Genomic DNA, 1,089,623 nt, shown 5'->3' with positions numbered 1-1,089,623 from the left:
TGAAAAGTGTTCGACGGCCCCCTTTAAGCGAATTGTTCGATATAGAGAGGTTTGCGTTTGGACAATATCTTGTAATCTAGAGGAAACAATTCAAAGATTGCTGGCCAGAAGCCTTCGCATATGCCTTGGTGCTCCGCGTGCAACCAATTTTTCATGCACTAAGGTTTACGGAAACTTGTCACTTTTTTTCTTTTGGTTACACAACACGCTAATCATTCATTAGGCCAAAACCTTCAGGGTGGAACCGCTGCACGCATAGATGAAGAAATACGGCGGTGAAAAAACTTACCGTGTTTACGAATGCTGGCCTACTCGCGCAACTCATCGCCTATGGCGACTAGCAATTCCAGAAACAGTCGCTTCAACTCCTGGAGTAGGTCGCAAATGTGGCATGCCCGTAGTTGCAATACAGCAATTAATTTTATCACATCTTTACACTTAGTACGTAGATCGCATTCACGTGTATACCGATGGATCATGCTGGAAACAATGCTCTACTTCTGCGTTTTATATACTTGCATACCAAGAGAAAATAGCTTATAACTTTGCCAATTTACAACGTCCACAATGGCAGAACTTTACGCAATACTTTCTGTTTTACGTTACATATGTCAGCAGTCAGAACCACATTGTTGGGTAATTCTGAGTGACTCACAAGTTTCATTGCTGTGCCTATATGAAATCAGCTTAAGAAAAGCAAACAGCACATTGACATAATAAATACAGAAGACATACGCCATAGCAAAAGATCTACGACACGACATAACTTTCCAGTGGATTCCAAGTTAATGTGAAATCATAGGAAATGTAACAGCTGATCCCATTGCACGTGCAGCACCACCAAGAGAATGAAATCTCACTACTTCCTCTAGCGGCGAGTGATGCGCGATGTCTGTTGAACAAACTATGCGGTAGATTGTCCAAGAAAACTTGGTTTGTATATGATGCGCAGAACTCTCAATTATATAATATAGATCCAGGAATGGAATTCAATGTGCCGTTTAAAATTAGTCGGTGTGTTGAAACAACAGTTCATAGGCTTCGACTAGGCATTGCCTATACTAAAAGCTTCCTGTATAGATAAGAAAAACTAACAGTGCTACATGCTTATGTGAAGAGGTTGAAGAAGGCATAGAACACCTTCTTATACACTGTGAAAATCATGATGCCCCTGCAAGAACCTCTAGATAATACTGCTGGGCTTAAATAGACGGCCACTATCCTGAGGAAAAACTTTAGGTGCATGGGCAACAGAAAAACTTCAAACCATCGCTGAGGGCGCCTTAGTACAATCTTTGGAGGAATAATAAATATAAAAAAAATACTAAGTCATAAAATAGCTATTGCTTGCGTTGTTATCATTAACAGGCACCCTTAATTACATGTTCATTGTGTCTTCGTGTTCATGTAGCATTTGTATTTGTTGCTCTTAGAGTGCGGCATTCAAGTGCCCAACACCTTCTGTGTGAACATGTTGGTTTTGCGAACATTTATGCTATGTGAATTCATGTGTGGCGTGTGAAAATTTTGGTTTTGTGAGTATTTATGGTATGTGAACTCTTTTGTTGCGCGAATATATATTTATATTGCAGTACTGAGCCTTAGTACGTTAATCTTCGTTCATGTGTTTATTAGTCCAGTTAGGTGATTGTTGATAACTTTTCCGCGATAACTATCATGTAAGAGATGAGGAGTAGCCGGCCCCACAGATAGGTACCAACCTCTCCTGCAATGCATTTAATAATAAAAAATAGAGCGACGCGCTAAAATGTTTGTAGTTTCGTCTTAAGTGCGGACATAGGTGAATCTCAACAGTGCATGTTGTCGGGCGATTCTGTCGTATATCGTTAAGCAAAAGGCTGCGTAATACAAACATGGACGAGGAGAGCAAAAGAACGGGCGTAGGCTTGCGACAGGGTTTTATTCAGAAGAAAGCACATATTTTTAACTTCATATGTCTGCGAAATCATCGCCTAGTGCGTGGTAAAAACCTGCTTTCATGGTCAGACAGGCTGATCAAGGTATCACTCCAGCAAGACCGAGAGGCGGCGACGAGGCAAGGCCTCGAAGTCCCCTTATGGGAGACCTGAGCCCGGGTCGTCAAATTTGCCGGATTTAAAATAAAGTTGTTTCCATCCATCCACTCACACCATCATCACCCTTGTTCCCTATGAAAAACTGTTCAGCAAGCTTGCGTGCCATCTGGTCACGAATACATCTCAAAATTTTTGTTATTGCCAGTAGAGGCCGGCACGGATTATCACGTGTAGCCAAAGGGCAATCGCTGCAGTACAAGCGGAAATTAGACACTTTTCCTCTCTTTACCGAAAGCTGGTGCTCCCTTAGTCGTTCCTTTATACATCGGCCCGATTGACCGATGTACACCGTCTTTCATTCGGATGCCCAGCACGCGACTAACTGAGAGGCTTGATGCTTAGTGCAGTCTCGCACTTTCCTTTCTCCGGAGTCGATCCGGAGCACAGTGAGGCCAACTCGCTGGGGGCGTAAAATACCACCGACTCACCGTAGCGCTTGGCTACATTCTTCTGGTTGTGAGTCAACCTATGAATATAGGGGACCATGACGTTCCTGGGATGCTCTAGCCTTCAACATGACTCTTGGTATGTTGGTATACCATGCTCATGTTCACACACCCATCTTCAATAGTTCCATAAAATCTAGTACGCTTCCCAGCCCTCACAAGTTAGCACAGTAGCCAGGTAGGATAGTAGCACCCGTGCATAAATCGGGGGCTATAGAGGTTGTGGGCTCACAGTACGTCTCCGCGCACGGCGTCGCCAAGTGGCCCCCGAGAAGTGAAGCCTCACGACGCGGCACGACGGCGCACGGCGATAGACCCACCGCAGGTTCGAGCACCGAGCCGAAAGACCTGGACGGCTCTGGCCGTACGCATGGGCGCTCTCCCAGGAACACACGGCGTCCAGGACAGTTAAGGCGTTTATTGATCCCCAATGGCCAACATGTGCCAGACTGCACCCAAACACACGGAGTACACTCGGCGCCCGCGGTTCCCGATGGCGAGGAAGGCGGGGTACACGCCGCGTCGAACAATGGTTTACGCGCGCGGGCCGAAATGCGTTCGCAAACGCTACCTAGCGCTTCCCGTCACCGACAATGGTCTGCGACGGTTCGGACACGCAAAATGTGACGCACTGAGCACCTGCGACTACCGCAAGGGCGGAACGCAAAGCCACTCAGCAAGCCACACTTACGCAAGCTGACAAAGCACGCGAACGTCCCCAGGCCGGGGCGTTGGGGGACGCAAATAGCTGGTCGCTCACGTACCTTGCAGCTTGCCTCTCGTGACCGGCGCTCGCCCCTGTCGCAGCCCGACTCCCCCGCGCACGGCGATCGTCCCCAGTCGGGGCTTCTTCCCTACGTCACGCCCCACGACCCAATCGCAGGGCCGCGTAGCATGACGTCACGGGACGCGGCCGCGGCGCCCGGGGAAAACGGCGCGCGGTCGAGGGGTAGGCATTTGGGAGAGGTTTTCCTCGCAATGGCGAATAAGTCCGGAGCCTTAGGCACAGCAGCGACTGCGCCCCGGTAGACCGAAGGACTCCCACAAGGTGCAGTTAGTAACTACTGGTCTATATCTTCTGCGCTCCGTTTCAGGAGTTTGAATCTGTATTGCATTACCTGCTTTCTGATAGTGTTAATAACCTTTTAATAGGTGATCAGCGTGGCTTTGTATTAGGGCGCTTTATAACAACGAACTTGTCTACATTTTTAGCCCACGCTTCCAGTTTGGCACCTAGTAGGAGTCAACCAGACGATGTTTACTTCGATCTAAATAAAGCATTTGCTGTAGTTTGCCATAAGCTCCTCATTACAAAGCTCACGAAAATGAACATACCTGCTCCCAGCACTACCCTGGTATCTAATTACCTAATCAATATAGATCTTGCTTCTTTGGTAATAATGGGGACATCTCTGTTAGCTACGAGGTAAGGTGACTAAATTATTCCGTTCTGCAAACTCTACTAATAGCTCTCTCCTAATATTCCTAGAACTTATGCCATATTACCCCACTGACTTGTCTCCAACCTGCTTCTTGCCTACCCTGGCATTTTAGTCGCCCATCAGTATAATGTACTTTGTTTTCACTTTACCCATCGCCGATTCCACGTCTTCATAGAAGCTTTCGACTTGCTGGTCATCATGACTGGATGTAGGCGTGTAGACCTGCACGACCTTCTGTAAGGTGACTTAAGGTGAGGTAAAGTGAATGAAGATGAAATAAAGTGGATTAAGGTGGCGCAATGTGGATTAGGATGGATTAAGGCTTGTACAAATTAGAGCAAGGTGGATTAAGGCAGATTACAGTGGCTTAAGGTGGATTAAGCTTTGTACAAAGTAGAACAAGGTGGATTAAGGTAGAGTTGGGAAGGCCACGTGACAATTTATGACGTCACGTGTGATTAACGTAACCAATTAATTGGATAAGATATTATGCTTTCGCATTTGAATTATGTAAGGATACTTAAGTGGCTGTCATTTTTTGTCGTGGCTCTTATTCTCTGCCAACGTAATCGCGCTCACCTTTTGTTTCTTTTCAAACTCCTTCATCGTATCCTCACCTGCCCCAAACTCCTCAGTTGTATCATATCGTATTTCACGCAAGATCACCAGATCCATGTTCCTGCCTGTCGTCACCAACACTCAGCTGTTCACAGAATACTGAATATTTATAACGCTTATTTTCATGATCTCGTTATTTTTCATAACTCGCTATCATTGTTATTTTCTGAGTTTTGCGTTGTTGTGTCACCGTTTCTGACATTGTTCAACTGCCCGCCTCCTTTTTCATTTATATTCACCTTACGTCTTGTTGTATGTACACTCTTCTTTGGAAAATTATGTTCTTTATTTATTGATTTTTCACTTTTATTTCCTTGCAGTTCTTTTTGTTTTGTTCTTTTTCTGATATATGCGTGCGTCAGAACTCAGACCTTATGCTCGTTCCTCGGCACGGTAAATAAATAAATGATTATTATTACTATTGCTTGGTCTGAAAATAATTAATAGAAATGATGAAGAACAGGAAGGATCAATGAAAGAACAAGATGGCGTATCACAAAGGCACTGACAATGACAAAGGCAATGACCAGGAATACATAAAGTATGACCGTAGGGACGAGAACGAAAACATATCGCCACAGATCACACTAATTAATCATTAAATAATGAGTAATTCATGCAACATATCACCTAGAGGCTTCCTAAGAGCATATTACATTGGAAGTGCACGGAGCAGGTAATTCGAACATAGAAAGAAACAATACAAAACAACGTCATATTAACTGTACATTGAGACTAAGCACAGAAGCGTTGCAAAGCGTGGAAAATGTAAATTAACCAGGTGCTGATCAACGGTAGCTTAACACGTTAAAGTTTGGAAGCGCTTGTTCTGACAAAAATAAAGAAAAAACAACGCATTCTGGTGTGTACAATTCGTGAAATAAAACAACCTCAGTAGACAGCTTTCATATCAGCAAGGAAAATATAAAAAGGAAAAAAAGAAACTGAAGAATCCTTCCTACTCTTAGAAAAGAAAAAGAATTAGTCTGATACCTATCGACGATGACTGTCAACGTAAGCGAACGAGCAGACGAATGAACGAGCGAGCGACCGAGCCCGCCCCTTCCCGCCACTTGGTTACGCGAGAGGTACCGCGTGATGTCCCTCCCCTCCATTCTCTCACCCCGCTTCCCAACTCGGTTGCCCGATAGCACGCGCCCTTTCTCTCGGCGCCTTTCGTCGCCTTCCCTCGCCCAAGTCCGACCACCGAGCTCTCGCGCTCCTTGGTTGCGGGATGGCGAGGAAAAGGGCGCGTGTGCTCAGAATAGCAGTGAGGAGGAGGAGAGGTTGTCGCTCGCTCGTTCGTCGCATGTCTTCCTGGCCGCCCGGCGGTGGTCGCTCGCTCGCTCGATCCTCTGTTCGTTCCTGCTATTCGCTTACATTGACGATCATCGTTGATGGTTTATGCATATCCCTTTTTTTTTATAACTCGGACAATGCTCTCCGGTGAATAAATCGAGTTAATATCTAATGCATCAACTTTCGAAGTACGCGCGCTGCAGTAGAAGCCATGCCGAATTACAGCGCGCTCTGTTTTCCAACAAGGCAAGCGCGCGCTGCTCTCTCTCTCATCCGCGTGGCCAGCACCTCTTACACTGTTCCCCGCGAGATGGCAGAACCGGGCCTGACCATCTAATTCATATTCTTACGACGTCAACTTTTACATTTGTTCATTCAGCGGATTCGCATAGTACTGGCGCTTCCCGCGAGTACCTGTTCCCTCAGTAAACTGAAGAATGGCCTTGCCGATGATGATAGGCACTTCACAAGTTAAATCTTTGCAAACGTGCAAAAATATGCTCAGACACATCAAGGCTTCTTACGTTACCACAAAAATATTCTTCGTAACGTGCCATTGGTTTCGGTCTGGAAAAAGGTCGTTTCCTGTACGAAACCGGAGCCGCAACCGAAGCCGGAGCGAATCGAGCGCGGCCTGGCGGGCGCCGGCAGAAGCGGCCGGGCACCGGCGAGTGAACCAGCGCGGCTGCGGTGTGCGCGAGTGCGAGCGATCGAGCGGCTACCGAGACGAAGCTGTGCGCCGAAACAGCCGCCGCCGCCGCGGGAGCCGCAAGAGAGGCGACGGCGAGGAGAGGGGCTGGGCTGGGCTGGGCGCCGTCGCTTGCCGCTGCAGAAGGACGACAGGCAGCGAATTCGTCGCGGGCCGCTTTGATCACGGAGAGCGCGCGCGCGCTCGCAGCACGCGCCTCGGGCTTCGCCGATTCCCAAGCGGGCACGCCGTTCTCGCCTCGCCTGCGTTCCTCTCGCCCCGCGTCGTGACCCTTCTCAAGAACCATGGCGGGGGGGCCTTCCTCTAGAAGCCGCGGCGGCGAGCAGCCGACGCACTGGTTCAACGTGACTTGGGCCGATCTCGTGGAACGGCTGGCCCTCTTCTTCTACACGGACGAGTCGTTCGAGACGCTGGACTACCTGAACGTTATGCTGCTCGGATGGGCGCTGTTCGGCCTCTTCGTCTACGTGGTGGGCACGCTGCTGGCGAACCGATTCGGCCGCCAGCGGCCGGGCATTGCCTCTTCGGCGAAAAGAGCCGACGGCACGGAGCCCGTCGACGAGGCCGTCTCAGCTGGGAGAGCCGAGGAACAGCAGTCTCACGTCGCCTCGGTGGCCCGGTGGGCGAAAGCGGGTGCTAAGGAGTCCGATGGTGCACCCTTCGCGGTGTCGGCTTCGGGGTCCGACCCCGACGCTGTGCTTTGGACCAACCGGGTCCTGTCGTGGGTGCTAGCGCGCAAGGACCATGCGTTCCTGTCCAAGCCGTGGATTCAGGCGCTCAACGAGAAGCTGGCCAAGACACCGCCTAAGGTAAGTGGGCGCCGCCACTGCATAGCGCTTCCTGGCTAGACAACGTGGCCTGCTGTTGTAGCATCCGTGTCGGCGGCGCGATGTGCTCGAAATTTACTTGACGTATTTCACGGATGTCGTGCGGAAGTAAACGTGCGCATTTTATTGGGACAACTTCTATTGTAGTGCGATGCTGATCTTTCCCATGTATACTCTTGCGGGCGGCGCTTTTGTGACGCGAGTGTCGACTATGTTTACATGACAAGCGATTCAGTATTCGCAGAAAACTTCTTATACCGTGACAGCAACGGGTATGAGGAAAAAGTATGTCTTCTATGAGGGACGAGAGCAGCCGAATGACAAAGATATATCGACGTCACTACAACAATGACGAAACAGCACCTGCTCTCACACGCCTGGGTTATTAAGAGTACATATCTAAACCCGACACTGGCACTTCCATATAGATTCATAGACATTTGAAGTATGTTGCATTATTTTATCGCGGATTCGTGGGTATCGTACAGTCTGATGTAGAACATGTCTTCTACAACGTATGATCATCAATAATTGTCTTAATTGATGATGACAGCTGGTGAATTTTCCACAATTGCTCAGGAAAACCGCAGGTTGTATCAAGTAATAGCTCAGAAGTTGGATAAACAGGGATAAAGTGCCTCAGAATGGCTGGCTAGCCTTTGTTGGGCACGTTATGCCTGTTTATCTAACTTCTATACCACAGTGGGCTACTTCATCTGTCGGGCGCCTTAATCAAGTAATAGTTTGTGGCGTATACGCTGTCAGAAAAAAGAAAAGTGCCCCTGGAATCTTACAATGCAGCACGCAAACTATTTTGAAACGTAGTACGTCACAGCGGCTTCGCCCTTTTGTGGAAGTAAAAAAAAAATAGAAATCAAAATAGGTAGCTGCGGCGCGGATGAAAACAGCTGTCCAAGCGGGCGCGCATGTGAGCGGCGTCGTCTGCTTGCGCGCGCGCTCCCCGCGTGATTGGTCCTCGCCGCTGCAGTTGGCACGCGTGGCCTGCGCAGCCTATTGATCGCCGCCAGTTTTCCTTCTTTTCTTTCCTGCCTAGTGTCTTGGAGCCTGCTTTCATGCGCACACTGCTGGTCTCCGTTCGCGTTATTTTCGTTTTTTCTAAGATCGCTGTACGGACGCGCCTCGAATATGGAATCCGTCGAAAAGGATGCTTCGCAAGAGCGTGCGCCGCATGCAGCGATTTTAGCAAAATGGCTAAAGTTTCTTGACTCTCAGTGGCCGTTTTCTTGCGTGCATGGCTCGAACAAAACCGAAGCCACGAGCCCTTCAGCACTGGCGTCCTTGAAGTATTTCTCTAAGCTGTAGTGGCGTGCATGGAACATGCATTTCTTCGCATAGACAGCAATTGAGTGAAATGTAGCGCGCTTATTAGCGAAAAGAGAGAAGTAGACATCCGCCGGTGGCGTAAATACAACCGTCGTAATCAAGCAGCGTATTAGCTTTTGACTGAGTGCTGACTAAGTGCTGAGCTCTTGACTGAGTGTTGGTGATGGAGATTCCAGAATCGTATCCGGGTCGGTTTCTCTGTTTGTCAACCTACTTTAGCAGCGCGATTTAGCCTTCCCGCGCTTATCAGTGAAGTCGTGGTGTGACCTTTCATAGAACTAGTGATAGCCCGCGATTGTAGGCGAGCTGGCAGGCCTCCGTATTGAGCTGCCTATCTGAAAAGAGGGCGTTTGTTTTTCCGCACTACATTAGGCTAGAAACTGCCCTCGTGCGGTCGAGCGGCAGGGCGGCCACACTGACTTGATAGAATCCACGACCACAGATTATGAAAGATTCTCTGTTCACAATGACCCCCAAGTGATAGTTGCAACTACGTAGTTGTCTAGAACTGGACGATGTCTGGACGAATATACGAATTTTTAACGTAGGATAAGCTAAGATCGATATCTACAGAAAACACTGATAACTACCGTTGATCTGCGTTGTCAAAATAATTTACATAACGAGAAGCTCTTCAGCTGAGCCAGTTATTTTGGTGAACGTCAAAAGCATAATCGAGCTTTCAGAATATCATAATTTAGTTCCCATGAGACACCGAGACAGGTAGAAGTGTTGCCTTAAGTTGTTGGATTTTGCTGTAAAAATGACAACGGAATTTTGAAATTTTACGAAGCAGCTGTTTGAAGGAGTAGGCCATAGAGGATGTTTCACAGGACTTAAGTTCACGTCGAAATCATCCATCCTTTTTCATCGACCTAGTTAGTAGTACACTAATTGTACGAACAAAATTTGTAACACTAGGGACGCCTTCGCAGACTGCGTGACAGTGCCCACAGAATCAGTTCTGTATCGGATGTGTATGTGTGTTATTATTATTATTCTCTCTCTCACCTATTGCATCCATTGGCCTCTTCCCAGGGTACAGGGTAACCAACCGGATATAATCTCTTGTTAACCTCCCTGTTTTTCCCTTGCCTCTCGGTCTCTCTCTCTATATTAATGTTTGTGAACAACGAAGGGGCCTATGTGAGTTGAATCAGCTGTTTGTGGCTACCAGTTCGGTTGTCTATTCCAAATATGTGTTCCTTTCTTTTATTACGTACAAATATAATAGCAAACAAGCACGCGGTGTATAAATAGGGTAAATCTCGTGAGCAACATGTATACGCTGCTATTGGTCCATCTTGTGCGCTCTTTCACGGCACGACACACTCTGACCTCTCAGTGCAGTCGTCCTTCATAAACGGCTTCGCTGTCATACATTTTTGCTACAGATGTTGTGATTTACGCAAAGTGGGCCGCATCCAAGATTGCAGGATGTCAAGGGCGAGCAATTTGATACGTTCAAACTGCTGCATACCTCTCCGCCTGTTATGAAAAAAATATTTAGGTTTTTCTTTACTATTTTTATTATTTTCTTTTTCTTTCTTCCCCTTCGCGTCGTCGACTTACTTCCTCCCACGCGAACCGCTCGCAGACTCGTCGTAGGTGTCAGACACGCGCGCCACCATTGGGAGAGAGAGAAAAGAAGAAGCAAAGAACCGCAGTCGAAGCAAGAAAAGAAAACCGAGAGCGCCCTTCAAGGACGTGTGGGAAACCTCCGGGGTCAACTGTTCTGCGCGCTCACGGTGCCCCAAATGTGGCAGGTACGAAGGAAAGCAAGCAAGAAACAGAAGAAATGAAGACAATGATAAAGTGGCCAGCGCACATCTCCGACGTATTCCAGCTGTTGTATACTATATGCGCTCACGACGTAAGAATAGTGTCGGAACGAAGCAAAAGAGAGGGAGAGAATGAAATAGGCAAAGAGAGCAGAGCATCGGACTTTTTTTTTTCCTCTTTATATGAGAGGGAAGAAAGAATAACTGACGAGGAAAGCGGCGAGGTATATGTCTTGCTTCGCCGGTCGCCTTGTTGACGTGCCTGGTTACGTGTCTTCTTTTTTCCGCCAGCCTTGAAAGAACGACGCGTCATCCGGCGGCGGTTTCAGCGCGCGTAGCCCCCGAGGCCGTCCTTCGACGCTGGGCGCGAGGACGTCGGCGAATTGCGGGCGAAAATTTGCATCGATACGAGAGTGTCTTTGTACGGAAAGCCTACATCAGTGGCTGCACGAAAAATGCGTGAAAGAGGGTCAGTTGCAAGTGAGTGTCTGTTATGGGTACAATTCTACGTGGCGTGCTTCGACTAGGTCACGAGAGGCGACCACGACATCTCCAGTAATAATCCAGTTTGCATTCATGCAAGTCGTTGGAGAGGCAATGGAGAAACAGCTCAAGGTTGACGGCATATTTCTCTGCGATTTCATTTAGCTACGAGAATACTCGAAATGGTAGCTGCGTACGTAGTGGCAGAAACGTCACTCACCAATAAACAACGAGATAAATCAATAGATGATATACTTGAAGAGGGCCAGCGCGCGGTATGTCGGGGGACAAGTTTGTTCAAGATTCTGTCTCAAGCTCTTGAGTGGTTTCGATCGCCTTAGTCAACTGCAGCTCAGCCTAAACAAGCCCCTTACAGGAATTGTGCAAAGTCCTTCTTGAAGTCACTTTTCAAACCTGCAGATACCTTGTCGCATGAGTGATAGCTTATTTATTTATTTATTTATTTATTTATTTATTTATTTATTTATTTATTTATTTATTGTACCTTCAAGGCCCCAAGGCGTCACAGAAGGGAGTGAAACTAAATACAGAAAATGCAGATTAACAAAAGTATTCTTCAATAGTAGTTCTAAAAGAAGATGTCTCGGGTATGTTAGCCATTGATGCCGGCAGTTGATTCCATTCATTGGTAGTTTTAGGAATAAATGAATAAAGAAAGAGGCTCGTGCGACAATATCTCCCGGTTTATGCGGTCTTCGCGGGATATTAGCGTGTGTTACGCAATAACCCTGTCGGTGTGTCATGACACCAGATATGTAATTGGACTATGTGTTTGCATGCGTGAAGCCTGAGACAAGCTATGTACGAAAAACCGGGTACCGTGCGCATGCGAATTTGGCACAGAGTGGGGCTGTTTGTGTCTTGTTCGATGAAACCTTGTTACGTAGTTGAGGAATAGAGGTAGAGAAATTTTCCCCCTCTCTTTCTATCATATTTCATTCCCTTTACCCCCTTACCCCAGCACAGAGTAGCCAGCCAGTCCACACTGGCTAACCTCCCTGTCTTTCTCTCTCTTGAGGAAAGTGCCCATACAATTGCGAATGCGTATCTGTACGGTGGTGCTCGAGCAAGGCTCAGAGCAAGTGTTGTGCTTGCGCAGAATTTTTACCACCGATACAAATTGAAAAATAGCGCTGTCCATTTTCCTGCATGCTGCTTTCAGCGTTTAATCTTTTTCGTTCTTCTTTTTTTACGAAAAAGTATAGACAACCGCACCCGAAGAATTACCTGTGCGTTGTTGTAACCGATACAGCACTTCTCGTCGCTTAATGAGCTTTCGCGAGAAGGTCATTAAATTGTCGTTTCTGTGGTCCCAGACTGCGTGTACGTTAATAATTATGTCGTGTGGATCGGGCGTGCCGTTCTTTCAGTACTTCCCTGTTGTGCCCGATCATTTGGTGGTCACACCACCTCCACATCCGCCAACTCTCGTGCTTTTGGCGGCAGACGACGCGACGAAGCTACCTGCACTCATTGGGCATCGGCTTTCGCGAAATGTTGCGCTCTCTACGCGCTTCCGCGTAACAGTATAACTAAGGCAATAAAAAAAATCAATTATAAAGTTATGTAGTAAATCTCTAAATTCGAGAACTATAGATCCTCCAGCTGCTCCTTCGGCTAACAGTATTCACTGAAGCATTCTTCTACGTCCGATCAGAGATGCCACAGCCAAGCGGAACTCGCTTTCTTTCTTTCTTTCTTTCTTTCTTTCTTTCTTTCTTTCTTTCTTTCTTTCTTTCTTTCTTTCTTTCTTTCTTTCTTTCTTTCTTTCTTTCTTTCTTTCTTTCTTTCTCCACTGCCAAGCAATCAGCAAACTATCTTCTTTCCTGATTTGCTGTTTACAAAGAGGGCTATTTATTTGCTCTGTGATCGCAACCTGTTCTCCTACCACGAATAACTGTCCTGATCCTAAAGAATGCCTTCCCGCGCGCGCACCTCGTTTTCGTTTTGTAATCTGCAATAGATTGATGCTTTCAGTTTTCATTTTCCCGCTTACTGACGTCGGCACTGACGTCAGCACGCGCGCATGCACGCATTATCCATGACTATGTGCCCTCTCTGGAAATTCAAAAGTGTGTTAAAGTGAGCTCTTGGTGACGCTATTGGCAATAACTTCACGACTATAATGTGAGGACAACGATCGCGAAACGCGGTTCTTTCTGAGACGTGCTAGGTGTCAACCATCTCTGTGCGCTTCGCTGCTTCGAAAACGCCTAAGGTGTTTGTTCTGACGGGATTTACTGGCCAATGAGAGACCCGGTGCTTGGACTGATTGCTTGCGACAAAGAGAGCTAGACGATTTATTCGTGAAAGGATGACACAGAGAGAGACAGAGAGAGAGAGAGAGAGAGAGAGAGAGGGAGAGAGAGAGAGTCGATTGCTTGAGAAGGAAATAAATAAATAAAGAAAGAAAGGAAGGAAGGAAGGGGCTACTGGACTCGAAGGGGATACCGCGTTTGTGAAGCCCGTCCTGCCTTTTAGTTTTATTTCACCATCACCACTCATGTGAGCCACCGTCAAGTATACATATACAAAAACCTAACAGCCAGAAGACGATTTGAGCCGCGGTTGATCTCTTTTCCACTTTGGGCCTTCTCGTGGCCTTGCAAACGTGTTATCCCGGTGTTTAGTTCGTTACTTGCAGACGTTCTGCTTTGTCGCATTCGGACGTTTTGGCAGGAAGCAGGGAAGCAGCGGCGCGGGGTTCGTGCAACTCGCTTCGGCGATCTTGTCACAGCAAAGGCGGCGTTCGCGGCAGACCTATTTCCCTGACAAGTATTGTGTTCTTCTTTAATCATTTTTTCGCTTTGTTTGGTTTCGCGGGCGTTGTTTACTCGGTGACTGAAATGTCTTTTGTCACGTTTTATTTTGCACACCAGTGAGCTGAGTTGTTTTCGGATGCTGTGAAGTCTGCGATAAAAAAGAAAGTGCGAATTGTAGCTGAAGCCTTTCACCATTTGTTTAATGTCATAGAAACAAGGGGGGGTCTGCTCAAAAGAAAGAAAGAAGGAAAGAAAGGAAAGAAGGAAGGAAGGAAGGAATGAATGACGGAGAGGGACAGAGCGACAGAGAGAGAGAGAAAAGGGAGGCTCAAATGTGCGGGAAGGCTCGTATTTATTATTTTTAAACACTAGTAAGCACTGATTTATCACGTTGGCTGTGTCGTAGAGCACTATGTCGCCGTTTGATTCGCAGTCGCGGTTGCTGGGTTTGGATGTGGAGTAAATGACCCTTAAGTTCCGAAATTAGTCTGGAGCGTCCGGCTACAACGTCTCTCATAGCACTTGCAATCAATCAATCAATCAATCAATCAATCAATCAATCAATCAATCAATCAATCAATCAATCAATCAATCAATCAATCAATCAATCAATCAATCAATCAATCAATCAATCAATCAATCAAACCCATTCATTATTACAAATTCATCGTTAGTCTTAGGTATATAACTAGGATTTCTTTATATCATGTTCATTTCACTAAAGAAAATCCGGTGCCATCGGTCAGGAAAAACCAAACAAACAACGTTTTCTTTTGTTGGGCTATGGGGAAGAAAACTTCTTGCGGGCCTTCGACGAATGTGTGAGGACATGCCAGCATGCTCAGCTTAAACCTTACTCCGAGCCAGCTCGCTACGACTACAGGCACGACTGATTTCGAGCTTTCCGTCCGAGCCTTGTGTTGAACGTTCTTAAAGCTCTCGAGGCGGGCACACTCGCCTCAGGCACAGCGACGTTCAGCTCTTCTGCACACGCTGTTCCTATGGGCTGCAATACTGCGCTGCACATGCATCTAAACGTACGAAGTTGTGGCGTAATTTCATCTCCAGCCGTACTCGTATTGAATATTCATACAACGGACGCCGTGGTGGGAACGCCTTTCCCCACGCGCGCGGTCGTTTTTCATTCGCGTGGTCTATCGTTCCTCGGCCCGAGCCGGCTCTGTTGTACGCGTTACCGAAAAAAGAAGAAGAACGCTATGCGGCCCCACGTTATCGCATTTTCGGGTGACCTTGGCTATCCCGCTACGTCTCTCTTAAGGGGAAATCTCACGGCGACATCGATGGCGAGAATTCATAGTTCTCTGTGGCGTGCTGTTTGAGCCACCTAAGGAAAGCTAGTGTGCCTGGCTCTATAATTTCGTCAGGTACGTAGGAGCGGTTCTTTAGAAAAATAAATATTTTATTTAGCAGATTTTATACACGTCGAATAATTTTAGGCTTCCAGCGAGAAGTGCGCGCTATCGCAACAACAACATATTTACTTGCAAATATCTTACTTTGTTACGAATGTAGGATCATGACTAAATTTTGATCACCTCCAGGAATAAAATTTGTCGGGTTCATATAGGCACCACTGAATTTTTCCCATTCGAGATGCGTTCGCATGTGTGTACTGCAGGGATGGTGCGGCTTCTACAATCCTGCCTTTAGTATGAACAGCTGTCGGACGATTAAAGATGGTATTCGTGATTCGTTTGCTGCGAGGAGAATGTCTGTTTTCTAGTGTTCTTTTTCTTGGTTTATTTCTTGTGCGAGTTAAACCAATATCATCTGCAAGATTCTAGTGAGTGAAAACTTTATTTGAAGTTTCCGGCGATTTTAGCGGGGCGCGGCCATAAGCACCCCAGCCTAGGTGACAAGTGTCCTTGGACACGGGCGGCTTCAGCACTTTAGTGCCCCTAGAGAAAGCGGCGACAGAATTTGAACAACGAAATTCCGCGAATATTCGCCAATAACTGGTGCTCCGCACGACGCACGCGCCCAGCTCGTCGTCTGCAAATCGCTGCCGCGCGCGGTCTCCGGCCCGCGTTATGGCGGCGGTCTCCCTCAGGGATAAATATTAAGAAGCTTGGTCACTTGCCAAGGCCGCCACTGCGATGCTTTGAGCTTTTTTCTTTTGCCGGCCCGCCTCTCGATGCCCTGCCAGGCTCGTCTCGTCTTTCTCCGCACTCTCTCTCTCTCTCTGAGCAGACGCTCTTCGAAAGCGCTCCGCTGCCAGAGGTCTTTTATCACGCAAGTTGAGAAACACCGTTTCCAAAATCGGCCATCTTCCATATAGCCAACTTCCGGCCGTCAGTAGACGCATGCAACTCACTTCGAGAAAAAATAAATAAATAAAAAATTTAAAAAATAAACAGGAACTTGTCGTACAGGCCATGAATTTTTGAATGCCCGCGTTATCATAGAGGGCAGCGTGCCTCCGCAATGGCTGGATCATTCTGGGAATCGTGTGAGTTGGGTCGTGTATATATCCCATTGATGAGAACGAACACGCAGATTTACATTTAAAAAAAATTCTACTTTCCACGACAAGTGTAGTACGTATCCCACGTGAAGAAATGTGTCGCGAGGAAAGTGAATTTCGCGCTCATATTTTTAATTGTTGTTATTATTAGTGTTACGCTAATGAGCAAAGAAATAAAACATTTTTTTCGTAAGCGCCCGCATTCACAACAGATGCCGAAAGTGACAAATATGCAGCTAGCTGATGCAGATTCGTTGTTAAGGGGCACACGGAAGAGAGAAAAAAAGAGGTTAGAAAGATCAGCTAACTTCAACGATTCCTCCGACTCGGAACTTCCAACAGCAGCAGGCTCACACAGGAGGCACTGCCATCCTGCTCGTTTGCTGTTTAAATAATAGCGTTATCTTCTCGAAAACAAGTTGTCTGCGATGTGTACAGCGAGTCTTGGTCCGCTACAGTGTCGCCTTCCTGCAGTCTGCGGGGCCAACGGAGCCCCGCATGGAATGCCCAGCGCGAACGTTGCGAGGTAGCTTAGTGGCTCTTAATGGCAGAACAGTATACAGGGTGTCTGTTCTTGTTTTTTTTTTAGCTGCACCAACTTTTTGAAGATTGCCTGTGGCAGGAGGAGGAGGTCAAATAGAGGAAAAGACAGGGAGGTTAGCCAGTTCTCAGACCGGCTTGCTACCCTGTGCTGAGGAAAGGGGGTAAGGCGAATAAAAGATAATAATAAAATAGATATTAAAGAGATATTAAAAGAAAAGAGATATTATAAAAAAAGCGAGGAGCAGCAATAAAAGAGAAAAAAAAGAGAGGAGAATACGGCACTGCTCAACGTCTGTCTCTAAAATAAGCCCTCCGCAACAAGCGCAACAGCGCTTTCAAAGCCTTCTGTGCCGAGGAAGGTCTCGGCCAGTGTCCCAGGATCTTTTCCTCCGACAAAGGACATCTGTCAAGACTATCTGGCACTCTTGGCAGATAGCAAAATGCTAACCTTTGGTCTAAATTACTCGATGAAGCGGCCGTTACCTCTACGAAAAATCAAAATACACTATTACGCTAATTAACTTTTTAATGAACTGCGGCACATATTTGAATCTACGAATGATAACCGGTGAGTTGGCAAGGCATTTATTCACTTGGAGCGAATTCTCAGGACTTCACTTTCGAGATATTACTTTCATTGAGAAACCGCTGTTTTTGCGTAGATGTACAAAATTAACTGGAACGCCAATGCATTTCGTAGGTTACATTGAAGATTAATACCTTGAATCTGGTGCAGTCCGGATAATTCGTTACAAGGGGATGCGCCTTGCGAACTCGCCGGTTATAATTCGTAGATTCAAACATTTGCAGTATAGTAATGAATTAAAAAGTTAATTAGCGTGATTACGCTAATCATTCAATTAAGCATTTAGATTTCTCATAGAAGTAATGGCCGGCTCACAAAGTAATTTATATCAAAATTGTGCTATATACCTCAGGCAATTTTTAGAAATTTGGTGCAGGTATAAAGGAAAAAAAGAGAACACACTGTATAGTCAGCCATTCCGGTTGCTTCACCCTGAAAAAGCGTGCTGAAGTAGCGCTACTATGCGTCGATGTGCTCGGCAGCACATTTTCTCGCGCTGTGTTTGCGCATCGACCTGCCAATAAGATCGGGCCTTTATTCCGCGGCTCAACAAAGGCGTGCACTGTTGCGCTGGCCGTGGTGTCAGCTATTCGACGACCGAATTTACGACGCTTTCACCTAACAAAAGTTCATGACTGCTCTGCGTCTGGTGCACCGGTCGATCGTCTTTCGCGAACAATGCTAAAGTTGCGATTGCACATCAGACGCTGGCCGGGCAACGTACAGCTGGAACTTGCGGAGGCCTCCGCGAATTAGTCTACCGGTTAGCTGACGGCGGCTGTGTAGCTTCTCGGACGTTGCACGGTTTTGCGCGAGACGGAGCGCGGACGAGAATCCTGCTCCTCCCACCTGCAGGCCCACCAAGTGTCGGGACCATATGGGTGCTGCTAATAGTACCCGAGTCCTGGACCTCCGTTTTCTCCCTCCGTCTTCCGCCTCCTTTCTTTCTTTTTTTTCCCTCTCGCGCGCGCTAAGAGTGGTGTAGGCCTTTTGTGGCGGCACTGTATGCGTTAGCGCACTCTCGCCGGTAACCTCGTTCCAAGCGTTGCCGCGTGTTCGCGAAGGACGAGGCGCCGTTTAGCGGCGGCGAGTTTGCGTGAGCGGGCTTACGCACGATGCCTTGCGAAGACTAAAAGCCTTCCTGCTCGCCCATGCTTAAACAGTAGCGTGCTTGCCATTTTCTCATGTTTTCTTGGCCGACTATTCGGTGTACGCGCTGACGAAGGGTTCGGAAAATACAGTGCTTTGTTACCCGGCGACAAAGCTGCGCGGTTGCTTCATTCTCATTTCTGGCGTCACCAGAGCCGCATCTCCAAGTTTTAGTTAAGGAACTCATCAGAAGGAGAGCTTCCGAGTTCGATCTGAGACACACACACAAAAAAAGTAAATGGGGGTGATGGTGCGTTGTAGCTGCAGGCGGGTTTAGCCTGGCGATATAATAACAGAATGCATGACGGGTACGCCTGCGAGAGGAATACGCGGTTTGATGTTTTACTTTGCTGCAAGGGTATACAGCAGAGAACGTTCCAACATGCATTCTTAGTGGCACGCGATACGACGACAGCTGCACAGACACAAATCGAGCACGCACTCCCAACCCATTGTGATGTCGTACACCGCGTCTGCGAATTTGCGCGTTTAATTTCCCAGACACCTCGTCTTGCACATGTTGCGAAATGTACTTTCTCTTGCGTAAGAAGTGCCGGCGTAAAATTAGCTACGAGCAGTGGTGCGTATAATGCGAATACATGCGCCATGAAGCTACATTATATTTTCGTCTACTTTTTTTTTGTGTGCACTGCATTTCTCGGTGCACTCTTGTTGCCTCCGGCAGCGTGAGTTTAAGCCAGAAGCGTCTGAGCAGCTCGAAATTTACCTGTCCTCGTTCACTGACGACAAGGGATCCGAGGCGGCTGACGTGTTAATGCCTCGGCTACGCTGGTGATCACGTTAATCACCCGCATCTCGATTTTATTTTTCGTCTTGCCTGGAGGAAAGAAATGTAACCAGTCACTCTTTCGTCCACGAAAGATTGGGAGCGTAGTATAAATGACCTCACACGGGGATAGCGAAAGAATTTAAGTTGTTCAACTTGTCACCGGCATGGAAAAAATAAGCTTGTCGCGTAGGAAAGAAATATAAAGTTTAGTATTGTTGGTTAAGTGATTAATAATCAGTGGTACGATACGCTGGCTAATCAGTGCGCCTGTAAGTCACAAACTATGCTAAACGCAATATTTCACGAATGTAGGTTTTGTATTCAATAAGCTTCTGACGTTTAAGAGAGTCAGCAATGTAATAACAAATTAACTACTAATGAACGAGGCCATAGGCTAATGCAACCACGGGGCTCAAAGCTTGGTTGCTTAAATGCGTAACAAAAGTTTATTGAATGTGGTTGTTGAGCTGGTAAAGACCGCGTGAATGAGATTTCAGTCTTATTTCGACATGGCATCGTCTGGCGCGGACATATCCATTTTATCTCGCACAATAACCGTGTTATTATTATGGCTTAAAAGCGTCTCAATTAGCTTCTTCAATTATTAACCACGTATAGCACGTTCCAGCATTTATTTCAGCGAGATAACTGCACAGCGTAACAATGGTGCACCAGCGCCTGGCGAGGCCACGCCGTGAGCACGTCAGAAACTACTAATCGGCAGAACGCCGCTACACTGTTCGATATTAACGAGCACAAAGGGACAGTGCGTAACGTGCTTGCTGTAGTCTCTTCTAACATTGGCGATTGTTATAGATTTAATCCAAAGAAGGAATTCCTGTTGTTTTCAGAACGACGTGCTCCCATCGTCAATAAACTTTGTGTATAAATGAAGTACATGATTACTTTCTGTGCCGTTCGATCCACGCAATATTCAGTGGCCTCGGTGTATTCGAAAGGGCGCACTTCTATTTTCGAGTGCTTTTTGGTGCTTTTCAATGAGTGGTCTTTTTCGGCAGTGTCAAAATAGTTGATTTTATTTCATTGTAGGAGCTGTTCAGCAAACGAAGCCATATTCCCAGTGAAAAAGCCGCTTCCACGCTTGAACGCATCAAATGATGATCTTTTGCGAGGCATCGCACCTCCGGCGCGGTTCGGACCACATGGGTTCGGCGGTCACTGAAAATTCTGCTCAAACGATTGAACACCTGACATGGTAGACTTTGAACGTTTTGCGGCAGTGATGCATGCTTGTGCAGTTCTTCAATAATAATAATAAAAAAGTATGGGACAAAATGTGGCGGGACTTGTCGGAGGAACATTGGGCAAATATAGCACGGGTCTTGGTTACGTGGTCCTTTAATTTAGTACAGAAGCATTTGTAAGCGGTCATCTTTCGTAGGTGACTACGAGTGCGTTGTGATTCTTGTATATATACATGTATACCCTGCACGTTCAGAGTCAGGGGAAATGGCTGAACTACTTAAATATGGTAAGTAACGCATACGACTGCGTTGCACTCATTCAACAACAAACCGACAAATTATACCACCTAACTGAAAAACGGGTTATATCGGGAGTGCATTGACGCAGTCGGATTTGATGACAGTCACATGCAAGGCAAAATAATCAAGCGCTCTTCGATACAGTAAAGAGCCCGCCGTGATTGATCGGCAGCTGTGTCATTCTGTTGCTATACAACGATCCGACTACTTTCCTCAGCGCAAGTTACCTGCATCCAGGTGATCTAATTTGGGGTGGAGTAGAAGGCGGTAGTCGTCATAACAAGGACGCGGATGCAGAGATGGGGGGGGGGGGGGGGCGAGTATTCTGTGAGAGTCCACCTAGTGGACTGTCCATTCCGCCCGCTGCTGATTGGATATAGGGCCGCTCGTCTCCACCTCTTTCGTACAGCTGCATTCAATCAGCAGCGGCCAAAATGGACCGTCCAGGTGGACTCTCGCAGTAACCCCCCCCTCAGATGCTCGGTAGATTCCTAACACTCGCAACTGTTGCACAAAGGCGGGTCAATTATCCCAATGAAGAACGAATAGCTCTTTGTGAACGCCACACCCATGAATAAGCTACAGAATTATGTTACGTCGCCGCGGGAGAGGTGTAGTAGATGTAATTCCGCGACGGCCGCATTTGGATGGGGGCGAAATGCGAAAACACCCGTGTACTTAGATTTAGGTGCACGTTAAAGAACCCCAGGTGGTCAAAAGTACCGGAGTCCTTCACTACGGCGTGCCTCAATATCAGAAAGTGGTTTTGGCACGTAAAACCCCATAATTAATTAGATGTAATTTGATGGAACGGTTACTAATTCTAGGTGAGCTTTTGGACCGCACATTGGACCTTTATCAGACCGATAGACACCCAGAAGAGCGCTTAACAATGACAAAAAAGAAAGGAAAAAGATGAAGGTCTTATACTGACTTTGCACGTCAGTATAGGATGTCGAGACGCACTTGCCCGAAAGACTGAACCCTCCACTTAGTTTCTCGACTGTTACTTATGCGCCTTTAACCACAAAATCAACTCACTGTGGTTCTCGCGGTATACATTCTGTCAACGGTTACCGAACGCAACAAGCAATGTTGTCGTCCTCGTTCTTTGTGGAATGTCAGGCGGGCGTAACAGTCGTATCTTCGGATAATGATTTAGAAAGTACTCATTTTACCGTGTGCCATAAGCCAGCTCGGTGTGCCACTGCACCGGCGCGTCTTTTCACTCAGTCTTGCGGTGTCGACACGGAGTCTGCAAACTGTTGCGTCATCTGTTTCGCGCGGATGAACAAGTAGGCACCGATCATTGTTGGCTCTTCTTTGTTTATCGACAGCGGGGGGCGCGCACGTCCGGCAGCTCTCTGAAATTGTTGCTGAACACAGCCGGTTATTGATGCGGGCTTTCGCAACCGATGTGGTCAAAGACCTCTCTCGGCTTTCTCAAAACACCGTCATATCTCAACGTATACTTATGTCGAGCATTTTGTGCCTCAGCCGCGGCTGCATTCTGCTCGCCGAAAGACTGCAGTATAGCACTATGCTCAGACAATGTATTGCAGTAGTGAGCGCGCTGCTCTGATTGGTTTTTGCTAGCCTCGAGATTGTAAGTTCTCTACGCGGTTGTTGCGAGGCTGAGATAGCCTGAAGGCTCCTGCTGCGTCTGCAACCGGCGACGTCGTCTAGATTGGAAGTCACGAAAGTCGAGCCACCGCTTCCTCTACAAAGAATCTCTCTCGCTTCCTCGTAACCCCCATCACTTCCTTCCTGGAACGCGCACCCGCCCTCTCAGTCCGCTTATTTCGATCTTACCATAGGGACTTCAGCATCGGCAGCAGCAGCAGCAGAAGGGCCGCGGGTATACGGCGGACGTGCAGCGTAATCGCGACCTAATTACACGGCGGCGACGGAAGAGGGCCCGCTTTTCCTGCGATGAGAATCGGCCGGCTCTACGTGGTGCCTGGCGCACTCCGTGCGTGCGCAAGCACCCAACGCAATATGTGAAAGTGGTCGGTTGAGCGGCGAACCAGTTGTGATTGCCGAGTCGCGGCTCTGGGATAGGCGGCGACCTGCGCTACCGTGGGAGCAGCGGCCGAGAGCGCACGAATGTCACCGAGCGGAGTCATGCGGATGCCAAATGGCGTTCTTCTCGACACGATATACGCAGCGCTGAGCTGATGTAGTCTCGGTCAGCGGTATCTATAGACGGCTGCTGCCACGCAGCGCGTTGCGAGCAGCGTAAGATGTAAATGCGTGTTGTAGATCTTTCGGCTGTAGTATAGTGGTGTTCGTTTTGCCAGTGTTCTAACTCTTTAGGTTCGTTCATTGTCCATTTGGGATGCAAGAACATCAACTTCATAGTTAAGAGCTCGATAAAATTGTGTTGATGTGAGTGACGAATATTGGAGGTATATGAACGAGGGTGCTAATTATTAACGTTTTCCTGGATACGTTTTTATGCAAACCGTCAAGGGTTGCATATAACGACGAATACTATACTTTATATTAGCAAGGTACGCTTAATCTTGTATACACTAGGACCGTCCCGGATAGTCTAGCGCGAAAAATAAGGCGTCATTTTCTTTGTATTCTCGAGTACGCTCTCTCTGCTCAATCGCGTGTATCACTTTATAAGCACTTCCCGTTGCAGACGGTCGGCGATTCTGTAGCGCCGAGGAGAAGTTGCGGCAACGGCTCACCATTCTTGCCGTAGCGAGGAAGATTCTCAAGGACGGTCGAACGGGAATCGTGATCCTTGCCACGTTCGAAATGCATTCTCTGTCAACGGACGCGATGGCGAACTCGCATTCTCGGTTGGCGTCGGCGATAGTGGGCAAGGCGCCAGCCAGACCGTCCTAGAAGATAAGATTGACCGGGACTGCATGGCAATACTCGCATTCCGCTCCTCTTACGAGGTTCTTTTCGTGTCTTCTCACTGCATTAACAGTTCCTTCTATTCTTCGTCCGGGTTGCGCTGCCCACCTCTAGGAATATCTTCTCACTGCATCTGGTTTATTGCTACAGCGACAACCCTGCAGTGCTGTTTTGGCAGTTCCACCCTTGCGACAATGCTTTGCGCAAGTTGTAACGAGGAATACCTATCATCTCCGGCTGTCGGTCTCAACATCACATCTAGTGCCTTAAATATGTTCCACTGATAGAGTGTAGACGGGTTCTTTTCTTCTAGGAGTCTGCCTGATCAAATGGTGGCTTTTGGGAATGAAGGGATGATAGGGGGGGGGGGGGAGGGAGGTGCGGCAGGAGGAATTGGTTTGATCCTTACCTAGACATGATGTCCAAGTAATGCCTCTAAATGGCGCAAACCCGGATTGCGCGCATTGCCTAGTCGACGCCATGCATTTGCGCCCGGAACCGTGACGTCACGTTTCCGGACACAAAGGCTTTGCATTGAAATGGCAGCGACGGCCGTCAAGGAGCGATGCTTATGACACGCCAGCAGGCTATAGCTGAGGGATCAGGTAGAGAAGTTGGCAACCCTTGCTTTCTGCTACTCCATTTCACTTTTATATGGATAAGGTGCTATGATTGATAAATACTATTATGAAAGCCGGGTACGAACGGCCTGTGGGATGTTGTGACTTCCACATGCTAGCCTATAGCTTTACCAAAAGTTGGACGAGTTGGTATGCGTTCATGGTTGAGAAAATTACAAGCAGCGCGAGAAAAAAGCGTGGACGGATGGGCAGATCCGCGATGTAAATGTGTTTCGTTGTCGCAGAGGTCTATAGACTCCGCCGTATTTATCAAACACCACTTTATCAAAGCGGTGTACACCGGGCACCCCGGTGATGCGAGACAAGAATACCTGAGTGAAGACGAAGAGCAGCGAGGTAGTAGTGAGGTGAATCCACTTCAAAGTGTGGGACGAAATCTGTATTTTCATGATGCTGAAACGGAAAAAATCATTCAAGTTTACCGCCCACTTTTAAAGTAAGGATCATTTTTTTAATGCTTGTTTGCTGTTCACTGGGTCATCACGGGAACGTTAGGGCGTTGACGCGACGAGTAGTTTTATAACGTGTTGTTGAGGTCAATTCTTGGAAGTACTCAGCATTTTTCCTGGTATCTGTGATTGGAAGGGCTACCCTGAGGGAAGGATGAAATTCGCGGTGTGTAAATAGATGAAGTAGCGTGGCGTATTGCGTTCCGACGTGTCAGTGACTTTTCCAACCCCTGTTGACCTAGAAGCGCGATAAAGCGGACGGACGTGGATTGAATTGCGAACGTGGGAATGGGCAACAGTGGAGTCAGCATCTCGTGTGTTATCCGTTCGGGCTCTTCTGTCGCCCTGAAACTCCTCACCGATGAACTCAGTTTTTATCTCTGTTATGACGTTTCCGTCAAAGCATTCTTGTTATTTTTGTTCTTTATTTACGTGGTGGCAGAATATCGCGGTAGAGCTTATTTGTTGAACTTACGGCTTCAGGCGATGTCTACGATAACACCGGCCCAGATTTCATCGATCCTTCACGAAAGGCCGTGTAGTCTGCTCTGCGACACGTGAAAATGCCCACATCGTGGTTCGCTCAGCTTCGAAATTGCAGCTGTTGTCTTCGTTGCATGCATATAGACTTAACTGCTTTTTTTCCCTTAGTGATTTGAAAGGATGCACTGACGTCGTGAACAACGCTTCTGATTCACGCTCACTATGCGGTAAATCAAACCGCAGTAAGACGTTTGTAAAAGTGACAAAGATGGAACACCGAACGCCTGATATTGCCTGAGAACACAAGCGGCGAGTTGCCCATAGTACACCGCACTCCCTATCTGCCCTTTTATTAAATGCCATATAGCCTAACTTTGTATTTCTCAATAGTTTGTCTTGAACGGGCTTTGGTTCTGCGATCTGATTTCTTCACGATTGATTTTCTCGCCGTTGTTTCTCACGTTCCGCTTTGGCTGTCGGTATAGAGAGGGAATAACTTTCCACAACATTCACGAGGGGAACTTTACCGCAACTAGTCCTCCTATGACGGTCATGTCGCCCCTTTTTCTTGCTTGTGCCATTCTCCATTGTCAGCCAACGAGGTCCCCGAAAGAGCTGGAAGGCGTTGTGCCCCTCTCGATGGCAGTTGTCAGCTTGCTCCCTCCCTGTTTCCTTTGTGTGCTTGTATGTTTCAATAATAATAATAATAATAATAATAATAATAATAATAATAATAATAATAATAATAATAATAATAATAATAATAATAATAATAATAATAATAATAATGAGGTCTCTTCCGGGAAGTAAGCATAATCTGTCATATTGAAACACGGGGATAATAGCACAATGATGCTACAAATCTTTTGTACCACGTTCAAGCGAATCTCGATCGCACGTTTTAACAGAGCACGCTCCGATGACGGTGTACTTCATGTTCATGTGGTTACGCGATACGAATAATGCATTATCTACGAGGGACAATAGGCGACACCAAGTCTATTGTTGCACATCCGTATACTTGTTTTTCGGCTATGTGCAGTGCTTACTGCGAACGTTATTTGTAATATTTGAAAAACGGACCGAGTGGTTGTAGTTGCTCTTGCTGGAACCTTCGAAGGTTCTCGTCTCCCCAGGCGCAGTGCCGCGCCTGTGGAAGCCGCCCGTCGCGAACGCACGCACACCTCCGATGACATCACCGCAGCTGGTGCACCAGTTTTGGCGGCGTCCCTGCTGCCGGAGGGGCTTCTCTCAGTCTGCCGCCGGAGCCCCCGCTATATTTAGCCAGGCAGGCGCTCTCCACATGGCGCGGAGCGAGCCCCGCGCGCCCCTTATAACCGTGGCTGCCGCCGCTGTTGCTGCAGCGTCGACGTCTTCGCCTTGGCTCTGGTCCTGGAACGTTTCGCGCTCGTGGGCTTGAGCGGAGAAGGAGCGGAAGAGCCTGGTGGGCGTGCCACGTGTGGCGTCCCTTCAGCGCGACGCGGCTGACAGCGCCGGCGCTGCTAACGCGTCCTTAGCGTGCTGCCAGTGGATGCACGCTGGCTGCGGACCAGGCAAGACTGGTCAGTAACCAGCCTTGACTGGTCACGGTCGGTCGTGCACTAAAGGCAAATTCGCTATAGAAGCCGCGGTTGTCTCCCTGCGAAACTCACTCTACGTGACCTGACGCCACTGCGTGCTGGGTCCGCCGACTCTGCGTATACGAAATAAAAAAAAATAAAGCACATCTCTGTTCTCAAAATTCTGCGGTGCACCACGGACGTTGTAGGGCAAAATATAGCCGCTTGCTCTGTCAGCCATGCTACCTTGGTTCTGACGTTTTCTCTTTTTCGCCATTGGCAGCAGCGCTGAACGTGTTCCTCGGATTTGTGGCACCTGTTGCTACGCCTCCTTCTGGCTCCTCTTGCACAGTTAAAAAAAAAAAAAGAGTTTGGAAAACGTAGAAAGTATTACACTTCATTCGCGGGCATTCTTTTTACATCTCTCTTGTGAAGATGTTGCGAAGCTTATGTGTTTTGCTCAGCTTTCGGCCGATTTTCTACTCTTAGATTTGAAAGCGAAGCTTGCCCACTTTCCCGGATTTGGCATGGCTGCCTGAATGATAGGTGCTGTTGGGCCGGTCGCTATATCGGTCGACACATTTGTGGGGGTATATGTAAAAATGTTATACGTGCACCCAATGCAAGTTCCAGCTAACTGGCCTTGTATATACTGACCAAGTACGCGGATCTCCGTTCAGTGTAACAATAACAACTAAAATCTCCCATGGAACCTGAACAAATACTGTCGGCTCACTAGCATATCCAAAGCCCACCGATCTGATAATGGAATGGCGAATTATATTTAACAGATTCTTTGATTTACTGTATTTCATTTGTTTGGTCACTCAGTATGTGGCACTGGGTGTGTGTGTCCTTTCTTGGCCAATCATTCAGGATGTCAGTGTCTCACTGGCACACAAGAGGCACAGGAGATCTAAATGTTGCTTGATATGTGTCGTACATTTCTGTGCAAAGACCTGTCATCTCTATTCTTCTCTCGACAAGCACCATACACCACGATTCGTCCTTGTGACATCACTGCGACTACGTCTGACACTTTGCAATCCACCTGCTATGGCGTTTGAGTTTATGCACAGCTTGCGAACGATGTAGTGCATAAACATAAAGATAGCTTGACGATAAACTTGTGACCTTTGTGGTGAACACACACACACACACACACACACACACACACACACACACACACACACACACACACACACACACACACACACACACACACACACACACACACACGCACACGCACACGCACACGCACACGCACACGCACACGCACACACGCACACGCGCGCGCGCGCGCGCTGTCAACAAATTCTTTCAGCTACAGAATAGGTCAGGTGGCAACAGAAGTTACAATGTCTATAGCGTTTTTTAAAATTCCACGTTAATTTTAGTGGTACAGCTCCGCACTATGTCACAGAATGATGCATAAAGCCAAGACTCTCTCTGAAGCGCTGCGAACTGTACACGTGAAAAACCTTTAGTAGAAACCTCTCTGCAACAAAGTGTAGTCGTATTATTGAATTGTAGCGCATACTTCCTCAACGAGCGATGTCCCTGTTTTGAATGGTGGTGCGAAAGCGTAGTTCATCAAGGCAATACAGGGACGCCGCGCTTTTCCCAAGTGGGACAAGTTTGCTGCAACTTCCGTAAACTCGTTAAAAGCGGAAGCTGCTGCAATCGGCTGTGCCCGGTTTTCTCCAACGCGGGAAGTCGTTTGCGAAGCGCACAGTAAGCTAGGAAAGATGATACGTTTCGCCTTGCTGATGCACGGAGGTTTCACACTGCTAAACTTTTGTTGAACCTTCGCGCATCCTTTAATCAAGAGGGTGCTGCGTCACTTTCCTCTGAAGCGGGAAACGCACTTAATTTGCATGGCGCTCTGTTTTTCCGCGTCTTGTTTCTTGTTCAGTTTAATTACAGTCCCTCCAGTGGAGCGCATAGCGCCCTACTTCAAGGGCACACATTGCTCGTTTCTTCCACTCTTCTTCCTTTTCGAGTTCAGTTTTGAATTTTTCACCTTCTAGACATAAAGACATGTGCGCGCAAGTAAAGCAGTTAGCATGCACTTCATACCGAAAAGAGCCGTCTTTGGTCTAAAGGCAGCGAACAGTAAGACAACACGTGTCTACAACACTCGCCTTCGAGCACTGCCGTCGCGTGTAGCGCCTCGCCTCTAGCTGAGCGCTGGTTAGGAACTTCTGTCGAGATACGAACATTTGAACGAGTGTGTCAACACGTGAGAGAAGATTCGACAAAACTATAGCTTTGTCTCTGCGCTTGATTTATTCGGAACGCTCCGTTACTGGTGCTTTCGAGATTGTATGTGCGTCGGCTCACCAAGGAAACTGCTAGCGACGCTGTCTGGGACAACGTTCGCCTAGAACGCAGCGGAAGACGGGAAGTCGCTGGCGTCGCGGCGACATTTGAATCTCTACACGTGCACCTCGACTTAGCATCCGAATCTCATTCTAAATCGGTACGCGGAGCTGAGGAAACACCGCTGTCGGAGGTCCGCACACAAAAGACGGCGCGCATTCGGTGCCGCAGCGGCGTGAGACAAAGCAAGAGGTTCGGCGGCGAGCTACCGGATTGGCGGCGCGGTGCGTGTCGCGAGATGGCGGGCGTCGATTGGCGCGCGTAAACTGCGATTGCGTGCGGCGGGAAGCAGGAAAGCGGGGCTGCGACGAGGAAGTGGCTGCTGGTTTGGCGAGTCTGAGCGCTCGCGACGCAGAGATGGAGCAGAACGGATTTTAACTGACGGCTCTTGGAACGAGTCTGCAGGCGGCCTTGCTGGTTTAGGCATGTACAGCAGGGCCATGAAGTGGAACAGGGTACAGGAGTGCGTGACAGGACAAGTTTTCTTTTGCAGCGACGCCTGTTATAACGACAACAACGCGACGACAATAGCAACAGTGACAACGACAAGATTGTTCGTTCCGGGTTTGTAAATATTATTTGCACACTATGCTGTCTCGAAACACGGTTATGAAGCTACTGGGCATAATTGTGCCCTTGCTATCGTCACCGCTAATTTGCAATCCAGAAAAACTACACTAGACGAAACGCATTGTCTTTGCACGATGCAAGTCGAACATGTATTCGTATGCCTCATTACATCTCTAAATGCTTCGCTTGGGATGATGACTTTTTTCTTTCCTATCTTGTAATTCCAGCTGTGCACGCTACGGCATCTCAAAACCATATAGGCCCGGCCTTTCGCTGTAAACAGTGTCTTGCAAAAGAGATCAAGTTAATAATTTTCCCTGCTTTCCCGCTCTATTACTGCCTGTATTAATTTGGTTCCGATAATTGCATTTTTAGCCTGTTTACACAGGCTCTATAGCGCTGTTATGCACACATAGCTACTTGAGTAACCGTTCTCTCCGGCCAATAACAATGGATCAAAATCGTATTTGCCTACACATGCAAATACAGAACACTGAAAAGAATAAACAACCCACTGCAAGGCGAACAAATACAACGACGACAAAGAAAAACAACAAAAGATCACGAGTAACTAACGAAGGGGCTAGTCAGCTCTCTCACGCAAGCCGTGACGACGAACGCGCCAGGCTTCCCAGCGAGTGTCTTCTGGCGTCCCGGCTTAGTGCACGCGAGACAATGCACGCCTCTCGGCTTAACCGGTCGCAACTCCCCCCCTTCCCTCATCCACCTGGCTGTGCGTGACGTTCATCGGCACTGACAGGGCCGTTGTCTGACGGGAGCACTTCGTGGCTTTAGGATAAATAGGCGCGGGCAGCGAGCGAGCTCTGGCGGAGCACTCGACCGCAGCCGCTGCGCCGCGCTAATGACTGCAACGAGGCGCGGGGCGCGCAACTCGACCCGAGCGTCTCGCTTAGCGCGGGAGACAAAGGGGACGAGTTCGCGTCGAAAAGCGAGCGACGTGCGGTGGCGTTGAGTGTTCGCCCCACGCTGGGCGAGGCGACGCGCCGGTGACATAAGGATGACGGGACGTCTTCGGCAGTGAACGGCGCGCGTTCGCTTCGCCGGCGTGATCTGTTTTGTGGACACGTCGTGGGGAACGTCTTTACTGTTAGCACCTCGAGGGCGTAATTGAACCCGCCCGCGAGACCAGCCCTTTTCTTGTTAACAAACGAACGAGCGCTCAGTTTCACTCGGAGCGCAAAACAGTGGCAGCAGTAGCTTTAAGAACTTCGAGTATCTAGCACTTATGAATATGTTCATTTCTTGGCTTCATTTCACGCTTCAATAGTTGTTTCTTTAGGATAGATTACTCATAAGGACAGCACTGCGTAGCGAAGAATTCTTAAGCATGCACTCTAGAAACTCTGCTAACGTTTTTGCGCGTAAACTGTACACAAAGGTACACACCCTCGAACATTGGACGAACGGGTTACTTCAGGCGCTAGCGACACTGCCGACGACTTCGAGCACAGTCAATAGATTCAATGACTTAAAAAAGATGTTTAGAAGAGACAGCGAATAATGAGGCTGGTTAGAGAAATGCTGCAATATACGGCGCCTTTCGAGATCCATATTTTGTAACGATTTCCTTCCTTCGATTTCTCCGGCGATGACGGTGGTCCAGGTGCGTACAAGCCATAGAGAGCGAGAAAAGGATGGTAAAACTAAATCTCTACGGGAACATACGGCTTGGCACTCACACAAGGCAGAGGTTTAGGAGGACCACAGGCGGGAAACGTTAAAACGGTCTGCAGTGTTTTATCCCATTGCAGGTACGTGCCTCTCATCTCATCCGCGCTCCAGCGTGACCGAGCGGCTTAAAGGGAAGCTGAAACACTTTTCGAAAAAAAATGAGTTCTCTGCGGCATTCTACAGTTTTGAGTCCCCTGAACACTAATATCTCGTTCAAAAAGGGCGGAAACGAGCGCAAGCGGCTGTTTTTTCATGAAAACGCGCACCAGCGCTACAGTGTATCGCGCGAACGCCGCTGTTGCCCGTGATTGGTCGGAGCCGCTGTGACGTCAATGGCGGCAGTCGCCGGTCGGCGCCGCCGTTTCAGAGCGTAGCAGGCTGTTCTGTTCTGGCTTCATAGCTGAGTTGTAAGCATTATGGAACGTTCTCGCTGTCTCGGACAGCTTGCATTTTCGCCGTACATGTTTGACCGACAGCCGATACGGAAAACGATGGCGGCAACGGCGGCAACGACGATGCTGAGTGTGCCAAAAGCGAGAGCGATGTGTGCACCTTCTCGCGCGTTGGAAATCTTAGCTTTTACGTATGCTTTTTTTTCATGTAGCTGCACGTTCCAATGACGGGAGGAAAAATGCGCTAAAGTGTCAATGGGAGCTTGCTGCTGGAAGAATGCCGAAGCACTAACTACTCATTAGATTGTAAACACGGGTACAATTCCGCAATGTCAAGCACCTTGCCGCTGCTTGTCTAAAGTCCCGTGGTTTTCTGAGCGTTGATACACGATCGCGAACATAAGTGCCGCGTTTCAAAGCGCGCACATACAGTGCTGCGAGGTACAGTCATGGAAGTTGCTTATCATCACATCCAGATCGAGATGGCCAGCGGGATTATATGTGCAATATTCAGAATATGTTTCGACGACTTTGCGATCGTGGCTCGATCAAGAATCGGTATGCGCGCTCCATGCTAGTGTTGACATAAAGATATTAGGCAGTTTTAGCACCGCCGTGTGGTAAACATGATAACTGCAACCGCACGTCGAATGTCACTAGGCAAGCCTATACTCCATTTCATACCTCAGGTGCAACGCTGTGGAAGCTACGCACGAAGTCCGGTTACCAAAATTTATTACTGCGCGCGTTTCCGTCTATGGTTCGTAGCGTGCCAGCGGCATTTGCTCGCGCGAGCATGCACGCGAAGCTGTCGCGACGGGCTGCAACTAAGAATGCCGAAAAGAAAATTGATTTAAAAGAACGTGTTAGCAGCCGTATATATGCACGGATTGTTTCTATGGGTAAATTCTTTTTTTTAATTCATAACTGAGCTTATAAATGAAAAGTTTTCTCAAAAATCGGGTCAAGAAACACCGAACTTTTTCTAAGTACGAACGCAGCCACTGCAAGAAGTACCTCAAGCCTCCACAGCGTTGCACCTCATGAAATGGAGTATAGCAACGCTAGCAACAACGCGTTTCCGCATTTGTCGTAAGGCTATCCGGCTATCGCGCAAATGGTCCCAGCACAGCACAGTTGATTTCGTCGGCACGAACTTATCTCTCCTCACCGCACTGCGCTGGAAGCTTCTTGTCCTTCGAGAATTTGTGAAGCACCACATCGTCTCGCCCGCGTGTGTTCGCGCAGCCGAATGCTGCACAGAACGAGGGCATGTTGGGCGCCCTTGGCTGTAGGCACTCACGCAGCACAGAAGGAAAGAGCAGTTTACGAAAATCGCAATACAAACGGGAGCGGCGGCGGCAAATCTCTCGTAGCGTCGTTCAGTAAAGCGCAGGACGGAAAGAGGCATGCCAGCGCATGCCAGCACGCCGGTCCGGCAGCTCGGTCCCCGCCAGTGACGTCACTCTCGCCGGTTCTCTCCTCTGGCAACCACCTCACCCGGCGCTCGGGGAAGCGATGGGGGCGTGTCCGCGGGGGTGATTTAGAAAGCGATTTCCGCCCCTTATATTAACAAAACGAAGAAAAAAAATTCGGAACCGTAAATTATTAGGTCTGTTCTTCCCAATCCCTGCAATTCATGGAAATTGAAAACCGTTTCAGCTTCCCTTTAAGTGACTACTCGAGTTGGAGTCTCCTTAACTTCCCTCAGGCCTCGCGTATGTGCTCTTGACCATGCGCGTCGATCGCTAGCACTTGCTACTCACATGGCTCATTGACAGACTTCTCCTGCACTTAAGCGGATGCACAATGGGCGCATTTGCCCAGTTTAGCACTTGACCCAACAACTTTCTCCCATGTGCGAGGCCGCAATACCTAGTTTGGGGTGATGGCTTAAAGGGAAGCTGAAAGGTTTTCCAGAAAAAATGAGTGAACATCTGTACATAATGGTTTTCAACCCTCCGAATTCGAATATCGTATCCAAATTGAGCGAAAGAAAGCGCAAATATATTTTATTTTGACGAAAAGTGCAGCAGCGGACACGCCCAGCTCGTGCGTCTCGTTTCCGCCTGTGACGTCAACTCTGCGTCGTGACGTCAACTCTGCCGCTGCCGACCGCTGCCGCTACACATGAAGCGCGGTGCCAGGTAGTTTGGTGCTGTTTTCTGAGACGGTAATGGAAAATTTAGAGAGACTGCGTCTTTCTGAGGAGTTCGGCGTTACTCCCTACATGTACGAGCCGATTGCGAAGAGCCGGCCTCTCGAAGAAGCAAACGATGCTGGTGCGAGCAGTGCTTTAGACGCGAACGAAAGCAAAGCCTTGTGATCTCCTCGTGTTGGAAATGCTCTTTAGTGAGTGTGTTTTTTCCAAAGCGATCTAGTGATCTCGGCGATCTTTCGGTGATCTAGTGAGCTAGTTTCCGGTCAAACAACTGTAGTGTTGTGTTCCTGCATGCCTCCTCGTGGAACGTATAAGCGGGGATGCGATCGTCGGCATTTGTGCGCTGTCCAAAGCTGTCGGCAATCTACAAAGACGGTTTAAACGCGCGAAAAGCTTCCCGGTTCATGCGCTACGTGTAGCGACCTTCATCTGTTGACTACCACTCACGTTGACTACCACTCACGTTGATTACCACTCACGTTGACTACCACGCACGTTGACTACCACTCTACATACACGCAGACGCACCAACAAAGGAATGCAGGGTCGATCGAAGCAGATACACGATGGCACGCACGCAGAAACAAGCGCGGTCAGGCACGGTCGCGGACGCTGCGAAGGAACGAAGCAGAGTTGACGTCACAACACCGCGGTTTCCGGTCTCCGCTCCGCTCGCTCACTCAAAGGGGGGCGGAGCTACAGCGCAATTTCAACCGACGATTACGTCGCTCCTAATTGAAAAAAAAAACCCAAATTTTACCGACATGGTTTATAAGGTTCCCGCATCCGTATATGAGCGTCTTATTGAATTCGACAGACTCTTCAGCTTCCCTTTAAGGCTAACAAATTCCGGTACTTTGTTGTGCAAGATAGCTGTACAACACGAACACCGCTCGCAGCTCGTGTCACGGTCAACGTGATCACGCATGTAAAAAGGCTCGCTGGAAGGCGCACGTGTGCCAGCCGGATGCCCCGTGGGTTCAGCGAGCTCGACCTGCGTGCACCTTGGCGCTCGTAACTCCGCGTGCGGGACCTATTCCTGGCGACTCCTTTCCGAGGGCGAATTCACCCTTCCCCGCGCTTTCACCGCGAACCGTGGCTTCGCCGTGACCGACCCGCGGCTCATTGACGCTCTTTCGCTTACATATGTACTTGCGCCTCGACCTGGCGCACGCCTTGCATAATAGACTGCATTAGCACTAGCATATGCGTTAAGCTCCTACCGTTACTTTCTTCTCTTCTTTACTGTAGCCCCCTGTTCACCTCGCCATGACTGACATGCTTTAAGCACGCACACATTTGCGCGCTTTGTTACAGATGCATGGGTTGCTGTGGAGAGATTGAGGCAGAGGGCCGCTCGGCTACTCCATCTTTTTCTGTCTTATACAACAATCATGTGCGCGTTAGGTCACGATGCAGCGCTCGCGTTCTGTATCGTTCGCTGTAACGGGCTCTTCAGCGCTAAATTGGACGTAGGATCGTTTCCCACCGGTGGCAAGTTGTTTTTTCATCCAACGTCATTTCCATTAATTTATAGTTTCTTTAATTCAATTAGTAAGAACAAGTGATTTCCCTTGCGTTGTCCTTGGTGTCTTTATTTGGTGGCTTCTAACGACATGGTGTGTGTGTGTATGTATGTATATATATATATATATATATAATGTTGCCTTTTTCAAAACGGTTCATAGTAACACAAAGACATAAATGATGTGAGCTATGAAAAATATGAGTAAAGGAAGCAGGAGTGCGTATTTTATCGCCGACACGTTTGCAACTATCAAGCCCACGAGGGATTTGGCTAGGGCCCGACACGTGTAGCAATTGCAGCTTACAAGTTTGTCACGTGCACCGTGTAAGAAGGCACGCTTTTGAACCGAGCCGCTGCGAAACGCAGAAGACAAGCACGCGGCGCGTAAATGTTTAATCAGTGCATGTCATCATTTTCCTTGTTGTGGTTTCGGCTATTAAAATAAAACAACGCGATATGGGCAACTCAGTTATTTCTTTATATTGAAATGAAAAGAAAAGAAATAGATGTAGTCACCCAGTTGAATGTTCATTCTGGGCTTGCGCCTTCAGGGCGAAATTTAAATGTTGCCGATTTTCAGCTTTTTTCTGTACTGCTCCATTGTTTAGATGTGAGCAAGTGTCGAGGTGAGCGAGTAAAAAATACAGGCGAGCCACGGTATTGCATCATTACACGCATCGTCATAAACTGGCCCGGGCGCAGACTATACGCGACTGCCGAGGTTCGGTTGTTCGAGAGATGACTGCTACCCGAGATCTGTCAAAAACAGATTAAGGGGAGGATCAATGGTCCTGAAACCTTTATGGAGGTGAATAGGCTTAGAAAATTTCACGCCGAATGGTCGAAACATGATGAAAAAGATTATGAGGACATGAGGCACCGCGCGTGAGTCCCAGAGGCGGGCTACTCAGGCTGAAACGGACGGCTGGCTTCCGCGTGATCTCACTGTTGGGGCACGAATCTAGCGCGGTAAAAAGTTGGAAAGTACTATTCACACGCAATGCTATCCGGCTGGCGCTCTGAGCTAAAAGGAGGTCCTCGCGTGGAACAAAACAAAATTTGTGGCTGTCAAGCAGAAAGATCGAGACACGTGGCCTCTGACCTTGACTGCTGTGTGCAAAATGTCTGTGCAAACACAAATGCGGAAGCACGCGTGGCTGATTCATTCTACTCGCCTGTGCGTCGTCTACGAGAACATGCACAGGGTGTGCTTGTAGACAGAGTGTTTGCGGGAACGACGCTGGAAAAAGAAAAAGAAAATGATGGCGAAGAAACCTGGAAGGCAGCAGATGTCTCTCTCTCTCTTTGGTTTAACGTTATCGCTCGAGCGAATGACGCATCATCCACGGATTTATTTGTCGAAGTAAAGGCGGCGTCACAGGGATCAGAAAAGCTGTCACCGGCTGGCGTAAGCGCCCTCGCTGTTATGTCGAAGCGGAAGAACCTGTGATTCTGGGGATTCCAATGCGAACGCTTTGATCGCAGAAATAGCTGCGAAGCCGTAAAGTATCATTCCCTACGAAGGTCATCGCGTCATAGTGAAGAACTGGGATACATTTTGAAACGATTGCTTTTCTTCGATTCTGAACTCTTATCCCCCCCTCCCCTCCCCCTCCCCCATTCATTGCGCGCTGTCACGGCAATGACGACCGCTTGGGAACATATAAGTAAAAAAAAAGGGGGGGGGGGAGGGATGCATCGGAAAAATCGAGATAATGTCGCAATATCTGCTCCCAAACTTACAGAAGACAGGGAGAGAGAAAAGAACAAAACGAAGAGAATGCTTATGAGCCTAATAACTGACAGTTGAGCTGCAGCCACGCACACGTGCGAGCGTATAATATAGCTGTGGTGTCGTGCATCGCTGCTCAGTACGAGACGATAGCGCCGGCCCTACGCTGCGCACCAATCATCCGTCAAAAAGTGCTTGCGCAGACACGTGCCGCGGCGCAACGCTGCCCACGCCTCGGTCGTCGCGCGTGCGCCGCGAAGGAAGGGCATGCAGATCCGGCGAAACGGGAAATGAGGTTGCTTATCGGCTGCGGTTCTTCTCCCCCGGATATGCGGTGCCTGGCCCTTGCTTGTAATACGTTACGTGAAGGGCGAGGCGGGAGGATGGCGCCGTACATGTCGACAACGCGCGAAGGTTGGGATGCCTCGGAGGGTGAGGGCAAGAATTTTCGCGTCTATGCGCACGTTGAACACGGTGATTGATAATGTGCAGGCAACCGTTATACACGGTCAGAATACCAGGAGATGTGCCTCCGTCTGTTCGGTCTTCGGTGAAAGGCGAGCGTTGAAGATTGAAGGCCGTCTTCAGGAACCTTGTGCACCGTTAGGAGGCTATAGTCGGAAGCACCGGAAAGATGCAGTTGTTTAAAGTGCTCTTTCAGGTTAATATGATGCGTTCAAAGGGAGGGGTTCAACGTTTGCAGTGAGTTGACTAGACTTACCCTATCGGAGCAGAAATAAACGACTAGATGACGTGCTGGCAGCTTAAAGGAGGTATGAGAACGCTTGGGCATGACCTTCTTCCACGAATAGCGATGCATATTTTCTAGAAATATGTCTGATAGCAAGGAAGAAAGGCGGGCTGCGGCTAGAACTATCGTATTTGAGAGCTGAACACAGTGAACGCTGAGGCAGGTCAGAGAAATTAGACGGGAATCTGGCCGTAATGCATAACCCAGCGCACGTAATGAACAGGATCGTTTTTTTTCCCCCGACTTACTTGTGACATTTCTATAGTAGTTTTTCTTGGAACAATAAGTTCTGTGGTCGGTTCTTTATAATACCCTGGCTTCTTAGCAAATCTTTTGTCTTGTGCATTCACCAAGAATACATCTGATGTTCACTCTACTTCTCAGCACGTGCGTACACACGCCGACGCGCACATGCACCACGTCCGTGAAGCTTCGTGATTTTAAAACCAGGCAATCAATACTTCTGCACATGCGCAAAGAGAAACCTGACTTTTCAGGCATCGTTATAACCGCGGAGTAACAAAAGCCCGCCCTTAAATCCAGCCCCACATGTTATTCGCTTGCAATTGCTATTTGTCAAGCGCTTTGGGAACCAAATAATGGCTTTTGTCAACTGTGAATGGCGATTGAAGCCTGCTCACAGCTCATCACTGCGGACAAAACGGGCGTGGCCTTCGTTCGGCATCGAAGCTCTAAAGTCGCATGCGTGCACACCGTGGCTTGAACTGCCGATGCGGAACGGGACACGATCATCGTGAGAGCGCGCTGTCCCGCCCTCCTGAAGTGGATCGACCAGGGCTTCAACTTCCTGCGCCCGGTGCACGTCATCAAACCGACGATAGCGCAAAGGTCGTCGCGGCTGGCACGGAGTAGAGCGAGGCCTCCCCTCGCTTTGTGAGGGCGCGCCTCCGCATATTTATGTCCTATAGTATGGCAACACTGGGGAAATTTTGAAGCTGGGCAGGTTGCCTTATAGACGTACAGATATCAAGATTTAGGCACATATTATAAGCACAATATGCCTCCTTTTCTTTCTTTTCATGCACCGTATGAACGAAAAGGGGGAGAAGGTGCCATTTATATATCGAGCATGTCTACTATGAGATAAACGTGTTCTTTCGTCGAAAAAAAAAAAAAACATCACAGCGCTTCGAATCACAAAGAAAAGAAAACAAAAGAAAGAAAAGTAGATAAAGCGGCATATTCTACGCAACAAGTGGCTGACACAACGAATAAGTGTAGAAGAGCTCTAATACAGTGGTACTGAGTCAAAGGACATGGAGACACATACAGGAGAGCATTATTTTTTTAATTCTAAATGGCAGATAATAGAAGCGCGAAAAAAAAAGAGAAAAACATGCGCACTAAAGCTTCCGCTATACGAGGTGTTACAGAAGAATGCAGAGAGAAGCAGCAATAAATAAGGCGTGAGATGAGGTCATTGGGCGACAAGGAATGGATGAGGTTCTCGATAAGGCAAGGAGTGATCTAAAGAAAATGGTGCAAATTACTTCTTTTTGGTGGAGGGCGTGGTATAACTGGTGATGCCGATGATCACAGCATGTATTGCTCACTTGGAAAGGTCTTGCTCTAGTTTTTTGTCTCTGTGCCTGCACGTCGCGTGCATGATAATGTGTTTCATTCGTTACGTGTAACATTTTTTGTTGCTTCTGTTCGTAAACGGGCCGGATGTGTCGTGAACGCTGCCCTAACTCACCATTACGATGTTTAAAGTAGTGAGTGGAAAACGCGATAGGCACTGTCTTCAGTCTTGCTGCTACGATGGACCCTTTTAAGCACCGTACACAAAATACGCCTCTCCCCCCCGCACCCCCCACCCCACCGCCATCTGCATTCCGTTCGTTCCCACGCTCGCGCCCTCACTTGTTTCTGCCGACATCTGACCATCTCTGATGCAAAAGAAAGCGCACAAAGAAACAAGGTGGCATGTATTTGCGGTAACGTTGAGCAGCGAAAAAAATCCTGTGTTCCGAAACAGACGAGAATGATAAAGAGGTGTACGAAAAAAAAAGTACCTCTGGCTTGAGGGGCGCGCTTCAGTGTCAGTGTTTTACGAAATTAGTGCAATTTCGTTTGGGCTGTAAGTCAGTTGGAAGTTCTTCATTAGATAGAAGTTGACAATGTAGTGCAGGGCTTTTCCGCATGCATATGCGTCATCCAAGTAAGCCTTCATAATTAAACTTATCTGAGCCAGTGGATGAGAAATTCCATCTGTGGCCTATTGTGAACGTTGCCGAGATAAATTTTGGGACGCGTGACTTCAGCGCTGAAGTAACCGAAAGGGCTTTGCAGGCCTTCCAATTTCCATAAAAAAATGTAATAGAAATTACTGCTAAGTGGACAAACTCAAAAATTAGTTTTTATTTTTTTCGCCTTACTAACAGGCTTTTTAATATTCAAGCAATTTCTTTTTTTTCACCTTACGTGACACAATGTAGTGTTGACCGGGCATTTTTTCGTGACAAACAATCGCCTCGCGACCTGCTCTATGGCAAGGACGTCATTGTATACACGTACCACGTTGTGCCGTAGACTTTATGGCCGAGATGCCAGCGTTGGCACAAATATCGTAAAAGCATTGGAAAGATCGCGTAAAGATAAGTGGCCACGATAACACCAGCGATAGAGGGGCGGGCCTGCACCCACCTACACAATAGGCCGTTAAATACATAGGGTCCCGCGCGTGCAGCTGAGGAGTCCCCGTGCGGCCTGCGCGCTTCTGCGAGCCTGTTGCGGGCCCGGGTTGCTTTGAAACCGCCGTCTTCGGGCGATACCTGCACACACCGCGTCAACTGCCCGTAGAGGAAAAGGAGGCGAGATTGCCGGGGACAAGAGGACGGCGCGCGAGCGTGGGCTTTCGCGTCGTGAGTCGTAAAGCGTTTGTTTGTTTGACGCCTGTTGCGCGTGCCCGTTTCCTGCGGCTGCGCAACGACCGCAGTCAGTGCGGCGCCGCCGCCGTGCGTACAGGTGTGCGTGCAGGGCGTCGAGCCACGTATAGGGCGAATGAGCCGCGGGCGCACAGGGGGGTCGTTTAAAGGCTGGGCGACGCGTGGCGTCATAAAGAACACGCTAACTGTGTGCGAGCCGCCCATTTGACGCTGCCGTCGGTATCAGCCTTAACGCGAACGGCTCATCTTTCTGCACATTCTGGTACTCCGGCAGGTGAAAATGGCATTTCCTTTCGATTCCGCTCCCAATACATATTGCATATAAGGGCTGGCCGTTCTGGGCTCTAAAGGTGGGTCTTGGAACATGACTCAACTGGGAAAAGCGCTATGTATACTGGTATATTGCACAGAGATTTAGATGCAGTAGACGTATTATAAACAGTCTACGGGCAGATTTACGTACAAGGCACTGTTGGAGTAGGAGCAGGATTAAGGGGGCTGCGATCGTTACTGCGACGTATTGCTACTCGCTTGCTCCCGTAATGTCAGGAACGTCTCGAGAGCTAGCACTACGCTGAATCCATCTGGCAGGGCAGGAGAGAGAGAGAGAGAGAGAGAGAGAGAGAGAGAGAGAGAGAGAGAGAGAGAGAGTGTGTGTGTGTTATAGGCGTCGTATAGGAGCTTGCAAAAGGCTTCCTTCACTAAAGGCGGACCTGGTCATGACTGACCGCGCCGGGGACTCGAACCTGTAGTTGAGCGTCAGTGCGTTCTTACAATTTCGTGGATTTGGTTCCAGATGGACTGACCGCACGCCACGTCAATAAGTATAGAAAACCGGGTCGTACTTGTTAAAGACCTAATAATATATTGGCCACGTTATTTACTTATTTCTTACTAACAGCAGCTAGTAAATGTATACTTAATAAAAATTACTAAGTAGAAAACGCACTATAATTGAGCATTAGTGAGGCACTCCATTTGTGAACCGCAATAAGCAGTAATCATTATTGGGGGGGGGGGGGGGCGAAGTTAAAGCAGCACGGACGCATATTTTCAATGTCGCAAGCGTTTCTCGCACGTAAAATGATGACAGAAAGCAATTGCGGAGTTCAGGCAATGCTTGTAAGACATTTTAATAAAGTACTAAAGCAGGATTCTAAATGACGGACCTGACATCATTGACATTATCTTCACGTCATGACAGAGAGCAAAATTTGCTGACTTTGTGGAACAAAAATATATAATAATAAGAATGCTGCGCGCATTTCTTCCGGTCGCGCTCGCGTTTGGCAGCCGCAGTGATAACGGGAAGGCAGAAAACCAATATGTAGTGACGTCATGACGCGCCACCTCCTGGGTACCGAGTACTAGAAATGAGTATTATAATAAATTATCTCGGGCAGTCTGATGCTCGGCAGTATATTTTCTAAGGCTTACAGTGTTTTAAGCTTCATGTAACGCAAAATAGAAAGTATTCGAACATGTCATTTCAGCAACGTTTTAAGTTAACTTGGTAATCCGCACTCGAAGAAGGCCTAGCTGGCGTTAGCAACGCTCCCTTCCCCACCACGTAGAGGTCACTGTTATATTCGCAACTCATACCGATTCAGAATCATATCATGTTTTTGGCATGTGATACCCGAGAAACTAACGCATACCCTCGCTTTACGAATGAAGAGAAGAAGAATAAAGAAATAAAGACAAGTACGTTCTGGCTTTGTTTCCTGGTCGCGAAATCATATTCGTGACGCCATGACATGCTCAGCAAGAATTATAAGCGAGTAATGGACACACTGCAGGGAAGAAAAGAAGCGGTAATAAAAGGTGAATAGGGAGATTAACGGACGAGTCTAACGGCATTGACATAAGTGTCTTTGGGGAGACTAGTCAAACCACTTAGCCCGTCTCTCTCTCTCTCTCTCTCTCTCTCTGTCGAAAACCTGTACAATCAAGACAGTTAATTTGCGAAAGCTACAGTCTTAGCATGGGCATGTGTGCCATGATCGAGCACCAGGGTTTCCAAACTCTCTGGCCTTGGGGAACTCGACCTGGCTTCCCAGAGTGCCACTGACCGCCCCTTAGACCCCCTTCTCTACTGTGCGCTAAGTAATGTTACTTTAATAAAGTACTCATTATCATGATCATCATCATCATCAGTCTATTTTATATCCACTGCAGGACGAATGCCTCTCCCTGTGATTTCCAATTATCTTTGTCCTGCGCCAGCCGATTCCAACTTGCAACTGCAAGTTTCTTAATGTCATCAGCCCACTTAGTTTTCTGCCGTCCTCTACTGCGCTTCCCTTCTCTTGGCACCCATTCTGTAACTCGAATGGTCCACCGGTTAACTGCCCGACGCATTACATGGCCTGCCCAGCTCCATTTTAAGGTCAATTAGAATAATGGCTATCCCCGTTTGCTCTCTGATCTACACCGCTCCCTTCCCGCCTCTTAACGTCGCGCCTAACGGTTTTTATTTCATCGCTCGTTGCGATATATTCTTTACTTGTTCTCTAGCTTATTTGTTAACCTCCAAGTTTCTGCTTGGAAAGTATATTGGTCTAAATGAGATATAATGAGCTAAAGTAATTTAACTGTGAGCTATATAATGAGCTAAAAATTTAACTGTCTTCTCACAGCTCCTTTCTGAGAGAGTATCAGCAAAAAGAACTCGGAATTATTTTGCTGAGGCAGCCAGACTGCATATTGCTCGGGGCACATCCGAAAATTTGCGTCCCATCGATAGCTCTTATTTACTGTGCGTGCCTTCCCGAACGCTGTTTAACGAGAAGAGAGAGAAGGGCGAGGAGGTGTAAGTACTTCCCGCGGTTACTGCACGTGTGTGCACGCGAGGAGGCGTGAGTTTTCGCAAGCTAGCACATTTGCATACACCAAGCGGCAGTGCCTTCCACACGGAATGCAGCAATCAGCCTTCACCCCGGCTATATGGCGTATAGAGGAACTGAACCACACCGCAGGTCAGCGACCTGCTTAGCTTTGTCCAGGATTCGCAGTTGTTAGGCGCGCTGCATAATGTGCGGCGGATGCGTCGAAGAAGTGCCACAGGGAGGCACGAAGTCGGGCTTATAGATTGGCGTCCCAGAATTTCGGAAGTGTCAGTTTTACCGAAAACAAAGCCTTCGCGAGCGATTAAGTGACGATAGCTGAGAACAGGTTCGGTGCAACCACAATGAAAATATGCAACCGGCTCCCGATAATTATGAAATCGTATTGTCCTTTGGCAAGTGACGAGCAGTAGTCAATCAGAGAATATAAGAAATGCCATTATATTCCAGCTTAACATAAAGACCGACAGAGTTAGGCTACTTCTGTGGGTTTTCTTACAGCATAGTTTTCTACGTCATAACGCCGTTTTGTTTATTGCCTGTGTGCGTTGCCTTCTTACTCACAGGAGTGGTAGTGCCAAACTGAGCATTGACTTCGAGATTGCCGTCGAAACGCATGATTTCTGTGCTGCGCCAACATGCGGAGTGGATGTTGTATTTCCACTCGTTTTCCCGGGCGATCTTCCTGCATAAGAATATCACAGTGACCAATTCATTGCGCGGTGGAAAACAAACTTCGACGGGTATTTAGAAACACAATGTAACTCTCGCTAAACTTGATCGTTACGTTTAGTGTCCTTTCAACAAAGAATGTGAGTATAGCGTGTGCTTGTTACCGTTGAACTGTACAGTGCCGAGGCATGGTACTTGTAGTGTTAATATTATCTGCGCATCATCTGGCACGAATGTTCTTGCAACGTAATCTTATTATCGCCGCTTTTTTTCACACGCTGTCAAGGTAATTCGCACAAGCATTTCTAAAATATATACGCATATATGGAACAAAAAGATGTCCATTTTTTGGCTGTATATCTTGAGAATCGACTCCTGAGTACTGATTCCTTCGGCTTTGGACACGCTCCCTTCCCTCCCTTAATGACTAAATAGCCCTTTCTTCGGCAGCAGCCTAGCTATAAACAACGTAGAAGCCACCAAGAAATATTTGCATGGAAAGCTCCTGCGTAAAGTAAAATCGACAGCAAAGAAGTGCGCCAAAACCGTATGCAGCTGCTCTCGCCGACGTCCAAAGGAAGCCTTCACGAAGCCGCCTCGCAAGCGACGTTGTTTAGTCCTAACCGTTGCTGCCCCAATTAGTCCGGCCCAAGGCGCCATCAGGCTTCAAGCGGGCCATGCAGAAGGCCTCATGCGCTTGTCTTTCCCGCTTTGTAGACCGTTTATTTTGCCCTGTCTGTCTGTTTTTTACTTCTTTTTTCTTAAACAAGAGGGGGCTTCCTGCTGCAGCCGTACGCTTAGGCGGCGCCGAACTATTTCTGAACCGACGCATTGAAAACCTTTCCCTTGTGCACGCATGCGCAGCGCACCGAGACCAAAGCGTTATGGCGCGCAGCGTTATCCTCCAGCCGGCTTGTATTCGGAAACAAGCCTTCCAGCTGCCTCTTTACTGGAAACTCATGTGTGCACAGAGACAGAAGGAATGGGTGAAAATAAATGTAGCCGGGGGGGATTAACCAAAATAGAATCCGGGCGGGCACGCCTGAGACGTGGTCCGCAGGAGATAGCAGACCATGTGTGCATGCTTACTCGGACTCACTAAATACGTGCAACGTTGCAGAAGCCGCGCGTACCCCGCGTTAGCAGGTTATAGGCGCCGAATTGGCACTGCGGTGAGCGGACGGTTTTTGATTACCCAGCAGAACCATGGAGCCCGCCAGTTCTTACGCGTAACCACTTTGTGGAAACAGTTCTGCAGCCCTTATAGGAATGCATTTACCAGTGCGCAGCGCATGCACATTTATATAGTGACCACAGCCTTTCTATAGACATATTGTCTATGTAAACTCGTGGGTTTGTACATTCATCAACCGATGTCTATGCATTCGTAGATTGCGCATAAAAAGAAAACGATTAGATATGTCGGTGAGGTAGTCTTTATGATTATGATCTCAATTTATCTGAATTGTTGACACTTAACAGCTGACGTGACTGGCCGCGGCGTCTGTGGGATGACTAATCGCCAGAGATATTTAATGTCTACAAAGTTCAGCGCACAAAACACAACTCATATTGCCTCCGTGATATACGATGAAATATCCCTCCAAGTTAGCCCTTGCGTGAATAACATTGTGAATTAGCCTCCTTATTAGCTGGTGCGAGCTATCTGACTGCCCAAATGCTGCTCAGTTTTAGTGACGTCGAATGCGGTGGAAAGAGGCAAGCGGCAACGGGCTTACGCTTGTGCAACGCTTGGTCTCCGAAGTCGGCGGCACGAGAGCTTGGCGTCGCTCCTCTGGGGCCCATATTCGATTCTTGTTTCAGTAACTGCGGGTGCTTATCTCTTTTAAAGTCTCTCTCTATATAGCCGTCTGTATACATTCAAGCCACAAAACATTCCAGGTCGAAGCGCGCATTGCCGGACTGGGCATAACACCGTCAGACGGCGTTATTTTAGCTGGCACCTGACTATTTTTAATGCGCTAACATTCAGAGTGTCAAAGTAGAAAAAAAGATTGCACGCGCGCGCGCACGTGTGTGTGAACGAGAAAAGAAGGGAAAGCGAAGACGAGGAACTCGATTTTGTTTATCACGACCACATAAAAGCCAACAGACAGTGAAGTCAAGGAAAGCATCGTGGAAATTAGCTGTAGTGGAACTTGACAAGTCGGAAATAATAAAGAAAAGGAAAAAAATGAATATATATATATATATATATATATATATATATATATATATATATATATATATATATATATATATATATATATTCATTTTTTTCATTCACCCTTTTTTCATTCTCTCCCAGGGTTCTACTAGGACACATAAATGCCCAAGAAAGTGGATGGGGAAACAGCGCCGCGGTAGCTCAGTTGGTAGAGCATCGCACGCGAAATGCGAAGGTTGTGGGTTCGGTTCCCACCTGCGGCAAGTTGTTTCTTAATCCACTTTAATTTCCATGAATTTATCGTTTCTTTATTTCATTTATTAAGCACAAGTAACTTCCCCTATGTGCCCGCTGAGCGCGTTCTCGTCAGTCCTTCGTCGTGCGCCGCGGGACAGCTCCGCCGGCGCCCAGCGTGTCCCGCCCGGCGCACTGCACGCGGGAACAGGAAAGATTGCGGCGCACGCCGGCCATGATGGCCACGTGTTTGCGACTTAACGCGCAACCCGGAGGAGGAAGACAACGCGAGAGAGAAAAGGGCACGCGGAAAAGGAAAAGAACGACAGCGGCCGCGGCTGTCGTTCTATGCCGAGTCTTATATCGCTTGTGCGCAAGCTCCGCCTGCGGCTGCGCGCCATGCGGCCATACAGGACTGGTAAGCCATTGTACGGTAGTGGTACGCTTTGTTGGGCTAGTTAGTTCATTCACTCAACATTCATTTTTCCTTTCCTTTATTATTTTCTGCATTTCAAGTTCAACCACAGCTAATTTTCCCGATGCTTTCCTTTCAGCGTGAAACACACGAAAACGCGGACGATGACAAAACGATTCGCTGCTTTATTTCGGAATCAAGGAGGCGAATTTTAAAGGGACATTTAAGGGCAAAACAGATTTCACATGCATTAGGTAAATTACCTTTTCTACAATACCCCAAAAGTCACTCGTACCTTGAGGCAAGCCACAAAAGGACGAATGATTGTTGGTGAAGCGCCGCGCTCGCTTGCCGTGACGTCGTGTATTTTAATTGTTTATTGATATGAATTCATTACATTACGTTCTAAACGAGCCAAAGATTAATCATACTATTGTCAAATTACAAAAAAAAGTTTTTTTTTTTTTTTGCGAGGGATAAGTTATCAGTCTGTAGAACTTAGTGTTTTTTTTTTTTTGTTCAGCGTCCCTGTAAGAAGGGCTGGAGGGTATCACGTGCGAAGGCAATGAAAGCGAGATGGATGGATGGATGGATGGATGCATGGATGGATGGAAAAACTTTATTAAGGTCCATCAGAACATGCACTAGCACGTAGCAGGCCGCTCGCACGCAACATACAAGAGAAGAACGCAGAAAGCCTATTCGCGAGCAAGGTGCGCACAGTCAGAAGGCGCCTCTCAAGTCGCGTTATCGTTTTTCGCTGAAGAATTAACCGCTCGCTTCGGAAGAAAGCGTTACCGATGCCACGTTGATGCACACTTCGTCCTTCCTTCCTTTGCTTCCCTCAGCTCACGGGTGATTACGTCACGGCTTCTTCCAAGAATTTTGCTGTTTGAGAAAATTGGCCCGCATGCGCAGTGCTTGCAGTTAGGTGGCATATGCGAACTCGTTCCATTTTCTTGCGACAAACTGCGTTGTCTATGCTTTCGCCTTTTTTTTTTGCGCTGGAAGCCAAGATGTACAACTGCCAAGACCCCTGCTCAACTACGTTGTCTTTACGTGTCCTGTAGTCGTCTCTCGAAAGACGGGGTATCTGATGAATTAATCCGTTAACGCCTACTAAGGCTTCTTCAACGGCAAGACAGGCAAATTATTTACCCTCCTGACTAAATTATAAATTCGGCTTAGTTGTTGATGGGGGGGGGGGGGCGGCACAATAGAGAACATACTCTTTGTAGGCCTTTTTTGCATCGCAATGACCGTGGCTGTACGCGTTGTTTTGCGTATCATCGTGTCGAATATTTTGCCAAGAGAATTGAGGAATTTCTTTTAAAGTAGGATCAAGGAATACTGTGCTGCATTGTACTGTACTGTAATGTACTGTACGTAATATTTGCCGATGAGCTTAAGTATGACGAGGGACAAATGAAATACTAATATTTCTAAGCTTTTCAGAAAGCGAGAACTTCATAGCTTCCACATTCGATGGCTCAGTGGAGAAACCGTTATTTTACGTAACGACGCGTCCAAAAGTATTGAATGCAGAGCTGTAGTTTCGGCCTATAACTTGCGCAGGTTGCTGACAGGTGGTGTGCAATACTATATAGGTAGACTTCACTGCACTGTTTTTGGACGTGCTTATATGTATTTTTATGTAGTTTCCTTTATGACGGTGCACATATCAGCAACCTTCGGTTTGCAGATGACATTGTTCTATTCAGCATCACTGCAGACGAATTACAACAAATGATTGAGGACTTTAACAGAGGGGGTTGAAGTGTGGGGTTGAATATTAATATGCAGAAGACAAAGATAATGATCTATAGCCAGGCAAAGGAACAACAGTTCAGGATCGCCAGTCAGCCTCTATAGTCTGTGAAGGAGTAAGTTTACTTTGGTCAATTACTCACCGGGGACCCTGATTATGAGACGGAAATTCACAGAAGAATAAAAATAGGCTGGAGCGCATACGGTAGACATTGTCAGCTCCTGACTGGAGGCTTACCATTATCATTGAAAAGGAAGGTGTACAATCAGTGCATTTTACCGGTGCCGAAATATGGGGCGGAAACATGGAGACTGAAAAAAAAGCTTGAGAATAAGTTAAGGACCGCGCAGAGAGCGATGGAAGGAAGATTTCTAGGCATAACGTTAAGAGACAAAAAGCGAGCGGTTTGGATCAGAGAGCAAACGGGTACAGCCGATATTCTAATTGACATAAAGATAAAAACAGAGGAGCTGGGCAGGTCATGTAAGGGGCAGGTTAGATAACCAGTGGACCGTTAGGGTTACAGAATGGGTGCTAAGAGAAGGGAAGCGCAGTCGAGAACGGCAGAAAACTAGGTGGGGCGATGAAATTAGGAAATTTGCGGGCGCTAGGTGGAATCAGTTGGCGCAGGACAGGAGTAATTGGAAATGGCAGGGAGAGGCCTTCCTCCTGCAGTGGACATAAAAGATGATGATGATGATGATGATGATGATGATGATTATGATCTTTAGCCAGTCTCCAGCGTTTATAGTTGTCGCAGAGATGAGAAGCTTTTAGAGACTATCGCAAGTATCGGATGGTCTCCACGGACATCAAGCTAATCGTCTCGTTGAGCATTAGCGAGCAGAACCATCTGCAGCAACTGCTCGAGCTGTGAACAAAATCCTTAGGTGGGCGTCATGTAACACAGAAAAAAGATTAAAAACACACTGCACTAGGGATACCAAAGAGCGCATGCTCCCACGTATTCATAAAAAGCAAAAAGAAAAAAAGAATGATAAGTTCGGCTGGTTCAACCTGCGTTCAGCAGAAATAACGGATTGGCTGGTTTTTTAGACGTCTGCGTGCGCTGTGGTATGGATCTGCCGCTTGTATGGTGCATTTGTATATTGCATTTTTATTTGTCTATAGCGCATTTGTTCATGAACTAATGGAAGCAAGAAATATGGTGCTGAAAATAATTATCATGATGACCGAACAAAGGGAAACTGGAAATGCAACAGAAGAAGGTGGTAAAGATAAAGAGAGAGCATTTATTAAAGGGAAGTCAGACAAGTCAGCCCTGAAGGCGCTCTAGCAAGAAGATTATGTAAGAACCCTTTCCTGCTTACCTCTGCTTCTACATGTCTAATAATTGTTCATTTGTGTTACAAGGCGAGGACGCCATTTCTGAGAGTTCGCCTATGTCTGTGTCCACCCAACAAGAGGCGTCGCCGAGATTTTCTTCTCTGTAGGCGGGGAGGGGAATGTTTGATGCCGGCAGGCAGGGAAAAATAAACGAGACAAAAACAGAGAAGCGACTAGGCACGCTGTGTTTTTCTTTCCAATACGTTATGTTTACTGCTGCTCTTTTAGATCGCCAACAACTCTGAATAACAACATTAGCGCGTAAAAGGGAATTGTGGTGCAGCGTGGCAACGTAAGTCATGCATATAATGGCCAGTTAGGTTTACGAAATATAGATATACCCATGACACGGGCCTGCTGAGTCATGTTGCTGCAGCGGCACTCCATGTGGGATGGGGTGAGGACACGGACGAACTCTTTCCAGGGTTACGGGGATCTGGAACACGTCAGGTCCAGATATATAGCACAACGCGTAGATTTGTGCGTCGTCATACAATTCCGTTTCGCTGCCTGCCAGGAGCCTAAAGCGCGTACATTCAATGCGAATGCCTTTCTGCTTGGGGTCAGTCGTTTGGAGTATCGAAATCCCTAATCGGATTCAGCTGTGTCATAGTATCGCGATTTCACTCGACGGAAGCGTTGACTTTTTATATTCAGTTGTGGTTCGCGATCGCCTGAACATCGTTAATTAGATGCAGATAAAATTGGCAAGGCACCCCGCGTAGCCTGTGTTCGAGCGGCAGTTTGTTTGCTTGCATTTCGCTACACGTAGTTTTTTCCTTTTCTTCTGCTGCATGCAAATTAAAGCAGTTGTAATTTCGCGAATGGCGACTGTATTGCAGGGAGCCTGCTTTTTCGTTGTGTTCACGTATGTTATTTGTCAATACTATGTTAAAAGTCGCAGTTTTGCCCGAAAAGCGAAGCATCGGTTGCTATAGCAAATTAGTAGACAGCTATACGAAGCAAGCATGGTAGCTTTATCGGCCGTATGAGCTTGTAAACATTAGCTTACTAACTAAATTAACGAGCATGTTTTCACTATCCGCACAAGCAAACATGAAGACATCTAACTCGATGACCACGGAAACTCGCTTTCATGACGCTGGAGTGAGGCGCAGGAGCGAGCGAATTGATCTTCGTGTTGCCTCTCGACTCCGCGCGAACTAAACGGCGAGAACACAGCGCACGCGAAGCTATCGGCCATCGGTGCGCTTACTCGGACGCTCTGCTTTCGAGACGGGGTCCGTGCGGCCGCGCCATGTACGCAGCAGCCGGCGGACTAGAACGCCCGCTCCCCTACGTCTCCTCTCCACAGTGTCCTGCGCGCAACGGAATATGGCGCGCTTTCCTGCCTTGCGCGCACGAGATTGAGCCGCCATCGTCGGCTCATGCTCGCACGCTTTCACTCGTGCATGCGATATACGACGAACGGGGACGATGTCATCGCCCTTGCACTTTGCATGGAGTATCGCGGCGACGATGATGGCGACCACGACGGCAGAAATGCGCTTGGAGTGCCCATGTAATTGCTGTCGCAATAAGAAGAGTCTTGTGTAGTGTATCATTCGTATCTTCGGTACAGAGAGTTCTCGCGGTAGCTGCCAGCCAGCTTTTTCTCATTTCTCTCCGTGAGCGAATACGGCCCTATGCTTGTTCGCTTCTTCACTGTCGTTTGAAGTCTACAAGGTCGCATATTTCTTCTTTTTTTATATACTTGCGTGACTTCGCTTACGTTTTGGCCGATTTCATTTTTCGTCCACTACACACAGTCTCTTTCTTCGCCTTGCGTTCATTCACAGTTTTTTCTTTCTTTCTTTGGTTTTGTCGCGAACCCCATTTCTTCCCGCTTTGGTGCGATTTAGTACGCCCTGAGCCTCCATGGCGCGCCGTGTGGTACACGTCTCGTATACCGAGAGTGCAACGAGACTCCCATTTCGCCGCTGAACCACCGGTGCGCTTGATGGCCAGGCGCCCCTGCGGCTCGCGCTCGGGACCCGGGGTCGCGGTAAAGGGATAGTTTTGCAGCACTCCCCTGCCACCTTCTCTCACCGTGGCCTACCAGAGACGCGATCTCCAATAAACTCAGCTCGCCACGCGTCGATGACCCTTTTCTCTCTCTCCGACTTTCTCCACTTGGTCTGGCAGCAGCGTATATAGCCGTACATAAACAATAGCCTCTCAAGCCGTGTTCCTTTCCTCTTTAGTTCATGTTTCGTACAAGAAAAGCGTGCTTGACCTTTGTGGTGTGTGCTATAGCTTGGTGCTATTGTGCAAAATCTGAGCTTCCTGCTTTCTCATCGTTTATTTTTCTTTTAGCCTTCGTTATAACTTTCTTATCTGTATTCTTTGCCCCTAGCGTAAAGAACGACAATTAGAATACTTGTTTTCTTTTCAGTACTCATGACCTCCCTTGATACTAACTTCGAGTCACCTTCCCCCGCCACCAAATGCATACCGCTCGTCTTTCATTTTCGTGCTCTTTCTTTCGCATCGTAACTTTGTTTTTATTTCTAGCCTTTTATTTTTTTCTCTCGTTCTGTGCTCTTTCCTGTGTAACGCGCGCAGTGGCGTCCGGTTCCCTAGCTCGCGCCGTTTGCAAACTAGTCTCCTGTGCATAGCGCGCTCGAAACGGGAGCTGTCCACCCAAAGTGCAAAGCCTTGCTTGCCTGTCTTTTCGTTTCTTTCACTCGTACTCACTCTTGCTTCTTTTTTTAGATTCCTTCGCGTTTTGCCTTCCCCTTTTAGCATTCGGTGCGTGCGCTTGGCTGCATGCATAAGAACCGATGCAAAGTTCTCGCGTGTCGCGCGGCCAAGAAGAATGTTTCCTGTTGCGAGAGGACGAATTCTCTCTCACCTCTTCGTTCAGCAGAAGCGCCTTTCTCTTTCAGCTCTTCCCTTCCCGCATCGCGTCCTGCCTTGGAATTCCGTGCGCGTACATTGTCCATGGCCAGCGAACCCCAAATGGTTCCGGTTGGGTTTTCACTACGCGAAATATGATATCACGGAGACGACGCAAAAGCGAAATGAGAGCCTCGTGTTTCCCGGCCATTCTTAATATCTTCCCCATAGACTTTGCCTCGTATACACCACACATGTGTGCAAACATTTGTGCGACATGCTCATTGGCCGTTTTGCTGTTAGAGAAAATTTAAGGACAATGTCGCGTTTCTTTCTTTCTTTCATCTTCTTTGTCTTTTTCTTTCTTTATTGGCGATAACGAGCTTTCGTGGCTTTTGTGGTGTTACTGACGTTTGTGGACGCCTCCTCGCATTCGCCTTTGAATCAGCTTGGATCACACTGTGCGCTGAAATCAGTTGACTTCCCGTTCGCTTCCTTCCGGACAGCGCCGCTATCTATGGAGTGGCTCGAGTACAGCCCTTCTTTTCAGTGACGAAAAAAGCCGCGCGCTACAAGCGCAGTATGAGCCACACCTAAAGGGAACGTAGAATTACCGTCCTATAGGGACGTTAACCTCGACCATGTTATTGAACAATATGTGACCGGCAATTAGGATGTCATGTACAACACATAAACATCCAGATTAAATTCAAATTTCTTGAATCTATCGGGATTTCTCAAAAGTAAGAGAAAAAAAAAGTTCAGATTACGCGTTTCGCATTCCAGTATACTGAGTTGTAATGTTAGCATATCATTAAAGCTCTCTGGGATGTGATGAATGCTCGAGTACTAATTGTGAGCACCCCGTAAGCTTTGTCGGCGCTCTTCGTGAGCAGTTTCGAGACGCGTCTGCGGGCGCCCACTTTTGCCACCTCCGCTCACAGGGGGGCTTAGGCGCCGCACAGCAGAGCTTGGAAAAGTGAAAAGTCACAGCTCTCGACTGTTGGGGCTTTTGGGAGGCGATACTTTCTGCAGTGCACCCGCACGCAGTCTGCAGACGGCACGTCTCGCGATGCGCACTAGCTGGGGCACCTGCAGTTCAGAAGAATACTGTTATACCGTATAGGGAATGCTATATCGCTATATGACCGTATAGACCTGGTATTATTATTATTATTATTATTATTATTATTATTATTATTATTATTATTATTATTTCATTAGCGCGCCCGCCTTTGGGGTGGATTATTAGCCAAGAATCGGGCGGCACGAGGAATGTAAACTTAAAGTAGCCTTAAATTAAACTTGTGAAATTTGTGACGAAAGTGAGAAAAAGAAATTGAGAAGCAGTCAGATTGTAAGGAGCATAGGGAGAGAAAGACAGAAGGGAAAGTATGTTGATAAAACAACACATCCTGACCGTTCTCTTATGACGTTCGGTTCAAGTCGACATCGATCGTCGTCGACGCGGTGACATAGCCGGCCACGTCCGCGTTTTAGATTGTATCTTGCTCCCTGGGCGACTCCCACTTGACAGCTCGCAACCGAGCGAGAGCGCGAACTGCTCAACCCGCGTCGTCGCGCACCCGTGGCATGGCGGCCGGGCACTGCGCGCGCATGGGCGGCGACGCTCGTTGGTCGGAGCGGGCCGTCGGCTGTGCGCCGCGGCCCGATCTCGGCCCGCGCCGTCGGGTTTGCTTTCGCCCTGTCCTCTTGTGAAGCCAATTCTCAAGGGGTATGACAGCCTTCTTTGGATCTATGCAGTGGCTTTCCTTCGAGTGCAAGCAGTTTCGGTGAATTGCCGGTAGAATTCAGCATAGCATGATTAAGGGCACGTAATATGTATACATCACGCTGCATTGGCGCCGATGGCATTATTGGTGGCATTATTGTTTTCTTGTAATTGAATCGATTGTCTTTTTATCTTGTCACATGAGTGGCACTGTATAAAACCGAGTTTATGCATACTTTGCGCTTCACTCTGTCTATTGCGCGCATTTTGTTTGTTGGTTTACCTCTGCTATTTTATTCACCATTCGCGCGTCTGCAACCGTGTCACTCTGTTATCTCGTATCCGCGTAAAGGTGTCGTGAAGTTATCCTATGCGATGAATGTACGGGTCTTTAGGCACTCTCGAGATGTTTGCGACATATTTCCGCCTAAACAGACCTCAGAATAAGGAAAATTTTTCCACTGAATGTTGGAAATAAACTTTGACTTCCTTTGGATTCCAAACGGCTGTCATTGGATCGCGGGTTTCTGTAATGGTAATTCACTATCCGAGAATTCCGTGGTCTCAAAGCACTTGTATATGCATTCGTGAAAGCATACCACGACAAAATTTGTTTTATGTTTTTTTTTGTTGTTCTAGAAATTAGGAGGAAAAATAATAGTGGTTCTTTCTGAGCTAGTTATAGCGTGCTGATTTATTCGTAGTAATTGCGGAACGTTGTACGGGTCCTGGTAGAGGGGACCAGAATAACATACCCAGACTGCAGAGAAAACAAGTACGTCTGGTCTTTCAATCTTTATATTTCCAGTGCCTAGGACATATATATATATATATATATATATATATATATATATATATATATATATATATATATATATATATATACTTTACTCTAAAGAGTATATATATATATATATACTCTTTAGTTTGAGGTAATTCTTAATGAAGTACATGTCCATCTCTATTTTTTGTAGATTGCATTTTATATTCTTAGTGCCGGCCAATACGTTTTCCTGTCTTGTTGCGCGAGCCGGTATCCATCGCTCGATAATGACGCGCGAGTTATCTTACGCTAATAAATTTTCTCGTCGTCTGAGGCAGGGATCTAACTATGCATGTGCATACAGGACACTAACGTTTGTTTACCAATTTCGTAATACCTGTTGTAATTTAATCGTTCACGCATAATGCGCCACGTGCCATTGTCCATTTATTTATTTATCTTCATCACTCCTTATCACTTGCAGGAGACATGTTCCTCCCCCCCCCCCCCTTCTTATGCTTCACCAGTTGATTTCACTAGTGCGTGAAAACATATCCTGTTTATACTGTACATGCAACGGCTATAAAGGCTACAGCAGCGGCAATAATGAAAGGCCATTCTTCGGCGAGAAGCGGTTCGTTAGCGGCCATTACGTCGAGTAGCCGTCCTCGCCTCCGCAAAGCAGGGATTTCCCTAAAGTATGCTGTCGTGGCGGCCGCTGGCGACTTTAGCGGCCGCCTCGACAGTATTCGCGAGATCCTCTTTCGCACGTACGGGCAACGAGCTTAAGGCCTCACGAAGCGTCGCGTTTCGCGGTGGGTCCTGGCGTCCTAATCCGGCCGCGACATTCGGCTCACATCGCTCGCTGAGCTGCATTCGTGCCGAGCTAAGCGGGCGTCTGATCCTGGCTTACACGCCGACGCTCGGAAGGTGCGGATACTGGAGCGCCCGTATACCTTGTGCACCGGAGTCCGAGTGCGTGTGCCGCCGGTGAAGGACTTGTATATGAGCTACAGCGGGCAGACGGGCTTCCGATGCGGTGGCGCGTATTTATAGACGCCGTAAACAAGACTCTCCGTCGTTGCGATAATCAGCGCTTCGCTCGCTGCATTTGCCGCTTGAGCGCGCTCAGCTCCTGGTGACTGCTGACTAAGCCCAACTTGTAGGAGCGGCGCTGTTCTGAAGACGCACGGCTTTCTCCTCGCTATATGGGACGCGATTTCTGCAAGGGTGAGCTGCAACGCTCTACATGGTGGTCCTAGAGATGTGTTTTATTCCACTATCACGAAATCTTTTGACAATGCCTTCACAGAAACTGTTCTCCTTTTACATTTGTATTGTACCGCCGGTACAACGCATTCATATGGTTCAGACATATATTCACATTGTGCTAGCGTAGATGTTTAGCTCAGTGCCTAAGACAGTCGGCTTCTGAGTAGGGGTCGTAGGTCCGAAACTCACCACCGTCAACGTTTTTTCTTTCCAATTTATTTTGTTTTACATTAATTTCTTTATAGCGATTCGTCTTACGTGACGGACGGACGGACGGACGGGTTTCGTTATTGCGTATAGGCATAAAAATGCTTACGCATTTATTATGGCCCACGCACGCGCTGCATTCATGCTAACGAATACACGCGGGCCTGACGCTTTCTTATCGAAAAGAAATGTGGAGGTTGCTTGCCTATGGCGCTTATAGGCAGCTTTTGTAATAGTGTGCTGCTTTAAAACCAACGAACTATGCTAAGACAGTAAGCTGCAGTAGAGCTTAAACAGAAATAGTCCGACGTATTTCTTTTTTTCACTTCTTTCACCTCCTGCTCATTCTTTCATTTTACTGTATATTTCGGCTTTCGTTCCAGGGGGCTTCAGCGTGCAAAATTCAATCACCTCACGCTTCTTCTGCGCAGAGGATTATCGTATATTATTTGACGAGGATGTGCTCGTCTGATTGGCTGACGCCAACTCCGTAGCTTTGAGCGCTTCGCGTGAGTGTAGCTAGAGAGAGAGAGGAAAGAGCCTGTGCATAGACATTTGATTGCTTATAGTTGGTTCGTTTACATCATTTCGAGGCAAACGGATCGGGTCCTATAGGGCTAGCTAAAACAGCCCGACCGACCGCTTTATGTGAACATTAAGTTCCTGGCAAGCCGACGTGGCGGTATACCGTCGAGGGAGAGTAGATGCTGTGGACAGAGCGGCCAGCTTCTGCAGTAGCATACCGTAGACGGCTGGTGCGACTCGACCGCGTGTACATGCACCTCATACCATGTAGGTCAAGCTGAGTCAGCCTGCCCTTTGGGGAGTTCCTGTAAGTCCAGCCTGACCTGACTCTAGCTCAGAACGAGCCGCTATAGCGCTTACATATGAGCCCGAATGCTTGATTCCACCCGCTACTGTCCGGTTCGTCTAAACGTTTCGACTGCTGCATAAACGCGCTGCATTTTCTGCGCACACTTTAGACAGCATGAAACGTAAAATATTGATATCGTATCTGAACAGGGTTTTATAAGAAAACCTCGCTAACTCTGCAAGTTTCGCTGCCGCTTTAGAGACATTTGGGTTTCTTGCCTAAATATTTCTTTAATGTTGTATGACGACCGTGGCGTTAGCAGCGCACGCATGTTAGCACTGCCGTCTTACTGAACCAGTATAGTTTTGGAAAGCATACTTAGCGCCAGCGGACAACGACAGAAGGGAGACGACACCACAATGCGCCCTTTGCAAGTATTGGGTGTGTGTAACACGAACACAATGAGGTAGTCAACTTTTAAGCATGAAACGCTTTTAGCTTCCGTTGTCGGCGACCTTCAAGTGACCTTGAGCCAGAAGCTAGAGCCATTATTCAGGCACTCAAAGGATAACATCTGAGTAACTTGCGAGAACAAAACGAGGTCGTCCGGGCAACCAGTCACATCGCATTGTGCATGGTGTCGTCTCCCGCCTGTCCTTGTCAGCTGGCGCTAATTATGCTTTCCAAGTCAACTTACCAACACGCCCAGCAAATGACAATGCAGTATAGTGTATTGCGTCCATAAACAAACGTTGCCGTCGCGGACGTGAACCGACCACCCCTGCCCGGTGATGGGTAACGAGTCCCATGATCGAATGCCAGCCGGCCTGCATCCCGGTGGCTGTGATGGTGCTCACTTGAAGAACGCTTGATAAACACCCCGGGCGATGATACGGCGACAAGGGAAGCCTTGCAGGAAAGCCAACGATTTCCTTCTTTTCTTTACTTCTTGCCACGAAAGTTTGTTGTCGGGCGCCGCTGTCTCGTCACCTTGGCCCCCTGTCCCCAATCCGCAGCCTGCTGCAGAGACTGGTGGAGAACGTGTCTTATCGGGCGTTTCCGTCGAGCGGCGAAGGCGCAGGTGCATGCCGCAGGACTCACGCCAGCACACGCGCGCCTATACGCGAACGCGTGTGTATGCGCACGTGCGCATGCTCGTGTCTCGCGTCTTACTGAGTTGCGCGTGCTATCAGAACTTCGATACCGAGACACAGTGGCTGCACGGCCTCGGGAACGCCCCTTCCTCTCGCGTATCGGCCGCAATTCCCAGATCGATGTCTACGCACTGCCTGGCACTTTTTTTTTTCGCTCGTGTTCAAGCTTTGCTCGCCTTTGGCCTTTTAGAGGCGCTGGATTGCCTTCCTCATATCCCGAGAAGCAAACACGCCACTTTGTGTCCGGTGACACTACAGCGGCACAGACCAATATCCCACGGATAAATTTTGTATATTTCTGGTATATTGTGCTTATGGCGATAATGCTGTCTACTGACGCATATACGTGCAGGGCTGCATGCAGACGGAGTCCGATCACCTGCTGCATGCCTGCGACGTGTGCCCATATGGTTGCAAGGATTGGGAGTGTCTAACACGAACATAATGAGCTGGTCAATTTTTAAGCATGAAATGCTTTTAGCTTCCCTTGTTGGCGACCTTCAAGTGACCTTGAGCCAAAAGCCAGAGCCGTTATCCGGGCACTCAAACGATAACACCCAGGCAACTCGCGAGAACAAAACCAGTTATAACTTAAGAAAACGCGGTCTCTAGCCTCCAACCCTTTGTGAAGTTTCAGAAGGGTTTGGGTACGAGCTGGCGCCTCTTTCAGGCGCCACGCATTTTCTTCTTCCAGCTGGTTTAGGAGCTGGAAAAGCGGCCTCAGAGCCTGGCGTCACACATAGGGCCGCTCTCTCGCCTACGACGCCGGTGAGTGTCGTGGCGCGCAGGTGGCCTACGCTACTGGGGCGTCACACGAAAGCTAAGCGGGCCGAGGCCGTCGCCCGAGTTTTTTTTTTTGACGAGTGTTGCTTCTTTAGTGAAGAGTACGAGGTCGAAAGGATGAGGAATGAAACAGGGGGGTTCATTTACATTAAGAAGGCAAACCTATCTACATAGAACAAGGGGTACTCGTATTGGCCGGAGCATGGAGCGCAGTACATCGTTCTCGGAGCATGAGGTACAGGACAGACGGCTACATCTTTTTGGCGAGCACACATTTCAGCGCGCGTCAAGGCACCAGAGCACACTCTAGCACAATTCTTCACGGAACGCCATCAGAGAAATATCCCCGGGCACACAGGGCTCACTGGCCCAGAGACAAAAGGGGGTGCTTGAAGACAGGGGTTTCGCCCTTGAATCCGTTTGCGTGTCTTGGCTCCTGGCATGTTCCAGCAATCAGCTGGTTGTCTTTCGATCGACTTTGGCGGTTAGCAGCGGCCGCAACGAAACGGCCTATAACGTCCGAGGTGACGTATTGTGAGCCTCACGAAGTGATTCGTTGCAAAAGGGCAGGAGAGGCTCAAAGATCGCTTCCCCCACTGGCCGATTGTAACACCGGGCAGTGCGCTCTGTCTCCCTGGCGTCTTTCCCCTGCCTGTCGTGCCGCCTTCAGCTGGTTTTCTTATAGCTGGGCAGCGTCCATGTGGACAAGTGCACAGTATGGTGTGGTATGGTGTAGTGAGGTGTGCCGTTGCGAATATGCACTATACCCATTTTATGATTGTACCTATAGTATCATCTCCAACCAATGTTTCTTGCCCGTTGCAATTTGATGCGCACATCTACTTTCGATTGCGGGAGAGCCAGCAATTTATTTTTCTAACGCTTTCGTGTTTGTGCAACAGACGCCGAGTCCTTGCAACCACGCGGGTACACGTCCGAACTTATCAATGCATTGAATTTTGTAGGAATGGAAACATCAGTCATCCATTTAAACCATGGTCAGCACAGTCTTTCCATACAGGTGCTCTTGCTGTTCACTTCCGATGTAGTTACGACGGCTCCCATGTGTAATTCATAGTAGCTCATTTAGCTGGTACGTGAGTTTTCCCAATTTTCTGCAGTGACAAGAAGTGCCAGAAGATACACATTATAAGTACGGTAAATGATAAGAAGGCTCTACATTAATTGCCGCCGTAAAGTGGGCTTCTTAATATTGGAGTGGTGCTGTGAGCACAGCGACAACGACGAACGTTTTAGCATCAATGTTCAGGCAACTTGGTTTAACTTTTTACATTCTAAATATTATAAATATAAGTTCTCACCCTACGGCAACAGTGGGTATAGGAAATGTAAGATCTAAAAAAAAAAAGGAAGAAACAAGGTCCCGGCCAAAGGCGCGCCTCAGAGCTCGGTAATTTCCCCGCTGCTCGTCAACCCGACATTGAGCACCTTACCGAACAGTGGAGATAATTCGACATGCCCTGTATGCGGATGGTGCTTAGATATGGGCGCTTGGCGGATCGACGGGAAGACAGCAAGAAGGGTTACAGGAGGCCGTGGAGAGAACTGAAAAGTACCTTGGTGCTTGTGGACTGTCATGTGCCCCAGAGAAATCAGAACTCGTGATTCTGAGAAAGAGAACATGAGGGCGCCCCCCACAAGAGACACCAGATCCTGAAGTATCAGTAAATGGAATCCAAACCCGAAAGGTTAATAGACTTCGTATCCTTGGATTAGTCTTCCAGAAGGATGGAACGGGGCTTGCCACAGTACACCGACTTCAAGAAACGATCACGCAGGTTACACACCCGGTGAAGAGGGTCAGAAATAGAAGACATGGATTAATGGAACAAGACATCCTAAAACTCATAGAAGCATTGATCATCAGCAGAATCACCTACGGTACAACGTACTTAGATACGAAGAATAGTGAAAGAGAAAGTTGGACACACTGTTAAGGAAGACATACAAATTTGCAATAGGACTGCCACCAACCCCATTAACAGAAGAACTGCTGGAACTGGGAGTACATAATGCCTGGAAAGAATTGGCGGAGGCTCACAAGACTAACCAAATCGAATGACTAAAGGTTACCACTTCCTGTAGAGCTCTCCTCAGCAGACTTGGTTACCCTTTCGAAGTAGCTAGAACACAACAGTCCACAACAGTACAGACGTAGGACCCATACCAAGGAACGTGCACCCAGAATACAACAAAAAGAGGCGACAAGCGGGAGCCACAGCGCTACAAAAATGCTAAACAAAGAAAGCAACAAGGCAGAAATAAGGTACACGAACGCCGCCAGATACCGGTATGCTGCATGCGTAACCAAAAAGCAGAACTAAGAGCTAGCATCTGCATCAGTAGTTGCTAGGGACTTGAGGTAGCCGAACAGGTCGCCATAACAACGGCCGCACGAACCTGCCGATGTGACGTGCCGGTCATCGTCGTCACAAACTCGCATGCATCCATGTCGCCATTTTCGGACAGAAACAATTAGCAAGAGCGCACTCACCATCACCAAGAATCAAGACATCTCGAAAACGTATATTGTCTGGACCCCCTGACACGAATCCTTGGTGGGGAACGAAGCAGCTCACGCTACCGCCCGGGAACATGTATGCTGGGCAAACCCACCAGGGCATCGTTTACCGTCAGACCTAGACGAAATGATACAAAGATAATACTACAACGTTCTAGAACATTACAAGAAGAACAGAAGGGAATATCTGCCACCACACATAGCTTAACAGATAAGATGCCTCATACTTCGTCGACTTCAGATATGCAGATACCTCCACGGCACTCTACTACACGCGATGCAGCCCTCAACATTTACAAGAGATTGCCAATTCTGCAGCTCACCAGACACCCTTTATCACATTGTCTGGGAATGCAAAAATAACCCGTGGACAACGCCTGACCAAGTAGCAACAGAAGACCAGTCTGAGGCACAGCTGACAAGCTGAAAACATGAGGACCAACTTCGGCTGGTAAACAGACAGGCTATCAGCACAGAGCCACGGCTACCTGAAATAGGGTGGCCGTCGACCTTGGGGCATCAACAGCTTGGTCTCCGAAATAAAGTTTATTCACTCACTCTAAATATTTTTTTCTCTAGGAGCCTCCTCTCTTGGAAACTACCTCAGGGATGTTTGCTTAGCCGTGGAGGAATTCATGGTTGTGTTAAAGTGATTCTATTAAATTCTTCAATCGTTACTTTTATCCATTTCAACTTGACAATTTTACCAATTTTTGTAATAACAGAATCTTCCTAATACCATCCAAATCTCGGCCAATCCCCCGCAGTGAATATGCGCCATCGTTACAAGGATATTCTATACTATCCTGTCCTGCGCACGAATGGGTTGTCCTTTAATATCTTATCCTTTGTTGTTCTGTAAGAAGCTGGTTCTTCTTGTACATAGTGGGCAAATGTTCCGTAAAACACATTTCTCTTTATCTATGGGGTTTCATGGGAATCGGATGTACTTTATGCCACACCTGTAATGTCACTCGACGTCTATACGCAGGAGCTGTGATAGGAAATCCTTCTTTCGGCACGTCGTGTGTAAGCGACAGCTGCCCGGCTGTCGCTTATGGAACTACAAGCGCTTGCTGCATAGACACGAAATTAGGCTCTACTGATCAGCAACCCAGTGGAAAGTCACTGAGGGGAGAGGGTTCCCCGAGCACTTGATAACTGTAGCGAATTTCCACGATGTCGTGGAGAAAGTGTCCTGCACAGTGCAAGGAAGCTCGCTTGTAAGTTTTGCAAGGCGTGCAGTCTCAAGTGTGGGTTCCCCATCGCTCGAAAATCCTGTGCATGCTATTTGTCCCGATTATTATCAACTGGTATCTCGACTTTCGAGCTCTCGTGTATCCCTTTATCGGCACCGTTGTCAGCATGGCAGGCGGCGCGTCAGAGACCTTGTCCTCGAGACGAACAGTGCTGGTGCAGCATCAAGGCAGACGGCGGCGACTGCGGTAGCTACCAAGTGACTCATCTCAGCAATCATTTGCTTCGTTTTCTCTCCACCAAAGGCCTCGAAACGCAGAAAGCGTCGTGCGACGCCTTGCATGAAAGAGCCACGCATAAACCAGCGAGGATACAGCGTGGCGTGTTTTCCGGCGAAGCTAAAACAGCCGACTGCGTTATAGTGTATTCTTGCCCCTTGTTTGTGGGGCAACGTGCTAACGTTGACGTATCGTGAACGGTTGTTGGGACGTTTGGGGTATTTCTTCTCTAGGACTATACCCGGCTTTGATTTTATATGTAAAGTGAACCTCCGTTGTACAGTTGTGTAGAGAACGCGCAGGGGCACTTTGAATGCGGTTAATCCCCTTGCAGAGAGTTGCTTCGTCTAGGCAACCTGTGGTAATCGATAAAGATGCATGCCATTCAGCAATTAACTTTGCTTCTGAACCTTGTAAAAAATTCGACAAGAGGGGCGGCACCAATATAGCCTTACTAATGCTGCCAGCATTTCATTGCTGCGGGAAGAAATATCTCACCCTCTTCCTTTACGTAATTAACATTAGAATAACTGCTTACTGCCAGCGACAGGACTGCATTCATGCCCTACAAACGGCATTGCGGTGTTCATATTAGGGGACACATTGAAAACGAAAAAAAAAATAATGCTAAGTCATTCGCAGTGTGGTTCATGCGCATCTGTTTCCTTAAATATAGCTTGGAATCTTCCTGGACATGCAAGCATCTAGTCTTTCTACGTATGCAAACAGAGAGAATCGCAGCTGTTAAGAGAGGCGGCCCATGCGCGCGTCGTGCTTTTTCAAACATGTGCGCCGATTTGACAGCGGTTGAATGAGGAGGAACGTGTTGGACACGCCAGCTGCGTCTTTCCTTGCTTCACTGGTTACATGCTCTGACGCTGAAGCAGCATCAAGCTAGCAGGAAAGATGAGAGCCGGATAGCACTGAAGCCTTCCAACAAATATGATGCTACAATATATGCAAGAAAACTGTTCTTTCCTTTGTTCATCTGCAACATATTTTGTAATTGCCGTAATCTCTTGTTCATTGAAGGAAAACAACAAAACAGTAATGTAAAGTCGTGTTTGAACAATTCAATTTCGAAGCGCGGCAATGTCCTTGCGATCGCCGATATTGGAATTTTCAGACCGGGTCTACGACTCGATTTACCCTTGCGCACGCAGAGGCGCCACACATGCAATATTTACTCACGCTTGTCTGAGACAGCGATCGATGAGGTTCTGTGAAGTTAGCTGATATCTCATCTAATATAATATTTCTGCTGGTACAGTAGCATTACTGTGGTCCGTAAATGACTACAGCACTGTAGTTCTGCACAATTTGCCCGTTTCCGACAAAGAATAAACATAAAACAAAGCAAAACAGAAAGGATGAAGTGCAGTTTTTATATTTCTTAAGGTTCTTCTAGAGAAACAGGGCCCTTTTTGGGCGAGTTCGTAACTGCAATTCATATCGGCGGGTTAATGCGTCGAATTTGACACCGTGAAATGACAGACACGAGTGCTCCTCTTTGTGACTTCGATTGTTTTCCGCCCTTCATTCTTGCGCAATAACACACCGTTATGCTCTTCTAGAGAAACCACGCTCAATGTGACTAACATATGTGTGAGCAAAGGCTCGTAGACATTCGTCAGCTAGCAATGCCTGTGTGAAGTATAGGAAGCAACAAGAGAACGAGGCGGGCATTCTGCACACGTGTCATTTTCGTTCCATGTGCGGATTCCTGAACGCTCGCCTGGAAAAACTGCGTCGAAAGTATCCGCGCACAATTTACGCGCGTGTTTACTTTTCTTACTACTTGCTTCATATGTGTGTATTGTGACTTCCGAGTGTAAAAAAGATAAATCAAGGAAGGAAGCGAAAGAGTGATGCCTTCTTGGGAAAGAACGAGGGGGTAGGAAAAAGAAGTGCCAGTCGAAGCTACGCATTCCTTTATGTTCTGTGTCCCGTATCGTTCAATGAAACGTCATGCTCTATTCTTTTGGTTGTTTGTTATTGCTTCTCTCGTTTCTGCTTGACGGCGGATGGCGGATTGTATGGAACGCAGCTGCACAATTGACATGACGAACGCGTGCATTTCCCGCTCGCAGTTTCTAAAAAACCACCGGGAGTGTAACCGACTGCTTCTATAGACAGAAGTACGGACAGACGGACGGACGGACGGACGGACGGATTTGGCTAGTTCGAGACAACGAAATATCGCTACGAACGATGTTGTAGATTTACTAACATCAGGCGACGCTCTCAACAGTGACCAAAATCTTTCTCGGCGAAGACGTGAGAAAACAGGTTAGTTTCTTGGGCAGCGCTTATATTACCCCTAATTGCATTTATTTTCTTCAGTCATACGTAAATGCAGCCTGCGATAAAGAACCCATTTCCCGTTTTGCCTTCTACGCATATATTTCGCTGGTGCCGGAGGTGTGACACAGCTAGTCCACGTGCAGGCTCGGTGCTCCATGCGACTTCCGCGTGCATTCTTCGGAAGCGGCGGCTAGTTTTTATATCCCGAATGAAATATTGATGGCCTGACCAACCCTCGCCAATATTCGACCGGCAGGACAACACTGGGCATCGATTCGGGACCAAACGTGTGCTGCAAAATATTTCTTTCCGCTTTCCTCCTCTCTCATTTGCTGCTGGGCACGCGAGTCACCTCTTGGCATTTTCGTTGTTCCATTCCGATTTTTTTCCCCTTGTGATGCCCGTGTATTTGCTCCCGATGACATTACCCGTAGGATGCCGAATGCTGCTTTGGTTGTTAATGCTGCAGAGGCAGTCGGGGTTGAACCGCAAATGCTCAATGTTCAGGGCCAGGTTGCAAACGACTAGGAGACGTGCTTGAGGTGTTGCATGGTGTTGAGGAGCTTCAACAACAACTACAACAACAACAAGATTCTCCGGTACTGTGTTTTTATTAGTTTAAATTCTTGGCGTAAGTAAATAGCGTGTTGTTCCTACAGCGCTTTCACATGGGCCTTCAAGAATACAGAGAGGGATAGCGAAAACGAACATGAGAGATGGCCTGCGCGCTGGTACGGCCCCAGTGTTTATCTTGTTCGAACCGGCAGGGACCTTCGTCACCTTCGCAACAACAAAAAGGTGTCCACTTCGCCCGAATAAGGAGCGAGGCAAAACAAGATTTGTGGCGGCAGCGTCGTTCTCTTCGCGCTGCCTTTGTACCGAGCGTCACCTTCTTTTACAGCCTTTGACACAGGCCCCTGCGCCGTCCTACTTTTCTTTCTTTTTCCCCCAGCCGTGTGCTAGCAGAATGTCTTGTTGGCTGGAAGTGTTTTGCCAGGTTTTATTTTACGCACCGACATAGAGGGTGCCGAGCACTAGCGCATACGTACAGATTAAAGGTCATCCGCGTTTACTGCTGTTTCTTCTTTAACTTCCTTTATTTTTAGAGGGCGTCTTCTCTCTTGTTGGAAGCAATACTTGCGGGACAACAGGGTGCACTCGCTCGACGAGGTGACCTGCGAAGCACCGCTGTTGCCAAGCCGCTTCGTTGAAGATTAACGAAGGTTGGAGAACAAAAAGAGAAAAGCGCGAGCTGTTCGACCGGAAAGAGGGAGGCCTTGGTGCATTTTACATCAAGAAAACGTGTCGTCCTGTTTCCAGCGTTCTGCTTCTATTGTGCGGTTCGTTCCCGTGTGCAATGAATGTTCGGACGAAGCTTCGCAAAGGAGTGTGAGGCGAATTGAAGCGGACCCTTAAAATCAGGTCGGTGAACGATCCCTGGGAAAGAAAAAGAAAAATGTCAGGAGACAAGATCCAGACAGAAAACATGGAACCGCGTTCAGCCCAAGCCAGATTTCGTTTGCGCTGTTCTCATGTTTTAGATGAAACCTCTCGCTAGTTAAGCGTGTGTTCCCTCTTCTTACCGCATTTTATGCTGTTTTTCCTTTACAGTGATACGAAGCCCTTTGCACCTGCGAAATGACCGTTTGTAGCACCTATACAGACAGCGTGCGACCTTCATTTATTATTTTTTTCTTACGTAGCAAGCCCACTCACCAGCCTTATTTCTTCATATATTTCTGCTTTATCTTTTCAAATTACAGTTCCACACACCGAGCAGCTTTTACGGAGTGAATGTTCGCAAGTAGTTTTCCACTTTGGATGTCTACATATAACTGCGCGCGTGTACGCTGATGAGGGCAGAAAAACGTTGTTTGGCAAATTCAGAGTATGCCATCTCTAATAATTTACCAATCAAGCCAACGCAATATGCACTGTACCAAATATTAGTACACACTCAAATTGTACCATTTCTAAGCTCAGTTATTCTACCAGCCGGCCGATTTCAATACGTTTCTGCAATACGCTTCGCGAAGGTTGCAATGGGACTCACTCAGATTCGTTGGCAATAAATGCAACTACTCTATGCCTCCACACTCGCCACGCTGGTGCAGTGGACTGGCTTTCTGCAGCTGAGGAAGGAGTGACGGGTTCGATTCACTGCGGCGGCGTCCTCATTCCGACGGCTGCGGAATGCGAGAACCCTCGATTACACAGGACTTTGGGCGCACGTAAAAAAGAACCGTTGCGGCCAAAACTAATCCCGAGCCCCTGAACTACAGTGTACCTAACAGGCCTCGCGTTTATTTGGTACGTCAAGGGAACACACATGCAATTGCTCAGTGTATGCGCTGGATCGACAGACGCTTAAGGGCTTTATAGACAGCGTTAGCAGGCAACAGCCGTCAGAGGGCCCTGTTTTTCTGCGCGTGTTATGATACAATGCGAGGCAGACAACGTTATTAGAATTCTTGCGTGTCACGGGACTGGATGGGTGTCTTCAGCAGAGCCGCCGTGTGGAGTATCTCTCGCTTCTCGCCAACATTATTCGCCCCTGCTTTTGCTTTCAGCCAGAAAGCTATAGAGCGAATATGCTCGGGCCTACCTCTCTGCCTATCCTTTAGATGGCATCTCTCTCTCTCTCTCTCTCTCTCTCTGGTACGTTAAACTACGTAAATGAATGATTTGACGGCGGTCTACAGGTATATAATGCTGCCACAAGAATCCGGGTGACTTGACTATCGTAGCGTTCTGCCTCCTCGCTGTTCCAACCTGCAACCGCGGACACGTTACGCGTGCCCTTGTGTTACCGTCTGTTCCGTTGAGGCAGGCCCTTGCGGAACCAGCCATGCGCCGGTTGAAGAGAGGAGAGAGTTTGTGCACAGGCAGCACACAGACGACAACACGACGTTGAAGCGCGAGGAATGCAATGTCAGCCGGCAGAACAGTTGTCCCGTGTGTAGGTCGAAAACTGCGCAGTAAACGAGAGAGAGAGAAATACAAAACGAAAATCGAGTAGGAATGCACACGTTGTTCTGCTATTGTTCGTGCGCGGCGTACACTTAGTATTTGTAGCGCCTTTTTTTTTTCTGGTTCGTTTATTTGGAGCAGCGCCAAACGGCGCCCGCTAGTGCACGAAAAAATGTTTGCCATCATGGTAACGCGTGAGCACGAGTCAAATAGTAGTTAAGTGTGATTTTGTGTGCGTGAAGTGTTAGAGAAGCAAATCATATCTGTGAGGTTTAGGTAGATTTAGGGTGACTCTATAAAACCAGTCAATCGAGCTTCATTATTTTTGAAAGACGCAATTCATTTTCTTATGAAGATGGAACCCCACAACATTTTCGAGTGTTGTTAGGGAGGAAAACCAGTCGTTATGTTATACGCATATAATGATTTCTGTCAAGTTTTAATCTTCCGAACTGTTTCTCACCAAACAACCTAGCAGAGAAATATTCATTAGCACCAGAAAGCTGTAAAACAAACATAATGTCAACTTCCGCTGGGCAAAAAAGAAAAAGTAGGTTGAAATATTTTGTGTATATGAGTGGTGGTGTTCTATTTCTATTTGTCTATTTGTTTCTAGTTTCTTGTGAACCTGACAACGGTACCCTTTTTGTTGTCGAGGATTCAGCCGTGGCGCATAGATGGGCTTGTGCGTCTGTTTCTCAGCGATAACCAACACATGTACACACAGCGGCGGAGGAATGTCGCTGCCCCGACAATGGAAGCGCTTACATTCTGGCGCATCTGCGCACTGCGATAGCTTCTCTGCTTTCGAGAGCTTCGGCCTCTGCTTTTCTCTTGTTATCTTGTCCAGTGGAGTTGACGCGAGTACTCTTTTGTTTCATGGACTTGTATACGCAGTGATTGGGGTGAATAGACGGGCTTCACGATTGTGGGTGCTACAGACTGAAAGAAAGCCTGACTGCGTGAGCGAAAAGAGTTACTACGTTGCTACCAGCTGTCTGCAAGAAACTGTTTTAGCGCTCACGTTCTTTTTCAGTCGATGAATTAAACCACTATAAGCATGCAGATCGCCCTGCCTCTTTGAGAGGCAAATGGTTAGGATGCGCCCTAAACAAGTTTCTGTCGTGCGGCAAAGGTTGAAATGAATGAGTTCATGTGCTCCCTCTCTTTGTCGATCAGAGGAAGCGGTCACCGCTGATCAGGCGCTTCGTGGCGGTGTCCGAAACCACCGATTTGAGGAGGGGCTCGTTACACGACGGACGCTCACGTACATGCAGCTCGACGTGATCGGTCGGAGCGACCTCTACGCTTTTGTCGTCGCGCAACAGGCTCAGAGACAGCTGCTGGCGGTGGATGGGGAAAGGGCGGCAGCCGCGTAATTGAGTTTGAGACAAATGCCCCTTCTATCCGAGCTCGCTTGTAGCTCTTCGCTGTAGTGGTCGCATTCCCTCGCCCTCGATCATGCTGGCCCTCGTTCGGCCATAGTTCGGCTTCCTCGCGTTGCGGAATAACTAAGTCAGTGCAGCTGCTAAAGCAGGCGTCAGTTGATCGGGCAGCGAATTTACGACACTGATTTGTGAATTCGGTGCCCTAGCAAATTTGGAATTTGTGTTTTCTGGCGGAAGTGGACAGAAAATTCCAAAGCTAACGAGTCCATCAAGCATTCGGCAGACATATGTATTTAAGAAGCTGCACGCGCTCCGACTTTGTTGAATTAATAGCGCAAGCTGTATGCCCTCCTGCATTGCTTAATATGTTTAACGTCGCCGGAGTTCAAGAGAGCATATTGTGACTTTGTTGGCTGACGTGTTTCTTTGTGTAGACGGTCGCCGCCAGCTGTATTTGTCGTAGCTTATAATCGTGTTACTGTAGCTGTGGACGCCTTGCGTAATTAATTACTTGCTTACCCAGTTGAAAATGACAACAGAGGTTGTGTTCAGTACTACAGAAATTTCTGTTGTACAACAGGATTTTTCTGTAGTAACTACAGATTCCTGATGGAGCGACAGACTTTTCTGATGTACAACAGACATTTGTTGCTACTACAGAAGTACAGTCTGTCGTATGTCTGTTGTTACTACAGAAAGCTGAAGCTCTACAACAGATTTTTGTAGTACTACATAAATTTCTGTTGTACAACAGGATTTTTCTGTTGTAACTACAGATTCCTGATGGAGCGACAGACTTTTCTGATGTACAACAGACATTTGTTGTTGCTACTACAGAAGTACAGTCTGTCGTATGTCTGTTGTTACAACAGAAAGCTGAAGCTATACAACAGATTTTTGTAGTACTACAGAAAAAATTGTCATCACTACAGGCACCCTGTTGTCCCAACAGAAATGTTCCTGAAGTAACCCGAAAAACTTCTGTAGTGCTACAGAGAGCTGTTGAAATACTACAGAAACCTATTGTGGCAACAGGCCCCCAATTGTCACAACAGAAGTGTTCCTGAAGTAATGCGACCAACTTCTGTTGTATTACAGAAAAATGTTGTACGACAGAAGCCTATCATTGCAACAGGCCCCCAGTTGTCATAACAGAAGTGTTCCTGAAGTAATGGACAAACTGCTGTTGTACTACAGAGAACTGTTCCACAACGGAAACCTATCGCCGCAACATGTACCCAATGATGACAACAGAAGTGCACTGAAATTGTGTGATGCGACAAGCTTCTGTAGTGCCCGGTTGAAAAAGACAAAAGGAATTCCTGTCGAAACTACAGAAATTCTGTTGTACGACAGAAGTTGTTGACATTTCTTAATTGGGAGACATTTCTGACATTACGACAGAAATTCTGATTTCGCAACAGAAGCATTCTGTCGCGACAACAAGAGTTCTGAAGTCGGAACAACAGCTTTATATCCTGACAGCGACTCCAACGTTACGACACCAATTCTGACGTCGCAGCAGAAACATTCGGTCGCGACGGCCAAGAGTTCCGAAGTCGCAACAGAAGCGCTTTCCGTCGCGGTCCTTTAAAATTGTATGTTTTCGCATCGGTGGTGTACACTGTACTTTTCTCTTGCGCGGTATTCAATCGCGCTTCTCTGAAGCCGGCAATGCTGATGGCACCGACACCGGTAATAAAGTCGACGTGGCGAATAGTTACAATTGTGCCGTGACGACGCGGCACCAGCAACGCCCTACCGGCATCCTCAAAATCGGCCGCTGATCAAAATCATACCATCTGCGGGAATGGCTGCGTATCCGTTTTTTTTTTGTAAGATGTGGCACACAGGCCTGTGGACTTACATGTGCTGTTACACTGACACATTAGTTAATTTCCCAGGAATATTTCCCAAGCTTATGCGAAGCGGAAAAGAAGATTTGGGTTGTTCCACAAAGTTGCGTGAAAAGCTGTCTCGCTCGGGTCTCATTAATCTGGTACAGTGCTGCCGTGAGAAGCCAGTATGCTGTCAGAAAGAACTCTCATCCACGAATGTTCATGTAGCTATTTTGCATTGAACACACGAATTATATGCGCGCTCAAAAGTGTAAAGAACGAGAGACAACTGTCGAAACTAGCAGTAATAACCCTAAAAGTCAACGTTGTCTATTTCTGAATTTCTTATTTAATAAGGATATCGTACATGAAAATTGATGTTCTAGCACTGCAAAATGTACCTGTCGATGGTACGAACACTCTTGCTCTTCTAGAGATGCGGCACTTGACGCGGTGGAGTGATAGCGGTTCTTGGCTCTCAAAATGCAAATGTAAACATCAGCGCATCGGCTCGTCGTACTGTTCACATGGCCAAAACGTACACTCGAAAAGCATATTAGGGGTGGTGCAGTGGTTTTTTTTTTCTTTATTGCCTGCTAGGCATACAACAGTAAGATGCCAGGCTCGGAATCGTGAGGTCGCATGTTCGAATCCTAGGCGAAGACGTTTTTTTTATTTTTTTTTACTTTTGTTTTTCTTTTTTGTACTAACAAATTTACATAACCTTACGGACGTCTCTGTCAATTTTTAATTAAATATTGATCAAGAACTACACAACTTTCTACTACAGGACGTCACACTACAGACAACAGAACTACAGACAACAGAACTACAGGCAACAGAACTACAGGCAACAGAACTACAGGCAACAGAACTTCAGGCAACAGAACTACAGGCAACAGAACTACAGAAACAACGTCCCAAAATACGACAGACTCTTAAAATTTCCTGTTGTGTTTTTCAACTGGGATAACCTTTTGTTTCATGTGTCTATTTGCTCCACGCGTAAGAAATCAGCCATGTTTGTAAACCAGATGAGTGCACCACTTACAGGTCGTGGTATATTCATAGCGGACCCTTTTCCTAATTCGCAATTCTCCACATTTCCCATTTGCCCCGTAATTTGTGATACCGGTCAACAGTAAGATGAAGGTGACAACTGCGCAAACTGGCGCTCACGGCTTCATGTAGTGAGCCTCGCCTACGTCTCCGATCACACAAAATGCATAAAGTGCCACATACATATACGCACAGATGAAAAAAAAAAGCCTCTACTGTCATTAGGTTGGCAAACTGACTTGTGAAAAATATAGCCCTACAACCAGGAATGGTCCAAAGAAGGAATAAATATAACTGTTTTACACAATTCTAATGATTCCAAAAATGCTTACGCATTCATTAGTTTCCCATTCTTCATTCTATAAGGAAAGCTCAAGCGCACTGAGCGTTCGGGCAATTTCGCTCGTTTACATTGAGTTGTGCAAAGCGCGAGGATGCAATTGTACGGGCCAGCAACCAATATCAATTCCTAGTGACGGACGCGTTTTCACTGTAGATAAAGCGGCTATGAAAGCAAGAGTGGGTAGACTATATAGTCTCAAGAGGAAATGCCATCATCGGTTCGCAAATGGAGAGAAAGAAAGAAATTCGTGTTGCAGCACATTTCTTTATTCGTTAAAATACGCCTGTACCGTTATATGCGCAACTCTTTTGGCCAGCGTTATATGTGCTCTAATACCGCTTTTGACTCACACAGTCGCTGCGGAACTTCGATTGCTTTTTAAGAGCACTCTTTCACGAATATAATCTCTTCGGCAAAAGCATAATATTTTTGTGGTTTCGTGACATGGAATGTGAAGGAAAAATGGATGTGGCTTAGCTAAGGTTAAGCCCAGGATGCGAAGCGTACTAGCCTTTATTTTAGTTGTTGAACCACTGTTTAGCCTGGTGAACTGCTGTTGCTTGGCTATATTTGGTTCGGCTAGACGAAGAAACAACTCATGCAGGCGAGCGCACGAGCTGAGACCCGGCTATGTAGCTACGCGGCCGCAAGCGAGCGCACGAGTTGAGCCTCCGCTTTTGCAGCTGTTATGACGACATATGGTAGCTACGCGGCTGCGCGCGGCGCAGCAAGGAAGAGCGGGGTTGTGCGGCTAGTATGCTTCGCATAAAAAGAAAGGGTTCCGTTTACGGCTACACTTGCGTTGGCCTTCTTCCGGAAGCCGACTTGCGCGGTTCCTAAAGATCAATTCTGAAAGTTCATTTCGGCAGCGTCCTTTGCTAGCGGCTTCTCGTTCAACGAAACGCCAGTGCAGTTGCTCGCTCTTGCATCCCTGGCTGTCACGGGGATACGGCTATACGATGGCCCGAAAAATATCTTAAGTTTCGCCGTAAAACTCTCTGGAACTTCTATGAAAGGCTCGCAAGTGTTGAAGTAAGTTAAAAAAAGAAGTACCATGGCTTGAATTTGAGATGGGCAAAATCGCGGTTATGTATTTTCCGCTCTGTGGTTGTCCACCTCCACCAAAAAAAGTAGTTGCAATGCTCGCGTTGCCCTATAGATGCGCCATTTAAACCTTTTTTTGTTTTCTTCGAGGGGTTTTCTGACATTGCTTGCTTGAGCTGCTGCAGAAATTTTGCCGCTAAAGTTCTTAGTGCCCCACTAAACACAAGCTGCTCTCATGAGTGGCTGTCAAAGCCAGTTTATTACTACTTTGGCGAAAGAAAGAAACGCGCCAATGCCTAATACCCCTGTCGCACGGGCACTCGCGAACTCCGTTGACATGAAACTCCCTAATGGAGATTTACGGCAACGGAGTTGCGACCGTGCTACACGGCACACTGCGAGCTTTCGACGGGCTCCGCATGGGGCAGAAACGGCGCTGCTGCACTTGCTTTCGCGTGCAACTGCTCGCATGTACACGGTCGCCGTTAAAGGCAGGCTTTTCTTTTTTTCACGCAGCACGTAATCTAATAAAATCGCAGCAAGGGAGTTTGCTGTATGTATGTTGCCGCAAGACTTGTTTTCCAAGCATAGCGAAGTTGAAAGCGATGCTGGCCACACTGCGTTCTTGCTTTCGTGCGTGGGCAGCGTGGGTCACGTTGTTCCACCGGTGCGCTTCGAGTTGTGATTCTGTGCGGTGTAATCGTGCGTGTGTTAGCGGTGAGCTCACCTGCTTCCGGATGAGTGACGAAGCGGATAAACAAATGAAATGGCGGCACGACATTTCCCCCTGCGGCATGGCGAAGCATTGGAGTAGAGAGAGTACGGGCGCTGTGTCCTTATTAACAAATTAAAATTTCCCTCTACCTGGCCTGCAAACCAAGACGACGACGACGACGACGACGACGACGACGACGACGACGACGACGACGACGACGACGACGACAACAACAACAACAACAACAACAACAACAACAACAACAACAACAACAACAACAACAACAACAACAATAATGACAACGACAGCGACAACAACGACGACAACAACAACGACGACGACAGCAACAGCAACAGCGACAACGACAGCAACAGCGACAACAACAATAACAATAACAATAATAACAGTAATAGTAATACTGTTTCTAAGTGAGCCAGTTACGACGATTTTATTAGCGTGGTATTCATCGAAGCTGTAGGCATCTGGGAACGAGAGTACTCCATCCAGCCGCAATTGTCATTGACGAACTCCCTTCGCCAAAATCTCCATCTAACTTGACATGAAAAAGCTCCCTTGACATGAAAAAGTAAAATTGTGGTGGTTTAACGTGCCAAAACCACTTTCTGATTATGAGGCACGCGGTAGTGGAGGACTCGATCCGGAAATTTTGACCATTAGGGGTTCTTTAACATGCACCTAAATCTAAGTACCACGGGTGTTTTCGCATTTCGCCCCCACCGAAATGCGGTCGCCGCGACCGGGATTCAGTCCCGCGACCTTCCCTTGACATAAGGACGAAGGAGTTAAATCTAGTTTGCAGGTGCCCGTGTGACAAGGATATAACCCAAAGGTGCCATAGCAGAGCTAACCTTGTGCTTTTGTTTCAGAAATTTCAGTAATGCTTATTTTGCCAGAACTGCATCAACTACGCATGTTTATGCATACTGGAACACAGCACAGCAATGTAAAGGAAGAAAATCTTGCGTGTGGCGTCTGACCGAAGCACGTATCTGTTTAAAGAAACCTTTGTGAACACCGTAAATGTGGCGCCATAATATATTTAAACACAAGGCGGAGGAAGCGAGCATGGTGTCGTCAGACGCAAAGCATTCAGGTCTTGATAGCACAGTTGCATGATGGTGATAACGATGTAAGTATGCATTCCTGATTAATAATAACGGCGTGACGCTGGCAACAATTATCGAGTTTTCTATTTCCGCGATGCATTGTCATATCTTTCTGTTGATAACGACCGCACTCAGTTGACCCCGAGATTAACCACATGCAAACATAAATCGATTTGTAACCAGCACAGCACGCTTTTGTTCTTAGCATGGGCCTTCCTCGCGCGATAGGAGTCGTGCCGCGATTGCGGTCGTCTATTGTTGCCAATGGGTCAGCAACACACAGTGCTGATAGGACGCCACGTTTCAGCGGTTTTCAAGTCCAGGCTGCAACTTACGACAACGCGATGTCAACGCACCGACGCGTACACGCGCAGCCGTGCATGGCACTAGCCTGCCGCATGTCTTTAACGAGTGCAGGCGTTGATGCTTACGCACCCTTTGCACAATACTAACCAAACATAGCAGTTCCTGTTAATCCAACCGAGTTGAGGTAACCCGCTGTGCGAGAGCCTGCAGTGCAGTATAACATTAGCCGCGTGTTTGTTGGCCTCGAGGAGGCCTAAAAGATTTAATAAAAGTACTTGGAATCATCCTTGCTCGATCTTTCGGCAAACAAAGGCTACGGTCAGAATTGAGATTTGATTTACAAATTTTGTGCTGTCCGTGCTAAATTTAAACATATACACCAACAGTCGTGCTTATCGCATGGTTGTCGACAAAACAATTTTTCCACTGACGATCATACGTAACATGGTGTTTTTGTTAGTGTTAATGGCAGTTAAAGTTTCTGCGTCAGTATCCTGATTACCATTCCTAATGCTAACTGAAGCTAATAAGGCTTTAGCACAAGCAAAGCTGAACTACCTTACGTTACCTGCGCGAGAACCTTCTTCAAACTTGCGCAGCGATCAATTTAATTTCCCACCTGACGCTTGTTGTATATATGTATATGTAGCAAACTATCTGCCTGAATGTTACGTATATTTTTGCTATATGATTCATGCAGAAAAGTCTTTGAAAAGATAGAAAAATTAGAAGGCAGGCTGTGCTTGTAGACTGATTTCATGCGACACACTTGAACAGTCTCTTCGAAAACAATAGTAGGCGGCCTGTTATAGTCAGCTAAAGCGAGGGACACTATCACACTGCCTTCATGGGCTGTGTTCTTCTGGTTGGATTAACTTTTGTGAACAAAAGATGACACAAACTAGCTGGGCAATACTGCAATGGACCTTCCAAGACAAGTGCTGCCGCCATCGAGAAACGCATTACCAAAAGAGCCAAAAGAGCCGAATGGCGTCGGTTCGCTGATGACAGCCAGCAGCGACTCAACTGCACCGAAAGGCCGCGTGTGTTTTCGCTTGATCCGTGGCAACCACGGTAATTAGCCTCTATAAATAAGTCTTAGAGACCACTTACCCCTGTGCGTTAGTGTGCGTATGAGTGCGAGCCGGCATGCGTGCTGTAGAGCCTGCGTGTGGGATTGCCTGCTCGCGTGACAGCCTGCGTGCGGGAGCGTTTCGCAATCATTTCTCTTCTCGCGCCTCGCAGCCGTCTAGGCTGTCAGCCGGGTCGAAGTTTCTCGACGTCATTAGCGTGGCTGCTATCTGCATCTCTCTGAGCGGATTAAAAAGGGCGGTGCGTCGATGGGTACTTGTGGAATACCGGCGTAGCAGGAAATGCGAGAAGTAGATCTGCGCACTTTGTCTTTATTGGTTGTTAAATTCTATAGCTGGCTCACTGCTACATTTGGTATACGTTTTCAGTGATTGTGTTGCGGAACCATAACGTATCTTTTTTTTTATGCGAAGCATATTACGAGAGCTCAACCCAGCTCCTCAGGCGCGGCGGTGTCGCCTTCAATACCACGTGACACCGTGACGTCATGACAGATGAGAAACGGGGCTCCAACTCGCGCCGTCGCTCGCGGCGTTCCGGCGGTATATAAGCAGCTGCGCTTGCTCTGCTAGACACTCACGAGGTGAGATGCCTCCTGGAGGCAGAGCTGCTCGTTGGAATGAGAAGCGAAGGTTGCGGCGTGCTACAGAGACTGATTTTCTAGGTGGCTTTGGCTCAACTCTTGCAAGATGGGCTGGGTGGGAATCGAACCAGGGTCTCCGGAGTGTGAGACGGAGACGCTACCACTGAGCCACGAGTACGATACTTCAAAGCGGTACAGAAGCGCCTCTAGTGAACGCGGTGTTGCCTTAGAAACGAGCTGTTTCTAAGGCTCAGGCGTGCGTCGCTTGCTCAGGCGCACATTTCGTTGCCGCGCCGAACGCTGCGTTGCTCGACGCTCACCGCGCCCAATGCGGGGCGCGTAGTCGCTGCGCCGTAGCCCATTGTCTTACACCCCTTGGCGGGTCGACGGGAACGCTGTCGCGTTCCACTCTTGAAGGCGAAGCAGAGTAACGCATGAGTTGTTTCTTCGTCTAGCCGAACCAAATATAGCCAAGCAACAGCAGTTCACCAGGCTAAACAGTGGTTCAACAACTAAAATAAAGGCTAGTGTGCTTCGCATCCTGGGCTTAACCTTAGCTAAGCCACAGCCATTTTTTTTTAGTGTTCCAGAAAGGTGCCGAAAGTTCATGCTTCCGCTTTCATAGTGCTTGCGAATAGGTGCTTATGAGGGCCTAGAATTGCCCATCACCGATAATGGCGTCGCCTAGAGATCTCGCTTGAAGCGAAAGGCCGAATCTATGCGATTGTGACATTATAATGGAAACACATAATCGGTGTAAGTGGAGCCGTGGACTTTGTTTCACGAACTCACTGGCGTCTCCTTCGGATGAGGCCTTTCCTTCTGATTTTATTATAGCCAGTTCACAGAGAAACATTTTCTGATGCTATGCCGCGATTGTATCGAGAGTTCATTTTTTTTTCTTTTCATTCCGAGACTGGCTATCACTCATCATGAGGACAACCCGTATTAATCTACTGCTTTTGCGGGTGATTCATGTCTGACGGTGATGTCGATGGTAGCTCCCAGCAGCCTCGAAGCAGGCATGCCGGCAATACTGACTCTTTTTTTTTTTTTCGCTGTAGCGGCTGTCGATATATGATATTCCCTGTATGCCGTCGAAATATGAAATAAATGCCGAACAAGCGGCTCGCAAGGTACGGGAGAGAATGGTATATATACTACGCACAGAATAGGCATGGTTGTCGCCCGATTTCTTTTGCAATATAGCGCGGAGGAGCGGGTAATCTTGTTCGTCTTTTATACAACTTTACCCGTTTATAGTTCATTTATTCAATCTTTAGGGCTGTTTACGAATGTGTAGACCATCAGCCGTTGCAGCTGGTCGCGCCATTCACCTGAACGCGTCTCACACTAATGTCTTGTTCGCTGAAACAGAAGGGGTGGGATCATTTTATGCTAAAATCGATGCTTGCTAACGCGCAGTATACGCACGTTTTTACCAGTAAAGTCTTTCCAAAACGCACCGCCTTGATGTTGTTGCTCAGCGTGCACTTGCGCCGACGCCGCAACTGCGCACGACGGCTGGAATCTGCTTTGATTGGCCTTCAGAGAGCGACCTATGTGACCCCGCGAACTTGTGCTCGGTGGATATAAGCACCGCGCGTGCCTCGTTGGCATGCGGACGCGAGCGTGACTGCCTCGTCGCCATCCATGCCCGCTGAGGGGCGCCTGGAGACCATTTATGCTAGGGCGCCTAGATGCTCTCCTCGCCTACCACTCCGTGCGGGGTAAGAGGTACGCGTTGAGGCGCCCTAATTTATGCAATGCTGTGGACACCACGCTAGAGGAATTTACCGCGCAGCGCTATACTGACGACTTGTCCACGCCTACGCATTCACGAGGCGCATGCGCTAAGTATACTACTTTTTCCTGCAGTGTGTGCAGACGTGGGTACGTTCATGTTCGGCTATAGTTGTCATGGAGATGGTGCATCGATGATTATGAGGATGAGTGTAACAATAGGAAAATTTGTGGGCTACACAAACGGTGAATATTTGCCCATCTACGTTGCCAAGTGATGAAAATACTGATAAAACGATCATTGGAATAGTTTGAAAGTATACAAAATAGCACAATATAAATGGAATAGAAAAAAAAAGAAAACATGGAATGAGTCAAAAGCAGTCGAAATCGTATAAATTATGGGGTTTTACGTGCCAGAACCACGATCTGATTATGAGGCACGCCGTAGTGGGAGACCACCTGGCCTGGTGTTCTTTAACGTGCATCTAAATTTATAAGTACACAGCTGTTTTTGCCGCCATCGAAATGCGGCCGCCGTGGCCGAGATTCGATCCCGTGACCCTGTGCTTAGCAGTCCAACACCATTAGCCACTAAGCAACGTCGGCGGGTTGTAAAGCAGTCGAACACTGTATAGATTAAATGGGCTTATGTGTCTTGAGTAGAAAGGACGTACGTGCACCTGGCCGATGGTCTTCTTGTGTGCGGCTTCCTGCAGTGTGCCCACATCGGTGATATTCTCCAATTCACACGCCGGGCAGTTGGGAACAGCGTTCACTTTGGTGAATCGGCGGTTTAATCTGCGAAGAAGTATTTAGCGCCAGCCTTTCTTCCTCTTGTTCTCTGGCGGTAGATATATTTCAACGTCCTCCTAATTATAGTTCACGGTGCCATATATGCGGTAACTGTCAAAATCTAAACAAAAGAAAAAATCTTACACTGCACTGATTCACGAAAAATAAACATTCTCCATTATAGGCTCCCGACGAAGCCGCCCTGCGACGTGCGACATTCTCGCATTGAAGTGTGGCGCCCTCGTCGACCGGGCATCGCACAAACATTAGAGCTGTACACCTCGCGCACTCGAGGTCGTAAAAATAGCACGACGAGCGGGTACGGGTTGCCGCTGAGGGAGAGACCGCGGAAGTTGTTCAGCTTTCACCCCTGCCACGCCTGTTTGGAAGCACCGCGACAAGATTGGAACGCTCTCGCATCGCCCGGTGACCGAAAGTGGTTCCGCGTTCGGAGAGCCACGTGTCGGAGGTGCTGTCGTCGCCCTTGATGGCTGCTGCAACGAGGAAAGGCGCGCGTTCGAAGGCAGTCCGTCCAGTTTAGCACTTGTTTCGCCTGCGAGTGAAGCAAGCACACAGGGAAACGAGGACCGGCGTTATAAAGGGATGTGTGGTCGATTTCCTGTTGTGTATACCGTAAGGTGAACTGGGGCGATAGCAAAGCGGCAGGAAGGGCCCCGGTCGCTCGGTGCGCGCGATATGACGGTAAGGAGGTCACTGCTGGCCCTGCCAGGCGCACTTGTTATCACAAATCAGCTCTCGCCATCACAAGTCGTCAGCTGAAGCTGCATGGCTGAAGGCATTCACGGGGTCTTGTACAAATTCGCGGCGTCTAGGACTGTAAAGATGCGCCGAGGGGCAGAACCAACGTCACTCTACAGTGTCACCTTCTTCGTCCCTATACTTCTCAGCGTCCATTCAGTACTGAAAAAGTCCCGTTCTCGCACTGTGTGATCATCTGGACTGGTATGGTATATGTCTTTAGTCGATGCTGCATTGTTGACGCGTTTCTATAGAAAGTCTTCTAGACGTGTCATCCAACATTCATCGCCGAAAGAAATGCCTGTGTGGGTCTTTTATCCTGCGCTGGCTGCGGCTTGCTCATAATCTTGAGTAAAAAAGGAGTAGTAAGTTGAGAGACTTGTCCCCCTTTTTTTCAAGCTTAAGTAGTTTATTTCTTGTAAGAGGAATAGGTTGGGCAGGCATTGGAGAGAAGAGCGCATGCCCCGGTTAGTTTTTGGATTCCTAAATTCTATCGAAGATCTGAATTCCTAGCCCGCACTACTAGCGTAACAAACGACGAGTTTATATACAGCTATTTAGAATCAAGGTTTATTACGCAGCTGCTGCGACAGCTGCACTTGGCGCATGGGCAAAAGCGCAAAAGCAAGAGAAAGCGCCTTTCGCTTGCAGAGGGTGCATAGCACTTCAAGTATGTGCGCCCCCGGCCGCTCGAACAAGACGCTGCGTTTTCATCGGGGGGCCGTGGTGCGCCTGCACTTGGTGGCTTTTCCCATAGTACTGTTAGGGTTTAAAGTGTTTTAAACACGAGATGTGGCCCTTCACATTACTAGTAGCCTATCACGTGATGATATTTGTGATGATATCATGTGATGAGTCCATCTTCCGATGACATTTGGAGATGATGATCAGGAATTCATTTACTTTACTTAGGAGGAGGGGGGGGGGAGTATTAGTGCAAATGGTTGCGATTGACGGCCTCTCTCCACAATGAAAAAAAAAGAAGTTCTTAAAAGCTGTGGAAATTTTCCGTTGTAATTAAGAATTGTGGCATATCGTTGATAACATTTGTGATTATCACAAGTCAAAAGCAGTGTTCATTCAGCAGTTAGCCGCCATGTGAAAATGTTCACTATTTTGGCCTTTCATATTTGAGTCATGAAAGAAAAGAAACTTGATTGCACAATGCCTCGGTATCGTCACGGCCTACAGAAAAAGTGAAAATAAGTAACTCTTATTGATTGTTTCTATTCTTTTTTCTGCGTCCACGCTCACGTTTACTCAATGTGTCCATTGGCAGCGATGAACGGAACGTAAGCTTTCGCGACAACAGTTGAAGGCTTACTCAAAGTGTAACTGAATGTTCTCGAGGAACGTCATTGCACCACCGTGTTGCCGCTCTGGTAACCCAAAACCCGAACAGCTCCGAAGAAAGAGAAACAGAAGGGATATTTTTGTCTAAGGAACACAATTATGCAAACAAGGCGCGCTCTGCCAGGCCTTCTCGAAACTGAGAAATCGCCGTCTATATGTATCCCCGAACCGAACCGCTCCCCGGCTGCAGCGTAACGCAAACGTTTCTTTCTTTCTTTTTTTTCTCGTCCTCTGTGTGTCCATTTCCGTCACCGCCCCGTCCCGCCGTCTGGCACGTGTCGCGCTGCAGCTCCAGGACTCAGCCCGAGCCTCGCCTCGCTTTCTTTTTCCTTGTTCACTGACGTGCTGCGCCTCCCGTTTGCTTGTTGGCTGCTGCTTGCTCTTGGTCAAGTTCCAGACGGCATCGCCCCGGGCCCGGGACGACGAGACGCGGTCGTTGACCCTTCTGCTTCTACGCAGTAACGAAACCTGCCGAGCAGAACGTAAACGACAAAACACATCGAAAAAAGAAAGAACAAAACAGAGTGGGGAGGATGTGGACTGGACGTGGAGAGGCTCGCGGCTCTGTTATGTCAGTGGCAGGGAATGACAACGCGTCGCCGGCTGCTGCGACGCTTTTTTCAAAGGTGCGGCTGGACGAGCGCTTCGTGATTGGCGTGTATTGCGTGCCACGTTTAGTTCTTCTCTTTTCGTGTGTAACTTACGTGAATATCGTGCCTAGGTGAATGCCGCTCTTATTGCGTTGGTACGGTGGCTTCTATAGCCACAGTAGGGGTGGCGTGGGACGTTGGCACGCTGAAAATTTCACTTTGTGAAACGATGCCCGTCGAAATTCCTCTAGAGCACGCTGTTCGCTGCAGAGCGGTTGTTGCACAGCTGTCCTTTCGCCATTGATCACACTGCTTCACTTTGTGTTTTTGTGCCCAGCAGTGTCGACCGTCGATTACTACACGTACATTTTATGAACGCAGTAACGTTTACGAAGGCACAGTTTTCCGCACCTCACTTTACCGTAAATAACGGCGATCCGCGTTGGCTTGAATTTGCTTGTCAGTTTTCGTTAGGTATGAAGGGTGATTTTATTAGACTTTTCTGGGGCAATGTACAACTTCCGTCACTGAGTTTGCAGTGTATAGGTTATCCCGCCGCGGTGGCTTAGCGGCTGTGGCGTGAGGCTACTAAGCACGAGGTCGAGAGTTCGATTCCAGAACGCGGCGGCCGCACTTTGGTGTGAGCGAAATTCAAGAACGCTTGTGCGCTTAGATTTAGAGACAGAGCGAAACTGATAAATGAAAGGCAGGGAGGTTAACCAGAACTGAGCCCGGTTGGCTACCGTACACTGGGGATAGGGAAAATGGGAGGAAACGATTAAAGAGAGAAAGTCCACTGTGGATATCGCCGACGTGGTAACAGTTTTCTGCTCTATATCACAGACGGTCACTCAGTCCGGATCACAGATGGTCGCTCGATCCGGTAGCTTTCAAATATCGCATCAGAGCTCTTGTACACTTTTGTATACCTGCGACATGCGAGGCCATGATCCCAAGATCTTGTTGAAGGTGAACGGCTTTCTATCCAACTGATTTAGAGCTGTGCAGAGGTCACGTCTTTCATTTTCAAAAGATGGGCAGTAGCACACTAGATGTTCTACATTCTCCTCGACACCGCAGGCATTGCACTCGGCGCTATCAGCCACTCCGATCAAACTCCGTCTATGCATTGGTGAATGCGACTCCCAACCGTATGCGGCACGCCATTGTTTTCTCATTTCATGGCGGAAACCCAGGTAATTTAGCTTTTCGTTACATAAAGGGCCCCTGTTGGCCAAAATTATTTCGGAATCTCATGCCACGGCGTGCGTCATAATCGTATTGTAGTTTCTTCACTTAAGATCCCCCAATTTATATTTTTATAGGCCCAAATGGGCATATGGAAAATGAGCAAAAGCTAAATATCTCCACAATTTTCCTTGGTCGTGCCACTGACAATAGACAAAAAAAAGACACGTCACATTACTAAAATAGACACTGAGCGTCTAGAAAAAAAGTCCATAAACAGATAAAGAATGCGGCCCCAGAACGATAATGCAATGCCACATCTCGCACCTTGTCCGTTTCTTCTGGTAATTTTTTACTCCCTTTTTTCTCTCCCGGGCGCGCGCGCGACCTCGCCTGTTGTTCGACGTGTCGAGTTTATCCTCCCACGATTTGCCGTCGCTTGTGACATAGCTTGACAGAAACGTATACTGTTCCCACGACCGGAACGACCTGCGTGAACCCTTTGTGCCTGATGACGTCGTCGCGAACCGGAGTGCTAGAACGAGAGCTGTGCGTGTAACGTCCACGCCACGTGCCGAGCCGAAGTAGCGCGAGAAGGCGGGCACCCGTGGAGAGCGCGCGGCTTGGCGCGACGGGCGTTTGTCTGAAGGCGACGATGGGGATTCCTAATGAGGACTGAGGGAGTATGTCGCGCGTTCGGCTCTGCTGGAGCAACTTGCCCACTGTTCTTGCAAAATAAAGGCTTAGAGAGCCGTGGCTTGGGGAGCCCGAGTTGCGATTTATTGGCCAGTCGGTTAGTAGGCGCGACGTTGTCTCAATAGCGAGCGGATCCAAGAGAGATGACCCTAAGGCGATGCTGAACTGTAGCTTTAGATGGCTTTATAGAAAGAGGTCGCGATGGAAAGAGTCGATTGGAAGAAAGCAAGATGGAATAAAAATAAAACTGGGTTTTCTCTGGAACGCTTGGATATTTTACAGGAAATTCAATGTATCCCGAGCTCTTTCGACTGAAATCTATTTATGATCAAGGCGCCAGGAGCACCTTCGTGAGCCACAATACCTTGACTTGGGCAAGTTGGTTCGTCTTGACAGTGACCATAAAACGCACTGAAGACGAAGACGAAAAGAACGCATTCTCCGTCCTGTGGTGTATGTGTTTTTCTCGTCTTCGTCTTAGCGCGTTGTAGCATCACTGCCTACGTGGGCATTATCATTTAGTAGGAAAAGTTACTTAAGCCCAGTGCGCGAGCAATTAATAATAATAATACTTAAAATATCATGAGCCATTCCACTCGTTAAAGGTGATTGACAGAGAAGCTGTTTAGCACACGACACGGAGGTGACGTAATTTTGAACAAAGGTACGAACTCATTTATTGTCTTGATGGGCGGTCATCGTGACGAAAGGTATGCACACTCATTTATTGTCTTGATCGGTGGTCATTATTTCACTCGCAACTGCAATCACATTCTTTGATAATGTCAAATGATGCACGTACATACGCCGCTGGGTGATCGGTTGGGCCGGATCGGTGTGGCATCGCAAGGGATACGTCTGCAACACAGAACGCGTACACCGCTCCCTTTTCGATACCGACACATTCACATTGATATCGCCGACAACGATAACAGGGGTAGTGTCATCGCAGCTAATTCAAGCAAAGTGAGTAGCCATGAACCTTACGGGACTATGAATCATTGCATACTTTGCTTGCTTACGGGGGTATGAGCAATCGCTCACGGGTGTATGAGCCATTGATGACGACAGTTTTCGACATGCTGGTCTGTATGTTTTATGCGGGATTAGAAAGAATTTAAGCACTGTTCGCTTCACTTTGCTGCGTGCTTGTAGCCTTTGCCTTACGGGGCTATGAGCCATTCCATTTTTTGCTTGCTTACGGGAGCAAGAATGCTTACGGGGGTGTGATCCATTGATGATGATAGTTTTTTTTCCGCAGAGGGAAACAGATTCACGTAAAACATGTGGTTCCGTGGCACTGCGCCACGATAAAATGTGCATACCGCAGAACTCACGTGGCGGGCGTCATTTTCTGCGATCGCGATACTGTTAATTATCAGTCTAATTTAATTGATTTATTAGAAAATACCTCTTGCGGTTCCCCGATACCATCTGTGTTATGCTCCAGTTAATAATGTCCGCGCACATCAGAGCTACATATATCGTATACCTTTAATCTCCGACGACAACAAATCTCCAAATATGGCAATAGTCTGAACTTGCTGTTCGTCGTTCTTGCACGTGATCCTGCGCTGTAGTGTAGTGTGCGCTGATCGTGACTGGCTGGTATCGTGGGTCTGCCGCGCTACCTTTCTGTCTCTCTCTCTCTCTCTACATTCTTCTCTTGTTCCTGTTCAGTTGGCAAACCAGATTTGTTGTTGTGGTTGTTCTGGTTAACCTTCCTGTCTTTGTCCTTTGATTAGTGTCTCTCTCATCTCAACAACGGCATTCTGCGCGGAAGTATGTCCGCAAAGCTCGTTGGGTTTTGCTGGTGACCAGTCGCACGGAGTAAGCGTGCGCTGCTTTTTCTGTGGTTCCGTCGCTGTCCACACTCTCCTGCGTGGCGGCCTGCTGCTGTGGTATACGGTGAACTATAGCCGTGTCCCGCCCTGCACGAAGCACGCAGCCCGGTTCGGCGACACTAGAGTTACTGTATATGCTACCCTGTGGTAGCATATACAGTAACTCTAGGCGACACCAGCACACGGCGCCACCTGTGCGCCGCTGCACAGGCGCTCACGATGGAGGCTCCGCTGAAATCGACGGAGCGGTCGACTGATCGCGTGCTACCGCGAACGGTGGCTTGACAGTGCTGACCGGCGGTTCTAGAGGCTCGTTATTTGTGTTTTGTTTTTCTCGCTTGGCGCTGTCGAACGGGATCGAGTTTTTCATAATCCTGCTGTCTTTTTCGAAACGCTAAATGCGGAGCTCGTCTGCGTCGCCTACACATGTACGCGGAAGTCAGCGGACGAGTGTTTGTTTTCGCGGAAAGGTTACCGGTTAGGCTTCCGACAAACGGCGAGCTAAAAAGTCTACATTGCGTGCGTATGTGGGCTCTCTACGGCGAGCACATTCGGCACGTACCTTGCGGTAGAATGCCGCGCTCACTTGGTTATCACCGCCCTTGTTTCACATCTCCGGTTGCCTCCACGTAGCGTTAAATAGATGTTTCAATTTGAATGTACAACGCTGACTCCAACAACATGGCTGAACTGTTGCGTGCTTCTATATGATAATAACATCGGACTTGCTTTTGGCCCTTAAGCCCATTAATCAAAAGAGGTTATCAAAACGAAAAGGTGTAGCCGGCGCCGAAGCAGCTGTTCGCTGCATCGGCACTGGCCGCATCTTTTCGTAATAAAATGCGTAATAGAATGATAAAATGCTCCACTGAACGAAAATGAAGGGCGAACGAATTAAATGCAACATGGGTGGTTTTAGCTAAAACTGGAGAAGCGTAGTCTGGAAAACTAAGTTTTCTTCATTCAAAATTTGTCATTCTTGAGCGGGGAGGCATTTTCCAATCATGCAGTGATATCCAACGGAAGTACAAGTGCGAATGTTTCAGAGAGCGAGAAATATTCATAGAAAAGCGGCACATTAAGGGTTAAGCGGATTCTCCGAAGGTCCATCGCGTCTGAATTTACAGGAGTGTTGGATTTCTTGGAAAACAGTTGCATGTCTTGCATATAGATGTGCGTGCCCATGTTAAGAGTGTAATTCGATGGACAGATAGATTGAACTGTGCCGTGCTACGTAGTGCTACTATGAGGAAGTATTAGCCTGAGGCATTTTTGATTAGTGGTGCGATGTTAACTTAGCACCCAAAGCGCAGGAAAATGAGATAAGTTAATGCGGCGAATAAATGTTTTTTGACGCTTTTTTTCCTTGCTCTAACGTATGACTGAATTTTTCCTATGTGTAACTATCATAGAATTGTGTTGTCAACGTCCTGAATTTTTCCAACTTCCATTTGTCAGGATTGTGCTGAAAACCTCTACAACCGGCGAAATGAGACAATTGGACACAGGGGAAGCGTTTGCTGTGAAATTCGAGGAAAAATAAGCTTGCTCATTTCCTGCTTTCGGCGACGTTGTTTATTTCTAAAAACGAAGAAATATACACGCACACACACACACAAACACACACACACACAAACACAAGCAAACAAGCAAGCACGCACGCACGCACACACGCACACACGCACACACACACACACACACACACACACACACACACATATATATATATATATATATATATATATATATATATATATATATATATATATATATATATATATATATATATATATGAGATGGGGAAAGAAAGGCGACCAAGACAATTACAATTTGGCTGCATGCATGCGCAAATAAACATTAAATAAAACATAGGCATTAAGACAAAGGAGTCCATACCATGCGAAGAAAAAGCAAGGGAGAGAAAGAAAAATCGCTTTCTGCGACCGGTACAGATGTATTTTCTGGCATTGCTGACAGTCCTAGAATAGCAAAAGATCGGCTTTGCTTCGCATGTGATGTTTTGGTCGATTCCGTGCGCGTCGGTCGATCTCGTCGAACATAGCGACTCCGTCGATTCTTGTGGTCAAAGAAAAGAGCTGCTTCTGTCGCCGGCGGCGACTCTCTGGGTTTCTTCGATCCGTCTATATTCTGCTCCAAGAGTACGCGTTCGAGCGCATTCGTTTTTTTTTCTCCCTTAGCCGTATACCAATGGTGCACCTGCATACAGGTCGCCCGTGCCCAGCCATATGTATACGCCGACAGGGGATGAGCTAAACACTGTCTGCCGTGGACGCTCCGAGTGTGGGAGTTTGTAAGAGCACTAGCCGGCAAGTTGTCGCTGTTGGTTTGGCCATCTTCATCGATTCAGCGTTCTTTGTTGCATTTGGTCGAACGGTGCAGTGTGGTATATTTAGTGGTGGGGGTATCCTCGGTGTTCAGTTGAAACAGGCCGCTTTAGTCTTGCCTGATGGTGAAACCAGCTACATTGACTGAGTGTGCTATATTTTTGGCGTTGGAACGCGGTGCACCTTTTCTGGTTGCTGTGTTACCGTATAGGCGCCGCGCTGTACCAATATAGCAAACGGCCCGAACGAACATGCTTTTTCTTATCTTTGTGGCCGATCTTTGAGCACTGAAGTTCGGGAATCTTGTGCACGGCATACCGTACACACACACACACACACACACACACACACACACACACACACATATATATATATATATATATATATATATATATATATATATATATATATATATATATATATATATATATATATATATATATATATATATATATATATATATATATATATATATATATCATCGGGTCTCGCAAGACATTTTTTGGGTTCACTTTGGAGTAAGCAGCGATGTGTCGCACAAGATTCGCTCGTTATCTCAATACACTGCGGAATGCGGCGTGTTTTGGCAGCATGAATGCGGCGCTCAAGAATATGATTATGCACCCCAGCGATAATGTTGCATGTTTTTAAAGCAGCCACGTTGATATTGATTTGTTGCTTTCTGGGGTAACGTGTTTGCTTTACGGGCACCAACCTGCAATCTGGACGCACAGTGGCGTAGCTTGCCTCGCCGACGTAAAAACAAGCCAACGAAACGAACGTAAATTCGTAATCAAGAGTACACGCTATAGTACAACCACAAGGATATGTTAACATAACTACTTTCTAAAAGTAAGAACACAAAAAATAGCTAATTTTATAACGCCCAACATGTCACAGAGGAGCCGGCACCATCCACTATCCTCATTTGTACGTGAGTTTGTTTGTTTTCGTGTGTTCAGGCACTTAACAGTGACACCTATTGAAGTCCGAGGGTGCGAAAATATTGCCTGTCGCACAGAAACGTTTTGACTGTGCAGGTTCCTTCGGAGGCGCTACCACACCACGACATTTTACTGCACAGATATCACTTCAGAGGATTTTACCTCTTGTCATTGCATAACCAATCTCTTTAATGAAATATATTAAGTTATATTTGAGGAATATTTCTTACAACGCAAAGGAAGTAACGCATTTTGCCATAAAAATGCTGTATTTTAAATTCCGTCAACAATTATAACATAAATTTGTTCTAGCGAACGTCGGCAGTATGAAAAAAAAAAAAAAAGAAAACGCCGTAGAGTACACCACAGCGCCACCAACCTGCGCATTGAATATATTCGTGAGAGTGCCATATTACGCTCTGACGTAACCGCTATGAAATGGACGCTCCCTCTGAGTAGACCTATGACGACACAGCTTTTTACGTGTTCCATCTGAATGGGCTTATACGGAATAGCTTTTTATAGCGACGGGTGAGACGTAACGCCCAACACGCAGGAGAGACTTGCTAGGCCGTGTCGGTCTCCGTCGGTGACTCAACAGTTTCAATTGCTTTCTTTCTTTTTTTTTGCTGCTGTAACGACGGTGAGTTATTGAAAGTTCCGGCTTCATACGCGTGCGTAGGTTCCATTCGCTTATATACGAAGCGATTGTTTTGACAGATGCGTGGTTCCGGTCAGAGTGTGTATTCTTGTGCGCCGCGATGACGCGCTCTGCTCTTGCGAGGGAGAACAAGTGAAAACCCGGCGAGCACAAGACAAAGCTTCTTTCATTTTTGTTATTTTTTACGGAAGGTGTGCGCCTGAGTTGTAGAAAAAGAAATATTGGTCATTTATTGGATGATATTGGAAATGTCTGCCACTTTCGTCACCTGGTTTACAGCAAAGCTGTTAGCCTCTAGTTTGTTGGGATTTTGTGTGTCCGCGTGCGCGGTTTCGCTCGCACAAAAACAAGCGGCAGCTGTAAGCCTTTGCGTTTGGCTTTCCGCGCAACGGAATTACGTTTTTCGTAAATTCGAGTTACAGTCCGATGCTGTCATATCTGCAGGTTGTGCGTAAGTCGTATTTTAAGCTTTATAGCTTGAATTTGTTGTTTACGAAAACGAAAACAAAAACAACGAAAAAACAATGATTGGCTCGGCTTGCGAACTGTGCTGCCGTCTTTTATTATTATTATTATTATTATTATTATTATTATTATTATTATTATTATTATTATTATTATTATTATTATTATTATTATTGTCGTCGCCGTCGTCGTCGTTGTTGTTGTACGTTGTATGCTTTCATTTGTTTTTATTTTCTGCCTTTTTTTTCCCTGTCGGCCTTTGCCCATTTGTCATGTTCACCCGTGCGAACAGCTACGGACACAGTAATGCGTATGAAGCGGAGCCACGGACATGGAAATGGCTCTTTGTGGAACGTTCGGGTATTCATGTAATGGTTTGTTTTTGTTGCTTGCTCAGTAGTTGACCAGTTGCTTTTTTTCGCTCAATTGCTTTTAAATCATTATTATTATTTGACTAAATGAGAAGATGTTGGAATTTATTAATTCCACAGTTTCTTGGTGTTGAGCCTGTGGTTCCTACTGAAAAAATGGCGACGCGGTAAGAACATATGTTTGTTTGCATAGATGTCTGGATTTACTTGAATTTCTTGAAAGCCTTCCAGTCTTCTCATACATGCGCAATGTATATATGTTAAGGTTCATGAAAATGGCAAGAACGGCTGTAAGGTCCAACGTCACCCTCACAATTTGCGCACAAATGCTGACTTTCGTTAGTATAGGCGTAGTGGCGTCGTACACGTCGTCGGCTTTGGTAAAACCCCTACGGTGAGAATTTCTTGCTATGCGGGAAATTAGCGCGCTTGTATTTTTATGCTTACACCTCGGCGTAACGTACGCGCTGTGTGAATGATGCCGTAAAACTACGTCGGTAGTATCACCTCGATATTTTTTTTTATTTATTTGTTGTGTCACTGGCGCACGACGCAATAAGATAGGCGCCAATGACTTAGCTAAGCACGGCTGCGTGTCAGTGTTGAAGCAGGTCATCATGCAAGGTGCGTTGAGCTACAAACGAGTTCTTCTAGGCGCGTCGCACATGGAACACGCTTCAAGCATGACCTGAACTCATTTCCCACCCTTTTCCCGTTTCCTTTTTTTTCAAACCTCCTGCGAGTAAGAATAAAAATCGTGTGATCGACTATTCGTGTATAGTCTGCGCACTGTCAATTCTTGAGCCTTTCCAGAGCAATAGAAACTTAAGACGTGCCTTGTAGTTGTAGCTAGACGGTGTAACTGGAAAGTAAGCTGACTTGCACATCTCCTGGTGATGGTGTTCACGCATAGTCGGAACGAGTCACGCATGCGTCGAGATCGAGCTCGGCATGCTACAGGCTTCCTCGAGCAAGCAGTCATTTCTCGCTTGTCGTAGTTTTGAATGCAAATGGTCGTTTCTCCATTAACACGACCCGCGTCCACGGCCACAAGTCACGTGAGTAGCCACGCCCCTTGCGTTTGGCAACGGCTGACTGGGCGCGCAGCGAGTACGTGTAGTGCCGAGGTCGTATGCAAAGAAGCGGCTGAAGCCCGCGGTAAACAAAACAGAAAATCAGCGAAACCTGCGTTAGCCGGAGGTCGTGCTCATCATTGGGGCGCCATAGCTTCCTGCCGTATTTAGATATATTCCGGCGTTGAACTGACATAGTTACTGTGGGACGTGTGTCCTTCCTTCCCCGTTTTCGTACACGAACCATCATTGACCTTTAGGCTTAACTATATTTGCAGAACGCCCAGAAGGTCATCACGACACGTGCTCGTCACGACGGCCAGAGTCGCAGGCTGTTTCGCGCGTGTCTATATGCTCGCAAGACACACCCTCGTTTTTTGCATAGCGTATGTATGTATATATATTTCTTTTTTATCCCTTCGTTTCCGTACCGAGCCAACATCACGCAAACGCTTTCTTCGGCCATCTCAGCCGTGCCGAAGTAACGGCAGTAACTTTCACTCGTAATCACGATGGCTAGTGCGAATGCTTGCTTACTAAACAATGAGACGCACTCACTACGACTACAGGATTGTTTTCTTTTTCTCCACTTACAGTTATTTATGCTAATGTGGCGGGGCATAAGTAACACCTAGTGAACAGCATGTAGGGTCTTCCTGTTTTGCTGAGACCTATATAAGAACGCTGCAATATGTCTTGCCTTACCTGGGGATGTTACTGAGTCTTACCTAAATCTCAACCTGCTCCTCTTAGGCCCCTCACGGGAGTCAGTCAACAATTCCTGTCGACAGATGGTGACGGCATGCGGCAAGCGGTCAGGGCCGCGGTTGCACCTCGACTGAAAGAAAACAGTGGCGACCAGCCCACACACGTACACCTGTGGTTTCTTTTTCTCGCCTTGGTTAACATTCCTGCCTTGCTTATCTCTCTCTCCCTCTCTGATTGCGTCATGTCTAACGTACGTAATTTGTTCAAAATTTTAAACATTAAGCTCGCTAAAGTGCATCTCAAACTTGGCCGGTATTAACTTTCTTGGCGATTCTTGAGCCGTCTAATCGTGATTTGTTATGGTGGCGCGCCGTTGAAAGCTGATGATGCCTTCAAAGTTGTATCTCTGAATAGTACAACAATTCCGTAATGTGATGGGGACTTAGTGTTGTATAAGGATCACTTGCGCATTTCATATTTATTCTTATCCTTTTCTTTAGACTCTCTGAAATTTTTTTTATCTTATGAATTCCCCATCCCTATACAGAGGAGCATGCCACCCATTGTATACGTGCCGGGAGAAACCCCTGTTTTTCTAATAAAGAGCCCTCTCTCTCTTTGTCTTAGTGTCGTCTGTAGCTTGAAAAACAAACATATGAAAGAAAAAGATTATTCAGTGTCATTCATACCAACAAATATAGCATGTAGTATATACCTATGTATACTTGACGTTAGAATTGGGATCATGCTACACGAAAAAAAAAACATGTGAGAAATAAACAGAGAAAAGAGCTGCATTTAGCAGATTTATGTCATCCACCTACTGCCTCCCATGGGAGCTTCAGTCTGAAGTGACACTTGTTGAAATGACAACAGACACACGATGACGAACACACAGCAAGCGACTTCGCACAGCATGAAGAACACGTGGCAAGTACTCACATGGAACATGGAATTATTGAAGTAGAGGAGTTTACTTGTAACGAGCCATCGACTGAAATATTTAAGCGTTCCTTGGGAATATTATATCAAAGGAAATTACGTATCATGTAAACAGCATACTTATCAAGTAATTAAACTGTTTCTCTCTCTCTCTCTCTCTCTCTCTCTCTCTATATATATATATATATATATATATATATATATATATATATATATATATATATATAGATATATATATATATATATATATATATATATATATATATATATATATATATATATATATATATATATACCTTTGAAGCCGCCTGTGTTTGTGTATAGCGTTCGCTTCCCGGCTGTTGAGTCCTCGCGCGCACCACGCAGAAGCGCTTCTGTGGAAACACCGTGGGACCTAGCCGAGAAAGTGTGCTCCGGATCTTTTTCATTTGCCGACGGCCAACTCGCTGCGCGGGCGACGTGTTGAAAGGATCGCAAGACCCTGGAAATCGGTGGGTGGGAAGGCGCGGATGGGGGCCGAGGTGCGTGAACACGCATCGCGCTCCGGGTGCGACGCGGTCCCCTAATAATTCTCAGGAGCGCTCCGCTCGTCCAAATTGGAAATCGATGCCAGCTCGGGTGACAGCCGCAGCGGCCGCTCTCACCTCACGACGCCAACTCGTTGTGTCGGTGAACACAGCATACCCCAGTTCGTTTGCTCTGTTTGCGGCAACTGTCCGCAAACCTATGTGGCGGATGGCAGCAGATGCGTACGACTGGTTCCGTCGCATGCTTTTTCTTCCATTTCCTATCTCGTTTTTTGCCGCGGTGGTGGCAGTAGGGTTGATTCAGCAGGGTCTACATGGCTGCCTGCAGGGCCGCCAATCACTCCGGCTGAGGTTGTCCTTTTGCTGACACGAAGCTGCCCTGTCCCGAGTCCAGCAACTCAGTATATTTCTTAGAAAGGCGGACAGTATAAGCGCGGAGTCTCCTCTGACACTATCCTCGGTCAGTCTACATTGGTTGCTGCGCGCTAACTTACGGGGCAATTCTCTTCAATGTGCGCCAAAGTCTTTTCTGCACTCCACACTGAAGCTTTGGCAGGACCAGATTAAGTGCTTTCTTTTGTACAACCCGCTTCCGTTGCTTCTCCTGCGAAACTGAAAAAGAATGCGCTCATTGTGACATGTCGAAGCTTTTGTGTGAACTTTGCTGAGCCTGTTCGTACGCTGTGAACCAACGCGCATTTACAGTGGTTTAACTTTGTGACTTCGGAGCCGGGTCTCGTGAAGCGACGTTCAAATAAATTGAAAATGGCTTTTGACTACCACTCTACATAGATAGTGACTGAAACGTACTGTACTTTAACCCCCCCCCCCCCCCCCCCCCCAAATACCTGGCTACGCCTCTGAACCTGGGCTATTCGAACTTGAAAAAAAAAAAAACCCGACAGTGAAAACCCATTTTCAGCGCCAGATTTGCGAGTCCCCACACATTGTTGTGCGTCGTGCTAATATACTATAGTGCTGCACCTAAGCGCACATGGCGATGTCCATTCTCGAAGACGACATTTGTGTCTTGGAGAGCAGATCGTAAACAAGAGCGCCGCAGTGCATTTGCTTATGGCGGCATGAAGCGTGATCGAGGAGGAGATATTGTGCCGTGTATTCGGCTGGCGACAGCGAACATTTCCAATCTGCGGGAGAACACGAAAAAGCCAGACGACGGCGTGTATACATACACTAACGTACTGCCTAAACGACACATCTTCGTGCAACTCCTAATGGCACTCGCTGAAATAGGAGCGTATCAGGGGCATAATGATAGTGACAAAGCTGTGCCTTCCGAAAATATTTAAATGCAAATCTCATTTCGATTTAGTTTTGTCCGTGGCAGAATATGAACAAATATAGGATCTGCCACGTGCGAGAGCTTCTGTCTCGGCATCGTTATTTGATCCAGCAAAGAGGATCAATACACACACCCCGTGGCAAACGACTACCTTCCGGAGATCGTCGTCGCGTTCACTTCGTTCTGGATTGATTGCGTAGTATCGTGCGAGGTCCTTTTCTTGGACACATCTGTCGATCGCATATCGATCTTGCCCTTCTGACCCGAATCCAAGCTTCCTATTGTAGTGCTGTATCGACTTACCACCTTGTCGTCGCTGTTGTTTCAACTTGTCCAAACTTAACCTTTCTTTGACTATTTTCTGTTTTTTTTTCACGCACCAAAGAATTAACCGGGATTGTACACTTTAGGTATTTTCACACAAGAAAGTAATAGTCTTCTCTTCGAGCCCACCCTTGTTTCAGTAACGGCTCATATGCATCGCTAGTATTTTGAAATAATTTTAATGATGATCGTGTTGCTCGTTACGAGGCTCATTGGAAGCCTATAGGACATGTCAACAATGCCGCATGTGTTGGATAACTTTGGCATGATAATTTTGTAACTCTACATTTTTACAGCGACGAGTACGTGGCGCACGAATTTGTTTTTTTTTTGTATAGTCTATAACGGGTATATCTCCTAGGAGTAGAGGTCTGAAAACACAGGGTTAAGTGTTTACCGGTCTGACTTATTTGTTAGCACTGTTGAGTTTGTACGCTTTGACTCATTTCTCGCATAAAGGGGCCACTCTGCTTTTGTTTGTACCGAGAGAACCGCCATCGCGTACATGCATCGTCCGCTTCTTTCTACAAATAAATTTGCGCGAAGAGTTTGACAGCTCGGTAACGAATCGGTGGTTCGTCTGAAGAGTAAACGAGGAATATGTGACCAGTTCATACTCAATAAAATAAAGCCATGGTGGCGCTAGTAGAAAGAATAATGTGAATAGTTACGTAGATTGAGGGGGGGGGGGTCGCCACACATCCATGTCAGACCTGCGTCGAAGTAAACAAAGCGCTTTCACTTCGAGGGAATATGCGATGGTGCCTGTCTTCCATTTCGTTTTTTTCTTCTGTGATGACAACTATACGGACGCTCGAGGCGCGTTCTCGCCTTCGACGTCGACGCCGGCGTCGTCGTGTGGTCCCACTATCGACGGTGCAGGCGCCGCTCGCGCAATGCAGAGAGGCGGAGTACGTTGTTCTGCAAAAACGACAAAGTGGACGCACCGTCAACGTGCCTCTCAATTGGATCGATGGCTGGCGCTATAGGACCGCGTTTTGCCGTCGGCTTCTGGCATGAGTGTTTTGCACACGGAGCACTAGCGTCCCTGATTATAGCTATTATGCTCATATACACTGGTCTGAGCGGAACGAACAGTAAATGGCATGCAACAGCAAGATGAGCGCCGTTAATCTCGACTCGTGCACCATCGCGGTGCGACGCCGCAACGTCACTGTCATCGCGCCAGCGTTGTGAGACGCCTGGTAGCGCCGAGGGCGATCTTCGTTTTGCCCAGCGGCAGTTGCATTGTGCGCAGCGTCGCTCCAGCATGACGGCCGCACATGCCGTAGTTGCTGTAACACCGTCCAGGCAGTTCGGACGCAACGCGAGACCTTGCTGTCGCTACCAACGCTTCGCCCTTTCATTTACTGATCATATTGAAGGTTTCTGATACTTTCACCGCGGAATTTTTCCACAACATTTGATTGTCTAATGAATATACAGAAATAACATAGATATTAGCAAATAAGAATATATGCGCACTCGTATACATTCAGTGACGAGCATTTAGCGTTAGGGCTCTTGAATCAATGAGCCATGTAGCAGGCGCGACAACGTTTTCTACAATGTGTACATGAGTGTTAAAGAAAGAACAAAAAATTAAAAATCACTTTTACGCTTGTTTGCATTGCCCCCCTCTCCCCTTGTGTAATGCCTTTGAGACTTTACAGTGATAAGAAATGAAATGAAATAAACAATAAGGAATTGAAAAAGAAACAATGAAGCGTACAACGTAAGAATCAGTCGCTACTGTAGGGACACTTGCACAAGGAATACAGATGTGGCGAGCAAACACAAGTTATACATATATTGAAAAATTCATATACATCAATAAATGGACAAACGGAGTGGAAAAGAAAGTTTGACTCGTAGGAAGCTGGGAGAATAAAATTAGCACAAAGGAATATTCTAGCACGCTGCGGAGGCCACCGCTACGTATTCGGTAGGCGCCGAGTTCAAATCTCGGTGCCGCTGGAAAACCACCGCATTATCCTAATCGTTAGAAATACTCCCTGGCCTGGCGCTCGGCACTCGTGGGAGTTCACATCTCGAATAAGGGGCTTAATAGAGATTTCCGAGTTTTCTCTGGGCGTCACTTGTCCAACCACAGACGGCTCTGTTGAAGAGCATCCGCCGCGGCTGTGGTAGGCAAGTGCTGCCGCTGGGTGCCTGCCGGCAAAATAGGTGCAATCGCGCTCCCGGCCTGGTGCTCGGCCATTGTGAGACCTCAGCGCTTGGAAAGGGGGTTTGTCTCCAACCCGAAGGCGTCCCCGCCTCAAGAGGTGCATTTGGGGCGCCACATTGGAAATGATCGCCATGGGAGCTGCCCAAGCCTACTTTTCTGTCTTTCTTTGTACTTTTTAAAATTTTATGTTCACAAGGGTTTCGACGGGAATTTAGGGTACAAGCACTTTTCCCAAGCGTATCAACCCTGAAGAAAGCCGAACGCCAGGCCGGGGTAAACTTGCGCTCATTTGAACCAGTAGGTACTTGGCGGCGGTGGGAATCGAACCCACAGCCTCCCGCAGCCGATGCAGGTGCTCTACGACTAGACTGCGATATTCACTAGGCAACGATACTCCTCCGGCTGCGCGTCGCCGCAGTATCGCAGGCATGCAGCCTCGTTCTCAATGCAAACAGGCTGGACGTGATCGGAATACATCTCGAGAACGAGAAATCCGTGATGCACGCGCCGCTATAGCACAGAAGGACCGACCTCTGCAATCGGATTCCGCCTCGATATGTCTGCGTTTGTTAGAAGTATTTGAATATTTTACAAACGGGATCACCTCCATAACGAGTAGCACCGTTGCTTATTTTTTTTTAGAATTTTGCTGTTGTTTTTGCGTACGTGCTTTACGTTCGTGATTAGAAAAGCACGAATAGGCAGAGATGACTAAAACACAGAGAACAAGCGCTTCTGAGACCTGGCACCATATATAGTGAGTTAGATTTCGTACCGCCTGCTCTGAGCAGTGTCAGATAATGTAGTCCCGTCTTCATCCGCGAGACCCCTCATTCGAACGTGCAGGCCCTCCTTTATTTTTTCTTCTGCCTACGCCTTTGAATCGCGTTGCTCCCTTTTTTGCCCCCTCTGCACGGTATGCAGCCATCCGGATTTTGTGTTCAGACTCCCTGTCGTTACACCCTCTCTTTTTGCGTTTTCTGTGTTGCACCATTTGGAATAACAGTGCCTCCGTCTCGTTGCTTTCAGAGCTGCTCCTTATCTTTTATCCCAGGAAAGGCTGCTATGAATACCAACGAAAGGCGCAGTGTTTTCATGTTGTCGAAAACCGAGCTTAGAATAATTACGGGCTTATATCGCAAGAAAAAGTTACGGGGCGCCAGTTACTAACGGCACCTTCCGTTGGTTATTTCGAAGCTCTGGCGCTTCGAGGTCACCAGTCGAACAGGCCGATCGAAGTGGTGCCACAAAACTTTTTCAGGCTCCAGTGGTTATGAACGATAGTAACTATGTTTCGGTGCAAAGACAAAGAAAAAAAAACTCGCTCTAACAGCAGCACTCATGTCTCATTATCGCCGTTAGAGACAGTTTATTCTTGCAGTATCAGTCTTAATGCCGCACTACGTCTCTTTTGTAGCACTGCCGGGGCAGTTTGAAACGACGAGTGCGAACTATTCATCACAAATTTTATTTTATTTTACTATTTTATTTCTTCAGTTTTTCCTTTTTCATGTGTTGATCTTTCTAGTAACATTGATGAGCCCTGCATTGAGACGCATCTTTTTGTACTAGACTTCAGAAGGCTGCTTACTCTTTCTTTTATTTTATGCCTTTGATTTTCTAACCTACCTCGCACAATGCCTGTATAAGGTCTGTAAGGTATTTTAAATTAAAAAAAGAAGGAAGGTGTAGGCTGGTGTACGGCGATAATGCTAAGACGATACGTTGCGTTGTAGTAATAGAGTTATAGTAGGCATATGGCTGGCTAGGTTACCCTGCCGTTAGGTTCAGTATGTCTGGAAAGTCAAAGAAAAGAATAAAAAGAAACATTGTACTACCGAAACAAGAAGGTGATGATTGTATGGTTTTTGAAACAGAGCAGCTGAACACAAGTATTTAAGGAGAACATCGGGGAGAACAACATTTGCAATCATGAAACTGCTACACATGGAAAGACGATGGCCCCTGTCCCACCTGCGCCATGAATCCTCTTAAGACGGATGTCAATCCAGAAAGTCTTGATATCTGTAGCAAATAATAAAAAATGAAAATAAATATAAATAAAGAACAACTTACTAGGGATGTACTTGTATCATTCAGAGACAACGAAGGTGCTCAAAAAAGAGCGAGCAGCTTGGGATATATGGAAGAAAACTCACACACCCCCCCAAAAAAGGTGCCCCCCTTCTCCCCTCCGAGCTATGAAGCAAAAACACTCCGACGAATGAACACAAGCACAACAAACAGCATAGCTCGCCAACTGTCGGCAGCTGAAGCCAGCGGAATGCGTTCCGAACCCTTCTCCGATAGGAACCCGTCTACGACGAAAAGGCCTCGCTTTCGGCTGCTCGAGGCTTCAACGTGAGCGGGTTCCCGTGCCCTTTCGTGGCTGTTCTCACGCGAGATGTTTTTCTGGTGTCTGCCAACGACAACGGCCAATGCGCACTTCCCCTTCATTGTTCGGCTACCCAACAACGGCTTATCGACTCGCACGAGAAGGACTGTTTTTCTATTCTCCCCAGTGGTCTTGTTGTACGGTGAGCGCCCGTGGAAGGTCGAGTGTTATTCAGGCATCCACAAGATGGCCGGAGAAGCAGCGCAATCTTTCTCGACCACCTGGTTGATACGTAATCTCGCTAAGGTGGCGGCAGAGCGGGCTGACCTGCTGAGTAGACCGGCGACACTTCTTATCCGCATCGTTTTACGCTCTTTTGTCATGCTTTATTTCTGCCACCGCTATTATTCCGAGGTTCTGATTGCTGCGTGACGTCTTCATTTCGTCACTGAGCATCGAGGCGTGATGCGGACGGAGCCGCCAGTGACGACGGCGGTAGTTCAGGTCTTGCCAGTCTCGCTTGTCGGCTCAGGCCCGAACAGCGAAGGACTTTTTTTTGTCCGCATTTGCTCTCGTACGTTCGTTGTGCAGCCGCCTATAGGCATTCTAGCTGCAGCGGACACGTCTCGTAGGTGTGTCCAGCGGTAGCCTTGCATCGGCCGTCCTAGCACCTGCGTTCCGTAAGCGTGAGTGTTGTCACACTTTCGTGGTTATGTTACTGTTATTAGTTTGTCTTGCCCGCCACCGTCTCTGCAACTTCTGTAGCGAAGACAGCCGCTAAGAGTGTGAGGTGCTGAACCAGTGGTTGAACTTTGTGAGAAGGGACGTTATAACTTCGGCGACCTATCTTCGTCGTTGTTGGCAGCACAGGATGGCAGATTGTTACGGGCGGTGTTTATCAAACGGGAAATTTCTAGCCTGGCGCGACATTTGACCAAAGGCGGGGCTGATCGCATACCTCGAAGCTCGCCTGCAGTTGTCATTCTTCAACCTTGCCGGCTCTTCCGGAACGGTAATTGCTGACGATTTCAACTGGTGCACACGCGTCGCCGGTGCGCATAACATTGTTATGTACCCGCTCTCGTACAGGCGAGTGGCAAGCGAAGTCAGTCTGAGCGGAAACCTCGAATCTGTAGTTTTGCGTTGTAGTTTTGCGCTGGAAACGTGAAAACCTACGGAAACAGGAGACTGCTAAGGTGGTTATATCCGTCCTATCATTCTGTCGCTCTTGCCTAGACGTCACGCTGCTCTGGCTGCGGTGGCACATTTTTCTAAGCGCTGAACGGTTGAAGAAGCGAAATTCAGTAAAAGCTCACTAGCATACCCCCCTCCCCCTCCCCCCCCCAAAAAAAGGAAACAAAAAACATTGAGAAATAAGATATAGAGGTTTAGGCATATAATCAAAATCAGCAAAAGCAAAAGGCGTCCTTCATATGACCGTGAGACGGTCTGTTATTTTGGGACAAATATGTTTACTGATTTCTTTTAATTCGTGCTCATTTCGTTATTTACAGAACTAAAAATTGTATATGTTTATTTTATATGTGTTGTCTCTGGCGATATTAAAGCCGTGCTTGGTTTCTTCTATACTCGATGGAGACCAGCATTTTATTGTGGATCAGATAAAGAACATGACGCGAACCCTATTCTCACGTGTAGCAAATAGAATTCAAACTTTTATACGCATGGCAGCAGAGTATTGGCTAAGCATGTTGTTTGTGTACTGCGAACCACGTGAAGACATTTAGATAAGATGCTTTTACGAGGACCACGTGTTGCCGCAGTCTCACATAAATTGCCGTGCGTCTGTCCTCTCGAAGCACATTGCGTGTATTCGCGGGCTTCTTCACGCTCGGAAAAACACCTTTATGTAGCACGTATTGAGCAACGCAAAGCTGTATCGGGAGTTTTTCATGTTGCTCTACAATGTTATCGTTGACACTTTTCATCTAATTATAATATTCGAGAAGTTGGTTAATTAATTAAGACAAATTATCTAATTAGGGGAACTATAAATATAGGAGTATCTCCAAGCGACGGCAAACAACATGACCTTGGTTCTGTCCGGCTACGTGCCACTTGCTGATTTTTAATGCTTGGCTCAAGCTACGTGGGGCACCCTGCATAGGTACATGCTACATGCTTCAATCTCTTCTGCCCTCTTCCGCAGTGTACGGTATCTGAGCAAGGCTCAGACTTTCCGTTATCACATTTTCTTTATATCTTAGTTTTTGTTATTTTTCTTTTTTTCTGTTTCAGGCTCACATGCATACACAGCCTGTACAGACCTTGAAATTGTCAACACGGTTACGCTATAGAGGTTATCTGTCATCGAGCTCTGTGCGTTGCCTCCTTAGGCAGCGAGTACACGTCTCATGAAAGACAAGGTAGCCGCTCTAGATAGAAAGCATACAGAGCTCTAAGTCATTAGCACAAATGGGCGAGCGTTGTTAATTGTTGTCGGCAGTTCTATAGACTGCACTTAGATGGAGAGTCGAGTGAGTATTTGCGTGTCGCCTGTGTGCGCTGTTGTTTCAGAGTGCAGCTCTGTTAGGCTCCGTACGTGCGCTGCCGCTGCTTCTGAAACAGCACGCTGGCTGCGAGTCCGACGCTTTTTCCCGTATAGCGCGCAAGGGTATTGGCCTCGAGCTCCACCACTGGAAAAGCTGGCGCCACCGTCGGCGTGACGTGCTAGGAGGGATCACGTGGACATAGCGGCCGCGTCGGCTGCTTCGGGCGCGCCGGAGCGAGCTGAAAACGAGTTTAAATTCCCGCGTACGCTGCGGTTTTCATTTAGTGGCGAAATTTTCCCGCTTCGAGTGTCTCCTTTACAACGCTTGAAAGCACTACAATAGGTAGTAGTGGCTGCCTTTGAAGGCGCGCAACATGGTAGGCTACTGCTCGGTGCCGCAGGGCCGGACGCACGTAACGGAGGCCGGTGTCGGTCTTATTCACACGTAGCCGCAGGACAACAAGCTGTGTGAAGGTTGGCTCGCGAAACATAAAACCGGCAGTCATCGGCTACAACTCGGGTATGCAACAAGCACAGACGCGAGGAAGATTTCTGCTACGGCGCCCGGTCTGCGATGTTCTCAAAACGCGCACTGAGACGCTCGCCTGAGTCCGCTGTCCGACTAATGTCATGACGGTTTGGTCTATGAACTTGTCGATACTATAGATACTGCCAAGTTCAGTGGAGTGGAAAGGCAGCGGTGAGAAGCACATTTAAAGAAAGCATGGCATATGGTCATGTTTGTGTTATGAATTAATGCACTGGATTACAAAAAAGGAGCAGCGGGAAATTGCACGCTGAGAACGCCGATAAACATACAGTGCGACGCAACTCCAGAAATAGTATTGAAAGGTCAAAGAATTTAGAAGAAAAAAAAAGATTGCATCGTCGCGACGGCACATCACAGTCCCCGTAGGCGCCGAAGTCTCTACAATGAAATTATTTTTGAACAGCTCTGATAGCGCCCACGCAACAATGGTTGCCTGTATACTGTCAAATGCTCATATTCTGCGGCCTAAAGCTCATGGCACTGTGCGAAAACGCGCGCGCGGAGAAAGCGAAACAGTGCGCGGACAAGCATGCAGACGCGCAGTCGGTCGGTGCGAATCTGCGCGATCGCTGCATTGAGGCTTCATTCTATTACGCTCCATTTAGTTATAAAAACACTATAAGAACATATTTCACATAGTTTGCTCTCGGCGTTTACCTACCTTTCACGCAAGAAGCCGGTTCGGGAGACTCCATCGCGGCGACCGCGCGCAGTGGCGTTCACTGTACGTATTCGGTAAAGAGATAGCGGCTGTAAACGATTGTGTGCTTTCAGCTTGCCCAAGATTATTATTTAGACAGTAAGAAACTTCTCTCGTTTCGAAAGTACTTACAGAAATGTCCGGGAGAGCTCGCGCGTGGTGTTTTCAGTGAGCGCTGACAGCAAAACCTATGAGGAGCGCGTCACGTGATCCCTCATACTACGGCATCGAGGCGCTTCCGATAGAGGGCGACTCCGTAACTCCTCGCCGCCAATAGGGACCACCGCGTTGGCTGCCCCCTGGCTCCTTGATTATCGAATGCGTTGAGATATGCCTCCGAGACCAGGCTTCGCTTCTCGATGTACATTAAATACCAAAAGAGGAACGTTCGGACGATATTGTGTCCGCTTTGTTGCTGTTCATCGAGGTTGCGCCTGAACAGCGCTCGACTCTGGCCCAATTACACTCGATCAGCCCAATGCTGTTCGCGTACTGTCCTGGGAATTGTGTAGCTGCCGTCGTGCGAGAGCGGCGCAATTTCAGGCTCTCTTCGGAGTAATTTTCTGCCGCATCTTGACTTCCCCGCCGGAGTCTGCAGGGAGGCTTGTAGCCGTCGACTTGTGCCGAATATTGCCAGGCCAAAGCAGGTGCGCCCCTTCGCAACGTTCTGCGCCATTGGCGACGCTGCGGAGAGAAAGCAGAAATGGGTCTTTTTTCGGTTTACTCTTTGCGCTTAATATTACTCGACCAAGTCAGATCTCACCCCACTTTAGCGACAAGATTTCACCTGCATAATTTATGATCAGTCTAAACAAAGCGCCTATTCTGCTCGCATTAAGGCGCCGCAAGCATGATCTTGAATTGTAGCGCGAAGTGAAACAGAGACCAGAAGCAGACAGAACGCACGTTATTGTATACCAACTCGCCCAACTTTCTGTCCTTTCGCTGCAAGCAGCCGTTTACATATCGGTACAGCCTCTCAGTTTGGCAGCTGGCTTTTGCAGTGGAAAAGATTGCTCACGCAGTGGTTTGCAGATAAGAGTGCGTTTCCAGACAGTCGCGTCCTATGTATAGGTAGCGTCTTATCGCCCATGCAAATTTCACATGCGCCTGGATACACGGCGTTCAGCCGACCTGACGCGAACTGTGCAATCGGCGCGCGTTCTGTGCATACATATACGCCTGGCTTTCGAAACGCTGCCTTGTTGCCGTCTCATGCCACGGCACAATCGACCCCTCTCGAGAAGGAGAGGTCTCTTCGGCGATGCGTGGTGTGTCGCAATAGGCTAAAGCAACCGTTTGACCTGTGCCTTTGTTTGAGGTGTCGTCATTAGAGCATTGCAGCTGCGCGAACTCAACTGAAGCTCGCTGATAGCCTTCCGTTGCCTTCTGTCGTGTCATGTGTTGACGGGAGGTTATATATAGGGTGTGTTCAGTTAAATGAGGAGGTCCACCGCTGTTTTTTCTCTGTTCAGTTTGAAGTCTCGGATCGATGCGCGAAGGATGTAGTCGCTCGCGTGGATTGCCGCTAGGCTAGTCTCTCTTTAAAAGACAAACAAAAGGTAGCAGAGTGCAATTTTAATGAGGCGTCTATAAAATCTCAATAAATGCTTCATTTTGCGCTCGCTGCGTGCATGTACGACGTGTAGGCGCGAGAACTTCTTTCGCAGATGCGACTGCTGCAAGAAAAGAAAAAAAGTAATATAAAAATTAAGAATAATAATATAAAAAAAGCAGTCGTAGCTTCCCCCTAAGGAGAGTGCGAAGCCATTTATGACAAGCGGTACGGAAAATGCAAAATATGCTATGGGTGCGAAATTCCGCACGTGAGCTTCTCCGCACGTCTCGTAATCTCACGAGCAGACGCCGCCATCTTTGCCACCCATGCGTCCTCAATCCATCTTCGATTTTTGCATGTGATTCTGAGCTGGAACATTGCTGTGAGGTTGACGTAGGCTACCTTATGCAAGGAAGTGTAGGCATGTTGGAAAGCCTCCTTGCAGCATGCACTGTTTTGCGTATCCCTCTTGCAGTCGTCCTCTTGTTTTCGTCTCTAGCGCTCTGCCGCTTTGTGCCCGTCCTCCTCTGAAAAAGATTATATATATATATATATATATATATATATATATATATATATATATATATATATATATATATATATATATATATATATATATATATATATATATATATATATATACATATATATATATATATATATATATATATATATATATATCGTAAAACGTACATTACAGTGGTAATTTCACATGATTATTCGATCCTTACTATTCCACAGAATCTCCAGTTGCGCTTTTTACCGTACCGCCTCCTCGCTGGATGTCCAATCGTGAACTAATTCGACTACAGCGATGTTCGGAATATTCCCTAACGAATCGGTTTCACACCTGCATCATAATTTTTATAATGACCAACACAAAACTCGCTGCTTTATGTACGATAGGTGGGGAGAGCAATATCCACCGGCGTGTGTGTGCGTGCGTGAGCTGAGGAGATATTTCATTGAAAATTTCAAGCTTTAGGTGTAATCTAATGGCCGGATCCAGTTCCCGTTTTTTTTTATTCATTTGCAAGCGTCAAATATGATAATTAAGTCTAATCAATGAACACCCATAGTCATGCGCCATTTCAATATATATATATATATATATATATATATATATATATATAATAGACCTTACCGGTTAAGGCAAATCCTGTGCGCCACTTTATGATGGTGTTGGCACAGTTCCCTAAAGCGTTGCGAGACATAAGGGAGCGCGCTGTTATTATACACATGAACGTATGAACAAATATATGCGCAAAACTTGCAGAACCGTTATTGAGGCGTCAGACTTGTAATCCTGATGTTTTAAGAAATGAGCATATATATATCTCTAAGGTCGGTGACTATTCTTTTTGGAACTCTGACCTTGGGAAGCGAAGAGAAGCTTCTGACGAACATCATGATGCTGACGACTTGCCATATCAGGTTTGGAACCTGCCGTGGTGAATAGATGAGGTGTTCTGTTGCAGAGCACAAGGTCGTGTCTATACGATTCCCCTGCCGCAGCGGATACTTTGGAGAGGGCGGCGTTTGTGATGATGGATTTGCAGGTTAACTCTTGCCGGCGTGACGCAAAAAGTTATAAAATGTTCTCATCGCATTTCTGTTGAAGTGCGCAATCGCTACATGGTCGCGTATACCTTGCGCGTACACATATAACGCATTAGGACATAGCTTGGTTCCGAAATCTATAGCACGTGCCAACACGAACACACTGAAAATGTAAAGGAGCACACACGGATTATACAGAAGCCATCGACCCTGTGAGTGCCAAAGTAAGCGAACAACTTTCCGAATCCGCTCAACTAAGTCGCTGGTGCAACGTTTCTTCTCGTTCCTCGGCGGTCATGGCGGCCTGCCATTGACGCTGAGCCTGACGTTAAAGCGAGAAGCTGACAAAGAATAGAGAATAGAAATTAAATACGCGACGTCCTAATATCGAAGATCGATTAATTCAGTGAGATATCTTCATTTCTCCTTGAACGGTATCATATAAAATGATTGATTGTGAAGATTTATTATGCACTTTAAGAGCGACACGCAAGAAGGCGCACACGTTTATTCATTCCTGCTCTGCCTGAGTCATTTCAATTCAGTCGCCTAATTATTCTATAGTGAGGTTGTCACTGACCTCTCTGCCTCATCGCGCATTCATTATACTTCCAGCACGTTGCGGTTTGTTTTGTCATTGGAAATATTGCGTCATGTACAGTGTTTTATCCATGCTCTCTTTTTTTTATATTGTACAATCACCAAAAACGCGTCAGTGGAACAGCACTTCTCATTTAGCTCCGTGCCCTCGGCGCAGAAAAGGTGCATCTCGCTCGAGTGCATTTCGCTGTTCTCGTCCGTCGTGCACCTTATGACCTAACGCGAAATAATAAATTGAATCTTCCGACGAACTTAATGCCGACGATCAGTCTCATTGTGCTGTAATACATAAGGAGGATAACCACTAGATGACGAATCGGACAGTATACAAACACAATGCGAGCAGCATATTCCTCTCGTTGCATATTTGGTATAGCTGTACGCGGGATTACGTCTGCCTACAGCACCGCCCACTCGTAGAGATTTTTTTGTTTTTTTGTCACAAATTGGTTCATGATGTTTAACGTAGTCTCAAGACGACACGGTAACTGTGAGAGACGCAGTATATACTAAGGGGGCTCGAACGTAATTTCGGCCGCACTGGCTGCTCCTTGAAGGGCGCCTCCGTCGAAATACGGCCTCCGCTGCTAGGGATCGAACCCGCAACCTCGTGCTCAGCAACCAGGTTCATGACAAAGGCCCATATTTTTGAGAATACCAAACATTGGCGCACGATTAACGTTATCATGCTTTCGTTAGTATATGTGGTCATCACGGTTATCACTCACAATTTATTCTTATTAATACCAGCTTGCCAGGCTTGATTGCTCAGCCAGTATAGGCGAACGATAGTTACTTAAGGTTCCCAAGGTCACTCTTAAATTATCAATACATTTTGCATATGCATCATTCGCATAAAATTAAATGCATAAAATTTATATTTTCGTTTGCCTCAGTCAATAATGCATCTTGACAAAGCTCGGGACAGGGCTTAAACAGTCGAAATCAAGCGCATATATATATATATATATATATATATATATATATATATATATATATATATATATATATATATATATATATATATATATATATATATATATATATATATATATATATATATATATATATATATATATATATATATATATATATATACTTCTTTTCGGTTGTTTCATATCTATTGCCGAATACTTAAGTAATGGTTACGCGCATTCTTTGTTTCTTTGTCACTTAGTGGCGAAAACAAAATCGTATAATTATTTCGGTTTCACACCTGTGCGTGTTTCGTAAGGACAAACGTTGAGGTGAACAGCTTGGTTGAAATTTGATGTCTCCATTTTGCTGATATCGCGCCACATCTGGTGTAGTACAGTTTCATTTAGCAGCAAAAAAAAAGGGGGGGATGTCTTTAAAGGGGAGGGGGTCTTCCTTCCGCAGCCAGATACGAGGCTGGAAGAGGCGTTAGACAAAATTTATCTATCCTGTTGCATTTGCGTCCCCCGAGTGCCTCTTTGAGCTGCTATAGTCGCTCCTCAGCCTCAAGTTTTCGTTGTTCGTGTCAGCAGCGACGAACAAGATCACAGGGCAGCTTCGTCGGGGCCGGCGCTTCTTGCGTCGCTAGAGCCCGTATATATCCTCCGCCAACTCACTAGTCGCGGCCGGGATACCCGCAATGATGGCTCGGGGCCGCGTGCGAGCATACCTCACGGCCAGAGTGCCGTACCATGTCTCGACAGTGTGCGGACAGTGACAGGGGATGCGATAAACGCGCGGACAACCGGGGGACATGGGATGATGGCCGGAACAGATCGGAGTGGTGCTGTGCGAGAAGACATAGTATAGACGCAGATAAGCTTCGACGACGTCCTCCGCAGTACGAGAGGCACGACTCTCGAAATTGGACTGCGCGGAAAGGTAGAGCTTGTTCGCCACGCTAAAACTGTGCAACGTTGTATAAGCTTCACAGAGGGCTAGCTTAGTCAAACGACACAAAACATTGGTGCGCTCTCTGGCATATGTGCCAGTATTTACGATTTGTTTGATGTCCTGAAGCAGATGACCCTGCAAGATGTGCGCCGTCCTATTGAGGTATTCACGGTGGAGCGTTTTGACGGGCTTATCAGTTATGAGTGAGCCATAAACATTAAATGAAACGATAATGAATGCGCTCCGGTGTAATTACGCTTGCTCGAAGTTCGGGGACAGCGTTTTGTTAATTGTACCACCTTCACGGCAGTAGATAAGCATTAAAAACGTTGCTGTCTCAGTGTAGAGAATGCTGTATAAGTGTGAAGATGTGCGGCGAGCCTCATATAGCCTGCAGAACAGTATAGAGATGTTGACAATAAAACAACATATTCAGTTGGGCTTAGTAAACTTGCTGTTGCTTGGAATTACCACAACTATTGTGTAACATTGTGTTTAAGAAGGCAACGCTTAATTAAGCAAAATTTGCGGGAACTTTCTCACTTTTTGTTGTTGTTCATTAAATGACGAGATTTCTGTAAAATTGGCTGCCGAAGTGCCGACTATCCGGATCTTGAAAAATGAACTCCGACTATGAAGTGTAAAAAAAAGAAAGAAAAACAAAAGCAGAAATGAAAAGAAACAGAGGAACATAACGGTAGATAACTGAGGCATAGCCTGCTATACAGCATGCATAGTCAGAGGCATCACGCGTACGTCCAGCGACAGAGCCCTTTACTATAGGACAGTCACTTTGCACCTGTAACTTTCAACTTTATTTCGCATTTTCCTTCTTACAGCAAAAGAAAATGCAAGTGCAGGAACAAAAAGCTGCACAATCGCAGCTTGACGCGGTTCCTGTCCCCTGTCTTTGACGAACAGTCAACTTTATTTGAGTTGGAGGACATTCACAAAGAGGATCTGTTACATATGTACAAAACAATTTTCATATTGTACAGACATTGATATTCACATCAGAACATTTATATACATGGTTATGCGTGGATACGTGAAAAACCAAACTAAATACTCTATCCCAACCGCGCTTTTCGTCCTCTCGTACTACCTTCCACAACACTGCATGTTATTAGCACAAAGCAAGACTCGCTGAAGTGCTCGTGAATGGGGCTGTGTCGCGGACATGTAGCTCTTACGCGGTGAGGATGAACGGTGGTAGGCACTGTGCTCTGGCGGCACGGGGACTGGCGTGCACACGTAAGATAAAACATATATAGCGCCCGGAGGACAGGGCCTCGTATTGCTGTGGCGATTTTTTTTTTCATCCGGGAACGGTGCTATACCTCGAACAGAGGAAAACACGTGGGCTTCGAGATGACGCGTTTGTGTGTGGGCCGGAAATTGGGCGACCGTTCTCGAGGAAGCCCGTTGGCGGAAACAGAAGTCGCGTTTGTGGTCGGCGAATTTGGCGTGGTGAATGAGGATAGACAGAAATCTGGTAGACCAACTCAGCGGAAACAAAGAATCGATACTTTGCAGAAACAGGCGTTGACAACGACGCCATGAGGTATGTTGTACGCTCGGTAGGAAGTGTTGTCAACTTTCCGTACGAGACTGCATTTTCAACATAAATGTGCCAATGCGAGCACACTTTTGTGCGTGGCTTTATGCATGGAGAGCAGCTTCGAAATAGCAACTTCCACAATATTTTTGTTTGTTGTCTCGTGCACAATACAACGCACTTGATAATCCGTGCTTCGTTAGTCCGCTTCGTATGCCCCAGCTACTGCGCTGTGTTTTCGTGCGTCATAAGCCTCTTTATGTACCTTGTGAGCGCTGCAGGAAATAGCCTGGAGCTTGCATGTCAGCGGGCTTACATTTTCAAGACTACAATCCGGGACTTTACCTGCGAAGCAGGTGCCGTTGGTTGATGAAAGTGCGCTGTCGACTTCCGAGAACCTTGCTGATCGTATGGTGATTTCTGTTGAAAATAAAAAAACCGACATCTTAGACGTATACTGAAGGGTTCTTGTGCAAGAGCGCTCGTCTGCCGAGGTTTACGTCAACCTTTATGAATTCACCCAACGTGGTCAAAATGAATAATGACACATACACTACGGCGAGCCTCATAGCCTGCAGAACACCTTTTAGTATAGGTTATCAAAAGGAACGTGCACCATATGGAGATTAGTGGGTGAGGAAAGAAGCTAGAAGAAAATGACGAGTCGAAGATGTATGTAGCTAATTCAGGTTCGTACTTTCGCGAGCCACGTAAGACGAGCCCATACGCACCGATTATTCTTTAGAAAGAAACAGGCTCCCGGCCTTAGGTGTACTCCATTAAGTTTGAACTGCTGATAAACGATCTTTTTCATTAAACGCAGTTGGTTAGCTGCTGCAGTGAATGATTTCACTATTTTATGCACGTTGTAGGTTGTGCTGTTACGTGTTTGCAAAATAAACTTTACAGCTATTTACAACACACTATGCTTCCTGAAAAAATAAAAAATAAATAAAAAGAAAGAGCCATCTGCTCCAAATATAGGGACAAAAAGGCGAAAGGTTAAACTAGAAGCTTTGGCGTTCGAAGTGTGAAAATTAGCCGTGATCCACTCAACTTTTTTTTTACAGGCGGCGACGAATGAAACGTGTTGTTGCAGATGTTTCTGTCTCCGTTCATTTAATGCCAACTTTTGATGTCAGGTTATATGGAGGCAATCTAGGAGCATCCGGCATCGCTCATGATGCGGGCGCATTCTTCAGTCTTCACAAACATTTAGAAACGAAAGGCTACCGTTAATGGAAGCAAAAAAAAAAGAGAAAGGAAGGCTAAATTAATCTATTCTTTGACGTAATAGTTCTGCGGAAACCCGCAAGTTCGCGATAAATAATAAAGGATTAAATGAGGCATCCACCCAAACGTAGTTAATTGCTACAAAGGAAACCCATACGGGTTCCTCGAAAGAAAAGCCTCGCAGTTGAAGAAATATTCGTCCTGGACCGGGACTCGAACCCGGGACCACCGCCTTTCCGTGGCAGCTGCTCTACCATCTGAGCTAACCAGGCGGCTAGGCGATGGCAGGGCGAAGTCGAATTGATCAACAACTCGAAGCAAAGGCGGGAGTTTTTGCAGCAATTGTAGCAATTAACTACGTTTGGGTGGATGTCTCATTTTCCTTTTATTAATCCTTTTGTTCTTGTAGTTGTTTTGTTTTATGAGGTCATTGATTATACCGTCAGTGTACATGCCTAAATCGCCAAAAAATAAAGAAATAATGCAGAAGTACGAGTTAATGTCACGATATTTACGTTACAGTGTTATATCTAACTATACCGCTGTGGCGGTTCATAACGATAAGAGCTACTAACACATCAGTAACCTCTGAGTCATTGCACGCTGGCAACTATTAAGTCCCTGTCGCGACTACCATGAACGATCCGGCGTGTTCACTTCGCTAAAAGGCCCCGTCGCAAAGTAACGAAGGGTGCTTTTCCGCACTGGCATTCAGTGCAGCGCGGCGCACTGCTGGAAAGCTTGGGGAGAAAAGGGAAAGCTGGGCGGAAGGGGGGGGGGGGCGAAGTGCAGTGCCGCTGCGACCGGTCGGCGACAGTGCGCTTGCTTTCCTTCCCCCCGGTAATCGATGGGGGAGCCGGGGCCCCGCGTGCAAACCCGGAAACCCGCGTGGCGGACCCGCCGCGACAGCCGGGCGCCGCTTGGGTTGGCCGGCGTAGCGGCTCGATGCGCCGTCGACGCCGGCTATTGTAATGCGCTGCAGAGCAAGGACGTGTGCGGGAAAGCTAAGGGCACGGGGCGGACGGTGGCGCGAATCGAATCACGCCACTCGCGGTGTGTGCCAGCCGAATGGAAGATACGGTCCCCGTGCGCGCCATGTTTTGAAGAAAACACCGCAGCTCAATGGACGCGATGGCTTGACAATTTTTTCTTGTCGATTCATCGTTGCTCAGAAAGGGGGCGACCAAGTTCGCAAAGGACAGAAAATACAGGCCAGGCGCCGACGTGCAATAGGTGGTTATCGAAAGAAAAAGCGTTATTAAATATTGCGCTGATCGCTTAGAGATGCGGAAGAAACATATAGTTGCTCTGGTAAGCGTTTGTGCAGTCCTTTCTATTCTGTCCGTGAGTATATTTTCTATCGGCCCACTCTCTCACCGTCATAAGGATTTCTCACCAACTGTGGTGGCAGTTCTCGCAGATCGTGTCTCTTTTCTTCGTCCCTGTTCTGGTCTGCTCTGGGCAGCGCGAAGTTTACCGCATATTTGCCTCTTCGGGCACCGTGCCAGTGAGACCCCATTTCCCTGCGAGCTTGCGTGGATATAGCCTTGTATACTTAATTAGTTCATTAGCCGACGGTAGCTCCATCCTCCGGCTGCCAATGCTCGGAATTTGTGAGATACCGTGAGATTAAAGTGGAGGCTAGTCGATGGCACTGGGTCTTATCGACGCACGTATACCTGCTGCGGCTATGGCGTTGGGCTTCCGAGCTCGAGCTAGGCGGCCGGTTCGAATCCTGGTCGTGGCAGCCGCGTTCCGATGTGTACGGCATGCAAAAACGACCGTCGCCTTTGGTTGCATGTTAAGGGAAACCAGGTCGTCAAAATTTATTCGGCAGCCCTTCATTGCGTCGTATGCCATAGCCTCTGTGTTACAAGTTAATTTCCATGAATTAGTTCCCACGCATGTTTGCGAAAATTTCGTTATTGCTACAATAGGGTTTCTTCCCTTAAGATTCTTTAATCGCAGTGACAGACGGGGACCAGCAAGTGGACATACACTTGCTCGTTCTGGTCTGTCACTGTGCCTTACCAACAAGGCTGAATCGCAACACACGTCAAGTTCTTTCATCTCATATCCTCGTTCGTTAATAACTGAAAAATTCACAGTTAGTCAAAAATATGGAGACAAAATATTTACCCCAGTAGCCAACTACACTAAAATAAAACACTCAGTCAGTTATTTGACGCACACTATAGTCATAAAGATATTTGGCTTCGTGTCATCGCGTGAAGGCACGCACGGTGGCGTAAGTAAATTTGTGACATCTGTAGCATTGTGCACTCGTGTTGCATTTCTGACACATTCGCTGCTAAAGATTTGTAAATCACTTTTCTTGGCCGCGACTTTGGCTCTCACGACTGTACAAAGACGTTAGAACATTACCTAGCGAAAACATGCGGGTAAGACTACATAGAGACCAAAACGTGCGCGCGTGCCTAATGAATTGCTCGAGCTGTGCGTGAGGAGTACTTAAGGGTCTGGTTATACAGTAGTCTCAAACGACTGTATGAGGAGCTTAATCTGAAATGGCCGTCTGGCGGACGGCCCGTTATTTCCCCGTCCGCTAATCGATCGTCTGCGCTGTGAATGCTGTGATAAGCGCGCCCATATACAACGTGTTTCAGCGAACACTTTCAAAAATTTATTTAAATTACCCGTGGCAGATAACACAATTCTGGTCCGTGAGCTGGTCTATTCGAAGAGGCGGACATTACTTTTACACATCTCGTGTGCACCCTTTAATAAAATTAAGAAAAAAAACTTGCACAAGAAATTGAAATGCATAATCGAATAATTAAGAAAAATGCGAAACTGCCGAAAAAACAAGTGCGCACTATCCTCTTTAAATTTGTTTTCTTTATCGCTCTTTTGCTTTTTTCATAGCAAGAATAAAAAATGTCTGCTTACGTATCCACCCTTATTTGCCAATTTTACTTCGGGTTACTTTTTTCACTTCTTTCATGTAAGCGTGTTGGTGCATGATTATTCATAAACAGGGACGCTGTGGGATGAGTGGCACGTTTTTTGATTAGCGGCTCGTGTGCACGGGATTCGCTTTCTTCGGCGGGCGCATGCGTCATATCATCGCTTCGGTGACGAAATATCCCAGGTGTTCCCGGAGCGAAAGCTTTTATTCGCGGTGGAAGCGGTCGAAAGCGGTTGTGGTCACGTCGTTTGACTTGAAATTGCGGCTCTCCAAAGACGGGGTTTTTTCCCCACCTATAATGGCTGGCGGAACTCAGCTGCAAACTAGAGATTATCGGACCGATTTTCGCAACCGCATATTCGGGCACAGACGCGGCAGGTCTCCGAGAACGCGATATCCGCACTTTTTGTTTCTTTCGGCACTCTCTAAGTTTAAAGAGACTTGGTTTATAGTCCCTAGGTGAAGCAGGTTACGAAGCCCGGTACAGTTGACGGTAACTTATGATGCCGACGGTGTATGTATATATATATATATATATATATATATATATATATATATATATATATATATATATATATATATATATATATATATATATATATATATATATATATATATATAATTTTATTTTTCTCTTACAGCTGAAGTATATAGCTGTACTTTAAACGACCCCTCAGTTCTCCTGTCCCCTATGCTGTTGCCTTATCTGCAGAACTAGTTGCTGTCACACCATTAGACGTCAATTAGGATGAATGCAGTTTACACGCAGTCGATAACATTCGTCAAACTGGCGTCATTCTGGAAATTCATTCCAAGTGGATACGCCTCGCAAACTTACCGGCTAGAATTCGTAAATTGCAATATGTGCCGTAAAGTAATTCATCCAGAAGATAATTAGTGGAACGCATAAATATTTCTATGCCGACCCAACGAAGAAATCTGTCCGTCCGTCAACACAACCACACACCACCAATGTTGCTCATACCTTGCCTTTCGTACTTTACAATGTTATTTATCGGAATTTTGAGAACGGAGCCCTCAAACAGATGTAATGAAAAAAAAGCACCGAGAGCGCACATCGTTAGCTCTTCTCAGACTGAGATTTAAGAAGCGCGAAACAACAACAGGAGATCGACCCATGCAAGAGGCCGCAGCATAAAATTTATGTCGCCAACTAAACTTTTGGCTTTGTGCGTATCGATAAGTTTGATTGGGTAACTTCATGAGAAATGCTCCATTCGAAGCTGCGCAACACAGCCTACAGGTTGGGTTTTATGTTATTTGCTGGCTTATAGCGCAGTTATTAACTAGTCGGCCAGTCTGCTAACAGTTTCGTCGTCCTGAAGTTTTGAAACACGCATGGAGACGCCTTTGTGGCACTCGCTCTGAAGCTTAGTGTTGGTTTATGCCATACTTTCGCGTAATTGGAGTGCTGGACGGAAGTTGTTGCTGTAGTTTGGCCTTGCCAGCTATTTAAGAAAGAAACGCCATGTCTCTAAAGCAGTTATTTCCGGTTCGTGTATGCAACGCAAATATTACTAGTACGGATGCGAAATTAAGCAATGTTTGCTGTTACTTTTCAGAACTAGCAATTGCCTGTGGAAGAGCTACTGTCTCTCCCGTGTCGAGTTTAGTTGCCACACCGTTTTCTAAATGAATTGAATAACATAGTATATTAGCGTTATTATAATAGCGCGGTGAATTACAGCCATCTCATTCTTCCAGGTGTGCGGTTTTAAATTACAGCGCTTCGTCATCAAAAATTTAACCAACCCAGTTTTACGCAAACAGTATTCTTATGATTGGGAGTTTTGCTAGACAATTTTATTTACTTTGTATTCGGTCGTAAATACTGTAGCGTCTTCTTTTTTTTATTGTGCAGTTGCGATGTTCTAGTATTAAAGTATTTAGCATTTGAATCAGACGGTCATGAGTGTTGTGTATAAATAATAAACGACTGTTGGAGCTTGTCAGGGCTGCTAGGATCTTGAGCTTCTGAAGTAATGAACTTATTGTATAGCTACGTATGTAAGCGTTATTTATGTTCAAAGCAGAAAAAGAAACGAAGAAACGTCCCAACATTAAGTTTGTGCTTTCTCTGCGCTTACATTTTCGTGTACGCATCGTGTACGTACATTTAGTTATGGGTTTTGTGTAAGTTTCGTGTCGCGACTCACGCATCACATGATGGTGCTTTTCTACATTTTTTCTCCTTTCTGCATAAGCAGTCATTTAGCACGTTCCACGTGCTTTCAACCTTCTTGCTTTATCGATTGAGCACGCAAAAATATTTATTCTGCCTGTTGAGCCCTCGGTTCTCCGCACGCATTGATCGATTCATGCATCGACCTGGAGGCCCGGCTTTGGGGAAGCCGCGTCAGCTACTTTGCGGCTACGGTGAAAGCGATACGGAGACGGGCAGGGTTGTACATGTTACAGCGCCTCCGCTTTGCAGCTTGTGAGGCACTGGCAAGCTTGCTGCAAACCGCTCGCCTGTTGCTCCGACAACGCCACTCGCTTGTAATGCCGTAAACAGCCAGTGCTATCTCGAGTTGGTCTCAAGGAGGCTGTCTCGTCCTTTCGTGACCGGCGAACAAGTACATTCCACGCTGGCCATCTTAGAACCAGATCAGGTCATCGCGCTGCCGAGCTTTCAAAGGCAACAGTGCACAAGTGACTTGTGCATCCCTGCGTCATTTCCTTAAATAATTTAACACCGTTAACGCAACAAGCAATATTTGTTAAACTATGCGTGCAGTAAAAGCAAACAAGTGTCCCTAAGCACTAGGCGCGTCGTCGGCGGAAGGGTAAGAAAAAAAAAATTGTCGTCTTTAAAAACACTGATCTCTTTCGTTGCGCTGTGCATGAATAATTAATGAACAGAAGTGATTCAGTGATAAGCCGTAAGTGGTCTGTATACGGTTGTGTACACGCAAGGCGGGCTCTTACAATGCTTCCTAAACTCTTGAGTCGACCTGTAGGCTATCGCACGCGCTGTAGACAGCACCGCACTCAATTAAGGAGAAGCGACTGATCTTAACTGAAGTGGTCTCACTGGCAAACAAGTGGTTTCGCTGCAGCTGAGAAATACAAAGAACGACATGGCACACAGCTCATTGATTGATTGATTGATTGTAGCATTATAAAACTACACTTGAGACGTCGCAGTGAAAGTCCATGGACCGATTCAACCATTTGGTTTTTTTTAACGTCCTCCGGAAGCTCAGTACATAGACAGGCTTTTTATTCGTCTCACACCGAAATGCGCAATGGGCCGAGTCGAAAGATGTCGACCCCGTTACTGTGTGGTTAGCGGCAAAGCCGCCGTAGCCGCTTAATCACTGCGGAAGGTACGTACAGCAAACAGAAAAAGGGAATAATTCCGAACGGAAAGTGGAATTGAGCTTGAAACCGAAATAGTCAACGTGTATTAGTGAGAGCAGATAAAATATTGATTATGTGATCTGTGATCTCTCAGCTATTAGTTCCGTGGTTGTGCCGTCCAGCTATGTACTTGTTGTCCTTAGCACCGTTCATAGTATCGTCCAGATTCCAGAATATGGCCGCGGCTATCTCGTGTTCTGTCGAAAGAGTCCACCACGCGCAACGTTCGCATCACATTCCGAAGCACTCGGTTACTTGAGTGGCGGAAGAAAACATACTGCAATCGACTAGCGCGAAAAAAAAAAAGTTAAATGATTTAATGGAGCTTTTATTTCTGGATAAAATATGAAAATATCGCAATGCGAACAGTATGCTACTAAATTGATGAGCGAAACTTTGCGTTTTTACTTTCTTCTGCGTGCTTTTACGTGCTGCAGTACGTAAAGCACGCAAATGCAATGGGCAGCACGTGGCCATGGCCACGTGCTGCCCTTTGCATGCGGAGCTGACGCCGCGCACGGCAATCTGGGTACTCGTGGGAACTTGCGAATGTTGATGAACCAGCCACTGACTGATTAATATTATATAGCTCGCTTTTTTACTCCGATGGTTGCTTATTAACTGGAACATAATTTCGTACTCTTCACAGCTTGCACTGTTATTCCAATCAAAACCTTTCTGACCGCTGGTGGCAGCCTTGTTGGACCGTTATAGCTGACCTTTCCCGTGTGTTCTATGGGGCCCCGCTCCGACAGCATTAGCGCTCCAATTTTTCTTCTTTTTTTCTTGCCGTTTCGCAACACGCGCATCAGGGCCCCTCCTGTAGGCGAAGAGATCACAGCTGACAGCCTGTCTTTGAAGGATATCAAAAGCAAACGCACAAAAAAGCACCGACAGGTGTCACCACTGTCGGGACTTCGCGCAGTTTCACAAGCGGTGACATTCAATAGCCCGGCTACGTCGTGTGTTGTACTGCCCGACGTTGTCTCAGAGCGGCTGGCTGCGTCGACGACATGGTCACGAAACAAGTCGACGCAGCGCCGCCGCGCCCTTCGTGACAAGCTGTCGGTGTGTCGCGTCGCTTCTCTTTGCGCAGCCATGCACTCGCCAGCGCGCGGTGTCACAGAACCAAGCAGTAACGCGCCGCGTCTCGCATAATTAGGCACGTTGAGATTGCCGTTCGTGAGCCCTGCCTGTGCACTCAGAAGAAAGGGCAGCGCGCTGAAAGCAGCTACGGGACACTTTTTTTGCGGTGCACCTCACTTCGTCAGAAGCACACGGGCGATGGAGCACGAGGCAAGTGCAGGTCGTCCGACAACTGCGGTTTCCCTGCGATTTCCCTCGCATGTATAATTTAGCAGTGGAGACGAGAGAGACTAGACATTTTGTGAATTAATGACCTGCGACCGCCTTAAGAAAATTAATGAATTACGTGGTGTGCCTGCAAAAGAAAAGGAGCTAAGCAGAAAAATTCAAAACGTCTGTGTGAACATTGCGAAAGTGGAAGTTCGTGAAGTCCTCAGCGAGGAAGAGATATAAAACTTTGTTGCTTGTGACTACTACACGCTGCTATTATTTGATTATCTTAGCCCTGGCGTAGAACGTGGACAATATAAGAACGATGGCGAAAACTGGAGTAATTGAAGGCAGAGAGAGAAAAGGCAGGGAGGTTAACCAGAGGTGTGTTTCCGGTTTGCTATCCTGCACTGGGGGTGGGTAAATGTAGGGGTTGGAAAAAGGGCAAAGAGAGAGACTTGAAGCAGGAATTTTCAAAGGAACAGTGAGACGATATAATCTTATAATGGGAGGAACGAGGCTGGTACATCGATAAGTAAAGATTGAAGTTCGAGACACAGGAAGACAAGGTTGATTTAAAAAAAGTGTCGGAGCGATCCCTGAAATGTTACGTTATTATAATCACTGATCCCCCAAATAACCGGGAGATCATAACTTAGGCCATCCAAAACTGTGACGCTTTATATGAATGGTCAGATCCGATTATTGCAACAAGTTTTGCTTGACTTGGTCTTCTCGTTAATTTTATTTTTCCTATCATGAAACATTTGAAAAGCGCGTGAGGAACGGGCTAGGTCACCGGCGTGAATAACGTAGCCGTCTTCGGCTACGCCGATTTGTCAAGCGTTTGTCAGTAAAGAGCTTCGAAGATCTGAAGTGTGTACGCCATGGGGTGTCGTAGAAACGGTGTCACCTCGTTCATCACGCCCGAACAAGCGGCGTCTTGATGGCAATCGGTCTCGACGCGTTGCCGACATCTGGGGCTCCATTCGGGACATTCCGCCATTTTCGTCGAGGTGTGACATAGGCGTGACGCGTACAAAATGGCGCTGATGGCCCCGTCTTGCTTGACGTAAACGTGACGCAAACTTGACGTTTTGCCTAAGAAACCGAAATGATGGGACTGAACCTAACGTTCTTGATAAAGCGAAATAGCTTTCCTTTTCAGTAAAAATAAAGCAGCTATCGCTCATTAAAACTCCTTTCTGGGCGAGTTGGCGCATACTTGATTTGAAAATTATAACAGCTCTAACACATGCATCCACAAAGGAACAAGGCACAGCGCTTGTGTCTCGTCCTCGTTCATTGGTGGATGCATGTGTTAGCGCTGTTATAATTTTCAAATCAGCTACAGCTCAAAGCTTTCGGTTATTCAGTCGAAAGCGCTTCTCGCTTTCATCGTCTGCTGCGTACAAGCCGTCGTCAGCTTCATTAGCTAGGATTCGTGTCCCCGGGAAACGAACTAGGGTGGTTGCTTGGGCTAGTTGGTAAATCATGATCAAAAATAACGTACAGCGCAAAGGACAAGGACAGTGAAAGACGACATACACAGCGCTGAAAAATGTGGAACGCTTCACGATTTTGCGTGTCATCCTTGCGCAGGGGCCATATCAGCGCTGTGTATGTCGTCTTTCACTGTCCTTGTCCTTTGCGCTGTACGTTATTTTTGACCCGGGAAACGGAATGACTCATCATAAATTGGCGCCAACGCGCTTGGTTTCTACCTTGAGACAACATGCGTGACCTAGCAGTGGTGATGAGTGCACGTTCTAGGCCGCGTTATTGCTATCGCGCAGGCTCCACGTGCGATATGTTTGTTTATTAACTTACTGAATTGGCGTGTCTACAGTGAGCGATATTGCTGATGTTAAGGCCGTTAAGGCATCCATTCTTACCAGACACTTGCAGGACTTAAAACATGACGATGACATTTGGTCTGGCTGCTTAAATCGGAAAATGCAAGATTGCATTTTGCAAAACTTTTTTCAAGACTCGCGATTTCAAGGCACTTGAGCTCTCGACAGCCAATCAGAGAGCCAAATGGCAGACAATGGCGGTGGTGCCGCCGCCATTCTCGCGCTTTAACATACCCCGTTTCCGTGCTTTAAACAAACCTGCTGTTTGGTCGAACGAAGCGCAACCACCTCGTTGACAGGGTGTCTCGTTTCAGCTATGGAGCTGCGTGACTGGCAGCAATCGTCAGTCAGTTCGCTCGCCTGCCAGTTTTGTAACTCAACGCCGGTCAAGCCATTAAACAAGTAGTACTGCGATCTAAACAAGGCAAAAGAGAGCGCGCCCGCTGTCCTCGCCTTTGCAGAGCCTCCCTGTCACGCTTGTATTCAACGCGGTAATCCCCCCTCCCTACCCTATCTGTATTTTGTCTTTTCAAGCGTTGTCATCTTTCGGCACACATTTCGTCGCGGACACGATGAGGCGCTCCAGTGCGTGGCTTACCTGTCGTGCTCCATGCATGCACGCTTTTAAGCTTCGAAGGGCGCTTGACACGCTGTCTGCGTGGCTTCGCTGTGATGCCCTCAATTTTCCGAATGCGCTTTCAGAGCTCGTGACGCTGATTACCGTAGTTGCATAAGCACTTCAGAGAGGGAGGTGTCTTTCTGAGTCACGTGTTCTTTAGCGACCGTGAAGCTGCATGGTGCAAACTTGGTGCCTTTTCCCGCGTTCCGCCCACACGTACACGTCGTAGAAAAGTATTAATGTAAAAGGTGTTATGCTGTGTGAACCGCAGTGAACCGCAGGAAACTCTGGCTGTTTAGAACTTTATTATTTTGGGCTGCTATAAGTTAAAGCTCGAATAATTGTAAACAAAGCACAATATCTTGAGCTTCATGAAAATTATTGCTGAAAAATGTGGTTCTTAAACTTCAGTATGCCGCCAAAAATAAAATTCAGTTCTTAGAAATTTGTCTTCGAAATTTAACGTGTGTAGTAGTTCATTGCATAACTTGTATAAGTGGACAATGCGCAGCAAATTTTGATTGAACTAGGTTTCTCATTCTAGAGTTATCCGTGTAGCAAAACTGTACCGCCACGATATTGCCTATAATAGCTGATGTCGGGAACGTTGCTCAGAACGATGGCTTTCTTTTTTCTTTCTTTGCAGAACAACATCGTGGTGGAGTTCGAAGGCATTCATCCCGACAGCGCAAAGCCGAAGCTACACGATGCCCACGTCGTGCTGGAGTCAAAAGAGAGTCTTGTGAGTGTACCGTGCTGGCACGGTAGCCGGCTATTTCCCCATTGCCATGTGTGCCTGAGTGGGAAAATGCTCTAATAGAATCGAACGCGAATATTCGAACTACACAGGCTTTAAACATGACGTCAAATGCGACATACTTCCTTTTCTCTGCTTCTAAATGTAGAAAAGAAAAATTAAATATGGAGAGGAAACTAGGTTCATTTACTTCAATGCATGCTGCATTATGAGTGCGAAAAAGCCGGCGTCTGTCTATGGCAGCGAAACGGCACCCGAATTCCCATCGGCTACGACGCCTCGTCAGCCGCGCTCCCGGACGCCTGTGTTGTCCGCGCGTGCCCTCGCCTGCACTCCAACTGCGCCTCGGCGAGGCCAGATCAAGAAGCGCCGAGTGTTTCAACGCGCTCGCTGCACTCGATGGACCGCTGAGCGGCGTTCAATTGGACATTAATGCTTCCACATTCTCAACTCATAAGAAGTGCTTAAATGTCCTCGTAATTTTTTTGGTAGTCCGTTCAACTGTGTCTATAGACTAGCAAAATATGGGAGGTCACCGATTTTACTGGTTCGCTCGGGCACCCAAAGTGGCCAATGAAAAATATGCATTGACTCTTTCCATATAAAGTTCCAGTAATCGTAATATTCATGAGATCCGCTGCGGTGGCCTAGCGGCTATGGTGTTGCGCTGCTAACCACGAGGTCGCGGAATCGAATCCTTGCCGCGGCGGCCGCATTTCGATGGAGGCGAAATGCAAAAACGCCTGTGGTCCCGTGCATTGGGGGCTCGTTAGAGATCCGCTGATGGTCAAAATTAATCCGGTCTACGGCGTGCCTCATAATCGAATCGGGGTTTGGCGCGTAGAACCCCAGAATTCGATTCAGTATTCATCGTATATATATATTTTTATTTAAGGACACCTTACAGACCCGTAGAGGCATTGTATAAGGGGGGAGAGTACACTGAAAGATTATAATATATGATAATTAGAATACATATTTGAATACATAGACAAAGAGTGAGTGAGAGAGATGAAGAGGAAAGGCAGGGAGGTTAACCAGATATCAGTCTCCGGTTTCCTACCCTACACCCTACATATGAAAAAAATACAGTGTAAGAAACACATACTTGCTAAGATACGTTATGTGGTGTAAAAAAATGTGGTGTTAAAATTGCACAATGGATAAGCTGAAATACTCGGAAGTAATAGAACATTCGCAGAAATTGACAAATATCAAACCTGATTCGTGTTCAAAATTTATTTTACATTTTTAACTAATTGAACTGTAAGCGGGGAGGGTAGGGGTGGAGGAGGGGAGCAGGTTGCTACTTAATTATTTTTGATGAAGATATAAGGCGTGCATACAGGTTAGAAACGGCATATATGTGTTCTTGTTTTGACACGAGAGACAACCGAATCGGCAAATTTCAAAACAAAGAGGCCGAGTGCGAAGAATAAGTGCGCGGGAGGGAAATTGGAGAAACTGAAGCGCGGTTCTAGCGTATCGACAAGTGAAGTTATCATCGTAAGAGCGCTCATTAGGCACGTGTTACGAAGTCAGTGGCTTGGCGAAGACTCATAGTAAGCATGGTGCTATCGGGGGAAATCATCGACTTACAGCGGTGCCATTTTGCCGCTAATAGGGCCTTCTAAGACTATGCCTCTATAATAGGGCAATTTTTCCGTCGTGAGAGCGCACTCAATGTATAAAATTCGGGATGTGCACGGGATGATAGTACACTGAAGTACTCGGCACTGTTTGATCGGAAGGACCTCGCAGTGATAAAGAGCAAAAGAAAAATATAATTCGGTGAAGCAGTACGTCCTACCTTTCGTTCGTGAGTCAGAAAAACTGCCTATGCTTCGTAAATTTATTTCGTTAGGTCGCAGCTCTTTTTTTGCGCCTTGTCTGGCATGTCGAAGAGAAAAGAAAGGCGAGCCATTAACGAAACGTGAACGTACTAATAAATTTGCGATTACGTGCTGATCAACGTTGTTTTAACCTTTTTAATGAAGCTTCGTGAGCAGTAGAAAAACACGAGCTGCGAAAAAATATCATTATAACTATCATTGCCGAAATATAGAGCTTATAAGCTGTTATATCATCGTAGTATTTAAGCTCATTCGCAGGTTCCTGATACGCATACAGTATGCGTATACCTGAGCAGTATATGTAGTATCACGCAAAGTATATGCAAGCTTTAAAGCGCATAGAATAGCCATCGTTATATATATACAGGGTCTTTCTTTCGTTTATTGCAATGACTGGGAAAATTATTGAAAATTTATTGTGGCATATAGTACAATTTTAGTCATTGAGCTGAATTACTCGAAAAGGCAGGAATTATTTGCACGAGAAATCGAAATGCGATATTGAATTTACAAAATTTTATTACTTGAGCTTTAGCTAATTACTTTACGGCACATATCGCACTTTGCGAATTATAACCGGCCAGTTCACAAGGCCTATCACCTTTTACTGAGCTGATATTTGATCTACCGCTAAATACTGATATTTTCATGATGGAAAAGGTATATATATATATATATATATATATATATATATATATATATATATATATATATATATATATATATATATATATATATATATATATATATATTTAATACATGCACCTCGTAGATGAAACGCAACTTTAGAGAATGTCGCATCTTCGTTTTTACTGAATTGCCCGCAACTGCATTCCGGTTGACATTTATCGCGGTTCATTTGCTGCTGAGTTTGGCAGAGACATTACACTTTAATAGGCATTAGACATTTTCTTTCCTAAGCGCGCGAACAGATACTTTTTTGGTAAGTTCATAGAAAGTTCGCCGTGACTACGCTGCTAGTGCTATTCCTGCTGCAGCAATTTCCGCGTCTACGCGACATTGTATCTCTGTGTTGTTTCTTTTCTTGTTCCAGACAATCACGACCGGAATCACCTGCGAGCGACTGATTTTGGTGATCAAAGTCAAGAAGACCGACGACCCGGAAAGGACTGTCCACCGGTACAACCTCCTCGTTGAAAAGCTTAACGGAAAGGCAAGTCTCGCGTGTTCCCGTGGGCTGGCTGCCTCCAGGGAGTCGCTCGTAGGGCCAAGACGAACGTGCTCAAACTGCTAAGCGAGCTTCCACTGCTTTACTCCGACAAGCTGGGAAGGGCTTCTGAAGGAACCGAGTTTCGCGGTTCGACGTCCCCACTTACGCTCAGACGCAGGCTGTGCCTGTAGCACTAACGTATTGTGCAAGCTAGAGCTACCGCGTTAGCTAACCAAGTGCTGAATTTTTCGAACTCTGCGCACTCATCAAATGAATTTATTTTCTCGAAAGTGTAAAGCCTTGTTTTGACCTTTGAGATTGTTTATGAGCGTCTAGGCACCTCGTAACACGGCATGATACTGGGGGCACGCGTACATACAGGGTGTTTCAGCGAACACTGTCAAATTTTTTTAAAGCTTGCCTGTGGCAGATAGCTCAATTCTAGTTTATGAGCCGCTCTACTCGAAGCGGCGGGCACTACTTGTACAAAAAAAAAAAAACTGACTAATGAACAATAATTCACTAATTAACATTTAGCTAATTATCTTATGACCCATATTGCAATTTACAAATTCTAGCAGTGGACTTCGCAAGGCGGATCCACTTGGAACGAATTCTCAGGACGACAAGTTTCGATGTATAAATTCCCGAACTTTGCGGAGAAATGCATTGGTGTTCCAGTTACTTTTGTGTTTCAGTGCTGAAACGACGTTTTGTTAACAAATTAACTGTAACGCCAATCCATTTCTCCGCGAAGTTTGGGAATATATATATCGAAACTGGGGTCCTCTTGAATATTCGCTCCAAGTGGATCCGCCTTGCGAACTCCACGGCTATGATTTGTAAATTGCAATATGGGCCATAATGTAATTAGTTAGAAAGTTAATTAGCGAATTTTTATTAATTTATCGATGTTGCATCTTAATTTTTTGTACAAGTATTATCCGCTGCTTCGAGTAGACTAGCTCAGGAACTGGAATTGTGATATCTGCCACAGGCAACCTTTAAAGATTTTCGAAAGTGCTCGCTGACACACCCTGTATAGAGGGTGTCCCACGTAACTTGAGCCAATATTAAAAAAAAAAAAATGAAGGGTGCGTCGGAAGCGAATTGAAGCGATCGCATGCTATTTGCACGGGCATCTAGTAACTCACGTAATCTTTAGTTTTTCCCATAATTCACTAATTAAGTTTAATTACCACACTTTTTAATTACTACCCCACGTAGGACCCCAAGTATGATACAAAGATTTGTAGAGCATTTTCAGAAACCACTGATCGAGTTATTTCCTGTACGATACGTCTCACGTAGTCCTTTTTTCCTGGTTGCACAGAAAATCCGCGAAATATGAAAAAAAGAAAAGCCACGTGACGGAGCGGTTGCGCAGTGGTATCGTGCTGCCCTCAAGCGTGCGTTCGTTGAGCAAGGTCGGCTCTCGTCGTATGACGGCGCCAATGCATGCTGCTGGCCGACAGGTTCATATGACCCTTCTGTTAAAATCCTCTTCACTGACGACCTTAAGGTTTCGGTCTCCGCATTGGCGTCGCGTACACTAGCGCGGGGCTTAGAAGCAAGGAATGCCAAAACACCCGTTTCTGCTTCTTGAACTATACCGTCACAATCGTGTGTCGCTTTCTCATGAAGCTACCCGTCTCGCAAAGGACTTGCATTGTGGACGCACTAGGGCATCCTCCACAACGCCACATCCGGAGTAGCTTGGCTGCCTTCCTCTCGTCGCCGTGCGCTGCCGCCAGAGCCAGGATCATTTAAGCCTTGTGCAGGTCTGGCGTGGTACCGTTGAGATGTCGTCCCGTTATGATGACCCACTGACACGTCAAGCAAAAATGATTTGCGTAATCGACAGCAGCATATGCTGGCCGTACAAATCCACCAAAACGCATTAGATGCGCATAGCCTGCGCATGGCTTGTTTCTGTTGCTAAAGGGAACAAAAGGAACATATGTTCCGAGCACGCCCATCTGTAGAAGAATATGAGTGCGCAAAATTACAGTTCCAAGTGCGCCAATTTCTACAAATTTGGTACGGTACGATTTCTCTAGAACTCTTGGTTTCTTTTTTTGAATCTTGATCCAAGTTAACTCGAACACCCAGATATAAATTTCGGCGAACACATGAAATCCGAACGGAAAAAAAAGAAAAAGAAAAAGGGTATGTGATTCAAACACGAGTTACATAACTAGACTAAAACACGAGCCATCTGTGATTGAAAGCCTTAACCACTGTACAAAGTGCTACAAATTTTGTAAAACTGGGAAATTTGCGTTCTGTTTAATTGTGTAATTATCAAAAGAGAATTAGCCAAGTGAATGATTACTGGTCTTTGGTCGTATCTTCTATGGCCTGTCATCGATCTGCGGTCTAAGCTAGAAGTCGAGACATTTTCCAGGAGGTAACTCTGTTGTTAAGTGGCTACATTACGTTCTAGTCTTAGACTGTTTTGGTTGGGCGTCCGCGACCACCCACGTACGCAGCGCGCGAGGTTGTTCGAAGGGGACTGCTGACGGTCAAGCGCCGGAACCGGCACTGGTTGTGCTACTCAGCGCTGCCACGTGCCACCTTCTGAAACTGGGTAGCCAAAATGAGCCGCCACGAAGTCAACCTACAAGCCGGAGTCATATCTTCAGCAAGAGCCATATCGGAAAATGCGCTCTCGTGTACTCGCGAGAACCACCGCAAAGCCCGCAGAGCCCGCAACAGAGGCTACGCAGCTTTTGAAAAGCTGCGGGCGCAGGCAAGAGACTGTGCGTGCTCCTGCGTACTGCGCATGCGCACTGTCGCCTCCACCGGTTTCCTGCATATACGCAAAGCTGTTGCGGACGCCCAACTAAAGCTGGCTATTGTGGCCTAAAGAAGTTACGATGCCTTTAATCTGTTTTCAGGAGTGTCAATTAGAAGACGCGCATCTGTTCAGATAAGGGGTGCGATCTTGTATGCGTTCCAAAATAGATCGGAGGCGGTTCGTTCCACCGAGCCAAATACGGTTCGTCAATTTGAACCGTGCCGAACGCCATGACGTCGATTGTGACGTGATATCTGCTGTCAATCATTTAGTGTCGTCTGCTATCGGACGAACGGAACAGAACATACCGCCTATTTCGTGACGTAAAGAACGAACCGCCTCCGTTCTATTTTGGAACGCGTTCAAGATCGCACCCCAGTTCTCCAACGAAGCTCTTGACTCATGCACATTGTAAAAGGCAGTTATAAATTATATAAAAACTGAAAAAATGAACAGATGTAAAGCTCAATCAGTCTTGATTAAGGAGGGGTGTGAGTTCTAAAATGTTTTTCTTTATTTCTGGTTCAAACTTAACTAAACTTCACTTTTTCAATAAGTTTTTCTTAAACCAAGCTGGTGGCGGGTGGAAAAAAGAAATAAAACAAGAAAAGCAAATGTAACTGCGTTTTTACGTCTTTATTCTGCGTTTGTTTCGCAGTTGAGGATATGCTGCATTAGCACGGAGCAGCTCTTTGTCGTCCGCTTCGTTCAGCGACCTGACGTCAAGGTTTCGCTACAGTCCTCGGTTGCTGAAAACGTAAGTGCCTGTTTCTGTTGTGTACTGAGATTAAGGTAGAAAGTACCTCGGCTATGCTACACTTCTCTATGTTTTCAATGAATGAAACTAACAAATATAACAACGCTGCAACGGAGAGTTCACTTGAGGTATGTACATGCCGCAAAGGGATCAGTCTGTCATCAATTCAATTCAACTCAATGCAGTTTTATTTTCAACATTGGAAGACAATAAGGTTACAAAAAGCCTCGAAAATGGGCTTGTAACCGTCCACTGACCACCACAGTTGACAGACAGCAGAATATCGCGGTTCAAAATATAAAACAAAATTAGCATTGCGCATACGAAAATACTAAACAATCGAAGAAGTACGTATTGTTGAGTTTACAGGTGATACAAGTGCACTTGTAGTCCTCATTCATTGGCGCAACATTTCTCCACCTACTAATTGGATGCGACCTCCACAGTCTGTTAAAGTAATCACAAACAAAAAATCACCGACGCTGTAATTTTTAACGTATGAAACTAAGATATTGTCTTCTTTTTTTATATACTTCTGCCGTAACAGAAGCGCTGCGGTAATGGGAGAGTTACCTTCCGAGATATTTGGCCCACCTTATTTCTTTCTTGATCCAGCTGGCACACCAATAAATGCAAAGAGAGAGAGAAAAACAAAGAAAGAAGGAAAGAAAGAAAGAAAGGCGGATCATCAACTGTCCGCTCTCGCTCCCTCAGTCCACGGCGAAATGGCGGAGCAATCTAAAATAGTTTCCTTCATTAACGCAGACTTCCAGAGAGACACGCTTTGTCTCGCTAATACCGTGCAGGGCTTTCGAAGCTTGCAGCAGCGCGTGTGAAACAGGGTGCGCAGTCACGAAGTCTTCGTCACAGCACGTGTTCTACCATGTCCCTGGCTGGTTATTCTTATTGGCTTATCTGTTTCTGCGCTGGCTCACCACTGATGAGGCTCCCTTTTGTATTTACTCATTTTGCTGACTGAATATTTACATGCGTACTTAGTATGCTGTGTGGACTTGCGTCTTGTAGCTTCGTTTAACCGGGAGCCTATATAAACAATTTATTTTCTGTGTGTCGTCGCCCGACCCACTGCATATATATCCACAACAGCGCCATAACTGATCTTGAATCTTAGTCGAAACGAACACCGTATGGCTACCGGTTAGAGTATACATTGCCTATATGAATGTGCGCGCATCGGTTGGGATAAAACCGCGGCTATTAATGAATGCAGCAACGCCAGGCAGCGCCACGAATCGGAATGCGTCGGATACGTACCCCATGTGGCCGCCGGTGTAACCTGCACAAAGCTTATACACGTGCTAGTAGTCACACATGTAGCAAGCTACATGTGTGACACCAGCGGAAGTCAGCAGACTTAACGTGAACATGCTGTATAGTGGTGGGTACAAGGAGTTGATCACTATATCTGTTTGTATGATGAGTGCCGTAAATCACTCTCCTCACCATACCACACCAAGTCTAACTTAAGCGCCGCAAGATATCTTGGAAAATTAAAAAAATCTGCCACTCGTCTATGTCCGCGCTTTGCGCAATGCTCGTGTGCGTCAGCGCATACAACGCAGCTGCATGCTTCGCGAAGTAGCTCGCGCGAAGGAGTCCTTCGAGAGGCTGCAAAAAAAAAAAAAAAAGATCACTGGCTCGATGAAATCCGTGCAGACCATGCGTATAACGAAATTTCCTTTGCTCCGGCTGCCCTAATCCAAAATTCCTTATCGCGGGGTAAACTTTTCTAAGCACCTGGTTTTGATGCTGAACATCTCCAAGTTTTGCCGGACTATACTGCCGCGAGCTACGAAGCGGAGAAAACAAAAAGACAAGTTTGGCATCGCTTTGCATATTTATAACATTCTTTCAGTGCTGCGAACTTCCTTGCGTAATTTTTAGCATTTGTTTTCGCTTGCAGCGGCGTATATGAGCGCAGTGTTTTTCTCGGATCAAGGGCTTCATTTCTTGGGAGTGCAGCAGATGGCGTATACATTGCGATTATTCTGAGCATCAAACCCAGGATAATTGGACTGAGCATAGCACTTAATCTAGAACCATGTATTCTATTTTGTTTGATGCGCCATAAATCACTTCGTTCGTTTTTTATTTTTTTTTGCTAGAAAAAATACAATTATACTTCTGTGTTCATCACGGCAGGGGCTGTGTTTCAGCATATTTAGTTAGCTTTTTATTTTCTTCGTGTTCTTGTAAAGAAATCTGCCTCGCCGCTTCCGTTTTGTTTCCTTAATTGCTTTCGAGTCGAGATGCTCGAAAATCGCGGTCCTAAATTAGCTGCTTGAGAAGACTTGTTGATAAGCTTCTTATATAGCGTTCGCGATCTAAGCTGATTAACATTTCTTCACGCACATTAATAAGTTCAAATCACAAACTAATTCCTGACGACATGCCACGACTGTCGTCATGATTTCATTGCATTTCACCTGCAGTGCCGGCCCTGTCAGCAGCTTTCACTGTTTTTTTTTTGTCTAGTCGCAGAATAGGTTAAAATACGCAACTGGTATTTCGCCTGTATCTTCCGCGGGACAAATCCTTTTTATGCATGTGATGTGTGATTTTTGTTCTTGTTGGCGTGGGTGCCTTTGGTGTTTATCCGGGTGTAATAAATGGAGTTACCCGCCACTCTTATTCAGTTTAAGAGTATTTGAAACTTAGTTTGTGCACTCTATGTGGTGCATCAGTGCAAACTGCAGAAACGGACACAAACACGAAACCAACAAGTATGCAAAAAGAACACGTCGACTTCGTTTCGCGTAACATTTCGTTTCCCTTATTCAATTCTAGTTCTTTCCATTAATATAGCTTCCATCATAGTACGTAAAAGATGTCCGTCCTTCATAGCGCATGTGCCCAGAACGTTTCAACATTACGCAAACGTAACCAATTGACACAAACGTAATAGTTGGGCATTCAGTCGCTCAAACTCAGCCGGTAGGGAAATAAGAAATCGTGTTTCGCTGATGCGCACGCTTTTTTTTTCTTCATGCAAAAGGCCGATTTTCGCACCAGAAAGCTTTGCCAAACGGAGATATCGGTTTTCGTTTTTTCTTCTAATGCATATAATCTCAGCACGGCTTCCGGAATGCGTAAGACGATGCTTGCTGCACGGGACTAAAAACGTTGGCTGCACGTACTTGAGAAATGTGTCTTTTGGTTCATTGAATTGAATTTGTGCTTCACATCGGCAAGTTTGTTCGTCATGAAATATGGGAATCAGCGTAATGACTCAAACAAACCAAAACATGGAAGTCATTGCCTACTTGTGTTGCTTGTGAGAGGCCAGACGAACACGCAAAAACATTCATGTGAAAACAGACATACCTGCAAGCACGTAGGGGAAAATGTAAAAAAAAATGCATTCATTATCCTTTGCGATGGTTTGTATTATAGCGTACGATTTACCTGATTAAACATCATACTACATGCACTGGCGATGTAAGAGGGATCATGAATCTCGACTATTGTATCCACTCGTTGAAAGATGAATAAACATTTTGTAAAAAGATGGAGGAACGCAACTTCTTCCTTGTACCAAATAAAACAGACGTGCGAGAACCGATTTCTTTAGCATGTTCTTACCTTGTGCGGTTATCGCATGGTAATGTGTTTAGAAAAAAATTTATTCCAACAAAAGACGATACGATCATTTCGAGTCAGAATCACCGGCACGATACCACCATGACGGTAACATATGCAAAGTACTGAGCAGGGCATGCACAGCACGTTTTTATAGAAATATTCGAATCCACATGGCCTCACAAAGGTATTACCACTTAGACCAACAGAAACATACGGTTACGCATAAACTAATTGTCATATTATGTTTAGAGTGTACGACGATGATTCTATGGACAGTGAACAGCATTTTAAGCGCAGCAGTCCATTCGATGACCGCCGACCATCGCTGATCACGCTTGTTTTCCCACCGCTGCTGAGTTGTGCTAATTGGTCTAAGGGCACAAGCAAGTTCGCCCGACAAAAAAACAAAAAGTTTACTTCCAAGTTGATCGTTCTTACCCCTGTCTGCCTACCTACAGGCGTGCACCCCTCGCTTATATATACCACGTGACAGTATATTCGACATGCGCACTCATTATTCCTTGTCAATGGCAAGGCTAAAATGCGTACACTGGCGCTGGTTAATACAACTCAGTGTCATTGCGGTCAGTTCGTGATGCCCAAGCACTACGGAGGCTCGCTGGCCGCATCGATGGCTTTGTTGCCCGCAGAAGCCGCACTCGGTGGACCAGCGCGCCCTGGACGACGTTGTGCTGGAGGCGGTGGTGGACGCGCTGTCTTACACCGTGACCGACATCAGTTGCTCGGGACAGAAGGATTTCCCTAGCTTCAAACACCGGGCACCTGTCTCCGAGATAATACAGAGCATGCAACTTAGTCAGGTGGTGAGTGTGATCCTTCTTTCTCTATTTCCCTTTGACGTCATTGATCCCTGCGCGTGCCCTCAGTGGACAGCAGGGCAGCGGGACATCTGCACTATTCAAATTTTATTTTGCTATATTTATTCACCTATGGGCAGTTTTCGTTCTCTATTTTTCTTTGTCGGCCGTTTCGTTCGGGCCGTTCTAATGCAGTAAATCTAACAAGAACTTACCAGAGCGAACCCCCGTTTATTTTAGAACGGGATGTAATATTTGTTCATTTATAAACACTTGTGTAGCCACAAGGAGACACTATTGAAATGCGTGACATGTATGGTATGAGATGGAGCTGGTCAAGGCGACATCGCCACCCTCTTCTGGTTTACCAAGCCTCCACTCACGGCTGCGCATTGGGTATATTCCAGAAATGCAGTCTAGCTTATCTACTTGAGTTGGCTACTATTTTCAGTGGTCCATTCAATGTACTGTGCATGGCTAACTGGCAGACTGTTGAGACAAGCTCGTTTTATAGCTGCGTCAGTGCTTTAATTTTCTTCACATAGCGTTCGATTTTTGTGCTTGCAGGATGCTTCAGCGCCGTCCCACAAAGTCAAGCACGATCACCGACTCCTTGTGAAGGTCATAAAGGCGTCCAACTTAGGCGGAAACAAAGGTACGTGTTTCGTTGCTTATATATTATTAATGTTACTTTCTAGTGATTATTGTTTGTTGGTTCGGGTTTAATGGCGCAAAGGCTACTCAGGCCATAATGCGCCACGTTCTAGGGATTATTAGTACTCTGCTTTGTCATCTGACAAAATATTTGCTTCTAGATGATTTGCTACACTAATTTGTATGTTCGTGTTTCGTGTTACATGGTAAGTTATTGTCGTTATGCCTAAGGCATAGGGAAAAAAAACAACGATTACTGGTAAGAATTTCAACTTCATTATCGATAATTCAGAGCACCGCACACTAATGAGCAAGGCGTGGCGAAGCACCTGAAAAAATGTGCCAGTTAACACGACAAAAAAAAAAAACATTTCGCGTTTGTCACGACAGAGGGAATTATTCGAAATCGTAAGCCGCAGAAGTATGTGAGGTAAAATTAAATAATAAATCATATAAGAGTTTCTGGTGGTGCTTGGTGGTGCCATAACGATCGGGTTGTTCGACCACCAGGGAAGTAAGAGGTAACGGAAGGCAAACCTTTGTGAACACCCGCCGTGGTTGCTCAGTGGCTATGGTGTTAGGCTGCTGAGCACGAGGTCGCGGGATTGAATCCCGGCCACGGCGGCCGCATTTCGATGGGGGCGAAATGTGAAGACACCTGTGTACTTACACTTAGGTGCACATTAAAGAACCCTAGGTGGTAAAAATTTCCGGAGTCCTCCACTACGACGTGCCTCATAATCAGAAAGTGGTTTTGGCACGTAAAACCCTATAATCTAATCGAACCTCTCTGCACAGGCTGCAAGGAAGTGTACTGCGTGGTGGAGCTCGACGAGCCCCCGCATCGCTGCACGACTACCGTTGCCAAGGAGACGACGAGTCCTTTCTGGGACGAGCATTTCCTTTTGTGAGTTCTCTGCTCTTTAATCCTGGGAGCGCTTGCGCTGCCTTTTGCGTAGCTGTCTCAGTGCCGCACCATGACCCGAGTGTGCAGGCTGAGGCAAACAGGCCGCAACGGTCTTTCGTGAAGGGAAGCCGCGCTTGTCTGTTTTCACTATAGAGGGAAAACACAAGAGTGAGGGGAGGAGGGTTAGAAAAGGTATAAAAATAATGCTAAGGACGCCATGCTGCAGCTATAGAACAAAAAACGAGAAGAGAAAATAAGGCGGACTTTAAATAAAAGCTATTTTAAAGGCATTTAGATTGTTCTCGTAAGACAGAAGCCAAAATTCTCGTTGAAGTTCCTTCCTTAGAAGCAAGCAGTCACTGATTGGGCTCTTTCTTTCAGCACCCTCGACCAGAATTCCTCCGAAATACTGTTCGAGATATACGACAAGAGCAGGCCTCAAGGAGGTACGTAGCAGGCACGGAACTTTCACTCTTGCTTTTACTTTCGTGCTTTCCGCAAATCGAAATCATGGTTTAAGACTTTCCATCATAGAACTTTGTCCCGGAGGTTCAGTTTTGGGTGTTAATTTTGGACTTTCTTGCTCACAACAGCGCATCTGTGTAAATGGAGCGAGGTAGGTAATAAAATAAGTATCATGGATTTCATTACCATTTATTATTTTTTGCGCTCAATTCTCGGAAACGTGCCGCAGACGGGCTCCGCAGTGAATCCGCTGTTCAAGTTTTAATCCACAGAGCTGAAGACATGTTTCACAGATAGCCACTTTTAATGTCCAGAACCCTGATTTTACATCCATGACGCAAACCGTTGTCTACGTGTCAGAAGTCCGACGGCATATTATGAGCTGCTCATAACACAATGACTGCATCCTATTTTTCTAGCACGCTTCAGGGCACAGATTTGCTGTCGTCGCAGCTTATGATCTCTAATGCGTGCAGTCTGGAATCCATATTTGTTTTGGACTACTTTTCAGATTAACGCCTTGCAAACGTAATACCTGTCAATGTTTTTTCTTCTGGAACGCGCTTATGTAAAACCAGCAATGCAGTGCTGAGCTCCTAAAGTCGCAGCTTGTAAACATCCCTCAGTCATTGCACCTATGCCTTAATTGTTTGTCATTGTCTCGCAGCATTTTCTCATCTGCTTTCAATATGGCCCTCGTATCCTGTAAAAGAAAGGTATGTTTCGCCGCAAAAGCGCGACGTTCACAACGACTGTGCCGTATTAAACAATTTCACGACGTAAGGTTCGTAGTCGTTCAGACCGTGTAAATTGCAGTAAATATTCGCTTAGTGACTCAACAGGCATGTTTTCATAGGTGCACAGACAAACATGAACACATCTCACTCTGTCAGCGCGAGCACTTGCTGTAACAACGCTGGCGTGATACAGAGCGCCGGCAGCAGGAAACGCATGTACCTGTCCCAAAATGAGCATGTCGTGCTGCCGCTCGCTTCAACATGTTGTCTGTGTCCGTCTCCGAAACTCGGTTTACGCGATCTCCAGACCTAGGCGCGCACGAATCTACCGCCCATCTCAGCGCGCCCTTGCTCTCTTCGCCCTAGCAGCCGCAGCCGTGGGCCTCCAACGCGCGCGGCGCGCAGCCAACGTATGCGCGCTCTCCTCCTCAAGCACGGCCGAGGGGCAGCGTGGGCTCGATCACGTGACCTTGGACGCCGGGTACGCGGAAAGACTGCGCGCATCAAGCCTTCATCCTTCTCGGCTTGCCCTCGCGTCGGACCGCAGCGCATCACGTGACTGCTAACATTCGGTGCGCGGGCCGCTCATCGTACACTTGGACTTTATTCGGCACGGCAATGCGCTGACGACGGCTCTTTCACTTCAACATATGTGGAAAGGCAGTACTTGAAAACGCATGCGCCACGTGCTTAATGGAAATGCGTCTCAGTGTACCGTTTAAAGTATGCTGAAAATCATACGAACTCGTTTCCTTTGGTCTTCATTGTCCGCGGCTGACTCGGTTTGCTGACGTTTCCCGTCCTCACGGCTGAGATGGAAGACGAGCAGCAACACTCGTTGATATGCGCTTGTTTCTCCGTTCTCTCACAGTGGAGAATCTTCAAACAACCAGTCGTTTTCATGTCAGCGATGTCATCACCACTGCGCATTAAAGTTATTAGTGGCACGAGCATCGAGTGACACTCTTGTTTCTTGTGCAGCACTTCTGGTCCACCTCCTGGGACGACAGGGGAGGAAATTCAAAACAAATAAGAAAAAAAATTGAAAAAGGAATAGTACAGTACGAAATTCATGGGTTTTATTATAGACATTATATCAGAGGATAAGTTTAATTACAAGTTGAGCTACTGAAGTGTCTGGAATAATTAGAATTAGAAATCACTGGGACAACTGAGAACAAAATTCAAAATAAATCAGAAAAGAATAGAAAAAGTAGTACAGTACAAAATTCATGGTTTCCATTATAGACATGATATCACAGCGTAAGTATAGTTACAAGTTGAATTACTGAGCTGTCTGGAATAAGTAGAATTAATTAAAAATCACTCATCGCACATCAAAGCACATAGTCATAGACTTTAGAGACTCGCCACGTGAGCACGACTTTGGCGAAATTCCTGGAAACCCGGAAGTAGAAAGCGGAAGTAATAACATCACACACAAGAAGGTGTCATGATATTTAACCGGCTAATTAATGGAAAACATTTGCCTTCGAGTTCGGTTTGTGTGTTGTGTTAGCCTAAAGTTACCCTAAGGAACACGAACGCCGAGGTGCGAGTCCCACTAAGAGACACCTAAGTCAAAGATTAAGGTCGCCTACCACTATTTTTCTCAGGTCACTAAGGTGTCAGGAAAGCAACATCCGCGTTTTCATGCGTCTGCGAAATATGGCGGAAGTATTTTCTTCTTTTCTCCTGTTTCCTGACTTATATTTCTTCTTGCCAGATCGGCTAGAGAATGGCCGAGAGAAGTTACGAAAATAACGAATCTCACAAGTGCACTGCATCGCAGACAGCAAAAGAGGCAGGGAGGGAGGGACTGTGTGATCGTTATGTCGGTGGTCGGATTCTGTGTTAGATTAAAACAAATTTCACTGAGCTCAAAGGCCCAGTGCATCTAATTTCTATTAGGACTTGGTTTTTTTGCGCATAAGTTGCAGCTGTGAATATATATATATATATATATATATATATATATATATATATATATATATATATATATATATATATATATATATATTACGATATCATTATTACGATATACACGCTACTTAGCTTGTGCATAAATATGAGATTTAAATTTATTTTTGTATTACTTCTTCCTGTTCGTCACGGCTTGCCAAAGAGAGCCATCATATTTGGGCTACACAATGGGTCTTTCGGCATCAAGTTGTAGTTACTAAATCTGCCTACCAGTATCCGAAGAAGATGGTGTTAGGAATGACTAGTTGACAGAAAGAACTTCAGAGGACATATCTTTTTAGCTAAGGATATTTAGGTATTGCAGCATGTGACAAGCTATGACATGACATCTAACGTCTCAGCTACCCCAAAATTATTCCTTCAATATTTACTTCAATGTGCTTTGAAGCATGTCGAAAAATAATTGAAGCAAGCAATACGACTCTTACGAATATACTCAAAGTAAACACCTGCATTTTACCTAGGCACGTGAAGTTGGACACCTGTATAAGGATCCCGCCCCCCCCCCCCCCCCTCCTTTATTTTTAAACCATGGTTTGGGAAGCCGCTTGCTGCTTTGTTGCTATGCGTACAAATGGCCTTTGCAGCTTTCATTTTTTCTGGTGGTTCAGAGGCTTTTTGTGTGTGCTGTGTATGACGAAGGCGCGTATTGCTGCATGCTTCTTTCCAGACAACTTCCTTGGTCTTGGAATTGTTAGCATTTCGGAACTTAGAAGAGTGCCCAGTCAACGTCAGATCATTACGTTGCAGTCGAGGCCCTTGGAGTATGACAATGTGTCCGGCTCCCTGACAGTAGAGGTAAGGCATGCCTTCAATTTACACATTCATGTTATATAACGGAGGAGGCCCCATGATTGCCTGCAGCAATTCTCCTGGCTCCATATAGCTGGTATGAAACAAAGGCAACCGTATGAACGTGAGCGACTTTCCGGTGGAATACGCTGCACTGAAGCAAATGCATAAATAAATGAAAAGATAAGCGGCGGAGAAACACTAAAGGCGTATGCAAGCACACACATCCTACATCAAAAAGCACCAATCTGCTGCTTGATCCCTTGGCGCCTTTATTAATGTTAGCAGCACGGCACCATGCTTAAAGCCGTTCATGCAGATTTATTTCGAAATTACTGCCCGACACTTCAACTCTAGATTCTCTACAATTGATCGCTGGGCACTGTACTACCTTAATTAGAATGACACTGGACAGTGGCACAGGTATCTTTCGTTCAGGGAGAACGTGCCAATTCTGCATTCCCCCCTCCCCTAGCTAGGGCACTGGGCATTTCGCCTCCCCCCTCCCCCCTCAACATAAAAAAAAAAAAATCTGCTCCAAGTATGGAAGGGCGTTGTTAGTGTGTCGAGATTCGTCTCTTAAACGTTTTAAAATCTAGGAACACCATATATAGGACACTACTGAATTACTCATTATCGTTGAAGTATTTCCTTCTTATTTATTTACTTTTCATTTTCAGTCTCTTTCCGAGACCACAGCAGCTGGGCGTAAAGATTGTACTTGCAGGTATAATAATACACCAACACCACATGGCAAAACAGAAACGGGAATCCAATGCAGTGACAGCCATCACAAAGGTATAAGAGCTAAAGGTATACACAATAAATTTCCTTAATGATAATTAAGAGTTTATGCAGAGTTGAAATTCTTTGAACAACATATATAAAGCCTATAACTTATACACATTTATAATAGAAATAATATATACAAAGCACATATCTTTAACCTAACATGACACAAAGTAAACAACAGCAAAAGATAACAGAAATTATACATGAAATGGAGTGGTACACAGGCAGATAACAGCAAACCTGAAAGCACTCTGTTGTGAGCACTCGGAAACTAATATGCTTCCAATGACTGTGAAATGCCTCTGGGGCTGAGGGCGTTGCTGCATTAACAGATAATATTTGCTATATTTGAGGCAAAGTCCAGTAATGAATTGACATTAGTAACTGAGGGATCTAAACAATTCCATTCCTTGACAGCAAGTGGAAAAAGAGTGCTTGAAAGTGTCATTGTAGTAAGAGTGCTCTTTCAGTGTGTGGGAATGTTTGTGCCGGGTGATTCGGGATTCTGATGTACGGATGTACAGTGATGTGTCAATTTTATAACTGTTGTGAAGTAGCTGAAAAAGAAATTTCAGGTGCGCTTGTTTTGCCCTAGTCGCCAGTGTTTGAAGGCCAGAGCTGGTTAACATATTTGTGGGTGAATCAGTGCGCTTATATTTGTTGAAGATTAATCTTGCAGCCTTCCTCTGTATATTTTCTAGTTTTTAATGTTAGCAACTGTATAAGGAAACCATGCTGTGTTAGCGTATCCTAATAGCGGTCTAACATAGGTAGTATAGGCTAAAAGCTTGGTAGATGAGGGGCCAGCCGGAGGCGTCTGCGAAGATAAAACAGCTTGCGCAGAGCAACTGAAATAATATAAGAAATGTGCGCATCCCATCTGAGGTTTGAAGCAATCGCGACACCTAAATATTTTTGTTCATTCATTTTTTGAAGCCTAGTACCTTTAATGCTGTAATCATATTTGATAACTTCTTTCTTTCGCGTTATCGCCATGCATACTGTTTTTGGGGGGTTAATCGACATTTAATTATATTGGTAAGTACAAGTCATGCACACATGTAATTCTGTGCATGAAGGTAGCTTGGGATATTCTTTACACTAATATTTGCATAAAGATAGAAAGAAAAAAAGAAAGGGGGGGGGAGTTAGGAAGGAGAGCAACATGTTCACTTTTCAGCATGTTTATCATTTAAAAAGGAATGAAAGCTAAAAGGACCCTGAAGCGATTTTGACGATGTTGTACCAACGTGCTAGAGTAGGTCCTTCTGATGATTAATTGATGCATCTTAGCGCTCTGCGTAAGGTTGGTAAAAAGTATACGGTTTTAAAATTGTACATCACTCCCGATCGCAGCACACAGCTCGGCTGAATTTTCAGCCGCCCCTACCCATTTGATGTCAATTGCCCTAATGATGTCAGTAGGGCGAGCTATCCGATTGGCTGCCCAGGGCGCGTCATCAATAATTTTCCAACTTAATAGTGAACAAATGTTGTTCGTAATAGTTGGAATGTTAGTTAATTTGTTTCTATAAGAAGAAAGTAACAGAAAGAGAATGCACAAGAGCAATTTCTCAGTACACTTAAGCACTTCCAGCACACAGCAAGTGTCGTCTGCTTGTGTTACAACGTGCTCCGTCTTGACGAGAGCTTCGCGGTCAGTGTGGGTCTGTCTTTTCGTGAACACCATAAATTGCCTTTGTTGCATTGTGGACGGCAAACGTAGCGACTGGCAATACGTCAAGCGGCGACATCGTGTCCCTCTGCAAGGCAGCAGACGAGCGGAGTTTCTGCAGTGCATACCAGTGTCTGGTATCCGATTGGCGCCAGGATTTGCGCGTTTGCGGCCGCCACTACACACCGGAGGATTACTTCCACAACTTCGCGAGTCTAGTATTCGGGTAAACGCAAGCGAGGGGACAGGGCCTGGCCACTAGACCATGCCGTTTCACGGGATGAGCAGAAGCGCAAACGTGAATGATCTAAAGAATGATCTGCATGGTGCAGCCACCTGGTGGCACAGAGCCCAACCAAACACAGCAGCAGTAACGAAGTGTATTCGTCTTTGTTGCTGTTGTAAATTTCTCGGCGGAGCGTGATCGTTAACATGTTGCTTTTGTAAATGTTTAAAATGTTTTACACTTGCAAGGTTAGAGCAATATTAGCTCTTTGTTTGGCTAGTTAAGCTCTGCGCCAACAGGTGGCTGGACCGCCGTGCAGACCGATCAGGCCGCTCATGTGCGTCTACGCTAAAGTTGCTTCATCAGCTTGAGTTTATGCCTCCAGCCATCCGTCGAAACGCCAAGCTCGCCTGTGTTTACCGGAATAATAGACACGTTTAGCGCTGCGACAGGATTCCCACAACGCACGCTGCTTCGATAGCTCTCGCTTGCGGTCGACTGCCACGCAAACAGCTGGAGGAGAGGTTGGAAAGGCTTCGCGCGCTCACTCCTAGAGAACCGGAAGTAGACGACACGACGTGCCATCATGACGCAGAGCCAGTAAAGATGGAGCTTAGCCCCGATCACTCGGCGAACAAGTTGAGGAGAAAATGCATAGCTATGGAGGAAGGTAACTCGTAATTGTCCGTAGCTTTCTTACTATAAGACGCTTCACACAAATTATGGTGCGAATGATTAACTTTAGCTGTACCCTACGCGCCTACAAAATTTTACTGAACCGTTTCAGGGGCCCTTCAAGGAAAGCAGCCATCCATCATCATCAGCCTGGTTACGCCCACTGCAGGGCAAAAGCCTCTCCCATATTTCTCCAACAACCCCGGTCATGTACTAATTGTGGCCACGCCGTCCCTGCAAACTTCTTAATCTCATCCGCCCACCTAACTTTCTGCCGCCCCCTGCTACGCTTCCCTTCCCTTGGAAACCAGTCCGTAACCCTTAATGACCATCGGTTATCTTCCCTCCTAAAGTAAAGCAGCCAGATAAATGCAACGCTGTTCTGAGTGTTTACTTGATTATCAAGTAATCACTCAGGTATCTATTAACAAAATATTCCAACAAAGTCCGCTGGATAAAAAAATCTGGACATAGCCATCCAGGGGACATTTGTGGGATTTCAAGTGTAGACATTGATTACAGAAACGTTGATGAGATATCTAGTGGATATTCATGATAAATCTGGAATTTATTGTTAGGTTGCGTCATGGTGCACCACCTTGCTCATACTGCGGCTTTTTCAATGCTTTAGAAACTGTGCTTGGCCTGACAACCAATGTAATATGTTTATGTATCATGCTGCACCCAATTGCTCTACTGTTTACTTTTTAATTAGAATTGCTTTACTAAATCGCGTTCTCAAATAAGGGAGGATTACAAAAGTGGAGTCGGTGCCATTGCTAACAGCGGCGAATAATGAGAAACACGGCACTGAATAGGAAGAAGCTTGGTAGAGAACGCCGAAGCAGCTAGGCCTTGCGTTGCCGCGGTGGTCGCTACGGCTACGGCTGCCAGCGGATCTGCATGCGAGAGCTCTTGTTAGAGGCAGCGAGATAATAAAAATGGCTGTGGCGGCGGTGACTTCGATCAATGCCGTTTTGGACCTGTAGTCATGGCAAAAAGTCCGAAAAATTGGATGTCGATGGGTTTTTGCGTCCGAAATTTCAGACGTTGACTACGTGGTGGTGCTGCGAAGGCGTCCGAATTATCGGGCATGTCTGAAAAATTGGGCGTCCGAGAAATCGGTCGTTTATTGTAGTTGCATAACCCTACTGAAAACATTGCATTGCCGTGAAAACGCGAAAATATCGCACTTTCGCGCAGTTTGCGCAAATGCCACTTGAGTGAGTGCTGCCAGGAGCACTCAAGTCGAATTGCAGCAAAATAGTACACATGGCGCAGTTGGATCACCACTGCTACTATTAACAGCATACCGTGCTGTGTGAATCACGTTTGTCGACTGATCGAGCGACCGGCTGCGAACTGCGGGAGCGTCCGAAGCAGTAGTATATAGATGACGGGTTATATATAGATATGTGCGCAGAGAAGTAACCCAGCTCTAGACTTATGGGTACACATCAAGCAATGATCGAAAATCGTTCTCCCATTCGTTCTGCCACAGCTTCAGTTCGCCACATTGGTTTGGTCTTAGACCATGGGCTTAGCCCATGGTCCAAGCCCTTGGTTTAATCCTGCGGCATGACCATGCAAGGTCTTATTACGGAGCTAGCAGGTGCTTTTCCTTTCGAAAGAGGATGAAAACCGATTTCGTTTTTCGGTCTTCTTGGTCCCGCCGTCTACAACGTGCTCACTGCTTTTTCGGAAATTATATCATCACAAATAGCCGTCCGATTCTTTTTATGCGTTGCCCTTTGGATATTACTTCTTTACGAAGTAAAAAGGCAATGACGGATCACAACACTTACATGTATCATGCTGTAGTATGGCTTACCAACCGCAATGATTGCTGTATTGAGCAATGCCATCGGCGTCATACAGGAGGCTAACAGAAGCTTGAGGTAAATGGCATGGTGATTTCAGGTTAACTAGACTTGAAATGGGTGAGAACGATGCCGGTCGCTGACGCAAATATATTATGCTTAAATGTTTCGGGGTTGCATTAAGTTTGCCTACACGAGCACTCATGTATTAACGCGAGAGCGTTAAGGAGCTCTTGTCACAGAAAAGCCGGTGTCGTCGGCGTCGGCGGCGTTAGCCGTGAGCGAAAAATGGCGGAAGGCAATTAATAAATAAAAACAACTTGCAAGGTGGGATGGGTGGGAATCCAACCAGGGTCTCCGGAGTGTAAGACGGCGACGCTACCACTCAACCATAAGTTGGATGGTTCAAAGCGGGACAAAAGCGCCTCTAGTTAATGCAGTGTTGCCTTAGAAACTTGCCGTAGAAAGGTATACTGGGGTGTATATCGGTAATTATGAGCGTGTAAATTACAAAAGTCGCAGGTAAACGCCTAGCGAAGTGTGTTTCCGCTACATTTCTTCTGCGCTTGGCGCAGACAGGTGGCGCGCCACTCGCCCGCTTCTCTCCTTCGTCTCGTTTGAGCGCATTGGGGCCGTGCGGGGACCGGTGCGAGGGTGCCCCAATACCCTTGCGCTTAATAAGTTTCTCACTCTTTCGCCTTCCAACTTCCAGCGTGCGTCACTCGAACCCTCGTTTCAGGCGACGCGGCTCCTCTTTCCGCTCACAGCGCGATTCCTAGGCGCAGCGTTCGATGCGGGACGCCTCTGACGTGATCGCTGCGCCGTAGCGCGTCTGGTGGGAAAGCGTCTCCTGCGATATGTGCCATGCTGCTGGCGAGGGGTCATGCGTCTGCGTGGTGCTCCTGGAACAAATAATGAGAAAAAAGTTGTGCTGTGGACTTAGAAGTGTTGTATATGAAAACTATATATATGAAAAGGGGAGGTAATTGGCGGAACCGCCCCATGCGCTTTTCGGGACACCAGACTCGACGAAGCAGGCTTTGTGCGCAACATGACAACGCCGGCCTGTTGTGCTATGAGTGGGGGAGTTGCCGCGGGAACGCTGACGGGGGCTCCTTAATCTCACGCGCCGACCAAGACGCAAGACAACGTGCTACCCGGGCCCGCTACCCGGGGTGGTTCAGAGTTCTACGAAGCCCCTCTGACGTTGGCTCCGGACCATTGCACCTGTGTGTGTGTGTGTGTGTATGTGTGTGTATTTGTGTGTGTGCGTGTGTGTGAGCCCTCATCCTGCTCCAAGTCGAGAGTCCGCCTCCTCCAAAAGGGCGGGTAATCTTCTATAACGTCGAGCAGAGTGCTTATAAGCAGCGATTGTCGGCTGATAGTGGGCGCTCGTTGTCGTGCTCGAAATGTACTCGTGAGCTGTGTGCTCGTAAGCTGTTTGCTGTATGCTCGTCTTGCGGGCTTCATTTGGGAGTCACGCTAGACTGTCGATGTATCTCATCTCAACTTCAACGGCTACGACTGCCAAATCTTACATCTGAATGGCAGCAGTGAGATCGGCCTACAGCTCGTAGATCGTCCAACTCTAACAAATGGTGGCAGCGGCGAGATCGTCCGACAAATCTTACAGTACCAAGAGAAGGGAAACACAGTCGAGGACGGCAGAAGACTAAGTGGAGCGGTAAAACTTGGAAATTCGCGGCTGCTAGTTTGAATCGGTTGGCGCAGGACAGGGGTAATTGGAGATCGTAGAGAGAGGCCTTCGTCCTGGAGCGGACATAAAACACCATGATGATGATGATGATGATGATGTTTATACCCCGTCGACTTAATTAAAACCTGAATTTAGTGATCAAGTTAGAGCTGGTGGCTCCGTATTCATATTCTGGAATTGTTATCGCTATAGAAATGATCAAGTAACCGGAAGTAGTTATCATTGAACTCTAGTACCAGCGAATATGTGCTGTGAACAATTCTCGCTCTGATTGATGGTCTCTTCACACTTGCACTTAGCGCACATTGGTGAATCCGCCATTCCAATACGATAGCTGTAGGAGTTGGTGAATGCTACTCCTACCCACAGCCGACACAACAGTGTTGCCTCACGTCGTGGAAGGTTCGCTGGTAATGTAAGTTTCAGTGATGGGTCGACACAGCCTCGACCCATCACTCAGCAGCATCAGAGGGCACAGATGCTGAGTAACAACAATCTTGTCTGCAATATGTCCATGTGTTAAAACACATTATCCCCACACGCACACATCGAGTAAGTTTTCATCGTCGCTCCTGATATATTCACAAGAAAAATTAGGGAAGATGACCAACAAAATTTTTGAAGCCCCATTGTCAGTAAAGATAAGCAATGTAGGAAGGGCTGCAAGGGACGCACTGGATGTACCAGGCCAGGTCATTCGGATTATGATATCTGTGCAATATTATAAAAAGTTTGAATGAAAGTACAATGTAAAAGTAATTGATTACTTTTGAGTAATTCTTCAATTATATTCGTTGGGCAGTGATTGGTTACTGTAACCAATTACATATTTTTAATGAAGCGCGAGTAATTGTAATCGGCTACTTTTTCTGTAATGTGTACAAATCTGGATAGGCGGAGGGGGGGGGGGGGGGGCTCTGGATCTTGGCTTCCGAGAACGTTTTATCATCAGATGAGCTGAGACCATAGCATGCACCACTGCGGTGAATATGTATGAATTGTATATGCAGATTAAATGCACCGTTGCTGTGTATAGTGTTATGAATCGTATGTAAATATTTGCACCAACATATTTGACTGAGTGGTATTTCTGTTACATCACAGTTCCTCTACATGGAAGGCTCCCAGATTCCGGTGATGGCAGACTCCCAGACGACAACTGAGTTTGCGCCGCACTCGCCACAAAGTCGCATTGTCGAGAAGAATAGTCGAATAACCTCCGATGGAAGAGTCATCACCACAACCACCATCAAACGATCACCGACGACAGAAAGTGAGCCCGTGTCGCTCTTGCATTTCTTCTCTGTATTCGCAATCATCAAAACTCCCCGAGATGCTTCGTTGTACTTGTACCTTGATGCAACGATAGAGCAGTACCAGCACTATAGTGACCTTTGTTTAATAATGCCCTGCAACACTTTTTTAATGGGAAATTATCTTGCTTAGTTACTAGACATACACACAGTCACGAACATCTCAGCCAAGCCAAGCCAAGCCAAGTATTACTACTTCTGTTGTGCTGCTTCGAGTTCAAAGTTTTGCTCAGATGGTTGCCAACCCTTTTCTTCAACATTTGAAAACTTCAGCCATTTCCTTTCCCGACTCTTACATAGAAGTAATCACAATGGCTACTGGAACCCGTACCTCAGGCATCAGCTAAATCACAAAGATCTCATCACCAATGAAGTGATATGCCTATCTGCTGGCGGAAAACATTATATGCGCCGATATATTAGCAGTGCATGACCTCTGAGATTAGGAGCTTGACGAATGGTCATACCAATCTCGAAGTACAAAGCTCAATGCCATGATGAGCATGCTAGCTATCTGGGGCCAGAGCGTGGTCTGGATGGCCATTATTGCGTGTATATAGGCACCATGCACTGCTTTTTGTACAGTGTAGGAATGACATGACCATATAGGTGAGCTAGTTGGCACATTATTTGAGCACAAAACAGAGCTAAGAAAGTGAAGTGGCTACGGCAAGAGAGGGGGACTACTCTAATTAATATGAGTTTAATTGCTGATGACTCAGTTAACACAAGGTGTATAAAGAAATATTCATGAGGAGGTGTCTTTTAATATCAGACAGATTGTGCATGTTTCATTAAAGGTCTTGGATGGCCCATTAATTATAATTTGCTTAATCATCACAAATTGGCTTGTAAATCATGTTACATATAAAATTTGGGTGCTGTTCACTGTGCGATAAAAGCTACTTTAACTAGTTCATTTACAGGAGCCACTAGTATCAATTAGAATATTAGCACATGCTTCTGTGAAAATAGCCCCAGCAATGATGAAATTCTGGCATACTCAGAGGGAGTTAGATGCAATTAAGTGCCTTCATAGATTTAGCTGAAGAAACGATTTGGTTGCCATAAAACTCAGCTCTGTGAATTCCTCTCTTGTGTCATCTGTGTTTCTCTTACATCCAGAGGCTGCAAATTTTGTCCATTCAAGGACAGGCTTGAAACATGATAGCGGCTTTACAATATAAAACAACCTTCCTTTTGCATGCATACTCAAGCATACCATATTTTGTGCATTATGTTGAAAAGCATATTCCATGTTGATGCTTCTTAAACAAAGTCATAGTAGAATCTACCCATGTCTGTTTGAGCATTGTGACTGAGTGTGTATGCCAAATTATGGCTAGCAACACAGCCATATGCTTATATTTTGTACCATTTGCTTATAGGTAAAAAGCTTTAGTTTTAATTGTGGCACGCATGTTCACTCTGTCTTATGCTATAGACGTGGACGAGGTGCACTTGCCTATAGGCAGAGGGGAATTGGAGGAGCTGACCCATAAAGAGAGGTGCTTTGTCATGGCATCATGAAAAGTGACGTCAGGGCCTATACTGAGTTTTTGTTCTTCCATGAATGGCAGCGGTAGTTGTATAATACGTCATTTTCCCTCAGCAGTGGTGTTTCAGTAACTGTGAATATAGCAAATGTGTAATGCTGTTATGACAGTGATCATTACAAAAATGCTTCCTTTTGTGTCAGTTTTATGCTGCTGAGAAGTTATGTCACATTCTAGCATATTGCGTTCAAATATGGCACTCGTACTGAGCAATGCTTCTGAAACTGTATCTCACTTTGAAATACCTGGTATCATAAACAGAAACCACTGCAAGCTAACAAGTGGCTACGAGTGTCAAAGTACCAAATATACAAAGTACAGAGCCTGAATATGCATGTCGCATAGTGCCATCCGGTTTGAGCTGACTTCAGAAATTGTTCACTTGATTCAGGGGTCTTCCGAATGACGTTATGTAGTTTCCACGTCTAAAATAGTTTTATTTCTGTTGATACTTTCTAGTGTGTGGCAGTAAAAATATAGGATGATGACGTCATTCGTCCAAAGTGGCAAAGTGCGGATGAATGTAACGAAGGCATTGATGGTATCACTTATGAAGGCAGCCATCACCACCTGTAAAAGCTGAGCTTGCTCTGCATGAGTTACTTCGCATAAGGGTGTCCTTGTGTGGCCTATTAACACTATATTAATACCTAGTGCCTGTAGCATGTAGTTGTAAATTACATTTCGATATGTCTGCTTGCAGTTACACATGTATGTTTTTTCTCTTGCAATGTCTGCCTGCAATGTTGAAGTAGTCATTGGTGATGAATTCTGTGCTCTTGCTGTTCACATGTGTCACCTGAGATTCACATGAGGTCTAAGGTAGGTTTCCATGAGTAGCATTTTGATTTACCAGTTACCTTTATAAAGTATGGTTGAGGAAAGATCTTTCTGCCAATGCCAATTGACTTCGCTCCTGTTTTGGCTAATGCTTAATGTATTACATACTGTTTACGTTCCATGTATTTCAAAGCTGACTTATATTTTAGCTTTTCCAGATTTCCAATGAGCTTCACCAGCATTGTAAAATTTAATTACCTAGAGCTGTCACCTACTCGATGGCCTGGTGGTTGGAAGCTTGGGTCACTACCATGCTGAAAACACAGAATTAACTTCCAGCTTTTACTTTGTGCAGTTGCATAAACAATGTCCCACTGAAACAATCGATGAAAGAAAGAAAGAAAGAAAGAAAGAAAGAATGAAAGAAAGAAAGAAAGAAAGAAAGAAAGGAAGAAGCAGAACAATGCTACTTCTAAAATAGAATGCATAATAAGGTTGTCGTCAGCAGTTTTACCTACTCTGCTCTAAAAATGAGATGCTTGCATCACATTTTGCTTTTTTGTTTTCTACTTCCTTGTTCACCTAGACCTGCATTGTGAACATTTTTGTTTGGACTGCATCTTGCATGTTACCAAAATGTTCATTTATGCATGCCTGTTCCTTATGGCCCATGTTTGTGTAGCAAAAACAAGAGACCTCGAGTGGGAAGCTCTTCTTGCCATCGAGGAGAAACTGCGTCTCATGGAAAATCAGTCATCACCTATGAAGCCACTTGACGAGTCTATGGTCGAGTTCCTTCGTAGCCAGATCGCCAGCAGCCCAGCTGATGCCATCGAGCACATAACATCTAAGGTGAAGACTTCCTTGGCAGCTGAGCCCGTGTCAAGTAGCGCTAACGTGAGCAAAACCACGGCCAATAGCCAGGAAATGTCAGCCATTGCAGCTGCTGATTGCACTACCACAAACGCCTCTGCCTGTCCTTTGGCAACAAAGGACCCTGACACGTCAACAACACTGTCCTCGGACAGCACTGACTTGTTCTCAGGACAAGATGGCATCTACCAAGAAGACGACATAGCAGATGACATCCCTCCCCCTCTACCGTCCTCTCCTCCGCCTGACATGTGCGACGCTGATGACAGTGCTACTGATGATGGTGTAGATGTGGATGACCTTGTTGTGTGCAAAATTAGGAGAGCGGTTCTTGTGAACGGCTTCGATGGATCAGGGAATGATGCCTCCACTGAGGTTTTTGCCACGAAGTTGGTAGAAGAAGGTACAAGCGGTTTGTCATCTGAAGAAGAGAGTGAAGCCGACATTTGTGGTAGCAGAATTTCAACCTGGAGTGGCACATTTGGAGTGGATGGCTTGATGGCTTATGGTGGCACTCCCAATGGTGGTCCAAGAGCGGACCAAAATGGCAACATTCATCACGATGGTGAGAGTCCTCCTCCAACTTTTTTCCAGGAAGTCTTGCAGGCCTTCTCCTCTGTCTTCCGAAAGGCACACTACGGAGCTGGCTACTGTCCCTTTTGTGTGTTTCTCTGTGTTTTGTGCACTATGTGATTGCCTGCCCTGTAGTTGTGCCTGCATAAAAATACCTGTGCCTCTTGTGTACTATGCCCTGTGAGCACCCGCACCTACCCCGCCCACCTGTGGCCTGTGTTTGGGACAGTGTTGTGACTGCACGACGCCTGGGTCGCATGTGGGCACCTTCTGCAGTGGTGCATGTGGCATGTCTGGCACTCCTCACATCTACGTGACCTCGGCGGTGGCTGGCGTGCCTGCTTCTGCAACTAACATTTTCACCTGCTGTGTTCACCAACTAGCTGTCTTTCAAACTGTGTGTCGTTTTCCAGAGCCAAAGAAGAGGAAGGTTTTGCAGTGAAAGTTAAATTAGCTGACAACTGATTATTCAAAGCAACAATGATCTGGAGAGTGTCTCATGCCATCAAAGCTCAGGAATCTGAGCTACCTTATGCATTTTTTTCACTGTAAACATAGACTGAGAGAAATGGCAGAGATAAAAAATATACAAGCTAGTACTGTGTATGCGATGCATCGCCATAAGTTCAAACACGAACTGGAAATAACGGATCAGAACACCTGTTATGTGTAAATACATGGAAGTGCAACTCTAATCACTTCGTAGCTGATATTTAAGCATGGAGTAGTTTCAAGAGTATGTTTTGCAATCTGAATTAAACCACTGTTACAAATGCAGGTGAACCTGGAAACAAAATAACGCTGTGGAACTAGTCTCGGAATTGTTCCCGTTTGAATATATGCTGGTAGTAGATGCAACTCAGTATTAGGTGCATTAAAAATATTCGTTGTTTGCGTGTTTCTTTCACTGCTCTGTCATGGAACTCCTTTGTCCAAAGTTTTATGATGATGGAAGATTTCATATAATATGCAGCCCTTCAATGCAGAAGCTAATCTAGCGCCACATTTTTTGTTTAAGCTTTAAGGATACAAAGCACCTCTGTTTTTTGTGCAGGGTTCTAGAACACATTTGGGTTGTCCAAAAAGTAGTTGTGCAGTGGTAATGCTAGTTTTCAAATTTGAAGCTTTACTTACGGCAGTGCTGCAATCACTGCAGGAGATGCTTAAAATGTCCACCACCAGCTTAAAGACATGTCTTGAAGACACACGATGCTGCATATTGTTAAACACTCGGCATAGGGTTGGTGCAGTTAACTGTATAATGGGCAGGTAATGGCTGTCTGTAACTACTGCAGTGCGTGAGGATTGTTGTTGTGCACTCATCCATTGAGTGCACCCACAGACGTTATTAGATGAACTGCGGGTCTTGCACTATCATATCACATGTGAAACTGCAATGTCATTTACAATAATCATTGTATCTTTGTCTAGTTCATCATTGCATAATTACTTTTTGGATACCAAGTATGAGCTTCGTGCCTTCCCAAGCACCAATTGCCATTTCCCATCTCGCTGTCAGTGCTGTCGAAGCTCCAGGAGTTACTGTGTGTTTACCGCACATGTACATTTGCAGCCGAAAAAGATTAGCACAAGTGGTGGCCGGAGTGGCAAAACCGCGACACGCGGTGCTGCTTTTCTAGAGTGCGCCGATAGCGAGAGTTCAAGGCACATTTCATTGTGCAAAGCAAGGGCGACCGGCAGAAACCGACCGATATTAAAGAACGCATTTCGAGAGCTACCATATGCCTCACTTTTCGGCCAAGCTACGCGCCAATGAGGCTGTGCAATCAGGCTGTGATAAAGAAACTACCATAGCTGATAACGCGTGTGCATAAAAAATACATAAATGGGCTCACGTGCGCAGCCTCGTTGGCGTATTGCTTGGCCAAAAAGTGAGGCATATGATAGCTTTCTAAATGCAGGCTTTAAGATGGATCGGTTTCTGCCGGCCACCCCTGCTTTAGAAAACGGAATGTGCCTTGCACTATCGGTATCGGCGCGCTCGGGAACAACAGCGCTGCGTGTCGATTTTGCCGCTCTGGCCATATTAACGTTGGCTCTGGCCACCAGTCAGTTGTGCTAATCTTTTTCCGCTGGGACTGTACACTAGATAAAAGGAACATTTCCTAGATAGATTACATATCAGAGCCACATTATCTTTGAGACCAAGTTGCGGGGTAACATTCAATAGCAATATCTCAATTCATCACTGGCACGTTTCTGGGACTGAAATTACTTTACCACACCGTCCTAGCTTCAGTAAATTCTTCACTTGCAACAGCCAAGCTGTTATGGAGTGAATGATGCGAACTCTGGAACTGTTAAAAAAGGTAAAGAATGCTTTTCAGGTTCACTTTGTTTCAGTGATTGCATTTTTTATATACACTGTTCCTGTAGGAGTAACTTGAGTTAGCATTTAGCATGCTAGTCTCTAGCAAGTGCGCAATTTTTGTTAGCTGTGTTGCCAATTAATTAAGCCAAATTACATACACAGATTCTAATCAAACTTGTGTTACCAAATAATTAAGCGGGTCATATATATATGTAATCTTATATGAGCTTATGACCTGTTCACTGTTGTTTGAATCACTGAAAGGGCGCTATCAAGCAAAAATTGAAAATGTTATACTTATGAGCCACGAAGAGCTGCTTTTAATATTTTTGATCGAGAAGGCTGGCCAACATCAAATTTCTCGATGTGATATGCTGAGAATGGAATTAAAGCAACATAAAAATATCTTCACATGCCTCTTCATATAACTGCGGGGGGAGGGGGGGGGGCGGCGCCTCTGCTTCCACTACTAGCTGCGGTGTCATTGAACAAGGCAGCAGTTGCCGGAACTTTAACAACATTCGGGTATTGCGTAAGATTTTTAGGCATTCTGGATGATCGCACCCAAATTGTATTGGAGAAAAAGCAACATTGCATATTGCTGCTCCTGTTTTGTGAGTAAAGTGCGCCTGCAAACCATATTTAGATCTCATTGAGGCAAATTTGTGCTTTAGCCACATCCATGATGAATAACCAATATTTAAGCAGTTAAGTAAAAAAGAAAGAGGGGAATCACATGAGAGTTTCAAGATTTACCCAGCAGTTCCTTGCTTTTTCCTTGCTCATACTCCTTTGGAACTTGTCAAACTTTTTTCTCATGTACCTTTATATGCATTTCTAAGTAAACCTGTCAATTACTAGGCTGCATGAAAAAGGTTTTTGTGACTGCATTATTTCTGAGATGCTGTAGGTATCAGACTAGTATGTAATGAATTACATGCAAATAATGACTTGTAATCAATTACATCTTTTGTAACTGTTTCATTTATTAATCATTTCGCTTACTTGGTAATGTTCATTTTATTAAATTACTTTTTTCAGTAACCAATTACTTTCTTGACGAGGCAAGTGGTAACAGGTGATGCAGCTTTGAGAATCTTAATTTGGTTGGAACTACAGTAGAATGTCTGAGGTCGTTCCACAAAGCAGCCTTGCGGACATGCATGTTTAGACAGGCAAACCCGGACCTCCATATTTGTTTCATCAGCTTAACGCTCCACCAGGTGTTGGCCAACTAATTAAACCGGTGTTAATATGTCTTGACAGCTACGGCCACTTAAGATGTTAATAAAAATCACCTACAGGCAATTTTTTAGCTTTTCATTGGCCCGACCGGGAACATCTACTCCAAGTGCACCCAGATATTGAGTAACGTCCATCTTGTGCAGAAGATGTTCGTGCCTTGCAACACCATTCAACCCAAAACGCACACATTGAGCGAGTTTTCAGTTTCGCTGCTGATCTCTTTACCACAAAAATGAAGAAAGACCAATTATATTTTTGGAAAGTAGTTGTTAGTAAAAAAAGCAATGCGTGACATGCTGCAGAGGACGCACCTAAATTGCCAGGCCAGCTCGTTCTTTTAATGTATGAGTGCGATGGTCACAAAAGTTCAGAGGAAAGTAACATAAAAGTAATAGATTATTCTTAAGTATTTCCATAATTCCTTTCATGGAGCAGTAATTGGTTACTACTTAGTAATTTGAATGAAGTAATGGTAATTGGTTACATATTCTGTAACATGTACACGAAAGTTAGATAGTCAAGTACTCCGAGGAGCATCCTTGTAGAACATATTGTCAGTTTTCACCAGCACGAGAAATAGTCAGTTGATGTGTGTAGTTGTGATTTGCCACTTGTAACGTACACTGTGCACCTTGCTAACAGTGCCACTTTTTCAGCATACCTTAAGCAGATTGGCGCAATTTCAGAACAGGCTAACTCGAACTTAGAATGAGATGAAATCCAGACTCTTAAGTTGTTCATAAAATGCTGTTAGGAACAGCTGTAGAAGAACAACTTCAAAGGACACGCATACTGTTTATGTTGGATTGGCGTGGTTACCAAACCCAATTAACATTCAGCAGACTCATTTGTGGCTATGGTATTGTGCTTCTGAGCTCGACAGGTTGTAGGTTTGATCCTCACATTAGTGGCTACATTCAGGTTAGGGAAAAATGAAAAAAACAACAACACTTGCAGTTAGATTTAGGTGCATAGTAAAGAACCCCAGGTGGCTAAAATTAATCCAGAGTGCCCCACTATGGCATGTCTCATAATCAATGGTTTTGGCATGTAAAAGAGAGAATTTAGTTTTAATTCTTAGTTACCATTCAGCAGTTGAATAATTATTTCAAGAATTTTAATGGAAGTTAGCATTCAAGGTAAGAATAAATATATTTCTAATATTAACATTTCGTGAGATCACAATGAATTTAGTGGTACTTTCTTGGGCACCTAGCAAGGAAATGTCCCTGGTTGGAAGACATTTCTCATCCTTTATAAAAAGAGGTGAATGTATATGCACTCTAAGAGTAGTAAAATGGAACTATTTGCATCTGCGAAAATCTTTTTTCTGTTTCCTGCATCAGCACCTCTGCTATGTGGCATTCTGTGCAATGCTTTTTTGTATTTGTGGGATGTCTCTTGCACCACTTCCATGCCATTTGTATGAGACAAATTGCAACCTTGCTTGTAGAGGTTCATTGCACATTGCTGTGTGCGTGTGTTGTTTTTGATGTTCTTTATTTTTGATTGTTAACACATTGCCTACCCCAGCTGATCATGAATGTGTTTTTGACACTTCTCTCACTTAAAACAGATGGAGGATCGCTAGCAGAAGCTGCTCTTAAGGAACTGGAAGCCAAGAATAGGAGTCCTACAGCAACAAAGAGCACACTTATTATCCACAGCGTTCAGAGAGTGAGTACATGATGGCGTGATGCACTATTTAAATAGTTGGGAGGCACTAAGCCTCACATGGCTTCTTATGCTCGTTATACCCCCGTCACACTGGATATTTGAATGTCATTAGATTCGAATGACATTTGGTTCCACGAATGCAATTTGACCTTTGGTGGTGCTACACAAGAAACATTAATGTCATTTGGTCATAATCAGCAGCGCGCTCATTGCATAAAATTGGTGAGAAAAGTAAACAAGGTATGTGTAGAATGGTGTGAAAAGTCAATCCATTTACTTTAATGTAGATATGGGGCGTCGCTTCACTGAGAGACCACACATATAAAACTTCTAATTCCAGAATGTATGGCCGCTATAAGCCAAAACAAGGCTTAGCCAGCTTGGTAGCCATAGCCAATAAATTTAAGACAAACAATATGACTGACATGGCTATCTATCCACCGTAGATATGTCAGGGCTGAGCAATGATGCTCAATTGCAGTAAGTGAAGCGGTTAGTTGATTTGTGCTTGTTATCGCGAGCAAAGCATACTAATCAGAGGAGGAGGCTCGATCGTCAAATAGATGCAGATGCCATGCGCGACGCTAAAAACATGTGCACGCAAGCACCTGTTTGACTTAATAGTTCTGCGGAAACCTGCAAGGTAGAGGGAAGTAATTAATCAAGGAAAATGAGACATCCACCGAATCGTAGCAATCGCTACAAAGGAAACCCATACGGGTTCCTCGAATGTTCTTCCTTTGTAGCAATTGCTACGATTAGGTGGATATTTTATCTTTTATTAGTTGTTAAGCACCTGATTGTTTACATTATGGCCGACTAGTAAAGCGCCGGCGGTCAAACACCACTGAGGTGCAGAGTAAAACCATTTTGTGACAGACTGCCGTATATCTTTTCTTTAGTTAAAATGACAGATGCCTTAAACCACGCAAAATTAATGACCTCTTTACATGAATGCTTCTCAAATTACGAATACTCAATGTCATATTTTACCTTGTCTATGGAGCAGACAGTATACATTTGCTTCGAGTACGAAGCCAAATTAGTTTCTCGAACTCATTCGTTTCCGGAAGTCATTCGATTTTGATGGCATAAAATATAACTGTGTAGCAACCGAATAATGTCGTTCGGTGCTAATGCCATTTGAATTGTATGACATTAAAATGTCTAGTGTGACAGGGGTTTACATGCAGCATTTGGTTTAGGTGGTTGCTTTATGTATTTTTGGTAGACTAACAAACTGCTAATGGCATTGGAATGTTTTGCATTTTTTTGCCAGTCGCATGATCTGGTGTGCTGTATTACAGGGCCGAGGTTATCGCGAATTTTTGGCTATCTTAATCTGTAGCAGACAGTAGTAATTGAACTAAAACAACTATTTGGCAGTGTAGGTTGATGCTCATGATGTCACACATAGCAGCACGAAAAGAAAACACAAGGCCTACCCCTATACATATATATTTTTAATCTCTTTCTTTTTATTTTCAAGTAGCTTTAAGTAAGGTTATGGCTGCAGTGTCCTTTAGCTGTGATATTGTCTTTAATAGCAAATGTTTTGTCACTGCCGTTCCTAAAGAAGAGTCACAGTTTCACCCAAAAGGCGAAGCATATTGATTGCAATAGAAAATTAATAGGCAGGTATACGAAGTAAGGTTAGTCGTATTATCAGCTGCATATGCTGATGTAAACATTCTCTTGCTAATTAAACCAACAAACACATTGTCATGCGCCATCCAGGCAAACAAACACGAAAACATCTCACTCGATGGCCACGGACAGTCTGTCAAAATGCCGCCGTGAAGCAGCGGCGAGCGTATTCCCCTTCGTGCTGCCCCCTGTTTCAATGCAAACTAGGTGTGTGAGAACACAGTGTAGATCTCAGGTCACAGTGTAGGTGTGTGAGAACACATGAGCTATCTCAGGTCCTCTATCCTTTGAACTCACTGCAGATTGCCTCCAAGATAGCATGCGCGCAGCCACACTCAGCTGCCGCAGCTGGAGTAGAAGAGGAGATGCAAACTAACCTGACCCCTCCCCACTCTCATAGTGCGTGCACATTTGCCTGCTCCCCACCCTCACCCTATGCGCACATAAAAAGATGGTGCATAGCCTCCTCGCTTTCCTTCGATGTGAGGTTGCGAAGACGCAAGACAAGTTGAAGGAACAGGAAGGCAGTCTTGAGAAAGATATGCCTGTATATGCTGCTAGCAGCATACGCAGGCATAATATTTGGCCGAGATGTTTATGACAGTATTTCCTAGTGGCCATGAAAATGTTTTCCACGTATTCAAAACGTATCGCAGGTCACCTTTAACAGATTCAGCTCGCAGGGGCCATATAGCGATATGTCGAAATGAACTGTTTGTTGGAGCTGTGGATGGCCTAGTCTACCAGAAGTGGTTGTACATAGAGCTTCTGCATGCGAGTGTTGTGTCTTTTTTCTGATGGTGTGTGCCCACCTTTTTGCATGTGCCTGAATAGGAAGCTGCCATTCCAAGCCTAAAGGTATGTGCTCATTCTTTGCATGCGTTTCCAATCAATATTTTTTGTCTTTACTAACCAACTAACAGTTAAAAAACACAAGTGTATGTGTGCACAGTCAACTAATTGTCACTGAGCTGCACCAAGAGTTTTAGAGAAATTCTTTAAACACGGAGTGGGAACACCTTCCTCTTGTACGTCTACTGCGGTGTAGTTCGTATTTTGATTTTACAGGCTGTGATAATGTCTATTTTTTAGTTCAAAGTATTGCAAGGAGTTGAGACAGTTTGTTGAGATCCTCTACACACATTCAAAAACCTTGCTGAACACACATAATATCTTTTGTTGCATACAAGGTGCATGTTGGGCAGGATTTTAAAACAGTGAAGTCATGGACCTAAGTTGTGAAATGAATCACACGACTACACTTTCTTATTCATAACCCACGCCTAAATGTCTAGCAGGATTTATAATATGGTAACGAACCTAGAAGGTGACTCTACTGCATCAGTGTGGTGATAATTTTGGGAGTACATTTTTCTTTTCGAGGCAGCATCTGACTTAAAGAGCATTGGTATTGTTTAAGAACGGTTAGGTAAGTTAACAATTCAAGCACATGCACATTACGTGTGAATGAATGGAACAAAATCTGTAATCGCTCTGTCACATTTGGTCACTAGCAAGTGACTCTCCTTATAAAAAGGTTAGTTTATAGACCACTGACCCACTGTAACACACCTGTGCAAAATATATGTGCATGAATGCACCACTGTGTTGCATTTCTTTTTAAAATGTAACTTAGAAAATCTTGAACCTGTTTTGCTTGGAACCAATTTGGTCTACCTTTACAATGGCAGTAGCTCCTAGCATATGGAATTATTTTGACACCTGTGCGACATGTTCTCATAAAAGGTTCTGCTGTGCACTATTCATCTCTAGGTGAAAATCGACAAGCAAGGACATTGGCGTGAGGTTTCTCAGGTACTGAGTCAAATGTGTTTCTTCACGGATGACGCTCATCATGAGCTGCCTACTGCTTTTTTTATAACAGCTCATTTGGGGCTGTGCTGTACATTCCAATGCCCCCACCAGCGCGCTTAATTCATTTGCTGCTTAGCTTGCTTAAGTTCAAAATGCTGCTTGTTCTCTCTTCTTTTAATTTATATAGTGCTGCACATCAGGAAAATACACGTTAGAATGCCAGGATATGTAGAGTCACATAAATATTAAGGTTTACCCTCTAGGATTGAAGTTTGTTAGCCACTGTAAGCCGTGTTATCAAAAGGACTCTGAAGGTCATTTACCTCTCAGGTGTGAAAGTGATGTGTTGACTGTGAAATGGAGGAGGGGCTTAAAATAAATTTTAAAAGGAAGCATTTGTTTTCTGAGGAGTGTCCTCATGTGACAGGAAAAAAAAGATTACAACGCTCACGAACTTGTGCTGAACCATTGTACAGTTTCTGAAGGATACTGAAATTTGTGGTACTTAAAGGTGCACAACTATTACAGTCCAAAATGCAATGAAAATAAGATTGTCAGATATACACACCCAGTACCAGTCTTTTAGCACTTTGGAATCATACTTTCTCGATTTGTAATATGCAATAACACAAAAAAGATAAAAACAAAACCATGTCGTGTCACTAAAATATTTCAGACATTTACATTTAGGATGCATGTTCCGAGGAGCTGTTTTCAGAGGTTACTAACAGTTCTAACATATTTGCATGCGTAAACACGTAGCACTAAAATTGTATATACTGTGGCGAGGAAAGCATATGTCGCCTTGAAGAAGACAAGTCCACTTGTCGAAATGTTGGCTCCTGCTTTCACCTTTTTCTCATTTTGCTCATATGTGCATGTGTGTATGTCATGTTTTAACTTTAACTGGATAAGACGCATACAAGAAACACAGCAAATTGCTTGTATTGCTTGATTTTTTTTTCTTTTTTTAGATATTTTAGCTGTTACAACTTTTATCTTAAGAAGACAAACTTTATTTCAAATAGGACCCACTGTCCGTGCCTTTACCATACCGAAAGTAGGTCGTACTGCTGAAACTAGATGTAATATATTGTGTAAATTTGGTTTGATCTGAAACCATTGCAAGCGGTATTTCCTCCAGATGTAACTCCTGTCATGTGCATTAATATGCACCTTCAAAGATTAGCAGGCAATATCATTCTTCGAACTATTTGCGCAAAGGCCAATTAAAGGTGCCCTACTGATCACTCCTGGTAGAATTAACACTGGAAAATGCCTAAATACCATACAACATGCTTAAATAATCATTTCTTACACTTGATAGCTTTTTGTACTCAATACCTAAGGACGTTATAATCTGGAAAAGCTATTGGTTCATTTCAGCTCTGCATTGCAACCTTACACCTTTGCTCATTTCAAACGAATCTCGCAACTTCATTAAGCAATCCTTTGCTTAGATATCGCTTGAAACAGCAGGGCGATGGGCATGAAGTAGGATGGACAGGCTTAAAGGGACAAACGAGAAGCTTTATTAGTAAATTATCCTAATTGAATATAAAAACGTCACTCTTACTAATAAAGGGGGCTTAGTAAGCCAGAAAGAAATGCAAAAACGAAAGACAGGTTGTGATCTGGCCTTGTGAAATTCTGGCACCAGCCTGTCATGGTGTCATAGATTTTGATGGTGTCTGCTCGAGCCCAGTAAACTTTTTGGACCACAAGATGGACTGCATTGTACTCTAGCAGAGGCAAATACTATAGAACTTAGCAAGTTTCAAAAATTTTTATTTCACCAGAATGGCCCAAATACAAAAATATACTTCAAAATTTGTGACATGACACAGATGTACTGCGGTGTGGCGGCTCAGCAAAACTGGAAGTTAAGCCTTGATGAATTTTTCTAGTAATCAACCTTTTGACGTAATAGTTTTTCGGAAACCTGCAAGGTGGACAGAAGTAATTAATTAATAAAGGGAAAATGAGACATCTACCCAGTCATAGTAATTACTACAAGGGAAACCCTATGGGTTTCTTGAAAGAAAAGCCTCGCAGTTGAAGAAAAATTCATCCTGGTCCGGCACTTAAACCCGTGGTCACCGCCTTTCTGGGGCAGCCGCTCTACCATCTGAGCTAACCAGGCAGCGAGCAGATGGCAGGGCGAAGTAGATTTTGTCAACATCTCGAACCAAAGTCAAGAGTTTGACGTAATAGTTCTGCAGAAATCTGCTAGGTGAAAAGAAGTGATTAATAAAGGGAAACTCAGACACCCACCCAATCGTAGCAATTGCCACAATGGAAACACATATAGGTTCCTTGAAAGAAAAAGCTTCGCAGTTGAAGAAAAACGTCCTGTTCCGGGACTCGAACTGGGTGGATGTCTGATTTTCCCTTTATTAATCAACCTTTTACCATAAAGTTAAAAAATACAGTTCTTAAAGAATGCTTTATCATTCTAAACTAAATATAATTTCTAGTTAGTGTCCCAGTAATATTTCTGACCTGTTGGCTTGTTAGTAATTGCAGAACCAGCTTTATTCCTGCAATAGTTTAGGCCATCATATATCTTTTAGTTGCCTTAGGTGCTTGTTGCTGCTTCTCGAGCCCTGTTAAATGCAGTGCTTAGGTGCAAAGAGTGCTTTATGTCTTACTGTAGCTCCGAACATCCCAATTCTTGTGATTGTCCTGTGGATGCAGGTGGACGACGCATCTCTCTCCATCTCACCAAGCAGTCTGCGAAATCAGAACCAGCACTCTGGTGATAGGAGCGTCTCTTCATCGTGCAGCGAAGCAGAAGGGGAAGGTAAAGTTAACTTTTTATCATAAACTTTTCCCTTCAAATTTTTCTTCAACAGGCAGAGAATGTGAAGCCGGTTACTTTTGAACATGCCATGATAATCAAGGAATCTTCGCTGTTTATAGTTATGAGTGCAAGTGCAATAGTCATTTTGTTCGGGTTAAATTGATAAGAGGTTCGCTTTCCATTCTGTGATTCCTTATCTTTTGTTCTGAGCAAGCATTTAGGGTATTTAGCTTTTGAGTAAAACCCGATAATTCCAGAATTTTTCATCCCAAGCTAGCTTTATGTAAATGAATTAACCAAGATTTCTTCTCCAAGTTTTGCTGTTTAATAAGCTCTAAGAATAAATGCAGGTACTAAAGAACAATGAGCACTGCCCGCCTTGCGACATGCATCACATTTGCCACACGTATAGATACATGCAGCACCATGGAAGCACCGCGAAGCACCATTCGGCAGCACCACGAAGTGAACGCAGTGCTGATGTTGCTCTATATTGCGATTGACGAACAGTAGTTGTGACATTGGGAGAACATTTTCCCTTGGAAAGGTGCATGAACACAGAAGTTCTCTAACTGCAAATTACAATGTACATCAGCAAGGGCTTGCTTGATAAGGAAAAGCATCACACCTCTTGCAAAGCATGCGCGTGCGCACTACCATTCATGCTATTTGTTTCCTTTGTTGAAAAAAAGCGCAGAGAACAAAGTAAACAATGTACTGCCAAACGTGTCTCTGTTCGTTTTAATGCGTTAGCATTCTTTGGGTACTTTACGCATTCACCTCTTGCTTACTTGGGTCACTGAGTAGGTATGTGCCACTGAGTGTGCAGCAAGCAAGCAAATAATTCTCAGCCTTCGCAGACGCCAATGTGTCATGCTTCTCATCTCGGAGGCCACGTGGAGACTTCTCAGCAATGCCACTAGATGGCGCAGCCAGTCCAGAAACAAGTGTGAAAGAATGGTCCAGTTGCCACATGACGTGTTTCTCAGCATTTGCGCACAATTGTGCACCATGCATTTCAGCAAACTGAAGCAAGAGCTCATTCGCCACCATGTCATCATCAGTTTGAGTGAAAAACTGCAACTAGACCCGAAGCTCATGCTAGAGACAGCTGTGAAGATAGCACGAAACTCCGAAATCATTAAAAACAGCAGAGTAAGCTATGTGAGGCAACAGAAAATGCGACGTTGAACGAACTATGGCACCAGAAGGGACGAAATGACTATGGATATGTACCGCAGGAGTTGAGCAAGCTACCATTAGGAAATTGAACCATGCAAAGCATGTGCAAATGATGTGGCAGAATTCAGAAGCATGTCAAGAATGCAGTACCCAGCGACCGCAAAACAATGTAAGAACTGCGGAAAGATAGGACACCATGCGACGGCGTGCCTGCAGGATGACAAACCAGTGGAACCCAGTGCTTGAGAGTGTGTGGAAGAGCAGAGTACACACAGAAGAGGTCTTCCTAGGTGAACTCTCAGACAGTGACAACCAGGAGGCATGGTACATTGTTGCTTGAAGTAGTAAAGGCAAGGCGCAGAAGACCAGGACTCAAGAAGAACACAAACGACAGGAGGCGCTGGTCCTGTCGTTTGTGTTCTTCTTCTTGAGTCGTGGTCTTCTGCGCCTTGCCTTTACTACTTCAAGCACGAACCAATTGGCCCAAGCAAGAGTTTTACTTGTACATTGTTGCACTTGCGAACGGCCGCTCGGGCAGATGTCATGGTCATCCCTGCCTTGCAGTATGCGAAAAGCAGTATGGGTGAGTTGGTTCCCGTTGACAAAAAACTCTTTGGCCCTGGAAGAACTCTCATCAAGACGAAGGGAATGTTTGACGTCACAATCACTTGGCAAGGAAGCTCAACAAATTATTGCATGTTTGGGCTGCAAACAGCACTTCTGCGATGACAAGTCATACTCTCTTAGTGTCCTCGCACAGCTGTAGGCAGTTGAAGCTGGAACAAGCAGCCAAATACTGCTAAGAATGCCTAGAGAGAGACCCTAGTTCCGCATACTGTTCAGTGGGCCAAGCGAGATGAGAACAAATTACAAAGTGATGCTGTAACCAAATGCCACGCCATATGCAGTTGCCGTGCTTTGACGGGTTCCGGTAAAACAAAAGAGGAGACTGAATGGAAGAAAAACGCTAGGGGTGATTCGGCAAGTCGAACATGCAACACCATGGTGTGCATCAATGGTCATTGTGAAGAAACAAAACGACAAGATAAGGATCTGCATTGACTACGCACAACTCAACCAGCAAGTGATTTGCGAGTGAGTGATCGTCACAGTCAAAGAGAACTTGGCCAAGCTGGCTGACGTAAGACTGTTCACGAAGCTGGATGCTAATGTCAGTTACTGGTGGATGCCACTTGCACCCGAGTCACAAGATTTCAGCATTATCATAACACCGTTTGAAAGGTTCCGATTCCTGTGTCTACACTTCAGTATATCGCAACAGCAAACGAATCCTAGTTGAATTCACTCCTCATGGAGGGTTCCACCAACCCGTGGGGAAGATTGAAAACAAAGCATGTACAAAGCGGGTCACTCGGGTCGGAAGAATAGGATGGAACATGTCATGACATAAATGCAAGTTGATGAATCTAAGGAAAATCATTGCAGTTAGTACGGTTAGTACTGCTACTGAACTATTACTTTATTCTCCACTGCATAATGCATGAACGTTGTTGTTGCTTTACAGCAAAACGCTTTATTTTTGACTGCATGCAGCAGAAGATGCCTGCTTCAAAGCCCATGCTTTAAACGTCCACTCAAAGTGGTTAATATTTTTTTATAGAACCATTATCACTACCTTAAAGGGGCCCTGAATGGCTTCTTATCGGAGTCAAAAAAAATGCGTTTGAAGTTAAATTAGACTATTTCAGAAATACTTTGTCGCGAAAAGTTCTTCAATGCATTCAGCAGACGTGGAGTCAGTGGCAATCAAACATACCATTCACAGTGTTTCCGCTCCTTCTTCAATGATTTGCACTGCAAAGACTAAGGCGGAGTGGGGTGTGCCCACAACGCTCCGCCTAATGAACGTCACCATGGTGCGCAGTCCTAATTTAATTTTGGATATACACGTAGAGACCACTATTTCCGATTTCGGCACCGATGACGCACCAGATACGATTCGCAGTGCACCCAGCCAGTGGACTCGTTGTGGCGCCCTTCGGCAGCCGTGCTATCTACGCTAAGTAGCAGAGTGCAGCTGCATGCACTGCACCGGTTGCTTTGTGCACAACAGGGTCAGAGTGAGTGCTCGCTCTCATATGCTCCTATCTGGCTGTGCTACATCGTGCTGACCGGCTTTGTCCTGCACCATCTTGACCGACGGATAGTAGCCACATCCACCTTGTGCATTTTGAAGTGATATCAATTAGTCTGCCAATTTGTCCTGGCCATGAGAGCAGCCAGGAGTGAGGCTGCGCTGGCAAGCGTGCATGGGGTCTGACCTGAAGTTTCGCATGGTTCGATGGTTGTTGAGCGTTCGAAACTAGTCTAAATTAGTGAGACCCCATTGGCTACGACACCGATAAGCAGGGCAGCCAAAGTTAAATTCCTACGCAGGTGGCCACGGTCGAGCGTGAGCAGATGATAGTTGGCTTCTTCTGGAAGTGCGTAATTACTATAGAAATTTGAAAGAACACTTTTGCATACTTCATCCTGTTTATTGAACTTTGTCAGTAAATACACACAGTAACAGTAAGAAGAAGCGCGCTGATCCAAATGCTCTTCTTAATTGACGTCAGCTATAGCCCAATAGCTGACATAACTCATGGGAATCTGCTATATTACGAAATAGAGCGTCCAGAAAAGAGTGAGGAGCAGGCTTCTATTGAAAAAAAAGTGTTTGACAGAAAGGTGACTTCACGCTCCTTATTCGAGATCCACGCGTCATGCCCGACTGCAAAATTTGGCTGAGATGTTCACAGCAGCGTATTGCTACATCCTACTCTACAAAATTAAGTGGGTGGTTGGATTTATTGGGTCGTACCCATAAGCGGCTTCTGGCTGATCTGAGGATGACGACGTGCCTTGCTTGACGTTGGCTGGCTTCCATGTTGGCCAGTGCTTGCTACCTCTTATAAATACGCCGTGTAAATAGTTTACGTACTTTGCTTCCACGTGTTTTATCACCAAGCCCAAGGGGTGGTTCAGGGCTCCTTTTAATAAAGTAAGGTGGAAGGGGGTGGGGTTGCCAGCATGATAAAGGAGGATGTGTGGGTGATGTTAGAAAGCTGGTCGATAATTAGGTAAATTGTAGGAAATTACCAATGTTCTTCTAAATTTGCTTTGGAAATCTCAATAGCCTGTTTTTAAGCATCTCTGAAATCATTACATTCTGTTTTGGCACTATTGACCTTTAGGTACGTACACTCTCTTGAAACAGAAAAAAAAAACATGATGAGCAAAGCTTTTGACAATACTATATGTATGCATTTTCCTTGTAAAGTGTATTGTGTTCCAAAACAGCGCACCTAACAGCGTGCCTAAAGTTTGACAGCTACAATCTAACTGCAAGTCTTAGGAAGTGCTTAGGTTACAAGAAGCTATTCACAGCATTTGGCTCTTTGATGTTCCTGTAAATTTACAGCATGGCTCCTTTAAAGTTCCTACAGATTTAGTTACTGCGAAGAGATTCCCTTTCCCTCCCCACCCACTTTTCTCATTGAAAACAACACTGTGCTCAGAGTTGTCTAGAACACAAAGTAATGCTCTAGTCTGATGCAGATATCCGACACATTCGTTCTAATGCATAGAAACTTGCTGCATGATTCTTTAGTTTCGCTGTTTTCAACAATGCAGGTGGCCCAGAAAAACCAAAGAAACGGACATTACTGGGTAAAATACGGAAGCGGCTCAGCTTCAAGAAGAATCGCTCCAAGTCTATGGAAGCTCGGTCAGATGCTGACACGCACAGCCGCAGTAGTAGCCGTAGCATCTCCACCGACCGTGCAAAGTCGGTGCCACTTGGAAGTAAGTGTCCTGAAGCGCAATACTGAAATTTCCCATTTGCTTTGTGCCTTGCATGCATTTAAATATGGCTGGCCTAAATGCACACTGCCACCGCAGCTTGGCCAACCTATTTCTTTTCTTGCATGAAGAAAGCATTGACCTACACAAAGCCGAAGGTTTTAATGCAGAAAAAGAAGCAGCGTGCGCACTGGTAGGATTGCTAAACTTACATTTGTTGCACTCTTCTCAACAAGCTTGCTAGCTCAGTTTAATGTGCCACACAGAATTGTTGATTAAAGTTCATCACTGAGATTGAAAGATACATTTGTGTAGATTTTTTCCATGCAGTTTTAATTTAGGATTTAATAATGTGCAGCTAATTATGTATACTTAAGTTTGGTAAAGCTTCTGTGTCCTGACACAGACCAATAAAATTGCAGGAGTACTTCGTATTTAATTGCACAGTGTTGCCGGGTATTTTTACATAAACATATGAGTCGGCAAAATAATTTTTCTTGGTGTAACAATAGCTTTTCAGGAACAGTGTCACTAATACCAGCAGCAAAACAGAAATGAAGAATTAAACTTTGCAAGAATTACTTAGGCGAAGTCATTGCATAAGTGCTTTTTATTATGTCTTCAATGATCCCTTATAAAATTAAAAAGTGCCTATTTTAATGAATGTCGTTGAAAGGAGCACGCATTGGAAACTGCCCATGATATTTTTAAACAATTAAAACTGTACTGTTTGTTCGTTAGACGTAACTTGAGCTGTTACCATAACTAGGAGCTGTTGCTTCCGCTATACTAAATGACATCATCAAAAGCACGATGTACAGAAGTTGCACAAGGCAATGCTGAGTCATCAAAAATATGGAACTTACGCTGAACCTGTTTCTCAATAGTGGTTTCTAACCACCAAAATATCTGATCTGTATGCATTTTTAAAGGAATGTTTGTGGCTTATGTTGACTGTGTCCCATATATTAGTTCATTCTCTAGTGATGCTTTATGTTACTTGGTAACATAAGACTAGAACAAAATCGCGTTGCCACTTAACATATGTGTTGCTTAAATAGCCATTTCACTTTTCTTATACTGATGATGCCAACTGATGATACTTAGACTATAGCCATGACTTAAGTGCAGTAAAGATCTTGAGGTGACTTTGTTTATAAGGCAATTATTGGAATGTACGATTTACATCGTCATGTTTACTCTGTAGTGAAAATGTTTACTTGAAGGACATGGAGAGTTTGGCTAGTGAAAAAAAGTGCTTATTTCCAAAGGAACAAAGATCTATAAAGACGTTCAAAATATTGACTTCAGTAAATCCTTTGCGACCTCAACTATTTCAGCATTGAATTTGCTATTGCACCCGGTATCTCCTGTGCGACTCCTCTGAATAAAGTGGCCAGGTGTACGTTTTCAATTCCAGCCTCAAATGGTACTTTCTGTAGACTACTGCAAGGTATGTGAGTTGTGATGAGTTTTCATTTGCTCCTGCGATACCAGAGCACATCTAAGGCACAAATACAGTATTTAGTCATGGAAGTTATAAATGGTCAAGAACCATTTAGCCAAAGCATCAATTTTTTCGCTGGTTATATTGCAACACAGCTTGAAAAGCAAGAACCCATCATGCTTTGTAAAAACTGAAAACAGAAAGATGGATAGTCAATCTTTGCAAACCCTCTAAGTAAAGCAAATCACTTGTACACATAAGCACTGCTTCTGTATGTGCTTTGTGAATTGTGGCCAGCGCATTTTAAATTTTTATTTAAGCAGCACTGCAGCACAAAACTGCTTTCTTGCACCCATCGTTCTCGTTCTCTTTTCCCTGGTCACTTTTTGTCTTTCTCTCTTCGGTAGTCGGCAGCGTAATGGTATAAACCACTTTTCTCCTAACTTTTTTCACCACTGCACATTTCTTGAACTGCGACCTGTTTTGACGTACATTCTGTCTCAGTAGTTCCCTTGAGTAGTGCCAAAGCTACATAGTGTAATGAAGTGGCATCAGTGTGTTCTTCCACTCTGAAACACAGTATTATTCATGAAAATCATCTTTTGGTCATGACCTGCCTACTGACACTGGGAAATATTTTTATGCATTGCACAGACAGCGCTTCAATTTTAAGGCCTCCTGTTTGTTTTTAGCATGCTTTCACTCTGCCTTGTCTCTCCCTTTGACCCTTGTCATGTTGAGTACAGCATCTGGTCAGTCTTCATCTATAAGATGAAAGCTCGAATGTGAGACATGTCCAAGTGTATTGGGATGCATGCACAAACAGGAAATTCTACTATGTAAATTCTTCTGCCTGCTAAGTCACTTATGCATCATATTAATTTAATGCACTTATTCTTACATATTATTACAGCTTGTTTATAATAGTATAGCACTGATACCATAGCGATTGCAGTCAAACCTCAATAACCCAAGTGACAAGAAAAAGCACAGAGGGCCCGTCATCCATAGTCTGAATGACTGGATTAGGCTAGCTGCTCAGACTCACGTATGGTACGCATTATTGTCATTGGGGCACTCTGTGTGCGAAGCGAAAATTCAAGGCCGTTACTCGAGTACTATTGTTTGTTTTTATTTATATCTAATTATTTAATTTTTTACCTAATCTACCCTCATTCCACCTCTGTCTCCCTAGGCCAGAGAGTCATCCTGTGTAATAAAGTTTTACGCACTCAGATATAACAAATTATTTAGTATAATGAAGTAAATCTAAACATTTTTTATTCAATAATAATGGGGAAAAACATGCGATTATTACGAATATTGCATATAACAGGCATATTTTTGTTGAATTCACCTCCGCCATTAATGAAGTTTGACTCTAATCTTTTTGTTTGGTGCATTTGCAATTGTGTCAGGTGAAAGCACTGAGCAGGTGACAACCAGAGATAAACCATATATCCATGCGCTACAACAGTCGTTCAAATTCACTATTGGTTAAGGCTGTAGCTTCCATACTGCTGATGGGAATTACTGAGATAGATTGTCTTTGAATCTTGCTAGTTGAAACATTCATGTGACAGAGAACAAGGTGCTTTTCTTTACCTCAACATAGTTCCTGCTCTTTCATCTTTCTAGGAGCTCTCACACCTTAGCCTTAGTGTACATTTTCTTTTACCTTAAAGTCATTTAATGATTATCTTATGGCTGGGGAATATAGATGGTATTCTGATCAACACAATCCTGCGACAAAGGTTGACTGTACGCCCATGTCTTGTAGGCCGTCAAGAATTTTGCCAGTGGGGAGATATAAAAAGAAAATGCAAAGGAGTTCTGCACTGTGGTGCATCACGTAACAGCGTTTTTTTCTGTATTGGCTTGGACCTATGTGCACGCATTCGTACAAGTTCATTTTGATTTCTGTGGAAGTGATACAATATGAGCAACTTCTATGGCTATTTACAGCCTTGAACACCTTATCACCTAAATGAAATTCTGAATATGGCTGATAGCTTAGGAACAGTCAATTATTTATCCGACAAACAAACACCTGCTTCGATGCAACGAGGGCCGTATCTTGACTGCATTTAAAGGGGACCTGAAACACTTTTTGAACATAATAAGAAAAGGTCGTCGATCTGTCGTAAAGTCTGCTGTGAAAATGTGAGCCAAATATCAGTGCACTGCATGCAGCAGGGAATTTGCCACATCAGGTTAAAAACATCAATAACAGCAAAATATTGCTTGCGCTCGCATCTGCAATGCCGCCACGCAGCATTATCGAGAGCAGCTGGCCCACCAACGCTAGTAGTAGATTTCGTATCGTGAGAGCGTTCTCAGTGACACATAATTGCGAATTATGAGCTAAATAAATGAGAAATATATATGTCTAGGATGCCAAAAAGACAAAAATATCATTTCATCTTTGCACTGTGCATAGCTGCGTCAAGTGCACATGGCCTCTGAGATGACAATGACATGCTGTATAACATAGTCTACCACCGATGTCATGTGGTGTCGCGGCAAGCCATTTTGCTGCCGCGACACTCAGCTTTTAGTCAAAGCTTTGCACGCTTGGCTTCTCCACTGCATAGTTTCCAGCGTGCTAGTGGAGATGAAAACAGAGAGCAAGCCGGGTATTGGTGCGATAACTACACTTATAATTGAATGATGTGAAAAATTATTGCGGCATGTGATTCGTGAGATAATGTCCTTTAATAGTGAGGCCATTCTACGATTAGTTCAAAAAGTGTTTCAGGGCCTCTTTATAGGCATGCCTGCAGAAACTATTCGTGTTCACATTATAAACAACACCCTCCTTTCTTTATCTTTTGCAAAGCTCTCTTCTACATGCTGATCGTAATATTTCAGAAACATGAAGGGCTAAAGAAAATCTTAAAGGAACTCCCACCATTTGCACTTGCATTTCTGTTATTGTTGACTAAGTTGTGCTGATATTTCTAATTGCAACTTTCAGTGATTCTGTGCATTGTTTAGTTTACAATGTATTCTGTCATATCATGGGACCATACATCTCACAGGGATACATAAAAGCCTTTGATAGTTGCACAGAAAGGCTGTTCAGTATCCAACTTAATTTTCATTATTGTTGGTTGTCTTCATCTCCAAATTAATGAATATTGCATTTTTTGACTCCGCATGCATTTCTGAGATGTTGTTGCATAAAAGGTAAGGTCTAAATTTTCTTGGATCACACATTTCTTCACTGAGTGTATGTACTCAGCCTTAGGCACATATAACTTTCTGCACACTTTGAATTTGTACAATGCACACATTCAACACATTTTGAGGTGTACTGTTAGCTCACGCACTCTTCCTTGCCCAAGCTGCAATGATTATCAATAAACTATCTCTTTCCAAAATCTGGATTTGTTAGCTGCAGGCAGATCAAAGGTGTTAGTATAGCAGGCTGTAGTATCAGTTGCCACCTTTACCTTTGTACGAGAGACTGGTGTCAGTGACAACTGTCGCATCTGTATGCCATTATTGAACCGCAGTTCATTGAGCACTGGTTTTGTAGCAGACACCAGTTTTTCTAACTTTTGCTGTCTTCATAGTTAACTCAGAGCATTAGATTATTCAATTCACTGTGTGAAATACGACAAGAATTTGCTAATTTTTCTTGCTTTTGTAATGTTGAAGATACATAATGGAGAACATGATGCATGACTCATATGTTTCAGATGTGGCTGCCGGTATTGTGAGAGCTATAGAGTAGCGACATAAAAAAAACACAGATAATGCTTTCTTTCTCTTATTATGTTAATGCCTACTTTCTCTCTACTGTATTTTCTTGAAGGTTTGCCTGCAAAGCAGATTTTTACAAGTATGCTATCTCACTTTGTTCTGATACTGAATCATTTAGAGCACACTTTTTTTCGTTTTTCGGCATTTCTTAACGATTGGCTGACAGTTACTCCCTCCATATCGCTTCCTTGTTTTGTGTTAGCTGAACATGGGTTATTTTCTTCCGAGGGGGAAATAAAGCAAGAATATGCTGAGCCAAATGTGGCTTAAGATACTAACTTAAAGAAGGGAATTGCGCTAAAAAAGACACGGACGAGTAAGGACATGGACGGGCGCATGTCCTTACTCGTCCGTGTCTTTTTTAGCGCAATTCCCTTCTTTAAGTATGTACGACCGACTCGCCCAACAACGTGCTCTCCTAAGATACTAATGTTGATACTTTCGGGTATTCACTCTAATACTCCTGCTCATAATCATCAGATCAACTCTGAACTTCATAACTGAACATAAGAAATTACGGAGCAGCCTGACGAAATTTTGAGTAGCCCTGTGATAAAACAGGGCATGGCAAGAATACTTTAGTTTACATCAACTGGCAGAAAATTTAATTAATCTTGCCCTTTTTTTCTTCCTCTCTTACAATAAAATGTTTCCTTTAGCTATCAAGACAGCCACTGGCAGCGGTAATTTCTTTTCAGCAGCAATCACTGCATCGTACTCTCGTTACGGGGCCTTTGTGGTCAACTAGAGTGAACACTGCTCAGCCTGCACCTGTTGTCGCGTTTTATGCGTGCCATGAAAACCTAATACTCTACCCTTTAAGTACATTCACGCTTGTGTGCAGTCATAGAATGTCTTGGTTAGAAGAATATATGAGTCGTAACCACATAACACTAAAACATGGACACAACCAAGAAGCTGTACTACCATTGGCAGTCTGTGTGTAATGTTGGCTTTTCACTAACTTGTGAATACTGCCACTGTACTCATCAATGTTACCACTGCTCTCATTATAGTCTTGCATGTGAAGAAGCGGGATGAGCCTAAGGCACATTTTCACAAATATTAATGAGTTGCGAAGCACATTAATGCGGCTAAATTTACTCAAATGCGTAAACGTCCAGACAGATTCAGATGACTGCTTGCTACTGTAAAATGCAGTGCTGTGCATTGCCAATTCCAGGCTGTGTTCACTGCTCTTGTCTACCTTGACATCGAGGTCGCAAAAAAAGACAGCCCAGTCCCATTGGGTTGGTTCTTTCTGAGCCCCCATTTCTGCAAGCAGACAGTGAACATCGCAAGTTGTTTGTTTGAAGCAATGTGTAACAACCTTAATTTGTTGTCTTAAAGAGGGAGGACAGTAGAAAGGCAGGAAAGCCTACGATGCTTGCTCCACTGCTCCCTAATGCAGTCATGTGAAGGTTCTGTGCTTTACATCGATATGCACTATGAAAAGACCCACACAATACACACCTTTCTATGGTAATATTAAACGGTGACGTCATCATCTATTCTGTCTATTTAGTGCTGCGATGATGTACAGTCGCCCAAATCTTTAACTGGTGTGCGGGAGCGGCGAGTTTTCCGTGCGTCAGCGCCGTTTGACGGGGCGAGGCTGGAAACAGTCTGAGGCTAAGCGCATGCGGACAAAGCGCGCTCAGCTGGGCCCATCGTCTACTACTAGGCTTTTTCCAGCCTCGCCGCGTCGTACGGCGCTGACGCCCGGAAAAGTCGCCGCTCCCGCACACCAGTTAAAGATTTGGGCGACTGTACATTCACTTCAGATATATATATATATATATATATATATATATATATATATATATATATATATATATATATACATACACACACGCGTGTGTGTGTGTGTGTGTGTGCGTGCGTGCGTGAGTGTGTGTGGCACACTACTACGTGCCACAGTGGTCCAGTCACAAAAGACAAGGCCAGCACGCTGACGGTGCGCGAGCTGAAATCAGGCTTCTGCCTGATTGAGCTAGCGCTGCTAAAAATATAATTTGTAGATACCAAGCACCAGCGTCTGTCTGGTTTTTTTCTTCACCCATATATATATATATATACATGTATATATATATGTATACATATATATATATATATATATATATATATATATATATATATATATATATATATAAACGAGGAGAGAGAGGGTTAAGTTAACCGAGGGTCCCGATTTTTATTAGTCATATCAGGAGAAGCCAACAAACACTGACACCAAGGAGAACATAGGGGAAATTACTTGTGCTTAATAAATGAAATAAAGAAACGATAAATTAATTAAAATTAAAGGGGACGAAAAAACAGCTTGCCGCAGGTGCGGACCGAACTTTCTTGAGTAGTTACGTGTCCTAGTAGGACCCTGGGAGTGTTTCCCAGCGCCACCACTCACATACCTTGGCGGCGGACGTGGAACGTTATATATATATATATATATATATATATATATATATATATATATATATATATATATATATATATATATATATATGGAGCCCGTGATGTTTTTATGCTTTCCCTTAACTGTAATATTTGCCCAATGTTTTCACTTGAGCTGGTTGTGTGCCTCCAATAACACTGGTATAACCTTAGTGTTGAAGATACGAATGTTAATCTCATGGGCATCATTAAGAAGTGTCCAGTAGAAGTCGGCGGTAACTCCGTTAGACAGGATGCCAATAAGCTATCGCAGGAGGCGAAATATCTGATCAAGAAACGCCAATGTATGAGAGCCTCTAACCCTACAGCTAGAATAGAACTGGCAGAGCCTTCCAAGTTAACCAACAAGCGTAAGACAGCTGACATATGAAAGTATAACATGGATAGAATTGAACATGCTCTCAGGAACGGAGGAAACCTAAAAGCAGTGAAGAAGAAACTAGGAATAGGCTAGAATCAGATGTATGCGTTAAGAGACAAAGCCGGCAATATCATTACTAATATGGATGAGATAGTTCAAGTGGCTGAGGAGTTCTATAGAGATTTATACAGTACCAGTGGCACATACGACGATAATGGAAGAGATAATAGTCTAGAGGAATTTGAAATGCCACAAGTAACGCCGGACGAAGTAAAGAAAGCCTTGGGAGCTATGCAAAGGGGGAAGACAGCTGAGGAGGATCAAGTAACAGCAGATTTGTGGAAGGATGGTGGGCGGATTATTCTAGAAAAACTGGCCACCCTGTGTACGCAATACCTCATGACCTCGAGCGTACTTGGAAGAACGCTAACATAATCCTAATCCATAAGAAAGGGGACGCCAAAGACTTGAAAAATTATAGACTGATCAGCTTACTGTCCGTTGCCTACAAAGTATTTACTAAGGTAATCGCAAATAGAATCAGGAACGCCTTAATCTTCTGTCAACCAAAGGACCAGGCAGGATTCCGTAAAGGCTACTCAACAATGGACCATATTCACACTATCAATCAGGAGATAGAGAAATGTGCGGAATATAACCAACCCTTACATGTAGCCTTCATCGATTACGAAAAAGCGTTTGATTCAGGAGTCATGGAGGCATTATGGAATCAGGGTGTAGACGAGCCGTATGTAAAGATACTGAAAGATATCTATAGCGGCTCCAGAGCCAACGTAGTGATCCATAAAGAAAGCAACAAAATCCAGATAAAGAAAGGTGTCAGGCAGGGAGATAACATCTTTCAAATGCTATTCACGGCGTGTTTACAGGAGGTATTCAGAGACCTGGATTGGGAAGAATTGGGGATAAGAGTTAATGGAAAATAGCTTAGTAACTTGCGATTCGCTGATGATATTGCCTTGCTTAGTAACTCAGGGGATCAATTGCAATGCATGATCACTGACCTGGAGAGGCAAAGCAGAAGGGTGGGTCTAAAAATTAATCTGCAGAAAACTAAAGTAATGTTTAACAGTCTCGAAAGAGAAGAGCAGTTTACGATAGGTAGCGAGGCACTGGAAGTGTTAAGGGAATACATCTACTTAGGACACGTAGTGACCGCGGATCCGGATCATGAGACTGAAATAATCAGAAGAATAAGAATTGGCTGGGGTGCGCTTGGCAGGCATTCTTAGATCATGAACAGCAGGTTGCCATTATCCCTTAAGAGAAAAGTGTATAACAGCTGTGCCTTACCAGTACTCACGTACGGGGCAGAAACCTGGAGGCTTACGAAAAGGGTTCTACTCAAATTGAGGCAGACGTAACGAGCTATGAAAAAAAGAATGATGGTTGTAACGTTAAGGGATAAGAAAAGAGCACATTGGGTGAGGGAACAAACGCGAGTTTATGACATCTTAGTTGAAATTAAGAAAAAGAAATGGGATTGGGCGGGACATGTAATGAGGAGGGAAGATAACCGATGGTCATTAAGGGTTACGGACTGGATTCCAAGGGTAAGGAAGCGTAGCAGGTGGCGGCAGAAAGTTAGGTGGGCGGATGAGATAAAGAAGTTTGCGGGGACAACATGGCCACAATTAGTATATGACCGGGGTAGTTGGATAAGTATGGGAGAGGCCTTTGCGCTGCAGTGGGCGTAACCAGGCTGCTGCTGATGATGATAAACCTCACCCAGCACTCAGCGTTTGTGGCATCTGAGTGTCTACCCTAGTAGCACGCTTTGTTGCCTCAGTGTGGCCACAACGTTAGCTTCTAACATTGCCTTAACGTGGCTAGTGTCCTCTTTTTGCAACGTTAACGCAACATACATAAGACAACGTTGAGACAATATTGCTCCAATGTTACATCAACTTTCAGTCAATGTTAAAGCAACTTCTGGAGACAATATAAATGCAACATTGCTACACCTTTTTATTTGCACACATGCAACGTTACAATGTCACTGCAATATTGCCGCAATGCTGTCATAACATTTCAGAAACTTTGAGACCGCATTCTAAATCACTGAAATATTTCAGCTATCAGTGGTTGCTGGTCAATAAAATAATCTCGTGAAAGGCTAAACAGTCTGCAATGGTATCCTCATACCACAACGGTTACGGCAGTTTAAGGTCGCAAGAATGAGCAACTGACCATTACTCCTTGCTACACAGTGATGCGGTGCTGTGCTATAGAATACAAATACTTACAAGGCTGCACAGCACAACACATTGTTTTTCCATACTTTTCAGACCGCTTCCTCTAAACAAGTTCTTTATGTAATATTCATCAGCTCTCTACTAGTGCTCTTGATCATCTAGATGCTACAAGCTGCCGTAACCTGAAGATACCACTGCACGTGGTTATTCTGACAATTAGAATGATTTATATATATGGGTGCACATCACAAGTAGCCATCATTTGTTTCTGATAACGCTATTTTATTTGTCAAGAACTGAATCAACTACACTAGCATCAAGCTTCAGACTGCTGTATAACTGCACTTTAGCTTGGCATACAGCTAGTTTCACAAATATAACTTAGAAAAAGGAAGCAGACATATAATACACTTAATATTACATGAACACATTAGCACAGCTTGAAAAATGTGCCATGTGAGCTTACATTTCACTAATATGATTTATATTATTTAATTACTTTATAAATATGATTATATTATTTAATTACTTTACAAAGAAACTTGCAACAATCTACAAAACAGCACACATGCAGCCTATTTTGGCTACTCAGGAACAAAAACCATAGCTAATGTTTTGAACAGTTACTAGGCGCATTATCATAGCATGAAAACACACACACCTCTGAACTTGCATGTTACAAATATCAAACACTTCAGTAAACTATTTACACAACAAGAATAGCATGTGTTGCATGTGTTGCGGACCCCATCCGTCCTCGTTCATCACTGCGAACTGTTGTAGCTGACCACCAAAACTGAAGCTGACAGCTTATCAGAGTTGTTGGTGTAGACCATGCGTGCTCTAGGTTGTAAAGGGAGTATATTTTATGTTTTCCTTTTCAATAAACCTTCAGTTGCTAGTCAGCACCTGTACAGTCTTCTGTCTTGTCCCTGTTGCTGCACTGTTTTCTTCCAAGTCTCCTTCATCCCTTGTTTGGCCATGTGCCGTTGCACTGGAAAACTACAAATTTAAAGTACTGTCAACATTTGCCTCAAAAATTCAGCACATCTAGAAACTTCTTGTCCCCTTGTCCCCTGGTGGCCTCCAGCTGCTCATGATGATGGTCTGATTCATGACATCAAAGGCGAAGCTGCATCCCTGCAAAAAAATAAATAAATATGTAAAGAACCAAAAATTTTCTATCATAAGCATCTTGGTGGACACACTTCCAATAGCAAAACCTCTAACAACAAAAAGTGCAACATTAAGTGCAGGTTGCTGACACTGCTCAAAAATATGGATCAAGGATGAGGAAAAGTAAAATAACATATATACTTGCACTAAGATATCTTCCAAATTAACAAAACACTTCCTATTTTGTCTGCCCCCAACTTAAAACCAGAGGTTATTTAAACTCCAGTAATGCATGCAATAAAATGCACATATTTATTAGGAAATATTTAGTGTTGGCGCCTCTAAATTGCTGATCTATAACTGCCAATCATTAAAGTACTGAACTGTCTCTTACCGTTTCTTCTGTCTTGATGGTGCATAACGGAGCCATTCGGCAATCGAAAGATGTATTTGTGACTCCGTGGCCTGTGCGAAATTGCTTTTCAGCGTTTCTGAAAAACAAATGAAAAAAAAGAGAATGAATCATCAAAGACAAGGCTACATTGGTTGGCTTGGAGAAGAGGGTTAAAGTAAGATAAGAGAAAGCCTCATGGCTTGTGCTGAACAACGGCCTCATCACCCTTCGCTATAATAGGCAAAGCAGAAAACCAGCAGGGTGATGGCATGCCAGGAAAAGCCCATGCTATCAGTATAAAAAAATATACTGCTTATGTTCCTTACACAGGAAATGCATTCAGTGCTTCAAGCCTATGCATTGTTAACTGACAGCTAAAAATCATGGCATGCTGAAATGCGAATGTGCGTATGCATGCTACACATGAGAGATATATAAATATAGCACCTGTGAGGACTTGGAGCAGGTATAGCCCAATAAATGGCCTTTTTCCTTTTCTCCCAGTCAGAGAAAAGTCCTGGGCCAACGTGTCACACATGCATCTCCGCATAATTTTGCGTACAGAATCTTGCACTGATGTGCCACCGATTCGCGATAAATGGGCCATCTAGAAAAAAAAAAGACATCCACATAAAATTTCATGCATGTGTACTTGCAGAGCAAAAATTTAACTTACGAGGTCTGTCCTGTTTTTTTCATCATGAAGCTGCCACTCCAATTCTTCCAGCCTCTGATGAGTTGCCAGGGGAAGCAGTTCAAGAATGGCACTGCTGACAGGTTGTGCACACGGTTGTTTATTTTCTGTGATGGCTTGCTCTATCCTTTGGATGGATTTTTCCAGGCCATCTACCTGAGCTCTTATTCCCTTCACCTCCTTGAGCAACTTTCCAAGCATGGCTAAAACAAAGAAGAGAAAAGTAACTTGACCAAGCTAAAACATTTCACTGTAATGGTTTTAATCTTATGTAAGCAGTAACCTAAGTATGTCTTCATTCTTTCTACAAGCAAAGCAATCCACCTAAGAAATAGTAGTAACAGTTAAATAAAGGATTCCTGCCATTTCTTTCTTTAACCAATAATCTGCAAAGGGCCTAACTTAAGTTGCATGAATAACACTTTGCATTTCCAATACAAGAACACCATGCAGAAACATGCACACGTAACTTCACAGGATCCTTAACACAGCCAGAGTACTCGTGCTGCAATGAAAGGTATAAGAAATGCAGATATAAAACAAATTATTCAACAGTCAGACTTAAAAATGGTGAATTAAACATATGCAAATATTCTACTGTTAACATAAGTGCGTTTTCCCAAAAAGTATTGACTAAATTTAGGGGATCTACAATAACAGTGAACATATTTGCTTGTAAACGCACTGAAATAAATTAAAGACCTATTGCACTTTGAAGACTTACTATTTACATTCCACTCCCACTTTTGCTATAGCTCCACATGGAGCTGTAGAATATTTAAGTAAATGAATAAAATTAAATAAGATTAACTTATGGCAATGACCAATATGTGATCATGTGGCTGCTACAACTGAACAGACCAACTTTTCCATGCTAAATTGTAACACCATGGTTGGATGCAACCTAAGTGCAGTGAAGCTCCGCCCACATTTGGGACCCCCACACCGAATTCCACTGCAAAAAAATGTAGTCAACTGTTAAAGCTTTTGTGACCTAAACAAGAAGCTAATCACCAGACGAAATGATAAGACCAAGAATTTTGATGCTCATGCTTGCTTGATAAATTAAAACACTAAAAGCTGCTCTCATTTACTGTACTGATTGGCCAGCAGAGTAATATAGAGAATGTGAACCATGGCCCAGTGTTACCAACTTCTTTTTAAAATTGTATCCTACTACGGTAAAGCTCACAAATGCGGCAGGCACCTGCATATGACACCAACAGATGCATCACCAAAATTAAACACATTCAGTAAGGCAATGTTAGAGCAACACTGTCTATAAAGTGCCTAATGTAGAAACATTCGCATGATCATGCAACCTGCACCTTCCCTGTATGGCGGCCAGAAATAAAGGTTTGCTGTCGTCTATCTATACGCTCCACTTATGAAATAATCAACTATAGCCCTTCTATAACCTTTACAGAATTAAAAAGCACCTGACCAGACTGTACATAAAGTTGGACAAATTCTTGCGACCTGCAACTCATGTCGCAAGCATAATAAATGATTCCAAAGGCTGACAGCAGCCCCTACCATTTTGGTCAAGCTTCCTTTTTTCAGCAAAAGAATCGCCATCATCTAAAGCCACTTCCCGGCTAGGTGGGGCCTTTTGTATCTGGGGATCCTGTGAAGCAAGTGACTGGGGCTTGAACCGTGACAATTTCACAATTTTTGGCGGTGGTGGTCGTGAAACAAACTTCGCAGTTTGTTGCGAAGAATTAAAGCACTGTCCTCGTAGAGGAACAGGAAAGTCGATGCTCTCTTCATCTGAAGACTCCAGGCGCGCTGGTGGCCGCCTCTTCCGCCTTTGCTGAATTGTTTCAACATCTGAGGCCAAATCTGATGTGAATTCTGCTTGCTGCTCTTTTTGTCTAGCACTTTCATAGCTGCCTAAAAAGAATGAATGTAATATTTATTGCCCAAAAAGAAATGAAATGCAAAGCACTAGTTTTAAAAAGACAAACAAAAAAATTTATAGAACTGTTGAACACTGAGTGGTGAAAGAAATAACAGCATAATATAAAAATGACATGTCCAAATTAATATGTTTAGTATATTCATCTACTCAAAATTTGCCACCTTCACTAGTTTCAATACAAAAGCAACCAGTTCTGGTACTAAGAGTAAACAAATTGTAGATACCTTAATTATAAGGTTCAACGAAGATAACTTTCAAGCTCAAAGTTTAGCTAACAATACTGCCAAAAATTTACCGATCTTACTGATAGTACACGAACTTAAGCTACCAACTTGAACATGTTTTTAGAAACTTGGGCAAGAAGCTTACCACATGTCCACAACACTCGACATCTGTAGCTAGTCCAGTCGCTTGATGGTGGTTGTTGCTCTTTGATGGCAGTAGTTATCTTTGCGGTGCTCTTAAATGGTGGCCACCTAACTGTGTTTTCTGAAATCCACGAAGTGGGCACGACGGAAACTTCATCTTCATCTTCAAAAAGAACGATGCTGTATGTCTTCCCCCCTGAAATTATAAAACAAAGAAAACTGAATTAATGCGATGGAATCCTAGCCACGGTGGGTGCAGTTTGATGAAGGTGAAATGTGAAAAACATGTATGTGGCGAGTGATGTCAGTGCAGATTAAAGAACCACTGGTGGTTAAAATTTATCAGCAGCCCTCCACTATATGCCTCTCGCCCGCCTTTAAACTCACGTCATTGTGAATCAATTCATGTGCCTTATCTACCCTGATAGGCAAGTTTTATATTTTACGAAATCAACCAGTGATCCCCGAAAATATTGCCTTTCCTATTATTCAGCAATGCAACTGCTACACTTGTACTGCAGGTAATGATATGGTGGAATGAGAGGTTTCACATTTCGAAGCTGCACATGGATTTTTTAGAACACAAAAGCGGAAGGCTGCCAATTAATTTTTGACCACTCAGTGTTCTTTATAACATGCACTGACATCACACACATTTTCACTCCATCAAAATGTAGCCACTGTGGCAAGGATTCAATCTCATGACCTTGAGAAGAGCAGGTCCAATGAAATGAACAGTTTAAATTAGCAAGTATACCAGCACAGGCTATACTTGTCTCATTTAGTCCATTCATTTCAGTGGACCAAACCATGGCATGTGTGCAATAGAGGAAATACTGCATAATTATCTCCTCCGCTTGGCAAGCACATGCATTTATTTCTAATTTCATCAACAGGCCACACAGAAAGATCTTGTGAAAGGTCTTTAGCAGCAAAAACCAGGAGCTCTGAAGACGGCAATGGTTGCGAATACAAGTCAGCCAAAGTTGTGAAATAGTGCCCACAGATGCTGGCCCCCGACACCGATTGCAACATATTAGTTACTAATACAATGTGACCTTCTTTAAGCTGGACACAATTATCCAGCCTGCCAAGCTTTAGCACAGTTCCTTCAAACTCTAGCAAAGAGTACTGTCTGCCTTGAAACCCTGGTGGCACAGGTCCATTAGAGTGCTCTCCTGACAGTCTTGGGTATGAATTGAGAGAACCTGTGGAAACATTACTAAGAAAGCGTTTCTCACTGAGGCGCTTGATAACCTGCTGAAGAGCTCGAGCCTTCGTCCTTACTAGGGTCTTAAGTTTATAAAGGAAGTTTTCAAAAACGAAGGCTGAAAAGTCATCAAGAGGGCCAAATCTTCTGGCATCGTCAGCTAGATGCAACAATGAGTGCACGTTATAGACATAGATCCCCTTTCCATATAGGGAGCCAGCCTCAGCTACAAACTCTTGAAGAAGGTGCTCCGCCAAGTCCACGTTGTGCACTGCGTAATCTGGGCATGCAAGGACAGCAATAGCAGCACTAAGCTTCATAAAATGGTCGTAAAACTTTCTTTCCAAATTTCCTTGGAGGACAAGTGGTCCATAGTACAGTAGAAAGTTCCTAAACTCAACCGCTTTCCACTGCTCCAAAAATTGCAGTGATCGTGGCCTGCGCTTCATGTCACTTGGAACATACAAGTTAAAACTAGCAAGCATCGTGGATACATGAAGCTTTGACTGTGATGACATTTTTGAAGCTGATGGCTTTTTAGAAGCCCAATAACAAATGAGTAGTTTCTTCATTACTCCCAAACAAACCAGGTGCATATAGTCTAGTGGGAACTGTGTGACCATCCCAACACCAAAACACTGCAGCGGAGACTCGCTATGGTGGTGATGTTCTTGGGCAAAGCTCCTGAAATCTTCATCAGTGCGCAAGGGACTGTCATGGGAATCAAAAATGATTTTCCTGTCAAGTGCAGAGTATGCACCCTTTTGAGTGCACCTTTCACATCCAAAATAGGCTGTATGGCCCTTAATGCATTTGATGTAAGCCCTTGCTGGGGCATCACACACAAATGCATGGATTTTCACAGCATAGACCTTGCCATTGTACATAAGGCCCTCCTCAAGCAGCTTCCTTATTTCGGAGACAAAATCACTTAAGTACAAGGTCACATCTCCAGGCTTGCTGTCACCCTCATAGAGAGCAGCAACAAATGGAGAGGAGTGTGAACTTTCCTTTACAAGCACGAGAATCGGCCAGAATTGCTTTCTCGAGCTGCGGGAGAGCGGAAGGCCGTCTACGTTCACAATGAGTGACAATGTCCGACAATCTGCAGGAACATGTGCAACATGTTCTTCCAAAGAACGAGAAATTCCAAAATAGTGGTAACGACCACCGGTCATCACTGCCAGATCAGTATGCCTCTGCGTCTTTAGCAATGTTCTAGCATCCGAGGGTAACTCTGGATGGTATGGCTTGAGCACTTTAAGCAGGGAATTCAGGTGTGAAGCAGGCAATTTACTATTAATAGCCCATACACGCAAGTCGTACTCTAGACACTGAGTAGCGGCACCAGACTCAGGTGTCATCCTATCTTCACACTCCACCAACTCGTCATCGTCAGAAATCCGCGACAAGTCTGACGTTGCACTTCCTATGTCAGAGATGCCGCTAGAGGTGCCAAAATCTGACAAGTTGGAACTGCGGCTTTCATCTGCGTCCTCGCCTGGCACTGATAAAGAGGATAAAACGACATTATGCGACAAAAAGGCGTATTGATCCTGCTCTGCTCCTGATGCGCACAATCTGCTGTCACGACCATTATCAACAACGGCCAAACAATTTTCTAGTTCGCCGTGAACAGCCTCTGCTATTCTTCGGCGTCGTTGCCGAATGGACACTTCACTTAGTGAACGCTTCACTCTCTTCATGATGCAACGAATGTAGCACTTAAAACCATCACGAAGGGCATGGCTTTGTGCCAACCAACACGTGTTACAGCACAACAATGAGTAGAAATCACTTACCACTGAGGTCATCCTCGGAGCAAGCCTGCGCCATTTCAGTTGAATTGCAGAGAAGCTACAAGAAAAAAAGCACAGGCACGGCGACTGCAAAAAAAACTATGCTAGAACAACAAAAAACGCGGACTTTGACACGACTGCCGCTGAGTGGCACGTTTTTAGATGAGCGCGCGTCGCAGGGCTGGCTGTCGCATGGAAGAAGGCATGGAAGAAGGAAATGGGCTCTCGGCTGTACCGCGATTTGGATTTGTGATGATCTCCATGGCCATTAGACTGCGGAGCGTCAGTGAAACCAGAACTCAATTTTTTCGGCAGTTTTTATTTAGACCGCCTGCTTAATAAAAAAACAGATATTTCAGCTGTTTAGAAATATTTTCGATACAGGTATATATTTTTACATCAGTGTGACATAGTTAAGTACACTTGCACTGCTCGCCAGCTGTATGCACACCACATGCAAGCTTGCGCTCGAAGCAAAAAATAAAAAAAATTAATGTAGTAATGGTGAGGAGAAGTGATCTAGCTGGTACCGGCTTTTCTATTTGGGCTTCAGAAATAGCCCGAGAGGGCAGACAATTATAGCCTATAGCATGAATGTTATAGCAATGTCATCGTAGGTGGTTCAACATTTATTCATCATTTGACAATATTGCTGCAATGTGAAAAAGACCACTTTAGAGCAACGTTATCAGCATGTTGCTTGGTAACATTGCAGCAACATTATCTAATGTTGAAGAATGTTAGCGCAACATAATACAACATTGGCAATGTTGTTGCAACGTTGCAGTAACATACTGTGCTACTAGGGTAGTCTCCACAAGGCACTGCGGTTTGCAATCGAGCGTTTATCAGAATCAAACATCATCAAAGTATTCTTGAAATAACCTCCTTGCATTCTTGTTTCTCTGTATGTTTTGTTTTTGATTTGCTAGATGGCTTGCACGATGTGACACACAGAACATGGTGTGAGGCAATGTCACCCACAGAAGTATCATGCAACAGCTCCTACAGGTTTTCTAGCAGCCAGCAGCTTGTGTTTCGATACAGGCATTATGGCTATAGAATTATGTTGGCAAGCCCTGAGCCACAGGTTTTTGTCTTGCTGGCAATGGGAAAGTGCTTGCAGGAAATTGAAGATGTCCAGCGCTATTCAGGAACCATTGAGGACCCCAGCTGACTAAATGTCACTATTGTGTTCATTTTCCTTGTGCATGGTTTTTCTATTATTGCACTCAGCTCTTTAATAACACTAAATTAACTAATCCTACAGCAAATTCCTCTTAACTTCACTACAGGCTCTACTTTTAGCTTGACCTTATTTTCATTGTTTTTGAGTGACCTGTTCATACAAGTGGTGTGGTCACTGACTGAACTGAAATAAAAATGTTGACTTCAACCTTTATTTAGTGTAATGTCAGATTTATCAGTGCTCTTGTGCAATGTATAGTGGTATTCCTTCGTAGCTTCATATGCTCCTGTCAGGTGGGTGGCAATTTTTTTCGTCTATGAAATTGCCTCCACTTTATGGATTTCCGCAAAACTGAATTGGCCATATTTAGTGTCATTGTGCTTTCAGTTGTCAAATAATTTGGCCTCACCCTGCGATGTACTCACTACCTAGTTAGCTCAAAGGGTAGAGGAACTACCCCAAAGAAGCATTGGTTTCGGGTTTGATCTCCAATTAGGACAAATGTTTCTTCAACTGGAAAACTTTATCTCCTGGAAACCTGGATGGGTTTCCTTTGTAGCATCGTGGTACAGTCCAGCGGATGATAATTTTTCTCATTCGTGAAACTTCCTTCACCTTGCGGATTTTCACAGCACTGATTTGCCACATAACGGTACTGATTTCGTCCACAGTGTATCGTTTAGCACTTATTAAGTGTTCATAATTCTAATACATGCTTGCAAACCAGTGCACTGAATAAATGGCAGATAATGAATCTGTCATTTATTTACCCACATTTACCTGCCAGTTGAAGTTTCGCCAATAAACAAAAGAATGCTTTGATATTCTAAGAAGCTGTGATGGGCTGGGCTAAGATTGCGCAAGTATCTTCCTTTTCGACCGCTCGCTTGAGCTCTGTAATTCGCTGGCACCGCACTTTCGTAGACGGTCGTAAGTGACTTGAGAGGTGAAGCAAACGTCCAGAAAGCGAGATGCTTGCACTATCTCGCCCCTGGGCATCCTTCCGTACTGCTTTGTCTCTGAAAGACCTCGTGCGCTAACGCAATAAGATGCGGCAACTATGGAAACGTCTTGATGCGATAAAGGAATGAAGTTTCCGTTGCAGTACTCCAAGCAGTGCAATTGGCTGCATAAGAAAAATAGACCAGCAATATCTTTCTGCACGATCAAAACACGAGATGAATAGACAGCAGCAACCATGGCCTTGCATGTTTGTGCCCTCAGCATACGACTGCCTGCCAAGGTCACACGAAGAAAGCTGAAATTTTCCATGCTGTTTGCTTCCTTTGGAACAACTGAGTGCAGAGGGTCATTGTTGATGGGCAGCAACATCCATTATTCCTGTCGTATCCTAAGGAATCAATTTCTTCGCTCAACTGCTAAGATCATGTGCTCTTTTATGGGCCTGATATCCATACTGGAACATTTTAATGTACAAATCAATAATGTATTACATTTACATATTATGTTTTCATTAAGTTTACACGAATTCAATATCATTTTTCTAACATTCTCTCAAAGATAGCACGAGAACCATAATGCATTGTTGCATTCAGTACGAAAAGATTTTCTTTATATAAAATAGAGCAGTGTTGGGTACACTTTGCTGTTCTTTCTACTTATGGACGCGTGGCTAATATAAAATGCAAACGCTTAGTGTCACAGCTCATTCAAGATTGAGCAAGCGTGCTGTAAATAATAAACAATGCTGGGTCTCATAAAGTTACTATAGCATTGCTTGCAACTGGTAACAAAGATTTAATTCACTAATTTGGTATTTTCTATGTACGTTTAGCCATTGGAGAGGTTGTCATGCTGATTATGTGATGAAATGGTCATCTTTTCTGTTTCCAATAGTTTTTCTGCTTGGCTGTTTGTTCTCGACTGGTGTATGTTGATGAATTACTTGCAACAACCAATGCTCTGTCCCCTCCATGAGCGAAACACCAGAAATAAGCTATATTTGCTCTTTTGCAATAATGTTGCGCTAACTTGCTATTTCTTCTTGTTTGTGTTCTTTCTATAGGAAATACTCACCTGGATGTTCCAGGTAAGGTACTTTAATTATTGATCTTTTATTTTCTTCATGCAAACTGTAGACAACGTATTCTAATTTTTAGTTCAGTCTATGGTGGTTTATTAAGCTCTAGCTTTTACAACTATAGTTGTCTCATCTTATCTGGAACTAGCTGTTCAGAGTGCAGACACAGTATTCTAAATGCCACAGTAAAAAGATCAAGGCTGTTGTCCTAATGTAGTGTAGAGTAGAACTAAAATTAGTAATATTTCTAGGTTATTTTTTTGGATGTGAAGGTAAGAATTTGTACGTCCAGAACTAATATGAAATAATACCGTGTCAAAATAACATGCTCACACAACCTCTTCTTAGACGTATATGCCTTTCGTAGTGCAAGCACTTGACTTGAATATGTTCTTGCATACATGCAAAAGTGTGTTTTGTTTTCTAATCAAAATGGACTTTTACATTACTTAGGTGCCACAAGGTCAATCTGCATAAGAAAAAATATAAATTACAGTATTTTACGGGCCATAACCACGATCTGATTAGGAGGCACACAGTAGTCGGGAGCTCTAGAATAGTTTTGACCACCTGGGGTTTAATGTGCATATAAATCTAAAAATGTGAGCATTTTTGCTCCTTGCCTTCTATCAAAATGTGGCTGGGTTCGAACCCGCAACCTCGAGCATCCATCAGCGCTCCAGCTACTGCGGCAGGTGATCAGTGTGACAGGTCCGCATCATAATCGTCTAAGGTGTCCACAAAGTTAGGAAATTATTTTCAGAAAAACAAAGCACAAAAGTGTAATGATGAAATGCAATAAACAAATGGATGGTGTTCATAATGGTGTACATCAAGTTGTATTCAGATCTAAATCCTCAGAAACTGGTGAAACTTGCTCTAAGACAGATTATAGGTCAAAATTTTATTATTTCAACAGGCGTTCGCAACAATGGTAGCACAAGGAGCAGCATCAGCGACGGGTCCGGAATCAGTGCTGCCTCTAGCCGGACCTACGTGAGCGATAAGTCACTACTTGTCGTCGAAGCAAAAGAGAACGGCGTCATCAGGTATGGCATTGATCTCACTTAGGAAGACACTCTTTTTGATGTCTTTCTATACTGAAATTGCTCGAAGTGGAGGCTTTGTCCCTGGAAGTTACTGAAAAAGGAGTGACTTGAGTATAGGTAAATCAGATCTTAATCAGCACATGCTGTTTCTTTGCTCGCTAGGGGATCATTGCTTCGCAAAAAAGAACTGGACGGGTACAGATTTATATATCACTTGTGCTTGCACCTTCTAGTGGAATTTTGTGTTGTCTATTGGGCTGTTTTTAATGTTTTAAATGACAGCCAACATTCCCCGTTGACTGTGTTATTTTTCATAGTAGCGAACCAGAAACACCACTTACACACCAAAATACACTGAGAAGTGAATAATGTACAGTGCCAGAACTTGTTCATGTGGTCATTGAGTGGCAATAAAGCTTTATAAATTGGTTTTTGGTTAAAGAAATAGAAAACAGTTACTTAGTGGGACCCATTTCTAGTTTTTCAGAAGAAAGAAGTTGGTAGTAAATAAATTGAATACCTTAACTGTTAAGGCCCTGGTAGACAACTGCTGTTAATATACCTTGATTGATTCTTTATTGGTTTATCATATATACATGTAATGGGAGGCGAAGGGAAAAGCCATTCAAGGATGGCTTGAGGGAGTCCTTCGACTGTAACTGTACTCCACAGGAATTGCGAGTTTATCAACTAGGATCATAGCACATTGACTGTATTGTGAACTGAACTGATCATCAGGTTCCCTCCTTCAATCACATTTGCAAATAATTAAGCAACATTTTCTCTTGCAGGCATTACTTGATCCCACCACATTTGGCACATCGCAGTAAGTGGCGGAGGAAAGGTGTCAAACTGCACATTTTCAACGATCACATATTTGTGGCCAGGCATATCCCAGGGTAAGAGCCTTTAGCAGACATTTACATTCCAAACCACTTGCATTATCTCTTATGAGGCAGTTCATGCACTCATATTCTTCATGTCTAAACAATAAGTGCCACAAATAGAAATAAGCATGTAAGTGCTTAATACGGCAGGTGATAATCATAACAATGATGATGCCAATTGGTAGCCATTGCAAATGTGTCGCAAGGTTTTGCACAAGTTTTGACAAAACTTAGAACTTGCCTGCAAGTGTGCCTTTGAGATGTCAGTGTTATTTTTTAGCATGCTTTCTTAGCCTATGGGGAAGTTTACTGCATTTACTCCATGCTGTATTGTAAGAATCTGTTGTTAATAAAATTTGTATGTTTATCAGATTCGTATGATGTGATTAACATCCAGTGTTTTGATGTGTAGTATTTTAACCAAAGATGGCCAGAAATTTCATGTCTGCTGTCATTTGTATCGATATTTGTATATTAAAATTTAAGAACTGATACTTGCTTAGTTTCTGAAAGTAGGACAATGAGAAATTCTGGAGTTAGGTATGCGCACCCAAAAGTTGAAACGCCTAAAATAAATTTACCTGAAGAAAATGGGAAAGATTTAAGATATTGCATTCGTTGCCAAAATCAGATTGCCTTCATATTCTCAATCTTGCAGCGGAGTTCAGTGTCACGTTTGTTCAAGGCTACTGACAAGAAGGCTAGGAAAACAAGGTTACGTCTGCAGAGGTAGGTATTTCCGCCGTTATGCCCTTCTCTGTGTTAATGGTGATTTCAAAAGAAAATATGGCATATTTGCTTTTTGCATAGTCTACCCTGCAGAGGAAAAGAGTACTATGTGTCCTATTCTCATACCACAACCTCTTGAACAATTTCAGGTTGTAACCTGCTTTGCCACAAGTCTTGCCATGTGAAAACAGAGAGTATATGCAACAATAGCTCTGTGGCGACCATGCAAATGTATGTATGAAATGCTTCACTGCGATTTGACAAACTGACGTTGACATGTTAAAGAAGGGAAAAACCTGTGCCTCTGCTTAGTAGTAGAACTGTTACATGCCGTAAACATTACAAATGCACTTATTTTTAAGTTCTAGCATTCAGACTTGATGATAGCATTAACATAGTTCTTATTATCCTGAGAATCAACCATAGGTTTGAAATTCCTGAGTTCATTCAAACAGAAGTTGAGCCCTACAGTTGGTGAAAAAAGCTGGCTAGTTCAATTGCTTTCAGCGGTAGAAAACATGCACCAGTTTTCTGTGCATCACATTGTAAGGGCTAACTCACACTTTGTATTTCCTTAAAACTGCGCAGAAAAATTAGTTTTTGTTCCTTGTCACATACTTTATCACAAACAACATTTTATTTGGTGTACTACTCCTCCTGTAGCCCATGAGATAATGAATAAAAATTCTCTTGTCATATGACGATACCTGCATCCTGATGAGAGCATTTGCTCAAGACCTCCAAATAAAGTTAGCTCGTAATCATCATAGCAGTGTAGCATAGTGCGTATGTTCCACTGTGCTTGTACACAAGAATGTGGAAAATGTATCTGCAAACAGCGGCCTTGGTGGCGATATGGTTATTGTTAGGATCAACCGTGAACCACTAGACATTTTTGCATCATTGATATTTAAAGAAAGATACAGAAATACTTTTCTCTTGATTACATCACTGCCACATGCTGATACTAGCAGATAAGTGGAACACACTTAGTAATTTTCATAAACCTTCTGTGCACCTTTAATTATATGCATCACAACAAGATGTCTCATGCAACACAGCTATTTGCGTTTATGCTGATGTATGTGCGCAGCACACAGCTCTCTCTCATATACTTAGCTATTAAGTGTGATAGCTAAGTATATTTGTGATTCAATTTTTTATTGACACTATAAACACTGACATGCTGAAGAGCACATATGTGGAACACAATGCCAGGCTTTTCCGCCATGGCAGATGATAGTGCCTGTTTTTGCTGCAGCATCATATTTGAATCATTAAATTTTGCAATACAAGATTTGGTGGTACATTTTCTTCTTGTAGTAATTCCTGTAATTGCACTGTCTATTTTCTTCAGCCCAAATGGGAAAACCTGTATACCAAATCTGACAGAGTGAACATTACTTTAATTTTTGTATGCCCTTGGGATGTAGTGATCTATGAATCAAATATCAGTGTAACATTTTCATCAAGAACTTCTGAGAAGATGTCATACTGTAGCTGATCATAAAGCCTGAATTGTGCAATAGGCACCAAATATGTATGCTGTAGTGATCCCAGAGCACAGTGGGATGAACATGTACAGTGCACCTTCAACATACATCCTTCCGTCACAACTATGATTTGCAGTTTTTTGTACTGCTTGTAGCTTTCAAATAATATTGCTGTACAACTACTGTTCAGGTATAGTAACTTTTAACTTTCATGAAATATATTGCAGCAATTAATGTCGCTGCTTGTTTAACAAAGCTTGGGATTTTAATTTTCTTTTCACAGGCATGTAAGTTGAAAATTTATTGCATTCTCTACATATATTGTGTTGGCATTTGTTTATAAAGAATGTACTGGATGTCGGGCAATAATTATCTACTGCTACAGGAGTGCGGTGCCTCAATACAGAGATCCAGACTCGTCTTAGGCAGCCAGTGTTCCGACACAAAAATTGGCCATCAATATAATGGGGTTATACTCCTTGCTTATGTGGCTAGACAGCTTGGTGCATAATGCTACGTTACTGAAGTTATTGGAATATTCGGGTGGTCGAGTCAGAGTACTCTAGCACTGCCACAAAAATTTTGTAAAAGAGCACTTAAGCATTACTGCTAGCATAGGTGTGCTTCATTGATGATAAAGAAGCAGGATTGCCACTTCCATACCCAGTTATATTCCTAATATGGTTTTAAAGTTACTTTTATTCTGCTTCGTAGCTCAGCCAGAGCACTCTGAAACAATCACCCGAATCTGCCATATGTGTAACAACCTTCAATCGAGTGCCTAGGTAGCTTGTCTGATAACAAAGTCCGAAAATTTTGGCAAATGTGTGGTAGACAAACTTACATTAACAGCAAAAGTCTCGGAGATAAGCATTCATTATACAGCATTTAAATTCTCACATATTACACGGGAATATACGTGCCTAGCTTGTGCAGCACCCCTTATGGATTTGCTCACTTAGTGTTCCAGCCATGCACAAGTATGAATATACTGCTTTTAATAGTATAATGTCCATATATAGTGTACTGTTTGCTAATATACTTCTTCAGGTATTATATCTAAATGACCTTAACTTCACAAGGTATTTTAACCTCATGACCTTATAATGTTTAGGTGTCGTATGCCTTAGCTCGCCTCCTCATCATTAGGTGCAAGTGAACAGGAGAACTGTTCTTGTCAGGCAATCAGTGATCATATCTAAATTAACTTTTTTACATTTTCTAAGAATGACTTAGGTTCTAGTCCTTGTCTGAGCAAATTTTTATTTTGGTTCTGAAGATATAATCGAAAACTAAAAAATTGAAAAGATAAAACAATTGGATCGTAATGTTTACTGCACTATAATCATGTCACATGATACCTTGTCACATAAAGCAAACATTGCAGTTGTGTATCCTGCATCTCTTTCATTGTTGCAAGCAAGAAACATCAACACATTAGTTTACACTTTGTGTGCAGTAGTTATATTGTAACGCAAATTTTACAAACATTTTATTTGCAAACTGATAGTTCTTCTGGTACGCACATGTAATGTAATTATGTCTGCTTGAACGCTCTTGCATCTGTCGGTTACAAGGTTACAACACATGTGTTTTTTGTGGAGTTACGATGGGTGTAAAATATACAATTAAGATTTTTGTTATCATTTGTAGAGAATTTGACGAGTGAAGCAAAAATTCTACTTCAGACTGTCAGAAAATCTCACATTATACTTCTTTCAGTGCAATAAATTTTATAAAACATTTATTTTTGTAAACAAGGACACAATTGTACTAAACCTTGGTCTCAAATAACAATGCCACTTCATACGTCTTGTTGGTGTATGGTTGTGTTGTTGTATGTGTTACATTCTGAGGTGCCATGTTTTTTCCATCTCTCATCAGTGAACTGTTTATTATGGCAAAAACTAAAACCACATTGCATCTGTTCATAGTGCTAGTTTGGGGTGTCAATATGCAGCCATGGAAGAGTAATGACAATTTTTGTTGAGATATAAAATTAGGAAAATATATAAAATTAGGAATCTTTACGTACCGGGGCATGAACTAATTGGTCCAGCAAATATTTTTTCTTAGGATATGGTGCACTGCAACGATAAACTGAATAAAGAGACATTATATACATTCTTTATTGTGCACACATACGATTATAGCATAGATACCTTGCAGTGTGGGTTTGAAAAGACATTATGTTACACCTTCTGTCCTTTTTTCTATTGTATTTTTGTAGGTTTGAGTTTTCATTTTTCTTTCGGGAGTCTGGAAGCTGCTGGGAGAAATGCGCATGAATGATTTGCGACGTGAGGCAGGCTTACCTTTTGTTACCTGCACTTTTGGCCAATATGTAGCACGCTTATTTAAATATCAGTACAACTGCTCTCTTGCACTTCTTATACCTTATATTGATCTGTACTAAAGGACAAAAGGCTTTATCAACATTCATTTTGTATATCATGTGGAACATTAGAGCATCGCTAATGTATTTACACTTATGCATATATGTGCATTCGTTTTGTTGTAGATTGAGGAACTGAATAAGCTGTCTGCTGTGTACAGCTACTATATTTCTTAGGAATAATATCAAATAAATTATTTTTAGGCTTCTTGCATAATTCATTTGAGCGTTGTGTTTTCATTATCTATAGTTGTTTTCATGATGCAGTATTTGTTTGGTGCAAAAGCTATACAAATGATTGTTGCAAGCTTCATGATTCACAAATGTGTATGTTTTGCTGAAGAAATGTAAACATTCGATTTCAACTTAAGTGTTAAAATTCAACGACACTTACGTCTTAAGGAAGTAATTGACAATCAGGCTGATGTAATGTTATCTCCAGAACTCAATATGCTGATGGACTGCGTATTTTTACATATTGTTTTGTTGTATGAAATGCTCTCATACGTTTTAAACATGTGTCTGATTTGCGACTGCAACCTTGCTATTCTAGTCTGCAATTTCGGTGTTTTCTGTGCTCACCTCTTCCTTTTTGTCTGGAGTTTAATACTAGCTGTCATAACTTGCAATTCATTAAGGGTGTGTATGGTCAGAATGGCGTGTCTGGAAAGATTTTGCAATTTTTTTGCCACTACAAGAACTTAAAATATGTAAAATATTTTGAGCTATACTTGTCACAGCACATCATTCTGTCAAAAGAGTTCTGCGCATTTGATTTTACCAGCCTTTATGTTCTTGCTGTGGTCACCTTGCTTTCAGTATTGTCAGGCTAGATGAGCAAAATAGTATAGTAAGTATGAAATTTCAATATAATTAGAAGTAACTGGCATAATTCATTATTTTTGGGCTCCATGTAAGTGAAGACATGTATGTATGCTACCCTTTAATTGAAGTTTGTACCTTTAAGCCAGGCACTAATGTAACCTTTTTTCTTAAAGTTTTGTTGAGCGATACCCTACTTTGAGGACGCTAATATCATTTGGTATATTGGCTTTAGGCCAACATCGACCCATTTCTTTTAGTGTTACTTGCTTTGATTTATGAGATGTGAGGTGATCCTTGTCAGAGGGGACTTGGTCATTCAGAATCTATGCATGAGACATGAACACATATATGCATGTTGGCAATAGGTTTAGAGCATATAAGGACATATAATATAGCAATGAAGTGTTGATAGTAATGTTTATTCAAAGTTCTCACTATGTTAAGTATTGTGTGAACATTGAATTTGTACTGATATGAGAGCTAATAAATGAAGAATTAATGGCGACTTTGAGCATGTATTAGTATATTTTACAGTTGCTTTCTTTTCTCTCGCATATTTGCATTTTTATTGTTTTAAAGTTTTGAGCGCACTTTAATATATTCTGGATTTGCTGTTTCAGGGAACCGGTGGAAGATCCGCATCCACCACACGTGAAGACAAGTTGATGCGAGCACTCAGAAACTGCTGCATACGAACGTGACACTGGGCAAGACTTTCTTAAGTACAGAGCAGGAAGTTACTTTGGTTGTCTCCATCCTCAGTTAAAGCGAATAGCTTTGTGTTACTGCATTTTGCTCCATTTATGGCCCTTTTCATTCACTGCAAACCAGCTACTTTGTGGCCTTCAGGCAGCTCCTGAACATTGATGCAAAAGATTTTGTTAAGTGCCTATCTTGAAACTATATGAAAGCTGGATGCCCGTCGACAGCTACTGATTTCAATCAGGAAGCATCATTGATGTGCAAAAATTTAGTGTACTGAATCATGCGCATAATAGTAAAATAATTACTAAGTGTGCACACAACCAGCCTTCAGGGCCATAAGAGGGGAACACTAAAGTTGCTCACTGGGAAAGAAAAAACGCTGATAAAATTTGTTCATTTTCCTGAACACACGAGCATGCAAAATTGCTTTCCCATTAAAAAAATAACCATAAAGCACTGAAGCTGCACTTGTTGGAAGACAACATATGGTCAGATAGCTTGATGACCCTGCAGCACCTTGAATAGAACAAAAGCCTTTGTAACACCCATGGTACACACAACACATGACGGTGTGTGCTGGCTAGATAATCAGCCCATTGGCAAGATGCCCATGACATTACCAAGTGGTCACGAGGTGGTGCACCATGCTAGCTATCGTTATTGCAGTTCTTTTACCACACACAATTTTTATTATATGCTGTGAAGGCAATTTTGCTGGCCCCAAGCCGGTATACCTGGCTGCGGCTTTTAATGCACAAAGAATGAGCTTCTTTGTGCGATTGCGAGTGTGGCTGTCTTTTTTCAGTGTGACAACCGAAATTTTTTGGTAATAAAATATCTGTGCAGCACAGAAGCCCAACGTGAAGCAGTTCGCTTTTCACCAAGGTGGAAGCCATCAAATGAATTTTGTGCTCCCTGCTTGCTTTTATGCGTTCAGCTTGTTTTTCTTTAAATGCAGAATTTTGACAGGTTGACTACACAGAGTTGTGTGATGACATACCTGAGACAAGCTTACAGTTGATCATGACTGCCGTGAAGTCATAGTCATGTACACAACATTCTCCCATCAGACATTTTTGTATTCATTACCCTTTATAGGTCCTTCCCTGGACCTATAACGTGTAGCTTTTAAAGAGCAGTGCGGGGCCGCACATTTTGTCAAAGGAGGCTTGAGCGCATTTGGCATGATAATATGAGCAATATGTGTAGTGCAATAACAATGTTGAAAATTTGCTACTAAGGCATACTGTAATGTGTTCTTTTATATATATACAATTATATATATGGATGTTGATGTATATAAACTTAGCACGCTTTTTCGTTATCTTTTAAATGACAACAGCTTGTACGAATTTCACTTTATGTATGCCTGTTTATGTATGTGCTTACATGTTTTGGGACCTGTGTAAAATAAAGTCAGGTACAGTCTTTGTGCAATGTGTAATTGATTTAAAATACTTTGGTTAGCTTAATTATAGCCTTATTTTCCCATGGGAAAACTATTGCTAAATATCAGGTACGTTTTAAATAGAGTGAAAGAGCGGAAAGCAATCAGCCACTTTAAGCATTTATTGCAGAGACAGAGTATATGTTAACATCTTATTATTTGAATTTGCATCAATGCAGCTATTTCAGTGTGCATGAGCAGGTATGTTCACTAGCTTGGCAATACTTTGAGTAGCTGTTGCCGCTGTGGTAAAAGAGAAATTCTAATGCCATACGAAATGAGAGCCACTTACTCTAGTTTGGTTTATCTTTAGCTTATGCTGCTAGTAATTTTATCTGGAGCATGCTTTTCATTGAATCACTAGTGCTTATGAGAAGTTTCTTAATGAGAAATACGTGTATAATGGATGCTCGCTGACAAAAGCTGTTGCACGTGAACATTTCCTGTTGCAAAATAGCTGTTCAAACACAAGCCAGGTGCATTTTTGCAGCATTTTAATATGCCATATTTGGACACTGTTTTTCTTCACGGTGGAGTATGTAACATTGGTTGATTTGAACATCATCAGATTGTGGGTGGCTGAAAAAGAAATGTCAGAAAAAAAATCTTATTAAGTCATATGATTTTTAGAACTCGTTAACTATGGAAAATTTTATACTGACGGTACAACGGTATATATATATATATATATATATATATATATATATATATATATATATATATATATATATATATATATATATATATATATATATATATATTTAGAAATGAAGGTGCACACTTACGAAAATTGCATCTTTAATGTTTGTAACGTTTCGGCCGTGGCACGGCCTTCGTCAGAATAGACATACATACAAGCGCGCAGCCGCTTTTATGGGCATGCGCACGTGGGCGTAATCAGTAGTACATGCACGTGTACACTTGCAAATAATAATAATAATAAAAAAATAAAAAAGTACAGCAGCAAATATAACTTAAGCACGATAAATGATATGCATTAAATATCATTCACGTGTAATGATGATTGTACATGAAGTACAGCATGATATCGATTGCGATATGGCAAAACTGATTTGGCATGCTTTGTCAATTCTTTACAAGGACAGGGACATCAAGATATGGCAGAAAGGCACGACACTTTTCCTACGCTCTCGTTAATACCGGATGACAGTGTTAAATTTGTGGATGAGAAAGGATTCTCGTACCTCTCGATCATGGTGCGATTTGAAACCTGATTGTATTATGGTTACACTGATATTGTCAAACGTATGACCTGGCAGTCGAACATGTTTAGATAATGGCAGGTGTGGCAAGCTGTTAACGTGTGATTTGTGGTTATTGAATCTGACACGAAAGGATGTTTCGGTCTGACCGATATACTGCATATGGCACACTGAACATTCAAGCAGATAGATGACGTTAGCGCTGTCGCAAGTGAAGTCGCCGTTGATTTTAACAGAAAAATTGGATGTAGTGCTTCTAGCAGTCTTAGATGTGGTCATGTGTGCACAAACTTTACAACGGGGCTTATTGCAGGGATGACAACCAGCAGGAGCAATCGATTTAGTCTTGGAAGAGGTTACTAGGTCACGCAGGTTTCTAGAGCGACGATAAACAACCCTTGGCGATTCCGTGAAAATGTGTTTAAGACGGTCGCTTTGTGTTAGTAAGTTATAATGCTTCCTGAGAATGTGGGACACGTTAGGAATAGATGCAGAGTGTGTTAGGATAAGGTTAGTTCGTGAAATCGGCGCCGATCGCCTGTCCGTGCAGATGAGTTCCTTCCGGTCGAGGCAGTCGGCCCGTTTAAGGGCATCGTCAATTATTTGTGAAGGGTATTTCTGTACGGTTAGTGCGTCACGAAGCTGGTTACAGTTGCGAGTGAATTCACTATTGTCTGAACAAATTCTTTTGAACCGGATAGCTTGGCTGTAGGGAATGCTCGTTTTGCAATGCTTGACATGGCTGCTGTTAAAATGCAGATATCGCTGTCGGTCAGTGGGCTTTCTGTAAAGATTTGTCGTTAACTTACCATTGCACAGAGATACCGATACGTCAAGAAAGTTTATGCTAAGTGATGAATAGGAATGGGAAAAGGAAATTGACGGTACGGCGTTGTTAAAGTCGGTAATGAAAGAAAGTAATGCAGCTTCACCATGGTGCCAGATTAAGAAAATGTCATCGATGAAGCGTTTGTAATAGAATGGTTTAAGGTCACGAGTATCGAGGAAATTCTTTTCTAGTAAGCCCATGAAAATGTTAGCATAATTGGGACCTATTTTTGTGCCCATGGAGGTACCACTGGTTTGAACGTAATGTTCGCCGTCGAATTCAAAGTTGTTGAGTTCAAGGATTAGTGTTAAAATTATGCCAAGGGTAGAATCGTCGATGGGTTTGTCATCTACAGAATCGTTATATACACGGAGTACAGATTGAATCCCATCTGTATGGGGAATGTTCGTGTACAGTGACGCCACGTCCAGTGTGACTAGAAGAGCATCGCTTGGAACACACAAGTCAGCGATATCCGACAGGAAGTGGTTAGTATCTTTGATATAAGAAGAAAATTTAGGAGGAATTGAACTGATAAGGTTATCTACATAGCGGGACAGATTCTCTGTGACAGTACCTATTCCTGAAACTATTGGTCGCCCTGGGTTGTTTTGCTTATGGATTTTAGGAAGGAGATAAAATCTACCAGCTACCGGGCTTAGTGGAACTAATGACTTGACTACAGATTTTTCTATCTTGTTTTCTTTCCCGAGATTGTCTAAAGTGTCCTTTACCATGGTTTTGAACTGTTCGGTCGGGTCGTAACTCAGATGCCTGTAGAATGACTGGTCATTAAGTTGTCTGTGAGCCTCTGTTATGTAACTGGCTTTGTCCATAATGACGACTGCGCCACCTTTATCAGCGGGTTTAATGATGATGTCGTCACGGTTAGCCAACTTTTCAATTGCGTCCCTTTCTTTGGGGCTAAGGTTCCGACGGAATGGTAATTGCATTTTGTATGCTTCAAGTACATCTCGCTGAACAGCTCTGATGTATAGATCGAGGCATTTATCTCTTTGAGAAGGAGGAGTCCAGTGCTTAGTCGAAAATAAGTTGTCCCGCAACTGACAGACTGACGGACAATAACTTTTGTCCCGCAACTGGCGGATACAATGAATTTCAATTGATTAATGACTTGCACAATTTTGAAAGAAACATGAGGTTACGCGAGTACTTCCACGATCGGTGCCCCTCTAACAAGACATCTTTATTTTCGACTAAGCACTGGACTCCTCCTTCTCAAAGAGATAAATGCCTCGATCTATACATCAGAGCTGTTCAGCGAGATGTACTTGAAGCATACAAAATGCAATTACCATTCCGTCGGAACCTTAGCCCCAAAGAAAGGGACGCAATTGAAAAGTTGGCTAACCGTGACGACATCATCATTAAACCCGCTGATAAAGGTGGCGCAGTTGTCATTATGGACAAAGCCAGTTACATAACAGAGGCTCACAGACAACTTAATGACCAGTCATTCTACAGGCATCTGAGTTACGACCCGACCGAACAGTTCAAAACCATGGTAAAGGACACTTTAGACAATCTCGGGAAAGAAAACAAGATAGAAAAATCTGTAGTCAAGTCATTAGTTCCACTAAGCCCGGTAGCTGGTAGATTTTATCTCCTTCCTAAAATCCATAAGCAAAACAACCCAGGGCGACCAATAGTTTCAGGAATAGGTACTGTCACAGAGAATCTGTCCCGCTATGTAGATAACCTTATCAGTTCAATTCCTCCTAAATTTTCTTCTTATATCAAAGATACTAACCACTTCCTGTCGGATATCGCTGACTTGTGTGTTCCAAGCGATGCTCTTCTAGTCACACTGGACGTGGCGTCACTGTACACGAACATTCCCCATACAGATGGGATTCAATCTGTACTCCGTGTATATAACGATTCTGTAGATGACAAACCCATCGACGATTCTACCCTTGGCATAATTTTAACACTAATCCTTGAACTCAACAACTTTGAATTCGACGGCGAACATTACGTTCAAACCAGTGGTACCTCCATGGGCACAAAAATAGGTCCCAATTATGCTAACATTTTCATGGGCTTACTAGAAAAGAATTTCCTCGATACTCGTGACCTTAAACCATTCTATTACAAACGCTTCATCGATGACATTTTCTTAATCTGGCACCATGGTGAAGCTGCATTACTTTCTTTCATTACCGACTTTAACAACGCCGTACCGTCAATTTCCTTTTCCCATTCCTATTCATCACTTAGCATAAACTTTCTTGACGTATCGGTATCTCTGTGCAATGGTAAGTTAACGACAAATCTTTACAGAAAGCCCACTGACCGACAGCGATATCTGCATTTTAACAGCAGCCATGTCAAGCATTGCAAAACGAGCATTCCCTACAGCCAAGCTATCCGGTTCAAAAGAATTTGTTCAGACAATAGTGAATTCACTCGCAACTGTAACCAGCTTCGTGACGCACTAACCGTACAGAAATACCCTTCACAAATAATTGACGATGCCCTTAAACGGGCCGACTGCCTCGACCGGAAGGAACTCATCTGCACGGACAGGCGATCGGCGCCGATTTCACGAACTAACCTTATCCTAACACACTCTGCATCTATTCCTAACGTGTCCCACATTCTCAGGAAGCATTATAACTTACTAACACAAAGCGACCGTCTTAAACACATTTTCACGGAATCGCCAAGGGTTGTTTATCGTCGCTCTAGAAACCTGCGTGACCTAGTAACCTCTTCCAAGACTAAATCGATTGCTCCTGCTGGTTGTCATCCCTGCAATAAGCCCCGTTGTAAAGTTTGTGCACACATGACCACATCTAAGACTGCTAGAAGCACTACATCCAATTTTTCTGTTAAAATCAACGGCGACTTCACTTGCGACAGCGCTAACGTCATCTATCTGCTTGAATGTTCAGTGTGCCATATGCAGTATATCGGTCAGACCGAAACATCCTTTCGTGTCAGATTCAATAACCACAAATCACACGTTAACAGCTTGCCACACCTGCCATTATCTAAACATGTTCGACTGCCAGGTCATACGTTTGACAATATCAGTGTAACCATAATACAATCAGGTTTCAAATCGCACCATGATCGAGAGGTACGAGAATCCTTTCTCATCCACAAATTTAACACTGTCATCCGGTATTAACGAGAGCGTAGGAAAAGTGTCGTGCCTTTCTGCCATATCTTGATGTCCCTGTCCTTGTAAAGAATTGACAAAGCATGCCAAATCAGTTTTGCCATATCGCAATCGATATCATGCTGTACTTCATGTACAATCATCATTACACGTGAATGATATTTAATGCATATCATTTATCGTGCTTAAGTTATATTTGCTGCTGTACTTTTTATTATTTTTTTATTGTTATTATTATTTGCAAGTGTACACGTGCATGTACTACTGATTACGCCCACGTGCGCATGCCCATAAAAGCGGCTGCGCGCTTGTATGTATGTCTATTCTGACGAAGGCCGTGCCACGGCCGAAACGTTACAAACATTAAAGATGCAATTTTCGTAAGTGTGCACCTTCATTTCTAAATCTACTTATGCACCGGACCTACAGAACTTCTCATTGAATTATATATATATATATATATATATATATATGTTATATATATATATATATATATATATATATATATATATATATATATATATATATATATATATATATATATATACGCACACAACATAGCAACTCTGTCACACATTGGTATGCTAGCTTTCTGGATAGCATGGCATATTAGAAAAATAAATCTGCGCCTGGCTCAAAAGGAAGTGCCTGTAAGAATAGTAGTTCATGTTTTAGTCATTGCCGAGTTGTAAGTGTAAACTCTGATGATGTGGTGTTTATAAAGATACCTGCCGGAAGAAGCACATGAGCTTCAGGGGAGACCCTCCTCGAAACAACTTTTTTATTACTTCTATTAGAGGTTTCAAAACTCAGCCAAGCGTAGAATTTTCTATGCAGATTTCAAATATGGCACTACTTTTTGTGTAGCTTTATAGTGTTAGAGTTATATGATGCACAATGGCAAAATTTAGTCGTCTTCATTGTCACTTTTTTATGTAATAAATTTCACAAAAAATATCGTGTTGTAGCTTGTTTAGCTCTTTGCAGATCGCAGAGTGCCAATATCTAGCCAAAGAGTGTGTACACTTACTGAAACTATGCACAAAAAATATAACACTTCAACTAATATTTTTTCTCATTTCTCTGAAATATAACCATGTACTTTTGCAACTTACTGCTCAGTGATATTGCAATTTCAAGTAGATAATAGCACTGTACATATCTTCAAAAGTATGTATGCCAAGTTCCGTTAGTATAAGACAATTGTAAGTCTACAAGGTTAATTTCGTGCGATTCTGAAAAAAATTAGTTGAAGTGTCCTCATTTTTTTATAGTTCCAGTAATTGTACACACCGTTTGAATAGATATCAGCATTTTGCGGTGTACAAAGAGCTAAATAAGCTGCAGCACAAAGTGTTTTGTGCAAATTTATTGCACAAGAAAGTGCCAGCAAGATCACCCTATTTTGCCATTGTGTAGGACTTAACTCAATAACTATACCACACACACAAAAACTAATGACGTATTTGAAATCTGCTTAAAATGCACTATAAGTGGATAAGTTTTCAAATCTATAGCACATATATTAATGAAATGTTTTTTGAGGAGCGCCTACCCTTAAGCAGACATGAAAAAATGATGAGATGAAATTAACGGCTGTATCGTTCACCTTGTGGAGCACGATTCCATGGCTATGGGGACTTACTACAAAGTTTGTGTCGTCACCATGGCTATGAAGCAAACATAATGGGTAGCATCAGGAGTATTCCATGCTTATTTTGTGAACATTTTTTCTAGTCTTCACACGAAGTTAAAATGCCTTATTCACTACTGCTGTTATTTAATTCTTTCCAGAGAACCGCATGTAAACCGTGTGATAATATCTTTACTGAAATGGCACACTTGACGACATTCCACTGGCTATTGAGCGACTGTACATACTGGTTGTAATCTATCCATGTGGATGAACATGCAACTAGTATTGCAAAAATTTGTTCAGTAGCTGGAGAAAAGTTGATTTTGTGTGAAGAACAGGCATGATAAAAAATTCAATGAAAACTAACACAATCTAAGAGCAGTATAAGGAACTGTTATCAATGTTCAATAAAGTATGTCAGGGTGGGCATTAAAATATAAAATTCCTGCTCAGGGCACTAGTTACACTTGGAAAAAGTGATTTGCCTTCGCTGCTCTAGAAATAGCTGACTTCTCGTTCGGGAACAATTGCTCTAATTGCTTTTTATTTCATTATCGCAATCGGCTCCTTTTTAGTCGACATGCAGAACTGCTGTGCATTTTATGAACAAAAGAATGTGTAAGTGCTATTGTAGGAGCTTGTTAATGTTCGCTCACGTGGTAAACATAACTTTTCAAGAGCATGTTGCATATCTATCTATGCTGCTTTGTTAATGGTTCCGAAAATAAATTGTTGCACTGGTGGATACCATTCTGTCACTTTGCCTCCTCGAAGTATATGCTAATGGAAAATGTTGAGGTATTTTTCACAGCCTCTAAATGTTTGTTACATTTTATTTGCAATGGCCATATGATACTTACTTCTGTGAGGTGTTGATATGTCAAGAAGACATCAATGTTGTGATCCTGAATGCCATGTCCGGTCACCGGAAGAGCTTTTTGTGTGATTTTCCCTTTTGGTACTGCTACATCGAACGAATGTCTTCATGTTCGATTGAAATAAATAAGTAGGTTTTCATTTATTCACGTGAATCATGTCTGTGCAATACATTTCTTCAAACCAGAAATGTTTAAGAAAAGCTCTGTATTTACTTATGTGCCGTGGCTCGTATAAAAAAACCCTGAAATATCTGTCAATTTTTGCTCTTTTGTGTTCGCATTCTTCTGCTTGTGAGGTCCTTGAGTCCAGCAACTTTGATGCTTTAGGTTTCATAAGAGGGTTTATTGGCTGGCTCCAAAGACTAAGATACACATCGTGCCATTCCTCTTAGTGTCTGGTCCTGGTCCATATCTGCAGCCATGGCTGTTAATGTCACTTGCTGACATTTGCCTAACTAATAGATCAAAGAGCAGCTGCCATATTAGAACATTAGAGTGGCGTACATGTGATATGTAAACTAATTTTGCATGCTGCCAACACTAAAATTTTCTTCTGCGTTCACCTAGGACAAAACTTATCTCAAACGTATAAATAATATAAAGTGCAGTCTAACTCTTTCATCGTCACGCCTCTTTAAATTGATCTATGATTTTGATTGCTGATTTCAGCTCTGAAATCGTTTCTCACATGTCTATGCTATCTAGAAGGTAGCCCAGGAAAAGGGCTTTAAAATTGGGTCTGGCATTGTTTCGGTGGCAGAATCGATTCGTGATGCAACATTTAGTAAATGGAGGCATGTGCACTGTGGCGAAAGTTTGCCTTTTCACCCCGTCTGAAAAAAGTGCATGCAGCTTGTGGGATCTCATACGTGCTCTTGGGACAAAGGAACGACAACACATCAGTGCAAACAATCACAAGCGCGTTTATTGCACCCTTTATACACTAATGCCTGCTAGTCGCATTGCTATCCACCGAACATGCCGATTGGCGCGCGACAAATCTAGAAAGGCCGACTCCCCACAACTGGATATCTAGCGAAAATGTTTGCCCCATGCTGAATACCAATGCCTGGTCACTTGTGTTCGTCCATTCTGGTATCCTGCACCTAGGCCTCGCAAGACGGTCTTGCAGAAGCATGGAATGGCGCATGTGCAGATCGTCCGCGCCGCTTGCCGAACCCAAGCCAAAAGGGAAGAACCTACTCCTTGTCGTGCCCGACTAACCCTGCTAGGTGGCGTTAGCAGCGCAACACTCGTGCCATCTCTTGTATCATGCTGCAACCATACGACCGCCAGCGGCACTTAGCTGCGGGGAGAAGCCGGATTACAGGAGACAAGAGCCATGCGGAGGAAACATCAGCGTGAGAGTCGAGCATTCCCACAAGCTCGGCATCTTGGATCTTGGATCACACCAGTGCTAAGTCAGGGGTACAACATTACAGTGTCACTTTTAAGGTCTCGCAGTGGTGAAGGATAATGTTAGCAGTTAAGGCTGAAAGCTGGGCTAGTTAATTTTAGTATGTCGACATATATTTACAGTGTGGGAAACACAAACATGCAGAAGACAGGAGAGGTGCCACATAGCACCCAGATGATACTACACAGTACCTGGACAGACTGCACTGCCTAGATGACAAACACATGCCCATCTTGCCTTCATGTTGCGTTTTTCTATCAAACCCGATTAGCATTGTTTGGATACCTCAAGTACTTTTCGGTCTGCCGCTGTCCAACCAAAAATTTTTGCCGATCGTGTAGGTATTGCAGTCTAAAAATGCGGGCCCAACCTCTTTCATGACACTCTTAAATGAAACAAAATCACTCCAAAAATATTTTTTTTGGTTCTAAGCAGAATCAAGCCAGTGACTCAGTTGCCTCGAGCACAGCAGCTCGACGCTTTCGCATCGCTGCGCCACGAATGCCCGCGGTAAAGGAGGGATTAAGACTCAGTGTTCGAACGCACCTACGCGCTACGGATCGCGGAGGTCGCGCGCGGATTTCGCGGGCGCGCCGCTAGCTGGCTCAGTGTGTTCAGATGGAAGCGAGAGGGTAACCCGGCAGCAGTACACTGCTTATAGGCACGGCGCGCCACCGGTGCAGTCTCGGAGGTCACGCGGACTTAGCGCGGACTTCACGGTGACGCCGCTAGATGGCACAGTACCTCCAGAGAGAATATAGAGAAGTCAGGTTGCAGTACACGCCTCATACATGACGCGTTTCGGCGGTGGCAATACGGCTTGTCGCTATATATTCAAGTGAAGCTTGTATTGCCTGACTCACGCCGTCGGTGTGGCTGTCGTCGTAGGCGAAAAACCAAGTCTGCCTTACCCACAGCCGCTTGACAGGTTCTCCTCACCCGCCCCGCGCGCGCCGTTTCAAGGTCAGCTGTGCGGTTGGTCCGATCCGCCGAAGAGGAGGCAGCCTTCAAGGAACAAGAACGGGAGAGGGCCCGTCGACATGTGCGAGTTCGCCGAAGTAATCCTAAGTTTCGCCAAGCCGAAGCGGAAGCCAGACGCCAATGCCGCACCGATGAAAGAGTTCTACAAGCCGAAGGAGAAGCGGAACAACACGGCGGGCCCAGCCGGAAATTAGGGTTAGGCTTGCCAAGGGAGAAAGAGGACGGCGGGACAATCCGGTGGTTCGACAGGCTGACGTGGGGTCAAAATGACAACGGTGTTCGGATCCCGAGGTAGGGGCTGTCGAAGCACAGGCGAAAGAAGCCTATCAAGAAGCAAACCCAGAAGTCCGCAAGCGTGAAAATGAAGCTAGACGCCGGCAGCGGGAAGAGAATCGTGCTCGCCAGGCGAATTCACCGTTTCTCATCCATCAACAACCATGTCTCTTTATTCATTCTCAAATGCTCAACAAACTAACCAACCCCTCCCCTAGGGTTGGACAAGCTTTGCGTGCACCCCTGTTCACGGTAGGGGAAAGGCTCTAATTCTTAATCGCTGCTAATCGCATTAACCTTTACATTCATCGTGAGATGAATCCTGCGGGATTCTTTTGGGTGCTGTAATGGGGAAATATCGGCAGCTGTCCGCCAGCAAATTTAGGTTTGGACTGAGTGGTTTTATTCCTTTCACTTGCGCTATAAGAGGTATGCCAAACCTCCAATACGCAACACGGTGTTTTCTCGCTATTTTAGAAACTTTTGCCGGCTTTGGTCAGTTGTTCAGAATTTAGCTTGTCAGGCAGCCGCTGGGTCTCAACATACGTCACGAAGATCTTCCTACTTGAAGAGAAGTATCAGATTGAACATCAACACCAACGCAGGAAGATGTAAATAGGCGATACTGCAACATGTGAGCGTAAAAGCAAGAAAAAATTAGCAGTTTCGCCCGATAGGCGGAGCATTAAACGATAGCAAGGCGTATTGCACTCCTACACGAAGATTCATAGCTATGTCGGTCGTATAAATTGCAGTAAACGTTCGCCTATCATATCAATTAGTAAAAAAAGCGTAGTGTCACGTGCGCCGAGGGAAACATAAACAGATCTCACTCGATTACCGTGAAGACTCGCCGTCGCAAGACTAGCTTGATGAAAAGCGAGAACAAAGTGAAACGAACGCTTCTGCTTTCTCACCATTAAACGCGCCTACGAAACTTGGGATTACATGACCTTCAGCACTAAGCGTGCTCGAAAATGCGCGCCTAGTGCAGCCATCTCGGCTCACCCATCTTTGCACCTACCGGAGATTACTTCTAAGATTGGGCGTGGGTGGTGGACGCCTGGTCTAGAGGAGGAGGCGCGCTCTCACCTGTCCCCCCTAGCTCGCCCATTGTCGCGTGACCTCCAACAATGGGAGCGCATCAAGCCACACATTCTTTGACTCAACCTTCCATGCTTCCCGTCGCAGCCACAGCATACGGCGTGCAGATCGTCTTAGGTACTTAACCTACTTAAGCTTTTTACGGAACATTACACCGACGCCGAGAATTAACCTGGAGGGTTCATATAATTGCTATCGCAACAAAAGAGTAATTTGTTGCCAGAAATGCACTCTACTTTTGCCTCGCGAAGTAGAGAAACCGCATCGCTGCATAGCATGGGTACTGGAAAGACTAATGTTTTTGCGCTTTGTACCCAAAGAACAGTTGTATGCGAAATAATTTCTTGCAACATTTATCTGTGAATAGCATATTGTAACTGGGAATCTCAATAGCCTTTAAAAGATAGGGACAGAACGAAAAGACAACGCACGGCGCTAACTTCCACTATTTCGGAAAGACACATGCCTTCTTATGGACTTTCTGTGCATACATGTAAATGAGGGCAAGCGTACATGACCTACATGGTTCAAGATTACTATGAACTTTTTCATACAACCACCAGAACTTGTCAAGCAACGTTTTTACAGTAACATTATGACGTAAAAAATACTTGGCACATACAATATACAAGTTAAATGACTCCACAGTTCTGTAGAAGAAAGTCTCAAAAATGTAAATGATACCGTCGCCTAATAATACAGTCTCTAGTCAGTGGGTTCTGCATACATCGTGCAAATGTATTATCAATTATAGTCACAACAGAACAGTCAACATAACATAATCCGCAAACACATACATATATACATCGACATTATTTATGTTTATTTAGTAATACTGCAATCCCAGGAAGGGATATTGCAGGGTGGGCGTACAGATACAAGTACAAGTATTTACAAAAAAGTAAAAAATAAAGGCCGTAAATAATTAGTAAACAAATAAAATGGATCAGCATTGGCGACAAAAAAGTTAAATGATGGTAGTGCAACATAGGAGTAGACATAGCAGCATAGTAAAGTTTATGGCACATCTTATTCAAGAACACATAAAATATTGAGTACTACAGTAATACAAAATGTAAGGGCCATAAAGTTGATAACAATAAGAAATTAGTAACTATATGGGCAGGAGGGAATGAATAAAACAGAAAATAGATGTTAATGGACACTGAGGCTTCTGGTGAATGACGTCAGAGATTGCTGTAGTTTGCTGTAGTTATTACGCTGACGAAAAGGGGTGATTGTGAGATTATGACGCTGTTTTGTAGTGTAACCTGAAGAGAAGGATATAAGTCCGTCAATAGTAATCTTAAAATGACCTTTTAATAATTGAAATAAGAACGCAAGCCGGGAAACGCGATTTCTTTCGGATACAGATATCAAGCCAGCCCGATTGAACCAGATCAGTTACTGATGTGTGTCCATAGCTGCAAACAAAGCGAACCACTTACCACTTTCTTTTGTACTTTTTCAATTTTATTAACGTTCATTTTAGTAAATAGATCCCAAATTATCGCCCGCATAATCTAATATTGGAAGGACAACTGATATGTAAGCTAGGAGCCGGACTCTGGCTGTGGAGAGTTTTAGGGCTCGCCTAAGAAAAAAAAAATTATGGTTAGCATTGCTTATAACTTGATCAATGTGTTTAGTCTAGTCAAGGTCGTTAGTAATTCATTATCCTAGGTATTTGTATTGTGCAACTTCCGAAAGGATATTGTCAGCAAAAAATATCGGAGTATGAGGGGATTTTCTTGCGAGTTATTCTCATGTAAACGGTTTGTTGAAATTTATCGGCATCTGCCAGGCATCGCATCATTCAGTAAGCTTTGGAAGACCTCGTTCAGTCTTTGATCTGATATGGTTCTAATTTCTGAGTAGAGCGAGCATGCAATCATCCGCGTATAATTTAATATGAACTGGAATGTCTTTTATGATGTCGTTTATATAAATGGTGAATATAAATGATGAAATCCAATGAGTAATCTTGTTATATTTTATTGTGCTATTAATTTTGGAAAGCAGCTTTTTGTGAGAAACTTTATCAAATGCTTTTGTGAAATCCATAAATATGGCATCTGTTTAGTTTCCGTTATTAATACAGTTAGCAAAGTCATGTACAGGTTAGACTAATTGAGTGCAAGTAGAATAACCTTTCCGGCATCCGCCGGAAAGGCTAAAAGATTTGTAAAAAAAATCATGTTTTTCAGGAACATCAGGGATGTGGGTACGTATTATGTGCTCCATAATTTTGCAAGTTGTCGATGTTAGTGAGATTAGACTTTAATTATTGATGCAGTCTTTCTGATCGTTTTTATGAACTCGTTGAACTCTGGCCGTCCTCCAGTCGTTCGGAACCTGTCCTTCGTTTAGAGATCTTGAAAATAATATAAACAAGTACTTGGCTACCCACTCCGCATACCTAGTTAGGAATACATTTGGTATGTTCTTCTTGGTATCGAGATTTAAACGCAATTTAATAACACCTTGCTCGCTGATGACAAGATCAGGCATCGGAGGTAAACATGTTTCGAAAGCGGGCTGTCTGCCATTATCATTAGTGAAAACGGATTTGAAGTATTCGTTAAAAGCAGATGATATTTCTTTTCGTCATGGGTTAGAGTTCCGTTGACTTCAATCGCATGAGAATCTCTGGATACCGGAGAGATTGTGAGCCAGAATTTCTCTGGTGAAGTTGATATGAAGTTAGGCAACAAGTTGCCAAAATAATGTTCTTTATCAAGTGCTATCTGACTTTTATATTGAACGGTAAGAACGGAATTTTTTTCTTGCAGACACCTAGGACGGTTAACTGCTTGCTTTTTCTTTTTCAATCGTTTTTATTTTCTGCGCATTTGTATTGAAATACGAGAAATCCAGGGATTCTCACGTTTTACCTTTTTAATGATGCTTAGCACGAAATGGTCAATACACATCAATACGAGATCCGTGAAATAAATCCACAAACCTTCTACATCTGCTGTTGACTTTGAAGAAGTATCAAAATGAAAGGATAACGCATCGATTATCGATGTGTCATCTGCACGTGAGAAGTTGGGAACACAAGAGTGTTTTTGATTGCTGTCGATAAGATAAGGTAAGGAGTCCGCGGCCTGGTGATCGGAGATTCCCGTGACAATTTCGCATTTTGATTTAGTACTAATAGATCTGCTCACTAAGTAAAGGTATAGCATAGGTTTAGAACTATCGTGCATCCTAGTGTACTTGCCAACAACTTGCGATAAATCAAAAGCAAATGATATATCAAATACAGCATCACCTGTTTTGTCGTTATGGTTTATGATGGACATTTCGGACCAGTCAATATTAGGCAGGTTGAAATCACCAGCAAGAATCATCCAAAACTGACCTTCAAATCATCCAAAACTGTACATTATGCCTATAATGTACCTGATTCGACTACACTAATCTTTACTAAAAATGCACTCAACATTTGACACATCAGACATACTGAAAACTCGTAATGATTTTTTGTAGATAATACAGACGCCACCACCTCTACCAATGCGGTCTTTCCGGTGTGCATTGTACCCAGCAGGCACGAATTCGCTATCAAAAATTTCATCATGTAACCAAGTTTCAGTCAGCACAGCAATGTCAGAACTGTTAGAAAGAAGAAGCCCCTCAAGCTCGGTTGCCTTAATAATTACACTTCTGGAGTTAACGTTCAGGACTATCAAGGACGTAGTATCTTGTTTCTGTCACTCATTTTTCCTTTTGGTCAATCTGATACGTTCTCTTTTTTCTGTATCCCAGGCATACAAAGCACCATCTATGCTTATTTTATCGAAGACCAGCTTTACTTTAGCGCCGTTAGCTTTTTCTTCCGTTGCTCTGTGCCGCAAAAGTTTACGCACATCACTAACGCGCTTTGAAAAGTCTTCGGATAAAGACAACGACGAGCCTTTTAGTTTGAGGGATGCATGTAAAATTGACGTCTTTTCCCGATAGTCAAGAAATTATATAATAACCGGCCTAGATTTCCCATTAGATTTATGGCCAAGCCTATGAAGTCTTTCACTACCTGTAGGCGTTACACCTATGTTTTATTTATTGAGTGTCCTTTATCTTCTTCTCAAGTTATTCAAACTTGTTTCCCGACTCTTCTAAACCATAAACAATAAGGTTATTGCGATGGCTTCGGTTTTCTAATTAATCTACGTTATTTGTGAGAAATGATAATTGACTGTCAAACTCTAATTGTTTTTTTTTATTTCACTCACTTGTTTCGGTAGTGAGCCCAAACTGGATAACCGTTCCTCAATATCATCTATTCTGTTGCTTAGTCTCGAGATTTGATCTTTGATTTCATTCTGTGTAACGACAATTCCTTCGGTAGTTACTTGGACCTTCTTTTGCCCATCTAGTAGTTGTGATAGCAGCTCCTTTTCAGAAGGCCCTGGGTTTGTCTCAATGTCGCCCGAAAGAAGTAGACTAGTCGGCAGTAACGCAATGTTTGTCGAAATACATTTGATACACTGTGGGCAGGGCAGCAGCAAAAAAAAGAAACAGGTCATCGCTACGGTAACTGTACATAGGAATGTTTTTACTAACCTGTAGAGCAAAGCAGAAGTGGTTGCTGAACATATTGCCGATACTGCTGCTGGGCTGCCAGCTGACGGAAGGCGATGTTGCTCGGTCTTTTAAAGGATCGCGGTGAGCCACGTGATGTGACGTCACAGTTGTCGAGAAAAAGCAATACGCTGTTAGTTGTGGAACGTAAGGTACTTTAATCACCGGACATCTGGCACGTGTCAGAGTTTCTGCAGTCAGCTCCTTGAACACATCCACGTCGATTGTCGTTGATGCACAGTCGAAGGGCCACCCATGATTCCCATGATGCATAGGCTCGTAGGTCTGTTCCACGCACGTAGCCGCTGAGTCGCAGCCATGCAGTGGAAGCGGTCCGCTCAGAAGGGCCGCCAAAACCTGTAGAGCAAAGCAGAAGTGGTTGCTGAACATGTGGCCGATACTGCTGCTGGCCTGAAATGAAAGGAACATTAAAAGCGGTAATAATGGCTGACAATGCCGCTGTTTTCGAGAAAAGCTTTTAATGCTTTTAAAGCGCTCTTTTGCAAGGCCATTGTTGTAGAAATGCGCAGAAAGTCCATAAAAATACATGTATGCTTTTCTGTGATAAACAGTTGGAAGTTAACGCCGTGTGTTGCCGTTGCTGTCTGTCCCCGTCTTTTCAGCACTATTGAGGTTCATAGTATGACAGATCAACTAGCCCGAAGCCTTGGTTAAGTATATTCTAAGTTTCGTTTGTCATTATTTGATTAGTGTGATTTTCTTGCAAATAAAGACAAAATGTCAGGCTCAGAAATTTTTTTATTAATATTTTTGTTCCAACCTATGTATTTGGGAACTATATATATATACTTTACAGTGATGTACTTTATGCTAAAATGTTTGTGCTGGCGACAAAATTCATTAAAGCGAATGGATTTTGGCTAAACTGTTTGGCACGTTTGGGCGCCGTCTGCCGGGTATCTTGCCGAGTGAAAGGCAGCGTGGACGCCGGAAGTCGGAGGAGGAGAGAACGCTCGCTGCGCTTGACAGGAGACAGCGGAAAACAGTGGGGCCTATCTTTAAAGCCTAAAGCAGTAGGCAAAGTACGTATACGACCTGAATTACCCCAAACTAAATCACTATAGCGTACCCAGAATTTTGTCGCGGGGGGGGGGGTACGACTATTTTGCATTATATATATATATATATATATATATATATATATATATATATATATATATATATATATATATATATATATACATATATATAGACATTTAACAGCGCGAGACCATTCAATCTCAACACCCCTGTCGTGTTGCGGGGGTAGGTTTTCAAGCACTGCATCGTTGAAAGAGATCTCTCAATTGCAGACGCCGTTACTGTGAGGGCCGCCGTTAATTATTCGAAGCAGCCTTCGAATCCAAAAACAGGCATGCCTTAAATGCCTCGACTGGACACTTGGAACACTGATCTATAGCTGCTGAATTTTCGCCCGCCAAATGCGTAGATCTCCAAATATAGAGGAGATGTAGACCCCAACATCATCATGGTAACGGTCAGAGAGTTGGCGTACCACCTCCATGTCGTCTTGGTTATGAAACTGGGTTGGCGACGAGTGTAGCATAACTTGATATTGCGAAAGCACGCTCTTGTGCTTTATAAATCGTTCATGCATTGGCTCGGCAAAAGCTATGACGAATGGAATAAATGTACAAAGATGAAAGCACTCATCCGCAGTTTCCGACTGTTTGCCAATCCACAACCCTCAAAAATTTTATCTCCAAGCCTACAAATCATGACTGGTTCTTAAAATTCTTTCGAACAGCTCGTTAAATATTTGGTCAGGTTTCGAACATAGACTATGTATTGTTCCCAAAACGTCCTCAGCCAAGCGGAGAGCAGAGGAAGGATCAAAGCTAACAGAGCAGCAAGATGATAGTCGCTTTTGGACATGGCTGATCAGATCATGCGCTGCGCACAAACAAGCCAAGCGAGCCGTTGGCGTTCCTCTATGGCGTTCATAATAACTGCCGTTTACCAAGGGTTTCTTCCGGTGGTAACGAAACTGATCTGCACTCTTGTAACTCGTACTACATAGGCTTCATGTTAGATTCATGCATGCTTTACTGCTAGAGGAAGCAAGGTTGAATGCGTGGATGGTTCGGAGGAGGCGTTGCGCTGACTGATCAACTAAATATGCTAATATCTGTAGGAGCTCACATACGAGCTCGTATATAATTAAACTCACATAAACTTAACTCATAGAATGCTAGCAAGTAATATGACCTGCCCGAAAATGGTTCCTGGCCAAACCTGACATGTCTTCGTGAACGCAGTAACTTACGTCAGGGTAAATTGCTGCCCTGACGAAGACAAGTCCCCTTGTAGAAACATTGCTTTCAGCACATTCCTTGATCTACCCCTAGCTGTTATTCACAGACAAAAATATTTAGAAAAACGTCTAAACTAGTACTTTCTTAAGGATAAGCAAAACGCCTAAAGGAAATCTTAGTTTAGGCGTTATTTGGATAGATACTTTCTGAAAGCTTGCTGTAGCTTCATGCTAACGCCACGTTACTAGTGGTCTTGAAAGAAGTATTGAAATATTTCAGAAACTTTATTTGCGAATGAACTCAACTGCAATAATCGCATATGGTTTACGCCAGAATTAACAATAGCCATTTTTACGGCAATATAGGGTCACTGGGCTGAAAAAAAAAAACAATGACCCCCAAAGTAGAATTCGAGCTCACGTCCTCGCGTTCGCGAGCCAGATGCTTTAACCACTAGATCACAGCAGCTTATTTTTCTATATTTCCAGCATGTATTTAGCAATACAAACGTTTTTTCGCATCCAATATACGTAAGTCAGAATTTGGCAACACTAGAGCTTCTTCAAGTACGCAGGGCAATCTAGCAACTTCAGCCACAAAGGAGGAACAGGCTGGGCCCTGCGACGTCCCCAATGTGTGCCACACTTTCAATGAAATTTTCTCTCACTAGAGCACAGCAGCTTCGTTGAACTGGCAGAATAGTGGAGGCATGTCATGCAGCTCAACGCAGGTTCGAAAATGGGGTATAGACGCATCACTTTGCGTATATTATGCAGGGAAACTGGTGCTACATGTACGTTGCAACCACGTGCGACTGCAAAAGGACAGCTGCTTAATTTCTCTTACGATGATTATACCTGAGACACATCGCGTAATGTGTAGTGCAAACGGGGCACGGAAGATCACGGCGAAGCTTCTCTGTCGTTTTGCGTGTCCCGCTTGCGCTACACATCGTGCAATGCATTACCAGCTGGTCCACCAGCTTCTGAGCAGGGCTAGATTAACGTATGAGCTAAAAGGGCTTCAGCCCCCGGCCCCCGACTGCCAGGGGGCCCTATTATTGTTTTTTTCCTTCATGAGCCCCTCAACAATTTTCAAGAGTCCCGCAGCGAAGTCTAGTCGGAAATGTTGTACAAGAGAGGTTTTAAAACACCACCCAGGAAGCGTTCTACGACAAGAATTCATAATGATGGTTTAGTAGTGGCCGAAAAAAGCTTCTGTGATTGAACAAGGGTGAAGAGAAATTCAGTAGCACATGAAAACAGCGCTGACCACCGAAAGGTAATTGTCGCACGGCTGGATCGGTCTACTGGCGTTGAGACAATTGACAAAAGTCTTGGCACAGCTTACCATCCAAACGATTTATTGAAAGGAGGTGCTGACGCGCCTACTGGCTGTTGCCAGAAAGCTGGCTGAGCGAGGTTTGGCGCTTAGAGGTAGCGAGGAGGCATTCGGTTCTCCTAGACATGAAAATCTTTCGGACATTCTAGGGGCTATCGTAGAGTTGGACCCATTCCTAAGTAAGCACATTGTTCGTCTTGGTGACAGGAGCAAGGGTTACCCTTCTCACCTTTCCAAGTCGACCGGTGACTGATTATTTATTTATCAATACCGTAAGCCTTGAAATGATCATACAGGAGTGGACATACAAACAGAACAAGCGTAGCGTTTTGCTATACAAGGGATGCATAAAGCTCTGGAGGAAAAGGCAATGGTTACAATCGACACACGATGCAAGTAAATACAAGGAAAGAAAAACAAAATATAAAATGGGTACGCCATGTAAAGTGCAGTATAGCAGTTATTACAGAAAAAAAACACAATAAATGTGCCGTATAATGTACTGGCAATATCGAAAACAATGAATATTTATATGTGCATCCAATGGACAAACGTGTGCAAAAACGTATCGCGAAAAAGGTACAAAAAAATAACGTACGGACACCGGCACGTGTGCAAGAAGTTGCAGCACGGAAATGCGTTAGTGATAAGTTTTTAAAGAACGCTCGGCCAAGACGACAACAATGCGTTCATCATTCTGATTTTCACTCAAGGTGCAATTAGAGTGGCGAAATGGATGAGTGCATGGATTGTGAGCAAACAATGTCACTTGGAAGGGAATTCTAAAACCCTACTGTTAATTGAAGGAAAAAAAGAATGTGTTAGTGTGATACAACGTAAAAGAAATGGTCTAATACATTTAGCATGGTTAGTTCGACTCGAGTGATGTCCGGGGGGCACCAAGTAGTGGCCAAGTTTGTTAAGTTTATGAGGTCATGGTAAATAACATAAAGAAACTTCAAACAGGCCAACTTTCTCCGGCCAGCTAATGCCTACTTGGGTGCGAAGCGCAGTTACACTCTCATATCTTGAATACTTTGGGTATATGAACCGGAGTGGCCTGTTTTAATTATTTTCTAATGCCATGTTCAAATATTTTTGAAGCGGGTTCCATACTATGCGGCCATATTCTAATATTGGCCTAAGCAGAGTCTTACCAGCAGTTAATTTTACCGAGGTGGGATTGGTGGCTAGTTTTCAGCGTAAAAAACCGAGTTGTCTGAACGCGTGTGCGCAAATGTTATCGATATGTACGTCCCACTTTAACCATATTGTTATGGTGGATACCAAGATACTGGATTGAGTCAGCTCGTTCCGCAGAAGTATTCATGAATTTATGGGAAATTTAAGGGCTCTTTTTTACGTGTGACAGGCATACACATAGTTTGTGTTAATTTGCATGCCCCATTTTTTGCACCAGGTAACGATGTTTTCTAAAGACTTGTTAAGCTTTGTCTGTTCGTCGACTGTTTTCACAAGTGTATAAATGACACAGTCGTCCGCAAAAAGCCTTATTGTAACCCGTTGTTCTGTACATGTACAGATATTGCGCTCTTTTGGGCTACCTCATTTTTTCCTGTGTTCGTTTATTTTTAGGCTCAAATCTTCCTAAAACATAGCCATGCACCAAATCGCCCAACAAGAAGTTCTTCTAAACATGTATAGATGTCGTTAATATAGACTAGAAACAGAGCTGGCCCCAGAGCCGATCCCTGTGGCACACCAGAGAGAACATCTAGATGGTCTGATTCACCATTACTTACGGAAACAAATTGGGACAGATTCGAGAGACATGCTTCAATCCATGAAACATTCTTGGAGTTAATACCGATTGATTTGAGTTTGAAGATTAGTAAAGTATGTAGAACTCCATCAAAAGCCTTCGAGAAATCAATAAAAATTACGTCAGCTTACAGTCTTGAATCGATTATGGTAGCGAAGTCTTCTATAATTTCTAAATGTTGAGTTACAGTTAAAAGCCCTTTCCTGAAACCGTGCTGTGTGAAGTATAGGTTATTTTCTTCCAGATAAATCACCATAGCCTTATTTATTATATGTTCCATTAGTTTGCAACATGTGCTGGTTAAGGATATTGACCTCTATGTGTCTAGAAGCTGCTTGTTTCCACCTTTGTGAATTGGCACGACTTTTTCGTACAACCAGTCCGCGGGAAGCACGGCTGTTTCAAGCGATGCGCTGAAAATTTTGTACAGAAAGGGCGACAGCTGACCCGCGTATTGCTTGAGGAATATGCTTGATAAACTATCAGGGTCAGGATATTTTTTTAACGTTTGCTTGTAGCAGCAAGTTAAGAATGCCGGGCTCTGTTATAAAATATCAGGCATGGCTGATTCGTACTGTGACAAGGGCATATTAGTGGCATGAGCACGGGAGAAGACAGATATGTATTGAATGAGCTAGCATTAGTACGCGCACCCTCAACCTCAATTTCCAATCTGCGTGGTGCACTTTCCAGCTTTGATAGATAGCGCCAAAATTTCCTAGGCTGATTCGTCATAAACTCAGTTACCGTATTAGAAAAAGAGTATCTCGCACTTCTTAACCTTACTTTCAGTTCTTGTGAAAGCTGGCTAATCATAGTGCAATTATGTTTTTTCTTGCGCATCCTTTGTAGCCTTCCTTTCAGGTGTATGATAGTTCTTGTAATCCACGGCGTTTTCCGCTTTATTTTTGTTTAGCTTGGTAGGAATAAAATTATTTTTACAATGTAAAATCCAGCCTTTTAATTTTAATCATAGGTCGCTGAGTTTCGATGAGTTATCATCAAAATCATCTTGCATAATTTCAAAAAAATTAATGGTGCCTTCATCATTTGCCCTTGTGTAAGGCTTAACCGAAATTCTGGTGTCAGTATATTAGGGTGCATAGCACTTATTCTAAGGTCGTCAACCGTCAATAAAATCATTGTATGGTCGTTTATACCCGGTTCTATGCTAACTTCAGGGGTTAAAAATGCGGACAAAAAGACAAGGCCTAGCACTGAGCCCGCTTGCCCTTGAACGCGTGTTGGCTGATGCACAAGTTGAGCTAGCGAGAAACTCTGCATGATATCAAAAAGATGGTCACAACTTTTGACTTCTTTGTTCCCAATTAAGAAGTTATCCCAATCGATCCCCCTCAAGTTGAAGTCTTCAACTAGAATTAATTTGGCTATTTGGCTGATGCGATTATGCAGGAAGTCGTACAGTTAGTTTTACAAAGTAGCTGTCCGGAGCACCCAGACGTCTGTAGACACCGCCGATGAGTAAAGTGACATAATTGACATTTATTATACACCATACGCTTTCATGATCAGCGATGCCAGTTTCTCTGTGAAAAGACAAATGCCGCTTAACAGCAATGACAATGCCTCCACCACGACCGTCCCGATCTCTGTGTAAAAATGCACAGGACGGAGGAAACACCTCGGAATCTCGGATATCTGCGTTCAGCCGCGTCTGTGTAATTACGATTACGTCTGGGCAGTACAAAAAACACCAGTCCTTCAAATTTTTCAAGTTTATTGACAATGCTTCTCGCATTAAAGCACATTAATGTCAGCGGTACAGTATTTTGTATTGGTCGTTCATTGGAAGTGCTAGCGTTCGCTGTGCTTTGAGCTTTGTAATAACACCATTGTGTCCTAATCGTTATTCCAGACGTACAGGCCCTCATTAAACTTACTTTGTCAAAAAAGAAAATAGCGAATATTACATTACAGCTAAAAACACAAGTACGAACTGACAAACAACGGTATTTCGGAGAATCCGTACCTAATTTTATACGCACGTCCCCCGAGCAATTCTGGCGGCACATACGCCCGACTTCGAGTGATTGTGATGTCTTTGATATCGAAGGTGTACAAGTAGATGAAGTAAAGAAAATCTCAACTGCCTTCAATGAACAATTTAAGAGCACTTTCACTGTTGATAATGACAATTTACCACACTTTGACGCAAATTTCCCATCTATACCAGATGTTCTAATTAGTGAAGCTGGAATTTTGAATATCCTCTTAAAACTCGATGTAAAGAAGTCCCCTGGGCCGGATGACATACCAAACGCATTTTTAAGAGATCCGCAGAATGGGTCTCAAAATACTTGTGTGTTCTGTTCTCTAGATCACTATCTGAGGGGCAAGTTCCGGACGACTGGGGAATCGCCAGAGTAAAACCTGTCCATAAGAATGGGAGGAAAGACTGTATAAAGAACTGTCGTCCGATTTCCTTAACCTGTACTGCATGTAAACTTTTAGAACACATTATACATAACCACATAACGCAGTTTCTTGACAAACACCCCATTTTAACAAAGTATCAACATGGATTTCGACAAGGTTATTCTACGTGTACCCAGCTAGCGGGAACTATACATGACTTTGCACTTTCAATTAATAACGGAAAACAAACCGATGTAACTTTTATGGACTTTAAAAAAGCTTTTGATAAAGTCTCTCATAAGAAGTTATTGCACAAATTAGGGAAAATAATAAATAACCAGCAACTATTAAACTGGATTGCCGCGTACATTAACAATCGAAAATAGTTTGTTGTCTTTAATGTAGAAACTTCGGCAATTGTTGGTGTGGACTCAGGCGGTCCCCAGGGGTCTGTGCTTAAACCTCTTCTTTTTCTTTTGCTTATCAATGATATTGTCTGCAACATTCCTGTCAAAATATGATTGTATGCCGATGACTGCGTGAGTTACACGGAGTGAACAGCACAGCTGACCAAATTCTTTTAAGTGATACACTCAACAATATTGTTCAGTGGTGTGATATGTGGCAAATGTGTATAAACTATGAAAAAAACCGTGTTCATGAGAGTTACTCACAATAAGAAGACCATTAACCTTTGTCTATTCTATCAACAGCAGCGTTCTTCACGAAGTACCTCATTACAAATACCTGGGCCTCTGGATAACAAGTAACTTAAACAGGACTAAACACATTGATTATGTCGTAAGAAATGCAAACTGTAAGTTGTTCTTTTTTACGAAGAGCTTTAAAACTTACTACTCCTGATGTCCGCGTGACCGCATATAAAGTGCTCATTCTCCCATCATTAGATTATGTAGCCATAATCTGGGACCTTTTCACTAGGACCAATATTAACAAGATTGAAAGCGTACCGAAAAAGGGTGTGCGATTCATATATCACAGCTTTGGACGTTCTTCTGTTTCTGCCCTTTTAACCAGAGCCTACTTGCCACAAATAACCCAAAGAAACTGGTCATCTAGGCTAAAATTTATGTATCAGATTGTAAAGGGGCACTATAAAATAGACACTTCAGACGTAATAGCCTTTTCATCCGGCTATGCCACTAGACAAAGACACCAGCTAACAATTGCTCCGTTTCTCACACGTAACAACTCCTTTAAATACTCCATCTTTCCGCGGACAATAACTGAACGGAACCAGCTTACTAACAACCAAGTTCAACAGCTTTCACTTACCTTGTTTACATCGTGTCTAACTTAGTACTTACCGTATGCCTTCTATGTTAGTTTATGTTAGTTTATTTACTTTTATGCATCTATGTATTTGTCGGTTGCCTTTTTTGTGATCTTTTCAACATTTGTACCCTCTTGCCAAAATCCCCAAAGTGGGATTGCAGTATAAATAAATAAATAAATAAATAAATAAATAAATAAATAAATAAATAAATAAATAAATAAATAAATAAATAAATAAATCAGTATGACTTTATCACCGTCATCCCAACTAATTGTCGAGGCTTTCCTTAACTTCCTGCGTAATTCGCAAATGTCTGCAGAAAAATCTTCAGGAATTGAATTTTTTTTCCCTTTCAGATTGAAACGATTCCGAAGAACTGTCGTTTTTGCTGCAAAGTCATAAAAGCGTAGTATGATTGGTCGATACTGTCCTGTTTTTTTGAAGCCAATTCGGTGCGCACGTTCCACAGTTCTGACTTGTACGCCTAGAATATTATGCAATATATCTTTTGTTACGAACGATTACAATGCTGCAGGATTTTCTTTATCGGGCTCTTTCGCGCCATATATGACGAGGTTATTGCGTCGGCTCCCATTTTGCAGGTCATCAATATTTCTAGTCATTTGGGCAACTTCGTTTCACATAGCGTGCACAGTTGCTTCACACTTGTCAACTTTCTCGTGAAATTGCTTGAGTGACGAGAGGGTCATTTCAATTTGTGAAAGCCTCTGCTGCACGTTTGACGCACCAGATTCTAAGGCCAAGTGTGTAGTTGGGATTTCAGTTACAGTGCACAATACTTAATCTAGTTTATCGGGGCCAGGATTTTGCTCTACGCCACCACTCAGTTTCAATAGCATGACAATAACACGAAATGATTCCAAACTACACAGCAGTAAGCACTGTGCGCTCGGAGACACTACCAGACACACATCATTGCTCTTAACGCAGGCACAAGAACACCATTCGTTACCATTCTGTATGAAGAACAGTACGAAGTAAGTCATAGTGCTCCGGGTGGGGCCACCAAGCCCACTGAGTCACGCGTGGCTGCTGGACTTCCTTTTAAGCTGGTCTGCCGATGTTCCAGAGGTCGCTGGTGAGCCAAACGAACGATCCAGGCCTGCTCGGCCGGCACGGAATCGACATGATGTGAGCACATCAGTATCAATGTTGACGATACACCCAGTGCAGCATAGCATGATGTTGACATGATTGCAGATACTGCAAGGAGACAGATCGTTGAGGAAGTGCACGAAGCCAGACATATTGCTACCTCTTTGTCGATTTTACGCCAGGCGTCTCCCATTTTGACCAGCTTTCCGTTGTCCTCCTGTGCAGGCTACATGGTGACGCTCACAAATTGATATTCATTGGGTTTGCAGTGTCAATTGAATGGCACATCGGTGACACCTAGCACGATCCATGTGTTCTCTCGTTCAGGAGAACAGCACTTCATTCGACAGTTGCCGAGCCCAGTCCCCACGACAATGCCACAACATAGCAGGAAAATACAAGGGCCTGCAGGAGGACACAAAAGAGAATAAGTCGTTGGCTATTTCGGTATCATGCTGGGGTCACATTATATTTGGTTCGCGCTTGGAGTGTCGATTTTTGTGTCGAGGCTCAAGCCATTATGACCACCAAATAGAACTTCTTGAGGAATAATTCTTTTTGATAAAACAATATCAGAGTTCGCTAGCCGCAAAAAGCGAAAGACGCACTTCTACATGTAAAAGAAAGGGGGCTGTAAAGTGGGGGTCCGAATTACTCATGGACTAAATCTCGAATCTTGTATTAGGGCTAAATGTTGGACCGTACATGCGCTTTCTGGCAACTGCGTAGATTCTATGCCACATATGCTGAGCAATTTAGAGGGAGACTAAAAGAAACTACTACGTCGAGCTAGATCGATAGATAATTCTAAAAATCTATCAGTTTTTTGTATGTGCCCATATATGACTTTGTTGCGTAGAAAATCGCCACCGAAAGTCTTCCTGATGCTCCTCAATTTGAATCGCCTGTTCTAAAGCGGATGGGTTGACGTAATCTCCACGTGACCTTCCTCTTAGCTGTCCTCTGTGAATCAGCCAGTTCCGAACTCATATGAGTGGTACCACAGTCGACTATATGTGGCGCCATCAATTCGATATTAGGAAATGCTAATCGTTCTACCTCACTTAATATTTATCTTTAGTGTTGTCTTAAGGTGTCGATTTGTAATTAAATGTTTATTGTTTTACAATACGTGGTTCTATTTTTACTGAATAACCGCGATTTCGCAGTTCGCGGATACGCGACTAGTTTTGCGGTTAAATGATAGCGACATGCCCGACTGACAAGCATTCGATAACAATTTAACAAAAGCAAAGGAACGCATTTTCTTGAAGCAGAAATGTTGTAAACGCTATATCTAGAGGCTAGACGCCCTCGTATGTATGTTTATGGGTATGCAATCTTTAACTGAGAGTGGACTCGAAACCAGCGCAAACCTTTAGGGGTCGAAATATTTATAGCATCTTAAACAGATCACCGTGATCGTCGTCGCCGTAATTTTCGTCACTATCGTCACTGCTAAACCATAATTATCATTACTGAGGCTCGGAGATAAATTTAGCCCCGCGTCCCGAAATTACTTATCCAGCACTGCTTCTGACACACATATGTTGCAAGGAATCTCAGCAAATGGGCAATGTCTACGCATATTTATACAGATAATGGCGTAACGGCTCTGCTCTGTGTATAAATACATCGATCACTGGAAACACAGATTTACTTTGTCTATCATAATTACATGTTCGTTTTTTGTTTCATTTCATGGGAAGCCATGGGAGGCCATTTGAGCTTTTTTTATAATTCTGTATTTATAAACACAATTACATGCGCAGGCTTCAGTCAGCGTGGATAATCAAGGCAATACAACTTTTTAAAGTGCAAGAATCATAACCTTTCGGAAGAATTTTACTAATTTTAGAAACATAAGTATACTATGTGGATGGCAGTAGTGCTGGTCAAAAACAACGGTATCTAAATAAGCTTTTGATGTGGACTGTTGCTAGGAGTGTTTATTCAACATTTTATAACATACCCATAGGTCTACATGATTTTCAAGTCATTTCAAGAAGTTTTCTAGAAATTTTGTTTTGTGTTTGTGTGACGGCATGTGCGACGAATCTTACGTCGCCTTACGTATAGTAACTGCATATGCTCCACACGGGTTCCTCAAGCACAGCAGCCCAACATTAGATTTCTTGAATGTATTAACGTCGACAGTCATCGTGAGATTCGTTGCACTGTAATTTATTTCACGTAGACGTGGTTATGGAACCATATTGGTTTCCAGTGCAGGCAGGCTAGACTGAGAACGGAACACTTCGTATGGTAGGATGGTTCCTAAGAATCAGCGCCGACCAGACATGCAATAGCGAGCGTATTATTCCTAAAGGCAGCTCATACGAAAAAGCTTTGTGAATTCCGCACATGGATGTTTCGGACGCCAAGACGCGCACGAACGGCGCATGAGGAGCAAGTCCTGAGCAAGCCGTGCGCTGCATTCCCGATAGCAACAGCAGTTGCGACGACAGCAACCTCCCCGCTGTGTCGTCTTTGACGGCGCAGACCGCAGGCGATGAAAAAGCACTAGAAACGCACATCTAGAAAGAAGTTGGCATTGTGTGCCGTTCAACGTATCACGGGCAGCTGCGCGAAAAAAAGGTGTCAAGACAAGCTGCTTTGCGGCAAGCTTCAAACCTCTATCTCTAAGCTGTATGTTTGATTCTCGCATTACGTTCTTTGATTATTTTTGTTCTTGTTTTCTGTTGGCCCCTGGTTTTCGAAACCGTTTCTTTTTTTTCTCTCCCCCAGGAACACTTCGTGCTGCGGAAATTGGGACTGATTCTCAAGTACAAGGGCAGATGGGGTTCGACGGCGAGAATAGAATTGGAGTGTAAAGCAACACGTTGTGAACGCAGCGTGCACTACTAAATAAAGCTATCGGTGATCGCAGCGTGCACTACTAAATAAAGCTATCGCTGGTAGTTTCCCGCGATTGGTGTCTTGTGGCAATTGTACTATGCATTACTCTTTTTCGATGGGAGTGAATCGTTGGAAGATATCGCGAGAGGCTCTGACGGCGTTCTTCACAAAGAGGTCACTGATTGTAGGCTGCGTCACTAAAGCTGCGCGGTGCAGTGAGCCTCGATTAAACTCAACATACATTTGTTCTATGAGAAGCCTGGCCATACGCATCCAAAATGTTTGCAGCTGAGGATGGTTAGTAGATGCTTTGGCTATATATCGCATCTTTGAAATTGACAGTCGCGACTGACCAGTACAACTGCACCAAGCAGTTGCGAAACGTAATTGTCCCATGAAAGCTGATGCAGGATTTTTCTTGAATGCGAATAGTCTGCACGCAGCACATGCTGTCTGTAGAAGTGAAACGGGCCGCTGAGCGACAAGAATGAACAGAGGAAGGGACACACACGATACCTGCTGGAGAGCTGCTGTGGTCCAAGTGTTGTTTGGGTCCCTTCTGTTGTTAGTTGTGGTTTGGTTTCATTTCAACATGTACAACCAACTAGTCCCAGTCTTAACTCTGCCAGTAAACTTGGAAACGCCCGGTATGTTCGAGCTCGAGCAAAACAAAATATGTGTGGTTGCTCTGGCATTATCATATTTTCTGGCATCCACTTGCACCTCACTTTCTGTGTCACCTGGCAGAGATATTCGCAACACGCGCGCCTGCGGCTGACTGGACGCCGTGAGCGCGAAATATTAAAGTTTTTCGATTCTGCAGCGTATCGTAGCAACGAATCCACTTGGCAGGGCTCTCCATCATAACGGCGGGGGCTCAAGCTCTAATAAAAAAGTATGGTTAACTCTCAACTTCTTTGAAAGCCTACACGCTTAGAAAATAAATAAAAGGGTTGTTGCCCTTACTACATGGTTGTCACACCATAGTCACCTTGGCATAACTGCAGTTGTTAATGGTAGAGTTAGGTAACATTACTAACTAAGCAAGATACCCACATTTACTAATGAGCTTCTTCTACCAGTTCCAAACCCAGTTAGCCACCACTGGATACAAAATTTCTAGCCTTTAACAGATATATCAAACCCAATCTGGAATGCGCCAGAGCTGGTCCTATATATGCATTATGGGCTGGAATCTTTGTATCAGGTGATGCTGTGTATGGAATTGGTTGCTGAAACTCGTCAGTAAAATCAGTAATGTCACCTAACTCTACCGTTACCAATTGTTGTTATACTAAGGTAGTAAATAGTGTGACAACTGGGTAGTAAGGACAACATCCTTTGTTTTAAGAGTGTACTCCCGCACTGCCTACCTGCAACGAGCCCCGTAATGATGACGCCAATGCCGCCAACTTCGACTATAGTTGCCTATATTCCGAAGATTTTACCAATCATTTTGAAGATACTTGCTTCGCTTTTCCAAAAAGAAAATACTTTTTTCTTTCAAATTTTTGCCCCTACTGAGTCAGTTACGAAAAAGGAAAAGGGTTAAATGCGATTTCTATCGGAAAAGCTTGCCCAGAAACAAGTTACAAACTGAGATATTGCTGAGTAACGCGCTCCACGCGCTTCTAACTGTTCCGATTAAGTTTCCAACTCCACTCTTCAAACGTCACTTAATTGTCGTCAGTTAAATGAGGCGGTCGGTGGAGATTTTCTGTTCCTATACAGAGTGACGTGATGAGTGACGGTTTGTTATCGTCCGAAGTGCATTAGTATTAATTTCTTCCTTTTCCTCTTCCGCGGTGCAGTTAACTGACAAGCATGCTCCACCAGAGCTACAACCTAACCTTTCGCATGAAGACCTTTATCTACGTACAGTCGAACACAAACGTTTACGGACCTTGGGATCTCATACAAAGTTGAATTTTCGAGCAGCTCTTAAACGTAGCCAGTAAAACCGCACATTACAATATTGTTAGCCTATGCTGATAGACGCTGGCAACGCGAATACCAGGCTGCATTGTGAGGCTGCGGAGATAGTCAGCTTTTTCACAAAAGGCGCCGGTCCTGTCGTTTGTGTTCTTCTTGAGTCCTGGTCTTCTGCGCCTCGCCTTTACTAATTCAAGCATGAAACAACTAGCCCAAGCAAGAGTTTTACTTTTCACAAATCCCGCGGGCCGTAAAAATTTGTTGCCGATTCTACGTGTGAGTATCTGCAGTGCGTACGCGTACATGTTATTATGTATGTGCGTCAGTGGGCGAGCGAGCGCGTACGTCTCTCTATGTGTTTGCATGTGCTATACGGTGTGTGCAAGCATGGAGGAAGGGAATAAAGTGTAGCAAGGAGCATCACGTCAACTCAGCCAGCCTTGGCAAGCCAACTCTCCGTGAAGCCGTTTCCTTCGCGTCCTTCCTCGAAAAATCGGCCCAGCACGTGACCTCGAGGTTCGGTGTATCGGCCGAGTATGTTTGGGTCAAGGTAAATTGTCGGGCAGTGATTATGGAGAAGAATTCGCCAAGTGGCTTTTCTTTTTCTATAGTCACGCGTACACTCATCATTCCACCAACGACAAGCGGTGCCTTTAGTCGAAGGGATGACAAATTCAGCTTGCTTCCAGGAACCCTCTAGAACCGAAGAAATGGTTGAAGATTTCCTTATCATTGGCATTGGCAAGTTTCGAAGCAGATAAACGCAGGGAAGTGTTAAATTTATTGTGATTCACAAATGTGCATGCCTAGTATTCTAAAAATATTATTGGACAAATGATTTCGAATGACACAGGAAGATGATCCCTGTTGGCTGCTGAGTCAACCATTAGTCATGTCGAAACATTGATGCCAGCGCTGCAAATCGTTAAACCTAACACCAAGCGAAAGCGACCTCTAACAAATGTTACGTGGCCTGTGTTCTGAAGGTGACTATCAATAATCCACTCCCATAGTCGCTTGCGATACAAATCTGTTTTAGCCCCCCCAACACATGATGTTAATTAAAGTCCCCTTCAAACAAAATGTTTTTTCTACAAGCAGCCGCAGTCCTATCAAGTTGACGCGTACTTTTTTACACCAGCGGGGAAATAAGCATTTATAATTGAAAATGGATGATACCCTGTGAGACAAATCTATTGCCAAAATTTCGCTGTCGGAGCCCATGATTTGAAAAGAAATTTTTGCCTTGTGACAAATTTTAGTGGGAGCAAGTATCAATAATCCTCCACCTCGCCAGTGACGATCTAATCGAAAAGACTGAAAACCTTTCAAATAAAAATTTTTCTCTGGTGCAAGCCAAGTTTCCTGAAGAAGTACGACATCTCGGTTAGGTTGATTAGAAAGGTAGGATAAACCTGTTAAAGTTGAGGATATAGAGCGGCAGTTTAATTGCAGTACTTTCAACTGTCCAATTGTGCTCATCGCATAGTAGAGGCAACTGCAGCCTTTAGGATACATTCTTTAATCATCGGCGATGGCTGACTCTTTTTTTTAGTTTGTTTCCATAATCATAGAAATTGGGGATCCCACGCGTTTGGGAGCTCGAGCGTCAAGTTCTATATCTGTAATGGTGCCTGAATAATAGGACTCATCCTTGCCTGGTTGGAATGGCGGAGTTGTGCTTGTCAACTGATATATAGATGTAGAAGGCATCTCTACCTCATTCCTAAGCATTCGAGGTGTGGTGTTAGATACTGAGGACTGCATCGGTGCCTTAGTAGTCTGCATTATTTGTATCATTTGGCTTTAACTGATCTGTGCCAAACATTCTGGTAGGCTATGGATATAAACTTATTCATAGGTTTAGCCATTGCCTTCTTCACAGCAGAGTCAATTGCTTCCTAGAGATTATGATCCATGCTTGGAGTATTGCGCGCTGTAACACTAGAGTATCCGAAGGCCCTGTTTTTAACAACTGCAAATCCATCTGTTCGGGAGCATCGACGGCGCTTGATTACTTCAAGAATTTGTATTTCTTGAGTGCGAGCTGAGCAGTACGAATAGTCTTCTGGGTGTTTTCCAACACAGAGGCAGACCTATTAAGATTGCGCGGAGCATTCACTTGAGGGGAGACCATCTCAACAGGTGCGGCAACGCAAGCTCTACTTACGTCCTCCTGCACTGTGGCAAAATCTCCGACAATTCTTACATTGGATTGGACGTGACGCGAGTGGTTCTGCACCGGACAAAAGAGGTCACACATTTATTTCTGGTGGAGATGATGTCCCCGCAAACGTGGCAACTACTGATTCAGTTGTAATCCCCTCGTTACTTACATGACGATTGCAACGGGAACTAGCAATGACGCCTGCTGCAGAATGCTTGTTCACAGCTTCAATTGGACGTAAGCAGGATTTATGCCCAGGAGTCTAGACCCTTTGTGTACGCAAGGTGAGGTGAGATAAAAGCACTCACCAGGGTGGAAGCGAACGAAGTGGATTTTAGTAGGTCTTCAACGCAGGTCTCGTCTGGTGACCGCCACACTCTACACCTTCACTCTACACGTCAGTGATGGTGTGGAAGTGGCTGGACATGGTCTTAAGTTCATTCTGGACAGCTTGTGGGTTTGTAAGCCTGATTGAACCTCCATTGGCAGGTATAAGCGCAACACGAATGGTGCTGACACCACTGTGAAATAATAAATCTAGAGGCAATTTTTTAGGTGGCAGGGATGCTGACCAGGCGGATCACGCCTGACCAGGAGAATTGGTCGACATCCGTCCAAGGCGGCTAATGCAAGGAATGCTAATAAATCGAGGACTAATGTAAGGTTAGTGAAAAACCTGAAACCACCCGATACTCAGCCAAAACACCACTGCAGATCAACGAAGCTTCAAGAGGCATCAGACGAGAAAATCTGCGGATTCTGTATTGTCTTCTTCCTCTTCAACTGCCTGAGCACGCTTCAAATGACATTTAAAGTGAGCTGTACACAGAAAAAGAAAGGTTGTTTCGCACAAGTACCTCTTTTTCTCTTGCTTTTTTTCATGACTTGCTTCGTGCCGTTGACGTAAGGCTGCAAGGCTAGCTGTGCTTTCGCGACGTTTCAGCAGTGAAAATAATGGTTCGAGCTTGATCCAAATCAGATGGTGTAGATGTCCTTCGACATGAAGCACTTGCGGCAAACCATCGCCGTAAAATTTATGCACGCAGTCCGGCGCGCGCAGAATGTCGTGCTTCAACATAACAACGAAACGGAGGAGGTCCGTGCACTGTACCTCCGGTAGTTGTAATTTTTTGCTGCAGGTAGAGTCCGGTGACAATGATGATGATGATGATGATGATGATGATTCTGATGATTTATTGGCATCCCCTGAGAAATGATCACCTATAGGCTGCTTGATGTAATCAAGTATGACCGGTTGATAATCCCGCCCACTTTAAATCCTAGCGCTTCTGGAAGGTGTTCTTTACCTACGGGTCTCACTGGGTGAATCGCATCGCATTCCATTAGGATGTGCTCAGTGGACTCCGGAATTTCGTTGCAGCATACACATGTCTCAACTTGTTGCAAATATTTGCCCCGGTACGTTTTTGTCCTTAGGCAACCAGCTCGAGCCTCAAATAGCAAGGCGCTACCCTTTGTGCAACCGCACAGACTTTCTTTTATCATTCCTTTCACGTGATTCTCCATGATCTGTTTTGTTTCCGCGACTGGCACGGCAGCGCCCCCGTGCAGTGCTGTGATTGTCTACCGTCGTGTAGTCTGCTCGACACCCGCGCATCTCGCGCGCTGTAAAAGGAACCGCGTCTGCTATGTCGGTGTGTGTGCTCGAAATTCGCCGCCATATCAGTCGTGCTCGTAAAATGATCCGGCAAAGCAGGTGTTAGAGCGGTCATCGACTCGGCGCCCGGGCGTACACACACGGGTGGGCGCCCCGAAGCGCGCGCACATGCTCGCGAACACAACGGCTACTCAAACAAAGGTCGGCGATCGTATTTCTCGCCCCGGAGCAGCCGCGCGCGCCTTCTCTCCACAGCGACGGAGGTGGTGACGGGGATTCGAGCGCGAGCTATATCGGGCAGCGTCCGGCACCCGGCGCAGCTTCCGAGCGCCGTTGGCAGCCTGCGCGTTCGCCACTGATTCGCGCGGCCAATGGGGCGATCAGTGGCGCGCGTTGTACGTGTTTGTGCGTATGTGTGCGTGGGCACCAAGTCCCTCTGGCCCTCATAATGGGGCAGAGATAATCGTTCAAGCCATCGACTGTATATTTTGGTGATGGTTCGGTAGCCTTTCTGTATACCGCGCCACCGTGCGCTGTTGGAAAGTATACGACCATGTGTGAATGCGAAAAAAGGCAGATGCGGCGAATAACTTATCGCCTGTGGGAATGGAAACAGAGTCCCGAGAGAAAATCGCCCCACGCGGCTCCGTAAACGCGAATGCGAGCGCCGCGCACCAATGAGAGTCAAGCACGTGCCCGGCTCTTTCTCTCGTTCCATGTCTGTCTTTCTTAAAACAACATGTAGGCCCCGACAGCCACGGGCGCCATCATATGCCAGCAGCAGCAAATGAACTAACGCCCAAACAGAAGGGCGTTGGCAGTTGCTTCGTCATCGGCGCAAGCATTTCTACCCAACGTACGGTGCCTTCGGTTTTCATATTTCGAAAATTTCGCGCATGCTACTTGCGTTTTCTTAGGGGAGAAAATTCACGCTGTTTACTCGTGTTTCGTTTTTCAGTAATGAATTTTTTCAGGGAAAAGCTTAATGATTTTCCAACTTTTATTGATGCACAGAAAAAATAAATACTTCTGTGCTATTTGGGCTATAAAGGACGGCATTTATGCGCTTTATAAACAATACACTAATTGTCTCCATATCTCAGGTATGTAGGTGTAGTTCCAAGCATTACATTGATAAGAGTTTCACACACAGGTGGCTCTGTAATAAACAGTATGTAGCTGTTGATCGAAAATCGCAAGTTAGTCTAACAAGGTATTGCGTCCACAGCGATGGGTAGCAAGTTATCGCGATCTCATTTGCAGTATAGACATTAACAAGGGCGCTCGTACTATCTCCTCATCGCTCTAATACGATGCGCTGGCCTGGAGTATCCTGGAGGCCAGACCCTCCCCTACGATATATGCCGGTTGACAGCAGTGAGCGTGCAGCGAGGCCCCGCAGCACCCCATCTACGTATGATTTACGTTTTAGAATATTTACTGTAAGACAACTCCAATTTCATAGAGAATGCGATCACTGCCAAAGCCACTTTCAAGTAAAATTATTTATTGCTTTCACGTATAAATGTATAATTAAATAAATAAAACCAGGAGGTAGAGGGGAGCGTCGTGTTGGCCTAACTCACGGAGCAAATCCCCGGAATAGAGTAAGATCTTCGCGAGGGAGTCGCCAGCTTTCACCTGAGCGTCGCTACCCAGCTTTTACAAATTCAACAACTGCTTCATCGCGCTACGCATTCATCGGCTTAAGGAGCGGGTGCCGGCCTGAAGCGATGCTCGCGACCGCTTTCGCTTCGCGCCCAGCCGGTCTTCCGGCTCAGCTAGCCAGCGTCCGCGCAGCGACCTACGCCAGAACGCGCGCGCGCTCGTCTCTCTCTCTCTCGGCGGGCAGGAAATCCTGTCCCGCGCCTTTATCCGGCTGCGTCTCGGAATAGTCACTCGCTCAGACCGGACCCGCAGCCGGCAGTGCCAAGAGACTTCATTTTTCAAAAACTTTTGTTTTGTTGGGCACGTATATGTTTACTCTTGTAACTAGCTATTGGGTTGTTCGTGTTTCTGCACCGTGACACGAAGTCTTGGTTAAATATATATGGCTTATTCAGATTGCAATATTGCCATTTGTTTTTATCTTTTGGATGCGTATTTTACGTTTTGTGCGCTTTACAGTTGGCGTCGATTCGCTGACCTGTCCGAAGGAGGGCAGCGCGACGCAGATCACCCGCGGGGGTCGCCTCGCGGAATCTCACCTACTTCGTGGCTCGGCGCTGTCGCTGGCCAAGTGTGTTCCCAAGGACATCTCAGAAATGCCGGCCGCTGTGAACTTTGTTGGAAGCAGGGCATTCCGCAGTGTCTGTGTATGGACAACGCGTACTTAATCGTCTTGCAGGAGGTCCAGCTCCAGCTCATTTTACATTTCACAAGCTGGTTTAACTATCACTACTTTTACTGTATACTAGCACATGATAACAAATATGTGGCAAGGCGTGAATTTCTTTTTTCACACGCGACTTCTTCACTGTCTTGAATTGCTTTTTACAAATTTATGGGAGAGGCATATTTAAAACATGTGCTATCTGTTTCCATTAGAACGCTTGGCTTGAGCCAACACTTCTGACTGAGAAATTATTAAAACGGCAACGATTTATCTTGAGAAGGCATATCTTCATTGCTGAACTTGCGCAGCGAATTTTTTTAATTTTAAATTTTCGGTGTCGACAGCTTCAATAGAAACGTGACGTATTAAGTTATACTACACAGATGCTCATACAGTGGGCTTCGTGAGCTTCACAAATGTCTTATTTCCTAAAAAGAAGATAAAATAGTTTCCAACCTGTAGCTGGGGCGTATACTCGCGCATTGCGACGATTTGGAAGTTGTAGTGTTCTGATCTTGGTCGCGAGGTCGTGGGTTCGATTCCCGATGGCCGTGGCCGGCGTTCTGATTGGGTGGAACGCTTGTGTGCCGAGCATGGCCGAGCATCGCGTCTACGTTAAACTGAGCCCGAAGACATCCACATGTCTCTCATAACCTCTTTGTTGCTTTGGGATGTCGATGATAAATCTGCAGTAATAGGAGATCAACAGTTATGTTACCTTTTCTACCAGCATTATGGCTACATGTTTTCTCCGCAGTTTGCATAATGTCCTCCCTTTTTCCTGGATATATCCGTGTCACGCTTATTGCCGGGTAACTTGACCTTTTTCGCAACTCAGTAATGCTAACCCGTTATAAAAAACACGATACTGCAATGTTTAGAAGGTCTTCTGCCTTTACAACTACCGGAGGTACAGTGCACGGACCTCCTCCATTTCGTTGTTAGGTTGAAGCACGACATTCTGCGCGCGCCGGACTGCGTGCATAAATTTTACGGCGATGGTTTGCCGCAAGTGCTTCGTGTCGAAGGACATCTACACCATCTGATTTGGATCAAGTTCGAACGATTATTTTCACTGCTGAAACGTCGCGAAAGCATAGCATTTATTTATTAATACTGCAATCTCCTCTTTCGAGATTTTAGCAGGGTGGTTTCGTCTAGCATAGAATAGAAAACAAAATTTGCACAAACAGTCAAACAATACAGGTTTCACATAAACCTGGTGACGCGACAAAATATGAATTGCAGTCACTCTAAGCTAGATACAAACGATGTTAGCGTTGGCGCCAGCACATAATGATTAGTTAGGCTATTCCAATCGGTAACAGTTCTTGAAAAAAAGGAATATTTAAAACAATTACTTCTAGTAGAGAATGGCGTTATTAATAGATGGTGGCGTTGCCTAGTGGCATATACAGAGAAGAAATTAATCAGTTCTGTCGTGTCTATGTTATAACGCTCTTTAATTAATTGATAAAGAACTTTCAAACGGGAATAGTGGTCTCTCTGGTTTATAGGTTGGCTGTCGACAATAGATCAGTTATGGATGTGCGGCCGAAACTATTAAAAGCAAGACAAACAGCCTCTGCTTTTGCACTCTTTCCAGTTTGTCAATATTTGTTTTTGTGTATGGGTTTCAAATAATCGCGGCATAATCAAGTGTTGGCAGTGTAACTGTCTCGTATGCCAGCAGACGGACTTGAGGTGTAGAGAGCTTAAGTGCTCTTCAGGCGGAGTACAGCTTACGGCATGCATGGCTAATTTCAAGGTTGGTATATTGAGTCCAATTAAGGTTATTGCTAATCAAAACACCTAAATGCTTTTACTCTGTAACTTCAGAGAGGTACATATTATTAGTCGAATAGACGAAGGTAACATGATTCTTCCTGTTCGTAATTTTCATAAAGACTGTTTTGTTAACGATGGACATTTGCCAGGCTTCACACCACGCACAAGCTTTCTGAAATGCCTTGTTGATCGGCAGAATTTTTGACAGTGGGGTGCAGCACACAGTCATCGGCGAACAGGTTATGTTAATGGAGACATCGCGTACAATGGCATTAATAGAGATTAAGGAAAGTAATGGCCCAAGCACGGAGCTTTGTGGGACGCCAGAGTCAACTGGAAGCCGTTTTGGCAGGTGATCTTTGAGAAGGAGATATTGCTGGCTATTGCTAAGATAAGCGTTCAGTCATGTTACAAGTTGTCTGTTCTGCTGTGTTTTTTCGAGCTTAAAAACTAATTTTTTCACGCGAACGAAAGCTTTTTGAAAGTCCATAAAAATTGCAGCAGTTTAGAGTCCATTATTTGTTGAGTCGACAAAATCGTGCAGCGTTTACACGCGCTGGGTGCAAGTTTAAAACCTTCTTCTAAATCCATGCTGGTGTTCAGTTAGTGTATCATGTTTCTCAAGGAATTCCGATATGTGCTTATGAATGATGTTCTCGAGTAGTTTACAAACAGTTGACGTTATTGATATTGGACGGTAGGGAGTAATGTATTTCTTATTTCCACTTTGATGAAGAGGTTTTACAGACACGTTTTTGTCGCGTCGCACATTAGGTTAGTGGTGGTGGCGATCTTGCTGTATAAAGGCGGGATTAGCCTGGTAGGCATCGCTGACAATTTCTCCACCTGAGCGACATTGGGATAATTCACCCTATGGCCGCCGGCTCTGAGAGAAGTAATAGCTCCTCCCTGCACAAGCACGTTGATATGTATGCATGAGCTCATGTGTTGTTGCTAAGGCACAGGTCGCTGAATCAATAGGCTTGGGGTCTGATTAGAAGATTTACCAGTGGAACAGGATTTCCTTTGCTTTGTTTTATTTCTTGATGATCGCTGACACGTCAATTTAGACAAGACTCAATGAAATGCCTCTCTTGAAACCTGCCTGATGGCGCCTAAATTGCACACTGTAATGAATAGAACGTTCTCGACAAAGAACATCACTCAAATTGTCATTATTTCGTCCTTGAGCAAGTCCTGTACTTACGTAACAAGTGTATCTTTGCATTTTTGCGTGTTTAGACATGTGTATTCGTCCGCAGAGCGGGGTTGCTAAAGCTGAGTACCTCTCACACACTCGGCATCGGAGTGTTAAAACGCGATGTGCAATGGTGAGCATGTTGGAGTTATCATTTTTTGTACTTTCCCCACCATATTGTTAAGAATAAGGCAGATTAATGATTCAATTTTTATCAGTCGCCGAATTTATTTATTTATTTATTTATTTATTTATTTATTTATTTATTTATTTATTTACAAATACTGCTATCCCATGAATTGGGACATTGCAGGAGTGGTACAGAAGATTATACATAAACAATATTAGAAAAGTGCATGATTACAAATGTGAGTGCAAAGAATTGCAGAGAAAACAGTACAGTATCATGAAGAAAATACATGATTTGGCAATTCTCGCACAAAATGATTAACAGACATTTCACGTAATGCGCCATCTAAATCGTTCCACAATTCGACTGTGAAAGGAAAAAAAATAAAATTTGAAGCTGTCTAAAAACGGCATGAATGGCACGATGTTAAGCGGGTTGGAACGGCGAGTGACACGTGCTGAAGAACTGGCGAAAGAAAAGGGGGCGTCAACATAAATACGCTTGTTGATAATCTTGTGAAGTAGGATAATGCGATCACATATGCGTCTGTGTTGAAGTGTGTGCTGAATTGAATAATTTTTTCGCGTGACATGCAGCAAGCGTAATCAAAATCATTGCTGCACACTTAATGCGCATCGCAGACTTCAGCTAAAAAAATTGAAGCTAGATCTAGTAGTTTTTTGTGCAGTGCGAAGTAGATATAACTTTATTTAATTCAAGCCTGATGCAATAGGGAAACAATACCGCCACATCACGCAGCTACGATTACTCACGGTTGCTTTCACATCATGTGAGGGAGGGCACAAATTGAGACTTCCATCTGGAGACGCGAGGTCGCATAACAACCTTGGCAGATGGTAGTTACATTAGCGACATAACTTTCCGCGTCCTCTTCGTTAAGGCACTCATCGCACATTAACGAAGTGTTCGTATGGCCTTATCGCGCCGGACGCGTTGAAGAAGTAAACGTATAACGCTTTCAAAAGATGAAGCACCAGCAGAGAAACCCCACTAAGAAATAACAAAGACAGGACAAGGCGCTTCCTGTCCTGTATTCCACGTGTCACTTCCTCAAGCGAGCCGTTAAATAGTGAGATCACATGAGGTGATTTACGTTATTGTTAAGCGACCGCGACCGTTATGGTCAATAAAGGCTGTACTGCTTCGTATGCAGTGGTTCGAGTCCGACTTCAAGAATTTTGTTAAGCGTTTACTTTGAATGTCACCTGAGGGATGGGGGGTAGGCGAAGTGCACTTCCACGCTTGCGAGGCTACAACTACGTGGAAATAGTTTTTTTATTCGTTGCCTCACTTCAGCACAATGCGTTGGCGGGCTAGTTTGTGCGGATCCATGAATACTTTTTTTAGCGCAATTTAACGGAGACAAGAAAGGCTACCAGGACAAGGCGCTACTCTAAACTGACATCATTTTATTGCGTCACTCCTTTATAGACAGCAGAAACTAGAGGAGCATGCGCAGTAGCACCATGAGCAGGAACCACCAACGTCCGATAACAAGAGCGCCCCCATGCGACAGAATCTAAAAAACCATATTCAGCACTGTACAAGTTTAAAGAAGGCACACTAATGCACTGTGACCCTAACGACTGTATGAAGAATGCTTCCGATAACTCTCGGGTGGTGGTATCGAGGCTGTTTTTCAAAATCGTGGTATCACAAAACATGGGTTTGCACTTGCATATTTTACAATTTTGAGCCAAATGGGAACCTGTGCCTGTTGGTATGGATCGCTCATGTTCTCTAAGGCGCTCGTTAACACAGCGGCCTGACTGCCCTACATACACTTTGCCACATGACAACGGAATCTTATAAACCACACCGACGCTGCAATCTACAAACTTCGCGTGGTTGTTCTCACAATCTGGTTTTTTACTTGATTTAGAAATACAGCTGCACAACATTGACAGTTTCTGAGGAGCCGAAAACACTACCGGAATTTGGTATCTAGTGGCGACATTCTTTAGATTGTGAGCCACACTATGGCAATACGGCACAACTTCAGGCCTCTTCTTTTGTGTACTACAGTTACTTTTGTGCCGCTTCCCTTTCAGTTTCTGAAGCAATACGTCTGAGATTGACGTCACCACCACACTTGGTTATCCCGCAACCTGTAGCCTATTTAACTGTCTCTGAGTGTCTCCATCGCTTTCATTGTACCGAGTTTTTATTTATTCATTGTATTTCAAATGCCGTTCGAGGGAACTAAGTCTTTCTAACAAAGTATACGCAACATGCATTTGCACTTCAAGCACTTGTGCCGTTGGTCTGTGATTGGTTGTCTAAACATAACAAGAACTTGCCTATTGCCTGCCGACCTGTAATTGAAATCAAGCTCAAAAGCCTTCTTTGGTTTCTAACTACAATATGTGCTACAAGTCTTGACAAACACACGGATTGTTGTTGAAAGTATACTTAAAGCAAATAATAAAGAAATTGCACCTGTGCGTTACACAGAAGCCCCACCCCTGCTGATTTATTGATTGATTGATTGATTGATTGATTGATTGATTGTGATATTGGAAAAAAACTACAAATCTTTCCGACCTCTCCAGAGCGTTCAACTTTTGGATATAGACACCGCTGTCTTTATCCTGTCTTCCTTTTGTTGTTTGCATGTTTAGGTGTGAAATTTTCTCCATCAGTTGAATGTGTAGACGTTGTCATGGTGTGATTACCTGATAATTATTGGAAGTCTTGCTACTGTTACGCGTCGCAAGCAAGTGAGCTCACTGCCTGTCTAGCGCGAGCGAAGCTTCATATGTCTTCCTGTGCCATTCACACAAAACGATGGCATATATCAATAGAAATTGCCGAGCCATAGCCAACACATGAAGTGTTAAAACGAACACACTCAAACACACATACTTCCATGTCTTTCTCTATTCACTAGTCCACTGCGAATTCATTAACACTAGCATGGCGCTCTTTGGCTACACCTGGCCCTTGCGCCATTAAACATCAAATATTCATTCATTCATTCTCCATTCACTAACGTTGCCTTTCCCTCGTTGGCCTACTCAACGTTCCATGATCGCAGATGGCATCTTGAAAGAGCCAAATTGGCGTCACATTGGGAAGTAATGAGAAAGCAGCCGGGTTTACGTCTCGTTGACCAAGATGACAGGGCCGAGCAGGTCGTGACGAAATTGTCTACAACCACCACAGTTTTTTTCCTTGTAGCACTTATGCGTATATACGCTTCAGCCATCGATCGTTTCTCCCATAAATGCAGAGGGCTCATTAAGATGCTTACTTTTAAATCGGTGCGCATCTTCGTCGATGGGTGTGGAATGCATTTTCTGTTGGTTGGTAGCGAAGTGTTTCACCCTTTTTTTAGAGCAATCTACGCAAACGTACTCGTATTGGGCACCATGCGTGCAGCTGCTTCCACGTGCGTATATAGTATGATGCCTGCAGGTTACTGCAGTGATGAGCCTTATACAAACACACAGGTATTGCCGTGAAGCTTCCGCGGTATTCGCATTATAGAAGAATGAACAAAAATGTGATCTTACGTATACCTATGCTTTGTTGCAGAAATCGGGAGCAACGCTGTGGAAGCTAGAAAAACCTCTTGCAGTGGCCGCGTTCGCACTTGGATATAGTTGGATGGGTTTTTTTTTACCCTAGTTGTGCGCAATTGTTTTTTACATAGGCTCAGAATTGAATGAAGCAAGTTTTAACCCCCAGAAACAAACATACCACGGTATACGGCTGCTAATGCGTTGTTTTAGATCGTTTTGATTTTTGTTGTTGTTCTTTTTGGGGTTTTTCTATCTGCAGCCCGTTCCAAGGAACCTCGCGTGCATGCTCGCGCAAACGAACTCCGTTGGCGCGCAGCGAAGCATTGACAGAACGCGCGGAGTGATAAATTTTGGTCGCCGACCTTTTTGCGTAGCTTCCACAACGTCGCACCTGACGTTTGAAATGGAGTACAGCAAGGTGTAAGCATTCGTCAAGTAATACTTTTGTTCATGTCGAATTATTGAACGTATCTAGACCGCCTTGTCTAGAGAAAAGTTCTCAAATGTTGTTAAGTTTTCAGTTTGTTTAGACTTCAATGTAGCCCTTTTAATTCCTGTAGCATACTTTGGCTATGTTCCCGGAGTCATTTTCTGTTTCGTTGACTTCGTCTTTCCATTTTGTGAACCAAAAAACGCATAGCGCCATCTAGGCTTGAGTAGGTGAATTTCTCTGATTACAGAAACTTCTATACGCTTACCGCCACCTATTTATTTATTTATTTATTAATCATACCCTCAGGGCCATTACGGCATTATAGAGGGGAGTGGTTACAAGCAAAAACGGGTAAATTCAACAAACAGGAGTTATTAGTGCAGAAAATTATGTATATGAATATGTATAAACAAAACTATTTAACAAATGGTACCTAGATATACAATGTTAGCTAAGGCATTTGTGAGTACAGGTTGAACAATATGAAAAAAAAGGTTCCTAGTTATACAATGTTAGCTATGACATTCTTGAATAATTGGTGATCTGCGATAGTGGCTATCGAGGCGGGGAGGTGATTCCACTCATTGGAAGTGCGTGGTACAAATGACTGCAAAAAAGCGTTCGATCTGCAAAATGAAATGTCAACCTTATGAATGTGGTCTAGTCTGGGTGATACATACGGAGGCGGAGAAATAAGTTTGTTGCGTAGCAGCGGGTGATGAAATAATTTATGAAAAAGGCACAAACGGAACAATTTTCGACGTGATAACAAGGACGGTAGGTTGAGGCTAGATTTCATGGCACTGATACTCGCGGTTCTATTATAGTTAGAAAGAATGAAACGAGTAGAGTTATTCTGAACCATTTCTAGTGAGTGTATTAGGTTTACTTGACCTGGATCCCAGATTGAAGCAGCGTACTCAAGTTTAGGTCGTATTAGAGTTTTATAGAGGATTAATTTTAAGGAAGAAGGTGCTTTGGAAAAGTTACGTCATAAGTAACCTAGCATTCTGTTAGCGTTACTTATTATATGGGTGATGTGAGTATTCCAAGTAAGATCAGAGGTGATGTGAAGGCCAAGGTACTTGTAAGTTGTTACCAATTCTAATGGAGTGTTATTAAGGGAGTACACAGGTGGTTCACTGGTAGTTCGAGATACACGCATGAATTTACACTTGTTAACGTTTAGTTCCATTAACCATGAATTGCACCATGCAGAAATGGCGTTAAGGTCAGCTTGAAGCCTGATAACATCCTCGTCGCGAGTTATTTCGGTGTAAATTACGCAGTCGTCAGCAAATAGGTGAATTTGAGATGAAACACAGGAAGGTAAGTCGTTAATATATATGAGAAATAGGAGGGGTCCAAGCACGGAGCCTTGTGGTACACCTGAATAAACAGGACTCAGATTAGATGTTGCTTCGTTAGCTGAAACGAACTGTGAACGGTTAGTGAGGAAAACTTCAAGCCAGTACAGAATTTTAGGCTCAAGGTTTAGTTGTTGCAGTTTGTAGATTAATAAGCTATGGCACACTTTATCGAACGCTTTTGCGAAGTCCAAAAAAATTAGATCTGCAACTGAAGAGTGGTCAAGCAATAGGTTTAGTTTATGCGTGAATGATACTAGTTGGGTGTCACATGAGTATGTTTTGCGGAAGCCGTGTTGAAACTCAGAAAAAAAGGAGTTTTCTTCTAAGAAGTTGGCGATATGAGAAGACAGAACATGCTCGATAATTTTGCATGGTATACTCGTTAAGGAAATAGGCCGATAGTTCAGTGGGGAATGTTTAGTACCTGTTTTGTAGAGTGGAATCACCTTCCCCACCTTCCAATCAGCAGGCAGTGAACCATTGTCAAGTGATTGCTGGAAAATCTTTGCAAGAATAATGGAACAATATGTGCTAGTGTTTTTTAGAAACTTAGCGTTAATTAAGTCACAGCCAGGAGCGGATGAGAGTTTAAATGAGGCGATTATTTTTTCTATGCCAACGGGTTCGATTATTAAAGGGTGCATTGCGGCGTAGTCGTAAGATAGTGTAGTTGGGCGTGTTACATAAGCGTGTTTAGAAAAGTTACGCGCAAAAACGTCATTTAATACAGATGCGCAATCGGCAGGGGCAATTGCAGTATCGGTGCTATCAACAAGGGTTATGGCGTCGTCATGTTTTGGGTTAATAGTGCGCCAGAACTTTTTCGTATCAGTAGTTAGCATGGAAGGCAATGTGTTATTTAAAAAGTAATCTTTAGCTTGTTTAAGCGCTGTTATGTAGTTATATGTAGCGTGTTTGTAAGTTGCCCATCTTTGAGCGTTTCCAGATGTTTTGGCTAGTCTGTACGAACGTTTCTTTTAGAGCGCAGCTCTTTGGCGTCCGTTCCTGGGTTTCGCGTCGGCGTTGTCGTCGGCCTCGTAACCAGCTCCGCCCCCCTTTCATCCCCCCAGCGCTAGCAGCGACCGACTGATACCGCTGGATGCCGCTGACGCCGCTAGAGAGTCAAGATAACGTGACTGCATAGAACACCGTCGCCGCCATGCAGAAAGAGGAGGAAAGGGTCCCCCCCCCCCCCCCCCCCTGGTTCTTAGCGCTGCGGAAGCGAGGGTATCATATTGTTTGTGTCGGCATCGGCGGCGTTGTCCCTGAAACCAACTCCGCAGCTGGGGTTGACTCACTATCGGCGTCAGCGGCATCAGTCAGTCGCTGCTATCTCTTTTTGTTCGAAAGGCGCTTAATGTGGGTGTTGTGCCAGGGAGCGTTATCATTACAGGAAAAAGTGTAGGTAGGGATAAATTTTCTTGTTAGTTCACGAATTTTAGTAACAAACATATTCCAGTTCATTTGAACGCTGCGGTTATCGAAATCAGTCAGGAAAGTATCAAGGAATATACAGAGCTCGTTGTTAATTGATTCAAAGTCAGCTTTCTTATAGTCGTGAATTGTCTTGATCTTTTTTTCCGATTTCGGTCGTGAAATGTTGATGTTGAAATGGATAAGGGAGTGATCGCTTAAGGATGGTAAGTAAGTAATGTTCGAAATAAAATCGGGTCGTGTTGTTAACAGAAGGTCAAGGGTGTTAGCGACTTGTGGTGTGATTCTGGTGGACTGGGTTATCAGTTGATTGAAAGAGAACAGTGCGCACAAGTCAAGAAAATCTTTTCCTAACGCGGAGAACGGTTGTATCACGATGGGTTCACTATGCCAGACTATGTTTGGAATGTTGAAATCACCTAGTAGAAACAAGGGTAAGGAAGGATAGCGAGCTACGACGATATTAATTGTGTCTTGTAATTCGTTAGCAAAAGAGGCAACGTCAGTAGGAGCGCGATAACATACGCCCATTATAATTTTTACGTAGTTTATTTCGATAATTGCCCAGACTATCTCCAAGTTAGTAGCCATAGTAATGGGTTGAGAGTGTAGGTGTTTATTAATTGCCAGAAGAACACCACCACCTTGACGCAACGTGCGGTCGCAGCGATAAACTGAGTAGCCATGGGCGGTAGAGAAGATTTCGTGGTCTCTAATATGTGGGTGCAGCCAAGTTTCGGTAAGAGCAATAATATCTGGGTTAAACGTGTCGACTGTGGAAGTGAATGAGTCGTGTTTGTTCTTGATGCTGCGAATGTTAGTGGAAAGGACATATACGGGATATAAGTGACTTCCACTGCCCCTCGCGCTTCCCTATGGAAGATTAGGTGGCGCAGTACGCGGCAAGTTTGGTAAGGATGGACGAAAAGCTTCGATCTTTCTGGTGGGATCATTAAGGCGGTGGTTTTAATTTACCAAACACAACATTGGTAGTAAAAGCGAGTTTACGGGGAAGATCGTCATAGTGTGCGTGGTATTCTTTAGAGTTGCTTACCTCTCAGAGTGCGGCAGTCTTGGTTTAAAGGGTATAGACTATGAGCTTCATAAGTAACGATTCCAAAGAATGCTACGCAATGACAATTCTCCATTGAGAAGCTTCTGCCCTAATTTTGCTCTTGAACTCAGGTAACGAGGTCAATAACGTCCCTGGAATCTATGAGGCATGTGTACCACAAATTAACGGGCCATTTTCGCTCAAGAAGCTCGGCGCTGCGTTGGCGACCTGCAGGCGTTCTCCATCACCGGGACCAGATGGCATCACGTACGCTGCCCTAGGCTACCTTGAACATCACGCACGTGGTGAGCTGTTCAAGTACTACACTGAGTCGTGGCACAAGGGCGTCGTTCCTAAACAATAGAAATTGAGCCGCTTGATACCCGTTCTAAAATCTGGGAAGTATACGATCGATTTATCATCATATCGTCCTATTGAGCTTTCCAACTGTGTCGGCAAAGTACAGGAAAGAATTATTCTTGCTCGCCTGAAATGGCATTTCGGTGTACACCATGGTGGGCTTTTGTAAAGGTCGCTCATCTACCGACAAAAAATGTCCAGATGAAGGGCCGAAAGATAGCCCTGTCAAGAAAGTTTAATCGTATCTGTTGCATTTGACTACTGCAACGCAGGCAAGCTGCCATGAAGAAAGGGACCGACATATCTTGGTATCCATGAAAGTATTAAAGCGGGAAACACGCAGGTCGCAATACGACCTTAATTACAGTTCGTGAGTGTACAACGACGGGGTGATACATGATGCGAGAAGTCGAGCTCCGCGTCACAAAAGCCCAAAGCCCAGACACACAACGCGGATAGCCGGATAGCGTGTGTTTGTTTATTTCTTGCATGATAATTACAAAGCGCATGCATGATATACGGTCATCACAGCATGTCAGTAAGGCCGACCTTATTGTCAAATCTTGGAAAACAGGAAGGTGAAGATTGGAAGGCAACGAACACAGGCTCTGGTTTGTGAGGCAAACCGGGCTATTTATACATGATAAGGGTCTGCAGGTTTTCATTTAAACAAGCACCCATGCCGCCAGGCGATCTTCGCGAAAAAGAAAGAAAAGAATGCCAAATTATATTGGTACAATTAACATTCTGAATATGAGAACTTATATAAATGTACACTGCCCCGCATTTAAAAAAAAGGTTTTTATAGCTATCTCCCCCCTCTCTTTCTCTAGAGAGAGCGGGACGCAGTTGTCTGCCTGGTCGAGTCAATGAGCTCTTTCCAGGAGATAGCGTAATCGAAGCTGGGCCGACCACAGAGACAGTGTAATTAAAGGTCGTGACTTGGTGGGCCGAGGCTGCAGTACATACATGCATCCTAGAAAGGACTCTAATTTTGTCGCTTTTCTCGACGCGTTCTCCTTGATATGCTTCCATCTACTTGCTTGCATGACTGTACATTTGATGTTGCTGGGCAGCAGTGCTCCTATAATGGTTACGACCCTCGTGACGCTTCTAACGTCCAGCTGTCCACTGTGCTCATAAAAAAATACGTTTTATCAAATTCGCCTTGCTGAATTACAGCTGCGTGAAACGGGCCCGCAGCCCTTTATTCGATTTCTCCATTACGTAAGGGCTGTCCACATAAATAATTTTAATAAAAGTTCTAAGCACCGGCCCTGTTATGCTCCCGCATTGTTTAGTGCACTTTGCCACATGACAACGGAATCTTATGAAAAACAGTCTTGAAAAACACTCGCCATACGTCTGCCAAGTTTTTATGCATGCTGTTTTCGCTGTCCATTTCTACAGGTATCATACCCCACGACTGGAAATCGGGGAAGGTCGTCCCAGTCCACATGTCGGGTGAAAAAGATTTACCACTTAACTACCGCCCTATATCACTAACCAGCATAGCCTGCAAGCTCATGGGACACGTCATTTACTATTTAACAATGTAGTTTCTGGACTCAAATAATTTCTTTCATCATCATCTACATCAGCCTGGTTACGCCCACTGCAGGGCAAAGGCCTCTCCCATACTTCTCCAATTACCCCAGTCATATACTAATTGTGGTCATGTTGTCCATGCAAACTTCTTTATCTCATCCGCCCACCTAATTTTCTGCCGCCCTCTGCTACGCTTTCCTTCCCTTGGAGTCCAGTCCGTAACCCTTAATGACCATCGGTTATCTTCCCTCCTCATTACATGTTCCGCCCATTCCCATTTCTTTTTCTTGATTTCAACTAAGATGTAATTAACTCGCGTTTGTTCCCTCACCCAATCTGCTCTTTTCTTATCCCTTAACGTTACACCCATCATTCTTCTTTCCATAGCTCGTTGCGTCGTCCTCAATTTAAGTAGAACCCTTTTCGTAAGCCTCCTGGTTTCTTCCCCGTAGGTGAGTACTGGTAAGACACAGCTATTATACACTTTTCTCTTGAGGGATAAGGGCAACCTGCTGTTCATGATCTGAGAATGCCTGCCAAACACACCCCAGCCCATTCTTATTCTTCTGATTATTTCCGTCTCATGATCCGGATCCGCCGTCACTACCTGCCCTAAGTAGATGTATTCCCTTACCACTTCCAGCGACTCGCTACCTATTGTAAATTGCTGTTCTCTTCCGAGACAGTTAAACATTACTTTAGTTTTCTGCAGATTAATTTTTAGACCCACTCTTCTGCATTGCCTCTCCAGATAAGTGAGCATGCATTGCAATTAATTGGTCCCCTGAGTTACTAAGCAAGGCAATATCATCAGTGGAGCGCAAATTACTAAGGTATTCTCCATTAACCTTTATCCTCAATTCTTTCCAATCCAGGTCTATGAATACCTCCTGTAAACACGCTGTGAATAGCATTGGAGAGATCGTATCTCCCTGCCTGACGCCTTTCTTTATTGAGATTTTGTTGCTTTCTTTTTGGAGGACTATGGTGGCTGTGGAGCCGCTATATATACCTTTCAGTATTTTTACATACGGCTCGTCTACACCCTGATTCCGTAATGCCTCCATGACTGTTGAGGTTTCGACAGAATCAAACGCTTTCTCGTAATCAATGAAAGCTCTATATAAGGGTTGGTTATATTCCGAACATTTCTCTATCACCTGATTGATAGTGTGAATACGGTCTATTGTCGAATAGCCTTTACGGAATCCTGCCTGGTCCTTTGCTTGACAGAAGTCTAAAGTGTTCCTGATTCTATTTGCGATTACATTAGTAAATAGTTTGTAGGCAACTGACAGTAAGCTGATTGGTGCATAATTTTTCAAGTCTTTGGCGTACCCTTTCTTATGGATTAGGATTATGTTAGCGTTGTTCCAAGATTCCGGTACGCTCGAGGTCATGAGGCATTGCGTATACAGGGTGGCCACTTTCTCTAGAACAATCTGCCCACCATCCATCAACAAATCTGCTGTTAACTGATCCTCCCCAGCTGCCTTTCCCCTTTGCATAGCTCCCAAGGCTTTCTTTACTTCTTCCGGCGTTACCTGCGGGATTTCGAATTCCTCTAGACTATTCTCTCTTCCATTATGGTCGTGGGTGCCACTGCTACTGTATAAATATCTATAGAACTCCTCAGCCACTTGAACTATCTCATCCATATTAGTAATGATGTTGCCGGCTTTGTCTCTTAACTCATACATCTGATTCTTGCCTATTCCTAGTTTCTTCCTCACTGCTTTTAGGCTTCCTGCGTTCCTGAGAACATGTTCAATTCTATCTATACTATACTTCCTTGTATCAGCTGTCTTACGCTTGTTGATTAACTTCGAAAGTTCTGCCAGTTCTTTTCTAGCTGTAGGGCTAGAGGCTTTCATACATCGGCGTCTCTTGATCAGATCTTTCGTCTCCTGCGATAGCTTACTGGTATCCTGTCTAGCGGAGTTACCACCGACTTCTATTGCACACTCCTTAATGATGCCCAGAAGATTGTCGTTCATTGCTGCAACACTAAGGTCCTCTTCCTGAGTTAAAGCCGAGTACCTGTTCTGTAGCTTGATCTGAAATTCCTCTATTTTCTATCTTACCACCAACTCATTGATCGGCTTCTTATGTACCAGTTTCTTCCGTTCCCTCCTCAGGTCTAGGCTAACTCGGCTAACTTGAAGCATTTTGAAACACTGTCAATAACAAAGTACGAAGCGATGTCTACCAAGGCGTCTGTGAGTGAACCCTGCGATCGCGCGGTGTCGCTCGTCTTTGTGGAGGCAAACTGTCGTTCAACGCGAGCCGCGGCAGGCGCTAGGCGCGAGGACGCGAGCTTGCGCGCGTCCGCAAGCGTACGTGTGGTGTCGGCATAAAAGAACATCAGCACATGTCTGTAGATAATTTCGGGTGCAGTACATTCCTTTAATCTTGCGTGATGCTTCGCGTGAATCTACAGCTCTTTAATCTGATGTACTCAGCCTTTTTCTTGAACTTTGACGAAGACCGGGGGTGGCTTGGGTGAACATTTAGTAACGAAAGTAAAAAAAAAGAAAAAGAAAGAAAGATATAAAGAGAGGAAAATTTACCGACGATTTCGATACTCACTAATGCGAATTTCGAGTGCAGCTCTTTAGGTGTTCTGGATTCGCGATGTATTGTGGCAAAGAATTTGATTCTGGACGACAGGGTCCTCTCGGCGGCGGAGCTCAGCCTCTGCTCGGGCAGCCAGTTTAGCAGCTGCAGCAGACGAAGCACTTCCACCGGTCGCATCACTCACTGTTTAGAAAAAACCGGCTGACACTATTTTGTCACTCGGCGACGGCAGCGCCAGGCAGCTCGAACGCTTCACCCGGCATAAAGTGTCACCTTCCGTATTCGCAGACTTGGCGACCGTGGATGCTGTCTTTTGACATCAGGGAATTACATCTTGGCTGCTGAACAGTTTCGCCGATAGCCGCACACCGAGCACAAGTGCCGAGGGAATACGTCACTACCGCTCAATGATCCGGCCGTGTCCGCTCCCCTCATTCTGTGAGTTCGACGACGGCAGCGGCAGGCGGCTCGAACGCTTCACCCGGCCTAAAGTGTTACCTTCCGTATTCGCAGGTTGGTAGATTATACTTTGTTTACCATTGCGTAAAACACTATTCAGATAGCACTGCTACTGCCTCTGCCGTCGCACGAGTGACATTTGCATACATGTTCTAATTGCGGGCTCACAAGATTCGGTGATGCGTAATGTTTGTGGCACTTGCGTCAAACATTTTTTTAGACAATCAGCAGTCATTGACATGCACCGAGTGTGAAGCATGTTTCCATGTAGGAAAGTGTTCGGTAGTGACAGCAAAGGCGTTTAAGCAGATGAATGCGCAGTTGCAAAATGACTGGCAATGCAGTTCCTGTGCAAATCATGACCGTGGCAGGTCGTCGTCAAATGACGGCTATAAGAGAAAGGAAGAGCCGAGCAATGTTGATAAACTGAGCAACATTCAGAAAATGCTAACTACTTTGCTGCCCCTCTCTGAGAAAATTGAATTCGTACTAAAAATGAAACAAGCCCTTGATAGCATTAAGAGTTCTATGCAAATGCTCTCTGATAAATATGATCAGTTTGCAAAGCGGTTGAACAAGCAAGACTAGGCGATAAATAATCTTCAGAAAAGGGTGACAGAAATAGAAGCGGGAAATCCAATGGAAGCAATACCTCGGTTGAAGAAAGAGCTAAATGAACTTCAGCAATATAGTAGGCGACAGAAACTGCAGGTTCACATCATTCAAGTAACAACAAATGAGAATTTGTTGGCCGTAGTAAACTCTGTGGGTGAGCCACTGGGGCTGCAGGAATTGACTGACTCTGACAATGATAGCATTCATAGGTTGCCCTCACGCCTCAATCGTGTGCCACCCATCTTCATTCGTTTTGCCACTCGCAATATGAAAGAGCAATGGAAGGAAAAGGCTAAGCTACTGAGAGAAAGACAGTCGGATGTAATTTTTTTTGAAAGCTTGACACCGCTAAATAAGAAGCTTTTTTATCTTGCACGTTCAAAGGCAGTGAAAAGATGCTCCCAGTTCGTTTGGGAACATCGCGCAAGTGTGCTCGCATGCAAAAAAATCAGGAAACTCTGTAATTAAAATTTCTACTGAGAGCGATCTCGAGAAGATTGCATAAGTGTTCTGGCCAGCTTAACTTGCTGGATTATTTGATAAACTCGTAAATACCATGGAGGGTTCAATCTATAGTCGAGATTACGGTAACCAGTACGTAAGACAGAATGCGGGGACATACAATGTGTTTTCTATGCTACATTTCAATGCACGTAGTTTGAAAAACAAGGGGGAACAAGAACGACAGGAAGCTGAGCTAGTTGGTAAGGATTCATAATGCAAAATAGAAGTCTCTACTCTTGTGCCCTGTCTGCACGCCTCACTTCTATTTTGCAAGGGGGAACAAAGTGAGTGCCAATTGGAAAAGATGCCATTGAAGTTTGGTGTACTATGCGTCACTGAAACATGGTTTGCGAGTGATAGGGATGTCTATTTGTACAGTGGCTATAGGGAATATAGTGTATTTCGCAGGTCGAAAAAGGGTGGTGGTATCACTGTTTACATAAGGGACGACGTTGATTGCTCTATGGAAAAAGAATACTCAGTGATTTCAAATGACTACCAAATCGTTACAATATTGTTTTGCAACACTTACCTAGTTGCTATATACAGGCCTCCATCGGGAAATGCCACGCGCTTCTTTGAGTATCTTGATCATGTTTCCCACCTCTCTCTGCGGGAAACTTTGCACCGACTGGACTTAAGACCATTCACCGAGTCAAACATATTCGGACCGTGGCCACACCCGTCACTGGCACGAAAAGCGAATCGTGCATTAGTGAAATACTTGAGGTGCACCGGTTTAAGAGACCGTTTATAGTGTCCCTGTGCATAGTGTCCCGCCCACACGCACTCACTGCTCACTCTCTCCCTTTTTCCTCTTTCTATTCCTCTTTCCCCCACCCCCAGTGTAGGGTAGTAAACCGGATGCTCTTCGGGTTGACCTCCCTGCCTTTCCTGTCCTTGCTTTCTCTCTATCTCTCTCTTGATCATGTTCTTGCATATCTGTCAACATTTGCGAAAAAAGTTATAGTTACTGTTGACATAAATATTAACCTTTTGCCAAACAGCCCTGCAGAAATGCTTTCATCTCTTATGTCTACTTATTGTTGCGAAAATGTGAAATGTGCTACGCGAATAACTGTTGCCAATGAGGCAATCCTAGATACTTGTTATACAAATAGTTTCGAAAACAATATAGCCTCTGGGGCACTATCTATCGATGTTAGTGATCATTTGCCTGTCTTTTGTATATTAGGAAAATTAGTAAGGAAGAAAAATTATGATAAATGCCATAAATTTAGAAGAATAGACGATTCTAATATAGATGTGTTCAAAGAGATCGTGCTTGATGCAGACTTGTACGAAGTCCTGAATGAAGACTGCGCTTCAGTCTGTTTTTCAAGATTTTATGAAAAGATACTGGACCTATACCAGCAGGTTTTCCCAGCAGTTATATAAAAAAAAATGGTTAGGAAAGCATGGATGACACCTTCAATTTATAAACAAATACAGTACAGGAACAAACTGTTTCAAGAGTTCTTGAGACTGAAAGATAGCGATCAGTTGAATGAATATAAAAGGTATCGCAATGAATTAAACAAGGAAATCAGAAAAGCAAAAGACAACTTTTACGATAATAAATTTGATGGCGTTGATGATCCCAGTAAACTATGAAATATTTATAAAGAAATATGTCATTCAAAGCCCTATCATTTAATCCCTGTTGAAATTGAATTCTCCGGCAAAGCTATCACAGGTCGAGACTGTTCCAAGAAATTTAATCAGCATTTTCTAACTTCTCACATGAAATTAAATGATACGTCAAAGATTGTCCCAAGCAGTTATATAAGCATAAATTGTTCTGATACTTTATGCCAGATGCCTACTAGCGAATTCGAAATAATTAGCATAATTGAATCTGTTATTACTAAAAGTGCAGCTGGTCTCGGCGAGATTAAGGCGGATCCGACCAAAGCTATAGCGTCAACGATTTCAGTTCCACTGGCACCGCATTTACGGGTTGCTCGTGTGTTCAGGTTTGTTGATGCTTATTTAGTTTTATTGGAAAATGTTGAAAACAAGACTCAGTTGCCGTTGACACACCTAGAAAGAATTTTCAGAGAGGGGCTAGAGCCATTGGTGATCACAAGTGAAGAGCCAGGTGGTGGATCAATTGGGTTTCTTGACGTAAAACTAAGTCTGGGCTCCAGTCATTGTTGTTGGCAATACGAACCGCGTACAAATAAGCCACTTTTACCCTTCAAATCTGCGCATTCGAAAGTCGTAAAACGAGTCATAGTTAAGTCATGTTAAAGAAACGCGTTGCAAAAATCGTGCCATCATAGCATTGCTGACAGCATTCGGGAGGAAGCGTGCAGGCTCACGGAGGCAGGTTATCCTTTGCATGTATCAGTATCTGTGGCCCAATGTTTGCTCAAGGAAATCGGAACCAGGGCACCATTATCTGGGAAGGAGCGGTCCAAGCGCACGAGAAAAAATAGTGGTGATGCCGTACATTCATTCGATTGCGCATCGAGCAAAGAAAATGGTAAAAGATGCTATGTAAAACTGGTGTTTTCCGCACCGGGAAAATTGCTGAGCATGGGTGCAAAAGTAAATCCAGGTGCCACACAGAAACGAGGCTGTCAAACACAACACAGAAAAATGTTTGTCGACTGCACTGAGGGAGTGGTATATTCTATTTCACTTCAGTGCGGCAGAAAGTACAGCGGACAGACTTTACGATGTTTGAACGAAAGATTAAAGGAGCATGATTATAACGTTTCAAAAGCAGTCGCCGGACACCTTGGGATACATTGTAGAGATTGCGGATCTCGGCCATATTTTAAGAATTGCAAGATTGTGAGCAAAGATGGCAGCTAAATGAAGCGAGAGATAATCGAAGCCGCTGAAATTGCGCGTTTGGGAAGTATGTGCGTGAGCATGCCATCAGTATCCCTCAGTGCGAATGAAATAGATTTCCTCACGCGCTAATCTAAAATGTTGTATTCTGTTCCTCTTTTGCGATGTCGAGTGCAGCAAAAATGATCATATGACAAAGCCGGCTTGGCATTGGTAGATGGCCATGTTTGTAAAATTTTATTTATTTATTTATTTAGTTTTTGTTTATTTGTTCTTTGTCGCTACTTCCTCCCCCCCCCCCCCTCGAGTATCTTCCTGTATTTATTCCATTGACAGGGGAATAAAACGATAGTTGCAAGTAGTGTTCCGTGGTGTGCGTTTCTCTTCTGTGTGTCTCGTCAAAATGTTGCACAATCCAACCTCTAATAAACTGGCGCACATTTGTTACAGCGTTCTAAAGGACGGATACTTTACCGATGAATTAAATGTAGCACGCGTAACTCCTGTACACAAAGGTGGAAAAAAGGATGACTTAGGAAACGATCGTCCTATCTCCGTTTTGAATGTATTCTCGAAAGTAAGTGAACGTGTTATATATAGAAGAATGACTGAATTCCTAAGAAAACACTAGTGGATAGTGCCCTAGCAGTACGGATTAAAAAAAAATAAGCAAGTCCACTGAGCTAGCGCTACTAGGCATTAAAGAAAGATTAGTTGAGAATATTGAAAACAAACAGTTTACGGTGGGAATACTTTTAGATATTAAGAAAGCGTTTGACTCAGTTACTCACTCTAAATTATTAAATAAGCTACCCTGTTACGGCTTAAGGGGCCAGGCTTATCAATTAATCAAACGTTCATCGCTAACAGTACGTGATATTAAACAGCTGTTCTTCAGATCAGAACATAATCACAACGGGAGTACCCCAAGGCTTGATATTAGGACCCCCTTTATTTCTTTTATACGTTAATGACATCTGCAACATACCCCATATTGAGGAGATAATACTTTTCCCCGACGATACAAATGTATTTTTTCATAGTACAGATTTGGAACAGGCCGAATTAAACGCTTATATGTGGCTAAGAGAACTAACTCTATGGTTAGATGCAAATGAGTTACAGTTAAATACAAGTAAAACGAAATATGTCATGTTCGGAGCTCGAAACTCGCATATAAATTATAGTTTCAACCTGCGTTTTGAAAATGTAGTGCTTGAAAAGACGAGCAGTGCAACGTTCTCGGGTATATTTTTTCAGGAATACTTATCATGGAATGGCCACATATCCCACCTCCAAAGTAAGCTATCTGGAACAATTGGCGCACTGTAGAAAATAGGTCCTTTAATTCCAAACAGATTAAAACCGGTTATATATCATGCACTAACTCAGTGCCATCTACAATACTGGTTACTGATATGAGGCTCTACAACGACAAATTTAAATTAAGCAGAGGTTTTACAAAGGAGAGCTGTTGGTGCTCTTGAACGCGTCCGCTTCAATGATACCAAATCTCCATATAAAATGAGGTATAAATTAGTTCCACCAAATCTTCTTTATACAGAGAAGCTCTCACTTTATATGTTCCCGCAAATTAAAGAAAACTGGGCAAATTTTGAGTCTATCTATATTCAAACGACCATAGACCGCAACTTTCGCGTGATTAACTATAAGCTACCAAAGATTAGAACTAATGATGGGATGCAAAGCTTGAGGTATAAAATTCCAAAGCTCCTAAATGAATACAAGGAAATGTTACACCTAATAAAGCAATCGCCTTCAATAAAATTGTACTATAAAACAAATATATGTAACCGAATATAGCTATTTGGTGTGATGTGCTGTTTTCATGCGAACTCTGTGTTTTTTTACGAAGTGAGTTTTAAATGCTTATTCATGCCAGTTTGAGCCCGATGAATACTGTAGCATTTTTATATGTAAGACATGGTAGAGTACTCTGTCTGTTTTTGTTTTCTGATTGATTCCCGAATGCGGGCTGTTGCAAATCGTGACGTTAAGAACTGAAATAGCAGTACTACAAATATTGTTAATTATGTTTCTTTTATTATTCGGCCAAACTGTGTTGCTCATGCTGTTTTTATGGTTGCACAGTGGGTGCTTGTTTTTCTTAGCTTGTAGTGTATAATTTTTTTCTCGGTCCTGCCTCATCAATTCCTTGTTCTAATCCCCCCCCCCTCTTTTTTCCCTTTTCTCCTCATTCTTACGCTTTCCTGACTGTTTCGCTGGAGCGCAGATTGAACAGCGGTCAGGGCCTCAGTCAGGCACACGCTTGCGCCTTTAGTCCTGACCCTTCTGGTTTTGTGTAAGCAAACTGGAACAATTGTGAATAAAAAAAAAGAACGCGTTGTTGGGCGGACTACGAGTTGTTAAGGGATCATTTAGGAACGCGTCCTTACATTCGTTATTATTTTCATTATTGAACGTTCGTGCAAGCCGCACAGGGACCCGGCCGAACGCTAGCCTAGATATCTTCATATGGGCCATCCTTCTTTGCGCGATAATTTCACCAGCTCCCGGGAACTTGTTCCGCCGGTTTTTGTTTATATGGGTTCCAACAACACCGCGTTGTTTGATCATTTCAACGTTAGGCTTTGGGCTTCAAACAACCACTACCATATTTCTGCATATTGGAACAAGTTACATAATGTCAAACTCTGAAGAGTAAACTTTTCGAATGTACTGCCACCTCACAAGCCTTATGACCAAGCACTGCTCTTAAATCAGACGAGTGTACGCAATCCTCGAGCTCTCAAAGGCGACGATCCGACGACGAGGCAGCCGCAACTACGGCTCTGGTTACCGTTTTCATAAAGCAGCTCTCCGATTTAACATGCTTGCGCCATCTTCTTGCAGGAAGTCCCGCCTTGTGTACTTCTTGGACCACAATTTTAAGTGCCCACAGGCGTGTAGCTCGTGTTGACGCATTGCTGATGGTACTCACCTTAGTGTTGAGGGAGTAGCGCTTTTGGCCAGCCGCATATATACGAGCACTCTGCTTTAGAAAACGTTTTGACAAAACTACGTCATGCTGGTTAGACTCGGTGCCTGCTATTGCCTCTAAGAGCACCACTGAGAGAGAGAGAGAGAAACTTTATTGTAATTATAAAGATTTGAAGGAGGGGTGGTCGGAGCCTCTCAGTCCAGGGCCCCACTGGCCTCTGCCGCCTGCCTGACCTGGCTAATTAAGGACTTTTGTCCTGCCAGGTCCGAGCGGGCGAGCTGTGCCTCCCACTGCTCCATTGTCCTACTGGTGTTTGGCCTATGAGGGTGCTTAGTGCACTCCCAGGTTATGTGCATTAGGGTAGGTATGCCACCGCACCAAGGACAGTTGGCCCTATAACGAGTGGGATACATGGCGTTCAGCAATTTTAAATGGGGGAACACCCTGGTCTGTATTTTACGCCAATCGGCGGCCTCTTCCCCGTTAAGTTGTGGGTGAGGCGGCGGGTATTTTCTTCGGACTCCACGCTGATGAGCAAGGATGTCTTTGGCATTTAAATTGGTGGAATTTTGTGAGGGGTAGTGCGGGTGGGTGGGGTTAGAAGAGGACGCCGTCGCTCGGTTAGTCAACTCTCGAGCTAACGCGTTAGCTTTTTCATTCCCCTGTACCCCCGCGTGGCCCGGGCACCAGAGTAGGCGATGATGGTGGTTGAAGGATCTGGGGAATATCGCGAGGCTAGCCGCAGTCACGTGCCCCTTGAGAAACATGCGACATGTCTCCTGGGAGTCCGTGACCACGACCGAGTCCCTTTGCGAACGCTCCGCGTGAGCGAGTGCGATCGCCACTGCTAACATTTCGGCCGAGGTTGGGGATCCCGCCGTGGCCGACGCGGTAATATGCTGTTGGCTGATAGCGTTCACGACTGCGAGGGCGTACCTCCTTTGGTAGCGCTGCCCGGTCGTCTCTGCATACAGAGCTGCGTCCGTGTAGTACGTGTTGTACCTATGGTTATTAGAGTAGGCTGATTGAATGTGTTGTGCACGTGCTTTGCGCCTTTCTTTGTTGTACTCTGGATGCATATTCTTTGGAATTGGGGCTACTGTAATTTTGGATCTCATAGAAGGAGGGAGAGGTACGGCCTGCTCTGTGAGATAAATGGGGTATGCTGGGATATTGAGTCTAGCCAATATTGCCCTACCAGTTTTTGTGAAGCTGAGGCGCTCCCTCTGTCGCATCAGGGTGGACTGAAGTTCCCGTCACGAACGTTTCTTTTTTCCCTGAGCATTTACTTGCCAAAACCACGATTTGATCTTTAGGCATGCCATAATGGGGAAATCCGGATTAATTTTAACCACCTGGGGTTCTTTAAAATGCACCCGATCCATGGTACACGGGCGTTTTTGCATTTCGCTCGCATCGAAATGCGGCCGCCGCGGCCATGATTTGAGCCTACGACCTTGTGCTTAGTAGCGCAATGCCATAGCCGCTAAGCTATGTCACGATATTAGAGAGTTTTAGCTTGCGCGTTTTTACGGCCAGCGGAGCGGAGCGGACGAGCACAGACGCCACTGCGCATGCGCTCGTCGCTGGGCCGGCCAGCGTTTTTACGGAGCGCAGCTTACGCTCCGCTGGGAAGCCCTCTCCAGCGGAGCGATAGGCAGCGCGCGAGCGTGCGTAAAAGCGCGCGGGCGTGTATGGGTATTCAAGATGGCAGCCGTCAACACAAGCGCCGGCGCTGCTGCGTTGTCGACGGCGACCGCTGCTCAGGCCCGTTTAGAAGTTTAACCAAATAACTAACTAAAAACACATAACCTACCTTTATTAAACAGTTTCAGCGCATTATTAGCAGGTTTAATTGATATTCTTTTCACTCTAACTCGAATTGTGACCAATAGGTGGAGCAGCAGAGCAAGTGACTCTACTCCGCTCGAAAAGACGGGCGATCCGCCCGGCTAAAACTATTTTCTCGCGCGCCTCTCCGCTGGTGTATCCGCTCGCCCGCTCCGCCCCGCTGGCCGTAAAAACGCTCAAGCTAAAACTCTCTATTGCCTTCACTTGACAACACCGTTCTTAATGGACACACAGGGGAAAAGAAAATTTCCGACTATGTGTTGAAAAGTGCAGACCCAAGGCCACGACTTGCGACAACAAAAGTAACCAATCCGCCGGCAATAAAACAAAAACAGTTCCTAGCAAGACGCCTATACCTACATCAAGGCGGCAAGTTGGGCCATTTGGTTGGGATTCATAGTATGGTTCGTTACAGCACAACCCAAGACGAGAACAATAGAAGGCATAATCAGAACCGTGTCGTTGTGTTATACCTTTTTCTGTCCTCGTCTTGTGTTGCGCTGTAACGAACCACCTATACCTAGACCACCCCACAACATTCCCCCCCCCCCCCCCGCCGTCCCCCCGATATTTTTTTTCGCTCACCGAAGGGAACTTGAATTTCAAGTTCGCTTCGGCGCGGCGTACGTTCTTCACCAGGATGACGTAAAGAGTCGTCGTCTTCGGTCCCCTCGTCTCTTTACAACTTTGAAAAAAACAAAAAAAACCTTCAGGTGGTGCTGTGTCAAACAAGTGTATCGGGAAGCCATCACCATGTGGTTCTGTTTAATAACTCAAGAAGCTTCCTTAAAATTAGAAAGAAGAAATGTGGTGCAAACGCATTTACTGCGAATTTGATGCTTGTGGTCTGAGTGGGTGCATGGGTTCAAAGTTTAATATGAATAGTATTTCTTTTCAATCAAGAGTGACATCACGTCATCCATCACATGATTGTTTTTCATTTTTCCATGTTAATCAGTATTTCTTGTAGGAGGGCGAATATCAATTTTTTAAAAAGAAAAGTCGAATACAAATAGCAAGTATCGAATATTGAATAACCAAACGCCGGCGCATAAGCCTATATGCAGCAAAATATTAACTTCTCTGTACCGTGCCTGTACTCACCAGTTCAAGAAAGGCACTTATCGGCGATAAAGAGTCAGTTTTAAGCACAAGATCAAATTATCATTAAAAAAACTACACAAATATCCTCTCAGGATCTTTAGCGCCTATGGTTTCAAACCAGCTTTTCAAGCAATAATGGATGTTTTATGGAATAGAGCTTTACTAGAAGACTAAATAACTGGTTGCTGATAAACGTAAGACGTTGTGGAGAAAGGAGAGTGAAATAGCTGATCATGGGTTTTCGTGCCGCAAATACACGTAACAGGACCCGTTGCAAGGAAAACATCACTAGTCGTAGCGTAAAAGATAAAAATGTTACCCGACTACACTGCCGAAAACACTAAATGACAGATTACAAACAAAAATACAGGTTGTCATGTAGCCTTCCACCGCGAAACAGAATACTTCCAGTATTCATTTCGTTTGTTTATTCCTACTCAAGCTTTCTTTAACTTCTCATAATTTGGGATACTTTGTTGAGCAGACGTAGAAAAGTAAAAAAAAAATTCCAGTCGGTTGTTGTGAAATATTTGATCAGATTCTATGTGCGAAAATGTAGCTCTGCGTTGAAATGAAACTCAGCGTTTCCGTGTGTCTATGTAGTTATATGTTAGTGAGTGTGGACTCGTACATTTCTTTCAAAACGGACCATGTATACAATGTTTGGTACTTTGTATAGGTGATCGTCTGGGTGGGATTGTGCCCTGATTGCGACTCAGTGTTCATTTCGTCTCTTGTTGAAATAAACGTTTTCTAAACAACACAAAGAAGCATCTTCTAACTACTAAAAACCAGCTAACTGAGCAGCCCTCATTGTTGACTATGTCATCATCATCATAATAATCATCATCATTATAATCATCAACCTGGCTAATCCCACTGCAGGGCAAAGGCCTCTCCCATACTCCTCCAACTACCCCGGTCATGTGCTGATTCTGTCCATGTTGTCCCTGCGAACTTCTTATTCTCATCCGTCCTAACGTAACTTTCTGCCGCCCCCTGCTACGCTTCCATTCTCTTGGAATCCAGTCCGTAACCCTTAATGACCACCGGTTATCTTCCCTCCTCATTACATGTCCTGCCCATGCATATTTCTTTTTCTGTTGACTATGTATTCAAAGCAAAAGTTGAAGACATTTTTGTTGCTAAATATAAATTCTTGCACGATAAATTTAGACTGCTATGTCAGCACCATGGAACATTTGCTTGTATTGTAAACAAACAGCCAGGAGTCTCACAAAAGGCGTTTTCAATATCTCGTGTCCAAGTTCATGGGACGAAGAAATAAATGCATTATCTCGATGCCTTAGCTTCTACCAGGCCACAGGTGGTTATACTTAATTCCAATTGGCGAAAGACCACGAAAACTTCAGACGGAATTTGCGATAGTGGGTATAGTTTTGCGACCCACCTATTTTCGAAGGTGAACCTAATAATTCACATCCAATTAGTAGTTCGACACCACTGCGCCGAACACGACAAGTGCCCACACCATTGTAGTAAAGCCACGTGGCGGGTATAGCCCGCGTCTACGAAAAATGTACGACGTTTAGATGTAACCTTTTTCAAAAAAGAATCCCTAGCTATTAAGTCTCGCACCAATTGGTAACTTCTATTAGCAGGTGAAAAAAGGACACAAATATAAACAGTGTCAATATAGTGATCAAACAGGCTAGCATAGTTGGTGTGTTTGCCAAAATGAACAAAAGTGAATATATGACAGAGGCTCACATGCAGTTGGTAGATCAATCTTTTGATAAGCGCGAAGGTTCTGATAATACAAGTGGGTGCAAATTATCAGTTGAACAATATCCTGAAGCTTTAGTTCAAAAAAATTGAATTTAGCTAAGCTATTCTGTTCTCTTGTTCCACTTTGCCCTGTCGCCAGTCGCTGTTATTTGTTACCGGAAATTCATAGTATATATGGGAAAAATAATCCGGGTCGACAAATTATTTATGATATTGTTTAATTGAAATCCTTTCTCGCTGCTTGGATACGCTTCATTATACCTATTTTTAAGGCGCTAGAAAACAACACACAGTACACAAGAGAGGACCACGGGACAGAGTACCTAAAATAATAATAATAATATTTGGGGTTTTACGTGCCAAAACCACTTTCTGATTATGAGGCACGCCGTAGTGGAGGACTCCGGAAATTTTGACCACCTGGGGTTCTTTAACGTGCACCTAAATCTAAGCACACGGGTGTTTTCGCATTTCGCCCCCATCGAAATGCGGCCGCCGTGGCCGGGATTCGATCCCGCGACCTCGTGCTCAGCAGCCCAACACCATAGCCACTGAGCAACCACGGCGGGTAGTACCTAAAATAGGTATAATGAATCAATAGCAACTTGCCCAGCAAGAAGTTCTCTTAATTTGATACGTTTATTAATGCAATCCCGACAATCTTATTGTTGTCCATTACGGACACTAGTCCCCTGTGAAAAAAGAAAACACATTACTGGTTTGAAAATTGTGAGGTTTGTTATAATGGATGTCATAACTATATATATGAATATCTCTCATGCTCATGGTATTCGAGAAACTGTTAACTTGCATGATCCGCACTACCCTGTCAAATCGGTAACTTGTAGCATCTTCTCTACGCCTTTGAAGCTAATTCTGAAGCTAAATGACTTCATATTTGACGGTGAGCACTATGCTCAGGTTTTCGATACATCGATCGGGATCAATGTAGGGCCCAACAATGCAATTGTATTTATAGGTGTTCTTGAAAGTGAGTATTTGGGTAGCCGGTCTTGGGAAGTAATTTTCTACAAGTGCTTTATAGACAATATTATTCCTATTTGGGAAGCACAAAATAGTAAAGCTTGCTTACTTTATCTCATATTTTAAGACCGTCGTCGTTCTATATCATTTTCGCATGAATAAACTTTCTAGATGTCACTTCATCTCTTTAAGTGAGAAAACTAACGGCTACTTCGTACCAAAAAAACTGCTTGACCGGCACCGCTACTTGCATTCCGAGAGCTGTCATTCTAAACATTGCCGGACGGGCACACATTGTAATCATACCACTGGTACAAGGTAACCTGCTGCAAATATTTGGATTTCCTGCGCAGCTGTAGTGCATTGTGGGACTTCCCTCATTAAACAAATATGTCCATAGGAAATCATTGATGATGCATTGCAGCAAGCGCAATTAGTAAGCCGCCTCAAGCTTGATCTCAATCCAATTTTGTTTTAACCTATTCTGCGAGTGCGCACAAAATAAGGGCTGCAGATAATAAGCATCATAACGTACCATTAGAAAGCGAACGCCTCAAGCAAACATTCGCTGCACCACCCGGATTAGATTAAAGACGGCATTAGAAATTACGAAGATATAGTGGCTTCCTCAAAAAAAAAAGAAAGAAAAGAAAAGACACCTTCGTATATGCTCGTTGCTGTCCCTGCAACGAGCCCCGGTGCTCAGTTTGTTATCACATGGTTACAGCACTGCATCAAATTCTACCTATAAAACTAAAGGGAATTTTTATTGTGACAGATGTAATCGTGCTCATCTGCCCATGTGCTTATGCTTCGAACTACAATGTGTTCGACAGACAGGCATTATTTAGGTACCGATTTATCCATGAGTCACATCGTAGTTCTGTCCCGAACTTTCCCATATCAAAACATCACAATTCTTGGGCATCATTTTCATAAATTTAGAGCAACCATTTTTTGAATCGGGTTTTAGGTCACATTACAAGATTATGTGCATGAATCTTCTTTTCTTTCTTTTTTCACAGATTCATTTTAATTTCATCAGCCTTGAAGAGAACACAGGAAGATTAACCTGTCCGCTATGTACAAGCATATAATTTTGTTTTCATTGCTTGATAATGCTGAATAATTTAGACCTTCAAGGCTGGTTTGCTACATTTGCACGTTGCCTCCTTGGCATAAGCAAGTTCCGAAGATTCCGTAGAAGATTCCGTACTTCCGACTACAACTACGCGAAACCTTGCGCAACCGGACACGTATTGGGAGGACCGTTTTCTATTTTCATATATACTGTAGCACTTATTCTAACAATTCGCATGCCAACTGGCTGTAATCAGTACAAGTTCACGCGCATGCATCCTCGTAAACGGATATTATATTTAAATGGTGCTACGTTATTGTCATGCGCTAATTAAAAAAAGAAGCAAATAAAAATTTAAAAAATAAGTGATTCCTATAATCTTGCGTGAACCATATAGGTACGTATTTAAGTTAAAGCAACCAGCTAAACACTTTTTTAATTTTTCGGAAATTTATATTTTCTTAAATCTAACGTTCAGCCTAGGCAAATTCTATCAATTCTATCAGTACAAGCCATACTCTGAATTCGCGGCGGAATGCTTGGTTTATCAACCGCAGAATATGGAGCAGCAGTTGTGAAGACTCGTACCTTTTCTCTCTGCTTCCTGGTGCAATAAACTGTGGTCGATTTCACAAAAGCACTTAGTTCGCAAGTGCTCTTCGCCATTGGTCGGCCGCCTTCCTTAATAATATGTCCAGCATCAGGAATGGCTGGCACTTGCTTTTATTTAGAGTTCTCCAGTAAAATCTTTCTTTTTCTTTCTGAATACCTGTCGTGGCTCGTAACATGCGATACTTTTATCAGGCGCTCGTCTACCGTTGCAACACCGAAAGCGGTCGACCGATTGCACTGACGCATCAATCAGGCGAGCTTGTTTGAGTGGCTGCGACACAGAGCGGGGATCGTCAGCGCGGGAGGATCTGCAAGGAGCAACTATCTGGCTGGAACACGGCCTCCTTCCGTCCGTCTGCCTCGCTTACGGCCTTCGTAGTTGCGACGATCTTCTTGCTTGAGGAACCCGCTTATCCGCGGATGTTGCACGACTTCAGAACAACGCTATGACGATTGTCTGTCAACGCGTTCCGGCAGAGTCTAAACGCATCACACAGCTGTGGTTTCCCGTTTGATACGACCTCCTACGTGCTTCCGTCGTGTCAACATTCCGTTTCTGCTTTGAGATTTGATTGCGTATACCGTGCGGAAGTGACGCGGCTTCTTTGAAGTCAGCAGCCCGAGGGTTTCGCCGAGGGCGTTTGTACTATTTCTCTGACACCGCCCGTGAGCCAACTTCCAACTTTTCGTTTTCTTTAGCCGCTGTGTGCGCTTGCGCCGAAGCGGACTCGCTCGTAGGACCTTCTATCAGGCTCGGTGACCTGTTATTTTTAACAGATGTCCCGGAATAATAATAATAATAATAATAATAATAATAATAATAATAATAATAATAATAATAATAATAATAATAATAATAATAATAATAATAATAATAATAATAATAATAATAATAATAATAATAATAATAATAACAATTATAATAATTAGTATTATTAAGTATTATTAATTAATTAAGTATTATTTTTACGTGGCGTCGCTGCTTGTGACTCCCTAATATTTGGTTCCTGCATTGCCTTTTCTACTTAGCTCACCTTCATAGTTGTCTGGCTGTGAGATCATTCTCCTTATTAATTCCTTCACCGTTACCACTGGCCACCGTCTTTGTTACAGTTTGGACATGTTTATTTTGGTGTCTTCTCACTGCACCACTAAATCGCTTTGTTTTCTTCGATTAACGTTTTCGGAATGTCACTACTGATCCGGAGCATGTACGACCCAGGTATATATGTCAAATCCTGACACAAACCGTGTGCACTGTGACGCTGTTGGTGACATTGACGATTATTTGTTAGTTTCCTCAATATGATACTGAACGTAATGTGTTAATAGATGAACTCAAGCGTAGAATAGTGAATGGCATCGCACACCGGCGCACGGGACATTTTGTTCTCGCGAGGGCATTGGATGCTCATGAGAAAGGTGTTCCGGCGCCTCCTCAAATTCATCTGCGATTAAGCATCGGTTACTGCCGCGCGCGCGCGCGCACGCACGCACGCACGCACAATGCGTTGGCGGTATAGTTGGCGGGATAGCACTTTGTCCTGTCGTCTTTCTTGTGTCCGTGGTTTTGCGCTAAACAAAGTAAATATGGACACACGCACACGCATGCACACGCATGCACACACATGTACACACGCTATTTATGCGGCTCTTTATGAGCATTAACAAAAAGTTCTTGTTAATCTTGTCCTTGTTCTCGACCACTGGGGATTTCGCGAAAAGTGCCCGTTTTACGCGGCAACGCAGACAGCTGCGTAACAACGCTAGTTGCAGGTTCTATCCATGGCCGCGTTCGACTACAGAAGTACAGTATAGGCCAGTGAGGAGTAGTAGGCTAGAGGCACTGACCAGCCCGATCTCACCCCCTTTCTATTCATTAATGTCTCCTCCTCCTCCTGATGTTGTGCCGTATGTATGCTATGTTCATACTTTGATCTCTAACTGTAAAAGCTTAAAATAAATAAATAAATAAATAAATAAATAAATAAATAAATAAATAAATAAATAAATAAATTTTTATTCCGTGCCACGCTGCTGGTTCGATAGGTCTTGTCGCTGAAGGAGTGATTTAGTTTAGATTATTGGGACAAACGCCTGTACGTTGTGTGCAACGTCTTCTTTGTGAGCCTGCACTATGGACGTCAAGTGTACGAAGTTAACCACGTCTCAAAGCACTATAAGCTGGGGGAAATAAACCTGCCGATGTGGTGTACATAGCCAGCCCGTGAACATGCGGACAGCTGCCTCTATTCGAAACAGGAGCCATCACGCAGACCATCTAGTTACGTGAGCTCTGTTACGTCTGCATACGGCGATGAACATTCCTTGGACGTTTCCCCCGAGGCAGCTCCTTTCATCAGCGCCGCCCAGACGGCGACAGTGCCCGACACCGACTATGACAGGTGAACAAGCGCCCCAACTCGGATTTTTTGGGTTCTTCCCCCGAGGTTTCATCAGCGTACGCCTACCTGGCGACGGGGCCCGACACCGACTGTGACGCGCAAAGGAAGAAGCTCACTTAGATACGACAACATCCGCCGGCCTCCGTGGAAGTGGTGACGTGCGTGGAGGCCAGTCTCCTGACCATGGCAAGATGACCATCACGGAAAGCAAGGAATCAGGTCGATGACTTTTACACAGCAGCTGTTAGAACCTCGGTGGGTTTCTCTTTACGTCTGCAGCTTCGCCGAGCTGGTGGAGAGCGAGCTGAGAGAGACTGAAAGCAGAGTATAAAAAATTGGCAGTGGCTTAGCTCGGCTATGCCAAGATATACATAGCGAAAGCTAAGGCATAGCCCGGTTAGCCTTGGTTAATCTTGATTGAAAGTCCAGGCTAGTCTCTTTGTCTAGCTATGCTGCAGCGTTTAGCAAGTCGTTCGGCGCGCTGTTCGTCTGTTTCCTGGGCGATTCGTTTCCTCTTCATCACTGTTAGGCTGCTGAGCACGAGGTCACGGGATTGAATCTAGGCCACAGCGGCCGCATATCGATGGGGGCCAAATGCGAAAACACCCGTGTACTTAGATTTGGGTGCACGTTAAAGAACCCCAGGTGGTCGAAATTTCCGGAGTCCTCCGCTACGGCGCGCCTCATAATCAGAAAGTGGTTTTGGCACGTAAAACCCCATAATTTAATTTTTTTCCCTCTTCATGTCGTTCCGATGTCGATTCCAGGCTTTGTCCTGCTTATCAAAATTGTCGCCGTCCATATTGCCGCCTCAACTGTGGTTGCGGCGCACGCGAGCTCTCCTTTTCAGTCTTCCGACATGTTATCAGGCGTGCGACGCAGCTAGCGAAGCAAGTGGAGGTGAGCGCAACGACGAGGAACGCGGTGTGACGTCATACCAAACGGTGGAAGCAGATAGACGCGGCGCTGCGCAGCGGCGGAACACCTGCGGCTCGGTGCTACTAGCGGCGCATGCGCTGTAGTGACTAGGGGACGAGCCAGAGAGAGAAATTTCCGCGGCGAGGCGCTCGTTGTGACTTCATGTGCCTCCTCGGAACACCGCCACTGCGAAATCGCAAGTTCGCGGTCAGTAAAGCTTTCGCTTTAAACATAGCATCGCGCATCATAGCGACGCGGCGAGGGTGGGTGGTGCCTAGCGGGGGAGAAGGAGCGGTGCGCACGCGAGCGAGGAGGCGAGGAACGCCGCCCGGATGCGTGCCCTCTCCTGTTGCGCGCGAGGAAGGGGGGTCAGACGAGGTAGGAGGGGCGTTCTTCCGGCGGCTCCTAGGGTGACTCGATGTCCTCCTCGCCTGCCGCACCCTACAGAGTGGAGACAAAATGAGACAACCGCGGCGTCTACTACGGCGTTGGCCACGCGAATCGCGGACGCCGTAGTAGGCGCCTTTGGCGGACGCCGTAGGGACGCGTTGCCGGCGTTCGTGCGTCTTGCGTGCGATTTAGCACCACTTTACTGGCCTTCCCCCAGTTCCACTGGTCTCTGGTGTTTGCGATTGCAGAGCCACGCATAATTTTTGTGGAAGGAGCATGAACACCTTGTTCCAGAATGCCTCGTCCTTGCTTCGAAGTTTGGAAATCAGAGGCGGAGTTTTGTGAACAGTACGACCCCTTTGATTAACCGCAACAAGGTCATCGAGTTTCCTTGTGTAGGGAATAGGGAAGAAGAACGCGCCTAGAAAGCGGACACCTTTGGTGTGCGTTGTTGTGTCCGGACGCCTGCAGACATGTGTACCATGACTAGAATCTGACTACTTCTTTTAATATGTAAATAATGTAAAATAAACCCCTTATCCTCGATTCCTGCTGCCGGACGTACTTGTCCGTGTGCCCGAAGGATCCCTTGCATAAACGCTAGCCCAAGTCCAAACAGCTCAGTGTTTTTTGCAGAATTGGAGCCAGCTAAGCCATACCTGAATGGAAACGAATTAAACATGGCGTGGAATGATGTCTAAAACCAAATGTTTTTCTTTCTTGTATACGGCCGTTCTCTCAGCACACCGAGACTATCGGTAGTGACGATGTGTTTCAACGACGAATACTTCAGATTATGCCGTGCCACTGTAACTCTTGGGTTGTTTTCACATGCGTCACTCGCTAAATCGACCTGCCGTGATGCCGTAGCCACTTTGGCGTTCAGCTGCTGAGCATGACGTTGCGGGTTCAACTGCATGCAAGGCGGCCGCATTATGTTGAAAGCGCAGCGCAAAAATGCTCGCGTACTTAGATTTAGGCGAGTGCTGCCCTAGAACCCCAAGTGGCCAAAATTAATCCAGCGTCATTCACAACGGCGTCCTTCATTATGAAGTGTGCCGTTTTTCGGGTTGATAAATCGTAAGATGTAATTTTAAGAAATTAACCATTCACTAAATTGAGCCACTCAGTTTCCTCGAGTCTTCCGACCTTGACGTGCTAATTGCTTATAGTTTTTTGTTTTTGTGAAGCGAAGGAGCCAGAGAAGGTCGGTACGCTAATTGATCAAAGCAGGATTCATACGCGTGTCGGCAGTGCGGAAGGAGACTGAGTCGCGAAGCGCTTCCCGTTCTGCGATGCGGAGCTGAGAACGTGGCGTAATGCTAAAGTGTTTTCAAAACCTTCAGCAAATGTGGCGCAATCATCCGTTAACAAAAAAAAAGCTGCTGCAATACCATTAGAAAGGATAATGCTACACACACTAAAATGCTTACAGAACGCTTCTGCGAATAATAAGAAACAAGAAAGGGTTTTCCGGCGTCGGGAAGGACGGTCTCCGGTTTACGTTTTCTTCGATTGCCTCTGCATCCTGGTGTCGCTGCTTATTCCTCCGCCTATGTATAGAGCTCCTGTTTGCAAGGAATGAAAAATATATATATAAAGAATACTCCCCTATGACGTACAGAACACCTACGTCCGTTCGGATGACACAAACCTTCAGGAATGGCGCAAGTGCAGAAACATTTCTTTCCGCACATCGATAAAGCTGCATCCTTCTGTTCTATTTCTTTAATAAAGTGAACTCTCCTCCACTGCAATTCTGGTCTTTAGGAGAACGTAATCTCATAGTTGCTCTTTCCCTTGTCGTATAAGAGAATAAATAGAGCAACATGAATGCCTGAAGTTCGAATAGTGTTTGCACACGTGATTGTTCAAGTGGATCGGCAGGTACTGCTCGTCTACCTGTTGATGCGAATGTGCGCGAGAGTTGCAATTTTACGCCTCGCACTCGTCTCTACGACATACCGGTCCAATTTTGAACATTCTACCAATTTCGTGGCATCGGTGAGCCCCAGCAACCTTCAACTCCGGAAGACCTTGAAACTTCGGTGCGGTGTTATTGGACTCCAACATTCAAACGATTTCCACAGAATTCGCACTCTTCAGCGTCGTTAGAACTACTGAAGATCCTGCCTAATTTATTCTGTATGCACGAATAACGAGAATCGACTTTTTTCAGACATTACGCGCAGGCTGTTCTTAAGGCGGCCCCTTACTTTTCTCAGAATTGGAGGTTAGTGCTTGATAAATCCTAATTTCTCTTCGTCTACATTTCGGGACCTCAATTACCCATGCTTGTAGTGGCTTGGATGTCGTACTGCAGATAATTAATTCCCACCAAGTGGATCAAGGTAAAGCGAGAGTTGTGAAATACAATTTGTGCGTTTAGCTCCTGAGAAATTCAACTAATAGTTCCATAACGTAATAACACCATTATTTACGAATTTCCGCTGTCATAAAGAGTGCTTACAGCCGCGCACAGAGGTCTTGTGACAGTTGGCCAAGACACCCGATTCGGGCTCGGCCAAGCAGAATCGGAGCCCCAACGCGCTCGCCCCGTACCGCACGCCGCTGAGCCAGCGCACGGCACCCACCCGGCACGGCCCCGCCCAACCTGCGCCGATCATTCGTTTCGGCGGCCGCAGCGCCGGCAAACGACGAGCGCCGCACAACGAGCGCCCCCCTCCATCGTCGTGGGCTCACTTGGCATGCGCTCGCGCATCGAGCAGACGACGCGCCTTCAGCCTCGTGCGCGCAGCGCGAGTGGCACCGTTTGCTTAGTAGTCACCTGTGCTTCCGCCTCTCTCTCTATTTCTACGTCTCTACTCACTGGACCTTAGCCAACGCCCGCAGTGTTAACGCTGTTTACTCGTTCTCTAGCTATACGCGCGAAGAAGCTTTCCTCTCCCGACGTGAACGTCGCGACACTGTTTGTCTACGGCGGCGTGGACCCGCAAGAACTCGCTTTGAAGTGCGTCGTTCGTGGACATTTCTGGAGATTGACCTACTCTCCTACGTGTGCAACGTCCGACGCCTTATAACCCTCCCTCATCAAGAGAAACCTCTTTGGCTTCTCTGCACGGATTTTTGGTCATGTAAGTCAGCCACACTTTCATGTTTTAGCGTATACGCTAAGCGACCTCTCTGGTGTTACGTTGTGCCCTGGTTTTGCTTGATGGCGCATTAGATTACAAAAAGCACAAAGAAATATACTTGATATGTAAGGAACCATGCAGTGGTTATTGTTTTCGTGTAGCGCACTTGAAGGAGCCCTTCTCTGCAGTACAGATATGCTGAAATATTGACAGCGTTGGTTATTCTTCAAAAGTAGACGAGGTGCTAGCTGTACACATTGGAACTTGCATTTTGCGTATGATTTCATCACGACCAATATGCCTACATTAACGGCGCTCGTACGCCGTGATCGCAAAAAATGACAACGTTGCCATTTGCTAGGCAAAATGTCTAGCATGAAAACTAGCTTTACAAACCAGAGATTTAAAAAGAAATCCCTGTACTTTGTTGCCCTGGAAAAGAAGTATGACGCAGGAATATAAGAGGAAGCATAACTGCAACAAAGTTCAACAAATGTGATTTCAGGTATAAGGAGGAGCCAGAACTAAAGCAAATTGAGATGTCTAGTGTAAGGATCGCAGCAGTTGGGCGTTCCACAGAAGCAATAGCACTCTTAATCAGTTCTTCTTGTGTATCCTGCTCAATTTTTAATTTGGGATTCTGATAAAATAAACTAAGACGACGCGAGAAAATTTTGGGACATATAACCGGCCTAAGAAGTTGGTGAATGATATGTCAACAAAGAAAATAAATAAATAAATAAATAAATAAATAAATAAATAAATAAATAAATAAATAAATAAATAAATAAATAAATAAAACCTTGCATAAAGTTGACAGATAGAAATAGACCATCATTGATAAATGGAATTTGTGTTCTGAAGTATTGACGATACAGGCAGCAGCCGTCCGCCGCGAAATGTTCAATAACATGCCGTTACTCAACGGTTACGTTTATGTTCAGCGCTGAGATAGGCAGTGGGATTGTGACCACTGGTAAGCTCAGCGCCAGTATGTGAGCGTATGAACAAACATAATGGCGAACGGCTACTCAAGTAAGAGGAACATCACACTCTAAAAAAAAAGTGTCAAGAGAGAGAGAGAGAGAGAGGCAAGAAAACTATTTTTTTTTTTTGCACCCTGAGTTTAAAGCTTCTATAGGACACAGTTCTTTGTTTAAGGAAAGAGACGAAGAAATGCTTTGCCGTCAGATGCGCTTTTTAGAGCACTGTAACCTTAGATAAATGCTTTTTTAAAGCGCTGCAGAAGCTAAATTACGGGACGTTCAACTTGCGTTCCGGCAGCCGTGGTATTCCTCTCTACTCGAAAGAAAAGTAAAATAAAAAGCGTCTAAGGTATATTCATTAAGCGATAAAAACTAACTCATAGAAATAATTTTCTTTTGAAAGCTACGTGTTTTATTTCAAGAAAGTATTGTGTGCGAAGACGTGAACAGAACTTCTTCCTCGTATCACGTTTATCTACCACACTTAAGAAACTACTGAAGTTTGGAAATGCTAACTAAAAAACAAGCATTAAACTAGACCGTGGCGGTTGAGTATTCAAGAATATTTCTCTTTGGAACAATGTTTCTGCTCTGCGAAAATCAGAAAAAAAAAGTTCCGTGAATCTAGATTCCATGATGCACGATATTTATTTAATCCTACGCCGCGAGCTTATCTTAATCACTGTTCTACAAAGTTGCGTTGTCTGTCAGATAATAGCGACCAATTCCAGCAAACCATGAGGTTAGCCGTCCCTTCAGCGAGGAAGGATTATCCGGTAGCACGAGAGGCTAGGAGGATAGCAATCGATTATTTAGGAAGGGTTTCGCCGGGGTTAAGCATCTCCGGCAGAATAACTCGATTACGGCGCGTCCCATCGTTTCCGTCGTCAATTATTACCGCCTCGCGCCGCGGTGCCCAAGCACGGAGGCCAAAGCGGCCACGAGCTTCGGATATTCCGGTTTCCGCTAAGACGAAACGTTCCTGCAACTTTGAAATTTCGGAGAGCAGTACCGCGGCATATGAGGTTGAATTGCCAGCATTTGCTTACCCACTTGCTCCCCAAACTTCTTTGTTGATCAGTCCGTTACAGCCACACCGCTTCTCCTTTATGCCGCTATGCATTCCGTTCAGGCATGCACATTTTGGTGATGTCCGAAGTGGGAGCACAAATGTGCGAGTTCTGTATCGCATTCGTGTCGGTAGGGTGATGCATAGAGGAGAATAATCTTATTGATGTGTACGAAGAGAAAACTTCCTGTTAAGCGGCCTGCGCATCTCCTCAAAGGGGCACGAAGTTGAATTTTGTGAGTACTCTCCCCGACTTTTGTGCTATTATCGTGATGATGTGCGTTGTTTGCTTTGTTGTTTACCTGGCTTGCTGAAACTATTTTTTTCTGCTGAACCTTTCGGCGTATAATGAGGCCGAGAACCTTGAGCGTGTTGAATAGTTGGCACTCCTAACTCGCGCCTCTTATGATTCATAAGGAGTAATCTTATAGGAGTAATCCGTATAGGCCTCCGGGTCATGCGTAATATTACTTTCCTGTGAAAAAAGTCGTTTGCACTTTCTTTTGTTCATTCAGTGTTATTCAACACCAGGGGCTCTATTCTGGACACGCATGGCGGCTGCACGGCCGCCATTATCCGCCATGTTTACTCTCTGATTGGCTGTCGAAAGGTCACGTGTTTTAAAATTTGTGCCGGGAAGCGGAAGTATTGCAAAATGCAATTTTGCGTTTTCATCAAGATGACGAAACGTGACGTGGTGCTGCAAATGTTATGGACTAATACATTTTTTTGGTCCTTGGCAGATATATTGTGACGTTAGCGCTTCAAAAAGAATGTGAGCGGTAGCGTGCAGAAGCCAGTGCAATGCATCTGCAATTGCGCGAATATGTGGTGGCGATTCAAGATATGCGCCATGCCAGCTTGCTGATTGGCTGAAGGAATATCTCATGAGGAGCGTCACAGGAAGAGCTGTTTCGTAAACGTCATTTTGACGATGCGTGACGTTGCGCAGGGCCGCCATTGCTGAGATTTTCCGCCATAATTTTTGCCGCGACGAGCCGCGCGAATTATGCTAATGGGCAGCCATATGCAATGGCAGCCGAGAGGAATGCGTATCGCCACATTTTCCCCGTCGTTTGGCGCCACGAAAATCTTTTGTTCATAACGCGTGCTCATAGTATTTGCATCGCTCTCGGGTGGTGTTGGCATTTGTGTTTTGGGCCATCGTTTTTTAAAAGAACGCGTAAATACGAAATAATATTGGTTGAATATAGCAAACTTTCAGCAATGTTGTCCACTTTTCACTGCTGCATTTGTATTGTAATCGAGATTAATGCCTTTTCGCACAATCAAAAGTTATGACAACGGCCTCTTTCTAACTTATAAAAAGAAATGTACGCAAGGCGGCGCCTTGAAGTTTCCTCCCGCGGTGCGAGTAACCAGCGAAATGAACAAGAGATGGCAGCGCCGGCGCTTGCGTCGCTCTAGTGGATATCTCTGGCGCGCGCAACGCTATCGGTGATATGCGGCCGTTTCTCAGTCAGCCGAGTTGGGCTGAGTCACTTGCGTTTCACGAAATAGCGATAACGTGGCCTAGAACGTGCACGCATCACCACTGGTAGGTCGCGTATGTTGTCTCAAGAAGGAAAACAAGCGCGTTGGCTCCAACATGCGATGACTCATTCCATTTTCCAGGGACACGCATCCGAGCTACTGAAGCAGACGACGGCTTGTACGCAGCAGACGACGGAAGCGAGAAGCGTTTTCGACAGAATAATCATACGCTTTGAGATAGCTGCTTTATTTTTACTGCGGAGGAAAACTGTTTTGCTTTACCGATAACGCTACATTCAGTGCCTTCATTTCAGTTCCTTAGGCGAAACGTCAAGTTGGCGTCACGTTACGTAAGCAAAACCGGGCCACCAGCGCCATTTTGTTTGCGTCGCGCCTACGTCACGCATCGAAGAAAATGGCGGAATGTCCAGAATAGCACCCCAGTCGTTGAATCAGGAGCTCAGCGCTGCTCTCGGCTCTCCGTGCGCGTGTGGAGCCTGGAGGCGGGCAGCGGGAACTTGAGCGTCGGACGTGTCGCCCCCGTGCGCAAACACGTGATGCTTCACACGCTCGCGGTGGAGCATTGGTTTCGCGTGAAGCGTCTGTGAGGGCGCTGCGCTTTTCTTGCCTTCACGCAGACGTGGTTTGAACTGTCAACTACCAAAAGCTTTTCGCTCCAGAGATTCGTTTTATTGGACGGCCACTTTGATCAGAATATGATCGCCATCACAAACAATCGGTGCCTATTCTTTTAATGATATTTTTACCCATAGGCTCTAACCTCTAGAACACTCCAGTATGTTCAAGTATAGAACGTTGGGAACGAACCGCACTTTCTTCCTAAAAATGAAATTCTACGGTTTTACGTGCGAAAGCCATGATCTAAGTAGGAGGCATGTCGTAATGGGGCACTCCAGGATTATTTTAAACCACAGGCATTGAAGCCACCTGGGATTCTTTAACGGGCACTCAACGAAAGGTGCACGGGCGTTTTTGCATTTCGGCCCCATCGAAATGAGGCTGTCGCGGTTGGGATTTGATCCCGCGACTGCGTGCTTTTCAGCGCAACGCCAAAGCCACTAAGCAACAATGGTGGGTCACTTCTACGTCTTTTCCTGACGTTGTGCTGCTTCTATATCGTCGATTAGTTTCTTACCTTTACCTACCGTGGTGGCGCAGTGCCTTTTGTGCTGCGCTGCCAAACCCGAGGGCGTTGGATCAAGTCCCGGCCGTGGCGGCAGCCTCATTTCGACGGGGGCGATGTGCAGCAGCGGCCGTGTATTGGGTGCACCTCAAGGGACCCCGGGTGGTAGAAATTAATCCGGAGTAACTCCACTACAGCGTGCCTCATAATCAGATCGTGGTTTCGGCAGTTAAGACCCCATAATTTAGGTTCATTTGGTTTTGTTTATTAGAGACAAGAATTTAAGGAGCGGTTGGTGCCTTTAGGTGGCGTCGGCTGCTCTTCATCACAGAGTGACAAAAAAAAAAGATCAATCATGGACGACAGTATAAGGCCACGAAGACACATGTAAAGTTCTGCACATGAAAGAAAGGAAGGCGCAAGAACAAAGACACGCAGATAAATGCACGATTACACACGCGAAGTGAATGCCGGGCAGAACCCGAGAAATATGCACAGGTATGCATGGTTTAGCCAACGAGGGGACCAACACAACGACGCATATACATATAGCTCATAGCCATAGATATAGCTACATACCTATACACATAACAAACGTGCATGACACACGTAATTTGCTGTAGTAGGGCGTATATAACAGCCGCTATTGCTTATTTTACAAGAACCTAGCGGCGAACTTCATTCATGCTGCTTGCACGTTGATAAGGCCGTTGCACGTTGATCGCGCGTTAAGTGAGATTAATCGCAAACCAACCAACCGACCACAGGAATTGGCTCTATCGAGAAAATGCATTGTTACAGTGAAATAAAAAAGCAGGTCCGCAAGCATAAAAGAAGAGGATTCATCTCGCCCTTTATCGTGGCCGATTCGTGCCTTTGTGATCCCTTGTTGTCGCTGGCGCGTGCGAGCGACACGCTGACGCGGTTACACCGTCGCCACTCGTGCGCCACTCTGCCATTTGAGATAAAACCACTCGACTTCGGCAGCTTTAGGTCACGTGGAGGGGATTCGCTTCAACTTGAGCGCTTTCATCGTTGTTTTTGTTTATAGATGAAGGGAGTCGTAAGAAGGTGGCGGAACGAGAAATGCTATAGAGTTCGGCAGAGCTGTAGCACTCGACTCAATGATAACAAATCGATTACATGACCATTTCAATATTAGCCTGCAACCTTCGGACTCCAGAGTCTAGGAACGGTAGCATGAAAATGACACTAATAGACATACAACTGCACGCTGCTGTTGACGTGACTGCTATAAAAAAATATGCAAAGGTAATGCAATTACGGAGAAATTTTTTTCTCACCAAAGCGGAGATGGTACGATAAAAACGAAACACAGCTTGGCAAGGGCCGCTCAATAATATCGAGTGGCCCGTGCCACCCACACTCCTGGTGAGATGCTGGCATTTATTGCGATAGCAATTACACGCACATGCCAAGCGAATTTTCGTTGCCGTCGTCACCCTTTCAGTGACGCTCTGCATATACTTAGGTATATATATGGTACATGCCATGATACCATGCTATATGCCATGATCTATATGTGGGTTACATTACTATACTATTATATCATTAAGGTTGTTCATACCAGGCCTTACATTTTTTACTTATTCCTTAGAATTTTAAGAATGGCAGCCCACAAACAGCTGTCGTGAAACATAACACACACAGTGCATGCCTCTCATTTTAAATCTTCTCAGAATGTGAAATATTAAAAGCGCAAAACAATGCGAGAGCTCAAACTTGAAAGTGACTAATTTTACTGACGCGGCTCCTTACTGGCAGCGTAAGCCTGTACGATATCATTGCAGGCACTAACGGCGTGGTAAAGATTTAAAGGCGCCAGAAATTTTGACGCACCCGTGTATATCCCGTCCGCGTTCGTCGGACCCGCGTAAACATAATTAGAACAACGTCCGGGCAGTTCAAGGCAACGCTAAACCTTTCTGTCGCAGTCAGTACGTACTTCGCCTTTCGGGCGAAACTGCCTTTTCTCTCTCTCTTTTTTTTCATCACGCTTCGTGACAGGCATGGACGTTCTGCAGGCAATACTACCACCCTTGCACTCACGGGCATATATAAAATCAAGGCACATCTGCTGCACCGCGTAGTTTGGAACTAAGAGCTCGAGGTTCAATATGCCTGCGATATTTTCAGCGTGCGTGCGTGCCTGTGCGAGTGCGTGGGGGAAGGAGGGGGAGAGGGCGACAGCGACGCAAATTGTTGCAGAGCATGATTCCCACACACAGCATTGCCGACTGACCGGTACCAGCCGAACAACGCCCTGACGTGTCGTTAGTCGGAAATCACGAGTCTGAAGGCCACTGCTATAAAGAGCCACTCTGTATTACTTTTCTTTTTCTTTTTAATTGTTAGAGAGCGACGTAATAACGGCCAAGTGCGGGGGCTCTGACCGCATATACCGTTAAACGCTTGCTATTTTCTCTTTCATTTTCAGAAGAATTAATTTATGCCGACTGCATGCTAATCGCTAGCCGTCCGAACATACGTCGTGCTGTGAATGCATTTGACCATATGAATTGTGCAGGTCGAGCAATAATGGGCCTACTCGTAAGTAGGACTATATAACTTTCATATATGTCTGTTGTAAACCCATTAGACCGCGAGGTACTTGCGAGGTGAGATGCCCAGAGCCGCCTTGCCATTATGTTTTTTTTGTTTGCTCGTGGCACTATCTACTACTTCCGATAAGCTGCTGACACTCGAGAGTCTTACACCCCGTTGTGCGCATCAGCGGCAGAGATGAAGAAACTGCGAGCAATGTAACAAGTAGAAGGATGCATACGAGACTGGAACAGATAACAGTGGTCTATGTATATACTGCACTTCTGTGTGCACACTCCCGGACGAGCGCTCAGAACGCGCTGTGCTCTACGTAGCTGGGATTGGAGAGTCGCAAGAGCCGGCAGACAAAGTACTGTCAACGTGAGCTCGCAATTCGAGTTGAAATCTTCACTGCGAAAAAAAAAGAAAAAAAAATATCAGTAATGATTAAGCGGTAAATGTAAAAAAAAAAACGCGTTAGCATGACGCCGCTCTTCTTTGAGCACACGGGTGCATGATTTAAACCGCGTTCACCCCATCACTAAATCTTGTTCAGTAGCTCATCCGTCAGGCGTCCTGTGCCTTCGAAGACTGAAGATGCATCATTTATATATACACATACACACGCTTCTCTAAGCTCACCCTTCACTTCTGTATACCTTTACCACGTGACCGGCTTCCCGCACACTTCACACACATGCTTTCGTTTCTGTTCGAAACTCCTAATGCTCACGCATCAAAATTTAAAAAAAAAGATGTGTCTAGCTGAGTATATTGGCACTGCGTCAAATCCGCATTTTTCGCCATGTTCTGGCGCTTGGGCTGGTTTACTGCCATACAGCTGGCTATATCGTCTGGAGCGACGAGGTTCCATTACCGAAACGTCGCTTTTGCAGCACAATGTACTTTGCACGTGCTTTGGTTTTGGCCGCACTTCTTGTGAAAGATTGACAAGCAGTGTTGGCCTACGAGGTCCTCAGTGCAGTTTCAAATTGTATCACGTGCTGCGCTGGCTTCGTTTCCGTTCGGTTCAGTCTCACAAAACGGTTCGGACGGCCACGCGTTGTGCGTTCCCCCGTGGATCGGGCAGCCTTCGACGAGCAGGGGCGAGAACTCGCCAGTGAAACGGCTCGCTGTCGGCGCGCCGATCCAGCCGTTAGAACCACTCGAGCGCAGGCCATTCAACAGCAACGAACCGAAGATCCCGAGCTGAGGGAGCGGGAGGCCGAAGCAATCCGGCACCCTTACCTGTAGGTTACTTAACTGTGACGAAGGTCAGGTGCACGCAGAACAAGCTTCGCTTACCCCAATTTCCCGGTAGGGGAAAAGTTAGTCATTGTATTTTGTCATATCTAAAATGCCCTACACTCTTAGACAAAGGTACACCCTTGGGGGTGTGTACCTGCCACGCAACGATAATCGTCATCTGCCTTGCTTGCGTTTCCTTTCTTGAAAACGCCGCGCCCGCTACTTTCCTTTTGGGAATGCTGTGTCATCCTGATAAAGCGCATGCCGTTCGTTAATGGGAAGTACCGGGCTTGCAACGTTAAGGAAAGGAAATGCGGACAAGACAGATGACGATTGTTGTTGTGTGGCAAGACACGACCCAAAGGGCGTAATTTTGTTTTAGAGTGTACACTACGCAACCCACAGAAACATATTTTATTTGTCGAATGGCCTTGTTTTGCAATTAAGCAGGCGTCAACATTGCTTGTTATGGATGGTCGTGTTCAGAAAGCAAGAAGGGGTCCACGTTAATGAGACTACGGTGTGGGCCGCAGACGACCTTTATTGTTTGTTTGAGATAACGATTACGCCCTGTATTTCATAGCACAAAAACAACGATGAAAAAGAAAAAAAATACAGATCACATACATCGTGAATCTACGTTAATGGGCCCGCCGCGGTGGCTTAGCGGCTCTGGTGTTGAGTTGCCAAGCACGAGGTCGCGGGATCAAATCCCGGCCACGGCGGCCGCATTTCGATCGGGGTGAAGTGCTATATTACCGCCAGAGTGCCGTGCATTGGGAGTATGGTAAAAGAATCCATGGTGGTCAAGATTCATCCGGTGTCCCCTACTACGACGTGTCTCATAATCAAGTCGTGGTTTTGGCACCTAAAACCTCAGAAATGAATTCAATCTACGTTAGTGCGTAGCATTGCTGAACAACGAGCGACCGTCTTTTCATTGGCATCGCAGAATGTCTTCGACTGAACGTGCCTCATGACAGCTATCGTTTGCAAAAAAGATCGCGCACTCAAAAGGGGCTACGTATAGCTCAAAACCCGCTAAACTGACCTAACTTTAAATTAAACAGCCCACCGCATACCAAACACTCTAAGAAAAGTTTACACCATTTGGGGTGCATATTTGCCACACAACAGCAATCGTCATCTGCCTTGCTTGCATTTCCTTTCTTGAAAACTCCGCGCCTGCAACTTTCATGTCGAGAATGCTCTGTCATGCTGATAACGTGCATGCCGTTCGTGGCTTGGAAGTACCGAACTCGCAGCGTTAAAGAGAAGAAATGTGGGCAAGACAGAAGACGATTATTGTTGTGTGGCAAAGAACACCCCAAAGGGCGCAGCTGTTTTTAGAGTGAATCGCATCAGTCAGCTCCGTAATCAAGGAGAGACGAGATAAGGGACGCGTTTTCGAGAAGTCTGTTAAAGTGTTGCGTATAATCTTTTTTCTTTAATTTCCTGTAAGGAGGCACCAAGGAGGGGTAATGGCCTCAGAACTACTCTCATTCACCTATAACGCTGCTGTTCATCTTCGGCGAAGGAGAATGACAGATGTGTTGTGCAGGACAAGCAAACGTAGGAAAGCTTGTTACTCATCGCAGAGCTTTGACTGCAAGAAAAGCCAACGTATGAACCTTAATTATTTGGTGAAATAAATGAACGAACAAAGTAACTGCGGCGGCTGGGTTCTCTGGCCTAGCTTCAAAGGTAAGCTTGCTTTTAAAGAGGGCTTGCTCGAGAGCGCGGGATCGGCTGTACGTAAGAATTGTCAAAGGGCGTCTGTTTCGAACCTGCATCTCGCTCTGATAACCAACCAGCAGAAGCGCTTTACCCTTTACGCACAACTTCGTCCCGTTTGCACTGCGAATTCCAAGGTTGGTGTGGAGAGTAACTGATGCAATGTCACAGCGGTTGATTTGACAGGCGGCGAATATGTGTTGTAGGCCGCGTGTTAGTGCGACGACGCAACAATCATTACCTTGTTTCTGAAAAATAGAAATATCATGTTTGAATATTATGAAGTCGTGCGTAGCTATCCCATTAATTTTTGTCTTTATTTTCTTTGTTTGCGCATAACAGGGAGTCGCTGTTGAAGAACAAACACAGCAACGACGATGACAACATGCTCTATGCGAACGAAAATTATCAGCCACCTGAAGAATCCTACAACATATATTGTTCTGTCATAAATAATTATTTGGGAACTGATTAATTATCTTTGTAATTGTGTTATTTACACCAAATATGTCAATATTACCGTTTAGAATGCATTACGAAATTTCAGTTCGCATTGTTAGAAACATGAAAAAGCTTCTTTCTTTTTTTTTCATGCTTCTATTTGTTTGATTCTCATCTTTGTTATTTCTCTCGCCATTTCCCCATGCTCACTTTTGTGAGTGTTCTTTCAATTAAACGTCCCGCTTAAATTTTTTGTACGAACGCGACGTTGAAGGTAGGCGTGTGAGAATTGTGAGCATTTCGAAATCCAGCCAGAATCATCATTCACTTTAGGTTAGTGCACTCGCTTACTCTACTTTAACTGGACGTAGTGTTTCTGCTAGCGATGTGCTTTCAGAAAATGCTCTTAAATATCATTAATTCATTCTCTTCAAAGTCTTCAAACTCTTCTGGTGTACGAAAACCACATTGAACTTATTTATATGATCGACTGGAGGAAGGAACACTGATGGCGACACGCAGGCGAGTGTCATCGCCAGCGTGACCCAAGACAATAAAGAAAGAGCGACAGAGAGTTTGCAGTAACGAAGCTGTGTATATATACATGTACTCATCGCTTCTTCGCCCTGTGAGAGTAGAATAAGGGAACAGATACTGCCAGGTTTTGTTCCTGTGCCAGTCGGAGCTTGTGACCAGTCGATGCTCGATCCATTGGACGCGCTCTGCAGAGACAGATGAACCGTGTGTCCCCGCTTTTCGTGTTTCCGTGTTGGCCCGCCAACCAGAAATCGGGAACTTCCTTGTAAACAGTGCCCGAAGTGTTAAAAGGTGCGGCGTATAAAGAAGATAACGGTCCGTTGTAGGGACGCATATCTTTTACGGAAAGAGAACAGGCGGGCTGATATCCTGGCACTACTCTCTTGTCTAGACGCCTGCCCGAGACGTATACTCTCGCATCCTGCCGAACCTTGTCGCGTTGCACTGTGAAAAAAAAAAGAAAGAAGAAAAAAAAGGAGAAGGAAAGAAGTACGAGAGGAAGAAAAACAACACGTACCTCGCATCTCGGGGTCGGTAGTTATGGTTTTCTTTTTCACGCTTCTTGACAGAGTGCAGTCACATTTTCTTGGCGCGAAGGTCGAAAACAGCGTCATTGCGACGAACGCTGCGATAAAGCTACTCTGCGCAGAGGAACAGACGGTAGCAGCGTTGGAGAAGCGGGCGCTGATGAGACGGTGGTCACTTGCCACGCGAAACGAAATTCGCAAATAAACACAAACATTCTGATGACCGGGGCCGGTGCATATCGGGAGAGGGGGCGACGTGACCTCGGGCACCTAAATCACGGTTCATATTTTACGCGCGGTAGATGTGTTGCACGGAAGAAGACACATGCACTTTTTCCGTGTGGGATGGCACTTTTTCCGTGTGGGATGGCACATTTCCGCCGAACCCTTCTCTTTTGCACTGTGTTTCGTTCCAAATTGTTCAACACTGAAATTTGTCTCACTGACGAAGCGAAGCTTGTTCTGATGGGACAATGAGCATAAATACCGTCGCGGATTGATCTCCTTCTTCTATTTCTCAGTCACGAGGGAATCAGGAACTGGTGTGAATATTGAGACTATTCGAAAAAAGAAAGGAACAGCGAAATAATAATTCTCATCTTGATCTCTGGCCCTCCAAGGAATTCGTGAACGGTTTCTTCTTCAAAGCAGTAGCGCATAATTAGTTTTTTTTAATTCTTTCCCCGCAAAACTTTCCTATTTATATCTGTTCTTACCTCCACTGAGTCGTGAAATATATATTTGTTACTCGCGTATATCCGTGGCCCTTGCGTTATTTCCTCCTCATTTCCTTCGCTTCCCTCCAGTGAACATTATCATCCCTACTTATGGATGAATGGTGGAAAGACCTCGGCAGTAGCGGCTTCGAATTATATCGGAGTTGCTAACACTGAAGTTCTGAGGATTCATTCCTTCTTTTTTTTTTCAGACCATGTCGCAACCGTGGTGCACACGTGTACTCGTGAATAGTTAGGTTAATTATGCAAAATTATGCAAATCCAACGCGCGTGCTGGAGTCTATATTAAGCTACGCTTGAGTGATTAATTAATTATTAATAATTTCTGGAACTGTGCATGCCAAAACCAAGATGTGATCCACGCTGCAGTGGGGAACTCCGGATGATTTAGACCACCTGGGCTTTTTTAATGTGCACCCAATGCACGGTAATCGGGCGTTCTTGGATTTCGACCCCATCGAAATGCGATCGCCGCGGCCGGGATTCGATGCTGCGTCCTCGTGCTTAGCACCGTAGCGCCAAAGCGAATATAGCACTATGGCGGGTCAGCTTCATTCAACAGGCTAACTAGATCCTATACAACTAAATGCAATGAGTAAGAATTGTGCTTATTCTCATCTTATGCAGCATGTGATCTTATACAACGTTTTTGTCTATGCGCCGCATAGCTCTTAACGTAACGTCAATGTCCTGTAATGTTTATGTTTATGCTCGACACCGTTCACAAGCTGTGCCAAAATACAAAGGCCCTGTTCACGCTGATGCACACTGTCAGACGTCGGTGCAGTTGCGTCACGAGGACCAAGCTGGTTTTGAGGCTTGCGGTGGAAGAAACGCGAGGAGTGGTATATGCAGACAAATGACACCTATTCGCTCCTGCACCAATTTTGGCCGATTGGCGAAAAATGGGCCGATACCATGTGGTACATATACTATGTACCAGTGCATATGTGAGCCAGGAACTATGTAGGTAGAAATTCAGAGGCAGCCGAACACCATGCGCTATTCCATTAAGAGAAAGCCTTAGCTGGGGACCTCCCATCTAACCACATTAGGAACGGAAAAAATTGTTTTGCTCGGCAACCACTGCATTGAATTCGTTATATTCTTGCATTAATGAAAGTTATTATCTAAATACTGTTGAAAGCAGATTATTTTATTTAGGCCATCAATTTTTCTACATATTGTTAAAAATTGCAATATTAGAGAAGAAATATTTCACTGCAGGATTTTATTTATAACTGTGTAATATATAACGACATCGCAATTTTGTAAGCTAAATCTGCCAAGGCGTTGAAAGACCATAAAATGATTTACTATAAACCGCTCTCAATTATATCACTAGTTCGTGAGTAGGACATTTGCATCAACCTTCTAAGCATTGTAGCTGTGGTATATAATATTGTGAATTTTGATATAAAATTTGTCTGCTTTAGGCACTGTAACAGATGCAGTTTAAAGAATTGCGGTATCCATTGTTGGTGTAGAGTGGCAAACTTGTGAACTTCGTGCTAACACGAAGTTCACAAAAAAGATAACAAATTTTTGGCAATTGTTGTAAAAATTATGATGCTCTGAATCAAAGTTCTGCTTCCTACAGCTACAATAATTTAGCTTTCTTTCTCAAATGCAGCAGATTTTATTTAGACCTCATGCAAGCATTGCTGCGTTTCACATTTATTAGAGGAGAGAGAGAGAAAGAGAGAGAGAGAAATATAAAGGCAAAGGAAAGACAAGGAGGTAACCAAATGACATTTCCGGTTGGCTACCCTGTACGAGGAACTGAGAAAGGGCTACGAAATATGAAAGAAAAAGAAGAAAAGAAAAAACAATAAAACCCTCTTAGTGGGTGCTGCTTTTGTCTCCGAGCGAAATCTCAAGGTCAGATCCCATTTCCCTATTCAAAATTGTTCTCCTGGAGAAACAAAACTCATCTTAGATACATGTAAAACTTGGAAATGCTGTTATGAGACCACCACTTTACCGACTTGAATGAAATGTGTTACATTTGAGAAAAAAATTATCATCTAGCGACTGTAGCAAGCAGAATTTAGATTTAGAACTTGGAAGTTTTCAAAAATTATTGACCTAAGTTGGTAAGTTTTGAAAAACACAAATTGCCAACCCGTAACTATGCACCAAAAACAGATATCGCAGTTTGTTCTGTAAAGTGCGTCCTTTAGAGCATGTAAAGCGGGTGTCTTTGATATGTGAATTTACAGCTTACGTAAGTTTGTTACGATGTTTGCAAGGGCTTTGTAAAGGTCCTGCACACAAACTAGGGGTATATTTTGCAGAGGTGTATAATACATCAATGTTGTCCGCTTTAGACTTTCTGTTAAGAATAGCTTACATAGTTGTGGTATCGTTCTTATGGCTAAGTTACAGAGAGGTAAACCTGATAGCTTTGTTTTTTGAAATTTTGCAATGTTCAACAGATTTTATAAAAATGTAGATGGCTTCACTGAATGAAAAATAAACAGCTTCTTAGGTTCACTAGATTGTAACTTTTTCTTTTAACTGTAAGAAACTTTGCCAAATTTGGCGCGCAGTGGTTGCCGATAGAACTGATTTCCCCGTTCCCACGTATTTAGACAGTAGCCGCCGAGCTAAACCTTCCTCTTAAAAGGTTTGTTTGCTTTAGAAGTGTCTGTGTGCAGATATTATATAAACGGGGGTAGCCAATATTGTAGTCGAAATTAAGAGAAAGGAATGGAGCTGAGCAAGCCCCGTAATGCGTATGGCAAATGAGCGGTGGAGAAGTATAATTGCGCAATGAGAGCCGAGAGAAGGGAAGCGCAGTCAAGGACGGCAGAAAATTAGGTGGGGCGATGAAATTAGGAAATTTGCAGGCGCAACTTGGAATCAGCTAGCGCAAGACAGGGATAATTGGAGATTGCTGGGAGAGGCCTTCGTGCGGCAGTAGACATAGAAATGAGTGATGATGACGATGACGTATCTAATAACAACCATTATTTGTCCCTTTTACGCACTAACTGTAGTGCACTTGAAGGATGCGTTATTAGGCCACACTTATTTCACGTATTCGCAAATAAGATCGTAAACATAGACAGTGGGGTTCAATTTACTATGTACTCGGATGATTAAACATTGTGTGTTTCAGGTTCTGATGAAAGCAGGCTTGCGCGAAAATATAATGCAGTTATGGTAAACTTCTCAGTTTGGACGCAGAGGCAAACATGCTTTGAGTGAATTCCATGAAAACAAAAGTTTTAATATTTCGTGCAGAAAATAAACCTTTTAATATTCGTCACGCTACTTAATTTCAGATTCAACGCATCGAGTTGGTTGAGGAGTATAAAATTCTTGGAGTGTATTTTCCCTCTAAGTTGCGCTGTGACGCTCACGCGAAGCACCTGTGCGGTAAACTTTGCGCCCTCACTGAAGCTGCGGCGCGCTGCCGCCCAGTTCTTCCCCCGGGAGCACATCTTCAAATATATTATGGCCCATTCCTGTCGCATATGAGCTACTAGCTGTATCCTTGTATGGGCGACATTCAAGACTAATATGCATTGGCTCGTTATACTGAAAAAAAAAAAATCCTCCGATATATACAGAACCGTGAGCGATATTCATCAACAAATATATTTAAGTGTATCTTAAATCGCTAACACCAGTTATATGAGCATAGTCTATTAGAAACGATTTACATTTCGTCCGAATAATTTCAATGTTTTGCTTCCCTTACTACCTTACAGGCCCCCTTTAATACAAAATGTTTTCGAAATATTGAGGTATGAAAATTACAGTGGTTTCGAAGAAACTACACGCTGTAGTCCTTAGCACATAATATATCAACAGTACTTGAATATAAACACGCAGTTGGGCTAAATAAAATGAATCTACGCAAGTACTTTTTTCATAATGGCAGTCAATTAAATTGCATTCGATGTACCACGTTTATTCTCTTAGCACAGAATCTCAAAATTAGATATTCGTGACGTTACAATTTTCGTTTTCACTTATCTAAAATGTTATGCATAAAACCCATCTTGTTTCTTTCAAGACATATGTTATTGTTTGATGGTAGTTGTAGTTATTTATAAGGCGATATTGATCGTTGTGGTGGAATGGTCTTTTTCTATATTGTGTCTTCGTGTTTCGTGCTAATAATGTTATAGATTACTGAATGGCTATAATGTATGTTGTTATGTATATTATATTATATTGTTATTATATTAATAATGTTATAGATTACTGATACTGGCTTATAATGTATGTTGTTATGTATATTATATTATATTACATTATATTATATTATATATAGCAACATTTTAGATATTTGAAAACAAATATTGCATCGTCATGAATGTAGAATTTTGAGATACTGTGATAACATAACAAAAGTGGTACGCACGCAATTCCCATTGCCACATTCAAAACTGAACAAAGCTCAGGCAGTTTCACTGCGCTTATTGCAAGCAGGTGCATGGCCCACACCGTACCACATTAATAAAATATATCCAGAGCGAGAGATTAAGATGGACTGCAACGACTGTAATGACATCAGTGGAATCAGACACATGCTGGCGGGGTGTCCCGCGACTCTCCCCAACCTCGTTGAAGAATGGACACAGTGGGAGAAAAGGATTCAAAGCCCATTGTTTCAAGACCAACTAATGGCCGCCCAGAGGGCCCATGATGTCGCTGAAGGGCTTGGCCTGACAGTGCCAACATGGGAGCCTTGGGCTTAAAAAGTCGTGCCGCCAGACCTAATTTCAATAAAAGTTTTCACACACACACGCATGCGCGCGCACACACACACACACACACACACACACACACACACACACACACACACACACACACGCACACGCGCACGCGCACACGCACACGCACACGCACACGCACACACACACACGCACACACACTGACATATAATGAACCGTGAGCCTTCGTCAAGCTTCTGCGACAGATTTTTTTCCAGGGTGGGCGTCGAGTTTTTTTTCTTATGAGAAATAAAATTTGTTGAATTCAATTGAATTAATTAATGATGCACTTGGCTGGAAGCTGGAAGGCTTGCGCCGACAGTTGTCTTCGCTGAGGGCACGTAAGAACATGTCTGTTTGAGCGATCGCGTTTTTTGACTGTGTGGCGTCTGCCACATTACTGTGAATTATTATTATTATTTGTTTCGAAAACATACATACACTAAGCAGGAAATGGAAAGCGAGGAGCAGGCTGGCAACTGTCACCGAAAGGGGCACAACGCTTGCCTACTCTTCAGAAGGGAGGTGACAGAAACAGGGAAACGGAAGATAGGAAGGAAGGGAGGAAAGTCAGGCGTCAATTATACTCGTACTTTTGTATCTGAATGGTTGTGTAGATGTAAATGATGCGAAAGTCTTATGTGCCCCATTACGCGAAAATCCGTCGTAGTCGGCGTGACCGAAAAGTTGGTACCAAAAATGGGAAACGGCGCAAAGAGTAAGAACACTTAAAAAGCGCTCGGATTGATGTAACATATTTTGAGAGATGTTCCTGTAAAGAAAATAAATCCCAATATCGGCACACCAAATTCTCAAGCAGATTCCTCAAACGAAATCAACCACACGCCCTACCGCATCCTCCTATTCTGGAAGCCTGGTCATACCTAACCGCCGGGCAATCAGCATGCACAAGCGGTCGCCCACGAAATTTCCCTCCGGGTGGCCCAGCGCCGGGAGGGGACCGTCCACAGGGCGGGAGGATTGCCTGATCACGCATACAGAGACATTCTCGGTCACCACACCCGCGGCCGTGGCATTCACACCGCGCCACCGCCATGCATCTCGCGAGAGGAAGCTTTGCGCCAGTTACAGACCAACCCTTTCTCCCAGTTTAAATCTGCCATGCAGATTATTATAATTAGGAGTGTTTGTTAATATTGGATCCGAGTAAGTGATTCCCCTGTCGCGGGCGTATGCGCTTGCAGGGGCTGCTCGCCTTATCCAGGATGAACGGCTGTGACATGATGACAGAATGAAAAGCACAGCCCTGCAGGGCTTACGCCGGTCTTTATCACGTCACGCGAGACGCTTCGCGTTCTGAGGAAACGCCTGGTTATACACGAAGACACCAGAGAGGCCGCGCAATTGTGTCAAAAGAACACGGCGAATTAATGGACACAGGGCATAGTACATCAATTCAACGCGGTCTTATACCGAAAGCATTATATGCACCCTTACGCGAAAATCCGGCTTCATCGTCTGTGGTGCCACCGTGCGATAGTACCAAGGATGGCCAACGGCACAAAGAGTAAATACTCATAAAAATGCTCCGATTGATGTCGACCTTCTCAGGGAGATTCCGGTAAGCAATGTCAATTCATTAGTGTGACAATAAAAGTTTGTACACATCGGTCTGGGGGGGGAGGGGGAGGGGGGATCGGGCCCGGGTCTCCGGGATGCGAGACATGCACACTACCCTGACGCCACGATAGCGCCATGGTTCTGGCTGACTAAAGGTGTGCATAGCGCATGCGTCATTGCGGACGTAACGTCTGCGCCATCGGGCTCACTAAAGGTGGGGCCTAGTGCGTGCCTCATTGGGCACGTGACGGCGCAGCCAATTTGGAGGCGGTGGCACCACGTCATGGGTGTGTAAAATGAGCGCGTTCGTGACGGTATAATGCTTCGCATTCCTACACGTAAGCAGTGTTAAGTGTCTCTGCTGAATTTTTTTCCACGGTGTTGTGGATTCGAGCGCATTCTACTAGTCTTAACGGAATTATAGATTCTTTGATTTGAATATGTTACCTTCTAAATCATTACAGGTTGCAAATTTACAACCTTTCACAACGCTACTAGAAACCATATCGCGCCTAAACCTTTGTTGCGGAAAACACTGACTTACTCTGGCGCAGATACGACGCAGCTCTTTACTTGTAAAGGCCATTTCGTTTTTCCGGTTAGTAAGGAGCCACGCATACGCACTATTCGGCTTCGTCGTTGCTCAAATCGCCAGTGAAAATTCAATTTCTATGGATCTTAGCACCGAACCACGTGATAGAGAGAGGGGAGGGGGGTAATTGGAAGGAGGTCAAAGACTGCGGCACCCTACGGGGTACTTTTGAAATATAGAAAAAGAAAGTAACGGTATCAACAAATCTAGGCTAGTAAAACCAGACGCGAGCGAGGACTGATGAGTCGTAGTCATTCTAAATGACTTCTTCTCTCCATGGCGGCCGTGGACGATGTGCCCGAGCCCAGCATCGGGCAAGACGCAGCAACTACCATTTCAGACATTCGCGATAGGTAGCTGAAAGGAGGCACACAAATTGAAATTTTGCTGAAACCAAGTGAGATTGCCTTATCAATCATCTATGTCTTAGGGACCGTCATATTTTTCCGCGAAGTAGTAATATGTACATAGAAACGCAGTCATTTAGGCGCGAGATAAAAAAATTTACGAAAGAGCACTATATTTGTTGTATCAAATCTTGAATACGGTACATTATGCGTGGTACAAAGAACAAAGAAAACATTCCATATTGGTGAAACCTCTGTGCGCCCACATACATAAAGTTACGCTGCTCATGTCCGGATGTCTCTTCGTCCATTGCGGCCCTTTCTTCAGTATACTCGAAAGCAAGCGCATAATTTGATGAATGTGTGCGATCGCATCGCCAATAAATTCGTGCGTGTCGCTCACTCTTTATCGACATGCAAGAACCAATTAAGCCATGAAAGACGAATAAAAATTGAACTGTGTATATTCGTCCGAAGAATAGAAATTTTACTCTCTTTGTCACCTGCATATACAGAAAAAAAATGCTCAAGCAAATCGAAATGCACGATAACTAGCCAGTGGCTCCCCGGATGGATCGGATGGATCGGATGGATCGGATGGATGGATGGATGGATGGATGGATGGATGGATGGATGGATGGATGGATGGATGGATGGATGGATGGATGGATGGATGGATGGACGGACGGACGGACGGACGGACGGACGGACGGACGGACGGACGGACGGACGGATGGATGGATGGATGTTATGAGCGTCCCCTTTGGAACGGGGTGGTGGGTTGCGCCACCAAGCTCTTGTTATTTTATTGCTTAATGTCCTACTTGTGTTAAAGAAGAAAAAAAGAAAAGAAAAAAAGCACGATGAATTTCCATAATCAAAGTTTCTGAATCTCTATTGTGAACTTTCTTGTTGTACGCCTCCGTTGTTTGTCGTTTCCCTACTTTTCTTCCACCAATCTTCCAATTGCCTTTTACTAATCTCTATAGCGGACATGTTTACCTTTCCCCTTGCTTTCGCTGAACCCAAGAGAGGCATTGATTCCTAAATCGACCACTGGACAGATATCTGCATATTCTAACAAAACATGCTCCATTGTTTCCCTAGCTTTACCGCAGAAAGCACATGTTTCTTCCTTCTTATATCTCGCTTTATATCCTCCCAATGTATCGCGCTGGCGCCTCCAATGGCTCCCTAACTCACGAGCTCCCCAATGTATTTAGCCGCGGTCCTCCCTATAGACGCATAGTTGTACCATCCTGCCCTCCCGCGTTGCTTCTAGAGTCCCCTGAAACGTTCAACGTTCTCTCGAAGGCGCTGACATCGCATGAAACACTGACAACCACTCTTCTGTATGTTGAATATGCTTGAATGAAGCACCTCAGTCTGGGGCGCTGACCAGCTATTGTGCCGCTGTCCTCAACTTGACTAAGAGGCAATCTGTTTAATGGATCGCTCTCCATTCAGATGCTACTTGAACATCGACCTCAGACCTCGTCGGCACGCAACTCAATGAAAGGACTTGTGTGCTTCTTGAAATCGACTGGCCCTTGCGGACTTCTATTATTCTGTGGCACTGTTACGTGCGTTCACCGCCATCGTCCTTCCTGTCTCTGACAAGTTTTTTATTATCCTGCTCACATTCATAGCATAGGGAAGCGAACCAGATTTTTTTCTTGTTAACATTCCTGCGGTTTCTCCTTCCTTTCTCACCCTCAAAATACCAACATTGATATATGTGTTACAGTGTAGTTATACAGTCGAGAGTGCACTTGAGAGTTCCAGAATCTTAGTTGGTAAACACATAGCACAGTTGAGCAAAACGCATGCTGAGTTAGCCGAGTCACCGGACTCGCTTTTGACGAAATGGCAGAGAATGATCAGGTCGAAATTTTCTCAGTTTATCAGATTAACTATTGTAACCTTGTATTTCGAGCTCAATTTCGACGTAAGATCTTTTCAGCGTCGTTCAATGAAGGTTATTATTCAACTGTTTTTTTTAACCCGATTCTTTTCTGCCGAAGAACGCTTTCACATGTGCCCTTTGGTGGAAAAATATGGACCATGGACGTTCCCTCTAACAAAAGTAAGCTATTGGAAATAAGGAGGAAATCCAGAGACGTACGTCATTTAAGAAAAAGTTCGACTCTGGGGCTTTGTGGCATTGCTAATTTAAGTTTGCCATGAAACATCTCTCACGTCAAACGGCCATCGTATTTCGCATTAAAACAAAACAAAAAAAAAACCGTGGCCAGGATTTCGGATCATGTACACGTCGAGCCATCTATCGGCGGTGACCGCGCGCCCCACCCTAACTGTATGGGGAAAAGACAAAAAAAAAAAATAATCTCACGAGCCCAAATTTGTTATCGAAAACGACTTGACGACTTGCTGTTATTCATACTAAAGGCCCACTGGGACATTGTGGTAAAATTCCAGTAGCGTGCCGCACAGCTCGAACGTTACCAAGGCACCTGGACATTTTACTACATAGTCTACAAGAGAGCCCCATAGGCTCTATTGTAAAATATTCGAATTTGCTGAGAACCTACGAATTTTGTGGCATGCTACTCGAATTTCACCTCAATGTCCCAGTGGGCCTCTAATATGAATAACCGCGAGTCATCTTCGATAACTAATTTTGTTCGTGAGGTATGATTTTTCAGTCTTTTCCCCATTCAGTTACGGCGGGGTGCGCGGTCACCACCGAAAGATGGCGCGACGGGTACATGTCCCGAAATCCTGTGGATGAAACCGTGGTTCCCGACACAAAGAGTTTAACACGTGAAAAGGACACACTCTAATGAGGCTTGCGCGTTTTAGAAGACCCTTGATTAACTTCGCTGCGTCTCCATTCGTTGGGAAATGCCCACGTGAGCATCCCCTCTTGTTCCATCCTTCACAAAAGATGAAACGCTTCAACGTTCTGTGTCGCGTAGTCCTGCCATTCTCCCAGAATATACGCGTATACCTCGGCCTGCTGCCTAAATAGAAGCAGTGGCCATACTTAAGCACTCACACAATGTCTGCAGCAGAATTATTTTAGAAGAAAATTCGACTTGCATTTATTTTGGACATCGTAAAGAGCTGTTGAATAGCCAGTGAATAATATACGTCCTTCTGCCACTACTACAGCATGAATGACTTCCTAAGCGGCATTAAACTACGTGTTCTCGAACTTGCACCCGAAATCATATACTCGTAACACAGTATACGATAAAAAGCTGCCATTTCTGGCTCACGTTGGGGTACTTATTATTCCTACCTAAAGATTTCAGAAGACGAGTAATTGGTCTACAGTGATTATCAGACAGCAATGATCCCACCTAAATCTTGAATGCGATTAGTAGTTTTTTAAATAATCCTCACTTTTGGGGAAGCGCGTATTTCAAAACTCTTTAAAGCTGAGAAGAAGTAATTTTATAATGAACTTCTTTAATTTGGTTAACATGTGTACAGTGACTCTACAGCATAAGCGAACCAACATTTTAGCTCTACCGCGCAGAATACTATATTCATATGGCTGAAGAGGAGGAAAAACATTTATTGAAAACAAAAGCCCAAGCAGGTGTCATTGTGCTTGTGCCGGGAGGCACCCTCAGTCCTGGGCTGCTGCGGCTCTCGCTGTCTCCCGGGCCCGCAGCACCAGTTGCTGCTAGTCACGGGGGTCCGAGCTAGTCAGCGCGGCCTCCCACTGCTCGGGTGTGGGTATCTGCGGGGCTGCTTTTATGTTGGGGCACGTCCATGTGGCTGAAAACATGCTCCACGTTGAATGTTACTGGAATCCAACCGGGAAATAAATTTTGTAGGTATGAACTGTTAATTTATCTACCCATAACGGTCGAGAAATTGCGAAGCAAAAAATGGATGTGCCCGTAGGTTTGTCAGAAATAAGGCTCATCAATGCAAATTTAAATGGAAGAATGATAATAATATTTAAACAAATTTTATCAGTTCATTACGTCCTTCTCTTGTCCGTGTTCAGTTGTGCGCTGGAACGATGCTTCCCAATGCCAATCATAACCAACTAGCTCAGCTGTCCATATTTATCACTTCAGCTGTATTCGCATGGTGCACTGAATATCCCACTCACTCCGCACGCAGAGTGTGACGTGGCTCAGCGGCATCGAATCGTGTCGTGCATAAAGACTCCGGAGACAGGCTGCCGGTACCGTGACTATGCAATCCTGACGAATGTCACACACTGCCCGCTGAATGAGTCGGCAATTCAGCTCTTTATGTGCATTTATACACTTAACGAAGGTGAAGGGATATGAGGATGACTGTAGTTTAGTCTCACTGTGTAAGGGGGTGTAAAGTTAGGCATAAAATATTACCATATTCGCCTGTTTTCGCTATTTTTCACCTTTTTAATGTCACGAAATGCGAGGCTTCACTTGTTTTGGCGGGAAAGGGAGAGTTTTGTATTTCTTCTTTATTTTTTTAAAAAATATATACGGTTTGTTTTCGCTTTGAAGGCCAGTCAAACTGATAGTTCTGTTTTTTTTTTTAACTTGCATGTGCACTTTATCTTCTTTTATTTTGAATACTATACTAAACTACGGTATATTCACTTAAACACGCAAGCAAAGGTCAGTCCTCAGATATCATGCTATTAGCAACGAACACGCAAACGGATAATTACGTCAATGTAGTTTCTTTTTCTCATTCTTACTACCAGCTCGACTTCCTAGTCTGCCTGTGCAATCAGTGTTTAATAAAATGAGAAACAAGTCCTGAAAACACTGCGAATTGCTCTTAGCACGAGAGAGCACTCGTTCACTTTACCGGAATTTGCGTAGCAGTTACAAAAGCACCCTTTTTCTTGTCATGGGTAACAATTCTTGTTCCTCCGGAAACAGGAAGCATTACATACGAATCCTGAAGCTTAATCCGTGCCGTCCGTAGGCGGTCACGCTCAGGAATTTCTTCCGCCAAATGGACACGCTCGCTATTACACTAATGACCGTACTAAGTGCCCAGGTGGCACCCTCACTTGGAGGGCTGTGCTCAGAATAAAGTTAACTTTTCCTTCATTTAACGGCACAGATTTAGAAACAACAGTTTGTCATTGATGTAGAAATTTCGGCTTGTGTTACTCGGTTCTTTGTTTCGATGCTTCTGAATGTTGTTGCTAAATGGAGGCAGTTTACGGGACATTCCTAGATAAACGAGTTAGCGAAAACAAATCTTTTCTTGGAAATATAGGTACGCACATCTTAACGAATTAATAAAAGAAGTGATTTACATAATGTCGAGGAAGACGGTCATCTTCCCAGGCATATATTCATATTTTTCTGAGTTTTAAGTACGGTATGCGAGCATCTGAGCTGTGTGCTCAGCCGCAGCGGTTGAATGTTATAACTCCAACAACATTATTACGCGCACGAAACTAGCTAATCAGTTTAAATATGACAACTACAATGATTGCGCTTAAGTATGTGAACGCAGCTTATTTCTGTGCATCATGAGAATGAGCGCTTATAGCGGAGAAATTCTTTATGTTGAAATATCATAGTAGATTAATACATTTGGCCACTTCAGTAGCTCCGAAATACGCTAATGGGTACTTTGCTGTATCTCATGCTCTGCGCGTATGGACAACTCCCTCTCCATGCAAACTTCGAACCCGGTTCTACTCATTCGCTCGCTTGCACTGCAGCAAACGGTACTCGCAGCTCTATGCCGAGATATTAAAATTGCTTCTGTCTTGTTATAAACCGAGAGAAGCAAGGCAACTGTGGGCTACACAGCAGTTTTACTATTACATTTACAAAGCATTACATGGACAGCCACCGTGATACTTCACTAAACAGGCCACTAAGCGCCTTCTCGTTCATCCCGCGCTTGATATTTCTGGTTGGGGCGCCTTGAAACTGCCAGCAATGCGTCTTCTTTCCAAGGCATTCAATTTTTGGCCCTTCCAGCTGGCGCTTGTTAGAAGTAAACTGCTTGGTATGTTTCTTGATTACTAGGGTTAAGCCTGACGTCGATTGTACGTTGTCACTGACGCATTATCTAGCCCAAAGAATTCATTTTATCTCTTCCCGACATAATCTGTTGGGTGGACACGGCGTCTTAACCTCATGATGCGCCAGCGAGATTTGAGATTTGTACGAATGACTTTGTGAGTCCCCCTCGCGTAAACAAGCGGAACGTTGGTAGGCGTTCCAGTAACGCAGCGGTAGCTTTCTGTAGAGTTTTATTCCTGGATACATGGTTATTTTTCTTGGAGTCCTGGGCACTCGCGTTTGATCGTATAGCCATGGTAAGTACCAAGACTGTGACAGGAGGGCTCCATTCGTAATTTTGCACTGTTTCACTTAGAAAGAGAACACCAACGAAGCGCTGACAAAAGCTTAAGAAACATTTCATGGCTTCAGAGGAGGCTGGAGCATAAGGTAAGGAGAAGCAAACACTCTTTTTTGTATAATTATTGAAGACATGGAATAAAAGAACCGGAATTATTTTTTGCAGATAATGAGCTAGGCCATCTGCGTGGTCCAGCATGAATTTTACACCGAAAAGAATAACCATTTTTGTGAGGCTCATTATGTTAACAGGAAGGAAAATGGGGCTATCGCTCTCCAATATAGCCAATTCATCCTTTACGATTCCTTTAGTCTTCTGAAACATTCATAACAATAATTTCGCCAAGATATCATCAAACTTGGTTCGAATAATCGATGTTGAGTGTTTTGGATCTCTAGCTTTAATAAGGTGACATCATTTTCCATAGAAGCGACAAGGCGGTATAGATTCAGTTGCGGTGTGTTTAACATATTAGAGAACTGAACTGCTTCTAGCAGTATGAAGAGGACCAAATGATAGTGATGCAGCCTATCTAGCGCGCATGAAGTGAACGTAATCTTGTTTTCACGCTCACTGCATTTTGAAACGTTACTGAAATGCAGTAGTCTTGTAATGCATTTATTTTTATTTGCCACTTTTCCTTGGATCCTCATTGTTTTCCTCATAGTACGACATAAAAGCATTTATACTAACGCTCACATAATACTGGTTGATGCAGCGCGGAGCGGGACAGCGGACACAGGAAAAAACGAGGACGAGCGCTTAGAGGGAAAACGACATAGAAAAAAAAGTACATATATAAAAAGAAAACTTTGAAAAATAGAGATGAAAAATAAAGGTGCCATCATCGCTCACTGGTCGCGCTACCATTGTCTAAGAGTGCCAACTCCCTCTGTGATAAGACCAGGGATGGCTTACTTATGCATGGGCATACTTCACGTGTCACACTTCACGTGACCAAAGCGCTTGTCCTCGTTTTTTTCGTGTGTCCCACTTCGCGCTGCACCACACACTCTCGTGGAAAACCAACTATAGCCAAAACCATCACCCTTCTATGGCACGCATAATACTTTCTTTTTGAACCTTATACTTTTCGTGACTTCGCCCCCTAGAACGTCCAGCAAGCACTGTTCACTATAGACAGAACACACACAAACGCTGTTGTTGCGTAATCCTGTAGACCCTCATATAGATTTTATGGCGACCTTCGTGGTGCGTGCCTTAAGTTCGTTACTCTCCTCGACATTCAAAGAGATGCGGGCATCCATAAACTCCCAAAGGCTACATAACTCAAGCTCGCTCTGTTGAATGTGCAGAATGAAGGGTCAGACAGGAATATAAATTCTGGCTACTGGGCATAGGAGAAAATGCACTTTGCGTGGGAATATTATGTGATGAAGTAACTTAAGCTAAGGATTGTTTTTTCTTTACAGATGTGTCTTCCGCATGATCGACAGTGTTGAATAAATTATTCATAGCCACAGTTCAGTGGTCAGTCTCGTCGTTTGTGCTTGGCTAAATTTGGCGAAGTTTCTGGCTTTCGTTTATATTACGAATGAGGTGTATATTTGAGTTTATTTATCTATAGCTTTAAGTGTAATGTTTAATTTCGTTGCACTGAAAGAAATTGCACCAAAAAAACTTCCTATATTGAGCAAAATTTAAACTGGCAGTTTATAGATAGTTCGCTGTCTCTCCCGTCAATAAATTCTATCTATTAAACTGCCATTCAGGCCTCAGTACGAGATGTTCCGGCACCAAATGATGGCCTGGCATCGCGCTTCAGCTGCCAAGGGAATGCGTAGCCGGTGCAGTGTAAGCTAGCGAAGGATAACAAACGCACACTCTCGTTACTTGTTTGTTTGTGCTGGCTTAACTGCACTACATGTCTTGCAACAAGGCCTCGATTTCTATTCGCATTCACGAAAACGAATCTTTCCTAACTCATTTTTTTATTTTCTTCTTGTTTTTATGTTCTGTGAATTGCTGAAAGTTAGCTTTAAGCACCGTGTCTAGAAGATGTCAAACGTTGCTCGTATTTCGATGCTACGGTATACAAGCCCCTGAAGGCTTGGTTATACTTTGGAAAACGATACGTGAGCACCAAGACAAAGCCGAAGCAAAAACGCGCGGTTGGAACGCATCGCTCCGGGAGGATTTCTGTGCTTACCAAACACGTCGTTTCGGCATCGCGTGGAAAGAACTAAAAGGCAGCCCTTTAGCTTCGATTTCTCGCGCCTCGCAAACCTCTTGCTTTTTCAGGCAGGCGGTCGTCGTTGCGTTCGCTGCTCTGTCCTTCATCTTTTGTCATTTCCTCGTTGCGGCGCCGTTGCGGCGTTCCGGGTGAAATTTCCGCTGGCAACAGTAGCGTACACGCTTTCCCTCAGGCGCAAGTCCTGACCCGCTGGTTCGATTGTTTATTTCGTCCTGGAACCACTTTCTGACGAGAATATGCCGGCTGCCGAAAAGTTGTCCGATGATGCCTCGTTTGGATATGCGAGTATGGTTTTAGGAGTGTATATGTCTTTGTTTCGTTCCCTTCGAAACATTCTTCACCGAATGTTATCCGCACGTGACGTAGCGTCTAAACAATCGCCACTTTTGTGGCTTCTTTCTCAGTTTAGGGCGCAGGAGTGTGAACAGGAAGTAAGTTAGAACACGACTTGATGTTTGTGAATAGAAGGGACGAAAAGGAAGAATAGAAAGAACAGGAACTGCATAGAGCGCACTTTTCGTCTAAAAGGCTCAAACAGTGAAAGTCACAGATCAAAGCCTACCAGTGTATTTGAGGAGCAGTATAGGCGCGTAGCCGTCCCAAGTGTTTGCAAAAAGTACGGAAGTAACGCTGCCGCCTACTTTAGGAATGGAAACGTAGCACTCATCAACCGACTGTAGAAGCGTATTCCGGCGAAAACTGTGGTACTCTATTAGTGAGCGCATACCGTTGGTTTATGAACACGTTGACTTAGCGAGTGGAGCCGATGTGTTTGCTTCCCCTCCCACGAGCTTCCTGCTCACTTTAGCCTGTTTGCAAGGAGATGTCCAATTTAGAAATCTGTAGCACCGTCAGTCATCAATTATGACCAATGGTCGGCAAACCTTTCAAAGTTGTATGTTTACGTGGAAATGCAGCGGGACTACAAAAACAAAAGATTCCAGCCATTGCTAAGCCCGTCCTCACAATTACATATAGGTAACAATATATTGTGCTGATTCAGATGCTCCGATCCTTAGAAAATGAGATGAAATCCTAATTGAAAGAACCTGTTAAAATTATTCATGAACAATGGGCTTTATGACGCAGGGAGTAACAACCGATGTCAGCAATGGAGGAAAGCAGTGTATCGGACTTTCCGTGAAATGTGGTAACGTCTGTGCTAAAGCAATAACGTGTGGTATTGTTTTAGTGTTTAACGTCACAGAGGGCACCAGTATTTTTGTTTGCAGAGATGTTGGAACGTGCACTACGTGTTGGTCTCGCACTTTCCTTTTTCCTTTCGTTTTCTTCTTGTGCCACCACAGTCAGAAATAAGCAACCACGCCCTCGGAAAAAGATATAATGAAAAAATTACGTATCTGTTTGTGAACGCCATGTTTGACACAGTTCCGTTCGTTTGCAAAATGTAGGGATTCAGTCCGCGTTATTTTGCTTTCAAGCAAGCGTACGCTTTCCGAGAAACTCTATACTGTACCAGTTTGTTAAGGATGACATTTGCACTTTGCTTTGACGTATTGCTTTTTTAACGCAGGTATTCAAGGATTTCGCTCTTGGCCGTGGTCTGCTTTACGGCCTTCACATCTTACGTCACTTCCGAGGGCCTCGTGCCCGACCTTTGCAACCTTATCGACCAACCCATGTACTGCCGTTGCGACACCGCCGACATCACGGAGGAAGTAACTGAGGTTACGTGCTATGTGAGCCGCAAGCTGCCACCTGATCACATTGTCTTCGAATCATTTAAGCGCCAGCCTGCCATTACCGCTGTAGCGTTCAATGTCTTCGGAAGCGACTATAAGCTCGACTTTGTCCCAACGCAAGCTCTGCTCCACACGCCGCACGTGGAGCGGCTGAAGGTCTCCCAAGCCGAGCTCGGGGATGTCAAGCCTCACTCGTTCCACAACCTCTCGCGTCTCGCCGTGCTCTCACTGGACTCGAATGAGATTACGAGCTTGGACACCGAGGCCATCGTGGACCTTCCCCGCCTCAAGAAGCTCGAGCTCGGAGACAACAAGCTGAGGAGGCTGCGCGCCGGCTCCCTGAAGAACCTGCCCTCCCTCACGCATCTCTTCCTCGAGCGCAACCAGCTGGAGGTGGTCGACGACGGCGCCTTCGAGGACCTGGGCGCCCTGCGCGAGCTGGAGCTGAGCGACAACGCCATCGAGAAGCTGAGCGAGCAGAGCTTCCGCGGCCTGGGGCGCGTCGCGAGGCTCGACCTGTTCCGCAACAAGCTGACGCGCCTCGAGGCCCGCGTGTTCGGCGGCATGCCCCGGCTGGCCGAGCTGGACCTCAAGTACAACGCGCTGTCCGAGGTCGACCCGCTGGCCTTCGAAGGGCTGCCGCAGCTGACCGTTCTATACATGTCGTACAACCGACTGCGCGTGCTGCCCGCACACATGTTCCGCGGGGCTCCCAACCTGGTGTCCGTGGACCTGTCGCAGAACCAGCTGCTCACGCTTACCTGGAGGACGGTCCAGGACCTGGCGAAAATCGACGCCGAGTCCTTCGACATGAGCCTCACCGGTGAGTCTGCCTATCTTCCCTCTTATTGTGCCTGGATAGTCGTGGGCATTCAACGAGAACCATGACGGAGGCGTTGATAGGAATATCCGCTAAGTCTTTACGTTCTAGGTTGGGCTGTTGACATTTAACGATGTTGCAGTAGAGGAGCTGCAAATAGCTTTAAATATTGGGGATTCCGACCCTCCTATACCCAAGTGCAGGAGCAGATCTTAATGATAGCCTTATAAGATTCGGCAGCCGCGATGAGGAACCGGCTCCTCGGCCTCGTCCTCAGCAGCTGAACGCCATAACCGCTGTGCTCGTGGCAGGCATATATATTTGACGTACTAAAATAAATATGGGGTTCTACTTGCATGCCGAAACGACATTATGATTATGAGGCACGCCGTAGTGGAGGACTCCGGAAATTTGGACCATCTGGCGTTCTTAACGTGCACCTAAATTCAAGTACATGGGTGTTCTCGCATTTCGCCCCCGTCGAAATGCGGCCGCCGTGGCCGGGATTCGATCCCGCGACCTCGTGCTCAGCAGCCTAACACCATAGCCACTGAGCAACCATGGCGGGTATATTTGACGTACTCATCAACAAATATAATTTTACAGAAAAAATTAAAAACCAAAGGGAAGGGGAAAGCGTTTTGGTCAAATGCTGTGATGGAAGAAGTCAGAAGCAGCATAATGTGCCCCATTTATACAAGAGATCGTACGGATGAAGCTGACAGCGCGAGAGGCTGAGTGAAGAGGAAGACGACGCTGTTCGATCTGTTGCCACCTCACCCAAATTGTTAACTCCCTTGTTATCATTATTATTTTAGGCACCTAATTAAACCGCCCGATTCTTGGTCAATCCCCCACTGTGGGTATGTGCCACGGCCACTCAGGACAACAACAACAACACCACCTCAGCTCTGTTAATTTGCACAGGTTTTGCTATTCATTAAGCGAGTTATTTATATCCTTGGAAGATGGCCGCATCTTTAAGGCGGTACTGTCCCTATGGGAAGGGTATGGCTGCTCCGGCGCCGGCATCTTTAAAGGGACAACGCCATCCGGAGAAAGCCAGCGTGGCGGAGGCGGCCACGGCCTCGCAAGGCGTGGAGCTGCCAGACATCAGGGACGATAACCAGTCCAGTGCGTCATCATCGCTCAGTGGGGAAGACTCAACTATCGTCGACCCTGACGAGGAAGTGGCTGATATGGCGGAAGTGGACAGCGAGGGCTTCAAGGTGGTGAGTCATCGGAAACAAAGAACGGTCGGAATCCCAGTGGTAGCGTGGCCAACAGAGAAAGGTGTTGATTTGAGAGAGCGAAACCCTATCAGGATCTTCGAAGTACTGCTGGGATCTGCTCCGATTAGCAGCCGCTTCACTACGCAAGGTGCTCTTTATCTAGATATCGCAACGGAAGAGCAAGTTGACATTCTTCTCCGGTGCTCTCAGATTGGTGACATAAGCGTTAAATTAAAGCCCGGCTGCCTCACTCCTACATGACTAACACGTGTGTTATTAGGGGAGTACCAGTGTGGTATTTGGAAAGCGACCTTCTTGACTACTTGAAACCGCAAGGTGTTCTGCACGTGAAACGTCTGATGCGCCGGGTGGAGACTCAAGAAAAAGAATGGGCAGCGAAACCTACTAACTCTGTTGTGATAACGTTTACTCCCAACACCGAGCGCCCCGAAAAAATTGACCTCCGTTTTACCAAGCATGCAGTCAAAAAATTCGTTGAAACGCCTCCCGATGCTTTAGGTGCCAACGCTTTGGGCATGTAGCCAAAATTTGCATCAAAGATCAATGATAGCGTACACAATTACAAAGCCTGCATGGCAGATTTTGCTTGAGCTAATTGTGGTGGTTACCAACCAGCGAGTTTCGGTGGCTGCCCCTTCCGTGTAAGCGCCTTACACCGTCGAGTGTCCTTCGTTAGTGGTCCCAAACCACAATTTACTGAGAAGCCGATACGTGGAAGTGACGAGATCTCCCGCCTGGCCTACCAAGCGGGAGATCTTTGACTGGATAGGTCGCCCACAAGAATTGCAGCATAACATAGTTTGCCGCAGGAAGTGCCGCCCTTTACATACGAAGAGAGATTCCTCATGTGGCTTTGAACGTTACCGATCTTTGCACCGATAGTATTAAAGTAGCGGCTGTGAGGATACGGCTTGGCTTCCGAACTCTTTTTGTTGCATCCGTATACGTGTCTCCGCGGAAGAAGGTAGCAATGGATTTGTTTCTCCAGTCTGTGACCGTTGCCTGTGTGGTCTGTGACCGTTGCCCAGCGCCCTGAATTATCTGCGGTGACTTCAACGCCCATCACTCTGTCTGGGGTGACAGGAACACAGATTCCCGCGGACGCAAATTTGTAGAAGTTATCGACAGTTTGGACCTGTGCGTGGCTAATGAAGGAGGTCCCACTTTCTTCCGGCCTCCAGCCTCAGCCACATCTATAGACCTAACCTTGCATTCACCTTACGTCCGCGTGAAGTGGTCAAGTGCGCCTGACCACATGGGAAGTGATCACTATCCAATTTTAGTGTTTACTGCCGACTTCCATATGTGCGGCTCTAAAATTAGCCATGTTGTTAATTGGGACAAATGCAGGGAGCAACTTGCATGTGTTTCTGGTGATGTGATACACAAAATGATTTCTGGTAAGATGGCTGCTACTACAGCGGTCAAGTTGCCTAATCATTTTCCGACTCCGGATTTAAACTCAGGAACCTTTGCGCAGCGCGCACAAGGGCTGAGTGACACCTGATGCGGAAGAAGGACGATAGATCCTTCAAGACAACCTTCAGTAGGCTTAACTGTGCCATTCGATGCCATACGAACAAGCTCTGTAGGTCGCAGTGGGCATCCTTCTGCGCTAGCTTGACTGTTTTCTCACCGATGACGAGAATTTGGCGAGTCATTGGCAGTCTTGCTCGTCCTAGTAAACATTTCCTAGTAAACCTTTCGAAGTGCTTGTACTGCGCAAGCAGAAACCTCCGGTGTGCGTGGCAGAGGAATTTGCAGATGTATTTGTAAGTGCAAGTTCACGAATTCATCCCTGCGCTCTGCCTGCAACATCTACGTCTGTGATGGACGCCCCGCTCACACTTCGAGAGCTACAGACAGCACTCAGCAGCCTACGGCGTCGACGTCCACTAGGTGCTGACGGCACTACCAACCAGATGATGCAGGACCTACCTCTGGAACACCGGAAGGTGCTCCTAAGCTATCTCAATCGAGCGTGGGAGACTGGCGACGTTCCTCCTTCGTGGAAGGTGGCTTGTGTTGTCCCAGTGCTGAAGCCCGGCAAAGAAATGAGACTTGGCCTCGTATCGTCCGGTGTCACTGACGCCGCGTGTGGCTAAGCTCATGGAGAAGCTGGCAAGTAAGCGTTTATCTTGGTGGCTCAAACATAGAAGGGCCCTGCCAACATGCATGCCTGGATTCCGAACAGGTTTAAGCGCGCAAGATAGCGTCTTGGACTTGATAAGCCATATTGAACATCATAGAGCTTTCGGCCTTTCAACGCTAGCTATTTTCCTAGACGTATCAAAGGCTTATGATAGCGTCCTTCAGAGCTCAATACTAAATAGTTTGCAGGCCATGGGCGTACAGGGCTATCTTCTGCGATTCATTCACTCATTTATCAGTGATCGTAAAATTCAAGTGCGGTTAGGAAGTGCCACAAGCACCGATAGGGCGGTATCGCGAGGTGTACCTCAGGGGAGTGTTCTTTCCCCAACGATCTTTAATGTCGTAATGGCTGGTCTTGCCGCTGCATTGCAACAACATTGCAGGGATGTCCATATGTTGATATATGCGGACGACATTTGTCTTTGGTTAACTGGATATCAACACAAGCGTTTAGCTCTGATAGCTCGACAGGCATTACTTTCAGTTCAAAATTATTTTCAATGTGTTGGATTGACTCTCTCGGTGGAAAAATCTGGCTTCATCATGTTTCCAGGAGGAGGAAGACGGTATGCGCGGCTGAAGATAGACCTTGATCAATCTTGCCTTCGTCAATTGACGCACAAGCGCTTGTTGAGCGTCATTATTGACTACCGTCTACAGTGGCGACGAGCTGTGGACTAGGTTGTGACATCGCTATCTTAGCGTCTCAATGTGATCCGTAGAGTTGTAAGTGAGCAATGGGGAAATCGCCCTTCTTCAATGATCATGCTGCACGATGCACTGGTGACGAGCCGAATAATGTACCAGCTCCGTTTAATTTCCCCCCTCGACTTCACAGCTGGAACGACTTTAGGTTCTACACAGAAAGGGCCTAAGGAGGGCTCTTGGCGTTCCGCAGACTGCTCCTAACAATGTAGTACTTAATGAGTCTCTATCGAGACCTCTTAGCCTAGTCGCTTCTCAAAGGTTATTGATGCAAATTGATCGCCTCAAACAGATGGTAGCCGGGCGAGGCCTTCTAGAGCGCCTTCGAAAGAGATCTGAGTACCGAGTGTACTTGGCACTAAATACTCTTGGTTACCTGGGTCTTGACGCTAGAGGTCGAACTAAGAGGTTGAAACCACCTTGGTCATTCGCGAGCCACGATTATTCGTTGACAATTCCTCACGTTCGCGCTAAGCGGAGTTCTCCTTTGGCGGAAACGCGTTCGCTGGTACTGGAACATCTTGAGACTGAATATGCACGTCATCTTCAAATTTTTACTGATGGCTCTGTGGACAAGGGCAGAGGATCTAGTGCAACTGCTTTTCACAGTCCCTCTTTGAAGTATGATTGGTCTGTTCGCTTCACTGCAGTCGTGTCCTCCACAACGGCCGAACGCGTTGCCATCGAGGCAGCTCTAAAGAAGCTACGGTTTTGCAAATTGCAAATTGGTACACCTCAACCTGTTGCATTCTTACAGATTCAAAATCTTCCCTTCAATGGTTAGAGCACAGGTTCCCTACTGATGCCTTATGTCTTAGCTCCCTACGCTCGGTGCACAACCTCCATATCAAAGGGTTCTCCATACGTGTCCAATGGGTGCCCTCGCACATAGGTATCATAGGCAACGAGATGGCAGACAGCCTCATCCATAGAGCGCTGTCTGGGAATCCATTGAGAAAAGTGCCTCAAGAGGGCAAGATACTTTTCAGAGAAGCGGTGTTGTGCCACTTCAGTTCTTTGTGGAGCTCACCTGACAAGCCATGTGTGATCAAGGGTCTCAAAAGAAACCAAGCCACTTTACTGCTCCGCATTCGCACGGGCTCTGCTCGTACCCCTGCGTGGATGTATAAGACTGGACTGGCGTTGTCTCCATTATGTTAAACGTGTGGTGTGTGCGGTAACATTGGACATTACCTTATGTACTGTACTCTGTATAAAGCGGAAAGGAGTGTGTTATCCGGGTCCCTCAAGAAGACAGGAGTTCCTCACAGTTCTCTTCAGGACATTGTTTTTCCGCGCGGGAACCAGTTGTGCAGGAAGGAGGTTTCTAGCCTTCTTTTAAATTATCTGCAGGACACGGATATGGCCTCCACATGGTTAACTTAGGAGTGACCATTTGTAATTGTGACGTCTGTGTCTGATTGATGTGATTTATTTATTTTTAAGGGTCGCTACGGTGGAGCAATTGCCGGCAGCAACTGCAAGGCTAATCCCACCAGTAGCCTACGACCACTCAACTCAACTCAGCGCGAGAAAATGTTTGGGTAACAGTTATAATGTCCTTCAGTTGATTTCGGCCATAACCTTAACAGTAAGAGATAATGGACGCTATTTATTATTTCTATTTGTTTAGACTTAGATTACCTGGGATGAAGAGACTTAAGGCAGATTAACTCTGCCTGACTAGGGTCTCTCCACCAGTACATTGCTGCAAATTGGAAATGTAAGGCGCGTTACATTTCTCCTTGGAGTCATGCTTCTTCAAAACAAAGCTATTAAGACTATATGTAGTTGAACTTTAGGATGCAAGGAGAACCTCTGAAGGTGAGCAAATGCTATTCGCGACGCCGAAAAGAAACCTAAGAAATAGAGCACACAGAAAGCATTGTACACTCTTAGACAAAAGTACACCGTTTGGGGTGCATATCTGCCACACAACAATAATCGTCATCTGCCTTGCTTGCGTTGCTTTCTTGAAAACACCGCGCCCGCTACTTTCCAGTCGGGAATGCTATGTCATGCTGATGACGCGCATGCCGTTCGTTAATGGGAAGTACCGGGCTCGCCGCGTTAAAGAAAGGAAATGCGGATCACACAGATGAGTATTATTGTTGTGTGGCAATAGGGTGTAATTTTGCTTAAGAATGTATGCCGAAATACCAATAGTAATTGCTCTCTAAGCTATGCTGCTCATAGGTTCATTTGCGTCATGCATGTGGAGCACTACACGAAAGGAAGCCCGCTGTTTAATAACGAAATTATTGCAATAAACGTCTACCATCATAGATTGATAATCAAGAACCGCACTTGAGCGCAGAATGGAAATATGGGCCAGTTCATTCATCATGGCCAAATAACACAGTGTAAAATGTATTTGTTTCATTGTATTCCTTATTTCACGCGCTGTCAGTTGCTAGTCGCTGCTTAATGAACATGCGCAGTACTCGTTGTGTTCATAATTGTTTGAATATACTGTCCAGGACGTTTATCCAGGTGATGTGAATACATGCTACCGCATATATGTATGTCGGTGTGTCTTGCGCGTGCGCGCGCACTCGTCCATTTGTTAGCGCGTCTCGTTTAGGAATAGCCGAATCGTGCACGAATGAATATCTCCGGTACTAATGCTGTATAAAGCTTGAATTAGCACACGCTGCTTCTTGCGCGTAGAAGCTTAGCCAGAGTACGAGCGTTTAGATCGCTCCCCGCGATATTAGCGTCACATTGCAGCGTGAAACAACGGTCAGGTATATGGAAACTTGGCGCGCGAGGCCGCGCTTCACCGAAGCGCAAAGCGGATAACTGCTTCCCCGTCTCAGTCGCCCCGCTTTCCGCTGTTGACCTTGAGGCGCCCTACAGAGCCAAAGAATCTAGCCGCAAGGGGAGTAGCTCGCAGCCAGAGGTCTGCTGGCGTGGCGGAGAGAGAAAGCTGGTGTACACAAACTGAACCCTCTTCCTCTCCTCGCTTGACATGACACGCACGCGCGCACTTCCAGCTGAGATGGTGCAGCGGCCGCCAAGCGCTCTCTTCCCCAGAGCAGTGGCGAGTTCCCACGTCGACAGATCGGCTACTGTCGCAGTTGCGGGAACATAAAGAAAGAAAAGATAACGGCCGAAGGAGAGATGCTGCTGCCAATGGCTGTCTTTAGCATACAACTTACGCTGTACCATCGGTCGCGGTTTCTAGCCAATAGAGCAAGGCTGGGCCCCACCATCCGACGCTCCTTTCATGCTTTCTATATTAGTAGAGACGATCTTCTTTATCTATTTCGTCGCGTCAGGTTTCTGTGCACAAATGGGGACCAAAAGAATCTGCTGCTGCCCTGGCGTGTAAACGGCCGAGCGGCGTAGAAAGCCGCTCTACCCCCCCCCCCCCCCCTCTCAGTCCTGCTTGTCGCTTTCGCTCATTATTGCCGAATGCTGTATACGGACGAGCGAGCGGCAGCGGTGCGCGACAAAGCGAAGCCGCATTGAACCGTGCCCCAGTACATCTTCTCGGCACTGGTCTGCCTTTCACTGTCTGATCGCTGAAGGAGGAGACCGAGCGGGCGCATTGATCCCCTTCCTCTCTCCGCCTAGCGTCCCCATGGCCCGCGCAGCTGTTTACACGAATCCCTGTTTCGAAGTGATGCACCCTGGTCTGTGTATGCTACCAAAAGCAAACAAACGAAAGAACGTGGTTCTTCAGCCTGGCATGAACCCTGTAAGCTTCCCTCTATGGTGACTTACCTTCTTTTTTTTTCTTTTTGTTGGTTCTTAATATTTTCTTGCTCTCATGTTCTCTGGCATTCTTCTTGCTATCAGTTTCAAGTTTTTTCTATTATTCTTTGCATCTGTTGCTGGTGCATCGCTGGTACATTATCCGTTGCTAATGCCCCCAAACTGCCATCACTGGCGCAGCGTCCAACCAATTGGCAAACGTTCAGAAACATCAACTAGACAGGTCGCATAAATAATTTCGTAGAAACAGTCAACCTGTGCATATATTTACATTAACTCCTTATAAATTCCCTTTATGACATGCCTTCCTTTTTCTTGTTCTTTTTGCTAGGCCTTTCCATTATCTAGACTGTTACATTCATTGTGGGTGCTTGATTGTGTGCGCGCTTGGTTGCCACGGTTTGCACAAAGCGTCGGGCAAAAGAACCAACGATTCCTTTGAATGTCAAACAATTGCTGTACTATAACTGTAGAAGTACGTACAGCGGAACGCGGCGTATTGTATGATACTACTCTGCCCTAAAGTAGTTCACTAATCTGATTACCGGAAATGGCTCAGTGTTAGAAGAGGCTCATAAATTGTTCTATAAGTGGTAGAACTGCAGCGCCCACAATGAAGGAAGGACATGTGTAGTTTACGAACGAGCGCTTGTTTGCAGACTACCTGTGTCCTTCATTCTTTGTGGGCCGCTGTAGTTTTACCATGAATAATTATCAACTCACGCAGCTTTCAGTTGTCCTATAGACTTCGACCAATCACTTATACTTTATCCGTCCATGAAATCAAAGTCGATGTAGCTGAATAGCTGCAATAATTTTATTTGATTCGGATTGCTTATAGGAAGTTCGTCCCACGATTGACAAAGAATAAAGCAATTGAATTTTCTTCGGTTGAATCGGAACTTTCTCACTGTAGTCAGGGGCAGAACAACGTATTTCTTTATTCCTCCTGGCTCGCGGAACGAAAAACTCAGATTGGAGAGCGCGAGAAGGGCAGCCAACGAAGAGGACGATGACCAGTAGAGCAACGATTACGTCTTTCCAAGCGGAAACATTTCTTCTTGTATGTGTGTGGTTTTGTGCGCGTGTACTTGGGCATGCGTGCATTTCTGTACACGTGTGACAATGTGTGGGTGTTTGTGGTAATTATACGCCGAGATAGAGTGATCCAAGGCAGAAAGTTTGCTGGCCTACTTTCGTGTCCGTATAGAAAGAAGCCAACAATGCTTCATTGGTTCCTTGCTGCCGTCTGCGGAGTTTCCACCAAGATACGAGAAACACGAAGCATGCAGCCAAGGTGCATCATCCATGACCTCATCCTGCCCGATAGAATCGAGATCTATTTCCAAGGGCTGTCGGACCAGAGCTCAGCGGTTGTTGGACAAAAACAGCTGTGAATGCGAAGCGATGAAGGAGATTAGGTGAAGCCAGCGGCGTAAAAGTATCCGAAATGCATAAAGCCGTCGGGGACGCGACCGCAAATGCGAACGGTTGTCGAACCGTTGTCGAAGCGAGTGCCAATGCTTCCGTCTCCTTGATGGCGCGTGCGCACGTGGGAGTATAGCAGCTGCATTTTGCATCGATCAACGTCACCGCAACAGGAAGGAGGCGCGGCGCGAGCGCTACGTTTCAAAAATACACACGGAAGCTGACGTGAGGCCGTGTGTGTGTGTCCCTCATATTCTAACAGCTAGAACAGTGCTTGGGTATAAGCCGCTTCTCATTTTATTGGGCCAGATGGCCTGTCTCAAATGGCAACAAGACGCGATTAGGGAAGGGGCACCGCTATTCACATTTGGGCCTTTTTGGCTATCACGGACGCATCTTGCCGAAGAAAGAAGGCAAATGCTTAGGACACTCGACTTGAGCGATTGGCACCCTGGTGCAACATCACAGCAAAGCAAAATGTAACGACCTTCTGGAAACTATGCCGCTGAGGTTCGCTGTGCAGCCATGAAACTCGTGCGCACCTATGACCTTGCCCACCCTCTTCATTCTTTTTCTTTTCTTTATGCTTCAGTGTTTCACGTTTACCGCGCTACGGAATGCATATGAAGTCTTATATAGCTTGTATGGATAATGGTTTCATACGTGCAAGTGTTTCTCAGATATTTAAGGCCCAAACAATGAAACGTTCCTTTCCTTCGAGCGCTTCCTAACCTTACGTGAGGCCTCCTTACAGCGAAGGACCGATGGAGGAAGCAAGCATACTCTGAAAGCTCCCTTCACCCATCCTCACGTAAGGAGCGGTTGCCGCCATGCCTGGGTTCGAGATTATCTCTTAAAAGCTTTAGGCGAACACCAGAACACCATTATTCAATAAAAAAGGTTGTATCGTCGCACAATCTCAAAGTTGATGAGCTAATATAGAGAAGCGTGGACGCTTTCTTCTAGTTTTGTTTACTAAACTTTAAAAAAGTTGCGCATTACAGTGCGAAACTTGATGTGCTCCAGCAACGCTGGCACGCCGGCGTCGTGCAACGCCTAGCAACGCTTCCATGCCGCACGCGTGACTGAAACGAACGTGCCTGGCAAAACGTACCGTGCTTGCGCTTCTCCGAAGGTGGGCGACAGCACGCACGCGCATGCAAACGTCACGTGGTTAAGCAGTGAGGCGAAGCGCTCGTTCAGGGCCAGGAGCGGCGTAAGGACGCATGAAGGTAGCTTGGCCCAAACAATAAAACGTTCCTTTTAGGGGTGTGCGAATATTGAAATTTTCGATTACGAATCGAATACGAATAAGGCGAAGAACTCTCTTCGAATATCGAATCGAATATCGAATACATGTGTAGTATTAAAAAATTGCAAGAGAGGTAACAATAGCTTTATTACCCTTTTAAAAATAACATTGCATTTTACAAGGTTGCTTCAAATTAAAGAGGTACTCAATTATAGATAATGGACTCAGGTAATGCCCTCAGTCAGGTAAAACGCTTGTTACAGATTGTCGTGAAGGAAAATTAACTGCTCAATATGGCCAGAAAGTAAACGCTCTCTATGCACTGTCACATTTCTACCGGTAGAAAAGACTCTTTCACTAGGAACTGAAGTGGCAGGGATCGCCGAGTACTTCCGGGCGAGTGCACTTAAAAGCGGGTACCTGAAGCGGCCAATGGACTGCCACCTCTCACAAGGATTCATGCCCCTTTCCAGAAGAGGCTTTTGCGCGTAGTCTGTAACTTCCCTCTCAGGGGCAGATGCCAAATGTGTCTTCTCTTTGTTCATCACTAGATCGTCAAAAGCATTCCATACACTCGAGGCCACCAGTGGACACGAAGTCGACGCTGGCACGGCGGTGTCCCCACGGTGTTCCACGACGGCTTCCTGGAGCTCCCTTGTCACAAGGTTTTTCAGCCAGATCATCTGACCGGATGCCTGATGAACTGTGGCCATAAAGCGCGGATCAAGAAACATGCCTAGGCTGGCCACTTCATCAAATTTCCACTCCGCACAAAGAGCCTTGAACATTTTGAATCAATGTTAGCAAACCCTGAGTTGCCTTTACAACCTTCAAGGCAATGGGGCATTCCAAAATAATTGGAATTATAAAGCTTGGTGAAAAAGAAACCGAAACTGATCATGTCTCAAATGCCTGAAGCAGATAATGAGCGGATCATGCGAAGTTCTCAGTTAATAAACATGTTCTTAGGAGAATGCGGAGCAAGCATACAATTGGTTAATTGCTCAATTATTCGTAGTCTATCCGAATATTCGCCGTTTCCACCGTTATTCGGCCGTCCTCGGATATTCGTGAATTTCCGAACATGCATTTCTCGAATCGAATACGCTTCGAATATGGAAAATATTCGATTCGTATTCGAAATTCCGAATATTCGCAAACCCCTAGTTCCTTTCCTTCGAGCGCTTCCTAACCTTACGTGAGGCCTCCTTACAGCGAAGGACCAATGGAGGAAGCAAGCGCACTCTGAAAGCTCCCTTCACCCGTCCTCACCTAAGGAGCGGTTGCCGCGTGCCTGGGTTCGAGATTATCTCTTCAAATCTTTCCGCGAACACCATTATTCTATTAAAAATGTTGTATCGTCGCACAATCTTTAAATTGAATAGCTAATATAGAGAAGCGTGGACACTTTCTTCTAGTTTCGTTTACTAAAGTTAAAAAAAAGTTGCGCATTACAGTGCAAAACTTGATGTGCTCCAGCAACGCTGGCACGCCGGCGTCTTGCAACGCCTAGCAACGCCTAGCAATGCTTGCATGCCGCACGCGTGACTGAAACGAACATGCCTGGCAAGACGTACCGTGCTCGCGCTTCTCCGCAGGTGGGCGACAGTGCGCATGCGCAAGCGAATGCCACGTGGTTAAGCAGTGAGGTGAAGCGCTCGTTCAGGGCCAGGAGCGGCGTAAGGACGCATGAAGGTAGCTTTGGAGCTACCTTATGCTGAGGAAGCACCAAGGAAGCCTTCACCGAGGGCCCCTCAGTAAGGAAGCTTTCAGAGTGACATAAGGTAGCCTCACCCCAATGAAGGCTTCCTTAGTGAGGTAAGGAAGATTTCATTGTTTGGCTTCTTATGCTGAGGAAGTACCAAGGAAGCACCAAGGAAGCCTTCACCGAGGGCGCCTCAGTAAGGAACCTTTCAGAGTGACATAAGGTAGCCTCACTGCAATGAAGGCTTCCTTACTGAGGTAAGGAAGATTTCATTGTCTGGCCCTAAGAGTTCTCATTAAATTCTTTTCTGCGCACCTTCCTATTTTATTATAAAATGCTAAGATCGGTTATAAGAAAGAAAAAAAGACATGAGCTTTAGAGGAGAGGACAATGGCTATCGTGACACAGACACAGGTAGAACAATAATTCCACAAACAAGATCGTAATTTTTTTTTAAAGGTGAGCAACAAGTGAAAAATGCCGATTTCATGCTGAACACTCGCAGAACGAAATGTCTCCAAAAGAGGGCATTTGGAGTAAGCCACTGTGAAGCGAACACAGGTATCGTATCGGTTGCTCAATGCATTGTAGAATATGCGGCTCCTAGTTTGTTTTCTGAGCCTCCTGTGGCGCCCTACGCTTTTCACTGCATGCTCTAAAGTGTTACGTGCGCCAGCTGCCGGGGTGTTTAACTTTGGATTAGACTCCGACAGTGCATAGCGCACCGTTCTTGTCGTTCTTTTTTGTCCACGTTTGGTCACGGGCTCAGTATTTTACCGAAGAGCATGCACCTTTCTGTAAGCTTTCTACTTAGTTTCCTGCACTTTAATCGCTCTGTATTGTGCCGCTTTTGAAGAGCTTCATTGCTTCACTTCATTGCTTATGGAATCACGTTTACGACGGTGTTAATCAATAGTAGCGGTAACTTCAAAAGTGTCGCTTCCTTCCACTGTAATTATAGAATAAAAATAATACCAAAAACAAAAACTTCCGTTTAGTATAACAGCTCTCCAGCAGGCTGCCGTCTCCCGTACTACTAATCATGCCCTGCTAGTTTATTCCAGTGGCTAGAAATTTCGTTCGGGGGGGGGGAGGGGGGGGGAAGGGCAGGTGCGCACGTTCTAGCTTGGCCTGCTCCTTGCAGAATTTGTCGAGGGATCAAATACACAAATGACAACTGCATTGCCATTGCTAAAGATGCTGCAAACGAATTCTTGGGCGCTACGCACTGTCAAGACATGTAAAATATGTATTTTTTCATTAAAAAAATATATGCTTATGTCCCCAAAAATTTTGCCATGAATAATTGATATCAATGCTTCCACCTTTTTTTTTCTACCTAAGAGAAGATATCCCACAAACTTTAAAACCATATCAGTTCGACACCAACAAAGGAGTACATGCCGCTGATAAGAAAAACGTGAAGGCCATGAAATGAACAAGTTGAGGACAAGTAGTTTAATGAAACTTTGTAATTCAAGAACCATGTTTACATTTCGTACATATGCTGCCAGGGAAAAATCTTAATGACGCTGTCCTTCGTTTCAATGTATTGCGCAGGAGCAGCTGTCACCGGTCGTGTATTGTGAGTAATTGCACGAAAATTATAGTCGTAACAGAGAGCACATATAAAAACCAGGAATCCTGCAATATATACATTAGAAATGCGAAGATAGAATGTAACATACAAACGCGAAGATACAGCTTGACAAAGCGCAAAAATGGAAACAAAGTTCACTGCATGTATACCATACACAAAAGCTCGCAACAAGATATTTAAATATACGTATAAGTCTTCAATAAATTACGCATCTAAGCAAAAGTCATTGTATGTAATGCGTCAAACAAGGCAAATAAACATGTCGCGCAATCACACGTTCACAGGTCATAGAATCCTAACGCTGCCCTTGTGCAAACGGCTTGTGCAAACTTGGAGTTTACACGGAACATGACGGTGACATCAGGAATGCGCCTGAAGTGTCCATATAATTGCTATCGCAATAATATAAGTGTATCAGAGTCTCGTGGCCCATCACTTTCCACAAAAGAAGTAACAAAATCGAACTTTCACCATGCAACAATTCGCTGCGCCCCAACAATGCCTTTCTTTCTTTTGTGGGGCGGGAGTACCGAAGTGACAAAGAAAAACGCAAAGGAAAGCATGTTGGCCACAATCTAATGCCTACTTAGGCCGCCTAATGTGGCTACCGAAGGAATATCGAAGAAAATTTGAGACGCTTGGTCCACAGAGAACCATACGCATACTGCTCGATATCCAACACCGGAGAGGCAGAAGACTTTGCGGATAGGTGTCAATAACATCAAAGTGAAGGTGATGCCCTCAAGCGGAGGCGTTGCAATCCATCGAGACCCCACAGTGATGGCGGCGAGCGACCATTGTTTCTTTTTCTCGTCAGCTAGCCAGAAAGCGTCCAAAACTCTGCCAGGCCAAAATACACTCGGTCAGAGAAACACGAACGCGCACCAAATTGCGCCGCGCGGTCGTCGGGGCAAAACGAGAAAAACGCATGCGCTTTGGCTGGCTCCGGCAGCCCACGAGTAGCGAGAACCTGAAACTTGAACAGGCTGAACGTGTCCTGGCGAATAAAAGTCAAAGTAGAAAAATAAATAAGAACGTAGTTACCTTTGCTGGTTTTTTACTGTTTTGACGTCGATGCTTTTGCGCAGTTGAAAAAAATGTTGATGTTTCTGTCTGTGACATGACGCCGCGAATGAACCACCATAACACTTCGTCTTATAGTACCTCGCTACGTGATTTGCCAAGCTGTATGATAGTGTGTTGATTTGGCTTGTCTCATTGTATGGTCCGATGTACGACTTTAAAAAAGTCAATGCACCTTCGGTATCAAATGTTTATAAGAACATTGAACCCACAATGTTCTGGAACTGAAAATTTAAAGCACGACTTTGGAAATGTCAATGCAGCTTTGGCATCAAAAATTTATGAGAACTTTATGCCTATAACGTTTCGGAATTGAAAACCATGCGCTCCGTAGGTTCTGCGGCCTCCGCGAGATGCCTCGACGAGCCCGCTCGCCATGATAACGCTCTTGAAACTTTGTGCTCGGATGGGACTTCTTGCGTTATGTGACTCCAGGTGCATGGGAGTTACCGCGAAATCCAGCCCGAGTTTGCAATGTTCGCACCGAAATGTCTTTTCGATCATAAAAAAGGCATTGTAGACAAAATCCAAAATGATCCCCTCCCCCCCCCCCTCGCCCCCCGGGATTATTTTGGCAGGCGGTGCATGACAGCACGGAAACTTTTCGGCCCCTTAGCCCCCTCCCTGGCTACGCCCCTGGTTCATTCATTTGTAAATGTCCCTCTCTTCAGCCTTCGTAGTTGAACATTTTTCACGGGTGCCTTTTGAGCTAACAGGTTCCATCGTTTCTCCAGCACACAGAAGCTGGCAGTAGCAAACCGCTTCATGCGAAATACTTCTCCTGTCTACGCATAAGAATATTTCCCCGACTCTGATCTCATCATTGTGAGATTAACAAGCCTGCGATATCAAACGTAGTGAACTATGGTAAATTGCAGCACGGCTTCGGATCCCCGAAGCGGGCAGCACTATTCGGCGGGAGCAAAAGAAAGAAAGCGCGCACACATAAGCGTAATCAAAGAAGGGACAAAACTAAGAGTGCTGTATGGGTGGCGGGTAAGGCAGCGTGTACGCAGGGTAAAAGCAGCAGCTCGCTGCCTCCTGGCTGTCAGCTCGCATGTCTGTGCCCGTCGGTGGCGCGGCAAGCGGCGCCGCTTGCAATGACGCCTCGGGACGTCACTTCTCTGCTGAGCATGACTCCAACGCGACTGTGGCTACGGCGGCAGTTTTATTATTGTCGTTAACTCCATCGTTTTCGCTATGTGAGATCTTATCATCACAAAGTCGGGGAGGTCTGACAGGAATCAATACGAGGCATGGCACGCCTGCACGCGAGCGTGCCCGCTTCGCTGCTGAGCTGCGAGCAGTGGCGCGCTTCAGCGGTGAGCTGCGCTCCCCTGCCGATGGAGGGCGTCGAGAGCGGCTCTCCGAGCTTCGCAGTAGCAAGAAGACGCCGTGTTGCGTGCGAACAAGCCACTTATTTCACCTTGCTTGCTCCGCGCTTTTTGGCAGCGTACTGCATAACAAATATACTTTATGAGAATTCCGTGCTGGACTTCGCGCAGCGTTATGTGGAGAAAATATAGCTTTCCACGGAGCATGATGCGACTTCTTGTCCTTGCATTTGTTCGCTACTTTCGAACTCCGGTACAACTTTAATCGATGCAAACTCGTTATGCAACGCGCGTTATAATCAGGCATGGAGAGAAAGGTTTATTAAGACGATTTATATCTAAAACACATTTCGAATGGAGTGAAAACAGAATCAGCCTACCATGTTATACGCAATGGTGCGAATATAATATAGGATAACACAAATTTTATATGATACAAAACATTATACGGGATGCCCCTCACACTTTAACGTAAAACCCTAGAGCTCTAATTCTATGTTTACAACCCCTCCCCGCCTCCCTCCACACACACAAACACGCACGCACGCACGCACGCACGCACGCACCTTTAGGGCGCAATCATAAATATTTCTCACGTGCCAACGCGAAGTAGCTATTTCAAACAGATGACGCGTGCATCGCATCGCGTAGCAAGAACGCGTGAGAGCGCGTTCGCGCAAGAAAACATGCGCGCCAGTTTCCGTGTGCATGGTAGCAGACGTCGGAATGAGAGAGATAGAGAGATTGGGGAGAAAAAAAAAACGCACGAATAGTAGTCAGCTTCAGTCCCTTCTTTCGCCGTCGTACTTATTTCTGCACACACATCTCCTCACTAGCCTTCCCTCGACGAACATCACCGTCGTCCTTGTGACATCTATGCGTCGACGTCGCACAGTGTAAATCCGCATAAGCTACTCCTCACGTTTCGGCATAGCTTGTGAACGGGTGTAGTGCATAAGCATTGCATTGAATTAAGGTTGGGACCTCTGCGGAGCATAAACACAAGCATGGCATGAGATTACACGCAGTATGGGATTAAAATGAAGTTGTACCCATGGCATTTAGTTTTCAGCATTTCACTAACCGCATCACTGAAGCTTCATTTCACACATATTTCAAGATGTGCGTTGGATCTGCATTCTTTTTCTTTTCCTGCCACTGTGGCTGCGTTCACGTGTGCGCTTATTCCGCCAGCTATAAGAATGAGTTCACAGAGACGAAGCGTACGACGAAGCAATCGAGCCAGAAGACAGCGTGACTATAAACGACTGCGCGCTATCGCCGATAAGGACACCACGCTTCGTTTCAATTGTTTTAGCGCTGTTCTTGCCTTAGGTCGAACATCGCCTGCAGCAGGAATGTAATAAAGCAAACCCCGGATCTCCCTGTGAGCCGAGAACCTCTTCATCCTTTCCCCTAGGCGCCAACTTGTTTTGTGGCAGCCGTTCCACTGTGACGGCACCGCGATGACTGGCACCTTCGATGTGCAAACGAGTAGCGGAGCCTAAGCGAATCCGTAGCTGCCGAGGTCGCCCTTCGGTATCCGCGTTCCTCTCAGTATACCGCGACGGTAGCCGAGTGCCTTTAAGCGTTGAGCTGCTGAACTCGAGGGCTGCGATCCCGGCCATGGTGGCCGCATTTCTATAGAGGTGAAACGCGAAAAACGCTCCTATACTTGGATTTAGCTGCACCTTAAACAACACTATGTGGTCAAAATTAATCCGGAGTCCCCTACTACGGCGTGCCTTGTAATGAGTCGGTGTTTTTGCCACGTAACACTCAAGAATGTAATTTTTAACAACTCTGTGTGATTCCTTTGTAATAGTGTTTGGACAATACGGCTTCTATTTAAAAGACGTCTGCTAATCCGACGTTGTTTGGTAGGATTGATTGCACAGCAGGAGATGCCTGCGACGCCTGGCCATTTCTGCTTTGCGGAACCATGTGACTGCCGGAGTCGGAAAGAGGCCCGATGGCACGACAACAGATTTTTCGAGATATCGGAAGCGGGCTTATTTTGCACGGCTGCAGCGTTGCCACGTGAAAGAGACACACCCTTAAATGCTTGAACCAACGGAACTATTTACTTATAAGTGTCACTTTGTTCTAGTTCAAGCTTTTCAAAATCTTGTGCACGTGAAATTAACAGATCTTCTCACAAACGTACCTATATTTAATCTAGGCTCTAAAGAGGTGCCCTTCCTTTATTTTATAGTTTGTTTTCGAAGATGTGAAAACTAAAACAGTGCTTTGTCAATGTTGCTTTATGTTTTCATATTTACGGGAAAATTTGAGCCTCACAAGCAAAGTGCATTTACCATTCGTACAATTACACCTTTGTCATTGTTTAGAACCCATCGACTAATAAACATTCACTATCCATTTCCTGCCACCCCTTTCCTCCACTAGACATAGCCTACGAATTCATGTCCGAACGTCTCGTTTATAAAATGAAGAGAGCAAAAAGACACAGACGAACAAAACCAAAGCATGGCTCAGCTTCACGTGTGCACTTAGATTGCGGCAACATTCACTTATTGTTTTGTTTCTTGGTACAATATTATAACCTTTGCGCTATACTCACTCTTATCTGGCGCTGATCGCTTGTACCAAAGGATCTGTTGGCTGTGGCCACGCTACGTGCATTACCATCTCCGTACTTTCATCCTGCTACGGTGTCGATCCAGACGAATATGCCTCTATGCCACGATCAATCAAACGGCTTTTTTCGATCCCATGTCGTACGCATGCAGCTTCCGCAGCTTGCCCAATTGGCAGCCTGACGCCTGTTACAGCCACTTCCTACTATCGACGCTTCCGACGTCCTACTATCGACGCTTCTAGTTTCCGAGAGCCGTTGCAGGCTGCGTTCGTCCGGCTACACTATATTGATGCCGTTGACTGGGTAGGTTGCGTTGCCGTCGCGACGAGCGTATGTTTATGTAGGTGAATTTGTTCTCACTGACGGCAGCACGAAAATTGCTGGGTCGCAATAGCAATTACTCGCAGAGCCAGTATCTATTAGCACGTTATAAAAATAAAGAAACTAAGCAGCCTTGTGCGACATCGCGGAATCGCATCCCAATTTACATGCTGGCGAAACGGCAATAGATGCCGTTTCTTTCGAGCAGTTGTGTTAATAATTTTCGAATGCCAGCAATGAAACCAGAATTTTCAAACTTTCATACTTATTCATTATCATATTTCCTATTATTTTGCCAGCATATTACAGATACTACCACGCCAATTTCCTGCAAATTTAAACTGCCTGTCGTTATCTGAGGGTGATGTGGAAACATGTGCTTGTAAAGATGCTTGTGTGACACTGACGGTGAATTTCCGTGAACCTTTGGATGCGTTCAGGTTTCATAAATGTTGAGATGTGCTTGGGCGAATTCACAGCAATGTATTTACAGAGTGAAGCAAGAAGTCGGAATATGTGTTTCCTAGCGGTCGGGATATGTCAATACTTGTCGTTTTTTTATCAAGCGCCTCTAAATTGAAGGTAGTTCACCATCAGCATACATTATCCGCATAAGAGTGCCCGTTTTGTTTTTTCGTCAAAGGGACGGGCTTTGTTCTTCAGGGCTCACCGCGCATGTTCCACACTATTCACAATGCACAGTTGACTACGCTTGTAATGTGGCGCACACAGTGCTTGGTCTAGTGCTGCATACTTGGCCAGTTCAAGTATCACTGCGGGCCTAGTCACGGACAACAGCTTTCAGCGAGGCCACTGCTTCCGTAGACGAGTGCCTGCATTCACACATGTTCCCTTACGTAAGAGCTTTTTCTCATACGCTGGCGTGTGGAATTGCCGTGTCAACGCGTCGGCTGCAGCGAAGGTGGCACAATCGATAACGAAACTTACTAAAGAAAAAATTTCCTCACACCTGCCCAGGTGCTTGGAAAGCGAAGACGACAGTATGAATCTAATAAATACTCTCGCATTACAGAAATGCAACTTCAGTTTAGTGTCAAGAAGACCGACGGTGAAAATGAGTGTTGAGCGGTGACAGGGTCCTTAGAACATACTATGACCCTACTGCGCATAGCACCGCCGGTTTCCGACGCCACCACAACGGCCCAGCTGAAAGCAGCACAACCAGAGCTTGGGAAGTCGTGTTTCAGTGAGACCACTGAAACACGACTGAAACACTGTAGCCCAGACTCGTTGCTAAGGCATGAGTGGCAGCCCGCGCTCATGCCTTGCTTCAGCTGCACCACTCTGAGTTTGTTATTTTTCCGAGGGTATGTCACTGCCACGAGAAAGGTAAATGCCTTTCGACGTAGCTGCTGTCTGTAGCGCACTGAACGGTTGGTCCCTGGCTCTTGTCAGCACAGGTATGACGCCTGGTTCTGAAGTTTCGCGTATTCTGTTCGGGTGCATCCTGGTGTGTGTACTTGCAGCTCTGAAGGCATTAGCAATTCAAATTCTTATCTCTGCCCTTCATGATTCTATAACAGATAACGTAAAGTGTATGAGCAAAGTCGCTTCTCGAGAGAAAATGTGAAAGCATTGTTGGGGACCAAACGCCGTTCAAACCGCATAAGGTGCAAAGAGGCACTAGACAACCACCAACTGTAAATGTGTCTCGTGGATTGCGAGCATACTCAGCATTGCAAAATTTCGGTGCACTGCTGTAAATGTGAGCCGCTTACGAAAAACCCGAAGAAAGAAGGACCTGAAAGTGAGCTCATAGCGGGCACGCTTAGCACGTGTAAAAGCATTATTCATGAACATTCAAGTGAGTTCTCGCTCGGCGACTTCTGTGTCAGCGACGGGGCAAGCAGAGCAAGAGTCACTTCGAAAGTCGGACAGGCCAGCTCAGTAACAAGATTTTTGAATGCACCTACTTATGGCTGCACCGTACTTCGGCGTTGCATAGCCGAGCTGTGGAGCGGGCAACTATACTGTTGGCCGGACGGCTCAGGCACTCGCTGTCTTAAAAAAACCTGCGATGTGTCGTCATTTCGCTTTGTTCTTGTATTTTCAGTCTCGACTGCGCTTTCATTCTAGCTTAAAATCATGTGCCGTCTATTTTTTATAATATTGGTAGTCTAAGAAGTGCTTGAGTCACTCAGCCTTAATCGCGGGGAGGCAACGAGGAGGCTAATGTTACGTTTACTTTGCCACGATTCTGTTCCCATTCCTTGTTTTCTGCCCTAAACACTGTAATCTGACTAACTACGTTTACACGTACTTCATTTGAGCTGCCTGCGGCGGAACCAGTGCATTTTACTTCGGTACAGTTTTTCGAGATGTCAACTATATTACGCACTGGGGAACGGTGCTGTGCAAAGTAAGATTTATTTGTACATGCAGCATACCATGCGTCTACATGAATGTCTAAAAGCGAATCAAGGCTGCACAAATTGCGTATACTGAGTGAATAAATAATAACGCAATAAACATTGCTCATAAAACAAGAGGGTCGGTCAGTCGCAGTAGACATCACCGCGTTCTTTGTATTCTGCGGAAACGGTATAAATAGGTGCGAAAGAAAGAACGCAGAAAAGGAAGCTGAGACCGTCAGAGCAAAACAGAACTCCATGCCTTTGCTTCATAGCAAGTCTCGTTCGTTCACACGCATATACGACCAAGCGATAGTTTGGTATTCATTTCTTGTTTTCTTTTTTACCGGCTCTTGATCGTCCCTGGGGCTCTTTATTATTTTTCCTTTGTTGAGCCTACTTTCCCGTTTCTTTAAACACAAAAGCCTAAAAGCCCGGCGCTGTTTTGCGTGGATTACATTTGCGGCGAAAACTTTGTTGAGCAGCTATACATAAACAAAGGCAAACGTAACTCGCCGAAAGTGCTGCGCAAGCTTTCGCGGCGCTTAATACATACACATCGGTCTCAGGAAAGCAGCCGCTGATGCTTAGTAAAAAAGAAAAAAGAAAACAGATCAAGCTGGGCGATGTATTTTCATACGCGAAGACAGTTCGCGTCGCACACGCCTGTGGACCGCATAATGGGCCGGACGCCTCCACAAGAGCAAGAAGACGAACGACGAGGCTGACCACAAAGCAGTGACCATAACCAGCGTCGTCGACAACGCCGCCCGCCCATCTGCGACGACGCGACGCGAAGCGCCGCAAACTCACGCGAATATCCTCTTTCTCTCGCCTCTATGTCGTGCGTCGGGCGTGCGACTCCCACCGCGGCTTTCAGGCTCGCTTGGCGCGTGCTTTTCGACGCAAAAACTTGCAGCGAAGCGAAGTGCTCTGGCTTCCGCTGGATGGGCGACCCAGAGTGCGTCGGTACACACGCCACTCACATTCTGAACTTAGTGGTCTCTACGAAAGGATATATATATATATATATATATATATATATATATATATATATATATATATATATATATATATATATATATATATATATATATATATATATATATATATATATATATATATATATATATATATATATATATATATATATATATATATAAAGCTTTTTGATAGTCCGCGGCTGCCTCTCGAGACATGATGGAGTGCAAGATGGTGATCTTTCCTCCCACAATAGGCTTTGCCTGTCAAAACCTTAAGTCAGTGCATTAGCGCATGTTTATGGTCGGGAAAGAGTTTTCTACTCTGTACAGGTAAACCAGATTACCTACAACCCACCGTGGTTGCTCAGTGGCTATGGTGTTGGGCTGCTGAGCATGAGGTCGCGGGATCGAATCCCGTCCGCGGCTGCCGCATTTCAATGGGGGCGAAATGCGAGAACACCCGTGTACTTTGATTTAGGTGCACGTTAAAGAACCCCAGGTGATCCGGAGTCCTCCTACGGCGTGCCTCATAATCAGAAAGTGGTTTTGTCACGTAAAACTCCATAAATCTTTTTTCAGATCAGGTACACATTACGTGAAGTACGTTTGGATGGAGTATAAAAGAACAGTCGGGCTGATTGCTGTTTTCCGGAAGCGAAGAGAACAGACGATAGCGTATACCGGCTTCGTGCTTGGCGTAACCAGCATAATCCTGCCCGCCTATAACCCGGGTATTAACCCGGGAGGCACTGACCGGTTTGTACGTCACCCAGGAAAACGGGAATTTGGATCGGAATGAGCGGTTGAATATGACCGTCGTCTGCAGGTGGATTAGAAAAAGAGCCGTGTGAAATAACTGTTCAAATACTTCAACCAACTCGTACTTTGGTTGCTCCATTTTAGCGCATTTAGAGTTCTTGACGTTTAGTAAGAGCTAGGTGATATTTTGGCATGAAGATGGGAAGCTAGGTTAGCATCGACGATAGTTGAAGAGGGTGGAAAAACTTTTTTTATTGACAATTCATTTTTCCTCTTTTGTAAGCATATGATCTTTATGTATCAAGGAACTTATTATGCAGCCCACGACCAACACAAGAAGCGAGGGAAAGCTACAGTGGAAGGCTCTTTACTTTTGCTAAATCCACAGGGACGCAGGCTAAGGAGACGGAAATATCCGTTCCACACCCGTAAAATTGAGTTACAAACCCCGAAAGTCAGAGTACAAGCGAAATCAACGGCACAATCAGAGCTGTGCGAACTAACCTGCTGAAAGAGAAATCAGGAGAAAGGTGTTTATTGGAACGCTTGTTCACTCACGTGGCAAGACAAGGGGGAGTAAAGTTTAGGGGAAGTCACATTGCGGATAATTCGCTTAGCAGAGAACGTGCATGACGTCTCTTTATCTAATCTGATTCTAGCGATGCGTCGAAACAAACAGCAAGACTTCTTCGCACAATTTCGCTTTTTGGTGAGGCGGTATCCCCTTGGCCATAGCGAGCACTACTATAAAGCTTCGAATCAATCATATCGATTTACAGCTTTACAACTGTAGTAAGAGGTTTTAGTGGCCTTGCGTGACAAGAATAATTCAATTTGGATGGCATAAAATTAAACCATTGTCTTGATTTTTGGGTACACCTGAGGGACAACTGAAAAGCGTCAGCAGGTTTTAGAAAGCGTTTTAGATTTTATTTTAAGCACAAAGTGCGTTTTCGTTCCATTGTGAACTCTTTCAAAGGGAATAATACAATACAGAGAAAGCCTTCTTTAATTAGCTGAGAATTTGAAGCAGAGACAATTCAAATATTTCATGTGGGGGCGTTCATTGTCTCAAGAAGAAGGTACGTGAATTCAGAGAATTGTTTCCTAACGCGTAGCATTCTTCGGCTCATAAATTACTTAGCGTTTGCTTTTGTTTCCCAAAATTCAGTTGACCCACTCCAAAATATCAGCTGACTGCCCCAAATTTCAAGTTGGCCCTCACCCCCAAATTTAGATTAACCGACTCACAAATTCAATTTGGCCCGCCCTAAATCTGAAGTTGGCCCATCTCGGAATTTAGGTCCATCATCATCATCAGCCTGGTTACGCCCACTGCAGACCAAAGGCCTCTCCCATACTTCTCCAACTACCCCGGTCATATAATAATTGTGGCCATGTTGTCCATACAAACTACTTAATCTCATCCGCCCACTTAACTTTCTGCCGCCCCCTGCTACGCTTCCCTTCCCTTGGAATCCAGTCCGTAACCCTTAATGACCATCGGTTATCTTCCCTCCTCACTACATGTCCTGCCCATGCCCATTTCTTTTTATCTTGATTTCCACTAAGATGTCATAAACTCGCGTTTGTTCCCTCACCCAATCTGCTCTTTTCTTATCCCTTAACGTTACAACCATCATTCTTCTTTCCATAGCTTGTTGCATCGTGTTAAATTTAAGTAGAACCCTTTTCGTAAGCCTCCAGGTTTCTGCCCCGTATGTGAGCAATAGTAAGACACAGCTATTACACACTTTTCTCTTGAGGGAGAATGGCAACCTGCTGTTCATGATCCGAGAAGGCCTGCCAAACGCACCCCAGACCATTCTTATTCTTCCGATTATTTCAGTCTCATGATACGGATTCGCGGTCACTACCTTCCCAAAGTAGCTGTATTCCCTTACCACTTCCTGTGCCTCGCTACCTATCGTAAACTGCTGTTCTCTTCCGGGACTGTTAAACATTACTTTACTTTTCTGCAGATTATTTTTTAGACCCACCCTTCTGCGTTGCCTTTCGAGGACAGTGAGCATGCATTGCAATTGGTCTCCTGGGTTACTAAACAAGGCAATATCATCAGCGAAACGCAAGTTACTAAGGTATTCTTCATTAACTCTTATCCCCAATTCTTCCCAATCCAGGTTTCTGAATACCTTCTGTAAACACGCTGTGAATAGAATGGAGAGATCGTATCTCCCTGCCTGACGCCTTTCTTTATTGACATTTTGGTGATTTCTTTATGGAGGACTACGGTGGCTGTGGAGCCGCTATATATATTTCTCACTATTTTTACATGCGGCTCGTCTAGCTACACCCTGATTCCGTAATGCCTCCATGACTGCTGAGGTTTCGACTGAATCAAACGCTTCCTCGTAATCAATGAAAGCTATCTATAAGGATTGGTTATATTCCACACATTTCTCTATCACCTGATTGATAGTGTGAATAGGGTCTATTGTTGAGTATCGTTCATGGAATCCTGCCTGGTCCTTTGGTTGGCAGAAGTCTAAGGTGTTCCTGATCAATTTGCGATTACCTTAGCATATACTGTGTCGGCAACGGACCGTAAGCTGATCGGTCTATAGTTTTTGCAAGTCTTTGGCGGCCCCTTTCTTATGGATTGATGAGACGAAATTTATGAGATGAGATTATGATGAGATGAATATATATATATATATACATATATATATATATATATATATATATATATATATATATAGAGAGAGAGAGAGAGAGAGAGAGAGAGAGAGAGAGAGAGAGAGAAAATTATCAGTCATAGCACTCGTAGTACAGCCCTCTGGGCCATTTACTTTGAGTGTAGTCTTATTAGGGTTATTGTAATTACACTAAGGTATTTCGCTCTCGTGAGCAGCAGTCCTTGAGATAGTTACTCGGGCTAGCTTCCCACGCTACGCGTGCCGCGCTTGCACCTGCGTATGCTTTTCCTAGACTCTAGAGCCGCTCGAATTCCCTCTCATTGACGGGCGGCCATTCTTTCCAAGAAAGTATGCCTTCCAACCACTCATAGTTGGGTTGTTGAGGTAAGGACAGTCTGGGAGGTCAGTGTTAAGTTCAGAAGTGAACACGGAAGAGAAGACAGAGTTTAGTACTTCGGACATTTTATGGTCGGGAACACGGTTATTGTCCTTATCATATAATAATAATAGTTTACGGTTGTTTGGGCAAATGTATTTCCAGAATTGTTTGAGATTGTTTTGCAGCATGTTAGGGAGTGTTGTTGAGTAGAAGGTTCGTTTAGCTGTTGCGGCCAAAGAATCGAACTCCTTTTCAATAACGTAATATTTTTCCCAGGCAGAAGCGGTATTGGAGTGCTTGGCTTCACGAAACAATCATTTCTTTTTATTGTTTAGTGGGTTTAAAGTGTTTTTGAACCATGGGGACAAAGGTCGCTCTGTTAAAATGATGGTTGGTATGTAAGTCTCAGTGAGTTCGATCATATGATTTTTAAGAAGCGTCCAGTTGGTGTCTAATGTGCGCTTCGGGAAATCTATAATGTAGTAGTTGTAAAACTCGGTTAGTGCATTGTTGATGCTGATGTAATCACCTTTATCGTGAAGTGTTATTTTCATTTTTCATTTTTTTGCACTGAGGTAACTGCCAGGATAATTCTGCATGCAGTACTGAGTGATCACTTAGTTCTGGTAGATGTGTTACAGAAGAAACACTGTCGGGTAGGGATGTTAAGACAAGGGGAAGTATGTTGGAGCAATGTTCGTTTTTTGGCGTTGGTGTAGATACTAGCTGCGTCAAAGCAAAGGTGAGGCATGTTTTAAGAAAATTGCATTCATGGTTATTCTTAGGCAGTGTTATGGCTGGTTCCGACCATGTTATATCAGGAAAGTTAAAGTCACCTAAGAGGAGTAGTGGCGCATGATTAAATGACGTCGTAACAGTTTGCAGTGCCTCGGGGAAGTGAATAGTGAAGGAAACATCTGCGTCGGGGGGTCGATAGCATACACCGATAATAATTTGTACGTACGAAGGACTGCACAATACGAATAAAATTTCTAGAGGGGAAGTGATATTGACTGCGGAGCAACAAAGGCTGCGATGGGCAGCTATCAGAACACCTCCTCCACGTTTGCCTACACAATTCCGCCTAAAAATGTCAAAATGAGGATTAGCACAATACCGTTTGGATTAAGACCTTTGTTCTATATTTTGGGTCACCTCAGTGTCATGAGTTAAACAGCTTCACTGTTCGTTCACCTCCACACATTGGAATAGCTCTATATTTTATTTTGTGCTGCAGACACGATTTTGCTACCAAAATTGCTGGGGTATTCGCCACGCCAAATAATACTACGTATTAAAAGAACTTTGCTTACTGTCACCTATAGGGAACGAATCTAAGCCAAGTCGTGCGTGCGTGTGTATGTGGTTGCATACGCGTGCGTTGTGTGTGTGTGTACACGCGTACATGTGTGTGTGTACGTGGGTGCACGCGTGCGTGCGAGTGTGTCATTTGTTTGCAGTTTTTCTCTGAGAACCACAATTTTTTTTCTGGTTTGGTTGGTGGCAGCACTTCTGAAGCATTATTTGACAACAACGAGCAGAAAACAACTCCATGCTCTTTCGAATGTAGATAAAATCAAGGTAAAAATATATGTCGTCTGCCATTGTAATTTTTTAACGCACAGATCCATGTTCTAATACTCGGTTTGGACTTCTGTTCAAAACACCCCTTACGACCTCAGTCATCTCTGCCCGTTCGCACACAATTTCACGCACATCATTGGTCCCGCTGCACGGCTACGACTGGACATTGTCTGCTCTATAGATGATAATAGTGCACACGCATGTATATATAAATTATTGGCAGGGATCGTATTCCGCCCCGACTGATTAACCTGACAACAGCAACTGCAGCTTTTATAATGGATACTGTTTCATAGACTTCCCATGATCACCCAATTTGTCTCGAAATGTGTCAGAAGGAGAATTGCATTGACCGGCGCGACTTCAGGCAATCAGTTAGTGGACCGATTAACCTATGAATGAGTCGACTTTCTATTAAGTGAAACTGAATGTAATTGTGCTTCTTTCTTTTTTAACGCAGGCAACAAGTTCAGCTGCGACTGCCGGCTGTCCTGGATACTTCATCTAGAAAACGCCACACGCAACGCCAAATTCCGTCGCGAACTGCGCCACGTCAAGTGCGAGTTTGAAAGTCCCGCTGCTGCACCAGTAAACATAAGTGCCAACAACAAGGTAGTCCGGCTAAGCCTGAAGCAGCTAGGATGCGCTGAGGACTACGAGAGACCAGCAGTGGGCACGAGACATCCGACGACGATTCCTCCACCTGCGCGTCGTCCGCATGATGACGACGATGACGAAGCTGACGTAACTGTTGGCCTGGTGGCCTGGGACGAATCCGCACTGGGTACTCGTCCAAGCCAAGACGACCATCGCGAAGAAGCTTCGCCAATGCCGAACGATGTCGAGGTGATTCTGAACCAGCGTAAATCAATCGAGAAAGATTCTTCCGCGTCTCCGACCAGGCTTAAGCCCAACGCCGACGCTTCAACAAGCGTACGCGACATGGCGGAGTACACGCTTGTGTCATTTTTGCTGGTATTGTGTGTACTTGCCAGTAACCGCTGCAGGTGATTGGGCCCATTGTGCGCGACATGCAGTCATAGTTTTTTTTTCTTCTTTCAGTCATGTGCTTTGCAGCTCTGGTGGTGACTTATTTTCGGCAGTATCGAAGCTGTCCAAAGAAAAGAAAGAAAGGAGCCAGATGGACTAGCGGGGTGACTGGCGTTCAGATTTTAGTATCACTGTTTCTGTGTTCCCGAGATTGAAGATAACTGAGGGAAGAAAAACAAACGTTTAAAGCAAGTAATGATTAACATCGGACTCTGCCGCTTTCCTTTCACGCAATCGTTGAAACATCACGTGCCACCTTAGAATCCTTGGAAACTTGTATGCATACTCAAGATTTAGACAGGCCACTTTCCGCCGATACTGATAATTTGTAACTTGCCCTTCCGCTACGGGTCACGTGACAAATCAGAGAGTGTGAGGGCGAATAGGAAAGACTTGGCCCCTATTTTTCATTAGAAAAAGTAAGGTAAATACAGGTAATTACAAATATACGTACCTACGTACATACATACGTATGTACGTACATGCCTCACACTATTTTTTCACATAGTCCCCACACCGGTTCAGACATCGGTCCCACCGCAGCACTAAATTTAAGACGTCCCTGTCATAAGACAGCGACGCACGTGGCCTCCCCGAACGCTCATTGTCATGCAAGTCATCGCAGCCTTTTGCGAACTCGCAACATCGCTACCTCACACTTATCAAAACGAGGCACCTTTCCCCTTACGGGGGCTGCATTTCCCTGTGGATTTCGATAGGCGTTCGTCCATTGCTTCATAGAAAACGAATCACTTCGTTGCTCGCGCGCTGTGGGCGTGTGAAGCACAACCACCATCTTCAACAACCGACAGCAGCACCGTGCCACGGAGCTACCAGCTGGTAAGGCCGGGCCGGTCCAAGAGAGGTCCACCACTGGGAATGGATATGTTGGCTTCGCATTTACAGGCTTAATTTGGCTGAAGAAACGAATAGGGGCAAAGAATTTCTCATTCTCCTTCGTATGTACTTGTCCGATTATCTGCAGTGTATTTATTGGCGCAGGCGCATTAAAGGTCTCTATTCAAGGATGCTGGCCCGTAACGGCTCATGTTGATGTGAAGGCGTGTTATTAGATGCCTGCGCCCGGTCTTAGCCGAAGGAATTCGATCTCGTGCGTGGTACTTCTTCATTAAAGCAGCCTCCGCAGTGGAGTCGGCGGCATGTGTGTCGATGTGTGAGCGCTCCTGGAACGCCGCTGGCGTATGCGCACAATAGTTCAGTGTTGTGTGGCCGCATCAGAATTCCCGCTCCCGCTTGTTTCGTGCGCCGCTGTGAGCGGTACTCGTGTTGTGCTGTGCTCCGGATGAAGCACCGATGAAAAGAACTGACCCGTGATATGCCCTTAGCTGCAAGATGTGACTCCGCGTACAGAACTAAAGTCGGTGTGCGCGCACGCATATGTGTCCACTCAATTTATTATACCTGCCGTTTTCATAAAGCACTCGTCGCCAACTGCCAGCAACCTAAGAGCCTCGATTGGTAGTAGTTAGTATAATTTCCAAAAAGACACTTCTAGCAGTTACCCGCAAGAAGTGCCTGAAGGCTAGAAACTATACCCACAAATTTGATTTGTCTTTATGTCATGAACTGTACACCTTATGCCTGTATTAAGACAATTTGCATGCGTTTATCGCCCTGCCAGTGCGACTGGAATATTTATGTTTGTACGTAATAAACACTGCCACATGGATTGGCGTGAGTAGTTAGCAATGACTCCGTAAAGTTCTCTAAGGGGTCACAGGACTTCTTCACGGGGAGGCAGGGAATGGAAGGAGGACGAAGGGAGCGGGCAAGAGAGGCTGTGAGCTGTCCAGTCTTAGCGACGGGTGCATTTTCGGATACTCAACTAGTGACGAGTACGCCACAAGTAGCTTCTACAAAAGTTACTTATGGAGGTAAGTGCCATTTATATGCAATCATTGTTACGTTATTCCAGTTTTCTTATTCCAGATTTTGAAAATTGCCGGTGGGCACACGCTTCCTCGCTACGCTCATTCCTTACACGCAGACAGCAGAAACCGGCCGCAACTGTTGTTATGAAAGTTTAAGATTTATTTATATATTTATTTATTTATTTATTTAACCCTCAAGGCATATGTGAGCATATTGAGGGCGGAGCGAAAACCAATACAGCTCCAAAATACATTTTCATAAGCAGCACCAGCGTATTATTATATCAAATAAAGCAGTTAACAAAAAGGAGCAAGGTTTGAAAGGCCACAATGGAAATGCACAATATTTAAGGAAAAGGTCATGATATCATTGAAAAAAAAAGAAAGCAGGACAATAAAATATTCTTATGCAAAGACAGATAAGCAGAATTGCAATGTTCCCTAACGTTGTTCAATGCATTTTTTAAGAATAAGCATATTACGTATGGTAATTAATGTCATAGGTTCCGTTCATTGTATGCTTATGACAGGAATAACTGTGAGCACGTGACAGTGTTATATCGGGTTATGTTGACCTTATGGTGATTTGCGAATGATATTTGACAGGTAGTGTCAGCAGACATATGCCATGCGCTAAACCTGAGTACGAGTGCTACTGTAATTGCCTTGGACCTTGTAATAAACTTCGCCTTGAACATACACAAACTACCATGGAATGAAAGGACGAGATCATACATGTTAAGTTACGTTCTTTTGGCGAGTTGTCGTTGCCTCGCTATGTGGCCGATCCAATTTTTTCAGTAAATGTTGTTCGGCGCAAACAGCGGCAAACAAGTGGCATTGACACCTGTCTAACGCAGGTGGTGCCCGCGAGCACAGTTCGGTCTCGGCTGCCTTTATCGCCGCTGAATTCCTTTAGGACTGCTCTTCCAGCTACTCTCTGCTATTCACATACGCTGCTGTGCCCGACAAGAGGCGAAGCGGCAGGAACACACGGACTTTTTGTAGCGCACACGTGGGTCTTGGAAGCACACCTTTGTTGTGCGCGGAGCTTACGCAACAGCAAGCGCTGTACAATTAAAATCGAGGTCGCCTGAAAATAAAAAAAAATATAAAAGAGGTAAGAGCTTGACTGCTGCTAACGAAATCTCGTTGAGAGCACGGAACTACACAGATCTGACAACGACGTACGAGTAGAAGGGTTACTGCTCTCGCTTTTTGTGAAACGCGCGTGGGAGAAACAAGAGAAATGGAAATTTGCAAGCGTGGCGAAACCGGTTCAATGGTGCAGGAATTGTAAATCGCAGAGCAGAAAAACAAAAAAGCAGAACGTATTTGCTGCGTTATCGCGTTAAAAGAAAGGATAAGCATAAGCCTTTGGCCAAACAGCTGCGAATAAGAGTTTGCGTAAAACTACACATCTCAATTAAATTAGTCCGTCCTATTTAGACGTGGGTGGCCTGAGAGTTTTGAAGCTCGTCAATGTACGTAGTTCGAATTCTACAGCTTGCGTTACTATGTCATACAGAAAAGAAGTTCTTGTCCTGTTCTCCGTAGTGGGCCATACCTATTATTCGAAAAGGAGACAGGCGAGCCAAAGTGAAATAGTGCTCTTCACTTTGAGAGAATACTGCTGTCGCAGTGAATGAGTTAAGAACCGACTGCATCGCCGAAGTCTGCTGTTTTTTTTCCTTGTTAGGATAAGTAATTTTTCAATTTGCATAAATTCTCCTGTCACACATATATGGGTTGATTAGCTTACAATCTTGAATACAACTGTAAATAATCAAATAGATCTGGGTATTGAAACCGAAGATGCATTGGGTAGTTCGAAGAGCTGCTTCATGTGATGATGTGATGATGTGATGATGTGATGTGATGATGATGAATGCTAACGACGTCGACCCGGCGTCCTCCTTGAGGTGCCTACCATAGTTTAGCTTTGCGAGGTCGGAAGTGTTCATCCAGGTCAAACATAAGATATTTAGGAAAATTAAGGAAGTCGTTGAAAATCCTACACTATTCCATTACCAGCTCTGTGTACCTTAATACTCTACACCAAAAGGCTGAAGAATAATTCTTGCTACGAGGAGCGTTCGCGCCGAAAGATTCCTCCTCGGCCACCGTCGTGTTGTAGGCGCTGATGTCAACAAGCCTACGTTTATATTACATCAGATTAACAAAAGCGGCGAGCGAAAAGCAACATTGTTGGTGTAGTTCGACAAATACAGAGAAACAGGAAAAAGAAACAGCAATGCACTAGTTACCAGTAGCTGCGAGCGACGACAATGTTACGAGATTCCGAGAGAAACTATTTACTCTCTCTGCTAGAAAATATCGCGAAACATAGAGATATATTTTCTTTTACAAGCAGCGTAACGCGAGCAGAGCGCGAGTGTTTCGAGGGCAAAAAGACGAAAAAGTCCCGAGTTAATACTGCGCGTGTTATCTCACCGCGACAGCTCGGGTCGCTGAAGAACGCCCACCGAAAGGAATTTTTCAGTCAGCGGTTGAGTCGGTGCCGGGTCTGCGCACTCCACACTGATGCCCTTCCTCATTTCTTTGAAGATATCTGCTCATTCCTGGCCTAGCAGTTATAGTGGTTCGTAGCCTTCAATTAACCTAGTCTACGCGCCGGATGAGCGCATATATTCACTCGCTGCACGAACTATCAAGTGTGCTGTCGCAATAAAACGGATTGCGAGCTCTCACAGACCCATGTAAGGCGCGACAATTTTTACAATATAAGGCGCGACCTAATTTTTTGTATGTCTGGACAGTTGATTAAGGGGGCTAAAGCTGCATGGTCTCAATACACGGACGTGGCCCGCCACGATATTAAGGTTACGCTGTTATGCGCTGGCACTCAAGAGGAAGCTTACTTTGCGAATTTTGCGACTCGTGCGCCACGTGTAGGCAGCGCTGCAAAACGGGTACGGGAGACACCTGCGCAGGCTGATGCCGTATTTAGCACGCTGTATATATTGGAATGAGAATGCTGAATGTGCAACCATCGGTGCTGTATAAATATTCGGATGCATGTGTGAACAGTCGGGACGTGACTCTGCACTCATTGCACTTCGCGGTGGATGGCTCTTGTTGCGTTGTGTAAGATTCAATGGGCTGACATAAGTAACAAATTCATGTAGTCATAGTCATTGTAAGGAAGTCAATGAATTAGCGGTGCACTGATATGATGACGCTCTTTCATTCACAAACTTATTATTTTTAACTGGCACTTTTGTTATCAGATGAAATAAGCAATGGCGGTTGTTATCTCGGTCATTAGAAGACGCTGAAGATACGCGAAGATCGTAACAGCCCTCCGTACGATGCCCCCCAACTTGCCCTATAAAAGAGAAAATGGCTCTCCCCGGCAAATAAGAAAGCGCTGTCAACAACGCTCGCTATACCACACGTCGCATAACATCAACAAATCCTGGGGTGTTCTCGAGGAAATAATTGTACGCATACCACCGTGCGAACATCATCTTTCCTAACGCTTCAGATTTACTTCGCATCTTTAGTAGTTGATGTCGTCAAGAACATTATAATCAGCACTTCTTAGCGCTTTTCTTTTTTCAGGCCGTGCCCGTATTTTGCAGAAGACGAGTAACAGGGCAAACAATAGGACGTGACTAAGACAGACGAAGCGCTGACTTTCAGCCAATACATTATTGCACGCACAGCAATATATGCAGGAGCTCGAATATGCAGGAGAGAGAGGAGAACCCACCGAAGTAGGAATACATTGTCAGGAAGATAGCCACAATGAAAGATGTAGCAGCAGCACAACTAAATGGTTACCATCGTGCACGTGCACGATACGCGAGTCCTTGGCGAGGAGCGATATCGAAGGCAAATTCAAGCACATACCTCGTTTTTGTCAATGTAGAAGGCCTCGTATATGTCACGTGCACGCTGGCCACCATGGCGCCTTAGTATTTTGCATTCATCACGTACTGCAGAACAACCACACAGGGAGCTATGCAGGGCTAGGTGGCTGCCAACAAGAGGCCAGCCTCTTGTCCAAGATGGGCTAGAGCAGCGTATGTAATGTTGTCGGGCCCTAGTGAAAATGAACGCCGAGAAGCAGCCAAATATAGGTCAAACGTTCTTCCATAATAAAGAGAAAAGACGGGGAATGCGGGAGATGGAGATTCAAGACGATGAGCAAAACGTGAACAAGGTGAATGCAGGCTCCCGCATTCACCTTGTTCACGTTTTGCTCATCGTTTTCCATAATAAAGGGAATTTACATTTCTGAGACCCGAGACGCAGGGAAGACAATCACATCTTCGGCGTTGGGTGTGGAAAACACGCCGGCAATTCGTGCATAAAAATCATTCGTCACCTCAAGCTGCGTGCAGCAGCAATGTAGGGCTAAAGCCGTGAGCAGATGTCACTCTTGCAGAGACGAGCTCAGCCCACGAACAGTCCTCCAGATATGTAGCAACGGTTTAGGAAGGTACAGTGATTAAAAAAATGCCTTCGAACTTTGTTGCTGTAATTTGTCCAACTGCCGCGAGATTTTCTTCTCAGTTCTGCGTGGGTATCTACGGTTACACACTGCCTTCGCGCGCCTGTATCTCCTTTTAGGTTATCGTCGAAAGCACGTTGTTTCTCCAGTTTTTTGTCGCAATAAGGACGGTTCGCTGTAAACGTTAGACGGCATGGAGCCTCTCTCATGGTACCCTCAAAGTTGTGGCCAAGCTCTTTTCAGCATGCATATTCCCTGCGTAGCTTAAATATAGACCAGTCGATTCTTCGTACGGCCTTCAACGAGGAGGAACCGTTGAGCCCCCTGATTCGCACGTAAGTGAGAATATAGTAACATATGCATTTCTCTGAAAGCCACCGAACTTGCGAATTAAAACATCGGGATACCAGAGTCAAATCCAGGTAAATGCTTTACTGAAGGCCTCAGAGGTACGTCGGATTGCCATAGTAGGGGCACTACGCCATTTCAGACACGGAATGCTCACCCGTGCCACGTTTCAGACCTCTCTTCTTCTGGCGTTGCCTGCTGCCCTGTGCGCAATTGACCCGTTTATCTGGAAGCAGCCACAAGACCGCTTCGCGAATTGGGTGCAACATCCGGCCTTGGACTGTGCTTACTTCCTCTGTTGGCAACCGGGATCATCAAAGTCACCTGCTTTGACTGACAACATTGGCTGCGCCGCATTTAAGCGACCATCCGCATCCGCCGCGCCGGGGCACGACACCGTTTGGGACATGGAACGCTCACCCGTGCTCACGTTTCAGCTGTCCCTTCTTCTGGCGTTGCCTGCTGCCCTGTGCGCAACTGACACGTTTATCTGGAAGCAGCCACCGGGCCGCTTCAGGAATTGGATGCAACTGCCGGCCTTGGACGGCACTCTCTTCTTCTGTTGGCAACAGGGATCACCAAAGACAACAGCTTTGACTGACAACATTGGCTGCGCCCCATTTAAGCGACCATCCGCATCCGCCGCGTCGGGGCACGACACCGTTTGGGACAGGGAATGCTCACCCGTGCTCACGTTTCAGCTGTCCCGTCTTCTGGCGTTGCCTGCTGCCCTGTGCGCAACTGACCCGTTTATCTGGAAGCAGCCACCGGGCCGCTTCAGGAATTGGATGCAACTGCCGGCCTTGGACGGCACTCTCTTCCTCTGTTGGCAACAGGGATTATCAAAGCCAACTGCTTTGACTGACAACATTGGGTGCGCCGCATTTAAGCGACCATCCGCATCCGCCGCGCCGGGGCACGACACCGTTTGGGACATGGAACGCTCACCCGTGCTCACGTTTCAGCTGTCCCTTCTTCTGGCGTTGCCTGCTGCCCTGTGCGCAACTGACCCGTTTATCTGGAAGCAGCCACCGGGCCGCTTCAGGAATTGGATGCAACTGCCGGCCTTGGACGGCACTCTCTTCCTTTGTTGGCAACAGGGATTATCAAAGCCAACTGCTTTGACTGACAACATTGGGTGCGCCGCATTTAAGCGACCATCCGCATCCGCCGCGCCGGGGCACGACACCGTTTGGGATATGGAACGCTCACCCGTGCTCACGTTTCAGCTGTCCCTTCTTCTGGCGTTGCCTGCTGCCCTGTGCGCAACTGACCCGTTTATCTGGAAGCAGCCACAAGACCGCTTCGCGAATTGGGTGCAACATCCGGCCTTGGACTGTGCTTACTTCCTCTGTTGGCAACCGGGATCATCAAAGTCACCTGCTTTGACTGACAACATTGGCTGCGCCGCATTTAAGCGACCATCCGCATCCGCCGCGCCGGGGCACGACACCGTTTGGGACATGGAACGCTCACCCGTGCTCACGTTTCAGCTGTCCCTTCTTCTGGCGTTGCCTGCTGCCCTGTGCGCAACTGATCCGTTTATCTGGAAGCAGCCACCGGGCCGCTTCAGGAATTGGATGCAACTGCCGGCCTTGGACGGCACTCTCTTCCTCTGTTGGCAACAGGGATTATCAAAGCCAACTGCTTTGACTGACAACATTGGGTGCGCCGCATTTAAGCGACCATCCGCATCCGCCGCGCCGGGGCACGACACCGTTTGGGACATGGAACGCTCACCCGTGCTCACGTTTCAGCTGTCCCTTCTTCTGGCGTTGCCTGCTGCCCTGTGCGCAACTGACCCGTTTATCTGGAAGCAGCCACCGGGCCGCTTCAGGAATTGGATGCAACTGCCGGCCTTGGACGGCATTCTCTTCCTCTGTTGGCAACAGGGATTATCAAAGCCAACTGCTTTGACTGACAATATTGGGTGCGCCGCATTTAAGCGACCATCCGCATCCGCCGCGCCGGGGCACGACACCATTTCGGACGTAGAGTGCTCACCCGTGCTCACGTTTCAGGTTGGTTGCTTGAATCTCTGTTCTTTTCCTGGAAAGTAGCAACTGCTTTCTTTTCTGTCGTTACTGAAGCGTAGCAAAAACGTGTTTTCTTTATGCGTAAGTCAGTTGCGCCTTTATCTATCCGGTGATATCGAATCAAACCCCGTGCCAGATGTGCTGATTATCGTTTTCGCAACTTTGCAACGTATTGAATCCAGCCAGGACGGGATTCGTAATGACCTGCATGCGAGCACTAAAGGATTAGCAGGCGTCAGTTAATGTCGAGCTAAACCGTTTGTCGACTAGGCTCCGTGCTGTAGAAGTCGATATTGTGCCAATGAAATGTTCTGTCAACAATACATCGCTCAAATCACTGAACGTAGCTAAAGGCATTTCCACACAGCTAAGGACCATACAATCGCGCTGTGAAGACACAGAAAATAGACTTCGCCGCTCCAACTTGCTATTCTTTCGAATCACAGATGACAAAAGCGAATCGTGGTCATCATCAGAATCAAAAGCCATTGACATATGCATGTAACCAACACCTTGATGTCACTATCGATCCAGCTCAAATAGACCGCGCACATCGCCTGGCCAATACAACGGTGAGAAGGATAAACCGGTCATTGTCAAGTTCGCATTCCTTAAGGATAAGTAGCGCGTAATAGGAAAAGGCTACAAGTTCAAGAACACTTATTTTGCGGCTCATGTGGATTTTTCTAAGGAAACCAGTATCGCTCAACGCAGGCTCACTGACTTCGCAAAAACCAAAAACGCGTAATTCAAGGTAACCCTCGATAAACTAAGAATCGATAACAATGTGTATACATACGATGCAGCGTTTGCCGCTGTATTTTCTTTACCCTGATAGCAAAAACCTAGATGGGAACACGTGCATCTAAGAAAAAACCCAATTCACCACATGAGCCTATCGTGCCCTCGCACTTATCCATATCACTAACTAACCTTCGTAGCATTCTTCCTAAACGCAATGAAATTTCGTCCTACTTAGATGACTGAATGCAACATATTGGCACTTAGGGATACTTGACTCAACTCTGAAGTTACTGATGGCGAAGTTCTACCCGATTCTAACGTTTACATTATCTATCGCAGAGATAGGGATGACAGAAGAGGTGGTGCCGTATTCTCGCCATACAAAAACATATCACGTCATTTCATGTGCCGATGCCTTCGAATATCGAAATTCTGTGGGTGTGCGTATCATTTCCCCAATCGAATAGAATTGACGGTATATGCTACAGACCACCCGTTAGCTCCTACAATTTCATTTCCAAATTACACGATAACATTACCTCTATTCGATCCAAATATAACAAAGCTGACATTTTTCTTCTTGGTGACTTTACCTTTCCAGATATTGATTGGCAAGACTTGCGATGCCAATCACATGCATCTTGTGAATTCGTTCAACTAATACTTGATTTTTCACTTGCTCACTTAACCGACCAACCAACTCGTATCAATAACATTTTGGATCTTGTTCTATCGTCCGCGCCCGAGAGGGTTAATTCTATCACTTTTGCGGATGGGTTCAGTGACCACCGGTTATTACAATTCACAGTTCATACACCTTCATGCTCACGTCACCTGAAAACTGAACAAGTATTTGATTACAAAAGAGCAAACGTCAGCGCTATTAACAATGGTTTGTAAAGCTTCAGGTCGTCATTCTTGACAACTTTTTCTGAGCGGATTGTGAACGAGAATAGGTGCCTGTACAATAAAAAGGTAATAGAATTAGCACATGCGCATATACCAAATGTTTCATTTCACGTTAACTCATCGAAACCACGGTTCAGTAAAGCTCTTCCTAGTCTAAAAAACAAAAAGAAGCGTCTCTACAGGACTGCCAAACGTGTGGATACACCTGTATCTTGGAGTAAACATAAGTCTTATGATGTAGCCTACTGCAGTTCCCTGCGTCAAGCCAAGCAAAAGTATTGCTCTTGCGATCTGCAAGCACTGCTTCAAAACAACCGAAAAAAATTCTGCAAACGATCTCTCCCGTTAGGGATTCCGACATTTCTCAACTACTTGATAGTTCTGACTTGCCGATTGCATGAGAGCTTTCAGCACCTATCTTTAACAAAAACTTCACGGCCGTATTTACAAAGGAAGACCATTCCAAAACACCAAGACCCATCGAACTCGATTATCAATACATGGCTCCCTCAATATAACAACCACTGGTGTTGCTGAGCTGATCAACAACCTCAAGATGTCCACTTCTTCCACAACACAAAAAATCTTAAAATATATAGTAGTACCTTCTGGCACAGTCCTCTCTCGCTTGCTTCAACAGATTTTTTCAATAGGGGAAGTTCCGTATGACTGGAAGGTCGGTGAAGTTATACCTTTATTTATGTCTGGCGTAAAAGCGCTGTTAACAATTACCGCCAAATATCGCTAACAAGCTTCCCTGGCAAGCCACTAGAATAAGTAATCTTTTCAAACGTAGCAAATCACTTGAAAACCAACAAGTTAGTCTTTAAACTTCACCATGGTTTTAGAAATGGACTATCATGTGAAACGCAACTATTGGAATTGACTACAGCTATTTTCCTAAACATGGATTCGGGCCCACAGACAGATTCCTTTTTCGTAGATTTCGCTGAGGCTTTCGATCGTGTTGCTCATTGCCGTTTCATAGCTAAACTTGCATGCTTCAACACCGATTCCCTAACAGTATCTTCGATAAGAAATTTCTTGTCATTCCGTAAGCAATTCCGTAAGCAAGAAAGCAGTGAAAACCATGGGAGAGATTGTGTCTCTTTGCCAGAGCTTCATAGCCAATTTTCTACTTCTCTTCTGCAGATACAAGGTAGCCGTGGAAGCTTTGTAGATGTTTCCCAGGATATCCACGCAAAGAATGCTTCGCATTAAAACGGGGGATGGAAATAGCAGCAATTTTTTTTTTTGCACCAGTGTCCACCACGCAGTAAATCGCCACTTGGCCGTCACGACCCTTTGTACCATTCGATTTGCCCGCCACGAACGCCTTATCATCATCCTCGTCCGAGTCTCTGTAGGAAGGTGGCGACCTCTTGTGTTGGCAGTGAAAGACGCGCACAGCGCAGTACGACGTGCTCGATCGTCTCGGGTTCTAGTACACTCGAGTCTCGCAATACTCGCCGCTCGCCAAACGACTGCACATCCATGTCGTCGGCATTAGGGTCAAATTGACTGTGGTATTCAAACGTGAGGAGCGCGCTGCATGGAGTTGGAGCCAGGCCGAGCACCCTCTTAAGTTCTAGCGATTGCCACAGAGGGCGAAAAATCAACCGCGGCGCGTTTCAGCAAGAAGCGCGCAAGTAGAGCTACTGTAATGTTGTCGTATACTTATATTTGTATTTTTTTTCTGCTAGGGCCGCTCAACGCGGTTAAATATTTATCTAAAAATGTACATATATTAACTGACAAACACGGTTAATATGCAACCTTTTTACAAAATAAGCAGACAATAGTTTTTTCTTGGACTTCTGTTATTAATGTTTGCGCTTTATTGCTTGATTAAATGTTTAGAGATCTCACCGTCGTGTGATAAGCAGCAGGCAAATGGTATCGATTGCAGTCCGCGCCGTTTATCGATTCAAATTGTGCGGCGGTAATATCGTTTCCTTTGAGCAGCATAACGCAGGTTCTTTTTAATTACACAGTAATATCTCAGCCAGTTTATAAGTTGAAGATTCCACAGCCGCCACCAAGCAAATGCGTTTAAGGGTGAGGAGCTTTATTAGTTGTGGCCTTTCGCTGGAATAACGGCTGCGCGCACTGTTTCCGTCATTAATGATCTGCCGCGTCTGGCCGCGTAATGACCTGTTGGCTGAAAAACACGTGCTAGCTAGCGTGAAAATTCATCGCTGGAACCGAGCACCGTCCATTTGGAAACTACCCACAAAAACGGATTAACCTTGCAGCCTCTAGGTGTGTGCACCAGTGAGTAAAAAAAGCACTGCTTCGCATTTTCAACTTTGACTTTCTTCGCGTGCGAGGTGGATAACACAGATTGCTGTAGTGATTTCTTAAATGCGAAAAATAATAATAATTATAAAGTTAGTGCTCTTCAACGAATGTTCTTGCTATTTTGCCACGTTGCTAAAGCTTCTAACACGGAGTACAGCATAAATAATAAATAGTTTTGGCTGCTTCTGCATAAATGATACACTGCGATAAAATCACTGTACGTCAGTACAAATGTACTTCCGGTAATACGGTTGGATTATTTGCATTTGATACATAATAATGTTGCCCGCCGTGCTAGAGCCGCTTATCGCAGCTCTTTATATGCTATAAATATTTTGTTTGGCGCTCGTGCTGTTCACGCAGGGGAGGCCCCCACCAGCTTCGTCCTAACGCCTTTATTTTATGTTCACTCAAATTGGTGACTACAAACTTGATGCGAAGCCTGATTGTGGCTTCATGGATGACATTTGTGAATGTTTATCATCAGAGTGTTGAACTTGCTTTCGCCTTTGCGCATCTCTCTTGCTATGTCATCATCATCCCTCATCACATCTTTATGTCCCCGTTCCCCCTCCCCCTGTGCAGAGTAGCAGGCTAGAGCACCTTAGCTCAGGCCGACCTCTCTGCTTTCTTTCAATTAAATTATCTCTCTCTCTCTCTACTGTGTTTAACACCTAGTATCTCGCAAAATATTTAATCTAATCGAGGCTTCACTAAGCACAGAGCACATACGTACACCATTCAAACACATGCACACTCAGGACAGTGTGTGTGCGTGTGCGTGTGTGTGTGCGTGCGTGCGCGCGCGCGCGTTCTTTTCTGTCATGGAGCGTTCTGTGCAGTGTTCTTAGTTATACATGAATCACAAACTCACCCAGACTTTCACCATAGTAATTGAGGCTTTTCTTTCGACTCCACCTTCCAAGACGTTGCTTATATTTGTTCACCCCTCTAGACTCTATTGTCTCTGGACGTATAAGTCTACAGTGAATGTGACACCACTGGGCCAGAATCCTCGCAAGGTATGTTTCTGAACACTTCACCTAGAACCGTGATTTGTTCATTTATTGGACTAACCTTTATTTTGTAATCTTTTGCTTGCAAGTTTGTCATGGCTTCATCATTTCTCTTTTCGGGAAGACGAATAAAAGAGGTATTATTGGCCTGCAAGCTGGCCACGCCAAGCCATAAGAAGCTCAACGGTCACCATAATGACAACAGGTCCTCTTTAACTACGTGCCTCACCAAGAAATGTTTGTCCGTTTATCAGATAGATGGGTGTGAGCGCTATCAGGAAACCAGCAGACTGCAGTTTTGTATCGTACCGAGCGAGAACAATAAGAGGTAACATACAAGCGTACTTGCTTTTAGGGCATTTTATGACAATCGGAGAAGTAACATGAGTCCCAACCTCTTTCTTTCTTAGTCATCATAGCCATGACGAGCAAAGCAGAAACAATGTAGCAAGCTCCTACTTGCTAATGCTCTGTCATCTGCTCTTTGCAAATCAGCTTCACGGCCATTACCACCAAGCATCACATGCTCCCTCGCAGTGCTAGTTACACGAAAATGCAAAGAATTTCAAAACCTTCAAAAACACTCAATGCACGTTTGAGGAAATGATACTTCATGTTGACTAAAACTATGGCAGTCACTCTTCATATATTATTCTATTTTTCATTTAATGTACCCTGAGGGCCATATGGCATAAAAGAGGGGAGTGGTTACAGTGTACCAGAGTAAAGCAAACAAACTAGTGCAGTGATTTCTTGCACCGTAATGATTCTCCTGATTATACAATGTTAGCTAATGTTTCGTAAAAAGTTTGTTATTAGTGACCGCTTCGATGCTTGAGGGAAGCTGGTTCCATTCCTGATATATGCGGGGGATAAAACATTGCAAGAAAGACATCGTGTAAAACGAATCGATTCCTACCTCACTGCGATGAGGGACTTGGTTTGAAATGTATTGAGGCCGCAATGTGAAGTCGTGAAGGGTGGTGTTATGGAAAAGTTTATGAAATAGCGAAAGCCACGCGACTTCGCGGTGGTTAGCTAATGGAATAAGTGCTAGGTTAGGTTTCATTGAGGTTATACTCGCGGTAGGGTTATAATGAGAAAGAAAGAAAGGAGTAGAGTTATTTTGTACTAGTTCAAGTGAAGTAATAAGATTAATGCGACATGGGATACCATATTGCAGGTTCAAATTCAAGTTTCGAGCATACTAGAGTCTTGTAAAGCTATAGCTATAAAGTAGACGATGCTTCGGAAAAGTTGCCCCAAGATACCTAATCATGTGATTAGCATTGTAAGCGGCGTACTCTATATTAATGGTCCAATTTAAGTTACTTGTAATGTGTACACTGAGACATTTATATGACATGACGACATTTAGGTGAGAGAGAGACCAAGAACATTTATTTCCACCATCGAGGTCATTGCCCTTGAAATCGAGTTGGTGGTGTGCCGAGTACTCATTCCAGGACTCCCCTGGCCATAGCTATTCGACGAACTTGCTGAACGAGCACTTCTTGACCCGCCAGGGTATCATCGGTCAGCTGCACCTCCCACCGCTCAAAAGTTGTGCTAGCCGTCTTTAAGTGCTTACGTTTGCCCCCGCACCCCCACGAGATGTGGAAGAATGTAGGGCGTGTGTCGCCGCACCAGGGACAGATGCCGCTATATGTTAGTGGGTACATTTTGCTGTGTCTGTGAAGGTTGGGGAATGTATTTGTTTGTATAAATGCCGAGCTGTTTGTGATGGGGACGATAAATCCTGTGGTTGAGCTGCTGGATCTCGAGCAGTGGCGTAGCTAGTTTGTCTGGTACCCGGGGCCCATAGGTCTTCTATCACCCTCCATGTGCTGATAGCGCCTGTGCCTCGTGTCATGTGTCTGCGTTATCGGGCGCTCTCGCCCTGATCTCTGAAACGTTGTCTGTCCGTGACGTCACTTGTCACATGAGTGCTTGCTATATAGATATGTTGCTTGCGTGAAATAAAGGCTGTTGTTGTTATCGTGCCGGGATCGGGGCAAGGCTCAGTTCCTTCCTGCCCGCTGCCCGGCTGCGCTAGGCGTCCGGCTATGGCCGAAATACCACATGGTGTCAGAAGTGGGATCCTCTGGCATTCGAGGGGCGTTGCCTTAACTTTGTCAACTGCCGCCATGACAGAAGACAACGCTGTCAAGCCCCTTCACGGCATGTTCGCGGTTCCAGCTCCACCAAGGTTTGATTTCGACCGGACTTCCGAATGGCCTTCTTGGATCCAACTCTTTGATGACGACCGCTTCGCCTCGGGCCTAAATGAGCGGAGTGAAGAAGCGCAGGTCCGGACTCTATACGATGGGCAGGCAAGCAAGAGAAATCTTTTCTACTTTTGCATTACCCGAAGAACAGAAGCGATACGAACTCGTCAGAAAGAAGTTCGACCAGCACTTCGTCGCCGCAAGGAACCTTGTTTATGAGAGCGCATGCTTTCACCGTCGCATTCAAGATCCTGGAGAGTCAGTCGACCAATTCGTTACCGCGTTGCACACGCTGGCGGACCTGTGCGACTACAAGGAAAAAGAGCGCATGATTCGCGACAGGTTCGTGGTTGGCCTCAGGTATGCGAAGCTCTCCGAGTCGTTTCAAATGGATGCGAATTTGACTCTCGCCAGCGCTTTGGCAAAAGCGCGCTTAAAGGAGACCGTCCAACGACAGCAGCAACAACTGCGAGTAACCGACGACGAACCCTTGGTACCGGCGACCAGCAATCTTGACACGGTCAGCAAGCAAGGGCAGCCCGGAAAGAATTCTTCAGGACAGCACTCGGGCAGCTCGTCAAAGAACTCTTCACCTGGAATACAAGGTCGGCGCCCCAGAGCACAGTCCTACCGACCAGGCACACCCAGGTCATGCCCCAACTGCGTTCAAGAAGCGCATCCCAGCGCCTCGTGCCCAGCAAAAGCAGCGATATGCAACTACTGTGGTTGTTCCGGACACTTTGCAGCTGTATGTCGAAAAAAGGCTGCACGTGATCGAAAGAAGGTACAACTTTCATCTCTCCATATAGACAAGGGGGCGTATTTCGTTGGCGCGGTGAACGGGGAGTACTCTAATTCTCGATATGTACAGGTCGTCATTCACGGCACTCCGGTGTTCGCTAAAGTAGATTCCGGTGCTGAAGTTTCCGTTGTGCCCTCAACGTTTCCCGGTTTGCCTACCAGGCTAGAAAAGTGCGACCTGATCCTAACAGGCCCGGCGAATGAGCCACTGAATGTTTTGGGAAAGTTTCATGCCACTATCCAGTGGAAACAAAACACTGTCCAGCAAATCGTGTACGTGGTCTCACCAATACGCTTTGTACTTTTGGGTCTCCCAACGCTTGAGGCTCTAGAAGTTATTAAATTCTCAGACTCGGTCAGTAACGCAACAGCCGTCGAAGCTTCCTACCCGCAGCTTTTCAGTGGTCTAGGTGCGATAAAAGGAGAATACAAAATTAGACTAAAACCGAACTCGACACCTTTTGCAATTCATGTTGCGCGTTGCATAGCCTTACCCTTACGTGACCGAGTTAAGCAGGAGCTCGAGCGTATGCAGCGAGATGGTGTGATCCGCAAAGTAGATGAACCAACAGAATGGTGCGCAGGAATTGTGCCAGTTCTCAAACCAACTGGAGCGGTTCTTATTTGCGTTGACTTGACGCAATTAAACCAAAGTGTACTTCGCGAGCGCTATGTCATGCCGACAGTGGATGATAGCCTCGGTCTTTTAAGTGGGGCCTCTGTGTTTTCGAAGTTGGACGCCAACTCTGGCTTCTTTCAAATTAAGTTGTTGCCCGAAAGCCAGTTAACTACGTTCATAACGCCAGTTGGGCGATACGTTTTCAAAGGGAATAACGTCAGCACCCGAGTTCTTTCAGAAGAAAATGTCGCCGATACTTGAAGGAATTCCAGGCGTGATAAACATGATGGATGATGTGTTCATTTTTGGCAAAGACAAGGCTCAACATGACGAACGCCTGCGTCTAACTTTATATCGTCTCGCAAGTGCCGTCGTTACGCTAAACAGAGAAAAGTGTTCTTTTGGGGTAACTGAGATAAAATTTCTTGGCTGCGTGCTTAGTCGAGATGGCATCAAGCCGGATCCTGAAAAAGTTTGCGCTATCAAAGAACTGGCGATGCCAGCTAACGTGTCTGACGTTCGACGGCTGCTCGGTATCGCTAATCATCTGACAAGATTCATACCAGATTTGCCTTCGAAAACGGCGCCTTTACGTCACTTGCTTTTGAAGGGTTCTGAGTGGATGTGGGGACCAGCCCAAGAACAAGCGCTCTCGTACGTCAAAGACGTTATTTCTTCGAAGCGTGTCATGGCTATGATGTAAAGTAACCTACGATTATTTCCGCTGACGCGTCATCATTCGGTTTGGGAGCCGTACTAATGCAAGTTCAATAAAACAATGAAAAAAAGACCTGTTGCATTTCCGTCAAGCCCGTTGACGCCTGCCGAAACCAGATACTCTCAGATTGAGAAGGAAGCGTTGGCAATGACTTGGGTGGCAGAACGATTCGAAGGGTACATCAAAGGTCTTGAAATTTTGTTTGAAACCGACCGCAAACCACTTGTAACGTTGTTGGGAAAATCACCTTTAGATGTTTTGCCACCTCGTATTCAGCGCTTTCGCATGAGGCTTATGCGGTTCAGCTTTGCGGTTGTGCATGTCCCGGGTAAGAGCCTCATTACTGCAGATGTATTGTCTAGCGCCCCGATTCAGGGAAAACAAATTGGTGCTCATGCGCTGAATGTTGGCGAAGTCGCCAAGTTCGTTTCTGGCTGTTTGACAAATGCCGTCGAGGCTAGCCTTTTTGAACGAGTCAAAGCTGAACAAGCAGCCCATGAAGTTTGTCAAGTTCTCGTAAAATTCAGCCGGGATAGGCTGGCCAAAGTTCTCATCGCTGTCGATGGTCTTGCGTCCATACTGGCAGGAAAGAGCAACGCTGACAGTCGCTGAAGGCATGCTACGCAAAGGTGTGCGGCTGGTGATCCCGCAAAAATTACGCGGATAGGTCTTGATGCGCTTGCACGAGAGTCACCAAGGAATTGAAAAATGCAGAGCTCGAGCCAAAGAGTCCGTATGGTGGCCTGGGTTGAGTTGCCAGCTGTGAGCTTTGGTGACCGATTGCCCAGTGTGTGCGGAGCACAGGGAACAAAAGCCGGAAACAATGATTCCGACAACCACTCCACAGCGTCCTCGGCAAAAGCTAGGAGTTGATCTTTGCCATATTGAGGAAAAAGAGTATTTGGTGGCCGTAGATTATTTTTCTAGATACCCAGAGGTAGCCTTGCTATCTTCGACAAAAAGTGTCACTGTCATTATGCACCTCAAAAGTTTGTTTGCAAGACATGACATACCAAAGCTTGTCATGTCGGATAATGGAACACAATTTGTATCTCAGGAATTTCAGTCATTTGCTCGCGACTATGGCTTCCGCACTGTGACGACGAGCCCCAGATACCCGCAGGCAAATGGGGAAGTAGAAAGGATGGTCCAAACAATTAAACGGCTGATTATAAAAGCTAAAGGCCGCAATCTTTCGCTGATAGCGTACAAGGCCACCCCAGGGCCACTTGGAAAAAGCCCTGCAGAGCTTCTGATGGGCAGGCAGCTACGCACAACAGTTCCTGTCCCTCCCAAGAGCCTTCTGCCCCAGAAGGTGAGCCTGAAAAAGTTCAGAGATCGCGATGTAACCATCCGACAGTGGCAGCGTAGGTACTTCAATAGTCGTCATAGAGCTCTTCCGCTGCCAGTCCTCAAACCAGGAGCGGAAGTATGGGTGACAGACTGCAAAGTGAAAGCGCGAGTCTTGCGTCTTGCACAACGTCCGAGGTCGTATGTAGTTAGAACTGCTACTGGTGTAGTCCTAGAAAGAAATAGGAAATTCCTGGTTCATTTTGTTTCCCAGCAGAATGACTGCGACGAAGGAGGAAGCTATGAATTTCCGCAGGCATATGATGGTCAGGTAGAAATAGAACGGGAAACTAATCCATCTAAAAACAAGGCACCTGCCGATCGATCTAATACTCCCTTGCCACAAACTGACCCTCCTGGATATAGAACGCGATTTGGCCGTCATGTCCGACCGCCAGACCGATATGGGTTCAGTAACTGACTTGTTTGTTTTGAGCGTTGGTTGCTTCCATTAAAGTATTCATCTTTTGTTGGCTGCAGTGCTAAGTTTCGTTGCAAATGCCGATGTATCTTTTCAGAAAAAAAGGGGAGATGTGCTGATAGCGCCTGTACCGCGTGTCATGTGTCTGCGTTATCGGGCGCTCTCGCCCTGATCTCTGAAACGTTGTCTGTCCGTGACGTCACTTGTCACATGAGTGCTTGCTATATAGATATGCTGCTTGCGTGAAATCATAGAGTTTCATATTCGTATACCTAGAGGCAAATCTGGCGCTGCGATCGTTCAACCATCATGGGAATGATGGGAAGTACAGGCTTCGGATTGGCATTCTATTGACTGGCGAACCAGTCTACGAGTATTTTTTTTGGCTGTTTTGGTTTCGCTCCAAGCGCAATCGCTGTAACCTGCAGTGGGACAGTGCAACGCAAAGCTCTCTGCCTTTGTTATGTTGCTCGGAGTGGCGATAGCGCACTGGGCCAGCGACTTGGACGATGCTTGTGTTGCGGTGTGGCGTCGAAGCCCTGACGAGAAAGCAGCGGCATCGTAAACGTTGAAAGAACATGTTTTGAGCGTTTGGACTTTGGTTTGTTAAGTGTGTTAGGTTGGCACTGTAGCGTTATGTGCTTTATGAAACTTCAGAATAGGACAAAGAAGGCACTACTGATACAATACATGTACAGTTGTACTTCTAGTGGCTTGACAATCAAATTTTATTGAGAGCTTCATTTTGCATTGCTCGTTTATGTGCTCATTGAAATGCGTGTTTTAGGCCTTTGAGAACACAAACTTACTTGTGGTAGGAAAGATAGCTGCTTTCTAGCTGTAGTCTAGTGTCGCACAATGGGCACCCGCAAAGCCACGCTGTGACGCTTCGGAAGCGGTACACCAATATAAATATGATGAAGCATACTCGTAGGAGGCCACTAGCGTCCTAGCTAGCACTGCAGCAGATGTGCTTAAAAGTACTTGAAGACGTTCAGCAATCGTGACAGCCGACGCAACCTTTCGAAAGAGCGAGAGAGTTCGCAAATGCCTGTCGTCTGCGAGAAAAGTCTCGCGTTAAATGCAGCGAGAAGGCGTGGTAGCAGACGACACTTGTAGCATTGCGCTCAAGAGCGCAACGCTTTGTCACAATACAACATTTCTATTTTCAGAAATACTTGAGTATTTTTATATAAGTACATGCACGGTTGTTTGCTGTTGCAAAAATGAATAAATAATTATTCTTTGGCGTTAAATGGGGACCAGAATCGCACAAGTATGCATACCCTGATGTGTCCTGGTGACAAACCATAGTAAACCATGCTTCCATCTAAAAGTCATACAAAGTTTATGTAGCGTGTTGTACATTTTATACCATACTGAAGAAATAGAATTAAATTTTACGCGATAATATTTGATTATAGCTTTGTTTACTGCACCAGAAGGAAACGCCACTAGTCTAAAGGCCGAAGTCAATCCGAAGCCTGTACTTCCCATCATTCCCATGTAGGTTGAGGCAACGCTCATGAGAACCCCCGTAGACACTAGCGCCACATTTCCCTCTAGGGTACTTATTTAGAAACTCTATGCGTGAAATAAAGGCTGTTGTTGTTATCGTGCCGGAATCGGGGCCAGGCTCAGTTACTTCCTGCCCGCTGCCCGGCTGCGCTACGCGTCCGGCTATGGCCGAAACACCGCACTCCCCCCCCCCCCATCCCGGGAAAGAAGGGTGTCTTCAGACGTATATGACGCCCCCCCCCTCCCCCCCCCCCACTGTCCCCTTGCATCCGGGGCCCACGGCTGCTCCTGCCCCCCCCCCCCCCCGCCCTTGTTGCTACGCCGCTGATCTCGAGGTGTTCGCCGCAACTGGATGGTAGAGGCATGAAGGTAAATGGTGGGGTTTGATAGAACGATTGGTTTTGATTCGCTCGGTTGGTTAGCGCTCTAGCAAAGGCGTTCGCCCCTTTTGTTCACTTCCAGTCCCGCATGGCCCGACGTCCAAGTGATTCGATGACATTCTTTCAGCCTCGGGCCTGGGATTTGAGCCGCCAGCAGCAGTGTAAGGGAGCATTGTTAAGATAAGTGCAAAGATTATAATTACATCTGGAGTCGCGCGTTATTTCAAACTTGTGAACAACAGGGTCATGTGCAGTTTGCATGAAATCAATAACTAGGCTAGCCCTGCACCGTAAGAGATAGCTAGAAGGCAAGTTCACACAACGTGCCGGCTCTACACTTCCTAAACATGAAAAATCAATAAATAATTTTTCTTTCTCTTCAACAGCAGATGACAAACCTGAGCACAGTGCGTTCTCAAAAAGCTTTTGAAATGTACGCGGAGTAAGTTTCCCTTAACATTCAGCCAATCAAAAATGGACGAACAAATGAAGCCTCAGTGTGGGAGCTTGTCTTCGTCACGGCTCTCGTCAATATGTTTGCTTGTTGAAAGATGGCTCCAGGCTGAGGCTTCCATTGCTGGACTCTCTTACTCAGTTGAAGTGTTCAATGCCTTGCAACCTCTTTGTCTTTTTTGAATTCGCAAACCGCGATGTTTTTTTCAACATGAAACCATAAAACGCAATTTCCGAGGATCCGCAAGCAAAAATTTTTATTTATTTATCCAGTTTATTTACTCATTTTATCTCCTTTTTTATTCACAGAATATTCTTTGTGATCCTTGTGATGTATTCCTTATGAATAGTCCTTGTGATCAATGTTGTCTCCATAACGTTCCTCGTTTCCTACGAGAACTCAACTTGTGTCGAAGCCTTTACTGTCGCACTTAAGCACTAAATGTGCAGGAGAAATATCAAGAGCCGACTATATATGATGTACAATTTAGCATAATGCTTTTTTCCCCACGCTTCGTGCCTCTCGCCAATGTGTTAAAAAAAACGATGGGACATTGAAGCTCCAGCTTATTTTGCTGAGAGTACATCTTGGCCGAGCGCTCTATGTTTTCTTCTAGTCTAGCTAAAATTATTGAATCCACACAATATACATAAGTATAAGACACACAGCGGTGTGCGCAATGCAAGTACGAGGGTAGCCCGGTACAAATAACCTTGTCTAGAGCTTCGTACTTCCTGCTTAAACGCACGCCAAACACGATGAGAAAACTTCACTCGATTCCAACTTTTAATTCCATTAAATAGATGGTTATCTGTATTTCTGTATGTTGTAAACTCAGTGATTGACACTACCAGTTCTACCTGACATGTACTCAAATTGTGGGCACGTACAGCTTCATTCAGCATTGACAATAAACAAGGTAGGCTTACATGTTTCAAGCATTTTTATATTCCCAGTTGAGGCCTCTCGGTCACCCGGCGACATAATCAAAGTATCTGTAGTAATGTTAGAGTACGGTACACACGATTAGCGCCCTAAAAGTGGCAACAAAGCGACAAAATTCAGCGTGCAAGAAGCACGACGAGCCCCGCCAGCTGCAACCATAGCGGTCATATTGCTCACTACGTAATCGTGTTGGTATGCCAGGCATGGCTCGGCGCATACATCACTTCTCATGCACACGTCGATGCCGATTCACGCAAGGAATAAACAGACCCACGCCTATTGGCCAGCCCAAACAAAGGATAAACAAGATGAGGCTACAGCCCATTAAAATGAATAAAGGGAAAATCAGACATCCACCCGTTCGTAGCAATTGCTACAAAGGAAACCATACGGGTTCCCCGATAGGAAAGCCTCATAGTTGAAGAAAAATTCGTCCTGGCCCGGGACCTTGCGGGTTTCCGCAGAACTACTACATCAAAAGCCCATTAAAATGTTCGCTCAGCCAGGACCAATGACTTCTCAAAAGCCATCGTTTGGCGAATCGCTTCTCCTACACGTGCCGATGTAGAATTACCCTAGTAATAAATGGATGCGCGCCGGTTCTGAAACCTGGAAGACAAAGAAATAAAAAAGAACAAAAAAGAAAAGAAAGGATAGTGCCAAAGCCAATTAAATTATAGGTCCAGCCAGGCCCAATCAACCCTCTCGAAAGCAAGGTTCGGCAAGTAAATCATTTCACGTGCACGTTGCCATGCGGATTTAAGCGACGAATAAACGGATACGCGCGCTTTACACAGCCCCAAAAATAGGACAAAAAAAGGTAAGGCTGTAGCACATTAAAATATTGGCCCGGCCAGGTCCAACCATTCTTCTCGAAAAGCGATGGTTCGGCACATACATCACTTGCAATGCAGTTTTGATTCCGATTTACGCGATTAATCAACGGACACGCACAGTTTGGACAACGCGAAAGTACGAGAAAAAAGGTAAGGCTATAGCCCATTAAAATGTTGGCCCAGCCAGGTCCTATCATTCTTCTCGAAAGTGATGGTTCCACGCATACATCACTTGCTATGGACGTTTCGATGCGGATTTACAAGATTCATCAACGGACACGCGCAGTATGGACAGCGCGAAAGTAAGACAAAAAAGGTAAGGCTATAGCCGATTAAAATGTTGGTCCAGCCAGGTCCTATCATTCTTCTAGAAAGTGATGGTTCCGCGGATACATCACTTGCAATGGACGTTTCGATGCGGATTGACAAGATTCATCAACGGACACGCGCAGTTTGTACAGCACGAAAGTAAGACAAAAAAGGTAAGGCTATAGCCCATTGAAATGTTGGTCCAGCCAGGTCCTATCATTCTTCTAGAAAGTGATGGTTCCGCGGATACATCACTTGCAATGGACATTTCGAATCGGATTTACGCGATTAATCAACGGACACGAGTAGTTTGGACCTCGCGAAAGTAAGACAAAAAAGGTAAGGCTACAGCCCATTAAAATGTTGGCCCAGCCAGGTCCTATCATTCTTCTCGAAAGTGATGGTTCCGCGCATACATCTCTCGCAATACACGTTTTGATGCGGATTTACATGATTAATCAATGGACACGCGCAGTTTGGACAACGCGAAAGTAGGACAACAAAGGTAAGGCTATAGCCCATTAAAATGTTGGCCCAGCAAGGTCCAATCATTCTTCTCGAAAGTGATGGTTCCGTGAATAAATCACTTGCAATACACCTTTTCAAGTGGATTTGGGCGATAAATCAATGGACCCGCGAAGTTTCGACAGCGCGAAAGTAAGACAAAAAAGGTAAGGCTATAGCCCATTAAAATGTTGGCCCAGCCAAGTCCAGTCATTCTCGAAAGCAATGGTTCGGCGCATACATCACTTGCAAGGCAGCTTTTGATGCGGATTTACACGATTAATCAATGGACACGCGCAATTGGGACAGCGCGAAAGTAAGACAAAAAAGGTAAGGCTATAGCCCATTAAAATGTTGGCCCAGGCAGGTCCTATCAGTCTTCTCGAAAGTGATGGTTTGGCGCATACATCACTTGCAATGGACGTTTTGATGCGGATTTACACGATTAATCAACGGACACGCGCAGTTTGGACACCGCAAAAGTAAGACAAAAAAGGTAAGGCTATAGCCCATTAAAATGTTGGCCCAGCCAGGTCCAATCATTCTTCTCGAAAGTGATGGTTCCGCGCATACATAAATTGCAAGGCAGCTTTTGATGCGGATTTACACGATTAATCAGCGGACACGCGCAGTTTGGACAGCGCGAAAGTAAGACAAAAAAGGTAAGGCTATAACCCATTAAAATGTTGGCCCAGCCAGGTCCTATCATTCTTCTCGAAAGTCATGGTTCCGCGCATACAACCCTTGCTATGGACGTTTTGATGCGGATTTACACGATTCATCAACGGACACGCGCAGTTTGTACAGCACGAAAGTAAGACAAAAAAGGTAAGGCTATAGCCCATTAAAATGTTGGCCCAGCCAGGTCCTATCATTCTTCTCGAAAGTGATGGTTCCGCGCATACATCCCTTGCTATGGACGTTTTGATGCGGATTTACACGATTCATCAACGGACACGCGCAGTTTGTACAGCACGAAAGTAAGACAAAAAAGGTAAGGCTATAGCCCATTAAAATGTTGGCCCAGCCAGGTCCTATCATTCTTCTCGAAAGTGATGGTTCCGCGCATACATCCCTTGCTATGGACGTTTTGATGCGGATTTACACGATTCATCAACGGACACGCGCAGTTTGTACAGCACGAAAGTAAGACAAAAAAGGTAAGGCTATAGCCCATTAAAATGTTGGCCCAGCCAGGTCCTATCATTCTTCTTGAAAGTGATGGTTCCGCGGATACATTACTTGCAATGGACGTTTCGATGCGGATTTACACGATTCATCAACGGACACGCGCAGTTTGTACAGCACGAAAGTAAGACAAAAAAGGTAAGGCTATAGCCCATTAAAATGTTGGTCCAGCCAGGTCCTATCATTCTTCTCGAAAGTGATGGTTCCGCGCATACATCCCTTGCTATGGACGTTTTGATGCGGATTTACACGATTAATCAACGGACACGCGCAGTTTGGACAGCGCGAAGGTAAGACAACAAAGGTAAGGCTATAGCCCATTAAAATGTTGGCCCAGCCAGGTGCAATCATTCGTCTCGAAAGTGATGGTTCCATGAAAAATCACTTGCAGTGCACCTTTTCATGCGGATTTAGGCGATTAATCAACGGACCCGCGCAGTTTGGACAGCGCGAAAGTAAGACAAAAAAAGGTAAGGCTGTAGCGCATTAAAATGTCGGCCCATCCGGGTGCAATCGTTCTTCTCGAAAGTGATGGTTCCGTGAAAAATCACCTGCAATGCACTTTTTCATGCGGATTTAGGCGATTAATCAACGGACCCGCACAGTTTGGACAGCGCGAAAGTAAGACAAAAAAAGGTAAGGCTATAGCCCATTAAAATGTTGGCCTGGCCAGGTCCAATCATTCTTCTCGAAAGTGATGGTTCTGCGGATACATCACTTGCAAGGCAGCTTATGATGCGGATTTACACGATTAATCAACGGACACGCGCAGTTTGTACAGCACGAAAGTAAGACAAAAAAGTTAAGGCTATAGCCCATTAAAATGTTGGCGCAGCCAGGTCCTATCATTCTTCTCGAAAGTGATGGTTCCGCGCATACATCACTTGCAATGGACGTTTTGATGCGGATTAACGCGATTATTCAACGGACACGCGCAGTATGGACAGCGCGAAAGTAAGAGAAAAAAGGTAAGGCTATAGCCCATTAAAATGTTGGCGCAGCCAGGTCGTATTATTCTTCTAGAAAGTGATGGTTTGGCGCATACATCACTTGCAATGGCAGTTTTGATGCGGATTTACACGATTCATCAACGGACACGCGCAGTTTGTACAGCACGAAAGGAAGACAAAAACGGTAAGGCTATAGCCCATTAAAATGTTGGCCCAGCCAAGTCCTATCATTCTTCTCGAAAGTGATGGTTCTGCGCATACATCACTTGCAAGGCAGCTTATGATGCGGATTTACACGATTCATCAACGGACACGCACAGTTTGGACAGCGCGAAAGTAAGACAAAAAAAGGTAAGGCTATAGCCCATTAAAATGTTGGCCTGGCCAGGTCCAATCATTCTTCTCGAAAGTGATGGTTCTGCGCATACATCACTTGCAAGGCAGCTTATGATGCGGATTTACACGATTAATCAACGGACACGCGCAATTTGTACAGCACGAAAGTAAGACAAAAAAGTTAAGGCTATAGCCCATTAAAATGTTGGCGCAGCCAGGTCCTATCATTCTTCTCGAAAGTGATGGTTCCGCGCATACATCACTTGCAATGGACGTTTTGATGCGGATTAACGCGATTATTCAACGGACACGCGCAGTATGGACAGCGCGAAAGTAAGAGAAAAAAGGTAAGGCTATAGCCCATTAAAATGTTGGCGCAGCCAGGTCGTATTATTCTTCTCGAAAGTTATGGTTCCGCGCATACATCCCTTGCTATGGACGTTTTGATGCGGATTTACACGATTCATCAACGGACACGCGCAGTTTGTACAGCACGAAAGTAAGACAAAAAAGGTAAGGCTATAGCCCATTAAAATGTTGGCCCAGCCAGGTCCTATCATTCTTCTCGAAAGTGATGGTTCCGCGCATACATCCCTTGCTATGGACGTTTTGATGCGGATTTACACGATTCATCAACGGACACGCGCAGTTTGTACAGCACGAAAGTAAGACAAAAAAGGTAAGGCTATAGCCCATTAAAATGTTGGCCCAGCCAGGTCCTATCATTCTTCTCGAAAGTGATGGTTCCGCGCATACATCCCTTGCTATGGACGTTTTAATGCGGATTTACACGATTCATCAACGGACACGCGCAGTTTGTACAGCACGAAAGTAAGACAAAAAAGGTAAGGCTATAGCCCATTGAAATGTTGGTCCAGCAAGGTCCTATCATTCTTCTCGAAAGTGATGGTTCCGCGCATACATCCCTTGCTATGGACGTTTTGATGCGGATTTACACGATTCATCAACGGACACGCGCAGTTTGTACAGCACGAAAGTAAGACAAAAAAGGTAAGGCTATATAGCCCATTAAAATGTTGGCCCAGCCAGGTCCTATCATTCTTCTCAAAAGTGATGGTTCCGCGCATACATCCCTTGCTATGGACGTTTTGATGCGGATTTACACGATTCATCAACGGACACGCGCAGTTTGTACAGCACGAAAGTAAGACAAAAAAGGTAAGGCTATAGCCCATTAAAATGTTGGTCCAGCCAGGTCCTATCATTCTTCTCGAAAGTGATGGTTCCGCGCATACATCCCTTGCTATGGACGTTTTGATGCGGATTTACACGATTCATCAACGGACACGCGCAGTTTGTACAGCACGAAAGTAAGACAAAAAAGGTAAGGCTATAGCCCATTAAAATGTTGGTCCAGCCAGGTCCTATCATTCTTCTCGAAAGTGATGGTTCCGCGCATACATCCATTGCTATGGACGTTTTGATGCGGATTTACACGATTAATCAACGGACACGCGCAGTTTGGACAGCGCGAAGGTAAGACAACAAAGGTAAGGCTATAGCCCATTAAAATGTTGGCCCAGCCAGGTGCAATCATTCGTCTCGAAAGTGATGGTTCCATGAAAAATCACTTGCAATGCACCTTTTCATGCGGATTTAGGCGATTAATCAACGGACCCGCGCAGTTTGGACAGCGCGAAAGTAAGACAAAAAAAGGTAAGGCTGTAGCGCATTAAAATGTCGGCCCATCCGGGTGCAATCATTCTTCTCGAAAGTGATGGTTCCGTGAAAAATCACCTGCAATGCACTTTTTCATGCGGATTTAGGCGATTAATCAACGGACCCGCACAGTTTGGACAGCGCGAAAGTAAGACAAAAAAAGGTAAGGCTATAGCCCATTAAAATGTTGGCCTGTCCAGGTCCAATCATTCTTCTCGAAAGTGATGGTTCTGCGCATACATCACTTGCAAGGCAGCTTATGATGCGGATTTACACGATTAATCAACGGACACGCGCAGTTTGTACAGCACGAAAGTAAGACAAAAAAGTTAAGGCTATAGCCCATTAAAATGTTGGCGCAGCCAGGTCCTATCATTCTTCTCGAAAGTGATGGTTCCGCGCATACATCACTTGCAATGGACGTTTTGATGCGGATTAACGCGATTATTAAACGGACACGCGCAGTATGGACAGCGCGAAAGTAAGAGAAAAAAGGTAAGGCTATAGCCCATTAAAATGTTGGCGCAGCCAGGTCGTATTTTTCTTCTAGAAAGTGATGGTTTGGCGCATACATCACTTGCAATGGCAGTTTTGATGCGGATTTACACGATTCATCAACGGACACGCGCAGTTTGTACAGCACGAAAGGAAGACAAAAACGGTAAGGCTATAGCCCATTAAAATGTTGGCCCGGCCAGGTCCAATCATTCTTCTCGAAAGTGATGGTTCTGCGCATACATCACTTGCAATGGACATTTCGATGCGGATTTACACGATTCATCAACGGACACGCGCAGTTTGGACAGTGCGAAAGTAAGACAAAAAAGCTAAGGCTATAGCGCATTAAAATGTTGGTCCAGCCAGGTCCTATCATTCTTCTCGAAAGTGATGGTTCCGCGGATACATCACTTGCAATGGACATTTCGATGCGGATTTACACGATTCATCAACGGACACGCGCAGTTTGTACAGCACGAAAGTAAGACAAAAAAGGAAGGCTATAGCCCATTAAAATGTTGGTCCAGCCAGGTCCTATCATTCTTCTCGAAAGTGATGGTTCCGCGGATACATCACTTGCAATGGACATTTCGATGCGGATTTACACGATTCATCAACGGACACGCGCAGTTTGTACAGCACGAAAGTAAGACAAAAAAGGAAGGCTATAGCCCATTAAAATGTTGGTCCAGCCAGATCCTATCATTCTTCTAGAAAGTGATGGTTCCGCGGATACATCACTTGCAATGGACATTTCGTTGCGGATTTACGCGATTCATCAACGGACACGCGCACTTTGTACAGCACGAAAGTAAGACAAAAAAGGTAAGGCTATAGCCCATTAAAATGTTTGTGCAGCCAGGTCCTATCATTCTTCTAGAAAGTGATGGTTCCGCGGATACATCACTTGCAATGGACGTTTCGATGCGGATTTACACGATTCATCAACGGTCACGCGCAGTTTGTACAGCACGAAAGTAAGACAAAAAAGGTAAGGGTACAGCCCATCGAAATGTTGGTCCAGCCAGGTCCTATCATTCTTCTAGAAAGTGATGGTTCCGCGGATACATTACTTGCAATGGACGTTTCGATGCGGATTTACACGATTCATCAACGGACACGCGCAGTTTGGACAGCGCGAAAGTACGACAGTAAAGGTAAGGGTATAGCCCATCGAAATGTTGGTCCAGCCAGGTCCTATCATTCTTCTAGAAAGTGATGGTTCCGCGGATACATTACTTGCAATGGACATTTCGATGCGGATTTACGCGATTCATCAACGGACACGCGCACTTTGTACAGCACGAAAGTAAGACAAAAAGGTAAGGCTATAGCCCATTAAAATGTTGGCGCAGCCAGGTCCTATCATTCTTCTCGAAAGTGATGGTTCCGCGCATACATCACTTGCAATGGACGTTTTGATGCGGATTAACGCGATTATTCAACGGACACGCGCAGTATGGACAGCGCGAAAGTAAGAGAAAAAAGGTAAGGCTATAGCCCATTAAAATGTTGGCGCAGCCAGGTCGTATTATTCTTCTCGAAAGTGATGGTTCCGCGCATACATCCCTTGCTATGGACGTTTTGATGCGGATTTACACGATTCATCAACGGACACGCGCAGTTTGTACAGCACGAAAGTAAGACAAAAAAGGTAAGGCTATAGCCCATTAAAATGTTGGCCCAGCCAGGTCCTATCATTCTTCTCGAAGGTGATGGTTCCCCGCATACATCCCTTGCTATGGACGTTTTGATGCGGATTTACGCGATTCATCAACGGACACGCGCAGTTTGTACAGCACGAAAGTAAGACAAAAAAGGTAAGGCTATAGCCCATTAAAATGTTGGCCCAGCCAGGTCCTATTATTCTTCTCGAAAGTGATGGTTCCGCGCATACATCCCTTGCTATGGACGTTTTAATGCGGATTTACACGATTCATCAACGGACACGCGCAGTTTGTACAGCACGAAAGTAAGACACAAAAGGTAAGGCTATAGCCCATTGAAATGTTGGTCCAGCCAGGTCCTATCATTCTTCTCGAAAGTGATGGTTCCGCGCATACATCCCTTGCTATGGACGTTTTGATGCGGATTTACACGATTCATCAACGGACACGCGCAGTTTGTACAGCACGAAAGTAAGACAAAAAAGGTAAGGCTATATAGCCCATTAAAATGTTGGCCCAGCCAGGTCCTATCATTCTTCTCAAAAGTGATGGTTCCGCGCATACATCCCTTGCTATGGACGTTTTGATGCGGATTTACACGATTCATCAACGGACACGCGCAGTTTGTACAGCACGAAAGTAAGACAAAAAAGGTAAGGCTATAGCCCATTAAAATGTTGGTCCAGCCAGGTCCTATCATTCTTCTCGAAAGTGATGGTTCCGCGCATACATCCCTTGCTATGGACGTTTTGATGCGGATTTACACGATTCATCAACGGACACGCGCAGTTTGTACAGCACGAAAGTAAGACAAAAAAGGTAAGGCTATAGCCCATTAAAATGTTGGTCCAGCCAGGTCCTATCATTCTTCTCGAAAGTGATGGTTCCGCGCATACATCCCTTGCTATGGACGTTTTGATGCGGATTTACACGATTAATCAACGGACACGCGCAGTTTGGACAGCGCGAAGGTAAGACAACAAAGGTAAGGCTATAGCCCATTAAAATGTTGGCCCAGCCAGGTGCAATCATTCGTCTCGAAAGTGATGGTTCCATGAAAAATCACTTGCAATGCACCTTTTCATGCGGATTTAGGCGATTAATCAACGGACCCGCGCAGTTTGGACAGCGCGAAAGTAAGACAAAAAAAGGTAAGGCTGTAGCGCATTAAAATGTCGGCCCATCCGGGTGCAATCATTCTTCTCGAAAGTGATGGTTCCGTGAAAAATCACCTGCAATGCACTTTTTCATGCGGATTTAGGCGATTAATCAACGGACCCGCACAGTTTGGACAGCACGAAAGGAAGACAAAAAAAGGTAAGGCTATAGCCCATTAAAATGTTGGCCCGGCCAGGTCCAATCATTCTTCTCGAAAGTGATGGTTCTGCGCATACATCACTTGCAATGGACATTTCGATGCGGATTTACACGATTCATCAACGGACACGCGCAGTTTGGACAGTGCGAAAGTAAGACAAAAAAGGTAAGGCTATAGCGCATTAAAATGTTGGTCCAGCCAGGTCCTATCATTCTTCTCGAAAGTGATGGTTCCGCGGATACATCACTTGCAATGGACATTTCGATGCGGATTTACACGATTCATCAACGGACACGCGCAGTTTGTGCAGCACGAAAGTAAGACAAAAAAGGAAGGCTATAGCCCATTAAAATGTTGGTCCAGCCAGGTCCTATCATTCTTCTCGAAAGTGATGGTTCCGCGGATACATCACTTGCAATGGACATTTCGATGCGGATTTACACGATTCATCAACGGACACGCGCAGTTTGTACAGCACGAAAGTAAGACAAAAAAGGAAGGCTATAGCCCATTAAAATGTTGGTCCAGCCAGATCCTATCATTCTTCTAGAAAGTGATGGTTCCGCGGATACATCACTTGCAATGGACATTTCGATGCGGATTTACGCGATTCATCAACGGACACGCGCACTTTGTACAGCACGAAAGTAAGACAAAAAAGGTAAGGCTATAGCCCATTAAAATGTTTGTGCAGCCAGGTCCTATCATTCTTCTAGAAAGTGATGGTTCCGCGGATACATCACTTGCAATGGACGTTTCGATGCGGATTTACACGATTCATCAACGGACACGCGCAGTTTGTACAGCACGAAAGTAAGACAAAAAAGGTAAGGGTATAGCCCATCGAAACGTTGGTCCAGCCAGGTCCTATCATTCTTCTAGAAAGTGATGGTTCCGCGGATACATTACTTGCAATGGACGTTTCGATGCGGATTTACACGATTCATCAACGGACACGCGCAGTTTGGACAGCGCGAAAGTACGACAATAAAGGTAAGGGTATAGCCCATCGAAATGTTGGTCCAGCCAGGTCCTATCATTCTTCTAGAAAGTGATGGTTCCGCGGATACATTACTTGCAATGGACATTTCGATGCGGATTTACGCGATTCATCAACGGACACGCGCACTTTGTACAGCACGAAAGTAAGACAAAAAGGTAAGGCTATAGCCCATTAAAATGTTGGTCCAGCCAGGTCCTATCATTCTTCTCGAAAGTGATGGTTCCGCGCATACAGGACTTGCAATGGACGTTTCGATGCGGATTTACACGATTCATCAACGGACACGCGCAGTTTGTACAGCACGAAAGTAAGACAAAAAAGTTAAGGGTATAGCCCATCGAAATGTTGGTCCAGCCAGGTCCTATCATTCTTCTAGAAAGTGATGGTTCCGCGGATACATTACTTGCAATGGACGTTTCGATGCGGATTTACACGAATCATCAACGGACACGCGCAGTTTGTACAGCAGGAAAGTAAGACAAAAAAGGTAAGGCTATAGCCCATTAAAATGTTGGTCCAGCCAGGTCCTATCATTCTTCTAGAAAGTGATTGTTCCGCGGATACATCACTTGCAATGGACATGTCGATGCGGATTTACGCGATTGATCAACGGACACGCGTAGTTTGGACCTCGCGAAAGTGAGACAAAAAAGGTAAGGCTATAGCCCATTTAAATGTTGGCCCAGCCAGGTCCTATCATTCTTCTCGAAAGTGATGGTTCCGCGCATACATCTCTCGCAATACACGTTTTGATGCGGATTTACACAATTAATCAACGGACACGCGCAGTTTGGACAGCGCGAAAGTAAGACAACAAAGGTAAGGCTATAGCCCATTAAAATGTTGGCCCAGCAAGGTCCAATCATTCTTCTCGAAAGTGATGGTTCCGTGAATAAATCACTTGCAATGCGCCTTTTCATGCGTATTTAGGCGATAAATCAACGGACCCGCGCAGTTTGGACAGCGCGAAAGTAAGACAAAAAGAGGTAAGGCTATAGCGCATTAAATTTTGGCCCAGGCAGGTCTTATCATTCTTCTCGAAAAGCGATGTTTCGTCACATACATCACTTACAATGCAGCTTTTGATGCGGATTTACGCGATTAATCAACGAACCCGCAAAGTTTGGTCAGCGCGAATGTAGGACAACAAAGGTAAGGCTATATCCCATTAAGATGTTGGCCCAGCCAGGTCCAGTCATTCTCGAAAGCAATGGTTCGGCGCATACATCACTTGCAAGGCAGCTTTTGATGCGGATTTACGCGATTAATCAGCGGACACGCGCAGTATGGACAGCGCGAAAGCAAGAGAAAAAAAGAAAGGCTATAGCCCATTAAAATGTTGGCCCAGCCAGGTCCTATCATTCTTCTCGAAAGTGGTGGTTCCGCACATACATCACTTACAATGGACGTTTCGATGCAGATTTACACGATTCATCAACGGACACGTGCAATTTGGACAGCGCGAAAGTAAGACAAAAAAGGTAAGGCTATAGCGCATTAAATTTTGGCCCAGGCAGGTCTTATCATTCTTCTCGAAAAGCGATGTTTCGTCACATATATCACTTACAATGCAGCTTTTGATGCGGATTTACGCGATTAATCAACGGACACGCGCAGTTTGGACCTCGCGAAAGTAAGACAAAAAAGGTAAGGCTATAGCCCATTAAAATGTTGGCTCAGCCAGGTGCTATCATTCTTCTCGAAAGTGATGGTGCCGCGCATACATCACTTGCTATGGACGTTTTGATGCGGATTTACACGATTATTCAGTGGACAGGCGCAGTTTGGATCCGTGCAAAAGTAAGAGAAAAAGGTAAGGCTATGGCCCATTAAAATGTTGGCCCAGCCAGGTCCTATCATTCTTCTCGAAAGTGATGGTTCCGCGCATACATCACTTGCAATGGACGTTTTGATACGGATTTACGCGATTATTCAACGGACACGCACAGTTCGGACACCGCAAAAGTGAGACAAAAAAGGTAAGGCTATAGCCCACTAAAATGTTGGCCCAGCCAGGTCCAATCATTCATCTCGAAAGTTATGGTTCCGCGCATACATAACTTGCAATAAATTTTGATGCGGATTTACGCGATTCATTAACGGACACGCGCAGTTTGGACACCGCAAAAGTGAGACAAAAAAGGTAATGCTATAGCCCATTAAAATGTTGGCCTAGCCAGGTGCTATTATTCTTCTCGACAGTGATGGTTCCGTGCATACATCACTTGCAATGGACGTTTGGATGCGGATTTACACGATTAATAAACGGACAGGGGAAGTTTGGACAGCGCGAAAGTAAGACAAAAAGGTAAGGCTATAGCCCACCAAAATGTTGGCGCAGCCAGGTCGTATTATTCTTTTCGAAAGTGATGGTTTGGCGCACACATCACTTGCAATGGACGTTTAATGCGGATTTGCACGATTAATCAACGGACACGCACAGTTTGGACAGTGCGAAAGTAAGACAAAAAAGGTAAGGCTAAAGCCCATTAAAATGTTGGCCCAGCCCGCCGAAAGACTACGACTACGGCCCCCGCCGGAAGACTACGAGGATGACGACGTCTTCCTCGGAATAATAAGCGCAGGAGACTTCACTAAACAGCAACGAGCTGAGCCGGAGCTAAAAGGCCTCGTCGAGTATTTGGAAGGGAAGTACCCAGGGCATTTAAGCGCGGATTGTCTTCGTTCACATTACAAAACAACCTGCTCGTAAAGAACTTCTCACCAGTCCGCGCCAGCTACCTTCTTGTTGTTCCGTCAGCGCTGCGTTCAGAAGTACTGTACGCCCCACATGACGATCCAACCGCTGGGTACCTCGAATTCTCCGGAACGCTGTCGAGGATACAGGAAAGGTATTATTGGCCGCGTCTGACCACCGACGACGCCCGTTACGTCAAACCTCCTTGCCGACCATTTCAGTAGATCGGGATGGATTTGTAGGGACCGTTTCCCGGCGTCAACATCCTGAAATACGTATCGTCGTGGCGACGGAATATCTCACCCGCTTCGCTGAAACTGAAGCTCTACCGAAAGGCAGCGCAGCCGAAGTGGCAAAATTTTTAGTCGAGAACATTCTGCTGCGACATGGTGCACCAGAAGTCCTCATCACCGACAGAGGAACAGCGTTTACAGCAGAGCTCACCCAAGCCATTCTGCAGTACAGCCATACAAGCCACAGGAGGACAACTGCCTACCACCCTCAAACGAATGGTCTCACGGAGCGCCTGAACAAGACCCTCGCCGACATGCTAGCAATGTACGTCGAAGTCGAGCACAAGACGTGGGACGCGGCCCTGCCGTACGTAACCTTTGCTTAAAACACGGCGGTGCAAGAAACAACACAGATCACGCCGTTTAAGCTGGTTTAGGGCAGGAACCCGACGACGACGCTCGACGCCATGCTGTCGCACGTCACCGACGAAGAGAATCTTGACGTCGCGAGCTATCTCGAGCTCGCCGAAGAAGCCCGACAGCTCGCCCGCCTACGGATCAAGAACCAGCAGCGTACCGACAGCCGACAGTACAACCTCCGACGACGCTACGTCGAGTACCAGCCCTGTGACCGTGTTTGGGTTTGGACCCCTATACGCTGACGAGGACTGAGCGAGAGGCTTTTGCGTCGCTATTTCGGACCGTACAAGATCATCCGACGTATTGGTGCACTGGACTATGAGGTCGTGCCAGACGGCATTTTGCTATCACAGCGGCGCCGCTCACGACCTGAAATAGTCCACGTTGTGCGACTCAAGCCGCACTACCAGCGTTAATGAACTTTGGGACTTCGCGTTACTGACCTTTGGACTTTGTTTCTTTTCGTTGTTTTGTCACTTTTGTTTAATAAGTGTGCTTTTGTGTTTCGCTCTCATATTTGTAGCATCGGGACGATGCTTTTTAAGAGGGTGGTAATGACACGTGTACTTCTTTATCTTTATCGTACGACCACTTCTCACCACCAAACAAATGTTATCGCACAGCGCAGGACGCGTCTGCATGTAAAAGAAATTTCTGGAATGTTATCGGTGGTTCCACCCGCTGTCTTTCCCCGCAACTTGCGTAATCTGATTGCATGTATGCGCGACACGAATAGTGTAGAACTTTGTGGATGACACGTGGGTTCCAGCGGTTACTCTGGAACGTTCGACGACTAATCTATAAAAGCCGACGCGCTTGACCCGCTGATCAGATTTTCGAAGATCGCCGACTGTGTTCGCCGCTATCGTTGTGCTTTATGTGTAGCCTGTCTTTGTGGGCACAGGTTCGCCTAATAAAAGCTAGTTTTGTCTTTCACAGTATTGCTACAGTGTTCTTTGAAGTCACTACCACGTGACAATATATATATATCTCACCGGACACCTAGTTTATATATACGTTGCGTTCCACTGTTACGTAGCTCACAAATTGCCGTTTGAGCATATTCAAGTTCTGTGATATCTTTTTTCCAGTAAACATAGAATTCCCAAACGTCAATATAGTTTTAATACTAAGGCTACGGAAATTCTTTCTGTTTGCTTTGAAGTACAAGAATAGTGTGCTTAAATTCGTTCGATTTCCTGAAGAGACTATCCACGCACAACAAAAGGCCGGGACCGCACTTTTTTAATGCATATGAAACGCAGAAACACGTTGAACAACAGCTGAACCAATTTGTGTGAATGAAGCATTCGAGGAAGATAGTTATATTCTAGGTAATTGTAGGTAGAATAAAGCTATATTCCGGAAATCGGCAATGCGACAAGCTCACCACTCTTGAATTCCGCACGAAAATAGCCAGCGCATTTATGTGAACTGCCCATGTTTGAAAGTCTGAAAGGGAGAAATATAACGCAATTATTGTGAACTCTTAGGTTCGTTGATATGAGCTGTGTAATAGTTTTGTTGGCACTGTGCTAGCGGTATATTTCACACCAGTGTTTGAATGAATTATTAATAACTTTATTTGGGTGAAGGCTGCAGCTGGGGATTAGGTGGGAAAGTACATCAACTTTGCCCGCTTCTTCACGTCTTATTTGATGGAGCTCGCGGTATTGTGGAATTCGTTTTGTTCTAAACGTGATGCTTCCGATTTTTTTGCTCGATATTCCCAGTCTTTCGTGCGAAAATGAAGCATCTAGAAAGTATCACGCCTTTTCACATTTGCGAGAATTCGATATATAGAGCCAGTGAAAGAAAAACACGTCAATAAAATTGCTTCTGCAGTGATCAAATGAGCACAGTTTTATATTTGCCGCATATTGGTACACGAAAGCTCCAAGCTAGTGGTAACCCTTAAGGTTGGGGAGTTACGAAGTGCATCGCGCATACGTTGCGAGGGCCCAGGACGCGGCCCGAGCTCGAGGCATTCTGCAATGATGACCCCTCTCCAAATCTTCATTTATGTAATAAACGTGTTTATTCTCTCTCTCCAGATGCAAGTGCAGAATACACGTTGGTGGGTTAGGCGACCAATTATTTGATAATTATTGATGTTTACGCATTTCTATAGTTGCTGCTTGTGGACAAGCGTGCGTTGATGTTAGGTTACTGGGAAATCTCACCGCTTTCACACCCGAAATCTCACCGAAATTTCGCAACAGGATAGATGGAAGCCTGAAGCCCATTCTTGCCTTGCTACACCGTTACACCGCTACACCGCGTTTGAGTGGTGTACGCAACGAGTCACTATAGTAACAGACGACACTTTCCTGGTAACATGTACTTTTATTCAGATCAGCAATAAATAAATAGGTGAAGTGTAGAACATCTCTTATATTATTTGTTATGTACAGATATCTCACATGGAGAGACACATTTAATTAGCGCGAGAAGATACAACAGGGTTCCATTAAATAATGAACAAATAAGAAATAATAATAATAATAATGTGTCCTTAAACAATGCTCTAGGTAGGGAACAATGGGAGATAACAGTTAGACGTAAAATTCCGCTGTGGCTTGTAGCGCTGCGAAGTGTTACAGGAAAAAGAAGCAGTATGCGGAGAAGAGATACAAATGCTGCTGACTACCACAGGTCCGCTTTGCAGAGTCGCCTGAACGGCGGTTCTTTCTTTCTACAAGAACAGCCTCGCTCGCCCCTACGACAGCGAGCGTGCACAGGACCAAGGAGATACGTTGCGCTGGCGCAAACTTTGGTCCAAATACACTTGTCGGAGTTTAAGTACACATACTACAGGCTTAATACAGAGTCTAGTAACTATTATGGAAGGAGAGGGGAGACGAATCTAGAGGTTTGGCGCGACGCGGAAATCTGCTGTAAATTCCACAAGCTTGACAATGCGACATGTATCGGAACAATAAGTCTCCCACGTATAGGAAGAAAGGCAGAATGACTTGTGAAAAAGCGTGCCGGAATAGATTATAGCTCAAAGAGGCCCTGACGAATCATTTTTCTTCTTACTTGGGCTAGGAAAATGAAGAAGTACGCCACCGGAAATGGTACATGCTTGCCTCTCTTCTTTATTATAGGTGGGTAAAGCGGATCTTCGTCTCCTTAGACAACGCCGGCTACTCTTCCTTTCTGATCGGTTACAATATGAACAGAGTTGCAAAAAAAGGTTGTCATGAAGAAGAGGAGAAAATTCCCCAATGCAAACGATTCCGGGGCCGGTGCATCCTCTCAGTGTTGCGCAGTCGCTACATTCCATAAAAAAGAAAGGAGAGCACAGTCCTTGTAGCGCCACTGAGGCATTAACCCAAGAATGAAAATAAGTTGAAATGCAGTTTTGGGATGTGTTTCAGAATTCCCTGAAAGTAGTGATAATGAAAGCCCCAGCAGAAGCACAAAACGCGGCCGCCTGGCCCAGATAACGTGTTCCCAAGGTGGACATCCTCTTTCCGCTTGCTGGTACATAGAGACAACAGTAGTGGTGACATGGTGGTTCTCCTACAGGCGAATACGGAAAAAGACGTCACAGAAAGCCGTTTGCCAGGAAGACGGCGTTTCGAAATACATTGAAGGCCAACGGTTAACTACAGGGTCTCATGCGTGCTGTACGAATGCAGACGAACGACAAACTTTTGCAGGTGACAGGAAAGTCATACACAGTACTGTGTACAGAATACCACTACGGCAGGTATGATCAAAGTAGCGCAACTTGTTTTCTGTCATCTTCGATATACATTGTATATATATATACATATATGTGTGTACCACTGGAACTTTCGGAACGACATAAATCGATATTGTATTTGTATGTATGAAGTCGTGGGAGCGTACACATCCAAGCACGCAATGTTGAAGTGCATTGCTTGCCTATGTATACGTATGTACATAACATTACATACGTACACAGAGCTATATAAAAAGTAAAACTGTTGAGATAGCTGCGACTGTTTAGAAACTCTACCACTACAGCGATAACTGGTCATTCGCACACCTGTCCAGGGACCACCTGTGCCGTTTCTCACGATATCGTCCCGCCAACGAGATTTCATTAACTGCGCATTATACGGAAAGCATCTGCGAAGCCTAGCATTGCTTTGCCAGTTCTCAGCTCCTTCGTATCTGACTAAATAAATTGTTACTGCTTTTTTCGCGCTGTCGCAGTGGTTAAAGTTGTCCTAGACATGCAAAAACATAATGGCTTTGCATGCTTGCAGAGTTAGACGTAATGTTATAAATTTCACAAGAAATTCTACGCATCCGCGAACATGTATGCTATTCGCACAAGCGCTGATTTCTTCAGAAGGCTATAAATGAGAAATAAAAACCTAAACCTGTTAGATTTTCGTCAGGATACGCGAAGCAGAAAAGAGAGATTCACATGCACTGCAAAAGCGTTCTCGACTGCGTACAATGTGCCCTATAGCTACGTAGAAATGGTCTCTCTACAACAAAGAACCGTTCCGCGTCATAGCCTATGCTTTGCGATGTGGAATCCTGTGCTTCACCGACGGCCTATGACTTCATAACCAGGGCTTGTTAAGTTGTTCGAAAATTGGTGCTGAGAAAAGGGGGAACGACGTGAACAGAAGGCTTTTGTACCAATTAATGTGGATGTCACACGCGAATGAGATACACGGCGAATGAGATACAGGGCGATTGAAACACAAGTGTGCATGAATTAGATTGCATTTTCTTTCTGATGGCTATTCCATAATACACATGGTAAATGACTTTCTGTACTTCATACATTTACAACAAACGTTACAGGGTACCTCTGAACTAGAGGTACGGGCTTTTTACGATTGCCGTTTGAAAGAGATCCCAGGGAACCCATGTGTTGAGACCTAGCCTGGCCCTCTATCAACAATGGGATCATACATTCACAGGGTTTCCAGTGTGACTACATAACGACATTTAATTTAGCAGTTGACCGTATTTACCTTGCTGCAGATAGTAGTGGAGCACGGGGTTCATTGCATTAACATAAAAGTAAAAATTGAAATAAGAAGAAAAGATAGAAAAATGTTGCGCGTTGTTGCAGCTCGAAGACATATATACCACACTCCTTGACACAACGTGAAAATGACGGACTTATGCAAAACTATATCTATCTATCTATATTTTTTCTACATACATGATATGATTAGTTATTTATCATCGCTGTTTAAGCTTTCATCGTGCGGTCGGTTCTCACTAGCGCTTGAATCAAGATAAATATATTTTACACGATAGAAATGCTATGTATATATGTAAACTTATTTTTTTCTCTCCGCAAACATGCACATGAACAGCACTTCGTATGTAAATAAGTTAGCAACGCAGTCATTAAAAACACGCCACGCCTTCTCTCACTAGCAAGTGCGCACCTCAGCTGGCTCCCTTGTGGAGCTATGGCTACACGAGACAGCAAGTACTAAGAGTGCGGTGCCTTCGTACATCAGCAGAGACCTCACTTGCCGCCACAGGTCGTGGGACATCGCATAGCCGGTGTTGTGGCCACGCCTCTTTGTGGGTACCTTTCTAAACCTGTGTTCGTACTAAACTACTTGCAGTTGACAGTATAACTAGAACCAACGCATGCATTAGGATTTCAGTTTTCATGCGTTCTTTTTCTTATTCGCAGCCCCACAACTTGTGCCCCCTGGCAAGGAAATAATCACTGTGCCATTCATGTCGAAACTAGGGAAAACCGGCCGTAGTAGCCCGGTGGCTACCGCATTGCGCTGGTGAACTCGAGGTCACGGGTTCAATCTCGGTAACAGCGGCTGCATTTCGATAGAAGCAAAATGCTAAAGTGCTCGTTTACTTAAATTTACGTACAGACTAAAGAGCAACAGCTGCTCAAAATTAAAGCGGAATCTTCCACTACGGCTTGCCTCATATCGCGGTTTTGGTACGTAAGACCCCAGAACTGAATCTCATGTAAATAAATAACTAGAGTGGGACAAAAAACCTCAACTGTTCGCGGAATTCCTTTCACCATCTCGTGGACTCAGGTATGCCACAAGCAAGCAAATTTTCGCCATTTAATATGGACCACTTTGGGGTATTAGAAATACCACAAGAACCTCTCTCCCCGACCCCGATGCCGCAAAACATGTGCTATGACCAGCCTGTGGCTGCGGTTAAATGCTATGCAGGTGGTACCACCCCTATTGCAATACAAACAGCGAAGCTGACAGAAACCAAAGTGAAGCAGGTGATGCGAAAGCCTGTGCGAGATAAACTTTGCCGTTGGTGCACATAATTATGGTGCCAGTGTTTTACCTGCATCAGGCAGTACTTTGCCTTTTCCGAGTTTGCACTATCGCTTCCCTGCTCTGCTTTCATTCGACCATTACGCTTCATTCAAATGTGAAAGCGCGCTGAAGTATAGGTAAGCGATCATGTACTGCGATGTCCCGCGTTCCTGGGTCTTACTTAAACATGTGGATTTTCAACAGTAGTGCAAAGCAGGCGAAAAAAAAAAACGCACGCACACACAGCAAAACGCTGCGCAGCAAGTAAGAAACGTATCAGGCTGGTCGTTGGAGACCACGGTGGAGCTTTCGAGGCTATTTAGCCTTCGCTACCGAGCAAAATGTGGTCATTACATTATGCACTTAGTGTGGCTAGAAGGGCCTATAGAATATACACGTGTCTCTCACGTGAGAAATGTTCTTTGGTGTATGTACAGTAACGGGTGCAAACCATGTGGACGTGCAAAGCTGCAGCTAAAGAGACGTCACGCAAAATCACCGTTCATATATTGCGGACTTCACTCGCATCTACCACGCCACCCCGCAGAGCAGTACTTTGTGAATGTCAGCTTTCTATTCCGTCTCCCTATTTTTGACGAGTGAAAGCAATCGTCTGCAAGATGAGACGCTGCTTTTATCCGAGATTAGGTCTACCAATAGCATGCTACTCCCGTGCAAGGCAAAATAAAGGCCATTTAGAAGAGATGAGTATCTCGTGAATGTCAACAGACTGCTTTCCGCAATCTGTATCTCAATCCTTAGATACCTAGGACGGCTTCTAGTGTCAGCAACAGGCTAGAACTCAGCACCAACAATATTGTACTTGCCCCCTAAGTTAAGACCACGGAGAACGTTTACAGAAGGAATAAAAATTATTCTGAGATATGAACGTTCACATGAGAACGTAGGGCTTAGCAACAGAAAGAAAGAGACGTTTAAAAAGTTTTGTACACGCTTTCACTAAGGCACGATATATAAAGAAGCCAGCTTTAGAAAGCCTTGCATTTCAAACATCCAAGGTAGTGTGTACATCAAGGTGGACATACTATGCATAATGAAGCTTTACCAGGGGACCGAATCACACGAATGAAAAAGAAAAAAACATTTGTTTTTTCCTGCTGAGGGGCTCATGAGAGCGGCTCTACGTTAATTTCACCACACTAATTTTCTTAGAGATGCGTGGAGTCACCATTTTCAGAGCTATCGAAAGTACCGAGATTCTTAGTCTTCTCCCATTTTTTTCCTTTAGATGCGATGGAAAATTTTTAAGAATGATAAAGTGGGTAGGGTCATAGATGTTGGTCGGTGGCGTCAAGAAGGTGACCATACAAAATGGTGGAGGATGCAAAAGCTGAGATTCACAAGCTGGTCCGCTAAGGACACGATCGTAGAACACTGAAGAAAGCACAATCATTCGCGATGAAAATCGGATATGCTACAACAGACAGAAACATTCTTTCAGTTGGTGGTGCCCAAAATGAACCGAAGATAACCGAAGATGGCGCCACAGCCGGTTCATGGAAACCCTCTGGCGCGTGTACAGTTTTCTCTGTGGGCCATGACCAAGGGCAAGGGGCGTTTCGGAGTACGCTTTCGACTACTCGCGCATTAGACAACAAAAAAGCTTGCCCACAGCAAAGAACTGGGCTTCGGGATGCGCTTCAGCTAACGGCTCGAGGAAAGAGATATTAGACTCGTCTGCCCAGAAGCCGTGGCTACCACTGTATATGCCGAGATGACTGGGCGATGCACACCGCGTCGTAATGATAACGACATAAGGCGCGATTTCGGATGTCACATAGCTCAAACTGTTGCACCTGCACAGTCACCGCACTGTTATGAAGTTGCAGAGCGCTTAAAAGGCGAATCTATGCACGACACGTCCTGGTTTGTTTTAATACTAAAGCCAATCCAAATCATAACGTATATACTTATCGACAATTATTTTTCCACCTTTAGCTTCTCAGTGCAGTTTGGGCGCCACTTACATCACGCATAAAATTGCAACGAGAAAAAATATTCCGCTGGTTTGCTTACGTTAAAGAAAGCATATATTGTATATATGCAGTTTACAGAGCAATCGTACGGGAACATCTTTGTGCATACTAAAGAGAATATAAGCGGTAACGTTAAACTGTGTAAGGGTTCATTATGCAAAAAAGTGAGGCGTGCAGACAGGACACAAGAGAAGAGAAGTGGACACAACATGTTGTCAACTTCTCTTGTCTCTTGTTTGCACGCTTAACCTTTTTGCACAATGAATCCTTACCAACTAGCTTAGCTTTCTGTAGTTCTAAGGTGTAAGGGTTAATAATAAGTCATATACATGTGTAGAATACAAAATAAATATCACCGAACGCGCGCGAAGCAACTCGAATGTTTTATATTCACATTTCTGACACTTCAATGGATTAAATAATGAACAGGCGTTCCTATCGAGTGGCTCACGGTGCAGTAAAAAGAAACGAAGCGTGGCGCTTTAATCCATGAAAAGTAAGCTTTAGAGATTTGCTCTGTAACGTTTAGCAGTCTGTACACATCTGGTCTTCCGTTCAGGCGCAGTCATAACAAAACTCAACAAACGTTTTGTCACTCAAATAGCGCAGCGAAACTCGACAAACGCGTGCACAGTTCCACATCGCTCTTGAGAGCAAATCGTTTTAACACGCATAAAAGCACGTGCCCGCACGTTCACAGGCAAACATGCATCAAGCAGCAGCCAGCGAGTGCACATGGAACGCCGCTAGGACCCTGGTCAAGAAGGTAAAGCGCCGACGAGTGGGCAATGTCTATACAGATGTATGTACACGGTATAAATAAGTTAACAAGATAACGCGTCAACTAAATGCAGTCTCTGTAACCGACAACGGCTCGGGAGCCGATGTAGGTGCACAAGAGTGGCACGACACGTAACGCGCGAACTTCTGCTCCAGTCACGAGCAGCAACAACGACGCCAATGAGCAGCTGCCGAGAGCGAAAGCATTGGAGGAAAGCGGCGGAAGATGGCGCCCCCTTCTCCGGGTGAGAATCACGACTTCCTGAAGGAGAAGAAGGGGAACCTGGATTTGCTTGTCGGGGCTGGCGCCATGAGCATGGGCATCTGGTTCTTGTGGGTTATCTGTATCTGCGAAAAGCAAACACACAAGAGTGCGGAGCACTCTGAAGGAATATTGTCGCATATATTTTATAAGTTTCAGAAACTCTACCACACAATTTTTAGCACTTAGAAAAGAAGATACTTATATATGAAGGTATTGGAATATAAATACTTATATAAAGTATAAATATATACATTCTTGCACTTCGTGCACAACAACATGTGGCCCGGGCGGCCGGTATCGATGCCGCGACCTCAGCAGCGCAGCGCCATAGCCGCTGGGCAACCGCTCCGTGTGTATCGTAATGTCATAACGCGTCCATCCACTGTGTACCGAATTCAAAACTGGTCCGTAGATACGAGTGTCAAAGTAAATTATTTTGGGCGGTCTGACGCCTGCCAGCACACCTCCCTTAAAGGCGTAGGACCTCCTTTCGAAACCAAGAATAGGACGTCAAAAAAGTAATACAAGTACCTCTTTAAGGTTATCTAGCGGTAATCCACAACCTCAGTTAAATTAAGATGATTAAACGCAATTTAAGCAGTGAACGCACGCACTCCGCTTGTGACACACGCACAGAGACACACGCAAACACACGCATGCATGCGGCGCACACATTCCTGATATTCCCCAGGGTATATCGTCTAGTTGTCTCAAAGTGGTGAAAAATGCAAGCCTTTAAACGTTGAAGGATAGGCAGTTTCACAACACTGTTCTAAAGGTCAGGTACTTACAGTTCCTAAAAAGGTATTCGAAGAATAATTTATACATGCTAATACTTTCATTAAGCAGAGCACAAATACGTTCGGAATGTTGTTATAGTGTAATAGCACCTTTAGCTCCATCCGCATAGGAGGATTTGATTTTTTCTTAGTTTTCTACAAGCTAGCTGTGTCACCTTGTATAGTAGCTCCCCCCCCCCACCCTCCCGTGCAGTGTAGTAAACCAGACTTATTCCTTGTTAACCACCCTGCCTTTTATTTACGCTTTCTTCTTCCTTTTTCACTCAAGATATCGGAAAACGAAAGAATTAAGTCATGCCAGGTAATCTCGACTTGTCCATTTGTTTTCGTGATCTCGTTTTGTCTATTCTTACCGTGCAAGGTGGCTGTACCCAAGGCTCACCGTCAATTTGCATCGGAAACCTTTTCCTTGTCCTGCAAGTTTAAAATGAAAGTCATGTGTCACAGTGACCGCTGAAGAGTCAATAAAAGCAACACATTCATGAACAAAAATAACCGAAAATAAAGAAAAGAGCATGAAAACCTAAACTTCATATTCCGTGCGTTAGATAAGATGCTTAAGAACAAACTATTCCATTTTTAAGTACAGCATGACAATCATGCTTTGCTGCTGCCGGTTGATGATTAGCGAGCCAAACAATGGGCTGGCGCTACAAAGAATAAACAAACGAAGTCATCGAGATTGGGAACTGAGTTCTGAGCAAATCCTCCATGCATACTAGGAAGCTTTAGCAAAACTATAAGTTGGAATCCACCTGACAGCATGTCGAAATTACTAAAAGAAGTGTATTATATGATTAGATGAGAAAAACAAGAGCCCAAGGGGTGAATACACATGTCATGGTTTGTTTCACAAGTTTGCACACAAGAGGTGGGACAGTTCTATACCAACACACATACAGGGTGCTTCAACGAACACTTTCGAAATTCTTAAAGGTTGCCTGTGGCAGATAGCACAATTCTAGTTCATGACCTGGTCTACTGGAAGAGGCGGACATTACTTGCACAAAAAATTGAAATGCATATTCGACGAATTAAAAAATTAACAAATTACCTTCCCAACGAATTACCTTATGGCCCATATTGCAATTTACGAATTCTAGCCGTGTAGTGCAGCAAGGCCGATCCACTTGGAACGAATTCTCAGGATGACACCAGTTTCGAGATATGAATTCCCGAACTTTAGGGATAAATGCATTGGTGTTGTCGTTACTCTTGTGCTTGAATGCATAACATGACGTTTTGTTCAGAAAGTAACTGGAACGCCAATGCATTTCTCTACAAAGTACGGGAATTAATATCTCGACGCTGGTGTCATCCTGAGAATACATTCCCAGTGCATGCGCCTTGCGAACTCTACAATTATAAATTGTAATATGGGCCGTATGGTAATTAGTGAGAAAGTTAATTAGGGAAGTTTTGTTAATTAGTCCAATATGCATCTCAATTGTTTGTGCAAGTAACGTCCGCCTCTTCGAGTAGACCAGCTCAAGAACTAGAATTGTACTATCTGAGACAGGGAACCTTTAAAATATTTTGAGAGTGTTCACTCAAACAGCCGGTATACCAATATAATAAACAGGTCCGCTTAGCCCCGTAAACGGAAGAAATCAACTTTTGATGTAGCGTTACCTGCCCCACTACTACCTGAAGTTCCCACAGAATATTGTTTTATAGATGCCAAGAACAATAGCACTACCTGATTAAGGTGAAACGCTGGCAATGAGGTAATTTTTACCTTTTTTGTGCCTGCAACGTATAATTGACAACGGCATGAAGGGAAAGGGTTTTGAGCTGGGCTAATCAGTTCACTTTCAACATGGAGAATAGGGCAGATGTTAGGACACGTGAATCTTGTCGACGGGAATCGACGGAGCAGCGCCTCTGTCGCTCACTTGCTCCGTGGTCTGCGCTGCTAGGCACGCTGAGCGTAAACAAACTGCGGCGGAGTTCTCGAAGGCCAGAGGAAGCAGCTCACCGTATGACCACCGAGGAGCACTGCGCCAGTCTGCGACCCGAAGCTCGGAGACCAGCCTTGACTTGACCCATGTGCATGCTGCTCTCCAGGCCGATAACTTCAATCAGCCGGTCGCCGATGTCTGCGCAGGAAAACACCATCAGTCGCAAAAAGGGAAAGCACACAGAATCACAGCACATGGCATCGGTGATGCGATCGACAGTGCGCACTAGTTATCTAGGCTGCTTTCAAAATTTAGGTAACAAAACAGCGAGAGAGAGAGAGAGAGAGGCTGTGACAGTTTGTCGCTATTTAAAAGCCAAGCGACAGCTCTAGATCGACTGTTAAGCTGAAGCATGCAAAATAGGCTGTCGGAAAGAGCAGACTCCAGCGCGCCCAAATAGGTGAGTACATTAGCGACCCGATAACGCCACACTGCTGGTAAACCTTAGATGATGAAAGCATGGGAATTCTCAGACACAGTTTTCCGCCGCTCGCTGATGAAACGGAGTAACGCGGCGGATAAAAAAGAGAGGACAGGGAGCAAAGCATGGATACACAAAAATGAGTCGCATTCTCGGTCGCTCACTCTGGTGAACACTTTTGCTTATGCGTGACGTGGAAACTGACCCAATGGAAACTGACCCTTGCTACGTTTAACGCCCGAACCCTCTCGATTGAGGCTAGCTTAGCAAGACTCTTAGAAGAACTATCAGACATTTTTTGAGATATTATCGGCCTTAGTGAGATTAGACGAACTGGTGAGGCTTACACATTGCTGAATAACGGCCATGCATCCTCTGCTATAGAGTTCTCCTGGATCAAAAGCAATACGGGGTAGGATTCCTAATCCGTAAGGACATATCGGGAAACATTCACAAATTCTACAGCATCAACGAGAGACTAGCAGTAGTCGTAATCAAACTGAATAAGGGGTATAGATTAAAGGTAGTAAACCTACGTTCCAACGTCCAGTCTCGACGATGAGGAAGTAGATCAGTTTTATGAAGATGTTGAATTAGCGGTGAGAAAAGTGCAAACACGGTATACAGTATATAGTAATGGGTGACTTCAATGAAAAAGTGCGGAAAAAGCAGGCGGGTGAACAGGCAACTGGCAACTACGGTGTTGATTCTAGAAACGCTAGAGGAGAGATGCTGGTAGAATTCGCAAAAAGGAATAAGCTGAGAATAATGAACACCTTTTTCAGGAAACGTAGCAACAAAAAATGGACCTGGAAAAGTCCTAATGGTGAAACAAGAAATGAAATCAATTTCATACTTTCTGCCGATCCCAGCATAGTGCAGGATGTAGAAGTGACAAGTAGGGTAAAATGAAGTGATCATAGGTTAGTGAGGGCCAGGATTCACCTCAATTTGAACAGAGAAAGAGTAAAATTGGTCAAGAAAAAACAAGTCAACTTAGAGGCAGTAAGGATAAAAGCAGTCAAATTTAGGCTGGTACTTGCAAAAAAATATGCAGCCTTAGAACAGAGAGATGATGATGATCACATAGAGGTAATGAATGAAACCGTAACGAGGCTAGCTTCATAGGCAGCAATTGAAGTGGGAGGCAAGGCACCAAGGCAACCAGTAGGCAAGCTCTCCCAAGTAACAAAGGACCTAATAAAGAAACGACAAAGAATGAAAGTGTTCAACTCAAGAGATATTATAAGGGATATTAGAAATTATTACGTAAGACTGAAGAAGCTGTAAATAATGGACGCAGCCTGAAATCAGTGAGAAGGAGACTCGGCATAGGACAAACCAAGATGTATGCACTGATTCATAAGCAGGGTAATATCATCAGCAATCTCGAAGGTATAATAAAAGCAGCGGAAGAATTCTACACTGACCTGTACAGTATCGAGAGGACTCAGGAGTACTCTATTCAAAACAGCAATGAACAGTATACAGAAACTCCTCCTATAACTACAGATGAGGTCAGAAGGGCCTTAAGCCATGAAACGGGAAAAGGCGGCAGGAGAGGATGGAATAACAGTCGATTTAATCAAAGATGGAGGAGACTTAATGCTAGGAAAACTGGCAGCTCTCTATACGAAATGTCTATCGACTGCAAGGGTCCCAGAAAACTGGAAGAATGCAAACATTATACTAATCCACAAAAAGGGCGACGTTAAAGAGCTGAAAAATTATAGGACCATTAGCTTACTCCCAGTATTATATAAAATATTTACCAAAATAATCTCCAATAGAATAAGGGCAACATTGGACTTTAGTCAACCGAGGGAGCAGGCCGGATTCAGGAAAGGATGGTTCACATCCATGTCATTAATCAGGTTATTGAGAAATTCGCACAGTACAATAAGCCTCTCTATACGGCTGTCATAGATTACGAAAAAAACATTTGATTCAGTAGAGATACCAGCAGTCATAGAGGCATTGCGTCATCAAGGAGTACACACCGCTTACGTAAATACCGTGGAAAATATCTAGAGATTCCACAGCAACTTTAATTCTACACAAGAAAAGTAGGAAGATACCTATGAAGAAAGGGGTCAGACAAGGAGACCCAATCTCTCCAATGCTATTCACTGTGTGCTTGGAAGAAGTATTCAAGCTATGAAACTGGGAAGGTTTAGGAGTAATGATCGACGGCGAATACCTCAGAAACCTTCGGTTTGCCGATGACATTGTTCGATTCAGCAACACTGCGGACAAGTTACAACAGATGATTGAGGACCTTAACAGGGAGCGTGTAAGACTGGGTTTGAATGTTAATATGCAGAAGACAAATATAAATAACCGGGCAAGGGAATAAGAGTTCAAGATCGCAAGTCAGCCTTTAGAGTCTGCGAAGAAGTACGTTTACCTAGGTCAACTAATCACAGGGAACCCTGGTTATGAGAAGGAAATTCAGAGAAGAATAAAAATGGGTTGGATCGCAAACGGCAGACATCATGAGCTCCAGACCGGGAGCTTACCGTCATAATTGAAAAGAAAAGTATACAATCAGTGCATTTTACCGGTGTTGACATATGGCGCAGAGACTTGGAGACTGACAAAGAAGCTTGAGCACAAGTTAAGGACCGCGCAAAGAGCGATGGAACGCAGAATGCTAGGTAAAACTTTAAGAGACAGAAAGAGAGCGGTTTAAAAATTATGGGGTTTTTACGTGCCAAAGCCACTTTCTGATTATGAGGCACGCGGTAGTGGAGGACTCCGGAAATTTCGACCACCTGGGGTTCTTTAACGTGCACCTAAATCTAAGCGCACGGGTGTTTTCGCATTTCGCCCCCATCGAAAGGCGGCCGCCGTGGCCGGGATTCCATCCGGCGACCTCGCGCTCAGCAGCCAAACACCATAGCCACTGAGCAACCATGGCGGGTGCGAGAGCGGTTTGGATCAGATAGCAAACGGGTGTAGATGATATAATAATAGACATTAATAGAAAAAATGGCGCTGGGCAGGTCCTGTAATGCGCAGATTAGATAACCGTTTGACCAGTAGGGCGACAGAATGGGTACCAAGAGAAGCGCAGCAGAGGACGGCAGAAGATTAGGTGGTGCGACGAAATTAGGAAGTTTGCGGGTGCTAGTTGGAATCGGTTGGCGCAGGACAGTGGTAATTAGAGATCGCAGGGAGAGACCTTCGCCCTGTAGTGGACATAAAACAGGCTGATGATGATGATGATGACGACGACGCACTTTCAAGCGTGACACCTCACTAGAGAGACCGCGTCTTGTCGATATGCCATCGGGCACTACACGACACGTAAAATGACCTTCACGGCGTCCCTTCTTCAAATTCACTTCTGTTGCATTAGACACTTACAGAACAATGTCCTCCAAGTGATCGAACATCGATCGATGTACGACTGCCACTTGTTCGTTACGAAGTACAAATAAATGGAGCACAAACTGTCCACACGTTAGCATCCCGCGGTCGATTTCAAGTAAAATGTAGGCGATACCTTGTACGGCACTGCTAAGGTCGATCGAGTTGAAGCTGTTGGTGGAGATGTCCCGGTCGTGTTTCTTGCGTCGCTTTGAACGTGAGCGCCGCCTTGACGAGGCGTTGTCTCCCCACAAGTTGGAGCCGCCGTAGATGCTGGGGATGTTGAGCACTGCGATGCCCTGCAGTGACGGACCGCTGGACAGTTCCAGCGAGACGCCATCGCACTGCGTGTGCAGAGAGAACAGTGCGCCCCCTTCCCTTGGAGTAATCGAGGCTATAGAGAGCGGCGCTTAGAGGGACTCCGCGGCGGAGTGCTCCGTTTTAATTTTCACCGCTTGTGGTACACGTGCCTTAACGATCATAGACACATCGGTACGTACTACACGGGAGTTGGTACATTAAGCTAACTTTTGAATGCGGCCGCAGCATGGCCTGTTCTCGATGACGCTGCCCTGCTAGACTCTATTACTGCTTTTTTGCGTTACGATGCAGTTCGGCTTCAAGACAAACCCTTAAGAAGAAGCAGCAAAATTAGCACTATAGCATGGAAAATATGGAGCTGGCTACGGGGCAAGGCGGACACTATTGTTAATTGTTTTTTGTATACGAACTAGAGCTGCCCAATTGTTCGACAATACTAGCGCGTCAGCGTCTTGCGGAGTGGCAGACGTGGTAGCAGTGAACGGAGCAGCCTCGCAGACGATGTGGCTCACGTGCTGCCACAGCTGCCCCCTAGCAAGGCGCTAATGCTTGGGTATTATTAAAGGCGCTTATGTAATAAAATAACTGAGCGGCTGTAAGCGTCAAGACAAGCGTTTCGGTATGATGATGTGAGTGCCTGAAAAGAAGCCTACGGCAGCCCGCTGTCAGAGACGATTGTGCAGTTGACGAGCAGTGAATGAAGCGACGCGAAGGTGCGAACGCAAATGACAGCTGCCGCCTGAATGAACAGGCCTCAAGGACGGTTGCGCGTGAGTGAGCGAACTGGGAAGCACCGCACGTGGACTTCATGCACTCGGCTTCTGCAACAGTTTGCGTACAATGTGCCGGCACAGCGCTTGCATTTTATTGATGGGTTTGGGCAAGAAACTGACACATCAAGGCGCACTGCTCCTTCCTGGAACCCGCCGCTCAACGAGTAATGCAGCGGAAAACACTCTTCCCTAATCACACGAGATGAGGGGACGGCGTTTGACTTGTGTACAAGCTAGGTCAATCTGGGTGGGCTGAAGCATTATTTCAGACACCAAGAAACAGTGCTAGAAAAGAAGAAACTCAAAGGGGATAAAATGCACACTGACTGCGATGCAAAAGCCCCTCTACAACCCCCCCCCCCCCCCCAAGATGAAATAAATAAAAAAGGGCGTCTCGTCAGTCTTGTATGTTTATCCCGCACTTCAACTGTTTCGTCATGACCAAAGAATATCCTCCAAGCTTTGATTATAGTGGCTCTTGCAATTACCATTTAGGCAGCCAAAACTAAATAAATATTACATTGTGATGACGAGCAAAGGTTTCTCTAGGTATCGTATCAATCAATAGATCGGCCGCGAGATTCGCCATTGATATGCACAGGCGCGAAGATTAAAAACTACATTATGGGGTTTTACGTGCCAAAACCACGATCTGATTATGAGGCATGCCGTAGTGGGAGTCTCCGGAAATATGGACCATCTGGGGTTCTTTAACATGCACCTAAATCTAAGTAGATGGGAGTTTTCGCATTTCGCCCCCATCGAAATGCGGCTGCCGTGGTGAGATTCGATCCCGCGACCTTGTGTTTAGTAGCCTTAGCTGCTAAGAACCAGTACCCTTAGCCGCTAAGTAAGCGCGGTGGGTACGCGAAGTTTCCTTCGTCACTTTGTGCGTTTTACATCACAAAGTCTAACCATGGATACGATCGCCAAACCACTAACTTCCCTTAATTTGTGCATAACAATTTAATCCTGGGACTTCAGGCCCCCCCCCTCCCCCTCAAAAAAACGCAGGCACACGCGCGCACACAGACACAAGAAAAAGAAACAATAATAAGATATTGCTCTTATGTTGCAGCGCAATAATGGCGCTTATAACCTATTTACGTTAGGAATACTCAACAATCATGGCGTTTCAGCGTTAGTTATTGTTCCCTGCACGGAATCTTAAGTGGACTCACCATGATGTCAACGTCGTCGTGGAGGTTTTTACATGTTGCGAAGAACGTCTCAGACGTGGCGAATTCGAAATACCACATCTTGTTCTTCATCCTGTCGGTAACAAAAGAGAGAGCGAGGTCGTTACCCAAGTTACAAAAATAACGGCCACAGTACGCTTAATTTTCGATTTACTGTAGCTTTCTTCTTGCTTCATAAGCAAGAGATTTATTTATTTATTTATTTATTTATTTATTTACTGTTTGTTTATTTATTGTAGTTATCAGTGCTTAGCCATCACAAGCATGTGTGCGTGAGTTGGTGGCAGTAATGTCAAGGCTACCGTAATATAAGACAGTTCACGAAACATACCTGCTGTTGAACTTTTCAGGGTGCTTTTCCCTTTCCAAATGAAACTTGATCGCTATGGATGCGTCCTGCACAAAAGAAAAGCGGGGCGAAAGAAAAAGGAATCAACCGGTTGCTTAATTTCGTTGCGTTAAACTCTATGAGAACGCGTGGACTTTCTGTAATTGTATTGTGTAGGTGTTCGGTGAATGTATGATTCAGTGAAATACTAGTATGTAATAAGAGAGAGTCTACATTCTAAGAAACAAAGTAACAGTTTCACCCGAAAGGCGAAGTATCAATTGCGATATCAAATTAGCAGAGAGCCATACGAATAAAGACAGTACTGGTATCGGCCGTATCAACTTGCAACCCTTCGCTTACTAAGTAAATTGACAGGCATGGTATCAGCGCGCACAGCAAACATTAACACGCCACACACGATGACCGCGGTCAAAACGCTGGCGTGAGGAAACGGGTCATCAGCAGAGAGCGAAGTGACCTTCGCGCTGTCTATTGCTTCAACGCAAACTGAGCTCGCAGAACACACCGCACGCACAAAGCTACGAGCCGCCGATGCACCTAGACTCTGCCCCGAACGCAGATCGCTCTCCAGATACAGCTATAAGGCTGCGGGACCGTGCGCAGCCGCCACATGCGCTGTTGCAGCCGGAGTATAAATCCAGCGCCCCTCCCTACACTCCCCCCTGTGTCTCACAGGGTTGGGTGCCTCGCAGAGGGTGTTGGCCTCGCGCGTGACGGAAGACAGAGCGCTTCCTTTCCGCTTTCCTCCCTTTCGCGCAGGCGAGACTGAGCCGCGATCATCGGCTCCCTCGCACGTTTTCACTCGCAAATACAGCGCAGGGCGCGCGGCGACGGTGTTATCGCCGTTGGACTTTCTGCGGAACATCACGGCGACGGCGACGGTAGAAATGCGTCTGGAGTGTCCACACGATTGCTATCGCAATGAAAAGTCACGGACCTGCACGGCACATGAAGCATTGCAGCATAAGCTGGAGGAGCGGCTCCATAGGAGCTCCATTTTCGGCATCACGCACAGCAGGGTCTTCGCGACGAAACCTCTTCGGGTCCTGCTGTTAACAGCGCAAAATGTACACAAGAGACGAGACAAGAAGACACCACAAGCGCTGGGTCGTTTTCTCGAGAACGACCTGAACTAATGCACGAACTGTTCGCCCGGCGTCGACGGCGAGCTGCGATTTGTGTTGCTTTCTGCACAGCGATCTGCTGAGCCCGACGTTGCCTGGTTGCAGCCGCGCGCGTAGCTCTACAATTCGCTTCTTCAGCAGCAGCTGGTACCTCGTGAGAAGGCGCAATAACGAGCACCGAAGAGTAAACACAGGTACCCAGACTACGTGGTGCACATGTCATATTCCTTTACCCACGGCATGATACGGCGGTCTTGTTGTTGTTGATGATGCTGGTTTGACATCTCCTTCGAAACGGGGTTTTGACAAATAGTCACCTAGCCTGCTTGAGTTAACCAGGTCAAGCTACTTGCATCATGCAACTGTTACATGCAACTGCTACATGTCAGGACACCTGGCGGAATATAACGCAACTGCAATGTAAAGTTTGCACGTATATCGCGCTTGCACGCGTTTATAGGGCATTTTACCGCTGCAAGCTAGTAAGCGCTGGCGTAGCTCAGTGGTAGAGAAGCTGACAGGCGGTAATTTTTTGTTTTTTTCTCATTCGCGGCGATAGCTGCGACAGACACCGGGCATTGGTGGCGCCGGACACCATCGCCAACCGAAACGGCTATTGGAATGTGAGCCCACAACAGCTTAATTACGACGTAAGAGAAACAGCAACATGTTCGCAAGTGTTGTAGTCTGCTAAGGATGTGCCATCAGGAAGCTGACGAAGTAGCCCTGGTGTTCTTATTTACTTTAACTGTGTACCATGGATAGCCACAGAACTTTAGCGTCCGCTGTACGGTAATGAAGACGATGGAAAAGGATTACGCGGATCATTTGCACACTCTGGCAAACACGTGCTGTAAATGTATAAGATACATAAACGAGATTCAATATTTATTTCAAACTTCGTTTACACGAAGTGAGGCTTTTTTTCATGCTATTTCATTCAGTGAATTTGCACTTGCGCTTCGGCATTAGTCCACACGCTTCCAATAATGCGTGCGTGACAACTAAGACGGCATGAACACGACGACCATTGCACTTTGTTTTCGCTGCGGCTCGTTAGCCAAAGCCTTGAGAAGTCCAATGTAGCTGGATCTAGAAAACTTACGAGCCGTAACTGGGCGTGCTTTGTATGTCTCACCTCCGGCAGTGCTTAACTTAGTTTGCCACCTGCCTACCGAGTATTTTTGAAGAACACCGCCGAGAAAGCGAACTGCCGATTCGGTACCGCACAGCAGGCATGTCGGGAAAGTTCGGCGTCGCGAGAGGTCAAAGCGGTACAAAACACCATCCATACATAACTTGTGGGACAGCGCGACCACAAGGGTAAAAGCGGGACGTGGCCCGCCTGAGTCGGGACGTATGGTCACCTTAACCATGGCACGACTTGAATTTGTGTCTTCAACGCAGTAAGAGTGTTGAAACACAGTAAACACTCGATGAATACATGAGGCAGACCGAGAAGAAGAATACTTTTGGGCTGCTTAATAACAAATGCTGGTTCGTAAAACAGCACTATCGTCAGCCTAACAACGTTTTACGAAATGCCTACATGTAATAGCGCACTACCTAAGTGCTTCAAGCGCTGTGTGCACTCCCGGAAGAAAAACATGTATAGTCGAATTATTTCCAATGAAAGAAAAAACAACTTCAGTTTTTCAGTGTGGCCTGCAAACAAAGATGACAAAAATAGATGAATATATATACGCATTTCCGACTCTTGCCTTGCAAGAAGGCCTAACAAAGTGGGTGACTCACCACGCCTATGGAAAAGTAGTTGTTGAAGATGTTGCAGGGAATAGGGTCACCACGCTCGTCGGAATTTGCCGTGTTACTGATGTCGATCTTCCAGCGGTCCATCATGACCGTCGTGGATTTCTCAACTTTCTGCAGTATCTTCTCTAGGCTCTCGTTTTCGTAACCTGAAGAGGGGAATAGAGAATAAAAAAGAGCTTTAGAAAATATATGCAAGAGCGAGAGACACAGAAGATAGTAAAGGAAAAGAGGCTAACCCAGACCGGTTTGCTACCCTTTGCTGGGGAATATAGGGAATCTCCTTTTAAACATAGTAGTGACCGCTGGCAGTGAACGCGGAACAGGCCCACGAAGATTTCCAAATGAAACGCCTAGCCGACTTTGGAGCCTTCGGAGAGATCACTTCAGTGCGCAAAAGTTTACATGCAGAGTATTAGAAACTCCCAGGACGCCTTTCTTCCGTTGCTGGAGTGCCCGACCGAAGTACAAGGTTTATTACAACTTCGGCAAATAATTAAGAGCTTTAGAATTTCGACATTAAGTTCTTTGTCCGTCTCTGTGTTTAGAATTTCTGGACTCAATATTCATGGTATTATCTCATATTAACCCAAGCCCCACTCGTTTCCAGCCTTTCGACCTCGATATGTCGCCTCGTCTTCCTGTGGCGACCATTTGAGCCCGCAGTATTTCCCCAACGAACCTTAGAACTTGAGACTGACTCCAACCAAATAACTGAATTTTATTAGCCCGACGTTTCGGAGCCCATTCGGCTCCTTCTTCAGGGGGTTGTTCTTCGGGGGGTGGCGGTGTGCCTCTTTTAAAGCGTCTTTTTTGAAGAAAGGAGGGGGGGGGGGGAACACGGGAGGTGGGGAGACACTCCACAGACGGAAAGGTGGGGGGGAACAAAAGGAAAGGGGGGTTTGTGTTGTTGACCGCTTCCAAGGAGCTGCGATTACCGGTGCTGGGTGGAGTGCTCACGAGGGTGCCCTTGATGGGCCGCGGGGGGGGGGGAGGTTACAGGGTCGCGCCGACGTTCTGTGTTGGTGAAACGAGCGGGAGTCTATCTGGCTGTGCGTCCTTTTCTTCTTTTCGTCATGTCGCCAAGGCCATGGACATAGACCGAGGGTAGGTTGCCCTTCACACGGTTTATGTTATTCTCCGTATTCTGAATGTGCCATGACTCCAGTAGTAGTCTCTTTCGCCAGTTCGTTTCTGTTTGAAGGATTTCAGTTTCCTTGAAAGCAATTTTGTGGTCGGCGACTTCAGAGTGTTCCGCGACGGCGCTGCGAATACGGTTGAATTTCCTTGAAATTGCTTTCAAGGAAACTGAAATCCTTCAAACAGAAACGAACTGGCGAAAGAGACTACTACTGGAGTCATGGCACATTCAGAATACGGAGAATAACATAAACCGTGTGAAGGGCAACCTACCCTCGGTCTATGTCCATGGCCTTGGCGACATGACGAAAAGAAGAAAAGGACGCACAGCCAGATAGACTCCCGCTCGTTTCACCAACACAGAACGTCGGCGCGACCCTGTAACCTCCCCCCCCCCCCCCCCGCGGCCCATCAAGGGCACCCTCGTGAGCACTCCACCCAGCACCGGTCATCGCAGCTCCTTGGAAGCGGTCAACAACACAAACCCCCCTTTCCTTTTGTTCCCCCCCACCTTTCCGTCTGTGGAGTGTCTCCCCACCTCCCGTGTTCCCCCCCCCTCCTTTCTTCAAAAAAGACGCTTTAAAAGAGGCACACCGCCACCCCCCGAAGAACAACCCCCTGAAGAAGGAGCCGAATGGGCTCCGAAACGTCGGGCTAATAAAATTCAGTTATTTGGTTGGAGTCAGTCTCAAGTTCTAATCAATTTCCCAACCAGACAGGCAATTCTGTCGAAATGTTTAGCTTCAAGCCCCAACGAACCTGCATGCGCTCCTAGGGGCTGATGCTACCACAGTGCCTTGTCACGTCCTAGGTATGTACACGTGAGTAGGCACATTGGACGGGGGAGCGGCGAGAAAGAGAGAATAAACTTTTATTTTGAGCAAGCACAGTCTTCGCTCTAGGTGGGCGGCCGGCTTATTCTGGGTAGGCGCAGGCCACGGCCATCTCCCGTGCACGTTCGATAAGGTTGCGCTGTCTCTCCGGGTCCGATAGCTTGGCCTCCCACTGCTCTTCGATTAGTATTTGGGTCTCTACGGTGCCATTTTTCCCGACACATCCCCAATCCATATGGCGTTGGTTGTGTGGGACATTACAGTATGTGCAGAAGTATTAATGCTGAGTAGGTGAGATTCAGTGAAATAGGATACCGTGGGCGTAGCTGCTGGTTTGTTATTTCCCAAGGGTTACTGCCTCTTCCCTAGTTGTGCTCTTTCTGGACTTCATCCGGTTTCCTTGGCGCGTCCTGTGAGAAAGCCCGGTCAACGTGAGCTCGGGCGGAGGAATCGGCTGCCTCATTCCCCCAGCAGGTATTCGAGCCCAACCAATCTATATTTCTGGCAGCTTCTTCTTTGCCGTTTCCATGAGGATTTGTAGGGCTTACCTGGAGGCTCTCCTTTTCTGAACATTGCTGCAAGCTGCTTGTGAATTTGTGAGTATTATTGCTCTTTTCTCAACAGGTTGAGACGGTCAAGCTAGTACTGTTTCTTCTGCAGGATCTATTTCTCTCGTTAAGATGCTAGCTGCCTTTGCTAGCTGTGGACAACATTGATCGCATGGGCCGGAGTTCCTGTACATTCAGATTTCATAGAACACGTACTTTATGAGGGTCCTTCAACATTTTCCATTATATTTGCCCATTCTCAATAGCTTGCACAAATTATGCCTCGCCACCGCTATTTCCAGGGTCGGCGATAGTGGCAGGAGAGAGAGGACATTTATTATTAAAGGACTGTTACAGTAGTCCTTGCTGTCGAAGTGAAGCTGGTTACAAAGGACCGGGGGTGTAACATCATCGGTCATTTGGGAAACAAGAAGTAATGGCAAAGAAAGAACCCATTTAATTTAAAAGAATCAGTGAATTAACTGAGTTTGCACACCCAGCAACTGTGATATGGACCATTTCCTCAAGCCACTACGTACGGCAATTTCTCCATGCTTTCATTTAAATAAACAACTACGCTTCCCGAAAGAAAAATTCAGCAGACTGCCTCCTTCAAAAGGAGTGGCTTCAACAACAGAAATCTGTATTCTCTCAAGCAGTGGCTCCACTGCTGTTGACTGAGAAGTTCTAAATGTATAGTGCATTGGGTCTTCGGAGTCACACAGACCTTAAATCCAATTCATGCGCTTGAGCTATCAGCAGAAGAGATATTTCGATTTCTTTGGCACACTTTCAAAATGTATACATGCTATGCCGATTTTGCATGGAATGCGTATACCGAGGCCTTACCTGGCCCCCACCGAAGACACCGCGCCAAGTCGTTCCCTGTTCCAAGAGGGAGGATTCCTACTGGAGGAAGCTGGGCGTAGTTTAGCTTGTCTGTTGAGGAAATTGACAAGGACGTCTGTTACCACACATGGAACCAAACAATCGCGACAACGGAGAACAGTACGCTCACAAATCACCCCTGTCAACCAAATCAAAGGCCCGGAGAAGGCTAACCACGTCTACAATTATCTCTGGGTGGATACTGTGTCATTCTAACCAAGCACGTATGTATGCTCAGCATGTATTCTGTCCAGCTTTGAGAAGTTATAAACGAGTCATGTTCATTTGAAAATATTCTCCTATGTCTCTGTGTTTTCAGACAGCCACATCTGGCTTCTAAAAGCAAGGTAGGGCACCTTGAATTATAGTAAGAATTCCCCCAGTATGCTCACACCTTTGGCTGATCTATATAGTTCCATGACTGGCTTCCTTGCCATTGCGCCTGTCCAATACACTGTTTCTGCATTTCTGATTTTACGACTCACGCCATTTCCTGCACTGTTGTTTGCATTAGCGTTTCCTTTATTGTTCAGTTGCTGGGTATTTCTTCTCCCGCTTGAATAAACGTTCCTTCTGCACACATAAATACTCGTCTCTACGGGATTGTGACAGCCTTGCGCTTGCTGTGCCAGTGTGTCTATAAAGCTGTAGATACAAAATGCTAAATTAAAATGCTAGAGAGTGAGAAATTGTCAAGTTCTAACAATATAATAAATGCTGTACATATACGCGTATTGCACTATTAGTTCAGAGAATATATTTAAATAAATAATATAGAATCCGTAGGCTCACAAGTTCTGGCCTCGTATTCGAATTTTCTTCTGCCTGGTAAAATAGCAATAGTAAATCTTCCCGTTTTACGCCCCAGAAACTTTCGCTCATCAGCGCACAACCAGAAAAAATACCCTCCCCCTGACTCGCAACTCAGTGGAGAGGACCGGGGTATTGCACCATCTTAAATCACAAAATGCCATGTTCTTCATTCGCTACATGACTGACTGCCCGTGGTGCGGCGGCATACCAACGTTACAACACCTTACACGGGTTTGTGAATCACACCCGTTTGATAAAACACGCCACACAATGGAGTAATGGGAGGCGCAGCTAACCAGCTCAGACCTGGCGGGACAACAGTCCTTCATAATCCAGGTTAAGCGGGCGGCCGAGGCCAGTGGGGCCCTGGACTAAAGCAGCTCCGACCATTCCGCCAAACTTCTTTTCAACAATAAAAATTTTCTCTCTGTCTCCCGTTTTAGAGCTACGAGTTCAGAAAATATATAACTGCTCCTCAAAACAAGGGTAAATGTATCGTTCAATCCTGGTGATTTGCATGAGCTTAGATGAACAGGCAGCCTACAAAAAAATTCTTTACTGACGTGTCGAGTTGGTCAGTCTGAACACGTGTGAGCCGATATCCGTCCCTTCGATAGACGGCGCTGTTTGAAATCGCAAGAAATCTGGCTGCAAGGAATGGTCCTATAATCCGAAAAAAAAAAAGCATCGTGCCCGACAAAAATGCTAAGTTGCATTAGTGGCTCGCGCATGTTCAGTGGCGACGCCGTATACATTTCTTTTGGGCCCATATTCTGAAACTCCCAAATGAACCAAATGTAGTATTCCGGGCCCGCATCACGAGAAGCTCTGACGCTTGCAGGCTCGTGAGAAAAAAAAAATTGCAAGCAATCCTGATGCTGGACATATTACCAGCGAAGGCGGCCTACCAATGGCAGAGGGCACTTACGATGGAGAAGCTTTGTGAATACGGCCCCAATAAGGAGTGAATAACTTTAGTTCAAGAAAACGGCGATTCCTCGGCGAGAAATCATTATGATGACTTACCTATGGTGTCTAGTACCCAGCCCACTGTACCGTCACCTCCGCAACACAAGACGCGGTAATTCGAGATGTCCTTAAAAAATTGAAGCCTGAAAATAGTAGGAAAATATGCTACACGTAAGCAATGCCCTTCACATCTTTAGTGTTGTATCTTCAACAGCGTAGCAATAGCACGTGTGGCGACAGCAAACGTGGTTTTATGGTGAAAGGGCCCAGTGATGGTCAAAGGGCGCAATGAAACGGTATCATATAGTGGAGAGTGTGTTCAATAAAAAAGGACATTACAAAAGGCGTAGAAAAAAAAACTAATTAAAGTGCGCAGCATCAATGACCTTAAACGCACAGTTTCTTCAACACACATGCAGCGCTTCTTCTTGCGACACCTTGGTGGACGTACTTGTGTTTCGTTCAAATTTCGCTAAGTTAATGACAAGCCTAGAAGATTCATAAGTCGCAATACATGAATGTAACGTAAGTGGCCACCGATACGCTTTCAGTTTCAGTTTATTGTTAATTAAAGATGCATAGTTGGTTGTTGGTAGTACACAGGCGAGGGTCTCAAAGTCAAACGACTGCAGCGGGACCCTCGGTTAACAAGAACATTGATACGAAATGATTATTTGATACAGCAGTGTAAAATTATGCAATCTACAAGTAAATAAAAAGGGAACCAAATAGTAAAAAGGAATACATTCGACACTTATACAAGCAGTCATACATGTAAAATAAAAAAACGCACATTATCAATCTAAATTGTATAAACCTATTTAACAAGTACACACTTTATATACAAACTAAATTAATCAGGGCAACTAGTTATACAAAATGAAATCTTTAAGTTCACATCTGAATGCATGCAAAGATGTTTACGGTTTAAGGGCATGGGGTAAGTCATTCCACAATTTAATCACCGAGAAGGAGGAAGTAGTTTTGCCATAGTTCGTGCTGCATTTAGGTAACAGAAAGTTGTGATTATGGACAAACCTAGTGTTATTGGTATTTGTGAGCAACTAGAGTCTATTATTTGACACGCGAGCTGTTCGTTAAGTAATTTAAATACAGTAATAAGTAAATGAAGTTTAAACAAGCCAGATATAGGAAGAATGAAGTTAGCCTGAAGATGCGGAGAATCATTAGAATAAAAAGAACTGTTGGTAATAATGCGAATGGCCTGGTTCTGAATGTGCGGTATGGACAAAAGGTGACAGTTATATATATTTCCCCGCGAAGTGATGCCATATGTTGTGTAGCTATGTACGAATGCAAAGTATAAAGACAATAAGGCGTGAACAGAAAGAAAATGTACGAGATTTATTGAGAGCTCTTATACGAAAAGCAGTTCTTTTGTTCAACATAAGCAACAGGATTATTAGACTTCAAAGTAGGGTCTAGTTTTATGCCAATGAAAGTTACACAGTCAGCCACTGGGATTAAATGATGGCCTACGGATACTAGCAGTAGATAAGGGACAACTTTTTGAGATGATCTAAAAATCATGAACTGAGCTTTAGGAGGGTTCAAAATTAGGTTGTTTAGAGAACATCATTGATTAACTGGATAATTCATTGTTCAACTTAGTAATTAGCGTTGTTAACAATTTATGTGACATGGAAATGGTGGTATCATCAGCGTAAAGGACAACTTTAGGAAGATTACTGCACTAAGGTAAATCGATAATGTAGATGCAAAACAATAAAGGTTCAAGTATTGAGCCCTGTGGTATCCATTGGTTAATGACCTTAACATTTGAATAAACGCCAAATATACAGCCTGATTGTTCGCGATCGACTAGTATTTTTTAAAGTTATATGTGGACCAGTTATACCCAATGATTCTAGCTTAGTAAATAAAATATTCTTATTAACGGTGTCAAAGGCTTTAGTAAACTGAAGAAATACAGAACCGACGATATCGCCGTTGTCGATGGAAGACTAAGAAATCGGTAATGATAGTAAAGCGAAATTGGTTGAACTACCTGCACAGAAACCGCATTGGGCGGTTTTAGCAACTTAAATTTGTCAAGGTACTTGTTAATACATTTCAGAAATGATTTTTTAATAATTTTGCTAAGTGATGACAGACTAGAGATAGGGTGGTAGTCTAGGACCTCTGTAATATCATCGTTTTTATGCACCGAGATTAACTTTGCCTTCTTAAGTGAGCTCGGAAAGGTACCACATTTAAAGATGAGATTAATTATATCGATTAGTACTTCCGCAATTTATATGAAACAGCGAGCTTTAAGTGATCAGCATAAGTATTATCTAGCCCGACAATATGGATTTTTTAGATTTAGGATTGTAGAACACACTTCGTCAGGGGTGGCAGGTGTTGTGCCATATCACGTGCCTGCCATAGCGGCGACGGGAGCTCCCACTTCTCTGCGGCGAATTAAGAATTCGACACAAGAGGTGACTTCAAGAAGCGCCGAGCCATCTCCGCGACGAAACCCCGCCTGGTTTCTGCCGACGAAGTGTTGCCGAAGGGATTTAAGAGAAAACCAGCAAATTGTGAGAAGAGAGAGTCGCTTCCAGCCGCCCAGTCAGTCTGATGCGCTCCTACTGCTACCTGTACGCTATCATCCACTATCTGTCAATATCGTATAAAGTTTTTCGCTGCGTCTTCGTCTGCGGAAAGAGTCCCTCTCTCGTCTTCCACTCCGAAGTCACCAAAGTGGATGGCAAGTTGTGGGATTCGAAGAAAGATAACGCCCGCTACACCACTCAACGGCAGCCACGAGGACCACCGGCGTCAGCTAATTTGGAGGGGTGAGTGCCCGACGTTTGCCTTTCGCATCGCCAGACGTTTGTCGCACACGTAAATGCTAAGTACCATTGATCAAGTATTCTCAGAGGGTTGTAGTGGTTTTGTCTTAGTTCGCTTCAGGCCTTGCATAGATTTCTGGCAAAACCGGAGACGAGCCGTCAGATCGCGATGGAGAAGCTAAGGATACAGGACCTTCTCGATGTTTGTCAGGAGATAGGCATTTCGGTTGCCGCAGCAAGGCGAAAGAAAGCCATTCTGGACGTTATGAGGGCACAAGAGGTAACTGAGGAGGAAATCAAAGACGTTTGGGGAGAAATTCTTAAGAGGAGAAGCGAGAAGAAAAGGCGCGAGGAGGCAGAAGTGAAAGAAAGGCGCGAAAAGCGAGATCATGCTCTTAAAATGAGAGAACTGGAAATAGAGCAAATTCGAATCAGCTTGGCGCGTTCAAGTCTTCTTTCCGGTGGAGATGATGCGCCTAAACTGAGAAATACGTTTCTGATGCTACCGAACAGGATAGGCGGTGATATTGCACTTTTTCTCGTGAATTTCGAACGTACGTGAGAAAAGATAGAGCTGGACGAAAGCCTTTGGTCTCGAAAACTTCTTTCGGTTGTTCCAGAAGAGGCCGCGGAAGTTCTCGCACGCTTGTCTAAAGAAGACTACGAGAACTATGGAAAGGTAAAAGCCGCACTCCTTCGCAAATAGCGCCTCTCTGCCAAGGCATTTCGACAGCGGTTTAGAAAGGCAAAAAGGGGCAGCGAGTCACACACTGAGTTCGCGTACGAGTTAAAGTCTAGCTTGAAAGAGTGGCTCGAAAGTGCAGAATTGTATGGCAACCACGACAAGGTGCTTGAATGCATAGCACTGGAGCAGTTTTACCGAGTTCTTCCAGAAGAAGTTAAACTCTGGCTGCAGGACTGGCTCTCAGAGGTAGACCTAGAGAAGGCAGCGCAGCTCATGGAGGAATATTACACGCGCCGAAACTTCCAAGGAAAACCGATTCAGGAAGATAGGCTAGAAACAAAGGACTATTCTGTAAAGCGGTTTTCCCCTCGCAAACCAGTTTCGCCGAATAAGAAATCATCCACGAGCCTCGACTTCAGCAAGGGAGTATCGACTAAGGATGAGGTGGTCAGGGAAGGGCTAGCAGAGTCAGCCCAGTCAGCTGGGGTCGCTAAATCTAAGGCAGACGTAGAGCGCGCGTTCGATGCCCGGAGACCAATTATCTGCTTCTGTTGCAACCAGGAAGGCCATATTTCTTCAAATTGCAAGGAAAAAATCACGTTCGCCAGCATTACCCATTCAGACTAAAATTGGAGGCTGCTCGAGCCATATATGCAGGATGTCGTGGTAAACGGGAAAATGTGCAGGGCACTTCGCGATTCCGCCGCCACCATTGATGTTAGTCATTCGTCCTGTGTTTCTCCCGGCGACTATACAGGGGAATGTGCCTGGATCAGACAAGTCGCAGAAGAGCATAGCGCGTGCTTGCCAGTTGCCAGGGTAACCCTCGAGAGCGCTTTTGGAAGTCGATAAGGATAGCAATAGGGGCTTGTTGGTACGGCATATCTTATTTTGTTATAGCGCAAGCTTGACAAGGACAATAGAAGGCACATCTGACACACATAGCACTGTGTGTGTCAGATGTGCCTTCTATTGTCCTTGTCAAGCTTGCGCTATAACAAAATAAGATATGCTTTTGGAAGGTTGCAAACGCAAGCAGCCGTGAGTCCAGGTTTACCCAAACACTTTTCATATCTTTTTTCACAACAAATCAGTGCAGCTTTTAGAAAAGGAGGGCCGGTCATTCTCTACCAGTCTCGCTTGCATGTCATTAACGCGATCGCAGTCACGCGCCCTCTCAAAGAAATGTGAAAGCTCATCTTCAAACGAACAAACTGACAGTGTAACGTCCTCACAAAGGTAGTCTAGGCCGGGAGATAGGGCTGATGAAAAGCAGAGGACTCAGAGTTGTGACGGATCAATTGCCGGATCAGTGACAGTTGGTGAGGAGCCTTTCGATATTCAGGAAAACGGGGCGCCTAGGGCTGAAGTGAAAGGATCACTGCTTAGTCCCGCATCCTTTTGCTGGGAGCAGCTTAGTAGGGTTGAACAAGCGGCGCTTATCGCGGCACAGAAAAGTGACCCTTCGCTAACTGCGCTGGAGGCTAATGTAAATGAAGGAGCGGCCCGAAAGAACATCTCGTTCTACAGTAAGTCAGGCCTAAAGTACCGAGAATATCAAGATGCCAAGGGTCGGACATACAACCAACTACTCGTGCCAGAAAAGTACCGACCACAGCTTTTAGAGTTAGCGCAGGGGAATGCTTGGGCGGGTCACTTCGGTATCAAGAAGACAAAGGCTAGGCTAGCGCAAGATTTCTATTGACCATGATGCTGGAAAGAGGTTGAAACACTTGTTCGGTCATGCGATGCATGTCAGCAAGTTGGTAAGCCCAATCACAAGTGACAGAATTTCACTCGGAGCGAGACAGGGCAAAATATAAACTTTCTTCGATCGCCTGAGATGTGTCTTGCCTGCCCGAATGACTGTTAGGAATTGCTTTGCAATCTTTTCTTTAGCTGTTTATTCTCTCTGAATGTGTCTTCTTTGAGAGCACTATTTGTGGAGGTCCGTATCGCGGGCTCTTTATCGGGTGCCTGTTCCGTGCTGAGTACAATAACCGCAATGGCGCTATTGAGAATTTGTTCTCATGTAGTTTGGTCTGGCGTTGTGGAGAGCATTGGGAGGGTGCTCACTTTCACCGAAGTGGTCGGCGTTGATATTGGTCATTCCGTGAGCTTTCTCAGATCCAAGCAAAGGAAAGACCAGCGGATGAAAGGGCGGCAAAGCCATTTCCTTTACCCCATCAAAGACGTCACTCAATCAGTACATCGCATACGTCGAGCCGCGTCGAACAGCTCGACTTCTGGATGTATTATCTGGCGGCGGGGCTTCTGTTGTGCCATACCACGTGCCTGTCATCGAGGCGACGGGCGCTGCCACACTACGTGCACCCCGTGCATATCAGCGTGGCGACGGGAGCTCCCACTTCTCCGTGACGAATCAAGAATTCGACACGGGAGGCAACTTCAAGAAGCGCCCAGCAATCTCCACGACCAATCAAGAATGCTACGCGGGCGACGTCATCACCCTGCCACGCCTGGTTCCTGCCGACAAAAAGTCGCCGAAGGGATTTAAGGGAGAACCCGCCCATTGTGAGAAGAGAGAGTCGCTTCCAGCCGCCCAGTCGATCTGATGCGCCCTTACCGCTAGCTGTGCGCTATCATCCCCTATCTGTAAATATTGTATAAAGTTTTTCGTTTCATCTTCGTCTACGAAAAGAGTCTGTCTTTCATTCTTCACCCCGAAGTCACAACACAGGAAAGAGAAAAAAAATGTATGGTTACAACGTGTACGGTGAAGCTACAGGCCTATTGTTGTGTATCTCACAGAAGTAATAACTAAACGAGTTAGCAATACCAGATGCCTCAGTGTAGGTTTGTTCTTTATGAATTAATTGATAAATTATTCCACTAACCTCCGGTCTGTTCAACAAGTAATTCAAAAGTTTCCATTTTTTTTTCTTGTGGTTAATTTTTGTCTGACAAAATTATTTTTCATATTGAAGTCGTTTTGATTTCTTTAGAAGGTTACTCAACAAATTAGTATGTATTTATAACTAAGTTTTAGACTCACAATGAATGGCTGTTTTCTAGTTTTCCTATATAGATTATCTTTGCTTCGCAAACTAGTGAACAAACCTTTTGTTAACCAGGGATTATTGGAGAAGTTAAATATTTTCTTGCATTTGACAGTTCTGGTGCTTGCATACACTGCTTTAGGAAATAAGGAGCAGAATTTCTCTAGTGCTCTTTCAGGATCACGCAAGTTGCCAATGGAAGTCCAGTCAGTGCCATGTATTGTGTTGATAAAGTTGTCCTGATTTAAGCTAGAGGTAAAATTGCACGTGTTATAGCGAGGTAGTCTTGCGGCGAAAGTTACAAGTTTTAGTTATCCTAATACCTGTACTTAAACTCTCACAAAGCTTATTCTTAAGCGCGCGATTGCAGCATTATTACACGCAATTCATCGCAAGATAATGCATAGCAATATTATTTCAGGAAGTTCAAGTGGCATACGCACCCTTGAATTGGTCCCCCTTTGGCAACATTGTACACTTGTCGAGGATTCAGCAAGTACTGAAATTTTCTTAATATTCTGCAAATAGAAATGCACATGAAGGCTACAAAGTATTGGAAGGGACGTGACACTTTGGTCAGGCTTGAAATGCAATATGTCACACAGCGGTTTCTGCCATTTTTCGCAGCACGCAATTAAGCATATGCGAAACTGCTCTGCTAATAAGCAGTTGGCCTAAGCATGAATGAAGTCAGAGGTAGACGGTATGCCTTGTACACGTTTGGCGATGACTACAGCTAACTACACATTAATGTAGGCAGAACTCAGTTTGATCCCAGTTTCACGAACCGCAAACTTTCCCGCTTTTCAACAGACTTGCGTCATTAACGAAACGTCGACAAACATAGTTTTTATACAAGTTATGCGAACGACAAACGCAACAGGCTTCTTTTTATTACCTGTTATAGCAATACTACTAACGGACTAATTTGTTTTCTCGTTTTTTACTAGTACAGTCTCCTAGCAACTAAAATTTTTTTATCACTTAAGCATTCTGAATAGTTTAATATTATCACAGTGTCACTATTGAGCATGCCAATTTTCCTTCTACCATGTATGCAAGCGTACTCGCTTGTGCTATCACCACAAGAAGAAACCACGTACTTACAATGCCAGCGCACTATGCGATTCACTTACGATTCCCCTCTGCTGTGTAGTCGAACCATTGTATGGCACCGTCATAATTTCTGCCTAGTATTTATATCCCGGCGTGTCAGCGTCGTATATTTGTGTCTTTTTGTTAGCATTTTTAGTATTGCAGTTCTACAATTGCTTTTATATATAATGCACTGCCCCAGTCCATGCTCGAAATATGTAGAATTAGCAAATAAATTTTGCTTTCTGAAAGAAGTTCTATAAAAGAAGCATTAGGTGTCCCACTAAACTAGATGTCCGTGTGGGAAGACAAATAGACTGCACTGACCTCATGCCCTGCCGACCTCCACTCTTGGGGTTGATGAGCACTAGAAGGGGATGGGTTCCAGAGACGGGTGTGACTTGGAATGACATGGCAGAAACCTGGGTGGCAAGAACAGCCATGCTCGCACTGCGCCCCCCAGGACAAAAATGCGGAGCAGCTGAGCTCTCACATTGCAAACGTCATCTACTCACATTGCCTTGGCCGCTGTCGGAAACTTTGTTGGAATCTGACCTAGACAGCTGTTTCTTCTGGCCACTGCCGACACTTCGTTGCCTCTCCTGGAAGCCGAAAGCGCTTTCAGCTTGTCGCCATCACGAAAGCCGCAAGACGGAATACTGAATGAAACATTTAATTTTGCCCCGCAGCAAGCATGAGGCACGCTTAAAAACGTTCGCACATAGTGCACGTCCACATAGCACTACAGAATTAACCTCTGCTCTTCGACGTTTCAACGCACTCAGTGGTGCCTTTCACAGGGGCAGTTTAAATATAACACTATACGAACAATATGAACAGCATCTGCAATCGCAGCAATGAGTGCTGGCATTCCGCGGAATGATTCAATGCACGAGACCTGCTGTGACATTTCATTGTAGCTGAGACATTGCTCTGAAAAGTTTGGAAAGGGAACACAGATATAGTTATGCGGAAACACCACTTTTGTAAAACAATGGACCCGTGGCAACGCTATCATTCATCACTGGAACTCGCCTATGGAATTACTGAGAGGGAACCTAGATTCTCATTAAAGAACGGCTTGTGCTGCAACAAAGTTGCTCAACGTCGTGCTTACCAAAACAGCGGGGCATATAGACGTTGGCGGCAGGATGTGGTCTCGGTGTGGTCCAAGGCCGCAGTCGGGCTTCACTTGTGGAGCGCAATGGTTGTGAAGCTGCAACACGAATGTAAGCTGAAAAATGTGCACCACGAATAACGAACACGCGTAGTAATAATTCCGTTGATCGTACTCGGAGGCACACGTGCCATGTCACTCTGGTCTTGCAACGCTTGCGAAGAGAAGCTATATTGAGCCCGTCGGCGCTTATTTTGACGCCCTCTGCGAGTTGGGCGAGTTCCCGTGTATCGTCTGAATCAATATGCGTGCATTGTGAAGCAATAATTCCATTTAACGTGCACGGATGTAACTGTCGCTCTGGTTAAGCTCTTTTAAGCCCGTTGGCGCTCATTTTGATGCTCTCCGCGTGTTTGGCGAGTTCCATTATATTGTCTAAAACGATAAATAAACTTAGTTGTTACATGTCTATAATAAAAACGATTAATATCTTGTCGTCATGTATTAATAGGCCTGCGTGCCATGCAATCGCCTAAGACATGAATATGTAATAAAAGGGTCCTATGTGACTAATTGTCGGATCATGCAGAACAAAAATGCGCTCCCTGGCACTACTATGTGGGTCGGAATTCCACACTACTGAAACTTGCATTTCCTACGCGAGCACTTTGCTCGCTAGTGTGTTCGATTCTTTGTGCTCTGTGCATGCTCTGTGCATTTCGCGGTTACAAAGAGCGCCTGCTCGAACGAAGTCTTCGAACGGGGCACGCGCTGGCCTTGCGTGAGGAACGATGCCGTTAAATTATGCGCGCGGGGTCGAACTGGTCAAGAACAAAACACATGTTGGTGAATTCACATGTGTTTTCTCATGGTGTCAGTTATTAATGGACTAGTGTTAACTAGTTCGGATAATTCCATGTCACAGGATGCCACGAGTGCGGAGCGAAGTCCTCTTGATTATGAAATACAGTTCTGATGAGTTCCCATGGCTTTTCGCTCCACTAAAGCGACAGGGGCCGGGAGCTTTCATAAAAACTACTGAATAACAATTATTCATGACGACGCTTGAGTAGGGTGACTGTTGTAACTATTTTCTTAGCGTTTCTGTGGCTGCTTTTTAGAGTGTTTTGCTGACCAAGGGAAAATGAACGCGGAAACTATGCGAGCTGACGCTCTGGTGTTTCTACAAGAGTAAGACAATGTACACATTAGCCACGTTTGACGCTCTGTGCGGAAGCTGAACATAGCAGACGACTGCAGATGCTGTCTGCGTAGCAGACAGCAATTGCATCATTGTAGACATGTTTACCGAATAAAAAAATGTGCACCATTATAAGATTACCGTCATAAAACAGTTGCAACAAATGAATCTTATTTGTAAATTCCAGTCATTTTAGGAACATAAACTCATCATGCTGTGTCCTTGAATCCCACATAACCAAAACCAAACTACTATGGCATTACAATAGCGGTTTTGATTGGCTTCTATGCCATGTACTTGTATACTTTGAATTATTCAAAAGGAAAAGCAAGCGACTATGACATTATTAAAGTGGTTCTAACTGACTTCTATGCCATGTACTTCATGCATAATCAAAAGCAAACTACTATGGAATCGCTATAGTAGTTTTGACTGACTTCTATGCCATGTACTGACATAGTAGCACAATTTTTACGCGCTTCATTTCATTTTTATTTCCTTAAAGGCTGCGTAGTGGGGGTATTACATAAGGGGAAATAATTGGAGCAGTCTCTAGGTGCTTCGCTGCATATATGCGGCGTCAGTGCCCACTGCATCGCCTGTTTCGGCGCACCGGCAGCCAGCGTGCGAGCGTAAACAAACTCTACCTAACTCCGCAATACCAGCACGCCTAAGGACAAACGCATACAACACGAGCGAAGAAGCTTTTGCTCTAATGCCAAGGCAGAGTCAGATATTCAAGGAGCAAAAGCCCCACATTTTTTCTCTCACACCCGCTCTTACTCACGCATCCGCAGAAACGACCGGCGCCTCCTGAAATGCGACGCCCCGCTGTACTTACTAACAATTGTAAAACCGCTACCCGGTTTTCCCGAACGTTTCTGCGCTGTACACACCGCCTAGACGCCTAAAATAGAGTGGTCAATTCACTGCAATGGCACCTGACCACGCCGAGTCCTGAACGAAAATTGCACAACAGATGCATTGAAGTGTGCCTCTGAAGCAAGTTCTCGTTATCGCAAAGTCCGAGAAATGGTGGTGTTTATTTCTAATAGGAAGTAGCTCGCAAGGCTTATCGATGGGACGGAGCGATTAAAGCAGTGCGGCTAAGCTGGCAGCGTGTATGGAGGAGAAGTTTTATTGAACCATTCTGTTTTTTTTTGTTTTTTTTGTCGAGAGGCGCAGCGCTGAGCTCCAATCGTAAAATAAAATTTAAAAGAAAGCTTCACATCTAGGCCCGTTTGCAAATACCAGTCCCAAATGCAATTTTCAGTTTATATGTAAATAACTGGAGATCGCTGTGGAGGTCTTATTGCAGCAGGCATAATGATTATGATGATGGCGATGTAATTGGTGAGGCTTAATGTCTGAAAGCTGCGTAATTGGCTTCCGCACAGGATTAATTTGGAATATTTTTGAAACCAGGGTTGTAAACCGGAAGAGACATGAAATACAAATATTATTTTCTTTTTTTTTAACAGGAACCTAAAACTATCTTTTTACTACTCTTATGTATCTACGCGTGTCCATTACCATATAAAATTTGGTATTCCATCGGGCCGGACAAAGAAGTACTCTGACTCGTTTAACCCAAAGACTCGTCAAGAAGGGAATAACCTTCCCACTACGAACGTTTCCATTATGGACCAAGATGTTTCGGAGTCTGCAATTACGGCTCATTTCTTGCAATGCGTATTTTATGAAAGTACATGTATTTTCTCGACTCCTCTTTGTAAACGCTCAGCGGCCCTGAGAGTAACTAAATGAATAAATAAGAAATAAATACAGCCGTAATAAAGATCACACAAGCCAGCGTCACAACGAACGTAGAGTTTGGTATAAGAATGAATACGTAAATAAACAAAGACAAGTGCCTTTGTTTGGCGACACCTTATCAAAATTTGGTATATCTCGGCATCGTCTGGTCAAGGCTAGCTGATTCATTATGATAAACAACAATTTTCAGTGCATCTTAAAATAAAACAAGCTCCACTCAGCTTGGAAACATTGCATTTTAGCTTCAATGAACTACGCGGATATACAGGCCACAAATGCGTGTACGTAGTGCAAAAAACGCGCTTACAAAATTGCTAATCCTGTAAAGACGGAAATGACGTTCAAGGTGCCTCAGTACTTCTTCAATGAAAAACGAAGGCCGAAAGAACACCTCTGCACTCGTACATTTCTCTAGGCGATTCTTCATCTCAGCAGCTCTCTTTCTACGGCTTCAATTTGCTTTTTCAATGCGCACACGTTCAAAATGTAAGAGCACTTGTGCTGCCTATGAACTCATGGCAGTTGCTGACTTTTATAAGCATCAATGAGAATCTAAAACAGAAATAAACTAAAATGAGAATCTTCTTAATAAAATCTTTATCTTCTCTTTATTATTATTATTTTTTTTTTTGCTGCGTCGTCGATAGTGGGAAGGCTCCTAGTGAAATAGGCTCCTAGCAAAAAATAAAGAAAATGCGTACGCTTCAGGAAAACAGCTTTTTTAATCTTTCTTTCTTCTTGTCTACAACGTCAAGGCACGTAGCGTGACATATAAGAGACTTAGTGATCTTACGACAACACGGCCACGTATTTTTATGTGAGCACGAAGACATCGTGTGTTTTCCTAGCGTGAGTGTCTTCCTGAGCGTGAAAGAAGCCGGCAAATGCGCGCAAAATTGGCGCACAACTGGCTGCCCCAGGCACTTTGCGTGTATTCGCGGGCTTCTTTCACGCTCGGAAAAACCCTTTAATATAGCACGTATCGAGCAACAGAAAGCTGTTTCGGTGAGTTTTTCATCTTGCTCCACAATTTTCTCATTGACACTTTTCAACTAATTATAATATATGAGAATTTGATTAATTAATTAAGGATACTAAATTAAAATACTTTGAGTACCTCCAAGCGACGGCAAGAAACACTACCTTGGTTTTGCCCAGCTACGCGGTATTTGCATATTTCTAAAGTTTGGCTAAAGTTACGTGGGACACCCTGTAACGTGCGTGCACCACGCCGAAATGACGTTATCGGACATAGTAACTGGGCAAATATGCTAAGTGAACCTCATGAGAAGCTGGCTCAAAATGAACAGTAAAGGTGTGGCATTGTCTACAGTGCGTACACAGCGACTTGACCTACGCACTTACCATCCCTTTCCGCCTCGAGTACGTTTGAACGTGTGCCTGCGCGTGCGCATACGTTCGTGCGCGTCGGACCGTTCCTTAAATTGGTGCAGGTCGTCAGGGAGCTAAAGCAGCAGAGGCCCAGAGAAGCAAATCCAATGGTTTTGGGGCGATTTCTTCGCATGAGGCATTAGCGCTCATCACACTCGTGGCCAGTAACACAGTCGCGTGAACACCGATTTCCGCAGCGTAAAACTCGAGCGCAAGCCTGTCGGCAACGCTGTAGTGTCACTACCGAGGCTCCAAGTGCAAGGCAAACAACGCGCTTCGAGGAGAGAGCAGCAAGAAGCCGCGCAGAACATAACGCAGCCGGAGGGGCGGCCGCCTCCGTCATTTATCACGGGGCAATGTATCAACGTCATCGCTCGCGTGGGCGGCGGTAACCTTATCCCCGGAGTCGGTGCGAAGGCGAGCTCTGCGAACCCGCGGCGCGGATCGTCGACGAGGAGCGCCATGCGCCGTCGTTAATTCAGTCGATTGTCGGAGAAGGCGTGCGGTCGCGCTTGGACGGCGCCGCAGGCAGACGTGTCAGGATGTGCACTGTATGAATGGAACTGATGACGACGAAGCCTCAATTAATGGCACAAACCCACTGTGGATGATGGACCAAGAACCGAGCGGTAGAATGATTGGAAAATGAAAGGAATTAGTTAATAAATAAATAAGTAATAAAAAATGAAATCAAGTGAATAATCGAAGATGAGAAACAACCTGATATTAAATGAAATATAGTAGTGTATAATACGGTAGTCAGCCTTGCCTAAATAGGAATAGTAACACGAAATCATTAATAAAATACATAAATCAGAGAATAGACGCAAAAATGAGCGAGCTAAATTTTGAATATAATATTAATAATATTATAACTGTGAATTTGTATTTTTATTTTTCAATTTTCTAGATCTATATATTTCTTGAAAAAGAAATAAATAAATCCTGGAAAATGCGAAATACTAATAAAGCAGTCTTTCGGTGTCAAAGAGAAAATTATAAATGACTCGGGATACGTTCCTGTGGCTGTATCCTAATACCGTTCCTCCAAGTGAGAGCATAACAGTAGTGCATAAAGGCAGTCGTAGATTTCGAAGCGGAATTTCTAATCATCGCTTTCGATGAGTAGAAGACCGCCGACACGGTAATAAAAAGTGATCGATGGACTCCGGTGCACTGCAGAGGTAGCGTGAAGACCGCGTTTGTGCAAGTAAATAAATTACCTGGTGGCATACGGCAACGCAGCCTTGTAAATGATACCTCGAATTGCCGTTTAGGACGCCATTGTCGGCTCCAAGAATAATTTAGATGCATGAAGTCTGTAGATATTGCTAATGACAGGCTTTTCTTTGTCTTCGGTCAAAGAAAACTGCCTCTATCTGGATGCAATGATATGTGCAGTTGCCGGCAGCACAGATATCACATGACCTCTTGAAGAAGCTCGTACTAAAGAATCGACTGTTTCATTAAGATGAATGTCTCGATGGACTGGCACCCATACTAAATGAACTAAACTTAAGTGCGGCGGAGCTGATGTATAACACGTGTTCAAAGCCATCTAATTAGTTGACGCGTTAAGAGCATGCTGCGTACAGCAAGAGGATCTGTAACGATAGCTTTTGTAGCATGAAGGGGTAACTTTCGCAAAGCAAGAACTATTGCCAGAAGTACGGCCTCAAAAACTGATATGTAATCTGGCGGGTAAAGTTAACAAGACCAATAGAGGGATCGTTAGTCGATACCCACGCCTGCCTACTATTCACACGAAGAAGCACCAGTCGCTATTACATGTATATAGGAAAATAGGCCAAATAGTCTTCCGAAAGGGTATTCAGATATGTTGGAGGCAGCAATTTTGCATTATTGGCAAAATGTCTGCAAATTCAATTTTGAGCGACAACGTGGACCTATCAAACGGAATGATTTCCCTAAGGCGAACATTAAACTTTCTCCCTACCATGGGTAAAATAGGTGTTTCTTGCAGCTTACGCCACATATATTTTTCTGAAGGAACTGCTGTACTCAATATTTTATGTAATACATAACCAAAAAGCACAGTGAATGCAGTTTTCACGCATTCACTTGTTTTGTTGCGGGACAAAGGAAGTGATGATGTTTTTCATACTACTCGTCTTTAGCATTCGATACTGTTCTCTTAAATGTAGTAGCTACGAACTTATAATTACTCCAGTTACTTGGACATTGATTGTAAACTAACTTTTTTCAAGCGGCTTTTCGTCGTCTATAATCCCACGTACACTCCGAATTCCACCAAGGAGACATTTTAATACAGAGCAAAGCATCATGGCTTTGATATCATCCGGGAGCGTTATCTGGGAGTTGAGGACCATTCTCAAGACACTCTGAAATTTCAGGTAACTGACAAAAGTGCGCGCCGCAGACCCTGAATAAATAAGAGCGCATACAATATCAAACCTAACAGGTAGATGATCACTTTTTCAGGAAGAGTCGACAGTATACCTGTAAGTGACGGAAATCCGTGAACTGGCAAATGTTAGATCCAATGCTGATTTAGAAAGACCTTGAATATACGTAACTACTTTCGTGTTCAAGCAACAAAAAATTTGATTACTTGCCCAGTCCGACAATCGCTTTCCACATGAGTCCGTTTTAAAACCCCTAAATAAATGATGCGAATTAAAGTCTCCGGCTATCAGAATTTCTTTTTTTGACAACTGTGTCAAGGTAAAGAATGTCCTCAACTTATTAACTAAAGAAAATGGGTAACAAACAGAAATTGTTACAGCTATTGCTAGTATATCGCACTCCGTAAACATATACTGATAGGATATTTCGGCTTTGTGGCATATTCTAGTTGTTATCAAGAAACCAAGTCCTCCAGCTGGACGGTCCAATCGAAATAAACGATAATTTCTTATGTGAAAATATTTGACATTTGAAAGCCAAGTCTCCTGCAAAAGAATAATGCCGGAAGAAAATTGTCAACAAAGATATATTAAATCTGCCGCTGCAGAAATAATGAAAGGGCAGTTCCGCTGTAATACCTTTGAGTAACCTATGATTAATTATTGCCTACTTTAGAAACCCATGCTCTAAAATACTTTCTTTTAAAGGATCTGTCTTCGAAGGACTGTCTTTACCGTAGTTCGTGGGTTTTGATTGAGGAACAAAGCTGGAAGAATTAGGATTAGCACCTGTCTTGGACAGACTATCTTCAACAAACTTTTTGGTTTTTGAGGGCGGGACAGAGTTCGATGAATTATCATTAGGTGATCTTTCGCGTTTAAGCATCGGAAAAACAATTTTTACATCCTGGTTGTTTTCCGACACTAATTTGGAGAAGCACCCGTTGTTGGTCTGCTGAGTCGAAGTTAATGGCCTTGCAACTTCAGCGTTTTCTACAACAGCTGGCAAAGTATCGATCAGCCGCTCAGGTTCGATGTAAGACGATGAGTAGGAATCTGCGATCTAGCATTATAACTCGCTACAGAACTGAAAATGTGAATAGTTTGGGATGAGCTAGCGTCTCCGACAAGCTTGATGTTAGTCGTTGCGCACCTTTTGACAACGCGTCGCGTTGGAATTCCTCGCGTGACCGGCAAGCACGTGCTTTATTCTTTCTCTCTCTCTCTGTCGTTATTTGCCTTACTCGCATATACATGTCCGTTCGCTCTGGATGCACGACGTGCGGATATTGGCTTCCATTTTGACGGCATAGCATTGACGGGCCAGATTTCGCAATGAACTGATAGTGCCATTCGTAGGGAGGAAAACAAACATGGAAACAACAACAGCAACAACAACATCGACAACTAGACAAACGAATAAATAAGCTGAAATCAACAACAACAACAAAAGAAAGCAAATAAGGCAAACAAAGCGAACCGTCATTTGGCACCAGCGGCAATGTAGTCCGGTGATGCCATTGTAGCTTTTGATAGCCTTTTTGCACTTGCTGCATTTTCCCGTGCAGTTACCTTCCGTCCAGTGATGAACTAGAGCCTGAAAAAAACAGGACAAAGCAAGGTGCGCGAAATTTAAAAGATTGTACTCCGAAAGAAAGGCAAGTGCAGATAAAAGATGCCTCTTGTTGACACTAGCCGCTCGGCTTTATAATAGGCGCAGGCAGAACATAGAAACGACAACGTTTCCCTGAGTTCTACCACAGCGTGCCCTTTCCGAGCAATCGACAGCGTTGAACTCACATTCTATTGTCATCATCGGCACCCTTAAAAATCAGATTGCTTCCAATACGCTCGATATCGGACTCGCTCTTTCAGAGCACCTTGAGGCTTGTCTCTACAGTACAACTCGGACGCGCCGTCAACAAGCGTAGCCTCTTTGATATCCGTGTTTCTCGAACCATTATCCCCGTTTACTAGAACCAGCCATAATCATCAGCGTTTGGCATGCAACGCCTACAGGTAGCCCAATGCTGACAGGCATTAACAACTGACATAGGCACCCGGTATCCTCATTAGGCGATCGATCAAGCGCCTCTTTGAGAATCCAGAAGACCGACGTTGGATACCTGTCGATATGCCGTCATCCGTTGTTGCTACGGAAAGTGCTACATGGTACGCGTTCACATCTATATTTACTAACCACTGCCATATTCCAAACAAATAGCGTTTTTTTTTCATTTATTTTTTTTCATAGCGGCCTCGTTATGTGGAAATGCCAACCTTGAGGAAGAGTCTTTTGTGTCATGCCAATAAATTCATGCATACATTGCAAGTACTCGAGGCCTGTTGCTACTGACGTCTGCAGAAAACAACGCATGTACAACAAGCCGCGCTTTTATGCTAGGTCATTAACACGTGAGAAACTATGACGGCTAGTAGCACACAAGTTCTCGTTCTTGTATACCGCCACGGTATGACTCACGTGGAGACCAAACAATAGTGCAAGAAGCTTTTCCTTTTCTGATGCTGATGATAATATATGGAGTTTTATGGAACAGTTTCCGTTTTAAGAGCAGAAGCAATGCGCACGAAAGACACAATACGTGTTACACTAGTAAGCGTAAACTTGTACTAAATAAGTACCTCAGTTATATTTAGTTATTCAGAATAAAGGAATTGCATACTGAGTGAGAAAATGAGCGTCTGTCAAGAATATTTCGCGGATATTTATTCACTTGAGTGAAAGCACAACCTGTACTTAAAAGGCGCAAATCAAATGTGACACTACCGGTGACATCCTCGTCAGTTGCTAACTAGGCCTCGCAAATGCGCTACCTGTCACGAGGAATTTCGGATTACTTGTGAAAGTACATTTCGAACGTGCGTAGCTACAATTCTTCAGTAGCAAACTTTGAAAACGAAGCGATCATATTTATATGAATAGCGCAACACATCATATAAGTGATGCATTTTTTCCTTTTATTTTCTCATGTAGATTTGTGTTAACTCTTTTTAAAAAAAATGTGCTGGCTACTTATATTGTTAGAAAGTCGCGCGTTCGTTATGCGATTGCTCTTGTTGTATTTACAGTTGTTCTTGTTTTTCTTTGTTTAGTTGCTCTATTAGCCAGGCAAATTTTTAGTAACCAGTGTGGACCATTTCTTGTCCCATATTTTCCTTGACTTTTGCTTGCTACATAAGGTTAAATGTATTGCCCTAATTTGTTGTGATACTGGAAGCTTTAGCAGTTTAGTTTGGCATACAGTTGAAGCTAGTTAGCAATAGATAACAAGTTCAACTTCGTCACAACCAAGGTGAGCCCAACCCTGATCATGACTCTGAATGTAACATGAACGATTTTTGCTTGGCACTCCACGAGCGTTGTCGGAAGTGCGGCGTGAAGAACACCTATGCGTTATACAGCGACGTAAACTTAAAATTAAGAGAATAGTCCATCAACATAAGAAACGGTGTGTGACAACCGCAGCTGGTTTCCTTCGAGAAAGCGTGCTTTCTAGCACACCGCGGCAACACTGCGACGGTGCGCGCTGCACATGGTCCCATTATCCACATTTTTGGTCGCAAAAGATATGGCTACAGCGCGCCTATGGAAAAGTAGTGCTTGCAAATTATTTATATGCGTCACGCTCTTCGACCATGACCTAGATCCAGACAGTGAGGCAGTTATAGGTATTCGAGCACCCTAACATGCCGCCATGCCTGTCTCATCGTGTGGCGGTGGCCATCAATAAAACAACACCACCGGAAAAAGTACACAACATTCGAGCAACGACAGCCAATCTCAGAACTCGTAATTACTGCGATAATTCACTGGCGCCATGCTGTATCGGAACCAGCTAGGCATCGCGAAATTATCAAAGCGAGAGGGAAAGGGGAACAAATTCCGGAAACGAGAAGAGAACCGACCATGAAGGGAGCGAGGGGAGCACGAGAAGCCACAGGCGGGAACAGGAAAAGAGATTGGAGTACGGCATGAAACCGCGACAAGCCCACGAGAGGATAGTGCCCTCGCCAGCTCCCTGCCGTAACGATGATGAAATGCTAATGGGTTTCCGAAGCACTTGCACGTGCCACCATTATACCCATAAATTAACATAAATTTCACGTTTTTTTTTCTTTTTTTCGTGGGGTTCGCCTCCCGCCCTGTTACAACCTTCTTGGGCAAAGAGCAGGTATCTGTTTTCCGTTGTAAGGAGTCACGGCGGAAGATTAACGTAAGTCCGCGGCTTTGAACGGGAGTCAAGAGAGCTTAAGATGTTGAATTGACGGGCGTGGAGCGATCGCTGTATTACAACAAACAACGCGCGTTCTCTTGGGCGATGGAGTTTCATGCCTCGAACCAACACGGGTGCTATACGGGAAACACTGTGGTGGAGTGCTCCACATTTGACCACCTAGTATTCAACGCGTACGCAAAGCTTGGTACACGAGCGTTTCGGCACAAAGCTCCCACCGGAGCCTGGCCACCAAAGCAAGGAACTGGATCCGCTTCCATGACTACTACATGACAATATACAAATGTGAAGGAGAGGTGGACAATGTACTAACGTTGCAGTTCATCGAGTTTGTGTTTCCGGTTGCGCAAATTATCAAAGACTGGCACGCTGCTACATTCGTGATTAAATTAAATATTTCTGACGAGCAAACCTGAAGGAAAGGAAAGTATACATAACTTCGCACGTAAAGCACTTTAATGCTCTCGTTACGCGATCTTTTAAGCTGAAGTTTTAAAAAAAAGAACACGCTATATTCCAGTGTTGCTGACCTATTGAAGTTGAGAACTGTCCAGCTAAGTTCCTCGAAATTTTGCAATGTTCTTCAACGGTCTGTAACATTTTACATGGCCTAAATCAAAATTGTCCGGCCATTACTTTACTGGAACCCGACTTCTCTGCATCGAAAGTGTTTTCATCATAATTCAGTGAATGCCTGAAGAGTATTGGTGCGTTTCATACATATATGAACGGTGATACCGAACTTACTCATGACATGACTTTCCACGGAGAGCCGTCAACCATAAACAACAACAACAAAAACAACAACAACAACAACAACAACAACAACAACAAAAACAACAACAACAACAACAACAACAGCAACAACAACAACGTGGCGATGTTTAGCGCACGTGTTCAAGGACATTGTACAGAGACAACGACACAACATTTGAGGGCATACTGAACTACCGCTATCTCGACAGATAATCTCATTTTAAAAAGTGCGAGTGCCAAGTGCGCAAATCATCGGTTTCACACGTACATCCTCATACTTAACTCGTACATCCTCATCCTTCACACATACATACTCATCGCCTCTGATCTTTGTTTTCATGTGCGGTCGCTCCCAGGTTTTCCAGATCAAGTATTCGGTCGCCATCCGTCTTTCTGAAGAGGTGGAAATGCTCCTCGATTCCTCCTAGTCTTGGATCTTCTTAGAGCTACGTTAGAGCTACGTTCTGGCCGCCTTTAAGCCCACACGTCAACCGCTTGAGAAACCGAGACCAACGTAACGCCTTACTTGAAGAAGAAGTGAACGCCTGAACGTTAGGAAGAAGATCAAGGGCGATGATGATAACGGCTAACTACATGTGCAGGCGATGATGAAGCAATCAGCAATGTACCTGCGAGCTCTTCTTGGACTTGACGTAAGTGTTAATGCACGATGCAGGGGCCCTCTGCACGCAGCGTTCATGGACAGTATACCTGCAGACTGAAACAAAAAGGGACAAGCACCGTGATCGTGTCTTGGAGCTTAGCGTGTTCTGTCGCGGTTGTAGAAATCAAAGCGCACTAGCAGGTAAAGAAACTTCTGGGGTGTAATTCTGGAGATTTTTGTATTCAGCCATATTGTAGAATTCCGCCACCTTACCTACGCTTCTTAGCCCAGGAGGCTGCTACAGCCTCTCTGAACGGGTCAGAATACTGCCCTTTCAGAATTGCACAATATGGTAGAAATTGTCTAAGTCCGGAATAGCACCCCTATGCCAGCGTGCAGAAACCAGCTTGAACACGTAGACCACACGTGGGGCCAAATATACAAAAGGTGTAACGTGTCAAATAACAGCGCTATAAAAAACTCAAAGCCCCTTTCTTAAAGAAAAATGGTTGAACGCGAAGCCTTCCCCCAATGCAACCTGAATCAGTCAAAGTCCGAAGCCAACGACCACGCAACGAACAGAAGAAATGCTGAGGGACCCGATGCTATGCATATGTGATTTGATTGCTTCTTTAGGGTTGTATTTTTTTAACGAAGACACATTTCGTTAAGTTGCATAGCCTTTACTTTAGATCACGTAGCCGTTGATTACACGCACGCATTCACACTTTCACGGACGACTCTACACTTGCACAGTATTGCCTTGTAATCGCTGTGGTAGTTGGTGAGAGGCTCTGCCATCGTAACGTGACACAGCCTGCTTGCAAACGTGAGATCAATGCAGGAACGATGTTGCGTCGTGGGTCTCTGTAGCGTCTTGGCCGAGCCGGACAGAGCACGGCCGGGCAGTCCTACGCAAGATAGGATGGCAAATTGAACAGCAACCGACAACGGAGCCACTCCCCACAACGTGGAGAGACATTATTTAGACCAAGCCCCTTCCCCGGAACGTGCAGCCGGGGAGGAACGACGAGAGACGCTCTGCGCGAGCCAAGGCACTGGCTCGACAGCTGGAAGAGGAAGAGTACCCCGAGGCGTCCGCGTAGAGTACCCCGAGGTTCTCTACGCGGACGCCTCCCTTCCCAAACACGGCACCAGAGCAACGGCGGTCGTCACCACCATCGATAAACTGGTCACAGGCGCGTCGATACGGACGACGAATACAGCCGAAGCAGAAGAAGTGGCCGTGGCCCTCGCACTCGCACAACCGGAAGTGAGGACCGTGCTCACAGACTCCAAGACCGCCTACGCAAGTTACCGCAAGGGTAACATCTCTCTCGCGGCACTAGCGATCCTCACAAAACGCAAATCACCGGGACGGGCCGTTGAGCTCGTGTATGTCCCGGCTCGCTCGCAAGTGGAAGGCAACGCACTCGCCGACCACTATGCCCGAGAACTGTAAATCCGGGCCGAGGACGAGCCAGAGCTACCACACCCCGTGACAAATTACAAAGACATCACCCAAATGTATACAGAGGCGGCAGATGTAGGCTTCCCCGTCCGCATTCTCAACTCAGCCGAAGGCAGCAAACAATCGTGCGACGCGCACACAAGCGGCGTCACTAGCGCATCCCAGGCCCTTGCAGATGTTCCCAGCAGAGCATGACAATTCATGCCCGTTTTCCAGACGATCGGAAGGCACTCTATAGCACACATCTATGCAGAGTGCACTAAGTTCAAGAACCCCCCACCATCCCTATCCCCCACCCTCCCCAGCCCCAACCCCCCCGAGCGATGGGAGACCTTGTTGTCCAGCCCCGACCTACAGACACAGCTCGTGCTGGCGGCTAGGGGCCAGGAGCTGCTGGACGCATATGGGACCTGAGAAGAAGGTTCCACCCCATCTGGTGCCAGCGCGCACCAACCTTTACTAAGGGCTCGGTAAAAGTTGATTCAGTTTCAACGAGTACCGATCTAGCGTGAAACTCTCGATCCATTTACGGTTCTCTTTCGCCACATCGATACTAAAGTAACCGCACGCAAGGATCGGCGTACTATGTGGCTTTAAGTTTTTCATCGTTTCTGTCAGAAACGCTTCCGCGTCACAACGAGACGTGTTTGGTCTGATGTACACGCTGACGATCACAAGACCAGTAGGCATCTCCACTGCACAAGCGTCTCCCACATGGCTTTTGAATGAAGTTGCCGACACACCGGATCGTCCTTATGGGCACAATCGCACTCGCGCTTACGCTAGCGTACGGCAGCCTCTTCTGCCGTGCGCTGCAGCCGCGGCCTACCTATGGTGACGGCCGGGAATGCATTGCGTGACGTGCGTAATGCGATGCAAATATATACAGTTCCTCTGGGTAGCATGGCGTTCAACCATCTTTCTTTAAGAAAGGGGGCTTTGATTTTTTTTCCAGATCTTAATACGAGCCCGCGTTCACGCGCACTTGCTGTCTCCGATAAGCAGGGAAGCTCAGTTAATCGCGACAGGGGTGGTGTAAATGCTAGCAGACGCAACTTCCGCTTCCAGTGAACTTGTGCGCATGCACTACTCTTGCTGAGCTCGTCGCTTTGGGCCGTCATTAGGCCCTGACCGGCTGGCCAGTCGACGCTGGCGTGGTACTGCGAATGTAAACTGTAACGCTCTACGCAGATGTGTAAATTGGCTTTCCCACAGTGCGCTTTTTTCGGCGTTCGCGGATGAATTAGAGAGGCATGGAAAGCTTCGCTTTAATAAAAGGTTATCAGTCAGGAGAAACGCTGTAACTCACAGACGCAGCAGAGTCCCTTCTTTCCGAGCCCGACAAGCATGTTCAGGCATAGATTGCAGTAGGCAGGGCGGTTGAAGTGCTTAAGGCGCCAAACGTGGTTGCCGTCATCTTTGACGTTCTGCAGAGAGGGAAGAAGAGGCAAGATGGTTACTACGAACAAAGCAAGTGGCAGCCCGCTGTTCACTGCGCATTTAGTACGAAATTTACAGGGAAGAATAACGCAACGCAAGAAGAAAAGAAGGATATGAACAAGCGTGGAAAGCAGCAAACATGGACAAAAGCAAACGTAGCAACTCTTAGAGATTTTTTCAGATCATATTTCAGTGGCTGCCGGGACACTGTGGCATCGTTGGTAATCACCTCGCCGATGACGCTGCCCGACGTGCCCAGGCTGGCTCACCGACACTCCTTATACCTTTATCCAGAGTCGACGCTGCAAGAGAGCTTCGCAGTCTTGCTCGTGCAATCACGTTAGTTTGCTGGCATACACCACAGAACTCTAAGTGTCGTTTACACAGCCTCGACCCATCACTAAAACTTACATTACCAGCGAACCTTCCACGACGTGACGCAACACTGTTGTGTCGGCTGTGGGTAGGAGTAGCATTCACCAACTCCTACAGCTACCGCATTGGAATGGCGGATTCACCAATGTGCGCTAAGTGCAAGTGTGAAGAGACCATCAGTCACCTTCTGTGCCACTGTTCTCGCTTCGATAATCAACGTGAGACTCTCCAGTGTGCCTTAAATAGACTGGATGACAGGCCATTCACGGAAGCGAAGATCTTGGGAGCCTGGCCTCACAGTTCATTGGCCCAGAAAGCAGTTAGAGCGCTTTTTCGCTACCTGAAGGCAACGGACTTGAGTGCCCGACTATAGACATCCTACACTTAAGTTCTCCCTCTTTCACTCCCCATTCCCCTCCCCACGCGTAGGGTAGCAAACTGGACTCAGTCTGGTTAACCTCCCTGCCTTTCCGTCTTCCCTTCTCTCTCTCTCTCTCTCTCTTAGAGATTTATTTCTGTCCTCCCTTGTCATGTCGCTTGTAATATATACATGTCCGCTAGTTGTGAATATATACGAGTGCCCAGCGCTCCGTTTTCTTTCATCGCGTTACGTGCTACTTTCGCCATACAACAGCTGCGAAACTGGTGTCACCTTCTGCGATGTGACTTAACGTGCTCTTTTGGAGCGGACAATGCAACATAACGCAAACGCTGCACCCCCCCCCCCCAATTCTCAGAAAAAAATTTAAGAAGCTTGTGAGTATTTTCACTACTCGTTAAAAGTAATCACAGCTTGATGTATGCTCAAACGATTACTCGCGTGGTTGGGTGTTGCTCATTCATCGACGCGAAAGCTGATCACAAGAGTGGAACACTGTCAAAGTGTGATACAAATAATTCTGCACTCGCATTGCGATATAGCTGCTGCCTACACGTTGATAACGTTGCTGAAATACGGCAAGATGGCCTTTCGGAAGATGGCGTTGGTGGCTCGTGGAGTTGCACCTCTTCCAAGGTCTCAAGGCTTTGTTACCACGTGTACGTCGACGGGAAAGACAAGCAAAATGCGCGACGTCTCACGTATAATCACTCTAACCACAGAAAAGCAGCAGCTGTCGCATGGAGACCGGTCATGCGGGAAATGCCAAGCTTCAGGCGCGGAAAGCGCTTTTGCACAGTATATCGAGCAATGTTTTTTATATGTGCACTTGTTGAGAAGCCACTTGAAACCTGACTCGCAAACTGCTACGCAATATGGGCAAAGGCAATAAGCTAGGACTCGGAATGGGTTTTCAATCATGCATAAATCAACATTTACGCTATATTTGAACACAACAGAGCAAAAGTAGACAGCATGTACCCACTGTTGGCGCATGTTAGTGTTAGTGAGGGTATCTTCATAGATGACGAATCAACTGAGGCACGATGTGCGCTGTATTAGTTGTAACCCAGCGTCAGAGTATATAGTTTCGAGAAAGAGACCACTCACAGCGTCCAGCCCGAGCAACACAAGCAGCGGGATGGTGGTCATGCCACCACGTTTCCATTCTTCTAGCGACACAGTGCCGTCGGCGTCGTAGTCGATCTCCACCATCATCTCTTGAAGGATCTGCGTAGAGAATTGCGAATCTTGAGAGACAGACATATAGGTCACCCATATACGCACCCATCCACACCAATGCCAAAGAGTTCCTGGTTCACGGCTTTTATTCTGCAACGCTCCCGCTTAGCCTAGGTGGAGCACGTGCAAGTGAATCATATCGGATGAATCTACAACTGGCGCAGTTACAGTAGAATTTACGTTCCCTTATCAGTTAACTTTATCGCAGTGCATATTACGCATGTCGAGCGTGCGAAACGTTTGTAGAAGCATAATGTGAATTTCTCCACGTCTGTCACAGATCGAAGTTTTCTAGTTTTGCCGTATTTCTCGCGCCACTGAATATGAGCAGCATCAGAATGAATGCAAATGAAAGCAACCATTGAACGGCGCACTTACTTGATGCGACGCATCCTGTTTCGTCTGCGCAGCGTAGCCAACAGGACGTCTACCTGTGTAACGTGGTGCGCATAGGAGAAAGAACTCCACCGCAAATGTAGGAGGCCATGGAGGTTTAAAGACTTCCAGGTATTTTAGCAGTGATCCGCGACCGCTGTAGCGTGCATCTAATGCTCTTTCTATTCCTTCTCTCTGTCTCGTTTCACCCTTCCGGTTTCCTCCATTAGCGCAGCGTATGGCAAACTGAGCGGCCGACCAGTCCCCACCAGGTTGGTTTCCCGCACGTGCAAATTGTTGGCTCGAGAAATTTCCCCACCGTTAGTCTGCACACCTTCACGGACTACTCACGCTTCCGAATCAAACGTGCAAAACTGCAGCGGCCATTTGTATTCCGAAATTCAGCCTTTTAACAACCTTCCTTGTGGAGCACGCAGTACCTATTTCCGTATTGATAGTCGCAACTTCTCTTCTATTTCTAAAAACATTTTCAAGATACATTTTCAGTCATTCATAAAGGTACGTATTGAACACGTTTTGAAAGAGGGTAAGTTCACATGAAACAGCCCTTATGTTAAACTGAAGAATATGAATGATGCCATGTTATGGTGGTTTTGTTAATTGTGGGGCTCTTCCAATTGAATAGACTTCGCGTTCGTGCAACGGAAATTTAGGTACGAAGAACTACGACTTGTGCTGTAAATTATGCTATTCTTTCTTCATTTAGAAAGAAGGTCATATTACAACCATAGCTATAATGAATTTCTTATCTTTCTTTTTCTGCTCTTATTCAAATGCAAATGCTATCTGTCGTCAACCTATGCGAAACCGTTAGATCCATAAGCATTTTGATGCACCTGAGCTCGGTCTCTACTGCTTGCAACAAACTTCATTTGCATACATCAGCGGCGCACGTACAGTCTTGGGTCGAGGGAATGCCCCTAGCCGCTGGTGCGAATCAAGCGGGCACGTTGCGAAAGGAGGGAAATACTGAGAATAATGGCTGGACTTCAGTGTGAACAAACATATGAGCGAAACGTGGGCACAGGCAAGAAAACAGGACAGCGCACCGCACACAACAGCCGACTGCGTGGACTCGCGAGAAACGATGTTCGCTTGATTGCACTTACCGGCTTCAGTTCTGATACGTCCCAACCAAGGTACTCGGCGACGCTCATCATTTGATTCACTATGCATTCTGTCTCCTGGAAAGCAGGAAAAAGTAACACAAACTCAGTCCACTTGTTACTTTTTTGCTAGCGACCGCTTTAGAGCAGGCACATTCTAAACTTTATTTGCTTCAATTTCTTAGTACAATAGCTTGCAAAGGAAGCAGGGAAACAAACGATAGTAAATTAAAGCTGCATGTAAGTGACATATAATGCAGCGCGAGCGTTCTAATTGCGCGCTTATTTTGTCGTCTATAAACAGCGCCGCTTCACTTAACACCTAGAAACAAAGAGTGGATGCTAAGAGAACTGATTATCATGCAGCTAATCAAGTCGGTGCCACCGAGCTTCATGCTAATATGCCTCTCTTTTTGTCACTGTTGCACCGTATTGCATAGACTGTAAGCAAGCAAAACTTATCAAACATTGGCACATGTCGCTGCGACCCAGCGTCGAATTCCAATCGTGCGGCATGAACTATAAACGAATCGCAATCTCAACGCGTGCGATCTGTCACTTGACTGCTAACAAAAGGCTTTCTAGTTTAGTTTTCTTACATATTTACTGAAACTAACTGTTGTCGTTGTTCAGGAGGACAGAAAAAAAGCGAGAACAAAGAACTGACATAGACTGATTCTTTAATCCCGTTTGTCGCAATAGTCATGCTAGAATAAAACCAGCACACATGAAAGTCATAAGCTAAAAAGAATACAAACATCGCTGTAAATGCAATTGCAAACTCCATACGTGAAAGAAAGCAAAGTGTAATTTCTGTAACAAAGAACATGCGGATCTGGGGCTGAATTCACATACTTTCGTTCTTAATTGTTTGCCGGACGGCCGCCTTTGCTGATGACATGTCCAACAAAACTTGTTATTAATAGCAGTTGCAGGGTCGAGTGTTTCTGTGAACATATGGGCCCTGCTCTGTTTTGGGGGACGCCATCGCTCGCAGGCGTTCGATTCGAATACGCCAGTACATCTCCCATATATTCGCGTTGCAGGTCGCACTGCTGACAACTACGTCACCGTCACTGCGCTCGCCGCAGGCTTATCTGTTTTAGATCGAGCTGCAATCACGGCTCGTTCAGCATTCTGCGTCGATAAAACCATGCGCGATTATGGAGGCTGCAGATGTAAACGAAAACAGAGAGCGAAGCTATAAGTGGGCGGTGTTGCTTCAGGTCATGCGCACAGAAGCTACGCTGTGTGCTCTCTGGAACAAAAACATACGACGGCGAAGAAGCCCACCTTCAACGGGTGAGAATCGTCAAGCCCAAAAAAGAAAAATTAAATGAAAACTAACGAGTACTTTGTCATTACAGAATTTCTGTCCGAACGAGAATAACGCGACACTCTCATTCGATGCACAGAAACCGCTGATACTGATTTCACAACACACAACTGTTTTTTACAGGCTTCATCTCTTCCCTCCCGCGTCTCTCTCTCTCTGTCTCTCGCTCTTCTGGCACTCATCCATGCTCTCTGAAGATTTGCAGAAAGTAGCACCTGTTCCTCTCCCCAATCACTTTCTCTCTTTTGTAGCAGGCACAAAAGCCACTGCGAAACATCTGCAACAGCGTCCCCAATTATCGAGCTTTAGCCATCACACGAGACTAAGAGGTACTGTTTCACGAAGATGCAGCAGCCTGCTTGAAGTGGACGTCAGAGGATGTTAAAAACTAAGCGCCTTCATTAGAAGAGGTCGACGAGCGCAGCATGAACAAAGCGCACCGGTGAGGCAGAAACTGTTTGGCGCTTAACAAAGATACAGATATTTCGGATGACAGACAAAAATGGTTTCACCAAGTTTCATGATGACTTGGCAGCGGAGGAATACCTGACTTCAACTTGGCAACGCCTAGTCTTGAAGATCGCGCACAGATATTAAAGTTGTATTAAAGAAACCCGACGTGAGAACATGCTACATGTTCAGTAGCGTGTAAATAACCAAAACGACCGCTTGGTAATAAATTTGGTCAGGATCTGGTCACGAGCACCTCCTTACGCTTTTCTAACGAAACAATACTCGCGGTTCCACATTACACATTATCAGACGCAGCAAAGAAAATAGGAAAACCTGTTTTGTCATAGAGTACTTACATTGTTGTCAAGGTAACCGTTTCCATCTGTGTCGTACAATCTGAACATGACTGGAACGAAAGAACGCGCGCAGAAATAGTATCAGCGAGCACCTCAACCAAGATCAAAAGAACACGCGTCTGTCATTTTGTCTTGTTGCCATTCAGAACAATCGGAACACATATTTAATTGTCAGTCCGTAAGTCTTGAGCAACGGCAGAGAGATAAATGCATAACGTTAGTTTGACCCTTGGGTAAAGGCAAGGGGAATAGGGGCAGCACGTATGCTCTATGACCGCCAGCAACAGCCCAGAAAGGCGAACAGTCTCGCAACTTCTTGCGAGAGTAAGCGCTCTGCTCAGCAGGCTCGATGGAACGGCATAAATGTGCACAACTGATAAAGGCGCTTATACCACGCTTTTCTAGCAGCGGTATCCGACATTCATAAAAAAACAAAAGACTTCCCCTAAGCGTACCATGCAAAGAATCGCTTAAACGAGTGATTCGCTGTGTCAAAAGCACAATCCTGGATAGTTCATGTCAAACTACGCAATCACGGCGCAAGTACGCGCTGACAAAGGGGACCAACACGGGATTAGCGTAAGCCCACTGGCGACTACATTCACCCAAAGAAAAAAGAAAGCGGGAAAGAACAAAGAAAGCATGCACAAGAAAGCTTTGTTTGTATGTGGGAGATCCAACGAGCACGTCACTTGACAGGCATAACTTGTGGGGCTACAGTAGAACATCTATACACAGCCCCATAAAGGCTTGAATTCAATTTAGTAAACCTGTTGGCGTGGACGTGGGTCATTACATATCAGCGTCGCGTCGAAGTCTGTACCAAACAGAACTCCAGCCTTCATTTATATAACTTTTTATATTGTGTCTTCTGGGGTGTCAAAGCATAGCTTACGCTTGCTTTGTAACACGCTCTGTATAGCTTTTGCGCAAGTTAGCGTAGGTGTCTGCGCATACTTTTTTTTTTGCGAATAAAATCATTTGCAAACAAGCGCGCGTCTCACCGTGTGTCACCGCGTGCGCTTGTGATACCTTTATGGAGAGACCCACGAGGCACCAACTCACATTCCAACTTGTCCTCGGGCCGCCCTGCTTCCATGAGCGAGAGGTAGCATATGATATCTTTCAGGGGGACGCGCACAGTGTGAACATCGATGTGGCTACTCGTTTTCCGCAGAGGCTTCAAGTCCACTGCACCGCAAGAGAGAAAAGAGGAGTTTGCGAGCTCGTCCAAATAAGAAATAATCTGAGAAAATATTGAAGAACAGTTCCTCACTCTAGGAATCTTTAGAGATTTCAGTAAGACACTCGACACGATAAATGTTAAGGCGCTTTTTCCTAAACACGTATCCGCGGTCATGCTCTCAACTTAATAATATCGCATCTCAGTTTCAGACAACAATATGTAGTAATAAACCACTTCATTTCTGGCACTTCGAAAATTTCTATTGTGGCGTTTCCCAAGGCATCATCTTAGAATCCCTCCTCATTATTATTATTTTTTTTTAATTTGAACCTCAAGGGCCCCAGACGGGAATATTTACAATGTCAACGACAATGTAAATATTAGTTTTCTGGCGAAAGTTAATATATACGCTCATGGTTGCACCGTTCTGTTAACCTCCTTTGACTTAAATGAAATAGCTAACAAAGTAAACAATACATTACGCGTACTATAACAATGGGCCGCAGCGCATTCTCTCACTATAAACAAGAATAAAACTAAAGCGATGACTTTCAACCTGAAAGGTAAATGCATCAGCAGCGTGGGGTGACGAGGCTAGCCAAGTGGTGGTTAACACTGGTTTCTTCTCGCCACCCTCGGTTTCTTCTTTGAAACTGAAATAAAAGGATAAAATGAACTGATAACATGCACTAAACTGAACTTAGCATCAGACCCCATTTCAAGGTAAAATTTTCTGCATCTCTCCTTCAATTCTACTAGCAACTGAAAGCAACCTTTGAATTAACCTTACCCGCTGGCATTTCCATGCAATCTATTATGGTAGGTAAGTCGCAAGTGTGGCTGCGTGCGTCGCTGTAGACACACAATGAACTCAAGCACATGCTTAGAGATGCTGAACGCAATGAGGCAATCTCTGAAACTAACTACCACGCGTTTTCTACAACAGTGGAAGGAATCGTATTGCCTCTCTGCTGTGATAACCTTGAATATTACGAAATCGACATCCGTGGAAACACAAATTCACTAGACTACACGGTGCCGCTTGTAATCGCTTTAGAGCGGCACTGTAAACAGAACTCAGCTGGGTGTGGCAGTATTTGGCGGAAGACTAAAAAGTAACGCTAATGACCAAATACGCCTGTTGAAGGGCATTTAAAGTATTAGGTTAAAGGCGAATGAGCTGTTTCCCTCACACCTTCGCTACAACACTCCACCCTTACTCCTCTCAGGCGCTCTTCCCTCCTCGCCGCATTCCTCCCTAGTAAACACATTAATACCATTCAATACTACGTCAGTACCGAACGCTACGTTGAGCTGTTTTTTCGTTCGAAAACTTCACTTATCATGATATGGTGATCTGCACTTTTCAGCTGTACGCTGTTGTCGCCGCACGCGGAGCAAAAGAAAGGCTGCTCGAATCTAAATAAACTGATTGCGCATGACAGGAACAAGCCGAGGAAGAACGGCTGTGCGACCGTGTGGCAAAGGCGTGCTAGCAGATAGATTGGAACTGGGAACGTATTCTCGGATGCTCGCTTTCGGCGATGCTATCGCCTTCGCGTGACGCAGTGCACAATCAGTCAATCAGCTAATCGGGTTTTGATCAAGCCGTCACTAAGCTCGCACCGAAAGTGATATCGCCGAAAGCGATCGTCCGAGAATACGTCCACTTTTGTCCCTCGTATACCTGGTGATGTTACCTGCATGTCCTGTTACCTGGTGTCACAACCTTTGCAAAAAAGGAGCGTAAAGGGACCCGAAGAGGAGCACACGCGATTGTATTTTGAATTATCAGAGTTGGTTTCGTCACCATCATCATAATCATTCTCATATACCGTGTGTCTCAACTAACGTTGTGGCCAAGCTGTTCAAAGAAAGAAAAATATTTTAAAATGACACGGTGCAAGATCTTATTTTAAAACCTGGGATATTTGGCTGTCAGGTTTCTGACGACGGAACAGCGTATGTATCAAATATGAATCTTCGACCATGTTTTTCAAATCTTTTTTTTTTTGAACAGCTTGGGAAACCTTAGCTGGGGCCTTCTACATAGGTCCACTGCAGGACGAAGGCCTTTCCCAGCAAACCCTAATTGCCCTATCTTGCGCGAGCTGATTCCATCTTATGACTAATAAACTTCCTCATTTCGTCGCACCACCTAATTCTATGCCAGCCTCGAGTGCGCTTTCCTTCCCTTTAGCTCTAATAGACCACCGGTTATCTGCCCTATGCATTACATATCCTGCCCAAATCCATGTTTCCTCTTAATCTCAACTTGACCATCAGCTACCCCTGTTCGTTCTTTAATCCACACCGCTGTCTTCTTGTCTTTCAACATTAGCTTAACAGTTTTAGCTCCATAATTGTTTGCGCGGTCGTTAACTTGTTCTATTGCCAGGCTACTGAACATTACTTTTGTCTTCCACACGTTGAATTTCAACCCTATCTTACACTTTCTAGGTTAAGTTCCTCAACCATTTGTTGCAAGTTCTCATTTGCATTGCTGAACAGGAAAATGTCATCTGCAAACCGTAGCTTAATTATTGCTGAAATATTCACCATCAACCCTCACTCTTAATCTTTTTCAGTGTAATAGCTTGCATGTCGAGTTTGCTCTCTCTCTCTTCATCCTTATATTCCCTTCCCCGATAGCAGGGAAGCAAACCAAACGTGTGTCTGGTTAAGCTCTCTGCCTTTACCCTCTTATGTTTCACCTCTCTCTCTCAGCACGAAGTAAAGAGCATTGAAGAAGTTGCATCTTCAAGCATCACCCCTTTCTCGATCAGTACTTTTCCCCTTTCTTTGCGGAGAATTGAAGTAGCGATGGAGTTTTTACAGATATTTCTTAAGATATTCAGGTATGCTTCCTGTACTCCTTGGCAAGACAATGCCTTCATTAGCGCTGGTGTCTATTGAGCCACAAGCCTCCTCGTGATTTATTAAAGCCATATGAAGAGGTCGGTTAATTGTACTGCGCAGATTTCTCAATCACCTGATTGATGACATGAATACATGATGACGGCGGGGTCGCACATTGAGCCAAGTAATGCTCACGCATTGAAAAGGCGCTACAGTAAATACAAGGCAGGCTCACCGCTGTGCACGAGCAGTGAGCTGTTTGACTTTCTGGAAGAGTTCCGCGACACTTGGCTCTGGTTGGGTGAGGAGTCGGTCGAGTCGCCGTAGTTCTGCGTCACCGTCACCACCGGGTGGATAGAAGCACTCCCTGCGTTTCAAGGACAAACCATTCGTCACTGCACGTCGGCCGATCATAAGGGCAGAGGCAGAGACATGAACAATACTGGGCTGTGCGAGAAAGCGTTGTTTACACACTAGGACTAATACTCGCGCTTTGCAAGATGACGTCGTAAGAATAAATATTCATGCACGCAGCAATTCGTCTTTGTCGACAAGGAACAGCTCGTAAAATGTAGCACTATTTTTTTATTAGGGAAGCAAATTCTACGTGAGAGAACACAGCTTAACTGCGAAACGAGTCAGTGAAAGCTACAAATTGATAATGTATAGTAAAAGCGGGATAGTCGTTCTCAATGAAATGAAGCTGTTAAGACAAAACTATTGGTGATAGTAGCATTAACGTGTCAAATCACTGTTCCCAGTTCACAAACTTGCCATCCCAGTTCACAAACTAGCTCGCTGGTTAAATCAAAGTAGCTGTTGTCATTTTTTTTACAGAAATAGATAAGCCTTTGCTAATAATGCAGCACACCTTTTGGTTTCCTGATGTCTAGGGGCGTTTTATACTAACATATTTTTTCTACCGTGTGCGTCCAGTTGCAAGAAATCAGGCAATCATTGGGAAGTCACAAGTTATAACACACTGAAATACGCTGGAGTTAAGGTCATCACAGCTAAATATTTTGTAATTATGCAGCTTAAAGAAACAGCGACTGCTCTCAGTTATTGACTTGGCACGCAAAATTGCCGCGCGACTGGCCCCTCAAGGAAGTTTGCGTGTATTCGCGGGCTTCTTTCACGCTCGGAAAAATACTTTTATGTAGTACGTATTGAGCAACAGAAAGCTGCATCGGGAATTTTTCATGTTGCCCTACAATTTTCTCACTGACACTTTTCGTCTAATTATAATATTTGAGAAGCTGGCAGGACTAATTATGTAATTAAGTAGAATGAAAAAAAAATAATCTGAGTATCTCCAAGCGACGGTAAACAACATTATCGTGGTCCAGCTACGCGGCATTCGAATATGTTTAAAGTCTGGCTAAATTTAGCTGGGACACCCTGTATATAAACAAAAGAAATCTGCAGTTCGGGTGCTGTCGGAGCAATAAAGAGGCAACTAGAGGGCACTAGGACATTTTGCCATGTTAGGGCGGACATAATTCAGATGGTGAGTATGATGATGGGGCTACCCCTGTTGCCTTCGAACTGGTAAATGCTAGGCCCGACTTGTTGAGCACCTAAGTATCATAGGTTTTCAATAAAGGCATTTCCATCAAATACACCTGGCAATCGTAAAAAGAAGCGAAAGTTGATTCTTTTATGACGCTAATTAAGTTATATTTAAGGAAGTTAGGTTTTTTCAGTATGTGAAATCGAGTTGCCTTTTCCGACCTCTCCAGTTGGACTCCATTGAGCCTTGTCAACGCGCCTGCAGAACAGAAAGGTCTCTGGCCTCAGTGAACAAAATGGCAGACCAGCTAGCTTAGAGCGATAAAGCATATTGTAGCGGCTTCGCGAAAGGAGGTATACTCACATAAAGGGCGGGATGGCTACATGACAGGAAGAGTGCTACAAATCACCTTTGTCACCCAGGAAGGACAATGCGGCAAGGGTGCATACCAGACGTCGTGGCGGATGGAAGTGACGAACTTTCGGGGCGAGGAGTCTATTTCCCATGTGCATCCCGCTTGTTCGTTTCTTGCGTTTTGAGATTAGTTTAAGTCGGTGATGTCTGTGATAAATGCTAAGTGAACTACTGCATGAAATGCGTGGAGTATGATTCACCGATTCGTTTAATATATAGAATGACGGCACTGTGGCTTCAGTGCTATCATTCTTTCTAATAAAAGGAACCAATAAATTGATCACTCGTATCCCGCATGTTCCATGCAATACTGTACTTAACATTCAATAGTTTTAAACTTGTTTCATTGCGTAGCCCACCACGGTTTCATATCAGCCCGAGGTCGGGTGGCCTGTCTATCGGTTGGTGAACTGCCTCGCCTGCGATACTTGTAGCCTATACTGGCCTATACAGTACCTAGGACACTGCTTGATTATCAACAAAGTTGAGCCAGTGAGTGCAGCCGCGTTCTGCGTAAACGAGTAATAAATCACGACATAAAATCTGCAAGTTTAATGCCAGCTCATAGGTATATCTCCGAAGCCGACATATCTTTTAACGAAATCGCGCATTATTTTCAACGGCCTTTCTTTATTTCAATGCACTTCTTATTGTCGGACCACTGGGTACGGCGCCACTGGGTATGCGCCCATTCTCGGCACACAGAACACTTCAGCGTGCAAAATTTCGTCAGCGCAGCGCTGCGTTACGCCGTCAGCGAATACCTAGACACAAGGTTTTTACAGCCTTGCCCTTCTGAAAAATAAAGTGTTCTTGCTCTCTCCAAAATCGGCACACGCCACCGTGACGCAAAGAATGTGGAAGCGTTAATTTTGTTTACACGTGTGTGTCGTACTTCTCTCTGCATGTACCCCTCCTCACCATTCCACTCTCGATAAACGTCCAATATCGCCTTCGTCCTGGTGTCGTCATTGCGTCGAGTCCCACATTGTACGTCCGAACAAGTTGCTGTTTGAATTTAGGCATATCTATCGCGCATATCTCGTGAAAGGTGTAGTGCGCGAACATAAAAGTTGCATGGCATTAAAGTTGTAGCTAGTGTTCGGCGCAGAAACAAACACTGCATGAGGTTGCACGTTGCATAGGATGAAATTAGACACAGTTGCACGCACCGCATTTAGCTTTAGAGACTTTAATTAAATGCATTACGAAAAATTCGCTTCAGATCGATTACAACATCTCTATGGCATAAGCATATTCCTTTTGTCTTGTTTGCTAAGCGTCTGTAGCGCTTTCAGACGTACACCAAACAAAAAAAAAAGAAAACTGCCATTTGTTTCTTTCTTCGTGAGTGTTGCTATTTGGCGAGTGCTGTAGTGCAATATTACACAGATAAGATTACTAATGAGTGACAAAACGCCCAACAATGGTGTTAAAAGCATCCTTTAAAGTAGGTTAGCATATAATAGCACAACGCACCTTCCACTACAGCCATCTCCTGTGTTGGCGCGCCAAGTGCGCATGCGTACATACACGGTGTGGCGCATTATTATACCGCAACGTGTATCGGAAATGGCAACGTGCTTTCGGTTACTAACGTATATTTATAGAAAAAAAATCGACAAAGAAAATTTATTTCTGACATATTTATGTAAATGCACCTCGTAGTAAGACTGGCACCATTAAAAGGTTATCAAAGCCCTCTGGTACTATAGTAAACATATCTAGTATGTGTCGCCGTTCTATTCTTGTCTCAGGCATATCCACGCACTCTCGACAATCTTGAATTTCATCAAGGCGAAAGCTTTAAGCGCCTGATCAGACGGTGGTCCTGAAAACGCGGCGTGCGATACAGAAAGTCGTGTGAGCTCGCCTAACGCAGACACGCGCTCGTGCCCACTGCTCGCGCTTTCCTCGTCGTCTTCTCCCACAGCTGGCTCGGATGCCACTCATCATGCCAAAAAAGTTTTAAAGAAGGCCAAGTTAATAAAGGTCAAGTTATTTCGGGCACTCGAACATGCGACCTTCGGTACGAGTCGAACCGACAACCTTTGGTGTTAAGGCGAAGTTAATAAGACACATCTAATTAAAATAGAGTTAATTAAGGCACTGGGACCCACAACATATTGTGGTAATGAGGACGAAGCTAATTACGACACAGCTAATTAAGATACTGTCCATTAAGGCACTCTAACCCACGACCTCTGGTGGGAGAGAACAAGTAATAAGAAGTAACAACGCATTCGAATTAGAATGTCAAGTAATCTAGTTTATGTCACTTGAGCACGCAGGCTTTGGCATTCACCCTATTTGTCGTATGCTAAAAGTGACTATCAATTTTTTTTCAATTTCTGTTTGACAACACCCTCCCACAAACACCTTACTGGCCATATATAGTTAGTTGATGTTCATAAAGCCTTATAGATGATTATAACTAAGCTCGTTATCGCTTCGCACAGCTGTTTTTTCGCAAGCAAGAGCTATCATCACCACTATTGTACTTTCGTTCCCTAGCATTTGCTACTCACAAGCTAAGCCCTTTAGTCGTGAGGCTGTCGTACCTTCAGCAGTGCATGGCTCGTTCCACAGTAGGGGTCGTATGAGTGCGACGTCAGAGCTAGCCATATAGTGACTCACCTTCGCTCGCAGCACTATACGTCGTGACTGCTCTTTCAAGCTTCTTCTAATCCAACCACAGAGGCAGCATCTCGATATGGAGACCATTAGTTTAACCAGCTGCAAGAATCTGCCGGCTCAGTGCGCACGCTGATTACACAGCTGCACTGCTACATCGCTCCTCCGCACGAGCGAAAAAAGAAAAAGAAAAAGAACTTCACGCTCTAACAACGACGAGCATTTGTCCGCTTCACATTAGTGCAGCAAAGGAATAAATACAGCGCTAACGCAGCGCGACGCTATGAATCGGACGAGCAGCCACTTGTGCGTCTCCGACAAGTGGTGGGCGGCATACGGTACGCTGTCGACGGTGCTCACCGCGCCTGACACATCGGCGGCTGCGACTGCGCAGCCTCGGTCGAGCTCCGCCTGCAAGCAAACACATGGACGCAGAGCGGCGCGACTTCCTTCGCGCTGGAAAGGCCTGCGGTCGACTCTCAATGAACAGCGCACACGCCGGCGCTTGTATGATGAAATATCATTCTTTACGTCGGTGAACAATGCTCGCGGAACTACGCCGAGCTGACGTTGTTTTCATCGCTATTCTAAAGTGAAACACAGCTGTGCATCTCGGTATTGTGCACGTAGCGTGCGAGCGGTTCATTTCTTTTTCTCAACAACCCATGTATTTTAACTTCGCCTATCCTTAGTTTGCTGTGGCTCACAGACACCTTATAAGGAGTAATTTATTTCTGTTCAACACACCGCCGTGATCGAACGCACCTGGAAAGCAAGTACGCACTGTAATAGTGAACGCGACAGGCGGTATGTGCACTCAACGGTCCGGCACAAAGGCGAACTGCGCAAGCGGAATATCTGCTTCAGTTGTATCCTGTGTCAGCGATAAACAAGTTGCAAAATTGAGCCCTTGAGCTTTCCGAGCTCCATTCGTGCCTTTGCAGCAGAGGAAGAAGCACGTCATTGTTCACATGCACAGGTACTGACTAATAGCTGGCATTTCTCGCTGGAAGAGTTTTGTTGGCGTTAAAGCCCCCATTCCCGTTTAAGTGTTTCTTCACCGCGAGTAGGTCTACATGATTAGGGTTGTCAATTTCCTTCTAGCTGTCGTATACCTAATGGCACTTGCAGGCGTATAGAAGGTTAGAGAGGCATCAACTAAAGCGGAGTCAACTGCGTTGGCAAGTACCGGTGTTCAAATAAATGAAAACAAGAAAAAATTGTGTCTTCAAGTCAAAATGCGTGCAATCTGAATACAGACTATCACCTCCTTGGCCTGCGGTGTACGACACTCGACGAATGTTTGTACCCCAGTGCTTGTGCGTCTAAACGTGATCAGGCTCATAGCGCTCTACTTACTTTTCTAGAGTTAACTAACTTAGGTTCACGTTTGTAGCGTCGAAACTATTCTATTCAACGTTCTGTAGTAGCGTGACCTTCAGTGATCGGCTCTACTGTGTGACCTGTGTGTGATCTGTACTGTGTTCTACTTTATCCTTTCGATTTGTCCTGTTGCTCTTCCTTTCCTCTTCCCTCACCTCCCTCCTATCTTCCATTTATGTGTTGCTGTCACCTCCATTCTGAAGAGTAGGCAGGCGTTGTGCCCCTTCCGGTGCATGGCAGTTGCCAGCCTGCTCCTCGCTTTCCCTTTCCTGTTAATTGTATATACGCGTTCAAAACAAATAATAATAATAATTTCAGTAAAACATTGTGCGGTGGTATCGCGTGCGGAGTCCTCCATATCTGAAGGAGTTGTGGCCAAAACACCATTCCTCGGTGAGATTTGCTGTTTTCGTAACAGTCGCCAGAAAGTAGGAATTTAATTTCAAAAGCGAAAGTGGAAACAAAGTGCTGGCCTTGGAGATTTGAGAGCGCCAACAGAAACACTATTACCGCACGTGCCGTCCGGCTTAACTCAGGGTGTAACCGTCAACCGGCGCAGACGTGTGCTTTAAGAACGAAGAAGCACGAGTGCGTCTTCGCGAACGCTATCGAAGGACGAGAACACCGCAACAACCGCCGATAAGAACGCACGTTGTTTTTATTCACGCTGCAGAGTTCGGCAGTAGTCTAGCATTCGGTAGCTACGTCGGCACAAAAATGAAGTGGATAGAATCTTCTTGCCACTGTCGACACTTCCGTTTTTGTTGTGCTCTACTTGTAAACGTTTTTTTAACGTTGCGACCTTATCTCCTTCTTCATAGGCTCTAACCTCCGTCATGATTCAGTGTCTATCTCCTTTTTATTGAGCAAAAGGTCGCGGGTGCGATTTCCGTGCACGGAGGCCTCATGTTTATGGGAACGGAATGCAAGGACGCTTTGGGAGAGCCTCCCTCTGCGGCCTCTTAGTCCTGTAGACAGCGTTTTTTGACCAGAATGTCGTTACTTTCAGACGTTAAACCCTCTCACTCACACAATTTTGCGGCCGCGAAACGATGTTAACGCGACGAGAAATGCGTCCTGAATGTATCTTTCATTGCTGTTGGAATTTCAAAATGGCGGATGGACAAGGACCACGGGACAGCACTTAAACATTTCCGTTTTCGCGTATAGATATATTCCTTGTTACGCGACGAAATTTTCGCTACGATTCAATACGCAGTAATGAGCTCAGCGCCCGTACTGTGAAGCTGTCGTGTCTGCGACATCTTTCAGAATACTTGGAGCATAGCTTAGAGAACACAGACCGCTGCCCCATTCCTGTGGTATATACCAAGAACGTAGTCGGAAAGAACAATGCTGATGGCGACGCCAATGGCTCTGTATCCAATCAAAATATGCAGAAGTGTCATTACAATGAACAAATAGGAGCAAATGTGTTTTAAAAATCTGCTAGTGTAATGGCAGCGTTCATGAATGTATATATGACTTCCTAAATTCTGCTTTTCTGCAAGGAGAATAGTGCAATACGAGACATAAAATCGGAATAGAGCCCCACAACACGTCGCCACAAGCGCCGCTATTCTCCGAAATATACCTTGTATCTGGTAATCATTCAGTAAAGGCACCACATGCATCTCGGATTGAATGTATGCAATGACTAAATTATGAACACCCAGTGACTAATATCTTTGCCCTGCGGCCCGGGTGGTATTGTGACCACCATTATCAAAGTACGGCAGTATCTTTGTACCTGTCCTGACACCAATCTTTAATAACTGTTTGAATAATTCCATTTTTCCGCATGCTTACAAAACCTCTCGCGTTTTACCGGAATATCAGTCAGCCGATTTCTGTGCTCTGTGCAATTTCCACGTTTTTTTAGAAGGAGCTATTCACAGCGTATAGTTGTAGAGCGAACAAAAAAAAAAAATTCTTGCTACATGTCAGCCCGGATTTCGTCTTGGCCGCTCAATGACCACCAACCGTGTCAGCTTTACGATGCAGGTTTCCACGGCCGTACGTAACGCAAAGGGGGCAAGTTGGTGCTTTGTATTGAGACTTCAGCAAGGCCTATGATGCAATCAATCATTCCCTACTGCTAGAGAAGCTTGCGCACTACGGTATTGAAGCTGCTATTGTAGCTGTACACCGCAGCTATCTCCTCGATACGTCCTGCTTTGTGAACGTCAATGATCAATCATTGATCATTGTTTCTTTTGTTTGTACGGTATCTAGCGTGTGCTCCAAGGTTCCGTGTTAGGTACGGTTCTCTTTCTAATTTTCATCAATGACGTTTCCTCAGCAATCCAGAAGTCTTCATTTCTCCTTTACGCTGACGACATCAAAATATTTAAGGAAGTACACAGTATAGAGGATTGCCACGCTCTGCAGTCCGACCTATCCTCATTCTCTGAATGGTGCCAGCAAAACGGGCTCACTTTAATTTAATCAAGACCGGAATTTCCTCACGATCGCGTAAAATCCGTAATTTAACCTTCCCTTCAATTACTTTCATACCATCCTGCCTTCCCTACACTTAGACAACTAGAGTTGTCTGTGTAAGCATTGTGCCATTTGCTCATCTATACGCAGCCCGGTGTCATTATCAATCTTATCAAACTTGATACAACCAGCATAAATATTTATCAACCCTTATCAGTCGTTATCAATCTTCTCGGACTAGATCTGAACACCATCAAACCATTGTCGGTTGTTATCAACGTTATCGGACACGATCTGACCATTATCAACCATTATCAACCATTATCGGTCACTATCAGCCTTATATGACATAATACGACCCTTATCAACTACTATCGGTTGTTATCAACCTTACCGGACTCGATCTGATCCTTATCGACTCTTATCGGTCTTCATCAAATTTATCAGAATTGTCCCGACTACTCTATAGATAGAGAGAGATAAACGGCGTCGGAAAGGCAGGGAGGTTAACCGCAGAAGACTCCGGTTTGCTACCCTGCACTGAGGGTAGGCGTCAGGCAGGGAGATACGATCTCTCCAATGCTATTCACAGCGTGTTTACAGGAGGTATTCAGAGACCTGGATTGGGAAGAATTGGGGATAAGAGTTAATGGAGAATAGCTTAGTAACTTGCCATTCGCTGATGATATTGCCTTGCTTAGTAACTCAGGAGACCAACTGCAATGCATGCTCACTGACCTGGAAAGGCAAAGCCGAAGGCTCCGTCTAAAAATTAATCTGCAGAAAACCAAAGTAATGTTTAACAGTCTCGGAAGAGAATAGCAGTTTACAATAGGTAGTGAGGCACTGGAAGTGGTAAGCGAATACATCTACTTAGGACAGGTAGTGACTGCGGATCCGGATCATGAGACTGAAGTAATCAGAAGAATAAGAATGGGCTGGGGTCCGTTTGGCAGGCATTCTCAGATCATTAACAGCAGGTTGCCATTATCCTCCAAGAGAAAAGTATATAACAGCCGTGTCTTACCAGTACTCACGTACGGGGCAGAAACCTGGAGGCTTACGAAAAGGGTTCTACTTAAATTGAGGACGACGCAACGAGCTATGGAAAGAAGAATTATAGGTGTAACGTTAAGGGATAAGAAAAGAGCAGATTGGGTGAGGGAACAAACGCGGGTTAATGAAATCTTAGTTGAAATCAAGAAAAAGAAATGGGCATGTGCAGGACATGTAATGAGGAGGGAAGATAACCGATGGTCATTAAGGTTTACGGAATGGATTCCAAGGGAAGGGAAGCGTAGCAGAGGGAGGCAGAAAGTTAGGTGGGCGTATGAGATTAAGAAGTTTGCAGGGACAACATGGCTACAATTAGTACATGACCAGGGTAGTTGGAGAAGTATGGGAGAGGCCTCTGTCCTGCAGTGGGCGTAATCATGATGATGATGATGATGATGATGATGATGATGATGATGATGACTGAGGGTAGGTAAGACCGTATTGCTCTTTAGCACCTTATCCATCCGCGTCGAACTGCGAAAACGCTCGTGTAACGTACACTGGGTGCACGCTAAAAAAACCCTCGTTGTAAAAATTAACCCGGACTCTCCCTGTGCGGCGTGCCTCATAATCAAATCGTGGTTTTAGCACGTAAAACGTCAGAATTGTTTACTTTTTTTGCCTTCTTTCTAGCTGCGCTCCTCTCCTGTCTTGTCATAGTTCCTCTCTCCTTCCGTACTTGATCTCCGTCTTTAAGTTGTGTGTTATTGCTGTATCGCTGTTCATTATGCTCATTATGTAACATAAATATTAGGCTCAGAGGCTCCCACATCTGCTGGTGCTACAACACTAGAGGAGAAAAAGAAATCCTGAGGTATGACTCATGCCATTCTAAAATCATAAAAAGAGGCATCGCCAAGGCTTGCATCAGTCAAGCAATTGAAAAATCATGCCGCCATGCTGTGAGGGAGAGCATCGATTTGCAAGTAAGCCGCTTAAAAAACATCATCATCATGAGCAGCCTGGTTACGTCCACTGCAGGGCAAAGGCCTCTCCAATATTCCTCCACCAACCCCGGTCATGTACTAATTGTGGCCATGCCGTCCCTGCAAACTTCTTAATCTCATCCGCCCACTGTCAGGATTGGGGGCTCAATCCCATCGTCCGTGGTCCTTTGCCAAGATTGGAGTACGGCATGAATTCGAAGGTAGCTGGCCCATGCCGTTGTCCAACTTATTTACGCTGAGATCGTTGATGAAGTGAAGAACTGTTTCTCATCGAGAACGAGGAAAAGGGTTTATTTACAGAAATTAAATCAGTCTAACATGACTGCTTGAGAAAAAGAGTATCAGTCCAACATGACTGCATGAGAGAAGTGACTCAGTCTAACATGACTGCTCAAGAGAAGTGTGTTCAGCTTTCGCACAACCACAGTTTTTATACACTCGATCCGCCGGCCATACGAGGCGGCGACTGTTCGTTTACTCATCACCACCTCGCCGCTGCTCTGCAGATCAGTTTACAGACACAAAGGCACACACATTCCGATGCCCAAACGACGGCGTTGAAGGGGTGCCGTTCCGGAAAGTATCGGTGCCGATCGAGGGTCGCTCGTTGTTTTGCGTCCCGCCGAAGCGTGAGAAGCGCAAAAATACGTCGTTCCCGTGGCAGCTTGTCCAGGCGTGTCAAATCAGCTCCGCGTTGGGGAACTCTGGAATCATTGTTCACACACCGAACTCGTCCCGTCACAATGTCGATGGGGCTGGAGGAAGGAAGCAGTTTTCAGCACAAAGGCTGCTTCTTCGAACGCCTCCTAGCTGCAGCGACGGTGAGGGGTAGATGCGCGTCGTGTCGCCCTGTCGTAACTGTGTGGAAATCTTGCTTTGTAGCTCGCCATTCTTAACAGCACCTCCATGGCCCGAAAAATCTCGACTGTCTAGCGCTGACAACCGCTAGGCAGGAAGAGAACGGCTGCTGGTCAGGGGGGGGGGGGGATTGATGTCTTGGCTCGCAGCGACCACTTGTGCATTGATGTCACCGCCCCAAAACATCCAAGGACAGGCAACTGCAAAACGAACCCCACAACACGGCTCTGCGCCGAGATGACGTGCATTGGCTCTCACTTTAGACTCGCTAGGCTTCAAAAAAACAACATAAGTGCAGAAACAAAAAAAATGCTGCATTTCGCTATGCCAATTTCTGAAGCAAATTCCTGCTGACACATTCAGCAATCATGGAGGGAATCCTGCTAAATGAGAGGGGATCTTCTTCGCTTAATAAAATTAACACTAGTAACCCTAAAATTTAGGCGGGTCCCCCAAACGCAGAATTCAAATTAGCCTGCTCAAACCATCCGCATTGCTATGCAACTTTCCCTTCTTATATCTAACTGAGAAGTTGTACTCTTGGAGAGTGAGGCTCCATCGGAGCAAGCGGCCGTTTTTGTGTGACATTTGATTGAGCCACGTCAGAGGACAGTGGTCGGTCTCAAAGATGAACTTCGCTCCGTACAAGTAACACGACAACTTCTGGGCGGCCCAAACCAAACAAGCGCATTCCTTCTCTGAAGCGCTGTAGGCTTCCTCTCTTACATTTAGTTTACGGCTGGCGTAGAGGATAGGATGCTCCTCGTTATCGTCGCCGACCTGACTAAGTACCACGCCCATACCTCTGTCGCTTGCGTCGCACTGAACTATGAATTCCTTTGTGTAGTCTGGCGCGCGAAGCACAGGGCGAGAAACCAATAGCGTTTTCAAACTTTGGAAAGCGTTCTCTTTGTCCTTATCCCAGTGTACGTTACTCGGTGCTCCCTTTAGGAGGGCGTCTGTTAATGGACTTGCCAATTGCGTGTAATTCGGAATGTACCGTTGATAGTACCCCACAAGTCCCAAAAATGAACGAAGGTCCGTTTTCGGGCGCGGCTGAGAAAATTCTCCACTCGTAGCTATTTTCAGCTCAGCCGGCCGTCTCATGTCCTGACCGACAACATGGCCCAGATAAGTAACCTGTGAACAACCAAACCTACATTTTTCCGCTTTCATCGTTAAGTCGACTTTAAACGTACGAAGGCTCGCATCCTTGTCGTAATAGACTTTGGCGTTCTTTTGAGCTATTGCCATGTTCTTTCCGACTAGTTCTCGGGTTGCGCTTAGCCGTTCCAGTAAATTTAGCACGTATTCAACCACTGTTGGACTCTCCCTTCTTTCCTCCCACATCTCTCTTAACATTCTCAGTGGAGACCGGAGTGTCCTCCCATACACTAGTTCTGCTGGTGAGAACCCTGTCGCCTCATGTGGAACCGTTCGCAAAGCAAACAACGTTGCCGGCAGACAGTTCTCCCAGTCCTCCTTGTGCTCGTAACAGAGCGCACGCAAAACTCGCTTAAGCACCGAATGCCACCTCTCTACACTGTTTGACTGAGGGTGATAGACAGAACTGTGTATTAACTTTACCCCGCACTTTTGCAAGAATGTGGAAGTCAGTGCGCTCGTGAATACTGACCCTTGATCTGCCTGAATTTCGGCTGGAAACCCAACTCGTGCAAACACTGTCAAAAGCGCGTCTACTACTTCGGTGGAGCTGAGCTCTTTCAAAGGGATTGCTTCTGGAAACTTGGTAGCCGGACACAGCATGGTAAACAAGCACCTGTAGGCTGATTTTGTTTTTGGAAGAGGCCCTACCGTGTCTATTACAAGTCGTCTGAAAGGCTCTGTTATTAAGGGCACTACCTTCAGTGGAGCTTTCCAAGTCTCTCCTGGTTTACCAGAACGCTGGCAGGCGTCGCATGATCTTACAAAGTTTTCTACATCTTTGAAACAGCCAGGCCAGTAGTATTCCATAAGCAATCTTTCCTTTGATTTGTTTATGCCTAGGTGGCCGGACCACCCATTTCCATGACAAAGACTCAAAAGGTCCTCCCTATACTTAGTAGGTATGACTAACTGATCTAAAATCCTACCCTTTCGATCTCTGTAACGCCGATACAACAATCCTCCTCTCTCATGTATCGTTACGTTGCGCCTATAGCAATGCCTTCTTTAGCTGTGTCATGTAATTTAGCTAAGCTCTCATCATTCTTTTGCTCAGCTGCCAGTGACTCTCTATCCACGCGTAAGAGTTGATCAAAGTTCTTTGAGGCCGGTGATAATAACGACCCTGTCTCGCTTGTGAGCGCGTCTACTTGCTCTTCCTGCAGGCTAGAACTCTGACACTCTAGTGCTACGCTCTCATTGAGCTGGTCAGCTGGCCGGCTCTCCTCAACTGTTCTTTTGTCCCTCGGGCCTAGCTCGGATTCGGGTATTGAAGTTATCCCCTTTTCTGCTTCCGCTGGAGGAGCTTGAGCATTTTCAGCCGAAAGCGCCGCGATCTTACGAGCTTGGCCTCGGGTCAATGCCTGTACTATGCCCTCTCCCAGTTTGAGCCCTCTGTCACGCAGTAACTGATTCGAACGATTCGAAAAGATGTAGGGATACTGCAGTGACAAAAATTTGGAAACTGCAGCCTCAGTCTCTAGCTCCCCGAATGGTCCACTGATTTTGACTTTGGCCATGGGCAGACACACGCTGTGTTCTTCTACAACCTGTTTTATCCATGCTACTTCTCCGGTGAAGTCATCTACCGTCACGTAAGACGGATGGACAATGTCCAGCGTGGCGGCACTGTCTCTTAGCACTCGGCATGGTTTTCCATTAACTTGCAGGTCGTGGAGATATGGACTTAAAAGTTCCATATTCTCATCCTTTTCCTCCACGTAGGAAAAAACTACGCTAGACTTCTCGCAGTTTACAGCTATATGTCCCAGTTTGTGGCATTTGTAACAGCGAATTGGTCTAACAGATTCGAATTTTCTTTTCTTTTCTTTTTGTGTGGTTTCTCCGTTAAGTTTCTCCTCGCTCTTTTCTGCGGGCTTTTCCGCCATGTCTACAGGCTCGGATCGTCTAGTTTGCGCACCCTTTTTGAACGGAAATGGTTTCCGCGGTCCATTTCAACCGTCCCAGTTTCCCTCCTCGGCGTTCAACTTTCTACGGGTTGCGTACTCTTCGGCTAATTCAGCCGCCCTTTCCACAGTGTTTACATTACCTCTGTCTTGCACCCACAGTTTCACAGCTTGTGGGATGGTTTTGTAAAACTGCTCTAGACACATGCATTCAATGATCATGTCTCTGCTGTCGTACGCTTCCGCGCTTTTAAGCCACTCGACTAGGTTGGCCTTTAAGCTATATGCAAACTCCGGATAGCCCTCGCTATCTTTCTTGCCTGTGCTCCTAAACCTTTGCCGAAAAGCTTCGGCTGAAAGGCGGTATTTCTTCAGGAGACTAGCCTTAACTTTTGCATAATCATATGCATCCTGCACACTCAATCTGGCGATTACTTCCGCCGCCTCACACGGCAACATAGACAGTAACCGCTGTGGCCATGTACTCGGGCCGAAGTTCATCTTTTCGCAAGTCCTTTCAAAATTGCTTAGGAACAAGCCTATGTCGGTCCCGACCTCAAATGGCTTTAATAGCCTGTCCATGCGGTACGATTCTGCCTCACTTGATCGACCCAGAGCGCCTTCACTTCCTTGAGACAACTCCAAACGTCTGCTTTCAAGTTCAAGTTGCATTTTTCTTAACTCGCGATCTTTATCGCGTTCCTCTCTTTCTCTTTCCCGTTCTTCTCTGTCCCGTTCTTCTTTTTCTCTTTCCCGTTTCTCTCTGTTTTTGAGAAGTTCCAATCCCATTTCAATATCTTCCTCACTGGCCTGATTGGAAATTAGCTCCAATAATTCCGATTTGAGCATTTCCTTGCGTACATCTAGGCCCAGTTCCTCACCAACAATCAACACCTCGTCTCTCAGCAGTGTCCTTAACTCCATGACTGCTGCTTTACTGCCTTGATTCTGCTCTCTAAATCTAGCTAGGAAAACACAACCTAGCTAACACACAACAATCTAGCTTCCCTACTGTTCTAAACAGAACAACCACAAAATGAAGCCTAGAGAGTCAAAGCAAAAACCAAGCACTCACCGCAGATACAGCACCATGTTGCAAAGTCCATCCCACCGCTGTCAGCCAGTTGTCAGGATTGGGGGCTCAATCCCATCGTCCGTGGTCCTTTGCCAAGATTGGAGTACGGCATGAATTCGAAGGTAGCTGGCCCATGCCGTCGTCCAACTTATTTACGCTGAGATCGTTGATGAAGTGAAGAACTGTTTCTCATCGAGAACGAGGAAAAGGGTTTATTTACAGAAATTAAATCAGTCTAACATGACTGCTTGAGAAAAAGAGTATCAGTCCAACATGACTGCATGAGAGAAGTGACTCAGTCTAACATGACTGCTCAAGAGAAGTGTGTTCAGCTTTCGCACAACCACAGTTTTTATACACTCGATCCGCCGGCCATACGAGGCGGCGACTGTTCGTTTACTCATCACCACCTCGCCGCTGCTCTGCAGATCAGTTTACAGACACAAAGGCACACACATTCCGATGCCCAAACGACGGCGTTGAAGGGGTGCCGTTCCGGGAAGTATCGGTGCCGATCGAGGGTCGCTCGTTGTTTTGCGTCCCGCCGAAGCGTCAGAAGCGCAAAAATACGTCGTTCCCGCGGCAGCTTGTCCAGGCGTGTCAAATCAGCTCCGCGTTGGGGAACTCTGGAATCATTGTTCACACACCGAACTCGTCCCGTCACAATGTCGATGGGGCTGGAGGAAGGAAGCAGTTTTCAGCACAAAGGCCGCTTCTTCGAACGCCTCCTAGCTGCGGCGACGGTGAGGGGGAGATGCGCGTCGTGTCGCCCTGTCGTAACTGTGTGGCAATCTTGCTTTGTAGCTCGCCATTCTTAACACCACCCAACTTTCTGCCGCCCCCTGCTGCGCTTCCGTTCCCTTGGAATCCAGTCCGTAACCCTTAATGACCATCGGTTATCTTCCCTCCTCATTACATGTCCTGCCCATGCCCATTTCTTCTTCTTGATTTCAACTAAGATGTCATTAACTCGCGTTTGTTCCCTCACCCAGTCTGCTCTTTTCTTATCCCTTAACGTTACACCTATCATTCTTCTTTCCATAGCTCGTTGCGTCGTCCTCAATTTGAGTAGAACCCTTTTCGTAAGCCTCCAGGTTTCTGCCCCGTAGGTGAGCACTGGTAAGACACAGCTATTATACACTTTTCTCTTGAGGGATAATGGCAACCTGCTGTTCATGATCTGAGAATGCCTGCCAAACGCACCCCAGCCCATTCTTATTCTTCTGATTATTTCCGTCTAATGATCCGGATCCGCAGTCACTACCTGCCCTAAGTAGATGTATTCCCTTACGACTTCCAGTGCCTCGCTGCCTATTGTAAATTGCTGTTCTCTTCCGAGACTGTTAAGCATTAGTTTAGTTTTCTGCAGGTTAATTTTTAGACCCACTCTTCTGCTTTGCCTTTCCAGGTCAGTGAGCATGCATTGCAGTTGGTCCCTTGAGTTACTAAGCGGGTACCGAAATAGCATGGTGGTGCAAATCTGTGAAAACTTGTTGCCCGAAATCAGAACCAACAGGAAAAGGCAGAAAACACAGGAAAAAGAAAAATGGAAAAAACGCGTGGTGTTGCCTTACATTCATGGCTTGTCACATAGGATAAAAAAGACAGCCCAACGCTATGACGTTCAAGTTCTGTTCTCCGCCCCACAAGAACTAAAAGGCACGTGCAAGAGGGTTAACGCAGGATCCAAAGAGGCAAACCCTAGTGCTACCATCTGTCAGACTAAGCACGTGAAAAAGTATGTGGAATGTGCAACTTCAGTTGTTTACCAAATCCCACTAGATTGCGGGAAAGTATACATCGGGCAAACTGGACGTTGTCTAAATGATAGGTTACGGGAGCACACATACACGTGCCAGATTCTGACAGCACCCAGCAACCTGGCTGCACATTGCAAACAATGCAAATGCTCGCCGCTACTAGAAAGCACCACAGTCATTGGCACATCACAAACAAAAACGGAGCGAGAAATATGGGAGGCGCTTGCGATAGCTAAAGAAGAAGAAATGTGCGTAAGCAATCCGTCCATCGCGCTTATCAAAGCTGAGGTCGAGTTTGCCATGGCGAACGGGTGCAAGTGAACGACGTATGCCTGACCCGAACTATGATCACATTTCGTGAACTTGTCATATCTTTTAACCCCCCCCCCCTCCCCCAACGCCATATCTCCTTGTATATAAGCACGCTATTTAACAGTATTAAACAGTTCGTAGTTTGCGCTACGTCCGTCCACGTCCTGTCCTTCCTTAATATTGCCTGTGTAAAACTGAACGCAATATAACCATGAACGTTCACCAACTAGCCCCCTTCATTGCTTTACTAAATTATGTAGCTACTTGTCCAGTTCTTTATTCTACAAGTATACTGTAACATTTAGTTGTAGTTGTTTTACATTCTAACTTATTTGTTTTTTACATTTTTAGCCAGGCCTTAATGTTGTTCCGGAGCACAATAATAATTGACCAACTCAACGATTGATCGATCCATTGATCGATTGATTGATTGATTTTGTTACTGGACCCATGAACCAGTAGTCAAGTTATAGGGTTATTCCCGGCCACGAAAAGTAAACAATTTATTAATAAATTGATTGATTACGATTACTATTATAGCCTGTTCCCCGTGCTCCAACCTCTCCTACAGGGAGCCATGCAAGGTTGTCTGCCACAATTTTATCAGCGCGCAGAAGGCACTAGCTCGCAGGCTAGCAGCGAATGTGGTCGGCCTTTATTTGGATCAATTAACTTGCCAGACGCAACGATGCGTGTTCGAGGCCGTCAACAGTTGCTCCTACATCCACCTTGCTCAAGAATACGACGGTAAATGACGAGAGGAACGTTAAACCGCTCATACGCGTATGTGGGGAAAAAAAGGAAAATAAAAAAAGAAATAATGAAGGATAAATGCAAATAAAAAGAAATAAAATAAGTTCTCACGATAGAACTGTTCCTAAGAGCAAGTTCCAGCCAATTGTGACGGTAGAGATGTTATTAGCTAAGGGAGCCAACCAACTGCAAATACTTCTTACGAATGATTAGCTTTGTGAGTTCCACCCGTGATTTTAGGCCACAGGAGGTGACGCACTATAAACAATGCCGCAGTTACGCCCTAAAGGCGAAGCATCGATTGCGATGGATAGTAGTAAGGATAGTAGTAAGGGTAGTAGTTTACAGGCCATGTATTTCTAAACGTTCGCTTACTAATTAACAACCATGGCGTCACGCGCACACAGGCCAACATGAATACCGCTCGCTCGAAGATCGCGAACACTTGCTGTCAATAAGCTGGCGTGAGGAAGAGCGGCAGCAGAGGAGATGGAATTGACCTTCGTGCTCCCTGTCGCTTCAACGCGAACTAAGCGGAGAGAACACAGCGCTCACGAAGCTAACAGCCCTCGGTGCGCGTAGACTCGGCATCCATCGCAGATGGCTTTCTAGATAGGGCCCCCGCGGCCGCGCTTCGCCGCGCCATACGCAGCCAACGCCGACGTAAAACGCTTCCCCCACCACCCCCTCCTCTCCGCCAGGTGCCTTGCGCGCGATGGAACGCCTTCTCCTTGGGGCGCACGAGAGCGAGGCCCCCTCCTTAGCCTCACACCCACAGCATTCGGCGCGCGGCCACGATGTTATCTTTATGCGGAACATTACGGAGACGCCTACGGCGGTGGCCGAAATGCGCCGGCATTGTCCATGTAATTGAATAAAACAAATATTTCCAAGGCCATTGTAAATGCGTTTCACTGCGGCAGCAGCGTGGTAGGTACAAGACCGTGGAAGGGGATGACACCCACAAAGCAGGAGGCGTACCTGTGCGCCCCCTGGTATCAGAGCCCTCTCCTCGCAGGTGGCTGTGCAGCTTCTCTGTGAGGCCGTGCAGCCGCTCGGCGAAGCCCAGGTGCAGGTGCGGTCGTTCCTCGGTGCGGCGGGGCGCCTGCTGCGGCAGCTCCTGGCCGGCACCGTGCGCTGTCGCCTGCGCGATGCCGGCCTGCGCGCCCTGTGCTGCCTGCTTGGCCAGCTCCGGGAGGGACCCGCTGTGCGCCGCCGCCGTGTGCGAGGTGATGGGCGCGCACGCAGTCGTCGACGTCACGGCCGCCATCTGTGCGCATCAAGCCAAGAAGTTGAGAACAGCGTCGTGCGCCGCTGAGAGACGTTTGCTTCCCGTACCATCCACACATTCCACGTGACACTGTTCGAAGACTGAATTGCGAGTGCTGTCGCTAGGCTAAGATGGAGGAGGTTCTTCTGAAGCTGCCTGTAGTTTTTTTTTATATATATACGATCGTATTGTATGCCAGGTTCCCACGAGAAAATCTGTCCCGTATATACGTGCACGGAAGAGTTCAGACGGCTTAAAAGTAACCATATGAACAGATAAAATATTCCGTAACACACATTATTTTCTAGTTGTTGACAAGTCGGAGAACTGCTAGTTAACGAAAGTCAAACAACGACTAAGAAACGTTCCATCAGCGCAGCAGGGACTTGACTCCATCCTTTTCACAACTCCTCAACAAATATCTGGACAAACGCTACAAACGGAGCTTTAGTGACTGCTAAAGTGGTGTTGTACAGCCCGCTGTTCCTCCTACTTAGAAGTGCCTCGTACACACGACCTTGCAATCTCAGGCGCTGTACCAAAGTTATCATAAATTACTGATGCTGACACTTCCACCGCGACCTTCGATAAAGCCTGCAACGAGTCTGCAGGGTATCCATTTGCAGCGTCTTGGAGGCACAAAGCTACATATGATGATGACTTTACAAAACCCTATATTGCTTATGTGACCGGCACGAAATATCTCTATTAAAGTGTAACCCGTAATGAAGACTTTGTTTTTATAACCAACCTAAATGAGCGACATCATTTTTTCATCTGGTCGTTGGAATAATCCATGCGGTCTTTGCATTTATTATTTGGAGCTCCACCGGTATTTAGCTCCACTTTACGCGTCTCAAGGTTCTTCTTTTTTAATCCATTCCTAGCATGAAAGAATACATGTGTATGGCTAAGGTCCGTCTATATTTTCCATTACAACTATTGAAAGACGCTGGTATGACCTACGAATGCACATGTTTCTCTGAGTTCCAATTACCAGCTAAATGTCACATATATATAAAAAAAACAAGACCAGAAATTTCAGAATAATGAGGCAGCCGGCGGGAAATCTTTCGATCAAGTTCTACCACGTTTAGTTAAGCAACGCGTTACCTAGCGTTCACTGCAAGTAAAATATCTTGAGACCACCTGGATTCACGAGTATTTGAATGAGACGGTTCATGTTAAGATGTTTAGGGAATCTGATATCATAGCGGCGTTTCAGCGTAACAAAGCCCCGACTTACATCCTGAAAGAACTCACTATTGCTTGCCCAGAGTTACAGGCAGAAAGAAAACAAGCGATAGGCCAATATGAACGCGCAGTAGCAAATAAAATGGTCTCTTGTATGACCGACTGCCCAAAATCATGTATGCCGAAATACCAGAGAAATAGTGTGCTGTTCGAACTGCTTAGCACCGGAGGGAAGATTCATCGTCGTACGAAAGATAAATGCACACTCTACCTATAAGCGAGAGAAGAGAGACAAATAATTTGAGCTGAAATAATTGAAACAAAAGCAGCCCATTATTGGAGAGACTACTTGAAATCATTATTTCATATGATGCTCGAGAGTTACACAAGTCTATAGTCGGATACAACTTTAGAAAAAAGGGGAGGCCCCGCCCAGATGACCGAAACGCGACAGCCGATTGCCTCCGCGACTAAAATAGTCCCGCTCGAAAAATCGTGCTCCTGAAACGCGTAATTCTCGGTATAAATAAAGACTCGTATTTTGATGACTGGTTTAGTGTAGCTCTCATGTGCTACAGCGCATGCCGGATAGCGACAGAAAAATAACCCCGTGCCTTCGACAACGCTGCCCGTCGTCTGCTCTTTAGCTTCATTGCAATTGGCAAAAGTAGAAAGAGCAGCTCTGCATGGCTTTTGCGCTTGTTTACATGTACACGACATATCTACTACTCGTTTTCCAAGCTTAAAATAAATCAGCTGCTATTGAAAAAGTACTTACATAAAACGATGCATTTATCGCAACCATTACAAACCTGGGGCGAGAATACGGTCGAGGCAGGAAGGTACAAAAATGCTTCATTCATCGTTTTAAATAAATACTCTTGGTTTTAAATAGCATAAAATTTATACTTGTTTTGTTTTGTTTTGTGTTTTCACAATTTCACAGCACGCATTCTACAGCTTGCGCGTGCAGTGAGCACTGGTGGACAGCAATCAATCCACGGTGCTACACAACGCTCGAACACCGTCGCTAGACGCTCGGCTATCTCACTGCTGACAATGATCGTTCACGCTAAGTTGACGGTGACAAATCTTTGCATTCAAGGCTTTTTCTGCAAATATTTTCTGTTGAGACACTCGTAGGTTTGTTTAATGCGCGCACAAGTTTCTGATTTCTCCTGAGAACGGTTTTGCTCCATCACTTCACCTCGTCCGACGAAAAACGCAGCGACACAGTACACGAACACGCCCGCCGCTAACAGTAGGCCCCAGTCTTTGAAAACGTTTTCTCGTCGTAACGTCACTTAGGAGCGAAATAAAACAACATGGAACAAAGACGCAGGATGTGTGTTCGTAGCAGTCACCGCGGGATCCTGTTTTCAGGCAAAGCGTAGCGGAGCGCCAGCGATGCTTGCTGCAATCTTCCTTCACCGGATCACGGTTCAGAATAAACGCACGCGGCAAAAATGCCGCATCGTAAGCTCGTAGTAATATTTCCGGCATGATAGACCATCACAAACAGTTCTGGAATTCACTTTGACGAGGGGCTGAAGCACACAGCTGATGGGACACTGTAACGGGACTTCGCCCAGTTCGAAGCGCGGGCGGCCATCTTCTCCGTCGGCGGGCTCACCGGCCGTCCGCCTGATGACGTTAGTCCAGAGTGCGCGCCCACTGGTGGGTGCTCGTGTGCCTACGCCTCGGACGACTAAACGCCCCCTTTTTTCTAAAGTTATATCCGACGGTAGTTTGCAAATTATTGGCAGGTTAACGCCACATGTATCATCAACGACAGCCGCTAACTGGTAGCCCTGCATGTGGTTCTTCATCTCATTCAGGATGAACCACCCCATGCATGGTCAATTTTCTGTGATTCCAAGGCACCCCTACAGAGTGTACACTCAGCGCTGCGCCATGGATCACATGAGCAGCTCATCGCGGAGATCACAGAAGTCCGCAATCTCATAGTTTTCAATCTCAGTCTCAATGTCATAGTGACGAAGGACTCGATATAGTATATCAGTATATCAGTAGTATCAGCCTAGTCCCTGAGGCATACATGGCAATAATCGAGCGGACGCAGCTGCACAATCTGCCCATGACGGCGTCAACTGCGTTGCCATTCCTCTTTCGAGAGCCGACGCAGCGAAAAAACTTTCCGCACTTGCACGTTAATTAACATTGGCTCAATGCAATTCATCGTAATTCATAAGTTCACGCCTTCATACCCTGAACCCTAATTTACAGCTCCGTATTCCGCCCGAGCTTCCACGACGTAACTGCACCCTTCTAGTCCTTCTATGACTTGGAGTAGCATTTTCAAATAATAATAATAATATTAGGGGTTTTACGTGCCAAAACCACTTTCTGATTATGAGGCACGCCGTAGTGGAGGACTCCGGAAATTTTGACCACCTGGGGTTCTTTAACGTGCACCTAAATCTAAGCACACGGGTGTTTTCGCATTTCGCCCCCATCGAAATGCGGCCGCCGTGGCCGGGATTCGATCCCGCGACCTCGTGCTCAGCAGCCCAACACCATAGCCACTGAGCAACCACGGCGGGTGCATTTTCAAATGCGTGCTCCTTTCGTATCGGAATGGCTAACAGCCCACTTTGTGACTCCTGCGGATTCAACGAAACAATCGCACACGTTTTTCTGAGTGCTCTTGTTTAAACCTGCAAAGAGCGGCCCTCTCAGCCACCGTAGACCAACTGGACAAGCGTCCAATAACGGAAAACAACATCTTTGGAAATTGGTCTAAGCGAACATCACCACGATCTGCTATGAAGGCCCTCCTGCGTTATTTAAAAGACACGGGACTTTGTGACAAATTGTGACTGCACACTGTGTGACGTAGGATTGGACGGTGACACTTCGTAACACTAGGAACGCCGTCGCAGACTGCGTCACAGTGCGCGGGCGCGTGCGCGCGCGTGTGTGTGTTTGTTGTGTGTGCGTGTGTGTGCGTGCATGTGTGTGCGTGTGTGTGCGTGCGTGTGTGTTTTCTCTTTTAATTCTTTTTCTCTCTCTCACCTATCGCATCACTTTGCTCCTCCACCGATACAGGGTAGCCAACCGGAGATAATCTCTGGTTAACCTGCCTGTCTTTTCTTTGCCTTTCTCTCTCTCTCTCTTTCTGTCTGCATTGACCTTGTGGCTCTTTCATTGACGGAGTTTTCGAAATTATGATGCTTATATTTATTGAGATGTTGCATGGTGGTTGTAATTTTTCAAGTTGAATTCCTATAGAAAGGTACTGCAATTCGGGAGTTTTAGAAAGAACTTTCTCATAAAAAATATTCTGGAAGCAGTCGATGGAATTAATCCTTGCTTTTGAACGTAACAGCTTTAACTAAAATCGGTTAAGCATTTGCCAAGTACTTCAGCACCTAACATGCATATGAAAGGAAAGAGTAAAAGCTACACCTTTGTCCTAAAAGAACAAAAGCTGCAGTGCGCTAATGCTACCGCAGGACACATTTCCACATTTGTTCCTTTCTCGTATAAGAAACGAATTCCTAATCTACAGTCTAAACGAGTGAATCAACGTCATCACTGCGCTTACGTTTACATTTCTTATATGTACAAAAGTTACTAATACGAGCCCCCCCTCCCCCCCGCCTCCCTCCATCTTAAGCCTCCACCTCCGCCATAGTTCTCTAATTTACCGTCTATCTTTGCACATAGTAAGCTTCACTGCTTGAGAGGCATTTGGACGGAAGTACAATTAAACAAGACAGCGAAACTGTTACTTCATCGAGGAGTGTTGTATGTTACTGGATGAACGAAATGAACAAAGTTCAACACTAGGGGATTGAAAAACTGGAAGTCCAGTAAAAATAATCGCAATAAATAAAAAAATTACCGACGATTACGTTACTTCCTAATGCGAAATTTGAGCGCAGCAAATAAGCTGTTTCACCTTTTCGATAGATTGAGGCAAAGAAATCGAGCAACACATGTATGCGCTATCACAGAATTTTTTTTTTATTTTTCACACGTATTCCTTTAACAAAGACTCCACTAACAGTTCTTGACAGTCATGAAGGAAGCTTTGTGTTTAGCAGCAGCAGCAGCAGCAGCAGCAGACGGAGGACTTCCATCGGTCGTCTCGCTCATTGCTCAGAAAGAACTGGCAGATAATTTCGCAGTGGAGAACGGCAGCGGCAATTTCGGCTCGGGCGGTGCACATATACAGATCCGCCGCCACCGATCTGGCTCTCTGATTGCCACGGCACAGGGCGAACGGCAGCGGCAATTTCGGCTCGGGCGGTGCAGATATACAGATCCGCCGCCACCGATCTGGCTCTCTGATTGCCACCGCACAGGGGTTGCATTGGAGGAGGAGCGAAGAAAGGAATTAAGTTCGAGCCGGCGCTTTGACAACCGGAGACTCGCAGGAAGAGGGGGGAGGGGGGCGGCGTGTACACCCAGCGGCAAACGATGGGGGCAGAAGCGCGCGCAGCAAGCGGACAACACGATAAAGGGAGGAGGGAAGAGATAGCAGCGACTGACTGATGCCGCTGACGCCGATAGTGAGTCAACCCCAGCTGCGGAGTTGGTTTCAGGGACAACGCCGCCGATGCCGACACAAACAATATGATACCCTCGCTTCCGCAGCGCTAAGAACCAGGTCTAGCCGTGGGAAGGTGGTCACGTATTCGTCGACGTGCCGGGGCCTACGTGAAATAACCGGCGCGTCGGCAACTGAAGAGCACCCTATCCGCCACACAAGAACAGGGGGGGGGGGGGGACCCTTTCCTCCTCTTTCTGCATGGCGGCGACGGTGGTCTATGCAGTCACGTTATCTTGACTCTCTAGCGGCGTCAGCGGCATCCAGCGGTATCAGTCGGTCGCTGCTAGCGCTGGGGGGATGAAAGGGGGGCGGAGCTGGTTACGAGGCCGACGACAACGCCGACGACGACGCGAAACCCAGGAACGGACGCCAAAGAGCTGCGCTCTAAAACTAAGAAAAATTATTCTGGCTTGCAGTCTTTTATTTATTTATTTATTTATTGTACATACTTTCAAGGCCGGCAGGCACAACAGAAAGGAGTGGTGGAGTACATTATTTGCAGAACGAAAATAAAAAATAATGAGGGAACTATAAGGCACTTTGAACAGCAAGCTTGAAATTGGTGCTGTCACAAATGGTGACTAAGGAGGCGGGAAGGCGGTTCCATGCAGTGGCGGTTCTTGGTAAGAATGAAGAATGGTATAAATTAGTGCGGCAAGTTGGCACTTCAACTTTGTATTGATGATCGATGCGAGATGAGATGTAACTGGGTCTGGCGAAGAGATTTTCTTTCAGGAAAGGATTGAGGTAGTATATTTTATGAAAAAGACAAAGGCGAGAATGCTTGCGACGTAGTGAAAGGTCAGGTAGATCTAATGTAGATCTAATGTTCTGGGTAAATATGAAAGACGCTAAATTATTCATTAATTTCTTTTCGGCCTCTTCAATGCGTAATCGTCGAGACTCATCCTGCACAAATCTTGCTTTATTTATTCGGGCACTTCCCCGCTTAAGTGTGTTGCTGATTCCTTGCTCACTTCTGCGTGGTGTAGTCTCAAACAAGCGTGAACCGGGTGACATGCCGAAGCTTTTCTTAATGAAAGCGCCAAAAACACTATTTCATACTGCAATGAATAATTACTACGCAGCTTCGTGCAGAAAAAAATTCTATTGGAAGCTGTACCAGCTCTCATCAATATTACAACCACGCATGGTTCACGTATGAAAGAACACGTATGCAACAAAAAAAAGCACTAACGTTTGGGATATGCACTATGCACAAGCATAGGGAACTTGAACGAACAAACAGAAACAATGCAGAAGGCGCCCGGACACCGCCCGAACTGCAGCAACGACAGGCGCGAGACCGTGCCCCGACGTCACGCGAGTGGCGGCCCCTGTAGGTCTCTTCTCGAGGCTAATAGGCTTCCGCTGAAATACATACTCAACCTTTCTTTCTTTGTTTCTCTCTCTCTTCAATCGCAAGGCTTTCGCTCTTATCCTTGTGTTAACGAAAAGGGTATGTGAAAGCAAACGGCCCTACTGGAGCAGCGGCTCCCCTCCCCCTCTCCCCTTCTATCCCCACATGTTTATGCCATCTTAGTACTAAGAGCATTAGTATATACTATAATGTGACTGGAAACTCTATGCAAGCTCGCTCAATGCACACCCGCAATAGCTTAACGTAAAGTAAACGAGGTTCTGCATTACAAAATTAGGCTTGTCAACGTGACTAGGCTTACATGTGTGCGATTGAGCACTCGCACGCTACCACTTCAGATTAGGAAAGAGACAACACACAAGGAAAGGGGAAGAGACTGCCAACACAAAAAGGAAGTAAGAAAATTTAAAGAAAGTTATGATACATTCGGAAGAAAGAAAAAGAAATATAGCGCATGCGTTCAAACAACGTCAACAGCCGCGTTTTCATAAATCACTTTTCCAAGCGCGTTTGAGAATGGCAACGCGCCGCCGTTTACATGTAGCGCATTAGCTCGCCTGAGAACGTAGCGCTACATGCGTGAGTGGAGCCACGCCCATAAGTCTACCCTCACCTGGCGAATCAATGCGAAGCGCCTTCTTAGCGCACTACCGCTCTTCACAGGAATGCGATGCGCTAGAAATTGGATGCGATGCGCAACTGTCGAACTTATGTAAACTAGGCTATTGGGGCTCTTCCATCTATTTCTTAATTGCCTTCGTGTGTGCTTGAAGGCCACTTCCCGCAGTCCATATTAAATTGAGACGGAGCTCGCTTTTTTTTTCCTTATTTGTGATGCTTACAATAGTAAGACCACGGCCAAACACGTCAGCGAACTCACTGCAATTTCCCTCTTTCCTTCCCTCCTCTCTCTCCCTGTTATCTTTGTTTTCCCCTTTCCCATTCCCCCGGTGTAGGGTAGCCAACCGGACGTTATTCTGGTTAACCTCCGTGCCTTCTTCTTATCTCTTTCCCTCCTCCTCCTAGCTTTATCTCGAAAGATTAAAACAGGAAAACCTATTAAGAGAGGGACTACTCTAAAGGCTGTTGTATGTAGTCTTCAAGGAAATAAAAAAAGGGATGTATAACAGCACACACACACAGAGAGAGAGAGAGAGAAACACTAAAACGTGAGGCGTACACAAAGCATGCAAAATTCCCGAACAAGAAGAATGATGGAAACACACAAACACACGATACAGTGGGAAATCTAATGTACACGAGATGGTTCCTAAACGGGTTAGAGGAGCTTCTCGGCAGCAGGGGTCAGCGATTCCCAACCCGTACGAAGCCTTCTCTTCGGATCGGTCGATGTTCCGACTTTTTCCAACGCGGCGGTATTGAGATTCGACAAAAAATATGCCCGCAGTCGGCACGAGCCAGCGCAATAAAGACACCGGCGGCAAGCGCGAGCACCAGCCTCTACGCGCTCAGGCCGCTATCGAGGAAGCGGCAGTGCGCGTTGCTAGACACCAGGCGCTACTTGGCCGTCCGTCCACAGCCTAGAAGTACCCGTGTTGAATGGTTGAGATTTTCAAGGCGCGCGGTAGGGTCAACCTTTTGTTTGCGTATCAGTAAGTTTATCAGAATCATATATGGCGAGCCATATGGGTGTACCCGAGGGCTCAATTGCTGAGCCTATTCTTTTTAATTTGTTCATGAATTATCGCGTTCCTTGCATCCCAAATGCCAGAGTGATACAGATATGCTGACGATATAGCACTGTTCTCTCCTGTTAAAGACAGCAGGTACCATCATGCTTTACAAATGAATGTTAATTCAGTGTCGAAGTTCTGCGGTTCTAATTGCCTACTAACAAATGCAGAAAAAGACGTCTTTAATGTCTGCTACTAGAAAAAGCTGCCCTCTCCATTTTGCGTACACTTTGGATGACACACTTTTGAAGAAACTGTATGTAACTAAACATCTAAGTTTCTATTTTGATAGTAACCTAACATTTGCTGAACATGTTAACCACATCGTAAGCGGATGCATCTTTTAGCCTTCTTGGGTCTGTATCCCAAAGAACTTGTGATTTTAGTGATTATTAATTGATTATTATATTGTTTCAAGCTTTGATTGTTAGTAAATTTGAATATTGTTGAGCCGTAGAGAATAGCATTGTCGTTGTTCTTCATAAACAAAAATTGAAGAAGTGTAACACAGATCTATTAGTATGTTCTGAAAGGTTCATAGGCCGTTCATGTTATTACAGCTGCATGAGAGTTCTTCATAGATGTACCATGGAAACATTGAATCGGTGATGAAAAATTCCGGGTGCAGTTCGAAATGTTTGCAGAGGTGCATTCATGGGTATATTTAAAGTGCATTTTTTGATTCAATCTACTTGTTTTTCTTTCCCGAAAAGGTGATTTAGGCGGGAACATTTGTTTAGAGCAAATAACGTAAGTAACCCGAGTCCCATAATTCATTTGCCATATTTATTTAACTGCGTGAAAAACAATGACAATGCGGACATTTACATAAGTGAAACCTACACTATTAAAATACTTTTGAATCATTCTTCCATCTTATATGTATTTTGGGCATGTTATATGTATTTTGTGAAATATAGTGCAGCGAAGCTGTATACCGCTACCCTCTAATGCATTTGTCGTGTCCGTGTGCAAGAACTCAACCAATCACAGTGAGAGGCGTGCGCCGCTGGGCTTCTAGCACCACCACCAGATGGCGCTAGCCTCCACGTATCCGCGGCAGCGTCGTCGTCGTCCGTGCGGGCGAAAGAAGGCAAAAACAGAAAGCTCGCCTTCTCACGCAGCGTTCGCCGCAAGCGTTTCCCGGTAAAGATTATGGTTGCGTAAGCTGCAGTTGCCGGGAAGCGGCAAGTGTAGCATACGAACTAAGGAGTGGCGTAACTAGACTTTCGTATGTAAAAGAACCCGCCTAGCAACTGATTTCATCTGTGTTCTGATAGCGCTACGGAAAGGCCACGCATGGTTAGGACTCCCGAAGAGCAGCATGAACACGATGAGCGGCGACGGGAACAGCAACGTCGATATACGAAGAGGCGTCGTGCGCAGGCTAGGTAGGAGGCAGCGGTTCTTGCAGCAAACCACGTACGGTTAGGACGCCTGAAGAGCAGCGCGAATACGATGAGTGACGAAAGAAACAGCAACATCAATATGTACAATGGCTCAAGCTCGGCGTGACCCAGTTCAAGGCTACGTCACATTGGCCCATCGGATCAGGTGATAGTACAGTTTGGCTGGCCAAACACCTTCACAAGGTGAATAGGAGCCTATTTTGCTTTTCTTTGTTTACGATATGCCTTTTCTTGTCTTGTTCTTTATTGCGCACCAAATTAAAAGTATTTTGTATACTGTTTTTGGGCACGTCAATGGAAAATTCAATTCAATTCAATAGTGTCACTTTAACAAGGCGACATGACGTAAACAATGCACAGAAAAATGATAAGCTAAATTCACGACATTGACAAGAGCGTATAGATCGCTATACGCGACAACACGTGGAGGAACGACGATGAAAGTCTCTCCCTGAAAGTAAAGAGTCCGAATTGCGGCGCAGCGCGAACATTCGCAAAACGAGGTCTTCCATGGTGGGACGAGCGCCCATGAATTTACTTTGCGCTTTTTGAAGTGCAGGTGCCATCATCGTCATGATTAAGTAAAATCGTCATGCGCTGGAACTATGTTGGTCTGGAATTTTCCTGTACGATGACTGTCTGCTTTCATTCATACCTGGTACTATCGCAAAATGAAGGATTTTGCGCGTAATCGAGGATTTTTTGATGAGATTACTTCGAGTGGCGAATGAAAACAGGTCACCTACAAAGCTATGGTTAATTTCAATTTATTTGCATCAAACACCAATAATCATGCGCGTTAGTTCAGTTTGAAATGTTTCTTTAACGTTGACTGTCACACCTAGTGAGGGCTGCAACGCATTACGGAGAATAGAACGGTTGGTGTGTGAGCAGTATTCACTGCGAGTGGCCTGGCTTTTTGCTGTTGGTGACAAAATGATGGGTACGGCTTCACGGAGTAGACACTCATGAATTTGACATTTTCTCTGCCCAAATAAAGCGGGAAGTGTTGAAAGGTCAACTCCTCAGCAACTAAAATAATTGCATAAACGCGGCCACCTTTACACCTACCTCTGAGTGGTTATTGCTATAGCTTTCGCTTATGAACAGGTGTGATTCTGATGACATTGACATTTACACAATTTATCACCGCTCTAAAGGTCAGTGGTCACAGAAGTGATCATATGAGGCCAGTCTCGTTCATACGCATAAGATACCTGTGCACGTAATGATTTGTGCTTCACTTACCTATGTGCAAGAATTTCCACAAGAATTCCTTAAGAAATATTCACAATTTGTTCGCAGTTCACATCAATACACGAATACGCATGATTAACAAGGCGTGTGGAAGTGCTTGCAGGTTCACTATGCAACACCGGTGCACTCAATGCATCATTGGGTGTGAAAACAGTACGACATTTATGACACACACGTTTTCACACGCAACACGTAATCTCGTAGCGGTCAAAAAACGTTGTAGTTACGGTAAGAAAAGAGCGCTCGCAGCGGCATGAGGGCGGGCTGTGTGCAAGACAGCTTCCGAGGGAGAACATTGCTGGCTCTGCCGGATGGGACACCAGGAGGGTTCAACGTCGACGAACCAAGCAACACAACGGACGAATGCAGCAAGGAGACACAACGGCTGTGCACGCAAACAGTGGTTGAGGATCAAAACAGACGGCGTGTCAAGCACCGGGATAACGTACGCCACGTCCAGGGTCGCCATTGGCGGGCACAGTGCGCGGGCAGCAGCGCGCCATCTGGTACACACAACACCGCTGTCCGATGACAGCAAACGCACACGGGGCCGGTGTAGACGCGCAGTGTTGGGCAGACGGGGTAGGCCACAGAAAGAGGCAGAGGGTGATTGTGAAGAGGAAGAGGCGCTACTTTCTGCAACCCTTTAAGGAGAACGACTCAGCGCCTTGGGGAAGGGGATATAAATAAGAAAGAAGAGAGAGAAGGTCGAGGCTGCCGCAGTGCCCTTTGCTGTCAGCGATAGCTAAGCAGTGCATTCACAAGTTACGCGACAGCCCCGCGTCCTCGAGGAACGAGAGAAGGTGCCTCAATGGTAGGCCATACTAAGAAAAAAGAGGACGCCACGAAGGAGAGAGGAAGGCACGAAGTAGGGAGAAGAATAGGAGGCCTTACCTTGGCGCTTTTGTCAAGGGAACCGCCGGTTAGCGTCCTATGCAACACGGCCGTCGTCTTCCTATCATCTAGCGTTTCGTCCTTCTGAAATTTGCCCGCCACCAGATGACGGAACTGAATGAGGAGGAGGAGGAAGGCGAGGAAGAAGGAAGGAAGGGCAAGGGGAGAGGCAGAATACACGTCAGTCACCGGTGGCCCACACCCGCGCACACACGCACGCACAGAACGACTTCCTGCGATTCGAGCACAAGCGGTATCACTGGCCCAGGCAGCAGCGGCGGCAGCAGCAGAAGCAGCAGCAGCAGCAGCGACGGCGACAGTGGAGGACGCGGTGTCCCCCTGCCTCGGCTACAACAATGGCGTTCGGATGCGTAGGCTTCGGCAAAACGCTTCCGGAGACTATACCTGGAAGCGCGCAACTACCGAGCGGGGCCGCCTATTATAACGCGGGCTAGGCGAGCGCAGCAAGCATCCAGACACAACCACGAGCAGCGTTCACCAAGTGCAACGCCATCAGATTACAACATGCAACGGAGTGTTTCATACGCACTCAAAGCTTGCACAAAACGGGAGACAAGCAGTAACCTTGCAAAATGTTAGCATACGTCCGCGTTAGAGTTCAGGTTAGTGCTCGTTCTTGGACCTTTATTTTGTAAAATGATCTTGTTGGTTGCTACCGAGGCTAGCGCACTCAACTGTAAAATTACCCCTTGCCTTTTACTGCATTGTACCTTTTGTACATTATAGTGTACTATACCTGTTGCCGTTTAAAACTAATATATGCATAGCGCGAAAGTTTTTGGCCTTCATTTTGTCACTCGTCGTTTTCATTTCACAGAAGTAAACTACTTTGGTGCTGTACACTAGCCCACACCTTGAAGTTCGTGTTTTCCTTTTTTCCGTGACTTCATTTCACGTCATCTGTTTGTAACAATTAAACAAGCATGAGTGTTAGTAAATGTCGCTCCTCTGCCTCAGCTCTTTTGTTTCGTTTGGCAGCTGATAACTTCTATTCACTGAAGGAGGTCGGAACCGAGTCCGCCTACGATTGGCGTCTCTCAGTTCTGACAACCAGGCCACATTCCCTTCTGATATCTCTGCTTCCGACTGGTTTGGTCCACTACGCGCTATCACTCGTCCGCTCCTGCTGTAGGGCTCGTGGCATTGAGATTTTTCGCAACAACGTAGTGCCACATTATCTTATGCCGCCGTCGCCTCCTTTCGCCACCGAAATGGAACCGATACTGACTTTCTTTGTTACTCACGCAATTAAACACCACTTCTTACTCCGGTTGTTGGTATTTAATTTATAAAAGTACACCACGGTAGCGAGGAACCTTGCAGCAAGAACGCGACCGAACTCTATTCCATCCGTTTTCTTATAGTCGTGTTTTCTACTTCCGCGCTATGATCTTCTTCAGAAAGCTTTTTCCAATGGGGATCTCAACTTCTTTTTAATACTATGTAGTCGAACAATCCTTTGAACGTGCCTTCCCATGTATAAAACATTTCTCGGAGCATGAAGTATAGATAAATAGCATGTTGATTCCTGTTGCGACCAGCTGTTTCTCGCTAGGTGCCCACAATTTATCTACCGAAAACAACGAGCATTCGACATTGCGCCTTTATACAGCCAAGTTCATGGTACTCTTGCGCTCATTATACGTCCTGACATGGAATCGCTCTTGGGCCTACAATCAAAAGAAATATGTTATGAATACGCGTACAATAGTTGAAGTCCCATGCCATCGAAAACCTAGAGAACAATTGGCGTAGAAGCTACCGGCGGTTGGCACACGCCATTCTCGCACGGAAGACTGAGATATGAAAGAGAAAGTACTGATGAGGCTAGTATGTTTATTTTTCGGGGTTTAGTTCTGATTGAGGCTTGTGCGGAAGAACTAAAAGAAAATGGCATGTAGTAGTTACGGCACGAAAAATGAAGCTATAAAGGGCTGCCGGAGAGTAACAGGTACCGTTGTAATCTGAAGCCCACTGGCCCTAACCATCGTGCGCTGTATTCGAGGCTGGTCAAGCTGCTACGAGCAGCTTTGTTCCCCACTCTCCCGCGGCAATACTGTGTTTTGTTTTGTGGAAAATAGAGCTTATATATATATATAGTGTTACGTGCGGAAAGACACAGAAAAAAAAAGACTATTTACACTGCATTTACCAGAGCAGCGCAGCCAGAGACTAAGATGGTGACCAGCACGTGCCAAGCCGATATATATATATATATATATATATATATATATATATATATATATATGTGTGTGTGTGTGTGTGTGTGTGTGTGTGTGTGTGTGTGTGTGTGTGTGTGTGTGTGTATGTTGAGCTAACAAACAAAAGCCTAACTGAAAACTAAAAAAGTTACATTGCAGAAAATAGATACGCAGTTGACATGAATGTCCACTAGAGTGCTATAGTGTCTGCACATGAGGGTTATGATATCTTATGTTTCCTAACAATGTTGCGAGTAAGACAATGGGAACACAATTACCGTTTTTAATATGAAAACGCCTCGTTGGTTATTACTGTTACACGGATGTTTCCTTAGAGAGGAATTGAGGTAATGAGTGCCTAGGATACTCCTTCTCTGTGCTTTCATAACAACAGCACCGCGAGGTGATGTTAGGGTAGTTAAACTCTAGCGCTGCAATCACTTTCTCGCTTCATGACTTCTTGTGCACTTAACTGCGAAATCGACTTTTAAAGTACACTGTGAAAACCAGCCGCCAACTTAACGTTCATGTTTTTATCAGATACACGTTTCTCTATCGCCGTGAACAAAGGGGAGACTATTACCGTGAACAAAGTGGGAAGGAGGGACTGACGAATGCCACCAGGGAAAAAAAGAAACAATTCGCTCGTGATAATAGCGCGATTTAATTGGCTGCCATTTGCAGTACATCGTGGTACAGGCCTTACAAGATGACGGCCTGTTGTCTATATAACGCTCAAATGATTGGAAATTGAGCTGCGCCATATTTCTTGTCATTTACAGCATTTTTTTTTACAGCGTGTGGTTGGAAGCTAAGTGCTCACGTTTTCACAGTTCACGCGTTGGCTCACATGACATGTAATATTTATACTTTTGTACACCGCACTATGTACTTATTAGGCAGTTATATTTTTACCTTACAGCTCTGTTCTTAGTATGCAATTTCGCTAGCGAGGCTTCTTTTTCTTTCTTTTTTTACTTGCTTCGGCTTGAAAGGTTTTCGTAATTTCCTTATTTCCCTATCGTTTTCTTGTTGAGAGCTTTGTTTACATCTACAATATCGCGACAGCGGGAACTTAGCCAAATTTTCCATTTTACCGCAGTTAATAAACAACGACAACAAGTTTCGCTTAGACATCTGTTGATACGCACAGGATCACTCTATTCGATAAATAAAGAAGCCCAAAACGCCAACGTCTTGCGTCGATGCCTGAAAGCTGCCCTCACCACAGAACAGACATGGAGCGAACTCGTCTGCACCGCCGTTACGTACGCAGCAACGTGCATATCTTTTACGCGGCAAATAATTATTTGCGGAAAGCTTCGCCCTTGACCCATCTTCACACCCTTTCCCTATGCAGAGTAACATGCCAGAGGTCATATGCTCGCCGGCAAAAATATATGGTTTTCAATAAAAACATTCTCTCTCGTATGTTCTAGCTCTCGCAAATCTTGGGCGTAACCATCACCCAGAGTATACGATTGAGTATAACAACAGATAAGTGCCATGGGAATTTATAAAATGTCTCTGCGCACTACTGACGCGAGAAACTTCCGCCGCTGACAAAGAACAACAAAAACCAGAGCGACATGCCGTGTCCTCTTTTCTCAATCATGATGCACAAGCATACAATGGCAACTCCATCTTACGGCAAGCTCAACTGTTAAGCATGCACTTTATCGTCAACCACTCTATAAGCCATTTGTGGACATGAAAGTTCAGTTGCCCTAGATACTTCTTTATTTAGAGATTCCCGTGCTGGGCTTTCGTGGAGCATTGAGATTTCGCGCTGTGAGACCGGGATTCAAAATTCTCCATAGGGATTTTTTTTCATTGAGCGGCTGTTTGCGTCATAAGCCATCGAAGCGATAAACTGACCCAGCTATATGTTATCATCTATTGTATAAGAAAGAGGAGAGACCATGTGACATCACGGGCGAAACACTTGCTCGCAACATAAATGGCTGCGGCACGGAGGCTTTACTCCGACGGCTAAAAAAAAGAAGCCCAGAGATTAAAAAATAAATTTCTACATAGAGTTGCTTTTGCACTCAATTTATCGATATTATACGTGTGATCAGCACGCTAACATGCGTAACACAGGGGCAACTGTAACTGAAAGAAACTGTCCCTGTCAGTTCTCGTTTTCCCAATAAATGAACATCTCCGAGATAGAAGACCCCAACACAACTCCTTTTTCATCGCCAGTATACAACTGCGCTACCTTCTGTACAAGCACAAAAACAAGCTGGATGGTATCTTCTGAATCTTTTCAACTTTCTTTTCCTTTAATTTTTCAAAGGCATCCGAAATAGTACAAGCACCTTTAAAATGTGCCAAACGGATGTAAGGTAGGCAGAATTTGACTCAACATAACAGGTTGGCCGTCACAATTGAATACACTTCTAAAGTTCTCGCGTTACACGCCATTGCTCTTTAGGTCACTGAGCCATGCTTGTGATTAAAGCTCATTGTCTCTCACTTCCAAGCACCTGCACGTATTGGGCTCAAGCCTCACTCAGACTGAAGTTTCGTACAATATTTCGTATTTATGCAACTTTTAATCTCAACGAAGTTGGTGCCACGGATTTGTTACAAAAAAGAATAGGTTTCTCGCCTGTGGCAAGGTCTAACGGCAACACACAATAATTGTGGGTAATGCAAAGCATCTCGTGTACTTCGCTTATTTCGGAATCAGAAAGGAAATTTCCGCAATACTCGAAACGAACCAAAACTTACAGTCAAGTGCGAAATCGGCGCAATGTTTCATACCATACTCCGAAAATGACTCGGGTAGGTACTACGCAACAATTACGAGGAATGCGGTCTGTTTCTCTTCTACCGGAAGGGTAGCCTACAAGATAAAGCAGAAAAAACAGCAAATAAACGGCACGGAATTACACGAGGCTTCGCCAACAGTAAGAATTTTTTCAATACATCAGTTTTCATAGCCGCGATGCCTTACCACCGAAGCTGCCAAAGAAACAGTCATTAAAGAAGGAGTGAAGCAGAAGTTTCCTGCTGCGAGAAATCTTACCTCGGCGCAAGGAACTCGGCAAATACAAGTGCGCTGCTCTAATCGCTACTATCAGCAGGCGGTTATCACAAAGGGCGCCGTGAAGGGAGACAAACTTGTCAGGCTTCTTTCGTTGCGAAGCCGCGTCATTGTTCGGAGCAGCTGCGATGAAGGAGTGCGAAATGAAAGAAAATAACATGAAATTGATTGGGGCACACAGAAGTGGTCCTAACGTAAGACAGTGGCTACTGCGCCCCCATAAATCCGTCGGAAACTGCAATTCAGCGCAATGCCAATAAGAGCATCCAGCATGAAATCTCTCCATCCTTTGCTCCGCCGCGGGCCGCGCCATTTGTCAAACGTAATCCCACTCCTGGCGTGTTCCCTTCATTTTTCCCAGAAAAGTACGCACATCGGCTTTTATTTTGCCGTTTACTTTTTTTAAATCGCGGCGCTCATTTTGTTCCCTGACACGCGCGCCTCGGGCCGCGGTTCCGCCCGTACACTGCGCTCGTGGCGCAGTTTTTGCGATGAACCTCTTTCGCAGCTCAAGCCTGAGGTCGCCTGTTTTTGATATCAAGATAAATACGCGAATTCGAATAGCGCGCTCATGCTACCATCTCATTCACAGACTAGGGGATGGCTCGGTCGAAACGTCTATATTCAACCTCAGGTTGCTAGGTGACAACGCGTGGGAGAGCTGCCACTGAAGGGGGCCAGCTTATAGGTGCAGTTTCGACTGCGTTAACACCGTTTTCGGACACCGTAAAGGAGCACGCACGCACTGCCTGCTCATTAGCTCTCGCGTGAACTTGTTGCCCCGCGCTGATTGGCTCGTCTGCCTCATGGCCACATGGCGTTCTTGTAACTGACAGTGGTCGCTTCCTTGTGGACGCGTTCAGACTACGTATCTGGCAGAAGCTGCCGCTTAGATTATGCGGAAATGAGAGCCTAATTGTGTAGAATATTAGTGAGGGAGTAATTTCTCTTAGCGGGCAACTTTTACAGTTGCTAGTCGGCAGATGTGGGCGTTTCCTAAGTACACCACTGATTAACTCGTTTCATTGGGAAGCCTCCTTTGCCTATACACTTCACCAGCCCGTGGCGCGATTCGTCGGTTTCTCGATTGATAGGCGCGTGAGCCAGGCTGCTGTATACAGTACTGACTGTCGACCGACGAATTAGCGCCAGCAAGCGCTCCTCTGTTCTCAGTAATCAAGCACAAAATAAGGCCATAAAATGTGTTCATATAATGACACGCCATAGGCACCTGCAATGCACACATTACTGTCAACGAATTCCTCGATTTTCATAAATTTCTTGCACTTATAGGCTACATAATTTTGGGAAAACTGGGTGTATGCTACCATCCAGAAAACAACTCCTCTCAAACTTTCACGTTACCAATGACCACGAGGGTTGCCATGTGGGCTTGTTGGTAATGCATCTTCAAGGGGTGTACGGTAGCGCGATTAAAGGACGGGACAAAAGAAGACACACAGGAACGCAGACAGCGCCAACTTAAAGAAAATTACCCGCCGAGGTAACACTGATATGGTTTTTTCTGCACCTAACTAATCAGCCTGTGCAGGAAAATAAGACCAGAAAAGACATAAAGTGCTCCTAGCTTCCAAGTTAAACACAGGAAGACGTTTAGAGATTGTAAGACATTGATTATATATCGTATACCCTTATCGTGTGGGAAGTATTACGTCGGACAGTCGGGAAGATGCATTCATGATAGACTGCGCGAACACAAAAATAAACTCGACAAACTTGTATCAGATGTGTTTCTTTCCCTTCATTGTAAGCAACATATACCTGCTCCCCTCTCTTCGAATCAACAATCATTAGCGGTAGAAATAAGTGCGAACTCACTAGACTTATAATAGAAGCCGAGCAGATTGATGCCCTAGGAGATTCATGCATCAGCAAACTGTCATTGGCTCTCTCTGAAAAAGAGCTGACATTTTTGCGCATAGCTTAACATATCACAAAAATGTGTCACTCTGATTTTTAATCTGTTCACGTGGCTGTGACTCATGTTGGCTGAGTGCATAAGTACGACCTGGTTTTCGATAGTAAACATTGTTGGAAGTTAGCGCTGTGTGTGTTCCTGTGTGTCTTCTTTCGTCCCGTCTTTGAATCTTTTAACCACGCTACTGTACACCCCTCGAAGTTACCAATGACGCCATTTAGTTTTCACATTTTATTCCCGTGCCCTGCAATAGTGCCTACTGCCTCGAATTCCATTTCACCACTATCACCAGCAGTGGCAGTTCAAGACAGCTTTTCATTCGCGTAACAGTAATTCCTTCATTTAACACCACGGTCTTTTTTCCCCGAGTCTAGGCCCATTTTGCAACTCTCCTCAGTTTTCTTTTACTTTTTTTTGCTGCTTATCAAGCTTTGTGAATCCAACTAGCCGCTCATTGCTATTATTGAAACGTTTTCTGTTTCCGCCACTACCAGGACACTATACGTTAAATCAAAGCATTTAGTCATTGCAAGAGCAATGATACATTTCATAATTTCATCTCTTGTCAATACCTTTTGCGTTCAGGTATAGCATTTGTGATTTGTATCTGCAAGTACATACCAGCATCTTCGCCCACAAAACAACAAATAACGTAACGAAAAGCTGTTGACTTCTTCATCAGTTTCGGTCAACAGACAATAGCGATCGAGCATGAAACACTGGCTGCGCTTCCGGGCGTGTTCGGTTCGCGTGCTTGTTGCGGTCTTGCGAAACGGATGCCTGCCGCTCACAAGGCCACGTTGCCCTCTATGCAGCTCCCCCATTAGCCATCGGGGCTACCGCATCCAATGACTCCACACGAGAATGGTTGCTCAAGCGGGCGGCCGCTGCATCGCGCAGACAAACAAACCACCTCGCTGCAATGGCACATCCGCTTTTCGAGTCGGACTAAACCGACTTAGTGCGCAGTTCATGTTTCGATGACTCGCGCGAACAGAGCGTAGATGTCCCAGCGGCCACTGCTTAATGCGAAAATATTGCAACGGCATCGAGCGAACAAATTCTGTATGCCGTATAAGCCAGCATTTAGGCTGCTTTAGTTATACGCATGCCGCAGCTCCATCTGCGAAAGTCAGGCCATTACGTAGGAAATTACGTCGCTTTCCTGTGTTCGCTTACTTCCGCGAATAATGTAGCCGTCTTCTGTAGCCTGCGTTCGATATTCGCTAAGCCTTGAGCCCACAACGTTCTGTGATATTAGTGCACCTGTCGGATAAGCACAGCACTTTCCACAGGCCATTCAAGTGTTTGCCGAGGAAGCGAGAAAATATTGAATGTAGGAAGGACAACTGGAACCGTACCCTGTTTTCTACCCTACAATGAGCGAGGGGGCACATTCCTGCCTCGAATCCAACGTTCGGTTTGCCTCTATTTCCGGCCTGAATGCAGATCCTTCCTGACAGCACCACGTTCAATTAATAAGCGGACGTATGCAGAAGTTTAAATGAAGACAGCTTCTGGCGCAAAGCGGACGCCCAAATACATTTCAGGGAGACGAAAGAATGTCTTTGGGGATAAGATTACGACGCAGCACCGTGTTGTCGAACGAGAGAAAAAGAGAGAAAATTCCTCTTCAGCAGCGGTCTCCAGCGTATTGAAAAGGAAAGTGGTGACGCGTGCGATAATCGATGCGAAGAAAAGAAAAATAAATAAATAAAACAGAAATCACTCTCGCCAAGTGCTCGTCACAAGGGGCCCTTCTCCAGCACCCAGCAAGAAACAGCAGCTGCGCTGACACAGTCTCGACGATTCTATGAAATTGAAAGAGCTGACGCCGCATTGAGGCATCTCATTATTTTTAACGAAGCCCAGCAGGCAAACGTTATTCAGCGAGTTGCTTGCGAGCTCTCTGCATTGTTACGCCGTTTTCTTGCTTCTTTCAGTTTTATTTTATTTTTTCATTTATCTACGCGCTTCGTAATTGCCGTCTTCACACCCTCTCGCTTTTTTCCATTTATATTCAAGTGTACCACATGAAAAATGCGATGGAATTTCAACCACTTTCGTCAAGATTCATTCGCAGTTCTCAGAAGGATTGATCGTTACAACCAGCGCATCGCGCATATAAGCCGTTAACTACAAACAAGATTCGGAATGTCGAGTGATGAACACGACTTTATTGAAGAGCAGTGAAGATTCCTGCACTTCTCTCAACGCGTTCTACTTAAACAGGAAAGGCCGGGATTCCCGACTTGATGCCACATAACGAGGTTGGAACAAATTATTTACTTTTTTCGAATCCCAAAGTTGTACTAAAAGTCAGGGTACTACTGTCAAATTACAAGCTTCTGCATGTCGACGAGCGAAAGTTCATTTAGTTTTTCTGCATAGGACCGCTGTAGGCATAGGTGTCGTAATGGTTTCTCGTGAAGAAATGCGACGGCGAATACCAATTCTGAACTCTTCAGTTATCGCCCACTCTTGACCCATTCCCTAGCTACGCCTCCGCTCATTCACTGTCAGCTCCTCAGTAAAAATTACGCCGATCGGCGAGCGAATAGCGCTCAAAAGCCTCACTGACTCCCTAAAATCATGCTGCATTGCGAAAGCTGTAGTCGATATCAGTCACTCCGGTAGGCTTGTCCATACATATGCACAGAATTCATTCATTGACTATAAAATGTAGCGCACGTGGCGCGCTCTTCGCAGTTGAGAGGGCTGTGCCGGCCGCGAACTCCGGGCTCAAGGTCAAAATTTGTCGCGCACGACAGAAAAAGCAGCACATCCGAAACGCACTTCGGTGACACACTATTCTTGTTTACCGTGAAAGAGGGAAAGCATCTTACACGACCCCATCCATAACACCTAGGTGCTTTCACAGTGTAACACGGTTGTATTGCTAGATATATCTATAATTTATGGATCAGCAGCGCCATGAAAACGCTGCAGGGTTCTATAATGTCTACAGGCCTCAACAAAACTGTGTGAAAAGCTTTACAGCGCATGTGTGTGTCTGTGGGCATATGTGTTGTACCATATTTATCACCCGGCAACTGAAATAACATGCCAGGCTAGCCCACCCAGCTTCTCATGAAAGTCAGCATTTCTGCAAACAGATGTTCGGGAACGATTTAAGGCCCCATGAAGGCCAGTAAAAGTATAATGCCCGAGAAACAAATGATTAGCCTCGTTTTTCGAACTCGCCGACTTTACAGCGCCGCGCCTTGCAATTACAAAGGTTCAAACGTTCGAAATCACTTTGTTTGCATCTGCCCCTTGCCTTCGTTACGTTCCGCTATGCGAATACCTCGTTATCGAATTCATAGATCACATCCATTCTTGGTAAACACGACACGTACACGCATGACCATATTTCACAGCCCGCACCGGAAGCGATGCCGTAAGCTTTCGTGTTTGATACGGCTGTCTCGTTAGAGCGCTGAGCGTGTCTTCGCTGAAGCTAAACGCGCCAGATAACGGCGTTCTTCTGGGACTCGCAAGCGCACACAGACGGCCGCAAGAGAACGCCGTAGCGAGCGGTTGTTGGAATAAGCGCATTAACGCGATCCGCGCACATGGATATCGCGAACGCGTCAAACATGCCGGCATCACACAAAGGCGATTTGTTTTGTTCGTAGTGGGTGGCGCTTTAGCGCCGCTAAAGGCATTTGTGGATGTTCACGATATGGCGGGCTATGGGCGCCGACCAGGAAGCGGGGGCGCCCGATTCACGCCAACGACGTCGGTATGTAAACAAGACGCGCCCGTGCCATGTTTCACAACAACCGTGGATGCAGTGTCACCAAAGGCATGGCTGGTGTTATAAGTTGAATACCTAACACTAACGATAGGCGATAGGTCGGCGTCTGTAAGCAAGCCAGTCAGCAGCCAGCGTTTGCGGTATAGTAAGCACACAAGTCAAACAGAACGAGCCGTTTAAAACGTTGATTCCTATGAATGCGGCCACTGATTGGTCGACGTGTCCTGAGATCGTTATATCACTTTGCATTATGCGTCTTTCTGGGTGTCACTGGGTGTAGTTCTCAATCACTTTCGTAAACATAGTCAGGCTAAAGAGTAAGCTTAGAAGCGGGCGCTTTTTTTTGGAAGCGGAAAGGAAGTACCGAAGAAGATACCATAAGCTTTGTCATCAGATTTTTGACGTTGCATAAAACTATAAAATACTGAGGAATGGAGTACACATGAGGCAGCTTAACATTCTTTTCGCACTACGTCTCTCATTAAGTTTTACTCGCGAAGACACTACACTGTGCCTACGAGGAAGCCGTGAAATTACAAACGCGTAAAGAAGGAGAATGCACGCAGAGAGATAGACAGGCACTATTTTTTACATTTCCCTGCGTCATCGCCCACACGCACACCACATACGTAAATGTGCGTCTTATTTTGTCCTTCTCTGTGCGTTTCTTGTGTTTATGCATCCTCACAAGCATTGTTTATTCTTTACACAATGTAAGGATTTCTCGAGTAATGAAAATACAAGCAAGCGAACCTTTTTTGCACTTTAAGTAATGTATGTCTTGTAGGTTGGTTGTGCGGTTCAGCGAAACTTCAAGAAAACAGTTGGATGTCAAATGAGAAGGCTAGGAACACGTAGGATATAACACAAACGGCGGAATAGTGGGGCTCTCATTCTTGGCATATTCAATATTCCAGACAAGAAGGTCGCAATACGTCTCAAACGGAAAGGCTACAGGAACATCGCGTACGACCACCACGCCTACGACTACAGTACGTGGGCAAATTCTCTAAGATGCACAGGACGTTCACGCACTCCAAATTGATACGTTAAACGTGAGTGCGTTGCTATGAGCGCAGAGGCCGTAAAGTGAGAGTAAGAAAAGTATAAAGGTGAGGATGATTTCACCAAGACGCTACTTCAAGTGAAAGTCATAGCTGCAGTACGCGATCTTGCTTAATTGCTGTTGTTCCTCACAGAACGAAGCTTGGTGCTTAATAAGCAGACAGGCGATACACCTGAGAGGTCGAAACGATAACAATGGCAACATTTTTGTGTTTGAACTCATTGACACTCTGGAATCGGGGGCTCCAACGACCACTGATTGAAACATTGTCGGAAAAGCGCTCTTTTCAAAGTTATAAGGAAATGAGATAGAAGACAAGCATACTAACTACAGTCTACGAAGTTTTGTCCACAAGCAAAAGAACAAAAAATGAACCCAAGAAAAAGAAACAATGCACTACTCACGTCGCTAAAAACAGCATGAAATGAATGCAAGCTAGGAAGCATGGCCTAAAAGGAATCAATCAAGGCACTGCGAATGCTACTCTACCGCTAAGACTGTAGGCATCCTCGAGCAGGGCGGACGGTCAGCAGGCGATGCAAGCTCGAGCATTTGTCACGGGATCAAGCTGAGTCAGCCGCGTCAACACTGTCACAAGGCCGGCGCATAATCACACCGCAGCTTGAAGCATCCTTTTCAGCGAGTCAGCCGTGCTACAAGGCTTCATCCACAGATACAGTCGTTTGCCGCTATGAGACTTCACGCAGAGATTGTTGCAGCCGTGTTATGCTTATTAGCACAACAACCACACGCACGCGTCTTCAGCGCGCATCATCACTTCGCAAACGTACGAGTATGTGTGTGGGACTATCTTCGCGCAGTTCAAACGCGTACAACCGTGCCCCATTACTAAATCGTTGTTGCATCGTTTTCTTCCTAAGAGCTTAGGTAGTATGGTAGTCTGACCATATGACAGAACTGTGCGATATATATATATATATATATATATATATATATATATATATATATATATATATATATATATATATATATATATATATATATATATATATATATATAACAGAGAAGAAAGGGATAATTTATTTATTTGCAAATGCTGGGACTGATTGTTTTATTAGTCACGGTCACGATCATAAGCCAAAAAACATGCTTATGATTGTGACTATATACCTGTACATATATACGTCTGCTCACCAGGCCCAGCAGGCTGATGCATAGATACGAAGTCGCATGCTGTTGTGAGATGCTGACGCGTGCGTGTGGTAACCGCTTAAACTTCCATTTCCTTAAAAGTAGAAACACAAAAATTTCAACTTTTAATTCTTGTAAGACTGGCATAACAAACGTTTAATTCATCGGCACCACAAGTCCACTTGATGGGCAGTGGCACTCTAACACTCCGAACCGTGTTTGTTGTTCATCATCACGGTGATTGGAAGCCCCGCAGGTGAAGTGAATCGAACCAATAAGGACAAAATGGTGAGTGATTTGTATAAATTTTCGCTTCACTTTTAAACACACGGTATACAAATACTGATCCCACAATCCATTCTTGAAACTGCGGCTGTGCAGCAGCAAACATTTCATCAATTAATGCCAAGCATACAAAGAAGCGCTGCGCCTTTTGAATGCGTGCCACCATAGCCCCAGAGAAATTCCCAAATACAAAATTTGCTTTCCTTGTTTCCAGATTTCCGAGCCGTCGACCTTTGCGTTTCGTTCCACGTTATTCAGTTTGCCAACACATTGTTCACTGTTAAGATTAGTGAAATTCTATTTCGCTCACGGGTGGGTGTATACAGGGTAAAGTACGTTATGTAGAACTGTAATGCGATCTCATCACTAGCGCTGCCAGTGATGGCGCACGCCACAAGGCTCCAGATAACAAGCGTAACATTTCCGTGCATATCTTGAAGTGAGTGTTTTAAAATGCATTTACGATCCCGTTCTGATGGAGGTGGGATGCGAAGGCACTCGAGTACTTAGACTTGCGTGCTGAGTAAAGAAACCGGGTTGGCCAAAATACATGCGGAGCACTTCGCTACGGCGTCTATGATCACCTTTGTATAGGTTTGCGATGCTGTACTACATTTTAGGTTAACTTAGTTTGCTTGAGTTACACTCCAGCAGCGACTTTTACCAAAAAAGCACTCGACTTAAATGAACGTTTAACGACACATGCTCTGGCCGCACAGTGAACGCTCTCATCAAACGATGACGCCAAATCGCGCACTCCTCAGCTATCCACGCCACATTTGCCGCCCTGTGTTCACGGCCGAGCAGCCACCGCTTGTTTGCATAATTTAATGGTTCGTACGTTCAGCAAATGATACCGCCATGGTGCTGTAGCTAGCGACAACCCCCTGCTTTTCTTGAACAGTTGCTTAAAAGAACTATGTTGAATGCGATAGCCTGCCTAAAGTAGCTTGCGTCGAGTAGTACTTTATTACGGGGTAAATACCACACCACATCATGAGGAACTTACTTTCCAGATTTGAGGAACTAACTCAATATTTGCAACGCAAGACTGCCTCCGTCAGCTCCACAGCAATTTTGCTTCAGTCAACGATTTAAAAACTAATTTTGTATGCTTGAGAGGCAAAACAACGCATAATGTCCCTGCAGACCAAGTACGATTTAATTGTTGTTGTGACTCCTGCGGTTTGAGTTCATGAGCGACAAAGCGGGCAGAGCCAGGCGCATACCTTGAGCAGCCGTCCGTCGGCGATCTGTGGCCGCGGCGGAGCGGGCTTTCGGACGAACGAGAGGAACAGGTGTTTGACGAGGTCCCGGGGAGTGTCCATCTCCAGGTAGGTGTCCATGAACGCCTGGAAACCCTCCAGGTCGATGTCCTGCGGGAAGGGGCGGGAGTAGGCTTCTGAGCTTGGGAGCGAGGCCATGGTTTGGAACGCGTGCTAAATAGTCTCTGGAGCCTCGTGCATTAGCAACCGCCACGGTGACTCAGTGCTCAGCGACTGCTACTGAGCACGAGCTCATGGGCTCGCCTGCCAGCCGCGGCGACCGCTTTCAGACGGGGGTGGAATGCAAAAACGCTCGTGCACGGTGCTTCGGTTACACGTTAAAGAAGCCCAGGTCAAGCTGCTCGGCAGCCCTCCACTACTGCGCCACACTTAGGCCCCTGGTTACATGGGGACATTAAAATCGATCGATCAATCAATCAATCAATCAATCAATCAATCAATCAATCAATCAATCAATCAATCAATCAATCAATCAATCAATCAATTTAAGCATAAAAGCAGCTTGAGCGAAGGATGATGGGGAGTGACAGAAGTTTCTGCACGGCAAGGCCACGCGAAAGAGATTTTATTGATAAGAGAGATAGAAGCCTAGTGCGCTATAGTCTGCTACTCTGCAGTGAGGAAGAGGTAAGGGTAGTGAAAGCACTGTGATGGATGAAAATGAGAACAGAAGTGGTGAGTGCTTATGTACGTCCGGGAGCAAAAGTATACGTGTCACAGGGTCGCCGGAAAAACTGCTTTTCTTTGTAATTAACACGTACAAACGGAAAGTGACTAGTACAATAGAAAGTTCGTAATGCCAAGTTTGCACTGCAGCCTTTAATTTCAGATTGCATTTCACAGACAGAAGAGAAAATTATATTTATGGCGCCATCCCTGGTCCGCATATCTTGCTTACGAGTGTACATTAGACAGTGGCGCCACTATAGTGAACGTAAAGTCCAATGTTATTAATGTACGAATTACAGCTTCTTAACACCAGATACTTTCTCGATACCACGCACCGAAGCATCGGGAGCGAACCATACGAGTTGAGTAGAAGTAGCCTTCTAGCAGTGTGCGGTCAGCGAACATGGCCACTTCTCTTTGCCGGCAACCTTGAACACTGTTATTTCCCGAGTTTTACCGGAAATGAGGAGCTCCAAATACGATGCCAGCTGTGAGGAGAAAAAAATCTTTTTTTATGGGTATTTAAACAATAGTTTAAACGATTTGCGGTGTTGACTGGTGTTGACCGGTAACGCCGTTAACAAACTCGAATTCCAGCCGTCCAGTGAGCCACTTCAGAATGAGTGTTCATAACGGCTGCAGTGACAATTCTACGTTACCTCTACGCCTGTGAAACGACGGACGCAGTTATGAGACTAGCAATAATTCACATGGACGTAAGAGAGAAGCAACATCATAACACTTGCAAAATGAAGACGTCCTCGCAGGGTCTGTAATTGACGACTTCGTGGCACAAGAACCACGCGCGAAGCGGCGTACTTTAAAAACCTTGACTCGATACTTTCTGCCTCGTTGGTTACTACGAAGCTCAGGTGAAAACAAAATCATGTGCGAGAGCACGCGCAACACAAAACAGGCAACCAGTGGGGTCGGCCAACAAATCCGGATTCCGTGATAATGTCGAACATTATCTCGCGAACTTGAAATCGTTCAGGAAGTATAATCACGATGAAAAAGATTTATAGGAATGTCATTCTGCCACGTGCACATTCTGATTCAGCAGCGTTTTTTGCTGTTATCTAAATTTGCGACACACGACCTGATGTTGAACTTTGGCCTTGCTATCAACAGTATGAAGAACCAGAAAAACTGACCTTTCGTTCTACACCCGGAGGCACGTAAACAAGTGAAAAAACATATCTTTTTTTTGCTCCTTATTCAAGCATCAACTGTACTTTAATGCTTCACCAAACTTCTGACTACCTACAGAAACTGTTTTCGTACGTTCGTTAAAGCAAGACGTGAATTAACGAGCTTTGTCAAGCTCAATGCAACGCGCACACGTAAATCAATGTACAGCTTCAGTCTTCCTGGGCAAGTCCACACGACAGTCTATGAGTGGTTCGTGTATGCCCTCTATATATTATGGTCGACCCGTACCAGCGCGAAGGTATACCCAAATGTTAAGGCCAGTCCCGACTGCCGACTCGTAAGGATTCAGGAGGTTCTATTCGGCCCATTATAAGTTCTTCAGCTTATCACAGTGGTCCATTTGGAATTAATTTACTGCGACCGCGGCTACATTTTACACTAATAATCGCCATTTAAGCTAGCAAAGAAACGGCGGCTGCTGTGTTCCCAAAGAAAGTGATGAACTCATCCAGCGTGTGTCTGGCGGCAAGCCATAAGGTAAAGGACTCGCCTAAAGCTTCGCGTAAGCATACGATCACCTCGGTTGAGAAGGACTAGACTACCTCGATAAGCGTGTTTTCTCCAGCCATCAAAACCAGTGCAGTCGGTCGACGCTAATTCTATTCAAGAGCTCGCTACAGACGCCGGGCACTCGAGAGCCTCCTGCGCGCAGACAGCGGTGAAGAAAGAAGCACTGCACCAAGCTCGGCTTCATTTTTTACTCTATTCGCCTCGCTTAAACCCCGGCCGCTTGGGTGCTGCGTCGGAAACAGCGGCTCTGGCACCGATGCGATAAATCGGAGCGCCAGCAGCCAGCCTGCGTCGGTGCCTGATGAAAGGCAGGTCCCACGGGCCGTTCTCGTATACACTGAAACGGCGGCTCATTACATCAACATAGCAGCATAGAGTACAAAGCTGGACATAGAAGCCTGCGACCGTGTTTGCGCGAAAAATAAGGACGTGCCCCCAAAAAAGGTATGCAGGAGGTGTGACAATAAAGCTCTTCAATTCAGTTATAGAAAACTGGACCTCAAGGGCAGCCTTTTGTTTCTCCTGATCCGGCGCACTCATGAGACAGTCCAGGAAAATTCTGCAGTGGGCCTAGTTAGTAGTTAGACAGTAGTGCAGTATATAGCGATATGGTTGCTGTGTGCTGCTTGTCATCTCTGCAATAAGCCCCGTTGTAAAGTTTGTACACATATGACCACATCAAAGACTGCAGCACAGCATCCAATTTTTCTGTTAAAATCAACGGCGACTTCACTTGCGACAGTACTAACATCATCTATCTGCTTGAATGTTCAGTGTGTCATATGTACTATATCTGTCAGACGGAAACATCTTTTCATATCAGATTCAATAACAACAAAGCACACGTAAACAGCTTAACGCCCCTTCCATTATCTAAACATGTTCGACTGCCAGGTCATACTTAAGAGCATCAATACGAGCGGCAAGAGCAGCAATACAGTCAGGTTTCAAATCGCACCATGATCGAGAAGTACGAGAATCCTTTCTCATTCATATATTTAACACTGTGTCATCCGGTATCAACGAGAGCGTAGGAAAAATGTCGTGCCTTTCTCCCATATCTTGATGTGTATGTTCTTGTACAGAATTGACAATCAATTTGTTCCTAGTTTTGCCATGTCGCAATTCATATCATTCTATAACTTCATGTTCAATCACCGTGACACCATAATGATATTTCATACATATCATTTATCGTGCTTAAGTTATAGTTGCTGCTGCACTTCGCTCTTTTATTATTTGCGTGCAAGTGTACACGTGCACGTACTGCTGATTATGCCCACGTGCGCATGCTCATAAAAGTGGCTGCGCGCTTGTATCTGTGTTTATTCTGACGAAGGCCGTGCCACGGCCGAAACGTGAAAACATAAAAAATGCAATTTTCGGAAGTGTGCGCTTTCGCTTCTTCAGCTACATATATATATATATATATATATATATATATATATATATATATATATATATATATATATATATATATATATATATATATATATATATATATATATATATAGTCCTATATGCGAGTATTTTTCGAGTACTTTTTCAATGTTTCAGAATATCAACTGCGCGCACATAGACACATGATTGCTGCAAAAGTACAGTACATTTCCACCCCTGCAGGCATAACAAAGACACATAAAACACGAGAACTCGTGTAGTGCAGCAGGCTATGTCTTTTAAGTATCCCTACTTTACATGCTGTTCAGCGACCATTCGCACTCTCTAGAGCCCTGTGCACGCGAAGGAACTACTTGCTTCCTCTTAATGCTCAATTTTTGATTTTAATAAATAGCACTTTGTAACGTACTACGATAACAGAAAGTTGCTAACATGAGGAATACTGGAATGTACACATCATTTTATATCAATTGTAATAAAGCTGTCCACTATTCGGAAACCATTGGAAAGGTGTTCGATATTTGATTCGATTCGCTCATGGCACTATTCCGTTCGTATTAGATTCGGTCTAAACAATCACTATTCACACACGCCTACAAATTCGTGAGTGTCGCTTTTGCAATACCCTGGCAAGCATTGTAACAACTTCACGTAAGATATAACTTGATATACTGAATTGCTCGTTTTAGATGCTCTAATAGACGCAGTTTACAGAATTGTGATATCCGTTATTGGTGAAGAGCTACCCATTTGTAAACTTCGTGCTTATATATTTTCTGAGCAAATCAAATTTCTGCATCTTTCTTTTTTACGTAATTTACAGTCCCTATATCAATGTTCTGTTTAAAGAGGAAAAGAACCGCAACTTCACACGCGACGTGACGAAAGAGTGGAGCACGTCTTGGTTCCTGGGTTGACCCAGCAGTCAGCTGGGGCGGCTGTCAAACGACCGTGGCGGTTACCGGAGTCCGTGAGGAAATGCCTTAGAATACCCTTTCCCAGGAGTTTCTTCCTCCCATTGGTCCGTGAAGGCGACAGTGAACGAACAAGCAATACTCGGTCCGCCAAGCGTGTCTCGCCTTAGTGACGTCACACGCCTGTCCGAAGGGGACGCACTGTTGGCTTCACGAAACGATTGATCGTAGCGGGGCAGGAGAGGCTAGAAGGTCACTAGCCCCGCTGGCCGATCGTAACACTGCATTGACGGCCCGCACTGCAAAACCTCTGTTGACCGTTGCTCACATACAGAACCTAACTGAAGTTTTTGTTGACGGTGTGCCTGTTAGAGCTTCATTGATACCGGAGCTCATGTGTCAGCAATGCACTCAGATCTTCGTAGTCGTCTCCCGAAAGTTCTGACACTTGCCGAGTCGCCTGCCGTGCGAGTAGCCAACGGCAGCACCACAGCCGTGTTGGAAACGTGTACAGCCTGCTTAACCACTGTCGGTCACCCAACATCCGCTCTTTTCTTTGTGCTCACCGAGTGTTCTCACGAACTGATTCTTCGAATGGTCTTCTTTACCGTCCACTCTGCGCTAATTGATTGTTCAACCAACGTTCTCCGCCTCGAACTGCCCGAATACTCTTCCGACACTGCCGCATGCAGGTGAATCCCGACTGTGGTGCGTTGAATTTGTCCGGCTGCAATGCTGTGACCTACGTCCCCACGTCTCCTTTTGCACGTCTTCGCGACGGTCACTCGTACCTGTGTAGCTTTCTTTTGCTGCTGCTGGCGATTGGCACCGCCCTGTATGTTTTGAAGTGTTGTTTTCTGCATCTGTGTTTGTCACTCTCTCCTCCCCCCTCCCCCTCCATCTTTCGCTGTGATGCCATGGGGCGCTGTAGGTATGACGCAAATGCATAAATGAACAAATACAGCTTATTCTCAGAGACCGAATTCACAAAGCTTTTCTTTCGTAAGTATTCATTGCCATTGGCTGGTCGCCTTCACTACTGATATGTGCAGTATCAGCATCGGCTGGAATTTGCTCTTACAAACAATTCTAGCATAAGAGTCTTTCTTCTTTTAAATATAGGACCCAGATTTTCTTTACGTCAAAGAAAACGCAGTCAGATATTAAGGCTGCGCGCAAAAGCACGACATGCTTTGTCAGTTCAGGCATATAATATCGGTCGGCTGTTGCACGGCTTTGATGACACCGAGCGTCGGCTCCGCTAAACTTGTCGCTCCTAGGTGCTGCTACGAGATTAGCGATCGGTCCTAATGAGCAGCTCTGCGAGCGAGCGCCCTTCGGCTATGTTTAGACGCTTAGGGGCGGCGCAGATATACGAGTAACGCCAGTAACAGCGCACAGTCAATACCACGCGCTATTATAGCCGAGGACGGGACGGGATTTATGTTGTGTTGTCAGGGCGTCAAAAAAATAATATCGAATTCTGGAAAAGCTAGACATTACGCCCTTATGTTCTTTTTTTCATTTCTATAACAATAACGGGAATGTGTAAGGCCAACCGATATGGGTGGCGTTAGCCCCTATAAAACCGGGGATGTGAGAGAGACGAAGACCTTGCGGGATGAGGCATTAATGGCTAACACACTGGGCCCACTATACGAGTCGATTATAGTTTTACACTGGAATGAGCTTGGCGAAAGTTTGGCATGACGATCTAAAGTGTTTTTAAAGCTCTGACAATGCGACGAAATTCTTTTGTTCCCACGCATGTATCTCAGTACACATTCGCGGAAAATAATGTGTCATGCCACAAAACGCGCTCAGCAACAATAAAATGAGTCAATGAATGAATGAATTAATTAATTAATTAATTAATTAATTAATTAATTATATTTTTCGGTTGTAAAGAAAGGTTCTGAATATGCTCTATGAAAATGTATAAGTCCGAAATTTCACGACTTCTTGTTTTTGCCATGGCTCTGGACTCATAAGAAAAGAGCTCAACAATCATGGCATGGACGACTGTCAAGGGCATGATAACTGCTGCGCAAGGAATGACAGAAAACCAACACCTATAGGTTAAAAGGAGCACTTCATACGACTGTATTCCAAATTTCAGGTCTTTAAGGGGAAGCTTTATCACGGAGCCAAATCCAATTCTCTCATTGAAATACATACATGAAACGCAGAAGTGATCATACCAGATTACTGCTGAATCGATTTGAAGGTTATTCATTCAAGTTGAGAGAGAAAGCTAGCTTTACCGACTTCTAGAAGTATAATTTTAATTTAAGGTCTAGAATGCTTCACAAGATCACCGAAAATACATACAATTCAAGAAAATTCAACTGCGAAGCTACGGCTCTGTGCCAAATACAGCTATTGCAATTTTTAAAATACATCTGTTAGAGCGCCTGAAGCGGGAAAATAGGAAGTAAGCAATGTAAAGCAGAACTTGGGTAAAATCGTTAAGTTGTTTCATGGAGCTTTTCGCCAAAGTAATATTCTAAGATTACTGATATATTTCAAAGCATTTAAGGTATCAGGGCCAGTATAATGTCGCGATTCCTCTCGCTCGATTGTATCGTTCTCTATCAAGCACTATTTAAGACCCTCAGATTATGGTGACAATGTCGGCTGTGAGCCCCTGATACACTGACAAGAGAAAAAGAAAACGAAGAATTGGAATATAACCGTTGTATTATACCGGCTTGGCTTTTCTCCCGTTTTATATTAGCCAATAAATGAAGTTTAGGGGTTTCTGATACTTGTCTGTTATTGCTGACTCGCAAGCTTAATCCTTCAGGGACCGAATTCATCGAGTGTTTCGTTCGCGAGTGCTATCCTTTAATTGGTCGTCGGCCACCTTCGCTAGCGATGCGCCCAGCAACACGCTCGGCTATTCTTATAAGTGATTCTAATGTAAGAACTATTTTGTCAATGCGCACCTAGCTCTCGAAATTCTTTAAATTTTCAACAATTTTCCCTAAGTGATTAGCCAAATAAATATCAGAGCCCGTAGTTGCAAGAACACGTTCTTACTTTAAGATTGGTCGTAAGAGTAAACAAATGCCATCCAATTACAGGACCGTATTCGCAAAATTCTCTTGCGCTATGATTATTCGTAATAGCAAATTCCAGTCAATGCTGGTGCTGGGCACATCATCAGTGACGGCCGTCCGCCCATAGCAAAGAGCACTCACGAACGAAAAGATTTAAGAATTCGGCCCTTAATCCCGAGCAACCGGTGTATTTTGCTCTTTCTCTTATAAGAGCCCCTATCCTAATCAAGTACTACGGTGCAATGGCGGCAGATCAAAGCTATTACTCCGTTCTCATGCATTTAGATAGGAGCGCCCACGGCGAAGCTTCCTCTGTACTCGTGTTCGTGCCGTGGGCCGAAGCAAAACTAATCGCGCACTCGACTGTTCGCCTCGCTCCTCCGGATCAGGGTCCGCACGTCTCTTGCTCTGAATCCAATCTAATGGGCTATTATGCAAGCGTACTGTGCGCCGCAGTGTCAGTGTAGCCAGATGAGTAAAGCAGAGTTGCGAAATATTTCCCATCTTGTGCCGGAGCCGCTCAGATGACAATGCAAGCGTTTCGAACAGGCCGACAATAGACTAAGGACGTAGTAAAGCATGACGAACATTGGCGCTATTCCCAACTATCGAACATTTATAGAGGAAAAAAAAGTGCATAAGTTGGGCGAAGGGCACAACCGCGTATGCGCCGATGCTACACCATTTTAATAAAATATAAGGTAAAACACAAGTGGAAGGAATAAAAAGGAAATTCGTAACCACTCACATAAAGTGCATTCGAGGAAATTTACCCCATTAGAAGCCAACGAGGCAAAAGTGCGGCTGACGAATTCACCATCCTTCGTAAGGATACTGTAAGGTACGATTACTTCTCGTGTGGCTCGCTGCTTTCCCCTTGTCTGTTCGAGCTTTGTTTTGAAGGCGAGCGTATGCCAACTTTTCCAGGTTCTCTTACAATGTATAGGCACCGGGCCGAGCAGACTGTTGACAGCGCAGAAGCAGGGGCTATAACCGGAGTTCAGCAAAGCCGGCACACATTAGAGTGAACTCAAGTAGTGATGTCAAAGACGCGAGTTCACAAGATAGCCGCAAAAACAGTAAGGCATTTAGAAAGGTAGGGCTTGGTCACTTGATTTTAAGTTGAATCCCGCCAACCCCTCCAAAGGTCAGAGTGCCCTGTGGCAAAGGCTTGCGCTAGAAAACCACCTATCCATTATATTAAGAGCGCCACGCTTCTAGCAGTCAAGAAGCAATTGTCTGGCGAGAGTTCTCAAGTGCGATCTAAAACGAAAAGTCAGATAATGTATAACTGACGCTGTTGCAGACCTCCTGAAGGAGGCGAAATTACCTTGAAGATGACTTGTTCGACTGGGTGGATCCTTCGAGTCAGAAACCTCGTAACTATGCGAGCTCCCCAGACGACTCTATTCAATCTCATTAGGTTGTATTCAATGTATCATATATAGCGATACCTCAAACATCGACTCAGTAGAAAGGAGACTTCAGCTACTGCTGCTGATATTCAATTCTCAAACATGAGAACAATGGAAATAATTGTTGTAGGGAGCCTATCTCCCCCTCAGATCTAACCCGACCTCCACGAGTATTCTTGCCTCTTCGAGGATTACCAAAAAGCACCTGTGCTGGTCAGCATCTCAGAATTCCATCTCACCTTGCTTAGAAGAAAGCAAATAAATGCACGAAGGGGCCCCGGATGAAGATTACGAAATGAAGCAAAAGTGACTAGGCTGATCAATGTCATTTTCACTGGAAGTTCGCCGCACATCATGAAACGAGCCATCATGAAATGTCTTCTCGCAGCTCCAAAGAAAGATTCCATTGAAAACCCGCCATACACAAATTTATTCACACCAATACAAGAGTGCAAATGTGGACTCACCCCTTCGGCGTTGTACTTGGACAGAGCTCCATTCTCCTTGAATTCCTCAAGAACATCTGGAAGCTTCTTTGATGAATCTGTGTGCAGGATAAAAAAGACAGCAAATGAAGATCAGATATGCATGCATCATTCGGTTACGTAAGAACGAAAGCTCGCGTATGGACGAACACTGCAAACGACTCGTCTGTTCTCAGCGAACATCAGTCAACGAAAAGCAGCAGTATAATCATTATTAACATGCGCGACTGTCGGCTCTAAACATCGCCTGTGGCAGATGGCGCCGTTCCGCGTCTCTATAGGTGGATTAGCTAGGGCGGCAATAACTACAGCAGTCAGGTGTCAGTGGCGACAACCGCTCAGCAGTACTGTAGATGGTCCGGACTGCGCCGCCACGACCGAGAGAGCAGCAGTTTTACTGACTGTAACAAAAATTGGTGGACACTTAAGCTTCGACTTCAAGAGTGAAACGCGATAGCGTTATCGCACCCCGTTCGCACCGCCCACTCATTCGCTCGGCATGCTCTTGACGAGACGAAGGGGAGGAGCGGGCGAGTGGCGCGGCAACTGTCGGGGCAGCGCCATGCATTGCGAGGAGGGCGTCTTCTGTGTTTGCCGCAAGATGGCGCTGGGCCTGCGCCAAGCGCCGAAGAAATGTAGCCGAAACATACTTCGCTACTCGTTTAACTGCGACTTTTGTAATTTGCATGCTCATAATTACCGATATACACCGCAGTATAACTTTCTACGGCACGTTTATAAGGCAACATCGCATTCACCAGAGGCGCTTTTGTGCCGATTTGAACCGTCGAACTCATGGCTGAGTCACTTCCCCTTCAGCCACCGAGGTGAGCGGACGCGCAATGTTGGGCTCTTCACGAGCGGTCTCAGCGGCCCACCCGGGTCGCGGGAACAGGATGGTAGCCGAAGTGGACAAGGATTTTGATATTATTTTACCGCATCTGCCAACAGGACACGTCGTTTAGAACACATTTTTCTTGCACGGAGGTGTTCGAGCGCGGCACTTCAGGGTCAATGATTTCCGGGCAGTTTTGAATACGGAACGGCCGCTCCTTTACGTTGTGGCTTTGGGTGGAGGGGTAGGAATAAAAATTTATTGATGAGGCAAAAAAAAAGTGGCTGTGGCTTAGCTAAGGTTAAGCCCAGGATGCGAAGCATACTAGCCTTTATTTTAGTTTTTGAACCACTGTTTAGCCTGGTGAACTGCTGTTGCTTGGCTATATTTGGTTCGGCTAGACGAAGAAACAACTCATGCGTTACTCTGCTTCGCCTTCAAGAGTGGAACGCGACAGCGTTCCTGTCGACCCGCCAAGGGGTGTAAGACAATGGGCTACGGCGCAGCGACTACGCGCCCCGCATTGGACGCGGTGAGCGTCGAGCAACGCAGCGTTCGGCGCGACAACGAAATGTGCGCCTGAGCAAGCGACGCACGCCTGAGCCTTAGAAACAGCTCGTTTCTAAGGCAACACCGCATTCACTAAAGGCGCTTTTGTACCGCCTCTATGGTACCGCTTTGAAGCATCGTACTCGTGGCTCAGTGGTAGCATTTCCGTCTCACACTCCGGAGACCCTGGTTCGATTCCCACCCAGCCCATCTTGCAAGAGTTGAGCCAAAGCCACCTAGAAACAAGCGCAGCTGCTTATATACCGCCGCGAGCGACGGCGCGAGTTGGAGCCCCGTTTCTCCTCTGTTGTGACGTCACGGTGTCAGGTGGTATGGCATGGGGTCAAAGGTCATTGAAGGCGACACCGCCGCGCCTGAGGAGCTGGGTTGAGCTCTAGTAATATACTTCGCATAAAAACGCGGAAGGAAGCGGTGTAGGGTGGGTCCCTATTCGGTGCCTACCAGATCAACCATGTGTGGGCCGTGACATTAAACAGCCCAGAGGCGACGAAGCGGTTGGCTGGATTGAAAGAACTTCAGGTCAAGGGGCGACGCTGTCACGCCATCGACCGGCAGGAGCAGCAGGTGAGGCTTCGGCGTCATTGGTTGCTACACGGCGTGGCGGACGACGACGTGCGTACGGTGTTGGCGGCGTTTGGCAAAGTGACCCAGGTTACTCGGGAACGCGGGCGTGTGGAGGGAGTGAACGAGAAAGGTTCGACTACCTGGACTGTGCTCCTGAAACTCAACAGTGGTCTAAAGGTTGACGACCTGCTTCACCAGATTCGCGTCGCCGGTGAACTAGCGCTGTTGGTTGCACCAAGTCGGCCTACGCAGTGCTTGCACTGCCATGGTTCGGGACATGTGTGTCGCGAGTGCGAGGTGCCACGTTGTTCACACTGCCGGCGTTTCGGTCACGTCGACGCCGACTGCATTCTTTCCTACGCCGCAGTGACCGTGACAGCCGGTGATGAGGATTCAACAGTGCACATTATGGACGTGAGCGAGGCGGAGGACGTAGCGAAAAGTAGTGGGGATGTGATCACAACTGGGCCACACTGCGAGCCTCCCTCATAGTTCAAGTGCTGACTTGTCGGCGCGTCACTGAACGCCAGCGGCGTCGCGGGGAGTACTGGCGTCAGCTCGGCGTTTAAAAGGCCCTTGGAGGACGCCACAAGGCAAGGAGACAAGGTCGGCGCGCGAAGCATAGAGGGACCGCCTGCGAAGACACCAACGGGTAGGCGCACGAACCTCAGGGCAAGGCCTGAGGGCACGGCGGATAGAAGAGTTGACGACAGGCCACTTTCGCAAAGTGGCTTGTCTGCATTCGCCAGATCGTCTCACCGGGCGGTCCCGGAGGCGTCTAGAATTGAGCTAGACGCGCAATGTAAGCGCCATGCTCCGGGCATACGGGCGGGAAAGGCAAAGAAAGAAGCCATTCTATTTAAGAAAAATAATTTGCGAGATTACCCAGCACTGGCACATTAGAGGCCTGCCTCTGACGGTCTGTTTCTGTTCTGAAGGCCTGTCTCAGTTTCCCAGACTACAAAGCATGTAAGGGCTGGTTGACCTCAGACAGGCAGCACATTTATTGAGGCCTCTACGCTATTACGAGTAATCTACCGTATCAACGCTCTTATACTGTGGACTCTGAATCCTTTCCTTATAATGCATTTCTTCTTCAACTTTGCCTCCTAGGCCTGGCGGAGTCGAGCCTATGACAACAAGGTCATGCCGAGAAATATCTATAGCCGCGATTACATGAATGAGACAGTGCTGCATCGCATTTCTAGAACATCGCGTTCATGTAAACAGCGGTAATGCGCTAGGAAGGCGCATCGCATTAATGCGCCAGGTGAGGGTAGATTTACCGGCGCGAGTCAACTCTCGCGGAGCATGTAAACGCAGGATCATCACATTGAGAATTATGGGTACGAATTAGGTGCGGGACTGCCGCGCTGGCGAAGCTGCGAGACAGCAACGTCCGAAGCAGAAGCAAAATGGCATCCCTCACGGCAACTTCGCTCGCCGCTGCGTGCTCTACGCGACCCTATTTCCTTGCAGAGGAAACCACTGCTTTCCTTGCCATCATATCTGAATCAAATAATTAAAATTGCATGGCAACCAAATCGTTGACGGCAGAGCATGTCGCCAACCTTCTTGCGTGCAAGAGTGCTTTCATGTAGGCGGACCGTATCCGACGACGTCGCTGCTGATGCTGCATGCAGGCGACACCGTACACGATGACGTGAAAGTTAGTCCATGCCGACAAAAGTAGCCTATGGTGGAGACGGAACGCTGCATTCCCAAGCGTTTTGCACAAGCGTCAGGCTCTCGGTAGTCTGCACAGTCGGCACTCAGCCACCAACGTGCACTCGGCCCACTACCGGAAAACCAGTTACACCGGAAGTGGGCTGCACTTCCCTTATACGACACCATGTGGCACTACGTTCTCGCGAGGGTTAATGCGCAACATGTAAACGGCGTTGCATCGCCTTTCACAAATGCGCTTGGAAATGCGATGCGTCACTGTCGCATTCATGTAAACGGGGATTCTCGCTGCACTTACATGAACCAAACACGAGCGAGTCGAATCAGGAGTCGTACTCACCGACGTGTTCTCGCTTACATGAACTCGCTTCTGACAGGTCTGGACAAAGGTGGCACACATCGTCGAGCCGAGACATCAACGCATTGGAACTGGGCTTCCCGTTCCCGCTGCCATCTGCAACAGCTCCATTTTATAGGCTTTATCGCTACCATGAAGTCGCTTGTCTTGGCCTTGTCCTGATACTATTCCCGCTGCCGGCGCATAAATCGGGACGCCAGAATGGTCCCGTGCAAGTATCGGCTCTATCGAACCCGAACTGTCTGAGTTTACACGCACGCTGCAAATGGGTCGCGCTGGGTCAAGCTACCCCATGCAGTCGGGCTGAGTCAGCCCGATCGGACTTTCGTTCAGCTCAAACGGCAAACGTTTCCATGCACTCGACAGGCATATTCCATCCCGACGAGCCGACTCGACCTGCTTCTGTCTGGTTCATGTAAAAGCCCTGAATATTGAAGCCTGGCCCACACAACCAAAATTACAGCCGTAGCCACAGCCGCAAACACTGCCACAGCCACTCCCGCAGCCACGGCCTCAGCTACAGCCGATGCCTCAGCCGATGCCACAGACGGAGCCACAGCCACTTGAACTGATACAGCGCTCCACCGTTGAGTCCACAGCGCTGACTCCCGATAAATTGACCGAAGACCACCAAATGGCTGTGATGCTTCGGTCCCTCATGAATAGCTTTCGGTTACTCTGGAACGAATTGGATACTCTGTCAACGCGAAGTGCAGCGCAAGTGCTGGATGATCTTAATCCAGTGCTTGCAAATCTCGAGTAAGCCCCGTGGCTCACCCGCGGCCTTCCATTCGCTCTGAAGAAAAAAAAAATGCTTGCGATTTATTGTTAATTGAATACTACCACGTACTGGGAACGACTACTGACCCTTGGGTTATACCAGATGATTTCGACACACGTAACCAGCTGTCGGACTTCACTTTGGTGTCCACAGTGCACTTCACACAGTGCAGCGCGCGCACACAGTGTTCACTCTCTCCCTCTTTCCTCTTTCTATTTCCTTTTCCCCTTAACCACAGTACAGCGTAGCAAAACGGATGCTCGCCCGGCTGACTTCCTTGCCTTTCTGCTCCTTGATGTCTCTCGCTCTCTCCCTTCAACTTTATTTTTTATCGGAATAAATAATTGTAATTACGCACTCATGTTGATTACTTCAAAGTGCGCATTCAATTTCCAGGACGAAGTGCAATGTCTAAATAGCTGATGAACGAAGTTACAATGAACATTTTTATTGTGTTACATTAAAGTGGTCCTGAACCACCCTTCGGGATTGGTGGGGAAAAAAACACAGTTCGCGGATAGCATACGTTGCTGTGAACATCTTGGCCAGGTTTCGCAGTCCTGCGGAAATGCGGCGGAGCGCGAAGTCTCCTTTCTCTCAAAAGCTCTCTATTCAACAGAAGCCTGCTGCTCCCTCTTCTCTGGACATCTATAGTAGATTCCCATGCGTATGCGTATGACATCTATAGTAGATTCCTATAGTAGATTCCCAATAGCTGACATAAACCAAGAAATGTGTTTGGACCAGTGTGCCTCTTCTTACTGTTCCCTTGTATATTTATTGACGTAGTTTAATAGAAAGGCTGAAGTAAGCGAAAATCTGCTTTAGAATTTCGATAATAATTACGCCCTTCCGGAAGAAGTTGTCGATCGTCTGCTCACGCTTGGCCGCGGCCGCCTTCGTAGGCATTAAACTTTGGCCAGTCCTTATCGGTGTCGTAGCCATCGGTTCTCGCTAGTTTCGACTAGTTTAGAACACTTAACTAGCTTATAACCACGTGAAACTTAAGGGCAGACCGGACGCACGCTTGCCAGCGCGCACTCACTCCTAGCTGCTCCTGGTTAGACGCCCGGCAGACTTTGCTACGTATTGATGGCGCTTCAAAATGCGCAAGCTGGAAGTGGCTACTATCCGTCAAACAAGCTGGTGCAGGCCAAAGCCAGTCCGTACAATGTAGCACGGCCAGACTGGAGCACATGAGCGCAAGCATATTCAAGCCCTTTCTTGCACAAAGCAAACGCTGCGCACAACACTGCAGTTGCATGTAGCTGCGGTCTGCTACGTAGCGTAGATACCGTGACCGCCGCGAAGTGCCGCGATGTGTCCGCTGGCTCAGCGCGCAGCGGCTCGATGAAGACAACCGCGTTTGGTTACGTTTGGCGCATCGGAAATAGTGGTGTCTCCGTGGGCGTCCAAAATCAAATGTCAACTGCGCGCCACTGTGACGTTCAGTAGGCGGAGCGTTGTTGGCACGCCCCGCTCCGCCGCAGCCTTCGCAGTGGAAGGCATTGAAGAAGGAACGGAAGCACCGCTAAAGCGATGTTTGACTGCCAATAACTCCGATTCTGTTGGACGCATTCAAATATTTTTTGTGGCAAATTATTTTTCAAATAGTAAATTTAACTTCAAATGCATTTCTCGGCTTCGATAAAAAGTGGCTCAGGGCACCTTTAAGGCTCATTTTACATTCGCGGAGCTGAGACCAAGCAGAATAAACTCAACTGCTTTCAGCAGATATCATGAAACTATAGCGTCACTAGTGAATCACTAGAGAGTGACTGAATTTTTTTCTGCGTATGCCCTCGCCAAATTTACCACCTAGTATAGAAGGCCAAAGTTTCGCAGTAGAGATGCCTAATTATGCCCCATGCACTAAATGCCGAGAAAGTGTACAACGAAAGCGCACAAAAACCTCAAGTCGTCTCGAGTTCCAACATTGAGTTTGAACAGTCTTCGGGCCGACACCACATACGCAGTTACTTTGTCATTCGGGCGACTGAGCGAGACACACGCGTTACTCTCCGTCTTCACTCTCTGGCGAAGTTGTTTCCGCTTGGAGGAGCCTATATTCCATTCTCGCCACATATCGCAAGCAAAGGTCTTTCTGAGCAGGGCGTCACGTTATTCTTATTGAAGCGAGCGACCAGACGCGCGATGAGCTTGCAGCGTTCTCTCTCAGTTGAAACAGTCGCCGAGATTCACTGCGGCTAACATCGAGTTTTCATGGCGCTGCCGCGAAAGTTTATATGCACCCGTTGAACGCAGCCGCAGGAACTGTCCGCGGTGTACTACGCACTCGAACAGAGGAAAGGGGGCCCCGGGGACCCATTACTGCGGCGCGAACCACCACGTTCCACAGTATCGTTGGCGGCGCGGAGAGTGCGCTGAAAAGAGTATTGCAGTGGCGCCCGAGGGAGGCGGCAACAACGCTGGCGTGAACACAACGGCTGGCCACGCGAACAGCCCACTCAGAGCGGCCGTCTACCGTATTTACTCGATTCTAAGCACCCCCTTTTTTTCACGATAGCTTATAGCGGAAAAGAACATGATAAGAATTCTAGGAATGTGGCTGCAAAGCAGACGAAAATGCAGTCACACAATTAGCTTACTCCAAAAATCGAGAGATCAAGTAAGCAGGATGATTACGAGGGTTTCAAATAGAAGACATGGCATGAAAGAGGCAGACACGATCAAGTTGGTTAAAAGTTTAGTGGTCAGCAGAGTCACATACTCGCTACCTTACCACTTGATGAACAAGCTAGAAAGAGAACAAGCAGAAACCCTACTAAGCAAGGCGTACAAAACGGCACTACACCTACAGAGGAATACTTCAAACGACAAGCTACTGCAGCTAGGAATACACAACACGTTCAGCGAGATGGCAGAAGCGCAACTAAGCACACAAATAGCGAGACTTTGGCAGTCGCCTACAGGAAGAATGCTCCTAAAGAGACTAGGATCCGATACGAAAGGGGCAATAGATCGAGAGGCAGACATCCCAGACAATGTCAGACAAACCCACAGCATAAGTCCAATTCCACGCAACATGGATGCGAACCTACACGCAGCCAGAAGGCAGGCAAGGGCAGATTACGTGGAAGGCCACCTGGCAACACAGGAAAACACGGTGTACACGGATGCAGGGCTATACCCGTGGGACAAGCATACTAGAACCCACAACAGAGTAGCTACGGCTGTAGTAGACCACATGGGAGAGACAATCAGCTGCGCAGCCATAAGGAATAATTGCACGGTAGCGGAGGGGGAAGAGGTCGCCATAGCGCTTGCAGCGACCGAAGGCTACCAAAGTAACAGATCGCTAACCATATTAACAGACACCAAAGCTGTTAATATGGTTAGTGATCTGTTACTTCGGTAGCCTAGCTGCAAGCGCTATGGCGACCTCTTCCCCCTCCGCTACCGTGCAATTCCTTATGGTTGCGCAGCTGATTGTCACTCCCATGTAGTCTACTACAGCCGTAGCTACTCGGTGTGTTCTAGTATGAATCAATAAAGTTTTTTTTTCTCTCTCTCTCTCTCACGATCGCGATGCCCAAAGTGAGGAGGGGTGTGCTTAGATACGAAAAATCTAGAATGACCCCCCCTCCCTCTTTTCGCTGTGACATCACGACAATACGGGTGCGAGAAATAACATGTTATTTTGCAAACATACAAAAGAAAAAATCGGTGCAGACAGTGAAGCCACCGATTGTATCGTATGCTCAGTTGCTATCACTGCCCCTCGAATTCGTCGCACTGCTTGAACCGCCGCACTCGGTATCCAACAGCAGGTCGTCTTCCGTTCCATCGAAGTGGTTTGGGATCGAGCACTTCTTAAGGTTTTACCACAACCTCCACTTGGACCCGCTTCCACGCGTCCGAAATTAACTTTGCCATGGTTAATAGAGACGCTTTCTACAGCTTTCGCCGTACGGCCGTACAGTCCGGCTGTACGGCCTACTTGGGCCGCGGACGCCGTGCCACCTCGGGAGGCCGACGGCTCCGGCTTGATGGCAGAGGGAGCAAGCGCGCTTGGCGGCCTTGGCTACACGCTCTTCCTAACAAATAGGGGAGTGCTTAGAATCGCGAAAATACGGTATATAACGCGCGCGAGCGAGCTATGCATGCACATGAAACGAGATGCTCCGAGTCTCGTTTCCGTTCTTTGCTGGCATCCTTCCTCTGTCCATTTCCGGACACAATCGATCTCCGCCACCGTGCACGTGGACTCCTCCCTGGGCGCGAACGCCGTGCTCTTTGCGCACTTCAGCTGCCTTCCGGCTCGCTCTGTATCCGGCTGAACGAGTACGCACCTCAGCGTCGAAAGAGAGCCGCCCCTCGGGGGGCGGGTCTCATTGGACGGCTCTCCTGTACGCGAGCCTCATTTTAGGGACGCCGCGAGCCGAAGTGGAGAGCGGGGCAAACGTTTCCCAAGTTCAGTCATGCACCTTTTCGGTTGGCGCAGTTTGGCTATACACTGAGAGGAGGGAAATTTTGTTTCGGTCTGATTAGCTAGTACTTCAAATGGTAGGGCCGATTGCGAGACTTGCCGTCTAAAAATAAAGGTTGCGTTCCGCATAATGAGGCGTTGAGAACAACATGTTCAGGTGAGGTACCGAGCATTTGTTAAGAGTCAAGTTTAATGCAGCGATAGTTGCTATGGCAAATGACTTTGTTCGAGCCACGGGAGAATACTCGAGGGGCAGTGGCAGATTGAGAGCTAGCTCGACAAAACAGGTTCGTGAGCATGAGCGACTACGGTACAGTGAGAGAGAAAACCTCGATTGCTTGTAGTGACTTCGCTGCAGAGGACTTGGAATTAATTTTCTATAAACAGAGCTTTTTAGTGTGTGCTAAAATATCCGTACACGAGCGTCGAGGCCACTGCGGAAGTTCGACGCTGCGCTTTGGGCTACAATGGCATACCGGAAGCACCTTTTAGAAGGCGCAAAATTAAAAAAAAAATTACTTGTGGCAGATAGCACAATTCTAACCCTTGATCTGAATGACCCGATGAGGCGGCCATTAGTTCTACGACAAATCAATGCGCTTAATTGAATAAATAACATAATTATGCAAATTAAGCTTTAAGTTAATTACATTAAGGCACATATCTAAATCTCATAATTATATCCGGTGACTTCGCAAGGCGTATCCACTTGGAATGAATTATTTGGACTGCACCAGTTTCGAAATATTAATTTTATTAACGTCCGACGAAATGCACTGGCGTTGCAAGCACTTCTTTTAAGAGAACGTTGTTTTATGCATTGAAGCAAAAAAATTCTGGAACTTAAGAACCTTCAAAAAGAACACCCGTTATAGACACTGAGGCGCATCGGCTACCTCACGTTCCTAGAAAGCGCGAATCAAGCAGAGAAAATTGAACGAAGCAGCACTTTATATACCGGATGACAAACGAACGACCGAATAAGAAACAGAAAGACAATGGACGACGTTCTTCTGTTGTTCTGTCTTCTTTACGTGCTCAGCTTTTACCTGAGAGTCCGTACCAACTAGCCCAGCACTCAGTTTAGCTGAGCACGGAACAATAGGTTGAGGAAACAAGACGCAGCGTGCCTACACAGGACGCATTGCGTTCACAAATTGTTTTCATTTTGTTACTTTTTGTTGTGTATTGTTTTCCTTGCTGCTCCCTGCCACGTTTATTGTACGTGGGTGGGTAGATAGATTGTGATCGCTGTAATAGGTCGTTATTCGGGAGTAAAGAAAAAGAAAACCAGCGCTTTGCACTGTATCCTTAAGTTGTCCGCCTGTATAATTAGGCTCGTAAACATAGCCGCAAGGCACTATACAAACGTCACAGATCGTGAGTGCTCTGGAATAGGAAGCTATCTCGTCTGTTGTGTCTGTGACATGACGAAAACTTTGTGGCCGCTGCAAGTTCATCGCATCGTATGTGCGCTACAAGATAACTCTTAGAACTTATAGCAGAACATCTCCTAAGAAGTAGCTGGTTGGTAATAAGACACCGAATTATTTACTTGTGCGTTTTCAGTTGGGAAGAGCCCTGTTCTCATTCGTCGGCTACCATTTTTGTGCAAGTATCTAGCCCTTTATTGCAAAACTAGCAGAACTCTCTATGGTGACGGATATCAGATAAGCATCACTTCTGACGCTGTCCTTTTTTCCCAATTTCTGAAAGCCCTTAGATTACGCCGAATCTCGACCTCATGTGCTCTATTTTCTTTCTACCAAGTATTCCGATCTTCGGTGCTACTTTTGATTTGTTGGATCACGTCAAAAACTCATATTCCATAATAGCAACTCTTTACCCAATGTCGTGGCTAATGAGATTTCCCATCTGATGTGATTTCCAGTCTGACGTACTCCGTCATCGGCTGCGTATGGCGCGGCTGAGCACGACCGCGCGCGCCCTATCTCGAAAGCAATCTGCGGTGGGTACAGAGTCAAGGCGCACCAAGGGCTCATGGCTTCGTGCGCGATGTGTTCTCACCGCTCAGTTCGCGTTGAAACGAGAGGCAGCACGAAAGTCAATTCGCGCATTTTCTTTGTCTGCAGCGCGAAGTGACACACACAGACTAGAAGAAGACAGGACGAGCGCTAACTCTCAACAGTGAGTGAGTGAGTGAGTGAGTGAGTGAGTGAGTGAGTGAGTGAGTGAGTGAGTGAGTGAGTGAGTGAGTGAGTGAGTGAGTGAGTGAGTGAGTGAGTGAGTGAGTGAGTGAGTGAGTGAGTGAGTGAGTGAAGAAACCTTGTTAAGAATGCCTGCAGAACGGTTAGCCTACCCCTGTTAAAGAGGCGTCACCGTGACGCCGCCATGACGTCTTCGCGGCGTGTGGTGCCTCTACTTCGGCCGCGGCCGCACCACTCCCTTTGGTTGACCGCGCCTGCCCCTCTTTTGGGGTGGCATGCCTCCCTCCGGTTTCACTCGGTCGTTGCCCTTCGAGGGCCTCCGAGATCTGCTGGACGGCCTGGGCTTGGAGATCTTGATCATAGCACCACGTTGCGGCCTCGAGCCGCGGCGGCATCCTTGTTATGGTTGCAGCTTCGTGCAGATTCTTAGCACAGTCCCAAAGGATGTGAGCTGCAGTGGCTCTTCTTGCCTGCGGCAAGAAGGACGTTCCACGTCCGCCGCCAAGGTCTGTGAGTGGTGGCGCTGGCTAACACTCCCAAGCTTCTACTAGGACACATAAATACCCAAGAAAGTGGATGGGGAAACAGCGCCGCGGTAGCTCAATTGGTAGAGCATCGCACGCGATATGAGAAGGTTGTGGGTTCGGTTCCCACCTGCGCCAGGTTGTTTTTTCATCCACTTTAATTCCCAGTATTTATCGTTTCATTATTCCATTTTATTAAGCACAAGTAATTTCCCCTATGTTGTCCTTGGTGTCAGTGTTTGTTGGCTTCTTATGATATGACTAAAAAAAATCTGGCCCCTCGGTTATCCCCATTCTTCTCTTTCCTTTTGGCACACACAACACAGGTCACTTAAACACTTGGACACACGTGCCTCATACGCACCAGGGTGAATAACGACCCCGTTTGAGGTTGTCGATATAGAACCCCTTCCCTACGGGTCAAGCCCGGATGAGGTGGCGGTATAGTCCTTCGCTCTAGTCTGTACCACTTCCCAATTTCGTTGTAGGAAGTCATTTTGTCCTTGGTTTCCCACCACCACGACGGGTCGACCGCAGTAGCAGCGGCACGGTAGGTTAGTCCTCGCGCCGCCGCGTTCACCGTCTCATTGTGTTTTGCGTTGCCGCAATGCGACACATCGCTGCTGATGTGGGCCGGAAACCACTTTATCACGACACACCGATTTTCACTCGCGAGATCGACCGCACGCAACACACGCGCATCTTCACCACACACCCTTGCTCTGGCGTAATTTCTCACTGCCGTCCTAGAATCACAGAGCACAGTCGTGCATTCGGGGTCGGCGATGGCCAGGGCAATGGCCACCTCCTCGGCTGGATGCGCCCCTCGAGTCCGCACACTCGCCGCTGTTCTCGTTGCACCGGTCGATGCCCCGACTACTACAGCGGCGAATGCCTTTCTGTCCTGTGGATACTCTGCCGCGTCCACAAACACAGCACCTCTGTCTTTGGCATGGAGATGAATGAGTGCATTGGCCCTCACCGCCCACCGCTCTTTGTGGAACTCGGGGTTCATGTTTCTACATACCCGTAGCCGTCTGCTAATTGCGTACGGTACAGGCACTTCTGTATTTTCGGGTCCCCTTTCCTTTGCCCCCTGGCCTAGGTCACGCAGCACTTGTCTGCCCGTTCTTGTTTCCGATAGCCGCGTGAGCTGAGCGGTCCTCTGCGCCTTGGCGATTTCCTCCAGGGTGCTATGCACTCCCAGGGCTAAGAACTTGCCGAGTGCAGCCTTGTACGCTTTGCGTATGAGCGCATTGATCTCATTTCGCTCGCACTGCCTTCAGTTGTGGAAAACAGCAAAGTATGTAATGTGGCTTATAGCGAAGGATTCCACTAGCCAGGTGAGGCTTTCTTCCTTCATGCCTGTTGTTCTGTGTGACACCCCCTTGATGAGGCGGATGGCGGTGGTGGCTTTGGCCGCGAGACGGTTGACCTTGTCGCCGTTGACTCGTTTGCGCTCAACCAGCATCACCAGCACTCAGATCTTCTCGACAACCGGGATCGTGTGACCGCCGCTCGTCTTGATCTCTATTGTTTCTCGCTCTCTCGCAGGTTCGTTGGCTTTCGACTTCCTAGCTGCTCTTTTCGGAGGAATCATCAACAGCTCAGACTTGCTTGGGGAGCAGACAAGCCCAGACCCGTCCAGCTGCTCCTCAATAGCGTCAACCGCCCCTTGCAACGTACTCTCGATGTGTCCGTCGCTTCCTCCTGGGACCCAGAGCGTTGTGTCTCGGCATAGATGGTGTGTCGGATCCGCGCGAGTCGGGAGAGGCGCCCGGCCACCCCTATCATTACAAGGTTGAAAAGTAATGGCGAGATGACCGAGCCGGGGGGTCTCAAGATGGTCTCGGCTGCTTTCCACTGCCGGGGTAGTGACACGGCTCGCCAGCAAGTGTTGAAGTATGCCGTGAGGTTCTCGATGGCCGCTTCGTTAGGATTTTTTAGCACTGTGTTCGTAACGCGGTCGGGACCAGCGGCGGAGTTGCTGTTGAGATCGTGCAGGGCCACCCTTACTTCCCATACTTCAATGTCTCGATCTAGCCACTCGTTTGCTTCGCCTAGGTAGTCCGGGTGCGTTTCTGTGGGAGTGACCGGCAGGTACTTGTCGTCGAGGCGTTTCTTCACTTCGTCTTCCCCGTGCTCGGTCAGCGCCCTGTGGATGATCTTGGCCAGGTTGTGGTGCTGGTGAGACTTAGTCGTGGTCGCATCCAAAAGACGCCTCAGCATACTTCACGTCTTGCCACAGTGCATCTGGCCGTCCGCTGCGTTACAAACCTCATTCCATTGCTCAGTGCATAGCACTCTGCTGTGGGACTCGATATCGCGTTCGGTGACCTTCTTGCGTAGCTTTCTGTTTGTCCGCTGCGTCTTCCACCTTGACAGGATGGACTGCTTGGCTGCGATGAGATGGGCCAGGCGGCTGTCAACCCTGTGGACATGCTCGTCCATCTCGACTTCCTTGGTGGCCTTTTCTACCTTGTTTACAATCTCGGTGGACCACTCCTCAATGTCTGTAATTTCGGTCTGCTCCTCGGGTAACAATCCTCGAAACGCGTCCCAATCAGTAAATCTGTTTCCGAAAGCTTCTGCCGACTTCGTCGTTACCATCGAGCGGGACAGCGACCTGCACAATGTAATGGTCACTGCCGAATTCGTGGGCCGTGTTTCGCCATTCAAAGTCCGCCATACCACCGCCGTTACCCCTGACGAAAGTGAGATCGGGCGTTGTGTCTCGGGTGATCGTATTGCCGATTTTTGTAGGGCACGCTGGGTCGGTGATTAGATTTAGTCCCAAATCGGTAGCATCTTGCATTAAGTCCCTGCCCTTTACCAATGTTTTGGGGTAACCGCAGACTTGATTCGGCGCGTTAAGGTCCCCGCAGATTACCAGCCTGTTGTCGGGCCCCGCGACATTGCACGCTTTGTATAACAGTGCTTTGGGGTAGTGTCCCGGTATGTGGAGTTGCCTCTCTTAGTGGGGGAATCCTTATCGGTGATAAGGGTCAAAGTCCACTTCCATCGCAGTCTGCCACAGCTCGCGCCCCTTGAGCATGTCATGGGTGTCCCCCCACACCCTATGTGGGGCGTTGAAATCCCCGACGATGACAAGGGAGTGCCCATCGGCCAGGCTCACGGCCCTCTTGAGGAGAGAGGAAAGAGTCCACGACGACGCACGATGTATGGGTTCTTGAACCTTTCAGCACAGTCCTTATTAGCCGTGAGATGCTGGCCACCACAGAGTTTACACTTGGGGGTACACTTATGCTGCTCATCGGGACTATGCGCAACACCGCCACGGGAAATATCGTCACCGGGATTGAGGCACACGTCGGCGTGATGACCGAGGCGGCCGCACGTATAGCACACGTCGATTTGCTTGCAGTAGAGCTAGCACTGCATGAATAACGGTCCAAACCTGACAAAGTTTGGTACACGATGCCCGACGAACGCGACGGTGACCGTGCCGGTTTGGGCTATTCTCTTCGCTGCTAAGGCGAGTGGATTATTCGCGTTGACAATCTTGGCATCGATGACGTCAGGGCCGTCTTGAAGGGGGATGTTGCGGATCACCCCCTTGCACGTGAAATGCGGGGCCGTCTCGTTGGCACTGGGCTCATATACCTTGCCCGAGATGAGTATCTGCCTCATCCGGACGTAGCGGCTCGCATTCTCGCGGCGCTTGGGAGTATTGGCGACCATAATATTCTGCTGCACATTCGGGCATAGAGTATCTTGGCATAGATCTTCCTGACTGATGCCAGCGGCAGCGAGTATTGCATCAGCCACCGTGGCAGCGCCAATCTTGGAGTTATTGAGTCCACCTCGCGGCCTGATCACAATCTTGACATCATCTCAAGGAAGGGAGGGCATCCTTTCCGCTCGTAGCAACCTGGAGTTTAGCGCAGCACCACCTGATTTGCCGCGACGCACTGCCGGCTGCGGCGATGGCGCATAAGGGTCAGCTGTGTGCATTTTGGCGTCAACTCTTCTGGCCCCAGCGGACTGCAGACCTTGATCTTGAGTAACTTCTTCCGGGGACATCTATATCCTCCCCCTCCACTTGATACTCCATATTGAGGAAGAAATTAACCGTACCTCGCCTTCAAGGGGCCCGTACGCGGCGGGCAGGTGGTTCACGAGGCGAAAAGCTCTGTCTGAAAGCTCGGGCACGGGCAGGAGGATCGTGGCCTCGGGGAGCAAAGCTTGGCAATCCTCCGTAGGCTTAGCTGGGCGGCCGCCGCCTTGCTGTTGTCAAAGGTAGTAAATCTGCGAAAAATGAACTCACGGCGCTGCGGATGGTCTCTCTGAATGCCGCTTCTCTAGCTGCGTCGAATGATGCAGACGCTCTGGTGCCTCCAGGTGGCAGTCCGCAGGAAGTTCAGGCTGAACCAGGAGCTCATGTAAAACAAGTCCGCTGAGTTGGCCCCCTTGCGGTGGTTTTTCCCCATATATCTAAGTGATTGCAAATACCGCAGCATACGAACATGAGAAGGTCTAAAGACTATCAGTCAGTTAAACATATCAAGAGGAAGGGGAAGCCATAAAAACCAAACAACAAAAGGCACTACTTGAGATTCACACACGTGCTTCGCTTTCTAACAGAGATATTGATGCTTGGCTAACACAAGTCTCTCCTAACCTTTTAATGTGGAATGCCTCAATAATTTCTCGTGTGGTTTGGCATTTGTGTCTTGAAAGGACTGTTGTGTCTCCAAACAAAGGTTTACAACCGCAACTGAAACAATGCGACGCTAGATGTGAAACATTGGGATTGTTGGGTGATTGTTTATGTTCTTTTAGTTTCATACTAAGGCTCCTGCCACCCTTTTTACTATAAACAGTTCTGCTTTTTGAGCTGCGCACGCAACTCCTCCCGCTCGTGCATGTTGCTGGGTGACAGCAGCTGCTGCTTCTAGTGCGCCCTGTATTTCACCATCTGAGCCACTGGAGGCCCGGATGGTGATGTCATCAGCATCCGTATGCCTAAGTGCATGCCTAATTCCGGATGTGGCATCCAGTAGGGAAGGTAGTCTGCTCAAAGCTATGTAAGCCCTGGATTGGTGAGTATTAGGTCGTGAGCTACGTTGTCAAACGTACTTTTAAGGTCTAATGCAAAGATGTATTTGGTTTGTTGGGTGCCGATATGGTCAGTTATCTCTTCCTTAATTTAGAGTACTGCGTCTTAAGTAGATAGCCCCGGTAGGAAACCGAACATTGTGTGCAGCAATAAGGCTTGCATTTCTAGGTTAGGCTGAAGCCTAGCCAGGACGACGCTTTCGAATAACTTTCCTATGTATGATGTTAGCGAGATGGGTCTCAGTTTAGAGACGGCTGCTTGCCTGGTTTTGGCATCACTGTAATATCGGCGTACCATCGAGTTTTTTAAAAAGCCGGTACTGTAATTCGTCTGCTCCCACGGCGGTGTTCCGTGCTATTCGATGAATTGCCGCTTTAACTTCATGTTGCGTCATGTCTTTGTCTAATTCCGAAGGCTCCGCATACGGATAATCTATGTAAGCTGGTGCGGGGCCTGTACCTATTTAAGTGTCTTTTAGGTGTTCGATTATGGCCGCATCATCCCCAGGTGTCTGTCTCAAGATATTTCGAAGGGTTTTGCTGCTCGATGCTTGGTTTGATTGGGGTCGATGAGATTTCTAAACAGTACTCACGTTTTGGCGGTAGCCAAGGTACCCTGCAGTTGATTGCATAGGTTCGTCCAATTGTTTCGCGTTAGTTCGGTTGCGTAACTTTCCGCCTGTGCTGTTAAGGCGGCTATCCATTGCCTGAGAGTGCGATTGTGTTTCTGCCTTTCCCACATTTTTTGCAGGCAACGGCAAGCTTTCCAAAGGCGTAATATGTGTCTGTGGACATCGGGATATTCTGGTGACGTGTCGATGATTTTCGTTGTCGCACGGAAGTCTGTCTGAATTTGTCGGATGCATTCCTACAGAGTCTCTGGTGTTGCTTGCGCCGCTTTCGGAACTTGTGCCTATCAGTCATCTGTGTTTTACGTTCTTTGATTTTTGCTTGGGGTGTTATAAGATGCGTTTCTATTATGTTGTGGTCCTTACGGAGGGTCTCACCAAGGTTGTGCCAGCTCTGGCACCTGATGTTTTCGATCAGCGCAAGGTTCTGGCATGTAGCGATTCTAAATCGCACAATTCTAACGTCACCGTAGCTGAATCATTCCCTCTGTAATTTGTGATGTAAAGCTTCTTGGTCAGCACGTGTGCATAACTGATATTTCCGACGGGGCCTGCAGAAGGGCCCCCCTTAACCAAAAAAACTTGCTGCTTCATATCTGCAACTATTTCCACCTTTGAGACAGAAATCACAGGAAGACGGAGACCAAGGGTTAAGTAACGATCAAACAGTTGGCCGATCTTTCGTAGTGCGTATGATTCAGTGTTTAGACACAAGAATATGAAGCCAAATCCCTTTGTCGAAACGTTGGTTCCTACTAAAACAATTGTTTTCCACCCCTGTTGATTATTTCCATCTTTATGATACGTTAACTAGGTATTTGAATATTCCTGTTTATTGATAGTGTTACGTGTTGTTAAATGCAGAGGTTTTCTGTGTAATCTTTCAAACACTGCTACGGGGAATGTCTTGTAGCCACCCCAGAACAATGCCAAGATAAAGGGTTTCTCGAGGTGAGGTTTGAAAAGGGAAACCCCATGCTGCCCTCCATCCAATTTGTTTCGTACTGCCTGTTCTTCGAGGAGCAGCGAAAGTGTGCAATGAAGGGCCAGCTCACAAAGCGCCCGCGTGGTGAGATTCCTACTAGTAATAAATAATAGGGGCCGTAAATGTAGCGCCGGGATTCGTGTAATACGGCCAGGCGACTTTCTCCAGCACATATGGAAAGTGAACAATCGTATATCCATTATCCGACTTACCTCCCCTTTACTAATTCACGAATGACGCTTTTGTCCAACGGATATATTCGTTTATTCTTTCCGAATGGCGCGAGAAAAGTGTGACTTTTCCTATTACTCAAGAGAAAAGCAAAGAAGCCACTTTTGCAGTAGTTGAGTGCACGTATGTTGCAGCGTTCTTCAAGAGGAAGTAAATTTGGCGCGATGGACAGATAGTCGGAACTGGCTTTTGATATGCGATACATTGAGTGGTAGAGACTCACATTTTTAATACATCTGTTGTAGAACAAATGAAAGTTGCTGCTTCAATAATTATACGTGTGCCTAATGGTCAACTGAACCTCAGTGATTAATAAACTTCACATGAGCACGGTCCAAAGTCCACGTCTGCCACACTTCTCCAATAACTGTGAACTTAAGAGGAAGCTTTAGCTCGAGTGCTCCTATCTAAATACATGTAAAAGGAGAATTCGTTTTTCTCGGCAACCACTGCACCAAATTTGACGAGGGTTGTTGCATTTAAAAGACGAACTTAAAACCTAGTGATAGTTGGTTTCCAATTTTTCAGTTAAGTGGTCAATGTTTTATTAAAAATTGGCAAAAATAAAACATTTTCAGAAAACGAAACTATCAAGTTTACAACTCTGTAACTCAACGACTAAAATGATAATACAATTCTGTGAATTGCATCTAATAGTACATCTAAAGCGGACAAAATTGATATGTTACACATGAATATAAAAAAAATTTCATCATAGGGAAATACAACTTTTGCAAAACCATTGTAACCAACGTAACAAATTCACGTAAGATGTGAAATGACATATCTAATTTGTCCGCTTTGAATGATCTAATTGATGCCGTTTACAGAACCGCGATATCAGTTCTTGATGCAGAGCTATGAATTTGTAAACTTTGTGCTTCTATTTTTTTGAAACGGTCAAATATTTGAAAATCGATTTAAGAAAATTCAAGCCCTAAATCGAAATTCCGCTTCCAACAGTCACTAGAATTTAACTTTCTCTTTCAAATGCAACAAATTTCATCAATATCGGTGCAGGGGTTATCTCATAAAAACGTTTTTGCGTTTTACATGTATTTGAATAGGCCGCGTCGGAGTTGGGCCCGAGCTAAAGCTTCCTCTTAAGCATTTTTGCTTAAGTTCATCCAAGTCGCTTAGGCACGGGGCGCACACTGAGTAAAGCAGTAGGAAAAACAGTGAACGAGGCAGATTAAATTAGATTAGATTATGGGGTTTTACGTGCCAAAACCACTTTCTGATTACGAGGCACGCCGTAGTGCAGGACTCCGGAAGTCAACGAGGCAGTAGGCGATGCTAATGTGCATGATTGTACCCATTTAAACACACGTGAGCCACATGGTGATATTTGCTACAGTAAGGCGAAGGGTCGCTTGCGCAACAGGTAGTTTCAGTCCGAAGTTTACGAAGCCCTTTAAAGCCACCTGTGAATCCTGTCGTAAAAGATTGCGTATGCCAGAGACCGGAAGTTTCGCATGAACAGAGTGGAGACATGAAGAAAAAAAAAGTTAAAAGAAAGCTAGTGACTTCTAGGAAAATCAAAGGAAAGCACACGAGCGTGGCCGCCCATAAAGACTGTCGTTTTTTCTAGGAAAAGCAAAGCAGATGAGCGTGCCGCCCATAAAGACCGTCGCTTTAGAGCTACCATCTCCGTTGCGCGAGATAAACTGAGCACTAAATCCCACGGGAAGAAAATCCCATCAATACACACGAGGTTCCGCTGCTTAGGAACCTAGCAGGCAGGCCAGCTGCCCCAGAAATGCGAGGGTTTCGCAAAACAGTCCTTGTTGTTGAAGCCATTCGGTGCGCCCCAAGAAAAGAATAGGCTCTCAGCTGTAGCGATCAAATTCCTTCTTCTTAAACAGCAGCACTGAACATCCCGGTTGACCTGGATAGTTGTAGACTTACTAAGTGCGCACTGTGGTTAAATTAGGCAAGGAATGGCGAGGTTATGCAATCGAGTATCTGATGGACTTGGTCGAAGTTCACAGTAGTTAACAGACACAGCCTCAACTAAAGTAAAATACTGTTACGCTAAAGTTACCGGAATAACGGAGGAAAAGGAGAACGAAGTGCGCTTGTCATTGCAGCGGCTCGGTTTCGGCGCGTCCCCTTTTGACCAATTCATCTTTAAATAAACGCACCTCATCGTAACAGGTTTAGTGGACGGTGCGGGTAATACAACGGCGGCCCCGAAGAACGACGACGAACCACCCGCAGAAACTCAATGCGTAGAGCTTCGCCGAAGTCGCCAAATTGCCGGTCTGCCACCACAGATGGCTTCCGACGGCGACAACCCGCCACCTTGGACGGAAAGCTCAGCTTTTACCAACGCACAAGTCGGGTCAATGGTTGGAATGCCACCACCCAGCTTAACAGCGTTGCCTTCTACCTCGAAAGAACCACGTCCGTGTGGCTTGAAAACCACGAAAAAAGCATGACGACGTGGGTAAGGTTCGTAGACGAAATCAGGAAGGTTTTCGGAGATCCGGCAGCTAAAAAGCGTGCAGAGCAAACCCTAATGCAGCAAGCCTAAGTTCCTGGCGGAACCTGCACGATCTACGTCGAGGAAATGCCGAAGTTGTGCAGGGCCTTGGCCCTCAGATGACAGAAGAGGACAAAGTCGGTCATCTTTTAAAAGGGATCGCCGAGGATGTGTACCAGTTTCTCATCAGAAAAGACAGTCTGGACGCCTTGGGTGACGTGATTCATCACTGCCATACATTTGAAGCCTTGAAAGCTCGACGTATCACGCCGAAGTTCGGCCGCCTGACCAAGCTGACTAACGTCGCCAGCGTTGACATGGTCCCAGCTCCATCCGACTTTGCGTCAGTTATTCGGCAAGTGGTGCGCGAAGAGCTTGACCGACGTGAGGCGGCTTCCCTCTCGACTCCGCGGGCTCAAGAGCCCTTTTCTCACTGCGACTTCCGTGAGACTTCCATCAATGCCACCTCCGTAGACGCCTACAAGTTCGCTCCTCGCTCAAGAGCACCAAGCCCTACTATAAACGCGCATCCCAGTTATCAGTTCCACGACGGTTACTAACCCAGACCACCTGCAATTTCTCAAGAGTGGGATGGCCGTGTGAGCTATCCTGCTACTGACAATTTCGGTGCGTCCCATGAGCGCCCCATCTGCTTCCGATGCGGTATTCGCGGTCATGTCGCCAGATTTTATGCTGATCGCCGTCGCATGTCCCCACCGTCCATTGAACAACCGCACACTCTTTATAGGCGTAGCAATCAGCACGGTGACGGGACACGCTGGCCTTCTGACACATATAGCAGGACAAACCACCGGGCGAATTACCGTAGCGACTCACCATGACGCTACCGCCTTCACGCCAGCGCAGGTCTCCATCTCCACGACAACGTCTCACGTTACCGCCGCCGGGAAACTAGGCGGCGTGACCAATGGAGGTGAGGTCGCCAGTCATCATCAACTACACGCCCCTATGCCTCCGCCAGTCCCCATGTGTCATAATAAGGTTCGTGTTTTAGTGGACAGTGTTGCTACGTCGGCCTTAGTGGACACAGGAGCGAGCGTCTCCGTTATCAGCATGGCTTTCAAAACCCGACTAGGCCGTAAAGTGAAGTTTCGCTGGGATAACGCTAATGCATTTCGTGCTTTGAGTGAAAAGTTGCTCCGACCTAATGGAGTGTGCACTGAGAACGTTTATTTCTCCGATAACGTGTATCAAGCCGAATTTGCAGTGCTTGATCAATCCACTCACAACGTAATTCTTGGCCTCAATTTCCTACAACAGTGCGGTGCCACTGTTGACTGCAGTACTGGCCAGCTTTTCCTGTCTCCTCTTGCCGACCAACCTACTACCTGTTCACGCGCTCTCGCCGTCATTGAATATGCTGTCTTACTGGCAAGTTCCTTATCCAGAGTTCGAGTTGCTGCTTGCGGTGTCGATGCCGATACATTTGATGCAACTGTTGAGCCTCTGCCTTCGATGGTTGTGAAGAAAAGTGTGCTCGTACATCGATGCGTCCTCTCTGTGGCCTGCGGAACAACTACACTGTAGGTGTCAAATTTAGCCTGCCATTCTGTTGTGCTACCCAACGGTATGCGACTTGCCTCTTTTGAAGTGGATACCAGTCTCAGCAGAGGCGCTTTAACTGATGACACGTCACACGAATACCGAAAGCAGGGCGCTGACCACAGTGTCCCTGAAGACTCGTCGCCTTTTTCAAAAATGATCAACAAGTGACTGTCTTCAGAGAAACCTCAATCCCTGGTCAACGTCCTTAGCAAGCATGCGTCATTATCTGATTTCGCACAGAACGCTAACAAAGTTCGCGTTCCAACTACGCAGGTTCGCCACAGGATCGACACGGGGTTTGCGCATCCCACCATCCCATCATACCTTACCGCGTGTCCGCGTCAGAGCGCAGGATCATCGCTCAACAGGTCGACGACATGCTAGCCAAGGGCGTCATCCAAGATTCCTCTCATACGCGACGCACTGACTGGGATGCTTTTCAGAACAAGCTAGAAGAATCCTGCAACTGTGTAATTTCACCGAAAGAGATTGAAGAGCGCATTAGAGCAGCAATGCACGCAACAACATGCATCATCCAAACATCAAATTCAAGAACATCCGTTGACGTTGTATATGAAGAGCTGCGGGCAGTCCGACGTCGCGCCGAGAGGAAATACAGGCGAACTAAATTGATATCAGACTTGAGGACGTCACGCCGTGTGCAAAAGAAAATTCAAACGATACTTAGACAAGCTCGACAGACAACGTTGGAGGTCCTTTTGCACCAGCCTAGACCCAAGAAAACCGTTGTCCCCAATATGGCATGTTGTACGAGCACTACCATCTCCTCCACAACAGCTACGTCCCTTCCGAGCTTTGCATATCATCCAGACGCGCAGTGAGAAGGAAATCGCGGAAGATTTCTGCATACACCTCCCTGGATCTGCAACATCGGTAGCTTCCGCGCTCAGGTGTGCTCCTCCGACAATGGAGGATCGTCTCGACCACCCATTCACGCTGCAAGAGCTACGTGCAGTGATTTCCTCTTCAAGACACCCAAGTGCGCCTGGTCCTGATGCCATTACCTATTCTACCTTGCGCCATCTAGGCCCTCGAGCGACTGAAGAGCTCCTGGCTTTATACAATCTCTCTTGGTCCTCGGGAACTGTGCCTGCACACTGGAAGACAAGCAAAATCGTGGCATTATTGAAATCAGGCAATACACCCCATGCTATGCATTCCTACAGACCTGTGGCGCTTGCCAGTTGCATAGGTAAAACCATGGAACGCATGATTTGACGCGCCTGGAGTGGTTTTTGGAGAAGCCTAACATATATCCAGACGCAATGACAGGTTTCCGAAAGGGTAGGTCGACAATCGACAGCGTCATTGACCTAGTACCAACTGTTGAACACCAGAAACGTCGCCGTTGATTAACGGCTGCTGTCTTTCTAGATATCAAGGGTGCTTTTGACAACCTTCTACATGATGCAATTTTATATGCCCTAGAAGAATGTAGCGTCGGGAGACGTATGCATCAATGGATAGCCATCTATCTTCAAGAGAGAACGATATTCATGACAACTCCAGACGGTGAAACAAAGAACCACCCCGTCTATCATGGAGTGCCCCAAGGAAGTGTATTGAGCCCAACCTTATTTAATATCGTTCTTATTGGACTGGTCAAAGAACATGCAGGCACAGTCTCGGTCTCTGTGTAGGCAGACGACATCTGTATATGGACCACGAGCTTAAGCCGCTTGCAAGTGCAAACGAAGCAGCAGCGCGCGGTGTCAATAACGTCGACATACCTAAACAGTCGCGGACTACAGCTCTCACCCAAAAAATGTGTAACCATGGCATTTACACGGAAGTCAATGGCCTGCTACCCCGTTATGATTGATGGGAAGATTATACCTTCAGTAACCCACTACAAGTTTCTCGGAGTCATCATCGACCGTGACTTATCTTGGTCGAAGCACCTCTCTGGATTAAGAAAAAAGCTGGACAGCTTTACTCAGATCATTCCACATATGTCTGGAAAATCACGGGGCCATACAAGTCATCTCTTCTACAGCTCTACCAGGCACTTTGTGTTGGCTACTTCCGCTACAATGCGCCTGTACTTTTTCGGGTTAGTACAATTGCTGTACGCACACTTAAAAGTGCTCAGGCTCACGCACAGAGAATTTGCCTAGGACTACCACGATGTGCGTCTACTTGGGACACTATTGCAGAGGCACGCGCGCCCAGCTCGAGTATATCTGCAACATGAGCAATTGCGAGTGGATCTAAGGCTACTGACTAGACACAGGAATCATCCACTCACGAACGTCACAAGCATACGACCTGTGTCCGCCTACCCAGAAGCCGTGTTGTCGCAGCAAGACTAATTGCCGTCGGACTTCGAACCATATGGCATAACCGAAGTTCCACTCTGGACGATGGCCAAGCTAAAGGTAAAACTCTCAATCCCTGGAATAACGAAGAAGTTGAAGATGCCGCTTGCTGGGCTCAAGCATATCGCGCTATCATACATTGCTTACATGTATGGATATTACGAACATGTTTTTACAGATGGTTCTGTGACACAGACCTCTTCACCTCTTCGGCTGCGGCCTACACGGTGCCAGGAATAGGGATCGCACAACGGTTCAAGATAGGACACAGGACGTCGTCTACAGCAGCTGAGTTGACTGGAGTTCGAGAAGCAGTTCGCTGCATCCTGCGACAGTCTCGAGAAGTGGACAGTGTTCTGTGACTCAAAACCAGCACTGCAACTCATCAGCAATTATATGAGTGACAGAACCGCATATAGTCCTCTGGTTTATGACATCATGTCTCTGCTTGCTGAGGCGTCTCATTCCGGGCATACCTTCGTGCTGCAATGGATTCCTGGCCATTGTGGAATAGCTGGAAACGAACAGGCTTACGCAGAAGCAAAAAAGGCGCACACTGACGGAACTATTACGAAAATTCATTTTTCCCGGTATGACATCAACACCTTGCTCCATACCTCCCTTAAGACTTCTACGGCGCGACATTGGGACAAGGCCGAACATGCACAAGAGCGCCTCCATAGACTTGACACTGGATTACAATTCCAGCTTCCACTTCGGTTGCGGAGAAGCCAGGAAACACTCATTCATCGATTACGGCTGGGTGTGGCATACACCAACCGATACCTTCACAAGATTGGACAAACACGGGACCCTGAATCTAGCGTCTGTCACACACTCGAAACAATAGCTCACGTACTTCGCGTGTGGCCTCAATATGCGGCCGAACGAAGAACACTCAAATCTACAGTTGACAGCTTGGACTCTCGCCCCTTTTCAGAAGAAAAGCTTTTGGCCGCGTGGAGGAGTGTTCATTGTGCCCAATGTGCCATAATATCACTTTTGAACTTTTTAAGTGAGACTGGTTTAGACGATCGCCTCTAGAAGCTGTGAGACGTGCAGTCAGTGCGAAATGTGTTTGCGCAATAACCTTTTGTGGCAAGATTACTTTTTCTATGGGCAAGATTACTCTTACGTGTATTGCGTCTACAGTGGGCATTCGCGTATTGGACAACGTGTATATAATATCTCATTGTACCATACCATAATTACCCGCCACCTAACTTTCCCTGTACTTCCCGCTTCCCCTTTCCCCTGTGAGGAGTAGCAGGCTAGAGACACGCTCTCCAGGCCAACCTCTCCTCCTTTCTCTCCATTAAAATCTCCTCCTCCTCCTTTAGCCCTTGGGCAACGCCGGTCATCCTCATCAAAAATAAAGATGGGTCCTGGAAGTTTTGTGTCTACTACCGGCGTCTCAATTCTGTGACGAAAAAGGATGTGTATCCACTTCCCAGGATCGATGACGTTATTGACTGCCTTCATTTCGCATCCTACTTTTCCTCTGTAAACCTCTGATCGGGCTACTGACAGATACCCGTGCATTCAGTTGACAAAGAGAAAACCACTTTTGCGACCCCAGACGGCTTGTTTGAATTCAACGTCATGCCGTTTGGCTTGTGCAACGCGCCTGCAACATTTAAAAGGTTTATGCACACGGTGCTGCGCGGCCTAAAATGGGAGGTTTGTTTGTATTATCTAGAGGAAGTCGTCACTTTTGGCAGCACTTTTGCAGAGCACAACCATCGACTGGACGTTTTTTTGACGTGCCTTGAAGAAGCTGCCCTTACCCTCAACTCCGAGAAATTTCACTTCGGCCAACGAGAAGCGCTAGTACTTGGACATCTAGTGGGCGAGCAGGGGATACGACCAGACCCACAGAAGGTCGCTCCTGTTAGCGGCTTTGAATAACCACAGTAACAACGCAAGCTGAGGAGCTTCTTGGGCCTTTGCTCGTACTTCCGACACTTTGAACCGTAATTTGCCGATGCTGCTTACCCTCTGACTTCATTGCTGCGCAAGAATAACCCTTTCACCTGGACAGCAAATTGCGATCCATCGTTTTGTCAACTGAAGTTCCTGCTCTCTTCCGAACTTTTACTTCGCCATTTTGACCCCTCTGCCACAATAGAATTGCACACCGACGCGAGTGGAATCGGCATCGGTGTCGTCCTTGTCCAGCGTTTTGGTGCCGCCGAGCATGCCATTGTCTATGCCAGCCATCCGTTGATAAAGGCCGAACAGAATTACACCGTCACTGAGTGTCTCGCTGTCGTATTTGCAGTCCAGAAGTTCTGCCCATCTCTTTACGGACGCCGCTTCACGATCGTTACTGATCACCATTCACTATGTTGGTTGGTTGGTCTCCGCGACCCATCTGGCCACCTTGCTCGATGGACGCTATGTTTGCAGGAATCAGACTTTGCAGCCCGTTACAAGAGTGGCCGACATCATGCGGACGCCGACTGTGTTTCGAGGCTCCCTCTAACAACAAGTGCATGTGACGCCGACAATTTCGATGAGTTTCTGGCCACCATCGACGACATTCTTTTTCCCGACCTGGCCACTTTCTGGGAAGAACAGCGTGACGACCTAAGCCTCAGCTGCTCAACCAACAGGTAAAAATGGCTTTGTAATCCAAGATGGCCTACTCTACAAGAAGAATTATGCGGCTGATGGCGCCCGCCTCCTTCTAGCGGTCCCTAAGAATTTGAGAACCCAGGTGCTCCGTGCTATGCATGACGACTCGACCGCTGGACACCTAGATTTCACCCGAACATACCACCGCATTCAGAGCTGATTCTACTAGACTAGTATGCAACGGGATATAGAAAAGTATGTGGGCAGTTGTTACAAGTGCCAGCTGTTCAAGCGCCATAATACTGCTCCGGTTGGACTCCTTTAGCCTGTAGCGTCTCCATCATCTGGTTGGAGTGGACCTTCTCGGTCCATTCCCGCGCTCAGCAAACGACCACCGTTGGATTATAGTCTGCATCGACCATCTGATGCGTTAAGCTGGAACCGCAGCGATGCCAACGGACACGGCTATTGATGTTTCGAGCTTCCTCCTGTCCTCCGTTATACTGCGTCATGGACCCCCTCGTGCTATTGTGAGCGATCGTGGTCGCCAGTTCATGGCCGACGTAGTCGAAGAACTGTTGCGTCTCTGTGCTTGCTAGTTTCACCGCGCGACCCTGTATCACCAGCAGACAAATGGTCTCGTCGAGCGCACTGACAGAACTTTGACCAACATGCTTTCGATGTACGTCGATTCCAGGCACAAAAATTGGGATATGTTGCCTTTTATCACATACGCTTTCAACACTGCAAAGCATGAAACTACCGGGCTACAGTCCTATCGTCTTTACGTCAGACCACCCCGCAGCTTCCTTGACACCATTCTACCTTCTATGCCTCATGCGGACTCTTCTATTGCCCACACTCTCTGCTGCGCTGAGGAAGCACGCTGCATAGCTTAGCTCCGTACGTTGGCATCCCAGGACCGCTCCAAGATCAGCTAGGACTCACGCCATAAGAATGTGTCGTACGACAAAGGGGACATAGTATGGCTTTGGCCAACACTTCGCAAGCGCGGCCTGTGCCAGAAGTTTCTGGCTCGTTACAACTGGCCTTTCGTCATCACCAATCGCCTAAGTGATGTGACCTATTCGATTGCTCGTCTCGTTTTTAATGGCTACCAGTCTAAGACGCAGCTTGTTCACGCCGCCCGCCTGAAACGCTGTCAACCCCGTGACTCCGAGTGGACGTAACAGTTTCTCGCCCAGCGGGCTTCGTCTGTCAAGGCAGGAGTGTTACGCTAAAGCTACAGGAAGGACGGAGGGAGAGGAGGACGAAGTGCGCTTGTCTTTGCAGCATCTCGGTGTCGGCGCGGCCCCTTTTCATCAATTCATCTTTATATAAACGTACCCCATCGCAACAATATGTTGAAAGACACTTTGTCTTCCTCACAGGAGCTTTGTTCAACAAATGTTACCTTGGTTTATTAGCTGTGTCTATCAACTATGAAGACGTCATGCTAACTTCAAAGAAATAAGCATTTTCTGATTTAAAAAAAGAGCCTGACGTGTTAAATTAAATTGAAGGATGGAGCCTCGCCTTTAAGAGCGGAACGCAAGAGCATTCAAAGATGCCCGACGCTTCCCGAGAACTACAGCTTATGTAACCGTAATGTTCTCCGGGAAACGCTGGCGGCGAACGCTATGCACGAAGGCGAGTTTTGTGGTAGAAACGCGGCTTATTGCGTGGGCCGATCCCGGAAGTCGTGCAAAGCCACGCCCAAAAAATTACATAATTTTCAGGTTTATGTTATTGTTTGCCATTTTTAATATTTAAACCAACTTCAATTATGTCATCCACCCGAGCCTGTACAAGAGGCAATCATCGTCTGACTGCCTTTAGTGGGCACGGAAGAGCGGCTACCATGCGGGCGTCGTTCAAAAACCTATTTCTGTACGTCATCCAAGTTGGTGATTTACCATCACTTTATTGGAAACGTACTAGCGATATTTGCCTGCTGCTTTTCCCGTGCCCAATGGTATTGTGTGTCGCATTTTGTGAGTGTATTCTTGTCGGGAAGCTTCTTAATTATACTTTGCGGCGATGTTGAAAAAAACCTGGCCTTGAGAAACATGCTGAATTGTTTATCACCATTGCTCACCTTTTCTTGAAGATCGACACGCGTCACGCGGGACTAGCGTCTTTATTTGCTGAGCTTAAGCAAACGCAAGAAATACCTGCTCAGACAACAGCCGATTTGAGCTCTAGGCTGACTGCTGTAGAAAGCAATGTTGGAAATTTCGACGGCATGCCTACGGCTACGGATATATCTAGGGCGGTCGACGAGGCTGTAAGCAATCGGAGCACCAAACTGCTGTCACGCTTTGACAACCTATAACGCAGATCTCGGAGAGACAATTCGATTTACTACGTCATTGCTGACAGCGCATCCGATACATGAGCGTAATCAGAAGGCCTCGAGAGCGACCTCCTAAACTGCCAGCTCGAACTTCAAGCACACGAAAACATGACTTCAAGACCTCACCGACTTGGTTCATTCACGCCCACAAAGACGCGGCCAATTATTATATGATTTTCATGTTCTAAAACGAAAGGAGGTACTTTTTCCGAGAAATCAAAGCTGAAGGCCTAGGGAGTGTCAGTCACTGACGGCTTCTGTAAAGCAACGAGACAAACAAGGAAAAAAGTTGATTAAGTATCCACCAGGGAACCATTCACTTTGCCTTTGAATAAGCTTTTCTTCAGTAAGAAAATGTTATCTGCGTCGGTTATCTGCGCCGGAATGTTCGCTGTGCACCATCTTCTCTTAAACTCTCTCTTTATGGAACACTTGCTAGACCGAAACTCGAATACGCCTCTGCTATTTCGGACCCCTGTCAGCTCACTCTTATTAACACACTCGAATGTATTCAGAATAGAGCTGCTCGTTTCGTTCTTTCCAATTATTTGCGTCCTGCCAGCGTCACGTCGATGAAGATCAATTTAAACCTTCCAGATGTTTCAGTACTTCTTAAGTGTTCCCGTCTCTGCCTCTTCCATAAAGTTTACCATTATAACCTTGTTTTGAAAGAAGCTATCTGTTCTCTACCCACCAACACTTTATCCACGCTGGATCACAAGTATAAAGCTTAAGTTTCTGTCTCCCATACGGATTATTTTAGCGATTCTTTAATCCCCAGGACAAGGTACAACTTGAACCACCTTCCTGCCACCATTGCTCTTATCCCAGACTCTGGCATACTCAGATGTGCTGTTTATGGTGCTTTTTCTTGAACCAATTGCATATGTATTTTTTTTCTGCCCCACTCCTCTCTGTAACGCCATGTGGCCTTGAGAGTATTTGAAAAAAAACATATATACCCGGGCAGCCACCCTTAGTCGTTGGCTAGAACTTCGTCGCACCGTCGTTTTCACGTTTTCGGTCACTCATCGCGAGGAAAGATAAGAAAAGTACATCAGGAATTGGAATCGATTGTGATAAAATACAGCGCCTGCGTTTTTGGCATTACGTTTTCGAGACGGTGCAAACGCCTGAGACTGGAGCTTCCTGGTGGAAAGCGTATCGATAGCTAACCCCAATACACAGCGTATTTTCCTTGTACACACACAGCTCTCATGTTGCAGTTTATAACGCGACGACATTCGCAAAGCGCTTCGGGCGGTAGAGCTTATTCTCATTTTTTTTTCTTTTTATATGTAACGGTTTCTTTTTTTTTGCCGTAAGACATGGATGCCGGGAAAACAAACAGGCATCTTAAAGAGACTTCTGTTTGTTCTCTGTCTTAGCTGTGTACACAAGATACCGGCTACACGGGAACGTTATGCATGCTTTTTCATTCTTGTAGCGTTTTCCTTTTTGCCCATAGTCGCATCGGCGGAGTTCTGGTCATGATGAACTGCAGCACGTGGGACAGTTTGCACTACCACGAAACGCTATCACTTGGGGAAATATATTCTTCAAACAATGTTCGGACAGCCATACAACAACAGTGTTGTCGTCGGGTCTTTATTGTTTGCTCCCTCGTCTTGAAATTACACAACTTAAAGGAAACAGATCGCTGTCTCTGGGAAAACACATACACCACGACTCCGCGTCCTGAAGGAAGACCGAAGCTCTGAGCATACCGGGAAAAACATTTCCGGACCTTTCAGTTATAATAATAATAATAATAATAATAATAATAATAATAATAATAATAATAATAATAATAATAATAATAATAATAATAATAATAATAATAATAATAATAATAATTATTATTATTATTATTATTATTATTATTATTATTATTATTATTAAAGTCTCGCAGCATGGCACCCAGCAAAGGCGCATGCGTGCTCTACTCGTGCCCTTTTTTCAGTAAGCAGCACTTTTGTCGGTGTTTAAGCTGTCAAAAACACGTGCACGCAAATTGGGTAACTGGGCTGGACGAAGAACTACAGTTACTGAAGTCCGGATTGCACTCATTTTGTTCGAACATGTGCGATGCGTCCAAGCAAAGTGGTAGGCAACCACCTTTCCTGTCCAAAGTGCTATCTTTTGCTTCAGGCAAGCCGTCATCTAGAGAACATCAGCAAGCAGATGAACAACTTGGTGCGGGTTTTCCGCATGCCCTCGTTTACTCGGCTGGCAAATCCACTGAGACGAATGAGACTGCTAAAAAGAGAGAGAGAGAGAGAAAGATAGAGAGAGAGAGATCTGGTGTCAACTGAAGCCCTGACGACGTCGACTTTATCTAAGCGATCGCAGCGACCATAGGCTATCTTCGTCTCCAAGCCGACGCCAGATCTGCCCGCTTCAAGAAACACCTCGAATCTATACACATTTCTCTTCTCTCTTGCCGGCAGCTTAAGACGAAATACGACTCCTATTCGTCTCTAAAAATTCCTGTACGCGCTTTGGCGTGCTTGCTACCTCAACGTACCGCAGTAGAAATGCGGATACAGGACCACTGAAATCTCACGCTCAACTCAGTTCAAGACTAAAAAAAGATTCGCAGTTCTGCCCGAAAGGCGAAGCACCGATTGCGATAGCAAATTAGTAGATAGCTGTACGAAGTAAGGATAGTAGCTTTATCGGCCGCATAAACTTTGTAAACTAAATTAACAATGATAGAATGCGTAAGCGTGACTCAACGAGGACGTATAAAAAAGGACACAGAGACAGCGCTGTTTCTGTGTGCCTGCTTCTTTCTACGTCCTCGTTCAGTTGCGCCTACACATTCTACCATGAACACAAACCAACTAGCCCGGTAACGTGTTTTAACTAAAGTAACCAGCACGGTACCAAGCATGCACAGGTAAACATGAACACACCTCGCTCGATGAGCGCGGGAACTCACTGTCAAAATTCTGGAGTGCAGAATCGCGGCAGTAGCTTGCGAATTGACCTTCATGCATCCCTCGCTTCAACACGAACGAAACGTCGAAAGCACAAAGCATACGAAGCTACCGGCACTACGTGCACTCTGCAAACATCGCCGGTCACTTTGAAGATGAAGCCCGCGCGGGTCACGCCGCAGATCACTTTCAAGACACACGAGCACCGGCAACGCGTCCCTACGGCGTCCGCCAAAGGCGTTTAGGGCCCGTACATGGTCGCTCCGCCCGTCCGTTCCGCCCTCGTCCGGTCGCGAGCGGAAGCCCGAAAGGCGGAAGGTGTCGCAAAATTCGATGCACGCTCAATCCGCACGAGCGGAACGCACGCGCACTCCTATTGGGCGACGCGGCCTGTTGACAGCTGGCAACCGTTCGGCGGAGCAAAGGTGTTCAAGGTTGGCAACGACCTTTGACAGCAGACGACACTGGCATATTTTTGCAGATGTGATTTCAATTTTCCGCGTTCCGGCGAAAATGCGACTCTAGGCTGCCACATTCTGTTCTGCAGCCGTATGTGTTGCATTGGCACCGTCATCCTTCTTCGAAACATTGCACAGTCGTCTTATCTGCGCCACCTTTTACAGATGTATTGCAATCGCATCACGTCGCAGCACGCGACGTATTCTCGGATGATTACTTTCAGTGCACGCTGCCTTGGCTGGTTGAACAACACCTCTCTAATTATCCAACGTGATCCGTTCTGCGACACGCGAAACTGATATTGTCGCCGGAAGCGCGGTGGCGCGGTTTCTATAGTGTTAGTGGCAGCTTGCAAGAATACAGAACACACGCACATCTGTCGCGGAATGCATTTGCGTAGGTCGCCAAGACGCACATTTCTACCACTGAGCACGCGTGTGAGGCCCCGAGTACAGCTTGCTGATACGCTTGCTCGTGCTTTCTTTTTTCACTCTGCCAATTTTAAGAGGGTGCTTAAAGCAGTTGGATGCATGGAATGCCTTTTCCTTAAATGATATGCTCAGCGATGACTGAAGTTCTCACCGTGTGCAGAAAAAGTTGTGCATGAGTGGTTAACTTCATGCAGCAAGGAATTGAAGGTTAAGCAGTGAGTGTACAATTCATTATGACTGGCTTAAAGCAATGTGTATGTATTGCGGTAACCTTATGCAGATATATGCATACTCATGAGATATGTTTCCAAGGGGAGTACTTGTTTGAAAGCATATAATTTACATTGCTGATAAGAAAACTTATTTTGAGTGAAATCAAACAATTGAATTCTTTCTTGCCAGCCTGGCTACCCAATATGTTGCCACCTTACTACGCCTGAACTATACGGTGCCATTGGACAATGCTGTATCCCTGCAGGCACGCTAGAACAGCTTGGATATGCACAAACAATCCTTTACATCGCACTTAAATTAAGGTGGTGTAGATTTGCTGTCACAATGTGCTTGTAAGCATAACTGCCGAGCATTCAAAAAAGTGTTTGAAATGTAAGGGTGGATGCTCAGGTTTGCAGGTGTGACATTTTACATTTATAGTGCAAGGACACACCGATGAACAGGAAGGATACCACACAAATCCTCGTGTGGTGACCTTGCAGTCACAATGCAAGTAGTTTTCAGTGGTGTTTAGCTATAAACATATGAAGCAATCTGTAAATTCAAAACTGTATTAAGTAAACTGAGACACCATGAAAAGCAACATAACACTACGGTGTACACATTTTTTGTCACATCAGCTCTTTGTGGTGCAGGTCAAATATGTATACAAGCTATTTGTAGGAAGTAGGAAGCCTATCCAATATAAACAAGAAACTTGCAGGCAAGGTAATCACAACAAACCAACTGAGACGTTGGTACTATTCTACTTGTGCTTGTACTTCTACTATGCGCTGCTGGATGGTTGCAACTGATATGCTCGCGAAGGTTTGGGTCATTCACATTTCAAGGGATGAGTAACTGTTACATATGTAAATCATCCTCCTCTGCATGCAGCCGCTGTGGCTGGCAGTCGATGCCGTAGCCTCATGCTTAGCAGCCCAACACCACAACCACTAAGCAATCACGGCGGGTAACTGCTCCTCAGGTTGTGCAATCTGTGTGGCTGTATCAAAGCACTGATGTAACACGTGTTTCAGTGGGGTCTAACTACCGCACAGAAGTTGTGGTGCAGCACTTCCTAATGGCAACATGTGTTGCAGCTGGGATACAAAGAGTTGAGCCTTTGTATCCGATGAGCATACGGTAACTGGAAACTTTGTTTCCACTTCTAAAAATTTTTGAGTATGTTCTAAATGACATGAGCCCATGTTGTAATGATATTTTAATTTTTAAAATAGCTGCACACGTTTGTGTACATCAAGTACACCATGAAATAACAGTCATCGGGGTATGCTTGAAAGGCACCTTCAGCATCTGCACTTCAAACCGCAGCCATGTCATTGCCATTGTAGGTGAAACAGCAGTAGTCAACGCGAAATTGACCGCCACTTTAGCAGTTTGCATGCAAACACACATTCATGTGGTGGCATTGTTTATTTTGGTTACCTGGCCCAGGCAAGTAATGTGAATAAGAGAACAATTATGAAACATCATTAGCTTAGTGAGGCCCAAAATACTAATTCGGGTAACTATTAATAGCAGTAGTCGAGGGCACGCTTGAAAGGCATCATTAGCAGTCTGCACGTCAAAGCGCAGTCAAGTCGTCGCCACTGTTGGTGAAACGGCAGCACTCAATGCGAAAATGACAGCCACTGTTGGCAGCTTGCATGCAAACACACGTTCATGCAAGCTGCCAACAGACGGCTGGCGTTCACCACACCGCGGCAACGATCGGCAAACACAGAGCAGAAACCAAACGTGTGCGCTGGGTGCGCCAATCGGACGCTACTTATTTCGACACGCCTTGAACAGGTGTGCTGCTCAGAATGCACGTGTATGTGATGGAGTTCTCGTCTGCGACGCACACGCGAAGCATGGCACAAGAAATCACGAAGTCGACGGCTTGAAATATTTCCTCCGACGCTCTCGTAAACACAACACACACTTCCTGCGCTCCGTCTGTTTCTGTTGGCGATCGCACGCACTGATGAGGTCTGGAATCGTACACCGGCTTGCTTCTTCCGATGACTATCTCCGTGGGTGCCACATATCTCTGGTAAAAATCACAAACAGGAGAAAAAAATAGACTGTTTCTGACGCGGCTGTAGCCTAGGCCTTGCGTCCCTGCTTCGCCTCGCTTCGAGCACGCGCCATGTTTGCTGTGACGACAGCCAAACCGTCCGCCTCGGACCAGCCAATGAGAGACGAGCAGGCGGCCGGACGGGAAACTTGCGTCCGCTCCTCGCTCACCAGTAGAGAGCTATCCGCACGCGACCGGGCGAGGGCGGAACGGACGTGCGGAGCGACCATGTACGGGCCCTTACTACGGCGTCCGCGATTCGCGCGGCTTTGGGCCAACGCCGCAGTAGACGCCGCGGTTGTCCCCACTCTGTACGGAGTGGCGTGCGAGGAGGACATCGAGGCACCCAAGCAGCTGCCGGAGAAGAACACTCCTTCCCCCTTCACCTGACCCCCCTCCCCCACCTCGCGGCACAGGAGAGGGCACGCATCTCCTCATTCACGCACGCGAGATTTCAATCACACGAAATCTGACGGCGACGGCAGGAATGCGCCTGGGGTGTCCATATAATTGCTATCGCAATAGAAAAGGCAAACAGGAAACAATCTCAGTCACTCCTTTTTACTTGAACAAAAATATTGAATTCAAAATTCAATATAACCACGATTCTTATTTAATTATTAGAACGAGACACATTGTTGGGATGACCCTACATGGGTCTTAAAAAAGGCTCCGTTTTCTCACCTAAAACAAGAAAAAAATGCAACGTGTTTTTTTTTTTTGCAGTACTGCAGTTAACAGTCCTTGGTACCAGGTATTCAATAAAATTCTATCGGCAATGGTTATTTTTGAAATGTTTATAAAATTTTCCAACTTTGTTTATTTCTGCAATATTGGCATTTTTGGAATTTTATAACGAAATAAATACTTGGTGTAGTTGCATACTTCATTATTAGGTTTGCGAAACACCTTTTGAAGAACTTTCAGAAATACTTTTAGTTTTATCGCCTTAGCTAAAAGGGTCCACAAAAACCTTGATTTCGGGATCAGTCCGAGGGAGTTGCACAAAAACCAGTTGTACAATTTTTCAAGAAAACATACTATGAGGGGCATAAATTTAACTTCTTGAGGGTCAATAGTACTAGTGGTATAGATTTACCGAAAAAAGTATAACGGGGTACACTTTGTTAATTTTAGAGTGATAGGCCTTCGAATTTGCAAAATCTGGAAGTCGTTAAAACTCGGTTATCCAGCTTCAGTGAAATAAGAATTTCCTTAAAGAAATCCGTACCAACATTCGCAAAACAAAGGTTGATTTCTTTCTAAAGAGACGTTTTCCCACCTGATATGAAAATTTCGCTGAAAACTAAATATAGTCGGGATCCCGACTATATTTAGTCGGGATCCCAACTTTTGGGCTAGTTGGTCCACTGCATCAATTCAAGTCATAGCGCTCGATTGACACGGTCAAGAAAGACGACAGGGCGTGCGGTTCTCTTCCTCTAAACACACCGACCTACCCCTCCTGGTCCGTTTTTGGAAGTTTAAATAAATAAATAAATAAATAAATAAATAAATAAATAAATGTTAGGGAGCATCCCTTTCGTAAATATATGCGGACGCTTAAACCTGCAAAAAGCAATCAATGTATATATCAAATATTCTACAGATTTAACACTCCTTTTACAAGGCTGCCGTTTTAGACAGGAGGCGGGCAAAGTAAACAATGCTCACAAAGGGGAAGCAGCCATCACTGTAAGGCAACGAATGATCTACCTTGTGGCCCACTTCACGGGGGATGCGCTGCAACCAGAGTCAAAGGAGCGACACGCAGTAAAGAGAACGAAAGAGCGTGAAACCGAGAAAACCATAAGAGGCGCACGTATGCACTGATTCCACCGAGCCTCTGCAGTCAGCAGATAAGCCACGGGGTCTTACGAGTAGCCGAGAAGGAGCGTAAATATCGGCCGGAGCTCGAGCCCCACGCCGCACGAGGTGTGCGAGCAAACAAACGAAGAAACGCGCCGGCCCAAAAAGCCACAGCCAATGGTAGCAGCCGCCGCGCAAGGTAATAGCGGACGCATCTCAAAGCCGAGAAGATGAAGACGAGAGCGAGGATAGATAGCACGCTCATCCAAAGTTACGCGCGATTCGCGGGTGTCGAAAAGAAGAGAAAAAAAGCGCAGAAAGCAGAATGAAGCAAGTTGAAGTGACAAGTATAGGAAAGAAAAGGTGCACGCTGGTAGCGCAGCCTCCGAGAGCGGGAATCGATAGTTTTTCTTCCTTAATTCCCCCTGTCGCCTTCTCCGACGGCGACGCTTTTTTCCCGGCTTCGCCACACGTCGCCCTACGGCTGTTCCTCTCCACTATGAGGCGCCTTTTCACCTTTATTTTTTCTGGCTTTCTACTCGACGGTGGCTGCAAACCTTGTCACAGCCGGCGTCCTATTTTCCTCGCGTTCTTCCTCTTGAGCGCTCCCGCAGATTTCGTCGCACCACATAATTTCCGTCGCCAATTCCTCTGACAGCTTCGTTACAGTTCAGCCACGGTGTGTGTATATATATACACTCGATGTTGTGGAACCCCCTCTCAATGTACGGTTTCACGAGAGGTTCAGCTAGAAATGCTGCGTCGCTGTTTCGTGGCCGCCCAAGACTGCTATTCTGTGATAAGGATAGCAGTGCGGCACGCCAGTTCGTTTCCACCAAGCTCGTGTCGCGTCCTTACCCTCCATCTGCTTTTATTGGACAGCTGACGTCTTGTTTCGTCGACGTCGCCAATTCGTGGTTCGGCGACGTGAGGGGTCTGCGGCTCATCGTGAGTGCGTCCGAGTCCTTCTTTTGTGTTTTTTACCCGTGCACCAATTCCACCAGTAAACGCTCTCTGCTCAGAATGCTGGAGTGAGATTACACCCATTTGACGGCACAGACCTCATTTACCCACATGTAATCTCCGGTAAAAACCAAGAAGCCAATACGGCGGACTAAATGTAGTTAGGCTTAAAAAAATAAGTAATAGTGGTGTGGAGAACCGCGCGGGAATTCACAAGCACTGCGCCTGTTTGATAGGACAATTTCCGGAAGTTCGAACTCGTGACGTCTGGCCAGTTCTCTAACTGCTAGTGCAATCAAAAGGAACATGCCAGCCGGTAAGTGGCGACACTTGTCATGCTAATCTTCTCGTAGGACAAAAACAGAACAAAGAACAAAACAAAACAAAGGTACCGAATACTTTGCTTGCTGACATGGCCGTGCTCGTCGGCCATCTGCCATCTAGAAAGGAACTGCTATGACGCAGTAGTTGACAACTCTTCCGTTGCAGAAAAGTAACAGTAGATAGATAGATAGATAGATAGATAGATAGATAGATAGATAGATAGATAGATAGATAGATAGATAGATAGATAGATAGATAGATAGATAGATAGATAGATAGATAGATAGATAGATAGATAGATAGATAGATAGATAGATAGATAGACAGACAGACAGACAGACAGATAGATAGATAGATAGATAGATAGATAGATAGATAGATAGATAGATAGATAGATAGATAGATAGATAGATAGATAGATAGATAGATAGATAGATAGATAGATAGATAGATAGATAGATAGATAGATAGATAGATAGATAGATAGAAAAGTGACACAGTCAGGATAGACAGGTAAGATAATGAAGCAGCCAACCACATAATACTATTGTCCATCGGTCCCGTGTGCCACTTAATAGACGTCACCTCCGGCGTGATGGCTTCACGGTAGCTTCGCGGTAGCGTCTCAATAGGCGGTAACAACCGAATAATTACAAAGAAGCTCCATCGTAAAAAAGGTAGTTCATCTGCTCTTCACCTCTGAAAGAGAGCTGAACCAGCTGGAGTCCGCTCGCAGTTTATTTAATTTGGTCGGCTAATGTAAATGCTAGGCTAAATAGAAAAAAAGGCTAGTTGTTTCAAGTTAAAAAATTACCTTCGACTGAGCAGTGACATTAGGATGCCCAATAAAGAAATGGCTGTGGCTTAGCTAAGGTTAAGCCCAGGATGCGAAGCATACTAGCCTTTATTTTAGTTGTTGAACCACTGTTTAGCCTGGTGAACTGCTGTTGCTTGGCTATATTTGGTTCGGCTAGACGAAGAAACAACTCATGCAGGCGAGCGCACGAGCTGAGACGCGGCTATGTAGCTACGCGGCCGCAAGCGAGCGCACGAGTTGAGCCTCCGCTTTTGTAGCTGTTATGTCGTCATACGGCAGCTACGCGGCCGCGCCCGGCGCAGCAAGGAAGAGCGTGGTTGTGCGGCTAGTATGCTTCGCATAATAGAAGCAACTTAATAACAAACATAGCAAACTTAACAGAGAATAGACCCACATATGAGACGCGCAGCAATGAACAATGGCTCATACCCTCAATGGTAGCTACGCGGCCGTGCGCGGCGCAGCAAGGAAGAGCGTGGTTGTGCGGCTAGTATGCTTCGCATAATATATCGCGCCTGTTGTCAAGACAACGAATACGACAGCACTTGCGTGTGGTACCAAACAGCCGTGAATGTGAGACGTACGCACTCACAAACGGCGTCTGAAGACGCTAAGAGAATGCTGTCTTCAGAGGGTTCTGCGTCATCAGAACCAACGGCGACACCCTCCAAAAAATGCAAGAAAATGCCACGAAACACCACTAACATGAACGTTGTCTCCGATTCGGAGACATGCCAACGATGGCGCCTTACAGCGCTTCTGCTGCACGTAAGGGTTGCTTCTCCTCTGCTCCCCGCTACGAGCCTGAGGCCGCATTGACGGAACGATGCTCGGCGCCGACGCATCGCGTTCCCGGCCCTGTGCGAGCCTCCGCAACCTTGGTATCTTAGGAATAAGCTTGCTTCCGGCTAACCTATGTGAAGAAAATTAAAAATTAAATTAAATTATGGGGCTTTACGTGCCAAAGCCATGATCTGATTATGAGGCACGCCGTAGCGGGGGAGGGTCTTCGGATTACCTGGGGTTCTTTAACGTGCACCTAAATCTATCTACGCTGGTGTTTTCGCATTTAGCGCCCATCGACATACGGCCGTCCTGGCCGGGATTCAATCACGCGACCTCGTTCTTAGCAGCCCAACACCATGGCCACTAAGCAACCACGGCGGTTGTGAAGAACACGAGGAACGCCCGTTTCGCATTCGCTGCTGTTATACTCATATGCCCTTTTATTGCGACAGCAATTATACGGACACTGCACGCACATTTCTGCCGTCGCCGTCGCCGTGCGGTTCCGTATGAGTGAACGCGCGTGAGGGTGAGCCGGCGAACGCGGTTCAACCTCGCGTGCGCGAGCGAGGAACGCCGCCCAGATGCGTGCCCTCTCCCAAAAGCCTCTCCTGTGGCGCGCGAGGCAGCGGGGTCAGGCGAAGGAGGAGGAGGGCGTCCTTTTCCGGCGGCTGCCAGGGTGCCTTGATGTCCTCCTGTCCCGCCGTTTCGTACAGAGTGGAGACAACCACGGCTTCTACTACGGCGTTGGCCACGCGAATCGCAGACGCTGTAGTAGACGCCTTTGTCAAGACGCCGTAAGGGTGCGTTGCCGGCGCTCGTGTGTCTTGAAAGCGATCTGCGACGTGGCTAAAGTGCGCGCCCACGAGGGAATCATCTTCAAAGCGATCTGCGATGTGCGCAGAGTGCGCACAGTGTCGGTAGCTTCGTATGCGCTGTGCTTTCGACGTTTCGTTCGCATTGAAACGACAGGTGCACGGAGCTCAATTGGCTCGCGGCTGCTGCCGCTATTCCTAACTCCAGCATATTGAGAGACTGTTTCCTCTGTCATAGAGCGATATGCGTTCATGTTTACCTGTGCGCGCGTGACACCGTGCTGGTTAATTTAGTTGAAACTCGTTGACCGGCTAGTTGGTTTGAATCCACAATAAAATGTGCAAGCGAGACTTAAGAAGAGCGTAGAAAGAAGCAGGCACACGAAGACAGTGCTACTACCTATCTTCACTGCGTGCAGCTACTATCTTCACTACGCTACTATCTTCACTACTTCACTACTATCTTCAACTACTATCTTCACTGCGTGCAGCTATCTACTAATTTGCTATTGTAGTCGGTGCTTCGCCTTTCGGGTGGAACTGCGATTTTTTTTTACTTCGCTGCGTTCTGCCCGTTGCAACGATGTAGGAAGCCGTTAGAGTGCGCAACGTATTTGTGGTAATTCATTTGCCTCAGCCTACTTTCACCGTGTATTTGCACGTATTGACACTTAACGCACAAGGATTTCCTAGCAGAGATAAGCAGTGATAAATAATTATTTTTTGCCACGAGAAAAAACTAGGCCTCCTCTTTCTTCAGTAGCGTAACAAGAAACAAGCAGGAAGTTAAAAAGTTTGGGATGAATTTTCTGTAAAAGCATAATTTTCATATAGCCCCGGACGATGTCGTCGTGTAGAAGTTTTTTTTCGTAGGGTGCTTCCGCAAAGAAGTCACCGCCTATTTGATTCGGAAGGTCGTGTAATAGCTTTTGATTTTTCTCTGGGACGAGAGGAAAGTTCTGGCATTGAATGCCTAAGGGCCCGCCGTACGCTCAAACCGCAGTAGCTTCTTTGCAAGACTCTCCCCATTTTTGGTATACAACCACCTATTCATGGTTGGCGGTACTAACTGTGTACTCGACCCCATACGTAACTTGCGAGGGGCAAGGCAAAATGCGTCCAATGCGCATACAGCTGAATTATCTCGTATAGTGAAAGAATACAATTTATCAGATGTCTAGGTATATATGCATGGTGGAAGTTTTGGGGCCACATGGCAGCAAAGGCAATCGCAATGTGGTCTAGCTCAAATGTATTTCCCCCTTGAATCAACATCGCAATTTGTCCAGTGCAGCATCCTCGGTCTCCCCGCAGACACGGGACACATTATGCATGCGGGATATTATGCGTCCAAATTATTTTTGTAACCGACAATGGTGCCGACAAATCGAACTATTATTTACAAAGCTGCGTCGCCATATTCCGCCACTTAACTTTTACTTGTGCAGACGTGGTCTGGGGGTATCCCTGTTGCGCTAACTCTGCGATGAGACGAAATCAATCAATTACTTTTTACTATCGCGCCGGCGGTTTTTTTTTTACTAATAGAAAACGATCTTTAGAAATTCCGCGTCGGAACTTAAGACTGCCTTTATGCAGTACTGTTCAACTCTCATTAGGTGCAATGGTATTAGGATACAGTCACAGGAAGGATTGCCAAGCCCTGTATAATTACCTCTGTGACGCAAATATATTGCCTTATTAATATTTATGATTCCCATGACCAATTTATTTCTCCTTCAATAAATTATTAGTTTAGAAAAATCAAATAATTAAAACACAAATTCACAGTAATATTATTATGAACATTATTATATAAAATGTAACTTACTCATTCTTTTCTCTACCCTTTACGTATATTTAATATTCAGTTCATGTTACTATTCCAGCCTATGCAAGGCTCCCTATATTATTATACACTATTTTATATAATTTATTATCAGTTTATTTCTTATCTTCCACTTTTCATTAATTTTTTATTGTTTTTTATCATATTACCACACGGTTGGTGGCCTTTACCCCTCAGTGGGTTCGCGCCATTAAATAAATCATCATCAACATCAATTACGGCTGCCTTGCCGTAATCCCCCATAGTGGTCACGTGCATCTACACCTGGCCGTAAGACTGGAATCTCTGAGCGAGGACCATGAACCATACAGACGCGACACCCCTTCCGGAACCTGCTCCGGAAACGATACCCGAGATCGTGCTGCTGCCTAAGCAGGATTCCGCTGCCATCCTCGCCAGTGGTGGAGTTCCACCCAAGAAGGAGCATCAAGGCGTCGGTCAGGCGCTCCAGGTGAGACCGAGCGCCGGAAGGGAGATGGTGCAGTTGGAATGGCGATTTTCAAGGCACCTTTACCGCGTCCTTCTGCACAGTGCGGAAGCACATAGGCCTTTGTTGCAAGCGCTCCTCCAAAGAGTAGTCGCGTCCTACTTTTATTTCTTTACTTAACCGTAAAGCAAACATTTCTTTTCAAAGCCTCTCGGCCTTTTGTCATTGCGGCTAGTTGCTGCGGTCTTACAGAATAGCTCGCACGCAGAACTGCACATACATCCTTACTACACTTACAGGTGCCCTGGTTGCTTAAAGATAACTCAGTGATAAAGCAAATGACACCTAAATATCCCCACTGCAATAAATACACATCATCATGAGCACAATTTCTTTAATGAAGGAAACCTTTCTTTGCCTATTTTGCTACGATCTGGCACTAGGCGCTGTTATGATTGGGGGTTCAATCCCATCGCTCGTGATCCGCTGTCAAGATTGGAGTCCGGCATGAATTATAAGGTAGCTGGCCCATGCCGTCGTCCAACTTATCCACGCTGAAGACGTTGATGAAGGGAAGGACTGCTTCGCATCGAGAACGAGGAATATGGGTTTATTTACAGTATTTATATCAGTCTAACATGACTGTTTGAGAAAGTACATCAGTCTAACATGACTGCTTGAGAGAGAGTGTCCTGAGCAGCCGCACAACAGCGGTTTTTAAACACTCGGTCCTCTCCCGATACAACGTGACGCGAACGTTCGTGTAGTCATTTTAAACAGGCCGCCTCTCTCTGGGACGGGTTACACACACACGCACACACGCATACACACAGGTGCGATGGTCCAGAGCCGACGTCAGAGGGGCTTCGTAGAACTCGGAGCCGTTCCGGGTAGCACGTCGTCTTGCGTCTTGGTCGGTGCGTGGGAAGAAGCCTGCGTCGGCGTTTCCGCGTCAACTCCCTCACCCGTAGCAGATCAGGTCGGCGTTGTGCTGTTGCGCACAAAGCCTGCTTCGTTTAACTCGTTTGGGTGAAATTCGTTTGGGTGAAATTGTGTCAGTGTCTTATAATACAAAGAAAAGCGCTGTCCGAGGTCTTCGACAGTGAAATGGTCTCGTAAGGAGCCACCTCTGTTCGGTATTTCTCTTCCACGCCAGCCTTATGTGATCGTGGCTCCACAAAGGGTCGACTTGGAATGTTGTTCATCCATATTTTGCATGCAGTGTTGGCACCGTCTAATTCACGCCGTACATTTCCCAACTCATAACAGCAGCTTGATTGCGTTGCTTGAAATTGTCACTCATGGCGCAGACAGCATGAAACGAGTTCGCAACCATTACTACAACGACATCATCACATGGTATCAACTAGAAACACAAACCCTGGCGACAGAAATATGAACGCTGTTGCTGCTTTAGGTTATCTGTAGACGTGTTCAAACTGGGTTCTCGTCATAGCATATTTGACATGATTTTGTTTTTCAACTCATCGTAAAGTCAAGAGGAGGCAGTGACTAACGGACCATAGTTTGACAGAGGGCACTGGCGGTTAGGCAGCTTTGTTTCCGCATAAATCATACCACATCTCGTTTAGCAGTCATTATTACAAATCTAAATAAAAATGCGGTTTTAACAAATTGCATTTACAGCATATACGCAGCATGCAAGGATCACTTCCGCATGCCAAGAAAATTTCGCTGAAATCGCAGTATTGTCGGTGAGTGCTCTCTACTGACGCTTTCCCGTTGTGCGCAGAGCTCCGCTCTCCAGACGACCCCGGTGGCCGGCGACCTGCCGCCGCGCCGCTTCCTCTCACTGACGGGAGCCGCGGCGGCCATACTGGCGTTCGCCTTCCTGGTCGTGGTGGTGTACGCCTTCACGCGACCATCGCCGCTGCACCAGAATGCCGACTGCGACACGGACGACTGCATGCAGCACGCATTCCTGCTGTCGGCCACGCTGAACCGCAGCCTCGACCCATGCGAGGACTTCGGCGCGTTCGTCTGCAGCGCCTGGCTCGCTAGCTTGGCGCACTCACGGAGCCTCCAGGAGGACCTCTGGTACAGGTCCGTGCGCCAACTCCATTTATCGTGACGCAAAGCAGCTATGCATGTTGACTAATTGAACTTAGCGCCTCGAAACTATATCCGGCAATGATAATCGAACCCGCGACTTCGTGTTCAGCAGCAGGCCACGGCTAATCATGTGTGTGTGTATGTGTGTGCGTGTGTGCGCGCGTGGCGTGTAGCCATGCACAAATGGAACGCTAACAAGAAATTGCAAACTAGAAGATCATTCGTAAGTATAATAACCGAGAGCGTGGACTCGCAGCGCTAGTTGTATACTGTCGCCGAAGATAGCATAGACCTCACATTATTGTTTTCTATCTTTATTTTATTTCCAAAACTCCACTCCTGTACTATAGTCCTACCAAAGAGCAGACAGTATAAATTAATTAATTAATTAATTAATTAATTAATTAATTAATTAATTAATTAATTAATTAATTAATTAATTAATTAATTAATTAATTAATTAATTAATTAATTAATTAATTTTAGCATACGAGTCGAAGTGATGACCACCCGCAGAGGTGACTTAACGGCTATGGTGTCGTGCTGCTAAGCACGAGGTCGCGGGATCGATTCCCGGCCGTGGCGGCCGCGTTTCGACGGGGGCGAGATGCAAAAACGGCCGTGTCCCGTGCACTGGGTGCACTCAAAGAACGCCAGGTGGTCAAAATTTTCCCGGAGTCCCCCACCATGGCGTGCCTCATGGTCAAATCATGGCTTTGGGACGTCAAACCCCAAAATTCAATTCAATTCGAAGTGATGTCAATACTGGACATGCTGGCGGAAGCAGAAACGAAAGACCGCGTTCTGATTAGCCCTAGCTTGTTCGTATTTCAATTGTTCACAAAAGTACGTGCGCAAGCACATCAAGGCGTGGGCATGTGCGTCTTATCTAATCACGCATTTTCTCAAATTTCTTGGCACACCACGCGCGCTCAGCTGCAAAGTGTACAAGCCTCGCTTGTTCTCAAAAAGTCAATGTTCCTAGCCTTTGAACTGCCTTTTGAGTACAGACCCACTGTTCGTGTTCATATGTGATGACGCTCTTAGTGGACGTCTCCTATGAAATACCTGTCGTCTCATTGTGCTTTTTTCTGCTTATTTAAATCTCAGTACTCGATGGGCTCTGCATTTCACCCTTACATAAGTGCAAATGGGTAACAACAAATCTGCGTGGTTGTGCGCAGCAGCAAAACGGCACAGCCGTTGGTGCACATTGTATGATCGTCTAATGTTCCAATAGCACCGCCCTAACGATGTTAGATACGGGACCATTTCCTGAGCCTACTTCGACTTCACCAGACCACATCGAATCGCACCACAGCTAATTAAGGAGCGCAGAAGCACGGATACCACATTCCTGAGGCACGCACGTGCAAACAAGTTGGCGGCCCCCACTTCATGTGCCGCAGGCGGAGCTATACACTGCTTGACTCTTCCCGAAAGTGAAGCGAGAGCCTGCCGCTGTTCCAGGTAACGTGAGTCCCGAAGCAAAACGGCTGTAATGCACCGCGAAGGTCTGGCAGCGTCACCCCCACCTGGCTATTGTGACGGCGCATTGCAAATCAGCAAGGCACGACCGCAGGGAGAAGTAAGCCCTCGGACAATTGGGGTCCCAGCGGGGACTTTCTTCGCCGGGTATGACACCATCGCACCGCGGGCGCCTACCATTGGCCAAAAATGACGACACTTGAGCGGGCTCGCCTACTGGCTGAAAATGGCGTCATCTGAGCGGGCTCGCCCATTGGCCGAACGTGACGTGTCTTCGAGACACCAAAGGGCTTAAAAGACGCAGACCGGGAGCAGCAGAAGAGCATTCCTAGAGCATTCCTTGATTCTTCTCTTTCGAGCTTCTTGCCGTGGGCCGCAGCGTCCGAGTTGCTGCCGGCCCGTAATGACTTTAAGACTGTTAATTGACTCTCACTGTAAATATTGTAAATAAACCTCCCAAGTTTTCATCCCGACGTCCTCCTCAACTCTTACAACGACCACGACCTTCATCTGCATGTGCAGGTGGACGAAGCAAACGGCGCTGGAGCTGGAGAAGCTGCGGCTCTACCCGGATGCACGGCCGATCGTCAAGGCAGCCGGTCTGCTGCAGCGATGTCTCGACATGGATGCGGATGCAAGCCACAAGAACACGCTATTCTTGCGCCACTTCTTCAGCCAGAGGAATCTGAGCGCCGTACCTGGTGAAGAGCCCAACGAAGGGGTGCACGCCCTGGACGTGCTCCTGGACCTGGCCATCAACTGGCGCATGCCCTTGTGGTTCTCCGTAGCTGTACTCAAAGCAGGCGGAAACGGCTCACTGGGCGTGCTTCTAGACTACGGCCGATACGACGCCTACTGGGTCAATCGAGAACCGATCCAGGTCGACGACAACAGCGAAGACGCCACCATGGACAACTTTATACTAAAGGTCAGCGCCTCAACCGAACTCATGTACACTATAGGGCAAAGGGCGCACACACGGCGACAGAAAAGGCGGCTACATGACGCTGCTTCAACCACTGCCTCCGTGCCCGGTTATGATGCGCAGCCTGGTGCACTCGAAGAAAGAGAGCGTCCCACCCCCCCCCCCCCCCCCACCTCTCCCTTGTATGCTCCAGCTTGTCGCTGAAATAAAAGTTTTGAGGCCTGAGTTCGAGCGATAGGCTCGAGTACACAGGGAGGCCATCTTCCTTCGAGCGCATCAAGCTGCGCATCAAAACCGGGCACAGGGGCAGTGGTTGGAGTATCACCATGTACCTGTATTTTTTAATGCCCTGTGCGCGCCCAAGTAATGGAACTGTAGGGCGGCTTTGTCACTTTGTTGTATTCAACGCACTTGATGCCGCACCAACTAACCGACAGTCCATTCTTTTGACCCCACCCAACCATCGGTCTGCTTATCGCAACACGTTATATTTTGCATGTAATCTTGCGTTATATGTTCTTTTGGGACCCCTGTGGTAAAGGCAAAACTTACCATGGGAGTATAGCGTCAATGCCAGACTTGCACCTTGTAATCTACAGCACACTGTCCTATGAAAGATTAGTAACAGCTTCCCTTAAGGCGCGTTCACTGGGCCCCATCTGAAACTATATAACTGTGTACTTTCTACGCGCTCAATGACGCATAGTGTCCTCGTAAAAAAAAGTAAAGAAAAATGTAAAAGAAAGGTCCTGCTTGAGCGGGTGTTCGCGAGGCGACGCTTACCTAGAGTCCGTATTCTCATAACTTTCTTGGCATAATTAGCACCACCTGTCTGTCGACCTCATTGGCGCAGCGGTATAGTCCGTTTACGCTGACCGCTATCATGACTCGGGACCGTTTTCCGTGGCTTAACTCAGGCAAGTAACACAAATAAATTATTCTGGCCCCTGAGAATGGTACTGTAAGTAATACAGTATGAGAATGGTGCTGTAAAAAACTGGCTGTGGCTTAGCTAAGGTTAAGCCCAGGATGCGAAGCATACTAGCCTTTATTTTAACGCGACAGCGTTAAGGAGCTCGTGTCGCAGAAAAGCCGGTGTCGTCGGCGTCGGCTCAGGCGTGCGGCGCTTGCTCAGGCGCACATTTCGTTGTCGCGCCGAACGCTGCGTTGCTCGACGCTCACCGCGTCCGATGCGGGGCGCGTAGTCGCTGCGCCGTAGCAGAGCCACCTAGAAACAGTCTCTGTAGCACGCCGCAACCTTCGCTTTTCATTCCAACGAGCAGCTCTGTCTCCAGGAGGCATCTCACCTCGTGAGTGTCTAGCAGAGGCAAGCGCAGCTGCTTATATACCGCCGCGACGGCGCGAGCGACGGCGCGAGTTGGAGCCCCGTTTCTCCTCTGTCTTGACGTCACGGTGTCACGTGGTCAGCCTTGAAGGCGACGCCGCGAGCGACGGCGCGAGTTGGAGCCCCGTTTCTCCTCTGTCGTGACGTCACGGTGTCACGTGGTATTGAAGGCGACACCGCCGCGTCTGAGGAGCTGGGTGGAGCTATAGTAATATGCTTCGCATAAAAATACGCTATACAATATGGCTGTAAATATTCAGGAACACACCTGGTCAGGCACCAATATAACACAGTACGAGAGTCGCGCTTCATTCCAGCCCTGCACGTCACGGCATCTCCATTTTGGAGGGTTACCATAGGGTTACGTTCGCGCTTTTAAAGCGAAGCTTTCTTTGCCTCTTTCTTCGACTATCCGCTGCTGCTGCTGCTGTGGTCCTGCGTACCGCCAACGCCGGCCACATTGGGAAATGGTTAAGACGTGGCCATGGTCAAAACAACATAAAATGCATGTGCGGTCGGTGTTTTGTTTAATGACATTTGTTTCTGAGCTGTCATTCTCAAAATTCCGAAGAATAACTTTGTAAAGAATGTAAGACAAGATATGTGCCACGTGGGAGGCCTGAGCGAGAATGATTATTCGCCAAGCTACGCCCGCGGCGTTGACAACGGATTTTCTGTGACACGGGGTCGTTAATGATATCGCATTAGTACATGACAGGAGTGTGGCACAAAGGAAAGACGACACGAGAAGCTCGTGTCAACATTTACGCCGCGTAGCATGTGCACAATGCCCTCTTGACGCCGTATAACTATAGGCGTGACCCCACACAAATGCAGTGCAGGCGCTGCCGCGCTTGTCCCCGCGCTCACCCGCAACAGCAACGACAGTAGTGGGAGGAGACAGAGAGAATGTTAACGAGAGAATAAAGAGAGAGAGAGAGTGAGTGAGAGAGAGGATGCAGTTTTGTCAGCTAGAAAGCTACAACCCAGAATGGCGCCGAAGCGTGCACTTTGTATCGAGAAGACGAAGGCTCGCATAAAGCGTCCAGCGGAGCAGGCAAGGTAACATTTCACATCACGTCACGACTGTCATATGCCGTCAATATATCACCGCCATATAACGTCAATGAACGCAATCCGCAAACAAAGCTTCGCTTACATCGATTCCCACATGCAGTGCGTGGGATTTGCGTATTTATTGTTGTACGCGTCAACGGGTATTGCCGTGCACTGAGCGTAGTCGTCTACCCATTTCTCTCGTCACTGTTGCAGACTCTCCGGGACTTGTCGGACATCCGGCTGCAGTTTAAGCCGAAGGCGATCCAGATCATGAACATAACCAGGCTGACGCCGAGCTGGAGCAGCGACCTTTGGTTAAAGTTCCTCAATAAACACCTGGCGCCAGCCTTTACGGTGGTAATGCAAGACCACATACTGCTCACTGACAGCAACCTGCTCGAAATAATCGGCGGGATAAGCGTGCAATATGACAACGCCGCAGTGCTGCAACATATTGCTCGAGTTTTGAACAAAATCTTCTCGAACCTGGTCAGCAACAGCACGCCGCACTTCCACGATCCAGACGAGGCCTACCCCACGTTGCCGGAGAGCTCTACACTTGTTTGCCATCTCCAAGTAGAAGACTTGTTCAAACCTGTCCTCGCCGTGAACTACGTTGTCGCGAAGAAGCTCGTCGTTCACCGTGCAACGGTGGACGCAATTTTGCAGAACGTTATCCAGACTGCCATAGACATGTTAACAGAGACTAAGTGGATAGGAGAAGAGAACAAGAAAAGGATGCTGCAACAGATGAAGGCATTAACAATTAATGTGCTTCCCGACCAACAGTTCATGATTGACAAGACGCTCTCAGACCTCTATCGTAACTTTCCGGGTTCTCGAGGCATTTACGCTCGCGACATGATCGAGTCACTAACCGTGATTCGCCGACACCTAGGCACAGACTTATACACCGACCTCACGTCAACTCCGCACGGTGGTCGCGACCCGTACCTGTTGTACAACGTGTTCAACAACTCCTTCACGGTCGCAGTTGGCGCGCTGTCGGCGCCGCTCTTTTACCCGGAAGGAACGACAGCCATGAACTACGGTGGACTCGGCGCAGCGTTCGCTAGCGTTCTGCTCAGAGCCATCGACGGCGGTCACGCCGTTGTCGGCCCAAACGGGTGGACACTGAATAAGGCGGAATCGATGTACGTAACGGCCCCCTGCGTGGACATGAGCTTTGAGGGCTTTTATCCCAGTCTTCCATCTTTAGAGGTAACGCACAGATCTTACCTCGACGCTCTCAAGAAGACGGGCCGATCCGCGGACGAGAAGCTGGCATCGCTCGGCGAGTTTACCGCGGAGCAAGTGTTCTTTCTAACCTTCTGCCATCGCACGTGCAGGCAGTTCGACGGCGTGAAGACCTCGAGCGAGTGCAACGTTGCCGTGCGAAATTTCGCGCCCTTTCTCAAAGCCTTCAGCTGTCGGCGTGGCTCGAACATGAACCCTAATGCCAAGTGCGCTTTTTTCACGTGATGCCGAAGTCGAGCCATTCGCTCTATTTATTTATTTATTTATTTACTTAATGACTATTGGAAGACACTTGCGAAATATATCTGTGTTCAACTTGTAAGAGAAGCGCGGAAGCAGAAATGAAATGCACTATTTTACGGATTAAAAGTTGTCTCCAAAATTTTCTCAACTTACGTTCGTATATTTGTCTGCGATGAGCCGTAAGCGAAGTGGCGATTTCGAAGCGTACAGCTTCGCACTCACATTGAACGTAGTCCTGCAGCTGCTGGAACTCCGCCGGAGAGAGCTTCTCCCACTTGACGGCCATGGCGTCCTGCCGGGCCGAGCTGCCGCGCTGGTCATCTGCATCCGGGGTCGCACGGCTCGGGACGCTCGCCGCTTCCAGGCGCGCCCCGGAGCACCATGCTCTGCGGACAGAACCACGCAACGTTGTGAGCATAACAGGGCAGCCTCTCGCACGTGCAGGGCCCGCAAAAACCTTCACAATTTCGATCACGCGGGGTTCTTTAACGTGCACCCAATGCACGGTATATTGAATTCGACCCCCATCGGAATACGGCCGTCACGGCCGCGTTCGAGCCCGCGACCTCGTGCTCAGCAGCGCAGCACCATGTAGCCACTGGGCCAACGCGGCGAAGTATTCGCTCGTTTGCTCCGCTCGTATAATTTTGTAAGCTAGGAAGCTATTGAAAGCCGATTTTATGCGTTAGTGGTGAGAAATTGGCCGCGTCAACACTGAGGGTTTTGACAGCCACGCGCTCGCTGGCCTTCATTAAGTATTCAATGGAAATGCCAGCGAAGGAAACGCCGATATAAGCCAAATACACTATACTGCGCCATTCAGATAATTTTGCACAATAGACTGTGACTCATGACTGGTTGTTTTGACGCTAGAACAAAAAATAGCCGCGACGCAAAATCTTCCGTACAACGGCATCGGAGCGTACGAAATGACTATTCCTAGACAATAAAGAAGAAACGCAAGCAGGCTGCAGCGGTGAACAACAAAAACAACATTAAGAAATGATGCACCATTTAGGGTATAATACATAGCTTCAGTGAACCTTCCCGTGTCATGGATTGAAACCTACAGGAAAAGAAACAGATATATATATATATACATGGTTGTGAAATCTATCATTGACGATTTCTCGCGCTTTGGTCAGACGTGCTCACAATTTTTCCTTTCATAATCGCCATGCGTGCCTGTCATAATCAAATGACTGCCTTCTCATCCAAGAATTCCACGTCACTTTCATCGGAGCACAGAATGCGCACAGAAAGAGAAAAAGCAGAAGTCGGCAGAGATTTGCTATGCTGCACTTCGACAGGAGAAAATGGGAACGAAAGAGTTATACCCCATGTCATTCTTAAAACACTGAGTATAGTCCCGTGCGGTGCTACATTTGTAGCCTCGCCCATGTTGTCACGAGTGCACATAATACTTGCAACACATCTTGTGCGGGAGCATATATGTAAGATGAAGTCCTCCGAGAATGAGCGGGCGTTTGCCAGGGAAGTCGCTGAAGTCTATACGCTCCTGAGTGCATATGCTGTGCAGGGGCAAAATATGAGTGCTGGCGTCTCTAGTAGACGGCACCGGTCACAAGCTGGACGGCTCTCATGGCCGACGAGACGCGAAACCTGACCCAGGGTATGCAAGTCGTGTCCTGTGTGCCAAACGTGCATCACCAGTTCACTTCAAATAGCACAAGCAGAATAGACAGGAGAACTATAACATTGCAAACATGCACATTGCCTCGAATATAAACAATATTCTTCCCCGCCATGGCACACTTAACGGCATGGCACGGGCGCTCGTACTACTGAACTCTGTGCGAAACGGAAGCGCCAGATGCATTTCCCTTCAAGCAGAGGCTTGTCACGGGCCAAGCGAAAATGGACTTGCGTGTTATTGGCAAGAAGAGCGAAATGTGAAACGCCGTTGTAGGAGGCCGCGGTTGTGCCGCCACACGCGCTGTTCTCCACCCTGGCTTAGAGTTACTGTATATGCTACCGGATCATGATCCGGATCATGAGACGGAAATAATCAGAAGAATAAGAATGGGCTGGGGTGCGTTTGGCAGGCATTCCCAAATCATGAACAGCAGGTTGCCATTATCCCTCAAGAGAAAAGTATATAATAGCTGTGTCTTACCAGTATTCACCTACGGGGCAGAAACCTGGAGGCTTACGAAAAGGGTTCTACTCAAATTGAGGACGACACAACGAGCTATGGAGAGAAGAATGATAGGTGTAACGTTAAGGGATAAGAAAAGAGCAGATTGGGTGAGGAAACAAACGCGAGTTAATGACATCTTAGTTGAAATCAAGAAAAAGAAATGGGCAGGACATGTAATGAGGAGGGAAGATAACCGATGGTCATTAAGGATTACGGACTGGATTCCAAGGGAAGGAAAGCGTAGCAGGGGGCGGCAGAAAGTTAGGTGGGCGGATGAGATTAAGAAGTTTGCAGGCACGGCATGGCCACAATTAGTGCATGACCGGGGTTGTTGGAGAAGCATGGGAGAGGCCTTTGCCCTGCAGTGGGCGCAACCAGGCTGATGATGATGATGATGATGATGATGATGATGATATGCTACCAAAGGTAGCATAGTTGCGCGTCTGTTTTATCACGCCGCTAGCGCCTCTATTGGCAGAACGTCATCACGTGGTAGTCAAGCAACCGTGCATTGCGGAGAAGCAGATGCTCGGGCCAATTTTTGTATTTCCCGACGCTGCGGCTGCAGCGAACTGGATTGACACAAGTGATCGCCAGTCAAATTCAAAGCGAATCCGGCCGACCTTGGCGTTCGCTGTTCGCGTGCGAGTTAGCTGCGGAGAGCTAACTATATAGCTTTGTCAGTGTAGCTATGTCAATCATGTGAGAGAAAAACTTTCACTACGCTCCCAGAGAAGGTTACTTTTGGAATCCCTGCAATTAACACATAATGAAGTGATACTTGCTGGTGTGGCTGATATCCAGTGTGGCTGATATCCAGTGTGGCTGATATCCAGTGCCTGCTAGTAGGTGGATACGTTTCTACAGCAAGTCTAATGGGGTACCAGTGTCGAAATACTAATGGTTGGTCATTGATGTTTTAGACTGCCTACACGTTGAGAACTTTGGCACATAAGCAGGTATCTCTAATGCAAAACCGAGTACCCATTATCCAGTGTTCAGTGCAGCGCCGGATTATGGGCCCAGTGCCGCGCGCTGGATGCTGGGCAGGCGCGGCGTACTCGGAGGCACTGGGTACTGGTGCGAAAAATAACTCTAGCGCGTGAAATACGCTGTGCCTGGACACCGTATATATTTTGTTGGTATACAAAACGCAATAGAGAGCGATTTGGTGCAATAAAAAAGAAGAAAAAGAAAAGCTTCGACCAGGATTTGAATGCGAACCTACAGATCCCAAGCCCGGTACTTTACCACTGCGCCACGCCAGGAGGAGAACATAAGTGAACAATATGCCATGTCATGGATCGAGAAGCAGTTTTAGCTTCAGAGATGTCTCGGTCAGTCATGGTAGATGCGCTATCGCCCTGCATATAAAACTCACGCATGTACCACAAAGAAATAGGGCAAAGCGTCTCAGGACCTTGCTATTAAAGTTCTCTGTCTGTCTGTCTGTCTGTCTGTCTGTCTGTCTGTCTGTCCATCTGTCCGTCTGTCCGTCTGTCTGTCTGTCTGTCTGTCTGTCTGTCTGTCTGTCCGTATTCAGTAGCATGCTCGGAAATGCCACAACATCGATTTTCACTTGCGATTGGCATTTTAACTTTGAAAAAAGTCCTAAATGAACCGGCGACCCGGGGCGCTGTATGAGCTGTTACTACTGATTTGGATAGCTGTTTCTTGTTCTTCACGCGAAGGATATGCAACGTTTTCTTAGTTCAGTGATGCCTTTCAGTCGACACGTCTGTCTAGTCATATATCTTCGTCAGAGAAGCGCAGGCTAGTGCCGGGAGCCTTCCGCGACAGCACATATATACCTGTGTTTATGACGCGTCACATCGGCGCTCATCGCTACTTGTGCTGGCACTTTTAATATGAAAAAATGGTTTATTTGAGAACACCGATGCGAAAGCTGAAAAAAGAGTGATTTATCCGTGTTAGACTTCTTGATTCCTGAGCCTAGGCGCGCCGAGAGCGTGCAGACGGACTCGGCGGATACACTAGGCCTAAGCTTCGGTGGGGACCAATCTCGGCGCCTTTTTCTTGACGATCTTATGCAGTCAGCTGTTTCGATGCGCTTTGTTTGCGATTAGGCGGACAAGCAGTCCAAAAGCGATGCAAAACCACCAACGGTCGATCGACGATATGGTAGGCATGCCGCCTGCAAAAACGGAGTGCGGCTTCGTCGCATAGATTTGGTTGCTTCCCAGGCAAGATGGCGGACCTACGCGCAACTCTGCTACCTGTGGTAGCATATACAGTAACTCTACCCCGGCCCGCACTGTGACAGCGCTGGCCAGATCGCTTAACGTTCTACCTGTAGCTGATCTTCGTCGTCAGTGGCGCGACCACAAGCTGCAGCGCCGCTACGCAAAAAAAAAAAAAACTTCGTTTACAATGCGCAGTTTGAAAACCAAGATTTGAAATTTTAAGCATTCCCGGACGGTCAAAATAATGCTGCCCCAAATCAGTATAGGCAAGCTAAAGATGGATGTACGATTTTGTTTCCCAGCTTGTAAAGACACGCGATGGTGCTATACAGTAACGGACGTTTATATTCTGCAAGTACAATCCATAATGACGAGTTCGCTTCTCTTACAACGGGCCACAGTGAAACAAGCGTGAAAACACAGGGCGCCAACTGCGACAACTGGTGGCTGCACAGTGGAGCACGGGGCAAGTCGCCGCGGCAACGCGCCTTTGTTCGCAAACTTCAACGAGGTCGATAGGCGCGTAAACGCGAACGCCGTCGGACTAGAATTCTTCCTTTTGCTCGGGCAATTTTTGTGACAAAGACGTACGCCACACCATGCTCGGTTCAGTTCCCCGGTCCTGCTGCTTCGTGGCTCTGCACCAGTGCGTACCACACTTGGACGCCTATTCTGGGAAGCCATGCATATTTAAGTGCGCGCCGCCGTCTACCAACGGGTCTCCTTTGTGATGCAAGTTCGTCGCAGCACTTGTGAACCTTTGCTGCCGCTTACTTTTGTTATTTCTTTCGGGGTGCAGCGAGGGGGGGGGGGCGGCATGGGCAGAGTTCAGGCTGCGAAGGTCCACTTAGGCTGATGCTATGGGCAATGGCTCTCATTTTTATTTTATCCTTCCCTATAGCTATCTATATTCTTCGCAGTGTCGCTTCGTCGCCGTGACAAATAGGCGATGAGGACAAGAAAGATAAAAAAAAATAGACGCAGGGACCTTTAGCACGAAGGAGCAATAAAAGGAGGCATAACCGAAACGTGAAAGGATTATTCACGCTCGCAGCGCAATGAGAGAGGCAAGTTGCGAAAGCGCGAGCCGGTGCGTAGCAGCGGAAAAGGAACAGAATGGAATAAGGTAGAATGGATCAAAATAGAACGAATCAGTATACAATGGACTAGAACGAAACGGAACGCGTAGAAGTCACGTCCGTACAATGTCGATATATGAATTTCCACAGCACCAAGTAACAAAAAAAAAACTAATTGCTGTAGCCAGAGCTCTTTATACGCGCCGGCGCCTGAAATAATGGCGCTAATCCATGACATCGTCAATCCGAAGTAATAGTAGCCTTGCGAAGCTAAAGCCTCACCAAGTAAATTTCTGAGCACTTCCAAATGCTCGAACGTCGTTAAGTTCGGCGTGTTGCTACGGGTGGTGAAGTATAATAAGGTTATGTTGGGAGCAGAACTGTTCCTCTTCGAAGCCCACATGGCTATCATGGACGCATGATATCTTTTTTTTTTTAAGGGAAAGCCTAGCATGGTTAACAAAGCCAGTTGGGCTAATTGGTGCATTTTCGAAGGCTAAGATAAACGAAATAAAATACGTCGGACGTGAAGAAACAGAAAGACAAGTCTGACCGCTAACTTCACCTGACGTTTAGTCATCACAAAGCACACGCTTCATACACGGTAGACTTCACCAATGCGCAACCTTCGTCGCATGTATTTTAAGGAATGTGTCTCGGCGGCAAAGGCTGCTTGCCAAGAAGCGTAGTAATTAGAGAGCAAGAAAATCTCTCCAGTAAGCGCTGCTGTTGCGCACATCAACACTTCGATGCGACGGGCTCGCAGTGGCGGTAGCAGTGGCAGTGGTCAAAGACTCGATTCGCTTTTACTTAGTTCGGAAAATGACAGAAACATGTCAAATATCGGAATTTCAAGGCAACGTTCACAAAATCAGTTGAGGAGGTTCGGCCTCTAGCTCTGCATGCCGAGTACTTGTCGCGAAAGCATTGGTCAAGTGGTTTGCACAGCCACAGTAAAAATTATGCGATAGGGAGACGCTGAGTAAGTTGGTTCGTTGACTGCGTACCAGCAACTGTAAATCACATTTTTATGCTGCGTGCAGTGACTAACGACACATAGTTACTCACTGTTCGTGTATGATACGTACATTGCAGAAAGTACGAATTTCAATGTCTCAGTACTCCGCACGGTGGCGAAACAGGCCCATTGAACAAGATGCCTGATATTTTTTTTTTTAAGTGCTCATGCAGACAAGCGAAATCTACAGCGCCTGAAAGCAGACACTTCCTCACTGAACTCTCTTGACTGCAACCAACGCGGCGGCGAGACATACACAGCGGTGCCTTTGGCGGTATACGGCTGCAATGCGTCAGCTGTTCGCAGCAGGTTCCAATCCCGGCTGCTGAAGTTCAGCGCCCACTAAACCGATTGTTTTCTTTCTTTCGCTTTTATTCTATTAAATATAGAGAAGCTGTTCAGGCCACTTCCCCAACCGTTTTCATGCCGCACCGTTTTCTTCGTCAAAGTAAAAGAACAGCCAACAATGCAACCTGCATTCAAGTCCCCAATTTTCGCTTCGAAACGTAATAATCAGTGATTGTGAAGTAAATGTTGCCTCAAGTACGTGTGCCTCACTTGAACTGAGAACTTCCTCGCGCGCACTCTGTTTTAAAGTCAGTAGTGATCTGTCATTCTCACTTCTCCCGTCGCGTCTTACTGGCTCAGCGTTGGAGGTCAGCAGCGGCGGTGAACGCTGACGGCGTGGTCCAGCAACGCAGCCTGACGAAGAGGCGGCGTGACCGGGAAGTAGGAGAGGACGCACGCGAGGCGTTTCTTATATATATAAGCACTACAGAAAAACCAGCAAACAAACACTTAAATACGTTCTACGTAGGGTGTGACAACTTGTTTTTCGAAATTGTATTTGATGCATCAGTTGCTCTGAATGACATACACCTGCAAATGTTTTTTTTTCTTTTAATATGCAAATTCGTGGCAACATTTGTAGAAACCTCAGGTGCTAAATGAAAACAGTGTTTCCAATAGCCGTTAGAAATGTGAGCTTCCTCTTGAGTGCGACTAATTTCCTTCAAATCGGTTCAGTATTCATCTGATGCAAGAATGTCGGCGCTTTACAAGTATTTGAATTGGCACGTTCCAGTCAGCCTACAGCTAGAGCTTCATCTTAAGTTGAGCAGTTGTTCTAATATTATGTTGCATACCTCTCGATGCGGCCATGGAGATCTCTACAAAGCCACATGAAGAAAAATTTGTGACATCGCAAGGGAGAAGGCAATTGTTAATGGATAAGCGAAAACGTTCATTGGCCATTTTTCCTGTACGCACTCACTGTGTCTGTTTATTTGAACTTTTTTCGCCTCTCTCACTCATTAGCTTCTGAAACTAAGGGCACATGATATTAAAGGAAGCTTGCGAGGATTACTCGACTCTAAATGGATGAAACGTTGGAAGCTCCGCCACTCTCATGTATTAAACACTATGTGCTGGAGTTTGGAATGCCTCGTTCGTTCGGCACGCTTTCAGTGGAAACACTTTATTAATGGATCTCAAAGTATGGAAGATGTTGCAATTTTATAAGCTCTTCACCGCGAGCCTGAACAACGCTTGTGTAAGGGAATCGGGGCAGGCACGCACTACTCGCAGCTTCTTTCGTGCGAGCTTGCGCAAAAGCACATCAGCATTTTTTGCGAGAGGATAACACAGAGCGATCAGCCTTCCAGTAACTTTCGGACAGAATTTCAGTAAATTAATGCCTGCTAATGACTTCCCTCGTGCTCTTATAGCGTCGATACAAACAGCAAGGACAGGCAAACAAAATGGTTGTTAGCCGGGCTTGTTGGTATGACGACATTATACGGCGTACAGATAAAAAATTGGACAAAAGGTTAAGGGAACGCACGACGCAGGCGCTGACTTCCAACTTGTGCTGCTATGCAAGGGTGAGTCTGTCGAACGTACTGGCGCTCTGTGCTTTCTCAACTTGAAAGCTCAGAAAGCCTGTTTACAGAACCATAGACAAGCGGCTGAACGTAAACAGACGCAAGGTATGAATAATGAGAGCACCAAAGCGATACTCTCATGGTTGGCACGCATTACAGTGTCGAGAGCTTGACATGACTTCATCAATTTGTGAAACAAAGCATAGCTTAAAATAATTAATGTTTTCTTAATTCAGTGCGAGAAGATAAATGTGGTAAACATACGAAGGGCCATTTTTTTGCAATGTCCAGGTAAACTATTCTTTTTGTCAATTCCGTGCGACAAGTAAGTGTAGGTTATGTGAAGGACCATTTCCTTTACAGTATTACAGTGAAAATGATCTTTTTCTTTCTTTCTTTCTCCTTTTTTCATGACACTTTCAAGCAAGTGTTTATTTATACTCACTGAACTATACCGCTGGTAGCATGCTGACATATCGCACGTATGCGCACTCACGCAAGCAGAAGCGCGATCGCACGCGCACGTGCTACGAGCGGACAAGAATCGCCGCCATGCAACTTTAGATCTGGGAGCTCATGCACGTGCAGGAAGAGCAGAAAAGCAGGAGAAGGTTCGCGGGATTGGCTGCCTATTCGTACGGGCACTTAAGGACGATAGCGCAGGGGCGAAGTAGATTCAGGCAAGTGCAGAGAGACGGCGGCGGGAAAATACCACTATATAGTGAGATCGCTTTCGACTGCAGCCACGTACAGAAAGGGTTTCGCAGTGACAGCTACGAGGCTGCCAAAAGCAGTGTACGCTTTAACCGCGCATATACATATGCGAACGAACACGCACATGCCACGCAGACACAGACACACAAGCGTGTAAACGGACAAAGCAGGCCTCCTTTTATTCTCTTTCTTTTTTTGACACCGCTTGCCTCGCAAGAAGGGAATGCCGACTTTCGGCACGGCACGAGGTCGGCCGAGTCGCGTTGTTTCCGCGCGCCCGATTAGGCGCCCAGAAAGCGCGCTCTGCTACGTCGGAGCAGCAGTGCCGCGTGTACTGCACTGCGTGTGAATGAGTCGCAAATGAAGACGAATCGAAGCCGCCGGCGCCGCAAACGGTGAGCTAGCTCGCTTGGCCGCCAAGGCCGGAGTTGCGGAAGGAAGCAACCGGGAGCGGAAATTTGCCCCAGGAACCAGATTGCGAAGTGTGGCTCAGAAGGACGATAGTCCAGGCGACGCCGTTGTTAACAGAGAGATATCCGAGTCGGGGGCGAGGGCGCCCAAGCATGGAGTAGCTACGTAATGGGCGTGCTCCCGCGGAAGCGAAGGGCACTTGGCGCGCCGGGTGCGAGCAGTGTATTGGTACATACGAGTTAGGAGGCCCAGGATTACAGCCGAGCGAAGATGTTTGTCCGCCGCGGTTACAGCCCGCCGATCCCGGCTCGTGCCGCGGCAGCTGGCCGGCTTTCCGAGCCCATTCGGGCGGCGGCGATTGCAGGCGCCGCATTTACAGGACTACCGCCTGCTGCGAGCTTAACGAAGTACGCGCACTGTCTCAACAAAACTGTGCAGCACCATGAATGCCAGTGCGGGGGTCAGCTAGTTAATTCGCAGAATTCGCAGATAAAACGTGTACGAACTTTGCGACTGGCCGGGCACAAGTGTTGGGCCGTCCACAATGGGCAAAAACAGGAAAGCACCAGGCTAATACCTCTTACGCGCAAACAGCTTTGCAAATTTAGCCACTTTAATTGAATTATGGGGCACTATGTGCCGAAACCACGATATGATTACGAGGCACGCCACAGTGGGGGACTCCAGATTGATTTTGACCAGCGTACACCTTAAGTACACGAACATTTTCGCATTTCGCCCCCATCGAATCCGCGACCTCGTGCTTAGCAGTGCAGTGCCATAGCCGCGAAACTCACCGGTGATTTTCGCACACATAGTCACCCATCTCATGATGGCAGCTGCCAAAGCGCTAGACAGTTTTAAGAGGAAGCTTTAGCTCGGGTGCTCCTATCTAAATACAGGTAAAAAGAGAATGAGTTTCCTCGGCAACCACTGCACCAAACCTGACGGGATTTGTTGCATTTAAAAGAAAAAACTTAAGATATAGTGACTGTTGGTTGCGAATTTTCGATCTGGGTCATCAACATTTTACTAAAATTGGCAACAATGACAAATTTTCAGAAAACGAAACTACCAAGTTTACAACTCCGTTAATTTAACAATGAAAAGTTATGTTCAAATTATGTGAATTCCACCTAATAGCACATCTAAAGTGGACAAAATTGATATGTTACACATAAATCTCAAATATTTAGCAATGTGTAAACACAGCTTTTGCAGAACCCTTGTACACAACGTAACAAATTCACGTAATATATAAATTTACATACCGAATTTGTCCGCTTTGAATGATCTAGTGTATGCCGTTAACACAACCGCAATATCTTTTGTTGATGCAGAGCTATAAATTTGTAAACTCCCTCCTTCTATATTTTTCGACCTTTTGAATTTTTATAATTATTTCAATAAAATTCAGGCCCTAAATCAAAATTCCGCTTCCAACAGTCACTATAATTTTACTTTCTCTCTAAAATGCGAGAACTTTCATTGAAATCAGTGCAGGGGTTACTTTAGAAAAGTGTTCTTGCGTTTTACATGTATTTGAATGGGCCACGTCAGAGTTCAGCCCGGGCTAAAACTTCCTCTTAATGGCGACACAGTTTATGCGTGGTCGTGCTTCGACGCCTCCGATTTGCTGCGTCCTTCTCGTTCACGCCCTTAAGGCTGCAGGCGGCTTGCCAATGGACTGGAAAAAAGGCCACAGGTACGCACACTGTAAACAAGATATAACTTGGTCTTGGCTTGTAGCGCGAAATGAACACGGATACAGAAAGGAGCAGACAGGACGTGTTCTGTGTCCATGTTCACTTCGCGCTACAAGCAAAGACCATGTTACCGTACCAACTCGCCCAACTGTCTATCCTTCTGCAAACTATAACTCCAGCACAGCTTGGTTCTGAACGCACTGAATGCAATTAGTATGCTGGCCAATCCGAAGAAATTCTCGGGGGATTTGTCACGGTGCACCACTGCTTCGTTGCCTGCGTTACATTATTTCATTCTCCGACTACTCGACCTTCCACTTGTACGTGCTCTGTATTCGTAGGCTCGATCAAGTAGGGCCCACAGAATGACGAAAACGTGGGCATACTGAAATTGAAGTACACGACAGTATATCTTCCCCACAACATATAGGCAGCCACTAACTAGTATAACGGCCTTATATATACAGGAAATGCACCCGACGAATGTGCTGAATGATTTATATTTTTTGGCGAAGTCTTTTACCGCAGCGCCCACTGTGTGTAAAGGCAGCTAGTGCGTGTCATCCCCAAGGTGGATCGACTTGGCTGCTCGTATTTTTTATCGTGATTTTATGAATATAAGGTTAGACCATGACGATGGTGACGACGCACAGTTGTGTGTGCGTACAGCGGATTTTGGCGGTTGCCGTTCGCAGAAATCCCGCTGTGACATCACGTGCTAGCTTTAAGTACCAAGAAAAATATGCTGTGCTTAACGGTATATATATTGACAGCGATCATGGCCACCCGCACGACTTATTCCGCCTGAGCTAGATCATTTATTGAAATTATAGGGTATTGCGTGCCAAAACCACTTTCTGATTATGAGGCACGCCGTGGTGGTGAACTCCCGAGATTTGGACCACCTGGGGTTCTATAACGTTCACCTAAATCTAAGTACACGGGTGTTTTCCCATTTCGTCCCCATAGAAATGTGGCCGCCATGGCCTGGATTCAATCCCGCGACCTCGCGCCGGAACATTTATTAAAGCGAAGCTTTCGGTGTCTCACTGATTCACCCGTAAGCGCCGAAAACGCACTGCAAGAAAGCCAACTTACACATCTACGTAGAACACTGCCGTTTACATTCGCAGTACCACGCCAGCGTCGACTGACCGGCCGGTCAGTGCCTGATAACGGCGCGAAGCGACGATCTCAGCAAGAGTAGCGCATGCGCACAAAGTTCACTGAAAGAGCAAGGCAAGTCGCATCTGCTATGCATGACACCACCCCTGTCGCGATTAACTGAGCTTCCCTGCCTATCGGAGACAGCAAGTGCGCGTGAACACGGGCTCGTCTTAGGACCTGGGAAAAAAAATCAAAGCCCCCTTTCTTAAAGAAAGATGGCCGAACGCCACGCTACCCAGATGAACTGTATATATATGCATTGCATTGCGCACGTCATGCAATGCATTCCTGGCCGTCACCATGGGTGGGCCGCGGCTCCAGCGCACGGCAGAAGAAGAGGCTGCCGCACGCGAACGTAAGCGCGAGCGCGATCGTGCCCGTAAGGCCGATCCCCTGTGTCGGCAACGGCATGCAGAAGCCATGTGGGAGACGCTTGTGCAGTGGAGATGCCTACTGGTCATGTGATCGTCAGCGTGTACATCAGACCAAAGACGTCTCGTTGTGACGCGGAAACATTCCTGGCAGAAGCGATGAAGACCTTAAAGCCACATGGTACGAAGATCCTTGCGTGTGGTGACTTTAACATAGATGTGGCGAAAGAGCTCAACACATGGATCGAGAGTTTTATGCTAGATTGCTACTCGTTGAAACTGAAGACGTTACAGTGACCCACGACGCAACACCGTTCCTGCATTGAGCTCACGTTTGCAAGCGGCTGTGTCACGTTACGATGGCAGAGCCTCTGACCAACTACCACAGCGATCACAAGGCAATACTTTGCAAGTGTAGAGTCGTCCGTGAAAGTGTGTGTGCGTGTAATCAACGGCTACATGATCTAAAATTAACGGCTACGCAAATTTACAAATGTGTCTTCATTCAACTTCAACGTTCAAAAGATACAATCCTAAACAAGCAATCAAATTACATATGCATAGTATCGGGACGCTCAGCATTCCTTGGGTTCGTTGCGTGGTCATTGGCTTTGGACTTTGACTTTGTTTCAGTTTGCATTGGGTGAAAGCTGCGCATTCAACCATCTTTCTTAAGAAAGGGGCTTTGATTTTTCTTAATAATTTAGTACGATTCTGTACGGCACTACAGCAATGTCCTTGCAAAGACAGCAAAGCACAATTTGCACTTACATTTACCATCATGATCTAGTCTGGCTAACACTGTTGTCAAAAGAAAAAGCTGTTTCGTGCTTTATTAAACTATAGCCTGGCGGTCATGTGCAGCTATTAAAATAGTTAGCAAGTTAAATAGCAAGTTAACATGACAAACATTGTTCTTCATAACATGATCGATGCCCGTGAACCGCGCTGGTGCAGAGGATGGCTTTGGCCATGACCTGCTGAACTCCAGACCTGCACAGATGTTATTTGCCCAGCACGCCTGGTCTAGCTCAACTGTTTTGCCACTAAGGACAGAACGTACGGACAGAGTGGCGCTAGTTAAAACCTGTTCGCTGTGTTCAGCTTCTGCAGTGTGTTCCAATGCCCGTGCTGCCATTTCGGCAGGCACAAAGAACTCGTATTAGTGGTGAATGAATAAATAAAGAAATATAAAAGGAAAATGAAATTTGTTAATGTTTTGTGTTTGGAGAGTGATATAAGAGGAGGAGGAGGAGGTGCAAGAAAGGTAAGTAACGAGCGCAGGTGGCAGCTGCAACGCTAGATGGCATAACCTTCCCTTTCATAGCCTCCGTAAGAGACTGAAAAAGAAATTTGGAAGGATTCATAGGATAAAATAGTTTCTTTGAGTTGATTACAGATAGCCTAATGTCAGAAACGACATAAGAATTTACTGCTGTGTGCCTTAATGAAAAGCAGAGGATCTGCAGGGTAAAGGTTTTCACAAGTAATTCCTGCGCCCGATGTACGTATGCAAGAAACTGCTCGAGTCTGTTTCAAGGAAACGTGAGCATAGATATTCTTTTTGAATATTGCTTGATGTCTAGGTGAGTTGAAAGCTTGCAAAAGGGATCCCAGTGCTTTAAAACGTGCTGCACTGCAGGCCTTGTGTCACGGAACTATTTCCAAACTGCAAAGCTAGCTTTTCTGCGTCGTACGGCGGCAGCATAACGGTGGCGAGAACGATACGTAGGCAGTGAATTCGAAGTTGTATGCGTAATTCTCTTTTTGAACTCGCGAAAAACTCACGGGCAACATTTAAGAGTCAAAATGAGTGGTTATCGTTCTATCGTCGAACTTTAGGGTGGTTTCCAGTTTCTAAAAAGTGCAGAAGCGAACTGTACAATGTAAACATTAAAACTGTTATGAACTTTACGAACTCTATAAACAATGTGACTTAATGTGCAAGAGCTGTGCGATTTGTTACTGCGTGAAACAGGCAATGTGGGCGGCTATTTGACGCTATTTTAGAGAGCAGCGGACTAGACGCACCGACATTTTTCAGGTTTCGGCAATCAGCTCTTGGAGCCAAGTGACCCATCAAAGCCTTGTGACATCACTGTCACTTGTTCGCAAAAATCATCAACCATCCGAGCAGTTCGTTACAACCAGCAGCAGCCATCGATCTAACTGCAACGCCGCCCCAGTCAACCGCAGAGTAGCAGACGAACAGGTCATAAAAGCGGCACCAACTGCCACCGGTGAACGAGGGTGGGCGGAGGCGACTCCCGTAGAAGTCGGAGTTGCAGTAGGTCGTGGTTTTGACATTGCAAGCGCAAGAAAGTCCAAAAGCCACGCATGCGCGTTAATGCGTAGCTCTGCTCCTGCCCCCCCCCCCCCCCCCTTTCTTTCTTTTTTTTTCTGATATGTTTCATCTTCCTATTCACTTTCTGCGTGCTTACCTCACTGGCGATCGACAGCCAGTTCTGCGACAAGAGGCGCGAGGCGGCAAGATGATTAGTCGAGCACGCATGCAAATGAGCAGATCCATCATCTACATAGAAAAGTGTCCTGTTTACTGCATGACATCGGTTTTGACGACCGTGACGTCGTGAGCACAAGCCAGGATCGCTTATAACGCATATGTGGGTTCTGCTGAGTCCAGCGCCGACACTTATATATTCAGATGGCTTGGGGACTCGTCAGAGCCAGATACTACGAGTCACCATAATCGCGTGGCTCGACATCGCCTATGCGGGGGACGACGCGCCTACATACACGGCACCATTGCGAAAATGCCGCATATATACGTCGGCGGACAGCCCGACTCTCTCTTGTTTCGATTTCGACAAGACTGCGGAGTATGGCGATGTGAACTACTTTTCATGCCCATGCAAAAGCGATCCAATCAGTCAGGGCCACTCGCGATCCCACTCTAAGTCCAAGCGCGCGAAGATTATACCGAACGACTCCTTACAAGTGTCTCAGCTAAAGGTCATGCTTGACTTTAAAAACCTGGGTGTTCAATCATCGCAAAAATAACTGATAATAATTCTATTTACTAGCTGAGTGCATCTTGAAGAGCCCCAAGTTCTGCTGCTGTCGACGTGGTATTACAAGAGTACAGTCTTGGTTAACCTCCCTATCTTTACATCTTCATTTCTCTCTCTCTCTCTTTATTAACTTTGATGCCCATCACTGCCTACTGCGCCTGTGCAGTGAGATTGCAGCATGCACCGAATAATGCCACTAGGTTATTTAATTAATTAATTAGTGTGTTTTTACAAACCTCCCACTATGGTGTCGGTCATTTCCTATGCTCAGATCCGGGTTGCTAAAAACAACCAGCCAATCGACCTTCTGCAATTAGCGTCACAATTGATGTAACGCTATTACGAAGGCTGAATGCGCCATTTTTGTACCGTACTTTGTTGGTTGAAGTCGTCACGTAGAGTGAGCTCCCAACGTCAGCTGCGGCTTTGTGATAATCGAATCTGGCATTGTCGTTTGCAAACGGTTTAGCGTTTTGATTGATAATGATGAGTTTCTGACTGCGGGGATGCCTTGTTCTTCGCTGTTCTTCAAGGCCCGACTGGCACTCCAATCCAAACCGTGCCTAGTTCTGTCTGCTTCAACTAAGTCCTAATGCCCTTCGACGGCTAGCTTTGTTTTAGGCTGTAAGACGGACAATAGAATTCTAAGACACGTTCGTGCAATTTCGCACCAGATGAGCCAACCTTTGTATCGAGTCCAGCTACAAGAACGAGAGAGGATCGGAACTCTCGGCGAGCTCAAACGAAGCTGCAGCCTCGCTTGAGTCACTTTAGGAGCAGCCAAGCAATAGCACAGTGACAAAAAACATTTCGCAAGATGCAGCTTTGCGAGTGCTTCATAATGGAAATTAAAGAATTGAGCGAAAGCCATGCTCCTCAGGCAGCAGCAGAGTGATTGGTCGAGTACCGTTTCAAACGGATCATCCGAGCAGCGGAGGAGAGCGTGGTCCCTTCTCGGCGTGATCCGCACAGCTGGTCATCTGGGCGGAACAATAAAGCCGGCATGGTAAAGCTGCAGCAAGAAAGGGCTCCGCTACACTTGGCAAGCGCAGCCTCGCCGTCATGCACCGACGTGGCCGTAGCAAAGATCAAGAATGAGCAAATCTCGTGCTGACTTAACGCGCGTGAGAAATTGCGCAAGCTGCGCAACAGTACACGCCGTATATTGAATCCGCAGCGCCGTTGCCGCGTCACTGCAGAACCGCGCACGTTTTTACTCAACTGTAATATATATATATATATATATATATATATATATATATATATATATATATATATATATATATATATATAACATGTTTAGAGGAACTATTGGCTAAAAAATTGGTACAGCGTTCCCCTTCTCCATCAACTTTTAATTGTTTTAACAACCGTGTTTGAGTCTTCACATTCGTGGCATGAAACACACGTTCTTTGTCCAAATTACTACACCAGATGTCACGAAAAAATTAGACAGCCTTAGTTTTAGCCGAATACAAGTAACCCTATATCGTCGCAGTTTTACTTCGTCTGATGGTCAAGTGGCATCGTCGTGCTCGTATTGCGATCGTTGCAGGAGACGTAGTTTCTATTTTCGTCTTCGTGTCCGGGATAATACAACCATTCTATTCCAATAATATTCATTTTCGCGCTTCATGAGTGGCCGAGCGGAGCTCCGCTTACATTGTTACTGAGATCGGCTGGTTACGAATGGCGGATGATAGGGGAATGGAATCGAGCGAAAGAAATTCCTACATTATACCAGCCCTTGTCTGTCACATTTCTTAATAAGTTATGACAAGTCATGTAGTATCACTAACTGGCCGAAATGTCAACCTTGATATGTGTAGCACTGTGTAGCCTTTGGTGAAACCATGGCGCATCAGGCATTGCCACAGTGCACTCGTGAAGCTGTTCTCCCTTACCCCATCATTCCTCCACATTCAGTCCAAGAAGAGTACACGCGCCCTTGACCAAAGTTCGTTTGTTGCCTGGGTCATCAGCGCCCCGGCAGAGCCGTTCAACGTCCCCCTCACATTCCCTCTTCTCTCAACGCCTCTATTTCCTCCTATTCAGATGCCTTCGGTCACTCCATGCGCGGAGGTGTCAACAGCAACCAGAAACAAACAACCAGATAGAAGACACCTTCATGGACTCCGGCATCGACATCGCTGCGTCAAAACAAACGAGCGAGCACTGACGCAACGTGCAGCGCGCGCAGCTTGTGGAAATTAACACAAACAAAAGCCGTGCCCCTGAACCTTTGGATAGATTCAATTGTTTACAATTTCGCTGAAATTAGCATATAAGAAGCAAAACAACAATGACCGACAAATTAAAACACCGCCCCACATTACGGCTCAAATACTGGCTAATTCAGCCAAGAACTCGTAAAACACTCTTGCAGATTCACAACTATTCCATTGATTTACTGCTTTGATTGCTTGCTTGTTTCACGTGCGGTGAAATCTGTGTGAAATAAACAATCTTGAAATGTTTAGGTCTGAGTTCTTTTCTCGTTCTTTATTTTCTTATTTCTGATTTTTTTTTACGTGAATGCCTAATGAAGAATCTGTTGCCTACAGTAAACAACATTTAGCGTTCTTCTTTTGAAATATCATAAATATTATTCGGTTCGATTCACCTGTTGTGTAAGGAAGCCTTTCCGTGTTTCACTAGTCTTAAGAACGACTAGACGTAAGCTTCTTAAGAACGCAGAATTCTACCAAGCTTTACCCAATGTCATGCCTCGCTTAATGTCAATCTCGACAAGAAAAACATAAATTAAATTGCGTTGCGAATCTCTCGAAACAGAAAACGAGGCGGCTTCGAAAGTCATTTCCAGCAGGAGACAGGAGATAAAGAAGTAGCGGTAGAAGCCAAGAAATAATGTCACAGAGTAACTGCCATCAACCTCAAAGCCGACATGACGGTCACAAACAGACCACGGTATCTGCAACGACGCAGCGCAGCAGAATAGCAGATAATGAGGTTGTGCAGCCGTGGCTGGAGAAAATGAGCGAGCTTGGTCTTCTAAACACGTCCACGCGCGCTTTGAAGCCAGCAGAGCTCGCTTACTGACAAGCAGCTAGCGGTTCCTTTATTCGTAGCAAAAAAAAAAAACGACAACATACCCTCCAGTCGAGACGACACCGCTGCAGGCAGCGACCGTGCGGAGGGACACAGAGAAGCTGTGCTGATAACCGACTCCTACCAGAGAAACAGGAAGAGAGAGACACAACCACTCCCCTTTATCCCCTTTTCTTTCTTTCTTTCCTTCTTTCTGAGCTCTTGAAACAACCAACGCCGCAGGACTCGGGAAGGAAAAAATAAACTGCTGAAATAAGCGCCACACGCTACGAAGTCCACATCTTTGTCCGGTACGTGCCCTCGCTGCCCCGTTAGTACGACGCGTCGGCCGTGCACAAGAACATGCGCATACAAGCCTTCCACGTTGATGAGGTGAATTTTTGTTTCGCGTTCCTCCTCGCTGTCTCTCGACTCTTCATATGAAGCACAAATGCGTGGCATAATAACTTTAGGAAACGAAGAACTTCGCTCCAGGCTTTCGAAATTGCGAAAGAATCGCCGGATAAAGAAAAAAAAAAGAAAACGACGACGGAACCTTTCTTATTCGATGTTGCCGACAGTGGGATGCAACAACGCTGTCGTCGCCAGATGCAGTTGTAGAGAGAGAGTTTGGCACAGATTGTTTAATATTTGTATTGGGCGCACGTGGGAAATACGGATACTTCCAGACGTTCTCGCTTCAGAGAAGAACGCTGCTAGCGCACGTTCCACGAGAGTTCCAGGGTGGGGGGAGGGGCTAGCTTGCATATTTTTCACTTCGTTTGAATCGACTCTCTTTCCAGGTCATGCTCGAGCGTTTTTCAGTCAGCACCTCAGCCTTTCTCTTTTTCCTTTACAGCGCCTCGTCCAGTGGTTGGTGAGTGGTGAGTTTTAGCGGTGCGCTAGAAATCAGAGTTTTTTTAAACATCAGAATTCTCGCGGTGCTCAGACAGCACAGACATCTCTATTTCCTCGTTTTTGAAAAATCCTTACTTAATTTTAACTAGCGTTCATACGCACGTAAGCACAACTTGTTTTCAAACAGAAACTACCAATAGCCGGGAGCTGATTTTCCGTTGTGTTGACAGAGCCCTCGGTCGCAAGCTCCGACATATAAGGTAAATAAATAAATAAATAAATAAATAAATAAATAAATAAATAAACGAAGAAAGAAAGGAAGAACGTTGGAAGCAAGTTGTTTTTTCATCCACTTTCATTTCCATTAAGTTATCGCTTCTTTATTTCATTTATTACGCACAAGTAATTTCCCCTATGTTGTCCTTGGTGTCAGTGTTTGTTGACTTCTTATGATATGTTCAAATGGATGACACACATAAAGGGCTCGGAAATAAACTCCGGACATTAATGACAAAACTTGAAGTACACTGGGCACATTTGACTAGAAAAAAAGAAAGACGAAAAAGGAAAAAAAAACAGAATGTTAACTTGATTGGCGGCTCTGCCGTGAATCTCCAGTTCTCATCTACAGGCCGGACTGGAAATCAGGATCCCGTTCGGCGCAGCCAGAGATCCCTGCACCTGTTGTCAGTCTGAACAGCACACAGGACAGAAAGCTCACAGCTGGCGGCAAAGCGGAACATGCACATAGTCTAGTGCTGCACGCATGCGGTCGGGAAACGTGGCACTCGGGCGGCTCGTGTAGCGCCATTTGACCTCAGCTTCACAGCACGCGGACACTTGCGGCGGCGAAATAGTGGAGATGGCAAGGAAATGGTCCTGGATTGTCGGTTGTTGCGTGCTCTGCATCTGCCTAACTATGTGGCCCTGCGAAGCCCTCGAAATATGTGAGTAATATGTTTGCTTTTCAAGCTCGAGGAGCATAAGGGCGCCATTGGACAGACGCAATATGGTCCGCAGGTGGGATACGATGGTTTGCATAAAGGGATTGATAGGCAAGCGCGCACAACTGCGTCACCGGTGCGAAGCGCACACTTGCAGCATATGCCGAGTAGGGAAGCGCTAAGCAGCATTAACCGCTAGATTTTCCTGAAATCCTAGAACACCATAAACCACGTCGTTTTTACTGGCGCATGTCGGACACACAGACGTTGCTCTAAATCCATCAAAGCACAGTTTTCATGGTAGCTAAATAGACGCCACACTACCAGGTTCCGTATTTGGCTGTGTAGACAAGGATGACAATAGCTCTGCAAGTGTGCCCGCAGGTCTCACAGCTAGACTAGGCGGCCTTGCTCACAAACACCGTGGAAGTGCAAGCCTCAAGGCAGGCAGGTCGTCGAAGCATTGCCTCCAGGATTTATTTATTCTCCGCACTCGAAGATCACCGAGCACACACGTCTCAGCATTCCCGCCTCTTCAACTGCTGCGTGAATAAAACTCAAGCCCAAAGAGTGATTCATCTGCGGGAGTTGTCAATCGAGGTCATTTTCGGGAAGTGAATCCAGCAATATGAGTGTCACCCGCGCTCTAGTTGGCGCAAACTGATCGCGCATCCCAGATGGTACTCTACGGGCGGCGTGCTTGCGCAAATTTTAGTGACTCTATGCGGCGCCTGACGTTACCAAAGTGGTTTTCGCGAGCATTCAATGTTGCCACAGAAAAGCTGAATGTTGGAAGGCTACGTAGCTCCTTGGGACGTGTAACCGAAAAAGTGTCCATTTCTTCTCTACAGCGCAGGGTTGCCGTAAAAATACCGAATAAATGTCAAAGAGAAACCGTACACAGAGCTTTTTAGGCCAGTGCACCGCCAAAGTGAAAAGAAGAATTCCAAGGCATATTGCTAAAGTTTTGCAACAGTGCAGTATTTTGCATTAGCTTGTTCCGCTATGGTCTAGGTGCGTGCTGCGTGTCGCAGTGATCCGCTGTTGTAGCGTGCACCAGACGGATCCATTTAACACCGATTTAATATGAATAGACAAGCACTGCCCCATGAAATTATAAAATTTAAGTACACGAAGACGGCTGGTCAGAAATGGGTGTGCGAAATTTTGGCTTAACTATTGTTGAGTACCGCACCACACAGCTGCAAAGGAATCACAAGCTATAAAGAAGTGTGGATGTACTGTGATGTTACAAAAAAGTGTATCGGTGTCTGCAAATAGCGCCCAATATTTGTCTGCTAGCCTACTGCTTATCCTGAGAACACTTTGCGCAAACTGCCGAACTTTTTCTTACACAACCTGGAATGTTTTCAAACAGAACTAGAGGTGACACCTAAAAAAGTTAATTGCAAACAAAGTCAGCCACTTTTGTTACCTTTGGCCAACATTCGCGAAATATTCGCGCGCAAGATTGAATCGCCAGAATTTACGTCAATTCTTACAAGAATTCCCTTTTGCCTGTCTATAGAACGCCTACGAAGCCAACAGATTGAGTGTTATCACGCGTACTCTATCTTTATTTTCGCCGATGACCATTTTTTATCAAATTATTGCTGGTATCAAGTTATCATTCGACGCAAAACTTACCTATTGTAAAACGTGACAATGGAGGGATCATTTTTAAGCTTTTAAGCATTTAAGCAGGGAGACGTGGAGGGATCATTTTTAAGCTTTACAGAATTTTTAGATACCGCTTGTTGCAGTTAGCATAATTTTTGTATTATTGTTATTGAGCTGCGTTATTCAAAGAGGCAAACATTACTAACATGAGACATCGAAACACATGCTCAACTAAAGAACAAAAATGACTAATTAACTTCTTAATTAGTTGCTTTAGAGCAAATATCGCAATTTACCATAGGTAGCCGGTGACTTTGTAAGATGTTTCCACTTGAAATAAGTTTCCAGGATGACAACAATTAAGAGACATTTCCCAAGATGTGGGACGAAATGCAGGAGTGTTCCAGTTGCTTTAGTGCTTAAATGCACAAAAAAAGCGTTTCCCTAAAAAAGGAAGTGGAACAAAAGTGCATATTTTACTGCGAGTTTGGTGGCGCTTCAAACTGGTGTCATTCTGGGAATCTACTCCAAGTGGATACAATTCGTAAATTGCAACATGTTTCGTATATTATTTCATTAGGAAGTTAAGGTTAGTTAATATGTCGTCCTCTCTAAATAATCCTGTTCAAGGACTAGAATTATGTTATCAGCAACAGCTGATTTAAAAAAAGATTCTTAATACCTAACCATGATCACCCTGTAGGTAGTTATTCGGGGCAGTTTAGAATATAAAGAGAGAATATCCAGTCTGTGACTATTGATTTCTCCGTCTATTCAAGAGTGACATTGCTTCCCTGATCATATCTTCAGGGCATTTTCAATGAAGCTTTATTGTGCCTATTATAAGTCGTCTAGATAATAAATTGGGCAAAACGAAAACATAGTAAAAGAATGACTGTGACTAGCCTACATTGAGAGAGATTATAAGTCAAGAGAGAGAGAGAGAGAGATGGATGCATAGAAAGGCAGGGAGGTTAACCAGAGGCAGTTCCGGTTTGCTACCTTGCACGGGGGGAAGGGTGAAGGGAGGGATAAAACGAAAAAGAGAGCGTAAGGGGGAGAGAGAAAGAAATAGAGACGAGCACGACCAAACCGCGTACACTGCAGAGCAGTAGGGGGCGGTGTTCTTATAGTTTATCGTGAAGCACAGCAGACCGCAGGAACCGTAATAACGCGAGTAAGGCCTGTAGCGTGGATGTTCTGTGGGAATACTGACCTAAAGCTTTCAGTTCTGATAGTGATAGATTGTCCAACTGGTCCAGTACTCTGAACAGGACTTCTTTCTGAGCACTATATCGCGGGCAGACAAAGATCATATATATATATATATATATATATATATATATATATCATATTTTATAATACAGACAGTGGGACGACCATGCAGACAATAACAAGGGCGTCAACCAATTCAAAAGCTTTGCCAAAAGCGGAAAACTGTCCGAATTCAAGCTTGTGTTCATTGCTAGATTTAAATATAGGCGTACAACAACTTTAACTGATCACTGTTTGCAAGATGTGATCGAGAAAACCACAGCACTTACATGCGCTCCCTTCACAAGTCGTTTCGGTGCTCTGCACGCCAGCTTCAAGCCTAGCACACAGAGAACGAAATCTGCCCTCCGTAGCGCTAATTCCAACTGCCTTAAAAAGTGCATAATAAATAAAATGTTGAATGATCATAAAAAAACAGACGTGTACGACGTGCTTGCAGACTGTGGGAGACGCGGGTAGTGCGTCATTGTGCCCCGGAATAAAAGAAACATAACCCGGCGTAGCAGCCACACAGACGAGCAGATCGCATGAACAAAGCCAAAGTAGAAACAACAAGCAAGAAAGCAGCAGAGTGACAGGGATTTGCCGCTTGTTTGCCGGAAACGCTACAGCGTGCTCACCAACTTTTACCACAGCGTTCAAAGAATAATTTCCCCCTTACAGTAGCCGAAAATCAAAGGTAATCCATTCACAAACGTACCAAATAATAGGTCGGCTCATCTTACACAGTCATATTCATAATTATGACCAAGACACTGCATCTGGAACGGCGTTTCGCCGCTGTCATTTACGAAGATTGCATGGGACATGCTATTACAAAGTGAATAGTGTAAGCAAGAACAAACATAGTGCGTGGGTCAGTACAAAAGGATGACTGCACAAAAACAAAGGAGCAAGTGACCAAAATCATACGATTGGAAGAACAGAAAACAAGGTAACGAAAGACAGCGCATGCCACAATCACGTCACGCAATAAACAGGGACGCGCACAATCCTGAATGCTGCCTTTATGCATAGCTTTATGCATTGTCGAAAGACGCCACTAAAATTAATTCATGCATGTCTCATGCACATCGTCTGGCATCTTCGGTCATGTGAAATGAATAATTAATTCATAATTATTAGAATTTCGCCAGTAAAAGGCCAGTAAAAGGCTAAAAGACTGGCTTGTAGAAAAGCAAAAGAGAGATACTTGAAAGCAGTAACATGAGTAAATTCAGGCATCTGCACAAGTTAACAGTCATAGGTCATAGTGCACATGTGTTAAATGAGATGGTATATAGATACTGCCCGTGACGAGCGTCCAGTGCACACTCAAACAGAAATTAAAAATATATTTAAAATATGGGTCTAGGCCTATTTGAGGAAGCAGCTAAGGGGAAGGGAGCTAAATGGGAGCTTAACTATGGAAGCTTCACATGCGAAGCTCTATATATCATGAGCTAAGTGTCGTCAAACGACGTAACCACGTTGATCAGTACATTTCCGCGGAAAACACAAACACACACACAAACACACACACACACACACACACACACACGCACACACACACACACACACACACACACACACACACACACACACACACACACACACACACACACAAAACCAAACACACACACACGTTTTCTGAGACATTTTGTTCGTATTTGGTGGATAAAGCAAATATTGGCAGCTTCAAGATTTCAACTAGTCACCATGTGATTGTGCATGCCCCGCTCCTGGGTTCTGACACGTGTGACTGTTCGTGTTGCCTCTGTCCTTGACCTTTTGCAGACAGTGCACCGGCTTCGCACTACTCAGCATGCGCCGATTGATAAAACCAAGAAGGCGGGACGTCAAATCGTGGGCGGGGACACTCGTCGTCAGTATAGCGCTCACGTGGCGCCATATTGAACGTCTATCCGTTATGGGATACTATTCAGCACAGTCGGCAGATTCATTCAGCAGTGCGCCTTGGAAAACTAAACCCGAAAGCACTATTCAAGCCTACAGACAGCTTTTAGGACAGTATTTAGTGGCACCGGGCAGAGCCACTTCTCCATTACGTGCGTTCTGGTTTCTTAGATGGTATTAGAATTTTTTTTTAAGTATGCCTGAAATGGGGGGGGGGGGGGCGGGGGGGGGGAGTAGGGCTGGAGTGCTTGAGCTAACCAATGAACTGTTTAATGCGGTCGGTATACCGATACTCGTTTATGTTAGCTTACCCCAGTAATTGTTGCCTTGCAGAGAGACGGTGGTTTATAGCAGTTTCGCTAAGTGCATTACGAATTCCAGGAAGCAGAATGTACGCCTGAAATGGCATCGGCATGCTGAATTTGATCACGATCTGGGAGCTTCGTTTGCCGTGTCTGGCGCTTTCATAGCCGAGCCTTACGCATAGCTGTGAGGCCGAGGTATGCGAACCAAATTCAATAAAATATATGAATACGACGAAACGCTACCTTTCCGTAGCAGATTTCGGTACCGTTGATTTCTGATTCAACATACAGCTGTATTATTACTTTCGTGATCCTTGTTGTTCATATACAGCAATCCATTTTAGTATAGAGCAAGAGTGATTCAAGCGTCTTTCTCTTTATATTAACTGTTTTGATCATTCTGCGCTTCCGTTGCGTGACACGAACTGTATAATGGAAAATACGAAATAAAACTTGATAGACATGATCGAAAATATACGCAAATAAATTGCAGAATAAAAAGTGATCGACGAGAAGGACAATCAAAGAGGTAATAATTGAGAAACACTTATTAAATTCTGCCTCGCATTTCTCATTAATAGAGTTTCGGTCACTAGACTTCCTTTTATTGTAGTTTTTATTTCAGCTTTCTAATGAAAATCCACTGAAAGAAAAAGTAAATATAAAACGAATCAGCCTATGCGTTTATTCCTTTTGTTTTTACGAAAGAGAGAGTTTTTACGAATGGCGAGAGAGAAAAATGAGATGCGAAAAACTGGGAAGTTAATAAGAAAATAAACACCAAGTTTGACACAGTAATGAATCGAGTTTTAAGTGCGTAAGCATTTCTATGCCTACCCAACGAGAAAACACGTCCGTTCGTCCATCACGTATGACAAGGTAGATCGCTTTCAAGATAAGGTCCGCACCATCGAGCGAATTGACCTTCGTGCTGCCTCTCACTTCAACGTGAACTAAGCGCTGACAACACAGCGCACACGAATCTATCAGCACTCGGTGAACTATGCTCCCATCGTAGATCGCTTTCAACATTGGGCTCGCGCGGCCACGCCATGCGCAGTCGTTGCTGGAGTACGGTTGAGCACGGTTGATAACACTTCGTATCGAGAGGAGGCAGCGTCATCGACCACGTCTAAGTACGACATCTACCAAACGTGACACTGTTCAAATACGTGTCGCTCTACAGCACGCATCGGCCAATGCTCATCTTCCATGAAACAGCGGCATCATTCAAACGCATCCTCATTTAACATCAGTGAACCTTGCTACAACTCGCCTCTTCTTCATCGTCTCATGCTAGTCTCAGTTAACGTCACAGAACCCTTGGCTACGCGCCCAAGAATACTGGCTAGTATGCCGTCCGCGCGCCGCGCCGTGTGGAGAGGGTGGGACGCTTTTTGGATGAAAGCGCAGAGGGCACTGCGAGCAGTCCTAATGCTACGCTCTTCGCTCGACCGGACAGTGTGCGCTGTTTCCGGCTAGTGCGGCTGGCAGATAGTCCTCGCTTCTCAGCCTAAGCGATTGTCAAACAATGTCGTTTTGCCACGAGATCAGTCACGTGTGCGGTCACAATCACCAGTGGGAATGTGCCTTTACGTTGTGTGTCTGCTTAGGTGGTCAGCTTGACAAAACCTTATATCCGCAGGCCAACGTGAAAAGCGCGACAGCTCGTCATTTGCACTTCTTGTCAGATTTTATACCATATAGTCAAAAACGCTAGAAACGCATTTGTGGCTGCCGGCTTCAACACAGGCGAAGGCCGTGCGCATGTAGGGCCTGTTCCCAAGGTGAAACCACAAAATCAGATTGCTATAGTGGACGAACTGATCGATGCAAGAAAGTTTGGTGATGCCGAAAGTGCACTGGAATGTCATACTTTGTGCAGACGCATTTTCACAGACCACATTGTTCTTGTGAGTGCAAGAAGCCATGCCAATCTCATATATTATGTAGCAAGGCATACGGCAAGGAAGGAGTTTATGTTTGCCTCGATGTTGGTGAGGTAAACTTGAAGGTATTGTGGATGTCGCGAAGTCACGCTACATTAGGGAAGGCTGTCACGCTGATTGCAAGGGGTTAACTGTTTAATATTAAAGATAGAGTAGGCATGCGATAGAATGGAAACTATCTACACGGACATCAGACTACGAGTCAAGAGTTACAGTAATGACACCATTTTGGTCTTCTTTCTCTTAACCGAATCTCCACCGAATCCCCCTCCAACGGCCCTGCACGTACCGAAAAAGCATCCTTAACATCTCGCTCGCCCCGTCGTTTGCCCAATCACACCGCGCGCACAACGGGGCTCTATTGGTTGACACTATCCAGAGTTCCAATGTGCAACGGGTTTCTTGTCTCACAACCTCACAGTTCACAGTGCAACGGGTCTCTTGTCTCACAACCTCGCAAGACACACCTCCCCAATGAAACCATTTCCCCACCAGGAGGGGCATCCGGTCCGTTGGCGGAATGTGTCGGCGGGGTGCGGTTCAGCGGCTGATTTGTGGTTGACGTCAAAGCCATGGCACTGCTTCTGCGAACCGACTGGCGGTAGCCCCGACTCACAAAGAACTCGCTCACCCGCTCTCCGTAAACCGCGGCTCTTCCACCCCCGATTGCTACAACTCTCCGCCGCCGTCTTGGTGTCGAACCACGCGTCCCTTTCGACCACCGCGCGCGACCCTTACATGCAGCCGCCTGCACAAACAACGCTGAACTCCACCCCTCCCCGCCAAGACTGTCTCAGGGATACTTGTTCTCAGCGTGATATTTCATACACACCACCCGCAAACACAACACACTACACATCACGAAGTGCGCTTGCAATTCATGAAGCAAGGCACGAATTTGCTATCAGGTCGCCCAAGCATCCGCGGTAAAAACAACAAAAATAACTTCGCTGTCGGCCTTGAGGCCTGTCGACCGCCGCACCCGCGAACACTGGAAATGAGCACGCGCGCACTGACCCATGCGCACACATACACACAGGCATATACACACAAAAGCTCAGCAGAGCCATACTGGCCGTGCGCTTCCCGCATCAAGTGTTACTCACCCTAACCGTAGTCAAATTCGTAAATTTTCAGCGCATATGACCAGCGCAGAAACCTCGTGTCGGTAGATCCAGAGCCGACCTGAAATGCTTGCAGAGTGTGGTCCATGGCCACCTTTATTCTCGCTCCAAATAGCCAGGTGCGAAGCCTCCTTAGCGTCATCACGGCCGCAAACACCTCGCTATATATATATATATATATATATATATATATATATATATATATATATATATATATATATATATATGATTAACCACTCTGCCTGGACTACCGTCAACCTTTTACTGAGGAATGCCACCGGTGTTTGTTCTACATGTACAAGATGCGATAGGCAGGTCCCTATCGGTAGCTCGGAGGCATCGGTTGTCAACAGAAAATCGAGACCATGACCTGCGGCAGTGATGCTAACGCATTCTTTACTGCACAAAATGAGCTTCCTGCTTATACATAATGAGGGAGCGTTAGGGTATCTCACGGTCGGACAAGTCAGAGAGAGGGCACACCCCTTTAGAATATTCAGGAGTATCAGGAGCATGATCGCGGTAATAGGTTACAAGGCCGAGCCAAGTTGTCAGGTCCGTCTTTGTTTCTGGGGTTTGAAACCTTAACACTGGGCTACTAAGCATTTTCTTCGTTTCTTCCTCAGACAAGGATTCCCCACTCGGTCAGTCGAGCGTGAGTTCTAAATCTTCTGTCGTTTTGGATTTGATCAACAGCAATTGCTTCTGAATTTGGCCATTAACTTTTTCATGAAAAAGCAATCTATCCTGGACATTCGTTCCGTGCATACCCTCAACAGCTTGCATACAAACTTCATAGCGGGAATCGTCCTCTTTCCGTTCTGCTTTGAAACTAGCCACAGGCGTTACACAATCTGAACCCACAGCTCCATTTCCAGCTAGGCCCACAGAAGCAACTATCATATCCTCCTCCGTCTTCTCATCGAGCTCTGGACCTCCTGCCGGCCAGTCTGCGACCTCAGTATCTGTAGTGATAAACACTTGCTCGAGAGTAGTTCTATCATTCGCTTCTTCATCCATCAGAAGTTCATGTGCCTCTGATGTTAACAATGCGCCTATCCCCTCTGACAACAACTCGGTGACTGCACACAGAGTCAGCACCTCTTGGTGACAGCGTCCATCCTTTCCGGCTAGAGACAGTGGTACATAAAGCAAGTCGGCATCAACAACCTGACCAAACGCGCCTTTTAATTTAATGTTACCTGAACTCTTGCCCTTACAAACCTCGACTACCATCTTTATCATTAATCTACACCTGAGTCAAGACAAGCCCTGACGGAATTCCCCACAACGTTCAAAGCGACCCACTTTAACACCGCCGACGCCGCTTGCTGGTTTCCCTTATCACACTGCTCAAACTGAAGCCGGAAACTGTCCGATAGAATTATATCCGCCCTTGCTACGAATTTGCTCCTCTCCTCCTGGGGCTGCACCTCATCAAACCCCTGCCGCGGGTCTGGACAACTGTTTTGGCATAGTGTCCAAATTTCTTGCATCGGAAGCATCGGATAGCTCCCGTTTGAGGTTTCTTGCCTGAATTTCTTGGCCACTCATCTTCCCCACGCGTCTGTCTCCTTCACAGATTGGCTTATCCAAACGCTCTCGGATCCCGCCCATGCGTCTGCTTTCCTCAGATGTCTCGGCTAGCTCCACAGTTTCACTAGCGACAAGCCAGTCCTTGGCTTCATTCTGTATTACGTATGTCCTTACCTCTTGTGATGATATATTTTTCAACCTATCGGCGATAACCAAATCTTTTACATCTCTCAAGGTTGTGACATCCCTAGTCCTTAGATAGTATCCAAACAGTCTCTAACCTATTAGCCACCTGATGCCACGGATCACCCTGTTCTTTCATTGCAAACACGAATGACTGCCGAATTTTGTTCTCTTTATTTTGTTATTAAAGCCAACAAAGAACATCAAGTGGCCAGATTATACATATAAACGCTTTCTTTTTTTTTTAGACAATGCACATTTCCCTTAAAGAAGTAATGAGCGCAGCGAACGTGGCATTATTGCAGACGACTTCCTAGTCGAGGCAGACATAATTTGCTGCAAGTAACGTGAACTTCAGAAGACTAATTAAGAAAAATGCATGAATGAACTGTTCTTATTAGTACCTTGGGGGCGTGTCTCTAAAAGGCAAATTTGGAGGCAGTGACATTTTCATGCGGACAAATCTTTTTAAAATCTTGAAAATCGCATCTATTTCAAGATATTCATCATTAAATTCCAAAGCTCAATCGAGGCAATACTGAGACTGAGCGCGTCCCGCTGCGCGTCAGGCGGCAACGCCCCGTAAAGACAGAGAGAGAAACTTTTATTGTTGAAAAGGATTTTCGTGGAATGGTCGGAGCCCCTTCGTTATCCCGAGGGAGACTCGACTGGGACTGTCCCGGGAAGCCACCGTAATAACCCTAATCCAACGAATGCCCGACAGATTCTCGCTCATCAGCGTAGAACCACAAAAAGATACCCTCGTTCTCACCCACAACTCAGTCAAGAGGAAGCCGCCAGCTGGCTAAAAATTCAGACCGGTGTATTGCCCCAGCTTGAATGAGAAAATTCCATGTTCCCTACTCGCTACAGGCCTGACTTCCCGTTGTGCGGTGGCATATCAGCAGTACAACATATTACATGAGATTGCGAATCACATTTCGCAAAAAAGTATAAGGTGAAGATTGAATGATTGCACGCCGCGGCAAATTCACTGCATATTTACCGTTGAAATTTGATGATAAACATCTTGAATTTGGTCCAACTTTGAAGATTGAGAAAAATGATAGTGCATTAAAATGCGACTGCGTTCAAATTCGCCATTTAGACAACTGCCCCTAAGGCATCAATAAAGAAATTAATTTTGGTTGGTTAGTCTTAATTGTTAATTGTACCTAGACTGCAATAACGCCCTGCTCGCTCTGCTTATTGCCGTTTTATACCGAGATCTGCATGGTCTAAAAAACACCCTATATGTGCACACACACACATATATATATATATATATATATATATATATATATATATATATATATAGCGACCACATAGCGACCACCACAGGTATATCGTAGCAATGAAACGTACTGCTGTGTTGCTCGGATGTACACTTTTTCAAGGTAGCATTGAATAATGAGTACGTTTTCCCGTTGAAGTACATGGATAAATTGAGAACAACTATAAAACATAAAATAAAGAAAGACATCACGGACGAGTGAACCAGGTATGACAGGTCTTTTGTCGTTTTCTTTTTAGATTGCCCCCTTTTCCTATCGTCTGAATTAGTAATCAGTATTAAGGCAAGGTGGCCGAGAAAGGAACAAGCATAGGGGATTCTGTACGATGAGAAAATGCCGGAAAATGTGGAAGGCCGTATGTAGGGCCATCAGGCACGGAATTAAGAAAAAAATGTTCCTACGTCAGGAATGCTCGTAGCAGCAAATGCCAGGCGACTTTCCTGTTGGACAATATTTACGAAGACGGCCGGCTAATGGCAAACATCGCGTACGAATAAAAAGCTTTGCCAATTCGACCGCTATACTTTATGGCACGGCAAACGTTCCGACGGAGAAAACACACTGGAAACGCACAGAGAGAGAAAGAGAGAGAGAGAGAACAAAACCAAACCTATGAAACGCAGGGTTCGACAGTATGTGTTCGGTTGGTTACTCTGCATTGGGGAAGAGGAAGAAAGGGTACGATAAATGAGGAGAAAAAGAAGAGAAGATATGACAAGAATCGGGGGTTGAATTCACAGAGCTTTCGGAGCAACGAGCTAGTATATATAGCAAGAACGCGTACAAAGTGGCATGAAATAAAGGTTTTGTGCGACGAATTCACAAAGATTTTCGTTCGTAAGTGTTCATTGAAACTGGCCAGGGACCTTCGCTAATGATATGTCCAGCATCAGTATTGGCTTCAGCATTTTCTCTTACGAACAATTCCAGCTTGAAGTGTTTTTTTTCTTTTACAGACCCAGAGGCCTATACTTTGCAAAGCGTTTCGATCGTAAGGGATATTTGCCATTGGCAAGCCGCCTGCGCTCACACGTCCAGCATCGCGATTTGCTAAAATTTTTTGTTACGAACACTTCTAGCCTAAGAGCTTTTCATGAATACGAACTCTGAGACGGGAATTCATGAAGATTTTCGCTCGCTTGTGCTCTTTGCCGTTAGCCCATTGCCTTCACTACTAACATGTGCAGCATCAGGATTCAATCAAATTCGCTTTTAAGAACAATCCTATTGTAAGAGAATTTTGTGAATACAGGCCCTGCACGGGCTCTAGGAAAGACTGTTATGAGTCCCTTCTTTTCGATAGCTGTATTTTTTACTTTTGGGTATATGTGGCACCGGCTACTCCTCTTCTCTGACATGAAAGCTGAAATCATAATGGTGATAACATAAACTACAATACTAAAACACAGATTCACAGGGACACCATTTCTACAGTTCGCATGCACGAAATATAAATTTTCGGCCAAAGTGGTAGACATCACATCTCAGTTTCAAGATAGCAGATTGGGTTGCTTTGGCCGCATGATATGAAATCAAAACCGCGATGGTCAAACCAGAGTGAGAAATAATGTTTAGGACAAGTGGAAATGAAGTCGCGAAAAGCAGAAACAATGATGAGACACCACCACGAGAGTGGTGGTGTCTCATCACCAGTGTCTCATCACCAGTGTCTCATCACCGGTGTCTCTCACCACAACACTGCCATGAGTAGCCTCCCAAGTGTACTAAACCATCGAACACCAGTGAAGATATCTATATATGCCGATGATATCTGCATTTGGGTCTCCGGCTACCAGCATCGCCGCCTTGCACGAATAGCCCAGGGAGCAGTAAAAGCCATTCAGGGCCACTTGGCAACGATTGGATTATCACTATCAGCAGAAAAATCATCATTCGTGCTATTTCCTGGAGTGAAAAGAAAATCTACACGTTTGACGCTGAATTTGGACGGATACCAGATTCGACAAGTCACCAACGTCCGATTTCTGGGCGTTACCTTAGACCACAGGCTACTCTGGCGCCGCGGTGTTGACCACGTTGTGGCGTCATCGTCACCCAGGCTACATGTGCTCAAGCGAGTCGCTGGCATACGCTGGGGCAACCACCCGACGTCCATGCTACGGCTACATACAGCGTTGGTTACAAGTCGAATCCTGTATCAGCTACCTCTGATGTCACCCTCAGACAGCCAATACGAGCGCTTAGAAGCCATCCACAGAAAAGGTATCCGACTTTGCCTTGGAGTCCCTCAGCCAGCGTCAAACAAGAAAGTGCTCTACGAAGCTGAGTCACGCCCTCTACGACTTCAGGCTTCCCAGGCTCTGATGATCCAGCTCCTACGATTGAGTGAGTCTACGCCCGGTAGAGCGCTCTTACGACGTATAGGTAACAGGCCGCGCTCACATTTTTATGCAGCATTGAACACGCTTCGCGTATTAGGATTGCGCTGCTCGAGACAGAGGGAAAGGATAGAACCACCCTGGACATTCGAGGACATCATATGCAACTTAAGTGTACCACGATTGCAATCAAAGAGCTGCATTCCATCTGCAGAAGCCAAGTCATTAGTCCTGGAACACCTGAACACGATTTACCCGAGTCACCTACAAGTATACACAGATGGCTCTGTCAAGGCAGACGAAGACCGCTGTGCAGCTGCATTCTATATTCCCTCTCTAAGATATACGTGGTCTGGCCGTCTGGACTGTATAGCCTCGTCGACAGTTGTGGAAGGCGTAGCAATAGCTTCTGCTCTGCGCAAACTAAAGACTTTGCCTCCGCAGAATGTGGTTGTCCTTACGGACTCAAAGGCCGCATTACAACAAATATACCGTGGTTTGCCATCCCTCAGGTTCCCACGCAAATCACTAGCCATCGTGAAAGAGCTCAACAACAAAGGCTTCACAGTAAAGTTTCAATGGATTCCTTCCCACATTGGTATCTCAGGAAACGAAAAAGCTGATGCGCTTCCATACGCAGCGCTCTATCATCCTCCCAAAATCAAGGCCCCAAAGAGTAATCAAGTGCAAAAATCTGACATTCGAAATCACTTTGCGTCGCTTTGGGTTCCACCGCATATGCCCTGCGTAACCAAGCGATTGCACCGAGAGGAAGCCACACTTCTATATCGAATAAGGACAGGATCTGCAAATACACCGGCCTGGTTATTTAAAACGGGGCGAATCAATTCTCCGAACTGTTCGGCATGCAACGAGACAGGAGACATTGAGCACTTTTTGTGGTCCTGCCAGCAATTCCAAGATGAAAGAGACACTCTCCTGAAGAATCTGCAAAGCAAGAACCTTCCGCATGCGCGCCTGCAACACCTTATATTTCCCGCGGGATCAGTTATAGCCCGAAAAGAAACTTCACGTCTCCTCATCGAGTTCTTAAGAGAGACTGGTTTGATGGACACATGGTGAAACCCTTCAGCGGTATTGTGCGAGACGCTCGGGCGGAGCAATTGCCGGCCTTGTTCGCCAGGCTAAACCCGCCTGTTGCTACAATTCACCACCACCACCACCACCACCACCACCACCACCACCACGAGAGCTCAGTTCCGTATCAGGACTACCGAGAAGGAATGCGTGACGAAAATAGTTAAAGTGGGTGAAGACAGTGACGTCCCACAGCAGTGAGTCATGCGTCAATAATCGATACTTCACTGCGTAGTGTGGCGTATACAAAACATAAAAATTCATAAGTTTGTGGGTGGTTTCTTGCCTCCTTTAATAAACATCGGTGTGCCTTTTTTGCGTAGTGAGATATAAATGCATGTTGACGAAATTAAGGAGTTGGGGGAGCGTAGCGTTTAGGATTGATGCGATTGTGCCAATTTTTTTAATTCACTTTGAATAGCACCATTTCTTTGGATGAAACCGCACCAATATTTTATTTAATTAACGTATCTGTATTTCTTCTTCCAGTCGAAAGCGTCATTAGCGCCCGCAGATTGGAGCTGATTAAGATGAAGGCTTGGCAGTGGGACCCATTCCTGCGTCGCCTCAACGCGAGTGTGCACAGAAGAGATAACGTGAGCACCGAGTGCCGGGCCCACATGCAGAGATTCATCGACGCCATGATACTCCGTCAAGTACCCGGTCTTAAGCGTAAGTTTGTAAATATTGCCAGGATATTTTACGAGTGGGGCAAGGAAAAATGTCATACAGACGTCACAGATCCAGAGTCAAAACGTTGGCTATAAAAGTGAAGTTAGCCCAGGTATGGGATGGCAGAGAGACCAGAGGACATTCGTTTAGATGTTCAGCTTGCAAGGGATGCAACTGATTCGCTGCTCTGGTTTCCTCAGTGTGGGGTAGCAGGCTAGGCGAACTTCGCTCAGCCCAACCTCTCCATCTTCGCGCCATTAAATTTGTATATCTCTCTTGCTGCGTTGGCCAGCTGTCTGCGGAGTTTTTAGCGCACGTGCGCAGTTGCGTTTTCAATTAGAGGTCGAGAGAGCGAACAGAAAGAGGTCACAGGGGATGGCTGGCCACTTAACAGGGATGGCTTTAATCAGACATAAACAAAATCAAATAAATAACCTTGTTGAAATGGTTACTGGTAACTCAATTATTGCACATAAGTACACATTCATGCGTTAAACAGACGATCATGGGCGGCCCGATCGACTGCAGAAACGGGGACAGTCCTGCTGTGCCTACGAATCCCCCACACGCGTGGCTGTGGTGGCTAAGTGACGACACAAACACGGCGGGTGCAGTTCCGAGCGGAAGAAATCGTAAACCATCGAACGGAATTAGACAGGTGTAGAAACTAGACATGGAAGCAAGCGCTGGTGGTTGACCAGATAACGCCGCTCGAACAATATCGAAGAAAAAAAGTTTGAAGGTGATACAAGCACTAGTTGACGTCGATCAAAGACAATGTCTCACAATGTCTTCCTGAGCGATTTGGCGGCGAGAGTGAGGCGCAGTCACCGCGCATGGCACACTATCGCGTTATCCTTCAAGCGAGGGGAGTAGGAGGAGCGGCGGACTGCCTAAATTTTTAGACTGCACAATAGACAGGATCGGCCCACATTTTTAGACTGCACATCTCCACGGTATTAGCCTACAGCTTCAGACTATACATACCCAGGTGAACAGGCCAGATTATTAGACTGCGCTACCTACGGGACCGGCTCAAATTTTCAGATTGCACACTATTCGGGATCGGCTCACATATTAAAACACACTGCCTCCGAATTAGCGCACGAAAGAGGCTAGAAGCACATACACCCAACACAAAACAGTGTGGGAGGGGGGAGGTAGCTCTTTTAACATGACACTGTTTTTAAAAGAAAGAATGCGGAGCATGGAAGCACCAATGAGTGGGCAATGGTTATGTCGTACTCAAGATTACAGCGGAGCGAAAATTTGAGGCTGAGAATTTTCGGCCACCACCTGGTATCAGTAGTACATAGCACAATTTCTGACATTTCGCACAATTTTGATGCCCAAGCATAAAGTGGCCCATTGAGCGAAAAAGAAGGCGTCTTCAGCACGAGCACATAATAATTGGATTTCTTCGCTTTTTCTGAGCATGCGCGAGCAGCAGTGGTTGCGAGGGAGAAATGTGGGAACTTTCGGTCCTTAAGATTTCTCTTCGCCTAGGTACTACGGGGAAGGAAGTTGTTAGCTCCGTTTGTCCCTATCGAGCTGGCAGACAGAATGCGTTGCTGGAAGGGCGAAGAAGCCGTGTCTAGGGTCTTCCTAGGGTCTTCTCCCACTTGTCCGAGGTAGAATCTGGCAGAGCGTTTCCACACCCAGAGCACGTGTGCGAGTGTCGCCATGTCGTCTCACGAGGGGAGGCATCGTCGGGATAGACGTCCGGGTAGATGATGTGTAACGTGGCGAGGCTGGGATAGGTATGCGTCAGTAACAAGCGTAGTGTTATCTCCTGCGGCCTGTTTAGTCTTGGTTGCGGGGCAGAAAGAAACGTCGTCCCATGCAAAAGTGTTTGGTGATTTCGTTGTACGTTACTGGGGCGTCCCTGTTCGCCTCCAACTCGTCGAGACGTGGTTGCCCGGGGGTGACGGCGCGGTCGGTAAGCGCACACGCAGCGTCGTGGGCTGCCTCGTTGAGGTTGGGCGGGGTGCCCGGGATCCCACCTAGGTGGCGGGAAACCAAATGAGGTGTTGTGCTTGAGGGTGCTCTGATCAAAGCCCCGGAGGACGCGTAACGCCTGGTTGGAGACGAGTACTATCTCGAACGATTTGATGGCCAGTCTGAAGTCGCTGAATATTACCTCTCGCTTGTCGTCGAGCATTGCCTAGGCTATGGCCACTTGCTCCGCCACTTCGGGGTCGCGCATGAATACCGTGGTGGCGTTTAGGGTCCGCTGCGAGGACAAGACCGCGACTGAGATGAAGGCTCGGTTGCATCGGTAGACGGCGGTATCTACGAAAGCGACCTCGTCCGCTTTCTTGTCTATGCGTTTGTGGAATGCGGTCGCCAGGTCTAGGCACCTGCCTCGATTGTGTTCCGGATGTAATTTTCGCCGAATGAGTGCGATCGTGATCAGGTTGCGGAGCTCACAGGGAACCGCCGTAAACTCCGGTAGATCCTGTGTGTTCGGTGAGAATTAGCCGAGCTCGCGCGAGATGTGGCGGCCTGTCCTGGTTGTCGTGAGTCGTATTACCTGCGCTCTCTCCTGAGCCTCAGCGATCTCTTCGAGCGTACTGTACCCCCCGAGTTCGAGGAGTCGATACATCGGTGTGGTGATGGGTAGCCCCGAGGGCCCGCTTCAATGAGTGCATTGAGCTTGTCACGCTCCGATTGTTTCCACTTGTGCATTGCTGCGACGTAGGTAAAGTGACATAGGACGAACGCGTGTACGAGACGTAGCAGATTGTATTCTTTGAGGCCACGGTAACGGTTAGCCACTCTGCGTACGAGTCGTATCGCGTTGTCCGTCTTTGTCATCAGCTTGCGTAGCGTTTGAGTGTTTGATTCGCCTCCTCGATTATCATTGCCAGTACTCGGATGAAGTCGACCCTGGGGTTGGGGCGACCGTCTCTGGTGCGGACGGTCATGTTGCGCTCGGTTGGGGCTTTCCACCCCTTGGGCCTTTTATCTTGTCGTTTTGTACAGTACGGCAGCAGCTCCGATTCGGCGGAAGAGCCCTTGAGGCCCATGTGGTCGAGGTAGGACACGGCGAACGAATGGACGAAGAGGAAGTGTGCGTGATGGTTTGCAGTGGCGTGGAACGCGAGGAGAGTGCGCACTGTGGTTCGCATTCGGACGGATCGGTAGAACGAGCACAGGCCGGTGACGAGCTGGCGAGACGTATATTAGAGGCGATCGAGACGGCTGCCAGTGCGCCTTGGCGCCTGTTTTGGAACAGAGCTGGGCCAGCCCACGCATAAGCGGCTAACGGTCCGCTCGGGCAACCGTCCGAGGCTCGAGACCAGGGAACGACTCCGCCGACTCCGCGTGAAAGCCGTTGCCGAAACCGACACAACGCTGCAGTTCGCGTGCCCGCCAGCAGTGCTGCCGGCCCTGTTACGCAGGCAGGAGCCAGAGGAGCTCGCCGACAACGGGCATGTAACGCTCCTCGAGCCCAGAACGATGAGCGTCTATTTTGTCCTCTCCCCCAGTGCCGGGGCGCGGCAGTTCCACCAAACGTCACGGCCGAGGTCATTCGGAGTACGGTGAAGACACAGCCGTGGCCGTGGTTAGTCGCGTGTCTTGTAAAATCGGTCATTTCAACACAGTGAACTTGACCGCATAGCCACGGACGACTAGAACAGCACCGCGACGCCTGTTGTAGACCTGTTTAAGTGTTGTATGTATTCTTGTATTTGTGTATATGTAAATGCCGTACGCACACTGACCTACAAGTGACAAAGGCAATGTAAGTTTTCCACGCCTTTCTCACTGTGTGCTGAGCACCTGGGCCCATGAACATCTATCACACTGTCACAAGACCGACTACGGGCCTCTTTTTGTCACAGAATACTGTCTTGTCGTGTATACCCAGACTACATAGCTGCAGCGAGAATTCACTTTTCGCCTTGGAGCCTGGCTTTGCTTCAAGTTCAAGGCATCACACTAAACGACATCGACAGCCGAGGAATTTGCTGCCGTAATTCATAGCGCATTTCGCATAATTCTAGAGGAACCACTTTAAAATTGGAGTGTTTTCAGTTACTCCAAGACAGCTGTACATTGCTTGCTTTCTGCCTTTCGCCGTGGACCCTACTAAAAAGTCGAGCAAAGGACACGACGTCACATTTCTTTTTATGATTTCTGTACCAACTATTGGACGAGCAAAAAAAAAAAGCGACCAAATGAAATAGGCACAACACTCATGTGGTCCTTGAGTTAGCTTTCCTTATATGACCTTATTATTCATTTGGGTTAACGATGGGTTGTTTGTCAAGCCGAAACTGATAATTGTCTGAAAATCTTTTTTTTTATTATGAATATCCTGCGCCGCTTGATTCTGTTTGTGTTTTTTTTCCGTGTTCCATCTTTTTTATAAACTTGCTTGCCACATGGCTCAGCTGCCGCGAATAAGCACCTAACGGCGTTATATAAACTTTTCTTTTGTCGGCCGCTTTGCGAGTCACACCAGGGTTGCTTTCAATCTCAGGTGTTCTAGCTATGAAATGTTTAATCGGGCCATCGCTTTTGTTAATTTATTTACCTTTTTTTCTGCACAGAGCAAGACACTCTGGAGATGGCAGAACTCAAGTGAAATCCGGTTTTACTACAGCAAATTCGTCTCAGTCCCAGCCGGTAGCAAACGAACAACTTTGTAGTTTTGTGGTTTACTTTTCGTTCTGGCTTCTGGAAACATGATCCAAATGCGCAACTTATGGTCCTTCAGCGCGTGCGGATGACACGTCATCGCTGCCGGGGGCCTTTCGAAGATCACGAAAACACATGTATAAAAAGACGCACGTGAAGTTTCGGTTCCCCACTCTATTTTTCCTTCTTCCTTTCTTTCTTTCTTTTGCGCACTCTATAAAAATAGATGGTGCCCAGATAACCACGGCTTTAAAAAGCACAAGAAACGGGAAATGACAAAGATTTTCAGTGTTTTCGCAATGCGACCAAACTCGAGCAGGTGCTTTTAATGTCCCGTTGACTTAAGCTATGTCTTACGACGCCTTTCTATGGGCCAGACTTTGGCAGACGTGAATGAAAAACAACCGCATGTTCTCGAAGTGCGCTTAACAGGAGAGAACGGCAATTGGAAATAGCAGATGTTTAGGGGACACGTTGCTCAATTACAGCTGCCTGGAGAAAGTTATTCAACCATTCCGCCCACGACCGGTGCATTATTTCAACTTTCTGCTATCTTCATTGCGATGGGATCAGGATGGGGGTGCGTGATACGTGCACCGCCGCCTGACTGCCGGTATATGTTGTAATTTGCGAAGTACGTGGGGGCTCTTCGAGGGCTTCGTGCAGTGCGTCACTCACAGTCAGCACATCGACCGTGATTGAGGGCTCCTGGTGGCTCTTGCTTACCAAACACGTACTCATGGGCGCGCGCGGTTCCAGCGTCGAGGCGGTGTATTCCAACTGCCGCTAGCGTACCACCGGGCGTCGTGTGGAAGGAAGCTTTCACGTAAAAGGGAGTGGCACAAGAGCTGGCTAGGCTCTCCATGCGAAGATTTGCGAAGCACTTTCTGCCCTCTGGGTGGCGGCGCGGGTGCATATGCCCTGGCAGAGGTCGTGAGTCGACTAGTTGCGTATGTGTCTCCCAAGGTGGCGTCAGTGGTTAGGCTCCAACTCCAAATGCTGGGTTTCGCCAACAGCGCGTAGGAAAGCACGGCCCTGGCAAGTCGAGTGGCGTCGGAGCTGATCTACATAGGGCCGATGTTCGATAATGTGTTGAAAACTGCTCAAGCGTCGCAGATCATCCAGCCATGCGTGGTGCGGCAGCCCGCTGACAACGCGGAGTGTCTCGTTGTACAGCACCTCCAGCTGCTAGACGTGTTATTTCGTCAGTCTGTGCGCAAGCGCTCCGTACGTTGGACGGGACACCAGCATAGCCAGGACAGAAGGGCAGGCTGTCTTGGTTCCGGCCCTTCCAAGGAGCCACGGTATTCCCCGTATCAAATGATGGATACGGCGCCAAGTTGTAGGTAATTGCCGGACCCATATGTAGGGCCGACCATCTGCTGCTACTGGCACACCAAAAATGTTCACATAGCCTTCAGTCACTGGGTGGATGGGCCTGCCCACGAAGTGTAAGGTCATTTTGTGGCGGTGTTCGTCGTGGCCACTAATGGTGATGTATGAGGCCTTTCGGGATAGGAACTCATCTTCGTGTTTTCCAGAAATGCTTTGGTCATGTCCAGGACTGTTTTCAGTGCGACCACTTGATCGATGATTCCTTCCTCGCAAGACATCCACAGCGTAATGTCGTCTGTGTAGATTCTAAAATGCAGCTCATCCACTTCCTCGAGCTGCCATACCAGGCAGGCCATTGATATATTGAAGAACCTCTAGAAAACGATGGCTCCTTATGGCACGCCTACCGCATTACTGTAGCGCCTTGTTGCCGTGCCCTGCATGCTAACTTCAATGTTGCGGCCCTCCAAGAAACCCTTCATGAAGTTAAGTGGGCGGCCAGTTAGCCCTGCTGCGCGAGTAGAGTCTATCACCGCTTCATCCGTTACAGTGTCAAATACTTTCTTTAAGTGAACTGCCACCAAGAGATCGGGTTCTACATCCTGATTGCGACGAGGTAGGTGCGTAGTCTTGCGCAGAAGCTACGAACTGTCGTGCGTGCACAGGCCTTGACGGAATCCGATCTGAAGCGGATGATACCATCCCGTTGTCTCAAGGCGGCAGGTGATGCGAGCCAAAACCATGCGCTCCGACAGTTTGCACAAGAAGAATTCGAGTGGGATAGGACACAGGTGCATCAAACGGTCAGGTGTCTTTCTAGACTTAGGAATAGGCACCACAACTAGATGCTTCTAGTCGTCGGGCAGTACATCTGTGGTCCAGACGTCGTCGGTCAACACAAGTAGGCCATTCAGATTATTATCAACTAGATTCAAAACTGCCAACCATGTTAGGCCGTCTCGATCTGGTGCAATCCGCGGCGCCAAGCAATTCTCTCTTGCTAAAAGGGGGAATTTATGCCCTCTTCGAAGAGTACTGGGTCACGTTGGTACAAAACGGGCACTGGGGGTTCTGCCGGTTGTGGAAATATAGTATGTGCCGCTTCATCTTGAAACTCTTAACCCGGTGGCTAGCAGGATGACTTTTGTGTTCTGTGGCGCTTGCCCCCGCTTCCGCTACCATTGATGACACAAAAGGTGGACCACATCTTTGAGAAACCCGTGTGTTCGTTCAAAGAAGCACAGTGCTCTTCACAACGGTCCAGATGGAGTTTGCGACCATAGCTTCGTGCGGCACTAGTGAGCTGGCGAGTTTCGACCAAGTCTTTGTAGCAACGACCGTTGGCGCGGTAGCTGGTTTGAAACTCCTGCGGTCCCACAAGTTAAGTGGATGGGCGTCAGGTGAAGGAACGTCGATGTTGCCTTCAAGATCCCGTGCAGCTGTGCGGCTTACCCACTGCAAGCGTACCATGCACCAACGGCAGCGATCGCTCGTAGTTGTCTATCTTTTCCTTCTGCTTGCGACACCTGCGGCTGCGAAGAGACGATTGCGCACTCGCTCTGTGACTGTCCACGTTACAATATGCCAAGAAAAGTGCTCCTGATCGCGCTCGAAAAACTGGACAGTCGCCCCTTCGCAGAAGAGAAAGTTCTAGGACACTGGTCCAGACGAGTTTTGGCACTCAAGGCCTTAAGGGCTTGCTCAAGATTTTAAGTACATGTGAATTGTACGACCGCCTTTGACTACTGTTGCGCGTAACAGCGCGTTACTGTGTGAATTTTTCTTGTTTTTTCTCTCTTCTTTCTCCTTTTATTCCCTTTACCGCTTTTCCTAGCACAGGGTAGCCAGCAGGTACTTACACTGGCTAACCTCCCTGTTTTTCCTTCCCTTTTGTCTATCTATCTATCTATCTATCTATCTATCTATCTATCTATCTATCTATCTATCTATCTATCTATCTATCTATCTATCTATCTATCTATCTATCTATCTATCTATCTATCTATCTATCTATCTATCTATCTATCTATCTATCTATCTATCTATCTATCTATCTATCTATCTATCTATCTATCTATCTATCTATCTATCTATCTATCTATCTATCTATCTATCTATCTATCTATCTATCTATCTATCTATCTATCTATCTATCTTTTCCCCGAAGGCTGCCCAATCAATAGTGCGAATTTGACGCCTGAGTCTTCGGATGGCGGCTTTATAAAGATTCATCCAGATAGGGTAGTGGTCGCTACCATAGTGTCTGAGCGGCCATTCCCGCACAACTCCTTGGGGCGCCCACGTCAGGACAGATGTCGTGTTGCGCTGCTGCGGGTGTATTGCATGACGAGTTGGGTAGTAAGGTTGTTCTGCAGAAGTAACCCGGCTCGCTCGCTCCGCTGCACCTATTAGTGCGGTGCCTCAAGCGGAGTCCTTGTCGTAGCCCCACTCCGTACGGAGTGCATTGAAGTCTCCCCCGATCACCACTCTCCATTAACCTTAATAGGCCGATGACCCATGCCTCTTTAATAAAGCTGTATCATACCAGTTAAATTTCAACTTTCCCCCCCCCTTTTCTCTCCTTTCTTTCCACAAAGAAAAAAGAAAGATGAAAAATGTGCAAAAGCAAAAAACAAAAAGCTGCGCAACAGCTGTAACAACCAGTTACAGCGAATACAACATCGAGAAATAGATTACAGAAGTACCAAACATATCCGCATTTCTACATATATAAATATATATATTTAAGAAACATCTTTACCCGCCCATATCGTATATTAGACTCTTCGTGCACAATCGATAAACAAATGTTTATACATGCGTGAATATTTACGCTACACAGGTATTTATTGTGAAATATCGGGATTATCCAGTGGTAAATAAAATATATGCGCAACTAAAGAGACAACAGAAAGAGGTTCGAGATATGGTAACCAGAATTGCGAATTGTATTTCCATAAACGTTATTAGAGTTGCCTGACGATCCCACCGCTGGCATACAGTTGTAGGAGTTGTCGGACGATCTGGCCGTTGCGACCATTTGTAAGGGTTGAAGGTCGTAGAGAGGAACTTGGGAGGAACTAGGCGTACAAGGTTAATTCGCAGTATTTACATTTTAAACAAGAGATACATTTACACAGCCTAGCGTGGCTCCCAAATGGAGCACGCAAGAGGAGCATACAGCACACAGCTTACGAGCAGACAACTCGGGCGAGCACACTGACGAGCACACTGACGAGCACGCTGACGAGCACGCGTACTCTGCTCACGAGCACAATCACGAGCACAATCACGAGCACACAGACGAGCACACAGACGAGCACCCTCTAGCAGCCGACAACAGCTGCTTATAAACACTCAATTGGTCCCTAGTTCCCTAGGTGAGAGAACCGTTCGACCAGTCATCGAAGTTGACCCGCCGGTTGTCCATTATCTTGAGTCTTGAAAGGCGCGTCGGTTCCCCTAGCTAACCCCCGCAGCGCGGGTGCCGGTTGCCCATTGTTTTGCGCCTCTGAATTCCAGAGCTGCCTTTCTCCTGTAGTTGCCACGAGTGTCAGCAGACTGTGACGAATCCTGGGGCTCCCGTACCGCAAAGCCCCCTTTTGTTAGGGAAAGATCTTCTTGCTGCAGAGAGACCATGACGACCCGGCAAATCAACCAACGATACGTTGGGTGACAAACGTGGCCCGCCCTGCTGTCGTCACCGTATCTCCGAACGAGGCGCATGGTGGATTAGCGCTGTCGTCCTAGCTGGTTCTCCGAAGGGCGCCAGCACCGCGGGTCGATCGAAGCATGTTCAGCGGGCTGAAATAGCTTTGCAGAGCAGTACCCCTGCAGGCCGACCCTAACAACGTCTACAGTTCGTTATTAAATTTGTATTAAACGTCTTTCTTGTAAAAGTGTTCTCCTCAGTATGAGAAGCATATAACAAGTCTAATATTCTCAGCACTTGCTTCTGCAATCCTTTCAAACCCTATTTAGTTCTTGAGAAAGGCAACATACACTGATTTCGGTTTCTAAATTCGCACGACGCTTCCGTTGATTCAGTTAGGCTGAACAACTTTCTGAAAACTGTATTGATAGGCCAAAAGTACTTTTTACTACTCAAGACAAAATTATATTAATAAATGTTTTAATTAGGTAACACATTAAGAACGCGGAATATTTCGAGTGTATGTTCGTCAAATGGAGCATTAATAATATGACTGACTGCTTTCTTTTGTAGTGTTTTAAACAAACAAATGTTTGTTTGCGATGTCGTACCTCTCAACAGGCTACAATTATCAACATGTGGAAGGAAGTTACTGTTATATAATGCTATAATATTTTGCTCTAATTTTGCAAATAGGGTTTCGTAGTTATAGGATCAAAAGCTTTGGAAAATTCTATGAAAATGCCTAGTGTTAACATTTTGCTCTCGATATTTTTAGGAATAATTCATTTAATGTTTATTATTGCCTTAATTTCTGGGTTCACCTTTTTCTAACTATGCTTGTAAATCACCAGAAGGACTTGTCAAGCAAAACAAGAACGAACAATATCGTATCTGCCCCTGGTGTTAATGACCAGTTCAGGTTTGCTTGCATATCCGCTCTTTCTCTGTCTGAATAAACGGCGTTCGTTTTAGTAACGAGCCCCTGTAACAAGTTGTACAGGAGTAACAAGAAGTAACAAGTTGCTCGGTAGCAAATTAGGCCATGGTGAGAGGAGTCACGACTTGCTGTTTTTTTTTTTTTTTTTTGCATACGCGCCATAGCCTTTCTCGAAAACGGAGCTATCTTCAACCTACGTCACAGAACAGCTCTACGAAAGCTGCAAAACGGCGAGAAAAGCTTTTCCCATGCGTGAAAATTGAAGCACCTAATACCTTAGTTTTTTTTTATAATGTTGTATCGGCATTCGCAATATAAGTGGTTGTGTCCGTTCTGAACTCCTGGCTTACACTCGCCCCTATACGAAGCTGCTATGGAGCTTTACCAGTGGCCGAGGAAACAGACATAGTCGAGGAATGCAAGAAGAACTGGCGTCGGTTGGCGGCAAGCTCACAGCCCTTGTCCACAGGGGGCGCTCGCTGCCAGGCGCCATCGTCGTAAACCAGGAAGCACGGAGTCACGCATGCTTCGACAAATGCTCAGTTTTCAAGAAAGTTTATCGCTTCTCGGCCCCGCACTTATTTGAAATGTGTGCACAACTGGCGGCTGAGAGAAAGCGAGATAGAGTGGGAAGGTTCTGCGGAAAAGAGCAGTTGTTTTGATACACTGCACTGATGATGTAGGCAATGGGAGGTAGATGGAAAGAGAAACGGATGAATTAAAGCCCATGCGCGAAAGCAATCATGCTACATTGCCGGAGCATACGCGAAAGTAAACGTGTTGGGAGCGTATGCGTACGGTAATGTGCTTTCTTAGCCCTTTACAACTTAGCATCACCAGAGATTCCTGCAGCTAAGTTGGTGCGGAAATATTTGTCCGCCATCGCGAAAAAGTGCTCCGAAATTAAAATTTTAGCTGAGCCTAGCTGTGTCTATGGGCGGCATTATCTACTGTCACCGAGATAGGCCCTCTGTTCATATCGACAGTTCACCTGTAGCTACATAGGTAATCTTACACATGGTGTATTGGAAGGAAGTGTCGGGTTCATGGTGACGTGGTTGCACGTCTAACATAGCACGAACTTGCTCACTGCTCCTCAAGAAGGACACAGTGACACTGCCTTCGGATTGCCGAGTCTGTCAAAACATAAAATGGACCATTCTGGCGCTTCTAGAAGCTCTGGAGAGCGGCAGCCATTGCCACCGATTGCGCCAGCGATAGCTTACTGTCAGACGTTTTTTTTTTCTTACAAATTGCTGACACAGATAGCGTGATACTAATACCTTCGCGCATGTGGCAACATGCAAATCTGGCACTCATGAATAACCACGTGGGTGCTGAATCGCGTCTTCAGGCACGACTGCGTTCATTAAGAATGACATTTCATCTTTTTTCGTTAGGTTTGTCTCGCTTCTCTCAATTGTGACTTGGCTACGTATCGAGCACCTCCGTTAACGGATACTCAATGGTATTACAGGCATTACAGTACTTGGGAATTGGGCATCTGTTTCAACCATTCTCCATCTAGCCGTGAGTAGCCGAATGCCGCCACGAAAGCGCATTACATGTAAAAGCATATGCCTCTACTGACCCTGCTTAAAACGCAGCTTTCCCTGTACATCTTAAGTCATCTCGCGACAAGAACTATCGTTTGCGACCGTCAGGCTTCTTTACAAGCTTACGCAGTTTTATTCGGCACGAGCGCTTAAACGAGGAGACAAGGGTGCGAGGTAAAAGCCGTGCACTCAGGATTATGCGTCTGGCCGCGGCGGCTGGCGAGCGCTTGGCCAAGTAGGGAACGTAATTGCTCGCTAAGCAGCTTATGCTGATCGAAGGCACGCAAGAGAACGCGCGCGTGCCTAAGGGCTGGCAACCTTCCTTCGTGCAGGCTTTGAATAACAACTCAAAATGCGCTGCTCCCCGCTCCGCCTTTTCTGTCTTCCTGTCCTCCCTCTCTTGCTCTTTTCTCTGAACACTGCCCACGCGTTGGCGCAGTTCGGTCTCGTTTTTGTGACAGATCTGCATATTAATTTTACGAATAGTTTCACAAGAGAAAAAGAAAGCACCACATATCGACTTGCCAAGCTTTCATGTGTGTCTGTTCGTATGTGCGCGTGCAGGTGCATGCGTGTGTGTGTCAACACGCATTTTACCAAGCAGGAAATGAAATCACGCCCTGTCGTGCATTATCATTTCCTCGCTGCTTCCATTCACGCATAAGAACTAAATAAGTCGGTTAAATTGCTCAAAGGGTTCGACGTCGCGCCCCTGACAGTAAGATCAGTCCTTAAATAATAATAATAGTAGCTTGAAAGTCATCCATTGAAAAAAAATCACTTTTGTTGTTTAAGTAAGAAAGGCTAAGGCCAAAAAGTCAATACTTTTGCCTGAACCCTGGGGGCTGCTGCATAACGGACTTCCGGTATTTCAGTTATTCTTTTCCAGTTGTAATGTCCAGATATCTCCTTGAAATTGTTTTAAATGTCCACTGTTCAAACCCTTCCATGTTACATTCAATTTGTAACAGTGGCTCACAGAGCGCTCGGCTAAGGCAACTGCTCCTAACTCAAAAGTCGTCCACGAATTTTAGGATTGAAATTATTACAGGATCCGTTAACATTTCTCACAGCTAGAGTTACGCCACAGACAATATGGAAGAAATCGCCTGTCTATGTCAAAACAAGCATTCTCTCCGCTTTTCTGGCTTCGCTCACGTCCCGCTGCGTTCAAAACGCCTATGGTGATTTGTGAGCGCTATGACCTAAAGTACGCCGTCTTAAAGAACAATAAATTAGGAACTCACGTACTAAGTTACAGATAAATAGAGCAATATATACATCCGTTGTGGCACATTTGGCTGATGTTGACAACCTTTCAGGGAAGAACGCGCCAGAATTACCACACTGACACGCACATGCCCACGGGTATTTCATGCTTACACCTGGACGGGAAAGGTTGTGGTTGACCTTATGTGAAAATGGGAGCACTAAATTTGTACGGAGAGGAAGCAGAGAACATGAGCAGGGATGACCCTCGTTGCATAAAATGGCACATAAGCTATCCCACCAATTAACCAATCTGAAGTAACGGTTTACACCTTGTTGTTGTTGTTGCTTAATTAGTGCACAGAGATGGGAAGGGAGGCTACATTAGAGCCACCTATACCAATACACACTTGAGAAGTACAGTAAAGCAGTAGAAAAGAACATCGACTTTACCCAGCGTCATGGTTCGGTGTATAATGGGGTTTTCCCGCTGAGAAGGAAGTTGTTGGTTCGATTCCTGACCTCGGCAATGTTACAATGTAGGCGCAACGCAATAACGCTCGATAACTAACATTTGCAGGGATCAAGAGCCATAGTTGGCCAAAATTATTCACGAAGCATCTCTCACAGAGCACTGTGCAATTTTGGACCTTAGGACCTATATCAATCAATCAATCAATCAATCAATCAATCAATCAATCAATCAATCAATCAATCAATCAATCAATCAATCAATCAGCGCTTGAATAAATTCTTGTGGTTAATCTTCCATGGCTTCTCTGCTCAGTGCTGGACTCGCATGGCTCCTTCCCGACGGGAGTTCTCCATGGTTCCTTGGCCGAGATCGGGTCGCACAAAGAGTGCTTCGCTGCGGGAATCGTTGACGAGAGAGGCGACGTCGTCGCAAGGAAATTTTGCTCGCTCTATGTCTTCAATGCCGATCCGCTGCCCTCTTTTCCGGAGATCAGCCAGAAAGAGGTAAGCGTGGCCACATTATTCCGCTGCCGTTTTACACTACCACGGAATATATCGGTGTGAAACTACTGGGGCCCTTTTCACGCGACCGATTGCCACAAGGGTTGCAGCGGCGCTAATACTCCAGTTGCTTACCTTCCAAGCAAAAGCAGCGACGTCAAATGCACGACGCCACTAACAGAGCCGAGTTATAGTGCTAACGCAAAATTTCTTGTCAACTTCGCGCTTTCACTACAGACGGTGAGGGCGAACATAACCGTGGTTGACTATGCGCTACAATCGGCACCCTTACTGGTGGCCATTCAACACCTTGGCCATTTGAAGGGCTTTTCGACATGCTATACGTGAATTACAAATCCGTGCGTCTTTTAGACTGTGCCTGGACGTGGTACCGACAGCTTTGCTCAAACCCTTCCTATTCGGCTTATGCCGTCGTTACCCGGACACTTTCGACCGCGACCGAGCCCTATTCAGATCATAATTTTCTACCACGATCGGCCCCTTTGCGCAAGCTGCGGGAGGAAGCAAATTACGGTGGCAAATTTTGATTCGAATCCGACTCGATTGCGATCGAAATTGGCCGTGTGACAACGCCATTATGCTAGGGCGTAGGTGCAGTATTTCGGGAAGGCTTCAGAAGTTGTCTTGCACAGCAAATTAGTTCGGCGTAAGGCAAATCGCATTTGGATGTGTAGCTTTTGTAACGAGAAATTTATTCGTATAGTGGTGTGCCTGCCCGTGCGATAACCAACTCCCGTTTCCTTTACGTTGCAGCAAAAGAATGCTAAGATGTTCGCCTTCCAGCAGTCGGCGTTGAAGATAGGCGCCTGCATCCCATCATCGTGCAACGACGACGATTTCACGACCATATTGAACGAAGGTGGCTGACTGCTCAATATTTCTCAAAAAAAAAATGGACTCCCGGATGCCGCCTTGTTGAAAACATTTTCGCGCGAACTGCCACTACTGTCAGGCCAAACCTTATATTGGACTCTTAGACGTGCGCTGCAAATGACTCGAAGCTGTTTGCTCAAAGACCGCTTTACATTTGGGACTCCTGGTTTATTGATATATAATTGATGAAATCAAAAATTTTGGAACTTTTCACTTGCCAGATTTTTAACACGTCTGATTATTAAATAAACAGACGCGCGGAAATGACACACGCACACACACGCATGCGCACACTCACAGGCACAATACGAGCATTTAATGTCGATGCACTTAATTGTATCGATTATAAATGAAGTGCACTCGTTAAGACACTTAGTACAAAGGGCCCGTAGATGTACACAGCCGAAGAAGACAAAGGGTTTGGATAGGATGGCGGAATATACAAAACGAGAATCAAACAGTAATATAGAAATGCGTTAAACGCTTGTCCAGTGAAGGCAAAAATGGATAACTGAGGACAAGCCACACATGTTGGAAATACGCATAAAACCAAAAATAAGGTATCAAATTTGCAGGCAAACCACAACCAGGTTATCGAAAAAGAAGAAATAAGTAAGATATAGGTGTACATAATAACACAAATTGCCACTGTTCCTTTAAAAACATATTATAGCGACTGTTGCAATGGCGGGCAGGGTTGCAGAGATGTGCTGTCGCTGTGTTCACGTATGTGTTCCTTAAGGCATCATCCTGTCTGCCATATACAAACATATGACCATAAGTGTTCTGGCGTTTGTTTTCAGTTCGCACTTGTCATTGAGTCATTTGCAGTGCATATATAAGCAGCCAGCCCCTGGCCATCGTTACACCGAATTTCAAGGATGGCCATTTTATTAACACCCCATACAGGGAACGCGGAACGAAATACAGCGAATCTTGTAGGCAGGCACTAAGACGTTACAAATATTTTATTAAAATGCACATCATCGTACACTCTTAAAACTGCTGGCACAAATTTGGTATGGCGCTAAGCACGAGTATTCAAAAAGCGGCACACCGACACAAATAATTGGGAGTAATATTGACTAAATAACTCATTGCGGCGGTTTAACTACAGAGGTGTGAAACAAAAGGAAGAGAAACAGTGGCTGCGGTATCCAGAAGATGAGTAAGCAATCGGAGAACTTTTTAGCAAAGAACACTAATCACGCCGTTCAGCAGTGCTAAGGACGATGTGCTCACGCATTGCAATCTTTTCCTGAACGGCATACGCCGCGTAGATTTTTCTGGTGAGCTCCCTGTATGTTCTTCGTTTTTCGCTTTTTTAATTCAATATTATGAAACAAGAAGTGCACATCCGCACATGTTGCGAATAGTGTGATGCCTTCGTGTTACTGCCTGTGTTTCAAATTTCTACAATAATAGGGATGTCACGTTCTCTCTTTTTTTAGACTAACGAGAATATTTTAAAAATTGAATGCGGCAGAAAGCACAATTATAATCGTTTAAGTCAATTCCTCAGGTGAGCATTACTTTCACAAAAATTTAGATAGCTAATTGACTGATCAACAAAATTGTTCTAATTAATATTTTATCTAATTACTTTATGGAGCACCTTTCAATTTACGAATTGTAGCCGGTGAGTTTGGAAGGCATATCCGTTTGGAACAAAGCCCAAATGATGACACCAGTTTCGAGAAATGCGCCTTTATACTTGAGTTAAAAATGCGCTTGTTCCCTTTATTTTTGTTAAGGAAATATTGCGACACGTGAATTGCAATGAGCGCCGCAAAGTAATTAGTTCAAACTCGGTGCAATTTTGTTGCTTGTCGATAATGAATTTTGGGTCCTTGTAGAAGGAATGTCCACCTCTTCTTCGAGATTTCTAGGTCAAGAAATAGAATTGTGGTATGTGCCAAACACCTCCTTCCCATCTAAAGATATATATCAGTATAGCCAAGCCACACGAATTGGTTTTTTGCTTCAAAGCTACAAATAAATCCGCCGAATAGCCGCTTACCTATAGCTCTATTAGTACGAAAATTTCTTTGAGGTGTCCGTGTCAATTGCAGTTATTCAGGTCCCAACTCAAAGAAACCCAGTGAATTCGAAGAGCATTCTACTACAATAAAAAGAAAATCGAGAATGAATTTCCAAAAAACAAAGGATAGTGTTGTAGAAATCTACCAGAAACACGCAGAAACCTATGAGGTGCCTGGGCATTACCGTTATTTGTAGCACTCCTCTAGTTTTCTAGTTTTCTTGGAAGAAAAATGGAAAGAAAAATGCAAGTGAAAGAGAGCTTAGAGGGTGAGAGAATATCGAAGCAATCACATTTCTTATTTTTATTTTTCTGAAACTTTCTTTCCAATCTTGCTCCGCTGTCCCAATAAATATGAGGCAAGCACGAACAAGGCCGCGCCAAAGCGAGATGACATTTGTTGGTGTGCTTCAGCTGAGGAACTTTCCTCTGCGACGTTCGCAGCACTGTCGGAGTGGAAGCTGTCCAGCTTTGTTTCCGCCTGCGACTACAATGTTCCGGCCGACGAGCCGTCCATCTTTGTCATGTAAGTGACTCGCCTCGACACCCGCTCACTATGCACACGAAAAGCGAACGCATCCATTGAGACGTCTGCTCTATCGTCTGCAGTGTAGCAGACCCGTGGGAAAACAGCAAGGGCTCACATTCGTTCTCACGGGACGTGTCCTACGGGATAAACACATCTGAGACGATATTTGCTGGTTCGCGTTACGTTTGGCAAAGTGGCACATAAAACAAGGAAGAAAGAAAACGTGATCTGCGCGAAAATGTGATCGAGGTTAGAAGCGCATAAGACTAGGAAGCGTTGCTAACAACATTCATACGAAAGACAATAGAGATCGGCATAAAATTTTATACTCACGCGCGCGACAAATACGCACAGACACAAAAAAGAAAACGGGGGCGTTAGCGATAATCTACGACTGCGCATTGTTAGGGTAACATATATCAGCCTCTTTTGCTAACATCCAAGAAAAATGTCTGATTTACAAAAAAAAATTTCCCCTTGCTTGAGCAAGATCTTTAAGTATTTCTCAAACATTGTGCAATACAGATTTCTGCTTCGCCTGCATGTGGACATCAGGAGCTTGCGATAGTTCCTCATATTGACTGAATTGGCTTTGCCGCATATGTTTGAAATTGTCGTGACGAAGCCGGTAAGCGTGCGGGAGTGTGTGTTTAGCAACAGTGCACAGATTAGCCTCAGTTTCAAGTTTTTTTGTTCCTGAAGTCTGTCACTACAGAAGAATGCGAAAATGCAGCAGAAATGCAGATAGATTAACCTGAAGAACAGTCCGTTAGATACGCCGCACTCTGCGAAAAAAAAGGGTATACAATCGATAAAAATCTGTGTTCATGGCAAAAAAGAGAACCTAGAGAGAAAATTTGTTTAATTACAAAAGAAAGATCTCAGCCAATGCCAAAATCAATTTATTAGCTCATTTAGGTTGATTAAGAAAACGTAATGGAATATTTCAGCAAGGTCCTCGCTGCCACTGTATCGAATAATGTGTCATTTCTGAAATAACGTCTTAATTAAAACGTATACTACCTTTTCTAAAAGCAGTGCTTAATTTTTCGCTGAAGTACTTGGTGTAGAAGCTTGATAACGCAAGTGGAATAACATTTACTCAACGTGTTTAACCTCACTCATTATCTTTATGGCTAGTAGTTGTATTGCTGTATATATTGTACCTTTCAGAATGTTCGCGGGTTTGCTTGCGGCCTCACCGCGACTTCTTGTTCAGCATCAGAATGACCACTGAGCCAGCGAAATATGTGCCCTAGAGGTGTGCAAATATAATAAACATAAGACCGTAGAGAATCGAGAGAGAGAGAGAGAGAGAGAGAGAGAGCAAATGATAAAGGAAAAGTAGGGAGGTTAACCAGGACTGAGCCCAGTTGGCAACCCTACACTGGCGAAAGGGAAAAGGGGACGGAAAGATTAAAAAAGCGAAAAAGCTGCAAAGAGTAATAAGCTACTGGCAATGTACACGGAAACTTAGTACTGATACTATAAGAATTACTGGTATTTTGCGTGTGAGCATGAAGGAAAGCTCAACTGAACTTGTGCTCTGGTGCGGTAGCTGTGTGACGACTCTGTTCGTGAGCGTGATTATTTTTGAACTGTTTGAACGAAGTGGCGTTTCAACTAGGGCGAATCAGAAAGTCCTTGGCCCCATTTTTTAAGCCAAATTTCGGCTGTAAATGTGAAGTCAACATATTCGTAGGGACGGCCCGGCCTTATCTGTGGATAGCTCCGCGGCACGGCGCTGCTGTAAATTGTTGAAGATCGCGGTTGTGCTTCACACATCCACGGTGTACAAGAAAGAACGTGTGTTCCGTTTTCTATAGAGCAAGGGACGAACACTCATAGAAATTCACAGGAAGGAAGGAAGGAAGGAAGGAAGGAAGGAAGGAAGGAAGGAAGGAAGGAAGGAAGGAAGGAAGGAAGGAAGGAAGGAAGGAAGGAAGGAAGGAAGGAAGGAAGGAAGGAAGGAAGGAAGGAAAAAGTGGAGAAGGAAAGGTAGGGAGGTTAACAAGTTTAGCTCAACCGGTTTGCTACCCTACACATTGGAGCGGGATGAAGGGGGTGAAAGATGGGGAGGAGAGAGAGAGAGCACATAGCACAGCACGCACATCGTCAGTTACGTCTATCACTATTCCGTGGTACGTGACATCACTGTCACAGCCGCTTGTACGAGCCCGTCTCTTTCAAAAACCGAAGTAGTCCCTTCGTCACCTTCAGCTGCGATGTCTTCTGTTGGCGACATATGAAAATCGTTTCAATTGATCATGGTCTATTGTAAAGGTGCGCTAGAACGGACGCCAGGGACTGTCTCTGAACATTATCTTCAGGACAGTCGCACAGAATGTGTTCTAGCGTCTCCTCGCAGAGAGAGGCATTGCAGAGAGCACTGTCGGCAGGATTACTAAATCGGGCCACGGGGCGAGGGACTACGGAGGTGGAAATTGTCTGGGTACCGGTCCACTCTGGGAACCCTGGGAACGAGGCAGCTCACATGAATTCTCGAGGTTTCGTCAGCCGAGCAGGTGAGCCGGACGTTCCAGGGAGGTCCACGAGAGATGGGCTGGTGTCCTTTCACGACATTACTAACCATTACAAACTTGAGCGGAGAATTTACCCTCCACCGGACAAGCAATTGGTGAAGGCGCAGCAAAGCGTCTGGCGAAGATTGCAGACGAGATCTTTCTGTAACCCATACGTGTTAAACAAAATCTACCCGCACGTTCAGCCGGAATGCAAATGGTGCCAGGAACTGGCCACCTATGACCACATATTATGGAGCTGTAGCATAGCGCCGCCACCGGCGGATATTATGCGTGTTCCTTCTCTCGAGCAGTGGGAGGCCGTGTTGGCCAGCTCAGACCCGGTCGTCCAGACCAGGGCCGTGGAGTGGGCCACCCAGGTCGCCGTCAGCCATGAGCTGATGGCCATCTAGCACGGAATCGTCCGCACATGCGTTCTGACGAAAATGAAGTTTTTCCATCCATCCATGTCGGCCATTTCAATGCGAAATTAGTAATATTCCGTGAATGCCACTCCTAGCCATAAGCGAAGCGATAAAGCAGAGTGGCCTCTCTTCGGCGGAGTCCAGTTGGCATACAGAGATGCATCAAAGGAGACTTGTGGTATTGACGATTGCTCAGGTTGGTCTGGCTGCTTGGTGTGCACCATACAGAGAGTGTGATCTCCTGTGCAAGCACTCGAAGTCTGCTGGCTGCGTCGGCAATTCACAGGGATATGCATCCAACGTATGGGAAAAGATGTCTCGCTTTGAGAAGTGTGAGGTGGTGGTGTTGTGAGTTCGCAAAAGGCCGTGAAGACTTCCGTGACAATGAGCGTTCGGGGGAGGCTGCGTGCGTCGCTGACTGACGACAACATCTCCCGCGAGAATGAACTTCTAAAAGCGGGTGGGCGGTAATGCCGACAGTTATTGTTCCACACTGTCACGTCTGCCGGCTGCCATCAGGCGAACAGAGGGAATCTCTATGTGCACAACACGGTTATCCTCCACGACAATGCAAGGCCACATGTGGCAATCAGAACCGCCGACAAGCTCCGGTCATTTCACTTGGAGAGTCTGGACCACCCACAATACAGGCCGGACCTCGTCCCTATTGATTTGGACGTTTTAGGTCCGCTGAAGAATTTCCTGGCAGGACAGCGGTCCACGTGTAACGATGAAGCCAAGACAGCAGTCCGACAGTGCTTCCACAGTCAGCCGGACGAACTCACATTTAGTCCTGCGATGGGACAAATGTCCGAACCGGTGTGGGGAATATGTGGAAAATAGTGTAATGTACGCAGAACAGTACGCTATATTTGCAACTACCTGTATGAACCTTATTTTGGCTAACAAAATTATAGAGGCAGGGACCTTCTGATTTGCCCTCGTATATCACTATAAGGGTCTATTTTGTACTGAATGTCTTTCTATTAATGACACATCCAAGTGAACGAGTTGTTCGTGCGTGTAAGACACACCGTAATGTTTGGGGTCGGGCATGAAATAGATGGTAGCTGGCCCGTGCCGTCGTCCAACTTATCCACGAGGACGTTTCTGAAGGGAGAGAATTGTTCTGATCGAAAACGAGGAATATGGGTTTACTTACAGTATTTACATGAGAACGTTACAGTTAATCAGTCTAACATGACTAAAAAAATGCACCCTAAGGAGCCGCCAACGGCTCCTTAAATAATGTATGTCCTCCCTAGATCCCTAGGTGAGGAAAAACGGCCGTTAAACCTGCTACCAATTCGGAGCGTTCAAAGTCATTGTAGCCACCCCGCCTTTGAGGGGGAAAGTTTACACACTCCCTTCCGCACAGGTTTCCCTGACCACACCAAGTTGAGGGGGTTTTCGCAGACACGGGTCTTGCCCCGAGCAGACGCCTCTTCATCCCAGTGTTGACTCCGCAGACAATGACCGCCATGTCTGACCATGACTTCTAAGCCCTTTGAGACGGCCGCACGACATCTTCTCCCAGGATTTCCACCACTTCTAACTAGCCGTGACGGTGACGGCGAATCCACTAACAATACTTGGTCCGCCAACCGCGTTTAGTCATAGCGGCGCCGAAAGGGTGCTGATGCGGCACATCGTCGTCCCTAGAATACGAGTCGCCTCCGCAGGTGGGGAAGGGCTCCACGGTCGCTTCTCGGAAGCTCGCCACCTCCGCAGCTGCAGCTGGCTGGGAAATTTTTGTAGGCCGCGACCCTTGCAGGCGGTTCGTAATAGCACCTACACCTCCGTAAATGTTCTTGGCGCTTGTTACATAGTATAACAAAGAAAGGACAACCCACCCACCTGACACACACACATGCAAAGAAGAAAGAGGAGCAGCGTCGGCAGAATTCTGCGTAAGCACCCTGCAACAAAGTTTTGAAATATTTTGACAAGTTGCAATCAAGACACAGGATGAACCACTTATTCATTAACATGCTGGCGCATTTCGAAGGAGACGGAAAGAAAACGAAAGAGCCGTGCACCGTACTTTGGTTGCACGTTCTTTCTAACTTTCTAATAATTTCTCATTCTAAATTTCCAACTAATCGTAAGCAATTTACCGTTTTGAACAATTTTGCATCCCTCCTCACCTACGCAACTTCCGGCGTACCACAGGGCAGCGTATTGCTTTTTCTAATTTATATCAACGAGCTGCCAAACATCTCCTCTCGCACGCGAATTTTTGTCGATAACTGTATAATATACCGACGAATTACCAGCTTTGAGGACCACCTTATTCTTCAAGGTGACCTTCATCGCATTAGCGACCGGTGCAACACCTGGAAAATGACACTTAATTCATCTAAATGCAAAGTAACGACTTTCAAATGCAGACACTTTAAATCGAGTTTTTCCTATTATATAATTACGGATCCAGTATAGGAAGCTTCACTGTAAAAATATCTAGGTGTTAATCTCGTATTAGATCTTTCCTGGGCCTCTTATATAACAGCCATATGCGCTAATGCTTCAAAAAGACTAGGGTACCTTCCTCGCAACCTACGTGAATTCCCATCTAACATGCGAAAATTAGCCTTCCTGACTTTCGTCCGTCCGCAGCTCAAGTTCGCATCTGCGATATGATCTCCTTATCATGAATATTTAATCTGCATGTCAGAAGCCATACAAAACCGAGCTAATCAATTCATTTCCCGCAATTACGATAGGCAGTCAAACGTAACTCGAATCAAACATGATCTTTCATTTCCTGCACTAAGTAGTCATCGTGACGTGGCATTGCTGTCCTTGTTCCATAAATAAGTTCATCAATTGAAGTCATCGCCTTTGTTTCTGGAACATGCAAGTTGTATATCACGATGACTGAATAACGAGTTAAGTTGAAATCGCATCTACGGAAACACGAAAGCATTTAATCTGTCAGCTTTGCCACGAGCCATCCGTTTATGCAATTCCCTTCTCGAGAGAACTGCCACGCAAACAGACAGAGATAAATTTAGGCAACGCCTGAACATGCAGTTTCTGTCCTAAAGATGTGTCACGCTCTGTATACCGGGTGTAGCGTCAAGCAGATATCTTTCCTCTTTCATGTTTTAAACTACACATTTTTATTATGTGCTCGAGCCATGTGCGTGGTAAAGTTTATCAGACGTTTTGTGCGTTATCCCAAAATGAAATTTCTGTTTATCCGAGTATTGCTAGTATCGATTTTGCATCTTCTTCTCATGCTTTAAACTATACCTGTTTTACCCGATGTTTATGTGTGCGAGCAACGTGCGTTACCAAATTTATCCAATGTTTGTTTACTACCGCAGTTGTGCATTTGTGACTCTGTTTTGCAGTGATTATTTCCACTCATCTTGGCGGTATTCTCGTGTGCAACTTTCATGCAGCAATGTCCCCCTTACTCAATGCTCCTAGTGGGGCCTGTAAGGTATCTCGAAAAAAATATATATATAAAGAACCCTGCATTGTGCAAATTACTCATTTGCCCTTCGCCATGGGACCTCTGGCGTCAGCTGCTATGGGTCCTCAAACCCAATAATTTATTTAACTTTACTAATATTTCACGCGCTCAACACTGCTAACACGCAAATTGATGGATTCACTGGGCATATCAACCCGTGAACGAACAAGGTGCATCAGGTATGTACATTTTGCTTCTTGCATCAGTTTTATCCTGGCAGCGTTCGTGACCGCGGTGGTGCTGGCGACTGCTCTAGATGTGATCAATCGACAAGATCTCATCCTCGTCGACCAAGCGCAGGCAGACGCAGATGCTGGTAAGGGCAATCCACAACAAGTTCCGCGCAGGCAAAATACCAGCACTTAAAATGACGGGCCTCGCCAAGAAGCGAACATATTTAAAACGAAGCCAAAGAACCGTTCCTGTCGAGTTCCCTGATCTTCAACTTAAGAGGCGTGTGCCATTTTCATTCTCTGGCACGGCCACAAGATGTGTTTTCTTGTTCTTGTTTATGCTTGTTGTCATTCTCCTTCTCCTATTTGCCTTTATTTATAACTAAAAGTTCATGTCTCTTTGCTAACGACGCGTTCTAAGCAGATCTAAGACGCTACCCTTTCCTTTCATCCTTGTGTGTCAAGGACCGTGTCGTCTTGTAGAGTTCTTTCTCTTTCTTTTAACCAGCAATCAGAAGTCGAAGGCACCCCGCAGTGCTATCTTACCTCACAGTGTTACGCAAAGTAGGTCTGAGCAAATTGAAACTTTGTGGCAGGCAGAACAGTGTCACTCGTACATTTATCATGCCGGAAAGTTGCAAAACTTTCTCGCTGGACTGACTGATTCGCTTCTCCATCCCTTTTTCTCCCCCCCCCCACCCCCCCACGCGCACACGTAAAAAAACACACGACGCGGTCTTCCATGCTTTGGCAGCAGGGAGCCGCATTCTGGCGCAATTCCAGACACTGTCCTTGCTTCGGACTGCGCGTTCCACGTTCCGCATGGAAGGCGGCGCTGGCGGAAAAGGGGAAAGGCTCGACATCTTCAACGGTCTACGCGTCATCGGCCTGGTCTGGGTGATCACCATTCACACGCACATCTACATGGACGAAGCGCTCATGGGTGAGACAAGAAACAAATGCGCTTTTGTTGGTACCGCGCGTACTGTCGAGTGCACCGAAATATTTCCGAAAAATAAATGAACAGTAGACATCATTCACAACAATTCTTTCTTTGAAAAAGGCTGGACGATTTAAGCTGCAGGCATATAGAAACGTGGTGGCACGAAGCTGATCAAAGGCAGGTAGATGTTATATGAAGAGCTACACTTCGCAAGATTGTCCTGGCTAGTTTAGTTATTCAGTTAGGTTAAGTAAAGTGACTTTCATCACATTTCATGGTGCTGCAAGCATGAAAGCGGGCTCAAAGACTGAGCAACGACATGTCATTATCTAACTGACCCCACTGCTGTAAGAGTCTGAGGAGGACAAGGCCATCTTTCTGACCTGTATTCGACATTGCCTATAGTTTGAGAATTCTTTGCAGCGTAGAGCGCATCAAGCGAATAAAACTGCAAAACAATCGGCCATTTGGTAAAAAGGGACTCATGTAGAACTCAGAGAGAGTCATCTTTCATAACGAACAACATGCATCATTCATACTTGGTACGATGGTGAGCCGTGTTGTGCCATTACCACAAGCCCGGATTCCGAATCTGCAAGATGCAGAATCTATCCTGCGAGCGCCATAATTCTCCCTTCACAAGTCAAGATGCTGCGCCTTCGTGCGGGAGAAGCCTCGGCGAAGCAGCGTGTTTAAACGTGTCCGCGTGTGCCCGACAGCCCGGCGCCGCACCTCCCTTGCCTGGAGGTCACCGCGCGCGCGAACTTTGAACCGGGTGGCCAGCGCGGTCGCTGGTTGGACCCCTCGGACGACCGTCGTGTGCTGACTTTGTATTGGGCCGTTTGAGTGACAATGGGCCTCGGGGATTATAAAAGCAGCGACACGCCGCTCGAAAACAGGATCTGCCGACCCCACCGGGAGAGAGTATCGCTCCCGACTGGGGTGAGATGTGAAACGCGTTTTCGCCGGACGTCGTCGTGCGAGAACAGTCGCGTTTGTTGTGAGCACTCGGCCCCAGTGCCGACCCGTTCATGTCCTGTATGATAACCTGTATATAATGTATAAAGTCCCTTTTGTTATTCTCATCGACGCCAGGCTCGGAGTCTTCGCTACCAACGCTCTGTCACGAAACGGGTGACGAGCGCTACGGGACCACAAAGCCGTTATCGTGGTGCAGCGGTTGAAGTTCGTAACACTGGCGGCACCGGTTGGATGTCGTAACACTGGTGGCACCGGTTGGAAGTTCGTAACACTGGATGGCAGCTACGGGATTGACCGGCATCAGCTGCCTCGGCGCGGTGAGTGCCTGAAGTTTACCTCAAACACCAGACTTTCTTTGACACAGGGTATAGTAGCTTAAGGAAGGATTTGGTGTTGCATTGTGATAACCTTGGGTGTTTCAAGCCTAGTAAGAGTGTTTTGAAAACCAGGGGATGCTGAGGGGGTAAACAGGGCAAAGTGTGAAATACTTGCATATGTCTTACTAGTAGTGTTATAGTAGCGTACGGCAGGTATATTCAAAAAGGGTAAACAGCAGGAGGACAGTGTGAACGATGGAGAAGTACAAGGTGAAGGAACTTCTCGAAATTTGTGAGGAGTTGGGCATTGAGTTGGGCTCAACCAAAAGAAAGAATGCGATCCTTGAGGTCATGAGGACTGGGGACGTAACGGCTGAGGAAGCCGCTGAGGCCTGGGCGGATATCAATGAACGTCGGGAAAGGGAGGAGAAGGAACGTTGCGAGCAGGAAAGGAGAGAACAGCAACGTCGCGAGGAGGAAAAGGAACTTCGCGAGGAGGAAAGGGAGGAAAGGAGAGAGAGGGAGCGACGTGAGCACGAGCTTAAAATGAAAGAGTTGGAGATCCGAAATAACTCGCCGGCGCCTAGTCTCACTTCTAATGTTCCCAGAATACGCGATCAACTTCCACCCTTTGTCGTCGGAGAGGATATGGCCAAATACCTCGTGAAATTTGAGCACGTCTGCGAACGGAATAGCATTGAGCGATCCGTTTGGGCACAGAATCTGTTAGCCTTGCTTCCTGGGGAGGCATCAGACGTAATAACTTGCTTATCGAAGGAGGCGTTTGAGAGCTACAGTGATGTGAAGGAAGCGCTACTGCGGAAGTACAAATTGTCGCCCGAAGCTTTCCGGCAGAGGTTCCGGTATGCAAAAAAGGGTAAGGAGTCGAATGTTGACTTCGCGTTTCGTCTAAAAGCCGACTTGGTGGAATGGCTGAAGGGCGAAGAGGTTTACGACGACCGCGACAAAATTGTCGAATGCATCGCGTTGGAGCAGTTCTACCGTTGCATTGATGAGGATGTCCGGCTCTGGCTGCAAGATAGGCTAAAGGAGGTTAAGCTAAACAAGGCAGCAGAGTTAGCGGAAGAGTATTACACCCGCCGCAGCTTGCACAGCAAGGCAGTGCGCATAGAAAAAGCAGATAGAAGAGATGGGTTTTTCGGGAAGCCCGACGAACGGAAGGAAATCACGCGTCGCGAGTTTCGGGACGACGAGTCCCTTCCCAAAGAAACTGTAAGGGATGGACAGAATGCATCTCAGAATGATGACGATGGTCCGAAACAGCGAAACGAAATGACGCGTTCTTTTGAAAAACGGAGACCGTTAACCTGCTACAATTGCAAAAAGCAAGGGCACATCGCTGCAAGCTGCCCAGAGAGAATTGCTTTTGCAACGATACAGGAAACTCACAAGAACATACGTCTATTGGAGCCCTATGTGCAGGAAATTAAGGTAAACGGCAAGAAGTGCCGAGCACTGCGGGACTCTGCAGCAACTATGGACGTTGTTCACCCGTCTTTCGTCTCCTCGAGTGATTTTACGGGAGAGTGCGTTAGGATACGGCAAGTGGCCGAGAAGGAGAGTGTCTGTTTACCGATCGCAACGGTTAGCATTGAAGGAGAATTTGGGAAACTTAACACCGAAGCCGCTGTGTCAGCCGCCCCCCCGGAGCAATTTTCCTACCTCTTCTCAAATAGCTCGGAGCAGTTGCTGAGGGATCACGGCAAATCATTCTTTGCCGACGTGGCGTACATGGCCCCCACGCGATCCAAAGCGCGCCCGCTGTCGAGGGAACTTAGCGTCGGTGAGCGAACAGCGGTGCGGCACACGGACCGATCACGGTAACTTGAGTGGCGAGCAGTCACGGGAGAGGCAGAGCTCGGAGGCTGGCCTAGACGAGCGGGTCCTGGAAGTGAGTGGGAGTGACGCGTGCAGTGCTAGCCGCGATATAGACTCGACGCCGCAATTAGGCGACGCGGGCTCCGCACTCGCTCCGGTTTCCGCCAGCCGGCAGGAGCAGGCTGCAGTTGAAAGAAAAAGTCTGATTCGCGAGCAACAGGAAGATTGTTCATTAGCCGATCTGAGGAAGAGCGTCAAACGGGGAGTGGAAAAAAAGGGGGTTTCATTTGGCAAGGAACCTGGCTTATTGTACCGCCGCTACACGGATAAGCAGGGTCGCAAATATAAGCAGCTTCAGATTCCGCGAAAATATCGCCGGGAAAAATGAATGACCTCATTTGCTTCCTCAGAAGTATGTTTTCGGTCCAAAGCGATTTCAAGGGGACCATTCTATTTGTAATTATTATTGCTGATTATTAATTGTTTCTATTTTGTTGTGTTGTTGATTTGAAAACTGATTGTTTGAGCCTTGTGTGCTAGATCGTACACCTGCCTCTTGTTGCAGCGGGAGCAAAAGGGGATAGCGATTAATTAGGTTGATTTGAATTATGGCTTTGTCTGGTGTTTGACGGGAGACAGAGGGCACTTGTTCGTGTTGGGTGTTGCCTTTTGCCGGTCGATTTTGCAAGCTGCAGAACGACCAAGCGGGACCAGTGGCGAGAAGCAAGGTCTTAGGAACGACCCGAGCGGAGCTGGTCAAGGTGCCTTGGCGACGACGTGGTGAGCAGAGCTCCTGTCCTGGCGAGTCGGACCTGGGCACGTGAGGTTACCTGGCGTCCCGACACTGGACGTGAACTTGGACGAGCCTGACGAACGTGCGCGCCTGGCATCCGAGCCACGTGGAGGCAGCTCGTCTTCCCGGCGCCTTATCTGAGGGCGGGGATGCTGTTGTGCCATTACCACAAGCCCGGATTCCGAATCTGCAAGATGCAGAATCTATCCTGCGAGCGCCATAATTCTCCCTTCACAAGTCAAGATGCTGCGCCTTCGTGCGGGAGAAGCCTCGGCGAAGCAGCGTGTTTAAACGTGTCCGCGTGTGCCCGACAGCCCGGCGCCGCACCTCCCTTGCCTGGAGGTCACCGCGCGCGCGAACTTTGAACCGGGTGGCCAGCGCGGTCGCTGGTTGGACCCCTCGGACGACCGTCGTGTGCTGACTTTGTATTGGGCCGTTTGAGTGACAATGGGCCTCGGGGATTATAAAAGCAGCGACACGCCGCTCGAAAACAGGATCTGCCGACCCCACCGGGAGAGAGTATCGCTCCCGACTGGGGTGAGATGTGAAACGCGTTTTCGCCGGACGTCGTCGTGCGAGAACAGTCGCGTTTGTTGTGAGCACTCGGCCCCAGTGCCGACCCGTTCATGTCCTGTATGATAACCTGTATATAATGTATAAAGTCCCTTTTGTTATTCTCATCGACGCCAGGCTCGGAGTCTTCGCTACCAACGCTCTGTCACGAAACGGGTGACGAGCGCTACGGGACCACAAAGCCGTTATCGTGGTGCAGCGGTTGAAGTTCGTAACACTGGCGGCACCGGTTGGATGTCGTAACACTGGTGGCACCGGTTGGAAGTTCGTAACAGCCGGTTGCTAGAAGGCATGGCCTATATTACGGAGGGCAGTAAACGTTTTTTGCGAATTATATCTTTATTACATGACTACAAATATACCGAACCTTGAAGTGGCGCCCACTATTTTACGCGCACACAAATACATAAAACATTACAGGTAAGCATGATGTGACCAACACGAACACTGGGTGAGGGCAGAGACATACAGTAAGAAACACGTCGCTCCAGCATATTTCCGTCATTGTTACATCTATTTGCGTAGTAAAAACACGACCAGCTTATCTGGCCACACAGTTGCTAACTATTCCTAACCTAACCTTATGCTATGCCCTTCACAATACGCAACTCTCCCAGGAAGTAGTTGAGCTTCGCACATATCTATTCAACTACAGAAAATTTATGTACGGAAAGGCAGACGGAAAGCAGACAGGCTTGCTTGAGGAAAGTTGCTCTGACCTGCAAGGCTGCGCTAAGTGATTGCGGAATGGTGGCAAGAAATGACGACGATGAAGGGAAGGATGTTCGTCCATAAATGCACCCAGCCGTGCGGAATTCTTAAAGCTGACTGTTTAACAACAGAAGACAGATACGTCGATAGGAATTCAATGGAAATTATAGTGTAACAATAATTTTCAACTCTGTTGTGACTTTTAACAGTCAAAATAGCGATAACAGCAGACTGTGAAACAAAGAGAAGACATCCTGATTAGTCATTCACGTCCCTGTATTAAAGCGAACATTTATTGGCAAACACCTCCCCTCCCCCCCCCCTCCCCCCACTCCCGGACAGTGGATTCTGCTGCTGTCTTGCACAATAGCCCACACTTTAAAAAAATAATAATTACGTGCCTGATGGTGGCCTCGAACCTTGTCCCCCAGCACAGCAGCCCTAACTATTAAACCCCAATCGCACGTATACTTCCGTCATGCCAACACCAAAATACTCTGATATTATCAAAGTGTGTGTCAGAGTGCGCAGCACGGATGTACAAGAGCACACGCGTGCGCCAGTTTCCTCAACGTCAAAGATGCAGCAATGAAGTGGTGGAGCTGAAATAGTCTTTATATTAAAAATCGCATACTGGCCTCTGGACCTATAGGTCGGCCTTACTTCTCCGATATCAGGGAACCCAGACAAGAATCCATGATTAGGAGAGGAGTTAATGGGCAAATTTATTAAGCGCTTCACGACTGCTTCGCTTCACGTAGATTCCTAGATCTGCGTTGGATCTGCATAACGTTTCCCTTTGTTTATTGCAGACAATAACGACGAAGTATACGAAATGTCGAGAACATTGGCGCGGCAATTCATTGTTAACGCTAGTATGAGCGTTGCAATTTTCACGACAATCAGGTAAGTCATAGCAAATGGTATACTTTTTTCTGTTGAAACTTCGTCTTACCTTCATCTAGCAGACGATCATTCATCATCATTGTTTTCCTCCTCATGAGCTCCGCTCACTGGAGGACATGAAGCCATTTTTTATTTCGCTGTACCATTAAAAAAAAGAAGAACATGCCCAGCTTGAACTAGTGGTGCAGGGCTGGAGTCAACAGCGGAGATCGTGATCGCCAAGCGTTAACGTGGTTTACCTAAGTTGTTTGTAGGTTTTGCGAGGTTACGCTAGGTTTTACTAAGTTGTTGGTAGGCTTGAATAAGTCGTTTCTAGGTTTTGCGCGGTTATGGCAGGCTTGGCTAAGTTGTTTCTAGGTTTTGCGAGGTCATGCTAGGTTTTGCTAAGTTGTCCCGGTGGACTTGACGCTGGAAGTTTTCGAGTTAATTAAGACAACGTGGTAGGCAGCGGACCATGAGGTCCACCACTATTGAACTCCGTATTAGCGGCAAGGCTTGATCAGCCTATGTTGTCTAGAAGAATCCGGCAAAAGTGTAGTTTGTGTTCTGGGTCAGAGTTCGTATAGTTGGGTGTTTGAAACGTTAGAACTTTAGTACACTGAACTCCCTGTCTTTGACAAGGATTTTGAAGCTAATAAGACCTAACAATAACAGTTACATGCTGTTTCCGGCACTTTTTCTCCATTTTAAGTTACATTTCCTTGCAGAAATCATCCGATGTGTGGCCTTTTCTTTATTAATTATGAATTTATAGTTATTTAGTCCCCACTATTAACTTTTTAATTCAGCGTATTTTGAGCAGTCTTGGAGTTGTTGAGGGACGGTGATGTGCTTTTCACAATCGCCCTTCCCTCGGTCGTAGACGTTGACATTGTCCTGTATTTCGCATACTCTAATAAAAAAGCTTATGTGAGAGCTAATGCCAAGGTTTAATTTCAGTGAAAGGGAAAATACTTCACATTTTACATATGTTGCCCCCTCATGCTCATATCAAACTTTCTTCGCAAATTTTTGACAACGCCCAATATATATTTTTTTTGGTATTTACAGTGGATTCATGCAGTGGATGACAGTTTCAAAGCGATCAAACGAAGAGCATGGCAAGGCTAGTTGCTTCGCGTTAGTACTTCACAGGTACCTCAGGTAAGCCGACACCTTTCTGAGGAGAAAAAGTGGCGATGTTCAGACTTAAGCGGAGTTTAACTGCACCTGCGTGATGGCTTGTTCCTCCCTTCAAAGTGAGACGAAGGAAGGAACTAGCGGGGGTGTCCACTAAGAACACTGAATTGCCATCATGTATACGAACTACTTAGAAGGAATACAATAGAAGAAGCTGTTCGTTAGCGAAGTGGTTGAACTTCGCGCTTATTGTTTTTCTTCTTGTGTATGTGTCTATCGTTTAGAGATGATATCCCTGTCTTAAAAAGACATACAATGAGCGTTACATATTTGCAGTAAACGTGACTTAGATTATTGACACCTTAAAAGAAAGATATTCAGGGGAAGATGGGGACCTGAAATGATCAACAATGGTTGAGTAGACAGGGCGTCGCATTAGCCAACGTTTCGGCGAGGCGACTTGCGTTTGTCAGGGACCTGTCGAAAAGAACTCCACTTGTTGTAGCGTTGGCTGAAATGGCAACCTTTGCTTGACCACTATCCATCGCTTAGGTCATTTATAAATCACTACGCATTCAACTTCAGCAAGTGCACGCCTTCATACCCAGGAACCTAATTTACAGCTCCGCATTCCGCCCAACCTTCCACGACGTGAATGCTTCCTTCTAGTCCACCTGTGACTTGGAGTAGCATTTTCAACTGCGTACTCCTTTCTTATCGGAGTGGCTAACAGCCTACTTTGTGACTTCTGCGGTTGTAACGAAACAATCGCACACTTTTGTGAGTGTTCTCGTTTCAACCTGCAAACAGCAGCCCTCTTACCCACCCTAGAACAATTGGACAAGCGGCCACTAACAGACAACAACAACATCCTTGAAAATTAGCCAACGCGAACATCAGCGCGATCCGCTATGAAGGCGCTGCCGCGTTACTTAAGAGACAAATTCGCGACAAATTGTGACTGTGTGTGACCTAGGATGGGATGGTGAAACTGCGTAACACTAGGAATGCCTTCGCAGACTGCGTGACAGTGCCCGCAGAAACAGTTCTGTATCGTGTGTGTGTATGTGTGTGTGTATGTGTGTGTTTGTGTATGTCATTTTTTCTTTTTCTCTCCCTCATATATCGCATCCCTTTACCCCTCCCCCGGTACAGGGTAGCCAACCGGAGATAATATCTGGTTAACCTCCCTGTCTCTCCTTTGCCTTTCTTTCTCTCTATCTTCGACTGCAGCTTTAGGACACCGTGAAAAGGTGAATGTCGCAATATCTCCCAACGAATATTTTGATAGAACGTTGCAAAACTAAGCAATGCGCCCGATGCCCGAAGCTAGATAGCAGATTACTGTTATCCTAATTTCTGTGACATTTCTCGCTTTTGATGTGCTACATTCAAGCACGAACGTGTGACACAAACGCGCTCGATTTTTTGTTTCTTTTTTTTGTATAGATCAGGTGGTGTAATACCCGCCGTGGTGGCTCAGTAGCTACGGTGTTGGGCTACTGAGCACGAAGTCGCGGGATCGAATCCCGGTCGCGGTGGCCACATTTCGACGGGGGCGAGATGCGAAAACACTCGTGTGCTTAGATTTAAGTGCACGTTAAAGAACCCCAGCTGGTCAAAATTTCCGGAGTCCTCCACTACGGCGTGCTTCATAATCACAAAGTGGTTTTGGCATGTTAAACCGTATAATTTAATTTTTTAAGGTGGTGTAATGCATCACGGGACTTGCGCTGTTCTATTCTTTCATCTCACATTATTTCTTGATACTCTGTTTACAATGCTGTACCAACCAACCCAGTGTTCTGCTCTGCTGAACTGTATTTCAGTCCTATGCATGCCTTCGTCCCCTAGAACCATGATATGTTCGGTACATTAATGAATTAGGGCGACTTTACGAATATACGTGATAAATTCTTGAAAGCATGATTTACCTTCTGCTCGTGCCTGCCGTCCACGGCTCTCAGTTCGGGGGCGAATAATTAACCCGCAGGTTGTTCCCGCTTGTGTGTCTGACGGCGTGCTTCCACCACTTAGTGCCAGTTTCGGGGTATGGTCCCCTCTGGGCCACCTTCGGAGAACTGCGCAAACGGGCCTTTCCTGACCACTGGCCATATTACATCACGGGAATGCTCAACCTGCTCGATTTTGAAAACATAGTGAGTAGCCCTGATAATGATTTATGATGATGACGATTTATTGGCATACCCTTTGAAGCGGGGTGGTGACAAATAGTCACTTAGCTTGCTTGATTTAATCAGGTACATTGTACATGTATTTCATCCTATCATTTTTGTATACATCTTCATAAGCATTTTTTTTATAACGCTATACTCTTCTTCGGTCAACCGATAAGTCGGGCCCTTATTTTGAAAATGATGAAGCTATATAAGGCAAGCACGATTCACAGGCATTATGCCCATGCGGACATTCCTTCGAGTAGCACCATTGCTTGAAAGCCAACAGAATACGCTGCTGATAAAGCTGGACTTGCTGCCTGCATTCCAACATGTAATTTAATATTTGCCGAACGTAACACTTACGTTCTCACAATGAGGCATCCGCCCCATAATGCCAAAGGATTCGTTTCACAATAAATAAAGGCAGCAGTAAACGTATGAATAAGAACTTCCCTTCGTTGTCGGTTAAAACAGGCTTTAAATAAGGAAGAAGAATCGTGCAAAGATTCCTGGTTCTGCAGGGGCATTATTTGGGCGAAGATTTGATTGCCGCTGAAGGCATTTATTCAATGCACCTGACATTCTTGGAGTACGCTTACTTAGAAATAAAGGAAACAGAAAGACGTTATGTGTCGGTTGTAGACAAGAAGCAGTGAGAGGAACGGTCTAATTACATGAATATTCCATCTCATCGCCTGGCTAAACTTACAGCGCAAGGAGCACACATCTTTTTTCTGCTGTAACAACGTCATTAAAACATGGATGTTTCAAACTCTCCAGAATTCTTGCTTCGTAAATCTAAAAGAAATGCACGCTAATTACCGGTTAGCCGGGAAACATTACCGGAAGCATCTTTCGCCAATTCGTACTTCCAAATAGCTCGATCAGGACTTCACATTACTTTACATGCTGGGCACTTTCCCTCCCTCTTACATATTCATACATGGTAGTCCTATTTATATCGCATAAAAAATTTATTATCATTCGTTCTTAACTCTCGGCTTGAACCCTTGCAAGATTAAGAAGGGGACCCACCCAGATTGAAGGCAGCCATAAGAAATTCACCAGAAAGCATGGGTAATTCCGAGCGCTATCTGTCATCGAGTGAGCAGCGACAACATGCGACACCAAAGGACGCCAGGCATACTGGATCGGTAATGAAGAAACATACTGACCTCTGGTCTTCTGTCTACAAACTTGACTCGGTGCGACAGATAGCAGGTGCCGTCTTGAATCCTTTACAGCTGTCAGATGAGCCAAAGCAACCTCTATTCGATAGCAGACCGTTAGCTGGACACACAAATCCTGTCCTCCTCTGTATAGCCGTTCCCTCACGCTTTTCTTTCCGTCGGCCAGGCCTTGCGTTTTATTAATGGCACGCTATGGCATCCTCGCGGCAAAACAACGGACGGTTACCATTAATACGGATCATTCCTGCTGGGCCTGCAAGCCAAAGCCGCAGCGCGTTCTACGAGTCACTACAATGACACAGCCCTGCGCCGACCTTCTGATGAATGCACGCAGAAGCTTACGTGGAAACGTCGGAGAACCGACGCGGTCATTTTTCTTGGAGAGAGAAAGCGCCTCCCGCCAGCGAGTCTGCAATACGTTTCAGAAACAACCGGAATGTCGCCTCTAGGGAGTGAGATAACTAGAACAGCTGTTTTCCGCCTAATGGTAGATTTCAATAATAGAAGCAAGCGCGCTGGGTTACCAGCAATCTGAAAACTTTGTGGAACAAGGTATATAGTCAGGGAACTTGAATATGCTTTGTCTCGGGAAGGGAAAAGCGTGGTCCCGGAAAAGACAAACCTTCTTTGGGTGTTAGAGTTCTGTGACTAAGCATCCGGGATCATGCGTAGCCTATTCCATCGACATGGCCTCCTCTGCGTATGTATTGTAATAGAAGCTTTAGGAAAGGGTGCGCAATTTCATAAGGAGAGTGAAGTTCAAATTTAGCGGGAACCACTTGAAATATGCATAAAGCCACGCTATACCATGTAATCACGCTACCAATAACATCATCACGGCGTTCCTTGTTCCCGTATTTCAGTGCAGTCCTCAGCACTGGTATACAGCACTGGACTTTCAAGTTTTCATGCTCACGCTCTACTTCACACGGAGATTAAAAAGGCAAGCACTTTCTATTTATTTTTTTCTTTCAAATACCACAATAAAAACTATGCTCAGACAATTGCTCCCACACAGTAATGTCGGCTGCCTTTTAGGCGATATCTGATAGCAACAGAACAGGATAACATATTCTAATAAACAATACATTTAGTGCAAATTATCGAGAATTCCTTCTTCCACTTTCGCCAGCGTTCGTTGCATTGAATTGATTCACGCTTGATTTGAGATCTAAACGCCTACAGCTTGTTCAAAGACAGGCTGAACAAACGAACTAGTGCGGCTACAGTATCACAGCACTGCTGCCACGCGTAGGAACTCTCCTTGTTACTTACTATACAGGGTGTTTCAGCGAACACTTTCAATTTTGTTTTTGTTTTTTGGTTGCCTGTGACAGTCAGCACAATTCTAGTCAATGAGCTGCTCTACTCGAACATTCATGCACAAAATTTTGAAATGCACAATCGACGCATTAACAAACCTTTACTAATTAAAATTTTAACTAAGTGCCTATTGGTAAATATTGCACTTTACAAATTCTAGCGGGTGAGACTGCAAGGCATATCCACTTGAAAATAATTGTGTGGATGACATCATTTACGAGATATGCGCCGTCAAACTGCGGGAAAAATGCACTGTCGTTCCACTTGTTTTCTTAACAAAACGTTGTTTTATGAATTGCAACACAAAAGTACCTAGAAAGTCAATGCATTTCTCCGCAATGTTCGGGAGTGGTGTCATCCTGAGAACTTATTCCAAGTATATCCGCCTTGCTAACTCCACGGCTGGAATTTATAAATTACAATGCGTGACATAAGGTAATTAGTAAAAAACTTATTTATTGAATGTTTGTTAGTTTGTCGATTATGCATTTCAATTTCTTTGTTCAAGTATTGCCCACCTCTTTGAGTAGACCAGGTCCCGGAATAGAATTGTGCTATCTGCCACAAGCAATCTAAAAAAAAAAAAAATTAGAAGTGTTCCCTGGAAGAGCCGGTATTCCACTGTCCTCATTGTATTTGAAGCCATGGCAGTACGTGCAGTAGCATGCACCTGCACATGAAATTACGAGATCATTCTGTCTGGCTTATCTATTTAGACACAACTTAAGTACATGAGATATCATGTTGTCGATTTCATGTTCCTAGACAAAGAATGTAACTAAATTATGTCCTTTCTTGCGTAACATCGTCTATACTGCAGGATTGCAAAACTTCCGTTGCTACGTTGGTTGTCCGCGCAATGAAGCGGAGCGTTCCTATTAAAATTGAAGTCGAATCACTGGAACGATGTACCCAAAACTCAGTCGCGAAAAGTTCAGGCACAGTTTAATTGTCTGTTTGAGTAAGTACGGTGAGCGAATAATCAATGATAGCTGAAGCATTGGAGAAAATGCCGTAAAAAGGCTGTACGTAATCTGGGAGGAGCAATGCGAAAAAAAAAAATACATGCTCGGTCGTTCTTGAAGCCGCTATCCCACTCTACTAAAAACGATATAACGAATGAAATCATTCTAATAAACAGGAAAAGAAAATGAAGGCAAACTATACAGGACGAGTGTAGATGTCATGTGCTAACGAAGAAACGATGATGCGCGTAAAGTCTACAACATTCCCGGCAAAACTGCCGAAATCCGCAGTAGTCACTGCTGGGATGCGGAACCGGAGCAAAGTTTTATAATCGATGCCGACAGAGCTTGATCTGTAATATTGGGATCTTGTAAGCACCAGATATCTGCTTATATGTTTCCTTTAACGTTGCATTCATTCCTTCGTGCGAGAGGATTCATTGTGTTCGTTAAAGAGCAAGGAATGCCGAGTCATCTCGTGAAATGTATTTCACAAGAACAATGAATAGTAACCGCGAATAATGGACTAAATGCCTACTTTCATCGCGTTTGCTTCCCTTCAGGACTGGCAGCAAACGGCCGCTTCTTATTATCATGGCGCTATCGATGTTGTTCACCTACGTCCAGAACCACATGCTGGAACTTACTCCCGGACTTCTGTACTACACTCCTCTGGGAAGGTGACAGTGAACTGAATAAGGTCTTATGAATTGTTTTCTGTGACACGTTAACCATGATGTCGAAAGATGCACGTTACTGACCACTCGAGGCACTTTGCGTTATTCGCGGGCTTCTTTCACGCTTGGAAAAACACTTTTATGTATCGAGCAACAGAAAGCTGTATCGGGAGCATTTCATGTTACCCTACAATTTTTTCATTGACAGTTTTTATCTAAATAAAACATTTTAGAGAAGTTGAACAATTAATTTATAATTAGGTGGAATGTAAAAAAATAATCTGAGTATCCCCAAGCGACTGAAAACAGCACTAACTAGGTCCTGTCCAGCTACAAAGCTTTGCATGTTTCCAATGTTTGGCTCAAGTTACGTGGGACACTCTCTCTCTCTCTCTCTCTCTCTCTCTATATATATATATATATATATATATATATATATATATATATATATATATATATATATATATATATATATATATATATATATATATATATATATATATATATATATATATATATATATATATATATATATATATATATATGCGAGCAACGAGTTTACGCGAAATCGCAGACGAGCTCGAGAAACCACACAGACGGGCCCGGTCAAACATTGCTTCTTGTCTTCTGCAGGCACAGCTATGCCGGTTTCGTGTATTACATGCCATACACCCACATTCCGAGCTACTGCATCGGAATTCTTGCCGGCTACTACTACACCAAACATTCTTCACGAAGGCTGTCCAAGGCAAGCACAGAGATGCATACTTGGCTATATCTTTATCTTCCATTCTGCTTTCTTTCCTGAAGCGATGTAAGAACGGTTACAGTATCTCGCTACTTGTCGCCAGGCAAGCTCTTCCCTCCCATTGCCTGTATTACGGCCGGGCTAGTTGGTGGTCAGCAGTTAATAAAACGACTGCAGTTGAAGCTTAACAGGACAGGCGCATTCAGGAAAGGAAACTCATAATGCGACCCCAGAAATGAAGCTTCGCGGCTGAGGAAAGATTAATCCTCTTCAGCGAACCAAGGCAGTCTCCAGCCGATATCTCTGAGCAGCTCTCTCTTTTTTCCCTCTTTCAGACACCTAAATCCCCCACCCCAGTGCAGGGTAGCAAACCGGGAACTAACCCCAGGTTAAACCACCCTGTCTTTCCTCCTTCACTCTCTCTCTCTCACCAGTACAGGCAGGCAGTAAAAGACACCGCTGCCAAACAAAAATGTAAAAGTCAAAGAAAAGAAAAGAAAACAAGGAAAGATTTGGAAGAGCAACGCATTTGGTTTTGTATTTCCTCCTTTCTTTAGCAAGTTACCAGGAAAACATAATTGAAAAATTACTGGCGCAATTTTTCAGCGTTTAGAACAAATGGTGCCCAAATTTACCATTCAGAGCAATGACTTCCCCCTCAGTAGTGCAAGTTGATGAACAGTAGGATATAAACAAGGAAAAAATATTGGCGAGGCTCTTCCTCACGAAGTGAATTCTTAATGGTATTAAAGCAGATCACGAACCTTTATGAAAGCATTCTGTTTTACTTACTGCTATTTGCGATTTACTTCGCCCTCTGAATTTTTTTTTGCTTCACTATCACCATCCTTACTATGTTGGAACATGGGTACTAAAGTGCGCAACTTAAGTGAAACTTTTACTCCGTCTACAGAAGTAAGCTTTATTCCAGCCTGCGTCCAAGTAACACTCTGTTTATTGATTTTCCAGTGTTTTTGTCTGCAACGTTGCGAAACTATTAGTTGGTTTGTTTAGTACACAAGATACTTAACACCAACTCTCGTTTTTGTAATAAAATATTTACGTTTCCACATTCGCACATTAAAAAATTTTGAGTTTCTGCTGCATTAATATCGAGTTTTGTGACAATTAAAATAAATGTAACCAGAAACTTAGGGCTTGCTTGTAAACGTTTTTATTTCTGTTATAAAGAGCGATAACCAATTTCTTCGCGATCTTTGAAAATTTCTTGCTCTTGATAGTAATGTCTTTGTTAAACGAATATTTGTTGTTTTCCCAGAAATGCTTATTTTTCATTACTCCTGTGGCTGGTCTAGTGTGATCTTCTTGCAATGGGCCAAATACTAGCCGGAAAGGCTATTGGTCCAAATATTTCTGCGCGCATGTTTTGGACATTGTACAGTATAGCTATGATTGATAGGATTATTGATTGAATCCTGCACAGCGGAAAGTGGCCTTGATGTGGGTGGCAGCGGCTGCCGCCATCGGGATTTCCCTGTTCGGCACCGTCCTGTGGACGGGACACGAGCTGCCGTCCACGGTCGCCACGGCTGTCTTTGCCGCCACCACCCGGACGCTCTACAGCGGGGGCCTTGCTTGGATCATGTTCGCTTGCCTCACAGACAGAGGCGGTGAGCAACACGCCATTTCATGTATGCACGCGCCACCAAAGAAGCTCCACAGCAGTCTCTTACAGGGAACAGAGGTTGCGAAAGAGAAAACTTTATTTTGTCTTTTCTAGCTGTGACCAACTAAACTTCGTGTCCCTCGCATACTCTTCTCGCTCACTGAATAGCGATGGCTTCGAATTTGGCAGCCTTGATGTCATGAGGCATACAATGTACGAGGGTTTATTGGACAGCTGTCTGCTCCTAAGCTCACGTTCTACGTAACACCTGCTGTTAAACTTAAAAGGGTGTTCCGTGGGTGGTTCTGGCTGATACTTTCGAGGCTAATATTAAACACAAATACAAAAAAAACTGGTTGGGAGGATAGCCGCCGAGGTTACCCAATTGGTAAAGCACCGCACGCGTAATGCGGAAATTGTGGATTCGGATTTCACCTACGGAATGTTTGTCTTTTTGCAAACTTCCAATTTCCTTTACATTCAATGTTCGTTTATTCGAATGGTTCTGACCATAAAAATTGCGCCTCACAGATTCTCAAAGATTGGGCTAGTTGGTTCGGCACGATTTAGAATGTAACAGCGCGACTTTGGACGATCACGACGAAACCGAAGAGCACACAATTTGGTGCTCGCCCTTGTCTAAACACATGTTTACGACTGACAAAAGTCGCGCTCTTACCTTTTCAATCCTGCCAGTGTTAATAAAAATTTGGATTCAATTCCATTTCATTAATCTCGTACAAACAGCAAGATTCTATAGCTGCGTTTGGTGCTGTTTTAGGCGAGTTGGTAACTGTAATTGATGTCGGCGCGTCTTTGCGCACAAACAGAGGAAGAAAACGAAGGTGTAACCTCGTGCGTTTGAATCATCCATGGGATGTATTTTGCGACGATCACTCCGGCGACACTGTCGTCTTCGCTTGGCGTAGTGCTCAACTAGCCAATCAGCTCATCCGATTTTTCTCAACCAGCCACTCAGCGCGCCTGACGGAGATACTATCGCCGAGGCGACACTATTGCCGAAAGTAATATGTCCCCATATTTGCGCGAAAAGCCACAGATATGAATGAGCAAGATTCATAACGCATGAGTAATTATACAACTCAGAAAAGCTAACAGTTTGAGTTACCTAGTTGAGGTTAAAAAATGTAGGTGACAATTTTCTAGGGAAAGAATACTTCGCAATCGTGAGGAAGGACGCTTCGTGACAAAGAACGCTCATCCCCAGCTTACATTTCTCCCACCTTAAGTGCGGTGCACTGAGCAAGGAACCTCGAGCACGAACAATTTCCGAGAACTCTTTGGAAAACTCGATAGCGTCGCTGCTCTCCGTTGCGAGCGCACGAGTGTTGTTTCCATTCGATAGCCTCACCTCGACTACCAGCGAACCCATCCAGACCTCTTCTTGTTCCTGGAATTTGGCGGTGGTAAAGGAGAGGAATAGCAACAATACTTCTCCTCTCCTTGTGATGTGGAGAACGCGCGCGGACGAACTGTGCGATGGCAGGAAATTTTCGGAATAATTTATAGTTCCTCTAAGGCACTCGCTGTCGCTCTTTAGCCGCTCAGAGGATCTCGTTTACAGGGGACATGGAATCTGCAGACTGAAACAGTCTGCAGTCAGTCGAAGTCTGCGGAAGACAGCCTTGTAGGGCAGCCCACTTACAGAATTTCGCAAACTGTTCGCTAGAAAACCAGGAAGCGATTGCATATCTTTGTTCTTATTTTCACTGCGCTGCTTGGAATTTCAGAGCAATGTGCACAATGAAATACGTCTGCCCTGGCTTTTGCGATGCGTGGTTATTTAGTAGGCAAAAAGTTAAGACAAGTTGTTTTTTTTCTTTTTGGCATTGCCGTTGGTTATTTGCGCATGCTTCCTTGTGTTAACATCAAATGCCGCCCACACTTAGTCACAACGAGAACTCCAAACACTGCTGCTTGCTTGCTTTGAGTTGTGTAAAAAAATTGTATGGTTTGACGTCCCGGAACTGCCCAGCAGGTTATGAGTGTCGCTGTAGTGGAGGGCTCAAGGCTAATTTTGGCCGCCGTGGGATTCGCTAACGTGCACCGAAATCCAGGGTGTCGTTTGCCTCGCCCCCCATCGAAGTGCGGCCATCGCTGCCGGGAATCGAGCCCACGCGACCACGTGCTCCCAAGCAGGGCCCCACAGCCGCTGGGTTACGCGGCGAGCTTGAACTCTGTTCCTGAATTTTATGGCGAGTTTTCATTTTCTTTAAATAAAAAAAGAAATGCTGGCTGGTTAAGTTGTCATGTCTAGACATGCCCCCTTTCGAGGTTTCTCGAAGCTTGACACCCGTTCTACTGCCACGAATTATTCTTAAATATGCATTGTGCTGTTGGCGGAGTCATGTGTCATGTGTAAGGTAACATTGAATGTTTGCCGACATTAACAGCACTAGGCGTGTTCGTGATCCGGCCACTATTTCAATTATTGAAAGGTTCCACCCACCATGGTTGCTTAGTGGCTTTGAATTTGCGCTGCAAAGCTAGAGGTCGTGGTGTCAAATCCCGGCCACGGCCGCCGCATTTCGATGGGGTCAAAATGAAAGAACGCCATTGTACCGTGCATTGGCCGCAGGTTAAAGAATTCCAGGTAATCAAAATTAATCCGGAGTCCCCACTACGGCGTGCCTCAAATTCAGATCGTGGTTGTGGCACGTAAAAGCCCAGAATTTAATTTCTTTAATGCTTTCCATTTATCTGTTTGTTTCTTGTTTGTGTAAAGATCGCCCGTGATGTTTGATGCGCAGGATTCGTGACTAGTGTCCTGGCGTGGCCCGGATGGGCTCCAATCAGTAGACTTTCCTTCTGCATTTATATCATCCATGACTTTATGCTCTACTACCAGTGGGTCAGTTTCCCGGGCAGAGTTCACGGCGGCTACTATTTCATGGTAAGCATGCTCAACCTCTTCTATTCCAGTCCGCGAATGAAACAGTGGCGTTCTGCATCCTCTTTCTGGAGCGCAGCGCCACAATGTGAACCGGGATATTGCGTACGGGCACAGCGTCAAATTATTGTGACAGGAAAGGGGCAGAGGAGCAGTAGAGTTGACCGAATTAGTATAGGCGGCTGCCGCATCACAGGACGAGAGGAATAACGACACATCGAGTTCGCTACATAAATTGCTTAAAAAAAAAACTCTGGTGCTGCGATCGTCTAGCTACCATGGGAATTATAGGTACATGGCTTTATCGGATATTCGCCTTTGTAGCTCCAGACGTTCTTGTGACATTTCGTCACGCTTCAACTTTCCACATTTCCCAAGAAATCATAATTACTAAATGCATGATCGCCATAAGTTTCTGTCCATACGCATAATAATTGCTAATCGTAGACGTTCTTGTGGCATTTCATCCCGCTTAGTCTTTCCAAATTTGCCAAGAAATCATAGTTACTGTACGCATGCTCGCAATAAATTTCTGTGCATAAGCATAATAATTGGTAATGGTTGCATTTACAACGCAATGTATTCTTAAACGCGATCAACGTCTCTATGTCGTTTCAAGCCCGAACGGCCAAGTTTAAGAAAATCTGTATAGTATAGCCCGTTAGAACCATGCTTGCTGAACGGCTTATACTTGATGTATTAGTTCTGCAGAAACCCGGAAGGTGGAGAGAAGTAATTAATTAAGAAAAATTAAGTGGATGCCTCATTTTCCTTTAATTAACGGCTATACTTGTACCTCCCGTAGTCATTAACGTTAGAGTTCATAGTATATATATATATATATATATATATATATATATATATATATATATATATATATATATATTGATATAACTCATGCTCCGCCCAATTCAAAATGTTCCGGGTGTGATGTTTTGGGCATGAATGCAGACGTGGCCATGGTGAAGCGCGGCTTTTTAATCGGCATGTATCCGGTGGTTCTCATAAATCAAGTCTTTAAACCTAAGTTACCAACCCTGACGTTGCGGTTCGCCAACTCGCTATACATTTGTTCGTCCCTGATTAAGCAGGCCTTGCATGCTTAGATAACGGCCGTCTGAGGCGGTAGCTCTATGTTCTATGGCTATGGATATGGATATAGCTATAGCCATGGATGTTGAGTGCCGCCCCATTGTCTTCTGTATCCCTACGTTCACAAAGCTCTTGCTCGACTTCGCAGAGGGGAGCAAAACACTGTCCCTCAACTGAACAACATACGACTACTGAAGAACCTTCCTTGCAGATTACAGTGACCAGACATTGCTTGAGAAGCGCGCCTTCAGCCGCGTGCATTCCACAGTAGATGCAAAGCACGAGCGGAGTCAGAGTTTTAGTCCAGAAATATCCGAAAGGCACCGCTGCAACGCACTTTCTTAAGGGGGAGTGCCGAGTAGAGTTACGTTCTCGATTAACGGCTCCACCAGGGTTCCACAAGTGCACCCAGATCAGGCACTCATAAACCAGAATATACGTATATAAAATCATGTTAACACTTTTAAAATGTCAGAAGCTGCCTTGGCTCGTTCCTCACTCAGCTAGGCTGCGATACTGACAATAACCTCCCAGCATTACGAAAGCTATATAGCCGTAGTCAGAGAATCAGCAGTCGAAGTTGCAAGACTGTTCACATCTTTAGTACAGTTCGTCATCGCCGGATGAGTCGCTGTGGGAGTTCATAAAAGCACGGATGACCCGTAGTTTCGAACGTCGTTTTCGAATTTGGTGTTTGATCAGGTAAAGAAATTTCTAGCTTACGCATAACCGAATGGTCCTACAGCGACAGATTCTACCCTGAAAGCCCTTCGCAATTTTAGCGAAATGACGCTCAGTGTATTGCTCCGGCACGACTGACGTTTGCGCAAACAGTGGAGCCGCTGCCAATGCGAAAGCGCCTCGGATCTCATCCCGTCGAGAAGCCATCGCGAAGCCCCCCTTGAGCGCACTCCATATGAGAACTCCCGATGCATTGGGGTACTTGTACCTCCAGTGATGGCTGCTCCCAGCCTTTAATAAAGTTCGCTTTCACGGCAACGGTTATAGGCGCTCCACGACGTCGACGGTAGGAGAGATCACGTGGAGCAGATATACAACAAACGAGAAACAAAAAACACGAAAGGCTGAAGGGGAGAGCGGACAAAGTTACTAGCTGCAGCTATAGGCCAGCATACAAATAGCTGTCTCGGTAAAAGCGCAAGGAAGCGGCACGGCTTTCCGAAGGCCTTGAAATTAGTAAATCAAGTCAATCAGCTTAATCAAAGACATCCTTGTGATTCTCAATAAAACCCATTTGATTTGAAATGAACAAGCGTTTTCTCCACACCAATTATTTCCAACAATTACGTCGGTATCGAACATTTTCACACGCGCATTGTAATATGGCTGAATCAGTCAGAATGTGTGATCGAAGTTGGCCAAAACTTTCGCAAAAAAAAATAATAAACAAGAAAAGCAAGCCATCTTAAATACAAAAAAAGAAGGGGACTTAACAGTTCTTGTTTTATTGCGATAGCAAGTCTATGGACACTCCTAGCGCATTTCCGTCATCGGCGTCTCCGTGATGTCGTATAAATGCCAAGTGATAACATCGTCGCCGCGCGCCGTATGCTGTACGTGCAAGTGAAAGTGGTGCGACGCTGCACACAGGAAGAAAGCGCGCCGTGGGGAGATGGGGCACGAAGGTCAATTCGCTCGCTGCTGCTGCCGCGCTTCCTCACTCCAGCGTTTTGACAGCGAGCGTGAACGGCGTTCGAGTGAGCCGTGGTGTTCCGTATAAAGTTCAAGTGCGATAACATCGCGGGCGCGCGCTGTATGCAGTAGGTGCGAGCGGAAGCTCACGAGGGTGAGTGGAGAGGCGTCGTGGCTCGACCTCGCGCGCGCAAGGGCGGAAGCGTGCCCTCTTCAATTGCGCGCAAGACAGCAGGGGGTGGGGGGCGCTTTACTCCGGTTGCGGGTGTTTATGGCGCAAGCTGAGCGCTGCCGCGCCGGTCCTGTATTGAAAGCGATCTGCGGTCGGCGTAGAGTCTACGCGCGTCAATGGTGGCTTCGTGGGCGCTGCGCTTTCGCCGTTCGCGTTGAAGCGAGTCACAGCACGAAGGTCAATTCGCTCTCGTTGCTGCTGGCGCTTTTTTTCCTCGCGCTAGCGTTCTGGCAGCGAGTGTCCGCGGTCATCGAGTGAGGTGCTTTCATGTTTCCCCGTGCGCGCGTGACAACGTAGTTGCTAATTTAGTTAGCGAATGTTTAAAGCATTATACCTTACTTCGTATAGCTGTCTAATAATTTGCTATTGCAATCAGTGGTTCGCCTTTTGGGAGAAACTGGATTTTCTATGCAGCGGCTGCTTTAATTCCTCCATTCCGTAGGCTCTAAAAAAAACGAAAGAAAGAGAAACACTCGATTTTCAAGATTCAGAAAGAAACAAAAGGGCGCTGTAGCTCAATATGTTCATACAAGATGGAACTGTCTCAAACGGTAACGACACCGGAGTGGAGGAAGGGCTCAGGCGAAGCGCAGTTTTGCTCTCGAAAGCCGTTCTCTTTCAGATGACCGTGGTGGCTGGGAACTGCGTCGGCTCATTCGTGATGGCCTTCGCGCTGCACGCATTCTTCGAGAGGCCTCTCATCCTGATGGCCACCGTGCTGGAAGAGCGCTGCCTGCCGTGGGGGCGGAGGTCCACCGCCTCCGACGGGCGGGCCGCCTCTGCGCAGGAGGACGGCGTCGTCACCCCACGCAGGGTCACCACCGTCAGGGGTCGAAACGACCGCACTAAGCGCCTCTGAAGAAACGCACGCCAAAAGGGTGCTACGCCGTAGCAACCTTATGTACAGTCATGCGCCTGCCGAACTGCACAGGAAGCAAATGGATGCAGCGCCGCTATCGGGACTCCATTGTTCACCAACCAGGGCGCCACTGTTTAAGGAATTGTCGGAAGTCTAACATATTTACGTAAGCCTATGTACATCCGAAAAAAAATAAGACGGTGGCCCAACAGGTACTTAAAATAAAACAAACTGAAGGACCGGGCAGGACTGGAAAACTTTATTCTGGTGCTGCCGGACGCGCTTTGCGCGTAGCGGGCGTCTCCCACGCAGGGACCGACAGGGAGTATGCCTGGCGGCCGCTTCGCGGGCCTGCTGGGCGGCCCATTGCAGGTAGGCGAGTGGGGAGCTTCTGAGGGATCCGCGCTTGAAATATATCTTACGTAACACACCGAGACTGAGAGGCACGCTGTGTCGTCGCTCGAACTTCTTTGTACTCTTTGTCAGTCTCCTGCCAACAGAATTGAAGTAGTGGTCTTTTATATAGAGAAGAAAAAAGATAGGATATGAATGGGTGGGGCTAAAACCCTGGTTTAGGTGTCGTCACAAGACCCAGGCATAAAATATTATAAGACAAGAATATGAAAATAGTGGTTGCATGTCGTTAACAACCATTCCTTTGGCGCTTTTTTTTTTGAACTGCTCACTTCAATATGCTTTTTTCTCCTTTGAAAAAATATCCGCCCATGCTTTCCATGGCTTACATCACGTACTTTTTATTTGTATTTCACTTCCTTCTTCAGTTTCATAATTTACCTTCTATATGCTATAACTGCTTTTTGTTGTCATTTTCTGTCTCCGTGCGTATTAAGGCTTCGATGTACGATTGATTAATCCGCTCTTTCTCGAACCACATTTTCTCTTGCAGTACTCTGTACGCTAAAGTAAACAAGTAAAGTCGAAAATAACGAGTTTTCCCCTTAACAGTCAAAATAACTTGTCCCCCACTTTATCCACCTTGACATGTTTTCAAGGTTTTCTTCCTCGTGTCAGAGAAAAGAAAGGGACTGTCCTTTATGTGAAAACTACTTTACTTCTTTTTGTGACGGAGGCTCGTTCTCTGCAAAAAGATAGACAAAGACGTTAGTGCACCAAAAGCGCAGGTGAAGTTTTTGCTATGTTCTACGAGACATTTTTACGTATGCAACCAGATGACTGGTTAAGCACACTCACTCTAACTTATTTTCCACGCACTTTTAGAAAGTTTCTTTATTGCTGTAGTGCGTTCGCTCACTTTACCTCATCATTACTTATTTATTGAAGAACAGAAAGTTTGTGCAAAGCCAGCGACAACGTTCAAGCCTATACATCTTTGTAAATAAATAAATAAATAAATAAATAAATAAATAGCTAAGGGGATGCAGCGCGAGAGAATTCATTGGCAGCGATTGCATGCTTTTCTTGCGCTATCGAATATTTGTTTTTTATTTGATTAAGTTCAACTACAAGGTTTTAGTAATCCCTTTCCGCGCTAGTGATTCCATGCTATGTTTTTATAAATGGCGCCGGAGATATCTTTTTTCCCAGCGCCCAGTCGTATCTTGAGAGCAATGAGAAACTCATTAGTGATAAAATAACATCATCTTTATGGGTTCGGGAAACCAAACTCGTGGCGGGATTTATAGTATTATTTATCTGACGTGCACGTCGGTATGTTTGAAGCGTCAGTCCATCACAAATTCACAATTAGCCGAAGTGCCGCATCGGCAAACAGCACGGACAAAAAAACGGAAGAGCATATTCTTCAAAACAAGAAAAATTTTATTATGCACTCGAACTTCAGGTTATAAAGGCATTAAATTCAACAAAACGCATGTACAATTGTACAGGCGTACAATACGATGAACGTATGTGTAACGTGGACAGCAAGCATGGTCAGCAACTTTCTTGTTTTTCAAATGGTCGAGCGGGGCCCCTGAAAATTAGGGACCTGCAGCCCACATAGCTCTCACCTTACTCCGGCACGGGTCTCGTGTACAAGAGACGCAGAAACACACGGAAGCGATCATTTCCCAATTTTTTTTATCACATCCACGATTAAAATGCACTGCGAAACAAAGATACATGGATATAAAAAACTATCAGATCTTTCGTCAACCCTTGTTCAGTCGATTGGATTGTGAAGCTTGACAAAGATTGACAAAGCTTGACAAAGTTTGACAAATTGTGAAGCTGTACCACGATTTCTTAACGATGCCTTTTACGATGCTAATGCCTTTCGGCGCTTTTCGCGTTCGTGAGTGGTCAAGAGACGTAGAACAGGGCAACTCACGAACGCAAAAAGCGCCAAGAGGTATTAACATCGGGAAAATGCACTGATACAATATTGCGGCCCAGATGTAGAGAAACTCATATCAGTAATACAAGAAATAATGGAGAGAGAGAGAGAGAGAACAAGGACACGAAATGCACGGATATCAACCAGACGAAGAAACAATGAAAATGTGTACGAAACAAGTGCCCATTCCTGATGAGTACACATCTGTTGATGGAGAATATGAACACTTGCGAGCGGCAAGAAGAAGAGCAGAAAGAGCTTATCGCCGGAGCGGAAATATGGAAACGTAAAGGAATTCGCAGCAAATCCATTCAGCCATGCGAACACGACTACAAAAATTAAGGGAGAAAGATGGCGCTAATTTTGCGATCCTTTGCCTCCCCTGACGCCAGTTCCTCGAGTATGGATGACTATTCGTGCATTAAGCGGCCCTGTTGCTCAAACAAAGCAATTTCGTGGTCTCGCAATAGCCAAGGATACTTCCAAATTAGTGCTTGCGCAGGAATTCTGTAACGTTATAGCTAGAACAAGCGTACCTATTACTTGTGCTGAGTGTCAATATTCAGTCGAAATGACAAAAGAAAAAAGCTCAAAGCGTGTTTTCAATGTACAATTAGACTACGAATTTTCTATGATTGGGCTAAAATGCGCGCTTGCGCTCGAAAGACAATGACTGCTGCTGGGCCAGATATCATTACATATAGTATGTTGCAAAACATGAAACCTAATAGCAGATTGGTGCTTTTGAAGTTACTCAATGACTTATGAAAAAAGTAGTGTGTCCCTGACTTCACGCGTGCTGAACAGCACGCGTGATATCTGTATGCTTGCTTGCTCGCCTCCGAAAGTGACTCACACCCATTATCGGGGATTGGCCAAGAATCGAGTGATTTAAGAAAAAGGTTAACCGAGTCTGAAAAGAATCACTATTGGGAAATTTTGAATGGATAACGGAATGAAGTGGAATAGATTTCAAGAATTTAATAAGGAAATCGTCCTGGTTTAATTATAGACCCCACAACAGCTGCACCAACATCCCTATGTACTAGAGAACCCAAAGATGGAATATCAGGAATCGTTATATTCAATCCAGCACTAGGAAATTTTTCTTTTCTTACTGCGAAAAAACGGCGGCATGACAGGAAGAAGTGTTCTATTGCTTAAACTTCACCACAGCGTGAGCACAAGGAAGCGGAGGCCAGATCGATGCAGATAACAGTTTAATGCAGGTATTAGAAATCGGGATTTCGTCAACAGGACTCCCACTTTTGTATTACAGCAGAAGTTTCTATTATAAAGTAAAGGGAAGTGTCGGTAATCAGTTAAATTTGTTAACAATAGGTTCCAAAAATCTTGCATGATTGCCCGTCTCCCGAACCTAGCAGCAGTTGTGAAAGCAGGTACAGGAAGGATCGGGATAATTGAACCACTAATGGCAGCTTTCGCCAAGCTGTCTGCTAATTCAATGGTATATAATACTCTATGGCCAGGCACCTACACCAATCTAATGAGTGTTAAGTGAGAGGGTATTAAACGATGAAAGGTACATGAAATATGTGAGCCACTGTTTGCAGAGACAGCTGAAGATAAGAATCCGTTATTATTACAACTTCCAAGATCCATAAGTTGACTTTTTGTAGAGACAACTGAACCCCCAGAAAATGAGCTATATATATTGGTATGTAGTCAGGAAGTCTTAAAGAGAAGGAACAGTCAAAATGGAAAGAAGAAATTCCAATTCTGGATTTTTATTCTGTTTACGATGCATCTGTCGCTGCGACAGCGTTTATTTTTAGCTCCAATAAGTGATTTTGTAATAGCCGATTTAATGTTCAAGCCTGGTAAAACTTCTCTTTCTCTTCAGTCATTTCGTCCTGTGAGTCTGACGAGCTGTTTATGCAAGGTCATGGAGAAAATGACTGACAGTAGGCTGCAATGGTGATGTGAGCAAACAGAAGCACTTCCGGATCACATGATGACAGGATTTTGAGGGTGGCGATGCACCGTGGATGCAATTTTGAATATCGTTACTGATTTTGAACATGAACGAGTTAGGGGGAATGTCGCAATAGCGTTTTTTGGGGGGAATAAACGTGCCTTCGACACACTCTACCATGCTCATATATTGTGCGGAATACTAGAAATGAGAGTCTCTGGAAGGGTACCACGGTGGATATCCAACTTCTTGAATGGCAGATCAATATTTATTCAAACAAGCGAAGGAAGAAGTTCCTCTCATAATCATATTCAAGGATTCCCACAATGCGGTGTCTAAAGTCTGTTTCTTTTAAAGTGTGTGATGGGAGACTCAACGCGGAGACTTTCACCTGCACTACACTACTCTATACGTGCGGATGATGTTTGTATTGGACCTCTGGCTCATGTGCCCGCCTCGTTCAACCAACCTTTCAGGAAGGCCTCAACATTGTGGAAAAATTCTTAAAGGATAGAGGAATCTAACTGTCTTACACGGGGGTGCTGCCATACAGCAGAGGATATCTCCAGAATTGTCAGCTTTGCCTTGAGGGACAAACTTTACACATAGTAAAACAACACAAATTTCGGGGGGTTATACTACACAGGAAAATTTCTTGGAATTCTCCAAATAAAGCCCTCGAAGAACGAATGAACTAAATAATAAATGTTATTCGCCAGGCAGCATGCACGACATGGGGAGGGCCGGTTTCATCCTTACTAAAGGTACATAATGCACATATAAAGCAAAATATAGCATATTCTTCACCTGTTCTGCATGGAATCGCCCGTTCATCTGAAGGGAGACACCAACGATGAATAGCTAGGAGCCTTAGAGTACGCTTAGGTGTTCCTCGAGCAACCTCAAGTTCCTTAGTAATTGCAGAGGCACGTCATCCTCCGTTTCCTATTACGAGGACGGTTGAAACCTTCCGACACAACTTTCGCGTTTCAGTGCAGCACAAAAGGCACCCACTAGCGATTGCATTTATACAGAGAGACAGAGCGAGCATCAATATGGTGATTCAGGAGCACAAAAATCTACTACCATATCGCGGATTTAGGAACTCAGTAATCTCCTACCCACTATGGCTACTCGTCGCCCCAAAAACAGAACTTTCCATTGAAGGAATCATTCGCTAACGAGACATGTTTATGCTAGCAGCAAAACAACTAACGTTATGCCACATATACTATCGATGCCCGGGTTATAATCAATCGTACACAGATGGTTCTTGCCAAATAATTATTAGACAGCCGCTTTCGTCATTCAAGAATGGAACTACATGCAGACGTTTAGACTGTCTGACATAACATCATAAACTACATCTGAGCTTTTGGCAATGTGGTCTTGGTTACTATACATAAATTAACTGCAAATTAAAAAAAAAATCAGAGTCATTCAACTCTGTGAAGGTGGATAACCAGCGGAGCTGTGTATATGGTGATAAATATGTAGATAATAAATGTGTTGATTGATAATAAAAGACACATACCACAATGAATTTCGTTTCCGCGATATTTTTTAGTGTTTTATAAAATTGCACACTCAATGCTGTTTTTTTTATTTTTAACCTTCAATTGTTTGCTTTTCTGGTTTTAGTATTTGGTCACCAAGGTGACTGTATATCGCTTTATGATCGCTATGATATACGGTCAATGGCTCTGTGGCGACACTGGAAAAATTCTTGGCCAATGTGAGGTCTTTATGCCACCGATGACGTGTCTTGTGCCCACTGATGTTAGTGTAACATTGACTGCCGAACCTTTCCAAGAGAAACACACGAACCACTTTCCGTCTGGCCGAGACACGTCTATGTTGAAATCATCCACAATAACTATGGGAGCGGAGTCGGTGGGGTGATCCAGCCAAAGGTGCATACGCTTGGCGCTTGCGGCGCGATGCTCGTCCGTATTACGTGCCACCCGCCGTCGCCGCGCACATTCTCGCTTCTGTTGGCGGCGGTGTTCTTTCTTACGCGCGCTGTTCTTCCGCAGTCCTCACCGCACGCGACCTACCATTGCACGGGTGGAAGGGAACTGAGATAACGTTACGTGGTTTGCCTATAGAGCCTGTGACGTCAAACCGGAATTCATACTAAACAGTGTCTATTCCGGTTTCACATTTTTATAACTATATTTTTTATCACAATACATTTTGACGCTTCTCGCGATTAAACGCAGCTGAGGCATATCCGGTGATGCGCATTTGCTTTATGCTTTAGTTCTTTTAGCTCTGGAGCGGCCGCCATCTTTTTTGCCTGCGCACGCAAACCACCTAACGTCGCGTATAACAGCTAAGCTGTAAAAGGGAAACAATGCGTCATCCTTTGTGACTCGCAGGTAGCTTTGTCGCCCCTTTGTGGTGACATCGCCAATTGGCAAAACATGGCGTTAGTTTACAAGACACTTAAGGAACACACAAAAGCAAGGGAACAATATGGCGCAATAATGTTCCTATGGGTACCTGTTCACTGCTAAAATCCCTGGGAATGTTGCAGCAGACAAGGCAGCTAGACAAGCGCGTGTTAATAACGCCACATGTCGTCTCGCTCATAACAAGGCGAATGGCGGTACATACTAAGACAGATCTCAGCCCGTGGTTGAAAAGCAACACAGTTTAATCAGAATTCGAAATCCACAGATTTATTTCACATTACCCCTTTGCTTCAATTTAAAATCCCGTCCACACTGCGTACAAACAGAGCCTCTGAAACGCTCGTTCACCGATTGCGGTTCGGTACCGCGTACAGAGAACACCTTCTACAAAAACATTCGAGCTGATATTCCGGAATGCACTTGTGGCCACGTGGATGAGGATGTGCAGCATCTTGTGCTAGAATGTCCGCGACACGACACAGATAGAAAATGTTTAGCATGTGATTTAGCGGCATTAGACAGCAGGCCCTTCAGCCTCGGGAAAATCTTAGGTCCTTGGCTAACATATTCATTATACAGACGAGCATTATTGGCCCGCCAATGATTTCTAGAATCGAGCAATATTCTCGGCAACTACTGAGTAGAGTGCTTGTCTGTGATAAGCTCACTCTATGGGATCTTTTTTACCTGACTCAATTCAATGCCTGGATGCATGCGCCTGCCTTTGAATCTACTCTGTGTTTTCTTATGTGACCTGATTTTAGTGCAGTTATGTGACCGGACTTTTTGTTTACCTTAGTGCGCCTGTGACTGTACTTTGTGTTATTGTGATTTCGAGTTGCATTTTAGTTTTATCTCTTTCCATTCCTTGTAATGCTTCCACTTATGAACATATATATTGTATAATGCCCCCCCCCCCCCCCCCACACACACAATACTCCTGCTGGAGCCTGTGAGGATTTTGAATAAATAAATAAATAAATAAATAAATAAATAAATAAATGCGTTTAAGCTCATTCTTTTTTATTTTTCATATCTCTATGTGAACAGGGGTAGCCGGCGCCAATGGAAGGCGACATCTCCTAAGTACCATATATTAACAAACGAAGAAAAAATATGACGCCCACTTTGTCCGCTGAGAAATGTATCCCGAATTCGGGATTTGTGCCGTGGCATGGACAGAAGTCAGACGTTGATCTGACGCTCCTTTAGGTGTTGTGATTCTCGTTTGTAGTTATCACGCTTATCTATTATTTTATTTATTTATTTATTTATTTATTTATTTATTTATTTATTTATTTATTTATTTATTTAACGCAGTTGCTCTCTCTTTAATATGTGTTAGCCGAGCATGCGCGAATTTCCTCTGCGGGAATTTTCACCACATGAGATGCGACAGGCCGCGCTGCATCTTCTGCATGCATGGTGCGTCGGCAACAATTTCACGAGCACCAGAAACTTCAGCACCTGCGAAATATTCCCTTTAAGAAATGACACACCAATACACTCTGTTTGAACAGCTCCACAGCAACGCATTTTATACCAGAAGGACGCAAGCTTGTGGAGCAAGCTACATCGGCGCTTTGCAAAACGTACACTCTGCAGTCGACACACAGGAACAGCTGAAGCGAGAAAAATGTGGACGACAAGTGCAAGGAAATAACAATTCCATCCACGCAATGAAATATTGCTACATACCGGTGCTTGACATATCGCACTAAGTAGTGTGCGATATCTCATGCGATAGCTCTAGTTGTGGAGCTACCACATTTCCCTCCCAACTCTTACTCGAACAACGTGTATCCGTTCGAACGCCCTAGAGGAGCCAGCCCATTGCAAGGCTACCGGCGCCAAGGATAACTTAGCAGCGCGAGAAGGCTAGTCGATACCAATCAGCAGAATACATAAGCCATTCTGGCCACAACACACTTTCATCGAAATATCGCTCGCCTTTCTGGAAGAGCATTTGAGTAAATTATGGCCATACAAATTTTAAGCATCATTTCTCAAATGCGAGCTAGGTAGTACACACCGGTTTCATCAGTAATTTAATGTAACTAGTATTTGCAGCATGTGTGGCCCATGCTGACGGTAGGCTGCGATTTTTCATCAGCAAAAAAAATTATACGAGGCAGTCTGAGACAAGTTTCTTTTAAAAGAAAATAGAGATTAAGAATTTCTCGTTGTGATAAACCGTACATAAATTATGCGCTCTTTCATATCTTCGATCTCACGCTTAGAAGCTCGATCCCAGCCGTGCAAGGTAATAAAAGGTTCCGTGTTGTTTTCGTAAAAGCGCAACCTGATTTAAATTTTCCAGCCATTAAACGACGGCACGAAGGAAGCACGACAGCCTTTAGTAATAAGCTCGAGCACACTGAAGTAACAGTGCGCCAGGAGATTAAACATGCCCAATTTTGCTGTCGTTCGACATGCTTCATTGCTTCACGAAGATATGAGACAAATTACACAGCTGTAATTGATCAACAACAACAACAAAACATAACTCAACGTGTGCGCGGGCTTATATGCAATTTTAGTTCAATGGAAATTCCCCTTACTTAATTACAATCGCCTCGTTGAAGAGAGTACACCCTCGAATATTATTTGACGTCGCGTCTATAGCCCGGTTAATTTTGTTTACACGGCAATAGCAATGAAACATCTCACAGCGGCGGCAGCCCCGGTTTTTCACGCTCGAGTAACTTTAGGCCGCATCGAAAGAGGTGCTGGAAGCGGGGACGCCATGTATTTGCGAGGCTTGTTGACAACATCGACCCGATATTCAGCACAATAGCTAGCATGCTATGTACGTAGACGGTAACCGAAGCCGAGCTTATGTCTCCAGCGCGGATTTGTCAAGCGAAAAGACACTATTGATTAAAAATAGAGGAAATCTCTTGAAATTGAAAAATTGAAGCATACTTTCCACGTTGTTAGCAAATTACGATGGCCACGGGAAGAGATTTAACGAACATTTCGTATGCCTTGGAATTAACTTACTGAGAATGAGAGCTGGATTCCCGTCTTATTTTTCCGTGAACTGTGCATATAATAACGCGTTCAGCGTTTTTGTTTTTGTTTACTTCTATTTTTTCCCTTAATTCTGCTTTGTCAGCGGTTTTGTCGGTGTAGCCTTTTCTGCAGTAGTAGTACTCGGATTTCCTCAATGTCACGCAGCTAATGAGAAAAAAAAAGTTCGTGGATTGGCTTCCTTTTAATTATCCAGAGTTTTAAGCAATTAAAGCAGCGACAAAGAAACAACATTGCAAAAAGAAAGTTGAGCTTCTAGTTTCTTTCAAAAGGAAAGTTGAAAAAAAGAAATAAAGAAAAGCGAGCTGAAGGGCGTTCTGACGCTTCACTGCAAGCGTAGCGCAGGCCCACCTTCCTCGGCTATTCCGACGGGTGCCAACAATATAAGCCCATTTGCATGTCATACTCATCAGTGGCGCTTCCCAGTAACCGCAGAAACTCGTGGAAGAAGGAAGGCCGCACGACGCGAGCGCTGTTCGTTGAATGCATTACGGGAGTGTCCGGTTTATTTGCATTCTGATCCGACGATGCGCTTCTTCCGTTGTCACAAGAGCCGAGGGAAAAGTGTCCCCAGAAGAGGCTGCTCCCGAGCCGCTATAGCATCGTCTCCCCTATGCGATCGCGAGGGAGACTTGCGGCGGTCCTCCTTGCGATGCAACGACGAAACTTCCGGCGCAAGCGCTTCTCGGGGGAAACCCATCCTCGGGCTCGATAAGTACTTCCGTCCCCAGATTACACGTGCGCGACGCGGAAACGGTCTCATTAGAAACAAACGTGACCGACGGCTCGAACAGAGTTCAATACATTTCAATAAACGCACTTTACGTTAGAACCGCATCGCCACCAAGACTTCAATTCGTGAAACATCGTTTTCTTCTTAAAGGACAATCGCGAAAAGTAGAGACATCTAATGATTGTGAAACAGTGCGTTTGCCTATAGAAAGTTATAGCACTACCTTCCCAATTTACTACGCCTAAGGTTTAAAAAGAAAGCATCTAATTTCGTTAATAAATTACTATAAAAACTTAACGAGATGCGGCTCTTAGAGTGATAGAAAAAGTAAAAACATTCAATCTTAAATTTGATTGTACAGAGATAGCTAATTTAAAAGACTTAGATGTGACAGTTTAATACAAACGGCGCAATCAGCGCATAGCCGCGGGCGCAGAAACGCAAACTGAGCACTTAAAACAGTAACCGACAGAAACATATAAAATGAAAACACCCATCAGTTTTGCTTACGGATGTCCGAAAGAAGTGCCTTTAACTTTCTTTTCAACAAGTCGATGTGCTGACCAAACTGTACAAATGTTTGCCATTGTATTGTTTAACGTTTTTCCTTTTCTTTCTTTCTTTTTTTTAGCTCATATAGGATTTAAAAGTAGATGAGTAGCCGTCGCGTCTAGCACGCACATATATCCCCTTGCATACAGTTAATGATACACACAAACTCAAAACCTACTAGCATACCCCTTTGATGACGATGTTCTCAATCACTCCTTTCTTTCTTTTTTTTACTGGGACATTATTTTTCAATGATTCCGTCAATTCTACAGACAAATAATTTTCACATGACAAATAGTTCCATAATAGTAATTATGAATAGATGTACAGTCGATATGAAAAAATTGATAAGACAGCTCATGTGCTTACTCCTCTAATACACACATCAGTTTTCACCGGTCAGTTTTGTCGTGTATCGAAACACGATACCTCATTATTTCCTGAAATCTTTCGCTCTGCCATATTCATTAATAAAACAGAAACAATTAACACTCTCGTTTGATGACCCAACAGTGTGGACATTTCCTTCTATTAGCAAATGTCAATCCAAATTAGGCACCGGTTGCGAAGCCTCATCATGGCTGCGCTCACCGTCTGTTTGGACTGGAAAGAATGGCAGTTCGGACGCCGTTAATGCACCTGTTTAGTCCCTCACAGCTCCGAACACGTAGGACACGATGATTAATGCAAACATCGGCTTCAACATCGTCAACTCTTTACTTTTTCTATCCAAAGCTGGATAAACACACCTGGTTGACCTTCGATTCAGCGTAAGAACACTGAATGTACTAATGCACCTTGCGAAATTTCAGTCAAGCCGTCTTGTCAATTTGTTCACTTATATTGCGAGAGACGAAAGAACCGCGCGATGAGTCAAGCCAGCTCATCCCTTAAATCGTTCGATAAAATACAGCAGTACCCCCGCACTTGCGCTAGAAACGACCTACAATCCACCCCTCACCTTTTTCTTTTTTAAGCTTATACTGCATGTACCCCTATTTCAATATCCTAGTCCGTATGCTTCGTACTCAATATCAGTAACCATCCACCATCATTTCCTAACGTTATTGCCCAACCTAGGAATAAGACGCGTTATATCCATTAGGCGTGCAGTTCATCACGCCGCAAATGAAATGCATTCAATCGATAAACATTTTTCCGCTCACCCTAACGGAGCGCCCTTGTGCCGCGTACGCGTTGCGACGTTGACATATGCTTCAGGGTAACAGCCGTACACCACGGTGCCGTCATCGCCAATCTACTTTATCTCCGTCTATATCTTGCAATCGAAGACGCAACTAGTCTGTATCGTTTGTATATGGTGCACGTAGGTGTATAGTAGACGGGCAACCTCCTTTTGGCGACCAGAGACACTCACCCTATCGTTCCGGTTCACGGGCAGCACCTGCGAAGGAACAGGAAGAAAAAAGTAGCGCCAACTATGAGAAGCTGAAAACCAGCGGCCGAAAGTCTGGTGGTTGCATCACTCGCCAAAGGTTGCACATGCAGAGCGGTGCGCACACACACACCAACTGCGCCGCTGGTTCGGCGTAAACACCATTAGTCTCATACCAGAGCCCCCACTGCCACAGAACCTAACGAGAAGGCGTGTGTTTTCTTTCCATGTGGCCAAATACGTCAGCTTCCTTGTAGATGTCTGCTGCACATGATATAAACAAATACATGAATTATTCTTTTCCTGTTGTTTGCCAAATAGCACTATTTTTCCTTGTTAATGAAGTCAACTGGTGCGGTAATGAGGCCGCGTTTCCCCTTTGTTTCATCTTTCTTCCTTTATTTTTCTGTTTTCATCTGCATGAGACGTAGAACCCGTTAACGTAGTGAGACAAAAAACAAACAAATAAATAAATAAATAAATAAATAAATAAATAAATAAATAAATAAATAAATAAAAGCAACGTGTCATTGCACTACGCAACACTAAGCACCCTTGAATAAGGTGGCAGATTGCGCTTCGAGGTTAACCATTCCTAATGGGTCTTTATTTTATACGCTGGAACTCCGCCTCTGTGCTTTTGTACCCATTGCAACAGAAAGGTTAAACGATACCCAGCGCTAAAGGCAAATGGCTCACATGGCGACAGCTTGTTGAAAACGGTTAATTTTGGCGCGGGGCACTCACTCTCTGACGGCGGAGTAAAATTAACACACAACTCGAATTATAACGCATATTATGCATATACTTATTACTGCTGGCACTCCCAACTATCGAACACGCCCAACTATCCATATTAACCATAGTGTTCTGCGTGTACAGATATTACTCAAAACAGATTTTACCAAAGGAGCGAAAGCTGCATAATAGATTCCGTGCATTGCAGCTATGTTCCTCCCCCTCCCGCCCTCCTTCAATTTAGTCTAAGCCTTACGTAAATGTATGCGTAAATTTCAGTTATGCCAAACCAACCAGCATAGACCCAAGCTTCCAGAGTTCTCTATGCAAGTAACGCACTTGGTTCTGGAACATAAATGACGAGTATCTCGACCTTCAGCAGCCCTATGTGACACTCGTGATCGCGGAGTCTCATCGAATACTTACTCATTCTACAGGTGGCGGGGGCTACATATGACCCCCTAAGCGTGGGGATGGGGAGAAAGGATACGGCATCACTGCAAAATTTCGAGCAAAAGACGAAAAAAAAAGGTGACAAATGGCAATGTAGGTAGGCGTGTGCGTGCGTGCGTGCGCGCACGCGTGCATGCGTGTGTGTACTGCCCATGAAAGCACATTAGAAAAGATGGCAGCGCGCAAAGCGTCGCCTTCAGCATATTGCCAATAGCACAAAGTGTTTAGTGTGTCTTCACCGGAGGCCAGACCTATCGGTCAAGTGCCGCTACCGAAGAAAACTGTACAAATATTTGTTTGCCTTATGGCTCAACAGTTTTGTGTTTCTGATAGAAACAGTCGAGACTGAAGCATGGCTGAGACAGCGTTGAGGTCACACAGTGTGTAGACACTTTCACCAAGGCCTGTCCCAGATTTCAGTCTTCCAGATCTGCCTGCAAACTTAACTGACCTTTACTGTACGCCGATCTTGAAATGATACGTAGAAACAATCTTTGCTATGTCATGCAGCGTCAATTCAACACCGTGAGTATAATATTGCAAGACGGAACAAGAAGTACGGTATACGACGAGGCTATAGCTTGTCTCTCTTGACAATTATTCATAAATGTCATGCTATCATTGCCGTGTAACGTATGGCGTGGCGAACAATGGCATTTTATTGCATACTGCATATGCATCCCTCTATGAAGCGTTGTTTCCGTTTGGCAACGTTGTCTGTTTGCCGGATGCTCTGGGCTAACGACATCTTTTTCTCTAGGGCTGGCACTGCCTCATCGCTTACGCCCATTTTTGTTTCCTTCCGACGAAGCGCGCCATTGTTTTATCGAGATCAAATCAAGGGCACGGGAAAAAAATGCGTGCACGTCTGTTTGAATATCGTGGAAGCGCGGGAACGGCACAGCTCGCTTGGTGGCATCCACAATGAAGCATTTTCTTTCTTCCTTTCTTTCTTTCTTTCTTTCTTTCTTTCTTTCTTTCTTTCTTTCTTTCTTTCTTTCTTTCTATCTATCTATCTATCTATCTATCTATCTATCTATCTATCTATCTATCTATCTATCTATCTATCTATCTATCTATCTATCTATCTATCTATCTATCTATCTATCTATCTATCTATTCTGTACTAAGGGATGATAATAAATAATTCTCAATGCTTGTAGCGAAACGGAGGATTACAACTCGCAAGTGGTTCCCCGTGACGTCATCAGCGAGACAGAACACCCGAGAAAGTGATTATACAAGACGAAAAGAAAATGGAAGTTGTACTTAAACGAGATGGGAACGAAGCACTTTTAAGTATTGGTTACAAGCTGTCATCTACGAAGCGACAACGCCTTACTTAAAGCTCGAAGAAAAAATCGAGCAAAAGATGAGAAATGTTCGAGCTGATCCCAAATTCTTGCTAGCAAGAAAAGCAGACATGCGGCGAGAAAATGATAACTGCGCCCGGCACAAGTTGTAATCAGCGAAGCGACTCGCTCTTTATATACACTTCTTATATACCTTCACACATAAAGAAAGAGAAAGAAACAAAATAGCAAAATAAGTCCATCTTGCCATTTGTGCGAAGTTCAGGCGCAAATAATGAAAGGGAACTGCTAGAATCACTCTCAAGGCGTAACGTGGTTATGGAAAATGAAAAACAACACATGTGCTAACGAGCCGAAAATACTTTAACGACCCAAGGGGGAAAAAACAAGAAGGGGAAACAGAACGCACTGCCGCGCTTTCGTTTTCTTAATTTCCCGAGCGACTCACTTTCCTAACTCGCAGCTCATTGCACACAGACAGTAAGGCGCAGCCATTTAAGGCAAACACATTGCCCAGCACCCTTTGAAAGAAAGAAAGAAAGATTCATTGACGTTTCCGGGTGCTTTTATCTGCACCGTCTGGGCTGGCTATTAGAAAAACTTAAAGCGCGATATATAGCAGTGCTCTCTGGTGTAGCTCTATCATTCTGGCCTTTGCGGAGCGACTTTGACTGCTACGTTATGTTGATGTCCTGCATGTAGCATTTGCCTCCTCGAAATCAGGCTTAATAGGCACCGTGATAAGATAATGAATTTATATAGGAGCACAAGACCCGGTGGTTTATTCTCTGTATATACAAAGAAATGCCTGTTTACTTTCAAAAGCAGCACAGAACATTAAATCAGCGGAGTTTTATTGAGCCTGAACACAGCTCAGATGAGGTTTCTTGCAGGCTGTGCTTTCTTACTATGCACTATGGCTTAAGTTACGTACAGTCATCCTATTGCTGGCTATAGCGGCATGTAGAAGGCTACTTCAGACTAAACTTTATCCGCTGCATGCCATCATCACTGTCGTTAGAAGTGTAGGAAAGAGGGAACATAATAAAAGTAGCAAACTAATAGCAACAACACAAATGCTTCAGGATAACAAGAAAGCAGTTTTGACAAGTACCTTGTTAAACACAAACTTCCTACACACCACATAACTTTAGAGCAAGGGAAACGTGCTTTCAGCAGCACGAGTACCTAAATTGGAGCAACTTTTATAGGTGTGCCGCCGGCCAATCTGGCCAGTTTTTATTAAAGAGCCTCTCTCACTCTCGCAAAAATGGCTAATAACACCGTCCGCATTCCGTGAGAGGCTGACATCGCCAGTGCATTGGCTGCCGGCGCGCACATCAGTGGCACTCGCGTTCCTCATATTTAGCAGCACAAGACTCATGATCGCAGGCTGTTTTTGTTTCTCCGATTTATTAACCAACTCGCCTAGCTTAACCAACTCGCCAACTCGGTCCTTGTTTGTAATTTCACACATTCGTTCTTTTATATTATATCCTTCACCGCGACTTTCCCATTTCCATAAGTGTAGGGTTGCCAAATGGGCATGACTTTGGTTCGAGTAAATTCAATCGGATTCAATTCCCTTTATTTACCAGAAAATATCCTGGCTGGACTCCGGGGCTAAACGCTGCAAGAAAACAGCTTGACGGGGCCCCGGAGACCACACATACATGGCAACATGTGACAGGTCAACCGATAACAGATGTTTAAAAGCATCATACACGAAAGTTATTTACACAGGCAGTAGAATATCATTATACATTTATTAAGAACGCGCACTCTTACTCGAAAAAAGACAATGCCTTTGTGTTGCAATGCACAGCAGATATAAATTGAAGAAACTAACAAGGCACAATTCTACAACATTACTTAACACTAATTTTACGTACAGAATCAAATGGCAACATCACTAATACAAAAACTCCTAGCCTTTGCATTTTGCTCATCTCTCACTTTGCTAATCTTCCTTATTAGAGCGCTAGCTTTCTGTAGCTATTTGGATCACATTGGACAGACGCCAGCCGATCTCGCGCAATAAAAACCGGAAGGACAGTCAACGTGGGCCACTGGTTATGTGCTGACTGTTGTCTTGTCGACCAGACAACATGGGCCACTGGGTGCGGACACAAGCAGACCAAATCGGCACTGGATGAGTGACATTGGTGTGTGCCCATCCTTGGCCAATAAATGTGCCAAGATCACACAGATGGTTGACACAAGCCAACACGATTGTGCTGTGATTACAAGCTATACTTTGACGGGCTATCATTCGGCATTGTCCTTGGCAGAAAGAGAAAGAGAGAAAGAGAGAGAAAGCAAGGAGAGGAGAGGAGGGAGGTCAACCACACGGGCGTCCGGTTTGTTATCCTTCACCGGGGGTAAAAAGAAAGGGGGGAACAGAAAGACGACAAGAGTGAGCACTGAGCGCACGAGGGAGGACGCAGTGGACCGCCACTTCGAGCGCATGCTGACTTGTCCCCGCATGGTTCCGTGATTCACGAATAGCGCGGGGATACGCAGCAGGTCTCACAAGAAAACTGTCGCAGAGTTCGACAATCACGGTCGATGGTTGCTGCCACATTTATTATTATTATTATTATTATTATTATTATTATTATTATTATTATTATTATTTCACAATGCTTTGCCTGCCACATTTTCCTTTTGTGTACATTTTGCCGCGCGTATTAGTTTTAAGTGCATCCGTACGAAGGCTCCGTAGCTGTTCCTAGACAATATAATAAACATCTGAATGACTGACTGACTGATTGATTGATTGATTGATTGATTGATTGATTGATTGATTGATTGATTGATTGATATTACTTACACAATCAGTATGCTGATGAGCGGGAATTTCACGAACCACTAAGGTTGGTTCGTGAAATTCTCCGTCTATGACTGAATGGTGCCTTTATTTTAGAACATTTCGCAGTATACCACGAGCAAATGCCAACCTGTGCAACATTTTTGACGTGTCCCAGACTTACTAAAACCATCTTCAATGCAAACTTTATAGTTCGCCTTGCCGTTTGTCATTGACTTGGGCCCAATCGCACCACCGTTATCGACGTGATGGGCCGCTCGGTGCAACACATGACAATGAAAGAATAGAAATTGAAAAACATGACGGCACCGTATCGACATCTTGGGTCTTCTCGTGACTTTTTTTTTTTTCAGCGAAATGAATGAGACGCTGATCGAACATCTTTTCGGCCGTTGCCGTGGTCGTTGTCTTCGTTGTTGTTGTGGTGGTCGTTGTTTAGCTGATGCGTGCCAAGAAAGATATTCCATAGAAACGCCCATTATCACACAAATATGATGAAGCACGTTGGCGTTTACAAGTTCAATTCCTCATCCCTGCTTTCTTTTCCTCAACCTTTCAAATTATTACTATAACGTCCCCATACGTCACCAACACCACCACTACGTCCCCATAATTAACGGTGGCGTAGTGGTAGTGGATTTGGCGTTGCGCGGCTAAGCCCGAGGGCGCGGTATCAGATCCCGGCCACGGCGGCCGCATATTGATAGGGGAAAAATCTGGAGGAACCTTAAGCTTCGCCTTTAAGAGTGAAACGGGATAGCTTTCAAAGACCCTTACTGCTTTTCATGCTTCCCGGCAACTGCAGCTTATGTAACCATAACATTTACCGGTAAACGCGGCTGCGAACGCTATATATGCGCGAAGGCGACCTTTCTGATAAAATCACGGCCTCTTGCGTGGGTCGATCTCCTGTTAGTGTTTCGCACTTTTAACATTTCAGTCTGAGAAGAGCTAACATAAAGGACACACAATGTCGGTGCTTTCCCACTACACTTGTTTGTGGGCTGCCGTTTTTAAAATTCCGAGGAATAACTTTGTAAAGAATGAAAGACAAGGTATGAGCAACTTTGGCGGTAGAGAAGCGGTTGGGTATACGCGTCCGGAATAATTCTTTTCGTAATAAATTCGCTGGACGCCAGACGCGGGACGCCGGATTATCTGCTACACGGGCTCCTTCAACGCTATCGCGTTAACATGCAAGAACGCCAGCGCACCGAGCATTGCGCGCGCGTTACAGAAACCCAAGTTGTTGAAATTAATCTGGAGTGCCCCACAGCGGCGTGCCTAATAATCATATCGTGGTTGAATTTTGCGGCCTGAAAAATCACAGATATTTATGCTAATCTTAATTTTGATATTCTATTTCATATTACTTTTCTTCGCCTGAGAGGCTCATTTGCACACACCGATTAACGATCTTTCGTACCTAATATGTCAATCTGCAGGGTCGCATATGAAAGTAATCGCATTTTCTGGGAAATATAGATTTATTGACCAGACCTGTACAAATGGTTTAAAATTCTTCAAAATACTCTCCCCTGCATCAATACATTTGCGTAGACGTGCTTGCTGCCCTGAAAGTCCTCGATGGGAATGTCTCTCAGGAACGCTCATATCATAAGATGCGAACACTGACATCAAGGACAACATAGGCGAAATTACTTGTGCTTAACAAATCAAATAAAGAAACGATTAATTAACGGAAATGAAAGGGGATGAAAAAGAACTTGCCGCAGGTGGGGAACGATCCCACAACCTCCGCATTTTGCGTGAGATGCTCTACCAATTGAGCTACCGTGGCACCGTTTCCCCATCGACTTTCTTGGGTATTTATTGTTTCCTAGTAGAACCCTGGTAGTGTTAGCCAGAGCCGCCACTCACAGGCCTTGGCGGCGGATGTGGAACGTCCTTTCTTCCGCAGGCGTCAGGAGAATGTGATCTTTTTGGGTGAAGGCAACCAATCAATGAACCCACACATACTACCTGAAGGCATCAATGTTGCCGGATTCATGACCCTCATTGTGTAATAAATGAGAAGAAAGGGATTAATCGAGGGGCCCGATTTTGATTAGTCATATCATAAGAAGCCAAGGACACCAAGGACAACATAGGGGAAATTACTTGTGCTTAACAAATCAAACAAAGAAACGCTGTAACGTGCTTTTGGATGTTTTCCACGGTCTCCCAATGCTTTCCTTTAAGCGCTCTCTTCAGTCGGGGAAACAAAAAAAAGTAACACGGAGCCAAGTCGGGACTGTAAGGGGGATGTAAGGGGGCTGTAAGGGAGCTGTAAGGGGGCGTTGCTCTGCGCCCGGAAGTTGGTAACGATGAGGGACATGTGGCTGGGGGCATTGTCATGGTAGAGTTTGAGCGCGTCTTTGGATGCCAGCCCTCACACGCGCGACCCGGCGTTTCAATCTTTTGAGTACCCCCAGGTAAAAAGCTGGGTTGACAGTTTCTCCCTGCGGTACAAACTGAAAATGGACGATTCCTCGGGCGTCAAAGAAGACAATGAGCATCGTTTTGATGTGAGACTCGACCATTCGCGCTTTCTTGGGGCGGGGGGATGATCTTGTGTGCCACTCGCTGCACTGCCTTCACGATTTTGGGTCGTACTCGAACACCCAGGATTCGTCTCCGCTTACGACAGAGTTAAGAAAGTCCGGCTCATTTTGAATCAAATCCAAGAATTCTTGACAGCGCAAAACTCTAAGTTCTTGCTGATGTTTCGTCAACACTTTTGGTACAAGCGTCGTGCAGACCTTGCGCATTTGCAGATTTGTTATCCACTCACACTGCTCAGAGTAAACTGACGACCAGCTGCCTTGGCAGGACAGAACCCTCGCCACATTTCCTGACTAGTTTTACCGCGCTGCCATGGATAGTCGCGTCATAATAAAATAATGTGCATTAGTTTCATAATGGACCCTGTCAAAATGCACCCACAACAAATAAATTTTCTGTCTCACCAGTAGCCGAGAAGACGTTATTTTATTTAGTTTTCTCAGCGTAATGATGTCATCCGTAATCTTTTGTTCTCGCAGCCCCGTTAAGCGGCATCAGCTCCTCTTTCCGCGTTCCTTAGCGCGTTCCAAACGCTCACCCCCAACTTCGCGCTCCCTATCGGCGGCCCGCATTCAGCTGGTGCGGCTGCGTAAACGACCGAGACGCTCCACTAAGCAGCAGCGAACGAGCCAAGCACAACGCTCCATGCCCGAGAAGAAGGTAACGGCAGCGTTTCGAGTCAGGCAGCTGGGCCTTTCAGAATGAATCATACACGGTTTCCTGGCCACCACTCAATTGTATCCGGCAGGCAAGCCTGATCTTCCTCTTTCTCGTGAGGGACGGCAGCAGCCTCGCGAATAAGCGTTCGATTAGCAGCAACGGAGAGAAATGAGCGCGGCAGAAGAAAAGAATCGCCTCCAGTAGCAAAAATTCAGCTGCTTTTTCATTTACGCTACTCATTTTAGAGGCAGAAAAGTGTCAAAAATTGCGACGCCCCGGTCGTTCAGCGATGCCAGGGTGGGGGATTGCTATTTGGATAACGATTATTTCGTCTTCGTTTCCAAAAGTGCTCTCTGCATCAGTGGGCGCACACGGAACAATGAGCGGTCGTCGCTCCGTTCTAGCGTACATTCCGTTTTCTATACAACCCGGGGTGAGCACGGCGATTCGCGTCACACAATTTCAGCCCCGCACGTTACGTAATCGGCCACTGCCACTCATTACGTCTTTATTTTGGCAATAAGGAGAGAGAGAGAGAGAGAGAGAGAGAGAGAGAGAGAGAGAAAGAGAATAAAGAAAATGTGAACACTGAGACCGGTGGCGTGCCGAAATCGGTGCTCTTTGGACAGGACGTCCTGCGCTTTTCGACTGCAGCGCCAGAGTCGCAGCTTGCCTTGTATATGCTCCTCCTCTACAGTACAGTGCAGGCTTTGCGGAAGCTGTTTACAGCTCGCAATTTCATTCGAATTCAGGAGCAACCGTGATTGGTCGGAAGCTTGAATATTTATCGTTCGTTTGTGTGGTTGGTAACAGCTCAGCTGTCACCAATGGCATGTGTTCCATGTTCTAACGAAGCTCTAAATTCAGCCCCTGATTCGTCGACGAAGTTTTCGATTCAAACACCGCTGCAGTAATTTCGCTGCACTTCAGAAAAAGGCGTCAACGAGTGTGATTAACGTGAAACGGGAAAGCGAAGTTGCTTTCAGTGGACTTTCGTCTGAGCGAAACAAGGCCACTCTAAACGATTTCAGCATTCCTGCAGTAAATGTGAAAAGCTTTGCCGCCTATCCAGCCAGCGTCACTATGTATAAGCATTTGCTACATAGAGCAAAATTAAACGTTAGGTATCTGTTTACCGTAAGAGTGCTTTCTTCGTAAGGATGAATAATTTTGGATTTCAACAAGCCTTAACAATAGAGGCTGCCCACCTTGATTTAAAGTTCTTTTTCCTGTTATAACAGAACGCTGAACGACTCGTTTTTTTTTTCAAGGAAGGCGATTAGCCGTCTTTGTTCAATATGAATCCTTAAAAGCGTCTCTCATGACCATTCAATGAATTTGAGAATTCGTATGCTGCTAACCCTGGACCAACGGAACATGAGGCGCACTCAATTCCTTCCGGTTTACGAATATAAAATAACTTACAATGAAAGCAATGAAAAGCGATGTAAATTATTTTCCAGTACTCGTCAGCTCTGCATAACTAAATAAGTAATAGTGCCTAATCCCACTGGGAACTCCGTTGAGCAAGAGAGAGAGAGAGAGAGCAAATGATAAATGAAAGGTAGGGAGGTTAACCAGGACTGAGCCCGGTTGGCTACCCTACACTGGGGAAAGGGAAAACGGGGACGGAAAGATTAAAGAAAGAAGAGAAAGTCCACCGGGGATATCGTTGAGCAAGTTTGTCCAAAACGTTATGCAGGAAAAAGGACACACGCGAAGAAATTCGCACGTGTATAAACTCATTGGAATCGGCCTGTACATATCAGCTGTCTCTAATCTTTAATAAGCATTTTCATACTGGAGCTGTTAACAAATAAGGAGTGAGAATACAAAGTAAATCATACAAAAAAATTACAAGTGATAACCGCACTACACTTTCAAAATACACGACACACATTAAAGTAGGTTTGGGGGAGCGCATTCAATGGCATTCAAAAACTCCTTAAAGGGTATAAATCGCGTATAGTATAAGGTATATATTTCGATGATCAATATTTTTTAAGGAAAACTACTTAACTGGGATAGTGCGAGTGTGAAATACAGGTAAATTAAGCTCATGACTGTTCCCTGTCATGCAGGCGACAGGTTCGAGGAAGTGTAGCGGTGGGAGTAGAACAGGAAATGCGGCAGCTTGAGAGAGTAGGAGCACAAAATAAAGAAGAATGCAAAAGTAGAAACCGGTAGACATTAGAAACGCTCGTCAGCATTTATCTTGTCTACGTTTTCTTATTTATGCCTTCGTCTTCATTTTGAGCTCCGTAATCATTCCTGAAGATATGAACCAACTAGCACAGCAAAAAGCAATCTAAGTTTTAGAGACCCAACGTGGTTGGCGCCGGCAAGGTAATTAAATTAAAGCAGAGACGTCTGGATGAGACAAGAGTGAATTTTTTTCTGTCTTAACAGTGATAGATGAAATAAATAGCCTTTTCTCTGAAGAGGCGGTATCTTGTTAATATTGGACATTGTGTAAGCGCTCCAGATTTGCTTTCATATCAAGAACTACCATGATTCGCCGGAACCATATTCAGGACTGCAAGAACCCAGAAAGGATTAAGCGTATGTCAGACTGCTTGAATATTTTATAAATGATACTGTACAGATATCCACGACATGAAATAAGCGCACTATTCGGACAGTTTGGATTTTTGTACAAAGACGGTACTACAGATTTCATTTCGAGCCTGTGTTCTTTTCCCTGACTTTCCTCTCTTCTATTTCTCTCTTTCTCTCTCTCTGCGGCAAATCGAGGAGAAGCATGCAGAATCGTTTTACGTTGGCTTCAAACACTTCGAAAAGAATAAAAAATCGGAAGTCAGAGCCATAGCGGTAACTGTTGAGAAGTTTTAGACAAAATAGCCCAAATATACTTTGATTAATGAAATGTACCTGGCAGCAAAAATGACGGTTCGCTGCTGCAGTGTCGAAGTCAGGAATTAGTAAACGGTATAGAAGCTGCATCAAAGGTCATTACGTCGTCGGCCTATATGAAGCGCGAAGTTTATCCAGAGGAAGGTTTTAAAGTAGAAAAAATGGGAAAAGTGAGTAAATTATAAGAAGGTGGCGAAAAAGCTCATTAATCACACCTACCTCATATAGGAACAGCACAGAAAGGCACAATCCAGTTTGCTCTTGTAGCGAGTGTCCGTTCTTTTCTTTTTTCTTAAGTTTCTGCATCAACCCCTGGCCAAAATTTTCATGCGGGCCCACGGCACTAGTGCTGTGCAACAAAAGCAACAAGGACACCCTATAACCAGTGCTACCCACTTTGGGCACATGCGAGAAATTATTGTTGAAGGAACTGTTACGGAAGGCAGTTACGTGCCGCCGATTACAATCCCAATCAAGCCAGCGACCCGCCGTGGTTGCTTAGTGGCTTTGTCATAGCGCTGCTAGGCAAGAGGTCACAGAATCACATCCGAGCTGCGGCGGCCGTATTTCGATGGGGGCGAAACGCAAAAAACGCCCGTGCACCGTGTATTGGGTGCGCGTTAGAGAACCCCAGGATGTAAAATTAATCCAGAGTCCCCTACTACTTCATGCCTCATAATCAGATCGTAGTTTTGGCGCGTAAAACAACAGAATTTAATTTATTCTTATAGAAGCCAGTTCTATTATCACTGTAGCGTGTATTAGCCGCAGCAAGCAAGCCATGCATAAACATACAAATTGTTATCGCCTGAGGCCAGCGCAACGTTGGCAGCTGTAGAACTGTGTTATTGCCCCCGCCTGTTTGTGCCAGGTATGCAGTCGTTGTTCCCGCCTGGGACCAGGTTTTGTCTCTATTTTTTTCATTTTCGAGCCTTATTGTCAACCATCGCGCCGCGTTGCCGATATCATTGGCAAAGGTGGGGCATCGTCGTCTGCGATTGGCGGAAAGATTGTAAAGTGAAATGTAACTGTTGGAAACGTTTGCGTCCATTTAGCTATAGCTTACCTTTTTTTCTTAGGCCTACACATATATTATCTGTACTCTGCTTGGTATCAAAACTGATTCGGTCATAGACATGCATGCCTTACAGAGTGGCTTACGGCATGTTTGGATCAACTCCCGCTATGTTTTAAAGTCACGCTTTCGCGCTATAGCTGCAAGTTGCTGTGCCAATGCCCGTATGCTATAATTGTTTGGCTAATACACGCATTTTTGTGTATCCTACATTTCTGGCATCAAGCCCCATACGTCGTGAATTGAGCCACACTGTCGGTAACAGAGGGGTTGTGCTTGCGATGGCTCTAAATGCATTCACAGGCGCCGGAAACATGGGTGAGGCACATCATGCAACCTTTGCGTAAAAGGTGGACAACGTTGAGAAAGCATATGGTCCTGACAACACATTATTAGCGCAATGTGAATACGTCTCCCCTTTCGTCATTCGTTGAGATGCACTGTGAATTTGCGTCCGAAAAGCTGAGAGAACTTGCTTCGTCAAGCGGCAACACCCTTCGCCCGGTACCTTGCCTGGCCATGAAATAAGATAGTTATGCCATTTCTTATGGAAAAAATTCGGCGGAGACACTTAAGACTGCTTATGCGTGGGAATGAAAGATCATTATAGTCTCGTTGGCGAAATGTTTTCGAGCGATGTTTTCTACATGCATTAAAGTTCTTTCTGCTGATTCGGAGCGAGTGTTTGCGTATGTATTGACAGTAGAGCGGATTACCTTATACGCTTGTAGCAGTATCGACGTCGAGGAAGATGAGGAGAACGGTGGCTGGCTAGGGACAGTCCATTCCCTATAGGAAGCGAAAGGGGCGCGTGACTCGGATCACGAGCGGCCGTCGCGAGGTGGCCGAGAGATTTATCCGCCGAGGAATGACGGTTAGCTAGGGCCTTCTGCTCAGTAAAAAATATACCCCTGTTTATTATGGCTCATCGTTATCAGTGATTTTGCGCGCCACACACTTATGACGTGAGGTCAAGAGTCCATCGCCGTAGACACAGCGCCGATGAAATCCGGACAGCAAGTGAAGCGCGCGAGGCAGCGCGCTCATTTTATACACTCAGGACGTGGCGCTACAACCTTCCCATTGCCTGCGCCGTCACGTGTGTAATGACGCATACACTGGGCACAACCTTGGGCAGCCAGAACCCTGAAGCTACCGTGGCGTCAGGGAAGCGTGTTCGTCTCGCGCCCCGGAGGCCCGGCTACGACCCACCCAGACCGAAATATACCAAATTTTCTTTTCCAAGTCATTAATTTACTTTGTTTACAGGAACCTCCCTGATAAATGTGTCATCAACCTGAGCATTTTCTACGTGTACTTACTCCTTGCACCATCGGCCATATTTGGTACCATCGGTCGGTCACGCCGTCGACGGCGACGGATTTTCAGGATTTTCAGCCATATAACAAGTTCGCATAAAAAATTATTGAGCAGAAAAGATGTCCCGCGGCTTTCTGCGAGCAGAGAGAGAAATGCAATGCTTTCTGATAACTGTAGAGTTTAGTCTGGCTCTGGCAATCTTATCTCACATCGTGCCGCATGTTCTTCGTGTGCGTTACAGTCAAAAGCGTCTGTGAATAGTGTCCGAGATCTTTCCTGCGATGTGCACGAGCTGTGGGTTTCCTGATTACGTAGAGTTAGACCACCATGGCGACACTTCTTCCAAACGAATATGAAGAACCGGGCGGATATGAGTACAAACAGTTATGCGTCGACTCCGCCTCCCGCAATTGAATCCAAGAATGCGAATCAAGCGTATACCAGTAGCTCAGGACTACCGGATGAAAGTCTTTGTTTAGTCTGAAACTATCACTCTCGCATAACCGGTTAAGCTAAAATATGTTAACCCGGGCATCGGACAGGGGCATTCACACGTGTAGGAGCCTTACCGCGCAAAAAGAAACGCAGGCTGCTGCGCATTTATGTGCTTTGACAAGCGACACGTCTATGTCGGGATCGCAGTTTCCATAACAGCGGCTTCTTTGAGGTCATAAGTTCCTGGGCGCGTTGGTACGTGTTATCACGCAAATTACATTCCTCAATCAAGACATCCGCCGAGTCGTGCTGTGATGAGAAGGCGTCGGCAAACACCCAAGCCGAGCCCACGGGCAAACACTCTGGGAGCCGACGAAGCGATAATGAACGCGGCAGGCGCCGCCTCTAATTGCGTCGCAGATCCCTCGGGCTCGGGAAAGAAAGGCATACAGAAGGAGGACACCAGCCGCTATCAACGTCGCTGCTCGTGGTTCGATTATTCTGCTTTGCGAAGGTCCGTGCAGGTGCGTAACATGGAGAGTGGGTTCAGGCATTAGCATATCTGAAAGCAATCTAAACAAGCAGAACTCGTCTCAGACAACTATAAATAGCGCAGGCTACTTATCAAGCAACACGCCACTGTAACACGCCATTCAAGGAGGAGGAGTTTACAGATGAAACGAGACAGCGATAATTTTCTCTGAAGTAAGTACCGAGATCACATCTAGGATAATTAGGGATATAAATGGAGAAAATCTCAGAAAACGCCTCCAGGCTGTCTTGCTCAAACTCTTTTAAAACGTTTTGTACCCTGCTTTAAAAAAATTGTTCGAAAGCTTGTTTCAAAGAAGATTCAACTAGTCCGCAGTTTTTGGCAGTGGACGACTTTCTCTGTAAGCGCTATCATTAGAGCGTTTATGGCTTTGGTCAGAAAAGCTCGCAATATACTCACCGAGCAAGAGAGAGAGAAAGAGAGAGAAAGGCAAAGGAAAGACAGGGAGGTTAACCAGAGATTATCGCCGGTTGGCTTCCCTGTACCAGGGTAGGGGCAAAAGGATGGCATAGGTGAAAGAGAGAAAAATAATTAAAAATGACACACACACACAGACACACACACACACACACACACACACACACTCAAACAGAAAGAGAGAGAGAGAGGTACACAAGAACTGTTTCTGTGGGCACTATCACGCAGTCTGAGAAGGCGTTCCTAGTGTTAAGCAGTGTCACCGTCCAATCCTACGTCACACAATGTACAGTCCCAATTTCTCGTAATGTTCCGTGTCTTTTAAGTACCGCAGTAGCGCGTTCATAACGGATCGCGCTGATGTTCACGTAGGCCAGTTTCCAAGGATGTTGTTTTCCGTTATTGGGCGCCTGTCCAGACTGTCTAGGCTTGCTGAGAGGGCTACTATGTGCGGGTTGAAACGCGGGCACTCACAAAGAAGGTGTGTGATTGTTTCGTTGCACCCGTAGATGTCACAAAGTGGGCTGTTCGCCATTCCGATCAGAAAGGAGTACGCATTTGAAGAAGCTGCTCCAAGCCATAGACGGACTAAAAGGGTGCAGTTACGTCGTGGAAGGTCAGCCGGAATACGAAGCTGTAAAGAAGGGTCCAGGGTATGAAGGCGTGCGCTTGTAAACTCAGATGAATTGCATTGAGCTAATGTTAGGTCACGCGCAAGTGCGGAAAGCTTTTTCGCTGCGTCGGCTCTCGAAAGAGGAATAGCAACGCAGTTAACGCTGTCACAGGCAGATCGGGTTGCTGCGTCTGCTCGGTCATTGGCATGTTTTCCACTGTGACTAGGCAACCGCTGTTATGTTATATCGTGTCCTTCATCAACTATGCGATGGTGGACTTCTCTGATCTCTGCGACGAGCTGCTCATGTGATCCATTGCGCAGTGCTGATATTACACTCTGTAGAACAGCCTTGGAATCAAAGGACGATTGACCATGCATGGGATGATTCCTCCTGAATGAAATGAAAAACAGCATGTAGGGCTACCAGTTAGCGGCTGTCGTTGATGATACATGTTACGTTTTTAGCTATATTTTGACGGACCTTGCTGGTATCATTACAGTGGCAGCTCAACTTGTAGGTGTGACTGAGCCATCGATGTAAACATGTACGTGGTAACTGTGCACCTCATGTAAAAGTCCTAATGTGGCCTGCTTCAGGGCAAACGACGCAATGTTAGCTTTCTTCGTGATTTCTGGGATGGAGAGGCGTATTTCAGGTTTGTGCCAGCACCATAAAGGTGAGAATGGTCATTATGACATGGACATAGACATGTATAGTTCTATGACAACGAGGTACCACTGGCAACTATTATACGACTGAAAGTAGTGTGGGCCTTTCTGCGGGCAAAACAGCAAGATGGTGAGGAGGTAGTCGGGCAACGTGCCGAGTATGCGACCTGAGAGCTTCGGTTGCCAAATACGTTGATGTTGGGTGATCTCGAGCCATGACAAGAGTTGCCGCTGTAGACGCACACTTCGGAAGACCGAGACACGTCCTTAGGGCATGAGCTTGTAGTCCCTCGAGTACACGCAGGTTTGTTTTGAAGGTGTTACTAAGCACAGGGAGGTTGTATCTTGCGAAACCGAGCAACAAGGCGTTACAAAGCTGCAGCATTGACCGCACCGATGTGCCCCCTGACTTTCGCCGAGAAATTTGAGGAGATGTATTATTGTAACTAACCTCCTCTTCAGGTATGATACGTGCGGGCTCCACGATAGGTCGCGGTCGATAATTACCCCTAAATCGAGTGTTTCTGTGTGTTTGCAATTGCTTTCCCATTGACAATTACAAAGTAAGGCTTTATCGCCTTCCGAGTGAATGTAACAAAGCAGAATTTCTCTGAAGACAGCTCTAAGTTCTGTTTTCGCAAGTACAGTGATGTTTAACGTAGCTGCCTTTTGTATCCTTGCTCGTACCTGCTGTCGTGTTACAACAGACGCCCAAATGCAGCTGTCGTCAGTATAGATCGGTACTTGAACCGTGTTGGGCGAGCACCTGACTAGGCCAACGAGCACTAGGTTGAACAGCGACGGGGTCAACACCCCGCCTTGCGGTACTCCACGGAATCTTTGGTTTTGAGTCGTGGTGCCATCGTCGGTCATCACAAAGAAATGCCCGTCGGTCAAATAACTGAACAGCCACTGAAAAGTGCGGCCCCCGATACCGACTTCAATCAAAGCCTCTATAATGGCATAATGTGCTACAATATCATAGGCGCCTTTTATGTCAAGGAATAATGCCGCAGTGAGTCATTTTAGACGTTTTTGATGTTGAACACACGTCAGAATCGATGACATAATCTATGGATGAGCGTACACGGCGGAGGTCAGCGATAGCATCAGGGTCAAAATTATTCTTTCCATTATTTTCCCTATGCAACTGGCCAGAGCGATGGGGCGGTACGATAACAAATCTAACGGTGATTTACCGGGTTTGAGAGAAGGAGGAGGAGGAACTTTATTATTGCAGAAACCATTGCGCCATTTATTCCTGGGTGGTTCCCTCTGACAGGGCTCCACTGGCAATCGCGGCTCGCCGGGCCTGGTCAAAGGTCGCCAGTTGGCTTCCCAGGTCCAGTTCGGAGAGTCTCGCCTCCCAAGGCCACGTAGTGAGTGTGTGTGTTGTGACTAGTGGCGAAATTGCGTCGCTCGGATGGCTGGTGCATTCGTGTGTGATGTGCGCGAGTGTCGCTGTGTGGTTGCTACACCAGGGACGTGTCCGTGACGTGTAACTGTCTGGGGAGATTGCGTGTAGACGAGAGAAATGTGGGTATGTGTTAGTTTGCAGGTGGCACCAGTCCCTTGCCTGGAGTTTATTGAGAGCTTTGTGTGGGGGAGCGAACTGTGTTCTTCCGAGACGTTGGTGCTGTAGTATTTGTTGACTTTTCGATAATAACTCGTGGGTCGCTCGTCGGTCTCTCGGTGGCTGAAGAACTGTGTGGTCTGCCACTCGGCTAGTGAGACCTCGAGCTGCACAATCCGCCACTTCGTTGACCCGCAGGCCTTCGTGCCCGGGGCACCAGACGATACCGTGGGTCCATTCTCATGAGCAACCCAGGATTCGAATGGCTTGTATAGGGAGTGTTCTATTCATGTATAAACGACACGCCGCTTGTGAGTTCGTAAGGACGCGGGCGGACCTTCCCTTGCTCTTGGCGTCGCGAAGTGTGAGATCGATCGCTGCTGCTTCTGCTGCTGCTGCGCTGCATGTGGCGCGGATTGAGGCAGAGGCTACCAGGTTCCCCTGATTGACAACGGTGAGTGTGTATTTGGGCCAGCAACGTGGCGACGATGGATACGGGCTAGCGTCCATGTAGTGTGTATCTGGGTCTCTGAAACAGCGTTTGTGCAACATGCGGGCACGCGCTGCTCTTCTCTCTTGATTGTGGGTGGGGTGCATGTTTGAGAAGCGGAACCAAGCGGCTGCATTTCCATTCACATGGAACCAAACCACTGCGCCAAGACTGGTAATGGTTTAGCAGCATCAGTCGTGCTTTCTGCCCAAGATTGCTGAGCACCACATAGGTAACGCCGTCCGGCCCAAATGACGAAGAACGCCTGAAAGTCGCCAGTGCCGCTTCAAGCTCCTCCACCGAAAACATTACATCCATGGGGGTATCCCGAGGCACAGGAGTGGCACATGGTGTAAGTGCGCGTTGGGGCTGCGAGCTGGCAAGTCTTGAACAAAATTTTTCAGCAATGTCAATTTCCCTGCAGCCATGGTACAAAGCGAAAAATTTGAGAAAACCGAACAAGAAAGTAAATAATTATGCGTTTATCTAGAATTTTATTCAATACACGCGCCTGCCAGTGCACTGGAGGGAGCTTGATCAAACCACATTAGTTCAATTATTATTTTGTTCAGCGTCAATCCTGAAAAGCCTTGAAATACCGTAGTCGATCAGGGTACACAAACTGCTTCCAAGCGTTTCTATGCAAGCCACAATTCTTGAAAGCAGTGTTCATCAAAAGTAATAGCGTTTGGGACCGCGAGCTTTAAGAAGAGTTTAATTATTAATTTCTCCACTTCCCGCAGTCTCCAGTGTACAAAGTGCACATAAAATAAATGTGCACGTAGGAGCTATAATGATTAATTTTCTCAGACTCATTCACAGCGCATGTTAATGACATTTCTTCTCAACTAAAAGAAAAACATGTGAACGATAAGCCGATTCATTAAACCGTCTCTCTAGTAATAGATACCATCACATCGCCGTTATTTATGAATCTTGCTTTTAGTCGGCGCCATTTTCTCTCAGAAAGACCAGCATCCATGGAAATTATATACTTACGTATATTAGAATAGCTGCAGAAGATTGACTCATGCAAGTTGCAGAAAAGCGAACACTCTGCAGCAATCGCATTGGTTTGAAGATAAAAAACGGCATTCTCATAAGAAATAATGTGCTGTCTCTTAGGTATCTCGAGCTGCCGAAGGCTGAGCAGCAAAAAAGCCACACACCCCGTTGCCTTATACGCGTGCTCCCAAGCTCATTTTACCTGCTGCTGCAAAGCCAACGTCAACGTTTTCCACGCTGGCGCTGAAGAACGCTGAGACTTATTCCACATTGTCGTCGTTCCGAACAAAATCTTCAAAAAAAAGCCCCGGCTGTTGCTAGTGCCGGAAACGAGGTTGAGTTTTCTTTCACAAAATAGCGCAGCGCTACGCATGCTACAACCGACGTTGGCCCGAAGCAACTTAAGTGGGTAATAAGCAAACGCATAGCTGCTGACACCACTGTGCTCGCGTAAAGTTGAGCCGGAACCACATCGAACTTGTCAAAAAGAGCGCGCGTCAAAGCCCCAAGTTTACGCGCAAGAACCCGTCGTTTCCCGTCCTGAGGAGCAAAAAAAAAAACGATAAAGAAGAAAAAAATAGAAGATACAAAAGGCGAGAGAGTGTACCTGAAAAACATTGTGCTATGCTTGTGCTGTAACTTAGAGGCAGAGTATTGCTGAGAATGAGTGGCAAGTCGCACCTCATCCCTCCCTACTAAATGCACGTCTACATACCATAACATGTACCTTAAACGAGGCCTTCATTACAGACAGCAAAACAAAAAAAAAACCCTGGAAAATGACGCACTACCAATTCATAAAAATTATGATAGCCGAATAAAAAGCAGTGCCTCAATTGTGTCGCTCCTGAAAACTCCAATAAGCCGTAATGAACCACCTGTGAAACAATCCATGCGGTGACGGAGTGCAAAAAGAAAGCGGGACTAGAGATCACAAATGCAGAAAAGTATTTTTTTAGAGGACAAAAAAAAAACAAAAAAACATGCACGCGGCTTATAGCTACACGACGGCGGAATGCTTCAAAGTGTTGTTTACACTGGCTTTACTCAACAAAGTATAACAAAAACATAGACGTTTCGCCACCTATGCGGGTGGCATCGTCAGTACACAATGGCAACAAATGAGAAATACATCCTATTTATCTATGAGAGTGCCGTAAACATCCGGCAGGGGGCCACAGTTAGAGTTACATGAAGATTGATTACGACGGATGAACCATGATTCTACGAACTTTCTTGGGCCCCATCGGTGTTCCCGTGCTAGTGTGGTTACATTGTTAAAATCAAACATGTGTCCCTTTGATAAACAATGATCAACCAATTCTGTCTTGGCACGTGTAGCATGGGTGGCTTTCGTAGCATCTCTTAGATGTTCCGCATAGGTGGCGAAACGTCTATGTTTTTGTTATACTTTGTTGAGTAAAGCCAGTGTAAACAACACTTTGAAGCATGAGTTCCCCTGGCTTTTGGAACATTTTCTCACGACGGCGGAAGCACACGAAGGGCCTCCTAAAGGAGAAAGCTGAATTTCCCCAGATAGCTAAAAGCATAATCAAACGATTCCGCATTTCAAAATACCGGGGCAGTAGGTGCCATGGGAGAGGACATTGAATGAGCGCTCGACAGCCCCTCGACACCTTCGCCTGTCGATAGGCGAGAGCTTAGACATTTCATCTCCGGTCATGGCGTTAAGGACGCCTTTCCCCCCAATCCCGGTCTCTTCCTCCCTCTAGCGAAGAAAAGCCGTGCGTTGAGCGGCCCGAGCGCCCGAGTACGGCAAGGGGCTGCAGCGTTGCTAGGAGGATCGTAAAATAGCAATGAGTTAGCGCGTGCGTGTGTGTGCGTGCGTGTAAGCCTAGCCTGTCAGCCCCGCTGCACCCTGTTGCCAAGCCACGCAGGCAGCTTCTCGGCACTTCTCGCGAAAACCCCAGCCACTTTTATACAAAGTCCCAACAGAACGGCGGCTCTTGGGGCACGGCGAACGCATTACCCTGCGCGCATATGATATGCAATCTTCTCATCTTTCTTGGCGGCACTGCGGGCACAGCGATGCACTGGAGCGAAGCGCTATGCAAAGGGGGGCCGCGGCGCGAGGGCTTCGCTGAATGCGCACTCCGAGAAGAGCGCGGGTATTCCCGACGCACCGCGTGCGCCTCCGTGACTTCGCGACGCCGCGACGGGATAGGCCGTGCCGGGACGGCTTTCGCTACAGCGCACAGCCCTTTCCCCACGGGGAAAAACGGTTTGTTCTCTCCGTCACCATTCTTTCTTTTGCTTTACATTTAACGAGCCACGCTGCATACGCTACAGGCGCGTTACGATCGGGGGCTGTGCTCTTGCTCCTCCAGTTTATACGCGTGGCCTATGCGGAAAGCACGCTATTCAAGAGGCGAGCGAAGTTTAAACTTTTGAGAGACTCGACTATAAGAGGCAAAGTGCACCGTAGGAGGGGCACGTAAACGGCCTTGGTGTAGGGGAAGAAGTGGTGCGTCACCGAAAATTACTCTTGAACCTAACGTTGGCGCTGGATGGGTATAATACAAATAAGCGCTACGAACGACTTCCTGACAAGTAACGCTCTCAGACTCCAACTAGACTACCGGAGAAATCTGCAGCACAATCAATGCTACTTCCGGAATTAGATCTAGCGCTTTTTAACTGCAATTTTATGGCTGATCGCGCACAGTTGACAATCTGAAATATTCGAGAACTATCCGATAAATATTCGTATTTGCAAACAGCGACTAATCTCGGACAGGGCAATATTCGATTCGTTATTCAAAAGCTTCGAATAATTGCACACTCCTAAAAAAAATCAGCATGCCTTTCGCCAACAAAGGTCGTTTCTGTTTCATATTCCTGTTATTTTTCCCGTGCAACGACGTACAAGACTAGACAAGATATATGATTCCTAAACAAGCGGGTAGTCATCGTACAATGCCTCGTCATGGCGCTCTTTGGACAAACCTGGCCCTTGCGCCATAAGACACCACACATCATCATCATCATCATCATCATCATCATCGTCATCGTCGTCGTCGTCGTCGTCGTCGTCGTCGTCGTACAATGCCTCATGAAGGACGACACAAACTTGCTGAAGCCTGCATGATGACCCGGTTCTCCAAGTTCGCTCGTCTATTTTTCCTTCTCCTTAAGCCGCCACATTCTTGTCAATTACAGCAGAGGCTGCAGCGCTGTCGGCGCGGTCACGAAGATAAAAGAAAGAAAAGGAAAGAAACTTGCTTCTTGTGAGCGCAAGTTGATTCCTGTTTGCTTCGGCGCTGCATATAGCCTTCGTAAGTGCAGACGACCGTTGTTTCATGGTCACAGAGCCAGCACAGCAATTTCAGCCGCCTGTGTGTGCATAGAACCATTGCATACGCTTGCAATACCTCCAGTTTTATCAATCTCTTCCTCTGCTTTTTCGCACCAATAATCTTAACCTGTCTTATTTTGAGTGCTGACCAGCTTATCCTTCGATCTTCTTTCATTCCCAACGCGCATTCCCTGTGGATCTTGGCATTTCATTACGATGTGCCGAGTCGATTTCTGGCTTTTATTCGTTTTTCTTTTTTTCTTTTTACAGCGCACAGATGCCTCATCCTGTGGCGCATATTTTCTCGCCAGATTGCGAATGTTTTGTTCACAGGTAGCCAGCGTGGGCCTCAAATAGCAAGACACTGTCCTTTGCGTTATCATACAAATGTTCCCTCCTGATTTCTTTCTTGCCGTGTTTGTAAACCTCCATGGCCTTTTTATTTCCATTCCTTGCATCCAATTTACCACCTCGGCTTCTCTCACTTTCTTTTTACATGACACCTGGTTGTCTATTTCCCTGTGGATACGTTGCGCCACCTAGCGGTGCCGGCGCATATTCCGCGCGTGGCACGTGTGTGAACATACATTCAGACAAAACTACCCGAATATATATGACATGCGTTCGATTCAGCCCAGTGCAATGGAAGTGTTAAAGGACTTTTTTTTTGTCATTGAAGAGCGGCACATGTCACATTACCCAGGGACCCAAGTTGGCCCGACGGTAGGTTTCAAACCCTGTTTCTTCAGCACAGCACCCTTATGCTACACCCACTGGCCACTTACAGACAGCAGATACAAATACCTGTGAGAAATCTTTGTTTTCTATCTAAATGTGTAAAATTCATTGAAGCTAAGCATACTCTGCAAATAGAAAAACATATGCCGATCCCACGCACCGTGAAATCGACGTAAGCGAAGCTTTGTGTGTTCTTTGCTTTGACTGACGGTAATTAGCGGTGTTGTTGACGGCGAATTTTCAGTTTCTACAGCGTTCAGTGCAATGCCAGGGTTGTGAGTTGATGGTAAATGTTACTTTGCGTGCACCACTGCTGTTTTTCTGCGCAGTACACACAACACACAGCGAGACGCGTTTGCTTGAGGCGTTGTTGCGCGCCATTGTTCATAACCTCCGAGAAGGTTAGTATTGTCATTCCCTCACACGGCACATCGCACCATGGAAGAAGTGTTAAGATTTAAATGAATTATGGGGCTGTGCGTTCCAAAACCACAATCAGATTATGATGCACGCCGTAGTGACAAACTATACGGATTAATCTTGACCTCCTGGGTTTTTTAACAAGCACTTAAACCTAAGTACAAGAGCGTTTTCCTATTCCTCCTTCGTCTAAATATGGCTGCCGCAGTCGGGATCAAACCCGCGACCTCGAGCAATGCCATAACCGCAAAGCTACCACGGCGAGTACAGAAGAGCTGTATTGAAGTGCCACGCCTAGACTCTACAGCGCTACGATGTCGCCTCGACGCTACGGTGCGCTAATGCGGCTGAGTCTGCATGCCACGCGTCAGTTGCTCACTTGACAAATTTGCATGATGTTTATTTTTCAGAAATAACAGGAGCGTACCGTACCGTGCCTTGCACTTAAATTTATCCAGTTTGTCCGCAACCGGCTGTCGTGTCTAGTAGTAGCTAGGGTGCCTCGGAGGAGCGCGCATCAAGGCACCAGAGTATATAGCGTTTCCTCGCCTTCTCACGTCCCCTTTTTCCTCTCCCAGCTTGTCCCCATGTACGCGAGTTGCAAGCGAAGAACTCAATGACTTTTATTCATTTGTTTCGTGGCTGTCGATTCTACGCATTCTCTGTCACCTCTACCATTCTATATGCCTAGTATTTCCCCTATGAACGGTTGCACGTTAGTAGAAAAGTAAGCGCTGCACTGTCTGCAATAAATTTGCGGGGAGTCACGGGTAATTACAGCCGTCAAGAGGGTATTGTGGTGACGCCCAGGAAGCTCCGGAGGGCATTGGGCACAATCGACGTGGTACCGAGGTCCAAACGAGTTTCTCGCGTCGCCTTTACTCTCTGCCACGCTCCTGCCAAGCACACGTATATACACGCTCTGAACCACCTCCGAACGTAGCGTGCAAGGCACTAGCAGTAGCAGCAGCAGCAGCAGCAGTGGAAAACTGGAATACCAGGCAGAAAACTGGAAGTGGCATTCACCGCAAGCCACTTAAGGTATTGTTTAGAAATTATATAGACAGCGCTCATCAAATGTAAACCACCAGTGTACATTTCATTTGCTTTACATCACCTATGTGACACCACAGCAGCTGGATATCTTGCATCAGTCCATCTCCGCTTACCATTCTTTCAAAAGAAAACGAGTCATGTGTCAAACTTCTTCCTCGCCCACTGTTCCTGCTCTATACCAACAAATGACCCTTTCTGCCTGCCTGTCATTCGGTATTGGCCGAAGACATTTAGCCAGTAATTTTGTACTCACTACCAGAACTCAGGAAGGAAAGTAGTCGTGATTTCACCCGAGATTTGAAGCATCGATTGCGATAGCAAATTAGTAGACAGCTATAAGAAGTAAGGATAGTATTTACCGGCCGTGCAAACTTGGAAACATTCGCTTATTAACTAAATTAAGAAACATGGCGTCAGCGCGCACAGGTAAATATGAACACATCACACTCGATGACCGCAGAGACTCGCTGTCGAAACGCTGACGTGAAGAAGCGCGGCAGCAGCAGCGAGCGAAGTGACCTTCATGCTGCCTATCACTTCAACGCAAACTGAGCTGCCAGAACACAGATATGAGCCGTCTGCACATAGCTCCCAGCAGCGCTTTCGCGCGGCCGCGCAAAGTACGCAGTTGCTGCTGGAGTAGAATACTGTCCTGCCTCCCCGCTTTCCTCCCCTGCGCGCGCGAGATTGTGCCGTGATGCTCGGTTCCCCTTGCGCGCGGTCGCGAAATACGCAGTTGCTGCCGTAGAATATTGCAGCCCCCACTCTCTTTCCCATACCCCCACAGCCTTTCGCGCGGCAGAAGACAGGGCGTTTCCTCTCAGCTGTCCTCCCTTGCGCGCGCTAGACTGAGCCACCATCCTCGGCTCCCCTCATGCGCTTTCACTCGCACATACAATCTACGGCGCGCGACGACGCTGTTATCGCCCTTGGACTTCATACAGAACAGCACAACGATGCCGAAGCGGACGGCAAAGATGCCATTGGAGCGCCCATATAATTGCATTCGCAATAAAAAAAAATTGGTAAGTTGCTTAAAGGGTTAGACCATGAACCACGCAATAAACCAAGTTGGCATTGGTCGGGGAAAACGCTTAGACACACACACACACACACACACACACACACACACACACACACACACACACACACACACACACACACACACACACACACACACACACACACACACACACACACACACACACACACACACACACACACACACACACACACACATGCAAGGAAGCATAATGTATGCATGCATGCATGCATGCATGCATACATACATCGTGATCATTCTTAAGCTTCATGGAATTTTGAAAAATAGACTGTTGCAGATAACGTAATTCTAGTCATTGAGGTAGATTATCCAGAGAGGCGGGCATACTCGCACGAGAAATCGAAACGAATATTCCCCGAATTAACAAAAGTCGACTAATTATGTTCTAAATTATTTACTTTACGGGAGATATTGCAATTTACGAATTGTAGCCGGTGAGCCTGCAAGGCACATACACTTCGAACGAATTTCCAGAATGACGGTAATATATATATATATATATATATATATATATATATATATATATATATATATATATAGAGAGAGAGAGAGAGAGAGAGAGAGAGAGAGTTTTGAGAGCTAAAACAAGGTTCTCCGTGAAAGAAGCGAACATGATTCGACGGCGGCACGGAGGGGCTAATATGCCCTTCTCACCTCCCGATTTCATGAGCCACGCTCTGTACTTTCACGCAGGCTGCACGGAATTAGCATTCCTCTCCTAACAGCTGCGTAGGCTGCGGCGCTCCGCCGGGTAAACACACCGCGCGGGCTCGCCGCGAACCTGGGGGCTCCTCTGTTTATTTATCGAGGGAGTGCCGGGGAGGTGAAGACAACAAGGGCAGAAAGGTTTACGACCGCGCAGGGGCGAATTTAAACTCGTAAAAAGGGCGGACGTGGCTGCGGTAATAAAGCTCGAGGTCGTCGTTGAGTCATCGCTTGGGAGGAAAGAAATTTGGGCGAAACCACGCTCGAATCAGAACACGCGGAACAGAGACAAAAAAAGAAAAGGAAGAGGAACCGTTATAATAGTGGTTATAAAGATGTTGCGGTGCATGCAGCAATTGGCCCTAGAATATATCGCTCGCGCAAAGCAGTACCAGTAGCACACAAATAATATACGATCAGCATAAATATTTCTAGTGTTTACAGTCATCTACTGTGCATGCTCTGTAAGCTACCTGATGACGACACGTCTGCCGTTTAGAAAAGTTCTGACTTAAGTAGTAATAATTCTCGCGTAATATCTAGCACTCACGAAGTTGAACTCTTGCATGGAACACACGTTGGTTGCATGAACTAACTGGTGGACCTTGGAGCATTTGTTGGTAATAGTCCCGTAATTTTTCTTGCTGAAGATTTCTACTCAAGTTATATATATTCATCGACGTACTGTCATCAGCTGTAAAATAATATCACGTGACCAGGGATGAACAACACACGGCAAGCAGGCCTCGTTCTGATTGTTTAGCGGCCCTTGTACTTATACTTACATGTACTTTATAGGCGTTACACTTAAGTGATTAGGCTGGATCGATCCATAAACACATACCTGCTCTGTGTTTGACTCCAAGGATGTGATGACAGACAATAAGAAATGAAGCCATACCTGCCGAATTTACGAATTGAGCGGCACATACACAAGAAATTTAGCATGTTGTTTTCTTTTTTTAACCTCAATGCAGCAGCAAACGCGTCTTCCATTAATAGAGAGACAGAGAGAGAGCAAGGACAGAAAAGGCAGTTAGGTCAACCAGACGAGCACCCGGTTTGCTACCCTGCACTGAGGGTGGGGGAGAGGGAAATAGAAAGAGGAAAAGATGGACAGAGGGAGCACTGGCTATAAACGGTCTCCTAAGCCGATGCACTTCAACTGTTGTACTAGTGCACGAATCACTTTTCGTGCCAGTGACGGGTGTGGCCATGGTCCGAGTATCTTTGACTCGAAGAACCGTCTTGAGTCCAATCTCTTCAAAGTTGTCCTCAGAGAGAGGCGTTGTACATCGTAGCGAGGGCAGGTACACAATCGGCGCTCGATGGTTTCCTCGCACCTGCAGGAGTCGTACATCGGGCTCTCGGCCATTCTGATAGAGTAGCAGTAGGCGTTCGTTAACGCCACTCCCAGCCACAAGCGGCATAGCAAGGTTGTTTCGCAGTTGTAGCCGTAGAATGAGGTCTAGTTTATGCACTCGACTATGTAAGGCACTTTAACTCCAGAAATCTTGCCATAGCCTCAATAACCTTGGCCACGAGTTATTTATTTCCATGCTCGTCACGAAGAAGGTGACATATGTGGAACTAGTAGAGCTGGTATGTAAGCGACTGAATAGCTATGGGCAGAGAGCTACTCAACATCGAATCACCAGTGAAGAGCACTTAACAAGCATAAACAGAGGTGATAGTTATGCTAAACTCTCGCAATCATCTCGCAGTGAATCTCGAAAATAAAGGTGGTGGTACCAGGTGATGTTGCAGCAGGCGGGGTTAGCCTGGCCTACATAGCCGGCGCTTGTTTCACCTGAGCCTCATATAAGAATTGAGGTCAGGGGTGTATCACCAGGTGTCGACGAGCCCCATGTTTCGCATGAAAGCAATCAGGAGGCGTTGCACTCTCTTCCTGATTGCCGCGGGCCCTCCGGGGAAAACCAAGTCTTCAAAGATCCTGCGCGTAAGAGCACTATTTTGCAAGCTGTCTACCATCGTTTTTCTTTGTGTGTGGAACTGTGGGCTTAGCCAAATGAAATGTTCAATGCCGCCGATATCACCAGAGAAGGCAGACAGCGGGGAAGCGCAACGTCCGTTCTTGAATAACGCGGAGTCAGTTCTGATGCAGTGCAACAGCGTCGCTTCCTCGCGAGTAAGTCCGTGGATCACACAGGCTTGATGTGGAGTCTTCTGGATCGCCCTAAAGTGATTGCGGATTGAATCCCTAGAGTTGTGAAAAAATGTTTGCCGCTTTCACCTTTGCGACACATGTCATCACTATAGGCTCGCAGGTGCGTCAGCTTTTTCGTTTCCGTCAATTCCTACGTCGCATGGGACCCATTAGAATTTTAGACTAAATTTCGTGATCATGAGATCTTTAATCAGCCCCAGAGATTGCCTCGCAAACTTCTGTCGAGGTAGGCCACAATGTACTCGTTGTAACACTCACTTTGAGTCCCTCAACACTAGGACATTTCGTCAAGAATAGGCCCGTAGTTCTCGCAATGCCGCAGTAGTTGTGGCGCTTTATACTGTTGTAGACAAAACTACGCGATCCAGACGGCCAAACCACGTCACATCAAGGGAGGGTATGCAGAATGCCGGTGCGTTTCACCGGTAGCTGCGGTACACTAAGGCTGCAGGTAACGTTCGAAAAGGAACATGGCGGCTCAAGACGGCTCCGTTTCAGACATTCCAATCCGAAAAATCGGAAGGTGTTCAGCGCCGGATGGAAATGGAAGCGAGTTTTTGCAATTAACCACCGGAGAAGCGCCATGCCTACGGGTGACTTACCCAGCATTAATAGCGGCGTCAACAAGGCCTGATATGAGAAAAAGTGGAGTGAGAAATACTGCTTTATTAGTATTAATTAGTAACCTTCTAGTTTGAAACCAACCGAGTAAATCATATCGCCAAGCAAAGTATACTTTCTATGTACAGCCTTCAAGCGCTCGTATTTACTCGGTGATAGTGATATCAGCGGCAGCTGGTAGAGAATACAGCTTGTTATCAGTGCAGCGTTCCGTTTAAGCAGGGACATAGGATTGTTTCCCCAACGTACACCTGCCATGCGACGAAGTGCATTGACTCTTTGCACTGGTGCAACCACAACAGTTTCGACCGCGCCACACTCGAATGAAGCAGAGAGAGGCATCACAAGCCTCTGCCTGGAGTCGTCACTCCGGAGGTCGTGTGTGCATGAGATGCAGGCTAGCATTGACAACCAACTACGCAGGCTGTTTGCAGCTGGTTTCGATGAGTCGGTCTTGGTCCCTGTGGCAGAAATTCTTCTGAAAAAGATAAAAGCTGGCGCCAGCAGAAAGGAATCGGTGAGCAAGGAGTGGCCTGTAATGGTTCCCTACATCCACAGAGTTTCGCACTGCCTGAAAAAAGTGGCTAACCTATACAACGTGCCAGTAGTGTTTTCTGCTCCCAAAGAGCTAGCTCAGCTATAGCCGATGCATAACTTGCGAAGACGAAAAGGATGGCTCTCAGAAAAGGCATGCCCAGCCTTTCATAAAGCGCGCCACAAGTGCCTTTTATGAAACTCCCCTGCCCTGCACAAAACCCTATATTGGACAGACGGGGCGTTGCTTGAATGACCGACTTAGGGAACATGCAAAAGATATATAACATAGCGATGGTTAACAGGCTAATAGAACACTGCAGGGCTTGCACCGATAGTACTCCACGCTTCCGAGATGTGAGGATTTTGGGTAGATGCAGACAACAAACGGCACGTGAAACTTTGGTAGCTTTCTTGCGTTAGAAAACCTATTCTGAATCACGTCAGTGACACATCTGCTTTTCTATGAGGCCGAGCAGGAATTTCTTTCACGCTTACTCAGATAACGTGTTTTTTACCCTAATCTACTTGATGCCTTGTACGCGTGCGCATGCGCTCGGGTCTGGTACTGCTACATATGCAGGATGCTTTTACGCTTAATAAACAGTTGAAGTAAGCGCCCGTGTTGTCTCCTTTCTTGTGTGTGTGGTCTTGCCGCAAAACTCGTTTATTAGGTCCCTAAAGGTGACGAGTGTCGAGTAGCCGTCGACGCGATGGTCTTGAACCACTGTCTGTATTCGTCAGTATTAGCAATAGTACGTTCATAAATCTATGCAGAATGGGAAAAATATGTTTACAAACCAATTGTCTATACCTGTGTGGAATTTATAACGATAATTGTTGTCCTTGTTAAAATGTTGCAATCGAAACGACGTAACTCAGTGTGCGTCTACGTCATAGGCACCCTGTAAATCTGCTAACGCCACAAATTGGTCAACCATGCTAAATGGACCTTGTAGGCGAGGTCGGTAGCTGGCGTTATTGATAAACTGGCCAGAGAGCAGATCTCCCTGCCAGCAGAGTCAGATAAACATATAAATAAAGAAAGTGAGAGCGGCCAGGTTGCTGGTGCTGGTGTTCCGGTGAGACGCCACTGCGTATAAACAGGCGGGAAACCAGACACAGTCCATGCACCACTCCTACCATTATGCAGACGCCGGCCGCCTTCCAAAGGCAAAGGTAACAAACGACTTCGCGCGCACACGCGAATACTGCGTGGGAGGGTGGGCTCGGGGCAACTCGCACACTGCCGCGAAAGGGCCTCGAGTGTGAGAATTATCGAAAACACCCGGGGCGGTCCAAGCGTGTAAGTAAAGAGCGCGGTACAGAACTCGCACTCCACTTCCCTGGGCGGCGAGTTGTTCAACTACGTAAACTAGATTTCCTTTCTCTTTTTTTTGTTTTTCCTGAACCGCTGGACATCAGTGATTCCCAGACGGCGATACGAAACTTCGCCAAGGGTCGAATCTCCCGACATGCATTACGACTCCTAAAATTAGCTTATAACCACGACGAAAGTTTCCATCTTATCTGGACACCCGCTGACACACTACAAGACGGTAGCAATGAGGCGACACACCGCATGGTTCGAGAGCTTACAAAGCGAGCTTCGGTTAGCCCCACCTCACCGACTACCGACGAGTGGGAGTGGGAAGATCGAATGATCAGATTTCACGAAATTACGCAACACGACAGATTGCAGAGGCGCACATTCCCGCCGCCGCACCCAAAATTATGCAAAAATCAGTCTGTCGATTGGCGGCAGTTACAGAATAAAGTGGAAGCTTGGGCGAGTTGGTGATTCAATATCGACACGTTTGCACAGCGCAAAAGACGAGGACTGAAGGAAGAACACAACACAGGTGCTGACTTCAACCGATCTTTATTTGCGAAATCACCAGAACTATATACATGAGCAAAAGTAATCAAAAAACAACTTTTGCAATATGTCACGCATGAACCCCTATTCTATCACAGCCAGATACTTGATTTCGTTTTTGGTGAGGGCAATAGACGGCATGCTTATGCAAAAGTCACCCAGCTGCTGTATCTTGTTAGCTTCTATGATTTCACGTGTAAGCTGTACTCGGTGTTTGAAAATTACGACGCAGTTTTCAAATTCAGGGTCACAATGGCAGTCTCTGCAGGGAATGCCAAGACGACCTTGCACGGCGGTATAAACATTGTAAAAATGCTCTCTCAATCACCCATTTAAACGTCTGCCTGCTCGGCCAACGTATTTCTTTCCGCAAGTTAAGGGAATCATGTAAACCACACCCAGGGCGCAGGCTCCAAACCGATTCCTATGGTTAGCAGTGCCAATATTTCGTTGTGTGGCATGCACATTCACACGCCTATAGAGCAGTGATAATTTTTCCGGGGCAGAAAACTTTAACATCTACGTCACCGCCTAACTTCCTCAAGCTGTGCGATATCTTGTGTAATTAAGGGAGCACTGCGACTTGCTTATTGTCTCTGGCAGCGTTTTAAGCTGGTGCTTTGTCTCCCAGCTCAATTTTCTTTAATATCCTTTCTACGACTGAAACTAACAAAAGCTCGGGGTACACAGTATATGTTAGGCGGGAAGCCTGCGCTTGGAAACTGCGCGTTAAAGAGTGGAAGCAAGAGTGGAAGCTTACCATGACCGAGTTCTTGCTAGCCGCCGTGGTACCATAGTGGTTGTAAAAGGTTTCGTTTTGTGGATGACTTCTTGTAACTTTTTGCGTGGGAAGGCCAAGGTGTTTAGCCTGCTGTTTCAGATGTACATAGCTAATTCAACGAGTGTTTGTCGCCTCGTGTCCTGACGCATGAACTACCGGTAGATGGCTCGTTAAGGTTTCTAGATATGCGACTTAGTGTCTCTAGAGATCACTTGCGCTGGATGTACGAGCCCAGAGGAAACAAGCCACAAGCTGGTTAAACGGGGCATTGTAAGTATTTGCTTCACAGATGCCCTAAACAAGCCTTCTTCCACTCTTTGACGCGCAGTCTCCAAACGCAAGCCTCCCACCTAACATATGCTGGGTATCCCGAGCTTTTGTTAGTTTCAGTCGCAGAAAAGATATTAAAGAAAATCAAGCTGAGAGACAACGCACCAGCTCACAGCGCTGCCAGAGACAATAAAGCAGTCGCGGTGCTCCTCTACTTGCACAACATTTCGCACAGCTTGAAGAAGATAGGCAGAACAGTAGATGTTAAAGCTGCTTTTTCTGCCCCACAAAAATTATCATTGCTCTGTAGGAATGTGAATGCTCATGCCACACAACGAAATATTGGCCCCTACTAACAGTAGAAATCGGTTTGGAGCATGCGCCCTGGGTGTGGTTTACATGATTCCCTTGACTTGCAAAAATAAATGCGTTGGCCAAACAGGCAGACGTTTAAATGAGCGATTGAGAGATTTTCACAATGTTTATACAGCCATGCAAGGTCATCTTGGTATTCACTGCAGAGACTGCCATTGTGACCCTGAATTTGTAAACTTCGTCATAATTAGCAAACACCGAGAACAGCTTACACGTGAAATCATACAGGCTGACAAGATACAGCGGCTGGGTGACCTATGCATCAGCTGTTGCCCTCACCAAAAACGAAATCAAGTATCTGGCTGTGATGGAATAGGGTTTCATAATGCAAAAGTTGTTTTTCGATTACTTTTGCTAATGTGTAAGTTCTGGCGATTTTGCAAATAAAGATCAGTTGAAGTCAGTGCCTGCGTTGCGTTCTTCCTTCAGTCCTCGTATTTTGAGCTGTGCAAACATGGCAATTAAAGACAATATCCTATCGGAATCCAGCTATCATGCACCTAATACACCTAGATCTAAATACGGCTGACAAGTGCAGACATTGCGACTCTAGAGCCACCCTACAGTACATCCTATGGCAATGTACGGCTATAATACACAACAACGCTGATGCAGCCTCAAACAGCGATAGCCTCCGCGCGCGCTTGGAGTCTGCGTTGCTCAGCTCGGAGCTGCAGCACCAACTCTGGGTGGTCCAGCGAGCCGAGGAAGCCGCCAAGGGTCAACAACCCGTGGCTGAAACGTAGGCGGGGTCCAGCCCCACTCAATCAAATCGCAGGGCACTCAATAAAGTTATTTGAATTAATGAACTGCTTCACATTGCTCCATTCATAAAACTTCATTCTGGGCATGTTACTGGAAGCAGGGCCGTGAGGGTGCTTTGCATCATATCAACGAGAAATCACTGAACTGGTGCCGGACGTCCGGTGGTCCCATTGCCCTTTCTGCACTTGCGCATGCGCGCACACACACGCACAAAGAGATGCGCACCTACAAGACGCTGGCATGAGTGAGTAATAGCGCAGTGTTTGCCACATTCTACAGTGAAGTCTACCGGTCAGGCAAACGCCAGGCACATTTAGCGCCGGTGGTAAGCTTAATTACATCCCCGAGACCATTCCCTCCATTCATAACGCAGCGCGAGCTCGTCAGGCAAAACGATTTGATTTTTGCCGATATCAAAGAGTGTCCATCACTCTTTGTGTGTACATCATCAGGGTACACGTTTGTATACAGTGTACACCAGGTTCCCTATCGCATATGATGCATGTTCATAGGCATATGCCATATGAACATGTGACAATATGAAACTATGAATATGTACGACGTAATGCACATGTGAACGTACAGGTAAACATGAGGCACAGGATATTTTTTTTTGTAGCGGTGCTTATCAGAAACTGGCGCACATGAATGTTAATGGCAACGTTAATGTCTTTTCAGATCTCCATCTCCCACTGTGTTCATGCATTCTCTCCTGCCCAAGCTTGAAGAAATTTCGTCACTTGATTAGTTTCCACAGTACATTTGACATCGCGACCAATTTGAACGACATAAATTGCCGCCACCACGTCAGCACAACGAGAAAGGCGATGGGGGACCGCGTTTCCTCTGCAGCTGTCGCCTGAGATATGCAGCCTCTAAATCTCCTTGGGCAACAGCTGCTTATACGCATTCCAATAACGTGCATTTAGCCGAATGCAAATCGCAGCAAGCGGAAGCATCCACGAAGCAGCATCTTCTCCTCTATTTTTCTTTTCTTTTTTTCATATTCTTTTTTTTTCAGGGAAGCTGTCTATGGCTACCCTCCGGAAAAATCGTGGCGGCGAACAGAAAACACCTTGGGGCAAAGGCAGCTTTGTCGCGAATGCTCTGTAGCTCTCCCCTTATAAAAATCAGTTTAGACTGTCTATAGAAAGTATAGACGACCTTGCTTTTTTGTTGATTTGGCCTTTGGTGATAGAAAGTCTATAGACTACCTATAGAAGAAAGTCGATACGGTCTCTATTTACTTTTATTCGCCTTTATTTACTTATATATATATATATATATATATATATACGCTGCTGCTCGACTGGCCGCTCGAGGCACATTGCGTTTAATCGCGGGCTTTTCACGCCCGGATAAACACTTTTATGGAGCCCGTGTTGGGCAACAAAAAGGTGTATCGGGAGTTTCTCAGGTTGCTCTACAATTTTCTCATTGAGACTTTTCATCTAATTATAGGAATTGGGAAGTTGATTAATTATGCTAATTATCTAATCAGCGGGAATGAAAAAAGTAAGCTGAGAATCTCCAATAAACGGCAAACAACATTACCTTGGTTCTCTCCAGCTACGTAGCATTTGCATATTTTGAAATCCGGCTCAAATTAAGTTAGATACCCCGATACTTTACAATTCGAATTATTCTCCGTGGTTTCCTATATCACCGCCGACGAAGGCCATATAGGGTAGGATGTCACCAAAGGCCATGTACCTTCAGCGAACCACCCGTATACCAATTGTGGTAAGGCGTGAGATGAACTAGAAAACAGCCCACACTGTAAAAGTCTTATTGCTAAGGCTTACATGCCGTCTATAGATTGACTATAGACAAAAGTCGTTGATGTCGACCCAACACGTGTACCCTGCAACAAAGCGCAGGTACCAGTGGATAATAGGGAGCTACGTTCGATATAAGCCAAATGAAGTTGAATACCACTGAGATTGCTGTAGAGCCTATTTGTAGACTTTAGTATACACATAGTGTATACCTCCGCATTTGTTGACCACATCATATGATCTACGTAGTCGCTCTTGGCAATCTCAAGACAGTCTTCACAGTTATCATAGCATGACTTTTGAGGCAGTAGAATAAAGACAACAGAACGCCGATCCAATCATGATAATAGATGTTATGAACGCCAACTTTAGCTACAAGTGGATTCCAAACAGACATCAAGCTAACAGTAAAGAGACTCGTAATGTTTGTGGCTGGCAACGCAGGCTTTGTGAGTGTGCAATGAATCGATGTCGCGCATGTGGTGTGCCCACTGCGGGTCGTCCGATCCTCAGATTCTTTCAACATTGTCCTCATATCTCGGCTGCATCACTAACACCGAGTGGTTTTTTGTTGACTGATATCCTGCAATATAAACTCATCGAAGTTTCTCATTCACTTAAAATATCTGCCAGTTCTTCTGAGCCCACACAGTCCTTCGCAGGTGGTATGCCTGTGCAGCCGAGTATATGCGTACGTTGTTACTGTACTGATTGCTTTGACCTATCATTGGAACAGACAGCGTCACTGAATTTATGTTAGCTCGAACACCCTGCATCTACAATAATCGACAAACAGTGCAAGGCTAAAGTCTATGGATTAGCTATAGACTGATCTGCAGGAATCGTCTGCAGACATTCTATGGACTTATGGCTTTACACTTTTTGTAGACTAGAGTATCAAATGTCTGGGTCTATAGACACTCCATCAACTGTCTATAGATTACTCAAAATTGATGTTTGTAGACAAATGTCTGCAGAATGTCTATAGAGAAAAATGTAAATGAATAACATCTCTTCTTTTGTAGACTGAAGTCTATGGAATGTCTATAGATAGTCCATAGACATTTGTTCATAGACATTTTATAGACTTCAGTCTGCAAAAGTAAAACTGTATGTAGTTCTATTTATGTAGACTTGCTTCAAGCTTGCTTGCTCCTAAAAGAAGGTGCAAATTGTGTCAGCGCTCCGTCGATTTCTCTGAGCAGAAAGAAAATGGCCTATCTGGAAAATGCTGGGTTGCGCGTGCGATGATTTCCACCGGTTTGAGCCGGCATAAATACCATTATTTTCCGCAACAAAAATCTGTTGATAGTTAGCGCACGTCCTGTTGTCTTTATTGTCCGTGTCAATCCAGCACTGTGACTTCAATCTATTTATACGGCGGTGTTTTCACCCTAAGATAAAGTATTATAATATATGCGTAAAATGGACAGTGGACATCTACTTCTAATTTCCAAATGCAAGTTCATCACGGTGGAATATGGAAGACTTTTAATTATATATTTAAGTTATTTAGAAACTTTTAAATTAGTTAATCAATCAAGGACGATTGCTTCAATGAGACACTTTGTTCTTATTTTACCATGTGGCCATCTGTTTTCGTTTTAATTGGTAACTAGAACACTGCCAATAAGGTGACCCTCAGACTTCATACGACAGAGGCCTCCCGGCAGGGAGCATCCCGGCGCAAGTTTGGTATGATTAATGTTTTTCTTCTTTCTATCCTTGACGTCAAAAGGCTTAGGAATTCATAGCATACTTTAGTTGCCCGAATTCAGAGCTCGCAGCTCTTAACAGGGAATCAACCGACCGGAGGGGAACGCCATGACCAGGCTCTTTCGTTGCAAACGATCTCAAGCAAAAATGGCTGCACGATATACACAAGGCCATTACCAGACAAGCGTAGCTGAAAGAAAAGGCAAGAAGTGGGGCACGGTCAAATAGCATAATAGAAGTGTCGATCAAATAGCGTATACTGTCGACACTGCTAGCAACCCACCCAAGGTCAACAAAGCAAGAGCTCGGGCTCCACTGCCGTCTGCGTAACAACGCGGCAAACAAAGCGAGGGGAAAAGGCAGTCGCACCGACTGGAGTCACTTGGGTGGTAACGTCTTCCGGCGCCAGATGCTGCAACTGCCAGTACGGCGCGTGCTCCTGCCGGCGGCGACGGGAAAACAGGGCGTCCGCAAGGAAAGAGATAAATTCAGCAAGTGGTTCAGCTGAATAGACGGCGCAGCAGCTGCTACTTGGAACACGAAGGGAATTGCGAGGGTGGAGCAAGAGGGCTTTACTAAATTAAATGAGAACAATAAACTGAGGAAAGGGAAGCTGGCTAGTAGGGCAAAGGAAGAAAGAGGACAAAGCTCTACCTCAACAGCGATGCAGACGAAGAAGCGAGCACAAATATGCAAAAATGAGGTAGCTGGGACGCTTCAATACGATCGAGACAACAAACAGACAATCAGACGGATTTAGGGAAGATAGAAAGAGCAGAAAACGAGGAGCTGAGCAATATCTCTCACCAGCACTGTGTACGAAGGAGGATCTCCGAATAAGGGAGGAACAGCAATTGGGAAAGCGGAGAGAGGTGCCTCGTTGGGCGAGAAAGGGCAGAAGGGACATAGGAAAGGGAAGTCAGTTTGGAGAGAGGGCTATGGCCTCTCCCGCTCATCCCGCCGGCGCAGATCGAAGGCGGATGCAGGGACGAGAAGAACACCCTTTCTTTCTCGCCCACCTCCGCGTTGCTGTGGGAGACCGTTGCTGGGCAACAACCCACATCATTACGCACGCGACTTGTCCATTTCCTGGTCGACAGGATAAACGCTTGCCAGCCCATTGGTTAGACTGGATTTACTTTTTCTGTCTTCGGCACAAACAACGGCCCGTTGGTAGTTTTTTCTTTGTATCTTCCTCTGCCCAGAGGCGAAGCAGGACGGCCTAACGGCGCATCCCAGCCCAGAGGTGCGGCAAGCTCGTCAGCAGGCCTTGCACGCCACGGGAGCCCAGTCCAGCCAGCGCGCTAACAGGGAAACGGGCGCGCGATTTCCCTGGGGCAGGTGTCGGCGCTCGTTGGGCTTCGGCCCAAGGCAAACGCAGACATTATTGCTTTTTTGTCGCCGCCTCGCGGAAGGCAAGCGTCCGTTCCGCTCAAGCAGGCCGTGCAGCGCCTATCTGTGCGCCGCGTCCCCGGCATTTGTTCCAGATTGATTTATAAACTGCCAACACCTGTATCACGCAGCGTGTAAGCACGTATGACCGGGTGCTTGCACCCCGCTGATAACTGCGTCTGCCTGAGTACGCAGAGGATTCTCTTATGTGCACTTATTATGCGCGAAAGGTCAATGTTCTTTTCTTTTCTGTTGCCATGACTCTTAATGTTTGACTGTACTTGTACTACTGAGTGGCTTGTACTTCCCCTGTACTGCAAATCATATAGCAGAAGAGCTCAATTAACAATTATCTCCTTGAATTGTATGTTAATTCTCACACATACACGTAATTTCGTACTGTATAGTGAGAATAGGGTTGTTCAGCTCTTTTCGTGTGTATTTGCTTCTTCATATTCAAATGAGTACGTTCAATACTCTTAAACCCCACTTTTTCTTAGCAGCAATAAATAAATAAATAAATAAATAAATGCAAAGGGAGCGGTGACCGCTCTTACACTGCGTAGGATTATACACGTCTGCGCGTATAAGCGGTCGCTCCTGCTCCCTTCGGCCCTTTGTGCTGCAGTGCGCCGAATTAGCTAGAATGGTCACTGGTAGAGGAACGAAAGAGCTGACTGGAACAAAGTCTTGATAACCTTCATGGCCAACATTGGATGCCCAGACTTCCACCTGCGAATCTTATTAATTTGCGCGTTTGCTGCTGAGACGAACTCATGGCTTCGCTGCCGAAGCGCTTCTCCTTCAGTGTTCAAACTTTCCGAGCTTTTCTTGAAAATACCGCCAAAGCTATAAAGCTAAAGCACAACCTTGACTTCGCACGCAGTTCAATATAGCGGCGCATAACCGTCTGTGCGCGTGAGAAGCAATTAGTTAAAAACTAAGATTTCAGTAATTCCCTATGGTAATATGGTATAGCACATAGTGCGCGCAAATAGCAAAGCCTGAAAGTGATATTTTCTTGCTTCGCCGTCGAAAACAAGTGCGCCGCGAATGAGAGGTGGTGACCGTGTTCTGATATGCGGCGCCCTGTCAACACTCGCGGCGAACGAGTGCCCGTGGCTCGGTGTTGCTGTCGAAAAGGCGTCGTAACTTCCTTTATCGAAGACAACGAGTGATTTTACAACCACTATTCTTCGCACACGAGCCTGTCTGGGTGAGCGCTCAGGTGTTTTCGTGCCACCACTTTAAACTTATAACCTGCCAGCTCGTCAGACTGCCGGGATTGGCCGGGAACGGCGAACTGACCTCGACACTAGCGCCTGACCCCTATGAAAATGGTCATTGCCTTTATGTTTCCTTTATGTTTCCTTCTTGTGCCCTATGTGACCTTTATGATTCCTTGTCGTTTGTGTGACCTCCGGGACGCCAACTTTGTGTGTACCACATGTTTACTCATCCTAACGTATACCTCGAGGAAGTGACCTTTATTATGCCTCTAGGATGTGTCCTTTATGTTTACGGCAGGATGTTAACTGGGTGTGTACTATGTGTTACCTGAGTGTACACTTGAGTGCACATGTAGGTGACATAGAGTGCACATAACAACGGTCTGTACGTATAATACAGGCAGATATATCTGTACTTTGTGACAGCCGTTGATACACTCTGCAGAGTCATTGTAAGTACTAAATCTTGATTTATCCTTTCCTTTGCCCCAAGAAAACAACCCTTATTATAATTATTGTAGTATGTGCCCTTTGTGTTTACGGCGGGATGTTACCTAGGTGTGCACTTCAGTGCACATGTAGGTAACATAGAGCATTAATCTATATATGGTGCATGCGCTCTTTATATGTTACCTACATGTGCACTTGAGTGCACATGTAGGCAACAGAATGTGCGCAGTAAGCATCTTTTGCGAATAGTACAGTTAGAGCTATCTGTACTGTATGTTAGTCACTGGCAGATTCAACGAAAAGGCACTGCTTGCACCCCTCGCACTAGACATGCCGACCGGCACTAATTGTGGCTATATTGTGCGGTAAATCGAGCATGCCTTGAAATAGGATGGTGTATATAATGATTTATGCCATGCATTCTCTTAATATATAAAGTATTTCTTACTTTTTCAACCTGCTATTCTCCAGTAGCAAGTCATATGCAGAAATCTGCAGTATTTAACCTAATATGCATGAATTTCATGAAAGTTGTGCGCCAGGCTATCAAATATAGTTGATTGAGTGTTTAAGACGGTTCTCATAGCAGGCGTCTTTCAGATGCTCCGCTTCGCCTCCAGTTTGGGAAATAATTTACTTAATTTATATATCTGGCTTTATATATATATATATATATATATATATATATATATATATATATATATATATATATATATATATATATATATATATATATATGAGCACTATGTTACCTGTGTGGGCACTCTATGTTACCTGGCTGTGTACTCCCTCGAGTGCACATCCAGGTACGATAGAGTGCGCTTATATATAGTGATTGTCTTTTTACACATGCTACAGATAGATCGTCTACCTGAACGATGTATTAATTAACTTTAACTACTGGCGTATCCAAGCAAAAAAAAAATGGGGGGTGCACCTGCCTCCCCCTCCCTATCTATCTTGGCCGTATTGATCACCACGCGCCATCAACACTACATACGTACATCAAAGCCTCATGCAGCGAATAATCCCTCACGACAAATAACAATTGCGCGGCGGCTGGAGACGCGGTGGCACGACGCGCAGTGTTCGATGGCTTGCGCTACATGAACCGCAAAGAGGCGGACGCCTCCGCGGCCAATCTGCCGCTTTGCTAGTGAGCGTATATGACTATACAACCATTTAAGTAGCTGTTCTCGTCGCTTTCGTGCTGACCACAAGTACGAGTAACTGCTGTGTCGATATTAGCACGCGTAGAAGGGCAGCGCGGATCCCGTAAATGCTTGCTTGGGCGTACAACTGAATAATTTATAATTGTGAGTTGGCTGAGTATGTAAGTTGTGTGCGGGGTATGACCGTATTTGATTACGCGAGCATGCAAGCAGTACGCCTGCTTCACTTCGGCCGAAGTTCCGCTGCCGCTGCAAGCCAGCCATCGCCACATTTTGTTGCCTTTATTCCTTACGCTACGGGAAATATGGTTCCACCTATTCAAGATAAGGCCGGACATTCTCAAAAACACGCCACTGGGCGCCATAAGAAGCGTGTATATGTGTGGCGATTCCGAATTTCTGATCGGTGGGTGTCACAGCTATCGCGGCTGCCCGCCCACCGTCCGCCATTCAAAGCAGACGGAGCTACACATGGTGCGCGCTGATTGGCTCGTGTCCGCCGGCAAAAGTTCGTGCATAGTTCGTCTAAAATCTCTGTATATACTTTTAAAAACAAGACAGCGGACCAAGACACTTTAAACTCAATAATTTGTGTTTAAATACCAGCCTTCCTTCCAGCTACGATTTTTTTAAATCTCGAAGGCCGTGCTTTTTCAACGTGTACGCCCGAAAAGGAAATGCAGATCTCGGAGGCTAAATTCACTTGTTAACCGCAGTGCAGCGCTGCCGCAGTGTAACGGTTGACGGTGAGCTGGAGAGTGCTCGTTACAGTTACACGGTAATTTAATCATATTTTCGAAGTGCCTAAACAAACTGTGATCCGTACCGTGTGCATAAACCATCAGGAAACCTCTGGGCTCGTGTAACGCCATTAGTTCGCCTTATGTTTCCTGTGATACGCCACTGTCTTATGTGTACTACAGCGCCCGTCCGAGCTGCCTTTGTTCTCGCCTGTCCGCGTTCGCCCGTGGAATACCTGGTACTGTGGCTTCGAATTATGGTGCGTGGAAGAATTTGTTGAAAGTTGTGCTTTCGTGCGCGGGTGTTCATCGGCAATTTGAGTGTTCGCGCTGGAAAGAGCGTCGTCGCGTGGTGCCTGCGAGACGAAGGAGCCGTTTGCCGACCACATTGAAGGTAAGCATGTCTGACGCTTGCGCGCATTCTCGCAGCTTCTGGTTCATGTAGTAAGCTTTGTGGAGCGACAACAGAGCACTTTCTGAGCGTACGTTGACCATGTTGCTCTGCACATTTAGCAAAGCGTTTCAGGAGGGGAGTTTCCGTGAAATGTATTATTTCTTACCGCTTACTTGCTTTATGGAGTGATGTGCTACCACCGCTGATCGTTGGGACTTAATGGGAAGATATTTACGTGAACGCTGAAAGTTACTGTTTTCTCGGTAGTTTCCCGGCAAGAAATCCTTCCGTAGATATGAATTTCCGCAAGTTACGTGTGTAATACATGTCGATGTGTCACGGGCATCGCGAGTTGGCACGCGACTGCGATGTTTGACACTTGAACAGATATTAGCTTGTGTGAAGATTACTTTATTGATAGTGTTCAGTTTGAAGTCCAGCTTCGCGAGAACTTGTCTGCATTGTTTGTGTTCGACGTGCTCGCGTATTTGTCTTTTATATTGTAGGCCAAATATAGACCGACATAACAACAGCGAAATTTCTTTTTAATCGAGGCATGTCAATCAGACGCTCGTTTTCATTAATATTTTCATCCGAAGAACAGGATGTCAGTGCCTGCGATTGTTAAAGACAGTGGCTTGTAGCACTGCCTAATAAGGGATGCGATTTTCTTGCGATGCTTTCCGCTCGATGTTTGCCACTCTTATAACCCACCTTCCATGGCTGGCTGTTCTAGTTAATAACGATAGCCGAATGTCGGTCAGATCAATGAGCAAAAGGAGTAGCATCGGAAAAGGGATCGCTACAAAATCGCGGCCTAGGTTTTAGACCCTTCGTAATCGATTGTTCGTTTGATTTACTAGATATTTGAGTTTTGGTGATAATTTCCCAGGTAGTCTGATGTTTGCTGCTGGTTTTATTCCCGCCTGAATTTTACCATATAACAGTGTAACCACTTGAGATATAACTACGAGACATCTGTACAAACAGGCACACAAAGATTTGTTGGCCAGTTGCCTACTCCTAAATGTCATGTACTACTTAGCAGCTGCTGCAGAAATGTTTTAAAGAATTTGTGAGCAGTTTAATACCTGAGTGCACTGGCAGCTCAGTCTGTTTCAAACAACAATTAGTTAAAAGCTTCTGTGTTGCCCTGATGTTTTTATGAGCTGTTTTTGACTGCTCCACGTTTCTTAGCTGTGTGCATACAGGCCAGGCTGTTCTTGCTTATATGAATATTTTTGAATGAGTGAAAAAGATTGGCATTTATTTTGTTTTTCAGGTCCCAAGCACCACATTCCAGAGGTCTGCTGTGAGCAGACGTGGCAAATTGCAGTAACATCCAGATAGTCCAATAAACTGTTCGTAGTTTCAGACAAACCTTTGCAAAGTATAGCCAAAACTTTCTTTTAAAAGTGCGAGCACTGATCCAACCTGATCTTTCTATCCAAACATTACGTTTTATATTAGTAACAAAGACATAACTAGAACAGCAGCACTGCAGTGAGGAACGTACACATTGCACTCCAAGTGTTATACTGAAATAATCTATGAAGTCTAATTACTTTGTAATTTTAGAACAAATTGGCATGAATTTCTGTGCCATAGCAGAGTTCCAATCCATGCGCTGCATCATGTAGGGAACAGTAACCTTACAATGAAAACCAATGCAAAACTTTTTAACTCAGGAAATGTTTATAAAAATAAAACGTGCACACGGAACTCTTCATCTATGCATGTCTACGTAAAATACAGGATTTCATCACTGCGGCCACATAAAGGATGCATAAAGGTAGGACACACGAAGGAAACATAAAAGCAGTGGCCAAATTTCAACATGGAGGAAACATAAAGTACGGTAACATAAGGGATACATAAAGGGAGGACACATGAAGGAAACGTAAAAGCAGTGGCCAAATTTCAACATGGAGGAAACATAAAGTACGGTAACATAAGGGATACATAAAGGGAGGACACACGAAGGAAACATAAAAGCAGTGGCCAAATTTCAACATGGAGGAAACATAAAGGACATTTCCTCATGTGAACTGCGGGAAACATACAGTAAACATAAAGGGCATAACCATTTTCTTAAGGGGAGCGACAAGTGCGCGTTTTTGCCTCGACCGCAACTGGATTGCGAAGCAGGTGTGCTTAGCGGACAGTCCAGCAACGAGGATCAGTCCACGAAGGTTTTCCGAAACCGAGAAATGGAAGTGCCATCGGTTTGTGTCTAAACTGCATCGACAGGAACCGCCATTCATGCGGTGGAATCTAAAGACGACTCAGCACATTGCAATGGAATGCAAAAATATTGACCAAGCAGCACCGTACGGAACGTCTGCCTTTCATAAGCGCTGGGGAGCTGATACACGCGCTGACTGGCCAGCGGTCGAGATAAGCAGAAGAAGTTTAGTGTATTTAAAGTGTTGATGGATCAAAATCAGAGATGAGACATAGTCGTTACCGGTGTAGCTAAAGTTACGAGATAAAAATGGTATAGCTACAGGTATAGCTACAGATTATAGGTATAGCGAAAGTTACGAGATAAAGTTACGAGGAAAAAATGCTTGATTGCAATATCTATAGTAAAACCCCCTTAGCTCACGCAGACTAGGTGCCTAGTTGTCACCAACCCTTTATCAAAGCAGGTGCCATTAGAAATCATCATCATCATTGCCAAGCACGCCTACTCTAGCGGGAAGTTTCCGTGGCAGTTTAAGTATAACAATTTCGGCTACAATTGTGTGTATAGCGTGTTAAATTTAATGTGCTTTTTTGAGGATATTACTCGAAGACAGGCGAGCCGAACCATTCATTTAGCAGTCCCACACACGACATTCATCGCACTCATTTGCGAGTCGTTCTGCGGCTGTTGGTCACTTGTATCGCTGGTGATTTCAACTGCCTTGTAGGATAATTACCGAGTAAACAATTTCTGTTCATATATTTGAGTTGTGTCGCGTGTGTGTTCATCCCCAAAGTGAAGCAACGGAAATGTGAGTTGCGTGCTGCCAATCAAGTGCTTCTAAATAGCAACGCAAAAATAGCTTAAGAACAGCATAAAGATGAGGACTAGCAATGAACTATTTTCAAAACAAGGTCTGTATACAGTTTATCTTCTTGAAGTAAATCACATTTCTTTTTTTTTTCTGATCTATGTTGCCCCGAGCAAAACACCGACCGACAATGAAGCCACAATCCCGAACGAAGTCGCACAGCTCGAACTACTTTGCGGAAAACTTCGCATAGCGTGGAAGCTGTGCCTCAATTGCATTTCCTCCATTGCGAAGAAAAGTTGTCGTCGGGTGCAGTAAACACGTGATGACGCGGATTTCCCTCAGGGTTAAACATGGACATTCCGCACGCGACTCCTCGCTCACCAACCCACCTACCAATCTGTTTAAGCACTAGACTTCAGCAGCTTTAACTTCCTGCCCTGCCTTCTCCCCTTAATAATGTTACCAAATGGAATTTCGTATTTATTTTGCATTTATTATGTCTTTGTCACCTTGAACCAGTTGGAAAAACTACTGAGCGCAGAGAGTAAACCTAGCACTATCTTCATACGAACGACTGCGTAAGCGGGATGTAGATAGCCGCTTTCTTATACTTTTTTTTCATACTTTTTCTTCATCGTTTACTGACCCTTTAATCTTGTTTGGATTATATCAGTCACACATACGCTGCTGTAGCTAAAGCAGACAAATGCAACCTCGCACTAATCTGATGGTTCCACGCCTCAAATGTTGTTTGAAGCCAAAACTGAACCATCGAAAACCGGGACGGAGGCCGAGAAGGAGGCACAGACACACACAGTCGCCGTGCCTCCTTTTGGTCCTACATCTTGGTTTTCGCTGGTTCATTTTTCGCTTAAAACACGAACACTCTAGCCCAACAATTCAGGCTTCTAAAATGTTGTGTGGTGAATTATTACAAAGGGCGCCACTCAACAGTCCCTGAACAGGCAAATCATTTCTTGAATTAAGCGGACACAGAGCCTTCTATGGTTTGTATAAGGGGCTATTGCTGTGTCCGACACCCGTATTACGACAACTTGCCTGATCAACATGCCGATCATGATGCATATGGATGCCAACCTGTTAATGAAAATGTTCAGCAGGCCTTGAGTGCCATAGTTACGGCGTCTTACGTCTCAACACCACCAACGGTGTTAATTGAACGTTTGCCACGTGTCAAACAATCGCACCTCCTAACCAGACATCAGCGCGGCGTGGACAACGACTAAAAGCGCTCCCCTCACCATTACCTGGAAACCGGAGAAATGGATGAACGGGAGAGAACCAGGAGAACGAATTGATAGGCGCAGTTAGTTAGACGAGTGAAATAACCACTCATCATTCGACACTTATCTAGCCATCAAGACAGCGTGTAAACCGGCAGGGTTCCACGAAAGGCCCTCAGCCAATCATTCACCTGGCAGACTGAGCGAAGAACGGGGTTGGCAGCGACGAACGAACCAGGTGTCGCCGGATGATTTCTTTCCACAGATTCCAAACCAGTATCTTTAGGCGGAGTTACTGCTGGTTATAGATAGCATGGGCGTGGTATCGCATAAGAGTCGACGATGGCGATTTCCTGCTGGACAGTCTTCAGATTCCCTAGTCGACTCGCCCAGGAAAGACGACCGGATTGAAAGGAGACTTTTCGAAAGTGAGGACAGATGGTCCTCATGTGAACTCAGACGTTTAACTTGCTCCTGCATGGAGTGGAATTGCTTAGTGCAGCCGTGTAACTAAGCTAAATAAACCCTTTTTCCTTCATTTTCTACACGCCTGACATAGTAGTCGATGGGCTTGGCGGGTTCCTTGCCCCGAACGCCACCCTAGTCGCAACAGGTGTTTACGGCAGAAAATTTCTCGCACCCGCTCACACCACAGGCCCCATCTGCTGATCACGAAACTACCAATTTACCAGTGATAACTTGTGCACAACCAAATGCTACAATCGAACTGTTGTTATCGTGTTTGTGTGGACAGATTCTTTTCATATGTTGTCTTCTTCTCACATTTCTTATGTACTTTCCCCGTAGCCCCAAGTGCCGAGTAGCCAACCGGACAGCTACTCTAGTTAGTCGCCTTGCGTTTCATGTCTTATTTTTTTATATTACGCTTTTTCATTATTCTAAGCTCACAGCGCCTGTCTGCCTGCTGATCACTACCAAAAGGTTGACGGTACGCTGCCGTCCAAAAGAATAGACCACTACGAATCGCAACGGCCGAAGTCTTCTTCAGACGCACATTAAGATACTACTTTAGTCTAGCATTTTCTCTTTTTTAGACGGAAATGCATAAACTCACAAACGGCTACCTGAATGAAATTTATTGCAAGCTGACACACGGGCTGTTCAAGCCAGCTCTTACAAAAGACGAGACAAACTTGTCACGACACGTGCCTTGAGACCCCAACACCTCATGAAACATTGATGTTGAAATGAGCGTACGCGGAGCACGGCCCACGATCATTTTATTGTTCGCGATTTAAGCCTTGTAGCACGGCGGTAATTACGCTTGAATAATAAAAAGGATTATATACTGAGGGAGAATATCTGGTGACACAGAGAGAAAAGAAAGAACTGAGGCGCAGCAGCAGGAAGTGTATGTGTGCGCGCGGGTGAAAGGACAAAAGATGGCGGGTGCGGGGTTATGCTATAGCTTCAAGCACTAATCCCTTTCGTAAACAATTAAACCTCGTACAATAGAGCGCACGTAAAAGCAATAAGCCCCCAGCCACTCAGAAGCGCCGCACTCAGGGCAACGTTCTGCTATACGATGTTCTTTTTATGTCATTCTAAGCGCGACTGAGACCACAGTCATATGCAAGTGCCCTAGTTAAGACTAATTGCACGTTATACGTACACGAAAAGAAGAGCTACTTAATTAAAGTTTACGTACAGTTATAAATATAAAATTGTAACTTATAACTATAAAAACTTGTTTCATAAATGTGGAAACATGACGTTATCATTTTTGGCGGGGTGATGATATGTGGTGTTTAATGGCGCAAGGGTCATTAAACACATTAAACATTAAATGGTCTGGCCAAAGAGCACCGTGCAAGCAAGTGATTATGAGTTGTCAACTCAGCAATGAAGTGCAACGCATAGGTGGAACTCGGCTGTATATGGGCCTAAAAAATGGAGTCGCTGTAGAGTGCATAAAATGTAAACGTGTTAAAATTATGACGACTGGTAAAGTATCCTGTGAACATAAAACATATGCTTTGAAAGGATGGTATACTAAAATGTGTAAGTGCCCGTAGCGCTACTGCCTATCGCACGCAAATCAGAAGAAATAGTTGCTGACACAATGCAAGATTGCACGCGTTGCTTCACACATTCATCAAAGCGTACAGAAAATGACATTGAGTTGGAAAGGCTTCGTGCACTTCGTCGCCGAGCTGAAAGGAGGTACAGGCGCACGAAGTCAATTCTTGACCTCAGAGAAGCTCGGCGCATGCAAAAGAAGATAAAGCGGCGAATGGATAAGCTAGCGGATCAAAGATGGAAATGCTTTTTCGAGTCACTGGACCCCCGCAAGCCATTATCCCGTGTGTGGCGTACCCTACGGGGCCTTAGCTCAAGCCCCCAGCAACGACGCCCTTTCAACGCCCTTGCTCTCTATGAAAACCGCCGTGAGGTAGACATTGCGGAGGAATTTTGTGCGAAAGTCGCCGGCGGCACAGTTTTAGCCTTTGACATGACTTCAGGTGACATCCCCGGTCCACGAGATACAACTATGGACGCTCCATTCTCTATGGAAGAGTTAGAAGCTGCTATGGCGCTCTGTAGGTGTTCATCTTCACCAGGGCCCGATGGGATAACATACAGTGCTCTGCGCCATCTAGGTCAAGAAGCATGAAGAGAACTCCTCAGCCTTTTTAACAGCTCATGGCGAGATGGTGTCGTCCCACAGGAGTGGAAACAAAGCCAACTGGTACCGCTACTAAAAACAGGAAAGTCACCGCTCGAACTGGCATCGTATCGGCCGATAGCACTTGCCAGCTGCGTCGGGAAACTCATGGAACGTATGATCCTCATGCGTCTGGAATGGTACCTTGAACACAACAAAATTTACCCTGACTCAATGGCGGGATTTCGACGAGGCCGTTCATCGATTGATAGTGTCATCGATCTGGTATCATCTGTAGAACAACAAAAATCTCGGAAGCGATTATCAGTCGCACTCTTTCTTGACGTGAAAGGCGCTTACGACAACGTTTCCCATCAAACCATTCTAGACGCACTTCTGACAGTTGAACTAGGAGGGCGAGTATATCGATGGATCAGAAACTACTTCAGACAAAGGTCCTTGTTCGTGCGTACGGAAGACGGTCCGACTACCGACCACTACACATGCCGAGGCGTTCCCCAAGGCGGTGTTCTAAGCCCTGTTCTTTTCAACCTCGCGCTTCTTGGGCTGGCTGAATCCCTCCCTGAAACAGTGAGTGTTTCAATATATGCCGACGACATCTGCATCTGGACATCAGCGGTCACTCGCCTGCAGGTTTGCGCAAGGCTACAGCAAGCAGCAACACAGGCATCTGACTATCTTCAGACACAAGGCCTTACCATCTCAACAGAAAAATGTGCGTTAGTCGCTTTTACGCGAAAAGCGATGTTTGGTTATCCAGTATACATCAATGGCCAGCCTATCTGCTACAAGAAAAATCATCGGTTTTTGGGTGTCATTGTTGACCGGGACCTCTCTTGGAGCCCTCAGGTTGCCCACTTGAAGAAGAGGCTCACATCTATTGTTCACATCTTCAAGTTCATCGCCGGCAAAACATGGGGATCGTCAATAGGCTCCATGCTACAGTTATATCGAGCACTTTTTATCGGATTTCTACGCTATAGCTCTCCCGTGCTTGCTAAAACATGCAAGTCAAATCTTCGAGAACTTCAGAGCGTGCAAGCACAGGCACTACGTGTTTGCCTAGGCCTTCCGCGGAGCGCCTCAACAGCAGGAACCATTGTAATGGCTCAAGACCATCCGATCACGACTTACATCTGCACCGACTCGCTTAGGGCCCATGTTCGTCATATTTCACGGATTCAATCAAGCTTTCTTGCCTGTCTGCCAGAACGACGACCACAGGGATCCTTCTCCAACGAGGTCAACAAGTATCGTGCCTCCCTACCATAGGGGTTCACACCATCAGCATGTTCAACCTCAGCTTTGTGGTGTTTAAAACAACCTCAAGTGCGTCTTACGGTTCCAGGGATAAGAAAGAAGACCGACCTGCCTACCTTGGCCTTGAAGCAAGCAGCTCTGGATTGTTTGCACACTTTCTACTTTGCCCGAGTCCACATATATACGGATGGCTCTTCCACCCAGACCAGCTCCACCGGGGCAGTGGTTGTACCATCACGATCACTAAGCATCCGATACAAGATTTCGCACTTGACAACATCGACCGGTTCGGAGCTTGTTGCCCTTCGAGGTGCCGTTGATTATATTAACAACCAACCGGCTAATAGGTGGGCAATATTCTGTGATTCAAAGGCGGCCCTACAATGTCTTCTGTCATCTCTTCGTCGCGGGTCCTGTGAACAACTCGTATCGGAGATACGAGAAATTCACCATCACATGATTGCGAAAGGGCACGACGTCGTGTTTCAGTGGCTGCCTGGCCATTGCGGTATCTCCGGCAACGACCTCGCTGACGACGCTGCTAAGAAAGCACACGAAGGAGCAACCCTTGTGTCTATACCTTTATCGCGTACTGACGCAGCCCAACACTTAGGCATGCTAGCGCACCGTATGACATTGGAGAAGTGGCACACACCTGATTTCACTCAACATCGATTGCATTCCCTCGATCCATCTATGCAACTGCGGCTGTTACCAGGGCTTCCGCGTAATGAGGAAACAATGCTGTGCCGCTTACGCTTGGGCGTCGCATTCACGATTGCATATACGTTTTTGATTGGAATGGCTGATAGCGCCGAGTGTAATGCCTGCGGTGTCGAAGAAACTATAGACCATCTACTGTGCTACTGCCCATCATTTGAAAATGAAAGACAAGGTCTCTGCACAGCCCTCAACCAGTTAGATAGAAGACCGTTCACCTTGAACAAGATCTTGGGACCATGGCCTCGCATATCGCAGCTACAAAAGGCCACAAAAGCGCTGCTGCGATATCTGAAAGATACAGGATTGAGTCAGCGTCTGTAATCCGGACTGAGTGGCTGAACGATATCCCCAGTGGACTTTCTCTTCTTTCTCTAATCTTTCCGTCCCCGTTTCCCTTTCCCCAGTGTAGGGTAGCCAACCGGGCTCAGTCCTGGTTAACCTCCCTACCTTTCATTTATCATTAGCTCTCTCTCTCTCTTGGATGCAAGGCCTTGGAGGCACGTGCTATAGAAATGCTACTATCGCAGCAGTAGCCTCTGCTGAGAGGTCAAGCTACGAATTTATTGGGCTCATAACTTGCAATGAACCAACATCATGTAAATAGTTTAAAATTGATTTAGTACTCAAAAATTAGTCCACATGAACATCTCCGGATCGAGAGGAATATTTTGTCTGTAAGTTAGAGGAAAGTGCTTTTATCTTCTTTCAGCCTTTGATTCACGGCATTCCACCAGGATATGAAGCATGGTCAGCGCCTCTCCATATTTAGCGCAGAGGGGAAATTCACCAGGCAACAAGTAAGAGTTGGTGCCGTATGTATGGCCTATCTTAAGTCAGCACAGAATTACTTCACTTCGCCGTATTTTTGTGGTTGGTCGCCAATTACCCAATTGAGGTGAATTAAATGAAGCTTATTCGATATTTCTGTGCCCACTTTCACTGTCAGTAGGTCCTAACTTTCCTGCGCTGACAAGCCTTCAAATCTGCCACACGGACAGATATGAAAGTGCTGCTCGTTTTCGCTGCAACAGATGTGGCCATATGGTCTCACACCATGTTCCCTTGGCCGTCTCTTTAGCCGGGCACCCAGCAGATGCCAAAACGCTGGTTAGATATGTACGCAGTGCACAGAAGTGAATAAAGCTAATTTACTACAGGATATTTATATTTGGTATATAATGGTATATATATATATATATATATATATATATATATATATATATATATATATATATATATATATATATATATATATATATATATATTGGTTTTTATACTGGTATTTCCCCGAATGACACTACGTTACGTAGTTTCTCATATTACTTCTTGTCATGAAGTTCCAAGAGGGGGTTACCATTTGCCAGTTTCGATGCCTTATAACCTGAAGTGTCTGAGTTAGACCTTTGAAAACGAGGTAAGGCGAAATCGTTCCCCTTGTGTTGCCTGGTTTCTCAGAGTGAGTTACTTGATAGCGGGGGAAGTTTTTAGTCTTTCGACCAAAAAAAAAAATTAACTACTTCTTCAATGCCCCCTTGTTTCTGAGTGCGGAGTGGGTGGAAAGAATGTGCCATAAGTAAGACGAGTTCTTCGGCAACAACGCCAGCCACCCAACGAGGGGACGCTGCAGGACCTGGAAAAGGCAGGTCCTGTAGACGCCAGCTGTACGCCACTACTATAACTAAACATGGAATACCCAAGATTGGCTACATACACAAGATTAACGCTTACTGCCCGGAAACGTGGAAGTCGAAGAAATAAGGAGATGACAGGAAAGATTAAAAGTGAAAGAAACAGACGTAAGATTAGGCAGGAGCGCAGAAAAGGCAACTACCAATTTCCCTTAGGCGGGTCAATTCGTGAGTGCCGTCTACGTGAAGCTGAGGTCAAAGGGATAGTTGCCTCCACTAAGGGGCCAAGACGGTCCGAACACTCGGCATAGGTTCAACTCTCAGCGTCCTCATTTCCCCGGACCCGACTAAGCCAGGCACGGTTACGCGCGAGAGGGTCCAACTTCCATTTCCTCGGGTACATGGTGATTTTCTTTTTCGTTAATAAGCCCAACTTCGCTGTAAGAGTACAGTAACTATGTTCGTTTACTCTGACGAAACACACGTGACCATTTGACTTACGAGCATGTTCTAAATGTTCTGTAGAAAGACTTATTGCTGCTCTGCGAGGTGCTATAGTTCGCAAGCGTCAAGTTACTGCGCCTTCAAACAAAGGAGAAGCCAACCCTTTATAGTTAAAGTACTTGTATTACTTCATCTGAATGTTCGCCCTAGCTTCTGTACTTGATAAAAGAAAAAGAACAACGTTAGACTATTTACGCCAGTGACCCTTGACCATTGATTCATGTATCGGCATGGTCACGATACTGAAAAAGAAAAGAGTGCGAACAAACGTCGGCATGAGTGGCAAACACCTTTCACGGAAGTAAACACGCCAAGAGTGACAAGAATGAATCTCTCTACGCAAGCGCTCGCTCACTGGAGAAATACTCGGGCTGGGCCTGCAAGGTCAGCATGTCACTTTCAGAGCTTTCGCAATGTCACGAAGCCGTGTGACGATAACAGACACTGATAAGCGTGTAGCACAGCCCAAACAAACAGGAACAAATGGCGCAAAATACGAGGACACGGCACTGGCTCCTATTATTATATTTATTATTAATTATATTATTATGAAATTTTAAAACATATATGCACTTGACAGGAAAGGAAGAAGTGGAGGAAAAAGAAACGGAAGAACAAGATGAAAAATGTCAAAGAATAAAGCAGAACACACACAGTACAGGTCACGCACGGTATACTCACGCTTCCAAAAAATGTTAAAATAGAAGACATAGTGTGTGAGCTCTTGTCATTTGAAAACATGAATAAGGTACAAATGTGAACCTAGGTTAGTTACTTCTAGAAAAGTAAGGAGAGCACGTTGAGCCTGATCACGTCGAAACGCGCAACCAATGGCGTACAAATATTCGTCCAGTGTCGTACACCACAGGCCTAGGAGATGATAGTCCCTCACTAGCGAGATGCGCTGCGTAGTGAAAGCGGGACACTCCAATATCAGGTGCTGAAATGTCTCGCACCAACCGCAAGATGTACACACAAGATGGACTGTCCGCATGTCCTTGTCAGCATAAACGTTCGCCCATTTTCACAAAGGCAACCCCCAGCTTCAGTATAATTGTGCTCTAGCGCGACGAGTCAAACCCCGACCGCGAATACGGGGTGGGAACGTTCTATTTGCGACGCGCTAGTCTGGATGCTGCTTGAGTAGGTGGCGACGAATCAGCACACGAGCGTCATCAAGCTTGTACAAAATTTCTGGGTAGACATAGTCGTTATAAGCGACTGTTGAAGCCAGCCGATCAGCTTCTTCATTTCCGGCGATCCCTACGTGTGAAGGTATCCAATGGGAAACGAGAGATGACCAAGGTATTTCATTAGGAAAACATCACGTACATATAAAGGAACGAAATGTCTAACAAAAACCAAAAACAAAACGCAGGACACGCGCAGGACGCAGGGAAAGCTGCAATGATGTAATGAAAAGTAAAACTATCAAGAGTGATGCAAGCAAGTAAAGTTCGTTCGCGTGACTGCGCACTTATGGATGTGCCATCCCGAATTCATCCGTTGTAGTTCTTCCGCCATCTCTTTTGCGAAATGGCTTGCATGCTTGTACATTATAGCTGTTTCTTTCAAAAAGGGTACACACCATATGATGTGCAATGCACCGCAACATGCAGTGCCGCGATCCCCTCCAGAGATAGTTCATGCCCTCTAAGTCTAGCATTAACACAGCGCTTCGTTTGTCTAGCGCATTCATTACCAAACGACAATGGAATTACGTACACAAACCCTTCTACTCACACGATATATTTGGTAACATTATTGACGCTACATCTGCCTTTATTTGCTTGCTTATCCGCCAGCAAACCAGTGCCCATATTTTAAGAAAGAGCTGTAATCTACGGGGGGGACGACGACGAAGTGTCTTTTGATACAGCGCTGTTCTTTCTAGCTCCGGGTTATTTCTGTGAAAACCTAAGTTCATCCGCTGGTCCTCGCTCCCTGCTCAGTCGCAATGGAAGTGGACGACCCCGCACGTCTGCCGGCGACGGCGGCGTCAGCGGCGGCCGCCTCCAGGAAGCGGATCGGTCAGCAGAGCGACACCGACAGCGAGGACACCCATGTCTACTCTCTCAGCAGTGAGGACACTTCCGATGACGACTTCCAGCTTGTACAGAGCCGCAGAGCGAAGCGACGGAACACCAGGACGTCCTCATCGTCAAGCACGGAAACAGTGAGACAGACACAGAGGCCGGACGCCAATACCATCATCTTTGTGCCCCTGCTTCCCAACGTCAACATGAAGCTACTTAACAGGCAATCTGTGTCGATGTCACTGGAAGCCCTGGTGCCAAATGAAATATCGGACATTCGAGTGAACACCCGAAAAAATCTTCTGGCGGTTGATGTCCAGCATGCGGCTGCTTTGACCACTCTACGCAGCGTAACGGACCTCGATGGCATTCAGGTGCGCTCTTACATCCCTCTGGGATCTGACGTAGTCACCGGCGTTATCTACGACGTAGACGTCGCCATCCTTAATAACGACTTGCCGATTCTTATCAAGCCAGCCAATGATGAGGTCATCGTTGATGTTAAGCGGCTAGGCAGTTCACGCTGCGTGAAAATAGCATTCAAGGGCAAACATATACCCTCGCATGTCAAGGTTGGACACTTCAGACATGCAGTGCGGCCTTTCATTGCGAAACCTCTCCAGTGCCGCAAATGCATGAAACTGGGACACGTGAGCAGCGTCTGCGAAAATCAGGCAGCATGCCCCCGCTGCGGAGAGCCCCACACTGCAGATAAATGTGGCGCGACTGTGGTGAAGTGTTCAAACTGCGGAGGATCACATGAAGCTTCATCGAAGAAATGCCCACATATTAAGAAGGAAATGGCCATCTTGAAAGAGATGGCGAGAGATCATTCATCTCATCGCGAAGCCGCCGAAAAAATCAGGAAGCGACGTTCACGTCACCGGCGCTCCTCAAGACAGGCTTCTCAAGGAAGGCGCATGCCACTTCCTACAACACCACCTCCTCCTCCACCGCCTAGGCCAGACAATGTGGAAAGGACCGCGAAGAGCAAGTCCACTGAGAAGGCCACATCTGCCGAATCTTGGCCGGCTCTACCAAAACGACAACATTCACCAACAGAATCACAGCAAACTTTCGCTGGACAACCCCCGACGTCTACTGTCGGCGATGTGTGCGACCAAGACAGGCAGGTGGCTGATATGCTGCAATCGCTAATTAATACAATGCGCATTATACTGAACAAGCTGCAAACACCAGCAGCTCGAAGCGCTCTGCAAATACTGGATGCACTAAATCCAGTGCTTGCTAGCATCGTTTAAGCACCATGGCTCGACCAATAGTCCCCTTCCGCACTGAACTTAAAAGTGCGTCGATCTTTCAATGGAATGCCAGGGGTCTAAGGACCCGTATATCAGACTTTCGCCAATTCATTTTCACAAATCGCTTCCCCATACTGGTCATTTGCGAACCAAATACATCAACTCCACTCAGACTGTCCGGTTATGAATCTTTCGTCTCGTCCACACGCGGTGCGAGCACGAAAGTGATCATCTACATCCGCACGGACTTCACATATGTCGCTAACGCAATAGAGCCTCATGACGACAACCAATATGTCTGCCTAAATGTCCAAAAGAAGAATGTGTCATTTACACTAATTGGTGCCTACATATCCCCAGCGGGTCACTTTGACGGCGAACGACTCAAGAAAATATTACTAATGAACAATGGTCCCTGGGTTATCACAGGTGACTTCAACGCGCATCACCAGCTATGGGGAAGCACTAAAATGGACTCCAAAGGCAGGAGCCTTGCCTCCTTTGCTGCCGACCATGATTTGTGCTGTGTAAATGACGGCAGCCCTACATTTCTGCGAGGCACGACCTACAGTAGCTGCTTGGACTTGACTTTGGTGTCACGGCGCTTTGCCTCGAGCGTCCAATGGTTTACAGACGTAGAAACACATGGAAGCGACCATATTCCAACATACATAACGATTAGAGGAATTGACCAACGTTCCTCTACTGTGTTGCGTACAGTTGATTGGACAAAATTTAAGAAGGATATGGATGACACTTGTCGGGAAGGCCTCTCACACACTTTCGAAGAAACAATCGCAGAGGCATTGAAAACGTCCATGTGCTCGCTTACAAGGTCAACAAGGCGAACAGACTTGGACGTGGAACTGGATAGGCTGCGTGCGACACGCCGACAGGCGGAGAGGAGGTATCGGCGCACGAAGTCCGTCTTGGATCTGAGGGCTTCACGGCGCATACAAAAGAAAATCCAGTGTCGCATGGATAAATTGGAAGATAAGCGATGGAAAACATTCTGTCAGTCGCTTGATCCCCGAAAATCGCTCTCGCACATATGGAGAACGGTTAGGGGTCTTCGCTCATCTCCGCATCAAAGGAAGCCCTTCGCTGCTCTGGCCCTCTACCAACTTCGCTCGGAACTTCAATTGGCTGAAGAGTTCTGCGCACGGATTGCTGGGTCCGTGGCCATCATTACTGACGCAGCATTGAATGACATCCCTGAGGCACGTGTACCAGAAATCAACGTGCTATTTTCACTCGAAGAGCTCGATGCTGCGTTGGCGACTTGCAGGCGTTCTTCGTCACCAGGACCTGATGGCATCACGTATGCTGCCCTATGCCACCTTGGACATGAGGCACGTGATGAGCTTCTCAACTACTACAATGAGTCTTGGCAGAACGGCGCCGTTCCTAAACAATGGAAATCGAGCCGCTTGATCCCCATTCTGAAACCTGGAAAGTCACCGCTTGAGATCTCATCATATCGTCCGATTGCGCTTTCGAGCTGCGTCGGCAAAGTGATGGAAAGAATGATTCTTGCCCGATTGGAATGGTACCTAGAACGATTCAAAATCTATCCGAACGCCATGACAGGCTTCCGTCGGGGTCGCACGTCCATAGACAACGTCATTGACATCGTAACATGGGTCCAAAATCAAAAAAGCCTCAAGCGCCTGTCTGCGGCACTTTTTCTGGATATAAAAGGAGCCTATGATAACGTCACCCATGAGGCCATACTAAACTCACTTGAGGCTGTTGGAGTTGGTGGCCGGATGTATCAATGGATTCAAGACTATTTGACTGAAAGGCGTTTTTTCTTACAGACCGAAGACGGCCCAACTTCAGACCATTACATCTGCCGTGGTGTGCCGCAAGGTGGAGTGTTGAGCCCTATTTTGTTCAACCTCGTCCTGGTAGGACTAGCGGATTACCTACCGCAGACAGTACATGTCTCAATATACGCCGACGACATTTGCATCTGGGCCTCTGCGGTGACTCGCCCTCAGCTAAGAGCCAGGCTTCAGCGGGCGGCAACCATGACGGCTTCTTATCTCCGAGAACAAGGCCTCAGTGTGTCTACTGAGAAGTGCGCATTACTTGGTTTTACGCGGAAACAAATGTCATCGTATCCTGTTACCATCAATGGTCAAGCTGTATTCTATGTTAAGACACATCGGTTTCTGGGCGTCATCATTGACCGCAACCTCTCGTGGAGCCCTCACTGCGTCTATCTGAAGAAGAAGCTATTCGCCATTGCTCAAGTCTTCAAATTTCTATGCGGGAAAAACTGGGGTACACCAGTCCATTCTATGTTGCAGCTGTACAGGGTTCTGTTTCTCGGACTCCTACGTTACAGCCTACCAGTGTTGTCCAATGCATGCAAGACGAACTTTCGCACCTTGGAGAGCATACAAGGTCAAGCCCTACGCACGTGTTTGGGGCTGCCTCGGTGCACGTCAACAGCAGCAACAATTGCCATCGCAGGAGACCATACAATCCAGACACATGTAGCTGTCGACTCTCTCAGAGCGCACATTCGCCATCTGTCAAGGATCCCCGACCACCATTTGGCCTCCCTACCAGCCGAGAGACCTCAAGCGACCTTTTCACGAATGATTAACGCTCATCAAGAGTACATACCAGCAAGTTTTACACCGGCGGCGAAGCCTTCCTCCCCCCTGTGGTGCCTGCGACAGCCTCAAGTGAATTTTGATATTCCTGGAATTACAAAAAAGTCCAATCATCCATCGCCGGCTCTGAAGCAACTTACACTCCTATTACTGCACCAGACGTATCATGACCGCATACACATATATACCGATGGTTCAACCTCACCTACCAGCTCAACTGCCGCATTCGTCGTTCCAGCCAAGAACGTTACAGTTAAATTCAAACTGTCGCACACGACTACATCTACATCGGCAGAACTTGCAGCTCTCCATGCCGCTATGATGTACATCACCGAAGAGCCAACAGAGAAGTGGGTCGTATTTTGTGACTCCAAGGCAGCCCTTCATAGCATCAAGTCCGCGTTACGTCACAGAACTTACGAGCAAATGACATCTGAAATCAGGGAACTGCACCACCATGCTCTGGAAAGAGGACACCACATTGTATTTCAGTGGATTCCTGCTCACTGTGGCATCGTCGGCAACAACCTAGCTGACAAGGCTGCCCGGTGTGCCCACGAAGATACAAAGACGCGTCCAACACCTTTGGCGAGGTCGGACGCTGCCAGAGAACTTCGCCTACTTGCGCGCAAGAAGTCCCAAGATCTCTGGACATCAAGTGGCTTCAATTGCAGATTACGTCAACTGGACCCCACGCTACGGCTACAACTGCCACCTAGCCTTTCCCGCGGCGAAGCAACCTTGTTGTGTCGCTTGTGGTTGGGAGTGGCGTTCACGAACGCATACTCCTACCGTATGGGAATGGCCGAGAGCCCGATGTGCGACTCCTGCGGGTGCGAGGAGTCCATCGAGCACGTATTGTGTACCTGCCCTCGCTACGATGTCCACCGCCTCCCTCTGCGGGCAACTTTACACAGACTAGACTCGAGACCATTCACCGAGTCAAAATTACTCGGACCGTGGCCACAACCGTCACTGGCTCGAAAAGCGATTCGTGCACTAGTGCGGTACTTAAAGTGCACGGGCTTAAGAGACCGCTTATAGTGTCATTGTGTAAGGTGTCCCTCCCACGTGTACTCAGTGCTGACTCTCTCCCTTTCTTCCTCTTTCTATTCCCCTTTCCCCCACCCCCAGTGTAGGGTAGCAAACCGGATGCTGTTCTGGTTGACCTCCCTGCCTTCCCTACCCTTGCTTTCTCTCTCTGTAATCTACGGGCATGCAAGCCAGTTCGCAAGAGCGATAGCGGAAGCCAACAAGATGTATGCTGTGTCATGTTTGGTTAATTACGTATGGAAGCAACTTCTGTACCCACCCCTGCAATGCCTCACAATGAGACTGCAGTATATGTAAATGAAGTGTATGGATGGTGAACGCATACGTGGACCATCGGTGATTCTTCATGAGGAGGAATTTTACTATTAGCATCAATATTGAGTTTTACTTTCATCGTATCATTGTGGCATGCCCTGCGTCTTGCACATGTCTGTTTTTTTTGCATTTAGTTTTGTTGGACCTATGGTTCCTTTATGTGACTAATGCATTCTTTTTTTATCAGTTGAGAGTCAGCGCCGTGTCATCGTTATTTCTGCTTGTTGTCCTTATTCGCTTGGGGCTGTGCTACGCGTTCAAAATGAAGCAACCAAAGGCCTTGATAGTGTTAAAGTTAAGTACAGTGTTCCTCTGTATGTGAATTTGACAGTGTGCCACGCCTGTAGCCAATAGAGCAAATTTCGAATATCAACATCGTCGGCGACACAACAACCCTAACGAAGCGCTAAATAAAGCGGTCGAATGAAACAGCAGAATTTACTAACAAAAATGTGGCAGGCTGTCACCCTTGTTTGGTGAAGGAAAATCTTGCGTACGTGACTGTGGGTGACTGTGAAACGTCACAGTCAACTTTAAGTATCATGCAGCAATACCTGATCTGAAAAGCAGAAGGCAAGCATTTTTAAGCATGATGTGCTTTTAGCTCCCGTTGTCGGTGACCTTCAAGTGACCTTGAGCCAAAAGCCAGAACCTTTATCCGGGCAAGCTGCGAGAACAAAACGAGATAATCCGGGCAACCAGTCAAAACATAAAAAAATATACGGTCTCTGGCCCCCAACCATTTGTACAAGACCACGTCGCATATGCTAGTTACTGCCCAAACAAGTTACAAAAATAATTGATTCCGAGTTCTTTCTAATGTTCGTTCACAATATCACTCAAGCTGTAACTTCTAGTACGCTGAAGTTTTATTTGTCACTTCCAATAGGGGGGGGGGGGGGGGGGCGACGTTCAAAAGGCAAGTACCGGGCACCACACTTTTTATTGTCATCTTTTGGCGCTGAACGCCAGCGGTCCGTGAGTTCCGCGGCCCGGGTATTGCGTTGCCTCGAGAGATGGCACCACGTTGCGTGGCGCCTACTTCAGGCGCTTCCACCCGCAGCGGCAGCTTACCGGTTATGGCGCTCCGCTGCTAACTACGAGGACGCTGGATCAAACCTCTGCCACGGCCGCCGCATTTCAATGGAGGCGAAATGCGAAGAAGTGCATGTCCCGTGCATTGGGGGCACGTAAAAAATACCCTGGTGGTCAAAATTATTCCGGAGTCCTCCGCTACGGCGTTCTTCATAATAAGATCGTGGTTTTGGCACATAAAAACCCCAGAATACAATTGATTCTTTTAGCTGGGCAGTGCGCTCTCTCTCCATGGCGTCTTTCACTGCCTGTTATGCGGCCTTCAGTCGCTTTTCTTCTAGCTGTGCCGCGTCCACATGTGCCAGTGCACAGTATGGACCGTGGTGTAGTGTGGTGGTGTGAGTGTGCCGTTGCGACCATGCACTACAACCATTTTAAGATTGTGGCTAGTATGATCTCCAACCAATCTGTTTTGCCGATTGCCATTTCATGCTTACGTCTACTCTAGATTAGGGCGGAACCAGCAGCTTCCTTTAACGAGGCTAGTCGGCAAGTTCCGAACTCTTTGCTGAACAAAACTCGCGCGACAAATCGGTCTCTTGGTGGAAGCGGCGAGGCAGAAGTGCGTGTAATTTCGCTTGTATACCGGCAACAGAACAAGCAGAGCCGCAAATTTCAATGCGGCCTCACGCAGTGCTCACGCAGACTACTGCGCGCACTAACTGAGGCGTGCACAAATGTACCTTGTAACCGAAAGCAGGTTCCTTTGCTGCACAAAGACCAGCGCTAACAAATCAATAACAAAAGACGATAAGGATTTCTCAAATTTCATTTACTATCATTTCCCCCGCGTTGAAGAGCCAACTCTATACCGTCACAATTTTAATTTCCAAAACATCGACCAAGGCTTTGCGAAATGTGGCATTCGTGCAGTGTGACCAAAAGCTTACACAGCACTAAACAATAAAGCTAGAAGCAGATAATTAACCCGGTTTCTCAAACATTTTATCATATTGAGTCCAGAGTTAAGCCTTGTTTTGCGAGCTGGCTTAAAACTTTGCGATCGCGTACACAAACGTACACATCTGATCCCCACTGCTGAGCCCTGCCTGAATTCTTATCACGCCGCGGAGGACAGCAGCACGCAAAAGAGCGCGAGGAAGCTTCGCGTCCAGGATGGATTATAGGCAGACTTCTTCGTTCGATCCTTCCAGTTCACCATCCCGGCTCTCCGGCGGCAGACTCCCAGCAGAGCTATAATTAGGTCGCTGTAGTTCGGGAAAAGTGGCTCGATAAACGGTGTTAATCCTTAGTAGCTCGGACGGATGAGATGCGAGTACGCTGTCGCGGCGCGCGAAGGTTAACGACCATCTTCGCATCTGTATAACGGGTGTGATCGCTGTCGAGGCTGGTACTGAGTCTCAATAATTAAGTGCAGCGTTGTGGCAGATAGAGCAAGGTACGGCTTATTGCGGAAAGAATCCATTAAACTATTCCCTTTACATGACTGGTTTGAGGTCAGCCAGTGTATGCGTTAGCTAGTTACAATGACTTGAAGTGCACGGGCTTAAGAGACCGCTTATAGTGTCACTGTGTACGGTGTCCCTCCCACACGTACTTAGTGCTTACTCTCTCCCTTTCTTCCTTTTTCTATTCCCGTTTCCCCACCCCAGTGTAGGGTAGCAAACCGGATGCTGCTCTGGTTGACCTCCCTGCCTTTCCTACCCTTGCTTTCTCTCTCTCTCTCTCTAGTTACAATGGTGAAAGAAGCGCCAGCAGTAATTTGGGCTATATACATGCACACAGAAAATCTCTGCTGCCTTCAATGTTGACCTCCAAATTCCAGCTTCGTACATAGCGGTTGTCGCGATATACACCAATATGCCCCGACAGCACAAAGACAGCGCTTTCGCCTTCCACTGTAATGCACGGTTTTAGTTGGTTCATTGGAAGCGAAGGATACTTTTCTGTCCGCTCTCTAATCCCCAGGGAAGTCCGCTAAGGTCAGCTTATATTAGAAAGAAAAAAATCGTTTTTTTTTTTTCATATGACACACCTGTGCCAACGGGCTCTAAACGGTTACAGCGGCCACGCTGTCCCGGACAATAAGGGGACCGTCGCCTTCAAAGAAAGCTCAATATCGCGAAATTTCTGAAGAAAAGCGATCGAAACGAACACCGAGACTCCGTCTCTCCACATTTAGTGGGTCAAGTGCTCCTAGTTGCCGACAAGACTGTGGAAAGAAAAAGTGTAGAAAAAGATACGCAAGCAGACACGAAGTAGGTGGGCTCATCCTTCCACTGGAAGCATGAAGATTGATTAAAAGAAGATAATTTCTTTTTTTACTTACTTCCTTTTCGTTTAATTTGAGCGCGTAGCGCTACAATGTGTCGGCCACGCGAGACTCGCTCACGGATGGTTGACAAAACGTTTCGCCTTCGTCGTTCGGCCCGCGCTCCTTTTGTTCGTGCTTGCGAACAATGGATGAGACCGGGAAAATAAGCTGCCCGGCCACCGGCCATTGCAGCAACGCCTGCCTACGCGGTCCCTTCCTTTTTGATCCCCTGCTGGGAGCAGCAAGAAAACGGGCACGCAGGAACAACAATAGGCGTGGAGAGGAAAGAAGAGAACGTGTCCTAAACTAGCAAAGCACACAAATAAGCTTTGCACAGCGGCCAGCACACACCATCGTCACACGACACATGCGAGGATGCGGCATTCGTTCTGGTCGTCTCTTTTAGTGACAGTGAAGAAGAGGAACACTTCCACTGGCGAAGCGTACATGAAAGAACACAAAGCAAAGGAAAATGATAAATATACGTACTTTTACCGTGAATATTTACAATAACCCTTATTCGGGAAGAATAAATGCTCATTTTTGCGATACGAGAAGAGGTTTGAAATACTCAACATAGAACTTCTTTTTGCCGTTAATATTCGTTAAAGAGAAAGAAATAAAGATTGAACGTTCTTTCACCACAAACCATTACAAAGGACGGATGAAAAACGCAAAATTTCATTTCTGTAAATGTAGACAAAAAGAGGAAACGAAATATTTCGTTCTCTTTTTTTTTTCTGGGGACAGAACATTCTTCTAGGTTCTATGTCCTCTTTTATGCATTCAATTCTTTCTATGTTCTCGGACAGATGTGCAGTTCGAGCTTGTCTTGCAAGCGGTGGAGATCTCAACTGCGCTTTCAGTCTGTGACCGAGCAGACTGAAACCTTGATACCTTGACAGAGCAGTGCATAATAAAAAACCGCTTGGCTAGAGACCCCGACACTGTAGAGATCAGGCCCAGCCATACATTTGACTCTGTAAAGAGCCGTGCAACGTTCACGAGATTCCTTTCCTCTAGTGCGCCCAAGAAAAGGAGAAAGCATTAGGGGCGCTCCACAAGAACCCGAAGGTCCGGAAGCAATCCGCATTTTTCTCCACGGCCTCGACACATTACTGATTTTCAAGGACTCGCGCGTGGTTGCCAGGACAACGGGTACACATTCGGAAGAAAATCCATGGCACACTGGATAGCGGAAGAAGAGCTTCCGAGTGGACGCACGCTGTAATAAGCGTCCGCAGGGAAGGAACGCCGCTTCTGTAGGGCTCAAAGAATTCTGTTGATCCTAAGAATCCCGGTAGGATTGATTCGATTTAAATTGGAAAGAGCTGGTCGAAGACTGGACACGTGTCAGTGGACACGCGTGGTCGTATCGCACCAAAAACACCGATTGGCTGTCCACAAGAGGTCGTGATTTCAAATCCGTAGGAGGGATTTAATGTACAAGTGGAAAGGAGGCGGGTGCATAATGGGCACAGTGGTGACTAACGCTCATAATTTGCTTATTTCAAAGTTTCGTTATTCAGGAGTCGCTTATAGAGCGGCTCAGTCACATGTGGCAGCTTTAAACTCTTTTCCCACTTTTTGTTGCTGTAAATTGTACTTTGTTGTAGCTCTGGCGTTCTTGAGCGTTTAGGTTTGGCAGGTTACTCAGGTGTTCCAGTAAGACGCGTTTACTTTGAAATGAAACTTTCATAGGAAGCTAGAAAAACAGCCTAGAAAGTCTAAAGCTCTGCCTATATAAAGATGGCATTGTTATTAGTGATGACGACCAGTTCTCCACCATTATTGATCTATAGGTCAATAAATTACAAACATAAATGTTCGACATCACAAATCATGTGTTCAATTAAAGCGAGTATCATTTCTATAAATGATGGTTAATTACAAACACCCTCGTCAAAGAAACCACCAGAAGAAACACTAATACAGAGAAGAACTGATTTGGGGTCGTTACTATGCCATGACGTAGAGGGAAAAAAAGTGCGAGGTCGATACAAACGATGTGCACAAGCGAAATACTATCCGCCTTCACGTAGTATGCACAATGCAACATATAGGATGCAGAAGGGAATAGGAACAAAACTGAGGACGAAAAGAAAAAGAAGGAAAAGGGAGGCGTGTGTTGTCCCTATATGTGGTTGTTCTTCCTATTAGTCCCCTTTCTCTTCTGTACGTCGTACACTGTACTGCGCACAATAAATAAACGTTGATGACCCTTCGGCTGTCGAAATTGTTCGTATTGAGCTTGCACCATTTTCTCACTTTCGCAACTAGTTGCAAAGTTCTTCTCACACTGTATACAGCTGGCGCCCCGTACAGTCGGCTAAATAGGTCGAAACCTAGCGATGCTGACAATGTAAAGTAACTGCGTCAAAAAGTGTATTTATGATTCCCAATCAGAGATGGCATAAATTATTTTTCCCAAAGTACACCGCTGTAGTAAGGTGACTTCCACTGAACACCTTATGTTTGTGCCTCCAGTAAATTATGCAGATGACATGGCACCCATTTATATATAACGACCATAGTGTTAAATACGGTACTCATTATCGCCTATTTCGGTAGTGACTTTATTATTTTATGCAATAAGGTTTTGTTATTATTTGCGGCTACGGTTGTCTGATATATCTAACCGGCTTGGAGGGTAATTACGACTTGTATTACGTGCGGCGTCGCCCATTATCATCGCGTCCATTTCGCGCCTTACGATAACCACGACGTAATCACGGAGGAAAGGCGTACAGTACAGTGGAGAATCATCGGATGACACTACAACGCTGTCATCACGCAAAGTAAAATTGAATCGCTTGCGCCACCTGAAGCAATGCCTAAAACACGACGTAAAAACGTTTCACGCGGTTGTCCACCATTTGAATATAGCTGATCATAATACTGGTTTTCACGCTCCATACATATATCAAGGTCATCATCTTATGAACAATAAAGTGCGTTGGAATGTGCAAAAAATAAAAAGAGGCTGAAGACAAAAACCATGTTAGCAGCAACTTGGTTATCTCCTTTCCTGCGTACAGACAACACCATTAGCGAGACGCAATCAATTTTGCGCCTCCTCGCCTGCTATAATCTACTACCCTTAGCAAGGTATGTTTAGGCCCTACGAAATTCCTACCATTTTATCTTCACTCCACCTTTATGCAGGTGAAGTAGTCTAGGCTATCCTTGTTCGTTCCTAGAACATATGTGATGGTCTTCGTTCTCTCTTATTTCACCCCTCTTTTTTGTTCCAGGCTTTCAACCCTCTCACGCTCCAGCAACTTCACAATTTTTTTTGTTCACAAGGTTATGACTACGATCAAAGGTGGAAGAAATACCTGCGTCGGTAAATAATCAATCATACAGAATGAGATTTGTAATTTGTCATAATTCCCCCAATTTAAGGCGCTGAAACGTCGTTTCGTCTTACCGTACAGGGTTGCCACGGGAGGCTTCAATTGCGCGGAGTCTATATTGCCGGGATAAGCTGGACATGCGAGATGGCTCAAAACGGATCCTTAGAACAAGCTGCCGAATTCTGCGAAGTAACTCTTCCTTTTGTCCAGTTGTGCAGTTCTACGGCAATTAAGGAAAGGAACAAACGCACGTCACGTTGTTGCTGAAAAGGCTCACTGCCCAGAAAAGCATTACTGGGTCCCCTTATCTGTCAGCGCCCGGGGTCCTTAGCTGAGCGCACCTAAGACCGCGATTCGCTTGACGGCCGCAGTTTAAACGCTTCGGGACGCTGTTTAAAAGATGCCACACTTACGAATATCGGTACTGGTGTAGAACGAGGCAACCTTTATTTCAAGCTCAGTATGACTTAACAGAGCACAGTGGAATTATGGATATGCGCGAGGCGTTGATAAACATTCGTTTGCATTCGCTTTTATGATGCCAGGGATGCCCGCCGTAGCGACCATAACGACGTGCTCGGCACATAGGATCTGGAAGCCACGGTTGCACAAAACGCAGTGAAATTGTTTCAATCAATCAAAATTTATTGAGCGTCACACTGAGCATTACTTGAGCCGCCTTAAGCGACAGGCACTAATAACGATGACATTTGTTCTTTTTTTTAATAAAAAGAAACAACTTATAATTATAGCTGCTATGGGTGAATAAGTATTGTTAACAATGCTCAGTTAATGAGCCGGCACTTAATCATAATAGTATTGAGCCCGAAAAGGCTACCATGCAAACGTGAAAGACAAACGCGCGCAAGAAAGTGGATGCCCTGAAGCAACCGGCCGAAGGTACATTTAAGTAACGGCAAGTATCAAACAGCTCGTATGAACGACAGGCCTTGTTAATTGGGATCCACAGTCCGAATTCAGTTTGTACGTGCAGACATTTCGTCAGAAAACACGCCGACCAAATTTGGCAGTGGCTAGTGATGGCCTGTCGACTAGTGACAAACTAATGATTGAAAAGCTTTGTGAAGTCGGCCACTGGTTATTTGCTGCTTGCAAATATATTTCCTAAAATTAGGAGCAGGTTGAAAGCAACCCTCTCAATACGAAACGGCGCGAACATTACGTTGTCTAGGCAGTGCTGTGCGCGAAGTCGTCTTTCGCAAATCACGAATAGCTTTGTGACTTCTAATTTGATTGACCCAGCTGTAGCTTGCACAGCGCTGGCCAATTTTCGTGAAACAGGGCGCCGAAGATAGCGCGAGGAGCTTCGAAGCACTCGACCTCACGGTTTCTTGAGACAGCCGCACTTGACTGCAAAAAGCTATGCTGCAGGTATCACCCAACGACGTTACTTGTTTCAGAAGAGAAAGCTTGACAGAAATCGATGCTTGACCAAAACGAAGTTACATTCCTTTTTTTATCTGTTTTGAAAAGAACGACTCTCCGTTCACTACACGTAACCCGTCGCTCAAGGAAACCGTCTGGACAGTGCTTTGGGGCATGCTCTCGTATATATTGTTGTGTGCATTCAGCTTTCCGGTTAACGCTTGTAGAACTTTTAAACTTTCCAGAAGACGGCACTGAAAACGCTGTTACGGTTTCCAAATGTAACGTGAATTTGCCGCCGCGCTTCGACAGATCGAGCACGGTGAATATCTGTTCAGCAGTTGCATAACGTGCGTGCTATAACTGCATAATGTTGTTGCTGTTGTTGTGGTACACATGCGCAAAAAATAACGTTACTCACGGTCAGGTTGTTCCCAGCGCAGGCGATAAACTGCACGAAAGAAAAGAAAGAATCAAGTGAGAATTGCGTGCGAGACTTTTTTTTTTATGCTGAAGAACGCATATGTCCATAAATGAACATGATGGTTGAATGCCCACTTAGGAAGAACCACACAACGTCGGTCACGTAAAGGCACGCGCGAGTCTCGATGATAATACTTACGACATTCGTTGTTCCGGCAAGTATTGAGCTTGCTGCATATATAATTCCCTGTTTTTTTTTATTAAGTTTTATTTCTCCCACCTACGTCACCATTTCTGTTTCTCTTCTGAGGAGTACAGTGTTTATCATATTGAGAAGGAACTACAAGCTGATTGTAGTGTCTACTTTCAGCGCACAAAATAAACCAAGCAGCCGGCATTTCACTCGTCTACAGACGAGAATGCATTCTGGTTTGCCGAGCATCCCTTTTTTGTGTTTGTTGTACAAGCAGCATTATGATTCCTTAACACGAGATCTATGCCATTCGTATCTGAGTTTCCTAGAAAAGCATGCTTTTTAATCTTTCTTTTGCTGTACCCAGTAAAAAGGGCGAATAGTACATATAGAGACACATTCACTGTTTGATTACACTTTCATTTTCTTACATTTATTCTTCGTAGCGGTCACATTTTTTAAACTTCTACCCTCGGGTGCCTTTTAAAGCTAAAATGTCCTTTTGCTGCACAGTGTACGTGCCCGTTCTTCCCATTCCCTCGGCAAAGCCCCTATCTCCTTCTCCATCTTGCTCGTGCTATTGCAAAGAAAGAATAGGAACGAATAACACTATCAATACAGTTACTTTCCAAACCCAGAAATTCATGTTCCCGACTGGAAGTCTCGCCTGTGTAAATATGTTTTCTGGAATCTGAAGGCCATTAGATAAGAGAACACGACATATAGAAGGCTATCTGTGTTGTACTCGCTGTATGCGAACGCAAGAACGGGAAACGGGAATGGAGCATATTTGGCGCAATACCATTTGCAAATTGCCTACGATATGTTCGAGGACGCGCACGTTCCTACGAATGGGGGGGGGGGGGGGGGGGTGAGGTCTCCACACCGAATGAAATGCGAGCTCGACTTCCGGAGTGCGTGTGTGCCGGCGCTCTCAAGGGATCACGTGCCAGCTCATAAACAAAGGATGGACAGGCTCGTTTAAAGCTATGAAAGTGAGCGACAAAAGAAATCCACCTTATAACTACCCTTTATAAACTTCATTCCGCGCACTTAGTCAATTTTTCTAAAGTACACATTGTCTTAAGTAAATGTCCACACGGCTTAAAAACGTCATCGATATATCTAGGCAGATGGCACTGAGTGAAGCTTCCAACATTCTGTATTCTAGTTGTAAATGTCTGCGAACATGCCCCGAAATATTTACTAAATCTAACCTAATGCAGAAATAGACTCAGAGAAGCGAAATTTGGCACTCAAGTGGGTACGATAATCTGCTTTCATTAATAACGAGGCAAGTTTGTAATTTACGGTGAAATGACTGAGCTGTCAGAACGTTTTCATGGAGAGCTAACAGTGACGACAAGAAGATAAATATTTAAGATTTTTGGTAAATGCTCTGATCTAAGAAGGTAGGACCTTTTAACTATAGAGAACGCTGTGTGGCTCTTATTTCTTTCCTAAATAGCATGAACTGGATTTAGGGAGCACGACATTCATTTCCAAGGCTTGTACTTTTGCAGCATAAAGAAAACGTCGTTAATATCACTTGATCTGTGTGTTTCCACGCTCACTCAACTCTAACTGACAAATCGATCTATACGATAATAATTGAATTAATTGTTAAGCGCTTCCAGCTTATAAAAAACCTAGCCGCATTGAAGTAAATGTCGGCACACAAAAGTGGAAGCATTGGCACTAGTGCTTCCCCTCGCAGATGCTTCAGCTGCTCTTTGAAGCATCAGTACGCTCATTTAAATATGTGACAGCTCGCCGATCCAAGTTAGACAATTATCTATGAGGGATGTAAATTGCAAACGCTTTTTTCTTGCTTCGCGATATTTATGTTGACTAGCTACTTTTAACAGCTGGGATTAAACAAATTGAGTAGACTGAGAACCATACAGAAAGATAAAAAAGAAAGCAATTGGCTCGGGTAAAACCAAAAACCCCAAGAAGTTTACAGGGTGTGAAACTTACCACAGTGCCAAGTCCTTCGAAGATGTAGAGCACAAAGACAGTATCCACCTTTATCGTACACTACATTCCGGGATCAGGAATGTCATATTTGCAGCGCCACTACACGGCGAGGCATAGCAGCAGTCAACAAGAGCACGAGTGCTTTCGTAACTCTTGAATGAAAAGAGCTGCACTTGCTATAGCGTTATGACTAACAGAGCTGCCTTCATTATAACGAAGCCCCAACCGAAGGAATGCTCGGGTACTCCAGGTACCCTTGCTCTAGTTGGCATATGTTATTTAGAACTCAAACAACGTCGACGTGTCTCGTTAGTTGGCGCCGTTTTAGTTATGTATATAGGCTATAAACAAATAGCCCTTGTTTACAGCGTTTTTATTTTTTATGCGGCTAACATAGTTCCTTTTTTTTTTAATTTCGCAGTAGTGCAACCGTTCGCGTTCCTGTGTGCCGCACTTGTCTCTTGACCGTTAAAGGGCATTACGCTTGCCCCACGACTCGAAGGCACAAGTGCAAGAAACGCCAAGGGGGCCGCGTTGGCACAGAACTGTAGAGCACGCGGCTTTAAGAGAGCCGCCCTATCGCGTATTTTTCAATGTACGCATTTTTGTTATTTCTTCTCCATGATCACCGCCATTTACCACCATCGCCTTCACCACTCTTCAACGAACAGTGGCAAGCAAGAATGCTGCAGCTCAAGCGGTACTTTGCATTTCCCGCAAATAAAACCTTTCTGTTTTGTCTTTGAAAACGGCGACAACCTGCACTCTCTATAACGGACTTTGTCGTGAAGAAGTAGTATTTTTTTTTATTATTGATATGGTGTAAGGAGATGTTGATGCACAATTTAAGGCGCAGGCTACTCCTTAGCTCTTGAATGGGTCTAGCCTGCAAGATACAGTGTTCAAGATTACCATATCAAATAAGCTTTTCATACAAGCACCAGAAATTGCCAAGCAACGTTTTCCCAGTAGCACTATGACGTAAGAAATACTTGGTACATACAATATATAAGTTAAATGACTGCACAGTTCAGCAGAAGAAAGTCTCAAAAATACAAATGATGCTGTTGCCTAATTATGCATTCACCAGTCAGCGGGTGGTACATACATTGTGTAAATATATTATCACACATAGTCACAATAGAACAGTCAACATAACATAATCCACAAGCACATACATATATACAGCGAGATTGAAATGAAAGGAACATTAAAACCGTTAATAAAGGCCAACAATTCCGCTGTCTTCGAGAAACGTTTTAAAGCATTTAAAGCACTTTTCTGCAACGCCGTTGTTGGCCAATGACCCAAAAGTTTATTTAAACTGAAAGGTCTGCGGTCTAATGTAGTTAGGATTGATTATGTCAGCGACTTGGTGTGTCGTGATGTGGGCAATCTAGAAAGTGGTGATGTATACCTTCATCTACAAATCCACAATGTCATTCGGGGGTTTCCGCACGGCCAATTTTATGTCAGAAATGTTTTGTGTAGGCAGTACCTAGCTTCAATCGATGAAAAAGGGTTTCCATATTTTTGTCTAATGACAATGAAAATTTGAATTCAATAAACGGATCAATATTATAAAAAATCCTGCTCTTATGATTCTGGTCAAACCACGTATTTCTACACATTATAAAATACGTTGTCCTTATAATGCAGCGTAATTCATTCTTTGATATTGGGAGCGGAAGCACATAATCTTTGAAGTGCGCTTGTCGGCTGCTTCATCGGCTACTGTGTTCCCAGGAATGTTACAATGCCCTGATATCCCCTGGAATGCCATTTCTTGCTTCGATTGGCTTGCCTTTGTGAGATCTTTAAGTGTTTCGTATATTATATCACTGATTGTTTCTCCTTTCGTGCTGCAGATTGATGTTAGAGCCGCCTGTGGATCGCTGAAAATGACCCATTTTTGCGCATCTCTTACTGACAATATAAATTTTATTGCACATAGGATTGCGAACAGTTAAGCCGTTGTGGATGAAGTTGCACGAAATAATTTAAATTATTCTTGTTTGTTGAGGTGCAGTATAAAGAATCATGAAGTTGAAGAGGTTGCTGCACTGGAGCCGTCTGTACAGACGTGTGTGTATCCTGAATACCGCATATATATCTTGTATAGTGCTAGTTGTTGAGCAGCTTGAATGAACATGTCTCTTTTTCTGAACATCCCATCTACTGACACTTTGATTTTTGGAACTGTAAGCAGCCATGGAGGATATTCGACGTCTGAGTTTCAAAATTCATTTTTCTGCAATATATGAAGATTTTCTCGAATTTCTTTATGAACATAACTTCTATCCCGTTTCATTATGTGTAGAGTCAATGGGTGGCGTTTTGCTGTGTTTGAAGACGGAAATAATGTCGGCATGTTTCTGTGGTTCTCATAACTGAAAACGGGGATTGGCGAGCCTCAGCTTTTACAAGACAGCTAGAAGTCACTCGTGCAACTCCTAGACATATGCGTAGTCCTCTAGCTAATGTCTTTGAAGTCACTTTTCTGACGTGTGGGAATATCCATGTAAGATGGGCGCGGAATACGCAATTTTTTGTCCTATTAATGCGTTGTAAACAGTCAGCGTGAACGATGCTGATCCACACCACAATGTACCTGCAAGTCTGCGAAGTACAGTCACTATTGCATTGACCTCGCTTTCGAGTTTTTTTATGTGGGGTGCCCAGGATAGCTGCCTATCAAGTGTTATGCCAAGAAATCGATGCTACTGACATTAGAGGGTGTCCTTCCAGATTAGGAGTGAATTTTTTTAACTGCCTCCGATGCAAGGGCGATACAGCTGTCTTTGCGTGTGATAGAACCGTGTCTCTCTCTCTCCCTCTCTCTCAAAAATTGGTTAATGATATTTATACCATCCTGGAATGTTATCTGAAGTAACTGAAAATTAGACCCAGATGTCCAAATGCTCACATGATCTGCATGAAGTGAAAGTATTAACTGTGATGGCAGTCATCTTCTTAAATGAGCCATGACACAGTTGAGTAGAAAAGGGCTGAGTACGCTTCCAAGTGGTACTCCCTGTTTGACAACATGCTCAGCACTCTTTCCTTCGCCCATCTCAACAAATATTTTGCGACCTTATAAAAATTTCAGAAATCAATCGCAAGAACATCCCAGGAGGAGGAGGAAACAAAGGAGAGGAAAGACAGGGAGGTTAGCCAGTGTAAGTACCGGCTGGCTACCCTTTGCTCGGAAAAGGGGTAAAGGGAATAAAAGGAGAAAGAAGAAGACAGACATTTCAAGTTGTAACATACTTAGCAGAAGATGAACATGGGAAAGGGGTAAAGGGAATAAAAGGAGAAAGAAGAAGACAGACATTTCAAGTTCTAACATACTTAGCAGAACATGAACGTTACTAACAGTGTTAAACGCCCTCTTGATGTCTAGGAATGCTGCTATCGTAATGTTTCCACGTGCACGTTAATGTCCCATACAAGCTACTACCTCCAATATTTCATCCATTGTGCTTCTCTGTTTTCTAAAACCTGCTTAGTAGTTGGACAACACATCCGTTTTATTACACCACCATTGAAGTCACGCTTCAATCATTTTCTCCATTACTTTGCGTAAACAACTTGTCAAACTAATTGGGCGGAAGCGTTCAAGGCACAAAGGCGTCTTACCCGGTTTTAAAATTAAGATGATTTGATCGAATTTCCAAGAGTAACGTACAGAGTCTTCTATCCATAGACTACTATAGATGTCTAAGAGAGCATTTGTACCTGCCGGCCCGAGGTTTCTTAGCATATAGTACGTTATGCTGCCCGGCCCAGCAACAGAATTTTTGGCGACATGATGCAATTGCACATTGAAGCTCGCTTAATGTGAAAGCATGATCTAATTGAGGATGTTGTGCCCAATAGCGAGCAGTATCTTCTGCTTAGCTAACACTACTGAATTATCAAATTTTGCACACTGTGATGAAAAAGCAGGTCTGGAAATAAGCTCGCCAAATTCATCTGCAACTATTATCTCACAAGAGCAATAGCGAGATCACGAAATGGGAAGCTCTGTGTTACAGATTCACTTAAAGAACGAATTGCTAGAAAAATTCGTGGGACGGACGCGCGAGGAGACAGCGTGCAGCAGAAATCGCGCAGCGTCGTTTGCCTAATCTTTTAATGCGTCTGCGCATTACATTGCGAATCTTCTGAGCATTTTTGTATGCTTCTAAACTTCAGTTCCGTCGGTACACTCTTTCAGATCGGCATATGATGGCTCTTAGGTGTCCATACTCTCCATGAACTGCAGCATAATTTTTTGGAATTGAGACCTTCCTTGTGCATATGTTCTCATTATCCTGCAAAAATTCAGTAAATCTTTCAACCGTTTCAAGTTGACTAATTTGATCCGTTAGGCGGTACCGAAAAGCTTTCCAATTGGTTAGTCTGCTGTAACGCCTGATATGAATGTGCATGTTAGGGCGATTTGCAAGAACGGGAAAATGATCACTTCCGCGTGTTTTCACATGCGTTGTCCATCCTACACCATTCCCTAGCTCCAATTACTTGTTTTCCAAGGCGTTCCAGTTACTTGTGTGCTTCAGTGCGTGAAACGACATTTTGTTAGCAAGTTAACTGGAACGCGAATTCATTTCTCCGCAAAGAGCGGGAACTTATATCTCGAAACTGGTGTCATCTTGAAAATTCGTTTCAAGTGGGTCCACCTTGCGAAGTCTACTGCTAGAAATTGTAAATGGCAATATGCGTCATAATGTAAGTAGTTACAAACTTAATCAGTGAATTTTTATTAATTAGTCGATTTTGTATCTCACTTTTTTGTGCAAGTATTGTTCGCCGCTTCGAGTAGACCAGCTTATGAACTAAAATTGTGATATCTGCCACAGGCAACATTTAGAGATCCTTGAAAGCGTTCGCTGAAACACCCTGTATACATTATACACTATACCCTGTATACACCTTGTATACATTATAATGAGCCATTTTGAAAATATCTACTAGCTCTACTGAAATACGGTTTGAGGGTTGTAGATATCGAGCAATCATTGTTATGCACAGCTTACCAAAGGATACTTTACGTGCGATGAATTCTGGAAAGACCGGAACACTGGACTGAATTTGATAAGATGGTAAGCCCTTACTGACGCACAGGAACACTCTGGTAACAGCACCTTGTCGAGACGTTTTGTATATCACATAACTCGAGAGGCGAAAGTCGTCACTGATTCCCGCCTCTTGAATGCAAAGTATTGGAAAGTTGCATTGTACAAGCAGTTTACGAAAGTCAGCACGCTTCCTTCGAAGATTTGGTAGTTCACTGAAATTTGGAGATATTTTTGTAGCGGCTATCCATGTACTGCTTGCCGCAGTTTTAGCCAGGATTTCTGAAACAATAGTGCTTCCAGAGGCAACGAGGCTTTCCCTTCTGGTAGGTTGTTTGCTTCCGGCAGAGCAGATAGCATTGCCCTAAGAGCTGCGAAAAGCATTGGCAAAATCAGTTGCGTCCCCGAGCGGTGGTATGGTCGCTATTAACTGGCGTTACCTCCACAGTAGGTGCGTAAAATCGCTGAGAAGTAGTTATTCAATGAAGTTATGTGTGTCGGCTTTCGTAGCTCTCTTTCTATCTCGTTCTCGCGCTCTCAATGGAAATTGGCCTACGTGGAACCAAACACCAGAAACGCTACTCTTATAAAACAAAGTCTGTCTACTAATGACCACTTCCAAGTGTAAGAAAAGGAGTATACGTGTGCACCGTAGTCATGAACAAATCACCAGAAAGAGAGGAGCAGCCGTATATTATATATATGGCCGAAGTCATCTGTACGGATTGCCAAACAAGACAGCCGGCAATAGGGGGAACGCACGTGGCAACTCAGTAACCTGTAAAACTTGGTGCTGGTAGCGCTTCAACCACACGCGATCCGTATAAAGTTTTGCGACGCTATCTGCTGCGCATGCTTTTTCTATACGAAAAGTGATGCAAAAACAAAGCGGTAGGGCGCCGCCCTTGCTGAAGCAGCAAGCTGTCTAGCTGCCGTTTTCTGACTGGTTCTTCTTTTCGGACGCGCTTGAACAGCCATATATGGCTGGAATGAGTAGGGAAAAAAAACATATTGCAGCGTGCTCGGTGGAATCAGCGATACAAAATCACAGCAGCTATTGAGAGTGAGCAGCTGCAGGATAAACACAGGGCGGAAAGCATATAGCCGCAAAACAAAATAATAAATAAAGAAAACATCGGATCAAGGATCCGTGCCTCAAAGCGCAAGCGGCCAATCAGCGGACGTATACCATGCGCGATCTGCTTTCTTTTTCTTTCTTCACTAGGAAGCATTACTTATTCTCGCACGCACGAGCCTGCCCGCCCAAAAAAAACTAGAAGAAGCTTATTCCAGCAAGAAAAAAGAAGGAAGTCGGTGGCTGAATAAAATAAAGGCTGCACCATTATGCGCGAAAATACGTGTAACATTGTTCCGGACGTCGCCAGAGCACCAATGGAATGGAAAAACGATCGCGCCATCCAACCGAACCGCTTCAGGCGCCGTCCATTCAATCGCGCGCGCATCGCTGAATCGTGGAGCCTTAATTTGGCTCGCAAGTGAGACGGCGAGCAAGCCGCGCTGCACGCAGCTCCCGTGGATGTTCCGGTTCTTTTGATCTGGCATCCGCGGTATTCTCTATTCGCAATAATTTTCACGTTGCCTCTCTAGATCCATTGAATTCCTGGCGATTTAATAAGCCCGCGCAATAGTCGTAATGTCCACACCAGTTGCACTCTGTGATAGCGCGGAGAGGCGCTGTACGCGAGGGAGAGAACGCTTGTAGTGGCTGAACATAGCAGCAGAGCATAGCTGGCCTCAACGAGAGTGCAAGCCGCGATACCTTGTTTGCGCAAGCAGAGATATTCACGGGAGCGCGCCGTCAGTTTGTGCAAGAGGTGCGTTCGTGATATTGTGAAAGTCGAACTGCGGTCGCAGCAGAAGCATAGCGACGTTTCAATTCGCTAGCTTGTTCTTCCGCATTTGAAGAGACCGGCGAGTGATTTCTTTTGTCATTTTCTTTTTTTTTCTTTTTTTTTTACGGGCATAATATCGTTGCCAGAACATTCAATGCACGCTTCGTTTCCTACAGTACACGATACTCGAGATCAGTTGCCAACATGGGAACTGAAATCCTAGTGCCAGCTTTACGTTCCTGTATGCTGGGATCTCTGCTGTGAGGTGTGTTTAGTGAATTTACGCCAGTTTGCTTTGCCATTTCGTTTATAGTATACGCCTTCATTTTACGTCAAAAGGAGTAGCCGGCGCCGCTTAAAGGCGCCAAAATCTCCTAAATGTCGTGGCATAAGAAAAGCGGAGATTACGTGCCCCAATTTATCCGACGTTTTTTTAATGTTCCTTCCTTAACATCTATTTCAAAGCGTGGACGTTTCACTAGGTCTTTATTTACAATTTCATTTCTTTTTCGCGCGGTCGTTCTGCAAGAATGGCTGCACGCCTCTACTGCTAAGCGGCCACTCGGCGAGGCAGATGAAGGACATAAACCGATTGAAAAGAAAAAGCTGTTCGCATCATAGCAGACATTGCATTTGATAATGAGCATGACGTCTTGTGCCACGGTACTACCAACCCCCAGGGCTCCCATTGTGGCGTGCGCACGCTTTAAAGACAAATATGAAAAGCTACTGGGAACATGGCAATTTGAACATTTAAATTAATTTGCTAGTACATGCAAACTCTAAACATTCGTTATCTATAAATCGCTAGCGCGACACCATCATCAGTCTACACTTAAGTCCACTATAGAACAAAGACCTTTCCCAGAGACCATCAATGGCTCCTGTTCTGCGCGATCCGACTGAATGCTACTCTTGCGAAATTACTCATCAAGCACATATATATACCAGGTGCTTCTTGCTTTGCCTGAACAATTTAGTTTTTATATTTCTGGGCCAGGCAGCGCAGTTCTAGTACTTGAGCTGGATTTCACGAAGAGCCGGACGTTAGTTGCGCAATAAATCCGAATACACAATTTGTTAAATAATAAGTTAATATAAATGTGTTTTACAGTAATTATTTCACTGCACGTATTTCAATTTACGAACGATAGGCGGGGAGCTTGCAAGGCATATGCAATTGGAATAAATTCTGAGGATGCCACAAGCTCCAAAATATGCGCTGTTAAACTTGCGATAAAAATGCGCTGTTTTTTGCACTAACTTTTTTTTGAGAGAGCTCATTTTTTACGGATGCCACGAAAAAAATAAATAGAACGACTATCTGTTTCGCAGCACACTTTTAGCATTAACTTATCCCGAAACTGGTTTCTTCCTCAGAATTCGTTGCAAGTGGATACGCCTTGCGAAGTCGGCGGCTGCAATTAGTGAATTATAAAATGTACAGTAAATAAATTAGTCACTTAATTAGTGCTTTTAATTATTTCACTATTTATTTCGATTATCGAGGGCAGTCGAAGCCAGAGGGTTCCTGGACTAAGAAGCCTTCCCACCTTAGGGAAATACCGGGCCTCACTCGGGACACTGTTTCGTATAGTAAACGTTTCTTTCTCCCTCTCTCTTTCCATTTCCCGTGCTATATTGTCCGCGTCAGCCCAAGGAGTAGAATTGCGCCATCTGCAGCAGGCAAGCTTAAAAATGTTCGTTCTAAATAAAAAGATGATATAGCCGGGAGTATTTGCAAGTATAATTGCGTTTGGCCCTGGTGAACTCTGTTTCCATGCAATCTTTCTACGCCAGATACCCCCGTTTCTCTGCAGCAGCGCCATTTTATTCATCTCAGTGGCGGCGACGCTAAAGGAAGAAAATAGCAATGACAAAGGGTGGTTCCGGAACGAGGTCATGGGGGGACAGAACGCGTGCACTTACAGAATGACGATGCATAAAATAATGCCTAAGCGGAAAGCAACACAGAACACACGTACTCCGGCCTTTTCCAAGAAAGCGTTCTCTCCAATACCACCTCACCGCCATCTTTATTCGAGGAGAGACAGCGCACGAAGGCGAAGAGCTGACCCCGCTTATTTGAGATGTGGATGAGGTTGGCGGCTAACCTAATGAGAAAGGAAATCGAAACGCGCGCATATAAGCCACCCGCCCCAGCGTCGTCGCGAAACCATCTTTGCGCGTGCCGCCCTGCTCATTACTCCCGCGCAAACCCGGCAGCAGAGGGACCCGAGGCTGACTAATCAAATCGAGCGCGCTCGGTCCCCTCGCCAGCCGCGACGACGTGGACTAAGCTCGCACTGTGCCGGGCGGCGAACATATTTGACGAAGGCTCTACGGTACGCCATGCGGGCGTCGCAGCGAGCCTTTAACGACGTGTGCGTTCACCACTCCCCCGCCCCCCTCTTTCGAGTGCTTGTACTTCAGGCCAAAACTCGCACTCACTCTACACTTGTCACTGTAACTTTTTTTACATCTCATAGAAACATGCGTGGTGCCAGAAGCACAATGCACCTCGTTTCCTCGTGCACTCTTTGCCCGCTTCGTTTGCGAGCCGCGGAGAACGCGCACGCATTGTGTCTCTACACAGTGGGTGCGCCTTGCGTTTTGACAGCGTACTTCTCCGCGCATGCGCCTACACGCTTTCGTCATTCGCTCTCTCATACGACTTCGATGACGGCCGCATCCCGCCCTATTTTGCTGCTCGCTGGAACATGAGCGCCTAATAAACGGGGGGCCAAGTTCCCGCCTGCTAAATGAATTAGGCGCGCAGCCAAGCCATCACTATGAGTGACGCGCGTGGAAACAAGAGTATTGCCTTGATACGCGCTGGTTTCCTTTCCGCGCATCATTCATGCACTGCCTGTTTTTGTTTTTTTTTCTTTTCTTTTTTTTCGCTCTCACTGACTTTCTGGCCTTCGCAGCTCATATCATAATCCAGAATTTTTTCGTTACTTTATTCCTACAACGCTGAGCAAGCTCAGAATAAAGGCAGGCAGTTAGAAAGGCCCGTCAATCTGTATTTTCTTCTTACTTTGCTATGCTTCGCTAGAACGACCGGCTCTACAATGCAGTCAAAAACATCACTGGGCAGTCTTGAAAGAAAAACAGAAGAAAAATACAGGGTACCATGCAAAGAAAATTAATGCGATGTCCTATAATTTACACCTTCTAGATTGCTGAATTTCTGAAAATTATTCAAAAACGAACTATTTAAGACACCGCAAAAAAGAAGTAAACTGGAACGTGAGTTATATCCTTCAATGTGAGATCGAGTTTTCAGGATTTTACGCATTGTTGTTGCTTGCTATACTGCACAGCGCACACAGATGAGAACATAGGCTAGCATAAATCGGATTACACAAACGCACCTGCTCCGATACCAGGCCTCAATAGCTGGACATAATATATTACAAATTGCTTGAAACTGGAATTGTTCCCGAAGAATGGAGGACGGCTTTGGTTGCACCCATTCACGAAAATGGCCCTAAGTCTATAGTAGCCAATCATAGGCCGATTTCCTTGTGCTGTATATCTTGCAAGATGCTTGAACATATTGTATACAGTAATGTGATGAAACATTTGGAAAGCAATATTTGTTTTTCTTCCAGAACCGAGAAGGGTTTCGCGCTGGTGTTTTATGTACCACCAAATTAATAGATTTTTCTCGTGACCGTGCCAATGCGGCAGACAACAGATTGCGGAGTGATGCAATATTCATAGATTTTAGACAAGCATTCGATTCTGTTTCGCATCAATTATTAAAGCACGAACTGTCTGCCTTCAGCACTAATCAAAATATCTTGAACTGGATTGGAGAATCGGCAAAGGAATTTTGGGTGGCCACGAGGCTCGGTACTGGGGCCATTATTAGTCTTCCTTTTCATCACTGACATCACGCCTAATATTTCTTTCAGTGTCAGAATATATTCCGATGACTGATTAATATGCAGGGCAGTCAGTACAGATAATGACATGCAATCACTTCAACAAGGTCTTCATTATATCACGTTATGGTGTAACGCGCGGAAAATAGGTCTAAACGCATACAAAAGCTACCACGCAACTCGGAGCAAAGGGAAGCGCATACCGAACACAAGATACGCAGTCGGTAATAAAGTACCCCGAAAATTCCCCGAATTCAAATATCTAGGCGCGCTTCTTTCAGAATATATTTAATTTAACCAGCATATTAATAACACTGTAAAAAGAGCGGCCAGCATATTCAGCCTCATTATTCGGAATCTTCGTGGCACTACTCAAATGCTGAAAATGGTGGCATCCGATCCCTAGTAAGATCGCCCTCAGAATACGCGTCCAGCTTGTGGGACCCCCCTCAAAAATGCCTCACTGATAAAATTGAAGGTATACAGAACCACGCGGTGAAATTTGTATTGAAACAATATTCTCGGGGAGCTAGTGTCACAAAAAATGAAGGTTAGCATATGAATCAAACCCATTGACAGAAGGCGGAAGGAAAACCAGGTGAAGCTATTGCATGCAATCTATAACTTCCCTCGTACGGGCATACCCACATATATCAAGCCTCCCCGCTACCTCTCAGGCAGGAGGGATGACAGCTGTAAAATTATAGAAATTAAATGTCGTACAAATTACATGAAATTATCTTTCTTCGCAAAAACAATATGTAGAAGTTGATCCTTGTGATCTACTGGCACGTACGCACTCTGTTCTATTGGCCAAGATTCTGGCAGGTTCTGAATGGGGCAATTTAGCAGTGGAGGAGCTGGTCACAGCTGATGGATCCCACTTCGCTCAACTGATGAATAATTTGTAATTAGTCAAGTTATTCTTGCACTGTGCTGTTCTCATGGCTTGTATAGCATATTCCGAAATTCCGAATGTCTCGTTCTTTGGTAAGCATCTCTTTATCTGCTTGTCTGTTTGCTTATCTGTATCGTTCTTTATTTTTGTGTCATTTCTCCTGTTGTAATACTTCGGCGCTGTAGGCTATGTTGTAAAATACACATTTGAGAAATTGTGACTGCCCATTTACTTTATAATATGCACACGCGTATCCCAGACACTCAAACCCAAACATAATAAGCATATAAAAAGTAATGTAAAAAAGACAAACAATTTCAAATAGAAGCGATAAAAATGATTTTGAATATTTATAGGTTGTATAAGGCTATTCGGCAAATCAGGGAGTAAACGTGTAGAAAGATATATAGTTTGTAGGAGGATTACATACAAGTTCGCAGAAATTGAGTTAACTCGATCGAAGAGTCACTGGAGTCTAATGCTTGTTTTCGTCTTACATTTTGTCACCCGTCGATCGACACTAGACCATCGACCTTGCGTGCTGCGAAAAACGCGTCGCGCATTTCCCCGGGTGCAGTAGCTACTCCGGTTATGGTAAATTCGCAGTCCAGTCAAGAGCGCTGCGCTCAGTCAGGGGACATACAGGTGACGAATGCGAGTCCCGGCTGTGACAACGAAGGAGTTTCGTCGCGCCTACTTCCGTTGTTGAATGATCAGCTTTGACGAGGAGCTTTGCGACGTCAGTGAAATCGGCCATAATCCACATAGCCATTGAAACATCGACACTGCGCGACTGAAACCTCGTTCCCGCCGCGCGTGTAAAATTTCACATATCCGACAGCGATTCTTCACCAGCCTGCTGAAAAATCTTGGAATTCTATACAGCTCTTGCAAGAAAGATCTGCGTGTGTGAATTTTGCTTGGCGTGAAGAGCAATCCACCCATGCAAGAGAATGCGCGCTCAAAGATAACGGCCGCCATGTGAAATACAGCACCGTTACGCAGACGAGTTGACGAGTTTAGGACGACTGAAATTTGAGCAAGTCGGTAGGGATTCGCGTTATTTAGAGGCAGGCATGCCAGCGCCAACATTAGTGGAAACGAAACACAGACGCCGGCATTCGCGCTGTTCTTTTCGTTCCTGCTTGTTTCGTTACTAAAGTGTTGTCCTTTTCATGAGTATAAATGGTGCCCGTATTTGCGCACATGCCTTTCGACGCCACGGGTGCAAGCGACTGGAGTGAAACTAAAGAAGCTCGAGCTGCATAATGCGCCGAGTGACGCGCTTTCTTACCGGCGTTCATCCCTTCTGTGCGACCGGGGAGAATTTAACAATTATACGCAGAAACATTATCGAAAAATACCCTGGAGGCCCGCGCAGCCATGCAAGTGCAAAAAGAGGGCGATGTCATCGACGAGGAGGCAGCGCCGCGTTCCGAGGCCACTAATGTCGATGTACGCCCTCGCCGTAAATAAGCGATGACGAGGAGAATAAAGGCAACTTTTGGCGTAGAAGAAGGAAAAGAGAAACAGGGAGCGGGCCCCTGCGGACGGGCGGAAGTGCCAAAGACCCCTGCTCACTCGCCATTACGACCGTGATGACGCTACCCGTGCAGTGCGGGTCCACGCAACGCCCAAAGGGCAAGAGAGGGGGAAGGCATCGTAAAAACTTTATCGCGGCCTACTGTCATCAGCCAGTGCAGCGGTCATTCGGGGCACGGCCTGAAAGTTGCCTCGAAATCCTCTTTGGTGGCAATGAGACGCGTCCAAGAGTGAACGAAGAAGAGGAAAATGATTGCTATGCCATAGGACTAATGGGGGCACAACAAGATTACGAGTGAAACGAATGAAGAAAAAAAAAGCTCCGCAGAAACAGGGACAAATTGAAATCTGTGAACCTCTTCTTGTCGGTTGATGCTATCACCCTGGCACATCGCCTCGTTTCTGAATATCTGTGCTACTGCTTGTTAACTGGTCGTAAATACACCCCAAGTTTGCGATTAGGGCGATTGCTTCGGGATTGTCCCCGTGAACTGCAGAGTGCCGGTTATGTTCCACAAGGCCTTTCTCCGATCCTGTTGGCAACCCCAACCTTTATTTGCCTTGTTGCCACGTGCCACACATTACCGCCACGCGCCTCACTAGTGTCTGCCACACAGAGCCTATATTTGCGTCCCCACTAAGAACAAAAGACATCGGAGTCAAGATGAGCCCCCCTACCCCCGCCAACAGAAAACAACAATGAAAACCAAAGGTGAAATAAACATGGCGTAGAACCAACATAAAACTGGCTGGCAACTGAGCTCCGTTTAAACGGCACTATTTGCACTGCCAAATATGTAGCTTAGTCTTAATTAATTAGTTCGCACTTTTTGCAAAGTGCGTCTTACTACTTACGTTGAGCCCAAACAAACATCTGGCATTGCTTCTGAGCGCTGGGAACAAAAGGTCTTCATCGTAAAAACTTACGTTGGAGACTCTTCGCGCCATGTGTCGGCACTTAATCTCCATCTAAGCGCGCTACCATGTAGGAAGATCACGCCTAACTTTTTCGCGGGTAGCCCCGTTGGCTACCCTGCACTAGACAAGGGGCAAAGGGGACTTGAAGTTGAGAAGGAGAGGAGTTCACAGTGTGCTCGGACACACACGCAATGAAGCGATCATCGTTTAGTTCATCATAGGCTGACATAAAGGCTGTTGCATCTCAAGAAATGCAGCAGCGCGTTCTTGACTTTTCACATCGCAGACGCACGAGGCAAAAATTGCCCCAGAACTTCGCTTGCGTAAAACAACTGTCATCTAATTGAAGCAAACGCTTGAGCAAGGAGCCGCAAGCCCCACTCTTTGGGACCTTCAGTTTTAATGCAAAAATTAACTGCACATGCACGATTGAAACAAGACACTTACCAAGTAGAGTAGCGCGTAATAATTGCGTGCTTTGTTTCGCTGAAGATCTTGCTTCCAGTACTCAACTCCCAATTTCTGAATGATGACAGTATTAATCACTGTGTTAAATATGGCTATGGGTAAGTTCTTAAGGCTATACATTGTACGTTCTTTTATTGTCTTTTTTTTTAGTTTAGACGAGTAAAGAGAGAAGGAACAAACCCACCATGGTCTCTCAGTAGATACATGGCGTTAGGCTGCTGAGCAGGAAGTCACGGTTTCGACTCCTGGTCACGATGGCCGCATTCCGATAGGGGCGGAATACAAAAACGCTCGCGTACCATACCTCTGGCGTATCCTAAAGAATTCTAGGTGGTAAACATTTTTACAGGCGTTCTTCCCTACTGAATTCTTCATAACACACTATGGAGTTTCGGGGCGTCAGACACCCACAACTTCAGAGAAGAAAAAATATTATCTAAACTTCTTTAATGCACTGTAGCCTGCTCCATTAGTGATGCTCTCTAAGCCGGTCTCATGCACGCATTATGAATAAGTTTTGAGCAACATTGCCACTTGCCACGAGTATCAGTGTCTGCAAATCTAGAGACAGAACAGCGTATGAGTGAAACGCGGGAAACCCAACGTGATGCGTGACGTGATGCCACTGCTCGTGCTCTCTGTTCTCACAATGAACGTTGTTTAAGCTTCCCTGAAAAAAAAAAGGAGACTCAGTGTCATCCATCGCATATCATTCCTTGCTTGTCATTTTAGCAGACGAGAGGCAAAAACGACATCAGAGTGCCTGGGCCTAATTCAATACACGGAGGCGACGGCTCCACCATAGTGATTCGATTGGCTTCGCTGCCGACAGCGTCGCCCAATTCCCGCATGCAGACGCACGGTCCTTGCTGGTCTGTAAATCTATATTGTAAGCGATGTCACAATAGTTTTTCTCCGAGAAAACGTGGCACAAGGATGATGTAAATGCGTAAGCTCTTGCCTTTTCTTATCAGAACAGTATAGCATCCTGGGAGCTATGCACATGAGGCCTACTGGCAAGAAGATTATTGGCTCCTTCGACCGATCGTTTCACAGTGTTCCGCGAAATGCCAGAAAGGTCTTCTAACAAAACAAACTAACATTCTTCTGATAGCATAACAACAAAGGGATTATCTACTGGGAAAATTTTGTATGTTGTGACTGACAATGTGCAAACTTCAACTTTCTGTTAACTATGCTTCAGCGCATTGCAATCTTTATTTGCATTTTATTTTATTGTTCATATTAATTTCTTTGTGTGTTTGTTGGAGCCGGCCTATCTTTGCTAAGTACTATTTGCCTAAGAGAAAAGTGGTAGCGGGTATCAGGTATGATGCCAACTTCTACATGCACATCTCAATAAAAAAAAAGAACGCCTGATTATCACCGTTAGGACTAGCGTACGTTCTCAATACAGTTTGAATGCTCTGCTGCACGACCTTAGTATCACTTCTGGAGATGTCTAAAACAATCTGTCGACAGTGTCATAAATAATATTACATGTTCTCACGCAATGCCACCATCGATCAGACTGGTTCCCTGCAGCGCTTCTTTTATTTTACTTATTTTTCTCTCTCTCTACCAAGAGATGCCAGCAGTGGTTGGTCCCAGTAGAACAAACGATTCTGGAGCACCTTATATGGGATACGCTCCAGTCTGTCCAAGCTCAAGCTCTGCAAACATGCCTTGGTCTTCCCAGGTGTGCACCCACGGCAGCAACAATAGCTATCGCGCATGACCCCCCCCCCCCGTCAATACGTACACTCAAGTCGAAGCTTTAAGGATGCACAGCAGGCACTTCGCCCAATTTGAATCTCATCATTTCACCTCCCTTGCTGCCACTCGACCTCATTCAGCGTTTAGCAGGACTATCGCTGCCAACCATGGAACATTACTGTCGAACTTCATGCCTGCAGCCCAACCACGTCTACCGCTGCGGTGCCTGCCTTCACTCACAAGCCCTTCTTGACATTTCCGGCATCGAAACGAAAACAGAGATTTTTGCCCTCAACCAAACCGTAACTTCATTCCTATGTGAGAAGCACAAAGAACGCATCCATGTTTACACAGAGGGTTCTGTCTTCTCCAAAAGTCCAGATGGAGCAGTGATAATTCCAGCGAAATTATTCATCATCCAGTTCAATACCTCTCACATTACATCATCAACTGCTGCAGAACTCGCAGCTATCACTGATGCTCTCGAGTTTATTGGTCACGAATAATCACAGTCATGGTCCACCTTTTGTGGCTCGAAGGCTTCAGTGGCTGCTGTTCCTTTTCAACCACGGACCTAACGTGCAATTAGTCGCAGACATCCGACTTCTTCACCATTACGTAATCGACGAGGGTCGCAACATCATCAACCAGTGGATAACGGGTCATTGCGGAATCTCTGGAAATCACAGTACGGATGAAGCTGCACGACCGGCCCATGACGGTGTCTATATTATATCAATACTACTGTCGAGAACAGATGCATCCACAAGGCTTAGCCCCCTCGCACGCGAGCTTACACAGACTCTGTGGAACACCAATAAATTTACCAAAGCACGTCTCCGCAAATTGGATTCGCGTCTTTAACTTCGTCTTTCACCACGGATACCGAGAGCGAAAGGAACACTTCGGTGCCACCTATGGCTTGGCGTGGCATTGACGAACGCCTATTCCTTCCGCATTGAAATGTCCCACAGCCATTCCAATGCGGAATGGCTGTGGGACGATCACCCCTTGACAGAGGAAGAAGCTTTAGAACACTGGTCCAGACGGGTTTCGGCACTCGAGGACTTAAGTGCTTCCAATAAGTCAGTGGAAAGCGTCTGCTGAATGTTGAAAAACGCGGTGACAAAACACTGCGGAACAGCGGCATCTCCAAATACCCTCGAGTGGCTGACAAAGAAGAAGATCTTGGCGGGCGGTGGCACGAGTTGTCGGACGAGGGAGGAAGAACATCACCCAGTCAGGGGGTGGCACGAAGCCAGTGGGACGGGGAACCAGGAGAGAGGAGGAGAGGAGACTGGAACGCGGGGAGAAGAGATCGCTCGGGAACGGGGCTCGAAGACCACTGGCGTCGAAGTCGGTGTCTTCGAGGTCCAGGCCCGAACCCGAGAGCCTGGACAGAACGAGGACGACCGCGGCTGTTCATTATGCAAAAAAGGTGAGACGTGCAGATATGACACAAGCGAAGAGAAGTGGACAACACGAACGCGTTCGTGCTGCCAACTTCTCTTCTATTGTGTCCTGTCTGCACGACTCACCTTTTTTGCATAATGAATCTTTACCAACTAGCTCAGCTTTCTGTCGTTCTAAGCGACCACGGCTGTTCCTGGAGGAAACCGCCGAGCATAGGGCTCGACTGTTCCGGCTGCACCTGCTGCTATTGGTGCTGATCTTGCGCCACGAGCCAAGGAACCCGTACGGGCGCCGCTTAGCTGTATCAGTCATCCTTGGATGGCCTTGGACTCCGACAGCCTTGGACTTGGGCCTTGGACTCGGTCGTCCGGCATGTGCACTATCGTGCGTCCGCGCCCTCGTCTGCCATTGCCCGCCACGCCGCTACCACTGTCCACGCAAAGGCAATTGCTGTTAACGCATCGCCATACGAGTAAATGAGACTTCCGATGTCCGTTGTTTCTTTTTACTTATTTTGGACCATGAGTTATTTAAACTAATTGCATGGACTAACGTGGCAAACTGTACTTTTGTTATTATGTACTTTTCGTCTGCACCTTGTTATTCTCTTGCCGTGTTGAATGAATATTAAGTTTTGTTTTTAGAAAAAAGATGGTATCGTCTTTCCTGGACTGAGGCTCTGCCTCAGTTGAGTAACGCGTACTCGAGCAACATGTCGTCACAGTGTTCTGCTCAAGTTCTTAAAGGCTTGTGAATTGTACGACCGACTTCGAAAATTGCAGCGCCTAGCAACGCGTTATTGTGTGAATTTTTTTCACTTTATTTTTTATTTGTTTCTTCTATAACCTTTTATTGTCTTTCCCCTTTACCCTGCACAGGGTAGCCAGCCGGTACTTACACTGGCTATCCTCCCTGTCTCTCCTTCCCTTTTTCTCTCTCTCTCAAGTGAAGCTTCAAATGCCAGGCCATGGCGTAGTTATTTCCACTTGTCCTGACGATTCCCTTCCACATATTCTTGAGCCTTTCTGAACTAATATATTTATGAACCAACTTAGGTGTTTGACATTAAGTATGAGTGTGTTTTTACATGATTTTCAATACATGTGCCCTTCATTGGATGTATTTCTAAGATCAAAAGAGTAGCTGGCGCCTTGGAGGCGTGAGCATCTCCGAAGCATCATATTGTTAGGGTTAAGTTTTAGCATTGTTTATTTACAGAACGAGATTGATAGTCAGGTAAAAAATAACGTCAGTAAGCTGCGCCAGCTAACGTCTGCTTCCTCTTCTCGTTGCCCAGCTCATGCCGTAACAATGTATATAAAAATTTAAAGATTTGAATGCGTTACACGATGAAAGTGTATACAGAGTGTTTAAGCTAACTTTAGTCAGAGTTATAAAATATGCCAATGCACTCTAATACCCTAGTTACAGGGGCAGCTTAACCGCGGTTAAACTTGACCGTGGTTAACTCGCTCAACCATGGTTAACGCGAACCGTAGTCTGCCAGTGTTACACGGGCTATCCCGATCTCGGTTAATGGTCTGATGACGCGACACGTGATCTCTTGCGTACGGTCTTCATTTTGAATAATTTTTCTTCGACATTTGATTACAGTGGTATAAAGATGGTATTTTTCAGCAAAACAATTGTCGCACTCGATAATTGTAACGTGTAACACTGCGGTTTGCACGTGTAAGTTATTTATTTTCGATACTCCTGCTCTCAGTTGTGAGCATGCCTGGTGGGCATACAACTGTACAAAAAGTCAAAATTAAGGGTCACAAATGTGCAAATATGAAATAAAATTAAGTCCACTGAACGAAAACGTGAAAACATTCTTAATGAGCAAATGAATGTTTCAACTAACAAAGACGGGTCACATAATTAAAGGCAGTACAACTTTACGCGAATGCACTTTGCAACTATACGCTTGCGTTTACAAAAAAAAGAAGAAAGAAGAAAAAAAGACAGTGCTTTCAGGTATAAATGTATGTACACTCCGACTTCACATGGCACAAATTATCACAAAAAAGTACATCTTAAAATACCGAAGTTATAAGTTCAAAACAGCGACATCAAACTGGACAAAAGTGAGACGTACACAAACACACAGCTTTTGTGTGTTTCTCACTTGTCCAGTTTGATTGCGCTGTTCTTAAACTTTGAAATTCCTGCGTAGCCGTCATCTCTGTGTAGAGGCGTGCGTTTCGACTACTTGAGCACATTGCGGCCAGATTATCTTTTCAAATGCATATCAGTGCCTGAGTTGTCGCGCAAGGCCAAATGATTCATACGGAACGTCACGGCGTCGCCGTCGCCGTGAGCAAATGAGTTCTGTTGATAGAACGACAGCACCACTCAATTCACCCTGGCGCAGGAATCGAGCACACAGGACCATTTACCGGTCAACGAGAATAGTGAATCGTTTGCCAATATGCGTTTAGAGAAGAACGAGCAAGCGCGAAAAGCCACCTATATGCCCTCTATTGTAGTGTTGTGTCAGGTCGCGTTCAATTTTTCAATGAGCGCGACAACGCGCTGTGCACTGAACTTGCAACAAAGCTCTAGTTTTTCAAGCTCACAGTTATCGGTATATCTTTGTTTCTGTGCAACCTTTCGAAATTTGATGTCGTAAGGTTTATTATTTATTTTAAAAGTATTCTCAATTCTCAATCCACGAACTTAAGGCAGCATTAGCTTTGTGTGGCCGTGCATCAGCGCCAGGATCTGATGGAATTTCCTACCGAGCTCTGTGTCATCTGGGCGAGCGAGCGAGAGGTGCTCTCCTTGAGCTGTACAATGAATCTTGGAGAGATGGTGCGCTACCAACAAGCTGGAAGACAAGTCGCCTTGTTCCACTGCTGAAGCCTGGCAAGTCACCGTTGGAACTCTCGTGATATCGCCCGATCGCTTTAGCAAGCTGTGTGGGCAAAGTAATGGAGAGGATGGTCCTAGGACGCCTGGAATGGTACTTGGAGTACCACAACACCTACCCGGATGCCATGGCGGGCTTTCTACGTGATCGATCATCGATCGATAACGTCGTCGACCTGGTCACCTACATTCAGCATGAGAAATGCCGTAAGGGTCTCTGCGCTTCTTTGTTCCTCGACGTCAAAGGGGCATATGACAACGTTACGCATGAAGCCATCCTCTCTGCTCTCGCAGACGTAGGAGTGGGGGGTCCGATGTTTGAATGGATACGGATTTATCTCTCCATGCGATCCTTCTTTGTAAGCACCGAGTAATGCCATACTTCTGTACATTATAGCTGCCGCGGCGTCCCCCAGGGCGGTGTACTTAGACCTGTGCTATTTAGTCTAACTCTAATTGCTCTCCTTGAGCACGTGCCAAGCACAGTCAGGTTACCAATGTACGCGGATGACATCTGCATATGGACGTCTACAGTAACACGCCTACAGTTGCGAGCGAGAATTCAGAGAGCCGCCACCCAAACTGCTCTCTACCTCCGTAATCGAGGCCTGGAAATTTCCTCCGAGAAATGCGCACTAGTGCCATTTACGCACAAACCCATGACAAACTACAGCGTAATGACAAATGACCAAATAATACGTGGCGAAATCGAACGTCGGCTTTGCGAACGTGTACAAGATAGCGGTCCAGGTGGTCGACAAATATAAGCTGAACATAAATCATGCCACCTCCCAACGTGAGGCACGAAAGCGAAGGCTAAAAGCAATGTCAAGATTTTAAAAAAAACGTGCCCGACAATTACGATGCTCCCTTCGCAGAGGGAGAGACATTGGGAACGCTGGTATGATCAGAGGCATCGGAACCGGCAAGTTCGAAAGCATAGCATTGCGAAAACTACGGTTTCAGCTAGTACTACATGCGAAGAAGCGAAGACGTCGGTAAGGAAAGGCATTTCGTTATCTCAAACAAGGACCACGCTGAAAGCCACGAACACACACAGCAAAGCGTCAAGACAACATAAGATGAAGATGATAATGAAACTTAGAACTTCAAAGAATCGAGGGACTGGGACGCCAACAGAGCATAACATGAGCCATCTTTATCTTGCACCAAAAGCTGTGCAGAAGCTTTAAGCAGAGCTCACATCAGCCCTCGGACACGCCCGTCTTTACGAGTGCTTTCGACGGAATATCGAGTACCCTCCCGGTGACTACGTGTGTATGTGCACACGTGTCCGCCACTGTGGGCTATCGGAGATATTGCTGCGACAATACTTCGGCCCGTACGAGGTTCTGCGTCGCCTTAGCTATGTGAATTACGAGGCCTTGGGCCAAAATGTTGATCCTCGGTTCAGCCGACGACGTCCCGGTCTCGACGTTGTGCACGTAGTACGGACGAATCCGTACTGCGCCAGCGAGTGAAGTGCGCCATTCAAACCATTCACCGTCCTGCGCAGTATTGTGGTTATTGTTTGCTTTCTGTGACCACACTTGCCATTAGAGCAGCCCTATCACTCTGTGCACTTTATTTTAACCAGCCGACCGGGACGGCCAGTCGCTTTTGATATGGGAGAAAAGACGCGAGGAAGGCTGGCACCTGCGGCCGCCGGCCACTTGAACGAGAACGACGAAGTGCGGAGTGGTACGCGCGTACTCCGAGTGTCAGCCATTACTAAAAGCACACCGTTTTGCAAAGGTTCGCTAGTTAACTTCGCGACAACATTGTAAACACCAAAAAGCCGGCTTCTCCACTTGCGCTTTCTAGTCACATGGCTTCAAATTAGTTTTTAACGAAACGAAGGAGAGGAAAAACGTAATAACCATATTTGTATATGTTCTGCAGAAAGGTCCACTGCCTCAAAAGAAAAAAAATCAATAAAAGGCTACACACAAACGCGGCACAGCTGGGCGTCCCTTTGAAAGTGCAAGGACGGCAGCCTCGCGCTTTGAAAAGCGCCGATGCTTTTTAAAACTGCCCGGCCTGTCTTTCATCTTGCGCTTCCTAGGCAATGGCCAGCGGCTTTTCACTACTGCGGACACGGAGGGGCACTCAGCGCCATGAGCCTGCAGGAGCAGCAGATCATCCATCTTGGACGCAGCATCGCACGGAGTGGACGTACGTTCCATTTCACGCGTGTCGCAATGGCGATGAAAAAAAAGAAGAATCCGGAAGCACTCGGGCTATAGTCTGTTAACTTGGAAACCCTGATGCAGATTTTAACATATTTTGAGATAAATCATTGTGTTTCATATCCCAAAGCAACTTGCAGGATATGAAGAGGCCGTGGTGGAGGACTCTGGGTTAATTACGAACATCTGGAGGAGTGCGAAAGCTTCCATATTTGACGCCCGTTGAAGTTCCGTCGATTCTGTGAGCCAATAAAGTGCAACAGTAGGTCTGAAGATTAATATGGGCAAGACTAAGGTAATGTTAATCGGCGTAGCAAGAAAACGAGAATTCGCGATTGGCAGTGAGCTTCTAAAGATTGGTCAAAGAATGCACCCGTCAGCCCCGTATACGGACCAGAGTTCAACCGAAATAAACTGAATTTCTTTTCAATTAACAAGCATAAACTGAAATTGACGAGTACACTGGAAAGTTCGCTATGCAAAGTTTGTACTGCAGTCCTCAATTTCAAGCTACATTCACAGGCAGAGGACAAAATCAGTTTTATCGCGAAACCGTTTGATATTGCTCACTTATTTATAAGCCACTAAGTCACAGCTGGCCCGCATCATCACAAGGACATTTACAGAAGAATAAAAATGGTTTCGAGCGCATGCGGCAGTAATCGCCACGTCATGGTCAACAGCTTACCGCTATCTTCGAAAAGTGTATAATCATTGCATTCTGTCAGTGCTGAAATATGGGGCATGCAGAAACTTGGAGGTTGACAAAGAAACGTGAGAAGAAAGCACCGCAAAACGAGAGATAAAACGAGAAATGCCAGTGTAACGGTAAATGCCAAGTTGTACCCCAGCGTTTTAAGCTCACCTAACTACGCTGACCAAAGCTAGCTGCGTAGCGTCGGAGGCGCCGAGCTCGACGAAAATTAAGACGCTCTGCATCACAACCGGCCGGAACTGCACCGACGGCGCGCGTTGCCACAGCAACCGTCGCGCACGTGCAGCGATTCACCTCCGCGGGCACGCACACCGGTAGAAGGTAGGGTGCGGCTCCCAACGTTACTAGAACTAAATATTTACATACAGAGCCCCCTCCCCCCAGAAAAAAAATATGAAACAATGGAATTTCTGGTTTCGTCTCAGCAGCAGCTAGCGTAATTTAGAAAGAAACAAACAAAACAGGAAATTACGAAAGCCTACAACTACGTAGGACCAAACGTCTGGCACTCACTTCGGCACGCAGTTAAAATGTTGTTTCACAAGTTTACTGCTAAATAAAGCGGCACACATATTCGGGAAGTGAGTGGCGCGTATCGCGTATCTGAACATTTCACCAACGCACGAACACACCGACCGCCCACAATGTGCCAAGGTACAAAATGCTTTGTCTTTCGCGTCAAATTTAGCTGCCAGGACCACGGAAGCGGAAGTTTTCTGGGGTCACAAACAACACGCTGCTGATACCGCGCGGACAAGTATTGACAAGCGCCCACGATCTCAGCACTTCCGCTCAGTGGAAGCGAATCGCACCGCAGTGCCGAGCGCAGAAGCGTCCCTGGGGAGAGTGCGCCTTTGCGACCGCTGCGTCTCGCACGGCTGAGTCTTTGACGTCGAGCAAGAAAAGCAGGCAGCGCCACCGGCTGAATATGACGGCCATCAACCCATCCCACGCGCAATTTGCACATAACTCTTTCGGGCTACCTCTTCGCGCCTCAAACCTCCCTTCCACTAAGCGCGCCACCCATGCCAAGGGCAGGACAAAGTTTGAAATGTCAAAGTGCCGTCGTGACACAATCTTCGAAGAAACACACAAAAGCTCTATACTGCAAGAGCTTCGCCAACCTCGCCCATTTCTCATAAACACATGCAGGATTCCCTTCTTCGTCGCATCTGATGTTATAGTAATACTGCACCTGTACTGACTCATTTGCTAGACTATTATATTTGAGTCTTGTATATGTACAGCCTCCAAGTTTTTTAATAATAACGCGCGAGCATCAATCACACACAAAAACACGGATCCAGGTTTATTTTTTAAAGAAAGGGGTCTGAGTTGAAGATGGTAACTGATGATAATGATGTTGATGATGAGAATTTTGCATGCTGCCGGGTTCCCTATGTTAATAATTAAACCTTTATTTTCTCTCCAGAGCAAAAGAACAGTAACAGCTGGGAAAGAGAACTTCACGAGTCTGTTACCTGGGGTATGCTTCGCTGCACGTGCAAATTTTAAGGGGGCGGGAGGGGAGGCGGAGAGGTGTCAGGGGTGGTCAGGGAATCTGGACACCCCCAGGATCAGCGCATGACCATACAGCATGTCAGCGCCTTTTAACGGCGAGAAGCTGTGAGATTGTTGACAGTTTGCGCAAGGGCCCAAATCTCTGCAGTCCGAGCACGTGCGTCAGCTACGCTGTTCCCTTCAGAAGGACAGACACCCTTGCCAGTGTTATCTACGTTGTCAAGAAAACCGGTGTGAGAACACGTGTGAACATGGGTGATATCGAGGCGCGCTCTTTTACTATGTATCGCCAGAGAACTAAGATAATAAAAAAGAAAATAAATTGTTAAGCACATGCGAAGTATCGTCATAAAGAAAGAAAGTTTTAGAGATTCTTGAAAACACATTTTGCTGCCGTGGCGCACGATGGAACCTCAAGAACAGTGAATGCCGGGCGCCACGCTGGTGGTCGACGGCCGCATTATTGGAAATTCCGGAAGCTGTACTGGCTGTGCAAGGCGCTGTATACAGGACGACGCCTTGCCCGACCCCCATGCAACGAGCGCAGCAGAAAGTCGAGCCGACGGTCCTTGCGGTCGCGGGGGCCGCGGATGTTGAAACGGCGATGAAACACTATTCTCGATGTTTAAAGAATGAATGTAGAAATGAACCATTAAAAAATCCTACACAAGTATAATGTCGCGTTTCACGTTCTTATGCATGAAAACCCAAGAGAAACAGCGCCATGAAGGGCGCGTGTGTTTCATTGTCCCATTCTTGTTTCTTCTGCCAGCATCGAGTAATAGAAAACTTGTCGTCTCACCCCAGATTTCTAAATTAGTAGTTCAGTGTTACATAACAACCACCACTGCGCAGTCACCAGTTCTATCTATAATGTGCGCATGTCCACAGCGATCATTGAACTGGTATGAAGCAGCCGTGAATAAAAGCAAAACTAGGTGACGTGCCAATACAGTTGTTGCGCGGGAGGCCTCAGCTGTTTCACTGCTGCTAACAGTGAACACAGAGAAAACACAGTATAGTCGAGCGTTCTGTGCTCTCTTTAACTTGATCGTTATATTGATTTAATTCGCACTATCCAAGATATCTTCGAGGGCACACTGCTTGAGAAGATTACTTTCCTCCGTAACGGCAGCATCGAAGTGCGTAAAGAAGACCTCTAAGAACGAATAGACTTCACTGGGCATCCGTAGTAGCATCAAGTGATCCGCAGTTCGTTATAACGTGAACATTTTCAACAGACATGCAGCCATTGAAGCGTCGTCGTAAACAACGTGATTGTTTTCGGGGTCAACTCTAAACAATAGCAGAGGCCGAAGTGGCTCGTCGACTAGAGCTAAATATAGCAGGGTCTTTCATTTCAGACCACCCGTGGCAGCAACTTCAGTCAGGAAGGAAAAATGAACCGCAGCTTTAACAGAAGGAAGAAAAGTGCATCGGGTCTGAACCGCTGGTCGTCATCGTGGTTCTCGAGCGAACGCCCCTAGCCGCTCAGCGCGTCAGCTTCATCACGCTGCGTTGACAAAAATAAAAAAAAGAAGGCCCCAGCCTCTGCCAGCGGTGGCTATTCTGCAGAGTCTCTTGACGGCTGTTCGCCATACGTCATGAAGCTTTCAGGGTGTTCCTCCTTTTTGGAACATCGATCCTAAACAGCAACGCATAGCCTTTTTCTTGATCTTGCGTAGTATTAAGTCCTGGATATATTTTTATTGTGCAACTCCTGAGTTCGGCCTTGGCCGTTGATTCCACTGCGTTGAGCCTCAATGCTGCATTTTCTATTTTACTCTGGTTTGTCTGCGCCTTTCCTTAACAGTGCGGTCCCACGCTTATGTATTACTTCGTTTTGTGCACGAGCGTCACAGCAACGATTCAAATAAAAATAAAATGAAAGAAATACGTATGTTTGGCTTACTCACACTCGGAGAATTAGGCAAGGCAGACCTTCGGTTCTTTTTTTTTATTATTACAGAAACGCGGCACTCTGTTTACAGCGCCAGAGTTTCCGTTCTTGTTTGCCCTTCAGCGTCCGCGAATATGCTTGCAGCGTCACCATAATTCCTACTTCAGATGCTCATTTTCCACACTTTCCGATAGCAGCACTTATGGACCGTCGATATCTACTTCGCTCTATGACTCATTGCTATCAATGCATGTGCGCGTATATGGTATATTCCGGCCGTAACTCTATGATCTTACAATGAGGCGAACCATCTTGAGCAGGTAGAGCTCTGAAATCTACAAAAAACAAGCACGGTGTCTTCTTCTTCTACCACAGTACATTCTTATACAGCATCTAATGGTGTCCAAGGACTCACCTCGCCTGGAGGTGACCGGCGTAAACTTTTCCCTCAGTCCTTCCCTTGTAATTAGCTGACAAATTGAAGCATTCTTGTCTGTAAACCACAACGCTCATCGTGAAGCCTAATCTGTGAGTCAAGGGTACATCTTCAGCAGGAAGCTTTCAGCAAGTGGAACTTATTTAATGTTTCACCGTAACCCCCCCGCTTGAGGCAACGAGTCTCCGTTATTTTTCAAGTCGATAGTCGAGCCATATCGTCATCTTCACTACGCTTGCGCGCCTCATTCACATCTGCTGCTTCCACCAACGACTACGCTATAATCTCTGTTCAAAGATACAAACAATTCTCATAACTACAGACGTACGGCAAAAGAATGCCGTTTGTCAGTCTCGCGACTTACTTTGCAGAAGTCACAAAGTCTCTCCAAGATGGTGACTTTCTTTATTTCTATCTGTTTTCTGCACTCGAAGGTCAGCTCCGCTGAAAAGAAACGATTCCTTTCACAGAAGATGTCTCCAGCAAGCCCCTAATCATGTTCCAGCGTATTCTGGCCATAAAAGCGAAATGAAAAAAGAACCAAGAACGTCTGAAATGTCCTGCTCCGACAAGACACCCCCTTTTGATTCTTTACCGGCGGACGCAACTGCGTCTGTGTCCGCAGACAGACGGAGAAAACGCACTGGAGGACGTTCGGAGCACATAGTTTCAAAAGAGAAAACAACCAACCAAGCAGACTGTGGAGGGTACGCGAGTATAGAGGCAAAGTGCAAACAACACAACAATGATCAGTTGTCCCGTTGTCGCTGCACACACACACACACACACGCAAATATATATATATATATATATATATATATATATATATATATATATATATATATATATATATATATATATATATATATATATATATATATATATATATATATATAGCGTGGGAGAAGGAGAGGGTTGTGTACAGGACAGGCGGTGGTGTCGCTGTTCGTTTGTTTGTTCGTTCGCCCCAATTTTCGTTCCGTCCTTGAACGAGCGCTCGCGAGGAGCAAGAGACGCGATCGTGTTTCGGCCGCTCCGGAAGCTCTCTCGTCGCAGGAGCGTAAAAGGGGGGCAAGGATGGCGAAAACTTCCACAAGCCGCATCGCCGCTGCTTCCTTCGGCATGCAAAGTTCACGGACAGATAGGAAGTGCGCTTCTCGGGCGAAACTTAAAGCGGCGACGTAATATTGACGTCATATGCAGTATGGATGGCGCAAAATGCACACCTACGCACTCAGAAAATGTTCCTGACTAACAGAAGGGATAAATGCGCTATGCCCTCTTCATCGTAAGCTCAATTGAAACGCCTGTACCGAAGAGATAAGAAAATAATATTTTCAAGCTCTAATGCACCAACGGCTATTTTTCGGGAGTTTAAACTCCAACAAATTTATCCTTGTCGATAATGCTTACGAATTATGTAAAAATCCCTTATCGTTGTCTTAGCCGGCATAACAGCTTCAGTCTGTATAAAGGCAGTTCCTTAAGACAGTGCAGGTCAGAAGAAAATGCGTTCGCTGGCGATAACCAGCGCGAAACTGACGACTAAATGAGACAGGCGACGCCGTACGAGCATCTCATCATTTTTTACGAGAAAACGTGTCTGTACAGCACGGGCGTGCTTCAGTTTATCAACGTCAGTGCACGCATAGCGTGATTCATTAAGATATGCAGACATTTAGATAAGAAATCTGAGTATTAACTTCGGTGTTTAAATTTCCGACAGACGCTGTCGCGAAAACATTGTTACCAAAGAAGTCATATTTTACGCTTGCCGCGCTGACTTTATGGTCGCACCTCGTCGGAAACACGCGGTTACGTCAGTTGCACGCAACCGGCCTGTGAAAGTAGGACTTCGACATGTGGCCAACCTACATCAATGACGTGAACACGAGTTGTGTTCTTGCTCTCACAAGCTTCGGGGCTGCATAGAAGGAAATTCAGAGTAGGCGCACGCCGAAAACACCTTCTCAGACATGCATCTGAATGAATAAAGCAGACTACCCGCTGTGGTGGCGTAGCGGCCGTGGTGTTGCGCTACTAAGCCCGAGGTCGAGGGATGGAATCGTGGCCGCGGCGGCGGCATTTCGTTGGGGTTGAAATGCAAAAGTGCCCGTGAACCGTGCATTGGGTTCTCGTCAAAGACCCCCAGGTGGTCAAAATTTATCCGGAGTCCCCCGCCACAGCGTGCCTCATAATCATATCGTGGGTATGGCACGTAAGCTCCCATAATTTTAATTTAATACAACAGGCTACTGGCTACTTTCCACCACTTTGCGACGCACAAAGCATCGCAACAACGAAACTTGTGGAATTCTTCGGATTCGTTGGCGCAAGTATTACTTCGAAACCTACGATAGGTTGGAGAAGTGTATCGTATACCATACAAAAAAGACGGTCGTATAAAAGTTCGACTGAAACCGAGCCAGTATGTACGCTGCGTCTGCAATAAGCCTCAGAAAATCCTCCGAATGAATACCCCGTCTTGTACATACTATTTATCTCAAAAGCATATCGAATTGTGAGGTCCACGTTCAATGCTCGGATAATTGCTGAATAAAGACGTACGACAAGACTGCAACGACACATTCATGAACCATTTAACTGCCGACATCGACGTATATTGTTAAATGAATAGCTGACAGAAGACACGACGTAAAACCAGCCAATTAGCTGAAATCTCGCAACGAGCCTTTCTAAGCAATGTCTGCTGTGGCTATAGATGGCCCATGAATGTCCCTAATTGCGTATACGAAAGCGCAAGCGCCTTTAATGACACATTTCTAGATTAATAGGCAAACAGACTCGGCGCGTTTATATTTTATTTTTATTATTTTCGTCCTGTAGACCTGTTCGTGAGTTGTTGTGTGCTTCGAAGTGTTCGCACAGCACATGAATGGCCATTATTAGCACGTAAACATTTTCTCACTGCTAACTGCGTTGTCACTTGTCAGGAAGGATACAGTGATGTTGTTAGTGGCCAGGCATGTTATCGCTTTACTTGCATGTCTCCTTTATTGGCTATGGCAAATAACAGGGTCGCTATGTTGCCATGCACAACGTACACTTGCGCTATCACGGTGCAAGACGGCTCAGTTCATCAGCACCCATCCTCGAAGCTGGAGCTCCGTCCTGACCTACATAGAGTCGAGTCGACACTCGTATGTCGTCCGTCGTTTGGCGTGACGTTCAGACCACAACCACTTTTCCCTTAGCCAAGAGCATTGGTGACCCCTTTCTGTGGTTCCCATAAAACAATAGAGAATTTTTTTCCCAACAGCACCTTCTGCAGTATGCCAAAAACAACGCTCAGCAATCGAAATTGACAGGTCAGGATGGAAAAAAGAACTCCGGGCACTGTACCGACCGGCAATTGAACGGACAACACGTGTTGCGCAATTCGAGGGCGTTTGAGTAGCATTGTAGGTCACTACAGCTGTTGCACGGTCCTTCGGACTATGCACGCGTGCTCTTTTTATTTGTTATTTTAAATCATAAATATTTTTGTATTATTCCAACATCTATTTAAAATTGTTATTTTGGTCTACTACCATCTGTCAAACATTTTATTCCCTTCATCCATTAACAGCGTAGGAAACTGGAAACTGCTATTGTTGACAAACCTGTCCTTCCCTGTGCATATTCCCTATTTTTCTTGTTCCTATATAGCACAAGTATAATCATCGGTTTTACAGCGGTAACTAAACCTCTTAACTAGGTTTAAGGAGTACAGTATAACAACGCAGACGCACGAGTATGGCAGACCACTGGCATAATAGATTATTTTTTAAGATGAAAAATTGTAAACAGGAAACTAGCAGCAGAAAGGCAAAGAAAAAGAAGAAAATGAGAGTCATACTAGCTGTCACGATGTGTCAGGCAGAAACATGTTGCGCCATAGCAACGTTCGTAGCAGACATGCAGTCGGCTGCGATCACAGTTGTACCCACAGTATCGTGCTAACACCGCTTTCAGTAACATCTCGGTTACCACATGGAGACACACAGCGCAACACACACAAAAAAACGAAAAAAAAATATTAAAGGAAACAAATCTATACCAGATTTCTTATCATATGAAACGTTCTTAACAGTCTTGCATGAAACTCCCTGCTGCTCCCGCCACCGGAAAACAGCTAGCGTGCAGTGCTTCCAATTAAAAATCATATTTACTTAATTTCTCGGTCTCATTCCAAGGTTTGCAAATTAAGTCTGTCCCCGCTTCGTTCGTTACAATGAGAAAGGTGGGCCAAGATAAACTCCGGCTAGAAAATTCCAACTGCGAAGATTACGTCATTTGTTCGTATTTGTGACTACATTAAGAAAATATTCACAGTTTTCACCACTCCCTGTGATTTAGCTTCGCCTGGGTATGCGCGACCTGATATTAAAACATTTGCTTTTTAAGAAGCTCCTCGGTCGTTCACTCCGTCGTCTGCTTCGTCATCTGATTTGTCGTCCGCGAATAAGCAGAGAACAGCCTAGGTTCTTCCCTTTAAGAAGAGCGCCAGGACGAGTGTATCTATTTGCTAATGGCATGCACCGCGCACAAAAACGTCCTCTTCGTTATGTAATTGCAAGAAAAAAATGGCAATGAACTCCGCTGTGGAACCTATGTTTATATTCTCTCAAATTCACTGATGTCGAGTTTCATAAAGAGTTACAAAGTTCTATAAAGCTCTATGAGGGAGTACCACAACGGTTTTCATGAGACGACGGCAGCGGTGGTGGCAACGTTTCGCCATGCGGCCATTGTCGAGGAGGCACATGCGCATTACGCAGAGCGGTACATTAGAGGCGACGCCGGGTGCAAAAACAATGGTTCATACATGGCAGAGAGTTTTAAAGTACTAAGACCAGATATGGCGAAGCACTTGAATATACTTCGGTATTTGCACCGCACATATTGTAACGCCTGCAGAGTGTTGGGTCAAAAATAAAGAACAAGTTTTGTTAGGCAACTAATTAGGAATGTCAAATAAGTGTCAACCACAAAGCAATCTTTTTAACGCTACCTGCTTATCAATTTAGAACGAAAGTATTTTATTGCATACGCGAAGAACATTTCCCCGGCCAATTCTGTGCGCAAAGTAATATGATTGAATAATGGACAACAGAAGAAGAAAGCACTTTGAAAAGTGATGTCGCAGGCAGGCTGTAAGCTACCGCAAATCACAATAGAAGCGCCAAAATATCACCACACAGCATGTAAGCTGCCACAAAAAATGGATCGGTGGTTTCTGAATCCCTTCTAATAAGGCAACGAAACGCTCTTGGCCCTAAAGTGAATATTAACGATGTTGCATAATTCGTCTTAGTTAATTAACCAAATAAGTGGAATATATAAAAGTAATTTAAGGAGCGCCACGTAGCATCAACGAGGAGGAATGAGGACAGTGGCGCGACTGCATGCCAACAATGGTATGATGCAGGAATGAGAACATCGACACGACAACTGAAGGATGAAAGCGAAATCGAAACAGTGGCACGACGGCGAGTGTATACCAAGAATGGCTTGACGACCAGATGTCGACGATGGAATAATGCAGGAATAAAAACAGCGGCACGATGTCGACTGTGTGCCAACGATCGAATGCCGAAGGAATAATTGCGACAATGGCCACGATGACTGTGTGTCAACAAATACATAAGGGATAAGGACGGCGGCACGGCGACGACTGTATTCAAGCGATGGCATGGCGAAAGAGGAACTATGCCAGTGGCACGACGACCGATTGCGACGATGGATTGATAAAGTAGGACAGCGACACGGCGACTTTGTGTCGGTGGCAGAATGACGGCTGCGAAACGACGGCCATCGTTTGCGCAGCCAGGCCATCGTTCTGCTTTCCGCTCTCGGGATTATCGTTGGGCTCAGGCGCACCAGCATCCCCGCTCAGTGGCTATGCGCCATTCATAGCAACACACTGAAGGGACTGTAAGTAAAGGCTGAGTTAAAGAAAGTCGCAGTTTCACCCAAAAGGTGAAGCATCGATTGAGATAGCAAATTAGTAGACAGCTACACGAAATAAGGATAGCAGTATTATAGGCCATATGAACTTGGAAATATTCGCTTACTGACTAAATTAACAAGCGTTGTGTCAGCGCGCACAAGCAAACATGAACACATCAGACTCTATGAGCGCGGACACTGGCTCTAAATACGCTGGTGTGAGCAAGCGCGGCAGGAGTAGCGAGCGAAGTGACCTTCGTGCAGTCTGTCGCTTCAACGCAAGTGCGGCGAGAACACAGCACGCACAAAGGTATGAACCACCTGCAGATGCCTTCAAAAACCGGCGCGCACGACCGCACGCGGCCGTGCAATGCACACACTTGGTGGAGTCGAAGCCGCCCCCCCCTCCCTCCCGCGTTGCCTCCCCGCGTTCCTCCAACATGGCGCGCGAGAATGAGCCGCGATCATTAGTTTCCCCTGCGTTCGGCCGCGAAATGCGCAGTCACTGCTGAAGCACAACGCTGCACCCCCCCCCCTCCCTCCCATTTCTCTACGGCCTCTCGCGCGACAGAAAACGGCGCGTTTGCTCTCCGCTGTCTTTCGCACGCACCAGATTGAGCCGCGATCGCAGGCTCACCCTCGAACGCTTTCACTCGCACATACAGCATACGGGGCGCGGCGACAATCTTATCGCCCTTGGACTTTATACGGAACCTCACGGCAACGGCGACGCCGACGGCAGGAGTTGCTATCGCAATAACATATCGATCAAATCAATCAGTTTTGTAAAGGATACTTCACCTTAAGCAATACAGGCAGAAGGCAAAGCTCTACGAGCAATACATATATTTTTTTTGATGGGCGAAAGTTTGTTTGCTGCTATTTGCTGCCAAGTTTGTTTGCTCTATAGGTGTCGCCAGTAGTGAACAAAGCATAGGCCGATCGTTAGTAAGCAGGCTTCCTCAACCTAAGTTTACTGCCGTCTCTTGCTCTTCTGACCACTGCCTACTGAATAAGCGCGTTGTCAAGATAATTCGTTTAATAGATCGTGCACCATAATTAAAACTACGCTAATTACACACGCGAAAGCTTGGCGCCGCATTTCGCACTGCTTTTCCACTTTTCACATCAAAATTTATCTAGTGCTTCAGTTGGCAGAGACACATTGTTCTTTCGGGCTCTTGGCAATGCGTTGGCAGGCGTAACTATAACATTCTGCGTTGAACACGCGATAATCGCGGACTGAAAACGCTGATTCGTGTGACGGCCGCATCCGGCAGGATGTTAGAAGAACAACAGATAGCCGTCATTTCGACGCTGTCATCTCACGACATAAAATGGACGCGTTCATGCAATAACGCCGAAAAGACGACCGAAATAGTAGCTACCACGCCTTTGCCACTTTAAAGTACCCGTGCCGCAACAATGCAACTTCATTCATGAACGAATCTTTGTCAACATCCTCTTGTCCCAACTGTCTGCTCGAAAAGCAGGAAATGTGAGAGATAAAATGCGGCACTTGTTTATTATTATTATTATTATTATTATTATTATTATTATTATTATTATTATTATTATTATTATTATTATTATTATTATTATTATTATTATTGCGTAGATCCTGTTCCAACTTCATTTTAAGTCAATAGCGATAAAATCAGAGCCCTAACAAAAGTGCGACGACAGAAGACATCGGCTCTTTTATTCTGACTTTCGCTGTGACCAAATCATCTGTGTAGGTGGCCTTTTCTTCTCGGAAAGTTGCCGTTATACTGTGGCGTCTGAAGATTCCTGTGAAGATTCCTCTTCTTTCGTCATGGCTAATGGTGCCTCTTTCGTGATGTGGAAAATGTTGTTTTAATGTGCCACAAGCTTAAAGCGTGCTATGAAGTCGTCTAACGCAAGAACTATGCCTATATATTTAGATATGCCTTAAACCACTTAAGAAAACCGAGGTCATTCCGCCCTGCGAGGTGGATGACAAGCGGATCTGCAAACGTCGTACTAAGAAAACTTGTGCTAAAGAATTTATTGCATCACTCACTGTCACTTAATAACGACGGTCACAATGGCTTTGTGGTCACTATGATATACACTCAGCATACTCGAAACTGCAGACACATTCCTTGGGAATGTCAAATCGATGCACGCATGCTGCTGGGTAGTCGGTTGGCATCGCAAGCGAAATATATCCAACACGAAACGCGAAAACCAATCCCTCTTCGTTCTCTACACATCCGCCTTGAAATCACCGACAACGACCACAACGATAGTGTCATTGCAACTTACCCACGCAAAGTGAATAATAGCCATGAACCTTACGAGGCTATGAGCCATTGTTACGGGGGTATGAGCAATTCATCCCGAAAGTTCTCGACATGCTGTTTTGCAAGCTGTTTGCGTGATTAGAAAGAATTTAAGCACTGTTTGCTTCACTTTGCTGAGTACTTGTAGCCTCTGCCTTAGGAGGCTACGAGCCATCGCATTTTTGCTTGCTTACGGGTGATGAGCCATTGATGACGATCGTTTGTGTGCGGACACAACAATTCTATGTTATTCTAGCCATATATAGCTCCGCTAGAAAATCTAACACGGCTCGGCTCGTTACTAATGCTCACGTCTTACAACACAATTTTATTCCTACATCAAACGCTGGTTATTGCAACCTCGAATTGTTTTCAGCGATGCTAGCGATTATCTTCAGGTGACAGTAGTTTGTATTGCAACCAAGGGATACCAGACAAAGAACAAAAACCGCAGAACTGATAATTACGACACGGCCATAACAGATGACGAGAGACACGCACGTCAAAGAAAGCAAAACGAAAGGAGGAAATCCAGTGATTTGGATTAGCACGGCTAAAGTTAGCCGCTGGTGCGGATAAAAATACAGCTTCGAGCGCGCGCTCGGGACCTTTTCTGCGACGCGCAACAACACGGGTTTCAAGCGGCGGGAAAGGCGGCCGCGTATTTTTGGGAGCCCGCGGCTGGGCCCATCCCGTTCCTCTCTCTCTGCACTCCTTCCACCTCTGCACCACTCGAGAAGAAACAGTCTTGTTTCGGCTGCCCACACGCTCTTCGCGCTCCCGCTTACGCGACCTTCCCCAGAGGCTTTCTCCCGCTTCGCCGCCCGTGCTTCCGTAGCCACCGAGCTCCCTCCGCCTCGGCCGTACCTGCCTCCTCCCGGCTCCGCAGGCAGTTGTACCTGGCTCTTCTCAGCTCGAGTGATGCAGGCCCCTCGAAAAAGAAAGGCCGGGCAAATGTCAAGTTCGCCGACGACAGGCAGGAGCGGTCGGCCTGTCGTTCTTCAACCGCCGAGCACGCATGGCAGCGAAGCGCGCACAGTCAAGTTTGCGATGAAGAATCGACGCCTTCGAAGGTCACCGGAAATGTCTCCGAAGGAGTCGAGGCATCGAGGTTTTTGACCAGGTTATCTCTTTTCGAATTCAATTAAATTGTAACACCTACAAATATGCGACGTGAAATACTCCACCTCCTGGCCCAAAGTTCGTAAGAATAAGATGGCACGCGGTGAGGGTGACTGATATCAACGACAGCGAGTGGTTGACCATATAAGGCAGTATCGACACCGTAAGCGGTATACGCGTTTGCTTTGAGGGGGCAACGCGCATTCTGACCATGATTACACGGACAGAATCCGCTAGTGCGCAGGAATTCTTTTTAATCGCACCGCATGCTCACCACCAACTTTCCGCTTGTGGAGTTGTCGAGCGTGGAGTGATTAGCGCATCACGACGCAATAACGTCTGTGCACAAACGTTGCGACTTTTGTGAGGCTCTTGAAGCGAAAAAATATATAATGGGCAGATCTTATGTACAGTGGGAATCGATGTAAGCGAAGCTTTCTGGGCCGTTTACATTGATTGACGATAATTAGCGGTGACGTTGACGGCGAATGTTTAATTTCTTCAACGGTTTGTCCAACGCGAGAGTGGTGAGTTGATGTTTAACGTTACCTTGCGTGCATCACTGCTTTTTGTCTGCGTAGTACACAGAGCACACAGCGGGAGGCGTTTGCTTGAGGCGTTGTTGTGCGCCATACTTCATAACCTTTGAAAGGGTTCAGCATATTCATTGACTGACATGGCACATCGCCCCGTGGCAGAAATATTAAACTTTAATTGTATTACGGGGCTGTACGTGCCAAAACCGCCATCTGATTATGAGGCGCGCCGTAGTGGCGGACTCCAGATTAATTTTGACGCCACGGTGTTTTTTAGCGTGTCCCTAAATCTAAGTGCAGGAGCGTTTTCTTTGTTATTTCACCCCCATCTAAATGTGGCTGCCGCGGTCGGGCTCAAACTCACGACCTCGAGCAATACCATAGCTGCACAGCTACTGCGGTGGGGACAAACGTGTTGTTTCGCGTGTGACCGTTTCCGTAGTGTCGCCTAGATGCTATACGGTGTGCTTTAATGCGGCTCTGCTTCTGCACGCCCTGCGTAAGTTGTCCACTTGACACATTTGCATGGTGTTTATTTTTCAGAAATAGCAGAAAAACCTCACCATCCTTACCTTGAACTAAAACATTATCGCGTTTGCCCGCAACCGCTGTCTTGTCCAGAGTGGTAGCGTTTCCTTGCCTTCTCACGTCACTTTTTCCCAATGCCGCAACCTCTTTGTATGGGAACTGCGATTATTATTATTATTATTATTATTATTATTATTATTATTATTATTATTATTATTATTATTATTATTATTATTATTATTATTATTATTATTATTATTATTATAGAAATTCTAACCATTCTAACCAATTAATTCCCTCTTTCTTTTTTTTCTTTTCTTGTAATGAAGCAGCTACACAATTCGACAGGAAACGTATTCCGTAATGAAGACACTGACAGGAAGAGCGCAGACAGCTATCGCCGCCTAATGGGCACTGTCCAGACGAGCTAGAAGCTTCGAACGAACACAGCCTGCTCAATCTGTGCAGCCCCGGCCTCAACATCAACTGCTCGTGATTGCGAAAGCCCATGGTAGCCGCGCTCCGCATGCCCGGCGACAGGGAGGGCGGCTTGTTGCGCTGATGCAATTTACGCGGCGATTCCACACCGATTCCGCAGCAAGTCGACTGTGCAGGAGCTTTAATGAAGCGTGGAAAGCGCGCTCGCGGCGGTCCGACAGCGATGGGCCGGAAAGCCTCGGGAAAGTCTACTGAAAATCAACGTCGTGGTCAACCGACGAGAGAGGGGGAAGGGGAGACGTGCGCTCTTGGGCGGAGTGTGGCACTCGCAAAGGATCGGGGAGAACGGGCGGCGTACTACCCCGCACGGACCAGGGAGGGGGATCGCCGCCATTAACTTGCACGCTTCGGCCGATGCCGGCAACCAAGGCTGTGGCAAGGAAAACCAGGGCGCGGATGCAAATTACGTTACACGGTTCTTCTACCAACGGCTTCGCTCTCCGCTGCAGAGCGTTATTTTTTTTTTTCGCTCACGTGAGCGCACGCAGGAAGCAGTGCTTTTTTCTTTTTTCTTTTTCTTTTTGTGTGTCGGCAGCGAAAGACGAATTGGTTGGCAACTGATCCCCAGGGCGTCGTCAGATTTATAGAAGCATTTGGTCACGAAAGAGACCCCCCCCCCCCACACACACACACAGAGAGAGAGAGAGAGAAATAACTGATTCTCTAAAGAACGCCCAATCGGACTGAAGTTCTAACTGGCTCGTCAAAATAAGCTGACCTTCCTAAGTATCGCGGCGTTTGGTATTACACGGAGCCTATAAATTCAAGAGAAACAACCATGTGCCCTCAATGGCGTCGGAAACAAATCGAACTTAGCCAATCAAGCTGACGTCAGCTGCATTTTCATGGCGTATCCATACCCCACGCTCTGATTGCTACATCACTACCACAAGAACCACCTATATATTTACAATGTGCTTGTCTGCCATTTCTGTCGCTGATATAAGCAAGGCAACACACGTAGGCCTTTATGTAAACTACAAGCGCAAGCCAGAAAAACACAGTCAACACCAAAACACGTCCATAGTCCTTTATTTTTTTCAGTATTTTTATCAATAGAGAACCCCAATAGTGAATAATAGCAGCTGTACAAAGCAACTACTACTACAATAACGCTAAAGAGAAGGAGGTAGAAAAAGAGGACAGGCAGGTAGATTAGAGTTTCCAGTTTGCTATCCTGTGCTGGCGTGGCGAAATACGGGTTGGAAAAAGAGTACGAAATCCACCATGGTAGTCCAGCGACTTCGGCGTTGCGCCGCTGAGCTCGAGGTCGCGGGATCAAATCCCGGCGGCGGTGGCCGCATTGCGATCGGGGCGCAATGTAAAAACGGTCGTGCACCGCGCATTGGACGCACGTTAAAGAACTCCAGGTGGCCAAAATTAATACGGAGCCCCCAACTATGGCGTGCCTCACGATGGTTTCTACCAGGTAAAACACCAGAAGTAATTTTTTTAGGGTGGTACGAAGAAACAGGTATTAAACAAAACAAGTAGAAAGCTTCAACTATAGGCACAAACCAGTGGATCGCTCAAAGCGTAGTAATGCCTCCATGGGATTCTGAGGTGATGATGAGTAATAAACTTTTGTTTGGGCCAGTCGCTTCATAGGTGAAAGCCTTGACGAGTAGCGCAAGAAACATGGGCCAAGAAAGATGCCCGTCCTGTGTGCTTGTATCTTTCTTGGCCCATGTTTTTTTGCGCTACTCGTCAAGGTTTTCAGTGATGGTGAGTCCCGTCGATTCTGTGGTATTCTCTCTTCCGACAGAGGCCTGTAGTCCAATAGGTTGAACACGACGGAAAGTGATTCTCTCTCTACACTCTACTGCGGGTACTGGCACAGAATGTGACATATTGTTTCCTTGTCACCATTATGGCGGCCAACCTGCGGTGTCAGCCAACTCTATTCGGAACTACCAGGACTTGGTAAACGCCACGACCAAACTTAGCATACACAAAAGGCTCGTGTCTCATCGGGAATATCCGCGGGAATATCTGAAGTGCAATTCTTCCTACTCAGATACTTGCAGACCTTCTTCCCTTTTTCTTGTCTTTATTCCCCTTTCCCTCTCCCCATTGTGTAAGGTAGCCAACCCGTCGAGACTTTGGTTAACATCACTGTCATTTCGATATATATATATATATTCATTGGCTCATGCTAACCTTGACACTCGCTACTTTGCACTGTCTACGTCAAGGACAATCCTCAAAAATGTAAAGAATGGAAAGAGTTAGAATAAAGAAGCAACAAATGACAAGAGTAAAATATATCCTTTATATATTCATTGCCATCCTTAAAGACGCGAATCACAGCAATATATGTCCCATGCATGTGCACTGACACTTGCGCAGAAGGGTCGCTTCACGTGTCAGTGAGTACGCGGCACTTAAGTCAGCGCGTAATAAGTGGAGACGTGGCACCAGACCCCTTCTCCGCATCCCCATGCCTGCACTTAAACTGATGTCAGTGCCAGATGAGCGACAATGAAGGCCCGAACGGGCGAACAGTCCTACTCATGTTCGCTCGAGCCGCTTCCGACAGCCGTGACATCCCTTCCGGCTACAGTCGAGGCTACAGGGAGTCAGTGAACGCGCGAACGTTCATTCTGGTCTCATAAAACTGTGCAGTGGTGCGACAGCCGACGCTGGCATAAACTATAATCAAGGCTCGAATTCCCACACCCGTTCTAAGGCAAGAACAATCTATGGTTGGCTGACGCTTTCGCTGCTGTGCCGTGAGTCACTGGAATTGGCTGGCGAATCGTCCTAACGCATGAATAGCCTTGTGAACTTCGCTGCTTGTTAGTTGAAGTGAATTGTAGCTTCTGCGACGCTGCATGTTATTCATGGCACTAGATTTGAGCATTTCTTCCAACTGGGCCCGAGCCAACAAGAGCACAGAGCGTAGCGGCAATGCCAGACAAGCATTACTAGAAAGTGGCGTCGTGCCGACAGCACAATGAACCGCCTGCTTCTTTCAATTGTAACGATTTCCTGCTTTCCCTCGAAACATCGGAGCTTAGGTAAAGACACTGAGTATGATTTGTGTCTTTGCGAGTAGACTTTTGATGCTGCTCTTTTAATTTTTTAACTTCCAAACGCGTATGCGTGCGGGCGTGCTACTATGGCACAGCCCAGGGAGCAAAATAAGAGCAACCAAGTATTGCTTGCTAGTATTGATCAATTCAAGGACAATCCAGATATAATGGGACTCTGGGAAAACCCACGGCGTTGCGAAGTGTTCATTACATTGTTAAGAACACAAGTACTGCAGATCACACTTTTAGACATATTGGGGTATCCATGGCCCGTAAAAGAAAGTAAAGCCCTCGTTAAGTGGCGATATATTGTTACGCATGCGAGATGGAGCCTATCGAAGAACCGATGTCACACTGTGTGTTAGGGATAAAAAGCAATGCGTCACGCAAAGGCCATCCCCATTATCCCTGAGCAGCGCCACCAACAGGCGCCGTGTGCAAATGCGCCGCGATCACCGCTCTTGCGCAACCGCGCTAACGGCGGGTGTGCCTCGTACACGGCACCGCGGAAGTACAGCGAGCATGTAAGGCGGCACGCAAAGAGGAGCAGCACCGCTTCGAAGGGAGCCTGCCTCGCTCTTTTTCCCACGTCCGCACTAATAGAGGGACGCACGTTGTGGACAGGGGCACGTCGGTGCCCGTATAATTAATCCTCAACTATTTTAATACGCGCCTGCGGTGTACCTCCCCCGCTGCATGGCTTCCGGCTGCCTCCGCCAGTGGTACGATCGAACCGCCAAGCTCGGCTCGAAAGAACCACACGTGGCCTAAACCGCGCTGGCGCATACGTTTCCATACCCGCCTTCTGTACTTAATCTCTTTCTTCTAATTCCTTGCCTCGTACTTCTTTTTCTTAATTCGCCAAGCTCATTTCTCCCTTTTCCTTTCCACTTCTTTCTAACCTTGGGTTTGTTCCTCATTTCTTGTCTCTCTTAATGCGAAGCATTCCTTCCCTCATTCCAGGAACATTGTAGTAAATATCGGTAGGTATTTCCTGTCTGAGCACGCATTGGACCTCTGTAACAAAACAAATGCGTGACACGACCGTGGAATCGAACATTAAAAGAAACATCCAGTGCAGCACACGTTCGCACCATGGCTTTGGGAGCAGCAGTCATGCCCGTCGTTACTTCTGCAAACGTGGCTCCTTTGGCTGTTGTGGATGTCACTCAACGAAGTGTCGTCGTCATGCCGCCGCCACCATCATCATCATTATTGTTGTTGTCATCCCAATTGTTGTAACACACATTTGAAAGCCTTTCCATGGGATTTCAAGAGCTTACGCGAAGTTAAGGGTTTTGAACGCAATCGTGGGATTAACTGCGCTCTTAGTAAATAAATTCAAGGGCAGCTGATGAATCAAGTCTGATCTTTATGGCGCGGTGACTAAAAAGTGGATTTCAGGGTCGCAAACTTGTCAGAACTCCTTTTAGTGCATCTTGCGAAAGTTTATAAGTTGCCCCTTTGTAAACTTTTCCACAGCAATTTCCGAGTATTTTTCAGCAAACGCTTCCTGGGTATTTCTCGCAAGTCTTTCCACCATGGGATATTAATTTACGAGCGACAAGTGTTTCACAGCAAGATATAATCTTCAATAATTCACTCTTTGCAGTTGGATCACACGCATAAATTCTACTAAATAAGCTGTTGGGTCCACGGTCAGCCCATACGTTTAAAGAATGCGTACGCGTGAAGTTTAAATAGCTTTTTGGAAGCGAATCATAATTTCGGGCACTATTAATACAAAAATTGATAGACGTAAAGCTTATGAGTGGTTAGAATGATATTATATGCTGTGTATTTCCGGCCCTTCTTGCAAGCAGTGATGACATTTTTTTTTTTTAGTCATCAGTGGTGCTGTAGGCAAATCTTTGTTTTTCTTTGCGCACAGCGTCATCTTCGCCACATGATGAGGACTGAGAGGCTGAGGAGGTGACCTGCTGACGATAACACGATGACCCCGTCGAAGACAGCCAACGGAAAAGATACATGAATGGGCGGATTCAGAAAGCCAAGTTTTGGAGCTCCTAATTGCTGTCGTTAGTGCATAAAAGAAGTTGTTAGTGCCAGGAATTACACTCAGAAGATTCCAGTCATCTCCGCTGACGAACTAAACCGCCTGCATACACAGAATAATGTACAATCTAGATATACAGAATACCCTAGGAGCCACATCAGAGCCTCCGTGCCAAGCTGGTGCTCGTTGCATAAGAGTCGTTTCTGAGCTGCCCATTGAGAATTGCACGTCTGGCTGCTTCTTCATAACCCGCTGCGAACCGCGCCGGAGCGAGCGAAGCCGTCAAAGCGCGCCTACACACGCGTGCGATCCACGCACGCATGGGGACAGCCGGCGCAACACGCCGCGTGGGAGGCCTCTGAGCGAGAGCGCGGCGAGCCCCTGTCATGCCTAACTTCGACTACGTACAAATCGTACACTCGATATGGAAACGTGGAAACACGGAGTAGGCGGGCGTCACGTGAGCCCAACCCAGCGGATGCAGCAGGCGTGGGCCCTGTTCTGTACTTCGAGGCACTGACGACGCCGACGACGCCCCGAACACCACGTGACTGTGACTACACGAGCCCCCTAAACGTCCCCGGCGCTGTCGTCAGTAAACATGAGGCACGTGTTCGGCGGCCAGATAACTCGCGTCGGGGCGCGTTGTCGCCTCTTTCGCCTGGTGCTGTATGCGTGGGCGTGAGTGAACGCGCATTTACAGAAACGGACGCGTTCACCATCCTTGCCGGCACGCGAGCAGCGTTTCTCGAAGCCGCCACCGTGACGTCAGAGAAGCGGAGCGTTCCCAAAATAGGCACGACGCCGGCCCACGAGAATCACGCCGCTGCCGCGCTATGGCACGCGTACGGCGATACCGCATGTATCCCATGAGCACTTCCACCAGTGTCATTGTACAGGAACTAAAGACCTTCGAGTTTCCCACAGTTACTAGACGCAACTCTGGCGCTGCGATCGTTCAGCCGGCACGCACGGAAATGTCGGGCCGCGAATTTATTCGTCTGATCTTCATGCTTAGGGCTTCAGGCGTCCGTGTGCCATATAAGAGGGGCATTGCTGCCTGTCTGAAGTTTTATTCGAAGTAAATTATGTTCTTATCATTCGTACAACATGCCCATTCAAGAGACGCAAGTAAAGATGATCACCTGAGTTTATTACGCGGAAGTATAAAATGGACCCAGATAAACAACAAGTCTGTAAAGCGTATAGCTGGAATGAGTCTGATGGCACTCTTGAGTGCTTTACAGATTCGTTATTTCAGTCTAAACAGCAGGGTGGACAAATAAGTTGGAAACGACTGGACGCAATTAGGAGTCAACTGAAAAGAAGGAAAATGACGTGACCGACATGACGCCGAACACACCAAATCATTCGAATATATCAAATACGTTATTAGCGTACAAACATAGCGACAACAAAGCGAATTACCGCGTCCTCCTAAACACTTTTTCCTAAGGTTTTCTTTTAATGCCACAGTTGGCACCACTTTCTCCACGCCGATATAATGACAATACGTGGAACAAAACTTCTGTCAACATTCGTACGCCATAGCTGCATGCAGCGAGGTGCCTTGAATACACTTAATTAAACATCGCGCTGCTCCGACTTGCAGCCGCTTCGGTCCTGAAGTCAAATTATGCTGCTAGGTTTTTCATCTTCCACTGGATCCACGAAATCGAAATTTTTTCATCGTTCGGCGCTTTGATTACATTCCGCACGGCAAAACACCTGCGACACATCCGGAACAACTTGCGGTGCAGTATGCCAAGGGCGTAGGCAGGGAGGGGGGGGGGGCTTATGAGGCCTCAGCCCCCCCTCCCGAATTATTTTCGTGCTGTCCATGCACCGCCGACCAACGCAAGCCCCGGCGCCAGAAATAATTCTGGATTTTGTCTAGAATGCCTTTTTTCTCGCTCGAAAAGACATTTCACGGTGAACATTGCGAACTCAGGCTGGATTTCGCGGCAACGCCCATGAACCGGGAGTCACATAACGCAAGCAGCCCCATCCGAGCAAAAAGTTTCAATGGCGTTTTGATGGCAAACGGGATCGCCGCGGCAACTCGCGGAGGCGGCGAAATCTACGGAGCGCATGGATGTCAATCCCGAAACTTTATAGGTACAAGTCTCATAAACTTTTGATGTGAAACGTACATTGACATTTCCAAAGTTGTGCTTTAGATGTTCAGTTGCTGAACTTCGTGGGTTTAATGCTGTTATAAACATTCGACGCCAAAGGTGCATTGACTTTTCTCGGAACATACAACGAGACAAACCAAATCAACACACTATCAGACAAGTTGACTAAGCACGCAGCGAGGTCTGATGAGACGAAGCACTGTGGTGGTTCATTTATGCCGTCATGTCACATAAAAAATATCAACTTTCTTTTTCCCCTAAGCCAAGGCATCCATGTCAAGTCACTAAAGCCAGCCAAGGTAACAACGTTCTTATTTTTTTTTTCTAATTTGACTTTTATTCGCGAGTACACACTGGACCTCTTCAATTTTTTTGTTGTCGCTACCCTACCCGCTGGCTGCCAGAGCCAGCCAGAGCGCATACGTTTTTCTCGTGTTGCCCCGACCACCGCGCGCTGAAATTCGGTGCGCGTTCGGTTTGCTCTGGCCGAGTAGATTTTCACCTGGCAAAGTTTTGGACTCTTTCTGGCAGGATACGTTCATTTGAGGGATCGCCAGCCGCTAGTGCGCAGGCGTGAGTAAAAGTGGGCGCGAGAGAGAAAATTTGGGGGCGTTTGCTCCTTGAATATATGACCCTGCCTAGGCACTACCGAGGAGGTTTCCTAGCGCGTGTTGTGGACGTTTGTCCCTAGGCGTGGAGGCATTGCGTAGTGGGGTTAGGCGCGGTAAAATAGGAGAAGCAGCGGGCACTGACGCCCGATTTGGCGACCGCTGCGTCGGACAGACTGTCTCGTACCTGCGGCGCTCGTCAATTGAGTGCCGTCAGTCAGTCGCGGCGGCTCATGGCTTTCTCGCGCCTTACGGCGATGTACCTTGTAAATAACATCACAGATGTTTCTGTTGGAGCAGTAGTGACCGTAGTAGAGCCCGGGCCGCATATATTGAAAAATGTCGCGGAGCGCCGTAGTGCTGAACTTAGCGTCAGAAGTTGGCGGCTGGACCTAATCATACTTATGCAATCGTGTTTTTTTTACTAATTGTAACGTCGTGTCATTATGTCGCGTTACTGGCGGCGCCTCCAGGACACCCTAGCGGCAACAGGGACATCAAAGCTAGAACCTGAACTGGTCCGTGGGTTGGAGATCACCGAGGCCTGCGCGTTCCAGGGATGTATAAGAGTGGCTGTCCACAGACAGCCAATTATTTTATGCGAAGACACCCTGGCACGCTTCGGCCTTCGCCGCCCCAACCCAAGGACCGCCCTGCTTCCAGCTTTGATCCCCCCGATAACCCTTGGGTGCCCCGGAGATCCTGCGCCGCCTGCTTTATTATAATCTCAGGTGCTCTCCTGAGGCCTCCATTTCTCGGTTACATGTGACCTCCTGGAGCAGTGCTGGTAAAAAATCCAATCTATCGTCGCGACGAAAAAAGCGACTCGCGACTTGTACAACACCAGTCAGAACCTTGCCCCTTCAGACACAGTGATCACCAAATGCGGCGTCCGTGCCCATTGCCTCACCTCGCCGGCAGCCAATGGCGAAGCGTAAACAAACTCGACCGCACTCCGCAATGCCGGCATGTCTGGGGACAAACGAATGCAAAACGCGCTAAGAAACCTCCTCCGTAGTGCCTAGGCAGAGTCATATATTCAAGGAGCAAAAGCCCCCAGATTTTCTCTCTCGCGCCCGCTCTTACTCCCGCTTGCGCACAAACGGCTGGCGATCCCTCAAATGAAAGTCTCGTCTTTCTGGCTTGCAGACGAGAAAAAGAAAAAATGGTCGCTCGCCGCCATCAGTGCGGGGACTCAACGGATTGCACCGCATTCGCTTGAGCGCCACCTCTCCGGAAAGTCTTGCCTCGCCGGTGTAGGACACCGAGCAGTATGCGTATGGTTCACGGTGGACCAAGCGTCTCACATTTTCTTCGATATTCCTTCGGCAGCAACACTAGGTGCACAAAGTAGGCATTCGATTGCAGCCCCCCCAACATACTTTCCTTTGCGTTTCTTCTTTTTTTTTCATTTCGGTGCCCCCGCCCTACCAAAGGAAAAGAAATACATTACTGGGGCGCAGTGAATTATCGCATGGTGAAAGTTCAATTTTGCTAGTTCTTTTGCGGAAAGTGATGGGCCACGGGACGCTTCAGTTGCCGTATACTGTTATTATATTATTGCGATAGCAATTATATAGACACTCCAGGCGCATTCCTACCGTCGCCATCGCCCTAATGTTTCGTATAGAGTTCAAGAGCGATAACATCGTGACCGAGCGCCGCAAGCTGTATGCGTGAGCTAAAGCTTGGGGAGGGGGGGGGGGGGGGGTGGTATGGGTGAGCTGACGATGGTGGCTTAGTTTTGTGAGCGCAAGGGAGAAAAGTGAGGAGGACGCGCACCGCCTCCTGTGGCTCGCGATGCATCAAGGGGAGCAGAGGGAGAGGGTGCTGTAATCTTTGTATCTCTGATTTCGCAACATGTTTATGTGCCTTGTTTGACGCATCTTATAGTGACTATTTCTTAGATACATAGATTAATTGGAGACTTATACGTATATTTATATATCTTGTTGCGAGGTTTTTTGTATACGTGAACTCTGTCTCCCGTGAAACTCTTTTGCCCTTTATCAAGCTGTATCTTCACATTTGTATATTCCATTGTATCTTCTCATTTCTAATGTACGAGGACGAGTCAAATGAAAAAGAGCTAACCCACCCCACGCAATAATGGTTCGGATCTTTATGTGCGAGGCACACGCGTATCCCAGGGGCATCTATCACTTAGAAAAGTGACACGCAGATGTGACGATAAAGGTTCTTTAATGCCCTGATACACTGGGTTGAACATGGTTGCGTGACATAATGGACACTCCAGAAGTTGAACAGCGCGGTGTCGTGAGGTCTTTGACAGCTGAAGGTGTCTCTTAAAAATAAATTAGTCGCCGTATGACTGCCGTGTACGTTGAACATTGCATTTAATTCGCCACTGTGAAGTGTTGCAGCAAACGGTTCAAAGAAAGACGTGAAAGTTGCAAAGAAGACCCAAGACCGGGCCGAAGCCATCGTGCAATCACCAATAACAAAATTGCAAAGATGGATGAACTGATGAGAGAAGAACTGAAGTTAAGCTGGATGAACTTGCACAGCGTGTGAACATCAGTCGCGGTTCGGTTCACGCCATAATACATGAACATCTCCGTTATCGGCTCTTGTGTGCGCAACGAATGCTCAAGAATTTGAACCACCGCCAGAAGATGGAGAAGTTCGGCGCTACCTTGAGTCATCTCATCCGGTATCACAATGACGGTGACGACTTCTTGTCTGCAATTGTGATCGGGGACGAACCATGGTGTCACTAGTATACGAGCCTGAAACACGACGGCAAAGCTTACAGTGGAAACATTCGAATTCAACACGCCCAAAGAGAGAGAGAGAGAGAAAGGAGGGGTGGGGGGAGGGGAAACGTAGGGAGGTTAACCAGAGGGGAAGATCCGGTTTGCTACCCTACGCTGGGGAAAAAGGGGAAGCGGAGGTAAAGTGATAACAAAGTAGAGATAAAGAAAGAAAGGAGCACAGACATACAATCACAGTTGGTCACTGTCGCCGCACACTGTCACCGCACAGCACAGCAGCCCTTGCAGCACTATGAACATCTGTTCATGCTACAGCCGCTTGTCCAATTCTGTAGCCCTTAAAAACTGCAACAGCGCCCTCGTCGCCTTCTGCTGCGATGACTTGTGATGGCGGCATTTTAATATAAGTTCCCCTGTTAGAGGTCTTCGGTCAAAGCGCGCCATCGCGTTTGCGAGCGATCGTCTCTGTAAATTATAGCGAGGACAGTCACAGAGAAGGTGCTGAAGAGTCTCCTCGTTACCACAGTTATCCCACGAGGCTTCGTCGGCCCATCCGATTCGGAAAGCAAAAGACTTGGTGAACGCCACTCCTAGCCATACTCGACAAAACAGGGTATATATATAGCTTCGCGACGGCAGAGTCCAGCTGGAATGCAAAGGCGTACAGAAGAGTCTAGGTTGTGCAACCGGTTGTTTTGAAAACTTCCTGCATTCCCCAAGGAGAACGTGATATCAAGGCTGAGCATTCAAAGTTTTCTTGCGGCATCTGTCCATGATAATGGTATCGGCTCCTGTTCGTCGCCTTGAAGAGCCGACCGAGCAGCGTTATCGGCGTGTTCGTTTCCTATTACGCGGCAGTGACTTGGAAGCCACTGAAATCTCACGTGGTGTCCTCTCTCAGTCAAGGTATGGATTAGTTCTCTAATCTCGTATACCAGTTGTCCGTGTGGTACACGCCGCCGGGCTGATAGCAAAGACTGCAGTGCTGCCTTCGAGTCGCTAAATATTAACCATCTTCGAGGTTGTTCTTGGCTGACGAGACGAAGTGCAGCGCGAAGGTCTGCAAGTTCCGCAGCCATCGGTGTCGTTGGGCGACATGTCTTGAAACTGATGGCGGTGGATTTCGCTGCGAAAACCACAGCTCCAGAAGAACACTGGAGAGTTGCCGATCCATCACTATAAATATGTACGTGGTCGGCATATCTCTCGTGCAAAAGGAACAGAGTTAGTTGTTTAAGAGCAGGTGATGACAGCTCAGATTTTTTCCTGATTCCTGGTATGGTGAGGTGCACTGCAAGTCGAGCCAAACACTATGGAGGAATCGATGGCTTAGTTGCGGGGGTGAAGCCTGATGGAAGGCAGGTGTAATAATTCGAAATCATAGTACGAAATGATGCCTGCGGCCTTTCTGACGGTAGTATTGCCAGACGGTGAGAACGGGCATGGGCAACGTGCCTAATGTGCACTCTGAACACTTCCACCGAAATGTGTGTTTGTATGGGTTGGTTCCGGGCGATCGCAATAGTCGCTACTGGGAACTGAACTGACGCATTATGGTATATGGTGAAAGCGAGGGCCTTTGCGATGCGCTGCGGCTGCATTCGGCCTCCCAGTGCTCACCGACGGCGGCGAAAAAGCGACGAGCGCCGTGCGGTTCGACTATCGCGTTTGAATCGCCGAGCACTGTACGTGACTCACTGAAACAGTAATGGCATTGTGAGCAGATAGGTGCACGAAACGCATTTTAAATCTAATACGTCGGTACACCCATAAGTGAAGAAAAGGAAATTGGTTGATCCCGCTTTCACAGGGATTGGTCATAACACGAAAGCGATACCTGCATCCGTGAGGCAATGGCAGCTCTGTTGCCCATTCGCAAATACAAGTCAATAAATGTGCACCCTTCCGTTAGTTGCAGACGATCGGAACCATGTGGTACACTCGGCTGGTCCCTGCCGCGCTCTGACTCGGATTGCAACGATGGGGTACCCGCTCTTCGTCGGAGCTAGAGAAAGCCTGAGCAAGCCGAACGTGCTGCCGCTCACCAGAGCAATCGGAAGCCGGAAGAGGAAACACGTCAACACTTCTGTTGTAAACAAACAAGATGCACAGGCGCGGTAACTTACCGCCACGGCTGACGTCACGTCAACAACGAAAGCTGTAGGTGCCACGTGACCAGAACTCTACCAGATTTTTGTCGCGCTCACAAGTCGAAGGTGAGAGCGCCTCCGAGTGCAATGAACTGGAGCACGGCGCTTTGAAAGATCCAGCCGAATGTGCTCGCCGCGCTCGAGTTTGACCAACCGAGTGCACGTGTAGTTTGTCGCTATGGAGCCAAATTTATTGTAAATTGTCATTATGCACACCAGCAAACATCGCCCTGAAGGTTATTCTGGCCAGTCGTTTGGTTTCGCTTTTAGATATTTCATGTATTGTTGATCACTAGGTAACAACAAAAATGATGAAACACTACGTTTGCGGTATACAAACATCTTATTAATGTTGTTTCCAATGCTAATGCAGAAAATACACAAAAGGCCATAGTTAGAATTATTGGTCGGGCGTTGCAGCTGCAACAGGAATGCCAGGAAATTTGCTCGATGATGATTGCGTGACGTACAGTCAACCACAAAATTTTACTGAACCCGAGATCTGAGAAAAAACTGAATATCTGCGTAGCCTAACAACGCAGCCTAGCATTCGCATTTACAGCCTCCGTCAGTATACGTGAACCACATAGTGATGTTCGGTTTTACTGACTGCTGTTACAGGCTGCTCGGAAATTGAACTTTTTCTGAGATCCCGTGGTCCGCAAACATTTGTGGTTGACTGTACGTTCGTACATGAGGCAGGCTTTCTCTGAAGCTTGGCGGAGGACACTTTCGTGTTAAAAAAGCACTAAAGCGATAAGCGTACAAACAACTCATATTTACGCACAATACGCTTTGCACGTTTTATGGTGACCACAAAACCACAGCGCACACAGCGAGCAGAAGCTAACGCCATCTTGTGAGTCGGTGGTTTCTTCAACACAGCGGGAAGTAAGAGGAAACATGTTTACGAGAAGCCCTAAGCACTTTCCTCGAGTGAAGTGGTTCGCTTCATACATGCGGCTCCTTTCTGTTTTACGGGAATGCTCGAAGACACGCGTCTCGCCTCGACGTCCGAGCAAAGGCTTCTTCGAAAGGTCACACAGCGAGACAGGTTTCTCCCGGTGGCGCTTAAAAATATCCTCCTCCCGCTTTAACAGACTTCATTCAGCAAAGAAGGTACTTTAAAAAGAGGGCTTTATTAAAGGACGCAGGCTGTGCGGGAGTGATGCCTAGTGGTTTGTTCCTGCCATCATTCCTCTTAAAACCTTGATTTAGCCTGTAACTAAATCTCCTCCTTGCCTGTTTGTGTGGCAGGAAGCCTTTCTTCACGGTAGTGATCTAATTGATGACTACAAATACCGTGCAAGGTACGAATGAAACAGCTCATATTGGTGCCGCCCACAAGTATAGTAATAGCAAACTCGTTGCTTACCGCTGCCGGCGACTGCTGATCAACTAGGCCAGAAACCTCGAAATGATTGAACGCTTTCTATACCGCTTTCACTTTCCTCGTTTTATGCTTTTATGATCTGCAACACGCACTCTTTGTCCCCAAATGTACACGTAATGTAGTCCCAAATATAGGCGTTTTACTAAAAGGCTGGCGTCTTATTCAAAGAAGCCATTGCACATTCTTTCAACATCGACATGTACCCTATATTTAGGGCAGAAACAATTTTTCTTAATGATGCCGCATTCACACACAACAATATCTGTAGCTCCGTCAGTTGTGGAATAAGCTGTCTTCCTCAGTGACATCAAGCACTTACCGTTAAATGTATGAGCGAACGACGTGAAAGTCTTATCATTGCGGCGTCAAACACGCTATACTAGACTGTGCTATTTTTCTTTTACGACGATGAACGGTTATGATTTATCGAGCAACTTCGTCAAGTTATTGCACGCTTTCATTTTATTTTTACACATTTAGGCGAGCACTAACAATCTGAAGAACCACTTCGAGCTTTTGTGATGCAGATATTGGTGTGTCATGTTTCGTTCTACGCCCGGCTGCACAAATTGAACAAATTACGCTCTCTTGAAATAAGGATTACTGATCTGCTATACCTTATTCCGCGTCCAATTTCACATTCTCGTTTGTTACAGTGCGCTCGCCACTTCATGAGGCTCCTTCTTACCTTATGCTTGTATACTGAGAGAGAAAACTCTTTATCGAATAAGCAGTGTCTAGCCAGGTATTTTTCACCTACGCGCTACACTGTAGGGAATGGAATATACTTATATAGCACTATATATAAATGTATGTAACATTTTTATGCTTGTTTAAAAATTGCATATGAAGCCTCTAGGTCTTGATCAGAGGTCTTACAGAGAGCTGTGTGGTGAGATGAAATTAGACAATTCGCAGGCATAAGATGAGGTCAGCTTGCGCAAGACAGGGTAATTGGAGATCGCTTGGAGATGCCTACATCTTGCAGTGGACATAAATTCCTGGATAAATTGGTTGAGCATGACGTTCTGAATATAAATTTTGGCTGTGTGATTCAGCGAGAATCTGCCGGCAAAACTGAAAGTGGAATTGTGGAGCATCGTCAAGACTTATTAGTACATTGCCGCTTTTGCGATTCAGTATCCGATATCAGTGAAACGTCGTGAGGAGGACCACTGTGACTGTAAAATAATGAATAGTTATGAAACTCAATCGCACCTGAATCCTCAAACCCTATCCTGGCTACCAACTTGTTAGAGCAATTCATAAGCTTTCCTCGGGTAAATCAGTTATGCGGAATCTCGCTAGGTGGAAGAAGTGTCACGAAAGGGGAGATTGTCATCCACCTGGAAGGAAGGAAGGAAAAAGTTGAGAAGGAAAGGAAGGGAGGTTAACCAGTTTAGCTTAACCGGTTTGCTACCCTACACATGGGAGAGGGATGGGGGCGATGAAAGATGGGGAAGGCGAAGAGAGAGAGAGAGAGCACATAGCACAGCACACACACATCGTCCGTTAGAGTCCATCAATCTGCCATGGTACGTGATATCATTGTCACAGCCACTTGTCCAATCCCGTCTCTTTCAAAAACCGAAGTAGCCCCTTCGTCGCCTTCACCTGCGATGTCTTCTGTTGGCGGCATGTGAAAATCGTGTAGAGGGACAATGGTCTAGTGTAAAGGTGCGCTAGAACGAATGCCAGGGACTGTCGCTGAACATTATATTCAGGACAGTCGCACAGAATGTGTTCCAGCGTCTCCTCGCAAAGACAGGCATTGCAGAGAGCGTTGTCGGCCATTCCAATGCGAAATGAGTACGATTTTGTGAAAGCCACCACTAGCCACAAGCGAATCCACCTGAATGTAGCACGAAGCTACAGAGTAAATCCATACGGGCTTCTCAGAAAGAAAGCCTCACACTTTAGCAAGAACTAGGCATGGGGAAGCCTCACAGTTGAGAAATAATTGTCCTGATCCCGTCCCAGACCAAGACGAATTTCTTTCTGAACTGCGAGAAAGAAAGCCGCGTGGGCTTCTGTTGTAGGTGACATTCGGGTGAATGGCAATTTTCCCTTTGATAAGCTTTTACGTGTAGACTTACGTGTAGACAGATTTACAGCACATAACTGTTAAGGAAAATTAGGTTTATCCTTTAATCAGCTAATTTCAAGGCACATGGGACACAGCGCTTTGTCCTGTGTGACTTCTCTCGTGTCGTGCGCCTCTTCGCGCGAAAAATATTAACATGCAATACCAACTAGCCCACCGGTCGGTTTTCTCCAACGCGCCGGTTGGAATCTACGTGATGCAGTTAATTAAATCCTGTACAACTTACGGCGATGCGTACAATTACGTTTGCTTTCACGCTATGCAGCCTTCAACCTCATGCAGCGCTTGCCTTTATCCACCATAATGTTCATAACTTTAGTACAACGCAATTTTTATTGAAAACATCAAATCAGGCGGATGCACTGCAGTGCAAGGCGTCTACACGGAGCGAGGTCGCGACGATGAATTGGGATGTGTGTGACGCTTGTCGAAGGAAGACTGGCAATGACATGTGCCACGCACAGAGAAGTGAAACAGATGCATAAATACGCTTCAAAATTTTACCGCTATTGCATCACAGTGGTTCATATTCATTCTGGAGGCTTGGCCAGAAAAAGGCATACATTTAGTGGCGCATGCCGAATCGTGAAGTCAATGTCGTGTCGTGTGTAGGCGTTCTAAAAACATAGGCGACATACTAACGTCTTCAAAAATCGCCACTTCTAACCCGACCAGTTGCAGCCGTTGCAATAAACCACGTTGCAAAGTTTGCGCTCATGTAACCCCTACATTGACTGCCACCAGCGCAGCCTGCCAATTGATGTTCACAAGTAAAGGCAGTTTCAACTGTGATACATGTAACGTAGCGTACTTGCTCGAGTGCGGCACTTGCCGCATGCAATAAATAGGCCAGACTGAAAGGCCTTTCAGGATCTGTTTTAACAACCACGGGTCGCATGCCAAATCCCAACCAAACCTACCACTCTCGAAGCATGTAAGCATGCCGGACCAGTCATTTAACATTCTCAAAGTAACAATACTTGAATCTGGATTCCGCACCCGCCATGGCGGCGAGCTTCGCGAACCTTACCTGATTCATAAATTTAACACTGTCTCGTCCGAAATAAATGAAAACAAAGGAAAACTAACCTGTCTAAGTTTAGATATATAGAAATATACACTTCCAACACAGTGTACATGTGTGATCTCAACGCTTTTTTTTACATGTGGCTTTTTTGACGTATGTGGCTTGAAGTTGTACGCTTAACCCCTCAATTTTTAGATAATTCGAGGTTGCACTTAGAGATGCTATGGGCTAAACATCACGCATTTGTATCTGCATGTGTACATCATTTTGTTTTCACTACACATAATCATGGTAACCGCTGGCACTTACCTGAGAGTCATGTTTGTATATATTGTATCCTGAACACATCTGCATTCAAATTTTTGTATTCCAAAATGCGTGTCATTGAAAATCATTTTGTAATGCGCAATGATAATGATTTATGATGCGCAGTGTAAGGTCTAGTCAGCGCAGATAGTGCGCCCTCTGCTCTTGATACGGTGCCTTTAAAACTGTGTATATGTTGTTCATGCGTTACTGTACTCTGACGAAGGCTGGTCCACCAGCCGAAAACGTTTAGTAAATCAGTTTTCCAAGAAGTTCGTCATCTCTTTCCTGCAGATTAGATAGATAGATAGATAGATAGATAGATAGATAGATAGATAGATAGATAGATAGATAGATAGATAGATAGATAGATAGATAGATAGATAGATAGATAGATAGATAGATAGATAGATAGATAGATAGATAGATAGATAGATAGATAGATAGATAGATAGATAGATAGATAGATAGATAGATAGATAGATAGATAGATAGATAGATAGATAGATAGATAGATAGATAGATAGATAGATAGATAGATAGATAGATAGATAGATAGATAGACAGACAGACAGACAGACAGACAGACAGACAGACAGACAGACAGACAGACAGACAGACAGACAGACAGACAGACAGACAGACAGACAGACAGACAGACAGACAGACAGACAGACAGACAGACAGACAGACAGACAGACAGACAGACAGACAGACAGACAGACAGATAGATAGATAGATAGATAGATAGATAGATAGATAGATAGATAGATAGATAGATAGATAGATAGATAGATAGATAGATAGATAGATAGATAGATAGATAGATAGATAGATAGATAGATAGATAGATAGATAGATAGAGAGACAGACGGACGGACGGACGGACGGACGGACGGACGGACGGACGGACGGACAGACAGACGGACGGACAGACAGACAGACAGACAGACAGACAGACAGACAGACAGACAGACAGACAGACAGACGGACGGACGGACGGACGGACGGACGGACGGACGGACGGACGGACGGACGGACAGACAGACAGACGGACGGACGGACGGACGGACGGACGGACGGACGGACAGACAGACAGACAGACGGACGGACGGACGGACGGACGGACGGACGGACGGACGGACGGACGGACGGACAGATAGATAGATAGATAGATAGATAGATAGATAGATAGATAGATAGATAGATAGATAGATAGATAGATAGATAGATAGATAGATAGATAGATAGATAGATAGATAAATTGAAAACTAGGATGACAGCTGTCTTAATGATGTGTCCCGCAATTACACATCCACATGGTAAGCACACACACACACTTCGTTACACATCTAACTATTCGTGTCATACGCGTCATGACGGTCGCTGCGGTATGACTAGCGTGGCCACGCCCCTTACGTAAGCACATAAGCGCCACAGCGCGCGAAGGAGGCCGCCAACTTGACGCACGCACGGTGTGTCTGTCGCGTTCCCGCTAGAGACGCGGCCACATGATCGCACGCTCGAGTGCGCGCGAGTGTCTCGCGGCGTCGGTCAACCTCGACGCATCCCACGCTAACGAGTGTCCGGTGTGATTGTCTTCAAACTGGCGCGCAGGCCGAGGCAGTGCTTGCAGCTACGTCATCGCAAAACGCTGGCGTAGCACGCTAGGAGCTGTCAAGGGGTTGCATAATACAAGTGATTTAGTGCAACAGCGTATCATCATAGAAAATGACAAAATATCCAAGTGTACATGCAATGTGGCGGACTCTGTATTTCGAAGGTAGCTTCAGGGAAGCAGTGGACGACACACTGCGAGAGTTATTTCAGCGTACTTTCTGAGAAGTGTCCGCGCTTGTTGTTACACGTCTGCAACTCCATCTTCCACCAGGGTTACCACGAGCGGAAGCAACACTTCTGTGTCGCTTGTGGCTCGGCGTGGCATTCACGAACTCCTATTCCTTCCGCATTGGAATGGCCGACAGCCCTACTTGCGACACCGGTGGCTGCGAGGAGACGATTGAGCACCACTTCTGTAGCTGTCCCCGTTAGAATGTGCCAAGAAAAGTGCTCGTGACCGCACTCGAAAAAGTGAACAATCGGTCCTTTACAGAAGAACAAGTTCTAGGACACTGGTTCAGACGGGCTTCGGCACTCAAGGCCTAAAGGAGTTTGTGAAGTTTTTAAGGACATGCGAATTGTGCGATCGTCTTTGAATGTTGTAGCGCGCAGCATCACGTTACTGTGTGAACGTTTCTGTTTGTTCTTTTTTTATTCTTCTTTCTCCTTTTATTCCCTTTACCCATTCGCCCAGCACAAGGTAGCCACCCTGGCTAACTGGCTTACACTGGCTAACTTCCCTGTCTTTCCTTACCTTTAGTCTTTCTCTCTCTTGTTATTTCAGTGTCAAAGACCCTGTGATGCACTTGCAGCCACGCAACTCTCTCAACATAGGACCGCGAGCTCGGGGTGTTTGGACCGCCACTAGTTTTTGTGAACCATGTTATACAAAGTTCTTCGCTTGCCTTGCATTTGGTGCAGGCGCTGTGGTTTTCGTTCATCCAGGAATTGTGCAACTGAACACCGACGTACGTGAAGCCTGACAACGCCAGTGTGTCTCCATCGCAAGGTCAGCGAAGAACGATGCCCACAGCGTTTGCAAAAAGGCCCAAACACTACAAACACTGTTCTAAGCAGAGACGTGTTGTTGCCGGCTGCAGCACACAGCATTCTGCTACACCACATTCCTTACACCGAAACGTGTATGACCCTTGTTATGATTTCTTCACTTTCACTGCATAATAGAGAAAGAAGGCTTCCGTCACAACCAAATTCAGAAAGCGCACTACAATTGATGAATACAAAGAGAGAACAAATATTAAAAGATGCCGCTGCTTGTGCTATATAAACACTGCGGCACTGATCCGTTGCGAATGGGCATGGTTTTTAGCAAAATGCAGCTGCCACCAGTGTACAAAGTATGCATGCTGATCACGGTTCTCAGGAAGTGCCTAGAGAACGTGCGATACCAAGAACGTGGCCTCAACAGGGCGTGAAATCAAATCGTCACATTTCGTGCTCTATTTACGCTGCAATGCAGAGCACGTACGAAAGCGCAGGGTAGACACTTAAGGTGTACAGCGTACACACCCTCTTCAAAAGAGAGAGAGAGGAGATGTTCGCAGTATTTAGCTGATTAATTTTAGCGAATAAAAGTTGTTTGTGATGTAAGTATCACTTTGTGTGTATTTCACACGCAATTGTGGCATAAGAATATATTTCGTTTTTCAGATGCCGAAAGACTAATTCAGAGTATACATGACGGTACTTTGACACAACATGAGGAGACTCGAAGAACGCGTCGTCATAAAAAAAATCTGCTCCATAAGGGTTCATCCGTTGAGCGAATCCACGAGGATCTGATACGTACGTTGTGTGAAGAAATGGTGCTGCGAGAAATAGTGTACAGTGGATCTGAAACTTAAACGCTGCCGCACCAGCTGTACAGGAGCAGTTCGCTCAGGAAAATCGATGGCGCTGATAGCCGAAGACTGGTCACCCTTCGCGACGACCTCAAGCTAGTGTGTGCCTCCTGGTTCTCGAAGATCGCCGGCAGGACGGTATTGCTCGGACATTGCAAGTAATCAAAAAACAATTCGAAAAGAAAACGCCTAACGCATTATCTGCAATGCATTGTCCGTGTTAAAATGGAACAACTACAAAGGACAGGTTGTAGAAACGCGTTATTTTACATTTTTGAAGATGCACCCTCACACATATCGCTGTTCGCTCCTCAGCGCTCAGATTCTGGGCGCACGAACTTGGAATTCATGCAGCATACACCATGTACTATTCACTGGATTCAGCGCCATCCAAATTCTACTTTATTTTTTTTTTCTAGAAAACCGCGGCATAATTTCTGCGATACACAATTTTTCATATTATGCAGTTGCGAACGCTGTTTTCGAGACATGCAACGACCAGGTCGAGTCTGTTACTCAGGCGCAATATAATGCGGACTCTAGAAACAGTTCGAAACCTCTGTTGGGGAATTATCTAAACAAAACCGAAGTTCACCTTAAAATAATATTATACTGATCCAAAGCACATAACGGCACCTACGTGAAATGAAGCTGACGTGAAACCGTTAATTAAATTCTGTACAAGTGTTCGTGTTCTGAACAGCATTTTGCAGCATAGCGATTGCGTGCCCCCCTGGCAAGACGGCCATACGCCAGGACACCACGGATTGCAACGCCTCCGCGAGGTCAGCCGACCTTGCAATGACGCAGTCGCCAGGGTCGGCCCACGTGACTGGACGAGAAACCGACCGAGCAGACGCGCCGCACCGCGAGAAAGGAGGCTCGAAAGGCTTCACTTTAATGAAGGAGTTAGTCGCGCTTGAAGGCGTACATTTGTTGCACAGAGGTGTTTACCTACCGCTCGTTGTTTCACTGCAAAATTACTATACAGAACAGAGACGGCCACCGGCACATCTGTAAAATGGAGCTAGATAGAAGTCGGTATGCATTAAAAGAGCGCTGCTCTGTGTGGGAGCTATTGGGCAAGACAGCAGCAGCAGTAGCCACGATCGGCAAAGTCCGAGACGGTTTGCTAAGAAAGCATCGCTTAAAAATATATAAAGTAGCTCGGTTCATATTCGGCACGGCCACCATCACATACCTGAATTAGGAAAATTTCATCAGCGTTGCTCGAGCTATCCGCAACAAATTTCTCCATAACCCGGTCAGATTCCGTCCTCTTAGCCGCCTTAATTGCGTTATCCACAAACCGCGCCTCATCAATGGGCAGAGGCGTCCCCCCGTATAGCCTGCCGGAGCTGTCTGAGGCAATGGGGTCGATATGTCGTAGAATTTGAGTGGGCTGCCCCAGCTTCGCATGAAGCCTGCGCAAGAGGAGGCTTCCGTCTATGCACTCAGCCGGAAAAGCGATACTGCAGCGACCTCAGATTGGCCAGTCAACTTGCGCTACCGGCTTTCGCTCTGACGGCCGGCAGTTTTTACGCAACGTCTGCCGACATTCGGCGAATGCTCTTCCTGCAATCTCCACGTGCGATTTTGCATAACCGCTATATGCAAGGCGTCTTGTCTCTCGGTGGTAGTTGAATGGCTGATTTTCTTCGTTTTTTTTTCGTTTCACCTTAAAACCAAGACACCTTTTATTAGGTTGTGTCTTAATCTTTTGTGTTTATAACTTTCTTAAGCGGCGTTATTAGATCCGTTGTCTCTCTGCTTAGAATGCGTAGATAATAAGTAATTAGCCTTGCGTCTGCGAACGCCACTGGCTGCTCCTTATATGTCGAAATAATTGCATCTTCTCAAAGTGCCTTATATATATATCATAACTCCTTTGTAAATGGAAAATGTGCTACCAGTGCAATTATTGATTAGCACTTTGACAAGCTACAGCAGTGGCAGCATTGTGCTCATCATTTATTTTTTTTAGAATTTCTTCTAATCAGAAAAAACATCAACACTTCCATTATTAGCTGCTCCTAATCGCGTATACGCAGGCCGTTATCTAAACTAAAAATAAAATTAGTTTAGTGGTAATGCATAATAAAAAAATGTTGCGCGGCTACACAACGTAGCACATCCGAAATTGCCGCTAGCGTATCAGTGCGCTCTCAGCTCTCCTTTCAGTAGCGTAAGGTTATATTTCGTAAATCGGAGTCTGAGTGGACAAATGGACCTTCATAAGTTTTATAAGATACAGATCGTTATGGAAAGTGTGAGAAGTGGCAGATCGTACCATGTGGGTTGAGTACGATTCAACGCTGTCGCGCGATTCGTCCCATATTGGACAGAGTGGAAGGTGCAAGAATTTGAGGGTTATCGAACTCGAGAAATCCGCAACTAGTGGCAACCATTCTTCTTTTTTTTTTCTTTGTCGCAGGGCGGCACATGACAAAAATCTCGGCTGGGCTCCACATTTCAAAAATACGAGCAGTGCCAGGCGAGAGTGCCCGCAGTGTCATTCTTAGCGCACTGCCTGGCACAGAGAGAGTGACAGTACCTTGATTTGGGTGAGTTGGTTCATCTTGACGGTTCTCATAAAGAAAGCGCTAAAGACGGAGACGTAGTCGAAGAAACACATATACGACAGGGCTGGCGCCAGTCCTGTCGTATGTGTTCCTTCGACTACGTCTTCGTCTTTAGTGCTTTCTTCATGAAAGCCGTAGAGAGAGAGAATCGCAAGTGATAGTGTCTAGAAGCCTCTAACACAAGGAAAATAGGTGACTATTACTTTAGCTACTATATTAGGGTTCGCTTGGCGACACAGTAATTATGCATACCTGAAGAATGATTAATTCCTATTCGCTTTCCCTGTTTACGTTGGGCGTGGTGGCTCCCTGTTGCGCATTTTCAGTGACCGTGTAATAAAGCTTTAGTTGAGAGCCAAAGCTTGTCATTTATCGTAGACCAAGTTTCGTGCGCGCTGCTTCAGCATGAATTACACAGCGGACGCGTGTGCGTTGTCTCCCGTGGCCAGTGATGTCCGACATCGGACTCCGCTTTCTTTCCGCGCAGTTAGAAGAAGAGAGCTCGCTTAGAAGAGAACCGACTTAATAAATGAGCCTTAATTACTTTTTAGGAAGAACAAAGCGCTGCATTTCGCAAGCAGCTTTCCAAAATTACACTTTCGTCTGGACTTCCAAATAGGCACAGTCGAATAACTAATCGCGCATCTCTAATCAACCTAAAGCGGGGCTCTTCAACCTCTATTCGACTGTTGTTTCTCTGCGAGCTTTCGCAACCACGGCCAAGAGATTAAAATAATGATTCATCAAGGCTGACGAGTGGACTGCACGGGCAGCTTTGCCGTAAGCATGAAATGCAAGAAAAAAGTTAGATTTAAAGCATGTTTTCTGAACATGTGCCCGAATACTTGTCGTCGAACATGTGGTTTGTTTCGAAGCGCCTGTGTTGCTCACTGACGCGTTTTGCCGCATGTGTGCATCTAATTGATTACTCACTCCCTTCGTCGCTTGCGCGCCATTTGAGAGCGATGCGACGCTGCTAATATCCTGTCATTGTTTTTTTGTTGTCTTTAATGGCAACAGTCATTATGCAGATCACAAACGAGTCTTCATCGATGATGTCCGTCGTTCCCTCTATCACTCAAAAATGCTGCCGAACAGAAAACAAGTCCACCTCCCGTGTTTGAGCACAGGAATTACGGTCGTAAGCCAGGTGTTATAACCACAGCACCATGACAGTTTGCTTTAGTGTGAAACACTTTTACCCTCATACCAGGTACTTTGCGATAACTTCCTGTCTCACTTCGTTTCTTTACCGCATCAATAAAAAAAACATTCTTGAGCCATTCCACTCTGTGAAGGTGGATGACCAGCGAAGCTGTTTAGCGCACGACACAGAGGTGACCCAGAATACTGAACGAAAGTACGAACGTATTTATTGTCCTAATCGGTGGTCATCGTCACGATGTAGGTACTAGCACACATTTTCTCATCACCTTTGTTATTAAATGTGTCCGTTACGTAGACAATGAATGGCTCATACCTCCTTAAGCAATGGTTCATGCCCCCGTAAACGCGGACTCCCCATTACGAAGACAGAAGAGAAGTCAAATTCTGCATTAGAATGATGAGCGGCAAGGGACCCAGCTCTGGAAAGCGACGACGCTCGAGCCATTGCTGATGATGATAGTTTTTTTGCGCAACGTAGCCAGCTGCGGAAGATGACGACGACGACGAACGCGCGAGCAGTGGCACTAGCGCGTTGGCGCGGTTGGCGCCGAGGATATCTAACAGTCCTTTTTGAAAAAAAGTTGTGCGAAACATTTTTCTCAAAAACACCTGTACTTACCCTTGTGCCTGGGATCTCTTTGGGTCCCACGTGTGACAAGGGTAGTTCAAGGGCGCATTACAGGACCCCGAGCGCACAGAGGTATGGCCCATTGAGCTTGGACCCTTTCTGTACTATCACCAGGATCGGCCTACATGATGACTTGCTTTTGTCAATGCAACGTCTCGGACACATTTTTTTTCCAGACCCTATCCACAAACAGCTTCGCTGTAAAAAGAAAAAAAAAGTACCCCCCCCCCCCCCCACCTTGTGGCCGGTACCTAGAACAAAAACCTGCTCTACCTAGTAGGCAAAATATATGCATGTTTCGCTTTCAGTTACTGATGCGTGCGTCACGCCACATAGCTACAGCATGCTTCTAACAACGAGAGCACATGCGCGTGCACCACTTTCCAACAGACCACATACGCAGCAAAGACACACGCAAACAACCGACCAACTCTACCGCCATCCCTCTCGTGTGTCACGTCGCCCAGCGAGAATCTGCTCGTAAAAGCACGAGCGCACTGGTTTCCTCCATGTTCTACCGCCTTCGGGATCAGCTCAGATCGCAACGGAACAGGTTGCAACGTTTCTTCGCCAGATCACAATAAACAAGTTGTCACTCCATCGCCGTCACCGTCATACGATCGTGATGGCTATTTAATCGAGCATCAACGTGCATTACAGAGTAATTGCTAGTGCTAGCATACGTTCGAGAACGTACTTCAGTCGCGTACGCAATCCGACGAAACTATATATGTTGGTATGGAATCACTTTTCGCGTGCTTCGTGTAAAACAAGTCTGTCTTTGCGAGCATTGGAATGCTATTAGCAACGATAAGCAGAAAGATGTCTTTCTGTCAGCAGCAACGCGTCCGGATGCAGACGACCCAGGCCTCAATGCAGGTGCGAGCGATCGAACTTACAAAAACCCAGCAGGCGTTCTCGAGCGGCCTTTCCCTAAAAAGGACATCAAATGAACAGATAGCAGGCATTCCAACAAGGCTGCAACACGCATGCATGGATCGATGCGCAGGATTGTTTAAAACGTAATATTTCGCGATGGAGAAATGGAAACTATTTCCAAAGGCGTATACGACTTCGTGCCAGCGATATTTTCACGATGTCTAAATAAACCATAAAATATTAAAATGTGTGCGCGACGTACAGGCGGGCTCCTTACGAAACTCATCACGTGCGGGTTTACACAAAGTCTGCATCGCAGACGCCGCAAAACGCACGATGTAGTATGTACAGCCATCTCACTGTCGACAGAACATGAGCTGCGTAGGAAGTTATTTGCACTCCTGGCGGAATTCCATCTCCGGCACAGAGGGATGCGGGCGGTGTCGTGCGCAAGAGCCGATGAGGCCAAGCGCATGCAGGCCCCGTCTCCCCAAGTTTCCGTGCAGTGCTGACAGGAGTGCGAGCCGCACAAACCGACGATGTAAAGAAACGAACGGGCACAAGCAGTGCGAACAGCGTACGGGGAGCGAACCTGAAGTTCTGAACACGCATTCAAAGGCTCGAAGCGTTCGTGGGATAGAAAAGCACTGCCGAATACGAAGTATACGAGAGCACTGCGCAGCACGTGGTATGGAGAGAGAGACATAATGAGAATCGCTAGCAAAGGAAGGATTTCCTTCTGTCTGAAGTACCAGTGCAAGTCGCGCGTTGATAGGACCCTTGGCGGTCCTCGGGTAAGTGATACTTTTGCATTTTGTACCTGTTTTCGTTTTGCTTTTTTTTAAACTACGCTTAAATGTCCATTCGTACGTATATTATATTGACATACGTAAATTATTAATCTTTTTTTCCGGTGACCGCTTTTACACCATCTAACTGCTACTGAAAAGATATCGCTCGGCGCAAAACGAGCCCATGTGTATTCGAACTGTCTCGAATGTCCTCGCTGATTCCATTGCGGAAGAATCTTCGCTAATCAGATTGCGTGCGCGACACCACACAGCGGTGCGCATTTAAAACCCTACGCGAGCAGAAGCTATTACGCCGGGATTATACACCGGTCAGTTACGTAGTTGTTCGTCTGCCTACCTTTTCAATTGGAGCAACGTGAAAATTTGGCGGGAAAGGAAGCAAACAGTGATTTCTCTGTTCTCTCTTTTTTTTTTCCACAAATATCTATCTCTGCTTCAACTGTCTGTCTGTCAGTCTGTCCATCCGTCCGTCGGTCCGTCTCTGTGTCTGCTTGCTTGCTTGCTAGCTGGCTTGTTTGTTTGTTTGTTTGTTTGTTTGTTTGTTTGTTTGTTTGTTTGTTTGTTTGTTTGTTTGTTTGTTTGTTTGTTTGTTTGTTTGTTTGTTTGTTTGTTTGTTTGTTTGTTTGTTTGTTTGTTTGTTTGTTTGCTCGCAAGACTGGGATGTCCGATTTGTAAAACGTTTGCTATGTGCATTGTTGTACCAGAAGAGCATGTTCGTTTAGCTTCTGAGTGATGTACACTTTGAGCGCTTGCTGACGCTTCCCTAAACTGATTAAAATTAAATAATGGGGTTTTACGTGCAAAAACCACGACCTGATTATGAGGCACGCCGTAAGGGGGACTCCTGAAATTTTGACCACCTAGGGTTCTTTCACGTGCACCAAATACACCGGTGTTCTCGCATTTCCCCCCGATCGAAATGCGGCCGCCGTGGCAGGGATTCGATCCCGCGACCTCCTGCTTAGCAGCCCAATACCATAGTCACTAAGCAACCGCGGCGGGTGCTTCCCTAAATTGTACGAAAGCGATTGGTCGGGGCGACTTTGCGGATCCGTGACCGAGCAATACGCAGAACAAGTAAACTCTGTTCTGTAGCTCGAATTTGACCACGTTTGTCTTAGTATGTAGCAGTAGAAACTATAGACTCGTGTGTTAGCCTTTAGCTTGTGCATTCGGAGGACGGTGGTCGAGGGAAGAGGAGGGCGACCTTGCAAAGGCTATGAGTGCGTACTGCAACGACGTCACTTCCACATCCTAACTGGCGTCACCGTTTCTATTGGGACTGCTCTAGCATGGTACACAGTTTCCAGCCAGTCCAGGCCGAGCATAACGTTTTTCAATTTTTCCGCCTTGCAACACCCCCTGTAACTTTGGCTGGACTGTACGGTTTCGGAGGGACGGAGTAAAGAGATCTGTTTGCGTCCACCTGCGATATAATGGGCGCCATGCCTGTACATATAATATGTGCCTACCGGCACGTGACACAGTCGCCTGGCCAGTCTATGCACGCATCGCTGCACAAGAGAATTGCTGCGGGTCGTCCAAACTCAAGGGGAATATGAAAAAAACGTAAAATATAAAAAATGGCATAGCATGACATTGATTCCTCGGCCGTGTTCCGTTAATTTCTTTATATACACACGTCTGGCTACAATTCTAAATTAGTCATATTTATCTTTAACGCGTGGTCATCGGCAACGCTGACTGGAAATTGACGCCGCGGAGACGCAATGTAATCTTTTTCTTGCTTGCGATTCATGCTTGCCATATTTATCATTACATTGATTGTGCTGCGAAGCTGAACACAGTTTCGAACCAAGAAAACAGAAACCCGGTTATAAAATTTGATCCCGAGAAATCATCGACTATACAAGAATGAAACCAGTCATTCTCCTGCACTGGAAAAATAAAAGCAGATGCATGTTAGTTTAAAGCTCTCGAAAGTGCAAAAGTACACCCGTGTACTTAGATTTAGGTGCACGTTAAAGAACCCCAGGTGGTCGAAATTTCCGGAGTCCTCCACTACGGCGTGCCTCATAATCAGAAAGTGGTTTTGGCACGTAAAACCCCATAATTTAATTTTTTTTAAAGTGCGAAAGTCTTCGACGCTTGGAGCAGGCGGAAAATGCATAATGAAGCTAGCATTGCCGTATTCTTTGTGCAAAATTCTTTGAGCTTTAGCATACCGCTCTACCGTTATCGCTGCTGTTTCTGCTGCACACCAGCATTGCTCGTGGCTCACAAAGCCTGTGCTGTGCAAGCACCCGGCTCGGCTTAGCTCGCTCCGTGCTTAGTAAATTGCGATGCTCGTGCGGCGGATATAGTTGGCGTTCTTGCTAAAACCATGCTTATGGTACGCCGGCACACTTCCCGAACTCGTTGAAGAGGTGCCGCACATGCATGCTGTGTGGCGTCGTCTATACGTCGCCATTAATTTCACTCGGCGAATAGACTAAGCGCAGAATCAGTTCGCAGCATTCCCTGCACATTCAGGAGAGCCTGCAGGGCGGCAGGCAACACGGAACTCGCACTGAAGCGCAGCGATAATAGTTCCCGGTGAACCGAATGAACCACCCGCCCTGGTGGCGTACTGTATTTGGCGTTGCGCTGCTAATCCCCAAGGTCGCGGGATCAAATCCCGGCCGCGGCAGCCCCGTTTCGATGGGCGCGAAATGCAAAAATGCCGTGTCCCGTGCATTGGGGGGACGCTAAAGTTCCCCTGGTGGTCAAAATTAATCCGAAGTCACTCACTACGGCGGGCCTCCTAATCACATCCTGGTTCTGGCAGAAAAAACTCCACAAGCTTATTTTTAATTTAAATCGGATGAAGCTTTGTTAAAAGCGCAGTCGAGTGCAAACCACCATACCGAAAATGAGCGTTCAATTTTTATTTTGCAGCCAAGCTGTACATAGCTACCCTACGCTGGTGGTCGATGTCCGTCCATCTACGCGTCGCGTCGACACGAAAAACTTTTCATCTCCAGTGTCTCGCGAATGATCTGAAGCTCTCAATCTAATATAGGTATCATGGAAAAAAATTACACTGAATTTGGCCGCTAAGACGACTCTATAATTACTTAGTTCACAGTGAAGTTGTAAATGTTGTGGAATTCCCGTTTGCTGTCAACAGATGGGCGTCTACGGGAGGGAAACGGAAAGCCCCATGTGTGTAGTAGTAGTAGTAGTAGTAGTAGTAATAATAATAATAATAATAATAATATATATATATATATATATATATATATATATATATATATATATATATATATATATATATATATATATATATATATATATATATAGGTGCGTCGATTGAGGTAAAATACCCCACAGCTGCGCTGCTCACCCTTCTTCAGAGAGCGGAAGGGCTGATCAATTTTTTTTAATACCGGTGCTTTCTTTCTCAAGTCGGAAGGGTTTGGGTGCTGGTGTCAGTGGTAGGGACTGCGTTACGGCGAAGGTCACCTCTCTGCGTTACTGGTGACATCGTGGAGGTGACATTCAAAGCGGCGCTTTCCTTGTGGCGTCTGAAGGGTTTAGATGCTGTAGTCGGCGGTGGTAGTAGTAGCTTGACCTGTTGGGCTTCGTAGAAGACGACTTAGTTGGCGAGAAGAGGTAAAAGGGGTGGTGCTGGTGCGATGCAAGCGATGGCGCCATAGATTGAGGAGAGAGCGTGGTGCCGATTGGGTCGCTAAAGCGATGACGTCATCAGGACGTGGCGGTGGAGTAGAGACGGCGCGATTGCCGGGTGCGGCACGATGCGTCGGCGCTCGGTCGGCAGGGGCCACAAAAGCATCGCTTGCACCGATTCACGCATTGCGTAGGATCCGCATTATTTTTTTCTATCTTTAATATATTAAGCCTTTGAAACTCCTCGGCAGCCACGTCGCGGCATTCCTCATTTGCTTCGGAAAGCTTAATCGGGCTGTTAAAGGTAAAGAAAAATAGAGAAACAGCCAAACACTACAATAAAAATTAACTCAAATGCTTATGCATTATTTCAGTTCGCTTCAAACCGAAGGTCCAGGGCGGCGAATTAGGTACGACTGCTTTACTCAAGGAAAAAAATACATTATGCCTATCAATTGCACACTTTGGAATCTATCTGAAGCGAAGCATTCGTGAAGTGGTTAATTAGTGCGCTATAAATCTCTCCATTCCATTCCTGCGTCTTGGGCGTAAAGGAAGCCGGCGCATGTGCTGTCGCGCACTCGTGCACCATACACGCGCAGCGTGACAGCCCCTACATACATATTATAGCCTTGCATTTCTTCATGTCATCTCATACATTTTAAATGTAGTACCGCCCACTTCTTGGCCAATCCCCGGTTGCGGGCTGTGCCGTAGTACGAAAATCATCTCTGCATCTCGTGACTACAGGGCAACCTCGTGGTTCAACTTTCAGCGGCACTGAATAAAAATTATACATGCAAGCTAACGATTTCAAGCTGGTCATAAGCATGTATAGTAACAACTTGCGAGTTATTCGATTTCCCAGCATCCCTGCCTTCGCCGGCGGTATACACTGGCGCTACACGATTCCGCGCAGAGCAAGCATATTCGTTCGTGCCAAGGGGTGTACAGGTGGCATGTGTGCTTCGTGTGTTTTGGAAGTCGCTTCCATCCCCCACATCTAGAATTCTTTGAGTTTTTTTTGTTTTGTTTTTTTGCGAGGCTCTTGCATTACGGGCGACATGCGCCGGCGGACAACGGTAAAACCCTCATTTTATTGCGCTAGGAATGTCCTGGGTTTGTAAATGCGCTCAGCTTCCTTTTCTCCGCCGAGAGCACCACCACGTGGCACGCCGTGCAAGCTGAGAATTCACACAAGCACACGCGCGCTGTTTCTATAAAATGCAAGGTGCCTCGTTTCGCATTCGCAGCCAGAATCTGGCACGCCAGTCATTTCGCGTGAACCGCGCACGAACCGAGGCAACATCCCCTAGGAACCGTTTTCGTCACAACGCGGGACGTCAGGTGAGGATGTAAAAAGAAAATATCAATAAAGGAGGCACGAATAACCTAAAACAAAGAAAAAAAACATTGCGCTAATCTGATCCGTCGGGATAAATCAAACACGCAGTCGCGCGCATGCCAAGGTCCCAGGCTTTACCTTTATACGGAGTAGCAACATGTGTAAAATGCGTGGCGCGCCTGTGCCGCCGGCGCAGGCGCGCCGGCGGCACAGGCGCGCCCGGTGCCGGTGCCCACCTCGCGTGCGTGTTGCGAAAGAGTTTTAAAACGAAAGCGACGCAGGGGCGAATCCCGGTGAGGCGGCGCTCGTAAACAAATGGCACCCAGGCCGCGCTATGCCGAGCTGATGTCGCGCCGGGGACCGAGCGATTACGCACTGCCTCGCGCTCCCCGCGCACTGCCGTAGGTTTCGTTCATCCGGCGTGAAAAGTAAAAAAAAAAATGAAGAAAAGGGCAACGCTGGGCAACGGACGCGAAAGCAAAGTCACAGAGCGAACTGAGGCCGAACCCTTTGGGCAAGAGCGACGCTGCGCCGCCATTTTGCGCGAGCGCTGTATTGCTTTTCCTGCCGTGCGAAGCAATATGTGACTCGCGGCGCAAAAAGCGATCCCGGAGCTCTCCACTTGGACTGTGACCCTATTCCGAGGGCGTCCATGAGGGTGCAAGAGAAAAAAAAAGTCGCAATAACATTCGGTTCAGAAGAGGAAGAAAAAGTTAGGAAAAACTTTTTATCACTTTTCTTTTCTCTCCGGATGAAGAAATACAGAGAAAACTGAAAAAACATACGGGTAGGAAGAGCGAGTGAAGGAGCGTAGCCAGCCTGCCCCCCCCCCCCCCCCCCATCTGTCCTTGAGAACACGACGAATGACGGGCGTTTCCAAGCTAAAGAGAAGAGCGGGGAAAGGTCAAAACATATTGTTGGGCTAGTTGGTCGCTGCAGTCAGGAAAGACGGCAGTGCTTCAGAGAGGATCAAGGAAAGAAGGAGGGCACAACTGCCAAAATGCGAAGACACGGACGAGTAAAACGAATTTGTCGCACTTTGTCCTCGACATTACAAGCAGAAGACAAAAGGGAAAAAGATTGAACGAAGCGTACTAGTTCTGTGAGGAGCAGCATGGATTCCCCTACATTATGTGGGCGTCCGTTAGAGTCCCTTCCTATCCACCTCATTGAAGTACTAAAAGACACAAAGAATCACCGTAAAACTAATCGTAATACACTGGAACAGCACTGCGCAATACAATACCGACAATGTAGTAATGCAAGCGCGATCGTTAATGTTAGTCTTGTTCGCTTATCTTTCGCTGATGTGCTGATATCCCTGACCTCGATGTCTTGGCAATCTTCAGACATAAAATTAAACGGTGGAGTTTAAGTACTTGTCCTGAGTATAGCCAACGTTAATGAGCGAAATCGCAAAAAAAAAAGCTAAAGATGCCATGCTAGAACACTTCTTTCAAATATATCAGTAGCAGCTGGAACTCTACGGACCATATTAAAGAACACTGCGTGAAAATTTTGTTCGACGTTTCCATTCCACGTTCCGCTCAACTATACAACGCCCTTAATTACACCCTAAATGAAACTCCGCCGGCCAACAGATGAACTCTTTTTCTAACTCCAGTATTCTTTCTCTGAGACACTCAGAATGAATTAATCACGGTATCTAATGGTGTCTTACTCTAACGAAGGATCAACGCCCACTGAGAGGGGAAAGTCAGGTACAACATGTAAATGAGGGTGGTCATTTAAGAGGAAGAAAACTACATCACCAATATTCTTTACGTTTCGTCTTACGAAGGGTAGGACAAAGTACCAGTTTGTATAAGGAATGCATTGCTACGTATAAAAGGGGAAAAAGGCATTTTCTTTCTGCCTGATTTTTGTTACGTAGACAGCTTTAACAGAGAAAGTCCAACGATGAGCTAGTAAAAGTAAACTTGAAATCTTATCGCTTTTGTAACACTGCTGGGAAATGAAGTAGGAAAAGAATAGAAAAGGAGGAAGAAAACTCGGTGATTTTTTCAAATGAATACTCGGCTTTATTGGCACACTACAGGGGAACCAGGATACGGTATTCTCCCCCACATAAATCACTCACTAGGGCGGATGCCGCTGATTGGAGACAGCTCCAGACAGGAGCTTTCCCCAACTTAAATCTACTCGGTAAAATGTACCCCACCAGATACGCAGCTAAATGCCCGGGGAGCGGTCAAAAGTCCACCTTGTATCACACCGCATGGGAATTCCAACTTATAACAGCAGTCTCCAAAGTCATAAATTCAAGTGCGGAGCAATGGGGGGCACTGCTGGCCAGCGACCGCTGCGAAGACCAAGTTGGCCTCGTGCAGAGAGCACGCAGGGCAGCTGAGGCCGTTGGAGCCATGGACAAAGGGCCCCCACCCAAGCTAAACCCAGTCAAGAGCGTCCAAGAAGAGCCTGACGGCCTACAACAAAGCATATTGCAGAGACCAATAAATGTTTTTGATTATGATGATGACTTTACGGAGGCATGGCGGTTTCACGAATGTGCTCTTTAGCAAAAATAAATATTCTCAATATTAAGAATGGCAAACAGAGGATACTACGTGACAATACTTTGCACAATCTTAAATACGTCAGTGCAAGGAAACAAAGCGCATAAATCAGCTATCCAAAATTGAACGCTTCATAATTACGTATAGCTTTTAACTAAAGAAGTGAACGTGTTATTACTTAGGCATTAATTTTTAAAGAACGCGGCTTTAGCCTGTGGATTGCCTCGTTCGCCAACTGTTAGTTCCTCAAGTCATCACCTTCCTCTGAATTTCTGCTGTGTGGATGCCCACAGCTGTTTATTGCGACCTAACGTTCCTGCGCCAACATCGCACATCTGGTTCGCAGTCAGACAGCAATGTCGCAATAGTTTGCGCTAAGAATCGTTCTAGGGCAATGACAGCGTGATCATTTCACGAAGAATGCCAAATATATTTACAGTGTATTTACAAAGCATGAACTGGCATACAAGATGGAAGCCAGTCCGCGCGACATCAGCAGAGTATGTGTGTGTGTGTGTGTGTGTGTGTGTGTGTGTGTGTGTGTGTGTGTGTGTGTGTGTGTGTGTGTGTGTGTGTGTTTGTGTGGGTGTGTGTGTGTGTGTGTGTGGGTGTGTGTGTGTGTGCGTGCGTGCGTGTGTGTGTGTGTGCGTGCGTGTGTGTGTGTGTGTGTGTGTGTGTGTGTGTGTGTGTGCGTGTGTGTGTGTGTGTGTGTGTGTGTGTGTGTGCGTGTGTGTGTGTGTGTGGGCGCGCGCGCGCACACACCCATCTGACAGTGTTTTTTTATCTATAATCATTTTAACATTTGCACAACTATGAAACGAGGTAGCATGATTCGTAGGTGCCATCTCCAACGGTAAAGATCTCCTTGAACATACAGAGTTATTAAAAAAAAGCAGTTCGAAATTAAGTATAAAACGAAGAAGAATAGAAGAAAAACATCGAACTACTTCACCTCGTAAGCCCAATGTTAAAACTTACAAAGCGCTTCGGTTCTCCCCTACATTGGTCGGGTAAATATTGAATCAGGCTCTCAACAAGACCAAAGATACAGAACACCGATCGATGCGACGTGGACGAGGTAAGTTGGCATCGCCATATTAAATCTGTAGCGAGACTGCTTTAACGAGGATTAGTGGTCTGGAAATCCAATCAGAGCCAGTCCGTACAGTAGGCGCTCAGTGTACACCATACGGCTCGCTCGCACGGAGGCCATTCGCCCTTATATAGCGTAGTCCAATCCGGTTGATGCGTCGACGTGCCGCGGTGACGTCGTCTGGAGCAGCACACTGGTGCACCCACGAACGGCAGGCCGCGCACGTACGACCTCTGAAGTCCGGGAGCAAAGAAAGAAGGAGCCCCGCAGCAGAAAGCCATATGCTAGATTCTTCGTAAAGCTTGGCGTCCAGCTAGGGAACGGGAGGGTCCGGAGGAACGTTTAATGTAACGCCCACTGGCTGCGTTCTTTTTTTTTCACAGTTTTTGTTTCTTTCTCTTTTTTTTTTCCTGGCCCAAGACACTTTTACCTCAAGGGTCTGCGGCGCTGGATAGATGTAATCTCAGTGAGAGCCGTCTACCCCAGAATGATCTAATTGTCGCTACTTTCAGGGATGTTCTCCCTTCTTTTTCTTCTCCCATTTTTCTGTTGTTCTTCAGACGCGACTTCCCGCTGCTGTATTTCACATTCCTTTCGTTTCGTGCTCCACGGGTGAGAACAGGCAGCCCAACAATTTCGTCTCTTTCAGGCGCAGGTCAGAAGCTCTTTTATTTTTATTGACATTTGCTTCAACCACTGGCGTGATATCTCTACCGCTCAAATAACGCGTATATCTCTCATACAAAAGAAAACTGCACTATTCCTTCTTTTCATGCATATTATTCGATATAAACACAACCTTCCACCATCTACATTGATACGGGTACTTGTTTATCGGGTGACACTGTTTCACCGCCTAACAATTGTTATCGCTCAGCGCAGGACGCCCCTGCATGTATCGAAAGTTCCTCGAATCTTATCGATGGTTCTATCGCTGTCCGTTGTCACCGAGCCTTGTGTAATCTGATTGTATGCGCGACGCCAATTGTGTAGTACCTTCTGGAAGACACGCAGGCATACATCAGCGATCACTATGAAACATTCGGTGACTCATGTATAAAAGCCGACGCGCTTGACCCACTGATCAGACTTTCGACGATGACCGGCTGTGTTCGCCGCTATGGTTGTGCTTTAAGTGTAGCCTCTTTATTGTGGGCACATGTTCACCCAGTGCAAATTTCGTCATTCACATTATTGCTATACTGTGTTCTTTACCGTCATTATACTAAGTGACATCTGGTGGAGGTGCGAGGTATCGATCTCTGTACCTCTCGGGGCCTCTGTTCAGTGATTTGACTACTTTAGCCTGTCCGTTGTGGGATGACGCCGCTGTATCCCGGGTACCTGGAGTCGGCTCCAGGCTTGGGAAATCAGTATCCCTCTTTGAGGTTCCTGTGATGCTGTGTGACTCTCTGCGACTCTCCGTCTTTTTCTTCGTCCTATTCTTCTTATCCTTTCCTTTTTGTCCCAAAATAAACGTTTTATTTCGCTTTATTGGCACTGCCCGAGTAGAACACCTGCTATAGCTAGCTGGGTCGTCACCGCCACAATTTGCACAAGGTTCTCGCTGCACGCGCACGTCTTGAAATCGTGCGGCCCTCCGCATCTCTTACTCACCACGGCAGTACTTGGCCACTTGCTCATATATATAGCGCTGATACTTGAAGCATCGAGGTGATGTCTCAACGTAGTCAATGGTCTCGTGTCTTGTGAAGCCAAAGTTGATCTTCTCTGGACGATCCGTGTTTAGAGCGAACATTACAACCACGATGTTGGCTCGCCTGGACTCCCATTCAGATTCAGAAGTTTGAACGCGTCGCGTAACTCTCTTTGCATGATAAACTCCTAGTGGTTTTCTGTAGGCCAACAGCTCCTCGTTAGTGTACCACTTCGGCACTCCTTATAATAGAACTGTTTTGCAGGTAACAATTAGGCACCCATGCTGAGATTGCAATCCCTGAGAATGACTTGCAACTAAGAAGGGCGCTTACGTGCTTTATTGTATGGACACCTAAAAGCTGTGCCCCTTGAGCTGTGGATCGGCTCCTAACTAGCGATGCGCAAAAAAATTCTTTAATCTGCGTAGACAGGGCAATGGGATTTACTTTTTCGGGTCAGATCCTTCCGTGACAGGTGTAAATATTACTGGAATTCCGACAGTCCTCTCTTTGTGGTGGCTCACAAGCGTGAAGCCTTCATCGTCCAGATCTGTGATGTCAGCTATATCACAATCATAAATAAGCGCAGACTCGTCGTCTGCTTCCGTACCCTCATATAGCTTACATGCACGGTTGCTCTCAGAGTCAGTCGGCTGCCTATGGCCCGGTGTCAGGTCAGCCGTAGTCATGACGGAGCTTTCGCTGCTATACCAGATCGGGCTCTTCTGCGGGAGGCGAATACGCGGAAAATTTCCAAGCGACTGGCCTATCGAGACATTCTGCGTGCACCTGCGGGCTGCTTTTACGCTCAGAAAAACACTTTTATGTAGCACGTATTGAGGAACAGAAAGCTGTAGCGGGAGTTTTCATCTTTCACACTTTTCATCTAATTATAATATTTGACAAGTTTATAAATAATGAAGACTAATTATGTCATTAGGCGGAATGAAAAAAATATTTTGAGTATCTTCAAGCGACGGCGAACAACATTGCCTTTGTCCTGTCCAGCTGCGTGGCAGCTGCATATCTTTAAACTCTGGCTAAAGTTAGCTGGGACACCCTTTATATGCAATGAAGAGACTCCATGCTACGTGTTGTCTCGACATTTATTCATTTGTTCTTCCTTTGCAGAAGCTCTTTATAGGCGAGGAGGAAAAATACCGTGTGAACGATCGTCTACTTTCACGCCGATGGCTCTGAACAGTTAAATGGACGGTAGTTTAGGCTCACGATCAGATCGATGTACGTGTACTGTCACGTGTACGATAGCTAACCATAAAAAGTTGGTTCCCACGACTGCTAAGCCTGATGCAGATGTGTACGCTACAATGGCAAAATATTGCGTGAAGAACTACTGCTAGAGAATAATATGTATCTCGCGTGGGCAGATACTAGGCATGTACGCCATGTCGCGTTTGTAGGAAATCGCGTTGCAAGGCCGTACCTTGTGGCACAAGGTAGCCGCAAGTGACCAGTTTTTGCGAGAGCAGTCGTTTTAAGACAGGTAGTTTCTGTTCGACAGCAGCAGCGGTCAGATGTATATATTCCAACGAGAGATAAAGGTATTAAAAAAGTGAAAACTGTGTAAGAAGCTGTTGTGCCTGTATTTATCTACCCAAATTTTGCTTAGTATTCCTAGAAATTTTTTTCTTTCTTCTCCATAGTTTCAGCTCATGCTTCGCCAACTCTAGACAGAGGCTTTCGCTTTTCACTGCTACTTTATTTGTGGTCAGTTATGCGCTTTGTCTCAGCCCATTTGCTTTCCAATTTTTGTAACGGATCTGATATCACAGCTGTGACGTGCACATCTGTATCGCCGCGGTGTTTAATTTTACACACCCGAATCACCCCGTGATGTCATGAAATGGTCAATCACTCAAATTCCATATTCACTTACCGTAGCCCTGAAACTAAGAATTCTTAAAGCATATACCGTTCTTCGTTTGTTTGTAAACTTTCATGAAGTTTTCCATCTGCAGTCGCTCATAACGCACTCTTGCCTGTGAAACCTCGCGAGAGAGAACATCCCAGTGACTACTAAATGTGCGCCCAGAGCCCACCATAGGGCTTAGCGTTATAGAGCCCCGCTGCACGTCGTCCAACCGGAAACTACGCCCAACAATTTGATCAAACTCTATTTCACTCTCCCCTTGACCTCTGCAAGTGGGAGGGAATTAGCAATTACCGGTGAGAATCACTGATAATGTTCTTAACGCGTGAACAAAGCCGATTCGTCTAATGTGACGTGGTCCCGAGCAGCACGTCTTCCTCGGCGGCGCAGAGCGTTTCCGATTACGATTCGTAGCTCGTAAAGGCGCTCCCTCAGTCGGTGGAAGTCCTCTGCTGGCTCGATTTGTTGCGTAGCTACAGGCCGAACACTCTGCCAACTCCTCGACTGCAGGGTCTTCCACGTGGGACTAACATAAAAGTTTCATAACGGCAATGGTTCCCGTAGAAGTGCCACGACGCGCGATTAAGGGTGCGCACTTAGCACAATTGCGCGAAATAGGTTCTCTGCCCCGCCAGACCTGCCTTTCTGTCAAACAAAGCAGAGCCTCCGAAGACGGCACGGTTTCGCGTGCTGTTCAGCGCAGAACGGAAGTGTACATTGCTCATTAGACGGGCGCTTTTATTACTCGCCATTCACGCCGGAAGCTAACTAGCGGTCAGCTCGCGCGAATGTACGAGCACAAGTGCTCTCAAGTCAACACGATCACGCACCACGTTGAAGCTCTAGCTGCAGCCGTTATACACGGAAGGATTACGGCGGCGTATGCTTGAAGCTCGAATAAAGGTTACTGTGCCAAAGCGTTACCCCCTCAGAACACCACGGCAGCTAACTTCATTAGCGCAGCTCATTGGCGACACGTAACTGCGCATTTCGTCGCAGTTAACAACAAGTGTTGGTTTGGGAGTGAGGCTTAGTAATTCCAGTATTGCGACGTTCTCGGTAAGGACAATTACAGAACTGATCGTTTGACGTACAAGCTATTTTGATCTCCCTCCTCGCCTATACTCGAAGCAGCGCGGTCTCTGTAAGATTTATTTTGGCCGCACCTCTCTCCAATTCTCATGAACTCATTTTTCGCTGACCATAAACAAATTACTGGGAAATTTTAGAAGAGCGACTCAGCGAAATGATAACCGTGTGAGCCATTCGAGCACAGCGACATCTGACCATAATCTCGAATCTCACTTGTCGCTTCACGTAATAGCCGGAGGAATACGCATTCTTTTGTACTATATTGGTTGTGCTTTGTAATATCGCAATTTGATAGGTTTTAGAAATCCAGCGGCGTACTCTGGGAGGATGTTTTTATTTAATTATGAACTCGTTTCATGGCTTTTGTGTTCTTTAATGTAATTTGAGCTGTACTTGATCCAAGCTGGAAGTCCTCTCGAGGCATCGTCGCTCCTTACAAAGCCAACCAGTTGTTCTACAAGCACACGTCTAATTGTTAAAGTGTTATTATTATTTTTGCTGTGTCTTTTTCTATCTCAAGTGTTGGGTACGCCGCATTCTTTTTTTTTTTTTACCAATGAACCGGCATAAGCGACAGAAATTGAAGCGCGAAGACTGCGCCATGGTAATACTTGTAGCAATATCGTAACCGTCGACACGAGCTGTGCAAGGCCAGGGTACAAAGAGGAAAAATAGTCACTCGCCGCCGAGGGCCTTCACGTGAGCATCAGGCGTTGCACGAATACGCCATGGAGCTTTACGTCACAGCGCTTCCACCAGACAGAAAACGATCCCCCCATTGAGAAAGCAGCACCTTCAGAAAGGTAGCTTTTGTCGAGAAAATAAAATGGTTCATAACAGGACGCGAATTTGGCGCCAGCATGCTATATGACTTCGATCGTTAAGAAATCAACTTGCAGTTTCGCCCGAAGGGAGAAGCATTGACAGTGATAACAAGGTGTAGTGTTGCGCTCGAACTTCTCGGACGGTGCTGTAACTACTCACGGGCGCGACGTGTTGACGCGCGGCAGCACGCGAGGCAGCCACCAGTAGTCTGACAGCGCCACGAGTGCCGCCAGGGGCGCTGCAAGCGTCGAACCTTAGCTGGAGGAGGAGCTGGTGCTGACGAACTTCAACTTGATGAAAGCGGAAGAGAAAAATCTTAAGCGCACAGCCACTGGGCTAGACGAGGTTCCCGTTAGGCTGATTAATGAACTAGGTCCAGAAAGTAAGGAAGCTCTGTTAAAAGCAGTAGAAAGAAAGAAAAACCTTAAAGTATAGACGAATCCCAGACAGTTGGTGACGAAGTAGAATGAACCTAATTTATAAAGCTAAGGAAGGAAAATATAGAATTCACTCATATAGACCCTTCGCGCCCCATTACATCGGTAATATACTGGTTAGCAGTGCAGGCGATTAAATTAAAGCTGCAAGCATGGCAAGAGAATAATGACATATTCGGAGAACTTCAGAATGGCTTCAGGATCAGTAGGCGTCTGGATGATAACTTATCTTACCTAGTGTATTGAAATAACCAAAGAAAGGAGACCGTTATATATGGCTTTTCACCGGAGCGTATGGCAACGTAAACCACAACGCATTGTGAGATATTCTGGAAGGGGAATGCACAGGCGACGACTGCATACAGCTTTTGAGAGAGATTTACCTAGAAAATATCGTTTACGTTGAATGGGAAGGGATGAGGAGCGAATAGAAATCAACATGAACGATATCAACGAGGGACTGAGAAAAGGGTGCCCTCTATCCCCGCTGCTGTTTATGATGTACATGGTTCACCATGTACATGGTACATGTACATGATGAAGAATGGCAACGGTGCTAGAGTGAATCAATACCGGGTTTAATCTCTCATAGATACAAGGCGGGTGCAGTACTAAAGCAACAGCTTCCAGGTTTGCTTTATCCGAACGACACCGTGTTGCTAGCTACCACACAAAGTAATATTCTACGTCGGCCAATTTCTGTGCACAGGAAGGCGAGAATTAAGGTATGAAATTTAGTGTTAAGAAATCAGGTGTTATGGCATTCAATGAAAACAGCCTACAGACAGTGATAATAGAGGGCTAGGAAATACCTCGGGTAAAAGAATATAAATACCTTGTTGTATAGATAAACGAAGGCAGTAGATATATGGAAACACAGTAAAAACAATAACAACAAAGTGGATGAGAAATACGGCCATACTGAAGCACAGAGCGCTATGGGGATCAAATAGGTACGGTGGGCTCCGGGGTACGTGCAAAGGTGTAATGGTTCCAGGACTATACATTTGGAAATGCGGTTGTTTGCTTCAAGTCAGGGGTACAATCGGGACTCGATGGCAACCAAAGGTCAGTGGGACGCCTCGCATTGGGCGCTCACGGGAAGACTACAAATGAAGCTGTGCACGGTGGTATGGATTGGACAATTTTTGAAGTGAGGGAAGCTCAGAGCGAAATTGATTATAAAGAACGACTGAGGAATATGAAAGAAAGTAAATGGGCTGGGAGAGTGTGCCAGATATTTCTACAGGAGAAACATGATTCACACTGGAGGAAAATAACTAGGAAGCTTACCAACAAGTAAGCGACCGGTATGGTGAGCAACATGGCAACAAAGAACGTCAAGCGGAAAGCCAGAGAGACAGATGATTTTATGCGTGGCGGCAACGGAAAAGAAACCTGCTATGAGTAACCACTTAAGAAGAAAAAACGAAATCAGGAAAGAAACAATTTATGGTAATTCGAAGGGAAGCTCATTACTTTTCGAAACAAAATCAGGACGCCTTAGGACATGCACTTATAAAGCGAGATACAACACGGAAGAAGAAGCATGTACTTGCTGCGGTAAAACTAGGGAAACGATGGATCATGTTTTAATAGAATGTGAAGGTATCTGTCCAGCAGTCGATCTAGGCACCTCTGGTCTCCTTGAAGCCCTCGTGTTCAGCGACAGCAAGGAGAAAGACATGTCCTCTAGAGAGATTAGTAAAAGGCGATCGTAAGGTTGGTGGAAGAAAAGTAGGGAAACGACCAACAACTGAGGCGCACAAAAACAAAGTTCCCAATAGGTGTTCCCGAAGTTTTGATGATGGGAAGTCTTCGTGGGATGGTTTTTTTATTTTCTGTGTTTCCTCTTCTTTTTTTTTAACATGGGTAGGACATTATGCAATATAATAGCAATAGCTTGGTGGCGAAACCTAGCGCCCCGTTCCAAAGGGGAGGCTCATAGCATCCATCCATCCTCGACGGTGCACGAGATGATGCCGACGGGAAACCGTCGGCATCAGTCATCGCCCAGTGAAATATTAGATTCGTAAAGAGCATTGGCACCGATACCAGTGAAATTAAAAAGTTTGAGCCCTAATATTCTTCTGCCATATTTATTGATTCAGGATAAAATGCAACCGCTGTGAAAATATTGCTGAAGGCCGTTCTTTGAGCGGAGCACAAATGAGCAAAACTCGGATGAATAAATCAGTCAAGACCATAAAGCCTGGCGAGAACCTTGGCGCTTCGTTAACATAGTATCTACCTAGCATCCCGAAGCAGAGATGCGGATCGGGATAATTTTGACTACCTGCGGTCGCTTGAAGTGCACCCGCACAGGAGCTTTCTTTTTGCATTTCGGCCGCGCTCGAACCCGTGACCTCGAGCAGCGCAGCTCCATAGCCGCCGGACCAGCGCGGCGGTTGGCTCGGCGGTGCGAGCCTGCAGAGTGGCGCCCGGGTGCAATGCGCAATCGCTGCTGCATTGACGTTGATCCGACCTCCGGTAAGCCCCGGCCAGACCCATTTGAGCATAAAACTCGTACCACACGCTCAACTGGCTACCGTGATGCGCGATCAGTAAGGACCACTGGCTTCCTGATCGAAGAGCGAAGAGAGCGCGCATTTTAAAATAGTTCACTTAACTGAGGTAAAGCGTTCCGGTTATACTATAGTAAAGGCGCCTGCGTAGCGTTCGCATACGTTGGAAGCCTGAGAGTGAGTAAAAAATTATTTACGTTGCAACAGTTTTAACTGCCGCATAGGCCTCGCCTCGAGAGTGCAGCTACGCTACACAAGATGCGCGGCGCGCCTTATTACAGACTCGTATCTTGTGAGAAATGACACTGGCTTTCGCGTCCCGAAGGCGCGTGATGCAATTTGTCTCCATTCCTCGGGTGACAGCCGCTGATATACGGGGCCATAGCGGAACACCCTGCATATTTCTGCCTGTGCTAATGGAAAACACGGGATAAATTACTCATGCCCCTCCGGCTGAATGGCTGCACCAGTGGAGTCTTCTAAGGGAGGGAGGTAGGGTTGGGCGCTGAGGGGCTCCTCGGGCGCGAAGAGAACGATGGGGTGCCCTCTCTACTACGACCTCGGCAACCATGTTGTCTGGTATCTCTCCTACGCGTGACCGCAATGCGACTAGCGCTCAACATTTCCCCCGTTCAACGCCATTTCGCACACTTATGTTGCTTCGTAACCGTATTATAATTTTAGAATATGTTGTTTAGAGCTTCGTGCGACGCTTGCTCTAATCTAGGAGGTTCACTAGTGTCTATAGGTTCATCTTCTATCTCCATGTACAAACCGGTAATCACTAAAAACTAAAAAATAGTCACCAGCTATGGCAACTTTGCACTCGTTGCGCGCCGGTATATACTTTATGGGGAGATTGCTAAGAGAAATTATCGACGACCAATAAATAATTTGTTGTCAGCCATTTTCAGAAAGCACACAACAAATGTTCCCAATCATTCATTCATTCATATGTTTGTTCATTTGTTATTGTTATTAGGTGATCAATCAATCAGTCTGATTGATTGATTGATTGATTGATTGATTGATTGATTGATTGATTGATTGATTGATTGATTGATTGATTGATTGATTGATTGATTGATTGATTGATTGATTGATTATCCTGGGGCAACACGCATTGCATGCAGCAAATGCGTGAATATAGGTGCGCCAAGCACCGCTTAGTGATAACCACTGGCGATGCCGCTAGCGCTGCGCGCCTGAGCTACCGCCAGACTGGGCTCCCGCATCGTATGTGTTTGCAAATTTCCGTGCTCATTTTCGGGCTGCGCCGCTTTGCTGCCAGTCTTGGTCACCACATCCGTGTGCACGCGTTATTATTCCGCTAGGAATTATAGGAGCCTCCGAGCAAATTTCGCCGTCGTCGCCGTTGTGAAGTTCCACATATTTAGGCGTATGCAAGCTATATGTCATGCAATAGGCGGACGGGTGGACCTCCACGTGTACGCGGCTCGGGGCTTCTCGGTAAGCGCTGAAAGCTTTTTCATTTTTCTTGCTTTTCTTTGTCACACACGTATTTAAGTGCGGCTCAAATTCGTCGAAAATATATCGTGTACCTAGGCACGTTCATGGCCGCCTGCGTGCGTGAGATTCCGGAAACACGATTTTAGTACCATCGACAATTGACACTATATTGTGCAACCCATGGCGATCAGCAAAACGCGCCGACGGGATCTCTTAGACATTTACGAAAAGATCTACGAAAAGGGCTCAGACATACACTACCGGCATACCTTCTGCATAATTTCTAGCGACAGCATCCGAAAACATAACGCGGACAAATTCCTAACATCTGTATATGCCACGATGACGTTGCAAAAAACAGACAAGATTTTCTCTTTGTAAGTCTACATTCATATAAATCTGCTTATACAGATCTCGCAAATGTGTTCGGGAAACCTGATGCGCGAATAGTGTATGTTAGCACTGTACACTCGATAAAAATGCAAATGCTCAAGAATTTATCCACAGCAACTTACGAGATACGCTGCCGAAACGGGCTTTCTTTGACGACGCATAAATCAAGGGTTTTCTTAGGCATGTACAGCCCTGTGGGCTGGACTTCTTAAGGTAGCCTCGCCACTCACAGGGATTACCTGACTGAGTTATGTCGGATGCTCGGTTACCATTGTCGGAAATTCGAACCCTCGTATTAAAAAGTTTTTTTGTTTTAATCTGAGGATGGTGACCTCGAATTTCACCTTCTCCAGTGCACTACATTTCCAGGCTTGGAATTGTGGATGACACCCCAGAATATGCCGAGAGCTAGTGGGGTTATACTAATCCAGGCACAACCAAATTCGGAAGTCCCACTAAGCTTATACAAAGACATCCCCTCACGAGAACAGGAATTGGCCTCCCTGGTGCAGTATTCGGCCACTACCTCCCAAATGACTCATTCGATCAACCAAAGGTCCTCAGTCTGCAGCAGCTGCGGAGCATTTGACCAAGGCGGCGGTCACACCTGTAACGCAGCAGAGGGTGCTAAGAATATCTGGACCCGGACAGGCCGCCAATGCAAACTGACCCTGTCAACCTTTAACACCCGAACTATATATGTCGAAGGCTGGTAGCTTAGCAGAACTCTTTGAGGAACTCTCAGACTTTGTTTGAGATATCATCGGTCTTAGTGAGATTAGAAGAACTGGTGAGGCTTGTACAGTGCTGACTAACCGCCATATCCTATGCTATATATGTATCCCGGATAAGAAGCAATGCGGGGTAGGATTCCTAATCCATAAGGACATAGCAGGTAACATTGACGAATTCAACAGCATTAATGAAAGGGTAGCAGTAGTCGTAATCAAACCTAATAAGAGCTATAGAATAAAGGTAGTACAAGCCTACGCTCAAACATCCAGTCACGATGCTGATGCAGTAGATCAGTTTTATGAAAATGCTGAATTAGCAATGTGAAAAGTGCAAAGTCAGTATGTTGTAGTCATGGGTGACTTCAATACAAAAGCGGGGAAAAAGCAGGCTAGTGAACAAGCTGTTGGCAATTACGGCGTCAATTCTAGGAACGCTACAGGAGAGATGCCGGTAGAATTCGCAGAAATAAGCTACGAATAATGAACACCGTCTTCAGGAAGCGTAGCATAAGAAAGGGGACCTGGAAAAGTCCTAATGGTGACACAAGAAATGAAAGTTATTTCATAATTTCTGCCGATCCCTGCATAGTGAAAAATGTAGAAGTGTTAGGTAGGGTAAATCGCAGTGATCACAGGTTAGTGAAGGCTAGGATTCACCTCAATTTGAAGAGAGAAAGAGTAAAATTGATCAAGAAGAAACAGGAAGACCTAGGTGCGGTAAGGGTAAAAGCAGACAAATTCGGGCTGGTACTTGCAAACAAGTATGCAGCCTTAGAACAGAGAGATGAAGATGACATAGAGGCAATGAATGAAACCGTAACTAGGCTGGCTTCAGAAGCAGCAATTGAAGTGGGAGGTAAGGCATCAAGGCAACCAGTAGGCAAGTTGCCCCAAGTAACAAAGGAGCTAATAAAGAAAAGATAAGAAATGAGAAAGTCCAACTCAAGAGATAGGATACAATTCGCAGAACTGTCAAAACTGATTAACAGGGCGAAAATAAGGAATATTCGAAATTATAACGTGAGGAAGATTGAGGAAGCCGTGAAAGATGGACGCAGCTTGAAATCAGTGAGCCGGAAACTTGGCATGGGACAAACCAGGATGTATGCAGTGAAAGATAAGTAGGGTAATATTATCAGCAATCGCGAAGGTATAGTAGAAGCAGTAAAAGAATTCTATACTGAGTTGTACAGTACCCAGAGGAGCCACGATAGCTCCATTCGAAGCTGTAATAAACAGGTTGCAGAGAATCCTCCTGTAACTAGCTGGAATCGGTTGGCGAACGACATGTGTAATTGGAGATCGCAGAGAGAGGCCGTCCTGCAGCGGACATCAAATAGGATGATGATGATTATGGTGATTATGGTGATGAAGTCATGTCATGTTACACGCCATGCGGTAAATGTGGGCTACATTGCCACACCATTCTGCCACTAAAGTTGTCCACACCAGGTTTTACAATCTTGACAAAACTCCTCAGAATTTCGATAATCGCAGCGCATAAACAAATTTCATGAAGCAAACACCGACGGCGCATGCCTTTCACCTTAAACTTTCTCAGAATGAAATATCAAAAGTGCGAAACAATAACAGAGCTAAAACCTGAAAATTATGCAATTTTATTGGCGCTGCTGTCTACAACCTCCGGAATAGGCCCAGAGAAGAGGTTTTGAACATACCCGACACGGAGAAGTGGTGGTAAAGTAGCTAAGAAAGACGTTGGCTTTAATTATTACACATACATTAAATTGTCCTATGGCAGGATTCAGATAGAGGACCACTAGCACAAAAGCTGGTTTTTACTTAGCTTACTTTTACTTCAATTCATGCTGCCACTACAGCTACGAATCGTATGCTTCGTCTAATATTCTAACATGTTGCTATCGCATTCATTGCTTCCCCCTTATGGCTAAACTGCGATTTTTTTTTTCGCTTGTGACGTACTGACAATAACTAAACAGATGGGCGCAGTATATGCGCATAACGATACGCTTTATACAGTGGCTCTGCAACGAGATATCACCGCGAAAATTGTTGTGTAGAATCCTGCGCTTAGCAAATGTATTACGCAACCCGAGACAGGTCAGTCAGTCCAGTGATTAGCACCAAAGTGCATATACAGTGTGCCTGATCAACTTCAGTTTTCACAGGGTTTAATTTCTCGCCGTTTGCTCATTATTTCAGCTGCTTTTATTTAGAAGTAACAAGTACTGCGAGCATTGTGACCAAGTTGACACTTCCCCGCGCTCTTCCGTACAGCAGCTGTGCGGCGGTGCCTTGGCGCGACAACGAGCGATACGCGTTCTTTGACTCACGCCCGCCCTCTCGGCATTGCCCTGGGGTTCTGCTCGCCCGTCGACAGGCGGTCTGAACCTTCATTGCGAATGCGCGGCGCAGTGCACGTCATGCGTCTAAGTTTGCTCTGATATTACGCAGCTCGCGAAGGATCCGATGCGCCAGTAAAATCGCCTAGCAGTTGTTGCCGCGACCGTAACGAAGCTGTATTGTTATTTCTTTTTTGGGCTCAACAATCGCGGTAATACACGTGTTGCGTAGTTGCACAGCGACTGTCGACAACAATAAAAACCAACGTACAGGTGAAGTCCATTCTACCTTCCTGATGGTAGCGTCTTGCAAAACATTATAACTGCTACTTCGGCGGAAATATTATTGGCACAAGGAAATACAACACCAAAACAAAAAGATAAATCAAATATAATAAGAAGCAAGTACAAGAGCTGATAATAAAAAGAAATAAAGATACCTCTATACGTATATACAGGGCGCCGTGGTCTACAAAATTCGACCATAACAGAGGAAATGAACGATAGCGCAGCGTTATGTAATACCTTAATTCAAAACTTACGAAATGCGCCCTTAGGCAACGCTCTATCGCTATAGAGTTGGCTCTAAAGCGACATACCGAACAATATTTCGTGCAGTGTTCGAGGTGGAACAGTTGCGGGTACGCTGCGGCGCGAGACATCAAGCGCTGCCTGTGCCGTGCCGCACCCGCTGCACAGTGCACCCGCGATTCGTGTCGCGGTCGCTGTGGCCAATATCAGGCGTCGAAAGGCGAGACCGTCTGACCGCTTAGTGAGTGGAGCTACGCCGGCAAGGGCATTACGGACGTTAAAGCTCCATGGATGAAAGGAGAATTAACTAATTACTAATTCAACGAATCAATCGACCAAAGCTTGTCCACCGTGTGGAGGGTGTATAGCTAAGAAGCACGAAAGCTAGTAGCCTCTTTTTGTCAATGCTATAGCTCGCGAAACGCGAGAAAATGCTAATGCGAATCGAATATTCGTTTGACAACAGCTGGCACAAACAGCGAGAACGAAGTCGGCGTAAGCAGAGGTCGCGACACGCCGTCGAGGATTGTCTGAATGCCTAAGCGTCGCCGACTAAACGACGGAGAAAAAAGGGAACAGTCCCACAGTTAACGGCACCACCGTGGAAAGGAATAAGCAGCTGACTAAAAAAATAAAAAAGCCAAGAATCGCAGTGTAAAAACAAAGCACATAAAAAACAGAAACGTAGGAAAGAAATAAAAATAAAAATTGATGGAGCAGTAAAAATCACGAAAAAAATGTCTACGAGTGTATTCGCCATCGCCCAAAGAAATTGTCCTGCTTGCTTGTGTTCACGCTGCAAACAAAGCAATGCAGCTTTTGCAGTTGTTTTAGTGAAGAGCTACGCCCCGTGTATTGCAGCAATGTCTTACATCAGGCTTTTGCTGTCCGCGAACGCAGTGAACAGCGCCTGTATATGCAGAGTACAAAACGTTCGGACAAAGCGTCCGCAATGTTAGGGAGAGTATGAACAAAAAAAGCATTCAATAGCTTGAAAAGACGTTGAAGCAATTCCATAGAGACGTAAGGACATCCGGTCTTATTCGGGGCTTATCGGAGTTACTCATCACTTCAATGGGAAGTCGGCTTTTCTAAGTTGTCATAAGGAGAAAGAAGAGCGGCATTCTCTCATGCGAAAAGTATGTGCTGTAAAGTTAAAAAATAGTCTGGCGCAAGAATCGAATCGAAACGCTGGAAATTATTTTTATTTTTTTAATGATGAAGCAGTGGGGGAGAAGGGAAGCACAAATGAGGTAAGCGACGCCTTTTAAAGAGTGTTTTGTCAGAGGATTTTATTTAGATAAGTCGCTCGGCTCACATTATGTGTGCCAAAGTTTTTTTAAATTTAGTTCGATTGCTGGTTTGCAGTAGAATAACGCCGCTGCATACAAACCTGACGCATCAAGAGATCCGTGCAAGCCCAGCCATATTCGCTAGCGCCGAGAAGCTGAATGCGGCTTAATCGATAATGAAGTGCACCCCTCATGCCTAAGACAACCATTTGCTACGGTCGGTTTACAGGCGAACCGTCACGCACATCAGAAACCGATCAATGCGCCACCCGTTCTCATTTTTTGTCAACCTGCTGAAGCATCGCATGGAAAACAGTGAAGGCAAGTAAAGCAGCAACTAAGCACGACAATTCATCACTAAGAAAAATTGCAACGTAACATCCATTACAGGCGCAACTATTATTATTATTATTATTATTATTATTATTATTATTATTATTATTATTATTATTATTATTAACGTAAATAAACACCATACAGAAAGAAAAAGAATTGGACTAGCAATAGCCGCCTGCGAAGGACACCACGCCCATTCACTCAAAGGACAAAAATAAGAAAAGGAAGGCACACTGCCACCCAATAAATGCACAAAATACAAAGGAAAAAAAAAGGGCGTGAATAGATGCCGACTCCAAGGACACAACTGTTTTCATAAGCGTGTTATCGTCTGTTGCCTGTTCAATTTACATACACATTACCGATCTCAGCAATAAAACGGCATAAAAGCTCGCACGATTCTTTTATTTCTCTCACAAGGCTGGAGTTGCACTGCTCAGGATGTTTCTCTAATCACATCGGAGCCACCGGCCAAATCCAATACTCCCCTATGCCCACTGGCATACACAGCGCGAGGCGCAGCCTCGTTTGTGTATGCGTGGAGAAAGGAAAGGCAACGCTGCGAGTACGCTGACCGCCACGACTTGAGGCGTAACGTATGCGCCGGGCATGTGACAAGCGGCTGCAAGCGTCTGTACATTAGCCCCGTTTACATGACTGCGACAGTGGCGCATCGCATTTCCAAGCGCATTTGGGAAAGGCGATGCGACGCCGTTTACATGTAGCGCATTAACTCTCGCGAGAATGTAGTGCCACATGGTGTCGTATAAGGGAAGTGCAGCCGACATCCGGTGTAACTGGTTTCGGGTAGTGGGCTGAGTGCGCGTTGGTGGATGAGTGCTGAGAAATAGTTTCGCGTTGAGCGCGCTGCGGCGAGCGAAGTTGCCGTGGGGGACGCCATTTTGCTTCTGCTTCGGGCGTTGCTGTCTCGCAGCTTCACCGGCGCGGCAGTCCCGCAGCTAATTCCTTCCCATAGTTCCTAATGCGACGATGCTGCGTTCGCATGCTCCGCGAGAGTCGACTCGCGCCCGTAAATCTACACTCGCCTGGCGCATTAATGCGATGCGCCTTCCTAGCGCATTACCGCTGTTTACATGTATGCGATGCGCTAGAAATGCGATGCGATGCGACACTGTCGCATTCACGTAAACGCGGCTATTGATGGCACGGCTGACGTGTCAGCACAGCGGATATGTCAACACGTCAGCTTCCATCAGAGACCGCGTTGAAAACGAGCCAACAGTGCGAACAGCGGGAGGTGGGGAACAGAGCGCAACCTTTCGCGAATTCCACAAACGGCGTTCTAGACGGAAGCAAGGAGTCTATAATGAATAACATTAGTTTGTCAACCTGGTAAGAACAAGAAAGAAATGTACGACACAGAGCTAAACAAAGAAAACAACGGTAATAGCTTCGCGCATTCCTCTGCGTGCGGAAGGCCTGAAGCGTGTTATCCAGACGACGCCGCAACGGAACAGGCAATGCCCGATAACGCGGCCAACTGGGACGCTCGTTAAGTCTTTCACGACGCACAAGTAAAGCGAAGCAATTGTTCGACAGCGATACGAATAGAAAATTACCGGGCTATCTCATTACATAGGCTACAGACTGCAAGCACGATATGCTTCCTTGCCCACACATGCTTGCACGCAGTGTATACTGGTTTGCCTTTCTGATGCCAGACGGCGCAAGCGCAACTGGAGGCTGCGTCTCAATTTTTTGGCAGTCCTTCAGATGCGAAATCGCTTGACGATAGCCGCTTCACGCATGTATCCTGGAGTAGACACCTAAGCAAGGCACACTGCTCCTCAGCCGCTGTGGCGTGTTGTCAACGAGCGCAATGGAAACTCCAGCCAAGAGGCGGCGCTGCCCTGCTCTGAAGAGCGCAGTTTCCACGAAAGGATAAACGCGGACGCACTTAACCTAAGGCATTGCATTTCAAAGACAGTGCAGGAAAAGTAAGTGTACCTACAGTGGAAAATAGCAAAAGACGGCGGTATAGGACTGATGGCACACAAGGCAGGAGCGCGCGATATTCTTCTTTCTAACTTTGAATACTTCAACTTAGTGCACAAAATCACCCTAAATGTAAAAAGCCGCAAAGAGATATAAACGAAGAGAATTCGTGGCACCGCTATCTTTAAAAACAGCGGGCGCTCACGTTGTGGAAATGGTGAAGAACCAAACACTGCCAGGAGCGTGAATTATACCTATTTAAAGGGCAAATATGTTCACAAGAAGACCGGCAACACTGAAATAACAACTATAGAGGAGAACGGGTCACGTAGAACTTGTAGTTGGAGTAGGTACTGTATTATTCCTTGCAATACGCTTAGCGGGAAGAAAACGAGCACGAATGAAAAAGACACACAATGACTATGCGTCCTCGCAAACTATTAATCTAGTTCCACATAAGCTCCACCGAGTAGGTGAAACAGATTTGCAAAAATGTTCCACTTAGCGGAGCTAACCTGGGACGAAATTGAATGTTTTCTATTAGCAGTGGCAAGAAACTCCGCCGGTTGAATGGCCGACGCTCAAGGACCTTCCTTCCAGGTAGATTCCACTCAGAAAGTAAAATATCTTTTTTCTTAGTGAACTTTCTCTTCCTTTAATCTTTCCGTCCCCATTTCCCTTTCCCCAGTGTATGGTAGCCAACCGGGCTCAGTCCTGGTTAACCTCCCTACCTTTGCTTTATCATTTGCTCCCTTTCTCTTTTTTTTTTCAGAAATCTCTCACTTACTTAATGGAATTTATTGGAACAAGATTAAGAGCGTACAAATATACACGGTGTATTTCTGTCTTTTTGTGATCACTTTCTTCGTGCTAAACCTATTGTGAACGATCATGGGTCAAGTCTGTCCGCTATTCTTGCGTGTCTCACCATACATTCCAGTGCGATCGCTGATGCTCGCGTACAGTCGAGAATTGACAACACTATTCGCATCGCGCCCGTAATTTCATCAGGCCCGTCTCTTTCGCTGTAGAATCGGCGACAACATTAAAGAAATTTCGGATACGCTCGGCCCGTCTTAAGGCGCGGGATAACAATGATAGCCCAGCGTAAAACGGTCACGGGCAAAAAGTAAAACAATGTAGGTGTGACAATACTGCCACCACCTCCATCATCATCAGCAGCAGCATGACGTCGAGGCGGTGGGCCGAGTATACGAACAGTTAACGATACCATTGAATGATATTATATTTTCTCGCGTGAAGAAACAAAAGAGTGCACGATCACTTTGAGGGCAAGAACAGAGTGTCCCTCGAATACTGAAAATAAGGTCGAGAAAAAGGCCTTTGCTAAGTCTTTCAACGATGGAAGAAATGAGAAGCGTTAAGCGCTGAATATTCGAAATAAAATCCTCATTACTGCTGAACGATCCCGTTAATTTCACTTACTTTAACGTCTATCTGAATAAGAATGATAGTTTATGAATAATTGTGCGTGAAGTACTAGCACATAAAAAGCGTATTTAACGCTCAAACGCTTGTACTTGCGTCCCTTAATACGCCGAAAGAGAGGGAGAGAGAAACGTTTAGCGTTGAGAAAGGTGGAAAGGTTAGCCGGAGAAGCTTGTCTCTAGCCTGCTACTCCTCAACTCGAACGAAGGGTGAGGCAAAGACAGAGAAAGAAATAGGGATAAATGAGGTGACGATGCAATACTAGTAGTCAGTCCAATGTACGGTACGCACATCGTGTACAGCTATTACAGATACACGATACGTGCTCTCTTCAACCTATTGCAGACTAATAGAAAGTGATATGACATCCGCATGCCCATACGTGATGGTGCCTACACATGAGCACATTAGAGATGTATAATTGCTACCGCGAAGCAGCATTGCAGCTAACACAGGCGCGAGAGCTTCAAATATTTAAACCGTTATCGTGCTACTGGTGTTTCAACGCCACCAAGCCAGATTTGCAAGGCACTAATCAACTTCCTGTATATAACCTTGACTTGCTCATCCGATGACGAAGATTCAGTTTGGTTGTGCAGCGGCTACGCTTCTACACTAATATCTTGCGACGGCGTGGAAAGCGTACATAGCGCAGAATCTCCGTCTGCCAACCTTGAATTAGCTGAAGGTGGCTTCCGTGACGGCAAAGAAGCCATGCAAGTTCACTTACCAGTCGGCTCTACTTGATGACGCAGTTGCTTTCAGTGCAAGCCGAACACAACCTGAAAGAATTGAAACACGCTATTACAAAAGCATCCGCAACAACTTACGCAACGCAACTATTAAAAAATAGAAGTGAACTTCAAAATAATTTGACGCTGCTGATGCAGGGATGAAACGGAGCCCGGGTTTCCAGAAATACGAGCATAAAAAGCCGCTCGTTTTCATAATCCGAGATTCTCCACGTGATAACTTGATCGTAGATTATTTACGCTTATGTACTTTTTCGTGCCAAGTTATAAATAAGGTTCGCCATACCAGATGCAAGGAAGTCAGGAAAGATGCAACAGCGCCGTCGTTGCGCAACGCGTGAAGGCTCCCAGTTTCGCAAGGCTTCGCTTCGGCAGAAATGAAATGCCGCAGTGCACTCCGTCATCGATTATGTGCAGCCTTCATAAAACTTACACAGACAAGACAGCACCTATCTATAACTGACTGCAAGCTAACTAGCAAAGCACTGGCGTCCGCAGAGCTAGAGCCTCCTGAAGAACACTGACTATAATCCGCAGCGTCCAAAGCCTTACAATACAAGAAGATTTTCCAAAACTATGGCCAATTCGTCTATCTTCCTCATATCCACGTGTACAATGAACTGTGTTGCTTTTCAAGATTGTTTTTGTTTTTACGGCCTTCATATTTTCAAGAAAGTTATATGCATCTGGTCACAAAATAAGGTAAACTATTTCCCTGTCTTATTTGATGTACATCTTCGGCCAAATAAAAACGTCATGACATATAAGCTTTTAACAGGACACAAGACAAGGACGCAGATACAAGTGAACATACCTATGTCTGCGTCCTTTTTTTTAACAAACAAATAAAATACATTTAAATTTGTTTCTTGAAGGAGAATGGGTAAAGTCTTTTCATAGGCAAATGGGCCGGTGGATCACCGCCTCTGACTTTACGCTCCATTGAGGGCGGACGGGGAGAGAGAGAATGGGAGACGAGAAGTGATGACAGCGTTACGCACACGCTGCACGATTCAATACGTGCGCACCGTCTCCGGTAATGCTGAGCCAAACAAAAAGTACACATGCGAACCCTGCGCGCCGTGTGCGCAAAGCCTGGCAAGGCACGCGCACACGAACTGTCGCAGGCGCGATCGCAGCCCACGCTGCGGGGACAGGCACGAGAAAGCGCTCTCGGGTAAGGGCACAGAGAGAGGGAGAGAGCGAGATACAAGGAAGGCAGGGATGCTAGCCCAGTCAAGAGTCCGGTTGGCTACCCTACGCTGGGGGAAGGGAGAAGGGGAACAGAGAGACGGCACATAGGGACGTGCAGGGACTGTACTTGAGTCAAAGCCGCTCGTACAAACCAGACGTTCTCAGAAAGCACAAAAGTGCATTCAGTGATACAAATGAGGCTGAAATCGGGGGTAGGGTGCCCCAGCTTTTAATGCGAAGAATTCTTCTCGGTTTCTAGCCATTTTCTGGCTGGCGAGACTATCTGGCGGTTTTCTTGGCCGAACCCAGGGATTATGCAGTCTAAAATTATGTGCCACTGTGGCGACAGGGTATGTTCTACTGCCTATGTATCCCTGGGTCGGCCACTGGATATGTACCATTAGATTAAAGTTTACTTTCAATCTTTTATTATTATTATTATTATTATTATTATTATTATTATTATTATTATTATTATTATATCGTAATTAAGAGATGCTGTCACCTTTGTTTGGGGCCAGTTACTCCTTTTCACAAAGGAATTTGAAAAAAAGAATAAGTCATAATAATGAAATAACAACACAAATATCAGTCACATAAGTACACTAATGCCACACTAAAGCTGAAAGACAATTAATGTACACAGCAACACAAAGTCCAGTCACATATGTGCACTAATGTAAACACAAAGTACGGTCACTTAGCTAGACTAAAATCAGGGCACATAAGAAATCACGGATTAAATTCATATGAAGGTACATAAAACCAGGCATTGGATTGGCCAATGTCGGGTAAAAGGAAAACATGGAATGCGTTTATCACATTTCAACACTCTACTCAATACTTTCAATCTTATATATTGTCATTACAAACATTCCGTGGTCATCATTACTGGCGCAGCACTGAATGACATCCCTGAAGCACGTGTACCTGAAATGAACGTGCTATTTTCATTCCAAGAGCTCGACACTACGTTGGCGACCTGCAGGCGTTCATCACCAGGACCAGATGGCATCATGTACGCTGCCCTATGCCACCTTGGACATGACGCACGTGGTGAGCTGCTCAACTACTACAATGAGTCTTGGCACAATGGCGTTGTTCCTAAACAATGAAAATCGAGCCGCTTGATCGCCATTCTAAAACCAAAAAGTATCCGCTTCATCTATCATCATATCGTCCGATTGCACTTCCGAGCTGTGTCGTCAAAGTGATGGAAAGAATGATTATTGCTCGCTTGGAATGGTAGGTACCTAAAGCGATTCAACATCTATGCAGACTCCATGGCGGGCTTTCGTCGAGGTGGCTCATCCATCGACAACGTCATTTACATGGTAACCTGGGTTCAAGAACAAGAAAGCCTCAAGCGCCTATCAGGGGAACTTTTTCTAGATATCAAAGGAGCATACAACAACGTCACCCATCAGGCCATACTGAACTCACTTGAGGCTGTGCACAGCCTCACATCCGGCCACCAACGCCCATGGGCGTTGGTGGCCGGATGTACCAGTGGCTTCGGGACTATTTGACAGAGATGTGCTTTTTCCTACAGGCCGAAGATGGCCCAACTTCAGAACATTGCATCTGCCGTGATGTGCCGCAGGGTGGAGTGTTGAGCCCCATATTGTTCAACCTCGTCCTGGTAGGACTAGCGGAGTACTTACCGCGGACAGTTCATGTCTCAATATACGCCGACGACATTTGCATCTGGACCTCTGCGGCGACTCGCCCTCAGGTACGGGCCAGGTTTCAGATTGCAGCAACCATGACGCCGTTTTATCTCCGAGAACAAGGCCTCAGTGTGTCTACCGAAAAGTGAGCAATGGTTGGCTTTACGCGCAAACAAATCTCATTGTATCCCGTTTCAGTCAATGGTCAAGCTGTGTCCTACGTGAAGACGCGTCACCTTCTGGGTGTCATCATTGACCGCGACCTCTCGTGGAGCCCTCACTGCGTCTATCTGAAGAGGAAGTTAGTTGCATTTGCTCAGGTCTTCAAATTTCTCTGCGGGAAAAACTGGGGTACGCCAGTCCATTCTATGGTACAGCTGTACAGAGTACTGTTTCTCGGACTCCTACGTTAATGTCTACCAGTTTTGTCAAATACATGCAAGACGAACATTCGCGCTTTGGAGACCATACAAGATCAAGTCCTACGCACGTATTTAGGGCTGCCTCGGTGCACCTCAAATGCAGCAACAACTGCCGTCGCGGGAGATTATATGATCCAGACACTTGTAGTTGTCGACTTTCTCAGCGCACACATTCGCCATCTGTCAAGGATCCCCGACAATCACTTAGCCTCCCTACCAGCCGAGAGACCTCAAGCGACCTTTTCGAAAGTGATTAGTGCTCATCAAGAATCCATACCGTCATCTTATACACCGGCGGCGAAGCCTTCATCTCCTCTGTGGAGCCTGCGACAAGCCTCAAGTGAATTTTGCTATTCCCAGAATTACAAAGAAGGCTAATCATCCATCGCCGGCCCTGAAACAACTGACGCTCCCATTACTGCACCAGACGTATCATGACCGCATACATATATATACCGACGGTTCGACCTCATGCACCTACCAACTCAACTGCCGCAGTCGTCGTTCCAGCTAAGCAGGTTACATTTAAATTCAAATTGTCAGACATCACTACATCTACGTCGGCAGAACTTGCAGCTCTCCATACCGCTATAACGTACGTAACTGAAGAGCCGATAGATAAATAGGTTATATTTTGTGACTCTATGGCAGCTCATCACAGCATCAAGTCTCCATTACATCACAGAACTTACAAGCCGATGATATCCAACATCAGAAAAGTACATCACCATGCTAAGGAAACATGGCAAACATTATCTTTCAATAGATTCCTGCTCACTTTGACATCATCGGCATTAACTTTGCTGACAGGGCTGCCCTTTCTGCCCACGAAGGCACCCAGACGCGTCCAGTACCTTTGACTAGGACGGACGCTGCCAGGGAACTTCGCCTGCTTGCACGCAAAAAGTCGCGAGATTTCTGGAGTTCAAGTGCTTTCAATTCCTGATTGCATACACTAGACCCCATGCTATGGCTACAACTGCCATCTAGCCTTTCCCTCTTTTCCTCTTTATATTCCCCTTTGCCCCACCCCCAGTGCAGGGTAGCAAACCAGGTACTCATCTGGTTGCCCTCCCGGCATTTCCTGTGCTTGCTCACTCTCAACTCTCCCTCTCCCTCTCTGTCTCTGTCTTGCCTACTAGAAGTATAAACCCTACGGGCTATAATCTATACATATTCGTTCGTTACACAGCAGTTGCATTTTTATATGACCATCCTCTACAAATCATGAACATTTCGTATTACGGAAACATCAACTAGAGTTGATGCCAGAGAACGCTGCCAGAGAACTTCGCCAACTTGCGCGCAAGAAGTCCCAAGATCTCTGGATTTCAAGTGGCTTCAATTGCAGATTACGTAAACTGGACCGCATGCTACGGCTACAACTGCCATCTAGCCTTTCCCGCGTCGAAGCAACCTTGTTGTGTCGCTTGTGGGTGGGAGTAGCGTTTACGAACGCATACTCCTACCGTATGAGAATGGCCGAGAGCCCGATGTGCGACTCCTGTGGGTGCGAGGAGACCATCGAGCACCTATTGTGTACCTGCCCTCGCTATGATGTCCAACGCCTCTCTCTGCGGGCAACATTACGCAGACTGGACTCGAGACCTTTCACCGAGTCAAAAATACTCGGACTGTGGCCACACCCGTCACTGGCTCGAAAAGCGATTCGTGCACTAGTGCAGTACTTGAAATGCACGGGCTTAACAGACCGTTTATAGTGTCCTTGTGTATGGTGTCCCTCCCACACGTACTCAGTGTTTACTCTCTCCCTTTCTGCCGCTTTCTATTCCCCTTTCCCCCACCCCCAGTGTAGGGTAGCAAACCGGATGCTGTTCTGGTTGACCTCCCTGCCTTTCCTACCCTTGTTTTCTCTCTCTCTCTCTCTCTCAACTAGAGTTAAGTCTCCGATTTTCTTTCTGCGGGATCCACGTAACCATGCGATCGCGGGTATAAATAGAACTCGGACAATAATTTGTGATGCCACACAGCGAGATGCTCCTGGCCGAGCGTTCACAACGTCATCAGACCAAAGAAAACCTTCCCGCCAAGCGTGGCACGGGACAGTGAAAGGAAGAAAACAAAAGTTGGGAGCGGCGCAAGGCGACGGCGTCGCTAGTTTACAAACGACTCTCGTTCTGCCTCTTTCGAAATGCGAGGCGACGCAAAAAAAAAACAGCCATTCACGGACAATTGCTCCTTTCCTTTTCGTGTTCGTTCCTTCATCTTGCAACAAACGAGAAGAGAAAACCATCTAGGCGCACTTGTATCGACGGGCCCAAAAATAAAAGCGCGCAAGCACATCGATCGCGCGCTACGGCAACCCTCCTTCAACGTGTGGGCCGCGTAGCAGGAATCGATGACCCAACAAATATCGCGGCCACGTAACAACCTGCCTCACAAAGGCGCTCGGGACATTGCCGTCGCGCGACGACCGCGGTCGGCGCTGCCCTGCCGCTGGTCGCGGTATTCTGCCTCGAATCGAAGCATGTCAAAGCCTCGCTTCTTCCATTCATTCGCGTCCGCCGCGTTTGTGGAAGCGCGAATGCGCCGTCGCCCCATAAAGGGAACACCCCCCTCCCTTTACCAGCGTGCACGCCTTTTTTCTCCACGCAAATGGGGCGTCTATACTTGAAGATTTTCTCGCTAGAACCGCATACAGCCCGAACTACAAGACAGAACCACGGGTAGCAGCGATTGTTGAGCGAACTCTAAAAGAGTGTTTTACGAATATAACAGCTCTTAATGGGCAAGGGTCTCGGCTGTCGCGTAAGTCGATGTCGTGACCCACGTGTGCACCGCCAAATCCCGAAGCCGTCCTCATTTTGCGTATGATAGAGAGAGAGAGAGAGAGAGAGAGAGAGAGAGAAGGGGAGAAACGACAGGGAGGTCAGCTAGTGTAAGTACCGGCTGGCTACCCTGTGCTGGGGAAAGCGGTAGAGGGAATAAAAGGAGAATGAAGAAAAAAAAATTCACGCAGAATGCGATGCTACGCGCTACAACATTCAAGTCGCTCGCAGAATTCGAGTGCCCTTAAAAACGTCAGGAAAGCTCTTAAGGCCTTGAGTGCTGAAATCCGTCCGGACCAGTGTCCTAGAACTTTTTCTTCTGTGAAGGGGCGATTGTCCAGCGTTCTTGAGCGCGATCGCGAGCACATTTCTTGGCACATTGTAACGGAGACAGCCACAGAGGAGGTACGCGATCGTCTCCTCCAGCCGCAGGTGTCGCAAGTAGGGCTGTCGGCCATTCCAATGCGGAAGGAATAGGAGTAGCCACTCCTAACATAGCCACTAAGTAACCACGGCACGCGTCGCGAGTTCTCGAAAAGCGCAGAAGGCTATTTCAATGTAGTGCAACGGCATGGAAAACTCGCTGGCGCTGCGCACGGCGCACGCGAGCCAGTAGCCAAAGACTGCATGCGCATTGCATCACCACCGCGTCTCCCTAGCACGCAGGCGAGCCAGTTAGCTCGCAAGCCGCTTGGAGTCCCTACGGAACTATTATTACTGCATATGAAAACGCACACGCAATAGAGGAAAATAGGGAAGGAGCAGACTGGCAACGGCTGCCGAGAGGAGTACATATCGATCGCCTGCCTACTCTTTAGGAAGGAGGGGATAGACAAGATGTTGAGGCTAATAAGGGATTATTATTATTATTATTATTATTATTATTATTATTATTATTATTATTATTATTATTATTATTATTATTATTATTATTATTATTATTTGTTTTGAAAACCAGTACACACTTGACAAGAAATGGAAAGCGAGGAGCACGCTACCACACGAAGGGGAACCACGCCTGCCTACTCTTCAGAAAGGAGGAGACAGAAACATGAAAATGGAAGCTAGGAAGAAAGGGAGGGATGAGGAAAGAAAGAGCAAGAGGACAAAACTCAAACAATAAAGCTGAACATACAGAGTTGGGTCGATCACTGCAGGTCATGCTACTAAAGAATGTTAAAATAGAAGAAATAGTGTCTGAGCTCTTGTTGTTTGAGAACAGTAATAAGCTACAATCGTGAACTTAAGTTAGCTACTTCTAGAAAAGTAAGGTAAGCGCGATGATCTTGATTGCGCCGAGACGCACAACCACTGGGGTACAAACACAGGAAAGCATGACAAACGAAATAAACGCGTAGGTATAGTGTATGCCTAATGGAACCCGTCGTACGTGTACGGCGGAGCCGTAATACAGTGCACGCGAGCAAGACACTTACGCATGATGAACGTGCGCGTCGTGCCTATCGTCCGGTACATGACGCTATAGTGCACGACACGCAAGGCCATTCGGCAACATATGGGCACTACAGTGCAGGTTCTAAGTGGTCACTGATGCAGCGTATAGGCAGCGTAGCAGGCGTTCATGTGTATGTGGCCCGCAGCGGGCATTGATATTGCACACGCATGGACCTCGTGTTTGCCTATACATGAATACTACATCTCACGATCTAGAGCTCAGCACAAAAGCGCTGTAGGAAGACGGCTATTCTGGGCAGGCACCACGGCAATGTCGACGACAGCGCTTCGTAGTCGCTAACACAGTCGTGCTCCACTGAGGGCAATGGTGAAGCCACGTAGTTAGCGCTTGAGTAGTGCAGAAGATAATTTCGACAAAGCGCAACGCCAAGACAAAGCGCAGCTTCAGTGGAGAAAGGCAGCGATAGGCGCTGGCAGCCCCACGGCAGAAAGTCATGCAAAAGATTCCGTCGCGACCTGGCACCTAGACAGCCGCTTAATTGGCTTTCAAGTGAGCCGCGGTGAAATGAGCGACCATCTGATGCCGAGTTACGAAGATGCGAGTAAAATAGATGTTTCTGCCGTGCAAGCGCGCATGTTTCGTGCTATAAGTAGAAACACGTCATACACGGCAATTTGTTACGCTTCATCCTTATACCAAGGTGTCATTCCCACACTGTTGCACATTATACGTTCGCGATAGAAATTAGATTTGAAAGAGCCATTAAACAGCTAATTACATAGCAAAACTTCAAGGCATCTTCATGCACATATTAACGAGTCAGGTTCTTACACTACGGCGATAATCATTAATTTATTTTTATCTAGGTTGTGAAGAAACGAGAGAGGTAACAGAGATAAGGAAAATTATGAGTGAGATAAGGTAACGTAAGATTGGGATGAAAGAAATAGAAGGAAAAAAACTGTCCGTCCTCCACGCTAGCATGTGCTTGCTATATCGCAGGATATCTGTTTGCATCGGTAGTCGCATTCGGTAAGCGAGGTTTGCAAAAGAGAAGGTGCACTTCGGCGCATCATAATCGATACTCTCACTTTCGCGGTACTTGAAATGCGAACATGCTCGAACAAGTAAGAAAAGAAAAAAAGACAGTGCCTTTTGAAGCGCTGAAGGCCTTTAACCGGCAAGTCAAGTTCACAACAAATTTCGTCTCGTAGAATCACCTGATGCGGTCTGAAGCTCGCTTCCTCATTCACTGAGCAACTTTCGAAGAGACTATGCATGGAGCATTCTTGTCTTGCCTTTCCTGTGCTTCAATCTTCCGGAATATTTCCTCGACGGCGTCGCGTTCGGGTGCATTCTGTTCCGAGGTCAAGCATTAAAAAAAGTGAATACGGATAACGAAATAGGCTGGAGGAGGTCAAAGACACTTCAAAGACATTTACTGCATTTGTCAAAGACATTTTACTGCAGGTGAGAAAATCAAGTTCGTCAGTGGCCAGTTTCTTCATGCGGAATAATTAATCCCTTTCCTCTTTCTTTGTTTTTTAAGCATCAGCCACCATAAGAGAAAGAAGCAACAACAAAGCAAGAAAGAAGGAAAAAAAAAGAACAAAAAATGCGCGACGTGTGCACGACTGGTCGCAAGCATTGCACAACATGCGTCAATCTCACCTCCGTCAAGTTCATATAGTATCCCTCCAGGGAAGATAAAATAATAGGAAAAGTTCCACAGAATAACAAATGGCACACCGACTCACTACAATATACTTGCACACAATTCGTCCTCGTATAGACATCGTAAAAACACAAGATTGGTTCGTACAGCGATAAAATCAACACTGTACACAGATAACCAACAGACTGTGTGTTTCGAAAGAGGGGAGCGACAGATAGGTAGTGTAATATATCTGTGCAAGGAATCTGTGGAGATCCTAATTTCAATTTAGCTCTGTATCTAATTCACGTCCACTTAATGCACTGGTTCTTCCAACGAAAGTTCAGTTCACGCGCTTTACACAAATCGCTCCGGCAGGGCCTTCGGATCCATCATGCCAGCGAATGTTCCGCCGCCCACTGCCTGCTCGAAAGGGGAGCCACTGCGTCGACGAGGAGCTGCAGCCGAGTGGCCCCGTCACGCGGCAGCTTAGGCGAGCGAGCAAGACGAAGCCTGGCGTGCATGCGGATGGGTATTGATTATGAAAAGCGGAGATCGGGCAGGGCATTAGCGCACGACGAACATCCCTTCTATTCGCGTCCAGTCTTGGACGAGATATTGCGCGGCCGCGGTCAATACCGACTCCTTCCGGCCTGCCATGTTATCCTCTACTTCCACTCTGCACCATGATTCGCTCAGTGCCAATCTACTAAGGCACTGACGGCAAGCGGCTCTCAGTTTAGCATAGAGAAAGACAACATAATAGACATAATATGAAAAAGAAAGATGAGCACAAAGTAGCTCTTGAGCTCTCGGCCAACGAATATGCTCTTCAATGACGCGCGCTTGTTGCTCTAAAACTGTTTTTGGAGGTCAGTGATGTCGCCGACTATTATTAGGACAGGAAGTTAATGTAATGCGTTTGCTCGGCCAGAATGAAAATGTATGTTATATTTCCTATTCTTCTTGAATCACTGATATACGCGATCTCTTTTCTCTGCCTTGTGACGTTCCGTGATGTTAGTATTTGTGTTTATGTTATTTTACGATGTATTTCTTTCGCCTTTGAGTACATAAATATGAAATATTCCTAGATTTGTGTCACAAGGGCTCGCCGGCACATATTTCTTTGTCAATATCTCCATATATTGACGTCTCAATAAGCAAACAAATAAATAAAGAAAGAAGTCACAGTTTCACCTGAAAGGCGAAGCATCGATAGCGATAGCGAATTGGTGGACAGCTATATTAAGTAACGATAGTAGTTTTATCGGCCGTATAATGTTTTGAACATAGGCATACTAATTAAATTAACAAGCAATGTGTCAGGCACGGACAAGCAAACATGAACACATCTCACTCGATGACCGCAGAATCTTGCTGTCAAAACGCTGGAGTGCGTAAGCGGGGCAGCAGCAGCGAGCGAATTGACCTTCGGCTGCCGCTCGCATCGACGCGAACTACGCGAAAACACAGCGCGCGGCCGACTCTGCACACGTCGCCGGTGGCCTTCGAGACACTGCGGGACGGGCGGGCCCCGAGTAGAACGCCTCATCCCTGCCCGCGGCGGACGTCGTCCCCGTCGCAGATCGCTTTCAAGATACAACGGCGCGGGCAGACGCGCCCGGAGGAGAACCGTAGATGGTTGCGAGAAGAGAAGCTTTCTTTTTTCGGGAAACGTGTGATCAGCGTTAAATGAGAAAGAAAAATGTTCTTAATGGGCTATATAAAATGAGAACCAGAAGAACTGTTCTATCAACACAAAAAGAAAAATGAAGGGGGGGACTGATGTACTGGAGAACATTTTCAAATCTAACAAACAAACAGTGAACGCAAGCTGTACCTGCTTTGAGCGAAAGAGCGCGAAGAATTGAAACATGGGAAAAACCGCACACGAGCATAGAGACAAATTGCAAGGCATAGATAGCGTCATAGAATTGCGTTGCCTTCCGATGCAGTTTTTAAAACATACTTGATTAGCGCGCCTTGTTTCCAAATATGAGGATAATACTTGGAAACAGGTTCCCAAAATATATTTTGTACGAAGCGGTCAATACCGAAGAAAAGTGTGTGCCTTGTGCCTTTCTTGATATACGCTATATGCGTAGTTAAGCCCCTGTATCTAGAAACAAGCAGCTTGTCTGTTGTTGCACCTTTACGCGTCCTTTAGGAAAATATGCAGTATAAGAGGCCACAGCTATGACTTTATCATTTCTTCACACTCTTTAGTGATAATTGCTGAGTACCGGGCTCCAACTTATCCAGCGTGACACCTAACGACGCAGCATAGTAAATTAGTTGTCAGCCGGCGTCATCCACTCTTTTGACCAATATTTGCTTAACATAACACAGGTGCTTACAGCGTAATAAGACTGATCATGACCGCTTACAGATTGCCCTGTACACTGAGGAGGGAGAGAAAACAAAAGGTGAAAGGCAGAGAGGTTGACCAGATTAAGTGTCCGGTTTTGGTTACTCTGCACAGGGGGATGGGGTAAGGGCGGAAAAGATAAGAAAACAAGGAATGATAAAAAAAAGGAACGTATCAGTTTGCACATTCAATAAGCCCCGTTTCTTTCAAAAAAGCACGTGTAGACTGAGACTATTTATACCGACCACTGCGATCACAGCAGAGTTTTTCGGCGAAGCGTTTCATGCTGACAGGAATTCCAAGAAACGTCTGCACATTAGAGAACGCTCTAACCATGTATATATATATATATATATATATATATATATATATATATATATATATATATATATATATATATATATATATATATATATATATATGTGTGTGTGTGTGTGTGTATGTATGTATGTATGTATGTATGTATGTATGTATGTATGTATGTATGTATGTATGTATGTATGTATGTATGTAAAGCGATAGTATGCGGGGCTTCTGTAGTTGCCTCGAGCGGTCAGTCGTGCGGCAATATTACATGTATTCGCGGGCTTCTTTGACGCTCGGAAGAACACTTTTATGTAGCACTTATGAGCAACAGAAAGCTGTATCGGGAGTCTCTCATATCGCTCTGCAATTTCTTCATTGACACTTTTCGCCTAATTTTAATATTTGAGAACTTGACTAATTAATTAGGACTAATCTAATTAAACGAAATGAAAATATAGTTTGAGTATCTCCAAACGACGGCAAACAACATTGTTTTGTTCAGCTACCTGGCATTTGCATATTTTTAAACTCTGGCTAAAGTTAGTTGGGACACCCTGTATATACTTGTGAGCATAGCTGGGTAGTCGACTTATTAGTGCCTTACTGATGCGCTACACAGAAGAATAACATCGTAATACGACGCACCTGAAATTTATGCAATGCTTAACAGTATACTGACAAACGTCATGAAAAGCTAGAATGGCAGTAAACAACGGCTGACAACAAAAAACCGGGTAAACAAGCGAAAAAGACGTCAGTGACAAGGCAAAAAGAGCAACAGCCTTGTAGCCATGGATAGTGCATTAGTACTGTGCGCATTAAAACATGTGTACGAGGACATGCGTTCCATACGCTGTCTAAAACACATGACCTTGAACCGTTTTATTTCCAAAGTCTACTTGACATTTCAAGGCGTTTGCAGATAAACGCCGACACGCGTAAAGCACGCAAGACTGCATATCACAAATGTCAGAATGTGTGGTCTATCTCGCAGTGTATGCGCAGACGTCGCTCGTCCTCTCAGATGTACCGCGTCGTACACCACGTGTCTTCTGCTTTATGGTTCAGCGATACCAACACTGCGCGCTATTTTTTTCTGGCTGGCTGAAAAGACAGCATATTCCGAGAAAAAAGAAAACACAAATAGCTTCTGGGATCCTTTCACTCGAGCCCGAAGTGTACGAAATGCAATTACCGCTCGGTAATTCGATTTCGGCGTAGCCTCGATGTCAGCCCTCGCAATGCAGCCCGAGGGCCCCTTATCGGACGCGACGTCGGAAAGCCCTTGCCGCGGGGGCCTGGACTGAGTTTTGCAAAGCCGTTAAATATTCGTGCAACACTTCGGCCGCTTCCAGAAATACTGAATTAAAAACCTTTGATCATCTGCCTGAGCACAGCAAGCCGCTCGATTTTGTTCGTTCTTGTTCTCCCGTTCAGCGCCGTAGCACGCATAGGCTACACTGAAACTTGAAGCTCCTCTTGCTTGGGCCAGTCGCGTAAACACATCCTATCACGGCCTTTTGTTGTAGCTTTTTATAAAAATGTGTGCATCTCTAAGCTCAATGGTGCCAGCTTGAGCTATTTCTCCTCCTCCTTGTATTTCTTCTTATTAATTTTCTACTGACTTTTGTTTCTGCATTGACCTTTTCTTGTTTCCTTGTTTGTTTAACTAACTTTTTTGTGTTCTAATCGGTTTTAAATCCCGAAGATTCTCGCTAAAGCGGCCTCTTACTTTTTTATGACGGTAATAATGAGAAAATATTATCAGTATAGAGGTAAGATCGTTCGAGCACAACGACGTTCCGTGCTCCTGTCTTATGACTGTGCTCAGCTGCCGGAATTACTCTTTTTTAGCCACCCTAAAGGCCCGTTAAGGCATCGTATACACAAGTGCTGGGGAGGGAGCAACATAACGTTTTCGCTCCGTTGCGTTTAAATAGCTTATACAACAATATTTGTACAAGGAAAACTTCGCTATGTTTATTGCCATGCGATGCTGACTGCTGCGTAGCTATAAGATGTCGCGTGACCTGCTTCCAAATGCGTAATAAAACAAACTGTAAGAGCACCCAAGCGGCTGTCTAATCAGAATGGCAATCTCTTAACCATGGAGAAAATATTGACTTTTTTCCTTTCTGGTCCTAATCATTGGAAGACGCCACCACGCCCGATCATTCAACGAGTATATAAGAAACACGTCTGAGACATAAAAATTGGCGGCAACATCTCTTCAAATCACACGATTGTTGTACTCAAGATACTTGATGTAAAAATGATGAATAAAAACTAAGCGGTTTCATTTTTATCGGACCGGGTGAAAATATCTTACCTAAACAGCAAAATAAAAGAGGAGGGAGCAGAAGCTTAGAGCGGCGAGCAAGAAGCTGAAGATGAAGCAAAGGGCAGAGCTATGACGCTTCGGAACGTGTTAACATCGTATCTCGGGGTATGAAATGAAAAATGGGTGAAGAAAGCAGAACAAAACAAAAACGACGGTTCTCTAGAGTTGCACCAGCTATGGGTGCGAGTGTTTCTCATTTTTGACAAAGCTGTTCCGTCTTTTTTTTTCTGCTTATGTGACTGAACGTGACGTTGCTTTAGGCTATAACTGCGCGCCTCTTCTAACATCCGCTGTTTACACCATATATGCAAATTTAGCGGGCCGCAAGAGACGAGGCAAGGCGTAGAATGGGCGCTACAGTTGCTGCTGCATGCAAAACGCAGATTTGAGCTGTTGCTGTTGACAATGCCAGCATTCCCAGACGCCCTGATCGATCGACAAACAGGATCCATTCTCTGTACATCCGTCTCGAGTCGTGTTTTTCGCACCTGTCTGACGGCGTACTTTAGAATGCCTTTTCCTTCTTTTGGTCTAGTGAACAAAGGCTTCCGTCTTTGAGCACTTAAGCGTTCCCAGCGACGTCTCTTAACTTTTCGAACATTAGAAGAAACGTAATGGGGAAAACGTGGAATGCGCACTAAATATGAAACAACAACAACAAAAAGAAGGTACTTTAATATGCGGATCGTCTTGGCACCCACACATTATATCCAAATAACTAAAAATAATTTCCGGCTTCCGAACTCAGCAACTCTCAACAAAGACAGAAAATGGCTATACGAGGGTCAAAGCAGCTTCGTGGGCGTCAACACTGGCGTCGAAAAAAAAAATCGCACCTGCCAACAGCACTAAACCGTAGAAGTAGCACGAAATAAAGAAAGTTGCGCACAATGCGCTGACGTGCCCATTCCATTCCCTATAGCTACAGCGTTGGCATAATTTAAACCAGTAATGCGCCAACCGTCAAAAGAAGCACGGCAAGCGTGAATTGTGCCCATGTCTGCGCACAGCATGCGCGTGCATTCTTGGATTGTTTGCCTACCGGCTGCACGTTCAGTTCAACCTTTTCAACGTTTACGTCGCTGCCGCATCGCATTGCGTCCATCTGAGCTCCTGGGCACGTCCACAGTATGCGCGTCCGCCGGTTCGCGCGCCCGCCGTCGCAGCGACCTTTACGTGGAGGACGCCTTTAGGCCCCGCTAGAACGTGCGATGCCTGGTAACGATTCTGGCGCTGCAGTGGGCAACGCAACACTAGTGTGCTCTTTCCTGAGGTCGCTATGGCTAAACTGCCGCGTTTTGCATCCAGAAAACCGAATCAGCCTTTGCGAGCTCTTGTGCGACCTACGTATAGCACGGCATTCTCTCGGGCGTGCTTCCCGATCACGTGCACGCAACCACATATGTATATATCGTGGGCGTGGCGCAGTGGCACCACTTCGAGAAAGCCGGCTGTGAGCGGCCCCATATTTCAGCAAATGCCGAGAGTAGTTTCGTCAGGCGGAGCCGAATCACAGCGCAAGAAGGTCGTGTTGCGTTATGTCACCCCATCATAAGACCTCAACGAAGCAACGCTATGCTACCCAAAGGGAGTCCAGTAAAGAAAGCCGGGAGGATTTACTTGGCCTGGCTCTGCTTGGCTATCCTAGGCTGAAGGAAGCCGACAGAACTTTTCAAAAATGAACAACCATGAATAAAAGAAATAGCAGAACAAACCTCTGAATGGAAAACGATATGTATAGGGTAATGCATAAAGACAAAGCTGATAGGAGAAGACAGAGATTACAGCCGGATCACAATCAGAATCAGTTTATTCATGAAAACAATGTGGATAATTACGTGATAAGTATATACAGAAGAATACATGGCTTCTACATATGTAAAAACAATATTTATTTTCTTGACAGCGTAAAACAGAAATGCTTTGACACGCTTCTGCTTCTAATACCGATATAGCAGGATCAACGGTTGCTAGATGAGGTCGTGTTACATTTCTGTCCATGGCACAATCCTGTACTGCGTTAAATATAAGAACCAGTGTCTTTGCGAAGACACTGTAATAACACGACTGCATGGAACGGAGTGGCGTGAATGAAGGGCGGTGATATCGCCTCACCTTTTACATGAGCGCACACTTCTTGCAATGAGGCTCGAAGTTTGCAAACATACAGTTTTTTATAGAAGTCTACGTGAGTGAGTTCATTGATAAAATAAAAATGTAAAGACGTTTATACTTCAACACAGTTAACACAATATTGTCACCGCTAGTGATGGCGGTAAGTACAAGGCAGCGTCAAAACTGAGAGTCCCGAATCTAACTGTTTGCTGGGCGAACGTGTGCCCAGGAAAACAAGTGGCACCCAAAGAACAACTGGCACTCAAGAACAGCGCAATAGTTGGCCGTCTACACCTGATTTATGCGTCAAGTGCGCCGGCTATTTGTGCGCGGCTCGTTGTGCATCCCGGCGTAATCGCTGGTGCTCGCGCTTGCGTGCCAGAATGCGCACCACGATTCAACACGCGCAAGCAGATTCTATATCGCTCTGTAATCGACGACAGCATTCATGGAAAGCTCTGATGCATGCAGCGTGTCTTGCAACAAGCGATAGCTCTGTGACTGTGGTTAGTTGGAGAAAACCGGCCACCACAAAAAAATATAACCAATTCACGCACGCCAAAAAAAAAAATTTCTTTATGGGGTTCACTAGGGTTGAGGATTGGGCGAGTTGGTATTGCATTCTAGAACTGGTACATCGCAACATACAAAGGAAGAAACAAGCCCAGCCGGCGTAACGTCTTGCATAACGTCTCTCACAGAGTAAAAAAGATTGGCCGCAAGGGTAACGTGGAAGTAGTGTTTTCAGCGCCGGTTACGCTACGCAGGCTCTGTACTGTCATAAATGCGTTCCATCCGCGCAATACTGTCTGGTCGACTATGCACACGAAGCGTTTTCAGTCTTGCGTTGTTGGAGTTGTTTATTCAATTCCACTATCATGCGGGGGAGATATATAGGTCAAACTGGTCGCTGCCTTAATGAAAGGCTAAAGGAACATGATTACAATGTGCACCGGGCTATACAGGGACACTTAGCAATTCACTGTCGCGACTGTGGATGCAAACCGAATTTTTATCGGCATGAAGTGCTAAAAAAGCACGGATCACAACTTTCGCGGCAGATCATTGAAGCTGATCTCATAGCACGGGCTGGCAGCTCGTGAATTAGCGCGTCATCTTTGTGCCTATCTCCACAGCAATCAAGATTTCTTGATCAGTTTAACCTTCCATGACAGAATTGCGCGTTCTGCGACTCATGGTGGTGTAGCCCTCTATCGGTGTGACTTTTTGTGAAGTATTGTGACGACTTGACCTGATGCTTTCTTGTAGGTATAAATTATGGGGTTTTACGTGCCAACACCACGATCTGATTATGAGGCACGCCGTAGCGGGAGACTCCGGAAATTTGGACCACCTGGGGTCCTTCAACGTGCACCTTAATCTAAGTACACGGGTGTTTTCGTATTTCGCCTCCATCGAAATATGGCCGCCGTTGTTGGGATTCGGTCCCGCGACCTCGTGCTCAGCAGTCCAAAACCATAGCCACTAAGTAACCACGGCGGGTGCATGTCAATATCTCTTACTCAATCACTAATTACCTCAAATAAAGGCAATGTATCGGGTGTGTACGTGGAGATAAATGAGATTTCTATATGGAGAAAAGTTTAAAGCAGCATGTTTCTGGCTACACCATTTCACTATTGCTGGAAAAAAAGCAGTACGTTGAAACAAATAGCCACAACAGAGATCACATGCTATCGCAAGCCACTATTCACACATGTAGTAGCAAATAAAAATTAAGAACAGGGGATAAACAAATACGCCTATATAATGGTATCACACGCGAAATAGCCGCTGTTACGCACCTAAATAAAGTGAACTGTGAGAACATGTGCTTTTTATATGAAACCAAACTTTTATAACACATAGAGAAGAAAAAGCGCGGATATGCGGTAAAGACAATTCTGTCCACTGGTTCTAGAAGCTCTGGTTGCGTAAGAAATATGCAAACACTATCGTACATCTCTCTTACAGTGAATCAAGCACCGAATCCTTTGGCACCGTGAAGGTAGAAAGTCATGTCAGCTCCTTTTTGTTCGTGCGAATTTAGAGATGTATAGCCCGCTTGCTCAACCACAGCCTCGGAAAGCAATTGAACGGCATGATTCCGTCTTCTCTTTTTTCACTTCTGTTCTGTTTACATGGACTGCTGTAGAGATATTGAAGTAGAAAGGCCCTCGACTACTTCATTCCTCTCTGTATTTTACAGCAAAAAAATAACATTAAAATACATAAAGAGGTGACAAATGTGCACTGAAGCTAATAAAGATTACAACACGACAAAGGAAATTTCACTTGACGTCTCTTCTCTGCTTATGTGCGTGAGCAACTGGGGTGCGCTATAGAGCATCACTCGTTTATTTCCTTCTCTACAAAGAAGTTATTTGTAGCACAGAGACAACCTGAAAAGATCGAAAGAAGAACAAGAACAGGAAAGATGAGCAAAAGCAAATCGGTTTTTTCAAGCTCGACCGATGGAGGAACGCATGCGTATGCGCGATCATATTCTGCTGCGCTCTCTTACAAAACAATCGTTCGCTGTACGACAGCGCTGTGTGGATTATGAAGAGTACGCACCGCGCAAAGAGACGAAAGAAACAAGCGTCACGTGTGTGGATGTGGTCCAACAGTTCTCTTGCGTAAGTGCAGTTCATTCTATTGTATTCACAGCCTGCACTCGCTTGCGTAACATTTCCAACAGCTATCGCGCAGAAGTCCTCGTAAGCCCAAGGACTGACATGAGAGGGGGATGAAAAAAAATGTCCTCAAAAGAAGAAGTCAGATTGGCACACCAAGAACAACGGAAGCAGCAACGCATCGGCTGGAAGGGTCCGGCGAATCCGAAGCATCCGAGCGCTGTAGAGAGAAGACGAGCATGCGGCAACCTCAGTTCCGATCGCGACACCCCCGTCGGCATTGATGTCAGCGCACGGACCACCCCGGATGAGAGGGGCCTCTGGGTGCCCGTCGACTCAGGAAATGGAACGTCATTCAAAGTCCTTCGAGCCAGAACGGCGCGGCGCCGGCGGCTCTCAAAAAATGGGCTCGGCGGGAAGTGGGCGACGCTGACTAGACAGACGGGGCTCCGATAGCCCGACGTCTCCGAATGGAGCGGCACTCGATGCGCTGTAGCGCCGATTCGACCACACGAACCTGCACTGTTTTCCGAGTGCTCAAGGCTGCGCCTGCGGAAGATATGCGTCGGAGGTTATGTACGGCAATGTGAATTCCAATAAAGTGCTGTCGAAAGTCCAGCGTCCGTCCGTGTCTAATGCCTTTTCCTTGTGTGCGCGTCCTTTGTGTTTCGCTGGTACCCTCTTTTTCAAGTTGATCCTGCAGATGAGCTAAAAAAATTGAGCTACGCTGTTCCTTCAGAAGCACTAGCATATGCAGTCATTTAGGTCACGACTGCGTATACAAGACTTCGGTATTTCGTTCATTCTTAGAGCACGTGGTGCTATGTGCGACGTGACGATACTGTAAACGTGCCGACATCTCAAGAACTCCACCACCGACTACTTCGCCGGTCTGGAGGTCATTTGAAGTCACGCGGGAACTGGTATTTGTCCACTCGAATATGAAATCGTGTTTATATTTCATTTTTTAGGGGGGGGGGGGGGGGGGCGGCATTTGTACCTATATGCTTAGCGTAGAACGGCCAATTACGCAATCATTGATATTTTGAATATTATTTCTCATTGACTATACATGCAAGTAAAAAAATGCAGGACGCTTGATTACATTGAGAGAACTTCCGAAATGCAGGCAGAGAATTTCAGACATTGGCACTGATTTCAGCGCAATTTGAAAAGGAAATAACCTCCGCTAAAAGACATCACATGACCATGACCTCATGTTGGCAAGGTACGGATGTTCTTGGCGTTTAGAAGACGTAAAAGGAAACCAGAACGCAAATTAATAAGTGTTCCCCTTTTCTTTCATATGCGTCCGTCTATTCACCCAGATCTCTACGTAATGAATTCGCATCGTAATATTTTAGCATATAATTATTACGCCGTTATTGAAGCCGTCAACTACATCCCCAGTACAATAAGAGAAGTAAGTTGAGCGTCACATCACGCTGCCAGATCCAAAGTTCTTACGAAAACTTATTTCACCCGCTTATAGAAAGTCCATTGACATGTCTGTTTGAGGTCTACAAATCCCGTATAGGCAATTCATATAGGCATTTATAGCCTGTCACGGCATATAGGCGGCGGTTCTATGTGCTTCGCGCTTTTGATAGACAACTCTTAAGATGTTGCTGGATAGTTTACACGCAGAGGAAAGAGAACGTATAAATAGGCGGCATAGTTTGTGCACAAGCCTTTAGACAATATAAATAAATGTTACATTAGTTCTATTACCGTCGGAGACTGCAAGCATATGAAAGGAACATCCCTCTATACGGCGCATACAGAATGCGTTTTACTTTCGCGTTGGTCAAGCTTGTAGCAAGATTCAATTCGACGCCTAGTGCCCCCGTCGTGCGCGTGCACTAATCAAATGGCGAAGACGCATTTTGGATCTTTTTGGCTAACAGCTTGCAAGATGTCAAACTGCGCCTTCCAACGTCCAATTCAGAGCAACATTTACTTCTGAGTAACGCAAAAGCAAGAATCTCTTAACACGAACACAGAACACATGTTGCGCACTGGTAGTGGCGCGTCACCTGTCGCGGAAGAGCAAGGAAACGCGAAAGCGTCAACGTGTGTTTGACGCACAACCACATTTCATTGCGTAAGTTTCCTGCTCCCAAATATAATACACGTCATGGGCACTCCGCAGCTGCAGTTAATGGCCTATTCGCATACGACCGAGAAACTAAATAAAGCACTCGCTTCCATTTGTGCAGTGACAAAAAGGAAAACGAAATTCTACATAGCAACCGCATGAAGAACAGCATCTCTGAGATCTGTGATGACTCTTTATCAAATCATGTTTGCCGGAGTTGAGATTTCGCTTGCGCTTCAATGCTGTGGACAACTTCATCGTGTTTACGACTTTCTCGTCTGCCACAGTAGACTGGAAGTGACTAAGTTGCTGCACACAACTTTCGTGTTCTGTATGTCTCACGACTGACCCGACCGAAGAAGCTGTAGTCGAAATACCTGCAATCAACAACGATTACCTAGTCTTTTTCTGTATTTAGTGTACGACAGCTGACTGTCCATTCTGGGGTGTCTTATACGACATCTGTTGTGATTTGTATTAACTGCATATGAGCCGACTTTGCTGTTCTAATCTGTTGTGAGTTGTCTCTTCTACATTTATGTCAGATTACTTTGTGTTCATATTCATTTTTGATGTGATTCCTGTGGTGAACCGTTTCAGCGCATTTACGTCCCCTGACTGTCGGATTCTTTCCTTGTTACCTTTCTTTTCTCAAGTGCTTGCTTGATATTTCACATTTAGTATACACTTGTTCTATAAGAAAAGAAGGAGCTGGTGCCACATAAAGGCGCAATTTTGTACATATTGTGTATTAAAAAAACGTTTGCCAATGTTCACCCTTATCCTGTGGAACTACAGTAAGCGTGGGTGACACACAAGTCGTAGAATAATTTACACTGTTGCTGTCAGTGTCACTAAAGTATCAATTTGAATTATCACCGGCTGATGTCATTGGCTGGACAGTTTTTCAGACGGAACCTGCGACTCCCTGGCTGCGACTATTTAGCCACTGACTGTCCCGGTGCGGCATTATTCGATTCGGCGAAGCACCGTTCAACGGGCGCCAAAAGGTCGCAGGAATAGGAACCGACGAGCAGGACGGTTATTGCCGGCCACTCGGGCAAGCAGCCGAAAAAAGTCGCAAACAGGTCTAGAGTTTTTTTTTTTTTTTTTTTGGCGTGACCGTGACACCCCGACGGCTTTTTGTAGGAACCCCAGCGTATCCTCTGCCCCGCGCGCGCATTGAGAAGCTTGCTAAGACGGCAGGGGTGCGAATACTCCGAAATATGTGGTGTCTCTGTGCTATTCTGTGTCCATGAATTGCTGAAAGTGTATGTGAGCCGGCAGTGCCGTATGGCCGGCTGCCGTCGTTTTTCATGTGTTTGTGAACGGACAATAGAAGTCCGCCACGGACTCAAGGGCGTGCGTGTGTGGTGCGATACAAGCGCGCGACCTTTAACAGAAGGGGGGAATCACCCGTTCCCTCGCCCCTAATTAAAAGGGGCGCGGCCAAGACCTTGGAAGCAGCCTGGATACATCTGGGTGAACTTGATTGGATCGTCAACAATATCTGCCATTCCCCAGCACAGCGAACTAAGGAAAGGGGAAGTTATTTAAACGCAGGTTTTAGACCGAGCTCAGCAGTCTAGAAGCTGAGCCTACAATCTGCTGAGAAGCGTCAATGAGCTAGTGCCGTCCAGTATCGCCTGGGCCGCCTAGCCGCGTCTGAAGTGCGAGTTACTAGTTCACGTAAGAGGCGACAAACCAACGTCTGCAGCGAAGCTCACGGTAGTTCTCCTCAAGTTAGCTCGACCTGCTCGAGGGAAGACGTCAGGCCTGAACTCCCGGGAAACCCAGCCCAGCAATCGCATCCACCGCAGCGAGGTCGGCTTGCCAGCGCTATTTGGGAAAGCTCTGCCGTCGACTCCACGCTTTATGGACTTGCTGCTGCTGCCCGGCCATGCGTATGCCATCATTTGTTTTCTTTTGAACTCTGTTTAGTTGACCACCGTTCAGTGTGTTTTGTGTAGGGTTAATTTCTATATCCACTGTTAACTGTTCATTGTCTTTCTGTTGTCTTCACCACTGATCTATATTAAGTGTCTTAAATTTGTCTATCGTCGTCAGTCTATCCGACTCTGACTGCTTCGCTGTGTTCGCTTGAGTACGGAATGACTAACCGGCTTGTATACCCCATCGACGACTTCGCGCCGACAGCGAACGGGTGACAAGCCGTGAGAGTGACATTTAAAGAACTGCTCAGACGGATTTGGACTTCGCAAACATGAAGGTGACGAGCGCCCAGCGAAGAATCACTAGTCAAAAAGAACTAAAAGGCGTTAATCAACCAATCAGTCACTTCGCGAGTCGACGAAACTCTGAACCTGCACTAGTGCTTTCCTACCGAAATGTTTGCTTGATACCCTTAGAGAGGGAGAGAGAGAAAGGCAAATGAAAGACAGGAAGGTTAACCAGAGATTATCTCCGGTTGGCTACCCTGTACTGGGGGAGAGGCAAGGGAATGCGATAGGTGAGAGAGAGAAGGATTTTTAAAAAGAAGAAAAAGCCTACACACGCAATTACACGCACGTACACACGAAATGTTTCTGTGGGCACTGTCACGCAGCCCGCAAAGACGTTCCTAGTTTTACACAGTGTCACCGTACAATCCTACGTCATACAGTGTACAGTCACAATCTGTCAAAAAGTCCCGTGTCTTTCAAGTACCGCAGCAGCGTTTTCATAGCGGATCGCGCTGATGTTCGCGTAGGCCAGTTTCCAAGGATCTTGTTCTCTGTCATTTGGGTGCTTGTCCAGTTTGTCTAGGGTGGCTGAGAGGACTGCTCCTTGGGGGTTGAAACGAGGGCACTGACAAAGGAGGTGCTCGATCGTTTCATTGCACCCGCAGAAGTCATAAAGTGGGCTGTTGGTCATTCTGATAAGAAAAGAGTACGCATTCGAATATGCTACTCCAAGCTATAGACGGACTAGAAGTGTGCCGTCACGTCGTGGAAGCTCCGGCGGAATACGGAGCTGTAAATTAGGGTCCAGGGTATGAAGGCGTGCATTTATGAACTCAGATAATGTCCACTGAGCTAATGTCAGGTCACGCGCAAGTGCGGAAAGTTTTTTCGCTGTGTCGGCTCTCGAAAGAGGAATAGCAACGCAGTTGTCGCTGTCATAGGCAGATCGGGTTGCTGCGTCTGCTCGATCATTGGCATGTTTTCCACTGTGACTAGGCAACCGCTGTTATGTTATATCGTGTCCTTCATCAACTATGCGATGGTGGACTTCTCTGATCTCTGCGACGAGCTGCTCATGTGATCCATGGCGCAGTGCTGAGAGTACACTCTGTAGGGCTGCCTTGGAATCACAGAAGACTGACCATGCATGGGGTGGTTCCTCCTGAATGAAATGAAAACCCGCACACAGGGCTATCAGTTCACAAGCTGTCGTTGATGATACATGTGACGTTTCTGGCTGTATTTTGACGGATCTTGTTGGTATCACCACAGCGGCAGCTGAATATGCAGATGTGACTGAGCCATCGATGTAAACGTGTACGCGGCCACTGTGTACCTCATGTAAAAGTTGTAATGTGGCTTGCTTCAGGGCGAACGACGGCACGTTGGCCTCTTTCATGATTCCTGGGATGGTGAGGCGTACTTCAGGTCTGTGCAGGCACCATAAAGGTGATGATGATCTTGCTGGAGGCCCGTAGTTCAATGGCACTGAGGCACGATCGGCGACAGTTACACGGCTGAAAGTTGCGTGTGGCCTTTCTGCCGGTTGCGAGCCTGCTCCTCGCTTTCCCTTTCCTGTTAACTGTGTATATGTGTATATGTGTTCAAAACAAATAATGATAATAATTTCTGCCGGTAGAGCGGCAAGATGGTGAGAAGGTTGTCGGGCAACGTGCCGAATATGCGCCCTGAGAGCGCCGGTTGCCTAATACGTTGATATTGGGTGATCTTGAGGTATGACAATCGTTGCCGCTGTAGACGCACTGATACCCTTAGGTAGCACAAAACAGTGTGCGCTAACTCAAGGCACTTAACATGTCAAACAAAACCACACATTTCCTTTTCATGCGATTGTAGGTAACTAGAATTTAATGATAAAGAGCACAAGTGACTACTTCAATGTCTTGAAATGGTTTATATTTAGGTAAAAATAATTGCAATCCGGCGTGCTCTCGTTGGTCTCACTGCATACAGCACATCCATCTTAACACGACAAAGCTACAAGTTAGTCAGGGCATCAAACACAAACTCCTCTACATACCTAAATCTGAAGGACTTCACTGTGAACGCGACATTCCTCATTATCACACAAGACAATAAGACACACACGCTCCGCGTGTTTCGCACTTATTTGGACCGCCTGTCAATAACGTCTCCAGCGACTGTTACACCGGACGCGTAGCCCAGAGTGGGAAAACAAAGGATAAGGTAGTTGCTGCGGTGACGTTATGGTGAGACACAAAACGCTATTCTTGTCTTCCACTTTTCATTTTTCCTAAACCAATATTTCTCTCCGGCTAATGAAAAAGAGCAAGTGTCTTGTTTTCACTTTTGCCTTCTTTCTCTACGCCCCGTCAAACCGGCACGAAGCCACTCGGACAACACAAACGGCTCACACCAAAAACAGCGAGAGATTTCATATGTGAGACGGCAGCACTTCTTCTGTTTCCCTCAATATTTGCTCTGTCCCCGCGGCGGCGACTCTCCGGCGTGTGTTTACGCAGTGCCTGCGTAATGGGCTTCTCCTTCGGCGGGGACCCACTCAACCTAATTAGTTTCCGCACATGGACGTGCATGTGAGTGAGGACACGAGCACTTGCCATTCACAAGGGAGCGTCCTTCGAGCGGTATTAGTGGGCGGATCGGTAAGCACATCGGCGTGCTGCCAACGCCATCGCCCGCCCGTTGTTTTCTTTGCATGGGCGCTGCTCGCACAAGACCCTCTGTTCTTCGGACGGCGTTACACGAACAGCGTGTGATCAGAATTCTCGCCCGTGTTGCTTCTGAACAGAGAAGAAGCCCGCAAAATTAGCGATGTGCCCACGAACGTGGCCACTGGCAGAACACAGTGCTCGCCTTCTCAATGAAGAAACTTAAAGGGCCGAGACAAAAAAGAAAAAAGAGAAGGATGCAGCACCCAATAACATTAAAAAGGCACTGAATGCTGGCGAGCAGCCCGCTTCGAGAGAGAGAGAGGGAGAAAGAATAAGAAAGGCAGGGAAGTTGCCATTGCAAATCATGGCCTAGTGGGTGCCGGCCATATTTAAAAAAAAATGAAATTTGGGCGTTTTACGGGCCAAAACCACGATGCGATTATGAGGCATGCTGTAGTGGGGGACTCCGGAAATTTTGACCACCTGGGGTTCTTTAACCTGCACTTAAATCTAAGTACATCGGTGTTTTTCGCATTTCGCCCCCATCGAAATGCGGCTGCCGTGGCCGGGATTCGATCCCGGACCTCGTGCTTAGTAGCCCAACACCATAGCCACTAAGCAACTGCGGCGGGTTGCCATATTTTAAATATTACAACAACAACCGTCTCGGCTCAATACTACGTACACAAAACCATTCTACCTAAAATTTCAAGAGATGATAGTACGGAATGCATTTGTGGCCACGCTGATGAAGATGTACAGCATCTTCTGCTAGAATGTCCGTGACAGGACACACACAGACAACGCCTAGCACTTGATTTAGTGGCATTAGATCGCAGGCCCTTCAGCCTCAGAGAGATCTTAGGTCCTTGGCCAACATACTCATTGCAAGGACGAGCGTTACTGGCCCTTCAAAGATTTCTAGAAGCGAGCAATATTCTCGAAAAGCATTGAGTTGAGCATTGAAATGTGAAAGTGCATTCTATGTTTTTCTTTTAAGCGACTTTGGCCAATCCAATGCCTGGTTTTTTTTTGTAACTTCATAAGAAATTAACCCATGATTTCTTATGTTCCCTTATTTTAGTCTAGCTAAGTGACCGGACTTCTGTCTACCTTAGTGCACATCTGTTAGTGGACTTTGTGTTGTGGTGTTCCTGAGTTGACCTTCAGTTTTAGTGTGGCATTAGTCTACTTACGTGACTGGACTTTGTGTTTTTATCATTTGGAGTTGTCTTTCAGTTATAGTGTGACATTAATGTACTAATGTTACCGCAATTTGTGTTGTTATGATTTCACTTTTTTGTTATGATTTATTTTTCTTTTTTAAATCCTTATGTCCTTATGCCAATTAAAGGCGACATCATCTCCTGAATACAATATAATAAAACAAGGGCTCTATAACGTAAAACTATTCCAAACTTTTCCATTCCGATTCTGCAATCAGCCCACCGCGATTGGTCAAACACTTCTTTGGACCACCGCCTCTTCACCTGTCTGTCACGCGATGTCACGAAAACCGCGATACCTCCCCATTTTATATGACGTGTACACACTGATTATGCATAATTTTAAGGAACAAACCAAAATAGTTATTTCTGATTCGACGCCTTTCTGCCATTAGCCCTCGGCTCGTGGTCAAAAGTTTTCGGGCGGCATCCACTTCACCAGCCTCTTACGCGACGTACAAAACCGCAAAAACTTGCCGCGTCAAAGTGACGCGTACGCGTTAAAGATGCATTATTATGTCGGACAAAGCTGAATTTTTTTCTGAATAGCTGCAGGTTGCCCCGTTCCGAAAGGAATAAAAGATGGCTGCCGCCGATTGCTCCGGCACTGGCTACTCACCCCGGCCGGAGCGCAAGGGTTTATTTGCGTGTAGTAAAACTTTTTGCTTCGCCGTTTTTGCCAAGGATCAAAGACTTTGTAGAAGCACCCAACATCCGAACCATGATGATCGCGAGCAACAAACGATTAGCGTAGAGACAGAATGCGAGACTCATTCAAATCTGAATTAACTTACCTGTCGAAATTATCTCGTAAACAACCTCTATTCATTCATACGCCTCAGGGTTATTTGCAAACGTAGAAAGAAAAATTTCCGATGATCGCGTCAGCGTAAGATGGAGAGAAGCAGGGCGGAAAGAGTACTAAAAGGTTACTCCATCAACTCCATTTCTGGTGCCAGGAAGCTCTTCCCCTGTTGTTGTTGTTGTTGTTGTTGTTGTTGTTGTTGTTGTTGTTGTTGTTGTTGTTGTTGTCGTCGTCGTCGTCGTCGTCGTCGTCGTCGTCGTCGTCGTCGTCGTCGTCGTTGTTGTTTTTGTTGTTCGTAGATGCGTCATCCCGCACTTCTTTATTCACAAAACACCTAGGGAGCACTGCCCTTTCAAATATTGTCCTCACCTTCTCACGCACAGGAGTAACGCTTTGATAGGATGGAGTTAGTGTTGGTGCGCACAGGAGTAACGGAAGATAGGATGGAGTTAGTGTTGTTAAACCCGCCTTAATCGCTGCGAAATAACGCACCCTATTCACGCGCACCCGAGGCTCATTTGTGAAAATACCTTCCGAGTGCGACGAAGAGTCAGGAGAACCGAGGGACTTCGCTGTTCAGCTTCAAGCCGCACGGATCTTGACGGACTCCTCAGTGCGCTCTACCACATAGAGTCTCCTCCCTTCCAAACTTATTTGCATTTCGTTCGCAGGCACGTTTTTCTTTTTTTTTCGGACAAGCGCGCTGTGACCAAGAAACGGTGCGAGTGACCAATTCTCCCTCTTGCCGAAATCTCGGCACCACGATCCAGGCGAGAAGCGAGAACGCAAAAAAGGAAGAACGCCAAGAACAGGCCCGGCGACCGAGCTCAATTGGACGGGCCGCCTTTACGCTCCACGCGCACGGAACTGGTGGAGATCGAAGACAGCGCTTTGCTGGGCATGGTCAGGGAAGGGGCCCGGCACTGACCCGGCCTACAGGCAACGAGGTCCGAAGTAGGCCGTTTCGTAACACTCAATGGGCCAACCGTTGTTGGAAGTGCGCGCTTTCCTATTTTCTTTCTAGACTGCGCTCGTGCGTTGGCGCTTTGGGCTGCAACTACAGCAAAGCAGCCGCAGTGCCACCTGCAAGCGGGATTCTGCAGTTCACAACGGCAGCTGTGCTACAGCACGTGAGCAAGGCCGTTAATTGTGTTCACTGCACTTTGCAACATCTGCGACGGTAATGTGTTAGATGTGCTGGGCGAGGGTAATAAGAAGATAAATGTTACTGACAACAATGCGCGGCTAACAATCGCAATTTCATTACAAGATAGAATTTGTTGTATTAACTGAGTGGTTCTCAACGGGGGCTCAAGGCCACGGTACGGCCTCAGAATTGCTACACCACGCTGAGGTCCACTCGCCCGCAACAACAGGCCATAGCGAATGCACGCAGCAAAGGTGTCAACAGCAAATGCAGCCGGCCAATGATAAAATGATGTAAAACTTTCGCGACGAGAACAACCCGTATCCGGCCAGGCCGAAGTTATCTGATAGAGGTCCTAGTACGACGGACAATCCCACTCACCTTGTTTTTCTTTCTTCAGAATAATGAAAGCGTTACGAAGATTGCATCGTGCCAGCCGCGGCATTACCACCCCTGACTGGCGAGCCAGTGAAAGGATGCGTTCTTCTCACGCTGCGTAAAATATTAATGGCGCCAGACGATACGCAACCCGACGCCTGTTGGAATTCGCAAATGGTCCTCCCGTCCAGTGGTGACGTTACTACGCGCCACAGAGGACTTAAGGCGGGGCAAATGTCGCAGCGATACAGCAAGATTACCGCTCTGCGGAATAGACTCACCAGAGTAGTCTGAAGAAACGAATGTGGTGCGCCGAAATCAAACGGTCTTTCTTTATTTGAGCCAAAAGCGCAATTTCCGTGGGTGAAGTATGAAATTCGAGAGAAAAAAAGCTAAATGCTGCGAGCATGTACGCCACCCATCCACGGAGCATTTTCGTTCAAAAACAGGCTTCTCTACGCATGTATAAAAAGAAGCGGTAAGTGCGAGGGTAATGCGTTCATATTACATCACACCTCTTTGAGGTCGCTGATCTATGGTGTAAACCGCGTTCACCACATTCCAAAGTGTTAAAGTGTTGTTCAGGAGCTCACTAGACACACGTCCTGGACGGTGGTCCGTAGCAGACTACCATCACTTCCACCACTATACGTATGATATATATATATATATATATATATATATATATATATATATATATATATATATATATATATATATATATATATATATATATATATGTCGTCGTGTGTGTGTGTGCGCGCGGTCGCCCGCGAATACCGCGCAAAATTGCCGCGCGACTGACCGCTCGAGGCACTTTGTGCGTATTCGCGGTCTTCTTTCACGCTCAGAAAAGCACTTTTATGAAGCCGATATTGAGCAACAGAAAGCAGTATCGAGAGTTTTTCATGTTGCTCTACAATTTTCTCATTGACAATTTTAATCTAGTTATTATAATTGAGAAGTTGATTAATTAAGACTAATCGTCTCATTAGGCGGAATGAAAAAACAGAGTATCTCCAAGCGACGGCAAACTACATTACCTTGGTTCTGTCCAGTTATCTAGCATGTGCATATTTTTAAAGATGGGCCTCAAGTTACGTGGGACACCCTGCATAGAGTGTTTCTTTCGCTGCTTTGTGCTATCAGCGGGCGCTGTTTACCGAGAGCTCGCGTAATTCTGCGAACTTAGTTTAAGGCTAGCTTGCAACGTCTATAAACATCACGTCAGTAAAATGCGAACGGCAGACGCCGAGAGCTGTGAACTGCTTTGTCTGAACTACGGTGTGCGCGACCGATTGCAAGAAATCGGGCAACGCAAGACGCGGAGCGGGCCGCGATCGCCGAGAAGCCAGCGAGCGCGGAAGAGGACGAGCGCCGTGTGCACAACACGCGACGCGGGGAATGTGCCCAAACGCAGAGGAGGGAAAAGAGGAGGAGGAGGAGGCACCGACAAGGAAGCACGCGGTCGTGGCATTCGAGAGCAGCGCTGCAATGAAACCATCCACGCTGTCCAAGTGTTGCACAGAAACCATTGATCCACAAGGAAGAGACAGTTCCGTGAAAATCAATAAAAACGAACGCTTCATCAGCACTTCCGGCAACATTTGTTCTGCCAGATACGATGCGTCGGTGGAAAAGGACAGCCGATGTAAGTTAGATTAAGCCGACATCGTATGGATATAACAAAAAGCTTTCCGAAGAATTCCGTGAACTCTTTAACCTTTCAAGTCATAACATCGAAAAGCTTAAATTATAAATTCTACCATCAAACCTTTGTTCTTTCACAGACAGAAAATACAAAGAGTCATATCTCATCCGTAAGTTATACGAACTGAAACAAACAGGAGTTAATGTGTCAAAGCAAGCACTGGAATCACCGTCGTAGCCGCTATGATACTAGTGATAAGAATATAAACAATAGCACTTAAATTTCGAAGTGTCTAATTAGGTCAGAATAGAGCTTGCACATATATTCCCCTCTTTACCTATTTTTTATTAAAGTTTTTTTTCTTTCAAAGGTTTTTTTTTAACCATAACTGAACATATTGAATTAATATTAGCCTAACGTTGATTATTAGTGTATTTATCTGAATTTGATAGGTGCGTAATATTTATATAATTTCTTTATTCTTTCTCAGCTTTTGACAAGAAATGTGTTTGCACCCATTTCTGTCAGTTCTTAAATTTCCCATCAACACATCTTACTCTTGACTGGACCCTTCTTGAAAGCATTCAGCTTTGTCAGTGTTCTTTGAAACCTCACTTTTCCATTCACCAAACCTGCATCTATGTCCTGCTTGCTTCCTGTTTGCTGGCAAAACTAAGTGCGCGCTTACACGTTTAGGCATCTTACTTTTTTCTTCTCTTTTGCCTGTGACTCCGACTAAACAAGCACCTGAAGCCCCCGACCATCTTGTCGTCACATTTTGAACATTTTCACTTCCCTTACCAGCTCTCACTTTACTATTCTTACAGGCTTAGGCCCTTCACCTTCGAGGAAAGGATAATCATATCGACGCTGCCAAGGAAAATTCTGCGGTTTCACGTGCCAAAACGACAATTTTATTATGAGACACGCCGGCTTTCTTTTTTCTTTTTAACGTGCACATAGAACGTGCGCACGCGGACGTTTTTACGTCCAAGCCAGAATGCGGCCACCGCGGGCAGGATTGAACCCGCGACCTCGACCTCAACAGTATACAAAGCCTGCGGAGCCACTGTGCTATGCCGCGGCGGGCAACATGCATGCAAATGGCGCCAAGGAAAGTTAATAATTGAGTGCTCACCCTGTGCACTTTCCTTGTGCTCACTTTTCAAATAAATCTCTACTAACTTGCACGATGGTTTACAAGTGCCTCTGTGGAAACGATGGACCCAGACTGAGGTTTCTTCTCTTGTTTGCTGATTGTTGACCAATATTACAGATCGTTTTATGGTACTGCTCTACATGATACGTGACGACGTGAGGTGAGAGAGAAATGAGTAGGAAGGCAGGTAGGTTTGCTATATTAATATCCTGACGTGATGCGGTAAAATGATAAATTGATTGAAAGTTAAGATAATATTTAAAAAACAATAATAAAAGAAAATAGCCTGCGCGCGTAAACGCGATGCTGCGCGCGACCATTCGTAAAGCCTGTGAGCCATTCCGCGTGTCTTTATTAAACTCAGCAACACCTTCAAAGCGCTCTATGCAAACAAGTGGACGAGTGTCCCACGATTTTCTGCTCAGATGAGGGGCGATGGTTTAGTTTGTCTGGCGCGGTCAACATCCCCTTGCGCAATGCAGCGAGGACCGTCACGAAGAGGATGCCCCCACGATTGTTCAGCTAGGGTAGCCGAGTAGCACGGAAGCATGGAATATTCATTTTAAGAAGACCTCAAAAGAAACCGCTAATAGGAACTACACAGTCAAGAGCCCTGTATATGAAATGACCATCTCGGCGCTCCCACGTGGCTTTCGCAACACTTGAGGTCTCCGGTCTCAGCGAGCGAGCGCACCATCCGAGTCCTTCTCCGAGGGCGGCCGCCGCCGCAACCCGTCGCCCGGCGACCCGCTCGCGCAAAGGGCGAAGGTTGGCCGCCGCCGCCGAGGGCCCGGGAGGCGGCCTGCGCGTCGCAGGGGGGCGCGGTCGATTCAGCGCCTTTTATACATCCTGGTCGATCTTCATCTCACGCCAGGAAGGAAGCGGCCGCACTGGACGCCGATAAAAGCGGAGGATACGCTCCCTCCCATCCTGACCGTGCTTGCACGTCTTTTCACTTCTGCCAATCCTTCTGTACGGCGCTTTTTCGAAGCGTTTTCTCGACGGCTCTGATTTTAGGAGGAGACGTCAGCATTGGAGCCTGTCTCGTTATTTTGCTCCAACGTTGATCAGAAAGTGGAACCACCTTCTGGAATAAGCTCCATTTCGTCCTCGCGGTTGTAAGCGTGGGCGCACATTATCGAACTCGAAGGCACATCACAGTAGTTGTCGTTAGTAATAATAATAATAATAATAATAATAACTCTACACGCATTACATCCTTGCGAAATCGTGCTTAACGATCACTTCGGCTTTGCGACTGACAGAATCTTCGTGAACAGCATTGTAGCAACCATGGTGACCTCACGGTGGCATGAATAATTTCCGCGTAATATGTGGGTTACGAGAACTTGGCTACTTCAGGTATCATCGCGACAACGTCGCAAAGAGGGAGGAAAACATTCAGTAGAGAAGTACATGGATGAAGGCACTTTCAATTATGACATATACAGAGAGAGACAGAGAGAGAGTAGGCAGAGATGTTAACCAGAAAAATGTCTGGTTAGCTACTTCGCACTAGGGGAAGGGAAATGGGGAGCATAAAGAAGGGAAAGAGAGAAAAGAATGCGGTGAATGTGTGCACGTGCGCGGACAGCACCACGCAGTCAAAGGCGCTATAATGATGCAACAGTAACATGGAGGTGCTTCCGATATAGCTGATGCCACACCAATCATTACTTTGGTTGTAGTGCAGTGTTTGTAAGCTTGCTCTTTAAAGTGCATGGGCTTCCTTGAGTTGGTAATGGTAGGGTTTCCTTCGGGCGAAGCCAACTTTGCAGCCCGGTGGCCAGATCAGTAAATGAACGAGTGGAAATTATATGATCTGCTATGTGTTCAGTAATAATATCAACGCCGACGTGAACATTAGCTGCAAGCATAAATATGTTATATTCCGCCTTTTCTTTTTTTTATCTTAACAAGTTGCCGAAAGGTGAAGTGTTGTATACCCACTGCGGGTCACTGCAGGTGCAAGAGAAAAAGGGAATGAAATACAGGAATGTTAAATGGACTAGCTTTATGCAGTTTGCTGGCCTACGCATGAAGAGGAGATGTGAGAATGAAGGAAACAGATAGAGAGAGAAGACTTAATTTAAATAAACCACGCTGCAGGTGCAGAGTGAGTGAGAGTCCAGGGGTGTCCTTAGCCGTGAATAACACCGGGTGCCTCTCTCTCTCTCTCTCTCTCTCTCTCTCTCTCTCTCTCTCTCTCTCAACGTGACCAGGATTATTTTATGTTTGTTAGGCGGAGTGCGAAGTAGGGGGGGGGGGGGAGGTGAGGGGGTGTATCCGAGTTTTGAGGAAAAGTATATGACTATAGTATTTGTTTTAAGAGGAAAAAGATATTCTGAAGAATGAGTCGACGCATTATAACCACACTACAGTTTAGCTGTAAGCGGCTAAATATGGCTCCGGCTCTTGTACGGAGGCATCTCCTTACCTCCCAAACGGTTAGATACAAGAACTTTCAACTGTGCTATGTACGATAAAATAAATTCCCTTGCAGACTACTCACACGTGGCCGTAAGCAAATCATTTATTCGGCCCAATAAGCACGTAGCTCTTCCATTAGTTCTGTTTTCTTTCTTGTCCATCAGGCGACAGAATAAGCTGCGGGCACTCGCTCAATATTGCACGGTGCATTCATTCATGATCGAGCAGGAGAGTATTTTATCCTTCCTTAGGACTGCCTAGATTAGGCGAAGCTAGCTGTTCACGTGATCGCCGCATGGCAGCGTCTGAGACCCCGTTCAATATCCTGGAGGTTGACAGTAACGTACGAACATTACGCATGAACAGCTGCAAGGTCTTGCCAGCTACAGACAATTAAAGAGAGAAAAGGTCACCGAGAACCTAAACGCCAATCCTTAACCTATCCTATCCTAAACGCCAAGGTAATCATGTACGGGCCTGCCACACGCAAACAACGCACTGTGTATAGGCATACAGGCAGGTAAGACAACGTACATGCTCGAAGCATTCGCGATCAATGCGTCCCGCTGCCCCTCCGAAATTGCTAAGGAGTCCGAGTAGCGCGAAGGGGAGGAGCAGGAGGGGAGGCGACTAACGCCGTTTGCATGCGGAAACTGCGCGACCGCGCGGCCAAGCATGTACTAGAGACCGTCCGAGAAGGCCAATCGAAAAAGCCAGATAACCTTTTCACGTCGCTCGATCGCACCGCCCCATTCCTCCTCGGTCTTCGCTCTGCCCAAATCAATCTGGATTCCTTTCTTTTCTTTCTTTTCTTTTCCCTCTTTTTCGCTCTTGTTGCCGGCTTCTCCCTGCCGGTTATTTTTTTGCATGCGTGCTCCTACATTCTCGTCACCGGTGCAGACCGAACAAATGGGAGGTGCGTGTATACAGGGGGCCACCCGAGCTGTGACGATAGGAGCGTTCCGGCAAGTGGGGCTCTTTGATTAGACTCGACAGTCCCAATCCGCTGACCAGCTGCCGGTATTTGACGGTCCAGCGGTGGGCATTGGATTTCCTCGAGCAATCAGCGGCTGTAAAAGGACGCCGTAGCTAGTGGGTGTGGAACCTGTTCTCATCGTGCAGAGGGCGCCGCGGTAAAAACAAACGTGCGGTCTACTTCGGCGTCCTCACAAATTTTTCGGTTACCTGTCATCATGAGCCGAATTAGACCAAAGTAAATTCATGGCTAATGGAGCTAAACGGACGCAGTCGGATGTCAGCTCCTTTGTTCCATGTTTCTACACTAGATGTTCTTACAAAGGTTTGTCCCCTGGCATGCGACACTTTGTAGACAGACGACAAACTGACGCGCAAGAGATGTTGGTTCTAGGAAATTCTTGTTGAGGTGTGCGCGAATAGTAATTTTTGAGACCGAATCAAACACGAATCTAATAGTGCTAGAAACGAATCAAATCGGATCGAATACGGAATAGTTTTCAAATAGTTTTCGAATAATGAACAGCTGTTATCAGAATTAATACAAAACGATGTTCACATCCCAGTATTCTTAAGTTAGCAAGCTTCTGTCATTACGTAGAATATTATGAGGCGTTGTTTATTAAAAGTACAAATGAAACATTGGGAGCAAACAAGTAGTTTGCAGGCACGCACAGGGCTCTTTAGAGAGTGCGAATGATCACTTTATATATAGCCTGTAAAGTATGGCTACCTATAAGCGACGTCGCCTGCATAAGTACAGAAGTTCTCATATTTTATGCCTATCTTATGCGCGCGGGGGTGAAAACTTGCCGTACTTTCACTCCCACTTTATATTTATGTGGGCGCAGTTGAAGTTTTGATATATTCGAAAAGTATTTGAGAAATATTCCCATTTACGAATTATGACTATTCGATTCGAAGACCGAATCGAAAAGGACACGGTTCAATTCGTTATTCAAATGTTTCGAATATTCGCACAGCCTTATGAACCTAGTTTCTTCTGTCTGTTCTCCACAAACAACATTTGTAAATAAGGTAATAGAACACTGACCTAAAAGATGATCCTAGAGACGCACTCACTCTAAAGACTCTATAAAGTGTTCCCAATTTTTTTTTCATCAGTGTGATAACTTTAATCATGTGACCTCTTCCTTGCGTGTGGATGTGTTCAACGACCCTTCTCTTTCTCTTTCTTGCCTTTCTTTGCAGTGATGGTGATAAGTTGAAGCAACAGGCGAGCTTAGCTTGGCGATCGTGGCCGCCAATTGTTCCGCCTGGGCATCCTCTTATTCTCTTCTCCTCCTAGGGTAGCCAACAGGGCGCTTTTCCGGCTATCCCCTTACCTTCCTGACCGCTTCATTTCCTTCGCATTTTCTCTCTTTCTTTCTTTCTGCTACAATTCATCTTAGTTACATCGTGAACTGCATTATATCACAATGATTTATGGTGTGACTGGCCAGTGTTCCTGTGTAGGAAACCATCGCATCACTATGCGTAAGTGGCTGAGAATAGCAGGCGTTGCATTGGTGCAGCATTGATAACAAGGTGATAAGGACAGCGACAGAGAGAAACAAATAAAACCTAGTGAGGTGTGTTTGACCGGTGGCTTGTTGAACACCTTACTCAACATGAAAACGATCACGTACGAAATGAAATACAGAGAGTAGTCACTCAGGACCACGCAGGAGGGACAAAACCAGGAGTTTGTGTTGCGTAACAAAATTTAAACCAAGAAAAATTCCCCCAACAGCTGATTACATCGCGACGCGCTCTCCACCACCGCGCCGGGCTCGCTCGCAGTGCGCGCTCTTCCGAAAAGACAGCGAGTGCAGCTGCCACACTCGCACGCTGTGGCGAAGAAGATAAATGTACGAGCTACAATAAGCGATCAAAGCAGCACAAGTTTGGCGGGAGGAAACGTGCACAGAGCGCGCTCGGCCAAGCATCCCCTCAAGTGCGCGTCTATCAAAACCTACCAGGACCCAAGCACACTCGCCTGAGTCCACAGAGCATGGTCACGTGTTAGACTTGAGGTGAAGCAGAAGAGAGCACATAGGACAAGAGAAAAGGACGAAAACATAGCGCCGCTAACAACTGAATCTTTACTGTTCATGGGTAACACCTACAACAGGAAGAAAAAAGCCACCGTCGCAACATAGGTTACTTTTCGGCATAATCATCCACAACAAGCCGCTACCGCGATAGGAACAGGGTCTATTTTTTCGACAGAGAAACAGATGGGCAGCTTACAGAATTATTGCTTGTAATCATTTCGGACGCCTCGATAAGCTCTTGATAATCACGCGTTGGGCCGACTTCTTAAGAGAGAAAAGGCAAAGGTTGTGGCTTCGCGGAGAGCCAGCTCATGAAGTCTGGCTGTTCGTCGTAAAACTTTCTCTTAGTTTATTTCCTTCCTCCATGCCCAGGACACAAACACAGAGAGAGAGAGAGAGAGAGAGAGAGAAAGAGAGAATGAAGAGCAAAGGCAGGGAGGTTAACCAGATATGAGTCTTCGGTTTGCTACCCTACACTGGGAACGGGGGATAGGGATTAGAAAGATGACAGAGAGGAAAACGCTAAAAAAAGAAAGAAAAGAAACACGCACACACGGAGGCACACACACACACAAGAGGCGTTCCAGTTAAAGGCGTTCGCAAAGGCCGGTAGATCGCAAAAGACGCGATAGCGCTTGCACGGCCTTCTTTTGTGACGTTAGCTCCCTTTGATGTTGTGGAATTCTTTTTTCGGATAGTGGTTGGTCATTCAGTTGGTCGTCCAGTTGGTCAAGTTCGTGGCGAAGGCATTCCCTCTGTGGACCGTACTGCGGGCAGGCGCACAAAATATGGCCAGTCGATTCTTCATGGCCGCAGTGGTTACAGGTTGGGGTGTCGGTCATCCCTATGCGGAACGCATAGTCTTTGGTAAAGGCAACGCCCAACCACAGTCGATGCAAAAGCGTGGCGTCTCCACGGCGAAGCTGTGACGGCGCTCGAAGACTTAATGTTGGATCAAATGAGTACAGTCGCGTATTTCTTAAAAGGGGGTCATTCCATTGTGACATGGTGTACTGTCGGGCAAGCAGGCGGAGCTTCCGTGCTGCGTCAGTTCTGGAAAGTGGAATTGGTACGTGGTGCTCCACATTATGGGCTTAACGGGCAGCTTTATCGGCCCGTTCATTGTCGATAATCCCGCAATGACTTGGACGCCATTGGAAAGTTATTTTATGGCCTGCATCACTTATATATTATTTCTGATCTATATTAACGACATAGGAAACACTTTATCTTCTACCATAAGGTTATTCGCAGACGACTGTATCATCTACAGACGAATTAGTAACGCCGAAGACAAGAACTCATTACAGGTAGACCTCGACATACTCGCATTTTGGTGTTGCCAGTGGCAAATGGAAATTAACATTTCTAAAAGTAAGGCCATGACGTTCACGAGAACACATAACCCAGAATTGAGCTACTACATGATTCAGGGAATCCCTGTCGAGAAAGTATCCACATTTAAATATCTCGGAGTTCATTTATCCTATGACTTATCTTGGAACGAGCACATTAATACCATAACCAGTAAAGCATCCAAAACACTCGGCTTCATTAAACGTAACTTATACTTGACGAACTCTGCTACTAAGTTATTAGCATACACTACGCTTGTTCGTTCAAAGGCAGAGTACGCATCCATTATTTAGAATCCGCATCAGACCTATCTGATCGATCAGCTCGAAGCAATACAAAATAAAGCAGCAAGATATATCACAAAAAAAATACTCGCGAAACTACAGTGTTACGGATATCAAGGAAGCACTTTCATTGCCCTCTCTTCAAAACCGCCAACTAATAACATTGTTATCATATTTTCACGCGCTTTATCATAGTAGATCCCCGTTCCGCGAATTTTAGATCAATGCAGCCCGTAGTATTTTTGAGCGTTTTGATCACCCATTTAAAGTGCAACCTCTTTTTGCTCGCACTAATCTGTACCGTCATTCACCATTACTTTGGCAATATATCATTGGAATACACTGCCGAGCGGCATTGTATCTGCCATTAACCATGATGTTTTTGTTAACAAGTTGAAGGTTTTTCTAAATGTGTGATTATTTCTTTGTTGAGTGCTTACTTGCATATGTTATTCTTTCTGTATATAATTATGTCATTGTATCTTACCAATGTTCTTTTTTTTACACGTTTGTACTGCCCAAATGGGCCTTTAGGGTATATGAATAAATAACGTCTCTATAATGCGAAATATTAGCTGTTCGTGTGGTCCGCGTCGTAAAGGTGACAGTAGAGACTGCAGTGCCTCCTTAGAATCACAGAATATCGTCCACTTGTGTGACTGTTCATTACCAATGTAGTGAAGGGAACTAAACATCGCTGCGACCTCTGCTGCCGTCGACGTTGTCATGTGAGTCGTCTTAAATCTGATTGTTGTGACTGTCGCTAGTATCACGATTGCCGCCGCGGAGCTGTTTGGCAAGACAGATCCATCAGTGTAGACACACAAACACACACCCCTAAAGGGGCAGATTCGGTCGAGTGTGTACGGATTGGTGGCTCGGGGGATCAGTCATCTCACCAATGCTCTTCAATATAGTCACGAATGGTCTTGCAGACAGGCTGGGCGGCCTCCGGGGCATTGGTCACGCACTCTACGCATATGACATCACGACCTGGTGCCCGGGGGGCTCCCTAGCGAAAATGGAGCAAGCTCTACAAGCGGCTTTGGACGAGACGGTCCGTCTGTTTTGTTCTGTTTTGTTCTGTTCTGTTTTGTTTTGTTTTGTTTTGTTTTGTTTTGTTCTGTTTTGTTCTGTTTTGTTCTGTTTTGTTCTGTTTTGTTCTGTTTTGTTCTGTTTTGTTCTGTTTTGTTCTGTTTTGTTCTGTTTTGTTCTGTTTTGTTCTGTTTTGTTCTGTTTTGTTCTGTTTTGTTCTGTTTTGTTCTGTTTTGTTCTGTTTTGTTCTGTTTTGTTCTGTTTTGTTCTGTTTTGTTCTGTTTTGTTCTGTTTTGTTTTGTTCTGTTCTGTTCTGTTCTGTTTTGTTCTGTTTTGTTCTGTTTTGTTCTGTTTTGTTCTGTTTTGTTCTGTTTTGTTCTGTTTTGTTCTGTTTTGTTCTGTTTTGTTCTGTTTTGTTCTGTTTTGTTCTGTTTTGTTCTGTTTTGTTCTGTTTTGTTCTGTTTTGTTCTGTTTTGTTCTGTTTTGTTCTGTTTTGTTCTGTTTTGTTCTGTTTTGTTCTGTTTTGTTCTGTTCTGTTTTGTTCTGTTTTGTTCTGTTTTGTTCTGTTTTGTTCTGTTTTGTTCTGTTTTGTTCTGTTCTGTTCTGTTCTGTTCTGTTCTGTTCTGTTCCGTTCTGTACTGTACTGTTCTGTTCTGTTCTGTTCTGTTCTGTTCTGTTCGTCCGTCAGTCCGTCCGTCCGTCCGTCTGTCTGTCACCCAGAAGGTATCAAAGCCCTTCGTCTGTTAACACAGATAGCAGCAGCGTGGCGAAGCGACTCGTCTGCGTTTCGACACTATAAGCAACCAAGACCATAAGCTTCAATAAACTCTGGCACTACAGGAAAAGAAAAGATACCGAAGAATGTCCGGTTACGCGGACTTGTTGTCTCTGGAGTAAAAAGCAACTTGCGCACGCTGCTCCAATAAAAGCACGCATTTTTGTGAACAAGCAAATTAATAAACGTTTTAAGAGTAAAGCTACCATGCTAAAAATCGTCGAGCTATTAATAAAACCACTACAACTTCAATATTTCCTTTATAGCAATAATCGATATGACTCTTTAGGCAAATACCTGACGAAAATAGATTAGTCTGAAGGTGCCTAAGCTGAATTCGATGTTCTATCACAGTTGGACTAATACGAACGACATGTTTCTCTTAAACAAAGTGACAGCGAAAATAAACGAGGCCCGCCATTTGTGAAAACCAGCAGCGCGACAACGAGATATATAACGTCCCAATAGTAACCAATCGTATACAGAACTTGCAAGAAATGTCACATCACTTATGGTGGCATTTTGGAATATTGGCCATAATCAATCAGTAGTTTGCGCCCATTTGCTTTCGCGTCCTTAAATACTTATGCAGAAGCTCTTCTCAGAAGGTAGGTGCACGGTCACGTTCTTTGCAGTATGTAAGGCACCGCAGAGGAGCTCTGTCAGCTGCCCTTGCAGCTCAATGACAACGAACGAAATTCATGCTGCGTTTTACGTCATGACAGTGTTGTACTGTGCAGGTTCAGACCACAGAAGGCCACGGGAAGACCAAACTGTCCATAGCCATAAAAAAAAGAACCCCTCGTCGAAGCTGACAACCTATCTATGCATGGCCATGATCGCACATACCAGTAAGCTTCCAAGCACCATTCTACAAAACGTCTTGCTAGTGTAGACAACCAGCTGCTCCGACCGAGCGATCGATAACACTCGCCTTTGAGCCAGCCTCGTTAGCTCGCGAACCTGCAACAGAGGCTTTAGAGGCAGCTCCTGTAAAGAGGAGAATTCGGCACCTCGTACGTGCCCGGACGCTTACACTCCGGCCACTTCAAGCCTCGGACAACCGGGCCCGGCCCTTTTAACGGGGCACGCCGTTTCCGAAATGCCGGACCCCGCTTCCTGCCCTCTCTTCACTCTGATGGCGCAAGTCGCATTCTGAAACGGCAGCGTGCCGGAACACGAGGCGAAGTGCGCACGACTCGAGGTGCAGGCGCGCGCGATTAAAAGTTCATTACCGAAGAGCGAGCCGCGACGCTTCGTGGCACTCCCTGGGCTCAACGGCGACGGCGCCTGCGAAGCCGCACATTATCCGACACTCCGAGGCACCCGCTCGCTCCACCTTCGCCAGTGACGGCTGCACGCTGAGCGGGGAATGAAAGGGCGAGAGGGAGGGAGAGATGAAAAACGGGAGAAAGACGGGGAGGTTAGCACAGTGTAAGTACTGGCTGCCTACCCTGTGTTGCGGAAAGCGTTAAAGGGAATAAAACGTGATAGACGAAACAAATAAAGAAAAATGAGAAAGTGAGAAAAATTGACACAATAACGCGATGCGACGCGCTACAACTTTAAAAGTCGTGAGTTGTAGCGCCTAGTTGGAGTAACAATAAACTAAGTTGGAGGCAAACTGTAGAATGAAACAAAAAAAGGGAGATAGTATGAGTGGAGCAACTCAGCGATTCAGGTATATATAGAACCAGAGAGGGTGAAACTAGCAGTAAATTATTGAATAAATGAATTAATGAAAACAGAAATGCAGGGACAAGATTGTGTCATAAGCAAGAATAGAAAGAAAGGACGCAGAAACAAATCACGGAATTATTTAATTCCAGGTTTTTCGTGCCAAACCATGGTTTCATTATGAGGCATGCCGTAGTGGAGGACTCCGGAAATTTCGACCACCTGGGGTTCTTAAACGTGCACCTAAGTCTAAGTACGCGGGTGTTTTCGCATTTCGCCGCCATGGAAATGCGGCCGCCGGGGCCGGGATTTGATCCCGCGACCTCGTGCTCAGCAGCACAACACCATAGCCACTGAGCAACGACCACCTGGGGTTCTTTAATGTCGTGCACCCAATGCACAGTACACGGGCGTTCTTGCATTTCACCCCCATCGAAATACGGCCGGAGCGGCCAGGATTAGATCGTGCGCCCTCGGGCTTAGCCGCGCAACGTCTTGGTCACTACGACTTCACGGCGGGTCGAATCACGGATGCAGAAATACAGATATAAATGCATACAGGAACAGTGGCAGGAATTACCCGAGAACCAACGGAATCAAATATAAAAAAGCAGCAGTTTCGTCAGAAAGGCGAAGCATCGATTGCGATAGCAAATTAGCAGCCAGCCATACGAAGTAAGGATAGCACTTTTATCGGCCGTACAAAGCTGTATACCTAATTTAACATGCATAGTGTCTGTGCGCACGGCAAACATGAACACACCACACTCGACGACCGCGTACTCTCGCTGTCGAAACGCTGGCGTGAGCAAACACGGCAGCTGCAGCGAGCAAAGTGACCTTCGTGCTGTGTATCGCTTTAACGCGAATTCCGCGCCGAGAACACACAGCACGCACAAAGCCACGAGCCTTCGACGCAGGTAGACCCCAAAGCTGATCGCTCTCGAGATACGGCCACGCGGATGCGCGTATTCGCCACCTACGCAGTTGAAACAAGAGGAAAACTCCGTCCCCTCCCTCTCTCTCTCTCCCCTCCCCACCCCCCCACCCCTATGCCTGGCAACGTTGGCTGCCTCGCGCGCGGCGGCAGACGGTGCGCTTCCTCCCCGCTGTCAGGGTTGGTGTCTGGAAGGAATTTTATTCGACCATCTTCGTCGAAATGAGGCGTGACTTCTGCGATGGTTGGCGTCCCGCACCACGCGTTGAAAGAACATTCTCTCACCCGACCTTCTTCCACCAGGCTTTGTCGAAATGAAGCGTGACTTCCTAATTAGTCATGGCAATTTCGAGTGTCTGCCAGTCTGACGGAAGCCCCGCGGTGTACAGGCCTCTTTTGTGTGCGTGCGTGCGGGCGTGCGTGCGAGTTTAGAGAGACCCATTCCTCGAACAAACTACAGGAGAACTTCCACGAACCCGCAACGCGCAGAAGAGACGGACAGGCGTCTACAATTCCAGGAGGCGGGACGGCTTTCTCCTTGCAGCAGACTCGGTGCGACCGCAGAAGGAGGAGCCCTCTTTCTGTGCCGGTCGCGTGAAATCGACGGAAGCAAGATCCCTCCCACGATTGTTGAGAGCCTATTTAAGGGACTCCGAAATGTAGTTTTGATCACTTCATGCTCTCCTCATTTTCTTTCGTCAACCTTTGAATAAACCGTGCAAGTTTCGCACTAGAAATCGTCTCGCCCTTGCTTGGTCGCCATGGTCTAACGGATGCCTGTAGTCCGCCGACTACGCCAAGCTACCCACTAAGTAACGTCGGTCGAGCTTCGATAGGCAGGCGCCGCTACAAGTCGGGAACAGTACGATACGCTACCCTGGAGTACGCAACACCGCTCCCTTCCCTTTCACGCACAAGAGATTGAGCCGCCCGATCGTCTGCTCCACTCGCACGCTTTCACTCGCACATACAGCGCAATGTGCGGGGCGACGGTGTTATCGCCCTTGGGCGTTATACGAAACATCGCGGCGACGGCATAAATGCACTTGGTGTGTCCATATAAACACTATCGCAATAAAAAGCATCACCAGTCGAACCATTTTCTTATAGTAATGTAACACCACTGTCCTACCCACGCTTTCAAAGAGCGTTCGAACCGGAGAGAATTGAAATCTGAGGGCCCCACTGGATTCCTCTGTGTGCTTGCGCAAAGGAGCCAATAAGGCTCGCAGATTTTGTCTTGGGATTGAACCGTCTTTGATGGCGCACATGTGACAGGAGTATAAGTGTGTCACATGCAACATGACATTGAGCGTGCCAGCTAACGTATGCGATAGCGGTTGCGGCAGTAGGAGGTTTTCTGTAGACTTACGGATTTATTATTTAAATATCATTACTTGTCTCTCTTACTCTTTCCTCTCCCTTTCCGTTTTCTCTCTCTTCCTAGATCACCGACTTCTAGATCAATGACTTCCAAGATGGCCACTGACAGCCGGGGACGCTTACGTCCCCTGTGAACGGGGAACCTGGAGGCGTCTCGAGGCGCATTTCTCATGAATATACAATATAGTGCAGTTGTCGGTTCAAAGGCCTCTGAAAGCTTCACCGCCTCGTCTCGGAGGGTTTGCGTCGCACCTCCTTTCTATATAAAACGGTTCACGAAAGCGCTCAGTAGTCTCGCATGCAGGCCTATAGGCCGCTGGGAGAGAAGATACGACAAAGGACCCAGAGAAGCGTTGCACCGCGACGCGTGCTTGCGTCAATGTGTTTCGTCGACTATACTACGAAATATTGCTAAACGTCGCGTCCGAGTATTTGACCTTCGTAGTTCACAGTAAATACAAGGCTCAGCAACCGATCGTGTACCTAAAGTCAAGGGCGTGCTGTTACTAGATCATTTGAAGTTGTAGATAGCAACTAACACGAATACACTATCGACGACGCACACGGGATGCTGATCATGATAGCAATAATTAGTAATTTACAGCCAGGGCACTTGCACTTGCCTGGCGTTCCAGCGTTTGATGATGTAAGTGAATGTGAAAATCGAAGAGGTTGAAGCGCTGAGCTATAACTTCGCGTTGAGTTACGCAATGCATCCATTCCTCATATAACGAGAGGCATCTGCATCGCCTATGTCCCAACAAAAAATATTTCAAAAGAACTAGCGTCTGCACAGGCCACTACATAATTTTAATATCACTGAGATTAAGTCACCACGTCGACAGATGCCCTGTACAACGCGGTAACTTGTCTACAAATCAGCTCTACTTATTCGGTGACATTCTCGAGCTGTCGGTAGAGGGCCAGCGATTTTTTATCTGCGTTTGCCTTCCTGCCAGGTTATATCAGACTTGGCGCTCACACCTCGAAAAACGCACACGCCCCAAGCATGCATATAATTTCGGTAGCTGGTCAGCGTTGCTCTGCAGTGCTGTCCTCTCATTGCGGAGCAGCGGGCAATGTATATGCAGACTACGCTGCTGGTTCAGCACACAAATCTAGAGTAGCCCGCGATACATTTTGCTAGGAGTAGCAGATCAGCTCGTGTGTCTCGCTTTGAGTTTCAAGCAGGCCGTGCTGCCTGGACTGACTGCAGCGACAGTAAGGACCCAATCGCATCGCACTTTCGATCCAATATGCGAGTTTTGCATGCCTTGTGGCCATAACAGGCGTGACTGGGCATGTCTACACCACATCCGGCTTGATGTCGCAAGCTTCCCATCTAAAATTAAACAAATTAGATCACCACTGTGGTCTGCTTGCAACGTATGCGACGAAGTCGCCCACCTAATCTGCGCATGCAGGCTTACTTACTTTAGAAAGGACAGCCCCAGTGTTCCCACTCAAAATTCATCAATGACTGTCATCCCCAGAACTGAAACATTAGTACGCACCTAGCATATGGACAAATACTACCAGTGCGTCTCACATAACGACGGCACCTTATACCTTATTTAGACACACTGGCCTCAGATAGTTTAGTTTCTCGAGGTTTTCTTTCGAGAGCTTTTCGGAGCTGTTTCGTGCATGATGCGTATCTGGGAAGTGCACTTGTGCATATCATTTCATGTTTCATCATATCCATCATACCCATTATAGGCCTGCTATCTGGCGAACCTCTCCAGGATACTTTATCTATCTATCTATCTATCTATCTATCTATCTATCTATCTATCTATCTATCTATCTATCTATCTATCTATCTATCTATCTATCTATCTATCTATCTATCTATCTATCTATCTATCTATCTATCTATCTATCTATCTATCTATCTATCTATCTATCTATCTATCTATCTATCTATCTATCTATCTATCTATCTATCTATCTATCTATCTATCTATCTATCTTTGTATCTCTTTTTCTCTCAAGTTCAGAAAGCCCAGAAAGATCTGCGATTCACTGTTAATGAAGGTTGGCACTACTGCACTAATGACCTAAATTTAAAAAAAAAATATTTGAATTGTTTACTTGTCTGCTTTACGTTGTCAGGGCTGGGCCACACTCCGGAATGTCCGGAACGTTCACCGTAACGCATCCATCATGAATATTAACGCGTTATTAGGGTGGTGCTCTAACAAACGTTTCGCCAATGGCACAATTAAATTATACCCCTAAGTACGCCATCCGGGAGGGTTCTCTGCCTCCGCAGCAATACCCAGTCGTTACTACTTTTGATAAGCACCTTTAAAACATAGTTTGACCTTGCAAGTTTAAGCTTAAAGGGACCGACAACTGGCAAGAATGTGTTTTGTGACGTTGACTGAAATGAAATAAGCATGATTTATAGTGATATAATCCAGCACTCTGTACGAGATTTAAGTAGGAATTATAAATTTAAATTGGCAAAGAAAGTCTCAAAGACCAGTATGTGGCGAGATCTAGCGGTGAAATCTTGGTTCTTAGTATGTAGTCTATGAATTTACTGTGCGTAATTTGGCTGTTATTAAGTAAAACATAAAAATTGCTTAAAAATGCAGTTGCTATATTATTAGACACTTGCGCTTTATTCTATGCTCCTGAAATTAAAAACCCACGCATGGCTACTGCAACCCGGTGAACTGCGTGTCACGTGTAAAAGCATCGTTACATTTTCAATCCGATTGATTTCGTTTTGGCTGGTTAAATGCCAAACAGTTGCACAAGAAACCAAGAAAACACGTAGCTGATATCGCTGAAATAATTTAACATTTCAAAAAACATGAATTGCAGGAGCAACGGCTTAATAAACAAAGCAATACTTTCTCACCGTTACAGCCGCACTTGTCGTATGCCTCCCACTAACGACGGCGCATAATCGCTATCGCACTCCCCTATCAGCGTTTTCAGCATGCTTCCAGTAAAGGACCAAGGTCGATTCAAATAGGTCGCGAAGCTTCGGGCGAAAAGCGGTTCAGGGGCGCTTGATGAAATGAGCGCTACGAATACGCGGACGAAAGAACACATGTACGACAGACAAGGCGCTACTTCCAACTAAATGTTTTTTGAAGAAACAGAACTTTAAATAGATGCGACCATGAATGGCCCAACGTGACATCACCACCTCCCTATCTCTTCAGAAAAGCTATCTCTTTTTCAGTAAGCGTCACTGAAGGGGAACTAATGCACGTGCCCTCGGCCTTAGCAATGTAAAAGGCCTCCAATATCTCGCGTTCTAGTCTATCTCTAGACCATGCCAGAAACCTGGTGTCGCGAAGATACGGACGGCAATTGTGACGTTTACAGTGTTCCGCCAGATGGCCCCCCGCATTGTTATTTACGGCCCAATTGTGCTCACGCGCCCTTTCATTAAAGGGCGCATTCCGCCATTCCGCCATTTCGCCATTCCGCCATTTCTTCAATGAGTGACGTAGGCGCGACGCAAACAAAATGGCGCTGGTGGCCCGGTTTTGCTTACGTAACGTGACGCCAACTTGACGTTTTGCCTAAGAAACTGAAATGAAAGCACTGAATGTAGCGTTATCGGTAAAGCAAAACAGTTTTCCTCCGCAGTTAAAATAAAGCAGCTATCTCAAAGCGTATGATTATTCCGTCGAAAACGCTTCTCGCTTCCGTCGTCTGCTGCGTACAAGCCATCGTCTGCTTCAATAGCTAGTATGCGTGTCCCTGGAAAATGGAATGAGTCATCGCATGTTGGCGCCAACGCGCTTGTTTTCTTTCTTGAGACAACATACGCGACCTACCAATGGTGATGCGAGGACGTTCTAGGCCACGTTATCGCTATTTCGAGAAACGCAAGTGACTCAGCCTGACTCGGCTGGCTGAGAAACAGCCGAATATCACCGATAGCGTTGCGCGCGCCAGAGATATCCACTAGAGCGACGCAAGCGCCGGCGCTGCCATCTCTTGTTCATTTCGCTGGTTTCTCGCACCACGGGAGGAAACTTCAAGGCGCCGCCTTGCGTACATTTCTTTTTATAAATTAGAAAGAGGCCGTTGTCATAACGTCTGATTGTGCGAAAAGGCATTAATCTCGATTACAATACAAATGCAGCAGTGAAAAGTAGACAACATTGCTGAAAGTTTGCTATATTCAACCAATATTATTTCGTATAAACGCGTTCTTTTAAAAAACGATGGCCCCAAACACAAATGCCAACACCACCCGAGAGCGATGCAAATATATACTATGAGCACGCGTTTTGAACAAAAGATTTTCGTGGCGCCAAACGACGGGGAAAATGTGGCGATACGCATTCCTCTCGGCTGCCATTGCATATGGCTGCCCATTAGCATAATTCGCGCGGCTCGTCGCAGCAAGAATTATGGCGGAAAATCTCAGCAATGGCGGCCCAGCGCAACGTCACGCATCGTCAAAATGACGATTACGAAACAGCCCTTCCTGTGACGCTCCTCACGAGATATTCCTTCAGCCAATCAGCAAGCTGGCATGGCACATATCTTGGATCGCCACCACATATTCGCGCAATTGCAGATGCATTGCATTGGCTTCTGCGCGCTACCACTCACATTCTTTTTGAAGCGCTAACATCACAATATATCTGCCAAGGACCAAAAAAATGTATTAGTTCATAAAATTTGCAGCTCCACGTCACGTTTCGTCATCTTGATGAAAACGCAAAATTGCATTTTGCAATACTTCCGCTTCCCGGCACAAATTTCAAAACACGTGACCTTTCAACAGCCAATCAGAGAGTAAACATGGCGGATAATGGCGACCGTGCAGCCGCCATGCGTGTCCAGAATAGAGCCCCAGTACAGATTGTCACCGACATCAGCATGGGGGGTTATGGGAGCAGCGATTGAAGCGCGACTATGTTTGGAGGGAACAAACATTGGGAAAGAAAAAAGCGTTTTTTTAATTCAAACGAGACACAGATTCATTCAACGAAAATAAAATTCCTAGTCAATTTTATATATTCGTGAAGAGTTAAGAAAATCCAAGTTTATTTAATTTCAATATTATTAATGAATGCATTTCTTTTAAGCGCCCATCGCTGCAGGGGGCGTTGACGCCACTATCACTCGCAATGCAATGCACGTCTTTAAATGGGCAGAAAGGCGCACTCGTATCACCTGTTGAAATACGCCCCCCTCACAGTTTGTGCTTTCTTGCTTGTCAAAGTTTGTCTGAATTTGGTGACGCGGGTAGCTTCATTGCTTCTTAATCTGTTCAGTCAAAAGTAGTGAGTTACGATCGCCAGATAATTGTGTAGTTGTTCTCGCGCGACCGCGCTGGCCGACGGGCTTGGCATCCAACAATAGCATCAGCACTCAACACCTAAAGCTTTCGTCGGCCTCCAAAGAAAGTATGTTCTGTGCAGGGATGCGATTTCGACAACAGTACGGCTGGCCTTTTCATGCATCGCTTTCCACGCTGAAACCTCGAAACGCCCATCAAGTCGAATGGCAGGGCATTTGAATATATAGCTCAAAAGGAAGAACAACAAACAAATTTCGCGCCTTCGAAAAACAAAATGACGTCACTTCTGCTTTTAACGGACATGGCGTCACATTATTTTTTCTTCCGCGGGAAGTGTTCCCACCACATACAGATGGCGCTAAGCCCCATGGACCACCGATGGACCGCCATGTTTTGAACGTATGGGCTCCTATGGAAGCTTCGCTACCAGGTACATTTACCTTGAAAGGACCACATCCTCACTATTCATCACATCCCGCATTCCGCATTACCGCTTCATGATTAGACACTCTGACCAGTAAGCTTTCCATAGTATAAAAATATAAGTACCACTAAAATTGGTTGTCAGTTCCTTTAAGAATCTTCGACCTTCCCTCTTTCTACGCAGCTGTCTTGATTTTACAGTCACGGACAGATTAAAATGGACCACGGTGAAGGCTGCGGGGCCGGCGCTGGTTCGCGCTTCGCCCGCTCACGACGAGAGTGTACCCCGAGTGACGTCAAATTTCTCCTCCGCAGCCTCGCTCTCGCGCTGGTGCTTGCCAGACTCAATAAATCTCTAGTGCAGCATTCGGCTGCTCTGCTGCTGCTGACGGTCGGGACGAAGGGGCGCGTGCCTTCGTACGCGTACCGTCCTTTGCCTACGCGGTATCGTGGTCACGCGACAGAAAAAATAAATAAAAATGTATAGGGCCTAAGGCTTTAAGGTGGTAGCCATGAGCTGCAGCGTGAGCTGGGCGCAGAGAACAACCGCACCCCTGACAACCCATTTCGGCAGCGCATCAGACGTTGCGGCTATAGCGGCGTCATCTCGCACTGATCCCTACGATTAAATAGCGCTAAGCCGATGCTAAAGGTTTGGAGATGCTGCGAGCTAAAAGGGACGCGCATGCAAGAGCAGACATCTCGACCAGGCGCCTTTTTCACTAGTTGGCAAAGGTCCGCGTTTTTTAACCGAAGCCACGCTTCATTTATTGTGTCCGCGACTTCAAATCGCCGACAAAAAAAAAAAAGAACGCATGCTGGTTATTTCCCGCGCCCCTTCGTCCCGACCGCCAGCAGCAGCAGAGCAGCCGAACGCTGCACTAGAAATTTATCAAGCGTGACAAGCACCAGCGCCAGAGCGAGGGTGCGGAGGAGAAATGTGACGTCACTCGGTGTACACTCTCGTCGTGAGCGCGCCAAGCGCGATAGCAGCGGCGGCCGCGCAGCCGCTCCGGCCGCCTTCGCCGTGGTGTCTATTTTAATCTGTCCGCGCGACTGTACCTGGACAACTCACTGACTCAGCAGCTCGTGATCAATAATTCACGCAAAATGCTAGCAAATTCGTGCCTAAACGTTTTATGCACCATTACCACGTTACAGATGTAAAGCAGCCGTATAAGGTGGTAAGCTGGGTAACTTGGAATTTACGCATTCTTTGAACGAGCGCGGAAAACGCCGGCAACACAAAAAAGGAGACAGGACGGACACTGTCTAACAACTGAAGTTTCCTTTTTTTTAATGCAAAAAAGGGAAGATAGCATCTGCGTGTGCATGGAATTAGGTCGCACGGAGTAAATCATCAAGCATTTGCGTCTCACAATCTAACAAAGAGATCGACGGACTCTATATGCGCAATCATCGCGCATCTTTTGTTTGTGAAAGGCTTCTGCAAATTCACGAGCTTTATTTTCGTTGTGCTTGACGATGACTTTAGTCCCGTCGAAGAAAGGCTTACAACCGTATGCGTTGCAGTGTCTTCGGCCAGTCGTAGTATAAGCACGTGCAGCAAGCACATACGTCGGCGTCATGCAAGCGGCGCGTTATACACTCTCAGACAAAATTACACCATTTGGGTCGTTTCTTGCCACACAACGATAATCGTCATCTGTCTTGTCCGCACTTCCTTTCTTTAACGCTGCGAGCCCGGTACTTCCAAATCACGAACGGCATGCACGTTACCAGCGTGACAGAGCATTCTGGACAGGAAAGTAGCGAGCGCAGCGTTTTCAAGAAAGGAAACGCAAGTAAAACAGATGACGATTATCTTGTGGTAAATATACACCCCAAAGGGTGCATATTTGTTTAAGAGTATACGCTACACGGCCTAAACCCAGCCTGTGTGGGCGATTAATCACCACAGAGTAGAAAACTGCGTCGCTCGTGTATCTGTAAACTGCAGACGAGCCGAACTTAGGTAAGCAATTGGGATATGGCTAGAAACATGACTCATCTTCCCCACAATGCGATTAATTAGCTAGAGATTAATTAGTGGTTTGCTTAGTTATTCATTTATTTATTTATTTATTTATTTATTTATTTGTTTGTTTGTTTGTTTGTTTGTTTGTTTGTTTGTTTGTTTGTTTGTTTGTTTGTTTGTTTGTTTGTTTGTTTGTTTGTTTGTTTGTTTGTTTGTTTGTTTGTTTGTTTGTTTGTTTGTTTACAGAGCATCACCGCTGCAGAAGGTTTCTCTTATTAGCAAGGCATTTTGCCTTCATAACGTGTTTTGCGTATGTTCTTTCTGATCAATCTGTATTATATACGACCATCAACGGCTTATGACACTTTATTTTGTGATGAAAAGATCGGAAAATCTACTACAGCCAACCGGCTCATTAATTTGACGCATCGCACGATAAACCAACAGCGCATACAAGTGAATAGAAAAATGAAAGAAAAAAATCAGTAAGACATCGTTGTCACATTCGAGCGGCATGCAATATGCAGCGACAGATCAACCGCTGGCATTGAGCATCGGCGTCTCGGCTTACTGCGCGTAGCTTCCGAGGACGCAGTAACCGAAGACGACGCTTGCCGAATGTGTCCTCTCCCAAGATGCCGGCCGCGCCTTGACGAAGGCGTGTAATAAGGCCGTATTGAGTTACGTCAGCAGGAGAACATGCTTCGCCTCACCAGCAGTGTTCGTGAATTGCTGCGCAAGCCATAACTTATGCCCGCCCGACCCGGGCCTGAAACGCGAACCGCTTCGACCGATGGATATGGATGTGTCTCCGAGTGGAGAGGAGGAGGAGGAGACAAAGGAGGGGAAAGACAGGGAGGTTAGCCAGTGTAAGTACCGGCTGGCTACCCTGTGCTGGGGAAAGGGGTAAAGGGAATAAAAGGAGAAAGAAGAAGAGGAGGAAAAAAAGAAAAAAAAAAGAAAATTCACAGAGTAACGCGAAACTACGCTCTACAACGTTCAAAGGCGGTCACACAATTCGCATGCCCTTAAAAACTTCAACAAAGCCCTTAAGGCCTTCAGTGCCGAAGCCCGTCTGGACCAATGTCCTAGAGCTTTTTCCTCTGTAAAGGGGCGATTGTCCAGTTTTGGAGAGCGGTCACAAGCACTGTTCTTCGCACTGCGTAACGGGGACAGTCACAAAGGAGGTGTTCAATCGTCTCCTCGCAGCCGCAGGTGTCACAAGTAGGGCTGTCGGCCATTCCGATACGGAATGAATATGAGTTCGTGAACGCCACGCCGAGCCACAGGCGGCACAGAAGTGTTGCTTCCGCTCGTGGCAACCCTGGTGGTAGGCGGAGTTGCAGACGTGGATCCAATTTGTGGAGACGTGCGTTCGTGAAGTCACTGGTGTTCCACAGATTTTGTGTAAGCTCGCGGGCGAGGGAGCGAAGACTTGTGGCTGCATCTGTTCTTGACAGTGGTATGGGTATAATCTGGGCGCCATCATGAGCCGACCGGGCAGCGTCGTCCGCACTGTCATTTCCTGAAATTCCACAGTGACCCGGTATCCACTGGTAGATGATGTTGTGTCCCTTGTTGATTGCGTGATGGTGGAGTAGTCGGATGTCTGCGACTAGTTGCTCATTAGGTCCATGGTTGAAAGGGGACATCAGACACTGAAGAGCTGCCTTTGAGTCACATAAGATGGACCATGAATGTGATGATTTCTGAACAATAAACTCCAGAGCAGCACGGATAGCTGCGAGTTCTGCAGCCGTCGATGATGTAATGTGAGATGTCTTGAACTTGAGGGTGACGCACTCTGTGGGAATCACCACTGCTCCAGCTGAACTATTAGAGGATACAGAACCGTCAGTGTAAACGTGGATGCGTCCTCTGTGTTGTTCATGTAGCACTGAAAGCACGGTTTGTTTGAGGGCAAAAGTTGACATCTCTGTTTTCCTTTTGATACCGGGAATAACAAGGACAGCCTGGAGTGGATGGAGGCACCACAGCGGTTGAGATGGTCGTGCTGCAGGCGTGAAGTTTGACGGTAAAGTTCCATTGTTGGCGGCAATAATCTTGCTAAACGCTGAACGAGGTCGAGCGGCAGGAAGGGAGGCGAGATGATGCGATGGAAGTCGGGCGAAATGCCTGATATGCATCCTCAAAGTGTCGACTTGAAGATACGTGTTGATAGGGTGGTCATGCGCGATGGCTATTGTTGCTGCCGTGGACGCACATCTAGGAAGACCAAGGCAAATTCGCAGAGCTTGAGCTTGTACAGATTGGAGGGCACGGAGGTTGGTCTTGCCGGTCCCACCCAGTACAGGTAAGCTATAGCGCAGGAGACCGAGGAACAGTGCGTTATAGAGTTGGAGCATCGCACTCACAGACGCACCCCATGACTTTCCCGCAAGAAATCTGAGCACGTGGGTTATCATGACTAATTTCCTTTTTAGGTAGGAGATATGAGGACTCCAGGAAAGGTCTCGGTCTATTATCACTCCTAGAAAGCGGTGCGTCTTCTCGTAGGCAATTGGCTGTCCATTAATTCTGATAACGTATGGTTTCATTGCTTTACGCGTGAAAGCGACTATAGAGCACTTCTCGCAGGACAGCTCCAGACCTCGTGCTCGAAGATAACCTGATGTTAGTGTGGCCGCTTTTTGAAGTCTGGCGCGCACCTGAGGACGCGTCGCTCCTGATGACCAAATGCATATATCGTCTGCATAGATCGACACATGGACGGATTCCGGAAGGGTATGAACCATGTCGATGAGCACCAGGTTAAATAGAGTGGGGCTCAAGACTCCGCCTTGTGGTACGCCTCGGTAGGTTTTGCGTTGTGATGACGCACCGTCCTCTGTTTGCACAAAGAATGACCTGTCCTTCAAGAAGCTGGATATCCACCGAAAAACAAGGCCGCCTAGGCCGACATCACCCAAGGCGTCCAGGATGGCTTGATGGGTTACGTTGTCATATGCGCCTTTAACATCCAGGAACATCGCCGCTGACAGCTTCCTGAGGCTTTTTTCGTGCTGAACAGACGAGACAAGATCTATGACGTTGTCTATAGAAGAGCGTCCGCGTCGAAAGCCTGCCATAGCGTCAGGATATAACTTGTAATGTTCTAGATACCACTCTAGACGCGTCAGCACCATCCTCTCCATCACCTTTCCTAGACAACTGGCCAGAGCAATGGGACGATAAGACGCCACGTCTAGGGGTGATTTACCTGGCTTGAGCAAAGGCACAAGGCGGCTGGACTTCCATGCAGCTGGAACTTCTCCTTCACGCCATGAATTATTGTACACGTCTAGAAGTGCATGCCGGGCTGTGTGACCGAGGTTTCCAAGAGCTGCGTATGTCACCCCGTCAGGCCCAGGCGATGAGGAACGTCTGCACGCTGCCAACGCCGCCTGCAACTCCTCGATGGAAAACAGATTGTCCATACGAGAATCCCGCGAGATTGGAACATCACGGGGATCACGTGTAGCGAACGATGGCGGTAGACCAGCGACCTTGACACAGAAGTCGTCCGCTACGTCGAGCTCTCTGCGACCTTGGTAGAGAGCCAGGCATTTGAAGGGGTGGCGTTGTTGCGGTGATGTTCGAAGACCACGCACTGTTCTCCATATATGTGACAGGGGTTTATGCGGATCAAGGGTATCACAGAAGGTTTTCCATCTTAGAGACTGCAGGGCGTTGATCCGACGCTGGATCTTCTTCTGTATGCGTCTCGCCTCCCTTAGGTCGTAGATGGACTTGGTGCGCCTGTACCTTCTTTCCGCGCGACGGCGGATTGCTCGAAGCCGCTCCAATTCTGCTTCGAATTCAGAGAATTTAGGAATAGGCCTAAAAGATCTTGTGGCTTCTTGAGCAGCGGCGTTAATTAGCTTCTCGATGTTGCCAGGCAGACAGTCCCGGATCTCTTGGCAATTCTTCTCCATGAGCAACGTGTATTTAGGCCAGTCGATGTGATGAAGAACTGTAGTAGAGTGTGACTTGCGTATGCCGTCGATTTTAACATACGTTGGAACGTGGTCACTACCACGCGTTTCGTTGTCCGTGAACCATTTCACACTGGCACTGAGGCATCTTGAAACAAAAGTCAAGTCCAGGCAGCTGCTGTATGTCAATCCCCGCAGAAAGGTGGGACTGCCATCATTTAGGCAGCAGAGCTCATGGTCCGACGCGAAGGATAGTACACGTCTTCCTCGACAGTCCATCTTTGAGCTTCCCCATAGCGGATGATGCGCATTGAAGTCGCCGGTAATAACCCATGGTCCAGGTGTCGCTGTTAAAATTCCACCTAGTCTTGCGCTGTCAAATCGACTCGAAGGTGAGATGTAGGCACCTATGAGCGTGAGTGCGACGTTCTTGTATTTTATAGTCAAACACACATACTGATTGTTGTCATCAGGTGCTACTGGGTGTAAAACATATGTGAAATCGCATCTGATATAAACGATGACTTTGCTGCGGTCGGTACAGGTGGCAGACATGAAAGCTTCATATCCTGATAGGCGGATGGCGCTCTCAACGTTTGGTTCACAAATGACAATTATTGGAAATTTGTTCTTAAAAACAAACGGACGAAGGTCCGAAATGCGCGATTTAATGCCTCTGACATTCCACTGGAAGATAGACGCTTCCTTGACCTCTTTAAGGAACGAATGTAGAGGAGCAGCCATGGTGCTTCTCAAGACCGGAAAGTACCGGATACAGGGCATCCAGTATTTGAAGTGCGCCTCGAGCCGCCGGAGTGTGTATGGCAGTCAGTAGTGCTCGTAGCGTGTTCATAAGGGCCCTTATCATGGTGACAACTTGTTTGTCGTTGTCTTGGTTGCTGCCAGAAGGTGAAGCATGATTCGGCGAGCGTGCTACATCTTGTCGCTCCGCTGGTGGATCTAGCCGTGGCAATGGCGGCCACTCCTCGCTTGAGGCAATGAGATTGGAGACTTTCTGCTGAGGAACGTCGTTGCTGCTATTGCTAGTTGTATGCGGAAGTGTCTGGACTGTCAGTGGACGCGGTGCATCCTTAGCAATAGCAGTGGGTTTCCTAGAACTCCGGTGACGTGAACGTCGACGTCGCACCTTAGCGGCAGCCTCCCTGTGCGAGGAACCATCCCTGACCATTTGCCTCAAGACTTTCGCCTCATTTTTCACATGTGGGCAATTCTTCGAAGTTGCATCGTGAGAGCCCTGACAATTGGCGCACTTTTGGTTTTCTGCACGACAGGCGTCGGAGCTGTGCGACCCAGAGCACCGGGAGCACACGGCAGCGTTTGTGCAAACCGCACTAACGTGCCCTATCCTTTGACATTTCCTGCACTGAAGCGGCTTTGGCACAAAGGGCCGTACAATGTGTCGGAAGTGACCGACCTTGACGTGGGACGGTAGGCTGTCTCCTTTGAAAGTTAACTTGACACACTGCGAGTTTCCCAGGCGACGGGCTTGCAATATGGCAATTCCCTCTGTCGCCGGCTTGATGAGTATATGCAGGTCAGCATCGCTTATGGAATTATCTACGTCATACACAACGCCGGCCGTAGAGTCATGATGGTCTTGTTTATAGCAGCGTACGTTGATGCTATCCAGCACCTTAACGTTGCTTAGAATGTCTAGCGCGCTGCGGTTTGTGACATCTATAGCGAGGATGTTCTTACGGGCGTTGATCCTTATATCTTTGATCTGACCCGGAACGAGTGCCTCGAGCGATACAGATGTGGCTTGGCGGTTGATCCGGTTTAGATTGTCGCTAGCAGCCACAGGCACATATAAAATGGTGAGGTCTGATGGCTTTCGCGTCGGGATCACAGTTGCCTTACTTGTGGAAGGAGACGTCCTGACGAGTCTTCTCTTTGCTTTGTGCTTCGCTACGGGCACGAAGTCGCTGTCATCCGAGGTTTCATCACTGGTCCCTGAGTAGATCACAGTGTCCTCGCTGTAGGTGTCACTCGGGCGACTAGACCGCTTTCTCGGTGCGGTCGCTGTTGACGTAGAAGGACCAGGAACCTCTCCAGGCGACTCCTCGTCCATCGCCGTAGTTAAGGGAGTGGCGTCTCCCACTAAGTAGCTTCAAATTCACAGAGACGAAAAGGCAGCGTTCCACACAGGACACTTCGTCGTCGTCTTTCAAAAGGCTTTCTCGGTGCGGTCGCTGTTGACGTAGAAGGACCAGGAACCTCTCCAGGCGACTCCTCGTCCATCGCCGTAGTTAAGGGAGTGGCGTCTCCCACTAAGTAGCTTCAAATTCACAGAGACGAAAAGGCAGCGTTCCACACAGGACACTTCGTCGTCTCCGAGTGGCTGTTGCTTAGCCAGCTGGTAAATGGGGCACGCTCTTTGAGCGCACATTGCAGAATTCGTTGAACAACCTGAATTGGTGCATAAATGTCGTTCTGTTGTACTCTTCGGTTCCGCGTATCCAATGCCAGTGCTCATATCTGCTGACATTTCCTACGTAGCATTCGGCCAGCGTGCAAGTCTAATATTCGCCTGTTGGAGAGCTTACAGGGCCAGCAATGCGCACGCGTTTAGGATTTCCTCGGTGCGCTATAACTTGAACTGCGAACTTATAACTGCCCTAAAGACTCAAGATCGCACTCAACGAAAATCTAGAAGTCATTTGCCTAATGAGTGGAGAGAAAAATTCCGACTTACCGGGATCTCTGCAAACGCGTTTATAACCGGGATCACGACTCATGCATTGCACTCTTGGAAAACAGCGCCTCCGACCGGCTGGCGGAATTTTGGAAAGATATCCGCAAGCGCCCTAGCGAACGTGGAGAGTGTTTTCGCCTGCTCGACTCTGGAGGAGTAGAAATCCAAGGAGTCTGCAGAATGTTTTGCTGCCCATTTCTCATCCTTATGTAAAGTTTCAGGCTTCAACGCTGGTGTCACTCAGTAGCACACGACGGTTCCTACATCGAGTTCTGTGTTGTTTGATGAAAAGCTCATTAACGAATGCCTTATATATAAGCGCTTGAAGCCTTCCCTATCTAGCAGCCCTGATAGCAACCCTTACACAATACCAAAAGCTTACGGCAGTATATTTGCTCCAGTAGTGACATCTACATTTCATAACTTCTTGAATTCTTCCACTTTCCCTCACATGACTGCTCGTGTTTGTTGCTGTATTTAAGTCTGGCTCTAAAACCAATTTCTACATTATCACCCGAGTTCTCTTCCCTGTGCCACGTCTAAGATTTTTGAGCTTGCTCTTCACAACATAATATTTTACTGCGACGAACTCATCGATTCCGAATCAGCGTGGATTCCTCACCGGCCGTTCCACTATCACAAATCTGGCAAGTTTCATGACCCAGCTATCCACGGTGGTACTTGAAAAGGGGCAAGTTAACACCGTTTACTGTGACCTCAGCAAAGCTTTTGGTGTAGTCAGCCATTCACTGCTTCTGATCAAGGTTACGCACTTTGGTGCTGGCGTGTCACTTATAAATCTCTTGTGCTGCATTTATCTCCTTGACAGATCATGTTAGGTTAACGTCAATGACCAAACGTCTTTTTACATGGCGAGTAGCGGCGTCCCTCTAGGATCACTATTAGGACCCCCCCTATTTGTTTTAATTCCTATAATGACGTTCTTTTCCCTATTCGGACTTATTCCATCTTTCTATATGCCGATGATATCAAGATTTTTAAAAAAACTTCACACTGTTGATGACTGTTTCACCCTGAGGTCGAACCTGCTTTCTTTTTCTAAATGGTGCAAAGATAATAGTCGCAGCTTGAATGCTGTTGTGACCAAACTCTTAACTTTCACACGCAAAAACTGCAAGCATTTCTTTTTCTTATTCTGTAGATTCTGTGCCATTGTGTAAGGCCGGTGAGATCAATGACCTTGGCGTACTCTTTTGATGCAACCTTACACTTTTCTGCTCACACTAAACGAGTTGCTACGCGAGGTATGCGCTCTCTTGGCTCTGTTTGCAGACTACGGAGATAATTCAGTTCTCCTGCACTGTTCCGCAAGTTGTACACAACAATCTGCCTTCCTCGACTGGAACAGGCGTCGGTCGTTTGGAATGGCATTTCTAGATTCAATACTGCCATTACTGAATGGGCCCAGATAAAATTTCTAAGCATATATCATCATCGCTTTGCTAACATGGACATAAGAATTTCAATACTGTTGAATTATTGTCATTTCCCTTACTTCCCTGCCAACGTAATTGCGCTGACCTTATGTTTATTTCTTTATTTTATTTTATTTTTCAAACTGCTTCACGGTATCCTTACCTGTCCCGAACTACTCAGTTGTATCATGTTTCGTATTCCGCGCAAGGTCTCCAGAGAACATAGACCTTTACATGTTCCTGCCTGTCATCACGAACACACAACCATCCACAATATACTGAGTCTTTATAACACTTAATTTCGTTTTCTCAATATTTTTCATAACTCGCTGTCATTGTTCTTTTCCGAGCTTTGCATTCTTGCGTCATAGTTTCATACAATGTTCAACTGCGCTTCTCTTTTTTTGTGTGTGTGTGTTCACCTTGCGCCTTGTTGCATGTACACTGTTCTTGTTGTTACTTACTGGGCGTTTTTTTTTACGTATATTCCCCTCCAGTTTGTTCTCGGTGTTGTTGTTTTTTATATGTATGCGCGCGCAAGCACTCAGACCTTATGGTTGTTCCTGGAAACGGTTAATATATGATTAAGTAATTGACTGATTATTATTATTAATCGGGGTACGCAGTTGCTGCTTGAAGATTTTTCCGATACACTAAACTCTGCGTTTGAACACAATGCACAATCAGAAACAGTGCACAATCAGATTGCTTGTGCACTGTTTCTCGACGTCCGCAAAGCGTTTGACAGCGTCTGCCAGAGTACACTGCTAACCAAACTTTCTTTGCTAGGCTTTCGGGGTGCGTTTTTGCGGCTTCTGAAAAACTTCTTATCTCACAGGCACCAACTTATGCCTATTGGAAAATTTTGTAGCAACCTGACCGAAATTAAAGCTGGTGTCCCCCAAGGTTCAATTTTAAGTCCATTATTATTTAATTTATATTTTCACGCTTTATCTAATGTTGTGAACGTCAAATTATATCAGTATGCTGGTGACACTGTCCTTCTTTCACACGCTCGAAGTTACACTGACACCATCTCTTCTTTACAAATAGCAACAACAAAAGTGATGGACTGGTTTCGGAATAATGTAGTCCATATCAATGCGTCCAAAACTCAACTAATCTGTTTCCACAACCCTATCAAGTAAGTTACCCTATCGTCCCCATTATATTTGCACACATCACATTGCAATCCCTGTTCGTGTGACCCTGTGCAATACGCCTGTTCAATTAAATACCTCGGTGTTTTTTTTTTACAGTGATTTATCCTGGAACCCTCATTTCGCATATATTTGTCAAAAAGTTCGCCAGTGTCTTGTGTTTTGTATGATATTAAATTTTAGATGCCATTGTCTGTCCGAAAGCTTGTAGTAAATGCCTTATGCTACAGTGTAATCCGGTATGCGATATCTACATATGGTCATGGCGCTCAACATTTGGTAAACCGGGTCAGGTCCGTCCTTCGTGGCATTCTGAAGCATGTTGCTTATGATGTCCCCCCCCCCCCAAATCTGATGTGTTCAAAATTTTGTCTTTACCCGATTTCAATTCTTTGCTGCTAGAAACTGTTGTCTTAAAGCATAAGCCAGTATGAAATTCCTTATGTGCATGTTCGTTGCCTGAGACCAAGGAATCCGTATGTTGCACCCCGCTGTAAGACGATATATGGTCGAAGACTGCGTAACTATAATGTCCCAGCAATGTTTAATTTAGTTCCACAAAGAATACAAGATGTGAAGACGAAATATGGTCTCAGAAAGGCTCTTACCCACATTAATGCGTGATCGGAAGCCTGTCGTGTGCGTGTGCGTGTGTGTGTGTGTGTTTGTGTGTGTGTGTGTGTGTGTGTGTGTGTGTGTGTGTGTGTGTGTGTGTGTGTGTGTGTGTGTGTGTGTGTGTGTGTGTGTGTGTGTGTGTGTGTGTGTGTGTGTGTGTGTGTGTGTGTGTGTGTGTGTGTGTGTGTGTGTGTGTGTGTGTGTGTGTGTGTGTGTGTGTGTGTGTGTGTGTGTGTGTGTGTGTGTGTGTGTGTGTGTGTGTGTGTGTGTGTGTGTGTGTGTGTGTGTGTGTGTGTGTGTGTGTGTGTGTGTGTGTGTGTGTGTGTGTGTGTGTGTGTGTGTGTGTGTGTTTCTCACTGTTGCCTACAATCTAATAACGTGTTACTGATGGCTCTGTCGCTGTCTGCCAGGCACTGCCGTTCCAGCTCACTGGGGCTTTGGCAGGCCCGATTCTTCCATTGTATGATTCTCAAGTCATCAATAAAGTATTATTATTATTATTATTATTATTATTATTATTATTATTATTATTATTATTATTATTATTATTATTATTATTATTATTATTATTATTATTAACCTTCACAGTCGTTTTCTTGAATCCTACCGTAATATTGAGCGAATTCCACCTGTTAATTACCGCATCTCGCCCCTTTATACTCCCTCCGATGGCCGTTGGCGCGAAACCGAGATTGTGCACGTGTCTCGTTTGAAGCTGTATGGACGGCACGATTCATAGCACACTTCTTCAGCCAAGCTGGCCGCTTCCGCCCAGAGGGGTAAATTAGTATAAGCACAATATTAGCACCTCATCTTCCTCATCTGTACATATAATCATCACCACGAGCCGCGACTTCTTTGTCATCGTGGTTCGGAATCTTCGAAAATAAAGAAGCTCCTCAGATTATTATTATTATTTTTTTGGATCATACAATCTTTCCTTTCCTTTTTTATACGTATTTCCTGTCCTATAACGACGCTTTTGGGCCTGGACGTTCAATAATTTTTCTCCCGACTTTCGGGCCTCAGCTGTTCGTAACACCCCGCTCACGGAGCGGTGTTCCACAAACGGGCAATTTCTTGATGAACAAGCTCCACTGCAAATATAAACCACAACGGGAGGAGGTCGCGTCAGAGATCACATGGACGTTGGAAAGTGCGAACCATCCGCGCATCCATCAGTAGTTTTTTTAACATAACTAGAGTCAAAGATGTCATTGGAAAGCAGTGTGTGTGCGCGTGCGTGTACTCATGTGTGTGTGTGTAAGGAGGGGGGGGGGGGCGATAGGTCGTTGGAGGAAGGGGCGAGATGTGCCAGGAAGGAGGGTTGCGAGGCAGTTGGAAGTTGCACAGAAGTGCAACGTCACCGGGCTCTGAGCTTGGCACAGATCCGTGGGACGTCAAAGGCGGCACGCATCGCCGATCTGCGACCCTCGCGAAGCGTACGACAGTGTTACGAATCGTGCTGGGTTCTCGCTACTCAGGAAAAGAACAGAGGAGATGAAGAATGGAGAAACAGCGGAAAGAAAGAGAAGGAGGAAGTCGAAGAAAAATGCACGAAGACACGAAGAAGATCAAGCGGTCAAGCACGAAAAACGAGAATGAGTGCCAATCGATGCGCGAAAGGACGAAGTGGCTGCGTTGCCGCCAGTTCTTTTCTCACTTGCTCGGTCCCTTCGTTGTTCTCACATTTACACCGACTTCTTGTTGCATTCACAAACGAGCACCGCGCGCAATCAATGCTGCCCCAAAGGCTGTCGTCACACGGACATCCCCTTGACGCCTGGCCGTTTCTTCTCTGCGTGGCCACACTTGCGAAGGAACGTCGAGTCACTCTAGCGAGGACGAGCGCGAACGAAGGGACAAAAAAATATCGGCGATCATCCGTACCCGTGTTCTGGGTGACACGGGCCACCGATCTCCATTGACAGACTGACATCCACGAGCGCAACGTGCGTGTCGAGGTGGACGCGCGAGGCACGAACCCCTCCTCCAGACTGCAATACCTTTGGCAACATTCCTTCGTGGCTGTGGCGGCAATTGACGCTTCTGCGGCGAATCATCTGCACAAATATCGGTGCAGATAGACAAGATAAAGCGCGCGCAATGACCTATCTCCGAAGCGGTAAATACAAAACGAATTCTTACAGAGAGGGAGATGAGGAAAGGCCGGGAATTTGACCATGTTGCGCCCAGTATGCTATCCTATACACTGGGGAAGGGACAAGCGGGTAGAAAAGAGAAAAGGGGAAACGAAAAGGACTAAAAATAAAGCGATGTGCGCGCACACAGAACAGCGTTCGCTGTGCATTGAAAAGAGAGAGAGAGAGAGGAGAGGGGAAAGGCAGGGAGGTTAACCAGAGAAAAAAATCCGGTTGGCTACCCTACGCTGGGGAGAGAGGGGAGGGGGAGGTAAAGTGGAAATAAAGTAGAGATAAGGAAAGGAAAGGAAGGAGCATAGACACACAATCACAATCGGTCACTGTCACCGAACACTGTCATCGCACAGAACACTGACACTTGGTGCACTATCAACATCTGTTCAGGCTACAGTCGCCTGTCCAGTTCTGTCGCCCTCAAGAACCGCAACAGTGCCCTCGTCGCCCTCTGCTGCGATGGCTTATGATGGCGGTATCTGAAGATGAGTTCCTCTGTGAGAGGTCTTTGGTCAAAGCGCGCTATCGCGGTTGCAAGTGATTGTCTCTGTAAAGTATATCGAGGACAGTCACAAAGAAGGTGTTGAAAAGTCTCCTCGTTACCGCAGTCCTCACACGAGGCGTCGTCGGCCCATCCAATTCGGTAAGCGAAAGACTTGGTGAAAGCCACCCCTAGCCATAGTCGACAAAGCAGGGTAGCTTCGCGACGACAGAGCCCAGCTGGAATACAAAGGCGTAGGGAGGAGTCCAGATGGTGGAGTCGGTAGTTGTGAAAACTTCCAGCGTTCCACAAGGATAACGTGATGTGACGGCTGATCATTCGAAGTTTTCGAGCGGCATCTGTCCTTGATAACGGTATCGGCTCCTCTTCATTGAAAAGCGGTCACGTAAGTGGTATATACCTCGATCGGCCGGCTGATGATGCCCTTGAACAAAAGATCACACTGAGTGCTTCTCACGCTTCCCAGCAACTGCAGCTTATGTAACCGTAATGTTGACCGGGAAACGCAGGCGGCGAACGCTATGCACGAAAGCGAGCTTGGTTTTTTTTTTTTTTTTTTATGGCGTGCAAGGAATCGAGGGGGCCGCGCCGCTCCTACTAAGGCACACCTCAAACGGCAGCTGGAAAACGCTATCGCGCTAAAAGGGGTTTGTGTTAGAGTTTCCATGCAACATAATTATGTTTTCTCGTATATTCAAATTACACTCTGGCGCTATCACGTCTGTAGGTTGCAAGTCGTACTTTACGATTTTTCAACATACTTTACCTTGATAAATTCCATTAGTTCAGTAATTTCCTTGCACCGCATGGAGTACCTGCGTGGTTGGGCATGTGCGGTTCGAAATTCTTTTTACCAAAGCAACGTCCGACGCTGGACGTCGGACGTGCTGAACGCGACGTCGGGTTCTCTGCGTCGCGGGGCCCTTAACGCTGTCGCCTTAAAACACCGTTTGACTTCGCAGCCTGATAGCAGCTTGAACATGCCTGTGATATTGCATTCCTGTACAGCGCAAGCCAAAAGCGAGAATGGCCGACTACAAACTCTTCTGGTAATGTCAAACAAAGCTTGCGCCAACCCTGCAGTAACAGCCTATTCACATGGCGTGACAGCTGCGCTCTTTGCTGCACGTTTTCGCCAGAAAGGGCTAAGTCATCGCTACAAGCATGCGGTTCGTCTCGACGCTGCCTTCATCTCGACAACATTTTACAGCAGTGACTGCGAATAACGTGATCATGATATTCATCTGCAGAAAAAAACTTGCCTTGTAATGTGTTTCTCTCTGTGTTGTCACCAACGCTTTATTACATTCTACAATGAAAGCAAAAAGGCAAATGCATTTCACAAACAGAGACAGAGCAGGAAAGGAAAGGCAGGGTTTTAGCCAATGGTCGCTCACGGTTGGCCACCCTTTAGGTGAGGAAGGGGAAAGAAGCAAAGAAAGTTGAGAAGGAAAAAGGAGGGTCAGTTTGCGCACACTACACAGATGATCTCTTACTCACGAACGAGCATTCATGCAGTGCAGTTTCCTTCGAGAAGGGCATCAGCGATTTTGTGGCCTTCTGCATATGCATACGTAGTGCTTCGGAAATTGTCACAAGACCTTTACTTCCGAGAATAGCCTGTCGTCTAAGCGCCCGAGGCAAGTACGCACAGCATATCGTTGAGTGTCGAAGGGTGGACATTTTCACAGAATGTGCTTCATAGTTTCGTAATATCGTAATACGGCTGCGTTGGCCATTGCGATTAGGAGTGAGCAAGAGCTCGCAAACGAGACACCCATCCCCATGCGGCAAATTAAAGTTATCCCGTGGCGTGATACACCGGGTGGGAGGCAAAGTCACCAGTGAAGGTCCACTGAACACAAGTGACAGCGTTAACAGTGAATGCACGCTCCAACACACATGTTAAACGACTTGATGCAATTCGAAAGAGAGCTCAGAAAAATCGCGGACGTATATTTCCCCAGCAACATACAGGCTGCATGTTTGTACACAAACAGGTTTAGAGGACACAGAAGGAGCAGGGGTCGCATTCACAAAGTTTGGTCGCCAGTGGTTTTTACCATTGGTTGGCCACTTTCGCCAACAATATGCCCAGCATCAGCAATGGCTAGAATTTGCTCTTACGAACATTTCTTAGCGTAAGAGCTTCTTTTTTTTTTTGTGAATACTGGTCCAGACGACTGCGTCGACACGTTTTCGTCGCTGTTCACTGCTTCGAACTGCAATCTACCACGGTAACATTTGAAAAAACAGCCATCTCTACTTTCTTTGCTTTCCGAGAAACCAGTCGAGTCTCTAAACCTCTTCTCTCATCTGCACAGAATGCGGCGGCATGCCGTCACATCTTGACGACATGCTCACGAACTTGTGTATAGCCTCACTCGTCTGCTGACAAACGTATAGTAAGAAGACATATTCTTCGTGTATACATTATCGCGCTCGGCTGACGTCTCATGAATAGGACGCACACATTGTCTTCGAAAGTTTGTTGACAGGCGTCCAATGAAAGTTGGTTTGCTGTTCTTGGGAATACCACACTTACAGAAGCAAACTATTCCTTGTGTCACGTAAAATTATGTTCCTACTATCAGGCAGGTTCGAGAGAGCAGCACGGAATAGCTGCGTTGATTCACACATGGAATTTGCCGACAGGTCATCGCATTGCTGCTATCAGAACTAAGCCCTCGGCACCCTTATCCTCGTAATTTGTGCGTAAATGTTTGTGCAGCGCCTAATTTTTTCATATTATGATGTTCGAACCACACTCGAGAAAACAAAACAGCACAGACTACATGAAAGGGAAAAGTTGGCACGTACCTAGACTGTAGCATGAAGCTACATGGGAAAACCAATATGGGTTTCGTTGTCTAGGTAGGTACGAATTTCGGCTGTCATGAAACTTTCTCCATCTTGCGGGCTTTCGCCGAAATAGATTGCCCTACTATAAAATTCGTACTTCGTAGATTTACGTACGATATGACACGTCATCACAGCAACGTAAAATTGTGCACTGTATTTGTCGAACCCATTATGTGTAGTTATGTGTTCAGGAAATCAGAGCAGGATACCTGCTTTATCTAATTTAGTACAAATATAGATATACATATCTAGTACCCACTAAATATAACAGGGTCAAAGACTTCATTAAGACCTGACTCTCTACTGTTCTAAATGAAGAATTGCATTCACTGAATATATATATATATATATATATATATATATATATATATATATATATATATATATATATATAAGACGGAGGGTTTCGCGCCAGACCCGGAGGTATAAGATTAAAAAAAAACGACGAACGTTATGGCATATGTTATTCCTGACGTTTCGGCCGATGGGTCAGCCATCGTCGAAGTGAATACTCTCACCTGCATTTCTCCGAAAAGTTCAGGAATTCATCTATTGAAACTGGTGTCATCCTGAGAATTCGTTCAAACGGATCCGTAAATTGCAGTATGGGCCATAAGGTTATCACTTAGAAACCTAATTGGTGAATTTTAGTTAATCAGACCAATTATGCATTTCCATGTTTTGTGTAAGTAATGTCCGCATGTTCGAGTAGATCAGCACATGAACTAGAATTATGTCACCTGCCAGAGGAAAGCTTTAACAATTTTAAAAGTGTTCGCTGAAACACCCGGTATATATATATATATATATAATATATATATATATATTCTTATATATATATATATATATATATATATATATATATATATATATATATATATATATATATATATATATATATATATATATATATATATAATTCTTATTTCAGAACAATAGGGAGTCAGGACCTAGCAAGGTCTTTGACCACCTAGGCTATATTTTGTCGTTCCCCTTTCCTATTTTGTTTCATTCTTATTCTCTATTCATTTTGATAGACCATTTCAATCACCTCCACCTAAGACAACCAGCTCCGGGCGTTTCAGATTCCTCTCTCCCCAGTCGTTTCTCGAAGCTGGCGTCACAGCAACCGTCACAGTAATTAGTCTTTGATTTCTCTTTGTGGAACAGAGAGAGAGAGAGAGTAGTCAATGTGTACACTGAATCTCGAATACCCTCCTTAACAGCCTTCTATACAATGCAGAAGAACGTGAGCCCGAAGCCTGTGCCTCAAAATAGGTGAGAGCTTGAAACGGGCCGTCCGAATACTATTTCGCGGGGTCGCGGGGCGACGATCAATGTTGCACCGCGCACCGTGACAAACAGGCGGCTGCGCCGGGACGTCTCCGACCAATCTACGCGGCGCGGCTGCAGCAGCGTTTTTCTCTCGGCGCCCCGAGACCGTTGGCAGTGACAAATCGATGTCATCGAGCGGTGCGCGTACGGGAGGAAACAATCCTTTTATGGGCCGGAATATCGCTGAGGGGAACGTGTTCCCCCCGCTTCCATCGCTGTTTGTGTGGCTCCGTACACGAGCGCCTGTGCGCGTCTCTCGGCGAGAGGAGCTCGAAAGGGGTCGCCTCTAAGGGCCCTCGATTTCGCGGATATAGTATGCCAGCCTCCTTTTGAGACTGTGCCACAACGAGGGAGAGAGCTCTGAAACCGAAGAAAAATGGCCCTGGCTTAGACCTTGAGATGTGCGTTTTACAATGGCAAGAGAAAGGTCAAGGCGAGAACCGAAGGAAACGTTTCCGGAACAGTAGATTGATTGATTGATTGATTGATTGATTGATTGATTGATTGATTGATTGATTGATTGATTGATTGATTGATTGATTGATTGATTGATTGACTGACTGAGTGAGTGAGTGAGTGAGTGAGTGAGTGAGTGAGTGAGTGAGTGAGTGAGTGAGTGAGTGAGTGAGTGAGTGAGTGAGTGAGTGAGTGAGTGAGTGAGTGAGTGAGTGAGTGAGTGAGTGAGTGAGTGAGTGAGTGAGTGAGTGAGTGAGTGAGTGAGTGAGTGAGTGAGTGAGTGAGTGAGTGAGTGAGTTTGATAGACTACCGTTTATGGGAAAATGTACTAATCAGACGCACGCCATTACCACGTTGCTAGAAGCCAGAGAAACCCATGTAATTCTGGCAGCCCATTTCGTTTGTTTCAAGTGCGCCATGGATTGTACGTCACACAGCATTTCGCAGATGACCTACGTAATCTAAGGGATGACGGACGCCCACAAGCCAGGGATCTCGTTTGCCTTGAGTAACAGCCATATCTATGGCCGCAGCGTGCGTGCATTCTTGATAGGCTTCAACAGTCGTTTCCTGTTACATTCTTCTTAGTGATGCACTCTTCAACAACTGCAGCGTAAAGGTAGGCAACAAGAAGCAGCAGTCATGTTGGAATGAAGCAGTGAACGGCGCGGAAAGGCAGTGGAGGCGCTAAATGTCACCCAAGTGGTAACTCGCAACTGCACTGTCTGCATATGCAGATTATTATGAGTGCAATTTAGGACACTGCGCTTATTCAATTCCCAATAACGCAGCAGTAGTGCAGGCAATCTGTACAACACCGTTTCTTGAACCACCCAGCGGCAGCACATAAACAGCAAAAACGAAACGGGCCAAGCCGACCGCACGAAGCCCATATGCAAATACAGCTTTTGCGTATTTGCTGTGAGAAACCTCCCTGCTCCAAGAAATTCATTTTTCTGTGGTGTCAAAGACGCAGTTTCTTAAACGTTACATGGTGAAACTGCTCCTCGCGTTATACTCTAGAGATTCGTTATACTTCGGAAGGGTCACTCACTCAGAAAACTTAAGCCTTTCCGCTTCCCCCACTAGCGCATAGACAGCACTGGAAGGAGTCGTACCAGGATGTTCCCAATACAGACACCTTATTCCGCATTTAAGACCACTCGCGCGACAACATCGAAGGCAACAGAGCTCGCAGCGCTCTTCACCACCCTTCATTACATCGGTGATGAACCGCCACACCAGTGGACGATCTTCTGCGATTCAAAGGCGGCACAACAGTCTCTACTGTCTATTTTGCGACGCGGACCACACGAACAGCTTCAGATTACAGAGACGATGCACTATATAAGTTTTGCAGGCCATCAATTAACTTTCCAGTGGCTTTTAAGTCACTGCGGGATTATCGGCAATGAACGGGCCGATCAAGCTGCCCGTTCAGCCCATACTGAGGACCACCACGTATCCATACCACTTTCTAGAAGAGACACGGCATGGAAGCTCCACTTGCTTGCTCGCCAGTGCACAACCTCGCAATGCAATGAGCCACATTTCAGGGATTCCCGACTATACTCCCTTGATCTCACATTAAGCCTTCGAGTCCCATCAAAGCTTCGCCGTGGAGATGCCACGCTTTTGTATCGACTGTGGTTGGGCGTTGCTTTTGCCAAAGCCTGTGTGTTCCGCAGAGGGATGCCCGAGACCGCAACATGTGGCCGCTGCGGCCATGAAGAATCGATTGGCCATATATTGTGCGACTGCCCGCAGTACGGTCCACAGAGGGAAACCCTTCACTACGAACTCGACCAGTTGGACGACCGACCACTATCGGGATAAGGAATTCTACACCAACGACAGGACCTAACGTCACAGAAGAAGGTCGCGCAAGCGATACTGCCCTTCTTGCGATCTACCGGTCTTTGAGAACGTCTCTAACTGGAACGCGCTTCGTGTGTGTGTCTCTGTGTGTACATTTTTCTTCCTTTCTTTTTACCCTTTCCTATCTGTCCTCTTTCTAACCCTTATCTCCCAACCCCAGTGTAGGGTAGCAAGCCGGAGACTAATATATGGTTAACCCCCTACCTTTCCTCTTCATCTCTCTCTCTCTCTCTCTCTCTTACTCCGCATTTTTCAGCTCTCGAACTGTGCATCACTTACACACCATCGTGTTTGCGCCGCTGTGCAGGCCAACGAAATAAGTTAGGCTGGTGCCTCTGCTGCCGTATAATCAAACTAAATGAATTAACTATGCGAACCTATTTGCTCCCCACAGAATCTCGGCAAACAAATTTTAAACTCGTGAATCTAAAGTTTCAAATTTGCGACGTAAGTATGTGCGCCCTTCCAGCAGCTCGATAAAATCTCTGTTCAACGAGTTCAGCTCCGTCATTACGCACACCTCCAAGGCTGTTGTGTATCTTTGTCTTGTCGTTCTCCTTGCTAATCACCCACTCATCGGCATCTGCTTCGGCAGTGCCTTCGCAGCCGGTAGAATTCGGCACATAATAGCAGACTCCGAAGGCGTGACGTGTGTTTCTTTTGGTTGGCGAAACGACCACCAGCGGCGGCTTCCTGCGACACGCGATCAGACGAACGAGCACCTGACATCGACTGCATAAAGCATAAACAGTATCCGACGCCCCTCACCCCTTTTCACGCGAACATTGTCGCCGTGGCCAGCGACGCGCAGAGCCTGCGTTTACCGGTCATAACAGAAAGCGGAAAGAAATGCCGGGAAAACTCTCGAACAAAGGCGCCATCAATGTACCCTGTTATACTAAAGGTTAAGATCTCCAAGCCATTCTGCCGTATCTGGCCGACGCTTTACGTGTCGGCCACCGAGGAGGGGGAGGAATACGTTGCGCGTTTTCCAAACCAAGACGACCTACACGGCTCACCATTCACTTCGCAAACCTGTATGGAGGAATTTTATATGATATTCTGCTTCTATTTGTTTTGTGTCCAGTCGTTGTCCGGTCATTGTCCATTTGATTCGACTTTCATGTCATTTCTTTGTTGTTTGACGCATATTCTATTTCGATGCGTATATGAAATAATTTTTCTAGCAGTATAGCAGTTTTTCGCGCCTACCAATTAACCAAGGCTACGTTCCTCTCCTGGCCCACAAACAATGCAGAACGCGCGTAATATATATATATATATATATATATATATATATATATATATATATATATATATATAATCTGAAGGAGTGCCACTAGATGCCTAATCATTAGAGACGGTAAAGGGTATTAAATCGCAGTTTCACCCGAAAGGCGAAGCATCGATTACGATATCAAATTAGTGGACAGCTATACGAAGTAAGAATAGTAGTTTTGTCGGTCGTACAAACTTGTAAACATAGGCATACTAACTAAGTTAACCAGCATGGTGTCACACGCGCACAAGTAAACGTGAACACATCCCACTCGATGACAGCGGAAACTCGCTGTCAAAGCGTTGCAGTGAGGTTGACCTTCGCGCTGTCGCTTGCATCAACGCGAACTAAGCCACGAAAGCACAGCGCAGCGCGGACTCTGTACCCGTCGCAGATGGCTTTCAAGATCTAGCAACCCGGCCGGGCGCGCGGGGCCGCCGGGCCGACTGGAGTAGAACGCGCGTCCCTCCCCCACTCACCCCCCCCCCCCCTCCCGAAGCCTTGCGCGCGACGGAAGGCGGCGTGTGCTTCCTCCTCGCTTTTCTAAGTTGCGTGCCCGAGACTGAGCCGCGCGTGCCGGCTCACCCTCGCAAGCTTTCACTCGCACACACGGCGGCAATTTTATCGCCCTTGGACCCTATATGGAACCTCACGGCGACGCCGACAGCATAAATGCAGCTGGAGCGTCCATATAATTGATATCGCAGTAAAATACATTCAACACAGCAAATAAAATCCCCAGTTCTAGTGGAATGAGAGGCGGCAAGAAACTCGGAAGCGAACCGACGCGCAGGTGCTCCAGCTAGACGCCTGATTTCCATCCCGGCGGAGACGACTGGCGCACAACACGGCCTGATCGGTTGAATCGGCGGAAGCGGATGAGACCTAACGACCGAGGCATTGTCTCCTCAGAGATAAGAATCCGAATAGAGCGCTGGGTCTTTCTCTGTGACGCATGCATGCTGATACGTCCACTCCCCGTGAATTCTAACGCTTGCTGCAGCAAAATATTTACGCGATACCGGGTGTCCCAACTACCATGCACCAAGATTTTAAAATGTGCAAATGCCACGTAGCTGGACTGTTGTTTGCTTTCGCCTATTGCTCAATATGTAACAAGGGGTTACGTTCTCATGGCTTAATCCGACAAGATTGCTTCGTAAACGAGCAAGGCGAAAACGTGGCGGTCAATAAACAGGACCATTCGGAAGGCTTTTTCGGACACTTGCGCTGGTCAGACGCCGTCGTCTGACTGCTAGAGATTGCGGACTCGTGACCACCCACTGCCCCTAGCCTCGCGCTATAGTCGGTGGCACCACGACGGTGCCAGGTTCGTGTTCCGGCACCCAACGGGTGACACACAATAAGTTCGCAAATAAATTGGATAAATTACCGAAGGTCCAACACAATGCAGAGTTAAAATTTTTTATTTAATTTTCTTCTATTCCTCGTATGTTTTGCAACAAATCCACCCGAGAAAAAAGAAAGAACTGGATTTAGCAACCGCTTGTGTGATACACAACTGACAGTGTTGAAGCCGAGTTACGCAGTAGTTGACGTTACGTGACTTTTCATAGTTACGTGCGAAGAAGAAAACGATAGAGTGAAATACGAAACAAATTAGAAAGTCAGTGAATTCAGAAAACAGAAAATTCTGTTTGCTATTTTTATACAATGGGACGAGAAAGGAGAAGGATAAAAAGAAAATATAATGAGAAAGGAGGCGCAGGATCACAACCGTCGGCACAAGCAAATACCAGTCCAGGCTAAAGGTACTTGCACAAGTCTCCGGTCCATTGGAATTGTAAGAATGCCTTTGTCGCCGTACTCGGACGACAGGCTGAATCGGCATTCCGGAATAGTAGCGAGCGATCTCATCATCACGCTATATCGACGACTGTCACAATCAATTTGTTTATGGTCTCCTCGACACCCCAGTTGTCAAAGAAAGAGCGGACGGCCATTGCAATAAGGGTGACAAAATATTTACGCTATACAGGGTGTCCCAACTATCATGCACAAAGATTTAAAAATATGCAAATGCCACGTAGCTCCACTGTTGTTTGCTTTCGCTTGGAGATACTCAAAACACTTTTTGCATTTCGCCTAAGTACATAAGTAGTCTTAATTAATCAACTTCTTGAATATTATAATTAGATTAAAAGTGTCAATGATAAAATGTACAGCAACATGAAACCTCCCAATACAGCTTTCTGTTGTTCAATATGTGCTACATTGAAGTGTTTTTCAGAGCGTAAAAGAAGCCCGCGAATATGCGCAATATTGCCGCGCGCGGCAATTTTCGAAGCTTATATTTGTTTTCAATGCTATCGTTCAATTTTGCAATCCTATCTTTGCTTCATACTGACAAGCTTGGAGTTTTGACCCAAAGCAGTACATGTCCCCACTTGCAACAAGACAAGCATGGCACCGCTAAGTCGCATTCTCTAACTAAGTACTTCATATGAGAACCGATATGTATAACAATTTTTTTTCCGAAAACAATAATAGAGTGGAACAGATAAAAATTTTTGGTGTATACCTTTCTACGATCTTTCGTACGCCCGGCGTCTTGCGTCTGCTAGCTTTGTGAGCGCTATAATTAAATATTCGTAGAGGCTCAATACTTACGGCACCTTTCTCTCTTCCTCCTATATTTGCCCCAGATTAATGTGAAGAACTGAATGTGGGATATGAAGTGTGTGGGGTGGGAATGAGGGGGCGGACAACAGTGAGGGAGAACTGGGCGGGAGTATGCGGCGCCCTATCGTTTGTTTGGCGCAGCCCGCAGAGGACGCGTCGCTGTTGAAACTAAGCTGGTGCCGCCACGGGCGAAAGCTGCCTCCTGTGTTCGGCCGACAGAGCAAGAGACGATCGCCTTCTAGCTTCCGTACATCCGCCATCTATACCAGCCTCTGCTGCCGGACGGCCGGTCTGTTAGTCGAGCGCGCACCCTCCCCGTTAAAGCGGTGCAGTGTTGCGGAAGATACAGATCACGCCAGCAGATCACTGGGCCAGTTCACATGGTTGAGAAGACGCGAGTGTCTTTTCTATTGGAACGATAACTATTCATATTTGTCAGCAGATACCTTTTTTTTTTGTCACGCCTGTTTTGCTACGCAGCATAGTGTGGGAATAAAATTACATGTTAGCATGCATATCCGTTTCACGCAGGTGTACCGTAAGATCGACTTATGAAGCCGTTGTTCATAGTCGTTCTGTTGAGCTCAGACAATCGCCGGACAATCACATACGGTTCTTAATGGCGAATTCGGCGTGCGATTGGCTGACGGCATCTCTGTAGCTTCCAGAGCGCTGCCGTTATTAAGTAAGCCGATGAGGTATAACGTGCTGGCCAGGCGAGAAAACTTGCTTTCCCGTCGAGAGGGGTCGGTTGAGGAACAGGAAACGGTGCTCGGCCGAACGCGGGGAAGATTTAGACATCGTTTACCGCCGACGTTCTGCCGAGCGTTGCAGCCAGCGGCGTCAGAGCTTTCTTGTAAATATTAGGGAATCGCCCGTGCTTTGCTTCTATTTCATGCGCAGTGTGTGTAAGCGCGCTATAAACAGGCGCGCTGCAACCGGAGGGGAACGAAAAACTGAGACGAAAATGGGGCGCTCCTGTGCGGGCACTTGTAAAAGAGGCGCCGACGTAAACAGGACGCCGCTACCACTGAACGTGGGGCGTTGTGCTCAGAAAAGCGGGCGCTTTTCTTAAAGGTCGCACTGACAAGCTGACGATTAGAGTGCTAGAACGCGCCAAAAGTGGCGAGCGACGATATTTGATTCTTTCTGAGAGGCAACGTAAGCCCCACCGCATCTTTGCTATCGCAAAGGCGGCCACCTGCCAGGGGCAACATTTCTGATAAATTTCGCACTTCAGCACAATTCTCCGCGATCTCTCGTGGTCACACGCAGTATTAAATGCGTGAGTATTTCTAGGCCTACCCATCGAGCAAACCCGCCCGTCCATCACGTAAGACGATCGCTTTCAAGATAGGGCCCGCAGAAGCGAGCGAATTCACCTTCGTGCTGCCTCTCGCTTCAACGCGTGCTAAGCGACGAGAATACAGCGCACACGAAGCTATCAGCACTCGGCGCATTCTTTGCGCCATCGCAAATCGCTTTCAAGATAGCACCCGCGCGACGACACCTTACGCAGCCGCTGCCGGAGGGCGGTTGATCACGGTTAGTAAAGATTCGACGCGGATGGATAAGGCGCCCAAGAGCGATAACGGCTTATAATGATTGGAACGTCATCAGCGCACATTGCATCGCCACCAGCAGTAGTTTGCTTGCGTCATCAGTACGCCTTGCGCCGCCATCCCTGTCGCCGCAGCGCTGTCGTTTATACAGGTCGGGTCAAGTTTCATAACACTGATAATGACACCCGGTTGAGTGAGCAGTTTTTTTTGAGCAGTTTATCCCAGAGTGGTTTCTGCGTGAATTCTTTATTTTTTGTACTAGAAATCAGATAAAAACGCCACGCCTCCAGGCAGTTGTATCGATAGACAACCGAAATGCGCACAATACAAAACGCAGGAAATCACCATGGGTGGCATGCCAATGAATCATACTAACGTGCCCCGGCCCTATCTAAACACACTCCTCGGAAAGAGGCCCACGTAAATGCGTGGACGGCTCTACATTCATTCGTTCTGTTTGAAAACCACTACCTCAAGGCGAGTAGAGATTTTGCAAGGCTATTGAAGGAAACTTATAGGCATTCCTTTCTCTAACTGATGCCATATTCCATCGTCTTTCATCGCGTTTGCGTGGTTTCAAATGCGAACCAACTCGCTCAATTGACCAATTTGCCGCATAGCAATTCGGTCAGCAAAAGTTTAATATTAAGTTAACGAGGGAATTGAAGCTCTCTTGTATCGCGAGCCAAATATGGCATGCATGAACTGCGCGTCTCTTCGTGAGCAAGAAAGCGGGAGCAACGGCGCTGAAAGGCACCTAATGAGAATGGGTCCGGAAATAAGAGCTAAGGCAAATAGGAATCTTGCATGGTTTCACTTGGTTCGCGACGTATCCTCCCAGTTTCCTTTACTCAGTCGTTCATTATTCTTGGCAGAGAGCTCGCGTGTGCGCACACCAGCTATGGCGCTCGCTTCTACCTTGGCAGTGGCGCATGCACGTCGAAGACACACGTGGCTCGGACAGCGACCGGATTCTGTTCCACGGACGAGCTCCAACGAAAGAAGAGATAGAGTAAAAAGGAAAGACTAGGGACACGACCGCGGAAACAACGCGTCTGAGGAGAAGAAATAGGAAGCTCTAGGGGCGGTGAGGGAGAAGACAGCAATGTCTAACAGCAACGCCCACGCTCGCTCCCTTGTCGGGGGAAATTAATTCTGCCGCGACAATCAATGAGGTGGCGCAAGAGGCAAAGGCGCGCATTCTCTGCACACGCAAAGGAAGCCCGTTTGGATGCCTCGCCTCTTCCAACCATCCCGCCCGTTCCCCGTCTGACCTTGAGCCACGCGCGGTAATCGTCGGCGGCAATTCGTGGCGATGCCATCCCAGCCAGAGGACAACGACGAAAACAGCGCGTGCGCTGCTGCAGTCTCACGAAAATAAAAGCGAGGCACCGAACGGTCGACCGTGTCTCGGGGCCTTCGGCCAGTTGCGAGACAGGCTTTCGAGAGGGACGCCAACGTCCCGTCTCAAAAGAACGCGCACGCAGCGTATAGCGCCACAAGAACGCCAGGCACGCGGCCAGTGGTTCGAAAAGCGATCGTTTTTCGCGTTTCTTTTCTGATCCTCCACTTTACAAATCCTTTATTGCAATAACAATTATATGGACACTCGATACGAATTTCCGCTGTCGTCCTCGGCGCCGCCGTGTGGTTCCGTATAAAGTCGAATAGCGACAAAGTCGCGACCGCGCACCGCATGCTGTGGGTGCGAGGTAAAGCATGCGAGGGTGAACCGGGAAGGCTGATGGCTTTGTCATCCTCTTCACATGTAGCACTGTTGGTTTTCCTTATCCTCTACGGGAAAAGCTTTTAGTGTAGGCAGTGCTTATTCGAAGCCTATGAACTGTTGTTTCAACATATCGACTAATTTTAAACAGAATATTTAATTCTATTCTAGGATCTATGTTATACGAGTATAATTGAGCTCTGCGCATCATTTATGAACCAAGCTTCCTTGGACAATCTACAGCATAGTTTGTTCAACGGACATCGCGCATCACTCGCCGCTAGAGGAAGTAGTTAGATTTAATTCTCTCGATGTGCTGCACGTGCCATGTGATCAACTGTTACATTTCCCATGATTTCACAGTAACTTGATACCCACTGGAAAGTCATGTCGTGTCGTAGATTTTCGCTATGGCGTATGTCTTCTGTATTTCGTATGTCCATGTGCTGTTTGATTTTCTTGAGCTGATTTCTTTTAAGCGTAGCAATGAGGCTTGTGAGTCACTCAGAATAACCCAACGAAGTGGTTCTGACTGCTGACATATGTAACGTAAAGCAGGAAGTATTGCGTAAAGTTGTGCAGTTTTGCACGTTGTAAAGTGGCAAAGCTTATAAGCTCTTTTCTTTTGGCGTGCCGGCATATAAAACGCACATGTAGAGCTTTGTTGCCAGCATGATCCATCGGTATGCACGTGAATGCGATCTGCGTACTTACTGTAAAGATGTGATAAGGTTAGTAGCTTTATCGCAACTACGGGCATATTACATTTGCGACCTACTTCAGGAATTGGTGACTACATCTGGAATTGCTAGTCACCATGGGGGATGAGTTGCGCAAGTAGGCCAATATTCGTAAGCAGGCAGTAAGTTTTTGCACTGCCTTATTTTTTCATCTATGCGCGCAGCGGTTCTATCCTAAAGGTCTTGGCATAGTGGAAGATTAGCGTGTTGTGTAGCCAAACGAAAAACAGTGACGACAAGTTTCCGTAAATCTTAGTGCACGAAAAGTTGGTTGGCGAGACTCGGCAATTACCAAAGCACTTGTAGATGCACGCGGAACACCAAGACATATGCGAAGGCTTCTGGCCAGCAATCTTTGAATTGGTTCCGCTAGATTAAAGGATATTCCATGTAGCACAGGAGCAGAGTATGCTAGTCATTCTAATGATATCCATTCTAAAGTCTAATGATTGCCGAGTGAATGCGAAATAAGGAAGAGGTTGAACTACCCCACCTCACTCCAACAAATCGACGGAGAATGTTGATTAAAGAATTGACTTTCTCCTCTAATGCTTCTATTTGGGGAGTCCATGATAGCCGCCTGTCTATTATAATAACCAAGAACTTGTGTTGTCGCACAAGTTGCAGACGCTGAGAGTCTAGCACAAGCTGGAATCCCTTGAGGCATTTCCTTATAGAAGGCAGTACAACAGTTTTCTCATGTGAAATAATCATACCTCTGCTTTTCAAAAAATCATTATTTAGTGTTAAGCCAGCTTGTAGCTTTTGCTGAAAGGTTTGAGCACTTGAGTCAGATGCCCACGTGCACAAGTCGTCTGCATATAGTGAATAATTCAAGGTAGCAGGCAGGATATGGCGCAATTCAGCCGTAACACAGTTAAATAGAAATAGACGGAGAACACTACCCTGCGGAACGCCTTGATTCACATTATGCTTTTGCCATCAATAGTTTCAATAAAGATTATCCTCGCTCTTAAGAAATCCGCAATCCATCTCAGTGTTCGGCCAACTATGCCCAACTGAATTAACCCATGGAGTATGCAATTGTGGCTGGCTGTGTCAAATGCGCGCTTTATGCCTATAGAAACACTGCAATGGTGATTCTTCCACAGCTCCTCTTATGATCTACGTATGCAACAAGGTCTAAAACAGCATCCATCGTACACCGGCGCCTGCGGAAGCCCGCCATATTTTCGGGTAGTGCGTCGGTGTATTCCGCCCACCACTGCAGCCTAGCGTCTATCATTTTTTCCGTAAGTTTACATAGGCAGCTCGTCAGACTGACAGGGCTGAATGAATCTAGCGATCTAGTTTTACCCGGTTTTAGTATCGGAACCACTCGTGTAATTTCCCAGGAAGGAGGAAGACATTCCGACATCCACGCATCGTTCAGTAATTTTAACAAAGTTTTCGTGGCCAAAGGACCCAGGTTTTTCAGTGCAGCATATATGACCCCGTCAGGTCCAGCCACTGTCCTCTGGCGGCACGATAAAAGTGCATTCGTTAATTCTTCTAATGAAAACGGCTGATCCAGGTCATGGTGATGGCTACTGATAGAAAAATTGATCAATGCTTTAACATTTTCGACAGAGTTACTGTATACAGGTGTGTTTACTATACTGCACTTGGGCGTATATAAGCTGACAGAACTCGTTTGCAACGGTCGTTTCCGTTACTTTCTGAACTAAAGCTAGAGCTCTGAATGGTTGTTGATGTCTTGCTAGCCCATTAAAAGAGCGCAGCTAGAACATTCCACAATCTTGACTCAAGTGTAAGGGGAGCAAGTGAAGTGCAGAATTCTTGCCAGCACTTTGTGCCTAGGCGCTCCAGCTGCCGACCCATACGATTATACAATCTTGACATTCTCGGTAATCTTCAATAAGGCCTGTTCGTCGGTATTTTCTTTCAGCGTTGCGGCGTATAGGCCCTGCACCTTTCGTTTTCAGAGTCTTCACCAGCGTAACCTTCAGGAACATTGAACAAAGGTTTAATTTCTCTGGTATAATCGATAATAGACTGTCTGTATCACTGACCACATCAGCTTGACTTGTAATGTGATATCGAAATGCCTGCCAGTTTGTTGCGCTTGTCCGCGAACAGCAGTGTGTGATCAGCCACTAGTCCGCCTGACAATAGTGTGGGTTCCATTACCGTAGAAAAATATTATGTGGCATAGCATAATTTGTTTTTTTTTTTTAGGCGAAAGTTACGTAAGAGTTGCACACGTGGAAAACGCATGACCGAATTAGGGTGAGAGGTGCTCACTGCCGGCTTGCCGATGGATTCATCGTCACTTCAAAAGATAGCCAGCTGTCTTTCCTCGTGTATCGTGTATATTATGGCTAAATTCAGAACGCGAACTACTAGGACACAGGCTAAAGCACAAGAAAAGCCTTTGTCCGTGTACGCCCTTTGAATTTAGCCTCGCTTCCATACCAACTGGCCTATTTTTCACTTTTTATCGTATATAATAAATGCTCACGTCGGTGACTGGACTTGAAATGTTGCTCCTACGAGCAGTCTTTGTTCGTCTGTCCAAAGAAACCTCACAATTTTCGTCCCTGTTTCTAGAAAATTTTGAGTGTTCCAATGCTTCCATCAATGTTCCGCTTGCCATTGCCGCCGACACCTGCACGACAGTACACGGTAAAAATAAAGTAGCAAAATGCTGCGGTAATACAGAAAGTAGGCAGTTTACTATAGTACCGCATCAATTAATTCATTAATTATTTTTTATTTATTTGAAATGTCGGTGAGTACAGTACGCCACCTGCTTTTCCAGAATGGTAAATCGTTAAACGAATGAAGGATGCTGATTTGTGAAGTGAAGCATTTCAGCTACTCAGCAGTGGGCAACTACTTGTAGGGCAGTCACTTGCTTTTCAAAATACGGTCAAATAAAGATAAAACATATTACATTCCGCTGCCCTAATCAAAACGCCCGTAACTCGCAAAAAAAAAAAAGAAACGTTTCCCCTAATCTTTAACGCTGCTTTACGTTTATATGAGCTTTTATGGGGAATATTGCTTTACATTAATATGCTCTAGCAAAGCCGCTGTCTAATGTACATAAGCATTCACTGCTTCACCTCTCCTTATTACCATGCATCCATGTGCTCTCGCTCATTTTCCTTCTTCCTCAGTGCAGAGTAGTCGACCAGAGCGCACCAGCTCAGGTCGACCTATTTGCCTTAATTGCCTGTAAATAACATATTTCCCTGCGTTTATACGCAAGGCCCTTTCAGCCATTTAGACTTTTGTATATGAATTCAGTCATTTATTAAACAGTCTGCGAAATTTTAGCGCTCTCCTCCATTGTACTCAGTGAGCGGCTGCATTATTTTGTGCTCTGACATTTTTTTTTTTAATTATTCACGTTTGTGCATGTGTATTGTTACGTATCCTATCTGGTCCTCCTGCTTGTACCTCCGATAACAATGTATTGAGGTAAGTATAATCAATTACAATCAAACTATTTTACGGAGGCAACTGCGAAAGTGAAGTGTAGAGGACAACGCGCAGGCACGAAAAACGGCAGCAAAGGCAAGCGACGTCGAAGCAGCGTCGTCATGGCGATGACGACGTGCGCCTAATGCACTGTCACTCTCGGTTCTAATTAGCGGTCTCTCTGCAGGCACGGCGGTAGCAGCGCAACTTCATTAAGGCCGCTCGAATCTGCGAAGAGACGCCAGGGTGCGGAGAGGTTCCACACAGGTTCGCTGCGGAGCCGAGTCTGCCGGCAGGGCGCCGAAACCGCTTGAGGCCGCCTCCGCGGATGCAACCATGACACACGGCGGCAGGCTGTAGCCTGTAGACACGGGGCTGCCATTTCGCAGTGCGCGCCCGAACGGAACACGCGTTAGCAATGCGCTTGAAAGGAACAGGTAAAGGGAAACGGGTAAAGGCGGAGAGGTAGACCGAAAAAAAGGTGCAGTCTGCGACCCTGCACGGCAGGAACGGGAAAATATATCTGACGAAATGGGAACGAAAAAAGACGAGCAGCGAAACGAAATAAGAATGGCGGAAAGGACAAGGCACAAAGAACTTTGCATTGAAACTGCTGGCCATGGGCATTGGCGACACTTCTCCCGTACCATCCATGCTCGTGTCTTTCTATTTTAAGTCACTAACGACGAAGCAGAGGATAACTAAAGACCCCAAGGTAAAATCTAACTTCCGCATACCCTCTACTCGTCCGCCCAAACCAAACCAACAGAAAATATTTTTTATAGCTTGCTACCTCATTACAAAAGCTGCACAAGGTTTGAGTGCCACGTTTGCAAAGACTGAACATGTTGCTCGCTTTAGTGCTCGCGGAACAAGTGCGGGCGATCGGGACGCCGTCTGCTGAAGGACAACAGTGCGTAATCCTGCAGCCCTAATCTGGATCGATCACTCAAAGACTATCGGAAGCAACGAACACAGAAATGACATTTCTGTCGCCGGCGTGCCGCTGTCCAGTATAGTTATGGCGTCGTGGAAAGGAGGAATGCTTTGGAATCAAGGAATGTCGTTCGTTGTAGGCTTCGAGCTGAACCCCACTGCACGCGTGAGTGAAAGAATTGCGAGGCCCAGGGTGCGCTTGTTGGGTGCTAGTCAGGGTATGGTTGAATTACAATACTAAAGAGGAAATATAAAATAAGATAAAGTTTGCTATTCTAAATGCATTGCAGTGGTGGGAATCAGATATTGTGCGATAATTGAAGATACGCTCTTCCATTAAAAAGTAATCACTAACTATACCTTCTCATAAAAAAATTTCAGGTCATATCTTGTAATTACGAAGTGAGGCTAGTGACTACTCAAGACTCGTCACACTGAGAAGGAATTTTCCCAAAACCGCCATTCTATAGGTAGTCGCCCCCAAAGCCATGCGAAAGAACGCATTGCGTTCCATGAGGAATCGTCCCATATTCCACGAAGTAGGCATTGTGGAGAAATTTCGTCGCCATTTTGGTGAACGTGATCTCAAAGTTGGTGCTACACTTAGCATTCCTACTTCGCGAATCTAGCTCAAGCGCTGAAAGGTTCCAATTTCGTAATTGTAATAATATGTGCGCTAACTTTTTTTATAACTAGCTGGAGAAAATGAAACTCGATCTTAATGGCGGTTCTCACACTAATTTTGATGTCTCAGAATACTACGAACGTTGGGCAGCAATGATTATTTTGTATCGAATCCCCTGCTCTTATACACATGGGAACAGCTGTCGCTGAAACAACCGGCGCAGGAGCCATCGTTCTTAATACGGTCTTTAAATTACTGAATTATGTGACAACACTTAAATCGTGCAACGTTAAAGTGCATGTACGATACCAGGACCTTGATGCGTGCTAGAGGTGAAGCAAGTGTATTTCTACCCGGTGGTGTTCGAGCATAAGCGCGACGACTTTTCCACACTTGAGGCACACAGCCTGCGTAGCCTCACGCAGTAGGCTCACGGCGCTGAGGCTCGAGGAGACAGCAAACTCAATGCTCAGATGTCGGGAAGAACCCTCTTCTCCAGGTTTTTCGGGTCGGCACATTCTCTCAAGCAAAAGTATGCAACGGCATCCCAGCCCACGGCACGAACAGTAGGGTGCAACCATACGTCGCGCACAGCAACAGCAGCGGGGTCATGATTTCGCCTCCTCACTTAGCCACTTTCCTGCTTCGTTACACACTGTCCAATCCTGTCGGGCTCCTCCCTTCTTTCGCTCCGACAACCTTTCCATCACTCGACTCTCCCTCGGTTTTGCGGCTACGCGCGAAGTCGTAGACTGGCCCTAAAAGCTCCTGAATTCGGTCCGCGAACGAGAACGGGACAACTCGACGATCGGCGATGCTGACGAGCCGCGCGGAGGAGCGCCGGTAAGGTGGCAACGAAAGCGCAGGCGGACTCCGCAAGCCCGCGGCAGCCATCGACGCGCGCGCATACCCCGTTCGGGCCTAACGAGCTGTCAGTGTACGGCCAGTTTCCTTCGCTGACAGCTTCGAAGGGCAGTGACAGCAGCCACATTCTGCAAGTCATACAGGAGAGAGGGCGTGAGAGAGAAGGTGCAAATAGAGAAAAGAAAACGAGCGACAAAACAGGCAAAGAACCAGTGGCGGCTGACAGCTTTGACGGGGCAATTCGACAAGAGCGGATTCTGCACCGCTGACTGCCGCCCTCTCGCGAGAATCCACTCAGAACCGGCAGAGAACCGCCTCCTCCGAACGAACGAACGAACGCATAGCACGGAGTCGTCAAAGAAACGACAGCTCACTCGGCCGCCCCTGTTACCTCACAGGCTGCCGCGAAAACCTTTGGACGTCACGGAGTCGCGGGCATTTTAGGTGCCCCTCGCATTTGGCAAGACTGGAACTCGAGTCGTGATACTGCTAACAGGAAGGAATGAAAGTGCTGGATGCCTTCGTCTCTCAGCACAACTGACGGATGTAAAGTGGTGCAGAGACGTCTTCCTGCTCACATATTGGCTGCAGTCTGCGAGGTAACCGTGCACTCGCCTATAGGCAGCGTGCACGGTATAATGTTCAGCGCAGTGCTCTCCGCACAAATCAAGAACTCGTTAGCAGAATCGCTGTTCGAAACTAAACGCTTATATTCTAAGACACTACCACGCCCACACTTGTTTGTTTGTTTGTTTGTTTGTTTGTTTGTTTGTTTGTTTGTTTGTTTGTGTTTACTTATTTATTTATTCCGGGGAGACCAGTACAATTTCAAGAGCTACACATAACAGACAGCAACAGCTGCCAGGCGATAGGTTGCAGTGAGGACCTATTTGTGAGTGCATCATGGAAATCGAAACATAAGAATTGCGCGCCTGGGCGCTTCTTATACATTCATAAAAGGCCCTGATTTGCTGGGTAAATAGCCCAGTGACCCTGCAAGAGAGTATCAGGCGGCTCAACTGCCAGCCGCCTCGACCGCCAGGTTAAACTCGCCTGTACCTATACGACACTCCTTGCACATCAACGCCACAACTATTATCGCGCGATGCTGCAGACATATATAGTTCCTCGGGCCGACGTTTCACTGCACTTCGCTGCACTCTTCCCGAGTAGGCACACAGAGAGAGAGAGAGCGATAAATTGGATGGGAAAGGCAAGGAGGTTAACCGGAAGAGGGTACGTCCCACGAAATCCAAGTGTCCACATCACCTCCTTCGAATAGCGCGTAGCATGGCCCCCGGTGGCAGAAGCGCCGGTATGGCGCCACTAAGAACCGACAGCCTTCCCCTTCGTCCAGTGCACGGCTTTGCACGGCTTTGGGGAAGTGGAAACGAAAGACAGGAAGAATATAGGAGAGATAAAACACAGTATTTGCTCTTGGTCATAGTCGCAGCAAATAATGACAATTTCTTAGGTTTGCCGACTCTTCCTGCACGCCTACAGGGTAGAGCTCACTGCAGGTGAGCACATTTAATTTTCAGAAATCGTGGTTCCTGCGGCGGTTCAAAACGTTCGCGTAAGAGCGCTTCCCATCTGCGCCTGCATTTCCTTCTCTGCCCTGCGCGTCTTCCTTTCTTGCGGGGGTCCCTAATGACGCGAATTTCCCAGACCAAATGCAATATAGATGCAGTACACGACAGTAGGTTCCGCGCATTTCACAGGCTTCCGAGTCATTATCTCCATCTTACCATATACTGCAGCCTAACTTGGAGGTTCGCAAATCCGAAAGCTGTACTCTAGTTCGCCATGCGCCCGACAACGAGCCCACGCACACACGGCAGCGCGAGCACACGAATACGCGCCAACGCGAAGCGCAAGAATAAACGGACGCCGAGAAACCCGGTGCACAGCTTACGCTAACGAACCGAAAGTTGACGCATCTGTTCGCGAAGAACCCGCCAGCTTTCCGGTTCCAGCTTTATTTCCGGCAAGTTGCAACGAACTTTGCAGCGAGCTTCACTTAAGGAGCTCCCGAACTCGCGCTCCGCTGTCCACCGGCGCGATTCGCAGCGCGGTCCAGATTTTCGGGAGCGAGAGGCGCTCGCTTTGTTACCGCGGTCGTGCGCACGGTCGGTTTTTCGCTCGAGCGTTCGCTTTCGTTAGCATAATTTTGGGGAGCTCGTGAGCTAGCGTCCTCTTTCAGAGAAAAAAGTCGAGGAAAGAGCAAGAAAGAAAAATCAAGGAACTAACGATATCCCTAAGAGATGAAAAAGAAACCGAATGCATATTAAGCTGGGAACAACCAGGAGAAATCGCGTCCTTCTGGGGCACGCGGCGGCAGCAGCCGCGCAGCGCTAGGGAGCGGGGCGCTTCGCAGCAGCAGCGCGCTATGAAGATGAACAGGAAAGCCTCTCTTGGGCGCAGGAAATGAGTTGTGCGCAGCGTCATTTCCGAGAGGCAGTGAGCATAACGGCGAACTAGCGCTCACCTCTCCCTTCCCTATGCAGGCCTCACAGCAAGAACAACTAAAAACACAAAAGTGCAATCCGAGTATATATATATATATATATATATATATATATATATATACATATATATATATATATATATATGTATATATATATATATATATATATATATATATATATATATATATATATATATATATATATATATATATATATATATATATATATATATATATATATATCGTTTCTCTTTCTGTCACACTTTTCAGAAAAGCGCTCTCGCAAATGCAGCTTCCTCGCTCGGCATTTTAAATCTGGAGAGCAGGACAGTCTCGTTCTCCGGAATGTATACGTAAGCTGGCACAACATTTGTTGCGAAGACGACGAAATGAGAGCGTCGGTTTCCGAATACGCCGGCCGGAATGTCTGACTGCTTGTCGGCTCCTCTCGTTGTTTTGCCTCTAACTCTTAAGCAAGCTTAGCGCGTGCCGAACACCCCATATTTTTGCAGAGTAGAACGCAGTCTGTTGGTGTAGCCACACGCGCGCCGTGGTTCCTCTAAAGCCAGCACGAATTCAGTTATTTCAGCGTTGCACTCAGGCGGCCACCACGTAGATCCGTTAATAAGGAATGTATCACGTCCAAATAAAGAGCCCCAATGATTTCCAGAAATACCGTTTGGCGTGAATCTTTCGAAATTTCGTATCCGCTTGCTCAACGAGAGTTTTCTTTTTTGCTATATTTGAAAAAAAAATTGCTTTGCTCGTAGCAACATCATCATCCTGCGATTCATTAGAATTGTGACCGAAGTCTAATATTCTTCATCGGTGAGTTATTAAATTACTGCCTCGTGTAGGCAGTTTCACATTTCAAAAGGTTGCTTTGTGAGTGCATATGCAGCGTGCAAATACATGGCACAGAGAAAACGCTGAACCTTGAAAAGTTATTCCCACTAATATAGTACATGCACTTGACAAAGCTTCACAAAGCACTTGCTACTTCACGTGTGAAGAGCACCACGGGACACCAGCTTCGCGAATAATAAATGTGCCGGGTGCGAGAATCAAAGCAGCCGATTACGCCGGCAAACAGCGTTTCTAAAGTAAGCCAATGCATAGCGTGAGCATGCCCCTAGAATAGAAGCCGTATGTGCTTATAGCGTATACGCTCTACACGAATGGACAAAACGCTTAGAAGCGAACGTCACGTGCTTTCGCTAAGAAGTATGCGCGCCACAACCGTGGTTCGTCAAAGGGCATCGCTACATCAGCACAAACGCTGTTCACGTAGCTCACAGTTGCAGGTAAAGTACTTATCTTTCGCACAAGTAAAATGCTTATGAGTAGGTAATACTACACTTAATTTGACGAATGCCCTCAAACAGCGGATATTCAATATTATTTATTGGCGAACATACCGTGCGCGCATGCAAAATATCCGATATCACTACAGTACGTTCCAGGGACCCTCTAACGCAAGAGTCCAATCTCCTGGCGTCAGATTTAAGTAACCAGCAACGCAAGCATCGGGCGGTGACCCACACCTTAGTCCGAACAGCCCAATCAAACATTATCCTCATTCATAGCATGCAGGTCACTATCGTTTGCGTTTAAAACGAATAGCATTGCCTACCTTGACAGGTTCTTCATATCTAGTTGGCTGACAAGAGGCGAAGAACACGCAGAAGTGGAGAGTGTTTCGGTAAGATCGAGCAAGCGCAGTGAAAGTATAGATAACCGGATGAGAAGGGTGGTGCCGGCGTCTGCGATTGGCCCGCTTCGCCTCACTTAGCTTGCGGTGGCTGGTATAAAATCGCAGCGACGTGCAACGGACGGGTTAAATACGCCACCAAAACGGATCCTCAGTGAAGAGTTTGGCAGAGTGATGTCGTATATGTGTGTCGAAAGGTCCCGGCAGCGTTATATCACCACGCAAAATTTGTTGTTTTGCGCAAATAAATGAATTCTCCCCCGGCAGCTAGGAGTAGCCAGTGCCAGAGTGATCAGCAGGCAGTGATCTTATATTCCTCTCAGAACGGGGACATCTTCGGCCATTTAGAAAAATGTTCAGTTTTGTTCGATATATTAAATGCATCTTTAATGCATACGCGGAACTCCGACGCGGAGTTGTCGTGGTTCTGTGACGTCGCGGTGAGAGATAGGCGAAGTGAGCGCAGCCCGAAATCTTTTGAAAAATCGCGGAGCACTAACGGCGAAAAAGGCTTATAATCAAAAGTAATTATATTTCGTTTGTTCAGTCTAATCATGCATAATCAGTCTGTACACGTCATAACACACGCGGAGTTCTCGCGCTTTTCGTGACTTTGCGTGACAGACAGGCAAAGTGAAGGGGGCCCGAATTTTCTTCTTTCTTCTTTTACGACTCGTGGGGGGCTGATTGCAGAAATGAAACATATGAGATTGGAATAGCTTTACGTTACAGTGCCCGAGGCTGAGACAAACAGGCAAAGCCAGCACCCCAGCGGACTGCACAGATTCGACTTTTACCGGTGAAGGCTTCTTGCTTAAGTATGTTAATATGGGCCCTTTACACCAAAGCCGACTCACCATTACCATATACACCACAGGGGGTGCGGTGAGTGTGAAAATTTGAAGCATTTACGTAATTTTATAACGTATAGCTACGTACAACGAGCAAGAGGTACAAGTTAACGCAACACACACTTAGCGTATACGTTAGAACGCAAGCGCTGCACAAGCGTGTGTACTACATGCGATTATGTCACGTTAATGCTTAGTGCAGGGGCAATAAACTCACGGACAGGCACAAGTGACGATAATGGCAGTGCAAACTACTCCTCTACGCCGGTAAAGCAAAGACAAGTGACGAAGCTCAGATACATAAAAAATTACATTATTTATATATCATTCGCTTAAATCACACGTATCAATATTCCAACGCCTATTACCCGCGATGCTCACTGCTGGACACGAGAATCTTGCTTTGCATTTGCCTGAAGCCAGAAATGGTGAGGGAACGGAGGCGGCAAAACTTAATGATAGGATCTTCGACACGCGCAATTTAAGCGACACGGAAAAATAAATACCAGCTACGTACCGAAACAAACGAGGTTTTTTCGCGCCCTGGGAGGTTATTAACCTGGCTGTTGGCGGCTGCTTTTCTTTCTTCGGGCTAGTCCCTAGTTGACAAATTCCTCGATCTCCTTATAGAGGGCGTTGCTCGGGGCCTGCCAGCCTTACGCGAATGCTTTAGAGAAGCGCCTATGCTCTACTTAATGACTTGTGCGATGTACGGGCACCGACCGATATTAGGCACACGGCATTCCACGAACACGGGGGACACCGGCGCCACCTACCCTTTGCAGAAGGTCAAAATGAGGGTCGCTGCTTATTTTGCGCCGACGCAGGCGCTAAAGAACGCCTCGCGACGTCATAGATGGGCGATTTCAGTAAGTGCACGTGATCCGCTATATACCAGAGAGAAGCGACGGATGCTTGATTGCAGTTAACGCGACCATATGCGAGCCAGGTTTACAGATCCTCTAAGCTGGATAGATGGTCGGGCTAAATAAAGCAGTAATTGCACCTGCACTGGTCATGGTTTATTTGATTTCTTCATTATGATATTGGAAATGTTGGCAACAAACATGTCGCCGGTTTCTCCACAACCTTAAACTGTTGTGTAAATGAAATGATGATGCGAGGCGAATTCTAACAACCGTTGCGTAATTCGCTATATACCGCACACCTGGCATACGAAAAAAAGGAAAGAAAAGGAAAAATAAAAGGAAACCAACAGTAACATAAAATTATAGCACTTACTGCATAATTTTTCAACAAGAACAGAAGGAGGTAAGGAAACTAATTCTGCGTAGCTTTGCAATACCATACATGAAGCATTAAAGACATAATAAAAGCCAAACACACACATAAACGCAGTCGCACTTCTAATGGCGCAAAAAGAACAATCCGCCACCTAGAAAAACGAAGGGCACTGACCAATAAACGCTAAATAAAAACGCGCATCGGCGCTGGCAAGGTCGGAATAAATTCATAAGGAAGGTGGGTGAGGCGTATTCACCTAATTCATATTCCACATTTATCCCGGATAGCGATATTGTAACATTATTGAAGTAGCACTAGTCACTGCGTACTGGTACTGCACAACAGAATGCAGGCTCTCCTATATCTTTATCGTTCTGATAGCGGATGCCTCATCTTGCAGGGATTTTACTTTTCTCTTATTGCGATAGCAATTATATGGACACTCCAGGCGCACTTCTGCTGCCGCCGTGATGCTCTGAACAAAGTCCAACGGCGATAATATCGTTGCTGCGCGCGGTATGCTGTATGTCTGAGTGAAAGCGTGTGAGGGTGAGCCGACGTTGGCGGCTCAGTCTCGCGCGCGCTTTGGAGGAAAGCGGGGAGGAAGCACGCCGTCTTCCGCCGTGTGCAAGTCACCGTTGGGAGGGGAAGGGAGGGCGTTCCGCTTCGGCGGCTGCTGTGTATGGCGCGACCCTTATCTTGAAAGGCCACTGTGTCCCTATCTGCGATCAGGACATGGTACGCCGACTGCCAATGCTTCATGCTCGCTTTGTGTCAAGCTCTTAGTTCGCGTCGAAGCCAGAGGCAGCACGAAGGTAAATTAATTCACTGCTACTGCCACGCTTCCTCACTCCAGCGTTTTGACAGCGAGTTCCCGCGGTCATCGAGATGTGTTCATGTTTGACTGCTCGCGACCATGCTTGTTAATTTAGTTAGCAAGCTAATGTTTGTAAGCTCATACAGCCGATACAACTACTATCCTTACTTCGTATAGCTGTCTACTAATTTGCTATCACAATCGATGCTTCGCCTTTCGGGCGAAACTACGAGTTCTTTTTTTTTTTGACAGAGTTACCGTTGAAAGAATGGCTCATTAAGATCGCTCTCTATCGGTACTTCTAAGGGCACCTGCTGTGATTGCTTAGTGGCTATGGTATTGGGCTGCTATATACACGAAGTCGCGGGATTGAACCCAGGCCACGGCAGCCGCATGTCGATGTGGGCGAAGTACGAAAACACTGTGTACATAGATTTATAGGTGCAAGTTAAAGAAGCCCAGGTGGTCCAGATTTCCTGACTCCGCCACTACGGCGTGCCTCATAATTGGATAGTAGTTTCGGCACGTAAAGCCCCATTATCTTAAGAAAAAGGCCATAACGACCGGCAACACTAAGCAGAGAATACGGGTCTTTTGAACTTCTCTCATTGAACTGATAATCCGGAACAGCCGGCACTTTTGTAGAGCCGCAGCCTAAGCGACGTCCAAACTTAGGTTACAATATATGCACTCACAAGTGGATCGCAACGAACGTCGGTTCGACAGTGTTTAACTGCTGTCACATCCCTTGGCGACATCCGTCAGAGACGTTCTGATGTATGTAACCGCTAGTAGCAACCTGGCATTCTCTCAATGCCAATGCTTCACAACGGCAACATGTAACAACGCAGTCTCTGGTACCATAACTCAATATACATATGGTCTTCACCTACATATTCAGTTGAATGAGTTGAAATATGGTGCGTGTGCATTGAATGCAACGGTTCGCGGTTTTTCACGTCGTTTGGATGATTATGCGGAAATAACAAATCAGTAAGAAACTTCTAGTCACCAAAGAGGCCATAGTGTACGTCAAAAAGCAGCATTATACCCGCGTCCATTAGAAGCCGCTCACCAGCACGCATACTATGAGTGCGGCGAGAGATGTATGACGCTCCTGATATCATCGACGGGGCCGTAAGATTAAAGAACCTAGGCCAACGATTCTCGTCGCCCCTTCCCTCCCTGTCCAGCATACGGAAGCGCGAGCAGACGCGATAAAGAAGAGCCCGACACACTGAGAAGAAATGAGGAGCTGAGACGCAAGCCAGCAAAAAAGATGGGATGCATAATAAAAAGAAGCACAAGAGAAAACTCAAACAGGCCCGCAGGGTTGCGCGATGCCGGGTGTTCCGCGGCGGCGTTTGTCGGCTCTGCAGCGGCGTATTGCGTACGCCGCCTCGAAGGGCATTAATAGCCCGTGAAAAATGTGGAATGCCTGTCGCGACACGCTGACAGTGCGCGCATGCCAGCGCCGAGCACGACGACGGGCGAACAGCGCGAGCTTTTGTTCGAACTCCCCCCCCCCCCGCCCCCTCTGCCCCTCGGCGCGGGCGGGCGTGTCGGTTAAGGGGGAGGGGGTCGCGTCGAGCGCGTGGTGCCTTTAATGAGTTACACGCGTCGCGCCACCACGCACCATACGCCTCCATGAGTGATCGCACGGACGCAGGAAGCGGAAAAAAGAAGCAAGCAAAACGCAGCCAAGGGTGCAAAGGGTCGTCGCAACAGTGAATGGTTTCAGTGTCAAAAGGAGGAGCCGGACGAGAGTACACAAGGGATACTCAGCTGAAGGGAATCAATAGGCCGGAACTCGCCTGGCCTCACAGAGGGAAAGGGTCAAGTGGAAAAAAGGTCGCACGTGTAGGGGCAAGTGCCTCTCTCGCTGGAGCGCTCCCGCCGCTTATGTGCCATCGACTGGAAAGCACTCGCGTAATACGCAATCGCGAGCCCGTCACTCCTTTCCGACGAGTTCCCATTTTTCGCTCCTGGCGGCCGAACGTAAATCAAGGCGTGAAGGTGGCGAACGGGAAGGGCGAAACCCGAGCCACTGAGTGGCAACACTGGTAGGAGCTCCTCCTCTTCGCGCTGTGCGGTGCCGGCGAACGAGCCACTCGGAGCGCGCGAGCGCAGAAAAGTTATTTCTGGGTCCGAGCCCGAACATTTAATCTTCAAGGACTTAGGCAGGAAAAAGAAAGAAAACAAACATACAAGAAACGAGTGAAGGCAAAAAGTCGTTGGCAAGGTGAAGACGTGATACTCAGATACAGACTTTCCGCTAAAAGGCTTGAGCAGAGAAGCACTCAATCCCCCGACGTACCTCTTCTTCGACAAGTGCCATGTGTGCCTACACAATTTCACTGCGCTGGAAAGGGTGCCAACCGAAGTGCGTTGGTGCTATAGCGGACTAGAATAGGTCATATAACTTTCGCCATACAGGAGCTCAACATGATCGACGCAGCTTGCTCTTGAAGCTCGCTCTGCCAGACCGAAAGCCCGCCGCCACTACTCGCGAGCGCTTCCTTGATGCCGAAAACTCCCTGAGCGTGGGAGCCGTAGTGGGCTGACCTTTTCATTGCAAAGCACGCAAGAATGAGACCGTGAACCCGATAGACGTAGCCGCTGGATTGGCGCTGCTCCTTGAATGTACGGGATAGGTCTGAGGGCGTGATGTCACCGCTTAGAGCTTCCGAATCTTGGGTATGTTAGAAGAGTTATACTTGCGGTGCTTTCCTGAATTTCTTTTTCCGTAGACTACTCAATGTCATAGATCGGATATTGCACATTGTACATAAATTACATGCAGCTGGTTCCCACCGCTGTGGATGACAGGTAACAAGCTGAAATAAGGCACGTCTCCTTTTACAGCTTGACTCCTGCTAAGGTTTCCTCGACTGCTGAGCAGAGCCACCTGCACGACTCGTAGAACACTGAGAAGGGCGACCAGTGGCGCCTCGCATAGCATTTAGCACTAGCTCAGAGATATCTGTCTTGAAACAATTGCTTCACAGAAACGCAGCCATGACTACACAGACGCAAGAGTGGAGAACATACCAAAATTAAAATGCTGTTTTTCACCCTTTGATTTAACCACTGCTACTGCAACACCGCAAGTACAGTTTCTTTTTCAGGATGCAATGCAAAGAGCTCCGCACCGTCGTAATGCACCCCGTGAATCATGTCCCTGGACCCTTCCATCTGGAATCTCACTATACGAGGTGACCTGGTCCCGTCAACCGTTGCTGAGAGTGGCCTTGATGAAGGCTTGATCTTTATGCATTAGAGAGGCCTATAGTTCTACGTGTGATGTCTGAGCACGCGACGGGACCATCGAAAACCTCCTCTTTGTCACCATATACAATGGCCGCATATGACGGAGCCACTACCGTCAGGCAGGCAGTTTCGACAAGTAGTCGCACTCTGTCTGGAATGTGCTAAATAACCGAACTCCAAAGTCTCCAGCACAAGAGGTACACTCATGAAATAAATTTGTTTGCCTTTCGCCTGCTGTATTCACAATGGGTCGACGGGAAGTTCATTGGCTCTTTTATATATTTAGAAAAAGAATTCCGCTCACGGGAAACTTGCCTTCGCCTAACTAAACGCTCAAGTTAATTATATTTCTCAACAACATCAATACCTGCAAGATTCAGCATGGTTTTCAAGAAACACAAGCACCATAATGATTTTTCAGATCGATTACTTCTTTCCGCATGCGTGAGGTACACCGTATACAGTATGCTCTTCTTACACAACGCCGTTTCCCGGAAATATTGTGCAGTATCAGATATCCGCAGCCTGGCATACCGCGAAGTCTCGCAATCACTTCGTGCACATCTGCGATCAAAGTCCTTTAATAACTTCTCTACAATGTAGTCCTTCAACACCGTAAGCGTTTCAACACTATTTGTTCAGAAGCCCGCTTTCAACATCTATGCCATTTTATGACAACAGACTTCCTGAGAATTATTCGTGGAGGCGTTCCGCAATGTTTACTTCTTTCACTTTATCATCGTTATTTCTTTTATTATCAGGCGTATGCTCGGTATACGTATCGCTCGCCTAAACAGAAAGTAGTAGCCGGCATTTAATTTAAGATAATTAGGCATCCGATCCGTTAATTGAAATGCCAAGAGAGATATTTATATCTACAATCGCAAGCACTGCCTTTAACATTCTGTTTATTTTCATCTGATTTTCAGCACGGGGGGCGCTATAAGTTAAAGTTATTCCAAACTTTTCTATTCCAATTCTGCAATCAGCCCTGCGCGATTGGTCAAAAACACTTTACCCGTCTGTCATGCGACGTCACGGAAACTCCCCATCGATATGACACGATAGCTCCCCATCTGATATGACACGTGCACACTAATTATGCATGACTGGACCGAACAAAAGAAAAATAGTTCTTTCTGATTCGATGCCTTTTCGCTATTAGCCATCGGCTATTGGTCAAAAGTTTTCGGGCTGCACCCACTTCACCTGCCTGTCACGCGACGTCCCAAAAGCGCGAAAACTCACCGCGTCAAAGTGACGTGTACGTGAATTTTCTTCTGAATAGCCGCAGACTGTCCCGTTACGAAAGGAATAAAAGATGGCTGCCGTCGATGGCTCGACACTGGATACTTGCACCTGCCGGAGAGCATGGGTTTATTTGCGTATAATAAATCTTCTTGCGCGGCCATGTAACGTTTTCGAGCACTTTCGGCATGTTTACGACCTCGTTCTGCCAATTCTTCTTTGCTGAGGGTCCGCTTTCGCGGCACTCTTACCCTTCCGTTGCATGCCGCCAAGATTTTCGACCATCCACCGCAAGCTAAGTAAGGGAAAGCGGACCAATCGCAGACGCCGGCACCACCCTCTTCATCCGGTTATCGATTTTCAGTGCACTGGCTCGGCACCATCGAATCCTTCTCAGGAGCCAGTTAGATAAGACAAGCCGCTTGGTGGAGGCAATGTTATTCGTTTTTAAAGCAAAGTCATCTATAAACGAGGAGAGCATTAGATTCGTCCGTTCAGACAACCATGCGGCTCACCGCCCGATGCTTGCGTTGGCAGTTACGCAAATTTGGCATCAGGAGATTGTAATAAAAACATATTGGAAAAGCTTTACGTTATATATAGTGCCCGGAAATTAGCCTTCTTCTATTTCCTTCACGTGAGCGTTTCGCGCGTTCCAGCTAAGCGCGTCATTCATGCTCAACGAGGACTGTCGACAACACGATGACGCACACGCGTGTGCGTCATGTGTTGCGTCCAGAATCGATCCCTCCAAATAAGCTTTAATGCACCCTGGCACTGGAAGTTCCGAATACATATGCTTGATCGGAAACTTAGGGACGAAGGAATTGGGAGGGAGAGGCACGGCGCTTACAAACGAGCGGCATTAGTTGTGTAATTACTAGCCACGCTTCGTCGTGCCGTGCACGTTTATCGTAAATAGGTACCCATCAAGCGCGACGTGTCCTAGAACTTTATAAACATTCCGAACGTAGGCGTGTTTTTCGAACAAATAAGGCGCATCCGTTGGACCGTAAGGGCGCCTAATCATTTCCTGTTCTCTCTGATATCAATAATAGGGACACAATTCGCACTCGGCACACTTCGCAGTCTACTGACAGTGTTTACTGTCAGCCTTATGGCGCGGTCCCCGCGAATAGATGGCATTCGAAATTACAGAGGCCATACACCACCTGACTTAGAAATGGCATCAAAAAATGTTTCAGTGGCTACGACGTCACTGTGGTATCATCGGCAATGAACGTGCCGAGTTGAGCTCATGAAGAAGACAACCGGTTATCGATCCCGCTGTCTAGGACAGGTGCTGCAAGGATGCTCCGCCTACTTACACGCCAATTCACTACATCAGAGTGAAAAAAAAATTATGGAGTTTTACGTGCCAAAACCACTTTCTGATTATGAGGCACGCCATAGTGGAGGACTCCGGAAATTTCGACCACCTGGGGTTCTGTAATGTGCACCTAAATATACCACGAATGTTTTCGCATTTCGCCCCCATCGAAACGTGGCCGCCGTGGCCGGGATTCGATCCCGCGACCTCGTGCTCAGCAGCCCAACACCATAGCCACTGAGCAACCACGGCGGGTGCCACATCAGAGTGAAAGGGACCACATTTTATGCAGACCCGTTTATACACCCTGGATAACATTAAGAATTCGACTTCCACGAAGACTTCCCCGAAGACTTTCCCGAAGACTTCCCCGAAGAGACTACTCTTTGTTTCATCTTGTATGATACCTCTTGCGCGTCATACGTCTAATCAAATAAAGAAAGCAAAGCCGGATAGGAAACACGTAAAGTTGTCGACATAATACCTTACCGCAAACGCGTACGTTTCACCAAGGTCCGTATTTTATTCTTGCTAGAGCAAGTTCGTCAACGAGCACCTGAAGCAGCGGTTGGTAAGCTAGAGCACATCATCGGAACTGCGTGCCAGAGACCTGAAATTCCTATCGAGTGTACTTTCAGTAGCAGGGTTACGTCAAGAACCTTTCTTTTTTTTCCTTTTTACATGGATGGATGGATGCAAAACTTTAATAAGGTCCTGAGGTACGCGACTCAGCGCGCTGCGGGCCGCTCCCCCGTTGGGACAGTCAGGCCTTGCCCGACCGCCGCATAGCCATAGTTTTTATTGGCTCACTCCCCTGGCCATGTTGACGTCCACCGGTGCCACCGATATGAGTCGTAGGAATCCCACGGCGCTTAGAATTTAAAAAACGCCATGACCGCAAAGTATTTGGAACCTTGGGCACACAGGTGGCCAGGCGCAGATTCTGCCTCTCAGCCACTCGGGAGATGCTGCAGCAAAGAATACTATACGCTTCTGGATAATGTTGAATGCTTGCTAAAATGATACGCTGCAGGTGACACGCTCTGCAGCTTATCCACAAACAAGTACCCATGGAAAGTACACAAGCGAAGCAAATTGAAAGAAGCGATAGGTTGGATATATAGAAACGAGGATGAAGAAATAGTCGTCTCTCGACTCCTCCCCACGGGGGAGTGCCACCCAGACAAACGAAGACGACCGGTTCTTGAAGGATCCCTGACTAAAGCTTTCTTTCCGAAAGTATAGTGCTTGCACGTATCTACCAAAGTATAATCCAACAGATACCCCACAATACAGTGCAAGATCGACTTACTACTTACTGCGCGTAATATCCCGGCAGGTATGGCTTCACTGCTTTGCAATAAGAGCAAAACCGCACATCTATTGTATACGACAAGCAAACGCCACCGTTGTCAGTGGCGTCTTGGTGCTCTGCAAAAGGCACACTCACGAAAGAGGTGACGACGAAGTGCATGGTGTATGCCGACTGTGTATGCCACCGGCTTTCAAACTACAGAAAAAAGTCACAGTTTCACCCGGAAGGCGTAGTAGCATCGATTGCGATAGAAAATTAGTACACAGCTATACGAAGTAATTATAGCAGTTTTATCGGCTGTATAAACTTGTAAAAATTCGCTTGCTAACTAAATTAACAAGCATGATGTCACGCGTGCCCAAATAGGCGTGAGGCTATCTCACTCGATGACCGCGTAAACTTGCTGTCAAAACGCTGGAGGGAGGAAGCGCAGCAGCAAGAGCGAGCTAATTGACCTTCGTGCTGCCTTTCGATTCAACGGAAACTAAACGGCGAGAACTCAGCACACATGACGTTATCCGCCCTCAGTGCACCTAGACGCCTAGATTCTGTCCCTATCAGATATCGCTTTCAAGATGGGGCCCACGCGGCTGCGCGCAGCCGCGCCATACGCAGCCGTCGCTGGAGTAGATCCCCCCTCCCTCCTTCCCCGGTGCCTTGCGTGCGACGAAAGACGGGGCGCTTCCTCCCCGCTTTCCTGCCTTGCGCGCGCGAGTTTGAGCCGTGATCGTCGGCTCACCCTCACACATTATTACACTCGCACATACAGCACACGGCGCGCGGACGATGTTGTCGCCCTTGGACTTTATACGGAACATCGCGGCGATGGCGGCGGCGACGGTAGAAATGCGCCTGGAGTGTCCATATAATTGCTATCGCCATAAAACGCTTCCAGAAGTTTCGCTTCAATAGATTGGACTAGATTCAACTGCCCTCATTGTTTTACATTATCTTGGAATATCAGCGAGAGGCTTTAGCTTACAGGGATGTTTGTAGTGATAAATTTAGTTTTGTACGTGAAACAGGAAGTTCAGCATGCTAATTCTATTTTTTTTTTATTTCTGACAACATATCCCATTATCGTTGTTCTCACAGGTCCCTTTAAAATACTTGCTCTTCTTTCGCTTCCTCCTGCCTCTCGATTCATGTTATTTTTTTTTATGTAAATGGAAATTAAAGAAAGAGATATAGCCACCTTACAATGGTGACGGCTACTTCTTTTCGCGTAGCAGAAACAGCAAAATCTGTACTAAGAAAATGAAAAGACACAGCCCTCCCGCGAACATAAACCTAAAAGGCAGAGGTGATTCTTGGCCTATCTGCGGTAGTCGGTGCGCACTATAGTTGAGGACTGTCACCATTATATTCATCGTCGTTGTCCCCTATATACATACATAGTAGTTTGCATATAATGGGGGCGAGTTCCACACTGGAAAAGCTGGCGCTGCCGTCGACGGACGTGGTATAAGGGATCAAGCGGACACAGCGGCCGCGTGGGCTGCTTCGGAAGTGCCGAAGCAAGCTGAAAATTAAAGTTTAATGGCGCACCTGCGCTGCGGTTCTGATGAAGTGGGGAGGTTTTCCCGTTCCGGGTGTCTGCTTGACAACACTTGAAATCACTATAATAGGTAGTGGCTGCCTTTGAATACGTCCAACATGGTAGGCTACTGCTCGGCGCCGCAGTGCTGGACGCACGCAACGGAGTCCGGTGCTAGCCTTCACATGTACCCGCAGGACAGGAAGCTGCGTGAAGCTTGGATCGCGAAACTTCGAACCAACAAGCAGCCATCGGTTAGAACTAGGGTGTGCAGCAAGCACTTCCGCGAGAAAGATTCTTGCTACGGCGTCGGGGCTGCATGCAATGTTCGGCGAGAAACAGAAAGCGCGCACTAAGACGCTCGCCCGCGCGCTGCCCGGCTGATGTCATGAAGCTTTGGTCTATGAGCTTGCTGATGCTAGATACTGGCAAGTCCACTGGAATGGAAAGGTAACGATGAGAAGCGCATTAAAAAAAGGCATGGCATACGCTCATGTTTGTGTTAGCGCGTACCAAACGATGAATGCACTTGATTAAGAATAAGCAGCGGGAAATTGCTCGCTGAGAAGAGTGATAAAGATACAGTGCGACGAAACTTGAAAAATTATGATATTGAAACGTTCAAGGATTTATAAGAAAATAAAAATAGAAGATCAAATCATCGCGACGGCGAACCGTACGATAGTGTGCCAACGTATGAACCCCAACGATCGCTGCATTGAGGCTTCATTCTGTTATGCTCTATTTGGTTATACAGACAGCCCACTATAGGAACATATGTCCCGTAGTTCGCTCCCGGTGATTGCCTACACTTCATGCAAGAAACCGGTTCGGGTGACTCCATCACGGCGACCGCGCGCAGTGGGCGTTCACTGTACCATATTCGGTAATGAGATAGCGTCTGTAAACCATTCTGTGCTTTCTGTTTGCCCAAGATTATTAATTTAAACGCAAAAAAACTTCCTTCGTTTTGAGAGTAGTTACAGAAATGCCCAGGAGGCCCCCCGCGTAGTGTTTTTATCGAGCGCCGACAACTAAACCTTTGAGGAGCGCGCGGCGTTATCCTTCATACTACGCAAGCGAGGCGCTTCCGGCAGATGGCGACTCCGTAAGCCCTCGCCGCCAATACTTGTTCTGCTCCTGCCCATGAAAACTCCGTCTTAATGAGAAGAAGCAGGTGCTAATTGCTACTGCACCTGCATGAGTGCATTCTGTCGTACTTGAATGTGGCGTGCGGAAAAAAAAAACGGGCTCAACAAGCGTGTCCCCTCTCCGTGCTGAGCGTGTCGCAAAACTTCGGCCGCATCGACGCTGGCACTTGCACGCAGCCAACTGCCGAGGCCATTTGCCCTGTGCGTACATCAGGCTTAGTTTATACATAGTCTTGCAAATTGAATATTGCGTGCTACAGAAAGAAAGCAAGTCTAACTGAATGTCCAACGTCCATTCGACATCCAACGGAGGCCTTAATATTTAACGAAAGAGCCCTGGCCGTGGACATTTAAATAATAACGAGTTCTTTAATTCGTGCGTGCTTTAATTATTTCTCTAATTGCCCTTGCTGTTGTTCTTCTTGCCCATCTTATACTCGCCCCGGCCGGTAAGTGATGGCACAGCAAAACCCACAGTGCTGGGTGCGTTACCGAAATTGCCAGCTATAGCTCCACAGGTAAGTAGAAAGTCGGGTGGAACTCTAAATGTATAGTACGATGCACAGCGATTTCTTTGCTTCGCTATTATCCTATGTTCTATATTAAGCCCACTCACTGGAAGTGCTTCGTCTTAACCATACGCAAACAGCCTATAGGCGTTTAATGTCTGTTAGGGGAAATAATTTGTATTTTAACCACACATAGATTGTGAACGTGAATGGCATTAACAAGAGATGTAATAATCGTTATTTCTCTTTATGTTCACTCTTTGTTTTGAAGCGTTCTACGACGCAGCTCTTGGTAAATTAGAATAAAAATCGTAGTGCGTAAACCTTTCGATGGGGCAATGCTTTGTGGCACACGTTAGCCATATTGTGAATAAAAGACTATCCTCTCATTGCTCTTAAATAGGAGCTCCTTAAGACGTGAAGCTCAATCTAGCAAAACACATTACGGTATTGTTTTGTTCGGCACGTTGCAATGCAGCCCTTCCAGACACACGAGCGTTCAAGCAGAATATGTGCTTTTGCTGGAGGATAATTAAACCTTCTCGTTTGAATGAACACAGTGCCAATAACGGTTACAAAACAATAAGATATGGATTACTCCATGGCGCCAATTTTAAAAGAGACCAGATTTTCAAATGTAACAAATGGGGACAATATAAGTAAATAGAGTGACAGGAACGTCACCGATGTGTCTAAACGCAGACAGTCGCTTAGCAACGTACGATCTTGGACTATAGTTGGTGCATAGCTGAATGTGCTCGTGGCGCAAAAGATTATGAGAGGAATGAAGAAACGGACAGAAAGAGCGCTCTTTCTGTCTGTTTCTTCTTTCCTTCTATAGCCTATTGCGCCACAAACGTCGTCAGCAGACAGTCACATCTGCAAAGGACGCATTGTTTTTACACCTGAGTGGCAACAATTGAGAGTAATGCTAAGGAAAAACAGGCATATTAGCGAAAGCGGGTTTCTGTTATATTTTCTGCCTGCTGAGTGCACGAACGAAGACTTAAAATACCACCTGCTGTATTATTTGCGTTCGTTCGTTCTGCTATATATATATATATATATATATATATATATATATATATATATATATATATATATATATATATAGAGAGAGAGAGAGAGAGAGAGAGAGAGAGAGAGAGAGAGAGGGGGGGGGGGGGAGATGAAAGGATGACATCGCGCACGTGCGCAGACGGTACCACTAAGTCAAAGGCGTTCCCACATGCCACTTTCAAGAACGAAGTTTACAACTCCATCAACAGGCACTAAAAACAGGTGTCTCAGAGAAAGAGAGAGGGGGGAGTGGGGCAAACGAGAAATGGGATAGGAAAAGCAGGAAGCAGAGGCTTCTGGTTTGCTAACCTACACTTTGAGAACGGTAAGGAGGGAAATAAAGATGGAAAGAAGAGCTGAGAAAAAAAAGCGAAAGCGCGGGGAGTAGGACCAAGGGGGAAGCTAGGGGGAGGACGCGGTAGTATCGGTGTCAGACTAATAGGTTAGTCGGTGCAGAAGTTGTTTAAACTACTTACTACAGCGTCTACAGCGGTTAAATATTCTGGATTAGTTTAAACTTTACACGAAGTCGTTACATTGTCTCCATGATTTCCGCAAAGGCCACATTCATGAATTAGTAGAGTAATTACCGAATGATACATGATACACTAATTTTATCCGATTCAGACATACTATTTGATTCATCTCACCGTACATTCTCACTGGGGAGTTGATCAGTTGGAAACTTGATGCTCCATTCCTTTTCTATTTGCCCGCAAATCGGCTCACTGAAGGTTCAAGTACAACGTTCTCCAGCTGTCAGTGGATTTTAAACATCCCTCCTAATTAAAACAATCCTTATCATGCGCGCTTCTCGTGTTGCGTTTGTCCAGGCAAGAGCTTCGGAGGTGCAGCGCGCTCTCTTTCAAACGCCAGCTTTCCAAGCACAGAGGTGTTATGGATAACACTGAAAGGGGTCGTGGAGGTGTCACTGCGCTAGTGAAGCGAACCGCTGAAACCACTTTTCTAATAACTAATTCTAATACAAACATCTTATTTCCCGAAATCTTATCAAGCATCATGCGGACGTTCAGTATGCCGCTATTTCAAAATTTTCGTAGATATGGGTCAGTTTCTCATTTTCCTCTAGCAATGGTTATAATCGTTACATCTAGCGATTTTCCACCCGGATTGATAGCACTGACTATGCAATGAGTAAATCGCCGTCAGCCAAGAAGTCATGAGACGCTTTCGACCACTTTCCGTTGTGCCACTTTTGGTGGCTGCATGGGGCCAAACATGAATATTAAAGACCCATGCAAGTCCATCGCACGGTTTCAAAGTCGCGTGACTCTTGTTCAAAGCTAGTGGGTTTTACCGTGTTCTTCCACTTAGATATGCCAAGTTCAACAGCTCGAGATCTATGCCGGTGCATGTGTTCTACAAGAGCGGGTACAGGAGCGGCGCTTCTGACATCCTGTTAAAGATATATTTCTTTTAAACTTAAATTCGCTGCCTTTATACCCTCTCACGCTCTCTCTGTTTTAAACTTAACCCTCACCGTCTTTAATTTCTCGAGAATTGCCTCTTCCAAGCATTATTTTCTTCAAAATCCAGTCAAGTCAGCGGAAACACACATTTCCAAGTTATTAATCACTCCTCTTCGCAAGCACACACGAATTTTCCATGTCGGCACTGGAGCAACAATATATACCGCGACAACGTAAAGCAATTCGCCCAGCTTTCATTATTTCAAATGTCAATATCCGACCCGTTCGCCCCGGTAATTAATGCCACCAGCGCCCGCCGTATAATCAAACGATGCGTTCGCGACGTGGCGTCGAAGCCTATGCGGCGCAAGCTCGCAACGGCGGCGCGTTAATGCCGCGTTGCGGATTACCGAACGAGAAGCTCCGCTCTGAGAACGGAACGGCTTAATAAGTGCCACGAGTAAGCGGCTGCGCCACGTCGTCCCTCTCCAAATCAGGACGCCCACAGCTCCATCGTGTCGCGTCCAAACTGTCAAAACTGCGCGTGTTCCAAGGAAGCCATAACGTCCGTGGAGCGCGCGCAATGCACCCTGCGAAGCTTATGAATACGCAGCTTGGCAAGATGAGGTGGCATTAACTCACCAATACTTTAATGCGAAAGCATTATATGGCTCACCAAGCGGAAAGTTTGGAGGCATGGCCGGAGATGACGCAAAGAGTCACGTGGTCACAGAGGCGCGATCGTGCCACTGCTCACGCGTTCGTCGTCGTCGATTTCCACAGCTGGCTCCGGTGCCGCTCGTCAATTCCCATACTGCCCCTACCTCTGCGAAGGCGCTGACGGCGCTGGCCCACTGCCAGTCGGTGCGGTGGTTTCAGTGAGTTCTGTCGTATACGCTCCAATGGACGAACTTTCGACTTCTCAGTCAGTAGCTGCGTCCAGCTCCTTTGGACGTCCAAGAAAGTACGTGAACGAGGCACGTGGTGCGATAACTAATGTAAGGCAATGGGAAAACAATATAGTACACTAACAACTGCACTAACCTAGGTTTAAGTTACTGTATTGACTGTCGGTTTGTTGTTTGACATCACGGCTCAGAACACATATAGGTCTTCTGTTACCTATAGTCGGTCATGGCTGCACAGGCACGCAACTACAGCTGGAACAGGTAACAGAAGATCTATATGTGCTATGAGCCGTGACGTCAAACAACAAACTGACAGCCAATACAGTAACTTAAACCTACGTTAGTGCAGTTGTGTGATGCTCTGGCTCGACGTCCTCACGGCCTTATTTTTTGTATGCATGGCTGGACCTTCAACCCGAGCAACATTCTCACGGACGCTTGAATATGGAACAAAATGCATCACCTCTTCGCCGCGCTCGACGCTATGTAGGGTGTCCCAGATCACGCTAGCGAGGCTGTTCAACGAAAAAAAAATTACTGAGAAACACAATGCGAGATGCGATTTTAAGGCCGACGGTGTTCGGTTGTCAGAGCACTGACGACCGAGCCCCGTAAGTCTTATACTTGTATCTTGCACAGTGCTATTCAAATCTTCTTTTTCTTTTCGTTGAACAGGTTGGCTAACCTGAGCCGGGTCACGCTTATAGTGCAGCCTGGGACACTTCTGAATGATTCAGCGGGACTTTGGAAACCCGCGTGTATCGGAGGGGGAGCCCTCGGAGTATAATAGTCTGGTAGCATCGCCAACTACACGGCACACACACGCATATATATATATATATATATATATATATATATATATATATATATATATATATTCAGATTTTTATCCGTACTGTTACATCTTTAAAAATTCGTGCCAAACTGCCTCCGTTATCACTACGACGGAAACACGCCCGCCTATCTCTCTTTCACAAACTTTATCATCATGATCGTTTGCGCGACGACTTCTTTCAGTCACCCCCTGTCATTTTTCCTCGCCGTGATCACCCCTGCAAAGTCAAACGCCCAGTTTGCCACTCGGCCCATTACGCACAATCATTCATCCCCAAAACCATAGCTGACTGGAATAACCTACCATCTGATATTGCCACCGAAGTTAACACCGATCAATTTCATCAAATGCTGTGGACTCATATCAGAATTTGACGTCTCTGTGCGTCTTTGGTGTTAGCTATTTTTTTTTTCAGGGCTAATTTAATACCTTTGCATCTTGTTTGACATCGTATTGCAGTTTTTTCTCTTTTTGTGTTATCCTTGAACCCCCGGTGTTTCAATTTTCACAATTCATTCTTATCTTTATTCGAACTTTAATCCACTTCCAATATTGGTGTATGCGTATTTTGTGGTGTTCTTACTATGTTTGCTGAATTGTTTATTCTTACTATTTTTTTTTTCGCATACTCTTATTAGTGTGTTTCGTGTGCCCACCCTATATAATACCCTCTCCTAGAGGGCCTTTAGGGTATTTGAATATATATATATATATATATATATATATATATATATATATATATATATATATATTCACTTGTAGGCATCACAAGCGATGCTTTTCATACTGCAGGCGCCTTCATGGAGCTTGCTTGCAGAGCTAATAGTGATTTTGAGCAGTTGCTCACGTGCGCTCGCAACAGTCGTTGATTATATCGATCTACAGGCGAAACTGAGCAACATATAATGTTACATAACGTAGGACATGGTTCTGTATCATTCTGCGCCTGAACGCGCCTCTTCACTCTTAAGCTGCAATGTATGGGATTTAATAAACGAGGCATATACTGGCGTCGTACAATAGACGCGTCGTCGAAGTGCTGTCGCGAGTCAATCAGGAGGGGAGTGCGCGCTGTCCAATGTGGGCACGAACTCGAAGGTCGAGCAAGCTGACGCAGTTTGTTGCTTCAGCAATGAGCGACCATTGGGACTTCGCCCGGACGAAGGCCGAGATTTGATATCCACCTTCATCCCCATCCTCGCTACACTGAACGGCGCGCAAAGTAATCCGCGCGCCTGGAAATGGGGGGCTATATAACTGGCTGTATCACTCTGGTCGCATGCCGAATACACGTATAACGTCGGACGCGCTATATATACACGTACGCATACACGTCCGCGTGTGCACGTTGGACGCCCGACAACTGCGGCTCTTCCTTCCGCGCGCCGAGCATCTTTCGCAAGGGCAGGCCCGAAATGAAAGCGTGCCCGGCCCTCGGACGACGAGTGTCCGGGGGAAGCTTCTCTCGATTGAGCCATCGTTGTGCCTCGTATGCTCGCGCGCGCAGCTGCGGCTATCTTATTGACGCAGGCTGATCGCACGGCTCGCTCCATTCCTGTCGTGGCGCACAGCACGCCGGCTGCCGACACACATATAATATATGTAACGCGGATCGCAAGTTCTCTCTCTTCATATATATATATACAAGCGAAGCGACGAGCATAGAAGCAAGGGAAAGACCGTTCTGCGGGAAATTCTCGGAAAAAGAAATGCACTGCGTCGTACATACAGCGAGCAGTATTAAAGCCGCTAGAGCGTCGTCGGACAGCAGCTGGGAGAAGAGCTGGGCGCCGCCCGCTGGTGATATTGAAGCGCGGGAGACGACGGCGAAAGTTGACTCGGTCGTGCAACTCATCTCAGACGTCGCTCCAAGCCCTTCGCTTATTCGTGCACGTTGGAGTTTGCACGTGGCTGCTGCCGTCTTTCGAGCCGCCAGTGATGGGAGGCAGTCTCGTATAGCGCTGTAAGAAGTCGACTAAAGCGAGCGCGGAAGGAGATCGCGTCGCCGCTTAATTCGAACACACTCGTAATAACATTAGCAAGCAAAACATACGGTTATAGCGACAACCTAATGTTCTTCTTCAGAATACTGCATGGCTAGCCGGGCCTGTTGGTACGAACACATTCTTTAGCAAATAGCACGAATAACGAGACACGGAAAAGAGGCACACGACACGTACAGGCGCTGATTTCCAACAAGTGTGCTTATTGCGCGAGCGCAGAATATATAGGCATGGAAGTAACAGTAAAAACATAAATGGCCTGACAACATGAAAAGAATGACTTCACATTGCAGGTGGGCGGAGATCGGTTAAATTTGCAGATACGCGACTTCTTTGTCTAATAACTGGATGCATGGTGAACTTATGCATGAAGGACCATGTTGGATGGTGCCAAATGCTTCGATAATTTCACGCGTGCGCTGGTCAGCGTGCTTTTGGATGACAGTGACTTTTCTAACATATGGGATACATTTACACGACCTGCAATGCAGAGCAAGATTGCTGCTGCATTTTCATTTTAAGTTGTTGGCGTACTTCCGGAGGCGATCATTGAGCCAGCGTTGCGTTTGTCCTACGTAGGAGCGTCCGCTCTTCAATAGTATTTCATAAACGGCTCCTGTCGTTTACTATTACTTCTCTGCCTATATGTTCTGCGCTCGCTCAATAAACATACATGTTGGAAGTCAGCACCTGTGTCGTGCGCCTCTTTTCTGTCTCGTTATTAGCACTGTTTGCTAAATAATGTTCTACAGGTGCGTGTCGATAATAGCAGTGAAGACCACGATACAGACGCCTAAGGCGAACACAATACAGCGGGCATACAAACAAAGCGTATTGACGACAGTCAGCGCACTCTGCATTATTGCAATCCTTTTCCGCGCACAGTGAAGTGGAAGAAGAAAAGCAGCACGCCGGCAGCGCGGCGTTTTTCTTTTTCTTGGCTCCACTTTCAATTTATTCAAAATATGAGATCTTTGGTGCGAGAACTGCTTACATGTGTTCAGTAACTTCGTGCAGCCTATTGCGTTTCGTTTTATGCTACACGATCATAACCCTAATAATGATTACCGTTAGCAACTCAATCTCAGGTAGCTAAGGATGATGGATATACATCTCACTGACAAACATACACGCAGTCAGCAAGACAGAAAAGTAGCAAGTACGGTAGTTGTTAGTACGGTACGGTAGTCGTTCAAGCCATTGTGAGATTAAAATGTAATCTACCCATCACAGCCACATAGATAAATGCTTCTTTTAAAAAAAGTCGCAAAGGGTACCTACCCTTTATGATGCATTTATCAAGTGATTCGATGCTTTTGTCGTTATATGCGTTTCGAGTAGACACAATGAACAGTTCATTTCTGAACTAGCTTGCTTCGTTTTAGAATGCCAACCTGCGTAATGGCCCTTTTTTCCTTCTTTCTTTTTTTTCTGTCTGTCATCAGTGAAGCAAATCCAGATGTACAAATTTTGTGACGGTTCCAAGCTTGACAAGTCACGAATTGAAAGCGACAGTAAGATATGTCACCTACGAGCAGAAATGTTTTCAGGTATGTTTTGTGATAAATCCCAACTGTCATTGGAAATCGCAAATTCAGAACGAGGCCCTTATTCGCCCGCACTCACGGCCATCTCCTTTCACCTCAGTTTGCATTCTCCTTGTGAGCCTCTCGAGGTAACAAGAAGGCTCGCAGAAACAAATCAGGCTAATGTTCTGCGAATAGTTACAAAGATAAGCCAGGTGGACATTTGAGCTAGTTGGAAATTATTCATCTTTGCCTTTACGGCAGCGGTGAGTCGCCTTGCTTCTGTCCCTCCTTTGAAGTGCTCGAGTCAAATACGAAAATTGATAAGGACGTTCCCTACGCATGCAGTAAGTGCCTAGCCTCGGGACATCCTGCCCGCACAAGGTGTGAGCAAAAAGTTCGGCTGTATAACTGCGTGGAGAATTGAGCGCTGAGGCAACAAAAGTTGGCTACTGTCGAAGATAATCACAATAGGCACAACGATGCCGCAGCGGATAGTTCACTGGACATCTAAAGTCTGTCTGGACCGCTATCGCAATGCTACGCAAATCTTCATTGTCAATTTTTTGCTTTTACTTACTTAATTTTATTATGAACTTATTTGGCTTTTCTTGTTCTTTATTTACTTCTGTCTAACATAGGAAGGAAGGAAGAAAAAAGTGGAGAAGGAAAGGTAGGGAGGTTAACCAGTATGGCTCAACCGGTTTGCTACCCTACACATCGGAGAGGGATGGGGGAGATTAAAGATGGGGAAGGGGGAGAGGGAGAGAGAGCACATATCACAGCACACACACATCGTCCGTTGGAGTCCATCATTCTGGCATGGTACGCGACGTCACTCTCACAGCCGCTTGTCCAATCCCGTCTCTTTCAAAAACCGAAGTAGTCCCTTTGTCTAACATAGAGAAATGAAGTAGCCAAGGCTCTCTTCACAGCAATCGACCGAGAACAGTACTGTCGGAAATTATTATAAACATTCGTAATTAAGGCAGTGTTGACTGAACAAAGTTAAAGTCAGCATATTTATGACCCTTGCTGCTCTCTTCACTACTCCACGCGGACTGCCGCCGCCTCGTCCGTTACTACAGGTGGAGTGAGCTTCGCAATTAAGTTGGGCAGATAGGGGCCAAGAAACTTAAAGCGCCAACGTAGTAGAGGTAATGCCACGCTATAGCTTCACAACGTACGACGCGCAGGCAAGAATCAATCGACTGAAGCGCGAAAAACGCCAGCGCCTTGCTTTATTTGTGCTGGCGACTACTGCACGCTGCAGGACAAGCAGTATCCCAACAATACCGGCACGCGAACGGACCAAACAGATCGCGCACTCGCCTCCCTGTTATTCCATCTACGCACCCATTAGTGTTAACTGCTAGGTTGGCGGATGATCGGCGCGGGTACCAAGTCTACCACACCTATAGTGTACCTTTACGAGAGGCGGTCAGTTACACGCGTCCATGTGTGGCCAGTGGTATCGACCACACATTCTGAGAGATTATTCAGTACCAGAGATTGCTCAGTTAGAACTGGCCGCCCCCTCTGTGCTGCAACGTCTAGGCAATTTTGAAAAGTGCCACGCGCGTGGATACAAATCCGGTGAAGGGAGTGAAGGAAGGCTCGCATGTTGGGGCGAACACAACTTGCGTAATGGGAGCAGAGGATCTGCATGATACGCTGTCCCTCAGAAGCCCAACTCCGAATGTTGTACATCGCAGCTGCTAACACGCGTATGACCTGAATTCGCAAAGCGCTGTATAGTTGTAACCAGACCCTTGGTCCACTGCAGTTGTACGATCGCACAAAGCTGCGTCGTGGGCACCAAACGTGCGCGAGGGAGACTTAAAGCCATGAACATGCTTACGAGTGCTGCGTGCGTTTAAAGCACTGAAATAGGTTTTATTGAGATAACATCTATATGGTCACTCCCGGCACATTTCTACCGTCGCCGTCGCCGTGATGTTCCGTATAAAAACTAAGGACGATAACATCGCCTCCACGCGCCGTATGCTGTATGCGCGGGTGAAAGCCTGCGAGGGTGAGCAGACGATGATGGCTGAATCTCTCACGAGCAAGGGAGGAAAGCGGGGAGGAACGCGCCGTCTTCTGGCGCGAGCAAGGCACCGGGGTGAGGGGAGGGAGGAAGGGGGGGGTTACTCCGGCGGCTGCTGCACATGGCGTGGCCGCGTGCGGCCGCGCAGGCCCTATTTTGAAGGCGATCTGCGATGAGGAGTGCTGATAGCTTCGTGTGCGCTATGTTTTCGCCGCTTAATTCGCTTTGAAGCAAGAGGCAGCATGAAGGTCAATTCGCTCGCTGCAGCTGCCGCGTTTCCTCGCTCCAGCGTTTTGACAGTGAGCTTCCGGGGGGGTCGAGGGAGATGTGTTCACATTGACTTGGCGCATGTGACACCATGCTTGTTCATTTAGTTAGTAAGCTAATGTTTACAAGTTTATACGACTGGTGAAACTACTACCCTTACTTCGTACAGCTATCAACTAATTTGCTATCGCAATCGATGGTTCACCTTCCAGGCAAAACTGCGACTTTTTTGTGGCGCCTGCTTATGCGATCGCTTTTGCGTACATGGTCAGCAGTTCTGAAGACTCCTCTCCTATGGCTACTGTTACCGTAACGGTGGCGTCCCAGTGCTGGTACCTCGACATTTACCCTAATTCGACCATTAAGTACCTCTGACTAATTGATGACGCGCTGTATGGACAAGTGCTGTCTATTTGTGCCACGTGGTGCCAGTTTCTAGCACGCTCGACTTTAGGTCGACAGCCGATTGCGGTTTTGCGCTGGTCAAGAGCTTTGTGGCAATCGCAAAATGCTGAGAATGGTCCATCTAGACAGCGTTACAGAAAGACTAGACATGCCAGCTAAGTATGGACGGGATAATTATGTTGACTGAGCTTTAAGTGCATATGCACCCCACGAAGGGCACAGTACTGAACTATACATGCATTTACTAACATACATACATACATACATACATACATACATACATACATACATACATACATACATACATACATACATACATACATACATACATACATACATACATACATACATACATACATACATACATACATACATACATACATACATACATACATACATACATACATACATACATACATACATACATACATACATACATACATACATACATACATACATACATACATACATACATACATACATACATACATACATACATACATACATACATACATACATACATACATACATACATACATACATATTCATCCATCCATGTCTTTTCTTTATCTTTATTTTGAGGGATACGTATTGCACGCCTTACCGTCTGATGAAAAAAGATTCAGTAATGGTAACCCACCGACAAGGCCGACAATTTGCGTCTTTGATTAGGTAACGTCTCTATTTTCTCTTTCTCTCTTAATGATCGTAATTGAGTAAATGTTAATTGTGTCTTATACGCCTAAATGAAAGCTTGTCACCTTCTGTGGTGATTGATACCAGCTCTCCTTGATTACGCAACTTATTGCAACACCGACACATAAATTGTTAAGAACACGTTCCTAAAGTAACAGATATAAATTACCTCGAGTGCGCCCTGAGGAGGCATTATGTAGCAAGAGCTTAATTTATATCTTCATAGAGTTCACATTGTGCAATGAATTTACAATATTATACATATCTTAAAACTCGACTCTTAGCTATGTAGATCAAAACGTGTAGGTGACGTTTGAAACATGCTCCGTCGGTCAAAAACAAACCGTACCTGACATGCTGTAATATTCACAGCGACACCCATAGTGTATGCGCCACCAAGTGCATTAACTAGAGCATTAACATGCTATTTGGCTAACAACCTAGCACGATGCTGCATCCACTTAAGGTCCTAATGCAACAGCAAATCAACTTATTTCAATTCAACTCAGTTTTTTCATATCGTGGAAGTATGGAGCGACCCGTGCAAAACGCGAAACATTTCGGGTTTGCCGGCGCCAAATCAAGCTACTCAGACTATTGACGGTCGTGAAATAGTCGTAAGCTTTTACTGCGCTTTATGATTCGCTTCTGAAGGACTGTATAAAGTTCCTAGAGTGCTAATTACGAGCATCCACGTTAATCTCTACGCTATCCTATACTTTGACCTCTACGTTAATGCCTACGCTATTCACATCACGTAGAGCGATGTGAAAACATTTAAACATTAAAGAGCAGCCACGTGCACTGTCGGTCAAGAGGCTCCATGTTCAAAGCAGTAATGTGTGTGTAAAAGGAGGCTATGGCGCCTTAGGACAAAGGACCACGAGATCAATCGTAATCGTCATGACAAAAGCAACTATTCCTATACTGTGCTGTTCAGTATCTCATTTGCATTTCAAACAAAATGCTAATTCAGTAACAACCTTTCATGAGAGTGAAATAAAGGCACTCGGGAGCGGTTAGTTTGTCAGTAAAAGGCTCAGTGTTTTGACGTATGTGCAAGTATTTCAATCACAAAGTGGCTTGTCGTAAATCGTCATGCGGGTCCATCAGCAGCTGACTAAACAGTTGGACTGAAAAAAAGAAACGATGGGCTCTGTTTCCGATTCTTCGCATCACAGGTGGTCCGGAAAGTCGGTGCACACTTTAAAGTTTACATATAAGTTCCGAAGTTACATTCGCTTGAGCAAAAAAACTTTCTTTTTTTTTTATTGAGATGAATATTAGGAGAGGTTGGCGCCTTTATGGTGGCACCGGCTACTCCTTGTCACTTGGCAAAGGAAACAAGTTTGCGTAAAAAGGGAGAATAGCGACACGAAAGATGGCACTCAGTAGAACACTGGATGAATAAAAAATATGCAGTCCAACAGTACATGAGTCGCAAAGTTCTGTGCATAAGTCCAGTCCACGTACGCATATATAAAGTCAGGTATTTAGGACAGTCATAACACTCAACACATGTAATGCACTGCAAGTGCAGAACGGAAATATACATATTGCATAAAAGTTGCGATCGCCTCATAAACCAATTATGAATCACGAACAACGTTTATGTTACTCATTTAGCGCATTCGGATCATCTGATGCCTAATATTTTCCCACAATGTTGGTCTCCTCTAAAAACTTTTTCAGAGCAAGAAGCGCTCTTTTTTGAAGGCCCGCAGTTGGCCATGGGCCAAGTATTTTTTTTAGATTGAAAGGTCTTCTGTCTAATATCAACAAATTTGCTTGCAGTGCCCTTCTTTGTGGATTGTATTTAGTGCACTCGAGGAGAAGATGATGCACATCTTCGTCTGTATGGCCACAAGAACACTGTGGACTAGAGACACGTTTTATCCTGTACAGGAAGTGTTTAGTGAATGCAGTACCAAGACGCAGGCGGTGTACCAATGTTTCAAATTTTCTGTTGTCTCTTAGATTTCCCGGCATTGTTAAGTTTATACATGGGTCTATAAAGTATAACTCAGAGTTTTTAGTTTGCTGATCAAACCAGGTAGTTTTGCTGAGGCGACAAGAAATCTGTCTCAGGAGCAGACGGACTTCACTACGCAATAGAGGAAGATTGGTTGTCTCCACGTTATTGTGCGCCCGATTCGCAGCTGCGTCCGCTGCAGTATTTCCAGGAATATTGCAGTGCCCAGGTATCCACTGGAATGCAATTACGTGGTTCAATGCGCTTGCTTTTGTAAGTTCTTTGAGTGTCTCATACAATAGCAAAGTGTTCAAAGAGTTTTTCTTATTGCTCTGTAGTAATGTGAGAGCGGCTTGCGAATCGCTAAAGATAACCCATTTTTGCGAATGTTCTTTTGATGCTATGAACCGCAAAGCACACAGGATTGCAAACATTTCTGCCACGGTGGAAGATGTCTCTCGGGATAATTTAAATGTTTGCTCTAGCGCTAAATGTGGAATGACGAATGCTGAAGTCGAGGAATTTTTATGACACGAACCATCTGTATAAACGTGTATGTACTGGGGATATAAGGAGTAAATTTGGAAGAGTGCCAGTTGTTGGGCGGCTACTATGAACATGTCTCTCTTAGATATAATCCCGTCAACCGATAATTCTATTTTAGGACATGTTAACATCCAGGGAGGGTAACAAACATCCACTTTGCATATTTCAAATCTTGGTAATAATGCTTTATGTTCTCGAACAACATCGTGAATTTTGCTTTTGTTTCTTTCGGTAAGCGCGAGGTTTAATGGATGATTCTCGTGTTGGGTTAAGATTCGATAAATATGTCGGCATGTTTCAACCGTTCGTATGACTGGAAATGGTGGGTGACGAGCTTCAGCAATTACTAAACAACTCGAGGTAGCCTGCGGAACCCCAAGACACACTCGCAGCTCTCTTGCCAGTAAACGTTGAAGACGTTCCTCAGAAGATTGCGATAAACCATGGAGAATAGGAGACGAGTAAGCAATTTTTTGTTTTATGAGTGCGTTATGAACTTGTAGTAGCGAAGAGACTCATCCCCCCCACGTTGTACTTGCGAGTCGCCGAAGTACGTTTATTACTGCATTGGTCTGCTTTTCAATTGCGCGGATGTGTGAAGCCCATGTTAGCTGGCGGTCAAGAATAATTCCAAGAAATTTATGCTCTTTCACAAACATCAAAGTTTGTCCATTAAGCGTAAGTTGGAAATTATTCAGCTGTCGTCTAGTAAAGGGAAGTACGGCTGTCTTTGCGTATGAAAGACTCATGCCTCTTTCTTTTAAAAAGGTGTCGATACTATCAAGTCCCTCTTGCAGCGTTGTTTGAATGTCTTGTATATGACATCCAGAGGCCCATATGCAGATGTCATCTGCGTACAGCGAATACTGTAGACCAGACGGGAGCTTTAGTGGCAAGGCTGCCATGACGCAGTTGAATAAAAACGGACTGAGAACACTGCCCTGCGGAACGCCCTGTGTGATGCTGTGATAATTACTCGCGCCTTCGATTGTTTCCATAAATATTTTTCTGTCTTTCAAGAAATTTGATACCCATCGTAGTGCTCGACCATGTAGGCCAAGCTCTAACATACCAGCAAGGATGTGTGTGTGACTTACAGTGTCGAATGCTCTTTGAATGTCTAAAAATACTGCTACTGTCACATTTCCGCAACTTCGTTCATGTTCGACGCATGTGGCAATGTCTAATACTGAATCCATTATTTTGTCGAAAACCGGTCATGTAATTGGAAAACATATTTGTGTGTTCACACCACCACTGCAGTCGACAGTCTATCATCTTCTCCATTAGTTTGGAAAAACAGCTTGTGAGGCTGACGGGTCGGTAGGAGTCAAGACTAAGAGGAATCTTTCCTGGTTTTAGTACTGGATTTACCCGGGCTAATTTCCATGAATCTGGCAGAGTCTCTCTTATCCAGATGTCATTAAATATCTCCAAAAGAGCCATTCTTCCTACAGGACCTAGGTTCTTTAACATCGTATACGTGACACCATCTGGGCCTGCGGCTGTCTTTGTACGGCATGACGAAAGAGCACATGTCAATTCATTTAGACTAAACTCACAGTCAAGTTGACGATGTTGTGACATAAAGCACGCACGAACTTTCTGTTCTGCTAGTGTTATCGAACTTGTAAATTGCAGGCAAGTGAACGGAATTCCTGGTCTGGATATAAGTTGGCAGAATTCGTCAGCAACAGATGTTTCCGGAGTGCTTCGAGCTACGGCAAGGGCTCGGAAGGGATGGCTCTGGGTAACTGAACCAGTAAAAGATCGGACAACTGACCATATTCTGGGAACTGGAGTAAAGGGAGACAACGACGCGCAGTATTCTCGCCACCTTCTCGTACCTAATTTTTGTAAGCGTCTGCGTGAAGTTGACCGAACTTTCTGTGCCATCTTGTAGTCATCCAGCTTTCCACTGCGGCGGTAAGCCCGTTCTGCTCGTCTTCTAATTGCTCTTAGATATTCATATTCCCCGTCGACTGCAGCGTATTCGTTTGGAACAATGACTTGCTTTGTGCAGATCTCGTAAGACTCACACAAGATATTTGCAAAACTTTGAAAGCTCGGATTTTCGCCCAATGAGTTACTCAAGTGGTGACGAAAACTTTGCCAATTAGTATATTTTGAGTAGCGCTGGGTCCCCTCAATCCGTATGAGGCGATGTTTTACCAGGATTGGAAAATGATCACTACCGTGCGTTTCTATGTCCGTTGACCATTCAACGCCGTCAAGAAGGTCTTGTGAGCAGAGCGTGACCTCTATACAGCTTGAGTAACGAAACCCCCGCAAGAACGTTGGAGAGTTGTCATTTAACACGATAAGATTACTTTTTTCTGCGGCAGACTCTATTATGCTTCCACGGGAATCGTTATATTCACTGCCCCAGATGACGTTATGTGCGTTGAAGTCCCCACAAACCAGCACATGTGAGTTTGCGATACCAAACACATTCACCAAGCTGTCTACTGATATTTTGCTAGCACATTGTAGATAAAGACTGATCACTGTGACGCTTGTATTTCTGAAAGATATCTTGCATGCTACGAACTCCGGTATATTTGAATCGCTCGACTGTATTAAATAGGACGGCAGGTCCTTTCTCACACATAACATCGCTCTGCTATTTCCAGCGATGCGCGATGATTTATATATAACATAGTTTGAAAGACCAAAGTCATCTCTTACGCCTGCCTCCTGTATACATAAAACAGGAAAGTTATGTTGAGCTAGTAGTTTGCGAAAATCAGCTGACTTGTTTCGAAGGCTATTAGCATTCCACTGAAATACGAAAACATTGTTGTAACGATTACTCATTGTAAGCCTGCCGTGGGGCTGTTGGTGGTTGTGGAAGCACCAACGATTCCATAGAAAGCAGTGCTTTTACCTCTGGTAGGTTGTTTGCTTGTGGAATGGCACTTAGAATTGCACGCAGAGCTGTGAATAGCATGGGCAGGATCATCTGGGCTACGGGTAAAGACGCGTAATCACCAAACGACGCCGAAGCTCCATGCGCGCTCGAAGCAGGTCGCTGAAGAATTGACTGAGATGGTCGCTGGGATGACTGGTGTGGTTGAGGCGAATGCTGAGGTAGTCGCTCAGATGTTAACTGAGGTTGCTGTGTCGATGGCTGAGGGCGTTGCTGAGAAGGTCGGCGAATTTCACTCGAGGCCTGGGCAAGGTGAGTAGCATTCTCTGAAGGTGGATCGTGTCGCTCGCTGTCAGAACGTTGTCGACCTGAGTGCTTTAGGGCTGCAGAATAGCTCATATGGACCCCTTGCTCCTTTTCTTTGTTAGGAGTTGGAGGCGCACATCTTACAGCATCAAGGTTGGGTGGGGGCGCATTACGAGGAGGCAGCCTTCCATATTTTAACTCATGTCTGCGTAACCTTGAGGCAGCTCTGCTCTGAGGGCACCCGGAGTAGGAAGCTGTATGGTTTCCGCCACAGTTGGCACACTTTGGCTGACACACAGACTTGCACTCTGAATGGTTGTGGTCTTCTGAGCATATCTTGCAGCGACGCTGACTGCGGCAGTTCTTCGATAGATGTCCAAATCTCTGGCAGTTGTAGCATCTTAGAGCAGGGCCATGATATTCTTCTACGGGGTGGCTCGTGAAACCTAAATGCACTCGTTGCGGCATTGGTTTGTCTTCTCTGAAATGGAGGATTACGGTTCTCAGAGGACGTGATTCTACCGCTCCGTCTTCTTGGCGATTGTAGCGCGCCTGACGACGGGCAGATGTCACTCCAAAATCCTTCAGGAAGTCAACCAGTTGTTCTTCCGTATACTCAATTGGCACATGGCGTATCTTGCCAACATTCTTGGTATAAGACGCCGGAATGAATGGCTTGACTTCCAAACCAGCAACTTCACTCATCGACAGTAGATGTCTTGCAGATGAGACTGAAGTGACGTTGACAGAGAAACTTCCATCTCTATTCACGCGGAAAGACTGCACTTTTTCTTTTGCCGCAGAGACAATTTCCGACGCAGCGCGGTTTGGATTCACTTGCCAGAAGTTGCGTCCTTCCTGTGATGGTCGAAAAACAACTGGAATTCCCTCAGGCCGCTTCTTTTTATACGTTACCAAGGAGAACGGCGTTTCATCGCAGTCTATATCTTCATCGTCACTTAGATCATAGGTAGATGTTTTGTCGTCGTCAACCCGTGGTTTCTTGGCTTCACTTTCGCTGGTCTCAGCCATATTCACTGAAGGTGCGCTGGTAGGTAGGGCGGCGTTGAAAACTAGCGTCGCCGGCTTGATGACATTGGGCGCTTGTTGTGGCACTTCCGAATGCGGCGTCGATTCTGCGCCACTCATGCGCCTAGGAACGCACTGTCGGACATATGGCTCGTGCCGGTGTTCTTTGCTGCCTACCGCCGTGGTAGGCGTAGATGCGCTGCGGAGCGCAGCCAAACCACGCGATATTGTGCGTGATCTTTAGCACACAGGAATCCCACGGGATGTCTGTTCTCCCTGGACAACAGTGAAGTCTCAACACAGCACTGATTCTTCGACGAAAACAGAAAATAATATCTCACCGAAGAAGCAGCGGCCACTCGGAGGGACTTCTTCTTCTTCTTCCTCCAAAAAAACTTCGTTACTAAGAAGAGGAGGCGAAATTCTTTCTTATATGCAAACTCGTACAGACAAATCAGCTTTGTTGTAGTACGGACGTTTTCTTCTTCTTCAAACTTAATTTCTCCTTTCTTTCTTCCTTTTCTTCCTTTTTTTCTTTTTCTATGCAACAGCGAAATTGAGTAGCCGAAGTATTTTATTTTTTACCACAATCTCTCCACAACAACCCCTTTATAACAACCGCAGATGGTGGCGCTATTTAGGACAGTCCGCAGATGCCTAAAATTGCGCGAGGAGCTTTCGTGCGTTAACGCACTTATGTGTCCTTCAGACTCGAAGAGCCCTGATTTGACATTACGCGTCCTATTCCTGCGGTGCCGATCAGAAGAACAGGTCTATCGAACCAGTAAGACGACTCCGGATTACCTCGATGCACGCATTCAGTATGCCCTCAAGAACTGTCCATTGCCGTATCTGCAGACGTTCATGGATGGTATAGCGGAACGGCTTTGCGCAAGCTAGTGGTCAACGCTGGCGCTGAATTGTTAATCTGCGTTGCACAAAATAACATTTGTTTCCTGGAACTACATGGTCAACAGATATCGAGAAAGCGGTTTACAAGCGTCAAGGTTAAAGTATATTACGGTGAGACAGGGGATGTACTTTCCGCAAGTCAGTCAATTTTGGGCGTGGACACGTCCAGCAATATGACTGATATTTATCGTCGTTCATTAGGGTCAACGGCTGCTCAAGTACGATTCGATTCTGTCCAGTGTACATGTATAAAATTATGGGATTTTACGTACCAAAACCACTTTATGAGACACGCCGTAGTGGAGGACTCCGGAAATTTCTACCACCTGGGTTTCTTTAACGTGCACCGAAATCTAAGTACACGGGTGTTTTCGCATTTCGCCCCCATCGATATGCGGCCGCCGCGGCCAGGATTCGATCCCGCGACCTCGTGCTCCGCAGCCCAACACCATAGCCACTGAGCTATGCACACTGGACACGACGGCGGGTCCAGTGTAGTTATTTGTGCACCCCAAGTGCAAGTTTCCGTACATCTGGTTCAGTTTGCGCGCTCCGCACGTCACAGTGCGCAGTGAACCGCGAAATTCCCGCCACGACACAAACGGTAGATCGCGAGCGACCAAGCAGTGAACCGAACAGAAAAACATTTTTAACAACTTGTACAAAAGAAATTACCTGCATATAGTGTTGGCCCGCAGACACTGAGGCATATAGTCTTAAATACCACACCAGGCAAAGGTATCGCTCGACGGTATTATTTCAGAACAGGAACACACATGAACGGCCCTGCGCCTGCCTCCACCCGGCACGCGGAAACAACCGCATTTCCACCCCACCACCCACAGCAAACAATCAGTTCTCCTCCACTTGGCAGATTAAGTGAACTCACCATTTCCCGCAATATATGCTCCCATAATAAAAGCCCACTTACCAGGAGCCAGCCGCAGATAACCGACAGGCGTGCAGATACGAAAGGTTATCGTCGCGGTTCCTTGCTCTTTACACGTAAGGTTTTTTTTTTTTCTCTCTTATGCAGCATGAGACAAATATTAGTTCATCTAGTAATGGCCAAATATAAACGTCAGTTGTTAGCGCTTGCTTGTCTGCGTCCCTTCACGCCCTCGACGTTCCAGTTGCTTTAAGGTTGTGGCCCTGCTTTGCGCCCGACTTTGTGAGCGCGGGGTTCACTGTCTCCCTCTCTTCCCTACATTTCCTCTCCTTGCTTTCTCTCTCTCTTAAAGTAGCATTGGATGTACATAGTCACTCTTCCTGATCAGGCATTCAGTGTATTTGCCGCCCATTTGGTTTCTGCAAATGAGGGCTAAATAGCAACGTTGACTGCTTGACTGTGCTGTCGATGTAATGCTTTCACAATTAATTACTTTGTCTCTTTAATATTTTCGTAAATCTAAGTTTTGTAACCCGAAGCCACATGCTCACACCGCAAACAACAGTCATAATGATATTATTTGGTAATGTACTATCAGCACTCATTAATCCTATAGATTCAGCTCTCCAGACAGTTCGAGTTTCTAATGCGGCCACATGGGAAAAATTACCCATGTCTATTCCGGAAAAGAAGCTTCAGGCATGACTACTTAAACGCATAGATGCAGATGCCTCTCGTAGATGTTTTTCTAGGTTGTTTGGGTGAGCGGCAATGATCAACAAGATTATGGAGAACGCTTCGATGTGCGAACACAACGCTACAAACCGTAAATAATAATCACATTTGATAAACATAAACGGTGTCAACGCAGTGTTTATAATTTATGCCCCTTTGGTTATATCTACCCGCACGGAACATTACAGACAAAATTACGTCATTATATAATGCGTAATTTATGCTTGTTTAAAGTGCTAACTGTCATTTACCGTAACAGTATGTGCGAGAAAAAGGGATCGTTTCCGTAAAGCGCGAGAACATATTGAGCAGTAAATAAAGCGCACAAAATTTAACAAAGTCTGCGCATGAAAGGACTCCCAATGCGACTTTGCACTCTTAAAAAAGTTTGCGCCTTTTGGGGCTTATCTTGTCCCACAACCGTAATCGTCATCTGCTTTGCTTGCGTTTCCTTTCTTGAAAAGCTCTGCGCTCGCTACTTTCCCGTCGAGAATGCTATGTCACGTTGATAACGCGCACGCCGTTCGTGACCTGGAAGTACCGTGCTCGAAGCGTTGAAGAAAGGGAAATGCAGGCAAGATAGAAGACGATTACACTCTTATAAAAATTTACACCCTTTGGGGCGTATCTTGTCCCACAACAATAATCGTCATCTGTGTTGCCCGCATTTCCTTTCTTTAACGCTGCGAGCCCGGTACTTCCCAGTCACGAACGGCATGCGCGTTATCAGTGTGACGCAGCGTTGAAAGTAGCGAGCGCTGAGTTTTCAAGAAAGGAAACGCAAGGAAGGCAGATGACGATTATTGTTGTGGGACAAATATACACCCCAAAGGGTGCAACCGTTTTAAGAGTGTATCGTTTTGGGACAAGATAAGCCCCAAAGGGTTCAATCTTAAGAGCCTATGTTCTTACATGCAGATACGATGCACTGCACAATAAAGCGGTCGAGAAACCCCTTTATCTTGATAAGCGGGATGTTTGTACTGCTGCGTGAATTATAAACAGATTGTACAGAGACATCGGAGTATATTTTAATAAAAGTTAAGTTCGAAGTAATCGTTAGAAAAGTGAGAACAGAAAGAGGGAAAAAGAAACACTTCGTTTCGACGAATCTCTTATGCCGAGCCTCGACTACCTTCGAAGACGCCAAGAAATCGAGAAAAAGTGACGAGGTTATCGTCACACCGCAATGGAGATGTTAAGAAGCAGCCATATCCAGGGATAGCGAAAGGCAGCGAGTTAATGTCATCTTGCGAAACACGGTGCGCTCGCTCGTTTCATCCATCCCCCATCGCTTCACGACAGTGCCCGGTGGATAGCAAAGCCACTCACCGCGCGCGCGCAGCTTATCGCAGGCTCGCGTCATCACCTCGACTCCGTCTACGCCAGTCTCGCTGGTGCTATAATTAGAGCTCCTTATCTCCGGTCCATCTAGCTCATCCCGCTCTTTTGATCAGCGATAAACACGAGGGTTGGCACTTGCTCGAGTGAGCGACGACGCAGTGGCTCGATGTCGCCACTGCATACGGCGGCTATGGCGCGATGCTTTATAGAAAGCACGGCTGCTTAACGGTAAACAAACAATCCGGATGTGCCTTCATCGGCAACGTATGGCGAGTAAGGAGCTGTTCTCACAACGGTCACGTGTCTTCTTTCGAGCAATATGCCAAGATCTTTATGTAGCACATTTGCTCCGGTGGAAACAGGTTGTCCCGGAGAGTATAATCGTTTCAAAGCGTTATATACTTCGTGAAGCACAGGCTTGATTTCCAGCTACTTAACAGGGCCACAGGTGTGGCACTTGCTTCACGCCAATATAGTTTAATAAAGCAGGCACCGGCAGCGGTGATAAGCGGGACATGGAGCTGGTCCCTGCTTTATGATCTCGTTTGGTTTCATTGTACCAACGTGCCGCGCCATCACAACCAAGAACGAGAACAGCGGTCGCGCCGGCAGAACGAGAAGCTAAAGAAAGGAATAACCATGCCGCCGACGACGACAAACGGGAGGCACAAGAAGAAGCGGCAACCCACCTCGGCAAGGCAGGGCCGTCGAAAGGCGTGGTCTCGTCACGACGGGACCTCCTCGGCAAAGGGGACTGTGGCGCGAAGCTGTTTTTACGCAACCGCCCGCCGCCGGTTGTCCGCTGCAGACGACGCAGCACCGCCGCCGCTTGACGTCGTCTGCTCTCCGACGACGAGGACGACGACAGCAACTCTCTCCGGGGCTTCTTCGCTACCGTCGCCGGTGGCGCCGAATCCAAAGGCCGGCTGCACCGCGTTCTTCGCCGTTGAAGGGAGGAACACGGCAGCGACAGCGCCGAGCAGTCTCACTGGCGGCCGGATTCACCGAGCTACGGCGGGCGACGGGCTCAACACGGTGTGCCACAGACGGTGGATGGTGTAGTAGCAGGTGTGCCGAGAGTTACGTGTGAGTGGTTTCGGTAGGAAGTAGGGAGGAAAAGCCCGCCTCCTGTCTCTCTCTCTCGACAGCCCGAGCGGCCCACCCGAGGCAGCGCTATGCGCGGTGCAGGACCTGTGGCGAAAGCAGCACTATGCGGCGGCGGTTATAGGCAGCAGCGCGCCGCCGCGACGAGACGCCGAGCGCCGGCGCTGAGCGGCGCTCGCGACGTCGCCGCCGTAGCGCGCGCGCGCTAGGCGCTGGCGCGCCGGCGGCGACGCGCGCTTTTTGAGCGTCACCGCCGACGTCAAAGCAACGCAGTTCTGTTTGTACGGCCAGCGTATTAGTAAGTAACAGCGGGGGCGGGGCATTTGCGGAGGCGCCAGACGTTTGCGCGCATGCGCGAGTAAGAGCGGGTGCGAGAAAGGAAATGCAGGGACTTTGGGCTCCTTGAATATACGACTGCCTAGGCACCACGGAGGAGTTTCTTAGCGCGTGTTGTATGCGTTTTTCCCTAGGCGTGCCGGCAGAAGTCGTGGGGCAGGGTAGCATTTTTATAATTCCTAGTAGATACAGCGAGGCGTGGCGTTTCTCGAGACGCTCGACGTTTCTGTGCAGGAATGAGTAAGAGCTGGTGCGAGAGAGAAAACATGAGGGCCTTTGCTCCTTGAATATCTGACTCTGCCTTAGGCACTACGGTGGAGAAGTTCATTATTAAAGTATGGGGTTCTATGTGCCAAAACCATTTTCTGATTATGAGGCACGCCGTAGTGGAGGACTCCGGAAATTTCGACCACCTGGGGTTCTTTAACGTGCGCCTAAATCTAAGCACACGGGTGTTTTCACATTTCGCCGCCATCAAAATGCGGCCGCCGTGGCCTGGAGTGTAACCTGATCCCGGTGACCAGAACCGGTAACGCACTCCCTCACTAGAGCAGGATTGGCCACCCTGGTGCAGTACTTGGCCACAACCTCCTATATGAACAGAACAATCAAGCCCCGGCCCTCAGTCCCCAGCAGCCGCGAAGCAACTGACCACGGCGGCGGTCAGAGATGCGACGCAGCAGAGGGTGCTAAGAATTCCTGGCTCCGAACAGGCCGCCATTGGAATATGAACCTGGCAACGTTTAACGCTAGAACGTTATCTAGTGCGGCGAGTCTAGCAGTGCTATTGGAGGAATTAGAGGGCAGTAAATGGGATATAATAGGGATCAGTGAAGTTAGGAGGCCAAAAGAAGCATATACAGTGCTAAAAATCGGGCACGTCCTGTGCTACCGGGGCTTAGCGGAGAGACGAGAACTAGGAGTCGGATTCCTAATTAATAAGAATATAGCTGGTAACATACAGGAATTCTATAGCATTAACGAGAGGGTGGCAGGTCTTGTTGTGAAACTTAGTAAGAGGTACAAAATGAAGGTTGTACAGGTCTACGCCCCTACATCCAGTCATGATGACCACGGAGTCGCAAGCTTCTGTGAAGACGTGGAATCTGCGATGGGTAGAGTGAATACAAAATACACTATACTGATGGGCGACTTCAATGCGAAGGTAGGCAAGAAGCAGGCTGGAGACAATGCAGTGGGGGATTATGGCATAGGCACTAGGAATAGCAGGGGAGAGTTATTAGTAGAGTTTGCGGAACAGAATAATATGCGGAGAATGAATACCTTCTTTCACAAGCAGGATAGCAGAAAGTGGACGTGGAGAAGCCCGAACGGCGAGACTAGAAATGAAATAGACTTCATACTCTGCGCTCACCCTGGCATCACACAAGATGTGGACGTGCTCAGCAAGGTGCACTGCAGTGACCATAGGATGGTAAGAACTCGACTTAGCCTAGACCTGAGGAGGGAACGGAAAAAACTGGTACATAAGAAGCCGATCAATGAGTTAGCGGTAAGAGGGAAAATACAGGAATTCCATACCAAGCTACAGAACAGGTATTCGGCTTTAACTCAGGAAAAGTACCTTAGTGTTGAAGCAATGAACGACAATCTTGTGGGCATCATTAAGGTGTGTGCAATAGAGGTCCGTGGTAACTCGGTCAGACAGGATACCAGTAAGCTATCGCAGCAGACGAAAGATCTGATCAAGAAACGCCAATGTATGAAAGCCTCTAACCCTACAGCTAGAATAGAACTGGCAGAACTTTTGAAGTTAATCAACAAGCGTAAGACAGCTGACATAAGAATGTATAATATGGATAGAATTGAATATGCTCTCAGGAACGGAGGAAGCCTAAAAGCAGTGAAGAAGAAACTAGGAATTGGCAAGAATCAGATGTATGCGTTAAGAGACAAAGCCGGCAACATCATTACTAATATCGATGAGATAGTTCAAGTGGCTGAGGAGTTCTATAGAGATTTATACAATACCAGTGGCACCCACGACGATAATGGAAGAGAGAATAGTCTTGAGGAATTCGAAATCCCACAAGTAACGCCGGAAGAAGTAAAGGAAGCCTTGGGAGCTATGCAAAGGGGGAAGGCAGCTGGGGAAGATCAGGTAACAGCAGATTTGTTGAATGATGGCGGGCCGATTGTTCTAGAAAAACTGTTCACCCTGTATACTAAATGCCTCATGACCTCGAGCGTACCGGAATCTTGGAAGAACGCCAACATAGTCTTAATCCATAAGAAAGGAGACACCAAAGACTTGAAAAGTTATAGACCGATCAGCTTACTGTCCGTCACCTGCAAAGCATTTACTAAGGTAATCGCAAATAGAATCAGGAACACCTTAGACTTCTGTCAACCAAAGGACCAAGCAGGATTTCGTAAAGGCTACTCAACAATAGACCATATTCACACTATCAATCAGGTGATCGAGAAATGTGCGGAATATAACCAAACCTTATTTATAGCTTTCATTGATTACGAGAAAGCGTTTGATTCAATAGAAACCTCAGCAGTCATGCAAGCTTTGCGGAATCAGGGTGTAGACGAGCCGTATGTAAAATACTGAAAGATATCTACAGCGGCTCCACAGCCACCGTAGTCCTCCATAAAGAAAGAAACAAAACCCCAATAAAGAAAGGCGTCAGGAAGGGTTATACGATCTCTCCAATGCTATTCACAGCGTGTTTACAGGAGGTAGTCAGAGATCTGGATTGGGAAGAATTGGGGATAAAAGTTAATGGAGAATACCTTAGTAACTTGCGATTCGCTGATGATAGTGCCTTGCTTAGTAACTCATGGGACCAATTGCAATGCATGCTCACTGACCTGGAGAGGCAAAGCAGACGAGTGGGTCTAAAAATTAATCTGCAGAAAGCTAAAGTAATGTTGAACAGTCTCGGAAGAAAACAGCAATTTACAATAGGTAGCGATGCACTGGAAGTCGTAAGGGAATACACCTACTTAGGGCAGGTAGTGACGGCGCATCCGGATCATGAGATGGAAATAATCAGAAGAATAAGAATGGGCTGGGGTGCGTTTGGCAGGCATTCTCAGATCATGAACAGCAGGTTGCCATTATCCCTCAAGAGAAAAGTGTATAATAGCTGTGTCTTACCAGTACTCACCTACGGGGCAGAAACCTGGAGGCTTGCGAAATGGGTTCCACTTAAATTGAGGACGACGCAACGAGCTATGGAAAGAAGAATGATGGGTGTAACGTTAAGGGATAGGAAGAGAGCAGATTAGTTGAGGGAACAAACGCGAGTTGATGACATCTTAGTTGAAATCAAGAAAAATAAATGGGCATGGGCAGGACATGTAGTGAGGAGGGAAGATAACCGATGGTCATTAAGGGTTACGTACCTGATTCCAAGGGAAGGGAAGCGTAGCAGGGGGTGGCAGAAAGTTAGGTGGGCGGATGAGATTAAGAAGTTTGCAGGGACGACGTGGCCATAGTTAGTACATGACCGGGGTTGTTGAAGTATGGGAGAGGCCTTTGCCCTGCAGTGGGCGTAACCAGGATGATGATGATGATGATGATTATGATGATGATGATGGTGGTGGTGGTGGTGGTGGTGATGGTGATGATGAATTTCAAATCTGAAACTTTATGGGTATAACGTTCACATAAACTTTTGATGCGAAAGGTGCATTGACAGTTCCAAAGTCGTGCACCTTTCTCACCACAAAGTCTCACCACAAAATTCGCACAGTGAATAGTCAATTTAGGACTTTCTGGGCTTATTGTTGTTATAAACATTTGACGCCAAAAGTTCACTGACTTTTCTAAAGTTGCACATCTGCACACACAACGAGACAAGCCAAATCAACACACTATTAATCAAGTTGACAAAGCTTGCAGCGAGATCCCTTGAGACGAAGCTTTGTGGTGGTTCATTTGTGCATTCATGTCACAGAAAAAACTATGAACATTTTTTTTTCTCCTTTGCCTAAGCACCCAAGTCAAGACACAAAAGCCAGCAAAGGTAACTACATTTTCATTTATTTTTCTACTTTGACTTTTATTCCCTAGAACACATTGAGCCTCTTCAATTTTCTTGTTCTCGCTACCGGCGGGCTGCCAGAGTCAGCCATAGCGCATGCGTTTTTCTCGTGTTGCCCCGACCACCGTGAGGCACACTTCGGTGCGCGTTCGTTTTTCTCTGTCAGAGTGGATTTTGGCCTCGCCGTTATGGGCGCTTTCTGCCTAGCAGATGAGAAAAAGAAACAATGGCCGCTTGACGCCATCACTGTCGGAACTCTACGGATTGCAACGTGTTCGCTTGACTGCATCACCTTCACTTCGATGCTATCGCAACCTCTCCGGAAAGTCTTTTGTCATGCCTTTGTAGGATACCGAACAGTATGCGTATGTTTCTCTGTGGACCAAGCGTCTCACATTTTCTTCGGTATTCCTTCGCTGGCCACATCAGGTGCCCAAAGTAGGCATTTAACTGTGGCCAACGTGCTTTCCTTTGCATTCTTTTTTTCATTTCGGCGCCCCGCTCAACAAAAGACAAAAAGAGACACTGTTGCGGTGCAGCGAATTGTCGTATGGTGAAAGTTTGATTTTGTTATTTCTTGTTGTTTTGCGGAAAGTAATGGGCCACGGGACGCCTCAGTTGGCGGGTGCTCTTATATTATCGCGATAGCAATTTTATGGACACTCCAGGCGCATTCCTGTCGTCGCCGTCGCCCTCATGTTCCGTATACAGTGCAAGGGTGATAACATCGTGACCGCGCACCGCATGTTGCATGCGCGAATGAAAGCGTAGGGGGCGGGGGGGGGGGGGCGGAGGGGGGAGGGAGGTTGCATGGGTGAGTCGACGATGGTGACCCAGCCTTGTGTGAGCAAAGGAGAAAAGCAGTGAGGAAGCGCGTCGCCTTCCGTCACGCGCGATACATCGGGGGGAGTGAAGGAAGAGTGGGCGGGCCTTAGTATTGTGCAATCTGTAAATAAGTGATCGCGTAACATGTTTATGTGCGTTTTTTTACGCATTATATACAGCAACTTTTTCTTAGATACGCCGATTTATTGCAGATTTATACGTATATTTAAATATCTTTTTGTGAGGTTTTGTGTACACGTGTAGTGAACTTTGTTTCCAGTGACACTATTTTGCCATTTATTAAGCTGTAGGTTTGCATTTGTACATCCCATTGTATCTTCGCATTTCTAATGTGCGAGGGCGAGTCGGATGAAAGTGAGGCAACCAACCCCGCGCAATAATTGTTCTGTTCATTATCTGCGAGGCATGCGCGTAGCACATCGGTATCTCTCGTTTACAAAAGTGACACGCAGGTGCGACGATGAATGCTCTTTAATGCTCTCGTGCACTGGGTTGAAAATGGTTGTGTGACATAATGGACGCTTCAAATGTTGAACAGCGTGGTGTTGTGGGGTTTTTGACAGCTGAAGATGTTTCCCAAAAAGAAATTAGTCGCTGTGTGGCTGCCGTACGTGTACGTTGAATATTGCATCTTATTGGCCGCTGTCAAGCGTTGGCGCAAAGAGTTTAAAGGAGGACGCGAAAGTTGCAAAGACGACCCAAGACCGGGCCAGAGCCACCGTGCAATCACCCCCAACACAATTGCAAAGGTTGATGAGCTGATTAGACAAGAACGGAGGATAAGCGTGGATGAACTGGTAGAACGTGTGACGTCAGTCACGGTTCGGTTCACACCATAATTCATGAACATCTCGGTTATCGGCTCTTGTGTGCGCAATGGCTGCCCAAGATTTTGAACCACTGCCAGAAGACGAAGTTCGGCGCTGCCTTCACTCAGATGATCCGGTCTCACAATAAGGGTGACGACTTCTTGTCGGCAGTTGTGACCGGGGACGAACCATGGTGCCACTAGTACGAGCTTGAAACTCGACGGCAAAGCTTACAGTGGCAACATTCGAAAAAAAATTAAATTGTGGAGTTTTACGTGCCAAAACCACTTTCTGATTATGAAGCATGCCGTAGTGGAGGACTCCGGAAATTTCGACCACCTGGGGTTCTTTAACGTGCACCTAAATCTAAGTACACGGGTGTTTTCGCATTTCGCCCCCATCGAAATGCGGCCGCCGTGGCCGGGATTCGATCCCGCGACCTCAGTGGAAACATTCGAATTCACAACCCCCAAAGAAAGCAAAGGCCATCATTTCCGCCAGAAAGGTGCTGCTGACTTTTTTTTTCGATCGTCAGTGGCCATTGCAGGTTAGATTAGATTAGATTAGATTGACAGACAGACAGACAGACAGACAGACAGACAGACAGACAGACAGACAGACAGACAGACAGACAGACAGACAGACAGACAGACAGACAGACAGACAGACAGACAGACAGACAGACAGACAGACAGACAGACAGACAGACAGACAGACAGACAGACAGACAGACAGACAGACAGACAGACAGACAGACAGACAGACAGACAGACAGACAGACAGACAGACAGACAGACAGACAGACAGACAGACAGACAGACAGACAGACAGACAGACAGACAGACAGACAGACAGACAGACAGACAGACAGACAGACAGACAGACAGACAGACAGACAGACAGACAGACAGACAGACAGACAGACAGACAGACAGACAGACAGACAGACAGACAGACAGACAGACAGACAGACAGACAGACAGACAGACAGACAGACAGACAGACAGACAGACAGACAGACAGACAGACAGACAGACAGACAGACAGACAGACAGACAGACAGACAGACAGACAGACAGACAGACAGACAGACAGACAGACAGACAGACAGACAGACAGACAGACAGACAGACAGACAGACAGACAGACAGACAGATAGATAGATAGATAGATAGATAGATAGATAGATAGATAGATAGATAGATAGATAGATAGATAGATAGATAGATAGATAGATAGATAGATAGATAGATAGATAGATAGATAGATAGATAGATAGATAGAAAAACTGAAATCTGAATGACAGCTGTCTTAATAATGCGTACCCTAATTACACGATAAATAGCATACCCAAGAAAGTGGATGGGGAAACGGCGCCGCGGTAGCTCAATTGGTAGAGCATCGCACGCAAAATGCGGAGGTTGTGGGATTGTTCCCCACCTGGGGCAAGTTGTTTTTTCATCCACTTTAATTTCCATTAATTTATCGTTTCTTTATTTGATTTATTAAGGGCAAGTAATTTCCTCTATGTTGTCCTTGGTGTCAGTGTTTGTTGGCTTCTTATGATATGACTAATAAAAATCGGGCCCCTCGGTTAACGCCCTTTCTTCTCGTTTAAGAATAAAGTTAGGTACTTTAATTGTTTATAATATTTCATCGCCACAACCAGCCTTTTCTTCGACAAACAGGCGGTTGATTAACGGCCGATAGTTACTTCCACGTCCACATTTAATAGCAGATCTAGCGTTATGTTCGAGAAGCGTGAGTATCCAAAGCAAACGCTTTATATCTCGCATGCCAAGCAATCGGAAGCATCTGTATCACATTCCTTAGCCATCGAGTGTTGCCACACGCGAGACACGGAAAGCTGGTGCCGCCGGATCAGCTTGTTTCTTCAAATTACTAGGAACCCAGCTTGGTGGACGCTATCGGGTAACAGCCTCCATAACGCTGACAGCTTCAGGGAGCGCCACTGAACACGCCTGGACCCTTCTTGGGAGGGCAGCTGTCCACTTCAGCACAGTGGGGGAGCGCCCAAATGACGGTAAGATTTCATCGCGGGCCCTTCCCCGCTGGTTATTGGAACGATCGGTCACGGTTGTTTCTCCCTCTCTCTCTCTCTCTCTCTCTCTCTCTCTCTCTCTATATATATATATATATATATATATATATAATATATATATATATATATATATATATATATATATATATATTCTTTTTTTTTTACGTGCTATTGGAGTAGCAAAGTCGACGATGGTGGGAGCAGCCCGTTCCCGTTAACGGGCCGATTCGTTCTTGCTCAGTGGGCAGCTTTGTAGGAGCCGGTTCTCGCACGCCGCGGCGGCACACTGTTCGGTCTGGGAGAGCAGTAACGGGCCGCAGGAGAGGAACATCGGCTAGTAGGAACGATTGGGCTGCCAGGGCGTTCTCTATGACCCAGCATGTGGCGCACTCCAATCCACACTGGCTGATTGATGGCCGGTGCCACTTGCTGCTTCAACCATCCTATAATCTTTAAAGCAGTACTTTAAGAAATGCGCTTAAACTTGATAAAGCAAGATAATGTTACTACAATGAATGAAGCTCGACGCCGCAATTACAAGCTGCACATATTGTAGAATTAAAATAAATTAAATTATTGGGTGTTACGTGCCAAAACCACGATGTGATTATGAGGCACGCTGTAGTGGGGGACTCCTGAAAGTTTGACCACCTGATGGAGTTCTTTAAGCTGCACCTAAATCTATGCACCCACCACGGGTGTTTTCGCATTTCGCCACCATCTAAATGCTGCCTCTGTGGCCGGGATTCAATCCCGCGACCTCATGCTCAACAGCCCCACATCATAGCCACTAAGAAACCACGGCGGGTATAATGTAGAATTCAGCACAAACCTCGTAGGCTGCTTGCTTTGGTATGACCACAAGATATTCGCAACGTTCAAACGCGTGGCTGGTCTAAAAGCTGAATCATAAACGATGTAGCTTTTGCCTGAAAACTGTGTGAAGGTGCATATGTAAGCAAGAACTGCGTGATGATGTCTATTCGCAAAATTTCTGCAACCTCTTTATGATATTTTTTATCAAAATTGCGGGTGTGATAGTCCGGGACACAGGTGCCAAGGCACAGAGGCAGATCCAGGGTAGCCTCCAGGATTAAGGGAGTTTGGAGGCGGGAGGGGGGGGGTGGAGCGGGGGGGGGGGGGTCAAGGTGCGTGAGCAGCATCCGCCAGTGCTGGGGCATAATACCATCCTTGATTGCACCATGTAGAGTATAGATGCTGAAAAACATACGCGCACGACGTTTCCTATAGGCCGATAGACTATACAGCTACCGTCGAAGCTTGGGCCTACGCGCCAATACAGCACGCTTCTGTCTACGTTTTCGCCAACCACACTCAGCGTTTCAGCTTTCACGAGTTCTTTTCGGTGCGTCTAGGCTCAGACGTAATTGCCGTTACAGGCGGAAGCGATTGCGTCGCTTTGTATATGAACTAATTATGATCCGTAGAGGATTAAGTTCTCGTGGATTAATCATACAAACCAGGGACGTTGACCGGGTTACGGCTGTCATCGGAGCGAAATTGTCTGTGCCACGAATGCCGATGGTCACACAAGTCAATTGAGGCGTGGTACAGACGCGACATACATTTCCACGCCATAGGACTTTGTTCCGGGCTTGTCAGATAAAAGGAGAAAAAAAGTGAACAGAGTGAAGCGAAAGACGTACAAAGAAGGTACAATGACAAACATCACACTCTTATGGCTTCCAACTTTCAAAGTTGGAAGTCAGCCCAATTCATCGAATGCCGTTCTTTTTCCTTTCTTCGTCCACATTCGCTCCGCAAAGCTCACTTATATTTTCACGCCCTCTGAAAGGGGGCACAAAATGTTTGATGATGGGTAAGCAGTTCCTTGATCAGGTTCAACGTCGCAAAGCAAGATGAGAGCGTTGAGAGATACCGGACATAGTGGAGGGCTTCGTATTCATTTCAACCACCTGCTGCTTTCTTAACAGGCGACCAATCACAAGCGTCCTTACGCTTCGCAGCAACGCTGATAATCGAACCCTCGACCCTGTGCACAACATCAGAACGCTACAGCCATTGAGTCACCGTGTAGACTGCGGAATAGATAGGTAAATGTTTATTATGAAAGAATAAAACTGATGTAAAGCAGGCAGTATGGAGGTCACGCTATTGCCGCAAGCATGGTGACACAAAGAGAGAAATAATGAAAGTCGCAATTTCACACAAAAGGCGAAGCATCGAATGCGACAGTAGAGAGAGAGAGAGAGAGAGGAAAGGGGAAAGGCAGGGAGGTTAACCAGAGAAAAAAAAATCCGGTTGGCTACCCTACGCTGGGGAGAGAGGGGAGGGGGAAGTAAAGTGGAAATAAAGTAGAGATAAGGAAAGGAAAGGAAGGAGCATAGACACACAATCACAATCGGTCACTGTCACCGAACACTGTCATCGCACAGAACACTGACACTTGGTGCACTATCAACATCTGTTCAGGCTACAGTCGCCTGTCCAGTTCTGTCGCCCTCAAGAACCGCAACAGTGCCCTCGTCGCCCTCTGCTGCGATGGCTTATGATGGCGGTATCTGAAGATGAGTTCCTCTGTGAGAGGTCTTTGGTCAAAGCGCGCTATCGCGGTTGCAAGTGATTGTCTCTGTAAAGTATATCGAGGACAGTCACAAAGAAGGTGTTGAAAAGTCTCCTCGTTACCGCAGTCCTCACACGAGGCGTCGTCGGCCCATCCAATTCGGTAAGCGAAAGACTTGGTGAAAGCCACCCCTAGCCATAGGCGACAAAGCAGGGTAGCTTCGCGACGACAAAGCCCAGCTGGAATACAAAGGCGTAGGGAGGAGTCAAGATGGTGCAGTCGGTAGTTGTGAAAACTTCCAGCGTTCCACAAGGATAACGTGATGTGACGGCTGATCATTTGAAGTTTTCGAGCGGCATCTGTCCTACAGCTCTACGAAATAAGCATAGTAGTTTTATCAGTCGTATATGCTTGTAAAATACTAGCTAAATTAACTAGCATGGTGTCACGCGTGCACAAGCAAACATGGACACATCTCACTCGATGACCGCGCACGCTCGCTGTCAAAACGCTGGAGTGAGATAGCACCAGCAGCGAGCGAATTCACCTTCGTGCTGCCTCTCACTTCAACGCGAACTAAGTGGCGAGAACACAGTACTCTGTACTAAACGCAGATCGCTTTCAAGACAGGGCCCGGGCGGCCGCGCCATATGCAGCGGCTGGAGAACGCCCCCACCCTTACCCCACCCTCCCCCAGTGCCTTGCACGCAACGTAAGACGGCGTGCTTCCTCCCCACTTCTATCTTACGCACGAGCAAGATTGAGCCACTATCGTCGGCTCATCCTCCCACACTTTCACTTGCACATACGCCATATGGCGCGAGGCGACGATATTATCGCCCTTGGACTTTCTACGGAACATCGCGGCGACGAGGATTTAAAAAATTAAATTATGGGGTTTTACGTGCCAAAACCGCCTTCTGATTATGAGGCACGCCGTAATGGAGGACTTCGGAAATTTTGACCACTTGCGGTTCTTTAACGTGCACCTAAATCTAAGTACACCGTTGTTTTCGCATTTCGCCCCCATCGAAATGCGGCCGCCGTGGCCGGGATTCGATCCCGGCCACGGCGCCACTGAGCCACTGAGCAACCACGGCGGGCGCTATTCGCCTTGAAAGGAAACAAAAGTGACCTATAAAACGAGGAGAGTGTTTGATTGGGCTGGTCAAACAAGGCTGCGGGTCAGCGCCCGATGCTTACGTCGGCGGTTACGTAAATTTGACATCATGAGATTGGAATAAAAAGAGATTAAAGTAGTTTTACGTTATATGGACTCTGCTTGGAACCACACAATGGCGGCATTTGAATATAATAAATCCATACAGCCACTCTATAAAAAATATACATGATGACACACAAATTCAAAAATAACCTTAATACCTGTTCCTCAAAAAGTTGTTGCGGGAAAACCACTGTGCAGCGCTTGTCGACGCCTGTGAGACTGAAGATTCACCGCCGCGTCAGTTTGGCGTTTGTAAACAACACAGCTTGAACGACGACGCGAGAAGAGTTGAGCCTCGGCTAAAGAAATAGGCAGAAAAGGCAGTGTAAGGCAGTGCGCTAAAGTTAAGAAAAGTGGAGAATTAATTCAATATATGACGTGGGTTCGCGCAGACGCAAAACACAGGATGTGGAGATTTGATTGATTGATTGATTGATTGATTGATTGATTGATTGATTGATTGATTGATTGATTGATTGATTGATTGATTGATTGATTGATTGATTGATTGATTGATTGATTGATTGATTGATTGATTGATTGACTGAACGCACGAACCGTTCAGCATCCTGAGAGTGGGAAAGAAGAGGGAGGGCGCTAACATTCCGAGAGCGCGTCGCCGATTCTTCGTCCCGCCGGGCCGCACCGCAGGACAGCGCGTGCAAGAGGATCGGCGGCGCGCCCCGGTCACCCCGAAACACGCACATCGGAAAACCGCAGGCGTCGAAACCTCGCCCACAAGGGCCGGCGCCACTGCGACTGCGAAGGGGCGGCGCGTCTCCATAAACTTTCCCACATTTTCATCACGCAACAGACGACGATAAAACTACCGAGCAGCACGCGGTGTGACCTGTGTCATTCGCCCTCGGTCGGCCCGGAATTTGCTGATCGGATCATCGGCCCACGGATCATCGCCATTGGCGCGCGTCATTATTGCTCGTCTTTCTAGCATGTATGAGATCGCATTACCGCCGCAGCGGCTCGGCGTTCTTGTTGGTGAGAGACCGCCAGTTCGAATTCCGGCCCCGTCGACCGAGTTCCAATATATAGAGACGGGACGGAACGCAAAAACGCCCTTGTACTTAGATTTAGGTACACGTCGATGAAGTCCAGGTTGCTGTAATCAAGCACCGTGGATACCTGCGGGGTTATAGGACCATTCTCGTGTTGCCCAAGTGTTGGTCTGCGAAGTCGAACTCTCAAGCGCTTATTCGTTTCTTCTTACAGGTATATATGCGGCGCGATGTGCGCCTTCCCCTACGTTGAGGAGGCCAGTGTGCGTGCTTATATATCGTTTGATAAAGTGTTAGGGGCTTCGAGGACTTGCACAGATTAAGATTTCACTTACTTCATTTTCCGTAAGTCTAAAGAAAATCGACGTCGCAATAGGCAGCTTCAGAAATGGTGCACGCAAGCATCTCTGTGTGCCCTACGCCCTGCTCGCGCTCCTTTCTGCACATTTCTCGTGTTATTTTGTACGCCCGGTAATTTGTGTCGTCCCTCCTCCCCTCCCAAACTCAGGTGCAGAAAACCTAAAAGTCCTTTAATAATTGGTCATGCTTTATATATGCCCCAGAGAGAGAGAGAGAGAGAGGGCTCATAAGGGAAAAGCAGGGAGGTTAACCAGGCTGAGCCCAGTAGGCTACCTTGCACTGGGGAAGGAGGAAAGGGTATTGAAATACGAGGAAGAGAGAAGTTCACACTTTGCACAGTTACACAGACAAGCGTACATCGCTGAGTTAGTCACAGACAGTCATACAGGCTGGTGTATTTGAAAAAGCGCAGCAGTACCTTTGTAGCCTTGCACATAGCAGACGCACGAGGCCACGGACCCATCATCTTCTCCTCTTTAGAGGGCCTGTCATCTAAGTGCCCTGAAGCTGTCCGAATGGCACTCGTCTGATATTCGTATGTGGGACAGTCACATAAGAGATGCGAATAAGCAAGACAGATGGATTAGATTAGACGCATAGGACATGGAAAAAGATGTGGTCAATTAGAAATGAGCATGCGTTTTTAAATGTGTTTAAAGTGAAAGCTTTACTAACCGCGTTGAGCCGTTTCACCGTCGCCAGTAATCTGACCTTCCTTTGACCGCAGGTACCCGCCGTGGTTGCTCAGTGGCTATGGTGTTGGGCTGCTGAGCACGAGGTCGCGGGATCGAATCCCGGCCACGGCGGCCGCATTTCGATGGGGGCGAACTGCGAAAACACCCGTGTGCTTAGATTTAGGTGCACGTTAAAGAGCCCCAGGTGGTCGAAATTTCCGGAGTCCTCCACTACGGCGTGCCTCATAAACAGAAAGTGGTTAGAGCTGGTTAGATTCGAAGAGCCATCTCTATAAATGTGAATTCGATTGGAGTAGGAATCATGCAGTAGATGTAGAGCGGCTTGATTCAGGGCACGTGGTAAATCGGACTTGTTTGCAACTCCTGGAATGGAAAGCCGCACTTGTGGCTGCCGTAGACAACACAAAGGACAAGGTGTTCTTGCTGCAGGAGTGAAATCGGCTGGAAGAGAAGACACGTACGTGGCTACAATGCCCTAAATAGTTGCCTTTGGTCTACTTTCCGAGATAAATGCAAGGCGTTGAGACTGTAGTCGGGAAAGGTCTCGAAGATTATTAACGCGATAGCGTTAAGGAGCCCATGTCGCAGAAAATACGGCGTCCCGCGCCCAGCGTTGAACGTCGCCTCGGCAAACATAATTTCAGAACAAATTCCGGACCACGCATATGCAACAACTTATCTACCACCAAAGTTACTCATACCTTGTCTTTCATTCTTTACAAAGTTATTACCCGGAATTTTGAGAACGGCAGCCCACAAACAAATGTAACGAAAAAAAAAAAACACCGACAGCGCATGTGCTTTATGTTAGCTCTTGTCAGACTGAAATATGACAAGTGCGAAACAATAACAGGAAATCGACCCACACAAGAGGCCGCCTTTCTACCAGAAAGCGTGCCTTCGCGCATAGCGTTCGCAGCCAGCGTTTCCCGGTAAACGTTACGGTTGCATAAGCTGCGGTTGCCGGGAAGCAAAAAAAAAAGCTGCAAGGGTCTTATTTATTTATTTATTTCAGAATACTGCCGGCCAACAGTTATGGCCCATGCAGGAGGTGCTATACAAGGCATAGAAACACACTGTAGCATGAAAAAAAAGAAGCAACAGCAGTTTAAGAGATTGCTGCTAATAAACAAGCAGAAAAATATGTATACACATACACATTTATACATGTATACACGTATACGCCCATATACAACACTCATTACCTCAAACAAAAGCTCTTCTACAGCTTTAACAAAATTAGGGGACTGGAAAATGGCCCCCGGAAGACAGTTGCAGTCGGAAACTGTGCTCGGGAAAAAATGTGTTTGAAGGTTTCAGTTCTTGCAAGAATTGGTTCCAGTAAATGACTTCCTGCGTGGTGTGTTCCTGAAGACGATAGCTGTTTAAGTACTGTGGGATGCGAAATGTTTAGTTTATGTGCTAAAATGTTGCATGAACAACAAACGGGATATTTTCCTACGTACTTGAAGCAGTTGGATGTTATTTGTTTTCATTAGTGTCGTAGGTGAATCAAGCCTTCTGTGTTTGTTATAAATAAACCTAATCGCTTTCCTTTGCACCAACTCAAGCTGGTAAATGCCCTTCTTTATTAACGGGTCCCATAAGACCGACGCGTACTCTAATTTTGATCTAATAAATGTTATGTATGCAAGACGTTTCAGCTTACTTTGAGCGCCTTTAAGCTTCCACCTCAGAAAGCACAGCTTGGAAAATTATGAGGAACAAATGTCTGCAATATGCGCAGACCAGGTTAAATCGTTTGTTATTGTAACCCCTAAGTATTTATAATGCGTGACCTCCATGATAGAGTGATTTAGACGGCTGTAAGAGAAAGGAGAAACCTGCTATTTGCGCGAAATTCGCAAGGTGACAGTTTTATCTAGGTTAAGTTGCATATTCCATTTAAGGCACCATCGATGAACGGCTAGTAGCGAGTTTTGTAAGAGGTAATAATCATTACGCTCGTTTATGCTCTTAAAGAGAATGCAGTCATCTGCAAAAAGGCTGACAGAGACATTTTCGGAAATAGCAGCCCGCAAATCATTAATATAAAGCAAAAACAGCAGCGGGCCTAAAACGCTTCCTTGGGGTACACCTGACGTAACTGGAAGCACTTCAGATTTACAACCCTTAACCTCTACGTGCTGTGTCCTGTGTTTTAAATAAGCATTAATCCAATTAACAAGGTCAAGTAGGGACGTTAATACTTTCCTGTTTATAAATAAGTTTACTGTGGGGAACTGTGTCAAATGCCTTGCGGAAATCTAAAATAAGCACATCAATCTGCCCTGATTTATCAAGCACAAAAGAAAAATCATGAATTGTAACTGACTGTGTCACAGTGGACATTTCTTTCCGAAAGCCATGTTGCACAGGTGATAAAATGTTATTTTCAGCAAGATAGAAGTTAAGATAACCAGAAACTATGTGTTCAAGCAACTTGCAACAATAGGAAGTGATTGAGATTGGTCGATAATTAGAAATTAGGTTAGCTTGTCCCCTTCTTTAAGAATTGGCACAACGCGGGCCACCCTCCAGTCCTCCGGCACATCACCCGAAAGTAACGAAACTTGAAAGATGCTCGTTAGGAAAATAGACACCTGTGCTACAAAACGCTTCAGAAAGGCATTTGGAAGCCCATCGGGAGCTGCAGATTTTTTATCTGGGAGTTTACGCAGCACAGACAACACCGTTCACAGAGACAGTTGGTACGTCACCAGGATCTTCAGCTGGAATTCTAGCTGTGGTTGCCCGTTCCATAAGGACCACGCTTTGAAAGTACGAGTTAAAACCTTGCGCTGTGATCGTGGAGTCGGTTACAACGCTGTTATTAACTCGAATTTTGGTCAAGTGTCAGTCCTGCGACCTAGAAAATTCCAAAATTTTCGGGGATCAGTTCTGATAAATTCGGGGAGCGTCGTGTCGAAATAACGGGACATTGCTAATTTTAACTTATAGGAAAGTTCCTCTTTTAGAACCTGGAACTGTTGCGGACAAGGTATTTTTTTCTTCCTACAGCGCCTTACTTTGGGTTTCATTTGAATAATTTCGCGACTTATCCAAGGATTGAGGATGATGCTTTAAAGAAAACATCAGATCTATAATAATATCACATGAGGCAGACAGGCCATAATACAGTTTATCCCAATTGATAGCAGGGAAATTAATATCACCAGCAATAATTAGGTTCTGGTTTTGGTAAGGTAGTAAGCAGTCAAATAAACTATACATGAAAGAATCCGCTGCATCAGGTGCACGATACACAACACAAAGAAAAAAGTGAGACCATGCGCAGTTACGTGCAACAACAAACTTTCATGCTGATCAATTTGTTCAAGCAGCGTTACGTTTACTGCAGGCTTCGCAATCACAGCAACGCTTCCACCACGTGAGCCGCAATCTCGCCTGTATATGACGTAGTCCAGTGGCACAATTTCTTCATCGAGAATACCACTGTGTAACCGTGTCTCGGTAATCACCAGTAGGTGGGGATCGTAAGAAAAGAGCAGAACTTCAAGGCTATCTATTTTGTTTACAATGCTTCTAGCGTTCAGGGATATTACACGTAAGTGGCACGTATCTTGACGTGCACTTAAGGGTATCACGTATCACACGTAGGGGCCGTCTTGACGTCAAGAGAACTTCCAGCGTTAATATTAGCCGATGGCGGTTTATGCTTTGCTTTATTCGCAGAACCGTGGGCGTAAAAAAAAAAGACAGTGATTCTGAACCTGTGGCTTGTCAAGTACTAGAAACATTGGCGCATTTCCTTAGCAGACAACCTGCATTCTTCCTCTGTTGTGAGGCTTTCGCTACACGACTCTCATAGGTGTGATCAATACCGCGTGAAGCGGCATCAGGTACTTTAAACCTTTGATTTTTCCTTTCGCCCCACGCGTAGACCTCTTTGTTAATCACTAATTTGTCATACTTAAGGTACACTTTATCCTCAGGCTCCTTATTTTTAGCATTAGCCCAGAGCAGCTTTCCCATTTTTCTTAGCCTAGGTGAGAAGTCTTCCGAAAAGTCTTCGCGAATGCCGATAACGTTCAGAGCAGCAGCCATCGGTGTCGTTGCGAAATCCTATGTTGGCATGGAACAGCATCGTCACTGGCACGCGGTGATGTCATTCATTCCTCGACGCAGCACACTCACCGCCAATGGAATGAAAAGAAGCAGTGTCAATGCACGAGGCAAAGACCTGCATGAAAAAGACGAACAGGTTTAGCCGAGAATGCATCACTCAGGTGCTGCCTTGCCCACTGGTCTTTGAACGCTATCGTGGTCCACTCTTAAAGGCGAACCTTAATTTGGTTGGTAACAACTTTATTTATAGTCCTGCAGAGCTTTCGCCGACGGGGCCCTAGGACTCCCACGTGGAGACGTCGAGGTGCCTCGCCGCCGCCTCGCGGGCCTGCTGGACGGCCCAGAGTTGGTCGCCGAGGCTGGGGCTGCGCAAGGCAGCGGCCCACAGCGGCGGAAGAGTTCCGGAGTTAGCACCATGCGGGTTTTTGTTACAGTCCCAGAGTCAGCATCATCATCAGCCTAGTTACGCCCACTGCAGGGCAAAGACCTCTCCCATATTTCTCCAACAACCCAGGTCATGTACAAATTGTGGCCATGCCGTCCCTGGAAACTTCTTAATCTCATCCGCCCACCCAACTTTCTGCCGCCCCCTGCTACGCTTCCCTTCCCTTGGAATCCAGTCCGTAACCCTTAATGACCATCGGTTATCTTCCCTCCTCATTACATGTCCTGCCCATGCCCATTTCTTTTTCTTGATTTCAACTAAGATGTCATTAACTCGCGTTTGTTCCCTCGCCCAATCTGTTCTTTTCTTATCCCTTAACGTTACACCTATCATTCTTCTTTCCATAGCTCGTTGCGTCGTCCTCAATTTGAGTAGAAACCTTTTCGTAAGCCTCCAGGTTTCTGCCCCGTAGGTGAGTACTGGTAAGACACAGCTATTATACACTTTTCTCTTGAGGGATAATGGCAACCTGCTGTTCATGATCTGAAAATGCCTGCCAAACGCACCCATGCCCATTCTTATTCTTCTGATTATTTCCGTCTCATGATCCGGATCCGCAGTGACTACCTGCCCTAAGTAGATGTATTCGCTTACGACTTCCAGTGCCTCGCTGCCTATTGTAAATTGCTGTTCTGTTCCGAGACTTTAAAAATTACTGTAGTTTTCTGCAGATTAATTTTTAGACCCACTCTTCTGCTTTGCCTCCCCAGGTCAGTGAGCATGCATTGCAGTTGGTCCCCTGAGTTACTAAGCAAGACAATATCATCAGCGAATCGCAAGTTACTAAGGTATTCTCCATTACCTTTTGTCCCCAATTCTTCCCAATCCAGATCTCTGAATACCTCCTGTAAACACGCTGTGAATAGCATTGGAGAGCTCGTATCTCCTTGCCTGACGCCTTTCTTTATAGTGATTTTATTGCTTTCTTTATGGAGGACTACAGTGGCTGTGGAGCCGCTATAGATATCTTCCAGTATTTTTACATATGGCTCATCTACACCCCGATTCCGTAATGCCTCCATGACTGCTGAGGTTTCTATTGAATCAAATGCTTTCTCGTAATCAATGAAAGCTATATAAAAGGGTTAGTTACATTCCGCACATTTCTCTATCACCTGATTGATAGTGTGAATATGGTCTATTGTTGAGTAGCCTTTACGGAATTCTGCCTGGTCCCTTGCTTGACAGAAGCCTAAGGTGTTCCTGATTCTATTTGCGATTACCTTAGTAAATAGTTTGTAGGCAACGGAGAGTAAGCTGATCGGTCTATAATTTTTCAAGTCTTTGGCGTCCCCTTTCTTATGGATTAGGATTATGTTAGCGTTTTTCCAAGATTCCGGTATGCTCGAGGTCATGAGGCATTGCGTATACAAGGTGGCCAGTTTCTATAGAACAATCTGCCCACCATCCTTCAACAAATCTGCTGTTACCTGATCCTCCCCAGCTGCCTTCCCCCTTTGCATATCTCCCAAGGCTTTCTTTACTTCTTCCGGCGTTACCTGTGGGATTTCGAATTCCTATAGATTATTTTCTCTTTCATTATCGTCGTGGGTGCCACTGGTACTGTATAAATCTCTATAGAACTCCTCAGCCACTTGAACTATCTCATCCATATTAGTAATGATATTGCCGGCTTTGTCTCTTAACGCATACATCTGATTCTTGCCAATTCCTAGTTTCTTCTTCACTGTTTTTAGGCTTCCTCCATTCCTGAAAGCATGTTCAATTCTATCCATATTATACTTCCTTATGTCAGCTGTCTTACGCTTGTTGATTAACTTCGAAAGTTCTGCCAGTTCTATTCTAGCTGTAGGGTTAGAGGCTTTCATACATTGCCGTTTCTTGATCAGATCTTTCGTCTCCTGCGATAGTTTACTATAGTCCCAGAGCATGTGAGTTAAAGTGGCTGCATCAATGTGGCAGACCTTGCATATATTTGTCCGGTATGTACCGGGGTAGAGCCTGTGGTATTGTGCCGGGTTAGTGTACGTGAGCTTCTGCAGTTGTCTGAGGGCCACCGCCTGCGCCCTGTCCAGCTTGTCGTTGGGTGTATGGAAGGTGTGGCGGGCCAGGCAGAGGGCCTTGGTAATTTCGTTGTAGCTGGTCAAGCAGTCTTTGGTGCTGTCCCATGGACGACGGTCACCGGCGCGGTTCGCGAGCTCGCGCGCCCTGGCGTGTGCAGTCTCGTTTCGGTAGCAATGTGTATCCGATACTTCTCCCATGTGCGCCAGGAACCACTGGATTCTGGTTTGAAAATCTACCTCCCACTGGACTTGTCGATTGCTCAGGACTCGGGCCGCTCTCCGTGAGATCCATCCTTTGGCGAAGTTTCTGATCGCTTGTCGCCAGTCGCAGAGAACCATGGTGCACGTTGGATCCGTGAGGGCGAGTGCCACCGCCGCTTCCTCCGCTTCTTCTGCGCGCTCGCACGCTACACTTGCCGTTATGCGCGTTTTACCACTCGAACCGACGTCGGCAACCGCGAATCGCGAGCGTTCTGCGTATTCCGCGGCGTCAACGAACCGTGTCCTTGTTTCGTCTCCGTGGGTGTGTAGGAGAGTTGTGGCCCTGGCCACTCTTCTTCCGCGGTTGTGTTCCGGGTGGATGTTCCGTGGAATCGGGTCGACATTTAGCGTTTGTCTGATCGCGTCCGGAACGGCGACTTTCCATTATCTGGCGTATCGCTCTCGTGCCCGCTAATCTTTCTAGATGTGAAGTGCGCTGCGCCTCGGCGATTTCGCTAAGCGTGTTGTGAAGCCCGAGCTGGAGCAAGCGGTGCGTGCTGGTGAACACGGGTAGACCCAGTGCTATCTTGTACACCCTGCGGATGAGGACAACGTTGATCTTGGCTTCTCCTTTGTACCAGTTGTGGAATGCTGCGACGTACGCAATATGGCACATGACGAAATAGTGTATGATTTGTGTGAGACTCGCCTCCCTCATTCCGTTTCTTCTGCTAGTGACCCTACCGAGGATTCTCATGGCGTTAGCCGTCTTGTGCTTTAATTTAGTAATAGTTTCGCCGTTGACGCCGTTGGCTTCGATTATCACACCGGGGACCCTAATTCACTGCACTATATCGGGATGGTTGCTCTGTTTCTCGTGGGTAGTCTGATCTCTTCGTATTCTCGCCTGGTCCTTGCTGCATCCCAACCTCACCCGGGTGGTCTGCCCCTCTGCGTGGGGCGGTAGTGTAGGAATTCCGACTTTTTCAGCGAACATCGTAACCCCGTACCCACAAGGTGTTCGTTCCTCTGTTGTCTCGATTGCTAGTTGAAGTGCCGTTTCGATGTGACCTTCGCTGCCTTCGATAACATAATGTGACCATCGCTGTCTTCGACGAAATAACCCAGAGGGTTATGTCGTCGGTGTATATGCTGTGCCAGATGTCTGAGTTCTTGTAGCTTTTCTTCTATCCCGATCATGATCAGGTTGAAGAGCGTGGGCGAGATGACGGAGCTCTGCGGGGTTCTCGTGTTTCCCAGCGTTTTCTCTTCTAGCTGGAGCTTCCCTGCCACTAAAACAGCTCGCCTGTCTGTCAAGAAATCTTTTACGTACTTGTACGTGCGTACACCTAGGTATTGCCGCGATATCTGGTGTAAGATCGCCAAGTGCGCGGTTCTATCAAACGCGCTTTCGAGGTCGAGCCCGAGAATTGCTCTGGTGCCTCTCGTCTTGTCGTAGAGCACCTGGTGTTTCAGTTGCGTCTTGTGCGGACAGGTGTGGACGGAATCCTATGATGGATGGTGGGTATGCCCCTTTCTGCTCTAAGTGCGCTTGCCAGCGGTTAAGCAGTGCGTGCTCCATGGCCTTGCCGACGCACGACGTTAGCGATATGGGGCGAAGATTGTCGAAGCTCCGCGCTTTTCCGGGTTTCAGGATTAGTATCATTCTCGCAGTTTTCCACGGTTGCAGGAGGCTGCCGCGCTGCCAGCAATCATTGATGATTGCCGTTAACTGTTCCACGGATTGGTCGTCGAGATTCTTCAGGGCGCGATTCGGCACCCAGTCGGGGCCCGGCGCCGATCCGCTGTGGAGGTTGTGCAGCGCCGTCCTGATCTCTTCTGCGCTAAAGTCCTCATCGTATTCTGCGTTCGGATCCCCCTCATACGGGCCGTGTTGTGCGGTTGAAGTGTGCGGCAAGTACTTCGGTCGTAACCGGACGGTCACTGCGTCTTCACCGTGCTTCTCAATTTCCCTGTGTACCAGACGTGCAAGGCAGTTCCTCTGGTGGGACTTGGTCTTCGTTTCGTCCAAGAGATACCTGAGCAGGTCCCACGATTTCCCGTTGTGTAGTTGGCCGTCGACTGCATTGCATAACTCATCCTGTTGCTGGCGGTTGAGCTTCGGCAGTGCTCCTCGATGTTGCGGTTGATCTCCGCTATTTTCTTTCTGAGTCTCCTACTGAGTCTCTGTCCCTTCCACCTGGACAGGACCGAGTTCTTCGCCTCGATGAGATGCGCCAGGCAGCTGTCCATCTAGTCTGTTTTGACATCGGTTTTGACGGTCTTGGCTGACGTTTTGGCGTCTGCGACCAGCGAGCGGGTCCAGACTTCGATGCCCGCGATCGTATCTCCTGAAGACTTGTTGGTCTCGTTTCTATGTAAAATTTTCCCAATCTGTCCATTTGAATTTTCACTTACTGTCCTGCGCCTTGTCCGGCGTCTGGACGTGTATTTCGACGATTATGTGGTCGCTCCCCACGTCGGTCGACATGTTTTTCCACGCGGTGGCCGTCGCCCGGGCATTTCGGACGAACGTCAGGTCCGGGGTCGTGTCCCTGTTAGTGGAGTTACCGATTCTCGTCGGGTGGGCCGGATCCGTAAGTAACGTGAAGTCGAGTTCCTGCGCATCTTCCCCGAGTTGTCTTCCCTTGGCCGTGCTGTATCCGTAACCCCATGTATCTGCCGCGTTGAAATCGCCCCCTGCAATTAGCGTCCAGGACCAGGCAATCTTGAGCGTCTTCAGAAACAGCACCCGGTGCTGCTTGTGGGTATCAGTTCGATGAAAGCATGTTGCATCTGGACGCCGCTTAGTTCGTGGTATACGAATGTGCAACTCTTCCTAACGAGCGTACATACATCCCTCCCCTCAATTTCGCTGCCGTGAGTTTTGTAGCCTGTTAAAGCAGCCGCGTTGGTGAGTGTTTCCTGGAGTAATGTTATGACCGGTTTGCATGTTGCGTGCCTGATGTGTTGCTGTAGAACCGCCTTTTTGCCGGCGAAGCCGCGGCAGTTCCACTGCCATATTACTATCCCTTGATTATCGCTGGCCATGTTGTTGCTGATGCGACTTACCCCGCTGCCCTTGATGGTGGCTCGGTCCCGCAGCACTGCTTGCCGGTACGTGTCCGTGTTGCGTGAATACGGAGTTATTCATTATTATCTGCATGTTTCCTTCGAGGTTAGTGGTCCTGTTTGCGAGCCCGAGGACTGTTGCGTGTAGGGTATCAATGGAACTTTGCATGGTGCATAGCATTTTCTTGATGTCTGTGATTTCCGCTCATACCTGGCTCTCAAAACCGCCCTCGTGCTGTTGTTGTGTCGCCCGTTTCTTCGGGCCGAGCGCATCTACGTCATCAACGCTCGCCGGCACCGGCTGTTGTGCGTTCTGTTTGTTTTGTTCCGCCACGGCGCGCTCGCGTCTGAGTTCTCGCATCTCTTGCATTAGCTTTTGGACTAGTTTGCGCATTACCGCGTTCTCTTTCCTTAACGTCTCTAAAATGTCATTATCGACTTTTTGATATTGATCTGGGACTGCACGTGCTCTTACGACCCCTCCCGCGCGATGCCCGGATAGTGTCCGCCAAGCTCACCTTGTCTCCTGGAGTTGGTGTCCTCGATCTCGATCTTGTCGGAGTGCGGCTGCGCCTTTGCATGCCGGCGTGTACGTTCTTGCATCGATGTCGTGCGTCGAGTTCGCACCGCGGTCTCGAGGTCTCAAACGCCGCGCTCTTGAGGTCTTCCATCCGGCTTCTTCGGTAATTTAGGCGGTGGAAATGTCTTCCCCCATAACTTGCACGTTCATTCTTGAGTCACGTTCGTCAACTTGTGCCGCTTCGTTGTATACGTCCGTATACGTGGCACCGCATCCGTGGGCGGCGCGCAGCTGTTGCTCCGGCTAGGCCTAGCGTCTGTCGTACACGCCTAGACCGAGGCTGCGGCGTGGTCGGAGCACAGAAAGTTCAACATTTTCAGCGAAGAATGGTGGCCCACCTCAAAATTGGGTATCCGTCGATTCCTCTCGACTTCGCAGATCCGTTTGTGATTGGCGGTGAAATACGGTTGAAATCGCTGCGAAATCATTTGTACATGACATAGCCGACGTGAACACGTCCGCTCACCTCGGCGACCGCAGCGCCCTCCCCGCGAAGCTTAAGCGTCCTCCATATTTTTCTAAGGGTGTCTGTGGCGACATACGTCCCGATGGTATGTTCCCTGGTGATGGCAATTGTTGTGGCTGTTGAAGCTCATCGCGGTAGTCCAAGACAGGTTCTAAGCGCTTAAGCTGGCATGCTCTCAGGCAATCTGAGGTTTGTCCTCCGGGTACTTGACAGCGCCGGAGTGCATGCTGTAACTCAAAAAACCCATGAAGAGCGCTTTGTACAGTTCAAGCATATTTGCACGCTGCTTAGGCAAGTGAGTTGCAACGTGAGCTTTAACGTGAGCTCAAGCATGAGCGTTTTATACTACTCCGTTGGCAGCAAGGCGGAAGGCGCTATGCGAATCGAACTAACTGTGCGTCGCTGCCAGTTGAGTATAGTAAAGAGGACGTTAGTTTCATTTTGTAGCTTGATTAATCATGTTTATCAACAATATTAAACGAAAATGCTGTTACGGGGTGAAAGCAGCGGATATATTAAACTCTCGAGCAATGCACAACACTGCTGCCCTGAGTAGGATCAGAGCGTCGCATGATCCCGTCGTGCAGTCCGACGGTATGTAAACGGTGCGGTCCTCGTGATTGGTGGCTCTAAATCCACTTACAGTAAACAAGAACAGTATGGTGCATGAGCGACGCTCTTGTTGTTAACCTGTCGCTTCATTCAGCAACGGTATTCAGCGGGGCTGCGCGTACTCGCGGAAACGCTCCCCAGAAGCGCGGCACGTACGCGCATCAAGAAGAGCGCCTTTTCCGACAGAACTGCAGGACCGACAGGCGACCACGTCAGCCCGAGCGTCTGCGAAATATCGACCAACCGTTATAGCGTACAGCTCGTCGCCCCCTCCAATCATCGTCGTTCCCCGCCGCGCCATGGCTGAAAAGCCGCTGCGCACCGCGTGCGAACGGGCCCGCCTATTCAGAGGAGCCGGCGCGGCGCATTCCATTTCTCTGGGCGAAGAAAAGGCAGAACGCGACGACCGCGACACACGCAGCGTGGCGGCGTGCCGCTGGCCCCGACAGCCGGCGCCGACAGTTCTCGCCCCCGACTTCGCGACGACTCGTCTCTTTGTCTTGGCGACTACACCTCGCGCCCTCCTCTTCCAGAAAGCTTTGTGCCCGTATGAGAAAGAACTGTGCGATTAGGTCACCCCTGGAGCGAAGCGCAATATGTACAGAATGCGGAGCTCGAGCTCTTCGGTGCGGATTATTCTCGCTGCATGCAACCTCGAAATAAAGAGGCACTCGACTTTGGTGCCGCTGCTTGCCTCGGTGGCGATGGTAGTGCATGACAGATCCGGATAAAAATGTTTGCGCAGGGTACAACATTACGAGCTTAAAAAAACACTAGAGATGCATAATAAAATTAAGCCGCATCATATAAATTATGCTTATTCTGACATGCCGAAACGATTACTTCTTTCTTTTTCTTTATATTATTTCTCCTGCGTAACCAATCGAGGATGTTGGGATAGCCGGCTCTGGCTCAGCTTATCTTTCCGTGCTTCTACGGCTAAAAGAAGAAGCGAAAATATTAGCCTTACTGCGAGTGGTGACTCGGGAAGCCAGAAAAGAAGCAAATACGAAAGACGGCTGTCATCCTGAAGATGCCGCGACAGCTTGCCGTCACGTCAAGGATTTTAACAGTGTCTACTTGGGCATAAGTAATGCTTTGTTGTAAAGGAGGACCACATCGCATTCTGAGAGAGCGAAAGACAACTTGGCAATTCGAGCAGCTTTCCTCAGCCGGAGCTAGCCGGAACGCGAGAGAAAACATTAAGATCCGCGACGCCACACGGATGTACCAGCGTTGAGCCTTTGACGCAAAAGGAAATGATAAGTACGGCCTCGAACTTTTTCTGTAGCAATCAATTAAATTATTCAACCTACTACTAGACGGATGAAAACAGAGTTTCTAAAGGAAATTTTACCCGTTTAAAGACGATTAGTACACCACGACGGACGCCGTATAGTGAAGAGCTCCGGAATAATTTTGACCACTTGGTGTAGTTTAACGTGCGCCGAGAGCACAGTACATGACCGTTCTTGCAATACCGCCCCATCGGAACGGCCGCCGCCGGGGATCGAACCCGGAATCGGGCTGACGAGTACGCCACAAGTGAGTGAGGTCGACAGCTGAACAGCGCGGTCAGCAGAAAAAAAAAGAGAGAGAAAGACAAGGGGGAAAGAGGAGTGGATGCCCAGAATATTTACCAACATAACTCGATCTAACGAAGAAATTTCCATTCCCCGGCAAGTACCCATAAGTTTCAATGTTGTCATCAACACGAATAAGAGAAACTAGCTTCCATTAAACTCGATTTAACGAAGCTTTTCCAGAAATAAATGAAATAAAAAAAACTGATTTCTTTCTCACTTTGACGCCCCTGCGTTTTTCTCCGAGCATGCACTCTAACGCTATCGCGTTAAAACATCCAGGCACCCTCGTCAGGGCCCTATAGCTTTATTTTGACGAGGCTGCACGCCGCGTCCATGCACGGATCAACGGACTCGGCAGTCACTAGCGTTCTTACGTACATACGGCGCTATAGCTGCGGCGGGAGTTGGGCCGCCCTCGCAGACTTTTTACAAGCGCAGGTGTGGGTCAGCGGCAAATACAATGCCACGGTACCTTTTGGGTGTCGCTACGTTACAATTTTTGATGTCGAAGGGCTGAAAAATCCCTTAGTCAATTTTCCGAACTTCCTCATTTAATGAAATAATTCGAGCGTGGTCATCACTTCGGTAAATCGAATTAATGACTATATACAAATTGCTTAGTGTCTGAAACCTAATTTTCTTGCCTAAAAAGAAGGAACGCAGTTCGTCAGCTGTGATCTGCGTGCAGTCAGAAAACACGCTTTTGGTCAGTCCTAACTGGTCCAAAATGAAATTCCGGTACGTCGAATAACTACTGCCGATCAAAAGTCACTCGCAATTTCAATTGTACACGAGTAATTAACTTCGTTGAATAGACACCAAAACGCATCTGCATTCGTGGGGCCCTTCACTACTTTTTTTTCTTTATTTCTTGGTGATATTTAGTCCGGATAACTTGCATACGTAAATTTAATTTAACAAACTCAGCCCATGAAGGACGCACTTGCACTCTAAAGAAGATTTACGCCCTTTAGGTTGTAATTTGTCCCCAAACAATAATCGTCATCTGTCTTGCCCGAATTTCCTTTATTTAACGCTGCGAGCCCGATACTTCCTAGTCACGAACGGCTTGCGCGTTATCAGCTTGACACAACATTCTCGACAGGAAAGTATACCGAGCGCCGAGTTTTCAATAGAGGAAACGCAAGCAAGGCAGATGGCGATTGTTGTTTGGGGACAAGATAAGCCCCAAAGGGTGTAAAGTTTTTTTAGAGTGTTAACCAAAGCATCTTTCACGGCCCTCTCAGTACAGCGCTCGTGGCAACGTTTCTCGGACAACGCTTTCTTCCAGGCACCGTGAGGGAGCGCCAGCCGAATATCGAGCCAGCGGCTCGGGACCGACGAGGAATACAATATAATACCCCAGGGGCGCGCCACAAGGGGTCGAATGTCTTACAACCACCGTCCAACCTTCGCGCGCTAAGCCTTGGGCGCTTCCCAATAGAATCGTTGCTTCCCCAATACACCCCTATTCTGTTCTTGTATACTGTAAAAGTTGTGGTCCGACATGTTAAAAAGGGGTAGCTGGCCCATGCCGTTGTCCGACTCATCCACGCTTAGGACGTTGGTGAAGGGAGGAACTTGTTCCCATCGAGAATGAGGAGTAGCGGGTTTATTTACAATATCTGCATCAAGAGTGGGGAACATTACTTATCATCTGTCTAGCATGACTGAAGTGAAGCACTGCTAGGAGCCGAAAAAGTTCGCTTAAACCCCCTCGGTCCCCGCTAGACCCCTAGGCCAAGGAAACTGCCGTCCAACCTTCGTCCAACTGTAGCGTCCAAAGTCGTCGAAGGATCCGTGTCGAGGGCGAGGGTTCACACGATCACTGCCGCACCTTTGCTCACTGAACACACAGAAAGAAGGGGAGCTCCGTCGACGGGGATTGCCACTCGTCACACAAGCTGGCGCGTCTTGGTTCCAGGGATGACCCCGAAGTTAGCTGGAGCGTCTGTCAAACGACCGTGGTGGTTACAGGAGTCCGCGAGGGAAATGCCTTGGAACACCCTTTTCCGGGAGTTTTCTTGATCCCATTGGTCCGTGAAGGCGACAGTGAACCAACAAACAATACTCGGTCCATCAAACCTGTCCCGCCATGCGGGCGCCGAAGGACTGTCCGAGGGTGACGCATTCTTAGCTTCACGAAGCGATTCGTAGCAGTGGGGCAGGAGAGGCTAGAAGGCTGACCGATCCGCGCTGGCCGATCGTAACAATACATGCGCCCGCGCTTTGCGCCCCTGCATCTATAGTTATACGATGAGCCTATATAGACTGGACTCGTTGTTCCCGGCATGTTGGATTTCTTTCCATCCATTTTTTTTATCTTCCCTTTTCCTACAGTCCTAAATATCCTCCCGAACCTCCACGATCTCTTCGTCATCTCTGCGGTTTGCCACTATCGCATCGATTATCTCCTTTCAAGCCCGTTCTGCGCAACTTCCTCCAGTCCATGGCTACCTCCCTTTCGATGACAAGTTTCTCAAGGAACCCCTGTTACCTTTAAGAATCTCCATACATTAAGTCCGGCAACTCTCAAGGAGAAGAAAAGGTCATGCACTCACTACGCTGAAGTCGAATTGCTGAGCAAACTGCATCTACTGCCGATTCGCGCAACACTCCGCCTATAACTACAGTGAGCGTTTAAAAGCATTAGAGGACTCGCCATATAATAAGTGACATGGCATTTCAAAAAACCTGGTCATAGCGAAACAGGCAAACTGTGACAGACAAACTGATCTCGAGACAAACTAGCGTATTCATAAGCAGCAAAGCAATGTTATCTGCGACAACAGACAGTCAGCAAGCGAGCATGGAACATGCCAGCCGATATCCACCTACCTTTCCCGGTGCTGGTCTTGACGAACGGTGAACGTTCATCGATCGCTCGTGGTCAGCAGTAATATCTGCTTAGAAATAAATGCGCATGAACGCTATTCCTCTGCACGTGCTGACAAACACAAAACGAATGTGTGGAGAAATTTACACGTCAAGAGCTGGGCCGACTCGAAGATAACGTCCGTGAAATATATTCCGAATTCATGATGTATGACCCGTCCTCGGCACGCTGTTGTCGCACCCAACTTGCCTGTTGCTACTTTTCGGCACCTAGAAACAAATATACAGCTACGAACGCACATTTACAGTATTGAGAAAAGCCACGTCTTGAGAAGAATTTGTTGCTCAAACATCCTATGAGGATAGATAGTTGGCAGGCGATCCATGTATACACTTTGTGGCCGCTTGGGTTGAACTGCACTCTGCAAATTTTATTGTGCGCGGATGGTTACTAAAGCGCTACCTGCCCTCTTCGTCTTTGCCGGTTTATCCGCCGCCACCCAGACTCCTTCGGTTTCTTTTTCTTTGAGAAATAATGAAAGGGAACGCGGCCACTGCTCCCGTTGGCTAAACCATGTGCGATAGGAGAGAGAGAGAGAGAGAGAAACTTTTATTGACAAACGATTTACGTGCAGTGGTCGGAGACCCTTTAGTCCAAGGCCCCGCTGGCCTCGGCCGCCCGCTTGATCTGTGTTATGAAGGACTGTTGTCCCGCCAGGTCTGAGCTGGTTAGCTGTGCCTCCCATTGCTCCATTGTGTGGTGTGTTTTATCAAACGGGTGTGATTCACAATCCCAAGTAATGTGTTGTAGTGTTGGAATGCCTCCGCACCACGGGCAGTCGGGCCTGTAGCGAGTGGGGAACATGGCATTCTGTAATTTAAGGTGGGGGAATACCCCAGTCTGAATTTTGCGCCAGCTGGCGGCTTCCTCTCCACTGAGTTGTGGGTGAGGGGTAGGGTACTTTTTTCTGGTTGCACGCTGATGAGCGAGAATCTCCCGGGCATTCGTTGGATTGGGGTCATTACAGTGGCTACCTGGGACCGTCCCAGTCGAGTCGGCCCGGTTAATAATACCTCGGGATAGCGAATCGGCCAGTTCGTTCCCCTCAAGGCCTGTATGACCTGGACACCATAGGATCCGGTGATGATGGGCGAATTTCGTCGGTATTATTGAGTGACATGTTTTGGTCACGTGGCCCTTGAGAAAAAGGCGACATGCTTCTTGTGAATCACCATAATAACAGATTCACAAGAAGCATGTGCGATAGGAAGACGCTGCCACTAAATTACATTTATTCATGCGAATCGTGGTCGAGTCTTTCACGCAGAATAGCTGCAAATGAGGTTTGGCTAAACAGCGCATACGGAACCAGTAATTCCCACGAATGATCGTTTTTTCTTTACATACTGTACGCTTTCTTTCCGTTGCAAGCTAACTGCACAAGAAACCAACTTTGTTTTTATTATTGCTGTTTTGCTACCTATCCGAGTGCACTCAAATAGTTAACGTAGAAGGCACTGGGCTCAATAGCCGTAAACACAAGAAATTTACCGTAAAATGAGGTAAGCACTACGAAAAACAAATCTAAAGGAATGGCGGGTTGTTTGTTGTTGTCGTTGATATGATGGTAATGTTAATAATACGCTGTTAATTCCCGCATTATTATATGTAACATCCATATCCATAACAACCATATCGCGCTCTAGTTTTAAGACAACTTATACCATCAGCCGCAGCAGCAGCCCATTTTATGTCCACTGCAGGACGAAAGCCTCTCCTTGCGATCTCCAATCCACCTTTTTCATTTTCCTGTGCTGCTCTCTGCCGCATGCCGCTGGAAACGTTTTGGAAGGGTGCCTGGGCATTCACCAGTTGATTTGTGTACCTGCATCCATGGCACGTAGAGTGCGCGGCCGTTTTACTTTTCGTGGATCGCGAATCATTATTAATGGCTTATCCGGGGCAGAATGTCGTTCTTGGAAGCCATAAAGCACTCAATGTGTTACGTTTTTTGCCGAAAGTTAAAACACACACAAAAGGAAGACACATAGAAGACAACCTTTCGTGTGTTTTTTAACTTGCAGCAAAAGACATCTATTATAGCAAGCACCAACTAGGCCAACAAGCAGTTCTGTTGCGACTACTGTGTGAGCAGGCCTGAGTGCGCTATTGTGCAAACAGTGTGGCCGATAAAGGCACGCCGAGTTCCCTTTGCCGACACGAGTGCCTTGTAGTTTGTTGTCGATTATTTCTGCACTTGCAGCTCGCTTTTCGTACTCTTTATAAACCTAGTGTAGACGTTTCGCATATTCAAGAAGACTTCGAGTGCAGCCTTCCGCGCCGGATTTATCAAAGCGATGCACTTGTTTACAACGACATCGATACAGACGCAGATCGTTGTTAGCATCAAATATTGTGGAAAAGGTGCATCGCTGATATGAAATAATGTCAAAACGTAGCGAAACATACATATTTGCGCATATGTGCCGCGTTGTTCCACCCTTAGACGAGTCAATATGAGCGGCCGAGCCACTTGAACAACCGCAACTGTGATCCAGATAACATATTACGGGCTGCTTATTTATTGCTGATTCTCGCTTTTCTTTAACTCCATCATATATACTTACAGTTTGCGCGTGCCATAAAACATTGTTAGAGAAAACTGTGCTCGCATAAATTAAGTGCTCATTCTTAGGCCATGTTGTTCTTTCGCGAAAACGCGGATACCATCACTGACACCGTTGGCATAACTGAGGGAGACAGTCGTTTATGCTGCTGTATACCGAATTCACCGTCGCTTGTTTCCTGTTTGACGCAGAGGTAAACAGTACATTTCTGGAACTGAGAAAGTTGTGAGCATGACACCACGTACAGACCCACCTATCAAACGTAGCGGAGGCGACTGGCAGCCGGGTATGATGACGTACACGTGTTAGCACAGCGCTGTGTCGCCACTTGTCGCTTATTGGGTACGCGCTGTGCGAAGTGAAGTGTCGTTGATTTCGAATCCCTAAGGCCAGAACTGAACTATAAAAACAGTTTCCTTCGTCCTAACTGCTTACATTTCAGTTCAGGACCGCCAGTACCGGGCGCACAAACTCGTCGGCGCCCGGCTTAACCTTAGCTCAACAGTATCAACATTGGCTCATATACTTCATGTGCACGGCTTGAGAAGGTTGAAGCTGTTGTATTTCAAATGGGCAGGCATGTTTTGACTTACTGTTAGCGCGATTAATTATATATACAAACGAAGGCGCGGTCGCTATCACGTTGTCAACCCGATGGCCGGTCGCACAGGGTTTGGTCGAACGATGGTCGGCACGCTGAGTTTGTCGGTGCCGTCGACAAGAGAGCCCGTCGCAGTGCGACAACTCGCGCTCGTCGATTGCGTCGTCATCGGCCTGGTATGATAACATCCTTTCAGTGACGCGCTGTACTGAATAGTCGGTCAATCGTTGACGTGAGCGTCTTGTCAGTCTCGTATCGACTCAGTGTTACCGCGCCTTAAACGAGTACGTGAAGTCAGGCACGCGCTGCCACCACCAGCAAGTGAGGATCAACGCTGCAAGGTGACTTCATCAGCAACGTGATGTTCTTGAGTGTCACTCAAGTGTAATGCACAGGTTTTTCATTAAATTTACTAGCCATCAATGAAAGGCGGCAACTACCTGGCTCACGGTGCAGACCGAACCACTCGGAGTGAGCCCTGGTCGTTTTCTTTTTCTGTTTTAAAGTGGAGTTGCAGTCTTACGCTACGCACATTTTTGGCACCGCAACGACGTCGAGCTATTAGTGCAGTTTCAACGCAGTACATGGCCCGAGTGCTCGCAGCAGCTCATGTCTGAACGCTTATTTATTTATTTTTTCTCTCTTTCGGGCGACTTTCCGGCGCGCGGCGACGCGCGTGACCCTTCCAAAACGTTTCGCGACTAACCCGCTAGGGCAGGGCGCATGCGCCGCCGCGCCATGAAAAGGGCGTATTACCCCGGTCCTGTGCCAACCGATTCCAGCTATAGCGCCTGCGAATTTCCTAATTTCATCACCCCACATGGTCTTCTGTCGTCCTCGACTACGCTTCCCTTTTCTTGGCACCCATTATGTAACCCTATAATGGTAACCCTGTAGCCCCTTTTCCACCGGTAAAGTAACCTATGCATTGCATGACCTGCCCAGCTCCATTTCTTTCTCTTAATGCCAATTAGAATATCGGGTATCCCTGCTTGCTCTCTGATCCACACCGCTCTCTTCCTGTCTCTTAACGTTATGCCTAACATACTATGCTCCATCGCTCTTTGCGCGGCCCTTAACTTGTTTTCGAATTATGTCAGTCTCCCAGTTTCTGCCCCATATGTCAGCACCGGAAGAATGCATTAATTGTACACCTTTCTTTTCAATGATATATGTAAGCTTCCAGGCAGGATCCGACGATATCTGTCGAATGCGCTCCAACCCATTTTTATTCTTCTGTAAATTTTCTTCTCATGATCGGGGTCCCCTGTGAGTAATTGACCTAGGTAAACGTGCTCCTTCACAGACTCTAGAGGCTGGCTGGCTATCCTGAACTCTTCTTCCCTTGCCCGGCTATTTATCATTATCTTTGCCTTCTGCATATTAATCTTCAACTCCACTCGCACACTCTCTGTTAAGGTCCTCAATCATTTGTTGCAACTCGTCCCCAGTGTTACTGAACAGGACAATGTCATCTGAAAATCGAAGGTCGCCGAGATATTCGCCGTTGATCCTCACTGCTAAGCCTTCCCAGTTTAATAGCTTGAATACTTCTTCTAAGCAGGCAGTGAATAGCATTCGAGAGATTGTGTCTCCTTGTCTGACCCCTTTCTTTATTGGCATCTTCCTACTTCTCTTGTGGAGAATTAAGGTAGCTGTGGAATCTCTGTAGATATTTTCCAAGATATGTAGATGTTTTCCAGTGAGGTGCGCTAGAACGGACGCCAGGGACTGTCTCTGAACATTATATTCAGGACAGTCGCACAGAATGTGTTCCAGCGTCTCCTCGCAAAGACAGGCATTGCAGAGAGCGTTGTCGGCCATTCCAATGCGAAATGACTAAGATTTCGTGAAGGCCACCCCTAGCCATAAGCGATAAAGTAGAATTGCCTCTCTTCGGCGGAGTACACTTGGCATACAGAGATGCATCAAAGAGGGTAGGTCGTATTGATGATTGCTCTGGTTGTTCTGGCTGCTTGGTGTGCACCATAGAGAGAGCGTGATCTCCTGTACAAGAACTCGAAGTCTACTGGCTGCGTCGGACCGTGAAAGTGGTATGGCGTCTTCCTGTGTGTCGTCAAGAGCTGCCCGAGCGGCATTAGCGGCGTCTTCGTTTCCTATAACGCCGCAGTGATTTGGCAGCCACTGAAACGTCACGTGGTGTCCTTTCTCATGTGATGTATAGAGTAGGCATCTAATGTCGAATACGAGCTGTTCGAATGGCCCGCGACGCAGAGCTGATAGCACAGATTGTAGGGCTGCCTTTGAGTCACTGAAGATTGACCATTGTCGAGGTGGTTCCCGATTGACGAAACAAAGTGCAACGCGAAGAGCAGCTAGTTCCGCAGATGTCGATGTCGTTGGGTGGTCAGCCCTAAAACTGATGGTAATAGCTCTCGCTGGGACAACTACAGCACCGGACGAACACTGGATGTTTGTTGAACCATCAGTATAAATATGTGCACTGTCCGCCTACCTCTCATGCAGAAGAAGCAGAGAGAGTTGTTTCTGCACAAGCGACGACAGCTCAGACTTTTTCCCCATTTTTGGTACGCTGAGATGGTCTGTGGGGCTGATAAGACACCAAGGGGATATCGATGGTTTAGGTGCTTCAGTGAAGCCCGAGGGAAGTTTGTCACTGTGCTTGACGATAGTTTTAGAGAATGGTGCTTGGTGCCTGTCTGAAGGTAGTGTTGCAAGGTGATGATAGTGGGCACGTGTTGCAAATTGTCTGATGTGCGTTCTCATGTCTTCCACCGTAATGCGAGTTTACATTGGATGGTCCCGAGCAATCGCAATAGTTGCCTCTGTTAACGTGCACGTGGGCAAACCTAGGCAAGCTCTGAATGCTTGAGCTTGTGCTCCCTGCAGAACGCGAATATTTGTCTTGCAGATGTTGTTCAGTACAGGTAGATTATAGCTTAAAAAACCGAAAAATAGAGCTCTGTAGAGTTTCAGCATTGCGTCTACTGACATCCCCCCGTCTTTCCTGTCAAGTATTTAAACAACTGGGAAGTCGCTGTCAGGAGCCGTTTCATGTAGGCCACGTGCGGGCTCCAACAGAGATCTCGGTCAATAATTACGCCAAGAAATCTGTGGGTTCTGACATAGGAAATGGTCCGCCCATTGATTGAGATGACATAAGGCGTCATTGATATGAGAGTAAATGCCACTAGTGTGCATTTTTCTGGTGATATGCTGAGACCTTGTTTACACAAGTAGCGTTCTGTAAAAGTTGCCGCTCTTTGAAGCCGCGTACGTATCTGAGGACGTGCAACTGCCGAAGTCCAGACAGAGATGTCGTCTGCGTATATTGAAATCTTGATGGTAGTTGGCAGGTATTCAGCAAGTCCAACAAGAGCGAGGTTAAATAGCGTCGGGCTGAGAGCACCGCCTTGAAGAACGCCCTTGCTGGATAGCGTCGCGTAGTTCGGCCATCGTCAGTTAACCCATAGGATGATCTTGCAGATAGGTAACTTGCAATCCACAAAGAGACTCTACCACCTAGGCCAACCGTCACAAGAGCGTCGACAATGGCCTCATGTAATACGTTATCGTATGCCCCTTTGACATCTAAGAATAAAGCTGCAGATAAACGCTTACGGGACCTTTCGTGCTGGGCATATGAAACGAGATTAACTACATTGTCGATGGAAGAGCGGTCACGTCGGAAACCAGCCATGGGATTCGGATAAATCTTGTAGTGTTAAAGGTACAATTCCAGGCAGTCAAGGATCATCCGTTCCATTATCTTCACTACACAGCTCTCCAGCGCTATTGGACTGTAAGAAGTGAGCTGTAGTGAGGATTTGCTCTGCTTCAAGCGTGGCACCAGGCGGCTTACTTTCCATTCGTCAGGAACATTTCCCTCCTGCCATGAGGAGTTGTAAAGACTCAACAATTCTATCCGTGCGGATTCTCCGAGATAGCACAAGGCTCGCTATGATGTACCATCCGGACCCGGAGAGGCTGAGTGCCTGCAGAGAGCTAGTGCCGCCTCGAGCTCCTCCATTGTAAAAGGAAGGCCCATGCGGTAATCACGGGAATGGGGGACGTCATCTCGGGCTGAAGGATCTGGACGAGTCGCTTGGTCTGCGATCCGCGCACAAAAGTCTTCTGCGACATCGATGACTTAACGATCATCATCATCACCACCACCACCACCACCACCACCATCATCATCATCATCATCATCATCATCATCATCATCATCAGGAGCAGTAGCCTGGTTACGCCCACTGCAGGGCAAAGGCCTCTCCCATATTTCTCCGACAACCCAGGTCATGTACAAATTGTGGCCATGCCGTCCCTGGAAACTTCTTAATCTCATCCGCCCACCTAACTTTCTGCCGCCCCCTGCTACGCTTCCCTTCCCTTGGAATAATGACCATCGGTTATCTTCCCTCCTCATTACGTGTCCTGCCCATGCCCATTTCTTTTTCTTGATTTCAACTAAGATGTCATTAACTCGCGTTTGTTCCCGCACTCAATCTGCTCTTTTCTTTTCCCTTAACGTTACACCCATCATTCTTCTTTCTATAGCTCGTTGCGTCGTCCTCAATTTGAGTAGAACCCTTTTCGTAAGCCTCCGGGTTTCTGCCCCGTAGGTGAGTACTGGTAAGACACAGCTGTTATGCACTTTTCTCTTGAGGGATAATGGCACCCTGCTGTTCACGATCTGAGAATGCTTGCCAAACGCACCCCAGCCCATTCTTATTCTTCGGATTATTTCAGTCTCATGATCCGGATCCGCGGTCAATACCTGTCCTAAGTAGATGTATTCCCTTACCTCTTCGAGTGCCTCGCTACCTATCGTAAACTGCTGTTCTCTTCTGAGACTGTTAAACATTACTTTAGTTTTCTGCAGATTCATTTTAGACCCACCCTTCTGTTTTGCCTCTCCAGGTCAGTGAGCATGCATTGCAATTGGTCCCTTGAGTTACTAAAGAAGGCAATACCATGAGCGAATCGCAAGTTACTAAGGTATTCTCCATTAACTCTTACCTCCAATTCTTCCCAATCCAGGTCTCTGAATACCTCCTGTAAATACGCTGTGAATAGCATTGGAGAGATCGTATCTCCCTGCCTGACGCCTTTCTTTATTGGAATTTTGCTGCTTTTTTTATGGAGGACTACGGTGGTTGTGAGCCGCTATAGATATCTTTCAGTATTTTTACATACGGCTCATCTACACCCTGATTCCGTAATGCCTCCATGACTGCTGAGGTTTCTATTGAATCAAACGCTTTCTCGTAATCAATGAAAGCTATATATAAGGGTTGGTTATATTCCGCACATTTTTCGAACACCTTATTTGATGGTGTGAATATGGGCTATTGTTGAGGAGCCTTTACGAAATCCTGCCTGGTCCTTTGGTTGACAGAAGTCTAAGGTGTTCCTGATTCTATTTGCGATTACCTTAATAAATACTTTGTAGGCAACGGACAGTAAGCTGATCGGTCTATAATTTTTCAAGGTGCAGTGGTGGCGTAGAGGTAGAGCATCCGCCTCGCGTGCAAGGCGACCGTGGTTCGAATACCGGTGCCGCGCAATTTTCCACCGGATTAAAAAAAAAATCCGCGTGTTGATAAAATTGCACAAACAGGCCTGGAGTGCGGCATGATCCCGGTGACCAAAACCGGTAACGCACTCCCTCACCAGAGCAGGATTGGCCACCCTAGTGCAGTACTTGGCCACAACCTCCTATATGAATACAACAGAGTGTGCCAATAAAGGGACGCTATTGAAGAATGTTACCCCTCGCTCTGCTGTTCTGGCAGACAGCATCTCTTGCGGAGCTGTACGGAACTGCGCTCACCAAGGCTCCACACACCCAATGACATCAGTCTGCATCGAAGCGAGCCATTTGGTCACCCTTCATGGGTCCGTGTTCCACGCCATATATCCTAGGTGGACTTCATGGGAAAAAACGAACACTATGCGTACATGTAAGACACTTGACTCGTTTTATGCCGGATGGCAGGCCTTTCGAGTAATAGTTAGAAAGAAATGTCTCATTGGATGAGCAAAGTACACGCCTGAACCACCAGAAACATCGTTCTTAACCGAGAGCAGAGTCTTCGCAGGCCAGAAATGACGCTAAAGACGACTGACGGGAATGAAGTTCCTGTGGTGTAGCTGTTTGTGTCGTCATTAGGACTATAATTAAAAGTTTGTCGATGAACAAGTATTACGTTAAATTCTAAAGCAACCAAAAAAACTTAACCAACGGACTTTTGAGAACGTTCTTCAAACCAGTATTCTATGTATAATGTTGCTAACATACACTAGTAATTTATTCTTTAGATGTACAGTCGCGGACAGAATAAAATGGACCACGTTATCTCCGAAAACGTTCAATTCCCGAGCCGCCTGTAGCAGTAACCAGTAAAACTGCCCACGACAAGGTTGTTTGCATATTCTAGTCGAGGTCCAAAATGCAAATACCAGATTGCGTTGTGAGGTTGCGGAGATATTCCGCTTTTTCTTAAATTTCATGGTCCATAATATTCTGTCCGCGACTGTACTTGGTGTAACCCCTTTCCTGCCTGGACCTTCTGCGAGATCGGCAGTATTACTAAATAAATAAATAATAAACGTTACAACATAGTCGGGCCAAGCATTTGATAATACTGCGAAGTCTATGATGTCGTACTGACGAATCAGCGCTGTAAATAATCAGGGCACAGAATTCGCAAAAGGAAATCATCGAAATATTGCTCAATAACCAAGCTTTCGCTGAAATAAACTGAAATCGGGTCTCGAAGAAACGCTTCGTGATTCTGAACTATAACTTATTATTGCATAACGTCCTTTTAAGCAAATTCATGCTTTCGCCAGTCACAAGAATATCAAATCAAATCAAATCGGTTTATTTTCATCTCAAGGATGAGGGCAGGCTCGGGTTAAAAGTGACATTTGTCACTTGAGGGAAACCCGAGCCTCCCTGATACATGGAAAGCATTGAGGACAGACGAACAAAATTCCTTCATAGCAAGGAAGGTTAATATTCTACAAGTCGTAACACACACAGATTGATCATGAACTGAAAATATAGATGCACAGATTCCTTTACGGTTAAATTACACAGTACAATACATGAAGACAAATGACAATATACACTGAAAGTTTAGTTAGTGATAAATAATATTGCGTTGATTCATTATAAAAGTGCTTCCCTAATAACACGTGCGCCACATTCTTCAATTATCCTTTTTTGAATTACTTTAATAAAACAGGAACAGTGAAGCGAAGCATTTGTCCGCCAAAGTGTGTTCTGCACAATGGAATGATCCAGTGTTTCTGGTGACGAGTAGGGTATGGGATAATGTATGGTAGGCGGGAAGAAGCGGGGGAGGGGCGCACTGTCGCCTCGTTAGCTCGCATGCTCGTTCGCAGAGGGAAGTGGGAGGGGGGGGCAGGAGGGCGGTCTGTCACCACGCTCGCTCGTTCTTTCGAGCTATTCACTTGCACTGACAATCACTGTCGATGCTTTCGGCATAATCATTTATGTTCCTTTCTTCTTTGTTTTTGTCTGGGCTACATCTGAGCACATCGCGCAAGAACTAAGCTTGTCCTCGGTAATTACGTGCGTCTTCTTGAGAGGAAACAAAAAGACACGGATGCGCAGAAAGCACGCGCGCATCTGGAGCCAGGCTGCCGGATGCGCGCTCGTCGCGCTCCTGCTTCGCACCCGCGTACTCTCTCCTCCGCGCCGCGAGCACAACACGCGAGAAAACTTTCCTGACATGCTGACTGCTGGCGCGTCCGCTGCACCTGGAACGCGCCGATGTTCGCGTTCCGCCTGCGGAAATAATTGGCTTTGTCTTTCCGTTCATTCCGTCGCGAAGCCGCGGAAGCTGCGGAGAAAGAAGAGTGGTGTAACAATCGCGTTAGCGCCGGAAAATATGGGTGGGATGAAAAATGAAAGCAGGGGGAGGAAGAATCCCGGAGAACAGCGACCTTGCGTGCCGGAGAGCGAACTCGGCGACGCGCTTGTTGTTCTTCCATCTCGCGCTGCTGTTCTTTCGGGCGCAAGCAGCAGCAGTCACGCTCGGATCGCGGCTTTTGTGCCCACAACTGCGGAATACCCGTCCGTCCGTTGCTTTTCGCCGCATCACGCACTCGACGCCTATATACGAGCTGTTTTCTGTTCACAGTCGGCTGGTGCAGCGGGTTTCGTTCCCGCATTCGCGAGGCGATGTCAAACATTCTTCGCGCGTCGTTGCTGACTCCCGCAATATGCTTCCGTCGCTGCACAGGTGAAATGCGCATGCAGGAGATGAAAATGCGTTCTGGAAGTTTGCACAAGCAACTCTATTAAAGACCGAAAGTGTGTGCGTGTGCGCGCGCGTGTGTGCGTGTGCGTGTGCGTGTGCGTGTGTGCGTGTGCGCGTGTGTGTGTGCGCGTGTGTGTGTGCGCGTGCGTTTTCTATTCTTGAAGGGAGCCGGCCAACCTCGTAACCTCATTCCATATGTAGGTTTTACTAAGGGGAATATAGAATATATAATAATGTTCCACTAACCATACGGGACATATGTGCAACGAGAGTGTATAACCTTGTAGCGAGTGGTGTGGTTGGCTCTGTTAGCTATATTTACCAGCTCTTTGTGTGCTACTTGTAAATTACATGTAAATACTTGCATATAAGGTTTTTCTTCACCAAATACCAGGCTCCGTCTTTCTGTCCAGCCACTTTAGCGGCAATGTTCAACTATATAGTGCGTCCCGCCGGGCAGCTCTACGGACTTCACAGCAGTAGTTGCAGATTAGGATCCCGAGCACCAAAAAATAAGCATCGGTGCGCAGCTGTGAGATATCTCTTGCAAAGTCGCAACAATGATAGGACTCGACGCACAAAAGTTCACAACAGCGGTGATCAGACTGTGCAACGGGCAGTTAAATGAAAACGGCCAGCTCCAAACCGGCATGGTAATGCGTTTTCTGTAGCACTGTACGGGCATTGCCACCGGCCACGGCGCCGACGAAGAATAAGACAGCCACGCGAACGGCAATAAGAAGCGAACTCCACGTTGAAAGCAATAAGTCCATATAAATGATTAAATATTTTTCATAATAAATTGGGATAATCCACCCATTTCGTCCCCGATCCCCCATAGTAGGTAGGATCCACAGGCTGGATAGGAAACAACGCAGCAACAACAACGCGCGACCATTGCCTGGGCCGGATCCAGCCGCTGCCGCTACGCGCATATGCGTCTGCGGTCGCCTTTACGACGACCTCCACCGCACTACGCTTCAATAACTTTGAAGCCTTCTGAACACAGCGTGCATCCTGACTTATTTCTTTAACCATATCTTTCCGCGAAACATCGTTAAATCAGTCGAGACGTTGAGTTCACTTCGAATTGCTTCGGTGTTTCCAGTGCATTATAGGCACTATGAATATGTGTCGTGGAACCAAAAGCACTTTGTTAAACAGAAATGTTCGTGAAATTCCATGTTAAGGAAGCGACGTCCTTGGTTGATCAGGGCGCGTCTGAGCGGAGAGTCGATCCACGGCCGCACCGTGGGCAAGATATGAACGGGGTAAGAGGTTTAATCTCACGCGAACGTATGCAGAGCCACTGCAGCCTTATTTTATCCTCCCCAATGTGCGAATGTGCGAAGTTATTTTCGTTGAATACTCGAATCCTTCAGCATTTCATGTAGATTGAAAATTTGGGGCTAGTGAAACAGGTTAGAAATGATGCGAAATGAAGGCGTCAGGACGAGCTCCGCCCCTCTTTTTTTCATCCCTTGCCATCTGAATCCTTTCTCTCCAGCTATAGATTCATCCTTTGCCATCTAAATCATTTGTATCTAGCTAGAGATTCATCATTTATCTTGTGCCAGGATAACTTTGCGCGCATGTTAATGCAAAGCATTATTGGCATTATTTGTACGGTGTAATTGGTAGTATGGTTGAATTGTGACCTACAATGGAAAGCGAGTGCACCTCAGTTCTGCAAAATAAAATAAAAAGTCACGGCATAAAGATCTCTAAATATAATGTGGTCTCACAGCCATATTTATAACACACAGACCTCTTTCTAAATGGAATGGGTGAACAGAGCTGAAAGTGAAGGACAATACGCAGGAACTGAGCTCAGGGCAGCGCGTCATCATTCGCGGTTTATTCCGCAACAGACGTGCGCCGCGCGCCGTCGGGATCATCACCTCGTTTCGCTTTCTATAGGCGCCTGTTCTACCGCAGGTGTCAAAATCGAGGCGCATATCTTCTAACGGTGCATTAGGTAACCTTAGGTCAAAAGAGTGGCATATAAAATTGCTGGCACTGACAGCGAAATATGTTTAATTGCGTAAACATATTGCGCAAACGTCGTGCTGATACCTAACGCCATCGCATCGCTTCGAGAAGCGAACGAGACATACAAGTACGACGATAAAGAACGCGTGCTCTAGCTCTCTGCTTTCAGAACATCAACCTTTCGAACCGATCAAACAGATGGGTTCTGGCGTTAATGAAGAAGGCACTGGGACTCGGCCTCGTAAATTCGCACACGATACCAACAACACGCACAGGAGGGGGGGGGGGGGGGGGGGGGGGGTCACTTGTAATGTGACTGCAATAGCTACAAATACTCCTTCAGTCTTCATAGGCCGCTATTCACCTTTAACGCTCAAACCGCCATCCAGCCTATTGCACCATCGAACGGCGTATCTTAGCATAAACGTGCTAAACCCGTAGCATAAACACGTTACCACGTTAATAAAGGACGTTTCAATGCAGCCAGTGTGGGGTACTTCAGGTGTTGTCACCTATTTAAACAAATGCGTGTTAACTACATCTATGCCTGTCATTCTCCCGAATCTTACGCAGATACCACATTACTTTCTCTCTATACGTAATAAACCTTTGATCAATTTTTATTCACATCTGCTGTGTGGGCAAATGCTTCGCTTTAATATGGACTCCTACATTGCGTGGGATCCGCAAACTTTAAATAACCAAAGGAGCATCTCCTTTCTATGCCTGTTTCTTTCCACACACCATGGTGAGCCCCAAACATCTCCTTTCTGATGCATGAGGAGAAGCATGTCTTGTACGTATAAAGTGAAATATATATATATATATAACACCTGCACCAGATGATCAAAATCATTTTTGAGACTTCACCTATCGTGTCCCTCGAATCTCCCGTGCAGTTTCAACAAGTGGCCTGGCTGTAACGGATGCATTGGCAGCACGTCGACCGACTCGTTCGCTCCTTGCTGACTTAATTGCATTCTCGCGCTGCATTTCGATTTTTCTATATATCAAACTTGCGTTACATGAGGATGGTCATTAGTCGTATTTCCGGTTAATGAGGCAGCTTGTTTAGTTTCAATTTTGTTTCGGTGGTGCGACCACAGCTTGTGCAATAATAATCAAGCAACGAGCTTGATCAAACAAGCTGAGCAATCACGCTGCTTGCTTTGTCATGGCAGCACGTGATACATATAATAACTTCTGATAAACATGCAATTCTGCAAGTTCCTCACAGTTTTTTGCCTAGCTGTCCTCGTTCTTTTCTCTTGGATCTCTTGAATGCGAAATCAAGGTCATTTTAATAACCCCAAGAAACTGACTCCGATATCTTTTCTTTACTCAAAAAGCATTAGACAGTGGTGGCAGCAGCTCTGCCGGGCATACATCGTGCTTAGTGCATGCGTGTAATGCAGTGATAAAGCGCTAGCTTCCTTGCCACATTTGCGAATTTCTCGCAGGAGCGCCTTTCACTGTAGCAAGCGCCAGAGTTTCTGAATAAGTTCACTCTTAATGAGGAAAGACGACGCGCTCGCAGAGGCGACACTGATGCGTTGCCTATACTATAAGAAAACCCTTCCGCCGACGCTCACAGTTTTCGAAACGACCGCACGAAGCCCACGATATGACTGGCATGACGAAGGACGTTCCCAGGAACGAAACGCGCTCAAGAATGCAAAACAGAAACAAAGAAAATTCCAAAGTTTCACAGTGCTCCAGTTGAACGGAGGAGTCAAATGAAGCAAGAAAGACGCCGGAGACTCGGCCTTGAAAAAAATGCCTGAGGGCAGAACGCCAGCGAAGAGCTGATTTACAAGGCAAATCGAGTCCGCACCGTTCCAAACACCACACACAACGTTCTCGGGAGGCGAAGTGCTCGAGATCAATGGCACGAGGCCTTGTTGCGAGAAAACTCCGCACCCCCTCCCCGCACTTCCCTCGAGCAAGAGCGCATGCCCAGTCCACTGCATTCGCCATTCTTAGCGCAAGCAAGCAGCTTACTTTCTCCCGTTCCTTCTTCCTCACTCTCCCCGCGATTTTTCAGCCACGACGAGGTGCAGCGCAGACGAGGCCCTGCGCTTACAAGGACCCAGGAAACGATGTAGCCCTTTCTCGATAGAAAAGGACTCGAGAATGTTTAGGGAAAGGCTGGAGCCGACTTGGGGGCGGGGGCTTTGTTTAAGACCGCATGGCCCCTAGACCGCTGGCTTCTGTGACTGCGTGCGACGTTCTGGCTCCCTGGCCTTCATTCAGCGACTGCAATCTCCGCCGGATTCGCATACGCACGCAGCTCGCGAGACGAATTCGGTCGCAGTCCTTGATCGAGGGCCCGCGTATTATAAAGCGCCGCGTTCGCCTCGGGCGCATAGAGCGCGTGCAACGAATGGGCGCGGTGAACCAACCGATTGATTGCCTTGTTTGCCAGCTCGTGCATGCACGCATACATGCAGAGTGCGCGCGGATAAAGGCGGTCCCGAGAGAAGCTCATTAGCGAGCTCTGACTGACTTCGATTTCGAGCGAACTCGCCTGGCCCTGTTCTGCCTTTCCCGAAACAGCGTCCACATAATCTGAGCATGAGCACCGAGAATTCGGGACAAGCCCGTCGATGTGGCCACCAAGCGGATGTCGAAATGAACAACTTCAACTCGCCGCGTAGTTGGGTATTCAATGACAGCCTCATCAATTTAAATCGCGAAACATGGCCTCAGAGCGGAGCATGATTCAAGCTCATCTCCAAGCATGATCTCAGGGCTACGTACCCCTTAGGCTAAGCGAGTACCACAAACGCGGGAGTGAGTGAGAGAGGAAAGACAGGTTTGCTACCTTGAACCGGGCGATGCGAGGATGACACAAACGATGTGTTGCTGAAGGCCATGTAGCTTATATACTAAACATATTTTTATATTCTAGAGATTAATTAGTGTCGTCGACGACAGCCAGGTGCGGGGAGGGCACACTCCCGAGCCGTCTCCTCAAATTTCGAACACTCGTTGGTTGCCGCGGAACGAAGGGCGGTACGTGTGAAAAATGGGCAGGAATCGCTCGCCGGGAGGCGAAAAACCCTGGATGCGGAAAGTCAGAGGCCGAAATAACTTCATGGGTGGCGGCAATGGTAAAGAAACAACCTGCCACGAGTAACTACTTAAGAGGAGAAAACGAAATCAGGAAAGAAACAATTTATGATAACTCAAAGGGAAGCTCATTACTTTTCGAAGCGTGATCGGAATGCCTTACAACACGCACCTATAAAGCGAGATATAATAAGGAAGAAGAAGCATGTGCTTGCGGTGGTAAAGCTAGGAAAACCATGGAGCATATTTTATTAGAATGTGAAGATATCTGCCCAGCGGTCGATTTAGGCCCCACTGGCCTCGTTGAAGCCCTCGGGTACAGCGAGAGCAGGGGAAAAGTAAACATGTCCGCAGTAAAGATTAGTAAGAGGCGATTGGAAAATTGGTGGAAGAAAAGTAGGGAAACGACAAAAAACGGAGACGTACAAAAGCAAAGTTCGCAATAGGGGATCGGAAAATTTGGTTGTGGGAGTCCACAGTGTTTTTTTTTTTTTAACCTAGGTAGGACACTAGGCAGTATAAGAGCAAGAGCTTGGTGGCTCACCCCACTGCCGCGTTCCAAAGGGGACGCTCATAACATCCATCTATTCATCCATCCATCTGAAAGGAGCGTGTCTTGAACGGCATTGTTTACATTTGTAGCCAGATGTGAATAAATTACCGGACGAAGAAATTTAACTGCGCTTGTATAAATTATCAAAATTCTTAATAATCTTTTACGTGAGCGAAATGGACTGACACGTCCAGGAATTTCGGACATTGCCCCTTCGCCTCTCTGTCAAACTCCACCGCAGTATACCTGCGCTACTCAATGGACAACATTTAGGGGGACAAATATCGGAAGGCGGCTGCAATTTCTACAACGTTCAGTTAACAACGTCGAGAGGGTAGGACCTTTTGTTAACATGCGTACTTATGGTACTTCATCGTAGTCTTTGTTGCGTCATAACAGTGTTTTGGTCAGGTTAAAACACTACCTTAACGCAGCAGGAAAGTTATGAATAACTGCCGTAAATACGCCTGTTATTAGAAGGGCGTACCGTCTCAACGTTGTTGACTGAAAATTGTTAAAAGTCGGGCGGTCTCTTGAAATATCATTTTTTTTAATGTTGCCTATTGAATTATGCTAGCGCATTGCGGTGAAGTTCAGCAAGTGGCCACAGAGACAATGTCCAAAATTCCTGGGAACGCATAGAAAGTTCTAGAGTTTTTGCTCAACATACATTTTCGATGCTTTAAAATGCCTAGAATATTCCCTTCTGTCACAAATTATGATGAACTGCTGACAAATACATCAAATAATTATAATTTCAATCCAAGGCATTGCAGAATTCACTGAAAAAAGTAAAGGCCATAGGATAATGTTTTCTGCATGTTCTAGTCAATATACACAGTTACCGACCAATTAAGTACTGATTTAGTGCACAATTATTTATGCCGCGTTTTTTTTTTCTCTGACTGGTTCAAAGTACACGGACAAGTTAGAGAGATAGATAATGTTTAATTATATCAACAGGCTTGGCATGCGACTCCAGTTGAGGTCGCGAGGGATGAAACGGGGCGAGAGAAGAAAAATGAAGCACAAGCACACAATAACACTAACACGTGCGCAAAATGCATTAATACAAAAGTTATTTGAGACCCTGTAAATGGACAAGTTTGTCACTGACTGCAAGCATTCCAACAAAGGAAATCTATTATTCCGACTTCGTTAACGGAACGCAGCACATCGAGAACCGCGTCGACGAAGGTATTATGCGGTAGTGCATTCACCCAAGTGGTCATGTGCGGAAACACACAGCGCGTTGAACTGAAATGGAACCATATATCTTTATGCAGAGGGCCTAATTTACCCGAGGCACATGTTTCTCCCTTGCCACCACTGCGCAGAACTGGGGAAAACAAGTCGCAGACACAACGTACGCACGCACGCGCACACACACACGCACCCTGTTAGATATGGCGCCGTTTCCTGAGGCTACTTCGAGTTCCCCAGACCACATCGAATCGCAGCACAGCTAATTGAGGAATGCAGAAGCAGGAAAGCACATTCCAGAGGAGCGCACGAGCCAACAAGTTCACGTGCCAACAAGGTCGTACGCCGCCGGGATTAGAAGGGGTCCTCGGACAATGGAGCCCAATCGTCCCCCTTCGCCTTTGAAGAAGGCATTTGCCACCACTGCGGAGCAGAGCCACCGGGAGCAGGTGGGCCCTTGTACAATGGAGCATGAGCGCCCCCCCTCCTTCTCCACCTTAGAAGAAGTGGATTGCAAGTCTGCGAGGCAAGACCGCAGAGAGCCGCCGGGTGTGACAACGCGATACGGGCGCCAACCATTGGCTGAAAGTGGCGTCATCTGAGCGGACTCTCCCATTGGTCAAACATGACGCGACTTCCAGTGCTTGAAGGGTTTATAAGAAGCATTCTGGAGCATTCCCTGATTCCCTGATTGACCTCTCTCGAACTTCTTGCCGCGGGCCGCAGCGTCCGAGTTGCTGCCGGCCCGTAATGACTGTACGAATGTTACTTGACTCTCACCTCCTTGTAAATAATGTAAAATAAACCCTCCCAAGTTTGGTTTTCATCCCGGAGTCCGTCCTCCAACCCCTACAACCCACATAGACGCTGCATTTATCTCGTTTCGATACGTATAATGCACTGTTTCACGCATTGAAAAAAAATTTGAACTTACAAAAGAATAACAAAATATATTATCATTTATCTTCGCTTTATTACTGGCAAATTTTGTAAGTCGTCAAGAGTTCATTTGAAGAGTCGGGTAACTACAATATAACGATAGCTTTGATCAGGTAATACGGCCACTAACAGTCTTCAGTCATGCCCCACTTTCACACAGTGCAATAGTGCCCGAAATAACGAAAGAACAGTGCCGTTTGTGCGCAAGAAAGGTGTGCTATCCGGCCTATAAACAGTTCGCATGAACGAAATCTTCAAGAACTGAGCTCCCGTTTAGCCGTTTAGGTTAGCTTTGCGTGACTCCGCGCATGCATGCATGCGTGTGTATGTGTGTATGTATGTGTGTGTATGTGTGTATGTATGTGTGTATGTATGTATGTGTGTGTGTATGTATGTGTGTATGTATGCATGTGTGTGTGCGTGTGTGCGTGTGTGCGCGTGTGCGCGTGTGCGCGTGTGCGCGTGTGCGCGTGTGTGCGCGTGTGCGCGTGTGACCTGCCAGATCGATAGCCCTCCAGTGCTGCCAGAGCCACAGCTGCCTCTTCGGCCTCGACTACCGTGCAGTCCTGTAGTGATGCGCTGGTGATCTCCTTGAGGTCCGAATTAGCCACCGATGCCACTGCTCTGCTGTTTTGTCTTCCGTCTTTCACGAACGTTGCCGCGTGCGTATACCTTGTGTTGTCCTTGTTCGCCAAGGTTCTCTACGCGCCTTGCGCAGGCTCCGGTCCACATTCTTGGGTATCGGTGCGACTCGCAGTGTACTGCGATACTTGTCCAGAATGGCCTCGGTACGTTCGATCTCTTGGATCATGTTGCCGCCGCCGTATCTTCGCAGGAGCACCCTTCCCGTGGGGGTCTGCATCAACCTACGTGCCTGAGAGCATAGTAGCGCTTCTCTTAGTTCACTGAAGGTATTGTGCAGTCCCAGGGCCAGCAGTTTCGCGGTCGACGTGCACAGCGGCAGGTGAAGCGCAGTTTTGTACGCCTTTCGCAGTATGGCGTCGGCTTGTTCTTCTCCTTGCTTGATGCATTTGTGGTAGGAAAGGCTATACACCACTCTGCTAACCACGAGGCTCCTGACTAGCCTGAGTGTGTCGCTCTCCTTCATACCGTGTCTCTTGCTAGATACTCTGTTGATCATACGGGCTACCTGCATGGTGGCAGTCTTCAGCAGTGTCAGAGTATGACTGCACCATTGATTGTACTGAAGCCACATCCCCAGAATCCGAATGGTGGTCTTCTCCGGAATGCGTTGTCCCGCGAGGCTGAGCTCATCGCTTGTAGGGACCGTTCGATTTTGTTTGCCTCGCCACACCCTTAGGAGCTCGGACTTCTCCGTCGAGCAGGCGAGGCCCCTGGCCCTAATGTAGGTTTCTACGCAGGTGGCCGCTTTTTGCAGGCACTCTTCTTTTTCACTGAGCGATCCCCGGTTCACCCATACCATGATGTCGTCAGCGTACATGGCGTGCCGTATGCCTTCAAGTTGTTCGAGTTGTCTTGCTAGCTCGATCATTGCGACGTTGAAGAGGAAGGGGGAGATGACCGACTCTTGAGGAGTTCCCTTGTTTCGGGTGCGAAAGTGCTCCCAGGCCGATTGTTGCTGTCCGGTTAGAGAGGTAGGCCTTGACGTAGCCATGAATCCTTCTGCCACAGTTCAGGCTATCCATTCCTGTGAGGATGGCTTCTAAAAGACATGTTTTTGCCGCAATTGAACACTCACAAAAGAAAGACACATAAAGAAGACACAGGCGGCACTTCCAACTGATTTATTTTGGGCTGTGACCCAAGAATATATATATACATACGCGCATGCGCTGGCTGTTCACAGATCTACGCTACCTAGTGGTCAAACAATCTAGTTTCTGATTTATAGAGCACGATAGATGTATCACTAATGCAATTTGTTCCTTCCTTTTTTTTATATATAGTAGGCTTCCATCAGCTCATGCGGTTTGAAATCTATTCTGCCAAGAATCCTAATCTCCTAAAACCGTGGTTTGCACATGCAGGCCTTGCAGTGCGCAGGCAAATGTGCCACACCATCTTTCATTAGATTTAGTTCGTGTTCCCTGGCTCGTTCATTTATGCAGCGTCCAGTCTGTCCTATATAGGACTTGCCGCACTCAAGGGGAATTTCGTACACCACGCCTGTAGCACATCTTCCATATGACGTGCTATGCTTCTTGCCACAGCCTTGCGAACCGGTCTCGTCGCGTGTGGTTTTCGAGCAGAGTCGACCCAGTTTGACGGGGGACGTGGCTGACATTGTCGAAGCCTCCTTTAATGTCCAGTGCCATGATGACGTGTTAGCTGTTCCGTGGGACGTTGCTGAGCACCTCCTCCTTGAGCTGGAGGAGCACGTCTTGCGTCGATAATTTAGCGCGGAATCCAGGTATGCTTGGGGGGTACAGCTCGTTGTCCTCCATATAATTTTGTAGCCTCATTGTAACCACCCGCTCGTACAGCTTGCATGACATGAGGGAGATTGGTCTAAGATTTTATACTTGCAGTTTTTTGCCAGGTTTTCGAATCATCACTACCTCCGAATGCTTCCATTCCTCGGGTACTGTCTCCTCCGCCCAGTGCTTGTTGGGTTAGTCAGTAAGTTCGACTACCAGCTCATCACTGAGGTTGCGAATCAGCGCGTTCTTTATCTTTCCTGCGCCTGCAGCCGTATTCCTAGTGGTATTTCTTATTGCTGCGTATACTTGCTCTTTGGTTATCTGGTATACTGGTATTTGGTATTTGGTTATTTGGTTATCTGGTATACTTGCTCTTTGGTTATAGGCCTGTCCAGATCAGAATTTTCTTTCCCCTTGTAGCACTCCGTGTAGGCTGCTGGGTCACCGTCCCCGAAGCACTTGTGCCTTACTCTTTCTATGAGCTGGTGAACCAGCCTCTGTATGGCCTTGTTGTTCTCCGACTTGGTTTTAGTCGGGTCCTGGAGCGCTTTGAGTATGCTCCACGTTCGGGCAGTACTCAGGGTTCCGCTTAAGGAATTGCTAAATTGCTTCCAATTTGCTCTCGCCAATTGTTCCGCATACTCTTCTGTCTTTTGCGTAATTTCCGCAATCTTCAGCTTTAGATTCCTATTAAACTTCTGTCTCCTCCACCTTTTGGTCAGGCTCTGTCTTGCCTCCCATAGCCGAAGCAGTCTGGAGTTAACCTCCGGTATTTGCTCTGTGCGGTCAATCTCCTTGGTGTACTCGCTTTGCCTTTCCTTCAGCATATTCCCCCATTCCTCGATCGACAGTATCGCGCCCAGCGGATGTCCATCACAGGCTTCTCTAAAGGCATCCAAATCCGTTATTTTTGCTGTACCTATCCGACGCTTTACGTGAGCCATTCCGATTTGCGTCTTGATGTTGTAATGATTACTACCCAGGCTTTCCAGCATATTTTCCCAGACCGCCTGTCTCGCTCTTCTTACGAAGGTGAGGTCAGGGCTGGTGTCCTCCTGGACGCTGTTTCCCAGCCTGGTGGGGACCTCTGGGTCCTTGTTTTCGTGTACCCTCAGGGCCAGTGGCATTAAAGAGGGGAGTGGTTACATCAAATACAGAAAAAAAGTACAGTGCAGCAAAATGGTTAATAGTACAGAAATAGATGGCTCTCAGTTATACAATGTTATCTGAGTGTTCTTGGAGTGCTGGTTAATAAAATGAAATACGATGCATGCAGTGCAGTAATACAGTGTTCCGGTAATACAATAACAGTGATACAATTGGTAGTACAAAAACATGGATGATGTGCTCCTGCTTATAGAATGTTATCTAATACTGACATGAAGTGCTGATGGTCAACAATAGCAGCGGTTGAGGCGGGTAGGCGATTCCACTCAGCAGATGTACGCGGAAGTAATGAATGAGACATGACATTGGTTTGACATGATGAAATTCCAACTTTGTTATTGTTATCTAATTTTGATGAAATGTATTGAGGAGGGGAGATAAGTTCATCGCGAAGGGAAGGATGATGAAATATCTTCTGAAAAAGTGAAAGTCTAAGGCCTTTACTGCGAGAGGCTAAAGATGGCAAATCAAGGCTTAATTTCATTACAGAAGCGCTGGCAGTTCGGTTATAATTAGAAAAAAACGAAACGAGCAAAGTTATTTTGTACCATTCCTAATGAGTGAATTAGGTTTTTTCTGAAAGGGATCCCAAACTGCTCCGGCGTACTCAAGCTTTGAGCGGACTAGTGACTTGTATAGCATTAATTTTAGGGAAGACGGTATTTTAGTGAAATTGCGTTTAAGGTATCCCAGCATGCGGTTAGCGTTTTATGCGAAGCATATTACGAGGGCTCAACCCAGCTCCTCAGGCGCGGCGGTGACCATGAAATCACGTGACACCGTGACGTCACGACAGAGGAGAAGTGGCTTTGGCTCAACTCTTGCAAGACGGGCTGGGTGGGAATCGAACCAGGGTCTCCGGGGTGTGGGACGGAGACGCTACCACTGAGCCACGAGTACGATGCTTCAAAGCGGTACAAAAGCGCCTCTAGTGAATGCGGTGTTGCCTTAGAAACGAGCTGTTTCTAAGGCTCAGGCGTGCGACGCTTGCTCAGGCGCACATTTCGTTGCCGCGCCGAACGCTGCGTTGCTCGACGCTCACCGCGTCCAATGCGGGGCGCGTAGTCGCTGGCGGGTCGACGGGAACGCTGTCGCGTTCCACTCTTGAAGGCGAAGCAGGGTAACGCATGAGTTGTTTCTTCGTCTAGCCGAACCAAATATAGCCAAGGAACAGCAGTTCACCAGGCTAAACAGTGGTTCAACAACTAAAATAAAGGCTAGTATGCTTCGCATCCTGGGCTTAACCTTAGCTAAGCCACAGCCATTTTTTAATTACGTAAGAAGCGTGCATGGACCACAAGATCGAGGTTTCTAGTAATATGGTTACCAAGATATTTGTAGGCTGAAGCAGGGTCTAAGGGGAGATTATTGACGCAGTAAGAAGGAAGCTGGTTAGAAGTTCTGGACACGCGCATAAATTTGCATTTATTTATATTTAATTCCATTGACCATGATTGGCACCAAGTAGAAATAGCGTTAAGGTCGGATTGAAGAGAAGATGTATCAGTGTCGCATATTATTTCCCTGAAGATTACGCAATCATCGGCGAATAAATTAATGTTAGAGAAAACACAAGAGGGTAGATCATTTATGTAAATTAAAAAAGGGAGGGGACCAAGTACCCACCCTTGAGGTACGCCGGACTGTACTCTGCTTGGATGTGAGTTTGAGTAATTAGCGAAGACGAACTGTGAACGGTTTGAAAGAACGCACTCAGGCCATGTAAGTAGTCTGGGATCAATGTTAATTCGATGCAGCTTAAACATTAGAAGGTTATGGCACACTTTGTCAAATGCTTTCGAAAAGTCCAAAAATATAGTCGGCAGTTGAAGAGCGGTCAAGAATGATGTTTAGCTTACGCGTAAATAAAACTAGTTGTGTTTCACATGAATGTCTTGCGGAAGGCATGTTGCGATGGTGAAAAGACTGAATTAGTTTCAAGAAAGCTAGCAAGATTAGAGGCAAGTATTGTTCTAACATCTTACATGGAATGGAAGTGAGCGAGCTAGGGCGGTAGTTATATGGAGAATGCTTGTCACCCGACTTATGGAGTGGGATCACCTTCCCTATCTTCCATTCAGCAGGCAAAGAACCCTTACCTAGCGACTGTTGGAATATCATTGCTAGAAAAATTGAAGAGTAACAGCTAGTGCTTTTCACAAATTTCGCGTTTATTAAATCGTGTACTGGAGCCGAAGACAGTTTTAAAAATGAGATAATTGGTACGATGCCTGCTGGTTCAATGATTATGGGAAACATTACTTGGTAATTGTAGTCGTGCGTGGATGGAAGAGTAATGTGTGTAGCTGATTAAATGTTGTGCATGAAAACTTCATTCAGTGCGGACGCATATTCATTAGTTGGAATAACATTTCCAGAGCTGTCGATTAAGGTTATGTCATCCGCCTTGGGGTTAATGACGCGCCAGAATTTCTTGGTGTCGGTTTTAAGCATTGATGGCTAGGTATTGCCAAGAAAGCGATCCTTGGCTTGTTTAAGTGCGGCTAAATACTTATCTGCCACCAGTTTGTAATTGGTCCAACGGTTTACGCTAGGTGAACGTTTGGCTAATTTGTGCAGGCGTTTCTTTTTATTAGACAGGCGCTTGAGACGGATGTTATACCATGGGGCGTTTAGATTACATGCAAGGGTGCGCAGTGGGATGTATTTGTTTGTTAGTTCAGCAATTTTTGCAGCAAACATATTCCAGTTGGTCTGAACGCTACGGCTGTCGAAGCTGTTTAAAAACACGTCTAGAAAAGCAGGTAATTCGACGTTGATGGCTTCAATATTTCCTTTCGCGTAGTCTCGAAAAGATTTGAATTTTTTACCGGTTTTTTGGTCGCAAAATATTTACGTCAAACGAAAGTGCCGAATGGTCGCTCAAGCCGGGTGAATAGGTGATGTCGGAAACTATGTCAGGCCGCGATGTTAATGCAAGGTCAAGTGTGTTCTCAACGGATTCGGTAGTTCGTATGGGTTGAGTAGCAAGTTGTGAAAGCTAAAGACAGAGCAAATGTCTAAGAACTCATTGGCTAATGAAGAAAAAGGGTGTAAAGTTGGAGGTTCAGTGTTCCATATTATGTTCGGTAGATTAAAATGGCCAAGCAAAAATAAAGGTAATGTTGGATGACGAGATGTAACAATGTTAATGATATCATGCATCTCATTTACGAAATTATATGAATAAGTGGGGGGGGGGCGGTAACAAACACCAATGATTATCTTCTGGCGATTTATTTCAACGATGGCCCAAACCGTTTCGAGGTCAGTATTGACATGAATGCACTGAGATGAGAAATCTTTAGATATGGCTAAGAGCACGCCGCCTCCCAGACGCACTGGACGGTCACAACGATACAGTGAAAAATGGTGTGCAGTTCGAAGAATTTTGTTATCTTGAATCTGTGAATGCAGCCACGTTTCGGTAAGCACAAAAATGTCAGCATTGCAAGTCTCCAAGGCAGATGCTAAGGAAGTGCGCTTATTCGTGATGCTTCGAATATACTAGCAAGGAACACTGATACGATGCATGGTTCTCGTCCACATCCCCTCACGTTTTCCTAACTGGGCGCGTGCTGGGAATTTACATGCCGGCCGTTCTCTCGTGGTTCATATGGCGCATGCTCGTTGACAGTGTCTGTTGCCGGGTCATAGACGAACTGTTTTTTTATTCACGATTAGTTTGGTGTACCTTAACTGGAAAGGGCATGGTTCGTGCTGGCTTTTAGCGTATTCAATTAGTTTTCTACGGACGTGACGGGTGGCGGGCGAAAAACCTTCGGAGATGGAAATATCCTTTTCTTTCAGCTGTGCGCGCATGGAAAGTACTTTTTCTTTTATTTTCGTGCTGGTGAATTTAACTACAATTGGGCGACACTTACTAGGCGTGTGGTGACTAATGCGATGAGCACGTTCGATTGCCGTGTCAGGCAGTCTGTCGATTACGTCGGTTATAATGCTTCTCTTATGCGTGATTCGGACCGTTCCCACTATTTGCGAGAGTCGCGGATGCCATGAAATGTGAGGTTATTGCGTCGCGATCTGTCCTCAAGTTCGTCAACGTGCAGTAGTAAGAGTCAAGCCGAGTTGTTTGGGCTTGAGCCGACGCCTGAATGCCAGTTATGTCATCATAGAGATGGTCTAAAACATTCTTTTTTTCGTCAAGGTTTAATCTTTTCTGGATACATTCCATTTTGGTCTCGATGTTCTTTTGATCGACCTTAATAGCCTTGACGTCGTTAACAAACTCGACCTGACCCTTAGCAGATTGTACAGAACGAGCCTGAAGGTCTTTTAGCAGCCGGAAAAGAACTTCCGTCTGCTCAGAAGGATTTCCGGGCAAATTCTGCAGCTCAAGTAATGCCTCAGTACGCGTGGTAGGACCCAAATTAGTTTCCACGTCACCTCTGAGCGCATTAACAGCAACGCCATAGAGAAACAACCTCCGACAATTTCACAGAGCACTTGCTGGCACGGAAGCAATAGCAAAAATGGGCCGTCACTTTTCGTAGCATAAAGCGGGAAGTTTTTACAGACCTGCGAAGTGGAAAGGTGCGCTGTATGAGCCATGGTGCTCCAAATGCTGCTTCCGTGCCAACTAAAGGAACTGCGCTGTGACGACACAGTTGACGACGATGGTGCGCAGAAGGCTGGGCGCAGTAGTTGTAAGGGGTCGATGTGGAGACAGTTGCCGGTCTACATGTAGATTGTGGCCTTGCTTGATAGATCGTGGCCTTGCTTGATAGATACCTGCGATGGGGGCGAAATGCGAAAACACCCGTGTACTTAGATTTAGGTGCACGTTAAAGATCCCCAGGTGGTCAAAATTTCCGGAGTCCTCCACTACGGCGTGCCTCATAATCAGAAAGTGGTTTTGGTACGTAAAACCCTATAATTTAATTTTTTTTGATAGATACCTCGGCGATAGTAAATATAACATGAATAAAAGAGAGGAAAAAGTAACATTCCATATCATTGTGCAAAATATATGGTGTGCGTGCGTGCGTGCGTGCGTGCGTGCGCGCGTGTGTGTGTGTGTTTGTGTGTGTGTGTGTGTGCGCGCGCGCGTGTGCGTGCGTGTGTGGGGGGGGGCAACCTCCGGGGGAGGGGGGCTGGCAACCCAAGGTAATTTCTATGGAAATGAGGGGGGGTACCTTTACTAGTACAAATGTGAATAACGTCCACCATTTGCCATAAAAGCGCGTAATCTCACAAAAGAGAAATGAAATAAGGTGTATTTTACAGGTACGCCTTATTTCGCCGGGCGACGTCCGACGGCGCGATATGAGGCCCCATCTGCAGCCGGTGTGACGTCATCACGTGACGTCACACCATGTGATCTCACTTCAGGGTCAATGGTGGCCACCGCCGGGAGGCGACCGACGGCGCAATATGAGGCCCCATCTGCAGCCGGTGTGACGTCATCACGTGACGTCATGTCACGTGACCCCACTTCAGGGTCAATGGTGGCTACCGCCGGGCGTCGCGCGAAGGCCCGAAACCTACGTTAATATGCTTCGCATAAAAACCGACACTCGATCTCTAGCGTAGCATTCTTTTTTTTTTATACCCTTTTGGAACGCTAGCCCGTGCCAGAGCCTGCGAGCCTCTCGTGCCTCGTGTAGACGCGAGCGTCTACGTAACTCTCATGCGACGCCGATGCTGCTGCCGCTACAAGACATGTAGGAAATTTGATCACCAAACATGTCTTTGTTGTTTTTGTTCACATGGTTATTGAATTAATAATGGCTGCATGCCACCGAGGATTTGCATAGATGAATTCGTTACATGATTGGCGAGCAGCTCTCCTTCTCATTACACATTCTTGTGGGTGGCTTCGGTTGTTTAAATAGAATTTAAGTTTGTGTCCAATATATAGAAGATTATTGTTGGTGTTAACCGTTTGTGAAAGTTACTACAAAAATTCCTAACTTCGGGCTCGTACAACTCGCCCAGTTTTCCGTCTTTCTACGTGCTATAGAACTCGTAGCCCGTGAATGGGCTCTGCTGCTTCACTCGCTTCGATCACTCAGAAAGCGCTGCCTTGGAATTCTTTCCGTAAAATAGTATATACTGTCTGTAGGCATCATCAACTCGTTAGGTTAAACAGGACGCCTAACTTTTTCTTCAATGGCATGCAAGAGGTCTGCAGCAGAACTTATATTTGGTAGAGTGGTAAAACTGTATCAGAAAACCTCAGTTATTCGATTCGATCATTGCCGGCGGCAATAAAGCGCAGGCAGGAAACCCACGCTTTGTTTTTCGAAGTACTCTGCATTGAGAGTAATTACGGCGTTTTACTCGCTCTTAACCCCATCTCACCGCCGTGTCATAGTATGTGCCGGTAAAAAAAATAATAAATTTAAAATAAAAGCTCGCAGGGATGCGAGCGCTCATTAGTAGTCAGAGCCAAGTCTCTGAGTGAGCCTAATGAAGCCCCTTACGTCCCAAGTTCATCCGCGCGCAACACCACACGTGCGTCGAGAAGGCAAACAAATGCGGTGTAGCTGCATCCGTGGTATATCGCATGCAGTGCGCTGTGTTGGGCATTGTTTGTTACCTCATGCTGTGACACACTGCATCATCTCCCAATATATCCCTGCATGTAAGTCGCTCACAGATGTTTTGCCTACGGGTTAGGGGCGCGTAGGGTACAAATTGTTTTGCATACTTAACAATATGCTAATTTCAGCACAGTTCGAGACGAAGACGAAGTGCCTTTCAGGCAGAATGCTGACCCTTCCAGCTCTACTTACTTCGTGGATTTATTAGACTATGCCAGTGAACTGCTGTTTCCTCCTTAACTGCGATGGAGATGGAGTCTCACGCGCGTCCGCCGGACTCGGCAGTGCCCGCGGCGGCTGCCTCCAGGAAGCGCAACGGCACCAAAAGCGACACTGACAGCGACGACGCCATGCAGTACTATTTCAGCAGAGAAGATTCTTGCGACGACATTTTCGAGCCGGTGCGGAGTCGTAAAGCAAAGCGAAGGTTTCCCAGCGCATCCTCGAATTCGAGTGAGTCCACCGTGAGATCTTCGCAGAATACCGAGGAGTTCACCATCCTGTTCGCGCCAGTTTTCGCTACTGACAACCTGAGACGCCTCAACAGACAAGCCGTGTCTTCACATCTAGAGGCACTGGTTCCGAATGAAATCAAAGGCATTAGAGTGAACACCCCTAAGAACGTCCTAGAGACTAACGTAGAACACGCGGCTGCGTTGGATTCTCTGCACAGTGTCACAGAACTTGATGGGATGAAAGTCCGCCCTCATATTCCGCTGGGCAAACAAGTCAGTACTGGCGTAATTTACGATGTCGACGAGACCATTGTCAACTCCGATCTGTCGATCTTAATCAAGCCAGCTACAGAAAACACCATCATCACAAACGCGCTTCGTCTCGGCATGTCACGGTGTGTCAAAATCATATTTAAAGGCGAATCCCTACCATCGCATGTAAAAGTGGGCCACTTCCGACACGCAGTTCACCCTTTCATACCAAAATCACTGCAGTGCTGGAAGTGCATGAAGTTTAGGCATGTGAGTGGTGTGTGCAAGAACACTACCGTCTGTTCTCGCTGCACTGGGCCCCACACCACTAACACGTGCAAGGCCAGTGTGCTGAAGTGCACAAACTGCAGCGGCCCTCATGATGCATCCTCGAAGGGATGCCCTTTAATTTGCAAGGAAATGGCAATATTGAACAAAATGGTTAGGACCACTCGTCTCACCGAGAAGCAGCAACATCTATTAGGCGACGAAGAACACGTCGCCGACGTCGATCACGAACCTCCAAAGCCTCTACAGAGCGCCAGCCACGTACATTACCACCCACTCTTCTGCCCAGGCCAAACGCAGACAGCTCAAAGGACAAAGGTACAACGAACAGCCCGGCTGCTGACGCTTGGCCTGCACTCCCGAGGCTACATGCTCCTACTGAGCGAAATCAGACTTCCACAGCAAAGGGCACTTCGACTGTTCGTGATAAACTGACGGACCAAGATCAACAAATTGTTGTCATGATCAGATCTCTTGTTAGTGCTATTCGTGCTCTTTTGGACAAGCTACAGACACCAACAGCTCGAAGTGCGTTGCAAGTGCTGGATGCCATCAATCCGGTTCTAGCGAGCCTTCAGAAGTCCAGTGCTTGAGAACTTCAACAGCAGAACCATGGCTCATCGACAGCAACAGCGATCGTTCCGGGATGATGTCAGAAGTGCCTCCATATTCCAATGGAATGTGAGAGGCCTGAGGTCACGTATTTCAGATTTTCGACAGTTCGTGTTTGACTACCACTTCCCTTTACTGGTGATCTGTGAACCGAACTTATCAGCCTCCAAAGACTGTCGGACATGAACCTTTTGTTTCAACCACGTGTATTCGTAGTAGTAAGGTTCTGGATTACATTCGCAAGGGCCTAACGTATTTTTCGCTACCCATAGCGCCACACGACGGTAACAAATACGTCTGTGTTAGTGTGAAAAAGAAGAGGCTGTCTTTTACTATTATTGGCGTCTACCTATGCCCAACAAGTAAGTTTGACAGCAAAAGACTAGAATATATTATGGCTGCTACTCCCGGTCATTGGATAATAACGGGACTTCAACGCTCATCGCCATATATGGGGAAGCTCCAGGATAAATTCGAGGGGCAAGTCACTAATATCCTTTGCATCAGGCCACAACTTGTGTCTTCTAAATGATGGAAGTCCGACATTTCTGCGAGGAACAACGTACAGCAGCTGCCTTGACTTTGGTGTCACGTTGCCTGACTTCGAACGTGCAGTGGTTCACTGATATTGAAACTCATGGAAGTGATCATATTCCGGCCTATGTGAGAATCGATGAACTAGACGCCGCATTACCGGATGTATCTCGCCAAATCGACTTGTCAGTCTTTCAAGATCGTGTAGAAGACACATGCAAGAGACATATCGCACGCAGATTAGAAGACATAATTGCAGACGCTATGCAAGATTGTACCCGCTGCTTCACACATTCATTAAAGCGTACAGAGAATGACATTGAATTGGAAAGGCTTCGTGCACTACGTTGCCAAGCTGAAAGGAGGTACAGGCGCACGAAGCCAATTCTTGACCTCAGAGAAGCTTGGCGCATGCGCATACAAAAGAAGATCAAACGCCGAATAGATAAGCTAGCGGATCAAAGATGAAAATGCTTTTGCGAGCCACTGGACCCCCGCAAGCCATTGTCCCGTGTGTGGCGTACCCTACGGGGTCCTTGCTCAAGACCCCAGCAACGACACCCTTTTAACGCCCTTGCTCTCAATCAAAACCGCCGTGAGATAGACATTGCAGAGAAATTTTGCGCGACAATCGCCGGCAGCACACTTTTGGTCCCTGACATGGCTTTAAGCGACATCCCCGGTCCACGAGACACAAGTATGGAGGCTCCATTCTCTATGGAAGAGTTAGAAGCTGCTATGGCACTCTGTAGGTGTTCGTCTTCACAAGGGCCCGATGACATAACATTCTCTCTCTCTACTCCGGCTGTCTCATTCGCACGGGGAGAGCATAACTTCAGTGGTGGACGTGGCTGGCACCTTCTCCGCACTGCAGCGCTCACACCCGAAGGCTTTTCAGGCCTTAGAATATGCACTTACAAAGCAAGATATAAGCAAGAAGAAGCATGTGCTTGCTGCGACAAAGCTAGGGAAACAATGGACCATGTTTTATTAGAATGTGAAGATGTCTGCCCAGCGGTTGATTCAGGCACCACTGGTCTCCTTGACGCCCTTGGGCTCAGCGAGAGCAGGGGGAAAGTAAACATGTCCGCAATAGAGATTAGCAAGAGGCGATTGGAAGATTGGTGGAAGAAAAGTAGGGAAATGACGAAGAACGGAAATGTACAAAAATAATGTTCACAATAGGGGGTCAGAAAATTTGGTTATGGCAATTCATTGTGGTTTTTCCTTTTCTTTTTTTAACCTAGGTAGGACATAAGGGAGTATAATAACAAGAGCTTGGTGGTGCAATTCACCACCCCGTTCCAAAGGGTACGCTCATAACATCCATCCATCCAGCCATCCATTTTAAAGGCTTTTCATGCGCCGAGGAGGCTTTCGCCTGCTCCAGTAGTATTGCTGCAGCTTGGAGGAGGCGAGAAAAACATGATTTTGCGCTGATATATGATCCCTTAATGATTAGGAAATTATGGCTAAAGTGTACGGGTGCCAGGGCACGTGCTGGCGACTACGTATTCTTAAGTGAGTTAGATTTTTCTTGTGTGCACACATGTACTCTCTTATGCATTCACGTGGGTATGTTTGTGCAAAAGTTTTTCATAAGATGGGTAGAAAGTATCAACAGCTACCAACTAGCCCCTTTCATCTGCCTTTTGAACTACGTATCTAGTGTTGGCTTTGTTAGCAAACGAACACAACTCGCAGGAATGAGTGTGCAAGTTCAAATGCAAATATTCAAAATAATGTGCTACTGAAAGCGCAAAACACACAATGACTGTTTTATCTAAGGCACAGCAACCTTTAAGAAAGGTTTCACTGCAGAATAAAGAAAATCCGTGCACTTGTATATAATGCGGTGACTGTTATGTCAGTTGACGGATCACCGCAATGAAAAGTGCAATAAAAGAAAAAAAAGAAAGTAAAGCAAGGCAACAACAATTAAGCTCTGCCATCTACACTAAGCTACAGGCTCAGAGACAATGAATCCTGTGTGCACCCACACATGATATGTTTATAAACTAAGTTATTAAACATAAGTACTACAAAACCAATGGATAAGGTTATAGAAAAGCACTGGATAGAATAAAGGCTCTAGCGAACTAGATGGTTAAAATGTTCAAGGCAGAACTGCAAAATTGCCTGTGATATTGGCCTCGAGCTCCACCACTGGAAAAGCTGGCGCCACCGTCGGCGTGACGTGCTAGGAGGGATCACGTGGACATAGCGGCCGCGTCGGCTGCTTCGGGCGCGCCGAAGCGAGCTGAAAACGAGCTTAAATTCTCTCGTACACTGCGGTTTTCATTTAGTGGCGAAATTTTCCCGCTTCGAGTGTCTCCTTTACAACGCTTGAAAGCACTACAATAGGTAGTGGCTGCCTTTGAAGGCGCGCGACATGGTAGGCTACTGCTCGGTGCCGCAGGGCCGGACGCACGTAACGGAGGCCGGTGTCAGCCTTATTCGCACGTAGCCGCAGGACAAGCTGGGTGAAGCTTGGCTCGCGAAACATAAAACCGGTAAACAGTCATCGGCTACAACTCGGGTATGCAGCAAGCCAAGACGCGAGGAAGATTTCTGCTACGGCGCCCGGTCCGCGACGTTCTGAAGACGCGCACTGAGACGCTCGCGCGAGTCCGCTGCCCGACTAATGTCATGACGGTTTAGTCTATGAACTTGTGATATTATAGATACTGGCAAGTTCAGTGGAGTGGAAAGGCAGCGGTAAGAAGCACATTTAAAGAAAGCATGGCATATGGTCATGTTTGTGTTATGAATTAATGCACTGGATTACAAAAAAGGAGCAGCGGGAAATTGCACGCTGAGAACACCGATAAACATATAGTGCGACGCAACTCGAGAAATAGTATTGAAAGGTCAAAGAATTTAGAAGAAAAAAAAAGATTGAATTGTCGCGACGGCACATCACAGTCCCGTAGGCGTCAAGTCTCTACAATGAAATTATTTTTGAACAGCTTTGATAGCGCCCACGCAACAATGGTTGCTTGTACACTGTCAAATGCTCATATTCTGCGGCCTTAAGCTCATGGCACGATGCGAAAACGCGCGCGCGGGGAAAGCGAAACAGTGCGCGGACAAGCATGCAGACGCGCAGTCGGTCGCGGCGAATCTGCGCGATCGCTGCATTGAGGCTTCGTTCTATTACGCTCCATTTAGTTATACAAACACTATAAGAACATATTTCACATAGTTTGCTCTCAGCGTTTACCTACCTTTCACGCAAGAAGCCGGTTCGGGAGACTCCATCGCGGCGACCGCGCGCAGTGGCGTTCACTGTACGTATTCGGTAAAGAGATCGCGGCTGTAAACGATTGTGTGCTTTCAGTTTGCCAAAGATTATTATTTAGACAGTAAGAAACTTCTCTCGTTTCGGAAGTACTTACAGAAATGTCCGGGAGAGCTCGCTCGTGGTGTTTTCAGTGAGCGCTGACAGCAAAACCTATGAGGAGCGCGCCACGTGATCCCTCATACTACGCCAGCGAGGCGCTTCCGATAGAGGGCGACTCCGTAACTCCTCGCCGCCAATATCCTATGAAAATGTTACGAAACACGTGTAAAGAGAGACAATGTACAAGATGTCACGAGGTCCGCCTTCTACGGCTGCCTCCGCATGCGCTAGAGCCCTCAGCTAACAGTGCCATCCAGGGTTGGCCGGGCACGCATGCCGCATTACATTGTATTACATTTTTTTATATTTTTTTGCAGGGGAGCACATCGAATGGGATGGCCGCAGCAAAACCTGCAAGCGCTGTATGCCAGATGTATGCTTGGTGACAGTTTCTGAGGGTTCTTTTCGTGCTCGTGCTGCCTGTTTAGTATGACGTGTGACGTCTTCAACGTGGGAGACTGTTCTGTGAGATGTAGTGAAGTGATATTGGCGGCGAGGAGTTACGGAGTCGCCATCTATCAGAAGCGCCTCGCTGGCGTAGTATGAGGGATCACGTGGCACGCTCCTCATAGGTTTTGCTGTCAGCAGTCACTGAAAACACCACGCGCGAGTTCTCCCGGACATTTTTGTAAGTACTTTCGAAACGAGAGAAGTTTCTTAGTGTCTAAATAATAATCTTGGGCAAACTGAAAGCACACAATCGTTTACAGACGCCATCTCTTTACCGAATACGTACAGTGAACGCCACTGCGCGCGGTTGCCGCGATGGAGTCTCCCGAACCGGCTTCTTGCGTGGAAGGTAGGCAAACGCCGAGAGCAAACTATGTGAAATAGGTTCTTATAGTGTTTGTATAACTAAATGGAGCGTAATAGAACGAAGCCTCAATGCAGCGATCGCGCAGATTCGCAGCGAACGATTGCGGGCCTGCATGCTTGTCCGCGCACTGTTTCGATTTCTCCGCACGCGCGTTTTCTCACCGTGCCATGAGCTTTAGGCCGCAGAATATAAGCATTTGACAGTTTACAAGCAACCATTGTTGCGTGGGCGCTATCAGAGCTGTTCAAAAATAATTTCATTGTAGAGACTTTGACGCCTACAGGGACTGTAATGTGCCGTCGCGACGATTCAATCTTTCTTTCTTCTAAATTCTTTGACCTTTCAATATTATTCCTCGAGTTGCGTCGCACTGTATGTTTATCGGTGTTCTCAGCGTGCAATTTCCCGCTGCTCCTTTTTTTTAATCCAGTGCATTAATTCATAACACAAACATGACCATATGCGATGCTTTTTTAAATGTGCTTCTAACCGCTGCCTTTCCACTCCACTGAACTTGCCAGTATCCATAGCATCGACAAGTTCATAGACCAAACCGTCATGACATTAGTCGGGCAGCGGACTCGGGCGAGCGTCTCAGTGCGCGTTTTCAGAACATCGCAGACCGGGCGCCGTAGCAGAAATCTTCCTCGCGTCTGTGCTTGCTGCATACCCGAGTTGTAGCCGATGACTGTTTGCCGGTTTTATGTTTCGCGAGCCAAGCTTCACGCAGCGTCTTGTCCTGCGGCTACGTGTGAATAAGGCTGACACCGGCCTCCGTTACGTGCGTCCGGCCCTGCGGCACCGAGCAGTAGCCGACCATGTTTCGCGCCTTCAAAGGCAGCCACTACCTATTGTAGTGCTTTGAAGCGTTGTGAAGGAGACACTCGAAGCGGGGACATTTCGCTACAAAATGAGGACCGCAGCGTACGAGGGAATTTAAACTCGTTTTCAGCTCGCTTCGGCGCGCCCGAAGCAGCCGACGCGGTCGCTATGTCCACGTGATCCCTCCTAGCACGTCACGCCGACGGTGGCGCCAGCTTTTCCAGTGGTGGAGCTCGAGGCCAATAACTCGGCATGGCGGGATTTTATGCTGGCGTTGAGGCGTACGGAGCAGCCAGCGCAATATATGCGCGCGTGCTTGAGCCTACAATCAGCTTCCGAGATCGGTTGTGTATTTCTTAAAATTCGTTTCTCGGATGTGACTTTACTGCAACGTTCTGACTACAATTCTAGGCAGTGGTTTCGTAGCAAGGAGTAGCTAACACACGACTATCGTAACAGCGCGAGTACCGTTCTGCTACAGAATGCATTCTGGTGTTTACTTCAACAGGTGTTCAAATTGTTATCTGTAGATACACTGCGCGACCACTTCATTCACGGCGACACGAATAGTTTTATTGCGATAGCAATTACATGGACACTCCAGGCGCATTTTTGCCATCGCTGTAGGCGACGCTGTGTGAGAGAGAGAGAGAGAGCAAGGACAGGAAAGGCAGGGAGGTCAACCAGAAGAGCACCCGGTTTGCTACCCTACACTGGGGTGGGGGAAAGGGGAATGAAAAGAGGAAAAGAAAGTAAGCACTGAGTGCGTGTGGGTGGGACACTATACACAGGGAGACTATAAATGGTCTCTTAAGCCAGTGCACATAAGCCGGAACCTCACATCGCCGTGAGGTTCTGTATGAGTGAAGGGTGTGAGGGTGAGTCGGCGAACGCAGTTCAATATTGCGTGCGCAAGCGAGGAACGTGGCCCGGATGCGTGCCCTCTCCTGTGGCGTGCTAGGCAGGGGGGTGTTGCGTCTTGGGGATCGAAGACGTGAGATCCTCTTTCCTCGTGGAGAGGTAAGTGAACGTGAGGCTGTGTCCGATATTCAGGACGTTCGACAAACACTTATATATTTACATATGTACAAGAATGTGCAAAGTGGTAGTCGCTGATCACTCCCACCGTCCGTAGCTCCTTTTATGCGTTGCGTGATTATTGTTTAGCCACTTTCCTCAATTCGGTGTCAGGAAGCCGATGACATAAGGTCCCACCAATTCGTAGGTAGGTTGCCCTTTCCGCTGACTCCAATCGTATTCTGACAGGTGATGGCCGGATCATTGCTAATTGCTCAAACCTCTCCTGAACGAGGTATTGCTGCGCTGGTCATAATTCATCTGTGTCGAGAATCATTTTGACGAGGCCGTCGGCCCGTTCCCCATAATCGTGCGAGCTGTGACCGAAGGGCGTCACGGGCCAGCGGCTAATCACAACAGGGGTGACGCGAGGGAGGAGGGGTGTTCTTCTCTGGCGGCTGCTATGGTGCCTCGATGTCCTCCTCACCCTCCACTTCGTAGAGTGGAGAAAGCTGAAGCTAAGTGCACAGGCAGCCGAGACTGCAGCAATCCTCCATATGAATGTGCCCATAGTGTCATTTCTCACACAATTTTGGACTGAAGCAGCTGGCATTATTGGCTAAAGCTATTATTATATGTGCAGATAGCTACCTTTTGTGCCAAAGTGCTTAAATAGCTTAGCTTACTAAGTGTTGTTGCTTGTTGTGGTGAAAACCAAACTAGAAATTAACCAAATCCTTTGACAAGCTGGAGCAGCAGCATAATATAAGCTGCATGTAGAAGTTATTCAGAGTCTGCACTCACATGCCTGGCCTGTGCATTTCTAAGTGTGAGGAAGACATGACACATCAAGCTGGGTAGGGGGGCCTTTGTGAGGCCAGTTGCATCTGCCTTTAACCCCTACATTAAATGCATAAAAAAAAGCTAATATTTAAATATATATGAACTACAATCAAACATGAATACAACAAACACAAATATAACAAATTATTGGATTAAGAAAAAGTCATCTTAAACGTTTATCGCTAAAATTGGCATGTTACGAATGTCTGATACAACAGAATTATTTTTGTGCCAGATGCGCTTTCTTTATTTGAACTGTATTTTGATCAAAGGTGTTAAAACATCACCACTGGAACTTTCAAGGTATCACAAAAAATTTTTAAAAATGAAACACAAGGGAACCACATGTTTGCTATAAAAACAATGAGTTCATTGCAATGCGCAGTATGTACAGGCAATCAGGGGGAAAAAAAAAGTGTTCCCTCGTCCCCAAGAAGCCCTGGTGAGATGACGATGGCCACACGATTCTCTGTCCTCCTCTTGCTCTCATCTCTCAGCTACTGGACTTCATCTGCTCCAGCTGCTTCTTGTACTGCTCAGCTTCGTGCGACTTCTGCTGAAGCTGGGCCTTGTACTGCTCTGCCTGCTTACGAAGGGCCTCCAGTTCCCGCTGGAGCTTGTCCTTCTCCTGATCCACTGGGGATTTGGCCTGTGCAGGGACAGACCACAACATCACACCGCAGATCAACAAACAGGTTCATTAGGGTGGCAGTTTGGGCACGTTGGTATTCCATAAGGATGACTAAAGCTGAGCAAAGGATGACTAAAGGCACATACGTACACACAAAGACACTACTTCGTACAGCTTATTACTGTGTGACCCTTTTGCTACTTTACGCCACACATACGTGAATGTAAGCCGAGCATGTCAGTGCACAATATGAGGAAACCAGAAAGAATTGACAACCTATCAATTCTAAGTAGCCCATGCTGGCACTCCAAGAAAATCAAGCTGTTTTGCTATATAGAAGGCATGCTTTATACACATTTCATAAAGCATTTTTATCGCTTTTGCTTCAACGATCTCTCTAGAAAGCCGATTCTTGCTTCTGTGTACATACCAAATTTATTCGAATCACATGCCAAACTCTAGGGTTGGCTTAGATTCGAGGATTTAAAATAAATGTGACAATTTGTAACTGAAAATAATAAGTGTCGTGCATAGCTAGCGCCATTATTAGCAGTGCCAGTAGCCAACTGAAGTACACGAGCGATGTCACCATATTGACCTGTGTCGTATCGGTGTGTGGTGCAGCGTTACCGTAATTGGACCAAACAGGTGACGCCACTGCAGTGCCGCTTTCAGTCGAAAAGTTGTGCTAGCCACAGAGGCATCATCAAACGTTCAAGCCAGGTGGGACTTCAGCATCGATGAGAAAAACGTCCGTCAGTGGAGGGGGTGACGGGAGATGCTTCTTGCATTTGCCGCAATGAGAAGATGACAGCAATAAGGAAGATAAGTGCGCGATAACAGAGAGGAGTTGTCCACAGAGATCGCGCCGCGTTTTGACGCGTACGAGCCGTGCAGCTCTGTCTGCGCATGTGTGGGTGCGCGGATGCAAGCTTGTGTGCCTCCGCAAGCGTACGAGGCTAGCAACGATGATGATGTAGAGTGAGCTAGGCATGTTCATACAGTGAAACCTGGTTAATTCGGCCCCCGTTAACTCGGAAATTCGGTTAATTCGGACACGCCGCCTGGACCCGTCAAAGATGTATATAACCCTATGGCACGAAACTCCCAATAATTCGGACATATTTGGTCATACTTCAGTTAATTCGGACAGTTCGTGGAGAGCAGAGGCACGTGAGGCATATAGGATCAGGTGGCACTAGGGGGTGTTCAATTCACACCGCCAGCAATGGCGTCTTCGATTAGCGTGCGCCAATCTCAAAGGCCATGCTTGCATGTGCTGGGAGTGCCGAAAGGCCAAAAATAAGTCAAGGCCGCCATGTTTATTTTATTGCTACTTTATAGACAAACCTATGTCTCAAAAAACACGGTGGAAATGACGTACTTCTGGCTTTGCAGTCTCTTTTGGGCCTTGGCACTACCTTTGCATCGCTATGGTTATCGGCACAGTAGTTATCTGTCTATGCTAGCAACCGTAATATATACATACATGTTTTCTGCTTTGTATTGCTGTCCACCATTTCCGATGTTGTCTTTTGCTTGTGCAGTTGTGTGATTGTGGAGTTGTGCAGTTCTTTTCGTTGTCGTTTTTATCTTGTTCATTGGTTTGTGTCAGGTGCGTGTGTGAGGATGGCTTAACTTTTTTGTGTGTGTGTGTTAGATTTTGTTTGCGTTTGTCTTTTTTCCGTTTATGCTTCGTTTTTTCTCGCCATCGTGTGTTTACCTGTCCCTTTGTTGCCCAGCTAGCAGTGCCACCATGCGCTCTTATGCCTGACCGAAGCGGGCGAAGCACGAGACGAAGGATTTGGCAGCTAAAGTAGAAATATTGAAAGCCATGAAGTCAGGGGTGCCTCAGCAGGTTATAATGAATAAATTCAATGTGAAGAGAAGGACGCTCAGCACGTACATGAAAAATGAAGGGGAGATTCTTCAGGCATACGACAGTGACAAGTTCGCTGACAACAGGTAGGGACTGCAAACGGCAGCGTACCCGAAACTTAAAGCGTTGTTAAGGTGGATTGCCAATTCGCGCGACGCACAGCTTGCCTTTGAGTGGCCCCTTTATCTGTGCGCAGGCCGAAAAGTACACGCTAAAGCTCAGCATCGAAGACTTCAAGGCATCGGAAGGCTGGATCGACAAATTCAAGAAAAGACATGGCCTGGTCTTCCGAAGCGTGTGTGGCGAGAGAAGGGCTGTGAATGAAGGCGTTGTCGAAGATTGGAGGGCCAGATTAGCCACACGCCTAGCCGATTATGATGCCTGCAACATTATTAAATGCAGACGAGACTGCCCTCTTCTACAAAGCCCTGCCGGATAAAACCATAACATTTAAGGGGGACCCTTGCATTGGCGGTAAACGAAGCAAGGACAGAATAACAGTTTTGCTGGCTGCCAACATGACTGGCACGGAGTGGCTGCTGCTATTGATAATCGGCAAAGCAGAAAAGCTGAGATGCTTCAAAAGCATAAAGAAACTTCCCGTAGACTATCGCTCGAATCGAAAGTCGTGGCTGACCTCGGCGATACTTCAGGCCTGGCTGCGTGAACTGGACTGCTGCTTTTGTGCAAAATCGCGCAAAGTGCTTAATTGTTCTAGGTAACTGTAGTGCGCACAATAATGTGTTGGGGCTGACAAACTTACAATGCTTTTCTTGCCACCTAACACAACGGCTTCCCTGCAGCCTCTGGGTCAAGGAATTATTCAGTATGTGAAAGGCCGATACAGAAGGAAGGAAGCAAGGAATAGCTTTATTGAAAGGGGTTGGGATGAAATGTTATTAGCTCGATGGGTGGGGCCCCATACAGAAGACAAGTGCTTGAGCACATGTTGCTCTCTATGGAGGCAAAGAAAAAATATGATGCAACTCTGCTCAGTGCAGTGCACATGGTGGCGCATGTGTGGAGCAACACGCCGCCCGCACTAATTGTGAACTGCTTCCGACACAGCGGCTTTGTCCGTGACGGTGGTTCTTTGGAATCCGGGGATGCGGATGTTAACCAAAATGCCGAAGGAAGATGACAGTTGCTTTGACAGACTTATGCCTCCGGATGTCCCGCTGGATGAATACATCCACATCGATAGTGACGTTGCCGTTGCCAGTTGCCTCAACGACAACGAAATACCGGATGTGCTAGGCGACGAAGAGCCCAACTCTGATAGCGAAAGTGCACCCATCATGGATGCGTGCGAAGTACCCCGCTACACTGCTAAAGAGGCCGATGACACCCTTAAAGTTTTGGAGGACATCTGTGTCCTTTCACCTGACAGCCTGCGTGGACTGCACCACCTACAAGAACACAGAAAAATTGTGCTTTACGTGCAAATTTCTCGTGCGCAAAAAGCAACAATAACCAGTTATTTCATGAAGTAAAGGTATGTTGATGTTTTAGGCATTTTTCGAGTTATTATTGTCGAAACCTCGTTAATTCGACATTCGGTTAATTCAAACATTTTCTCCAGTCCTGTGAAATACGAATTAATGGGGTTTTACTGTATTAAATAAATTCTGTTTTCATATTGTGAATGCTGCCCTCATATTTTTGGTTTGGCCTACATTCGAGATCAATTTTTTATATTTTTTCTGGCCTCGGACATTTGGGTGTCAGCCTAGATTCTTCAAATTCCAGTTGTTTATTAATCCTTGAAAACACAATAGGAATGTGTCCAGCACTGTTTGGACCCATAGCCATAGGCTAGTCATGGGTCCAAAAAATGAAACACAATAATGGAGACACTTCATTATTTATAAGATACCAACATAAGAAAGTGGGGAGAGCGAAATGTACGTGAGTACAAATGTAAAAGAAAAAGAATGCATAACAAGGAAAAATTGCATCATTTGAAGAAAACATCTTACATGTTCACATTATATGGTAAAATTGGATGCACACAGCAGGTAGAATATACTTAAGATAAAGAATGCATATGCATGAAGAACTGTCTTGCTGTAGGAGCAGGCGTTCGAGCATATTTTATGTGGTGTGAAAGGGTGCTCCATATTTTTGCCCCGATAAAAGAGCTGTCTTTCTCCATATACGTTGTGTGTGGGTAGGAGGTTAATGTTGTCGAGCTACTAGAAATGTTACATTTCTAGTAGCTCGACATGATGTATAAAAGAGGGATATATGGAAAGGGTGGTTATATCTCACGATGCTGTTTACAACAGTTGCCATTATTTGAAGGCGCAGTAAATCGAACGTTCGTATCTATTTGAGTAAATACAGTATGTTCTTCTGCTTATGTGCCTTTTTTTCTGTCTGGGCAATGTTCACCCTTCTTTAGTCGTCATTAAAGGACAACTGCAACAATATTTCGGACCGGGTAAAAACCCTAGTTTAAGGTAACATAGATACAGTCGACGTCCGATAATTTGGATTCCGCGGGGAACATAAGTCCGAACTATGGAATGTCCAAAAAAACGAATCTAACAAAAACAAAGATAATTTTTTTTACGTTTTAAGGCCCCTGTGCAAAGAATATGTGGTCGATTCGTTGCTGCACATACTTCCGCTTGCGTGCAACAAAGTACGCCTGTATTTCTGCCAGTTTCGTGCCGTCGCTGTATGCCATTGCAAAGACTACAAAGGCTGAGTTTGCATGTGAAGGCTCCGGAACACACGGCACATCATCATCATCATCATCATCATCATCATCATCATCCGATTTTGAGTCGCTGTGCGATGGTGGGAGAATTTGCTCATTTTGTCATCGTTCAGTCCGGCACACGACATCGTGCTGTCGACGGCTGCAGTCTTCAAATCCAACGGCAGTAGAAATTGGCACACCACAGCCTAGCGGATCATCAGGGACATCCACATTTGAGCACGCTGTGGTAGGCAGTAGGTCTACGCTCTTCAGTTGTGGAATCATTTGGACTGCGACTTGAGACTCATTCAGAGTCAGACTGCAAGGGGCCGTGGGTGCCATTTGATGCGGCCTGTTGATAAGCTCACAAGAAAGACTTCTTGGAGCCAGTATAGCACTATCTGGCACGCAAACTAAACAAACAAGCACAGAATAGTAAAACGGTGTCCGAAAGGCAAACTCAACAAACAACGGCGAGGGCAGGCCATATGCGGGGTTGCCGGAATAGGATATGATGATCACAATGTTGATGTGCCCTATAATTCAGGCAAAGTCTCCAAGATCGGCATTTGGAGTTCAATCTGAGGTGTAGTGCTGCGACCAAGGCAACACCTCAGGGATTACCATCTAACATGTAATCTCCGAGACCATACGTGATGTCGAGGTTGCAAGAGGAGATAATGTTGGCAGAGTTGGCATGCACTACAGCCACGGATTGAATGTAGAGCTGGTGGCTGTCCGAAATATTGGTCGTCCTTACACATGAAGTCTATGGGGCTACTGACGGTGCCGTGAATCTGTCCGTATTATCGAGCATGTACGGATTATCGGTGTCTGTTTCATCAGACGGCAAGTGCACTATAGAAGAGCCTCTGTGCAAAAATTGACACTTGAAATACGAGCAAGAACATCACAAAAAGTTTCTAAAAATAACCGCTTTTGACTTAAACAGGGTTCGTACACAATATTTGACTGAAAATTCAAGGACATTTCAAGGATTTCAAGGATGCAAAAAGGCAGAATTCAAGGAGTGTTAGCATTTTATTTCCTCACATGACTTAGGAAAGGAGCCCTAATTTCGCATTAATTTCTCGTTCAAGAGCTGTTATCTCCGCTTCTTTTTTTTTGGCTGTTCGACGGAAACTGTTGGCCTTGACAAGACAAGTCAGGTCATTTTTTGCTTCGGCGTCTTCTGAAAAGCGATCCGCTGACTCCTGCAAGCACTTAAGAGTTTTTTGGAGCTTTGTCTTCTTCTCTTGCATGCTCTGTAGCTCTAGCTCGAGTTCTTTTCTCTTCAAGGTTACCTGCTGTGCTACAGCTTGCTTCTTCTGTTCGTCCATGTATAACGCATAACTATGCCTGGCTTGGCGCACTGATGACTTCAGTTCTTTCGACAGCGGAACGTTAAGCAGCCCACCGTGGGTTTTCACGGCCTCGCAGATGACTCGTTGTGAGATATACGAGAGCTCTGCCATATTTTCGACCGCGATCTGCTTGTTTACACTGAAACCTCTTTCTACTGACGCCTGCCCATGGCTAAGCAAGAGAAGGACCTTCACTACTTCCCACAACATCGAGAACGCCGGGTCATGCTTCAACAGGCGCACGAAGAGAACGTCAAGGCGTTCCTGGTCTCTTTCATAGTTTTGCAGTTCATGCCGTTTTTCTTGGCAGAACTGAATGTACTGTGCACACACAATATCTCTCTTGTGCTCAGAAAGAAGCTTGCTGTCAATTAAACAGTTAAGAACAACTTTCAGCTTCCCAAGGCACATTTCTGTCTTTGACATCTCCCTGGGGTCGAAACATGACAACCCTCGAACCAGAGGGTACCTAATAGGACTTCTCTCCATGATTTTCAGGATCATGTTCACAATGAACTTTCGACACTCACCCCTAAATTCAAAAACACACTTGGTACTCGCTTTTCCGCTCTTTAAGATCTTCTCAGCCACTCGTCCAACGTCCACCTTCTCAAGTGACGTGTAATTGGCAGTGTCATGAACATCAATTCGCAGCAGTTTCGTGATGCTCGTGGCTTCTGTCAACACCGAGCGCTTCATGAACTTTGCAAGGAGGCTCCTCAAGACAGTTTCGAGCTCTTTCGCTAAAAAAAATGTCTTTGGAGAATCACTCTGAAAAACAGTCAAGAAAGGCTGCACAACCATTGCAATGTTTAGGGAAAAGTTCAGTTTCGCAAGTGCAAGCTGGTCAGCTTTTAGGAAATCACTGACGTTCTCATACGCTCTACATTTCGGCAAGGGTAGCCTATGCTCGCTCACTGCTTCGGTGTAGTGCCTCAAATGCTCCCACATAGCCAGGGCTCTCTCCAGTACTGGCACGTTCTCGACCCAACGGTGGGGTACGAAAGGAAGTGGAAACAGCTTGCTCCTTGTTTCTTCAACAAAATCTTCACGGCGGGCCGGTGCATCATGGAAGAGTGAGAATAAGCTCGAAAGAAAGGTGTCAACTGGCCAGCTCGTCGCATGCATTCCTGCTTTGTAAGCATTATGCACTGTGTGCAAGCCACATGAACCAATATCCAAGCACTGAACTTGAAAGTCATTCTTCATGTGCTGCTGCAACTTGTTGAAAAGACTCCAGTTGACATTCGGGCCGTCCATCGAGAGCTGCACAATCTTGCTCAGGGGAAAAGACGCGAGTGTTTCCGTCAACTTCTGCATAAGGTCGTCCGCTGTGCTGTGACCCATGAATGTCGAAGTCAGGTATCTGGTTGCCACCTCACAGTTGTTCCACAATCTGACGTGAACATCAAGTTGTTTTCTTTGCAGGTATTCATTCAAGGTTTCGTCAAAAAGCACAACAAAATTGTCAGACTTCTCCATCATTTGCTGTACCTGCGAAGTGAAAAATGGGCGTAGACCATGGCACGCGACATACGCGCATTTTTTCTCAGAGCAAGTGAAGCTTCTCGCTACCTCGCTATCCGGAAACATCTTTTGGAATAGCTGGGAAATGGATCCACTGGAGCTGTAGGAGTAGTGTGACGACACAACTTTCATCGTCCACAAAATCTCGGCTTCGATCACGGAATCATGCTTTCTGCAGTCTTCCTCAAGTGTCGCAGCCCGAGAGGAAGTTGCCGTGGTTTCACGCTTACAAGGAGCCGCGGACGTCAGATTTCTCGCTTGCACCAAACTTGCGACGGATGAGCAGCCCTCACCTGCTGCAGTTTTGGATCGGTGCTTCGCGCCTTTCTGGTGGCTCTTCAAGGCAGATTCCCCCATCGTTGCAATGTCGACCGTCTTCTGACATATTGCGCACTTTGCTCGATAAGGATCGCTTGGTTCCGGTCTCACCCAGTGACGATAGTCCGTATGTTGCAGCCACGCAGACTGAAACTTGCACTTCCCGCCCGGCATCTTGCCAAAGCAAACACACAACGCAAACGCGAACTTTGCTGAAATGGCGCGCACGAGGCCGACAGACGGCCCAACTATAGTGCCTAAAAGAGCACTCACTAGTGCGCCGAGCGCGGGTGTCGCGGTAGCACCGAGAGTGATGCCTGCCGCCGCCGGCCGCTTGGTGCGCTGTACTACGAGACTGTGCCGGACCATGCTGAGGCATGGGCGGACATCAGCGAGACACGACGCGAGCCTCCCCATTTGCCCGGCGATCTGCCTCTGTTATGTTCTTGTCTCAATCCGCGATACATTCGGGGTCTGCGGACGCGCTGGGTAATGAGAGGAGCCGTTTCTTTCCACGTCTGTCTGGGAAATCGCAGTTTCGCGACCTGTTTAAGGTTTCTTTTGACAGACGAGCGCACACATAGACGCGAAACACCCACTCACAACAAGAAAAGACTGCAACGAAAGCGGCAGCAAGGCGCGAACTGAACTACGCATTGCAATCAACGCATCGCAAACGAACGCCATTCGAACTCCCCACGGTTTAGTATGGTGCCGACAGGCATCGCCGTCTGGTGGCCCGCGGCGGCAGGCATCGCTGCCCGTGCCAACGTCGCGCGTTGCAGACGCTCGGTGGACGGTGCACTAGAGTATATTTTAGGCACTGTAACCGACCGAGCGATATGCCTCGCATTGGATTGGATTCGATTTCCGATGCATATTAGTTGCTAGACGATGTAGGGGCTGCGGGATTTAAAGCCGAAACTTCTTGCTGTTGCCCTTTAGTCAACACAGCTTGTTTTCATCGGCATTCGTAAGCGAAAGGGCCTTTTAATTCAGCGTGACTTGCAGAGGTACGTCGTTAATTTTTTCTATCGGAACAAATCCCTCGGGATTTTCAAGGATTACAAGGAGCTTACGGGTATTCAAGTAGTTTCAAGGGCCCTTGAACTTATACTGTCAATATCAAGGATATTCAAGGGTTTCAAGGGGCTGTGCGAACCCTGCTTAAAGAAACACCACCATTACCACTCGCTGGAAGTAATGCAGAACCTAACAAATTAGTGTGCTATTACTGATTACAGCTCAGTTCTAGTAATGAAGGTTTGAAAAACATGATTTTATCAATAGAATGACTGCTCAACAAAATCAAAGTGCTTTTTTCCCTCTGAAGCTAAAGAATTAGTGACGCTACGTTGTACTGGATACCAATAAGGTTCTCAATTTAATATTGGACCTATATTTTGTGGCAATCTTTTATTGCATAGAAAGGTGGTTTTCCAGTTGTTCTCCAAAATACAGGAGGGCTTTCCCAACTTTACGGCAGGTGGGTTATCGTAAGGAAAATCTGCGTGATAGACGTAAATGGGACTGTACATCACGTGACTGAATCACCGTTCCATGCACAGCCATTGTCGGTGCTGTGCATGTTGATCACGGCCGCACCGACAGTAAAAAGCGGGTGAAGCAGCACCGAGGACTGACGGGTTAGACCTAGATGAGTTAGAGCTAGACATGTTTGTATCACTTGTCCCTTCACCCATGGTGTTCAGCATCCTGAATAAGAATGTTCGCTACCCACGACAAGGTACATTACTCTGACTATTTGGCTAGCCTTGGTGTGTTGCTTTCTGTTTGCTCATGGGCCAAAACTTACCTGAGATTCTGTCATGACAATCGGTGTAGCTGTCGATTTCCCATTGACCTTGTCAGGGACAGACACCTTCCTGATGCGCTTCATGGGTGGCTCTATGGGGCTCTTGATGATCATGTGTGAGGCACTGCCATCTGCACAAAAGTAGAAGCAGTTCTAATCAGAGAAAGTGACCATAAATAACTGCCTCTGTTGATAAGCCTTTGTTGCATGCTTTCATTCATAGCTATACTGGAATGTATAGCCTCGCCCTCATTAAAGAGTGAATGCAGTTGAACTAGGATATAACAAAGTATTTAGCTTTTTATGACTTCCTGTCTATAGAACACCATGTGTTTAGAATCTCAATATAACAATGTGTCTTATACACCATTTCAATATAACAAAATTTTACTACTACCGCGAAGGAATACAGAGACAATAAATGGAAACTTCTGTGGATGCAGATGATCAAATGGTTGATTTATAAGTGGCTGCTTGTGAATGCACATCTCAAATCATGCACCCAAGAGGGACCGCAGAGCAGAGTCAAGTCCAAGTGTGATAAGATCCTATAGCATCCCGCATGCTATATGCTTTGGATGAGAGTGAAAGTATGCAAGGATGAGCCAAGAAGGATGGTGGGCAGATGAGTGCAGTCTTTCCGGGAGTGCAAGAAAAAAAAGGGGTGAGGGGGTGAGGTAGGGGAGCAAGGTGATGGAAGCGGGAGAGGGGATTGGGGAGGGGGTCAGGTTGGAGTGCATCTATCTCTTTACTAGCAGTGACTGAGTGCACATGTAGCCTGTACACCCTCTTTTACAGGTACTCTATGTGTGCAAAAAGTGGGAGTGCCAAGATGGCTCGGTATCGTGTGCTGGCTTCCCGCACATTCAGTACTGGAGGTTGAGTAATCGCTTCATAGGCGTGTTGAAGCGAGAGGCAGACGAAGCACGCGCTTCTCAGGCACTCCTTTCATAATAGCATTGTTCGATTGCGGGCGACACTATCAGCATGCCACAGAGAAAAATTCAACAAGAGCGGAAACTTTGCAAAAACTGGCAATGCCGCGTCTAGTGTTCACATCAGCCATTAGCTGACGCGAGCATACTAAAAAAAGAATGGGAAATGAATAGACAATATTTTTTTTTTTGGTTCTTTCCTGCCAAAACTAAGAAGTTTTGCGTCTAAATGAAATTCTATGCAACTTATTTTTCTTTAAGTCGCATGTTATGAGTAAGAAACTGTGCAGGCTTCCTACAGTTTGCTTGTGACGATGCGTGCCAAGATATGCCGCAACGGTATCACCATATTTAACTGCATTTTCGCTAAATATTAGAATCATTTAGTTTTGTATTCAGTACCAGAAAAACCTACAAGTGGCACGCATGCTGTGTTAGTGAAGATGAAAGTATGGTTCTTGAGAATTGTTTCAATGTAGTGTTGATTTTATCTCGACACTGAAATAACAGATGTGTGTTGATATTAAGGACAAATGTATTTGGTACTTAGTTCACAACCTGAGCAAACTTACTGCTCTAAATTTATGCAAAGCTCCCAAGGCTCACTAGTGTGATGCCTGCAATTATAGAATGATAGCTATAAAGATGGGTCAGTTAATATTTCATGTCAGATTGTGATGCGAAGTGGCAAATACTCTTTCTCACTTTCACTTTCTTTGTGCTGTTGTGTGCTCTGTGTATGTAGTAAATGCGATGTGATGCGAGCTAGAGCAGTAGACGATATAGTACAAAAAGCCTTACATGGCAAAAGTTAATTTTTTTTTCCATCGGGAAGTTGGCCTCGCAAAATGTAGATGGCATTGCTGTGCTTCCAAAAGCTGCCACTGCAGGATGTATGGGCTTCTATGGGAGCTTCGCTACCATGCATACGTATACAGGGTGTCTACCAAACTGACATTTCCAAATTGCCTGAGCTTTCCAGGTTTTCCCTGAGTGCCTTTACAAAACTTCCTGAGGGATGCAGAACTATGTTTTATGTCAAGGTGGGCTGAAACCATATCACCCGATGCTGTCACTTTGTAGTAAGCATATAAAAAATAAAAAAAAAACCAACTTAGTCCAATTTGAATACTAAGGAGTAGTGCTCATGTTATTCAAAAAGAGAATAGAAGTGAGGGGTTAGTAAAATGCATAGCAAAGAAGATGTCTTCGAAAAAAAATTGCAAATCGAGTCGGACATTCTCAAATATGAATAAAAAGGAGATGCGTACAGAAGAAATATTTTCGAATATGAGCTATTTCTATCAACTGACAGCAAGCTCAGTAGTATGAGGCCTGAACTTTGTCACAATTGAGATTCTCTCTCAACAGCTCGTAAGTCAATGTCAACTGTCCTGACATACTCTCAGCCTGTGCACGACGCCTCAGTGTTGTGCTTCACTGCTTTAAAGAGTTTATTTTGGTTTGGGTGAGGGACACCTGCATCTCGGCATCAGCCAACACTTTGTTTTTTGAGCTCAAGCTGCTTCAAAACGGCGGCAGCATGCTTCCTTTCCTGTTTATTCCTCAATGCGTTGGTCCTTTCTGTTTTTGTCCTTCTTCCGCCACTTGTTCGTCCCACAGAACATTTGAAGCATCTTCTTGGTCAGTTGCACAGGCGAAGTGAAATTTTTCGAACTCCCTAGGGGCCACGAAAACGTCCGAAAACTCAGCCAGTTGGAAAAAAGAAATGCATGTCATTTACTGCCCTTAAGGGTTCAAACTGTCACAGGCACATTCGAAAACTCTACGAAGGCCTGTCAGTACACGTATTAGGCATATCGGTGCTCATACTGTGACAGGAAATACCGGGTGCATGCACGTACAATTAAGGAATACGTACTGTGTCCCGTGGCAATAACCCCTTCCCACGCTTGCTATGCTTCACTGCAATACTCTTGCGTATGCTTCACCAAGTAACATTACTGTACAAAGGCAAAGCTGACTTTCGGGAACCGGCATTATGCAACACACCGTGCTTTCTAAGCTTCTGAGCCAATCACAAGGACCACAAAGGCAGAGTCGGTGCCATTGCTGACAGCAGCGAATTCTTGCAATGAAAAACATGGCACCCAGCGGCAAGAAGCTTAACGACGAACATCAAAGCAGCTAGGTCTGGCGTTGCCGCAGTGGTGGCTACGGCTGCCGCAAATCTGCGTGCGAGAGTGCCGGTTCGAGGCAGCGAGGGTAATCAAAATGGCAGCTGTGGTGGCTTTGATTAATGCTGTTTTAGACCTGCAGTCACAGCAACAAGCCAGGAAAATCGGACGGCAAAGGATTCTTGCGTCCGAAATTTCAGACGCTCTGATACATTAACTTTATGGGGTACGTTGTGGTGCCGCGAAGCCGTCCAAATTATCGGGCATCCAGAAAGTCAGTCGTTGACTGTACACTGGCAACTCCTCCAGCCGATGACAGGGCGTCAAAGATGATTCATTACGATTCCCGCCTGTTACTCGAGCCAGTATTACCGTGACTTTCGACCCTTTCAATAAAATTGCAGCTAATTTTCCCTGATAGAGGCACAAATTCCCTGAGATTTTCCTGAGTTTTCGAGACTGCTCAAAATCCCTGAGAACTTGCTCAAGAATCCCCGAGTTGGTAGACACCCTGCATATACCTTGTGCCAGGTATGCATGCGCCAGGCATGCTACCGAAGCACGCGAGGTCGGCTGTGCATGTGTGTTCGACTGTTCGGTGTCTGACCTGTCTTCTTTTTTTTTTTTTTGAAGTTGTTCAGGTCTGTTGGGCTCTCAGCACATTTTTACATTCCTGCTGCACTTCGACATGGCACTCCTGTGCTACTGGACCATGGCAAGGTGAGAAATTGTTTGACAGTCTACGCTGAATTTCAAGCGATTTAGGCTTACAGCAAGCTAGCGGCACCGGGCATTATGACGCAGTTAACGAAAAACAGCTTGGCTGTTGTGGCACAGTTGGTTTGGCGTGTACTGAATTTCACTGGGACATATTTGCGACGCTTTCTATGGGCCCCAAACGTTATTTAACTTATTTCGGTATTTGTTACGCAAGCAGGCTGCACCAGGCTTCGTCATGGAGTTATTTTAACATTGGTTTGTTTCGTATTGACTGAATCTTATAAGATGAAGTTTGTGACGCATATTATGGGTAAAAAATTCAACATAATTCTATGAAACGAATTTTATTCTTAGTGAAGTTTGCTTTTTCCAATTGCCCGATAACTTGGAAAATTTTGCATGGAAGAGGAAACAATGAGGCATGTGAACAGGGTTCAGAATGATTCTGCTGCAGGAGAACTGTGCGCAAACACACAAGTTCGTGAGCAAATGCATGGAGCAAATCATTTATACACAATAGTTTCCAGTTGTTAAAACATGCTTCTCTCGCCTTAGGCAGCCTACAAATTTTCTCTCCGGATTTAGACAAATTACTTATTTTTTTGAAATCTTACCACACTCGGATCCCTTTAACACAATGTGCAGTGCTGCGTGGTAATGCGTTTGGCTCCTTCATTGAGCACTGCAGTTCTACGTGCATCTGCTGAAGTGCTTTTTGTATATGTAATACCCCTGTAACAGGGGCAAAATAAAGTGCACTTGGAGCAAGTGCACTTCAGCACACCGAATGTCATTTTGGCGGCGCACTGCTGCACAAGAGAGAGAAGTGTTCTTCTAAGTTAGTGGTGATGGCAATTGGGAGTCAGAAGCCAAAGCATATATTTGTAAACAGCCAAAGCGAGAGTAGTCTTCTGCTGTTTTTTTTTTTTTTGCAGTGTGGCACACTTTATTACCTTGTAACATTAGCAATATAAAAAAAGTTATTAAAAATTACTCCTGACTGCTTTCAATGATACTTTACTTATATTTTACTCATTGCTATCGAGGCTACATACTTTGCCACCGCAAAGTGTGTTCATCGAACACACTCACCAACATGTGCACTCTGCAGTGTCACTAAGCGTGCCCATGTGGCAGCCTGTGAATGACACTGGCGGCGAAGTGCACACGCTCAAAGTGCACTTGAGTTTGCCTGCGTGACAGGGGTACTACTGTCATTGTCATAGTGCACCAGATGCAGTCACATTTCCTTAATTTGCAATTTAAAGCATTTCAAATGAGCTCAAGTATAGTTGATAGTGGCCTTAAATATATCAAATGATGTAACTAAACCTTTTGTTGCCAAGCAGACTGCACGCGTATTTTTATATTTTACTGTGTTTAGAAGTGATAAAATTTCCATTATTGGAAACTTGTATTTTTTAATATTCAATTTGAAGATTTCACTATTCTCACACTGTTATTACACTTCCAATTACCTACAGTGGCGAAGGCACCAAACTTGCTGCACAAGCTGAAACCATGCTGACACCACAAAGAGTGGCAACTGCAGATGCGAAAGACACATTATAGTTAGCCCAATTTATTTGCGCTTAATTTGTTGGTGATGATACACTGAGAGTTATGATTCATGCAGACTGCCAGTCTTGTTATTCTACAAAGTTCTGTGAATTGGTGTTCTTTTTGTTTGCAAGAGACGAAGTAGATAGCTGATTGACTAACTTGCAGATTACAGAAAGAATGTAATATGCCCCATTTCAAGAATTGACAGTCACTGTATCATTCACTAAAGGTGGTGAAGGCAAAAGCCTGCATCCTTCATTCAAGCCTGCGTCATTCAGAGTCATTCATTAAATTACTTGACATTTTCATTCAAATGTGTTGTCACTTATCATGACTTTTCTTTCACCAAAGGTTGTTGGTTACAGAGCCTTAATTGATGCTAGCTTAATTAACACCAAAGGTTGTGGGTTCAATTCCCACCAAAGTCGAGGGTTCGAGTGCCTTAATGAACTCTATTAACTACACCATAATTAACTTCGCCCAACACCAAAGGTCGTGGGTTCGGCTTCCAGATAAGCTGGAGGTTTGGGCTCCCACAAACGCCATGGGTTCGAGTGCCTGAATGAACTCTTAAACTTAATTAACTTCGCCTTTTTTTGGCATGATGAGCAGCACTGGAGCCAGTGGTGAGAGACGACGAGTGAGAAAAGTGGCACGAGTGTGAGGGGCAGTATGGGAATGCTGGCATGACGAGCGGCATCGAAGCCAGCTGAAGAAGATAACGAACACACAAGCAATGGCACGAGCGCGAGGCAAGCTCACATGACTTTTTGTACCGCACACCACGCTTTTCAGACTATCGGGGGTATGAGCCACTTAAGACTTTCACCTTAATAAACAGAAGCAGAACATTTAAGCAGTCTGCATTGCCTTTTACAGGGCTTCTACACCAACTCGGGAGAAAATTTATAGATCCTACACTAGCATCTCTCAAGCATCATCTCAAGGACAATTTGCCATAAAAACATTTCATAAAAGTAAATTAACAGCAGAGTTGCTGCACAGTGGCACTACAAAACTCAACCATGACTACATCAGCACAAATTAAATTGTTCCAAGCACATTCCTACACTTTCAAATGGTGGATCTTGATCAAATTGTGCAGCTCAACAGTATGTAAAACAACTTTTCTGGCTTGATTACTCAGAGGCATGCCAGGAGGAAAGGCCAATCAGTGACAAAACACACAAGGCAAGTATAAAACACTGTTCCACTCTTACCTGCTGCCTTAAAATTGGCACCAGAAACGACGACAAATGGTGACTGGCCAGCACCCGCACTGACTAGGGACGAGATTTGTGACTGGTCGGTCACTATGGCGATCACTTTCTGCAAAAAATCGTTCTCGTTACAAGTTGCACTCGAAGCCACTGTATGTTTATTTATCTTCAGTTTTGTGATGACATTTGTTCTCAAACATGAGCAACCACAAGAATATTTCTTGCCTTGTTGTTTGTTTGTAATTCTGATTTTGATATTACTCGATTGTACAAGACAACTGGCTCATTTTGCCGATTGTTGCTCCTCGTAAGTAATGCTGCCTGGGAGCATTACATGCAAGGTCAGGTAATCAATTAGGTCAAAATGAACATCCTCCTCTCAATGAACATAGCAAGATGAGTTCACTTGGATATCACATTTCAATGGTGCAAGACATCTATGTGGCCTCACTTATTCCGGGTGCCTTCAGAGAAGAGCACTTTAAATAAATAGCTAAAGGGCCCAGAAAAGCCATTGTCTTTAAAGGTAGTAGATGTACATGTCAGAAGTACAACACGATGAAATGAAATGAACCGTGCCACAAAAAACGAAAAAGTTAATTTTGTCTCAATAACCTTGCTAACATTGGCAATGTTTTCAGACCTAAAAACTTGAGCTGTAGCAGCAAAAAATTTGCAAGGGCAGCATATTAAGTTCACAAGAGTAGATGCTTAGGCTTGGTGGTATGCATTGCTCGAACCAAGAGCACGAAAGACACAGACAGGGAAGGACACTCAGACGGAGCACTACGTTGTTAATCTTTGTCTCTGTGGCTGTGGTTTGGACAACATACTGTAAGCAAGCTTTTCCATGAGCTTGAATTTTTCACATACCTACATCACATGTTAAAATTTTGAAACAATTTCCACACCCTAAAGATGTCAGATGGCCACTCCACAGATGAAACATAGCTACACAAACAGCTTATGGGTCCATGCTATCAAAAATTGTAGGCTGAATTTTAAGTAGTCAGCTGGACTCTTGATATTTCATGACCACACTACTAAAAAGTGAGCTCTATTAAATCCTATGTGCACTTTATTTAAAACAGCTTCATTCATAAACCAGCAGCACAATTCTAAAAGAACCTGCTTGCTGCAGCAACAATAATGCTATGCAGGCTTAACAGTACAGTTGAACCCACTCCCAATGATACCGGTTTTAACAATATATCGATTATAATAATGAGAAACTGCTGCACCATCAACTTCTGCATCTTTCCTATGGTGAAATAACCCACTTACTGCAATGCCCCTATGCTGCATTATCTGTAATAATGATGAAACCTGGATGCTGTGTATCCGTGCGGAAAGGTAATGAAATGCGAAATCCTTTAAAAAAGAAAAGAAAAAGAGAAATTTGAGCTGCTGCACAACTGCCCGCCACCCCAATGGCCGACGCATGCTTATTTCCCAGCCTTCTTCGCATCACCTAGCCTCACGCGCCTCTTTTCCGTAACCCTTCCATCCCGCCGAACATGAACAGGGCCACACTATCCTCTGCAACAAAAAGGGACCCCACCAACAGTGCTGACAGCGCTGCGCTGCTCCGAGATTGCTCACTAGCCCCTCAGTCTATGTAGTTCTGCCAACAAATTAAGTCGCTTATGCTTGCCTTTGTTGGCTGTGTTGGAGCTGTCCCGGACCACATGGTCTTAACCCTTTGATGGTTTTTGCCGTACATGTACGGCAGCGGTTTTCTGTCCCGCAAGGTCTTCGCCGTACGGGTACGGTTTCGACCCTCCGTTTGAAATTTAGCGCCATAATGACGATGCACGCTTACTGGGAGGTGCTGCCACCTCTTAGGTCTTACAAGAAGCATTTGAAATTTGTGCTACCTTCTTGGGGAGATAAACAGAACTGACTTCAAGCTTCAGCGCGTCGCGCAAATTGCGGCCACACCCCTTTTGCGGTTTCGGTTTCGCCGCGTGATCGCAACGGAGGCGCGCGAAACATCATTTTTCTCTTTGTCGGCACTCTCTTGCAAATGCTGTGGAAGTTGATTTCTATCTTGATTGGCGCTGCTCTTAGCTTGTTTATAACTGCCGCTCGCGAGGTATTCTCGCTCTCAGCGGCAACGCGCTTTCGCGGTTTTGGTTCCGCCGCAACGGAGGCGCGCGAAACGTGATTTTTATCTTTGTCGGCACGCTATCGCAGGGGCGGCGGAAGTTGATTTCTATCTTGATTGGCACGGCTCTTAGCTCGTTTATCACCGCCGCTCATGAAGTATTCTCGCTCTCTGCGGCTGCGCGGAGACTCGTGTTTCAAGGAGTACCACACTCTAAAATACTATTGAACATATTGCAGTTCTGAGTGATGCCGACACCAAAATACTGTTCCCTAATTTTTTTTACAATTTATTCCCGACTTTATACATCTTGTACATTCAATATCCGCAATAAAATAATTTGACCACCCGGGAAAGTTTTTTTCAAAATAATTCGACCCTCAAAGGGTTAAAAAAAAAAAAAAGTGGGGTTTTATGTGCCAAAACCACAATTTGATTATGAGGCACGCCGTAGTGGGGGGGGGGGCGCTTCAGAATAATTAGGCTACCTGGGGTTCTTTGACGTGCACTTAAATCTAAGTCAACGGGTGTTTCCGCATTTCACCCTCATCGAAATGCGGTCGTCGCGGCCAGGATTCAATCCCGCGTCCTCATGCTTAGCAGCTCAACACCATGGCCATTAAGCAACCATGGTGGGTTGTGGATACGTTGTTTCTCGCCTGATTTGACTCGCCACTGAAATGGAAGATGGCTGATCCACCTGTTGGTAATCGGCAATGCACAATGTTGCCAGTGAAAAGAAAGTGCACTGCTATAGATTTGGTGCGTCAATGACGGCAGAGATGATGTGGTAAGGCAGGCTGCCTCAACGTTGTCTTTGCAAGAGGCCCTGCAGATGATTCCCTCCCTCCACAGCTTTGCTTTCGCGAGAAACCGTCCACTGCACTACGTGGAGCACTTGGATGCATTGTAGAAGGGTGTCGGCAAGCTTTGTGTAAAGAAAGCAAGGCTGACAGACGTGGGATTTTCTTGTGCAAGACAGTGAGAAGTATGTGGCAAGATGCTTGTGGCAATCTCGCCCCAGTGCTGCTTCTGGATTTCTCAAGCAGACAGGCTGCCATGGCAACCTTCTCACATTCTTTAAAAGGTCCCTTTTGAGGCCACCAAAACGATGCCTCGGCAGTGCTTGCATGTCGCTTGCCGCCTGTAAACACTCTTTGCAGTTGCTATAGCAGTGTCATTCTTGAACACCGACAGCCGTGGCTTGTTAGACGCGATCAGAGCGCGCAGGAAGCTGAGTTAAACAATTAAACGAGTCAACACCATCAACAGCCGGATGGAAGAAGATGGTGCGGTGGGGCACTGACTTCCCTGCCATTATAGTTTTCTCACAAGAGCTATGTCATCCTCCCTATTCTGATTTCTTTTTCATGCAACCCGGTTATCACAATTATCGATTATAACTAGGGGTCCTCGAATATCCGAAAAGTTCGAATATTTGTATTATTCGTATTCAATTAGAAAATGTTCGAATATTTGGTTTATCAATATTCGAATCAAATCGAATATACTGCTCACCTTACGGGTGCAAACACAGTTCGTAGCATTTGTTTTTATCTGATCTAAGAATATTGGAGCAATTTTGCAATGAATTTTGCGATGATTTGGTAATGTTAGCGAAATTTTGCCTGTAAATCATGCTTAGCCACTAAACGCCTTAACTTCGAGGGAAAGCCAACCTTTCAACAGCGAGGGGGCATGGCTTTGATGACGAGGTTGCACTTTTTTTTCCCCGCAGCGCCACCCCCAATTCTGAGCTTACTGCTTGACAGCAAGAGCGATGAGTGACGACTGGTGCAGGGTCAAATGCCTCCAATTTCACGGGCATTTGATGCGGTACAGTAAGGCACTGGCTGGTGAGGACAGCTAGTGGAACTACTTTTTCCAAGTTAACATGAGCCAAATACGTAACGCTCAGTTTGCTGGTCTAGTTTTTTAACGTTATCAATGTAATTGCAATGTTTCAAAATGACAAATTAGTCCAACGTGCTAATAAATGCATGTGCGTATAATTATTTGATATTTGAAACTAAGTATTTGTATTCTATTTGTATTCAAAAATTTTGATATTCGCACACCAATAGTTAAAACAATGTCATTTTCGTGGCACTTGATATTGTTGTAAGTGGGTTCATTGCTCATTGCCAAAACCATTCACCCCCACAATCAGCACAAGAAAATTGCATGGAAACATTCTAATTCAGATAGTATTTCATTGTGCACCTCTACTCGCTTCCCTGAACCTGGCTTGCTAGTTGGCCAAGAAGCAACACCTACATAAGCTACGTAGTAAGACCTTTGTCGAAATAATTCTGCAAAGCAGTGAAGTGTCTCATTGTCTTTAAATGTGACTTACTGAACGATTTCTTAGGGAATAAAATGCCTAGCTAGGAACTCACCTGGTTTCCAGCACTAGCCACATTAGAGAGAGAGACTTCACTGGTAGTTCCATCGGCAGCAACAGTGTGCTGATCCTTCACCCAGTTCAGAGCCAGTTTACCAGCATCTGGAGATTTGAAGATAGAAAGATACAGTTAATCCTCAATATGACGAAGTACTTAGCTTTCCTAACCTCTTGTCCATAGAACAACGTGCTATGCTTGTATGCGATTTTAATATAACGAAATTTCACTGCTGCCGCAAACTAATGCTGAGGCAATAACGGAAACTTGAGTTATTATAACGGAAACTCTCTTGAGTTGGACACTTTCAGTCTTTCTCGTTTCTTTATTACCTTTGTTAGTTGGGAGAGCTTACCTACTCGTTGCCTTGGTGCATTAACTCCCACTTCAACTGCTGTTTCTGAAGCCAGCCTAGCTACAGTTTCATTCATTACCTGTATGTCATCTTCATCTTTCTGTTCTAAGGCTGTATATTTGTTTGCAAGTACCAGCCTGAATTCGTCTGCTTTTACCCTTACTGCATCTAGGTTGGCCTGCTTCTTCCTGACCAATTTTACTCTTTCTCTCTTCAAATTGAAGTGAGTCCTCGACCTCACTAGCCTACGACCACAGCACTTCACCCTACCTAACACTTCTACATCCTGCACTATGCTGGCATCGGCAGAAAGTATCAAACCAATTTCATTTCTTGTTTTACCACTAGGGCTCTTCCATGTCCACTTTTTGTTCCTAGGCTTCCTGAAGAAGAGGTTCATTATTAGCAGCTTATTCCTTTCCGCAAATTCTACTAACATCTCTCCCTAGTGTTCCTAGAATCAACGCCGTAGTTGCCAACGGCTTGTTCACCAGCCTGCCTTTTCCCCATTTTGCATTGAAGTAGCCCTTTACTACAGTTTACTGAGTTTGCACTTTTCTCAGCGCTAATTCTACATCTTCATAAATCCGATCTGTTTCATCATCATCATCATCATAATCATTGCTGGAGGTTGAAGCATAGGCTTCTACAACCTTTATTCTATACCTCTTAAGTTTTACAATGACTGCTGCTACCCTCTCATTAATACTGTAAAATTGGCCAATGTTGCCCACTATGTCCTTATTGGCGACAAACTCACTAGCAAAGCTTTCTGTGGCGTAGAGTGATGCTGCTACGTTATGTGGTGCAGTGTCACCCGACATCACACAAATCGCATCCAACACTTTTATTCGGCAACTTCAATAGAGCATGTCAGTTTTTGCAGAACTTTCTTTTTTTCAATGCCCGTTAACAAGTTTCTTTGGAAGTTAAAAAAAGAAGTCGCTGTTTGCTCACTCAACTGAGCATTTGCAATGAAGCCCCGAAGAGTGTCTAATGCTGCGAGTGTGTTGCCGCAGCTATCACCACCTCCTTCGGTGCTGTCATGTTCAATAATCGCCTCTGCAATAATGTCTTCCATGCTGCGCAACTCGCATGTCACCAAATGGTCATTTGCACACACAAACTATTCCGAGGAATTGTCCACATTCAAGTGATGCCAGTTCAGGACCTCAAGCATGTTGTCTTCCTGGTCGCTCGGTGTGTCGCACACACCATAAAATCCACATTTTTAAAGCAGTTAGAGATGCTTAATGGCGTCAAGAAGGTCAATCTTCATGTTGCTGTCCTTCTGCTGGATCTTGGCCAAAGCCGCTGCACCAGCAAGCTTTGAAAGAGAAATTTAACATTTCTAATAATGCCTGTATCGAATAACTGCAAATGAGCAGTGGTGTTAGGTGGTAAATCGAGCTTCTCTTTCAAAGTCAGAGCCTTGCGTTTCCTTGACACAGCCATGGAGGTCATGGCACCATGAGGCCAAGAACTTTGAGATGAAGGCAGCGGTACGAGAGCGAGAAAAAACAAAGGTACACTGAAGAGCAACGTGACATAACGAGCACTACCACTGTCGGATGAAGGCAGGCACTTCTTTCAGTCACATGACCACATGAAAATCTCGCCTGAAAAGATAACCAGAAGAAGCGTGGCACAACGCTAAGCGCAACGGAAGCTGACGCGAGCAGACAATAGTAGAAACGAGTACAAAGATAGTGGTTGGGTAGGTCCAGACAACACCAGTTTCCTACACTTATGTCACTGAAGGGGCAGCTCTCATTGGTCTCCTTTACTCGCAGCTCGTTTTGCCGCCGCAGCATGACACAATTTAAATCAGTCCAGGAGCAGTCCCTCCCACAGCATGAGAAACCTGCTTCGTGGCAGCTTTCGTGGCGCTCGTTTCACTGCCATTGGCACGCAGCGTGCATTTTTCCGCTAGTGTGGCCGTTCCTTAACACATTGTTTGTGGGTCACTGGAATGTAATTAAATCTAGTACGCTTGAGTATAAAGCTGCGAGTTTCAGAAATACCAGTTTGCAGTTGTGTTATCCGATTTCAGGTGAAAATGCGATCGTATCAACGGTACAAAAATACATTGCTCTTATGAGGTGTTGGCCGGGAAAAAAAGGTATTATTCTGAAGAATGTATTAAGCAGAACCACATCAACGATATTCAACGGTAGATTGTCCATCATAATTGACCTCTGAATGTGATATAATGGTGCAGTAAAACCTTGTTAAACCGTACCCGCTTAAACACTACTTTCGTTTTAAAAGTAGTAAAGTCAAATCCACGAGTCAGCGGCCAATGAACATAATGCATTTTGTACCCGCATAAACCCCACCAGCTTATTTCATACATATTGATTAACACGTAGTGTTTCCACTTTTCGTCACGCAATCAGTGGTGCGTCGTCCCCATTGGGCAGCCGGCAGAACAAGCCTCAGAGATCAGAATGACGGTCTCCAAACTACTTGTGCGTTTGCGCATGAAGCCACATAAACATCAACATAATTTCAGCGCCGCACCAGACAGCGTTGTGGCATCGGGCAAGCTAGGACTCGCATTATGCTGAAGCTTGGATAAAAACGGCAGGTGCCCAGCCTAAAAGGAAAATTGGATGTCATTTGTGCTATCGAACGTGACACGAAGTCGGCGCTGGCATGCGACAGGGATCTACCGTTGACTAGGATGTGTGGCATTTGGAATGCGAAGAAGTTGCTCGGCAGCACTGCTGTGACCACGAAGAGATGTCTGCTACGAGTTTAAACTTTTTGCCATCGCTGCCTCCGTTGTTGTCGAAGTGTTGCGTAATGAAAGTGATGAAGATGACATGGAAAGCTACAGCACGGGCAATTCAGGCCAGACAGTGGCAGAAGCTGCGCATTCCGTCAGCCTCACGAATGCAATCGTCATGACAAGAACAGCACCCTGCAAAGAATATGAAACGCTAATGAGGGATCTGCCATGCGAGAGTTTGCCGAGAAGAGGGGGCTGGCTGAAAAGCTTACTCGCAGCTTCAGCAAGTTGGAAGCTGCTGTCATTGCTGCTAGGCTGCCGCAGCACCAAACGAAAATAATAGACTTTTGTCGAACAAAGTGAATAAATACTGCATGTTCTTGCCCTTTCATTGCAGTCTCTCAGAGTTCAGTTTTTGACAGGTAAGTTGATGTTCTCACGCTATTTTGGTTAAGCAGTACTACCGTTTCGTATGTACTTTTTCCGAGTTTCGGCCAACAACGGTTTAACGAAGTTTCACTGTAACAGCCTTGCAGGTTTTGGTGTTTTGGCTACAATTCAACATGTGTGGAAGTAACACCGATCAATGCAAGAGCTACACAATGGCACCACAGAAACCAATAAACTGTTACCGTAAACGTAAAACATAGCCAGGGCATGTAAAAAGATAACTGCTACCTTTAGTTAAGTTGCAGCATGGCTGCTGCCTTTCAGTGTGAAAATGTGCACCTTTGCAAAGACCACCATGATAAGAGCCTACGGAAGATATACAAGCCGGGCAGCACTGCATAGTGAGATCTACAAAGATCACCTGTGAGCGATATCGTCTGGCCACCTTCCAACGCTGAAGCCACAATGGTGGAGTTGTCTGCAGGTAGCATTGTAATGCCATGTGTCTCGAGCCACTGAACTGCCTCATTTGAAGACAATGTTGCTGGCAAAAAAAAGGGGGGGGGGGGAGATGGCGAGAGTGTACACTGAACATGAAACAAGAAAAACACGTAACAAGCACTGCATGCACATAAAGTCACTCACATCATTATTTTCATTTAATGGAGCTCACAAGGCTTTTTTGCTTAAGGAGCCCCACATCAGGTTTGGGCATTGCAAACAGAAAAGTGTGGCACACAGATCAGAGTGCACAGGGCAGCGAAAAGAGAAAGGGAAGTAAAAAAAAAAACAGAGGAGGGGCTTGTGACGTAAACATGACATAGTTTTTCAGCTTCAGTATAAGAGAAGACAGGGAAGAAAAAGCACTTAAACGCTAGTCATGGCGGAAGGAGAGAGTGCCGAAGTTGGCAGTGCAGCCTGCCTCTTGGCAGTATGGCAACAGGACATTTCAATTTCTCCCATCTCCTTGCCCGCCCTAAAACCATATTTTACCTGCCAAGTTCTGCATTGCCATGTGTTCCTTGTATTATTCCAAGGTGAATGAAAAAAGAATTATGAAAATTGATGTGGGCAAGCAAAAGTTATTTACCCTACAAATTCAAAATAAAAGCAGACGGACAGAAAAAGAGGCATACCCTTTCACATTTCACTTATCAATCAAGGACTTACTCTGTTTCCAATGAAATCTGACTTTCTTTCAGCAGTAAAGGAAGCTGTTTTCCTAGTGTGGTTTTCCCACAACAGCCCCTAGCCACGTATTCTGATGGTCGTCGTCACATTAGCGGAATGCAGGTAGCGACATCTTTCAATGATTTCTTGTGCCACACAACTGACAACACTTGTGTTGTGCCGCTGTTGCCACAGAAGAACAAAAAAATAAATAAAAACTAGTACACACTAATGATTGTTGCCACCAATGCCTTCTCACTAGCAGAGAGGTAAAACTTGGCCGTTGCAATATTATCTCCATGTACTGTAGTTGAAGTCAACATGGTGACATGCCGGCACCAGTGCTGTTGAGTAAGCTTGCCTTTGGTGCAATGGTGAACAGCTGTAATAAACTTATAAGGAAGTTAGAATCAGGGTGTCTACCAAGTTGATATTTCCAAATTCCCTGAGTTTTCCAGGTTTTCCCTAAGCAAAATTCCCTGAATGAGCCAGAACTTTGTTGTATGTCTAGACAGGCTGACACCATGTTGCCCGATGCTGTCACTCTCTAGTAAGAATGTTGAAACAAAAAAATGTCTTAATCCAGTTTGAATAGTAAGGAGTAATATCTATTTTATTTAAAAAGAAAACAGAAGGAAGGTGCTGGTAAAATGCACAGTGAAAAATATGGTATAACCCCTTCAAAATTAGATCGAACAGTTTCAAATACGAATGAAAAGGAAACGCATACATAAGTAAATGTTTATGAATATGAGCTATTTCTATCAACTGATAGCAAGCTCATCAGTATGAGGCCTGAACTTTGTCACAACTAAGAGTCTCTCTCGGCAGCTGGGAAGTTAATTTCAACTGTCCTGACATACTCTCAGCCCGTACACAGCATCTCACTGTTGGGTTTCGCTGCTTTAAAGAGTTTACTTTGGTTTGGATGAGGGATGCCTGCATCTCGGCATCAGCCAACACTTTCTTTTTGAGCTCAAGCTCCTTGGAAGAGGCCGCAGCACGCTTCCTTTCTCGTTAATTTCTCAGTGCGTCGGTCCTTTCTGTTCTCATCCTCCTTCTGCCACACTTTCACCCCATGGATCATTTGAACCATCTTCTTGATCAGCTGTACAGTCAACGTCTGAGTTTTCGGACTCCCTAGGGGCTAAGATTGCCACAGGCACGTCCGAAAATGCTCTTAAGGCCTACCAGTACACTTACTAGGCAACTTACTAGGCATATCAGTGCTGGTACTGTGATAGGAGGCCGGGGTGCACGTGTGCATAATTAAGGAATACATACTGTGTGAGAGCAGCATTCCAGGCAAGTTGGTAATCCATTGTTTAAATGATATTGCGCGACATAAAAAACGACACGGACGTGAAAGAAGACGACACACCAAGCGCAAACTTTCAACTAAGTTTATTGTGCCACTGCGTCATTTTATACATGGCATGCACGTAGATCGCGCATGCGCTTACACGGAAAAGAAGTGCGAAATCATGTAACATAGTTACGTGTCGTGTGATGCCGCGTCCAAGTAACGTAATTCTTTTTCTGTAAGAGATAGAGACGGGAAGCTAACGCACGCATCACCCAATTTTGCGATCATCTGTGCTTCAGATATCTCACGGATCAGCTGCGTGCTGCCACGGGAAACAATCGTACATTGATCCTCAAGAGGTTTGCACCCATGATCGCGACAGTGGATCGCCAAGAAACCGCCAGAGCCGTTTTTAACATTGTTGCTGTGCTCACGGAGCCGATCATTGAGGCAACGTCCAGTTTGTCCTATATATATCTTGCCACATGAAAGCGGAAGGCTGTACACCACCCGGTGTACACACTCGACAAACTTTTTTCGGTGATGTTTCCTGCACTTATCGGAAGGGACGGCATTTGGATCCGTCAGCCTGCAAAGCCTGCCGAGCTTGTCGGGAGCAGAAAAAACAACTCTTACATTCGCTCTTTGGGCAATCTTTTTCAAGTTGTGGGAAATCCCGTGCATGTAAGGTATGACACTAATTTTAGGGCGTGTGCCAGGAGGGGCATCGGCAACTGACTTTTGCGTACTGGATCGCGCTTCTCTTAAGATGCGCTCCGCGACAGACACTAGCACCACCCTAGGATATCCAGCCGAGGACAACCGTAAAGTTTGCGCTTCTAAGCTTACGTCCACAACATGGCAGCAAGACTTGCTAAGGGCATTCTTAAAGCACAAACTGACAATGGCCCGCTTAACAAGCTTAGAATGTGCGGACGTATACGGCAGAAGTGGTTTGTTGGCTCGCGGCTCGTACGACCAACATGTGTGGCAGTCCTGAAAATTCAGGCGAAGATCAAGAAAACGAAGAGACCTATCTGCCGGCATCTCATGAGTAGTTTGAAGGGGGGCTAAGCACTTCTGAAACGTTTCTAACGCTTTCTTAGCTTCCAGAATGAAGGCATCAGAAGAGCAGTCAATGAAGATTAAAAAGTCATCAACGTATCTAAATGTTTTAAAAACTGCAGTGCCTTGCACTTGTAAAGAAATGTCATGGTCTAAACAGGATAAAAACAAGTCACTAAGAATGGGAGCAATGCAAGAGCCAATACAAACTCCGCTCTTCTGCAAAAAACATTGGTTATCCCAAGTGATAAAGGTGGAATTAAGATAAATCTGTAAAAGTTCTAAAAATTGACTGCAAGACATACCGGCCTCATTCTGGAAGGAAACAGCACCAAACTTATCTATACATTGCTCAACACAGGACAGTACGCTTCTATGCGGCAAGGAATAATAAAGATCCTTTACATCAATGGAAAACGCCTGAAGACCACGGTCAGAGTGTGACTTCAAAAATTCAATCACAGCGACCCTTTCCTCGTTAAGAGCTCAGAAACTGTGATTGAATTTTTGAAGTCACACTCTGACCGTGGTCTTCAGGCGTTTTCCATTGATGTAAAGGATCTTTATTATTCCTTGCCGCATAGAAGCGTACTGTCCTGTGTTGAGCAATGTATAGATAAGTTTGGTGCTGTTTCCTTCCAGAATGAGGCCGGTATGTCTTGCAGTCAATTTTTAGAACTTTTACAGATTTATCTTAATTCCACCTTTATCACTTGGGATAACCAATGTTTTTTGCAGAAGAGCGGAGTTTGTATTGGCTCTTGCATTGCTCCCATTCTTAGTGACTTGTTTTTATCCTGTTTAGACCATGACATTTCTTTACAAGTGCAAGGCACTGCAGTTTTTAAAACATTTAGATACGTTGATGACTTTTTAATCTTCATTGACTGCTCTTCTGATGCCTTCATTCTGGAAGCTAAGAAAGCGTTAGAAACGTTTCAGAAGTGCTTAGCCCCCCTTCAAACTACTCATGAGATGCCGGCAGATAGGTCTCTTCGTTTTCTTGATCTTCGCCTGAATTTTCAGGACTGCCACACATGTTGGTCGTACGAGCCGCGAGCCAACAAACCACTTCTGCCGTATACGTCCGCACATTCTAAGCTTGTTAAGCGGGCCATTGTCAGTTTGTGCTTTAAGAATGCCCTTAGCAAGTCTTGCTGCCATGTTGTGGACGTAAGCTTAGAAGCGCAAACTTTACGGTTGTCCTCGGCTGGATATCCTAGGGTGGTGCTAGTGTCTGTCGCGGAGCGCATCTTAAGAGAAGCGCGATCCAGTACGCAAAAGTCAGTTGCCGATGCCCCTCCTGGCACACGCCCTAAAATTAGTGTCATACCTTACATGCACGGGATTTCCCACAACTTGAAAAAGATTGCCCAAAGAGCGAATGTAAGAGTTGTTTTTTCTGCTCCCGACAAGCTCGGCAGGCTTTGCAGGCTGACGGATCCAAATGCCGTCCCTTCCGATAAGTGCAGGAAACATCACCGAAAAAAGTTTGTCGAGTGTGTACACCGGGTGGTGTACAGCCTTCCGCTTTCATGTGGCAAGATATATATAGGACAAACTGGACGTTGCCTCAATGATCGGCTCCGTGAGCACAGCAACAATGTTAAAAACGGCTCTGGCGGTTTCTTGGCGATCCACTGTCGCGATCATGGGTGCAAACCTCTTGAGGATCAATGTACGATTGTTTCCCGTGGCAGCACGCAGCTGATCCGTGAGATATCTGAAGCACAGATGATCGCAAAATTGGGTGATGCGTGCGTTAGCTTCCCGTCTCTATCTCTTACAGAAAAAGAATTACGTTACTTGGACGCGGCATCACACGACACGTAACTATGTTACATGATTTCGCACTTCTTTTCCGTGTAAGCGCATGCGCGATCTACGTGCATGCCATGTATAAAATGACGCAGTGGCACAATAAACTTAGTTGAAAGTTTGCGCTTGGTGTGTCGTCTTCTTTCACGTCCGTGTCGTTTTTTATGTCGCGCAATATCATTTAAACATACTGTGTCCCGTGACAACTGCCCCTTCCCACGCTTGTTACGCTTCACTGCGTAACATTGTTGTATTGAAGCGAAGCTAACTTTCAGAGACTGGCATTACACAACACGCTGTGCTCCGCGAGCTTCGAAGCCAATCGCAAGGATTACAAAGGCGGAGTCGGTGCCATTGCTGACAGCGGCGAATTCTTTCAATGAAAAACACGGCACCACACGGCAAGAAGCTTAATAGCAAACGTAGAAGCAGCTAGGCCCAACGTTGCCGCGGTGGTGGCTATGGCTACCAGCGGCTCTGCGTGCGAGTGAAGTTTCAAGGCGGCAAAATAATCAAAATGGCGGCGGTGGCTTTGATTAATGCCATTTCAGACCTGCAGTCGGCAATATACGTTGACTATATGAAGTACGTGGTGGTGTCCCAAAGCCCGTGCGAATAATCGGGCATGTCTGAAAAATTGGGTGCCTGGAAAAGCGGTCGTTAACTACTCTGGCAATACATCGTGCCAATGACACAGCCTGAATGACGACTCGTTGCTGTTCCTCTGTTACTGGAGCCATCAACAACACGACTTTCGTTCCCTTTCAATAAAGTTACAGCTAATTTTCCCTAATTGCAGCGGTGGCGTAGAGGTAGAACACCCGCCTCGCATGCAAGAGGTCCGTGGTTCAAATCCCGGTGCCGACAACTTTCCACCGGATTTTTTTTTTTAAATCCGCGTGTTGATAAAATTGCACAAACAGGCCTGGAGTGTGGCCTGATCCCGGTGACCAGAACCGGTAACGCACTCCCTCACCAGAGCAGGATTGGCCACCCTGGTGCAGCACTTGGCCACAACCTCCTATATGAACACAACTGACCGGGGTTGTTGGAGAAATATGGGAGAGGCCTTTGCCCTGCAGTGGGCATAACCAGGCTGATGATGAAGATGAATTTTCCCTGATAGAAGCACAAATTCCCTGAGTTTTTCCCTGAGCATCATCACGGTCTATAGCAAGCAAAAGGGGAATAAAAACAACATGCGCAATTTGCGATGCAGAACCAATTTGAAATATTCTTGCAGTAAGACAGTTTCTGGATGGCACCCTACATTGCCCAGTGTAAGCAGAATTTGCAGTTAAGCCTGGTGAGGGATGGTTAATACATAATCTAAGGGGTGAGTCCACATATTGTCACGTTGCCATGATGATGAACAAATACTAGTGCGAAGAGCATTAGCTAAGAACCTAACTTTTTGCTAGGCGAACATGTGCCCAGCAAAGCAAGCAACACTATTCACATGCGACGAGCACCATTGTCAGTTGTCAAATGTCATCTAATGGATCAACTTCATCTACTATTCATACATGACTCATTGTACATTCCATAGTAATCACTGGTGCTCACGTACATTAGGGAAAGTACAACACTATCCGCTACGCGTGCATAATCCTATTGGATATGTCAAGTGACTTTATAACAGTAATCATCAAACGAAAAACAAAAAGCAAAATAAAACATGGCATTGCAACGTAACGAATTACTGATATAACAACCCCTTTTTGCAGAACAATCATGTCCATTGTAAACAGATTCGGTTGCATAACAACCGCGATTCCTCAGCTGATTCTTAGCTATGAGATGCTATGATGTAGAGCTTTGGATCAATTTTCCCAACAGCCATACTTCCTAGAGGTGCATCATAACATTGGCTAACCGGCATTTTCGCACACTGTCCTCTACTTCACACAGCCAGTATGGGCATAAATTGAAATAGTGAACTTGTTCAAAGAAACAGAAGGCACAGAGACATCACAACAGGTGCAACTGAAAGTGAGCTTTTACGATGCCCCATTCCAGTTAAAGCTGGATAAGCCAAGCTGCATTTAGCAAGCATAATAATCATCATCAATAAATGCCTGCCAATTTCCCACCTTCATCACACAGTCTAATCCTCTCCCAGTGTAAAAAGGTTTATTGGGCTCATCAAGCGTTAGCCAGAAACACTGTGGCAGCAACAATCTCTCAGCTAGATCGCCGAACTGTCCGTGCGACATGCGGTGGAGACAGCACATTCTAGTGTGCCGATCTTCTTTAGGCTCCGAAACAAGCGATTGAAACGGGACTTTTCAGTGCCATTCTTTTCCTTACAATCACAATCACCCCATGGCTGAAAAATTAGCCACCCTGGTGGCCTACAGCAATGACGAAACGGCAGGCGCATAATAAGGTGTGAGCCTGTCTATACGAACAATGTGAATTTCCATAGGAGCACTCTGATAAAGTGATGTAAAATTAGTGGTGAAGTAAGTAGACAACTTAAGGTGGTAAATGCGGTGTCAAACTCTTCTGACAAGGTGGAAAGCTAACTGGTGCCAGCAAGTAACTGTGCCAGGGGTGCAATGATGGCAGCGAAATTTCGCACAGAACGGCAGAAAAAATATGAGCATGGGCCTATGAAGCTATCCAGTGCAGTGCCATAAGTGTTGTTGGCTTAGGAAATTTGGCCACCGTGCAGTGCTTAGTGGAATCAAGAAGTACGCCATGTTTGGCCCAATATAGTTAACCACATGGCCCAATATAGTTAACCTTTTTGCACCAAAAAAGCACTTCTTTAAGTTATTGCAGGCCAGTTTGCGTAAGGCCGATCAAAACTTGTTCCAAGGATTGAAGATGTGTCTGGAAGCCTGACACAAACACCACAACAATGTCTAAATAACAGAGGCATGTTTGCCACTTCAGGCAAAGCAAAATAGTGTCCACCTTCCGTTCAAATGTGGCCTGCACATTACAAAGCCTGAAACCACATGACATTAAATTCATACAATCCACCAGGGGTGACAAATGCAGTTTTACAGTGATGAGCCTCAGCTATGGGCACCTTCCAGCATCCAGAGTGAAGATCTAAGGAACAAAAGAAAATTTGGCTCCTTGAAGGCAGTCAAGTGCATTGTCTATGCACAGATAGACATTCTTTCGTGTGATCTTACACAAACGACAATAATCGACGTAAAATCGGATGGTGCCATCTTTATTTTTACCACGAACGATTGGGGATGCCCATGGACTGCTTGATGGCTCAGTAACGCCTCAAGTGAGCCTGTCAGTCACCTGTTTGTCTATAACTCGTCTCTCTGTGGCTGAAACCCGGTAAGGTCGCTGCTGCAGAGGAGTATGAGAGCCAGTGTTGATGGTGTGGGAGACAGGAGTCACTCGACCCAAAAATATAGTGTTGCAACCAAATGAAGAGCTGAATTGATGAAGTTGGGAAAGCTCATTGTGCTGTGTCAGAGTACGGTTACGGTCGATTGATGCGGTAAAGGGTTGTGGTGAAGAATTCGAAGGCACAGGGTCTACAGTGGCGATGTAAGCGGCAGGTAGGTAGGTCTCTATGCGCGTTGAAAAGTAGGTGCACTGGCTCAACACAACCGAGGCATTCGCGGCATAACAAATGAGAGCAGCGTTGGGCTAGAAACACACACGGATGTAGCACTAGCACGGAAATCAAGCACAACGATTGGTAGAGGAACCATTTGGTGACAAGTGAGGAGGTCAGACGGCATAAAAAGCACACTACCGTCACACAGGGAGTTGCACAACAAGTGGGTGATCACAGATGACCACGGAGGCATGCCGGCGTCTTCTGTGACAACAAATTTGGTAGGAGGCTGCTCCTCAAATGGTGTGTCACGAAGCGGAGGGAATGCAACCTCGACGGAGGCGCAGTCAATGACGGCATGATGGCTTGAAAGAAATCCCATCCCAAGATGTCATTGTGAGAACAAGAGGCGAGAACAAAAAAAATCCAAGAACGTAAAGGTCATCTTCAATAATGGCTCGGGCTGTGCTGACTTGTAATGGCTCAATGTGTTGCAAAAAACCTTGAAGCGAGATGTTCACTTTCTGAATTCTGTGGCAGAGGCGGGTGCCGAAATGGCGGCTCCTGTGTCAACAAGTGCTAATGTCTGTACTCCTTCCATGATCACATCGATCCTGTTACGAGGGGAAATCGGAGGCCTTAAGATTTCGCAGGGCATTCAGTTCTTGCCTCCGGAACTGCAGTGACTAGTTTTCCTGTGGATGAGCAGTAGGCCAATGTCTCATGGGCAAAATGGAGCGGCAGCGCAGAGAAGGCGGTCAATGAATATCAAAAGCAGATTCGTCCGATGGGCTCATAAAATAAAAAGGCGGATCCAGTGAATCACAGCATTGAAATAACCTTGGCAAATAGGTGAAAGTCTATTGCCAGAAGCGAGAAGTACCGTATTTACACGATTGTAAGTCGACCCCTTTTTTTAAATTTGAAAGTCTGAAGTTGGGGGGTCGACTTACAATCGAAACCAAAACATGGCGCCGCCAAAAAAAACGATACCAACGGGAGCTACAATGTAGTTACAATTTTATGGTTCCTCTATGGCCCTACCCGTATCTTTTCGCTATCCCGCGTGTTTGTTCGCTTTTCGGAAGGGTTTTTCAACATTTTTGAGAGTTTTACAGTGCATGCAACAATGATGGGTGAGGGGGTGTCGATAGTTGATGGAAGCGCCGCTGTTCCCATTTGCGGCGGCACCCTCAGAACGGCGGCGCTTGCGGGGAGCATCGGTAGTTCATGGAAGAGCAGACAGCGCTTGCGGGTTTCTCTTTTCTGTTAAAAGGCTAGACGCGTTCCACTTGACTGCCGGCTACGTGCTACTTCTATGCTTCCCCAGTAGTCATGAGTGCTCCAGGCCCACTAATCGTTCGGGACTCGTTCACAGCAGCGTTCAAGAGGGCTGCCATCCTTTACGCCGAAGAAACAAATCGCTGCGCAGCGGGCCGCAATTTCGATGTTTCTAAACGGGTGGTGCGAGAGTGGCGACTGCAGCGAAGCGAAATTTTCACCTGTGACGGCAAGTGAGAAATTTCCCACGTGCCGAAGTCTGGACGCTTTCCGGAGCTGTATGCTAAGCTCGCGGCGTACGTCGCTGAAATGCGTGATCGGTCCCTGCCAGTGAAGTGCGACGTGGTCATGAAACAAGCCCGGACCTTCGCCTTAATTTTAAGGTTCTGCTCCGCCGTGAGTACAACGAGTGGCTGGCGGCAGAAGACTGCGAAATTACGCTAACCGGACCTGTCAAAAGAGCCTCCCTGACGGCTGCGTGTGGTTAGGTGCATTTGGCGTGGGCTGCTGTTCTGCAAGATGTTTGCCAAATTTGAAATTTCGCTGGACCACGACGCGCTGTGGGACCGCAGCAACGATGACGATGGCAGCACTAGTGAAGACGAGTAGTCCAGTGACCATGTCAGCTACTAATAAATTTTCGTTATCGAATGCGCCCTCGGGTATGCACTCTTATTTTTATTTTTTTCGGTCACGCGATATGGGGGGGTCGACTTACATTCGAGTCGACTTACAATCGTGTAAATACGGTAGGTGGCATCCGGCACCGGCAGAAATGCATAACGTGGCCAGCAATTCCGCAGAAGTAATGAACTGGCAGGTTGTCAGGTGTGTGCCATGGGTTTTGCATGCGGGGATATTGTGGCACTAACCGGGCGAGAGACGGTGAGAGCGGCTATCCACGGGTCCTTTTGCTGCTCTGAAGCCAAGTTGGTGATGTCCAAAGGTAACAAAGCTGTGAAGCCATGTTGGTGCATGAAATGAGGCACAGGGAGGTGTTTGGGCATTGTGGTGACCTGCACATAACTGAGTGACATGGCAACAGGAGTGTTGTGAAAGGCAGGGGTAAGGCACTCAATGACTTGATCCTGGATGACGTGCTGCAGCGTGGGAGTCAATATAGAAAAGTGGGTCTATGTTTCTTGTGTCAGAGGCACCAATGAAAGTTTGCAGGCCACCTCTTGGCAAACAATGTTTAATCTGCAGCATCAGTGAAGAGTCATGGGCAGCAACCGTCAGGTCAGAGAGAGAGCCTACTAGCGAATGGTGATTGGCGAGCCACTGCTTGTGCAACTCATCATAGCTCTGGCAGAGCGTCACTATTTCATGCACAGCGCTGGGGTCCTTTGCCAACAGCATTTGAAAGGCATCGTTGTCAACCCCCTTTAAAATATACCAGATATTGTTGTTTTCTACCATGGTCGCATCAACACGCTTGCAGAGGAGTACGCCGATGCACAAATACTGTACAGGCCCCTAGCGACTGGGAAACTGCTAACTTTGGCAGCCAGTAAGGCTTCCCACTGCATCAAATCCTCGATATAACTACTGAATATCTCATCACTCTGCTGCGCTCGTTCTCGCAAACGTTGCCCGGTGCGAAGCTTGCGGACTGCAGGCCATCCAAACTCCACCCAAGTCCATAGGTGGGGTTCCTGGTTGCAGTAGTAGCACAAGTTCACGTCATATAGAATATGACCTTGTTCACCTTCATCGCATCGCCCCACTTGTTGTGGTTGTTCACCCTTTCATAGGAGGCAAGCCAGTCCTCCACGTCATGGTCTCTGATCCTGTGTAAAATGGCAAGGTCACGCTGGCGCAGTGCACCTGAGCAGGCCACGGCAGGCATTGTGGCTATTGGACGCAGCGACGGGTCTTCCATCACCACAGAAATGGATGGCAGAGTCCTGCTTCGACGTTGCACGTTTCAAGGCGTACCCAGCCCCTTCAACAAAGGTATATTGGACTCATCAAGCATCAGCCAGAAAATAAGCAACAGCAACGTTTGCTCAGCTAGATCAGTGAACTGGTCGCTCGACAAGCAATGACGACAGCACTTTCTAGTGTGCCGATCTCCTTTCGGCTCCGAGAGAAGCGATGGCGATGGGACTTTCCAGTGCCATTCTTCTTTCGTACACCAGATTCGACTGTGCTTCTCTTCCTTTAGCACTCATAATGTCACTGAAATTGGCCATCGGTTAACTGCTCTACGCATTGTTTGCACCGTGTAACTTTCAATCTTCCCAACTTCCCTCCTACACATTTTGTTCTGTATACCTCTGTGTCTGTCACGGTTATTCATATGGTGCTTTTAAGTTTGCACATTTTCATCATTCCCTTCTTTATCTCAACTGAACCTCTACTAGTCTGCTGTCCAGTATCTACTCAGGCTTGCTTAATTCCATGCTGCTGCTTTTCTGTCTCTTTATGCTTAATGCTTTAGCATTATATCATGGGACAACAAATGTGCTTGCTTCATGCAGAACATGCATTCACTAAACAAAGCAGCATCAGACAGACAGAAGGCAGAAGAGCAAAAGGGGAGAGAGAGAAAGCGGGCTCACTTGCATTGGGGGCAGTGGCCTCTGCAAGTGCTGCAAGAGTGGCCAGGACAGAAGGGCTTCCCTGGTCACCGCTCACTGAGGCCACAGGCAGAGAGAGACCCAGCACCAGGCACCCGTTAGTCACAAGCAGCATTTCTCGCAAAGAGAGTACATTTGCAGCCTATGGTCCGCACTACTCTACAATGGTTCAAGGGATAGCTCAGTGGGCATGTCTATGCCAAACTGACACCATGCATTTAGGTGCGAGCAAGCAGGTGCACTTTTACTAAAACAAAATGTTTGTTACTTTTCACATGTGTTGCAAAACGTTGACCTTGAAGATCTTATGAAACAAGCAATACTAGTAATACTTCGTTGAAGGCACGAAATGTCTTTTAATCTCAAATGCCAGCAGGACTCTCAAAATTACAAAACCAGCCTGGTTACAGTCTAGGCTATTGCACAAACATGTGAACATAGGTATTTTCTTGTTGCTGTTCACACCTTAAAGGCTACTTATGTAGATTTTAATCCAGAATGGCGATCCAGCATGAGAATAAAATGCATTTGATTTGACCTTCAAAGAGGTACGACAGCTCGTAAAGATGAAGGTACATTCTTTGAACATGTAGGCACTCCATTCCAGGTTTAAATAAAAACCATATTAACTGCATATGACCAAATGGATCATTTTTGTTACACACGATCTGATGCTTACTATATAAGTGCAGGAAAGGTAATACAAAGCCCTTATATGTGTTTTTTATATGCTGGAGCATTAGCAGTTGTGGGTAGTTCAGAAAATCAGTTTGTCGACTAGTTATATGCTAAAAAACATTTCACTGCTTTTCGTATGTATTTTCTATGGACAAAAGTAAAGGTGAAGAAGTGTTTTAATTTTCCTTTATGCAGCATGATTGCTGACTAATTAATTACTATATTAATTATATGCTAAAGAACGTTGCATTACTTTCTGTATGAATGTATTTTCTATGGCCAAAAGTAAAAGTGAAGAGCTGTTTTAATTTTCCTTTATGCAGCATGATAGTTGGGCTTTCTGAGGAATAAAAAGAAAAAAGAAGGAGCTAGAAGGCTAGCCCCTGTATATGTTTTAAGAAGATATCTAATCCAAATGTTTAATTATCCTGCAGCACTGACCAAGGATACAAATAGCTTTTTTTGGCACCACAGCTAATGCACTGGTGCAAGAACATGGCTTAACATGAAAACTGGTACTCTGTTCTTTACTGTATTCCTTCACATAAAGTAACCAGCGACTATCTTGCATTCTTTCAACAGTGGCATCCAACTGACACCCCTTTGCTCCACAGCCCCTGTTTTGACAATTCATGGTTCCTCACCCAAGTTTGTCACTGCCTGTTTGCTCATTGAAAAAAACCTGTATTAATCAGTGACAGCAGTCGACACATCAAGTTTGGTTCAACCACGTAACATAAAATTCAGATGTATTAAAACAGTAACTGCCCACGCTGTGGTCAATACTGAGAACATTTATAAAGTACTGCTTTACTGTGGCTCCCCATGAATTTAAAGTTGTTGTGTGGATGCCACTAAGCTGTGTAGGATCCGCCGATGCACAAATACTGTACAGGCCCCTAGCGACTGGGAAACTGCTAACTTTGGCAGCCAGTAAGGCTTCCCACTGCATCAAAGTGAAATTGGAAGGCGACACACATGCAAAAAACAGGGCACAAACAGCCTCAGCTAATAAACTAGGCACATTGACACAGCAAAGTTTTTCATGTTAGTGCTGTAATAATCCAATCATGTTACCTGACAAGCTAAAAATATTATTTCGCATGGACTATTACTAAAGGTGCACAGATGCACGCTACTGCAGCCAACTTGTCCACAGCTCAGATCTGTCAACAGCAATTGCATGGCCGACAGTAGCACCTGAGCTGTCAACTGATAACCATCGGCACGGACATGTGCTGAGGAAAACAATGCGGGACAATACTTCTCAGGGAGGGCAGGAGTCAAGGCTTTCACATGTGATGGTGTTAATGCTACAGCTTTTAGTGTAATAGAGTCGAAACCCACAATAATGAAATCCTGCAACAATGAAATTCTTGCGACAGTGAAGCATTTCAGTATCCCCGGCGAACGCCCATAGGATTCAATGCATTTCGTACCTCTCAGCAACGAATTCTCACTGTAGTGCAATCCTGCGTCACCAAAATTTGCTGGAACGTAACTCCGCATATTAACTACTCACATAAAGCTAGCAGGTTCCAAAATGAGCTAAAATGCGATTGTTTTGCACTAAAATTGCGTAAAATACCACCACATTACGCTTGTGTGGACGCTGCCATTTTTGTTCACAAAAACAATAAAGCATTGGAAGCGATCAGTGCACTGGAAACACGTCATGGCCGCCATCTTGTTTGTTGATCGCCCATTTGAAGCGGCACGCATGTTACTACCGACATGTGACATGCCTACTACGAGTTTTTTGCATGCCTACTATAGGCGAAATCGTAGATCGTTGTTCAAAACGCGCGTTCAGTTTGCATTCTCCGTGGCTGACGATTTGGCAAGGCCTAGGCCAATTGCGTGAGGTGGAACTTAACATAAACTGAAAGCATGTTTCGAAGAACAATCGCCAATCGCGGCAGTGCACTACGTAATGTGCGTCTCGGTGAAAAAATGCAGCAAGAACAAGGAAATCCACGTCCCACCGACATGGAATTGTTTGTGGCGCTTGAGATGGCGGTCACAGCATATGGAGTGTCACGCATCAGGCCATGATTGAGCGATCGTCCGGGAGTACGCATCCCTTGCTTCAAGAAAGCTGGTTTTGGCGCCACCTGACAGGCATCGCGTGCACATTCAGCGCCGGCCGTAGAATTGCATAAAAAGGCCATCATCTCAATCGTTTGCCTTCGGGTACACGAGATACAATCACGTTTGCGCTCGGCATTGGACGCGTTGGTGCCTACGAGCAACAGCACGCGCTGGAGAAATGCTGCTGCATGCACTGTTGCTCTGCGTACAGGGGGCCAAGTTATGCAAAATCCGGCAAAAGTGATCACATCTCCAAAAGCAATTGACCAAGAATACTGTGCTAGGCAGTGCTGCCACTGCTGGCCAACGCATGCAGCACACTTTGTACTGTCAGCAATGTGGTTCTATATCCTCAAGTAGAGCTTGCAATGTAGGCTAATGGAATTTTGACAGTTAAGTTTTGCTCTGCGATGCATTACGTATCTGTGCTGTTTCTTTTTCCAACAATGAAATTCTCACGAAAGCGAATTTTTTTGCGTTCCTCGCCAATTTCATTGTTGCGAAGTACAACTGTAACCAAACCAAATGTGATGTCAACTTCAAGTGGGAAACGCCACAGGCCGACACATTTCAAGAACTCAAACGACGCATGCAGTCGCCGCCCGTACTTGCACATTTCAACTAAGACGCCAATACCGAAATCCACACTGACGCCAGTAGCCTAGGCCTCGGTGCCGTCCCAGTCCAGAAAAAAGACGGACATGAACGGGTGATATCAAATGCTAGCCGGTCGCTGTCAAAAGCGGAAGGTAATTATTCTACGACTGAAAAGGAATGCCTCGCCATCATTTGGGCTACAGCAAAATTCCGCCCTTACCTATATGGCAGGCCATTTGAAGCTATCAGCGACCATCACGCGTTGTGTTGGCTAGCTAACTTAAAGGACTTTTCAGGACGGCTGGTGCGGTGGAGCCTCAGACTGCAAGAATATGACGTCACGGTAACCTACAAGCCCGGACGAAAACACTCAGATGCCGATTGCCTATCACACGCCCCCATCGATCCCCCACCGCAAGACGATGAGGACGACGACGCCTTCCTCGGAATAATAAGCGTGGAAGCCTTCACTAAACAGCAACGAGCAGACCTGGAGCTAAAAGGCCTCGTTGAGCATTTGGAAGGGAACACTGACATTGTCCCTGGAGCATTTAAGCGCGAATTGTCTTCGTTCACGTTACAAAACAACCTGCTCGTGAAGAACTTCTCGCCAGTCTGCGCCAGCTACCTTCTTGTTCTTCCGTCAGCGCTGCGTCCAGAAATACTCCACGCCCTACAAGACGATCCAACCGCTGGGCACTTCGGATTCTCCCGGACGCTGTCGAGGATACAGGAAAGGTATTACTGGCCGCGTCTGACCACCAACATCGCCCGTTAAGTCAAGACATGCTGAGACTGTCAGCGATGCAAGACACCACCGACAAGGCCAGCAGGATTACTACAGCCAATCCAACCTCCTGGCCTACCATTTCAGCAGATCGGGATGGATTTGCTGGGACCGTTTCCGACGTCAACATCTGGAAATAAGTGGATCGTCGTGGTGACGGACTATCTCACCCGCTTCGCTGAAACTAAAGCTCTACCGAAAGGCAACACAGCCGAAGTGGCGAAAGTTTTCGTCGAGAACATCCTACTGCGACATGGTGCCCCAGAAGTCCTCATCACCGACAGAGGAATGGCCTTTACAGCAGAGCTCACCCAAGCCATTCTGCAATACGGCCAGACAAGCCACAGGAGGACAAGTGCCTACCACCCGCAGACGAATGGTCTCATGGAGCACCTGAACAAGACCCTCACCGACATGCTAGCAATGTACGTAGACGTCGAACACAAGACCTGGGATGTCGTCCTGCCGTACATAACCTTCACACAACACGGTGGTGCAAAAAACAACACAGATCATGCCATTTAAGCTGGTTATGGCAGGAACTCGATGACGAGGCTCGACGCCATGCTGCCGCATGTCATTGACGAAGAGAACTTTGACGTCGCTACCTATCTCTGGCGCACCGAAGAAGCCTGACAGCTCGCCCACCTCAAATCAAGAACCAGCAGCGTACCGACAGATGACACTACAACCTCCGACGACGCTTCGTTGAGTACCAGCCTGGAGACCGTGTTTGGGTTTGGACCCCTATACGCTGACGAGGACCCAGGACCACCACCTTTTCGGGGCAGCCACTCTGCCATCTGAGCTAACCAGGTGGCTAGCAGATGGCAGGGCAAAGTCAAACTTATCAACTCGAAGCAAAGGCACATAATAGTTCTGCGGAAGCCTGCAAGGTGTGGAGAAGCAATTAATAAAAGGAAAATGAGACATCCACCCAATTGTAGCAACTGCTACTACCATAATTGGCATTCTTACAGCAGCTCAAACTATGTGTGCAATGAGAAAGCACGCTGAGAGACACACCCATCAACTTGCGTACGTTGAGCAAGCAACGCGCCTGGGCGCCTAAGCACGACTGAGAGATCAACAGTCGTGTACGGTTCTATAACTTTCGCCAATTCCACATCGCTACTGCTTACCGCCAGGTGCATGCGTTGTCTGCTTAGGCACCATTGAAAGGCTGGTTAGAAAATTAGACAATTGCCAGCCCCATGGCTTTGCCAAGATTACACTGATAGTATATGCTAAGCATCCATAGGCAATTTAGCTCAAGTGAAATATTGTGGCAGCTGGTCTTTAAGCCAATAGTACAGTGACTGTGCCTGATGCTCACTTTCTTCGGTAGTGACAGTCGTGGTAGGTGTGGCTGCAGCAGTCGTTGCAGTGACTGTGACGCCAGCAGCAGCGGCAGCGGCAACAGAGGTGGCAGGCACTACTTTGGTGACCGTGGCTCTCTTGACAGTGGCGGTGTGTGGTGCCTTGGCAGCTACAAACACAGTGCGTGCGGCCGTTGTCACCACCCCGGTCGCCTTGGCCTGGATTATGGTGGGACTGGCAGCAGTCACGAGTCCAGTTGTGACAGCAGGAATGGCCTTGACAACCTTGTGAGCAGTACCTATGGCACCAGCTGGGACCTATGGCAAGGATAAATTCTGGGACATGTAACTTGGCACATGCTAGGCTGTGCTTGGCTGCAATAGGTGGTGTCAAAAGCATGGCGCTGATGACATGCTTCTGGCTCAGCAATCACTTACAGCACATGCAGTTAGCAAAAGAGCAGCCTTCAGGATTAGCATCTGTTACCCAGAGGGAGCTGTCACTGGGGCATGGATTTGGACACCACCTGTTGAGCCACTGAGCTTTAATACAGGAATAGCAAAAACAGCAATGAGAAAACCACAAGGGCATTTGCATCGACATAGCGCATGATAACAATATAAAAAGCAGCCCTATTTATGGAAGACACTACAGTAGACTACCATTAAGACAAATTCAATTGAGCCGAACTGCAGATTATGAAAAACAATGTGTGAACTTTGGTTTAAAATTGCCAAAATTTCCCTCAAGAGAAAAGTGTATAACAGCTGTATCTTACCAGTACTCATCTACAGAACAGAAACCTGGAGGCTTATGAAAAGGGTTCTACTTAAGTTGAGGACGATGAAGCAACAAGCTATGGACAGACGGACGGAAAAAACTTTAATGGAAAAAGTACCTGCGAGGTTGCCAGCCCGGGCTCAAGCCACCTGGGCATTATGTGCAGTGAGGCATAGCCTTTCCACCGCTGCCCGGGCCCGCTGGATAGCCCATAATTGGTCGCGTAGTTCTGAGCTAGTCAGAGTGCTTAGCCATCGTTCCTCGAGAAGGTCCAGCTCTATCTTGTCCTCTACATATACTAATCTGATCTGTGTGCACTTCCATAAGATGTGTGCCATGTCTGCGTGTTTGTGCTTGCAGAGCTTGCAGCTCGCGTCTGGATATTGTGTTGAATTTATTCTGTTTAAGTGTACTGGGTTTCGGAATGTTCTGGTTTGAAATCTTCTCCAATCTGTTTCTTGAGTCCTGTCGAGTTGTTTGTGGGGTTGTGGGTATGCTTCTCTTTGTTTCGTGTAGTGTGTCAGTATGTCGTGGTATGTGACCAGTCTGTCCCTGTCGTCTTTTATCGCTTCTTCGTCCTTTTCGCCTCCTCTGTCTTCTCCATCACCTCCGCTGCAGTCCTTCTCCCTTCCCTGGGGGTTGTGGGGTGTTGGGCCGTCACTCTCCGTGCCGCGGTGGGTTAGTTTTCGCGCAACTCAGTGGGCCTTCTCGTTGAGGTTGGGGGGGCATTCATGGTAACTTCTCCCATATGTGCCGGGATCCATTTGAGGTATTTGGGTGTAATTGTGCCATTCTTAAGGTCTTCTGCTCTGCGGTTCAGGATTTTGGCTGCCTCGGTGCAGACCCAGCCCTTTGTGAAATTCCTAATAGTCGTCTTGGAGTCGCTGATTATTGTTCTGTATTGTTGCCGAACGCTGATTACAGCCAATGCAATTGCCGCTTCTTCCGCTGCCTCTGACGATCTGGTCCTTACAGAGCCCGCAGTCACGGTCTTTCCTTTCGTGCATACGACCACCATTGCGAAGAGGGAGTTACCTTTGTCAGTGCCGACATCACCATTGTCGTCCCGGTTTCGGGGGTACTGTGCGACGTCTACGAAGAGCACCCCCTTCCGCGCGTCGTGCTTTTTGAGAATCGTTTTCATGCGGCATTTTCTTCTCTCGACATTCAGCACGGGGTGCGTGTTCTTTGGGATATTTTCCGTGTTAATTGCGGCTCGGACGTCTGGGTGAATCTACATCTTGGGGCCGTTCATTCCGTGGTAGTTTATGCCGATCTTTTCCATGATTTCTCTGCCCGCCTTGGTTCCGGAGAGTCTTTCGAGTTGCACTATCCTCTGTACAAGCTATGGAAAGAAGAATGGTGGGTGTAACGTTAAGGGACAAGAGAGCAGATTGGGTAAGGGAACAAACACGAGTTAATGATATTTTAGTTAAAGTCAAGAAAAAGAAATGGGCATGGGCAGGGCATGCAATGAGGAGGGAAGATAATCAATGGTCATTAAGGGTTACGGACTGGATTCCAAGAGAAGGGAAGCGTAGCAGGGGGCGGCAGAAAGTTAGGTGGACGGATGAGATTAAGAAGTTTGCAGGGCAACATGGCCACAATCGGCACATGATCGGGGTAGTTGGAGAAGTATGGCAGAGGCCTTTGCCCTGCAGTGGGCGTAGCCAGGCTGATGATGATGATGACTACAGTAGACTACCATTAAGATAAATTCAATTCAGCTGAACTGTAGATTATGAAAAATAATGTGTGAACTTTGGTGTAAAATTGACAAAATCTTAACCCTTAAAGTGTTTTGGACGAGCTCAGGTTGTCAATGCGGTCCTAGTTAATTTTACTTTAGACAAGCTGAGTTCCCGGCAATAATTCTATGCTAAAATCGATTTGGATGAACTCGGCACTTCCATTTAACTGTTTCTTCCACTACAAAAACGGCTGCAGTGCCAGTGCTTGAATTCCGCAGTTCTTTCAATATTTTCTTTTTACTACATAGACATCAGCACTTCTTTAGCCGCTTGTAGGCCGTGTTGATTCAGTCTTCAGGCCGAATCTTTAGGCCGAATAGGCTGTGTTGATTCAGGCAGATTCAGTATGTTCTACAACATAGATGGCTGCCATTTTGTCAGCACTGGAATGATGTGTTTATAGGAGTCTTTGTTCTATGCAACATAGATGACAGCCCTTTGCCAGTGCTCAACGACTGTGTTTTCGAAATTGTGCAGTTTTTGCGCCTTTAGCAGTTTTGTAAACACAGTACCTGCCACTGACAGCTCGCACATGAGTTTCATGTGCAAAGGAAATCCACTGCTCGACACTGAAAGTGAGAGTGAAAGTGATGCGCCAGAATTTTGTTCTTAGAGCGAAGAGGATGTGATAGACTTCTCATTGCTTCTTCTACCAAAAGTGACGATTCATAAAGTGAAGATGACATTTACTTGGCCCAACAGTAGCACAGCATCGACACCAACAGCCTTGTCTGTGTCCGGAGGGGGACTATTATTTTTGGTGGCAAAAATATAACAGGGGCTGCCTTGTGAATATCGGTCAAGAGTGTTACTCTGCCTTAAGACATTTCCTGTTTTGTTTAATAGCAACCTGAACTCAAAATGTATGTTTCTCAAGTGCTTGTGGCACTTGTATGAAATAAAAAGAAAATACCGGGATACCAATAATTTCCGGACGAGTTCATTGAAGCACATGCTACACACATTGCTTCAGTGCTCCTACCCCAGCCACTCATGGAAAGAAGGTGCGGCCTGCGGAACGTGCCTCTCCACTGGTAGATGTGACATGTGATAGTTGTTGTTTCCTCCAATGTGCTGACGGCGCTGCTGAACATCGGCAAAGAACAAAGAAAGGAACCGGCTAGCACTGCCAGCTAGCCGGCCTAGGCACATTGAGTGCACTTTTCGGAAGCGCCGGTCACCTCGCCTTGTGTTGACATTGTGGCTGTTTATGTGCAAGGACACATTAAAACATACCAGAGTTGTTGTCTTGGATGTTATAGCTATTAGAGGCAAGCACGTTTTCTTCTGAAGACGGCAGACTGAGTAAATGTGCTACGATGCAAGTGTGTGGCACAGCAGTTTTAGCACAGTTGTACTCTTCTTCCACCAAAACAAAAATATGCTAACCCCTCTTTTTTTGGGCTAGGCTGAGTCACTTAAATGCTCTATTTGTATGTGTTTACAACGATTCCACTTCAGTACACCACTTCATCAATGCGGTGGCAGGCTGATCGTACTTCAAATTTCTTTTGAAGAAATAGCCGAGTGGAATTACATACGCTGTAGAGAGTCCATGCAAAATGAAGAAAGGGAGTCTGTTGGCTGCCACAGAGGTAGGTTCTCGCTCCTGGCATTGTACGTCGACAACCCCAAAATTTTGTTCACTTGTCGATCGTTAATCACTTTCTGCAGCATCAACATTTCATCCATGATGAGGCTGTAGTATGGCCCTTTTTCTGAGCAAACTATGCCTTTCCACTTGACAATGTTCGCGGATTTGGCTGGTTGCTCTGGTTCCTCCTGTAGATGACCCGACAAATTTCTGGAGCATAGATGGGCAAGGCAGCTCGAGAAGCTTCCTCACTGTCACGTGCTCATACCCTTTATGGGATGTCACGTTGCACAGTGCATTTTCTCGCACTGTACTCTCTTACCATGTTGGTAAGGCTTTATTAAAATTATCAACTTGTTCCAGAAGAAACTCAGCAGTTTTGTCGCCTTCCGCTGCTGCTTTCCTTATCTTTGTTACAACCCGCACTGCCTGATCCTTTTCGTATTGCTTTAGTTTTTCCTGAACATTGTCATATTTTTTTTACAGCTTTTGCAATCGCTCGTTGAGTCTACTGGCTTCCATTTGCAGGCGGTGGGCGTTCCTCTTTGTATCTGCCATGAAGCTCGTTAAGTGAAACATTGTCTGGCATTCTTGTGCTTCCACGTGGTTTTGCAAGCTGCATCGTGTATCCAGGCAGTCTTTCTGACAAGAGACCCTGTCCGCATGTGGCTGCGTTGCGCAGCGCTCGAAATTGCCTTTATTTTCAGCAAAGTACGCATTGGAGCAGTGGGACACTGTTTTGTGAGCCTACACAAAGCTCTAGCCGAAAGAGTCGCCTGCTTTAGATATGGCAGTGGCAGGCGGGACACGAACTAGTGATCTGCATTTCTTCAAAGTCGCGGGCAGCATGTACACAGGCTACGACGGCCACAGCACCTTGCATTTCAGTCTGACCTTGTAGTCATTCTCCTTGAAATGAAGCGAATCAATGACGGCCCTGGAGTTCGGCACCCACTGGCTGCCTTGGTCGTTGCCTTGTTGTGAAATGTTCCGTGGCCAGGCATCCCGGAGTTCCTTTGCGGGCAGCTCGCGATAGGAAAAGACCGAAGTCCTTGCAGCATTTGATTTGCATCGCGGCACAAAACAGTTCTTTCGCATTGCGTTTACTGTGATGCATCTATCATTCAACATTATAAATGTATAATGAAAAAGCTAGATGGTAAAATAAAAATGCACGTAAAACAGTAACCATGCTTTTCGCTACGCTTGCTACCCAGCGCAATATCGCACTATTCTATCTAGCACACCGGTGTTCACCGATGCGCAGCGAGCGCTCCCACCCAAAGTAGCCGCCGCATCTGAAAACACCGCTTGTCACTCGCTCGCTCATTGATGGCGTGTGATGCGGTGGTCCGCACTTTAGTTTCATTAAGCAGCCGTACTCACACACATACTTCAGTGACATCAAAGGTCAGCGGGCACCTTCATCAAATGTAGATAACCTAAGTTCATATGCTGTTCAAGAAAGCAAGACAAAACTTTTAGATTGCTGACCAGTTTCTGTGCTACCCAGATTTTAGAAAGCCTTAAAGAAAGCAATTTCCACTTGAATAATTAACTCCAGAAAGCCCTAAATAAATATATACAGCTAAGTTTTAAAAATGTTAGTTCTAGGCATGCAGTGAAGTCATTCATAGCAATTACACACACAACAATGTACTGGTTATAATGAGCACATTTCAATTGTATTTCAGGTTCAAGGTGCACTGAAATTATGTCCAGCTATAACGGGAATTTTTTAAGTACAGTAATGATACCATAAGTCTTACTCGCTAAAAAATATGACAAGAAAAATATCATGCAAGAAAGAAGCAGAAAAGAAAGCAGAAAGAACTTCCGTGGTTCACAGTAATTTGCCGAACAGTTTCACCTGAAAGGTGAAGCAAATTGTGATAGCAAATTGTGATAGATGATTGTGATAAAAATTAGTAGACAGCTATAGGAAGTAAGTAGTTTTATCAGCCATATAGACTTGCAAGCATTCGCTTACGAATTAATTTCACAAGCATGGTGTCGCACGCACACAAGCAAACATGAACACATCTCACTCATGACCGCGCACTATTGCTGTCAAAACACTATAGTGAGGAAGTGCGGCAGCAGCAGAGAGCAAAGTAACCTTCATGCTGTCTCTCGTTTAAATTTGAACTAAGTGGCAAGGACACAGCGCACACAAAGCTGTCTGCACTCGATGCCCTCTGTCCCCAACGCAGGTTGCTTTCAAGATAGGGTCCATGCGGCTGTATCATACGCAGCCGCCAGAGTAGAATGTGCCCCCTTCCTTTCCTCCCTCCTTCCCTCCTGGTGCCTTGTGCGAGATGAAACATGGCACGCTTCCTCCTTGCATTCCTCCCTTGCATGCGTGAGGTTGAGCCACCATCGTCAGCTTGCCCTCACACACTTTCACTTGCACATACAGCATACAGCGCGCGGCAACAGTGTTATCGCCCTTGGACTTCATACGAAACATCACAGTGACGGTGACACCGACGGCAGAAATGTGCCTGGAGTGTCTACAGAGTTGCTATCGCAATATAAAGTGAAAATACTGTGCACACAGCTGTACAAAGTTAGGTAGTGGCTATCAATCAATAAATAAAATATCCCCCAGAGGCAATCTCATGATAAGTATAGCGATTAGCATCGAAGCAATATGGTGACACTGTATTGCTACTGCCAAAATGTGTCATGCATGAGGAGTGTATGCAGCTGGGCCCGTCTCACACTTCCGACTGGACACGCTGTGCCATCCAACACCGCCACCAGAAGTATGTGTAGCATGTGCATAAATATTTATTCACTCCAAACTGTCTCAATATATACATCTACAATGCAGGTTAAATTTCGCAGCACTGGATGGATTTTAAAGGATTTTTGTTATCATTGAAGAGTGGCACATACCCTGGAGCACATACACACTGACTCAGTGAGTGCACACACGTGTTGCCACACACGTGTGTGCACGAGTGTTAACAGACAGACAGATAGCCAGCCCACGAAAATTGTGCGAACTGGAGAATGACACTTGCATTAAAAAAATTCTAATACTAAAAAAACAGGCATGATAAACTGATGTACCTTGGTCATTTGTGCGACAGGCAATATGAAAGTTTGTTCCACAGTCTCTTTGGTACGGGTTGGATTGCAGACATGTTCCTGAAATATGACCATTGAGTCTCATCAGAGATGCAACCGCACTCACTTCACTTCGCATTTAATCTGTTATGGTCACTACTTACCAGATGCCAAGAACATTTTCATGAGTAATGTATAAATACAAAAAAATTACTAGTAAATTTTACATTACATTACAGATTGCTCTTGCTAATTGCTTTATGGTATACAGTACAGAGCACACACATTTAATAAAAACAGTGTTGAATTTTCACAAAACAACGCATTTCTAGTACTTAAAAACGAAATTTAATGATGCAGCTACAAACAATTGTAGTGAAAAACGTCATATGTTGTCTTTTCTTTTTTTTTCACTCCTATGGAGGATTACAAGTTTCTTGATTTAGCAAAGCAATCTTTTATTGCAGCTTTCATTTGTTGAAGCCATTGCATGATTCATAAGCATAACTGCAGTGTCCGTGAGAAGTGAAAAGAAAAGCAATATTAAGGGGGACAAGTTGTGTCTTGCACCCAGGTTACACAGGCATTTCTACCCTGATAAACCCTGGTGAGGATCAAATTTCTCAATTGCAAATGACCCCCTTTTGCAACCTGCATAATAAAGTCGTTCACAGTGGCGAAATTTTATACCAATGGGGCTCAATTGTGATTGAAAATGCCTCAGTGACACCACTGTTACCTGCTTGAGCACTGCACAACTGTGCATGAATGCATGCACATTTACCTGCAGCAATATTTTGCAAATGCCACATGCCCTATTAGCCAAGTGTAGTTGGCCACAAAGTTTGATGAAATACCTGTATTCCCATGTACCCTGGAAACATAGCCTCAAATTCAAACTTTTCAATCTCCTATAGTTCTTATGACCTACACAGTGACCCATTAACCCTTTGACGGTTTTTGCCGTACATGTACGGCAGCGGTTTTCTGTCCCGCAAGGTCTTCGCCGTACCGATACGTTTCCGACCCTCCGTTTGAAATTTCGCGCCATAATGACGATGCGTGCTAACCGGGAGGTGCTGCCACCTCTTAGCACTTACAAGATGCATTTGAAATCGGCGCTACCTTCTTGGGGAGATAAACAGAACTGATTGCTAGCTTCAGCGCGTCGCTCAGACTGCGGCAATGCCCCTTTGGCGGTTTCGGTTTCGCTGCGTGATCACAACGGAGGCGCGCGAAACGTCAATTTTTTCTTTGTCGGCGCTCTCTTGCAGGGTGGTGGAAGCTGATTTCTATCTTGATTGTCGCTGCTCTTAGCTTGTTTATCAGTGCCGTCGCGAGGTATTCTCGCTCTCAATGGCAACGCGCTTTCGCGGTTTCGGTTCCGCCGCGTGATCGCAACAGAGGCGCGCGAAACGTCTATGTTTTTCTTTGTCGGCAAGCTCTCGCAGGGGTGGCGGAAGTTGATTTCTATCTTGATTGGCACTGCTCTTAGCTTGCTTGTCACCACCGCTCACGAGGTATTCTCGCTCTCTGCGGCAAAAGCGCTTACGCGAGAGGGTGCCTCAGACCTCTGCCCAAGGCACCGCACGCAGAGGTGTCGTGTGCGCCAACACAACTCCTCGCTCCAAGAGAACAGACACGCATTTTAGGTGTGCAGATTGCGATAAGGCGCTATGCGTAGACCAGTGTTTCAAGGAGTACCACGCTCGGAAATACTATTAAACATTTTGCAGTTCTGAGTGATGCCGACACCAAAATACTGTTCCTAATTATTTTTTACTATTTATTCCCGACTTCATACATTTTGTACATTCAAAATCCGCAATAAAGTAATTTGACCACCTGGGATAGTTTTTTTCAAATTAATTCGACCCTCAAAGGGTTAAATCTGAAGTCCCTCCACCCTTTGAGGGTCAATGACGTAAATTCTATACGGCGCCGCAAACAAGTCCAAAAATGGTCGATGCCGTATATTTTTGGCGCCGTCTGTACGTTTAAAAAGCACACCAATTTCCTAACTTTTTATTTTCTGTCATGCGCTGCCCCTGCATGTGAATACAGGGAATATTTTTCGCGTGCCTCCCTCTTTTGGTTTTCGTTGCATGGATTGCTTTAGCACTAGTTTGTTCCTGCGCGTCTATATACTACCGATCGCGCATTGCCGCGTGCGGGCGAGCGGCAGGTTGTGTTTTGTGCCGCGGGCGATTTTGGCTTCTTGTGCTTGCAAAACTGATGGCCACAAAACCGCATTCGTTACGCCTAATGGCTTATATGAATTTAACGCGATGCCTTTTGGGCTTTGTAACACCCCTGCCACCTTTGAACGACTCATGGACAACACGCTGCATGGCCTCAAGTGGTCTATACGTCTGTGCCTGTGACTCCCGATTCTTAAAGCGCCAGGATGGCTCTTTTTGTCCGGGGCGGGGGGATTGTGAAGAAGAAGATGCGTCTCGAGGCACAGCCGCATCGCCAACGTGTGGCCGGGCTCGGGACGCGCTGTTGATTGCTGGCGTCTTTTTGGACAATGCTTCGGGCTGTCTCGCCGTTCCCGGTCGCTGCGCCTTCGCATTAGGAGCCACCAATAAACCTCTTCTCAAAGATATTTCTTCCAGATATAAGTTTGTTTGCACAAGGTTTGACTGCTGCAGTTGTGAGGTTTTACTTCCACAACATACTGCCTATTCTTGCACAAATTGAATGTTGTGTCACAGAAGAATACAGGTATAAATATATCTTCTAGCTGAGCTGCAAGCTCACAACCTCGAATTTCACTGACATGCACTTCATTGTGCATTGGGGCAAAGTGCATTTCCCAGGCTACATTCTAATGCCCTTTTTTGGGTACAAGCACTTGTCTATTTCATACAGGATGAATTGGAAGTACGCATTGCCTGTGTTAAAACTACATTTTTCTAAATGCAAGCAACATTGGCATCATCTGTCCAAGGGGAAGTTGGCATGAAATCCCTTTTCTGCCTATGCCACTATTTGGACAAATATGTTTTTTGGTAAGAAAAGTTGATCATTGATGAAAGCCACAATTATGTGCAAATTACAACCAGAAGCATTTTGCAACTTATTGTTTTCATTTTATTACTATAGTGGGGAGTGCACATGAAACTGTGGCTGGCTTCGCTTAATTTGTACCGCCGATGTAGATAATATTGTCGACGTATGCGGCACAAAACTGTATCATTCGTTGCAGGCTCCCAAATTTATCAGAAGGAATTGTTTTCTGAATTTCCCAACAATTCGTAAAATTCCATGGCCCCTGTCCGTGTAAAAGAATTGTTCGATGTCAGTACTTATTTGCATAAAAGGTCAAATTTCAATACAACAAAACTTCTATATAATGAAACAAATTGCCAATTTTACCAACAAATTTATTGAGGTTTAACTGTACAAATCCTTTATCATGGTAGCAGCATATGTGTGGGTGCATTATAGGAAGTTTATGAAGGTGGTGAGAGGGCAGCACCCACCTGAAGCACTCTGACCACTTCAACATAGTCGTTGTCCAGGGCAATGTCAAGCGGTGTCTTTTCAAACTTGCTACATGCACCTACATCTGCACCCCACCGCAAGAGGCATTTGATCACGTCTAGATGTCCTCTCTCCACTGCCCAGTGAAGGGGTGTCATGCGCAGCTGTTGAAACACAAAGACATCAAATGTTTAGCCACACAGCTGCTGCACAGAAATTTCTGTTGGCCCACAGTTACATACAGTGCAGGAAAGTCTTTACATGCACAGCCTGTGAGGACAGTTCATAAAGTCACTGCCTACAAACTGCAAATGCAAGCAGTGTGTTGAGGCAGAGAGAGAGAGAGAGAGAAGTATAAGGAAAGATAAAGAAAGAAGGTTAACCAGGACTGAGCCTGGTTTGCTACCCTGCACTTGGGGAAGGGGAAAGGAGAGGATAAGATCAATAGAAGGAGAGAAAGTGTTGATGTCGCAGACGTAATAAATTTCTCAGCACTGTATCACAGACAATCGATAAGTCCAGTTGGTTCAGAAAATGCACAAGCGCCTTTGTGGCCTTCTGCAGCTCTGATATGTGGGACCATGGTCAGGGTGTCTACCAAATTGACATTTCCAAATTCCCCAAGTTTTCCAGGCTTTCCCTGAGTGACACAGAAGTTTTTTTTACGCTGACGCCATGCCGCCCTATGCTGTCACTTTCTAGTAAGCATACTAATAAGAAAAAAGAAAAAAAAAATGACTTCAAGTTTCAATAGTAAGGAGTAGTGTTTATTTTATTCAATAATAAAACAGAAGGGAGGGGTTAGTGAAATGCACAGCAAATAAAATACCTTCGAAAGAAATGGTAAAGCCCATTGTGAATTGAGTTGAATTTTCTCAAATACGAATAAAAAGGAGATGCATACAACAGCAAATATTTTTGAATATGAGCTATTACTATCAAATTATAGCAAGCTCATTCGTATAAGGCCCAAACTTTGTCACAAGTGATATTCTCTCTCTGAACAGCTGTCAAGTCAACCTCAACTCTCCTGACATATGCTCAGCCCGCACACGACTCAGTCTTGCATTTCACCACTTTAAAGAGTTTATTTTGGTTTGGATGAGGGACATCTGCATCTCGGAGTCAGCCAACACCTTTCCTTGTGAGCTCAAGCTCCTTCAAAGAAGCAGCAGCTCGCTTCCTTTCCCATTTATTCAACGCGTAGGTCCTTTCTGTTCACGTCCTCCTTCAGCTGCTCGTTCGCCCCACGGACCATTTGAAGCATCCTCTTGGTCAGTTGTACAGTCAACGTCCGATTTTTCAGACTCCCTAGGGGCGACGAAAACGTCCGAAAAATTGGGCAGTTCGATAAAATGAATGCATATCGTGTGCTGCCCATAAGGGCTCAAATCGCCACAGGCACATCCGAAAAAGCTCTGAATGCCTGCGAGTACACTCATTAGGCATCTAGGTGCCTGTACTGTGACAAAAGATGGCAGGTGCATACTTGTGTAATTAAGGAATACATACTGTGTCCAGTAATAATTGCCCTTTCCCATGCTTGTTATGCTTCACCGCAATACTTTGGCTTATGTTTCACCGCGTAACATCACTGTAATAAGGTGAAGATGACTTTTGGAAACCGGAATTATGCAACGCATCGTGCTTTCCGAGCTTCGAAGTTATTGGTGAGGATTACAAAGGCAGAGTAGGGACCATTGCTAACAACGGCGAATTGTTATAATGAAAACACGGCCCCGAACAGCAAGAAGCTAGGTAGCGAGCGTCGAAGCAGCTAGGCCTGGCGTTGCCGCAGTGGTGGCTACGGCTGCCAGCAGATCTGCGTGCGAGGGCACCGGTCCGGAGAAGTCCGGAAAATTGGACGGCGAAGCGTTCTTACATCCGAAATTTCAGACATTCTTATACACTGATTCTATGGGATAGATGATGGTGCCACAAAACTGCCCGTAGTATCAGGCATCCGGAAAGTCGGTCGTTGACTGCACTCTGGCAACTCCTCCAGTCGACGACAAGGCGTCAATCTAGATTCTTTACGATTCCTCCCTGCTATTAGAGCTGGCCTTACCGCGATTTTCGTTTCCTCTCACGAAAAATTTACAGCTGGTTTTCCCTGATAGAAGCACAAATTCCCCGAGTTTTTCCTGACTATTCAAAATCCCTGAGAATTCCCAGTTTCCCCATTTGGTAGACGCCCTATCTTAATATATTGTCCAACGAGAAAGGCCTTTAGTCTAGCTGGTTATCAGAATATCATTTCATCGGCTAACCGATCATTAGGATTTCTAAAACGTCATCTGCGTCACTCACCCTACCACGTAAGACTTTTGGCTTACCAATCGCTAATTCGACCCAAACTTGAGTACGCATCACAAATCTGGAGCCCTCACCAAGTTTATTTGATTAACGCTATCGAAGCAGTGCAAAATCGTGCTGCTCGCTTCATTCATTCTTCTTATTCATATGATATCAGCGTGTCATCCCTTAAGAATGACTCTGGTCTGCCCACTCTTTCGTCTCGCTGCAGGATCGCCACACTATCACTTTACCACAAGTTTTATTACAGTTCTTTCAGCCATCCACCTTACATTGCTCCCGCCGCTCGCACATCCCCCCGCACGGGCCATCCACTTCCAAGTCACCCGACCCCGTTCTGGCACCGCTACTTTTTCTGCATCATTTTTTTGCCGCGCAGCTTCAGAATGGAATGGCCTTCCCCACGACATTGTTTCAATCACCTGTCCATCACGTTTTATTCAAAGTGTATCCATATGCCTGTCTTGTTAAATACCTGTGGCATTTGTAGCATCTCTGTACAACCAACCCTTTATGTAACACCCCCTTGTGGGGTCTTTAAGGAAATAAAGTGAAGTGAAGTGAAGTGGTTTAGAGCATCGCAGAGGCCAAGCCTGTGTTGTGCTGTTTTATCCTTGACAGTGCATTTTTTTTTCTTCTTTCTTTGCCTTCTTTTTGTGTGTGCCAGTGTGCATATGTTGCTTTGAGATCCTTGTTGCTACTTCTGGTGAGGCTTTGCTGGCATATTGTGTGGCCTACTAATAGTTTTGTGTGGCATTGAAAATTACGGGGCTTAGGCATACTGCATTTGATTCCTATGAAACAATATGCATTTTGCCAATAAAGATACACAGGATCCAGTACACAGGACAGAGCCGCAAGAAGAAACAACAGTTTGTTGTTTTGTCTTGCTCTCTGTCCAGTGCATTGTGCTGTTTCATTCACTTATCTATTTATTCTTGAGAATGTTACATCAACTGGCCTGTACTTTTGCAATAAAGCACACAAGAAATAAGAGTGCAAGAACTATGGTCACATGATGAGCAGCAAGCAAATGGCTTAACATTGCCCAGACCTGCTGGTGGTGGTGTACGTCAGCATAACAATCGGTTTGGCCAAGCCACATTCTAGACAGTGCCACTTTCCATTTTCCGATATGGTGGTGCCCGCAAGAATGCAGTCTATAAGAGAACAATTTATTATGCACAGAATTTGTAATGGATTTCATTTGCTCAATATTTAGGCGCCCTTTCCACTTTGGTGATCAGGAGCATAAAAAGATTAGTGCTTACATTTGAGAAAATACAGTAGCCTTTAGGCAAGTTTCTCCATTTTGTAACCTTGTGTCCGTTTTCAGTGCATTCCCAAATATCTGAATGCATCCTTGTGTTTTATGCAGAGTGCATTAGACCCCAGCTGCAAGTCAGCACAGTGCTGTACCTTTACTTATCTTTGTGAAGCCTTTCTCCATTCATTAAACGAGCAGTGACACATATATTCAGAGTTGTAAAAATCTACAACCTGCTCCTTGAACATAGAAGGATGGCACATAGCAATTATGAAGTTTGGAAAAGATTTTAATTTGATACCAACGATGATCTCGAAATGTCAGACCTGGTGTTATCATTATCCTGACCTCAAGACAAAGCTCAATTTGTCAAAATGATGTAATAATGAGGCTATGTATGATGACATTGCTCATACAGAAGCAAACTAAAGTGCTGCGCATGTTTCTTTTGACGATGCTCACATTTGGCAGTCATGGCAATTGCAGGAACAGAGCAAGCCAGTGTATCATGATGCCATGACTCATCCACCTCCTGGGTAGCAAAACCAAAACTGGCTTGTAGAAATAAATGTTACAGAAAATTATTTAGGGCACTCTTATACTCGTCACCCTTACTTTTGTAGTTTACAGGATTTGAACCTACACTTAAAGCAAAACAATGATAAGCTGAATATGTAGCGTCAGTGCTTCTTCAATCCCTAAAGGACGCACACAAGGCACTTCAGGAAAACATTTTATTTTTTAAACAATTTGAATTAAATTTGTACAGTTAGTGTACATTTACCAGCTGATTTCAAAAGTACAAATATTTATTTTCCTACAATAAATATTCTTTTATCATATCCGAAACAGGAATTTCTTTGTTTGGGACCTAATTAGCTAATTAAAAGCAGCTTGCATGGTAATGTACAGTACATGTAATTGATTCTGAATATTCATAGTGTGTCGTAAGCTATAAACCATTGTTTTGCGCCAATTTGAAGAGAGTTACAGGTTGTCATACTTAGCCATAAAAAGTGCCCATATTTATATTTTTCTACGAGAGCGGATCAGAAAGTATTTGCCGCTGTTTATTTTTTTCAAACAAAATTAGAACTGTAAATTCAAAGTAAACATATCCATAGCGCGAAATCGGAGTGTGCGCGCCGTGAGCGCCGCGCGAGAAGACCACAAATTTACCCGTGACGCTCACGGCGTGCATGCTCCGATTCTGCGCGCGCCGGCCGACCACCGCAAGTTCGAGCACTCCGAGCCGCCATGCGTGCAGGGCACCGCGCGCCCGCGCCTGCTCCGGCCCGCTCCGTGTGCCGAAGCGCAGCTGCGCGCGTACGCGCCCCGCCGTCCCCACAGCTTAGGGGAAGGCGAGACCGCGCACGCAGCGAGGGAGACCCTAGGCAAAGCTCTCGAGAAGACAGAAAGTACATTTATTAAACTGGGAGTCAATACAAACACACGTTTTAACGTCACGTCCGAATATGAATCTAATTACACAAAACATGGCCGAATGGTCGCCGGTGGCCGCTAGAATGGCGCACCGCGACAGAGAGAGAACAAAGAAACGAGCAGTAAGAAGTTGCCTATCCTTCGGTCAGCGCCTGCCATCGTGCGCCCCACAGCAGAGAAAAGGGAAATAGAAAGAAACGACAGACGAACAGACGGGGGCCCGATCGGCAGACGCTGCCTCAGGACATCGAGACGACAGAAGAGAGCGCGCGCACCCGCCGAGGCCGGGACCCCGACGAGCCGAAGTAACCATCGACCGGCAGCGGACAAAGGGGGCCGCCGCCAGCAAAGAGGAACACGTACGCACCTTCCGACGCCTCGATGTGGTCTCCCCGGGTCCCGTCTTGCGTGCGCTTACCCGGAGTGCACGCAAGCAGGGCCCGAATCCCGCCAAAATGTCGGCCAATGAGGAAAGCCTGTTGACCTTCCCGTGGGCGGGATGACAGCAGAGTGACAGTGTTTTATGACCCGCTGCCACCCCGTTCAGGCAAGGAGAGGGACACGGAGCCCCCGACAACACAACGCAATGGCTCCACAGAACCACCGCAAGAGCCAGAAGCCCCACAACGTGGACGATGTCATTTCGTAGCTGGGATGGGGACAGTGCGTGTTCAACAGGGGCGAGTTTGTACTTTTGTCGCAATACCTGGTAGGGCCCAGGATAGTGTGACAGTAGTTTTTCGGACAAGCCGACATGGTGACTTGGAATCCACAGAAGAATGAGATTTCGGAGAGAAAACTGAAGATTCCGGTGGTGACTGTCATAACGAGTCTTTTGTGACGCCCGAGCTGCTGTAAGTCGACCACAGGCAATCAGGCGAGCCATACCAGCCCGACCAACGGTGTCATGGGCATATTCCGTGGCATGTTGTGACCCCGATGGTAGCAAGGTGTCAAAAGGCGGAGTGGGATGGCGACCAAACAAGAGGTAGAAAGGCGAGAAACCGGTGTCATCATGCCGTGCCGTATTGTACGCAAATGTCACGTACGCCAAAGTACTGTCCCAATCGGGCTGGTCTGCTGCAACGTACATGGACAACATCTGTGTAAGGGTGCAATTCAGTCATTCAGTCCGTTCGTTTATGGGTGATAGGCAGTTGCAAGCTCGTGTTCGGTGGAGCAGAAACGAAGTATGTCTTCCACAACTTGGGACGCGAAGTAGCGGCCACAATCTGTCAGCAGCTGCGTTGGTGCGCCATAGTGAAGAATCACGTCTTAAAGTAAAAAGTCTACTACATTAGTAGCACAGCTGGTGGGCAAGGCACGTGTAATAGCATAGCACATCGCATAGTCTGTGGCAACGGCTATCCATTTGTTCCCTTTTTTGGATGTGGGGAAGAGACCAAGAAGGTCAATGATGGCACAGAAGAAAAGCTCCATGCGAATATTGATTGGGTAAATGCGGCCAACAGGTTGCGCACATGGCCTCTTTCGACGCTGGCAAAAAAATCGCAAGCCGCAACGTACAGTCGCAAGTGCAGGAGGTGCAAAGGTATCTGGCAGTGGTTGTATCGTGGAGGTCAGCAAGAACAGTAGAACGGAGAGGAAAATTAGCAGTAAATCTGGTTCATCAGAGCTGATGTTGCATCGATAAAAAATTTTGTCATAGAGCACAAACATTCTGGTTGAGCGATCTGATTGTCCTGAAGTCAAGCGCTCAATGAGGGACCAGAGAGAGTCGTCCTTTCGCAGCTCAGTAACGATGTTGCGGAAGTCCTAAATGGACAGAAGGCAAGTGTTGGCATCCTGTTCGTCGTTGTCAGGAGGATAGACGGGATGGTGAGACAAGCAGTCAGCATCCGGATGTAAGTGGCCAGACTTGTATATGATAACAAAAGAAAACTCCTGAAGTCTGAGTGACCAGCGACCAAGGTGTCCAGTCAGGTCTTTCAGTGATGATAGCCAGCACAGGGCATGGTGGTCCGTAATGACAGAAAATTGGCAACCAAACAAATAAGGGTGAAATTTAGCCAATGGCCGCACTAGAGTAAGGCACTCGCGCTCAGTGATAGAAAAACTGCGCTCTGAAGGGGACAAGAGACGACTGGCGTAGGCAATGACACGCTCTACTCTGTTTTGCTGTTGGGTGAGGACAGCACCTATGCCATGGCCACTGACGTCTGCGTGAACTTGAGTTGCTGCAGATGGATCAAAGTGGCCTAATATCAGAGGCATTGTCAACAAGCAGATGAGGGCGTAAAAGGCTCAGCTAGTTCGTGGCCCCAAAAGAATGCAGTGTATTTCTTTAGGTCAGTCAGTGGTTGGGCGATATTCGCAAAACTGTTAACAAACTGACGAAAACAGGAACATAAGCTGTACACACCTTTTGCTGAGCAAGGCACAGGAAAGCTCCTGACTGCATGAATTTTATCAGGATTAGGATGTATACCTGCATCACTGACAAGGTGGCCAAGAACTTTGACTTTGCGGTGTCGAAAATGACACTTAGAAGAGCTAGGCTGAAGGCCAGCCTCCCTGAAGACTTCAAGAATACCAGTCAAGCGACTGAGGTGGCTGTCACATGTAGAGGAAAATACGATGACATCATCCAGATAACATAAGCAGGTGGACCACTTATAGCCCTGAAAGAGAGAGTTCATCATTCTTTCGAAAGTTGCTGGGGAATTACAAAGTCCCAAAGGCATAACCTTAAAATGGTAAAGGCTGTCCAGCATAACAAAAGTGGTCTTCTCACAGTTAAGTTCATCAACTACAATCTGCCAATAGCCAGATCACAGGTGGACTGAAGAAAAGTATGTCGATACGTGAACAGGGTGTCTACCAAGTTGACATTTCCAAATTCCCCAGTTTTCCAGGTTTTCCCTGAGTGCTTTTACAATATTCCCTGAGTGAAACAGAACTTTGTTTTGTGTCGAAAGTGCTCACACCATGTTTCCCAATGCTATCCTTCTCTAGTAAGCATGTTAAAAAGTAAAAATGACTTAATCCAGTTTGAATAGTTTCCCAATGCTATCCCTCTCTAGTAAGCATGTTAAAAAATAAAAATGACTTAATCCAGTTTGAATAGTAAGGAGTAGCGCTTATTTCATTCAAAAAAGAAAACGGAAGGAAAGGGTTAGTAAACAGCACAGTGAATAAAATACCTTCGAAAAGAATGGTAAAACTCACTGCAAATTGAGTTGAACATTCTAAAATACGAATAAGAAGGAGATGCATACCAAAGGAAATATTTTCGAATAAGAACTATTTCTATCAACTGATAGCAAGCTCATTGGTATAAGGCCCCAACTCTGTCACAAATGAGATTCTCTCTCAACAGCTGGTAATAAAGTCAACCTCAACTGTCCTGACATACTCTCATCCTCCGCACAATGCCTGTGTTGCATCTCACTGATTTAAAGATTTTATTTGGGTTGGATGAGGGAAACCTGCATCTCAGCATCAGCCAACACTTCGTTTTTTTGAGCTCAAGCTCCTTCGAAGAAGGGGTGGCACGCTTCCTTTCCCGTTCATTCCTCAATGTGTAGGTCCTTTCTGTTCTCGTCCTCCTTCCGCCGCGCGTTTGCAACGCGAACCATTTCAAGCATCCTCTTGGTTGGTTGTACAGTGAACGTCCGAAAAACCGGGCACCTTGAAAAAGGGAGGATGACAAAAAATGGAATGCATGTCTTTTACTGATCTTGAGGGCCCAAAATTGCTACAGACACATCCGAAAAAGCTCCGAAGGACTGCCAGTACACTTATTAGGCATATCGGTGCACGTACTGTGACAGGAGATGGCGGGTGCACGTGTGTATAATTAAGGAATACGTACTGTGTCCCGTGACAATTGTCCCTTCCCATGCTTGTTATGCCTAATTCTGTAATGAGGCAAAGCTGACTTTCGGGACTCGGCATTATGCAATGCGCCGTGCTTTCCGACTTCCGAAGCCAGTACCAAAAAGGCGGAGTCGGTGCCATTGCTGACAGCGGCGAATCCTTTCAATAAAGAACACAGCACCAAATGGCAAGAAACTTAATAGCGAACGTTGAAGCAGCTACGCCTGGCGTTTCTACGGTGATGGCTACAGCTGCCAGCGGATCTGCGTGAGAGTGCCAGTTCGAGGCGGCGAGATACTCAAAATCGAAGGTGGTGGCTTTGACTAATGCCACTTCGTACCTGCGGTCACAGCAAGAAGTCCCGAAAATCAGACAGCGAAAGGTTCTTGCGTCCGAAATTTCAGACGTTCTTATACATTGACCCTATGGTATACGTGGTGGTGCCACGAAGCCGTCGGACGTCCGGAAGTCGGCCGTTGACTGTACAACAGCAACTCCTCCAGCCGTCGACGCGGCATCAACGACGATTCATTACGATTCCTCTGTTTTATTCGAGCCAGCTAGCATTATCGCGACCTCCGTTCCCTTTCGATAAAATTACAGCAAATTTTCCCTGATAGCAGCAAAAATTCCCCGAGATTTCCCCGAGTATTTCCAGATTATTCAATATCCCCGAAATTTCCTGGTTTTCCTAGTTGGTAGACACCCTGGTGAAGGTAGTCGAGAGTGTCATCAATTTGTGGGAGAGGGTACATATTCTTTTTCGCAACCCACCCTGGTGAAGGTTGTCGAGAGTGTCATCAATTTGCGGGAGAGGGTACATATTCTTTTTCGCGACCTGGTGCAGTTAACGGTTGTCGTCACAAAATCGCCCGCTGCCATCCTTTTTTTTGAGCAAGACAACTGGCAATGCTTAAGGACTCGAAGAGGACACAATTGCACTTTTGGGTAGCATCTTGTCTACTTCAGCTTGGATAATGTGGCGTTCTGCGCGAGACATGTGATAAGGTCGCCGGTGGATAGGACCAGCATCACCGGTGTCAATCTTATGTGTCACAACGGAAGTCTGTCCCACAGGGAGATCTTCAGTCAAAGACGTCACGATAAGACACCAGGACAAGACAAAGATCCGCAGCCTGTTCAGGCAGCAGGTCTTGAGCGATCATCTTCAAAAAGAATAACAGGGTCTCTTAAGATCTCGCATAAGAGGTGAATGGCAAAAGCCTACTCTTCCCCCTCTTATCATTCACCTCTTTCTATTTGCCTCTTCTTTTAGTCATTACTGCTCACTACTAAGCATTTTTAGTCATTTGTAATCAATTGTGATCACTACAAGCAGTCGTTAGACATGCTGGTCATATCATAGTCATTACTGGTCATTACTAAGAATTCTTAGTCATTTCTAATGAATTGTAGTCGTGACAGGTTGTCATTAGACATATTGGTCATTTCGTAGTCACTGCAAGTCATTTCAGTCATTATTAGTCATTACTGCTAACTGCTAAGCATCTTTAGTCATTTGTAATCAATTGTGGTGATTACAAGCCATCGTTAGACATGTTGGTCATATCATAGTTATTTCAGTCATTACTGATCATTACTAAGCATTTTAGTTATTTCTAATCAATTGTAGTTATTACAATTCGTCAGACATATAGGTCATTTCGTAGTCATTACAGGTAATTTCAGTCATTAGTGCTCATTAATAATCATTTTTAGTCCTTTCTAATCAACTGTAGTCGTTACAAGTTGTAATTAGATAAAGTGGGCATTTCATAGTCATTAAAAGTCATTCCAGTCATTATTCTCACTACTAAGCTCACTGCTCACTTCTTACTGCTCACTGCTCTCACTCACTCATTATTCTCACTGCTCACTAGTAAGCATTTTTAGTCATTTGTAATCAATTGTGGTCATTGCAAGCCGTCGTTAGACATATTGGCTATTTTGTAGTCATTAGTAGTCATTACAAGTCATTAGTAGTCATTACAAGTCATTAGTAGTCATTACTAGTCATTAACCTCTAGCAATCTCTATTACAATGTTATCATTTACTAACTGTCATTATCAATCATTTTTCATTCTTTAATCTGTCTTCATATGGTGCGATGATGCTTCGGCAGGCACTCCGGCGGTTAGGTATGCCGACACAAACTTCACCATGAACCTATAAAGGCTTTGACCTTAGAATGCCGAGATCGGATGTTGCGAAACTGATTGTACAGCAGGTGGCTGCAGACGAGTACAGAACATCTAATACACAGATGGCGGAATCTCTGCCGAGTGACATGCTTTTGGGATAACTTGCATACTTAAACCAAAATTTAAAACAGGAAGAAATACACTGTTACCGGCAATAGTCACAATGGTATGAGGAATGGCAAGTGTGCATAGCTAAAGAACATTGACATTAGGAGTCAGCACAGTCACCGTCAGGAACAGATGGGAAGCATGTCAAAGGCATACACATGGAGGCTTGAGGCGGCAACTGTACAAAGTCTACAGAACATAAACGAGGCTCAGCTGATTTTGGAGCACAGCAGTGAATAGGCCACTCGAGTTGAAGGAGGCCAGCAGTGCAGTCAATCAGTGCTGAATGGTCCGATAAAAAGTAGAGGCCGAAGGTCAAGTCAGGGGAACACCATTTCAAAACAGCAAATAAAACGGCAGTGCTGAAGCCAGCAAGTTATTCGGGCAGTGCGCATGCCAAGGATAATGGGCACTGCTCCATCGATGACCCGGATAGCGCGAGATGCAGCAGGTGCAAGCACTAGCTTCAGGCGGCAACGAAGGCGGTTGCTCATCACCGAGATATGGGCTCCAGTATCAACAAGTGCTGGGACAACTACACCATCAACTTCTACATCGACTATATTGTGTCTGGTCGGCAGGGTGAGAGGCTTCGGTGGAGATGTTGACAATGCAGCGTCACTTCCAGGAGCTGCATCTTTTAACTTTTCCGAAGGTACGCGCCCAGGTCAAAACGACGGGCGACAACTTTGCAGCTCATGGGACTAGTGACTGCTCAGAGACGGTGATTGATGACGCTATGTGGTCGCACTGTCAGTGGCATGCAGGTTAGGCTTGGCTTGCAGCTGGATATAGTGAAAACCGCTGTCTGGATGAGGGCTGTTCAAGAATGGCATCGAGGACCAGTGGTTGCGATAGTACTGGCGACGTGACCAAAGCGGCGGCAACTGAAGCAAATACAGTGGAATCTCGATGATACGATCACGGCTAATACTAATTTCTGGATGATACGAATTTTTCTTTGGTCCCGGCTGAGCCCCATTACTTTGCAACGTGCTAAAGAACGGTTGTTACGAATAAATTTTCGACCCGCGTCGGTTGATACGAAAATTACCGAAGACACTTTGGAAATTCTAAAGTGTGCTTGGCAAAAGCCAGACGCTGCTGCCGTCTGTGCTCCGCTTTTCTAGCTTTGCTGTTCGGTGAAATAGCCAGTCGCTGCTGCCGTCTGCACTCCAATTCACTCGCTTTGGTGTTCGGCGATATCGCCTGTCGCTGCTGCCGCTTTCGTTCCGCTTCCCTGCCTTTGATACCTGGCGATCTAATCAGTTGCTGTTGGCGTTTCTGTTCTGCCTCCCTTGCTTTCGCATCTGGTGACATGTTCAGTAGTCGCATGCGCATTCGCTCCTTGTTCTTCTGGCGTTTGGTGTTGGGAGAATCCAACATCCGCTGCCGCTTCCCCGAACCGCTTGGTGCGCTATCACTGGGCTGCTCCGGAGACATGCGTCACACCCACTCGACTGCAACAAGACGTCTGGCGTAGGAGCGGCAGTGCAGCTGCCACCGCCGACGCGCGCGCTCGTTCTGCCGCTACTGTGCAACGTCACGGTGATGATGATGATGATATTGTGGTCAACCCTTTGTATCGGGTGGACGTGGCAACCACGTCCAAGCCAGAATGACACTCTATTGCCTACCTATCGAGCAAAGCAGGCACAGGTAGGAAAAGGAAGGAACACCAAAAGAAAGAAGAGAAAAAAAGAATGCGCTGCACTGATAAGCAGTCATTGGGGTCCATCCGCAAGCGCCACTCGCCAGCATTCAAGGCGCCTCTTTGTCTCTGCGACTACGGCTCTGTCTATACCGCATGCACCGTCACGGATGCACGGTTGCTGTGCGCAGCTGCGCCCTCCACCGGCGGAGGTTGCGCCACTGCGTGGAGGAGAGGCCACAGTTGGCACAATTCCAGCGCACAAACAAACGCAACCGCGAGCATGAGCCGCGGTCGGCTCATGCTCGCTCATGAAGGCCGCGAAAGAGAACAGCGCGCCGCCACGCAATTTCTCCCTTTCTCTTTTGGTGTGGAGGCGCGGACATGGCTCCGTACAGCGTGGAGGCCGTGACTGGGCGCGAAGAGTTTGAAGCGGTGTCGTTTTTGTTGCTTTGTTGTTTTTGTTGCCTTGTTGCCCACCACGGGCAGCTGAAATGCTGCACTCGCTCGAAGTTCTTAGGCGTGCTATGGCCGCGGATGAAATCAGCGATGACACGTGCACGCGTTCTTATGGATTTGAACAAAGTCTGCTAAGTGACCTCACAAAGAAAAAGAAGCAGAAGGACATTAGAGACTTTTTCTTCAAGAAATAAATGCTTTTTACGTATGTGTGCCTCAGTGAATTGACCTCTGACTGTTAAATTTAGCTAGCTTTAATTGTTCCGATGATACGAATTTCGGCTAATACGAATATTTTTCGTGATCCCGTGAGATTCGTATCATCGAGATTCCACTGTAGGTCACTCATCCGGTGTTCGGCACTCTGCCATGTTGCGAGAACCTCGAGGTATCCACTGATTTCGAGTAGGCAAGAGCGATGGATGTTCAGTTGGCTGGAAAGTGTCCACGGTGCAATCTGACTGCAAGCCGACATTGGCGAGTTATTGGCGTACAATAGCCTGAACAAGGGGAACCACAGGAGCGCATCTATCGTTGACAGGTGGGTAGAAGGTCGCAGGACACATGGGTTCCAGTTCACGGCACACAATCTTCGTCAGCTGCTCCGAAGGCTGCTGCCGCCATGAAGAATAGTCTTGTCTGTCTTCACAAGACGATGTTGCAGCTGTATTGGGAAGCTGTGCAAATGACTGACAGATATGACAGCTTTTCACCTGCTCAAAGCACTTTCACTTTGTGATAACCGAAGCATAGTTTTTACAAGTGAGTAAATTGAAGGCATCATCGGCGATACCTTTTAAGACATACCCAACTTTCTGAGACTCTGGCATTCCAGCGTCGGCCTCGCGGCCGAGTGCCAGCATGTCGTGTGCAAAGGCGACGTAGCCTTCTGTGGTGATGCCAACTCTTTCTTGGCGACGACCTTCTGGCCCAGTGGTTTTCCAAAGAGATCTCGCAGCTTCTGCTTGCAGGTATCTCAGACACACAATTCTTCTTCACAGTTTTGAAACCACACTCACGTAGTTCCTGCTAAGAAAGATATGTTCATCAGCATCACTGTGGGATCCCATTTGTTGTGGCGGTACCCGCGCTCATACATCTCCAGCCAGTCATCGACATTGGTGCCGCAGAAGGTTCCTGTATCCCGTGGATGCGCGAGTATGACAGTTGACGCAGTCATTGCCAAACTAGGTACCGTCTCCTGCGACATTGGTGAAGAACCGAAGCGGTGGCCACTGCGAAGCTCCGTGCTAAGCCATTACCCAGCACCTCCACCAAATGTTATGAAGAGGAAGCCCAATGCACAAATGTATGTACAACTATTTACATGGGGAAAGTTAGTGGTAACCGCGCAGGTTGGTGCAAATGTCACAGCTCCAGGAGACAGTCTACCACATCCTCTTTGTCTCCCTCTCATGCGCACAATCCTGTCCAAATGCACCATAAGAATATTTATCATAGAAACAAATTATTGCACTTTTGAAATCAGCTGGTAAAAATACATTAACTGTGCAAATTTCATTGAAATTGTTAAAAAAATAAAAAAGCTTTTTGAAGTGCCTCGTCCCGGCATAGGGGCTCTGAACCACTTTTTATCGAAGTCGAGAAATACATTTGAAATTAAAGAAACGACACTGTGTCCGTGTCGTTCCTTTTATTCTTGGGTTCTTTCTTGTGCACTAAAAAAGTTGTTACTATGGGTTATTAACATGCACTAGCATATGCTCTTTCAGGATTCCGGATGTTCATGTAGACGCCACTGCTTCAGATTTTGGCACCAACTAGTTGCAAAATGTAGCCAAGTGCAGTTGTCCTCAACGAGCCGCAGTGCACTCAGCCAGCGGACTCATCGCAGCACCCTGCAGAGGCCACAGTATCTGTGCTACATAGTAGACCGCAGCTAAATGCAACTGCAGTGCATGTGTACAGCATTGGCTTTGCATAAGACAGAGCTTGAGTGCATGCTCACACTCATATGCTCCAGTCTGGCCATGCTACATTGTGCGGACTGGCTTTGTCCTGCACCAGCTTGACCAACGGATAGTAGCCACATCCAACTTGCACATTTTGAAGCGAAGTCTGCCAAGGCGTCTAACCAGGAGCGACCAGGAGTGAGCGCACGCTGGCAAGCATGCATGTGATCTATCCTCAAGTTTCACATGGTCTGAGACTAGCTCAAAACGAGTCTAAATTAGTGAGACCCGACGCTTACAACACCGATAAGCAGGGTGGCCAAAGTTTAATTCCTACGCGGGCAGCCGAGGCCAAGTGTGAGCAGGCAATAGTTGGCGTCATACGGAAGTACGTAATTATTATTGAAATTTGAAAGCAGACTTTCGCTTACTTCAGCCTGTCTATTAAACATTGTCAATAAATGTGCACAGTAACAGCAGGAAGAAGCACACTAATGCAGACACTCTTCTTGATTGATGTCAGCTATTGGCCAATAGCAGCCACATAAGAAAATCTGCTATATTACACAAGAAGGTACCCAGAAAAGAATGAGGAGCAGGCAGCTTCTGTTGAAAAGAGAGCGTTTGAATTAAAGGTGACACTGTGCCCTGCTTGCGAGTTCCGCACGCTGCATACGACTGCAAAATTTGGCCCAGATGTTCAGAGCAGCGTATGCTATCCATGGACCGTTTTTCACCAAGCCCGAGGAGTGGTTCAGTACCCCTTTAAGTGGAGAGAAATTCTGTAGATGCGCCGCCAAGTTGATCATACCATGGGGAGCACATCTACAGATGCACAACTCTCTCACCATGATGAAGAGAGCGATTCAAAGGAAATGTATTTTTATTCAAGCAGAATATGTGCTACTATGTCTTAGAAGAAGTAGTAAGTAGTAGGGGTATGTTTGTTTTCGAGATGGCACCACTTTGCTTTCGCAGACAGCAAAGAGGGTAGCGAGTCTACAAACACGCAAATCAAAGTCGAAACGCTTTGATGAGGCGAAGATACCAAATGCTTTGACAGACAGCGAAATTGCAGCATTGCCGGAACAGAGTGATGATTCTGACATGTATACGTTTTGGAGCTTGACAGTGACTCCAACCACAAAGGTATAGCGACAGAGAAGAAGAGAATGACATAGAAGAAACAGTTACAACACCTGTGAATCCCAAATATTGGCATGGCAGTGGAGCCGAAAGAACTGTTTGTTTTTCAAGGATGTCCTGGGATGGACTGTGATGTTGGCATGGGGAGGTGCTGCATCGTGCTTCAATAGTTTTCACATGAGAATGAGCTTTTGAAGTGAAAAGGACGGTAGGGTAACATTAACTAATTGCTTGTTGCATATCAAAGTTTCGTTAAAAATAAGCATTTTTTCTTGCCTATAACAAAATTTTTGAAAGAAACTCCCAATGGCGTAGCGGTTCTTGAGTAAAACATTCGCCAATTAAGAGATTAATGCTTGTACACTGTGAGCCACCTCGACGCCCTTTTTCGAAATGCAGCTGCAAGAGCCCTTCTTGGCACTCACCATGTCCTTGGCTTCAATGTCGGCCGAGTGCTTAAGCAAAAGCTCCACCACATCCAGGTGGCCCTCTTGAGCTGCCACATGCAGTGGGGTGCGGTCTACCTTGGTGCGTGCGTCTCGGCTGATGCCAGCTCGCAGCAGCACTTCAGCTGTCGCCACATGCCCGTTCTGAGCAGCCATGTGCAGGGGAGATGTGCCCAGCTGCACCACAAGACCAGAGAATGCTTTTTTTTCTTCCCCTTTCTACTCATGAAAGGTAGAAATGCACATGCTCACAAATCAAAACAGGGCAAAGGCAGCCAATGTGACCCAAAGTGACCAGAATCCCCTGCTGCCGCATCAATTTGTATGTCGCTATAAAAAATGGGCTTAACAGTGGACTACACTGTACATACATCCTGCGACATTTTGGTGGCACATGCATGGCTGTGAAAGGCGGAGATATTCTGTTGGAAGTTAGCGCTGCGTGTTGTCCCAAGGGCATTCTATGTGTGTTGTGCCTAGCTACAACAAATTCAAGGCATTCTCAAGCCATAAACAGCAGCTTACTCGTATCCTTGTAAAGAAGAGCATACAAGTAGGTACATCTTGCCACTACTGACCTGTGGGGCCTAAAGTTAGAAAATGACAAACTTGAGAATGAGAAGCTAAGCATAGTGCAGAGAGCAATGAGACGGAACATTATAGGCATAGTGTTAAAGGCTAACTACAATGAAATTAACTTGGGCTGAATTGGTTATAAATGAGTAGTACTGTGTTCTACTGAAGCAACAAAAAAAAAAACTGCAGGGTGGGTAAGTGTCGCATTTTCTTATTAATACCCATTAAATAAATCAGAAAACATGTGCACTTGATCGTTAGCAAATATGAAACAAATACCAGAACATTGCCGCCAAGATTTTCAGCTAGCTGGGGTGTTGCCCCTTCTCAGAGGTCATGCCAAGCAACCATGCTGCTTCTCAATGTCCTAGATTCTGCATCATTACCGGCACAAAGTAATGGTGGTGTTTTTTTCAGTTTTCGTATCAAAAACCTATTTTTACTACTTTTCATGATGCACCCACTCGTGCTTTAAACCTAAATTTTGTGTGAAGATGGCTCTATATGCACATTATCTGAAACATTGCTTCTTACCTATGTAGTCCATGATTTCGTTGAAGTTTTCTTTTAAAGGACTGGATGATATCGCTGTATGAACTAGCAAATGGTAAATGGATACTTGCAAGCAACATGACACTCCTAAACTGAGCTAAAGCAGAAACATGATGGTTCAAGCAGAAAGGACTGAAGCATGCACCAGAAAAAGTGTTCTGCTGTCCAGTTCAATACAATGTTATAAGTTTTGTAACCACAATAAACATGCAGAGTTCTCTCTGCTCAGGAGGCAACACTAAATAGGGCCCTGAAGATTGATTACGAGGGCAAATCCAGTGTAAATCCCACCAAACTGCTTTCAGTGAAACTCAGTGGCCTAGCCGGCAGGCCAGCCGCGAATATTTTAAAGATATTCTATTATTGCTGGTTGCGTTGCATATATCCACAGAAGAATGCTTCCAGAAATGCTTATTATTTCTTTCACAGTGTTCCAGTGCTTCAACTGAAGTGGTTTTAGACCTTACCCAGTCAGTAGTGAAAGGAGCACCACTGGTCATGAGTTGACGAACTTCTTCAGTCTCGCCATTGCGCGCAGACTCCAGAAGCTGTTTTCCAAGGTCCACGAGGGACAGGGAAGGCTGTGGCACAAGTTGCAGTGGCAACGAAATCTAGATATTGGAAGAGATTATGTCATTGCATAAAAAATCTGAAATTAGACAGACCCCCGTATTCTAGAAAGCTTAAGAGTCAAGGATTGTTTAAGAATACGGGGAAAAGTCATGCTTCCATTCGACAATTTCTTTATTCTGCACCACAAAGTGATTACCAAACAGGACAACAGCCAATGAAGCTTGAATGATAATCTTTCTTCAAAAGACACACACTGGCCTCAATTTCTAATGCTATCAGGACAGTGCACCCAGGCATTTCTGTGTGCCCAAAGTCCTCCTTGTATTCTTTTGTACAACTGACAGCTTGTGTGACCCAACTATACATGTGGAAAGCCTAAAACTTCATATTGTGTGGCATCATGATGTGGACATGCCACGAACAAGGAAACTTCCTTGCAAGTTACCAGTACACTGCAAATAGGAAGCATAAAAAATGCAAAAAGAAAAGCATGTCAACACATTTGTGATGAAACAGTGCATACATAAAGATTGAAGGTGAGGAAATGCCACACACACACAAACACTGTACAATTATGCTATGCATGCTCTCAAACCCAGAACACACACAATGGTTGAGTGGCCTTCTATTGTGTCTTATCTGTTTGTGCTGTTTCTTCGTGAATTTCAACTGAGTTGCCCTGCTATTCATTTTGCTGTGTATCAATTTGACTAGCAAAACCAGTGTCGTGAGATTTAGGTGCCACTCCAAACACATTCCGCGCTGCGCTTCCAAAGATGCTGCTGTGTTAGTGACATTTTGTTACAGAAAGGCCAAACATTCTGCTCCTGTTGAACAGATCATGAAGTGCACCAGAACACAGCCAAAATTTTACAGGAAAGAAGACAGGACAGTGCTTCACTAACAACTGTTGTGAGTGAAGCACTGTCTTGCCTACTTTTCTGCAAATTTTTGTATGTGTTCCGGTGCGCTTCAAAATATGTTCAATATGAACTATGATGAACTAGCCCGAGAACTGCCAACTCGATGCATTATCGTCTGCTCCTGTATGAAAGAAAACGGGCCACCCCGCCCGCTTTTCGGAACCTTGATATAACCATATCCAGATTTTCTCCGCAAGTGCAACTGTGGGCGTGCGTAAACAGATGCATGTGCAGAGTACTGCGTGCACACAACACGGCATACAATTTGAGCAGGAAACACACATCACTCAATAGATAGCCAAGTTCGCAAAATTTACGATGAATAATGTGCATGAGCAATGCAATAATGCAATAATGCATGAGCTACGGGCTTACCTCCATTGTGTCATCAACGGGTTCCTCTTGGAAAACATCCAGCACTCCTGCACAAGAAGACCGATACGTGAGTTTGCTATGTATCATTCGGGTAAGAACAGTAGACACGAAACTCGTACGTTGGCGCCTCACCTCACAAGCGCGACGCGACAGGGAGTATTCACGCACGTTATCAACACATACCGGCATACCACACATCACGCTGAAACAAACTGGCGAACGGAACGAGTGCTACAGCAGCGAATGTATACTAACACGACACAAGCTACGTACTACAGAGGCTACCAGCGAGGGATTCGTCGGACTCGGAAAGACACTGGGGCCATGCACTCGCGTTCGCCTGTGGTAGCAGGGGGCCAGGGCTAAAGCTGGCATCAAGATGGAGAACGGCATTAGGCCAGACCATTGCAAAGCGGCACCAAATCGAAGACGGGACACATCCGAACGTGCTGTCACGCGCATCTCCGCGCTGTATTTGATCATTCGCGCGAGGCAGACGCCATTGAAAACAGGAAAACGGAAGGGGATCTCGAAACGGAAGCAGGCTCAGATGATCCGGCTGAAGACGCGTTTCCAGAGGCGGGGACGCGCTGCGCCCAATGCGCGCCCAACGAGCTCGCTTAGGTCGCAGTTGACCCAGCACCGCGTGAGAGGTCGTATATAAAAGTTGACTATCTCACCTTCAGCCTTTGATGCTGCGCCAATTTAAAGACAGTCACTCAAAGCTTGACTTTCATCAAAAAAGTCCGTGAAAAGGCCCAAATTTCCGGAAGTAAGACATTTTTCCGGAAATACACCTACGTTGTCTCCGTTTCCTCCGAGCTACATTCCATAGTCATTGCGCAATGTATTACTGCGCTAGTGACCAAATGCTCGTATTACCCGTTGCGAAAGGTGTAATAGTTTTCTTAGCTTTAGTCGTAGTTGTTTTTGTGCACATCATCCAGTAGGTTGTCAAATAATCCTCACAGACGCGCGAATCGCCGCAGTGTGACAACTTCTGAGTACTAACATGCACCGATTATTGAGAACTATGTTTTCCGGAATGACCTTGGGATACGTCACGGTCGTTACGGTGATTGCAGCAACGGTACCGGTAATTAAGTTAAAGTGAAAAAGACTCCGAAGCAACTAAATATTTATAAAATTTTTGACATTGTACGCACGTGTAAAATGAATCATTTGTGTCAAACACTTATTTTTATTATTGTTATCCGCATCTGTGCAACTGCTCGTAACTATGGGTAACTTGAGTAACACGTTTATGGTTTTTAATTTCGGTTCAGAATAAAACCGATAAAACCGCATTCGATGCGCCGTCTACTCCAGATCAGCAAAGCATGGACACCATACGATTTTCTTTGAACTTTTATTGTTAATAAAACGTGCCGCGTGGCTTCTGCTGACGCGCAAAGTTGGCGCTGTCGTCGTCTGAAGCCAACTGTGTTCCTCTCCTGTGGCATACGCTGGTTGGTTAGCATTCCCCTAACAACGTGTCGGTGTTTACCGACATGGCGGGGACCGGCAAGAAGTCGGATGGTCTGTTTCGGCAAAGTATCGGTTGGCATACTCTACTTCGTTTCACAATCTTGGCCCTAGCATGGCTCGTCGGCTTCAGCTCCCGGCTTTTTGCTGTTATACGCTTCGAGAGCATCATCCACGAGTTCGACCCATGGTAAGACCCGGTGCCCGCAAGTTCACCCCTCCTTTGACTGAAGGACTTGTAGATGCAAAAATGTTCCCACCTATGCGACGATCTCGAGGGACAGAAGGCGGCTACGTGGAATACTCGTCCTAGCGGTTTACCTGCGTTCCGCGCAGGCGCAACGCAAAGGTGGAACGCGCGAAACACGGAAGCGCACGCACGGTGCTGTGCGCCGTGTAGCAGGTGCAAAAGGAACACTGCTGCTTCTCCATTGACCCCAGCTTTACATAACCTTTAACTTAACCATCAACCTTGAAACTAATGAAAACTCTTAAATAGCCGAAGTTCTCAAAATTTTAAGCGTATGGTTGCTTTTGCATCGTTACTTTCTATCGAGGCCAGCGCACGAGCACAACTCCTGGTCGAGATCGTAAATTGTAACAGCGGATCGATTTTCATTACATATAAAAATAATTCAACCTAAGTACTATTACGTATCACAGAGACATTCATTTTCTTTTTATATTGCGAGCGTTTGCCATTTTGTTGATGAATGCGCACAACCCGCTCGGTACTCATTCCATGCATACGTGTCGCCCGAACGCATGCTTAGAATGCCCCGTTTTTTCATGACGTACCGTACGCAAGGGCGCATTGGAAACACGGTACGCTTACCTGTATTCTTAAACGTTTGATATGGACAACGAAAGGGGACCTTTGGATTCGCTCTGCCAGCATTCGGCAACTGTGCACGAAGCAGCTGGCCAGGCTCAGCGGTGCGCAGTTCCACGCCGCGCAAGCTTTGACCTCTTCGGAATTTGACGAGTTGCATTGTAATGCTGAAAACAGTGCTAGTCGCCTTACACTAAAAGGCTTATGTTTGGGCTCACGCAGGTTCAACTACCGGTCGACACACTACATGGTCAAGCATGGGTTTTACAATTTCCTAAACTGGTTCGATGAAAGAGCCTGGTACCCACTTGGAAGGATAGTGGGTGGAACGGTGGGTAATCCGGTTTATCCAGATGCACTCTTCCAGTACGATCCGCAACAATAGGGATGTGCATACCACATTACTAAGCTGCTGTTCGATTCTCCCTAGTTTAGACACCAAATTTTTTTTTTTTTGATGGTCTACAGACTGCATAACATACAATTCTTTGTACAGCACTAATGATCACATTCCCTTTCCTAACCAACTTCAGCGTCAAGGAAGATTTTGAACAAATTTCATCCCTCAAGATAGACTATAGTACAGCATTGCAGCTGCGAGTATCATTTATATTCCTGAAATAATATTTACAAAGTTTGTACTTGGTAAAAAACATTTAAAAAAAGCATGCCATAATTTATATGCATGCACCTAGTCTAGTTCTCTACAATAACTTAAGAAACGCAGCTGTATGTGCAACTGAGGGTTGCTGTGTTAAAGGTTTGCTTTTTTGCTATTTTTGTAGACTGGCAGCAGCCTTAAAACAGCTGTGCAAGGTGCATATGAAAACACCAATCATCTTCACTGATGTGCAGCTTGTGTGAAACTTGTTAAGCTTTGTTTATTTAACAATACCGCAGCAACAACGCACAATGCAATGCAATGTTTAATGAATCTGAGCACCTCTTAAATCTTGTGTGTGGCTTAGTAGAGCGTCTGACGTATATGATGAACAAGCAGTGCGAGATCCAAACACTGGCACGGGCCCGTCAGCGTAGCAAGTCATCATATTTTCTTTTCTCTCGTTTATTTCACTTGTTCATGTTAGAAGCCTTGTTTTAATGTAAAAATGTCATCTAGCAGCGTTCTGGCATGTGGTGAGAACAAGTCTGTTCATTGTGTGTCATTATAACCTTCTTATATTGCTTTCTTTCTTAAACCTAATTTATCCAGGTGTATCCAGGGCTTATGATAACTTCTGGGGCTATCCACTATGTCCTAAGCCTTCTCCACATAACTGTACACATACGAGATGTATGTGTCTTCTTAGCACCTGTCTTTAGGTAAGTCTTGTCTTGTGTCTAATGGCAATATTCCTGAGCATATTTGCAGAGTTTCATAAGTGCGTGTAAGGCACAACAACATACCGACAACTTATAAATTTATTTATTGAGCTTCTTGCTATATCGTACAAAAGGTCACGTATATACTTGCATTGGCCTAAAAAGCCATTTACACTCTCTCTAAAGGGAAAGCTGTTCTGTGAAAAGTTGTGGCTTCAACCACATACAGGGGATTACACTTTATTTTCACTGTAACTGATAGCAGCACTCAGGCTTAAACAAGCGTTGCTCAAACTTGTTGGCTGTATACCATGCAAAAAGGTTTACTAGAGCAACTTTCAAGAAAGCAAGCAGGCTACAGTACTCTATGCAGCAAAGCAATTCACTTTAGCTTGCATTTGTGAAACTGCCACTTATGCCACAGTGCAGATTGACTGTATAAAATTGATTCATATCTTCTAGTTGTTAATTGCTTCTGTGATGCATCGTCACACCTTAACTTTTGTTATTGCTTGACTATTCTGCTTTTCATTCTTAAGGCCAAGCGCATATAAACGTGGCTGAGTTGGCAATAAATATTTTTACCACAAGCTCTTGTTTTTTTACGACAAACTACATTTAACTGCTTAGCTATGCCTCAGAAAGAAAAATAAACTTGTTTAGGTAGGTATAGTAACTTAAGTTCAGTAAACAAAGTGGCTGCCTTCCTGTATCTTGCTTTTAAGTTGGATTACCACCTTTATGTGAAAATTAGTTTTGATAGTGACTTGAATTTGACAAGTTTACAGGGAAAAAGTGCCTGTATTCTTTTTACATTAGACTAGCTTTGAAACAATAGAGCTGTTTTTTTTTCCTCCTGCTTAATCATTACTTAATTGTGCATTGCCATTTCAGTGGGCTGACTGCACTTGCGACATACTTTTTAACAAAAGAACTTTGGAATGATGCAGCAGGTCTTTTTGCAGCCTGTTTCATTGCTATCGGCAAGTATTCGTGCTTTTTTCCACATCTGGACTGCTCTGAAATTCGGAGTGTTTTTTTCTAATGACAAATTGATAATGAAAAAGCAAATTCATATTGGCACACCAGACTAGTTTTTATGTGATTGAAGTATGTGGCATATTACCATAGTTGATCTGAACTTCATCATGTGATACCGTTTTCTTTGCGGTAAAACCAGTCAAAAATTCGAAATCTATCAGCAAAACTCTAGTTTTTATTTGATTTGAATTGTTCTGTTCATGTTTTATTTGTCAATTACTAACATGGCTTAGAAAATAAAATTTTGAATTATGCTTACCTGTGAAAATGATGTGTTTGTTGCTCATAAAAAGAAAGTCACAGTTTCACGCAAAAAGCAAAGCATCGATTGTGATAGCAAATTAGTAGATAGCTATACAAAGTGAGGATAGTAGTTTTATTGGTCATATAAACTTGTAAACATTTGCTTACTTAACTAAATTAACAAGCACTGTGTCACACACACACAGGTAAACATGAACACATCTCGCTCGATGTCTGCGGAAACTATCTGTCAAAATGCTTGAGTAAGGAATTGTGGCAGCAGCAGCGATCGAAATGACCTTCGAGCTGACTCTTGCTTCAACATGAACGAAACGTCAAGCGCACAGCTTATACAGTGCTCCCGGCACTATGTGCACTCGCAAACATTGCAGATTGCATTCAAGATACGGCGCTTGTACTGCACTGCAGAAGCCAGTAGAAAAGACTCCCCCTCCCCCTACATCACCTCACTCCCATGCCTCGCCCGCGCACACAAGATTGAGCCACATATGCCGGCTCACCCTTGCATGCTTTCACTGGTACACACAGCAAATGGCGTGGCGACAATTTTATCGTCCTTGGGACTTCATACAGAACCTCACAGTGATGCCAATGGCAGAAATCTTCCTGGAGTGTCCATATAATTGCTATCGCAATAAAACACATCTTTTGTTAGGCATTAGGGAAAAAAAATTACAAAAAGTGGCACCAAAGCATACACACACACCCAGTGCAAACTTTCAACTGTTTATTTTTCAAGAAACCACATTGCATGCAAATTTGTCGTGGCTTCAGTAAGCTCAGAAACATGTTGTTGTGCATGTGTTGTGGCCGCCTGTGTATCGCACGCTGCTTGAAAATTAAACAGTTGATGGTTGCAACTGTTGTCTTGCATTTGTGTACGCTTTGGTGCGATTTCTTCTTTCAGAATTTTTTCACAGAATTTTACTGCCTATGCTACTTAAGAGTTCGTTTTCTTGTCACTGAGACAAAGAAGATGAGAAGGCATTTCCTCACAGTGAAACGTAGCTTTTGTTGAACATAAGGAATGGCAGGCATTTACATTTTCTTCAGATTTACACTTGTTGGACTACAATAACTAGCTCATTTTCACTTGCACAGTGCCTGGATACATCAGCCGTTCAGTGGCAGGAAGCTATGACAACGAAGGCATTGCCATCTTTGCACTCATGTTCACATATTTCTTGTGGGTCAAGGCAGTCAAAACTGGTGCCATCTTCTGGGCAGTTCTTACTGCACTTTCCTACTTTTACATGGTGAGTGGTGAACAGTTCATCTGGCAACGTGAATGATTTTATTGTAAAATACTAATTTTTAGAGCTTCTTTATGATTGTGATAATGAGAACAATTACAATTTTTGATATGAAGGGAAGTATTGATCTAAATGTGTACAAATAGTCGCTGGCCAAATTCACAGAGCCTGGCTTTTGGACCCGGTAGATCATTCAGACCTGCCCTTAGCACCTCTGCCCACACCATAAAGCCAATGTATAATGGCGATTAAAATTTCTGTCTCCGTAGCATGAGTGTCATAACTGAATTTCACGAGTAATTCATTCTACATAGTTTTAGATAATCGTTATGTCCCCACAGAATAGTCTGCAAATTTATTAATAGTCACCATGTTGAATAATAAAGCAGTTTCTTGCTATTTCTCACCAAATTTTAGCATTTCTTGTCTTTGACTGCTATATTTTTTATATTCCGAGATTGGGGGGAAATTATGGAAAGAGGAAGCAATGTTTGTTTACTTACAGGGAGACGTGGGTGTATTTGCTATAACCCAGTTGTTAGCCATTATGCCTATGTTTGAGATGCTTTAACATTATACCCCATATAAAAAATTTTACCGTTACAATCTTCATTTGCAGTAAATAAGCATTCATTACAGTTGGCTGTTAGAAGCTGGCTAGACTGTAAACAGTATTTACATATTTTTTTTGTTCTTTCTTTCTTCCTTTGACAGGTCTCCGCATGGGGTGGCTATGTCTTCATTATTAACCTCATTCCACTGCATGTGTTTGTGCTGCTGCTGATGAACCGGTTCTCAAATCGAATCTACATAGGTGAGTTTTGTACAGCTATGAAGAAAGGGCAATTGGAAAAAAAGAACTGCACGATAATTTCCTTGGTGCACTGTGCGAGTGTCTATTATATTTTGCATAAATACTTGTATACTTCTTAAAAGCATGGCGATGCAGAATTTTATTACAATGGAATGCACAAGAATTTAATTTAACTATATAGCTACATTACAGAAACAATTCATTTCAGTGCTCAAGCATGTCTAGGGATGCTTGCAAGACTTTGCTTCTGTTGAATTTTGTGCTGTAGTGTAGTGCTCATGAGAGAATACAGAGGGAATACGCTCGTAAGGGAATGTTTGGTCTGAGAGAATACAACCATCTCTGAGACTCCAAATGGATTGGTGGCATGGCCAGTGGTACTGTATACAAGTGCTACAGCACAACCAACATGTTTCCATTATATTTTTGCTCATGGAAATTTTGTTCTTGGCAGCAGTGGTATGGTTGCTATATTAGAATGCTAATTTATTGATTTATGTTGACTTTCTTTTCGCCTTTGCATCCTTTAAAACATGGTGGCTTTGATAAATATTGTTTCACATCTCTGAGATAAAGATGAGCTGGCATTTTCTCACAGCTAAACGTATGCTTTTGATGAGCATGTGGTCATGCATGTCACATTTCTTTCCAGCCTACAACACTTTCTTCATACTAGGCCTGCTCATGTCCATGCAAATCCCATTTGTTGGCTTCCAGCCAGTGCGCACTAGTGAGCACATGGCTTCAGCAGGTGAGCCCTTCATCTTCTCCAAAGTGTCAGCGCTGCACATGGTGTCTAGAGCTAGAATAAGACGACAGTTGTGCTCTCTTGCTATTGTGGTATACACATATTCTTTGTGCCCGCTGCCATTGGCTTAACACATTCACTGTGGTGTGTCATGGTGGTTATTGCAACTGTGAAAATACAGGCCTTTCCTGTAGTGCAGAAGCAATATCTTTGCAGAAAATCAATGTGGGTGAAAAATCCTTCTCTTTTCCAAAGCACAGGGGCACAATCTCTTCGATGCTTGAGAAAGATGCAAAAAAGCATGACTGGTGGTCACATGCATTGGGACGTTGAAATGTGCTGGAACTATGCTTATGCTATATCAAGTCTGCACACACTGTGTATTATATGATCTTTTTACTATAGAATTGTTTAAGAATCATGCGGACAGTTATCTAGTAGCCATGTCTCCAACTTGGAACAGCCCCTCCCCTCAACTTAAAAAATATATCACGTTGGTATGAGTTGCACCTCTAGCACCCTTGACCCTTTTGCAGTAGTTTTCGCGAGTTCGGGACATAGCAAATAAATGCAGCCTATGCCCTGGGAACATGTTTTCTGGCTAAAGTGCTGGTTGTCGCGCATTCACAACAATGTTTTTCAGCGTTGACATGCAGTGCCATCTAGTAGCAATGATGGGAGACTGACAACCATTGTTTAGAGTCGCCTTCAACGAAACAATGCCCCATTGCTCATATGTGCAATGTAAACTATTTTCTACAGGCTTTGATTGAGGACATAAAGTCAGTACATGCTTCCAAGACTTTTTTTTTGTATTGTTTAGATCTTGAATTATGTTGGGTATGTAGTCAGCTTGGGAATGCAGCTAACTTTTTGTGTTTACTATGGTACGTCACAAATTCGCGACATTTGGCATTTATGGCACTTAATAATGGCACTGCATGAAGGCTTGTCTTGCGCAACTTATTTATATAATTACCTTTTCTCTGTGTCCAGGTGTATTTGTGCTGCTCAATGCCTATGCCCTGCTCAAGTACCTGCAAACCTTTTTCTCCCGGTCCGAGATGAAGACTTTATTCTTTGGCGCTGTAGCTGCAGTAGCTGGACTGGTGTTTCTGTCTGTGGTCATTCTTACCTATGCAGGTGAGCTATGCTGTGGCGAGTTTTTTCTGTAGGCCGTATATAAAGTAGCAACAGAATGTCTTTTTTGGTTCCCCCCTCCCTTTTTTTTTCAGTGTTCTGTTGTATCAGTGCACACTCTGAGCTCTAAAAGAAAATGTAGAAAATTTACAATAAGCTTCCTTTGGCCTACATTGGCTTAACCCTTTCACATTTTTAAACTACCAGAGTGAAGCTCCAGTCTCGTATCATTCCAGATTGCAAGTTTTGTAACTTTTCTTATTATTGACCAGTTATGACCAACCCAGTTTTAATAGTAGCCTTTGTGTAAAACCTGTTCTCACAAGATCGCTCGGAAGAGCGTTATTCCAAGCAATCTTTGCTTTTTCTCTTGCGCCTACTTGTATTTCGAAGATTGATTCATACTATTTGAGTCGTGGATTCACATGCCTCTGGTATCGGTGCCCAGTCATTTAAGCTTTAAATATTAATGGTTTATTATGCCCTTGGAATGTTACTCTGGTACGAAAAAGTTTGTCGACTGCAAATCACTGAGGGTCATCCTCACCCTGTTGCTTTATGGCTCTCCTCACTTGCAGGCTACATTGCTCCGTGGAGTGGCCGCTTCTACTCCCTTTGGGACACGGGCTATGCCAAGATCCACATTCCAATCATTGCCTCGGTATCTGAGCACCAGCCAACCACGTGGTTCTCCTTCTTCTTTGACCTGCACGCCTTGGTGGCCACGTTTCCAGTTGGCCTCTGGTACTGCGTCAAGAACATCAATGACGAGCGGGTGTTCAGTGAGTGTTTCTTTGAGCACTCCTCACGTTGGCTGCTCGGGCTGAATAATGCTAAGCTGATAACATGCTCTAGCACTGTTTTGTTTGGGCACTCTGTGCCAGTATATATGCTTGGTGGCTGCAGTGTTAAGACATTGGACATAATGTCATGCACTCAAGGTCATGGATGGACTGTGGCAGCTGCACTGCAGTGGTGGTAGAATTCAGATCAGTGTTTGACAAATTCCAGAATCAAAAAGTAAAGCGCAGGTGCTGTCTACTTGGTTTGTGTTTTCAGGTAACAGGAAGTAAATTGAGCGGAGGGAATTATGTAGTTGAAATTAATTAGATGTATCCCAAAAGTTTGATATATATTTTTAACTGAAAGTTACTGGAAGAACTAGCCAAGTAATGCTTCTGTTTTTAAAGCGGACAGGTACTGAGGTTTGGTTATGGCTAAGGAACCTTATGTGGCCATAATAAGGATGTGTGAGGCTTTCACTAAATTGACCTTTGTACACTTGCAGTGCCTTTTTTCGTTGCAGATGTCACCCTGCGAAAATTTTTCTTTAAGTCGGTACACATTTTAATACTTTGCATGTCCGTGTAATTTTCTGTATATAAGAACTAGTATGCCAAACAAGTACTGCTATGCTATGTTTGCATTGCTTCTGTGTTCCTCTGCACGCAGTTGTGCTGTATGCCGTGACATCGGTGTACTTTGCTGGAGTGATGGTTCGGCTGATGCTCACGCTGACGCCTGTGGTGTGCGTGCTGAGTGCCATTGCCTTCTCGAGTACCCTGAAGCTGTACTTGCAAGAGGAGGAGCCCAAGGCTGGACAGCAGGGCAGCAGCAACCACCAGGGTGGCCAGGCCAGCAGCAGCAGCCAGGGCGACAGTGATGACAGTGATGACGGCCGTGAGAAGAAGAAGCTCTATGACAAGGTGAGGGCATGCCAGTGTCCTTTTTTATACAGTAATGGTATTTGTCTTGCCTTCTATGTCTTTCTTTTCCTTAAAAGGCTTTTTGCCAGATTTGTGCATTGCTAACAGACGAGCATGGTGCATATATAATGTACTGAGAATTGTGCCTGTATTACACTGATGTATGCTGTGAAAACAGCTGAAAGTTCAAACAGCAGCCCACAAACCCTTACTTTTGATGAAGCCGCACTTCCTGGCAGAGAAACGTCACACCACAGGCAGGTCTATGTCCCACTGAATGCCTGCAACATCATTAATTATGGCTCATAACTATGGCAAAACATCCACTGCAGAGCGTGCAAAACCACCACTGGACAGACAACAAACTTTAATGAGGTCCTGAGAAGCGCTGCCCTTAGAGGAGCACCGCAGGCCGCTCCGACGTGAGGACGGGGAGGTCTAGCCTCACTGCTGCATCATGGGCTCTCTGGGCAGTCTGGAGTTGTGGGAGGTGCTCAGAACACTTGATGGCAGAGCTCCGGTGACTTGATTGAGCTCCCGTAACGAGGGGCACCGCCAGAGCATGTGATCTAAGCTGCTGACTGAGCCGCAGTCCGGGCAGGTAGACTTGAAGGTACTCGGAGCAATAATGCTGAGGAAAGCCAAACTGAGATATGACCTAGTCTGCAACATTCCGAGTGTGATCTCGTGAAACCTGGACAGTTTACCGTACGGGGGCAGAAAAGCCTGCCTGCCCATATGATAGTGCTTGGTGAATTCATTGAAGGTGAATAAAATGTCTTTAAATACCTACGTCCTCCCGGGTGCAGAGGCGCGCACCTGAGGAGTGAGCAGTATCATTGAGGTTAGTGAGGGAATCTAGCTGAGAATCAAGATGTGCCAGAAACCAAGTAATGGTGTGCAGGGATATAATCTTACTGCCGAGAATTTTAGAGGGTTCGACAGAAATGGAGCCAGAAACAAAGGCCCTAGCCACCAATTTAGACTCTGTGTAGGTTTGCGATCTACTATCATCCAGGAGGGCGAGAGCTATGGCCGCTTGCTCGGCACTCAAGGGAGTAGAATCTTTGAAAGATGCAGAACTGAGGGCTATACTGGGTGGCATCTACAGAGCAAGCTGAGCGAGGTTCTTCCCTAACGTGTCTGAGAAGTGTGACAGCCCTGGTGTTGTGCCTGCCGACATTGTGCTGTGGATGAACGTTACGAGGAAAGGAGAGGCCTAGTACAGCCAAATTCTTCCGGCCTGTGAAGATGACAGCTGAGCTACCTGGGCAGATTCCTGTGCATCGATGATCTCTTCCAGGGTGTTGTGAACCCCTAGCTGCACAAGTCACTCAGTTCTGGCTTGCATGGGAATGCCCAGCACCCTCTTTATGCTCTTTCGAATGAGCGTGTTCAGCTTCTTCTTGTGGGTTTGCCAGCAGTGCATGGCCCCCACGTACGTGATGTGGTTCATGAAAAAGGCGTGAAAGAGCCTCAGGAGGTCGTCTCCTTTGACACTTCCCCACCTGTTGGAAACTCTGTCGGTTAGTCTCATCATGTTCTCGGTCTTCATGGTGATTTTGTTGATCGTTCGACCGTTACAGCTGTTTGACCCTATCAGCATGCCGAGAACTCTAAGGACGTCCACCCTGGGAATGGGATTACCGTTACTCGTGCGGAGGTTTATGTCAACTGCCGACCGCGGCACTCAGCCCTTGGGGTTTGGGCCTCTTCCTGCTGGGCCTATATAGGAGGAGCTCCAACTTGCTTGAAGAGTGCAAGAGAATAAAACAATAAAAAACGCGGGGCTCGTGACATAAATGTGACTCAGTCCCACTGCTTCGATATAAAAGGCAGAGAAGAAACGTCACTTGACACTAGTCAAGACTTACGGATTGTGCGTCTATGTTTGCAGTTAAGTTTGCCTCCTGGTGGCATGGCAACACATTTAAACTTATCCCATCTCCTCAGTGAATTAATCAATTTGAAAAATTATTATGTTGGAACGCTCCTTAGACGTCATTTACAACTTCTTGTGTGTAGCCAAAGTTTCTGATTGGGCATGGTGGGGGGCCTTTTAAACGCATCTGTGGGGTTTTACTGCATAAGCACACCTTTATGTTCAAACAAAATGAGAAAGTTGACAGCACTTGTGTGTTCTACAGGCAGGCAAGCTTCGCAAGATCAAGTCTGACCAAGGTCGTGAGAATGTGGGCCTAGGCACCAACGTGCGGAGCATAGTGGTTGTTGTGCTGATGATGATTCTCATGATGTTTGCCGTCCACTGCACTTGGGTTACCAGCAACGCATATTCCAGTCCCAGCATTGTGCTTGCTTCCTACAGCTCGGATGGGTGAGTAATCTTCGGCAAACTTGAACTCTGACAACTTATATGTTGAGACAACTGAAGTCTTGTTCAAAGATAGACCAGAAGAACTTCAACATGTTCACCCGTCAGAGTAGACAACAAAGTGTTCCATACTAGCATTGTAGCATACAAAGGGGCTTGTGTTTGCCTAGAGAGATGCAAATTATCTTGTTGAAACACCGACACTAGACTCATGCTGCTACCTAGTTCTCTAGTTCTTAGGTTATTCTTATCATAGTAACGAGGGAAGCTCAGTGCGACAGTTCTTCAACAAACATGATAAAGAACAATTTCTTTGTCAGTGTGTGCCACCTGGAGTTAAAAAGATAAGCACAGTGTCTGCTTCTCAATTTATGGCTGCATGTGGAGGCTGCTAGTAAACTAAGATTTTTTATGTTTCCATGTTCCAAAATATTGTAGCAAACGGATGTACCTTCATGCAATCATTATTTCAGCTTGTGCTCAAAGAAAACATGGTTTACCAAAGAAATCGATCTAACCAAAAATGTTTATGGAAAGCAGCCAATGGAGCAACACCCCTCTCCTCCTTGCTTCCAGTTTCATCCTCAGTTTGATGTTGACACTGGATGCCATTAGCTACATGCTCCCTGTCATGACACTGATGCTGGCACACCTAGTCCTTGCATTGATGTTGGCACCATCTTCCCTTTAGGTCAAGGGCCATCTTGGACGACTTCCGGGAGGCTTACTACTGGCTTTCTCAAAACACACATGAAAATGCACGTGTGATGTCATGGTGGGACTATGGGTATCAGATAGCAGGCATGGCCAACCGTACAACTCTCGTAGACAACAATACATGGAATAATAGTCACATTGCACTGGTCAGTACCTTGCATTTTTTGTACATTTTGACGGTGCTTGATCTTGCAGTGCTTATGCATCATAAGATGTGTAAAAGTGCTGCGACTTGAATTTGCTGTTTGTGCTAAGGTTTCTTATGATTTACAGGTAGGAAAGGCCATGTCATCAAATGAAACTGCAGCATATGAGATTATGAAAGCACTGGATGTGGACTATGTACTTGTCATCTTTGGTGGTGTGATTGGCTACTCCGGTGATGACATTAACAAGTTCCTTTGGATGGTGAGAATTGCAGAAGGTGAACACCCCAAGGATATAAAGGTAAAATATGACTGTATGTTAGTGAAGCAAGAGCTTTTGTGTCCCTGGGTGACTCTACTGTGTAAAATTAATGACCTTGTATCTTTTAATCTTGGCAGGAAACTGATTACTTCAATGACAAGGGAGAGTTCAGAGTAGACGAGTATGGATCCCAAACACTGCTGAACTGCCTCATGTACAAGATGAGCTATTACCGCTTTGGTGAAGTTCAGGTGAGATGGCCTTTTTAATGCACATTAATGTGAGCATTAATATGTATGCTGTACAGTGATGAATGAAATTTTTACTGTACTGAAATTGACCACCTAACGTTGGTTAGATCATAAGATTCATGTTGATGTTAAAGCTTAGCATGATGACGGGCAAACTACGACGGGTATTGTACTTTGTGGGTGCGGCACATAGCTGAGCCACTTCGGCGCAATAACAAAAATGAGCGAGGCCACGAGGTTGCAGCAACATTTGATTACCTATGACTTCAATCGTACAAGGCCCACTCAAAAAGATATTTTAAAGAATTAGCTGCACATTGGGCAATGCAGGCTTTCTTGCTGTCATAGATGATTGATGATGCATTTTTGCATACGATGCACAGCATGGCAACTAATTTTTGTGTCTTGGGGCTCTTGTGATGTCATGTTGCTGCTGACAGAACTAGCTTTGGTTTCACAATCAAGAACCTTGTGGTGAAACAATTTGATAATAAATTATATAATGCACTTGCATCTCTGTGTTGCAACTTATTATGTGCAATTGCATATCCAATATCAGTTTCCTACAAAAATTCTGGTGAATTTGGCTCTGAGACTGTTCAGTTACCACGAGAATCGTGGATGTGCAATAAATTGTCAAATATTGGTGCTTGTGGCTTCAGATGTTCTTGTGGAGTCATTTATTATGCGCTTAATTCTTTCAACATGTTTAAGCAATCATAGCAAGGCAATAGGTTTCTGTACATGTACATAATCATTGCATATTGTTAGGTTTATAATGCTGCATTATGTTCAATATGATCAATATGCAGTCACATAGAGGCAAATCTGTGTACTATACCCATCATTAATTACCGTGCTGGTTGAACTGTCGTACTTGCAGCTCCCGCAGACGCTTAGTGCCAGATTTTCCTCTAGTAATTTTTGCAACAAACTCTATGCCCCATAGTAATGTATAAAATTGTAATGCTTACAGCCCTGTAACACTAAATGCCTCTGCCTTTCAGCTCGACTACCGGTCACCACCGGGCTTTGACCGCACACGCAACATGGAGATAGGCAACAAGCACTTCACCCTTGAGCACCTCGAGGAGGCATACACAACCGAGCACTGGCTGGTGCGCATCTTCAAGGTGAAGAAGGAGGCCAACCGTCCACGTATCCCCTATGTTCAGCGCCAGATCAAGGCCCGGAGCACCTTTGTCTCCAAAAAGGTAAAGCCACAGGCAGGGGCCTCTTCCCCATCCCACAACAGCGGCAGCGGGCAGAGCAGGCCGCCTTAGGTGAGGACGGCTCCAAGCTTTCACACACACACACACACACGGCACGTGCCCTGCCCGTCTCTGCCTGCTGCATCCATCAGACTGCCTGCGTGTCTGGCCACAGTGTGTGCGTTAAAGTTGCACTGCAATTGTGTCCCTGTGTGTGGTATGGCTTGCTTCAGTAGAGAGTGCTGCAGCTTGTGTGCTGAGCCCTGTCTGCAAGTTTGGACGAAACTGGAAACCACTTTGGAGAAAGATTACAGTGCAGTCTTAATACAGCAATATGACAAGCACAGCTATAACAAAGAAAACCGAACATGTTCGCTGCCAATGTCGGCATGTAATGAATATAGTAATACATGCTTATAAGAAATATGGCATAGAAAGGGGTGTGCTTGTGCCAGATGGGACTTTGTTATAAACAAGGTTTGACTGTACCTTCAGAAAGACGCCAGAGCAGGGCATTCAAAGAACACCGAGGGTAAACATTGAACCTACCGAGATCATACTGGATTGCCCCTCTAGACACCTTGCAATGTCTGTTTTATGCAAGGAGATTACTTAGTTGTGCACAGATTTGTGACTGAAGGGGCCACACCTTTTTTCGTCAATTCAAATCGCCCATGACAAGCAGGGCCTCTTAGGTGGAACTGCCAGCGATTTACGGAGGGTTATGCCTTGTTGGGTCACTGTTGATCAAGCCCTCACTCAGTGCTAATGTCAACTAACCATGTCAGAAAACCTTGTGAAATTGACCAACCGTATTTTCCTTCATGGTGAAATGAAGTCCAATACGTCTTTAATTACGATATCATCAGTGGCAGACCACCATTTGCTACATTATTTAGCGGGAAGCTGGTACATACTGTAATTTCACATTGCTAAAACCAAGGCTTTTGGACACTTTGGAGCACTAATCTGTCACTTTAGCTTGATGCAACATTTATCAGCCTTTAGTGTCCCTTTAGGCCAAGTTGAACTGATAGAGTAATGTTAACATAGCTAAGGCTACTACATGTTAGATATACAGTTGGACCCCCTTATAATGATACAGGTTTTACCACTATATTGGATATAACAATAGGCAGCCAATGCACAGTCAACTTTCGTATGTTTTTTATGGTGAATTAACCTGCTTACTATAATGCTCCCATGCTGTGTTGTCGGTTAAATAAATGTTGATCTGTGTAACTATAATTTAGTCTGAAATGGAATAGTAAAAAAGGATGAGCAAGCTAAAATCTTTCTGTGGTGAATCTTGCAAATTTTTTTTTTTACGTTAAAGTACCTACAAATGTCTGGCGATAGGCAAATGCTGTTCATCACTGAAACACATCTTTAAGAAACCAGGTTTGTCTCAGTTTATCAACACAAGGAATGAACTCATCTTTTTTGCCTTTAGCGTTCCTATTAATGCACGTGCAGCAGGAATAAAATCTTTACAGTTTAAACAGCATTAGCATTGAAACTGAGGACACATTCGGTGCATGTTAGGCAAGATTGTTGCTGGGACTGCCTGAAAAATGAAGATTTGTCACTCTTGAAAAGGCACTAGTGGCTGGATGTTTGATCTGTGTCAGCTATAATGGGTCATATGATGACTGACGAGCTTCATATATCTCTTCCGCAGCAAACCACAAGCAAGTTATGATTGTTGTGACATACAGTATCTGCAACTTTTACTGTCAGCATCTTTTGATGAAACTGCTAACTGCAAGGTACTCTTCTGTCTGCAGAGAGCCATGTTGTAATCGAGCGCCTAACATTGCCATACTGCTTGCCTGACCAACTACTAACCAGCCTTTACACACTTGCATAAATGATCTACTGAAACAATTGTATGGAATGGTCATTACTGTTGCCTCAGTTGGGAACTGCTAAGGGGCATGTGACTGATTGCAATCTGTCGTGAGGCTTGAGGATTTAGGTCTTGCTGAGTAATTGTGAGTTGGGGCTAGTTAGAATGCCATGGTTACAAGTAACGGCATGAGTAGGCTAGCACAGCTGCGACTTTGTGTTTTCATTTTCTTTTCTTGAATTCAGCAGCTTGCTCTGCTGCATAACATAGAGTGAAGCATCTTTATGTACATGTACAGCTTGTTCTATATTCCTGCTGGGATCTGTGGTATGGGCCATGTTTCCACTGCTGACTTTCAGTTGGTTAGTCCTCTTAGTATGATAGCATTTACATCGTTTATGAACGACAAACATACAAGAAAGTGAAAACATGTACAGAATCTGCATTATCAAAAAGCAAAGTGAAAGATGCTGTGCCTCTGCTAAAGTCTCACAATAAACATATGCCATGTTCAGTTCCTTGTTAGACAGACAAATTGAGTGTACAGATGCTGATGCATTTGGTGCTGCACTGGATCATTTCAGCAATGCTGATTATTTATCTTGTGGTTTTATTACTGCAAAATTGAGTTCATGTGAGCACTTATTGCAGTGTGCACTTAAGCCATAGTCGCATAACCAATTGTTGATTGCTGTGTCATCTCTGTTTCTGGATTATGCACAATCGTGAGTTGCAGAAGCGTTTTGTGGACTCGACATCAAAAGCCTTATGTCACAGATACCCAAGGCATTAAGATCTCGCTTTTATGTATAAAGGTGTCACATTGGCTATCACTGGTAGTTTGTCATTTGCAGATGGAATGCAGAAAGCTCTTGTTTTGTTAGTAGTATGAACGCCTTTACAAAAAAGAATTTAACTTGTGAATAGGTTCGATAGCCCACGTACAAAAACACCAGTAAAAGCAACTGCTAAAGTGCAGTACTCCGGTGCGCTCAATGCAAGCATCAGTACAGAAGCGCAAGGTGTACATAATGAGGCGCAATAGTGTTCTAGTACTAGCGGTTACTGTATACATGTTCTCAAAGTCTAATAACTGCACCTTTCTTGAAATGCCATAACAACCCCAGGTGAACGGTGTGCTTACAATAACTGTTGCTGTATCATGCTCATTCTTGTCTTGTTTTCCAGAGCTCCCGCAAGAGGAAGGGATTCATCAGAAACAGGCCCAATGTAGTCAAAGGAAAGAGGTCAGCGAGAAACGTGTAGGACTATCAAATCAAATTTCTTTGCAAGGAAAAGAAGCTGTAAATGCTGTCCCCAATGCACGTGGACTTGCGCATAGTCATCATATGAAGATGAATATTTTTTTTTCTTTGTTCTTTTTCACTTGCTGCGGACAACCGTGGGTGCCTCCATCCAGTGTGTTGTGTGTGTGCGCATCGGAGTGCAAGTTCAGCTTTTGTTCATCTGCTACGGGTGCAAACAGGGGCAAGCACCTGCTCTCTCCATTTTTTTTTCCTGTGGCATTCACTGCTGTTTGTGCAGCTGACAAAAGAAGATTCCATTGCCCAGAGAAAGCTTAGTTTTTATTTACCACTGTTTTTTGTTGGCTATTTTTGAACTCTTACTGCGGGACATGAGTGAGCAAGCACTTCTGTGGTGGTTTTGTTTTTTTCTCATTACCGTGTGGATGACTCATTATCAGAGAAAGTGTCTGGGGTTGTTGATATAATGAATTTTCTTTGGTAAATAAATACATTAAGGAATAGCTCCCTTATCCTGTGTCTCAATGAAGCATGGGTAGAGTACTTGCAATGTTTTCGCCCACATTTATTAACATTGTTCCAGTCAGGATTGCTCACTACCACAAACATTACATTTGAACATTCGCTCCTCACACATGTTAACACTAAAACTCGGCCTTCTGCAATAAAATGAGTGAGAAGGGGATCCAACAGGCTGAGTGTTTTGTTTGCAACCATTTAAAGAAAATGGCCATTC

At 46.0% G+C, this 1,089,623-nt stretch overlaps 9 protein-coding genes and 1 non-coding gene across 37 annotated transcripts; 6 read left to right on the top strand and 4 right to left on the bottom strand.

Moving 5' to 3' along the window:
- Nucleotides 1-6,539: 6,539 nt before the first annotated feature.
- On the top strand, nt 6,540-229,662 carry LOC135910098 (C2 domain-containing protein 2). Of its 9 annotated transcripts, none has more exons than XM_070537795.1 (23): nt 6,541-7,419; nt 124,832-124,927; nt 127,850-127,969; nt 131,425-131,523; nt 135,777-135,950; nt 136,512-136,599; nt 137,397-137,505; nt 137,887-137,951; nt 141,361-141,488; nt 149,492-149,660; nt 152,719-153,474; nt 158,636-158,736; nt 161,218-161,241; nt 162,157-162,198; nt 164,896-165,001; nt 169,820-169,990; nt 190,951-190,974; nt 191,885-192,014; nt 192,806-192,913; nt 193,560-193,630; nt 193,780-193,865; nt 214,192-214,208; nt 226,599-226,645. In XM_070537795.1, the coding sequence occupies exons 1-23, from the start codon at nt 6,895-6,897 to the stop codon at nt 226,630-226,632; spliced, it is 3,243 nt and encodes a 1,080-aa protein (XP_070393896.1). In that variant the 5' UTR covers nt 6,541-6,894; the 3' UTR covers nt 226,633-226,645. The 9 variants fall into 9 exon arrangements, with proteins under 9 accessions (XP_065298194.2, XP_065298200.2, XP_070393896.1 ...); XM_070537794.1 differs by lacking the exon at nt 226,599-226,645 and adding an exon at nt 217,198-217,264; XM_065442122.2 differs by lacking the exons at nt 214,192-214,208; nt 226,599-226,645 and adding an exon at nt 229,512-229,646 and having other exon boundaries at nt 6,540-7,419.
- On the top strand, nt 46,885-46,957 carry TRNAS-CGA (transfer RNA serine (anticodon CGA)). The gene has a single exon. It is a non-coding gene; the product is annotated as a tRNA-Ser (tRNA).
- LOC139046625 (uncharacterized) lies at nt 180,892-188,415 on the bottom strand. Of its 3 annotated transcripts, XM_065426541.2 has the most exons (7): nt 187,739-188,183; nt 184,728-184,922; nt 183,974-184,330; nt 182,420-182,640; nt 182,191-182,350; nt 181,744-181,840; nt 180,892-181,373 (listed from the first exon to the last, which is right to left on the bottom strand). In XM_065426541.2, exons 1-7 carry the CDS (start codon nt 187,770-187,772, stop codon nt 181,346-181,348), a joined length of 1,092 nt encoding a protein of 363 aa, XP_065282613.1. In that variant the 5' UTR covers nt 187,773-188,183; the 3' UTR covers nt 180,892-181,345. The 3 variants fall into 3 exon arrangements, 2 of the variants coding, with proteins under 2 accessions (XP_065282613.1, XP_065282614.1); XR_011514143.1 differs by lacking the exon at nt 182,191-182,350 and having other exon boundaries at nt 187,739-188,415; XM_065426542.2 differs by lacking the exon at nt 183,974-184,330 and having other exon boundaries at nt 187,739-188,180.
- Nucleotides 229,663-253,165: 23,503 nt separating the features above from the next.
- LOC135910097 (connectin-like) lies at nt 253,166-336,071 on the top strand. Of its 2 annotated transcripts, none has more exons than XM_065442121.2 (3): nt 253,166-253,624; nt 304,436-305,427; nt 333,776-336,071. In XM_065442121.2, the coding sequence occupies exons 2-3, from the start codon at nt 304,542-304,544 to the stop codon at nt 334,324-334,326; spliced, it is 1,437 nt and encodes a 478-aa protein (XP_065298193.2). In that variant the 5' UTR covers nt 253,166-253,624; nt 304,436-304,541; the 3' UTR covers nt 334,327-336,071. The 2 variants fall into 2 exon arrangements, with proteins under 2 accessions (XP_065298193.2, XP_065298191.2); XM_065442119.2 differs by lacking the exon at nt 253,166-253,624 and adding an exon at nt 274,202-274,642.
- Nucleotides 336,072-373,491: 37,420 nt separating this feature from the next.
- Nucleotides 373,492-928,569, bottom strand: Dgk (diacyl glycerol kinase 1). 7 transcript variants are annotated; one of them, XM_065442108.2, is made up of 31 exons: nt 928,051-928,569; nt 802,422-802,473; nt 706,580-706,609; nt 636,560-636,586; nt 556,941-557,013; nt 540,510-540,673; nt 487,779-487,855; nt 478,072-478,218; nt 463,364-463,477; nt 450,667-450,955; nt 431,703-431,834; nt 428,488-428,613; nt 427,423-427,472; nt 425,281-425,355; nt 423,644-423,763; nt 421,649-421,766; nt 418,894-418,982; nt 414,733-414,849; nt 406,497-406,595; nt 405,895-405,981; nt 405,707-405,801; nt 404,728-404,802; nt 397,818-397,903; nt 395,940-396,029; nt 392,555-392,718; nt 389,655-389,719; nt 389,306-389,396; nt 387,167-387,374; nt 383,255-383,375; nt 381,630-381,690; nt 373,492-380,559 (listed from the first exon to the last, which is right to left on the bottom strand). In XM_065442108.2, the coding sequence occupies exons 5-31, from the start codon at nt 556,955-556,957 to the stop codon at nt 380,464-380,466; spliced, it is 2,973 nt and encodes a 990-aa protein (XP_065298180.1). In that variant the 5' UTR covers nt 556,958-557,013; nt 636,560-636,586; nt 706,580-706,609; nt 802,422-802,473; nt 928,051-928,569; the 3' UTR covers nt 373,492-380,463. The 7 variants fall into 7 exon arrangements, with proteins under 7 accessions (XP_065298180.1, XP_065298182.1, XP_065298181.1 ...); XM_065442110.2 differs by lacking the exon at nt 928,051-928,569 and adding an exon at nt 908,746-908,765; XM_065442109.2 differs by lacking the exon at nt 928,051-928,569 and adding an exon at nt 811,156-811,280.
- LOC135910095 (neprilysin-like) lies at nt 531,695-558,324 on the top strand. Of its 2 annotated transcripts, none has more exons than XM_065442118.2 (4): nt 531,695-531,921; nt 533,651-533,961; nt 535,981-536,386; nt 558,089-558,324. In XM_065442118.2, exons 1-4 carry the CDS (start codon nt 531,769-531,771, stop codon nt 558,245-558,247), a joined length of 1,029 nt encoding a protein of 342 aa, XP_065298190.2. In that variant the 5' UTR covers nt 531,695-531,768; the 3' UTR covers nt 558,248-558,324. The 2 variants fall into 2 exon arrangements, with proteins under 2 accessions (XP_065298190.2, XP_065298189.2); XM_065442117.2 differs by lacking the exon at nt 558,089-558,324 and adding an exon at nt 539,001-540,435.
- On the top strand, nt 560,638-624,681 carry LOC135910093 (nose resistant to fluoxetine protein 6-like). 3 transcript variants are annotated; one of them, XM_065442116.2, is made up of 16 exons: nt 560,638-560,886; nt 575,993-576,175; nt 590,302-590,492; nt 591,264-591,369; nt 593,869-593,950; nt 600,588-600,697; nt 601,312-601,497; nt 607,524-607,617; nt 608,668-608,760; nt 610,730-610,895; nt 612,970-613,049; nt 614,958-615,074; nt 615,705-615,819; nt 617,264-617,450; nt 620,218-620,360; nt 623,957-624,681. In XM_065442116.2, exons 1-16 carry the CDS (start codon nt 560,802-560,804, stop codon nt 624,191-624,193), a joined length of 2,175 nt encoding a protein of 724 aa, XP_065298188.2. In that variant the 5' UTR covers nt 560,638-560,801; the 3' UTR covers nt 624,194-624,681. The 3 variants fall into 3 exon arrangements, with proteins under 3 accessions (XP_065298188.2, XP_070393894.1, XP_065298187.2); XM_065442115.2 differs by having other exon boundaries at nt 560,639-560,886; nt 601,309-601,497; XM_070537793.1 differs by lacking the exon at nt 614,958-615,074 and having other exon boundaries at nt 601,309-601,497.
- Nucleotides 928,570-997,078: 68,509 nt separating the features above from the next.
- On the bottom strand, nt 997,079-1,071,240 carry LOC135910090 (GA-binding protein subunit beta-1-like). 7 transcript variants are annotated; one of them, XM_065442104.2, is made up of 13 exons: nt 1,070,929-1,071,240; nt 1,070,249-1,070,295; nt 1,068,845-1,068,988; nt 1,067,229-1,067,426; nt 1,050,458-1,050,622; nt 1,046,973-1,047,050; nt 1,039,786-1,040,086; nt 1,034,279-1,034,353; nt 1,021,958-1,022,080; nt 1,018,055-1,018,161; nt 1,013,549-1,013,657; nt 1,006,973-1,007,103; nt 997,079-997,379 (listed from the first exon to the last, which is right to left on the bottom strand). In XM_065442104.2, the coding sequence occupies exons 2-13, from the start codon at nt 1,070,252-1,070,254 to the stop codon at nt 997,224-997,226; spliced, it is 1,593 nt and encodes a 530-aa protein (XP_065298176.1). In that variant the 5' UTR covers nt 1,070,255-1,070,295; nt 1,070,929-1,071,240; the 3' UTR covers nt 997,079-997,223. The 7 variants fall into 7 exon arrangements, with proteins under 7 accessions (XP_065298176.1, XP_065298172.1, XP_065298174.1 ...); XM_065442100.2 differs by lacking the exon at nt 1,070,929-1,071,240 and adding an exon at nt 1,070,522-1,070,868; XM_065442102.2 differs by lacking the exon at nt 1,070,929-1,071,240 and adding an exon at nt 1,070,652-1,070,867.
- Nucleotides 1,001,105-1,005,528, bottom strand: LOC139059407 (uncharacterized). Its single transcript, XM_070537792.1, has one exon. The coding sequence runs from the start codon at nt 1,005,523-1,005,525 to the stop codon at nt 1,003,006-1,003,008; it is 2,520 nt and encodes an 839-aa protein (XP_070393893.1). The 5' UTR covers nt 1,005,526-1,005,528; the 3' UTR covers nt 1,001,105-1,003,005.
- A 342-nt stretch (nt 1,071,241-1,071,582) lies between the features above and the next one.
- On the top strand, nt 1,071,583-1,089,399 carry Stt3B (catalytic subunit 3B of the oligosaccharyltransferase complex). Of its 2 annotated transcripts, none has more exons than XM_065442099.2 (16): nt 1,071,583-1,071,923; nt 1,072,788-1,072,896; nt 1,073,779-1,073,888; nt 1,074,783-1,074,871; nt 1,076,295-1,076,449; nt 1,077,161-1,077,260; nt 1,077,913-1,078,011; nt 1,079,005-1,079,151; nt 1,079,727-1,079,930; nt 1,080,601-1,080,854; nt 1,083,002-1,083,189; nt 1,083,878-1,084,049; nt 1,084,177-1,084,350; nt 1,084,449-1,084,562; nt 1,085,570-1,085,845; nt 1,088,811-1,089,399. In XM_065442099.2, the coding sequence occupies exons 1-15, from the start codon at nt 1,071,760-1,071,762 to the stop codon at nt 1,085,843-1,085,845; spliced, it is 2,355 nt and encodes a 784-aa protein (XP_065298171.2). In that variant the 5' UTR covers nt 1,071,583-1,071,759; the 3' UTR covers nt 1,088,811-1,089,399. The 2 variants fall into 2 exon arrangements, with proteins under 2 accessions (XP_065298171.2, XP_065298169.2); XM_065442097.2 differs by having other exon boundaries at nt 1,071,587-1,071,923; nt 1,085,570-1,085,776.
- Nucleotides 1,089,400-1,089,623: the final 224 nt, after the last annotated feature.

Source organism: Dermacentor albipictus, chromosome 4 (assembly GCF_038994185.2).
Source record: "Dermacentor albipictus isolate Rhodes 1998 colony chromosome 4, USDA_Dalb.pri_finalv2, whole genome shotgun sequence".
Taxonomy (NCBI): domain Eukaryota; kingdom Metazoa; phylum Arthropoda; class Arachnida; order Ixodida; family Ixodidae; genus Dermacentor; species Dermacentor albipictus.
Note: the sequence above shows the minus strand (reverse complement) of the source record. Positions and strands in the feature narration are given on the sequence as shown.

Excerpts from the sequence above, each read along its gene's own strand:
- LOC139059407 (XM_070537792.1), bottom strand. The coding sequence starts at position 1,005,525 with ATGGTCCGGCACAGTCTCGTAGTACAGCGCACCAAGCGGCCGGCGGCG.
- Dgk (XM_065442108.2), bottom strand. Across the intron at positions 427,473-428,487 it reads GCCCGAGGACAAGTTGGAAT|TCATGTTCAGATTGTACGAC; the intron begins GTGAGTTGGTGC and ends CTTTCGTTCCAG. Across the intron at positions 421,767-423,643 it reads TGTTGCTCGGGCTGGACGCT|AACGTCAAAGATGACGGCAA; the intron begins GTGAGTGGTCTC and ends CCCTCTCTGCAG.
- LOC135910090 (XM_065442100.2), bottom strand. The coding sequence starts at position 1,070,654 with ATGGTCTGGCCTAATGCCGTTCTCCATCTTGATGCCAGCTTTAGCCCT. Across the intron at positions 1,067,427-1,068,844 it reads CTCCTTTCACTACTGACTGG|CTGGGCACATCTCCCCTGCA; the intron begins GTAAGGTCTAAA and ends CTTGTGGTGCAG. Across the intron at positions 997,380-1,006,972 it reads TTGTCATGACAGAATCTCAG|GCCAAATCCCCAGTGGATCA; the intron begins GTAAGTTTTGGC and ends GTCCCTGCACAG.
- Stt3B (XM_065442097.2), top strand. The coding sequence starts at position 1,071,760 with ATGGCGGGGACCGGCAAGAAGTCGGATGGTCTGTTTCGGCAAAGTATC. Across the intron at positions 1,080,855-1,083,001 it reads AGAAGAAGCTCTATGACAAG|GCAGGCAAGCTTCGCAAGAT; the intron begins GTGAGGGCATGC and ends TGTGTTCTACAG. Across the intron at positions 1,084,050-1,084,176 it reads ATAATAGTCACATTGCACTG|GTAGGAAAGGCCATGTCATC; the intron begins GTCAGTACCTTG and ends TATGATTTACAG.
- LOC135910097 (XM_065442119.2), top strand. Across the intron at positions 305,428-333,775 it reads CTTCGACATGAGCCTCACCG|GCAACAAGTTCAGCTGCGAC; the intron begins GTGAGTCTGCCT and ends TTTTTAACGCAG.
- LOC139046625 (XM_065426541.2), bottom strand. The coding sequence starts at position 187,772 with ATGGCGCAGGCTTGCTCCGAGGATGACCTCAGTG. Across the intron at positions 184,923-187,738 it reads CTCCGAGGATGACCTCAGTG|GGGGGAAGACATACAGCATC; the intron begins GTAAGTGATTTC and ends TTATAATTTCAG. Across the intron at positions 184,331-184,727 it reads TCGAGTGTTGTGGACATGTG|GCAGCTATGAAAGTGCTAGA; the intron begins GTAAGCTTCTTG and ends CATTCTTTTTAG.
- LOC135910095 (XM_065442117.2), top strand. The coding sequence starts at position 531,769 with ATGAACCATACAGACGCGACACCCCTTCCGGAACCTGCTCCGGAAACG. Across the intron at positions 531,922-533,650 it reads GCGTCGGTCAGGCGCTCCAG|AGCTCCGCTCTCCAGACGAC; the intron begins GTGAGACCGAGC and ends CGTTGTGCGCAG. Across the intron at positions 533,962-535,980 it reads CAGGAGGACCTCTGGTACAG|GTGGACGAAGCAAACGGCGC; the intron begins GTCCGTGCGCCA and ends CTGCATGTGCAG.
- LOC135910093 (XM_065442115.2), top strand. The coding sequence starts at position 560,802 with ATGGCAAGGAAATGGTCCTGGATTGTCGGTTGTTGCGTGCTCTGCATC. Across the intron at positions 593,951-600,587 it reads GAGCCGTCCATCTTTGTCAT|TTTTATCCTGGCAGCGTTCG; the intron begins GTAAGTGACTCG and ends TTCTTGCATCAG. Across the intron at positions 613,050-614,957 it reads TTCACACGGAGATTAAAAAG|GACTGGCAGCAAACGGCCGC; the intron begins GCAAGCACTTTC and ends GCTTCCCTTCAG.
- LOC135910098 (XM_065442122.2), top strand. The coding sequence starts at position 6,895 with ATGGCGGGGGGGCCTTCCTCTAGAAGCCGCGGCGGCGAGCAGCCGACG. Across the intron at positions 162,199-164,895 it reads ATTGGCGTGAGGTTTCTCAG|GTGGACGACGCATCTCTCTC; the intron begins GTACTGAGTCAA and ends CTGTGGATGCAG. Across the intron at positions 192,015-192,805 it reads AAAGAGAACGGCGTCATCAG|GCATTACTTGATCCCACCAC; the intron begins GTATGGCATTGA and ends TTTCTCTTGCAG.